Genomic DNA, 1,120,482 nt, shown 5'->3' on the forward strand with positions numbered 1-1,120,482 from the left:
AGGAAACCACAAATGTTAGCTGTAGCTAGAGCATCAGTGCAGGAACAGAGAGCCGTTTTCTGTGAGGTGCTCAAGCCATTAGGGATGAGAGATTTAGGATTTTGCAGGTGTCTAGGGTCAAAGAGAGAGAGAGGGAAGTCACAAAGCAAAAGCTGACATTGGAGATCGGTAAGTATGGGGACTTGTGGATAACTTTAGATGAAATAGATGAGCAACTAGAGAGTTTAGGTGAGAGATCCAAACTGTTAGCTGTATCAGCACAGTTGAGGTTTAGACGAGTGGTACTAGGGATGAAAAATGGGAATGGCATCTTCAATTTAAGTAAGGACAGGAAAGATTGCCTTTAGAGACTCACTAGTAATCTTAGGAGTGTACTGACTGGAAATTTCACAAATGCATATCACTGTAACTCGTACATGAACTAAACTGTTCTGAAGCGATTATCCTAGATATTCCTCCTCCTTGTATCTGTCTCTTCAGTCCTGCATTTGTCCTTCCTCAGCCACCATAACGTAGCGGTTAGGAGCAGCACTGCTTAACACCTGGAGACCCTGGACGATGTCCTGGGGCCGTCTAGTCTTCTGACGGGGAAGCGGGACCTGACAGGACGCTTTCTAATCCCCGTCAGTTAACTTGCACAGGACTCTGGACTGGAAGACAAGTTGGGAGTTACGCCTGTAGTTTATCAGCAAATGGGACTTGTTAAATGCAATGCTATATCATGCCATGCAACAGTACGAGATTATGTAACACTATGATAGGATGTGAAATCATGTATTACACATTGTAATGTAAAGATGCTGTATCCCAAAGGTTCCATGGACGTAACATTCTGCAGAAGATTGCAGCTGACACCTTTCCAAAATTTTGGGAGAAATGGATCCCACTGAAAGAGTCCCTAAAAATGATAATCTGCAAACTCAGAGCAAGAGCGATGGACTTTCTAGTTTTAATGGTTACAGCCGTGAGCCTAATGTAACTATGAAAAGATGTATGGAATTCCTACTATGATTGTCTGCAAAATATTATCTGCCTTTACATAAACCAACAGGTAGGACCAAGTAAAGTAGTAAGGTAAAATCACACAGCTGTTTCTGACAACCATACCAACTCAGTTCATGGTCATGTGTGGACAAGAAAGGTTTGGGAACGTTGTAACTGACACATAATCATTACTTCTAGTAAACTAGTTATATTAGCCAGTTGTTTGGAAACACATTTCAAGCTTATTTACATTTTGGGGGGCATATTTCGAATTTGCAGATGGTACTGTTTAACTCGTGATGCCAGCTAAGAAATCCTACTGCCAGTGACAACGTTGTTAGAATCAGCTTGTTTCAAAAGGGTTCTTTATTAATGAAATACAATGAGTAAATGTTTAAAAATATCACTAGAAGGAAAAAACTTGAGGGGACGTTTAAGTCATAATATAGGTTAGGACCATTTTTACACAGGATTGCTTTTTTTTTTTTTTTTTTGCAACTTTGACAATTATGTGAGGCTGCCACAGCCTATATCGCCATGCCTTTTTGCAGTAAGAGAAATGAGAAGAGAACCCTGTTTCATTCTACACTTCATTCTTAGTATTTTGGAGTGTAAACGAGCAGCAACAACTTTCAATCCTCATCAATAATAAGTATGCATACTTAATTAAAATATACAGAAATATCAGTTGTAAAATGTCAGTACACTCATGAAAATTATCTGAATGTTTGATATTAGTATAAACAATCGATTTGGAGGTGATATAGTAAAAATAATAATGGCCCAGCTGCAACCGACCTAAGCACCTCAGAATTTCCCCAGATATTGTAACCTCTATAATTTCAACAAATATTGTGTCATTCTCTGCAAACCTAAGCAATTGTCTGTGTAAACATACGTTCTGGGCCCAAAAATACCACCAGAGCCTCCCCCTCACCTTAGTTTGACATGAGTTTAAGAGCTGCGACTAACGACAAATCTAGCGACTTTCCACTATTTTGGGAATCTCCATTTCCGTTGTTGAGCAGCAGCAAAATAACCTTTTACCAATTTGAGGATGATGTCATGTTTGCCTTTCTTAGTGTTCAAGCTTTCCCAATGTGTATAGAAGCAGGTTATTTGATCTGTAATTGTACTAATTGCATGTACAGATTTACATTTAGCAGACGCTCTTATCCAGAGCAACTTACAGTAGGTACAGGGACATTCCCCCCGAGGCAAGTAGGGTGAAGTGCCTTGCCCAAGGACACAACGTCATTTTGAATGGCCGGGAATCGAACTAGCAACCTTCAGATTACTAGCCCGATTCCCTAACCGCTCAGCCACCTGACTCCCGGTCAGACAGATCTAAAGGTTGACTCAATATAAGACATTACATAATCTAGTGACATTTCAGAGAGCCAATAGCGACTTCTGGTGAAATGTATTTGGGAAACACTGCTAATGTTAATTAATATAAGTTTGATTCAGTAGAAGTTAGAATCTTTATTATTCGGTGTGACTTTGGCAAGGCACAACCTATATTCTATTATTTTTGCCCAACCTAACTCATCCCAAAATGTTTGCACTACACAGACAGTGTCGGTGTCAAAATGTTCTTCTTGATCCCGATTCCTTGCTTGTATTTCTGCTAAATCCGTTGCACGGTTTAGGCAGGATTAAAGTTCTTGACGCGAAAACTGCAGCATCATGTAGTTAATTAGCCAGCCAGTCAGAAATGTCATGACGTGTGCGTTTGTAACAAGGCCTGTACAATAAATACAAGGTGGTTTGTTCACTGCGTTCAGTAGAGACCTACTCAGTGAACAACATCTCAAGTAGTAATGTGTCGTTCGTGAACTCGGACTAAATACTAGTGATGAGCATTCCGGCTCTTTTTCGTGAGCCGAATCGTATGGCTCAGCTCACAAAAAAGAGCCGGCTCTTTTGGCTCCCGAACGGCTCTTTAAAAAATACATGTTTTAACTATGAATTTGACTATGATAGGTGTGAAAACAATTTGAATTAAATTATGAAATGAAATCATACTCCACCGTAACCACATATCTTTAAAAATGCATTGATTTGTCATGGCTCTCCTCCGAGTTTTGACTACTCTCTGACTGTGTGTGAGTTGGCACGGCCCTCCCTCATGCAGGATTGACAGGAAGAGAATGTGAGGATGATCGTGTGCGCCTTTAGAATCAGAATCAGAAAGGGATTTATTCGCCATGAAAGTTTGCACAGAAAAGGAATTTGCTTTGGCAGGAAGGTGCATACAATAAACATATACCTAAAATTTAAATATGTGGACTAACTATACTAAGGGTACATAAACTAGCAGTACTAAGTGGGATTAGAATAGAATTAAATATTGGGAGAAATGCCTTTAAGCCTACAAGTATTTTTTTGTTGGTCTTTGAATTAGTCAATTATTTTAAATACAATTAAAATTCATTATTTCATAATCATTTAGTTTTTATAGGCTGTATTAATCTATTAAAAATAGAGTCGGCTCTTCAGATATGCGAGCCAGCTCCCGACGTTCACCTTCAAGAGCCGGCTCTTAGAGCCAGATCGTTCGCGAACGACCCATCACTACTAAATACCCAACTAACGAGCAGACGAGACACACCTGGAGGGGGTGAGGCCAAACAAACAGTTGAACACACACAGGATGTGACAGATGGATGCCTTTGAGAGATTTGGAACCACCTTTAGTGCCATGTGTTCCTCGTCCAGCCGATCTTTTATACAGGCAGAGTGTGAGAAGGCAGGTCCCCCATGTTTACGTGGCCGGCGAGTAGTCCGACCAGGCCCCCGAGCGTGGTGCACTGTGGGAAGGCAAGCAAGTCGCTCGCTGTAGTGGACACGCACGTTAGGCAAACCGTTAACCCTGTAAGACCCCTTGTTGTAATATTACGTCACCTTTAGTTGTCAAAAAAACACATTTTCCCAAAACTATTTTTTTTGAAAGACCACATTTTCATAGCCATTGGGTCTTATTGTATTGCCTTGCAATGCCATTGGATACTGAATGTGTATATAGATCTGGCTATAAGGCCATGAACTCATTCCACCAGCCAATTTTCCTGGAAGCGAATCTCCTTGTTTCATTGGACTGGATATATCAACATTAAAGTAAGTAAATTCCATGAAATATTTTTTTGGGTGATTGTTAGAATATGTAGTTCATGTATATACTAAGTTATTGTGGAATTCATGCATCACATTTGATTTTCAGCTTGTATTGTCTTTGTTGTAATTTTACGTTGGTTCAAATGGTAGCTAAAATAGCAATTGCACCTTGCACTCTACATGGAGACATTACACTTCTTGAATGTTCAGATACAGGATAAATACTTACAGAAATATAATGTATTTGATGATTCACACTTTACAAATGGGTTATTTGTTATAATTTTCAGTTTAGACCAGATTTGAAGATTTCTAAATCAATGTTATTTCTATGTTAGAAGTGAAATATAGTCAACTGTTTTTTTTATCTGTACTTTGCTTGTTTGCCCAAATATCTGCTTGTTGCACAAGGCAGATACTGTTTGTGGAATGCTTTGGAGGATGGTTGTTCAGGTACAAGTGTAAATGTTTTGGAATATGGGGGTTGTATGTATGGTGCATTGTTCAGGGACAGGTGTGAATGTTCTGCAATATGGGGATGTAAGAGGTCTGGGGGGTTGTATCTTCCTTTTAGAATGTTAAGTAGAGAGCACATTAGGCTAGCCAGATAGTATTGTGTGCCTTCAGTGGAATGTATCGCATGAATAAGATTCATTTGCATTGGAATTAGGTATACTTGAACATACTCTAACTATTATTTCCATTTCAGAATGACGCCAGCAAGGTGAGTTTACTTCAGTATGCATGATGTCATTGATGCTATCCCAAAATGGCGAAAGTGATGTTGACATGGCATCCGACACCAGTGATTCGAGTGATGAGCAGATGGTTGAAAATGTTGAGGAAGTGGAAAAAGAGAATCAGAGACCCACTGATTGTCCAACTAATGATGATGATGGTAAGGACATCGAGCAAACCAACACAAGCCAACCAAACCACAACATATGCGCTCTCAAGTGATATGACAACAGGGCAGTCACACTTGTGTCATCCTTTGCTGGCATTGATCCTGTGCAAAAGGTTCAACGCTGGAGCAAAGCCACCAAATCTTACATTGAACTTGAGAGACCTCATATTGTGGGTGCATACAACAAATACATGGGCGGTGTGGATTTGCTACTCATTTGGAGCCAAATACAAGTTCCTCATGAAATTGCGCCGCTGATAGTTACATCTTCTGGCACACTATTATGATTGCTGTGATAAACGCCTGTCTCCTCTACAAACGGGACTGCAAGGCTCTCAATATTCCCAAGAAAAATATGTTGAACAGGAGACTTTTTCAGGCGCAACTAGCTTCCTCTCTCATCCTGACAAACACAGCTGCCAACACACCAAGGAGAGGGTGGCCATCTTCAGCCAGTGGGAGCCCTTTGACATCGATAACTGTGACACCTCAGCGACCTGTGACTGCTCAGAAGAGACCATCCTCAGGTAATGGGGGTCCACCAAATGGGGTCCCAGCCAAGAGGCCATGTGAACCACCAACGGATGTGCGCAGGGACATGGTCGCACATTTCCGGTGAAGACAACGAGAGGACGCTGCAGACACTGCATAAAAGGATATTCTAATGTGTCATCCTTTGCTGGCATTGATCCTGTGCAAAAGATTTAACGCTGGAGCAAAGCCACCAAATCTTACATTGAACTTGAGAGACCTCATATTGTGGGTGCATACAACAAATACATGGGCGGTGTGGATTTGCTAGACTCATTTGGAGCCAAATACAAGTTCCTCATGAAATTGCGCCGCTGATAGTTACATCTTCTGGCACACTATTATGATTGCTGTGATAAACGCCTGTCTCCTCTACAAACGGGACTGCAAGGCTCTCAATATTCCCAAGAAAAATATGTTGAACAGGAGACTTTTTCAGGCGCAACTAGCTTCCTCTCTCATCCTGACAAACACAGCTGTCAACACACCAAGGAGAGGGTGGCCATCTTCAGCCAGTGGGAGCCCTTTGACATCGATAACTGTGACAACTCAGCGACCTGTGACTGCTCAGAAGAGACCATCCTCAGGTAATGGGGGTCCACCAAATGGGGTCCCAGCCAAGAGGGCATGTGAACCACCAACGGATGTGCGCAGGGACATGGTCGCACATTTCCGGTGAAGACAACGAGAGGACGCTGCAGACACTGCATAAAAGGATATTCTAATACGCTCTGCAGAAAGTGCAATCTCCTTCTCTGCTTTTCAGAGGAAAGGAACTGCTTTTGGGACTACCATTGCACGTGAACAATGGACCCCGGAGTCTTTGAAGTTTTCATTCTGTTTTTATAATATTTATCCTTTTTTTTCTTAATAAATTCTGATTCATCAAAATATGACTGTTGGGGGATTATTATTAATGAAATGTACTGTTATAGTGCTATTTAAGCAATCCACACTCCAAATTAACCATTAGTTGTTTTGTGTATTTGTTTTGACAGTTTGAGAGCAAATGCTGAAATTGTGCTCCCAACTAGGCCCAACGTTGCATTATTACGTTTCCCTAAAAACGTACAAAAACATATTTTTTGAATTAATCCTTCTTTATCTTCATCAGAAGACTCTTACAACATCATCTGAAAAAAAAAAAAATCTAATTCTTTTTTTTAGACATTATTTCTACCTTTGGGTCTTACAGGGTTAAGCAAAAAAACTGATACACTGGCTAAATCAGTGGCTGTGTCTACTACCGCGCACCTGTGCACTTCGAGCACTGACTTTCGGTGCTTAGAGCGCTTACACTGACAGAACCAGCAGAATTCAGTGCACTGAAAGTACCCGGATGACGCACTGCAAACGGTCCAAAAATGCAGTGTACAACGATGGACACTACTTGCCCTAAACGGGTGCCATATTGGCTACGTAGCGGAAGAGGAGGAGCCCTTTCGGCAGCATTTCATTTCTAAAATAATGGCGGACGAAATGACTCGCGAGCAGATTCGCCTTAGATTCGCGGGTGTCACAATCAGATTTGCGTCCGTCACTTCCCGCCAAGTGGTTAATTAAGTGTTCCATTTGAGACAGCACTACTCAGCGACGGAGTGCACTACAGATGTAAGGAGGGTCATCCTTGTCGCGACACGTGGCAGTTTGGGATCACAGCAAGCCGAGCAAGTGACAGTGATGGAGAAGTTTTTGAGAAGAGAAAATGCAAATGCTGAACAGGGCCCTGGACAAAATTCGGACCCAGATGAAGGCCCTAGTATGAGTGGTCGACAAAAGAAAAAAGAAAAGACGGTGAGCTCGAGGCAATACAGCGAAAGCTAGCCAACAAAGCTATTTTGACATTGCTCCCGTTTTCAACCACATATCTGTGTGAGCTGAGCTTCTCAAGCTTGACTGCGATAAAAACAAAAAACAAAGAGAGACTGAGAGCTGTTGAGGAAGAGCTTCGTGTGTGTCTTTTTACCATTACTGCCAGGATGTCCATTTTGTGTTCATCGAAACAGACCCAGGTTTCCCACTAAGTATAAATACATTAAAAAACTATATTATTAACTATATGTATTATAATAAAGGTCATCTAATATGTACTGTGTTAGAGTGTCATTTTGGTTGGTGGTGTGCCCCAGGATTTTGTAAATGTAAAAAATGTGCCGTGGCTCAAAAAAGGTTGGGAAACACTTGGTTAGATGTAGCATGATGTTATCTACTGTACACACTAGTTCTGGCTTTTTTTGGGGCTGTATTTTAATCAGGGTGAAAGATTAAATGTTACAGTACGCAATCGGACGCGAACGCCAATAATAGTGTCCAACACAGTCTCACAATATTGATGAAGCAACCTTTACACAAATGATGCAAGAAATCCAATACGCTAGCTATATGTAGCATTATATTTTTGAGGTATTTTATTCAGGGTGAAAGATTAAATGTTACAGTATGCCACCGGGCACTCAGGGTAACCAGTCGTTTAGCCTATATACCACCGACGGGGCTAGCTAGCATAGTTACGTTTTGTTACGAGACAGAATTTAAAAGTACAATAAAAAAAACAGGAGCACCAACAACAACCCTCTGCCATGCCCAATTTTTTTTGTTAACATCTGTACGAATACAGAGACGTATCAAACAAGGCTGGGTATGCAGCCACACAGACGGTTTGTCCTCCATCTTGAAACTGAAAGCTAGAAACGTTTACCATGACCAACGGTTGCTATGTTACAAGAAACACAACAACAAGCCGATTGGCCATCGTTGGCGAAAATTGCACCTCATTTACATTAAGTTGAGAAAATCTCAACTCGAACCGCTTGGATCGCGTCGCTACCCACAAGGCGCCATGCAAGCGAATCGACTGGCTCCATTTAAAATGAATGGAAAGCATGTTGTTGCATTATTAGTTTCAATTCATTAAGTTAAAAGTCTTGATTCTAATAGATATATTACTTGTTTTCTTAAAAGGAGCAAGGGGAACAAAATATGTTCCTTTTTTGTCCATAATTTTTTTTTCAATTGAAGCGCCTTGCCACTCTTTTTATAACTATGCTCTTGAATGAGCTTAAACACAATTTTCAAAAGGTATACAGCTCCACTTTCACCACAACTCATCTGGAAACCGGGGTGCCTAGAGCTTCAGATCTCTGCATTACCAAAAAAACATGTCTTCCCTGGTAGACAAGGCAGTGTTGGCTTGATGAGATGCAAACCACAGAACTGCTCATTCACCGACAGTCTTGTTTTCTCTACCTCACTGCACTGATCAAAGTCATCAACTATGTCAGGCAGGATACTGTACTGAGCCAATATCTCATTGAACCTCTTCTCTGTGCTATCCCTGTCACTCATAAGGTTCCTAATTTTGGAGAAGCATCAAACGTGCATTGGGCAGAACCGGATGCCTGTTCTCTTACACCTAAATGCAGTCAAGTTATTGTGTCCAAACGGACTTCACGCATCTGTGAACAGTCAAGTTATTCTGTCAACAGTGTACTTGGGAGATGCTGTAATGACACCTGTCTTGCTTCCGACACCATATATTTGGAAAAAGACTGGTTAGGAAGCCTTCCTATCTTTGACTGGCCAAGTTTCTGCAACACAGCTTTAACAGCCTCAGAAGCTTTGGTTAAACTCACCCCCATGGTTGGGACTAAATCCATGTAAACCTTCCAAACAACATCTGAATACCTACCATGCTCAACAATGGGGAGCTGTCCATGTATGAGGGGGGGGCTGCCCTTGTCTGATTCCTCCAGGGCTGCTGCATGTTCACCCTTCCAAAACTGCACTTGCTGATTTAAATCCTGAACCTGCTATACTAAACTACACGCTCTAACACCTAAGTCTTTCTTTTTAAATAATTACAATGCAGGGTCTCCCTCCTTTTCTCTGTTTTCAGTTGGGTTAGTCCCTGACTCAGACAGCCTAACGTTTCTTCCAACTCTTCCATGGCAACTTCCAATACATTGTTCTGAAGCCTAAGGCTCTCAGACTCCATTTCTTTCATTGCTAGCCTATCTTCCCTCTTCAATTTCTTAGCCAGGGCTCTGGAGCTTTGGTTCTCAGAGAACTTCTGACTACATTTGTCTAGCCTACACTGCAAGCTTCTGATCTTTACCTCTGCCTTGTACAACTTCAAACCTCTCTCTTTCCTATCATTGTCTAATCTATCTTTCTCTTTACGCAGAACCTCACAGTCCTGCATTAACTGATCCCTTTACTTCAGTTCCCTTTGTAAATCCACAACAACCGTGTCTACATCCCTGACACGTTCCAGTTCAGCTACTAACTCCCAGCTCTTCTCCTGTGTGTACTGATCCAGACGAACTAATGTCTCTTCGAAAGCCTCCCTTTCTCTATGTTTAAATCTATGATTCTTTGACAAAGCTCTCTTGATGTATGTACTTACCCACCTCCCTAGGGCACCCTCCAACTCGTACCAGTCGGGCGTGGTTAGAGTTAGGCACCCTATGAAGACAGATGTTGCACAAGAGACCATACTGGCAGTAAGTGAGGTTCTGGGTCATCAGAATCGGCTTTATTCACCAACTTGCGTAGTTTGCACAAAATAAGGAATTTACTATGGCAGGAAGGAACATACAGTAAACATAAGAGTACATGGGTTTAGGATGGAAATCCATCCGGCACCTCTTGGTCTTGCCTTGGGACAGAGTGAAGGAGGAAGAAGAGGAGACATCCTCAAAGGACAGTGCCGTCAAAGACTCTTCCAACACTTGTCAACTCCTCTTGCTCTTTCAATTCAATATGCTTTATTGGCATGAATGTTCAGCAGTCCACAGTGAAGGTACTACATACAGTATGTAATTATAAACATATCATCAAACTTAATTAATATAATAAATCACAAACAAACAGTATACAATAATGCCAAGTTACATATGAAAAAATGTCAAGGGTATTTTTGTTTTTATGGGGGAGGGTTCATCTTTCTCCCCTCTGCTGCTCTCTGTGTCTCTTCTTCGTTCTTCTGTTCGTTTCCTTGCTTCGTTCTCCTCTTTTGGAATCAGCCATGGGTGGAGAAGAACTTCCTCCGGAGTAGGCCGGTCTTTGGGACACTTTGCTAAACTTCACATCAGCAGGTTCTCACATTGTGGAGAAAGAAAGAAAAAGAGAGATAACAGATGTGAAAGAAGTAGAGGAGATTGTGGTCAAGATACAGACAGAAAGCATGTGTGTGCCTCATTTGTGTGAGTGTGTTTGTTTTTCTCGTCTGCGTGTGGAGGTGTGTCTTATGGCTGGACCTCCCGTTCATGACAGGCTCACTACAAAGGAACTCATTGTAGGATCCTTCTTTTATAATGCTGCCACAGCCAAAGTCTATAACCCCAATGTGTGGAACAGCAGAACCTGTCTCAACCAGAAGGTTCTCTCATTTAATGTCTGAAGACACCCCAGGAGTGAAATTGTATCAAGGCTTCAACCAGCTGCCTCAGAATGATCTACAGAAAGAGACAGAGAAATATGAAGGAGAGTTGGGAGAGGGAGGGAAAATGGTGGTACATTTGAACTTTCATAAATAGCTCTCTAAATGTGGATGGTTGTGATGAACTAATCTGAACCTCTGGGACAGGGGTTTTCAACTGGTTTTGTCCCAGGGACCACCATTCTTACTAGAAAGTAATCCGCGGCCCACTGATGTTCCTGCGCGCTCCTACGTGTGTGAGTGTGCGTGCATGTAGAAGGAAGTTTTAACATTTGGTTTTCCATGTTGCTTTCATTTTAAAACCTCAAACAAATCTAGATATATCTACTTAAAAACCTCAAACAATATACATAAAATCTGACAAATTGAAATATGTTTATGTGAGATTCTGAACACTAATAAAATATGACAAATAAAACAAATCTACAAAAATCTGTGTAAAAAAACAACAAAAACGGTTGACTTTCAGTGCTTCAGAATTTAAAACTATTAAATTGCAGTTTGTAGTTGTACTGCATCTCAGAACCATATACCGTACATCAATATATAACGTTCATGACTTAAATGTACAGACATGTAGCTGACATGTTGAAAGAGCGTTAAAGTAACGGTGATCAATAACAATCAACATAAACTGGGGCTACAACTGAAGAGGGAAGATGACAAAGTAATGCAGAATATGTCACAAATGATGATCATACAATATCACACGAACAATTGAGGCCTACTCAAGTTTAACTTAATTATCACCAGCAGCAAATCCCACCTACTGCAAGTGTTGGGGGGGGAGGGTGGTGGGTGAGTAGTACTTCTACTTAACAGCAACATGTGCGTGTGTTTGTGGAGAGAGGGGAGACCTGTCAGTGTGATATCTAGGCATGGTGAAGTCCACACAGCATGTTTATTCGTGGCGAAATGGTAGACAGCGACAGTCGCATGTCATTCTCTGGTTCAAGCCTTGCCCTGTACTTATTCTTCAAGTATGCCAGTGTAGAAAAACAGCTCTCACACAGGTAGGTTGTTGGAAAGGGCAAAAGACACCTCATAACTTTTGCAGCAAGCTGTGAAAATTATCCAGAACTTAACAAGGGGCTGTGTGTCATATATATTCCTCCTGACAGAGTCTGTGGACATCTCAATCAGCTGATCCTCTTCCACAGCCGTCAGACTTGACCCTACTGCTGCATCGTCACTGAATGGGAGCAGGATCGACTTGTTGTCACAGCGCCACTCATCAGAATCAGTGAAGTACTTTTGGAATTGACGCTCAAGCTTCCTCAAATGCTCACATATAGTGTCGCTGATGTCAGTGCTGTCGGAGTATTCTTCAACTGAAGAAAACATAGCCAAGTTACCACTCTCCACTCGTTCTATCCACCTTGAATTTTTTTGGACGAATGTGTCGAGCTTTTCGTAGAGCTGCATGACGTTTGCATCTCTCCCTTGCTTTGAGCTGGTCAGCTTGTTAAGCTCTGCAAAAACATCTGTGAGGTACGCCAGCTTTGTTAACCAGTGGCTATCATTGAACTTAGAGACCAGATCAGTACAATTCTTCTCGCACAAGAAATCATAGATAGCTCCACGTAGTTCAAACACACGGGCGAGCACCGTGCCGCGAGACAGCCATCGCACCTCTGAGTGATAAAGGAGAGAGCTGTGTTCACTTCCCAAGTCTTGACATAGGGATGAAAACAGGTGTGTATTCAATGCATTTCGTTTAATGAAGTTAACAGTCTTGACCACGACACCAAACACATCACTGAGCTCAACATTGAGATCTTTGGAGGCCAGAGACTCGATGAATCAGGCAGTGTGTCCAAATTATCCCCGGAGCCACCCTCCTTACATGCGCAAACAGTCCAGTCTGGTTGCCACTCATGGCTCTGGCCCCATCGCTACATAATGCCACGCACTTCAGCCACGAGATATTGTTATCTTTGAAAAAACTGTCAAGTGCTTTAAAGATCTCTGCACCTGTAGTTCGCCCGGGCAGTGGTTTGCAAAAAAGAAATTCCTTGCACATAGTGCCACTGTCCTCGTAACGCACAAATGCTAACAGTTGCGCGTCATTCGTTACATTTGTTGTCTCGTCGATTTGAAGTGAAAATCCTTGGACTGTTTGAAGTTTAGCCATCAGCTGGTCTTTGACATCATTTGCCATTTATCCAATTCGTCTTCGCCTTGTGTTCCCTGTATCCTGTGAAGTTGAGGGTTGTTTGGAACCGCTAACACGGTTACGTTGCCCTTACGTTGCCGCAACGTCACTCGATGACCAAACATACGGGACCGTGCATCTGTGGGACGCCAGAACGTAACCGCAACGTAATCTTGTGACGTTGCCAGTCCGTAACCGCGACCTCCTAGCAACGTCATTTTCCGACGTTGCCAGTCCGTAACCGCGACCTCCTAGCAACGTCATTTTGTGACGTTGCCAGTCCGTAACTGCAACGTTAACTAAGTAACCTATATTTCTCAATTCTACTGCTTATATTGGGGCGGTTCATATGCAGACCTCATTTGCCCAAAATGCTACTTGTTCTTGTATAATAGGCTACATGGTAGCCAACTTTAGGAGGACTATGTTTGTGTGATGTGTAGCCTAACAGTGCGTGTCCACTGCAGCGACGCGATGCGAGCGACAACATGTTTTCCATTCATTTTCAATGGAGCAAGGCGAATCGCTTGCGTGGTGCATTGTGGGTAGCGACGCGATGCCACCGAGTTCAGATTTTCTCAACTTGATGCAAATGAGGAGCGATTTTCGCTAGCGATGGCCAATCGGAGTGTTTTCTTGTTTCTCGTAACGTAGCAACCATGGTGAACATTTCTAGCTTTCTAGGTTTCAAGGTGGAGGAGAAACTAATCGTTTGTGTGGCTGCTTACCCAGTCCTGTACGATACATAGCTGTATTCGTACAGAGATGTTAATAAAAAACGATGCATGGCGCAAGGTTGCCGAAGTTGTTGGTGCTTGTACTTTCAAATTCAGTCTAGTCACATTACGTAACTTCGTTCTGTGGTAACTACAGTAGCTAGCTAGCCCGGCTGGAACTCCCTATCGTATCGACAGATTAGCAGACTTTGAGTAATATAATAAAACATTTTTTACACATGTCAACGTTTGTCTATTAAACAGTTTTGTATTTTGTATACAAGTTGTATTTTGATCGATGTTGCGAGTACGTAAGTCTGCACACTTGGCCATGACAACTACAACAGTGACTTTAGAGAACTACATTCTACATTAATCTGTTTGAAACGCCCCCGAGCGTGGTGAACTGTGGGAAGGCGAGCGATGGCAAGCGATTCGCGTCGCTGCAGTGGACACGCACTGTAACTCCAGCTAATCATAAACAAGGCAGCATTTCCATGTAACATTGTCATTTTATTTCAAACTAAGTGCCATACAGTGAATTAAAATCTTCTGCCAGTCCCCGCTACAGGTCCTGTCTGTTGGCCCTGACAATGAAGCACAAAATAAGTTAGTGTTCTATCAACATAATTGCACGTATAAAAAGGCGCTATACAAGTAAAAAAATCACATCTAAAATAATATACATCATCAAAAAAATCTGTGATTCTAGATTTTAGTCACATAGCCATGTGAAAGGTTGGATATGGAAGCTGCAATCATGATTCATTCATCTGTCTTGTTTTGAATGGGCTGCTGGGGTGTGTTTGAGTGTCTCCTCTATGAGGAGCTCCACAGCTTTCTCTCCCAGTCCCGTCTTCCACTTCATCACAGCGTCTGGAATTAGAAGTCATGAACTTATTGTCAGCACCAATGTGAACGTAGAACGCTGCGTGTAAGCCATAGTTCATGGCATCTCCAAACACTTACCACTCTCTTTTGCAACTCCAGCACCTTAAGGCGCTCCTCAAGGTCTTGGAGTTCAGCCTGTGTTTGGGCCACCTGTAGGTCCATCACTGGCACCTCTTCAGTGTGTCTGCCCTGTAGTCGCCTGAATAGGAGAGCCCCTAGCTGGTTCTCCTCCAATGTCTCCCTCTTCCGGAGCATAACCTGTAATGTGTCTGTCATTAAAGACAAGTAAAACAAGTTTACAAGAGTTAGCATGATTGGCATACACTGCGGTTCTTGTAGATTAGCTGTAACATTGATGTAAATAACAAATTTTACCTTGAATGGTTGTATACAAAGCATATATTTTTTTGAGAGTCTTATATTTGCACTTGCCTGGCTGCCAGCTATTTTCCTGGGCCCCCAATTGGTTCACATACACCAGACCAGAGTTGACATCTAGGGGTATGGAATCTGGTGATGCAAAAGTTTTAAGTCATGCTTTTGCTTCATAACATAGCCTTTAGGTTGCCATGGCTCATACAATTATTGTCACTGTTTTAAACAGTCATTCATTACTTTACCATCATTTCCCAGGGACACAGTGCTAGGCCGTGTGACGGTGGTAGGATAATCTGTACAGAAATGAAAATGGAATGTAGTTTATGTACATAGTTATAGCATATTGATATTAAAGGAGTAGCATTGCACATATGTGATCGTTCGAAAGCAGGGCCCCACATCGTAGCGTCGCACATGTGTGATTCTGAACATTCCAACCGACTGTTTTCCGATAGACAAAAACTATAACTCTATAGTATGGCTTCAAAATTTACAATTAGTAGGCTAACAAGTAACACTAGCAGGTAGTAGCATTGCTACGAGTATTATGCTAGGTTGCTAGGTAACGGAAGCTAATTAAAGCTACCTAGCTGCCGTTTTGGAAAAATAACTGGTGGAAGCGTCGGAAATATTTAGAACTCACGCATCTAAAGGTTAAAACGAATAAACTTATCCAAAAACAGATGTCATGTACAAATTGAAAAGTTAGTGACATGATACTTTTATAGACGCCATTGCTGTGCATGCCATGACCGACTGTGATTAAAACGTGATCAGCCACGCTAGCTCCACACAGTCTTTGAAAATTCCGGCCTAAATAAACTATTTTGGGACAAGGTTTTTTAACAGTTCTGAACGTTTATTTTCACTGATTCTTTTGTGGTTGATTTGTGAGACGCTAAACTTTGATAACATGTAGGCCTATGCATTTTCAGTATTTCAACATAACTTTCTGGAGGGTTTAACCTCTACTGTACTGTAGCTAGCGAAATCCTCCTTAGCTGGCTCTCTCTGTCCCTCTGTCGTGGAAGTCTGTCCCTCTGTCACTTTCCTCACTACAAACCGATCAATTACTTTCCATTACAAAAGTACACGTATGTTATGCTTAATGACAGATGCTTGTCAACTTCGTTCTGAATAACATATGGTGTTCAGAATGCTGCTTCTAACAACGGCATCCAGATGTGCAGCCCGTTTTGCAGGCCACACAGAGGTCACACAATCGGGTATTCCCAGGGTTCCGTGGGGGCGCATGCACAGGGGAAAACTACTGGCAGTTTCTAGCCCCAAGCCGGTTTCATCACCTTTATATTATTTTAGACATATTTTTCTTATGAGATATTTTTCACGATATTAAAGAGTAATCTGGAAATGTGTTGAAATGTCAAAGCGAATTTATAAAATAAAAAAAATCAACGGTGGACTGATCAACATAGGCTTGTGTCGCGGACCCCCTGAAATGCCGCCGCAGACCACGAGGGGGACGCGGACCCCCGGTTGAAAACCCCTGCTTTGGGAGATATCCTCCTCTCTCCTGGATATAATCAAACAGGTCTACAGGGGGACCTCTCCATAACTATGATTAGCTCCTGGTCCAGCTCATACTAGTCCAGTAGCTCCACTGCTGCCTGACCGCTTCCTCCTCCAAACCTGGCCTCACTACCCTGACCTTCTCAGTTATGTCATCCCCACCCTGTCCTACAATCAGTAGAAACGTTATTTCTAGCAACACCACTGTGCCCCACCATATGCAGCTGGTGCCCTTTTTGTTTTTTCCTGCCCCTCCGATAGCCTGACTCAGCCACTGGTCATTTGGAAAGGTAGCCAGTCATCCGTTTACGCCTAATTCATGACATTACTGTTACAGTTTTTTACAGTCACTAGGACACATTTCTCAATACTTTTTCAAAACTCTTCACACAGTTCTCCTAACCAACTTTAAGCTCGGCACAACAGTTAATTTCACATTCAAAATGCACTAAAACTACCAAATCAATTTATACATCCAATCAACTCATTCTTCCATAACACTATCAAAGGTTGACAGCCAACAAACACACGTTGTCACCCACAAAATTACCTAAAAAGCACTAACAACAGGTAGTGTTGTGGAGACTATGTTCTCTGGTCAGTAATGCTTAGAAGCCACTGTGGTGCATCTGATTAAAATGCCGGAGATGATGTACTGTTCCAAATTTGTTTTTTAATTGTATAGTTGAGAGGAATGGTGTTGGTTAGATTTGCCTTTAAGGGTGTGTTTTGTGTGTGTGTCTGTGTGTGTGGTTCTGTAAAGAAACAGCATACAACGGATAATTAGCATAATACAATAATAGGCATCTCAACATATATTGCTAGTGAATACCTGACATCAATAATAGCCATATTATTATAACATTCTTGTAACAACGTTACTGCAGTGACACTACTGTCTATACTGTCTGTTGTTCCACGTAGACATACCAACCGCTAAAACAGCGCGAGTAAACATGTCGCTTGCTGGCTAACAACAATTACATAGCATTGCTACAGTAACCACCACTCCGGCATCAGAAAACACATTTAACTGCTACAATACCGTACCTAACAAACACAGACTCATAATGACATAACTAGACATAACAAGAAGCATCAGAAATACTTACATGTATATGAACGCACACAATACAACATTTTTTACTCTCCTCAATAAACTAATGTCCGCACCAGAAACAAGGCAGTCCACTACTCCGCTATTCCCGCCACTGGGTATCGTCAGCGCCAGCATCCCCAAAACACTCCGATTGGCTATACCAGTGGAGCCATAAGGGGTGCATGCACTAACGGCATGACCCAACAGCAGCGAAAGGGGCTGTTCACGTGCACAGCCTAAGGGGGCAAAACCATCAGTCCTTCGCAACAGGTAGCATTATACAATGTTTTCTTACGTAAAACAAAGACACCTCTACTGTTTAGAATTCACTGCAATATATGTTACTGGAATGAATCAGACATGATGTAGTATGCTTCAATATATGTATGTCTTCTTTTCTTTTCACTTTGTAATTACAGAATACGAGAATTTGTATACACACCATCCACTGATACATATACAATAGGAATGCTAATGTACTCTGTGTTCTGCATTTGGCCACAGGTTCTCATCCACATCACATCTTACAGTATGTCATCTAGGGCAATACACCTAGGAAAGAATCTTCTGGCATGCCTGATCTATCCATGGCAATCTTCTGCTGATATGTCCAGGCATCCAGCATTCATTGCGTCCAGGAGGGACATTTGATCATGTGGATGGTGGTCATAAACCTTCCACCTCCATGAGGAAAACAATTCCTCTATGGGGTTGAGGAATGGAGAGTAAAGTGGGAAGAAAAGTGACACCATTGTGGGATGGGCTGCAAACCCACCAGAGTGAGTTATTTTTCCAAAACGGAAGCTAGCTAGCTTTAGTTAGCTTCCGTCACCTAGCAACCTAGCATAATACTCGTAGCAATGCTACTACCTGCTAGTGTTACTTGTTAGCCTCCTAATTGTAAATATATGGCGTTTTTCATGTAGTTTTTGTCTATCGGAAAATAGTCAGTTGGAATGTTCAGAATCACACATGCGCGACTCTACGCTGTGGGGCCTGCTTTCGAACGATCACGCCAGGTTTATGCAAGGGAGCCAATGAAAGAAGAGCCTGAAGAACAACCTGCTTGACCCCAACCAATCGGGCTTCAAGACTGGCCACTCCACAGACTGCCCTCCTTTCAGTCACCACTGCCCTCCAGTCTGCCAGAGCGGCTTCCAGGTCATCCGTCATCATTCTGCTGGACCTTTCTGCAGCGTTTGATACGGTCAACCACCAGATCCTGCTCTCCAGACTTTCTGAGATGGGCATCACTGGCACTGCGCTCCAGTGGATCTCATCCTACCTGTCGGGAAGATCCTACCAGGTCTCCTGGGGAGGCAAACTGTCAGGCCCTCGCCAGCTCTCCACTGGTGTCCCACAGGGCTCCGTCCTTGGACCCCTCCTCTTCTCTCTGTACACCATCTCACTTGGACCAATCATCACCTCCCATGGCTTCTCCTACCACTGCTACGCTGACGACACGCAGCTGTACCTGTCGTTCCCCCCGACCGATCCGGGGATCTCAGCTTGGATTGAGGCCTGCCTCACAGACATCTCCGCCTGGATGACCGAGCACCACCTCCAGCTGAACCTCGCTAAAACAGAACTTCTCATCATCCCAGCTAAACCCTCCATCTCCCACAATCTCTCAATCACCCTGGGATCTGCGACGGTGACCCCTTCATCCTCTGCCAGGAACCTTGGGGTTACCATGGACGACGAGCTCTCCCTCACGGCCCACATTGCTGCAGTCTCCCGGTCGTGTAGATTCACCCTCTACAACATCCGGAAGATCAGGAGGTACCTGTCTGAGCACTCCACCCAGCTGCTAGTCCAAGCACTTGTCCCCCACTTGTCCAAGTTGGACTATTGCAACTCGCTGCTCTCCCAGCATGTGCAACCCGCCCTCTTCAGAGGATTCAGAACGCAGCGGCCCGCCTGGTCTACAATCTACCCAGACGCTCCCATGTTACCCCGCTCCTCATCTCTCTCCACTGGCTACCTATCATGGCCCGTATCAGATTCAAGACCCTGGTACTGACCTTCCGAGCGGTGAACGGGACTGCACCCGTCTACATCAAGTCTCTCCTGCAGCCTTACACCCCCACCCGTCACCTACGGTCTTCTTCAGACAACCGCCTGGTGGTCCCACCGCTCAAGACCGCCGGGTCCCACCGCTCAAGACCGCCCGGTCCCAACACAAGCTCTTCTCCTGTCTGGCCCCCCAGTGGTGGAATCAACTCCCCACCTACATCAGAGACACTGACTGTCTCTCCACCTTCAAGAAAAGGCTCAAGACGCACTTGTTCCGGGAGTACAACGGTACTTAGGAATGGTAATTGTAACTTGTTTAACTACATGCTCTTATGGTTCTTCCCTTTGGCACTTACTTTGGTTGTTCATAATGTGTGCTTCATGTTTTGGCTAATCGCAATGTTTTTGTGGCTATCTTGTTGTTATGATCAGTGTCCTATGCACTTTGTAAAGCTCTCTCTTGGAAGTCGCTTTGGATAAAAGCGTCTGCTAAATGAATAAATGTAAATGTAAGAGCCATGGGACATTTGCATGCCTTTGTTTTAACCAATAACTGTGAAGAGTGGTTTCTGTTTAAATAGCTAGCGGAAAAACTTTATAGCACAATGGCGTGTGATGTTTTTGTCTCCTTGTGGGCCGGCTGCAAGCAATAAAGCTTTCTTAAACTTGTTCACCGGCTGACTGTGCAATGCTTGATAGATTAATATTTCTGACACACACTGTTCCTTAAGGTCTCCGAATAGAAAATGTAACATTGGTTGGGCTGAAAATGGCCTGGTGTGCTGTTCTATGCCCCCTGATGCTTCCTGTGAAATTGTCCCAGAAAAACGCTAGGTTTTCTCCTTTTATGGTATGCTCATGAATATATAGATGAGCTGCACGCTGATTGGTTGGTTAACGAGTGAAGCTGCGGAGCAAAGACGCAACACGGCCACCTGTGTGTTCAGCTACAATGAGAATCAGCTGTGGTTGGTCCAATTGTTTTTATAGCATTTACAGTTTTTCACAATTGCTAAAACACTAAACGTCATTCTCTAAATCAAAAGTTCAGTGGAGTTGTAGTTCTCCAAGGTAAAATGTGCACATTTCCTCATGTGGTCAATCCTCAATATAAACCTGCACTGAAGCGCAGTGTAAAACAGTCCCGTAATGCTCATTCACTCGCGCTCACATGAGCGGAAAGTTGTGGGATATGTAGCTGTGGGTGTACCAGTAAAATGAGTACTGCACGTGAGGGTCACCCGGATAGTCGAGCGGAACAGTGGGTTGTGGGCTGTCTGTGCAACATGCGCTACTGGTTAGTGTGTATTCACAACTGCGAGTCTGGAGCGGGACTGTACCGACCGGCAGGACTCAAACGCGCACACAGAGGAATCCAGTCGGCAAGACGGGATCGACACTTGCCTTGGGTTGAACCAATACTTTATGAAATAAAAGTTTTTAATGCCAAATTGTTTAGTCTGTTCTCCTCTGGGTGATCGCGAAATCATCTGAGCTGATGACTCTGACGTGACATGATCAATACTAGTAAAAAAGTTCCTGTGGTACAAATGAAACGTGTATTTATTTATTTGAAAATGTTGTTGCAAATTTCGGATATATTGCTATTCCGATGTTCAAATATTCACCCATAAAGTGGTTTTAACGTGTGGTTATTATGTTTGTTTGTTGCATGAATGGGGATATACTGTAAGCTAATGGCTAATAGAGATCAGGTAGGCAGCCATGTTTTAGCGAGTGACAGGTGGGAGGGGTCAAATGTACAGTAGCATTTTTCCTGCCTATGCCCCTTTCAAAAAATGGGACACAAGCTTCCTCATTTGCATATCCAACCCTTTATTTGCCGTCAAATCTGTCATTGGAATTCATTCACCAACCATCATGAACAGAGAAGAGCCAGAACCAACGGTCTGGATTGTGGGGAGTTCACTTGTCTATTGGCTGCAGCGCCATCTGCACGCCACACGGCAACGGCGGTTTGAGAGCAACCTGGGATTGCAGTGCCGGGTTCTCTGGATGGGCCAGAGAGGGATGCGGTGGGAGCAGCTCGTGCCGCTGCTGTGCATAACGCCGGATCGAAACCCTGCAGTGATAGTGATTCATCTCGGTGGAAACGACCTTGGTGTTCTGTTGGGATGCTCACTTCTGGAGACGATGAGGCGGGATCTACACAGGATCCACCTGATTTTCCCCAGGACGACCATCGTATATTCCGACATCATCCAGCGTCGATAATACCGTAGTCGTGTCCCGGCAACCAATGCATACGGCATTGAAAGGGCGCGGCGTCTTGTGAACGCCGGCGTTGCGGGGTTTATGGGCAGGGTTGGCATGTAAAACGCTAACCTCAGGCATACTATGGACTGCTATCGTAGGGACGGAGTTCACCTCAATCACTTGGGGAACGTGCTGTTCCTAGAGAATGTTCTAGTCGGTCTGAGACGCGTTCATTAGTTAGGTCTCCAAGCAAAACAAAGGTTCTTTTCAGAGCCACCCAAATACCCATAAAATTTGCACATTTCCTAATGTAGTCAATCCCCAATATAAAACTGCACTGATGCGCAGAGTAAAACAGTCCCGTAATGCTCATTCACTCGCGCTTATTTGGTACCCATACACAGAATCAATGTTTGTATGTGACATTTTTTAACCTGTGTGTTATGTGTACGGAGCCCCTAAAGGGACATGGGGAAGAAAATACAATTCTGGTGAGCACGAGAAAGTTTCTAGTGAGCACGAGAACGTTTCTGGTGCGCACGAGAAAGTCAGACACTGTTACTTGTAGGCGAGGTGGAGGCTCAAAAACCACATTAGTTGTTGGCCGGTGGATCACCAATAAAAACTGCGAGTTGCAGCATATTGCTGCTGCAATTAACTGTGCCAGTGATACCCCGAGTTGAGATTCAATTTGAAAACAAAAGCGTTTTGTTATGAACAGTATTAAAGTTTGGACTGATAACGAGGACGTAGAGTGTAGCGATTGCACCGGAGCGTATAACTGTATTTCCAGTTTTTTACATATGATATATGCACATTATTAAAGAAATATATTTAGTTATACACTGTGTTCTGCAGTTATCTAAAGGTAGGATATAATGATGTTATCCTGTATTCCATGCAGTCAGGGCATCTCCTCCTCCTGCACCCATAGTGGACAATGTGATGTTGAGACAGCCACGTTTATAAATGAGACCCCTGGTAAAGACGGGTGTATCCCTTGCGCCAAAACAGACAACACAACTTCAAAATTCGTTTTTAATGTCTTTCTAGATAATATAGTGGTGACGACTCGGGGGGAATGTCCCTGTACTTACTGTAAGTCGCTCTGGATAAGAGCGTCTGCTAAATGACTAAATGTAAATGTAACGACTCGCAAGCAAACTTTTAATGTCCTTGTAAGTCATTTCCACGCATGAAAACAGACGATCTAATGCACGCTTCTGTGCATGCGGTATCCACCAGATACTTAAGGGTGGTAACGAGAAAGTTTCTCGTGCGCACCATAAAGGTTCTCGTGCGCACCATAAAGTATCTTGTCCGCACCATAAAGTATCTCGTACGCACCACAAACTTTCTCGTGTGCACCACAAACTTTCTCGTGCGCACCAGAAAGTATCTTGTGCGCACCAGATTTTTTTTTTCATGTCCCTTTGGGGGGCTCCGTATATGTGTGAATGTTTGTGCAAATTATATTCTATGATATGTAACGTGAGTGTCGTGATTGCCACCTTTCCTGGACATGTGCCTGATACAAGTAAAAGAATACTGTAGTAAAAATTAAGAAACGTGTTTGTGGAGTTTTCTATAGGTGTCAAGTGGGACATCATCAAAGTTCATCTTTGTTGCCGGAACAAAACACAAAACAAACAAATCAAAGATGGCTGCATGTAAACGAGACGAAAGACGACGATTGTTGGATGTTTTAGGTGCATATTTCAAATCAAAATGTATTTGTATAGCCCTTATTACACGCAAGCATGTCATAGATGGCTTCACATACGCCCATAGAACTGCCCCTCAACCAACCTAAACCCTCAAGGAAGACCGGGAAAAACTCCCAGAAAAACACTGCAGGAGAAAAAATGGAAGAAACCTTGGGAGGAGCAATTCAGTGAGGGATCCCCTTCTCCAGAGACGGTTGGTGAAAGAGAGGAGCAGAACACAGGCTTAACATAGTCATACAGCAGGGAATTGTCAATGGGTTTTGAAACATCAAAATCCATTGTTCAACTTGGTAGATGTACATTTGTGTAGATGTATATTTGTGAATGTTTATCTATTATTTCGATCTCTGGTTGGTTATACAATAGTAAAATGTGTTGAAAGTGATAGCCAAGTCAAGGAAAAAGGATAATATTATGGTTTACTAGGTGACGTGACTAAAGCGTGAGTTATTTTTGGTTGGCTGTTAGGTTACATTAGCTAACTAAATTGTCTGAACGTTTTCATATGGATAATAAAGGTATACTTTTGCAAAATATACAGTAAATTGAGACTTGTTTATAATATAGATGTAGGCTAATCCTGAACTCTTTATTGTTACGTAATATAGGCCGAAAGGTGAACCCTGTTATCGTTTCAACCTGCTCCACAGTCTGGCATCTACACAATCTTTAGCTCATAAAGAAGAACGAGTCCTGCTAAGCTACCAAAAAAAAGTTTGTCGCTGAAATTCCAGTCGATTGTCGATGCGTCTATGTTTTATGCAGAACTAGTTTTTTCAGAGCGTAATAGGATTTTGGTGGCACGGTTCGACACGTGATCCTTCTACACCAATAAGGTAGCTGCTTTTTGTCAACATGGATGGATATGGTTGTCAAATAGAGGATGGGACCTTGCACGTTAGTGTTTCCTATGTTTATTTTGCCGTGGCGGCCCGCCACGACTACATTTCTGCCTCCATGGTATCGGAAATAGGGCTGATAAAAATGTTAGTACGTCTATGTGATTGTTAGAGTGCATGTCGGAGAATAGCATGGATACGCGCTTCACACCGCAGTTGAGATTGTGCGTCTTTGAGAAGTCGTATAGCTAACTTGTCAGTTAATTTAAGCCTGTTATTGAATTAGTCTATATTCTTGCTAATTTAAATTAAGTTAACTGGTGATCTGTGTTATTCCCCTGCTAGCTAAATTGCACATGTCTGTTGATTCAATAGCGATTGCTGCCTTTGCTAACGTTTGTATTTTCGGTGCATTACTATGCAGAAGTAGTTTTAATTAATAAATAGTGGGTTTATTGTTATTATTTGCTACAGATTGCTTAGCCTATCAAGCTGAAATGAAGCAGACAGTGTACATGCTTTCGAGTACCTTAATTGATAGGCTACTGACCAACGTCAATTATTAATACGTCAATTAATAATTGGCAGCATTTATGCCATTTAGAACATACTTTATGAGTGGAAGGTCTCTAAGTAACCTAACCTTATTGCTTTAGGGGAAATAGTACTAAAATATGTGCAATATTACATTAGTTATTAAACTAGGCTATTACATTAACCTGGGGGGGGGGGGGGGACTTATGTCGTTGTTGTAACATTCATTCATTCATTCTTCCACAAATGAAAACACTGATCAACCATAAAAACAATCGTAATGAAAAATATGAAATATGATATATAAAACTGTACAAAACAGAATAAGGAATAACAGATTAAGGACACTTAGTCCTCACTGTCAGTGTCGGGACAGTTATCTCCCAGTTCCTCAGTTTCTTTTGTGTTGGCACAATTACAACAACGGCATAAGTCTGTGCAACACAGTCCTGCAGAAAAACATGAACATTAGTGATGGGTCGTTCGCGAACGATCCGGCTCTAAAAGCCGGCTCTTGAAGGTGAACGTCGGGAGCTGGCTCGCATATCTGAAGAGCCGACTCTATTTTTAATAGATTAATACAGCCTATAAAAACTAAATGATTTTGAAATAATGAATTTTAATTGTATTTTAAATAATTGACTAATTCAAAGAACAACAAAAAAATACTTGTAGGCTTAAAGGCGCACACGATCATCCTCACATTCTGTTCCTGTCAATCCTTCATGAGGGAGGGCCGATCCAACTCACACACAGTCAGAGAGTAGTCAAAACTCGGAGGAGAGCCATGACAAATCAATGCATTTTTAAAGATATGTGGTTACGGTTGAGTATGATTTCATTTCATAATTTAATTCAAATTGTTTTCACACCCATCATAGTCAAATTCATAGTTAAAACATGTATTTTTAAAAGAGCCGTTCGGGAGCCAAAAGAGCCGGCTCTTTTTGGTGAGCTGAGCCATACGATTCGGCTCACGAAAAAGAGCCGGAATGCCCATCACTAATGAACATCTGCCTGTCTCACACGCACTTTTGCAGCCGCAGTGTATCACATGCAAAACACTGTCAGGGGCCGAATTTCTGTTACGTGCAAGGTCCCATCCACTATTTGCCAAACATATCCATCCATGTTGTCAAAAAGCATCTACCTTATTGGTGTAGAACGATCACGTGTCGAACCGTGCCACCAAAATCCTATTACGCTCTGAAGAAACTAGTTCTGCATAAAACATAGACGCAACGATAATCGACTTAAATTTCAGCGACAAACTTTTTTTTGGTAGCTTAGCACGAATCGTTCTTTTTTATGAGCTAAAGATTGTGTAGATGCCAGACTGTGGAGCGGGAATCATTTTCTAAAAGACTTTTCGTGGTTCACCTTGCAGCCTAATAAGCTAAACTGGATGTTCTAAGGATGCATACGCTGTGGGGCCCAGCCAGCAGCCGTCCCACCGGTGTGACGCTATGCGTCAAAGGGTTAAAGGTGACTCACATCTGATATCTGTATTTAGCAGAGCGCAAGAGGACCCATTACCATCCAACTATCTCTTGACACTTGTCAGAAAAAAATAAGATTTTAGAGCGTGTTAAACCCATATATTTTATATAAAAGTAAGAGGCTGACATTTGTTATATATACAATATAATGTGCAGTCATATCGGTGAGTTACTTTCTTTGGTTACTGCAGCAAATCTTCTTTAACAAATTAACAGAAGAAACAGTCTTGGCTGAGAATGGGGTCTGGAAATCTTGAGAGGTTAATGAATTGTTGCAAAATGTCGCCAGAAGTCGCTGTTGGTTGTCTAAAGTCGCTAGATGACATGATTACTCTTTTGCAATAATGGACAAGTCGCATTGAAAGGGGAATATACGATCTGTGAGATTACATGGCAGACACAAATGCAAGTATCAGATTTCTATCCGATTTATTTCCACCAGTGATGTAACGCCTGGGACACACTGGCTGCGAAGCACCTGGACGCTCAGCATCACGATCGTCTACGACTCAGCAAAAGCTGTTCACACCAGACGCACATTTCTCCGTGCCGGTAACCAAGCCTTTCAGCTACTCTGAGCTTTCCTTTACGCTGACATGGTACATAAACATGGCATTGGCTATATCCCAGCATTGATACTTTGATCTACATTGTCCTTGTAAAATTGTTGCTGGGGGTCATACAACTCCCTGTGCTTTTAAACTTCGAGAATTCATTTGATTCCGATTTTAGAAATCGACCTGGGGGTTCTCTCTCGGTAGGCTATGTCTGCATGCGTGTGTGTTGTGTGCAACACGTGACAACTCGTTTCTCTCAAACAAACAAAACAACTACGGGAATGCTAGCTCAACAGATCAATCCGTTTATTTTCATTCATTTTCATCAGGGTAACCACATGTAAAGGCTGTTCGTTACCAACATTGTGTAATTATAAAGTCTACAACTTTACAAATGTTCACCGTAGTCTACAATTAATGGAGTACAATTTTAATATGTTTTTTAATTCAAATATATTAACTAAGATGGTGTATTTCATCATCCTGCAGCCGATTTCGCAAGCGTCTCGCGAAAAAATTCGACCAGCTGCCGAAACGATCGCTACAGATCGCAGGCAATCGCGGCGCTTCGCAGCCAGTGTAGTCGGTCCCATTTGATAACATGGGCGCCGAAAGAAAAAATGAAGCGGCAGTGTGTCCCAGGTGGCAGTGTGTCCCAGGTGGCAGTGTGTCCCAGGCGTAACGGTGTCCCAGGCGTAACGGTGTCCCAGGCGTAACGGTATTATCAATTTTGTGCTATCGCGATAGCAAAATGGTCTCAATATCATTGTGTTCACATGACTGTATGAAACGACGAGCCTCCCCTTTAAAACTTTTTTTTTAAATAGCCGAGTGGAGCTGAGCGGTAGTGATGGGATGTTCGGATCATCTTACGGATATTTTACGGTTCTTTGAATAGCGTTCATTAAAAGGAACAAATCTCTTTTCAAGTCATTCGTTCATTTCAACGGGGGGGGTGGGGGTTCAATACAAAGCATCAAGACACTTTGTATGATTTGAACTTAGTCATGATCACACTAGCATTTAAATATCACACCACACAATTACACTGTACTGAAAGTAAAGTTAAACAAAAGTAGCAAAAATTACCAATTTGCACATCAGGTACTATGACCTTTGAGAGCCCCCCCCCCTCTTCCTACCTGAATCCCGAACAAGTGCCTGCTGCTTCTCAGCAAGGCGTATAAATTCAGCCTTTGCCTCTGCAAAAACATGTGCTGATGCACACCCATACTGCCTATCCTCAGTGTCCTCCAACTCTAGAGGTGCCTGAACTACACTCCTAAGATTCCTAGTGAGAGTCTCTAAAGGCAGTCTTCTCCTGTCCTTACTTAGATTGAAGACACCATTCTCATTTTTCATCCCTAGTACCACCCGTCTAAACCTCAACTGTGCTGATACAGCTAACAGTTTGGATCTCTCACCTAAACTCTCTAGTTGCTCATCTATTTCATCTAAAGTTGTCCACAAGCCCCCATACTTACCGATCTCCAATGTCAGCTTTTGCTTTGTGGCAACATCCCTAACTTCCCTCTCTCTCTCTTTGACCCTTTGACCGATTCTGCTTGAAAAGCATCATGCCCTCTAGTGTGTTGACCTTTGCCCTAGCTTTCTCTCGAAGAAGCCTATCAAAAACCCCAAAGTCGCGCTCACAACTGACATTGGTTTTAGGTGCTGAGGCAAGTTGGTCAACCAATTCCTCAGACACATCTGCATAGCGTCCATGCACTAAGTGGTCCGCTAGCATGCTGCTACACACCTTAACCAGGCTGGCTAAAACTATCTCGACAGCCTGCACTGTCAAACCATCAAAATCTATGTCAGTCTTTCTAGTCAAACACTTTAAAACAGGACTATCATGGACAGCTATGTCCTCAAAGAGTCACTTCCCCTGTAAGAAGTGAAGCTCCATCCACCTGCCACTCTCAAAGCTTTCTGACAAGCTCCTGATACCTGCCATTCATTACCAGAACATTTTCCTTCCTAGAAAGTGCCTCCCACACAGGATCAACAACTAACTTCCATACAATCCCCAAGGCCCGAAAACCTGCAAGGAAATGAGGAACATTAAGATCCTCATACACAGCCTCTACTAACCTATTGTCACTTCTATTGGCACAAGAGAAATCCAAAATATCCCTACTCAAAAAATACAAACCTGCTGAGTTGTAAAAGGTGACATTTGCCCTGTTTCCCTTAAAAGGAGCAAGGGGAACGAAATCCATTCCGTTCCTGTCCATCAAAAATGTTCGAAATTGAACCGGCTTGCCACTCTTTTCACAGCCACGCTCTTGAATGAGCTTACACACTATTCTCAAAAGGTGTACAGCTCCGCTTTCACCACAACTCTTCTGGAAACCGGGCTGCCTAGAGCTTCCAATCTCTGTCTGCACTGCCAAAAACCATGTCTTCCCAGATAGACAAGGCAGTGTTTGCTTGATGGGCCAGACCATCAATGAGATGCAAACCACAGAACAGCTCATTCACCACACAGAGTCTTGCTTTCTCTACCTCACTGCACTGATCAAAGTCCTCAACTATGTCAGGCAGGATACTGGCTCTGTACAGAGCTAGTATTTCATTGAACCTCTTCTCTGTGCTAGCCCTGTCACTCATCAGGTTCTTAATTTTGGAGAAAATGTCTTTCTCACAAAAATCACTAACTTCTTCACCACCACTGCTAACAACATCATGAATCATCTCCCGCACAGTATCAAACGTGCACTGGGCAGAACCGGATAACTGTTCTCTCACACCTTAATGGAGTCTAGTACCATCCTTTAAAAAGATGCCTGCAGTGCCATATTTGTGTCCAAACTTACTTGTTGCATCTGTGCAAAGGGTCAAGTTATTCTCTGACAACAGAGTACTTTGCAGATGCTGTAACGACACCTGTCTTGCTTCCAACACCATATATTTACAAAAAGACTGGCTAGGAAGCCTTCCTATCTTGGACCTCCCAAGCTTCTGCAACACAACTTTCACAACTTCAGATGCTTTGGTGGAACTCACCCCCATAGTTGTGATAAAATACATGTACACCTCCCTAACAACATCTGAATACCTACCATGCTCAAAAGTGGGGACCTGCCCTTTTATAAACCTGTCTAGTTCCTCCTGTGCGGCAGCATGTTCCCCTTTCCAAAACTGCACTTGCTCATTTAAACTCTGAACCTGCTCTACTAAACTAGACGCTCTACCACTTACCTGATCGGTCTTTCTTTTTAAATAATTAGAACGCAGAGTCTCCCTCCTTTTCTCAATTTTCATTTGTGATAGTCCCCGACTCAGACCTACTAACCTTTCTTCTAACTCTTCCTTGGCCACTTCCAACACACTGTTCTGAAGCCTAAGGCTCTCAGCCTCCTGCTCTTTCAGTGCTAGCCTATCTTCCCTCCTCTTCAACTTCTTCTTAACCAGGGATCTGGAGCTATGGTTATCTGAGAACCTCTGACTACACTTGTCTAGCTTACACTGCAAGCTGCTGATCTTAACCTCAGCCTCATACAGCTTCAAACCTCTCTCTTTCCTATCATTGTCTATCCTATCTTTCTCTTTAAGCAGAACCTCAAAGTCCTGCACTAATTGATCCCTTTCCTTCAGTTCCCTTTCTAAATCCACAACAACCTTGTCTACGTCCCTGACACATTCCAGTTCGATACTAGCTACTAGCTCCTGGCTCTCAGCCTGTGTACATTGACCAAAATTAACTGATTTCTCTTCAAAAGCGACCCTTTCTCTATGTACAAATCTACGATTCCTTGACAACGCTCTCTTGATATATGTACTTACCCACCTCTCAAGGGCCCTGCGATCATCTACATTTAAAACAAAGTTGTAACACAAAATGTCAACTACACTTTGAATCACTGTACCTACATCCATCAAAGATACAAACCTGTGAATCTCAAACAAGACCCTATTGGTCAACAACTTGATATCGATCTTATCTTTCTCTCCTGATAAATGATGCAACTCTACGCCTAATCTCTCACATTCCCTGAACACCATACTACCTTCACTCTTTGTCTCTTTGCTGCAGCTCATGTTGTCTTGCTTGTCATCTGTCAGTAATGAATTATTAGATTTGAACTAGTAACTCCTCACTGACAGAGGGGGAGGGGTGGACAGTAACAATTGATTGGCTTAATCTTTGTATGAGTTACAATCAGGGTTCTAAATTAACTTTTTTGATCACCAGCCAATGTGGCTGGTACCTTTAGAAAGTTACCAGCCATTCAGAACAAACGTCTCAACCGTTTCTGCTGACATTCCATCACAACAATAATTTCTATGACGTGTCCTGTTTACCACTGATGATCCATGGAATCAATCTCCTGAAAGTGATCACTTTAATGTCATCATACAACATGCAGGATGCAACAATCCTGCATTTCCTGTGTGGATGGTTCAATGTTATTTTGAGCTTGTACTGAAATGGGTAAAGTCACTAGCAGGTAAAAACAAACAAACAAAAAGAAGGAAAAGCATCAAAAGTGTTATACAACAAAATATACACAGAAAGTGCAAACATTGGGGATCTATCATTTGAATCTTCAGAGCTCTTCTTCTTCAGAGGTGCTATCAGAACCTGAGCCACTCTCTGTTGCTTTTGTTTCATGTTTGCGCAGAAAGTCAGGCCTGCGTGAGCGCAAACTGTCAGCATGCCAGATGTCAATGGCTTTGATTGGATCAAAGTCTTTGATGTCAGGTGAGCACAACTGGGTTTTAAGGAGGTCAGAGAGGGTCTCACCTTTTAGGCGTGAGCGCCAGTCACTCTTTGTGGTGAGACAGACAATATGCATTATGCACTGGCAAACCATTATACATTTTCAAATGCGTCTTAAGTTATTAAAAGATGGCATCAAATTTGGATTGTTCCTTTAACAAATGACATTTACTCTGATTCTTGATAAACAAAATGCTGTTGATAAGCTATATCAGTATGAGAAGTACCTTGGCTGAATCCTGCTGTGTACAGTTCAGTCTTGAGAATTGTCCATTGATCAGGGATCAACTCCACATCCATCAAGCAGACAGTAAAATAGGTTGGAAGTGACTAATGAGTTTGTTTACCTCTTCATCACCAAATTCTGAAAACAAAAGGGAAAACAATAAAAGGTTAAGCAGTTGTCTTAAAACATAAAATGCGTAAAGATTTGTTCATTACGTTTAAATTGCCAACCTGAACTTGTGTCTGCCTCTGGCCAGCACTGGAAACTGGTCAGCCGCATAGCCGGCAGGACACCACTGTTCACATCACTAAATCTAGCAGTGATGCACCGGCACAAAGAATCGATTAGCTCATTCTTTGCCTTGTCATGTTGGTCGGCATCAGTAGGCTTCAGGAGGACTCCCTCATAGGTGTCTGTGTCCAGCACTGCTCTCAGCGTAGGCCCAGGTCTACAGTTGTGCAGAGATAGATGGATGGGCGTCTTTTTGTTTATACTGAGGTGAAAACACATCAACACAACCTAAAATCAAATCCTAAATTGTAGGACATATCATACATACCTTGACTTGTACTTTTCTATGACAGCCTGAGTGGAGGAAAGGCAGCTCTGAGCTTCAGCCAGGGTTGACACAGACCTCTTCAGTGACTTGGAGAGGCTGCTCAGTTGATAGATGGTGTCATGGAGAAGGCAGCAAAATCTGAGAACTCCACCATCCTTGCCTATTTTGAGGAACCCCTTGGCTTTTGCCCTCAGAACAGAATTGATGTTCGTGGCCTCCTGGGACTACAAACAAAACAACTGAATTATATCAGACAGCGTTTAAAACTGATGAAGAGAAAAAGAAAGCAAACATTAAATAATCCATCTACCCTGCTGGTTTTAGTAGGCTATAAATTAACATACCTTCTCCTCTAAGTGGTGTACAATGCCAGCATATCCCCTGAGAAAATTGACAAGTGCTTTGAAGAGATGTGGTAGCCACCGGGTTCCACCTACTCTGGTTGGCATTAAAGCCTTCATGTGGAGCTCACTGCAGTGTTGCTTTAGGCTGGCCCTGTTGACTCCACTCTTATGATATAAGGTGTAGAGTCCACTCAACAGGTCCTCAACTTTCCTGACCATCACATTTTTCCTTTTTCCGTCTGAAAAGGCAAGCTCTAGCTTGTGGGCCATGCAGTGGATCCCCAGCACATTTGGTCTGTCTGCACGCAGTTTTGTAACAACACCATTGTTTACTCCTGTCATTACAGATGCTCCATCTGTGGTGATCGCCACTAGCTTGTTCTTCCAATCAGTGCTGACTCCACTTTCCATTATACTGCATACTGCTTCAGCTATATTTGTAGCATCTGGCTTTGAGACAGCTTTTACCCCAACAAAATCAACTTTGACCTTCCCCTCACTGGCACTCCTGACGTAGACCATTTCTTCTTCCATCACTGCACTGTTCAGGGATCCATCTGACATGACCGAGATGAACTTGCCAGCTGATAGTCTTGCCCTCATCTTTCTTCTCTCATCCTCTGCTATGTAGTGTATGAACTCTTTTGCCTGGTAGTCATTTGTATATGTCTCTCCTATCTTCAAGCCTTTCTTCCTGTCCACTCTGAAATTAATTTTCGTGTAAATGCCACGCGCATACAACACAGTACATTTCAGTGAGATCTTTTTTTTTTTTTACCCCCAAACGTAAAGTTTCATCTGGGTCTATGGAAGCACTCTGAATCATATTAAATGCACTGTTTCTGAAACATGTAAATAGTAACGTTAATTCACTTACTCACACATCCATGCGAAGTCTGTGAAAGGCCTGCCCTTTTTTCCGATGGCGTGGGCATTTCGAAAAAGTAGCTGCATCTTCTCCAACTCAGAAGTCTTCAATAAAGCAAGGCTTTTCCCAGCAAGGCTCTCTTCAACACGACCTGTCTTGGCAGTTTTAATCCTTAGGCTCTCCTGATGACTTTGGGCACTCTCATGGTCCTTTACTGCCTCAACTTTAAAATTATTTGTTCCCACCACGAAATTGTTCGATTTGTTTTGTTCTTTAGCGTACATGCGGCAATCCTTACAAAACATGACAAAATGTTCATAGTCAAACACAAGCCATTCCCGACCCGTCAGCCATTTGGCATTAAATGTTCTTTTCTTCGTTTCTCTAGAGCTAGTGCTTTCAATATCCTCATCCCCTGCCTCTTTCCTCTTCTCGCCCCCAGAAGTTTGTTCTAACCACCGCCGCATTTAGTTAACTTATTGGGTGTGCTCAAGCCTTCGGCGAGAGCACACCCAGAGAACTTTGTTCTCTCACATATATATTTATTTATTTATTATTTATTTTCGCCCCCCTAAGGATCAGTCAATATTTGGACTACATACACAACGGCGGTGTCAAAAGGTTCGTCTTGGTAGCGATTGCGTTGGTTGTATTTTTATTTACGTTCCGTTGCATGGTTTAAGTAGAAATTGCGTTTTTGTGGTGAAAAGTGAAGCTAACGGTGGCTAATTTGCTAGCCACAGTCACTGACGTTACTAACGTCACTACGTCACGAAAACACGCGTGACTACCTGTAGCAGAACATTCGTTTCACATCTGTTAACTTGGGGGATAGCAAGGCTAACTATAGCTTTACTGCAAGGCAGCTGCAGGAACGCCACAAGCAAAGAGGCCAGGGTGATAACTATTTACTCATTTTACTTTGTGATGTGAAACACAATTATGAAATGTAATGTACAATATTAGCTGATATTATTAAGGAAGTAAGCCCACATCTACTTTCGGAAACGGTAGTCTACTATTTCACTGAAGCATTAGCATGACATTAGCCTCTGTTGCCCGGGCAACACATACCACAGTGGTCTATGATGCATCTGTTTTCAATCGTTAAAATAAACATTCCTCACAAATACATTTTCTTTGTAGGATTTACTATGACATTACATTACAAGTAAACGATTTGTTGGTGAAATTATCATTACCTGTGGTTTCAAACCAGTGTTGCTCATTGCAACGCTGTAGCCTACGCGAGACACACAACAAAAACATCTAACATACAGTACACAGCTGTTTAGGAAGTCAAACGGCGACAGAATATGTTCGGCACTCCCCTTACTTAAATCAAAGGTCTTTCAATAGGTGAAACTATCTGACTACTAACCTGAACTTCATTGCCACAGCCTAAACTTTGTCAATCTGTTCATGAAAATAATTAACTTCAGCCTAAACCGTACAACGGAACGTTTAATCGAATTCAACCAACGCAATCGCTACTGTACCAAGACGAACACAGCAGTAGTCTAGTACTGTACTGTAGTAGTAGAATTTACCAGGGCAGCGCAATCGCTACCAAGACGAACACAGCAGTAGTCTTGTAGTAGGGGCCTAGTACAATTTACCTGGGAAGCTTCTCCACACAGGGCTACGTCGCATTTTGCTTTGTTACTGACAATGGCCGGGTTTCCTAGATTCGTTAAGAAGCTCTTAACGCTAAGAGCTTCTTAGGAGCGTTCTAAGAGCGTTCTAGAGTGTTCTTAGAACGCTCTTAAGAAGCTCTTAGCGTTAAGAGCTTCTTAACGAATCTGGGAAACCCGGCCAATGATCGCTACCAATTAGCTTTTTATGAATGAGCGATTTCCCCCTAAATAAATGCTCAACACTTCAACGGGGGCTTATTACTTGAAAGATGAATTATTTACTGTGTCGTCTTAGTTACACTACCAGGGGTGGGAAATACTGTGATTTGCTAAAGTAGGCAAATGGCTAGTAGAACATAACATTTTATAATAATTTCAGTAAATCAAGCAGCGCTGCAAGACCCAGTGAAATGTATATCCTACAGCTAGCATTGGCTTACTCAACTTTGGTAGGCCATCCTCAGTATTTGCAAGCTAGCTAAACTTAGCCTATACTATATCTAACATAATTTTGTAGACATAACAATGGATTTCGTTACTAAATGTTGATGTTAACTTTTTATTTTTTCTAAAATGGTCCTAATCTCTATGACAAGTTTTTCCCTTCTCGTGATTGTAGTATGACCCTCTGGATGCCCCGTACCTGGGGCTGTATAAATGTAGGTTATCAGTGGGTTGTCATGGAAGCAGTTCAGTATATGCCAGCAGGCTAAAGACATGCCGTTGTCCGTATCCATTTGTAATGCAAATTACCAGTGATATCTTCAGGCATTTAGCCTACTCATTCATTCATTAATAAATAACCCCCTTTGAAGATTATTCTAACAACGACGTTACCGGCAGTAGCTATCTCAGATGGAATCGCGATTCAAACAGTAGCCTACCATCTGGTACTGTCACTGAAATATGCCCCCAATAACATAAATAAGCTTGACATTAAATTAGCTGCACGGTCTGTAGAGATCTTGGGAGGAAGCCGCTTTGTTGTGCCTAAAGTAGCCTAAATTTCTATTCTAGACTTGCCCTACCAAAAAAATCCACTCGTCTCGGACAAGCCTTAATGTCTTAAGAGCGTTCTAAGAACGCTCTTAGAACGCTCCTAAGAAGCTCATAGCGTTAAGAGCTTCTTAACGAATCTGGGAAACCCGGCCAACATCAGTGTAAGACAAACTTAATGGATGGATTTTTATTGACAATTGTCTGGGAAAAGTAGCTACACCATACCATTTAGTCAGTTTAAGACTTTATGTAAATAATGTCACATTAAAGAGTTTTCTTAATCCTATGTTTGTGTGGTTTGTCTATCCTACCTTCCTCTCATCCACAGGCCAACCTCTGACTCAACATTAACCCAATTGTTTCTCATTAAATACATAGTAGGCTACATGGATTAGCGAGGTGAATAGCGAATGGGATGTGAGCGGTTACGTGACACTGACACAGTAAATTCAGAAAAGTAACATTTTCCAAATATTGGTTAAAAGAAATATTGAAGTCACATTGTTGTAATTACATGTTAGCTTGTTAAAGTATTTCAACATTGTAGACGGAGGCTTTGACTGCGTCCATTTGGTTATGGTTATTTTTTTCACTTTGTACAGGCTCTATGTAGCCAGCGCAATAATTTAGAATGGTGAACAGACAGTTTTACTGGAACTAGTCGCTGTTATCACCTGATTACGGACAGCCCTGCAGCCAATAAGAATCGAGTATTCACCCTGACCATGCCTATATACTGAGGTATCACACGGAATCTGATCTCTTGGCTTTCGAGCTAGGCTACCTACATTGCAAACCTTGACTTGTCAATTGAGATTTCCCCAACGCTTTCATCTTCACGATCCTGATCTTCAGTGCCACTGATAGTGACATATTTTGCCAACTATTTGCTGTTCAATCGTCAATCACAGAGGTAAGACATTAAAATATATATATTCTAGCGTCAAAAAATAATCTGACAGGAAAATATAACTGGGTAACGCTAACTAGCATTTTTCGATTTTTCTAGTTAGAGCTAGAGCTAGCTCTAGCTACAGTAATTTGCCTCAGACAGTTTGCATTGTTCGCTTATATCTAGAGCCAGCAGTTAACCTGTAGCCACTCATATTGGCTAGTTGGGCTTTTTAATATTAAGCTAGCTAGTAAAGGAACAGTTAAAATGCAAGAACAATAGCTACATTAGTTTGGCTTGAAAAATTGTTAGGTAATCACTAGAAAGGCCGTTTTGAAATGTGCAATAAACTGCTAACGCTAACTGACTTTTCTCATACGTGTATTTTCAATGAAATAATGTATATAAATGACAAAGTGAAATCAAATATCACAGTGACCTATTCCGGCCATACATTCTAATATTGATTGCACAGAATTTATATTGTAAATATGTCGAGTGGTTGGACTACAGTAGGCCTATCATTGTGTATGTCAAAGAAACGTTGCTAGCGGTCTCAGTGCTTCTGGTAATTTGCTTACAAATACAAATGATTAGATTTAATTGGTTTATCAGTACAGGAGTTGAATAGAAAAACAAATATTAACTGAATTATATGTCAAGACTGTAATATTTAAGTTATCCAGTACTTGTGGCAATTCTAGCCAGTAGGCTACAGTAAGAATTCTGGGCATTGTCGTGTTGAGCGTGCTTTGCCATCTTAAATGTAAGCTTCTCATATTTTTTCAGTATACCTGGTCATAAAACGTTCTGATGACTTTCCATTGCATTTTTTGGTCTCTGCAAATTATGTCCTTATTTATTTCGAATAGTTCCTGATCTGTGTTCTGCATCTCCAGAAGGCCAGACTGAGCCCTGTTGCCCAGTGAAATTTGTGAAGGTAAATTAGTATAAATCCCATCGTACTACATCCAATCGTCCCACATACACGTGCGGTTTCCAATACACTAGACACCTGCATGGTCATGTTAGCAGATTGCTTTATATCGCAGACTACAGTTTTTTTATCTGACTTATTTTACACAATATTTACCCCAACTAATTTAGGAACACCAATTATTGTATGTGCCACTGTGTGTGTTGAATACCTGCTAAGGAGAGACTATTTTTTACCAGTAAGCACACAAGACGAAATGCTTCACCTTTCATGTCTGTACTGGGAATGAAGCGCCTGGCCAAAGTGAAGTTGTGTAACCAACACACAACTGCATCTGTTTTTAATGTTCTTACAATTCTGACTTAATAAACAAACTATAATTGTGTTCAAAATGTTAATTATTGTAGAATCACATAAGTATTAATAATTATATAAGCTTATATCTTGTTATATTAATTAACTTAAATAGTCCCATTAAATCGACCCTCATAAGACGCTGTATATTTACATGCCATATACTTCAAGGTATCACATAATCAGTCATACATTTCTTTCCAATAACACTTTTGTGTTTGAAATTGTGTTTTTATTTTGTAGTTGTTCCAGATCTGTGCCCACATCTCCAAGGTTCTTTTCTCTACAGTTTGGACTGCTTCTGGTTAAAGGTTGGTAATAACAAGTACAGGCTACAGTAGCCAGCATTTGAGGTATGTAAACTAGCTTATTTACTCTGTATAAAGATCTTCCGATTCTACTCCACTTTTTCATCCCAGACAAAGCTTACAGGTTTGTAATAACTATTACACATTAATCAGAATTTCAGCAGTGTCAATACAGTCATGCCACGTAAGGGAAAGAAATCTCAGTCTGCAAAGCTGCGCTGGTCTAAATTGGACCTTTCAGACCCACGCTTGCAGAGTGCAGAGCCACACAGAAGTGATGGTGAATGTGGACAAGTGTGTAGTCAACCTGTGGTGTCTTCCTCATGCACAGCTCAGTTTCCAGTTCAAGAGCCCAATGGAAGGGTGATTTCCACTTCTGAAAATTACAATATTCAAGAACAATGCATCCTACAAAGTCAGATATCAGTGCAGGCGTCAACTCATCAGGGTCGTATTGGCTATGTAAAGTCAAGGAACAAGCAGTGTACATGCATGGCTCTGACATTTTTGGCATATCACAATGAGGTTGATGACCTGAGGAAGGCTGATCTTGACAAGATACTGGACACGGGCAATAGATTGTATGACAAAACTATAAAACAGCTAAAGCGAGGAAAAACATATAAAAGCCAACACTTGACCATGGAGGAACTACCACACAGAATCAACACTGACCAACATGAGTACAATGTACTTAAATCTCCGGTGGAGATGGGATGCGTGAGAGCCAGGGGAGACGGTCACAACCAGGCTTGGTTTCTTGATCTCTCCACAAGACTTCAGTGTCTCTCTGCGGGCGTTACTCATGCCCTCCTTATCATATCACCATATTGCATTGCTGTGTTCAGAGACAAGTCTGGAAGATATGGACTGTTTGATTCTCATTGTCGAAATGCAGATGGACTACCTGACAGAAATGGAAACGCGGTTATGCTTACTTTCACACATTTGAATGAGATGGTTGCAAGGATTCATACTTTGTATGAATTGCTACTGACAGATTGCAGAGGCCCTATTGATGGACTACAGTATGACTTCATGCCAGTCGCATTTCAACATGCAAGACATCTTTCAACGTCCAAGACATCCGATGGTTCGCCATACCTATCAGTGCAATCTGAAAAGCCACAAAGTGAAAAGCATGTGGAGAAGGTGACACAGACCAAAGATGTAACACAAACTGGATTCCCACCCAACAAACATCTGCAGTCATTCAATGCACCATCCACACAAGGCATGTCAAAGGACAGTAATGCATTTCCCAAGTTAAATGTAGAACAGCGACAAAGAGAAAAGAGAAGACAAAGAACCCAAATAATGCATGGTGCACACAACACCAGCAGATACAGAACAGATGCAGATTTCAGAGAAAAGCAAAAAGAAACTTTGCGCCTAAAGTACCATAATGATCCTGTCTTCAAAAAACATCACTTAAATAAGCAAAAAGAAGATTTGCGCCACAAGTACCACAACAATCCTGCTTTCAGAAGAAAACAAAAAGAAGCTTTGCGCCACAAGTACCACGATGATCCTGCTTTCAGAAAACATCACTTAAATAAGCAAAAAGAAGCTGCGCCACAAGTACCACGATGATCCTGTTTTCAGAAAACATCACTTAAATAAGCAAAAAGAAGCTTTGCGCCACAAGTATCACAATGATCCTGCTTTCAGAAAACGTCATTTGCAACAATGCATCAGTTACATGAAAAGCAAGTGTCACAGTGAAGCATGTTTTAAGATGGCCCACAAGATGCGCTGTGCCTTGAAAGTAAGTAGGAAATACAGACAATGGACTCATTCTACACGTGAATACAATCAACCAGTGGACAACAGCCTAATGCAGACAGCTATATCCACTTTCAAGGAATGCATTAAAGCTGGACCAACTTTTGTGTGCACAATGTGCCATCGCACCCTTTTCCCCAACCAAGTAAAGTGTTGCAATCGCAGCAATTACAAGAAGAATCCACACGTTGTTGCTGTCTGTTTGACAGGGCAATATGTCCATCTGTGCGACGATCAATGTCAAGGTCCTGAACAATGCACTGTACCAGAAGAAAGGAAAAAAGAGTGGATTTGTCACAGCTGTCATTCCCATTTGAAGGCAGGAAACAAATCATCCATTGCTGTGGCTAACAACTTAGAGCTGGCGCCCATTCCCCCAGAGCTCTGTGATTTGAACGTGCTGGAAAGACAACTTTTGGCTAAAATACTGCCATTTGCCAAGATTGTCACACTTCCTAAAGGTCGACAAGCAGCTATACATGGCGCTGTGGTGTGTGTGCCATCCGAGGTGGAAACAACGGTAAATACTTTACCAAGACCATGCAGCTCATCCCAGTTATATAGAGTGAAGCTGAAAAGACGTCTGGTTTACAAAGGCCACCAGCTGTTTCACACTGTAAACATGAGAAATGTAGTAGCAGGACTATCAAAGCTCATTGACACACACCCTGACTACAGAAACGTTACAATCAGAGCTGATGAGAGAACGGATGATGATGATGAGATGGACCTTGATAGCGGTGATGAAACTGAAATGATGGAGGTGCTTAATCGCATAGAAAGTGCTGATCTATCAGAGGTAAAGTCTGCAGGTTTACAGCCTGCTTATGAGCAACAGGAAGGCCATGACCAACAACCTCCCAATGCAGAGACTGAGAAAGCTGCACTAAGACCTGGAGTTGGGTTGGACAGTTGTTTACAGCCACCTGACCTTGGAGAAGAAACACTGACCTACGGGGATGGGATTTTCAGCATCGCCCCAGCACAAGGAAACACGCCTGTTAGCTTTTCCCAAGTCCCAAGGCTTGAGGCAATGGCTTTCCCTGTTCAGTTCCCTACTGGAAGAAATACATTAGACGAGACAAGACAAGTCAAACTATCCCCGAGCATGTATTTCAATGCAAAGCTTTTCTGTGTTGACACTCGTTTTGCAAGAGACCAAAGCTACCTGTTTTTTGCGCAGTTTGTCACAGAGACTCACCTGGCAAAAAGCAGCATGTCAATTCAGTTAAGGAAAGGAAAATCCAAGACCAAGGACGGACGGAAAATATCCAACAAGTTGCTACAGGACAAACGTGAGGTTGAGAGGTTGGTGAGAAACAGAGATGCTACAAGATTCATGCAACCACTGAGAGGGACTCCAGCTTACTGGGATCGAAACTCTGAAGGATTTGCTAGCCATGGTCAGACAATTAGGAAAGCCAACTTTCTTTCTGACCTTCTCTGCTGCAGAATTCAGATGGCCAGAGGTAATCACAGCCATCAAAGCACAACAAGGTCAACGAGTGGATTTTTCTGAGCTAGACTGGGCTGAGAAATGTGACATTCTCAGAAGTAACCCTGTAACCACCATGCGCATGTTTGACAAGAGGGTTGATGCTCTGATGAGACAGTTGCTGTTGGGTCCTGCGCAGCCAATCGGTGAAGTTATCGATTACTTTTACCGGGTAGAATTTCAGGCGAGAGGAAGCCCCCATATACATTGTCTCTGTTGGGTAGCAGGAGCTCCTATCGTCGGAGAAGACCGGGATGACGAGGTATGTGACTTTGTGGATCGCTACATTTCATGCCAGCTGCCTGATGAAGACAAACAACCCTTACTTCACAGATATGTCACGGACGTTCAAATGCACAGCAGAAGTCATTCCAACTCATGCAGGAAAGGTAACAAAGTATGCAGATTTGGATTTCCAAAACCACCTATAAAAAAAACGCGCGTAACTTACCCTATGCCACAAGAAGAGGAAGGACCCCCCCAAGAACATGCAATGGCACCACAAGCAGCCAAGAACAAACTGAAACCGGTCTGGGACTTGCTAAACGACCCAAAAGCACAGGTTGAAGACATGTCACAGCTATTGGCGCAGTGTAATATGACATTTGATGAGTACGACACGTATGTTGAGTCGTTGACCTCCGCAAGCGTCATTTTAATGAAGCGTGATGTCAAGGACTGCTGGGTACATGCAGAACGGCCCTGTGGAAGATGCTTGGAACACCTTCGCCCCGGAAGCTGAGTTGGATAAGTTGGAATGTATAGAAGAACGAAAACAAGCAGAACCACTTCACGAGAATGAACAAGATGATGTTCCGGAGTTTACACGTGAGAAGCAAACTGGGGGGATTGCATTTACTGTAAAGGCCCCACAAATGTGCCCAGATTTTGTTCGAAAAATGTATCGAAACCTTAACCGGACACAAGCTGGCACATTCTACTTGGTTCATGATTGGTGCGTTAACCGTGTGCGTGGCCTAAATCCTGACCCTTTCTTTTACTTTGTCACTGGTGGCGCAGGCACAGGAAAATCTCACCTCATAAAGTGTGTTCATGCTGAGGCAACAAAAATACTCAGTAAACTGCCTAGACTATGCGAGGAAACCGACTTATCCATGCCAACCGTTTTACTGACTGCATTTACAGGAACCGCTGCTTTCAACATTTCAGGCAACACTTTGCATTATGTCCTAAAGTTGCCACGATGCTTAAAGCCACCGTACCAAGGACTTGGAAATCTCATAGATGAAGTGAGGGCCCAGCTGTCAAACGCCGAGATCATCATTATTGACGAGGTGTCAATGATTTCAAAGCCCTTGTTTGCCTACGTCAACTGGAGATTACAGCAAATCAAAGGCAGTAAGAAACCGTTTGGTGGCATGTCGGTTCTGGCAGTAGGAGACTTTTATCAGCTCCCCCCACTGGGAAGAAGTAAACCGCTCTGTGTGTTTGAAGAAGATACAGATGACTTCTGGAAAGACTACTTTCAAATTATCACACTCACAGACATTATGCGTCAGAGAGATGATGTTCCTTCCTCAGGGAGTCAGGTGGCTGAGCGGTGAGGGAAGCGGGCTAGTAATCCGAAGGTTGCCAGTTCGATTCCCGGTCATGCCAACTGACGTTGTGTCCTTGGGCAAGGCACTTCACCCTACTTGCCTCGGGGGAATGTCCCTGTACTTACTGTAAGTCGCTCTGGATAAGAGCGTCTGCTAAAATGACTAAATGTAAATGTAAATGTTGCATTCGCTGAGCTTTTGAATAGAATCAGAGTGAAGCAGAAGACGGACGCCTTGAGCAATGATGACAAAGCTCTGCTTCATCAGGCTGTGACTGACCCCACCCGCTGCCCTAATGACGTGCTACACATCTTTTCCACCAACAAAGAAGTTGATAGACATAATGCTGCAACCGTGTCTGTTCTCCATTCCAACGTCATCAACATAGATGCAGAGGACTATAGAAGAGACCCTAAAACTGGAGTGATGAAGAAGCAACACCATCCTTTTAAAGGACAAAAGGACAATCTGCTTGACATGCTACAAGCAGCTGAAGGTGCCCGAATCATGATCACCAGAAACATAGATGTGGAAGACGGGCTTGTTAACGGAACATTTGGAAAGATTGCGAGAATAGTCACCCACACAGAGAATGGTGCTACAGCTATTAACTCGCTGGGACTTGTGCTGGACAATCCAAATGCAGGACAAAGGTATCGGGACAATTCATCAGGTGAAGCTGGAAACTTGGTGTACATAGAGAGGGTAGAGGAAAACCTCAAACAAAAAGGAGTGGTTCGCAGGCAGTTTCCCGTCAGGTTGGCTTTTGCATGTACAATTCACAAAGTCCAAGGAATGACAACACAATCTGCAGTGGTTTCGTTAAAACATGTCTTCCAACCCGGAATGGCCTACGTGGCTCTGAGTAGAACAACTTCACTGCAAGGACTGAAAATGACGGACTTTGATGAGAAGAAGATATTTTGTGATCCTGCAATCACAGCATCACTGGACTCAATGACAAGAGCATCGTTGGACAGCACTATGCCACTTATCAAGTATCAACAGACCACAAACGAGGTGCAAACATTGACGATAATCCACCACAACACGGAAGGATTACAAGCTCACATTGAAGATATCAAGTCTCATCATCAGTTAACACTTGGAGATGTTTTATGTTTTACCGAAACTCATCTATCAGGATCTTTTGTTGCTGAAAGTCTACAGCTGGAGGGCTACACTATGTTCAAACGCAACAGACACCTCTCTTACACCAACCATCCTCACATTGCGAGTAAAAGGGGAGGTGGTGTCGCTATGTATGTCAGAAAACATTACCATGCCTATGAAAAGCAGTATCTTCAAAATGTGACCGACTTGGAGTTTTTGGTTGTCAAACTGGAGTCCCCTGTCAAAGCTTTGATTGCTGTTGTGTACAGACCACCGGATTACAATATTGGCCACTTCCTTTCAAACCTGCAAAGCCTCTTGGAATCTTTAGACGTTATGGATTGCCAGCCTATCGTACTTTGTGGAGATTTCAACGAAGATTTACTGTCCAGTGGAAAAAAGCCAATATCCAACCTTCTTCAGTCAAGAGGATATACACAACTGGTCAGAGAAGCCACCACTGAGAAGAACACACTGTTGGATCATGTTTACATCTCCAGAGCACAAGACTGTCTCCAATCAGGATTATTGCAAACTTACTACAGCTATCATGATCCTGTATATTGTATTCTAACATCTAACATCTAGACCAAAGAAAAAACATGACTCTCAAAACAGTCAGCGCCTCCGAAGTCTTCCAGCATTTGTCATCATATGGATAGTACGCCTCCAACCCTCCAATTCACGTTGTCTGATCAAGTGGGCCTGTGCGGCACTGACAGACCTAACTCTACGCCACAAGAACCCACCATCATCTCCAGCCTTCAAAACCAACGCAGAATCATGTCACGCCACAGCAACCTACCAGCCACTCAACAGCCTTCCAAATCAACGCAAGATCACAGCACAGCAGCAATTTGTCACGCCATGACAAAGGACCAACAAAGCGACTCACCACCACACGACAACCAACCAGCACTTGTCACCATAGGGATAGCACGCCTCCAACCCTCCAATTCACGTTGTCTGATCAAGTGGGCCTGTGCGGCACTGACAGACCTAACTCTGGTGTATCTTGTAATGAGATTTGGTGATAGACAGGGGGCCCTAATAGAGGGCTACTCCTTGTTAAGCCAAGGTGTCACGCCCCACAAAAACCCACCAGCATCTCCAGCCTTCAAAACAAACTGTTGTTCTACCCCCCCCCCCCCCCTCCCCAAAAAAACCACTTTGTTATAGTTCATGTTTTTACACCCCCCCTAAATAATGCATTGATGTTTGTGGGTTACAATCATGTTGTGTTACGTCTCATGTTTTAACGTCTGTTGTTTTGTCACCTATTCTATTCAGTAGGTGCGGTGGGCAGCTGTGGAGCAGTGATCAGGCACCACCTCCTGATTTATAGCATATGTTCATTTAGTTACAGTTTGTGTATATGTTAAAAATGTGTATATATTTTGTATCCATCTTGTACACAAGGAGAAGTGAGCAGCTGCAGAGCATTGACCGATGACCAACTCCAGATCCATTTCTGATTCCCACCACTGGTCATTCTGGAAAAGTGTGTACAAGTCTCAATTATCCAGGGGGGTATTCGTCGTAGCTCGCTAAGCGGTTTAGCGAGCTAATTTTCAGGCCAAGATAAAAAACGCCCCTCTTTTTGGTTCGTGGAAGCAACTTTCGATAAATCACCATAATAACATATCAATTAGCACTAACCTGCTCCAGAGCAGGCTAACGTAAGTGTAGCTGGATAAGCTTGCCACACCCCCGGAAAATAACATGGCAGCTCCCTTTTTGAGAGACCCAGTTGACCAAGGAGCTATATTTTAGTTTGATTAGCTTTCCATACCAATAGAGTTCTTCGCGATTGCCAAGATCCTTTATTTCACACGGATGAGTTCTTGTTTGAGCGATATCGATTCAGCCGACAAGGACTCATTTATTTGCAAGACCTTCTCGGGCCGTACATTGCAAATATCACACGCCACAGCAAGCTTTATGCTTTAATATGAGCTTATGCTGCTGTATGTGAATATGTAACGCTATGTTTTACGAAATGTCTTGTCTTATCTGTTGTGCCTGTGCTTTTTATATGTTTCACTGTGGGAGAGTGGGAAACGTCATATCGATTCCTTTTTATGTCTTGACGTGAAGAAGTTGACAATAAAGCTACTTGAAACTTTAACTGTTCTTCAGACTGCATAGCCTTGAGGTTTTTTGCGTCAGGTAGGCTATAGGCTACATTTTTATACAGTATAGGCAATGCAGAAAACATTGGCAAAGCCGCAGCATGCGTTGCTGTAAGAAAAGTGTACTTGGCCCTTAACCAGCTGATGAATCAATTCATCATATTCCCTGGCCATGTCCCAGTCAATTAAATCAAAGAGGGATTTACACATAGGCCTACATGCACATATATAGTAGGCCTACATGATATAAGCGGAGTATATCCTCATAATTGTCTATGAATTCGTATCAATTTCTTTGGCCTTGTCTTTATCTAGCCTACTTATTCTGAGAAGAGTTGAGATCATGATTTTCGCTAGCAAGATCTCATTCGATTATTAATTTCCATTAAACCTATACCAGCAGGCACATTTAAAGAAATGTGATCTGATTGATTGGGGTAATGAGGCACTTAAAATGAGCCTATACATTTCCCCAAAACTTTCGCATTTAGCTTATTGGCAATTTTTTGCCAAGCTGCTTGTCTTGCTCTGGCAGCGGTGGCGGTGTTTGACTTAGCCATGATAATATACGCTTATTGTCTTATAGAGACTCATTATAATAGTTTGCTCGGATGGCGAGAATAGCCTATCACCGCTCTCTCTTTCGTATTTTCCGCCGTCATACCGTTAGAAAATCACGGTTTTGGTGATCGACCTTTCCTGCCTTTTGAAGTAGGACGTGCACGTGCAATTTCCCTGATAAGTTTAGCCTGATTGAAATTAACCACATGATTTGGATGCGGATCAGCCGTTGACGAACCGATATTTGCTATTCTCACTCATCTCGCTAATGTTAACGGGCTAAAGGGACAATTGATTAACTTAGCTTCAACCCTTACGACGAACGGGGCCCAGATAAATTAAAGTGCACCAGTTCTCAATGTTCTTGTGATTCACATTGAATATGAGATACAGGTGCTACATGGGCATCAATAATAACCATTTACAACATTTAGGACAGTATTTATAATAAAATCATTTAAATGTACCTGTAGTTGTTACAAAATAAACCTGAACTTGTCCACAAGGGATTTCAAGTGTGCTTTTTTAAATACTTATTTGTTTGTGTAAATCTGATTTTGCCTTTTGCGGGAGACGTTTAACCCCAAATCTATATGATGCTTAAAATACTTTTGAAAATCAAATATCCATTTTAGATAGAGTTGTTGCTGGAAATCCTAACCTGGAATACTGGACATAAGTTTTGATGGAATTTTATTTCGAGAAATGTTATACAAATGTCATGTAATAAGGTAAAACATGTTATTTAAATAACATTACCATATCATATCACTTTGCTTAATCAAGGCTATCTTTCTGTTGCTTTGGATGAGTAATTTGTATATATGTTGCCTATCAACTGGAAGAAATGTTGGTTGTATGGTTTATTACAAGTTTACAAAATTACATGTCCACTAATGGTTGCTCTCAAGGAATTATAATCCTAGTAACCAGATAACCGGATGAGTTGACCAATAACCTACACACATTTTCTTTGCTGTCTAAAACCAATGTAAAAACACACTGAATCGTTGATAACAGTTAACACCAGGAGACTATGGGCAGCTGGGGCAGCCGCAAGCACACCCTCACAATTTCCCCAGAAATTGTATCCTCTCTAGTTTACTTTCCTCTACTACTCTAGTTAGCTCTTATTAACTCATATGTTTTCTGGTGGACGCTCCGTTCGTTTCCATGGTTTCTCGCGTTGGTTTCACTTCAAACTGCGCGCAGCCAATGGGCGTATAAAAGTTATCACGTAGCATTACGGCACAGTGTTCTTTGGAAACGTAGGAAGTACTGCCAGGGGATAAATGACCGAGACCATGTCGAGAACAGAGCCTTATGTATCATTCATGTAATGCCTCATCACCGGCCAAACTGGCTAGTGAGTTTTTATTAACACCCGCCAAAATGAATTTTAACCCGCATTTGGCGGGTGTTAATTTAGAACCCTGGTTACAATGTGTTGCTGGGGTGTTTGTGTGTGTTGCTGAGGGGGAGGGTGCTTAGCTGGATATAATTGGTTTGTTTACTCTGATTAATACCCAATAAGATCATATCCCCTGTTACTCACTTGTGCCCCTCCCCCCTGTCACTGTGGTAAATTGTAACATGTTCCCGCCCTTTTATGATAGACCAATAGTAAGCAGTTATTCGTCCCTTTAAAAAAAATAGAAGGGGGTTTAAATATAAGTGCATTTGTCTTTAGACTTTACTTACCAACAATTATGGAAAACAAACTCCAACTCCTTCGAAAGCCACGCGTGTGGATAATCGGCAGCTCGCTGATTTACTGGCTTGAACGCCACCTGACCGCCACTCGGGACACAGCCACCCTCGGCTTGATGTGCCAGATTGAGTGGATGGGGAAGAGGGGTATGAGATGGGAGCAGCTCCTGCCTCTTCTCCAGAGAACACCGGGTCCAGGTCCCGACGTAATGATCGTACATCTAGGCGGAAACAACCTGGCCTCTCAAACGTTGTGTTCTCTGATGATCCAAATGAGGAACGATCTTGGATGGTTACTGCAAAAGTACCCCAGTACCAAGATCATATTTTCTGATATCATCCAGCGACGGGTCTATCGGAACCATGTACCTGGTACCAGTGTGTATGGGATTGAACGGGCCCGAAGGCGTGTGAATGCCGGCATAGCCGCCTTTCTGGCTGATAGGGGCATGTCTGGCATCCGAAACAGCAACATCCATTATAAGGATGATTGTTATTTTAGGGACGGCGTTCACCTACATTTCAGGGGAAACAAAATGTTTCTGTTGAATGTCCACTCAGGTCTGAGCAAGATATTGTGAAGACTTCCACCTAAAAGCAACAAAGGCTCTTTTAAGAGCCACCTAAATAACCCCAAAATAAACTTTCACTAATGCACTCAGTGAAAGTCACATTGAGCTGATCACTGTCACTCATTCAAATACAAATGTCCTCCACCACCTTTCACACAATAGCCTACTTAAATTTGGGATTGGCAAAATTTGTTGTTTAATCTATGTGATATATAATTGTCTCATTGTGTGCTGGTGACTGAAGATAATGCAGATCCGTTCACAAAAAAAGTCACTAGATGGCGGAGTTGAGGGGAATATAAAAACGCGCCTTTTTCCGAGTATGAACATACTTTTTTTTTTTATAGCAAACCTTGCAAGATACAAGTATACTCAAAATACAAATGTTATATGAAGCCCAATGTACCAAAAACGTCAAAACGCAACCATGTCATGCCACTTAGGCACTGTAAAACTAAAACAAAGCCAGTATAACATCAGTCTGTCGTGGGCATTCCAAGCTCGGTAGCTAGCTACTGTCAGAATTCAGTAAATCACAGGCACTCCTCGGACTTAAACTCGATTATTAAAAAAAACCCCAGCTGGGAAAAGTTAGAAGTTTTCACAGTCCTGTAGAGGAGACCTTCATGAACAGAATGACATCAAATTGAGGCTGTGGCATTGAAGTTCAGGTTAGTAGCCAATGGCTCAAAGTACTCTCAGCCATTACAGACGTCTTAAAATGGGAAAACCTCTGTGCCACATACGGGATGGTATTCGCACAGGGATTGGCTCTAATTTGAATGACAGGTTGATTCACCAATTGAAAAACTCATCTGGGAATTTTGATTTTTGTAAGGGGAGGGCCGAGATTTTACTGTCGCCGTTTGGCTTAATAAATAATTTTAGCTAAATGGCTAAAACGTCCATTCGCGTCATGATGAGATTGACTCCTGCCCATGCATTTACAGTAACGTTTTGTCCTAAGCAGGCATTAATTAAACTGACCTAATATACTCTTTATTAAGAACAGTGTATTTACATTACACTAGACTGTGTCAGTAAGAAACATAATTTTTCTTATGCGTAGACAACATGCGGCAATCCTTACAAAACATGACAACATTTTCATTGTCAAACACAAGCCATCCCCGACCCGTCAGCCATTCGGCATTACATTTTCTTTTGTTCGTTTCTCTAGTGCTATCAATATCCTCATGCACTGCCTCGTTCTTCTTCTCGCCCCCAGAAGTTTGTCCTAACCACCGCTGCATTAAGTTAACTTTTTACTTTACTTTTCTACTATAGTTAGCTCTTATTACCTCCTATGATCCGCTATGCTTCGTTTGACTTCTTCCTTGTGTTTTCTGGTGGACGCTCAGTTCGTTTCCACGGATTCTCGCGCCGGTTTCACTTCAACTGCGCGCAGCCAATGGGCGTATAAAACGTTATCACGTAGCATTACGGCACAGTGTTCATGGGAAATTTAGGACGTACTGCCAGGGGGATAAATGACCGAGAACCATGCCGAGAACAGAGCCTTATGTATCTAATGCCTCATGTATCACCGGCCAAACTGGCTAGTGAGTTTTTATTAACACCCGCCAAAATGAATTTTAACCCGCATTTGGCGGGTGTTAATTTAGAACCCTGGATATGAGACCAAACAGACTAAATTGATTTGTTAAATGGAATTGTGTGCTTCAGAAGGTTTCAAATAAATGTCTTCTGTTTTTCTACATGGACGTCCATTCATTGTCATTTCCACAATACCCAGTAATTTCCACAACATCCAGTCATTTCCACCACCTCATACCTTTAAAAAAATATTTACAAAATTATAATCACTCATTATAAACCTCTGCATAGTTTATGGGATAATGTTCCACTTAATGTAATAACACAAGTAGTTATTTGCTGAAATGTATCTAATCAATCCAACATTATATTTCGGGTAGTGGTGGATGTACGCTTTGTGTTTGGTCCTCATGACAATTAATTTACTTAATCCACAAATGTATGGTAATTGCAATATAAGTATAAACTGGTAAAACTATGTGTGAAAGTGGTCTTACACTGTTAAGAAATTATGTATATCATACTATTTGCCCAAGGACAAAACGTAATTTTCACGGCCTGGAATCGAACCGGCAACCTTCAGATTACTATCCCAATTCCCTAAGGCATCTGACTCCTGGTCTATGATGCATCTGTTTTCAATCGTTAAAATAAACATTCCTCACAAATACATTTTCGTTGTAGGATTTATTATGACATTAGATTACAAGTAAACGATTTGTGGCTGAAATTATCATTACCTGTGGTTTCAAACCAGTGTAGCTCACTGCAACGCTGTAGCCTAGGCGAGACACTACAAAAACATCTACACAGCTGTTTAGGAGGAAGTCAAACGGCGACAGAACATGTTCGGCACTCCCCTTACTTAAATCAAAAGTCTATCTAACTACTAACCTGAACTTCATTGCCACAGCCTAAACTTTGTCAATCTGTTCATGAAAATAAATAATTTCAGCCTAAACCGTACAACGGAACGTTAAATCCAATTCAAACAACGCAATCGCTACCAAGACGAACACAGCAGTTGTCTAGTACTGTACTGTCAGTGCCGCTGCTAGCCATTTTGGTGCCCTAAGCATAATTCCTTTATGATGCCCCCCCCCCCCCCCCCCCCCCCCAAAAAAACGATTGCTTTTGCCAGTTTAACTTTTTATTACCAAACATATAACTCAATACCAATAGCCTAACACAACAGCAGCATCACAATGTAACACCTATTCAACCACCTGTCCCTAAACAGCTGGTTGAGGGTGGTTGATCAGGGCTTGGCAGGGACGGACTGGGAGTAAAAATAGGCCCTGGACTTTGATCCAGACCGGCCCACCAGAACCGGCACCCGTATACGCCACCACAGCTGCCCTGCCAATGCATCCACATTCTGTGTTTGATGTGATGCTAGTTACGGAGTTCCCAACTTAATGCGAGCGTGCAACACGCGCAAGCGAAACATTTTGGCCTTTATTTGAACGCAAAATATGTTTTTTAGCTTCATGTAAAATATACAGCCGTTTTTTTATTGGTAAAACATTGTCTAGTGAAGGTGATGTATTTTTGTCTCTTAATGCTTCAGCCCCACCCTTACGTTTCTTAGCCTGGTTTTCCGAATTATAAACATTTAAAACTGAAAGCATTTAGCCAAGGAGCTCTCCACCTTTATTACTCATTTTAAAACTTTGATAAATCCAATATAAAAGCATCATAGAATGTAAAGTAAAGTAACAGCTAGCTGGCGTCAGTTACTTGTAAAATGCATAGATAATGTTTAACAGTAAAATCTCAATTTAGCTTGCACCAAACATTTTTGAGTGTGCTAACATTAGCAATAACGGCAGCTAGTTCGAGGTGTATGCACAGGCTATTAACTATTAAATTAGCAGCACATTTCCCGTATTTAACAATGATTAAACATGGACTTACCTGAAAGTGATGCATTGGAATCGTAACTTTTTTGAGCAGTTAAATATATCTCTTGTTCTGGCTATTTTGTGATATACATGCCTAAGAGGTGCCTAATATTTATATACTGATATAATATCGGCATTATAATTATTAGTACTATGATGATTTTTGAGTTGGCAATTTTTTTGTGCCCCCTCAGGACTTGGTGCCCTACGCACAGCGCGTAGTGCGCGTTATGGGAGCGGCTATGGAACGCCAACTGTGCCAAAACGTCTGAATTCTCGTTCGTGTACAGACGTTACATTTTAACGTACACGTTTTGACGTCTGTACACGGCCGTTTGTGACGTCTGTACACGTTTGGACCATCTATGCTTCCATGCTATTGGTTGGGACCAACATAGCCACCCCCCATTTTGACCTAGTGTCTGCGCTAGGCTACTGTGATCATGTGGGCTCTTACGTAGCTATCATTTAGTATTTGGGACAGTCCATTTGTGTGGGGAAGAAAAATTGTGCGGTTTATCCTGTATCACACTTCAGTCCAGTAGGTGGCGATGATGCACCTAGACCTTGTTTGCTAACCGCCATTAAAAGAACCAAAGAAGAAGACGAACACGTTGTGTGTGATTTCGAATTCTGGTGGAGGCAAATAGCAGAAAATGAGACCACAAACTTTCGGAACTTTTGAAGCATGTACCCGACATTTGTCTTCAGATGACCAGGATTCTATACAGACTGTTCTAACCAGGTAAGCTATCAATTAGCAACGTTAAGCCAAGTTACTTGTTTTGTATAGTTGTTTGGCTAGTCCTGTCCTCCTGGGGCCCGTTCTCCGTACGTCTCTAACTCAGTTAGCTGGATTTGATTGTTGACGATTTGTCATTATCTTGGATTGTTCAGTTCTTCGAAGCTCATCCTGGACTTGCTGTCATAGCAACAGGTCCGTAAGATTAAACCTGCTCGGGAGCAGGTTTATTTTATGTAAACACGATTAGATTGAGGCTTAAAAACAGAGGTGATACAGGAAGTATGTCACAGACATGTCTTGTCCGTTTTTACTACAGGAACCTGTTGCAGAAGGTGCAAGAATAATTAGCAGAATTTAACATGAAACCGAATTAATTGCTCATTGCGTGATAGATAGGCTCCTTAAGCACAGCGCGATATTATGCTAGCCTATACTTTTTGAGAGGATAGCCTATCGTTTTTTTGTGAGGGTGTCATTTACATAATACATTTGTTGAAACCACATCATATGACATTAAAGATGATAAATGAAAATATGAAAGTATGAAAAAAAAAAAAAAACATAGCCTAGCTTACTGTAATAAGCGATAAAACGCGTCACTCATCTACATTTAATTTGGTCTGCTACTTTTTGCCAGCCCTCTTTCTTGGATTTTGCAGACTTTGAGGTGTTCCCTGGCGTTCTGATAAAATCTTCAAATTCGGAGTAACCTTCGAGCAAGCTGTTGCTCTGTTGGCTCTGTTGCGGAAAAAACAGGGCGCTCATTTTGGCCACGGTGAGCAGCCATAGACTTATGTGAGCAGCCAATAGCAGCGTTGCTGATCAAGGTTTCTACTATCGATACATACCCCCTTTTAGACCGACGTATAACTCAATCCAGCTATACTAATCATAAACAACAAGTGTGTTCGAAGAACCGAATTAGCCAGATCATGATAAGCAAGATGATGTCATCTTGGATGTATCATTTGATCTCGGATGTAATAAGCGACTTACGGAGAACGGGCCCCTGGGCTCCTGACTTCTCATCAACACACTTAGTGCTAACTAACTCTTAAATAACTAGAGAGGGTACAATTTCTGGGGAAATTGTAGGGTGTGCTTGCTTGCGTCAGTTGCACAGGGGTCCGTTTTTGAATGACATTTTTACAACTGATATTTCTGTATATTTTATATAAAAATGAATACTTATTATTTATAAAGATTACATAGATTTAAAAGCATTTTTTTTTGCTGCTCATTTACAACTGAAAATACGAGTGAAGAGTAGAATGAAATAGATGTCTTCTCATTTCCCCTGCAAGAGGCAGCCTCAACGTTGAATCAAAACGAATAAATTTGGCAGACCGGTGTAAAAATTGACCTAATCTCTATGACTTAAACGTCATCTTAAGTTTTTCCCTTCTCATGATATTTTCAGGCATTTAGCCTACTCATTGCATTCATTCATTAATAAAGAACCCCCTTTGGAGATTATTCTACGACGTTACCCGGCAGTAGAAGATGGAATCGCAATTCAAACAGTACCATCTGCTAACTGAAAATATGCCCCCCAAAACGTAAATAAGCTTGACATTTAGTGGAAAATCGCTCATTCATAAAAAGCTCACTGGTAGCGATCATTGTCAGTAACAACGCAAAATGCGATATAGCCCTGTGTGGAGAAGCTGCCCCGGTAAATTGTACTACTACGGTAAAGTACTAGACTACTGTTCGTCTTGGTAGCGATTGCGTTGGTTGAATTGGATTTAACGTTCCGTTGTACGGTTTAAGCTGAAATTAATTATTTTCATGAACAGATTGACAACGTTTAGGCTGTGGCAATGAAGTTCAGGTTAGTAGTTAGATAGACTTTTGATTTAAGTAAGGGGAGTGCCGAACATGTTCTGTCGCCGTTTGACTTCCTAAACAGCTGTGTAGTGTAGATGTTTTTGTAGTGTGTCTCGCGTAAGCTACAGCGTTGCAGTGAGCTACACTGGTTTGAAACCACAGGTAATGGTAATTTCACCAACAAATCGTTACTAATGTCAGAATAAATCCTACAACGAAAATGTATATGTGAGGAATGTTTATTTTAACGATTGAAAACAGATAACGCTACATCATAGACCACTGTAGTATGTGTTGCCCAGGCAACACAGGCTAATGTCATGATGCTAATACTTCAGTGAAATAGTAGACTACTGTTTCCAAAAGTAGATGTACTTCCTTAATAATATCAGCTTATACTGTACATTACACATCACAATTGTGTGTCATATCACAAAGTAAAATGAGTAAATTGTTATCACCCTGGCCTCTTTGCTTGTGGCGTTTCTGCAGCTGCCTTGCAGTAAAGCTATAGTTAGCCTAGCTATCCCCCAAGTTAACAGATGCGAAACGAATGTTCTGCCAAAGGTAGTCACGGGTGTTTTCGTGACGTTAGTGACGTAGTGACGTTAGTAACATCAGTGACTGTGGCTAGGAAATTAGCCACCGTTAGCTTCACTTTTCGCCAAAAAAACTTAACTTGAGCCTAAACCATGCAACGGAACGTAAATTCCAATAGAAGCAACTCAATCGCTACCAAGACAAAACTTTTGACACCTACCTTGTCTATGTAGGCCAAATATTGACTGAGTTTTAGGGGGGCAGAAAAAATAAATAAAAAAATAATAATATATATGTGAGAGAACAAAGGTTGTGCCCTTGCCGAAGGCAAAGCACACCCAATGAGCAACTTCAAATTTACTCCGCTAAACTAGACCTTATAAGACTTTGAATATTGTGTTACTGAATGTGGTTATGTTACTGAAGCCAGCAATCTTAAACAGTTGTTTAACAAGCTTTGTTGTAGTTAGCCTACCAACTCTTTAATAATGAGCAAGCTCAAATTAACGCCGTTAAACTAGACCTTATAAGGCTTTGAATATTGCGTTACTGAATGCAGTTATGTTACTGAACCCAGCATCTCAAAGAGTTGTTTAACAAGCTTTGTTGTAGTTAGCCTACCACTAATATATTTTGTCATGCTAACAGTTTGGAGATCATGGCGACGAGCGTTCGCTGGAGCAGAGGGCGACTGCTTCAATCTGAAGTGGTTGATGAAATGCTTTTGCTCAGCAAGTTAATTCGGGAAGCCAACGATCAGCAACAACAACGTGGTAATGTACTTGTCATATTTAAACATGATCTGAAGAAGCAAGATTCAAAACACGATGCCTCTAACATTTTTCTCTTGAACTGCAGTTGCTCCTGGTTTCACCGTACCTCGAATGGGAGGACAGACTGGAGGAAGGCCGGTTTACCATATCACCCAAGAGCAGTTGCAGATGTTGTTGTCCTAACTTCTCTGCTAAACGGATTGCGGAGATCTTGGGTGTCTCAAGAAGAACAGTGAACCGACGGTTAAGGTATGTGTCAATTGAAGGACTAGTTCAGGAGAGATCTAAATAATGTCACCCCTTTCTCACTGAGCCATACACAATTTTGTTTTTCTTTACAAAGCACATGAAACACTGCAGAATTACCCTTTCTATACATTTCATAAAGAAATTGATATACTGTGATAGCTAGAACTCTTTCATATCCCATATCTTTGGAGAAAAAAACTGTCATGCGCATGTACCATGGGAGTCAGGTGTCTGAGCGGTTAGGGAGTCGGGCTAGTAATCTGAAGGTTACCGGTTCGATTCCCGGCTCTGCAAAATGACGTTGTGTCCTTGGGCAAGGCACTTCACCCTACTTGCCTCGGGGGGAATGTCCCTGTACTTACTGTAAGTCGCTCTGGATAAGAGCGTCTGCTAAATGACTAAATGTAAAATGTAAATGTACCACATAGCTGCCTTGTCACTGTTCCTTAAACACATTGTTTTGTTCAGAGTTACTATTAGGGATGAATGTAAAAAATATATCTAAGTTCTAATATGTATACATTGTCTTCCATAGACAGTACATACAATTTCTCTTTTAGAGGTCGCTACACAGAACAGATGATGCACTTGATCTGAAGGTGCTGCTATTCGGAGTATGTCCCACAGGCTTCGGAGGAGAACACATCGAGTGGCAGGGTCAAATTTGATGTGGCATCTTGATGGCAACCACAAGCTCATTAAGTGAGTGGCTTGTTTTACTGTGATTCGTTAATTTGCCCTAACTGTGTCCCTAGCAAATGACAAGCTGATTTTATGAGTTTTGAATTTAAAATAAGATTTTCAGCTTCACATGAATGCAATAGAGGTTAGGACTTTTCTTTCTGTTAAACGCCCAACATGTTGCACAGAAATGTATACAAATCATTTTAGCTGCATTCAAGCCATTCATATTTTTTTTGTTATTTATAAAATAAGATGTGCAAGTGAAATCTTTTATTTTCCCTTCCTTCATCTCTTAGATGGAGTATTGTAATCCATGGAGGAATTGATGGGTTCAGCCGACTGGTGGTTTTCCTTAAGGCTTCTAACAACAACAGAAGTGACATTGTAATGGACCTGTTTTCGGAAGCAGTCGCCCAGTTTGGTGTCCCATCCAGAGTCAGATGTGACTATGGAGGGGGAAACAACGCCATTTGTCTCTTCATGGATGTCTTCCGAGGATCAACCCGAGGGAGCACTCATAATCAACGCATTGAAAGACTGTGGGGCGATGTCTGGAGAGGCGTGACAAAAAGAACGCGAGGTCCTACGTAGTGTGGTCAGGTCTGTTGAGTTTATCATCGACAGGAAGTTCCCAGCCTTACAGGACACCTACCACACACAATGCCTCAGAAAAGCTGGCAGGATTATAAAAGACTGCTACCACCCATCTTTCAGTCTCTACCCCGCTGCCTTCTGAACAACAGTTTCTATCCAAGGGCCAGCAGGCTTCTGAATGAACATTTACATGGACATTTCTCACTAGCCACCTTACATTGATGCATTTCTCACTAGTCACTTTACACACTGTCACTTTCAGCTACTGGTTGCACTATCAGCAATATTACACTAACTGTACCCCACTTGTCTTAGGTTAGTATAGGTCTAAGGTTAGTATAGGTCATTATCTGTATTAGAGGTCTAATATATTGTATACTATTTTGTATATTTAGGAGGTTTATAATTTATTATCATTTTTCTTTTAGCTTATCATAGATGTAATCTATTATGTTATGCCAGGTTGCTTTGCATTGTCTTGTCCCAAAAATGTCAGTGCCCAGTCTGATGTGTTCTGTGTACCTGACAATAAGACTTGAAATGGATGTCTACCACTCCTTGTTTACATATCTATATAGAAAATGAAGGAATCATTATTGCCAACAACGAAAGTCATCTTTGGGCTCTTCACTTCGTTTACCTGCCTCGTATAAAACGTGACCTGAGGACTGCCAGATACATGTCGCCATATCATTTTTGTGCAAGGCTGTCTGACATAACAGTTGCAACATCACACTGGTATCCAAGGTATATTTGGAGCAGCCAGTTCCAGGGGGTGGCTGACCGGGGGGCGGCTGCACTTGCCTTTGACTGGCTACAAAGAGTTGTGGTTCCCCTAAACCAATTTCAACCAAGTGACGAACAGTTGGAACACCTCAGGCAACACACAAATCCTTTGGGTGGAGATAGAGACAGTTTGGGAACTGATCAGGTCCTCAATGTCCTGTCTAAATACAGTGCACACACATAATTTAACTGTTGTAATCACATTGTCAATAGGCCTTGGAATGAGTAAGCAATCTCAATCACGTCAATGTGACTGTAGTGCAGGCCAAATACAATTTTGTGTGTTTGATGTTATTGCATTATGTAACTGAAAATAGGATACATGAAGGACGAACAATATTCAACCCTCCCAACGGATCTGCAGATCACATACATAACAAATTCTAAGATGAGTATCACACCTTTGAAATCCATACATTTAAACAGAACAAAACACGTGTTCATGTAAAATAAAATTAATTTATGACTACATTTAGCCCTCCCCAAACTGATCCGCAGAACCTATTCTAACCTATTTCAAGCTACACCTTTTAAAGTTGTCATAAGTTTGCCTTTGGGAACCTGGCCAGTCCATCTTCTGGGTAGAGAAAGGCGAGCTCTGGCTCTACCGGAAATATGTAATATATACATGTTATAATCATAATAATAATAATTAAGCCTCTATAGTGCGTCGGCTAATTAATTCCTAGTCAAGTCAATATATTTTACTGTAGCCTTGTTTTGTGGTGTGTTCGGCCTCCGACAGTAAAACAAAAAGCAGAGAACTGATGTTTAAATATACAGTGCATTATGTACACTGCATAATATACTAACCCCCTTGGGTTAGAATATTAAGGTAGGCCTACATAATCTAAATTGGCCAAATTTAGACATTTCATAAACAACGTGTTGAACTTTATGCATAAATATATGTTACTCTGTAGCCTACACATAAGCCTACAATTAGTTTTTCTAGTCAACAAGACAAGCATTTCATGGCAAACTATTCAGTGTCATTCATTTTACGAAAATGATGCACCTCGACTGGGGAACAGGGATGAATACAACCAGCCTGTAATGACTCCAAGCGCAGAGCATGCAAGGAGATGAGCCAAAGGTGCTGCTCAGGCAATGCAACATAGCGGCATGGAGATTAAATTTGATCACATTTGTTACATACTGTATTTGTTCTTACAGCCGATATGGCCCAGTTTCCCAGACATGGATTAAGCCTAGACATTTTTCTCTTACTTTTGGACTAGGACTACAGGTTTAATCCATGTCTGGGAAACTGGGCCATTAATAATGTGCGCTCCTTGCTCAGGTTTAATTAATGGCACTCTGTTCCTTGCTCCAATAATTTACAACTCCGTTCAAACATGCTCTGACTAATGCTGGGTACACACCACAAGATAATCGGGCTGATTTTGGGCCGATTTCCCCCTTCCGACAATCCTAGGTAATGTCCCGACAATCCTAGTTTATGTCCCGATTATCTACAGATTATTTTTATCAGATTTTCCCTTGATTTGAGGTGTGTTAAGAGTGGCCGAATTTGCTTGGAAGAACGTCGGAGCCGCTCCGAAATCATGATGTGTGAGGGGAACCCCGAGGACAAACACCACACACTATAGGATCAAAAAGGTTAAATTTAGGATTTTCTTGTCCTCATGTTTGTGGTCTCTCACATTTAAAAAATCTTAAAAGATAAAATAAAAAAATGTGTGTGTATCCAGCATAACACAGGTCTCTATCTTCTATAGACCTGTCCTGCATGTTTGAGATGTTTCCCTGATCCAACACACCTGATTCAAATGAATGGGTCGTTATCCATCTCTGCAGAAGCCTGCTTATAACCATTCATTTGAATCAGGTATGTTGGAGCAGGGAAACATCTCAAACATGCAGGACAGGGGTGCCCTGAGGACCAGGGTTGGGAACCACTACTACTGATAGGTTCCCATCCCTATCCTGGGGGAAAAAACCAGACCCTGTACATTTTCATTTACTCTCAATTACATTAAAAGTATTTTGTACATTCCCTGTGTTGGATATTACTTGTATATTGCCATGGGTATTACGTGTTTTATTTCTTGAATACGGCTACTCTGTGTACTGTCCAGCTGTCTTCAACCCTGTGTATTCCCAACCTGTTTTATTGTAATGTTATTTTGCTTGCTGTTGCGCCACAATTTATCCTTGGGTATACCCATCACATTGACCAGAGGCTCTGCCCTTACTATTTGTGCACTCACACTGCCCTCTAGTGGGCATTTTAACAAACTTAAATGAATACCTTTTTCGAAATGTGAATATGATATAGTATACAAAGGTAATTATTTTTTCAGTAGCTTACAAAATAGCCTACAGTTGTTGATAATGTCATTGCCAATTTATATTAGCCTATTTCTTAACCTTAATTCAATCAAGATTGGTTGAGTGTGGACAGGTTTTCTCTCTTGCAATGATCGTTATATGGTTTCCCCTCAGAAAGAAATTAAGACGTCTGTACACGTTAAAATGTAACGTCTGTACACGAACGAGAATTCAGACGTTTTGGCACAGTTGGCGTTCCATAGCGGCACTGCATGTAGCCTTGATTTAAATATTAAATAACGTAGGGCAGGGGTCACTAATTGGCGGACCGCGGTCCGGGTCCGGACCCAGGCGGTTCCCTATCCGGACCCGGACCTATAACCGATATATTATTATGGAATTAATTCATTTTGACAGAACGTTTCCATTTTAACCGGCACATCTTTTTGTTTCAACTAAATGTGGTTTCTATCTTACTTGTCCAATACAAAGGTCCAATCAGGAGCTTTAATAACTGTAATCACCATGACAACTCACTCACTGAAAGTTGGTTGCAACCTCTGTGGGTTGTGTGTGTCATTCGCAACAACGCAGGCTAATCGGTTTGCTAACAGTACCTGTTAGTGATGGGAAGTTCGGATCATTTTACTGATTCGGTTCTTTGAATCTCGTTCAGTAAAATGAACTAATCTTTTTTCGAGTCATTCGTTCATTTCAAGGGGGGGGGGGGGGATACTGCAAACACGTATCATATTCTCATGTAGGTTAGTGCATGACATATGCACCAGCAGATACTATTTTAAAAGAAATTCCTGCGTTAAAATAATGTTTCATGATAGTTTGTATGATTTGGTCATTTATTATCACACTAGCATTTAATTATCATGGCAAACAATTACACTGCACTAAACTGTAAGTGTACATGTAAAGTGAAAATAACAAAACCAGTCAGTATGATGACTTGAGCGAATATCATTCACGTCTTACTAAAACAGCGGCCACGTGAAAGGGAATGACGAAACTGTTTCCTCTACTAAAAAATACAATGCGGGTCAAGTGAAAAAAGGATCCAAAGACTCGTAAGGCTTATATATGCTTCTGCGTTTTTCGAAAAACGGACACATGGGAACGCCCTCTTCTCCGAGGAACGCCCTCTGCGAGCTCTCCGTCAACCCTCGGAGAGCCCCGGAGAGCTCGACGTGCACCTCCTGAATTTTCTAACTATCCGTCGTGAGCGACGGAGAGCTACGGAGACCCCCTTGGCTGTGATTGGTCAGTATTAAGAATCGCTTGCATCAGGGGCGGGGTTGGGGTTGCCGGGATAAACAGGACGAACAGAATCCTTTGACCACCATTGCTGTAAGTTTTCACAATTCATATTTCAGTTTAACAGTACATGTAAATCAGCATCTGAATTAAAATGTGACGATAAATGGGTATTGTAGTTGCTGAAAATGTGCGTATTTTATTGATGAAACGGCTAATTTGTAAATTTGCTCCGACTTCTCGATAACCTAGGTAAATAAACACTCCACGACGATTTACAAAAAACCGTTGCGCCACCTACTCTTCTGGCGGTGAATTGTTTTCAGCACCCACAGCCTACGGAGAACCATAAACGCAGTCTATCCGTCCGTATCCGTGCGTATCCGTGCGCCCGCCCATCCGTAAACGGAGACGCAGAAGCATATTGCGGCCTGTAGACAGACCGAGTCGGGAAATGAACGAATCGTTTGTTTCCTCCAGTACAGAGCCTATGCAGGTCACGTGAAAAATGATCCAAAGACTCGTAGAAAGACCGAGTCGGGAAATGAACGAATCGTTCGTTTCCTCTACCTACCAGTACAGAGCCTATGCAGGTCACGTGAAAAATGACCCAAAGACTCGTAGAAAGACCGAGTCGGGAAATGAACGAATCATTTCTGTTTACTTGGACGAGCCTATGCATACTATGCATAGGCCCAGTATGCAACAGTCCCGATGCGCGGCCACGAGAAAATGAATGAATCAATCTTTGAGAGGACTCGTTACTCCCGAGTCCTTGTAAGGATTCGTACAAAATGAACGAACACGACACATCACTAACACCTTAAAGGGCGATGACCTGCACTGCCTGTTAAAAAGGCTGCTCCTTTTCGCCTCAAATATACCTTTTTTGTCGCGTCCGAACAACTTTACCCTCTTCACTGCATATCCTTGGGTCTTGTGCGCCACACCTGCCAAATTTCAACTTAACACGGCCCAGTTTGCGAGATAATCGAGATAAACAGATTTCTGGCATTATAGTAAGATGATGGTGTATTGAGACATACAAAATATTTTTCTGGCACACAAAATATAGTAGTCTATGGGTGTTGGGATTCACCCCTACTTTGCCACACAAGACCAGCCTTTTGCCGATGTTTAGCAGCTAGCAAGCTACGTACTCACGTGTCTACGGAACGCCCCCGGCCACGGTACTACAGTTGCACACAGTGGCGCGGGTAAGGCTGACATTAGCCAAGCTAAACTAGCCATTGAAGCTAAAGTGGAGGCAGTTGGCTAAGGCCCTCCGAGGCAAAAGGGTTTCACTCGACAAGGCGTGTTTGTGCGAAGGACATAGCTCGCTAGATACGTATCTTGCTGTACAGTTCCGAAATGACATCGGGGGCCGAAAAGACCGATCTGGGAGACAGTGAACAAGATGAAGAAAACGTCTACGAAGTGGAGAGGATTATTGACGTGCGAACTGAGGAGGTAAAATGCTGACTTGATGTGTAGCTAGCGTACGTCGTTAGCCAGCTGCAGTGCCTGAAGAGTTTGTTCTGTTGTTAGCATAGCATGGACACATTCTATACTTTGCAAAATGCTATGGTCCTAGCTAGCCAGTAAGTCAACAACCCGCTCAGACTTATCAATGTGGCATACACGTATAGGCAGTTTAACACCTGCTATTATTGCATTGTCTGTATTTTATCGGTAAGGCTTGAAGGATGATGTTGACTGAGATAGAGCTATATGTAAAGCAACGATCAATGGCTGGCTGCACAACTTTGCCCAGCGTCCACAGCACAATGATGCACACACAGTCACGGTCATTGTCTAGTAGTATAACGTTAGTTAGCTAGCATAGACTAGTAAGCCAAACAGCACCTTTACTAGTTTACTAGTTTGTATGCTGAGATACTGCTGCTGTAACAGCTTGGCTAGACTCAGTTTCCGATTTTGCGGCAAAGCTTCTGGTTTTATGCTAGTCTAGCTTGCTAGCTTGGTTTCCTTCTACGTAGAACTAGAAGCCAGGAGGTAGCTTCAATATGTGTGCCTGCTGCTGTATTTACCATCAAGACAGTGCACGGTCATAATAACGTTCCACCAAACTCATTTGTAGTAAAAGCAAGTTATAATTTTCAGGGCTTAAATAGACCTATGTTGACAGCTAATGATATATGTTACCAGCTAGCCTACATTAAAAGGGGACGAACATGCTAACCAGCCTGTGTTCTAAGCTTTGCAAGTGTCTACTGCTAAACCCTTCAGTTGAATCCTTAAAACTTACTAGCAGGCATCCACTTAAGACTGCAGGTCGAATTTGATTGCAATTGCATTTGTTACAAGTACAGGTACATTGTATTTGGAACATTGGGTATTCATAAATATCAGACTTGTTGTTATGTTTGCCCATACCCAACTATAAAACAAATGTACATTTTCAGTGAGAAGAGTGAGTTAGGGTCTCATCTTGCCTTCAATTAGCCCCAGGAATCAGACAGATGGCTATCATATTACGTTCTCATACACAGGAGAGGAAAGCTGCAGCTGTGTAATGGTTACTAAAGCCTTACAGAGGTTCTAGAGTATTCTGGGAGAGGCGGAGTTATTCCGGTGAGGGGTGGTGACAAAGTGTCCTGCTTAAACACAAGGAAGCTTGTAAGGAACACCAGGCAGGGCTAACCATTGCCTTCTCAAGTTTGTTTACAATTTAGTCACAAGACAGTAGTTACACTCATGTGTTGGCTTTCATATACACATCCCTGGTGATCCAAAATGTTTAGGTGGTGAAAATACAAGCGCCACATACACTTATACTTGTGTCTGTGCTGTGTTTGTGTTGGGTTGGTCCTTTCAAATCCCCCTTGTGACTGCGGACTCTGTTGTGTGCCCCCGAGGGGTGGGGCTGTCGGGGGGACTGGCTGTGCTCCAGACAGACATAGACATTCTACTGAATGTGTGTGTGTGTTTCATAATTCTCCACGAGTGCACACCTGACACAAACAGTCCCTTAGTAAGTAGGGCAAATGCTGCCAGGTTAATAACACACAGCTCACATGCTTCAGTGTGTTGATGGAGTAATACACATACATGTCCTTGTTTTGATTGGTAAACCATAAATATAGCTGCTTCAAGCTTGTCATTTTAGAGAGGAGTCTGCTGTTGAGTCAGGACTACATTTGAACAAGCCCATAGCTCTAGGCACCTGAGAAACTACAAACGTAAAACAAAAAAACATATTAATTTTAAGTTTTACAATTTAAAAGCAACAGGTTTCACTGCATGGGAATATATCTACAGCAGGATATCAACTGTTAAATGAATTACGTGTATGCAGTCCTGCAAAATGTAATGGTTGTAACCAAAAAACATTCTTGTTGAGAGTTGTGCTAGAAAGGTGATGAGTTGGGTTGTCAGAACTATTGTCCCATTAATGCATGCAGAGTTGTGACTCAAATGGATGTCTGCTTTAGTTTAATCATCTGCCATCCTCTTCATCTCATTGTCACCCTTTTCTAGCATTTTCCGTTTATGTAGTTATTTGTTCAATTCATCAGTGGCTTATGAGGAGTTGAGGAAGTCCCTGAAGATGAGTGATTATTTGTTCAGAGGAACTTGGCTGCCTCTGACAATAACATTTAACAACACTGGTCCACCGATCCTCTTCTTCCACTACCTACATATTCTGACTGAGTGACCTTTGACCTCCTGTATCCGTAGGGGGAAGTCCTGTACCGCGTACGATGGAAGAACTACGCCTCGGACGATGACACCTGGGAGCCGGAGGCTCACCTGGACGACTGCAGAGAGGTGTTACTGGCGTATAAGCGCGCCCTGGCGGAGGCAGAGGCCAAGAAAGGCATTGTGAGTCCCATCCAGGTCCTAATCAGTTTGTGGTATAACCCAGCCATGCAAGGCAATAATGGGAAAGTAAAAGTTGTGGATGATTGACTTTTATCCATTGCACATCTTTTAGTAAACTAAGACGTCAGGTTGTGTCTGATTGCATTATAGTATAATATATAGGTGCTTAGACACTGGATTAGAACGGTCGTTCCTGTTGTTAACAATCTGAACATTCTTTGGCGTTCAGAAGCTGCCCATGAAGAGTGACGTGTTTGACGCAGACTCGAGTGAGAGCGACAAGGAGCGGCCAACAGAGACGCCCACGAAGAAGAAGAAGAAGAAGAAGAGGCCAGAGGACGAGGAGGTGGAGGAGGAGTCGGCTTCAAAGGAAAAGAGGAAGAAGAAGAAAGAAAAGAGAAAGGAGGATATCCGACCTCGACCGGCGCCCGAGTCAGACGAAGAGGACGAGCGAGCGCCCTCCCCTCCAGCGCCCTCGGCCCACAAGGACAAACCAACTGACGCCAAGAAGAGACTGGTGGACTCTGAGGACGAGGATGAGGTGCCCGTTCCCTCCAAGAAGCACCGGAAAAGCAAGACAAAAGAGGGAGGGAAGCACAGGAAGGAGAGATCAGAGGAGGGCAGGCAGAGAAAGGGAGGTAAGAAGGAGCGGAGGCATCAGGTGGAGACCTCGGAGGAAGAGGGCACTGCCCCCCTGGAGGAGGATCTGAGTGATGAGCCCTCCGAGTCCCAGACGGACGACCCCACGGGGAAGTCATCCGAGAGAGGGCGTGCGGACGACATGCCCAAGAAGAAGACGGGCAAGTCTGAGCTGAAGCTGCAGGGCATCAAGGACTTCCTCCACGACAAGAGGAGCAAGAAACCGGACACGCCCTCTCCCACACTCTCCCAGAGGGAGAACAAGCTCAAGATCCTTTCCTCCTCTAGGAGCAGGGATGAGGCTGTGCCTCTGTCGTCCGACTCCAGCGACAGCTCCTCGCGCCACAAGAAAGCCAAGAGCAAGGGCGCGGAGAGCGCCACTGTCCCACCCAAAGTCCCCTCCTCTGCCTCCTCCACCTCCTCCTCGTCCTCCATCGCAGCAGCCAGCACCAGCAAGGCCAGGGAGGAGGAGCCTCGAGAGGACGCCCCCAAGGAGAAAGAGCAGTCTGCCTCCACCAATCTGTTTGAGAAGTTCCTGCTGAATTGTGAGGCCAAAGACCGTGTTCCTCGCAGACAGGCGGTTCACCAGCCCTCCCCAGCTGAGGCAGGCAAAGCACCAAAGGTAGGCCAAGGAGCTGTGCCTGATGTGCGGAGAGGGATTATGTGGTTATCTTGTCACAATGGTGTTCTCTGTTCAGTGATCTTTTGTTGAAATATCTTTTATTCTATTTGTCTTTTGTGTTTTTGTTTATCTTCCGTTCAAATTTCAGCTGATTGGAAAGATTGAGAAGAGGGCCAAGTCAGCGAAGGAGTCTCCAGCCCGTAGATCAGAGGAGAAGACAGAGAAGCCCAGGCACACAGAGGGTGAGGGGCACAGGGAGGGTGAGGGGCACACAGAGGGTGAGGGGCACACGGAGGGTGACGGGGCACACGGAGGGTGAGGGGCACACTGAGGGTGAGGGGCACACTGAGGGTGAGGGGCACAGGGAGGGTGAGGGGCACAGGGAGGGTGACGGGGCACACGGAGGGTGAGGGGCACACGGAGGGTGACGGGGCACACGGAGGGTGAGGGGCACGGGGAGGGTGAGGGGCACAGGGAGGGTGAGGGGCACACGGAGGGTGAGGGGCACACGGAGGGTGAGGGGCACGGGGAGGGTGAGGGGCACGGGGAGGGTGAGGGGCACGGGGAGGGTGAGGGGCACACGGAGGGTGAGGGGCACACGGAGGGTGAGGGGCACACGGAGGGTGAGGGGCACAAGGAGGGTGACGGGGCACACGGAGGGTGACGGGGCACACGGAGGGTGAGGGGCACGGGGAGGGTGAGGGGCACACGGAGGGTGAGCACCAGCTGCTCCCTGTAACTCAGTCTGAAAGTCTGCATTGTCTTGACTAAAACTCTCTCTTTCTTTCTGTCTCCCCAGATGATAAAATGGAGGTCGAAGCAGATACTCTGGGAGACAGGCGAGGGGAGGTGCCTGCGCAGAGGTTAAAGGTCGGCGAGGATTCTCGCGAGCGGAGAGAGAGGCAGGAGGAAGGGCCGAGGGGAGGAGAGCGCTGGGAGAGGAGGAACCCTTCCTTCGAGGCAGCGGACAAGAGAAAGAAGAGGGAGGACAGCGAACCAAGGCTTTTTATCGCTTGTGATGACAATCAGGATCCTCAGGATTCCCTGGAGAGCGCAGAAAAATCTGGTAGGCTGCAGTTTGTTGCCGTCAGGATTCAGAAAGTGACAAAAGTGGCTCATATGAGCATTGACACGAGTCTGAATGCATTGACACAAACTAAATCTATTATCTGTGCCTTGTGTGATTCAGACAAGGCTCCAGCCACGCTAAGTCTGGGGATGGACCTTAATCTGGACTGGATGACGCTTGACGAATTTCAAAAACATTTGAACGGAGAAGATGAGATTCTCTCAGCCCCACCACTATCTCCTAGTCAGTATCTCTCTACCACACACTTGCACACACACTCAACATTGATTGTACAATTACAGTATTTCACTATCTGACCCCTCCTCCAGGTGAGCTGCGGGATGCTGTGAAAAGTGGAGATTACATGTCGGTCAAACTTGCACTGAATTCCAAGGAGGACTACAATTTGGACCAGGAGGTATGTAGTTAGTCTCAGAATATTCAGACACCGTCTCAAGGCTCCACTGTCTTTTAGGGTGCTGCTTTGGCAAAATATTTAGGTGTTCCATGAAGCTGTGAAAAAGTATTCTGTTAGACAAAAACTCTTAAAGCAAATCCGCAATTGACAAATAACTAGATCACGTCATGGGTAAGAAAGGTAACTTTGATGATTTGCACCTTGGCTGCCCCCAGGTGTGTGTGTGTGTGTGTGCACGGTGTATGTTGTGGATGTGATATTGTGTACATAACAGACATCCCAACCTGCAGACACTCATTTCCTGGAGGTAGCTCCCCAACCCCCCCCCCCCCCCCCCCCGCGCGCGCAATCCGGACGCATGATGTACCCCCTCAATCTGCACGTACCCCCCCACCCGACGCAATCAGGACGCGATATGCACCTATCTCTACCAGAAAACACCATTCTCCACCAGTCTCTCGCTCGCTCGAAATACAAAATCCCCTATTTCCGGGAGATTGTACAGCATTTGCGGGCGTCAGGGAGCCGCTATTGAAATGCGGGAGACTCCCGGACCTTCCGGGAGACTTGGGATGTCTGACATAAGGACTTATGTCAGCTCTTGCTTACACAACCTTCACGTTCACATGAACCTGTATTAGACCACATTGAACTGTTGTTGGTAGAATAGCTCAAGGCATCCTGCGTGAGGCCATAACATCTCTATCATCACTGTCCTAAAACTGTCCATGGAAATATTACACCTGGCACCCACTCTCCAAGAGATTTATATCTGCCTGTCGCTTCAAATCAGTCATGAAATTAGTCAACTAGTCAAGAAAGCATGATATACTCACAATCTGGGATCAAACGACATGCAGTATATCAAAGCCTTCCTCGGATGCAATGGAAGAAGCAAAGGTAAGAGAGCAATGCTCTTCACCTACTTTTAACTAAGTCAAAAGTTTAACTTTTTCTCTTTAGTGACTATTATTAATTCAAGTTTGTTATAAATACACATGGATTTAGAATTAAATTGAAACATTGTGACTTCATGATGTTTGTCTGAACATCACTATTGTACATCCTCATAAGGTATGTTTTCATTCAGGAATACGGGAAGCCAAAAGACGATGAATGAAGGAAATTGCTGGCGAGCTTCGTCCTTTGATGCAGGTACGTACAGCACGGCATTCACAAAGTGCCATGCTCAGATGACCGTTATTGCCACTAGAGACGGTATCGGTTGTAGTTCTTGCATGGCTTACTCATTCCCATCATCAGCTAGGCATTACAGAAAAACAGAAAAGATGGCTAAACTAAGACATTACCATCCTTTGTTTTTCTTAGGTCAAATTCAGAAAGGTTTTGGATCTATTATAACATTTTAATACAGAAATATCTTCTTTGCATTCTTAACCTATATTCATGCATATAAATGGCTCAATCAGAAGAACTAAAAGTAAATGTACTGAATGAAATTACAGTATGTGCTAATTTGTGGATATTGTTGTGGCTGGATTTAAAGCAAACCAGTTTGCAATGAGTGTTTTTATATATAAAGTCTGACGTTGGGCTTAATAGTAAGACAAACTTTCCTAACCAAAATCTAAAGGCATTATGTGACTGGCACTATTCCATTCACAATATCTGGTATTTTTCGGCAAAACTCCATAATTAGTTTGCTCATACTTTATGTTCCTAAAGGCACTGAGATGTGTTTCAGAGTTTAAAATGTGAAAACACAAAATGTGAAAACACAAAGTCCAGAATGGCATCTAATACGGAAGATTAACATAGACATCTTTGCATTTCTGTTGTCTTCATGCAGCATTTCATCCGACATTACATTAATTTTTCTCCAGACTCTATACAATGTCAAACCGTTGCAGCCGCTGCTTAATACAATAAAGCCATAAACTATTCCTTGAATGGGTCACGTGGTTTTTGTTATCAGAATGTTTCGTTTTTGCACACAAAAGTACGGAATATTAGTGTACATGGCAGTGTGTGGCCATTTCATTAACTTGTTTGACTGGGCATGGGGCCGTTGCCAAGGTGCTTTAGCGTTCTCAGATAGTGCCAGGTGTACAACGCATTCAAAAACAGCTGCTGCTTGATGTTGCAGTGCAGTTTTGCTATCACACACTAAACAGAACTAAATACAACTTTTGGCCAAAAATTTTGACAAAATTTAGACTAATGTGGTACTATGATGCTACTAAAATGTTGGTTTGAATTCATGATGACAGTTTTTGAACTGTATTTTAATTAAAAGACAATTATTCATCAGGTTTGAGGAGTAACCCTTACATATACTTATCTCTTACAGGCATGTACTGTTGAAAAGAAGAGTTTAATTGATGAAGAGAGGGATTTGATTGAGAAAGAAAAAAGTACAAAAGATACGAAGAATTCCACAGATCAAGAAAAGGACTTAAATGCTGGCGACAAGCACTCCAGCAAGGAAGTGGAAAAGAATTCCAGTGGCAGTTTGAGATCAAGAGAAGAAGTACAGAGCTCCAGTGACCAATTAAACAGTTCAAGTGATGAGGAAGTGAACTCTGGCGAAGAAGAGCAAGATTCCACTGGCAGGTTGAGTTCTAGCAGCATAGTGAGATCAGAAGGAAGAATAGACAATCCCAGTAAGAAATCCAAGTCAAGTGATAGAGTTAGGAACTCCAGTGTGGAGGAAAACAACTGCAATGAAGAAGACATCTGTTCCTCTGCAAGATTAAGATCCAGTGAGAGGTTGAGATCAAGACCGAAGAAGAATTGCTGTGAAAAATCAAATAGTTCAAGTGATGAGGAAGAGAACAGCTCAAGCAGTGATTCTGAATGGTTGGATTCTACAGTCGCAAGTGAATCGGATAATATCTCATCTGATGAAGGCCTTTCCTCCGATAACGGATTAAACAATACCACAAAAATATTGTCACTGTTGAGAAATGGGAAAAAACGCGAAGACTCGAAAACAGCAAGCTCTGAAGTGACTATCATACCATTGAGCAAGAAGGTTAATGGTAAACGGAAATGGGATAAAAAGCACTACTGTTTGTATTGCAAAGCACCTCACACTAAGATAGGTAGACACTTACAAACCAAACATGCAGGAGAAATGGCTGTTGCCCATGCTATACACTTCCCCAAAGGCTCATCAATCAGAAAAGATTTGTTTAGCCAACTTCGCAACACAGGGGACTATCATCACAATTACGAAGTCCTCCGATGTGGAAATGGGGAACTGGTAACAAAGAAAAGGACGAGCCGCCCAACGTCTGTGCGTGACTTTCTTCCTTGTCAATTCTGTTGCGCTTTTTTCCGCAAAAGTGAGTTGTGGCGACATGAGCGCGTATGTAAATTCAGAAAAGTCGATGCGGAGCCCAAGAGGAGAACAAAAACCCGTGTCCAGTCGATGTCGTCTCGACTTCTTCCATTAGCCTATGCCACAGGAGGCTGTGAAGAAATCATACATAAGATGAACCAGGATGAGATTGCAGTGCACATCAGAAACGATCCCTTGATTTGCAAATATGGCAACGCGTTATCGGCTCGACATGATCATGACAAATCACAGTATGCTTACATTGCACAGAAAATGAGGGAATTGGCCAGATTTATGCTGGCGGTAAATGAAGTTGACAACAGTGTTAAATATCTGCATGAAATCTGTCTGCCATCTAAATTTGAGTTGGCAGTTGAAGGTGCCAAGAAAGTTAGTGGTTTTGATGAAATGTCTAACAAGTTTAAGACTACAACTCTTGTTTCAAAAATTGGCTATTCTTTGAAAAGAGCTGCGGAAATAGCTTTTGGAGAGAGTCGCATGACTGAGGATAGTGAGACGGAATGTCAAGTCAGGGAGTTCATTAAACTTCTCGATATGGAGTGGAGTAATCTGTTTTCTCGTAGTGTCCTGAGCTCTCTTCGTCGGGCTGAACGGAAAGAACTTGATGCTTCGTCACTGACCACAGACTTGATTAAACTCCACAAATTTCTTAAAAATTCAGCTGATGAATCCAAAAAAGAGCTACTTGAAACCCCCAGCCCGTTGGCATGGAAGAAACTGTGTGAAACTCTTCTCACAGAAGTGTTCCTCTTTAACAAGAGCAGAGGCGGGGATGCAGGAAAGCTTCTTCTGGAGACATATGCAAGCAGGAAATGCAAAATAACTCCAGTTACTGCAGATGTATTAAACAGGCTGACGAAGATGGAGGTGTTCCTTGGTGACACTCTGACAAGGATGGAGTTGGAAGGAAATGGGGGTAGGAAAATGCCACTCCTACTCAGTGAAGAGATGGTTTTGTCTATTGATATCCTAACTGAGAATCGTGAGAAGGCTGGGGTGCCTGAAGACAACCCTTATGTCTTTGGACGAAGGGAAGCCTTGTCCAACACCCGTGGGCATGATTGTCTCAGAAGGGCTTTACAACAGTGTGACGTGACAAACGCAGATATTTTTTCTTCCGGCAAACTAAGGAAACTGATTGCATCCCATTGTCAGCTGCTGAATCTCAATGATCGTGAACTCGATCGAGTGTCACAGTTGTTTGGACGGGAACACCTAGACTGCTACAGGCTGGCAGAAAACCCCTCACTACTGGCGGAACTCAGCCAGCTCGCTGTCACTCTGGATCAGAACTCGGAACTGGATTCCAACAAAGACCACACCTGTGGTAAGTGTACGTTTCGGGGAAATACAGGCAACTATTGCTTTATAGTGTCAATGTGTAGCCTATGTGATGGTATTATAATGCTCTATTCTTCTTATATGATAAGAACCTACCTGAACATGGACCTTCTTACTTTTGTATGTGTTTTACCCAATGGTGTTTTTATGCTATGACTTCTATGATACTTCCATGCATCACTGCTCGCATTCACCCTCGTACATCTCTTCATTGTCATTTTTCAGTGGCGTTTCCTGTTTGTGCGCAAACTCACAAGAAGCGGACCTGGAGCGATGAAGAGCAGGCGGCTGTGAAGCGCCAGCTAGCGGCCTCCATTGCAGAGATGACCGTCCCGGGCAAACGGGAATGCGACGCCTGCATCGACGCAGAGCCTGTTCTCCAGAGCAGGACCTGGAAGGACATAAAGAACTATGTGCACAACACACTACAGACTATAAGGAAGAAGCACTTCCAGGTCAGCTCCGACATGGACATCGTCAACCCAGAACTACCCCGGAGTAGACAGAAAGCGGAGATCAGAAAGCGAAAGAGAGAGGAGGAAGGAGATGGTGACGTTCCTGATACAATGGTACACAGTAAAGTTCACACAGAGAAAATGAGGCCCGTTACAGCAGCGAAACCCAGGAAGAAGGGTTCGTGGAGTGACGAGGAACAGGCTGCGTTGAGGCGCCAGTTCAACGACTTTGTCTTCATGATCAAGGCCCCGGGGAAGAGTGAATGTGATGCGTGTATCGCCGCTGAGCCAGCTCTTAAAGACAGGGTGTGGAAGGAAATAAAGAACTATGTACACAACAGACTACAGACCAGGAAGAAACAAGGCTCCGTACGCAGTCCGATGGAGGATGTTGGAGGACCAGACCTGGCGAGGCAGACACCTGAAGAGGAGCTGGAGGCGCCCCCCACTGCTCCTGTCTACACGTTCTTGTAACTGGCTTCCTGGAACTATTCTGGAAACATTTGAGCGAAAGAGAGAAAACATTACAAGTACTGTGTGACTATCCTCACACGATTTTGAAATACACTTTTGAGGTTGTGGCTTTCACAACTCCATTAAACACTACTCTATAGCTGCATATATCCGGCATGAAACCTTAATTGTGAGATTTGAATGTGGATTATTCTAAATGTCATTGTGACCATGCATAAGTAAGTGATACTTACACCCTGAGTACCTCTGGAAGGGATACTTGTTTGTTTAGCCAAATTAGGATCATCTTCTCATTATATCAGACTGTATTATCCACATGAAGAAGAAAAAAGTTGGAAGCCAACCCAATAAGACACATTTTGAAAAATATTGATGTATGCATACAAGTTATATTTGTATATTTTCACCAAATGGGTAGACGATGCAGATGTGTAAAAAGTTTGTAATGTCATAGTAATGTCTGCACTGCTGTACCTGTAGCCCCTCATATTTACTTTGATTTAGTTGAATCAATGAGAAAATACTGACCAACAGGCCTGGGAATTCAGGTCATTTCATGAAGTCACTGTGTTAGTGGCTCCATATACAGTATTTTAGATGAGTTTTCAGGCTTCTATTAGTGTTAACAATTTTCACTAAGTTTGTTGTAGCTTATACCTGTGTTAAATAAACACAATTTCTAGTTAATGACAATAATACACATGTTACATCCCTCTGGATGGAGAACGGTATCAAGTTATCAAAAGTATGGATATAATGTGCATTTCAAATCTTCAGTTGCAACTTTGTATATTTTTATAGCAATTGTTTTAAATGATCTAAGCCAAGCATATAATGTTAAAGTCTTCACATGGAGGTTTTCCACTGATACTTTTAAAAGGATCACCATGGTTGAATGGTTTAGTGGAAAATGTGTGTGTTTATGGTAGAGGGTCCCTATAGTACCCACAGTTACGCATTTACAAGCACGTCTGTGCCAAATGGCAGGGAGAGGAGTCCCTACAATTAGAATCTAAACGGAGGACACACATCACATAGCTCATTCTTTTCCAATATCGATCCTTAAAAAAAAAAATCTTCTCTCATTTGCATATTATAACCTCTGTAGTAGAAGCAGGCACTGGCACTGACTGACTGACTGACTTATGGAACTGACTCCCTGTTACCTTTTTTACATCAGCTGTTTCATAGCAATTCTGTAACCTGTGTTAAAATACATATTTCCTCTTTTTACTCAGACATGTAAGCAACTATATCCGTTAGAAGTTTATGCTTCATAATCGCTGTCGTAATCGGTGTAGTTGGTTGTTGGCTGAAGAAATCCGTGAGCGGTTTAATCCACTTCTAGGTACTTGCGTAGACTTACTGCTAATTTCATGGTTCTTCAGTATATTGTGCTGCTCTCCAGACTGCTGTTACGTAGCTCCCTTACGCAGTGCTGCTGTTGTTAACTGTATGACTCCACATCTGATGGGAAATAAACTAAAACTTGGCCAAAATGGTAAAGGTTGTGGGACATCTGCCTCAGTAGGATTGTGAGGTTTATGCGCATGACGGTTTTTCTCACTGTGCTTAATTATAGTGTTTGTTTTGCATCACGACACGGCTGAGTTGCCATGCATTGCCACATGATTTTGATGTACTTGTCCATGTCTTTTTTAAATGAAATGGATACATGTGTGTGTTTGTGTGTGTGTGTGTGTGTGTGCCCCGTGCAGGATTCCAGCGGTATGTCCTTGTGCATGTTGGCAGCCGCGGGTGGCCAGGATGACATCCTCAGGCTCCTGATCAAGAAGGGAGTGAAGATGAATGGACGGCAGAAGAACGGCACAACAGCACTGATGCATGCTGCAGAGAAGGTAGTCTTCTCTCCACCTCCGCACCACTCCTCCACCTCCCCGCCACTCCACCTCCCCGCCACTCCTCCACCTCCCCACCATTCCTCCACCTCCTCACCACTCCTCCACCTCCTCACCACTCCTCCACCTCCCCACCACTCCTCCACCTCCCCACCATTCCTCCACCTCCTCGCCACTCCTCCACCTCTTCGCCACTCCTCCACCTCCCCGCCACTCCTCCACCTCCCCGCCACTCCTCCACCTCCTCACCACTCCTCCACCTCCTCGCCACTCCTCCGCCACTCCTCCACCTCCTCACCACTCCTCCACCTCCTCACCACCACCACTCCTCCACCTCCTCACCACTCCTCCACCTCCCCACCATTCCTCCTCCACCTCCCCGCCACTCCTCCACTTCCTCACCACTCCTCCACCACCCAACCACTCCTCCACCTCCCCACCACTCCTCCACCTCCCCACCACTCCTCCTCACCACCACTCCTCCTCCTCCACCACCCCACCACTCCTCCACTTCCCCGCTACTCCTCCACTTCCTCACCACTCCTCCACCACCCAACCACTCCTCCTCCACCTCCGACCACTCCCCCACCTCCCCGCCACTCCTCCACCTCCCCGCCACTCCTCCACCTCCCCGCCACTCCTCCACCTCCTCACCACTCCTCCTCCACCTCAACACTTCTCCTCTCCACCACCTCCCCATCCGTCCACCTCCTCCCCCCTCATCCAGACAGAAAAAGTCAAATAAAACAATCCAAACAGTCAGAGCCACCATCTGACCAACAAACAAATATACATTCTTCACAATGTGAATATTTTGTTTTTCAAAATCAGAAAAGGCTAAATGTCCAATAGTTAACTAAATTAAAGAATTTCCAAAGTTGGTCTTCGGTTGTGGAGAGACCTTTTTAAACTCTCCTTTGACTTTTTCTGTGTCTTCAAATCAAAACACTTAAAAGTGACCCCATGCTGGCTATTGAACCTGTTCTTTACTTGGCTAGCCTACTACATTGGCCTACATTGTTATACGTAGTCCCATTTACACTGGAAATCCGAATTTGGTCATCTTGAAAAGTTTGTATCTGGATCAGGGTGATCCAATCCAATGTTGCTTTGAAAAACCAGCACAAATGTAAGATGGATTACCTGATCCTGGATAGCAAAACATGGGATTTCAAAATCAAGATCATTCTGATCCAGATTAAACTTTTTGAACACCTGGCCCCTGATGCTTGGAAACTGAAAAGGCTACAATGTGTGACCTGACAATGCAGAACAGCATTCATGTTGTCTCACCAGCTCTTATTGTCATCTTGTTTCCAGAACTTCCTGACCACAGTCGCCATCTTGCTGGAAGCGGGATCCTTTGTGAACGCACAGACGCTGGGGGGTGAGACTGCCCTCATGAAGGTGAGGGGGAGGAGGCCTAACAGTCCTGGTAGCCCAGAAACAGTAAACACAGTAACAGTCGTGGTATCAAATTGTATTTGTATAACCCTTTTTCCAAGCAATGTCAAAGAGGGCTTCACACATACCCATAGAACTCAACCTAAAACCCGCAATTGAAGGGAAAACCCATGGTTTGTGGTTGCCCAGTAACAGTCCCTTCTGCTCCGCAGGCGTAAGAAGGGTAATAGTCATGGTAGACCAGTGACAGTGGTGCAGTAACAGTGCCTCATCCCTCCCAGGCTTGTAAGAGGGGTAATGCTGACGTGGTGCGCCTGCTGCTGGAGTACGGGGCAGACTGCAACATCACCTCCAAACACAAGAACACAGCCATGTACTTCGCCAAGGTCAGCAACAACATCATGGTTTTCGACCTCATCAAGGACCACATCCAGATGTGAGTGCTGCAGCCTTCTCTCACACACACAATCACACCCTGTAAACACAACACAAGCACAGTAGTACACACGCCCTGTAAACAAACCACCACACTAAAACACAAAAAGACTTGATTTCCTTTTCCTTGCCTCGATTTGTTGATGTAAGAAAGACTCATTTATATTTCTGTGTCACATTTATATTTCTGTGTCACAGGTTATCTAGTGTAGCAGAGGACACGATCCGTGCCTACTTTGAGTCCCGACTGGCCCTGCTGGAGCCTGTGTTTCCTCTAGCGTGTCACAGACTGTGTGAAGGACCAGACTTCTCTCTAGAATTCGGCTATAAGCCCCCTTCACACACACCTGCAGAGGGTAAGATGCACACAAAGACACAGACCCCAAACACAAACATTTAAGACTTGAGGGGGAGTACTTTGACACTGTGAAGCCCTTAGGACAACCTTTTTTTCTTCTCTCTTTCTCCCCACCCCTCTAGGCTCAGGCATTCTCCTCTTCATCTTCCACGCTAACTTCCTGTCTGAGATCTCTGCTCGGCTGTGCGGCCCCTGTAGCGTGCATGCTGTTGTGCTCAACGACAAGTTCCAGTTGCCCATCTTTCTGGTGAGATGCCATAATCGACCACAATACATTGTCTGAAACAACTACCACAGTAGAACTACTGCAATAACACATTATCACAGTATCAAGAAACCTGTTGAAAGATGACTCGCCCGTGCTAACTGTGTGTGTTGGGCCTAACTATTTGTTTCTCAGGATAGTCATTTCATCTACTCCTTCAGCCCTGTGCCGGGCATCAACAAGCTCTTTGTACGCCTGGCAGAGTCCCCAACGGCCAAGGTGAGGCAATGCTAAGACAGCAGTGAGGCTGGATGCCTTGCGGTCTCTCTCTCCCTCTCTCTTTCTCTCTCACACACATCACATCAATGCAGTCTCACAATACATTTTTCATTTATTGATATTAGTCCTAGATTTCAGTTTACAGTAACTATCACTCGCTTGTCTCTAATGGACACTGGAATGCTCTCGCTCCACAGGTCAAGCTCCTTATCTGTGCATACAGAGTCCAGCTGCAGTGATTTCCTCCTCTTGCCCTGGTCAAAGGTCACAAGAAGTCTTGACTGCTACCCACAGGAAATACTACACACACACATATTTATATTTACACACAGTCATTTCAAATGAACTCCCTTGCCACCCATGCCATCACATTTTTTTGCTGTAGCTTTCTCGGATGGTATTTGTGGGAATGTTGGAGACTGTAAGCCCTGCAGCACCATGATGTCTGCTAGGCGTTCAGGGAATACCACCCCCTGCAGGTCTTTGTGGAGCACTGCAGACAGTCATAAGCCTCTTCGATGAATGGGAAGGGTTTTCCTCGTGCATCACTGTGATTGGAGAAGACGTACAGTTCATATGGGTGTCAGTGTTGTGAAGAGTGGAGCAGAAGTCTGTGGTTCTTTTAAGAATACGAACACGGCTATTTATACAAAGCAATGTGTGGAAGGTCCCATTTGCTGATTGTAGAGACTGGAAGTCATTTTGTTTCAGTAACATTGTCCTAATCCCTTACCCAGTGTCTGCCTCCACCCATACACCTTGGGTTGTGCCTTTGTGTGTGTTTTCTTTGTGCTTTTCTTTAGCTTGTGTTTGATACTGAATGTGTGTATTTTGTGTGTTTACGTAAGCTCATCTGGTAAGTGGCTGGGGGGGTATAAAGGAAGAAGTGCATTATGGGTACATTTATAGTGCTGCATCTTGACTGGAAGACTTGTTAAAGCTTACCCAAAAGTTTTTTTACTTTTTGTTTTGTGTGACTTTATTTTAGACCAGAATTCACCAGAGTTTATGATTACGTCTTCTGTTCATACAGGTGTCAGTAGGTTGTGACAGCTGCTGTTGTTTTTGCATTAGGCACTTTTGCCACAATTGAAGTGGGTGGAGTTATATAGCGTGTACAGTGCAAAGCTGCCTCAGATGTTAATTAATTTTAAGGGCTAAAAGGTCTGTCCTTAGGAAGCAGCAGTACTGCTAGAATTTAGAATGAGCGTTTCAGAGTTATCAGCTGTCCTTAAGTGTTCATAAATGCGTGTATGAGTCCAGAGCAGCCATCAAGTCAATGTTACTTCATGATTGTGACCATGCTGAGGAACCCCCTTAGCAACGTGCCATTGTTAACCTGTTAGAGGGAAAGGAAGGTTGGCCAGACTACCGGTTACATGAAGGAAGTGTTGATTGCTGAGGGGTGTTTGAGGATGAAGCTGCTCCATCCTGCCTTGATAATCATCACTGTTGGACTGCATTCTTGTGTCCTTCCTCAACCTTATCAATATCAGTGCAGCGCTGGGAAATGAAACAGAAACATCCAAGGGCATAGGGTATCCAAGAGTCATGCTAAGATATTAAAATCTGTCTTTTTTTTTTTTACATCAGATAATACTTTTCCAGCCATGTTTCTTTTGTTAGATCAGCTGTTTGCCTTTTCTTTTTTTTATCTAACTGTATAATACAATCTCAAATGATAGTTTCCCATAATAAAGTAAAATCTGCACATTTCCTACAAGTCTCAATGTTGCACAACATGAGGGAGATGTTTTTTCTGTCTGTACTTGTGGTCCAACACATCATTTCTATAGGATGTGGCATTGAAGAGAGCCTGTAGGATTCCTGTAGGTTCAGATGTGCAGTGCAGTAATAAAATGTACATATGTTTCAACATAAAGGTATGGTCTTGACATACCAGCCCAACATGATATTTGTATTCATTGCTGAAGACAAATTGACTATTAAGAGCATATTTCAGTTATGGTTTGATATTAAGAAGGACACTGATTGTATGGTCTCAGGTTGTATGCAAATGGTTATTCTAGGCTCATTAGGGATTCTAACCATACCAGTAAGACATGAAAACAATTAAATGCCTGCACCTGTTGGACATTGTCTGGTGTTCCTTTTTTATTGCACTGTATTAAATCAACCAGATTTGATCTGATAATTCACCTTAAGTGATACAGCCCTGTGTATAGTATTGCAAACTGAACCTCATGAAGATTGTGATCAGCCATGCAGTGACATATGTGTACATATATATATGCCCTGCACGCATCCTCTACCAATTCCACAGTTATTTGTAATGTGTTATTTCACCGCTTGGCGGAGTCAAACTTCAGGCTGTGGATGGACATGCCTCGCAGTCTAGGGCCAGTTTAGCATTTAAGAGATTATTATAAAGGGGCAAAATTAGGTCAAAGCAGGCGGATTCGAATCAACACTCAAAACAGGGACAGACAGAGCTATGATTGATTTCGTCGTAGAATTCGTCAACTTCATTTGCAAGTAACACCCATATGCTTCGTCATAATTCGGTAAGTTTTCAAATGTAGACTGAACAGCAGCTGGTTGGTGTCTGATAAAACATAAAAGCCCATTGCTTCAGTCAAAATCACATGTATCTGATGATAGCGCACCTGATCCGCCATATTAAGCCGCCCTCTAGTTGAATGTGTATTTTACTTTTACTAGGCTACTGTCCGTTCTCTCGCTCTCTCAACATTATGTAGTTCCACCTTGCCTTGTCCTCTGAGAGTTGCTCAAACAGGTAAATATCTAAAAATAATAAACGTTGCCCACTGTGGTCGTACAATAACTGTTTAGAGCCTTGTGTTCGAGAATTTATATCGTTTCATAAATAAAACATAGGCTACAACATGGGATGCGCAAACGTTTATATAATGTATCATGACCATATTACGGATTAATGTGTTATCTTCACATGGAATACCGTTTTCTTCTTTCACTGAACAATGTTGTGGTCCAACCACCATAGATGTTTGTGTTGAAGCCTGAACGTAACCTAACCTCCTTCAACGTAGAAAAGCTGAATGCTGATTGGATCTCAACAATGTGGTTCATGCGACCACAAATTACGGTTCAACAAACAGCCGTAGCTGCCGAAGTAAAATGCCCAGTCATTGTGGATTTAGTTATTATAAATACTTAATGGTAACACGGGGGAAACAAATAAGTTATTGGTTACGGAGATAATATATTTGGGGTCAATTTAGTTGTTAACCGCACCGCTCTTGATTGAACAATGTGCGCTTGCGCGACGAAGGAAAACGAAAAGGATCCCGTTGGCAGTATCCTCCCACGCGCCGACAAGAACGTTGACGTTCAGGCGCATGCGTTCACCGGATTAGTGTGAAGGCAAGGCACAAAAGTGGCGCTATATCGTTTCAAGCCTTTACTCCGGTAAGAATTTCAGACACATTTTATTCCAATTTTTACGGTTTATTCTTCAAACTTTCAACAACTATCCAGGGATTCTGATTCCTGTCTAAGGACTACCTTGAGGCTTGTGGAACGTTTGAAAGTCTCATTTTGTAACGAATTAACAGTTAATTTGTACCCCTTCTGAGATTTTCTCCCCCTCTCCGCCGTGGCAGGGTAGTATTGCCACTGCTCCCACGTATTGTTTAGCTCGCTCTCTAATGGCGGACGTGAGGCAGTGCTTCTTTCTGACGTAAGGGGGGCAAATCGGAATCCGATTTGAAAATGTTATGGTAGCACCCCGGATGAGTTAACCATTCTACAGTGGGCTTTTGCTGATTTCAGAGGATGTTTACGATCAGTTTCCTCTCATAACAACACACAACCGGGGCAGTTGGTTTGATGTGTAACGTGTAGCGCCCCCTCGGGTTGCCACGTGCATTTTCTCTGATTGCCCAGGGTGGTCTCTCTGGGGTAACTTTCCAATTAAACGTTAACGTTACACAGGTATCACAACAATGATATATTTGTTCGGATTTTCAGGCTGTTTTGTATTTATTGGTTTGTGTAAACCTAATAACAGCCATTTCTCACAGGGTTGGGAGGAACTAGCCAACACACAACGCAGACTGTTTACAATTAAGCTAACAGTTAGCTAGCTACCTCATTTTATGACGTGACTATGGGTTTTATAATCGTCTTTTACAACGAATGTATACAAATAACTTTAGATCAATTTTCTGTATTAACAATGCAATGGCGCAGTCGCTGGCTCTCCTCTTGATTCGCCGCTAATCCACTGTCTGTGTGCGCGAGGAAGGCCAGGGGTGGGAACGGAACACTCTGAACTGCACATTTGTGTTTCTCAAGTTGGCTGTCTGACCCCCCATCTACCCCCTTCCTTCATTTGTAAGGGCTGACCAGGTAACCATAATTTGTCATTGGTCCTTATCAATTTAAAGTTTTGTCTTTGCGAGTTTAATTATGTTCGAGTTGTGTGAGTAAAAGTGCTTCGACAAGGGCGGGTGACAAACGAGGTTATCCGGTTGCCTTGACAGTGTGGAGCTTTGGTCCTCGTTGAAACGGAGGTCCTACCCGTGTGTGTAGTCAAGGGCACGGTCTGGGGATAGTTACCAGGGCCAAATGTGGTAGGCTTTTTCATGTTTCCACAGCCAGTTCTTATAATGCGGCGATCAGCTGTTGGATCGAATAAACTAGTCACAGGGCTTTAAATAGAGGAGGGTTTTTCAATTCGCAGTGTGGCGGCTATAATGAGCAATATTTTACATCAGCTGGTTGGTCAGAAGATGCTTCATTGCGCATAGTACAAACAGTTTCCTAAGCATTACATAACATTACCGGATGGCGATACGGTGGAGAATACCAGTCTACAGTTTTTAACGCTTTATCTACCGCGGGTAGGATGACATGCGCACGGGATATGTGGTCAGGTATGATGTAATTAAGACCGTCACTCCCTCCCCCCAAATGACCCAACATTATTGCGTGGTGGCTGTTGCCCATTTCGGCTACTTTCACCAATATATCAGAATTTGGACACCGTACAGACTCAGACGGCGGCGTGTGATGTTAAGAGTAGGCTGCATATTGGCGGTGTGGTCCAGCGGTGTTCAGATCGAATCTCTCATTGCGGGGCGTCACCTGTGATAGTACAGGCGGTGCTTGGAGGAAGGTTGCAACATCCAAGCCCTTTAGTTGGAGCCCCCATCCCTCGTCCACGTGAATGCAGTCTGCTTCATGGGGCTGCATTGCAGTCTGAAGGCTATTTTTTCCTTGGTGCATCAGTGAGTCTGCTTAGCCCAGTTTGAACTTGGACTTGGTTTATGGTGGCAATAATGTGTTATGGACCTGTATGATGTATTGTGTGGATAGGGATTCTGGTTGGGTTCCATTGCTAATCCTAACCAAAAACTATAGCCAGCCTTTAAAGGTACAGTAGGTAAGCGTTAAAAAAAGAAGTTTGTCCTCTATAAACGTGTAAGCTAAGCCCTCAGAGACTTGTCTAGCAATTCCGACTGCTCAGTGCCAGTGGAATGTCAATTTCAAAATTTTAAGCGGCCCTCTACTTTCCGACCAGTTATGTTCCAGCCAATCTGTTTCTGCTAGGCTTGCCTTCTGCCTTGGTACATTTTGTGAAACCGACTGTCAATCAAATTTGAGCTGGAGGAAACCATGGATTTCAGACAAGAATTGGGGACGCCGTTTCTCATAGAATGTATTTTATAATGTTACATATTGCAGCTTTAAACCACTACTGCCTTGCCTGTTGGCGGCCAATGCTAATGCAGTGCCCATTTATTTCTTGTGAGGTCCATGGCTCCATCACCTAGTGCAGCTCAACATGGTGGCAACCGTGTTAAGGCTTATTTATTTTTTGCGAATGTGAACTACTTCACACGCGACACTGCATGATATGCAACTTCATACAGTGCCCGGTACTCAAGATAATCGAACCGCAGACAGTTTCTTGCCTTTATTAAGCAATATGATGTTGACATTTTATAGATTTCCTAGGTTATGAAAAATTCTGCTTTTGCCATTGTGCAGACTTCAGCTGATCAACATGCCTGGTTGTAAGGAATCCATTAACTGCATGAGTAGCTGAACATAATTTAGTTGCCTAGGCCTATACAAAATCATGTGTTGCTTACAGGATGTTATTGGTTATGGTTTGTAAAATATACTGTGAACAGTAGCATACTCTACTGTTCCCCATAGGTTAATGAGACAATTTCGCATTTGTCATCTATGCTATGAGTGAATTAATCAATGTAGGGGTAAATTGAGTCACAGCAGTGGTAGTTCCCTGGTGTCCTCAGTTAGCTCTGGCACACTATTTGTACTGAGCCATGTCACCTGTCAAAGAATTGTGGAAAAAGGATGGGGCCTACTAGATAGCTCCAAAAATTCTAAGAGACTGTCCTGGTTTGAGTCAATAAGCTATGGACTGGTTTTAGCCAAGATGGCCCCCATGATGCTGAGAGCTACTGCTACTGGTTTGAGCCAAGATGGCTCCGATGATGCTGAGACACTGCTCCTGGTTTTAGCCAAGATGGCTCCCAGGGTTTAGAGATTTTTTTTGAGTTTCCTCTGAATGCGGACAACAGAGTTTCCATTCAGCTGTACTCCCATAGACGTGCTGTTACACACTTCAGTGACAGGCACAGAGACTTACTGTACATTGTGAATAACAGTATTTGTTGTTATCTTGAGAATAACAGTGCATGTTGCATCTAGGATATAAGTGTTAATGCTGAAGGTTTCTAGATGCGCTGCAGGTGTGTGTGTGTATAATAGGCTGAAGCTGTCTAGTATACATGCTGCAGGTGTATGTGGAATGTGTCTAGTATACATGCTGCAGGTGTCTGGTGTATGTGGAATGTGTCTAGTATACATGCTGCAGGTGTCTGGTGTATGTGGAATGTGTCTAGTATACATGCTGCAGGTGTCTGGTGTATGTGGAATGTGTCTAGTATACATGCTGCAGGTGTCTGGTGTATGTGGAATGTGTCTAGTATACATGCTGCAGGTGTCTGGTGTATGTGGAATGTGTCTAGTATACATGCTGCAGGTGTCTGGTGTATGTGGAATGTGTCTAGTATACATGCTGCAGGTGTCTGGTGTATGTGGAATGTGTCTAGTATACATGCTGCAGGTGTATGTGGAATGTGTCTAGTATGCTGCAGATGTCTGGTGTATGTGGAATGTGTCTAGTATACATGCTGCAGGTGTATGTGGAATGTGTCTAGTATACATGCTGCAGGTGTCTGGTGTATGACGGTGTATCTTCAGGAGGGACGCTGATCATCAGTGGGTGTTTTCCAGCTATAGCCGTTCTGACCATCCCAGAATTCATATCTGCTTACATTTGACATCATGTTCTCTGTCTTCGTGCTCTGGAGTCTGGACATCGCTTGATATCTGTCTACCCTCTGAGAACAAGTCCCCATGGTTGTGTGTGTGTGTGTGTGTGTGTGTGTGTGTGTGTGTGCGCTACATCGCTACGGCAACCACAGTAGCAGTGCTGCCAGGAGCAACTGAGCTGCTGTAGTTAATATAGGGGGAGGAGTGGGAGCGAGACAAAGACAGAGAAGAGGGGATAGGTGTGTAAGGAGAGGATATAGGTGTGGGGGTGAGAAGAAAGGATGGATGTGTGAGGAGGAAACAGGATAGTGTGTGAGGAGAAGAGAGAGAGAGAGAGAGAGAGGATAGGCGTGTGAGGAGAAGAGATAGGTAGGTGGTTGTGTGTGTGAAAAGAAAGGATTGTTTGTGCGGAAAAGCGAGGATGGATGTGTGAGGAGAAAAGATCATGTGTGGCAAGAAGAGAAAGATGGGGGTGTGTGTGTGTGTGAGAAGAGAGAATAGTGTGTGGGTGGAAGAGAGGATTGGTGTGAGGAGAAAAGGATAGGTGTGAGGGAAAGAGGATAGTTGTATGGGGAAAAGGGTTTAAGGTGCTGCATTGAGGAACAAAGGTAAATGAGAACATCCAGAGTAGGAAGTAGCAAAGAGAAGTGGGTTGGACACAGCACACCCACAGGTTAGTCAGTGGTACTGCAGACCTCTAGTATACCTATGCCTACGGTGCCTGGCTCTCTCCTATAGGCAGCGTGTGCTCATCAGGTGTGGCCTCTGAGCTGGTAAAAGCCATGTCTAGAGTGTCACCCGGAAACAAGGCAGCGTTTGAGAGGGCACTGGAAGAGTGAAGTCGAGGAGGAGAGTGGAGGCTGCTGTTGGCTGACAGCCAAACCTAGACCCTCCTCACCAACGTGTGTTTTGTGCGCAACAGGTGGTAGCGTAAGAGATGGATGGGGAGTCGGAGCCCAGGCCCTCTCTGGAGGAGGAGCCCATGGAAGCCACTCCCTCCTCAGAGCAGACCACACCCCTCGATGGAGCCCAGGAAACGGTTGCCACAGCAACAGGGGAAATCCCCCGGGCCGTGTCGGACAACGATGACGATGTTGTGCTGGTGGAGGAGGCCCCAGCCTCTCCCGTGGCCACACCCACTCCATCTGACGCCCCCGTCCTTGTAATCGCAGACTCCACTCAGCCCGCTTCCACGAGAACAGATGCCATGGAAACCGCGACAGCGGCTTCACCCAACCCCTCTAATGCAGCCCCCAAGGCCCCCACAGAGCCCATTGTCATTGATGACGAGGAGGACCCTGGGCACAGAGACTCGTCCGCCTCAGTAGAGCCCACCCCGGCAGGCCTGGCGGAGGGAGGTACTGCAGGCCTCCTCAGCAGCACAGAGCCAGACTCTGAGATCAAGATCGCCAGCGTCACCACGCTGGGGCCCACCCCCGCCGAGGGAAGCGTAACCACGGCGCCAGCCCCCGAGGCAGAGGGGGACATGAACTTGAGGATCACCAGCGTGACGTCGCTACAGGCCGGGGGAGAAGGGCTGGAGAACGGCCTGCAGATAAGCAGCACCTTCAGCCTGAGCACCGAGGGAGCCGGGGCACGCAGTCCTGCCTCCTTCAACCCCGGCCGCGCTGGCACTGCCAACCAGCCCGTACAGAACGGAGAGACTGGAACGCACCAGAGACCTGGTACTACACACACACACGAGGGCACGTCAGAGGCCTGGTGCTATACAGACACCCACAGGGTCACACCAGAGCCCTGGTAATACATTCACAGTGAGAGAGGCCTGGCACTATACACACTTGCCTATACATGCATTCACACACACTCCCTCCTTTACTCCCACACTTTCTATTTATGCTTGTCTATAGTGTCAGTAGCCTGACCTCCCTTGTGCTCGTTAGCCTAATCTTTCCTCTGCTAGTTAGCCTGATTTTCCTCTGTACTAGTTAGACTGACATCCCCAGTGCTATTTTGCGTGACCTCCCCTGTGCTAGGTGTCCTGATCTCCCCTGTGCTAGTTAGCCTGATCTCCCCTGTGCTAGTTAGCCTGACCTCTCCAGTGCTAGTTAGCCTGATCTCCACTGTGCTAGTTAGCCTGACCTCTCCAGTGCTAGTTAGCCTGACCTCTCCAGTGCTAGTTAGCCTGATCTCCACTGTGCTAGTTTGCCTGAATCCCGCCTGTGCTAGTTAGCCAAGCTAGCTACAAGCTAGTTACGGTATGCATGTTCTCCTCTCCACAGATTCCTGGATCTCCCAGTCCGCCACGTTTCCACGGAACCAGAAACAGACGGGTGTGGACTCCGCCTCCCCGGCCGCCTCGCTGCCCAAGCCTCCCGGCCCCGCCCCCTCGGGCTCACAGCCCCGCGTCGTCAAGGTAACCTGCGCCAACTGCAAGAAGCCTCTGAGGAAAGGCCAGACGGCCTACCAGCGCAAAGGCTCCACCCACCTGTTCTGCTCCACCACCTGCCTCTCCGCCTTCTCACACAAGCCCGCCCCCAAGAAGAGCTGCACCATGTGCAAGAAGTAAGATGGTGATGATGGATGTCTAAATGACCAATGGGATACAGATGTGGTACATACATTAAATATATATATTTTTTCTCCCATGTTTGTGTTCCAGAGACATCACCACTATGAAGGGCACCATCGTGGCCCAGGTGGACTCCAGTGAGTCCTTCCAGGAGTTCTGCAGTACCGGTTGCTTGGGGGCCTATGAGAACAAGCAGAACCCACCCAAGTCTGCCATCAAAACAAAGTGCACCGTCTGTGGCAAGCTTACTGAGGTCAGTCTGATACGCAGTATTTCTCTTTCTCTCTTCCTCTATCTCTCTGTCTCTTCGTCTTCTCCTCTCCTCTTTCCAGTATGGCTGCCCAAGGCCTGGTTTCTCATCCAAGCCTTCAGGCTGGTGTCCATGGTTACTGAATGGAGAACAGTTTGCACCAGACAGGGTTGTTTTTCTATCGCACAATGGATCATTTATAAGGATGCCAACTCAACACCAGCTACATCTCACCCAATATCTACATTTGTCTATGTTTCCTGCTTTCTATCCTGAGCATAATATATATGCTATAATATGACCCCCCCTCCTTACACACACCTGTGTTTGTCCTTCCAAACACAGATCCGTCATGAGGTGAGCTTCAAGAACGTCACGCACAAGATCTGCAGCGACTCCTGCTTCAACCGCTACCGCATGGCCAACGGGCTCATCATGAACTGCTGCGAGCAGTGTGGCGACTACCTGCCCAGCCGCGCTTCCGCAAACCACTTCCTGCTGGTCGACGGACAGAACAAGCGCTTCTGCTGCCAGAACTGTGTCAAGGACTTCAAGCAGGTAACCAGGGTCATGCCACAGTTCTAGTAGATGTACAGTGATACTCCAGAGCCAGGGATGGGCGTTAATTTCAATAACGTAAAATTATTGTAGATTACCCAAGTCTAACAATAACCCTCAAGCGAAAATGCAGGTAGGGTTTATATGGTTAGCCTACTTTTTTGCAAAGACTAAAGATTAGCCTACATAAAGAGGAAACATATCCACATTAAAATCATCATTTAGTAATTGAATTGGCTTCTCAAAAAAGCTGTGGCTGGGTAACATTTTCATCTGCAGCCACATTGGCCCGTATAGCAAACAGGTGGCATCACAACGGCGCCAACACTGCTAGCAAATAAGGTGACATGAGATTGGCTGTTATGGGTCCTTTGCTTTCTCCTTGTGCAAATGGTTAATCATCAGACTAGTTGTTCGATGATACAAAGCAACAAGAAAAAAAGAGAATGCCCATCGGTAACCAGAGCATCAGTGATGTAGACCAGACTAACTGCAGCTGTAGCAGAGCTACCTGGCCAGACACGGGCCTTTAAGATTTTTGGTTCTGTTGTGATGGTGACCAAAGAGACTAAGTGTTTTTCTACCACTGCACACTTTCCTCCATCTCAGTGCATGCCCCTGTGTGTGAGCAGGCTCACGGTAAGCTGGCCAGCTGTAGCAGCTGTAAGACCATAATCAAGACCGGGGAGGTGACCCAGGGGCTCGGCCCCAGTGGCTCCATGGAGACCTACTGCTCCTCTGCCTGCATGAACAAGTCCAAGGTGGCCCCCGTCACCACCATCCTCAGTGAGTCTGCGGCTGGGGTCCCACTCAGCACCCACCTCAGTGGAAATGGTATTTACTTTTGTGTGTACAACTCTGCATTGGGTACTGCTGTATGTGTGTGGGAGAGAGAGAGAAGTTAATGTTAGGCGTGTCTGTTTGGAGTGTTTTTAATGTTTGGAGCGTTTCTGATGCATGGTGTGTTTCTGACGTTGTGTCTGGGCCCCCACCATGTACAGACTCAGAGCCCACGTGTCACTTCTGTAAGAGGAGCTCGTTGCCCCAGTACCAGGCCACGCTGCCGGAGGGGAACGTCCTCAGCTTCTGCAGCTCTCAATGTGTCACCAAGTTCCAGGTACAGGCTCAAACCAGGACCTTGTAGAACCAAGACCATTCTAGAATCAGGGCCTAGAGATCAGAACTTGACTTTCTCCTGACCTCTCTTGCTACCTCTCTCTTTCTCTCTCTCGCTCTCTCTCAGAACGCAACCATTCAGACGGCCACTAACGGACAGGCCCCCCTCTCGACCACCAACAGCATCCAGCTCAAGTGTAACTACTGTCGTGGGTCCTTCAGCCTGAAGCCAGAGACCCTGGAGTGGGAGGTAAATCCACTGACAATTTTACCCTAAGCATAATGCGTAGTGCGTGCGCTGATGTAATGGCTGCGTGATGATGTGACGGGTGTGTTGCGGTGTGCAGGACAAGGTGTACCAGTTCTGCAGCAAGGTGTGCTGTGAGGACTACAAGAAGCTGCACTGCATTGTCACCTTCTGCCACCACTGCCAGGAGGAGAAGACCCTGCACGAAACGGTCCAGTTCTCCGGGGTCAAAAGACCCTTCTGCAGCGAGGGTGGGTGCGGGAGGGAGAGGGGGGTGAGGGAGCAGGGTGGGCGAGGGGGGTTGAAGGGGTGGGCTGGAGGGTGAGGGTGAGAAGGGTGGCGTGGGGGTGTGATTCTACCATCACCCCCAAATCTACATCACACACACAGATGGATTGGTCCACTTTCATTCGTGACATGTTCTTTGCTGCCACTAGATGGTGTACTTTCATCATCCTGGACATCAGTTCAGTTGCCCCTTTCTTTTAATTGCAGGCTGGTCAGTGCCACGTTGCTGAACCTTGTCGTGTTAGATTCCTAACGGTAGTGGTGTGTCCTCCTTCCCTACCCAGGCTGCAAGCTGCTGTTCAAGCAGGAGTTCACCAAGCGTCTGGGCCTGAAGTGTGTGTCCTGTAACCACTGCAGCCAGCTGTGTAAGAGGGGCATCACACGCCAGCTGGGGGGGGTCACCAGGGACTTCTGCAGTGAGGCGTGTGCCAAGAAGTTCCATGACTGGTACCACAAGGTCCGCTCCCGCTCCCTTCACACCTACATGCTGCTGCTGAAGGATTAGATCCTGACTCGACTCAACTTCTGATGTTGTTGAGACTATAAATTCATGATCAATTATCGGTTTATCTACACAAATTAGACCTGGAATTTCAATAGGCCTGCACAAATCAAAATGTTGACGAGAGCTGGCAAACTAGTCAGCCAGCTCGCTAAAGAAGTTAGCAGGTTCTGTTCGTCCAGCAGACAAGGTGCTGTGGTACAGGTGTGAGAGGCCGCGTTTCCCCGTGTGTCCACTAGGCGGCGCGCTGCGACTGCTGCAAGGTGCAGGGGAACCTGACGGAGGCAGTCCAGTGGCGGGCGGAGATGAAGCACTTCTGTGACCAGCACTGTCTCCTGAGGTTCTACTGCCAGCAGAACCAGCCCATCCTGGTAACCCAGAAGGGCCCGGAAAACACCAGCCTGGGTGTGTGTGTGTGTGTGTGTGTCAGAAGGTTATGGTCTATAGCCAATGAATAGTTCACTGATGGAATTTGATGTTTTCTTTTGACAGAGATCGGCATTCAAACACAAGGAACCAAACTGGCGGTGAGTTTTAAAACCTGATTTCATTTATTGCAGGATATTTTGTTCCATCACTTTTGACATGAATAAAAACGATGTTTCTTTCTATTCAGTATTTCCTTCTCTTTCAATACACATCTTACACGTTTTAAAACGGCTACATGACTTGCAGTACCGGACTTGGATTGGCACTTATTGGAACCCTGAAATCAGTACACCTGAGGTTGTCGAACCCAGGCCAGGACTCCTCCCTCTGACCTGTTCCCTATGTTGTGCTGCTAGATGCTGAACCAGGCTCCGGTGTCGTACGCGGCGGGCGGGGGCATGCTGAAGGACGTGAAGAACAAGGCTGTCCTCTGCAAGCCTCTAACCCTCACCAAGGCCACCTACTGCAAGCCTCACATGCAGAGTAAACACCTGCAGACAGGTAGGGGGGTTGGTGGGGGAACCAGTCACATCTGGTATTAGGACGGACCTAACAAAACAATGATGATGATCTCAAAGGCCTATGGTAAAGGCACACATTTATCATAGGCCTTTGAGACCATTTTAAAACCAATCTAAGTTATGTTAAACCGGAGAATCATTCCTCATGCTGTCTGTGCTGTACTCTGGTGTGTCTCTCCAGATGCAGACGATGGCGTTAAGAGGGAGTACATTCCGGTGCCCATCCCTGTGCCTGTCTTCATCCCCGTTCCCATGAACCTCTACGCCCAGCTCACCCCCACGCCTGTCACGCTCCCTGTTCCGGTATGCGGCGCCTTGCAACAGCCAACCTCTACGTTCTGGGGAGTCACTTAACGTCTGCCTTCTAGATCCAGTTTGCACCATGCCAGTCTCTCATGCCCTCTCCCTCCTCCTGAGCACTGTGCCAGTCTCTCATGCCCCCTCTCCCTCCTCCTGAGCACCATGCCAGTCTCTCATGCCCTCTCCCTCCTCCTGAGCACTGTGCCAGTCTCATGCCCTCTCTCCCTCCTGAGCACTGTGCCAGTCTCATGCCCTCTCTCCCTGCTGAGCACTGTGCCAGTCTCATGCCCTCTCCCTCCTCCTGAGCACTGTGCCAGTCTCTCATGCCCCCTCTCCCTCCTCCTGAGCACTGTGCCAGTCTCATGCCCTCTCCCTCCTCCTGAGCACTGTGCCAGTCTCTGATGCCCCCTCTCCCTCCTCCTGAGCACTGTGCCAGTCTCATGCCCTCCTCCTGAGCACCGTGCCAGTCTCTCATGCCCTCTCTCCCTCCTGAGCACCGTGCCAGTCCCTCATGCCCTCTCTCCCTCCTGAGCACCGTGCCAGTCTCTCATGCCCCCTCTCCCTCCTGAGCACCATGCCAGTCTCTCATGCCCCCTCTCCCTCCTGAGCACCGTGCCAGTCTCTCATGCCCTCTCTCCCTCCTGAGCACTGTGCCAGTCTCTCATGCCCTCTCTCCCTCCTGAGCACCGTGCCAGTCTCTCATGCCCTCTCTCCTTCCTGAGCACCGTGCCAGTCTCTCATGCCCTCTCTCCCTCCTCTGCCCAGGTGCCTGTGCCTATCTTCCTGCCCACCACGCTGGCTGGTGCGGAGCAGATTATCCAGACCATCTCAGAGCTGAAGGACGAGGTGCCCTCTGACCCCTGCGAGGCAGACCTCCTCGCCATGGCCCATGTGATAGCAGAAGACCAGAAGCCAGCTACAGGAAGTGGTTCTCCTCAGCTTCCCGTTGTCCCTCCATGCTCTCAAGGTGCTGCTGTAATTGTTTGTTACTGGATGACTATTTCAGACTGCTAACAGCGGTCTGTTACTGGGTGACTATTTCAGACTGTAATATCAGTCTGTTACTGGGTGTGTTGCAGATGTCAAGTGTGTGAAGGTGAAGAATGAGAAAGGAGGAGGAGAAGAAGTAAAGAAAGAAGGCTCCAACAGCAGCAGCTGTGAGCAGGAGGAGGAGGAGCAGGAGGGGGAGGAGCAGGAGGGGGAGGAGCAGGAGGGGGAGGAGCAGGAGGGGGAGGAGCAGGAGGAGGAGGAACAGCAGCAGCAGGAGGAGGAGAAGTATGAACCGGACCTGGACCTGGAGAAGGACTTCCCTCTAGGTGAGGACCCCTCTGGCTGCCTGGCCGACCCCCTCTAGACACAGCTGCTCCTGAAGCTGAACCCTGGTGTGGTATAGTGAAGAGGTTGGTCATCACCAGACCCAAACGTAATACGCAGATTTTTTTTCACATTTTCTGCGGTTATTCAGACTGAAAATCTGCGGAATTCTGGTAGCTTTCCTGTTCCTGTCGGAGCGACTGAAGATGTTCCACAACAGTTTGACGCCGAATATGGTCGATTGAATGTTGACAGACTTTGCAAAAAGTATTGATCCATCCTCATAAAGATGGCCTGGAAACTCCCTGCCCCTGTCTCTTGCTGTCATTTTGGTCGATAAGTGCTTTCTTTTCAATTCTTCGCATTTTTGGCTAACATTTTAATAATATAGACGTAATATGAGTTGAAAAGTTTATTTACATTTTGCCTCAGACCAATTCGTTCTACTTGAAAATTTGCGGGTTTTCGTCGGAATTCTGCGCCCGCGTATTACGTTTGGGCCTGGTCATCACCAGATGTCTGTAGAACAGTACAGTAGTACATAAGCGTTCCTGCTGGGTTATTTATGGCCTGCCTGCCAGCCCTGTCTGAAATGGAAGGGGAAGGGTATTCATACACACACTGCTGGTTCGGAATGTACCAGAAATGAAGCTTAAAACTAGACTTCAACTAGAGTAGTATCTACTTTGATCCACTAGGACCGACCATCCCTCACTCCACACAGCCTGGTCTAACCTGGCTCGGCTCTGGTAGGTTCTGTTCAGTCTGGTCTAAGCGTTCCTGTCTCTGTCCCCACAGCGTCGGGACAGCAGGCCGTGCAGGATGGCGTGAAGGAGGAGAAGGGTCCCAGTGTTCCAGCTGAAAAGGAGACCCCCGGACCCCGCCCTCGGACACGGGTGCGACACGCTGACTCCGGCCCAGACCCGGCTGTTCACATCCTGATACTCAGTCATAGTTTCCTAAATGTCCATATAATACGGAAAAACAATGTAAACTCCATCCAAACATCCCTCACGCCCAGTGGTCTGGCTAGGGTTCTCACTCGGGGCCGGAACTACATATTAAACTACTACAGATATTCAAATGTACCCAGAGCTATGACTTGCCTCTGTGGAGCTCACTAAAACGTTTGGGCCTGATCTCACTGTACATGGGTTTTGGTTTCAGGGACTGAAGAGGCGTGCGGTCGAGGCCGAGGCGTCGACGCGGTCCCCGCCCCCTCCAGGCGGCTCGCCGGCATCGTGCTGCTCGCTGCCCCTGAAGGCGCGCTACGGCCTCAATGCCTGGACGCGTTGGGCGCTGGCCTCCAAGGAACCATCTGCCAACGGCAACAGGAAGGACAACCCCAAACGTGAGTCTGCGTGGAGGAGGGGTATGACTGGGCTTCAGGGAGTTCATACCCTCCATGGGAATGTCAGGCTGCAGGTGTAATGGCCGCCTCTCCATGTCTGTTTACCTCTTCATTCCTCCACCTCCAGGAGCGCTGGCCCGGTCCAGTCTATTCTCCCTGAGCGTCCCGGAGCTCAACCAGGCCCTGGCCCGCTTCGTCAGCGAGGTGCGCCGCCCCAACGGAGAGCACTACGCCCCCGACAGCCTCCTCTACCTCTGCCTCGGTCTCCAGCAGGTCAGTCCTCACGTCATCTCATGACTCCTCTCCTCTCATATCTGCTATTTAGCCAGCCCTCCCACCCCCTTAAAAAAACTAGTTTGAGTCTGTACATTTTCAAAAAGGGCAAATTCCATGATCATGTGACTTCCGATGATTCAGTAAAGGTGAACGTTTTTTTTTGCTCTGTGCTTTAACGTGTCCAATGATTATACCTTATCGCTGTTCACATCCTGAAAAACAGTGTTGACTATTGAAGTATGAGGACACTTGGCCACACAGCTAATATCTTAGTAATATTATACATGTGAGATCTAAGCGGAGTTGTGTGTGTGTGTGAGAGCAGCACCTTCAGAACCGCGGGAGGAAGGATGACCTGTTCAGTGACCCCGGCTACCAGAGCTTTGGAGAGGAGCTCAACAAGGTCCTGAAGGCCTGGAAGCCCAGTATACTGCCTGATGGTAAATGCTTTAATCCCTATGAATTCACCAGACGTTTTAGAGGGACATCCGTCTCTATTACTCCCTCAGTCTGAACTTGTGAAACATCAAGCAGTTTTTATTTACATACTTGAGACTGTGTGACCTGCAAGTATTGCAGGTTCTCTGTCAATGTTACTGATTAGCTGCTGGTTATGTGTTTTACATTACATTTGACCTTTTCTTCATTCAGCAGATGCTTTTATCGAAAGCGACATACAAATTGTGTGAAAGTACAGATAAAAATCAAGGGTCAGAAGTGCATTATTGAGTCTAGCCACCAAAATAATGTTAATGATCAGTTTGTATGGTGCAGTACTAAATCTCAGCTACTAGGTGCAACAACAGAAATAGCTAAATGACAGTGCAACAATAACATCTCAATGAATAAAATTATTCGAATTGAACAGTTGTGGTACTGGGGGTTCTGATTTGGAGAATGGTCTACTTGTTGGACTCAAGCTTTGTGTGTGTGTTCAGGCTCCCACTGGAGCCGTGTGGAGGAGCAGAGCTTGTGGAGCTGCAAGGTGTTGGGGGAGCACAGCCCCCCAGCCCTGCTGCGCTCCCTGGTCTACCTCAACACCAAGTACCTGGGCCTGCACACCCCTGAGGAGCACCTGCGGCTGTCCTTCAGCAGCCTGTACGCCCCAGACCACACCGACCCCACCACACAGCAGACCTCGGTCTGCATCCGGACTCCCTCCAGAGCCCGGGAGAACAGCCGTGAGTTCACACACACACACACACACACACACACACACACACACACCTACCATACACGAGTGTGATAAGCCTCACACACACTCACCCCTGCAGTACCGGTCTCTCCCATAGGGGGTGCTCATGCTTTGATCTTCCTGTTTCCAGTACAAGCAGTGTCCAAGAAGAGGAAGAGAGGAGACGAGGGCGGAGCCCCAGAGAACGACCCGGACGACGCCTCGGGAAGCCCCGCCCACTGTCCCCTCAGGAAGGAAGAGTGTCAGCTATATGAGCTCTACCGCTCCAAGTGGTCAGTCATCCCTCCCTGGACACCACCGCACATATCTCTATCCCTCCCGCTATCTAGCCATCCTCTCTCTCCGTGTTCTCTTCTTCATCAATGTCCAATGATTATATCTCATTGCTGTTCACATCCTGAGATAAGCTGTTGACTGATGGACTATGAGGACACACATTGGCCAGGTTGCCGTTGCAAATGAGAATATGTTCTCAATTGGCTCACATGATTAAATAAAGGTTAAATAAGAAAATGGCTAGCTGGACACACTATTACCAAGTTAACATTTATTTGGTTAATGTGTTAACTTGCTGGGAAAATAGATATATTCCTATTGTTAATTACAAAAATGTATGTGATACATTTAGACAGGTGGATTTTCAAATAAATCAGCCAACTCTCTTCCCCCAGCCCGGAGTCTCTGAGGTCCAGTTCTGATTTGTTCTACGTTCTACCAGAGGAGCCCTTCAGCCCGGACCGCCCCCTCTGGTTCAGCTCCGCCCCGCTGGGACGCCGAGCCCTGGAGCTCCTACTCCCCCGTGTGCTCTTGGTGAAGGAGGTCAGCAGAGAGACACGCCCCCCGGAGGAGGAAAGAGGGGGGGAGGAGGAGTAAGCTGTGTTCTCCATCCCCGATTCCATCCTCCTCGTTTTGTCTCCCTCTCACCACCCAGTCTCCATTGCAACATCACCTCCCCGTCTCCATAGCGACATCCTTTCCCCCCCTCCCAACCAAACTGATCTCAGGCCAGCTGTGAAGCCCGCAGCACGTGGAGGCTGGAGGGGCGAGGGAGGACAGGAGCTCAGAAGGGACAAACGGAGCTCCTTAGAACTCAACGAGGATGAGCTGTTCTGAATTACAGGGATGACGAGGAAGCACCATGGGGGGGAAACGGACACTATCAACTGCTGCTTTTCAGCCCATAGGACAGACTGGTGTGAACGTTATGTAGCATTAATTGCAAGGCCCAGACCGGGCTTGTTTGAGGTGTACATAGTTATGGAAATATAGGACGTGAGGTGGAGCAGAGGTGACCTGTGGACCTCCGTGTCCACCTCAGTGTTGAGCCATGAAGCCTTTTAATAGATGATATTTATTTATTGCGGTTGATTGGTCTTGGTTCAAGTGTACCTTCTTTTGGGTTCTGGATTGTGTGTGTGTGTGCGCGCGTGCGTGTTGGAAATGTACCGTGTGTGCCATTTTTTCTTCCCTTCGTTCATAGCATTAAACCGCGCTGCAGCCCTGCTCCTGTCTCTTCTTACTGTGTGTGTGTGGGGGGGGGCGGGGCAGACAAGCACTAAAGGACTAAAGATGATTCAAGACCATTTTGTGTGCTTGTGACACTCATATTTTTTCTTTGTTACTGTACGTCCTATGTAAGCTATCCCATGTTAAGGATTTAGTAAACGTAGTCCTTTCTGCATTACTCTGTTAGCTGTCAGACCCGTCACAGCGAGACTCCTGTACCGTTCACTGCAGCGCTGTGGTCGTAAACACGCTCCACCCGAGGTTCCTTCCGCAGGCCGTTCCCCCTCGGACACCAGAGGCACCCTGGGACACCAGAGGCACCCTGGGATGTTATTTATGGCGTAAAAAAAGGGAGTGTTAGCCTTTTTTCCATTTTAAGTTTTGTGTTTTGTTTGTATTTTTTTCTTTTTCTAATAATAAATTGCAAGAGAATACCTCAGTTTTTCATGTTCAGTCTTGTGTAGGAAATGGTTTCGTTTGAATTGCCACCCTCCTGCGTTGCTATGTTTAAGTCCTGCTGTCTGTCTGTCAGCTGGGCAGCGAGGTGGGAGTAGGAGGAGAGGATGCTGGGTGCCGAGGCTGCCTCTGGTGCCCGTCATGAATGTGCCTATCTGTGTGTAATGGAAGTCTGTGTGTTTGTGTGGCCATGTGAATTGAGCCTGTTGCCGTGTGTGGGCTGACCTGCCAAATGATTAAATAAATAACTTCATTTTATCTTTATTTCTGAAAAGGAAAATCTTGTTTGTCTTTCGTCTAAATGTTCGGATGTTCCTTTCCTGTATTGGTGTGTACAGGACGGGTGGGAGATGAGTGTCACCTGTTACAGTGCCATCACGTCTGTAGCTCCGCCTCCCAGGAGGCATGACCAGGACAAAGCACCTCACTGGAGGGCTGGGTTTACATACAGGGCCCATCACTGGAGGGCTGGGTTTACATACAGGGCCCATCACTGGAGGGCTGGGTTTACATACAGGGCCCATCACTGGAGGGCTGGGTTTACATACAGGGCCCATCACTGGAGGGCTGGGTTTACATACAGGGCCCATCACTGGAGGGCTGGGTTTACATACAGGGCCTGTGACTTTTGTCTGTATGGTAACAAGGTGGTAGATGTGTCGCCCTGGCGACAGCCCTTATCTCTGAGGGAGAGTTGTCTCGTATTCCTCACCATGTCAGCAGCTGGGGGCAGTTTGGTGTCCAGGGAAAGAAAACAATGCTTCACCAGTCGGACTGATACAGTATACTAACACAGATTGGCATGTAGTTGATGTGCATATGAATTGTATAATAGTTTTAGAAGTATCATGAAAGCCATTACAAATATTGAATGTCAGTGACAATATTGAAATAATTTCAAAAACATAAAATAGCATATAAATGAATAAATTGAATAAATTCTTTCTACTTCAATAATGCTCAGATAAATGACGTTTTATGCCAGTAGACCACAGCCTGCCAAAACCAGTTACTGTACTCTAAAATGTTACTTTTAAACAATTATTCAAACGTAGTGATGTTGCAGCGTATTCACGATAGAGGGCGCTATATGCCAGGCTGTTCATGCCTTGTTGACCAGGGTAAGGTTAGAGAGGCAGAAGACCCGCTCCTTTATCCAGGAACATCCCAGCATAGTGTTCAGATATTACCCAGCATCCCCAGCTGCTGCTACGGCAGAGTCGTCTGAAAGTGTTCCTCTTTTGTGTGACTGACACAAAGCAGTCCCCATTAAACCCAGACCCCCCCCCCACACACACACGCAAACACAAACACACACCTACCCCCACCCAGTGGCCCAGCATGTGTACAGACTTCCCTCCCTGACACCTGTCTAAATCTTCAGAGGAAGGATATCACCTAAATCAACTAAACTTTCATGCAAAACGTTCAAAATAGTCTCAGATCAGGCCACTTCATGTGCATTTTTCACAAAGGTGTGACAACCCCATTTTTTGAAGAGGCAGCTTTTTTCTTTCTTTCCTATCTGTTAGAGTTGGCCAGACTCCAATAACTTGTCCCATTGATCTAAAGCTAAAACGCCCTGTGGGCACTCACAGACGGCTCTGCGAGAGAGCGAGGCAGGGAGAGAGAGAGGGAGAGAGAGAGAGAGAGCGGGCAGGCGGGTGTAAAAACATTTTTTCACCCTTGTGTTTTTTTTGTTTGGGCTCAATCCCCGGTTCTTTCAGGGGGCATAAAGGAAGTGCTGGGCTCAGCAGGGTCGTGTGGGACAGGACTGAGGCAGAGCCAGCGCCAGACTATAGGTGGTGATTAGGGCCTCTAATGTGCAATGAATCCTTTTCGAATCACATGATATGAACTAATGTCGCCATTTAATGATAAAACAACAGAGATGGGGAGGGGCTCGGGGTGCAGCTGCAAGGGTGGTGGGGAGGGGGAGGGGGGGAGGGGGGGTTACAGCTGTAGGGGGCTGGAATGGATGACGACTACATTTGTAACGTTGTGTCCCTCGACCTGTCTCAGACTAACCAGCCAGGGGAAAATGTGTGTTCAGAGTTCAATACGAGAGAAGTTCAGGACGCAATTTCTCAAATGCCATATCATGGCCATGCAGCCAATGTGTGTATTGTCTTGTAACAGGTGTTGTTTAAAGGTCACTGACCCTCCTCACAAGCTCTGAACTGGACCTCACTACAGGGTCTTCATCGGCCCACCAACATGAAAATACGTAGATCGTCTTTTGATCCCTGCTGTAACCTTGGAAGGCTGGTTTGAATGCTGCTCGTGTGCTAGGGGGGGATTAGGGTAAATTTAGGATGACATATCCCTAATTAGAATGGAAATAGAGGAGTTCTCCTCCTCTACATGTCCCCCAGCCAAAAGCTTGCCCATGTTGGATAGGGTTGCTTAAAGAATAAGGTATAAAATAAACTATCGTACTGTACACTATATTAAGTTCATTTATATAAAATGGACCAGCTTGCTGTGAACCATCCACAAGTGTTTACATTTTACTCAATTAGCAGATCCCTTTATCCTAAGGACGTACAAATAGTGCATATAGAAAATACAGCAGAAGATTAGAGATAAGAAGAGCATAGTTCTAACAGTATATTAGTGATCAGAGTCAAGGAACTTATATTGTAAAGTATGAATTAGAAAAATGTGCGAAAACTAAATGGACTCAGTACTGAATGTTATTCTGAGTGGACCACCAGCCCTGGGTGGTGCACATGTACTCGTCACAGCCTGCAGGTGTCGTTGTTGGGATAACCTGCCCTTCAGACAGACCTCCCCTTCAGACAGACCTAGCCTCCAGGTAGACCTGCCCTTCAGAAAAACCTGCCCTCCAGACAGACCTGCTCTCCAGACAGACCTGCCCTCCAGACAGACCTGCCTTCCAGTCAGACCTGCTCTCCAGACAGACCTGCCCTCCAGCACCTGGACTGCTGGTTTCCTCTCTTCACAAGCCCCACCCCCTTTGCCAATCACACCAGCTACACCAACTACACCAGTCACCCAGATGCATGCTGAGAATCACCAGACTAATATGTTTAACAATATTACTGTTCCAATGGACAATATGGCTATGATGACCTATTGTGGCTTATTACTGTCATGAACAATATGATCAAAAACAACAAACCGTACAGTGTCACTAGTTAAATCAGTCATTCAGACCCTACAGTTTGTCTTTGAGGTCTGAAGTGTGTAGTGGAAGCCATGGGCCGGACCAAGTGAACAAAGACTCCAGTCCTGAAATAACCAGTAGTGGAGTGAAGTATTCGCAGTGAGGCCAGAGTGGTGGCTGGGTGATTAAAATCTATAAATACCCCTGTCTTTTCTGGGCTGTTGTCTCAGTGGCCCTTGTGCCAGGCCCCCTGCCAGCGTTGCAGTCTCCCAACACTTCCTCACCCCATAGACCTCTCACCCCCTCAAGTCCTCACCCCCCCCCCAGACCTCACTCCCTAGACCTCATCCCCAGGACTACTTTTGTTGTTAGGAACACCAACCCGCAACAGCACCCCCCTGTTGATCCCCCTGGTAGAATTCATCTTCGTGTTTGAGGGGCCAAGTAGATTTTCTAGTGTTTTGGGGTCCTCCTGTGTGTGTGACTATCACAGCCGATCAGTGTAATAATGTGTGGATGTGTGTGTCCAGTTAGGGTCTGCATTCCCTCCCTGCCTCCCCCTAACTCACATCTCAATCACATTCTCACGTCTTCTCCTGGAATTCAGAATGAGGTAGGGACCCGCTGAAAGACTTCCAGGAGTTCCACTCCACTGAATGATCAGGACAACACCAGATATATGGTACAAAAAGTTTATTTAGTAGCAGTTTTGTAAACATTTGAGGTAAATGAACATTTACATCAACTTGTTCTTACAAAATGTCATACACAAGGCACTTCTGTTAAGACAGTATTTAAACAGGCTGGTGTTGTAGAGGGTTCCTTCCCTGACTGGCCAGAGAACTCAGGCTGAGCGTGAACCTCGTCAGGAACCTGGGATGAGGTACTCAGGACTGTGAGAGATGGAGGGAGGGAGGGAGGGAGGGAGGGAGGGAGGGAGGGGAGGGGAGGGGAGGGGAGGGGAGGGGAGGGGAGGGGAGGGGAGGGGAGGGGAGGGGAGGGGAGGGGAGGGGAGGGGATTGAAGGGAGGGGCAAGTGACATTAGTGGGATTGAATGTTGTCAATGTTGTTAATGTTGTCAAACTCGGGAAGCCAAAGAGCAGTTGTGTAAAGACTTAGTGAGCATGCACTGAATACTCACTGATAATACTCTTCCCAGTGTTGAAGATTCAAACTTTTTATTGTATTATAACAATTGATATTGTGTCCCTACTATATAATGGTTATAGCAATACTGCCTTTAATTTAAAGAGACACAAGGTTTTAATGTTAAGACTTTAAGGATTATAAACATTGTCATAGTGTGTCTTGTGTCTTTTTATCTGCTCATCTTTGTCAAACAAGTTGAGCCTAAATGTGCAAATCTTTTATCTATTTACTAAAATGTAAACTTTAGGAACCAAAACAACAAATGCCGAACAGATTCTTGTGAATTGGTACATTTAAATAGCTTAAATTAAATTAAAATATAACATTGGGAACAAACTTAACACTGGTTTCAGGAAAATAACAATGTCACAGGCAACGATCCAGTACTTTATTCCTGTGGTTGTTTTTAGTTTGCATTGTTGTAAGAGATCACACTTCCAGTCTCCTGTGTTCCCTCTATCTGAGACATGAATCCTGCTTTCTTACCCATCATACACTGATCCTCAGTGGATAGAATTCCTGCTATGAGTGTGTGCCCGGGTGTGTTCACCTTACACAGCATTCAAACTAAAGACACCTGGTTACCACAGCAGCTGTGGTCAGACCCACAGCATCAAGATTAACAGGACAATAACTGGGAGACAATCTACAGCCTGGATTACTAACACTTGCCATATCTTTTCCTTTGTACTTTTCATACCAGATATCTGTTTGCCAATCACAAACTAACAACAAACAGCAATTTATCATGATAGTTCAATTCTCATTTGAAAACAGCACTTTTCAGAATGAAAATAATGAAGTATCACATACATGTTTTTTTACATGTTTTTTTGATGGCAGAAATATTTAATTATTAAATTGTATTTTATTACTGAATGTGAGATAGCAATTAATGCCAGGTTCAAGAAGCATTCAGTAACATGGTATTTGTCCATATTTGTTTAGGAAGTAAAAGTATTTGGGTTTTAGAATTTTTTTGGTGCATATCACTATGCTTTTTTTTGTGGCCGCCATAGGTGTTAATTTACCAGGAGCTGGAACTATGAAGGCCACCATACAGCTGGCAGCATGGCAAAAGCTGGGCTCTGACAGAACATGCTCCTCATCTGGCCCCAGCTTCCCTCCGCAGCAATGTAATCTAGTATCATCAGCCATGCTGTCACTTTAGCCCCCCTCTTCCCCACCCATGTATCACTGCACATTTAATATTGGGTATTCAGGAAGTCCTGGTGGGCATATACGTATGCCAATTATCATGTAGACTTCACCACTGGTCTTGTCCCAGTATCCACAGTGTGTGACAGTACTGGAGCCTTGTCAGGATTCGCAGAAGGAATCAGGGACAACACCCTGCATACCTTGTCTCAGTAGACACCCAGTGAAACTGCTCTGATACAACAGTGTCTGCTGTATGTGGAGGATGAGGCGAACTGTGATCTACTGACTGTGTCTGAATCTGGAGGATGAGGGTGATATGTTGTCTACTGACTGTGTCTGAATCTGGAGGATGAGGGTGATATGTCGTCTACTGACTGTGTCTGAATCAGTGCGGCAATGCAGGTTCTTGGAGGAGGATGGTGATCTGCAATCTACTGACTGTGTCTGCATCAATGAGTTGTAGTACAGCTTCTACCTCTAATGTTCAACCTATACAAAAAGAAATGCCAAATATCTGATAGATGAGATATGACCTGGATGTAAAAAAGGAAAAGGCATGAGGATACCGAAATCAAGCATGCCTGGGTACCATGCAGGCGTCTGGGAAGGTTTCTCTCTAACACGACTACACAGCCAGGTCATTGGGCCTGGCCCTGATGCTGCTGCTCTTGCTGGCTCTGCTCAGCCTGCGAGGGTCTGCTGCCACGTAGACCGGGGGTTGGTGCATCTGAACGGTGGTGGTGAGGGGGCTGTCCTCCCGCTCGCTCTTTCCACCACTCAGGCTGCCAACGCTGGAGCCGGGGCAAGGTGTGGGGGTGGGGGAGGAGCTTGGGGCGGAGCTAGGGCAAGGGGTGGGGTTAGAGCTGGGGCAGGGGGTGGGGGCGGAGCTAGGGCAGGGGGTGGGGGCGGAGCTGGGGCAAGGGGTGGGGGCGGAGCTAGGACAGGTGGGGGCGGAGCTAGGAAAGGGGATGGGGGGGGCCCCGCCAGGAGGCGGCTCATTGCCACTGGAGGAGGAGGAGGAGGAGGAGGAGGAGGAAGAGGCGTTCATCTCCCGAGTCTGCTGCTCAGTGGCCATGTTGGCCCAGTTCTGCTGCGCGGCCAGCCTGTGGTTGTTGCTGCTGATGTAGAAGGCGGAGCCAGGCTCTGTCAGCTCGTCCTGCAGGGGGGCCACAGGTGCCAGGAACACCCCGCTCCCTGCCGGCACGCTGGCATAGTTGGGGGGGGGGCTGAGGGGGGCAGGGGCAGTTCTGGAGGCAGAGTCAGGGCACACAGGAGAGCGGTGCAGAGACTCCTGGTCGAGGGCACACTCACTTGCCATCCCCTGTTTAACCTTCTTCCATCCCAGGTGATAAATCTCTAACAAATTCAGCAAAAGAGACACGCAAGCCACCACAAGCATAAATATGATAAAAATGGTCTTTTCAGTGGGCCGAGATATAAAGCAGTCCACGGTGTTAGGGCAGGGCCACCGGGCACACTTGTATAGGGGCCTTAGCTGGAAGCCATAGAGCAAATACTGACCTAAAATGAACCCCACTTCAAACAGGGTTTTGAATATAATATTGAACACGTACGTGCGCAGCAATGCACCTCGGATGCGAATCTTGCCATGCTCATCCCTGATGGGCGGCTTCACCTTCTTACCTCCTTTGCCTTTCCCTCCGCCCCCTCCGCCCCCTGCGTCCCCACCCCCCCTTCCGTCCCCTCCCCCATCTCTGTATAGGAGTTCTTTCTCCTCCTGGAGCCTGTGGGCCTTGCGCAGCTCCTCCTCCTTCTCCCGGTGCTTCTCCTCCATACGGACGATGTGCAGGACGTGGCCCAGGTAGATGAGCGTGGGCGTGGACACGAAGATGATCTGCAACACCCAGAAGCGAATGTGGGAGATGGGGAACGCCTCGTCGTAGCAGACGTTCTCGCATCCGGGCTGCTGCGTGTTGCAGGTAAAGTCGGACTGCTCGTCGCCCCACACCTCCTCCGCTGCAGCCCCCAACACCAGGATACGGAAGATGAAGAGGACCGTCAACCACACCTTGCCGATAACTGTCGAATGCTCCTGGGCGTTCTCCAGCAGCCGTCCCAGGAAGCTCCAGTCACCCATGCTTCACAAGTCTAGCCTGGGGAGGAAGCACAGGTGAACAGAGGATGGAGAAGGAGGATGGAGAAGGTGGAGTTCATGTGAAGAAATAAGCTGAACATGTAGAGCCCTTTCTCTAAATCTCCTTCTCGACCTACGCCCCTCTCACCTAACCCTCCGACACCACTTTCCTACTACTCCACCCTCCACTCCGTCTATTTTACTACATTTCGCAGACCTGTGGATCTTATTCCTGAGATTAGAGGATTCTCTCACACACACATTTTCCCCTTCCCACATACAGCAAATGACTATAATATGCACATCAGCTGGTCTTTAGAAACATGTAAAAGATAAACAAGAGGAATAAATCATTAATTGAAATGAACAACAATGTCACCTATGAAATATTCTTCAAAGTAATAAAAACATTTGATGTCACAACATAGCTTAGACACTTGTGTCTGAACAAATGAGGACTTTCCTACTGTATGTCACTACACTTCTTGTGCTGTCCCATTCTCTCTTTCTCTCTCCCTCTCTTTCCCTCTTTCTCTCTCTCATTTCATCTCTCTCCCTCTCTCCCTCCCTCTCTCTCTTTTTCTCTCTCTCGCTCCACTGCCCAGCAGGCATGTGCTGAGATCAACATTATAAAGTTCAAAAACAGCAGAGAGCTGATATTGTAGGAGTGCTGTGTACCCTGCTTCACCACTCCCACTGTATATCAACTCCAGGCCATGGGGGTCACGTATAATCACTTCACATTTACACCACACATACATTAACACATACATACAAAATAATCCTCCGATTTTCCATGCAATTTTGTCATTGATAAACCAAGGAACAATTTACTAATCGAAATATTGATACTGTAGCAATATTTAAGACCTTTATGACAAGAACAAGAATGTAAAGCCAATACCTGCTAAACTAAATTAGTATTGATCTAAGCACTGCAGTTGGTTATTGTAAAGAGTTATTTACAATTAAATCGATGTAGAAGATAATAAGGGAAAAATATAAAACGAAGGCATCCCAAAACATCTGCCAACACCAGTCACATGAACGCCTTTGTTGCCCTTGTATCGTTTGTTTGGCGTTTTATGTCGGCCCAGCCAATTTGAACTTGCCAGAAAATGCCCTGTCTCCTACTAAAACTGAAACAATAAGACAAAGAAATGGAAAGTGAAATTAACTTACTAAAGTGTTCTTGTGTCAGGGGTGATAAATCCATCGACTAGGGCTCAGAATATGTGACACCTGAAACGAAAATAACATTTACTTATTTACAACTACATATTTTATTACAAAGAATATTTTCTTCTGTTACAGCCATCTTTTGTAAATATAATGTAGCTTACATTTATAGAAGTAATGTTGGAATTATTTTCAATAACTAGAAATCTGAACCATACAGTAGATTACTTCTGTTCTCTTCTGTTCTGGGTAATAATAGATTTCTCACGGAAAAACTAGCACGCTGGCTATAAATAATGTTCACCCCTTATTGGTACCCAAGTCATGATATAAATATAATATGCTCTAAAATAATATGGACGCCTTTATCAGTACATCATCATATGTTTGGCGAGACGTTTCTAGCTTTGGAGGCTTATTGGAGACAATTGATCTGATATAGGGTAAGACAGCTCCAGGTTGTAAAATTAATTGTTAAAAGTTTCATTAGTCAGGCTGTTCCTTTTTTTATTTATTTGTTATCGCCGAGGACAAACATGTATTTTCATATATTCCATTCATTACAATGAAATAAAGATAATAGCCAATGTGGTCATATGGCCAGAAATTGAACAAGATTAATGTAATAAAGATAGTTTCCCACCGCATACGAATACGTAGCCTACGCTACCTGCTGATTAAACAGGGACGTTAATGTAACTAGTTTGACGCGATGTTTTGGATGTTGAAACAACAGCGGTTTTCATTTTTTGTTAGTTTTGTTTTTCAGTTTTTATGCATGATGTTCTCCAGATAAAAGTACAGTCCATAATAAATGTAACTCGGGCCTTCTTTAAGGAAAAAAACGGAGTAATATGGTTGAATATCTCATAATTGCTGAAGTGAAATGTAGGCTAAGTAAAGTCAACTTGGTTGAGCATAGTTCAAATACAAAGGTATGCAGCCTGTCAACTTGACAATACGGAGAGTACCAGAGCGTCCATTGGCACCATTTAAACGTTCCAACCTTTGTAATTTGTATTGTTTCGCATGGTTAATTTAGGGTAACAATAGATGAGCCATAATATTAATTAAATTGAATAGTAAATTTGGGCTACATGCATCAGTCCACGAACTACATGGCAAATTGTCAAAAATAAATATCTACTCAGAATTTATCATACCTTAGACTGGAGATGCCCAACTTAAATATCGAAAGCAATATCCATCTGCCAGTGGAGCCATATTTTGAGTGCGTTGGATAGAATACAGGGCTCCCGACGTATAGCAGCAACCCTCCCCTCTCCCGTCCCCAAAACCTGGAGCCTCAGCCAGCTTACCAAACTCTTAAAAGCAGACAGCCAAGTTATTCATGCACAGACTTCTTCACTCGTGGACTGTCGTTCTAACTAGCGCAAGAAAAGCTAGTTTTTCTTGGAGTATTGAACTTGGGGTTCCGCGACTCGCAGCTGCCTCCCGTTCCCAGCCATCGCGTCTGCCACATTGTGTGACCATGCATGAGTGAAATCACTCATCACCCAGTACTCATACACGCCACGCCCCTGTCAACCTAAAAAATCATCACTCAAGCTTCGGTTGTGGGTTCTACTTTGGCAAACTGTTGTTGTGTCCTTGTTTTTTTCAGTTTGAAACCAGAAATAAGCGTCGTTAGTAGGCCTAATGGTGTTGACAGCTGACAATATGAACCCTTATGTGAACAACTCAAAGTGATTTATTAAACATTAACTGTTTTGTAGAGTTACATTAAGTTGTGAAACTAAATAAACCCCTACTAACCCCATAAAAGCCCCCAAATAACCCGCACCCCTCCCAATCAAATAATTAAAAACTGCTACCCTCCCTCGGTTATTTACAGAAACACATCTTCCATTTGGTGCCGAATTACAAAGTACACAGCTGAACAATAAATGCTGTACGTTTTAAAATTGCATTAAAATGTATCGAAAAGTCTTAACATATCATCGAAAAAATGGGGGTCAAAGTGCATTTTAAAAATAGGCTACAATAATCATCATCCCCTTGAAGCATGCAGTTAGAAACGAGATCCAGAACGTTAGTAGGCGTTATGACATGACAACATTAGATGTGATAACTGGGACCAGAGGTTTAAGGCTTTTAAACTCATTTTCTACACTTTCAAATTTGAACATTTTCATACATCTTTTGGTATCCACTTACAGCAATCACATTACATTAATATAAAACCAGAAATGAAATAATATCACAACCATCCACATCTACAAAAGGTTTTAAAAAGTAGCAAAGCCTTCTCGGAGTGCTTATTCACCACTGAGCCTGTGATCACATTTTCTCCCATCTACAGATAAAAGATTGTCTACAGTTCATTGCCTGTTTACAGTGGACATGGTCAACTTGATCTGGCCACAACAAATGCTTCCGCCATGGCTGCTCACATTGAAAGGGTGAAGAGTGATTACTTTAGTGGCTAAATTAAGGCACCATATGAAAGGTGACACCACCAGTTGTGATCGGTTCCTAAAGCTTCAGTTTCACCACTGGGGGGCGCCAACACCTGTCCCACTGACTACAGAAAGGAACAAGCAACCCAATAATACATTTCCAAACCAGGGCCTTGAAACACCAATGGATTTGACTGTGTCCAATGTCACAACATCTATGGGACTTGCACAGGTTGTTCTATGTTGTTGTAGTTGACGTTTGTAGTGGAGAGCTCCAGACTAAAATAGTTGTCAGTGGTATATGACATCTTTAATTTGCAACAAAGAAAATGACTTAAGGCACCACAGAGTATTGCTTTGGTACATGATGGCTGGCAGCACTTCACAGTTAACTGGATAGCTGGTGGATGGGGCTGCTAGCATCTCTACTGTACGAGCCTCCTGTCTTTGACATACTGGTGCTGCTGCACACGCTCTGCTGGAATAAAACACTCTCATAAACACATACAAGCCAAGCAATCTTGAGATGAAGACTGCTGCAAAACCACCACAAGAGGGCGCTACAGACATATGGTGCTCTTCAAGAGACCTGGGTCCTGTGTTTTTTCAGGTGCATCAGAAGGAGGGCTGACCCTGGATCAGTGGTGTGTGCTGACCCCAATAACAGCTCAGCAGAGCTGATCCTAGGTCAGTCCTGCTCTGAGACGCCTGGACACAGCACCAAAACGGACTAGTTCAAACACTTCACACTCTGATCAAACACTTCACACTCCGATCAAACACTTCACACTCCATATCCAACAGCCTAATGCCGGTATACATTCTAACACTACCATTCCCGGTGCCCTAAGTAACGCACTATGTTAGTTAGGGAACAGTTTGGAAAGTTGTGGAAGGTGCAGATACACTTCAACAGCAGGCAGAATCACAGGCTTCTGCTCTCTGAAATGCAAACATGGTGTCACAGTTAACAACACTGATAGGGTTCCGTCTGGTCCTCAGTCTCTACGGGGCGTTCACACTGTCTTGTTGCTTGAGGCGTCCGTGGAGGCCGACAGCAGCATTTCGTTCTTTTTGTTCTGCAGTAGGGCCTTGTCCGGGTTCACGGGGTCAGGGTGGTTGTAGGAGCGCCCTTTCTTGGACATCCTGTTGGAGCACCTCATCAGGGCCTTGCAGATGAGGTAGAACAGTTCCGCCACGTTCAGCACCATGCAGATGGCCGAGGACGACACCATGAAGATGGTGAAGACGGTCTTCTCCGTGGGCCGCGAGATGAAGCAGTCCACCTTGTTGGGGCACGGCCACTGCTCGCACTTGACCAGCCGGGGCATCTGGAAGCCGTCGTAGACGAAGTAGAGTGCGTACATGAAGCCACCCTCGAAGATGAGCCGGAAGAACAGGCTGCAGGTGTAGGTCCACCACAGCGGCCCGGTGATGGGGAGACGCCGCTTCTTCAGGTTCTCCAGGTCGTGCTCGCACATCTTGTCGTGCGTGGCCATGATGGTCCTCTTGTCGCCTCGCTTCCTGTAGGCCACGTGCATGGCGACCAGCAGGGCGGGTGTGGACACGAAGATGAGCTGCAGGCACCAGAGGCGGATGTGGGACACCGGGAAGAAGTGGTCGTAGCAGACATTCTTGCAGCCGGGCTGCTGGGTGTTGCAGGTGAAGTCAGACTGTTCGTCGCCCCAGACACTCTCAGCAGCCAAGACCAGGATGGTGATCCGGAAGATGAAGAGGACAGACAGCCAGATCTTCCCCAGGCTAGTGGAGTGCTTGTTGACTCCACCCAGCTGGGCATACAGGGCACCCCAACTCATCCTGACGTCTCCGGCTCAGACAAACTGGGGAACAACCTGAGGAACACAGGAGCGAACAGCAGGCTCAGGATCAAAATGTCCTCTCTTGCGGTTTTCAATCATGCACCTCATAAAGATATTATTAATAATAAGATGTATTAAGAGGAGTGAATAACACAGAAGTATTTGATAGTTTTCTAAAGCAGCTATTTAGTGTAAAGGGTGGTATTGAGAACATTGTGTCAAATAGTACAACCTTTTATAGTAAAATAATAAAGGTTGTAATAATTATTGTTAACTATAATAAATAAATTGAAAATTCAGCTCCGTATGTGCTTTTTAGATCCTTGAATCGTTCTGACAGGGAACTAGGACTGTCTGGTTCTATTGTTACACATGATGTAGGCCTATATAATCAAAAAGGCCTCTTTCAAAACCTTGTACCAAATGTAAATTTGCAGCCAATTACCAGCAAGATTCACATATACAAGTGAACTTGTAATTGATCCTTTTAATCAGTGTTATTTTTTGGGGGGGTGAACACTAAACCACAAAACGAGTAAGAGTATGGTTGGGTTTTTGTCCTGGTTTCCAATAGATTTGTCTGTCACTTAACGTTTTAATTTAACTTTAATTTTAAATAGGAACTTCCCTAAACACATACTTGTCAAAAAGTTTGGTTTCTATCATGTGTTATGATATGGCTATATCCCTTACTGCCAAGGGATATATCCATCTTAAGACATGATACAGGAGTACTAGGCTACTAGGTTGAGATGATGGAATGTCGTTATGACTGCAAAATATTAACTAACAAATTAGCAATATCGTTAAATAAGTTAAAACTCACCAAATCAAAAATCCTTATTAGATGGTTTCCATAAATGAGAAGCAAACTGTTCCTCTGGGTGTTTGTAGTAATTCCAAACCACGAAGAAACAGCGACAGTGAGATGCACCTGAGACTTAACTTCTCTTGAGGACAACCCTCTTTCGAGGGGCGGGGCAAATTACAGTATGTAAGTAATCTATTCTAGTCAAAAAATGTATTATGTGGCAAAAGGCTGTCAATTGAGAACGCAATTAAAAACGCTACTTCTAAAGTAGTCGATACAAATGAATAATAATAATTAAAAGTGTAGTAAAGAATGGGTCGTTTAAACAATTGTATCGAAGATAACATGCTATGTTGTGTAAAACACAGTTTCAAATTGTTATGATAATCAACTGTAAGAATCCTTTAGCCTGAGTAATTTTACGTTTAAGCGTGCAGTCATGAGATTTACGTAAGGTTCAGTGGTGTCTCTACAGCGAAAATAAGGCCATGAAGGCTTGTCATGGACACCAGCGACAGTAGGCCCTACGATTGTTGAATTGTAAAAAAAAAAAAAAAAAAGAATAGGTTTCAAGGCAGATTACTTCGCAATCTTTTATTATTCAACGATCTTCTTAATTCACAGTACAACAAACACTAGAAATGGCTTTGATCTTTGTTAATGATCAGTCAAAATTATAGCAAAACGATTCACATTATTAATTCATTAAACAGCCAAACTCAGCATCCAGCCTGATCATCATTGTGATTAGGCCTCATCTTGGCCTTGAGATCCTTTGAGGCGGCAGCTATCTTGTCCACCTTGCTCCACAGCTGAGACAGTTACAGCAGAGATCCGGAGGGGCCCAGCCTCAGCCCCAGCCTCCCCGCGAGCCTCGGCCCGTCACTTCTTCAGTGAGGCCAGGCCCATGAGTAGCTGGTCCCTCCTCTCCCTCCGGACAGACAGGTGCTCATGATCACTGGGGATCAGCTGACACATTTCCTGTTAACAAGGACAGATAAACAAGATGGTGAATCTTTTCTGCTAAAACCTTGAGAGTGTGTTGAACGAATTCTTCAGGCACACAGACCAGGGGTCAATATGTCAGGCTTCACGCCTGTGATGAGTATGTGGTCACATGATGAGCATCACTAGACTGTGGGAAACGTTCAAACAGCATGATAACGTGGCTCAGTAGCGCCTAATCAGTAGACAGCGTTATCGTGCTTCAAGGACAGATATCTACCCAGTGAGAAACCCTGACCATTCTGGACCCTTGTTGTCTTTTACATCCCACTTACGTGACCCAAAGCCACAGTTAGAACATAAACAACACACAAGCACATACTTTGTTGATTTGAGAGGCAGCCTCCCCGGAGAAGTCAGGGACGGGCCCGAAGGCCTCCAGCACCCTCCTCATGCCCTGCGAGTACCTCTGGAGGTAGTCCTGCAACCCTGCAGGGACACAAACACTTCGCTCAGGCACAAAGCCCTGTCTTCAAAATGGACGCTATGCACAGTACAGATAACCAGATGTATTGACTTGTATGTTACTGTCTTACCCATAGGGTTAAAACGGTATTAACGTGATTGTTAACTCTATCGATAACTTACCCAACCCCCCTCCATCTTGGTTCCAGGACTAGAGACTCAACATGACGTTGGATATATTCTGATGTTTCCTGTTGTACACTAACTTAGGCTTGACCCCACAAGACCTACTCTTATGCTACTTCAGGTTCCAACACAAAGGGAGTACTCTGCTAACAACGACTTCTGGAAGGATGGGTGGTTAGGTAGATTAGAGGGTTCTCTTTGATTGAGTCAACATGTGGCTGAAGCATTTACACCTGCAGTCCGCTCATGGGTGTCAAATGCTTTTGCAGATTGATATTCATGCACCCGAAGTTAACGTGAAATGTGAACATGGACCTTACAGGGACAGACTAAAGCTAACACTAGAGTGTGATAACTGCCAGCTCCGTCTAACCAAACACTTTCCCAGAGTTTGTGTTTGGGTGGGAGAGACCCGATGGGCCATTTTTAGCCATTGCTCCAAGATGGCTACCTCCAAGTGATTCGATACTTCATAGTGAGAACAAAACAAGTGATTTGGTTGGTTAAGTCTCATGTTTTGCTGCTAAAATGACTCAGTGTTTGTAGTGTAAGAGCTCTTCTGTGTCTTGTTCCGAAAGGCCAGCCGCTCAGCCAAGTGGACCTGAGGGTTTTTGTATCTGATTGGATGGTTAGAGGACCTACTGAAACAACCAGAACAGACCCAGGTGACCTCTGGAGGAGACAAACTCCTGACTCTGAGAAACTGTTGTTTCTCTTGAAAAACAAGAAAGAAAAAATAAAACAAACGGCCGAAGACAGAGTAATGTAAAGTGCGGGTACAGTACAGCACAGGTATTACTGAACTGAGGCCCCTGTGTTGAAGAGCTAGACCCCGGTGTTCAATTACTGGTGTGAGGGGGTTTATTCTCCTGCCTTCATCAAAAGACATCTTTGTTTCCAGGGAGCAGAGACTGCACTCAGAGCAGGGTTACTCTCTGGTTTTCACACTGGCCTTTGATATTCTCCATCTACATGACGGTTCACTCTCGCTTGCTCACACACGCACACACACTCCCCCTGAGTATACCCATGGTAAAGGCTGGCTTGTCACAGAGGGCTTCACATACGCCCATAGAACTGCCCCTCAACCAACCTAAACCCTCAAGGAAGACAAGGAAAAACTCCCAGAAAAACTCCCAACAGGAGAAAAAATGGAAGAAACCTTGGGAGGAGCAATTCAGAGAGGGATCCCCTCCTCCAGTAATCAGAAGTTGGTCCTGGTCTGAATTATCTCTCTGCTCTCCGGGGGTCTAAGTATGTGTGTGTCTGTGAGAGTGTGTGTGTGTCTGTGACACTCACCTTCAGGTGCATTCAGATGCATGGTTTCCATGGGACCAATAAAGGCGTAGCGCATTCCCAGACCCTCTGACATCACCAGGTCGATGTCCTTTACTGAGATAACACCGTCCTGGTGATACCAGGAAGAGACTAATTAGATTAGAGTACTGTCCCTCTAACAGCTAACCCACCCACCAGAACACTAGATAATCCTCCACCCCTCCACCCACCAGAAAACTGGCTCACCCACCACCCCCAGAACACAATCTAACCCCCCAGAACACTGTCTGACCCCCCAGAACACTGTCTGACCCCCCAGAACACTGGCTGACCCCCCAGAACACTGTCTGACCCCCCAGAACACTGGCTGACCCACCAGATCACTGGCTGACCCCCCAGATCACTGGCTGACCCACCAGATTACTGGCTGACCCACCAGAACACTGTCTGACCCCCCAGAACACTGGCTGACCCACCAGATCACTGGCTGACCCCCCAGATCACTGGCTGACCCACCAGATTACTGGCTGACCCACCAGAACACTGTCTGACCCACCAGATCACTGGCTGACCCACCATATTACTGGCTGACCCACCTGATCACTAGCTGACCCTCCAGATCACTGGCTGACACACCAGAACACTAGCTGACCCACCAGAACACTGGCTGACCCTCCAGAACACTGGCTGACCCCCCAGAACACTGGCTAACTCCCCACCCCTCCACCCATCAGAACACTGTCTCTCCCACCACCACCAGAACACCATCTAACCCCCCAGATCACTGGCTGACCCACCAGAACACTGGCTGACCCTCCAGAACACTGGCTGACCCACCATATTACTGGCTGACCCACCTGATCACTAGCTGACCCTCCAGATCACTGGCTGACCCACCAGAACACTGGCTAACTCCCCACCCCTCCACCCATCAGAACACTGTCTCACCCACCAAACCCCAGAACACCATCTAACCCCCCAGATCACTGGCTGACCCCCCAGATCACTGGCTGACCCCCCAGAACACTGGCTGACCCCCCCAGAACACTGGCTGACCCCCCCAGAACACTGGCTGACCCCCCAGATCACTGGCTGACCCACCAGATCACTGTCTGACCCACCAGATCACTGGCTGACCCACCATATCACTGGCTGACCCACCTGATCACTAGCTGACCCACCAGAACACTGGCTGACCCACCAGAACACTGGCTGACCCACCATATCACTGGCTGACCCACCTGATCACTAGCTGACCCACCAGAACACTGGCTGACCCACCAAAACACTGTCTGACCCCCCAGAACACTGGCTGACCCCCCCAGAACACTGGCTGACCCCCCCAGAACACTGGCTGACCCCCCAGATCACTTGCTGACCCCCCAGATCACTGTCTGACCCACCAGATCACTGTCTGACCCACCAGATCACTGGCTGACCCACCATATCACTGTCTGACCCACCATATCACTAGCTGACCCTCCAGATCACTGGCTGACCCACCAGAACACTGGCTGACCCACCAGAACATTGTCTGACCCACCAGATCACTGGCTGACCCACCATATTACTGGCTGACCCACCTGATCACTAGCTGACCCACCAGAACACTGGCTGACCCACCAGAACACTGGCTGACCCCCCAGAACACTGGCTGACCCACCACTCGTTCATTCGGCCAGGTACAGCAGTACAGTGACTCCCACCAGATTGTGTTTCCCTAATCGCCCAGTCCTCTTTCCTCTGGAGAATGGGAGGGCCCAAGGTGGGCAGTGCCAGGCTGGACCCTCTCTTCTCTCAGGTTACTGCAGCACACAGATACCTTCTGGGGAATCAAAGCTGGGACAGAGATACGGTGTGCAGGGAGGGGGGGGGGGCGAGGGGGAGGGAGGGACAGGGTCGTCTTTGTTTGTGTCCAGTGTTCAACAACGGATCAGTTATCTTGGTGAGGCAGCGCGGCGGCCAGCTCAGGGGAGTCGTGAAAAGAGGCTGTAATCACGGGAGGCAACCGGCTGCTTTCTCAGCCACTCCGCTTTCCAGCACTGGCCCAGACTCAAAGCCCAGCTTCTCTGTGTGTGTGTTTGTGTGTGCTGGGTGGGGGTAGGGGGTTACATGAGGGACACACTACACTACTTGAAACATTACAAACAAATGTCCCAAACCACTAATAAGTTTGTTGTGAGGACCAGCATGTTGATTGTGGGGGAGTGACGAGTACAGAAGGTTCAATTCCTTTCAAGATTTTGTTCTGTCAAAAGAAGGCCCAACCAGTCCTAAACCACATTCTTAACCATGCAACAGATCACAGCTAACAAAGTTCTTAACTGTCTAGTACTGGGTCAAAGTGTGAACTCCTAAATATCTCCCTCAGTCATTAGGTGAAGATAACTCGTCATATAGTACAGCAGTTGACAAAAATAAAAAGTTACAAAACGTAACGGTGACAACTACTGTGACATGTAGATGTAGTCCTATAGTAAGAGTGCCCTGTGAATAAAGAAGGCTCTGCCAGTCAACCTTTTCTCCTGCTTCAGCCCAGTCTCCCTCCCTCAGCCCTCCCTCAGCCCTGCCTCAGCCCTGCCTCAGCCTTGCCTCAGCCTTGCCTCAGCCCTGCCTCAGCCCTGCCTCAGCCCTGCCTCAGCCTTGCCTCAGCCCTGTCTCAGCCCTGCCTCAGCCCTGTCTCAGCCTTGCCTCAGCCCAGTCTCCCTGCCTCAGCCCTGCCTCAGCCCAGTCTCCCAGCCTCCGATTCTTCTAGGTTTGACTTTGGATGTATCTAGAGGAAGCACTCCCTAATAGAGAAATAATCCCACCTGATGGATAGTAACATACAGACAACACAGGGGAGATGGGGATGGTGGAGGGTGGCAGCAGCACAATAATACAACAACCAGGAGTGAGTGAAGGAGTCTCCGCGTGGCATTATAATGCCGCCTAATCGCCTCATTACGATGAATCTGGTTTCATGTACTCTGTGATTCTGATTCCCTGTGTACCAAATCAGGATGTTTCGGAGATGTCCAAGGTACAATTACTAGGACACTAAGATACCCACTACATTTAATCATTTAGCAGACGCTCTAATCCAGAGCGATTTACAGTAAGCACAGGGACATTCCCCCGAGGCAAGCAGGGTGATGTGCCTTGCCCAAGGAAACAACGTAATTTTGCACAGCCGGGAATTGAACTGGCAACCTTCTGATTACTAGCCCGATTCCCTAACCGCTCAGCCACCTGATTTCCCCTACAGTACACTACAGTACACTAAAGTAAATAAGCCATCCATCGCAACTTACCCCTCCATAGCCCCATACCAAATACAAATATTTTTTTTAATTGATTTTGTTTGTTAAAACGCAAACCAAATGACTCGGTACCAAACCTTTTGGAGTGGTTTGGGGCATGAGGTTCATAAGGGACATTGGTGTTGTCACTACCCAGGAGGAAAACATGACAAACATTTCTAATATTCAATAGGATGAGAAACTCCACACTTCCTCATATGACATCTGAACAATCACAGCCAAGTGGCATTTATGTAAGAGAGGGCCAACGGCTTCTAGTGCTCCAGACCCCCTCTAGTAGACCATATATAGTCTCCATGGTGATATGGAATGTGGTACAGACATGCGTCTATGTTTCCTCACGGTCGTGTCAGGAACCGAACCTCTGCTCACATGTGAGGCGACCAGGAGCAGGAGGAAGACCGTGGCGCCCTGAGCCAGGGACAACACAGACCTTCTGTGTATCAGGCCTCACACAGGTCACGACTCCACAGCCTTGTTCACTGGACTTTCCCTGTGAAGTAAATGGTGTATGTTGTCCGCTGCCTGGTAAAAACACAGGCTTTTGATTGTTTTTTTCCTTTCTGAGGCGTCCCCGCTGACTGAAAAACGTGTACCACATGGTCTAAGGCCTTACTGCAGCGGCCCGGGTTCGATTCCAGCCCGGGCCATTCATTGCATGTCATCCCCTTTCTAACCCTTCTCTCTCATACAGTTCCTCATAAACAAAAAAAGAAATGGCTCAAAAAAGAACTATGCACTTCTGATCCATAATTATCTGCTCTTACGTATACACTCTTTGTAGGTCGATTTGGAGAAATCTTTCCTCTAAATGAATAGAATAATTTGAGAAGAAATCCAATCTACCGTCAATCCAATACAAACTACCACCAACCCCTGAAGAACACTCCAGACAGTGACTGCCCTTCCCAGTTCTTCTGGGTTGTAAACACTTCAGGTTTGTGGAGCAGACACATACTGAACCATAGATGACAACACTTTGTATGACTGTTTCAGGCTACTATTCACTGACATGAGCAGACAATACAGATGAATTATTTACAATGCATTCAGGCCGCACCTTGCTTTAACTTGTATGACGGGACTGACATGGATTCCATCCTCATGTCTTTGAAAGAGCTCATTTGGTAAAGGCTTAAGAGCCTACAATCCTAAAACAGGAAACAATGTCTGCTACTCATGAATAGGGTTTTGTGCTCTCACCTCCTTAAATAATGCTGATGTAATTCGGCTACATTATTTCTGCAGGCATGAAAAAAGAGCTGGTCTGACTTCTTAGAAAAGGTACGAATTTTCATCAAACAAAGACACACTGCGTAACTAAAGAGCACTTGACTAAACTAGCTCTAAAGACCAACTCACCCGTGACAAGACTAACGTCATGACAAACCCAACCTCGATTGGACTCACTTATCAAGACCTACCCAAGGCAGTCCAGAAGCAGGTGTACCTGATGGGGCTACCAGGAGTTATAGTGAAGGCAGCGGGCAGGCAAGGCTGGGGAAATACAAACCTGCTGCTGGTGTGGACCCAGCATTGCCCCAGGTGTTCAAGCTGGTGGCCTGACAGCAATATCAGTAACAGAGTAGCTTTTGTGTGTCTGTTTTGTGTCTGTTTGGGCCTGCAAAATCTGCCTGGGCACCCTAACCTTGAGCAGGCAGTGACAGGAAGGGGTGGGGGTGAATGAGGGAGAGGATGGGCAATGCAGGGGGAGGGAGGGAGGAGGTGGGCGAGGGAAGGGGAGGGAGTGGGGTGAGAGTGGGGTTCTGGCTAGTCAGCAGCCATCTGATACACTAACTGAGGGTTCGTGTCACACAGGGACACAATGTCCTGGTTTACATGAATGAAGAGTCTTTATTAGCCATCTCACGTGCACAGAGAAACAGATTTAGTAACCGGGATGGACTGTAAAGGCAGCATTATAGCTGAGTCAGTCCCTTCCTCCTGTGTGAAGGAGAAAACAGAGATGACTGATTTCAGCCAATGATCGCTCCCATTACAGCTTTTACAGTCACCAGATGATTGATGGGATTTTTTTTTACCCATAATTCCCCCAACATTAGGCTGAGGACTGAGAAATAAAACACTGTCTCTTATCAATGCATCCTTTTCATTCCAGGCCCATTATGGCCGAGCCCTGTTCTGCAATTATGCACCTCGACCCTCAACAACAGGAACACCCCCCCCAATAAAAACCCATCAACATCTACTAAACTGGGGGGTGCTCCTCAACCGTGCCCACCTTGACCAGCCTCCAGGACTCTGCGATGATGGCGTACTGCACCCGGTTCAGGGCAAAGCCGTCAATCTCCTTCCGCAGACGGACCGGCGCCTGGCCCACCTCGCTCATTAGCGTGTAGGTGGCATCCATCACCGCTGGCAACGTCTCGGGGTGCGGCACCAGCTCGACCAGTTTCACGTAGTAGGGAGGGTTCACCTGGGGGCATATGAAGACGAGACATGAGCGGTCGACACTAGCTGGGTTCATGGTCTCTTCACGGTACACATGCTAGACCAATGTTATTGGGACCAGTTCCCTAGAAGAAGAATAACATTGCAGCTATCGATGACTCGAGCTTATCTCACCATCTCCTGGGAATGCCTCTTGGACAGGATTAAACATTCACCACATACACACACACACATAGTAAAACACACCCAATGGTGGAATTTTTGTAGGTTGTTAGGATACTTAAAAAAAAAAAATTGTCCAATAAAAGGCAGTGCAGCCTTGAGATTTGACCCTAAAGGGTGTTCAAACTGTTGGGCCAGGATAATCCTTCCTTTACACAGAGCGCAAATACCTATCATCAGACTGAGACAAACATAGGAGGTGCTAGAAAGGAGTTCGGTTCAGCCAAGGTACTGAAGGTCAGTCGAGGGTCAGGGTAGGTACTGGTCAGGAGATGTCAGTACTAAGAGGGTCTGGGTACAGTAGGTACTGACCTGGAGGTGTCAGTACTAAGAGGCTCTGGGTCTGGGTAAAGTAGGTACTGACCGGGTGAGATATGATGCATCGTTTCTGGTTCTGGACCTGAGAGAAGACGTTGCTAGGTAGCAGGCAGGAAGTGGAGCTACTGAGGACCACGCCCTCTCCAACATGGCTCTCCACAGCCCGGAACACTTCCTGCTTGGCCTCCAGCTGCTCAAACACACACTCCTGAACACACACACATACAAAAATGTTTGGGGGTAAAATGGCAGTATGTTACACACATTTAGGTAGGTGAGGATCAACTTTGCTAGAACATGTCGGTTCAGAGAAAGTCTAGTATGAAGACGGAGGCTGAACATTAAAACCAGACTAAGCACCACTATAACTAATTGCTGACTACAACATTCTTGTGCAGGCATGCTGTACAGCCATTTTAAAAGTTGTGCCATCTTTGCCACATTACTCAGCCACACAGCTGCAGCACAAAGACGTGGTTGTTTAGGATAGGTAAAATAAGTGACTCTACAGTACACCACTATCTTGAGACAGAGTAGACACGTAGGGTTACTGAAAATCATAAAATGTATTTCAATTTCCGTTTTGTCATTCATTGAGGAAGAGGAGAAACCTTGATGTTGCCAGGAGCATGTTCTGGTCTGAAGTGGGGTGGAACGCTGACGTGAGAAGTTCAATCACTTAAACTCTCTCGACACCGTAAACAAACATGGTATGGATCAACTGGAACACACTCTCTTAACGCGTATACCTCCAACTCATCATGACAGACGTCTACATGACAAGTACAAATTCACCAGAACAGTCAGCATACACCTTGATCTGAACAAACCTGTTTAAACTCTGCAGGCCTTCAGAAATTCCTTTCTAGCACTTTTCCCTAGAAATGTATCATTCTCAGAAAATGGCTGGGTGAGAATCATAGCTATCATATCACCATGATAAAAAAGAGACTAATTACAAATGACCTTCTGTAAACATTGTGCTGAAGACGATACAGTATCTCTGTTTGTTTAATAGGAGCAACCAAGAGTGTTCAGTTTTCAGACTTGCCAGAAGATCCGCCTGTTAGTAACTGGCCATAGAAGCGCACCTGGTGTGGATGAGTTAGGAGTGGGGCATGGGGTTGGGGGGAGGGGAGGGGAGGGGGGGGGGTGGAGTACAGTGGAGTACTGCTGAATATTGAAAGTATTTTGTTTTTCCCTGAGAAAAATGTCCCGCCCCTAAAACTGTTTAATGAATGTGATCCTGAATAGTCTTTTGTTTCCGTACAAACAACCTCTCTACATCTGTTTTTCACTCCATATTCATTCCGCATTTTCACACAGTTATGGCATTATTTTGTTTTTATGTGTTTTAAGTTATTCGATAGCTTTTGTTATTGTAGGACACTTATGGATATGAATCACATTCAGGCAAAACTCTGTGTATGTATTGATTGATGATAGTGTAAACTGGGATTTCCCTGACAAACAAATGTTTCATTGTGGAAAAGGTTATTTTTGCCCACCACTTCCTCATGTCTAACAAACCCTCTGTTGATATCAGTGTCAGTGTCCTCCGGGATGCTGGATAGATCTACAGTAATGATTAAGCCTGTGTGACACCTCATACCTGGCCATGCAAACCCAGGGACAGGAACAAACATGTCTGAACCTTGAGGAAAACCACTGCATTTCAGAGTCAGAATGCAACGTGACTCTTTTCTAAGTAGTGTGTCTCCTCAGCTTGTGTGTGTGTGTAGGGAGCATGAGTAAGACATGGCGAGTGATGACATGCTTAATGGATTTAATAATCATGTGACTTTTCCCCATGCATCATCTGTCTTGTAGCAGGACGCCCTTAGAGCTACACTGGTGGTATCTACTCTCTCCCTCCTCTCCTTCCACAGTCTCCCTCCCTCCTTCTCTTAGAACGTGTCCCTCCCCACCGCTCAAAAGTGCTGGGTGAAGCTTTGGATTTTAACCCTGACCTTACACATCCATGAAAGCGACAACCAGAAAGAGCAGTCAGACAGGGCCCAAGGCATTCTGTAGGCTACTTCAGTCCTCCTTCAGTACCTGAACGAAGAATGCTCCCTCTAAGGCCTGGGGGAGGTCATCATGACTACTCAGCAGGGCTAACTGCTGTGTGGCACTCAGGTCACCCCTCAGCATGCCAGCTTCCTGCAGCTCCTCCAACTGCTTCCTGTCCAACAGGAAACCAGGGGTCAACTTGCACAAGTGGATAAACATTTGTCAAATGCCACACAGATACATTCTGACAGTCCATCCGCACAGCACAACCATTAATGCTTTGACAAATAATAATTCAACACACACACATACACACACACCCTTAGGGCTTTCCAGACACTAAGTTGGCGACGAGTGAAATAAATGCAGAACCTGCTAACCCTGAGGTCTGTTATTATGTCAGGTGTCAGGGAACACTGTAACTATGGAAGTGGCTAGTCAACATCTCTGACTACATACTCTCTAAATGCTTAGTGAATTCCAGTCAACACCAGTTTCAGTCTATGCCGGTTCCAGCGTATATCCAGGTTCTGACCTAGACTGGTTATGCTACATTTCCTATGGTTACATATACATTTAATATACATAACTCAATGAACAATAATTGAGTTCAAGAATCGTCAGTGACGTTTTCAACAGCCAACCTAGGGAGGATGCTGAACATAAGCTCAGGAGTGCCCTCTACAGTTTATAATGGGTAACTTGATTCCTTGGTCAGTTTAGTGCTTTAAGTCAACTTAATTGTACAGTTCACTAGGGATACCTCATTGGCACTACTTAAAGGGCATGAGGGCCTCGTTAAACTCACTAATGTCTTAGGCTGCGTCCCAATACCCATCCCACAATACTGTTTAGTATGCTATAAAAACTAAGTGTAAGACAACAACACATAGCATGTCAATTGCTGTATGCCAAAAATACCAGGATGTCCCACTGCATCTGATTGTATTTTGCAGTATACAAGCCATCATGCTTTTCTGGCTATTCTGACCCACAATCGTCTGCACAGCGGACAATATGTCATATTGACTGAACTACATACAGTCCATTACAAAAGTAACAATAGCAAAGCTCTCCTGGTTTTCCTGCGATAGTATGCGTGTCTCTGGTCAGCTGCGTGGTTTTTGTATCTCCAAGGCAACAAAATATAGCACCAACCATTATCTCAACAATTCAGACATTTTGCACTATGCACTGTGACGGATGTATGAGCAAGAAGGTCAAAGTTCAAGGCACAATTTTTGAAGAAAGTAGTGTCCCAATTGTATGCATACTTACTGCATGCCAAATTGTATACTTTCTAAGAGAAGCTGCAGTACATACAATTTTTTTTTTTGTAAGTATGCGATTTGGGAATCAAAGTTAGTTTCAGGTACATAGAGGAGCACTCTTACTGAAGCAGAAAATCAGCATAGATCTATTGATTACCCAAAGCACTGGAAGACCTAAATACAAAGTGGTTTAGACTCAATAACCAGGAGCCCTGCTGGGAGAACCTTTCTCAGTATAGCAAGAGCAGTTTGTTTGTAGTCAAACATCTACCTCTGCTGGATGCTTGATACATAGAATGATCCATTTCCTTTTTCTGAAAAGCACTTAGGTAAGATTTTACACCACATCTTGAGCTTCGAATGATTACAATGTTATGTCATGCTAATACCTGTAGAAACTGCTATGTAACTATAATTCTGGTACCACAGGTATTACTATAATGTACATGGTGATTAATTACAAGTGTAAAATGCTACCCAGTTACCCATTGTTTAACAAACTAAAACCCAGGGGCGTACGACAGAGGTGCTGAGTCATCTTGTTGTTCAGTGTGTCCTGTCCTGTGGTTGCACAAGACAAAGGCAGTGAAGAAGATTTGTGTTCATCAAGTGTCTTTATGAACATCAGAGCACGGTGTACTTGTCCATGCAGCTCTGTGTGAGTGCAGTAGCGTATTTGGTTCACGTTTGGTTAATGTTTCTCCCAGGCTCTGCTGCACTGACCTGACATCCAGCAGTGCCCTGGCGGCCTGGCCCGCCTGGTTGTCGTAGATCTGCACCCTGTAGCCTCCACTCAGGAACACCATGGCCCAGGACCGGCCTATCAGCCCGCTGGAACACACCAAGCACCAACATCTTAGCTCGGTCAAACAGGCTCCTTTCTTGTTCCCTTTCCCTCTTTTCCCCTCTCCCTTCATTTTCCCTTCTTCCTGTTCCCTCCATCCTTCTGTCTCTCTCCCTCCCCCTTTCTCTGGCTCGGACCCTTCCTCCCCCTTGATCATTGAATATGGACATTTAAACATGATGGAATGTAGCCATGTCAGTTTGAAATCACACTACCTTCATATGATTGGCCTGCAGTCTCTGAGACTGTACCTGTAGCTCCTTGGCTACACTCACTATCCATGTTGTTTGTCAGAGCTCAGTGTGATGAATCAGTTCAAAACGTCTTTTAATGAGGAACTACATGGATGAGACATAAGGTTAAAGTCAAAGTAGAAAATAAGAAGGTCTTACAATTTAAGCTAAAATGTAGCCCAGTCTGACGTGTTCTCAATGAAGGTTTACGACCGAAAAACACATTCAGGAATTTAATCCCCTAAAAATGATGACTAGACAACAACTCATTGAACGGAAGGATGTCTAAAAAAGTGTTTTTGACTAAATATGACATCAGTAGGACTATATTGCTTTATTGTTGTACAAATCAGTGTTTGTACCAACACTGGGATGTTATTTAGATTTGTAAACACAATTTTACAAGTTGAGTTTGTTAATATATATAATCAAGTAACAGCCGGGTTTATAAAACACTGTCTCAGGTCATGCAAATGCAATACATATTAATCTGAATAAAAATATTATTTCTCAATCATAAGGCTGTGCCTTAAGATTACAGCTCGATTTTCAAGACCAAACTCTCGACCTAACTTGTGGTGGTGCATGACTGCAGAAGGCAGTTTACCACCAATGATCATTATGACCACAAAACAAATTCATTTCAAACGTTTATTCTCACCTGCCAACGACGGTAATGATTTTCCCTTTAGACGAACTCATTGCAATGTGGAAGCTGATAAAGTTCTTTCACTGTAAATAAAAGAGAATTGCATAAAAAATCTAGCTGGAACACCCCTTCCAGTCACGCTGAGCGTAGGGTCTAATTTGTATGGTGTCTCGAAAGGTTCAAAACAATGCTGTACAAAACCAAATAAAAATCCACAGCTGGTAAGTATATTTTGTTGAACATTTTATTGATTATTAGTAGTAGCTGTAGTACATTTCTACATTTTAATGAATTCAAAACAACCACAAGGACGCGGAAAAGTGTGCACTAAAACATTTCATACCGAGCGAGCTTAGATGTTTCTGGAGTAAGCCTTTAGCCGTATCGTATCCTAGCAACGACATTATAAATCGTATCCAATTGCATTACCTAAAATAAATGACAGACATGTGTTTAACCAACCGGGTCCTTGGAGAAATACTTTACCGCCCAGTTTGGTGACGATTCTCCAATGACAACAAACAATCCGGCACAGATAGCAAGCTAACTATCAAACTACAGTAGTCTAGCTAGCTAAAATCCGAGATAAAATAGGTCATCTTTTTTTATTTTTGCAGTTACCCAATAGCATCTGCAGGTGAATGTAGCTCACTGGCGTTTTATGTTGGTAACTAGCTACTAAAACAGTGGCTAGCTAACTAGCGCTAGCTAGCTAAACTTCTGTACAGTGAAACCTACAGTAGTCAACTAACTAGATAGCTAGTGCTACCAGCCAGATAACCAGATTAGCTAGCTAAACGAATGCCATCTTTGTAAAATTACCAATTCCATTATTTATTTTTACATATTTTCGAAGGTTTTGTAGGGTGTGATGGAGCATGTGCATCTTGCTGGAGAGGAGGAGGATGACCTGTACTCGGGCTACAATGACTACAACCCAACATTTGACTCGGAGGTAACGTCGTTTGCTAGCCAACCTGCAACCATAACTAAGTTCCATGTTTCATAGTGACTCTGATTTGTTAAAAGTCAAAGAACATCCTGGGTTTTGTTTATCCCAGGAGCTTGACAATGATGCAGGTTTCCAGCAGGCCGTCAGAACCAGTCATGGTAGAAGACCTCCAGTGAGTGACAGTAAATGTCTCTTGCTATACACACATGATGTATAACCTAATGCATGTGTTTGCCCAGCTACAGGTTGTGTGTTAATTGTGTTGAATGCATTATAATAAAGTGCTTGTTCATCTTCCAGATGACTGCTAAGTTCCCTGGCACTGCAATTGGAGGACGGCCTTTGGGGACAGCTTTTGGAGTGAGTTATGAATTAAATGAAATATGTGAACATCTAGATCAATATGGTCTGTATATCAGTTGAAGACAGTAATCCAGGTACGCTGTGCATCAGAGACCTCCATTACATTATAATTGTGTTGTCATATGTATCTGAGCAAGTGTGATATTTCAAAATGTCAGGTTGAGAGCAGATTTGGCAGGGAGAGCAGGCTTTTGAAGGTGAGATAAGACATAGAAACAGGACATGATACGCACATGGAAGAAAGGTTACATTCCAGATCAGCAGCTTTTACAGGATTCCTGACACACATCTCCACCTATGAAACTAGAATAATGGAAAAGGTATAGTTCAGACAAGGTATGTTGTCGTTTTAATTCATTTGACTGTGTTATGCGTTGCAGTCCAGGATTCCCTTGGCCTCTTCTATGGGTCGTCCCATGACAGGAGCTGTACAGGTGAGGAGGAACGCAGAGAGAACAGTCTGGTCTGCCTGTCCTAATGAATAGTCTTCAGATATTACTAATGTGTATATATATATAATATTAAGGGTAATATTAATATATAAATATATAATATTACCCTTACTCAGAGCTTGGTGATTAGTGATACTGTTTCCCTCTCATTGTGAATGAAGCCTGAGTCTTAGCTGTTTGTGTGTGTGTGTCAGGATGGAGCAGCCAGGCCTATGACTGCTGTTAGAGCTGCCGGCTACACATCAACAATGAGCAGAGGTGAGCTCACACTACCGAAAGACACAGATATGAGATAAGTGCTATAGGCACAGTCACGTCATCACAGTGAAAGTTGTACATGTGCAGGTCATGTCCTGATTGATATAAGTATGTGTTTCAGGTTCGACCTTTGACCCCCTGGGTCAGTCCAAGGGACCCGCCCCTCCTCTGGAGGCCAAAAATGAGGATACGTAGGTTTCCGTGTCTGTTCCTTTTCTTGAAGGTTGCGTGTGATGTCATAGGCCCATATCATGCTGCTCTGTTCATGATAGTAGATGTGATTGTCCTGTTACCCAGGCCTGAGGAGAAGAACAAGCTCCTGGAGAAGAACGTGAATGATCTGATCGAGGAAAGCTGCCTGGCTCACGGCCGAGGGGACCTGCAGCTGGTAAGCTCCCAGCGCTACGGACCCCGCTACTCACTGCAGAGGCCTGACCTTTAATCTGGTGTGTTTGTGTTCCAGTCTCTGGAGAAGGCCAAAGAAGCAGGTCGAAAGGAGAGAGCTCTTGCGAGACAGAGAGAGCAGTCAGGCAACGCTGACCACATCAACCTGGACCTCACCTACTCCGTTAGTGGCACGGCAGTGCTCGGCCCCCAACTGACACTAACACACTGCACGCACATTTCAAGATTCTATATTTGTATTATACGTTTACTGTATGCACCTGCCCACCAGAGTATATTACTTCTGATTCGAACTACACTCCCCGCCACTGTCACCTCACCTGCAGCTGGTCCTGGGGCTCATTCTAGATCTGGTGTCTTCCTTACTGAGATGTCTGTTTTTCCCCAGGTTCTGTTCAACTTGGCGACCCAGTATGGTAACAATGAGATGTACCCAGAAGCCCTGAACACGTACCAGGTCATCGTGAAGAACAAGATGTTCAGTAACGCAGGTCGATGCCACGGCAATGACTGATGACATAGCTCATTCTAGCCACCGTATCCCCAAAAAGTGTCAAATAATAACTGTGATAGACCAACCTTACACCCATATTTTTTATTGTTGCCATTTCAATATATAAGAAAGTCTGACAGATTACAGCTAAAGCTATTAGCATCTCACACACGTTCCATTGTAACCCTCCAGGAAGGCTAAAAGTCAACATGGCCAACATCTACTTCAAGCAGAAGAACTACCCCAAGGCTATCAAGTTCTACCGCATGGCCTTGGACCAGATCTCCAACGCCCACAAGGAGATGAGGATCAAGATCATGCAGAACATCGGCATCGGCTTCATCCGTATGGGCCAATACACGGATGCCATCACCTCCTTTGAACACATCATGAGCGAAAGCCCAAACATCAAGACGGGCTTCAACCTCATCCTGTGCTACTACGCCATTGGAGACAGGGAGAGGATGAAGAAGTCCTTCCAGAAGCTCATCTGCGTTCCTCTGGGCATCGATGAGGAAGACAAGTACATCCCCACCAACGTGAGCACTGCCTTATCCATGATCAGCCCAGTGACGATGTGGTGGAGCTCTGACCATGTCGAAGCAGTTCTTCCCAATGACAGTCTGTGTTCATGTTACCGGTCTGTGGTTAGGATTCATGTTCCTGGTTTGGGGTCAGGGTTCATGCATTGCCCTCCTAAAGAGTCGGAATCCTGAGGACTGTTGTAGTCATAGATGGTTGATCTATTCCCCTGTGTGGTTCTCAGGACGACACCAAAGCCAACCTGGTGATCGAAGCTATCAAGAACGACAAGCTGCACCAGATGGAAAGAGAGCGGTAACTGTCTTCTTTGTTTCCTTCTGCTCTGCTCTCTTCCTCCAAACAGCACCAGGTATCTGCCACCTTCATCTGACAGTTTCTCTCTGGCTGTTCTGTGTTTCCTCTCCTCCACAGGAAAGCCTTGGCTGAGAAGTTCATCATGACGTCTGCCAAGCTCATTGCTCCAGCCATCGAGACATCCTTTGCTGCTGGGTTTGACTGGTGCGTTGCAGCACACCTTAGCAGCAGACCAACTGGCTGCACAGCTGTCTGCTAGACTAATTGTCCTGGCCGAGCTAGCTAGCTAGCTGTCCTGGTCTATTGAGGAGGGTGATATAGGTTATGGTAGGTGATGTAGTTCCATGGTAATGGTCGGGAGTGTTTTCCTGCAGGTGTGTGGAGATGGTGAAGAGCTCCCAGTACGTGGAGTTGGCCAACGATCTGGAGATCAACAAAGCCATCACCTACCTCCGACAGAGGGACTTCAACCAAGTGAGTGTGCCGCCCTCTTCCTCCGTCACAGAGCCAGAGACGCCTCCGTTTCCTCCATCCCCTGTTCTCCATGCTGGTCTTGCTGGTCCAATTAAACGTCATGTTGCATGGCCTGTGGCCGGTTCAGACCGGTTTCCATACAGTTCGCTCTGTTCACTTCCACTGTTTTGTTTGTCCTGCTCTCCTTGTCTCCACCTGCATGGCCTCTGAGGTTGAGGTATGTGTGTCTTCTGTCTTCCGACCTCTGTTCAAGTCATTGGATTTGCTTTTGCTGATGTTACTAAATAAGTACCATCATCCTACACTGGATACTCTCATTAAATTAGCTTCATGCTACAGTAATGTAATTCGATGACCTACATCCTATAGTGTGGTGGTCATGCCAGCATGTGAGCAGGAGTTGTGTTGACCCCGGGTTGGGGTCTGGGGGTGTGCTTGTACAGGCTGTGGAAACCCTGAGGACCTTTGAGAAGAAAGACAGCAGAGTGAAGAGTGCTGCCGCCACCAACCTCTCCTTCCTGTTCTTCCTGGTAAGTCTTCAAGTCAACGACTTGGTGGCGACCCGACAGCGGCAGACTCGAGACACAGAGAGATCGTCTAAAGGGGTTGTCCGTCTGACCTTTGACCTCTGGCCCTCAGGAGAAGGACTACGACCAGGCGGATCGCTACGCTGACCTGGCCATGACGGCGGACCGCTACAACCCGGCCGCGTTGATCAACAAGGGCAACACAGTGTTTGTGAGGCATGACTACGCTAAGGCTGCTGAGTTCTACAAGGAGGCCCTCAGGAACGACTCCTCCTGCACCGAGGCCCTCTACAACCTGGGTAAGCTCACTGCTGATTGGTCCTCTACAACCCGAGTAAGCTCAGGAAAGACCTCATTGGCTGGTACTGTTGTCAGAGGTACTAGTCGAAGCAGAGATGAGGATGAGCTTCTCTGGACTGAAGGCCCTCCCCTCCTGCAGGTCTGACCTATAAGCGCCTGGTTCGTCTGGAGGAGTCCCTGGACTGCTTCCTCAAACTGCACGCCATCCTCAGGAACAGCGCTCAGGTTATGCACCAGCTGGCCAGCCTGTATCCTGACACACACCCCACCACCTGGGCTGGGCTCAGGCATTCTTGAAAATGGTTATGTTTGTGTGAGGTTGTGTGTGTGTGTGAGGTCATGCGTGTGGGGTGGTTATGGGTATATGCTTGTGTATGGTTACGTGCATGTGTTTAGGTGTGCATGGTTATCTGTGTGTGTTAAGGTATACGTGGAAGTGTGTGTGGGTTCTTATATGTGTGGTCATGTGCGTGTTTAGGTCAGTGTGTGCTTAGGTATATGTGCATGTGTGTTGGTTATGTGTATTTACATTTATTCATTAAGCAGACGCTTTTATCCAAAGCGACTTCTAAGAGAGAGCTTTACAAAAGCTGATCATAAACAACGGTATTAAGGTATACATACAAGTGTGTGTGTGTGTGTGGTTATGTGCATGTTTAGGTGAGTGTGTGCTAAGGTATATGTGCATGTGTGTGGGTTATGTGTTTGGTTATGTGTGTGTGTTTAGGTGTGTGCGTGTAATCCTTGACTCCCGCCCAGCTATGAGATGCTGGAGGACCCCCACCAGGCTATCGAGTGGCTGATGCAGTTGATCAGCGTGACGCCCACAGACCCCCACGTGCTGGCCAAGCTGGGGGAGCTATATGACAGCGAAGGAGATAAATCCCAGGCCTTCCAGTACTACTATGAGGTGCAGTACACCCTGCCATGCTGTAGGGGGAGCCTGCCTCTCTGACACCAATAGGGAACACACTGTATAGATTAGGGTGATGGCTGAGAGCAGTGGTTTGCTCACACAGACACATAACTAAAGAGGCTGCTCTCGCTGAAGCCTGTCTCCCTGACTGCTCTGTGGAACTTGTTTCTCTGCTCTCGAAAGCCTGTCTGTCTGCTGTCTCTAAAACCTGTCTCTGTCCTCGAAAGCTTGTTTCTTTGCTCTTAAACGCATATCTGTCTGCTCTCTCTAAAGCCTGTCTATCTGCTCTGTCTAAAGCCTGTATCTCTGCTCTTTCTAAAGCCTGTCTCTCTGCTCTCTCTAAAGCCTGTCTCTCTGCTCTTTCTAAAGCCTGTCTCTCTGCTCTCTCTAAAGCCTGTCTCTCTGCTCTTTCTAAAGCCTGTCTCTCTGCTCTCTCTAAAGCCTGTCTCTCTGCTCTTTCTAAAGCCTGTCTCTTTGCTCTCTCTAAAGCCTGTCTCTCTGCTCTCTCTAAAGCCTGTCTCTCTGCTCTCTCTAAAGCCTGTCTCTCTGCTCTCTCTAAAGCCTGTCTCTCTGCTCTCTCTCCTCCTGCGCAGTCGTTCCGATACTTCCCCTCCAACATCGAGGTGATAGAGTGGCTGGGAGCTTACTACATCGACACCCAGTTCTGTGAGAAGGCCATCCAGTACTTTGAGAGAGCCACACTCATCCAGTAAGTCAACAGGACTCATCACACTATTATCAGTTGGCTGTGTGCCTGAACATGGTGTGTGTGAACACGATGTGTATGTGTGTGTGTGTGTGCTTCCAGACCCACCCAGGTGAAGTGGCAGCTGATGGTGGCTAGCTGTTACAGGAGGAGTGGTGAGTCTCTTTGTTTCACCTCATTATAATATACATACTGTATACCACAACATTAGCTTCGCAGACCAGTGTTAAACAACGCCCCTCTGTCATTCCAGGAAACTATCAGAGAGCTCTGGAGACATACAAAGACATACATCGGAAGTTTCCAGACAATGTTGAATGTAAGCTCTCCGCCGTCCCTCTCTATCTCTGTAACGATGTTGGCTTCCAAATAGGAATTCAGTCATTGTGTAACTGCTGACGTGTGTGTGTGTGTGTTCGTGCAGGTCTTCGTTTCCTGGTGAGGCTGTGCACAGACATGGGGCTGAAGGAGGTTCAGGACTATGCCACCAAACTGAAGAAAGTGGAGAAGATGAAGGAAATCAGAGAGCAGGTACTTCTATCCTACTCCTTATCCCTCTATCCTCCTTCATTTTTGCTGTCAAAGCAGGTACTTCTACTGTCGTCGCCCCTCCTTCCTTCCACTCAGTCACACACACACACGCGCACACACGCGCACACACACCCAAACCCCTACAGACAGATCCTGAGATAATCTCTCTGAATTAGAACCAGCTGTTTGCTAAATCCACTTTGAGATGTTGTTGCACTAGGATGGGTCTGGAGGCCCCTGCCTGCTCTGCTCTCTGGCTCAGGCCAGCATGATGTCGTCAACTAACTCCACTATTTGGCTACAGCCTGCAGGTCTCTCTTGTACTGATTGCTGACCGTAGAGACCAACTATATATACCTCATCCTAGTATTTTGTAGAAACGTTGAAGGGGGGGGTGACCCTCGATGATGTATTATTATACTGTGGCGCAGCCCTAAAGCTCACCAAGATGTGTGTGTGTGTCTGTGTGTGATAGAGGGTGAAGTCCGCCAGGGAGGGCAGTGCCAGGGGCCGCAGAGAGAACAGTGCCAGTAGTGGTAAGTGAACAATCAGACCCTACACATCTTCACTCCTGACATCACATCCAATCCCCTGACATCACATCTTCCTGACAACAAATCCTCAGTTATACCCATACAGTACTAGTCACCTCCAGTACTGATGATATTCCATTTTCCCAACATTCTTTTCTTACCTGTTGGTTCTTGCATTTCCTGGACAGTGGGTACCCCTTTGGGTACCCCGAAGCCTGTCCAAACATCTCTCAAGAAGGCCATAGGTACAATCATGTCTCTGTGTTAGTAATGTCGGAGTAGTGTATCTGGGTGTAGCCAGAGTAGAATCTGTGTTTGTAGAGGCAGAGTAGATTATTTTTCTAGAGTCTCTGTGTGCTGAGAGCAAGCACACGTGGTTCCTCTGGCTCTGACAGTGGAAACCAGATTCACCATCAGCATTGTGTATTGGAGACAGGCTAAGTTGCAGCTTCGCTAACCAGGCCCAGATTTGTGTAGTGATGAGATTGCAGTCACCGGTGCAGCCAGACAGCTGTTGCCTAAAGCTACAACTCTACATTCTCCTGTTCTCTCTCCTCTCACACTGCTTCAGATGTGGATATCAAAGCAGGTGAGCAGACACACGCGCGCACACACACACGCGCGCACACAGACCATCACTTCTCTTAATCCATGTTCCTCCACCTGTCCTCTACTCTAGAGAGCTGTCTTCCTAACCTTACATTCTTAACCTGGTCTTGCATGCATCTGTCTCCTGTCTCTGTTCTTCCTGTTTCCTCTCTGGGTCTGCCTAGTGTCGGTCTCTGAGACTAAACACAGTCCAGTTCTGGAGCCAGGCAGAGGTATGTAGCACACAGGCTGGGCCTCTGCTGAGCTGATAGAATCTTGGACGGGGACTTATTTAAGACGTTAATGTGACAAGTAGGTACATTAAGTCCTCAGTAAAAACAGATACCCATTAAAATATCTGTCCACCTGGATTTCAAATAGCACGTTCTTCAGTTCACATCATCCCAGAAATCTCTCACAGGCTGCTGTCATCCTTGTTTGCCAAGAATGTCTCCCTCCCTCCCCTCCCCTCCCTCCCTCCTCTGAGTGTTTGCACTGAGCACTCTGCAAAGAGGTGCGAGAGCCACGACTGAAAAAGCTTTCAGGAACGCTTTCCGCAGGAATGGGCCCCCTTAGACTCAGTGGGCTGTAAACTCAGGACGCGTACGACTCCGGCTTCAACCTTTTGGACAGGCGACGACTGTGAAAAGCACGACTCTGCCGTGTAACTGCCGCGTCCTCAGAGTGGGCACACTCCACACTGTTGGGAGGGCGTTGTAATACTCCCACACAGTGTGCTCTCAGCTCAGTGTGTACAGCTGTGTGCGTTTCATCCGAGGGTGAACAGGGTCATAAACTACAGTGTTGTAGAGTTGTCCCTACCCATGGGGCAGGGCAGGCAGCTGGCCGTGGTGGGGGACGTGTTGAGCTGGTGGATGTGAAGGTAAAAGGGCCTCCAGGTTGGGGCTCATCTGCAGAGGGAGGACAGGGGAACGCTCGTGCTCCTTCCTGTTTTCCTAGTTTCCTGGACTTGTTTCCACGACTACATGGTGGCCAGATGTGGGGTGTGGGAGTCTGGCCTGTCCCCCATTTCTCTAAACTGCCACGTGGGCCTAGAGCTGACACACATGCATGCACACTCCCATACACAGCCAGCTAGCCAGAAACCTGATTACGTTTTAACCTTGTGTGTGTTTGTATATTCAGACAGCGTTAACCCTGTGTGTGTTTGTCCTCAGCGTTAATCTTGTGTGTGTTTGTGTATTCAGACAACATTGACCGTGTGTGTGTGTGTGTCCTCACTGTTAACACAGTGTATGTGTTTGTCTGTGTGTGTGTCCTCACTGTTTACTGTGTGTGTGTGTGTGGTTGCCTGCGTGCATCCTCGGTGTTAACACTGTGTTTGTCCTCAAGGCTGATTTGCCCTGTGTGTGTGTGTGTGTCCTCAGACAGCGGGCAGAGCAGCCATGGTGCCAGCGCCAAAGGAGAGCGTCTGAGCGCCAGGCTGAGGGCGCTGCCCGGCGCCAACGAGCCCTACGAGGCCAGCAGCCAGAGAGACATAGGTGAGCCGGCCAATCACGTCACCTCTGGTGACCTCTCACCTCGTCTGCCCCCGCAGGTGTATGTCGTAACCCATCACATTGAGCTGCTCTCTTCCTATGTCGTTACGTACTGCTACATACATATGTCAGCCTGTGTAATGAAGGGCCAGACTGCTAAACCATCACACCATGTCATATACACAGCAGTTACTTTACTACAGCAGAATGGTAGATTTAAAAGAAGGATTGGAATAAGGAAGGTTTTCTTTGTTTGTCAAAGCCAAAGTATTATTAAGAAAGAGTCACTACTGGTCACTACTACTACACCACTATTACCTCAATGGGTGACAGTTGAGGTGACAGTAGTGGTTGCCACAGTCTCGTTACTACAGATGTTACTATGTGGTAGCCAGTGTGCTGAATGTCAGCCGTGTTGTCTGTGTGCTAGATGCCTCCTACGTGGACCCTCTGGGGCCACAGATTGAGAGACCGAAGACTGCGGCCAAAAAGCGCATGGAAGACGATGAGTTTGCGGACGAGGAGCTGGGAGAGGACCTCCTACCAGAGTAGCCCTCCGCCTCCCCTCCCAGAGAGGAGCAGCTACAGCACTATGTCACACCTCCACAGCAGTTACACGGGCCAACTGAAACTATACGTTTTCCTTACGTGACTCTAAAGGCATTAATCAGCTGGAAGGAATCAATGGAAATTCCATCATCATATCTATGGAGCTCCATGTATCATAGAAGAGTCATTCATCATATTTCATGAAATGCTTGATACAATTTATATTAGTTGTAACAAATGGATTATTTATTGTGTGCGAGTATCTTTTGTGTAACTTTGAGTTAAGTTACAGCAACAGTTCTTGATTGTCATTGTTCTATTTTCTTAGGCAAGATAAACATTTATTTTTCAATCAGAAGTCAGTTCGTGTTTTCGACTTGATGTCTGGGAAATTTTACATAAAAGTTTCTAAATTGAATGCGGCACTTCTACACAAATGCAAACGGTATGTAGAATGACTTCAACTTTACATAACCTCCATCTCCATAACAGGCAGGTCAATTAAGAGCTCCTCTTTACAGTTATACTGCGGCTAAGTCTCTGGAATGGCTTCCCATAGCGCAGGTGAGAGAATCCTTTACGAAGAACTCTGACTGGTCCTATAACCCATCTGTTCTCAACTTGGAAAGTATGTGTCAGAAGAAGATCTGTGCGTATTATTCAGCAGAGACGACAAAAATCCCGCGCCAAGTGTCCTACCCCCTGCTCCTGATAGCACAACCTTCTCCGGCTTTGCAGAAACTCGTGAGAAACAGGACACTTAAAATGGACGGCTTCATCGTTTATCAGTATATTATTCATTCTACAGTGTACATTTATTAACTGTCACTTGGCGATCACACGCAGAGACCGCAAAAAGTTTTATACGCAAGTAGTATTTGGCATATTGTGAGAAAAGTCGGAATACTTGGTCAACCACATCAAATGTGACGTCACGTGTGAATAGTTTCTAAATTCTGCATCGTTTTCTACCCAAAGTTTTCGCTATACTATTTTAAGCCGTTTGCGGGTCGCAATCTAGTGCGCAAAAATGTTTGTTCGAGTTTTCCCTATGTTTTTGCATCTTGTCCTTTTGAGCGAGGGGGTTCTGTCAGCCAGGACATCCAGGAAAACTACCCGAAGTCGTCCGTGTCTCGATTTACCGGAGGAGATCCTGGAACAAATGTTCGGACGACTTTCGGTCGGTGTCCTTAGCGCATTCCACCATACTCTGCAGCTGGCGCCGCTGGAGAGACAGAATCTGACCTGCCCGTCCGCTGGCCGCCCGGTTCCCGATAGAAAGTCCCGGATCCCAGTGAACTTTCTCAGCCTCTCTCCATGGGCATACAGGTACGCAGGTTGCAAAAATAATGTAAGGCATGGATATGAAATGTATTTTACTTGATTCTAATGCTGAAACCCCCATAAATATTGAAACAACGTGGGAGTTAATATAGTGTTGCTCAATGTATATTGACAGGATTTCCCACGACCCAGCAAGGTACCCCCGCTTCATTCCAGAAGCTTACTGTTTATGTAAAGGTTGTCTGACGGGTCCCTTCGGACAGGAGAGTGACCAGTACCGTAGCACCCCGGTCTATATGCCGTCCGTCATCTTGCGACGCACTGGCTCCTGCGTGGGGGGTCGTCATTCCTACACCGAGAGCTACGTCTCCATCCCCGTGGGCTGCACGTGCGTCCCGCTGCTGGCCAAAGACAGGGACGTGCAGTCTAGCAACCAGAGTCTGGAACGAGCGCAGGCCAAACCGCTCATCAATGACAAGAATGTTTAATGAACAGTATAGGCCGTGTGCGTCAAGTGGAACCTTAAAAGAGGAATTGCGACTAAAGTTGTGTAATATATGCCTGCACGCATACTAATACTCTTCCCCCTTCTCCTTCCCACGGCAGACTTAGTAGCCAGCCATTCATCCCTTCAGAAGCCAAACTGCACTTATCTACATACACTGCCACCTGGAGTGGAACTAGACTTCCCATTTGGGCCCAAATTTTTCTAAATGGTTTCATAGTCGTGTTAAGTGTGCTATATGAACATGTTCTGCAAACATTTACCCCAGTTTTTTTCTTTCCTTTTTGAAAATAATATTTGAATGTACAGCAAATATAGTTGCCGGTGGGCAAATAAGCATACGTTGGATGCACCCCTTCAATGTCAAATTTGAATCGGAGAACATTTGGCATCTAACTCAAAATAATTGCTTCAGTAGACCCATCTTTATTCATAAACACATTTAGTATAAAAGTGTAAGAACATTGTCTGCAAACCCCAAAAAGCTGCCTCTAGCTTATAATCTTTTGAATATGAAAACTCAAACATTTCAAAATCTTGAAGACAAGGGGGATTTAAACAGTCAACAACAAACCCATTTGTCTTGAAGTGGTATAACATAGTACAGCACAAAATGCAGACATTAAGTGTGCCCCAACAGGCCACTGTGTATCAAAAAGTTAAATGAAAATAAATTGAAGAAAAAAATATTAAAATTTGGAATAGTAAGTTATGTCACGTGTCCTACCTGCTATACCTTTCCATCTCTGTTTCTCCCTCTGTTCCTCTCCCTCTGGGGTGGAGTTTTACTGTTTCAGATGAAAGACCTTGAAGCAATCAACATGCATTTCTCACATGCAAAGGGAGTTTGCCCATCACATTTTCACCAGTGGTTCAAATGGTCAAATCTGGCCGCCTCACATTGCAGAGCCCAACGCTGACCTTCTTCCATGCCCCTGTGGCTTCATCCCATGGTGCTGGAGGAGACTGTGGGCAACCAACCTTTGGAAGGAGAGGGAGATCTGTCTCCCTCTTCATATGACCTGTATGAATGGATATTTGGTGGGTTTTGAATGAATTAAATATTACAGGTTTTGTTTTTGTGTCATGCCACCAAAGATATAGACCCCATCCTTCCACCTACAGCCTCCACTCCCACTTCCCATTACACCCCCATGTACATGTAACACCAGGAGAGGATCATAGCACTGTTGAGTGCCCAGCTGTAGCATGGCCACCAATTATTTGATCGGATGCCAATCCGGCAACGGTTAACTCATCGGTTGTGCAGGTCAACACCTCCCATATGTGCATTGTAGCTCTTTATACATGCAGGCTGTTTCACTTGATCCATTGCATGTTTCTGTTTGTTCCATCATTGAGTGTCAACATCTGAGCACTCCTTCTCCATATTGGTCACAACATGTTGCAGTTTATACTACCGTTCAGAAGTTTGTCTGACTGTTGTAAATTACTATGAAAGCCAGATATATTTCATAGAATATTTAGAGTATCTACATAAGCGTACAGAGGTCCATGATCAGCATCCATCAGTCCTGTGTTATATACATATATAATATAATGCACTGTACTGTATTTCTGATCAATTTGATGTCATTTTAATAACCAAGAATTTTCTTTTCTTTAAAAAAAACAAGGACATTTGTAAGTGAACCCTAACTTTTGAGCAGTTGGTTATACCTTATGTGTAGTGTTAACTAGAAGTACCTGTGACAATGGGGACATTCTATTAAATGGCCAAAAAGCAAGGATGGGAAAGATGTCCCAAAATGTAACCTAATTTTCCACAACGTACATTGTTAAGTCTTTATTTACTGTGATATGAAATATTTACAAATTCAAACATGAATAGCTTCTTTTATCATGGCACTGCATAATGATGTTCTATATGAAATTATTTGTAAAAAGTCGTAAGTCTTTAAAAGTGGAACGCAGGCACCATGACAGTAAATCATTTAGGTCATCAACATGAGACCTGATTCCAGCCAGATGTGCTTCTAACGTCAGTGAAACAAAAATCACCAGTCACCGATCAGGGATGTACATGTCTGTTTGTCTGTCAGACATCCCCATTAGGAGAGCGTGTATCTCTGCTGAGGGGGCTAGATGTGTTCCCTCCAGGCCACTAGGGGGCGCTGTTACCCCCCCACAGATCGCTCCCTCAGGACAGGCGGGAGGGGTAGTTGACGTAGCAGCGGAACTCGTTGGCCAGGTTCTTGTTGTGTTTGGGGAGGAAGCTGCACATCTTCAGCCCCAGAAGCTGCTCCGCAGGCTCCTCCATGATGGCTCCTGGACACGTTAGGGACAAGGAGCACCGTCAGCAGCACAACAACTCTGTCCATGCTTCTCCTCAAGACTACCACTAAGACACTGGGTTTAAATGGTCCACAGTTGACTGGTCAGTAACGTATGACTGGAAGACACTGACCTGTGCAGAGCAGCACCTTGCCCTTGCTGAGGTACTGGATGGTCTCTGCCACCTTGCTGAGGCACTCCAGGGACAGGTAGGGGGGGTCCGCCAGGACAATGTCGAAGCTCTGCCGCGTCACTTCCTCCGGCAGGGAGAGAGGGTCGTTGTAGTCGTAGTAGATGAAGTCTTGTCCGTAGGCGGAGAAGCGCCGGTCGTACTCCATCACCACGGCCGTCACGTGGTCGGAGCCTGCCACCACACCTTGCTTGAGTTTCTGGTAAACACTCGGAGCACTCAGACAGGCTATCCTGGGGGGGGGGCACAGTCACCTTGTTAGAGATGGTACTGCATCAGGCAGAGATGGACATCAGATCTCCAGAGGTTGGAATGGAGTGATAGCATGGGTGTTGAGTACAGTGCATGCGCCAGTCATTCTGCTCACCTGCCGCCCTCTCCTGCCTCGTGAATGAGCTCCTCTGCCAGCCGTGTGGCCGTGTCATCACTGTACCAGAACTGGCTCATCCCCTACGGAGAGAAGAGTATTTAGCTACAAATAAGCTCATTACCAACATGTATTAACTGATACGACACTGCATTAATAACGTTCTACAGCCCTACCCAGTCCTCCTCCACAGCTCCAACTGAATACTTGTCCACCGGCACCGTGCTGTGGGCTAGACCGTTCTTTTCCTCGTCGTAGAACTCTTGCAAGGCAGCCAAAGCCGCCGCGGACAGTTGAGGGACATCATCGTCACTGTCACTCATCCTAGTGGTCGGTCCGAATTTCTAGGGTGGTGGCTAACTAGCAAGTTAGCCAAGACTAGGTTAGCTAGTTAGTCAAATAGAAACCTAGACTGGATACCTGATAGCTACATATTATGCTATGAAGTATCAAAGTCTCCCCAGCTGTCACAGCAACTTGCGACTCGATGCTAGCTTACTAGTTACAGCAGCACGAGACGGGATGGTTGGTACTATAGCTAGCTATAGTACATCTAGCTGAACAGTCTTTAAGTAATGTAAAGATAAGGCAGACTTACACTATACTACCTGGTATTTCGTATGATAAGGATTGGTTAGTATTGAGTTAGTTTATTACCTCGTTTGTTGCTGGTACTTCACAGCCTTCAGGGTCCATGTGCAGCAGGTATAGCCGGCCAAACTACGGTTCCCGAGAGGGGACAATCCGCCAAAGAGCACACTTGTTTGACGTTTTCTCGTACTAACAAGCTTTGACATCGCGTTTCACACAAGACATAGAATACAACATAGCCCACACATTTATGATTCAATAAATATCTAAATGATGCTAATGCTTAACAGTTTTATTTCCACCTTCTCCGTCGGATGGACACGAATCCACTTGAAACTAACAAAGACAGTTTTGACAGAAGGTAACGGAAAACGAAAAAATGAAATACATACGTCCGGACATTTTATATAATAAGTTTATGTACACTTTTACAATTCATTACAATTCATTCAGGCATTCCAAAACAACCAGGGTAGTGCTCTCAACAAGAAGATCTGAAGTTCCATCTTCAATGCCATAGTTAAAACAAGTGGCTCGTTCCTTTTTTTGGTTTGTTATTGCTTTCTTCGGTATTGTAGGGTCTTGTCTTGTCCATCCAGTGTGTTTTCGAAGTGTAGAAGAGTGGATGTGTCGTAGAAAAATAAAACTAGAGTTTATGCTTAAGTTGAGAGGCTGAGCGTTTCTAAGGCTTCCACCCTCCTGCTGCTTCGCTGGGGAAGAGAGCGGAGGCACAGGATAGAACTACCTCCAGTGAGGAGGAAGATTACAGCCCGAGTTCACAACTCACTCTTCCTCTTCCTCTGGTCAACCTCTTTCTTATCAATTATCTTATAAAAACTTTTCAGTCATAATTTTGAAACAAATTTTTTCTCCTTTTTTTGTTGAAAACATATATACACCCTTAATGAAACACAAAGTGATTTGGTTTGTCTGTCGGCGACCTTCCAAAACACCCGACCCTCCTAGACAGTCTGGAAAAAGCCAGTGAGGCCTCGTTGTCATGGCGATCTGTGATGCGTGCGTAGTTTGCAGTTTGAATGACAGGCACCATCGTCATGGGGAGACTTGTTCCAGCTCGCCACGGCGACAACGCAGGAGTCGACACACGACACAATCAAGAAAACAAAGGCACTCAGGGAGGGGGGCAGGGTCAGAGTGGCAAGGGAGAGGTGGGGGAGGAGGGGCGCGGTGTTCCTGGAACAGATTGGCCTCCTCCCTCCTGCCTTTATCCCAGCACCAATAAAGTAAACAATGATTGGAAAGGTAAGAGGCCTGACTACCAACCTACCCTGCCCCCTCCACCCCCAGTCCTACCCCCATCTCCACCCCCCCAGTCCTGGAGGCCACCACCCCACCTCTACCCCGTCAGTATGTGCCCTGGAGGATCCAGAGCTACAGGGTCCCTGTCTCCTTAGTGTTCAGGCCCAGTCCGCAGGGGCCTGGGGGGGGTGCAGAGGACCAGGCAGGCAGGCCAGAGGACCAGCAGGGGGTTGTCAGGTGGCAGGGGATAAGGGAGGGGATGTTGAGGAAACAGTGGTTATTTGACACAGAGCAGCCCCCCCACATTAGCCACAAACTCCTCCAGGCTCTTCAGGAAGGCCAACTTCTGCTTGCGGTCCATGCTGGGGGGCGTGCTGCTGGCAGTCAGCTTGTTGAAGGCGTCGGCCAGACGCTGGTAGATGACGGCGTCTCTCTGGGTGGAGAGCAGAGACTCCACCAGCTCAGAGTACTCCGTCTGACGGGGCACACAGTTACACATCTTCATATAACAGGTCTGAACATGGCGCACACATTTTCTTTTGCCACACTGTCTCGGCCAAATAAAGTAGCAGATATCAAATCAGCGTGTTGTGTAATGTAGGGGCAATCGATGTTATGATCCCATTCTACCAACGCGTGCCTTGCCCAAGGACATGAGGGCGGTGGTACTCACTTGGTGCAGGCAGACTAGAGTGTAAAGGGCCTCTCCTGCTGCCACGGTCATCTCTGTGTTGTGCTTCTGCAGAACCAGCATGTCAAACACCAACTAGAGAAGGAGCCGGGGGGGGGAGAGAAAGAGAAAGAAAGAGTTGAAGAAAAATGAGAGAGTGAGGTGGAGAGAAGGAGAATGTGTAAGGGGGGAGAGAATGTGAGTGTGTGCGAGGGGGTAAGAGAGTGTGAGGGGGGGGGAGTGTGCAGGAACAACAAGCGAGTGACGAGTCCTAGGGGCCGTGTCTGACCTTGAGGAAGTGGCGAGTGGCGATGAAGAGGGGCGTGTCCTTCTCCTGGGTCTTGGCACACTGCTCCGCCAATGGGGACAGAGCCTCCAGACACAACTGGCTGACCTCTGAACTCATCCTGCACACTCGGGGTCAAGGGCCAACACACACACTGGTCTACAGGCTGTATACAGGAGGGAAAGCTGGACTGCTTGGCTATAGTCATGCACTGTCTGACCAGAAGGAGACCAACAGAGGCACTACTTTACACACATGCACGGACGCACAACACACTCACCCCCCCCCCCCCCACCCCCCCCCCCCCCACCCCCCCCCCTCCCCTCCAAAAGGATACGCAGTCATTCCCAGCTCCAGGGAGAACATGAGGCTCTTGAAGAGCTCCTCGGGCAGCTGGGGGATCTTCTCTGGGAAGATCTCGCAGATGAAGGTGATGAGCTTGTAGTACTGGTTGCACAGGGACGGGAACTGGAGCATGGAAAGGAGATCAACACACAGGAGTGAAGACCAGGAAAAAACACCTTTGAAATCGATGGGAATGTAAAAGTGTCATTCTTTGGATTTGTATTTGGAGTTTGACCTGACCTTGAGCAGGTCCTGAGACATGAGGGGAAGCACGATGTTGACTCCAAAGAGAACCACGTCTGCAGCAGACACAGAGCGACCCGACGCTGCTGTACCCTGCTCCTGGCCCCGGAACACCTCATCTACACACACACAAAATATATATATTTGATATACATATATTATATCAATAAACACACACAGGAAGACTTCATTAGAACTGATAATGTTGGACTGTGACTAAATAAACAGCCCTCTACCCTGTAGAACATGGTGCACACCCCCTCCCCCTCCTTCACCTCTTTCCTTCCTCCTCTTTCCCCTCCCTCTTCCTCAACACCCCCCCCCCCCCTCCTCCTCCTCCTCCTCAACACACACACCTGACCCACCGGTGTCGCTGAAGTCGATGAACTCCTTGGAGAGCAGGTTGGTGAGAAGCTCCATGATGAGCAGCAGGTCCTGGTACTGGTCCTCCTCCGCAGCCACGTCCGACCGCTTGCGGCCCAGGTTGTTCTTGGAGTAGACCTGCAGCAGCGTCAGACACGCCTCGTACAGCTTCATAGACTTGGACTGGGGGGGGGGGGGGGGGGGGACAGACAGGACAGGGATGTCAATACTGTGAGAAGTACTGCAGACTACTGTCCCTGTGCCAGAGCAGTAGGAAGAGCATCCAGGGATAGATTAGATTGTACAAAGACAATGAAATGCAGTTAGAACGTAACCAGGAGTGCAAAAGAAATAGGATTAGGGTTAGGATGGGCCCTCACCTCCCCCAGGTAGCAGATCTGTTTGTGGGCCACCTCCACAAACACCTCGATGATGAGGTTGATGGTCTCCGGGGTGTTGCGGTACACCTCCATCAGGCCGATGCAGCTGGACAGGAAGTCCATGAGGAAGCTGAAGAGCGAGGCCACGTTGTCGATCTGCGTCGCCTCGGCGATGCCGCACAGGGCCTCCAGCGTGGCGACGATCTCCCGCTTTACTCCCTCCTCCTGGCTGATCTGGGCGAAGTTCTCCTGGTTGATCAGGCTGAGGAAACGCTGTTGGAGGGGGTGCAGCACCTGGGGGAGGATAGAGAGATGGAGAGAGACACAGAGAGAGAGAGAAACCAAGAGAGATGGAGAGAGAGAAACCAAGGGAGATACAGAGATGAAGAGACATTGAAACAGGTCTGAAATGATGTGCAGGGCTATCCTCCCCGGGTGTGTGTGTGTGTGTGTGTGTGTGTGTGTACCTCGGTCCAGTACTGCTGCTTGGTGTCCGAGTCCATGTGGGCGAAGCCCCCCAAGACCAGAGCCTTCATCAGGGTCCTCTGGACGGAGCTGGACAGCAGGTGCAGGGGGGGGCTGCGGCTGGCAAACTGCTTGGCCAGGTTCCACCAGTTCTCACACTGCACCACAATGTTGGCCCTGGAGGGGAGAGGGGTGGAGAGGGGGGGAGAGGGGGGGAGGGACAGAGAAGGTTAGATATGTGTCAGCACCAAGGACAAACAGATTTGACTGTAGTGAGACTAAAATCAGATTCCTGCGCAGCACGGCTTGTGTCTGGTAAAAGTATTTCTACATTTCTCCAAGTTTATTGAGACTGTCTATTCCATCCACCACCAGGGGGAGTCGTCCTCACCTCTCCCTCTTCTCCACCAGGGTCACCAGCAGCTCCACTGTGTCATTGGCCAGCTCTGGCTCCGAGCTCCACACCGATAGGTTGTTGATCACCTTCTCCAGCAGGTATCCCACAATCCACTTGGCCCCCTCAGTGTCTGCCCCGAAGGCCGTGCTGAGAGCCATGCTGATCTGGAGGGGAGAACGGAGAGATGAGAGGATGATGGAGGAGCGGACAGAGATGAGAGGATGATGGAGGTGCGGACAGAGATGAGAGGATGATGGAGGAGCGGACAGAGATGAGAGGATGATGGAGGAGCAGACAGAGATGAGAGGATGATGGAGGAGCAGACAGAGATGAGAGGATGATGGAGGAGCGGACAGAGATGAGAGGATGATGGAGGAGGACAGAGATGACAGAATGATGGAGGAGAGGACAGAGATGAGAGGATGATGGAGGAGCGGACAGAGATGAGAGGATGATGGAGGAGCGGACAGAGATGACAGAATGATGGAGGACAGAGATGAGAGGATGATGGAGGAGCGGACAGAGATGAGAGGATGATGGAGGAGCGGACAGAGATGAGAGGATGATGGAGGAGCAGACAGAGATGAGAGGATGATGGAGGAGCAGACAGAGATGAGAGGATGATGGAGGAGCGGACAGAGATGAGAGGATGATGGAAGAGGAGAGGACAGGGAGATGAGGATGATGGAGGGGAGAATGAAACATCAAGAGAATGATAGATGGGAATAAAGAAATGAGAGGATGATGGAGAAGATGGAGAGATGAGAGGATGATCGAGGACGTGGGTGTTAGGTCTGGAGCTGGGTTAGGATTAGATAAGGGGGCTGGGCTAGAGTCAGGTCTGGGGTTGGGCCAGGATTAGATATGGGGCTGGGCTAGAGTCAGGTCTGGGCTTGGGCAAGGAGTAGATATGGGGCTGGGCTAGGGGTTAGTGCTGAAGGCGGGCTTGGGCTTTGTGTCACACCTGTCCATACAGCTTCTCGTCCACCAGCAGGTAGGTTTTGGCCCAGCGGCGGAGGAACCAGACGATGTCCTTCCCCATCTGAGGGCTGAGCAGGCCGGTCAGGCTGGCTCTGGTGGCCCTGGACTCCACCTCAGACGTCCTCAGCACCGCAGACAGCAACCTGCCAATACCAGGAGAGGACGGGGAAGAGAGAGAGGGGGGAGGAAGGAGAGAGGGAAGGAGAAGGAGCAGATGGGAAGAGAGGGAAGGAGTGGAAGAGAAGGATAAGAGGGTAGAGGGGAAGAGAGGCAGAGAGGAAAGGGTGGAAGAGGAGGAGGGCGAAGAGAATGAGAGGCAGAGGGAATGAGAGAAATGGACGAGAGAAAGCCAAGGTCGGGATGAGCATGAGCCGGGGGGGGGGGGGGAAAGAATGGCAGAACAAAAGAGAGATGGGAGACAACAGCTGTTTGTTTCAGTTGCCCGGCGACATAACAAAAAGCTCAACACGCATACACACGCATTATTGTTTGCGCATGTTTTAAACATTATTACACACAGGCACACAGGATAGCGGGCTTAAATCAGCTTAGAACTCGGTGTCAGAGGCCCCTTAGCTGTCGGACAGTGCACTGTTTCACATTGTTTGCAGAAAACAAAACCCCACTGACATTTGACGGAGGCGGGTTCAAGTGCAGTTATTAGGAAACCTGATGCCTGTGTCCCTGTCCCTCCAATCCCCTGTCTCTGCTGTCAGCCACCTCCACATGCCCGGCTAGGAACAATCATCTTACACCGCCAACCACGTCAAAGGTCTCCATGTCCCGCTCACGGAACATCCTCCCCCTTCTTGTACCCTCTACCCTGCAATGCCACCCTACATAACCCTCTATCCTGCAATCCTACCCTATATAACCCTCTACCCTGCGATCTTACCCTACATAGCCCTCTACCCTGCAATCCTACCCTATATAACCTTCCACCCTGCGATCTTACCCTACATAACCCTCTACCCTGCAATCCTACCCTATATAACCTTCTACCCTGCGATCTTACCCTACATAACCCTCTACCCTACCAAACGGAACTCTCTACAATCTCCACCGTAACCCCTACCCTTCTCTACCCTAGCCTACAGAGCCCTCTACACCCTATCCTACAGAACCCTCTACCCTCTCCACCGTAGCCTACAGAACCCTCTACCCTCTCCACCGTAGCCTACAGAACCCTCTACCCTACCCTACAGAACACTCTACCCTCTCCACCGTAGCCTACAGAACACTCTACCCTCTCCACCCGAGCGTGGACCCTTCAGTCTTACCCTACCTTATTGAACCCTGCTCTACCAGCAGCTGACCCTATCCTTATATAGCATGTATGAAAGCTGCACTTAGCAGTACAATAGTTCTTGAAGTGCCTGCAAATGTGTCCTTTCTCTGTATGTTGACTTTAAGATCCTGATGTACCACTGTCTTGTAAGAATTGTTTTATGTTGCACTTATGATATGACGCCGTTTTTGTTACACCATAATATGTGGTTAAGATGTTATTTTGTACGATGCCTGGTAAATATAGACTGTTCCTAGACCATAACCACAAAAAGGTTTGTTAGAACTATGTACTTCTGATCCTTGATTTTCGGCTTAACTTTTTATAAGCAGTATTTGTATGTGGGTTTGGATAAAAGTGTCTTGAATTAAAAAAATGTAAACGTAGTGGCGCCAGGGTGGTCCAGGGGCTTGACTGACCAGCACCGCGGCTGCTCTAAGGCAGGACCTGTGTGTGGGGCATGGCTGGGCCTGTGTGGGGCATGGCTGGGCCTGTGTGTGGGGCATGGCTGGGCCTGTGTGGGGCATGGCTGGGCCTGTGTGGGGCATGGCTGGGCCTGTGTGGGGCATGGCTGGGCCTGTGTGTGGGGCATGGCTGGGCCTGTGTGTGGGGCATGGCTGGGCCTGTGTGTGGGGCATGGCTGGGCCTGTGTGTGGGGCATGGCTGGGCCTGTGTGTGGGGCATGGCTGGGCCTGTGTGTGGGGCATGGCTGGGTCTGTGTGTGGGGCATGGCTGGGCCTGTGTGTGGGGCATGGCTGGGCCTGTGTGTGGGGAATGGCTGGGTCTGGGCCAGGAAATTCCCTCTCTGGGGCCGTCACCCCCTACAGGGAAAGCAGAGCTCCGCGCCGTCCAGACGGGGGGAAGCGTGACTGAACAGCCCCGGCTGGGATCTAGAGGAGCCTTCCAATAATTCCTCCAGCCCACCCGCACCAACCCAACAGTGAGGGTCCAACCGATAGGCCGCAACATTCAACCAGCCCATGGACTGGGCTGGTCCTTACCTGATGACGGAGTCTGTCCTGTTGCATCCTGGGATGGAGGAGGCCTTCTCCCCGGGCGAGCCCAGGACCTGCAGGGTGCTGTTGATGTCCACCTCCGTGGCGTGGTTGATGGAGTACTCCATCACCTCCGGGGGGATCAGCGGTGTCTCGCCCTGGGCATCATCTGCCAGTAGGTACCCTGGAGAACACGGTATAGATCATCATCTAATGGGAGGTACGCTTGAGAACATGGTATAGAGCCTCATCTATCAGTAGGTACCCTGGAGAACATGATATAGAACATAATCTATCCTTGGTAACAAGGTTCTTTACTGGAGCGTTTACTTTCACCTCTACTTGAAGGGTTCTTGTTCTGAAACGCTACCATGGTGGAATGAGGCAGACTGACAGTGGAAAATCTCTACACAAAGAAACGTTTATTCCCAATAGATGGACAGAAATCCCCAGAACAAAAGCAGGGTCACGCAGCTGGTAGCTCTCCCTTCCTTACATCAGATTCCACTCACGCACGGACCCAGTCGGCCTTCATCCTCAGTCTAAACTTAGCTCTACCGCGCCGCTAGGCTGGGGGCTAGGCTGGGGGCCTGCCCCCTGGGCACACAGCAGCCTGTTCTAGGGGCTGACGGATTCCAACAGGACTGAATGCTAGAACTGTCAGGTAATGAACAGATTACCAAGTTGGCTCTGGTGAGAAGCTTGATATTATTCAGATATGCAGCAGCCTAGCGTAGCATGAGAGGTAGGGTCTCCTGCTAGCATGGGCCTGTCCAGGGGGGGGGTCCATTCAGTGTTTAACTGTCAGACCAGTACAGAGCTACTGACCTGTGACCAGTACAGAGCTACTGACCTGTGACCAGTACAGAGCTACTGACCTGTGACCAGTACAGAGCTACTGACCTGTGACCAGTACAGATCTACTGACCTGTGACTAGTACAGATCTACTGACCTGTGACCAGTACAGATCTACTGACCTGTGACCAGTACAGAACTACTGACCTGTGACCAGTACAGATCTACTGACCTGTGACCAGTACAGATCTACTGACCTGTGACCAGTACAGAGCTACTGACCTGTGACCAGTACAGATCTACTGACCTGTGACCAGTACAGAGCTACTGACCTGTGACAGTACAGATCTACTGACCTGTGACCAGTACAGATCTACTGACCTGTGACCAGTACAGATCTACTGACCTGTGACCAGTGCAGATCTACTGACCTGTGACAGTACAGATCTACTGACCTGTGACCAGTGCAGATCTACTGACCTGTGACCAGTGCAGATCTACTGACCTGTGACCAGTGCAGAGCTACTGACCTGTGACCAGTATGAGCCAGTGGATGTCTTCGTAGAGGTCATCCAGGACCTTGCGGTCCACAGAGCCAGCGTGGGGCGAGGCCAGCAGGTGCTGCTGGGTCCTCTGGAGCTGCCCGTGCAGACGAGTCACACGCTCCTCCAGCAGACTGGCCAATCACAGGCAAGGGTCAGAGGTCAAGGGATGTAATGGTCAGCAATAAATATGTGTATCGGGTCAGCAGAGTGATGCAGTGATGTAAATGAGTGAGTGTGTGTGTGTGTGTGTACCTGGTGAGAAGGGGGATGCAGTGATGTGTGTGTGTGTACCTGGTGAGAAGGGGGATGCAGTGATGTGTGTGTGTACCTGGTGAGAAGGGGGATGCAGTGATGTGTGTGTACCTGGTGAGAAGGGGGATGCAGTGATGTGTGTGTACCTGGTGAGAAGGGGGATGCAGTGATGTGTGTGTGTACCTGGTGAGAAGGGGAATGCAGTGATGTGTGTGTGTGTACCTGGTGAGAAGGGGGATGCAGTGATGTGTGTGTGTGTGTGTACCTGGTGAGAAGGGGGATGCAGTGATGTGTGTGTACCTGGTGAGAAGGGGGATGCAGTGATGTGTGTGTACCTGGTGAGAAGGGGGATGCAGTGATGTGTGTGTACCTGGTGAGAAGGGGGATGCAGTGATGTGTGTGTGTACCTGGTGAGAAGGGGGATGCAGTGGTGTGTGTGTGTGTACCTGGTGAGAAGGGGGATGCAGTGATGTGTGTGTGTGTACCTGGTGAGAAGGGGGATGCAGTGGTGTGTGTGTGTACCTGGTGAGAAGGGGGATGCAGTGGTGTGTGTGTGTGTACCTGGTGAGAAGGGGGATGCAGTGGTGTGTGTGTGTGTACCTGGTGAGAAGGGGGATGCAGTGATGTGTGTGTGTGTGTGTACCTGGTGAGAAGGGGGATGCAGTGGTGTGTGTGTGTGTACCTGGTGAGAAGGGAGATGCAGTGATGTGTGTGTGTGTGTGTACCTGGTGAGAAGGGGGATGCAGTGATGTGTGTGTACCTGGTGAGAAGGGGGATGCAGTGGTTGGCTGCGATGCGTCCCAGCATGCCTATGCTGGCCAGCTGGTCAGAAAACAGCTCCCTGTCATCCTCCTGCAGCTCACTGATCTCGTCCTCCTCGTGCGACGCCACGCCGTTCGCTGTCTGGAGGGAGAACAGAGAAGAGGAGGGAGGATGAATAGAGAGGGAGGAATGAGGACAGAGAGGTGTTACAAAACTTCAACGCAGTTACTGTACAGCAGAATAAACTAACTGTAGTTTTTTCTAAATATAAAGAGTATATTCAATAAACATCTTCAAAGAAACTGGAAAGGGAAAGAGAGAGAGGGAGGGAGGAGAGAGATGGAAAGAGATGGAGAGAGAGAGAGAGAGAGAGGGAGGGCGGGAGATGAAGGAGAGAGAGAGGGAGATGGAGAGAGAGGGAGTTGGAGAAGAGAGAAAGAGAAGAGAGAGAATAACCAGAGGAAGGAAGGGGTGAGGGTGGGGGGGGTAGTGACCGCTCACCAGGTTCCGCGTGCCATCGGGGGCCGCCAGGTGACACTGGATGTAGGAGTTGAAGACCTGCACGGCAGGCTGGACGAAGCAGCCACGAGGGAAGTGCTCGTCGTCCTGCACCAGCGTCAGCCACGACTCCAGCAGCCTATCATACGCCTCCATGTACACCATGTCATCCTTGTCCAGCTGGGGGAGGGGGGGGAGGGGGTGTAAAGACAGATAGAGTGGGAGAAGGAGAGAAGGAGAAAGGTAGTGAGTGAAAGAAAACTGTAAGTGAACAGACAGTGGAACAGTGGAATCCTTCCAGAGTGACGGCCGTGCATTTTATGAATAATGTGTTCACTCTAAAGGTGTGTTTGGCATGAGGCAAATGGAGTAAGCCATTTGACTTTTTAACATAATACTGTAGACGGTGTGGTACTCACCACTTCCTCTAGGGCGGCGCTGCGCCCGAAGGAGCAGGTGAGCAGAGTGAGGCAGTTGATGAAGGAGGTGAAGAGCTCGCTGGGCAGGGCCGTCAGGGTGCTTCTGGGAAACGTAGTGATGAGGTTGGAGATGATGTTGGAGATGCCCACAGCCTCAGAGTCCTCGATCTCTATTCTGTGAGGGAGAAGGAACCAGCACACAACCTCAGCACGACGGACGCCAGGGAACACAGACGGAACGCAGACGGAACGCACGACAGCTTCATCTGATCAGGAAGTCCAGGTGGGAGGAGAGGAAGTTGTGACCTTGGCCTGATCTGTCCTCGGTGTCAAACCAATCAATCAAATCATTAATGAGGGTGCTTGGCCTACAATGGTTGTTTGTTAATGTATCCATGTAGCCATTAACGATCAAATGTTTTGAATGTGAAAGAAGATGTGTTTCGGACGACTAAAAGTATGTTTAATATGTGACCAATTAATGGAAGTTGTGCTCATTAGAAAAGAGGATTCTCAAGCGTCCATCCTGGAATCCTTCTCCATCCTCTCCAGTGGTAGAAAAAACTCCCCTTTCAACAACGCACCTCTCAGTAACCCTGACCTATCGACCAGTTCTGAAGACAAGAGATTTTTAGTATTTAGAATTTGTATTTGTAACTTTTTGGGGAGTTCTCTTGAAAGAAAATTCAGAACGGTTTCAAAAACCATTTAAGTTTAATGTGGGAGTTGACGAAGTCAGGACAAGGAGGTCAACTCAAGCACAAGAAAATGAGGATCTGTGAAAAGAAAGATGAGTGCCGTTCATGTTCGAAGTTTTCCTGTTTTCACAATACGCATACTTTTATGAATTAATTTACACAGAGTTCTATACGTCAATCCCCAGGTCCTACTGATCACATCTCTAGTCTCTGTGGAGGCTGTGTTCCCAGAGCCCAGGTTAGAGGCCGGCCTCCCAGCAGCACCCTAACCTCTATCAGATGGGGCTAAATCACTAGCAGAGCTGCTCAATCACCGTGGACACCCCTCCTGTCCCGCATGGCTTTCACATGATGCAACTGGAAAAAAGCTCCAAGAATAGGTGATTACAGAGAAAGAGAGAGGCAGAGAGAGTGGGGAAAAGAGAGAGGGGTGAGGGACAGAGAGGCAGAGAGAGAGAGGGAAAAGAGAGGGGTGAGGGACAGAGAGGCAGAGAGAGAGGGAAAAGAGAGAGGGGTAAGGGACAGAGAGGGGCCAGAGAGAGGTGTGGAGAGAGAGAGACCCACTTGGCTTACTGACTCAGGCGTTCCAGGCTCCAGCATGTGTGCCTGTTATTTATAAATCAAAGGCCTCTGAATTTACTACTAAGGCCACAGACTATTAAACAACAAATCACATTAACACACACATTAGTCAAATCCCAAGTACTCACTTCTTAAACAAGTACCAGAAAACACACACGCATCCCGTTATAATTATTAAGGACATGGCGGTAGTTGTGCCTGTAGGAATGTATTGGCTGGCACTTCCTTTCAAATATGACCTCCCTATCACAACAGATACCAAAACCCTTTGGCACATCAACTCACACTGTAAATAACCCATCGCTGGTAAAACATTGTTCATTGTTTTAAAGGATCCTCCTCCTTCATAGACTTAAGGCCAGTTTAAACACTGTTCAATAACAGTCTGCAATTTAAACTGCAACACAAAAGATATTATGCAGATAGATTTGACACTCCTTGCCTTCCCCTTTGACAGTGGTGCTAGATGCTTAAAATCCCTGATTGTTTACATCCCAGGGTGAAACATGATTTCTGTAACCTGGTGAGTGTAAATACATAAACTTACTACTTTGATAGACCTCAGAGTTCACACTTTCAAGACCATTAAATTCACCCAACGAATCAGATGAAGCCCAAGGTGAACCAGCCCCAGGTTTGAGTGTCAAAGTGTGTGTGTGTGTCCGGGTGTGTGTGTGTGTCCAGGTGTGTCCGGGTGTGTGTGTGTCCAGGTAGCTCACCCGTTGATCATGCTGAGCAGCCCCTCCACCAGGTGGGCCAGGTAAGACACCTGGGCACTCTCGTCGGGGAAGATGGGTCCGTGCATGGAGGCCAGCTGGGCCAGGCACTGCAGCGAGTCCTGGGCCATGTCCGAGTCCTCCCGGATCTTCCTGTGCACCTGAGCAGAGACGCACCACAGACAGACACCATTATTACACATTACCTCGAGATCCGAGTCCGTCAGGGTTATTCGATTTATCGGCAAGTCAGCTGGAGCGAGTGTGACGGAGGTGAATCAAACTGGAACTGTTGTGGCGTGAGAGTGTCGCCTTGCCTCACTCCAACAACACTGAGAAACTCCAGTTGAGGCTTTAGCTCTGCAGGCAAACACAGCTGTATGACACACAGGTGGGCCAGGGTAAACACAGTGATCTATGGAATGGAATACGGAACATAGACTGCCAGGAAATAGTGCTCCAGTTGAATTAGACAGAACTCAGACACACCTCTCCTGGTGGTAGATTTACTAGCCATACTGAGCTGAAGACATCATAGTGGAAGATCGGTTTGTTGATAACTGGAAACAGTGGAAAACCTTGAAAGGCTGCAGTTGAATAAAAAAAACAATTGAGGCCAAGTCAGGCTTGCCAGTGCCTCAGATACCTCCCAGAAGGCAACCATCGTCTGCTCATACAACTCTTCTATCTAGGAACCTGGGATTTCATCGACAGCCTCTGGAGGTAAATGTCTTAACCCGCCAGGGAAACTTAAGGCCACGCCTGTGACTGAGAAGGGTGAAGTCATGGACACACATGATCTGAATGTGTGAGACTGCACTGATTACCTATTTGATCATTTTGATTGCCACGGTATAATTGTCTCCCTAGCCTATGGTCTGCACCACCATCCGTCGATGGAGAGGGGGGTCCCCTCACTGAATTGCCCGTCCGTAGCTCTGGGGAGTATTTACCCCTTGTCTTCTTTGAGGGGTTCAGGTTGGTTAACGGTGCTGATCTGTGGGCATCTGTGAAGCCCTCTGTGTGAAGACCTCTGCTTGTAAAAAGGGGCTATAACAAATCCCATTTGGCTTCACGACCCCACGACTCTACCTGGAAGCTGTGTTCCTGCTCCAGCAGAAGCCAGCATGACAACCAGGCTCTGTCTCCACTCAGCCCTGACTGTTGAGATCACTGCCGTGCTGCAGACCGCGATCACGACTGAGATTGCGAGTGAGCAGGCAAACAGGCTCGTTCCTACAGATCTCCCCTAGGGCATTCCGACAAACACAGGGAGACGGCAACCCTGATCTCAGATCGGTAAAAAAGATGAGAAGTTTGGACGCACTCACCGTCAGATGAAACAAGTCAAGCGTAAAGTCAACCGTCTACAAGTCTGGACCGAGAACCTTCAACCCGAGACGCCGCCGCCGCACTCCCGTCTCAATCGATCACTGAAGCGCCTGAATGTCTCCACAGACAGTCCCGGCGGAGCCCAGAGTGAGTGCTGAAGTCAGAGGGTCAGACGTGTTATTGTCTGTGAGGGTGAGGGCATGGTGGGGCTGGGTAAGCACGCCAGCACAGCCAGGCTCCAGCTCCTCTCTCCAACATGTGTTTCCACTGACAGCACAATGGTGAGGTCTGGACCCAAACACTCCCCTCTGCTCTGCTCACGCACTCTCTCCCCTCCCTCTCTCTCCCCTCCCTCTCTCTCTCTCTCTCTCTCTCTCCCCGCCCTCCCTCCCCCTCCCTACCTCCCTCCCTCCCGTCCCTCTTCTAATCTTACAGTCCCACAACAGAGCCAGCACAACTCCAGTTCTCTCTTCCGTCTGGTTTGAGTGAAAGACCTCCCTCACCCTGAGTCTTTGTCTCACTCCCTTTCCCTCCCTCGTTCCTTTCCTCCCCCTCGTTTGCAGCCGGAGTGGCAGGGTGTGAGCTGGCCCCGACGCTAACCTAGCAGAGCTGCAACGCTCCGAGCCGTCGGGTAGCGCTGGCCTCTTCCAGAGTGTGAAGTCATTCTTTGGAGGAGATGAGGGAAGGGGAGGGAAAGAGAGAGGGGCAGGGGAGGGAGAGAGGGGAAAAAGGAGGGAGAAAGGGGAAGGGGGGTGGGGGAGAGAGAGCGAGAGGAGACGAGGAGAGAGCGGAGAGAGAGCGAGAGAGCGCAAGGCCAAAGGATTGCTGCACGCGCTCTAAAAACAGCTGCACCAACTAACAATCCGTGCGACGCTAGCTATGCCTATCGCCTTGAATCGCCCTATAGTTAGAGACGGGCAGGGGGGCGGAGAGGGGTAAATCAAAACAAGACCGGGCACTCCTCCTCGCCCAGAGAGAATGAGACCGAGTATTTATAGAAGGAGACAAAGCCTAGTGTCTGCTTCCTATGGGGAATCAGAGGATCGCCTTTCAAGGTTTCTCTTTTTTCAAATCAACACCGTGCTTTTGACTGGTTGTCTCCTGCCTCTTTATCACTCTTTGGTTGGTTTGGATGTGGTTACTGGCACCCTGGGCATAGATAACCTCATCAGACCCAGCTCTCCCGAATCAACCAGATTGAGTTTACCTAGTCAACACAGATGTGGCTAGTGTGCGTGTGGAGTATATATATATATATATATATATATATTTGATTATTCACACTGACGCAAGTATGCCTGGGAAATCTAAGCACACGCACTAAATAACAGATCCAACTAACTGAAATGAAGTCATCCTTAAACCATGTCAAGCCACAAAACTGTTCAATCCAAATCACATATGTCTCTCAGTGTTTAAGGAACAAGGGGATTCACTGTCTCTCTCCTCTGCCAACACCTCTCGGCCCAGACTTGAAGACAGTTGACTTGAAGCTTGACTTGTTTCATCAGAGACAGTGAGTGCATCCAAACTTCCTAATGAGCTGCCTCTCTCAAAACCTCAATAGGCAGACAGTGTTCTGAGTGACGCGTCAATTGACAAACTTCTTCTCTCCCCTCGAAGACAACTTGGTTTGAGTGGAGCTGTTTAAGGGGAGATTGACACCCACTAGGGGTGTGTGGCGGGGGGGGGGGGGGGGGGGGGGGGGGGAGGAGGAGGAGGGGGGGGGGGCTGCTGTTAACGGGGGCCCCTAATCCCGGGGGTTAGGCCCTAATCCTGCCACCAGGACGCTCCACACTCTGACCCTGGCGGCGCGTGTCTGGACGCCGCTCACAGCTGAGGAGTGAGTGCTGGCAGCTGACACACACACTCAGACAGGCCCATAGACACACACAAACACACACAGACAGGCCCACAGATACACAGACAAAGAAGCACACGCAAAGACACACGCAGACAGGCCCTAAGACACACAAACACGCACACACATACACAAACACAGGCCCACAGACACACACACACACTCACAGAGACAGACAGCTGATAGCGACTCGACCAACTACAATAACAAACACCAAAGCCTCCACAAATACCAGGAGGTAAGACTACTCTGCTACTATGCAGCCATCAGCAGGTCGTCTTACAGCTGATAAGCTGCACTGGCCCTCTGGTAATGTACCTCGCTCTCATATAATTATACAGTTATTTCCTAGCGTGGCTCCATGGCATTAAAGATGTGATGTTGTGGCACTGTGAGGATGTTATTACTATGCACTATAAACAGTGGTTAATGGGCACGCACAATACAACATACCAAGCATCCCCTGGTCTACGGATTAAAAGTCTGTCTTGAAAAACCACATCAAAACCCAGTTGCCCGTGTGGAGAGCACACAGCTACTGTTCTGGACCCTCTGCACACCTCCAGATGATGTCCAGCACTGGACAGCTGACTACAGCTCAACATCCATCTCGGCACTCCATACTGCAAACACTACGATGATCAGCATTGGGGTCAGTTGTGTACCCTTGTTTTCAAATTCGACATTTCGGATGTACGCAATGAACATGTATTAGGCCCCTGGATGCCAACTGTTCTACAAAACAAAAAAACACAAAGGAGCAGTATGTGGCAGCAGACATGCTGGTGACATGGATGTCGGTGGCGCAGTATGTGGCGGCAGAGATGCTGATGTATCTGTAGAGAGATAATGAGGGGGACAATTGACTGGGTAGTTCCAGCCACCCCACCTAGGCTGGAGGTCTATAACCTACTCTCCAGACAGTCTGGAGGTCTATGACCTACTCTCCAGACAGTCTGGAGGTCTATGACCTACTCTCCAGACAGTCTGGAGGTCTATGACCTACTCTCCAGACAGTCTGGAGGTCTATGACCTACTCTCCAGACAGTCTGGAGGTCTATGACCTACTCTCCAGACAGTCTGGAGGTCTATGACCTACTCTCCAGACAGTCTGGAGGTCTATGACCTAGTCTCCAGACAGTCTGGAGGTCTATAACCTACTCTCCAGACAGTCTGGAGGTCTATAACCTACTCTCCAGACAGTCTGGAGGTCTATGACCTACTCTCCAGACAGTCTGGAGGTCTATGACCTGCTCTTCAGACAGTCTGGAGGTCTATAACCTACTCTCCAGACAGTCTGGAGGTCTATGACCTACTCTTCAGACAGCAAATACTTCAGTCAGCATCAGCATCTTTAACCAGCTCTACTCACAAAAGTGTTCACTAGAGCGTCTACAGTTAAGGCACCAGGTAAAATAAATGGCTTGAGCTCAATAAAACCAACAATCTAGCCATGTTGCCTCTTTTGGGTGGCCTGTGGGAGAAGGCGCTGAATGTGAAGAAGACCAGAGGTCCATGACCAGGAGATACTCACTGTGAAGAAGAGGTCCATGACCAGGAGATACTCACTGTGAAGAAGAGGTCCATGACGCGCGTGTCCAGCAGGGCCTCCCTCCACGTCTCTGTGGGCTTCAGCATCACATTCTGGGTGGACTCGAACATGGCGATGTAGTGGCGTCCCAGTGCACCGCAGGTCAAGGACAACAGCAGCATGAGGAACGCTCGCTCGCTCACGGGTCTGTCGACTGGCTGCTTCCCTCACAGGGTGTTTTCTCTCTCTCCGTCTCTCTCTCTCTCTCTCTCTCTGTCTCTCTCTCTCTCTCTCTGTAGTCTGGCTGCTCTGTGGTGGCAGTGGAAACTAGCTGTAACTCTCAGTAGCTCTGTCCCATCTGCTCTGCCTGCATCGCCACTGAGGTCCTGGTCTGTCTCTCACACTCCTCCTCCCTCCCTCCCTCTCCCTGTGCCCTCAGTGTCGCCTGTAGCCTCCCCCTCAGGTCTCGTGAGGCAGAGACAGAGTGAGGAACTTCCCACAGGAATGCAAGATGAAAGCCAGTCATCGGCTCAGGCCAAGCATTCCGCGAGGCCAAACCCAGTCACGCCCCTACACCCGCCACAGCACCCTACTCCCCGACACACACACAGCCCCACACCACACTTTACACACACTTACACTCACACAGACAACAAACACAGCTCATTGAGACAGGTGCCAGCTTTTTGGCTGCGTGTATGTGTGCGTGTGTGTACTCTGCTCACTGCTTCCAGCAGCCTTGTCTTTATGGCCTGGTTATAAATAGCCCTGGTCCAGCATCAGAACTCTGAGTGAACCTTCTTATGTATGTGAGAAAGAGAGAGAGAGGAGACACTGAGAAGAGAGGAGAGATTGAAAGGAAGAGAGAGAGGAGATTGAGAGGAGAGATTGAGAGGAGGAGAGAAAGAGACAGAGAGATAGAGAGAAAGGAGAGATTAAGAAAGAGAGAGAGGGAGGCCTTGATATGAAGTGTTGCACCCTGGAGTCCGACCCCACGTCGATGAATCCAATCCTGGTGTGTGTGCATGCCTACAAGTTGACTAATGAGTCCAGACCGACTAGTGACACATGGCTGTGGTCTTGTGCGACCTTTGTAGAGCTCACCTGCCACGATCTCTTCCGGAACCCTCCAAAATAACACCACACTGGCTCTGAATACTTTCCAGTGCCACATCTCCGGTGAAGGACCAATTTCGGTATCCTGTTTAATACATATAGCAGGCTACTCTGACTCATGGCCACTATTTAAACAACATAGTCAAACCAAACGCAGCCTGGTGGGAATAGACTCCTGTTCCATATACCCTGCTAACCAAGGTGTAGGTATGTGAGAGGTGACATGTCTATCAGTTATTCCCGTGTTCAGGTGAGCAGGAGGGAAGACCAGTGTGTCTGGCCTCCATAGCAGGCATAGTAATAGCCTGAGGCTGACCAGGCCTGTGCTGAGGCAGTGTTGGCCCACACTGAGCACAGGGAGCAGTGCTATGTTAAGGAGAGCGGAGGGTTTAAGTGATACATCCTCTCTAAGTCCTGCCTGCTGCCTTGCCATGTGGAAAAACAGTCCAGGAATGTCCCTTCAACATCCCTCCCCCCACCCCCCACCCCAACCCTGCCCCTACACATAATATAACACTCTGTCTGGCTTCAGTTTGGACAGTTGTCACCAAGGAATCCTGTCCTGCTTGTTCAAACAGTGGGCTGCCGCCCAGGCCCTGAGCCAGGCCAGGGCTTCTCTGGCCTCACACCGGAGGCCAGCCCTGGCCCATGGCGTCCCCGGCCCAGACCAGTGGACTGACCAAACCGCACCCCACCCCACCCGAACTCAGCCAAGCCAATAGGACCTTAAGGCTCTCATCTCCACAGCAGGGCTGGGCTTAGGCCTGTCTGTCATCTGCTTCAGCCATTCACAGCAGCTGCCCTCTGTGCTGGAGAGCCGGGGACTGGCCGTGACCCCGCCCCCCTCCGGGGTCAACGGCGGCGAGGAGAGACGCGCTGTCCAACAAACGCTCGGGGAGCGTGTCTCGGACAGATGACACGAGTGGCGGGGCCGCGGCGAGGACAGATGACTGGCATGCCGGGCGGTCGGGTTCTGAAGGATGGAGGACGTGTGGTGTTTTAAAAAGGCTCTTTGGGATGGTGGAGTATGTGTGCGTGTGTGTGCGTGTGTTGGGGGGGGAGACAACTGCGGCTGTCAGGCATTTAATTAGTAGCGGTCCCTGAGCTCGCTCACACACACACACACACCATGTTCTGACAATCTGACGACCACACTTCTCCTTCCCAGCGGCCTTCATAAATCTGTTCTCGGTTCCAGTCCCTTGAGCACACCCCCACTGCAATTACACACGCAAACACAGTCCCACAGACAGTCACAGACACACTCCATCAATCACAGACACATGCACACACGCAAACATACACAATCACAGACACGCATGCCAAATTGAGCATGCCAGCCATTCCTGACAGACACTCAGCAAGCTGTGGGGTTTAAGAGGGGCTTGCGACCCCTCCAGGAGGAGACCTGCTTATGGGGAGCTGGTCTGAGCTTGTGCAAGCACGCACCCTCAAGCAAACAGCCCAGTGATCCTTGACCCCCCCCACTTCTGATCCCAGTAAACCAGCTGTCAAACACGAAACCCCGTGCCCTAATCCCACTCACCTCCTTGACCCTGACCCCCCCCCCCCCCCCCCCCCCCCCCCCCCGAATTCACCTCTCTTACCGTAACACAACGACCAAGTCTGCCCCAGTCCGCTACTCACCTACTTAACCCTGACCCTCACCTCCCCCTTCCCAACCCTACCCTTCTATTACAACTAAACTGATATACAAATCACCTGTCATGTAGAATACAAACTTGCGCTGACCATATTAACAATAAGTTAATAATCCAATACAAATGTAATATCCCTAGCAACCTTATAAAGGCTATTCCACAGTGGCCCAAGGCCCACAGTGCCAGTCTTGCTGTCTGGGATGTGAGAAAGGATATGATTGGGCGGGAGGAAGTTCCAGCTGAGCACCTGATTGGCCAGGGCCAGGTAGCGCTGGAACACAGAGGACATTTGGGCGTTGAGGTTCTCCCTGCGGCTGAACTCCTGGAGAACGTCCATGGTCAACATGAAGATCTGCCGGAGGTCCTCCTCCTGTTACACACACAGTCATCAGTACACACTGTTACACACAGTCATCAGTACACACTAGGGGTGCCAAACCGAACCGCAAAAAAAACGAACCATTCAACACACAAACCATGGCGCTACTCCTTAATGGAAGGAAAAACAGAGATTTAAGATTTTTTATGTTTGCTTTAAATATAGAACTTCCCACAGCAATGCAAGAAATTATGAAATTATTAGAAATGATGTTACTTTCATATGTTATCAAATCTCTGGATGTAAGACAATGTTATTCATGCTGAGAAAATACTGAAATAGTCACGTTTTTTTCTTCCCCCTAATGTGCTAAACAAACCGAACCGAAACCGAGACCCATAAACCACAATACAAACCGTGGGATTGCTGAATTGTTGCACCCCTAGTACACACACACACACTCACACTCTCATCAGAATACACACTTTTACACACACACACATCAGAAAACACACTGTTACAAACAGTCATCAGTACACGCTTACGTTACACACACATCAGTACAAACACTTACGTTACACACACACTCATCAGTACACACACATCAGTACACACTCTGATGTTACACACACGCACTCGTAACAGCGCACACACTCATCAATAAACGCACTGACTTTTCACACACACTCGTTACTCATTACACAGAATTAGATTTTACGTACACACAGATCAGTAGGAAAGTTAGACACACAAACACACACACACACACACGAGAAGCAGACCTGGAAGATGCGTTTACAGCTGCCGTGGAACTCCATGCTGAGTCCGATGTTGCTGGTCTTGCTGGAGCTGGAGAACTCACTGAGCAGAGCCGTCAGGATGGAACAGGCCAGGGTCTGCTGCAGGGGGCACAGGGCAAACGTCACAGAAAGCACATAACTGGGCAGGAGGTTCTACCATCTGGAGGACACTGCCGCCTGGTGGACACCAGGCACACTCCTCTTACCAGACAAGTTCGATGTAGGCTGAAACTATCTTTATTGTCTTGGGTGGGAATCTCTATCTCTCTCATGAAATTCTTGGTGTAAGGACAGTGTGTGCTACATATACTGGCGAGTGTAGGGCTGGTCCCAGTGTGGACTAGGATCATCCCAGTGTACGATAAGATAGTACCAGTGTGGGGTAAGATTAGAGCTGGCCAATGTAACCAAATAATGTTTCAATTTAAAATGTTTCATTTAAGTCAATATATTTTTTTTGAATTAGCTTTAATTTAATTAGCTCCATTATTTAACCACCTTTCTTTAAATGTAACCACTTTACTTATCAAGGAACCTAGACAATAATTTTATCTTGAGATAAACGGCAGAAGTAGGTTGTGACTGACGACATGCTGCCTACTCCAAAGGGTGGAAGCAGCTGAGACGATAAGTTAAAAAGAAAATATGTTTGTTGTCTTCCAGCTCTTGGTCGGAACGGTATTCCTGCACATTTTACACACACCAGTGTTCTGGTATCGGTCAGACTAACTGACATTCCGGAGAGCTGTCCTGTCCTTTTTTATTGTCAAATTCCTCCATTTATGAGTCAGGAAGGGAGCACACTTGGGAATGTAGCTTATTTGTTATGTTCTTTCCTTGAGGTTTGAATTAAATGAATTGAAACTATCAAACATTCTACCGAATTAATTTTCTTATTGCTACTGATGAAGTGTCGACAGCGGTACGCATAGGGTTAGGGTTTCATCGCCCAGGCCCAGGTAGGATAGTACCTGCATGTTGAGGGTTAGGATAGTCCCAGTTTAGGGTTATTTTAGTCCCAGTCCTGACCCACACAGTACCAGTGTGGGTCAGGACAGTACCAGTGTGGGTTAGGACAGTACCAGTATGGGTCAGGACAGTACCAGTGTGGGTCAGGACAGTACCAGTATGGGTCAGGATAGTACCAGTATGGGTCAGGACAGTACCAGTGTGGGTCAGGACAGTACCAGTGTGGGTCAGGACAATACCAGTGTGGGTCAGGACAGTACCAGTGTGGGTCAGGACAGTACCAATATCGGACAGGATAGTACCAGTGTGGGTCAGGACAATACCAGTGTGGGTCAGGACAGTACCAGTGTGGGTCAGGACAGTACCTTAGAATAGTAGCAGTGTGTTTAGGGTCAGGTTAGTCCCAGTCTAGAGCTCTCTCACCACTGTGGGGTTGCCGCTGCTGATGAGCTGGCTGACCTCATGGAAGATGCCTTTACAGTTGATGGACTTGTCCAGGGAGCCGCGCTTCACAATGACGGCCACGGCCAGCAGCATCTGCTCGCGCACGTACTTCTGCAGGCTGAGGACGAGGAGAGGAGCAGGCAGAGAAACATTAGCAGGTATGGTCACAAGGATAAGCAGCATCATTAGCAGGTATGGTCGCGAGAATTCCCAGCAACATTAGCAGGCCTATCACAAGGATTCCCAGTATCATTAGCAGGCCCAATCACAAGGATTCAAAAGATTTGCAGGCCCAAACGCAAGGATTCAAAACAACATTAGCAGGCCCAATCGCAAGGATTCACAGCAACACAGGCAGGCCTGTTACAAAGGAGAGACAGCAGCATTTATGAACTGATTCCCAGCCTATTCTTAGAGGGTATGGGGTGTCCTCGCTTCCTACTGCCAACACAAACACACACACATACACGTTAACATACTTGGGTCTCTGTAGAACATAGGTGAGGAGGAATGTGCGCAGAGACTCGATGCTGGCCTTCTCCAGCAGGATCCACTCCCTCACCACGGCCTCCATGATGGCTGTGGCCGCCTGGAACAGCACATAGTCCACCTTACTGGTCTCTGTGGAGTAGAGGGGGAGCTGTGAGGGTTCTGGGGCAGCTCTCTGTGTAGTCTCTTAGTCTTCTGTTAGTAGTCTAGTATGAAGCTCTGATTCTTAACTTTATTCTGTACTTTCTTCATGCACTATTTGTATGGCTCTTTGGAAAAGGTGTATGCTAAATGAACAAAATGTAATGTCATCATCATTTGATAGGGTATTAGTAGTCTAATATATTTCTAGTATATATGAGTGTTCTATTACTACTGTATTTGAGTAGTATATTAGTAGTCTATATGGATAGTATTAATAGGGTATTATACTACTAATAGGGTATTAGTAGTTTGTTAGATGTCTGAACGGGCCGTATTCTATGAGTGTCCTCTGAGGGTCTGTCGCTAGGCTCTGTGACTAGTCTGTTGGTAAGGTACATGTGTGCAGTCTACGTGAGGGCTGTTTGTGCGTCTGAGACCAGCTCATCTCAGAAATGTTGTTTCATAATAAAGAATATTTTACTTTAGATTAAAATAATGATACAACACCTATGAAACTAAACAGACCAAAAAACGATAAAAAAAATTACTATACAACCCAATAGCTCAAATCAACAAGCTATAAGGAGCTAACATCTATATAAATCGATATTTACATTTACATTTAGTCATTTGGCAGACACTCATATCCAGAGCGACTTACAGTAAGTACAGGGACATTCTCCCCGAGGCAAGTAGGGTGAAGTGCCTTGCCCAAGGACACAACGTCAGTTAGCATGACCGGGAATCGAACTGGCAACCTTCGGATTACTAGCCCGCTTCCCTAACCGCTCAGCCACCTGACTCTAATATGTAAATCAACCTCTTACCAAGAATGTGCTTGCAGATAGCGAAGGGGGATTTAGACTTCCTGAACGAGAGGAATATGTGCTCTGCATGCTGCCTCTGCTCTGTGCTGACCATGGACGGCGGTGCCTGCAAGAAAACACACACACACACACTACAGTATAAATGTCACACCAACACAAAGACAGCATGTCCGTACACATAAAGCATGCGATTCAAAACATCTATGCTAATCACAAGATCCAGCACAAGACCGCAGCCCTTCATCACGGAGGAAGACTGCCCCTCTCATACACGGCTCAGCAGGGATATCGCATTCCATACCTAATTGCAATGAACGCAGCTCAGAGTCTGTGAGCACAGAGAGAAAGGCCCTTTCATCTGTCCCTGACCACAGGAACCAGGGGCGTTCACACACTAACACACTACAGCCCTGAACATCACTAACACACTACAGCCCTGAACATCACTAACACACTACAGTCCTGAACATCACTGACACACTACAGTCCTGAACATCACTGACACACTACAGCCTTGAACATCACTCACACACTACAGTCCTGAACATCACTAACACACTACAGTCCTGAACATCACTGACACACTACAGCCCTGAACATCACTAACACACTACAGCCCTGAACATCACTGACACACTACAGCCCTGAACATCACTAACACACTACAGCCCTGAACATCACTAACACACTACAGCCCTGAACATCACTGACACACTACAGCCTTGAACATCACTCACACACTACAGTCCTGAACATCACTGACACACTACAGTCCTGAACATCACTAACACACTACAGCCCTGAACATCACTAACACACTACAGCCCTGAACATCACTGACACACTACAGCCTTGAACATCACTGACACACTACAGTCCTGAACATCACTAACACACTACAGCCCTGAACATCACTAACACACTATGGCCCTGAACATCACTCACACACTCTCTGAACTTGATATAATTACTTTGCTCTGGAAGCAGCCTGGCAAATAGTATACAACAGACACCTATTACTACCCCTGTGGTCACATCATTCAATCCCAGCCTAGACTTAACCTTCCTTAGGTTTCACAATGCTAGCTCAGTACAGGCAGGTCTGGGCCTAACAGGATTAGGACAGCACTATTGACACTATGGACAGCAACTCATTAAAGTCAGCTGCACTGACATCTTCCTATGATTAACCTGTATTAATTTGTTACATTTTCAAATTGCTGACCCACCCTGCTTTAAAACAATACTGTTGATCTATAGATGATATGTAGGGCCCATTGGCTATTTATATATATTCTGAGAGAGACAGGCTACTGTTACAACTTGAATAGTTAGCAGATATGCTGTTATTGGACCGGCTATATCACATTTTAGGATAAACCATACTGTAACACACAAAATTGTAAAAAACAAAACAAAAAAAACATCTGGGATGATCAATCTGCCAAAAGTAATGGTCGGGGCCAGGGAGGAATACATTATTATTACTCGTTTTGGTGTTTCTCATAATGGATTTACTATAACCACTTCCAGATTTAAAATATTCTGCTCCAGTATATTCAGCACTAATCAAACATATCATAGTTCATAGGACTTGCAGCTTTATTTTAGCTAAGTATTGACATTATGTACATAAATATAACTGAAACATAAATGTACTGTAAATAGATTTAGCTATAGGTCTGACTAACAGACTAAGTATCTCCAACAACGCTAAAAGGTCGCCTCGACACAATGTTGATATTCTAGAATGGGAAGAGATTAGGGTAAATATTTATGAGTTCTTCCTATGCACTGTATCATAATCTGAATTTGCTGGACTGAATGGATTTATCTTTCCTAAACATAAAACAAGCTGATTCAAATGTGTTGTAAACAACAGACGACTGTATTTGGTAGCTAGCAACATTACTAGATATGTCAGGTCATCTAACACTGTTGTGGCTTGAGAATGGTTGTACACAATACAAGTTCGTTCAAATGGAAATAATGAACAAGTTGGCGACTGGGCCATTTCAGACGATCGCTGTTCAGCATTAACGTCAAGCATGGTGCGTGACTAACTTTTAGCAACCTAGCCAAGTGTTTCTGACATGTGCCGCATTGTGACTAGTTTCATCCGAATGAGTAATAGTTCGCTAATCCTTCATTATAAATTGGAAGCAAAGTCGATTTGGCACTTTTCTTGATAGTTACTCAACACAGGTGCTAAAATTACTCAGATATCAGACGAACATGGATGAATCAACAGCGTGTTTTATCAGCATCGACATGGGCAGCCATGGTGATGCTCAGTCTATACAGAATGTCTACTGAGGTATCTACTTGGTTTTATATCAAACTTGACAACTGTGTGTGTCTTTTAAAGCCTTTATGTTTTGTTACTGAAGTTTATATAACCAACGACACAACCGACCGTGTCACACATGGGGTCTTTCGGAGGTATGATGATGGCTATGCTGGATTTTTGCGGGATGGAGACAAGCACTGCGCCACGCATCGCTATCCCCTCATTTGATAAATAACTAAGCCGTTTCACACAAGTCGTCGTATTACAACTCTTTATAGAACCAAGTGTGAACACATACCCTCACACACAACAAAAACAACATTTTATTTCTCACCATTAAAACTTTGGCAGCGCTTTCCAGCTGTGAAATCACTTCTGGTGCACCGACCGCCGCCATCATCGTCTCCCTTCAATGACGCGCCATGCGCTGCATTATGGGTTAAGCGGCACTCCGGGCCAATGGGTTCATGAGACACTTTTGGCTGAGAGTTTCAGAACGGTGCGTGCCCCATGGAGGTTACGTAATCTAAAAGATATCCACAAAAGATTTTAAAGTGTGTGTCTTGACCTGACAAGGACGTCTGCAAATAAAATTTAAAATTGGATATGCTATATTATTGTTTATGTTTCATTGATACACAGAAAACAAGTGTCAGCAATGTCAGATAAGATGGATCAGGAATTGTGTCTAAATTATGACTGATTCTTTTCAATTGAATATCAAACATGATATGAATTCAAAAGTAATACTTGGCACACGGTTCCACCAATACTAGCATTGTCTTATTATCCAAGTAACCTATTACTATTGCCAAAAGGGGAGTGTAAAGTTTTGTGAAACAATTTTTAAGTGTTTGTCTTTACACACATCACACCTCATAGGAATTAAGTTAAAAATTGATTGAGTTACAAGGAGGTTCCTGACAGTAGTTACCAAAATACACGTATTTTCTCTGGTAGTAAAATACATACAATGTACAGTATAGGCCTATGCCCTGTGTGTATGGTGAGTTTAGGATGTTACAATGTGCTGTAGACACATTTGTAGAGAATCAAAATAAAAACACTAGTCAAAGTTTAATTTAATTTATACATATATTTTACATGTGAGGACAGTGAAGGAATCTTTACAAATTCTCAGTTCATACATAAAATGTAAAAAAGAGATATATGTTGTCAAATGATGCTGCCTATAATACTGAGTAGACACAGAGGTTTGAACATTAGGTCAAAGAAATGAAAAAGAATAAAGATACAAAAAATATGTATATCTGTATAAATATATATTCAAGAGTAACAGAATTGTATTATACATTAAGGAGAACCAAGGCCATGACAAACTCCCCACAGTAAAACTACAAAAAAGGTTCATAAGTAAGAAAGTCCCAACATGAATCAGATCTAAGGATATCAAGGCAGTCAAAGATTGTCAGTCATCACTCAAACAGGGAGCCCACCTAATCCTGAACAAACATCACACACATGCTCTCACACACTCTAAGACCTGACCCAGAGAGAAGTATTTTAATATAAAGCTATTGTTCACTGAGTAGACCACCCATGTGAATGTGAACAGGTGAGGTGATTTCCTGCTCTGAGGATGATCAAATTATTGGAAATAATTATTTTTTAAAGCAAATAAGTAACTTTGCAGCTCAGTCTGGGAGCGAGCTAAAACAATAGCATGTCTGAATAACACATTTGTAATTGCTTCAAATATTACTGCCAGCTTCAACTTTCACCTTTAGGATAAGGTGCTGGCAAACTGACATGGAACAACATCAAAAAACAGAATGGTGTTGAAGTTTGATATAAAAAGCGAAAAATGATGTTCAATGTGATATAAAGAACAACATTATTGATTGTCAATAAGCACAGAGATATTGGAGAAGACAATTTCCTGCTCTGAGGCCGGAACAAACATAGTTTCGCAACACAATAGTCTAATAAACTTGTGGATAAATTAAAATGTACCAAACTCTTTGTCACATGGTCTAGAAATACTGAGATAATAATTGATCTTCTCACATTTCAACCCTGCTTCTATTCTTCGTTCTTGCTGCCTCTCTAACTTATGTCCCTTCTTGGTTTCCTTGCTCACCGCCCCCCTTCCCCCTCACCCCTACCTGTGATCCCCCCACCTCCCCCTCACCCGACCTGTGATCCCCCCACCTCCCCCTCACCCCTCCCTGTGATCCCCCCCACCTCCCCCTCACCCCTACCTGTGATCCCCCCACCTCCCCCTCACCCCTCCCTGTGATCCCCCCCACCTCCCCCTCACCCCTACCTGTGATCCCCCCACCTCCCCCCCCCGACCTGTGATCCCCCCACCTCACCCCTACCTGTGATCCCCCCACTTCCCTGTGATCCCCCCACCTCCCACCGACCTGTGATCCCCCACCTCCCCCTCACCCCCTACCTGTGACCCCCCACCTCCCACCTTCCCCTCACCCCTACCTGTGACCCCCCACCTCCCACCTTCCCCTCACCCCTACCTGTGACCCCCCACATCCCACCTTCCCCTCACCCCTACCTGTGACCCCCCACCTCCCACCTTCCCCTCACCCCTACCTGTGACCCCCCACCTCCCACTAACCCTACCTGTGATTCCCCCCCTCCCCCTCCTTACATACAGGGCCAGCCTGGATGCAGAGAGAGAGAGAGGGGGGGGGGTAGCCATCACTACTGTCGGTACTCAGCCTCAACACTGAGTGCCATGAGGTGGACACGCACCAGAATTCTACTAGAAGGCACAAGTTCCTCACTTTCCAAACCACACACACAATCAAACCCATACTTGTTCTGCACACACCAAAAACACTTGTATAACTGAAATGATAATAATGTAAATAATAATATTAATCACAAAAATAAGCAGCATGGGGGTCATGTAACTACACAGATATAATATAAACCAATATATTTGTACATAGCGTATTTCAGTATTAAAAGTTCAAAAGGATATTAAGTGTTTAGAAAACTATATTGTGTTTTCTGTATTGCACATAGTAACACTATCACATGTTTTTAACTTTTAATTCAGTTATTCATTATTCAGGCGTCTGTCTCCAAACTAGAAAAACTCAGCGCTCAGATCACCATGGGCGGGACAGCAGTGCCAACTGCACGTCTGTAATACTGTAAGAATGTGTGCCTGTGTGTGTGCACGCATGTGTGTGTGTGCACGCGCATGTGTGTGGGTGGAGCTTTGAAATGTTAAGGTGGATAAAATGTGATTAGTGTAAGTATGAAGAAGGACAGTCAACAACCCAGGGCAAGAATGGCTGCTGCCCACAGAAAAAAAAACATTGCCAACACTTGCAGTCCCACATATCCTTGGAACTGAACACAATGAGCTGGAGAATAATTTGCATTGATTGACTCATCAAGCCAAACAGTCAAACTGATCAAAACTCCATACTTTACATATAGAGGTTGTGTCTTCAGCTAAATATTAACAGTCATTCTGAATCTCAATTTTCATTGGTAGTTTACAGCACAAGAGGTCACAGTGCTTGTGTTACCACTAGAGGGACTCGTGTTGACTGTGGGGCTGCAGATGTCTGATTTGACAACAACAATCTTTGGAAACACTGGAGCATTATTTCAAACACCTAATGCAACATTCACAGAGAGTCCTGTATAGACTGTTTTATGTGTGTGCGTGAGAATGTTTGGTAGCTTATTTTGGCTCTGCTGTGAGACATTTGTAATATTATAATAGTTCCCCAGTTTGCTGTACTACCAGTAAGTTCAGTCCATCTTTAACCCCAAAGGACAGACGCTGGTTCCGGATCACCAGTCACCAATGGTCTCAAGAGAGGGAGTGTTGAAACAGGAAGTAGGAAGTGTTTGCGTAAGCTTCCTGCCCACAGGCCAGTCTGGAGTTCCAGGGATCTCGATAAGACCTGCAGTGAAAGGAATGGGAATCACAGAGCACTAGGACCATGAAGACTACAATGGGTCATGGTCCCAGGTTCAAACTCTTAATCTTGATGTTCTGACCGTGAAACACCTTTGACCTTCTGTTCAGGTATCTGTCCTCTGGTCAAGGTAGTATGTCCCACACCTTGCTCAGTCATACACAGTATGGAGATTCTTGGTCCTGGTCAGGGGGTCCTGCTCCGCTCTGTCTACTAACGCTGGAGATTCCACATAGTAGTGGCTGAGTTGTTAAACAGTTGTCAGGTCATCCTGTTCTCAATTTCACTCTCAATCTCACAAAAATTCAAGCATGCATGTGCGCACACACACACACACACGCACGCTTCTGAGTAGAGGATTGACAAACGGCCAGTTGTGGGTTGTTGATCGGAGGAGAGGCCAACCAGTATGTCCTACACATACACAGGCTCGCAGCCCTCTGCCTGTTCTTCCTCCTCCTCGTCCTCCTCGTCCTCCTCCTCCTCGTCCTCATCCTCCTCCTCTTCCTCAGGGCCCAGGCTGCCTGCCCTGCTGCTGCTTGACGGGTCGTGGGTGTTCTCGGGGGGCTTAGGGTAGCGGAAAGGGCAACCATTGTCGTCAAAGAACCTCCGGAAGGTGAACTCGTAGAAGGCGTGTTCCGGGTGTTTCCCGTGAGGGGAGCACAACGTCTCCCAGGCACGTGCGCTGTCCCCGCTGTCACTCCACGCCCCGGGTCCCCCCTCCTCCTCCACAGGGTCGAAGTTTGACGTGTCCATGGGGTGGGCAATCTTGGGTCGGTAAGGGGCTGGCTGGGTGCGCGGGTTGCTGGAGAAGTCCATCTGGTGGAAGAAGGAGTGGGCCTTGATTTCTCCAGCGCCGTTCCTGCCCAGACGCTGGTCGGCAGAGCAGCAGAGACGGCCGATGATGTCCACGGCCTCCGGGCTGAGCTTCACCTGAGGGGGCACCTGCAGCGTGCTCTCCCAGTTGATCACCTGCACAGGGGAGGGGGGGGGAGGGGGAGGCAGGTAAGGATATTGTATCCTTCCCAACTTCACATTGTGAATGATCAGAAGGCAGGTAGGGAAAGAAGTTCGACCAACCTTGATCTGCGTCTCAGTGGGGGTGGGGGCCAGGAAGGGCGGCTGTCCCACAAGCATCTCAAACAGGATCACTCCCACACTCCACCAGTCACACAGCTGGGTGTAGCCTGCAGAGACCACAACGGTAGACAGCTTCACACACAGCTAGCATCACTAGCGTGTTCCTCGCTATGAGGGGTTCCTCGTAAATGGTGTGCATCAAGGCTGCCTATTGGTGCCCCTGGAGTTCCCTGGTGATGTTTTCCATCAAACCCAGAGAGAGACCACCGTCTCTCTCTGCGATCCCCCAGCCCGACTCTCTGACTCACCTTTGCGCAGCAGCACCTCCGGGGCGATGTAGTTGGGCGTTCCCACCAGTGAGTGTGCCAGGCAGCGCTGGTGCTGCCGGCTGGCACGCTGCTCCAGGGTCATCAGGCGGTCGCCACAGCGACAGTTGGACACATCGTCCCAGAAGTCACTGGGCTCCATGCTGTCCTGCCTGACGTGGCTCCCTGGAGACCGCACACACAGGCCATGAAACACTGCGGCCCACGGGGCACGTAACACACTTAAAAAGGGACTCAGTCACTCACCTTTCTGGTAGTACTTGGAGTTGTGTGTCCAGCGGAAGCCCGTGCAGAGTCCGAAGTCCGTCAGCTTGATGTGTCCGTCCAGGTCGATGAGGATGTTGTCGGGCTTGATGTCGCGGTGGATGAAGCCCATCTTGTGAACACTTTCGATGGCCAGCGTCAGCTCCGCCACGTAGAAGCGTGCCAGCGGCTCGGGGAACACCCCCATGCGGATGAGCAGGCTCATCATGTCTCCTCCGGGTATGTAGTCCATGACGAAGTATAGGCTGTCCCTGTCCTGGAACGAGTAGTAGAGACGCACCACCCACTCGTTATCGGCCTCCGCCAGGATGTCACGCTCAGCCTTGACGTGGGCCACCTGGTTGCGGTTGAGCACGTCCTTCTTGCGGAGCGTTTTCATGGCGTACAGGGCGCCCGTGTCCACCTTGCGCGTCAGGCACACCTCGCCGAAGGCGCCGATGCCCAGCGTCTTGATCTTGACGAACATGGACTTGTCCATCTTGGCACGCCGCAGGCGGTTGTAGTTTGACTCCTTCTGGTTGAGCATCTTCCTCATCTGCTCCTGCTCCGCCTCTGATAGGCCAGCCTTAGGGGGGGGGGGGGGGGGGGGGGTAATACAGGGAGGGGAAGACGGAGCAAAGGGATGAATACCAAAATAGATGCATGACTTAATAACAAAAAACTGGACGCAGCTGCTTTTTGTTGACTTTCTTGTTTGTCAAACAAGGTGTTCCAAGGTCAGAAGCTTAAGCAATGATTTTGGACATGCCCCAGCAAAAACAACCATGAACTCTGTGGCTTTGGGTTTTGTCTGAAAGATTTAGCCCCAGGGTGAATTCCTGATATATGACCTCCAGGACCTCAGGCCCAGATATGAGCGGAGCCCTGTGTCCTCCACTGTTGTCAACAACTATGGCTCAGGTCTAAACCACCGGGTGACATTCAACCGCACTTATAACAAACACCACAAGGCCAGTTTAAATACAACCAGTCCTATCAACTTACCAACTCCAGGAGGGAATAGGACAGGTTTGGTTTCTAAACTCACCTTGGACATCTCCTGCTCCAGCTGGAGCCTGCGGTTCAGTTTCTGCTGGTAGGTCTTCATCACGTTCTCAACGTGCTGCTCCATGTAGAACTTGAAGGCAAAGGGCGAGTAGCTCTTGATGCGCGACTCCCTCTTCTCCTCGTCACGCCCGTTCTTCCTCACCGGCACTGGCGATGTCTGGATCTGCTTCTTGTCCTTCACTGCCTTCTCTCCTTTCTTGGTCTTCTCCTTCACGTTGCCCTCCTCTCCCTTTCCGCTTCCTCCGCTGCCGTGCGCAGACCGGGCGGGGCCGCTGAGGTCAGGCACCCCGCCCATGGCTCCAGCCCCCTCCAGCGCCCCAGGCTCACCAGCAGCCCCAGGCAGCAGCAGGGTTTTGGGGTAGGGTGGCGGCGGGCAACGGGGCTCCTGGGCTGGCTCCAGGGTGTAGGTCTCCTCGGGCATGTAGGAGTGGGGATCAGCTGCTTCCTGGGCAGCCAGCCAGCCAGGATGACATGGCCCTACCGCTGTCTTGGGCTCAGGCCTCATTACCCGGATGCTCTTCACCGGCTGCTGGATGGGGGGTGACGTCACAGCAGTGATGGTGTTGGGAGGGCCAAGGGCGGAGTCCTGCTTGTTGGTTGCAGGTGTGGCCATGGTGGGCCGGACGTTGTTGGGGGTGGAGCGGTTGTTGAATGAGTTGGTCCTGCTGGGCACACGCACCTCCCCACGGAAGGGCCCTTGAGGTTGGGGCTGCCTGGATTGAGGGGCCCCGTCTGGACCCTGGGGCCCGACCCAGTGGTGCTCGTACAGGTCCAGGTTGAGGCTGGCCCTGGAGGGCGTCAACAGGCCCTGGGGGATGTCGGAGAAGTCAGGGCCCATGGCAGTGGCCCCCCCGGGGGAGCGAGACATCATGTGGACCTGGTGGGAGGTGGGGCTGGACTGGCGGGGGTGAGAGTGGGGCGGGAGGTACAGGTTAGGAGGGTAAACCCCACCGTTCTGCCCCAGGCCCCCTTTGCCTTGCATGCTGATGTAGTTGTCTGGTGCCATGGGGGCCATCTTGTTCTGAAAGGATGCACTCCTCTGGACCCCGTACCCTGAGGGCTCCATCATGTGCGGCCGGGCATGGCTGTAGTCGTAGTGAGGGCCGGGGCCCCCTGGTGGCTGGGGCTGGAGCTGCAGGGGCTGTCCAGGGACACTGTAGCTCAGCATGGCCCCGTGCTGCTCCATGCTGCCTGGGTAGGCCTTCTGCTGCGCCCCTGGGGTGTACATGGGGTTGCCGGGGCTGCTCTGGGCCGACATCGCAGGGGGGTACGGCCCCATACTGGGGGGCCGGCCTAGAGGGTTGCCCATGGCAGCACCCTGCGCTGCCCCTGTGGGGGGCATCATGTAGTTCATGACAGGCGGAGCGCCCATGTATGGTCGAGGCATCTCCCCCTCAGGTCCGTACTGGGAACCTTCGTACATTGGCGCCCCCATCTGGTGGTAGGCGGGCATGGCACCCTCGCTTGTCCCCTCCAACGAAGGCCGGTGGTCCATTGAGGAGTTTGGCCCCCCTTTTCCTGTGAACAAATGAACATAATTACAATTGAACTTCTATGAATAAATTCCATATCATTATGAGCACTTGTGTAATGGCATGCTGCGTGGTATAGTCACCTGGCGAGGTCTGTTTGATTACGCGGACGATGAGCTCGTTGCGGGGGTCCAGGTAGCCCATCTTGCTAATGTACTCCAGCGCTGCCTCGATGTTTCTACTTCCTGTCTGCTTCAGGGCTCGCACCGCCATCTCCTGAAACACACACCAATCAGGTGACTGTAAAAACACTGCCCAGCAAGGCGCTTGTGCACCTGCATCCTCTCCGTCTCGGGGTCATGTACCAGGCACTTCCTGTGCTGGTCACAACAACACGGAGCACAGAGGGGATTTTGGTAACAGACTTCTGCATTGACCCTGGTCTCATACTCAGGGTCTCCCCTCTCTGTCTGCTACGAACACAGATGTTAGCCTTCTCTCCGTTTCCTGTCGTTTTGCTCTAAAAGTGTTGTAGGGTAACAACACACAGAAATTATTATATTTGACCATTTATTTTATCCACAGTGACCTACAAATAGTAACTTGTCTGTTTTAGTCACTGTTAGACAGTCAGAGGCCTAGTTTCACTGACACTCCCAGTACCAATATGACCTGGCATGAGTCCTCCTGTATTTTACCAGTGAACTGGTCCCAACTCCAGACGTACTCCACTGTAAATAACATTATTATACATCCAGTCCTACCAGGCCCCACACCTATATGAGGAAATCCCCCTGAATGGCAGATGACCTCACCCTAAAGTCATGGAACCCAAACCTCAGCCACGCAGACAGGCATTCCTGCTCGCGCTGCCATCTCTGGTCAGAAGTGGAACAGCAACCACATTTTCACAACTTCAACAAACATCACTCTGTCATCGACAACAAATTGATTTATTTATGTAAAAATGTAATATATACACGCTACCTTACTATGAGCAGTTCACTAACATGCTCATGTGCAGTGTGACGGCTATGTCTCCCATTCTGCCTGCCAGACTATTTCTGGGAAGAATCCCAGTTGGACACCAGAGGGTTAAAGAACAGCGCTGCATAGCAACCGTGGGCACATTCAGCTCTAAGCCAGGAAACACCACAGCCACAGACATTCTACACATTCTGTGTGTGTGTGTGTTCGTACAACCAGACTGTAATATACTTTTGGAGTACACACATGCATTGTCCTGTTCCCTCTCACTCGCCCACTCATTATACACACCCATCAATAACACGCAGGCACAAAGACACACTTTGCCACACACACACACACACACACACGCATGTGCGCACACACAGGAAACGAAGTATAAACATCAGTGTGTGTTTATGGTCACTCTCGGTGAGGGGCCCGTCTTAACTAGAGAGGAGGCTGCTTGGCTGCCTCCTCCTCCTAGCCATGTTCCTGAATCACCTTCACGTAGACCCTCCCTTCCTCTCGACTATCATTCCCCTTCTTTCTTTCTCATTCACTGTGCGAGCGTCACCCCCTTGTCGTGATGGTTAAATCTCCAAGTCTGTTTGTCCCAAACACCACACACACTTCACCGACTAATGACAGTTCACACAGTCACAAAAAATATTGTGGCAGAAAGTGTCTCACACACCCCACACTGAAGGGAAACATTTACAAAACACATTCCCGGGGCGTAGTGACAGCACAGAGCCATCGTTGTTAGAGAGAGATGAACAAAGTTTTTTTTATATTACTTTTCACTTTGACCCAATTCCCTACCGCATTCCGCCACGGGACCCTGCAAATGAAAGCCATATGGAAAACCTGGAGAGAGACAGTTTAGATAGACCCAAGTGGGACACCAACAGGGCTGTTCAGTATCAACCTTTATCTTATCATCTTCAACTCCAGATGATGAACATGCATGCTCTACCCTGAGAAAGCACTTACGCAAACACACACAGTCATATGTATACGTGACTGTACGCCAACAACCCCCCCATACACACACACACACACACACACACACGTTCCATCAACCTCACGGTTACATAAACGGCCATGTTTGTTATTTCCTAGATCAGAGCGTCAATACGCTTAGTGTGCTCAGGAGGGCCTTCCGTCTCCTGCTGCCCACGCCGTACACTGCAGCGCCTGTCCTGATGCAGGGGGAGGAGACTCCTTCCTCCTCCCCTTCGTCTTTCCCCCTCCTCCACCTCCGCATCCTCGGAGCCCCCCCCCCAAAATAAATAACATATCCTCCTCTAAGATTATGTAAGGCTCACATCGCTCTGTAATTTGCGGCCAGGAGAGGAGGTAGATAAGAGTCAAGTCAAAGGGCGGGGGGGCGGAATCACACGGCAGCCAGTATTCTCTGGAATGTAATGTGGTGGGAGGGGGGGTAGGCCCCACAGTCATGGTCTGTCCAGTGCCCCCCTCCCTCCTCGCCCAGTCACAAGAAGACTAAAAATACCGACCCTGTCCCATCACACAACGTGCATAAAAGGTTTAGAAGGGGAGCTACAAGTGCTTGAATCGAGAGGGCAGAGTGACATGCTGAACTGCTGTGATAGGTTGTCTTTTACTGTGGGAACAGTCTCATACACTGGTCTGGGAAAGTTACAGGGTCACAGAGAGGAAGCTGGCCTTGTAAACGCACACACACCACTACTTTACAGATCTCATGTACCCTAATTTATCACTTCTAAGGGAGACGGCCGGACAGAAATGACTAGGAGGTTTCTGGTATTGGTTGAGTAGTAAAGAATGACTATCAATGAGGATTACTGTCAATTCTCAGGCACTTGTATCCTCAGCAAAGCAGTTCTAACAGTTCTGTATTGTTTTGAGAATAATTATATACAGCCTTTGGTAAGGTTCAATGCATTACCAAGAGCTTGATTAAAGTTGTGTAGTCTATATGTTGCTGAGAGAGCTTGGGGAAGGAAAGACAGGCAGGCAGGCCAGCAGATGCAGGGCCACATTATGGGTGGCGACACGATGGTAGCTGAAGGAACTGTTCCACCCAGCTGCCATTGAATGGCCACTTCCTGTTTGTATTGACAGGCCCCTCCCTCATCTGGCCCACACAGACAGACTGGAGGCCAAAACCACACTCCCGGTCCAACAGCATTATATTATTTCAATAAAAATACACTCTTGTACTAGGTAACTTAGTTTGTGGCTACATGGTGCAAAACTTGTCAAATTAGAGCACATCCACGATAATAGTAACTGTAATAATTCAGGATATTTTGTTTAGTTGTTTTAGTGGTAAGAGTGTCTTTAAATTATTTTCTTGAGGCCGTTTTCTCATTGCTCTGAACCACACAATAGAATCCGTAAGAGTCTTGATCTGATACAACCTTACTCCAAAAGAAACCAGGACAGCCACACCCCACTAGAAGTTCTACAATCCATACTGGAGAAGAAGCAGAACAGACGGGTCTGTTACAAATACCAGAAGAAGACCATAGGCCTCCACAGCAAGCACACAGCAGCCTTCTGATGGCCTAAATCTATTTGGCTCGCCTCGCGTCTCTCCATTTCGCCAGGGCACTTCATTCCTCTGTAGTGTGGATTTCTCTATAGTGTTGTGCATGGGCTTGAGGAAAGCATTCTTCACATGCCAGGCACCTTCACACGGCCTGTTCTCAGATCAGATCTACAAAGTAAGCCCTCACATCTGTGGAGATCCTAGCAGACAGCTCTGTGACGACCATCCTTCGGTATCGTGTTTGCTAGACCTCACAGATTTGACTAGCCGGTCTGGTTTTTAGTACGATTTTCCAGTCTTGCATAGCATTCTCACTCGTGTTCTCTGGGCCAAAGGTTCGAGTCCCTGTGGCTTCCTGCGGAAACTTTCCCGCTCCTCCTCGTCCCTCTGCGCGTTGATGTTCCACGGAGCTCTCTCACTCCCAGAGAGAAAAAAAAACGTCAAACTGATATTTCGACATCTCATGCGCTTGGCATTGTGTAACTCACTACTACAATGTACCCTTGGCACAGAAAGGATGCATTGTATTGCATTTTAAACTGCTCCCTTGTACTTTTATTAAAAGTCAGTTATGCTAGGCACTTTGTAGTTATGCTAAAGGACAAACTATTATTGTAAGTACACTCCTCACTCCACAAATACCGCGCACACACACTATGACCAAAACAACCCAGAGTGCAACACACAGCAGTGACAAAGACTGAGGTTCACACAGCACTGAGAGGTTGACACAGTCCAACCACCAGTCTGGCAGAAAAACAAGCATGTACACAGAACACACAAAATCACCTGGCAGTGAACACACTCCCCACACACACCAAACCTCACCTGGTCACAGCCGGCGTTGACCAGCTCCTGCAGCATCTGTCTGTTGACGTCGCCGGCTGGGTGGGCAGAGCCAGAGGACGGTCCCGACTCGTTGGCGAAGGGCATGAGGGACTTGCGGATTTCGCGCAGCGCGTTTTGGTAGTTGTTGAACTTCTGGGGGGGTCTGAGCTGCTGCTGGCGGCTGCCGGGGTCTTTGCCCTTGCTCTCGGCCCCTCGCCCACCTTCGCCGCGGGCGCTGCCCCCCAGCAGCGCCTGGCTCACCAGCTTGGCCGGCTGTTTCAGCCCCTCCTTGATCTCCTGGAGGCGCTGGCGTGTGTTGCCCACATATGGGGTGGCTGGGAACGTCTTGGGCCTCATGGCACTCCCCTGGTTAGGGTTCCTCTTGGTGGGTGCCCTCACACACACACCGCAAAAAAGAGCCCTCTTGAGCTCTCTGGCCTCTGCTCTCTAGTTGGCCAGATCTGATAGGTGATACTGACTTGTGGGGACAGGCGAGGGGACAGACAAAGATTCCTGTAGGGCTAAGGGCTGTGTGTTTCTGTAGGGCTGAGGGCTGTGTGTTTCTGTAGGGCTGAGAGCTGTGTGTTTCTGGAGGGCTGAGGGCTGTGTGTTTTGGTAGGCCTGAGAGCTGTGTGTTTCTGTAGAGCTTGGGCTCGGGGCTGGGGTGTGTTTCTGGGTCTCTGTCTCCTGGATAGAAACCTACTGGCATCCCATGCTGTGTGTCTAGGGGTCTAGGTCCCCCTCAGCACCACACATGTGAGGGTCCATCAGGGTGCCCTCGCCCCGAACCATGCTGATGCACATCTGCGCCTGCGGAGACACACACAAACCAAAAGTGTTAGGATGAGGCGCGGTCAGGTGGCTATGGTCTAGGAGTGGTCAGGCCACTGAGTGGACACTCAGTCACATCAGATTAGCCATATACTTAGCTACTCAGGGTGTGATCTCACTTTAACAATCTTATCTTGAGGAACACTGTCTGCATTCAAGCACAATGGAAAGAAGTATATGTCAGAGCCCATGTGGAAACAGTGACACAGCAACAGTCCTTTACTGGTGTATAATCCTGTGAAACAGCATTCTGCCTAAAACTCCATGAAAGCAATGTGTTTGTGCACACAACATGTGTGGTAAGCAGGCCACAGGCGTACATGATGGCCTATCTGGGACGAAATACTCCATGAGAGTTTATAAAGCATTCCTACAGCTTTAGAAACACTTTTCCCATGCTATTCCACGACAACAACCCTCAACACAAAGCTATAAATGTAACCATGATAACCTTGCTAAGCCTTTGCTAACAGCCTAAACAGGGCCTTGACACAACCACAGTGTCAATACATGTGGTGGTAACATTACAAGTTCAGTGATTAAGAGACTTGATTTTCACCCAAAACAACCAAGTGTTAGAAGAGGCCGTCCTTAGCAATTAGAGCACACATCCAAGTTCCTTATGGCCCTGGGAGACCAGGAGTTCTCTAGCTTTGGTCAAGACTATTGGTCTGTCTAAACCAGGACTCACCCTGGTATGTCTAAACCACCCAGGCACACCCCTGCTATGACCCATGGGGGTTCAGTCTATTGCTGGTTTTCTTGACAGGAACGCTCGCCGTTTGTAAAGGTTTTTGAGACAAACCCATTCTCAAGACGGCGATGCCAAACTCCACGCTACAGTTGCCCAATCTCCAGGATGTTCCTCAGCCGCCATTCTGGCGATGCTTGGAGCGCTGCGTCTCATCAGAGAGCATTCCATTCCGCAAGTAACAACAAGAAGACTCATTCCATCGCATGAGGCGGCACGGCAGACCAACATAAACGATCCGAAGGGTTAGTCTGACGATAGGCAGTGGGGGCATGGAGACCGAGTAGCAGTGTGATCAAGCTTAAATCACCACTGCTTGAACCAGGCATAGACCAGGCTGATGGTGTGTGCAACCTGCTTGTCTGACCTTTGACCCAGAGGTCCTTCGCTGCTTGTTGAAAACACTGGTGTTGCCACTACATTTACATTTAGTCTTATCCAGAGCGACTTACAGTAAGTACAGGGAAGCAAGTAGGGTGAAGTGCCTTGCCCAAGGACACGTCATTTGGCACGGCTGGGAATCGAACTGGCAACCTTCAGATTACTAGCCCGACTCCTTCACCGCTCAGCCATCTGTCTCACTACCTTTCGAGAACACTAAGGAGCCATGTGCAGGAAAATTAGGATAGTTTGGTTAAGATACCAGTTCAACAGAATAATTTCATGGGCCACAGTCATGTGTCAGGTGGTGTATAGACTGAAATGAATATGAATTCCAAGAGATTAATAATGCTAATACTTATCCATTAGACTCAACTAGGTTGTGATCTTAATGGTGCCTTATATCTTGGGTTTGATACACTGTGGCCTACGTGCCTTTGCCATGTGTATGTTATGGGGTTCTCAAATTTGTATTTAGAGAGATGACTAGTCTACCACCTGTCTGCATACCTGACTGACGCACAAATGGTTTGTTTCAGCATAACCAAACTTTGCTGGATATCAAACATTAACGAAGAGATTCAGATCTTTAAGCTGTACAGCTTTACAAACTGTCAACAACACATTTAGCTAAAGAAAAATGTCCCGTGAGATATACAACAAATCAATCAACGCGTTTTTATTGACACATAAATACAGTCACACAAGCCACAAAGTGTCCATTAAGGCTTTTATAATTAATAACCAAATAATTTGCTACTGTATTGGAATTGGAACTGACAGTTCAGACATCTAAACCCGACCATAAATTTGATAAGCATCGCATATTAGAGCAAGTCATAACCAAAATAACTCATAATAGTACAATGTTCGCTTACTATTTAGAAATATTTTATCGCCACCCCAAACACTACACCCCTTACACTGAACATGATATCCAACTAAAGATATGAACTAAGCATCTAATTAAGTAATCAAAAAAGCTGTATAGCGGTATTTTATTGACATGGTTAAATCGAGTCCTATCAGTCAAACGATAAAAGATTGTGGGGCCTTCTCAACTTTAAGCAGGGCTGAAGTTAAGCTAGCTGGGCCGACTGGAGTGAGAGGAACGCAATTCTGCTAGAGCAGCCCCGACATTCCAATGTAGGGAGAATGTAGCTAAGTCCCCGCAGTCTTCATGCGCCCTAAAGTTTGACGCGTTGGCTGAGAAAAGACTTTCGTTTGCTAGTATCTGACTATAGTATCCGAAAAAAAAACGTTTCATCCCAAATTAAACTTTGGGAAATCTCCAATTGTAAAGTTTTAAACTTACCATGTGATAGAAGTTTAAGGAAAAGCTCTCGATTCGAACATAAATCCAATCGATTGACCCTTTTCCAGACAATATCCAATCCCTTTATTGTAAACCACCTTTTAGAATGTATCAAGCTTTGTTTAACTTAAGGCCTGAGTAAATATCATGCGAAGAGACTCCATTTTCTCCTAACTCCAGGCAGAATTAGAATGCAGTACGAAGTTGGACACTTACTGCATTGTTAACATTCCTGGAGTCACGTGACGGACCAATGCACGTCAGCACCACACAGTCCAGGCGGAGCTTGCCATTTTGCAATTTCAACAATAAAACATGGGATTTTTCTCAGAATGCTCAGTACAGTGGCTGCATAACTCACCAACTCGCTATAAATGATCATTTGCCGTTATGGTTACAAATATCTACATCGGCGTTCATAAGAGGTCTTTCCTTAAGTTGCAATGCCAACCCTAAAACACCCGTTTTTCTTAACACACTAGCGTAGACAATTACGCCTATGAAAAATATCCAGTACCTGTCCCCTATTTAAACATCATGGGTATCAAACATAACATGACTGAATATGCATACGCTAAATAAATTATGTAAAAAGTCATGTTAGACATCAGACCAAGCTTTGAATGAAACATTTATTTGTGAACCACAAATTTGTTTGAGAATCATAGTCATGGTATATGTAGGCCCTACATACATTGGTGAACAATAACATACAACCAAAAGAAGGGTAGTGTGCAAAAGCTATGTTTTCATAAGACACAAATTAGTCCAACACCAGAGGGCATCCAGTTCCCAGCATCTCTAGAGTATAGAAGGCATAACAGTCAACTAAACCTGCCACCATTCAAATTATACAAAAGCAAATATTTGGTAGGAAATCACACATAGCATAAAGTAAATCTTACATAGCATTCAGTGACAGTATATTACACTTTTCAGTGCTTCTTTAGAGTTCTTGCATGTTTTTACTAACAAAGTAGAGTCAGGAAAGGATCTTGAGGCATTCTGTATAACGGAAAAAATACAAATTCAGGCTGTTTTTTTACAACAGTGCCAGCAATACACTCTAAGGCACTGTAACCTGAGGGCTGTGTGCATGTCCAGTTCAGCTGTAACTTCACGGAACGGTCATAGTTCAAAACGACTACTTCAAGTTATAAGTTAAAATATCGGCTTTCAGCAACACGGGATCCAGCAAGATGGGGTCCAGATTCTCCATATCCCAAGAACCCACATCAGCTGAAAAGGCTGATGAGCCCAACTCAACAAAGAAGAAACTGTCCTTGATACTTCGTCCACAATTACAAAAAAAAAATCTGGCATATACTGGTCCAAAATTAAAGCCAAAGCAATGCTCTGTTCTTCATTTCAATCATACCAATTAATCTAACCAGAAAACAGCTTCTTTTTCTCCAGAGAAGGAAACACTTGTTAGTGTATGAGACCATACACAGTGCAGGCTGCCCATAACCAGCAGCTCTAGTGAAAATCACTCCAGAGGAGCAGCAGAGATGCACAGGTTGTTTAAGGCACAGGCCACTTGCACAATCTTATCAAACGTGGTCAGGTTTGACGTGCGCTCAGCAGCCATGAAGCAGCTCTCCACAGGGCCCGCCAGCATGGCGTACCGCTGCTTCACCATGGCGATGACCCGCTCCACGTGTCTGCGCACGCTCTGCCTCTCCAAGGATGCCTCTTCCAGCGAGGAGTCCCCGTCGTACGCATCCACGTGGCCCCCCGTTACCTGCAACAGGGCACCGCAAGCTGCTACGGACTCTCCAATCTCCAGATCCCGCTCTGCCAAGACCACGTCCCCTGGTAGGAGCTTACACAGGAAGCCACACCCCTCCGCCATGCTCTTGTCACTGACATCCCCCGGGGACCCTCTGGAGATAAAGGTGACCACGCCCTGCGGGGCCACACCTATCAGGTACTTCAGCGTGTTGCGCCCTGCCCCTTGCGCAGACGGTGTCCCAGCAGCCTCTTGTTGGCTGGTCTGAGATGCGGGCTTCTCGAAGGTCACCGTGAAGCAGTCTATGATGACGGCGCAGTCTGGGTAGGAGGTGCGCAGCGCTGCAGGGAGGTTCTTGCGGAGCTCGGCTCTGGAGGGCCAGAAGACAGCGGTGGGCACCAGCGTGTTGGACATGATGTTGACCATCCTGTGCACAGTCCTCGTCACCGTGCCAACCTTCACGCCAAAGCGGTAGGCTAGGTCCTGGTTGCGAAGGTCCAGGCGGAGACGCATCAGGGTTAGCAGCAGCTGCTGGAACTTGGCTAGCTTCACGTTCTTGGCTCCGTCCATGTGCGGCGCCAGGAGCCACATGACCGTCTCAAACACAAAGTAGTTGGGCAGGCCGGTGTAAAACCTCACCTTCTCCGGGTCATTCCTGAGGGAGTTCTCAGTTAGAGACTGCTTTTCCACAGCCTCTCTGAGAGCCCGGTTCTCCTTCTTCAAGGCCAGGAGGGTGTCTTCGTACTTGGTGGGCGTGGCAGTCATTTTGGTGGGCTTCCCTCCCCTACTTTTGCTGTCACTCGAAAGGTCTGACTCCTCCCCTTCTTCGCTGCTGGAAGATGAGGTTGCGGTCTCAGCTGTTTCATGGTCCTCCTGGCTCTGGCCTAGTTCACACTTGACCCTGCCCTGACCCTGGAGGAAGAGCAAGGCGTTTGCCGCCTCCACTTGGGCTTCCTGCTTATCTAGAAGTTCAAAGGAACCAGTTTCTTTCATCTCTGGAGATGGAGGAGGGGCAGCAAACACGGTAGGAACATAATCTGGTGACCGGGGGTTCTTCACCTGTTTACCTGAAAACAAAAGGAGAGAAGTGAGAGAAACTTTGAGAGGGGCATAATGAAGATCTCAAGCATGTCATGTATTCTGTATAAGAAAAAGGTCTGTAAGATGAACTATTAGAAGTTAACACACTTTACACATAATAAAACTATGCAAGTAGCGTATCTTATATTTGCCACTAAGTGATTATGTTTAAAAAGGAAACTGTTAATTAAATGGAACCATAAAATACGGTCCTCCATACTCACTGACAGTTTTAACAAGTTAGACTGCATACCTGAGATGAAATGATTACTACACAGTCTACTCCCGTCATTTGGAACCCATCCCTCGCGGTTTACAGCTGCAATCCAACGTTGTTTTCTCTCGGGGTCGCGTGGGAAACGGTAAAAAGACAGTGAGGTGCCGAGCGTTCTTCTGTTACGACAGCCAGTCACGACACACGTGTGAACCATAGTAAGGCCACGAAACCCGTGGAGGTGTGTTAGCTTTTCACGAATATTTTGACTCCCAAAATGGTGGCTGACAAACAAGAAACGCTGGACTTTTGTGTCGTCACTTCAGTTTCCTCTGATGTACTCGCTTTCAATGATGAGATTGGCCACTGTATATATTGTATACGCCCACATACACGTCACTTACATGCGACTATTGCTTTACTTCTTTCGTTAGCATTAGCTCGCAAGCTGCATCACTCCTTTCAAAATATGGCTGTAGAATCAAGAGTCACACAAGAGGAAATTAAAAAGGAACCCGAAAAACCAGTGGACAGAGAGAAGGTAACTTGCTAACTGACCACAAACCGAGGTTAATTTTTATAACCCAGCTCTCGTGTCGCAGTGGTGCTTGGCGCCCTACGGTGTGCTATGATTGTAGCCTGGGAATAATGATCAATTTGGATTACCTTCTGTTACAGTATTCATTGCTGTCCACGTTTTAATAAAATTATTGTAAAACGGCCTTGTAGTTTTTGGTGCCTAAAGTAGAACGAACGCTATACAGTGCTAATAATCTCGTCTCTCCGTTTCAACAGACATGTCCGCTTCTTCTAAGGGTTTTCACCACAACTACGGGCAGGCATCACAGGATGGACGAGTTTAATAGGGGCAATGTCCCATCCAGCGAGCTCCAGATATACACCTGGTAAAGCTATATATGGAAATAATATTAGTGCTACACATGTTAAACGATTCAACGATAAGTAATCTCTCTTCTTAACTTGGTTTGTGCATGTGTTTTCATAGGATGGATGCTACTCTAAAAGAGCTTACCAGTCTCGTGAAGGAAGTGTACCCCGAGGCTAGGAAAAAAGGCACACATTTTGGCTTTGCCATCGTCTACCCGGACCCCCAGAGACCCGGCTATAGGTAGCCCAGCTCCATGTGTGCAGTTTCAATAAAGTACCACTCTACTCTGGTAAATGTAAACATAAATACCAACGTTAATAACGAGCGGCTCCACGACCGTATTTGTTTCAGAGTGAAGGATATTGGAACGACTGTGTCTGGCCGGAAGGGCACCGATGATGCCATGACCCTACAGTCCCAGCGATTTCAGATTGGAGACTACCTGGATATCGCCATCACCCCCCCAAACCGAGCCCCTCCTGTTCCTGGGCGCATGAGACCGTACTGACCCTGGTACTGTCAGAAAATTGACTTTTTTTTTTTTTTTTACCGTTTTTCATTTGTTATGAAAAATGAAAACAGTAGTGGTAACAGGAATTTAAACCAGGATAAAAATTATTTATTGCTGGAAAATACCATGATTTGTCTATTGCAACTACTGTGTCTTCGTAAATGGTGACTTTTGAACGTTTATAATAAACCTAAATCATAAAACATTTGACTTATTATTGCATTTATTGGTAGATGTCTATACACAGATTACTTAGACACACACACACACTAAAAAGGCTGGACAGATGTAAGTAGAAACAAGTGTATCAACATGGAGTAAGACATGTCATGCATCCTCCTGTGGAGAGGCTGGCTCGGCGGGTGGGCTCTTCTAGATGTGGACGTTTCAGATGTGTGTCAGGACTCTGTACGTAGCGGCGGTTCCCACATCCTGCACGTGCTCCAGCCTCTTCAGCTCCTTCAGACACAGGAAGTACAAGGGGGCCTTGTTGCCCGTGCCTGTGATGGACTTCAGCTCCTCCATCAGAAACACTGCAGCACCACCGCCTATAGAGGGCAGCATAGGACATTAGTCCACTAGGGATCAGCTGAGAGAAAGCAGCTTGAGATTTGTGTTGGTTTCATTGCTTTGAGACACTGACCACAGAGCTGCTTCTCTGCAGCACTGTTGATTTGATGGATGGTCTGGTTGAGGCTGGACAGAGATATCTGCCTCAGGTAGCTGGGCAGACTCAGGAACTCACGCTCTGACACCACAGACATACCCTGGCCTCTCCTACGGGGAGAGAGGGGGGACATAAAACACGCTGCCATGGGGAAGCAACTGTTTCAATGGGTTACAGGTCACTGATGTTACACACATCTGACTCAATACCCCTGGAGTGTTCCACTGGGTTGTCGGAACTACCTGTTCTCCTTTCCCGTGGGTCTGGTCTGTGACTGGATCCCTGCAGGGGGAGGTTTTTTCATCTGGGAAACCATCTACGAGACAAGGGACCACCAAAGGTTACCATTCACCCTGCAGATAGTCAACAACAGTCATATCTCGCTGGAGAGCTTGAATACTGATACATTTTGTTTGATTAGTAACGTCACTTAAATAAGCTCCCTCATTTTGTGGTGTCAATGCGTTTCAAGTAACTGTTCGTACTTTACAGATGTCTTGTGTGACCGAGCTGAAGTCAGGCATCTCAGGGGTTCTGGGCTCAGGGTATTCCCCTCGCACCCTGGGGCTGCACAGGTTGAACTCCTGGGTGGGACAGTCCCGCTCCAGACCGCAGGGTGTAGCGGGCCCTCCGGAACCCATCTCACCCACCGCTTCATTCCCTCCTACACCCCTCTGAAAGACACAGTCTTATAAATGAAATGCAGTAGTTCTCCTCGTTTCAATAATGCATGTACGCAGATTGACCTTCTTTCAGTCTGTTTCCTTGACACCAAAGATAAACATTGTATAGTATCATGAATAATGGATCCTGATACTGTAAGTCTCTTCTTACAACGGATAGAGAGCTGCCTATAAATGACTCCAGGCTTGGCGTCTCTGGTGTGTGTTTGTCTTCTGGACATCCGATGGTCATCTCCGGGACCTCATACTCCCAGGCCTTGTGATTGCCCCTGCTGGAGGCCGGATACCCCCTGTCATCCTGTAACAGTGAAGAACTATTACAAACAGTCTGTTACAAACAGTTTGCATAAGCCATCTCTCTGATACAGTCATCAGGAGAACTATTCATCTACCTTTCTAGTTTTGCAGAGGGTCTGGAATGCAGGGATCTCGGGACTGGGACACATGTCGCCCGTCGGTTCCGAGGGAGAAGGAGAGGAGCGTCCGTGCGACTTGTTGATCATAAAACCCGGAGTGCAAAACTCAGGTGGCTCTGGAGTCTTCATGCCCTCTGTCGAAAAGCAACCACATCAATAACCACTCCCGAAGTCTTACCGAACACCACTACGATACTGTTCATGTAAAAGTGTCCCAGTCTGGGAAAGTTACCGTCGGAGGCAAAGCTGTGCAGGTCAGGGTTCGGGGGTGTGCTTGAGAGGACCGGGCATGTTCTCGCTTTCAGACCAGAGGACGCCGACGAGCTGCGGAAGACAGAACGCAATCCGTTATGAAAGACGAAAGTGATGATTGTTGAGTGATTGGACACAGCATTCAACTAAACGTAGAGGACACACACACACACACCTCAGGGTCTTTGAAGAATGCTTGCGATGCAAGTCCATGGTAAAGTCGTTGTTGAGGCACATGGTGTGTTCAGAGATCCCCAAGTCCTCCATGCGGGGGGTCAGCAGGTCGTCCTCGTCCATGCGCAGGGTGCACTTGGGTGTTTTGGGCGTGGGAAGATGCACGGTCCTGGTCATGGAGGGGTATGGGAATGGCATCACAGGCATGGGGACGGTGTCACAAGAAAACCCTGAGACGCCCAGAACGTTCTTCAGGTGGATCTCCGACAGGCCGAAGTCAGAGAGCTGTGGTGTTCGCATGGGGTCACTGGTGGGAGGAGGGGGCACCTTCATGGGAGTCACTGGCGGTGTCTGCTGCTCCTCCTCCTCCTCTCCTACCTTCCCTTCCTCTTCATTCTCTTTGGAAGGATCTTCTGCATCTTGCCCTGTGTCCACTGTGGATGGAAGTTTACCACTGCATTGGTACTGAAGTGCAATAGCATGCTAGACATAGTTAGTTTGAAGGTGATATGAGAGTAATGGTTGTAGTAGGAAATACATACAAACTTATCTTCCCATAATAGTCAAGTACTTAGTGACAGTCACCCAATGATGAGTCCAAAGTATACATATGCAACCAGCTCGTTGATGTGGAGGAGGCATACCTGAACATTTGTGTACATTCTTGGGAGCTTGGTAGCCGTATTTTTCATAGTATCGTTGAAGTCTCTGGATGTCCTCGGTGCTCCTCTGCTTGAGCACCATGCACGCCTTTATAAAGTTCCTGGTTTCAGTCTCCTTTGCTTGCTGATGGGCAATTTGGTCGCCTACTTCCCTCTGGTGTAAGTGCATGCAGTCAAACGTATAGATAATGAGAGATGACTTAGAATCATCTGGTGGGGTGTATTTAATTAAGACATCCTCGGGGCTCGGGAGTCTCAACCTACCTTCATGTCCCGTACCTCGGAGTGCAGCTCGTGAAGAAGTCGCACAGCACACTCTGTGCTCCCTGAACACAAAGACGATGTTCAAGCTTCCTGACAGTTGTTGTGCAAAACTAAAAACCCCGCTAGCCATTATGCTATTGAAATAAACCCACTCAGTAGCTATATACCTGTAGCCCGCCCTGTTCGTACGTTACACTTATTCTTAGTTAGATAGGCTCCGGATGACCTGGCAGGCAAACTCAAGTTAGCCTAACTTGCTAACGTTGTTAGCTAGCTATATATTTTACATAGAATACATAACTACCGTACCCTCTTCGTCGAAGTTTTGATGTGCATGCTGAAGACTTGCAGTTTCTGTCTCCAATGACACCGCTAATGTTCGTAGCTTAGTGAAAAAACGCGCTGATAAGTCCATTTCTGCAGATGAGTTGGTGCTAAACGGCCGTGTTTACTTTCTGTCTGGCACGTACTGTGCCGATTCTTTCGAATTTGGCGCCAGTTCCGCTACTGTCCGGAAACTGTCCTTCACTCGTTTGGGTTCTGGTTGGCGGATCCAAGGACCAACACTGCATACATCGCCATCTATTGTCCGTGAGTGTAAGAGCAGTCACTCCCCACCTACAGTTCATTATATTCTCCTTCATAACTCAGTGCATCATAAGTTTTTTCATTAAATAATAATAAGCACAATAAGCATGTTGCATGAACTAATGAGGCCCTCTAAGAGTTGTTCAGCTAAACAGACAGTTCCGTGCATTGGGATGGAACGTCAATTTATTTCAGCCCCCTCCCCTTACAGCTGTCTTCCAACAGCTTTTGCCAGAGTCCTGTAACCGTCCCTGCCTCCACTGCCTTTCTCTCGATCATCCATCCTCTGCCCTTCTGTTCCTCTCTGCCCCTTTCGTAGCACTCTCTTGTTGTCACCAGGCACCACTGCAGGGTGCCCTGCTCCAGTCCCCCTAGGCTTAGCCCAACACGATCCAGAAACTGTTCTTCTTCTGTGTTTGCTTTCCGGCAGACGAGGCACAATTAGCCCATGCAGAGAGGCTGAAAAACAACCTTGTGATTCTACTCAACCAAGCTATAACTATACCCTTCCTGTGATACATGTAGGGGGAGGGGTGGACGTAATGGCTCCAGAGGACCCTCACACAGTAAAGTTCGTAGTGAAAAATTTGAGATGCTCAGCCATGCCTAAACTGGCCCCCTCTCTTGCTGCAAAGATTGTAGTATTACACTCACACAAACTGAGTAATCACAGTGAATCAAATTATGATAATGACAATAAGTTCTCCAGACCATGTCCATTCATCAAACAACACATGTTCATGGAGACAGAGCTTGTATGTGTCTACAACTGTGTTACGGTGGGAGAAACTGTGAAAAAGTATGATTAAATAATGGTAGCATTTATTGATGAATATGAGAAAAAGTGAAAACCCATCTATTCAAAACATTGTCATAGCTCAGCGGTGGATGTTTTCACTTAGTCAGCTGAAGCTGAAGCTGAAGACATTTCTTTCGAATTTCAAATGCCCTTTTCGCTTCCGTCAAGAGTCAGAATCATTCTCTTCAAGTCTCGTTTTTTTCTGGAATAAGATAAACAAAGGGCAAGTTCAAAGACAAAGAAATGCTGATTCTGATACATTACATTAATATTGCACGCAGTGTAACATGCCCTGTAAAGCTTCCTCTGTTTGAAATGTCCTTTGTAGCCTGTGGGACAATATGTGTTCAAAATGTTGCAAGAGCAAGCAACCCAAACCGGCTGTTAAGCCTCCCTTGACAATAAACGTACTCTCATACTGTATGTCAACATTATACTAACTTAGTGTCCTTTTCCTTATCCGGTGGTCCTCTTTGTCATCTGCAAAGCAACAAATCCATTATTCATGGTTTTCTCAATCTGTTGTGTTCTCTCGACGGTGTGCTTGATGAATTATCCACTTGCCTTTAGTCAGGCAGGAGACTGAGGCAGACAGGCTAGGCTGCTTTGTTACAGCTGTTTTTTCACTTGTGTTATGAAACGAATATTAAAAGTGAATTTCATCATCACACGTGTGTGTTTGTCATCCCATCAAATGTTTGATTTGTATTTTGAGCTCTATTTTAAACTTTAAATAGTAAGTAAGCACATTTTATTTATAAAGCACACTAACACAGCAAGGCTGACCGAGGTGCCGAACAAAAGCATAAAAAAAAGACACCATAAAATACATAGTAAAAACAAAATATTCAATAACAGTAAACTAAGTAAGATTACAACTCAAGAGGTAGTGGGAACGCTAGTACATATAAGTGTGTTTTAAAAACAGATAATGAAGGAGCCTGCTTGATAGAAAGGGGAAGTCGATTCCACAGCCTAGGACCGGCATCTGGAAAGGCTCCATCACCTGTACGTTTACAGTGTGACCGGGGAGTGTATAAAAGAAGTTTGTCCGCAGACCTCAGTGACATAATGGGTGCGTGTAGTTGCATGAGGTCCTGAGATATACAAAGGGGCCTTTAAGAGCTTTAAAAACAAACAATATTTTAAAATGTATTCTATACTGGACAGGAAGCCAGTGCAAAGAGGCCAAGACTGGGAAAATGTGATCAAACTTCCTAGTTGATGATACAATTCTGGCAGCAGCATTCTGCACCATCTGAAGACGGGAGAGTGACAACTGGGGGAGACCATCTGTAGCAACCCAGGGGACTTGAAAGCCAGATTCACAATGACAATAGAGAGAGAGACAGTTAGCTTGAACATAGTGTCCTTTAATAACTTATGCCAGGAAAAGGGTAGTGGGACAAACTAACTTCTTCCCGTCTGGGGTCTGTCAGCCTTCATGCGGTGTTGTCCTGTGGGGGGTTTAGAACAGAGCGAGAGGTCAGTCCTTTTTCCAGCCAATTTCCTTACCGAACAAAACTCCTGCAGTGTTGCCTCTCTGGTCCTTTGTTCCTTACTCTCCTTCCATGCAGCCTTGGGCTGGCTCCCTTAATCCTTCCCTAATCACCTGATGGGCTGCAGGTGTGACCAGTGCCATGTGCCAAGTGGCTGCAGCACTTGAACAGGCAGATAGACTCCCTCTATCACCTCCCCCAATCTGAGCCTATGGACCCGCCCCTTGTGCCGGATTGGCTGGTCTGTTTCCCCTGGTTTGCTACACATCATAAAGGGAATTGCAATAATCTAAACGTGAGGTGATAAAAGCATGAATACAATTTTCAAGGTCTTTAAAAGGTCCGAGTCTATGATGAAACCGAGATTCTTTACATGAGAACTGACATTAGGGAAAAAATTGCTAATCGTGTTAACAAGATTAAAAACCCGCAGAACCAAAAATAATCACTTCAGTCTTTTCATCGTTCAGTTGGAGAAAGTTACTCGAAAGACCCTTTTTTTATATCCACAATGCAGTCTAAGAGAGTTTGAACAGAATCATTAGGTTTCAAAGGCAGATAAAGTTGTGTGTCGTCAGCATAAAAATGAAACGAGACGCTGGGAGATGAGAGACTTCTGCGTGAAGGTCAGTGAAGGCCCCATACTGACCGAGGCCAACAGAATCACTATACATGTGGGAGGGTAACATTACATTTACATTTAGTCATTTAGCAGACGCTTGCCCAAGGACACAACGTCATTTTGCACAGCCGGGGAATCGAACTGGCAACCTTCAGATTACTAGCCCGCTTCCCTAACCGCTCAGCCACCTGACTCCCAACATATCAGTTTTAATCACTGTAACACGTTCATTAACAACTTCAACAATGACAGAAAATCATAAATAATAGGCCTATATTACCATACCGGGAAAGGTACTATTGTGTCACTTTAGATAAGAGTTTGCTAACATCTAATGACATTATAAATCACAAAAAAGTGATTTATGTATGGTGTAAAGTCGAAAGACCCTTTTTTATATCCACAATGCAGTCTAAGAGAGGTTGAACAGAATCATTAGGTTTCAAAGGCAGATAAAGTTGTGTGTCATCAGCATGAAAATGAAACGATATGTTTCCTAATGATATCTCCCAGAGGAAGCAGATAGAGATTAAAAATAGACCAAAAGTAGACCCAGTTCTACAAATATATGTCCTTTATATAAAACTTTAGGATTTGGACAAAAGGCTCCCACTAATGAGTTGAAATGGAAGATGGTTTTGAACCTCATGAGAATTGAATAAATGCCACTTTATTGTTTTCTCCCCACAACTGCACTCTGTCTGTTCCTCAACTTTTGCATAATTAAATCCTTGACCATTTTGTTGGGCTACATCTGAAGCTGAGTGTTATTTTGATTCTAGTTGCTTGACGGTATTCCAGCCATAGAATACAGCCTTTTTAAAGAAAAGTGACATAGAGAAATGTGTCATTCAAGGGGAAATCTTTATAAAAACAAGATCAGCAATTACTTAGGCTACTGGAAGAACCAAAGAACCGTTGATGATTTCGTTGATATACTTCATATGGTTCTCCTTTGGAAAGAAAAAAATACCTTGAAGATTAAAGAACCTTTATCAGATAACGGACTATTTTGAAGTGTATAAATACTGGGAAACCACTGAAGGTCACCACACACCTGTACACTGAAACAACCAGGTAAGTCACACAGACGATAACAGCGTTCCTATTTCTGTTCAACGTCAATGTTCAAGATTCAATGATTCAAACTAACAGTTTCTGCATACTTAAAATACATAACCAATGCATACATTCTTGAAAAATGTGCTTTATTTTCTTAAGCAGTGAGGTGCCATACCGAATTACAAATAGTCATGGCGATGTTCGGGAAGGTCTTAGAGCCAGTAGGCTACATGCAGACCATGCGGGTCCTCGTCGAAGGCGTCTGCTCCTACCTGGGTGGGTCCGCCACCTCTGAGGAGACCGACTTGACGAAGAAGAACCTGGACTACATCGACAAAGAGCTGGGCAGCGCCAGCCAGGGCCTTCTGAATGACCAGGAGGTGCACCGCCTGGAGGACGACCTGGCCGTGGTCTACTACCAGCTGGGCGCGGCGGTCCGGGCACAGCCAGAGTTCACCAAGCGGGAGACGGAGGTGTTCCTCCAGTATGTCCAGGAGCACCGCCTGGAGAGGCAGCTGACGGCCCTTCACAGCCGCCTCATGGGCGTCTCTGCCCTGACCGACCAGCCCACGCTGCTGGAGGAGCTGGTGGAGAGATGCAGGCCCAAACGCTGGGAGATGAGAGACTTCTGCGTGAAGGTCAGTGAAGGCCCCATACTGACCGAGGCCAACAGAATCACTATACATGTGAGAGGGTAACATATCAGTTTTAATCACTGTAACACGTTCATTAACAAGTTCAACTCTGACAGAAAATTATAAATAATAGGCCTCTATTACCATACCGGGAAAGGTACTATAGTGTCACTTAAGATAAGAGTTTAGTGATTTATGTATGGTGTAAAGTCTATGGTGCCTCAAGATTTGAGAAAAGATGATAATGTAGCAGCCAATAATAGTCTAGCACCTTTGGTTACACTGTGAAATGAGGACGGGAGAGAAATGTCAAGTCTATTTACATTTGTCTCTGAGCAAGTAGAGAGCGTGTGGAAATTGACCTTGGGGAAAGAAAACCACATAAGAGCCTGTGTTCACCTTGAAGGACTTATCATGTTCAAACATAGCACTATGATGTATGAGCCTGATAAAAAAAAAACTACATTTCAGGCACTCTATGAAATCTAATTTTCAGCCTATACCGTTACTGCACATTCAGTAATATTAACAGCCCATAATATGCTTCCCAATTATGATAAGCTTCCAAATGCTGATACCACAAAAATTGGACTCATATCAGCACTGGGCGCTGTTCCAATGCACGGCCACTCTTCACGTTAATCACCTCATTATGCCATGAGCTGTAGCCTATAACTGCGACATTAAACCTTTCCTCATCTCTCTCGGCTCCCACCAGGTGAACTTTGTCCTTGGCACCGGTCTGCTGTGTCTCTTCACCCAGGCCTCCCTGACTGGCCGCGACCAGGCTCTGCTCATGAGGACCTGGTCGGACCGCATGGGCGCCCTCTACAGGAAGATGAAGAGCACCGGGGGCCGCTGCTCAGGCTACTTCCTGGAGCAGGCCGAGGAGGACGTGCGCCAGCAGCTGCTGGAGGCCCAGAGGAACCGTGCCGCGCCCGAGGAGGCGGCCGCCAGCGTCCTCAAGACACTGGAGAAGAACTATGATTGGCTGCGCTGGGCGGTCATGCTCCACCCGACCGTGGGGCCCTGGGAGAACGGGAAGGATGCTGAGCTGGGCCAGGTGCCAGAGAACTTCCTGTCCGTGGCTTTTGAGGCGCCCTGCCCACACGTGGTGGCGTGCTTCCGGGACACGCCCAGCTCACTGGACAAGAACCGCATCCACCAGCTGATCGTGGACTTGGAGTGGAAGATCCCCAACCCCCCTCCCGAGGTGTACGCCACCATCGAAGAGGACCCTGAGAAGGCAAGGCGCTACCTGGCTGCACGCATGCTCACCAAGCTGAGAGAGGGGCTGGGCACAGGCGTGGCAGTGCACGTGGTGCCAGGCAGAATGGAGATGAAGTGTAACTTCCCCCCGGCTTCCTACTACCTGTACGAGTACAAGCACAGGCTGGCCTCAGGCACTGTGTGCGTGTTTGGATAAGAGGAAGCGAAGATAGAGCAGGGAGAGACCGCAAGGGAGAGGCTAGAGAGAGACAGATTGAGAGAGAGAGGAGGTAAGGGGGCAGGGAGTGAGAGCGAGAGAGAGAGAAAGAGAGAGAGGAGGTAAGGGGGCAGGGAGTGAGAGAGAGAGTGAGGTGCACAGACAGAGAGAGAGACAGAGAGAGAGAGAGAGAGAGAGAGAGAGAGAGAGAGAGAGAGAGAGAGAGAGAGAGAGAGAGAGAGAGAGAGAGAGAGAACGTCAGCCAGAGTTAAGCCTAAGCTGTTGCGGTTTTAACTTGGTTAGGTACACATGAATGCTCCACTTCAAACCCGCCGTGGGCAACTGAGGTCTCACATAAACCATGATTTTCTCTCACACACGAACAAGGATGGCATCTCTTTATTTCTACTGTACCACTGTGCTATTGACAACTGTAACTACTTCTTCAAAATAAACATTTTAGAAAAACTTTACATTCTGATTATTTACTTTTCTCACAAACACACTGAGATAATCTATGGTTTCATATGGCTTATAGTTGCACGAAGATATTGCTTAATGATACTGTAAAATTGAAAATGGCAAGTCTTGATATGTAATTATATAAATATTGCCAAAATAACCACTGGAATGAAGCATTTGAGTATATAAATACCTTTTAAATGTTGTACATATTCATTAGTGTTGTTTCTATGTGCGCTACTCTTCTATACAGTAATACATAGAGTTCAGTCTGTAGTTGCATCAAACAGACTCCTGCTGTTGCAGGGCAATCTTATTCAGTTCAGTCTTCACGTCAGGGAAGCCGTCCAGGGTGGAATGAAAACTGTCCACGTCAAGAGAGAAAGCCTGGCAGATGGTCAGAGCTTGCACTGTGGACACATGCTTCCCTTTGGTCAGCAGACATGTCTCTGTGGAAGCAGCACACAGAAAGTCAACATGGAACACATTGCAGTCTCATCTCATGTGATCACAGATGCTCAAAATGATGAAACAGTATGGTGGTGATGTGTCGGACGAACAGAGCATATGTATCAGCTCCGAACATGAACACCTGGCTGCATTAATGACAGGGATGTTCTCCAGCTGCTTAGCTCCAGCACCAGCGCGGTACTGGCTCAGTGAGCTTGAGGTCAAACAGGAGAATGCTTTAGTTTGGATTAGATCCTGGGCAGATGAACTCCATAACGCATCTAATAATACTGTTTACTTTGAGGACATGAACCCACCTCCAAAGTAGTCTCCATCACACAGTTCCCTCTGGGAGGACTCTGTTTCCTCCAGCACCTGGCCGTGCTCAATGAAGAACATGCGGTCACCAGGGGCGCTCTGCCGGATGATGAAATCCCCCTCCTGGAAGACCTCGTGCTGGAGCTTGACGAGGAGAGCGTTGATGAAGTTGACGTTGAAGCTCTGGAACATGGGTACCTTGTACACCAGCCGGGCACACATTATTGTCAGAATCTCCTGGAGAAAGACAAGAAAGAAAAGAAAGATACACAGCTGTTCAGCGCCAGAGGAAGAGGGGATCCTTCTCCGAATTGCTCCTCCCACGGTTAATTTTTTTATTTTTTCCTCAATGAGTTTTACTGGGAGTTTTTCCTTGTCTTCCTTGAGGGTTTAGGTTGGTTGAAGGGCAGGTCAATGGTTCAGTTCTATTTGAAGCTCTCTGTGACTTTGCTTGTAAAAATGGCTATGCAAATACAAATGTATTTGATTTGAGTGGCTTTCTGTGTGATCAACAATCACAAAGATGACCAAACAGTACCAAGATGCCAAAACAAAACAGGGGCAATGTTGGGCATGCTGTCAAACATTACATTCCTGTTTGTTCATATTGTGTGGCACTGAGTGGGTACCTCTTTCAAGGAGGAGGACACCAGGTTGAGAATGTCCCGCTCGTCAAACCACTTGCCCCCAAAGCGAGTCTGGTAGTACTTGTTGATGCGGAGTTGAAGGTCGGCTGGAAGTTTCATGAAGGTCATGTAGTGTTCCAGGTGACTGATCTGTGGATTATTCAAACCTTATTCTCTGAGGAAGGCCATTGTTCTGATAAAACTGTGTAAAACACAATTTGTTTTTCTGCTGAGAGTACCTTGCTCTTGTATGCTTGGGCTGTAGGGTCTCCTTCTGTTATGATGGCAGCCGTGTTGGCAACCAGGACCGTGTACATCAGCGCTCCTGACACCATGCTCACCATGACGATCCACATCTCTGTCTCATCTGGCCAGGTGACCACAATAACACTCATTTACTTTCATGGGTGGGAACACAACCAGTGTAACATATTCCTTATGTCTTGGCAAGGCTAGAAAACTTACTGGTCGGTGTTTCTGTGGACCCGTAGGATAACGCAATCATTTGTGACAGAGCGCGAAAAACGCCAAAGGAGTACTTCTCACCTACAGTGGCATTCTGGGACAAATAGATTCAGGGAGGCTGAAGTCAAGATTCATTCTATGACGCAAAACCATTAAGGCTATATAAATCCTTAGAATCGATGTTTCGTCAGATTAGGAGAAGTCTGACCTTGAATGTAAACAACCCTTTGAAATGGATCTGTAAACCGCGGTGGTATTCTGGGCTCACCATTAGGTTCTCTCTCCTGATCCAGCAGTCTGAGGGAAACTCCTCCAGCATGGGGATGAAGTACTGGATGCAACCGTTCCAGTGGCACAGCAGGAATATCATCATGAACAACGACAGTACCCTGAAAAATAGCCGAACTACATCCAGGTTTGCATTTGAAATCTGTGGGAGAAAAACATAAACAACAAATTGATCGTAACAATGTGATTTTGAAGGCCTCTGTGACATTGCTTGTAAAAAGGGCTATACAATTTTTTTACATTTGATTTGATATTAAATTACCCCACAATCCGAACTGTAAAAGGTACATTCATCCTTTTCTGCAGACCAGCTCACCCACACCAACAATTTTATTCTGCTACATTACATCCATTTTTAGGTTTTGGTTATTATTAGGCCGACCAGCAGAAACAATTGTGTGTGTAAATAATTTTATAGGTCTATCTTGAGTTGGAATTTGAATATAATCACACGTCTGGACTTACTTTTTCCACTTCATTGAAGAATCTAACGAGTCTGGACACTCGAAGGAGCCGGACCAGACTGAGGATTCTGACAAACATAAGGATCCGCATCATTCTGCTGGCTTTAGAAGAGTTTGGATCACTCTGAAACTGTAAGTCCTGTCATGAAAGAAAATGAAGACATGTTAAAGTATTGCATTTGATCTATCATGATCACAATGACAATACAGTGTCTCTTTGAGCTGTTCCCATAGTTCAGGTATAATTACAGCAATGAGCAGGATGTAGCCAATAGGGAATGCTGCGATCACATCGGGTATAAACCAGGTCCTGAGGTAACACAGTCGGATCTGTTTGAGATCCAGAATAGCGACCTGTGCAATTGGAATTGAACAGAGAGATTGTTAGGTTGATGGATGAAAATGCTTGGCAGCATATGTCTCAGCAATTTGAATAATTAAACACTTCAACTGAACAAAAATGTTTTGGGATTTTGCCCAAATTTAGATGCGACTGTTGCCATTTAGAGTCAGGATTCTATTCATAGACAAGAAAATTAATATTAACTTGACAGCATCATCAAATGGCCAAACTGTACATCAATATTTCAAAACAACTTTGCATGAATAAAACTGATAAAGAAGCTGACACGATGGTGCCCCAAAGCTGCTAGTTAAACAGCTAGATAAAACATTACATAACAGTGGTTATTCAGAGGTCAAAGCTTAAAAACAATCTCAAACTAAAAAACATACTTAGTGGAGATCCTTCATTAAAAGTAATAAGTATTCTGGGACTGGGTTTAATTGTGTCCTGATAAACCAGCCCATAGAGACACAACAAACCAACATCTCTTTTCCAAGCACAAGATTAAAGTCTCTGATTTGACAACAACAGAAGAAACAGAGAAAACAACACATTCATTCCACTGATGTACTGTGTCGCTCTGAAGTTTTCATTTGCACTTAATCCCTTCAAGCTATAACAGGTGCTAACCATGTCCATGTTCGTGCTTGAGAATTGTTAATCTACCCCTACATGTTTAGAGTAGATTACAAATGGGGCAGAAAGGGATATTGCATGCGCTGTGAAGGAGATTATAAACAATCCCGGACTGTTTGGAAGTGGAGTGCGGCTCCTCTCACCTCACTGTCCTCAGAAATGATGCCCATCCGAAAATTCAGGGCCACGTCAATCAGGAACAGTGTATCCGAAAAAACGTTAAAGCCTTCCCAGCCCACACCACTGCGACCATCCAGAAAAGCTATCTCCATCGGGATCCCAATAAGGTTGAGAAATGTGATGGCCATCATACACATAATGTAATAACTCCTGGGGGAATAAAAAATCAAGTTTTTACAAATTCCGCACAAACATAGCTAATTCCCATAAATGAATCAACATTGTATCAATTTCCTTTGCCAGACAATAATGCCACATTACCTTGGCATCACTATTCATGTGAAACCAAAAACAACAAAACAAACAAACCTGATCTGACTGAAGGGGTGGATGACCCACACGCCGCACTGTAGTTGTCGGATACATTCTTTCTCCACGGCCACCTCGCTGCCGTACACGTATAAAGACTGCCGGTTCTGCTGAGGGAGTAACAGAGCCTTCCATCCGCAGGTCGAGGCTACGGGAACCCCCACTGCAGGGCGTCTGGACCGGTTCATCCCAGCGCTGGCCCACTCGGATCAGCCGAATGCTCTGGCCATCTTTCCAGTGTAAGATTGTGGATCAGAGCTGGAACTTTGCTGTATGCTGCTGACCTCTCTCCTTAGTCACAGGGTAATTTTCCATCACAGCACCCTGTCCGGGGCTTACTTTGGAGGGAGGAAAATGAGAAGCAGACTTTCCGCTCTATCCCTCTTTCTATTTTGTCCCCTCCCTCCTCTCTCTCTCTCTCTCTCTCTATTTTTTTCTCTCTCCCCCGGCTCATCAACTATTCAGCATCTCGGTCTCATCCACACATGAATCAAGCCTAGTCAAAGGGGTATGGCTGTCTCACATTAATACTGAACACAATAGGAGGGTTTTGAGTATCACAATTACCGTAATTTGAACTACAGATCTGTCAGACAGATAGTTACTGTATACAGTATACAGTTAAAAGGTTCAATACAGGCCAGGTTATCTTGAGCAGTAGATAATAAAAAGTGTAATCTGATCATGGAAATAAAGAAGGAAAGGTATACAACGCCACAAACGTGTGCATGTATTACGTATTTACCAAGAGAAGCTGACATAAAAATATTTTCATTTCTAATTATTTTAAATACTTTATAAGAAGTCAGGTGTAAGTTTACATAATTTATATTTATGTAATTAAACAGATGTTATTTGCCATTTATTTAATTATGTAATCAAATCATTTATTACCAGGATGCAATCTTTTGGACTGCCTGGTTAATGTGTTACTTTATTATGCTAAGCTCAGAGTTAATGCTTAATGAGTATCAGGGCACATGCTTGTGTGTCAGAAATCAAGCTTGGTAATGACAGAAAGAGAAAAGCCCTTGAAAATCTTTTTCAAAAGGCCCACTGAGGATATAAAGCACCCACAGCAAACGACATTTATATCCGTCAGGTTGGAGAAGCTGCTTTGCTTGTTACAATGTTAGGTAACAAAGTAAGGTGACACACTGGGGAAATAGAAAATGCAAGCAATGCACATTGTATACAATTGTACATCCATTTTTTTTATTTACTGCTGAGAAATCTTAATCTGAAAGTGGGTTACTGTAAAACTAATGATTAATGGTTTGTCTCGTGCACAGCCTCATTCAGTCAGTTTTATGTTCTGCTGTATCCTTCGGTTTGGAGCCACTTTGTTGCATGCTGCACTCTGTAAACACGTTGTAGAAGTACAAACCTCACTTTTAAATGTCCAAGGCATGTGTAACACGTACACACAGCAGGGATAAAGGTGGTCCTAAGCGGAAGCTCCCAGAGGTTTTGTCAATCCTCATGTCCTGCTTGGCCAATCTCTCCAGATCTGCCCCTGGGAAAGCCTGCGGAACCTGCTCAGAGCTGTTTGTGGAGAACAGCTGTCAGAGTCAGAGCTTTCACGGTGATCACACGCTTGTTTCTGGTTGGGAGGCAGATCTCTGAGGAACAAAGACATAATTCTATTATTGCACCAATCCTGCTGTAACATTTTTTTTTACACAGCTAAATATGGCTCCCCTGCAAAGGTGTTATGATAAATTGGTTAGGTAAATAATCTGTCATAGTGCTTTGCTGATTCAGAGAATTACACTGTGGAAGCAAGGTGTGGTGGAAAATGCCTGCACACACACACCAGATATTTTCACAGCCCACCTCCAAAGTGGTCTCTGTCACACAACTCCTTCTGGAAGGACTTTGCCTCCATCAGCACCTGGCCTTGCTCAAAGAACATGTGGTCTCCAGGTGTGTGCTGGTGGACAATGTTATCACCTTCCTGGAAGACCTTCAACAGTAGCTTGAGAAGAATTGCGCTGATTAAATTGGTTCTGGAACATGGATTTGGCTATTTTGTAATTTTGAGCACATGGCAGTCAGTATTTCCTTAAGAACACAATATATCTAGGTTTTTAATCACAATGTGCCTCAAATACTTATTCATCTCTTTCAAGTACTTGGACACCAGGGTGTAAATCTCCTTCTCATCAAACCTCAAATACATCAAAGAGTGCTAAATTAATGTAAACATGAAATTGGTGGAATTTCAATCAATGTCTTTATTTCATTGCAAACCTTTTTCAGTCATACTTTCACTCAAAATATCCCAAACTTTCTGACCCAATTTTTTTCTGTTGTCAAATCTGGTTCAAAATGCTAGCTTTTTCCCGTAATTATTTTTTGCTGAATTTTGTTGAGTTTGAAACAGATCGTGAATGGGTAAATTAGCACCCCATTTTATTCTTACGTCACAGACAGCATTGGCCATTCAATAAAGCAGGAGCACAGCATCTTCTTTCATACAAAAAAGATTATTATTAATTAAAATTCAGATTTCACCAAAGGACTATGCTATAATTTTTTACAGTAGAAATATTTTGGAAAGATGTACATCATTTTTAAAAGATACAAAATGGGTGTTATATGGAATTATATAATAGAGATATTTTGTTATGTTTTCAGGATGATAACGTTACTGAAAGATGTATGACACCAGCCTACTTTATGTCAAATTAACCATGCAAGCCATGAAAATGTGTAGTATTTTGTATAATATTTCAATTTAGGAACCCTGGCAATGTACAGTCGTAATTTGATAGCATACAGTAAAGAAAGGAAGAAAAAAAAGAAGAGAAAAAAGAAAGGGTAGCACAGCGAGCTCTCCTGCGCAGAAAGAGTAGTTCAACATGGCGCTGACAATATCTTTGTTTGCGAGCTTCAATGTGCCACTGAGCTCTTGCCATAGTGACTTTCCTGGCAATCATCAGCTTTGATGTTTGGTCTACTTAATGGGTCCATGTTTTCCATGGTCTCTTAACATTGGGATATTCCCCTTCTGTCCGGTCCTAAACTAAACGTCTATATGGTTCTGTACCAGGCATTCCTCCTGGTTTAAAATAATTATATTCTAAATATGCAAGTTATGTAGGTTATTAAATTCCTCATCAGTAATATATTAGGCTACAATTAAAGTTAACAAATGTTCTCAGAACAAGAATGGCCCGATGCACGCACGCGCGAGAGGTTGTCATGTCAAAACTACATGTCCCAGAGCCACTTAGCCGCGGAAGCATTTTTTATAATCATGCATGGCTCTACCATGTTGTGTAAGGAAGGACACATGTGAGTCATCTTCCATACCAGAAGGCGAGCAAACAACTAGCTAGTAGTAAGTTGTACGAAGCTTATTTGAGTACAGTATGTGTGCAGATTAGTTTTCACTCGCTGGCTTACAATAATGAATGATCCATTACTGCATATTTTCCTGGCTCGTTTGTGACATTGAGGATGTTTAGCTTGTGAGCTAGCAAGCTAGAAACCTCATCAACCTCGATCTAGCTAGCAAACTGTAAATATCGGTGGCCAACTATGTTGTAGGATGAGCTCATGTTCATGTTTGTCATATCTACATATCTAAATTTAACCTGTTATAACATATTGACACATACCAAATACACATGGTGCAGTATACCAGCACATAGCCTACTCAAGGTGCACGATATTCGCAAGTGCAACATAGCAGGTGATGAGATGGGTAACATTAGCTAGCCAGTCGCATTACTTAGCTATGAGGTCGACTTTCCATTTCAGTGTGACCGTAATGAAAGTGAAGGACTACCACCATTTGTATATCGATATATTAACATACTTCTAAACATTGCGAGTGATCGTAAGTGTGAAATTACATATTCTCCAGTACCTCCCATCTGTTAAGAAAAATAATGTCTGTACCGACGTTTTCAGCCCGAAGATGTCATCCTTATCCGCTGCCAGTGTTGACCCTACTCCTGCAATTGAGGGTACGGAAGAGAAGAAACCACTGAAACCCTGTTGTGCGTGTCCCGAAACGAAGAAAGTCAGAGATGCTTGGTGAGTCGTTGACGTGTAGTTTCATTGCCGGCGAGTTGGATAATAATTTGCTACATGCAGTTTGTAGTGCAAGTTGTAACGTTTTTGTTCTTGATTTGCAGCATCATTGAAAAAGGAGAAGAGAATTGCACCGATCTGATTGAGGCTCATAAAGATTGTATGAGGGCGCTTGGATTTAAAATTTAATTGCCCCATTATAAGATTGCGTGTTGGTAAGTGCCTAACTAATTACAGCCTACTTTTAAACTTTCGCCTTGTTTTCCCGCTAGTGTTAACTGATCTTAAACGATATGTAGCCTACGTGGTGATGTGGTGGTCGAAAATACATACCGCATAAACTGTCATGGATTGTCACATATCACGAAATTATACATTCGCGAGAGGACTGTGTAGACGATGGGAGTGAACGGGTGGGGCTCAAGGTGACTTGCTCCCCTGAAGCCTGTTATTCAGGCTTTTTTTTGCTGGTATGCGGCAATGTTAGGCGGTATCATTTCGTGGTTGCCTTTTGCAAGATTGACATAGAAATTAATCTGATGCTATTTCTTATCTTCATTTAGAGATAAAAAATAAGATCAGTAGGTTAAGTAAACCATGTACTGGTCACCTGCTAGGCCTACTAATGTAATTACAGAAGATAAACCTGTCTTGATGCTCATTGAATTTCTTGATCCGTGTGCCATAGGAACTCATGCCCACTCTCTTCTCTGTTACAGTGTCATGGCTGACCAGTATTATGAAAGGGGACCTTCGATAATCTGCTTGTTTTTATTTATACCTCAAATGTGAAGGGAAGATTGGCATTGTGGTGAGAGATGTGTTGCTGGGATGTTAATGGCTGTGGTGTTCCTGAGTAAAATGTCTTATTATTTGTCTTTGAGAAATTGCGTGAATACATTGTTCAGCTGATTGCAATTAAATAAATCTCCTATGCAACACAACTTAAATGTATTTTATTTGGCAGAACGAGTTGGTTAAATAAAATGTTCTTTTTTGACAGTTTCCTCTGGCATAAGCTTCCTGGTTTAAAGGTCCTTTCGTATTCTGTTTCCTGTTAAAGACTGGCTTGTCACAGCTGCTCTTTCAAGTATGCACCCAAGCTTAAAATAACCCATACCCTTGCTCAGCCAGCACTTGGCATATCAACATTCCTCCCTTAACAATGTGCCACTGTTTTTTGAAGTAGCATGTGCCCTACCTTGCTATTTTATAAGCAATTGTTGGCAAAAAGTTGGCAAATCTTTTAGGCTAATGGCAGAAAGGTCTATAACTAAAGCAAATATGGGCAATGACCCAGTTGCTCGAAATGAACCTACATGGGTTCTGAGGTACTATATATATATTTTGAAGGGGAGCCATTGTAAGGTTCAATACAGATTTTACATACAGGATCATTTTAGTAATGAGTGTCGTGGAGAATGTTATTGTTATCATGTTGGGAGTGACGAGGGTGGGTAACTGGTCTCTGGCTCAGTGCCTTGTATGGTTGTGACGCCAATCCAGACTAAAGCGTAGTGACCTTTCCCTCCAGGAGGGATGTTTACAGGGCTGGCTGGTAAGAGTCCTGGCCGGCAAGTCTGATGCACGTAGCAACATTCTCATCAGCCTGTAGGGAGAATGTGTGTGTGAAACAGGACTGTTTGACTGGAGGTGGTAACATAGTGTCCATTTGCTGTAGACTTATGTCTTTCAAATGTCTTCAGAGATTGTTGAAGGGAGGTCATGTGTCATCAAGGCTGTGTTATCTGCGTAAACAGTGTCTTGATTCAACTGTCAACTACATTCATCTCTAATCACTCAAATGTGTTTCATCAATCCACCAGTTATATAAACAAAATGTCAATTGGTAGAAATACATTTTATGTCTCATAATTTGCTTGCACAGTACAGCTAACTTGATCAAAATTAGACCTACCAAATAATATTGTACATGCAAAAATAGAAAACATCAGCAAATAACTTTTTAATATCATGCATCAATCAGCTCAGAGCTTACCAGCTTTTGTATGAAGTTACCGACAGAGATAAGAACCTACAAATGAGCGTCCCTTAACAAAAACATGTGTAGAGTAGACTCACATTAATTCTTGCATGTGAGATTAGGGACACACGACATCTTGATGCCTGTGCCAGTGATACATGAACTAGCTCTCTATGGGTGCCAAGGTTGGTGGGGCATAGTATGTGAAATATGGGGGGTGGTAGTCCATCTCTGAAACCTGACCTGTGCAGTCATTCTGCCTATTTCAGTGTCTCTAAATATGCACAGGCAAAGCCCTTCTTCTGGCAGTAGACTGCATCAGTGAGAACTGAGGGACAATTATTTGTTGAAGAGGCAATTTGGTTCACTACTGGCAGAAGCAAGGATTCAAGAGTTCCTGGAGATTTAGCCAGGGCCGTTTATGTCACTTGCTATCACCCCCCCTCCCCCCCCCCCTTCTCCACCAGTGTTATGTTAAGTAGCTGGTCTGTTTTCTGTCTGTGACTCTCCTACTTGGGTTTCAATTCCAAACATGGTTATCCTTCTGGGGGTCAGTGGTCTCCCCCTCTCTCTTCCCACCTCTCTCTGTGCTGCCAACGGCCAGCTTTCCAGAGCAAGCGTATGGGTGAGGAGGACAGACAGAAAAGCAAGTGACAGACACCTCTAAACAGTGGGAAAGAAGAGGTGAGGGTGGAGGAGTGAGGGAGAGCCACACAATGTAAGAGGAAAGCCACTCCAGTCATGTTTATGGTGAAACAGCTGAAGCAAAAAATCTGTCCGTCGGGATTTTCAACTGCACTTACTGTAAGAGAACAACAGGGAACAACCTTTTAAATTCAACCATCGTATTTTTTTGATGCTTTTTCTTTGAACAATTAATCTCTTGAATGCTTGAGAATCGTTTGTAAGTTTGCGGACAATTCTTTGCTCCACCACCAGAATATTTTGCTTCTAGTAGCTTTATAGACTTCGGTCCACCTGTTTTGGCAGTCAGTGCAGTACTGTAGTGAGGGTAACCAACATGAGTGCAGACAACTCCACCATGCTGGATTCTGTGATCTACGGGCACCCCCTATGTGAGGGCTGGACCAACAACACCGAGGGTGCCTTCTACCACCTGGGCAACACCATCATGTTCCTTGGGTACATGGGGGGCAGTGGGGCATACGGGGCACTGTTCATATTCGGCTTCCTCGTGCCCTCCTACGTGTGTCTGAGCTTGTGGGGCTGGTTTAGCATGTGTGGCCTGGACGTGTTCATCTGGAACCTGCTGCTGCTGCTGGCTTGCCTTGCCCAGATATGCCACCTCATCTACCGGCTCCACCAGGAGGGCATCCCCGGCCCCGAGCTCTCCACCCTCTTCTCTGCCGTATACCTGCCCCTCGATGTGCCCGTGCAGGTGTTCAAGGACATCGCCAGTGCCTGTGAGAACAAAGTGCTAGCGCTGGATGTGGAAGAGACCTATGCGGTGGAGGGTAAAACCCCCATCGACCAGCTGTCCTTTCTGCTCTCGGGGAGGTGAGAAACGTTTTAATTATTCTTTATAAAGTGCTGTCAGCATCTCTATAACTTTGATGAGACAGAGGTAAAACCAGGTGAACCAGAGACAGGGGTCGAATAAAATATACCTGTTCGGGCTGAGACTAAGCTTTACTGTAATGAGCTGTCGGAAAGGCAGGCATATAGCCGTCTGACGCTCCTGCCTGCTCTTATGTCTCCGACATACTGTCCCTATGACTGGACTGGACTATGTCAAAGAACCCGGGGCACAGATACAACACAAGTAGCTTTACGGATGCTGTAATGAGTTGGGATCTTCAGGCCAGCGGAGGTTGTGGATTGGAGTTGTAGTTTAGAGTTGTTGGTTCTCCTTAGGTTGAGACCAGACGTGTTGGTTGTTAAACAGTGTTTGTGTCCCTGTGAAGCACTGTGGTCTAGTCTCTGTCATGGTTGTTAGCAGCAGTGTTGTGATATCTTCATATCACTGCTGTCTGGGGTTGTGTAATGACACAATAAACGGCTCCGCTGTCTTTCCTAAAATAAAATGTTGACAGCTTTCAGCTAGCCAAATATCTGACAGTAGGTAACCGTAGTAACTCCCCCACATAATGTTGATCTCCACAACTGTGATCCGTTGTTAGACTGTTTATGCCATTTTAAAAGTGTGAGTGCAGTGTGGTATCAATTACACAGTGATTTTTGAGTTTCTTGACCTTTTGGAAGGATGGTGTAAACAAATAGTTTTTAGATATTTTATTGATATTTACTGCTAGCTTGTTCTCATGTTTTGGTTTTGCCATGCTGTTTCCCTTGTCTTGATATCCTTAATGTCCTCCTCTTCCCTTAACCTTGTCCCTCCGTACCTCCAATCCCCCTTTGCTCCCTCTAGGATCCGTGTGTCTTTGGAGGGTCAGTTTCTCCACTACATTTTCCCTCACCAGTTCCTGGACTCTCCAGAGTGGGAGTCGCTCAGACCCAATGAGGAAGGGAACTTTCAGGTATTCTGGGCGCCTACTAAACAATAACTTTGTTTCCTTCTCTGTCCACCTGTCAGTGCATTCTTAGTCTGTGTGTGTAGAAGTAATTGTTCAGGACACATCTCAATACTCTAATCTGGCTCATTTCTCATTTGCTTTGGATCCGTATGGATCAGGACAGAAGGAAATTGTTGGAAACTGTTGTTTCCTATCAATTCAGCCAACTCAGGAAGCACTGATAGACTGATGAACCTTAAAGGTTTCAACTCTTTCTCTCAAAACCTTAACCTTTGACATTGCCCCCAGGTGACCTTGACGGCAGAGACGGAGTGTCGCTACATCTCGTGGCGGCGCCGTCGTCTCTACATGCTGCTGTCCAAGGAGCGCTACATCGCACGCATCTTTTCTGTCATGCTCGGCAGCGACATCGCTGACAAGCTCTACGCCCTCAACGACAAGCTGTTTGCCAAAAGTGGCGTGCGCCTGGACATCCGCCTGCCCAGCCTCTACCACGTCCTGGCCCCATCCCCCCCGGGCAGCGAGGGTGAAGGCAGGGCCCCAGGGCCCCCGGGGGAGCAGCTGAGGGTGGAGGAGGAAGACCCCGCCCCTGCCTACCAGCAGTCGGCCCCCCCTCAGCCCCAGGATGCCCAGGAAGGAGAGGACCAGACCCCCCCAGCCCAGCGCCAGGCCCCCCCGCGCCGCCAGCCCTGGACCTCAGACACAGAGCCGCCCTCTGGTGAGGACTCGACCAGCCTGGTCTTGGAGGACTTTGCTGATATGACGGGGTCCTTAATGGATTATGGGAGTGAGAGGGATTATTTAAGATAGGACGCTGGGTGCTGGAGCTAACACACTGGGCCGTTACTTAAGATTCATGTAAGTACACCGGCTTGTTTCAGAAAGGGCGGTGGGGGTGTGTATATGTCTGTTTGTTTGGTTTGCTGTGTCCACACTCTCACTCACTCACTAACATCGTTTTAAACTGGCTTGAAGGATGATGGTTATACAGGGGGGAGCAAGGTACCTACGGTGTTGATTTGGTGCAGATGCTATGCACTGGCCATTTTCCGTTATAATGTTTTCATGGCAAGTGATTCAGGGGCAAAGAAAATTCAATACAAATATTTTAATGATGAGCCCCAGGCTCTTAAGACAGTTCTCTTAACTGATGTACAAACTTCTTGTTTGATTTGTCCTTCCCCACTGAAATAATTTGCTTCCACAGACAGAGGATTGGCTTTGGACATAAATTTGCTGATTACAAAATAACCATGTTGTTTATTTTAGTTTGTAACAGATGGAGCCTTAATGAGGGCCTTGGTGAGGGATGGTAGAGAGCAGGGGCCTGAGGTTCCATAGCAGCTGTGTGTGTCTGTGTGTGTTTGTGTGTCAGGATTATAGCACAGTAACTTTGGGGATATCCAAATATCTCATGCCAGGCCATCCATCCACGTGCTCACCCTTTTCAAGCCCCTCCCATCTCCCCTACTGCAAAACATCCCTGAACCAATCAGGGAGGACAGATCATATTTCATATGACCTTCAGATAGCTGTGGCTCTCTCAGGAAGGAGAGAGCTGTGGAGATGTGGGTCACGTGACAGCTGAGCTGCTAGAAGCCAGTCAGGGCAGGACAGCGTTCCAGAGGGACAGATGGAGGTACAGATGTCAGAGTGCCTGTGGTCTGGACACACATGCGTTTAAAGATGTCGCTGTTGTTTCCTCAGGTGAAAGTGCTAAGAACCTTCCACCTCGATACCAGAGAGGCAGGGCTCCGCTCGCCCCAACCAACACCCCCAAGCTGTGAGAATGGTTCCTCCCGGAGTGCACATGGAAACACTGTCTTGGTTTCAGTTACATTCGGCCCACTCATTGACTGAACACACACACCTTACACCCCCACAACCACCCCCATCTTACTGATGTCATCCATGCGAGACACTGACCATGCGAGACACTGACCAGAGAAAGAGCGTTTTATTAGTCAGGTCACTTAAGTGTTGTTTTTACTTCACTCACACATGCATCTACAATTCATCTGGAACACCAGTTGTTCATTTAGTTTATTTTGAAATGAACAGTTGGTAAAGGGAACATGTATCTTATTGGTTTATGCAAAGTGCTGTAAAATCTGTGAATTATATTCGCTTGCGGACATACCTGGAAATATAATTCACACATTTGCAGCATTTGGTCCATGTGGAGTAGATATTTGTACCAGATAATGAGTTCACAGTAAACAGACAGTGGAACTGAATACTGTGAATCAACTGTGCTTTCGTTGTTTTGTTTTAAGGATGTCCAAAGACACATCATAGAAACATATTTTCATGGGGCCAATGCTTCTCGATTAAACTCTGGGTCAAAATGCTTTGAAATATCCCCCTGCTACTGTATGATGACTGTTGCCCCTCATTCTTTAGAGATGAATACATATGTTATAGGATTATTATAATTATAATTATTATACTTTCTGATTTGTATTGGAATTTAGCAATATGCAGATATGCAGTTCTTTTGCTGTGGGAAAATCTGCCATAAACACTAATGTCTAGAAAAATGAGAGGTCCATCTTTTATACTGTTTGGTTGTAAATAAAGAGCATGGTAAAGTAAGTGTGTAACTTGGATGTGTCTGTGCCATGCAGAAACCTACACCCAAACACATTTCTCTCGTCTGTTTAAGCTAGTGTCCCATGCATGAATGTGGATGAGACTTGAGGACGAGGAGGGGGATGAGTGGCAGGCTCAGTATCGACCCTCAGGTGCTCCCACACACCTGCACCAAGTCATGGGCCCACGGAACTACTCGTCGTACAGCAACGTTCTTCACACACACTGGCTCCTCCTTCCTGAAGCGGAAACACACCACACTACTTGTACAATAAACCATAAAATACACCATGTTGTTTCCATTTTGGCCTTATTAGATTGTACTAATGTGGCGCAGAGACGCCATGGACCGGACCTGAGGTAGGGAATTTCCGACAAGCACACCGACACAAAGTGGATATCTCCCTGTCTGTAGAACCGAGCACCCGTGTTCTTCAGCAGGATGGAGTTGATATCACACAAAGGCATGGGGTGGGCTACCACTCTCCTGTACACTGTACGGCCTGTCTCTCTGGAACACACACACAGGGAGCCTGTTACTAGTAGCTAACCTTAGCTAGCATCTAGCTGAGGTCGACAGAGTGAACGTGACAAAGCCTTGTATAACCAGGATTACGTTTGTACGTACAATCTGAGTCTCTGCTCTGTCAGAGGCAGACCCTGAGTGCCAAGAGCGACCTCCACCTCAGCACTCTTGTCCAGGGGAGACACCTCCAACTCCACCAGGATGTGGTGTGCTGGTGGGGGGTGGAGGAGCACAGCAAGGACACAACAGATGTTATGGTAATCAACATTATACATTTAAAATGACCTTGGCCTTGGAACACAGAGGTGCTGAGTCTGAATTAGAGAGAACTGGTAGGGACAACGGTAGGGTGTTGGGAACAGGCAAACAAATACAGACACCCCAAAACACAAACCTACAGACAAACCTACTGTTCAGTCCATGCTTGCTTACCACAGAAAGGGGGGACTGCCGTTGTGAGGAGGAAAAGTCTTTGTTCTCTGGGAGGAGGAGAGACTGTTATCCCACAGTTGTCTGATAACCCTGAAAACAAAGCAGAGTCCCACAGCGACGCCTCAGTCACACATGTTCTAACACAGCCCAGAGTGCATTAACTCTGCTACTGTATCAGTCAGGCTCTATCTACAGCTCCATGGAGATAGGGAGTCTCCAGGCCAGACGTGACCTGCTCTCCGCAAACTCTCCCCCTGATTGCATTCCAGCTGTGATGCTGCCGCTTGCAGAACCGAGCCTGAGCAGGTCACTATTCAGTACTGAACAGAAACAGCTTCAGCTAAGTCAAACGAAGTAGTCAATAATAAGATAGAATAATAATAATGTTTACGACAAAAGTAGAACTAGACATCCTGCATTACAGTTACTGGAAAATGTGAATTCATTAAAGCACACTAAAAGCAAAGGGGACATTGTTAAAGGGGGTTTTATGTTTGTGAATTAATCATTAAATGCTCGTACCTATTTGTGGACAGGTGCCATTAAGGACACCCTTGCAGTCCAAACATTTGCCTTCGAGGAAGTCTTCATAACTTGAGCAGGGAATGCCGATCAATGGGCACGAGCCATTAAGGGCACTTATGTAGACATGCAGCGCCCTCATGTGGTCACATATCACATAGCCATACACTGGAAAATACACAAGAACTGACAACAAACGAAAAATCTCAGGGAGACAGCAGCCAGCCAGACCTATTGCCTGCTAACTAAAAACTGGAAATAAACGCATTAATTTGGATGTTTGTTAGTATATATACATATATATACACACGTACTGTACCAACAAACATGAATACATGTTATTTATTATAAAAGGAGAGGTTTTCGGGACGGATGTGTAAGTGACTTACTTGAAGCAAACCTGGACCGAGCACACCCAGCTTGGTCCATCCCGCCGTTCAAGAAGAAGTCAACATGGCCAACTGGGATGGAGATACCAAAGTCTGAAGGATAACATGGAGAAACAGGAGTGACAACAAAATAAGTTAAAACATTGTTAATCATATCTGAAGGCAAGCCATCAGGCAAGAATGTAAAGCCACCTTGTACGTTTCAATGGCCTACAAGACTGTTTAATCTCTGTTTCACAGAGAACTGGTGTGACTGGACCTTGACATTTCACTTGAGCATTTTTTATATTGGAACCGTATTATGTTTTACCTTAACAAAAAATGTATGTTATTGAGATCAAGTGTATTCTCACAGTCAGAGTCTGTATGGATGGCGTCCACAAACAGTGCATCTGAGGGGTCAAGGCGGTCAAAGGTGTCTGCTCCCTTAAACATTGGGCCAGCTGGATCCAGACCTAGTAAAAATACAAAGCTTGATGTAGAGTCATAAAACACAAACCTTACCGAGACAAATGCACTCCAAAGGTATCAATGAGTCCCTTTTGAAAGGAATTAAAAAGAGAAATAATCTTTCATTAAAAAGGAGTGCAACCATTCAAGCTTTGTAGACTGGAATAAAGGCCTCTGCCCAGATAAAAAAACATCCGATATGAACAAGAACACTATTGTGATCATTTCGTGGCCTAGACTAGGGGCATCTCCCTTGTTCCCAATTTCAGAGTGCCTCTCAAAAGGGCTGTTGTCATTTTTTGGAGTGCTCTCTGTCTCTTTGAAAGCATCGTTCACACATACTTGCAGAAATGAGGACTGTTTCTCACCTTTGCCCCGGAGACAGCTCCTGTGCTACCTAATAGCCTATAAACCTTTTCATGCATACTTAATTGTGATTGGTAATTTAAACTACAAAGCCTTTCAGTCAAAAAACTTAAATACAGCTGTTCTCACCTGTAATTCTTCCCAGCTTCCCCTCAAACAAGGTTCCTACGAACCCTGCCACATGTGCTCCCAGACTAACACCAATAAAATGGAAGGACTCCAGTTTGCATCCATGATTCTGTCAAGTACACATCAGATCCTCAACAAGTGTGCTTAGTTTCCATGACATCTTCAAACTGAGGCGTAGTATTGGAGTGATGCAGTGCTTCTAGTGTTAGTTCCTCACCTGCAGCTGGTTGATGAGGACAGAGATCCGTACCGCCACCTCCTTGTAGTTTTCTACCACCAGGTTGTAGGCGAAGGAGGCTCCGTACACCCAGTCCACCACCACCACGTTCACATCCTGGACATCCAGCAGCGCTCGCGCCAGCACACTCACCCACGACGGCTTGGTTCCCAGAGCCCTGCCACAAATTCATTCATGAAAGAAAGAAAAAGATAGAAAGAAAATGAATTCAAAGGAAATTAAGAAATTGAAGCAAAACAATGGAAAAGAAAGGATGACATTTGTAACATTCCATACCAATAGAACAAAACTGTTACTTTTCCCCATGCTCCCCCTCACCTGTATCCATGGACAATGACTTTGGTTGGCAGAAAAGGGTTGAAGAGAGTGTGTGTGCTGTTGAGGGAGTCCTGGCTGAAGACGCTTGGGCAGTATGCATTTCTGCGTGTGAAAAGCAGGTAGTGCACCTGCAGCTTGGAGCCCTGCCTGTACTCCAGCCATGTGGTGTTGCTGAAGTCAGCACAGCCTGAGGGGCTGTTCTGGGATTCTCCTGCCAAAATACACACAGTTAGTGTCTGTTTTAACAACAGACCCAGGCAGCATAATCTGAATCAGAATACGTTTTAATCTTTAATAGGAATTTACTTTGGTGGGCAGGTGCATACAATAAACATATACAAATCTTAAAAAAAGTGTGTGCAGTACTAAAATATAAAAATACAAAACTGTACAATGTAAAATAAAATAAAATATCAATATAAAGTAAAAGAGTGCAGTGAGGCTGCGTGCAAGAGGAGTATTAATGTAACGCTCAGTATTTTATACGTAAGTTAGTGTCAATTGCGAGTCCTGGGCCTTGTTGATGAGGCCAGTTGCAGATGGCAAGAAACTGCTCTGGTAGCGTGAGGTTTTGGTCCTGATGGACCACAGCCTCCTGCTGAAGGGGAGTGGCTGGAACAGTGTGTGTCCAGGGAGGGAGGAGTCGGACACAATCTCGTTGCTCGCCTCAGGGTCCTAGAGGTGTACAGATCCTCGAGGCAGATTGCAGCCTATCACCTTCTCAGCTGCACGGATGATAAGCTGCAGTCTGCCCTTGTCCTTGGCAGTGACAGCAGAGTACCAGATGGTGATGGAGGAGGTGAGGATGGACTCGTTGATGGCATTGTAGAAGTGCACCATCATTCTCTTTGGCAGGTAGAACTTCTTCAGCTGCCGCAGGAAGTACATCCTCTGTTGTGCTTTCTTGGTGAGGGAGCTGATGTTCAGTTCCCACTTGAGGTCCTGGGAGAGGATAGTGCTCAGGAAGCAGAAGGACTCCACAGTGTTGACTGGGGAGTCGCACTGGGTGATGGGGGTGAGTGGGGCTGTGTTCTCCCTGAAGTCCACAACCATCTCCACTGTCTTAAGAGCATTGAGCTCAAAGTTGTTCTGGCTGCACCAGGTCACTAGGTTGTCAGCCTCCCACCTGCAGTTAGATCCATCCCCGCCAGAGATGAGCCCAATGAGAGTGTCCGCAAACTTCAAGAGTTTGACAGACTGATGACTGCAGCTGTTGGTGTACAGGGAGAAGAGCAGTGGGGAAAGGACGCAGCCCTGAGGAGATCCAGAGCTGATGAACCGGGAGTCGTAGACGTGTTTTCCTAGCTTCACGCACAAATACATAAATAATAATACATACAAGTATTTAATTACGTGGGTTTATGTGATGTACAAGAGTCTTGGGAGTCAGAAGTTTCTACAGAAAGCAGGCAGGTGAAAATGTAAAGGATAACTCTGGAAATAATTAATAGAGCTTCAGGTCCCAGACCGGTTTCAGCCACCACGGCTCCACTACAACTTGACTGTAAGACTCCTCTCAGAGATACTGAACCAGCGCCTAACATCTCAACAATTACATTTGCATGCAATTTTTAAAAATAAAAATAAGACATGTAACATCTAAAAGTGGGGAAATCTTCTAATGTATGCACCTTCCTGCCACAGTAAATTCTGTGTTTGTGTAAACTTACATGGCAATAAAAACAAATTCAGATTCAGATTCTAATAATGAAAAACAAACTACTGTAGCTACATTATATTGTATGACATACTGCCACATTCATATTGTTTAGGTAATGCTGAAGGAATCTACATCTCAAAACCTATTTCCCCTCAGAATGGATTACTTACCTAACACCACATTAGTAATGTAGAGTGCCGCAATGATGAGTAGTGTGACAGTTTTCATTTCCTAATCTCTTGGAAGAATCCAGTCATGAACAGTGAATGGGTGGTCCACAGAGTTTTTCTCTCACCAGCCCGTGCAGCCCTCTATCTCACTGTAGCTGTTGACAGTGAAACTCTTAGCTAGGAAAAAACTCAATCCCACCTACTGTGAGAAACAGTAGCCACAAGCTGGTTAGGAATTCACTTATAGGAGTTTAAAAGGTTTCACAATACCTGGCACTGAAAATGCCACAACAGCTGATTAACTGGGGGTTAGGGTCCTTTCCTGCCTTCTTGTAAATGAGACTTGTGAGTAACCGAGTCTTATTACAGCAGACCCACAGACGTCTCCTGCTCCGAGTCAGTGGGACAAACGATCCCACAACACTGCTACTGGTGCAATCATGACCTCATTGGTGGTCAATGGCTATTTGTTTGACGGCTGGACTCTGGCCTTGCTGTCTACTGAACTCAGCGTGTGGGAGTGAGGGCGCACTGCTAAAGCTCGGCGTGTGACGTCAGAGACTTGTCAGAAGCAATGATCTGCTCTGGATTCGGGATGGCCACAATTTGTTTTCCAGTATTCAAATTTCTTACCATATACATGTCAAGAGCACTAGCAGGGAATTATAATTCCTGACCACTTAATCAGTTCCAATGTGTAGCAGTGCGCTTTTGGTCTGCATTTCCATTCAAAATCTAATAATCGGATTAATCCTCCACCATTATCACAACTAACTGCAAGGCACACATCAATTGAGTTATTTAGCAGTCATTAAATCAGTTGTTTCCTATGCTAATCTTAGCTCGATGAAAGGGATTATACATGCAATTTTTTCCATTTCTAATATGCGCGTGATTGCTACATGCCTGTGTCGCACACCTAAGACCATTCAATACGACCATAGGCTATACCACGCTCGCTTCGTTTGTTCCCCTGCGTCAAAGCATTCCATTAAATTAAATGCAGCCAACTTGTTTTAGTCAACTAAAATACTCGTAACCATCCCTTCTCTTAGTGAATAATAGAGCATACACATAATATGCAACTGTCCTAGTTCTAGAATCGGCCTTTACTTTGGAGTTTTCCATGCGGGAGTTAGGCTATTAAAGTTATTAGAGACTACAGCTCATTGTGGGTTTGACTAGCCCCAGGAGCTTGCACAAAGGCAAAGATTAAGACCTTGATTGAACTAGATTAAATGCATTGTTATGTCTGTAACTAAGCCTAATAAGTAGGCTTATCTGGTTCAATATTACATTATATATTGTATTAATACAAATGAAGTTCACAGATTTGTTTCACACATCTTTAATGTACTGTTTCAGATCATTCATATGCAGTAGAGCTTATTTTATGGCATACACAATAATAAGGGTTATATTGTAATAAAATGAATGGTGATGGTGAAACAGTTGTACGAAAGCTATTTGCCCTTTATTCGAGCTCTCTCCTTGGGCAGCTGGGAAGCAAGCCAGTCGGTGGTGCGCCCTCGAGCCTCCTCCCAGCTGAACTTGGGGGTGTAGCCAAGGTCCCTCTGAGCCTTGCGATAGGAGAAGCTGAAGGCTGTGTTCAGCATGGTGAGCAGCTGGCGGTTCAGGGGCGGGACAAAACGTGTGAAGGGGTGGAGCAGCGCCTGCAGCGTCTCCAGTAGGAAGCAGATGAGGTAGAGGAGGGGCAGCGGCAGAATGTGCCGTTCCTGAATGCGGAACCCGAGTGATGACATCACGGTGTGGTTAAAGTCAGAATAGCTGACTGGAGGTGTGTCGTCTGCGATGTAGTAGATGTTACCTCCGACGGTGCCTCTTTTCTGGGGGTCCTTGAGGCTGCGGGCTGCCTGGAGGTGGCCGAGTGCCGCGTTTCCCACATACACAGGGTTGACGCGGGCCTCTGGAAGCGAGGTGCGATACAGCACGTCCCCGTTCTTAATCCCGTCAGCCATGTGGCCCAGCAGGAAGCGGCAGCCCTCGCCGTAGATGTACATGGGCCTGAGGGCGCAGGTGGCCAGCCGGCCCCCGTTCTGGAGCACTTCGTGCTGGGCTTGTAATGTGACACGCTCAGCCTCTTCCTTGGTTCTGCTGTAGGGAAACTTCAGGGAGGATGTGTAAGGGGTGTCCTCGTCACCGTTGATAATGGGATCGCCCCTGGGATTGGGCCCGGCCACCTCAATGCTGCTTGTGTAGATGAAGGAGGCCACGTTCTCCTGGACACACATCTCCAGGAGTAGCTGGGTCCCTGGGAAACATGCACTAAGTTCACATAAACTACTTTTTGGAAATGAAATACTTGATACTTTTTTGAGTGATGCATGAAAACAGCCAATCTTCTTAACAAACTAGCCTTAACTATCCACACAAGAAAGTAAATGTTCAGCTGTCACCAGCTGAAAGCTTTAGAGACCGCCATACCTTTGACGTTGACCCCATGGAGCTCACTGTACTCCACAGTCCCAATGACGTCGATAAGGGATGCAGTGTGGAATACCAGGGAAGCTCCCTGGCACGCTCTCCTCAGAAGATTACTGTCCCGAATGTCCCCTTCAAAAACACTCACCTTTGTCTCACCTCTGCAATCTGAACATACAAAATCGAATCATTCAGTCTTCCCCCTACAAATTGTATATTGTCTGTGACTCAGGATATTAGATATGATGGCTGGTTTGATGTCCACCAGCGAACCTAGCTTGCCTCAAATATATTCTCCAGCTATTTAGTAGTAGAACTATTTGAGTATACTATTATTATATATTATTATTTGAAGTATATTATATACACTTCAAATGAGTATTGTATCAACACAGAGACAACAGGCAATAATTCTATCAGTACTGACCTTCCAGAGCCTGTGTGAGCTGGGGTCTGAAGTGTTTGTCCAACAGTCGGATCTCTGCAAGTCTCTCTTCTTCCAGGAGTAGCCGGACTAACCTCTCCCCCAGGAATCCACCCGCCCCTGTCACCACACACACCTCGCCTCTCAGAGACATAGCGGCCCCTCTGAACCCTTGGAATCTCCCTGGCTCACCCTTGTGGAACGTGCTGGAAGAGGGAGGAAACACTGACACAGCTCTGTGGGACAGGAGGCATGCTGGGAGCAACAGCCCAAAGGAGCAGGCAGGTTTTATATCCCTGTGTCTGCCAAGGACAGCCCAAGGCCACCGACTCCAGACAAATTAAAACAGTGTAGGAGCAGTCAAGGTCACATCGCGTTTGTTTGTTCTTGCTCATCTCTCATTCCATTGGTCAGGGTTAAAGCAATATTAGATTTTTTTTGTCTTTGATTCCTCGTTATGATTCAAATGAATGGGTTATCAAGCTCTGTAGCCTGATAATGACTATTCACTTGAATCAGGTGTGCTGGAGCAAGGAAACATCTAAAACATTCACGACAGTGGCCCCTGAGGACCAGGGACCAGGAGACAGCCCTGCGTCAAGAATACTGTTCTGATGAATTCATTGTAGGCCATGGTGTTAGATTTAAAAGTCAACCTTTCTTAAAACTCCTCATATCTCAACATAATCAGAGTTTTCGGGGAAAAATACGGAGCACAAGCCATTATGCAAATAAATCACCACAAACTCCAATTAAGTTGACACCGGATCAACTAACGGACATTGTAATCAATGGCTGCATTACAGGGATCACGGAACAGGCACTGCACTAGTTTTTCTGAATGTGATTTTCATAGTTTTACTTGTACATGTTTAGTATTTTGTGCTTGGTTTTCCATATTTAGAATATACAGTTGTTTTCAGACTGAACTAGTATCTACCAGCTAGAAATACATTTTAAATTGTGAGAGAGGTAAAGATGTAACAAACTGACATTGTTTTGGTAGTGTTTGCCTGGGCCATCTCTTACCCTGAAGCTTCATCTATCTATGTCAAGAGACCTTGGCATGTCCGTCTGTCAGGGCTGTGTATGTGTGCTCTGTAAACTCTTGTTGTGGATTTTGTGTGGTCATTTTGAATTGAAAGATAAAATCGTACCTTAGTATTTTTATTATGACTTAAAAATTGTTTCATGAGTAAAGCCAAATGATCCTAAATCTATATGTCGAAATGAAAAAAAAAACATTATCAGTCATATTGCAAACTTGTTATTGATGCATCTGTACCAATTTACTGTATCGGGCTGTTAATGTGGGAGCTCATATATAGGGATCATAATCCAACAATGAAACATAAAAGCCAAAAGCCAAATGCCAAAACTTAATACTTCAGCAGTGCAGCATGAGCATTTAGAGAGTCAAGTGAGTCCTTGGAAGGATTCACTTTCATGTCTTGGCAGCAGCAGGCAGCAGACAGTCCTGTATCTGGGCATCGTCCACGGCTCCCTCAGGCAGATGCACGGTCAGGGTACAGGACCGGATGCCCCCCAGGGGCTCCAGGACGTTGAACACCCGGTCCCACTCGTCTGTCTGGGGGTCATAGCGCTGCACAATGTCCACCATGCAGCGGCTGTTCCATGAGTAGCCGCCCACCACATAGATCTGTTCCTGGAACACTGCCACGCCCACATCGCTCTGGCCGCGCGGCATGGCCGCCACCACCGTCCACTGGTCGGCGGCGGGGCTGTAGTACTCACAGCCCAGCACGTCGTCGTAGTCGCTGCTGCCCCGGAAGTGGTTGCCGCCCATGACGAAGAGGTGGTCGCCCACAGTGCACATGCAGTGCAGGCCGCGCAGCTCTGTCATGTCCGCCCGCCGGCTCCAGGAGTCCGTGTCGGGGTCGTAGCAATACAGCTCCTTCTGAAACGTGTCTCTGGTGATGCCACCTATGGGATTAGGAACATTTTGTGTTTTTTTATTTGTATGTACAGAGAGTACATGTACAGGTACACTTTTCATCAAGTAATATTTCAATGAAATGCATTTTCTAATAACAGTTTTTGTGCCAGTATTCAGTATCTGAGAAAGAATATTGTCTGTCAAAATGGATGACACACAGAAGGAAGTAAAGCATGTCTGAGCTGTTAGATAGTGGTCAGGTACCCTCTTTCTCTCTTCTCGTATTTGTTAGAACTGCACAGAGTAAAAAATTTCTGGTATGAACAGGAAGGATGTGGTGCTTTGAGATATGTCCATCGCAACAATGTCACCCCCACACACTGCGGAATTCACCTGTTCCTTTGCAACAGTGCATGTTTACTTGACCAAAGTAATTCTTGACATTTGAAATGCTCTCGATAGCTTTGGGTTAACCTCAGTGACAATGTGACCTCATTTAAACAAATGTGTTTGCTGGCACAGTCACATATTTGACAGTCACATATTTATTTAACATTTTATTAATTTAGCGGACGCTTTATAGTATACATGCATAGTTCTAAAGTATTTTTGTGGTCACTTTCTGCTCATGTGCAGTAACGGCAACATCTGTTTATGATTTTGGCCTAGAAACTAGTTTCTCTTCCACGGTTGCTATGGTAACATTACAGAACCCAACCAAGATGCATTTCGAATAAACCAGAAATGTTTTGCCAGTCTGTCAAAGCTGTAGAGCAGTAGATTGTAACTGCCTTTGCGCATCGTGAATTGTTTTGTTCAAAAACAGTCCAGATCTCCACGGTTACTGCCGTTTGAATCTGAATGGAAAATTTGAATGGAAGTCTCACCTGAGACGTACATCAGCTCCCCATGGACGGTCCCTGCGTGGCCGTAGTGGGGCTCAATCATATGCGACACAAACGTCCACTCATTCTTTCTAAGGTCGTAGCACTCCACTGAGTCTGTAAGGGATGAAAAAAAATATGAAAAACATGTAGATCAGAATGGAACTCACATCTTGAGGAGCCATAGTGACTTACCAATCTCTCCCGAGGCGTTCCTACCCCCCACAGCAAAGATCCTCCCCTTGAGCGCGCTCAAGTGGAAGAAGGTCCTCTTCTCGTTCAGCGACGCTACCTGCAGCCACCTGTTGAAGCGCGGGTCGTATCGGTACGCGCTGTCCACCGCCGTCTTGCCCTTGGTGTCATAGGTGCTCTGTCCCCCGACAATGTAGAGGAAGCCCCCTAGCAGCGCCACGCCGTGCTGATAGCGAGGCACCTCCATGGGCTGAAGCGCCCTCCAGTGGCCGCTCTCCTCATCGTAGAGCCGCAGCTCTCGGCTCACCACCAGCTGCTGCCGCATCACGCCACCCAGCGCCAGCAGGTGCCTGGCGTCCGACCGGATGCGCGTGCGCTCGGTCTGCAGTGCCGGCTGGAGGAAGGGCATCATCTGGTAGTTGCTGGCCTCCAGCAGGAGGTTGACGCAGGCGGTGTCGGAGCGCATCACGGTGTTCCCGTCGGTGCCCTCGTCCTCCTGGGAGATTTGCATGAGCTCCATGGGGCTCATGAGGGGGAAGCGGATGTGGCGCATCAGGGCGTAGACGGAGGAGCGGCGGGCGGGCGGGTCATGGTCCAGCCAGGCCCTGGCAATGCGGTATAGCTCCATCTCAGAGAAGCCCTTCAAGGAGTCGCTGGCTAGGGCATAGGCCAGGCTGGTCTGGGAGAGCTGCAGGTAGCGGCCGCTCTGCACCAGATCCGAGAGGTTCTGACACACAAACTCCCCGATGTTTACCTTCACGTCCTCCAGGAGCATGTCTGCGGCGATGCGCTCCACCTCTATGCAGTTATCGATGGTGATCTACAAGAAACACGAAAACAAGACAACATGGATCCATAAGTGTCCATTCAAACCCACTTCGGACATTCTATACCTCAGCCAGCTGTGGTCCTCTCACCTCGCTGCTCAGGAGCTCGTTGCAGAACCCCAGGACGGGCAGCACCTGCAGGAAGTTGGCCGCCTCCAGAGTGTCCTGCAGGTTGGCCAAGCAGAGGTTCACCCTGGAGGTGTAGATGAAGTCTATGATGTTCTTCAGGCCTGTTTTGCTCACGCCATGCAGCTTGATCTCCCTCATCTCCTGCTCTCTCATTCCGCCTGTCAAACAGACATGAAAAACATTCTCTTGGATATGAAAATGTGTTATGCACATTGGAATTGGTGTCCAATTTTGGCAATAGCCAATGATCTTAAAAGCTGTAGGTTTATGTCAGGCATATTGAATGAAAATAAGTTCTCATCTCTCTAATAATAACAGGAATATCTGTGTGTTTGTGTGTTTTCAGGTGTCCTTTTTATAATCCAACGGAGTGCAGTGTTCAGATCAGGATTGAGATTTTTGGCAGAAACAATCCCCATATATCATGGGAACTCCTCACAGCCCCTTCACTCTGATTGGTCCTCTGGTCATCCCTTTAACCATCACTGTGACACACTCCAGGACCTACACAGTTGACTGACCTGCACTAATGGCTTCTACAAGCCGAAAAGATGTTACATTTACATTTAGTCATTTAGCAGACGCCCTTATCCAGAGCGACTTACAGTAAGTACAGGGACATTCCCCGAGGTAAGTAGGGTGAAGTGCCTTGCCCAAGGACACAACTTCATCTTCATGGGCGGGAATCGAACTGGCAACCTTCTAATTACTAGCCCGATTCCCTAGCCGCTCAGCCACCTGACTCCCCATCCACAGATGTGGATATAACAAGCCAAAAACAGGCCTTATTTATGTCAGTGTGATTAAGAAAATCCAAGACTATTTTACTGATGAAATACTGATTAGCTAAGAAATAAATAAATAGAATATTTAAAGTAGATGGTAATAAAACGTACAGTCATTGCTTTCTACAAGATTCACACGACAAAAAATGGCTCCATTTAGCGAACACGCTAATAATAAAACACAACTCCATACTATCAAGTGTGCCTGATGTAGCCACGGCCATCAAATTATTTCTGACAATACCCGTGACTGTCGCAAGCGCTGAAAGGTCATTTTCCAAGCTGAAACTGATCAAAACATATCTCAGAAGCTCCATGTCACAAGAGAGGCTGCCAGGTCTGGCCATCCTTAGCATAGAAAATGAATGTGCGCGCAGTTTAGATGTAAAGAGTGTGATAAAAGACTTTGCACACAGATTTTCTAAAAGACACGCACATGTGTAGGCTATTCACTTGCAAACCGTTTGAGCGTTTTTTTCTTATTGAATAAATTTCCCTCACAAGACAAGCTTGAGTTTTTGATATCTTGCATTTATTACACGGCTCTTCAGAATGTTCCAAAAAATTCAGTTTATCGCGTCGGGGTCCTGGTTGGTTTGTTCACCATTTGCTAATGCTTTCTATAGCAGCTCATGTACCACTAACACCTTTTAAACTACTGGTTTCCAACTATATTAACAAGCTGTCTATAAAGTATGATAATGCAGTTATCAAACACCTTATGAATTGTATTATGAATAAAATCCATAATATTTAACAGTGTTTATTAATGATCAACATAGTGTTTAATAATAAGATTATTAACTATTTAATAATGTATTGTTAATGTTTCAAAATGTTTTATAAAGAATTAACTAACCACTTTAGCCTCCTTGGGTCGGTTTCTTAAGGCATGGATATAGGGACAGGAACAATGTTCGTATGAATTTAGTCTCCTCTGTCATTATTTATGAGAATACGATACATTTACATTTAGTCATTTAGCAGACGCTCTTATCCAGAGCGACTTACAGTAAGTACAGGGACATTCCTCCGAGGCATGTAGGGTGAAGTGCCTTGCCCAAGGACACAACGTCAGTTGGCATGACCAGGAATCGAACGGGCAACCTTCGGATTACTAGCCCGATTCCCTCACCGCTCAGCCACCTGACTCCACAGATACAGAAAATACAATACTGTTTTGAAGCATTGCAACCCCTTAGGCTACATAATCATTTGCATGAATGTACCAGAGCATTGGTAATTAGTTTAAAATAAGAAGAAATTGCTTTTATGATGTGCATAAGTGAATAGAATAGATGATGTGGAAGTACTTCAGAGATGACAGAATTTCAATTGTGATCTGAGAAGTAGACCTACCAAAGCCACTGAGAAGAACTTTAATCCCCAGCTGCATCATGGGCACTGCACTAGTTACTTACAGCAGGGTAGGTACATTTTGCACACCTAGCAATTTTAGATTGACTTTGAAAGGATTCAAACCAAAATATCCCACCCCTCCCTTCAAAGCCACTCTTTCAAAACACACTGCCTGACTACTGCCGGGAGGTGGGTAGATAAACAGACAAGTAGCCTGTCCAATCATTAGTGCCAGTCCGACCTTAATGATTGGTTGTGTTTATTACAGTTCTGCAATGCCCACAGATATCGTGTTGATTTAATTTTACTGTCAAACCTTTAGATTTATTGGTTGCTATCAGGATGTGAAGTTTATTTCAACAAATACGACAAAAGGTGCTTCTCAACAATATTACCTGCCCTGCCTTTACAGGGATGCTAAAATGAAAGAAAGTTTTTCCTGTTATCTGCGGTACTATTCATCTGTCTAGATTGTTTTGTTGAATGGCAGAGTTTTGGAGATGTCTGCCTTCTCTTAAATATAAAGGAACTAGAGGGCACTCGGCTTGTGGAACTCAAAGCGCCAAAAAATACAACAATAAACTCAACACCAATGTCTCTTTGCAGAAATCGAGACCCAATTACTCAAGACAATCCAAAGACCTTGTTGTGGGCAATTTTATGTAGGAACGATTTTCTTTTAACCAAACTGTACCCGCCAACGACATCAACATGCATCAAGGAAGTGTACATCTACTCATGGGTAAGAGCGGTGCACGGTGATATGGTTGCCGGGTGTAGTTTTTAAATTATTTCATTTTTTTTAAATTACAGCACTACAAGTAAGAGGGAAAAATATGTATTTACTGGGACTGTCACTTTAAGTGTTATTCAGTACAGGAAACACATGGACACATCTTTGTATGGTGCAAACAGCCCTGAGGTGACATCATCTTCTTCTGTACTTGCAAATGATTCAACCTCAAATATGTACAGGGGAAGGATTTACTCCTCCATACTCACCAGTGAACATGGCCTTGAAGTAGTCACTGGCGGACGCCATGATGACTCGGTGTACTGGAAATGTGTCACTGCTGTCCCCCGGCACCAGGGTGACGTCACACAGTGTCTTGTCTCCTCTGAACTGCTCAAGTCCCTTTGGAAAAAGTGAAGCATGTTGTAACTCACCCACAGAGGCTGGTGCATGGAGTATATGCATATCTCAAATCAAAAGGTGTACAACTTTGTCACCATAAGTCTATTGAAATTAATGTTCTTTGCGTTGTACCTGCAAGATGGCCGCCCCATGCTCTGTGCTGCTGAACACCCTATTCAGGGGCCGAGGGGGGAGTTTTGGCTTCTGCGTGACAGGGGGGAGTTTTGGGGGGGTCTCAACGGCTTTGGAGGCTAGTTCAGGTAGTGCTGGTCTGTCCTCCTGAGCAGAGGGTCTGTCTGGCTGGGCAGCCTGGGGTGGTTGGGCAGGTTGGGGGGGTTGGGGTGGTTGGGCAGGCTGGGGGGGCGGGGCTCTGTTATGGTTCCGGCTCCCCAGACGAGACAGCCGGCGGTGCAGTTTCCCTGGTCCACTGTCATCTCCGCTGCCATGGAAACAGAGGACAGGTTTGAGTGACATCACCATCCACAGCAGGACATCCTGTACAACATTCATCCTGATGGTGTTTGTTTGTTTACATGTGGTTCTCTGCCCAGATTCCTACATGGGATCTTTCCAGCTGCTCTTACATGTGTTGATGTCTACAGCAATGCACATGTCTTGTAACAAATGTAAAACATCTGTTAGCATAGCGACTGTTTACAGAGTCCCAGTCACTTACCCCATGTGCTCTGGTATTTGTTGACGTTGCTGCTGACGTCTCTGTGAAGAACTCCTTCAACAAAGACATAATGTGAGTTAAAGTTAGTCATAGTTTGAAAAAAGAGGAACCTGATCATTTGCTTCCTGCATCAAACTGCACTGACCTAGTTGTTTAAAGTAATACTGAAACTGCTGTTTTGGAACTGTGTAGTTTTAGACCCACAAATGTTTTTACAGTTTCTGTTATAACCATTTGTGGATGCATGGTATCACAGATTTTCTTTGGTTTTCTGATGTAACTAAATTTCATTACTTTTAGAATTTCTTAATTACTGCATATTTCAAACTTCTTGAGGTTTTGCCATTCAAAATCTCTCATGTCTCAGAAGTACAAATTCTGCATCACTTTCTGCTTGGGGTCTCTTCAGACAGCACAACATCTACCAACTTCACTTTGTAAAATAACTTACCTTGAAGTTATCCTCCTCAACAGACTCACTCTCTGGTCCCCCTCCAGCATGCACACCTAGAATAACCCAGTTTCTGAATGCTCAGTGCAGAAGCTGGATGCTCTCTCAACACTGGGGTGAGCAAACCAGACCTCAGGGACTTCCTGTGTTAGTTCTCTTTTTCTCTCTCTTTCCGTGTCTTGACTTTCCCCACCCTTCTGTTGACACACTTGCTATTGTCAAGACTCGTCTAGAGAACAGCTTTTGATCTATTGAAGATTAAAAGTTTACATTGAAGTTATATTATATATATTATTACAACTTATGTAGATCTTCTCTGAAGAAGTGTCTACAAACTACATTTAAACTTATCATAGTAATATAAATATTTTCTTATATTTTATACATTATTTTAACACAGACCATAAACCTAACCCCATGTCTCACCTAAAACACCATTAACTACAACGTTTAACATTGTTTAACACACACACTTAACAGAAAAGAGACAGAAAGCCAGTAACAAAGTTTTTAATCTCAAAGTCGTCAGATCTCAAGTCATCAAGCATCAAGCCTCTCTTGACTCTACAGTTGAGGCCATCACTGTTTCACTCTTTTTGGAGACATTACACTCTAGAATACAACATACTAGATCTACCATCTGACATGTTGCTAGGAGTGTAATGCTTTAGTGTTTTTTCCATTCATAGCGCTCTATCTTCATCTTACAACCATAACAATCATTACTATCAGATCTGAGGACGTGCAAACCCCACTGTTGCAGCATCCTCCCGTTCCTATTTCACTTACTCAAGCCACTCTGCCCACACCTACACTGTAGTCACCCAATCAGCCTGAGAGTCTGAAATAGTTTGCATCAGAGGCCATCTTGCTTTCCGATAGTGGCCAATTAGTGACCTCAAGGTACAGAAATGAACTATCAATCTATGATTACATTTTCCAGAAGCTTTTTTTCATATTGAAAAGTTATATTATAGCATGCACTGTAAGATCCATATGTGAATGAATAATGCTTTCAAATTCTCAATTCTTTAAGAGATATTTATGATCTGAAACTCAAAGCAGAAAGCCACAGTTTGACTAGTTATTATGTGGTCATAGTTGTCTTGCTTAAGCCCCTGCTGTCATCTCAAAGTTTGGCTAACTGAATCAGATTCTTGTTTATCTCAGCCACGTTCCTGCACCCTGAAATAGAAGACACCCCCCCAACATTTTTTATATTAAAATATGTTTTTAAAACTATTTTAACATAACGTCAGTCTTTGACAAACAGGGTCTATCGGTAAACTCACCAGATAAAGCCATGGACAGACGGAACTCATCATTTAAAATCTGCAGTACTTCCTTCACCCCATCTTCACCCTGCAGAACCAGATAGAATCATTCATAGGTGCTCCAACATATTTTACATGGAGGTGAGGTTCCGTTAAAAACAATGTAACCGATTGAAGATAAATGTTAATTCAAATTTAATAATTACAACTTAAATGGTTTGTATTTAGTAACTTAATATTTGGGGATTCAGTAGACATTTTTCATGATTCATTTCAATGTCCCTAAAACTCAGCCTGCCTGTTGCTGTTACCTTGTAGGCAAGGCCCCACACGGCTGGCCTGCCAATGAACACACACTTGGCTCCCAGGGCCACGGCCTTCAGCACGTCGCTGCCTGTGCGGATCCCTCCGTCCAGGTACACCTCGATCCTGCCCTGCACCGTGTCCACGATCTCAGACAGGACATCTATCTGTGGCGGGAGACAGCAGAAACACACTTTCATGGAGATATCACGTCAGTATTCAGTTCTCATGGTAGGTGACCTAAACTGGGAGATAATCTTCAGACCAGGATGACTGTCTGACTACAGTTACACAATCAAGTCATACAGTTACGTACAATTATGTCAGGTGTGGCAAATGTAACTACTGGGGTAGCTGCAGCAACTAACCATAACCAATTAAGGGTTTTCTAGTGTCGGTTATGGAAAGTGTGGTCGATGTTATACAGTAGATGGGTGTGGTAAAGTATATAGAAGGTGCAGTGGAGGCTATAGAAGGTGTCGCATCTTGGAGGTAGTTGTTCTCACCGTGGCCGGACCTCCATCCAGCTGCCGACCCCCGTGATTGGACACGATGATGCCCTGGACGCCGTGCTCCACGGCCAGCTCAGCGTCCTCCTTGGTCAGGATGCCCTTGATGATGATGGGCAGGCGGGTGAGGGACTGCAGCCAGTACACGTCCTTCCAGCTGATGGAGGGGTCCAGGGTGTTGGCTGGGACCCCGTACTCCTCTGGCCCTGCGGTCTCCTGCAAGGTCAGCCGTGACACCCAGACACCACACACACACACACACACACACAACCAGACACACGCACACAACCACCTAGTATCAGTGCCCGTTCCTCAAGTCATTGATTGAATGGTGTATTGTTATGTGTAGTGAATAAAAGGTGTTGCCATCTGCTACCACTCAGCTGTACATAGTCTATTGCATGCTATAAGATATGAAAGTTGTGGTTATTTACCGTTACCTGGAAGACCCCATCAAAGTTCTTCACCTTCAGATGTGGTGGCAGCTGGAACTGGTTGCGTATGTCGCTGCGGCGCTTACCGGTGTAGGGAACGTCAACAGTGAGAACAAGGGCCTTGTATCCCAGCGTCTCTACCCGGCTGACAAGCTGCTCGGACAGCTTGCGGTCCCGGTACACGTACAGCTGGAACCAGCGGTAGCCGGTAGGAGCTGCAGCCACAATTTCTTCTACCGAGCAGGTGGAGTAGGTGCTGGTGATGTAGCAGGTGTTCACAGACTCCGTAGCTGAGGTGCAGGAAGCCAGGTGAGAGACAGAGAGATGTTATCAGCCACATCACCACCAGCAGTGTTGGTGTATGAGCCACAGCTGCTATATGCTACACCACAGCAGTGTTGCATTGCCATCTAGTGGTTAAATGTGTCAATGCCTGGGAGTTGGACTGGTTAAAAACACAAGTCCAACTGTTGGTAGGGTTTCATCAATTTTCCCTTCTGAATGTCTTCTCTAGACATGCAAACATGGTTCCTCCATTAGGACTGCAACCTTATATCATAGGTGAGAGTGCTGCAGATGGCTGCAGGCTATCCTCACCCCTAGCAGTGGCCACTTCTCCCTCGTGCCAGGCCAGACAGTGGAAGGCTGTTGGTGCGATGCCCACTGGGAAGCTGATCTCCGTGCCTAGGACCGTGGTCCTGGTGTCGCTCACAGACACGTCACGCAGTACGCGCGGCCTCAGCCGGATCCTGAAGGGGGGGTGGGGGGGGGGGGGGGGGGGGGGTATTAGCTGGATCACGCTCCGGTCAGCCAGCCCTCTCTCTGACCGTACATCTGGCCTGTGTGTTAGGACGATGTAGGACAGAGGGAGCCGGAAAGGTCTGTGCATTTATAGGAGGGATGTGCAGGTCTATGGGTGAAGTATTCTTTGCACCTCTGTTAAGGTACGGGGATTGCAAGGAGGTACCGTTTGTAGGCCAGCAAATTGTCATCCCTGGTGCAGCATTCATCTGCTCCGGCCGCATAGTAGTCCCAGGTGGCCTTGGACAGGTGCTCCTTGGCATACTCCTCGAAGTCTGTGAGACACACCATAGCCATCTCGGCACAGCGCCCACCCTCTCTGTCACATCAGTGGGTGCATTGGTATGAAGAAGTGTACATATATTTTTGTTTATGTAAAAGAGTATTTTGAATTTATTAGTACCTGCTTCACCAAAGTTGTTTTTTATTTATTTATTTACAAATTATCTGTATATTGTTTAGAACACTCATTGGGCCACATTCACTCAAATGTGCATAGACATGTTCTTACTTTAGCGTGCACAATAAGTGTGGACGCAAACGTACCGTTGTTTTCGTGACACGTGCGCACCGGCCAATTTTGTTCTACAATTCTAACAGACAGGCACGTGCCCGCAATTTGCAATCAGTATACTGCTACGCCCCTATTTCTATATATCTTGTCAGTCGGAAACGGCTGACACGCTATTTGTCACTTACATGTCTGTCTCTGAAGACCAAGTGGCTGTCAATTAACACATGCGCTGTTTCGTGGCACTAGATAGTGTAGTAAATTTGCTAATTCAAATAACCAATAATTATTGGCCAGGTCAATAAAAACTATGAAAACCGAAACATTTCAAAATGGACATTGTAAAATAACGCACTGTACGCTATGACCGGGGTTTTTTGTTTTCATTGTAAAATATTTCATTATGACAATAATTGATGAGGATGAAAGGGCGTCAATGTTAAGGTTATGAACTTGGTCAATGTATTATAAAATGTACGGGTTTAATTATTAGTGCATATAAAATATTTTTTTAATGTTTTAACATGGCATGCTTTTAGTTAAAAGGTGTTTGTTTACATTTTCTAAAACAGCCGGGGCCGTCATAATTTCTCAGAGTACGAACAAATTCAGTTAAGGAAATATCGACGAATCCGGGATTTGTGCGAAAAACATTTGTAAACACTGTTTACGGACAGATTTCTGGTAACGCCCTGTTTGTGAATTAGACCCAAATACTGAAATGCCAAATCATAAGACTGAACGGCACAGAAATACGCCTAACATTCTATAACCCAACGATAGTAGACCTACTTTCGTTTTACAAAATACAGTAGTAGTCTAACAGTGGATAGCCTACAGGGACTTCAGCCGGTATAATACCTACTGTACCTATTAGATGTCATTCGGAGCGTCTGTTAGCTTGTGCAGATCAAGGTAGTCAACCAACCAACAAAGTTAGAGCAGGGTTGACGATTAGCACACCTCTGGTGAACTATACCAAGTAACAGAGGAAATCCAGGGGTGTACAACCAGTAGCCTACTGCATGCAGCAAAAGTAGAAGAATATATTGTATCTGCTTGTACCAGCAACAGTGGTTGTAGATAAGACTTGATAAAGGTAGGTAAGACTAAAGTAAAAGTGACCCCTTAAAAACGCAAACTTTCTAAAACAAGACCGACAGTAAATAGTTAAAGTTTACTCAGTTCTCTTGCACTATGGACTCCATTATAGAATAACCATGTTCTGACATAATTCCAGGATTCTTCAGTCATCAACTGACCAGACATTCTATTCTGTCCAACATCCCTAGGTAGAACCATGCAATCCTGCCTAGATGTTACGTATGCTTAACGTCATCAATTCTAATACCTATTAAACTGAGAGATCAGCTCTACCGGTGAGTGTGTGACCCCACGGTGACCCCTGGCCTCTTTGTATTTACAATGGCAGGAAATGTGCTGATGACCGTGAGACCCATAGTGAGCTGTTACCATGGTGACTGTTATACCACTCTACACACTACAGTATAGCCAGGTACATTACAGTTTTTCATGATTGCTAAAACACATTTCTTGAAACAGTCAACCATTTTGTCCAAACTGTAAACACAAAACCAAATATTCAAACTCAATTTCCAAAAACTCTGTCTCTTCCGGCAAAATCAAACACTCGCTCCTAAACCATGTAACCTGTGCTCAAAATCAAACTATGCTTTCAAATCATAAACACAACCAATCAATATATAAACACTATGGAGCAATCATTAGACACAATACAAAAAAATGGAGAACACAGCATCCAGGGCATGTAGTTACATGTAAAGAATAATTTGTTTATGTTTACACAGTAAATTCATTTACTGTAGCAATAAAGAAAATGGATTTTGGATTTCGAAACAGTGGATTTTGGTGTTTCAACACCCATTGACACTTTCCTGATGTATGACTATGTTTAGCCTGTGTTCTGCACCTCTCTTTCGCCAACCATCTCTGGAGGAGGGGATCCCTCACTGAATTTCTCATCCCAAGGTTTCTTAGTAAATTTTTTCTCCTCAAGTGAGTTTTTCTGGGAGTTTTTTCCTTGTCTTCCTTGAAGCTTGAGGTTGATGAGGGGCAGTTCTATGGGCGTATGTGAAGCCCTTTGTGACATTGCTTGTAAAAAGGGCTATACAAATACTGTACATTTGATTTGATTTTAAAATATTACAATTTTTCACAATTGTTAACACACGTTTCTCAAAACAATAACGGCTTTATCAAAACTGCTTACACAAAACTGAAAACCTCACACACAAAATGCTAAACCTGACACTACCTTTGCACGATGAATCTTTGCCATCAAATCTCTTACGTAAAGTAACCATCACAACTTACATAGTACTGTCAACAAAGAACAAAGAAAAGACCCTCTGGTGTGCTGGATCCAGCCTTGAAAACACTCCACACCTATGTTACAGTACCACAGGCCAATTCCATTGACTGTAGGAAATGTACCCGGGTATATGGGTTTCAGTCATAGACCTTTCACCGCCACACAGAGAAAAACTCTTCAATTGGGTTGAGAAAAGGGTTGTATGGTGGAAGGCAAACATTTACATAAAAAAATTCTGGTTGATGTTGAACTATTCTCGTATACGGACACCACGGTGAAAGCTGATTGTCCCAAACCAGCATTAGAAACAAGTGTGAAGAATTTTGAGTCATTGTGTTTTACAGATGACAACTGTGTTGTAGTTGTGTTTACTGTTTGCCGCCTGTGTTTACCATTTTGCAGCACAAGTGCATCACAGTGCAAAATGTGTTTAGTAAATGAGAATGTGTTTAGAGTTTTGCCAAAAGAGTATCTGATTTGACAAATTGGTTTAGTTCACTGAACATTTGATTCAGAGAATGGGGTTTAGTGTTTTAGCAATTGGGAAAAACTGTAAGCATTACACAGGGCCTGACGTACTGTACATTCAATAATGACTGGAGTTAGATGACTGACCAGGGTGCCCTCAACACAGAGGCCCGGTCAGCCAGCAGAGATGGGTTTGTGTTGGAGGTGTGGACATGTGTATCTCACCGGTAACAACCACAACTAGAGATGCTCATTCTGTCTGGATGGACTTGACAGCTCCTGAAATATACATAACCTGAGGAGGATATCACAGTAAACTATACATAACCTGAGGAGGATATCACAGTAAACTATACATAACCTGAGGAGGATATCACAGTAAACTATACATAACCTGAGGAGGATATCACAGTAAACTATACATAACCTGAGGAGGATATCACAGTAAACTATACATAACCTGAGGAGGATATCACAGTAAACTATACATAACCTGAGGAGGATATCACAGTAAACTGGACACGTGCTACACTGTTTGAAGCATACACCAAGTAAAAAGATTGTGGTCGGGAAAGGAAGATAAATATTAATCGGCAGAGCTGTATTTCATACCTGTATAAACACTAGAGCTTTGATTTATACTGTGTATGACTGAACACTGAGCTGTAAACACTTGAGGGCAGTGTAATACTGAATAAAAGACGTGCTTTATCTCCAACAGCAACCATGACAGTCCAGAGCTGGACACCAGTACAAACACCAACATGGCTTCAGTATCAACACAACAGCATACAGCTCACCAACAACTATTGGCAGTTTTGACAGGAACACATCACAGCTACTTCAACACACTAAGTGTTGTTTCTTTGCTCTTTAAATTACATTTATTTTTCTCTTGTAACATATCTTTGCTATTCTTAGTCAGTGTAAAAGGTTTTTACTTTTGAAGTCGGAACTAACAATCATTTGTCCATTAACTCCCAGTGGAGATTGAGAGCACTTTGTTGAAGTACATTTACAGAGGCCCAAAGGTGTGTGTGACTTATTCATGAATACACCATCTATGGATAATTTTGTTTCAGATAATCGTCAGGAGACTTGGATCATAATTACAATATTTATAATTTATAATAATAAAAGTTGCTATCATTTCAAATCTAATAACTAAGAATTAGAAGTGAACCCCCTCCTGAGAATGCCAAAGTGTTTCATTACATCATGTTAACTAACAAAGTCCTTTGAGTCCTGTGTTATGTGGAATGGACAGCAAGTCCTATCCAACAAGATGATGGTAGTTTCCTGCATCCATTTGAGATATTAGGAACGTAGATAGTATCTGGAAACACCCTGTTGCACATTAAACAGGAAGAGTAAATCCGAAATGTCTTACCTTAATCGTCCTGGTTTGGTGGCCTAGCCTGTTGCCTCTCATGTGACACACACTCCCCCCTCCCCCCCTCCCAGTTTCCCTCAGCCCCCCCCCACCCCCCTCAGCCTTTGCTCTGCCCACAGAGGCCAACCTCTCCTGTCAGCACTCTGTGGGCCCCGCTCCCTCTTTGTATGCATTCATATAAAAGGGGCAGAGCAGCACCTCGGGTCAACAGCGTGTTGAATGCCTGGTGTGTCAGAGTTCCTGCTCTGAGGGTGTGTGTGTGCTTTGACAGGACAGAGTGTGTGTGTGCTTTGACAGGACATGTCCTGATGCATGGGATAACCTCCCTGAATGGATTTCATTGATTAGACTGATTTTCAGTTCTTAAATCACCATTGTCTCCCTCAGACGAGTTCTTTCCACACCATATGGCACAGTTGTGAAGATCGCTCCTGTGAAAGTTGTTGTTTGTGTTTATCACAATGCAAGGAGCTCTAGCTGACACAGATCTTTAGTGTCATTGATGACTGGTGTCCATTACACAAAGGTCCTTGGCCATTCTTCTTAACCCTTGTGCTGCCTTCGGGTCACATGACCCAAAGGTTCATAACAAACCATCGTTGTGTTTACCCAATTTTACCTAATCCAAAAACAAAAAATAATAATTTTCTTTTAACCTTCGCAATGTGGGTGGTCTGAGACAGCCCAACGGTTCAAAGAAAATGATTCACTTTGTTTTTGTATGCAGTAAAGTTGTCGCAATACGACGGTGGGTCACAATGACTGATGGGTCAGAATGACCCGAAGATAACACAAGGGTTAAAATGCTGCCGTCTCATAAACTGTGGATGGAGGGATGAAAAGAAAGCGTGAGAGAGTATAAGCAAAAGCAAGAGTGAAAGAGCGTGAGAGAGCATGAGAGCAAATTCAGTGAATGTCACGGTGTCTCAACTCTCCACGAACGTAACAAAACGCCCAGAGAAGTTGTTCAAGCATTTTAAAACAGCAGTGGGTGCAGTGATGTTTAAATTAGATTCTGTCTCTCTATTTCATTACAGCTTTCAAATTCAATTTATCCATTGTACATTCAATCTCTGCGGTAACAGAGCCAGGCTTCTTGAAAACATCTCTCTCTGTGAGAGTAGTATGTGTTTGAAGTGCGTCGACTGTGAAGGTGAGTGCTGGGTCTGAGGTAGGGGCCAAGTCTCACACGTTGGCGCCCCCTGAGGGAGGGGTGGTGTTACCTGCTAGAAGTGAGGTGTAAATTGTGTTAATGCTCAGTTGGCTCTGATGCCTATCGTGGACCGTATCTTGCTGCTGCTCCTGAGACGTGTTTGGGGGGTGCGGGTGGAAAACCTCTTCCATATGCTGCGTCTGCCCCAGGCAACAGCCAGGCTGGCCCGGGACATGTGGGATGCATTGTCTAGGTGTTTTCCTTCGCCGCTCCTCTCTCTGCCCTGCCTCTCTACCCTGCCTTCCTTTGCCCTGTCTCTCTCTGCCCTGCCTCTCTACCCTGCCTTCCTCTGCCCTGTCTCTCGCTGCCCTGCATCTCTACCCTGCCTTCCTCTGCCCTGTCTCTCGCTGCCCTGCATCTCTACCCTGCCTCTCTCTGCCCTGCCTCTCTATCCTGCCTTCCTCTGCCCTGTCTCTCGCTGCCCTGCATCTCTATACCTTTCTTCTCTGTACCCCGTCTCTCTCTACCCTATCTCTCTCTACCCTGCCTGTCTCTACCATGACTCTCTACTCTGCCTCTTTCTACTTTTCCCTTCTCTATCCTGGCCCTCTCTCTACCCTGACTTTCTCTCTACCCTGACTTTGTCCTGCCTCTCTCTACTCTTCCTCTTTTTACTCTGCCTCTCTCTATCCTACCTTTTCTTACCCTGATTTTCTCTACACTGCCTCTCTATCCTACCTCTCTCTTCCTTGCCTCTCTCTGCCTCTTGCTACTCTGACTCTTGCTACCATGCCTCTCTCAACCCTGCTTCTCGGTCCTGCCTCTTTAAACCCTGCCTCTCGCTTCTCTCTGTACCCTACCTATCTTTGCCCTGCCTCTTTCTAGTCAGCCTCTCTCTATCCTGCCTTTTCTTGTCTTCGTATGAAACATTAAAAACACATTTTTATTTTAAATATATATAATACAATTTGAGCTTACTCTGGCTGTAACATAATGCTGTAAACCAATCATTCCTACAGACGTAGATCAGGCTTTTGACCTGAACGACTATGTGGTGACTTGGGGCTCTTCATGGTATTGGTGAGGTCTTAAAGTTTCAACTCACTGTGACGGCAGTTTAACCGGGCCTCAGGATCCAGCCCATTTACTTCACAAATCCTTTCAACAATGGGGGAGTTCAGACTTCTTTACTTTTTGTACATTTTCTTGTAAAATATTGTAAATGATTGCAAAAATGTCACCCAACAACTAACATGTACAGCAGAGAAAAGAACAGCTCTTTGGGTGGTTCTGGTGAGGGCCTGATGACTCTGGTAAGAACTGGACGTTTTCTAGTCACCCACAAGTGACATCAGGCTGATTACTTGGGCACTCTTACTCTGTGTGTGTGTGCTTGTGTGTGCATGTGTCTGCATAGTTCATGTGTGTTTGTTCGTGCTTGCTGAGTCTCTACCAAGCAGTCAGGCTCTCAGTTTCACTGGAGAGCCGGGGCGTCTGTGATGCACTGTCAGCATCCTCCTACTCAGCTACCAGCCTACATCTGCACTCGCTGCTTCTCCACTTTTTAAGAAAGACATGGAGGACTTTAATTTGGTATGAGAGTGAGTGATGAGAGTGACGAATGGCCTTCAGCTCTCTTGCCATTTGTCTTTTTTGTTTTAGAGGAACTTCTGTACCGTTCATGTGGTCGCTTTCGTTTGTGCACATGTGCTGCAAGCATTACTCAGTCTGATTGTGTCTGGATTACTGATGCAGTCTCAAGCCAAGGTCTTGAGGCTCACGACAAAGACAAGCCAAGGAGCCCGTGAACACATTTGAGAAGGTTGCTGTCTACTTCGGAAAGAGGCCGGTCATTTGGTTGTCAACAGCTTTACCTTGATTCTGTCTGTTTCTATGCTGTTCTGCTACTTCTGCAGAACTTAGAATCCCTGACTTTACATTCCAGTGTTTGTGCTTCTGGGGCTGTCTGTTTGTGGAGGTAGAGTACAGCATGACGGCATCCATCTCTCAGACACCCCGCGCTGGCGAGGGGATGTGGGGGACAGTAATTCATTGCAGGCTGGGAGAGTACACAATTTGTTACAGCTGCACATAAAGATGGAGGAACGCCATTTTGAGGGCCCAATAATTACAGTGTCTCCAGAAGTATATTTAGCTCAAAGAGAGGAGGGAAGTAAATATTTTTACTGCGTTTCTTCATTTAACGAGCTGCAGCAGATGTGTAGAGAGATGGAGGGAGAAGCTCGGTCCCTGTCACAGACCAGACAAGAACCGATAGGACAGAGACCTAGACTGAGTCATCAGAGATGCAACCTACAGTCGGCCATGTTGAGACTTTCATTTTTCTTTCATTTGTCATGGACTTGAATATCTAATTAGAAAATTAGCTTCGGGAGAGCGAAACTATTTGTCAGGTGTGCGACATCTTTCATTGTCTTGCTGAAATGTGATAATTTCTCAAGTTGACTTGAGTATTAAGACTGTACCATTTGTGCGTTTGTGTGTTTGACGGTATAGACGCAAACATCAAAATCAGACCCAAATCCCATCCTCCAGCAGCCGTCGAAGGCTGTCAATCACCCCCTGTGCTTTAATACTAAAAAGATGAGTGTTCTCATGCTACGGGCTCACACGCTACAGGCTCCACTCTGCCTCTGAAGCCTGCTGACCCCTCCCCTTCGGAAAGTACAACCGGGGTGACGGAGACAAAAGCATATTTCCCAAATAAAAGTGGCGCCGCATTAGTTTTACACAACTTTTTGTTTTATTCAACAAAGCATGAAATCCCTAAAATTCAGCAATATCAGATGGCAAATAGAAAGCATGAGCGCTGAGGAGTTCTGAGGGAAGGACCTGCAGAAGGGACAAAGATCTGTCTTGTGCTGCGCCGTGCACACTCAGCCCTGGGGTGTTTCATTTAAGCGCTGTGCAGACTTGGCTCCCAACACCAGCACTCAGCCATAAAACTAGCGGCCAGGACCCTTGCAGTCCAAAGCACTGGAACAGTGTGAGGGATTTAGAGCCTTGCCACGTCACTCTGAAGGGACTCTCGCCCTTCCAGACTGAGTTTCCTCTCAGTGTCCTACACTTGTCTAGAGATGACAATGACAGTCCTGTTGTACCGTATGTTAACTAACCCAGCCCACGGGTCGTTCCTGTCTCTGGTGATCTCCCCTCTCTGCTGCCCTCATCTCCCTGCACTTCTCTGCTCTTTCTTTACTGTCAGGCAGGTGAGGACATATGTAGCACCTGCAGATGCAGAGCTTGTGCATGTGGCATCTGGTTTAACGAGCTGACACTATGCCTTAGTAGTAGATGAAAAAAGGATGGTGTGTGTGTGTGCGTGTCGAAATGCACGTGTGTGTGCGTGTTTGCTGGCCCATTCTAGGACACTGCAGACCTGTTTCCAGTTTAAAGCAGAAGCCCCACAACAAAGGGATCGGCCGGGGGAGTCATAACGAGGAGAATATCATTTTTCTTGGCCCTTGTGATCTGCCAATCTAACGTTTCACTTTCAAAGCGCTGCTCGCTGGCAGAAGTCCTCAGCGTTGCATATCTGCTGGAAGAAGGGAACAACCCCTCCTGCTTGCCAAGCTCTCTAAAGAGAAAAGGAGGGAGGCCTGACAACAACAAAAAAATCAGTAATGTCCCTCTCCTGTCCTCTGTGGTGGATAAAGGAAGTGTGTCTTTTTGCTGGAGGATCCTGCAGTAATCCTCAAACAGGCTGTTTCGGGCCACAGGATCTCTGCTGAAGCTGTCAGAGAAGCCTTTGTCAGACCACACCGCCACGGTGATCAGACCCCCACCAGGAGCACAGGAAGTGAGGTCAGACTCCCCCCAGGAGCACAGGAAGTGAAGCATCCCAGCATCCGTCTGTCAGAGCCAACATCCAGGTTATGTCATTAGTGAGGAAATATATAACCACTGGGTATACAGGTCCTCTGCTCCTCTTCTATAGAAGGGTTGAATGTCTGAATGGATGAGTTTTCAGTTGTTTTTGAATGTCGGCCATTATGTCAAAAATACTTTTTAGTTCTTCACTTAATTTATTCCTCAGAAACACCTGCCACACAGGTAAGCTCCTACAATGTCACACCTAGAGGAATCCCAGTCATACAGGTAATGCCCTAGCTAACAACGACACTGACACCAACAAGAGAGTAGGAAGATCCGCCGTGAGTCAGATGTCTTCATGTATCAGAGACCTGGACTGTAGGGATGCTGGGTGCTCATGTGTTGACCAGATCTGTGGTTTTGACTCGGTGCCCGTCGTATGGATAGAAGAAGGGATATCATTCATTGACTTGGTATTTATGGGCGGAAGGAAAGCTGCTTTGATAGAGAGGCTCTTGAGTGCTTCTCTAGATCAGATGTACTCGTGTCCCGAACCTCTCCCCTCTTCCCCTCTCAATCTGTGGCCCCATTAAACATTAAAGGCATGGGGTCTTGCTTTGCTGCAGGACACACAGGGAAGTGACGAGAAGTGGACTCGAAGGAAAATAACTTAAAAGCAAAGTCAGAATACTTTGTGTTCAAAACGAATAAAGTGAAACTCCACATGGATGTCAATCTGTGAAGTCTCAGAATCTGTTTTAACAAGGTCCAAACCCGCCGACTAAGTCAACTTCTTTGATAAACATCATGGTGTGTTCCCACCATCTGTTGTTGTTGTGTTTCCAGCCACACAGACAATGAGACAGCCCCAGAGTGTCTCTGTTGTGGAGACAGATCTACGGGGATCCCCAAGAATGTGCCAAAAACCTCCAGGTGAAGTAGAGGCCTGCACTCTGTTCAAAGACTGACAGTTTAACTACCTCTCACACACTGGAAGGGATATAGACCCACTTAGACAGAGACAGATACAGAGCAAGGCAGGGAGACAGAAAAAGAGAGAGAGGGAGAGAGAGAGAGAGAGAGAGAGAGACAGAGAGACAGAGAGAGACAGAGACAGCGAGTCATTCATAATTATTGTTTTCTTTATACACATATATTTATTTTATTTCATGTTGTAATTAATTGTTTTTACTATTACTATTACTCTTTATTTTAACACATGTAAATGATACATTTGATGTGCTCAATCTTACATGGCTTTGGCAACAATGCTCACTCATTCATGCCAATAAAGCATTCCTGAATTGAATTGAGTAATACAGGGAATTTCATTCAGTAGATAGTTTATGAACTACTAAGGGACTTAGTGAATGATCTCCTCTCCTGTCCATCAGCTCATTATAGCTGAGTTTATCTGCCAAGCCGCGGACTCAGTGTATCCTCTCAGCTTGTTCCCTTGGGCAGTCCAGAACTCTCTACAGGCTTGTCAGCTCGTTCCCTTGGGCAGTCCAGGACTCTCTACAGACTTGTTAGATACTCCGGTGAAGATCAGCAGTGTCACATCTTGTATTGTTTTCTGGACGGTATTCTACTTTCAGATAAAAATATGAACACCTCTTCTGCTGCCCGGGGAACATCTGGGGAGCAGAGTATCGGGGCTCTCATCTGCGTGCGGAGCATTGACCCACATGCCTCAAGATCCTGCCAGGCATGTGTGTGTGAGTGTGTGAACTGCAAAGGGGTGTGTACAGCTTGTTTTGAGATCATAATTGCATATTCATGGTGCGGTTTGACAAATGTGCACCAGGGGGTGAATCGAATTTGAATATTGTAACCTGTAATAGTTTATCTTGTAATTCTAGATATATAATGTAATTCTATATTTTCATGGAGCCCTGTCCTGTGTTCAGCTGTGTGTGTATCACTCTTTCCTTGTCACTCGCAGGCTTCTACACTTCAGTAGTAGAATTCTAATTATGTCATCAACAGGTAACCGAAGCCAGGAGACCAAACCCACCTCATTTACCCTGGGAAAGATATATAGACCCGTGAGATCCTCACCACCCCCCCCTCCCTGCCCAGGGGCCACGGGGGGGGGGGGGGGGGGGGGGGGTGGCAGGTGGGGGTGACCAGTCATGAGGAGGAATCGGGGAGATTGGAGCTGGCACCTCACACTCGGAGGGAGCTCCAGGGGGAGGGGGCCCAGCCCCGGGCGGTCCATGCCCAGTCAGGGTGAGGGATCGTGGGGGAAAGGGGACCTGGCAGCTCCACTTCCTCCTGGCTCTGCGGCGCAGGCCTAATTAGCCAGTGAGCACCCCTCTCGGCTGTGGGGAGAAAAGCTCCAGAAATCAGGACCAGATGAGAACCTTGGAGCAGAAGGAGACAACAGACATCATCAGAGTTGATAATCAGTGTGTGTTTTATAAATAGACACTCCCTCATTATCCGGGTCTCTTCTGTCTGACTCCACATGATGTTCTGGTTAGATTTTAGACCCTTGTTTCATACTTGGCTTTGCAAAGGCTTTGCAGTTGGTTATACGAATAGTGTTGACGTGCCGATGGAGAGTGAGTAGGGCTGTGGACAGGTTCCACTGAGACAGTGCACTCCATATCTCATTACCCCCCCCCCCTTCTCAGCCTCTCTCTCTTTACCTGTCAGTCTCTCTCATTCTCACTCTCTTCCTTGCTCTTCCTCTCTCTCTCTCTCTCTCTCTCTCTCTCTCTCTCTCTCTCTCTCTCTCTCTCTCTCTCTCTCGTATACACACTCACATACTCTCTTTCTCACCCTCTCTCTTTCTCTTGCTCGTATACACACTCACATACTCTCTTTCTCTGGTGTTGTGGTGTTGATAGCAGCGGAAGCTCTTTTGGGGCGGGGGTGTCGATTTCTTGGTGCAATCTGCACCACTCTTTCTTATCTCTTATCTCTTGCCTCTAGTCTCTGCCTGTCATCTTGTGTGTGCGTGATAGCGGGCAGTTTGCCCCTCTCTTCTGATCCACTCACTGATTGGGCCATACTGGCATTGACACCCACCAAGGGATCAACGTTTGGGTTGATGGTCCCAGAGCTGAGCAGCTGCAGAGCTGGTCAGGGATCAGCCCGTACCCACCCTCTCAGATAGGATGTGATGTGCTGCAGCAGTAGTGTGCTGTGCTGGGTGAGGGGATCCATCCAGCAGCCCTCATCTACACTGTAACCAACTGACACCTGTGACATCACTGGTGAGGGATTGGTGGACTGCCACGCCAGGGGAGGGGGTCCTCCACTCTTTGGGCCCGATGTTGCTTTAATGCAGAAGCAATAAATACTATATCCCTGTAATAACACCCAGAACAGGAATCTAAAGGCCTTTGTTCCTGCATCAGAAGCAAGAGGAGACATATTTGTAGTCCTCTGGCAGTAACCAGATCCAGTCTCTGATCCCCCAAATTCATATGGTCCCCTGTAGCCATGACTGATTTCCCAACCGCTGAGCAGCAGTGTGGAGAGAGGCAGAGCAGTGAGGCAGTGCAGAGCACAGAGGCAGACTAGAGAGGCAGAGCAGTGAGGCAGTGCAGAGCACAGAGGCAGACTAGAGAGGCAGAGCAGTGAGGCAGTGCAGAGCACAGAGGCAGACTAGAGAGGCAGATCAGTGAGGCAGTGCAGAGCACAGAGGCAGACTAGAGAGGCAGAGCAGCAGAAGCCTTCCAGGAAGGAGGCTACCCAGCATGCCTTTGGACCAAATTCAAATGCAAAAACCATGTGGCGTGTAACAGTCGATAAAGATTCCTGGGGATTGTGAGGGACAGCTCTTATTTCTTTGGCCTACAGAGCCCACCTACAGCACCCCAGGGTAACCAACAGCCCACAGAGACCACCTACAGCACCCCAGGGTAACCAACAGCCCACAGAGCCCACATACAGCATCCCAGGGTAACCATCAGCCCACAGACCCCACCTACAGCACCCCAGGGTAACCATAAGCCCACAGGGCCCACCTACAGCACCCCAGGGTAACCAACAGCCCACAGGGCCCACCTATAGCACCCCAGGGTAACCAACAGCCCACAGAGCCCACCTACAGCACCCCAGGGTAACCATAAGCCCACAGGGCCCACCTACAGCACCCCAGGGTAACCAACAGCCCACAGAGCCCACCTACAGCACCCCAGGGTAACCAACAGCCCACAGGGCCCACCTATAGCAGGGCCCAGTAAGACATGGTATAACACTAGTCTGCCTCAGTGTTTGAATGGAGGGGAAGTAAGCAAGGTGGTTTGTTGTTTAAATGACAGAGAGACAAAGAGAGACCCAGTCGATCCAAAGCACACCTGCAGAGAGGAAGCACTGCCTCCTAAGTCATGCTGTGTATCCCGAAAATGAGGATGAACGCTGCGTGCACAGGGATCTAAATAACACAGTAAGTATTTTTTCTCTTATCCCCCCCCCCCATACAGTTCACATTCGATTTTTAAGGCCATGATAAATATGTTGGGCAGCTCCCTCTCTTTTGCTGAGCACATAGCTGAGCTTTCTCTCCCCGGTCTGGTTTCAATTTCTGGAAAATGAAGAGGTAGTAAGAAGGAAAAACTCTGGCCTTGTAAATCCATTATTGTTCAGGATACAGCAGAAATCCAGCTTTAATAGCTGTGTTTGTTTAGTATGTGCTCTCAGTCCTCCACTACATAATCCCATTCGCTGACCAAGGCTTAGCTGCGCAAATAAATACGGTAATGGATCTCTTCGCGTCGTGCGAGAAGGAGGCACCGTGGACGAGCTTTTCCAGATGGCACCAATAGATCACATTATTTACATGGATTGTATCCAGTTACCCTGGTAACGCAGCTCTATTACATGGCTCCCTGACCTGGGCCTGATGAGCAGGGGGGAGAAGGGAGGAGGGGTTGCTGATGCGCAGATGTAGTGTCACATCGATGCACCTTCTCCCCAGTGGAGCCCTTGTATGCATCCTCTCTGATATGTGATCCTGGGGAAGACAGGTCACCCTGCCCCCATTGGAGGAGCGGGCCTCTGCCCCTTCCACCCATAACTTGTGGTCCAGCACTCATTACTGAGTCCCTCTCTGGGGGCGTCACGGATGGTTAGCTCTGTTCATGACACTTAATTGTTTCTCTCTGTCTCTTCTTCTCAGAGAAGATCGTTGTGGATGGCTCCAGGTCTGATTGTGCTGTGGGCTCTGATGCTGTACTGACCATGTCCACTAGGCGGAGACCTTAACACAAGAACCTCAGGCTGATTATGCTACGCTCAGCAAGTTCTGAACTAACATGCAGCCTCTGCAGGTTGCTTGTTCGTGGTTTGTCGTTGATCATAATTCTATTTAGTGCAGTGCCCGCACATATTTTAGACTGTGACTGGTTGCTAGTTAATCTAGTTAGACAGAATGTGCTTTCTCTTGTACATTTCAAAATGTTTTAAATCAAATAACAATTAGCTGAATAACCTTGTGAGTCACTACTATAGATAGCTGGTTATACAACCTGCTGGTTATTGGTCGTAATCCTGGGGGGGTGATTGATTCTGTGTCAACGTAATTGGAGTTTGTGCACACAGATAAAACCTTTTCACTGTTCAATTTGAGATATTAATGCGCATCCACATGGATTATTGAAAGTAAATGAGTGAAAAATCAAAAAAGTAAAGGAACCACTCCATTTTGTCTTGCTGTTAGTTAACTAGCCAGCACGTCATCCATGAAGCAAACCCTTTGAAAGTTGATTCAAACAGCCAGCGTTGTCAGTCAGCACTGCTGCTCATCTGGCAGTGTATGTGCTGTAATAGCGATACGGAAATTTGCTTGTAAGTGACAGTATGCCCAAAAAACGTATTTGTGAAATGTCAACGGAAATGTTGCAAGGAAGTCGATTTTTGATGAAGTCGAGCAAATCAATGGAAATCAAATCCCTGTAGAATAGGGATGAACCGTAGGCTACTAAACAAATGGATGGAGTGTGGGATGTGTACCTCCCCCCTTCTAATACTGTAAAATGATTTGCTGAATTAAAAACTGATTGACAACAAGTTCAGCCGCTGAAAAGGGGGCCACATTTCAGAGTTTTTGCCCGTAACTTTTTAGGTGTATATATTTTACCCAAACGCAAACATCCAAGTGAGCTCATCCGAACAACATCACATGGGGCACTGCACATCCTTGAGTCCTGAGCATGACACTGGCCGATTTTCAACTTACATACAGTTGTCCAGTTCTTGAGATAATTGAGCCACAAAAACAGAAACACACACACAGAGAGAGATTCCTAGAATTACATAATATACTTATAAGTCTGTATTCTGTTAGTCTATATTTGTAAATAGGAAATAAATACCCGCAGACTGGAATGTTCTCCCTTGTGGTGTTACATGCCTTCTAAAACAAGGGGACGACATCTCACTGTGCTGGTACACCAGTCATGACCTCCGAACGCTGCCCATGACTTGAGCGTCAGACACACTACTGTATGATATACAGTAAAAATACGGTGAGCCGCAGTGAACCCTTTCAAATGGTAAAAGCAGGAAATGTAATCATTGTTAGCGTATTTGCTGCGGAGCTGAGGGAAGACTGACTACCATTAGTACCGGATGGTTGTGGGTGTGAATCTCTAGCGAGGCTGCAGGCTGAGGCTGAACCCAGCTGTACAAACGCAGTGAGGAATGTGTTAGATGTCTGAAATGGTCAGAGAACCAAGTCACTGGTTAGGGCAGAACCGGACTGCAGGATGTGGGAACCACAGGCCAACCTTAGGGACCAGCACATCTGAGGTGTTGGATCCACTGTCTGAACTCTGAGGTAAAAACTTGGTCTTGGCTCAAACTATGATCTGCTCAGCAAGGGGGAATATTAGGATGCCTCAATGTTGTGTTCCAGTAGTACTGCCTCTTACAGAGCACAAGTGGAGGGTTTATGAAAAATATTTTTACAAGAAAATATAGAAGTGTCTATAAAATGTTGTACATATAATATTACATGAAAGTAGTCAGGTTATCAAAAGTATTTTTCGTAAGTACACACAGTGTATTATTTGGTATAACTATATAATGTATAAATACATGCTATAATATAAAATGTAATATGTTTATATACACATAAATCTACATGTATAGATCTACTGTATACTGTACTATATATTTGTATATAATTTGTTTAACTGATTAACATTTATAAATATATAAATATATATTTAGATTTATATATAAATTATATAGACATATATTAAGTGATACATCGTAAATTTGGAAATTTATGACATTTTATTTCAGTTTCAACTACTTAGTTTAGGACTTACTTCTGCTGTGTTGAATGCACAATAAAAAACGGGCAGCATTTATGAAGATTACCTTTGTTATTTTGTTGGCCTCCATTTGCTGCTATTATTAAAAAAAAAAACTGTTTGTAAGACAACAAAACCAAGACAAACTTTGGACAACATTTTTACTGGAAGACCAAAAAAATCAAACTGTGAACTTCACATTTCCCGATAACATAAACAGTAGTGCTTGGTTAACAACATTCCTCCCTAACAACAGCAAAATGTTGGCTCTGTCATTCTCCTCTGCATCCACCACTAATGATCATGTAGTAATGCGTCAGCCATGTTTACGGCTGGCTTTGAGAACCTGTTGATCTGGAGGCTGCCATATTTAGGACATGAGGATAGGCTCCAGCTGTGTGGAGATGGCAGAGTCTCTCCACGCTTAATTATTCTGTAGAGAAGCGTAAAATAAGACGCTATAAAGTCAGCCAGTGGCTTGCCTGCATGTCCCACAGCAATCTATTGTTGCTTTAATTATCCTTCTCATTACATGCCAATGCTCACAGAAGCTTTTGTTTGTGGCAGGGTTTTCAGCCCCAGACCTTCTAATTTCCTGAGAGATGTTGTGGCAGTGATTGGGTATATTGGTACCTCAGGAGGAAGAGAGCCGGAGAGAGCCCAGTGAGGTAGCTGTAATTTAGCGGAGCACGGAGACTCCATACCAAGTCTTAACCATGTGTTGGGTTCTAATCAAGCCTGCCTGTCTCCATGTGCACAGCGGGCCATGAACTTCATATGGCTGTAAGCTCACACAGAGAGGTCTAGCTGTTTGCTCACATAGAGAGGTCTATCTGAATGCTCAGAACGGCAGGTCCAGCTGTATCTCAAACAGAGGGGTCTAGCTGTATAAGTGTAGCTAAGTCTAACATAAATTTGATCCTTACTGTGGCCCTTCATGCTACTCAGCGTATTTCTGGGTTGCAGTGAGAATTTACCTAACAACCATGTGGACCAGACGAGGCCTGCGCTGCAGCTGTGCCTGGTCAGGCACCCCCCACTTGCACACCAACAGCAGTGCTGTGTTTACTATGGATAATGTAAAGAGATTAGACTGAAATGAAATGCAAATTGAGATTCCAGGGTTTGGTGCAACGAGAGGGAGGAGGCTCCAGCCTGTGACTTCAGCGTAAAGCGATACTCTTCAGAGGAGATGTTTGCTGACAGCCATGGGGCCCTGATCAGAAATTGCACACACAGACACACAGGCACACAAGCACACTCATACACGTTTGTATATAGACATACACATTCTCTCCCTCTCACATACTCCTCCTTCCAGCACTGTAAAGTAAGCCTAACCAGAGAAAAACTGTAAAAGTCGTGTTAGTTAGCTCAAGTCAACCTACTTTAACTTTTTTACAATTTTTTACAAAGTTTGTCCTGATGCAGTTCGACATGGCTTGATTTTTGCAGCTGCAGTTTCTGAAATACATGTTTTTCAGCTAGAACGTGTCAAACATCTGTTAAGTGTTTTTTTTTTACCTCGCCTTAAATCTTTCCTGCTTTTAAACGAGAGAAAATTAGGTGTTATAATGTTGAGGGTGTTTTTATGGACGCTATGGGCACACACGCACGTACAAAAACACACTTACAAAACACATACATTGGATTATTGACACTTCAGTGAACAGTATTTGCAATGTTCCAATCAGTCATCAGGTGGAGGCCAGGCAGGCGATGCTGGCGTCACTGCTGCCCTGCTACATGTGCTAAAGCAGCGTAATGATAGCCTGAACCAATACATGAGTTAATCATCAAAGTCCTCAGGCCAGGCCAAAGTAAACCCATTCTCAAGGTCTTGCACCTTTGCTCCACAGAGGCTCCAAGTAACTGACTACAGTATGTGTGTGCACTCACTATGAGACCGGCACATTGAAAGAATTTATAAATAGTACAGTCCCCTAAGCTCAGTGTTTTCTCCCCCTCAGTTCCTGCAACCCAGAACTAATAGAAAATAAGGAGGAAGAAATGATGGGCCAGGAGAAAGATCAATCCTGAAAAAGGCTTCACATGGATGGAGCAAAAAAGATGTCACCCAAATTGAGCTTGGCTCCCTCCAGAGTTTTTGCGTGGACTGCGGAGCACACATAATATCCAAAGAGACAGTCATCATTTCAATGAATATCGTCAGTCAGGCTAATGGCTGGGTCTCCATTGTGGTCAAATCAGGAGAAGTCTGGATCCACTAGCATCAGTTGTTCTGTGATAAAGCAGAACACTGATTTATGTAGTCTGGTTCTGATTACACACCGAAGATGCATGGTTCTGTCTGGAAATGATGACCCCCCACCCCCAAGGCTTAATGGGGGTTGACACTTTCCCATCCATTTGGAAAAAAACGTGGAAAATAATGGAAGACCTTGCAGATTCTCTAAAGTGACTTCTGTAAAGTTGTTTCCTCTACTAATTAAGCATCGCAACAGTTTGGTCTACTGTGGTAGGTTCTATGCAATGCCTTGTAATTCCCAGCACTGACTGAGAATTTCCTCCAGTAGCATTTGATTAAAAAAACTAAACAAGAATAACAATGTAAAACAGGAGGATAGAGTTAAAGGTGATTTCATGAAAATTCCTCATTATGCTAAGGTCATCCTGCACATAAAATATTTTTTTTGCTTTCAGCGCAGTGTAGGACTGTTTCTACAACACTGTGATGTGCAATGTAGGGTTATATCTCTCCTACTGTGCAGTGCAGTGTAGGGTTATATCTATACTAGGGTTGAGATGTCAAATGATCAGAGGCTGTGGTCTCTAGCAGGGTTGAGGCCGGCAGTGAGTGAGGACAGGGCGGTCGAACGCCTGCCCCCCCTTACCTGACCCCTCCCCCTCCCCACTGCTCTGTCAGCACTATAACAAGGCAGCCAGACAAGGTGCTGAACCCCCCCCCTCCAGGGACACGCCCCCACAACCTGCTGCTACACCGTATAAACACACACACACACACATACACTACAGAAACAAGTGACTGAAAGGTTGGAATAATGATAAAAACACAAACCACTTGCTCCTAGCAGTTTAAGTACATGGATATGGTTTAAAGTGAGTTAAATCATTAAACCTTCTGTAATGAAGGGCCACTCTGTCACAGATGCCCTCCGGTGCTCCAGGTAGACCCTGGGGGGGGCAGAGGGGTGTCAGTCACACGGCTGGGACAGAGATAACTGACTTAGAGCTGGGGAGCTCTAACCAACACCCAGCAGCTGTCTCCATGCTGCCTGCAGGCTAGCACACAGACACACACTTTCTAATGAAAGCCAGATCCTCCTCAGGGAAGCAAACATTGCTTTACACAAAATACTTTGCGCAAAATGTTTATTATCCTTCCAGCGCTTTCACACTAAGAAAATAGTAGAAGAGTCTGAGGAATGTAGGCCTCTCCGACAGCACTGCTTCCACCAACTGAGTAACCAAGGGATTTTCATCTTTTCATATTTTCCCCTCGTTTCCCTGCCCGAATCCATCCATCTTTCCATCCATCCATCCACTTGTCTGTCCGTCTGTCCACTTGGGTGGCGGACGCCCCGTGGCCTGAGTGTCAGAGGGGAGCGCCTGTCTTTCAGCGTCAGGATGCAGCCGTGTCGGAGGTCCGTTGATCCACACTGAAGCCCAGCCACCCCCCCGGAGCCCCCAAGCCCTGCCTGCCGAACCTGTCCTGCCTGCCCAGCCAGCCAGCCCTGGACCCCTGCCTGGATGTGTTATCACAGGTGGGCCGTCGGTCACCGATATATCCAGCCTTGTCTCTCTCCATCTTTCCTCAGCTCAGGAGGGGCAGCCAAGAGGCCTTTCACTGCGATGTCCCTGTCCTGGTGCAGGGGACGGGGAGATCACTGTGAACTGCTGGGGTAATTCTGGAGCTCCGGGAAGAATGTGAAAAGGCGAGGAGAATCACTAATACACCCAGATGAAGCATTGATGAAAGCAGAGTAGTGGTGATCTAGGGAGCGTGGTGAAAGCATATTATTTTTCTTATAGGGAGTGTGGCGAAAGCAGAGTATTTGTGATCTAGGGAGCATGGTAAAAGGACCAAGCTTTCAATCATTTTTTCTGTTGCACTACCAGCACCCAACCGCATCTCTTTGTCACACCAGTTTACTGTGGCCTGTCCACTTTCACTGAAGAGTGTTATCGCTTTAGTCTTATTAATTTGCTTATATTAAAAGATTGCAAATACATCAATGTGAATCAATCAATTTGTATTGTATTTTTTTAATAATTATTATATTAATTAATCAACATATTTTGATACCAAACAACAATCCCTCAACTGTAGATTTTCTGAATGAAGGCTTTATGAAAAGGTTGCAAAAAGAGACATAAGTAGGACCAAAATAACAGTTTGGAAAAACTGTCTGCTCTCAGGTTTAGGAAGGAGGTGGAGGGAGAGAAGGGAGGGGGGCGAGGAGGAGGTGGAGGGGAGTAGATTGTGGAGCGGGGTGAGGAGGAGGATGTGGGGGGTGATGAGGAGGTGGGTGAAGTGGCGGGAGGGGATGGGAATGAGGAGGAGGGTGAGGAGGCAGAGGGAATAGGTTGGAGGAGAGAGGTGAAGAGCAACAGTCCAGGAGGCTCGGCATGACGTGGGTGGCCAAGAAACAGGCCCAAAGGCATGGAGAGCGAGGCCAGGGGGACCCTCACACTGACCCAACACCGACCCAACACGTGGGGCTGCTCCGCCAGCCTCGCAGCCAGACAGAGCTGGCAGAACACCCCACAGAAGGCCCATGGCCTCGGGGAATGATAATGAACATGGAATGAAGAAATGATATTTGCACAAATACAACCAGATGCAGAGGTGGGAGAAATCAGCAGCAGATGTCGGGTGAGGAGCAGAGCAAGGGGCCTGAACCGTGCGGCCTCAAAGGACAGCCATGCCCTGCGAGCATGTGTAACCCTAGCCTGCCCGCAGATCATCATGTATCTCACCTCCCCTAATGAGGCAGGCATGGAGGCTGCAGCAGCTAGCCATGCAGCTGCTGGAGATGGTTTAGGACTGTCCAGACACAACACCACCTAATTAGACATATGGTTCACACATAGAGGAAACCACATGTCTGAATCATCACTGTGCATATGGAAGGGTGTGGAGTAGCACTAAATAAAAACCTGCTCAACACATAATTCTACTTGATTTTGAAACACTGTCAGATTTAGAAGTAGTTGGACCGTTCAGGTCCAGTTGTCTGGAGTAGCTATGTATATGTTGTTAGGAAACATCTATCATTTATCGTATCTAATCACACCAATGCTATGCAAACAATCTATCTCTTGTTTTTGTGTGAATTTTTTGTAATGCAGACGCAGTCATATAGGATGAAATTGGACACAGATTTTATTATGAAAAGCCGAAGGGGGCCACACGTTTACTTTTTGAAGGCACTGTTTGGCCAGTGCGAGCCACTGTAGCTACAGTCACAGAAATCCAACATGGCGCTCCCCATGAGAAATAACGTGAAATTACTTCTACGATTCATTCAAAAACATCGTTCTCAAATTCGATTATTCAGCGCGGGAGAATGTGCAGATACAAAGGTAGTTACAAACGTAAAATGTTTGTCAAACGTATTCTTTTCCGGAACAAGTTGTGTTCTAAACACTAGTGGTCAATGGCATTTGACAGGACAGGTTTCTGCAAACCTTCTGCATATGTCTGGCTATGTTGGTTGTCCTTCAAACTAGTCTCATCTCACTGAATTACGTTAAGCATTATTGTGGCAGGACAATATATGGCATGGACGATATTAAATCATGACACGACAACTGAGTAAACGAATGTTGTCTAGTTTACTGCACAACCTATGATAGAGACCAAGCTGTAGCCTATCGCTAACGCTACGTGCAATAATTTCTCAGCTGAGAGCAATTGGTGTATTTAAAATAGGCTATATTCCATATTATAGTCTCTATTGGTTTGCTGCTGTGTTAATGTATAATTCCCTTGGCTTAGCTAGCATTGCCCTGAATCTAATTTTTATGATAAAAAATCTAGCAATTAATCTATCAATTACAGATGAGCTGTGATTGACAATCAGGATGAGGTCAGTAATAGGCTATTTCTTTAGACATCATGCAACTTGTGTTTCTTTTGGCATTTTTAAAAATCAGTCAACAAAGGTCCATTCAATCAGTAGGATAACATTCTCAATAAGTATGTTACATTCTATGCCATTAAAGTATGTGTGTGGTGTTGAAATAAAGTGCGGCTCAACCTTATGAAACACGAACCCCGTGACGGCTGGCTGTATGGTTGAATGAAGCATTAACCCCCTGGGCTCCAACCCCAGCGCCCTGTAGAAGCCAGCGGAGTGTTGAGGCAAGCAACTAGTCCCGTGACGCGAGTAAAAATGATTAGAAGCTTTCGGCACAACAGATATTCTAATTATTGAGCTATTCTCATCTAATGACGCACTTGAGCTCTCGCCATCCACCCAATGCGGCCGGATAATGTCTACTCTCGGTGATGTACGAGCTGCGCGGTGTAATGACTGCCTCGTGGAGCACTGCTGAGGAACGGAATGCACGCTCGCCACCACGTCTGTGTTTGGTTAACAGTTGTCTCGGGAGACGCTGGAGGTGTGCGCGCGGAGGCGGCAGGGAGATGGAAGTGAGGGACTCGGGAGCATCACAGCAGTGCTTCATTACCAGCAATAACATCAGAAATGAAGTGTTGGTTTTCACTTGTTTTAATTTTCTCCAAATGTGGACGGCTGTGCACAAACACCGACATGCGTACAATGCCCCGAGGTGTGATGTGCGTCAAGGCCTCCGGCTTTTTTTCTGCCATGGAAAATGTGTGTTAAAAGTCACTGAACCTAGTTAAACTTACGCGAGGAACGACGCTGTTCCCTAACCTTTATGTCAGATTGTTTCTATCAGCAAATAATTATGTCCCTCCATGGTCTAACTCTGAGAGGTTTGTGACTGAATTGTAACAGAAGCCCTAGGAGCTGATATGACTGCTATGCATGGCTGATCACCCTAGTGGTTGGCCATTTGGCCTGTTCAGTTATCTCCCCTGGGCTGCACTTGGGTTGAAATAGTTTCTGTTCCTGTGTTCCAGTTGTCAGTTTGACTTGGTGTGTCAGAACTAGTGCTGACATCTCATGATGTTTTACCTACCCGCCTATATTCAGTTGCAATGACATCAGCTCCCCATACACATCCTCTCTCTGCTCCCCATACACCCCCTCTCTCTGCTCCTCTCTCTGCTCCCCATACACCCACTCTCTCTGCTCCTCTCTCTGCTCCCCAGACACCTCCTCTCTCTGTTACCCATACACCTCCTCTCTCTTCTCCTCTCTCTGCTCCCCATACACCTCCTCTCTTCTCCTCTCTGTTACCCATACACCTCTCTCTTCTCCTCTCTCTGTGACCCATGCACCTCCCCTCTCTGTTACCCATACACCTCTCTCTTCTCCTCTCTCTGCTCCCCATACAGCTCCTCTCTCTTCTCCTCTCTCTGCTCCCCATACAGCTCCTCTCTCTGCTCCACTTTCAGCTTCAGCTCCCTGTGGTCCAAATGGCTGATATCAGTCATCTCAGCCCCAGGCTGCAGGAAACAGGAAGTGACTTCTAATTGGCCTCTCTGTTCTGTTTAGCTCCAAGTTCACTCACTCTGGTGTCAGTTAAAACCATTAGAGCTACTCCCACACCTCCAGGGAGCGTGGAGAGAGAGGAAACATAGACTCCATCGTGAGTAAATTCATTAATTGCCCTATTTATTTTCAACTGTCCAAAAAGCCCTGTAATTCTCACTAGTCTCTTCTATGTGCTCATGTCTGTTTCAGGCTGTGAGGCTCCTGAATGCTTTGTGCATTAGTTTGAACCTGTAGTCCAACCCATTTATCCAAACAACCCTGAATGTCAGCGGGTTTCTTTTTTTATACTGAGCTAAGTCATATTACAGAATACACCTCTGTAATGCGACCAGGTTGATACCCTGGGAGCTTAGTCCATGTAGGTCCAGGTTTGGACAGAAGGTTTGACGTTTTTAATTAAAAAGTACCAAGTATCTGGTAACACGATTTTGGGCCATGTTCAAGTCAACAGACGTGGCTGTGCAGAGGAAATGGTTGGCCCGCTTAGAGAGGTAGCCTGGCGCTTGCTCGGAGTGTTACCATAATTACAGATTGATAAATTTATGAAGTGTGTGCTGGTTATTTTTTGCTGTGTTGTGACTTTTATGTGTTTTTTGTATTATTAGTTCCCCCTCTGACCAATTTTCCTGTCGGTGGACTAAAATTAAACATTTCTATCCATTTCTTGTCAAGCGAGGACGTTTTTTAACGGAGCAGTTCAAAACCATTCATTTAAAAGACCTATTGCGAGTGCTGTTGGCAGAAATATGCTGGGCCTAATAGTCCTTGGATGCAGATTAGAGTAGCCTAGTCACTATTATATTTATTATTTAAAATACTGTCAATGATCCATTGTACTTTATCATGTGATGTGGAGCTGGTTTTACCCTGACTGTCAGGACAGAGCTGCCAGCTGGTGGAGGCTTCCCAGAGCTGTGGATGGTTGTTGTCCGTCAATGTGTGTTGTTTTTCATCCTGCTGGTGCTGATGTGTGAGTTGGGTGCTGGTTTTGGTTCTGAGCGCAGCAGCAGTGGGCCCAGACGGGGAAGCCTGCCGAGCCAGGCTGGTTATTTTTGGAGCGCTGTCGGGCAGTGTCTGCGGGGAGCGCTGTTTTTGAAGGGCCTCCAGTCCCATTAATCAGCGCGGGACCCCACGGTGAGAGCGGGCCCCAGCCATGGACGCCACACTGCCGTTCTGTTCCCCCCCCCCCCCTCCGCCCTTCCCCGCTCTTCGCACAGTGTGAAGCGCAGAGGAACCTCATCAATCTCACCTGTCCCACACGTCAACCGCAGATTTAATCAAACGCTCCGTTTGGCCCTCCCCGCCTTCCCTTCCCCCCCATCCCCCATCCAGACCGATACTTGCTTACAGGCTTTCAGTCGCTCCCGTTCTCTCTCCCTCGCTCTCTCTCTTTCTACCAATGTGGGGTTTTTCCTGCGGCTCTTCACACTTGGTTTCCAGCTGGGTGGTGTTCTGCTATTGGCGGAGCCCTGTCACACCGCTGTGCCGTGTGAAAGAGAGAGCCTGTACAGTAAAGCCTATTTCCTGCTCAATACTTCACAGAAGCGGAGCTCTGCCGGTCCCCTGCCTTAACAGGTCCCCGTGCGAGAGAGAGCAATAGAGGGATGAAGGGATGGAGGACGAAGGTGGGGGTGTTAGAGGGGGAGGCAGGGGGGGGAGCGAGGCCTGTTTCCAGCCCCGTTCGGCATGGTGTCGTGTTAATGGGCTGCCGTTGGGGGTGGGGGGGTGGGGGGGTGGGAAGGACGCTGTGGGAACACTGGGTCCTGTGTACCCCAACACTCAGCAGGAAGGAGACCATGAGGACCCCAAACACACCAACCAGCGAGAGGGGGTGACCACTACCCCTAATCATGCCCCACCTGGAGAGCTCCCTACCCTGGGCTCCACCTGGAGAGCTCCCTACCCTGGGCTCCACCTGGAGAGCTCCCTACCCTGGGCTCCACCTGGAGAGCTCCCTACCCTGGGCTCCACCTGGAGAGCTCCCTACCCTGGGCTCCACCTGGAGAGCTCCCTACCCTGGGCTCCACCTGGAGAGCTCCCTACCCTGGGCTCCACCTGGAGAGCTCCCTACCCTGGGCTCCACCTGGAGAGCTCCCTATCCTGGGCTCCACCTGGAGAGCTCCCTACCCTGGGCTCCACCTGGAGAGCTCCCTACCCTGGGCTCCACCTGGAGAGCTCCCTACCCTGGGCTCCACCTGGAGAGCTCCCTATCCTGGGCTCCACCTGGAGAGCTCCCTACCCTGGGCTCCACCTGGAGAGCTCCCTACCCTGGGTTCCACCTGGAGAGCTCCCTACCCTGGGTTCCACCTGGAGAGCTCCCTACCCTGGGCTCCACCTGGAGAGCTCCCTACCCTGGGCTCCACCTGGAGAGCTCCCTACCCTGGGTTCCACCTGGAGAGCTCCCTATCCTGGGCTCCACCTGGAGAGCTCCCTACCACTTCCAGGCCCACGGAGGAGCTGACGGCAGTGTGTGGCGGGTGGCGCCGCCCCCAGAGGTGGCTTGGAAGAAGTGTTGAAAGTGGCGCGGTGGATGGGCTGCTCGAGGCTTCATGGGCCCAGTGAGGGGGATGTCAGTGAGCATCCCCACCACTCCGCTGTGATGGACGAGGCTCAGAGGCCCCGAGAACGCCCTGCCTACCTGCGTCTGCTCACCCCGAGGGCTCCAGTGATGGATTGCGTTGGCTGTGAACCTGGGTTTACAGCAAGCTGAGTTTGGCAGTCAGTCTCCTGATCCATACCACTGCTCTCCACCCTGCATGCTGGGCTCTGGGAGCGTTTAAACGACTCTGAGAGTAGGGTTAAGTGGCAGGTTATCAATCCATGTTATTGGGCTTCTGGACAGGCAGCACATTGTTGTATTTAGCACAATACGTTGTATCCAGCCTCAATGTTGATTTGTCCTCAACCATCTGTGTTTCCTGGGTTGTTTGGTTGATTTGCATTTACCTGTGTCTATTGCCTATATCTTCTGTGCTGTGCCTCAAGTTGCCTTTCGGAGGACATTAATGTATTCTAAGTCTGAGTTGTAGGAGAGAAAGAAAGCAGGAAAACTCAACGTGACCTTTAGAAATAAGAAAACGCTGTCCCTAACTGAACTGAATGTGTTCTGCTTAGCAGGGTACCTGGTGCCGCTGTGGTGTACATCCTTGTTGTGAGGGAATCAGGTTCTATTTTTTAGAACGATGAGTCTTGAAGCTGTGAGACACACGTTACCACACACATTCAATCCCATTCACACAACCCCACACACCTCCCGATGTACGTGTAATGTCTCAACACACACACACATTCAGATAAATGAACACGTAGGCTATTCCCGGAAAGCGTCCCCCGAGAGGTGAAAACATGGCCTTAAAGTGTACGTAACCCTACTAGCTGTTGGCATTAATGTCACACTCGCAGTGTGTAACGTATTCACCATATGCTAGATGTGGATGAAGGCGGCTTTCGCCACCTTCGCTCTACTGTGGTAGAACGTCATGCCTGTCAGGAGAACAAATGAGGAGAGAACACCCAAGGCTACCGCTCGGCTACGTGTCATCAGCAGGCGCCGAGACGGGTGCAGGAGGCAGAGACGGGGAGACACAAACGCAGACAGCGAGAGAGACCTACAGAGTAGGAGAGAGAGAGACCTACAGAGACAGAGAGGTGTTGGTGGTGATGGGAGGGAGGCTAAAGATAGCAGGTTGAGGGTTCGGTGAAGGGCGACAGAAAGTTCTGCTTTGAAAAAGTGATATTGTGTTAATGCCTCTTCGTGCTCAGACCTTGTGGTGTATGGGAGCTGAAGCCTAGCTGACAAAACAGAGGATGCGGGAGACAGATGTGTCGAACACTGTTTGCAGATTAGCCAATTCAAATATGTTTCCATATCCAAACTTTCCTCTGACCAGTAGTAAGTCTCAGCCTTCAGGCCAGCAGCCTGATTGGCCGGTGGCTAGCTGGCATTGGCGTTGATGCCGTTAGCGGTGCCGTGTCAGGTGACACCATTAGCATGTCTGCATGGCTAATGGCCTCCCCAAGGACAGAGGAAAACATGGGTTTGGCGTGTCAACATGAGGTGAGAACACACATGATCCAGACTCGGCCATCTGCACCCAAATCACTCCTGACACCAACACTGGGGCCCTCAACATCAACTACACGCCACAGTAATCACCCCCCTGCTAATGACATAAGCACCCACTTCCTTCCTGCTCTGCAGCGCCTGCATAGTAACAACCTGGGATCTGCTCCCCAGGCTGGGTGGGAGACAAAGGGAGCAGGACTAGACTGGTCTAGGAACAGCTGGGATCTGCTCCCCAGGCTGGGTGGGAGACAGAGGGAGCAGGACTAGACTGGTCTAGGAACAGCTGGGATCTGCTCCCCAGGCTGGGTGGGAGACAGAGGGAGCAGGACTAGACTGGTCTAGGAACAGCTGTTATCTGCTCCCCAGGCTGGGTGGGAGACAGAGGGAGCAGGACTAAACTGGTCTAGGAACAGCTGTTATCCGCTCCACAATGCAACCAATGCATCTCTGTCTACAAAGCCCAGATATGTGTCTTTCTTTTCTTTCACCTTCTTTCACACTTTCAATTCTCCTATTAAGTACTTCTCTGTTTCTACCTTTTCTTTTCTCATAGTCGGGTATCTAAATTCCTTCATTATCGATCCCTCACATCCCGCTACTTAAACACATTCTCTCTACCGTCTCCTCTTCCTCCTACTCTCGTTCCTCACTCATCACCTTCTTTCTCCCCGCTCTCACCTCCAGCCGTGTACATGGGCCAGAGTGTTCTCGGGGATCCAGCCCACTGGGGTGCCCCACCTGGGGAACTTCCTGGGGGCCCTGCAGAGCTGGGTGTCCCTGCAGAGCCAGTACCCGTCCGTGCTGTACAGCATCGTGGACCTGCACTCCATCACCCAGCCCCAGGACCCCGCGCTGCTTCGGCTTCACATCCTGGACATGGCCGCCAGCCTGCTGGCCTGTGGCATCAACCCAGACACCTCTATCCTCTTCCAACAGTCCCAGGTCAGAGATCTACTGACACACACATATATACACACAAAGTTGTCAGTAATTTTTCGATATGCAGTTGGCCTAATGGTTGACCTTTTAAATAGTTTAAATGCTTTGTTTTTTTTCTTTGTGGTTGCAAACAAGTGGATAAGTGTACGTTTGTGACTGCGGTGATGTGTGTGTGAGACTGTGGTTATGTGTGTGTGTGTGTGTGTAACTGGTGGTATGTAAATGCCTGCCTCTGGTCTCTCTCTCAGCATGTCATCAAGAGTCAACTGTTGAGGCAGCCATCTTTGAATGTTTATTTGATCTCCGCAGGCTCTGAATGTTTACCTTATGCAGGCTGCTCTGAAACGCTTATTTTATTACTGCGATTCTTATCTCCTGTGTGTGCTCTGCAAATTCACAGGGATTATGAAAACACACACCAGCATAAACCACCATTTACTTCAGAGTAGCCCACATGAAGGAACTTTAGGGAATAATGATAGATTTACTGTATGCAGCACTTCAACAGATCACAGTTTCAGGGAAAAATCTCCTTTTGGGAGGGGGTTGGGGGAAAGAAAGTGTAATCAGAACGGACATTTGGTTTCCCTGGATACGATACCTAAAGTGTGTTTTCACTGGTCTCAGACCATCTGAGAGAGAGAGAGAGAGAGAGAGAGAGAGAGAGAGTGTGTATGAAGGGAGGAGGCCATGTGTGTTTAGATTGTCCAGTTCTGCTGTGTTTCCCTCCCTTACATGTGCGCACACACACACTTTCTCTCTCTCTTCTTCTTTTATTCCATCTCTCTCTTTTTCTGTATCTCTTGCTCATTTTCACACACAGCCCTATTTTTATTCCTGTTTAGCTTCATGGCACATATCTTGGCAGAGATGGGGACCTCCCATTCACTACCCCAGCCCCAGGCTGTTCCACATGTACAAATATGACTGCTGCCCAAAACAAACACTTGACTTCATTGAAAAAATGGTGACAAGCTAAAATCAATGGTGTCTAAAGTAAGGTGCATATATGTGTGTGTGTGTGTCGTAAAGTTACACCCTCTCACTGGAATAACACCCGTGAATCCACACGGCCGTGAGGGTTGCACTGTTTTGGTTTTCCCTCCCTTAGAAAAGAAGGGAGATGTTTATCTACCGTGTAGCATCAACTGTCATGGCCGTCTGTCAGTCCTGTATTCACGTGTCTTTTTTACAGGGAATATGGAGTTCTTGTTCTTTTAACCATCACTGGTTCTCTACCACAAGCCCTGGAACTGTCCTGTGTCACTATGCTGTCACTAACATCTGTCCCATCTCTCATCTAGCTGTTCTCAGTCCCATATCCCGTGTTAAGACCCCCTCCATGCCAGTGTAAAATCCCATTTTATGTCTGTAGAGTCTTGAGTTTACGTCAGGCTCCTCAGAATCTTATTTAAACAGCAAGAGATGGTGGTCCGATCGCCAGCAGACATAAACTTTAATTCCCTGAAGCTGAAGGATTTTGCGCTTTTTTTTCTGGCCCAGCAGATATTTGTTGGCGTGTTGAGGAGCAGGCGGTGTTGGACAGCCATGGAGATGGTTTGAGCGTGATGCAAACTGGGCTGTAAAACTGAGCAGTTATTTAATGGATCTAAAGCTTCATACTGGTGGACCAGGCCCCTTAGTCCATGCACTGACACCTGTTAGCCAGAACTGACACTGAGGGGGCTGGCTGCAGTACCCTTTTCTGCCACATGGAGGGGCTGGGGGGACACCCTTCACTCCATGGAGGATTGGAAAGATTCTTTCTTTTTTTCAAAGTGAAGGGTAATAGAGACCAAAGCCCATTAAATCAACCATGTTTTCTCTGTGCCACAATCTGACTCTTATACTCATGCACACACACTCGCACCATCTAAACAAACGTCCAGTTGAGGTGACCAGGTGTGTGTTTTCTCCTGTGCAGGTGTCTGAGCATGCAGAGCTCTCCTGGATCCTTGGCTGCCTCACCAGTATGCCTCGTCTGCGCCACCTGCCACAGTGGAAGGTAGGAACATCCAAACAACATCCTGAGCTCACCTAGAAGGAATATCACTGTAACATCTTACCTCTTACACCATCTTACACCTGCCACAGTGGAAGGTAGGAACATCCAAACAACATCCTGAGCTCACCTAGAAGGAATATCACTGTAACATCTTACCTCTTACACCATCTTACACCTGACACAGTGGACAGAACATCAAGTTAACAAACAAATCAAGAACAATTATTTAAACATTTTGGGCCATTGTCACTGTAGCATTTTCATCATATATGATATATCCATGTAATGGAGTCATCCCTCTGTCCTGGTGATTGGTGTTCTGGTGTCTGGTGACGTCCTGGTGTGTGTCTCTCTGTCTGAGGTGACTGGGGCTGGTTCTGGCGTCTAGATCAAAGCAGCCTGTCCACCTGCCAGAGTTTTTAATGTCTCATAAAGTCTGGTTTGAGCCCCTGTAGTGTTAATATGCTGGAGAGACTGCAGACCAAACACCTTCCATTTATACAACAGATGAGTTCACCTCAAACATGCCGCAAAATGCCCAGCGAGTTCAGCCATGCTGGGTTTGTCTGAGAGTTTCTCTTTTGGTAAAACTGAAAATGACTTCTTGTATTGACTCATGTATTTGTACTTCCTTTCGCGTACAAGCGATCTTCCTCTCTTCCCTCTCCCCCAGATGAAGAGCAAACAGAAGAACGAGGGCAGTGTGGGACTGTACACCTACCCTGTGCTGCAGGCTGCAGACATCCTCCTATACAAGTAAGACAAGCAATGTCAGTGCTGGAGTATCAGGGCGGAGGTGCCACTGCTGTATTATACTGACAGTACTATCTTGCTGGTTCAGAACTACAGTTGGGTCCATAAGTATTTGGACATTGACACAATTTTCATCATTTTGGCTCTGTATACCACCACAATGGATTTGAAATGAAACAATCAAGATGTGCTTTAAGTGCAGACTTTCAGCTTTAATTTCAGGGTATTTACATCCAAATCAGGTGAACGGTGTAGGAATTACAACACATTTTATATGTGGCCCCCCCCTTTTTAAGGGACCAAAATAATTGGACAAACTAACATAATCATAAATCTAATTGTCACTTTTAATACTTGGTTGCAAATCCTTTGCAGTCAATGACAGCCTGAATTCTGGAACCCATAGACATCACCAGACGCTGGGTTTCGTCCCTGGTGATGCTCTGCCAGGCCTCTACTGCAACTGTCTTCAGTTCCTGCTTGTTCTTGGGGCATTTTCCCTTCAGTTTTGTCTTTAGCAAGTGAAATGCATGCTCAATTGGATTTAGGTCAGGTGATTGACTTGGCCATTGCAGAACATTCCACTTCTTTGCCTTAAAAAACTCTTTGGTTGCTTTCGCAGTATGCTTCGGGTCATTGTCCATCTGCACTGTGAAGCGCCGTCCTATGAGTTCTGAAGCATTTGGCTGAATCTGAGCAGATAATATTGCCCGAAACACTTCAGAATTCATCCTACTGCTTTTGTCAGCAGTCACATCATCGATAAATACAAGGGAACCAGTTCCATTGGCAGCCATACATGCCCACGCCATAACACTACCTCCACCATGCTTCACTGATGAGGTGGTATGCTTTGGATCATGAGCAGTTCCTTCCCTTCTCCATACTCTTCTCTTCCCATCATTCTGGTACAAGTTGATCTTGGTCTCATCTGTCCATAGGATGTTGTTCCAGAACTGTACAGGCTCTTTTAGATGTTTTTTGGCAAACTCTAATCTGGTCTTCCTGTTTTTGAGACTCACCAATGGTTTACATCTTGTGGTGAACCCTCTGTATTTACTCTGGTGAAGTCTTCTCTTAATTGTTGACTTGACACAGATACGCCTACCTCCTGGAGAGTGTTCTTGATCTGGCCAACTGTTGTGAAGGGGTTTTTCTTCACCAGGGAAAGAATTCTTCTGTCATCCACCACAGTTGTTTTCTGTGGTCTTCCGGGTCTTTTGGTGTTGCTGAGCTCACCAGTGCATTCTTTCTTTTTAAGAATGTATCGAACAGTTGATTTGGCCATACCTAATGTTTTTGTTATCTCTCTGATAGGTTTGTTTTGATTTTTCAGCCTAACGATGGCTTGCTTCACTGATGGTGACAGCTTTTTGGACTTCATATTGAGAGTTGACAGCAACAGATTACAAACACAAATACCATACTTGAAATGAACTCTAGACCTTTTAACTGCTCCTTGTCAATGAAATAACGAACTCCCTTTATGAGGGAATAACATACACCTGGCCATGGAACAGCTGAGCAGCCAATTGTCCAATTACTTTTGGTCCCTTAAAAAGGGGGGGGGGCACATATAAAATGTATTGTAATTCCTACACCGTTCACCTGATTTGGATGTAAATACCCTGAAATTAAAGCTGAAAGTCTGCACTTAAAGCACATCTTGATTGTTTCATTTCAAATCCATTGTGGTGGTATACAGAGCCAAAATGATGAAAATTGTGTCAATGTCCAAATACTTATGGACCTAACTGTATATTGCTGGTTCAGCACTCTATTCCTGTGTGAGCACTGTATTAATGGTTCAGTAGTATGTTGCAGTGTGAGTACTGTACTGTTGTAGTACTGTACAGTGTTGTTAGTGCTGCAGTGTTGTGTTGCAGGTCCACTCTGGTGCCGGTGGGGGAGGACCAGGTGCAGCACCTGGAGCTGGCCCAGGACCTGGCACGCATCTTCAACCACCAGTACGGAGAACTGTTCCCCGAGCCTCGCGCTCTGCTCAGTATGTACACACAAGCACACACACTCGCTCTCACATACCCACAAGTAGGGTTGGGTATCGAAAAAACTGTACAATTTTAGAACTGGTTCCAAAGTTCGCGCATTTCAATTCCTAATTTTGGTTCCTAACTAAGGGTATTACGATCCCTTGGTGGTATTCTTCCATAGATAAAATTGCTAATTTTGAAAATATTTTCCTCTGCACTGTCGCTTGTACTCCTCCGGTTGAGCCTTTCACATGGCTACAGGCTGATTGGTTGACTTTACACCTGAAATATAAGGCCAAAAAGTTCCTAACCTAGGCTACTGCCTCTCCATTAAATGATCGCCCGACAAAATGAAACGAAAATGGCAGAGTGGGGCACAAAAAAGGCAAAATTGCTCAAGCTAATTTGTTGGAGAGCTCCAAGATATTTTGTGGTGAAATATAGCCGATAGAAATGAATGAATGGATGGATGTTGAGGACTAGAGCGTAGCTGTCGCCAGAGACGATCTTCTGGCGACCAGCTTTGACCTTCTAAGATGTCAGAAAACAATTGAGTCTTGATGAATGTAGGAGTTGGCTAGCTGTGTGTGTTCCAATAGTAGGTTATCTAGCTGCAGAGCTGTATCAGCAGTGTTCACGTCAATTTCGTAGTTGATAGCAGCACAGTCGGACACTACGCACAAATGGGGCGGCTCGCAAGTAAACGTAACAATTTTCCTAGAAATAGAAATTGTAGGTTACCCCTCCCTTGTATTTATTTCCATTTCATAATTTGACATCAACATTGGATGCTTTTTGTAGTCACATTGTGTAGGCTATAGGCGTAGTACAAGATTGGATAATAGGCCTACAAATGTTGTTGAATAAATACAGAAAGATATCAATGGATATTCTTCTGTGTATATTTGCACATCAGAATCATAAAAAAAAAAATCGGAACCAAGATTTGATTCGAGAACCGGAATCTGAATGATAAAATGTAAACGATACCCAACCCTACAAACAAGCACTCACACACTCCTACAAACGTCCACGCACACACACAAACAAACCTAAGTTTATTTAGTTGCTCCCCCATCTGCAGAGTAACACACATGGCTCGCATGTTTCACAGAAATCCTCAGTCTCACATGCCCCTTTTATTCTCCTTAATTATCACCATCATGAAAGCACAAGATGTAACCGGTCATGCATGCGATGGAGCTTTGATTAAAGGACTGTTCTCTCCCTCATATATCTGAAACAAAAAGTCATAATGGATTTGGGAGGATGTCCTCTAGAGGACTTGCGTGTGTGCGAAAGTTTGTGTGTGTGAGCGTGTGTATGAGAGCATGTGTGTCAGAGTGTTATGAAGGGTGAGGTAGCGGGGTTGTCTCATCCTGTTTTTCTGGTCCTCATATGCTGTACTTGGCTGCTTTCTACTGTACCGCTGAGAACTGCCAGTCATGGCTAACGTCAGGGAAACCCAATCAAAGATGTCCTCCAGTCACCCAGAACCACAGTGCTCATCGGGTCTGTCTCCACAGGCTCCACGCGGAAGGTCAAATCCCTCCGTGAGCCCTCTTCCAAGATGTCGAAGTCGGACCCCCAGAAAATGGCAACCGTCAGCCTCACTGACTCGCCAGACGACATTGCTCTGAAGATCCGGCGCGCTGTCACAGACTTCACTTCCGAGGTGACCTTTGACCCTGAGCGCCGTCCGGGCGTGTCAAACCTGGTGCTGTTGCACGCAGGCGTGGCGGGGTTGAGCGTGGAGGAGGTGGTGCTGCAGGCGCAGGGCATGGACACGGCCAGGTACAAGCAGCTGGTGGCTGAGGCTGTGATCCAGAGGCTGGGGCCCATCAGGGAGGAGATCCTCAGGCTGAGGGCCGAGCGGGGCCACCTGGAGCTGCTGTTGAGGCAGGGGGCGCGGAGGGCCCGTGAGCTGGCGGCCCCCACCCTCCAGGAGGTGCGGCAGCGCGTCGGCTTCTGCTGATGAGGGGACTTGGGGGAGGGTGGGACTGACTGAGGTAGGCTGAACAAGCTGTCTTTAAACAGGACAAAGGGGGCTGGAAAATTCTACTGGAGCTTTATAATGTGTGCTATTATTGTCGTCTCTACTTTTATATTGCTGACAATTTTTTTTATTTTAAAAAGTAAATAAATGTATTATTTATTACCTTTTCTGATTTACTTTATTTGTGAAGTCCTTGCAGTGCCAGAGGACTTTCACCACACAAACACACACAGATTCTGGTCTACAGAGAGAGAAGAACATGCGTAAATCCGTCTGTGTTGCTTGGACCAGTGTCCTTAGGCCCCAGACCAGGGTCCTCTCGTCCGCCCCCTGTCCCTGAGGAGCAGCAGCTGGACACACTCACAATTTTCAAAACCCACGCTAACCAGGGAGCTGCTTTTCTGATCTCTTCCAAGGATAGTTTCTTTACCTTGTGATACTTGGTAGCATGTGCAGTTGGCAGAAAGGAATTCAATAAATAAAAAACATATTTGCCAAATAATGTACTATTATAACATTGACAATGAAGACCTACGGTTTTAAGTCAAATATATTCAACTTTAATCCTTTTAACTTTGTGTTAAGTCTGTTGCTTCTCTTGTCAAGTAAAACAATGTGAAGCAGTAACAACAAATCTATTGTCTGGTTTTAATGAATTTGAACTTTTTACTAAAAGAATGGGACTTTGGAATACATTTAGCTGCATCTTACAATTGGAAAGGTATCCAATACTAAAAACGGTTTATTAAAACAAGCAAGTTGACTGCTGTGATATTACTGTAATATTTTATGGGATGTCTAAAGCTTTACAAGAAGAACAAAAAAACAAACTGTCTTTTAGTGGTGTTACTTCAGGTCTTTTGAATCTTCTTTTCTCAGAACCACCCGACACAGTGAGGTACTGCGGGCCCAGCCTTCGCCTGAGCTGTTGGTCGGAGGAGCCGAGTCTCTCGAGAGCTGTGTCTTAGTAGTCTTACTCCATTTCTGCGAGTCTGTCAATCCACCCGACTGAACTAGCCTCTTATTTACGCCACATGTGGCCAGACTTATTTTGTGCTCTGCACATTTTAATTTCATATAAATTATATATGATTTACTATAATACTCAACCATAGTTCATGGATAGGACGTAATAAACAATAGTTCATATACTACGACATCATTAACTGTAACCTAGTTCATCAACGACTCCTCACAAAATGTCATGCATGCGCCCCGATTAATTTATAGCCTACACTTCAAACGTCGATAAAATTACAAATTAATCTCAAACAGTTTTTGGTTATTGTAGACAACATATTCCTAAATGTCACTATTTTGCTTCGCATAGGCGGCCTACATGTTTCTGAACTGTGAGCAACAGAGAAGTGCCGTCTCCAATGTCTAGTCGATTGCAGATTCAATTCACATTCAGGCCCATGGGTTTAGCTCTGTATTGCGCGTCAGTAAGAAATGTAACAATTCAATGCAAAACCTTAGCCTGTGGTTACAAACGTGCAGGACAATGCTCGTAAATAATATTTGGCAGCGGTGGGCGCATTGCGTCATCTAATTGAATGTCTTCCTTTTTGTTAAGCTATAGCCTACTCTTTGTCGAATAGCCTCTGCAGTCCTGGAAAATTACCTGTTTTTTTCAGAATACAGATATCTGTAACTTTTAATTTGACTCAATATGTGACCTGAATGAAATAATTCAGATGAGCCTGCGTGTCCCAGGTTAATTCTGACAGTTAATCTAAAAATTATAAAACAACTAACTAATGCGCAGTCGTTTTGGATGGTTTACTGCGTGTCGTGCTGTTTCCTCTGCTACGTGGTTTATGTTGCGTGTGTCAGGGGTCAAACCACTTTTCTTGCGAACTGAATTATAACTGTGCGAGTTGAAGTTGTATTCCCTCACTTCCACAATTCACAATTGTACGCAAAAATAACCAGTTGAAAGCTTTGACTGTCTCCGTTTTGCAAAGCCTCATAGCTCGACTTCTTGTAAGATGTTTACATAGGCTACAGCTAAAATTAGGAGCGAATGGTCAGCCGCATTCGATAATAAACAACTGTCCTGGTTCTAAGGATTTGGAAACACTTTTTGCCCCTAGTATAACAAATGGAAATTGTTGGTGTGCGGACGAATCTTTAGTGCTATGGTTCTACTTATAGCCTAGATTATGCTGTAAACGTCACCAATGTCAGGCCCAACAAATGGTTATTTATAAACCTATTACCATATTTCCGTGAAATTAGGATATTTAGTTAAAAAAGAACAGTACAATTCTTCAAAACTCAAAAGTTTAATGTTTTTTTATGTAGGCCTAATTGTTTAATCATGATTGGGTTTTTTCGCTTGAGATTTACATGTAGCCTACCTTTCTACTACAGAATATACATTCGTAAATAACCTACGATTTTCGTTTATTTAAAACATTTAAATTAATCTTTAAATCTTGATAATTAATATTTTACCTGAGTAAAAACTTGTTTATTAAGGTGCGTCTATAGAAAAATATGTTATATTTCTTTTTCCATTTTTTTTTACAAAACGAATATGGTCATCCAAGTAGTTTGCTTTATTTGCTCTTCTGCGTTTATATTTTCTGAGAGCTTATTGATAGGCTATTATATCGCTTGACAAAAAAGTTAGAGATGCGCAAGCTATTTTATAGGCTAAATTACCGTCTGTGTTATGGAAATATACCATTCAAAAGTCATAATTTACATTCACACGTTTGAGTAGGTCTTCCATTCGTTAATAAATGACTGTATTTAGGCCACGTGTAAAATTGATTTAGACATCACCACCACCTTAAATTAGTTAACGCGAGATTAAATTAAAGTTTCGCAACACACGGAGAAAGTGGGTACAACATTTATATCGACCATCCAATCTGCGCCAATGTTAAAAGCATAAATAACCTAATTATATTAATGTTAGGCTATAAGACACCCTTTAATTCTCAATTACGCTAAATTCAATCTGTAATTATCCTTAGTTGTATAATGTATAGGCTACAGGCCTGCTGTTTACATGGGGGCTATAGTCTACTCAACACTGTTGACAATGATGACTTGTGTCAATCAAAATTTGCTCTATAAAAGTTGATATTCTTTAAAACTTCAAAACATTGTTTGGTTCTGTTTGTAGTGAGGCTTCTCGCTCAACACATGGTTTTACCTCGGTCTTTGGGCCACACTTGTGTATGAGCTGTTTCGGATTCTCAGGTGTTTGTCGGCGACGGCATAAAGCCATATGACATGTTAAAGCTAACATTCGTAGAATTTGAAATCTTGAAATTGAGTTGAAACTTTGTGATAATCTTGCATAAACTTGAACCATTAGGAAACAACCTAACGCTTTTAATTATTTTATTTGGAGCTCGGTGCTTTGAAAACACTCTCTTCAACTCGTCAGTCTCGTTGTATGGTGTGGGCGAAAGCATGGATAGGGCCCAGGTAGGCTATCAGTCTAATGTGTTTTGATTAGCCTACTAAACTTTGTTAAAGAGCATGACAAGTGTAGGCCTACTTTTTATCAGGTTAGTACTGTGCGTAGTTATAAATTTTTGATTATGTATCCTAAATATTCCATAAAGCCCTGTCTAGTTTAATGTTGTGCTGGATGGCCAGTTACGAGCTACATGGAAGGTCCCTCAGTTGTTTCTCTCATCTGCAATTGGATGACAAATTTTGGCTCGCTCTCTTTTCAGGCTTCTCATTGGACACGTAGGATTTGACAGTGAGCAAGAGGGTTGCCCTTAGCGCTTCGAAAAACCGTTCTCCAGAAGTGAGTATCAATCAGAGAGAAGGGAGGACAGACAGGAAAAGTGGAGCAGGCATAACGCGGAGACAAAAAGCGATAGATAGCATCAACATATCTGATCTCCGAGAAAACTAAAACACAGTAGAAATGGCATATTTTAAAAGTATAAGTTTGAAACCGCATTGTTGGTCATAGGTTTGGGATTACTTTTGACACTGGTGAGTTTTGTCCCGTTGTAAACATTGACGTGCGCATTTTTGTTGTGCTTGCTGCGTGGACGGAGTTGTAGTTCCCCGTCTGGAGGATCAGCCCTTAGAGACATGAGTGACAGGAGACGATCTGCCGCTGCTCTAAGCTCGAGAGCGCACGCTTTTTCGGTGGAAGCCCTAATCGGGTCAAACAAGAAAAGAAAACTCCGGGGCTGGGAGGAGAAGGAGCTTGAGCTGTCTATGGAAAGCCTCGCTACCAACGGACAATTAGGAGACGGAGAAGACCCGGCGCATTGTCTGGATATCGACCCTGGTCAGTGTGGAACCATAGCCTAGCCTACATCTCACAGGTTCAGGGTTCTTGAATCCCAACATTTTACGACACGCGGATGACGGAAAAATGCAAATAAAATATATTAACACTAGGCCTACATAAGCTATTTTGTAAGATATTGATCCTGTTTCCTTACCTGAGCATTGGGAAGTGAGTGGCTAAACATGCAGTTGTCATGACAATAAATTGGCCATAATACAAATAGGCCTATTGTGTAGCTATTTTCATCCGATTCCTTTAATTTAGGCTACTTATCTTCCTATCGGTTGGTCATCAACGCAAATGTTCCCGTAGGCAATTTAAATCGAAGAGGCCTTTAAATCGAGATGACATAATCCAGTAATAATTCAGAAGTTACATTTTTTATACGTTGCATGTGGACTAACAATTCACTTTATTAGTAGGCCTATAGCTGTATTTGAGAGTTTATAGGTCTAACAATAGCTGTTGTTTTAGGCTACTTATAACCTGTGTGTAACGTGCAGCTCAGCCTCTTGCAGGCCCTTGTAAGTCTGGCCTGCGTGAAGTTCACAGCGCTGACATATCTTTCACGCGTCTCAATATTCACAGGCCTACAACATAATTTGCCGTGACACTGATCTGGGAGTGAAGACACGACCAAATGTGCCTTCCCATTAATAACATAATTGAACAAATGTCCATATAAATTGTTTAGGAAATCTTATGACTAATTTGCACTGTTTTATTTCTTTAAAGAAGTAGCATATGGACTAGATGGACTCTTTGTCATAACATGCCGGAAAAGTTTAATATTAGGCCTACGATAAGGCTATTATTTGTTTATTATTTTATATTTAGGCCTAGTTCTGACAAATCCATTCGCATGAGTTTTCATTAGGCTAGTTGGTACGGCTTCTGGTGTTTGGCGAGTGGGCCGCTCATATAGCTACCTACATCTCAGTATAAAACCCTTTAGCACCTAATTTTCCCATGTAGAAAAGTTAAATTTACATTTACATTTAGTCATTTAGCAGACGCTCTTATCCAGAGCGACTTACAGTAAGTACAGGGACATTGCCCCAAGGCAAGTAGGGTGAAGTGCCTTGCCCAAGGACACAGCGTCAGTTGGCATGACCGGGAATCGGACTGGCAACCTTCGGATTACTAGCCCGATTCCATCACCGCTCAGCCACCTGACTAAATTTACTGTTATTGTTTTACATTTTACTTCACAGGAATTATACCATGTTGGCTACCGCATGTCAGACTCTAGCCACAACCGACACACATATTTGACGAGTTTGACAATCGGTTAATGTAGGCAGGCCGATTCTACTCAAAACTCAAAAACTGCGTTGAGTGTCTTCATTCAGCCAGCAAAAGTAACAAAAAGACAAAATCAAAATTCGAAAGTAGCCTAATTTAAAATGAGAGTAACCACCCTATGTGGGCCTAGGCTATACGATACCTATGCTAACAGGTAAAACATTTTTATATATAACCTAACAGGCTAAATATAAATTATAATTACACTTTTAATGGTTTAACTCATTGACATAGCATATTTCTTTCTAAGCGGATAAGGTGAAATATTATTTAGCGTAGGCCTACACGTAGGCTATTAGGCCTACAAATGTAGCCTGCTGGTGTTAGACCAAACCTAATAAATATGACATTAAACCAGGGAACTTTTTGTTACCGAGCCTCATTTATATTGGCCTATATATTATGCCTAACGCATATTGTCGTCTTGTAAATTGTCCCCATCAGATTAACGATTTGAACCTTAATACCTTCTAGTTAACTTGAAATCGGTAGATTGTAGGCCTATGCTATCAATTTACTAATTAAACTCAGTCAAAAAAAATGTCGCATGGAATGGCCTATATATGCATCGCTCAAGTTCATCCACCGTCTGCCATGACTTTTTGAAGTCAAGAGATTCGCTCTTTCAAAAGCAACTAATGACAATAGCAGACGTGAGCAACTCAGCCTTTAGTGTTTTCACTTTATTTATTAACCTATTGGCTACTATCTCAATGTAAAACGACCAAGAAAGTTAATATCTTTTGTAGGCTATAAAAAACTCCAGAATAGCCTATAGCCTATTTTATAGGTAGGCCTACACAGTTTTTTCACTTCACCAATGCAATCGTCCTCAGCGTTTAAATTAATAATTAAGACTTATAAATACATGTGGACGTCAAAATACTTTAGCATGATAAAGTACATTCGACGTGATACTGCAAAGCCAATTATAGCCTAACTTATGAAATGTGTAATTTACATCTGCTACGTTTAGCTTCACAACTTCGCTTAGAGAGCGTCTCACGCGGATTTGTGTCAGAGGGGCACCGACGATGACCTCACCCCCGCGGCAGGGCTGTTTTCTTAAACACTCCTGACGCGCGATTCGTAGAGCAAGTGCGCTGCTGTTGAGATGCCTCGCAAATGAGGTGAACAGAGCTACATAAGTTCACGGTTTAGAAGTGTTGTAGCAATGCAATCGGTACGGCGAGTCAAGGACAGGTTATAGCCTCCTCAGTTTCACAGGGGCCGATTCAAGGGATGCCGTTGATTGAAAAGCACAGTCTCCCTGGGCCGCTCACTAGGACAGAGTTTCCTGACAGCACTTAGTGCAGACCGGGCTCCAGCTGACCCGGAGACCAGCCGGCATTGCAAACAGCGTGTCTTTGTGGCCGTTTATATAGTTCTGGACATAAGCTAATACCTAATGCCTTCAACTGAATAGACTATTGAAACCAACATGGTCATATACTATATATATATTTATATATATATCATAAGAATATATTCTTATTGAAAAATCGTCTCAGGGATACCAAGGAAACCACCTTAAATTACACAAGAATCGACCCCCACAAAAAAATCTGAGCTGTTGAATGTATCTCCTACCTGACAGTGGTCTACCTGGACTTATGCACAATCAACAACGTGTGTGGAAGAAGGAAATAAACTGACAGTGCCAGTGAAAGATAGTGGAACAATATTTTATATTTAAAAAATGAAAATTGATTTTGCCAGTGGAAACTGTGGTTTCCACTGGCAAATGTTTTGTTTTTTGCTTTTGTATTCACATTCTATGAAATATTTCAGTTTCTTTAACACCCGCAAAGTCATGTAAATTAGACTAAAACATTTTGTTAAAAACGTTCTTATTACATTTCAATAATTCTTTGTGTTAATTAGCCTACTTTGTGGTTTCCTTATAATTTAATACGAAAACCGTTTTGTGTTTGATAGAAACAGCTGGTAGTTATAGAAGACATTGTGAACGATGAAGGACATCATGTTGAAGGCTTTTATTAAACTGTCTGTCTGCCATGACCTGTCTGTCTTCCATGGTCTGTATGTGGTTCAGCAGAAACAGGTGGCCCTATTTTTTGTGGCTTGGTTTACTCTGCAATTTCATGGTTGGTAGATTGCCACTTGCCCACGTAGAAATTCTAGTTAGATCGGCATTAAATGCATATCACATTCGTAATTCACATTAAATTGTGGGATTCACCTTGTAAACTGAAATTATTATAATGACTGGAGACTAATACAGGCAGGAATCTTATGAATTGCCCTTTTGTTTTGATTCAAAGTCCCAAGCATTTTGTTCAGTAATAACATGATACCAGGAACTGTGAGTCATGTCAGCAAAATGGTTTCCTTTCTCCTCCAAGGTTTATACACATACCATACTCCATGTCTGTGTGAGCAGCCTACAGGATAGTTAGACCATTGTAATTAGTAAAGAGGCATGTTATTTTGACTTCATTAGAAAGACAAATCCAATTAGAGGGACACAGTGGACTGAACCAACAGTCGTTTTGAATAACAGAGACTCTCCTGAACAGATTTATCTGTTGTTGTTGTTGTTGTTGTGCAGTCAGATGTGTGTGTTGATGTGTAGTCAGATGTTTGTGGTGTTGTGTAGCCAGAAGCATATGTTGTTGTTTAGCCAGAGGTTTATGTTATTGTGTCGTTAAATGTGTGTGTCGTTGCACTATAGTCAAACGTGTGTATTGTTGTGTAGTCAGATGTGAGTGTTGTTTAGTCAGATGTGTAAGTTTGTTGTTGCTTAGGTTACTGAGACGCAATGATGAGTCAGCATGAGTCATGCTTCTAAGTTTGTCACCATGCTTTTTCGGCAGAGTGATGCAGACACAGCAATTTTCTCTTCAAAGGTACTGCATCTCAATACATGTAATGTCTTTCAGCCATGACAGCATTTTTCTAAGCCTCACTGTGACAGGGGTGAGCTGGGCCAGGGGTGCTCTAGGGACAGCTATTCTGGTGACAGGCCTGAGGGCTCTAACATGCAGGCTGCCCCAAAGCCACTGGGCCCGCCATGTCTCTCATCTCTGGATGGCTAGGAACGAGGTTGGACGACCATCATGCTGAAAGGATCTCTCAAGAGGATGATGAAAATGTTCCCCCCTTCCCAGTCCTCCTCCCTCCTGCCACCTGTATGTCTGTGGGCTCATCCTGGAGCATTTGTCACATGGGGTATCGTGCTGGCTATATCGATCAGGCTGCTGGCTGTAAAGCTCTAGTGGTTCTGGTTCATTCAGGTCTATGAGTAGCTGAGTTGTAGTGGAGCTGGTTCTGGTTCGGTCTAGTCTATGTGTAGCTGGGCTGCAGGCCAGTCCCTCAGTGGTGCTGGATTTGCATAACCATATTTGTATGGAGTGTACTGCCAAGGCCTACTCCTGTCTCGATAAATACTGTATTATTACATTTTGGAGAATAGACAACCTATTTCATAAAAATATTATGTTGTAGAATTTGAAATATAGTAGTGTTCACAGCTGTTAAATTTATGTATTTTAATTTTAAATAATGAAAATACCTCTAGTCCGGTTGCTACAGTATGCCCGGAACCAATAATATCCAGGAATAATCGGTTGGTAGTTTTTAAAATATCCTGATGTTAACCTTCTATAATTTTCTGGGAAACAAGTAATAAAGTTGATTCATGTTGGCCTAAAGATGTTACTTTAGGACTTTAAATTCAACACATTACATAAATTATCCTAGGCCTATGTTCCGAAAGTTGCAACAGTTGTCTACTTGTACTTAAAATAGCAAGCTTAATTTTAAATGGAAATAATGGGTACTCTTTACACGTCTTTTACTCTAGCAATTTAATAACTGATATATCGTCCCAATGCAAGGAATTAAGGCAGCTGGCCATTGACTCCGCGCGACGGACTATGTTGTGTGAGGATCAATTCGATTTCGAACGTTTCGACATTTTAATTAAGCTTTTTCACAATCACATTTCTATATTTAGGCCTTTATCCAACAATGTTTGAATGGGTCACAGCCGGTTCTTGCTTCGGGTACCCTAATTTGGCATTAGATGACGAAAATAATGTGGCAAGTATGTTAATACTGAAATAAGATTTTCATAATTGTTTTCATCGCCACAGATTCAGAAGCGAGCCCAGGTTCTGACGGTGAAGGTCTGGCGGAGAGAACCTCTTGCTCTTTTGGCTCCCCCACGGACCTGGCCCCCGCTGCCTGCGACCCCACCTCAATGGAGGAGATTCAGGTGGAGCTGCAGTGCGCCGACCTTTGGAAGCGCTTCCATGAAATTGGCACGGAGATGATCATCACCAAGGCGGGAAGGTAATTCCATTGCTCAATGGAGACACCACAACTGCGCTTATTGACTTGTGAATGTCGGGTTAGAATTGTAAAACATTGTGTGCAACGTGTACATGCAGCAGGCCAATATGTTGTTCTGTTATCACACATATGTTTAAAAAAATCCTTCTCGGTTAAGCTATAATGGCAGTGTGTTTTCAAGTTATTAAAATAATGTTTCTTCTCAGCGTAGTGGCGTGCAATAGGAACGAGTTGTGCGCATAAACGGTGCTGTTTTTAGGAAGCACTGCACGCGCTGTGTTTGAGGGTGCTAATGTGCCACACATGGGGCCAGGTCTCCGGACACACCACTTTGGAAACAGGCGGAACGCATGGGGATATTCCATGGTGATGTCAGAGAATACAAAAAGGGAACTGCTTCTAATGAATATCCTATACTCGATCTGTTTTGGTTTTCTTTCTCTTTTGGGCTGCAATTGCACCCAAACCGAGCATATAACTGAGCTGTGTTCTCGCAAATAGCCTAACTCGAGCGCCGGCCATTTCCTATTGCCTGTAGGGTATTTCGGATTTTACGATCAAGCGATAGCCTATGATAATATGAACTATAGTGGACGTACACTAAGGGTAATAAATCAGTGGACTGGATATTACTTTTCTGTGTTATGGCTACCAAAGAAAAGGTAGCCTAATGCAAGTTATTTTGCATTAGACTTTCAATAATCCTTTAAGGTTTATATTATGCAAATCGGTTTATACATTATGGCAATGCATAAATATGGGATGATATGGGATGAAATGCAATATGGAAATAACCAATAAATTATAATCTGATCATGTAAATGATAATCTGAGCAAAGGATGACTGAAATCAACAATTACGACCTGAAACAATTATGTGAACAATGCCGATATTGAGTAGCCTAAGCAATAGGCCTAAATTAGTCGTTTCGTCTTGACGAGCACTGACGAGTGTTTGATCAACGTTAGGCATTGTCACTGATTATTCAGATTTTTTTATTTTGCCTAGGTCTGCAGTTAATACCACCTACGGCCTACCACCCGTATTTCTTTCGAACAGTTTTCGCAAGGCCAATATGGACTATAAGGACATAGGCCTATACATTATTTTCATAAATAGAATATTTATATAGTCCTACTGCAGGTTATTTATGATACGCCAGATACATAAATTCAGATTAGTGTAATAGTAGGCTACTTTCACATCCGATAAACTTGTCTTAATTATATTTTATTTACTTTGGTAATCGCCTCATAAATATAATTATTCTTCGTTTAAGCGTATAAGGCTTACACGAATAGCTGCGTGTATTGCATGCCCCTGCTAATAATAAGCCTATAAATTCAAAGGAGAAGGCAAGTAAATGAACAGCCCTCTTTTCTCATTAGAAAAGCCAAGATTTATGACGGTGAAATATAAAAAAAGAAAAGTCAGCTTTTGAAGTGTAAAACGGGTAATTAACTTAAAATGTTTCCATCTTCATATTATTATGGTTTCGTTTTAAACTTTTAAACTTATTTTCCCTATTTGCATTTTTTTCTCCCCCAAAAAGTTAAATCGTGTGCACATGTTAAGGGGAAGTATAGATAGCCAATCAAGCAAGCTCAATGTCTGTATCTCAATGAAACCCCATTCTCTCTTTAACATGAATACAATTTATTTGACATTTAACATTTTATGAAGATTTTTTTTGCAACATTTTTATTGAAAATCATAAAATGATGTGTGTAGGCACTGCTATTATGGGATTAAAAAAACAACTGGCGAGACTGGCATTGGTTAAACTTTTAACCATGGTGTTCTCCTGGGTCATGAAAGACTTATACTCATGGAATCATGCTGACATTACCCAATACCTTGCCTATTGTACACATCTGATTATGCTGCTGTTCTTCTCATCCCAGTATCCCTTGATCATCTTATCACCCTGCTTCTGCTCATCTCACCTCCTTCATCACGTCTTTCCCTGTCCTCCTGCCCCTAGGCGCATGTTTCCTGCAATGAGAGTGAAGATTGTCGGTCTGGACCCCCACCAGCAGTATTACATAGCCATGGACATTGTACCTGTAGACAACAAGAGATACAGGTCAGTGTACATACAAACAAACATAAACATACACACACAGCTGTTTTACACACAGGGGCAAGACACATCCTCGTAGCAGGTTGATGGTTGTATTCATGTCAGAATTCCGTATTCTAACCATCAAAACATTTTATTTCAGAGTTGGAAACTACTCTGAATTTGTTGGTCTTTTACTCTGTTTTGGTGGATAGCCCATGATGAAGATGTTACTGGCTCGAGTGTTAGTGTAAAGAATCTGATATTAAATCCTCTGAGAATGTGAAAAAATAGTCTCCACCAGACCAGGGTCCTGTATAGATGTGCTATGATAGATCTCCCCAGACCAGGGTCCTGTAAAGATGTGCTATGATAGATCTCCCAAGACCAGCATATGTGGCCTGGGGAGAGATGTTATGTGGAAGACTGTGAGATCCCCATAAAGTCAATTTAAAGACATATTTTTTTGGGGTGCATGTATGCCTTTATTATTTATTTCTGACAGAGATGGTGTGTTTGGAGAGGACAGGAAATGTGAAGAGAGAGAGAGAGAACGAGAGAGAGAGAAAGAGAGAGGGGATGACACGCAGTAAAAAGCCTGGGCCAGATTTGAGCCCAGGCCACTGCGGTGGGGCCTCAGCCTATGTGGTGCGCGTTAGTCTGGTGAACCACCAGAGCACCCCACCAGGAAGTCATTTTGTAGATACTGAATTCCCCCCAAAAATAAAGTGGGGAATCGATGATGTTAGTGACAGTGATTACAACTTGATGGTTAGTAGGCGTTTTATTTTAATACTGCCCCTGCATTTCCTTCATAAAGGCCAGATGTATTATAGTTGTATGTAAGTATTAAGTCTAAGAATTTACTGTTATCTTGCGTCTTTGACTCAATATTACAGCTGAAATACTTACTTTTATTATTTTTATTATCTCAACTTACTTAATTGTATTTTTAACAGAATCGAAAGCAAACATCACAGTAAATCACTAAAACATTGTTGCCAGGCAGCATTGTATCATCCATTACATTCATGTATCAAACATCATATTCAGATTTATGGATATTGGGCTTTTTACAGCACTTCATAATTTGTATTTAAGTTTCCATGTTTTGTAGAGTGTATAACGAAAGGAAAGAAAAAGAACATTTTGACAGTAAGGGAATGCAATACTTTTAAATATGATTTTAAATCTGATTCAGATGATCATAACTATTAAACTGAATGACACAACACCAATTTAGCATTTTTCTCAAATCAAGAATAGTCAATTGTCTTTTTCAGAAAGCTGAAGCTATATAAAAGTACTCAGTTTGATAGCTCGTGCTTTCCCCTATTGTGGTTGTTTATGTCAGAGTTAGACAGCAGCGCCATAGCTGTTTCTCTGGCTGCTGTCGCTCTCATAGAACTGACCAGAGAAAATATCATGGAGGATTGTAGAAGCCAAAAGATCTTGTAAAATTAAATAGGATTTCTTCCTGGCTAGGGAATTTACCACAGGGCTTTGCAAACTGAGCTCTGAGCTGTCACTGGAATGTCTCATAGTTCTCAAGAGTTGGGGTCTGGAAATATGGTCTTTATTGGAGTTTACTTGCTTTACTTAGGCATTCTGCCTCTCTTTAGGAGCGCCTCGTTAAATCTCCATATATTACTGCTCTTTTATGTGGACAGTTGGTTAGTTCTAAGTTTGAATCGCAGAAATGGGAAAGTGCAGACACCAATGCTTTCTAACTCATCAAAGGTACTTCATTCCTTACTGTAAATGGCAAAACGTATACACACACATATACATATCACGCTCAAAAACACATGTTCACGCATAAAGGTTTGCCTTAATGTAAACTCAGAACACACATGCAGGAGCCTTGGGTAAGGTAATGGTGATACTTACTCTGTCAGTAAGGTAACCCAATATACAGCCTGGGTTTGGAAAGGGTCAGCCTTTTATGTGTGTGGCTGTCTGTATTCCTGTGTGTCTGTGTATGTGTTAGATGACTGGTGTGTCCAGGGTGTGTACGTGTTAGATGTTGTGTTTGTGTGTGTCCATTGTGTGTGTGTGTATGTGTGGCTGTGTGTGTGTGGCTGTGTACATGTGTGCGTGTGAGTGGTGGTGTTGGATGAGGGGGTTAGGGGTTCCCTGTCAGTCTAAAGAGTGTCACATAAAGTCCGATCTTTATTGATAGTGCCGGAGCCAGATGGCAGATTTATCGAAGATGAAAGGAGACTAATCAAATTTCCAGTGGTGTTTGGGGCTCAGGTTCCCCTCTTCTTCAACACTTTCCCTGCTACACGGAGCGTAACCCTAAACAGAGCTCCAAACAGGAAATTACAGAAACGCCTGGCGTTCTGTGTTTGGGCCCAGGGTTGGATATATGTGTGAGTATGGGTGTTTATTAGTGTGTATATTTGTGTGTGTATGAATGTGCCTGTTTGTTGTGTGTCGTTTCTGTATGTGACAGAGAGAATGAAAAAGCTAGAGAGTGTGTGGGTGTGTGTTTGTGTGTGTATGACAAAGAGAGGGACAGAGAGGGCTGGTGCAGCACTTGAAGACCATAACAAAGGGACCAAATGAAAGTGTCCATGTTTTACAGCTGAGCGATGACTCTGGCGAAGGCGTAGCCGCTAAGCGCCTGTCCAGAACTAAAGACAACCAGCTGGGCCTCGGCCCGCTCTGCTAGCTGCTCTGCTAGCAGCTCTGCTAGCTGCTCTGCTAGCAGCTCTGCTAGCTGCTCTGCTAGCAGCTCTGCTAGCTGCTCTGCTAGCAGCTCTGCTAGCTGCTCTGCTAGCTGCTCTGTTAGCGGCTCTGCTAGCGGCTCTGTTAGCTGATCTGTTAGCGGCTCTGTTAGGAGCTCTGCTAGCTGCTCTGTTAGCGGCTCTGTTAGCTGATCTGTTAGCGGCTCTGTTAGGAGCTCTGCTAGCTGCTCTGTTAGCAGCTCTGCTAGCAGCTCTGCTAGCAGCTCTGCTAGCAGCTCTGCTCTACTAGCAGCTCTGCTAGCAGCTCTGCTAGCTTTAGTGCTCCCAAACACTCGCTCAACACACACTAACACCCAAACACACACATTTACATGTAGTCATTTAGCACTCACGCAAAAGCAAATATTATGACTGAGACTGGAAATATGTTATCATTATCTACCTGGAAAAGCTGGAATATGTGTGTGTGTGTGTGTGTGTGCCGGTCTGTCTGTCTGTGGCTCAATTATCTGGCGTACCGGACACTGTATGAAGTTAAAAGTGGCATGTGTATTTGGCAGGACCCAAGGACGTGTCGAGTGTGAAGTTCTCAATAAATAAATAAATAAATATATACTTGTTCAAATATAAATATAAACTGGCATTTTTATACTGCCTCACAAATACAAGAAAACATATAAGCTAATATTAATGTAAAAAAACGTAGGTGCCTAAGACTTCTGCACAGTACTGTATATATAAAAATATGTGTGAGTGTGTACACATGGAATATTTATATATAATATTTATTATCAGAATTTCATCAGAATTTTCAAATGAATCTATGACTGCAAATGTGCTTAGTTTGACGTTCTTTTTGCAAACAAGATTGCCAGTTATTTAAAGACCAGCAAGTTGTACATGATTCTCATGGCTTTGTCTGTTTGTCTGCCTTCCTGCCTGCCTGCCTGTCTGTCTGTCTGTCTGTCTGTCTGTCTGTCTGCCTTCCTGCCTGTCTGTCTGTCTGTCTGTCTGTCTGTCTGTCTGTCTGCCTGTCTGCTCTGCAGATATGTGTACCACAGCTCTAAGTGGATGGTGGCGGGAAACGCAGACTCCCCTGTGCCCCCACGGGCCTACATCCACCCGGACTCTCTGGCCTCTGGAGACACCTGGATGAGGCAGGTGGTCAGCTTTGACAAGCTTAAACTCACCAACAACGAGCTGGACGACCAGGGACACGTAAGTGAGACTGCGAGCCGGCTGGTAAAAATGTGGTATGTGGCTATTGTAAGGCAGGATAGTATAAATATAACTAAAAATATCAGATAATATTGTTGTTGCTAGCAACCCATACGATGGGCATGACATGGGGTCTGTGCTGTTAGAGACCATGCTGCTTTGATTACAGCCTGATGCTGTTTAAACAGGAACCAGTTTTAATCCTTTTCTGCACCAAGGTCTTGATTCAGGGTTGCCAGTATTGAAGATGGACTCATATTGCCCAACTGCAGAGAGGATATATATAATTTGATCATCTCAAAATGGCCGACCGTGGCTAGCTCTTGTGTGCTCAGCTGGGCTGGTATGCTTATACAGGCTGGCTTTCTGTATGAACACAAACGCTGTCAAGTTTACCTTTCAAAAATATTAATGTAATAGCACGTCATAGTTAGATACTGCATAGAAATTCAAGAACATGTAATTGTTATATAACATATAAATACATGTAATGTAATGCATGTAGTAGTTAGATAATAATATATACAAATGTACTATACAAAACAATAATCGCTACTTCTTTTAAATACACCTATAACTTCTTTGTTGGGGGACATGGAAAAAAGCTAATTGATTTAGTTACTTCCTGTATGACAAACCTCACCACAGATCGGGCTATCTCTATTGGCTGAAACTGTATACCAGTGCTACCAAACATTCCCCCTTGTAGAGAATTTCAGCATGACTCAAAGAAACAACAGCTTGGATTGATCAGATATCCAGTTAATTTGGTAAAGCCGGCAAAAGACTAGCTTAATTTATACAAAGACGTACTAAGACTAATGTTGTGCAGTTGTTGTCACCAGTGAAGTTGTTGAAGCAGCTATCCCTCTCTCTCTGTCATTCTACATCAGTGACCAACTGTTGCCCTCTCTCAGGGATTAATAAAGGGGTCATAAGTCTGTAATGAGATGAATTATAGTATTACCTTGTTCTGATTACAGTCAACAATCCAGTAGATCAGGTCTCATGTGTGTGTGTGTGTGTGTGTGTCCCTGTCCCGGGCCAGGTCAGAACTCTAACTGGACTCCCCAAGGTCCAGGCCAGGGACGAGGTGACTAGGGGTGAGGGAGGGATCCAATATTGAATTTACTGTCCCCCGTTATTTGGTAGTGTTTCCCCAACCTCAGTTTGAAATGACCCCCGTGGTTGAGGCGAGGCTCAGGGGAGGGTGTTTCAGTCTGAGTAATGAAGACCAGCTGGAGGCCCCGGGCCGTGCTGGCCCGACACAGTCTGACGCCTTTTCCACCCCCTCCCCCCTCCCCAGACCACTCCCCCCCACCAACCGCCCCCCCCCCCCCAACCCTCCACCCCCGCATCCTCACCACTCCTGTCCCCCACCAACACCCCCACCCCTGCCTCACCACCCTCACTACCACGACTCCCCCACACACACACCCCAGGCTCCATCACCCCCCCCCTCACAAACACACACACCCGTCATGTTTATGTTCTGCTTCATGATAAAAAGAGATTGTATGAAATCAGTCCACATACAGTATTTGACATCAGACTAGTCCATACACTCTTTACCCACATCCCTGAGGCGCGTGTGAGTGCAAAGACCATTCAAGACCAGATTTGAAACCATAATGATTCCCACATAAGCATTTCTCGCACACTTACACACACACACACACACATATAGCACACAGACATAATTTTTTTAACCATAATCGTCTGTTTCCCTTCCAGATCATCCTCCACTCGATGCATAAGTATCAGCCCCGGGTGCATGTGATCAGGAAGGACTGCAGTGGGGAGCTGTCCCCCACCAAGGCAGTCCCCGGCGGGGACGGGGTCAAGACCTTCAGCTTCCCGGAGACCGTATTCACCACCGTCACGGCCTACCAGAACCAGCAGGTCTGAGCCTCTCTGACTACTGCTGCAACCTAAATGGTTATGGGAAATCCAAAGTTAATCAATTGAGTTAATCAAAGTTAATTATGAATGAGTTATGGATGACATGGGATTCTTTTGTGTTTTCTTGGGATGTGTTTTGTATGAGTGCATTTAGATTTATGGACCACAAGTAAAAAACTAATGTTGATTGATGATTGAGTCAATTGATACCAACCGCTCATTGATTTATATATTCTGTCATTTCATTTTTTATTTTTTTTACCTAATATTTTCCTTTCTGAGTCCTCAAGAATTTAGATTGTTACGTTCTTGTCATTGGTAGATCACCAGACTAAAGATTGACCGCAACCCGTTCGCTAAAGGATTCAGAGACTCCGGCAGAAACAGGTACATTTGCCTCCAGTAACTGGAGCACCATGTAATACAAGCTGTCGTAGCGTTCGCTATGCTGTGCACTGCAAATCTATCCTTTCTCCAAAAGCGGCCTTTAATATGGAAATAATCCCCTTGAGATAGCATTTAATCCCATGTGCTGCTCCATATAAAATCAGTCACTCTCAGCACTGCCAAGATGAACCACTGTGGTGCAGACTGAGCTGCAAGTTTCAAGGAAGGAGATCTCCCTCTCTCTCTTTCTCTTTCCCTCTGTTTCTCTCCCTCCCTTGCTCCCTCTCTCTCTCGCTCTCTTTCTCTTTCTTTCTTTCTTTTTTCCATATCACTTTTCTTTTGCTTTCTCCTTACTTTTGTATTCTCTCTTCCTCTCCACTCTCCTCTCTCTTTCTCCTACCCTAGTCTCTGTTTCTGAATTATCAAACATAAGGGGGAACCCTGAACCAGACCCTCTACACATGAAAGCAGCCTCTCATCTGGACCACATTATCTGCACAGATATTTGAGACATCTTTTTTCATTTTTCAAACAATAGAGTGCCTGATTTATGAACTAGCATTAGAATTTCATTGCCGAAATCGACAGATGAAAAGATTATGCAGGAATTAGATATTTATAGAGAGAAAATGTATTTATCCTCACACACTCCTCTTCATTCAACTCAAACCCAGCCTATGATAGTCATTTACCTTAGCAGTGCTAAATGGCAGTGAGTAATTCCATATCGTCGACATAAAATCTATAAAAACGCCATCTTACCAAAGCTAATTTGTAATTTAACTACCGAGTTGTTTTCTTTCATGAATTTACATCTTAATATGGAACTCCCTCAAGCATTAAATTATGATCATGTCGTCTAGTTGGACTCTGTGGTGACGCTGTGTTATGGGGTAAAGGAGGACATAGCTCATTTGTTGGGTTTTGGTCCTGAGCGGTATGAATGAGTGCACTGATGGTAGGGGCCAGTGTGATTAGCGTAGCGCGCTAACGAGCTGGTATGGACAGGGAGTTACTGGCCCTAAAATAACATGAGCAGGACAGGCTCGTTTCCCTGGGATCGGCCCAGCGGTGAGCTGGGGAGTAAATCATGCAGGAAGGAGAACCGAGATTCAAGATGAAACATCACTCAGATTTATGTGCACAGTAAAAACCTGCTCCTTTTTAATGGCTCCAGTTTCCTCAGTCTGACTTCAGCTCTCCTACTCCATCCCCCTCATCTCTCTCCTCTGTTTCCACACATGCACATACACTCATAGAAATACACACACTCACACAAAAACACAAACGCACGCACACACTCACACAAACACTCACTAACACACGCACACATGCAAACACATACAGTACGATCACACATAAACTCACATGCTCACACACACACAGTACCATTTATTATTCCCTGACCTGACTGTCTCTTGCCACTCCCTCATTCTGTCTCTGACCTTCTTGTCTCTATCTCCTGTTTTATTGCACTGCCTCACTCCTTCGTCCTCTCTCTCCCCCACAGGACTGGTTTGGAGGCAATCATGGAGACATATGCCTTCTGGAGGCCTCCAGTGAGAACACTCACCTTTGAGGACTTCACTAACATGCAGAAGCAGCAAGGTGTGTGGAACTGTTTCAGAAAAGGCTGGGGACCCCCATTTTCAATCTAATTGGTCTCAAAATATAGTTCCTACTTTTCCAATAGCTCACTATCTAATAACTGGGTTTCGGGACTGAGTCTGACATCAAGGAACTCCCTTGGCGTATTTCCTTAAAAATTTGTATCTGTTGAACTTTTCACTCTCTGCAGACACCGCAGAAATAAAATCATTAAACGAACCCAATGGCTTTTGAGCGGCTTAGTGACAGAAGCGGCGTCTGTGAAGGGCTCTGTCCCCAGCGCCGGCTCTTGCTCATGGCTCACATCACAGGCTTGACTCTCAAACCAACTTGATGTCCTCACCCTGTCCTACCTCACGGTCACGCTGACGTGACGCTTGTATTTTGTCTGTGCCGACATCTGTTTGTTATCACAAGCTCCTCCGAAGCGATTAGACGTTAATTAAAGTCCTTGCGCCGCCGAGGTCCTTGCGGTGTTTCGTACAACAGAACCGGAGATTCACCCCCGTGGCTCCTACACCCCTCCAGCCCGGTAATCAACTGTTCCCCTCGACGACGTTGAGCCTGCTATAACCCCGGCCTGAGCTGAGAGGAAAATATGACATCACCGCGACCTCCCCTTCGACAGAACCCCGCGCAGAACCGAACAGAACAGAACGTAGCAGAACTCTGCAGCGTTATCGAAGGCATATGGTGCAAAATCAGAAGCCTAGCCAAGAGTCCTGAAATATTTAGTTATGCAGTTTTTTAGATTTTCCCTCTCCCAGTTACTCCAAGAGAATCTCTTTAACAACAAGATGAATGTGAGCCAAATTCTCATTAATAAGGAAACGTGATTGATATCCCACAGCTATAGCTCTGTCCCTAAAGTTTGACTTATTGGACGTAGATCCGTGCCAGGAGTGTTTCTATTGGACCTAGATCTGTGCCAAGCTCTGCTCAGTTCAATCCACACGACATGGGTCTCTGTTGAGAAAGAGGGCCTGCTCAAAGCTCTGTTTACCTGTTCCAAACTGAAGCCATATTCATCTCCACATAATTTTATTCAGTGAGTAGTTATTTATGACTTGAGGTATGCTTTTGTAAATAGCAGTATCTCAAAATAATGCAGATCAGCTATCCTTTCCTAAAGTCAGATGTTGTCAGATCAAAGTCCTTTACAATACATGTCTCTAATACTGGTTCACTACTACAGATTCTTTAATACAGGTCCTTTACACAGGGGTTCATGGATAATGATGAATTAGAACCAGTAAAATATGTCTGGAATGTACACCCTGATCAGCCATATACCTGTACATCACACAGACAGCCAGAGACCCAGTACCTGAATGAAAGATCTCTTATCAGATTATTTGTTGGCAAAGGCTGTGTTTGTTTCACTCCTTACCAATGGCAGCTGTCTTTCTGTCTCGCTGTGTGTGTGTGTGTGTGTTTGTATGTGTGTCTGCATGCGTGTGTGTATGGTGTGTGTTCCAGGGGGAAGCACTGGCACCTCTCCTACCACCTCCAGCACAGGAACCCCCTCCCCCTCCGGAGCTGCACACCTCCTGTCCCCCTCCTGCTCCCCCCCCACCTTCCACTTGGCCCCCAACACCTTCAATGTGGGCTGCAGGGAGAGCCAGCTGTGCAACCTGGGCCTGTCTGAGTACCCGGCCTGCGCCCGCAGCAACATGGCCGCCCTGCAGGGGTACGGTGGCCTTGCCGACAGCTCCTACGGACGCCTCCAGGCCGCAGGGGGCACCGTGACGTCGGGTCAGCCCTCCGAGTCCTTCCTGCCCCAGAGGACTTCCTCTCTCATAGCTGCGGGCATGCAGGGTGGTGCTCACTCCTCATTGGCTGGAGGCAGCGGTGGCGGTGGAGGGGGAAAAATGGATGCCTATGGCGGGCAGCTGACCTCCTTCCCGGCTTCCCAGCTACAGTATGTGATGCAGGCAGGGGCTAGCTCTGCCTCTGGCTCCTCCTCCACCTCCGGCTCCTCTCCCTCCTCCGCCCACATGTTCAGCGGCGGCCATCACCACGTGCAGCAGGGCTCCTACAACGCCTTCTCCCTGCACAACCCCTACAACCTGTACGGATACAACTTCCCCAGCTCCCCCCGCCTGGGGGCCAGCCCGGAGAAGCCCCAGGGCGGCCTGCTGTGCTCCTCCTCTCCTGCCGGGGCCTTCTCGGAGCGCCAGTACCTATCCAACGGAGGCATGGAGGGCATGCACATGATCGGCAACCCCAACCCGGGCCAACAGGGCGGTGCCTCCTGTGATGGCCGCCAGTATGGCTCCTCCTCTCAGATGTCCATGCATATGGTGTAAAACTGGGGCCCCTCCTCGGACACCTGTTCTGACACTGTCCCCACATTAAAACACCCTCCGTTCTGAAGTCTATCTGTAATCCCTGACAAGCTTAAATACATTGTTACCGTGTTACTGTGTATGTTTTTATGGAGTGTTGTTTGTGTTTCTGAGCTGCAGAGTGAACCTTTCAAAAAAGGACACTTTAATCTCATGATGTATTTGCTTAAAATTTCACTCCAAAGGCTTAAACAAAGTAGGGACGCTATTATTTAATTCTCCAACTGATGAATATGGTGTAAATAAAGTGAGTTGGGAGAAAGAATCCCCCCCCCCCCTTCCCCCCAGGGTAGCTCCGAGCCTGAGGGAGCCAGAACCACGTCTTCTGATTCTAGAGGGATTATCAGGAAGAAGTCTATCGATCTTATTATGGTGCAATAGTAACGACATTCTCCACTGCAGCTCTCCCTATCTCTGCCTTATCTCAGATCTACAGACCGGACCACGTGTTACTGACTCCTCCGAATCACAGGCACACCAATGCCATACGGCCAAATATGAAAACACGACGGAAGGCCATAGAGGATTTAGGGTGACAGCGCAGATATCACAGACGTTTTCTAATAAACTACAGAGGTTTAAGAAAGTCTGAGAAACTCTCAGGGCAGAGGGACTCTGGTAGAAGAAGGATACAGGAACGAGATGTATGTGATGGAGAGTGTAAGCAGAAAGTGGACCGATCACGTCAAAGACTCAGACTAGATGGAGAACTGCGAGGGAAGGATGGGCGGACTGCCTGCCCTCTGGACACACTGTATGAAAGGGACTATCCTGGAAATTACCACGCAAGCATATCTTATTGGTGCTTTCTTCATTGACAGGAATGGGTTCACCCCATTGGTGATTGGACTCTTTTTAAAGTATACACAGTATAAAATGACGAATGCAAGAAAAATCATAAGCTTTAAAGTTGTGTGAAAAGTTATAAGAAACAATAGGAAAACAGAGTAATTAACGTATGTTTTGGTGTGTTGTAGATATGTGTATTTAATTACCAAGTCATAATACCATTATATGGGCCAATCTGTTATGAAAACAAATGTGTGAAAAAGGGAAATAGCATAGTTATTCTTTTGGATGGCCTTTAATAAATAAATGTAAATAACAAGTGCCAAGCACAAAAAAGCTCAATAAACGTTTTAATTCATTTACATGGTTTTGAATTTTTTATGCAGCAATATTATGGCGAAACATACTCTAAATGTTGTCATACACTGGCCTGTGTGCCAATGAAAAATCATTCCTGTATCGTTCATGTATCATAGCAGTGTCCAGGAGTGGCGTCATAATTAATCATACAGAACTCTTACTCTATACTAAAAACACATCTGCTTTTGTCCACATCACAAGCATTGGTTTCAGAGCTATGACGCAACCCATCTATCACGGGGGAACAGAAACACAGTCAGTCCTGCTGGTTCTCTTTATCGCAGAGAGCCGAGCCCGCGTGCATCAGGGATGAGGCCCATAAATATGCCACCTGTTTGCAGAGAAAACTGGCCGTAATCATTTGAACATTTGAGAGGAATAAGTGTATTTATGATCATTGTATTCTTTCTCTGTGGTGCCCCCTCGCTATCCTACTTCAGACCTCTGTGGTTAAACCAATCAGCATCCATTACACAGGCGTCTCCTGAAGGACTGGCTCTCCCCCAGTCACGTCCTGTTATACACCCGGCTCCAGCCATGAAACATCATATCTGAGCCATCATCAGAAAATGAAGGGGTCTCGGACCGTAGAGACAGCTCTCGAGTATTGGAAACACCTGTTTTCCGAGAACGACTCCAATAATGAGTGGATGTACCAGAGAGGAGTGCATGATTTCATAATTTGGCACAGATCCATCTATCTGGACATTATTTCCTATAATTATTCACGTTATTTGTCTGATATCCCTCTACATGGTTCCAGCAGTTTTTAAAATCAGTGCAAATTTACCTCAGTTCCACAGACCGAGGGCACATACATGTGGAGACTCAGTAGAAGTTACTGCCTTGCTTGCCAGATCAGTCTTGAAGTGGAAAAGATCAGATGGAGTTACTCATACTCTTTCATTACCAGCAAAATATGCAAACAATCCAATTGATTGATTAATAGATGTACACAGCTGCTATACAGTAAAATATGAAACTGGAACAATTTAAGATTCCAAACAAAATTCAGACAAGTAGAATACTTTACGAGACACTTTGGACACATGCTGGTGCTGAGTAATGCTTTGACAGAGCTGAATGAGGGAGATGTGTGTTTGGCCTGACTGCTGGTTAGATGTATCACCATATAAGACAGTCTGATCAGATTTATGGTAAACTGTTGCCCTCTTGTGTTTCTTCTTAGATCTGAATTCCTCAGTTCAACCATAGTACTAACAGAACCCAACAGAACCCTAATCCATTCTGAGACTAACAGAACCCAACAGAACCCTAATCCATCCTGAGACTAACAGAACCCAACAGAACCCTAATCCATCCTGAGACCAACAGAACCCTACAAATCCCCCCAAAACACATGTATGTGAGTGTGCACACACACACACACACACACACATGAATACAACAAAGAAAAACACACAATCCCTCCATTTCAGTGAAAGGCCTCTTGTGGACTTAGAGGTCAACAGGAAACATTCAAAACTATTTTTTTCTTCTGGAGGTAAAAGAGATGTTTGAGATACCATCACCCCAGAGACAGGTGGTTCTGATAAAGCCCAGGCCCAGATGGAGCCGGCCAGGCCAGGCCTCTCCTGTGGTGTGCTGCCTGCTGAGTACAGAGACTCCCCAGCGGGGCGCCTCCACAGCTAAATGAGAGAGGTCCGGTCTGGAGCTGACTGGTGCACCCGGGTCCTGGGGATAGTGTGACTGACCGGACGGCTGACCCGGACGCTGCACCAGACCTGGGCCAGACGGAGCAGTGTGGGAATGGACTGGAGGTAATGGGGGTGGGGGGGGTCCGATAGCACTCAGCATTGAGGAAACTTGCACTTGAGAATCAAGGGGCCTGGTGATGGGGGTCAGGGGGTAGGGGTGGGGGTGTGCGAGGGCTGCAATAGCACACAGATGTAGGTTGTCAGGGTGGGGGTAGGGCATAGGGGCGGTGGGCATGGGGTAGGAGGAGGCAGATACAGCAAAACAGGTGCTCCAGGCGGGACCAGGAGAAATGAAAATTAGAGATGGCGACTCATTTTCTTCAGAGCCTGAGCAGCGTAGACAGGATTTGAATCTGATCATTTGAGGCAATACAACTCCAGAGGTCTGGCATTCCCAGCTCCTGGACCAGACCAGCAGGAGAGACCAGAAGGAGAGACCAGCAGGGCACAGCCATCAGTCGGGACACTATCTCTGATGTCACTCTAATGGCCCCTGTTTTCTCCCATCCCTAGACAATAAATCTGTTAGATTTGTTCTTACATGAACAGAGTGTGACTTTGTGCCAGAGACATGTAGGATCAAGGTTTCATCCTGAGAGACCCTAACCCTATGCCTAGTTTTTGATAATGATCATACTAATATCATACCAGTTTGCTCAGTGACGGTGCAGGACAAAAGCCCTGTGGATGTACAGGACAGGAAAAGATGAAGTCAGAACTCTTCCACAAATAAATGATCTCTAAAAACGACTCTGTTTTTCAGTGATTGTTTCCCTCAGGAACGACATGTCTGCTTGTCCTTGACGAGGCTTCTGAGCAGCATTCTGCGTTTCCATTCGTTATGCTCGTTATTTTCACAGGAAGTTTGTTTAACGGTCAATAGGCGGACGGCGCGAACACTCATTCAAGCCATTTCAAAATGCAGGGCTAATCCCCCCAACTAAATATTCTGGAAAATATTCTGCCAGCACACATGCATACTATAAATCACCTTTATAATGCTTGTCACATAAAATGTTACTACGACTGTGGGCTTAGGAGCGTGTCCGTAGTGTTAAGGCCAGCCTGGCGAGGTCTGGTTTTGAGACTGCAGTGGGGCGCTTGGTTACCCCACCATCAATCTATGTCTGGAAACCATGCGTGTCCTGTGTGCGTGTCTGAATGCAGGTTTGAGGCTGACAGCTGCATTCCTCCATAGCCCTCACCTGTACAACAGTGCTTGGCCAGTACACTGCCTGGACCTTTCTAACCCAGAGCAGTAAGCAGAGGCCTGACTGATTAGTTGGATAAAACAACATTCTATTCTGGACCCAATACCACCATTAAATAGCCCAGGTCTAATCCCTGATAACAGGCTTGCTGAAAGCCAGCCCCTTCCACTGCTCATCATGCCCGTCTGAGGGCTTGGCTGGGGTTGCATTGCGACGTGCGCAGGGTACGGAAAACAGGAAGCTGGGCTCTCTCCTTCCTGTTCTGGAATGTAGCATTGCAGCACACACTCAGTGAGAGCCTGAAACCGGCATGTTTCTGAGGGCTGACACCACGCTGACTGCCAAAGCCCCTTTTAAGTCCATGAAACGCAGACAGTTGGAAAACAAAGGTTACTTGTGCATGTGTGTGTGAGATAGTGTTTGGTTACACAGCCAGCCCCACCAGGCCAGTCATGAGAAAGGCTGTGGACATGGACCAGTGGCATGGCTGTAGACAGATGTCACTTAAACAACAGCAGTTTTTGTTTCATGACCAATGTGGTTCTAAAAAGAAACTATAAATGTTACTGGAGGCATCACTACCAACACTTGTTTAGGATCGAACACAGTGATGAGAGGAAGGTGTGCGGGGTGAGGGGTGGGGTCGGGGCTGCGTAACGGGTGGGGTCGGGGCAGGGGGTGGATTGGGATTGAGTTCTGGCACAACAACACAAACATGAATATGTATTTTGAGCAGAAGGAACAACCACATAGAAATCCACACATTGTAAATATGTGTCATGGGAAATATATGTTCAAGCAACATTTGCTTTCAGGTATCGGATGGAAAAACCTTTGGCACAAAGTTTGTGTCCATGTGTCCCACAACAACTGTACCATACACTCTTGTTTTTTCACATCCCTGCCAAAGACCTCTCCCCCTCGCCCTCCTCCCCCTCTCTCCTCAGGCTGAGGGTTAGCGGGGTAATCCCTAACACCTGCTTCACAAAGGAATGCCAAGTTAAATTTACTACAGCAAGGAGAAACCCACTGGAAGGAGCCATTTAATTGAAAGGGCTTCTCTTTCACCCTCTCAACTCAGTTTCACAATATTATAGGGAAGTCCTGGGAACAGGAACAGACCATCCAGCGTGAATCAGAAATAGACAGGTAATGGACATGTGGTGTCGTTATTATTCCCATGATTAAGGGCTATATCTACATGAAGTACATATCCCTACATGAAAACAAGGCTGTGTTGAAAAAGCCCATAGTATCAGTGGCTAATATTGGCTAATGAGCCTAACAGTGAGTAATGTGTCCACATGTTTGACTAAAAACTAACAAATGCATGGACTCAACCTTTCCCCACTTCCACCAGTCATCAGCTTCAATATTTGAATAAGATCAGGTAAATTACTTAAAAATAGCATTGTCTGTTGCTTTGTCTTTCTGCTTTGAGCTGAGGTTGCTTGTGACCCCACAACAACACCACTGAGAGAGTATTTCTCCAAGTTTCTCATTCAGCCACTGCACCTCTGACAGCGTGGTTCCCCAGGATCAGAGCTCGTACAGCCACAGCAGGCTGGGATTTGCTCTGTAGGCCAGCTCTGTCGTGCCTAGGGCCTAATCCACCTAAAACCAATTACAAGGCTATTACTGTGATCGCCCTCCCAAATATGACAATGAAGCCGGTTGGGGAGAATGAGAACAATCACAGCCATTCCCCTCCAGCTCTGTCTTCTCTCCCGCCGCTGGCAATCCCACTGGTATCTTGATCACTGGTGGCGACGACTGACACAATTAGTGTTTTGGCGAGAGGCAGAAGGTGTTGACTGACGGCTCCTGAGTCTGCAAACTGAGTCCCGAGCTTTAGAGAGGGTTTTGGGGGCCATTTTAAGGTCATGAGACTGGGGGCCAGACACTCCAGCCCTGACAATTTAATTAGTCTTTAACACAGATTAGAGAGTCTAGGGCCCATATTAACTCTTTATCATTAATAACCATAGAAAGAAGAAAGTCTTTCAGCTGCTCCCGGATCTTGTTGACTACTAAACCATGGGGTTTGACACATGTACTTGCCAAGTAGATTCCTGATAGATCATTTTGGGAACTGTGATTTCCATTTTTCTTCGAAAGAAAGTTTTTTTGTATTCAGAACTATTTTCTCCCCTATCATATAATATTATACCTTGTACATTTAAGGTGCGGGGTCAAGATAATGCATTAAACTGAACAGTGATCTAAGAGCTCCCCTCGCCTGCTGAGGATGTAAAATCATAATTCTCACAGTTTCATGTGACATCCTGTTGATTGTTTTCTGTGGTTAGAGATCCGCATTTCCTCGAGACTGCATCTCACGCAGTCACTCCCGAAGGTGGAAGCCTCCCTGTGATATTATTACAGGGAAGGTGGAAGGCTCCCTGTGGTATTATTACAGGGAAGGTGGAAGGCTCCCTGTTGAAAGTCACCCCACAGACAGATACAGTGTTCACTCAACCAGAAGAGCTCTGAAGAGTACTGTCTTGGTTTTTGTTTACTCATTTTATTTTAACAACATAGTGTTGAATTCTGCAGGTTGTGAATTGCACCTCAGTGCTGATGACAGTGGTATATGTTACTTTGGACTTAACACTGCTTTTACAAATCACATAAAAATGTATTTGTTAACATTATTTTAGTTACTCTATGCTATAAATATGAGAAGTCTGCATACAAATATCTCTGCATTTGGTTAGATGATGCACATTTCTTTCAAAAGTATGTTGACAGTCAAGAAGTTGAGAGACTTAGAAAATCGATTTGAAATAGATTGTGTCTCTCAAGGAGCACCTGAAATATTGTTCGGCCCACTTTAATCCCATTATATCACTGTGCTTTATAGCATGTCATGATTTATGTATTGTACTGGTCAATGTACGGTACATCGTATAATAACATGGACTGGTCGTCTTTAAATTCATGGAAGGAGATCCATTGCTGTATTCATAAGGACCTGAAGCCATCCACCATGCCTAACATCCCAACATTTAGGCTCCCAGCTCATAAAATCAGGACTCAAGACTGGTTAACCCCTCAACCCCCAAAGATTAATTCCAATACATTACTTAAATTTAAATTGAATTATTATGCACAGCTCCTGTGGAATAATATAGATAACTAATTTAAATGTTCCATTTTACTGCCATTGAGTACTTTTAAAAGGCGAGTAGGGTAGTTTTTGTTGAGTTATTTAGTTATTTGTAATTCATACATACCATATCACTATTTGATCTATTTTCTTCTTTTATATTGATCATGAATGATTAATCTTCGTTTTCATTAGGAATTTTTAAAATATAATTATTATTATTATTGTATTGTATTATTGCAACAATAAATAGATATATTAAACATGTTAATAACAACAATAATAATTAACAGCATTAATAATAACTAAAGATATATCATAACAATCCTACTATTTCTACTACTACCCCTAAATATAATAATAATAATAGTCATACGAATACCACTACTATTAACAACAATAGTAATAATAATAATACGAATAATAATAATAATAACTAGTTTGGTAAAGCTGCGTAGCTCCCCTACAAGCCAGTCCTAAACACAGATAGGCCTGGCTGGCTTCAGCAGGCTTTATTAAGAGATCAGGAAACTGTTTTATGTTCATTCATTCGAACACGTTCATGCGTGACTGTGTGGGTGTATATCATACATATGGTGCACACACAACCCAGGCAGTCACTGAATCACACACAGCATGTTTATTTAATTACACAGGAAGTAGCCCTGCAGTAATCTTCCTTTTATTTATGATGTGGCGGCCATTCCCCGGCTAAGGAGCCAAATGGGGGGGATGTTTTTATGGATTTTTGTATTTAAGTATTCACAACAATATTTTTATTTAGACATAAAAAGGCTATTTTAATACTTTTCTGTATGGTTATATTTTAGTCCAAACAAAAATAGCAATGCAATTAAAAAATGTGTGGACTAGGGACACACTGTGTAATTATTAACAGAAACTGCAGCAACTAAGTTAATATTGAGGGATTCAAATCAGTGACATGATTCAGTTTTAGTGTGAAATTACCAGATCTATGACAGTTTGTGAGTGTCAGAAGTGTAGCCTTATTAGAACTGAACCAGACCAGGCAAGGTCAGATGCTGACATATGATTGTGTATTTCACGATGATGTAGTTCTGATGGACGTGCTTGTATTGAAGGGTACACACCACATGCCTGGATGTACTTTGCTACAGTAGTAAATAGCTCTCAAAACTCAAAGTTGACAGTTTTGGAAACATTAACCAAGCTCCTTGGATGCTTTGACGTCCATGTGTAATTTTCAATTTATTTCGTGTTTTTCTCTTCAATAAATGTTTCTTGGGTAACATGAATTATATTGCAAACATAGTCATTCCAGTTACCACTGCCTGCATGTGTGTGAGATTGTGTGTGAGCATGTGTGAAATTGAGAGTGTGTGTATGAGTGTTAGATTATGTGTGTGCATGAGTGTGTGTGTGGGATGTTTTCTAGTGTTTGTGGGTGGGGATATTGGGGAGGGTGGTAGGAATAGAGGAGGGGGGGGAGGTGAGGGAGAAGAGAGTGGGGGGTAGTGAGACGGAGCGTTTGTTGAGTGGAAAATGGTCTCTAAAGCTCCTCGACTCACCTTTCGCAGTGGCAACATTTAGCACGCTCCGTCCCTCTCCACCCCCCACCCTCCCACTCACCACCCCTCTCCCCCTCCATCCTCGTCCCTCGCCAGTCCCTGCCCCTCTCCCCCTCCACCCATCCTTCTCCACTCACCACCCCTCTCCCCCTCCCCCTCCACCCCCAGATCCTTCTCCACCCCCCCCCCCCCCATTTCCATATTAAGTTTTCACAACCTGTTTTAGGAGTGATAGAAGCATAAAGTGATTTTACAGGAGTAATGCCCTTCGACAGATGGTGAGACATGACCGTGGTAGGGGGGTTTGGGGGGGGGGGTCAGGGTGGGGGGGCGGTGGGGGGGAGGGGGCTTCTGGGGAGGGGTGGGGGGGCTGAATGTGACAAAATGCAAAGTGGAATTCGCCAGCCCCTCCATTCCAGAATTGGCCCACAGAAAGAGCATGCGAGAGGCGCGATGGCATGTCCTTGGCGGTCCGGGCAAGCTTGGGTGACAGCTGCGATGTTTATAGGCCGGCTTCGATGACAGTCAGGAGGGGATAGCTCGGCTCTTTTCAGACAGGAATTAGGTATGTCATCAGATTCTAAAATCCATCTGATTTATGACATTTCCACTCCTGTTTTCCCCTCTACCCCCTTGACCCCCAGAAAACCCTCAATGGAGCCGATGACATTTAGGAGTGTTGTTTGTTAGTTAGTTTGTTTGTTTACTTCTTACTTCCACTAGAAAGACCTATTCTTTCCAGATGTGCTGGGATGTTTGCAGGTAGAGAGTGAAATTCGCTGCAACAGATGATGACATTGCATCTTGATAAAACCCGTTCCTTCTGTTTTTGTTCACATTTGCAGTCCCATATCCAGGGTTAAGAGCCAGCCTTCAAAGCAGAACTATTTATAGATTAACAGCTCTGATGGTTCCCCTCCCTGAACACCCAACAACACTCCTCCAAGGCCATGCTGTGATAAACTAAAAAGCTCTTAATTTTTTGCTTATTATTAAATTATTTCTATGATTTTGATCAACTCAAACTGAAAACACATACCCTGAGAGGTCAAATAAACGGAGGTCTCACAGATGAGACCGTTAGCATTTATAGTTTGATTTAAGGACGATTCATCACAATGTGTCACAGTCGTCAGGAAGTGGTCTAACTTCATATCTTGGACCTGGTGTGTTTCACTGAGCAGACTTGGTGTGTTTTACAGAGCAGAACTTGTGTGTGTGTGTTTCTCATTTCAGTCGGGGTAGGAGCTCCACCTCATGTCCTGTCTCCATTCAGGGCCAGAGGAACACAAATATTTGTCAGTAAAGGTCATTGAATTTTACGTTATGCTTGGTGTCAGAGTTTCCTTTTAAAGAGAGCATGACCTGCAGTGGTAGACATTTATGAGGCTGTGTTTTAAGACCTGCTGGCTGATGTCCAGACCACATCAGCTAACAAAGTCTCCTTCAAGACCCACTGCTTGTAGGGGGATCTCTGGGAAGTGAAGTCCTTTTCATTGGCCCCTGTTCTCTATGATTCCCCTCCAATCCATCCAATTAATGAAGAGATTATATGCTCTGACCAAAGCCTGACAACCAATTCATGAAGAAATTACATCTCAAGCATCTCGCTTGACAACCTATTAATGTAGAGATTAAATGTGAGGCATGACTTTAATAAGGGACTGTCAGTGAAGGCATTAAGTCAGATAGGCAGGCATACAGATAAGCAGCCAGGCATGCAGACAGGTAGACAAGTAGAACAACAGGCAAGCAGCCAGGCAGTTAGGCAGACAGACAGACAGACAGGCCAACAGGCTGGCAGCAAGGCAGCCAGTTTGGCAGTCGGCCAGACAGGTATGTAGGGAAGCAGGCAGTTAGGCAGGCTGGCAGCCAGGCAGGCATGAAGGCATGATGGCAGATGTGGATACAGACCGGCAGATAGGCACAAACTAGGCAGCCATGCAGTTAGGTAGTTAGGCTGTTAGGCAAGCAGGCAGGCAGACAGGTAGGAAGACAGGCAGGTCTACAGGCAAATAGGCAGACAGAGTACTACTTTGTCTATTTACAATAGTAACTGATCATTTGGTGAAAACCGTGAAGTAAATCTGTTGCATAGCGGAGTCATAGTCTTTTTTTGGGTTTAAAAGGAGGACAGATGGATACAGGTTCGTCTGGATCCATAAAAGTTTACACAGCATTGCAAACTTTACAGCATTTGTGGTATTGCTGTATTTCAAACAGAAATCAGGCCAGGCAGCATTTCCTCACATCTTAAAAAAATGACACAGAGTTACGTGACACTTCCCCTCTGCTTACCGGGGGATTTATATGCTCCGAGCCAGGTGCATCAGCCAGGCCTGACACACATACACACACACACACACACACTGTACACACCACACATATGTACCACAATCTACACACAGACACTACACACACTGCACTGTACACACGCAGTCTACACACAAGCACATACTATACACTCCACATGCACCCCACACACAACACATGTTCATAAACTCAGCTATTCCTCAGGGTAACACACAGCCCTGTGCTCCTGGACGACAGGTCATTGTGTTGAGTAGACCCCCATGCAGAGCTCTGCTTTCTACTACTAACTGAGAGTATTTCACAAGCTGTAAATTCAGAGCAGATATATAAATCACAGAGGGCACGGTGGCTTAGGGGGGGTAACAGGATCTGCTGACTTTCACCCCAGGGGTCACTGGTGCTATGCCAAACCTGGCCAGACTGTGTGTGTGTGTATGTGGGGGTGGGGGTGACACCTATAGCTGCTCTGACACAGGTTATGTGAGGGGTGCCTCGGGGGGTCTCTTTGGCTGGAGTGGTTGGGGGGGGGGGGGGTATGTATGGCTGGTGTGGTGCATAGGGGGATCTGTATGGTGGCTGGGGTGGTCTGTAGGGCTGGTGTCATCCCTGGGGGGGCCTGTATGACTGGAGACCCCCAGAACAGTGGTCTATATCTACATGGTGGAGAAATGCTTTCCCCCCCAAGAAACATATTTCTTTCTCCTCTCACACTGTTCTCTTCATCTCCTACACCCCTCCCTCCCTCCCACCCACCCAAACCCACCCACCCTCCCCTCCTGCACTAATCCATCATTGGATGACAGTCTGTGCGTTTAGCTCTGTGTCTGTAGCTCTCTGTCTGTAACTGAGTTTCAGCTCCACAAATAGTTCTTCCAGGCGGCCCGCTTCTATTCCGGACCCTGCAGGGCTGACTCTGTCCCATCAGCCTGTGGCCCCCAGCACTCCAAAGAGACCTGCACTCCAGACTTATTTTAGACCCTGCAACCCCCCCCCCCCTTCTCTCTCATCTCTCATCATCAATCACTGGCCAGTTGGAGGTGAAAAAAACAAACAATACCCCCTGAGGACATGAGGGCGATTTCCGAGTGGTGGCAACAACTTTGCAACTTTTCAAAAATATTCCGTCCACAGCAGGGGATCTGCCCTGAACTGCCCAGCTGATAGAAGTTAGCACTCAGCACAGCCTGTCAGTAACCCAGTCCAGCCCGCAGCAGAGACATTCACACCAACAATTAGTACTTAATAAATCAGGCTCTGGTTTTAACACCTTGATTCTCCACAGCGAGAGCTGTCTGATACCACGGAGATAGTCCGGATGTGCACCTTCCCCTCTGGTCAACACAAAAACGAATTAGTACTGTGTTGTTCTGGGGAGCGACAGTGCAAAGATATCAGCCTTTAATGAATTTGGATTCATTAATGGTGGTTAGGGTTAGAGTTAGTTAGGTTGAGGCAACAGGTTTGTTCTGGTTTTGGTCAAAAGCTTATATCCATACTCAAGCTGTATGACAATTACTACGGGTTAGGATTAGGTTTACTATTATTCTGTTACTATACGCAGTTTCTGTTAGAATAGATGATGGCAGTAAGAGCTGTAGTGTGCGTTCATGTGTGTGTTTGGGGGGGGGGGGGGCTACGTGTGGGGTGCTGGTTGACAGAGAGGGACACCTGCACTCTGTGTTGTCTGTCTGGGTCCAAACAAGGTGACTAGTCAGAGGATGAAGGTGATTTGATGGGTGTTTGTGTGCACTTGCATGTGTGCATGCTTGCATATCCACCTGTCTTTGTGTGTGTGTGTGTGTGTGTGTCACGTGTGTGTGTGTGTGTCACATGTGTGTGTGTGTGTGTGTGTGTGTGTCACATGTGTGTGTGTGTGTCAAATGTGTGTGTGTGTGTGTCACATGTGTGTGTGTGTGTGTCACACGTGTGTGTGTGTGTGTGTCACATGTGTGTGTGTCAAATGTGTGTGCATGCTCTTAAGAGTTTTGTTTAAGGCTACAGGTGCTGCAACTTCATCAATGTCACACTTCCTCAGTGTCACAGGGAATGAGATGTGCTGTGCAGTGTCCACACATTCTGTGTTGTTGGACTTACCTCAGACAGACTAGGTCCACAGTGTTCTACATTAGAAGCACCACTGAAACCTAAACAGCCTCTTGTGCTCTCTTAGATTGCTTTGCACGGTCAAGGGGAACGTTCCTCTGGACTCATGTCACCATGTTGGCTCAGAAACTCTGTCACCTACGCAAAGACTGAGTCGTAGATATAACCTTACCAGGACATAACTCAATGTTCTCTGCCTCCTGTCCACTAGTGGATCCAGCCTGGCTCCCTGCTCCAGCTCATTTAGGTAGGCTCCTAGTAACGTAATATTAATGTAATATTAGACCTGTAGATCACCCTCAGCCCCCCCCCCCCCCCCCCCCCCATGGGAGGCCACTCTGTTCTTATGTCAACAAGTTGTTACGTTGATTTCAGACGGCACCAATCTGATGACACCGAGTTTAATTAGCGCGTATCGGGCCTCCAGGTATCACGCTAAATCCATCAGCACCTGGTTTTGGAGGATGCGTTCACGATCATTAACATGACGTGCTACAGTGCTGTACATCTTTATTCACTAACGGGGCTGGATGAAAGTATCAGTATTTCAGTAAAATAGCTTCAGTAGTTAAATGAAATTAAATGAAAATTATGACTTTTTCTTTTTTTTTATATTGCAACCTAGCACTCCTTTGATGTTACACATTTTGAGCTATTGCTTAAAAAATTCAGTCTCTTGAGCACAGTGAGGGATAACATTCAGTTAGGAATATATATTCACATATCCCTATAAGGCATTAAACCATCTAAATAGAAAATCATTCTGACCAATGCACGACCTCTGTCATTAGAGCAAAACAGTTACTGTAGTAAGAACTAATGAAGAACATCAGTGTTTGATGCATGTGTTGACCTAAAGACCAGAGTAAAAGCACATGGTTCTTACAAACGTTCACTTCTGCCCAGTTTTAACAACTATCCTGGACTAACTGTAGCCAGACGCCTCCCCACCCACCATCACAACCTCTTTTGTCTTTGAATCTCCTCACATATTCAGCAGACCACAAATTACAGTGGTGGGGCTTTTCACATTAAAGGTTTGGATTAGTGGAAATCTAAAAGCAGAACTTGCATGCCTGGGCAGCACTGCCTCTGCAGGCTTGTGGGTGGGCACCCCTGCATGTTCAAGCTATCCCCCCATCACATGAAGATTCCACACCGCACACATCAATCTCTCAACAGGGTCATTTACCTCAACCCCTCCATGGGGGGCGGAGAAGGGGTGTGTGTGTTTGTGTATAGTGTGTGCGTGCGTGTGTGTGTGTGCATATGTGGGTCTTTGTGTGTGTCATGGAGGGCATATGTAATGTTTTTATGTGTGCGCTTTTTTATGTTCTGTATGTGTTTGTGTGTGTGTGTGTGTCCTGAAGGACATATGCATGTGTAGGTGAGAGAAATGCTATGTGTGCAGACAGTACAGTGTTTGTCGCTCTGGATAAGAGCGTCTGCTAAATGACTTAATGTAAATGTTTGTGTTTGGATAAGGTTGGGGTTTGTCTGAAACAGAGAGATGTGTGTGCTTAGAGGATTTCTACAGAGATGATGAGCTGGAGAAACAGTTTGTTTTTGTCAATTAAATCAGAGCCAAAGCCATCAGCGAATAATGTTGTGAGAATTTGATGGGGAACTGTGATAAAAAAAGACAAATTCTCAATAATCCTGCTGTTGTCTCTTCAGTCCAACTCTTCTGTTCCTTGAGACAAGTTGGCCATGGGAATGTGAAAATAAAATACTGTATGTGATGAGGACAGGGGTAGGAGAAGAGTGAAAATGGCACCAAAGTTCACCATATGTTAGCCAAAGTTACACTTTAAGATATGTTCTGACAGATATTACATATTCTAAAAGTAAATAAATGGAATTATGTGTTTTTCTTGGCAATCTACGCTGTTTATAGAAAGCAGAGAGAGCAGTCAGTTCACACTTTAGGTGATAACTACACTGGGCCTTTGTGAAGTCCGAGGGCTGGCCAAGGAAGGATAGTTTACTTTGGAGGCTAAAGTTGAGCTTGGCCTTGTGTGCAAAGTTGTCAGAATTTGAATGTTATTTACAGAGTGTAACCCATTTGTGAACTAGGCTGTGGGCCTGTTTGTGTATTTGTGTTCATTCTAGTGTACGGTCTGTTTGAAGAAACCATATTTTATCATTTAAAAAAACCCGCTATTCACATTTTGTCATAGCAGATGCTTTTTACAAAACAACATACAATAAGTATGCTTGTCCATTTAACCGACGATACTACACTATGTTGTATTGTATTTTGCAATTTGTATTTTGTGCTACAGGTTAAAAACAGGAAAGGGTGCAAATAAAACATGTAGAACAAGAAAAAGAAATAAGACGGATAAAAGAGGTTCAGAATCAGCCAAAGGCTATGTTAAAAAGGTGGGTTTTTAGGCCACGTTTAAAAGCATCCACAGTCTGTGGTGTCCTCAGGTGATCAGGGAGAGCATTCCACAGTCTGTGATGTCCTCAGGTGATCAGGGAGATCATTCCACAGTCTGTGGTGTCCTCAGATGATCAGGGAGACCATTCCACAGACCGGGAGCAGCTGAGCAGAAGGCCCAAACTCCCATAGTACGAAGCTTATAGTCATTTACATTTACATGTATTCATTTAGCAGACGCTTTTATCCAAAGCGACTTCCAAGAGAGAGCTTTACAAAAGTGCATAGGTTGCTGATCGGAGTCAAGTGGCTGACCGGTTAGGGAATCGGCCTAGTAATCTGAAGGTTGCCAGTTCGATTCCCGGCCGTGTCAAATGACGTTGTGTCCTTGGGCAAGGCACTTCACCCTACTTGCCTCGGGGGGAATGTCCCTGTACTTACTGTAAGTCGCTCTGGATAAGAGCGTCAGCTAAATGACTAAATGTAAATGTAAATGATCATAACAACGAGATAGCCCCAAACATTGCAGCCAAAACATGAAGCATACATTGTGAAAAATCAAATAAGTGCCAAAGGGAAGAACCATAAGAGCATCTAGTTAAACAAGTTACAATTAAACAACATGAACCTCAAAAAGTGCAAGAGTGTACCTGTAGAAAAGCAATCAACAGTAAAATATTTCAGGTACAATCATTTAAATCCGTTACAACTAACCAACAAGAGCAACAAGTCTCTCAATAAGAGTCATTGTGATCCTGGAGGAAACTAGCATCAGGTCCAGCAAATCATTCCTAAGTACCGTTGTACTCCCGGAACAAGTGCGTCTTGAGTCTTTTCTTGAAGGTGGGGAGACAGTCAGTGCCTCTGATGGAGGTGGGGAGTTGATTCCACCATTGGGGGGCCAGACAGGACAAGAGCTTGTGTTGTGACCGGGCGCTCTTGAGCGGTGGGACCACCAGATGGTTGTCAGGAGAAGACCGTAGGTGGCGGGGGGGGGTGTAAGGCTGGAGTAGAGACTTGATATAGTCGGGTGCAGTCCTGTTCACACCTCGGAAGGTCAGTACCAGGGTTTTGAATCTGATACGGGCCGTGATGGGTAGCCAGTGAAGGGAGATGAGGAGCGGGGTAACATGGGAGCGTCTGGGTAGGTTGAAGACCAGGCGGGCTGCTGAATCCTCTGGAGAGGGCGGGTTGCGCATGCTGGGAGACCGGCGAACAGCGAGTTGCAGTAGTCCAACTTTGAAAGTGCTTGGACTAGCAGCTGGGTGGAATGCTCAGACAGGTATCTCCTGATCTTCCGGATGTGGTACAGGGTGAATCTACACGACCGGGAGACTGCAGCAATGTGGGCTGTGAGGGAGAGCTCGTCATCCATGGTAACCTTGAGGTTCCTGGCAGAGGATGAAGGGGTCACCGTTGCAGATCCCAGGGTGATTGAGAGATTGTGAGATAGTCCAGTCATTTGATTAAAAAAGGTAGATTTTGTATCCTGAATATGTCCTGGTAAGGGAAAAAAAGCCCCAAAGAATCCCATTTGGGGAAAATTTATAAAAAGACCCAAATATAGCCTATTCATATGCCTATTCATTCTTTTTGTCATGTGAAGAGGCTAAAATTGTTAACCTTTAGATATCACCATGAAAATTACTGAGTTGATTACTTACATCAAGAGAAACAAAACATTTATTACAGGTTATTTTTATTGTTTGTTAACATGGGCAAACGGTGCATAATTTAATTAGGTATGTGCTAATTTGCATAATACCACAACAGATCTAAATGTTGGGTTTAGCCAGGTGAAAATGTCTTGTTGAATCTGACATATAACAGTAAAAGACAATGTTAAGGTCTGAATGGAACCTATTTAGGCTACCCATGAGCATTAATACATAGAGGCAGGAAGATGTACTTTAAACCTGCCTTTATGAATTATTATTGCAGAAATGGGGTTTGGGGCTGGGTCCGTGGGACTGTTTCTCGGGGATGAGTCTGAGGGAAGAACAGGAGACAAGGGTAAGGAGAATGCAGAAGACAAAAGTGACTGGATGAAACAATCACATTACGTACACAATGCACCACAAGAGAATCTCATCTTCATTCTCGTCACAGGCCATCTGCATTGAGTTTGTGCAGCACATTTGTTGATTTTGTTGAAAATTTAGTTGATCATGAGGTATGTTTTATTAATGTAGGTTGAATAATCCATGTAGGAGAAACAAAAGGAAATCTTTCTTACCTGAGTGAAAGCTTAGTGACAGTTGATTGACAGTTGAGTGGACCTTGAATGAATGACTCAATCTCTGCCCCTTATGGTGACATTTGTTTGCCTCTATAGTCTTATACTGTAAGATGTCAACAAGATTCTAAAAGACATTTTCACATGGCTATATCCAATGTTTAGATATGTTGTGGTATTTATGCAAATTGGGCACACATTATTATGCACCATTTGCTCATGTTACCAAAAACAAAAACAAACTTGTAAGACGTTTTTTGTTTGTCTTAATGTTAGTAATCAGCTCAGTAATTGTCCTGGTGATATCTAAAGGAAAAGGTTTTAGTCTTTTCTTATGAGAAAACGAATGAATAGGCGTATGAATAGGCTATATTTGGGTCTTTTTTTAAACTTTCCCCTAATGGGATTCTTTGTTTGTTTTTTTCCTTACTCAGGACATATTGAGGCGACTAAATCAGTTGAGTTTGCTTCTGTTGCAATTTTTCCTAGGTTGACCCCCATTTTGGCTCAAAATTACTGGGCTGTTAGTCCTTGGAGGTTTCAGGAGATATTTTGCAGCAGATCGGAGGGTCCGTGTGGAAGTTTGTGGGGTGAGAAGTTTTTTGAGGTGGGGGGGGGGGGGCATTACCATGGAGACACTGATGGGTGAAGAGGGAGACCTTGTACTTAATCCTGAATGAGACAGGAAGCCATTGGAGTGACCTTAGGATGGGGGTGATGCGGTCATGCTTGCGCACCCTCAACCTTCCTAGTAGCAGAACCCTGGAGCAGAACCCTGGAGCAGAACCCTGGAGCAGAACCTTGGAGCAGAATTTTGGAGCAGAACATTGGAGCAGAACCTTGGAGCAGACCTTGGAGCAGAACCTTGCATCAGAACCCTGAAGCAGGACCCTGGAGCAAAACCTTGGAGCAGAACCTTGCATCAGAACCCTGGAGCAGAACCTAGGAGCAGAACCTTAGAGCAGAACCTTGCACCAGAACCCCTCCCCTCCTCTGTGTACTCTTTCCACCCAGGACAGATAGGAAAGCCTGGAAATGCATTGGTCAGAGTTGATAGCTGGATTTTAGGGAAAGTCTTTGACAAGAACTGACAGGTCAATAAAAACAGAAATATTATCAGCTCCATCATTATGGACTGCCCCTGCAGCTGCCAACATATCCCACAGTGTGTTGGTTCCAGTCCAGGCATCATCATCTTTCCGGAAAGGTGCTAATTTTATGGCATTGGAAGACTTAAAGCCACAGATATGTTAAACGTTTTCTGCGCCAAATCTATTCCCTTTTAGTGCCGTATTGCTATGCTTTTTTTTACCCAATTTTCTGCCTGCTGTCTTCATGGAGACGAGAACCTAACCAGTCCAGCCTCCCACATATCACCCTTATGAATGACAGCTCCGTACGCAGACTACTTAAACACTGTGCATCTCTCAACACCTTAATACATTATACTAAGGTGTTTACGGACTGCCTTCACATGTGTATTATACTTGTGCAGGCAATCACAGCCACACATTCACAGCTTTTATTAGAAGCCGGTAGACCGGTTTCCATGTTCCATTAAATCAACTGTAATGAATTAATTTATCACCTTATAATTGCAAAACCTGTATGTGTCATAATCAGTACTGAGTCTATAACAGCCACATAACAATTATGTTTATTTAAAAGATTTATGGTGTTTGTGTTTCCAAGAGAGCAGTGATTGACCCTTTTTCTGTGTGTACGCTTGGCTGTCAAGCAAGCTCCAGGGGTGTTGTATATTCTGCCATGTTGGCCTGGAGCGAACAAGTGATTTGCGGTGGTAGATAAGCGTTTGATGTTCTATTTCAGCATAGACTGTCACATTAATCAGAGGTGCGACGAGTTCCATGCAACGTATTCCACCAATCCTAACGCCTCTGCCTCCGGCAGACGATTTATTGGGAAAAAAGGTGCTATATTTGTAGCGCAACCTTTCACTAGACCCCACCAGCTGACGTCAGTTAATTATTTGTCCCCTGAATCTAATACATTTCTCTGTGCCAAGTCATTTCAGTGGGCTCAGTGTAGCACTGAGAATGGAGACCTTACTGCCCCCACTGACGTTCATTGCGGAAAGTCAGATGCTCCGTCCATCTGTCCGTGTTATCCTAGCAACCAAAGTTTTGTTGCTATGGTGAAGGTCTCCCCACATGAACTTGTCTGTCAAACTGAACTGGCCAAACTTTTTTCACCTCATTAGATTTTTCTCCCCAGCATTGCAGAAATTATGCTGTGTCAAGTATTTCTGTGTTTACTACTGTTGCGTTCTAATTTTAGTCTAATGAATGAACGCTTGGTCCTGGCAGGTCAGAACCAGGTACTAGCTGGTCAATACCAGGTACCAAAAGTCAGTACCAGGTCCTTTCTAGGGCAGTATTCTGTACTTGCAGGTCAGTACGAGGTACTAAAAATCAGTACGAGAAATCAGGCAGGTCAGATGTTACCCGGCTTATGACCAGTCGCAGTAGGTCAGCTGCACATGTTGCGTGATATGCTGGGTAAACCACATCTGTTTGAGCCAATGTGTGATTTAGTGTCGTGGGTTTAGGGTGAAACACCAGGAAAACTCCATAAAGCACACAAAGCCACCGTAACCACAAAAAGCCTCAGGAACAGCACAAAGCCACCAGAACCCTGAGTAATGCCCAAATGAAGTGTGAGAAACTGGGAGAAAAGAATGACTTTGGATATCTTTAACGACACGGTTTACTCTAGGATCAGGGTCGTGTTTCATCGGAAATATTGCTGCTTATGAAATGCCTGCAGCATTTGTCACATTTTGCACGCTGACTTAGAAATTAGTAGTACATTGGAAATAGTTATGCTTGGATTTCAAGCTGTTGTAGAAATGTGATGACTTTGGTGTCTATCGCTTTTAAACAAATTGGACTTTTGGTACTATATGTATGTATAGAAAATGTAAAACTGTATTTCAACAAATAAGACACATAATTTATTTTCAGATAATAACAATAAAACAAACCACACGCTGCAACTTTGCAATTTTATAAAATGACACCAAATGCTATTTTCTGTTGTGTCGTGTTAGGTTCCCTGGCTGCCAGCCGTACAATAATAACAGGTGGTTAAATTAGGAGGAGGTTGAAGGCTTTGTGGAGAGGCTGTCGAGGCCAGTCACACTGCAGGAAGAACAGGTCCCTCCATTCACTCTGTGGGGAACTGCTGACCCATTATATCATGACCTTGCTACGGCATTATACAACTAGGCATGGAGGATGTCATGGAAAAATAGTCAGTTTTTCCTTGCTGCTATAGTCATGCCTGTATATGCCCCCTGCTCTGCCCGCAACCTCATCAGTCAGCGCAGATCAGATTCCAATCTTGGATCTTCAAGTGTTCTATAAAACTCATCATTAAAAGCGATGTGTAGCAGGTGGGTGCGTGCAACGTCAGGAATGCCCTCTGGGGCTTAGTGATGCCTTGCAGCCTGGAGCGGTACGGAAGGGCACCCCTTAACACTGCTCTGTTGGGAAAGAAGTTGCTTTAAGTCTCTACATGTGAACCTGTCACTCCAGCGATGTGGAGGGTGGGTGGGGGCGGGGGGATTTAGGCCATTAGTTCTGGGCTGCCCAGGCACACACTCACATGTGTGTGTAGAGTCACCGAGGTCTTTCTGCTAATTATAGGCTGAAATCTGACAGAGAAAAATTAGAGGGAAAAGGGACAGCTGCAAGGCCCTGGACCACGGGGGAAGAGCCAGGGATGGAAACGGGTTTGATTTCTCTCTAAATCCTCAAACCCCTCCTTCGACAGAAAAACAAAACTCAATCGTCTTGGTGTCCTTCTCGCTCTCTTATCCCTCTCAGTCCTCCCCCCCCACCCCCTCCATCAAAGGTCAGGGGTCAGGCCTAGAGAGGGGGGGGGTTTCCCTGAACTAATGCTCTTTCCTGGGTTGGCAGATGAGGGAGGGAGCTTAGTCAGGAGGAACACTGCGATCACAACTCTTAGAGTTCTGATGATTAGTGCTCACACACTGCAGTCCCATCGTCAGACAGAACATCAGTTGTTGAGAAAGGGGACTACCAGCCTTTTGGTATATTACTCTTTGAGTGTAGTAGGCAGGTGGACAAATATGACGATTGCTGTTAATTAGTGTTGAGACATCAAACTCAACGCTGACCTGAGGCAATGTGGCGTATCCCTGGTTGATGAGTTTTCCAGAGCAGCAACAAACAAGTCATCACCGAGGGCAGTAAGCAAGGACCCTGTCAGGTTCTCATATCTCCCTATCACACACATACACACACCCACACCCAGACATACAAATGTTGAGTTGTAATAGAAAATAGTTCCAACATTCCTAAATGTGTGGTAGACATGTGTATCATCACTCTTCATAATGTGCCAGTGTGCAAAATGTTTCTCAATGTTGGTGTAATATTGTAAGATCATTATCTTGTTACAGGGGCTCCGTGAGAATGTCATGACTTAGCCTTGCAGAGGCTTATCTGCCTTACAGGGAAGGCACAGTAGCCAGTAAGGAGAGTTCCTCTCTCGGCTTTGATTGACAGGTGTCTGGCTTTGCGCCGGAGATCCCACGAAGCCTGGAGGGGCCTGCCCAATCACAACTGACCTTGCCGATCTCATCAATAGCATGCGCTGCTCTCTGTTGGTGACAGGTGCACCGACCCCCAGTGTCTAAAGCCAGTCTTTTTTAATAGTCACTCTTGATCCACAGTTCCTCAAGGGTGGACATGGATGTGAAGCTTAACTCCTCCACTTCAGGCTAAATGCCTGCGACGACCAGTGTGCTGTAGGCGAGTTATCAGCAGAGCTGCAGATGATCCAGGTCCCACAGGACTGGTTCCTATTCTGGTTCTGCTGGGTTTGAAGCTCCTCACCGGTCACCAGTCAGAGCCTTTAATGGTTACAGACACATGCTGGCTGTGACAAGGCGAGAGACTCCCCCACAGCTAGCAGCGGTTTCACAGCTGCCCCCTAGTGCCTGGTTAAGGAACTGCAAACTGAAGTTCAGTACAGCATGACTGCATGCCCCTTTTCTACTTTCTTCGTTTGCAATGATATAAATTGCTACTTATTCCTCCAGTTGTATTGCATATGTTTTTGTTATACAATACAGTGAAATAATGTGCAATGTAAACTTGCCACACTCTTGGTCTACTTAGTTTTTCAAAGGGAAAACATATTACAGTAAAGGTGTTCAATTCTTTGAGTCGTTTTTCTCATTTTTGCTGAGGAAATGAATTTTCCCCTGAACTCAGATGACACACTCATACAGAGGACATCTGTGAAAAAAAAAAAAATTCTCATAGAAGAAAAGCTTTCCTAATAAATGTCTCGTTTGTGTGTTTGATATGACCCCAGGAAAAAACCTTTTTTTTTCTTTCCCCCAGCCTCACATCTGACCATCAAAATAAGACTCTCAAGTCACCCTGCCCTGTCTCCCAACAACAAGCTGCACATGCAATCTTTCTTTCCACCTCAGGACTGCCAGTCAGACCCGACAACCTTGTCAATGTCTTTCTACTCCCCAATACCCTCCATCTACCACCTGAAACCACATATCTACCCTGATACCCTCTATCTACTGCTGATACCCACATCTACCCCTGATACCCTTTGTTTACCCCTGATACCCTCTGTCTACCCCCCAAACCTTCTATCTATCCCCAGATGCCCTCTATCTATCTGATACTTTCTATCTACGCCCTTACATCCTCTATCTACCCCCTGACACCCTACATCGACCCCCTTACGTCCCTTATCTACCCCTCATAGCATATTTACCTCTGAGACCCTATACCCAGGCCCTCTGGGCAGGTGTAAGGGGGTTTAGGGGAGACTGTTTGGAGATAGGAGGGTGGATCACAGGGGACAGGTAGAAGGTAGAGGGGATGGTGGGGGAGAGGTGGGGGGTGCAGTGGGGAGGTTGGGAATGGCTCCTTTATGGTTCCGTGTCTGTGGAGACGCCTCAGTGTCCTCCAGCCATCGACCGCAGCCTCCAGCTCACATCTTTTCCAGGTCTCATCCTCCCAATTTCTCTCTCTCGGCCTCAACGCACATTCTGTGTTTCCACACCTCGTTACTGAGGACATGTTATTCAATTTAGCCTGGAAATGCTATTAGAACCCCCAACAGAAAGAGTCCAGGAGAACCCCCAACTGAGAGAAAGACAGTTGAGGAACTGGATACCTTTGCAGAAGTGTGTTCAACAGTGTGTGTGCTTGTGTTTGTGGTGTATATTTGTGAGGGAATGTGTGTGTTTGTGTATCTGTGTAGTGTCTGTGCACGTGCGAGTGTGTGCATGTGGGAGGATGTATGTATTTGTTACGTTGTTTTGTTTTGTGTGTGTGAAGTCTGTTGTGTGTAGTTGTGTGGGAACGGTTGTTAAGACAGTTATTCTTAACACAGCAAAAGGTGGAGCAGCCTGTTCTCAGCCCTCAGGCCTGGCTGAGATTCCCTAGCACAACCCTGGTCAAATGACTGCAGCGCTGACACAGCTACCCTGGTCACATGACCACAACACTAGGTGTGTTTGACTTCATGCTTCGCCTGACCAGCATCATGCTGTGTTAACGTTGTGGTCATGTGACCAGGGATGCTGTGTTAACGTTGTGGTCATGTGATCAGGGTCGCTGTGTTAATAGGTTTAATTCGACTTCATGCAGTGCCGGCGGCGCCGGCAGCCGGCTGTACCTGCTGGCGCCGCCGACGCTGCATGAAGTCGAATACACCTATTAACACAGCTCCCCTGATCACATGACCACAACGTTAACACAGCATCCCTGATCACATGACCACAGCATTAGCATAGCACTTGTGGGAGCCTGTTTAACAGCAGTACATGGGAGGGGCGCTAAGAAGGATAACTCGGTGCTGATCAGTGGCATTCCCTGTTTTACATGTGTGACATGTGAAGGAGCGGGGTGGTAGTTCTCTGAGGTGTTAACGAGAGCGCTCCCTTTGGAACGCCACAGTAGGCAGGGACTCAGATATGCAGCTCTCAGCAGAAATATGACAGACATTCCTTCAGAGCCCGCAGCATCAGCAGATGGAGGGTGAGGGTGAAGGTTCAGCACTTTGTTGGGTAATGTTCTACGTGACAACAGAAGCACCAGCTTCCACCACTCAGAGAAGGGGGTGACATCAACCTAGACATCAGAAGGCAGTGCAGCAATCTCTCAAAGCACAGCGTTTTTTGTTCAAGGTTATTGTGTCTTTGTTCAGCCGAAGACCCCAGTATGTTTCTTGGTGTGTGACTGTGGTGTGGTGAGGTGTGAGTCAGGCACACTGAGGCCTCTCCAGGTCATTAAACAGCGCTCTGCTGAGAAGGTAACGGCTAATGTATCCTCATTGCACTATATCGCCCGTGCTAAAGGCCTTCTTCCAAAAACCACTCGCTCTCACCCAAATCGTCCCAACCAGCATCTGGCTGGGTGTTGCACAGCCACGTGTGTGTGTGTGTGTGTGTGCAAGTGTTTGTGTGTGTGTGTGAAAGAGACAGATGACTGATTTGTATAGCAGTACAGTCCATTTCTGAACTCACCACCTAGTTGGAAGGAAAGTACACTGGATCTGTGTATGTGTGTGTCGCTGCAAAATACTCCAAATACTCAGTAGTTGTGAAATTTGAAATCTGTCTGTTTAGTCTACGGGTCTGATCCAAACTCCATCTGTACGTCTCTCCTCTGTATTTCCTGCTACGTCTCTCTATATCCACTTTTTACATTCTTCTGTATTTCTACATTTTCTCACTCTCTCTCTCTCTCTCTCTCTCACTCTCACTCTCTCTCTCTCTCTCTCTCTCTCTCTCTCTCTCTCTCTCTCTCTCTCTCTCTCTCTCTCTCTCTCTCTCTCTCTCTCCCTTATTTCTCCCTTGGGTGTTGAGCACTTAGATTTCAGTCAAATTCACGCTTTCCGTCTTGGCTGGCCAGGATTCAATCATTTGGGCTCCATTTGTGAGTTCTTGTCAAATAAGTAAGGAAAGAAGAGAGAGTGGGACAAGCAGGGAGTCTGAAAAAATTTTCAAGAACAAAACTTTAGGTTGTTGACTGTAACCCCAAACTTGATGGTGTTTCAAACCGCAACCTCCCATGTGGCACTGTGTTTCTAACCCTAAACCCCCATGCAGCACTCTGGCACACTGATGGTGTTTCTAACCCTAACTCTGTCACTGTGGCCTCCCCTCAATCTGACACGATGATGGTGTCTCCAACCGTCTGACTGGAGCTGCTGATAGAGATGCTGATTAGTCCTCATGCTGGGGAGCTCTGCAACACACGTTAACACACATATGCACACACACACACATGTGCACACATGCACACACACACACACACTCATAAACATATACACACAACCTGGAACGCACACACTCACAATAAAACACACGAACCTGAGAAGTTTGATAGCTGTCCAGCTTGTGTGCAGGCAAGGCCACATGAAGTCGGAGGGAGATTTGAGAAGGCTTATCTCAGGATAGATAGAGGAGCAGACTGCAGCTGTGCTGAAATGATTTATCTGGACAGAAACCCACACATGCTCTCTCACTCATGATTTCATGCATACACATTTACACACACATACATACCCAAACACACTCCCTAGTGAAACTTTGTGGTTTAAAACAACTGCATTTAAAGAAGCTTTACAGCTGTGTAGACAGAACCCATTAGGGGTTGTAGACTATAGCGACTCCAAGCGATGGTGGCGCTTCTAGCAGGCTATTATAAGAGATTAAATTCTCAAAAAGATGGACTGTTGAGAATGGGAGCACAGGTCTTTCATTTCACCTTTTATGTTCATTGTTTCTTTTCTTTCCAAATTCTAAATTAAGGACATTTGCTTAAGACTTTTTTGTAATGACAGATTGACAGGTCTGACTCAAATGTTCTTTCTTTATATATGTTCACAGAACTCAATTGAAACACACATGCTGAAAACATTTGTGTGTGTGTGTGTGTGTGAGTGTGCGTGCGTGCGTGCGTGTGTGCCTGTGTGTGACTGACAAGTGGATCGGGTAATCACTGCTGGTTTGTCACTGTGTAGTTATTTGGTTGTGGAGTTGTGGCTCCTGGCTGTGGGACTGTGGCTGGCGATGAGTCTGCAGAAATACTGTCAGCGCAAAATGCTCTGTCACTGTGGCCTCACTACACCTGCAGACCTCGCTCCGTCATTGCGGCCTCACTACACCTGCAGACCTCGCTCCGTCATTGCGGCCTCATTACACCTGCACACCTCGCTCCGTCATTGCGGCCTCACTACACCTGCAGACCTCGCTCCGTCATTGCGGCCTCACTACACCTGCACACCTCGCTCCGTCATTGCGGCCTCACTACACCTGCAGACCTCGCTCCGTCATTGCGGCCTCACTACACCTGCAGACCTCGCTCCGTCATTGCGGCCTCATTACACCTGCAGACCTCGCTCCGTCATTGCGGCCTCACTACACCTGCAGACCTCGCTCCGTCATTGCGGCCTCACTACACCTGCAGACCTCGCTCCGTCATTGCGGCCTCACTACACCTGCAGACCTCGCTCCGTCATTGCGGCCTCACTACACCTGCAGACCTCGCTCCGTCATTGCGGCCTCACTACACCTGCACACCTCGCTCCGTCATTGCGGCCTCACTACACCTGCACACCTCGCTCCGTCATTGCGGCCTCACTACACCTGCACACCTCGCTCCGTCATTGCGGCCTCACTACACCTGCACACCTCGTTCCGTCATTGCGGCCTCATTACACCTGCAGACCTCGCTCCGTCATTGCGGCCTCACTACACCTGCAGACCTTGCTCCGTCATTGCGGCCTCACTACATCTGCACACCTCGCTCCGTCATTGTGGCCTCACTACACCTGCAGACCTCGCTCCGTCATTGCGGCCTCACTACACCTGCAGACCTCGCTCCGTCATTGCGGCCTCACTACACCTGCACACCTCGCTCCGTCATTGCGGCCTCACTACACCTGCATACCTCGCTCCGTCATTGCGGCCTCATTACACCTGCAGACCTCGCTCCGTCATTGCGGCCTCACTACACCTGCAGACCTCGCTCCGTCATTGCGGCCTCACTACACCTGCAGACCTTGCTCCGTCATTGCGGCCTCACTACATCTGCACACCTCGCTCCGTCATTGCGGCCTCACTACACCTGCAGACCTCGCTCCGTCATTGCGGCCTCACTACACCTGCAGACCACAGCCAGGTTGTTGCTTCTGAGTGTCTCTGCAGCTCTGCACTCCACAGAAGCACCAGGCACCCCGCAACACCGTCATGTTGATTCACTGCAAGTTTATATAGTAATTTATATAGTTTATATCTGCTGATGTGTTTATACAGATTGAAGATCCGGATTTCCAGACTGTTTGGTGGACCGCGTGAGATGGATGTTTGTTGAATAGGAATACGAACGTCATAATGCCTTCGCGGTCGCATGCATGATTTGAGTCAGCTTCTCTCTATCTCTCCATCCCTCTTCTAAAGGTGAGTGTTAAAAATAGCCCAACACACACAGCCACAGATGGCAGGGTTAGGGTTACGGGGGCTCAAAGTGTAAGTTAATAGAAAGTGTTCCGTGGCACATGGACAGGCTGACGCTGGGCACTTTTCTATTTTCACTTCATCCTTTTTAGAGCGAAGGGTCTGGCCTGATGCAGTTAGCAGATGCAAGCGCGTTATTGCGGAGCAGGGATTTGGACATTCTCCATATACTACGCTATAAATATCCCTCTGACATTTATTATACTCACCAGGCTTCAGGTGCTAAAACACTTGGATTCTGCTCAAATTTGTACTTTTTTGTAGACGAATTCTTCATTTTTATTTCTATGAAGCAAATCGTTGAGATATTTGAGGTGATATGCATGGACAATGTGAAGTAACAGTCTATTCTGAAAGAGTTAGGGATAGCATACATCCTGGTAGGTGCTCCTATCCTCTGCTAGAAACAACATTTGGATGGAAACGAAAACAAAATGGTAGCTACTGCAAGGTACAGTATTTAAAGATATCTTTCATTCACATTTCAGCATAATATTAGGTTATTTCAGATGAAACAGGCAGTTTCTGAGAGTGGCAAATAATAGATAGAATCCCTGTGTAACCTTGGTCACCATGAACAACATAGAAAATGCTGCTGTTTCTTCTGACCTGAAATAAAAACCAAACAGCAGACAGTATTCTCTGTGGTTTCTAGCCCCTTCAGAGCCATCCCACATTCATCACCCCAGACTGTAAGTGTCTGGTCAGCAGCCCCTCCTCACAGGGACACAGAGGTGGTCATCACAACCAGGATGAGACTGTATATTTTGTTCTTTGCTAATTTACATTTACATTTAGTCATTTAGCAGACGCTCTTATCCAGAGCGACTTACAGTAAATACAGGGACATTCCCCCGAGGCAAGTAGGGTGAAGTGCCTTGCCCAAGGACACAACGTCATGTGGCATGGCCGGGAGTCGAACCAGCGACCTTCTGGTTACTAGCCCGATTCTCTAACCGTTCAGCCACCTGACTCTAATAATACAGGACGTCATTATGAGACAGACTCTGGTGACAGATACTACATCATACTGATGGATGAGGTGAAGAACGTATAGAGCGAAGAGCTGTTCTATCCAGTGTGACGTGACCAGCCAGCGGCCCATGCTGTGGGTTACATTTCGAGCTCAATAGTGGCATCCACACTCTGCTGGATGTGAGTGCGCCCAGCATGAGGCGAGCAGTGGAGCAACAGAGATGTGCCTCCTCTCAGATGCTCGCAGCCGTACAGGATACTGCTGAAGTCTGCGAGAGGCTGGCCCCAGGCTTCATGCTGTATCAGTGTGGAGTGTAAATATCTGAGTGTGAGTGTCCTGTCTGGGGCTGTCCACCGGCCCAGCCTGTTTTATAGGGCCTCTTCATCCCCAGCCTGACGCACATGGTCTGGATTACCTCACTGTGAGGTAAGGGTTCCCCTGGGGATCTGAGCAAGCACGGTTCCATGTGGTTCCGTGTGGTCCCTGCTTCTCCATCCCCTTCAGATGGCTCTACTGGTTTTATTTTGGTGCTTTAAAAAAAGTCGACAAGCCCAGCGGCCGGCCGTAATGGACATGTTTATAAAATTTGTCTTGACAGATGAGTGTTTTTGTGAGATGGGGAGGGGGATAGAAATACTGGAGGTAGACTTCCTGGTGGTAACTCCTACCCTATCCCCAGCTAAACGCCCAGAATGCCCCGATTTATAAAAGCCGTCCGATGACAGAGATGTCCTCCTTGTAACTCCATGCACGTGGGGACCACCTGCTTGGCCCACCTGAAACCACAGCCTCCCCTCAGGGCAGCACACCCACAATGCGGCCCTCTGTCTCCTGCTCTGCTCTGTCTAGCGGAGCTTCTCTGTCTCATGGAGCTGCTCTATCTACTGGAGCTCTGTCTACACAAAAGATCAAGAGGAAGGATAAGAACAGAAGCCTTGGCATCTCATCAGCGATTCTGCTTCAGGCCAGCTTCGGCAGGGCCTTAGCCTCACCACGTTCTGTGGAGGTTGAGATCTGAACCAGAGGGTCGGCTTTACCAGCCCCTCTGGCCCATGTCGGCTCCCCACCTCCCCCCCCCCACAAACCACCTTGGGGTCCCTGGAATCCTGTGAGTGAGACCTGCGGCCAGGTTTTACATGCCCCACAGGACCTTCCACACACAGCTGAACAGGGAGGTGGGGCTGGAATAGGGGCCAGGACATGGGGGCAGGACTGCAGTCGGCTACATTTATTATCAAACATCTCATCAAAGACGTAATGGCACATCTTCACTGCTGTCGTGTCATTGCAGTGTACCTGGCGTGAGCCACTCTGAGGATGATATGAAACAGACACACACACACACACACACACACGAGTCAAGAGTCACACCATTCAAAAAAGGACAGAATTAAAAATAGATCAGCTAAGTATAGATTACTATACTTTACGATATTTATTCACATGTTAACAGACACCGGGTCAAATACATATTCCTGTTTTAGGTGTTTGTGTGGAAAGACTACATGAAAAGTGAAGTGGGTGCATCGTAGTTTTATGTGTGTATTTCTTTCTTTCAATTTGTTTGATTGAGTAAATGTTTAAATGATTGTGTGTGTGCTTATTCTATTTATATTACTGTGTGATTGTGTATATGTCAAGGGTGTGTGTGTGTGTGTATCCATAGTTAATATAGGGGTCATTTGGGGGTTGTCTGGATGTCTTCCCTAAAATGTATCTGCATGTGAAACCTCAAGGTCGTAGCTAATGCTTTTCTCTCTGGCCGTGTCCCAGGGGTGGCAGGCAGATTAGCCTGTCGTATTTCATCTGTGGTACACCTAAAGGCCAGACAGGGCCATGCTGTGCTGCCGCTGCAGAGAGGGAGGCAGGGGCCACGGGACATCAAAAGGCCCAGAGCGTCAGACTGAATGTCATCGACTTTTGGTTCCGCCACCAATTTTAGCAGTACTTTTCAAGGAACGTGAAATTTTAGATGGTGACAGATCTGATGTCAGTGCCCTGCCTCTCCGCCTGTCTTTCTGCCTGTCGTCCTGCCTTCCTGCCCGCATGCCTGCCTGACTGTCTATGTTTGTTTGCCTGCCTGCCTGCCTGCCTGCCTGCCTGCCTGTCTGTCTGTCTGTCTGTCTGTCTGTCGTCCTGCCTCTCAAGGGCCTCATACAGAGCAGCCTGCTGGGTGTGGGCAGAGATCAGTTCATCCACATGAAGAGAGAGGAAGCGAGTGATGAAGTAGGAGGAGTGGGAGGAGTGGAGCGGGGGAGAGAGCGGAAACAACATTTAAAGGGGAAAAGGAACCAGGTAATAATTTTAGATGTCCACCTGGGGGATACAACGTAATGATTTCAACAGATACAACATTCCCAGCAGCTGAACCCCCGCACGCCCCCACTCCTAGTCCCTTCTCCACTCCCTCGGCGAGGCCTGATGATGTCAGACCCAGTATTTCACAGCCAGACGCGGGCGATGACACGGACAATTTGGCCTGTGAGTTCTCTCCAGCCTCGGACATGGTGTTACGATTACACGCTCCGGTGCAGCTCCTACATGCCAAGGACAGGGGGGAAAACCTTTTAAAATAACTTTTATAGAGTACAGCTCTATCCTTCTCTCTGCTCATAAAAACACTGATAGATTGTGAGAGGTAGGGTGGCCTTGCATTGATTTTTGCAAAGCCGACACAACCTCACAGACACAATGTTGCTGCTGTGTCCCCATCAGTCCCTGACATCCGTGGGTAACCCCATTGCTGATCACTGTCCGTCCATAATCACTAGAACACTACAGTACCAGGAATAGCCCTCAGTACAGACACTACAGTACCAGGAATAGCTCTCAGTACAGACACTACAGTACCAGGAATAGCCCTCAGTACAGACAGTACAGTACCAGGAATAGCCCTCAGTACAGACACTACAGTACCAGGAATAGCTCTCAGTACAGACAATACTGTACTGGGACAACAGACACTAAAGCTCCAGGAGTAGCCCTCAGTAGTACAGAGAGTCAGACTGAGTAAAATCTGAACGACAGTAGGTTTTTACTGCCAGTTTGAGTTTCATGGCCTCAGCAGGTGAAAACCTGAGGAGGATTATCATCAAATGAGGATAACAGTACTTGAGCCCTGTGCGCTACATGGTACAGTAGGAGAGATAAAGCCTGAGTGACCTTGAAAACAAAGTAAATGATAATAGGAAAAATCTCCCACTGTCACTAAAATAACATATCTGCCAAGCATACTGTATATTCAGAGATCTTGTTCACAATACTTTCACTGAACTTGCAGTGCTGGACACTGTCGTCATCCGTTCTCAGGTCCCCAGCGTTGTATCACACCTTAACAGGAGCTTTCCCCCTCTGCCTGACACAATGTCTCAGCTCTGTTGTGGAACCGACACGTCCACATCAAACCCGTCCAAGGTGAATGACTCAGTTCAAAGTTTGGGCGGCCATCCTTCATCCTGAGGAATTTTGCAACGACAGCCCTCTCCCCATGGAGCAATAAACATGGATACTCACTCAGCAAGAGTGTCCTCTCCCCTCCCAACCTCCAACCTCAAGCGACTGTTCCCTCACGTTGCTCAGCCCCTCTCCGGGCCCTGTGACCCGGTGGTGTTACTTCACAGCAGACAGATGAGACACGTCTTTGTTGACTGATTCTGTGGAACACCTGCACCCTAGAATCCTCAGCCATGCATCCTAGATCCCTCAGCCATGCACCCTAGAATTGGAGGACGAGGGCTCTTCTAGATAATTAGCTAGGTAGCTATGTGTGTGAATATTGCACATGGGTCCTTGATTAGCAAGCAAACCTACTATCAGATTTTCTAAAATATCTCAAGTATACATGCATCAATTTTTGGTCTTAAGACTACGCAGCTGCACTCTGCTGCTGATTCATCAGAGCATTTGAGAATGATTCCAGCACACTGCTTGTGGCTGCTAGCAGCTCTGCAACCCCACGAGTGTCACAACAGAACCCTGATTGCTTAGAATATAGTGTGAAATTGGGCAACATATTGTCCTTCTTACTACCCCTAACTTTGCAAACCAATCCAGCTTTAACCCTATGAACCCTAGTCTAACCCTACAAATGTTATACCTCCTAACGCTACTGGCTCTAGACCTTATTAACTCCAACCCAACAACCCTAGCCCTAACCATTGAAGTTGACTAATGATTTATCCTTTGATGGTGATATAAGGAGGGTGATAAAAAGAGGAGTTTTGTCGTGTTGTCATATTCTATCCTCTCTGTGTCCCAGTTCTCAAACTCCAACTCATCACGTTGGGATTGCAGATTAATTTGCTGATACACACTGACTCCCCAGCCAGATGGCCCCCTTCATCACCTCCTCTGCCTCCTCTCTCCCCCCTCTCGTCTTCCCCTCCAGCTTCACCGTGTTCAGTGGAGGACTGAAGGGGTATATCTCAGCACCAGGAACTGAAGACACAGAGAAAGAAGCAATCACCTTTTTTTGTCTGAAAAGTATGATAAAGGGAATTGTGTGTGTTTTTATAGGAGAATAAAGGTCTGTCAGCTCAATGGCCAAACCTATGTGGCTGTGTGTGTCCTCACAGCAGTTCCGAGAGAGAACTACGTGAGGCTCAGGCCAAAGTTGAGATACTTATCAGCACTTCATATAATTTGCTTCTTCTTCTCATGTCCTGTTGCATGTTGACACAGGTCAGAGAGGGCCAGTAACACTCCTTGTCCACTGTAACTGACTTGTGCTACCATGAATTAGTAGCGTTAGTTCTCGGCATGGCACTCGGGCAGCGCGTCACATCATCAGCTGATGTCACTCACGCAATCAACTGTAGTTGTGCTAATTGATGGTCTAGGTCTTCCCCATCAGAGGACTTGAATACTGCATGCATTCACAGACCCGGACACACATGCTCACACCATGCGTTGCTATGTACCTGCATATTGTGCAATTGCTGTCACCCTCCACCATCTCCAGGTCTTCCATATTGTCTTCTGTATTGTCACTACAATATGTAGTGGTTGCTCTGTAAAGCTTTTTGACTTCTTCTTCAATTTTGAAATTATTCCTGTCCACAGGGGGATCTTATATCCTATATGCTCCCTGCATTGTCTGTACTGTACTTGTGCTATACTAGCTATGCTCCACGGAGTATTGACAGAAGAATTGACCCAGTACCCAGTATTCAGACTCAGTACCCAGTACCCATCCTGACAGAGTAGCACATAGACAGAGCTGACAGAGCAGAACAGATAGAGCAGAACAGATTGAACAAATAGAGCAGAACACATAGAACAGTGTAGATAGAGCAATACAGATAGAACAGATAGAGCAGTGTAGATAAAGCAGTGTAAATAGTGCAGAACAGATAAAGCAGTGTAAATAGAGCAGAACATATAGAGCAGTATAGATAGAGCAGTGTAGACAGAGCAGTGTAGATAGAGCAGTGTAGATAGAGCAGAACAGATTAAGGAGTGTAGATAGAGCAGAAAAGATAGAGCAGTATAGATAGAGCAGAACAGATAAAGCAGTGTAGATAGAGCAGTATAGATATAGCAGTGTAGATAGAGCAGAACAGATAGAGCAGTATAGATATAGCAGTGTAGATAGAGCAGCACAGATAGAGCGGTGTAGATAGATTAGAACAGATTAAGGAGTGTAGATAGAGCAGAAAAGATAGAGCAGTATAAATAGAGCAGAACAGATAAAACAGTGTAGATAGAGAAGTATAGATATAGCAGTGTAGATAGAGCAGAACAGATAGAGCAGTATAGATATAGCAGTGTAGATAGAGCAACACAGATAGAGCAGTATAGATAGAGCAGTGTAAACAGAGCAGTGTAGATAGAGCAGAACAGATAGAGCAGTGTAAACAGAGCAGTGTACACAGAGCAGAACTGCAGTCTCCTGTGTTTGGGTATGTTGGCCAGAGCTCACCAGTGCATGGTACATATCCGTGACCTGTGTTGCTGTGAGTCCAGTGCTGATGTGATATATGAGCCAGCTTGTCCCTGTCCAACAGTAGCCCTATAGGAGGTGGTTTCATCTCCCTCTGCAGGGGAGCAAGGATTTATGGTTGTGGAACTGGACGCCTGTGTATGTGCTTTTCAGCTCTCTCTTTCAAGGGAGTTTGATATAAATGCGAGAGTTACAGTAATATTATCTTTGCTTATGGGCTAGGCTCAGTAAGTTTGCATAAACACATGCCATCATGCCAACCAGAGAGCACAGCGTTTACATTTACATTAAAATGGTTGAGTGGAAGACTAGATATTTAAAACATGCGTGATCCCCAAAAAACTTGAAATTAACAATGCTCCAACTGGGACAGTAGAGGAATTCATAGCTCGTTTGCAGACAGTAAGAAGTTAGCGCAGTAAAGAGATGAGCAAAGTGACCCCTTCCCCCTCCAGCCATCTCGTCTGTCCCCCACTCTCCCTCCTGTTGTTTGGTCATAAACTAATGTAATATGTTTAGCATGCCCAGGGGCCAGAGGCTGCCGTTCCTCAAGGCTGCTCGTTGTTAACGTATTAGCGCAGGGAGGCCATCACACACAGGATCTGTAAACACTGCCGGGGTCAGTGTGTGTCCATGGCGCAGCATACATACACAGGGCCGTTCGTCTGTTAAGACAAACTTCCTCACCAAAACTAACAGATTAAATTGGAGGAGTACATAACACTGGGGCACATGAGAGTAATCAAACTGTGTTTCCAACTAGGGAACCCCGTCTGGACCCTCTTTTACTGCACAATGCTCACTGCACTGCACAATACAATACCTCACACAAGACTCAAAGAGCTCAGAGGTCAGCCAGGTAAGGTTTGGATCAAGTTTCAAATGAACCATTGTGATAACCAGCTCAATCAGGTGTGTGTGTCTCTGCACACGTGTGTGCTTGGAAAACATTTTACCATCAGAACTTACCTACATTAAGCAAATGGCATTCAACAACGTTCCACACAGATGCTTTTGTTTTCCCTCTTTTTTCATTGTTTTGTGTTTAAAAACATCTATTATAGATTCAGTTAAGAGTGTTTGGGCAGTGAGGTGGAAGGGGGAGCTGACCTGTTATGGGTCAGCATCCTTCCTCCATCTATCACCCCCAGCTTCCTGAAGCTCCAGAGCTGCTGGGCCTGGGAGGGGAGAGATATACTGCACCCTGTATCCAGGCAGACAGCTTCCTCCTCTGACATATAGACCAGCCTGAGGGGTGCCTGGACCAGGCTGTTCCCCAGGGACACGAGTGGAGGACAAACCAGAACTTTATTGTAAAAGGAAGATTCCCAGACATGTCGGAAACAAAACAACATCTTGTGTTTCTGGTATTATGTGTTCACAAGGGTTTGTTAATTTTGATCAAATTTCCTTTGAAAGATAATATCATTTTGATTTGATAGGAGAGAAAAGAAATTAAGAAGTAAAAAACAAAACAATGAATGCGTACAAACGGTTAAGAAAAAGGAATAAAATAGAAAAAGACAACTTTGGTATTGTCTATATTATGTTCATAAAATAGTAATTGTGCTTTGTGAATTTACAGTTAAGGAATTAATGAATCTAATAATTTTCCAGTGTTGATATTATGGATTAAAGGAAGGAAACAAGAGTATTTGAATTGAAAAGATTTTATTTGCAGAAGCATTAAAGGAAGTTAAATAAATTACAAAGATAGTATTAGGTACACAGATTTCACTTTCAAAACATTGCAGATACTTTCACACTGACAGTGAGATCTGGATTTTTGAAAATATTTTTGTTACCATGAATCCACTAGTTTTTCTTCATGTAGTTGTAATAATGTTCTAAAGCTAACCCTATGATAATCTTGAAAATATGTTTTCTATAGCTTTTAGGACAACATAAACACCCCTCTTTCCTGCAAAACAACAAAAACATGGTGAGCCAGCTCATTTCTCCAGTTGAAATGAGCAGATGAATGTACTATTAGAAAGGGTGGTTTCCCAGGCTAGTATCCCACTTATGAAATAAACTTGACATTTAAGCTTTCAGCTTTTTAATGCTTCAGCCTCTTGTAGAAGACGGCTGCCACGATGAAAGCAATGAGACAGGCGAATGCCAGGATGCCCACCGCCACCCCGAGCCCCATGGAGGAGTTGGAGTTACTGCTGCTGGTCTGCACCTGCTCTTTGGATGTCAGGCTCTCGGCTTTGGTGACAATCTCAGGAGAGGTGAGAGTGTGATAGTCTGTGACTCCGTCTGTGGGAATGAGGGCCTCCGAGCTTCTCCTCTTCCTTGTGTTGCACTGCTTGAACTGGCTGCAACTGTTCTTGTCACAGAGCCGGGTGATGCAGTGGAGGAAGTAGGTGGACACTGTCTGGTTCTGCTGCTCGACGAAGCGGAAGGCCTGAAAGGAGAAGCGGGCCAGGTTGCTGTCGCCATTCTCGATCATAGTGGTCATCGGGTCTTTGGAGCACGGCACAAACAGGTTAAAGAAGGACGAGTTGGTGGGATAAGCAGATATGGAGGCATAGCATCTGTCCAGGAGCACAAGGTACTGGGCGGTCAGGTTGGTGGCGCGGACTTGAACGTAGACTTTGGTTCTCAGCTCGATTCCCAGGGCTGGTATGAGCATGGGCTTGGTGTAGTTGGCATCGCTGAAAAGCTCCATCTTCAGTGTGCTGATGAAGCTACCGTTGGTGTCCTTCACTGCGATGGAGGAGGCTGACACATCGATCTGGGTGTTGTTGATCAGGTACTCGAGGGGATAGGCACAGGAGTAGTAGTACTTGAGCTCAGCATTGTATGTGACTGTCCCAGTGGTAGGATCCATGGACCTGACGACACCACTGATGTTGACGGTCTGGATGTTGGAGAAGTCGGAGAAGATCCCCGTCCCTGGAGCGCTGGAGGTTCTGAAGATACTTCCGCAGGCATTGGTGGAGTTGAGAGGGAACCTGTACCTCACGACCGGTGGAGTCACATTTTCATCCAGGGTACCTTTGCAGCCCGGATCACTGAACATGTTGTTGAGGATGAGCAGGGACTCGTTGTAGCCGGTGTACATAGCAGGGCAGATGAGGATGGCCAGGCCGATGGAGGCAGTTCCGCACTCCACTGAGATGTCAGTGTACGCCGGGAGTCTGAAGTTTGACCCACATTGGTTCACCAGCAGCTGGCTGCTTCGAGCCACCATCAGGGCCATCACGAACAGGCTGAAAGGAAACATCTTTGAGTTGCTGTTTGCTGTGTGTTGATCGCTTGGCTGTACCAATGCTTGTACCCTTTGCTGGCTCGTCCATGGCTTTTATAGCCAAGCAGTTTCGTGATCCATCCTGGGAATTGTCAGAAACAAGGTCAATGCAACTTTGTAAGACATATACCTGTATTGTGTTATGGGTGCTTGGACCATAACCTCAGGCAACCCGTGAAACAGAACACATCTTCAGAAAGAAAGCAGTAACAACAGCCTGCTCCTTTGTGACCTTTAAAATATTGAGTTCCATGACCCTCTAATACAACACAATGACACTAAGATGAAAGAAAAATGTACTGACTACATTGAAGGTTTTGTACCTGGCTTGAGATCAGCAATATCTTGTTGACCTCAATCATAGCCTAGATGAAGTTAACTCTGTGTTCAGACCCGAAGTGGCAATTTATTGATGCTAATTAGAAGTAAAGAAAGATGTTCTAATTGTCTAGAAAACTAAAACACTTTCAGTTTTCAAAGAATTATGCCATACCTGTTTTATAAGAACAATTTATTTATACTTTCTGTCTCAAAATGTGTCTGTTGCCAGGCTAAGTTCAACAGTTAATGTTTATTTAGTTAACCATGCCCTGGAATAGGAGCCCCAGATCAGTAATATGGAGTCAGATGGCTGAGCGGTGAGGGAGTCGGGCTAGTAATCAGAAGGTTGCCAGTTCGATTCCCAGCTGTGCAAAATGATGTTGTGTCCTTGGGCAAGGCACTTCACCCTACTTGCCTCAGGGGAATGTCCCTGTACTTACTGTAAGTCGCTCTGGATACGAGCATCTGCTGAATGACTAAATGTAAAATGTAATAAAGCGTGAGAATTTAAATTGTTCTCACTAGTTAGCATTAGCTAGCCTGTGACTCACAGGTCAAGTGCGTGTACCACATCCGGCCCAGACCATTTCTTGAATATCCTCCCCTCTTTCTCTTTACCGTACATATTCTGACTTCACTGTCTATCCAGTCTGTCTGTCCACTGTCTATCCTGTCTATGAAGCAGATACGCCATAACCCCCACCCCAAATAAAAGCATAAACTAGCATAGATGATTTGAGATGTTTTATACAAAATTGATCATTTTGGTCCCATATTGGTGTTACAGCAGGGAGGTGGATCGGGGTATCATGTTTCATATATTATATGTTGGTCGGCCTTTGTTTATATTCAGATGTTTACAGTTACCAGGTTATGCTGATACTGCAATGCTGTACTGTACCTGAAACACAATCTTATTAATGACAGCTGAGCCTTTTTATAATTCAGGCATCCATGATCTAGAAATGCAGACTGACTCAAGAGTAACAGAAATGTACTGTTGATCATCTTTTTTTGCCAAAAACAAATAAAACACATTAGCTCCACAAAACATTTGCTTCAAAATCATATTTTAAAGTTCATATTATTTATTGTTATTGTTAACATTGTTATAAAGTTTAAGTAATTGCATGTTTTCTGACACAAACATACCCTCATTGTTCTATTTTGTTGAAGTATAGGGCACAAACTAAGAGATGAACCGAAACTTAAAGACAGGGAGTAGCAAAAGATATGACAAAAATTAGTGTTCTGTGTATCTCCGAGATTTCAGCAGGTCCAGCATTGGGGTGACAGTCTATCGTAATCCTTCAGGACCAGGGGTACAGAACCAGGGGTACAGGACCAGGGGTACAGAACCAGGGGTACAGGCCCTCTACTGGAGGACAGGGCCAGGGGTACAGAACCAGGGGTACAGGCCCTCTACTGGAGGACAGGGCCAGGGGGGTGCGGGGTCTCCTGGCTCCACCGTGTCTTTTGGCAGGCCTGGGGGAGATTTATGGAGGCTCAGGGGGCTAGTCTCTCCTGCTCCCTCACCTCCGCTCAGTGGCGTTAAACAGGCTTGTGTGATTAATAGACAGGCTCCCAGAACCGACCACAGAAGTGAGGTACTGCCGACGGGAAACGTGGAGGAGATGCTGTGAGAAAACGTGGTGAATGTTTTAAGATAGAGGTCATGACTTATACCTGACTGTGTTTTACCACCAGTACTTTGTTCAGGAGACATTTTAGCTGTAGGTCAGCATTCACCGTGTGTGTACAGAAGTACTGATGGTCCAATCTTAAGGTCGGTCTTCTGGAATACAATGCTGGGCAGTGGACACCAATGATTCACAATAGAGGCACAGAGACAGTGTGAATGTTTATAGTTAATTATTTAACAAAGGGAAGCAGGACAGCTCTAGAACAAATGTATGTGGAAGAATGACTCATACAGTCCCATGATTTTTTTGTACACAGATACTAATTAACAACTAACTTACACATACTTATTGATTTAGATTCACAGGGCTAGAATATATGTCAACCCAGCAGTGTTGCATGTGAAGCTGTGTTAATTGAATACTCATCTGTTCCGCTGTAATTATAACACCTGACCTGGTTCACACCAGATAATATATCACTGTGTAAAGCGACCCACTGGGGTGGCTGGGTGAGACTCAATTGTTATGTTTAGGAAATTAAATATCAAGTATGAAACGTGTTAATGTTCAAACCTAAAACATGAAACATTTTTTATAGTGGAATTCGATAAGAAAAAAGACAAGATTATATTTGACATGCTGTACCACCGAGAGGGTCAAAAACTCTTTAATAAGATGTGAGTGAAGCAGGAAAGGATACATGGAAGTATTTAATTTTCGCAGATATTACATCTGACTCCTACAATAGGCATTATTATACACTTCAAATCTAATCAAAAACTTTATTTGTATAGTCCTTTTTACAAGCAATGTCACAAAGGGCTTCACAGTTGCCCAGCCCAGGACACAGTAATGGATGTTGGATGACTCTGACCTAAATACACACACATACATACACACAAACACACACACACACACACATGAATAAGGCTACACATTCCCAGACAAAATCGTACACATACTGTACACACACACAGTGCACTGTTCTGTTAAAGCTATGTACTGTACCAGTGGACCGCTGATTTACGAGGCACTGAATACTTCTTAGTAATGCCTTTAGCTGACTTAACCGCTTTCATGTGTCAAGCACACACACACACACAAACATGCTCACACACTAACATGCTCACACATACACACACACACAAACATGCTCACACACACACTCACACACATAGACCTCTCGGCAATGTCCCTTTCATGAGAGGAGAGGGCAACTGTGGACCAGCTGTTTGGAACTGTAGCGGACATGCTATGTCCTTTCCATGTCCCCAAAGTACCAATGACTCACACACACATACTGTATACACACACACTCACTCACACATACTGTATACACACACACACACACTCACACACACATACACTCACACATACAGACATGCACACATACATCGTTGAAATGTACAAATGCACACACAAACACATATGCACACACTAAGGCTCATACACGCATGCAAGCACACATACACACACATTTATTCATACTGTTCTTGGCCCAGTTCAGTGTCATGTCCCCAAGAGAGGCCCAGGTTAGTAGAGCAGAGGATGTTATATCATTGTAATACAGCTTTGCCTAAATCACAGAGCCACTCTTCTCTACCTCATCTGTCTCTTCCCCCTTTCCCTGTCCTCCTACATACTATGGCGCTCCGCGTTGCTGTCTGTTGTGGAGTGTGCTGCCATCCCTGCTGACCCCCAAGCACCCCCGGTTTGAGTTACACCAGATGTGGCCCCTCACTGTTTGGAAGACTAATTGATTTTGGCCCACACCACAGTTGGGCTATTGTGCTGGATACTTCTGATTAATAAGAGTGTTGGATCTCACCTCCTCTCCACTCCTGTTCAATGCTCAAGAGATCTCGTGTTGCAGCAGCAGAAGTTATGGGGGGGGGGGGGGGGGGGGGGATAGTAGGGAGGGAGGGGGGGAGGGGGTGGGAGGGGGTGGGGTGGAGTGCATGGAGCATATTTTCCTTGCTGGTCTAAGTTGTCCACTAGCTGCTGGACAAAAAACGTGTTCCGAGTGGAGTTGGGCTATAACTATGATAGATTGCCCCCTTGTGTGTGTGTGTATGTGTGTGTGTGCGTCTGTGTTAACATGTATGCTAGAGAGAGAAGGAAAGTGTCTGGTCGACACCTCTGAACGTCCGTGTTTGTTGACTTCCTGAAGTCAGAAAACTCTTATGCTTGTGTCTGGACCCTTTTCTCTCCCTGCCTCTCTGCATAAGCACTTGCCTCAGACCCCAGTGTGTGTGTGTGTGTGTGTGTGTGTCTGATGTGTGTCTATACATACACATATGTGTGTGTGTGTCTGGGTTCAGACCCCAGGGTGTGTGTGTGTGTGTGTGTGTCTGGGTGCAGACCCCAATGTGTGTGTGTGAGTGGCGTTCTCTGTGGGCCAGGCCATAAGGGTGATGGATGGCCGTGTGTAGAAGCCGTTATTATTTGTTATGTGAGCGGGTGTGTGTGACAGGCCTAGTGGGGCATGCACCTGCTGAGAGCCCAGAGAGGCTGAGCTGGGAGAACAGCTGGACGCATTGATTTAGCAGCTCTACGGGCTGCAGGAACACATCAAGCAACAGCTAATAAAACCTGCCTTTATGATCTCGATTCCATTTGCCCCAAACAACTGGCTACATCATGTGTTTTTCTAACACCCAGCATTGCACCAAATTAAATCCTTGGCTAAGGTGTCGCTTCTAGACATTTTGACCGGTATAATGTCTGGCCTGAGAGCGGCAGTAATCAATGTTGCATGGTGTGTGTATGTGTGTGTGTGTGTGTGTTTGTCTCGATTATTGAAGTTTCATTGCAAGCTTGTTATACATCAATACTCCCCATGTTTCTGCTTGACCCAGCGTTGGTTTAGCTCTAATTGACCCAGCTGTGTGACGGTATGTGAGTTTGCTGTGAGGAATCTGAATGTGTGTTAGCATGAGATAACTGGGGCTGTGATGGTCTGAGTCCAGCTGTGCTCTGAGGGCTGAGCACTGGGAAACAACACTGCCACCACCGTTGGCATTCCTGGGAAGGTACGTAGAGATGACAGCATCCCAACCCGTTGAAAGCACACTGTGTTTTTTCATTTAGATTCATTTTCATTTTAGCAGACACTTTTGTGTACAGCGGGGGGATTTAAACCTGGGACCTCTTTATCTGCAGTGAAATTCTCAACCATTGCACCATTGCAACCATTGTATGGACATGGGCATGTGTAAAGGTCCCTATATGTTTCAGGTCCCTATATGTTTATTGTATGCACCTTCCTGCCAAAGCAAATTCCTTGTCTGTGCAAACTTTTATGCCGAATAAATCCCATTCTGATTCTGATTCTGATTCTAAAGGCCCATACACTAAACCATTAAAGGGATATACAGTTAATGTCTCAAGCTAACCTCCATCCCTCAGCCTTACTATGCAGTGTTCCTAGCCAGTCTGTTCTTACTATGTCCACAGGCTGGTGACAACTGGTGAATTCCGTGCGTGTGATGTTGTCATAGCTGCAGAATCAAGTCATGGACCCACACCATCTCAATGCACAGACTGCTATGTGGCCACAGGAGCTGCAATATTAAATACACAAGGTGTGATGCTGTCGCAGGGACTGCTATATTAAATAGGCAGGGTGTGATCCTGTCACACGCACTGTGACATTGTTAAATAGAGCAGGTGTTGCTGTGTGACACCTTTGGTGTGATGCTGTGAGGCTGATGACCAGAGATATCTTATTGTGTCAGCCTGTTGATAGGAGATTAGAGAGTTCCTGGTTCTACTGCATCAATAGTGTGACTGTTACTGTAGCTAACTAGCCAGTAAAGTACAGAAAGATTGAAGGGATTGCACGTTTGAATTATAAGTTTGGCATCCGTGAGTTTTAAAAGCGTTTAAATAACTGTCAAAGGAAATATTGACATTTACTGCATGTGTCAACATGTTATGCCCTTGCCAATAGTTTTAACAACTTGTTATTAAAGGTGACTCAAGAATTTAAGCAAAATAGAGAAGCTGAAACATTTAGTTTGACAGCACGGTCTCACTCGTTTTGGTTTCCAGTGATATCTATTTCAGGAATGATGCAGTAATGCCAAGACAGTAAAAAAAAACAAAGCCGGACACAAAATGTTAAAGCTATCAGCTGTATGTGTGTGTGTGTGTGCGTGTGTTTGTGTGTTTGTGTGCTATTGTCAAATGTCAGTACCACTGAAATCCTAAACTGGGACAGGATGAGCCCAAGCGGCAGTGAAAAGCCTCCACATTCCACCGTCAGATCGGCTAAGTGGAGAACGTTGTGGAGCTGCTGGGTAACGCAGCAGGAGCCGGGACTCACCACCGCCACAACCCCATCCCCTCCATCCTCTCCTTGTCCTCTCCTCGTCCTCCTCCGGGACCGGAGCTGGAACACAACGCTGCTGCCAACCAACCTGGAGCCGTCACGGCATTTCAATGGCCCCTTCCAATGCAGTCGCATGTTAAGGTACCGCACGTGTACACAGCGCTATGGACGCAATCCACGATGTGTCTGTCGGTTCAGTCGTTGACTTTGAGCAGTAATAGAACACTAGGAGTCAAACATCACCTGACATGTTATTTGAGATGATAAGCTATGTGCCTTCCATGTCCCCATGGTCAGCTCTACGCAGAAATACCAGACATCCTCATGGACAGGTGTTATTATTTAAAACAAGTGACCAAAGGCTTGAGGCAGACGTGGTATGTGTGATGTTAAGACTTTCACGTACATGGCCTTTCACCTTTGGGATCAGACCACCCAGGTCTAACGCCAGGTGAATATGAGGCATGGCATGTCATAACGTTTACACGCTGGAGAGTGTCTGAGAGGCACATTCAATGTTTTTAACTCTACTTTTCTGTAGAGCATTTACCAACCGGTCCGAGGGTGTTGAAACTATCTTAGACAAAATGACCTGTGAGAAAGAATACAAATTTAACTAGAGAGGGTACAATTTCTGGGGAAATTGTAGGGTGTGCTTGCTTGCGTCGGTTGCACAGGGGTCTGTATATTTTATATAAAAATGCATAGGGCCTACTTATTATTTATAAAGATCACATAGATTTAAAAGCATCCTTTTTTGCTACTCATTTATAACTCAAAATATGAGTGAAGTGTAGAATGAAATATGATGTCTTCTCATTTCCCCTGCAAGAGGCAGCCTCATCGTTGAATCAAAACGAATACATTTGGCAGACCGGTGTAAAAATTGACCTAATCTCTATGACTTAAACGTCCTTTTATGTTTTTCCTTTCTCGTGATATTTTCAGGCATTTAGCCTACTCATGGCATTCATTCATTAATAAAGAACCCCCTTTGAAGATTATTCTACGACGTTACCGGCAGTAGAAGATGGAATCGCGATTCAAACAGTACCATCTGCTAACTGAAAATATGGCCCCCAAAACGTAAATAAGCTTGACATTTATTTAGTGGAAAATCGCTCATTCATAAAAAGCTCACTGGTAGCGATCATTGTCAGTAACAACGCAAAATGCGATATAGCCCTGTGTAGAGAAGCCCCGGTAAATTGTACTACTACGGTACTGTACTAGACTACTGCTGTGTTCGTCTTGGTAGCGATTGCGTTGGTTGAATTTGAATTAACGTTCCGTTGTACGGTTTAGGCTGAAATTAATTATTTTCATGAACAGATTGACAAAGTTTAGGCTGTGGCAATGAAGTTCAGGTTAGTAGTTAGACTTTTGATTTAAGTAAGGGGAGTGCCGAACATGTTCTGTCGCCGTTTGACGTCCTAAACAGCTGTGTACATATGTTTTTATAGTGTCTCGCGTAGGCTACAACGTTGCAGTGAGCTACACTAGTTTGAAACCACAGGTAATGATAATTTCACCCACAAATCGTTTACTTGTAATCTAATGTCATAATAAATCCTACAACAAAAATGTATTTGTGAGGAATGTTTAATTTAACGATTGAAAACAGATGCATCATAGACCACTGTAGTATGTGTTGCCCGGGCAACAGAGGCTAATGTCGTGATGCTAATACTCCAGTGAAATAGTAGACTACTGTTTCCGAAAGTAGATGTACTTCCTTAATAATATCATCTTATATTGTACATTACACATCACAATTGTGTGTCATATCACAAAGTAAAATGAGTAAATAGTTATCACCCTGGCCTCTTTTCTTGTGGCGTTTCTGCAGCTGCCTTGCAGTAAAGCTATAGTTAGCCTAGCTATCCCCCAAGTTAACAGATGCGAAACGAATGTTCTGCCAAAGGTAGTCACGCGTGTTTTCGTGACGTTAGTGACGCAGTGACGTTAGTAACGTCAGTGACTGTGGCTAGCAAATTAGCCACCGTTAGCTTCACTTTTCGCCACAAAAACTTAACTTCAGCCTAAACCATGCAACGGAACGTAAATTCCAATAGAAGCAACTCAATCGCTACCAAGACGAAACGTTTGACACCTACGTTGTCTATGTAGGCCAAATATTGACTGAGTTTTAGGGGGGCAAAAAGAATAATAATAATAATAATACATTTAGTCATTTAGCAGACGCTCTTATCCAGAGCGTCTGCTCATAATATACCACATAATATATCACATAATATATCACATAATATATATGTGAGAGAACAAAGGTTGTGCCCTTGCCGAAGGCAAAGCACACCCAATTACAATGATATTTAGATTTGCCTAGTCTTTGCCAGGGATAATGTCATGGAATGGTCTAGAGTTCTGATGGAACAGGGTTGGAAGTTCTGGTGGTTCAGTGTTGGGATTTAACAAGGTTTCCATCTGAAAGGAATGGTTCTAGAGATGCTATTTACGCTCAGAGGGGTCTGTGGAGGTCCCCCATGTGTCCCCCTGAACCGCAGCTTGTGTGGGTGATTCATACACATGCCCACTGCTCCCAAGGAACAACCTCTAAATTATTCAAAAGGGAAAGGGCTGCCAGATTTAAAATTAAGGAGGAAAAAACGTTTCAATGTGAATTATTTGCTGGAAATGACTCCGGAGCTGGGACTCTCTTTACAGCCCAACTCCCAGAATGAGTTTCTGTGCCTTTTCCTCCAACATGGAGGAACTGTATCAAATGCTGCATCCGTACCACTGACCCCACAGTTTCATTATCACTCAGAGACGTCGACAAACTTCCACCATTTTTAGTCGCCTGATTTACTGCAGACTCTCATTGCGGTGTTTTGGAGCACTCACAGGCCGCGCTCACACAGGGTCTGGGGTTTCAAGAACTGCCGTTTGGGAAAGTCATCAGGGCCATTTTACGTGTGTGACCTTCACGTGTCTACATGCAGTAAATATACCCCCCGGCTTTAATGGACGGGTCATTGAGAGAAAGAGAGGGAGAGAGGGAGAGAGAGAGAGAGAGAGAGAGAAGGACAGAGAGAGAGAGCGAGAGAGAGAGAGAGAGAGAGACAGAGAGAGAGAGAGCGAGAGAGAGAGAGAGAGAGAGAGAGAGAGAGAGAGAGAGAGAGAGAGAGAGAGAGAGAGAGAAAGATAGAGGAGCGACAGAGAGGCGAAAAAAGAGAGAGAGAAACAAGTACTTTTGCTCCAAGCCACACCTCCTGCCAATCAACCAACCTTAATACTCTGCACGATAGTAGCGTACATAAGGAAATACCGGTGCAGTGAACCTTCAACTTAGAACATACAATTGTAGAACTTCTGTATGGACCATGTGGCATGTTTTTCATGGATAAACAACGTGCCCTTAAAAAAACTTGCATATCCTCCCAGGGATATCTATAATCACAGAATTGCAGTTGCAGCGTGACAATGTGACAGTGTCACAGTACTATAGTGTTACGGTGTTACAGAACTGCAGCATTATAGTGCTGTGGTGTTGAAGCGCTGTATGTTACAGTATTACAGTGCTACCATATTCCCGTATTACAGCATGACAGAGATGCAGTGTTACAATCCTGCTGTGTTACAGTGCTACAGTGCTACAGTGTTACAGTGCTACAGTGTAGCAGCTGCAGTGAGGTGGCAGCTACCTGCTCCAGGGGTCACTGGTCCACCTGTATTTGAGGGCACACTGCCATGTGCCATGATAGATCAGGCAGGCATCCTGCTGGGGAGAGGGGCCCGAGGCTCCCTTCTGTCACGCTCTACCTCAACGCCAGATCCTTTGGTTATTTGGAGAAGCTTTCTTTAGAACCAGAAAGTTGACCGTAGTGACGCAGCAGTTGGAATGGCAAACACTGGGTTGACCCCACTCACATACTTACACACACACACACACACACACACACACACACACTCACACAACTTTATACATACACACACTTATGTAGACGCACACACACACTCACTTTAATTTCTTTGCACACATGGGATCCAGTCAAGGTGCGGCACAGTATGAGTGTATTCTGTACATGCGTCCAGCATATGGTTGTGTGTGTGTTTCCTGCGCATGTCAGTGAGCCTGTCAGCCAGGTTCCTGTCAGGGTCTATATCAGACGAGAGCCACGCGTCGGCCCAGGGCGCCGGCCGTGAAGCCGTCCCTCAACAGCACATCTGGAACCCAGCAGGGCTGCGCCAGCGTCCAGACCTCTACACCACTCACACACACTACTCATACATTAGTTCCCGATCGTCAACAATGACTTCCCCACCATAAAGATTCTCCAAGATAAAAAAAATATATGAAAACGTGTGATGGTAGAGACATCTCACTTGAATGTTGCTTACATTTTTTTGTTAAAGGAGAGTGAGGATGGTAGTCTGTGTGTGTGGGCGGGGCTATAGGATGGGAGAGATATTGTTGAAGGGGGAGTTAAGGGAGGGGGGGATTGGAGGGATAAGGTTTCACAGAGAATTATTTACCAGGGCAGAGGGGAGGAGGTCTATAAATTGACTGGCAACGTTGACAGTCCTGCTCTTGAGTTTCTCTTTTTAAAGATGCTTCCCAGAGCAGAATCTCCACCTAACTCCCCTAATCTGTGATGGAAACACTCTCACCATCACACACTGTTAACATTCATCCAGCATTTCAGCCCCGCCACTAATAACAACTGTGTTTCATAGAACTGAAGGGGGAGAGAGAATAGATCTACGTCCGTGGGTCAGCCCCTTGTAGCGCCCTGGAGTCCTCTAATTTTAGATTGGGCATTCTGGATTCTACCCCTTATGCTCCCTGCTGACATTCTGATCTCATCCGTCTTTGTCAGAAAGGATGATCTGTCAGGCCCGCGAACATCTCTGGGTGTGACATGAACTTTCTGATAAGCTGTGAACAATGTTGTTACACGTTAATGATCCCCCCCACGAAAACATGATGTATGACCACCACCCCCCAACCCCCTGCCACCCCCCAAACCATCCCTGCCCCTCCCCAGTGAACAACCACATCTCATTGGCTGTTAACAGACCCCTCTCTGGCCTGTTCTCACTGTCTGGAGCTGTGGACTCTGTGTGGAATGTTGACACTCTGTGATGTGTGGTGTGTCTGACTAGCGCCAGTTCTGAGCTCTCAGGTCACCAAGCCGATGCGTTCCCTTCCACAGGACAAGTCGAAAACATGTATTATACTACGTGGTCAGTCCTCGACAGACTCTAACCATGATACACAAATTTCATGCATCGCGCCAGCCAAACACAACCGCCCACACATTCCCACGCATTCCCACACACTCCCGAACGCACACAGACACACGTGTCCAGTGGGCAGAGCTCGAGTTTCACAGCCTCTGCAGCGAGGGAGAGCAGGAGGGCGAGGGCCGTTAGTCAGATCCGCCAGTGTGAGGACAGGCTGGGATGGATGGGTAGGATCACACAAGGCTGTTATGGGTCTGAGGACTGCTGCTTTACACAGCTGCTTCACCCAGACAGATGCTCTGCTCGACACAGCCACTCCACCCAGACCGAGCTACTTCCAGGTCTGCTCTACACAGCCCCTCAAGCCAGGCGGTATTGGTAGTTTGGGTGGTGTAGTCTGGGTGGTGTAGCAGAGCTAAGTTAAGGGGTTGTTTTTCCAGCTGTGTGAAGGGAAAGCCTGCTCCCATGTGACCTGTGTTTCTCCAGCTGCTCCTGGATCAAGACCCCCCTCCAGGCTAGGAGGGCCCACCAGGCCTGTAGCACCCCCCATACCAGCACAGCCAAGGAGGAGCTGCCCAAAATGTCCTCACTATCTATCCATTCATCTATCTCTCTATCTATTTATCTTGAGAGCTCAGAGTGGAGGAGGTAATATCAACCTTCACATTGTGATGACCCTGACTCTCGTACACACTGTAGACATAATATCTCACACACAGACACAATCGACTCGGGCTATAGAGTTAGAAAGTGTTTTAAAGTTTTGATAGCTTGACCAGACAGTTAAATATTCAAATGTGTCCGAAAGCTCCTGTCAGCATGTCCAGTTAAAGTCTGAAGGTATGGCTGTGTGTTTTTTAGTATGTAGATGGATCTGTGTTTACCCTCTTTCAGAGCAGGGCCCCTGGTGGAACTCTGTAATAGTGTGGACAGTCCCAGCTGGTGCAACGTGTCTGTCAGCACAGCTATTACAATCCTCTCTGGGGGGGCATGGGCGTCTGTGACCTTGAAACCAGCACTGAACATTATATACAACCCTACCATTACCCCTTATACAACACACAGCACCTCCATTACACCCTACTCAAACTAAGATAGGTATTCGTAAAAAAATGATGTGATTCATGTCAAAATCCAAAATTGTGTCCCCTCCTAATGTTAGGGCACCATGAGCGGCTGGGGTTCTTTTAAGTTTGGGTTATGGTTAGGTTTAAGCTCAGGTTTAGGGTTAATAAATCATGCTAATGCAACAATAGGACTCCTAACGAGTGAGCCCTTGTGCTAATTTCTGTGTTTGACAAAAGGACTCTGATCCTCGGGTGTGTTAGCGCTTAGCGAGAGGCCTGAGCACAGCAGGTGTGCGCAGCACACTTCCTTCACGCTGAGATAGACAACATGCGGCTGTTCAAAGACAGCATGGGGGTTCAGGGAGGGAGGGGGGTTCGGGGAGTTGGTGTAGGATGGGGGGTTGGCAGGATGGTTCCTGGAGGGGCTGGGAGGGGAGGTCCAAGGGTGTGTGTGGGGGGGTCCAGGCATAGGGAAGAGGGGTCCGGGGCTTGGGGGGGGGGGGGGGGGGGGTCCATCCAGGGCTGAAGAGGGGAGCTATCCACTGTGGAGGAGCTCCCTGTGTTCCTGCTCCTGTCTCTCCAGGAGGAGCCTGATTATGACAGTCTTTCAAGATGTGAAGAAAAGGAGACAGAGTTGTGAACGAGGAGAGGGGACGGCAAGGAGAAGCTGAAGGGGAGGCTGACAGGAGATAGAGAAGTAGAAGAGGCAAGGTGAGTAGAGAGGAGAGGAGATAGAGGAGTAGAAGAGGCAAGGTGAGTAGAGAGGAGAGGAGCAGGCAGGCGGGAGATGTGCAGGAGCAGGGGAGCTGTGACAACTCTGACAGCCTCAGTTCTTCACACAGCTCCTGTCTCAGGGTTAAATTGAAAACTTGGGGATGGGCTCTGAAAGCCAAGTCTGGGAGCTGAGAGGGGTGGGAGAGAGTGATGAGACACAGCGCTACTGTCCATCACCATGGCACCCCCTCAACCCCGGCTTCCACACCCCTTCTTTCCCCCGACCTCAACACCCCCTCCATCCTGGCCTCCACCCCACGTTTTCCCCACACTCCACACCCTCTCTGCTGTCCCTTCTCAAGTAACACATGCATCAGTTGGTGTACACACAGCGAGGTGTCCGGCTGTCTCTCAGGGCTAGGTGGGTGGTGAGTGTTTGAGAGTGTTCCGCTTGCCTCCAGAACGGAGAGGCTTGTGACTATACTGTTTCTCCAATGTATTCTGAATTGAATATTTAACCATATGTTACTTGGCATCGCAAAAAAGCCTGGAGCCGATTTTGACCCCCACAACCCAGAAAAGGAGAGTCCCCCTGTGGACCAGCAAAACCTCTGGACTTTATCCCCCCTGCAGAGCAGTCTGGACAAGCAGGGTCTCTCGTCTCTAGGGGGGAACATTCTGCCTGGGTCAAGTTCTGCTTCTTCTTGTTTCTCAAATTAGAGCCTCCAGTTGGTTAGGAGGCTCCCGAAAATATCCCATGTGCTTTTTGTAAAGGGCAAGAACCATATGGCTGCAAGTCATTTATGAGGAAGCCACTGTCATCAGCAGCACCCAGTAGCCTGCTTTGATGAAGAGCGACATCACACTGTGATGTCATCATTCCTTGTCCAGATCCACAGCATGGAAATTTCACAGTGGGATCTTGTAGGTGAATCCTGTTGGCAGCCTGGCTCTGTAAGAGCCTGGGATTGGGCTACTGGGTTGTAACACTGGCTCAGTTGGGATTCAAAGTGTGACTGCTGGTCCAAGTGGCTTCTGGGTTGTAAAAATGGGCTCAGGAATGATCCAGTCCGTGACTTTCCACAGAGCCCTGCACTAGCATCCAGCGCTCTCCCCATTAGCCGGCCTCTGATCTTGGAACAGCCCTAAGCCCAGCGCTGACTACCACATCATTAACATGACAACTGTAGAACAGAAAACACAGGTGCTCACTTTGCCCTCCATTTTGTGTTCAGTGGATTCAAATGTTTTGCCTTTTGGGTAGAGCTATTCTCAGTCCTATCGGGGATCGGAAACCAATGGAGTAGCAAGCCACTTGGGCAACTAAATTGAGTTACATGTATCTCAAATGAATTGGCTCATTTTCACACTGCTATCGGATAGCAGAGTGTGATCTGTACCACGATATGGCTGCCGTGGACTGGAGATTAGGCTGCAGCTGTCCTCGAGGACCTTAGTGAGTTGATATTACTGTTTCTCAGACGACGGGTAACCTTTCTGTCCCTTGGGTGCAAGAGAGCGGCTGGGACCACCTGACACCTGATCATACCTCTGGAATGTAGGGGAAGGGGGTGTCCGTTTGCGTCCCTCCCCCCCCCCCCCCCCCCCCCCCCACGTGGGACTCGGCATCTCTGAATTGTGTTTATTTGTTGGCAACATGTCGTGAAAACCTTTCCATCAGCTGCGTATTAATCTTGTCAGCACATTTGCAAAAGCCTCTGTCTCCCACTCTACCCAAACTCCGACACAATTTCTTGATGAATTGATGTCCCTCTCCTCACTTCTCCGCTCCCCTCTTATTGTGTCCTACCTGCTCCTCTTCCTCCCTGTCCTCCGCAACTCACCCCCCCCCCATTGTACACAAATACACACACAAGCTAACACACAGTCATGCACGCTATACATACACACACATAAACACTTAGCCACGCTTCTTTGGTGACATGTCAGAGTGGCAGCGGAGGACACTAAAAACCTCCCAGTCCTGCTGAGAACCCATCTTCTGTTTCACACCAGGCAGAATTTATGAGCTCAGCACCAGGGGAATGGAGAGATGGAGAGATGGGGGAATGGAGAGATGGGGGAATGGAGAGATGGGGGAATGGAGAGATGGGGGAATGGAGAGATGGGGGAATGGAGAGATGGGGAAATGGAGAGATGGGGGAATGGAGAGATGGGGGAATGGAGAGATGGGGAGAAAGATGTGTAGAGAGAGAGAGAGAGAGAGAGAGAGAGAGAGAGAGAGAGAGAGATGGGGAGAAAGATGTGTAGAGAGAGAGAGAGAGAGAGAGAGAGAGAGAGAGAGAGAGAGAGAGAGAGAGAGAGAGAGATGGCAATCGAGAGTGATCCGTGACAGGAGGCCATTATCTTTGTGGCCCCCAATCTGCCTGCCAACTTATCATCAGTGGCAGACTCTTGTAAATTGTATATAAACAGCTTGAGGTTCTAGATGGCCATTCTTACAGTTTGGGCTTTCCCATGTCTTCCCCTTGTGTGATCAGCTGCTGTGTGTGTGTGTTTTGCAGGCTGTCATGGAGCTAGGGGTCTGGGAACAAGGCTGCTGTGTGAGGTATTAGCAGACCTCAGGGAGTCAACAGCAGCAGAACCCACCCCAGTACTGACACCAGCACTGACCCCAGCACTGACATCAGCAATGACACCAGCACTGACATCAGCAATGACACCAGCACTGACATCAGCACTGACATCAGCAATGACATCAGCAATGACCCCTGCACAGCCATCAGAAATAACATCAGCCATGAAATCGGCACTGACCCCAGCACTGACCCCAGCACTGAAGGCAGCACTGACACCAGCAAACACTCTTACAATAGGAGGCCACTGGTCACAAAGCCGGTCTTCTTTGAGGGTTGATATCAAAGATTTATGCAGAGATGGGTGTAACCTGTGTGGAGTTGTGTAGGAGAGATGGGTGGAAGCATAGAGTCTGTGGAACAGGAGAGATGGGTGGAAGTATAGAGTCTGTGTAACTGGAGAGATGGGTTGAAGTATAGAGTCTGTTGAACAGGAGAGATGGGAAGTGTTGGGAAGGAGATACGGAGAAGGCAGCAGGCCTGGTAATAAGGAGAGTTCAGAGGGCAGAAATAACAATGACAATGATCATGGTTATAAATTCAGCTGCAGACGCATCAAGCTGTCCACACGCTCCTTAGTTGGAGTGTCAGTTTTTCTACGTGAAAACATTAACCCCATCCTGGCTACAACACTCCACCCAGCTCTGACATGAGTTACGGCCTCTCATTAGGACTGGACATCCTGTCTTCTTCCGGCTCGCTCTCTCTCTCTCTTCATCTCTTCCCCTCTCTCTCTCTCCTTCTCTCACTCTCTCTTTCTCTCCTTCTCTTTCTCCCCCTTTCTCCCCTTCTCTCTTTCTTTCTCTGCTTCTCTCTCTTCGCCTCTATGTCTCCTCTCTCTCTTTCTCTCTCTCTCTCCTTCCATTGCGTCTAAGTCTCCGTCCCTGTAGCTTTTGGAATGTATCCATTGCTTGAGTCTCGAGGGGGTTGAAAAAGATACTCACACCCACCCTAAACAAATGTGCCACAGGTGTACAGTGAGTCCAAGCAGCTCTGGAGTCACACACACGTTATTTTTACAGTTTGGACACACGACGCCCTCATACGATATGGCCAGTTAATCGCCCTTGGTGTAATTTATATTCTATTCAGGCAGTTAGCGAGGTGGCTTTAGAATGAAGCCCCCCCCTATGGTTGGTGGGCCTCTACCCAGGAGTGAGAGATCTTTGCTGAAATTTGCACCATGTAGCAGTCCATAACCCTCCACACCAACAATCTCTCAGCAAAGTTTCATTTTATTTCCAACACTTGATTTATCTTTGCTAAACATCTCACTCAAAAAGATCGTAATGTGTTCGTGATTCCTCACTTCTGAGCTTGGATGAAATTAAATAGAGACCTTAAATCCACTGGGAATTTAACAGTAGTATGATGAATGAAGGATTTGAATAGCTTTCCAGATTCTTTTTTTTGTCAATTTTGGTATGAAATAAAATGTACAGCCAAAGCAGTGTAATTGCAGCATGGGACTCACTGAGCATCGGAAATGTATCACTTTGCGGTGTGAGCTGATAAAATGTTATTTGAGAGGACCTGAAAACCAAGAAATAGAAGATGAGGAGGAGAAAGAAAGAGTGAAAACAAGCTCTCGAAAATCCCTACAGCTCATATCTAACGATCTCACAGATGTTGCTTATCTTTCCGACAGCTGAATAGACCCCTCTTTTCCACTGCGGATAAAAACAACTCGCAGAGAGAGGAACTTCTAAGAGATTTCATCAGTGTTCCTTCCCTTCCGCACGTCCCACTGGGTCCACACCGGTGTGCCTCTGCGGAGGCCTATCTGTTCAGATGGAGCTGAGCTTGTCTGTCGTGTAGAAAGGTGCTAAGCAGAGATCTGTCAGTGTCAGCATCCCTGGGGGGAAGGGGGGGACAGGAGAGGGAGGGACGCTTAATGGTTTTATTGAATTAATCACATGAGTGAGAGATCAGTGGTGTCCAGGGGCAGAGCCTGGGGCCAGCAGTGCAGACGGAGCTGATCCCAGCCCATCGGAATGCCACATCAGAGCCATGAAAGAATACACGTCCCTAACCGGGTTATTGGTCTGGGGAGACCTACACACAGCGTTGAAGAGAGAAGAGGTCTTTTAACTTAATTAAACACTAATATAAAGCAGTCAGTGCCTCTCCCTTTGTTCTAGGGGACGGTGTGTGTGACTGTGTGTGTGTGACGGTGTGTGTAAGAGTGTTAACGTGTGTGACTGCGTGTGAGTTTGTTCACTTGTGTGCGTGTACGTGATTGTGAGTACGTGTTATAGTGCCCTGTACGGCCAGAGGTCTAGTCAGGTCTTGACAGAGGGATTATCCTGAGCTCCGGGTCCAGGTCTGTGTGCTGACAGATGACCAGGCCCAGGAGTCAACACACCCCTTGGGACACACTCTCTGACCTAAGAGTCTGGAGGAGGCGTGGTGGTGCTGAGCTGGGCATCAGGATAGAGGATGAAACCACCCAGCTTCAAGAAACATGGAATTAGTTCTGCTGTGAACAAGACTTCTCCCGTATATCTGCATTCATGTCAGCTGGTGTCATCATGTCAGCTGGTATCACTCCAACACCGAAGACCAGATGGATGAAAAAGTGTCGGATCTGTATGCCCTTGTAGTGTGGAACATTAAAGAGCACTCTTCAGATATGCTATCAATCAATACGTGTAGAAGTGCTCATTAGATGGAGAATTTGAAAACCAAAATGCAGGTCTAGTCCAAGGAATAACTAAATGTATTAAATTATACATCTGAAAATATTTTGGGAAAATATCTGTTAAACTAGATGACTGACAGACCATTCCACTCTTTGGGTGGTCTTGGGGGAAGAGGGGGGAGGGTGGAGGGGGGGATGAATGAGAGGGGGGAAAGAGGGAGGTGCTATGACAGACTACCCCTACGCCCAGCACAGACATTTTTTATTGTCCCCCCCTTTTTCCTCAAAACAAGCTTTAAAGGGAATTGCCATACACACGTCAGGCTTCAACTTCTCATCCCTGAAGGCAATCCTGACATGTTGTGGGGAAGTAGGGGGGAGAAGGGGAGGTGTGGAGGATATGGGGAGCAGAGGAGGGGTAGGTAGGGGGAGAAGGGGAGGTGTGGAGGGTAGGGGGAGCAGAGGAAGGGGAGGTAGGGGAGAAGGGGAGGTGTGGAGGGTAGGGGGAGCAGAGGAGGGGGAGGTAGGGGGAGAAGAGAGGATCACAGCCGTGAGACTTCACAGACATTCTTCAGGCAGCGTCTCTGATTCGTTGATTAACCTGTGTTTCCTCAACTCGGGGTACCTTGATCCAATGGCTGACACAACAGACAGCAGGGATGGACTCTAATACTGTCTCTCTCCCGACAGGGTTCTGGAGACAAACACACACAGTACCAACAGGGTTCTGCCTCCTGTGTCAGTACATTCATGGTCCAGTCAGGTGTTTCTAACTCAGGAAATTGAGCGTCTGTCTAAAGGACTGTGTATGTCATCACTTTCATAGTAATTTCATCACAGGACACAGTGCAGTATAACACTGTCCCCAAATGAAAATATCTCATGAATCTGTTTCATTGAAAAAAAATATTATTAGTGAGGAAATGATATATATTTTTTGCTGGTAAAGGTCAGACATTTCTTCCTCGCTTAGCACACCAATTAAAAAGGTACTGGCAATGAATGAATAATGAAAGAATATGTTTCACATTTCCTTACTGTTTACATAGTATTTATTTCTCATTCTCTCTGTTACTGAAGGCTGATTTTATACATTTGTGTAAGAATGTATTCTTGTCTATGAATGTTGTTCCATCAGTGCTGCTTGAAGGCACAACATAAATCCTACATCAGATTCTGGGAACAGGCTTTTAGAGGAGAGCAATACATAAACAGTCTAATACATTTGTATTTATTTTCAGTGTTTAATTGGACAAATGAGTAGCATTCCTGCAGGGGAGAATAGAGGCATTATTGTTTCCAAAGAGTAAACACAGAGAGGTCCTGCATGGATTATAAAACTCCAGAATAAACAGCTCTCTCAAAGGTTAGGATTGAATGTCTGTTTATGGGTAGTAACATGAAGTGCAGGGCTAATTACATCAGCTATGTGGACTTCTGGGGGTGAGCTCTTAAAAGGGGTAAGTAAGCAGCGTGTGTGTGCCGCTAAGTGTGTGTGTGTGTGTCATTATGTTCGTGTGTCGTTGGATCCAACGATAATTCATGTTTCATATTTTTACGAGCCTTGGTGGATCTGAATTGGACTTTCTCTGTATGCGCACTACTACGTGCGCAAGACTTTCCTTTTGTGTGTGTAGCTTAATAAGAGTCCAGGGGAAACTTGCTCCGCTCTTCCGCCCAGATGAGGGGAGGTGAGCTCAACCAGGCCAGGAGACACCTCACCTCCGGGTGCACACACAAGCAGGACTCCCTTTATGAAACAGCAGGAAACTCACCACAACTCTATAGTCATATGAGAAGATATTTCCATGTACTCTGCGCAGGTGAAAGTGGAGCTGGGTGTGGACAGCATAATGCTTAACACACACAACCATATCAGTGAACTGGTTGGATGCTGTGGCACTAAGAAAACAGGAAATATTCGGCCTTACATAAAACACCATGTAAACGAATCTTTAAAAAAATTAAATAAGTGTGGGTAACGTAAACAAACAAGTATAAAAGTTTCAAAGAAGGGAGAAAGAGTTTTTAGGTAGACAGTAGTCAAAGGAGTAAAAGGCAGACACAGAAAGAGAGCATTCATGGAGCCCAGCGGTTCCCTCAGAGAGGAGTGTTGGAGCTGGCCAGCTCTGTGTGTTCTCTCACCTCATCACTCAGCGCATGACTGGACGCACACCAAGACCCCTCACACCGCCATACCATTACCATAGCAACCAGCTTACATGGGTCTCATTGGACGGACCCACAGTAACTGACCCAGGTACAGGCGGAAGATGCAGTCATGACTGATTGACTGACTGAAAGGCTACTATAACGGGCTGCTTAGCTCACCCTGGCTGCCATTCCAATGATGATTCCACTGAGGTAACCTTTCAGGAATAAACCAAAAGTTTAACCCAACAAAACAATTGTCACAAAGTGTAGTCTCATTTTAGAATGTTTTATTCCACCATTACCCAATCCTCAAACAAATACACTCTGTAATACCTACGGTTGTTCAGCAGGTGTCATTAAATCACTAAAATCTAAGATTCAAATCAGTAAAATGCTAACTGGAATAAGGACAATGAACACGTTTCACGTATGTAGAGTCAGGGTGGGACCCAGCTACTGGGTCAGTTCAGACCTGGTCCGCTAACAGCTGCAGTCAGGTGCGGGGTCTGAGTTTGGATGACCCCCCTGAAGGAAAGGCAATGCTGCCCCCCAGTGGACATAGCATCATGATCCACATGCCATCGTCACGTTTTCAGTGTCTCGATCACATACGTTTTGAACCGAAAATGACAACGGTTGGGTTGAAAACATAACTTGCGAGTAAGTAACGTTGTAGCCCCACAGGGCTTTCATAACACCTCACCTGAAGAGGCCCAGGCGTAATGTGTACTTGGACAGGTTAAATGATTAAATGCTTTATGTTTGATCAGTCTTCATACTCATTAGTGTAACCACAACTCACCAATGTGATTAGTCCCTCAGGCCAGTACTCAGCAAAAATACAAAGGTTGTGTAAGTGTGTCTGTTTAGTTATTTTTCTTAAGAATTTTTAATTTTGGTAGGTGTGACATTTACGGCTTTAAAACCAAATCCAGCCTCATAAAGAGTTGCCAGCCCTTTTTATGGCCTCGTAAATAGTTAGGGGTAGATTAGTTCATTTTTGGGGGTCTTTTGTTATATTAAAAAGTGAACGGGGATAAGGCGTTTCAAGGTGTCCCAGTCAGGAAATAAACGCATGAGGAAAATTAAGTGTTTGATGTGGGTGTAAAACACATCTAACTGTTGAAGGATTACTGTTCTGTTTTACACAAGGTCAGCACTGACACAGGAAGTCAGTGTTGCGCCATGAAGTACACTTCCTCCAAACAAGGCCTTGGCATCGTAAATTCTGCCTGTACGGGGGGGCCCAACCAGCCCTCCTCTCCGGTCCCAGGCCTATGGTCCCAGCCCTGGCCTGGCTCCAGCCCTATATCACCCCCCAAGGCTGCAGTACAGCAGAACCCAGAGAAACAGACATAAATCATACCTGTCCTGCCTCTGTGTGTGGGACTCAAGGAGCAGGGAGGAAGTCAAACATGAAATGTATCTTTTAAGGACCCAGTTTAATATCTAAGTGTTTTATATGGGTCTGGGAGCTGCACTCCTCCAGACTGGCTGACTGGAACAGGGAGAGCAAGCTATAGGAGGCAGGGGCCTGGGCAGGGTTAAGCACGAGCAGGACTCAGTTTATTTGGTACGTGAAGATTTTCATTGAACACTGTTACATTCTATGCGAGTCTTTAGATACAAAAACATCTAATGATCTGTCATTCCTTCCTGTGAGCCCAGAATGTTGGTGGCGGGGAGGATTTATATAAAATCAGTTTTAATGAGACATGATTCAAGCAATGGCGAGGATGGCTCGTTCCCTCTTCTTCCTCTTCCTCTTCTTCTCCCCCAGGCGACCGGTGGCGTCTGCGAAGAACATCACATCCTCCTTGCTCTCAATCTCCCTCTGGAGGAACTGCAGACCCGCACTGTTGAAGCCCATAACATCCTGCACACAGACATTAAACATGATCATTCACCAGAAGGTAACAGTTTTGGGTATCAGGCTGGGGCAGGATGGAGGATGGGGTAGGATGAGGCTGGGGCAGGAGGATGTAGGGTTATGAGGCAGGGCTAGGATGAGGCTGAGGCAGGACAAGACTGGGGGAGGACACTGGGACTGGAGGAGGCTTGGGCAGGATGAGGATGAGGCTGGATGAGGGTGGGGAGAGGAGGAGGCTGGGGCAGGATGAGGCTGGGGAGAGGATGAGGCTGGGGAGAGGATGAGGCTGGGGAGAGGATGAGGCTGGGGAGAGGATGAGGCTGGGGAGAGGATGAGGCTGGGGCAGGATGAGGCTGGGGAGAGGATGAGGCTGGGGCAGGATGAGGCTGGGGCAGGATGAGGCTGGGGCAGGATGAGGCTGGGGAGAGGATGAGGCTGGGGAGAGGATGAGGCTGGGGCAGGATGAGGCTGGGGCAGGATGAGGCTGGGGCAGGATGAGGCTGGGGCAGGATGAGGCTGGGGCATAGCAGAAGGGACATGGGAGGCGTGACTCACCCGGATCTGGCGTACTCTGGATATGGTGTTGGTCCTCAGCCCGTCTATGGCTGTCAGCAGCATCTGGTTACTGGAGATCTGGCCAAAGTGGATCCTGGACACACATAAGGACAATACTGAAGGCACGGCAATACAAAACACACACAGCTGTAGTGTAAGGGCTTGCAGGTTGTCAGTGCTGTGTACCTAACCAAGAAGAGCAGGCAGCGGCAGACCAACTCCACCTCCAGCCCGTCCTGGATGTAGCTGTTGAACAGGGACAGCAGCTCTGGCACATAGGGGAACGGCAACACCAGCAGAGACTCCTCCAGTTCACTGAAGACAGCGGGGTAGGATGAGGGAGAGGGCAGGGGCGAGGTGACAGAAGGCAGGGGTGAGGTGAGAGCGTCCATTTGAAAGAGACAGAGCCCAGAGAGACAGAGAGAGGGCAGGGGTGAGATGAGAGAGAGAGAATAGAAGAGAGACAGTCTAGTGTGTATCCTTACCTGGACCGGACCTTCCTAATGACGTCCAGGACATAGCGGGATGGCTAGAGACAGACAGGACCACCGTTACTATGGTAATGTGTGTGTGTGGATCTGAGACAGGTACTATGGTCATTTGTGTGTGCGTTAGTTTGCAGGGCCTCTGTTTACTTACTGACACGTTTCCCAGCGCAACTAGTATAGGATTGGGTTTGGGTAGAGCCAACTGTAAAACACAGAACAGGCCATTAGCAAAAAAAACTGACTTGGAGTTTGAGTGAGTGAGTGTGTGTGTGTCTCACGTACCTGCTTGCCAGCTGACTCACAGGCATACTTGTGTTCCTCCATCTTCCTGTTCTCGTCCCTGTAGAGTTCCAGAGCCTCCATGATGCGCTCGGCCTGAACACAGCACATAGCGATAGACATATGCAGTGTTACACGCACACGGTTCGAAAACACAGTGCTCCACGGGCACAGAAATACACACATGACACAGACATACACAATCTGATAGAATATTGGAAAAATTATATATGGCTGGGCTGTCAAAGTTAATCAGATAAGAATTTAACACAAATGTGTTATTATAAAAATAATTACGCAAAAATGTTTACACAGGTACTGGTCGGATGGTGTGAAAGAGTTAAAGGGCCAAGAAAACAAGTGTCTCTGTATTTTCGGAATAAACTAAACTTCTACATGCCTGACCCTAACACTTCCCATAGGATGGCAAATAGCTAGCAACAGAAATGTGTTTTTTGAATAGCAAGTTCAGCTACAAAGCCCTGTTAGATGGGTCTTTCGACAAGACCAAAGTTATCTGCGGTTACCATCGATGTGAATTGAGTTGCCACCTAGTCCTACATCTAGTCTTAAATACCATTTGCTAGTCAAGTACACAGCTAATGCAGACATCCCTGTTAGCCCTGAAATATCTTTCTTGCAAAAAGAATTTGCGCTCGACAGCCCTAATTTTTATAATTTGATAACATGATGAAATGTTACTCACAGCTTTGACAGTCTCGATTGTCTTCTTCCCTGCTAGTGCTGCCTCTCCTTTGGTCTCTCCGGGAACCTGAGACACCAGGAGAGATCCAGTCAGGAGACTAACCCATTTAAAGCAGTGGAGAGACAAGTCAGACCAGGTTCAGGATTGTCAGATCCCACCAGCATCACTCACCACAGTTTCCTCGCCTTTGGCCACTTCCTGCTCAAACTCCGCCTCTCTCTCCTGGTGAAACAGGGGTTACAATCGACTTTTTGGTAACGGTTTGGAGCCTAGGTCCATCTCAGGGGTGTCTGCCCATAGTCCAGGCCCCTCTCTGAATCTCTACCTACCATCTCCCTCTCCTCGTCCAGAATGATGGGCTCCCTCGTCCTCTCCCAGAGGCGCAGGGACTTGTCGTGTGACGAGGACACCAGGTGGTCCCCATTGGGGCTGACGGCCAAACACCACACCTCGCGATGGTGACCCTGGAGACACAAACACCCTGGGGGTCAGAGGAGAGGCTGGAAGACAATCGGTTTCTACAAATACAGCTTTGTTTACATGGCAATGGCGCTCTATAGTCTTCATGTGTTCGAAATCTCGGGATAGGAGGATGGACCCTTGTACCCTACCCCTGGTACAGGAGAAAAGCTCTATGAAAGATGGATGTAAACTGGCACCCTAATCTTAACCCTGGTAGAGCTATATCCCAAGACTGGAGGTTAGTGGTAAAAGCAGTTGATTACAGATCCAGAGGTCGCAGGTTCAAATCACCCTTGTACTAGAAGTTGTTTTTGAGAAAAGCTTATGCAAAATGATTACACTATCATTCTACTGATTTTACTAGTCCTGTACTGAGCCCCTAATTCTAAAGGACACTCTTTCTGATTAACAACTACATCAACATTCTGGCAGATTAAACTGTGGAACCAAGGGAGGGTCAAAGGCCACCTCCAGGGTCTGGATGAGCTGAAACTTGTCTGCGTCCCACTGCTTGATCTTCTTATCCTTTCCTGCCGTGAAGAACAGGTGGGTTTTGGGGACAAACTGAAGGAACATGACACTGAAAGAGAAGAAAAGAACAGATTGGAAAAACCGGTTGCCTGATGCAGAATAGGATGTGATGTCGAAGTCCACATAAAGACAGTCAGCAAATCTGCAGATGAGGTAATAGATCTTGGGTATCTCAAATTCAGGAACTGAGACTGAACAACATTTGGTTGATTCAACAAGCACGTCCAGCTCACATGAGAGGGCTTGGGGTAACAGAACGCTCTGGAGTCACAAGCTCACCTGTCATCGTGAGCAAAAAGAGATCGATGACAGTCCCCAAAGTCCAGCCCCCAGATCTTCACGTTCTTGTCTGCAGAACCCGTGGCAATCAAGCTGCTATCCTACAGGGCAAGATAGAGACTCAACATACACACACAGCATTTCACACACGCAACAGAAGTGCACACATACACTAACACTACCATCTATACAAAGACCACTAGTGCAAACTCAAATATCACCACCCTACCTACACCAAACATCCATATGAATGTACACAAATTCCACAGGTGGTTAAGCATACATTTTCAAAGCCTTGTTGTTGTCATGCTGTATTGACAGGCTGAGTACTCACATGAGAGATGTCTAGACACAGCACAGGCAGCTTGTGTCCATACAGAGACAAGAAGAACTGTAGCAGATGGAAACAACATTCATTATAAGTACATAAATCAACTGTAATGTAGTGATCACACTTGGCCTGTGTGTGTGCATGTCTACCTTCAGGGTATCCGTGTAGAAGATCTTAACAGTGCAGTCGAGCAGGGAGACAGCCAGCAGCCTCTGGTTAGGAGAGTATTTCACACAGAGTACATCTTCTTCAAGCTGCAGAGTCCGTGTGTGATTTAGCGTCAGTCTTCTGCAACACGCGCACACACACACACACACACACACCCTGTTAGACCAACAACAATTTGTGTTCATTCCCATGTCAAAGCATTCTCGTGACCGGAGATGGGGCAGGGTCTTTTACAGCGTGAGAGAAAAAGAGATGTTGAAATGTTGTTCCAGAGAGGAAACTTGGGCTTACTTTTGTGCAGAACCTTCATCCTTAATCAACTCAAACTCCCAGAACTTCACAGTCTTGTCGGCTGCACCAGTCACAATCCCCCTCTAGACAACAAACACACAGCAAGGTGAGCGGTGCATCTCTCTCTCTGACAGAGGATAGGCCAGACTTGGTCAGAGGACAAACAAGCGACCAGAAGGTCAGAGGTCAGACAGAAGGACCAGAAGGTCAGGGGTCAGACCTGGTCAGGGGACAGACAGAGGGAATAGAGGGCGCCATTGTGGGCGGCGACCGTCTCCAGAAGGCTTCCTGTCGCCAGGTCAAAGATCTGAAGCCCTCCACTCTGAAAGGAGACATGAAACAGCAGCATGGGTCCAACTGGACTGAGGATACAAAATTACTTTTTTTAAACACAGTGTGTGTGTGCATAAACACCGTGTGTAAACACTGCATGCGTGCGTAAAACAAAAAGCGTGTGATACCTTGGTTCCAAGGATGATTTGTCTGTCCCCGGGCACAAAGAGGGAGCAGAGGGCATATTCACATTCCATGGTACGAATCACCTGCAACGTTGACCTGTGAAGAGACGGCTCTTCCTGTTAGAAAACCTTTAAAACTCCACGTGTGAAATAACCAAGTACCTCTGGACTAGTGGATCTGTCTATACTAGCAACGTGTCTGTACTGCTGTAGAGTGACTTGTCTAGTGAGAGTTTTGGGAGACATCAATCATTTCAGATTGTGCCTAATCACAATCAGTCGAGCAGCTATTGCTTTATTATTTGTTTAATTTACTGTTCTTTTGTCTTATTATTTGTTTATTTATGCGTTCCTGCTGTAACTTATAATGTGCACTGATTGAGTCCCTGAGTGTATGAAGACCATCTGTTGGCTGCATGTTACCTTGTTTTTTTCTCTATTCACTAACAGAGAAGACTTCATACCACTGTGTCTCTAAACTGGTCATTATTTGTATTGAAGTGTGTGTGTTAACACTCTCTCTCCAATCAACTGGTTGTCTAATACTAACAAACCCAGAACCTAAACTGAGTCACACCGTTCTAGGGGGAACGGGACAGTAATTTCCACAACAATGTATCTGTACTTCTATAGTGTCTGTACTTCTACAGAGCATGTGCTACTATAGAACTGGTCTCACAGTGTTTCCTCTATGTTGATTTTGCCGTGGCGGGCCACCACAGTATCAGAAATAGGGCTGTACAAAATTTTAGGCCGTCTATCAGCAGTGATTGTTAGAGTGCATGTCGGAGAATAGCACGGACACGCACTTCACACCGCAGTTGAGATTGCATGCGTGTGTCCTTGAGAACTGTAAGTCGTATAACTTATTGTGTCAGTTCATTTAAGCCTGTTATTGTATAAGTCTATAGTTCTTGCAAATGTAAATTAAGTTAACTGGTGATTTTCGTTGTTTGTATTCTTCCCCTGCTAGCTAAATTGCACGTCTGTTGATTCGATAGCGATTGCTGCCCTTGCTCATGTTTGTATTTTAGGTGCATTATTATGCTGAAGTAGTTTTAATAATAAATAGTGGGTTTATTGTTATTATTTGCTACAGAATGCTTAGCCTATCAAGATAAAATGAAGCAGACAGTGTACATGCTTCAGAGTGGCCTACCTTAATCGATAGGCTAGGCTAAAGACCACTTACAATAAGTTGTTAGGTCAATTATTCATTGGCAGCATTTATGCCATTTAGAACATACTTTCTTTACATTACATTTATATTTAGTCATTTAGCAGACGCTCTTATCCAGAGCGACTTACAGTAAGTACAGGGACATTCCCCCGAGGCAAGTAGGGTGAAGTGCCTTGCCCAAGGACACACCATCATTTCGCACGGCCGGGGAATCGAACCAGCAACCTTCTGATTACTATCCCGATTCCGTAACCGCTCCTTTATGAGTGTAACGTGTCTTTAAGTAGCCTAACTGTATTGATTTAGGGGAAATAGTACAAAAATATGTGCAATATTACATTAGCTATTGCTAACTATTACATTAACCTGCTCCGAAATATAGGGTTAGAACCTTGTCTCGGCGGGGGGGGGGGGGGTTCGGACAGACCTGCCCCCACTGCTAACAAAAGTCCTACAGGAAACACTGGGTCTCACCTGTTCCAGATCTTGACGGTATCCCCAGAGGCGGACAGCACGGCGATGTTGTCGGAGCTGAAGGCGAGCGTGCGAGCGTCGGTGCGGTGTCCCCCGAGGGTGAGGCGGGCGGTCTTGGCCGGGGTGGGAGTCTTGACCCCGGTCCGCAGATTGTACGCCTCCACGGTGTTGTTCTGGAGCAGCAGAACCAGCCTCAGCTCTCCTCCAGCACACAGGACACAGTCCATCCACCTGACGACACAACAGTCAGCCAACGGGTGTCTCTAAAGCACGGTGTGTGTGGTGTGGGGTGTGTGTTTGGCCTTAAACCAACCTGATTTTGGAGGAAGCTTTGATGGTGGTCAGTCTTAAGATCTCGTCTCCCAAGGTCTTCTCCACCACCACGTCTGGGACTTCCTTTTCCACACTGTCCTGAGCTCTATACCAGGAGTCCAATACCGTTACACTTCACATCTTCAGGAGCTGAAATGGTGCTGGTGATAACAGTGATGTGTTCAACTTACTGGGCCTTCTTCTTGGCTTTCTTCAGCTTCTTGGCCATCCTCCTCTGCACCTCATCTTCAGCGAGCACAGTGAAAACCTCCAGCACTGAGTCAGTACCCTGAGACACAAGCAGCCCAGACTCAAACACTATTCACTACCAGCCCAGACTCAAACACTGTCCACTACCAGCCCAGACTCAAACATCATAGTTGATCATAACCAGTGTGTTCCTGCTGGTCCAGACCACACTTACATGGCACGCTATAATCTTGGCCTTGGCATCTGTTGTCATGGAGACGACCCTGTCCCTGGCCTCTCTCAAGAGAGACCCAGCTTTCTGACAGCTCAGGATTCTCTGTGGGCAGAAAGAAGAAGAGAACGATTTTAAAAAGAGTGTGTGTGTGTGAAAGCTCTATAAAGAGAGAAAGAGCACAGAGAGAGTGAGAGACAAGTTGAGAAAGGAAAGAGCATTGAAGAGACTCATGGGAAATAAAGTAAAGTTGGTACCTCCTCCAGCTCCTCGTCTGGACCCTCCTCTTCATCACCATCATCGTTAAGGAGGCTTTTCCCCTTCTTCTCCTTGGGCTCGCCTGTCTCCTTTCCCTGAAAAGAGAACACAGTAGCAGAGGAGGATCAGTCTTTAATACTGGAACAGACAGCAGCATTAACTAACCCTAAACCCTTACCCAGAAGAATTAGGCAACAGTAACAGAAGATCAGTTTTTAAAGTCAGGTGGCTGAGCGGTTAGGGAAGCGGGCTAGTAATCAGAAGGTTGCCTGTTCGATTCCCGGCCGTGCAAAATGACGTTGTGTCCTTGGGCAAGGACCTTCACCCTACTTGCCTCGGGGGGAATGTCCCTGTACTTACTGTAAGTCGCTCTGGATAAGAGCGTCTGCTAAATGACTAAATGTAAATACTTCAGTCTCTCGGAGTTAGGACAGCATGTATTCCAGCAGCCCTACTCCACCAAGAACAGACAGATTCCAGCAGGATCAGAGCTCACCTTGTCCAGGTAGTTGATGTCCCAGGCACGCAGCTCACTGTCAGCAGAGCCCGTCAACAGCCTGCTCTGCTGATTCAGCAGCACCATGCCCCACACCTGACACACACACACACTTAACAGCCTATCTAGACAGCAGTGATCAACCGCCCTAGGGATCAACTAAAGATTCAGTAAGTGATGCATACTGTACTCATTGACACAGGGATTCATCAATGCTATCAGACCAAAAGATAATCAAATTACTTCTCAAACCAATAACGAATACAATTAATAAAATTCCAAGAGCAACAATGTTTTCCAGTAAGACAATGGATCGATTGATTGAATCACTCGTCTCAGCAAAGGGTCCTACAGTGTAAACACTATTACCAACACTCACCTCACTACGATGGCCCACCATGGTCTTGAAGCAGTGCTGAGTGTCTAAATCCCACCACTTCACAAAGCTGTCCTTAGAGCTGTGAACACAAGAGATACATTACCGAATTATAGATACAGGGTTCATCACGTACGGGGTGATAGGCCGTTGTCTGCAGTATGAATGTGTGTTACCTGGTAACCAGAAGGTTCCTGTCCTGGAGGAAGAGAGCCTGTGTGATGGCATCTTTGTGCCCTTTCAGCCTGTACAGACCGCACTCGTTGATTACGTCCCACACTATCACATCTGTATCCTAAACAATGGAGACGCAACAATCATATCACAAACACGTAATATCGTTAAACCCATAAGGCCTGAACAGATCATTCATTGGGGGACCTGGGGCCACTGTGGGATGGTAGCTCACCCTGGACCCGGTCACCAGTCTGGCTCCCAAGGAGTCGTAGTGTAGGACTGTGACGGCAGACTTGTGTCCGCTGAAGGAGACGTTGCTCTCGCCATCCATCAGGCTGAACACTCGCACCGCTCCGTCTTCGTAACCCACGGCGATGTGGACGCCATCAGGGGAGGCGCACAGGTGTGTCACTTCATGTTTATTTCCCTTGAGAATGAGAATCTGCAGTGGGGTGGGTAGGTGTGGAAAAGGGGGTCATGGAGGGATAGGTGTGGAGAAATGGGTGATGGAGGGCCCATTTACTATAACGAATGGACCTTCAGCCAGGTCAAGTCAGAGGTCTACTGCACATGTGATGTGGCGGCGTCAAAACGGTTATGGTGCAACTGCGGTCTACTATTGAGTTAACCTCCAATTCCAACTCACCTTCTCGCCTTTACGTATGTCCCATATGAAAACATGTTCGCAGGCTCCTACTGCAACGTAGCGTCCCTTCTCGCCGCCCCGCAACGTAACATAGGCAATGTTGGCCTTCTGACTGCCAATCACGCCGAAAACTGCGCTGGCGGCATAACGCAGATACTGCTTGGTTAATCCCATGGCCGCGAGCCTTGTGAGTTGCCTATTAATGATAATTGAGAACAAAGATATTTGAAGGTGACAGTTTATCATAACATGACTGGTGCCTGAGAGATCTCAATTAACAACGTGTATGATCCCACTATAAGACGTTTTCTCCCTGCGAGCCACTACGGCAAATAGCAAGCAGGCGAGCAGATGTTGAATGTGGACACTATTAGATCACATAATTCCCAAATAAACTGATGATCCTGGATCGGTAGTTACAGTAGCTAACAAAGTGCTACAGCAATGTTGACAGCATAACCCTTCAGTAGCTGCTACTACTAGCATACCCACGTGTTGTTTCATACAGCATGTCAACGAGATTGCAACAAAATGCAGGCTGTGTATATACTGCAGTCACTCATTGCAACATATATTGCTACACAAACAACTTAAAATGTAGTGTAACATGACTAAAATGTTAAGCTTACTTGGTAAAAACTGTAGAAAATAGGCGTCTGTCTAGATTGGTAGGTCCTTAGCATTCAGGTTGAAGAGTTTCGCTTGATTTCATAGTTAGTCCGTACTAATCAAACATAAATCAACATCGGATCAATTAGATATTTTAGATTTAGCTAGTCCCAGAGTTTCGTCCCAGTCTAAAATAGCATTTTGTCTTCACTTTTACATATTTGAAACTGCAGAGTACAACGCTGGTGTGTAAAAACGTTTTGGTTTTACACATTCGGTTATCCATTATTACAGCCTGTGAACGCAACTAGTATACTTTCTTAAGACGAAGAACAACTGGAAAAAATAGAAATAAGCCAAGACCATACAACCAAGGACCTTGAAAATACGGTATCAAGGGCCAGAGACATATAAGATAAGTAAGCAAAGTTTTTTCTGTTCTTTATAGTTTTAATATTTTCTGACAACAAGCTATGCTTTTACACTAAATATGTCATTTTATTGTATGTCCCTAACCAAAGCGGAAACAGCTATCAGGAGTCAGCTGACCAGGAAAGATCGGTTCACGCAGAATCACGCTCACAATAAACCTCCTAGTAAAAACATTTTGCAATATTTGTGGAGATGAGAGGGTCATGAGGACGCTCGATATTCGCCGCTTGGTGTAAACATTTTTGTCGCATTCTGTAGACTTTGTTTAAGTGGACTTTCGGTTGACCAGTGGTAAAAAGGGAAGGTGCGTGTATTCGGGCTTGGTACAATACTTAAATTGTGTTTTTCCAGCAATCTTAGCTAGCTCAATTACTGTATTTTGGATCGCTGACACAAGTTTCACTTCCGTCTACCTGGAGTTCTGTTGTAGACTTATACGTCAAATACGTGCAATAGTCCTTTAGCTAGGTTAAGAATGGCTGTCAAAATATGACAGCCTTGCTGTATTATGGATAAGCATTGGTATTGTTGTTTTCCATTTCTTCAGTATCTGGGTAATCAAATACCATCATTGGAGAAAGTCTGTTTTGGAATTACGTTGTTCAGCCGATCTGTATTCTGCTATCTAGTACATGACATCCATGGTTGCATGTGTGTGCGCGCATTTATTAAGGTGTGAGGCTGGAGGGGGCTCATGTTTCTGTGGCTGTGTATTCCTCCACCAGCGTGGTCAGTGTGGAGCTGTGAGGTCCAGCCAGGGCAGGATGGATCCGCTGGGAGCGCGCTCGCAGTTTGTGGACGTCCAGACGCTGTGTTCCTGGGACCAGCAGCAGGATCCAGAAGGAGGGGAGGCCCCAGTGGATCAGTGTGACAGTGTCATCAGCCAGCAGGCCTTCCCTTCCCCCTTCCCATTCAGAAAGGACATCAACCGCAAGATTGTACTCTTGTGAGTGTCTTGCTCTCCTGTCAGTCTGGCTCTACCAGTGTTGCGTGCAAACACCGCTTCCTCCTCGGCTTCTTCCTTCTATTGGCTCGTTCGTTCTGTGCTCTCACCTGGCCTCTAGTTTGCTCTCTGCATGTCTCATGGTGCCTTTCTCTCCTCTGCTGTCCCATTGTCATGTCTCCCCTCAGAATCAGAAGACTCAGAAAGGGTTTTAATCGCCATGAAAGTTTGCACAGACAAGGAATTTACTTTGGCAGGAAGGTGCATACATTCAACATATAGGAGTACATCTTAAATAATAGGAGTAAATCTTAAATACATCCTGATACACCCTCCCTAGTTCGCCGCAACCTTTTGACCTCTAAACCGCTGTAAGCAATAACACCTAAGGGGTGTTGAGGTCAGCCTTCAAAGTGCTCCTGTTCCTGCTGCGCTGCCACTGGGTTGACCCTCCCTTCAGCTCCTGTGGGAACAGCCCTTGATAAGTCCTCTTTGTTCAGGAGCACATGACAGCCCTGGGTCTCCGCTGGGCAGGAGGCTCTCAGTAAGGCCCTTGTACCCAGGCCTCCCACATTCCTGCTGCACATACCTCACGCTGCCACCGAAGCCCTCTGTAACCAGCTTTAGCAGCTGGAAAATACTATCATGATACCTATGAAGGGCTGTCTGGTTTGAAAGGATGCAGGTTAATTCCCTACCAAGCTGGGATCTTCAAGTACTCAGCTTTATTTAATATGAAATCAACTTTTTCCACTATCCTACCTGTTAAAGTGGTTTGTTCTATAAAGTGTCAGCACAGTTAGTGAAATACAACTGACACAAATGAGACTGTAAACTAGGCTTTAACTTGAACTGGAAATTACAACGATGCGTCTTTCATAAATGTTAAGACTTGGGCCTCAACTTGTGTAAACTTGAGTACTTCCTGATTTCGTGTTGTAACAAAGTCTGAGTGGTGAATCTCACATTGTGCAATTCTAACATTGATATTACCTTTGGAGACTCACTATGATTTATGTATCTCAAGGATCTAGATTTATATAAGTGGAAATTGTCCTGATTGCTTGAGAAAATACTTTAATATTTTTTTCCCACAACGTAAAAAGCCAAACCAAGCTCTATGAAGGTTATTACTGTAAGTGTAGCAATCAGGTTGTAACCTAACTCACTGAGGATCCTTTCTCACCTGTCAGCACGGGCAACGTGGCCTTGCTGAACTGCACAGCCATCGTCAACACCAGCAACGAGACCCTGACAGACAAGAACCCCGTCTCTGACATCATCCACCAGCACGCTGGACCTGAGCTTCGGGATGAGCTACTCAAGCTGAAAGGTAGGGGGCGCCACTCCCAGACACACCCAGGGTTTTCATACGTGCATCTTCTGCTTTTAGCATCTGGAACAGGAAGGATTGGGGTTAGGGCTGGGGGAGATCAAGTGTATCATCATGTTGGGTTGGGGGTTGAGTTAAAGTTTTTGCTGGGTGAGATGCAACCTATCAATATGCGTATCATCTGCCTTTAGGATGCCGGACAGGGGAGGCGAAGATGACTAAAGGTTTCAACCTGGCGGCTCGCTTCATCATCCACACGGTGGGCCCCAAGTACAAGGCCAGATACAGGACAGCCGCGGAGAGCTCTCTCCACAGCTGCTACAGAAACGTCATGCAGCTGGCCAAGTAAGACGCCCGCTGGCCTACTGCACTGAGGGCCATGTACAGGATGGTGCTGTAAGGGAGCTGCCTGTCTGTACTGAGGGTTCTGTAGCCACAAACATGGGTTTACTTTGGAATTCAATAGGGTTTTTCCTCCTTCATTGTTTACTAGATCTCTGCTTGGTCATGTCGAAAGTACTGCAGCGATACACCCATAGGTGCCGCAGTAATCAATTATTTAAGTTAGCCCTAGTGGCTAGACTGGTGTCTCCTCCGGTTGACTTAAAGGTCAACTCAAGGCATTTTCATACTTAAAATCTCATCAAAGTCCACTCAACTTGAAATATTGTTTTCTATAAATGTATTTAGTTTGCCCAGAGATGCGTTCCAAATCATTTCTCACAAAAAATACCGTATGGCTCTGTCTGAAGAAGATATACAGTATGGTTGCAGCTTAAGTTTCGGTAGTGTTTCAGTGTTCTCACTGAAACACCAGCTGAAAACTCTACTTTCAGGAGCTGATAGAAAGTAGGTGTCCTGAGAAGTTGTTTATCAACAAGTCTTGTTTAGGAATCTGTTTAATTCTCTCTGCTCAGGTAAACATATGTTGTGTGTGTGTGTGTGTTTGAGTCAGTACAGATGTGCAATGATGTTCTTCCTGTTCCTCCCACCAGAGAGCAGTCCATGACATCTGTTGGCTTCTGTGTGGTGACCACTGCCAAGAGAGGTTACCCACTGGAGGACGCAACGCACATAGCCTTCAGTGAGTTACACACACACAACCACGCAGCTACACACAGAAACATACACACATATCCAAACAGATACATACACACACATACCCACAGTTACACATTCATGCAATACACAATCATTTCTTTAGGCAAATAGCATATCCTTAGAAGAAGAAAAAAAATCCCTACATGTGTTGTTCATTAGGTCGAAGGACACTCATAGTCCTACTCCAGGTTTCTAACCGGAATTCACAATGAGTTCAGTAAATGGTTCGGTCAGTGGCTTGTCACACAAACTAACTCGATTCACTAACAAACTGTAGCTTTCATACTGCCACATAATGGCAAGCCTCACATGCCATCTTAATGACCATATACAAACAGCATAGTAGTCAACCAAACACACTGTGGCATTCATGGGTACTATACATACTATACTGGTATTAAACAAAGACAGATACCTCAAGTTAGCCAACTGCTCTTGGTACTGTGCGTGGGTCATGTTCATCGTCTTAAGTGCATGACATGACTGGATCTCAGACTTATAATGATGTGCTGATATGAAATTACTGGAAAGGTCTGAGGGCGTGGCTGTTGAAGTGTGTTACTTGGTGTGTAGAATGCTTGTTGTTGTGTGTTACTGTGTGTAGAATGCTTGTTGTTGTGTTTTACTGTGTGTAGCAGGCATGGTGAGGCGTGTTACTGTGTGTAGAATGCTTGTTGAAGTGTGTTACTGTGTGTGTTGCAGGAACAGTGCGTAGGTTCCTGGAGAACCATGGAGAATGCATTGAGACGGTGGTGTTTGCTGTGTCTGACGTGGAGGAGGTCAGTGGCTCTTCTCGTTTCTTACAGGAATATAATGTGACATTTTTTGTGTTTGAGGTCATTAATCATGCTTTAAAGGAAAAAACTACAAACTGAAGGAGAAAATAAGAAAAATACAGCATGTGTCTGTACATGTGTGTGTGTCGTGTATGTGGTTCACCTGATTGTGTGCATCCGTATAATCGCGTGTGTGTGTGTGGTGTGTGCGCTCCGTCCTCCAGCCTGTGTACAGGAAGCTGTTTCCTCTGTACTTCCCTCGGTCAGAGGAAGAGGAGCGGGCCTGTCTTCCCCTCATCCCTGCTGATATCGGCAACTCTGAAGGGGAGCCTGTGGTCCCAGAGAGACAGATACGCATCACAGAGAAGCCAGGCAGTCTGGAAGGTAACACAGGGCTGCTTCACAACATAACTGGCGCAATAGACAATAGCCAACACAGACACCGACTCTGGAAGCTTACATCGATTACTACTAGGCCTGTTTGATTCATTGTTTGGTTGACATTCTGGGGCTCTTCAATTGTTACCATAGCAACCCCTTCCTCTTGTGTGTGATGGCCTGTATTAGTGCTGGGCAATAATGGAATTACAGCTGCCATCACTTCATTCTCTCCTGCTAATCAGTCTGGTGTAAAAACACTGTAATCTCCATAGAAACCCAAGCTGTGGACATGGCTGAATGGACACATCACAGCTGCCAGTGGAACATTACACATACACACACACATTTGTTAGCATTAATCATACAAGGAGCTGTCTTCCTGAGGGAACAGCATGTTCAGCTAGCTACCAAGTTGTGTTCGGCTAGCCATCATAGACTATGAGTCCAATAGGAGTGTCTCTAACCAATAAACCAACACCAATAAATCAGGAAGTTCTGTTTCTTTGGTAATACAAGTACTAAAAGCGCTAACATGGTGTACATGTGAACCGTTGTGTAGATGAGTGTCAGGAAGAGCAAAGCCTGGATTCAGACCTGGGCCAGGTGGGAACACATGCCTTTGCCCGCATGGAGGGAGACGTGGACAAACAACGCAAACTCATCCTGCAGGGCCAGCGTTCTGAAGCCACCATGCAGAAGCAGCACCAGAGGAAGTGAGTCTCTGAACCACCAGCCGCATGTCCCTTTCACACATGCATGACCACATGTACCCTGCACCCTAAACACATGCACCCTATACCCTAACCACATGCACCCTATACCCTAACCACATGCACCCTATACCCTAACCCTTTTTGGTAATTCTGTACCCTGTCCTTTCTTGCAGTTATAACCGGTGGTTATGTCGTGCCAGAGCAGAAGACCTGTCTGACATAGCAGCACTCAAGGCTTTATATCAGACGGGTGAGAACTGTGCGTGTGTGAGAACCAGTCTTATATAGAGGCCAGTTACGTCTTGTTTCCACCTCGTTGAACACAGCAGCGGGCCGCAGCAGTAATCCCTTTTCAAATGTTTCGTTCTCGGGATTAAATGTAGCCAGTAATGAAAGGTTGTGTGGTCACTGGAGCAGAGCACGCCACTTCCCTCTGTCTCATGCAGCTGCATGTGTGTTCCCTCAGGTGTGGACATGTGTGGCAGGACTGTGATGGTGCTGGTAGGGAGGAACATTCCAGTCACCCTCATAGACATTGAGAAGGTAACAGACCGGCCTGTGAGGACTGCACCTTCAGTTCTTGAATGTAGTCATTTGTTTCACCTTTTGTGTGTGTCTGTGTGTCTGTGTGTCTGTGTGTGTCGTTGCAGGCCTTGCTATACTTTATCCACGTCATGGACCACATCACAGTGAAGGAGTACGTGATGGTGTACTTTCACACTCTGACAGGGGAACACAATCATCTAGACTCGGACTTCCTCAAGAAGCTATATGACATTGTAGATGCAAAGTAAGAACCCATACAAAGCTTGTATTTACTTTGCGGTTCCCAAACAGGGAAGTAGGTCATTATCGTGTGTGTGTGTGTGTACAAAGCTTCACATTGTGAAGGGCTGTGGTTCGCAAAGGATATTTGAAGTGCTGAAAGTGTAGAGAATAATAATAATAATGTATTCACTTACAGTAGCAAACACTTTCATCCAAAGCGACAAATTAGTGCAGGGGGATATGAAACCTCATCCTCTTGGACTGCAGTCTAATGCTCTAACCACTAAGCTACACCCAGAATCCATCCAGATGTGGTCATTTGGATGGTAGCATAAAATGAGACCACCATCAGTCCTCTCTCAAATCAGATGCATTTTGCTCTGTGAAAACAAACAGCAGTTGGCCAGCATTTTAGATATTCTTGGCCAGCTCTGGTCCCTGGATATGTTTAATCTCATCCAAACAAATGGTGCTGTATGGCCAGGGTCACATCACATCCCTTTCAGGCTAGTGAAATGATCTAGCTTTTGCTTTGGAAACCTGGATCTGACTTTTGGAACATGATCTAAACTTGGAGAGGGTTCTCAAGGGGAGGGTATTAGTGGTGACACATTGTTACACATGCTAATGTTTGGAACAATTGTGTTGTCCCAGGCAACTCTGGACAGTAAGAGTTCAGCGTGTTCTTGCTGTGTAGTTAAGCATATGTTTTCCATTAAATAATTTAACATAACATCGACTAAAGAAAAAATCTGCCTTTAATGTCTTTTGGTACTGAACCTTATAAAGTTTTTGCTAAAAAGTTACTGAAGTTCTAACATGAATATATAATAGACTGAAGTGTACATTTTGCGGTGCTAGCAGTTATATTACCCTCATCATGTCTTCTTATCTGTCTTATCTGCTCAAAGAGGATGAGGTCAACAAGCAGTCACTATTTTCACCGCTTTCTCACTGCTTTTTCACAGAACAACAAACTCAAAATGAAAACCAGTCATCTCTCCACTAGTCACTGGCCCATCCATAGACTACACTAGACAATGAGAACACATCCAGGTCACATCTGATATTGTCCATCTCTGACTGGAATGTTTGGACAAATCATGAGAAACAAGATTTCTTTGAATGTCAGTTTCTAGATCAGATAACCAGCTTTCCTGTTTCACTGGAAAACCCCATTGATGAAAGGCAACACCAACTTCGGTTTCTGTTTTTCAAGTATCAAATTAGAAATAGATTTGTTAATAACATTGAATGGCTATGTCACCTTTTCTGGAGAATGTCCTGGACTCGCTTTCTATTCCCAGGAAACCCAACCGTTTTAATGTTTATGGGAGCAGTTTTCTGGTTATGCTCTAGGGGCAGCATAGCCCAGACCTGCACCCATATGTTCAGCTCTGTCTAGTCCTCGCTATGTTGAGCTGTTGGCAACACAACTTACTCACAACGTGGGTGGCGTGTTCTTCTCTGATGAAGGGGTATTAGAGGATGCAAAATGCACTATGCATTAGGTGATTTGGAAAACATAAGGCTACAACCGTATGTGCAGTGAAATCCTATATTGGTGAACCGTGTGAAACATGGTGGAGGAGTGGTTGTCCAATATGTGTGTGTGTACCTGGTCTAACTAATGATAACTGATGATAATGATAACTCTTCTGCATCCAGACTCAACTAAGACGAAAAAGTGCTGGGATACAGATTGTTTACAATATTTACGTGTAATTCTAGCTGTTGGTGCCATCTTTGATGTTCCTTGTTTGTTTGACACACAGGTTCAAGAAGAACCTAAAGGCTTTCTACTTTGTGCACCCTACATTCCGCTCCAAGGTAACCTCTTAGCTCTAGACGTTTCACTAGTGTTTTACAACGTATGGAAATAGTTCAGCCCCAAGCGGTTCACCTCAGTCTGTAACTCTGAACCCTGACAAACCGTGACCATGTGTCTGTTTCAGGTGTCCACCTGGTTCTTCACCACATTCAGCGTGTCCGGGATGAAGGAGAAGGTGCATCACGTAGACACCCTGCAGCATCTGTTCACCTGCATCCTGCCCGAGCAGATCGACATCCCGCCCTTCGTACTGGAATACGACTCCAGGGTGAGAGCTGCAACAATAACTTAGGTTTACCTCAGACAAGTAGAAAGTCGAGCTGTTACCTTCGGCTGGCTGAGAGACAAAAGACCTGAGGTGAGAGGAAGGCAAGGGCACGCCTGTGTACTTTGCTGGAGTGTCAATCTCCAGGGTCTAGCTGCTGGCAGGAGTTTGTGTAAGTTGCTGTTTACTGGTCAGTTTTGACTGGTTTGGAGTGTGTTCAGGGCAAAGGTTTGTTTTTTCAGAACATGGTTGTCTACAGACCCCTGGCTATTAGCACAACAAGCAGAACGATGTCTAGTTTTAAACCTGCAACATAGGCAGGCCTGCAGCCAACTCCGGTAGTCTTTGTGCTATCAGTGATTCAGACCAGGGTAAAACGAGTTACAATGCAGAATCAATGAGAGCAAAACCACAATAGCCTGTTAATTAAATCTCTCACTTGCACTGAGAATTGACAGTCGAGGGGTAATGCCACAATCACTTCCCCACAACTTCAGATGACAGGTAGGTTTGTAGAGTTGGGCTAATACATCTGGATTCACTAGACTGATGAAGCTTATGCTGAGTAGCAGGTAAACCAGCCTAAAGATGGAGTGTCTGTTGGTCATAGGTCTGGGTGGGTTCAATGGGGCTCAAGCAGTATTGTGATGTACTGGAAGTTTGTGCTTGGTTAGGTGCTCATGTCAGGGCCGGGTTCTTGGTAGATGCATGTCCTCAACACCACATAATATAGACATAACCTATAAATCTGCAGACATTACCAATCAATCTGAATGCAAACATTACCTATCAATCTGAATGTACAGATGCTGCTGACCACATACCGCATGTGCCTCCTATTCAGATCCAGAGGCCTTCCCAGTCCTCACACTCCTCCACCCTGTAACCACCAACCATTCAGTGCTCTCGCAAAGGGGAAAGTTCAAGAACTGGCCTGCTGGGTTGGGCCTCGGGCCTGATGGAGCCAGGGTGTCTGGACACTGACGGACATGCAGGACACATGCACCCTGTGACAGTCAAGACTCATTCATCTACGATGTTCTCCTGTAAACCAGCGTGAACATAGTGAGATGACAGACGGCTCCTCCTTCAAATGGCAAACTGTATTTGTGTGTGTGGCATGTACAGGTGTAAATATTCAGTGTCAGACAACTAATGTCATGGTTTTACATGTTGAAACTTCACTACAACTTCAGTTGTGTTTCATTGTTTCACAAGCATTTGCAGTTATTGTTCATCTTGGAAACATTTCAAATGTGTTGAAGGATGTCTGAACTTCCTCATGATGTGAGTGTTAAACACACTGAAATATTAGAAGTGTCACAGTGGTTTGCACTATTGCAATGGAGGCATTTAGTAGAACTACATTCACAGTTTTATCTGAAAAGTATATAATATATTCTGAAGGTTTTTTTAGTTTTTACCTTTTTTTTTCAACATACTAATTACTTTACATCTGTTTAATCATTGTTGACAGTACTTAACAAAGAGTCAGTGTGCCCCACCTCACATTGAAAAGTTAATTTATGGTTTACCTGCATTGTACCCAATCTCACTTTGCTGAGATGCTTTTTTCTTTTCTTCAAGTAAGCCAAATTTCAATGTTCAGTGTGTATTTTCTGATTGACTTCAACTCAAATTAAATTTCTGCTTGTCTAATTAAACTGGGATGAGATTAGAGGTAGAGGAATTGAAGTTGAATTTAATGCTGTCATTTTAAAGTAATTTTCCTTCCTGTTAGTGTCTTATGACTGTACCATTTGAAATATATTTTCTTTGATTCTTCCTTTTTTCATATTGCCTTTTTTGAGACGCGTGTTGCCTAAGTAGCAGAAGTTTGGTCTCAATAATTTCAAGGCAGGTATTCCTGTAGTGAAAACCAAATTAACTGATGATTGTTAATATGGATGCAGACCACTTCTGTGATCCTTCTCTACTGTTTATTAACAGAACTGCAACGTTACATCTGGGACTCCTGTGTGAGCAGGACCATGGTAGTGAATGCAGTAAGGTTACAGCTGTTATTTAGCGGCATGTATCTCAGCTGGAGTTAGTCTGATTTACTTATTGCACCGAAATGCAGTTATCACATACACATTTCCACATCAAACATAATTTTAGGATGGATTTTACAACACTTGTACTAAATAAACTATTCTACCATTCTGAGCTGTGGTCTATGTTAGTGTGTTTGGTGCATTTGGTGCATGTGATTGCATTAACTTCTTATTTTATACACCTTCATCTGATATCCAGACAATTGTAACATTTCACCATTTACCCTTAACTTCTACGCTTTTTGTGTTATGAGTATAATGCAATCCCTGATACAAAGAAATTGAGTTTTTGAAATTGTAATTTGGGAACTGTGTTGTGTTTCCATGTGTACAAAACTGTTGTAATTGTTAACCTTTATGTCATTTGCTTACCTGTAATGGACCATCTTTCTCTAAAGTCAATGTGATGAATAATTGCCTAGTTGACAGAAGGTTTAATACACACTTCTGTCCTTTTTCCCAGAGCCAGTAAAAAAAAAACACAAAAACAGCAGGTGTTTCACACACAATAACTTTTTACCCCTCCCTCATGTCCCACAGAAAGGTTGTGAAACTGAAGATGTGAAGTTGTGTTGTTGATAAAACTCTCCTGCCCCCTCTCCTGTCACCTACAGCACTGTCCTACCCCCTTTCTTCCCACCTAGCCTCACCACCCTACGCACACAACTTTTTTTGACATTCATCAAAGAGGATCTTTATTTATGAAAGATAAAGTAATAGAGGTGGATGTCAGGATGTTCTCTGTGAGAGAGAAGGGCATAGGAGTAAATCTATCATTTACGGACTTCCCTCTGTGACGGCCAGGGGATTAGCTGGCCTGCTGTGGACACGCACCTGGCTCTCTGCTCTGCTGTGGTTGTTTTGATGGCTGGAGAAGAACACCTTGTCTACACAGGAGCCTGATGCAGGATACTCAAACTAAGCTCTATGATAATAAATCACTTTTACCGTTTGCTCTGCGTTAGTCACAGGGTGACTAAGAGAGCAGCTTGACGACCAGCTCTCCCAGGTAGACACTAGCAAACAGTTCAATGGCCTGGAGACTACCTGTCATGGAGGTAAGCCTTCCAGCATCTTAGTGTTGTTTTTACAGGTCATGGGGCAACGCTTTTACATTAACAAAGCAGCTCTACGGATCAACCCACATAGAACTACCAGCAATCATACCCCTGGTATCCCTGTAGCTTTGTCTCTGTCAACACAACAAGAAGTAAAATGACTACTAAATATTTGTCAGTCTACTCTCGTTCTCTCTGTAAAAGTCTGAGTAAATGAGCGAATAGGAAACCCCTTCGGAACATTAGGTTTCTATTAAATATGATGCAGCATGAAGAACTGACCTGAGTGCCAGGAGTCAGGTTTTAGTAGAATATGCTGTATAATAAATTGTTTCCTGTGACAGTCTGTGTTATCTCAAACCCAACACACCAGCTCTCTAATGTCACCGGAGCTCTGTGGTCTTGCGGTGATAGGAGAGAAACAATGTTATTCTGGGGCAGAGTGTAACACATTTCTTGTCTGACTGGAAAGGGATCAGATGTTTTATCAGAGTTGGGGGGGGGGGGGGGGGGACGACTCCTATATGGGCAGTGCTAATGTGCATTGCTAATAGGAACAGCATGTTACAGGAACAGCATGTGGTTGTGCTCACATGCTGGAGGAGGAGTATGAGACATGCATGTGCCACACACACACACTCCAAGACACACACACACACACACACAGTTGAAGACAGAAATATGCTGTCCTGTACAGTGTGTGTACGTGCATATTTGCAGCATTAGACATTCTGGCACATGACACACTTGTAACAGGTAGTGGCAGCTGGACACAACACAAGGACGGTCGTAGAGGCAGGACAGGGAGATGGTAGTAAGGTAAAAACACCAGGTGGGGCGGAGATAGCCACAATTCAGAGAAATGACGGTGTCAGGAGCCAGCCAATGGCACAAGTCTCTGTTTCTCTATCTCTGTTTCAGCCACACGACCATCTGGCTCGGAGGGAGGGGGGGTTAAGGGGTTAAGGATACCCTCCCCTCTACCCCACCCATCACCTGCTTCTATCTAAATGACACCTTCCTCCAAGCTTCCTAGAAGGGGATGTGGTTAGTGTTTGCGCAGGTTGAAGAAGGGACAGTTTGCTCAAGCTGCTTCAGTTCTCAAGCCTTGGACAGTAAAGCCAGTTCAATACATGCAGCTCAGCTCAGGAATGAAGAGCTGGGTGTTGGGTTCTGGGACTGAATGTTGGGTTCCATGACAGGGGCTGAGTGTTGGGTTCTATGTCTGGTCAGGGTCTGAGGAGTTTTTAACTTCATACAATGCCCGTTTCTTCAGATAATTCAGTCTCAGACACACACAGAATCCTTTTATAGTTTGACGTCACCTAAAAAAGTAAAAATGATCAGTCCACACAGCAGTCCTATGCCTGCTGTCCATATGTGCGCGCATGTGTTCATCTGATTTAATTAACCCCTAGAAAAGGAATTAACCATTTAAAAAGGAATGAGAAAGTTAATCCACGCTACAAAAACCATGAGGGCTGAGCAATCAGTTAACACAGTAGCATGAGTCACCTTTATTAATGGCAAACGGTGACTCAGGGTGGTGGATTCCCATCAGTGTGGAAACTGACATAGAGAATGACGTGTGAACAGCATTCGGTTAAAGACTGAAGACAAGAGGTTAGCAATTTCGTTTTAAGCATGAAAATATTTGATATATTTTGCTCCTTCTGCCAATCTGGTCAGTCAGGTCATTTTGTGGAGGGAATTAAACATTGCTGCACATTAGAGAACTGAAACAACTAAGGGTAATTTCTACTCAATAGGCTGGGGTAAATATGCCCATGGAACAGGGTCACCTCGACTAACAAGTGAACAGGAGCCAATACTGTAATCTGTTTGCTTGCTTGACAACTGGAAGAGATGGCAAAAGCAGGAAGCATAATGGGTAAAGTTCAGACTTGAGTATACCAAGCCACATGCATACAGATAAACCGATTCTGGAGGTGCATGTTGGGGTTTTAAGATCGAGAATGACGAGTCATAAAATACATAATGACATGTGTGAAGGTGTGCTAAGAGATTGTACAAATACAAAATGATCACTTAAACAAATGATGTGGGGTTCAATACTTTATTTATTTCCCCTCAAACATTTCTGATTTACAATCCCCTCCACAAGGAAAACTCAAGGTGAGGTAAGAGTGCTGAAAAATGAAATGTTACAACTGACGATCACCAGTCATTCATTTATATGCTGACATAGAAGCATCAGCTTCTCAAAAAAGTATATAGTGCGATATTCATTTCTCTTTTTGGGTTTTGAACTCACATTCACTGGTATCTTCACACACGCACACAAACAGGTCAACACTGTTGGCTGTAAACTCCACAACTCTTATGCAAAAAACAGTGATGCACAGCTTTGATGAGGCTACTTCCCCAAGAGCTAAAACACTTTACACAAGTATACCCCAACCGAAAACCATTCACTCTACTCCCTTGTAAGAGAAGACATCTACAGGTGCCATATACACTGCATTTATACACAGAGCACAACAATGAAAAATGAAGAGGGAGGGATTACAATGCCAGTAAATATCTCAAAGCAATGAGACCAACGAAAGAAAAAGATCTAAAGTATCCCCACAAACACCTCATGAGAGATACAGACCACCCACGAGGAAGTTACATCACAGCCAAGGGACCACACACACTCCTGACTAAATAGTCTTCACCATTCACTAGATACTGGTCTCCACCATTCATAAACGGCATGTATATTCTAACAGAGACCACACGGCTTTAAACACATTAAGGCATCACTGCAGCAGGTAACCATCAGGAGATGTGGCAGCTGTGCCCCAGAGAGTTTCTAATAAGTGCACATTAGACCTAGCTCATCGTCAGGAGAGCTGGGCGATCCCACCCTTCTGTTACAAATTAAAAATGGCGTCAATGGGGAGATGGACACCCTCTGCCAAAATACATCAAGCAGTACAAAATACCAAAAAGGCGAGTACAAAAGGGGTCACCAATTCATCCAAGCCCTACAAGTGTAGAAACAGCCCTTGAACACATCTCCCTGAGAACTTGCTCCCTCCACAGCTACTATACATTCTCAACCAACTGGATCTGGAGTAAGACAAGGCCTCTAAAGTGCTTCCATGAGTGTGTGTGTGGTGTGTGTGTGTGTGTGGGGGGGGGGGTAATGGCTTGTCAGTGCACTTGGGATGTTGCTTTGGTTTGGATAAGTTGGGAGGGAGGGATGAGAGGCAGAGTATTGACTGAATAACTAGAACAGTTTGTTTCAAGAATAGCATTGTTTGAGGCTGGGCTTAAGACACATGTTTTAAATAAACTTGAAATGATACAAAGAGTCTAGTTTCCCAATTCACAGTGTCTCAAGCAAATGCAATTTTCTACTTCAACCCAATGATGACATGCATATACCAGTATTGAAAGTGGAGAGCCAAGGAAAAATTAAATGGGAGGAAAAATGAAACCCTGACCTATGCCCACCCTGCAAAAAAATTAAAAAGCCCACCGTTCTAGCACTCCTTTGGTTACCCCCGCCCACCCTGCTGGCACCCCTTTCCTATGCACACCCTCAGAATGTAAATCACCCCAAAAGTGAAGGCATTTAAGCACTTTGTTGTTGATTCAAACTTGGTCCACAGTGAATGTGCCATCTACACCAGTTTGCAGTGTCCACGTCACGTCGTCGTCGTCGTCCCCCTTCCCCCTTCCCAGTATAGCAAGCCCTGACCGGGGACTTCTCTGCCACCCGGGAGGCCCACGCTGACCCTTCCTGCCCTGCACTGATAACTGGTCACACTGCTCTTATCTGGCTGCGCACACTTGCACAACCTGTGCCTGTTTCTGGAGAGGCAGGGGCCTTACAAAAATAGAGTGGAATCGAAAACCAGGGGAGCTCCAAGCAGAAGCCTTTGAAATCGTTAAAAAAAATAAACAGCCGAGGATTTGGCTGAGAACAATCCTGGTAGTTAAGAAAATGTATGGTTGGAATACCAAATATTAAAGGAGGGGAGTGGGGGTTCCAACACATAAATCAAAAGCAGTCCAAAATGGGAGAGGAATTCCAACCGGGAGACACTAATACATTTCTGTGAATGTGCCAGGCCTTGTCCTCCTGTGACCAGAGAGGACTCCCACCTGCCCCAGCTACCCAAGGCACAGTGAGTCAGCACATGTAAGGTAGCACATGTAAGGTAGCAGTCACACACTGTCAGCACTCACAACCACTCCCACCCCACAACCTCCCCTCGTGTAATTATAGACTGCTGGCGTAGCCATCTGTTGGTGCCAAGCCTGCGCTGGGCGGCCGTGGCCAGCCATGTGCAGCTCCTTCTAAGGGAAGGGACAGACCCAGCCAGCTGCGGCCCTCTCAATAGGCATGCAGTTTTCACCATGCTGAAGGATAAGGTGTGAGGTTTAAAAGGACAAAAGGTCTCCAGACACAGTAGCTCTACTAGCCCCCCACACTGTAAATGTATATTCTAATCCCATTTCAACTCATTTAAGGGAGGTCCTGGAGCTTAACATTCACAGTAGAAAATAAAATACAGTCTCCCAGTAGTCTCCACACCATAGGCACCACACGGGTAGATGGAGAACACTGAGAGGGTATATTTGTCCCAAAAGGATTTGTTTTACTCTCTTTACACTTTAAAACAAATGAGCAGCTCCTCTTCCTCCCTCACCTAGGAGGCTGCAACACACTAAACGGGCAATCTGTACCACTCCACGATTAACTGACCATCTTCATATTATTATTTTTTTTTTTTTTAAACACCTGTGCCATTTTTTTTCCAATTTATCTTATATACTTTTTACTTAATTTGTCTTTTATGCTTTTTTTTTTTTCTTAGCAATATTTTCTGATTTTCTTGTCCACATTTTTTCAAAACACAGGACCTTCAATGCAATGGTGACTTCGCCTTCTTTAGAGATGAACCATCTACTAAGTTGACAAACTGGGGGACACCTGGGGTTAAGGCACCAAGGACAACTCAGTCTTGATTTAGGACATTCATTAGGAACTGGGACATGGTCACATGGGGAAACAAAACTATACTATCCGGACAAGTCCAAAAACTATAAACCGTCCAAACACTTAAAAAATATCACTTTATATCTGATGTTTATGACATCTCTGCAGACAAGGAATGAGAAAGGAAAAGGGAGTCCAAAAAACAAAACATGTCCATTTAAATATATCCTTTATGCCTAGAGGGAAACATCAGCTATGGGCCAATTCTTTTTTTGGCATATTTTTCCTCACAAAGCAGTCCTCATCTCTGTGTCTCAGTTACATGGCAGCCATGTTGGAATGTTCTGGTTACACGAGGCCACGTAGTAGTTGCTAAAGTTGTGGTCTCGGACGTAGGGCGCTGGCTGGTAATAGCAGGTCACACTGGAGGCGTCCGGGATGGCGTTCTGCTCCGCCAACACCCGGAAAGCAGTCAGCGAGATTAGGTTGAGGGTCTGGCGTCTCTCGTGGCCCATGAGGCACACCGTGCTCTCGTTGACCACGCGGCGCAGGATCATGAGGTAGTCATACTTGCTCTTCTCCTCCCCGACAAAGTGGCTCTGCAGGTAGCCTTCCAGCTTGCGCTGCTGCTCGCCAATGTCGGGGAAATCGATGAAGAAGCGCGAGCACATGTAGCGCTCCAGGCCCTTGAACTCCTCCTCCGAGGTGGGCCTGAAGTCACGCACCAGCAGGTTGCAGTACTTCAGCAGCCCACCGCCACGGATCTCCTCTGGCCGCTTGGTGGCGATCAGCTTGTTCCTGAGGTGGTCCAGCGACATGCTGAAGTCCCCGTACATGCTCTCCCCCTTCACAGAGGGGTGGAAGTGCAGAGACATGGGGGTCTTGGACAAGTCGTAGAAGGAAAGCAGGGAGTCCAGCACGATCTGGAAGGAGTCCACGCTGAACTCAAACTGCCGGCGGATGGAGTCCACAAACTTCAGCTCCACATTGCGGCCGTTGTTGTTGGACAGCGAGATGAGACTCCAGCGGTCTTGCTCTGTGTAGACTTTAACCAGTTTCTGAACGTAAGCCTCTTTGAGGGTCATGGGGGTGATCTTCTCCTTGTTCACCCCGTCAGGGAGGAAGTCCAGGAGAGTTCCAAGCACCACATCTTTGATGAGCTGGAACTCTGCTTCCCGGGGCAGGTCCACTCTGAAGATGACATCCAGGTCCTTGTAGCTCCAGCCAATGTCCTGGACCAGCACGTGGCTGGCCGTGGATCCGTTTAGGCGGACATCTTTCACTTTAATCCCCCTCAGCTCCAGACGTGTGCGCACCATCTGCACAATGTCCTTCAGCCGCACCTCAAGAGTGGGGAAGTTCCCCCGACCGTGGACAGGCACCGCCTCCGTCAGGACCTCATTCAGGCGGCTCACCTGCTCCCAGCTCAGAACGCTTTCACTGCTGCTCACTGATTCCGCCTTGTTAGCCATCTTCAAAGTTGATTCAAATAAACTAGGAGACAAGAGTTTATGATTAGTATAATGTCTAGTGTTTAATATCAAGCATTTTCATACAATCAAATTACCAAAAAAAAAACTCTACATGGGCCATAAACTTTGGGTTAGAGTTAACCTTGGATTCTGTGGGTAAAAGTCAATTTGCCATGCTTTATATAACGTTTTAAGTATTTAATGCTGACCATTTGATGACAATTCAAAACAAGTCATTTTTGCAATGTCAACTAACTTCAAAACTGTTAGCCAAATTAATGACTATAGAACAAAAATGTTAACCATAGAATATAACCAATGTAATGAACAGAAACAAATGCAGCATGACCACAAAAGACAACTATTTCAACTCATTATCTGCGACAGCAAAAGAATGGGATGACTCCGCGAGCTTCTAGAACAGCCACGCTTTCATCGGAGAACTAAAGAGGTGCTCCAGAGCCATCAGCTGTATTGTACCTGGGGGTTAGCTATCCATCTGATGTTTCAAAACATGGCTACTAAAAAACGAAACACATTCAAGTGAACTAGGCAACATACCACGACTATACACGGATCAAAATGAACTTCGGAGACAACCGGTTGTTTAAGTATATTCGGTAGAAATCTACAGTTGGCTTCTAACCAGTAATACTATTTTTAAAAGCGTTAGGTAAATTTCCCAGCAAGTGCTCGTAATTTCATGTTTCCACAGCTACATTTACGTAACCTATCTTGCAATTCCTTCAAAAATGACCAACACATGCCAGTAGGTTAGACTATAGCTTGAACACACTGGCGCCTGGGGCAACTAAAACGAGCTGCTAACGTTAGCAAGCTGGCAGTTTTTGCAAACGTGGAAGCCATTTCTTGATATTTAAATGTTGGCACACAAGAACCAGGGAGAGCGTATAAATCGGATTCACAATTCAGATAATTCAGATACATTTTACTCACGAGCTAAACCTCAAAAACGAACATCAAATTTGTTAGGCTACAGTATCAGTTGTAGCGAAAGCCAATGTTAACACAAGTTGCAAAAAGTACTATACACCATCAGTAGACACAATCCAAATGTACATACGGTTTCTAGATATCCTCTGAAGACATTCAATTTCCAAAAGAAGACTTTAACTTGGCATTCGTGCAGACACTTGCGTACGTCGACTCCAGAGACCGAAATTCAGTGTTGTACACGCATCAAGTGAAGAAAAGCCTTCCTTATAAGCCGAATGGCAACTGACAGAAACACAGATGCGCAGCAAGAGCACTACACTCTCAGGCACAGTTTTCCATTTGTCTGTTAGCTGTATGACTCATAGGTCCACCAATAGAAAATAACATAACAAATATTTACCATCATCCAGCTTCCAACACAGAAAAATTTGTAGCGACTAGCGAGATAATTCCGAGTTTTTAAAACAACCATAGCGTTCCATTTGATGGTATTAATGCGCTGAGCAAAGCCATTGATTGGCCAATGAGGTTTTTGTGTTGCTAGGTAACCTGAAGCGTCCACAGTCTCAGAATGAAGTAGTCCCCTTATTACCCAGCGATGACGAACTTCAAAGACATGTCAATTCTGGTTATTTGCCCTCATAACTCATACTCAAATGGCGGACCATTGTATGTGTCTGGACCCAGCACAGGTCAATACGGACCCAAAAGCAAAATAATTTCTGTCTCAGAAAATGTAAAAACGAAAGACTGTGCAGCATCATGCTGTTTCCCAAGTGTAGAGGAGCCTCTCTCTTTTCAGTGGTGAAGAAACGCAAGCCAAGGACCGCATGCGTTTTCTGCAGTTGTGCAAATGTGTCTTGATCTAAATGTGATGCTGTTTTGAGGACCGCATGCGTTTTCTGAAGTTGTGCAAATGTGTCTTGATGTAAATTTGATGCTGTTTCCCAAGTGTAGCGGTGCCTCTCTCTTTTCAGTGGTGAAGAAACGCAAGCCAAGGACCGCATGCGTTTTCTGCAGTTGTGCAAATGTGTCTTGATGTAAATTTGTATAATCTTAAATTCAAATATTTTCCGAGAATGATGATGTTGTAACTGGTATCATGCACATTCTAGCGATACATTTGTAAAATGTGAGGATGGCAGTCCAAAGAAAACTTCGTAGCCTTTGTTCAGACAAGTGGACAAACAAGTTTGCATTCATTCACCCGGCAACAAGTTCAAAACCAATTAGGTCTAATTGTAGCCTATGTAATTACAGAAAACATTTCATATAGCTTTAAAACAATTTAATAACCTGAAAACATCGATATAAAAATATCCAAAATCATAATATGGACAATTATGCTATGGGCTGGTGGTTTCTTACAAGAACACCGATAAATGAACTTCATCAAATCACAATTTAGTGATTATTTAGTGAATAGTTCTCATGCGTTTTGAAAACTCTAAATGTGTTGCTTTAGTAATATATTTGTGTTATCGAATGGTAACTAATAATGCCAGCAAAGTAAAACATCTGCTACTGTACATAGGCAGGTTATAGCTACTAGGCATGAGACGTGTTGAAATGAACATGACCAACTACGGGGTACGGGTAAAAATAGGCTAATAGTGATCTAAACATTAAACATGGTAATTGATGTAACCCATTACAACTCCCAAATCCGTCATTAATAAAAGTTAGCTCGCTAACTTGTCCATTGCACAACACCTTCTTTGAGCATAGCGAAACAAACACAGAAAACCTTTTTTCTCTGAAGATATGACCCAAGCGCAAATCTCTAGAGATTATTCAGTAGTATCATCAAAAACCAAATACATCGATGCGAAAGTGTATGCTTTAGGGGCTACCCCATGAGTTAAAAAGTTGTGAATGGAGTTTTTCTCCTTGATGGGTAATCGCACATACTCTCAATACTCATATGTGACGTGAAACTGGGGGAATTTCCATCTGCAATTCTCTTTGATATATTCATTTAGAATACCCTTTAATCCAAATAAATGTTGGCAACAGCACAGGCAGGATTCAGACTTGAATCTGCAGTCAAATGCTTTAACCACTGAGCTAATATTCTGCCTCTTTCTCTGGGCTGCTAACCTTTACTGAGACGGCTCCAGGTTTATTACATTCAAAGGTCAGGCTTTAGCCTACACTGAACTTAAGAACAAAGATGGGCACAGAGAAACATGCCAAAAGCCTTCAGTAGAATCAATCAATCAACAAAGAGAACCTACTTCTGTTCACCAAGAGTGACACAAAGACTAGGTGATCACACCTAGTCAGTGATCCCACTGTGTCCTGGCCAGGTCTATGTCCAATTCAAGGTCCAAATTACTGTTTTGGGTTAACAGGAAGCAGTTATTGTAGGTCAAACCTACATAATGACCCTTTTGTCGATTCTCTTATTCTAATGTATTTGTTGTACTTCTTACAAGAGGGACAGTTGTAAGGACTGTGTGTTTATGTGAGCTGCTGAGACACATACACACCAGTGACTAGTCACTCAACTGAATGCAAAACGGCCTTTATGTCGACATTCTAGTCCACACTGGCAGTACCACAACAACACAAATACAACGTTTCAGTGTGAATAGAGGTGAGATGGACAAACAGTGCTCAATGTACATTCTACTTCATACTAGTTGAGATTGTGTATACAAAAAACCTCATACAAAAAATATTTTCTAACAGAGGCTGTAGTAGGTCTACTCCCCTTATTCCAAATAATAACCTTACGCAACTTTTTCTGTGGTTGTTGTTGTTTTGGCGTTGTGACTGGACCCGATATTTGATATTGTTTTTAGGTACGATGAGAATTATTGGGTGCGTGAATTGCAGTTGCTGTGAATAGTTGGATCCGTACGAGTGCCAGGTGTGTGTGTGTTCCTGGTAGGCTCTGTTTATCTGGCAGAGCTAGGGAAGGCAGTGCCACCTGCTGCTGTTGGGCACACAGCCAACTAGATATGACTCACAGTCCAGGGACCAGTGCCATTAACACATGGAACACTCCCCTACGTTTGTAGACATCCCTGCTAATCTCATATTGTTAATAATAATCCAGAATTTCCAGCATCATCAGCAACTTATTGTATGTTTCCATAAGGCTGTTGATAGGCAACAATCCCGCTCCTTAACCATTACCATAGTTAAGCAGGGCTAGAAGCCCTTGTCCTTAAAGCTACTGATCCTAAGGTGGCATGGTTGTGTCTCATCACAATGAGTGCATGAAAGGATATACATTCAAGTCAATTTAGTTCTAATCAAAACATGCTCTGCAGAGATTCTGTGTCTGACAGCTATATAATCCCTACCATATACAGTATAGTGCACTACATTTATTTCAGAATTCCACAAGTTGACTATATAGTGGACTTTATACCACTTTATTTTACTATAGTGGAACATCTCAAAGCAATGCAAAATGTAGTGACACATGTACACTGCCACAAAATGGAACTCTTGGGGTTATGTCCTGAAAGCGAGAATTGGGACTAATTTGCATGGCTGAAAGTCCTGTAAACAGGTGACATTCTATCTGCGATGACAGTCAGGTCACAGGTTAAAATGAACCGTCCTTCTACATTTACATTTAGTAATTTAGCAGACGCTCTTATCCAGAGCGACTTACAGTAAGTACAGGGACATTCCCCCGAGGCAAGTAGGGTGAAGTGCCTTTCCCAAGGACACAACGTCAGTTGGCATGACCGGGAATCGAACCGGCAACCTTCGGATTACTACCCCGATTCCCTCACCGCTCAGCCATCTGACTCCCTTCTAGGTCCATCTTTAGAAAAACCAGTCAATTGGAGACCATCCAGTCCCCAACAAGTGTGTTACTGTAAAAGGGCCTGTCATTATGCTGTGTTTATTGGGACTCGTCAGACTTGGAATTACACACATGCCAACGTGTTTGAAGAATTACCACCATCATCGTGATGCTCAACATAACTCTATAAAACTGAAAAGGAAGTAATTCTGAGTCATTATGTAGGCAGTATTGTACTGTTTGTGTGATGTTGTAGTTCCAGTACAGTTTAACTGTGGACAGTGAGACTCCCCCTGCTGTTGAAACAGCTGCACTGCCACTGTATCATGTTGTGCAATAATTGTTCAAATAAGGCAACACTGAGTGACAAAGGGACTCAAACAAAAAATAACAATACAATTAAAAAAAACACAACAAAATAAGTCAAAATTACTCCATGCCTCTTCCAAAGAGACATTTGAACAGTTCATGAAGAAATATGGAATTAATTAACATTAACATTGGCAATCAAGAATTAAACAGTCACATTTTTGTTATTATGTTCACTTTTCATAACATCTTTATTGAATTTGTATCTCGTTTTAAACATATTTACAGGGTTTTGTTTTTGTTCAGTAAAAATACAAATACGGAACACTTTGTTTTCAAAATCAACATTTGCCCGGCAACAAGTGGCGCCTGGGTTAGATTGGCCTTGACCCCATACAGGACTTTGTGATCTTAAGGGTGCATGGTGGGGGGCAGACTTCATACTGTACAACATCAGCAGGCTGCCACTACTAACAGCATTGAGCAGGGGTTAGAGAGGGGTCCAGAGGAGAGGGAGAGTCAAGAATGGGCAAGGCTAGATGGAGGTCTGGAGGGAGCATCCAGAGTCTAGATTGGTAGAACAGTAAACAAAAACGGGAAACAGAATAGAGAGTCATCTGGAGATAGCAGGCATTGTTTGCAGTCAGATAGTAATCATGTAAAAGTGGACTGTGAAAGAGACGTACTTGTCTGACCTCTCCAAACGAGGCTAGGCCACCTACATGGGCCATTAGACCAGCATTGTGAACATTGTGAATGTCGCTGTTACTCGGCCAGATATAAGTATAGAGACCTATGGCTTCAAGACTGAGGTGAGTGGCAACCTTTAGTCAAACACATGAACTTGACATTTTTCCTTTATGCTAAAATAACATCTAAACGTCTGGGTGATATTTCTCTTAGAAAATAAGCATGAGTCTGTTTAAATTAGAAAAGATGGAAAAAAGCACAGTATTGGCCAAAGGCGTCACATAGCAACAGTTGATAAGGCTTGAAATAAATCAATATGTGTTTGATAATAACAAAAAAACAAACAAGTTACAACCTTTCACCCACAAACTGATAATGCTTTAAGAACAACCTTTACTCTGAACATATCACCATCTCACGGAGTCCTCACATTGTACATGGTCTGTGTGCTCTAGAAACATTTCAGACTCCAGTAATATTTAGTGGACAAATAGGCCTAAGAACTCACAATGACAAGGGAACATGTCACACATCCCCCCCCCCACACACACACACACAATGCAAGTTATGGAGATCAAGTGCTTATTTGAAAGTGGTCATTGGAATGCAGGCTGCATATAAATAACATTAACCATGTCACGTCAACTTAGCTAGACCATAATATTCCTAGAAGGATGTAGACATAGAAGGAATATTGAGGTAACACCTAAACCATGCCATGTCAGTGAAGGTGAAAACCACTGACTGAGATTTTGGACACCGCTGGGACACCATATACAGAGTGACTACTAGGGAACAGATCCCTTCTACATGTTAGATGGTTCTGGAACCCACAGACACCCTTCAGAACAGGGACATATGGCAACCTCCAACACCATCAGGACCACCTGCAGTATCTGTCTGATAGATTTATATGAGGGTGATAATACCAAACTAAAGGAGAGCGTGATGGAGAGAAACAGGAAGAGAGGAGGAGGATGATGGAAGGGGTGGTGAAACAGAAGCAGCATGTGTTGAGGATCAGCTTAAGTGATGAGCGACTGAACCATAGATCAGAGGGAGGGGGGTCCCAGGGTGGTCCGCTATAGGCCGTCAGCTTTTACAAAGGCGGGGGGGGAGGGGGCGGGCATGAGGCTGGCGTTCCTCCTGCTGACAAAACCACACCGAAGCAGTTCCAGGTCAAAGTTCACGTGAAACGGTAAACAGTAAGTAGAGGACAGAGGAGTGGTGGTTCATCTGACACCGTCCCTGTCCTTGTGTTACCGTCCAGATGGCGGAAAACAAACCCTGTGAAGTCCTCCTTGTGTCTGTGATGCACCCTACCCTGTGCTGGGCTGTGTTTGTTTAGACACGCCACGCACTCCCCCGCATAACATGCGTCCATGTGAGAGATAGTTTGGTCAAGTTTTCAACAACAACAAAAAAGAAAGAAAAATGAAGGAAAATCAAGCCTCCTGATTGGAACTCAGTCCTTCGATAAACTAAGAAGTAGTCATATTCAGGGCTTCAAAATACCAGCCAATCACAGAACTGAGTACATATTCCGTCCCCCTGATATACGTAGAGAGATAGCTCTGAAGACAGAGTGGGAGAGAGGAAAACACAGAGAATGAAAGAAAGAATGAGAGTTGGAGATGGTGATAGAGGCTGTTCCAGGTGCAGCCCTCTTCACTCTGCAGTGTTACGGGGGCCTCCTCCCCCCCTCCATGTAGTACGGTCTGTAGCAGTCAGAAATGGAAGACCAGGGGACTGCCCCTGGAGGTGTGGATGCATCTCTACCGCTGTGCCTGACTGCCAGGGAGGGTGATGTTGGCCATGTGGAGGACGGGCAGTGGGTGGGCCTCTGTGTTGAACACCCAGCTCTCCAAGGGCATCAGCTCATCAGTGGAGAACAGCAGGTACAGGTACCTGGGGTTGGGAGGAGGGAGAGCCAAGTCAGTATTCATGATCTGATGATTCTCTATCAATGGCAGTTTTCAGCTTTGGCCACCAGGAGGCAGCAAAGTACACGGTTCACAAATCCAGCTCAAGAAATCACTTCTGTGCCATGAGATTGTCCAATACATAATATCCTAACATTGTTCCATATACGCCAAACTTCATATGAATGACAGGGATGCATCTGAAACTGTTAATACGTCTTAATCCCTAGGGTGGACCAGTTTGCCAGCAGACATGATCTTACTTGAGGGTCTCGGCCAGGAAGAAGCTCTGTTGGACGTCGTCGTAGGTGGGGTTGGAGGAGTAGACGTCCTTTACGCCGGAGAAACCTCCACTCACCCTGCAGTATTTATCTATGGCCTGGAGGGAGAGAGGAGGGAGAGAGGAAGGGAGGAGGGGGAAGGAGGAGCAGAAGGGATTGCAGAGAGGAAAGAGGAGGGAGAGAGGGAGGAGGGGGAAGGAGGAGGAGGGAGAAAGGGAGGGAAGAAAAAGAAGAAAATGGAGACGAGCGAGATTCGTATTCCGTGCAGAGACCCAAAATAATGCATTTCTCTCTCCCATAGGTCTCTATGTGTCTTAATCTCTTGATCTCTCTGGGTCTGTCCTAATCTCCTTCTATGGGTCCGTCCCGATCTCTCTCACTGGGAGTGTCCTAATCTCCTTCTTTAGGTCTGTCCCTGTCTCTGTCTCTCTCTGGGTCTGTCCTTGTCTCAAGCTCTCTCCTCGTCTCTCTCTCCTCTCTAACTGCGTTCGTCCTGGTCTCTCTCCCGAATAATGTTCCACTAGGACACAAATATCCTTCTATAGCAGGCTGGAAACCATTTACTCTACTTCATGCAATGCGTTTCATACCCACAGCAGTGTCATAACCCTAACCCGCCATCTGTAATCCTGACCACGAACACCCCAACCACAGCCATCCGGCGTAATGTATGTGTGTGCAATGTATATATAGAATAACACACACATAATGTATTTATTATGTGTGTGTTATTGTCCCCCCCCCCCCCCCCCCCCCTTCACCATCACCTTGGAGTGGTCCTCTTACCTGTGCTGCCTCCCAGCCCCACTGCCGGTACTTGGGGTCGTGGGTGAACCTCCACATGTACCAGTAGGTCTCGATGACCTCTGGACGCAGAATGTAGTACTTTTCATTCTGACGCACTGCCACCGCCTCCAGACCACTGTCAAACTTGAACGCCTCAGGGCCAAGCTTCAACACTGAGGGGGGAAGAGAGAAGGCAGAGTTAGGCCATGCTAAACGTAAACAGATGATAGGAGAGACGACTGGAATACACTGGTGATGGGAGACGCCATGGAACATTTCAATCTGTCGCATGTGAAAACCCACACTCTCCCTCTGATGGGGAACCCCCAACGTCTTATGTCCATATGTGTGTCAGCTAAATCGTCAGGGGGGTGTGTGAGTCAGTTGCGTTCATTTAACACCGTGTAACACGTGATTACGCTGCACACGAGCCCGTCTCTCACCAGTGCGGTCGTAGGATTCGTGGCAGGTGTGCGCGATTTCTGCACCCAGCTGGAGGTAGTGTCCCGCCTTGTCGTCTGGGGAGCCGTCGGCGCCCAGCGCAAACATGCCCCCGGCGAAGCAGGTGAGGTGGCCCATTTTCCTCTCCAGGTGCCCGTTCTTCCACTCCCCAATGAAGGTCAGGCCGCCATTGGACTTCCGGATCAGGTGGCGCTCAATGGCCTGGTGTGTGCGCGGGCAGGAGTTAGGGGAGGTGTGTGTGTGTATGAGGGCAGAGGATAGTTATGTGGGTTTCAGTGTAGGTGTGAAGGCAGTTTTTTGAGTGTGTGTATGTGGGCAGGGCAAGGCAGGTGATAAGTGTGTGTATATGAAAGGGAGTATGTGTGTGAGGGGGTGGAGTTGAGAGGGAACATAAAAGGAAGAGCAGTTTTCAGTCCTCAGTCTTGAGAACAGCATGACAGCTGGCTCTGTCTGCCTCCTGCCACCTATTTGGATGGACACACCGACACTAACATACAACCAAAAAACACATCTACATCTATATCATGGTTACCATGATATATATATATATATATATATATATATATATATATATATATATATATATATATATATATATATATATATATATATATATATATCTTGCCTGCTACAACACACCAAATTCCCCTTGATGATCAATTAAGTACCAACTACTATTACTACTACCGTATTTTACGGAAAATAAGCCTGGCTTGTACTCAGATTTTACAGTTTTCTTGTGCTTGTGCGGCTTATATTTCGAAGCGGCTTACTTTTCCGTAAAATACGGTACTACTAATAATAGTAATAATATCTGGTCAAAGAAGACCATCAGGTATTTATCTAAAAGCTGATTGCATTACTCATGCTGACGATTCTGTCTTCTCTATCCATCACAGCAGATGAGAACATTCCCTGCTCCTTAGACCCGATAACAAAGCACATTGAACAAATTCTTCACAGTGTCTACGTGAACCCGCCTCGCCACCAACATCTGCCCTGGAGATCCGGTCTCACGGCTCGAACTAATCATATCACCGTGGAGATGAGAAGGAGGAGGGTCCTACCTCGATGGCGTCATCGTAAGTCTTGCGAGCCTCTGTGTCGGTCTTGTCTGACATCAGCCAGGCTTTCAGCAGGTACTCATAGAAGCTGTCCCCTAGGCCCCCCACGGAGGTGTGGTCTGAGGAACGAAGAGAGAGAGGGAGGGAGGACAGATAGACGCAGGAGAAAAGACAGACGGAGGGAAGGGCAATGTCAGGGTTAAAAGCAGATGGACAAAGAGAGCGAACAAAGAGAATTATTCATTCTCCTCGGAACCGCAGTGCAAGCCAACAATCATCTTCAGAGGGTCAAGTTTCAAGAGGAGAAGGCTCTGGGTAGAAATATTTGGCAGTAAGATTCAGATTCAGTTTACTTTGTATTCGCACATCACAAATGTCTCGGTAGAAGTGTATCCATCCTTTATGACTGGCCTAATTACAATAACCTCTCCCCACAATGAGCAGTGGACTGTGTCTGTTCTGACTCGAGGCCAGGACACAGATGGGTACGCAGACACACACAAAGAAACAAACACAGAAATGGACAAACACCCCATAAACAAATGTAAACGCACTCGCTCATGCGCACACACACAGCCCAATCAAATTTGGTTTAGTTAAACCCTTTCACATTCATGTAGCCATGTCCCCAGATGGAACAATGCAGACAGTCAGTGAGTTTCATACAATCTCCAGTATCCACTGACGTGTAAGAGAGTTAGGTCTCTGCGGTTTCCGTATTAGTTAAGGCTCATACAACTACAGTACAAGACAACTCAGTTCAGATCCTGACCACAAGCCAACAGTTGACCGCAGAATCAGACAACCCTAAGGCTAACGTACTCCAACTAAGCTAATGACTCAGCAGAGTTCAACAAGACTGAAGCTAATGATGCTAACAGGCACACACAGTGTCATTGAGAACCGTGGTTCCTGTCATTAGCAGGCTCAGCTTGAGAGCTGTCGCGCTGCTAATGGTAGATGGTAATGGCTAGCCCAGATGGACGGAAGGCTAGCCTAGCCTAGCCTGGCAGCATGACCTGCATCGAAGGACAGAATGGGCTGTTGTATACACAATCGGTGGTTCTACACAGTCATGTTAGGCAAAGGCCTCAAACACAGACACTCTGAACACAAAGCAGCAATGTTGACGGGGGATGAGCTACAGAGACTCACATACACAAAGTAAAATGTTTTCTATACAAATATCTGTGTGGGATTGATGTGCCCCTGGTGAGAGAGAGACAGAGAGAATTGTGATGAGTTGTGTTGAATCGAGTTGTGATGAATTATTCAGAAAGAAACAACCTTGCAGGGAGAGACACTGCAGAGTGTAGTTCGGGAGTGAGCGTGAGTGTGGAGCATGGTTTTAAGATCTATTGATATTTGAAAAAGTATACCTGTCAGTGAAATGAGAGGTAGAGGTGTCTAGGAACTACACATATTCACTGTAAGAAATATGATGCGTGTGTGTTTGTGAAGGAAATATGGATTATTTCCAACCTTGTTTAAAATCCTTGAAGCAGAGTACACAGCATGTACCTCAGTGTGTGTTTGTGTGCGTTTGTGGTTGCATACATATGCAAGTGTGTGTTGGAGCAGATGTTGGCTGGCACAGGCTGTTGGAGAACAAACCAGGATGATTAAGTAAAATAATAATGACAATTCTGCCGCTCAGTGAGTCATAACATCCAGCCTCTAGGGGAAGGAGAGACTCAGAGAGAGAGAGACATTCAGAGAGAGAGAGACAGAGAAATTCAGAGAGAGAGAGAGAGACATAGAGATTCAGAGAGAGAGAGAGAGATTCAGAGACAGAGAGAGAGCACTGTTGTCTTGCTAGTGGAACAGCCTGTTACTCATTACCAGGGAAGAGCCTACGCGCTCGTGCACGAGCGCACCCACACACGCGCACCAGGTCTTGTTTATTGGTACTACAGAAATCAGTTGAAGCAGATGAGACTTTCTCGGTGTTAATGCTAATATGCAGATCACATCTAGATGTGTGTATGACTTGTGTGCGTTTGTGCGTGTCATGCTAAATGTATATATCATGCTAAATGTGAGTGTGTCATGCTAGATGTACATGCATGACAAAAGTGTGTGTGTGTGTGTGTGTGTGTGTGTGTGTGTGTGCCATGCTAGAGGTAAGTAACCACTGTCCCTCTTTCAGTGGGAAGATCAGGTTCAGCTCTAAGAAGGAGGCAGCAATTAAAACTGAGCATGCTCAGTAATTAACAAAGTTAGTTAAGACAGAGGAGTGGCTTGACAGACTAATTACTATCTTTATGAAACCCTCAAAAACAGACACACATACAATACACATATTTACATAGCACAGGGCAAGACACACACACACACACATAAGATCACTTATGACAGTGCATCTACTAATGGGTATACTTAAAATCCTGAACTACAAATGGTAAGGCTCGGGTTAGACTTTTGGTTCATAAAAGGCGCTTTTAGTGAATGTTTCCAAAAATCTAAGTTGAAATCTGTAAATATTTTGACCCTAGTTACTGCACACGTTATCCCCAGATACAACCTTCAAACAGGGAGGTGGCTGTACTCACGTTGTCCCCAGCGGCCTGTGCGAGGGTTCAGGTAGTTTGGGTACAGCCCGTTGGGACGGTCCATCTTAGCCAGCAGCTTGCGGATGTGCATCACCTGACACATGAGAGCATATGTCTCAAGGAAAAACACACACTGGAAACATGGCACACAGTGGCAGACAGTCTCACACAGGGTCGTCCATGTACAGCACGGATCAGGAGGTCTTTACCTTCTGGTAGTAGGCAGGGTTTCCAGTCAGGTAGGTCAGGTGGACAAACTCCATATGGAGGGTCCCAAATTCAGCCAGGATACTGCTGCCAGCAGACGCCCAGCCCCAGTTACGACCCACTCCACTGGGGGAGGATGGGGACAGAGATAAATCAATGTGAGAAGGACTAACAAAGCAATTTATTACAAGGCCTTTAAAAAAATTTTTTTTTACAAATAAATGGATGGAGGTCTAGTGGAGGAGAAGGCAGAGAAGAGGAGGTGGTGGAGGTCTAGAGGAGGAGGAGGTCTAGAGGAGGATGTAGTGGAGGTTTAGAGGAGGTGGTGGAGGTCTAGAGGAGGAGGAGGTCTAGAGGAGGAGGAGGCCGAGAGGAGGAGGTGGTGGAGGTCTAGAGGAGAAGGAGGTCTAGAGGAGGAGGTGGTGGAGGTCTAGAGGAGAAGGAGGTCTAGAGGAGGAGGTGGTGGAGGTTTAGAGGTGGTGGAGGTCTTGAGCAGCCATGGGTGACTCACCTCTTGAGGTTGACCATGGCCCAGGGGATCCCTGTGGGAGTGTTGAAGGCAGGGAGCAGCTTCTCAGCCAGCTGGACTGCCTTCAGCTTGAACACCTGGAGGAGGACCACAGAAAGAGACAGAAAGGTTAAGACAGGGAGGGAGAGAGGGAAAAAGAGGTAACACATGGGAGGAGAGGAAAGATGCAATGTAGGAGGAAGAGAGAAAGAGAGGAAGCATTTAACATGGAAGATAGGTAGAATGTGTGAGAGAGGAATGTAGAGGAGGGAGAAACTACATAGCCTTGTCTACAATATCTTGAGCTGTGCCATGGCCTAGTTAATAAACCAAGGTGTGTCTTCCCTGCTAGCTGTAGATGACCTGGAACCATGGCTTGCCTCAGCTCCTCTACAGCTAGGCATGTTTCTCTCTAGCAGACATGTAGCATGTACACCAGGCATGTCTCTCTACCAAGCTGAACACAGACAATGTAGACTAGGGCGTGTCTCTGTAGCATCTACATTTACATTTAGTCATTTAGCAGACGCTCTTATCCAGAGCGACTTACAGTAAGTACAGGGACATTCCCCCCGAGGCAAGTAGGGTGAAGTGCCTTGCCCAAGGACACAACGTCAGTTTGCATGACCGGGAATCGAACTGGCAACCTTCGGATTACTAGCCCGATTCCCTCCCTCCGCTCAGCCACCTGACTCCCGTACCAGCCAATGTAGACTAGGGCTTGTCTCTGTAGCATCTACCAGCCAATGTAGACTAGGCATGATTTGCTACCAAACTAAACAAGCTAAACACAGCCAATGTGGAGTTTCTTTCTAGGGGGATTGGTGTTGGGTGCAGGCCTGCAGCCAGGCAGAATGCCCGGTGTGCAGATTTGGACTGCAGGCCAGGCAGTACGGTTTCTAAACTCATCAGCTTATCTTGTTATTACACATACAACGCACACACACGTACACACAGGCAGATAAGCAGAAGTTAATGAGATAGAGCATATTTGTGGGTATATCTGCCTCTCCTCCTTTTCCTCTCGCTCTCTCCCTCGCCCAGTGGAGGAGAGCTTGCCACCATTAACATGTCGAGTATTGGAGCGCATAAAAAGGATTATATGGGTTCCTGTGAAATCTGGTGAATGAGTCTGCTTAGCAGCAGGCCCAGGGGCAAGGTAGAACAGGGATTAAAGTCAATGGCTGTCTATTTGAGGAGTTTCTCCTCTGGAGATATGGTCACGGTACTTATTAGGCACTTGGTTCATTCCTTTGTTTTGTGACAAAGCACAATGATGAAAGACAACACACACTACTATGTTTGCGTCACATGAGAATATCCGGTGACGATTCTTGTTATACTTGTACAAAGGCCATTTCAGCCCATCAGAGACGATTCTCAGCCACGGCTAAGTCAAACAGAGAGAATGCATGTTTCTCAGTAATGGAATGGAGAACATCAAAAATACCAGTCTGGTTTTTCAGTGTACCTTTACCTTTCCTTTTAAGAAGGAATATGGTTAGAGGCAAGAGAGAAAGAGAGACAGAGTAGGGGAGGAAGGGAGAGGTAGAGATAAAGTAAAGGAGCGGCAGAGAGAGGGAGAGAGGTGCAATGGTCGAGAACCACAGGAGGCAGAGTGAATAAGAGGGATGGGGGAGACAGGGTGTGTGGCACATAACAGGTTCAAATGCTGGATGTGTGCTTGTGCATGCATGAGGGGAGGGTGGGTCATTAACGTGGGCACCTGAAGGACAGGTTGATATCCCTGGAGTCAGCCCTGAGCCACGTCTCTTTGTGGCGTCCGGGGGATGAAAGATGGAGATGTGATCACTTTCTTCCCTGTCCGCTCCGATTTCCCTCTCTTTGCGTTCTTAATCTGACCCCATTTCTCATGTTCGCTCTCCCCTGCCTCCCTCACCTCTCCAGCGAAACCACCGGTGCTTCATCTTGTGCCCATCAAATGCATAAACATGAACCGAGTATCTGCTCGCACCACACACACACACACACACACACACACACACCCTAGGTGAGTACTTACCTCCTGTCCAGAAAGGTAATAGGCAGCCAGAAGTCCTCCAATGAAGCGGATGTTGACCTCGAACACGGACACCTCTGCATTCTGCAGACACACACAGAAGGACATGGATTTATCACATAGAGAGACAACACACAGAAGCAGTGTCCTTCAGAACGCTTCAAAGATACCTCATAATCGATGCACCCTTTAGCGTTATAGAACTTGAAATGTTGGCCAGAGAAAGGATGAGAGACCGGGATTGAATGAGAGACAGAGATAGGATAAGAGACCGAGATTGGATGAGAGACAAAGATAGAATAAGAGACCGAGATTGGATGAGAGACAAAAAAGGGATGAGAGACAACCAGAGATAGGATGAGGGACAGCCAGGAGCAAGCTGGCTCAGTCTGACAGTGGAAGAGACAGCGACTAAAAGAGTGCACAGTATACCGCTACTGCTCATTTGCACTGGTTTCAAGTCCATTATATTTTTTCTGTTTCTTTGCCTTCCCTTCTCCATTCCTGACCCCCCACCCTCCGCTTCCTGCCCACATGGTTTCCATGGTGCCAACTCCGGTTCCCTGGTTACTGCCGTATATGCGTCTATCTTTAAACCACAAGCAGAAAGCCCCCCAAAAAACATCTACAGCATAGCATGGGTTTAGTTCTGGTTCTGGGGTCTGGGTTTGGTTCTGGGCCTGGAACTGAACGTCAAGCACTCACCACACTGAAATCCAAGTTCTGCTCAATCCATTCCTGCCCGTCCTTAAACTCGTCATGCAGGCCCATCATGTAGAGGGTATCCAATGCATCCACAATAGTAGCCCCCATCTGCGAATTACCTGGTCATACAAAACAACAAGGAAAACAATATCAGCGTCTATTACGTATGTTATCATTAATAATATTGTCGTTTATATTCAGGTTTAGTTTATATACAGAGTTCTCACACGTTGGATGACTTGCATGTTCCCTTGACAGTGGGAGCATGCTATGCTGTATTATATTGTGTTATTGGGTATGCCTTATCATGTGTGTATCCTGTGCACGACAGTGTTTCACCTAGTGAGTGTAGCTGGCTTCCCCACCACCTGAATACAAGCATCTCAGCAGTAGCCTATTATATCTGACAACAGTTACAGGCTGCTCCGCTCGACAAAGTCCAATCTTGTTTACATTTGCAAGCAACCCTCGTTAGAGACAAGCATTCAGATGATAGCCACAGGTGAACATTCTGAAAACACCTACACAAAATGACATACAGGTCTGCATAAAATACAAATTGTGTGGTTTAATATGACTGCGGTGGCAGTTAAAATCTTAAATATCTGCCGGTTAGTTGATATAATATTCACAAGATGTGAAGGATTGCATGACAATTTTGCTGAAATTCTCCAGGATTTCTTTTTCCATCCATGGAAGAACTACACATGGTGTTACATCTTCATTTCAATCTCACCTGTCCTCTGTTCTTGAGTGTCTCGTGTATGTGTTTATAGTCGTTATAGTAGACCCCATCACATGCCAAACCTTTGTTAACCACCCTAGGTAAGGAAAGGGTGCCAACTCATGTGTTTAGTATAGGGACGCATTTTCAGTTAAAGATCCTGTAAAGTAAATTCCATGTTTTGCTTCTAAGTACATTATATAAGTGTGAAATTAGTTCCTGAAAGCATGTGCAAAGTGCTAAAACTTTGTCGCACTGAAATGTGGAGTTAGACCGAAGAACAGTTTCTCTTCCGTTTTCATATCAGGTTTTAATGGGCGGAGCCAAAAAATGCCCTATCTACGTAATTTCGACCTATCTACGTCAGATCACTGAATGGCTCCTTCTGCTGTACTGTTATTGTAGCTTACATCAGCTAGCTAGCTAGCTTCAGGATGTCTCTCACCACCCGCAATTGCATCTTCCCTGGATGCAAGAACTCCAGCTGCGCTGCAACGCCATTTAAGTTCCCTATTGATAATGAAAGGAAAAATAGGTGGATAGATTTTGTGAAGAGCCACGCTCATGGAAAGCTTCGGATAAACTCCAACAGCCGCCTCTGCACTGACCATTTCCCGGCAGACAGTTTTAACATGGACCAGAGACAGACGGAGTTCACCAACACACGGCTTCTCTTGCAGCGCGGAGCCGTACCGAGCATCACCCCCCCGGCCGTTCATTCTCCGATCGCACCTGGACCAGCCAACGCCGCCAGCAGTTCATCACTCAGTTCTGTGGGCTTGTTATAATTATACTAGATAACTTTTCCAGAGGTATCTCTGCTATGAGTTAGTGCAAACCGCTAACTTGATATTAGGCTACTCGGTGTAGAATGATGGTATTTTGGTGAAATGGTAGCTAATGTGCTAGAAGTAGTTGGAGAGCTCACTGTCTGCTGTCTCTGGTGTCAATTTCTACTCCTGTGTTACATCTCAGGGGAACATTTCATTTATATGCATCTGTATGTTTCACTCATTGAACAAATAAATTCAAATTATATACTGTTTTGTTCGGCTTGACGTAGCGTCCATTATCTGGGTCGTAGGTAGCTTACTTGAGAGGCGGCGCCTTCCAGCGAGGGGGCCGAGCTTCAGCTCTTTCAGGCGACACGCCCCCTCAGTCTTGAACAGAGAAGACTGCTGATTTTCTTACGATTTCAAAGCCTAATTTAACATACTTGTTGGTGTTTGTTTTTTTCATTCGAATTTGGATGGGTAGTTAATAACACATTATTCTGTGGTGTGGTGAACTTGAAACTCGTTTTTAATTCCACTTTACAGGATCTTTAAGTAGTTTTAACAGTAGTAAAATTTATTTTCTTTGGCACCGTTCGTTGTTCCATTGTTCTCCTGTGGCGATTGTTGTAAATAAATACCACAAATACCACTCATGTCACTTGTTTGCTAACTCCTAATTAGGCCTGTCCTCCCTAGACTTAGAAGGTCATAACACATGGTTATCTAATTCAAGAAAAGCTTTGTGGGCTGCAAGACTGAGACCCCCTATGGTTCCTGAACCCTAAGGGTGTCTCTGGGGTAACTGAGGATCTCTGGGGTAACTGAGGATCTCTGGGGTAACTGAGGATCTCTGGGGTAACTGAGGGTGTCTCTGGGGTAACTGAGGGTGTCTCTGGGGTAACTGAGGATCTCTGGGGTAACTGAGGATCTCTGGGGTAACTGAGGATCTCTGGGGTAACTGAGGGTGTCTCTGGGGTAACTGAGGATCTCTGGGGTAACTGAGGATCTCTGGGGTAACTGAGGATCTCTGGGGTAACTGAGGGTGTCTCTGGGGTAGGTGGCATCTCTGGGATTACAAAGGTTTCTGTCCTCTGCTATTCACCTTGGCTGGGAAGGAGACAACATTACTCAAGTGTGGATCTTAATTAACTGACCGACAGACAAACCACTCCCTCCTCTACTATCTATCCATCCTCACCTTCAATGTCACAAAAGAGGCAAGGAGAGGTAGAGTGCCGTGTGTGTATTTGGAGTCAGGTGGCTGAGCGGTTAGGGAATCGGGCTAGTAATCGAAAGATTGCCGGTTCGATTCCCCGCCAGGCCGATGACGTTGTGTCCTTGGGCAAGGCACTTCACCCTACTTGCCTCGGGGGAATGTCCCTGTACTTACTGTAAGTCGCTCTGGATAAGAGCGTCTGCTAAATGACTAAATGTAAATGTATTTGGATGTTTGTAAGATAGTTTTCTATCCATGTAAAGCATCAAGTCTGCTTGTTCTAGACAGCAGCATCAAATGCTCCACCACTACACCCTATCCTGGGGCTGCTCGATTACGGCAAAAAACATAATCACGATAATCTTGGTCAATTTCTAGATCTAGGTTATTAAATGCAATTACTCATTGACGTTGGAAGCATGCAATTACTGATATTAAAAATAACCCCCACAACAACAAGAAAAATTGCCATTCGTAGCAGAGTGCTAGCAAGGAAGTCACAACAGCCCATAGAAAGAGCTTGGGGTGTGCATGCACATAACGTACCACAGCCCAGCTGAGAGACAGTTTGGGAGAGGGGTGAAAGCATTCCGCCATAAAGGAAAGGGGTGCTCTGGATTTAAAACACAAGACAAAACGAGAGCATCCCTGTGAAACGGAATGTGGCACAATAATATCATTTTATCTCGATAGTCTTGTTTTCATAATCGTTACATTTACATTTAGCAGACGCTCTTATCCAGAGCGACTTACAGCAAGTACAGGGACATTCCCCCGAGGCAAGTAGGGTGAAGTGTCTTGCCCAAGGACACAACGTCAGTTGGCATGACCGGGAATCGAACTGGCAACCTTCGGATTACTAGCCCGATTCCCTCAACGCTCAGCCACCTGACTCCCTATCGTTGGAAGCCAAAATCATTACTGAAAATAAATTTTATTGAATCGCCCAGCCCTAACCTATCCTCCCCTTCAAATACACGGTATGTGTTCAGGTGTTTCCATCCTTCCAGCAGATCAGCGTTAATACTAGTGTGAGCTTGTAACCAATTAGTGGAAGGCAGTGCAGCCCTGCACTCTCTTCAAACTATTTACAGCCATGTAGTCTAACCAGTACAGCCCTGTGCTCTCTCTAACCAGTACAGCCCTATACTCCCTCTACTCTAACCAGTACAGCCCTGTGCTCTCTCTAACCAGTACAGCCCTATACTCCCTCTTCTCTAACCAGTACAGCCCTATACTCCCTCTACTCTAACCAGTACAGCCCTATACTCTCTGTACTCTAACCAGTACAGCCCTATACTCTCTGTACTCTAACCAGTATAGCCATATACTCTCTCTACTCTAACCAGTACAGCCCTGTGTTCTCCCTAACCAGTACAGCTCTATACTCTCCATACTCTAACCAGTACAGCCCTGTACTATCTCTACTCTAACCAGTACAGCCCTATACTCTCTACTCTAACCAGTACAGCCCTATACTCCCTCTAACCAGTACAGCCCTATACTCTCTCTACTCTAACCAGTACAGCCCTATACTCTCTGTACTCTAACCAGTACAGCCCTATACTCTGTCTACTCTAACCAGTACAGCTCTATACTCTCTCTACTCTAACCAGTACAGCCCTATACTCTGTCTACTCTAACCAGTACAGCCCTGTACTCTCTCTACTCTAACCAGTACAGCCCTATACTCTCTGTACTCTAACCAGTACAGCCCTATACTCTCTGTACTCTAACCAGTACAGCCCTGTACTCTGTCTACTCTAACCAGTACAGCCCTGTACTCTAACCAGTACAGCCCTGTACTCTAACCAGTACAGCCCTGTACTCTAACCAGTACAGCTCTATACTCTCTCTACTCTAACCAGTACAGCCCTATACTCTGTCTACTCTAACCAGTACAGCCCTGTACTCTCTCTACTCTAACCAGTACAGCCCTATACTCTCTGTACTCTAACCAGTACAGCCCTATACTCTCTGTACTCTAACCAGTACAGCCCTGTACTCTGTCTACTCTAACCAGTACAGCCCTGTACTCTAACCAGTACAGCCCTGTACTCTAACCAGTACAGCCCTGTACTCTCTCTACTCTAACCAGTACAGCCCTGTACTCTAACCAGTACAGCCCTGTACTCTCTCTACTCTAACCAGTACAGCCCTGTACTCTAACCAGTACAGCCCTGTACTCTAACCAGTACAGCCCTGTACTCTCTCTACTCTAACCAGTACAGCCCTGTACTCTCTAGTCTAACCAGTACAGCTCTATACTCTCTGTACTCTAACCAGTACAGCCCTGTACTCTCTCTACTCTAACCAGTACAGCCCTGTACTCTCTAGTCTAACCAGTACAGCTCTATACTCTCTGTACTCTAACCAGTACAGCTCTATACTCTCTGTACTCTAACCAGTACAGCCCTATACTCTCTACTCTAACCAGTACAGCCCTGTACTCTCTCTACTCTAACCAGTACAGCCCTGTACTCTCTCTAGTCTAACCAGTACAGCTCTATACTCTCTCTACTCTAACCAGTACAGCCCTGTACTCTAACCAGTACAGCCCTATACTCTAACCAGTACAGCTCTATACTCTAAAGCTCTCTCTCTCCTGTATGAAATATCTCTGTTCCCGAGTCCTATTTATCTTCCCATGTAACATTCCTGGGTACATTTCTCACTTCATCAGTCTGATCATCAACAACTCCTTTAAACCCATCCCTTTACTTGTCACACACTGCAACCTCTCAAATTGGGCAAATCAAATTAACGGGAGCAGGATTGGCATTTAAAGCAGATAACATTTAGATATGCCAGACACTGCTTATCTTAAACAAATTGACTGGGATGAGGTTTATTTAGAGACTAATCACAACCACACACACACACACAAGCCTCCCCTCACCGCCCCCACCCCCCACCCTCCCTAGCAGTTCCGCTAGGGCTCCATTATGAATCCAACATTATGATTTCATAATTCAGGCTACATTGTCTCTGTGTGTTGGGTCAGATAGAGAAGGGATGGAGGAATAGAGGCGAGCCAGAGGGCCTAAGCAGAGGGTTCAGGGTTAAGCCCTCTCTTCTTTCCTGCCATCTCTTTCTCTTCTTTGTCCCCACTGCAAGCACTCTCCTCCTCTTCCTACAGGAGACATTAGACATATCCACTTCTGGCTGCATCACCCCTCTCCCTCTTTCTTCCCCTCTTCCGGTTCTCTCTTTCCTCTCTGCTGGGACATCGTTTAACACTGGCTGAGCAACCAAAGCATACCGTGGCCACGTCAGAACGTGCTCCATCTCCATCCACAAGAGTACCCAAATTACTAAACTTATTTGGCAAAAGAGCAGAGCTTCTGCTGTGTGGGTGCTATAGCACCATGGCCCCGCCCACAGTGCTGTGATCTAGCCCCATGGCCCCGCCCACAGTGCTGTGATCTAGCCCCATGGCCCCGCCCACAGTGCTGTGATCTAGCCCCATGGCCCCTCCCACAGTGCTGTGATCTAGCCCCGTGGCCCCTCCCACAGTGTTGTGATCTAGCCCCGTGGCCCCGCCCACACGTCCTGTTTAAGCACCTAGCGACACATGACTGGCAGGTTCAGCTGCTCCCAAGGAAGTGTGTAAGCTACTGAAGTGGCGCTCCTTTCATAGTGCTATGGAAGTGTGATTATGCCAATGCTTCAGGTCAATAGAGTAGCAGAGGACCCTCTTGTTCTACAAAGAAGCACTGCATAAACAAAGTCGGGAGTGTACTCAGAGCAGTGAAGGAGTAGGAGGGTGGTTAATATGTTTGAGGAGGCCTGTGTAACCTGCTGTTAACAATAAGGTCCATTGTTCTATGGCAAAAATGGAGGGGATTCATACTGTACCTCCCAAAGGTTTCAAATGATTGGTCCAAGCACACCACAAAGAACTGTCTGGAAAAGTGGAGTTTCTGGCTTTCTTTCTGTGTTTTCTCTTAAGAGGAGAACCAAATAAGTCAAATTACCCATATGCAAGACTAAAGTACTAATCATGCAGGACTTTGAACTCCTAACTAGAAGGGGGGGGGGGATTGCCTTCTGGGTTCCTTTGTGCAGTAGAGCTCTCTTAAGAGGTCTTTGTAATGTCCAATTTGTGTTCCTCCAAGTGGCCTGGGGCCCTTCAAATTTCCATATCCTATGTCAAATCAGTCCACTTTAGTGGCAAAGTTCTGGAACTTGAGAAAAGGTATTTGGATGAATACACAAAGTTGGGACAAAATGCAAGGGTCTGCATTCCCTGCATGGACCTGCAGATAAATAAATACATAGCTTCAGGGGCTCATTGCGTACCACTAAGGCCGCAGAGGGGCCTGGATTCGATTCCTGCCCGGGACATTTCACAAGTCTTACTATCTCGCTCTCCCTGCTTTCCTGTCTTTCTCTCCAACTGTCTCTATAAATAAAGCCAACAAATTACTTTAAAAGTAATGTGGTTAAATAGATAATAATGTATAATCAGTGTCTGATTACATCTGTCCATTAGTGCTCAGATTGGACCACTCCCACAAAATAAAACTCCCTTGAATTAAGTTACGCATTTATGTCACAGAAATAAACAGCCAAACCCTTCACAATGCACGAGAATAGATTATTATTTCCTTTAATGTGTACAATGTGTAATGGAATTAATTTTTGTGGAGCGATTTCTGTTCTAACAACAAAGTCACCGGGTTAGCATCACTGTGTGAATATGTGTGTGGGAGGTGTAATGAACACTATTTTGTAGTTTGTGTAGTTTGCGAGTCAAGTATAACATTTACACAACCAACAGCCCACTCTATGACTAATCCAATCACAGCATCGCTAACGAACTCCACTCATCTGGTCCCTTAGCTAAACTGGTCATAACCAACAACTGTAAATAGTTATACATAGCTTGTAGTTGTCATTAAAGTGGATTGTTCTACGGAGTTAAACTGATTGTGGGCCTTAAAGACATTCCTCATGGACTTAACAGCAGGCAAATCTGACCCTTTCTGGCCACCATGCTTGCGTCACAGTGGCCGTGTTAAAAGTTTAGCCGGAGAGAAACGCTGGGCATAAGGGAGATCTGTAGTCCTGTCGGGAGCGCTTCCCCCACTGCTCTATACTGCTGCCAACACCAAACTACAGCAACAGAGAAAGAAAGCTACTTAAATCAGGGCACTATGCAGTTACTAGTCCCCACAGATTCATCCAGAGGGACCAGTACTATTTAGAACACAGCAATTACTCTGACAAGGACAAGACCCTGCAAGACAGACCCTCTGAAACTTCTGCAGCCTGGGAAACTATAGAGATCATAGATATACACCGACAGGTACTCTGCAACACAGTACTTAGTGAAAATGCTAAATTGTGCCTATAGCACTTCAACTGTAAATGCAAACATAATCAACATAAACCTGGTCAAACGTTTGAGTACATTCACCCAAATGAACACCTCTGGGGAGATTTAGCCATCAGTGCAGATTTCAAGTTGTGTGCTCTTTTCTGAGCACTGGATAGTACTGTCCTTCCACTTATCATGCAGATCTGGCCTTATGGTAGTCATCACATGAGCAGTCACACTGAGGCATTATCCACTACAGCAGTTAACCGCACTGCATGCCTCAGTAGACAGGACAAACCCATTGAGTAGCATCACTGTGTCCCCAAGAGAAGCCTGTGCCGTGACTACAGCACTTAGCGAGGGTATCATCGTGTTCATCGAGTGTATTAACCTCGGGGCAGAAGTTCACATTCAGTGGGGGGAAACATGGATGTGTACCGTTATATAGATGTATACATCAGTTGTCACGTTAGCAATCAAATACTATGCAAGCAAGCCCTACATGTCATGTTTAGCATGTCATTTAGGCACTTGAGAGTAACTGAAGTGGAATATGTTTGTGGTCGGTATGGACAGCGCATGTGCCCAATGATCTTGGCGTTTTCCACATAAACAAGTTCTGTTATGTTCCCTTGTGTCTGTCCATCTGTCGAACATCCAGTAACATCTACATTTCCAACTTCACACCTCCTTCATACCATTTCTCTCTTTGCTCATTTCACATCTATCCATTTTCTCCACTCCCCTCCCCCCACTCCTTCTGCCCCTTTCTATCCTTTATCGCCCCCTCACCCTCTCTCTTCTATCCTTCTAGACTGTATTTTCATGCTATATACTCCAATGTTAGGTAGTGTTTATCTTCTGAATGCGCTGATCAGGTTATCCAGTCAGTCTATAATCAGACTGCTTCTGCCTCTCCTCAACTGTATGAATCCGCCCACTCCCACAGGCAGGTTGCCATGGCGCCTGTTCATAACCCTTCCCAGGATGCACTTTGCTATTCCGCCCAGGGAACCAATGATATCAAGACATGACCTACATGTAGAAAAACAACATCGAGTGAGTTTCTGGAATGGGGAGCTGGCATCCAGAACTGGAGAAGCAGTGTGAGGAGTTACAGTCAGGATTCTGCAGGCACTGATCAGCCAGGATTCTAAAGGTACTGATCAGCCAGCATTCTAAAGGTACTCATCAGCCAGCATTCTAAAGGTACTGATCAGCTACGATTCTGTACTGATAAGCCAGAATTCTGTACTGATCAGCTAGGATTCTGAAGATACTGTTCATCCAGAATTCTGAAAGTACTGGTCAGCCAGGATTCTGAATGTACTGGTCAGCCAGGATTTTGCACTGCTGGATTTTTCCACTGCTGGAAGAGAATGTGACAGGAGAATGTTCTGATGTCTGGTCCAGGACTATAATTCAATGCTTGGACCTGGCAGGCCTATGAGTGTGGCAAATAGTTGTGATCTCACACTGTATAAGCCTACACAGCAGTCAATGGGAGTTACCCAATGAGAGGGCTTTATCTGACCCCCTCCCCTCCATCAACATGTAGGTGCTGTGAAAATGCTCGTCAAGGTAAGAGACGAGAGTGAGCTCAACCAAGGCAAATTCCACATATCTGCAAAGATACGTTTGAAAACTAAATTCTAAATGATCAAGGGAGAGCATTTAAAACTCTGTTTTGACCAGAAAACACAACATGCTACAAATGTTGGGAAACTTGAGCAGGGTGTTCACATGACAGGGAAGCATTGTGTCTCCCGTAGCCAGTGGAGTTGGTTACAGTCCGGATCAATTCAGGTTGACGCAGGTCCCCAGGGAGAGCTTTCCTCCAGACACTACAAAGAGATCTGAGCCCATGCTGTCCAACAGGATGCCTCCCATGGTGACGCTGTCACAACCCCACTACAGGTCACATTCTAAACAGTTGGGTCAATAAGGGTCAGGACAGACACTAACATGATCAAGTGAACTGACAGAAGGTGCAAACAAATATGGTAACAACATCCACTGCAAACAAAATGTATCCATTCAATTATATCCATAGCTAAACACCAGTGTTTAGCTACCTCCGGCTGAACTGTGCAATGTTTAGCAAGCTCTATGTGCTGGCTAAAACTGTTCTCTGTTAGACAAAGGCCTAAATCTCTACAGTAAACATCAGTTCCTGCTGCTCCCCTTCAACAAAGCACTCACGGTTACGTGAGACTAAAGTGCCCAGTCCTCTTGTTACCAAGGCTCTAGTCTGCTGTGTCAGAGTGAGGCTGGCAAAGTACACACAAAGCCTTCCTGTTTCAAGGCATCCAAAACATAACAAGCAAGAGGCGAAGGATGTTATTCGCAAACTGCATTTGCTGCAGTGACATGGTGCTTGTGCGTGTTAGTATAATATGTAAGAAGCCCCATGGGAAAGTAGGGAAGACACATTTAAAAAATCTCGCCAATTTCCTTCTTTCCCCCTCTCACTCACACACCCAGCAAGTTTCATGTCGAGACGATTTGCCCCAGACAGACAGTGAGGGGAACAAAAAGCGGGGTTAAAAGCAGAGAGAGCCCTGTCAACGAGAGCCTGAGGTGAACTAGCATGTGGGCGTAACCTGTTGCCTCGCCTCCAACTGCCTAACATGACACCACTGCCCAACAGGGACGTCCACATTACGGAGAACCACACAGCAGCTCAGAAACCAATTAAAAGCTGTTCATTAAATAACAAGGATATGCTCCATTTGGAAGTCTGAAAACAAATTTGACACGCACACAAAGTTCAACCGGCCTGTTTTTCAGCAGCTGCAGAGCAAAACAGCAAAAACAGAAAACCGGAGTGGGTGCTCACATTCTGGTGGAAAAGTATGTCTTTGCTAGAAAGTGTATCTGTCGTTGTGTTTTTCTGTGTGTGCAATTATTTGGTAATAATGTTTTTGCGAGAGTCACTTACCGAAGATATTAGTGGAATGTCCTTTCTTGGCGAGGGGCTTCAGCTCGTTATGGCCCCATCCGTACTGTCTGTAGCTATCCCAGGCGTGCTTCATCATCTACAACACAAACACAGCCTGGTCAGACACTAGAGAATATGCACACCTGTATGGAGGCTGTAGCCCAACACACATATCTGACTGAACATTTAAAAAAACGAAATGTCTCCATGCAAGACAGATGTATACCAAGCAGGGCTCTAGAGTGCAACCAATTCGTTTGATAACAAACGAAGCGTTTGTTATCCTAAGACGGAACTGACACTCATGGTTGGATCATATCGTGGTCTAAACCAATCAGAGACAGAGATGGGGCGGGTCTTTGCCTCTGATTGGCTGTGGTCCAGATATTCCTGTAGCTCCGTGCTGTGTGATTGAAATTACGACCTGAGCACCAGAGAGTCAGTTTAGCAGACCTGGGCATTGCATAACCAGCCACAGGCTGTCTCAATCCGGCCCACGTGAGGTAAATCAAAAATTAAAAATAAATAAATGTGTTGAGCGGTAGTAAATATGTAGTCCTGAAAGACTACAGTGATCAGGCGATTTACATATGTGCACTTGCGCAACCTCACCGACAGGAGAGTTAGCTGTTGGTTAGCCCTCGAAAATGAAAAGCTTTGCCACTGATTAACTTTTAACAAGACATGGACTTCTAAGTATCTGTTTACTGAGGTCAAAGTGAAAGCTGTGAAGAAAAAAAACTAACGCGGACATAATAAGAACTTGACTGATTCAGTGGGCGCGGGCTCATGGTTTGCTAGTTGAACTGCAGACCCTGATCATTACCTGTCAGCTGTCCTTCGCATATCCACCTCAGACATTCAGACAGATTTCGATGCACTTGTTCAAGCCCACTGGATTTCTCTCACAGAACAAAATGAACTGAAAAAACGTATTGCTTTTTGTATAAAGTTGATCAATTCCACATCTTTAACATACTGCAAAACAACTTTTCAGTGTTTGTGAAGATTAACTGGTTACAAATAATATGAAACACTGTTGTTGTTGTTTATACTGTTTATTACTTATATAATCTTTCCTATTTGACCTACACCAAAATCTAAAATATTTATATAAATATTTACAGAATATCCTTATTCTTCTGATAACCAGTAGCAGCTAATCAAAATATATACTTTACTGCTTTTTACAATGGGAGAAAATGAATAGTGAGCAAATTGATGAGGCCCTCCAACACATTTCAGGTTTCTCATGTGGCCCCTTGTAAAAATGAATTGCGGACCCCTGAGTTACGAAGCTGGGCCATGGAGCTAACCCATGGAGCTAGGATTTTGATTCTAGGGAGAGTGTGGCAAGATGATTTAGCCAAGGCCATAGGGCAAGAAGACCAAATTACAGGTGTTGGCCATCTGAAGGGCATGGGACAGCAAGGTGGGACCCGCTATAAGACTTTGAGCCATGAAATGTTAGGTCTCAGTTCAGGGAAGCACAAAAAATATATTTACCTTCTTGTTTAAGATCATTTACATAGTATATATGAATGTATATGGAGCGTGATAAAAAGGTGACCTTGAAATTGTGGCGACGCAATGAAAAATTTGGGTGCACCTAAATTTTGTGCTAGTGCACCTAAATAAAAAAAGTTAGGCGCACCAGTGCAACCAAGGCAACAAGTTAGTATGGAGCCCTGCCAAGGCTAACACGCATACTAAAGACCACCATTTTAGAAGACGTGGCTTGGCTGGAAAAAACAAACACTATTTTTCATCAGAGGTCAGGATTAAACAAGGGAAAAAAGATAAGCTTAAGTGGATCCTAGAACACATCTGTGCAGGCTAGGCAAGGATGGCACGAGTCACTGCCAGCACCTGTGATGGGAACAATGACACTACAGAGAGTGATGTCCCAGTTGTACCTACCCAAGGGAGGCCTGGTGTGATACCCTGTCACCCTGTTTCCAGGCCCACCCCCACACCCTTTACTCAGATCCCCCAGGGCCTGCCTGACCACAGAGCATCTCTCAGCCTGCCTGCGTTGTCTAGTCTGCTAAGCTGAAACGAAAGCTAGACTGTCCTCCTATCTTGACCTCAGGCTGTGTCTGAGAACCAGTAAGAGGTCAGTAAAAATGTGTTCCTTTGTATTCTGGGCTGCAGACACAGAGGATTACATCAAACCAACACATCAGGATATGTAGCCACAGGCTACTATTGTGTATTGGCAAGGCACTACAGTACAGGTCATTTGGCCATACAGACAAAATTAACTAAATCAGATTTCAACTCCACGATGGCACTCTGATCCAACTAGAAGGGCAATCAGAGGCAATAAACTAAAGACCAGGATTCCAACTCATTAACATTTTACAGATTCTAAAACATCCTATGTCAGAGGTCTTCCCCTGCAGAATGGGTTGAATGGTATCATCCAACATACATCACTCATAAATGACATATTTCAAGCATTAACTGAGTATCAGCTTTCCTTTCTAGACATGCATGTTAGCATGTTGCAGGGCTCTCGAACACCAGATATTTATAGCTGGGTTTGAAAAGTGAGCTTGTAATGCTTGGCTCTGGTTCTGTCTGGCTGAAACCTCAGAGATTCCCCAGAGGCAGCGCTGCACTGGCAGGAAGTCACACTACGCTGGAATAGGCACAATGAGAAACAAGGCACACAACATGCATTCGAGTGGGCAATCGTAGCGTGCAATGTTCATTAGCCGGAAGGGTTGGAAGATTGTGTTGACAATGTGGTGACTTGTTATGTGAGATCCATCCTTTAAGACACTCTTGAAATCACTTTCGCCCATGTTTCTCTGGCCAGTGTCTCCAACCTTAACTCTTACATCTCTAAAATACATGTTTATAGGTCTTGGTCTCTGTTGATGACATCTTATCTACCCATCTATCCCGTCTTACCACGTTTATTATCGTTTGAGAGCCTGTTGGAGGCTTTATCATCGTTGTCTGGCAGCCATCTTGAATGGCTACGTACAGCATGCTGTTATGAAGCACAGCAGCAACAGCTGGCTGAAGACAAGACATCTGCTCAATGAGGCTCATGCTCCGTGGTGGTAACATGAAAAGAAACAGCCTATTAGTTTCTCTTACATTCCAACTCAGTGGCAGGTGTGTGAGATGAAAAGAAAAAAGAAAAGAATTACATTCATACATTTATATTTTACACCCAAAGACGCCTGTTTTCACAACGGGAAATTGACCCATAATTGCAATTTATTGTATGGCTGTGAAATCCAATATAGATATCGAAGAAATGATAACAAGAGAATTAAACACCAATAATTGTTGATGGGGAAAGTAGGTGCAGCTTATAATTACATCTCTCTATTAATGTCAGGAATCTCTGTCTGTCTGGCTAAAGATGCACTTCTTCCGGGAGTACAACGGTACTTAAAGGTGACATGACATGCAGTTTTTGGATGCTTTTATATAGGCCTTAGTGGTCCCCTAATACTGTATCAGAAGTCTCTTTCCAGAAATTCAGCCTTGGTGCAGAATTACAGCCACTACTAGCAGTCCCACAAGGAGCTTTCCTCAAAACGCGCTGTTTTGGTGTCTGTAGCTTTAAATGCTAATGAGGAGCGGAGGGGCGGCACCATGCGCTAATGTTTACAATGGATGTATAGCAATGGCTGTAGCCCCGTTGCTGTAAGATGCCTCGAATTTGCCCATTCTCATCTGATAACCCTGGTTTGCAGAGGTACACACTCAGTCATTTCAATGAGGGGTAAGGCGGATATCGCGCGCGCCATAACACCAACAGCAGAACGGTTATCCAAATAACAAAGAAGTGTACAAAACTCACGTTACAGCATGTGTATTCACACACATAATTGATGCCATCTACCTTTCCATTAGTGACAGTAACTCAGATGTTAGCTGCAGAGCTAACGTTACAGACACATTCTAAGGGTAGCAAGCTAGGTAACCATATACAGTAAAGCTATAAAATGATATAGCGTTTGTTAACTTACTTGTCTGAGGTTAGTAGCTGGACGAAGGAGAGTTAGTACTGATCCAGAATAAATTTGATTAAAATGATTTTTGTTTTCCTTTGTACATCCAAACTGAGCAAATGTAATGCTTCATTCGTTTGCAAGCCATGATGTCTCTTGAGGATAAAAACACTTCCACGGTCGTAGCTCAGTTTCTTATGGGCGGGCCAGATTCTCTGGGCGGGCAAAGCAGAGAGAGGGAAGGTAACCTTCCTCCTTGTGACGTCACAAGGAGGAGATTTTCAAACAGAGCAATTGAGCCTTCATTTTCTCAAAGGCGGAGAAGAACACCCAGGGCTTGGTTTACACCTATCGAAAATTCTAGCCACTGCGGGACCAAAGGCAGGCTAGGGGAACTCATATTAATGTTAAATAACCTCCTAAAGTGAAATTTTCATGTCATGTCACCTTTAAGAAAGGTTTGTTGGATCCAATGTTAGTTTATTTCCTCCAGGAACACAATGACACTTATTGAGGGACTTGTTGCACTTGTTGGTTAGTTGTAACTTATTTAACTACTTGTACTCGCTGTAGATTATATTATATATTATATTATTGTTGCTTGCTTTCCTACAGGTACACTCTTGCACTTTTGACGGAACCTAAAACAGGCATAAGATATTAACAATATTAATTATGTCAGTGCGATACAGAAAGTCCAAGACTATTTTACAGATGAAATACTGGCTAACTAACTAACAAAGACTAGCTATATTTAAAGTGGATGGTTTATTTCAGTAAGTGTAGCTGGAAGGTCATTAGCTACAATTGTTGCTCATTTTCTATGGCTCTGGACTAAACAAAGCCACAACGGTTTAGCCTAGAAAGACAACAGGGTCTTGATTTTCATTGCTTTAGGAATCATCACTTGCTGGACCACCTTTCAACTGGCAATTCACAAATACGTTTTTCAAATACGTTTTTGCTATTGTTACATCCCCAGTCCTGTCATGTGTTGTGTGTGTTTGTTTTGCTCTGTCTCTTTTCTGTACAGGTGGCACCAATCACCCTCATTCCCGCTCATCAATGACTCCTCCCTCCCGTTAGCATGTCCAGCTGCTGGTTCCTGTTTTCCACCATCCAATCCCATCATCCCCTCAGCTGTATATCTGTTTGTTCGTTCAATGTCTTATTTTTGTCTTTTGGAGGTATCTTTCTGTCTCTCTCCTTGTGCGTTTGGTTTTGCGACGTTGTGGAAACCGGAGAGACCTGTTCACTGTTTTGTGTTGTACTGTTATTAACTTTTGTTTATTAATTTATTTTGTCTTCCCAGGGAGAAGGAGAAGCACCTTGTGTGTTAGGCAAGACGCCCTGGACTTACATCACCCGTAGGGTAACTTCCTTTTCTAAGCACATTAGGTTAGACCTGGGCAGACCACCCCCTGTATTTAGGTTAGGGCGTTCTGCTCGAGTGCCAGTTAACAGGTATTGTTTGTTAGGACAGGTAAAGGGGAGTGCTGTGTTTTGTGTTCTTTGGTCCCGTCCAGCCCCTTCTCCCTACTTTTACTGTGGCTAATAAATGCCCCTTTTGAAGCGGTAACTTTGTGTCTGCACCATTGTTTGCACCCACGACTCCATACCTATTTGTCTGACTGCTGGAGGGGGGGGGGGGGGGGGGGGGATTTCTGTTTCATGTAGAAACAGAAATGACACGCCGTCGTGTAAATAAGATAAATAACATAAGGCCATTTAGTTTGTTTTATAAAAGAGCAAGCTATAGACCTGTTTTATAGGAAAGGTAACCTTAAATGACTTATTTTGTGCGCTATATATTTTTTTTCATTATTAACTTGACATTCCAGCAGGGGCGGGGCGCCCCCCTGATATAATGGTAGGGGAAACACTGCCCTATACTGCCTACTGTTATTCAGAAGCAAATTCGCTTTTATAACCGATACGGCCAGGTTAGCAGTGGGTGCTGACTGATGAATCAGCTGTCTTTAAGGGTTTTAAGGATGAAATTACTGGATAGCTAACAGAAAGACAATATTAAGTGGACACTGTCAGTATAGATCAGTGAATTTTGTCACATAAATTAATGTGTGTGGGGGGGTCAGATGGCTGAGCGGTTAGGGAATCGGGCTATTATTCAGAATGTTGCAGGTTCGATTCCCGTGCCAAATGACGTTGTGTCTTTGGGCAAGGCTCTTCACCCTACTTGCCTCATTGGGAATGTCCCTCTACTTACAGTAAGTCGCTCTGGATAATAGCATCCGCTAAATGACTAAATGTAAATGTTTACTGATGTCAAAACTGCCTGCACATTGCAAATGTGTTACGACATTATAATCACCAGCTGCATCACTGACATGGGCACTATTCCTACCACTAGCCTCCTTGGTCGTTTTTTGAGGCATGGATATAGCAATCCACGGCATACGGCAGGAACAATGTTCGTACAAATTTAGTCTCCTAGGTCAGTTGTTGTGTCTTATTTATGTACATGCAAGTGCTGTGTGGTGAATTATTTGATCGACAAAACATAAGCAATTGATAACGTAGGAAACAGCAGACAAATGAAAGCTACATAATAATTTGCATAAATGTACAAGAGCATTGGCAATTTGTTTAAAATAATGAGAAATTGCTTTTATGATGTGCATAAGTGACCAGAATAGATATTGAGGTTGAACAAGTACTTTAGAGATGACAGAGAATTTAAATTGTGATCTGAGAAATATAGGTACCAAAGCCACTGAGAAGAATGGTTATCACCACCGGCATCACAGGCTTTGTGCCCTATTTATAGTTCAAGTAATCTGTATTTGTGTTCCACTGACGTCTTGATCACCGACTGCATCACGGGAACTGCACTAACTATCGCTAACTGTGCCCCATCTATAATTTCAGGAATCTGTGTGTGTTTGGGTCACCAATTTTATAATGGGAACAGTGCACTATAGTTCAAGTAATCTGTAATTTGTGTTTCACTGATGTCTTAAATCAATGACTGCATCACGGGCACTACTATATAACCGATTACAAATCAGCATCCTGGCCAGCCTTACCTTTTAACAGGATAGCAGCTAAAATACATAGATCAAAGAGAAACCTGTGATTTGGTAGTTAAACCTGTGTCCTCTCACCCTTTTATATCACAGCCAATAGAATACTGTCTCTTAATATTAAATTAGATGATATATGTTATGTTATACTGCCTCTTAATATGTTAAATGTTATAGGTAATGTTTTCATTTAGCAATTTTAATCCACTTTTATCCAAAGCGAGGTACAGTGGGATTGTGGACCTGGGACCTCTGGTTCTGCAGTCAACTACTCTATCACTGAGCTATACCCCGGACTATACTGGACCTGGGAGTTTATAGTACTTCTGCAGATGTTAGTTATGGGTTTTGGACCGGGGGTTTGCAGTTTACAGTGGCCTGGTATTTATATCATTTCATTTTGTGACGTTGCAGGAAATGTATTATGCCTCCAATTACATAACTATACCCAAACCATGTCCCCGTCATGATCTGATGACTAATATGATTTTTCTGTAAATATATTTTGAATTGTTTTCGATGGTTAAATGAGACGCCTGATGAGAGCTGAGCTCCTGGGTGACGTACATGAAAACATTATTTTCCTAGTTGATCTCTTTTCTACAGTACGCTTGCCAGATAAGCAAGAGGGTGACATCCTTTTAGAGTAAATCGTCTCTTCATTCATGGAGAACCATACTGAAGGAATGAGGACAAAAGACAAGAATACAGAGATAAATACATGCGAGAAATTACTGGTAGATCATTGAAGAAGATTTAACATCAATCTGTTAAAGTGGGGTGGACAGTGTAGGACGGGGTGGACAGTGTAGGACAGGGTGGACAGCCTATAAAGTGGGAAGTCTGCAGTGCGGCCAGGTCTGAAATCCTAGAGAAAGCAGCCTGCAAGGAGTGCTGACCTTCACAATGGCAGCCAAACTCTGGCCCTCCAGGTGCCAATGTCCTGAAGAGACACAACCTGCCCTCTGCAGCCCCCCTAAAGAGAGGGAAGCAGAGCCATTCTGTCCTCTGCTCTCCTGCCCTCACCAGCCCACCGTTAAGTCAGCCTGCTGTATAATATTCATTATTCCCTGGGAATCACACCCGCGGGGACCAAGATTGTTACCCTGCCGTACTGTCATAGTTGAAAAATCGGACTACCTTAAGCGAGGGGCCTTTCCAGACGCTTTAGAGATTTGGGAAGGTGTGGTTAGAGTTATGTTGCCCTTGGCAACCTCCGTAGTCAATTTGATTTATTCGAATTACCCCGTAAACCCTGTCCCCCTCATGGATGGATCACATGAGGACTAAAGTACAGCCCTTCAGAAGACGTACGAGAACAGTGAAAATGTGACACTAGATTTGCAACCCGCTGTAAATACATTCACAGGATACAGGCAGAGAGGGTGATAAATCCCCCCCAAAAGGAGTCCAGTATGACAGTGAAGGAATCCATAAACAACTTTTGGCATGCGGTCCAAACATATAGCAGCCAATGATACACCTTCTCCATAGTAACATATGGTCACTCCAGACACATATAGCTATTTAAATCCCCATGGTTTCTGAACACCTCCAAGTGCTATATATGCTTAGTCTTGACTATGCTGATATACTGGTCGCTTTGGTCACCGCCCCTCAACCATGCTGGCATTGCACACCCACTCCCGGCCTCTGCAGATCCCACAAGAGTGTGACCAATGCTATACACTCCACTGCTTACCAAGACCCAACATGCCCTAATGGAGGACACACACGCGCGCGCACACACACACACACACACACACACACACACACTCCTATAAGGGCTGCTTACGCCCCCTTTCATCAAAAGGGTTACTATATTCTTTAACAAAACTTGTGAAGTGGTTATTATTGAAATGGGGAAAAACCTTGAGTTAAAGGTGCTCTCTGCAATGCTTTCTGGTGCTAACCGTAACACACCACGTCTGTCTACAGCTTGCTGAGACCTTCACACCTCATAACCTACACATGCCTAGTGTATATTCACATTGAGCAATCCACAGTAGTGTGCAGCCTAATACAAAGACCACAGGCTAGTGATTGCAGCTTTCCTACTCAGATTTAGCAACAGTATTTAAATAGCACCATCTTCTACTAGCAACAGAAGCTATTTAAGGTAGAAATGGATCAATCGCTGGACTGGAGATTGTGGGCTGCACAATGAACAAAGTGCTATTCCATGTTGGAGGATGTATTACCCTTTACCAATAAAAGTGTGTAAACAGCATGAGAAAGCCTTGCTTCCATGGCAGCAGCCAACGTACCACGGGGGCTCCACACATGGACGTGTGCTCTGACACGGACCGCAACGTGTGTGGTGAAGCAGCATGCAAGCCCACCTGCTATGTTTGTATGCAAAGAAAAGGAGAGATGGAAAAGATGAAAAGGTGTTGGCCCTCTCCACCTATGATATCTTTCACATCTCTGTGGTGCCTCCATTGACATCCCTGTTAAAGACCTGCTTAAGCTATTGATTTAACCAAACTTTAAAGACACAGTGCCCTGCACACAACATATCGTTGCTAAGATCTACTTAATCTCATAGCAAATGCTAATGAATGCCGATGTTCTGTGTCCTGAGAACTAGGTAAAAGCTTATGGAGGAAGGTCAAACTGCCTGGTGACTGATGCCTGTTTCTAAGCACATCACAGAGCCCAGAATCCCCTAGCTATGACAGACTTCAGAATAAGACAAACAGCACCATGTTCTTGGTGGGTACATTTTTGGAGAAAAAGCAGATTTGCAGTGGGCTGGCCAAATGCACAAATAAGTGGTGCTCAAACAGAGAACAAGATCATTACAAAAGAATGAATGGGCAGGGTGTTGGGTTGGCGCTGTCTCCACTGTGAGCACCAGAAAACTCACTGTTGCTATCTAGCAACGGATGGGCACGAGTACTCTGAACATAAAAATGTTTAAACGCTGCCATTTAGCTGATTGGAAACTATGAAGCATCAATGTATAAATTGTCCATGGTAACACATGTCCCAGACTGTCTGCATAAGGGGTGGATTTTGAATGTTCAAAAAACAGATTTAGTACGCCCATCCCCATGTAGCATGGGTAATCGGGCTGCTCGGCAGTCCTCCCGATTCTTTCCATCACTGGTAATCAACCTCAGGATGACTCGCAAGCGCGACCATTTACCAGCTACACCAACAAAAAGCTATCTATTCGCTGGCGCACTGTATACATACTTGTATACAGTGAGCTTTAAAAATTTCACATCAACTACATCTACACAGAACTGTGCCATCCTACCTCTCGGATCTTGTCTCGTTTCTCCTTGACGTCGGGCTCCGCGGGGTCTCCGTCGTTGACCCCCACCACCTTCGGCATGGGCACGGGCGGCAGGGGTTTGGGCCCGTCCTTCTTCTTCAGGTCCTCCGCCACCTTGTTCTTCTCCGTCTGGATCTCCGCCTGCAGCTCCTCACGGGTCTTGCGCAGCTTCTCCTTGGCCTCCTGCAGGGCTCGCTCGTGGTCCGCCCGGATCTTGTCCCGCAGGCTCTCCTCTTCCTCCCTGCAGGGGGGCACAAGACAGGAAGTCAACACAGACGCAGCGACAAGGAAGTGAAGCAGCAGAAAGGAAAAGACACGTGAACAGGAAGGAAGTATTGCACAGAGCGCTGAAGGCTTCAGGTACAGCAATCGATAACAAGGTCTGGCAACACTTTACATTGGTTACATGGTAGTTCATGTAACCTCAATGTAAAACATTTTGCGTACATATAAATTGCAATTTAATTGAGCGTTATTAAGCGGTATTGTTTATTACAAAAATGTAAGAAGGCAGGGGGGGAGGTACAAGGGGTATGCGGATGTTCTAAAGTTGCAGTTGAAGGTCGTGTTACTAAAACTAAGCATCCACTTACCCCTAGTGCAGTTCTTATATAACTACAATGTTGTAACTGTAGGTATTGCTTAACACCTTTATGCAAAGGTAGCCAACACCACTGTCATCTCTTAGTCCCGACTTCTAATGCACCTTGTTAAGACCATTTCAATAATCAAATTCATTCCAAAAGTAACTTCTAGCTGGAGGGGGCCCAGATATCTACATTTAGTCATTTAGCAGAGATATCTAGACACTCTGAACTCTGAAGCATGAGATGGGGACATGGCTTGAGTCAGACTACATCAGACCAGCTGCTGCCTTGACTGACAAACAGTACAGTAAAACTTGAGCTGACTCTGCCATAGCGGTGGGAGGAGTGACAGGGGAGAAGAAGAGGGACAGAGCAAGTGAAATAAAATAGAGCAGGGAAAAAAAAGACTTCCAGAATTGACAAGTCTACTGAGGAAAGACAGCATAAATAATACATTGGGAAAGGGGGAGGGGGATGGAAATAAATAAAATAAGTTAATACATTTAAAAAACTTAAATGGGGTCATGTTGAATACTGAGTTACAGGAGACATGCAACATCACGACTTCCTGAGTTGACACAGAGGGAGCATGAACACACTGGTGGATGGATGTGTGCTGCATAACCACTTAGAAACACGACAGCCTAGTGTCTGCAAACATACATTGAAAGTAAATTCAAAAGTCTTTCTCTAGAATTAGTCGATACACTCTCCCAACCCACTGAAGGGCATGTTAGGCAAGTGCCCACACTAAACTTGCGGTGGAATGCTTCTGTGAAATGTGGATGGAGATGTTGGGTGACTAACAGCTTGATGTTTGAGGAGGCATGGCAGTGTGAAATGAGAGCTCAAAACATCAGCTCTAACAGCTGTGACCATAAACACCATAAACAAAATAAAACGACACCAACGCACTGGGTCTTATGTGGCCAAAAACACCTGAGTTAGCGGCTTTACAATCAGCCTTTGCATTCCCCTTCAGTCGCCTTGCTCCTTGCACACTGAACTCAACTGCAGCAATGATTTCATGCAAGACTTAAAATGTCAAACACGCAATTAAGAGCATGTCAACACCTGCCTTGCTCCATTATCCTGACAAAGATGAGACCAGGCCCAAGCAATCAAGCCTGCCATGTCGCTTAAGCAGACCAGACCAATCACCCCACAGCTCTGATTAGAGCTTCCAGTCGTGTATGGTAATCACTTCCTCCTCTTCTTATCCTCTCACTGGAATCTCTTCTCCAGAGGTCCCCTAAATTTTCTACACTGTGATTGTAGCAACAAAGCTCATTGTCAACAGTCAGTCATGGTAATAGCAAAGCTCCATGAAACTACGCAGATCCATGAAAATACAGACAATTACGGAGGTTAAATGTTGCCATGGTAACACATTTGTCACAGTTGGCACTTAATTCCTTAATTGACCAATCATGGTTTGGAGGGAAAACAGGCCTTCTGTGACTAAAACATTTGAGAAGCCAGGGAGAGAGGAGCACTGAGTCATTATTAAAGTAAGACCATGTTAAAATAATTACATTTAATATGAACTATTTTAGCCACTGTCCATTCTACTCTCCATTTGGATTTCCTCTCTCACACACACATACACCGTCTAACGCTCTGTCACACACACAAGCGTGTGCACGCACACGCAAAAAGAACAATCTAATCTGAATGTCGTAACCATAGTTGGCTTCTGTCTGAAATTCAGTGGCTGCGTAGCCTTTCAACCATCATATCTCCCTCTCTCTCTCTCTCTCCCTCTCTGAGGTCAGTGCTCTGAGTTAGGGCAGAAAGACTCACTGAAGAGAGAGCAGACAGCCTACTATTCAACATGGCCATTAGGCTTTGATCAGAGCTCATTCTCTCTGCTTGTGTGAGAATAAAGCCAGGGATTCTATCATGTCGAGGCCTGGGGTTTCTGGAGAGCTAAGTAGAGGAGCCGCTGGAGATGAGATAACATGGCTTCTTTCACCGGGAAGACAGTCTGTTACAGACTGCCTAGCTGTCTGCATGCAGCGCCATCTCCCATTTGCCGTTTCAGACAATGGCTTCCAAACTCCCAACAATAAGTGCTGTGGTGCCTTGTGCGGCGGAGCATGGCCGTATCCCGTATCATGTCCTCACTGCTCTAGGCGCTGGCTGCAGATACCTGACCACTTCAACATGAACCTTGTCTGAAGTCAAAGCATGGGAACCAAAGAAATTCTATCGGCACTGTTCATGTCTCCATCAGTAATCTGCTGGGGAAGTTAGGGCCACACATCACATACTTCTACAGTAGTAGTATATCCCTCTGAGGACAGTTTATGTATATTAAGCATCTACATACCGAAATTAGGTCTTTTGGATAAACAGGATCTACTTTTTACCACCATTAAAGGAGCTTTGATTAGAATGGGACCTGAAATGACCACATCATAAGTTTTTGATGTTTTTCAAGAGCTTCGGTTCCAATGTATTTGACATATGACTACAATACTAAGTAGAGAACTAAGATCTAACTAGTAAGTAATTTAAATAGGAAGGAAACCTCTGCACCATGTTCATTACACAACTGGAGGTTGACAGCCCAGATAGATGTGGTCTGTGAGGCCCTCAACGGCCTGGAGTTCTGTCTGGCTGGTGGTTCTCTGTCCCGTCATCAGTCTGAGTGAGAGGGCTCTCCGGAGACCAATCCACTCATGGTATTGAATGATGCACAGTCAGGTGCTAAAGGTATGGCTGCCAGCGGATACTTCTTTTGTCTTCCTCCTCTTTGTGTTTCTGGGAGCTATTGTGATCATAGACTTCCCCCCCTCCTTTCCTCATGACCCAGTTGGCGTCAAAGGAGTCGGGCAAGAACGGCGGTGAGGTGTGTAATGTCATCCTCTCTCCTGTAGCTGCGCAGATTTTGTTCACCTGAACTCATGGTGGCATGGCTTCACAAAGTCCTGTGACAGTATATCCTGTTACTGTCAGCCTTTACTACAATGGCTGAAAGCTGTAACATATATCCTGTGTGTCTGACACCCTTACAGCAGTTTGGCCATATTTAGATATCAGCAAACCAAATAACAAAACAGGTACAAGGGGTACAAAACAGATTGCATGGTGACACAGACACACAGATATCATGGTGTTATAGACACACAGGCATCATGGTGACACAGACACACAGATATCATGGTGTTATAGACACAGAGGCATCATGGTGACACAGGCACACAGATAGCATGGTGTTATAGACACACAGGCATCATGGTGACACAGACACACAGATAGCATGGTGTTATAGACACACAGGCATCATGTTGACACAGACACACAGATATCATGGTGTTATAGACACACAGGCATCATGTTGACACAGACACACAGATAGCATGGTGTTATAGACACACAGGCATCATGGTGACACAGACACACAGATAGCATGGTGTTATAGACACACAGGCATCATGGTGACACAGACACACAGATATCATGGTGTTATAGACACACAGGCATCATGGTGACACAGACACACAGATAGCATGGTGTTATAGACACACAGGCATCATGGTGACACAGACACACAGATATCATGGTGTTATAGACACACAGGCATCATGGTGACACAGACACACAGGTAACATGCTTTCATAGCTTCATCCACAGCAGATTCCACTATGGGAGGATCTATAGGCTGAATAACTAAAGATATCTCATTCCACAGGGTTTAACATTTAACCACAAACGTATTGTTAGACATTAATATATAATTTCAAGCTAGGTTTTGGTTGGTAAGTTATTTGTGGGCAACAGTGAAACCTTATGTGCCACTGCTTGTGCAAAGGGCTACAGAAATTATACTGGATTTTATTTTATATGATGACCACTGGTATGGCATATTTGCTGAAAGACATTATCTAGACCTGGTCTTCAGCATGAATGTACTGTATCTAATGTAATAGACCCTGGTGTGTGAGAGCATGCTGCTGGACTCATGGCCAGACACACAGAGCAGATAGACAGGAGGGGGAGTGGGAGCTGATCTGATGACAACAGCATGTTAATAAGGAGATGGTTATGAGAGGCTCCCTCGAGCTGTAGCAGCAATTACAGTTAGGTCCATAAGTATTTGGACATTGACACAATTTTCATCATTTTGGCTCTGTATACCACCACAATGGATTTGAAATGAAACAATGAAAATGTGCTTTAAGTGCAGACTTTAATTTCAGGGTATTTACATCCAAATCAGGTGAACGGTGTAGGAATTACAATAAATTTTATATGTGGCCCCACCCTTTTTAAGGGACCAAAAGTAATTGGACAATTGGCTGCTCAGCTGTTCCATGGCCAGGTGTATGTTGTTCCCTCATAAAGGGAGTTTGTTATTTCATTGACAAGGAGCAGATAAAAGGTCTAGAGTTCATTTCAAGTATGGTATTTGTGTTTGGAATCTGTTGCTGTCAACTCTCAATATGAAGTCCAAAGAGCTGTCACCATCAGTGAAGCAAGCCATCGTTAGGCTGAAAAATCAAAACAAACCTATCAGAGAGATAGCAAAAACATTAGGTGTGGCCAAATCAACTGTTTGGTACATTCTTAAAAAGAAAGAACGCACTGGTGAGCTCAGCAACACCAAAAGACCCGGAAGACCACGGAAAACAACTGTGGTGGATGACAGAAGAATTCTTACCCTGGTGAAGAAAAACCCCTTCACAACAGTTGGCCAGATCAAGAACACTCTCCAGGAGGTAGGCGTATCTGTGTCAAGTCAACAATTAAGAGAAGACTTCACCAGAGTAAATACAGAGGGTTCACCACAAGATGTAAACCATTGGTGAGTCTCAAAAACAGGAAGACCAGATTAGAGTTTGCCAAAAAACATCTAAAAGAGCCTGTACAGTTCTGGAACAACATCCTATGGACAGATGAGACCAAGATCAACTTGTACCAGAATGATGGGAAGAGAAGAGTATGGAGAAGGGAAGGAACTGTTCATGATCCAAAGCATACCACCTCATCAGTGAAGCATGGTGGAGGTAGTGTTATGGCGTGGGCATGTATGGCTGCCAATGGAACTGGTTCCCTTGTATTTATCGATGATGTGACTGCTGACAAAAGCAGTAGGATGAATTCTGAAGTGTTTCGGGCAATATTATCTGCTCAGATTCAGCCAAATGCTTCAGAACTCATAGGACGGCGCTTCACAGTGCAGATGGACAATGACCCGAAGCATACTGCGAAAGCAACCAAAGAGTTTTTTAAGGCAAAGAAGTGGAATGTTCTGCAATGGCCAAGTCAATCACCTGACCTCAATCCAATTGAGCATGCATTTCACTTGCTAAAGACAAAACTGAAGGGAAAATGCCCCAAGAACAAGCAGGAACTGAAGACAGTTGCAGTAGAGGCCTGGCAGAGCATCACCAGGGACGAAACCCAGCGTCTGGTGATTATGGGTTCCAGACTTCAGACTGTCATTGACTGCAAAGGATTTGCAACCAAGTATTAAAAGTGACAATTAGATTTATGATTGTTAGTTTGTCCAATTATTTTTGGTCCCTTAAAAAGGGGGGGGGCACATATCAAATGTGTTGTAATTCCTACACCGTTCACCTGATTTGGATGTAAATACCCTGAAATTAAAGCTGAAAGTCTGCACTTAAAGCACATCTTGATTGTTTCATTTCAAATCCATTGTGGTGGTATACAGAGCCAAAATGATGAAAATTGTGTCAATGTCCAAATACTTATCGACCTAACTGTATCTTGGTTAAAAGCACTATTTACATGTATGATGTTACATGCTTTGTAATGTCTGTATTACTGATTGTGTTAATGATTATTAGCCTGCACTTAGAAGAAACCTTAATAATCTCCAAATTAATCAGAAGGTTGCCGGTTCGATTCCTGGCCGTGCGAAATGACGTTGTGTCCTTGGGCAAGGCACTTCACCCTACTTGCCTCGGGGGGAATGTCCCTGTACTTACTGTAAGTCGCTCTGGATAAGAGTATCTGCTAAATTACTAAATGTAAATGTAATGTAATTGTGCAGGAAGCCAAATCCTAACTTAAAGCTCCCTGTGGCCGTGAGAATGTACTACACATTTATCACACTTATTACAGTGGCTTGTTGATTTGGTGTCATGGTGGCTGAGTGGTAAAGGGGTTGGGTGACCAGGTATTGTAGTCGGTGGATGGTAGGATGGGAAGCTGGCTGAGTCTAGGTAAGGGGGGATGGTAGGATGGGAAGCCGGGTGCTGTTTGAGTCTAGTTAAGGGTGGATGGTAGGATGGGAAGCTGGGTCCAGGTACAGAATGTGGATGGGTATATTCATAAGGAAGGATAAGGTCAGTAAAGGGAGCATATTACTTCGAACAGTACACTGTACTCATTTATTGGGTGTGCTCAAGACTTCGGCGAGAGCACAACCTTTGTTCTCTCACATTTATTTATTTATTATTTATTTTCGCCCCCCTAAGGATCAGTCAATATTTGGACTACATACACAACGGCTGTGTCAAAAGGTTCGTCTTGGTAGCGATTGCGTTGGTTGTATTTTTATTTACGTTCCGTTGCATGGTTTAAGTAGAAATTGCGTTTTTGTGGTGAAAAGTGAAGCTAACGGTGGCTAATTTGCTAGCCACAGTCACTGACGTTACTAACGTCACTAACGTCACGAAAACACGCGTGACTACCTGTAGCAGAACATTCGTTTCACATCTGTTAACTTGGGGGATAGCAAGGCTAACTATAGCTTTACTGCAAGGCAGCTGCAGGAACGCCACAAGCAAAGAGGCCAGGGTGATAACTATTTACTCATTTTACTTTGTGATATGACACACAATTGTGATGTGTAATGTACAATATAAGCTGATATTATTAAGGAAGTACATCTACTTTCGGAAACAGTAGTCTACTATTTCACTGAAGTATTAGCATCATGACATTAGCCTGTGTTGCCCGGGCAAGACATACTACAGTGGTCTATGATGTATCTGTTTTCAATCGTTAAAATAAACATTCCTCACATATACATTTTCGTTGTAGGATTTATTCTGACATTAGTAAACGATTTGTTGGTGAAATTACCATTACCTGTGGTTTCAAACCAGTGTAGTTCACTACAACGCTGTAGCTTACGCGAGACACACTACAAAAACATCTAGCTACAGTACACAGCTGTTTAGGAAGTCAAACGGCGACAGAACATGTTCGGCACTCCCCTTACTTAAATCAAAAGTCTATCTAACTACTAACCTGAACTTCATTGCCACAGCCTAAACGTTGTCAATCTGTTCATGAAAATAATTAATTTCAGCCTAAACCGTACAACGGAACGTTAAATCCAATTCAACCAACGCAATCGCTACCAAGACGAACACAGCAGTAGTCTAGTACTGTACCGTAGTAGTACAATTTACCGGAGCAGCTTCTCCACACAGGGCTATATCGCATTTTGCGTTGTTACTGACAATGATCGCTACCAGTGAGCTTTTTATGAATGAGCGATTTTCCACTAAATAAATGTCAAGCTTATTTACGTTTTGGGGGGCATATTTTCAGTTAGCAGATGGTACTGTTTGAATCGCGATTCTATCTTCTGCCGGTAACGTCGTAGAATAATCTTCAAAGGGGGTTCTTTATTAATGAATGAATGCAATATGAGTAGGCTAAATTCCTGAAAATATCACGAGAAGGGAAAACTTAAAAGGACGTTTAAGTCATAGAGATTAGGTCCATTTTTACACCGGTCTGCCAAATGTATTCGTTTTGATTCAGCCTGTCAGCTGCCTCTTGCAGGGGAAATGAGAAGACATCATATTTCATTCTACACTTCACTCGTATTTTGAGTTGTAAATGAGCAGCAAAAAAAAGATGCTTTTAAATCTATGTAATCTTTATAAATAATAAGTAGGCCCCATGCATTTTTATATAAAATATACAGACCCCTGTGCAACCGACGCAAGCAAGCACACCCTACAATTTCCCCAGAAATTGTATCCTCTCTAGTTCTTAATTGTTCTCTTTGTGAAGGGTTACCCCTCGTTGTATTGCTTTCTTGTTGCATGTGTGCAGGCTTCAGAGTATGCATGATAAGTGGGGATATTACTGTTAGGAATGGTTAAGTGCTCTGGCGCTGGTTCTATCTGCCTGACATGCATTGGCCTCACTAACTGTCACCACAGAAGAAACATCAGGGTCATGTTTAACTGTGCATCCACAGGCAGAACAATGCATTTAGATATATGGGAGGATGAGTGCTCTGATGTGCATTCCCACTAACAATAACTGTCAAGGAGAGAAGAGATGAGGTTACCTGCAGGTAATATGAAAATAAAAACAATTACGGGGGATCCAGACTGGGGGGTGTAATTACCTTGACCTGTGGCTGTACTCAACCAGTCTCAGAGTTAGGCTTCCTGTGGTAGCTTTGACGTAAGCCAACCACCATGTTAAAAGGGACTAACCCCGCAGTCAGAAGAGACACCTGGATACCATTTTTGGGTACATTTTATATTTAAAGTCTGCAGCCACTTTTAATACTCGTTTATGTTTATTGTATGCACCTGCCCACCAAAGCAAATTCCTTGTTTGTGTACACTTACTTGGCGAATAAACCTGATTCTGACACTGCTACACACCATACCACTTCATCAAAGGCTCCTTCAGGGGCAAGTTGCTGGATTTGTTATTTGCCACACCTGGGAAGAACGCTAATAATTATGATACTCGTTTGAGATGAGTCCAACATTTGGATCTGAATGTGTCATAAATGTGTGGATCTAACATATTGTAGTTGGCCAAAGCTAAGCTCTCACTCAACCGAGGCGCACTCAAGTCAAACAAGGATGCAGTGAAGCAGTTGAGAAAACAGCCTTATGTTGAGGCTAGCTCACAAAACCCAGAGCATGGAAAAGATTCACTTCTTACTCTGTGCTACACATCAACTCCCCCTCCAGCTCAGATGACTCGGTTAGACCAGATGTGCTAAGCTAAACAGCTAACCTGGCTTCTACAGACTTTCTATGGCATTTTGGCTCATCTCCCACCTGATACACAATATTAGGAATACATGGATTTATGGTCAATTTAAGTCTAAGATATTGTTTATTTTCCCCAGGGACTGTAATTTCAGCTGGAACAGGTCAAGGGCTGTTTAAACTTGGCCTGTCCTTTTCACACAATGTTTTACATTTACATTTAGTCTTTTTTTTTGTTCATTCATTTGTTTTACTCAACAAAACGCGTATAAATGTTAAGTTTGATATTTCCGATCTGTGACCAACACAACCACAGCTAATCCTGTTTACCCTAACATGGATTTTAAGTCTAATTTGAGGCAGCATGTAAAAATGCTGGCCTTGATCCAACTTAACTGAAGGGTTAGGGTAAGGCCTGCTCTCAAAGCCCATTCCACGAAGCGGGGGGCGTCCTATGGAGATGGCTGCCAGGCAGCCTTTTACCCACCTTAATGCAAAAAAACACTTTGACTCTAGGGGAAGTAAACAATGCAGAGTGTAAACAATGCAGAGTGTAAACAATGCAGTATCCCTTTCAGAGTGAGCACCACAAAGGAAAAGCTCCTCCAGTCCTCTCACTCTCACTCACCCATTAATCTGTGGCCTACCATCTCTCAACAAATACAATACTAATGTTTTTTAGGGATGTATGGTATCACAAAAGTACATCCGTGCCTCAAAATGTAGGATACCTTCCACAAATTATTAAAAAATACATTGAGTAGTTCAACTGTAACAGACAACTGAAAAAAACAAATGTTGCTTTCAATCTAAATATGCTAAAATGCACAAAAGGTTTGATCAGACATTGGCAGAACTCCTACATTGGTACCCTAAAATGATGTTGAGCATAGGGGCAAGCTGTGATAAGAGAAGCCTCGAACCCTAACCCACGAACAAGAGACAGCAACAGGTTAGCCATACATCGCAACAGCCAGAAACATCTAATGACCCATCACTGGTTCAAGAAATGTTCACACGAACAAGAGACAGCAACAGGTTGGCTACACATCGCAACAGCCAGAAACATCTACATTTTACATTTACATTTAGTCATTTAGCAGACGCTCTTATCCAGAGCGACTTACATTAAGTACAGGGACATTCTCCCCGAGGCAAGTAGGGTGAAGTGCCTTGCCCAAGGACACAACGTCATTTTGCACAGCCGGGGAATCGAATTGGCAACCTTCAGATTACTAGCCCGCTTCCCTAACCGCTCAGCCACCTGACTCCCATCTAATGACCCATCACTGGTTCAACAAATTTTCACACCTGTAATAGCCTACTAATATTCCCATTATTGTTTCTCAATCAGCCACCTAAACAGTATTCAGATCTGACGGTGCTAGAAGGTGCTCTTACTGCATTCTCACTTCAGAACTTCTCCAGTGTGAACTTCATCCAGCACCCCAACAGAAGAGTCTGGTATGTACCCCATCCATCACCCCAACAGAAAGGTAGAGTAGGAACTCCATTCAGAAACCCAACAGAACAGAGAATAACAGCCTCAGTGTTCTTTAGGACACATACAATGGACAGTGTGTGTTGTGAAAGGGAGAGCAATATGCTCTTGTCACAGGTGTCATTGCGTCACTCGCGAGCATTGCTCACTGTCTCACTTGACTTCTCTGACTCACGCAAACCACAACCACCTTTCATAAACACTGCTTTAGCTATCTACACGCCATCGAAAAGCTAGCAATTTGATGGTGTGGGTGGGCGGTATATATACTGAGAAGGGGGTTGTACCAATTCAAATGGATTACACTATTTGAATGGACATCAATTGATGTGAAATCAGGACAAGACCTTTTCTAGTATGCTTTTTCTATGCAACATGAATATAAAAGGCTAAAAGCACTAACCTAAAATGAACATGAAGACCCAATATTGTTTTTCATCAAACGCATACAAGCACAGCTCACGGTTAAGTCGTAAGTAGGTCTTTACCTGTGTCGGTGTTCATCATGTCCCCCTTGCCCATGTATGACTTGTCCTCCAGAGTGTTTTCCTGCCTTGGGAGCCTCAATGTGTGGGATCAGCACGTCCTCCAAGCCCAAGTCAAAGCGCTTGTGTTTTGAGTTGTCCGGCAGGAAGAAGAAAGCTCCAAAGCATAGGGTGATGAAGGCACTGAGGATGAGAAGCAAGATAAACTTCTCGGAGAGCCTCAATGTTGCCCTGTGGTGTGGAAAGGAGGAGGTGCCTGGCGAAAGGGTCGGTATCCGACGGCCTGACAGAGGCAAAAGAGCCGGCGTGGTCATGTTGAATTGTGGAAATGAACTCAGAGTTGACGAGTCACAATTTGTCTGGCATGTGCTGCTGGATTATCTCATCCCGACTGTTGTGTGTCCAGAAAGCATGGAGCCGGATCCCTCAAGGAAGGACGGAGTGGTCACCAGGCTTCTGGAGGAAAAAGGGATACATTAAATAAAGATATTGCATCGATCGTGGTATTTATTTATTACTGTGACTGTGTCATTACTGGTTTGGCGTTGCAACCTATATTATACAAATTACAGTTACACTAGTTTCTGTCTACGTGACAATATTGGTCACAGAAGCAGTCCACAATTTAAATTAAAAATTGCAAAAGGTGATACTAGTATGATCACGTCATTTAAAACACCTGCGCTAGCGCGTGATGCCAATGGCATCAAGCCTCCATACCATGGCACAACACCATCGCATCATCTCTTTCTCTGCTCCCATCATCACATATATCAGATACAGACGAATGGTTTTAAGAGTTAAAGTATGTCAGCGGCCAGTGAGTATCAGCTCAATCTCTGGAGACAAATAAACGTACCGTGCAAATCCTTTTGTCATTCTGAGTCATCTTTCCTGTTGAGATCTGAATGCATCGGGCTAAAACAAATAGTGACAAACACACACCGTCAATTCTCAGTAGCTACCGATAACAATTAAAATGTTTGTGTGACGGATCAGGATGTAAGCTATGCTAAATCATCTTCTTAAAACAGCAGAAAATATTTCCATAGAAGAGACTGTCTCACCATGAACGTTGCCTGCAGAGACTGTTCGCTAGCTAGACTGCTAGAGCTAAGCTAGTTAGCGGAAAATAGGTTATTAAATTCCCTCGTGACCACACATGGATAGCAAATTCAGGCAATTAATTTTGTATGCATACAATGCGTGGCAAATATGGAAATGTAGCATGTCATTTAAAAAAGTAATTAATGTATTGTAATCTATATATCTAGCTAACGTTAGCTAGCTAGATTCAGTTTCCCTCACCCGGCCTCAGTTTCCCTCACCCTGCGTGATGCGCGGCGCTTCTCCTCGCTCTCCGCACAGAATACAAATTCATCCGACGCTGTATTGACAGCCTGGTTTTCTTGGGTGTACCGTGCTAGGCAAGCACTAGCTAGCTATACGTTAGATAGACTTGAGGAATGGGTTCCTTTTTTCTTGGCCGCTGAAAAACATTAGCTATGTATCTTGCAATCGATAGCTAGCCATTTTCATTTGAAGCCCAAATGTTAAGCAAATCCTACTACGGACCGTAGTCCACCCTGTTTCGGGTTGGTTGGTAACATTACATCAGCTAGCTATAGCTACAGTATCATAGCTAGCCATACTAGTCTAAGCCAAGGCAATGAAGTCCGTTTGCAACTGTTAGTTTGTTAGCTCAGCTTCAGGTAGCTGGCTGCCAGCGACCTTATAAAGAGGGTTCAACGTTGCTGCCTAACCTATATTTTTGTGAATCGATGACCGAAAGAAATCCGTCCTCCGTTTTTTAAACAGCCGTCTTCAGTATTGCTCTCAGTCATGTCCTCTGGTAGCTAGCAACACATTTCAATGATTAGCTCGCTAGTGATAACTTGTTTGTCTAACTGTAACTCGGAAATACTGTAGTGCAAAATGTTATAGGTTTCTGAATTGTCCTTGTTCAACCTATTTCATGTCATCAATAATATCTTAAATATTTGAATCCGCCTATCGTACAGGATGTGTTCACTGTCTGTACTAGTGAAGCTAGACACGGCTAGTATAGTCACTGCCTCGAAAAAGACTGCCCCTCACCTTCGGCAGCGGTTCATCTGAATCAACTGTCGAGCTAACTGCTTAGCCTGGTAAATTAAGAAGCCTTGCAACACTTAAAGTCAAAATGAATTAATGTAAACCAGAAAAAAGCTATATGGCGCCTATTTATGCCCCTATTGCAAGTCCTACATTAGGTAATTAGAGCTAATGTAAATTGTAAAAAAGTTGACCCCTAATCCTGCTCTTCCACTCAACTCCAAATGACATGGCCATTGTTCTATTTGAATTAATGAATGTATGTGTGCTCATTTGATGTCCATCTATCTTGAAAGGAAGTTATGGTCCGCTGAGTCAGACAGGGCCATATCCCATCTGTCAGTGGGTCCTTCAGTTGCCATGTTGGACCCCACTGCACATGAGAGCCACCCAGCTGATTTATGTAACAACCCTTAGAAAGTGAATTAGTGGAAGTGCTGTGGTAATCGCTGGTCCTCTTCGGAGACACGAGTCACCCTCCCAGACTTGGAACGTGACAAGGCTCAGTAAAAAGACATAACAACCAAAAGCTTAGCTAAGACAAAGTCTGGGTGTTCTTCAGAGCTGAACCACATTGCCTCATTGGTCTACAGACTTTCTATCTTGAAACCAGAGACACATATAGGCAAAGAACACCACATTGGGAGTAAAAGGAAGCAACAAACCGAGAATGCCTCGAAGGAGTGGTGTAATGGACAAGGCTTTGACAGATGATGCCTTAACCCTTGTGTTATCTTTGGGTCATTCTGACCCATCAGTCATTGTGACCCACCGTCGTATTGCAACAACTTTACCGCATACAAAAACAAAGTGAAGCATTTTCTTTTAACCGTTGGGCTGTCTCAGACCCCCCACATTGCAAAGATTAAAAGAAACAACGATGGTTCGTTATGAACCTTTGGGTCATGTGCCCCGAAGGCTGCACAAGGGTTAAATAATAAAAAGCAATAAATTAATTGGTAAACTGGTTAACATAAGGAGGAGCTTCTGGAACGGAGGGGTGCTTGTCTGCAACATTGATAGGCCGTCCCTGCGCCATCCCATGGTGCAAAGCACAACAACCGCACATTAAAAAGGCTGTGGACAATGTGACATGACCATGCAGACCCAGATACAGGCATAGTGAGCAATAACAAATGAGCAATAACAAAGGAAACATTTACAAGACACAACTGAGTTTCAGAGCTATAACATTCAAAAGAAGTGCATTACTGTGTCCATTCTATCCTTATGACATCTTAAATACCTGCCTCAGGGCTTAAAATAATACTGGCACATATACAGTACAATGTTAATAAATGTGTTCTCTCTGCTGGTGACACTACTTCCACTGTCACACCTCATAAGGCCTATGTGTAGTCACAGGATGCTGCAACTCTGGTACACAGCTGCAGTAGTAGTCCATCCCAGTAGCGTTGCAGTCCTGTGGTCTCGACCACAATCCCTGGATCCAGTCTGTCTGGGCTCCCAACCCTGCCCGTGGAGCACTTCTCTTCCATGTAAGGCATGCAGTGTTCCCGAGTCATGTAACTGCATCACTGTGACAACTGACCTCTGTCTATAATCACGTTTCACTGTGTTCAGGTTGAGTCACTTGTAGTCAGTGTTTGTGTCTGTCCCACCAGAATGATTGTCAGTGGCACAGTGCAGAGGAGGCTGGCCCAGTGCCCAACTCTGTCATGATTTCCAACATGGACATTCAGTCGTGTTGCAGTCACTCAAAATTGCTGTGGAAATTTCAGCTATGCCAATGAATTAATAACATCAAACAGTAATTACACTGAATTATTTACCACGAGTCTCCAGGAGGCATTCTATTGCAGTGCGTCCTTAATGCATTACTTTTGTAGCAACCTCTGCTTGCCTCTCCAAGGATGATTGAACTGTGCCTCATCTCTTGGGTGTGATATAGTGCATCACACAGGGATGTCAGATATGGTCAAAATAGTGACGTCATGGCCAGGTGAGGTGCTGAGCATTTAGGACACATTCCCTGACACAGGAGGGATGAGAAACCAGGACCTGATAGTTAAAGCCCTGTCTACACCGAGGCATCAGTGATGGAGGATGGAAACTCAAGTAGATGACAACAATGAAATTACAAAAGACCATAGAAAGACTCCTTAAACGGTTGCCACGCTTTTAATTACCTTTTAAAATGCCTTGAAAAACGCAATCCTCTTTTATGGCCAAGAGTTTCAAATTCCAGAAATGATTGTTCAGTTTCTGGCTCATTGTCTATAAAGAATATGTTGATCCTCTCAAAGCTCTGGGTGCATGTTGGCTGTTGGCTTGTGCTCCAAGTGAGGTGTGGGCTTATTAGGTGAGAGAGGGGTTTAACTGTCCCCATGGTCATCATCCTCATCATTACTATCATATCATTGGAGTTGAACAACTATTCAATTCCAATCAAACCACCCTCTTAATCTGGCTTGAAGAAGTGTGTATGTTTTCAGTTTCAACCTTGATTGTCTCGTCACATTACCACAGCCACGGCTCTGTATCTGGTGACAGGAGATGGTATTATCACTAATTTCCTATTTGGCATAACTGAACACATTCACCACCAACACGTTATTAAATCTCTGTGGGGTTGTCTTGTAATATTATACAGGGATGCCAAAACAGATTGAACAGGCATGGTTGAGAAAAACATAGCTCACTACTGCCTCAAGGAGTTCTTTGATCAAAACTACAAGACAATGGGACTAAAAAACTATGGAAGCAAATCGTTACCAAAATTCAAATGCAAATGCATTTCCAGAAATGCATTTGCATTTTAAGAATGTGGCTGCATTATTTTACTCATAAATGAAATTAGTAATCAATCATCCTATTTGCATTTTAATTTTCTTCTTCAAGAGTGCTCAATATTTCACTTAATTAAAATGAAAAAGAAATAGACATTTGAGATTTAATTTTCAAAACATGCCCCAGCAAATAGATACCAAAATTCAATTTGAAATGTAAAATTTGAAAATTAAAATGCATTTCCAGAAATGCATTTTCATTTTAAGAACGTGGCTGTAAAATCGTGACCACAATTCAAATTCAAATGCATTTGCAGAAATGCTAAATGAACACATGCATTCTGAGCGGCGCAGCAGAGTTTAATTTTCAAATTTTACATTTCAAATTGAATTTTGGTATCTATTTGCTGGGGCATGTTTTGAAAATTTAATCTCAAATGTCTATTTCTTTTTCATTTTAATTAAGTGAAAGATTGAGCACTCTTGAAGAAGAAAATTTAAATGCAAATAGGATGATTGATTACTAATTTCATTTATGAGTAAAATAATGCAGCCACATTCTTAAAATGCAAATGCAAAAGGGAGTCAGGTGGCTGAGCGGTGAGGGAATCGGGCTAGTAATCCGAAGGTTGCCAGTTCGATTCCCGGTCAAGCCAACTGACGTTGTGTCCTTGGGCAAGGCACTTCACCCTACTTGCCTCGGGGGAATGTCCCTGTACTTACTGTAAGTCGCTCTGGATAAGAGCGTCTGCTAAATGACTAAATGTAATTTAAATGTAAATGCATTTCTGGAAATGCATTTGCATTTGAATTTTGGTAACGATTTGCTTCCATAAATAACAAGCCTAGTTTTGTCAATCATGTTGCTTGTTTTTTTTATTGTAGGATTGACCGCTAGGTAAGTGTCAAGAGGAACAGGACCAAATAATTCCAATGTACCTGTACATGTACTTAAACTTGAATTTATTTAGCCATTTAGTTTAGTAAGTCAAAATGGTGACAGTAGCATTAACAGTCAATTATGTGATGCATTAAAACTTGAATATGCATTCACAAGCAGTGATATTTCTGAGTGTCTAAAAGACGTGTAAATGGCAACATGTATAATAATATAAAACGGTGTCCCATTTTAAGGGACATTTGCATAGGTCCACTTTACCACATGTAACCTTACAGAACCTTCATAATCCATATGATTACTAGATGTACTTTTTACCAAATGTACCATTTACTAAAGTGTTCAAACATGGAAATCTAGATGCAAATGAGAGCAGCCAAATGGGTTAAAGTCATCCCAAGGTTAAAACTGGTGGGTTAACCAGTTCTTATACCGCAGACGGGCAATGCGGTATAAGAAGCTCCATTACCGCCATGCAACCTTAAAAAGGTTCTCACTAGAACCATTTAGTTGAAGATGGTTTTACGATGACAAGATGTCAAACACGGGAAAATGCTTGTGTAAGGGAAAATAGTCCTTGCCGACTGATCGTTTACCTGGTTGACCTCGATATTAGCGCCACCTGACCCCTGACCCAAAAACCTGTTGTTCCTGTCCCTCAGAGCTCCACAGTCCTCAAGTGGCTCCGAGGGGAAATAGCCGCTACCACACTGTGAGGCAGACACTCAGACGCTTCCACCACACTTCCACAGCATGACCAGTGGGGCTTCCCAGGGTGATCCTTATGACCATGACCACAGCCCTGGAACCCTCCTGTAGAATGCACACACACACACACACACAACATTATCAGCATATTTTCAGTGTTAAATAGTTATCCAAGCATGCCTAGGAAGGCGTAGAATAAGCACACATCCAGAGTCTATTACAACTACATTTCCTGTACCTCGAATATTAATTTCCAATTCATCCATACAGTTTGAAATTCATTCTTCTACCTGTTAGGTAGAGATGTTTTGTGACCACTAGCATACTAGCGCCCCTTCAGTGGGTCGTACCTGGCATCTTGCCTGCACAGCCACAGCGTGCCTCCTTGGAGCCCCGGCTGGAGCAGAAGGAGCAGCAGTGGAACGTTCCTCTGTGACGTCGGAACTTCCTTTTAACGTTCAGGACAAACGGTGAACCCTGCAGGAGGACACGGAGGAGGTGGTGTTGGGAGACTTTTATTAGTGACATCACAATATTATCCTCATAGCCCACAAATATGGTCATAATACCAAGATATCATCACAGTCCCATACCCCTCTGATAACCCCAAGTCTAACCCAGAGCCTGGTAAAATTGTTTTTATATGTACTTTCTATTTCTATAAAGTCACCAGGAAGTGATTTGTTCAAGATGAATCCCAGGCTGAAGCTGTACCTTGACGTGGTGGTCCTTGACACACACCCACACGGAGTAGACCCCCGGCTCTTTGGGTGTGTAGGAGATGTTGTAGGAACCATTGCCGTTGTCAAGGACAGTGCTCTCCACTCTGCTGAGGAATTAAACCACTGTGAGCATCAGTAGGTCATAACCCTGTAGTTCCATTCACTACTTGAGCAGAGTTGATGGTAAGGATAGGTGTGACAGACACTCACCAGTCCTTCTTCTCCTTATGGATGATGCTGACCAGGACAGGTTCACCTCCGTGGCCCATCTGCACCCCGGCAGAGTTTCTACACACAAGGGTGAACTCCCCACTCTGCCCCTCCCTGCCATGCTGCACGTCTGGAGACCAGGACACAGGCCACTTACATACAGACATGCAACTGTCTGTGCACACATATTATCCTGTCCATGCACATGTATGCAACTGTCCACACACACAAACAATTAAATACCTGTGGACAACGTGCGCATACACAATCATAGGAAACCCGTTATCATTCAATATCTTTCCAGTCCAGGATTAGATGATTTAGGCAACCTATCCTGTGGCGAGACAAACGCAAACAGGCCACATATCTGCAAATAGCTCAAGCCTTCCAACCATAATTATACTAAAGCTTTGCTCTGTTTTGAATGATTAAACCCAGGACCAGCCTACTTGTACTGCAGGAAAAGATCCAACAAACCCTGTAGTTACTGAAGCTTTCCATGTCCAAGTGAAGTCAGCATGTAAATACCTGGCAGAGCAGAAGGCTGTTTGAACCGGCCATGGGCATGTTACTACAGCTTTGTGTGTGTGGGTGGGTGTATTTCCTGCTTTTTCCATGTATACCTTTTATCTTACGGTGGTATTTCCTACCACTTGTTTCCACAGAGACAAACAATGTCACCACAGTTCATCCTTTTGCACTTTGAGTGTGTGCTTGTGTGTGCAGAGCATTAATCTAACCCTAACAGTACAGATTTAAGATCCAGGGCATTTTCAATTAAAATGTCAAACCCAAAGTTCCCACCACAAAAATATTTTTGAGCTGTATTCATTTCATGTGTAATCCTACTGGTGCACACAGAAATCTCACCTTCCCCTTCGATGGTGCACTTGCTTATCTCAATGGTCTTGGTGTGGATCACTCCCACCACCGGGTAGCCCTCCACCTCCCCTGCGCTCTCCTGGGGCATAAAGCAGATGCTGCTTCCATTGTCAGGAGTGATGGTGGCTGTCTGGGGATCGTAACCACTCTCTGCTAGGCAGGCCAGCCTCCTGATGGTCACCCCTTTGACACTGAGGATCTCAGCCTCGGAGCCGCATGTAAGCAGCCTCTCCGCAAACTCTACTCCCCCGCGGGCGTCAGCCAGGGCCTGTAGCAGCTGTGCCCTCTGCAGGTGGAGCTGGTTTCTGCGCTGGACACGGAGCTCCTCCAGCCGGCGCAGTAAAGACACACAGTGGGCCTCCACTGCACTAGCATAGCCCCGCGCAAATGCACGCACCTCCTCCGCCGCCGTCTCCACTCTCGCCTGCAAGGCCTCCTGGGAAAGCTCCACCCTCCTTAGCGACTCCTCCAGCCGCCCTAGACGAGGCCGCAGGCACCCGGTAACCAGCTTACGGATACGGTCGCCATGGTGGTCAATGACATCTCGTGTTGAGCTACAGCGATGGTCACGGTGGAAGGTGGCGGCACATTCCAGGCAGACAGGAAGGTCGCAAGGCTTACAAAAGAGCCTGAGTTCCTGGCCGGGGTGGAGGGAGCACAGGACAGGGCGGGAGATGAGACCCTGTGCCTTCAGATCCTGCAGACTCTGGACTGAATGAGAGGCTGTCCGCTTCTGGCGTCTGAGGAGGAACAAAGTCATACCTTGATAATGTTTCATTAATTGTGCATGCCACACCCTACACACATGGTGCAGTGTTTCCCCTAGGTTTACAGCTTTTGGGGGGGAGGGAGGGCGGCGGTGGCGGGCGACCATGTAGAGACAGAAATTACATGCCGTCGTGTAAATAAGATAAATAACATAAGTTTACTTCATTGATTTAATGAGACTCAGGTTCTGGAATTTTATTGTGCTGGATAAAGGCTGCCGTTTTCAAAAAGTGGGTGGGACATGATGAAATCTTCACCCCTGGTCTAACCAAGTGTAGGGGTAATTGTGTGCAAGACCTCGTTGTCATAAAGTACATCATCAAGAGGAGCTAAACGCATGAAAACTCAAAAGTTCTAATGCAATTTGGAGAATAACATTTGGTCTTGTCAGCATTTTACACCAGTTTTAATTCCATGTCAATCCTTCTGGAAATCAGTAAAAGCAAAATTACTGATAAAACAAACGCTACATCAACTGTTGATTGACAACATATAAAGCTTGTTTGTTGTGATTTGATTTGAAACCACATCATTCAGATTCCTGATTCGTTTATGCATACTGACCTGTGTGCTTGGCAGCAGAACTCACAAAGGTTGACACAGCACAGTTCACAGCGCTTCTCTGCTTCTCCGTCGGTGCACAGGTCGCACACTACACAATTGTTGCTGTTTAGAGTTTCCAGAAACACTTCGTCCAGGGCCAAATGGTCAGTGGTCAAACCGTCAACTCCCGAAAATGGAATGTCGACTTCACAGTCACATTGAGGGCAAAGTACGGTCACGGAGGGCTGTTCACGCGAGTGGGAATCGCTCACCACCGCTAATGATTTGCTGTTCACAGACGCAGTAAATGGTTCCAATTGACGAATGCAGTCTGCGCAAAAAGTGTGTAGACATGGTAGTATTTTTGGTTCCCGATATAATCGTTTGCACACACGGCATACCACCCTCGCATTACCCATTACCGCTTCGTTTTCTTCACTTGAACTCGAGTTTGTCGGGGTGGTCACTTGGTCTAGAAGGGCTTTCTCCGACGGCTTTTGGCTGGAATATGACATTTTATGCCTTGCTATGTCACATTAAGTGGGCAGCGGTGCTTTACTGCTAACAACTGTACATTTATATCAGCAATTCATCAAGAAAATGCGAAAGAATATCTCCAACCTGGCAAACTGCAACTTAAGCTCAAACCGATAACTACAGTATAAAACATATGTTCACTTAAAAAATCTAAAGCCTGCAAAACCTCCACGACTAAAAATGCATTTGACAAATATTTGAATGTTAAGAACAACCTAAAGACGCCCCACAACTTTTCCTCAGGAACACGACTGCCACAACAGCAAACTTGACACCTCAATTCCATTGGCATTCTGTAGACCAATAGAAACCCACGAAAGGCTTTACCAGGCGTGGTCTCCAGGATTATAGGGCATACGTAAGAAAGGGCCGCACACTCTTTGGGGAACCATCCTACCGTTATACAGTACTAGTGCACAGTGCCCGTGATGCAGTCGGTGATTAAGCTACACACAAATACAGATTACTTGAACGATAGATAGTGCATAGTGCCCGTGATACAATTTGTGGCACACACACAGATTCCTGAAATTATAGATAGGGCACAGTGCTTGCGATGTTATTGGTGACACACACAGATTTCTGGAATTATATAGGCTAGATAGTGCAGTGCCCATGATGCAGCTGATGATGACAGTTCTTCTCAGTGGTCTTGGTACCTATATTTCTCATATCACAAATTAAATTATCTGTCATCTCTTAAGCACTTGTTCAACCTCCACATCATCTATTCTAGTCAAAATGCCAATGCTGTGGTAGCCTAGCCTGGTCCTAACCAGACTCTCGTACATTGCATTTGTACAGAGAGTCTGGCCTTGCTCCATTGACAAGCGTTGACTTCCTTGTAGGCGGGTACTCTGTTGAAGTTTAAAACTATTGGATCTGCCCAGAGCCACTCTGATCTGTCATAACCAATCGGTAGCGTTCGCCTTAGCCAATTCCTTCACCGCTACTGTAACAGAGCTAGCTGCCGTAGATGGAAAATCAAACTGTTCCCGAACCGTGGGGAGGAGGGCCACAACATCATGGCCACCAACAAAACTCAGCAAAACTTGTTCTTGCTCCGGCTTTAGCTGTTGGATATTCGGCAGCGTTGCCACAACGGACCGAATGGCTTTGCTCGCATCTTTCTCCGCCGCCATTACGGAACTACAACACAAACTAGCGCGACATCAACGTCATCGTTCTCAGCCACTCCCTCTGTTCGCTGATTCGCCGGTAGAAAATCAACTTGAAAAATCTGACTTACGTACCTCATGGCCAGACCTATGTACAGAAGCAAAAATAAAATTGAGCGGAAGTACGTAGGAAGGCAGAGCCAGGCTAGTGGTAGCCTACATTCATGGAAATGATTATGTAGCCTTCATGTATCGTCTGTTTCTTATGTTATCGATTGCTTATGTTATGTTGATCAAAATGTATTATAGCCTATTGGTTCTCTGTTAAATTGTCTTACCACCACAAACATTTAGACATTTACAAGTCATTACATGCACAATGGTTTCATTACATGCACAATGGTTTTTATTGTCAGGTGCTCAGAACAACACAAGGTCAGAATCAGAATTCGGTTTATTCGCCATGTATGTTATACAAACACGGAATTTACTGTGGCAGGGAGGTGCAATTCTGGGCACTGAAAATCTTGGGACAAGACAACGCAAAGCAACCTGGCATAACATAACATATAAGCCAGCGCTTGCATGTAGTCTACAGTTCTGCTGACTAAGGACGCTAAAGTGGTAGGAATAGTTACCATATCAGTGATGCAGATGGTGATTATGTGTAGTTGATTTGGTGTTAAGAGTTTGTGCACATTTGAAATGTGCAGGCAGTTAAGACCATAATTTATGCAACAAAATTCAGTGATATATAGGCTTGCTTAAAGTAGGCTATATCCACTTTAGAGTAGGCCATAGTCTACATTAACACACATTCCCCCCCACCACAAACGGATGTTTGTGTTTTGAAGATGTATTAATCCTTTGCAGCGAGACCGCGATAAAAACACATTTCAGATCATGCATTTCAATTATTCAAAAGGACAAAAAGGGACTTTAAAATGGCATAGAAGAACTGTGCGACATGTTCCAAGTATGGGTAGCCAAGGCTTTACTGGCCTCCAGTGGAGTTTTCACAGAATGAACAAATTGTAATTGGTATGTGAATTGAATAAAGACAACACACATCCTAAATTAATATTACATGCAATATATTTCCCACGTCGTGACAGTCGATACTGTTGGCTTTGTTCAGGTTACGTTGAGACAACTGTACTTCCGCAGTTATTCCCGCCCCCCAAAAATTGTCTATTTTCTCAGACAACTTTCCGTCGCCATCTGTGGAACTTAGAATGTGTAGTGTGAGTAAATGTAAATTAACAGTCGATTGAAAATGTATATTGTTAACCAGATTAACTAATTAATTTAAAACTGCAAAAATACAAACGTTTGGCTAGCTCTTCAAGATTCTTAATCTTAACAGATAATTTAGCTCTAGGATTTGACATAGTACTGTATTAATCTAAGTAGCCTACACAAGTAGGTTGGCATCATTGTGACCCACCGTCGTATTGCGACAACTTTACCGCATACAAAAACAAAGTGAAGCATTTTCTTTTAACCTTTGGGCTGTCTCAGACCCCCCACATTGCGAAGGTTAAAATAAAATAATTTGTATTTGTTTTTGTATTGAGTAAAATTGGGTAAACACAACGATGATTCGTTGTGAACCTTTGGGTCATGTGACCCGAAGGCAGCACAAGGCTTAAGTGGTGTGGCTTCTGGAATTCATTCACATTCACCTGTCAGAGAGAGAAATGCCAAGAGAAAAGAATGCGACTCAAGAACAAAAAATAGAAAATACTTGGAAATGGTCTGCTTCTAAGTCTCTCTGAGACTCTTTTATTAAGAAATTCATGGCTAAGATATTCATGGCCAAGAATAATCAGCAAATGTTATCCAAGCCAAACTTTCAATCACATGCCAGACAGTTATTGTATCAGCCAGGCTCAACCTATGAGAAAGCCTCCAACCACGAGCCCCACACACCTCTAGCAATAAGGCGCCAGGCTCTGACCAGTTATTTAACCTTGAGGACATGATGACATGCCTTCCACACCTGTCCTTCTCTGATCACAGTGAATTAATACATGGACATACAGGACACAACACCAGGTACATTCAATAAATAATATGATATGGGTTCTAAAGTAGTTCCTCTGTCAAACGTCAAGTCCTTCAATTTCTTCTACAGTTCTGTGAAAGACCTTAGTGACATTACGAGCTAAAATAATTGGTTTACAAACAGAATTGGAGCCTACAATATATAGTCAGTCTAAAAAATATCTGAAGCATCTAAGCTGGTTTGGACACAATCTCATGATACATGAAGGCCTACAAAATCATCTGAATGTACAGTCACACTGGGAGGGTGTTCTCTCACTTAAACTGGTGTAGGCAAGGTTTGCGAAGCTAGCTATTTTAGCTTCTATTCCAAACGATTCAATCCATAATATCCCACCGCGTAAGTAGGTAGGTAGACGGACAGGTTAGTCTGTCCAATCATTACTCTCGGAACGGTCTTAATGATTTGTCGTGTTAATTACCATCCTGCGACGCCCACAGATGTCAGATTGGTTTCATATTACCATCAAACCTTTAGATGAATTGGTTGCTATCAAGATGTGAAGTTTATTTTGGCAAATATGACAAAAAGTATTTCTCCACAACATTGCCTACACCATCTTTAATTGGACTGTTCTCACCTTGAGAGAGGATGTGATGGGTGTAGCTACTTTGACTACTTAAACTACTTAAATTGCCTATGGGGGAAGGTAATATTGTTAGAATGTGAATGTTGTTGGTCTTGGAATCGACCACATCTTTACTCAGTCTGTAATAAAGAGGACTCAAGATTTTATTTCAAGACCTGCGGGAATCACTCATTTTTCTGTGCATTGTTTAATTAGTTAACATCATTACTGAGAATGGATGTAAAATGTACCGCTTCAAATGCAACCAATAGTCAAATTGACCCATTTCTAGAAACTTTTAGCGGGTGTCATTAATTGGCCTACTGTAATGGGTGTGCAGGGAGGACCCAGGTGCAAGAAGATGACGACCCTTACAAATAAGAAGTATACTTCAAGTTTAATTTGTAAGTATACTTAAGTATAAAAAGTATACTATTATCATGGTACCTAAAGTATACTAGCAGTGTACTTATTTAAATACTATTTTTGTACTAAGTAAACTGAATTGGCCCACTTTTTAATTCCCATCATGGGAATTGACCAGCCAATGAGCCACGCTATCTTCATTTTTTCAGTTGTTATTTCGTTCTTCAGTCAGTTTGACAGTATAACCTTCAAATGCATAATGCAACCCTTTTGTCTGCTTCTTTCTCAAGTCGTTTTTTCCATTAATACTCCATTTATACTCGTATAACAGTATAGGGCTTCAAAATGTTTTGGCCGTAATTAAGGTTACAGCTTCAGTAAAAAAAAAAGATTAAATGTGCAATGCATAATATATTTTCCGAGACATGAATAATTAGAATATACAAGATGGATCTAAAAAATGTAACTTGTAATGTACTTTAAAAGTATTTTGACTGTTTTTGCTGTATAATAAAAGAAAACGTAGCCTACATCCTACTCCAGAAGAAATGTATACCATTTTCTGTTTCTAAGTATACTTCTTATAAGTATATCAAAAGTGAACTATTTTCAAAGCATACTTAAAAGTATATCAAAAGTGAACAATTTTCTAAGTATACTTCTTAAAAGTATATCAAAAGTGAACTATTTTCTAAGCATACTTCTTAAAAGTATTTCAAAAGTGAACTAAAAGTGTACTATCTATTTTTTTGTACACTTATAGTAGGTATAAGTATATTAAAGTATAAGTCTATACTTCAATAGACTTTTTTTTTGTAAGGGTAGGATTCTCAAATAAAACGGCTTTTAATGAGGATCGTAGACACAGCCAGGACAGACAACAGGAAACACGCTACATTAAATCAACGACTGACCAAGACGGCAGGGACTTAATACACCGAACCAAACAAGACACAGGTGAAAGCAACAACACTAACGACACCACTGGGGTATATTCGTCGTAGCTCGCAAAGCGGTTTTGCGAGCTAATTTTCAGGCTAAAATAAAAAACGCCCCTCTTTTTGGTTTGTGGAAGCAATTTTCAATAAATCACCATAGTAACATCAATTAGCACTAACCTGCTCCAGCGCAGGCTAACGTAAGTGTAACTGGATAAGCTTGCCACACCCCGGAAACATGGCAGCTTCCTTTTTGAGAGACCCAGTTGACCAAAGAGCGATTCTAGTTCGATTTCGATCTTTCCATACCGATAGTTATTCGCGATCGCCAAGATCCTTTATGTCACACGGATGAGTTCTTGTTTGAGCGATATCGATTCAGCCGACAAGGACTCATTTATTTGCAAGACCTTCTCGGGCCGTACATTGCAAATCTCACGCTGCAGCAGAGCTTTAACTGTGCTTCAGACTCTCATTTTTATACAGTGTAGGCGATGCAGAAAACATTGGCAAAGCAGCATGCGTTGCTGTAAGAAAAGTGTACTTGGCGCTTAACCAGCTGATGAATCAATTCATCATATTCCCTGGCCATGTTCCAGTCAATGAAATTAAAGAGGGACTTTATGCAATTGCAGGTAATTCAGTAAATAAATATTGTAACAATTGCGCTAGAGGGCTATAATGGAGTGGATGCCGAGAAGAAGACCTTTTTATCCTGTGTCCCATATACACCGCTCGACTACAGGTTTTATTACTACACCCCCAATCGCATGTGAATGCCAACAACAAGTGATTAACTCACATACAATTCCCAGTTATGGCAACAACGACAACTTATAGTTACTAACATCGATACATCATCCACTGACAAACCTAATCGACAGAACAACAACACTCAACTCAAACATGCATGCAACATTAATTAAACATGAAACAAGTATGTGAATTGCGCCACCCACAATCCTTTGCGCCAACAGCGCGAGTTAACAGCGACCAATCCGTGGGTCGCTACAATATTTTACCATTTCATGAAAATGCATTCCTATCACTATTCATTGAGGAGCTTATCATTATGCAGTTTCCTAATGTCATTGGCGCAGTGGACTGCACCCATATCCGCCTGAAAAGGCCCTCCGGGCCAAACGAGGCCGATTTCGTGAATAGAAAGGGCTTTCTCAGCCTTAATGTGCAGGTACTTATGACAATTTTCCTCAAATTACATTGCTCTAAAAACAATCATTTGCCTTTGACAATAGACACGGACCTTGCAATTGCCTGCTGTAGGCTACCCATGTACTGTACAATACCCATGACTTGACTGCAATTCATCTTAGATGATCTGTGACTCCACCTGCCTGATAACAAATGTTGAGGTCAAGTGTCCGGGGTCTGTCCACGACTCCCGGATATTCCGAGACTCTACACTATGCACAGCTTCGAGCAAGGTAGAGCAAATCTCATGTCATTCAGAAATCGATTATTTTATGTAGATGTAGCCTGTGCACCAGGCTAGGACTGGGTTCCTTTAGTCTCTCTTTCTCTCTCTCCTCTGTGCGCTCTTTTCCAGTGCCAATGACGTCACTAATTGGGAGTGGAGTGGGCGTCTAGAGGGCCACTTAATTGCCGTAGAGGTAGGCGTATTTAAATAGACACCTGGGGTCCTTACACCGGTAGGGTGTCACTCTGCTGCTGGCACGGGTGTGATGTAAGCCATGATCTGGGTGCTGTCTTAAAATACGAAGGTATGTCGAACCGTTTTTGTCCTCGACTATGAGTTTACTGTGGGTGAGCGTACTAAAATGTTTGTTTCAATAGTGTGTGTGTGGAGGTGCAGACGCTGACCAAACCGTGGTGTACCAGTGGTTGCGTGGCTGTCCGTAGACAAGCACCCGCTGGGTATTGTGGCTGCCAAACGCTACCAGCGTAGCGCTCCTCGCAAATTGTGACGTAGGCGGCAGGTACGAGTTATGCTCTGCCCGCAGTCGTGTAGCTCATTTTCGCTTTGTTGCCCTGATGAATGTGCGTAGATATGGGCGCATTGGCGCTATGGCATATTTATTCTGTAATGGGTGCTGACTGAATCCAGATCACATTGTATTAACTATGAAATGTGACCTGTATTAAATGTGACTGACCCGTATTAATTGTCTGTTTGTTTTTAGACTTGTTCAACTGCAGCCGGCATTGTTGGTTGCTGTTCTCTACACGCATGATTGTGGTGTTGCTCATAGCCTAACTAGGGTATTGGTTTGCTTTGTTTTACCTGTTGATCAACCAAACCAACACCTCTATACTAATAAAGACTGTATTTTTATACTTTTCTAAGAACCTGTGTCTGTACAGATTATTAGTTCAGAGTTCCCCTTGCTCTGGCATTAGCACAGACAAGTTTAGCTCAAGGGGTGGCGTAGTCTGCTGTACACTAGGGGGCGCTACATAGAGGTGATCCAACATTGTTCATATCATATACTAGGTAACTATGATGGGCTCCTAATTGGAGACAGGGGTTACGCCTGCAGGCCATGGTTTATGACCCCCTATCCCGAGCCAGCCCCAGGCCCTGAAGTGCGGTTCAATGGTGCTCTCGCTAGAACGAGGGCACCGATAGAGATGACCTTTGGCCTACTAAAGGGCAGATTTAATTGTCTGCGGGGGCTGAGGGTGGAACCGGACAGGGCCTGTGCGATTACGGTGGCATGTGCCGTGCTTCACAATGTGGCCACACTGAGGAGGGAGAGGGTCCCAGTGATCGTGGCCCATCCTGAGGACGATGTGGAACCTATCCATCTAGATGAGCGGTCTGGACCGGCTGCAAGGGACATAATTGCCTAGCATCATTTGCCTAGCTGTCCAGATGACTTTGGGTAATGTTGGACTCATAGAGGAACATGCTGAAGAATAATGTAAGAGATCCATGTTGTACAATAAAGCCTTTATTTTTTTTCCCTTTATTGGTTATCCTGTAAATGAAGGTGCACAACAAATAAGATTTTCAGTTTAGTTACAATTCATGGCAAAGCTCACAAATACTTTAGCCAAAGCTTTGCTTTACAGAGTTAGACTTACATTCAGCTGCCGTTTAAGCAATTTAACCTCCAAATCAAGCTTCGTTGAGCTCAAGTGGAGGTTGTGGATTTTGGCACGCAAGTAGCGCTTATATAGCGTGCGCACATCTTCAGTCAGTCTGGAAAAAAGACAAACCATTCATAACTTTGTATGATTTCAGTGCGCTGCAAGTTCTACAGCAGATGTTTGCCAATATCGAGCAAAGTGAGTCTGAAGAGGAGGCAGAGGATGTGTCAGAATATGACGGCGAAGAGTGTGCAGAGAATGTGGCAGAAGAGGACGAGGAAGAAGAAGAAGACGGGCAAGAGTACGCGGAGCATGTGTCAGAAGAGGAAGACGAAGACGGGCAAGAGTACGATGCAGTCAACCACGACGACGACGCTGCCGCCGCCGCCGCCGACCAAGCCCCTCAAATCGACAGAGATACTTTCTTGTCGAAAAACGGCAAAATTGAATGGTGTTCGATTGCGTATCGGAGGAATCCGAGGCTGCTGTCGCAATGTGACAGTACGGAGAGGACCCCCAGAGGACCCACAGCTTACGCCGTTTCCCACGCTCACGACATCGTCTCCGCATTTTTACTCTTTGTCACGCCACAAACCGAAAGAGTAATCTTGGACGTCACAAATTGGGAAGGTTATCTGAAACGCGGAGAGGAGTGGAAAGCCATGGACGCCACTGACCTACGTGCCTACATAGGGCTGCTAATCCTGGCAGGGTTGTACAAGTCCCGAGGCGAAGCGGCCGCCAGTCTATGGGACACGCAAAGCGCCAGAGCGATTTTCCGCGCTACCATGCAGCTGAAACTCTTCTACACCTATTCGACGTCGATACGATTTGACGACCGTGGGACACGAGCGGCGAGACGCGCGACGGACAAGTTGGCGGCGATAAGAGAGGTCTGGGATATGTGGGTAGAGAGATTACCACGCCTCTACGACCCAGGGCCCGAAGTGACCGTGGATGAACAACTGCTCGCGTTCAGAGGACGGTGTCCTTTCAAGCAGTACATGCCAAGCAAACCGGCGAAATACGGCATCAAGTCGTGGGTCGCGTGCGATGCAAAATCAAGCTACGCTTGGAAGATGCAAGTATACACCGGGAAGCAGATGGACGGAGTCCCGGAGAGGAACCAGGGGATGCGCGTCGTGCTCGACGTGACAGAGGGCCTGAAGGATCGCAATGTCACGTGTGACAATTTCTTCACCTCTTACGAACTCGGACGAGAGCTCATGGCGACGAGAAACATGACCGTGGTTGGCACCGTGCGAAAGAACAGGGCCGAGCTCCCGTCCGAGCTGCTGATGACGAAGACGTGACGGGTGCTGTCGTCGCAGTTCGCCTTCACTCCAACCACCACTCTGGTTTCCTACCTCGCGAAGAAAAATAAGAATGTTTTACTCATGAGCACACGCCACACAGACGCTGAAATCAGTGACAGAAACGACGGCAAACCGACCATCGTCCTGGATTATAATTTGAACAAAGGAGGAGTCGACAATCTGGATAAGGTCATCACGGCCTACAGCTGTAAAAGGAAGACGGCCCGCTGGCCCCTCGTCATCTTCAGCAACATCGTTGACATCTCCTCCTACAACGCCTTTGTGATATGGAGAGAGGTCAACCCCAACTGGATGCCGCGTAAGCGCAACAAGAGGAGGTTTTTCCTCGAGCAGCTCGGAAGGGCCCTCGTGACTCCGCTGATCGAAAGAAGACGATGTCTGCCCCGCACGGGAGCTGCTGCCGCGGTTGTGAAAGATCTACGGATGGTCAGCTGTCGCGATCCGCCTCCTCAACGGCGACCCGGAGAGGATGGCGCAGTGGCAGCAGCAGCTGCCGCCGCCGCCTCTTCATCGGCAGGACCGACGTTGCCGGTCCCTGCCAGTAAGAGGAAGAGATGTCAAGTCTGCCCGGTGAAGAAGGACCGTAAAACGTTCACCGTTTGTCGCGGGTGTAAGAGGCCTGTCTGCAAATCCTGTTCTCATGTATACTGCCCCACATGCCCCACCGAGCTGGGCTTCGGCCAAGGAGAGGTTCCCGTTGACCCTGGACGACCTGCGGGAGTGTGTGCAGAAGACTGAACAACTCAGTCGAGTGCAGAAGAGGGCTTTGCTCAAGCCACAGTGCTGCTAACGCTACTACCAACACATGCACCACGATGTATATGTTGTGGTGAAGCAAACTGACGTTGTGACAACTTTTTCACAGTCTTGCCACTAGACCACCAGGGAGATACTTGTTTATTGCGCTGTCTCTGCCTTTTTGTTAGACACGGTAACGTCTGTGTTGTTTATTACGAGACCCCGCACTGTTTCCGGTTCCTTGTGACCCACAGCGGTCTTCTGACAACTTTTCATAATACAAAAATAAATAAAGTCAAACCTTTCATTCCCACGCTGTGGGTCACAACGACCCCTGAGACAGCGCGAAGGTGGCGTAATATACAACGCTGTGGGTCACAATGACCCGGAGACAGCGCGAAGGATAAGTTCAGGTTGCATAGACAATGAGGAGAGCGTAAGGGTTATTGCGCTGTCTCTGCCTTTTTGTTAGACACGGCAACGTCTGTGTTGTCTATTACGAGACCCCGCACTGTCTCCGGTTCCTTGTGACCCACAGCGGTCTTCTGAAAATTTTACATAATACAAAAATAAATAAAGTCAAACCTTTCATTCCCACGCTGTGGGTCACAACGACCCCCGAGACAGCGCGAAGGTGGCGTAATATACAACGTTGTGGGTCACAATGACCCGGAGACAGCGCGAAGGATAAGTTCAGGCTGCATAGACAATGAGGAGAGCGTGAGGGTTAAAGGAGGTTTAGATCAGGGGACTGAGATGACTATGTCAGAAGACTGTTTTTGTGTTCAGTTAACCATTTGCGTCTGTATTTCCACCTAAATAAATTTACTTCAATTGAAGGTTGAATTGTTCAAATTGTTTCCAATGTGACATTCAGTTGAATTACAAAAAGGTGAAAACACTTTTCACTCATCTTTGCCAAGGGGTGCCAGTAATGTTGGAACCCACTGTAGGTGTGACGGTCAGGTGTCCCAATACTTTCATCCATGTAGTGTAGAATGTGCACCTGTAGTGTAATAAATGCAGATCTAACCTGTCAGTTCTCCATCATTGTTTCAGCTGAAGAATATTTACAAAGAGAGAGTCCAGAGAAGAAGAGGAGTAGAGAGGAATCTGCCCGGTTACTTGGTGAGTATAAAACTACAATAATAGAAAAATGTATAAAAAGGATTTCAATTTCTATAGTGAAAATACATTATCAAGTATAGTTATGTTCTTAATACAGATTAATTTACATTTAAAGTTTAATTTGATCAAAACAGGCATTTTGTGAACTGTGTTTAATGTGTCAGGTAGTCAGACTTACAGAATTGCTGAATTTAAAATATCTACAAATTGATCAGCCTGCTAAGTCAGTGATGTATAGATCTACTGCTCTACTACTAAACTCTTCTCATCCTCTCTAGAGAATCAGATGTACAGTAAACTAGTAGACGAGAGAGACCAACTACTAAAAGACAAACAAAAGGAACTAGAGAGAGACATATCAAAGGAAGAAGTTAGAGAAACATCTGGATGAGAAGAGGGAGCTGGAAGAGAAACACAAGGAGACAGAGAAAAAGAAGAATGAACTTGAAGAAGAGTTACGAGCATCTAGAGTACAATTAAAAGAAAGAGATCGGACACTAGAGAGACTAGAGAGTGAAGGTAAAGAGAGAAAGAAGAGTCTCGAAGAGAAAGACAAACAGCTGAAGGAGAAAGATGATGAACTAAAGAGGAGGCAGGAGGAACTGGGAGAGAAAAACAAACAACTAGAAGAGAGAGAACATCGACTGGAGAGACTAGAGAGTGAAGGTAAAGAGTTAGAGAAGAGTCTGGAAGGGAAGGACAAACAACTAGGAGAGAGAGATGAACTTCTAGAGGACAGGAACCAGAAGCTGGAGGAAAAGGACCGACACCTGGAGGAGGTGAACAAGACACTGGGGGAGAGTGAAAAGAGGATAGAAGAGAAGGATTCACTCCTGGAGGAGAGGAATAAACAACTAGAGGACACAGAGAGCAGACTGGAGGAAACCACAACACAACTGAAGGAGAAGAACCAACACCTTTAGGAGAAAGAGACACAACTGGATGACATGACCCAGCAGGTGAGAGAGAAGGAGAGACAACAGGAGGAGCTTAGAAAAGACCTGCAGGACAAGAACAACCAAGTAGAGAAGCTCACAGTCCAACTGCAGGAGAAAGACTCTGAACTGGAGGAGAGGAACCAGAGACTGAGAGAGAAGGAGGGAGAATTAGAAGAGAGAGACCAACGACTGGAGAGACTAGAGAGTGAAGGTAAAGAGACACAGAAGAGACTGGAAGAGAAGGACATTCAACTGGCAGAGAGAGGTGAACTGCTGAAGGAGAGAGACAGACATGTTGAAGATGTCAAAAATGAAAACATTAAACTTGGTAAGATTTCATGGCGTAACTTGAATTTCATATCATTTCTGTGATACATTTGAAGTGTTTTGTGTTTGGAAATGGTATGGTTATGGTTTTTATTTTCTATTATTTCAGCACAGCAGATATGTGACCTAAACACTGAGGTAGAGAGACAGAGAAATGAGTTATCAGTTAAAACCACTGGTGAGTGTTATAATGTGAAGTTTTATCCCTGCGGAGGATGCCTTCTGTAAACGCGCTCGCAGAAACCACGACATCGGCGGCTCGTTTTCTAATTTAGCTGAATTAGCTGAGACCGGTGCCCGTAGACGTAGGGAGGAAATACAAATTAGGGAGGACCTGATGGCAATGGAAAAAACGTATTCAAAGGGAAAGGCACGAGACAGGTTTTTCGAGAGGGCGGGGATGGAAGGAGAGAACCAGGCGAGGGAGGGGGATGTGAGCACGAAACCGACTACTTACGGCGCTACAATGTCAGGTTCGATTACCTTGGCTGACCTAAAACCCATACCCGCCGAACACACCCCCGGCAACATGACGAGGCATACGAGATCGGGGGCACAATATACTGGGAGGCAATTTACCTTAATGGCAGCACCAGGTGGAGGCATGCGCTACAAACCATGGGCGTTTCAGGACACATCAAACATAGCTGAGGCAATGCCTCCAACAGAGGAAGGGGGGCGGAAGTGGATGCGCAAACTAGCCCAATTAACTCAGGGGATGACGCTCGCAGTGGGAGATTGGAGACAGCTCATGGGCAGACAGACTACGGGGTGGGATTTGGAACAGATTTAACGAGCCGCTGATATAACTAACACCGCAGACCAAACCCCATTCAATCAGGTGTCAACCTGTGTGGGAGATGCTATGGATCTCAAATGGCCCCAACCAGTCACCGCACTGCACACCATCTCATTCAAATTCGACCCAGATATCAGTCCGTTTAAATTCCCGTCCGAGTGCAAGGAAGAGTGGACCCAAGCCACTGGTGTACATCCAGATAGGGACCCCTCACACACACAGGTCTATCGAGCGGAGGTTTTGACAGGTTGCCCAGACAAGGTTAAAGCGCGTATGATTGAAAACCCGGATATGGCAGGAGCCCGCCCGGCCATATGGGAGAACCACCTGGTACATCACCTACAACAATCTAAAACGATAGCGGACAAAGACAAGGGAGCGGGTAAGGACATAGAGGTCAAGCTCCTCAAACTCCAACTAGAGGAGGCACGTAAAGCGGCGGACCAGGCGTCGAAAAACAAACGCTCAGATGGTAATCAGATGGTGCAGCAGCATCCCGCGGTAGTGACGGGTCCTCCCATGCTCCCGGCAGATAATTTATATCCTTTAGATCATACATACAGACATATTCAGCAGCGGTAGGTGCTATGTCTCAGCCCCACCAGAGTTACCAGCAGGGGCCCATGGGGCCCCCTGGTGGACAGTGGCAGGACTGGGGTCGGGGAAGAGCAAGGGGAAGGGGTGGACCGGGGAGATCCATGGGATGCTATATCTGCGGACAGATGGACCACTGGATGCTTGTGTGTCCAAACGGTGGTCAGGAACAGTCTCAAATGGGGGGTCAGGCTCCTCCCGGATATGGGCGAGGGCAGCAAGGTCTTCATCAAGCACCCTTTGCCGGAGCCGCTCCACAGGGAGGGTTCAGAGGCGGTAGAGGGGGTCCACCTCGGGGGCAGTACCCGGTCAGGTGTCCAGATGACCACTGGATCCCAGGTGAGGACTATCCTGATGCATGAGGGGGCCCGAAGAGCCCTAACGAGCAGGGGCTGGCAGACCCCCTGCTCTCCGTAACTGTGGGTGGAGACTCTGTCATTTCTAGTGGACACTGGTGCACAATACTCCACATTGTCCAAGCCAGTGCCCAGGAACTTGGTCTCAACCGCGACAGTGGAACTTATGGGTTTTTCTGGGACTCCTCAACGCCGATATTGGTATAGCTACAAAGGGCCTATAGAACAATGAAATTGCTTGCAGCCAACAGGAAGACAAATTAGGCAAAGAAAACTGGGGAGGCCCTCCTCCACAGGACTTTACTCCTGCTGAGGAGCTGGCCCTCTCCAGCTATCAGGGTCGCCCCATGATGGAGTGGAAGGGGGCATTTCTTCAGACCCTGGTGGCAGCAGCTCGGAAGCCCAAGCATATGTATGTTTCAAGTAATCTATGTGACCATGTTCATTCAACAATTATTTATGAATATTGTAGGAGTGAAATGTATTACTGTTCTCTGCAGTGACAGGTAATACAGTGGTGTTGCTTCCACCACCCACTGTCGTCCCACTGTGCCATACAGAGGTAACAGTGAAACTAATAGTCATACGCCAGTATGTATGCCATACGTGGTTGCTGAATATTGATCAAATATGCCATTTACTTTCTCAAGTGGAGGTCCTAGATGATCAGGAAACTGTGTCTGCCTGCTCAGAGAGCATTTTGGGGGTACACTTTTGAGTTTTCTTTACCACTTGCAACACAGATGGTGAGAGTGTGTGAACGTGTGGATGTGATTGAAGTGTTTGTAATGACTTGCTAATGGTGGTGGTCTGAACACGAGACAAGTCCTTAAAGTGCTCATTTCAAATATGACACAATTGATTACATTGCTATGGTGTTAAACTCAGCAGGAAGAGGAACGTCTTCCTCCCCCTGAGCCTAGGGCCTCCACTTCAAGGCCAAGACAAAGACACAAATTATAAGCAATGAACCTTGAAACACTGTAGTCAAATGGACACCTTCAACTTTTTCCAAATGTGCCTTGCAAAGGGACAATGTTCTTTATTTGTTTCAGGTTGAAGCAGACAATGTGAGGGCCCTGTATAAAAGAACCCTGGAAATCGATATAGAGTATAAGAGGCTTTTAATTAAAAAAAAACAAGTCTGGAGATAGAAAAACTGGAATATGAGAAGAGATGACTGAATGAATGACACTTAACTTAGTTACACTGACATTCTTTTTCTGTGTTCCTAGGAAAGGGAGAACACATGAGGATATATTTGTTAAACCCTTTTCTACGTTTTGGTCTTTTTATACCTTTTTGTGGGTTTTTTGTTGTGCCTTTTGAGTCTTTTGTGGGGGTTTTCACCATTTCTTTCTTTCAATGTCCTATTCTTTTTGAAAAATGCTATATAAGTGAATGAAGCATCCAAATTCAATGAAAGTAGTGAAATTATCATTTATTTAACTTGTGAAGAGCATTGTACGGTACCATACACATTGTTCTTTTTTGTTTGAAATGTTTTGGTTGAAGGAAACCCACATTTCTAATATGGAAATAATTTGAAAATGGGTCAAAGCAACCCAAGGCTAACAGAATGGGTCAAGGGGAGACACCCCAGTGAATAGGAATAACATATCAACATGACACTACATAAAAGTACCCGTAGCAAAATAACGCAACGCTATGCATACAGTCTGTGGGACTGTGAGCGCACGGCTTCGATGTGTTACATTGGCAACATACGGCTCAAAAAGCTGGCAAAGATACGTAATTCCCTCAGCTGACAATCTATATCTTTCATAAAGATACTCATCAGGGAATGCCAAAGGGATTTGTCGGTCTCTAAATGTTTCTCTAAATAGTTTTAATTCTAAGCATTGCAAGTCTATGTACCTTTAGTATAGTTAGATCTCATATTAAATGTTTCTAATTCTGATGTTCTGGCTCTTCTGAGCGCACCTCTCACTATCCGCGCACCAAGCTCCACAGGGTCTTCTATGAACGGTGACGTCATTATCCTCAACAATTAGTTTGTGGGCGGGGCTTTTATACCGGTTGATCTCTGATCTCCAACCTGCTCCCGACCAGGTTAGCCATTCAGGATGTGTTACCATGGCGATCTACCCCAGAAACAAGTGATCCTCCGTCGTAGTACAGAAAACCCTGGGTTGAACCTGAAGTTACCTCGCTAACGCCAAATCTTGATTCGTAGTACAGGCCCCTGGTATGATGAGTTTTCTGTCAGAAGAGAGGCCAAGGAAAACACCACAATGAAAAGAGTTGACTTTGGTTTATTAGACGAGCTGCTCGGATCACGTCACCACGGCAGGCAGAGTGGTTGGCATGAGTGAGACACATGTCTCTTAGATGGTCATTATATACATTAGCTGGACAGTACAGATATAGTAACCACCCAAACATGCCCAGGGGAAACAGCACCCAGGTGATGTGGTCATAACTGAGTTTGGAGACTATTAGCTGCTTCCTTGTTCTCCAGAAGCTACACAGAATGCATTCCCAGATCTATAAGTGTCCTTCTAGGGACACTTACAAAATCTGCCCATCAGACCCTATTTAGTTTATCACATTCAGTGTAACTGAGATCAAAGACAGGATTGTTGTCATTGTTTGTCAACAATCAAAACAAACATTCAACACACACCAATATTTACAAACACTCTGGGATATCAATTACAACTGTATACAGTTCCATCTTCAATAACATCTATGTGAGCACAGTATGTGAGAGTGTGTGTGGGCTATTCTACCTGACACAGGGACACTGAGGAATCATACCTAACCCTGAACCCAGGATAGAGGGGCTCAGTGAATGTGCTGTGAAATGTGTGCAGGTGGGTCAGTGTGTCAGAGGAGACTCTGTAGAAGGACAGAGTGCCGGCTGGCCAGTCCAGATACACTCCTGCTCTGTGGGAGCTGGAGGGGGGGACAGTTATGTCAGTGCTCTTATTATTGTGCCAGGCCGAGTACCTGTTAACACCACACTCCAGACTCCAGGACTTGCTATTGTATCCAAGCACACTGTCCTTACTCCCTCCTCTCCTGCTGATTCCTTTATATGTCACTGCTATACGAACCCATCCTTTTCCACTCCACTCTGCCTCCCAGTAACAGCGCCCAGACAGACCCTGTCTACACAGCACCTGTGACCGGACCTCAAATCTCTCTGGGTGATCAGGATACGGCTGCTGCTCTGTCCCCCTTGTCACCTTTCTGTTCTCCTCAGACAGAGAGAGGTCTCTGTGTACTGTGTTTGGGTCCAGTGTGAGCTCACAGGCATCTGATGGGGGAGACCAAGACACAATATATTACTGATCATCATCATTGGGTGTGCTTTGCCTTCGGCAAGGGCACAACCTTTGTTCTCTCACATATTTATTTATTTATTGGGTGTGCTCAAGCCTTCGGCGAGAGCACAACCTTTGTTCTCTCACATATATATTATTATTATTGGGTGTGCTCAAGCCTTCGGCGAGAGCACAACCTTTGTTCTCTCACATATATATTTGGGTGTGCTCAAGCCTTCGGCGAGAGCACAACCTTTGTTCTCTCACATATATATTATAATTTTTTTTATTTCTTTTTGCCCCCCTAAAACTCAGTCAATATTTGGCCTACATAGACAACGTAGGTGTCAAAAGTTTCGTCTTGGTAGCGATTGAGTTGCTTCTATTGGAATTTACGTTCCGTTGCATGGTTTAAGCGTAAGTTAAGTTTTTGTGGCGAAAAGTGAAGCTAACGGTGGCTAATTTGCTAGCCACAGTCACTGACGTTACTAACGTCACTGCGTCACTAACGTCACGAAAACACGCGTGACTACCTTTGCCAGAACATTCGTTTAGCATCTGTTAACTTGGGGGATAGCTAGGCTAACTATAGCTTTACTGCAAGGCAGCTGCAGAAACGCCACAAGAAAAGAGGCCAGGGTGATAACTATTTACTCATTTTACTTTGTGATATGACACACAATTGTGATGTGTAATGTACAATATAAGCTGATATTATTAAGGAAGTACATCTACTTTCGGAAACAGTAGTTTACTATTTCACTGAAGTATTAGCATCATGACATTAGCCTGTGTTGCCCGGGCAACACATACTACAGTGGTCTATGATGTAGCGTTATCTGTTTTCAATCGTTAAAATAAACATTCCTCACATATACATTTTCGTTGTAGGATTTATTATGACATTAGAAAACGATTTGTTGGTGAAATTACCATTACCTGTGGTTTCAAACCAGTGTAGCTCACTGCAACGCTGTAGCTTACGCGAGACACACTACAAAAACATCTAGCTACAGTACACAGCTGTTTAGGAAGTCAAACGGCGACAGAAAATGTTCGGCACTCCCCTTACTTAAATCAAAAGTCTATCTAACTACTAACCTGAACTTCATTGCCACAGCCTAAACGTTGTCAATCTGTTCATGAAAATAATTAATTTCAGCCTAAACCGTACAACGGAACGTTAAATCCAATTCAACCAACGCAATCGCTACCAAGACGAACACAGCAGTAGTCTAGTACTGTACCGTAGTAGTACAATTTACCGGGGAAGCTTCTCCACACAGGGCTATATCGCATTTTGCGTTGTTACTGACCATGATCGCTACCAGTGAGCTTTTTATGAATGAGCAATTTTCCACTAAATAAATGTCAAGCTTATTTACGTTTTGGGGGGCATATTTTCAGTTAGCAGATGGTACCGTTTGAATCGCGATTCCATCTTCTACTGCCGGGTAACGTCGTAGAATAATCTTCAAAGGGGTTGTTTATTCATGAATGAATGCAATATGAGTAGGCTAAATGCCTGAAAATATCATGAAAAGAGAAAAACTTAAAATGACGTTTAAATCATAGAGATTAGGTCAATTTTTACACCGGTCTGCAATAATGTCACGAAAACACGCGTGACTACCTTTGGCAGAACATTCGTTTCGCATCTGCTAACTTGGGGGATAGCTAGGCTAACTATAGCTTTACTGCAAGGCAGCTGCAGAAACGCCACAAGAAAAGAGGCCAGGGTGATAACTATTTACTCATTTTACTTTGTGATATGACACACAATTGTGATGTGTAATGTACAATATAAGCTGATATTATTAAGGAAGTACATCTACTTTCGGAAACGGTAGTCTACTATTTCACTGAAGTATTAGCATCATGACATTAGCCTGTGTTGCCCGGGCAACACATACTACAGTGGTCTATGATGTATCTGTTTTCAATCGTTAAAATAAACATTCCTCACATATACATTTTCGTTATATGATTTATTCTGACATTAGTAAACGATTTGTTGGTGAAATTACCATTACCTGTGGTTTCAAACCAGTGTAGCTCACTGCAACGCTGTAGCCTACCCGAGACACTAGTGTGAGTAGCTAACAAAAACTCCTCAGCTGTTCAAGTCAAACGGTGACAGAACATGTTCGGCACTCCCCTTACTCAAAAGTCTTTCAATAGTTGAAACAATCTGACTACTAACCTGAACTTCATTGCCACAGCCTAAACTTTGTCAATCTGTTCATGAAAATAATTAATTTCAGCCTAAACCGTACAACGGAACGTTAAATCTAATTCAACCAACGCAATCGCTACCAAGACGAACACAGCAGTAGTCTAGTACTGTACTGTAGTAGTACAATTTACCGGGGCAGCTTCTCCACACAGGGCTATATCGCATTTTGCGTTGTTACTGACAATGATCGCTACCAGTGAGCTTTTTATGAATGAGCGATTTTCCACTAAATAAATGTCAAGCTTATTTACGTTTTTGGGGGCATATTTTCAGTTAGCAGATGGTACTGTTTGAATCGCGATTCTATCTTCTGCCGGTAAAGTCGTAGAATAATCTTCAAAGGGGGTTCTTTATTAATGAATGAATGCAATATGAGTAGGCTAAATGCCTGAAAATATCACGAGAAGGGACAACTTAAAAGGACGTTTAAATCATAGAGATTAGGTCAATTTTTACACCGGTCTGCCAAATGTATTCGTTTTGATTCAGCCTGTCAGCTGCCTCTTGCAGGGGAAATGAGAAGACATCATATTTCATTCTACACTTCACTCGTATTTTGAGTTGTAAATGAGCAGCAAAAAAAAGATGCTTTTAAATCTATGTAATCTTTATAAATAATAAGTAGGCCCGATGCATTTTTATATAAAATATACAGACCCCTGTGCAACCGACGCAAGCAAGCACACCCTACAATTTCCCCAGAAATTGTATCTTCTCTAGTTCTTTCTTTCTTTCTTTATTTATTTTCGCCCCCCTAAGGATCAGTCAATATTTGGACTACATACACAACGGCGGTGTCAAAAGGTTCGTCTTGGTAGCGATTGCGTTGGTTGTATTTTTATTTACGTTCCGTTGCATGGTTTAAGTAGAAATTGCGTTTTTGTGGTGAAAAGTGAAGCTAACGGTGGCTAATTTGCTAGCCACAGTCACTGACGTTACTAACGTCACTAACGTCACGAAAACACGCGTGACTACCTGTAGCAGAACATTCGTTTCACATCTGTTAACTTGGGGGATAGCTAGGCTAACTATAGCTTTACTGCAAGGCAGCTGCAGGAACGCCACAAGCAAAGAGGCCAGGGTGATAACTATTTACTCATTTTACTTTGTGATGTGAAACACAATTATGAAATGTAATGTACAATATTAGCTGATATTATTAAGGAAGTAGGCCCACATCTACTTTTGGAAACGGTAGTCTACTATTTCACTGAAGCATTAGCATCATGACATTAGCCTCTGTTGCCCGGGCAACACATACCACAGTGGTCTATGATGCATCTGTTTTCAATCGTTAAAATAAACATTCCTCACAAATACATTTGTTTTCTTTGTAGGATTTACTATGACATTACATTACAAGTAAACGATTTGTTGGTGAAATTATCTTTACCTGTGGTTTCAAACCAGTGTTGCTCACTGCAACGCTGTAGTCTGTAGCCTACGCGAGACACACTACAAAAACATCTACACAGCTGTTTAGGAAGTCAAACGGCGACAGAACATGTTCGGCACTCCCCTTACTTAAATCAAAAGTCTTTCAATAGGTGAAACTGACTACTAACCTGAACTTCATTGCCACAGCCTAAACTTTGTCAATCTGTTCATGAAAATAATTAATTTCAGCCTAAACCGTACAACGGAACGTTAAATCGAATTCAACCAACGCAATCGCTACCAAGACCAACACAGCAGTAGTCTAGTACTGTACTGTAGTAGAATTTACCGGGGCAGCTTCTCCACACAGGGCTATATCGCATTTTGCGTTGTTACTGACAATGATCGCTACCAGTGAGCTTTTTATGAATGAGCGATTTTCCACTAAATACATGTCAAGCTTATTTACGTTTTTGGGGGCATTTTTCAGTTAGCAGATGGTAATGTTTGAATCGCGATTCCATCTTCTACTGCCGGTAACGTTGTAGAATAATCTTCAAAGGGGGTTCTTTATTCATGAATGAATGCAATATGAGTAGGCTAAATGCCTGAAAATATCACGAGAAGGGAAAACTTAAAAGGACGTTTAACTCATAGAGATTAGGTCAATTTTTACACCGGTCTGCCAAATGTATTCGTTGATTCAGCTATGAGGCTGCCTCTTGCAGGGGAAATGAAAAGACGTCATATTTCATTCTACACTTAACTCGTATTTTGAGTTGTAAATGAGCAGCAAAAAAAAGATGCTTTTAAATCTATGTAATCTTTATAAATAATAAGTAGGCCCTATGCATTTTTATATAAAATATACAGAAATATTAGTTGTAAAAATTTCATTAAAAAATGGACCCCTGTGCAACCGATGCAAGCAAGCACACCCTACAATTTCCCCAGAAATTGTACCCTCTCTAGTTCACATTGGAATCTCTCTCTCTCCCCCCCTCTCTCTCTCTCCACCCCCCCTCTGTATTTATGTATATTACTGATCCTCATCATAATTCACATTATAATGTCTCCCTCTTCCTGCCTCCCCCCCCTCTCTCTCTCTCATCTCCTCACCCCTGATATGCCCCCATCACTCCATCTTTCTATCCTCCTCATGTTCTCATGTTTTATTTCTTTCCCCCTTTTCTCTATCCCACCCCTCTCTACTCTTTACTTTTCTCTCCTCATCCTCCCTTCTCTCTCAACTATCCGTGTTCCTCTACAACCACTTTGTTCCCATGGTCTCTCTCTCTCTCTCTCTCTCTCTCTCTCTCTCTCTCTCTCTCTCTCTCTCTCTCTCTCTCTCTCTCTCTCTCTGGATCTCCATCCCATCATCTCAATGAATGGTAACTAAAGAGAGCAGAGAGCGGAGAGAAGAGGGAACACACACACCAGCTACTGGAGCTTAGACCAGACACTGGGTGAGGGAGTGGAGGGGCGGAGGACAGGAGAAGAGAGCGAGGGAGGGAGTGGAGGGGAGAATGGAGGAGTGGAGAGGGGAGAAGGGAGGGGTGGAGGAGGGAGGGCGGGGGGAGGACAGAGAAGGGGCGAAGGGAGGGGAAAGGAGAGAAGGGGAGGTGAGGTAAGGAAATGAGAAAGGAGAGGGGGAGAGAGGGAAGTAGGAGAAGAGAGCACTGTAGGAGATGAGGAGAGAGGGGACGGGAGGGCATCAGTCCCGATCCTTATACTCTCCCAAATGAATGAATTACTCATTAAAATGACTTATTTTAATGTGTTGATTCAGGATGCATTGGTATGACATCAGTATAATAGTAGTAAAGCACAAGTGATGTGTATGTGTATGAGCAAGTGTTTCAGTAGTTTGGCACTAGACGGCCTCTCATGGAAAGGAGAGGGAGGGATCTGCCCCCTTATCCCTCCATCTTTCTATCCTCCTCATGTTCCCTCCACATTCCATTTCATCCCCCTTTTTCTTTCTCTCTCTATCCCACCCTTCTCTCCTCTTTCCTCCACTCCTCCTCTCTTTCCCTTTCTCCCCTCATCCTTCTCTCTCTCTCTCAACTATCCATCCATCCAGAGGAGGGAAGAGAGGGATGGAGAGGAGAGGGGAGGAGGACAGCAGGGAGATGACATGGGAAGGGAAGAAGAGAGGGGTTGAGGACAGGAGAGGAGAAGGAGAGGAGGGGGGCAGGAGAAGAGGAGAAGAGAGGAGATGTGAGGGTAAGGGAGAGGGGAGGAGGATGGGAGAAGGGAGGGGTGGGAAGTGAGGAGAGGGGAGGAGAGGAGAGGAGAGGAGGAGAAGGGAGGACAGGAGGAGAGAAGAGGAGGGGAGGGAGAGGTGTAGGAGAGAGGGGAGGGGGACAGGGGAAGGGAGGGTGAAGAGAGGGGACATAGCACACACAGTATTGATGTGGATAATTGTGTTAAATTACTGCTTCTAAAAGTAGTGTTTACAGTGTGTGTGTCCATTTTTGACAGTGTCCAAGTCACTAATGGTATTGTCCCTTGTATGACCTTTTGTACTAGAACCAAGTAGAAGTCAATACTCACATCTCCTAAGGCCAGGTTTGATCCTACACTCTCCACCATGATCCACACTGTAGGGATAAGCAGAGGAATGATGTAAATACACTTCAACTGTTGATAAGTGACTTAGCAACTGACTTTCTAAGTAAACATGTTGTTTTTATCTCATCATCAGAGGTGTATTCCAGAAAACAGGTTTTACAAACTCTGAGCCAACCCTGAACTCTGACTTGATGAACCCTGAGATGGGAAGCTCCGAGTTATCGGTTCCAGAACAGCTGATCTGACTTAGTTCAATTCTAACTACACAGCTACACTGTTCTCTCCCCATGTACATTGTTTTGATATTCTTGTGTGGAATAATGAGTTTGACATGTACATTGAAGAGATGAGAAAAAACAATGAATGGTAAATCAACTGGCACATTCTTCTCCTTTTTAACAGAGCATGACTGGACATTACGAGAAGGAGGGTCCATCACCCTCCACAGCACAGACTAACAGTGAGATGTTCAGTGAATACCAGGTTAGCTCTGCATGGAAAACAGACCCCTGGACCCCGCGACCCGACCCCTGGACAAGCGGCAGATAACGACCGAACGAACAATCATAGTTGCACCATATTGTAGATTATATAGTAAACATGCAGATTTTAATTGTATCATTATGAAATGCAAGGCCTATTAACGTAATTAGATATATATTCAGTGTTGCAACATTACTTAAAGAGGTATATAAAAAACTAACATCTCCTTACTTGAGTTTCTCCAGTCTGCAGTGAGGATCCTCCAGTCCAGCAGAGAGCAGCTTCAATCCTTTTTCTCCTGGATGATTGTAGCTCAGGTCCAGTTCCCTCAGGTGGAAGGGGTTGGACCTCAGAGCTGAGGCCAGAGAAGCACAGCCTTCCTCTGTGACCAGACAGCCTGACAGCCTGTAGAAAGCCTCCAGAGTGAGTCAGCACAGAGGGGTTCATATTGCAGGTGCTGTCATAGCTGCACCTCCCCCTCATTAGACAGAGTGACCCTTTCCCCCAGTTCAGGAAGGTTTGTTTGTGTTCAGTTTGGTGGTAGTAGTTCTATGGAACCTCAGGACCAGAAGCCTGTTCCATAAAGACCACAAAAATGATTAAATGATTAAAGTCCCAAACCTGATTTGAATGAACCTAACAAATTTGTCATGGTTATAGCGGTTCCATAAAGGCCAATTCTAGATCACGAATTCAAGCCAGGTTCAAGTAGACAAGGTAATTGCAGGTGCACCCTATTCAGGGCTCGACATTAAGGCTTGTCCGCGACAAGTGGATTTTTTTGTAGGGCAAATGAAAGAGTTGACTTTCCCCACTGGACAAGTTAAAACTCAAACAAAATTACATGCCATGTTAGCTCACGTTATGTGCCACTCATCACATCTATTTTACCGCTTCCCATCCAATTGTGAGGCCAGTCACAATAACAGCAGCACACTGCTCTCTCTAGTGGCTAAAACGAACAATGACGGCTGTATAAACATCCGACAAAATAAACAAGTACTTTATTCATCCAGAGTCTGTAGAGTTCATCATCTTATAAACGTACACACTTATTAGAATTAGGACAAACTCACTTATCACCTATCTCATTATAGGAAATGTCAGGCACGTGCACAGACATTTTGGGGGGCAGGTGCTCAAACTACAAAAAAGAGCACCCATTGCCAAACATATGTATGAAAATAAAAATAATAATAATAATAAATTATGCCTGCCTGCCTGTATCTCTCTCCCTCTTCATTAAACATGACAAACGTCAGTAAACAGCTGGACAAGGCTTTAAAATCACGGATTTCGTGAGTTTTCTGTTTGTTTATATATTGCGATGTAATGTTTTCACCGGCGCTAATGTTGTGGTTAATTTACCACCAAACAACGTCGGGGGACAAACACCATCATGACCTGTGTGTCTGATGCTGCAGGGGGACAAACACCATCATGACCTGTGTGTCTGATGCTGCAGGTCAGAGAAGAAGTAGGCTGCAGCTGTTTGACCTGGCGCTCAGCACTGCATGAGCACTAAGTGGAGGAGGAGGGAGGAGCGCGGCGGGGGCTTGTGAACGCCGCAGAGCATGTTGGGGCGAAATTCTCACAAGAACTCAAATAAATGCCCCATCAGATATCAAAATGCATTTGGGGGGAATAGATGACAGAGAGAGTAATTTGTATTATGAAATATTGATAAATGAAGAACAAATGTGTCTCTAGCAGAAGGGGCACTTTTCTCATCCAGGGCAAAAGGGCAGGCAGGTGCTTGAGCACCACTAGGGTCTATCTGTGCACATGCCTGGGAAATGTGATCAGTATTCATTCTTACTTCAAGAATTTAAACATAACAAATGAATGAATCCAGACCTCAGTGTCTCCAGTTTGCAGATTGGATCCTCCAGTACAGCAGAGAGCAGCTTCATGCCTGAGTCCCTCAGGTCACTGCTGCTTAGATCCAGATCTCTCAGAAGGGAGGGGTTTGACTTCAGAGCTGAAGCCAGAGAAGCACAGCCTTCCTCTGTGATGTGACAGTCTCGCAACCTGTAGAAGTATCATTACAGGATTACAAACAGCACTAACCTGAAACAGGTCTTATGGTCACTATGGAACTTGAGCAATTTATAACAACTTTGGGCAATATCTTTAGAATTAGAAATATTAAGGCATGTTTATTACATTCAGCCTAGCTTTTTTTAAACTGTTGCCATTAGCTGAACATTGGAGATGTCTGAACATGAGCTTCCCATCCCATTGTGAGGCCAGTCACAATAACAGCAGCACACTGCTCCCTGGTGATGTTTATAATGATGGCTACAATGTTTCTGCTTTTAGATGACCATTGTTAAGTAATTTTTATTTGTTTTCTTTTTGTTGGACCCCAGGAAGATTAGCTCTTCCCACTTTGGTGACAGCTAATGGGGATCCTTTTAACAATACGTAAACAATTGTTTAACAATAAACAATGCTCCCTCTAGTGGCTAAAATGAACAATGACGGCTATATAAACAAGTACTTTATTCATCCAAAGAATCTGTAGAGTTCATCATCTTATAAACTTACACACTTATTAGAATTAAGAGGGAGCAAATCACCTAGTCTCACTATAGGAAATGTGATCTTTATTTATTCTTAATTCAAGAATTTTAACATAATAAATGAATCAATCCAGACCTCAGTGTCTCCAGTTTGCAGATTGGATCCTCCAGTACAGCAGAGAGCAGCTTCATGCCTGAGTCCCTCAGGTCACTGTTGCTCAGATCCAGATCTCTCAGAGGGGAGAGGTTTGATTTCAGAGCTGAAGCCAGAGAAGCCCAGCCTTCCTCTGTGAGATGACAGCCTGGCAACCTAGAAGGATCATTACAGGATTACAAACAGCAGCACTAACTTGAAACAGGTCTTATGGTCACTATGGAACTTGAGCAATTTATAACAACTTCGGGCAATATCTTTAGAATTCGAAATAATAAGTCATGTTGATTACATTCAGACTAACTTTGTTTAAACTGTTGCCATTAGCTGAACATTGGAGATGTCTGAACCTGAGTTTCCCATCCCATTGTGAGGCCAGTCACAATACCGTAATTTTCGGAAAATAAGCCACAGCTTGTACTCCGATTTTACAGTTTCCTTGTGCGGCTTATACTTCGAAGCGGTTATAGTCCGGTTATAGAACAAAGAAGTGGCTTTGTCTCAAGCCACTTTTGCTGCAATTAGCTGCAATTAGCTGCGTGCAGCTAATTTAATGTTCTAAAACTGATGGGTGGGCTGTACGTTTGAAGAGTGGTGGGAGACTGACAGAATAGAGGAGAGTTTAAAAAGACCTAGCAAGCAGAGAAGACAAGCTGAAATCGAGGCAAGGAATTAAGCCGGCACTATAAAGCAGACGATGTGGGTCCGCTGTTTTCAATCTGTGGCAACGATTTATGTAGGAACTATACTTTGTAGTGGCGGAAGAATGACGGTTTATTATTAAACTATTTTGTTTCTTAAATGTAATTGTCTTTATTTATGAAACCATATCAAATATTTGTAGTAACAGTTTTAGAAAAGCAATAAGCCCGCGAGTCCGTGTTTTGCGCTGATTTTAGAACAGGTAAGGGGAGTTGTTAGTCACACTTTGTTGTTCAGTGTGCTGGTCAGATGCCAACTAAACTCAGACCTCACAATGTGAGGGTATTTAATGAGAACTCACCTCCCCATCCTCAGTTCCCGAAGAGCGGGACCTGCAATCTGGCAGAAGGGTCCGACGGCGGTTTTGTCTGGTTCTCTGGTTGGTCCAAAAAAATAAAATAATAAAGTGGTGAGAGATCCGGCCGCGGTTTTCTCTGTTTCTCTGGTTGGACCCCAAAAAAATAAAAACAAAGTGGTGAGAGAGGTCCGGCCGCGGTTTCTCTGACGCCAGACGTCACGTGGCCCGTCTGCTTGCCGAGGCCGTCCGACCTGCAACTTGGCAGAAGGGTCCGACCGCGGTGTTCTCTGACGCAAGGACAATTCTACCGCCGAGAGGGATTGCCAATCATCGAATCGTAAAAGGCGGCGCGCGCGCGAGCGGTTGGACAAAAAATAAATACAAATAAATAGATAAATAAAAAATAATATAAAATAAAGTGGACGAGACGAGGTCGGAGAGAGGCGTCGATTTAATCTGTCTCCCTTCGTTCCGACCTTATCAATTTAATCTAGGTCAATGTGGCCAATTTGATTCCGAGGGCCGCAGCCGCACGGCCGCTTGGCAGACGGGTCCGATAGTGGTTTCTCTGACGCCAGACGTCACACTCATTCTACCGCCGAGAGGGGTCGCTGATTGTCGAATCGTAAAGGCGTCATTAGACTCAGGGGAGAGGTTGGAGGCGTGGATCAAACCCCGTCAAGTTGAGAGAGCACAATGACGCCTACCTAATTCGACCGCCGTAATTGACAACGCAGACACTGTGGTGGGTCACAACGACCCGTGGACAGCTCCACCTAGTGTTAACTAGTGATATAACCTGATATATAAACTTCTGGGGCAGGCGGCGGGTTCACAATTGACAACGCAGACACTGCGCTGGGTCACAATGACCCGGAGACAGCTTCACCTAGTGTTAACTAGTGATATAACGTGATATACACACTTTGACAACGCAGACACTGCGGTGGGTCACAATGACCTGAGGGCAGCGCGAGTGTTCCTCCTAGTTTTAACTGTTGATATTATGTGATATACCCCTCCCCTACGTATCTACGTTTTTGTATTAGGAAGAGTCGCACCGACACGGCGTGGCAGGATTAATACAAAAATAATTTTTATTTTTATTTTTATTAGGTAAAGGTATCGCTACACGACGGTGGGTCACAATGACCCGAAGGTAGCACAAGGGGTATGTATAGGTATCGCAAGACGACAGTGGGTCACAATGACCCGAAGGTAGCACAAGGGTTAAGGGACCCTACAACAAGTCATGATAAAACATACATTTTATTTTCCATAACTATAAAACATCTTTTTATTTTTGGGTATGAATGGTTTTAACTTTAACAACATTCATTTTGGTCAAGGCTTTCTATGGCAGGTTCAGCAACTGAGGGAGCTGACTTAAATGAGTAAGTAGCTGATGTGCCAAAACGCTGCAAAACATTATCAGGCATTTTGTGCTCATAGCAAGCCTCACCAGACAGCTTCAGAACATATCGGACATACAGGATGGAGTTAAGGGTCTGCAAAGACATCCGATTTCTAAGTTTGCTTTTTACCACACATCTGGCTAAATAATCTCTCAATTCCAGCATTTGAGTGCAAGGACAACAAAGACAGCAGCCATGGCAATTTCGGGTTGATATCAGCTGCATTCCTAAACTTCCAAACCTCACTCCAGAAACCCACTGTGTTTGTTGTTTCATTCCACTTACTGAGATGGATGGCACGCCATTGCTGGACAATCCTGTCTTTCTCTACGGGAGAGTAACCAAGGAGCGTGGCTATTTCTTCTATTTCGCCCTCTATTTTTCCCTCAAAAGCCATGATGGACAACTGTACCTCAACCAGCACTGACTTCAAAAAAGTCAGATACAAAATGTTCTGAGGATCACTGTACATGGACTACAAAACCTCAGCCATGTAGCAGTATTCACTGGACTTTGTGACTGCAAAATGCAGATTAAGCGCGTCCCACTGGTCTAAAATGTGTAAAACCGCAGGTTCAATGGACAGGCAATGTGTGGCACACACCTTTCTTATTTGCAAGGGTTTCTCACCACAGTTGATGGTCTCATATATGGCCTTGTAGGCCTCCCTGCGCTGTGGTGACACTGAAAATGACCCCTTACCAAGGCAATGTCTCCCTTACCAAGTACTCCACACTACATGGGATGGTGTCATTGGAAGCATGACTTACAGCAAGCTGCATAGAGTGACACACACAGCGAATAAGGACAAGATCTTTGAGGTTATACTCCTCCTTGAGCACTTTATGGACCCCATTGTCAGTCCCGATCCCCAGGAGTTTGTTTTTTTCAAGGCAACACTTCTCCAGGAAATCCAGGTTGTAACACATTTCAGAGACAGTTACAACATGCCAGAAATGATTTTTGATCATTTATTTATTTTAATAATTACAAATTGTGATCTGTCAAATCCTCAAAATATTTTTTGTATAATTTACATTATTGTGACTATAAACCTTTTTATTATATATATATATATATATATATATATATATATATATATATATATATATATATATATATACTGATTGGCCTACTTTTTACATCCTGCATGACAAAAAAAGATGGGAAGAGATCAAAATGATAATTTAAGAATTTGTTTATTAGGCAGAACAGATCCATAAACAAGTTTTAAAATAAAATAATGGGGGGGAAGGGGGGGGGGTGATTGATTTATTATTGAATATCATCACCAGTTATTCAGTGTCACAGTTGTGACAGGTGTAAAAGTGACTCCCGTCTGTGCAGTCCTTGTGGGCCCAGGCGTGACCAGCATTGGAGCCAGACTTCACTTGACTTGGAGTAGCTCTCCAGGCATACGATGCATAATTCCTCCTCATCAGATGAGTCCTGAGTTTTCTGCTTATTGCTGGGTTTGGAGTTTTTTTTAATTATTTTTTAATTTTATTTTTTACTTTAGATTTTCTCAGCCTTTCTCTTCTTTTCCTTCCCTTCCTGGACTCGAGTGAAAAGCAGACAGCAGCAGCAGAGGATGTCGGCTCAGGGACACATGGTGTGACAGGGGAGGATGCTGCAGGTGGAGTGGAGGATGCTGCAGGTGGAGGATGCCACGATTTCCACAGTGGGTGTTGGAGCACATGAGACTGTATTCACAGCAGCTGTAGCCATAGATGGAAACTCTGGGGTCAATGCTGGGCGGTCTGTAACCAGGGATGGTGCAAAATCGCTCTCACTGAAAATGTCCTTACTGAAAGGCCAAATTCAAGTGCAGGCAAATGTATATTAGATGCTGATGCAGCCAGGGGAAGGGCATTTTTGACAATGTGACTCCAGAATGAGCTTTCATCTAACTGTCCATTTGGTTGTAGAAATGCCTCTTTAATGCCTTCTAACAGCTGCAGCTTATGGGAGCAGTGTGGGGGGAATGAGAGCTCCTGCATAAATCAATCCCTTCCACAGACGGGTGGGAGGAATGGTTGTCTAAAACCAGCAGGACTTTAGATTGAAGTAAGCACTTTGTGTGTGCCTGGAACTGCTTGAGGAAGACCCAAAAGTCCTCCTCTTGCATCTACCCAGACCCATTTGCTGTCCCAATGCAGCCAGGAGGACCATTGTTAATAAAAAAGGGCTGAACCTTTTGCGTGGGAATATGAAAAACGGTGGGATGGAATTCCCCAGGACATTTACTGCACACGCAAGTGTGATTCAAGTACCCCGTTCGGCAGATGTCACTGCGCCTACTTGCTTTATTCCCTTTCTGGCAACAACCTTTTCTGGATTTTGGACAGCGGTTATTCCCGTCTCATCGATATTCCAGATATCGATGAGACGATATTCCAGTTTGGACAGGACAGAGGACAGGTTGTCAAAAGAATTGTTGACTTGTCGCGAGAGGCTGGTAGCCTGAGGGTTTGTTATTGAAAGGGTAGGGTGACTTTTAAAAAAAAACTTTTAAACCAGTAAGCCCCAGCCATCCATTACTCTCCCCAGGTTTCAGGGTAGTTGCATTTGTAGGTAGCCTGGGTGCCAGCCCAACTTAGCCCCGCCCGCAAAAAATGTTGGTCGGGAAGTTGGGTCTGGGGTCGCTCGGTTGGGGAAAAAATATGTCCGAACAAGAGCTGTTCGGACCAATCAAATTGTCAGGGCAGGCTTTATACGATAATGGACAGATGATCAACAGTAACTTAATCAACCACGTCACCAAAGAGCGCTTGGGTTGAATTTGTTTTCAACAAACATGACTGCCGCTGGAGAGCTGAGATGTGATGATTCTGCCATCGAGTCTGTTTTAGAAGACATTGACAGCGCATGAATTTTGAAAGAGAAACAGAGAAACGCAATCAAGGCCTTGGCGATGGAAAATATGTTTTTGCCGTCCTTCATAAGGGATTCGGTAAAAGTTAACATACTACGTTGCTCTGATTGGTTGTAGGTCTATCCAATTGAGCGAAGAGGCATTTTTTTAAGGGTTCGGTTGACACACGCCCCATACTCACAGCCCAACGGAACGGTATCAGACTCATATTCTGACTAGAATTATGAGTATGACAACGTCAGGCTACAAGCTACCCCCAGTGCCATGGCAACTGAACGTTATCGTATCTGAAAAGCTCCGTGGTGCAACGGGAGGTGCAAACACCAGACATATGTATGCGTTTCTAAATTTACTCGGTCTAGTGTGGATGGGGCCTAAAGGCTGTTTATCAATCCGAAGAACTAAGAACGCGGGGTTGAGATGCGTGTTTTCTTGGCTATTGCGCAATACCCTGGACTTGCAGCAGTATGACAACACTGGCACTGTCAGCGCAACATTTTATAAACTTTTGCTGTACAGTGTTTGTGTATTACATTTGTGTAAAATATAGGCTCAAAAGCTCATAATATTCGTATTTGTCATTTTACTCATTTGATAGGATTATGATAAAATGCAGCAACTAGTGTCTGCACTTCACTGCAATGTTAGCTAAGTTATCGAAAAGTCTGAGAAAATTTACAAATGAGCAGTTTCATAAATAAATTAAGCACATTTTCAGCAACTACACTGCCCACTTCTCGTTACATTTTAATTCAGATGCTGATTTACAAGTACCGTTTAGCTGAAATATTAATTGTAAAACCTTAGAGCAATGGCGGTCAAAGGATTCTGTTTGTCTTGTTGGTCACGGTAACCCTGCCCCAAGCGGTTCTTACTTGGTTCCCACACTGGCCCAGCTTCGAAGTGGTGCCCGTTGCGAACCACTTTTAGCTCCATTGGAGGCATTTCACAATCTGCCATAAGTTCGGCTATACATGCAGTGACATCAGGTCTAGTCCAACATGCTTGGGAATACATCCAATTCCCCGTCACACCTGACAGACCGTAAAGAGCGAAGCAGGCGTTTTGGGCGAAGTATGGGTTCCCTGGTGTCCTTGGTGCTATAGACTGCACCCACGTGCAGCTACGTTGTCCCATCAGAAAACGCACTGATATACATCAACCGCAAGGGAACCCATTCAATCAATGTACAAGTAATTTGCAATGATGAATGAAAATCACCCATGTGTTTGCAAATTACCCTGGCTCAAGCCACGACTCAATTATACTGGCAAAACCTGCCATTCCTGCCATCTTCGAGGGGAATCCCCCATTGGATGGGTGGCTGTTAGGGGACAACAGCTATCCGTTAAAGACATGGCTGATGACACCATTTATGATGCAAGCAACAGTGCATGAAATGCTGTTTAATAGAAAACACACACAAACACGCAGTGTAATCGAACAAACATTCGGCATACTGAAAATGCGCTTCTGGTGTTTGTGTCACGGCCACAGCCGTGCCCCCCTGGTTTCAGTTTTTGTCCTGCCCTAGTGTTTCCCTGTCTCATTGTCTTCACCTGTGTCTCGTTCAGTTCTTGTTAGTTTAACTGTGTCCACCTGTGTCTTGTTTGTTTCTGTGTATTTAGGTTCCTGTTTTGTGTCCAGTCTTGGTCTTGGCATTACCCTTTGTCCCTGCGTGTACTCTGTCTGTTTCCCGGTTTTTGAGTATTAAACCCTTTTGTTCCACAACGCATGCCGACTCTCTTGCACTTGGGTCCTACGCCACCTCACGTCGTGACAGTTTGGACAGGTCAGGAGGCACTTTACAGTACAGTCCTCAAAAAGTTGCAGCATTCTTTGTGGCTTGTGTTTTACACAACATTTCCATGAATCATGGATGTGTTGATGGTTTAAATGAGGAAATATTACAGGACTTAACCCTTGTGCTGCTGTCACATGACCCAAAGGTTCATAACGAACCATCATTGTGTTTACCCAATACAAAAACAAATTAAAATGATTTTCTTTTAACCTTCGCAATATGGGGGGTCTGAGCCAGCCCAACGGTTAAAAGAAAATGCTTCACTTTGTTTTTGTATGCGGTAAAGTTGTCGCAATACGACGGTGGGTCACAATGACTGATGGGTCAGAATGACCCGAAGATAACACAACTGCATGTGCCAATGCCACTTAACCCAAATGCCCCAGCAGCAGCACGGGAGAGGAGAGATCATTTGATAAAGCTGCATTGTCTATATTGAGGGTAAGCAAAGTAATCTTGGTCTAATGTTAGACTACATTGCAAAAATATCACCATGCATTCATAACTTCGTGATTCAGTGACAGTGAGGCCAAAACATCGGAAAGTATGTCTTGTGATATTTCTTTATTCACATTTTGTCAAAAAGAAAAGTCAATAGCAAACTGTAACTGAACAAAAAAAATACAAACGGGAAATGAAAAGTTCAAAAGATTTAAACAAAACTAATTCTTCCGTCCTCTGACAGGCATGCGACGCGCGAGGCGGGATCTGACACCCAGTAAAGACGGGCATTCATACTTTGCCACATCTCGGACAGCTCCCGCTCCAGCATGTCAAACCCGGTTTGCTGGAGCTGCAGGAACGGGTGGTCCTCCGGTCTGACCATGCTGCCACGGCGTGTAGTGGGTCTGGATTCTCTGCACCTTGGTGGGTGCGCTGCTCCCTCCCCAGCTGGCCCGTGCACACTGCTGCCGAGGCCAGGGTCTTCTTCCTGCAAAGCTGCATTACTTTGTTTTGATTTATTGTATGGCTGTGTTCCCAATTTTTTTTTTTCAATGATTAAAAAGATTTTCATGAGACATATCTATGTATGTGAACTTGATTTGTAAGTGTAGGCTACTTTGGGGTTGGGTGCCGTTTTCAAAGCTTTCAGCGGTGAGGGTGGACCCAGCGATGTCCTCTGCTGGCGTCAGGTCCTGAGTAGAGGCAGATCCACATCCAGTCATACGGTGTGTCCTATTGTTGCCAGCAAGCTTGGACTTCCCCCGTCTTCTGACATTGTTGTAGCGCTTGCGGCACTGGTGCGATGTCCTGGGAATGCCAGCCGTGTAAACAATTGTTGCGATTTCCTCCCACGTCTGTTTAACAGATGCTAATTTGGGTATCTGTATCTTTTACGGCCCTGACGAGAAAGTCGGTCTCCTCAGCTGTGAAGCGCTCCTGGCGTGCGCCTGGCAAATCCGCCATCATAATATCAAACTGCCATGGAACAAGAGTGCCTGCTCGTAAAGGGAACGTGAGATAACTCTGGTTTATTGCACGTTACGCCCAAACCACACCCATTAGTAATGTAGCTACTTCAGGCCAACCCATTTTTGATTTGCGCCAGGCGCAAAGTCATTTATCCCACCGGTATAATAGCAACAGCGCCGGAGTCCCGCCCACAACGTTACTTGATACTTGCGTTTCAGATCGTTAAAATAGGGCCCTTGATCTCTTTCTTCTCCAGGTGTTACCAAAACGGCCTCTTCCATACTACAAAAAAGTATGAAAACAGTATTACAAATAATATCTTGACCCCATATCATCTTGACAGTTTTTCTTATGGATTATTGGACTATAAAAACCTTTTATAGATGAGTTGTCTAATTTTTTTCTTTGCTTTCTGTCATGCTGGTTTTCTGACAAAGACTGACCATTGATTTTAAAATGCTGTTGACTTTGGATGAGTATTTATTTAATTCATGTTTGAGCACCTGTTCTACTTATGTAAAAGATAAACCCCCCACAGAAAGAAAGTGGTGAGTGAAAAAAAGACCCCTCTGTATGACTCACTGATATCTTTAGTATGGAAACCACCTCACCGCAAATGCCCAACAGATTAACATCTTTCATAAACATCAGTATGACACAGTTAATGGCAATGATGGTGATAGGAAGGAACCATTTTTGCCTGTTCTCTCTTTTAGACACAAATTTGAGTTCTTAATTTACAGTAAATGAATAGGAAATCCTCATTTTCCTTTTGAGCTTTTCCAGGCTTTTTACACAGGACGCACAGACCTAGTTGGCTTTAGAGGGCTGTCAACGGGGCATGGAAGCTCCTATTGGGTCAAACAAGGTGTCAATCAAAAGGGGAGGGTTCAACGGACATTTTGATGCCTTCATATTGTAAATACTCCGTTGCTAACCGGAGAAAAGAACACTTTTTGTGAACAAGTTGTTTCTTCTGTCGGCTAACTTGCATAATGAAACAAAGGAAAATGGCTATTCATGAAGTAAAACATTGTATTTGGACGAATTACTTTACATGGTTAGATACTTTGAACCCTTGGGACTGTAAGCAGATCAAGTTTTGATGGCATGATTTGCACACCTGGACCTATTTGAACCACTTAGGGTGAGTAAAACTTTTTTCTTTGGCATTGTTGAAGGAATGTTCACCGGAAAAAGACGTTGACTTTGCTTGCTATTGCGACTTGATCTTGAATTGGTTTATTTCAATGGAAGCACAAGAATCGTAGCTTTCCAATGATGTATAACATGTGTAGCGTCTAAAAAATATATTTGTTAGAATTTAGTGCGTCGTAACTGAGGAAGGGGGGGGGGCAGCATTTTTGTAACGCGGGCGAAACAGTAGCGTAAGATTATTTTTTGTTTTCTTTAACATATACATTTTTCAACAGTTTTCTCTCCAGTGAAGCCATAGATCAGGCAGACCGAGCTAGTAGCAACCGTTGGTCCTACAGGGTCAGCCCTATGTTCCCACAGACCTATGTTCCCAGATTTATTTAGGGTTAGGGTCAAGAGAGTTTGGAATCTAGCTAGCTCCTTCAAATCGCCAGCTACGGAATGGTGAACCCTTAATTTTGAAAAAGCTCTTAGAAATGTGGGAACATAGGCACGCTCCCAATGTGGCAAGGATCCTTCAGAGGATTAAAGGGTGACTACTATAAAATTTTGTTCATAAATGGTTACAATACATACAAGTATTTATTCATTTTGTGTATGTTTTCAGATGGACCCAATGGCCTATGACGTAGTTATAGGACCAGTTTGTCACAGAAATCACTGGACTGTGGTGAGAATGTACATGCATTATAAAATGACTATTTCAATGTGATATTCCATCCTCTTTACATGATCTTGCATGTATTGTGAAGGTCATTTAACAAAAGGAGAAGCGGGCGCTTTACATTGACCCCCTCGGTGAAACCCCTGACCAAATGAAAAAAATGCAAGGATATCACAAGGCAAGTTATGTCAGTGATAATGTCATGATGTTCTTCATTCCAAATAACTATATTTTGCTCATCTACAGGTCTTTCAAATCAAATCTAATTTATTTGTATAGCCCTTTTTACACGCAAGCATGTCACAGAGGGCTTCACATACGCCCATAGAACTGCCCCTCAACCAACCTAAACCCTCAAGGAAGACAAGGAAAAACTCCCAAAAAGCTCTCAACAGGAGAAAAAAATGGAAGAAACCTTGGGAGGAGCAATTCAGAGAGGGATCCCCTCCTCCAGAGACGGTTGGTGAGAGAGAGGAGCAGAACACAGGCTAAACATAGTCATACAGTGTCGATGGGTTTTGAAACACCAAAATCCATTGTTCAACTTCATAGATGTAGGACAGGACCGGGAGACTCGCGACCAGGTCCAGCGTTGGCTGACCGACGACCAGGCAGGTGCTGACAACTCAAACCCCCCACACCACAAGGGTTGTGTGTGGGGGGGGGGGGACAGAGAGAGGAGAGCAGGGATTAGAGAATGCCAGGAGCAGCTAACAGTTACAGTCATAATAGAATGAGATCCCCACCGGTCAAGTGTGGACTGGTGCAGCAATTTAACAGAGCAAAAAAGGGGAATTTGATGCAACCCCACACACCAAGACAGCGACAGCCCCCCTCGTTTGGAACATGAAATCTCTTCCAGGGGAAGAGAACTCTAAAATAAGTTATACTTATAGAATAAGGATGGAAACAACCCGTCCCCCGTTGCCTCCAACTAGTAACATACTTACCTTTAACAGTCGTAGAATTGACTAAACAATAACGTTTTTAACCTAATGTCGAAACAGTATCAGACTCCTTAATTGAGACGGGTAATTTGTTCCAGAGAAGAGGTGCTCTATATGAGAACGCTCTACCTCCAGCTGTTTTTTTCTTAATTTTGGGAACCACCAGATAGCCGGCATCTTGAGATCTAATTGTCCTTGCGGGGCAATAGGGTGCAAGGAGACCGGAGAGGTACAGTGGTGCCAATCCATGCAGAGATTTGTAGGTTAGTAATAGAACTTTGAAGTCAGCTCTGGCTTGGATAGGGAGCCAGTGTAGAGAGACAAGAGTAGATGTTATGTGATCAAACTTTCTTGTTCTGGTCAATAGTCTAGCAGCAGCATTTTGCACCCGCTGTAAATTTTTTAGGTGGGTAATTGGGAGGCCAGAGAACAACACATTGCAATAGTCCAATCGGGACGTAACAAATGCATGTATTAGTTTTTCGGCATCATCCTTTGAGAGAAATCTTCGTATTTTGGCAATATTACGTAGATGGAAAAATGCAGTTCTGGTAATTTGCTTAATATGGTACTCAAACGAAAGGTCTGGGTCCATTGTGACTCCAAATTTTTTTACTAGCTGGCTTTGAGAGACTTTGACGCCGTCTAGGTCTAAGGTCAGATTGGAAAAATTATTTCTTAATTATGTAGTTGCTAAGACAACCTGGATCCAGGTTTGTTTTTTTAAGAAGGGGCTTAATAATAGCTTGTTTGAAATCGTTGGGGACTTGGCCAATTACAATAGATTCATTAATAATACTAAGCATGGGTGGTCCAATAATAGGGAGTTCCCTACAGAGTTTGGCAGGGAGGGGATCGAGAAGGCAGCTAGTGGGTTTCAAGGAGTCTATCAGCTCGATGAACGCTTCCATAGAAATAGGGTTAAAGTGAGTGAGAGCCTCAACATGCAGCATGCTTGGTATAGGGGAAGGTTCACTGTTGATGGCCACTCCTCCAGGACTAGTCTGTAGTTTGTCCCTTATTGCATAGATTTTTTGGTCAAAGAAATCTAAGAAATCATTGGGAGAGAAATCTGAACTAACACAGAGTGTACTTTTCTTAGTGAGAATTGCAACAGTATCAAATAGGAACTTAGTGTTGTGTTTGTTCTTACTAATAAACCTAGAGAAATATTCTGATCTGGACCTGATGAGGACTTGCTTGTACTCCATTAGGCTGTCCTTCCAGGCCAGGCGGAAAACCTCCAATTTAGTGGTACGCCACTTATGTTCTAGTTTTCTAGTGGACCTCTTAAGAGTGCGGGTTTCCTCTGAATACCATGGAGCCAGTTTCTTGTCCTTTCTTTTCCTTGGTTTGAGAGGGGCAACAGAGTCTAGGGATAGCTGAAGAACCAAATTCAGATCCCTCGTTTTAGTATTTAATGATTTATTTGGGACGTCAAGAACTTCTAGTGCAGCGGGTAGAATATTAGCCAGTTCCAGAGCTGTGTTTGGGGTTATGCAGCGGCTAGTAGAAATATTCTTAGTGCCTCCAAGGCTCTGGCAGAGGTCCATTTTGAAGGTGACCAGGCAATGGTCTGATAATATAGGATTGTGGGGGTGGACAATGACGTCACTAATCTTGATTCCCTGCGTGAGAACTAAATCCAATGTATGTGAGTGAAGATGGGTAGGTTTGGAAACCACCTGAGTGAGACCTGTGGAATACATTAGAGCAGTAAAGGCCTTACTTAAAGGATCTTTTGGGTCATCCACATGAATGTTAAAATCACCCATAATCAAGACGTTATCAGTATATGTCACAAGATCAGCACTAACATCTGCAAATTCCTCCAGGAAAAGGGAATACGGGCCGGGGGGCCGGTATAGAGTAACTATACAAAATGAGGGAGGGGGGCCAGGAGTAGTAGCATTATTCCTTTTTAAAATAGTTGGTGGTTTCATGCAAATTATTTCAAATGATTTAAAGGTATTTACAGATTTTAGGCTGAGGTTGAAGCTATCTTTATATATCATAGCAACACCACCACCTTTCTTTGATACACGAGGGATGTGTGAGTACGCAAAATCCGGAGGCGATGCTTCATTCAGGGGGGAATATTCATCAGGTTTTAACCAGGTTTCGGTGAGTCCAATCAAGTCCAGGCTGCATTCAGACATTAGATAATTAATCAAAACGGCCTTTGTGGATAGAGATCTGATGTTTAGGAGCCCAACATTCCAGTATGGGTTTTTGGCAGATTTAGACGTAGATAATTCTTCTGAGAAGGTGGCACTGTCATCAGAAAACTTAGTAGGAAGAGCAACAGGGGAGCAAGGCTGAATACATATTAAATTGGTATAATTCCTAATACTTGAAGGCCGAAATTTAGAGAAAAGGCGGGGGACCGACACCGTCTCAATGGGAAAAACGACATCAGCAACCTCACTGACTACACTACCAGCTAGGCTATCAGGCCCCCAACAGCTCACAACATACTTATCAACAAACCTATCACACTCTCTAAGAGACTGTGGCCCGGCTTGTTCTAGTGAGTGTCAGGCCTGCTCTAAAATAGCTTCAATATTCCTAGACAATAGAAAAGCACCTCTCCAGCTCGGATGGAGCCTGTCACTTTTCAACAAGCTAGGTTTGGCCCAGAAACAAGACCAATTATCTACAAATCCTAAACCCTGTTCTGAACAGAAGCGAGCCGACCAGCGGTTAAGAGAGACAAGTCTGCTGTAGATCTCGTCAGTCCCCCTAACAGGTAGTGGACCAGAGACTATTACTTGATGCCGACACATATTTGGGCAAGGTCACATGCCCGAGCTATATTAACCTTTGTGACCTCTGACTGCCTTAGCCTAACATCATTGGTGCCGACATGAATGACAATATTCTCATATCCATCATCAGTGCGTGATGAAATCTGTAAGTTTCCATGATGGTATCAATTCGAATCTAGCTTTATTCGGACTAGCTTTATTCGGTACAGTTGGAGGGACTGGTGTAGGCAGACCGGCGATTGCAGAGAGGGAGGGCACAGGTCTGGTGGAGGTAGAGGTGGCCGCAAGGGAGGGCACTGATCGTGATCAGGTGTCGCTGCTGAGGCGGCCGCGAGGGAGGGCACGGGTCGGGTGATGGTGCAGGTGGCAGGGGCTAGGGTTTTTTTCACAGGTGGTGGCAGTGGTGGTTGAGACCAGGAGAGTGGCGCAATTATGTCACTCCTTCCCTTAAGGGCCTTCGTCCCTGCCGTGCTAGGTTTAGACACGTACTCCATCAAGGGGTAGTCTGGTGGAGGGAGGACCGCTGGCTGGTGTGGTGCTGGAGGCAGGTCTGCTGCTGAGATGGACGTGGTTTTGGTGATGGTGCACGGCTGTTTGGCGGCATGCAGGTTCAGAAGGCGCTCTTGCCGATGGATAAAGTTCCGGATGGTTTTAACGTTAATCTTTGGCAGAGGGATGCCTGCAGGATGGGATCATCCACCAAAACCCTGTGCTGGATCCGCTCATAGGCCTTCAAGATGGTGGTCTTCTCAGGACTACTGCGAGACCCTGGAGGTGAGCGCAACCAAAGTAATTTCACCAGGGTGTACATCAGCCTGTTGTGCAGAGCGCTGATGTCCTGCTGTGCTGGTGCGTACCGCTTCGCCATCTTCAGCTTCTGTATCACAGCAGCATGCACCAGGTCATCCCTCTTCGTGCGACAGTAGAGGGTGTTGCCCCAGTGTGTCCGATATAGCTGGGTGAACTGCTGTGGCCGTTTGTCATGCTCCTCCACTGTGTTCCATCGTTGAAGGAGCTCGTTTCTCTGCTCTGTGGTCAGTGACAGCTTGGTCTTTATAAGGCCAATCTCCACCAGAGCAGAACAGAACGCTTCCAACTTCTGGAAACCAGGAAGAGGGTTTTGACTGCAGGCATCCTCCTGTAAAAAAACAAAACAACAAATTGCATGAGAATTGTCTTTTATTTCAATAACCAGTGCTTTGTATTTAATTCTACCAGACAACACAGCTACTCACAAAGGCCGGATATGGGGCAGAGTGGCATCCAGCACATCATCGTAATGGGCCTCCTCTTCGCTCTGGTAAGCCTCGTCTACTTCATCCGGATCGGGCTGTCCAGGCTGAACCACTTCCTCATCCGGACCGGGCCCATCGTTGACCAGATCTTGAAGAGAGAGGAGGTGCCCCGTTTCACCCGTGCTCTGGCTGAAGATGTACTCCAGCCCGAGCAGCTTGTGGGAGTTGACATTAGCAGGGGCCTGGAAATTCTCCTCCACAGCCTCTCCGAACAGCTGCCGACAGCGGGTGTTGAGGCGGCTGATCAGCGGCGCAGAGTAGGTCCTGTGGTGCCTCCCTTTTCCTCCAAACACAGCAGCCGCGCTCCTGTCAGAGTTCCACCGTGCGATGCCACTGATCAGGTACACCTGATAAGGCCGTGCTGCACAGTGGGGACCTGAAAGTCACCATAAAAAGGTATTAGAATAACGACAGGGTCACATGTTTGATTTGTAATAGAGTATACAGACAGCAGTTGCGTACCTAAAATCATGTGGGGGAGGGCTTTGTGGAAACCTTCCAGGCTGTTGCTCCCTCTCACGCCCTTGTAGTAGGGCAAGTCCACGTTGTTGGTGGTTGTGATACGTTCCACCCTGTACATATCCATACCTGGAGGATCCTGGATGCACTCCAGGTGTTGCTGCTGGGCTGCCCACAACTCATCAATGGCGTCTATAAATACACAATCACACACCGTGTGTTACGTTTATTTTGTATGCTACACCATCACCCTATCGCCATGATGTATCAATTGTGTGGATGTCGTGTTTTTTGGGTAATTTGCTTCTTTTTTTTTGTACCAGGTGTTTTGAAGAGGCTCACTCCACTCTCGTCCAGCCCAGCGGGACCCTTCAGCTCCTCGATGGTCTGGTGGACGAGCCGGAAGGTTTCCTGAGCTCCGAGAGTGACTCTCCTCACGTGGTGTTGGAGCTGGTCCCTTGAGAGGTGCTGTTGGACAATATCCTCATCGGATAAGGCGCCCAGCAACACGTTCTGGTTCCTTACAGCCCCTATGAGCAGCTCCAGATCAGCCCTGTTGTAGGCCATGACCGCTCCAGCTATGGCAGACTTGAAGGCAGCGTATTTGGAGTGAGACTGTGCGGATAGCTGCATCAAATCTGTGGCTCCAATGGAAGATGTCCAGGCGCACGACCATCCCATCGTCCACCCAGGGCTGAAACATGGTCTCCAACACCGTTGGGCCCTGTGCACGGCAACAACCACGGTCAACGTACATGATTTTGGGGGCAGGTTGGTTGGCCAGCTGGAACCTCTCCATGACTCCACGGCACATTGGTGTCAGCTTGTCTGTGGACTCCTCGCACGTCAGCACAAAGGTCACAATTTGGGAGTGCTCGTTGCCGATGCTGGTGAACCACTCGGCTGAGCCTTTGCCCTCCCCAGACAGCTTCTTCACCACCTAAAAAATATGTAAGTTTGCATGTGATATGATAACCTCCATTAGATTCTATAGGTATGTGGTTTTTGTAGTAGTAGTTTTTTTAGAAACATTTTGCATCATAGGGTTCTTCATAAAAGCAAAAACAATACTGAAATTTGCTTTGCATCATAGTGTCACATTATGTTTTGATCAGCCTACTTTCTTGGTGGAATCCATTTTCAGTACAGTGCCAAAAGTGGAGAGGATCTGGCTCCTGTAGTCCTCCACATTGCTTGCCTCCGCCAGCAGGAAGGCGTGACGCAGGAGCCGTGCAGAGGGAAGCACTCTGAGGCGGTGGAGCCTGAAACGTGTGCCCCAATGCAGCGACTATCCCTCCGGGTTCAGCCAAGGTCATGAGGAGTGTGGTGTACAGGTCCTTGCGATGAAGGTACTCCTCGACGTGACTCTCCTGTACCTGCCTCCACACCTTGACCATGGTGTTCCCTTCGGTCCGGTCCCTCAAGAGCCGCACAACATTTCTATCCACGCCACGTCTGTAAGTAGAGTCACAATCATTTGAGATTGCTTTGTGTGACCACTGCTAAGTTTGTTCAATGCAGACATTAGGTTTGGTATACTTACTTGCTGGTAAGGATGGCAGGGAACATGGCTTGGTGAGCCTCGCTAAGTTGCGTTACAATAGCAGAGTCCCACGCAAGCCACCGTCCCACTGTGCCACCTTCTCCACTCCTGGCTGCCTTTGTGCAGGGTCCACAGCACAGGACCTCGGTCAGCAAGGAGTACCAGTCGGATACATCACAGATGTGACGCACCTAAAGTAAACATGGGGGAAACAAATCAAGTCAAGTAAAGACTGATATGACTTTCTGTGCTGTGTGTTTGCCGCATGGTAATACATATTGTCAACTGTCATGTAATAACTCGTCAGACGGGTGAAGTTAGTTATACCCGGGTGTGGTAGCCTGACTTGTACAGGTGCACATTTCGTCCGGCCCCCACGCAACCATCCCCTCGAGGACACTTCAGGGAGTACCTCCACACTCCGACAGGGCGCCAAAGGAAGACACGGCTCCTAAAAAAGAGCTGTGGACTTGGCACACCACCGCTGACAAAGCCGGGAGGTTCAGGTGGGTAAAACCACATCCTGTCGGATTTCAACACCCGCCGCTTTTTCAGGAGACCGGTGATGTCCTTGAAGGTCTGAACAGGGGTGAACAGCCCTCTCTCGGCATCCTCCTTCACCCAGGAGATGTCGGCAGATGGGATGCCATTGGGGTCTTCCCAGAGACGCACCCAACCCTCCAGCTCTGCCTGCAACGCGTACAAAACATCCGGTTGTTATTGTGTACAAAGCAAAGTTTACATATTTAAAAAAACATTTAAAAAACAAATCATTTACAATTCTTTGCACATAATGTCAATATCACTTACAGGGGAGTCATTCACAGGTGTTGTGTGACCCTGGGACACGGTGGCTGGCTGCTCGGACCGGACAGCGGTGGCTGTCTGCTGAGACTGGACAGCGGTGGCTGGCTGCTCGGACCGGACAGCGGTGGCTGGCTGCTCGGACCGGACAGCGGTGGCTGGCTGCTGAGACCGGACAGCGGTGGCTGGCTGCTGAGACCGGACAGCGGTGGCTGGCTGCTGAGACCGGACAGCGGTGGCTGGCTTCTTGGGTCGGACAGCGGGTTCACCCGGGAATTGGGATCGCAGAGGCTGACTAAATAAGCCCTTGAAGTCTTGCGACTTGTCCGACTCTAAAAATGAACAGAATAAAGTAGTCGTTTTGTAATATGAATTATAAAAAAAGATATACAGTTTAGTGTGCATTTACTCTGTATCTCACTTACCTTCCACAGACTGGCTTGCAGCCACAAGTTCCACCTCATTGCCTGGCCATTCAGGAGCATCACATTTGGAAGTGGTGGCCTGCAGTTGCTGGACAACAAATCTATTGTTACTCTCTAGATTGTATGATATCCTTTTTTTAATGACCAAAAACAAACATATTAGTATGCTACTCTGCTCTTCCTGTTTCATAACACTTACTTGCTTGTCTCTGTCATTAATGTATTTCCTAAACCGCTTCATCTGGATGCTGGTTATGTGGGTCACTGGTGTGTGCAACCACCTCCTCACAGAACCATAAGCATCAATAATGCCCTTCCTCTGCTCAGTTGTGAACTGTTCTGGCCTGTCCTTCTGAGCCTGGTACTGCCTATAGAGTTCCCACATCTCTTGGAAGGTGTGTGACTCAAACCCTCTCTGACCGTAAATACAGCTGTCAGTGTTGGCCTCAAGAAGATTCGATATTTGTGGGAAGCTCTCTGCATACTCTGCCAGGTACTCCTTTATCCACAGGTTCCCTATCTCTCCCTTACGGTGAGGGTTGGTCACCTCTGACCTGTGCTTGTCAAGAACGCTGGAATAATAGACATCAACTTAGCATCGTGATCATTAATATCACTGAGTATGAGGAGGAGTAAAGAAACGTTGCAAAGATGAATTATAAACCCTGATGGTAGCCATAGTTTTGTGTTGAAAATAAATGCAATTTGATATGCAAAGCCCACAACAGTTTTACTTACTACTTCATGTAGCCCACATCATTTTCCACAATCCAGTGGAGTGGTGCGTTCATATACTGCCCAAACGGCACCACCAGCTTTCCAAGGCACATCTGGCGTGATGGCGCAGGGATGCCCTCTGCTCGAAGGAGCGTCTGTGCATGGGCCAGGGCAGTGGCCTGGTTCAGCAGCTCCTGTGGAGGATTGGGGAAGAAGAGCTTTTTTTCCCGATAGGTACGGGACTCCTTGGTTGCCACCAACACAGCCTGTTGACGACTTGCTGGGGCCTCAGGGTTGATCAGTCGAATGACGGGGGTTGCCATCTTCAGTGGTAGAAATACAGCTCTACAGACGCTTCTGAAATACACCAAGGTACAGTAACGAAACAACAACATTATTATTTACATTTACACCAATTTGCCAAATAATTTCAACCTGAAAGAATTCATGTCATTTAAAATACACAAACTGAGAAGGTGTATGCTTTTGTGTTGCAGATCAGTGTTAGTGTGCCTACAATGATTCTGTAATGGTGCAATGGAATGGCTGAATCCAAGCGCAGAGGTATTAATTGAAAATCAAATCAGGTACAGGTCCAGATGCAAAAGAATAGGACAGAGGTGTTTCCAAATAAGACAATACTTGCAGACCGCTTCGTAGATTTGGTATGGTGGCAAACAGCAAACAGTACTTCAAAAAGGACAGGGTGTCAATGAACAGTTTAAGTAGTGGCAGTAAGTGGCAGAGGGAGAAAAAGTGAGTGGTATCAGTAATCAGTACTCTGGGGATGCAAGGGAGGTCTACCAGTTTAACAACTTTCAGCCTTGAATATAGCAATTCAAACATAATTGTATATTTAGACACCGCCACATTTGTTTGTTCAGGGAAATCAGACGTTTTGTGTAGATGGCATAACAAATACGATCTCAAATAAATATGTAAAAACTACCAAATCTGTGTTAGAATGGAGTGAGGGGATTTAACGGAGAGATGCGCTACTGTACTTTACTGTACTTTAGAGTAGCTAGCTCTAGTGTACCTGTCTACAGAAATCTAGCTAGATAAATTTAGTTTCAGCAAATCGAAAAATCTAGCTAATACATACTTAGCTCTACTGTACCTGTCTACAGAAATCTAGCTAGATAAATTTAGTTTAAGCAAATCGAAAAATCTAGCTAATACATACTTAGCTCTACTGTACCTGTCTACAGAAATCTAGCTAGATAAATTTAGTTTTCGAAATCATCCACCACTGAATGTATACTATTTACAATGTTTTGAAACGTTGTATAAACATGACTTAAGACTTACCAGAAATACCGTAGTAGTGTCAATATGGCTCGGCGCTGTCACTTGGTAAATACGATCTTAAATATGTAATACGATCTCTGTGTTAGAATGGAGTGAGTGAGGGGATTTAACGGAGAGATGCGCTACTGTACTTTACTGTACTTTAGAGTAGCTAGCTCTACTGTACCTGTATACAGAAATCTAGCTAGATAAATTTAGTTTTCGAAATCATCCACCACTGAATGTAAACTATTTACAATGTTTTGAAACTTTGTGTAAACATGAATGACTTAAGACTTAGATCTACCAAAAATACCGTAAGGTCAATACAGATCCAGTGACAGCTCAGCACTGTCACTTGGTAGATTTGAATATCAGCGTTGTGATTGGATGTCTACGGTCGAATTCGGCTATCCCATTGGGAGTCTACAGTCAGTTCTGACCAACCAGAAGGCGTAACTGTCTACAGTCAACGTAGACTTTGCACGACTGTAGAAACTTCCCCTGCGAATTCCCCAAATGCGGGAATCTCGACTGCATAATTTCTGGTAGTGGGGGACTGCGTACGCGCTCTCCCCCGAACATGTTTGTGAAAAATAATCTGGGAATCCTGAGACAGGTCAAGCCAAGCGGTTGAGGAGCTGTGTGACACGAGGTGGGGAAACAGTACCCCCTGCTGGTGAGAGAAGAGGAAAAAAAGCTTACAGCACCTGGTATTCCCAGGCGGTCTCCCATCCAAGTACTAACCAGGCCCGACCCTGCTTAGCTTCCGAGATCGGGCGTGTTCAGGGTGGTATGGCCGTAAGCGAAGGAAGCTGTGGGTCATAGGCTACTTATAGATGACACCGCTCTGCCCAGTAGCTCAGCTTGATTTGCGATTCCTCCTTAGTTTTTTGTGGTCAGTTTCAGTTTATTGTTACTGTAGGTATTGTCTCTCTCTCTCTCTCTTTCTCTGTGTCTCTCTCTCTTCAAGGGGCAGGGCAAGGGAGGGGTGGGGGGATGGGTGAGTGGGAGGTGGGGATGGTTCCCTTCCGCCCGCCCCTTCCATTGGCTGTTTCTTTCTGCATGGGTGAGTGGGAGGTGGGGCTTGCTCCCTTCAGCCCGCCCCTTCCATTGGCTGTTTTTTTCTGCCTGTCTGCTCACCGCGGGTGACTGCGGCAGCCCTGGCACCTGGGTGAGGGCACCCGTTTCCCTTCCAACTCATACTTACCTGGCAGGGGAGACACCTTGATCACGAAGGAGGTTCACCCAGGGCGGGAGGGTGTTTCCCCCGGACAGGGTGACGAGCAAAACCATCGAGCGCCTGATGTTCACCTTTGTCTGGGGGAGCACCATGGAGCGCTTGAAGAGGACCATCATGTTCAGCGCAGAGGAGAAGGGGGGGAAGGGGGTCCCAGACATCCTCAACATCATTAGGGCACAGGGCCTCTCACGACTGGTCACAAATATCCATAAACCGGACAGGAAGGCAGGAACCTTTGAGAGGTACTTCGCCACACCCATACTCAGAGCACTCCGTATCACCAACACCACCATCAACCACACTGTGCCCTACTGCTGGGACCCCCCAAAAGTATACAGGGAGTGGAAGAACTTTGCCTTCAGGACGGGTCTGCCTGCAGCCGGCCTGGCCTCCTGGAAATACAAGGACATCATGGCACACATCAGAGGGAAGGACATCACCACACCACCCAAGGCCAGGCCGGCCCTGGACATCCAACAGGTATGGAAAAACATTAACCATAAATGCATCAACAATAAACAAAAGGATTTGAATTGGTCAACTGCTCACGGCTGTCTCCCCACCAGAGAATTCATGCATAGACGGCGCATGGCCCGTACCGAGCTCTGCCCCCACGGTTGCACTGACACTGAAAACATTTACCACCTGTTTGTCAAGTGCACCGTGGCCAGGCGGGTCTGGGCCCTGTTTGTTCCCTCTGTCTCCCTCTACAGGAACAACACCTTGCCTCGCTTGACGGCGGACGACATCCTGTTCGGTCCTCCGGGGGGCTGTACGACCCCCCGCCTACAACATCAGTGGAGGATCGTCAGCGCCGTCAAGCAGGTGATATGGGAGACAAGGAACAGCAGGGTCTATCATCAACAGGACCACCCTTTCATTGTCCAGAGGAGGAGAATCACTCTCCTCCTCAGGGACTACGCCATCCTGGACTTTAAAAATAACCCGGACACCGCCAGAGACACATGGGGGGTGGAGAGGTGGAAGGACGTGTCCATCTAACTCAGCCCCCCATGCCACCACACCATCTCTGCACTACATGCTCCGTCCCCGAAGGCCGGCGGCGTTCCCCGTCCAACACCCTCATCGCCCCCAACACCATCACCACCGCCCTGGCAGCCACCACTCCACTCACCCCACCGCTTCACCCGTTCCGGCACCAAGCCCGAAGACCCAGGGACACCAACACCTGTCCCCAGTACGAGGGTCCGGAGAGGAGAAACCCACCAGGCCACAAGGGAAGTACAACAGCACATTACACCTGCACCCCACTACCCTTGCTCACCCCCTCCTTTCCTCCCCTCTCCACTCTCTCCCCCTATCACCTCACAGGGTTCCAGTTTGCCAACACCATCCCAGCAGCAGCACCCTCTACCCCCCCCCCCCCCCCCCCCCCCCCCCAAGGACCGGTCATCGCCCCTCCCCGGCACACCAGCTGCAGCACCTGGAACCCCTCTCCCTGGGCCCCCGAAAAGGACACTACACCCCCCACCCCCCGCCACAAGAAACCCCCCCCCCATCCCACTCATCAAGAAGTCTGGCCCCTCCAACCCCGCCACCCACACACCCCACCCCACTTACCGGAACGTTACAGAAACTCTCACCTCAGACACACATCATTTGCACTGCACTTGGACTCGGCCCGACCTGCAGCACCCCCAACCATCCCTGGAGGAGGGGATACCCCCTCGAATGGCTCCTCCCGAGGTTTCTTCTTAATTTTCTCAAAGAGTTTTTGTGAGGAGTTTTTCCTCGCTTTCCTGGAGGGTTTAGGTTGGCGCAGGGAGGGCCCACACTGGTGAATTTGTGTTTTTTCGTTTTGAGGTAAAGGGTGATTGTGATTGACGTATCGACACTGGGTGAAATGTGGTGGAAGTTTTTACCAATGCTGTAAATAACTGTTTTTAATTTTGGTAAAACCAATAAAAGCTTAAAAGGTTCACCCAGGGCGAGGCTCGGCCATTGCACTTCGGCTGTGCTGACCTTTGCGAATTCCCCAAATGCGGGAATCTCGACTGCATAATTTCTGGTAGTGGGGGACTGCGTACGCGCTCTCCCCCGAACATGTTTGTGAAAAATAATCTGGGAATCCTGAGACAGGTCAAGCCAAGCGGTTGAGGAGCTGTGTGACACGAGGTGGGGAAACAGTACCCCCTGCTGGTGAGAGAAGAGGAAAAAAAAGCTTACAGCACCTGGTATTCCCAGGCGGTCTCCCATCCAAGTACTAACCAGGCCCGACCCTGCTTAGCTTCCGAGATCGGACGAGATCGGGCGTGTTCAGGGTGGTATGGCCGTAAGCGAAGGAAGCTGTGGGTCATAGGCTACTTATAGATGACACCGCTCTGCCCAGTAGCTCAGCTTGATTTGCGATTCCTCCTTAGTTTTTTGTGGTCAGTTTCAGTTTATTGTTACTGTAGGTATTGTCTCTCTCTCTCTCTCTCTCTCTTTCTCTGTGTCTCTCTCTCTTCAAGGGGCAGGGCAAGGGAGGGGTGGGGGGATGGGTGAGTGGGAGGTGGGGATGGTTCCCTTCCGCCCGCCCCTTCCATTGGCTGTTTCTTTCTGCATGGGTGAGTGGGAGGTGGGGCTTGCTCCCTTCAGCCCGCCCCTTCCATTGGCTGTTTTTTTCTGCCTGTCTGCTCACCGCGGGTGACTGCGGCAGCCCTGGCACCTGGGTGAGGGCACCCGTTTCCCTTCCAACTCATACTTACCTGGCAGGGGAGACACCTTGATCACGAAGGAGGTTCACCCAGGGCGAGGCTCGGCCATTGCACTTCGGCTGTGCTGACCTTTGCGAATTCCCCAAATGCGGGAATCTCGACTGCATAATTTCTGGTAGTGGGGGACTGCGTACGCGCTCTCCCCCGAACATGTTTGTGAAAAATAATCTGGGAATCCTGAGACAGGTCAAGCCAAGCGGTTGAGGAGCTGTGTGACACGAGGTGGGGAAACAGTACCCCCTGCTGGTGAGAGAAGAGGAAAAAAAAGCTTACAGCACCTGGTATTCCCAGGCGGTCTCCCATCCAAGTACTAACCAGGCCCGACCCTGCTTAGCTCCCGAGATCGGACGAGATCGGGCGTGTTCAGGGTGGTATGGCCGTAAGCGAAGGAAGCTGTGGGTCATAGGCTACTTATAGATGACACCGCTCTGCCCAGTAGCTCAGCTTGATTTGCGATTCCTCCTTAGTTTTTTGTGGTCAGTTTCAGTTTATTGTTACTGTAGGTATTGTCTCTCTCTCTCTCTCTTTCTCTGTGTCTCTCTCTCTTCAAGGGGCAGGGCAAGGGAGGGGTGGGGGGATGGGTGAGTGGGAGGTGGGGATGGTTCCCTTCCGCCCGCCCCTTCCATTGGCTGTTTCTTTCTGCATGGGTGAGTGGGAGGTGGGGCTTGCTCCCTTCAGCCCGCCCCTTCCATTGGCTGTTTTTTTCTGCCTGTCTGCTCACCGCGGGTGACTGCGGCAGCCCTGGCACCTGGGTGAGGGCACCCGTTTCCCTTCCAACTCATACTTACCTGGCAGGGGAGACACCTTGATCACGAAGGAGGTTCACCCAGGGCGGGGGTGGTTGGGCTGAAGATTTTGGCAGAACCGCGGTCAGGCCACGTATTCTGCCTCTGTCTCCAGCCAAGTGGTGAAAAAGGGGGGAAAGTAATGAAGAGAGAAAGGGGGATCGAAAACCTGGCTTCCACCGCAGAGCCAACAAAGGAATCGCAAGCCGTGTCGCATACACCGCAAGACCCCGGACTTTCGATTTCTTTCCTGACCACCACGGCTAAACGGGAACCAGAGTGCCGATTTGATACTTCCTGATCAAGGTGTCTCCCCAACCACCCAGCTGCGGAACACCCCGAACAGGCCCGGAACCCTCCGGTGCCACAGGGCCCGGTGAGGGGCAGGAGGCAGGGGAGCAGGAGGAGGGTGCTAGGTCGTGGTAGACCAGCCCTGACCCCTCCGGCTTTCCCAGTACTCCGCCGACTCCCAGACCCGCCCAGCTGCGGAACACCCAGGATAGGACCGGAATCCTCCGGTGCCCGCTGGCCCCGGTGAGAGGCAGGAGGCAGAGGAACAGAAGGAGGGGCTAGGTCGGTGCAGACCGGCCCCACCCTCGACTCCCAGTACCCCGCATCTCCCGGATCCCCATACCCCCCCCCCCCTTTGCGGCTGGCCAGACCGCTCGAAAAGTCGGGATAAGGACTTTTTCCGCCAGACCAGACCCGGAGGAAGGAGGGACAGACGGGAGAGAGCCCCACCACCTACGCCGAGAGCAAGCAGGCCACAGGAGAGTGGCACGCCAAGGGCCAAGCACTCTGGTGGCTCTGCCTTGCTCTCAGGTCTTCCTCTGTCCTCCATAGGAAGACTGTCCATCTCAGACCAGACGGGAGGAGGGCCAGGAGCCCCAACACCACCTCTAGGAGCAGGCGGGCCACAGGAGAGTACCGTCCCTTGGGGACGGGCTACCGAGTGGCCTCAGCCGGCTCTGAGTCTTCTTCCCCCCCCCACCCTTGCAGGTTCGGGGAACACGCACCATCACCATGGCTGCCAGGATGAACCCTGGGGCGATGAGACGGGTGAACGCCGTCAGAGTGACGGTGAAATCCGATGAGGCTGCCGGGGACGGAGTCACCAAAGGATCCACAACCACCGCAACGACGACAGGACAGAGAGACACCACAACCGGAATGACCCGCCTGGAATTCAGCAGAGCCGTACTCCAACGAGGTATGGGCTTTGCGCCGCTCGATCTCAACTGCCTGGTGAAACCGCCCTCAACCCCCAACACCTTTGAGGTCAGTTTCAAAACACCACAACTGTTAGAGCAATTTTGGACCATGTACCGCCAGAACAAAAATAACCCGCCTTTCAGCCATCTCCACACAGAACCACTTTCAGACAGGGAAAACAAAGTAGTCACCATTCAATTCCACAACGAAGCTGTGCAGGAGTACGACGTGGAGGTTTGGCTGCGCCGCTATGCCCGCGTCAACTCTGGAGCGAGGAGGGTCCTGGACGAGGATGGAGTGTGGACCGGGGCACGGAAATGGCTGGTCCAGCTCACACCGGATCCTTCAGCGGTGGGCGGTGTCCAACACATCCCCAGTACCATCAACCTGGGGAACCACAGGGGCACCGTCCACTACTACGGTATGCCCAAATTGTGCAGGACCTGCGGCCACCTTGGACATCTGGCCGCGGCCTGCACAAAGACCATCTGCCGCATCTGCCGAGGGGAACACCCCACGGCGGAATGCACTAACACACGCCCCTGCAACCTGTGTGGGCTTCAGGGACACCTCTACAGAGACTGCCCCCACTCCTACGCCAACAAGACAAGGAGGCCGGCCAATACCCCCCCTACGGCACCGCCCGGAGCTCAACCTCAGAAGGAGCAGGCCGACCCCCCTCCACCAACCTCCCCCCCCCTCCCCCCTCCCCCCTTCCCCCTCCCCCTCCCCCTCCCCCTCCTCAGACTCCTCCACACCCCCCCTATTCATAATTACTGACCCCGACCCGGTATCGGAACCCGACTCGGTACCGGCCCCCTTCACCGACCTCCCCCCTGACTCCCCGACCGACATCCACCCCCTCTCCCCACTCCCGGGGGCAGTCTCATCCCCGACGACACAACCAGACCTACCGGACTCCCAGACAGACCTGCCGACCCCCACCACGGCAAATCCACCGGGGACGACACGACCGGACTCTGACTCCACCGACATGACCTCCCCGGTGTATCTCCCAATACGTACATCCACCCCTGCCAAGCCGGTGAATGTGAGGGAACCGGCTCTGGTAGGGATCATTCCCTCCCACGACTTACCCCCACACTCCCAGTCACTCTACAACGAGGACTCACCACTCACTGACTGGAACATGGTCGTTCTGAAGAGGAAGCGCAAACCCACCACTGCCACCTCCGAAGACGACTCCACCTCGACTTCTGACTCTCCATCCCCCCCAAAACCACCACCAAAGCCTCCAGGTCCCCCCCCCCCTCCCCCTCCCCCCCTTCCCCCACGACCTCACCCTGGTCCCAAGTCCAGACGCCAACCCTCCACAGCAGTCTCTGAGCCCACACAGGATCAGACCAGCCAGCCCCGGCCCACCCAAGGACCCTCCGTGCCAGCCGAATCTCCACCACCAGGCAGACGGTGGGGGGACGACGAAGCCGTGAGCAATCAGGGGGAGGTGCCCGACCCGGAATATGGACAGGAGGCCATCAGGAACCTCCAAATCATCGCCACAGGAATCAGCGGACCCGTCAAATCATCACAATCACCATGACTATCACAATAACATCACTCAACACCCGCAGCATGTTACGACTGGAGAAGAGGGCAACCGTTTTCAGACACCTCTCAACACAACCGGCCGACATCTACCTCCTCCAGGAGTGTGCCATCCCCTACATGGAGATGGATGCACTTCTGGAGGGGGAGTGGACTCGGGGAGACTCTCTCTGGTCAGGTTCCAACACCAATAAATCGGATGGGGTCGGGATGTTGGTGGCCAATCCATTCCTCCGACAAACCAGCCACCGAGTCGTCGAGAGCGGGCGGATCCTGGCCGTCGACCTGGAGGTCCGGGGTTCCCCGCTCAGGGTCATCAACGTCTACGGCCCCTCCAACGCCACAGAGAGAGTCTCCCTCTACGCGAAGCTTCGACCTCTTCTGATGACCCCCATGCCAGTATTGGTAGGGGGTGATTTCAACTGCGCCCTGAGGGATGAGGATCGGAGCAAACCCTGGAAGGACAGATCCACCAAAGCACTACAGGACATCATCAATGACTTCTCCCTGATGGATGTCGGCGGCACCTCCCCCCCAACACACACGTGGGTGAGATCCTCGGGCTCTGCCTCTTCAAGGATCGACATGTTCTTGCTCTCGCCAGGTCTGGGAGTGTGCTCCTTCAAGACCCAGGCGACGCACTTCTCAGACCACAGGATGCTGACCGTGACCCTGCGATGGGAGGGACCAGCCAGACCAACGAGGGGGCCCTGGAGGATGAACACATCTGTACTCCAGGACCCCTCCATCAGCCACTCCTTCTCCAGGCGCTACCTGGAGTGGAGGACCCTGAAAGAACTATTTACATCCCCGATAGAGTGGTGGGAAATGGTCAAGTCCCGGGTCAAGGGGTTCTTCGGAGGGGTGGGAAGGAGGAAGGCTCGGGAACAGAGGGCCCGTTTCTACCACCACAACGGGGCCCTGCAACGCCTGAGCCTCCTCCAACTCAGAGGATTCGACGTGACCCGGGAGCTGTCAGAGACCAAGGAGCACCTGGCCACACTCTATCGGGAAGAACAGGAGAGGAAGACTTTCAGGGATAAACTCAAGGGCCTGGAGGAGGAGGAGAAATGCACCAAATACTTCTTCCGCAGGGCACGGTCTAAACAACAAGGCATCCTGTCCCTCTATAACACCAGCGGCCAGACCGTCACAGACAGCGACGACATCAGGAGGGTGACCGAGGAGTTCTACGGCCGGCTGTTCGACACCAAGCCGGCGGACGGGACTCTGGCGGAAACCTTCCTCGACGGTCTGGACCAAATCAAAGAGGGGGGCGAGGGCGAGGAACCAGAGCTGAGTCTGGAGGAGCTCACCCGGGCCGTGCACGCCATGAACACCCAGAAGGCCCCGGGACCGGACGGGATCCCGGCGGAATTCTATCAGGCCTTCTGGGAACTCATCAAGGGCGATCTGGCCCAGGTCCTCCGAGCGGTCTACAGGGAAAGGAGGCTAGGAGAATCGATGAGACAGAGTACAGTAACACTAATACCCAAGAAGGGGGACCTCAAGGACCTCCGGAATTGGCGCCCCATCAACCTCCTCTGTTCCGACTACAAAATCCTCACGAAGGCCCTCATGTGGCGCTTCCAAACACACCTCCCCGCAATCATCAACCCGGACCAGACCTGCGGCGTCCCCGGAAGGTCCATAAACGACAACCTGCTCCTGGTGAGAGACCTCATCTTCCACTCCCAGGAGCGGAGGTCCCCCTTCGCGCTCCTCTGCCTCGACCAAGAGAAGGCCTTCGACCGGGTAAGCCATGGCTTCCTGCAGGAGGTGCTAGGGAGGATGAACTTCCCACAACACCTCATCCACTGGACCAGGCTCTGCTACAACAACATCACAAGCAGAGTCCTGGTCAACAGACAGCTAACAGACCCCTTTCCCATCCGGTCTGGGGTCAGACAAGGATGCCCCCTAGCACCCCTGCTGTACGTCATCTACCTGGAGCCTTTCCTCCGTAAAATCAGAGCTACACAGAACATCCAGGGTTATCACCTCCCGGGGGCCCAGGGAGAGAGGCTCCGGGTGGTGGCGTACATGGACGACATCACCATCGTCGGCACAGATAGTCGGTCCATCGCCGCGGCAACGAAGGTGGTGGACGACTACTGTGCAGCCACTGGCGCCCTGGTCAATCGAGGTAAGAGCGAACTGTACCTGTCGCAACACTGGAAAGAAGACATCACCACCTCTTTCCCTGTAAAGACAGACAACATCAAGCTGCTCGGAGTCATCTACCAGAACAACGGGAAAGGGACCCTGACCTGGGCCAACACCATCAGCCATGCCAAGCAAAAGATCGCCCAATGGAGTGCACGGTCCCTCACAATAACGGGCAAGATCTTGATCCTGAAGGCAATTATCCTCCCCATTCTCCTCTACGTCGGGAGGGTGTTTCCCCCGGACAGGGTGACGAGCAAAACCATCGAGCGCCTGATGTTCACCTTTGTCTGGGGGAGCACCATGGAGCGCTTGAAGAGGACCATCATGTTCAGCGCAGAGGAGAAGGGGGGGAAGGGGGTCCCAGACATCCTCAACATCATTAGGGCACAGGGCCTCTCACGACTGGTCACAAATATCCATAAACCGGACAGGAAGGCAGGAACCTTTGAGAGGTACTTCGCCACACCCATACTCAGAGCACTCCGTATCACCAACACCACCATCAACCACACTGTGCCCTACTGCTGGGACCCCCCAAAAGTATACAGGGAGTGGAAGAACTTTGCCTTCAGGACGGGTCTGCCTGCAGCCGGCCTGGCCTCCTGGAAATACAAGGACATCATGGCACACATCAGAGGGAAGGACATCACCACACCACCCAAGGCCAGGCCGGCCCTGGACATCCAACAGGTATGGGAAAACATTAACCATAAATGCATCAACAATAAACAAAAGGATTTGAATTGGTCAACTGCTCACGGCTGTCTCCCCACCAGAGAATTCATGCATAGACGGCGCATGGCCCGTACCGAGCTCTGCCCCCACGGTTGCACTGACACTGAAAACATTTACCACCTGTTTGTCAAGTGCACCGTGGCCAGGCGGGTCTGGGCCCTGTTTGTTCCCTCTGTCTCCCTCTACAGGAACAACACCTTGCCTCGCTTGACGGCGGACGACATCCTGTTCGGTCCTCCGGGGGGCTGTACGACCCCCCGCCTACAACATCAGTGGAGGATCGTCAGCGCCGTCAAGCAGGTGATATGGGAGACAAGGAACAGCAGGGTCTATCATCAACAGGACCACCCTTTCATTGTCCAGAGGAGGAGAATCACTCTCCTCCTCAGGGACTACGCCATCCTGGACTTTAAAAATAACCCGGACACCGCCAGAGACACATGGGGGGTGGAGAGGTGGAAGGACGTGTCCATCTAACTCAGCCCCCCATGCCACCACACCATCTCTGCACTACATGCTCCGTCCCCGAAGGCCGGCGGCGTTCCCCGTCCAACACCCTCATCGCCCCCAACACCATCACCACCGCCCTGGCAGCCACCACTCCACTCACCCCACCGCTTCACCCGTTCCGGCACCAAGCCCGAAGACCCAGGGACACCAACACCTGTCCCCAGTACGAGGGTCCGGAGAGGAGAAACCCACCAGGCCACAAGGGAAGTACAACAGCACATTACACCTGCACCCCACTACCCTTGCTCACCCCCTCCTTTCCTCCCCTCTCCACTCTCTCCCCCTATCACCTCACAGGGTTCCAGTTTGCCAACACCATCCCAGCAGCAGCACCCTCTACCCCCCCCCCCCCCCCCCCCCCAAGGACCGGTCATCGCCCCTCCCCGGCACACCAGCTGCAGCACCTGGAACCCCTCTCCCTGGGCCCCCGAAAAGGACACTACACCCCCCACCCCCCGCCACAAGAAACCCCCCCCCCATCCCACTCATCAAGAAGTCTGGCCCCTCCAACCCCGCCACCCACACACCCCACCCCACTTACCGGAACGTTACAGAAACTCTCACCTCAGACACACATCATTTGCACTGCACTTGGACTCGGCCCGACCTGCAGCACCCCCAACCATCCCTGGAGGAGGGGATACCCCCTCGAATGGCTCCTCCCGAGGTTTCTTCTTAATTTTCTCAAAGAGTTTTTGTGAGGAGTTTTTCCTCGCTTTCCTGGAGGGTTTAGGTTGGCGCAGGGAGGGCCCACACTGGTGAATTTGTGTTTTTCGTTTTGAGGTAAAGGGTGATTGTGATTGACGTATCGACACTGGGTGAAATGTGGTGGAAGTTTTTACCAATGCTGTAAATAACTGTTTTTAATTTTGGTAAAACCAATAAAAGCTTAAAAGGTTCACCCAGGGCGAGGCTCGGCCATTGCACTTCGGCTGTGCTGACCTTTGCGAATTCCCCAAATGCGGGAATCTCGACTGCATAATTTCTGGTAGTGGGGGACTGCGTACGCGCTCTCCCCCGAACATGTTTGTGAAAAATAATCTGGGAATCCTGAGACAGGTCAAGCCAAGCGGTTGAGGAGCTGTGTGACACGAGGTGGGGAAACAGTACCCCCTGCTGGTGAGAGAAGAGGAAAAAAAAGCTTACAGCACCTGGTATTCCCAGGCGGTCTCCCATCCAAGTATTAACCAGGCCCGACCCTGCTTAGCTTCCGAGATCGGACGAGATCGGGCGTGTTCAGGGTGGTATGGCCGTAAGCGAAGGAAGCTGTGGGTCATAGGCTACTTATAGATGACACCGCTCTGCCCAGTAGCTCAGCTTGATTTGCGATTCCTCCTTAGTTTTTTGTGGTCAGTTTCAGTTTATTGTTACTGTAGGTATTGTCTCTCTCTCTCTCTCTCTCTCTTTCTCTGTGTCTCTCTCTCTTCAAGGGGCAGGGCAAGGGAGGGGTGGGGGGATGGGTGAGTGGGAGGTGGGGATGGTTCCCTTCCGCCCGCCCCTTCCATTGGCTGTTTCTTTCTGCATGGGTGAGTGGGAGGTGGGGCTTGCTCCCTTCAGCCCGCCCCTTCCATTGGCTGTTTTTTTCTGCCTGTCTGCTCACCGCGGGTGACTGCGGCAGCCCTGGCACCTGGGTGAGGGCACCCGTTTCCCTTCCAACTCATACTTACCTGGCAGGGGAGACACCTTGATCACGAAGGAGGTTCACCCAGGGCGAGGCTCGGCCATTGCACTTCGGCTGTGCTGACCTTTGCGAATTCCCCAAATGCGGGAATCTCGACTGCATAATTTCTGGTAGTGGGGGACTGCGTACGCGCTCTCCCCCGAACATGTTTGTGAAAAATAATCTGGGAATCCTGAGACAGGTCAAGCCAAGCGGTTGAGGAGCTGTGTGACACGAGGTGGGGAAACAGTACCCCCTGCTGGTGAGAGAAGAGGAAAAAAAAGCTTACAGCACCTGGTATTCCCAGGCGGTCTCCCATCCAAGTACTAACCAGGCCCGACCCTGCTTAGCTTCCGAGATCGGACGAGATCGGGCGTGTTCAGGGTGGTATGGCCGTAAGCGAAGGAAGCTGTGGGTCATAGGCTACTTATAGATGACACCGCTCTGCCCAGTTGCTCAGCTTGATTTGCGATTCCTCCTTAGTTTTTTGTGGTCAGTTTCAGTTTATTGTTACTGTAGGTATTGTCTCTCTCTCTCTTTCTCTGTGTCTCTCTCTCTTCAAGGGGCAGGGCAAGGGAGGGGTGGGGGGATGGGTGAGTGGGAGGTGGGGATGGTTCCCTTCCGCCCGCCCCTTCCATTGGCTGTTTCTTTCTGCATGGGTGAGTGGGAGGTGGGGCTTGCTCCCTTCAGCCCGCCCCTTCCATTGGCTGTTTTTTTCTGCCTGTCTGCTCACCGCGGGTGACTGCGGCAGCCCTGGCAACTGGGTGAGGGCACCCGTTTCCCTTCCAACTCATACTTACCTGGCAGGGGAGACACCTTGATCACGAAGGAGGTTCACCCAGGGCGAGGCTCGGCCATTGCACTTCGGCTGTGCTGACCTTTGCGAATTCCCCAAATGCGGGAATCTCGACTGCATAATTTCTGGTAGTGGGGGACTGCGTACGCGCTCTCCCCCGAACATGTTTGTGAAAAATAATCTGGGAATCCTGAGACAGGTCAAGCCAAGCGGTTGAGGAGCTGTGTGACACGAGGTGGGGAAACAGTACCCCCTGCTGGTGAGAGAAGAGGAAAAAAAAGCTTACAGCACCTGGTATTCCCAGGCGGTCTCCCATCCAAGTATTAACCAGGCCCGACCCTGCTTAGCTTCCGAGATCGGACGAGATCGGGCGTGTTCAGGGTGGTATGGCCGTAAGCGAAGGAAGCTGTGGGTCATAGGCTACTTATAGATGACACCGCTCTGCCCAGTAGCTCAGCTTGATTTGCGATTCCTCCTTAGTTTTTTGTGGTCAGTTTCAGTTTATTGTTACTGTAGGTATTGTCTCTCTCTCTCTCTCTCTCTCTTTCTCTGTGTCTCTCTCTCTTCAAGGGGCAGGGCAAGGGAGGGGTGGGGGGATGGGTGAGTGGGAGGTGGGGATGGTTCCCTTCCGCCCGCCCCTTCCATTGGCTGTTTCTTTCTGCATGGGTGAGTGGGAGGTGGGGCTTGCTCCCTTCAGCCCGCCCCTTCCATTGGCTGTTTTTTTCTGCCTGTCTGCTCACCGCGGGTGACTGCGGCAGCCCTGGCACCTGGGTGAGGGCACCCGTTTCCCTTCCAACTCATACTTACCTGGCAGGGGAGACACCTTGATCACGAAGGAGGTTCACCCAGGGCGAGGCTCGGCCATTGCACTTCGGCTGTGCTGACCTTTGCGAATTCCCCAAATGCGGGAATCTCGACTGCATAATTTCTGGTAGTGGGGGACTGCGTACGCGCTCTCCCCCGAACATGTTTGTGAAAAATAATCTGGGAATCCTGAGACAGGTCAAGCCAAGCGGTTGAGGAGCTGTGTGACACGAGGTGGGGAAACAGTACCCCCTGCTGGTGAGAGAAGAGGAAAAAAAAGCTTACAGCACCTGGTATTCCCAGGCGGTCTCCCATCCAAGTACTAACCAGGCCCGACCCTGTTTAGCTTCCGAGATCGGACGAGATCGGGCGTGTTCAGGGTGGTATGGCCGTAAGCGAAGGAAGCTGTGGGTCATAGGCTACTTATAGATGACACCGCTCTGCCCAGTTGCTCAGCTTGATTTGCGATTCCTCCTTAGTTTTTTGTGGTCAGTTTCAGTTTATTGTTACTGTAGGTATTGTCTCTCTCTCTCTCTCTCTTTCTCTGTGTCTCTCTCTCTTCAAGGGGCAGGGCAAGGGAGGGGTGGGGGGATGGGTGAGTGGGAGGTGGGGATGGTTCCCTTCCGCCCGCCCCTTCCATTGGCTGTTTCTTTCTGCATGGGTGAGTGGGAGGTGGGGCTTGCTCCCTTCAGCCCGCCCCTTCCATTGGCTGTTTTTTTCTGCCTGTCTGCTCACCGCGGGTGACTGCGGCAGCCCTGGCAACTGGGTGAGGGCACCCGTTTCCCTTCCAACTCATACTTACCTGGCAGGGGAGACACCTTGATCACGAAGGAGGTTCACCCAGGGCGAGGCTCGGCCATTGCACTTCGGCTGTGCTGACCTTTGCGAATTCCCCAAATGCGGGAATCTCGACTGCATAATTTCTGGTAGTGGGGGACTGCGTACGCGCTCTCCCCCGAACATGTTTGTGAAAAATAATCTGGGAATCCTGAGACAGGTCAAGCCAAGCGGTTGAGGAGCTGTGTGACACGAGGTGGGGAAACAGTACCCCCTGCTGGTGAGAGAAGAGGAAAAAAAAGCTTACAGCACCTGGTATTCCCAGGCGGTCTCCCATCCAAGTACTAACCAGGCCCGACCCTGCTTAGCTTCCGAGATCGGACGAGATCGGGCGTGTTCAGGGTGGTATGGCCGTAAGCGAAGGAAGCTGTGGGTCATAGGCTACTTATAGATGACACCGCTCTGCCCAGTAGCTCAGCTTGATTTGCGATTCCTCCTTAGTTTTTTGTGGTCAGTTTCAGTTTATTGTTACTGTAGGTATTGTCTCTCTCTCTCTCTCTCTCTCTTTCTCTGTGTCTCTCTCTCTTCAAGGGGCAGGGCAAGGGAGGGGTGGGGGGATGGGTGAGTGGGAGGTGGGGATGGTTCCCTTCCGCCCGCCCCTTCCATTGGCTGTTTCTTTCTGCATGGGTGAGTGGGAGGTGGGGCTTGCTCCCTTCAGCCCGCCCCTTCCATTGGCTGTTTTTTTCTGCCTGTCTGCTTACCGCGGGTGACTGCGGCAGCCCTGGCACCTGGGTGAGGGCACCCGTTTCCCTTCCAACTCATACTTACCTGGCAGGGGAGACACCTCGATCACGAAGGAGGTTCACCCAGGGCGAGGCTCGGCCATTGCACTTCGGCTGTGCTGACCTTTGCGAATTCCCCAAATGCGGGAATCTCGACTGCATAATTTCTGGTAGTGGGGGACTGCGTACGCGCTCTCCCCCGAACATGTTTGTGAAAAATAATCTGGGAATCCTGAGACAGGTCAAGCCAAGCGGTTGAGGAGCTGTGTGACACGAGGTGGGGAAACAGTACCCCCTGCTGGTGAGAGAAGAGGAAAAAAAAGCTTACAGCACCTGGTATTCCCAGGCGGTCTCCCATCCAAGTACTAACCAGGCCCGACCCTGCTTAGCTTCCGAGATCGGACGAGATCGGGCGTGTTCAGGGTGGTATGGCCGTAAGCGAAGGAAGCTGTGGGTCATAGGCTACTTATAGATGACACCGCTCTGCCCAGTTGCTCAGCTTGATTTGCGATTCCTCCTTAGTTTTTTGTGGTCAGTTTCAGTTTATTGTTACTGTAGGTATTGTCTCTCTCTCTCTTTCTCTGTGTCTCTCTCTCTTCAAGGGGCAGGGCAAGGGAGGGGTGGGGGGATGGGTGAGTGGGAGGTGGGGATGGTTCCCTTCCGCCCGCCCCTTCCATTGGCTGTTTCTTTCTGCATGGGTGAGTGGGAGGTGGGGCTTGCTCCCTTCAGCCCGCCCCTTCCATTGGCTGTTTTTTTCTGCCTGTCTGCTCACCGCGGGTGACTGCGGCAGCCCTGGCAAATGGGTGAGGGCACCCGTTTCCCTTCCAACTCATACTTACCTGGCAGGGGAGACACCTTGATCACGAAGGAGGTTCACCCAGGGCGAGGCTCGGCCATTGCACTTCGGCTGTGCTGACCTTTGCGAATTCCCCAAATGCGGGAATCTCGACTGCATAATTTCTGGTAGTGGGGGACTGCGTACGCGCTCTCCCCCGAACATGTTTGTGAAAAATAATCTGGGAATCCTGAGACAGGTCAAGCCAAGCGGTTGAGGAGCTGTGTGACACGAGGTGGGGAAACAGTACCCCCTGCTGGTGAGAGAAGAGGAAAAAAAAGCTTACAGCACCTGGTATTCCCAGGCGGTCTCCCATCCAAGTACTAACCAGGCCCGACCCTGCTTAGCTTCCGAGATCGGACGAGATCGGGCGTGTTCAGGGTGGTATGGCCGTAAGCGAAGGAAGCTGTGGGTCATAGGCTACTTATAGATGACACCGCTCTGCCCAGTAGCTCAGCTTGATTTGCGATTCCTCCTTAGTTTTTTGTGGTCAGTTTCAGTTTATTGTTACTGTAGGTATTGTCTCTCTCTCTCTCTCTCTCTCTTTCTCTGTGTCTCTCTCTCTTCAAGGGGCAGGGCAAGGGAGGGGTGGGGGGATGGGTGAGTGGGAGGTGGGGATGGTTCCCTTCCGCCCGCCCCTTCCATTGGCTGTTTCTTTCTGCATGGGTGAGTGGGAGGTGGGGCTTGCTCCCTTCAGCCCGCCCCTTCCATTGGCTGTTTTTTTCTGCCTGTCTGCTTACCGCGGGTGACTGCGGCAGCCCTGGCACCTGGGTGAGGGCACCCGTTTCCCTTCCAACTCATACTTACCTGGCAGGGGAGACACCTTGATCACGAAGGAGGTTCACCCAGGGCGAGGCTCGGCCATTGCACTTCGGCTGTGCTGACCTTTGCGAATTCCCCAAATGCGGGAATCTCGACTGCATAATTTCTGGTAGTGGGGGACTGCGTACGCGCTCTCCCCCGAACATGTTTGTGAAAAATAATCTGGGAATCCTGAGACAGGTCAAGCCAAGCGGTTGAGGAGCTGTGTGACACGAGGTGGGGAAACAGTACCCCCTGCTGGTGAGAGAAGAGGAAAAAAAAGCTTACAGCACCTGGTATTCCCAGGCGGTCTCCCATCCAAGTACTAACCAGGCCCGACCCTGCTTAGCTTCCGAGATCGGACGAGATCGGGCGTGTTCAGGGTGGTATGGCCGTAAGCGAAGGAAGCTGTGGGTCATAGGCTACTTATAGATGACACCGCTCTGCCCAGTAGCTCAGCTTGATTTGCGATTCCTCCTTAGTTTTTTGTGGTCAGTTTCAGTTTATTGTTACTGTAGGTATTGTCTCTCTCTCTCTCTCTCTCTCTTTCTCTGTGTCTCTCTCTCTTCAAGGGGCAGGGCAAGGGAGGGGTGGGGGGATGGGTGAGTGGGAGGTGGGGATGGTTCCCTTCCGCCCGCCCCTTCCATTGGCTGTTTCTTTCTGCATGGGTGAGTGGGAGGTGGGGCTTGCTCCCTTCAGCCCGCCCCTTCCATTGGCTGTTTTTTTCTGCCTGTCTGCTCACCGCGGGTGACTGCGGCAGCCCTGGCACCTGGGTGAGGGCACCCGTTTCCCTTCCAACTCATACTTACCTGGCAGGGGAGACACCTTGATCACGAAGGAGGTTCACCCAGGGCGAGGCTCGGCCATTGCACTTCGGCTGTGCTGACCTTTGCGAATTCCCCAAATGCGGGAATCTCGACTGCATAATTTCTGGTAGTGGGGGACTGCGTACGCGCTCTCCCCCGAACATGTTTGTGAAAAATAATCTGGGAATCCTGAGACAGGTCAAGCCAAGCGGTTGAGGAGCTGTGTGACACGAGGTGGGGAAACAGTACCCCCTGCTGGTGAGAGAAGAGGAAAAAAAAGCTTACAGCACCTGGTATTCCCAGGCGGTCTCCCATCCAAGTACTAACCAGGCCCGACCCTGCTTAGCTTCCGAGATCGGACGAGATCGGGCGTGTTCAGGGTGGTATGGCCGTAAGCGAAGGAAGCTGTGGGTCATAGGCTACTTATAGATGACACCGCTCTGCCCAGTAGCTCAGCTTGATTTGCGATTCCTCCTTAGTTTTTTGTGGTCAGTTTCAGTTTATTGTTACTGTAGGTATTGTCTCTCTCTCTCTCTCTCTCTCTTTCTCTGTGTCTCTCTCTCTTCAAGGGGCAGGGCAAGGGAGGGGTGGGGGGATGGGTGAGTGGGAGGTGGGGATGGTTCCCTTCCGCCCGCCCCTTCCATTGGCTGTTTCTTTCTGCATGGGTGAGTGGGAGGTGGGGCTTGCTCCCTTCAGCCCGCCCCTTCCATTGGCTGTTTTTTTCTGCCTGTCTGCTCACCGCGGGTGACTGCGGCAGCCCTGGCACCTGGGTGAGGGCACCCGTTTCCCTTCCAACTCATACTTACCTGGCAGGGGAGACACCTTGATCACGAAGGAGGTTCACCCAGGGCGAGGCTCGGCCATTGCACTTCGGCTGTGCTGACCTTTGCGAATTCCCCAAATGCGGGAATCTCGACTGCATAATTTCTGGTAGTGGGGGACTGCGTACGCGCTCTCCCCCGAACATGTTTGTGAAAAATAATCTGGGAATCCTGAGACAGGTCAAGCCAAGCGGTTGAGGAGCTGTGTGACACGAGGTGGGGAAACAGTACCCCCTGCTGGTGAGAGAAGAGGAAAAAAAAGCTTACAGCACCTGGTATTCCCAGGCGGTCTCCCATCCAAGTACTAACCAGGCCCGACCCTGCTTAGCTTCCGAGATCGGACGAGATCGGGCGTGTTCAGGGTGGTATGGCCGTAAGCGAAGGAAGCTGTGGGTCATAGGCTACTTATAGATGACACCGCTCTGCCCAGTAGCTCAGCTTGATTTGCGATTCCTCCTTAGTTTTTTGTGGTCAGTTTCAGTTTATTGTTACTGTAGGTATTGTCTCTCTCTCTCTCTCTCTCTCTTTCTCTGTGTCTCTCTCTCTTCAAGGGGCAGGGCAAGGGAGGGGTGGGGGGATGGGTGAGTGGGAGGTGGGGATGGTTCCCTTCCGCCCGCCCCTTCCATTGGCTGTTTCTTTCTGCATGGGTGAGTGGGAGGTGGGGCTTGCTCCCTTCAGCCCGCCCCTTCCATTGGCTGTTTTTTTCTGCCTGTCTGCTTACCGCGGGTGACTGCGGCAGCCCTGGCACCTGGGTGAGGGCACCCGTTTCCCTTCCAACTCATACTTACCTGGCAGGGGAGACACCTCGATCACGAAGGAGGTTCACCCAGGGCGAGGCTCGGCCATTGCACTTCGGCTGTGCTGACCTTTGCGAATTCCCCAAATGCGGGAATCTCGACTGCATAATTTCTGGTAGTGGGGGACTGCGTACGCGCTCTCCCCCGAACATGTTTGTGAAAAATAATCTGGGAATCCTGAGACAGGTCAAGCCAAGCGGTTGAGGAGCTGTGTGACACGAGGTGGGGAAACAGTACCCCCTGCTGGTGAGAGAAGAGGAAAAAAAAGCTTACAGCACCTGGTATTCCCAGGCGGTCTCCCATCCAAGTACTAACCAGGCCCGACCCTGCTTAGCTTCCGAGATCGGACGAGATCGGGCGTGTTCAGGGTGGTATGGCCGTAAGCGAAGGAAGCTGTGGGTCATAGGCTACTTATAGATGACACCGCTCTGCCCAGTTGCTCAGCTTGATTTGCGATTCCTCCTTAGTTTTTTGTGGTCAGTTTCAGTTTATTGTTACTGTAGGTATTGTCTCTCTCTCTCTTTCTCTGTGTCTCTCTCTCTTCAAGGGGCAGGGCAAGGGAGGGGTGGGGGGATGGGTGAGTGGGAGGTGGGGATGGTTCCCTTCCGCCCGCCCCTTCCATTGGCTGTTTCTTTCTGCATGGGTGAGTGGGAGGTGGGGCTTGCTCCCTTCAGCCCGCCCCTTCCATTGGCTGTTTTTTTCTGCCTGTCTGCTCACCGCGGGTGACTGCGGCAGCCCTGGCAAATGGGTGAGGGCACCCGTTTCCCTTCCAACTCATACTTACCTGGCAGGGGAGACACCTTGATCACGAAGGAGGTTCACCCAGGGCGAGGCTCGGCCATTGCACTTCGGCTGTGCTGACCTTTGCGAATTCCCCAAATGCGGGAATCTCGACTGCATAATTTCTGGTAGTGGGGGACTGCGTACGCGCTCTCCCCCGAACATGTTTGTGAAAAATAATCTGGGAATCCTGAGACAGGTCAAGCCAAGCGGTTGAGGAGCTGTGTGACACGAGGTGGGGAAACAGTACCCCCTGCTGGTGAGAGAAGAGGAAAAAAAAGCTTACAGCACCTGGTATTCCCAGGCGGTCTCCCATCCAAGTACTAACCAGGCCCGACCCTGCTTAGCTTCCGAGATCGGACGAGATCGGGCGTGTTCAGGGTGGTATGGCCGTAAGCGAAGGAAGCTGTGGGTCATAGGCTACTTATAGATGACACCGCTCTGCCCAGTAGCTCAGCTTGATTTGCGATTCCTCCTTAGTTTTTTGTGGTCAGTTTCAGTTTATTGTTACTGTAGGTATTGTCTCTCTCTCTCTCTCTCTCTCTTTCTCTGTGTCTCTCTCTCTTCAAGGGGCAGGGCAAGGGAGGGGTGGGGGGATGGGTGAGTGGGAGGTGGGGATGGTTCCCTTCCGCCCGCCCCTTCCATTGGCTGTTTCTTTCTGCATGGGTGAGTGGGAGGTGGGGCTTGCTCCCTTCAGCCCGCCCCTTCCATTGGCTGTTTTTTTCTGCCTGTCTGCTTACCGCGGGTGACTGCGGCAGCCCTGGCACCTGGGTGAGGGCACCCGTTTCCCTTCCAACTCATACTTACCTGGCAGGGGAGACACCTTGATCACGAAGGAGGTTCACCCAGGGCGAGGCTCGGCCATTGCACTTCGGCTGTGCTGACCTTTGCGAATTCCCCAAATGCGGGAATCTCGACTGCATAATTTCTGGTAGTGGGGGACTGCGTACGCGCTCTCCCCCGAACATGTTTGTGAAAAATAATCTGGGAATCCTGAGACAGGTCAAGCCAAGCGGTTGAGGAGCTGTGTGACACGAGGTGGGGAAACAGTACCCCCTGCTGGTGAGAGAAGAGGAAAAAAAAGCTTACAGCACCTGGTATTCCCAGGCGGTCTCCCATCCAAGTACTAACCAGGCCCGACCCTGCTTAGCTTCCGAGATCGGACGAGATCGGGCGTGTTCAGGGTGGTATGGCCGTAAGCGAAGGAAGCTGTGGGTCATAGGCTACTTATAGATGACACCGCTCTGCCCAGTAGCTCAGCTTGATTTGCGATTCCTCCTTAGTTTTTTGTGGTCAGTTTCAGTTTATTGTTACTGTAGGTATTGTCTCTCTCTCTCTCTCTCTCTCTTTCTCTGTGTCTCTCTCTCTTCAAGGGGCAGGGCAAGGGAGGGGTGGGGGGATGGGTGAGTGGGAGGTGGGGATGGTTCCCTTCCGCCCGCCCCTTCCATTGGCTGTTTCTTTCTGCATGGGTGAGTGGGAGGTGGGGCTTGCTCCCTTCAGCCCGCCCCTTCCATTGGCTGTTTTTTTCTGCCTGTCTGCTCACCGCGGGTGACTGCGGCAGCCCTGGCACCTGGGTGAGGGCACCCGTTTCCCTTCCAACTCATACTTACCTGGCAGGGGAGACACCTTGATCACGAAGGAGGTTCACCCAGGGCGAGGCTCGGCCATTGCACTTCGGCTGTGCTGACCTTTGCGAATTCCCCAAATGCGGGAATCTCGACTGCATAATTTCTGGTAGTGGGGGACTGCGTACGCGCTCTCCCCCGAACATGTTTGTGAAAAATAATCTGGGAATCCTGAGACAGGTCAAGCCAAGCGGTTGAGGAGCTGTGTGACACGAGGTGGGGAAACAGTACCCCCTGCTGGTGAGAGAAGAGGAAAAAAAAGCTTACAGCACCTGGTATTCCCAGGCGGTCTCCCATCCAAGTACTAACCAGGCCCGACCCTGCTTAGCTTCCGAGATCGGACGAGATCGGGCGTGTTCAGGGTGGTATGGCCGTAAGCGAAGGAAGCTGTGGGTCATAGGCTACTTATAGATGACACCGCTCTGCCCAGTAGCTCAGCTTGATTTGCGATTCCTCCTTAGTTTTTTGTGGTCAGTTTCAGTTTATTGTTACTGTAGGTATTGTCTCTCTCTCTCTCTCTCTCTCTTTCTCTGTGTCTCTCTCTCTTCAAGGGGCAGGGCAAGGGAGGGGTGGGGGGATGGGTGAGTGGGAGGTGGGGATGGTTCCCTTCCGCCCGCCCCTTCCATTGGCTGTTTCTTTCTGCATGGGTGAGTGGGAGGTGGGGCTTGCTCCCTTCAGCCCGCCCCTTCCATTGGCTGTTTTTTTCTGCCTGTCTGCTCACCGCGGGTGACTGCGGCAGCCCTGGCACCTGGGTGAGGGCACCCGTTTCCCTTCCAACTCATACTTACCTGGCAGGGGAGACACCTTGATCACGAAGGAGGTTCACCCAGGGCGAGGCTCGGCCATTGCACTTCGGCTGTGCTGACCTTTGCGAATTCCCCAAATGCGGGAATCTCGACTGCATAATTTCTGGTAGTGGGGGACTGCGTACGCGCTCTCCCCCGAACATGTTTGTGAAAAATAATCTGGGAATCCTGAGACAGGTCAAGCCAAGCGGTTGAGGAGCTGTGTGACACGAGGTGGGGAAACAGTACCCCCTGCTGGTGAGAGAAGAGGAAAAAAAAGCTTACAGCACCTGGTATTCCCAGGCGGTCTCCCATCCAAGTACTAACCAGGCCCGACCCTGCTTAGCTTCCGAGATCGGACGAGATCGGGCGTGTTCAGGGTGGTATGGCCGTAAGCGAAGGAAGCTGTGGGTCATAGGCTACTTATAGATGACACCGCTCTGCCCAGTAGCTCAGCTTGATTTGCGATTCCTCCTTAGTTTTTTGTGGTCAGTTTCAGTTTATTGTTACTGTAGGTATTGTCTCTCTCTCTCTCTCTCTCTCTTTCTCTGTGTCTCTCTCTCTTCAAGGGGCAGGGCAAGGGAGGGGTGGGGGGATGGGTGAGTGGGAGGTGGGGATGGTTCCCTTCCGCCCGCCCCTTCCATTGGCTGTTTCTTTCTGCATGGGTGAGTGGGAGGTGGGGCTTGCTCCCTTCAGCCCGCCCCTTCCATTGGCTGTTTTTTTCTGCCTGTCTGCTCACCGCGGGTGACTGCGGCAGCCCTGGCACCTGGGTGAGGGCACCCGTTTCCCTTCCAACTCATACTTACCTGGCAGGGGAGACACCTTGATCACGAAGGAGGTTCACCCAGGGCGAGGCTCGGCCATTGCACTTCGGCTGTGCTGACCTTTGCGAATTCCCCAAATGCGGGAATCTCGACTGCATAATTTCTGGTAGTGGGGGACTGCGTACGCGCTCTCCCCCGAACATGTTTGTGAAAAATAATCTGGGAATCCTGAGACAGGTCAAGCCAAGCGGTTGAGGAGCTGTGTGACACGAGGTGGGGAAACAGTACCCCCTGCTGGTGAGAGAAGAGGAAAAAAAAGCTTACAGCACCTGGTATTCCCAGGCGGTCTCCCATCCAAGTACTAACCAGGCCCGACCCTGCTTAGCTTCCGAGATCGGACGAGATCGGGCGTGTTCAGGGTGGTATGGCCGTAAGCGAAGGAAGCTGTGGGTCATAGGCTACTTATAGATGACACCGCTCTGCCCAGTAGCTCAGCTTGATTTGCGATTCCTCCTTAGTTTTTTGTGGTCAGTTTCAGTTTATTGTTACTGTAGGTATTGTCTCTCTCTCTCTCTCTCTCTCTTTCTCTGTGTCTCTCTCTCTTCAAGGGGCAGGGCAAGGGAGGGGTGGGGGGATGGGTGAGTGGGAGGTGGGGATGGTTCCCTTCCGCCCGCCCCTTCCATTGGCTGTTTCTTTCTGCATGGGTGAGTGGGAGGTGGGGCTTGCTCCCTTCAGCCCGCCCCTTCCATTGGCTGTTTTTTTCTGCCTGTCTGCTCACCGCGGGTGACTGCGGCAGCCCTGGCACCTGGGTGAGGGCACCCGTTTCCCTTCCAACTCATACTTACCTGGCAGGGGAGACACCTTGATCACGAAGGAGGTTCACCCAGGGCGAGGCTCGGCCATTGCACTTCGGCTGTGCTGACCTTTGCGAATTCCCCAAATGCGGGAATCTCGACTGCATAATTTCTGGTAGTGGGGGACTGCGTACGCGCTCTCCCCCGAACATGTTTGTGAAAAATAATCTGGGAATCCTGAGACAGGTCAAGCCAAGCGGTTGAGGAGCTGTGTGACACGAGGTGGGGAAACAGTACCCCCTGCTGGTGAGAGAAGAGGAAGAAAAAGCTTACAGCACCTGGTATTCCCAGGCGGTCTCCCATCCAAGTACTAACCAGGCCCGACCCTGCTTAGCTTCCGAGATCGGACGAGATCGGGCGTGTTCAGGGTGGTATGGCCGTAAGCGAAGGAAGCTGTGGGTCATAGGCTACTTATAGATGACACCGCTCTGCCCAGTAGCTCAGCTTGATTTGCGATTCCTCCTTAGTTTTTTGTGGTCAGTTTCAGTTTATTGTTACTGTAGGTATTGTCTCTCTCTCTCTCTCTCTTTCTCTGTGTCTCTCTCTCTTCAAGGGGCAGGGCAAGGGAGGGGTGGGGGGATGGGTGAGTGGGAGGTGGGGATGGTTCCCTTCCGCCCGCCCCTTCCATTGGCTGTTTCTTTCTGCATGGGTGAGTGGGAGGTGGGGCTTGCTCCCTTCAGCCCGCCCCTTCCATTGGCTGTTTTTTTCTGCCTGTCTGCTCACCGCGGGTGACTGCGGCAGCCCTGGCACCTGGGTGAGGGCACCCGTTTCCCTTCCAACTCATACTTACCTGGCAGGGGAGACACCTTGATCACGAAGGAGGTTCACCCAGGGCGAGGCTCGGCCATTGCACTTCGGCTGTGCTGACCTTTGCGAATTCCCCAAATGCGGGAATCTCGACTGCATAATTTCTGGTAGTGGGGGACTGCGTACGCGCTCTCCCCCGAACATGTTTGTGAAAAATAATCTGGGAATCCTGAGACAGGTCAAGCCAAGCGGTTGAGGAGCTGTGTGACACGAGGTGGGGAAACAGTACCCCCTGCTGGTGAGAGAAGAGGAAAAAAAAGCTTACAGCACCTGGTATTCCCAGGCGGTCTCCCATCCAAGTACTAACCAGGCCCGACCCTGCTTAGCTTCCGAGATCGGACGAGATCGGGCGTGTTCAGGGTGGTATGGCCGTAAGCGAAGGAAGCTGTGGGTCATAGGCTACTTATAGATGACACCGCTCTGCCCAGTAGCTCAGCTTGATTTGCGATTCCTCCTTAGTTTTTTGTGGTCAGTTTCAGTTTATTGTTACTGTAGGTATTGTCTCTCTCTCTCTCTCTCTCTCTTTCTCTGTGTCTCTCTCTCTTCAAGGGGCAGGGCAAGGGAGGGGTGGGGGGATGGGTGAGTGGGAGGTGGGGATGGTTCCCTTCCGCCCGCCCCTTCCATTGGCTGTTTCTTTCTGCATGGGTGAGTGGGAGGTGGGGCTTGCTCCCTTCAGCCCGCCCCTTCCATTGGCTGTTTTTTTCTGCCTGTCTGCTTACCGCGGGTGACTGCGGCAGCCCTGGCACCTGGGTGAGGGCACCCGTTTCCCTTCCAACTCATACTTACCTGGCAGGGGAGACACCTTGATCACGAAGGAGGTTCACCCAGGGCGAGGCTCGGCCATTGCACTTCGGCTGTGCTGACCTTTGCGAATTCCCCAAATGCGGGAATCTCGACTGCATAATTTCTGGTAGTGGGGGACTGCGTACGCGCTCTCCCCCGAACATGTTTGTGAAAAATAATCTGGGAATCCTGAGACAGGTCAAGCCAAGCGGTTGAGGAGCTGTGTGACACGAGGTGGGGAAACAGTACCCCCTGCTGGTGAGAGAAGAGGAAAAAAAAGCTTACAGCACCTGGTATTCCCAGGCGGTCTCCCATCCAAGTACTAACCAGGCCCGACCCTGCTTAGCTTCCGAGATCGGACGAGATCGGGCGTGTTCAGGGTGGTATGGCCGTAAGCGAAGGAAGCTGTGGGTCATAGGCTACTTATAGATGACACCGCTCTGCCCAGTAGCTCAGCTTGATTTGCGATTCCTCCTTAGTTTTTTGTGGTCAGTTTCAGTTTATTGTTACTGTAGGTATTGTCTCTCTCTCTCTCTCTCTCTCTTTCTCTGTGTCTCTCTCTCTTCAAGGGGCAGGGCAAGGGAGGGGTGGGGGGATGGGTGAGTGGGAGGTGGGGATGGTTCCCTTCCGCCCGCCCCTTCCATTGGCTGTTTCTTTCTGCATGGGTGAGTGGGAGGTGGGGCTTGCTCCCTTCAGCCCGCCCCTTCCATTGGCTGTTTTTTTCTGCCTGTCTGCTTACCGCGGGTGACTGCGGCAGCCCTGGCACCTGGGTGAGGGCACCCGTTTCCCTTCCAACTCATACTTACCTGGCAGGGGAGACACCTCGATCACGAAGGAGGTTCACCCAGGGCGAGGCTCGGCCATTGCACTTCGGCTGTGCTGACCTTTGCGAATTCCCCAAATGCGGGAATCTCGACTGCATAATTTCTGGTAGTGGGGGACTGCGTACGCGCTCTCCCCCGAACATGTTTGTGAAAAATAATCTGGGAATCCTGAGACAGGTCAAGCCAAGCGGTTGAGGAGCTGTGTGACACGAGGTGGGGAAACAGTACCCCCTGCTGGTGAGAGAAGAGGAAAAAAAAGCTTACAGCACCTGGTATTCCCAGGCGGTCTCCCATCCAAGTACTAACCAGGCCCGACCCTGCTTAGCTTCCGAGATCGGACGAGATCGGGCGTGTTCAGGGTGGTATGGCCGTAAGCGAAGGAAGCTGTGGGTCATAGGCTACTTATAGATGACACCGCTCTGCCCAGTTGCTCAGCTTGATTTGCGATTCCTCCTTAGTTTTTTGTGGTCAGTTTCAGTTTATTGTTACTGTAGGTATTGTCTCTCTCTCTCTTTCTCTGTGTCTCTCTCTCTTCAAGGGGCAGGGCAAGGGAGGGGTGGGGGGATGGGTGAGTGGGAGGTGGGGATGGTTCCCTTCCGCCCGCCCCTTCCATTGGCTGTTTCTTTCTGCATGGGTGAGTGGGAGGTGGGGCTTGCTCCCTTCAGCCCGCCCCTTCCATTGGCTGTTTTTTTCTGCCTGTCTGCTCACCGCGGGTGACTGCGGCAGCCCTGGCAAATGGGTGAGGGCACCCGTTTCCCTTCCAACTCATACTTACCTGGCAGGGGAGACACCTTGATCACGAAGGAGGTTCACCCAGGGCGAGGCTCGGCCATTGCACTTCGGCTGTGCTGACCTTTGCGAATTCCCCAAATGCGGGAATCTCGACTGCATAATTTCTGGTAGTGGGGGACTGCGTACGCGCTCTCCCCCGAACATGTTTGTGAAAAATAATCTGGGAATCCTGAGACAGGTCAAGCCAAGCGGTTGAGGAGCTGTGTGACACGAGGTGGGGAAACAGTACCCCCTGCTGGTGAGAGAAGAGGAAAAAAAAGCTTACAGCACCTGGTATTCCCAGGCGGTCTCCCATCCAAGTACTAACCAGGCCCGACCCTGCTTAGCTTCCGAGATCGGACGAGATCGGGCGTGTTCAGGGTGGTATGGCCGTAAGCGAAGGAAGCTGTGGGTCATAGGCTACTTATAGATGACACCGCTCTGCCCAGTAGCTCAGCTTGATTTGCGATTCCTCCTTAGTTTTTTGTGGTCAGTTTCAGTTTATTGTTACTGTAGGTATTGTCTCTCTCTCTCTCTCTCTCTCTTTCTCTGTGTCTCTCTCTCTTCAAGGGGCAGGGCAAGGGAGGGGTGGGGGGATGGGTGAGTGGGAGGTGGGGATGGTTCCCTTCCGCCCGCCCCTTCCATTGGCTGTTTCTTTCTGCATGGGTGAGTGGGAGGTGGGGCTTGCTCCCTTCAGCCCGCCCCTTCCATTGGCTGTTTTTTTCTGCCTGTCTGCTTACCGCGGGTGACTGCGGCAGCCCTGGCACCTGGGTGAGGGCACCCGTTTCCCTTCCAACTCATACTTACCTGGCAGGGGAGACACCTTGATCACGAAGGAGGTTCACCCAGGGCGAGGCTCGGCCATTGCACTTCGGCTGTGCTGACCTTTGCGAATTCCCCAAATGCGGGAATCTCGACTGCATAATTTCTGGTAGTGGGGGACTGCGTACGCGCTCTCCCCCGAACATGTTTGTGAAAAATAATCTGGGAATCCTGAGACAGGTCAAGCCAAGCGGTTGAGGAGCTGTGTGACACGAGGTGGGGAAACAGTACCCCCTGCTGGTGAGAGAAGAGGAAAAAAAAGCTTACAGCACCTGGTATTCCCAGGCGGTCTCCCATCCAAGTACTAACCAGGCCCGACCCTGCTTAGCTTCCGAGATCGGACGAGATCGGGCGTGTTCAGGGTGGTATGGCCGTAAGCGAAGGAAGCTGTGGGTCATAGGCTACTTATAGATGACACCGCTCTGCCCAGTTGCTCAGCTTGATTTGCGATTCCTCCTTAGTTTTTTGTGGTCAGTTTCAGTTTATTGTTACTGTAGGTATTGTCTCTCTCTCTCTTTCTCTGTGTCTCTCTCTCTTCAAGGGGCAGGGCAAGGGAGGGGTGGGGGGATGGGTGAGTGGGAGGTGGGGATGGTTCCCTTCCGCCCGCCCCTTCCATTGGCTGTTTCTTTCTGCATGGGTGAGTGGGAGGTGGGGCTTGCTCCCTTCAGCCCGCCCCTTCCATTGGCTGTTTTTTTCTGCCTGTCTGCTCACCGCGGGTGACTGCGGCAGCCCTGGCAAATGGGTGAGGGCACCCGTTTCCCTTCCAACTCATACTTACCTGGCAGGGGAGACACCTTGATCACGAAGGAGGTTCACCCAGGGCGAGGCTCGGCCATTGCACTTCGGCTGTGCTGACCTTTGCGAATTCCCCAAATGCGGGAATCTCGACTGCATAATTTCTGGTAGTGGGGGACTGCGTACGCGCTCTCCCCCGAACATGTTTGTGAAAAATAATCTGGGAATCCTGAGACAGGTCAAGCCAAGCGGTTGAGGAGCTGTGTGACACGAGGTGGGGAAACAGTACCCCCTGCTGGTGAGAGAAGAGGAAAAAAAAGCTTACAGCACCTGGTATTCCCAGGCGGTCTCCCATCCAAGTACTAACCAGGCCCGACCCTGCTTAGCTTCCGAGATCGGACGAGATCGGGCGTGTTCAGGGTGGTATGGCCGTAAGCGAAGGAAGCTGTGGGTCATAGGCTACTTATAGATGACACCGCTCTGCCCAGTAGCTCAGCTTGATTTGCGATTCCTCCTTAGTTTTTTGTGGTCAGTTTCAGTTTATTGTTACTGTAGGTATTGTCTCTCTCTCTCTCTCTCTCTCTTTCTCTGTGTCTCTCTCTCTTCAAGGGGCAGGGCAAGGGAGGGGTGGGGGGATGGGTGAGTGGGAGGTGGGGATGGTTCCCTTCCGCCCGCCCCTTCCATTGGCTGTTTCTTTCTGCATGGGTGAGTGGGAGGTGGGGCTTGCTCCCTTCAGCCCGCCCCTTCCATTGGCTGTTTTTTTCTGCCTGTCTGCTTACCGCGGGTGACTGCGGCAGCCCTGGCACCTGGGTGAGGGCACCCGTTTCCCTTCCAACTCATACTTACCTGGCAGGGGAGACACCTTGATCACGAAGGAGGTTCACCCAGGGCGAGGCTCGGCCATTGCACTTCGGCTGTGCTGACCTTTGCGAATTCCCCAAATGCGGGAATCTCGACTGCATAATTTCTGGTAGTGGGGGACTGCGTACGCGCTCTCCCCCGAACATGTTTGTGAAAAATAATCTGGGAATCCTGAGACAGGTCAAGCCAAGCGGTTGAGGAGCTGTGTGACACGAGGTGGGGAAACAGTACCCCCTGCTGGTGAGAGAAGAGGAAAAAAAAGCTTACAGCACCTGGTATTCCCAGGCGGTCTCCCATCCAAGTACTAACCAGGCCCGACCCTGCTTAGCTTCCGAGATCGGACGAGATCGGGCGTGTTCAGGGTGGTATGGCCGTAAGCGAAGGAAGCTGTGGGTCATAGGCTACTTATAGATGACACCGCTCTGCCCAGTAGCTCAGCTTGATTTGCGATTCCTCCTTAGTTTTTTGTGGTCAGTTTCAGTTTATTGTTACTGTAGGTATTGTCTCTCTCTCTCTCTCTCTCTCTCTCTCTCTCTCTTTCTCTGTGTCTCTCTCTCTTCAAGGGGCAGGGCAAGGGAGGGGTGGGGGGATGGGTGAGTGGGAGGTGGGGATGGTTCCCTTCCGCCCGCCCCTTCCATTGGCTGTTTCTTTCTGCATGGGTGAGTGGGAGGTGGGGCTTGCTCCCTTCAGCCCGCCCCTTCCATTGGCTGTTTTTTTCTGCCTGTCTGCTCACCGCGGGTGACTGCGGCAGCCCTGGCACCTGGGTGAGGGCACCCGTTTCCCTTCCAACTCATACTTACCTGGCAGGGGAGACACCTTGATCACGAAGGAGGTTCACCCAGGGCGAGGCTCGGCCATTGCACTTCGGCTGTGCTGACCTTTGCGAATTCCCCAAATGCGGGAATCTCGACTGCATAATTTCTGGTAGTGGGGGACTGCGTACGCGCTCTCCCCCGAACATGTTTGTGAAAAATAATCTGGGAATCCTGAGACAGGTCAAGCCAAGCGGTTGAGGAGCTGTGTGACACGAGGTGGGGAAACAGTACCCCCTGCTGGTGAGAGAAGAGGAAAAAAAAGCTTACAGCACCTGGTATTCCCAGGCGGTCTCCCATCCAAGTACTAACCAGGCCCGACCCTGCTTAGCTTCCGAGATCGGACGAGATCGGGCGTGTTCAGGGTGGTATGGCCGTAAGCGAAGGAAGCTGTGGGTCATAGGCTACTTATAGATGACACCGCTCTGCCCAGTAGCTCAGCTTGATTTGCGATTCCTCCTTAGTTTTTTGTGGTCAGTTTCAGTTTATTGTTACTGTAGGTATTGTCTCTCTCTCTCTCTCTCTCTCTTTCTCTGTGTCTCTCTCTCTTCAAGGGGCAGGGCAAGGGAGGGGTGGGGGGATGGGTGAGTGGGAGGTGGGGATGGTTCCCTTCCGCCCGCCCCTTCCATTGGCTGTTTCTTTCTGCATGGGTGAGTGGGAGGTGGGGCTTGCTCCCTTCAGCCCGCCCCTTCCATTGGCTGTTTTTTTCTGCCTGTCTGCTCACCGCGGGTGACTGCGGCAGCCCTGGCACCTGGGTGAGGGCACCCGTTTCCCTTCCAACTCATACTTACCTGGCAGGGGAGACACCTTGATCAGGAAGTATCAAATCGGCACTCTGGTTCCCGTTTAGCCGTGGTGGTCAGGAAAGAAATCGAAAGTCCGGGGTCTTGCGGTGTATGCGACACGGCTTGCGATTCCTTTGTTGGCTCTGCGGTGGAAGCCAGGTTTTCGATCCCCCTTTCTCTCTTCATTACTTTCCCCCCTTTTTCACCACTTGGCTGGAGACAGAGGCAGAATACGTGGCCTGACCGCGGTTCTGCCAAAATCTTCAGCCCAACCACCCAGCTGCGGAACACCCCGAACAGGCCCGGAACCCTCCGGTGCCACAGGGCCCGGTGAGGGGCAGGAGGCAGGGGAGCAGGAGGAGGGTGCTAGGTCGTGGTAGACCAGCCCTGACCCCTCCGGCTTTCCCAGTACTCCGCCGACTCCCAGACCCGCCCAGCTGCGGAACACCCAGGATAGGACCGGAATCCTCCGGTGCCCGCTGGCCCCGGTGAGAGGCAGGAGGCAGAGGAACAGAAGGAGGGGCTAGGTCGGTGCAGACCGGCCCCACCCTCGACTCCCAGTACCCCGCATCTCCCGGATCCCCATACCCCCCCCCCCTTTGCGGCTGGCCAGACCGCTCGAAAAGTCGGGATAAGGACCTTTTCCGCCAGACCAGACCCGGAGGAAGGAGGGACAGACGGGAGAGAGCCCCACCACCTACGCCGAGAGCAAGCAGGCCACAGGAGAGTGGCACGCCAAGGGCCAAGCACTCTGGTGGCTCTGCCTTGCTCTCAGGTCTTCCTCTGTCCTCCATAGGAAGACTGTCCATCTCAGACCAGACGGGAGGAGGGCCAGGAGCCCCAACACCACCTCTAGGAGCAGGCGGGCCACAGGAGAGTACCGTCCCTTGGGGACGGGCTACCGAGTGGCCTCAGCCGGCTCTGAGTCTTCTTCCCCCCCCCACCCTTGCAGGTTCGGGGAACACGCACCATCACCATGGCTGCCAGGATGAACCCTGGGGCGATGAGACGGGTGAACGCCGTCAGAGTGACGGTGAAATCCGATGAGGCTGCCGGGGACGGAGTCACCAAAGGATCCACAACCACCGCAACGACGACAGGACAGAGAGACACCACAACCGGAATGACCCGCCTGGAATTCAGCAGAGCCGTACTCCAACGAGGTATGGGCTTTGCGCCGCTCGATCTCAACTGCCTGGTGAAACCGCCCTCAACCCCCAACACCTTTGAGGTCAGTTTCAAAACACCACAACTGTTAGAGCAATTTTGGACCAGGTACCGCCAGAACAAAAATAACCCGCCTTTCAGCCATCTCCACACAGAACCACTTTCAGACAGGGAAAACAAAGTAGTCACCATTCAATTCCACAACGAAGCTGTGCAGGAGTACGACGTGGAGGTTTGGCTGCGCCGCTATGCCCGCGTCAACTCTGGAGCGAGGAGGGTCCTGGACGAGGATGGAGTGTGGACCGGGGCACGGAAATGGCTGGTCCAGCTCACACCGGATCCTTCAGCGGTGGGCGGTGTCCAACACATCCCCAGTACCATCAACCTGGGGAACCACAGGGGCACCGTCCACTACTACGGTATGCCCAAATTGTGCAGGACCTGCGGCCACCTTGGACATCTGGCCGCGGCCTGCACAAAGACCATCTGCCGCATCTGCCGAGGGGAACACCCCACGGCGGAATGCACTAACACACGCCCCTGCAACCTGTGTGGGCTTCAGGGACACCTCTACAGAGACTGCCCCCACTCCTACGCCAACAAGACAAGGAGGCCGGCCAATACCCCCCCTACGGCACCGCCCGGAGCTCAACCTCAGAAGGAGCAGGCCGACCCCCCTCCACCAACCTCCCCCCCCCTCCCCCCTTCCCCCTCCCCCTCCCCCTCCTCAGACTCCTCCACACCCCCCCTATTCATAATTACTGACCCCGACCCGGTATCGGAACCCGACTCGGTACCGGCCCCCTTCACCGACCTCCCCCCTGACTCCCCGACCGACATCCACCCCCTCTCCCCACTCCCGGGGGCAGTCTCATCCCCGACGACACAACCAGACCTACCGGACTCCCAGACAGACCTGCCGACCCCCACCACGGCAAATCCACCGGGGACGACACGACCGGACTCTGACTCCACCGACATGACCTCCCCGGTGTATCTCCCAATACGTACATCCACCCCTGCCAAGCCGGTGAATGTGAGGGAACCGGCTCTGGTAGGGATCATTCCCTCCCACGACTTACCCCCACACTCCCAGTCACTCTACAACGAGGACTCACCACTCACTGACTGGAACATGGTCGTTCTGAAGAGGAAGCGCAAACCCACCACTGCCACCTCCGAAGACGACTCCACCCCGACTTCTGACTCTCCATCCCCCCCGAAACCACCACCAAAGCCTCCAGGTCCCCCCCCCCCTCCCCCTCCCCCCCTTCCCCCACGACCTCACCCTGGTCCCAAGTCCAGACGCCAACCCTCCACAGCAGTCTCTGAGCCCACACAGGATCAGACCAGCCAGCCCCGGCCCACCCAAGGACCCTCCGTGCCAGCCGAATCTCCACCACCAGGCAGACGGTGGGGGGACGACGAAGCCGTGAGCAATCAGGGGGAGGTGCCCGACCCGGAATATGGACAGGAGGCCATCAGGAACCTCCAAATCATCGCCACAGGAATCAGCGGACCCGTCAAATCATCACAATCACTATGACTATCACAATAACATCACTCAACACCCGCAGTATGTTACGACTGGAGAAGAGGGCAACCGTTTTCAGACACCTCTCAACACAACCGGCCGACATCTACCTCCTCCAGGAGTGTGCCATCCCCTACATGGAGATGGATGCACTTCTGGAGGGGGAGTGGACTCGGGGAGACTCTCTCTGGTCAGGTTCCAACACCAATAAATCGGATGGGGTCGGGATGTTGGTGGCCAATCCATTCCTCCGACAAACCAGCCACCGAGTCGTCGAGAGCGGGCGGATCCTGGCCGTCGACCTGGAGGTCCGGGGTTCCCCGCTCAGGGTCATCAACGTCTACGGCCCCTCCAACGCCACAGAGAGAGTCTCCCTCTACGCGAAGCTTCGACCTCTTCTGATGACCCCCATGCCAGTATTGGTAGGGGGTGATTTCAACTGCGCCCTGAGGGATGAGGATCGGAGCAAACCCTGGAAGGACAGATCCACCAAAGCACTACAGGACATCATCAATGACTTCTCCCTGATGGATGTCGGCGGCACCTCCCCCCCAACACACACGTGGGTGAGATCCTCGGGCTCTGCCTCTTCAAGGATCGACATGTTCTTGCTCTCGCCAGGTCTGGGAGTGTGCTCCTTCAAGACCCAGGCGACGCACTTCTCAGACCACAGGATGCTGACCGTGACCCTGCGATGGGAGGGACCAGCCAGACCAACGAGGGGGCCCTGGAGGATGAACACATCTGTACTCCAGGACCCCTCCATCAGCCACTCCTTCTCCAGGCGCTACCTGGAGTGGAGGACCCTGAAAGAACTATTTACATCCCCGATAGAGTGGTGGGAAATGGTCAAGTCCCGGGTCAAGGGGTTCTTCGGAGGGGTGGGAAGGAGGAAGGCTCGGGAACAGAGGGCCCGTTTCTACCACCACAACGGGGCCCTGCAACGCCTGAGCCTCCTCCAACTCAGAGGATTCGACGTGACCCGGGAGCTGTCAGAGACCAAGGAGCACCTGGCCACACTCTATCGGGAAGAACAGGAGAGGAAGACTTTCAGGGATAAACTCAAGGGCCTGGAGGAGGAGGAGAAATGCACCAAATACTTCTTCCGCAGGGCACGGTCTAAACAACAAGGCATCCTGTCCCTCTATAACACCAGCGGCCAGACCGTCACAGACAGCGACGACATCAGGAGGGTGACCGAGGAGTTCTACGGCCGGCTGTTCGACACCAAGCCGGCGGACGGGACTCTGGCGGAAACCTTCCTCGACGGTCTGGACCAAATCAAAGAGGGGGGCGAGGGCGAGGAACCAGAGCTGAGTCTGGAGGAGCTCACCCGGGCCGTGCACGCCATGAACACCCAGAAGGCCCCCGGACCGGACGGGATCCCGGCGGAATTCTATCAGGCCTTCTGGGAACTCATCAAGGGCGATCTGGCCCAGGTCCTCCGAGCGGTCTACAGGGAAAGGAGGCTAGGAGAATCGATGAGACAGAGTACAGTAACACTAATACCCAAGAAGGGGGACCTCAAGGACCTCCGGAATTGGCGCCCCATCAACCTCCTCTGTTCCGACTACAAAATCCTCACGAAGGCCCTCATGTGGCGCTTCCAAACACACCTCCCCGCAATCATCAACCCGGACCAGACCTGCGGCGTCCCCGGAAGGTCCATAAACGACAACCTGCTCCTGGTGAGAGACCTCATCTTCCACTCCCAGGAGCGGAGGTCCCCCTTCGCGCTCCTCTGCCTCGACCAAGAGAAGGCCTTCGACCGGGTAAGCCATGGCTTCCTGCAGGAGGTGCTAGGGAGGATGAACTTCCCACAACACCTCATCCACTGGACCAGGCTCTGCTACAACAACATCACAAGCAGAGTCCTGGTCAACAGACAGCTAACAGACCCCTTTCCCATCCGGTCTGGGGTCAGACAAGGATGCCCCCTAGCACCCCTGCTGTACGTCATCTACCTGGAGCCTTTCCTCCGTAAAATCAGAGCTACACAGAACATCCAGGGTTATCACCTCCCGGGGGCCCAGGGAGAGAGGCTCCGGGTGGTGGCGTACATGGACGACATCACCATCGTCGGCACAGATAGTCGGTCCATCGCCGCGGCAACGAAGGTGGTGGACGACTACTGTGCAGCCACTGGCGCCCTGGTCAATCGAGGTAAGAGCGAACTGTACCTGTCGCAACACTGGAAAGAAGACATCACCACCTCTTTCCCTGTAAAGACAGACAACATCAAGCTGCTCGGAGTCATCTACCAGAACAACGGGAAAGGGACCCTGACCTGGGCCAACACCATCAGCCATGCCAAGCAAAAGATCGCCCAATGGAGTGCACGGTCCCTCACAATAACGGGCAAGATCTTGATCCTGAAGGCAATTATCCTCCCCATTCTCCTCTACGTCGGGAGGGTGTTTCCCCCGGACAGGGCGACGAGCAAAACCATCGAGCGCCTGATGTTCGCCTTTGTCTGGGGGAGCACCATGGAGCGCTTGAAGAGGACCATCATGTTCAGCGCAGAGGAGAAGGGGGGGAAGGGGGTCCCAGACATCCTCAACATCATTAGGGCACAGGGCCTCTCACGACTGGTCACAAATATCCATAAACCGGACAGGAAGGCAGGAACCTTTGAGAGGTACTTCGCCACACCCATACTCAGAGCACTCCGTATCACCAACACCACCATCAACCACACTGTGCCCTACTGCTGGGACCCCCCAAAAGTATACAGGGAGTGGAAGAACTTTGCCTTCAGGACGGGTCTGCCTGCAGCCGGCCTGGCCTCCTGGAAATACAAGGACATCATGGCACACATCAGAGGGAAGGACATCACCACACCACCCAAGGCCAGGCCGGCCCTGGACATCCAACAGGTATGGAAAAACATTAACCATAAATGCATCAACAATAAACAAAAGGATTTGAATTGGTCAACTGCTCACGGCTGTCTCCCCACCAGAGAATTCATGCATAGACGGCGCATGGCCCGTACCGAGCTCTGCCCCCACGGTTGCACTGACACTGAAAACATTTACCACCTGTTTGTCAAGTGCACCGTGGCCAGGCGGGTCTGGGCCCTGTTTGTTCCCTCTGTCTCCCTCTACAGGAACAACACCTTGCCTCGCTTGACGGCGGACGACATCCTGTTCGGTCCTCCGGGGGGCTGTACGACCCCCCGCCTACAACATCAGTGGAGGATCGTCAGCGCCGTCAAGCAGGTGATATGGGAGACAAGGAACAGCAGGGTCTATCATCAACAGGACCACCCTTTCATTGTCCAGAGGAGGAGAATCACTCTCCTCCTCAGGGACTACGCCATCCTGGACTTTAAAAATAACCCGGACACCGCCAGAGACACATGGGGGGTGGAGAGGTGGAAGGACGTGTCCATCTAACTCAGCCCCCCATGCCACCACACCATCTCTGCACTACATGCTCCGTCCCCGAAGGCCGGCGGCATTCCCCGTCCAACACCCTCATCGCCCCCAACACCATCACCACCGCCCTGGCAGCCACCACTCCACTCACCCCACCGCTTCACCCGTTCCGGCACCAAGCCCGAAGACCCAGGGACACCAACACCTGTCCCCAGTACGAGGGTCCGGAGAGGAGAAACCCACCAGGCCACAAGGGAAGTACAACAGCACATTACACCTGCACCCCACTACCCTTGCTCACCCCCTCCTTTCCTCCCCTCTCCACTCTCTCCCCCTATCACCTCACAGGGTTCCAGTTTGCCAACACCATCCCAGCAGCAGCACCCTCTACCCCCCCCCCCCCCCCCCCCCCCCCAAGGACCGGTCATCACCCCTCCCCGGCACACCAGCTGCAGCACCTGGAACCCCTCTCCCTGGGCCCCCGAAAAGGACACTACACCCCCCACCCCCCGCCACAAGAAACCCCCCCCCCCATCCCACTCATCAAGAAGTCTGGCCCCTCCAACCCCGCCACCCACACACCCCACCCCACTTACCGGAACGTTACAGAAACTCTCACCTCAGACACACATCATTTGCACTGCACTTGGACTCGGCCCGACCTGCAGCACCCCCAACCATCCCTGGAGGAGGGGATACCCCCTCGAATGGCTCCTCCCGAGGTTTCTTCTTAATTTTCTCAAAGAGTTTTTGTGAGGAGTTTTTCCTCGCTTTCCTGGAGGGTTTAGGTTGGCGCAGGGAGGGCCCACACTGGTGAATTTGTGTTTTTCGTTTTGAGGTAAAGGGTGATTGTGATTGACGTATCGACACTGGGTGAAATGTGGTGGAAGTTTTTACCAATGCTGTAAATAACTGTTTTTAATTTTGGTAAAACCAATAAAAGCTTAAAAGGTTCACCCAGGGCGAGGCTCGGCCATTGCACTTCGGCTGTGCTGACCTTTGCGAATTCCCCAAATGCGGGAATCTCGACTGCATAATTTCTGGTAGTGGGGGACTGCGTACGCGCTCTCCCCCGAACATGTTTGTGAAAAATAATCTGGGAATCCTGAGACAGGTCAAGCCAAGCGGTTGAGGAGCTGTGTGACACGAGGTGGGGAAACAGTACCCCCTGCTGGTGAGAGAAGAGGAAAAAAAAGCTTACAGCACCTGGTATTCCCAGGCGGTCTCCCATCCAAGTACTAACCAGGCCCGACCCTGCTTAGCTTCCGAGATCGGACGAGATCGGGCGTGTTCAGGGTGGTATGGCCGTAAGCGAAGGAAGCTGTGGGTCATAGGCTACTTATAGATGACACCGCTCTGCCCAGTAGCTCAGCTTGATTTGCGATTCCTCCTTAGTTTTTTGTGGTCAGTTTCAGTTTATTGTTACTGTAGGTATTGTCTCTCTCTCTCTCTCTCTTTCTCTGTGTCTCTCTCTCTTCAAGGGGCAGGGCAAGGGAGGGGTGGGGGGATGGGTGAGTGGGAGGTGGGGATGGTTCCCTTCCGCCCGCCCCTTCCATTGGCTGTTTCTTTCTGCATGGGTGAGTGGGAGGTGGGGCTTGCTCCCTTCAGCCCGCCCCTTCCATTGGCTGTTTTTTTCTGCCTGTCTGCTCACCGCGGGTGACTGCGGCAGCCCTGGCACCTGGGTGAGGGCACCCGTTTCCCTTCCAACTCATACTTACCTGGCAGGGGAGACACCTTGATCACGAAGGAGGTTCACCCAGGGCGAGGCTCGGCCATTGCACTTCGGCTGTGCTGACCTTTGCGAATTCCCCAAATGCGGGAATCTCGACTGCATAATTTCTGGTAGTGGGGGACTGCGTACGCGCTCTCCCCCGAACATGTTTGTGAAAAATAATCTGGGAATCCTGAGACAGGTCAAGCCAAGCGGTTGAGGAGCTGTGTGACACGAGGTGGGGAAACAGTACCCCCTGCTGGTGAGAGAAGAGGAAAAAAAAGCTTACAGCACCTGGTATTCCCAGGCGGTCTCCCATCCAAGTACTAACCAGGCCCGACCCTGCTTAGCTTCCGAGATCGGACGAGATCGGGCGTGTTCAGGGTGGTATGGCCGTAAGCGAAGGAAGCTGTGGGTCATAGGCTACTTATAGATGACACCGCTCTGCCCAGTAGCTCAGCTTGATTTGCGATTCCTCCTTAGTTTTTTGTGGTCAGTTTCAGTTTATTGTTACTGTAGGTATTGTCTCTCTCTCTCTCTCTCTCTCTCTCTCTCTCTCTTTCTCTGTGTCTCTCTCTCTTCAAGGGGCAGGGCAAGGGAGGGGTGGGGGGATGGGTGAGTGGGAGGTGGGGATGGTTCCCTTCCGCCCGCCCCTTCCATTGGCTGTTTCTTTCTGCATGGGTGAGTGGGAGGTGGGGCTTGCTCCCTTCAGCCCGCCCCTTCCATTGGCTGTTTTTTTCTGCCTGTCTGCTTACCGCGGGTGACTGCGGCAGCCCTGGCACCTGGGTGAGGGCACCCGTTTCCCTTCCAACTCATACTTACCTGGCAGGGGAGACACCTTGATCACGAAGGAGGTTCACCCAGGGCGAGGCTCGGCCATTGCACTTCGGCTGTGCTGACCTTTGCGAATTCCCCAAATGCGGGAATCTCGACTGCATAATTTCTGGTAGTGGGGGACTGCGTACGCGCTCTCCCCCGAACATGTTTGTGAAAAATAATCTGGGAATCCTGAGACAGGTCAAGCCAAGCGGTTGAGGAGCTGTGTGACACGAGGTGGGGAAACAGTACCCCCTGCTGGTGAGAGAAGAGGAAAAAAAAGCTTACAGCACCTGGTATTCCCAGGCGGTCTCCCATCCAAGTACTAACCAGGCCCGACCCTGCTTAGCTTCCGAGATCGGACGAGATCGGGCGTGTTCAGGGTGGTATGGCCGTAAGCGAAGGAAGCTGTGGGTCATAGGCTACTTATAGATGACACCGCTCTGCCCAGTAGCTCAGCTTGATTTGCGATTCCTCCTTAGTTTTTTGTGGTCAGTTTCAGTTTATTGTTACTGTAGGTATTGTCTCTCTCTCTCTCTCTCTCTCTTTCTCTGTGTCTCTCTCTCTTCAAGGGGCAGGGCAAGGGAGGGGTGGGGGGATGGGTGAGTGGGAGGTGGGGATGGTTCCCTTCCGCCCGCCCCTTCCATTGGCTGTTTCTTTCTGCATGGGTGAGTGGGAGGTGGGGCTTGCTCCCTTCAGCCCGCCCCTTCCATTGGCTGTTTTTTTCTGCCTGTCTGCTCACCGCGGGTGACTGCGGCAGCCCTGGCACCTGGGTGAGGGCACCCGTTTCCCTTCCAACTCATACTTACCTGGCAGGGGAGACACCTTGATCAGGAAGTATCAAATCGGCACTCTGGTTCCCGTTTAGCCGTGGTGGTCAGGAAAGAAATCGAAAGTCCGGGGTCTTGCGGTGTATGCGACACGGCTTGCGATTCCTTTGTTGGCTCTGCGGTGGAAGCCAGGTTTTCGATCCCCCTTTCTCTCTTCATTACTTTCCCCCCTTTTTCACCACTTGGCTGGAGACAGAGGCAGAATACGTGGCCTGACCGCGGTTCTGCCAAAATCTTCAGCCCAACCACCCAGCTGCGGAACACCCCGAACAGGCCCGGAACCCTCCGGTGCCACAGGGCCCGGTGAGGGGCAGGAGGCAGGGGAGCAGGAGGAGGGTGCTAGGTCGTGGTAGACCAGCCCTGACCCCTCCGGCTTTCCCAGTACTCCGCCGACTCCCAGACCCGCCCAGCTGCGGAACACCCAGGATAGGACCGGAATCCTCCGGTGCCCGCTGGCCCCGGTGAGAGGCAGGAGGCAGAGGAACAGAAGGAGGGGCTAGGTCGGTGCAGACCGGCCCCACCCTCGACTCCCAGTACCCCGCATCTCCCGGATCCCCATACCCCCCCCCCCCTTTGCGGCTGGCCAGACCGCTCGAAAAGTCGGGATAAGGACCTTTTCCGCCAGACCAGACCCGGAGGAAGGAGGGACAGACGGGAGAGAGCCCCACCACCTACGCCGAGAGCAAGCAGGCCACAGGAGAGTGGCACGCCAAGGGCCAAGCACTCTGGTGGCTCTGCCTTGCTCTCAGGTCTTCCTCTGTCCTCCATAGGAAGACTGTCCATCTCAGACCAGACGGGAGGAGGGCCAGGAGCCCCAACACCACCTCTAGGAGCAGGCGGGCCACAGGAGAGTACCGTCCCTTGGGGACGGGCTACCGAGTGGCCTCAGCCGGCTCTGAGTCTTCTTCCCCCCCCCACCCTTGCAGGTTCGGGGAACACGCACCATCACCATGGCTGCCAGGATGAACCCTGGGGCGATGAGACGGGTGAACGCCGTCAGAGTGACGGTGAAATCCGATGAGGCTGCCGGGGACGGAGTCACCAAAGGATCCACAACCACCGCAACGACGACAGGACAGAGAGACACCACAACCGGAATGACCCGCCTGGAATTCAGCAGAGCCGTACTCCAACGAGGTATGGGCTTTGCGCCGCTCGATCTCAACTGCCTGGTGAAACCGCCCTCAACCCCCAACACCTTTGAGGTCAGTTTCAAAACACCACAACTGTTAGAGCAATTTTGGACCAGGTACCGCCAGAACAAAAATAACCCGCCTTTCAGCCATCTCCACACAGAACCACTTTCAGACAGGGAAAACAAAGTAGTCACCATTCAATTCCACAACGAAGCTGTGCAGGAGTACGACGTGGAGGTTTGGCTGCGCCGCTATGCCCGCGTCAACTCTGGAGCGAGGAGGGTCCTGGACGAGGATGGAGTGTGGACCGGGGCACGGAAATGGCTGGTCCAGCTCACACCGGATCCTTCAGCGGTGGGCGGTGTCCAACACATCCCCAGTACCATCAACCTGGGGAACCACAGGGGCACCGTCCACTACTACGGTATGCCCAAATTGTGCAGGACCTGCGGCCACCTTGGACATCTGGCCGCGGCCTGCACAAAGACCATCTGCCGCATCTGCCGAGGGGAACACCCCACGGCGGAATGCACTAACACACGCCCCTGCAACCTGTGTGGGCTTCAGGGACACCTCTACAGAGACTGCCCCCACTCCTACGCCAACAAGACAAGGAGGCCGGCCAATACCCCCCCTACGGCACCGCCCGGAGCTCAACCTCAGAAGGAGCAGGCCGACCCCCCTCCACCAACCTCCCCCCCCCTCCCCCCTTCCCCCTCCCCCTCCCCCTCCTCAGACTCCTCCACACCCCCCCTATTCATAATTACTGACCCCGACCCGGTATCGGAACCCGACTCGGTACCGGCCCCCTTCACCGACCTCCCCCCTGACTCCCCGACCGACATCCACCCCCTCTCCCCACTCCCGGGGGCAGTCTCATCCCCGACGACACAACCAGACCTACCGGACTCCCAGACAGACCTGCCGACCCCCACCACGGCAAATCCACCGGGGACGACACGACCGGACTCTGACTCCACCGACATGACCTCCCCGGTGTATCTCCCAATACGTACATCCACCCCTGCCAAGCCGGTGAATGTGAGGGAACCGGCTCTGGTAGGGATCATTCCCTCCCACGACTTACCCCCACACTCCCAGTCACTCTACAACGAGGACTCACCACTCACTGACTGGAACATGGTCGTTCTGAAGAGGAAGCGCAAACCCACCACTGCCACCTCCGAAGACGACTCCACCCCGACTTCTGACTCTCCATCCCCCCCGAAACCACCACCAAAGCCTCCAGGTCCCCCCCCCCCTCCCCCTCCCCCCCTTCCCCCACGACCTCACCCTGGTCCCAAGTCCAGACGCCAACCCTCCACAGCAGTCTCTGAGCCCACACAGGATCAGACCAGCCAGCCCCGGCCCACCCAAGGACCCTCCGTGCCAGCCGAATCTCCACCACCAGGCAGACGGTGGGGGGACGACGAAGCCGTGAGCAATCAGGGGGAGGTGCCCGACCCGGAATATGGACAGGAGGCCATCAGGAACCTCCAAATCATCGCCACAGGAATCAGCGGACCCGTCAAATCATCACAATCACTATGACTATCACAATAACATCACTCAACACCCGCAGTATGTTACGACTGGAGAAGAGGGCAACCGTTTTCAGACACCTCTCAACACAACCGGCCGACATCTACCTCCTCCAGGAGTGTGCCATCCCCTACATGGAGATGGATGCACTTCTGGAGGGGGAGTGGACTCGGGGAGACTCTCTCTGGTCAGGTTCCAACACCAATAAATCGGATGGGGTCGGGATGTTGGTGGCCAATCCATTCCTCCGACAAACCAGCCACCGAGTCGTCGAGAGCGGGCGGATCCTGGCCGTCGACCTGGAGGTCCGGGGTTCCCCGCTCAGGGTCATCAACGTCTACGGCCCCTCCAACGCCACAGAGAGAGTCTCCCTCTACGCGAAGCTTCGACCTCTTCTGATGACCCCCATGCCAGTATTGGTAGGGGGTGATTTCAACTGCGCCCTGAGGGATGAGGATCGGAGCAAACCCTGGAAGGACAGATCCACCAAAGCACTACAGGACATCATCAATGACTTCTCCCTGATGGATGTCGGCGGCACCTCCCCCCCAACACACACGTGGGTGAGATCCTCGGGCTCTGCCTCTTCAAGGATCGACATGTTCTTGCTCTCGCCAGGTCTGGGAGTGTGCTCCTTCAAGACCCAGGCGACGCACTTCTCAGACCACAGGATGCTGACCGTGACCCTGCGATGGGAGGGACCAGCCAGACCAACGAGGGGGCCCTGGAGGATGAACACATCTGTACTCCAGGACCCCTCCATCAGCCACTCCTTCTCCAGGCGCTACCTGGAGTGGAGGACCCTGAAAGAACTATTTACATCCCCGATAGAGTGGTGGGAAATGGTCAAGTCCCGGGTCAAGGGGTTCTTCGGAGGGGTGGGAAGGAGGAAGGCTCGGGAACAGAGGGCCCGTTTCTACCACCACAACGGGGCCCTGCAACGCCTGAGCCTCCTCCAACTCAGAGGATTCGACGTGACCCGGGAGCTGTCAGAGACCAAGGAGCACCTGGCCACACTCTATCGGGAAGAACAGGAGAGGAAGACTTTCAGGGATAAACTCAAGGGCCTGGAGGAGGAGGAGAAATGCACCAAATACTTCTTCCGCAGGGCACGGTCTAAACAACAAGGCATCCTGTCCCTCTATAACACCAGCGGCCAGACCGTCACAGACAGCGACGACATCAGGAGGGTGACCGAGGAGTTCTACGGCCGGCTGTTCGACACCAAGCCGGCGGACGGGACTCTGGCGGAAACCTTCCTCGACGGTCTGGACCAAATCAAAGAGGGGGGCGAGGGCGAGGAACCAGAGCTGAGTCTGGAGGAGCTCACCCGGGCCGTGCACGCCATGAACACCCAGAAGGCCCCCGGACCGGACGGGATCCCGGCGGAATTCTATCAGGCCTTCTGGGAACTCATCAAGGGCGATCTGGCCCAGGTCCTCCGAGCGGTCTACAGGGAAAGGAGGCTAGGAGAATCGATGAGACAGAGTACAGTAACACTAATACCCAAGAAGGGGGACCTCAAGGACCTCCGGAATTGGCGCCCCATCAACCTCCTCTGTTCCGACTACAAAATCCTCACGAAGGCCCTCATGTGGCGCTTCCAAACACACCTCCCCGCAATCATCAACCCGGACCAGACCTGCGGCGTCCCCGGAAGGTCCATAAACGACAACCTGCTCCTGGTGAGAGACCTCATCTTCCACTCCCAGGAGCGGAGGTCCCCCTTCGCGCTCCTCTGCCTCGACCAAGAGAAGGCCTTCGACCGGGTAAGCCATGGCTTCCTGCAGGAGGTGCTAGGGAGGATGAACTTCCCACAACACCTCATCCACTGGACCAGGCTCTGCTACAACAACATCACAAGCAGAGTCCTGGTCAACAGACAGCTAACAGACCCCTTTCCCATCCGGTCTGGGGTCAGACAAGGATGCCCCCTAGCACCCCTGCTGTACGTCATCTACCTGGAGCCTTTCCTCCGTAAAATCAGAGCTACACAGAACATCCAGGGTTATCACCTCCCGGGGGCCCAGGGAGAGAGGCTCCGGGTGGTGGCGTACATGGACGACATCACCATCGTCGGCACAGATAGTCGGTCCATCGCCGCGGCAACGAAGGTGGTGGACGACTACTGTGCAGCCACTGGCGCCCTGGTCAATCGAGGTAAGAGCGAACTGTACCTGTCGCAACACTGGAAAGAAGACATCACCACCTCTTTCCCTGTAAAGACAGACAACATCAAGCTGCTCGGAGTCATCTACCAGAACAACGGGAAAGGGACCCTGACCTGGGCCAACACCATCAGCCATGCCAAGCAAAAGATCGCCCAATGGAGTGCACGGTCCCTCACAATAACGGGCAAGATCTTGATCCTGAAGGCAATTATCCTCCCCATTCTCCTCTACGTCGGGAGGGTGTTTCCCCCGGACAGGGCGACGAGCAAAACCATCGAGCGCCTGATGTTCGCCTTTGTCTGGGGGAGCACCATGGAGCGCTTGAAGAGGACCATCATGTTCAGCGCAGAGGAGAAGGGGGGGAAGGGGGTCCCAGACATCCTCAACATCATTAGGGCACAGGGCCTCTCACGACTGGTCACAAATATCCATAAACCGGACAGGAAGGCAGGAACCTTTGAGAGGTACTTCGCCACACCCATACTCAGAGCACTCCGTATCACCAACACCACCATCAACCACACTGTGCCCTACTGCTGGGACCCCCCAAAAGTATACAGGGAGTGGAAGAACTTTGCCTTCAGGACGGGTCTGCCTGCAGCCGGCCTGGCCTCCTGGAAATACAAGGACATCATGGCACACATCAGAGGGAAGGACATCACCACACCACCCAAGGCCAGGCCGGCCCTGGACATCCAACAGGTATGGAAAAACATTAACCATAAATGCATCAACAATAAACAAAAGGATTTGAATTGGTCAACTGCTCACGGCTGTCTCCCCACCAGAGAATTCATGCATAGACGGCGCATGGCCCGTACCGAGCTCTGCCCCCACGGTTGCACTGACACTGAAAACATTTACCACCTGTTTGTCAAGTGCACCGTGGCCAGGCGGGTCTGGGCCCTGTTTGTTCCCTCTGTCTCCCTCTACAGGAACAACACCTTGCCTCGCTTGACGGCGGACGACATCCTGTTCGGTCCTCCGGGGGGCTGTACGACCCCCCGCCTACAACATCAGTGGAGGATCGTCAGCGCCGTCAAGCAGGTGATATGGGAGACAAGGAACAGCAGGGTCTATCATCAACAGGACCACCCTTTCATTGTCCAGAGGAGGAGAATCACTCTCCTCCTCAGGGACTACGCCATCCTGGACTTTAAAAATAACCCGGACACCGCCAGAGACACATGGGGGGTGGAGAGGTGGAAGGACGTGTCCATCTAACTCAGCCCCCCATGCCACCACACCATCTCTGCACTACATGCTCCGTCCCCGAAGGCCGGCGGCATTCCCCGTCCAACACCCTCATCGCCCCCAACACCATCACCACCGCCCTGGCAGCCACCACTCCACTCACCCCACCGCTTCACCCGTTCCGGCACCAAGCCCGAAGACCCAGGGACACCAACACCTGTCCCCAGTACGAGGGTCCGGAGAGGAGAAACCCACCAGGCCACAAGGGAAGTACAACAGCACATTACACCTGCACCCCACTACCCTTGCTCACCCCCTCCTTTCCTCCCCTCTCCACTCTCTCCCCCTATCACCTCACAGGGTTCCAGTTTGCCAACACCATCCCAGCAGCAGCACCCTCTACCCCCCCCCCCCCCCCCCCCCCCCCCAAGGACCGGTCATCACCCCTCCCCGGCACACCAGCTGCAGCACCTGGAACCCCTCTCCCTGGGCCCCCGAAAAGGACACTACACCCCCCACCCCCCGCCACAAGAAACCCCCCCCCCCATCCCACTCATCAAGAAGTCTGGCCCCTCCAACCCCGCCACCCACACACCCCACCCCACTTACCGGAACGTTACAGAAACTCTCACCTCAGACACACATCATTTGCACTGCACTTGGACTCGGCCCGACCTGCAGCACCCCCAACCATCCCTGGAGGAGGGGATACCCCCTCGAATGGCTCCTCCCGAGGTTTCTTCTTAATTTTCTCAAAGAGTTTTTGTGAGGAGTTTTTCCTCGCTTTCCTGGAGGGTTTAGGTTGGCGCAGGGAGGGCCCACACTGGTGAATTTGTGTTTTTCGTTTTGAGGTAAAGGGTGATTGTGATTGACGTATCGACACTGGGTGAAATGTGGTGGAAGTTTTTACCAATGCTGTAAATAACTGTTTTTAATTTTGGTAAAACCAATAAAAGCTTAAAAGGTTCACCCAGGGCGAGGCTCGGCCATTGCACTTCGGCTGTGCTGACCTTTGCGAATTCCCCAAATGCGGGAATCTCGACTGCATAATTTCTGGTAGTGGGGGACTGCGTACGCGCTCTCCCCCGAACATGTTTGTGAAAAATAATCTGGGAATCCTGAGACAGGTCAAGCCAAGCGGTTGAGGAGCTGTGTGACACGAGGTGGGGAAACAGTACCCCCTGCTGGTGAGAGAAGAGGAAAAAAAAGCTTACAGCACCTGGTATTCCCAGGCGGTCTCCCATCCAAGTACTAACCAGGCCCGACCCTGCTTATCTTCCGAGATCGGACGAGATCGGGCGTGTTCAGGGTGGTATGGCCGTAAGCGAAGGAAGCTGTGGGTCATAGGCTACTTATAGATGACACCGCTCTGCCCAGTAGCTCAGCTTGATTTGCGATTCCTCCTTAGTTTTTTGTGGTCAGTTTCAGTTTATTGTTACTGTAGGTATTGTCTCTCTCTCTCTCTCTCTTTCTCTGTGTCTCTCTCTCTTCAAGGGGCAGGGCAAGGGAGGGGTGGGGGGATGGGTGAGTGGGAGGTGGGGATGGTTCCCTTCCGCCCGCCCCTTCCATTGGCTGTTTCTTTCTGCATGGGTGAGTGGGAGGTGGGGCTTGCTCCCTTCAGCCCGCCCCTTCCATTGGCTGTTTTTTTCTGCCTGTCTGCTCACCGCGGGTGACTGCGGCAGCCCTGGCACCTGGGTGAGGGCACCCGTTTCCCTTCCAACTCATACTTACCTGGCAGGGGAGACACCTTGATCACGAAGGAGGTTCACCCAGGGCGAGGCTCGGCCATTGCACTTCGGCTGTGCTGACCTTTGCGAATTCCCCAAATGCGGGAATCTCGACTGCATAATTTCTGGTAGTGGGGGACTGCGTACGCGCTCTCCCCCGAACATGTTTGTGAAAAATAATCTGGGAATCCTGAGACAGGTCAAGCCAAGCGGTTGAGGAGCTGTGTGACACGAGGTGGGGAAACAGTACCCCCTGCTGGTGAGAGAAGAGGAAAAAAAAGCTTACAGCACCTGGTATTCCCAGGCGGTCTCCCATCCAAGTACTAACCAGGCCCGACCCTGCTTAGCTTCCGAGATCGGACGAGATCGGGCGTGTTCAGGGTGGTATGGCCGTAAGCGAAGGAAGCTGTGGGTCATAGGCTACTTATAGATGACACCGCTCTGCCCAGTAGCTCAGCTTGATTTGCGATTCCTCCTTAGTTTTTTGTGGTCAGTTTCAGTTTATTGTTACTGTAGGTATTGTCTCTCTCTCTCTCTCTCTCTCTTTCTCTGTGTCTCTCTCTCTTCAAGGGGCAGGGCAAGGGAGGGGTGGGGGGATGGGTGAGTGGGAGGTGGGGATGGTTCCCTTCCGCCCGCCCCTTCCATTGGCTGTTTCTTTCTGCATGGGTGAGTGGGAGGTGGGGCTTGCTCCCTTCAGCCCGCCCCTTCCATTGGCTGTTTTTTTCTGCCTGTCTGCTCACCGCGGGTGACTGCGGCAGCCCTGGCACCTGGGTGAGGGCACCCGTTTCCCTTCCAACTCATACTTACCTGGCAGGGGAGACACCTTGATCACGAAGGAGGTTCACCCAGGGCGAGGCTCGGCCATTGCACTTCGGCTGTGCTGACCTTTGCGAATTCCCCAAATGCGGGAATCTCGACTGCATAATTTCTGGTAGTGGGGGACTGCGTACGCGCTCTCCCCCGAACATGTTTGTGAAAAATAATCTGGGAATCCTGAGACAGGTCAAGCCAAGCGGTTGAGGAGCTGTGTGACATGAGGTGGGGAAACAGTACCCCCTGCTGGTGAGAGAAGAGGAAAAAAAAGCTTACAGCACCTGGTATTCCCAGGCGGTCTCCCATCCAAGTACTAACCAGGCCCGACCCTGCTTAGCTTCCGAGATCGGACGAGATCGGGCGTGTTCAGGGTGGTATGGCCGTAAGCGAAGGAAGCTGTGGGTCATAGGCTACTTATAGATGACACCGCTCTGCCCAGTAGCTCAGCTTGATTTGCGATTCCTCCTTAGTTTTTTGTGGTCAGTTTCAGTTTATTGTTACTGTAGGTATTGTCTCTCTCTCTCTCTCTCTCTCTCTCTCTCTCTCTTTCTCTGTGTCTCTCTCTCTTCAAGGGGCAGGGCAAGGGAGGGGTGGGGGGATGGGTGAGTGGGAGGTGGGGATGGTTCCCTTCCGCCCGCCCCTTCCATTGGCTGTTTCTTTCTGCATGGGTGAGTGGGAGGTGGGGCTTGCTCCCTTCAGCCCGCCCCTTCCATTGGCTGTTTTTTTCTGCCTGTCTGCTCACCGCGGGTGACTGCGGCAGCCCTGGCACCTGGGTGAGGGCACCCGTTTCCCTTCCAACTCATACTTACCTGGCAGGGGAGACACCTTGATCACGAAGGAGGTTCACCCAGGGCGAGGCTCGGCCATTGCACTTCGGCTGTGCTGACCTTTGCGAATTCCCCAAATGCGGGAATCTCGACTGCATAATTTCTGGTAGTGGGGGACTGCGTACGCGCTCTCCCCCGAACATGTTTGTGAAAAATAATCTGGGAATCCTGAGACAGGTCAAGCCAAGCGGTTGAGGAGCTGTGTGACACGAGGTGGGGAAACAGTACCCCCTGCTGGTGAGAGAAGAGGAAAAAAAAGCTTACAGCACCTGGTATTCCCAGGCGGTCTCCCATCCAAGTACTAACCAGGCCCGACCCTGCTTAGCTTCCGAGATCGGACGAGATCGGGCGTGTTCAGGGTGGTATGGCCGTAAGCGAAGGAAGCTGTGGGTCATAGGCTACTTATAGATGACACCGCTCTGCCCAGTAGCTCAGCTTGATTTGCGATTCCTCCTTAGTTTTTTGTGGTCAGTTTCAGTTTATTGTTACTGTAGGTATTGTCTCTCTCTCTCTCTCTCTTTCTCTGTGTCTCTCTCTCTTCAAGGGGCAGGGCAAGGGAGGGGTGGGGGGATGGGTGAGTGGGAGGTGGGGATGGTTCCCTTCCGCCCGCCCCTTCCATTGGCTGTTTCTTTCTGCATGGGTGAGTGGGAGGTGGGGCTTGCTCCCTTCAGCCCGCCCCTTCCATTGGCTGTTTTTTTCTGCCTGTCTGCTCACCGCGGGTGACTGCGGCAGCCCTGGCACCTGGGTGAGGGCACCCGTTTCCCTTCCAACTCATACTTACCTGGCAGGGGAGACACCTTGATCAGGAAGTATCAAATCGGCACTCTGGTTCCCGTTTAGCCGTGGTGGTCAGGAAAGAAATCGAAAGTCCGGGGTCTTGCGGTGTATGCGACACGGCTTGCGATTCCTTTGTTGGCTCTGCGGTGGAAGCCAGGTTTTCGATCCCCCTTTCTCTCTTCATTACTTTCCCCCCTTTTTCACCACTTGGCTGGAGACAGAGGCAGAATACGTGGCCTGACCGCGGTTCTGCCAAAATCTTCAGCCCAACCACCCAGCTGCGGAACACCCCGAACAGGCCCGGAACCCTCCGGTGCCACAGGGCCCGGTGAGGGGCAGGAGGCAGGGGAGCAGGAGGAGGGTGCTAGGTCGTGGTAGACCAGCCCTGACCCCTCCGGCTTTCCCAGTACTCCGCCGACTCCCAGACCCGCCCAGCTGCGGAACACCCAGGATAGGACCGGAATCCTCCGGTGCCCGCTGGCCCCGGTGAGAGGCAGGAGGCAGAGGAACAGAAGGAGGGGCTAGGTCGGTGCAGACCGGCCCCACCCTCGACTCCCAGTACCCCGCATCTCCCGGATCCCCATACCCCCCCCCCCTTTGCGGCTGGCCAGACCGCTCGAAAAGTCGGGATAAGGACCTTTTCCGCCAGACCAGACCCGGAGGAAGGAGGGACAGACGGGAGAGAGCCCCACCACCTACGCCGAGAGCAAGCAGGCCACAGGAGAGTGGCACGCCAAGGGCCAAGCACTCTGGTGGCTCTGCCTTGCTCTCAGGTCTTCCTCTGTCCTCCATAGGAAGACTGTCCATCTCAGACCAGACGGGAGGAGGGCCAGGAGCCCCAACACCACCTCTAGGAGCAGGCGGGCCACAGGAGAGTACCGTCCCTTGGGGACGGGCTACCGAGTGGCCTCAGCCGGCTCTGAGTCTTCTTCCCCCCCCCACCCTTGCAGGTTCGGGGAACACGCACCATCACCATGGCTGCCAGGATGAACCCTGGGGCGATGAGACGGGTGAACGCCGTCAGAGTGACGGTGAAATCCGATGAGGCTGCCGGGGACGGAGTCACCAAAGGATCCACAACCACCGCAACGACGACAGGACAGAGAGACACCACAACCGGAATGACCCGCCTGGAATTCAGCAGAGCCGTACTCCAACGAGGTATGGGCTTTGCGCCGCTCGATCTCAACTGCCTGGTGAAACCGCCCTCAACCCCCAACACCTTTGAGGTCAGTTTCAAAACACCACAACTGTTAGAGCAATTTTGGACCAGGTACCGCCAGAACAAAAATAACCCGCCTTTCAGCCATCTCCACACAGAACCACTTTCAGACAGGGAAAACAAAGTAGTCACCATTCAATTCCACAACGAAGCTGTGCAGGAGTACGACGTGGAGGTTTGGCTGCGCCGCTATGCCCGCGTCAACTCTGGAGCGAGGAGGGTCCTGGACGAGGATGGAGTGTGGACCGGGGCACGGAAATGGCTGGTCCAGCTCACACCGGATCCTTCAGCGGTGGGCGGTGTCCAACACATCCCCAGTACCATCAACCTGGGGAACCACAGGGGCACCGTCCACTACTACGGTATGCCCAAATTGTGCAGGACCTGCGGCCACCTTGGACATCTGGCCGCGGCCTGCACAAAGACCATCTGCCGCATCTGCCGAGGGGAACACCCCACGGCGGAATGCACTAACACACGCCCCTGCAACCTGTGTGGGCTTCAGGGACACCTCTACAGAGACTGCCCCCACTCCTACGCCAACAAGACAAGGAGGCCGGCCAATACCCCCCCTACGGCACCGCCCGGAGCTCAACCTCAGAAGGAGCAGGCCGACCCCCCTCCACCAACCTCCCCCCCCCTCCCCCCTTCCCCCTCCCCCTCCCCCTCCTCAGACTCCTCCACACCCCCCCTATTCATAATTACTGACCCCGACCCGGTATCGGAACCCGACTCGGTACCGGCCCCCTTCACCGACCTCCCCCCTGACTCCCCGACCGACATCCACCCCCTCTCCCCACTCCCGGGGGCAGTCTCATCCCCGACGACACAACCAGACCTACCGGACTCCCAGACAGACCTGCCGACCCCCACCACGGCAAATCCACCGGGGACGACACGACCGGACTCTGACTCCACCGACATGACCTCCCCGGTGTATCTCCCAATACGTACATCCACCCCTGCCAAGCCGGTGAATGTGAGGGAACCGGCTCTGGTAGGGATCATCACAATCACCATGACTATCACAATAACATCACTCAACACCCGCAGCATGTTACGACTGGAGAAGAGGGCAACCGTTTTCAGACACCTCTCAACACAACCGGCCGACATCTACCTCCTCCAGGAGTGTGCCATCCCCTACATGGAGATGGATGCACTTCTGGAGGGGGAGTGGACTCGGGGAGACTCTCTCTGGTCAGGTTCCAACACCAATAAATCGGATGGGGTCGGGATGTTGGTGGCCAATCCATTCCTCCGACAAACCAGCCACCGAGTCGTCGAGAGCCGGCGGATCCTGGCCGTCGACCTGGAGGTCCGGGGTTCCCCGCTCAGGGTCATCAACGTCTACGGCCCCTCCAACGCCACAGAGAGAGTCTCCCTCTACGCGAAGCTTCGACCTCTTCTGATGACCCCCATGCCAGTATTGGTAGGGGGTGATTTCAACTGCGCCCTGAGGGATGAGGATCGGAGCAAACCCTGGAAGGACAGATCCACCAAAGCACTACAGGACATCATCAATGACTTCTCCCTGATGGATGTCGGCGGCACCTCCCCCCCAACACACACGTGGGTGAGATCCTCGGGCTCTGCCTCTTCAAGGATCGACATGTTCTTGCTCTCGCCAGGTCTGGGAGTGTGCTCCTTCAAGACCCAGGCGACGCACTTCTCAGACCACAGGATGCTGACCGTGACCCTGCGATGGGAGGGACCAGCCAGACCAACGAGGGGGCCCTGGAGGATGAACACATCTGTACTCCAGGACCCCTCCATCAGCCACTCCTTCTCCAGGCGCTACCTGGAGTGGAGGACCCTGAAAGAACTATTTACATCCCCGATAGAGTGGTGGGAAATGGTCAAGTCCCGGGTCAAGGGGTTCTTCGGAGGGGTGGGAAGGAGGAAGGCTCGGGAACAGAGGGCCCGTTTCTACCACCACAACGGGGCCCTGCAACGCCTGAGCCTCCTCCAACTCAGAGGATTCGACGTGACCCGGGAGCTGTCAGAGACCAAGGAGCACCTGGCCACACTCTATCGGGAAGAACAGGAGAGGAAGACTTTCAGGGATAAACTCAAGGGCCTGGAGGAGGAGGAGAAATGCACCAAATACTTCTTCCGCAGGGCACGGTCTAAACAACAAGGCATCCTGTCCCTCTATAACACCAGCGGCCAGACCGTCACAGACAGCGACGACATCAGGAGGGTGACCGAGGAGTTCTACGGCCGGCTGTTCGACACCAAGCCGGCGGACGGGACTCTGGCGGAAACCTTCCTCGACGGTCTGGACCAAATCAAAGAGGGGGGCGAGGGCGAGGAACCAGAGCTGAGTCTGGAGGAGCTCACCCGGGCCGTGCACGCCATGAACACCCAGAAGGCCCCGGGACCGGACGGGATCCCGGCGGAATTCTATCAGGCCTTCTGGGAACTCATCAAGGGCGATCTGGCCCAGGTCCTCCGAGCGGTCTACAGGGAAAGGAGGCTAGGAGAATCGATGAGACAGAGTACAGTAACACTAATACCCAAGAAGGGGGACCTCAAGGACCTCCGGAATTGGCGCCCCATCAACCTCCTCTGTTCCGACTACAAAATCCTCACGAAGGCCCTCATGTGGCGCTTCCAAACACACCTCCCCGCAATCATCAACCCGGACCAGACCTGCGGCGTCCCCGGAAGGTCCATAAACGACAACCTGCTCCTGGTGAGAGACCTCATCTTCCACTCCCAGGAGCGGAGGTCCCCCTTCGCGCTCCTCTGCCTCGACCAAGAGAAGGCCTTCGACCGGGTAAGCCATGGCTTCCTGCAGGAGGTGCTAGGGAGGATGAACTTCCCACAACACCTCATCCACTGGACCAGGCTCTGCTACAACAACATCACAAGCAGAGTCCTGGTCAACAGACAGCTAACAGACCCCTTTCCCATCCGGTCTGGGGTCAGACAAGGATGCCCCCTAGCACCCCTGCTGTACGTCATCTACCTGGAGCCTTTCCTCCGTAAAATCAGAGCTACACAGAACATCCAGGGTTATCACCTCCCGGGGGCCCAGGGAGAGAGGCTCCGGGTGGTGGCGTACATGGACGACATCACCATCGTCGGCACAGATAGTCGGTCCATCGCCGCGGCAACGAAGGTGGTGGACGACTACTGTGCAGCCACTGGCGCCCTGGTCAATCGAGGTAAGAGCGAACTGTACCTGTCGCAACACTGGAAAGAAGACATCACCACCTCTTTCCCTGTAAAGACAGACAACATCAAGCTGCTCGGAGTCATCTACCAGAACAACGGGAAAGGGACCCTGACCTGGGCCAACACCATCAGCCATGCCAAGCAAAAGATCGCCCAATGGAGTGCACGGTCCCTCACAATAACGGGCAAGATCTTGATCCTGAAGGCAATTATCCTCCCCATTCTCCTCTACGTCGGGAGGGTGTTTCCCCCGGACAGGGTGACGAGCAAAACCATCGAGCGCCTGATGTTCACCTTTGTCTGGGGGAGCACCATGGAGCGCTTGAAGAGGACCATCATGTTCAGCGCAGAGGAGAAGGGGGGGAAGGGGGTCCCAGACATCCTCAACATCATTAGGGCACAGGGCCTCTCACGACTGGTCACAAATATCCATAAACCGGACAGGAAGGCAGGAACCTTTGAGAGGTACTTCGCCACACCCATACTCAGAGCACTCCGTATCACCAACACCACCATCAACCACACTGTGCCCTACTGCTGGGACCCCCCAAAAGTATACAGGGAGTGGAAGAACTTTGCCTTCAGGACGGGTCTGCCTGCAGCCGGCCTGGCCTCCTGGAAATACAAGGACATCATGGCACACATCAGAGGGAAGGACATCACCACACCACCCAAGGCCAGGCCGGCCCTGGACATCCAACAGGTATGGAAAAACATTAACCATAAATGCATCAACAATAAACAAAAGGATTTGAATTGGTCAACTGCTCACGGCTGTCTCCCCACCAGAGAATTCATGCATAGACGGCGCATGGCCCGTACCGAGCTCTGCCCCCACGGTTGCACTGACACTGAAAACATTTACCACCTGTTTGTCAAGTGCACCGTGGCCAGGCGGGTCTGGGCCCTGTTTGTTCCCTCTGTCTCCCTCTACAGGAACAACACCTTGCCTCGCTTGACGGCGGACGACATCCTGTTCGGTCCTCCGGGGGGCTGTACGACCCCCCGCCTACAACATCAGTGGAGGATCGTCAGCGCCGTCAAGCAGGTGATATGGGAGACAAGGAACAGCAGGGTCTATCATCAACAGGACCACCCTTTCATTGTCCAGAGGAGGAGAATCACTCTCCTCCTCAGGGACTACGCCATCCTGGACTTTAAAAATAACCCGGACACCGCCAGAGACACATGGGGGGTGGAGAGGTGGAAGGACGTGTCCATCTAACTCAGCCCCCCATGCCACCACACCATCTCTGCACTACATGCTCCGTCCCCGAAGGCCGGCGGCGTTCCCCGTCCAACACCCTCATCGCCCCCAACACCATCACCACCGCCCTGGCAGCCACCACTCCACTCACCCCACCGCTTCACCCGTTCCGGCACCAAGCCCGAAGACCCAGGGACACCAACACCTGTCCCCAGTACGAGGGTCCGGAGAGGAGAAACCCACCAGGCCACAAGGGAAGTACAACAGCACATTACACCTGCACCCCACTACCCTTGCTCACCCCCTCCTTTCCTCCCCTCTCCACTCTCTCCCCCTATCACCTCACAGGGTTCCAGTTTGCCAACACCATCCCAGCAGCAGCACCCTCTACCCCCCCCCCCCCCCCCCCCCCCCCCCCCAAGGACCGGTCATCGCCCCTCCCCGGCACACCAGCTGCAGCACCTGGAACCCCTCTCCCTGGGCCCCCGAAAAGGACACTACACCCCCCACCCCCCGCCACAAGAAACCCCCCCCCCATCCCACTCATCAAGAAGTCTGGCCCCTCCAACCCCGCCACCCACACACCCCACCCCACTTACCGGAACGTTACAGAAACTCTCACCTCAGACACACATCATTTGCACTGCACTTGGACTCGGCCCGACCTGCAGCACCCCCAACCATCCCTGGAGGAGGGGATACCCCCTCGAATGGCTCCTCCCGAGGTTTCTTCTTAATTTTCTCAAAGAGTTTTTGTGAGGAGTTTTTCCTCGCTTTCCTGGAGGGTTTAGGTTGGCGCAGGGAGGGCCCACACTGGTGAATTTGTGTTTTTCGTTTTGAGGTAAAGGGTGATTGTGATTGACGTATCGACACTGGGTGAAATGTGGTGGAAGTTTTTACCAATGCTGTAAATAACTGTTTTTAATTTTGGTAAAACCAATAAAAGCTTAAAAGGTTCACCCAGGGCGAGGCTCGGCCATTGCACTTCGGCTGTGCTGACCTTTGCGAATTCCCCAAATGCGGGAATCTCGACTGCATAATTTCTGGTAGTGGGGGACTGCGTACGCGCTCTCCCCCGAACATGTTTGTGAAAAATAATCTGGGAATCCTGAGACAGGTCAAGCCAAGCGGTTGAGGAGCTGTGTGACACGAGGTGGGGAAACAGTACCGCCTGCTGGTGAGAGAAGAGGAAGAAAAAGCTTACAGCACCTGGTATTCCCAGGCGGTCTCCCATCCAAGTACTAACCAGGCCCGACCCTGCTTAGCTTCCGAGATCGGACGAGATCGGGCGTGTTCAGGGTGGTATGGCCGTAAGCGAAGGAAGCTGTGGGTCATAGGCTACTTATAGATGACACCGCTCTGCCCAGTAGCTCAGCTTGATTTGCGATTCCTCCTTAGTTTTTTGTGGTCAGTTTCAGTTTATTGTTACTGTAGGTATTGTCTCTCTCTCTCTCTCTCTTTCTCTGTGTCTCTCTCTCTTCAAGGGGCAGGGCAAGGGAGGGGTGGGGGGATGGGTGAGTGGGAGGTGGGGATGGTTCCCTTCCGCCCGCCCCTTCCATTGGCTGTTTCTTTCTGCATGGGTGAGTGGGAGGTGGGGCTTGCTCCCTTCAGCCCGCCCCTTCCATTGGCTGTTTTTTTCTGCCTGTCTGCTCACCGCGGGTGACTGCGGCAGCCCTGGCACCTGGGTGAGGGCACCCGTTTCCCTTCCAACTCATACTTACCTGGCAGGGGAGACACCTTGATCAGGAAGTATCAAATCGGCACTCTGGTTCCCGTTTAGCCGTGGTGGTCAGGAAAGAAATCGAAAGTCCGGGGTCTTGCGGTGTATGCGACACGGCTTGCGATTCCTTTGTTGGCTCTGCGGTGGAAGCCAGGTTTTCGATCCCCCTTTCTCTCTTCATTACTTTCCCCCCTTTTTCACCACTTGGCTGGAGACAGAGGCAGAATACGTGGCCTGACCGCGGTTCTGCCAAAATCTTCAGCCCAACCACCCAGCTGCGGAACACCCCGAACAGGCCCGGAACCCTCCGGTGCCACAGGGCCCGGTGAGGGGCAGGAGGCAGGGGAGCAGGAGGAGGGTGCTAGGTCGTGGTAGACCAGCCCTGACCCCTCCGGCTTTCCCAGTACTCCGCCGACTCCCAGACCCGCCCAGCTGCGGAACACCCAGGATAGGACCGGAATCCTCCGGTGCCCGCTGGCCCCGGTGAGAGGCAGGAGGCAGAGGAACAGAAGGAGGGGCTAGGTCGGTGCAGACCGGCCCCACCCTCGACTCCCAGTACCCCGCATCTCCCGGATCCCCATACCCCCCCCCCCTTTGCGGCTGGCCAGACCGCTCGAAAAGTCGGGATAAGGACCTTTTCCGCCAGACCAGACCCGGAGGAAGGAGGGACAGACGGGAGAGAGCCCCACCACCTACGCCGAGAGCAAGCAGGCCACAGGAGAGTGGCACGCCAAGGGCCAAGCACTCTGGTGGCTCTGCCTTGCTCTCAGGTCTTCCTCTGTCCTCCATAGGAAGACTGTCCATCTCAGACCAGACGGGAGGAGGGCCAGGAGCCCCAACACCACCTCTAGGAGCAGGCGGGCCACAGGAGAGTACCGTCCCTTGGGGACGGGCTACCGAGTGGCCTCAGCCGGCTCTGAGTCTTCTTCCCCCCCCCACCCTTGCAGGTTCGGGGAACACGCACCATCACCATGGCTGCCAGGATGAACCCTGGGGCGATGAGACGGGTGAACGCCGTCAGAGTGACGGTGAAATCCGATGAGGCTGCCGGGGACGGAGTCACCAAAGGATCCACAACCACCGCAACGACGACAGGACAGAGAGACACCACAACCGGAATGACCCGCCTGGAATTCAGCAGAGCCGTACTCCAACGAGGTATGGGCTTTGCGCCGCTCGATCTCAACTGCCTGGTGAAACCGCCCTCAACCCCCAACACCTTTGAGGTCAGTTTCAAAACACCACAACTGTTAGAGCAATTTTGGACCAGGTACCGCCAGAACAAAAATAACCCGCCTTTCAGCCATCTCCACACAGAACCACTTTCAGACAGGGAAAACAAAGTAGTCACCATTCAATTCCACAACGAAGCTGTGCAGGAGTACGACGTGGAGGTTTGGCTGCGCCGCTATGCCCGCGTCAACTCTGGAGCGAGGAGGGTCCTGGACGAGGATGGAGTGTGGACCGGGGCACGGAAATGGCTGGTCCAGCTCACACCGGATCCTTCAGCGGTGGGCGGTGTCCAACACATCCCCAGTACCATCAACCTGGGGAACCACAGGGGCACCGTCCACTACTACGGTATGCCCAAATTGTGCAGGACCTGCGGCCACCTTGGACATCTGGCCGCGGCCTGCACAAAGACCATCTGCCGCATCTGCCGAGGGGAACACCCCACGGCGGAATGCACTAACACACGCCCCTGCAACCTGTGTGGGCTTCAGGGACACCTCTACAGAGACTGCCCCCACTCCTACGCCAACAAGACAAGGAGGCCGGCCAATACCCCCCCTACGGCACCGCCCGGAGCTCAACCTCAGAAGGAGCAGGCCGACCCCCCTCCACCAACCTCCCCCCCCCTCCCCCCTTCCCCCTCCCCCTCCCCCTCCTCAGACTCCTCCACACCCCCCCTATTCATAATTACTGACCCCGACCCGGTATCGGAACCCGACTCGGTACCGGCCCCCTTCACCGACCTCCCCCCTGACTCCCCGACCGACATCCACCCCCTCTCCCCACTCCCGGGGGCAGTCTCATCCCCGACGACACAACCAGACCTACCGGACTCCCAGACAGACCTGCCGACCCCCACCACGGCAAATCCACCGGGGACGACACGACCGGACTCTGACTCCACCGACATGACCTCCCCGGTGTATCTCCCAATACGTACATCCACCCCTGCCAAGCCGGTGAATGTGAGGGAACCGGCTCTGGTAGGGATCATCACAATCACCATGACTATCACAATAACATCACTCAACACCCGCAGCATGTTACGACTGGAGAAGAGGGCAACCGTTTTCAGACACCTCTCAACACAACCGGCCGACATCTACCTCCTCCAGGAGTGTGCCATCCCCTACATGGAGATGGATGCACTTCTGGAGGGGGAGTGGACTCGGGGAGACTCTCTCTGGTCAGGTTCCAACACCAATAAATCGGATGGGGTCGGGATGTTGGTGGCCAATCCATTCCTCCGACAAACCAGCCACCGAGTCGTCGAGAGCCGGCGGATCCTGGCCGTCGACCTGGAGGTCCGGGGTTCCCCGCTCAGGGTCATCAACGTCTACGGCCCCTCCAACGCCACAGAGAGAGTCTCCCTCTACGCGAAGCTTCGACCTCTTCTGATGACCCCCATGCCAGTATTGGTAGGGGGTGATTTCAACTGCGCCCTGAGGGATGAGGATCGGAGCAAACCCTGGAAGGACAGATCCACCAAAGCACTACAGGACATCATCAATGACTTCTCCCTGATGGATGTCGGCGGCACCTCCCCCCCAACACACACGTGGGTGAGATCCTCGGGCTCTGCCTCTTCAAGGATCGACATGTTCTTGCTCTCGCCAGGTCTGGGAGTGTGCTCCTTCAAGACCCAGGCGACGCACTTCTCAGACCACAGGATGCTGACCGTGACCCTGCGATGGGAGGGACCAGCCAGACCAACGAGGGGGCCCTGGAGGATGAACACATCTGTACTCCAGGACCCCTCCATCAGCCACTCCTTCTCCAGGCGCTACCTGGAGTGGAGGACCCTGAAAGAACTATTTACATCCCCGATAGAGTGGTGGGAAATGGTCAAGTCCCGGGTCAAGGGGTTCTTCGGAGGGGTGGGAAGGAGGAAGGCTCGGGAACAGAGGGCCCGTTTCTACCACCACAACGGGGCCCTGCAACGCCTGAGCCTCCTCCAACTCAGAGGATTCGACGTGACCCGGGAGCTGTCAGAGACCAAGGAGCACCTGGCCACACTCTATCGGGAAGAACAGGAGAGGAAGACTTTCAGGGATAAACTCAAGGGCCTGGAGGAGGAGGAGAAATGCACCAAATACTTCTTCCGCAGGGCACGGTCTAAACAACAAGGCATCCTGTCCCTCTATAACACCAGCGGCCAGACCGTCACAGACAGCGACGACATCAGGAGGGTGACCGAGGAGTTCTACGGCCGGCTGTTCGACACCAAGCCGGCGGACGGGACTCTGGCGGAAACCTTCCTCGACGGTCTGGACCAAATCAAAGAGGGGGGCGAGGGCGAGGAACCAGAGCTGAGTCTGGAGGAGCTCACCCGGGCCGTGCACGCCATGAACACCCAGAAGGCCCCGGGACCGGACGGGATCCCGGCGGAATTCTATCAGGCCTTCTGGGAACTCATCAAGGGCGATCTGGCCCAGGTCCTCCGAGCGGTCTACAGGGAAAGGAGGCTAGGAGAATCGATGAGACAGAGTACAGTAACACTAATACCCAAGAAGGGGGACCTCAAGGACCTCCGGAATTGGCGCCCCATCAACCTCCTCTGTTCCGACTACAAAATCCTCACGAAGGCCCTCATGTGGCGCTTCCAAACACACCTCCCCGCAATCATCAACCCGGACCAGACCTGCGGCGTCCCCGGAAGGTCCATAAACGACAACCTGCTCCTGGTGAGAGACCTCATCTTCCACTCCCAGGAGCGGAGGTCCCCCTTCGCGCTCCTCTGCCTCGACCAAGAGAAGGCCTTCGACCGGGTAAGCCATGGCTTCCTGCAGGAGGTGCTAGGGAGGATGAACTTCCCACAACACCTCATCCACTGGACCAGGCTCTGCTACAACAACATCACAAGCAGAGTCCTGGTCAACAGACAGCTAACAGACCCCTTTCCCATCCGGTCTGGGGTCAGACAAGGATGCCCCCTAGCACCCCTGCTGTACGTCATCTACCTGGAGCCTTTCCTCCGTAAAATCAGAGCTACACAGAACATCCAGGGTTATCACCTCCCGGGGGCCCAGGGAGAGAGGCTCCGGGTGGTGGCGTACATGGACGACATCACCATCGTCGGCACAGATAGTCGGTCCATCGCCGCGGCAACGAAGGTGGTGGACGACTACTGTGCAGCCACTGGCGCCCTGGTCAATCGAGGTAAGAGCGAACTGTACCTGTCGCAACACTGGAAAGAAGACATCACCACCTCTTTCCCTGTAAAGACAGACAACATCAAGCTGCTCGGAGTCATCTACCAGAACAACGGGAAAGGGACCCTGACCTGGGCCAACACCATCAGCCATGCCAAGCAAAAGATCGCCCAATGGAGTGCACGGTCCCTCACAATAACGGGCAAGATCTTGATCCTGAAGGCAATTATCCTCCCCATTCTCCTCTACGTCGGGAGGGTGTTTCCCCCGGACAGGGTGACGAGCAAAACCATCGAGCGCCTGATGTTCACCTTTGTCTGGGGGAGCACCATGGAGCGCTTGAAGAGGACCATCATGTTCAGCGCAGAGGAGAAGGGGGGGAAGGGGGTCCCAGACATCCTCAACATCATTAGGGCACAGGGCCTCTCACGACTGGTCACAAATATCCATAAACCGGACAGGAAGGCAGGAACCTTTGAGAGGTACTTCGCCACACCCATACTCAGAGCACTCCGTATCACCAACACCACCATCAACCACACTGTGCCCTACTGCTGGGACCCCCCAAAAGTATACAGGGAGTGGAAGAACTTTGCCTTCAGGACGGGTCTGCCTGCAGCCGGCCTGGCCTCCTGGAAATACAAGGACATCATGGCACACATCAGAGGGAAGGACATCACCACACCACCCAAGGCCAGGCCGGCCCTGGACATCCAACAGGTATGGAAAAACATTAACCATAAATGCATCAACAATAAACAAAAGGATTTGAATTGGTCAACTGCTCACGGCTGTCTCCCCACCAGAGAATTCATGCATAGACGGCGCATGGCCCGTACCGAGCTCTGCCCCCACGGTTGCACTGACACTGAAAACATTTACCACCTGTTTGTCAAGTGCACCGTGGCCAGGCGGGTCTGGGCCCTGTTTGTTCCCTCTGTCTCCCTCTACAGGAACAACACCTTGCCTCGCTTGACGGCGGACGACATCCTGTTCGGTCCTCCGGGGGGCTGTACGACCCCCCGCCTACAACATCAGTGGAGGATCGTCAGCGCCGTCAAGCAGGTGATATGGGAGACAAGGAACAGCAGGGTCTATCATCAACAGGACCACCCTTTCATTGTCCAGAGGAGGAGAATCACTCTCCTCCTCAGGGACTACGCCATCCTGGACTTTAAAAATAACCCGGACACCGCCAGAGACACATGGGGGGTGGAGAGGTGGAAGGACGTGTCCATCTAACTCAGCCCCCCATGCCACCACACCATCTCTGCACTACATGCTCCGTCCCCGAAGGCCGGCGGCGTTCCCCGTCCAACACCCTCATCGCCCCCAACACCATCACCACCGCCCTGGCAGCCACCACTCCACTCACCCCACCGCTTCACCCGTTCCGGCACCAAGCCCGAAGACCCAGGGACACCAACACCTGTCCCCAGTACGAGGGTCCGGAGAGGAGAAACCCACCAGGCCACAAGGGAAGTACAACAGCACATTACACCTGCACCCCACTACCCTTGCTCACCCCCTCCTTTCCTCCCCTCTCCACTCTCTCCCCCTATCACCTCACAGGGTTCCAGTTTGCCAACACCATCCCAGCAGCAGCACCCTCTACCCCCCCCCCCCCCCCCCCCCCCCCCCCAAGGACCGGTCATCGCCCCTCCCCGGCACACCAGCTGCAGCACCTGGAACCCCTCTCCCTGGGCCCCCGAAAAGGACACTACACCCCCCACCCCCCGCCACAAGAAACCCCCCCCCCATCCCACTCATCAAGAAGTCTGGCCCCTCCAACCCCGCCACCCACACACCCCACCCCACTTACCGGAACGTTACAGAAACTCTCACCTCAGACACACATCATTTGCACTGCACTTGGACTCGGCCCGACCTGCAGCACCCCCAACCATCCCTGGAGGAGGGGATACCCCCTCGAATGGCTCCTCCCGAGGTTTCTTCTTAATTTTCTCAAAGAGTTTTTGTGAGGAGTTTTTCCTCGCTTTCCTGGAGGGTTTAGGTTGGCGCAGGGAGGGCCCACACTGGTGAATTTGTGTTTTTCGTTTTGAGGTAAAGGGTGATTGTGATTGACGTATCGACACTGGGTGAAATGTGGTGGAAGTTTTTACCAATGCTGTAAATAACTGTTTTTAATTTTGGTAAAACCAATAAAAGCTTAAAAGGTTCACCCAGGGCGAGGCTCGGCCATTGCACTTCGGCTGTGCTGACCTTTGCGAATTCCCCAAATGCGGGAATCTCGACTGCATAATTTCTGGTAGTGGGGGACTGCGTACGCGCTCTCCCCCGAACATGTTTGTGAAAAATAATCTGGGAATCCTGAGACAGGTCAAGCCAAGCGGTTGAGGAGCTGTGTGACACGAGGTGGGGAAACAGTACCGCCTGCTGGTGAGAGAAGAGGAAGAAAAAGCTTACAGCACCTGGTATTCCCAGGCGGTCTCCCATCCAAGTACTAACCAGGCCCGACCCTGCTTAGCTTCCGAGATCGGACGAGATCGGGCGTGTTCAGGGTGGTATGGCCGTAAGCGAAGGAAGCTGTGGGTCATAGGCTACTTATAGATGACACCGCTCTGCCCAGTAGCTCAGCTTGATTTGCGATTCCTCCTTAGTTTTTTGTGGTCAGTTTCAGTTTATTGTTACTGTAGGTATTGTCTCTCTCTCTCTCTCTCTCTCTCTTTCTCTGTGTCTCTCTCTCTTCAAGGGGCAGGGCAAGGGAGGGGTGGGGGGATGGGTGAGTGGGAGGTGGGGATGGTTCCCTTCCGCCCGCCCCTTCCATTGGCTGTTTCTTTCTGCATGGGTGAGTGGGAGGTGGGGCTTGCTCCCTTCAGCCCGCCCCTTCCATTGGCTGTTTTTTTCTGCCTGTCTGCTTACCGCGGGTGACTGCGGCAGCCCTGGCACCTGGGTGAGGGCACCCGTTTCCCTTCCAACTCATACTTACCTGGCAGGGGAGACACCTTGATCACGAAGGAGGTTCACCCAGGGCGAGGCTCGGCCATTGCACTTCGGCTGTGCTGACCTTTGCGAATTCCCCAAATGCGGGAATCTCGACTGCATAATTTCTGGTAGTGGGGGACTGCGTACGCGCTCTCCCCCGAACATGTTTGTGAAAAATAATCTGGGAATCCTGAGACAGGTCAAGCCAAGCGGTTGAGGAGCTGTGTGACACGAGGTGGGGAAACAGTACCCCCTGCTGGTGAGAGAAGAGGAAAAAAAAGCTTACAGCACCTGGTATTCCCAGGCGGTCTCCCATCCAAGTACTAACCAGGCCCGACCCTGCTTAGCTTCCGAGATCGGACGAGATCGGGCGTGTTCAGGGTGGTATGGCCGTAAGCGAAGGAAGCTGTGGGTCATAGGCTACTTATAGATGACACCGCTCTGCCCAGTAGCTCAGCTTGATTTGCGATTCCTCCTTAGTTTTTTGTGGTCAGTTTCAGTTTATTGTTACTGTAGGTATTGTCTCTCTCTCTCTCTCTCTCTCTTTCTCTGTGTCTCTCTCTCTTCAAGGGGCAGGGCAAGGGAGGGGTGGGGGGATGGGTGAGTGGGAGGTGGGGATGGTTCCCTTCCGCCCGCCCCTTCCATTGGCTGTTTCTTTCTGCATGGGTGAGTGGGAGGTGGGGCTTGCTCCCTTCAGCCCGCCCCTTCCATTGGCTGTTTTTTTCTGCCTGTCTGCTCACCGCGGGTGACTGCGGCAGCCCTGGCACCTGGGTGAGGGCACCCGTTTCCCTTCCAACTCATACTTACCTGGCAGGGGAGACACCTCGATCACGAAGGAGGTTCACCCAGGGCGAGGCTCGGCCATTGCACTTCGGCTGTGCTGACCTTTGCGAATTCCCCAAATGCGGGAATCTCGACTGCATAATTTCTGGTAGTGGGGGACTGCGTACGCGCTCTCCCCCGAACATGTTTGTGAAAAATAATCTGGGAATCCTGAGACAGGTCAAGCCAAGCGGTTGAGGAGCTGTGTGACACGAGGTGGGGAAACAGTACCCCCTGCTGGTGAGAGAAGAGGAAAAAAAAGCTTACAGCACCTGGTATTCCCAGGCGGTCTCCCATCCAAGTACTAACCAGGCCCGACCCTGCTTAGCTTCCGAGATCGGACGAGATCGGGCGTGTTCAGGGTGGTATGGCCGTAAGCGAAGGAAGCTGTGGGTCATAGGCTACTTATAGATGACACCGCTCTGCCCAGTAGCTCAGCTTGATTTGCGATTCCTCCTTAGTTTTTTGTGGTCAGTTTCAGTTTATTGTTACTGTAGGTATTGTCTCTCTCTCTCTCTCTCTTTCTCTGTGTCTCTCTCTCTTCAAGGGGCAGGGCAAGGGAGGGGTGGGGGGATGGGTGAGTGGGAGGTGGGGATGGTTCCCTTCCGCCCGCCCCTTCCATTGGCTGTTTCTTTCTGCATGGGTGAGTGGGAGGTGGGGCTTGCTCCCTTCAGCCCGCCCCTTCCATTGGCTGTTTTTTTCTGCCTGTCTGCTCACCGCGGGTGACTGCGGCAGCCCTGGCACCTGGGTGAGGGCACCCGTTTCCCTTCCAACTCATACTTACCTGGCAGGGGAGACACCTTGATCACGAAGGAGGTTCACCCAGGGCGAGGCTCGGCCATTGCACTTCGGCTGTGCTGACCTTTGCGAATGGCGGTGGACTGAACAGTAGTGCAAATCTCTAGCGAAAAGTCTACGTCCCACTGACACTTTTCCCACTTCACTTGTTTTTTTAGGTGTCATCCTCCAGAGGCGCTGTCGCGTTGTCTACACTTTTCAACAGCCGTCATACTGTGAGTGAATTAACCAATATCTGTTCTTTAAATAAATAGTATACATATTTATTATAAATAGTATACATATTTATTATAAAAAGCATACATATTTATTATATATAGTATATATATTTATTATAATAGTATACATATTTGTTGCACAGTTGTTATAATTGACACACCCTTTCTTATGATGTATACTAGTTGGTTTTGCATGAAATATGTGCATTGTATATTACCCATCAATCATTTTTACGTTGTCTGTATTGTTTGAGTTACCAACAACTGGATCTAAATGTGTGTTTTACATACTTGGCCAATAAACCAGATTTCTTATCACCCCTGTTGTTGCATTCATTCATTGATAGTCCACAACTGTGTTACTGTAGCACTGATCACTTTATTGTGCAGCACTAGTGTAAAAAAAAACAAAACAGTATCAGGCTATTATTTACAAGATTGAGAATGAAGTCATGAAAACCAAGATGTGCAATTATTTCAAGATCAGATATGTACAGTGAAATCAAATATTTACAGACAAATTAGATATTTACAGACAAATCACTCTCCTCCAGCACTACAGATTAGACAATTTCAAATTGAACATGTTTAAGACAAACACTAATGAACAAAATGTACAATATATACACACACAATTAAATGCATTTACAGCCGGGTCATTACCCCAACAGGTCAGCAACTGACTTAAAGTGTTCGTAACTCTCAAATACAAAGCCCTCCAGGCCTTTAGACGGGGACATCTTTTTGACCGGGCAGAAGCTCTTTTTTTTGTATTTGTTGTGTCCCTGGGTTGGTTGGCCACAGAGTGCACAGACAGGGAGATTTTTCACCCGTGAGACTTTTACTCCCACCTCTGTGGGTACATCCTTCAACTTCCTCTTGTAGTGCGTTGACTTTGCCCACAATGTAGTAGTAGCGGGCACAGTTGGAGGGACTGATGTAGGCAGACCGGCGATTGCAGAGGGGGAGGGCACAGGTCTGGTGGAGGTAGAGGTAGAGGCGGCCGCAAGGGAGGGCACAGATCGTGTAGAGGTAGAGGCGGCCACGAGGGAGGGCACAGAGCGTGTAGAGGTAGAGGCGGCCACGAGGGAAGGCACAGAGCGTGTAGAGGTAGAGGCGGCCGTGAGGGAGGGCACGGGTCGGGTGATGGTGCAGGTGGCAGGGGCTAGGTTTTTTTTCACAGGCGGTGGCAGTGGTGGTTGAGACCAGGAGAGTGGCGCAATTATGTCAGTCCTTCCCTTAAGGGCCTTCGTCCCTGCCGTGCTAGGTTTAGACACATACTCCATCAAGGGGTAGTCTGGTGGAGGGAGGACCGCTGGCTGGTGTGGTGCTGGAGGCAGGTCTGCTGCCGAGATGGACGTGGTTTTTGAGATGGTGCACGGCTGTTTGGTGGCATGCAGGTTGAGAAGGCGCTCTTGCCGATGAATGAAATTCCGGACGGTCTTGGTGTTGATCTTTGGCAGAGGGATGCCTGCTTTGGACAGGATGGGATCATCCACCAAAACCCTGTGCTGGATCCGCTCGTAGGCCTTCAAGATGGTGGTCTTCTCAGGACTACTGCGAGACCCTGGAGGTGAGCGCAACCAAAGTAATTTCACCAGGGTGTACATCAGCCTGTTGTGCAGAGCGCTGATGTCCTGTTGTGCTGGTGCATACCGCTTCGCCATCTTCAGCTTCTGTATCACAGCAGCATCCACCAGGTCATCCCTCTTTGTGCGGCAGTAGAGGGTGTTGCCCCAGTGTGTCCGATACAGCTGGGTGAACTGCTGTGGCCGTTTGTCATGCTCCTCCACTGTGTTCCATAGTTGGAGGAGCTCGTTTCTCTGCTCTGTGGTCAGTGACAGCTTGGTCTCTATAAGGCCAATCTCCACCAGAGCAGAACAGAACGCTTCCAACTTCTGGAAACCAGGAAGAGGGTTTTGACTGCAGGCATCCTCCTGTAAAAAAAACAAAACAACAAATTGCATGAGAATTGTCTTTTATTTCAATAACCAGTGCTTTGCATTTAATTCTACCAGACAACACAGCTACTCACAAAGGCCGGAGGGTGAACGGTGGCAGTTTTGTCACTGGTGAGAGTGATATGGGGCAGAGTGGCATCCAGCACATCATTGTAATGGGCCTCCTCTTCGCTCTGGTAAGCCTCGTCTGCGTCATCCGGATCTGGCTGTCCAGGCTGAACCACTTCCTCATCTGGACCGGGCCCATCGTTGACCAGATCTTGAAGAGAGAGGAGGTGCCCCGTTTCGCCCGTGCTCTGGCTGAAGAGGTACTCCAGCCCGAGCAGCTCGTGGGAGTTGACATTAGCAGGGGCCTGGAAATTCTCCTCCAGAGCCTCTCCGAACAGCTGCCGACAGCGGGTGTTGAGGCGGCTGATCAGCGGCGCAGAGTAGGTCCTGTGGTGCCTCCCTTTTCCTCCAAACACAGCAGCCGCGCTCCTGTCAGAGTTCCACCGTGCGATGCCACTGATCAGGTACACCTGATAAGGCCGTGCTGCACAGTGGGGACCTGAAAGTCACCATAAAAAGGTATTAAAATAACGACAGGGTCACATGTTTGATTTGTAACAGAGTATACAGACAGCAGTTGCGTACCTGGAATCATGTGGGGGAGGGCTTTGTGGAAACCTTCCAGGCTGTTGCTCCCTCTCACGCCCTTGTAGTAGGGCAAGTCCACGTTGTTGGTGGTTGTGATACGTGCCACCCTGTACATATCCATACCTGGAGGATCCTGGATGCACTCCAGGTGTCGCTGCTGGGCTGCCCACAACTCATCAATGGCGTCTATAAATACACAATCACACACCGTGTGTTATGTTTATTTTGTATGCTACACCATCACCCTATAGCCATGATGTTGTATCAATTGTGTGGATGTCGTGTTTTTTGGGTAATTTGCTTCTTTTTTTTTGTACCAGGTGTTTTGAAGAGGCTCACTCCACTCTCGTCCAGCCCAGCGGGACCCTTCAGCTCCTCGATGGTCTGGTGGACGAGCCGGAAGGTTTCCTGAGCTCCGAGAGTGACTCTCCTCACGTGGTGTTGGAGCTGGTCCCTTGAGAGGTGCTGTTGAACAATATCCTCATCGGATAAGGCGCCCAGCAACACGTTCTGGTTCCTTACGGCCCCTATGAGCAGCTCCAGATCAGCCCTGTTGTAGGCCATGACCGCTCCAGCTATGGCAGACTTGAAGGCAGCGTATTTGGAGTGAGACTCTGTGCGGATAGCTGCATCAAATCTGTGGATCCAATGGAAGATGTCCAGGCGCACGACCATCCCATCGTCCACCCAGGGCTGAAACATGGTCTCCAACGCCGTTGGGCCCTGTGCACGGCAACAACCACGGTCAACGTACATGATTTTGGGGGCAGGTTGGTTGGCCAGCTGGAACCTCTCCATGACTCCACGGCACATTGGTGTCAGCTTGTCTGTGGACTCCTCGCACGTCAGCACAAAGGTCACAATTTGGGAGTGCTCGTTGCCGATGCTGGTGAACCACTCGGCTGAGCCTTTGCCCTCCCCAGACAGCTTCTTCACCACCTAAAAAATATGTAAAGTTTGCATGTGATATGATAACCTCCATTAGATTCTATTGGTATGTGGTTTTTGTTGTATTTTTTTTTTTTACATTTTGCATCATAGGGTTCTTCATAAAAGCAAAAACAATACTGAAATTTGCTTTGTATCATACAGTGTCGCATTATGTTTTGATCAGCCTACTTTCTTGGTGGAATCCATTTTCAGCACAGTGCCAAAAGTGGAGAGGATCTGGCTCCTGTAGTCCTCCACATTGCTTGCCTCCGCCAGCAGGAAGGCGTGACGCAGGAGCCGTGCGGAGGGAAGCTCTCTCTGAGGCGGTGGAGCCTGAAACGTGTGCCCCAATGCAGCGACTATCCCTCCGGGTTCAGCCAAGGTCATGAGGAGTGTGGTGTACAGGTCCTTGCGATGAAGGTACTCCTCGACGTGACTCTCCTGTACCTGCCTCCACACCTTGACCATGGTGTTCCCTTCGGTCCGGTCCCTCAAGAGCCGCACAACATTTCGATCCACACCTCGTCTGTAAGTAGAGTCACAATCATTTGAGATTGATTTGTGTGACCACTGCTAAGTTTGTTCAATGCAGACATTAGGTTTGGTATACTTACTTGCTGGTAAGGATGGCAGGGAACATGGCTTGGTGAGCCTCGCTAAGTTGCGTTACAATAGCAGAGTCCCACGCAAGCCACCGTCCCACTGTGCCACCTTCTCCACTCCTGGCTGCCTTTGTGCAGGGTCCGCAGCACAGGACCTCGGTCAGCAAGGAGTACCAGTCGGATACATCACAGATGTGACGCACCTAAAGTAAACATGGGGGAAACAAATCAAGTCAAGTAAAGACTGATATGACTTTCTGTGCTGTGTGTTTGCCGCATGGTAATACATATTGTCAACTGTCATGTAATAACTCGTCAGACGGGTGAAGTTAGTTATACCCCGGTGTGGTAGCCTGACTTGTACAGGTGCACATTTCGTCCGGCCCCCACGCAACCATCCCCTCGAGGACACTTCAGGGAGTACCTCCACACTCCGACAGGGCGCCAAAGGAAGACACGGCTCCTAAAAAAGAGCTGTGGACTTGGCACACCACCGCTGACAAAGCCGGGAGGTTCAGGTGGGTAAAACCACATCCTGTCGGATTTCAACACCCGCCGCTTTTTCAGGAGACCGGTGATGTCCTTGAAGGTCTGAACAGGGGTGAACAGCCCTCTCTCGGCATCCTCCTTCACCCAGGAGATGTCGGCAGATGGGATGCCATTGGGGTCTTCCCAGAGACGCACCCAACCCTCCAGCTCTGCCTGCAACGTGTACAAAACATCCGGTTGTTATTGTGTACATATTTTAAAAAACATTTAAAAAACAAATAATTTACAATTCTTTGCACATAATGTCAATATCACTTACAGGGGAGTCATTCACAGGTGTTGTGTGACCCTGGGACACGGTGGCTGGCTGCTCGGACCGGACAGCGGTGGCTGGCTGCTGAGAATGGACAGAGGTGGCAGGCTGCTGAGAATGGACAGAGGTGGCAGGCTGCTGAGACCGGACAGCGGTGGCTGGCTGCTGAGAACGGACAGAGGTGGCTGGCTGCTGAGAACGGACAGAGGTGGCTGGCTGCTGAGAATGGACAGAGGTGGCAGGCTGCTGAGAACGGACAGAGGTGGCTGGCTGCTGAGAACGGACAGAGGTGGCAGGCTGCTGAGACCGGACAGCGGTGGCTGGCTTCTTGGGTCAGACAGCGGGTTCACCCGGGAATTGGGATCGCAGAGGCTGACTAAATAAGCCCTTGAAGTCTTGCGACTTGTCCGACTCTAAAAATGAACAGAATGAAGTAGTCGTTTTGTAATATGAATTATAAAAAAAGATATACAGTTTAGTGTGCATTTACTCTGTATCTCACTTACCTTCCACAGACTGGCTTGCAGCCACAAGTTCCACCTCATTGCCTGGCCATTCAGGAGCATCACATTTGGAAGTGGTGGCCTGCAGTTGCTGGACAACAAATCTATTGTTACTCTCTAGATTGTATGATATCCTTTTTTTAATGACCAAAAACAAACATATTAGTATGCTACTCTGCTCTTCCTGTTTCATAACACTTACTTGCTTGTCTCTGTCATTAATGTATTTCCTAAACCGCTTCATCTGGATGCTGGTTATGTGGGTCACTGGTGTGTGCAACCACCTCCTCACAGAACCATAAGCATCAATAATGCCCTTCCTCTGCTCAGTTGTGAACTGTTCTGGCCTGTCCTTCTGAGCCTGGTACTGCCTATAGAGTTCCCACATCTCTTGGAAGGTGTGTGACTCAAACCCTCTCTGACCGTAAATACAGCTGTCAGTGTTGGCCTCAAGAAGATTCAATATTTGTGGGAAGCTCTCTGCATACTCTGCCAGGTACTCCTTTATCCACAGGTTCCCTATCTCTCCCTTACGGTGAGGGTTGGTCACCTCTGACCTGTGCTTGTCAAGGACGCTGGAATAATAGACATCAACTTAGCATCGTGATCATTAATATCACTGAGTATGAGGAGGAGTAAAGAAACGTTGCAAAGATGAATTATAAACCCTGATGGTAGCCATAGTTTTGTGTTGAAAATAAATGCAATTTGATATGCAAAGCCCACAACAGTTTTACTTACTACTTCATGTAGCCCACATCATTTTCCACAATCCAGTGGAGTGGTGCGTTCATATACTGCCCAAACGGCACCACCAGCTTTCCTAGGCACATCTGGCGTGATGGCGCAGGGATGCCCTCTGCTCGAAGGAGCGTCTGTGCATGGGCCAGGGCAGTGGCCTGGTTCAGCAGCTCCTGTGGAGGATTGGGGAAGAAAATCTTTTTTTCCCGATAGGTACAGGACTCCTTGGTTGCCACCAACACAGCCTGTTGACGACTTGCTGGGGCCTCAGGGTTGATCACTCGAATGACGGGGGTTGCCATCTTCAGTGGTAGAAATACAGCTCTACAGACTCTTCTGAAATACACCAAGGTACAGTAACGAAACAACAACATTATTATTTACATTTACACCAATTTGCCAAATAATTTCAACCTGAAAGAATTCATGTCATTTAAAATACACAAACTGAGAAGGTGTATGCTTTTGTGTTGCAGATCAGTGTTAGTGTGCCTACAATGATTCTGTAATGGTGCAATGGAATGGCTGAATCCAAGCGCAGAGGTATTAATTGAAAATCAAATCAGGTACAGGTCCAGATGCAAAAGAATAGGACAGAAGTGTTTCCAAATAAGACAATACTTGCAGACCGCTTCGTAGATTTGGTATGGTGGCAAACAGCAAACAGTACTTCAAAAAGGACAGGGTGTCAATGAACAGTTTAAGTAGTGGCAGTAAGTGGCAGAGGGAGAACAAGTGAGTGGTATCAGTAATCAGTACTCTGGGGATGCAAGGGAGGTCTACCAGTTTAACAACTTTCAGCCTTGAATATAGCAATTCAAACACAATTGTATATTTAGACACCGCCACATTTGTTTGTTCAGGGAAATCAGACGTTTTGTGTAGATGGCATAACAAATACGATCTCAAATAAATATGTAAAAACTACCAAATCTGTGTTAGAATGGAGTGAGGGGATTTAACGGAGAGATGCGCTACTGTACTTTACTGTACTTTAGAGTAGCTAGCTCTAGTGTACCTGTCTACAGAAATCTAGCTAGATAAATTTAGTTTAAGCAAATCGAAAAATCTAGCTAATTCATACTTAGCTCTACTGTACCTGTCTACAGAAATCTAGCTAGATAAATTTAGATTAAGCAAATCGAAAAATCTAGCTAATACATACTTAGCTCTACTGTACCTGTCTACAGAAATCTAGCTAGATAAATTTAGTTTAAGCAAATCGAAAAATCTAGCTAATACATACTTAGCTCTACTGTACCTGTCTACAGAAATCTAGCTAGATAAATTTAGTTTTCGAAATCATCCACCACTGAATGTATACTATTTACAATGTTTTGAAACGTTGTATAAACATGACTTAAGACTTACCAGAAATACCGTAGTAGTGTCAATATGGCTCGGCGCTGTCACTTGGTAAATACGATCTTAAATATGTAATACGATCTCTGTGTTAGAATGGAGTGAGTGAGGGGATTTAACGGAGAGATGCGCTACTGTACTTTACTGTACTTTAGAGTAGCTAGCTCTACTGTACCTGTATACAGAAATCTAGCTAGATAAATTTAGTTTTCGAAATCATCCACCACTGAATGTATACTATTTACAATGTTTTGAAACTTTGTGTAAACATGAATGACTTAAGACTTAGATCTACCAAAAATACCGTAAGGTCAATACAGATCCAGTGACAGCTCAGCACTGTCACTTGGTAGATTTGAATATCAGCGTTGTGATTGGATGTCTACGGTCGAATTCGGCTATCCCATTGGGAGTCTACAGTCAGTTCTGACCAACCAGAAGGCGTAACTGTCTACAGTCAACGTAGACTTTGCACGACTGTAGAAACTTCCCCTGCGAATTCCCCAAATGCGGGAATCTCGACTGCATAATTTCTGGTAGTGGGGGACTGCGTACGCGCTCTCCCCCGAACATGTTTGTGAAAAATAATCTGGGAATCCTGAGACAGGTCAAGCCAAGCGGTTGAGGAGCTGTGTGACACGAGGTGGGGAAACAGTACCCCCTGCTGGTGAGAGAAGAGGAAAAAAAAGCTTACAGCACCTGGTATTCCCAGGCGGTCTCCCATCCAAGTACTAACCAGGCCCGACCCTGCTTATCTTCCGAGATCGGACGAGATCGGGCGTGTTCAGGGTGGTATGGCCGTAAGCGAAGGAAGCTGTGGGTCATAGGCTACTTATAGATGACACCGCTCTGCCCAGTAGCTCAGCTTGATTTGCGATTCCTCCTTAGTTTTTTGTGGTCAGTTTCAGTTTATTGTTACTGTAGGTATTGTCTCTCTCTCTCTCTCTCTCTCTTTCTCTGTGTCTCTCTCTCTTCAAGGGGCAGGGCAAGGGAGGGGTGGGGGGATGGGTGAGTGGGAGGTGGGGATGGTTCCCTTCCGCCCGCCCCTTCCATTGGCTGTTTCTTTCTGCATGGGTGAGTGGGAGGTGGGGCTTGCTCCCTTCAGCCCGCCCCTTCCATTGGCTGTTTTTTTCTGCCTGTCTGCTCACCGCGGGTGACTGCGGCAGCCCTGGCACCTGGGTGAGGGCACCCGTTTCCCTTCCAACTCATACTTACCTGGCAGGGGAGACACCTTGATCACGAAGGAGGTTCACCCAGGGCGAGGCTCGGCCATTGCACTTCGGCTGTGCTGACCTTTGCGAATTCCCCAAATGCGGGAATCTCGACTGCATAATTTCTGGTAGTGGGGGACTGCGTACGCGCTCTCCCCCGAACATGTTTGTGAAAAATAATCTGGGAATCCTGAGACAGGTCAAGCCAAGCGGTTGAGGAGCTGTGTGACACGAGGTGGGGAAACAGTACCCCCTGCTGGTGAGAGAAGAGGAAAAAAAAGCTTACAGCACCTGGTATTCCCAGGCGGTCTCCCATCCAAGTACTAACCAGGCCCGACCCTGCTTAGCTTCCGAGATCGGACGAGATCGGGCGTGTTCAGGGTGGTATGGCCGTAAGCGAAGGAAGCTGTGGGTCATAGGCTACTTATAGATGACACCGCTCTGCCCAGTAGCTCAGCTTGATTTGCGATTCCTCCTTAGTTTTTTGTGGTCAGTTTCAGTTTATTGTTACTGTAGGTATTGTCTCTCTCTCTCTCTCTCTCTCTCTCTCTCTCTCTCTCTCTCTTTCTCTGTGTCTCTCTCTCTTCAAGGGGCAGGGCAAGGGAGGGGTGGGGGGATGGGTGAGTGGGAGGTGGGGATGGTTCCCTTCCGCCCGCCCCTTCCATTGGCTGTTTCTTTCTGCATGGGTGAGTGGGAGGTGGGGCTTGCTCCCTTCAGCCCGCCCCTTCCATTGGCTGTTTTTTTCTGCCTGTCTGCTCACCGCGGGTGACTGCGGCAGCCCTGGCACCTGGGTGAGGGCACCCGTTTCCCTTCCAACTCATACTTACCTGGCAGGGGAGACACCTTGATCACGAAGGAGGTTCACCCAGGGCGAGGCTCGGCCATTGCACTTCGGCTGTGCTGACCTTTGCGAATTCCCCAAATGCGGGAATCTCGACTGCATAATTTCTGGTAGTGGGGGACTGCGTACGCGCTCTCCCCCGAACATGTTTGTGAAAAATAATCTGGGAATCCTGAGACAGGTCAAGCCAAGCGGTTGAGGAGCTGTGTGACACGAGGTGGGGAAACAGTACCCCCTGCTGGTGAGAGAAGAGGAAAAAAAAGCTTACAGCACCTGGTATTCCCAGGCGGTCTCCCATCCAAGTACTAACCAGGCCCGACCCTGCTTAGCTTCCGAGATCGGACGAGATCGGGCGTGTTCAGGGTGGTATGGCCGTAAGCGAAGGAAGCTGTGGGTCATAGGCTACTTATAGATGACACCGCTCTGCCCAGTAGCTCAGCTTGATTTGCGATTCCTCCTTAGTTTTTTGTGGTCAGTTTCAGTTTATTGTTACTGTAGGTATTGTCTCTCTCTCTCTCTCTCTCTCTCTCTCTCTCTCTCTCTCTCTTTCTCTGTGTCTCTCTCTCTTCAAGGGGCAGGGCAAGGGAGGGGTGGGGGGATGGGTGAGTGGGAGGTGGGGATGGTTCCCTTCCGCCCGCCCCTTCCATTGGCTGTTTCTTTCTGCATGGGTGAGTGGGAGGTGGGGCTTGCTCCCTTCAGCCCGCCCCTTCCATTGGCTGTTTTTTTCTGCCTGTCTGCTCACCGCGGGTGACTGCGGCAGCCCTGGCACCTGGGTGAGGGCACCCGTTTCCCTTCCAACTCATACTTACCTGGCAGGGGAGACACCTTGATCACGAAGGAGGTTCACCCAGGGCGAGGCTCGGCCATTGCACTTCGGCTGTGCTGACCTTTGCGAATTCCCCAAATGCGGGAATCTCGACTGCATAATTTCTGGTAGTGGGGGACTGCGTACGCGCTCTCCCCCGAACATGTTTGTGAAAAATAATCTGGGAATCCTGAGACAGGTCAAGCCAAGCGGTTGAGGAGCTGTGTGACACGAGGTGGGGAAACAGTACCCCCTGCTGGTGAGAGAAGAGGAAAAAAAAGCTTACAGCACCTGGTATTCCCAGGCGGTCTCCCATCCAAGTACTAACCAGGCCCGACCCTGCTTAGCTTCCGAGATCGGACGAGATCGGGCGTGTTCAGGGTGGTATGGCCGTAAGCGAAGGAAGCTGTGGGTCATAGGCTACTTATAGATGACACCGCTCTGCCCAGTAGCTCAGCTTGATTTGCGATTCCTCCTTAGTTTTTTGTGGTCAGTTTCAGTTTATTGTTACTGTAGGTATTGTCTCTCTCTCTCTCTCTCTCTTTCTCTGTGTCTCTCTCTCTTCAAGGGGCAGGGCAAGGGAGGGGTGGGGGGATGGGTGAGTGGGAGGTGGGGATGGTTCCCTTCCGCCCGCCCCTTCCATTGGCTGTTTCTTTCTGCATGGGTGAGTGGGAGGTGGGGCTTGCTCCCTTCAGCCCGCCCCTTCCATTGGCTGTTTTTTTCTGCCTGTCTGCTCACCGCGGGTGACTGCTGCAGCCCTGGCACCTGGGTGAGGGCACCCGTTTCCCTTCCAACTCATACTTACCTGGCAGGGGAGACACCTTGATCACGAAGGAGGTTCACCCAGGGCGAGGCTCGGCCATTGCACTTCGGCTGTGCTGACCTTTGCGAATTCCCCAAATGCGGGAATCTCGACTGCATAATTTCTGGTAGTGGGGGACTGCGTACGCGCTCTCCCCCGAACATGTTTGTGAAAAATAATCTGGGAATCCTGAGACAGGTCAAGCCAAGCGGTTGAGGAGCTGTGTGACACGAGGTGGGGAAACAGTACCCCCTGCTGGTGAGAGAAGAGGAAAAAAAAGCTTACAGCACCTGGTATTCCCAGGCGGTCTCCCATCCAAGTACTAACCAGGCCCGACCCTGCTTAGCTTCCGAGATCGGACGAGATCGGGCGTGTTCAGGGTGGTATGGCCGTAAGCGAAGGAAGCTGTGGGTCATAGGCTACTTATAGATGACACCGCTCTGCCCAGTAGCTCAGCTTGATTTGCGATTCCTCCTTAGTTTTTTGTGGTCAGTTTCAGTTTATTGTTACTGTAGGTATTGTCTCTCTCTCTCTCTCTCTCTCTTTCTCTGTGTCTCTCTCTCTTCAAGGGGCAGGGCAAGGGAGGGGTGGGGGGATGGGTGAGTGGGAGGTGGGGATGGTTCCCTTCCGCCCGCCCCTTCCATTGGCTGTTTCTTTCTGCATGGGTGAGTGGGAGGTGGGGCTTGCTCCCTTCAGCCCGCCCCTTCCATTGGCTGTTTTTTTCTGCCTGTCTGCTCACCGCGGGTGACTGCGGCAGCCCTGGCACCTGGGTGAGGGCACCCGTTTCCCTTCCAACTCATACTTACCTGGCAGGGGAGACACCTTGATCACGAAGGAGGTTCACCCAGGGCGAGGCTCGGCCATTGCACTTCGGCTGTGCTGACCTTTGCGAATTCCCCAAATGCGGGAATCTCGACTGCATAATTTCTGGTAGTGGGGGACTGCGTACGCGCTCTCCCCCGAACATGTTTGTGAAAAATAATCTGGGAATCCTGAGACAGGTCAAGCCAAGCGGTTGAGGAGCTGTGTGACACGAGGTGGGGAAACAGTACCCCCTGCTGGTGAGAGAAGAGGAAAAAAAAGCTTACAGCACCTGGTATTCCCAGGCGGTCTCCCATCCAAGTACTAACCAGGCCCGACCCTGCTTAGCTTCCGAGATCGGACGAGATCGGGCGTGTTCAGGGTGGTATGGCCGTAAGCGAAGGAAGCTGTGGGTCATAGGCTACTTATAGATGACACCGCTCTGCCCAGTAGCTCAGCTTGATTTGCGATTCCTCCTTAGTTTTTTGTGGTCAGTTTCAGTTTATTGTTACTGTAGGTATTGTCTCTCTCTCTCTCTCTCTCTCTCTCTCTCTCTCTCTCTCTCTTTCTCTGTGTCTCTCTCTCTTCAAGGGGCAGGGCAAGGGAGGGGTGGGGGGATGGGTGAGTGGGAGGTGGGGATGGTTCCCTTCCGCCCGCCCCTTCCATTGGCTGTTTCTTTCTGCATGGGTGAGTGGGAGGTGGGGCTTGCTCCCTTCAGCCCGCCCCTTCCATTGGCTGTTTTTTTCTGCCTGTCTGCTCACCGCGGGTGACTGCGGCAGCCCTGGCACCTGGGTGAGGGCACCCGTTTCCCTTCCAACTCATACTTACCTGGCAGGGGAGACACCTTGATCACGAAGGAGGTTCACCCAGGGCGAGGCTCGGCCATTGCACTTCGGCTGTGCTGACCTTTGCGAATTCCCCAAATGCGGGAATCTCGACTGCATAATTTCTGGTAGTGGGGGACTGCGTACGCGCTCTCCCCCGAACATGTTTGTGAAAAATAATCTGGGAATCCTGAGACAGGTCAAGCCAAGCGGTTGAGGAGCTGTGTGACACGAGGTGGGGAAACAGTACCCCCTGCTGGTGAGAGAAGAGGAAAAAAAAGCTTACAGCACCTGGTATTCCCAGGCGGTCTCCCATCCAAGTACTAACCAGGCCCGACCCTGCTTAGCTTCCGAGATCGGACGAGATCGGGCGTGTTCAGGGTGGTATGGCCGTAAGCGAAGGAAGCTGTGGGTCATAGGCTACTTATAGATGACACCGCTCTGCCCAGTAGCTCAGCTTGATTTGCGATTCCTCCTTAGTTTTTTGTGGTCAGTTTCAGTTTATTGTTACTGTAGGTATTGTCTCTCTCTCTCTCTCTCTCTTTCTCTGTGTCTCTCTCTCTTCAAGGGGCAGGGCAAGGGAGGGGTGGGGGGATGGGTGAGTGGGAGGTGGGGATGGTTCCCTTCCGCCCGCCCCTTCCATTGGCTGTTTCTTTCTGCATGGGTGAGTGGGAGGTGGGGCTTGCTCCCTTCAGCCCGCCCCTTCCATTGGCTGTTTTTTTCTGCCTGTCTGCTCACCGCGGGTGACTGCTGCAGCCCTGGCACCTGGGTGAGGGCACCCGTTTCCCTTCCAACTCATACTTACCTGGCAGGGGAGACACCTTGATCACGAAGGAGGTTCACCCAGGGCGAGGCTCGGCCATTGCACTTCGGCTGTGCTGACCTTTGCGAATTCCCCAAATGCGGGAATCTCGACTGCATAATTTCTGGTAGTGGGGGACTGCGTACGCGCTCTCCCCCGAACATGTTTGTGAAAAATAATCTGGGAATCCTGAGACAGGTCAAGCCAAGCGGTTGAGGAGCTGTGTGACACGAGGTGGGGAAACAGTACCCCCTGCTGGTGAGAGAAGAGGAAAAAAAAGCTTACAGCACCTGGTATTCCCAGGCGGTCTCCCATCCAAGTACTAACCAGGCCCGACCCTGCTTAGCTTCCGAGATCGGACGAGATCGGGCGTGTTCAGGGTGGTATGGCCGTAAGCGAAGGAAGCTGTGGGTCATAGGCTACTTATAGATGACACCGCTCTGCCCAGTAGCTCAGCTTGATTTGCGATTCCTCCTTAGTTTTTTGTGGTCAGTTTCAGTTTATTGTTACTGTAGGTATTGTCTCTCTCTCTCTCTCTCTCTCTTTCTCTGTGTCTCTCTCTCTTCAAGGGGCAGGGCAAGGGAGGGGTGGGGGGATGGGTGAGTGGGAGGTGGGGATGGTTCCCTTCCGCCCGCCCCTTCCATTGGCTGTTTCTTTCTGCATGGGTGAGTGGGAGGTGGGGCTTGCTCCCTTCAGCCCGCCCCTTCCATTGGCTGTTTTTTTCTGCCTGTCTGCTCACCGCGGGTGACTGCGGCAGCCCTGGCACCTGGGTGAGGGCACCCGTTTCCCTTCCAACTCATACTTACCTGGCAGGGGAGACACCTTGATCACGAAGGAGGTTCACCCAGGGCGAGGCTCGGCCATTGCACTTCGGCTGTGCTGACCTTTGCGAATTCCCCAAATGCGGGAATCTCGACTGCATAATTTCTGGTAGTGGGGGACTGCGTACGCGCTCTCCCCCGAACATGTTTGTGAAAAATAATCTGGGAATCCTGAGACAGGTCAAGCCAAGCGGTTGAGGAGCTGTGTGACACGAGGTGGGGAAACAGTACCCCCTGCTGGTGAGAGAAGAGGAAAAAAAAGCTTACAGCACCTGGTATTCCCAGGCGGTCTCCCATCCAAGTACTAACCAGGCCCGACCCTGCTTAGCTTCCGAGATCGGACGAGATCGGGCGTGTTCAGGGTGGTATGGCCGTAAGCGAAGGAAGCTGTGGGTCATAGGCTACTTATAGATGACACCGCTCTGCCCAGTAGCTCAGCTTGATTTGCGATTCCTCCTTAGTTTTTTGTGGTCAGTTTCAGTTTATTGTTACTGTAGGTATTGTCTCTCTCTCTCTCTCTCTCTCTCTCTCTCTCTTTCTCTGTGTCTCTCTCTCTTCAAGGGGCAGGGCAAGGGAGGGGTGGGGGGATGGGTGAGTGGGAGGTGGGGATGGTTCCCTTCCGCCCGCCCCTTCCATTGGCTGTTTCTTTCTGCATGGGTGAGTGGGAGGTGGGGCTTGCTCCCTTCAGCCCGCCCCTTCCATTGGCTGTTTTTTTCTGCCTGTCTGCTCACCGCGGGTGACTGCGGCAGCCCTGGCACCTGGGTGAGGGCACCCGTTTCCCTTCCAACTCATACTTACCTGGCAGGGGAGACACCTTGATCACGAAGGAGGTTCACCCAGGGCGAGGCTCGGCCATTGCACTTCGGCTGTGCTGACCTTTGCGAATTCCCCAAATGCGGGAATCTCGACTGCATAATTTCTGGTAGTGGGGGACTGCGTACGCGCTCTCCCCCGAACATGTTTGTGAAAAATAATCTGGGAATCCTGAGACAGGTCAAGCCAAGCGGTTGAGGAGCTGTGTGACACGAGGTGGGGAAACAGTACCCCCTGCTGGTGAGAGAAGAGGAAAAAAAAGCTTACAGCACCTGGTATTCCCAGGCGGTCTCCCATCCAAGTACTAACCAGGCCCGACCCTGCTTAGCTTCCGAGATCGGACGAGATCGGGCGTGTTCAGGGTGGTATGGCCGTAAGCGAAGGAAGCTGTGGGTCATAGGCTACTTATAGATGACACCGCTCTGCCCAGTAGCTCAGCTTGATTTGCGATTCCTCCTTAGTTTTTTGTGGTCAGTTTCAGTTTATTGTTACTGTAGGTATTGTCTCTCTCTCTCTCTCTCTCTCTCTCTCTCTCTCTCTTTCTCTGTGTCTCTCTCTCTTCAAGGGGCAGGGCAAGGGAGGGGTGGGGGGATGGGTGAGTGGGAGGTGGGGATGGTTCCCTTCCGCCCGCCCCTTCCATTGGCTGTTTCTTTCTGCATGGGTGAGTGGGAGGTGGGGCTTGCTCCCTTCAGCCCGCCCCTTCCATTGGCTGTTTTTTTCTGCCTGTCTGCTCACCGCGGGTGACTGCGGCAGCCCTGGCACCTGGGTGAGGGCACCCGTTTCCCTTCCAACTCATACTTACCTGGCAGGGGAGACACCTTGATCAGGAAGTATCAAATCGGCACTCTGGTTCCCGTTTAGCCGTGGTGGTCAGGAAAGGAATCGAAAGTCCGGGGTCTTGCGGTGTATGCGACACGGCTTGCGATTCCTTTGTTGGCTCTGCGGTGGAAGCCAGGTTTTCGATCCCCTTTTCTCTCTTCATTACTTTCCCCCCTTTTTTTCACCACTTGGCTGGAGACAGAGGCAGAATACGTGGCCTGACCGCGGTTCTGCCAAAATCTTCAGCCCAACCACCCAGCTGCGGAACACCCCGAACAGGCCCGGAACCCTCCGGTGCCACAGGGCCCGGTGAGGGGCAGGAGGCAGGGGAGCAGGAGGAGGGTGCTAGGTCGTGGTAGACCAGCCCTGACCCCTCCGGCTTTCCTAGTACTCCGCCGACTCCCAGACCCGCCCAGCTGCGGAACACCCAGGACAGGACCGGAATCCTCCGGTGCCCGCTGGCCCCGGTGAGAGGCAGGAGGCAGAGGAACAGAAGGAGGGGCTAGGTCGGTGCAGACCGGCCCCACCCTCGACTCCCAGTACCCCGCATCTCCCGGATCCCCATACCCCCCCCCCCCCTTTGCGGCTGGCCAGACCGCTCGAAAAGTCGGGATAAGGACCTTTTCCGCCAGACCAGACCCGGAGGAAGGAGGGACAGACGGGAGAGAGCCCCACCACCTACGCCGAGAGCAAGCAGGCCACAGGAGAGTGGCACGCCAAGGGCCAAGCACTCTGGTGGCTCTGCCTTGCTCTCAGGTCTTCCTCTGTCCTCCATAGGAAGACTGTCCATCTCAGACCAGACGGGAGGAGGGCCAGGAGCCCCAACACCACCTCTAGGAGCAGGCGGGCCACAGGAGAGTACCGTCCCTTGGGGACGGGCTACCGAGTGGCCTCAGCCGGCTCTGAGTCTTCTTCCCCCCCCCACCCTTGCAGGTTCGGGGAACACGCACCATCACCATGGCTGCCAGGATGAACCCTGGGGCGATGAGACGGGTGAACGCCGTCAGAGTGACGGTGAAATCCGATGAGGCTGCCGGGGACGGAGTCACCAAAGGATCCACAACCACCGCAACGACGACAGGACAGAGAGACACCACAACCGGAATGACCCGCCTGGAATTCAGCAGAGCCGTACTCCAACGAGGTATGGGCTTTGCGCCGCTCGATCTCAACTGCCTGGTGAAACCGCCCTCAACCCCCAACACCTTTGAGGTCAGTTTCAAAACACCACAACTGTTAGAGCAATTTTGGACCATGTACCGCCAGAACAAAAATAACCCGCCTTTCAGCCATCTCCACACAGAACCACTTTCAGACAGGGAAAACAAAGTAGTCACCATTCAATTCCACAACGAAGCTGTGCAGGAGTACGACGTGGAGGTTTGGCTGCGCCGCTATGCCCGCGTCAACTCTGGAGCGAGGAGGGTCCTGGACGAGGATGGAGTGTGGACCGGGGCACGGAAATGGCTGGTCCAGCTCACACCGGATCCTTCAGCGGTGGGCGGTGTCCAACACATCCCCAGTACCATCAACCTGGGGAACCACAGGGGCACCGTCCACTACTACGGTATGCCCAAATTGTGCAGGACCTGCGGCCACCTTGGACATCTGGCCGCGGCCTGCACAAAGACCATCTGCCGCATCTGCCGAGGGGAACACCCCACGGCGGAATGCACTAACACACGCCCCTGCAACCTGTGTGGGCTTCAGGGACACCTCTACAGAGACTGCCCCCACTCCTACGCCAACAAGACAAGGAGGCCGGCCAATACCCCCCCTACGGCACCGCCCGGAGCTCAACCTCAGAAGGAGCAGGCCGACCCCCCTCCACCAACCTCCCCCCCCCTCCCCCCTTCCCCCTCCCCCTCCCCCTCCTCAGACTCCTCCACACCCCCCCTATTCATAATTACTGACCCCGACCCGGTATCGGAACCCGACTCGGTACCGGCCCCCTTCACCGACCTCCCCCCTGACTCCCCGACCGACATCCACCCCCTCTCCCCACTCCCGGGGGCAGTCTCATCCCCGACGACACAACCAGACCTACCGGACTCCCAGACAGACCTGCCGACCCCCACCACGGCAAATCCACCGGGGACGACACGACCGGACTCTGACTCCACCGACATGACCTCCCCGGTGTATCTCCCAATACGTACATCCACCCCTGCCAAGCCGGTGAATGTGAGGGAACCGGCTCTGGTAGGGATCATTCCCTCCCACGACTTACCCCCACACTCCCAGTCACTCTACAACGAGGACTCACCACTCACTGACTGGAACATGGTCGTTCTGAAGAGGAAGCGCAAACCCACCACTGCCACCTCCGAAGACGACTCCACCCCGACTTCTGACTCTCCATCCCCCCCGAAACCACCACCAAAGCCTCCAGGTCCCCCCCCCCCTCCCCCTCCCCCCCTTCCCCCACGACCTCACCCTGGTCCCAAGTCCAGACGCCAACCCTCCACAGCAGTCTCTGAGCCCACACAGGATCAGACCAGCCAGCCCCGGCCCACCCAAGGACCCTCCGTGCCAGCCGAATCTCCACCACCAGGCAGACGGTGGGGGGACGACGAAGCCGTGAGCAATCAGGGGGAGGTGCCCGACCCGGAATATGGACAGGAGGCCATCAGGAACCTCCAAATCATCGCCACAGGAATCAGCGGACCCGTCAAATCATCACAATCACCATGACTATCACAATAACATCACTCAACACCCGCAGCATGTTACGACTGGAGAAGAGGGCAACCGTTTTCAGACACCTCTCAACACAACCGGCCGACATCTACCTCCTCCAGGAGTGTGCCATCCCCTACATGGAGATGGATGCACTTCTGGAGGGGGAGTGGACTCGGGGAGACTCTCTCTGGTCAGGTTCCAACACCAATAAATCGGATGGGGTCGGGATGTTGGTGGCCAATCCATTCCTCCGACAAACCAGCCACCGAGTCGTCGAGAGCGGGCGGATCCTGGCCGTCGACCTGGAGGTCCGGGGTTCCCCGCTCAGGGTCATCAACGTCTACGGCCCCTCCAACGCCACAGAGAGAGTCTCCCTCTACGCGAAGCTTCGACCTCTTCTGATGACCCCCATGCCAGTATTGGTAGGGGGTGATTTCAACTGCGCCCTGAGGGATGAGGATCGGAGCAAACCCTGGAAGGACAGATCCACCAAAGCACTACAGGACATCATCAATGACTTCTCCCTGATGGATGTCGGCGGCACCTCCCCCCCAACACACACGTGGGTGAGATCCTCGGGCTCTGCCTCTTCAAGGATCGACATGTTCTTGCTCTCGCCAGGTCTGGGAGTGTGCTCCTTCAAGACCCAGGCGACGCACTTCTCAGACCACAGGATGCTGACCGTGACCCTGCGATGGGAGGGACCAGCCAGACCAACGAGGGGGCCCTGGAGGATGAACACATCTGTACTCCAGGACCCCTCCATCAGCCACTCCTTCTCCAGGCGCTACCTGGAGTGGAGGACCCTGAAAGAACTATTTACATCCCCGATAGAGTGGTGGGAAATGGTCAAGTCCCGGGTCAAGGGGTTCTTCGGAGGGGTGGGAAGGAGGAAGGCTCGGGAACAGAGGGCCCGTTTCTACCACCACAACGGGGCCCTGCAACGCCTGAGCCTCCTCCAACTCAGAGGATTCGACGTGACCCGGGAGCTGTCAGAGACCAAGGAGCACCTGGCCACACTCTATCGGGAAGAACAGGAGAGGAAGACTTTCAGGGATAAACTCAAGGGCCTGGAGGAGGAGGAGAAATGCACCAAATACTTCTTCCGCAGGGCACGGTCTAAACAACAAGGCATCCTGTCCCTCTATAACACCAGCGGCCAGACCGTCACAGACAGCGACGACATCAGGAGGGTGACCGAGGAGTTCTACGGCCGGCTGTTCGACACCAAGCCGGCGGACGGGACTCTGGCGGAAACCTTCCTCGACGGTCTGGACCAAATCAAAGAGGGGGGCGAGGGCGAGGAACCAGAGCTGAGTCTGGAGGAGCTCACCCGGGCCGTGCACGCCATGAACACCCAGAAGGCCCCGGGACCGGACGGGATCCCGGCGGAATTCTATCAGGCCTTCTGGGAACTCATCAAGGGCGATCTGGCCCAGGTCCTCCGAGCGGTCTACAGGGAAAGGAGGCTAGGAGAATCGATGAGACAGAGTACAGTAACACTAATACCCAAGAAGGGGGACCTCAAGGACCTCCGGAATTGGCGCCCCATCAACCTCCTCTGTTCCGACTACAAAATCCTCACGAAGGCCCTCATGTGGCGCTTCCAAACACACCTCCCCGCAATCATCAACCCGGACCAGACCTGCGGCGTCCCCGGAAGGTCCATAAACGACAACCTGCTCCTGGTGAGAGACCTCATCTTCCACTCCCAGGAGCGGAGGTCCCCCTTCGCGCTCCTCTGCCTCGACCAAGAGAAGGCCTTCGACCGGGTAAGCCATGGCTTCCTGCAGGAGGTGCTAGGGAGGATGAACTTCCCACAACACCTCATCCACTGGACCAGGCTCTGCTACAACAACATCACAAGCAGAGTCCTGGTCAACAGACAGCTAACAGACCCCTTTCCCATCCGGTCTGGGGTCAGACAAGGATGCCCCCTAGCACCCCTGCTGTACGTCATCTACCTGGAGCCTTTCCTCCGTAAAATCAGAGCTACACAGAACATCCAGGGTTATCACCTCCCGGGGGCCCAGGGAGAGAGGCTCCGGGTGGTGGCGTACATGGACGACATCACCATCGTCGGCACAGATAGTCGGTCCATCGCCGCGGCAACGAAGGTGGTGGACGACTACTGTGCAGCCACTGGCGCCCTGGTCAATCGAGGTAAGAGCGAACTGTACCTGTCGCAACACTGGAAAGAAGACATCACCACCTCTTTCCCTGTAAAGACAGACAACATCAAGCTGCTCGGAGTCATCTACCAGAACAACGGGAAAGGGACCCTGACCTGGGCCAACACCATCAGCCATGCCAAGCAAAAGATCGCCCAATGGAGTGCACGGTCCCTCACAATAACGGGCAAGATCTTGATCCTGAAGGCAATTATCCTCCCCATTCTCCTCTACGTCGGGAGGGTGTTTCCCCCGGACAGGGTGACGAGCAAAACCATCGAGCGCCTGATGTTCACCTTTGTCTGGGGGAGCACCATGGAGCGCTTGAAGAGGACCATCATGTTCAGCGCAGAGGAGAAGGGGGGGAAGGGGGTCCCAGACATCCTCAACATCATTAGGGCACAGGGCCTCTCACGACTGGTCACAAATATCCATAAACCGGACAGGAAGGCAGGAACCTTTGAGAGGTACTTCGCCACACCCATACTCAGAGCACTCCGTATCACCAACACCACCATCAACCACACTGTGCCCTACTGCTGGGACCCCCCAAAAGTATACAGGGAGTGGAAGAACTTTGCCTTCAGGACGGGTCTGCCTGCAGCCGGCCTGGCCTCCTGGAAATACAAGGACATCATGGCACACATCAGAGGGAAGGACATCACCACACCACCCAAGGCCAGGCCGGCCCTGGACATCCAACAGGTATGGAAAAACATTAACCATAAATGCATCAACAATAAACAAAAGGATTTGAATTGGTCAACTGCTCACGGCTGTCTCCCCACCAGAGAATTCATGCATAGACGGCGCATGGCCCGTACCGAGCTCTGCCCCCACGGTTGCACTGACACTGAAAACATTTACCACCTGTTTGTCAAGTGCACCGTGGCCAGGCGGGTCTGGGCCCTGTTTGTTCCCTCTGTCTCCCTCTACAGGAACAACACCTTGCCTCGCTTGACGGCGGACGACATCCTGTTCGGTCCTCCGGGGGGCTGTACGACCCCCCGCCTACAACATCAGTGGAGGATCGTCAGCGCCGTCAAGCAGGTGATATGGGAGACAAGGAACAGCAGGGTCTATCATCAACAGGACCACCCTTTCATTGTCCAGAGGAGGAGAATCACTCTCCTCCTCAGGGACTACGCCATCCTGGACTTTAAAAATAACCCGGACACCGCCAGAGACACATGGGGGGTGGAGAGGTGGAAGGACGTGTCCATCTAACTCAGCCCCCCATGCCACCACACCATCTCTGCACTACATGCTCCGTCCCCGAAGGCCGGCGGCGTTCCCCGTCCAACACCCTCATCGCCCCCAACACCATCACCACCGCCCTGGCAGCCACCACTCCACTCACCCCACCGCTTCACCCGTTCCGGCACCAAGCCCGAAGACCCAGGGACACCAACACCTGTCCCCAGTACGAGGGTCCGGAGAGGAGAAACCCACCAGGCCACAAGGGAAGTACAACAGCACATTACACCTGCACCCCACTACCCTTGCTCACCCCCTCCTTTCCTCCCCTCTCCACTCTCTCCCCCTATCACCTCACAGGGTTCCAGTTTGCCAACACCATCCCAGCAGCAGCACCCTCTACCCCCCCCCCCCCCCCCCCCCCCCCCCCCAAGGACCGGTCATCGCCCCTCCCCGGCACACCAGCTGCAGCACCTGGAACCCCTCTCCCTGGGCCCCCGAAAAGGACACTACACCCCCCACCCCCCGCCACAAGAAACCCCCCCCCCATCCCACTCATCAAGAAGTCTGGCCCCTCCAACCCCGCCACCCACACACCCCACCCCACTTACCGGAACGTTACAGAAACTCTCACCTCAGACACACATCATTTGCACTGCACTTGGACTCGGCCCGACCTGCAGCACCCCCAACCATCCCTGGAGGAGGGGATACCCCCTCGAATGGCTCCTCCCGAGGTTTCTTCTTAATTTTCTCAAAGAGTTTTTGTGAGGAGTTTTTCCTCGCTTTCCTGGAGGGTTTAGGTTGGCGCAGGGAGGGCCCACACTGGTGAATTTGTGTTTTTCGTTTTGAGGTAAAGGGTGATTGTGATTGACGTATCGACACTGGGTGAAATGTGGTGGAAGTTTTTACCAATGCTGTAAATAACTGTTTTTAATTTTGGTAAAACCAATAAAAGCTTAAAAGGTTCACCCAGGGCGAGGCTCGGCCATTGCACTTCGGCTGTGCTGACCTTTGCGAATTCCCCAAATGCGGGAATCTCGACTGCATAATTTCTGGTAGTGGGGGACTGCGTACGCGCTCTCCCCCGAACATGTTTGTGAAAAATAATCTGGGAATCCTGAGACAGGTCAAGCCAAGCGGTTGAGGAGCTGTGTGACACGAGGTGGGGAAACAGTACCCCCTGCTGGTGAGAGAAGAGGAAAAAAAAGCTTACAGCACCTGGTATTCCCAGGCGGTCTCCCATCCAAGTACTAACCAGGCCCGACCCTGCTTAGCTTCCGAGATCGGACGAGATCGGGCGTGTTCAGGGTGGTATGGCCGTAAGCGAAGGAAGCTGTGGGTCATAGGCTACTTATAGATGACACCGCTCTGCCCAGTAGCTCAGCTTGATTTGCGATTCCTCCTTAGTTTTTTGTGGTCAGTTTCAGTTTATTGTTACTGTAGGTATTGTCTCTCTCTCTCTCTCTCTTTCTCTGTGTCTCTCTCTCTTCAAGGGGCAGGGCAAGGGAGGGGTGGGGGGATGGGTGAGTGGGAGGTGGGGATGGTTCCCTTCCGCCCGCCCCTTCCATTGGCTGTTTCTTTCTGCATGGGTGAGTGGGAGGTGGGGCTTGCTCCCTTCAGCCCGCCCCTTCCATTGGCTGTTTTTTTCTGCCTGTCTGCTCACCGCGGGTGACTGCGGCAGCCCTGGCACCTGGGTGAGGGCACCCGTTTCCCTTCCAACTCATACTTACCTGGCAGGGGAGACACCTTGATCACGAAGGAGGTTCACCCAGGGCGAGGCTCGGCCATTGCACTTCGGCTGTGCTGACCTTTGCGAATTCCCCAAATGCGGGAATCTCGACTGCATAATTTCTGGTAGTGGGGGACTGCGTACGCGCTCTCCCCCGAACATGTTTGTGAAAAATAATCTGGGAATCCTGAGACAGGTCAAGCCAAGCGGTTGAGGAGCTGTGTGACACGAGGTGGGGAAACAGTACCCCCTGCTGGTGAGAGAAGAGGAAAAAAAAGCTTACAGCACCTGGTATTCCCAGGCGGTCTCCCATCCAAGTACTAACCAGGCCCGACCCTGCTTAGCTTCCGAGATCGGACGAGATCGGGCGTGTTCAGGGTGGTATGGCCGTAAGCGAAGGAAGCTGTGGGTCATAGGCTACTTATAGATGACACCGCTCTGCCCAGTAGCTCAGCTTGATTTGCGATTCCTCCTTAGTTTTTTGTGGTCAGTTTCAGTTTATTGTTACTGTAGGTATTGTCTCTCTCTCTCTCTCTCTCTCTCTCTCTCTCTTTCTCTGTGTCTCTCTCTCTTCAAGGGGCAGGGCAAGGGAGGGGTGGGGGGATGGGTGAGTGGGAGGTGGGGATGGTTCCCTTCCGCCCGCCCCTTCCATTGGCTGTTTCTTTCTGCATGGGTGAGTGGGAGGTGGGGCTTGCTCCCTTCAGCCCGCCCCTTCCATTGGCTGTTTTTTTCTGCCTGTCTGCTCACCGCGGGTGACTGCGGCAGCCCTGGCACCTGGGTGAGGGCACCCGTTTCCCTTCCAACTCATACTTACCTGGCAGGGGAGACACCTTGATCAGGAAGTATCAAATCGGCACTCTGGTTCCCGTTTAGCCGTGGTGGTCAGGAAAGGAATCGAAAGTCCGGGGTCTTGCGGTGTATGCGACACGGCTTGCGATTCCTTTGTTGGCTCTGCGGTGGAAGCCAGGTTTTCGATCCCCTTTTCTCTCTTCATTACTTTCCCCCCTTTTTTTCACCACTTGGCTGGAGACAGAGGCAGAATACGTGGCCTGACCGCGGTTCTGCCAAAATCTTCAGCCCAACCACCCAGCTGCGGAACACCCCGAACAGGCCCGGAACCCTCCGGTGCCACAGGGCCCGGTGAGGGGCAGGAGGCAGGGGAGCAGGAGGAGGGTGCTAGGTCGTGGTAGACCAGCCCTGACCCCTCCGGCTTTCCTAGTACTCCGCCGACTCCCAGACCCGCCCAGCTGCGGAACACCCAGGACAGGACCGGAATCCTCCGGTGCCCGCTGGCCCCGGTGAGAGGCAGGAGGCAGAGGAACAGAAGGAGGGGCTAGGTCGGTGCAGACCGGCCCCACCCTCGACTCCCAGTACCCCGCATCTCCCGGATCCCCATACCCCCCCCCCCCCTTTGCGGCTGGCCAGACCGCTCGAAAAGTCGGGATAAGGACCTTTTCCGCCAGACCAGACCCGGAGGAAGGAGGGACAGACGGGAGAGAGCCCCACCACCTACGCCGAGAGCAAGCAGGCCACAGGAGAGTGGCACGCCAAGGGCCAAGCACTCTGGTGGCTCTGCCTTGCTCTCAGGTCTTCCTCTGTCCTCCATAGGAAGACTGTCCATCTCAGACCAGACGGGAGGAGGGCCAGGAGCCCCAACACCACCTCTAGGAGCAGGCGGGCCACAGGAGAGTACCGTCCCTTGGGGACGGGCTACCGAGTGGCCTCAGCCGGCTCTGAGTCTTCTTCCCCCCCCCACCCTTGCAGGTTCGGGGAACACGCACCATCACCATGGCTGCCAGGATGAACCCTGGGGCGATGAGACGGGTGAACGCCGTCAGAGTGACGGTGAAATCCGATGAGGCTGCCGGGGACGGAGTCACCAAAGGATCCACAACCACCGCAACGACGACAGGACAGAGAGACACCACAACCGGAATGACCCGCCTGGAATTCAGCAGAGCCGTACTCCAACGAGGTATGGGCTTTGCGCCGCTCGATCTCAACTGCCTGGTGAAACCGCCCTCAACCCCCAACACCTTTGAGGTCAGTTTCAAAACACCACAACTGTTAGAGCAATTTTGGACCATGTACCGCCAGAACAAAAATAACCCGCCTTTCAGCCATCTCCACACAGAACCACTTTCAGACAGGGAAAACAAAGTAGTCACCATTCAATTCCACAACGAAGCTGTGCAGGAGTACGACGTGGAGGTTTGGCTGCGCCGCTATGCCCGCGTCAACTCTGGAGCGAGGAGGGTCCTGGACGAGGATGGAGTGTGGACCGGGGCACGGAAATGGCTGGTCCAGCTCACACCGGATCCTTCAGCGGTGGGCGGTGTCCAACACATCCCCAGTACCATCAACCTGGGGAACCACAGGGGCACCGTCCACTACTACGGTATGCCCAAATTGTGCAGGACCTGCGGCCACCTTGGACATCTGGCCGCGGCCTGCACAAAGACCATCTGCCGCATCTGCCGAGGGGAACACCCCACGGCGGAATGCACTAACACACGCCCCTGCAACCTGTGTGGGCTTCAGGGACACCTCTACAGAGACTGCCCCCACTCCTACGCCAACAAGACAAGGAGGCCGGCCAATACCCCCCCTACGGCACCGCCCGGAGCTCAACCTCAGAAGGAGCAGGCCGACCCCCCTCCACCAACCTCCCCCCCCCTCCCCCCTTCCCCCTCCCCCTCCCCCTCCTCAGACTCCTCCACACCCCCCCTATTCATAATTACTGACCCCGACCCGGTATCGGAACCCGACTCGGTACCGGCCCCCTTCACCGACCTCCCCCCTGACTCCCCGACCGACATCCACCCCCTCTCCCCACTCCCGGGGGCAGTCTCATCCCCGACGACACAACCAGACCTACCGGACTCCCAGACAGACCTGCCGACCCCCACCACGGCAAATCCACCGGGGACGACACGACCGGACTCTGACTCCACCGACATGACCTCCCCGGTGTATCTCCCAATACGTACATCCACCCCTGCCAAGCCGGTGAATGTGAGGGAACCGGCTCTGGTAGGGATCATTCCCTCCCACGACTTACCCCCACACTCCCAGTCACTCTACAACGAGGACTCACCACTCACTGACTGGAACATGGTCGTTCTGAAGAGGAAGCGCAAACCCACCACTGCCACCTCCGAAGACGACTCCACCCCGACTTCTGACTCTCCATCCCCCCCCGAAACCACCACCAAAGCCTCCAGGTCCCCCCCCCCCTCCCCCTCCCCCCCTTCCCCCACGACCTCACCCTGGTCCCAAGTCCAGACGCCAACCCTCCACAGCAGTCTCTGAGCCCACACAGGATCAGACCAGCCAGCCCCGGCCCACCCAAGGACCCTCCGTGCCAGCCGAATCTCCACCACCAGGCAGACGGTGGGGGGACGACGAAGCCGTGAGCAATCAGGGGGAGGTGCCCGACCCGGAATATGGACAGGAGGCCATCAGGAACCTCCAAATCATCGCCACAGGAATCAGCGGACCCGTCAAATCATCACAATCACCATGACTATCACAATAACATCACTCAACACCCGCAGTATGTTACGACTGGAGAAGAGGGCAACCGTTTTCAGACACCTCTCAACACAACCGGCCGACATCTACCTCCTCCAGGAGTGTGCCATCCCCTACATGGAGATGGATGCACTTCTGGAGGGGGAGTGGACTCGGGGAGACTCTCTCTGGTCAGGTTCCAACACCAATAAATCGGATGGGGTCGGGATGTTGGTGGCCAATCCATTCCTCCGACAAACCAGCCACCGAGTCGTCGAGAGCGGGCGGATCCTGGCCGTCGACCTGGAGGTCCGGGGTTCCCCGCTCAGGGTCATCAACGTCTACGGCCCCTCCAACGCCACAGAGAGAGTCTCCCTCTACGCGAAGCTTCGACCTCTTCTGATGACCCCCATGCCAGTATTGGTAGGGGGTGATTTCAACTGCGCCCTGAGGGATGAGGATCGGAGCAAACCCTGGAAGGACAGATCCACCAAAGCACTACAGGACATCATCAATGACTTCTCCCTGATGGATGTCGGCGGCACCTCCCCCCCAACACACACGTGGGTGAGATCCTCGGGCTCTGCCTCTTCAAGGATCGACATGTTCTTGCTCTCGCCAGGTCTGGGAGTGTGCTCCTTCAAGACCCAGGCGACGCACTTCTCAGACCACAGGATGCTGACCGTGACCCTGCGATGGGAGGGACCAGCCAGACCAACGAGGGGGCCCTGGAGGATGAACACATCTGTACTCCAGGACCCCTCCATCAGCCACTCCTTCTCCAGGCGCTACCTGGAGTGGAGGACCCTGAAAGAACTATTTACATCCCCGATAGAGTGGTGGGAAATGGTCAAGTCCCGGGTCAAGGGGTTTCTTCGGAGGGGTGGGAAGGAGGAAGGCTCGGGAACAGAGGGCCCGTTTCTACCACCACAACGGGGCCCTGCAACGCCTGAGCCTCCTCCAACTCAGAGGATTCGACGTGACCCGGGAGCTGTCAGAGACCAAGGAGCACCTGGCCACACTCTATCGGGAAGAACAGGAGAGGAAGACTTTCAGGGATAAACTCAAGGGCCTGGAGGAGGAGGAGAAATGCACCAAATACTTCTTCCGCAGGGCACGGTCTAAACAACAAGGCATCCTGTCCCTCTATAACACCAGCGGCCAGACCGTCACAGACAGCGACGACATCAGGAGGGTGACCGAGGAGTTCTACGGCCGGCTGTTCGACACCAAGCCGGCGGACGGGACTCTGGCGGAAACCTTCCTCGACGGTCTGGACCAAATCAAAGAGGGGGGCGAGGGCGAGGAACCAGAGCTGAGTCTGGAGGAGCTCACCCGGGCCGTGCACGCCATGAACACCCAGAAGGCCCCGGGACCGGACGGGATCCCGGCGGAATTCTATCAGGCCTTCTGGGAACTCATCAAGGGCGATCTGGCCCAGGTCCTCCGAGCGGTCTACAGGGAAAGGAGGCTAGGAGAATCGATGAGACAGAGTACAGTAACACTAATACCCAAGAAGGGGGACCTCAAGGAGCTCCGGAATTGGCGCCCCATCAACCTCCTCTGTTCCGACTACAAAATCCTCACGAAGGCCCTCATGTGGCGCTTCCAAACACACCTCCCCGCAATCATCAACCCGGACCAGACCTGCGGCGTCCCCGGAAGGTCCATAAACGACAACCTGCTCCTGGTGAGAGACCTCATCTTCCACTCCCAGGAGCGGAGGTCCCCCTTCGCGCTCCTCTGCCTCGACCAAGAGAAGGCCTTCGACCGGGTAAGCCATGGCTTCCTGCAGGAGGTGCTAGGGAGGATGAACTTCCCACAACACCTCATCCACTGGACCAGGCTCTGCTACAACAACATCACAAGCAGAGTCCTGGTCAACAGACAGCTAACAGACCCCTTTCCCATCCGGTCTGGGGTCAGACAAGGATGCCCCCTAGCACCCCTGCTGTACGTCATCTACCTGGAGCCTTTCCTCCGTAAAATCAGAGCTACACAGAACATCCAGGGTTATCACCTCCCGGGGGCCCAGGGAGAGAGGCTCCGGGTGGTGGCGTACATGGACGACATCACCATCGTCGGCACAGATAGTCGGTCCATCGCCGCGGCAACGAAGGTGGTGGACGACTACTGTGCAGCCACTGGCGCCCTGGTCAATCGAGGTAAGAGCGAACTGTACCTGTCGCAACACTGGAAAGAAGACATCACCACCTCTTTCCCTGTAAAGACAGACAACATCAAGCTGCTCGGAGTCATCTACCAGAACAACGGGAAAGGGACCCTGACCTGGGCCAACACCATCAGCCATGCCAAGCAAAAGATCGCCCAATGGAGTGCACGGTCCCTCACAATAACGGGCAAGATCTTGATCCTGAAGGCAATTATCCTCCCCATTCTCCTCTACGTCGGGAGGGTGTTTCCCCCGGACAGGGTGACGAGCAAAACCATCGAGCGCCTGATGTTCACCTTTGTCTGGGGGAGCACCATGGAGCGCTTGAAGAGGGACCATCATGTTCAGCGCAGAGGAGAAGGGGGGGAAGGGGGTCCCAGACATCCTCAACATCATTAGGGCACAGGGCCTCTCACGACTGGTCACAAATATCCATAAACCGGACAGGAAGGCAGGAACCTTTGAGAGGTACTTCGCCACACCCATACTCAGAGCACTCCGTATCACCAACACCACCATCAACCACACTGTGCCCTACTGCTGGGACCCCCCAAAAGTATACAGGGAGTGGAAGAACTTTGCCTTCAGGACGGGTCTGCCTGCAGCCGGCCTGGCCTCCTGGAAATACAAGGACATCATGGCACACATCAGAGGGAAGGACATCACCACACCACCCAAGGCCAGGCCGGCCCTGGACATCCAACAGGTATGGAAAAACATTAACCATAAATGCATCAACAATAAACAAAAGGATTTGAATGGTCAACTGCTCACGGCTGTCTCCCCACCAGAGAATTCATGCATAGACGGCGCATGGCCCGTACCGAGCTCTGCCCCCACGGTTGCACTGACACTGAAAACATTTACCACCTGTTTGTCAAGTGCATGCACGTGGCCAGGCGGGTCTGGGCCCTGTTTGTTCCCTCTGTCTCCCTCTACAGGAACAACACCTTGCCTCGCTTGACGGCGACGACATCCTGTTCGGTCCTCCGGGGGGCTGTACGACCCCCCGCCTACAACATCAGTGGAGGATCGTCAGCGCCGTCAAGCAGGTGATATGGGAGACAAGGAACAGCAGGGTCTATCATCAACAGGACCACCCTTTCATTGTCCAGAGGAGGAGAATCACTCTCCTCCTCAGGGACTACGCCATCCTGGACTTTAAAAATAACCCGGACACCGCCAGAGACACATGGGGGGTGGAGAGGTGGAAGGAACGTGTCCATCTAACTCAGCCCCCCATGCCACCACACCATCTCTGCACTACATGCTCCGTCCCCGAGGGCCGGCGGCATTCCCGTCCAACACCCTCATCGCCCCCAACACCATCACCACCGCCCTGGCAGCCACCACTCCACTCACCCCACCGCTTCACCCGTTCCGGCACCAAGCCCGAAGACCCAGGACACCAACACCTGTCCCCAGTACGAGGGTCCGAGAGGAGAAACCCACCAGGCCACAAGGGAAGTACAACAGCACATTACACTGCACCCCACTACCCTTGCTCACACCCCTCCTTTCCTCCCCTCTCCACTCTCTCCCCCTATCACCTCACAGGGTTCCAGTTTGCCAACACCATCCCAGCAGCAGCACCCTCTACCCCCCCCCCCCCCCCCCCCCCCCCCCAAGGACCGGTCATCACCCCTCCCCGGCACACCAGCTGCAGCACCTGGAACCCCTCTCCCTGGGCCCCCGAAAAGGACACTACACCCCCCACCCCCCGCCACAAGAAACCCCCCCCCCCATCCCACTCATCAAGAAGTCTGGCCCCTCCAACCCCGCCACCCACACACCCACCCCACTTACCGGAACGTTACAGAAACTCTCACCTCAGACACACATCATTTGCACTGCACTTGGACTCGGCCCGACCTGCAGCACCCCCAACCATCCCTGGAGGAGGGGATACCCCCTCGAATGGCTCCTCCCGAGGTTTCTTCTTAATTTTCTCAAAGAGTTTTTGTGAGGAGTTTTTCCTCGCTTTCCTGGAGGGTTTAGGTTGGCGCAGGGAGGGCCCACACTGGTGAATTTGTGTTTTTCGTTTGAGGTAAAGGGTGATTGTGATTGACGTATCGACACTGGGTGAAATGTGGTGGAAGTTTTTACCAATGCTGTAAATAACTGTTTTTAATTTTGGTAAAACCAATAAAAGCTTAAAAGGTTCACCCAGGGCGAGGCTCGGCCATTGCACTTCGGCTGTGCTGACCTTTGCGAATTCCCCAAATGCGGAATCTCGACTGCATAATTTCTGGTAGTGGGGGACTGCGTACGCGCTCTCCCCCGAACATGTTTGTGAAAAATAATCTGGGAATCCTGAGACAGGTCAAGCCAAGCGGTTGAGGAGCTGTGTGACACGAGGTGGGGAAACAGTACCCCCTGCTGGTGAGAGAAGAGAAAAAAAAGCTTACAGCACCTGGTATTCCCAGGCGGTCTCCCATCCAAGTACTAACCAGGCCCGACCCTGCTTAGCTTCCGAGATCGGACGAGATCGGGCGTGTTCAGGGTGGTATGGCCGTAAGCGAAGGAAGCTGTGGGTCATAGGCTACTTATAGATGACACCGCTCTGCCCAGTAGCTCAGCTTGATTTGCGATTCCTCCTTAGTTTTTTTGTGGTCAGTTTCAGTTTATTGTTACTGTAGGTATTGTCTCTCTCTCTCTCTCTCTCTCTCTCTCTCTCTCTCTTTCTCTGTGTCTCTCTCTCTTCTAAGGGGCAGGGCAAGGGAGGGGTGGGGGGATGGGTGAGTGGGAGGTGGGGATGGTTCCCTTCCGCCCGCCCCTTCCATTGGCTGTTTCTTTCTGCATGGGTGAGTGGGAGGTGGGGCTTGCTCCCTTCAGCCCGCCCCTTCCATTGGCTGTTTTTTTCTGCCTGTCTGCTCACCGCGGGTGACTGCGGCAGCCCTGGCACCTGGGTGAGGGCACCCGTTTCCCTTCCAACTCATACTTACCTGGCAGGGGAGACACCTTGATCACGAAGGAGGTTCACCAGGGCGAGGCTCGGCCATTGCACTTCGGCTGTGCTGACCTTTGCGAATTCCCCAAATGCGGGAATCTCGACTGCATAATTCTGGTAGTGGGGGACTGCGTACGCGCTCTCCCCGAACATGTTTGTGAAAAATAATCTGGGAATCCTGAGACAGGTCAAGCCAAGCGGTTGAGGAGCTGTGTGACACGAGGTGGGGAAACAGTACCCCCTGCTGGTGAGAGAAGAGGAAAAAAAAGCTTACAGCACCTGGTATTCCCAGGCGGTCTCCCATCCAAGTACTAACCAGGCCCGACCCTGCTTAGCTTCCGAGATCGGACGAGATCGGGCGTGTTCAGGGTGGTATGGCCGTAAGCGAAGGAAGCTGTGGGTCATAGGCTACTTATAGATGACACCGCTCTGCCCAGTAGCTCAGCTTGATTTGCGATTCCTCCTTAGTTTTTTGTGGTCTTTATTGTTACTGTAGGTATTGTCTCTCTCTCTCTCTCTCTCTCTTTCTCTGTGTCTCTCTCTCTTCAAGGGGCAGGGCAAGGGAGGGGTGGGGGGATGGGTGAGTGGGAGGTGGGGATGGTTCCCTTCCGCCCGCCCCTTCCATTGGCTGTTTCTTTCTGCATGGGTGAGTGGGAGGTGGGGCTTGCTCCCTTCAGCCCGCCCCTTCCATTGGCTGTTTTTTTCTGCCTGTCTGCTCACCGCGGGTGACTGCGGCAGCCCTGGCACCTGGGTGAGGGCACCCGTTTCCCTTCCAACTCATACTTACCTGGCAGGGGAGACACCTTGATCACGAAGGAGGTTCACCCAGGGCGAGGCTCGGCCATTGCACTTCGGCTGTGCTGACCTTTGCGAATTCCCCAAATGCGGGAATCTCGACTGCATAATTTCTGGTAGTGGGGGACTGCGTACGCGCTCTCCCCCGAACATGTTTGTGAAAAATAATCTGGGAATCCTGAGACAGGTCAAGCCAAGCGGTTGAGGAGCTGTGTGACACGAGGTGGGGAAACAGTACCCCCTGCTGGTGAGAGAAGAGGAAAAAAAAGCTTACAGCACCTGGTATTCCCAGGCGGTCTCCCATCCAAGTACTAACCAGGCCCGACCCTGCTTAGCTTCCGAGATCGGACGAGATCGGGCGTGTTCAGGGTGGTATGGCCGTAAGCGAAGGAAGCTGTGGGTCATAGGCTACTTATAGATGACACCGCTCTGCCCAGTAGCTCAGCTTGATTTGCGATTCCTCCTTAGTTTTTTGTGGTCAGTTTCAGTTTATTGTTACTGTAGGTATTGTCTCTCTCTCTCTCTCTCTCTCTCTCTCTCTCTCTCTTTCTCTGTGTCTCTCTCTCTTCAAGGGGCAGGGCAAGGGAGGGGTGGGGGGATGGGTGAGTGGGAGGTGGGGATGGTTCCCTTCCGCCCGCCCCTTCCATTGGCTGTTTCTTTCTGCATGGGTGAGTGGGAGGTGGGGCTTGCTCCCTTCAGCCCGCCCCTTCCATTGGCTGTTTTTTTCTGCCTGTCTGCTCACCGCGGGTGACTGCGGCAGCCCTGGCACCTGGGTGAGGGCACCCGTTTCCCTTCCAACTCATACTTACCTGGCAGGGGAGACACCTTGATCACGAAGGAGGTTCACCCAGGGCGAGGCTCGGCCATTGCACTTCGGCTGTGCTGACCTTTGCGAATTCCCCAAATGCGGGAATCTCGACTGCATAATTTCTGGTAGTGGGGGACTGCGTACGCGCTCTCCCCCGAACATGTTTGTGAAAAATAATCTGGGAATCCTGAGACAGGTCAAGCCAAGCGGTTGAGGAGCTGTGTGACACGAGGTGGGGAAACAGTACCCCCTGCTGGTGAGAGAAGAGGAAAAAAAAGCTTACAGCACCTGGTATTCCCAGGCGGTCTCCCATCCAAGTACTAACCAGGCCCGACCCTGCTTAGCTTCCGAGATCGGACGAGATCGGGCGTGTTCAGGGTGGTATGGCCGTAAGCGAAGGAAGCTGTGGGTCATAGGCTACTTATAGATGACACCGCTCTGCCCAGTAGCTCAGCTTGATTTGCGATTCCTCCTTAGTTTTTTGTGGTCAGTTTCAGTTTATTGTTACTGTAGGTATTGTCTCTCTCTCTCTCTCTCTCTCTTTCTCTGTGTCTCTCTCTCTTCAAGGGGCAGGGCAAGGGAGGGGTGGGGGGATGGGTGAGTGGGAGGTGGGGATGGTTCCCTTCCGCCCGCCCCTTCCATTGGCTGTTTCTTTCTGCATGGGTGAGTGGGAGGTGGGGCTTGCTCCCTTCAGCCCGCCCCTTCCATTGGCTGTTTTTTTCTGCCTGTCTGCTCACCGCGGGTGACTGCGGCAGCCCTGGCACCTGGGTGAGGGCACCCGTTTCCCTTCCAACTCATACTTACCTGGCAGGGGAGACACCTTGATCACGAAGGAGGTTCACCCAGGGCGAGGCTCGGCCATTGCACTTCGGCTGTGCTGACCTTTGCGAATTCCCCAAATGCGGGAATCTCGACTGCATAATTTCTGGTAGTGGGGGACTGCGTACGCGCTCTCCCCCGAACATGTTTGTGAAAAATAATCTGGGAATCCTGAGACAGGTCAAGCCAAGCGGTTGAGGAGCTGTGTGACACGAGGTGGGGAAACAGTACCCCCTGCTGGTGAGAGAAGAGGAAAAAAAAGCTTACAGCACCTGGTATTCCCAGGCGGTCTCCCATCCAAGTACTAACCAGGCCCGACCCTGCTTAGCTTCCGAGATCGGACGAGATCGGGCGTGTTCAGGGTGGTATGGCCGTAAGCGAAGGAAGCTGTGGGTCATAGGCTACTTATAGATGACACCGCTCTGCCCAGTAGCTCAGCTTGATTTGCGATTCCTCCTTAGTTTTTTGTGGTCAGTTTCAGTTTATTGTTACTGTAGGTATTGTCTCTCTCTCTCTCTCTCTCTCTCTCTCTCTCTCTCTCTCTTTCTCTGTGTCTCTCTCTCTTCAAGGGGCAGGGCAAGGGAGGGGTGGGGGGATGGGTGAGTGGGAGGTGGGGATGGTTCCCTTCCGCCCGCCCCTTCCATTGGCTGTTTCTTTCTGCATGGGTGAGTGGGAGGTGGGGCTTGCTCCCTTCAGCCCGCCCCTTCCATTGGCTGTTTTTTTCTGCCTGTCTGCTCACCGCGGGTGACTGCGGCAGCCCTGGCACCTGGGTGAGGGCACCCGTTTCCCTTCCAACTCATACTTACCTGGCAGGGGAGACACCTTGATCACGAAGGAGGTTCACCCAGGGCGAGGCTCGGCCATTGCACTTCGGCTGTGCTGACCTTTGCGAATTCCCCAAATGCGGGAATCTCGACTGCATAATTTCTGGTAGTGGGGGACTGCGTACGCGCTCTCCCCCGAACATGTTTGTGAAAAATAATCTGGGAATCCTGAGACAGGTCAAGCCAAGCGGTTGAGGAGCTGTGTGACACGAGGTGGGGAAACAGTACCCCCTGCTGGTGAGAGAAGAGGAAAAAAAAGCTTACAGCACCTGGTATTCCCAGGCGGTCTCCCATCCAAGTACTAACCAGGCCCGACCCTGCTTAGCTTCCGAGATCGGACGAGATCGGGCGTGTTCAGGGTGGTATGGCCGTAAGCGAAGGAAGCTGTGGGTCATAGGCTACTTATAGATGACACCGCTCTGCCCAGTAGCTCAGCTTGATTTGCGATTCCTCCTTAGTTTTTTGTGGTCAGTTTCAGTTTATTGTTACTGTAGGTATTGTCTCTCTCTCTCTCTCTCTCTCTCTCTCTCTCTCTCTTTCTCTGTGTCTCTCTCTCTTCAAGGGGCAGGGCAAGGGAGGGGTGGGGGGATGGGTGAGTGGGAGGTGGGGATGGTTCCCTTCCGCCCGCCCCTTCCATTGGCTGTTTCTTTCTGCATGGGTGAGTGGGAGGTGGGGCTTGCTCCCTTCAGCCCGCCCCTTCCATTGGCTGTTTTTTTCTGCCTGTCTGCTCACCGCGGGTGACTGCGGCAGCCCTGGCACCTGGGTGAGGGCACCCGTTTCCCTTCCAACTCATACTTACCTGGCAGGGGAGACACCTTGATCACGAAGGAGGTTCACCCAGGGCGAGGCTCGGCCATTGCACTTCGGCTGTGCTGACCTTTGCGAATTCCCCAAATGCGGGAATCTCGACTGCATAATTTCTGGTAGTGGGGGACTGCGTACGCGCTCTCCCCCGAACATGTTTGTGAAAAATAATCTGGGAATCCTGAGACAGGTCAAGCCAAGCGGTTGAGGAGCTGTGTGACACGAGGTGGGGAAACAGTACCCCCTGCTGGTGAGAGAAGAGGAAAAAAAAGCTTACAGCACCTGGTATTCCCAGGCGGTCTCCCATCCAAGTACTAACCAGGCCCGACCCTGCTTAGCTTCCGAGATCGGACGAGATCGGGCGTGTTCAGGGTGGTATGGCCGTAAGCGAAGGAAGCTGTGGGTCATAGGCTACTTATAGATGACACCGCTCTGCCCAGTAGCTCAGCTTGATTTGCGATTCCTCCTTAGTTTTTTGTGGTCAGTTTCAGTTTATTGTTACTGTAGGTATTGTCTCTCTCTCTCTCTCTCTCTCTTTCTCTGTGTCTCTCTCTCTTCAAGGGGCAGGGCAAGGGAGGGGTGGGGGGATGGGTGAGTGGGAGGTGGGGATGGTTCCCTTCCGCCCGCCCCTTCCATTGGCTGTTTCTTTCTGCATGGGTGAGTGGGAGGTGGGGCTTGCTCCCTTCAGCCCGCCCCTTCCATTGGCTGTTTTTTTCTGCCTGTCTGCTCACCGCGGGTGACTGCGGCAGCCCTGGCACCTGGGTGAGGGCACCCGTTTCCCTTCCAACTCATACTTACCTGGCAGGGGAGACACCTTGATCAGGAAGTATCAAATCGGCACTCTGGTTCCCGTTTAGCCGTGGTGGTCAGGAAAGAAATCGAAAGTCCGGGGTCTTGCGGTGTATGCGACACGGCTTGCGATTCCTTTGTTGGCTCTGCGGTGGAAGCCAGGTTTTCGATCCCCCTTTCTCTCTTCATTACTTTCCCCCCTTTTTTCACCACTTGGCTGGAGACAGAGGCAGAATACGTGGCCTGACCGCGGTTCTGCCAAAATCTTCAGCCCAACCACCCAGCTGCGGAACACCCCGAACAGGCCCGGAACCCTCCGGTGCCACAGGGCCCGGTGAGGGGCAGGAGGCAGGGGAGCAGGAGGAGGGTGCTAGGTCGTGGTAGACCAGCCCTGACCCCTCCGGCTTTCCCAGTACTCCGCCGACTCCCAGACCCGCCCAGCTGCGGAACACCCAGGATAGGACCGGAATCCTCCGGTGCCCGCTGGCCCCGGTGAGAGGCAGGAGGCAGAGGAACAGAAGGAGGGGCTAGGTCGGTGCAGACCGGCCCCACCCTCGACTCCCAGTACCCCGCATCTCCCGGATCCCCATACCCCCCCCCCCCCTTTGCGGCTGGCCAGACCGCTCGAAAAGTCGGGATAAGGACCTTTTCCGCCAGACCAGACCCGGAGGAAGGAGGGACAGACGGGAGAGAGCCCCACCACCTACGCCGAGAGCAAGCAGGCCACAGGAGAGTGGCACGCCAAGGGCCAAGCACTCTGGTGGATCTGCCTTGCTCTCAGGTCTTCCTCTGTCCTCCATAGGAAGACTGTCCATCTCAGACCAGACGGGAGGAGGGCCAGGAGCCCCAACACCACCTCTAGGAGCAGGCGGGCCACAGGAGAGTACCGTCCCTTGGGGACGGGCTACCGAGTGGCCTCAGCCGGCTCTGAGTCTTCTTCCCCCCCCACCCTTGCAGGTTCGGGGAACACGCACCATCACCATGGCTGCCAGGATGAACCCTGGGGCGATGAGACGGGTGAACGCCGTCAGAGTGACGGTGAAATCCGATGAGGCTGCCGGGGACGGAGTCACCAAAGGATCCACAACCACCGCAACGACGACAGGACAGAGAGACACCACAACCGGAATGACCCGCCTGGAATTCAGCAGAGCCGTACTCCAACGAGGTATGGGCTTTGCGCCGCTCGATCTCAACTGCCTGGTGAAACCGCCCTCAACCCCCAACACCTTTGAGGTCAGTTTCAAAACACCACAACTGTTAGAGCAATTTTGGACCATGTACCGCCAGAACAAAAATAACCCGCCTTTCAGCCATCTCCACACAGAACCACTTTCAGACAGGGAAAACAAAGTAGTCACCATTCAATTCCACAACGAAGCTGTGCAGGAGTACGACGTGGAGGTTTGGCTGCGCCGCTATGCCCGCGTCAACTCTGGAGCGAGGAGGGTCCTGGACGAGGATGGAGTGTGGACCGGGGCACGGAAATGGCTGGTCCAGCTCACACCGGATCCTTCAGCGGTGGGCGGTGTCCAACACATCCCCAGTACCATCAACCTGGGGAACCACAGGGGCACCGTCCACTACTACGGTATGCCCAAATTGTGCAGGACCTGCGGCCACCTTGGACATCTGGCCGCGGCCTGCACAAAGACCATCTGCCGCATCTGCCGAGGGGAACACCCCACGGCGGAATGCACTAACACACGCCCCTGCAACCTGTGTGGGCTTCAGGGACACCTCTACAGAGACTGCCCCCACTCCTACGCCAACAAGACAAGGAGGCCGGCCAATACCCCCCCTACGGCACCGCCCGGAGCCCAACCTCAGAAGGAGCAGGCCGACCCCCCTCCACCAACCTCCCCCCCCCTCCCCCCTTCCCCCTCCCCCTCCCCCTCCTCAGACTCCTCCACACCCCCCCTATTCATAATTACTGACCCCGACCCGGTATCGGAACCCGACTCGGTACCGGCCCCCTTCACCGACCTCCCCCCTGACTCCCCGACCGACATCCACCCCCTCTCCCCACTCCCGGGGGCAGTCTCATCCCCGACGACACAACCAGACCTACCGGACTCCCAGACAGACCTGCCGACCCCCACCACGGCAAATCCACCGGGGACGACACGACCGGACTCTGACTCCACCGACATGACCTCCCCGGTGTATCTCCCAATACGTACATCCACCCCTGCCAAGCCGGTGAATGTGAGGGAACCGGCTCTGGTAGGGATCATTCCCTCCCACGACTTACCCCCACACTCCCAGTCACTCTACAACGAGGACTCACCACTCACTGACTGGAACATGGTCGTTCTGAAGAGGAAGCGCAAACCCACCACTGCCACCTCCGAAGACGACTCCACCCCGACTTCTGACTCTCCATCCCCCCCGAAACCACCACCAAAGCCTCCAGGTCCCCCCCCCCCTCCCCCTCCCCCCCTTCCCCCACGACCTCACCCTGGTCCCAAGTCCAGACGCCAACCCTCCACAGCAGTCTCTGAGCCCACACAGGATCAGACCAGCCAGCCCCGGCCCACCCAAGGACCCTCCGTGCCAGCCGAATCTCCACCACCAGGCAGACGGTGGGGGGACGACGAAGCCGTGAGCAATCAGGGGGAGGTGCCCGACCCGGAATATGGACAGGAGGCCATCAGGAACCTCCAAATCATCGCCACAGGAATCAGCGGACCCGTCAAATCATCACAATCACCATGACTATCACAATAACATCACTCAACACCCGCAGCATGTTACGACTGGAGAAGAGGGCAACCGTTTTCAGACACCTCTCAACACAACCGGCCGACATCTACCTCCTCCAGGAGTGTGCCATCCCCTACATGGAGATGGATGCACTTCTGGAGGGGGAGTGGACTCGGGGAGACTCTCTCTGGTCAGGTTCCAACACCAATAAATCGGATGGGGTCGGGATGTTGGTGGCCAATCCATTCCTCCGACAAACCAGCCACCGAGTCGTCGAGAGCGGGCGGATCCTGGCCGTCGACCTGGAGGTCCGGGGTTCCCCGCTCAGGGTCATCAACGTCTACGGCCCCTCCAACGCCACAGAGAGAGTCTCCCTCTACGCGAAGCTTCGACCTCTTCTGATGACCCCCATGCCAGTATTGGTAGGGGGTGATTTCAACTGCGCCCTGAGGGATGAGGATCGGAGCAAACCCTGGAAGGACAGATCCACCAAAGCACTACAGGACATCATCAATGACTTCTCCCTGATGGATGTCGGCGGCACCTCCCCCCCAACACACACGTGGGTGAGATCCTCGGGCTCTGCCTCTTCAAGGATCGACATGTTCTTGCTCTCGCCAGGTCTGGGAGTGTGCTCCTTCAAGACCCAGGCGACGCACTTCTCAGACCACAGGATGCTGACCGTGACCCTGCGATGGGAGGGACCAGCCAGACCAACGAGGGGGCCCTGGAGGATGAACACATCTGTACTCCAGGACCCCTCCATCAGCCACTCCTTCTCCAGGCGCTACCTGGAGTGGAGGACCCTGAAAGAACTATTTACATCCCCGATAGAGTGGTGGGAAATGGTCAAGTCCCGGGTCAAGGGGTTCTTCGGAGGGGTGGGAAGGAGGAAGGCTCGGGAACAGAGGGCCCGTTTCTACCACCACAACGGGGCCCTGCAACGCCTGAGCCTCCTCCAACTCAGAGGATTCGACGTGACCCGGGAGCTGTCAGAGACCAAGGAGCACCTGGCCACACTCTATCGGGAAGAACAGGAGAGGAAGACTTTCAGGGATAAACTCAAGGGCCTGGAGGAGGAGGAGAAATGCACCAAATACTTCTTCCGCAGGGCACGGTCTAAACAACAAGGCATCCTGTCCCTCTATAACACCAGCGGCCAGACCGTCACAGACAGCGACGACATCAGGAGGGTGACCGAGGAGTTCTACGGCCGGCTGTTCGACACCAAGCCGGCGGACGGGACTCTGGCGGAAACCTTCCTCGACGGTCTGGACCAAATCAAAGAGGGGGGCGAGGGCGAGGAACCAGAGCTGAGTCTGGAGGAGCTCACCCGGGCCGAGCACGCCATGAACACCCAGAAGGCCCCGGGACCGGACGGGATCCCGGCGGAATTCTATCAGGCCTTCTGGGAACTCATCAAGGGCGATCTGGCCCAGGTCCTCCGAGCGGTCTACAGGGAAAGGAGGCTAGGAGAATCGATGAGACAGAGTACAGTAACACTAATACCCAAGAAGGGGGACCTCAAGGACCTCCGGAATTGGCGCCCCATCAACCTCCTCTGTTCCGACTACAAAATCCTCACGAAGGCCCTCATGTGGCGCTTCCAAACACACCTCCCCGCAATCATCAACCCGGACCAGACCTGCGGCGTCCCCGGAAGGTCCATAAACGACAACCTGCTCCTGGTGAGAGACCTCATCTTCCACTCCCAGGAGCGGAGGTCCCCCTTCGCGCTCCTCTGCCTCGACCAAGAGAAGGCCTTCGACCGGGTAAGCCATGGCTTCCTGCAGGAGGTGCTAGGGAGGATGAACTTCCCACAACACCTCATCCACTGGACCAGGCTCTGCTACAACAACATCACAAGCAGAGTCCTGGTCAACAGACAGCTAACAGACCCCTTTCCCATCCGGTCTGGGGTCAGACAAGGATGCCCCCTAGCACCCCTGCTGTACGTCATCTACCTGGAGCCTTTCCTCCGTAAAATCAGAGCTACACAGAACATCCAGGGTTATCACCTCCCGGGGGCCCAGGGAGAGAGGCTCCGGGTGGTGGCGTACATGGACGACATCACCATCGTCGGCACAGATAGTCGGTCCATCGCCGCGGCAACGAAGGTGGTGGACGACTACTGTGCAGCCACTGGCGCCCTGGTCAATCGAGGTAAGAGCGAACTGTACCTGTCGCAACACTGGAAAGAAGACATCACCACCTCTTTCCCTGTAAAGACAGACAACATCAAGCTGCTCGGAGTCATCTACCAGAACAACGGGAAAGGGACCCTGACCTGGGCCAACACCATCAGCCATGCCAAGCAAAAGATCGCCCAATGGAGTGCACGGTCCCTCACAATAACGGGCAAGATCTTGATCCTGAAGGCAATTATCCTCCCCATTCTCCTCTACGTCGGGAGGGTGTTTCCCCCGGACAGGGTGACGAGCAAAACCATCGAGCGCCTGATGTTCACCTTTGTCTGGGGGAGCACCATGGAGCGCTTGAAGAGGACCATCATGTTCAGCGCAGAGGAGAAGGGGGGGAAGGGGGTCCCAGACATCCTCAACATCATTAGGGCACAGGGCCTCTCACGACTGGTCACAAATATCCATAAACCGGACAGGAAGGCAGGAACCTTTGAGAGGTACTTCGCCACACCCATACTCAGAGCACTCCGTATCACCAACACCACCATCAACCACACTGTGCCCTACTGCTGGGACCCCCCAAAAGTATACAGGGAGTGGAAGAACTTTGCCTTCAGGACGGGTCTGCCTGCAGCCGGCCTGGCCTCCTGGAAATACAAGGACATCATGGCACACATCAGAGGGAAGGACATCACCACACCACCCAAGGCCAGGCCGGCCCTGGACATCCAACAGGTATGGAAAAACATTAACCATAAATGCATCAACAATAAACAAAAGGATTTGAATTGGTCAACTGCTCACGGCTGTCTCCCCACCAGAGAATTCATGCATAGACGGCGCATGGCCCGTACCGAGCTCTGCCCCCACGGTTGCACTGACACTGAAAACATTTACCACCTGTTTGTCAAGTGCACCGTGGCCAGGCGGGTCTGGGCCCTGTTTGTTCCCTCTGTCTCCCTCTACAGGAACAACACCTTGCCTCGCTTGACGGCGGACGACATCCTGTTCGGTCCTCCGGGGGGCTGTACGACCCCCCGCCTACAACATCAGTGGAGGATCGTCAGCGCCGTCAAGCAGGTGATATGGGAGACAAGGAACAGCAGGGTCTATCATCAACAGGACCACCCTTTCATTGTCCAGAGGAGGAGAATCACTCTCCTCCTCAGGGACTACGCCATCCTGGACTTTAAAAATAACCCGGACACCGCCAGAGACACATGGGGGGTGGAGAGGTGGAAGGACGTGTCCATCTAACTCAGCCCCCCATGCCACCACACCATCTCTGCACTACATGCTCCGTCCCCGAAGGCCGGCGGCGTTCCCCGTCCAACACCCTCATCGCCCCCAACACCATCACCACCGCCCTGGCAGCCACCACTCCACTCACCCCACCGCTTCACCCGTTCCGGCACCAAGCCCGAAGACCCAGGGACACCAACACCTGTCCCCAGTACGAGGGTCCGGAGAGGAGAAACCCACCAGGCCACAAGGGAAGTACAACAGCACATTACACCTGCACCCCACTACCCTTGCTCACCCCCTCCTTTCCTCCCCTCTCCACTCTCTCCCCCTATCACCTCACAGGGTTCCAGTTTGCCAACACCATCCCAGCAGCAGCACCCTCTACCCCCCCCCCCCCCCCCCCCCCCCCCCCCCCAAGGACCGGTCATCGCCCCTCCCCGGCACACCAGCTGCAGCACCTGGAACCCCTCTCCCTGGGCCCCCGAAAAGGACACTACACCCCCCACCCCCCGCCACAAGAAACCCCCCCCCCATCCCACTCATCAAGAAGTCTGGCCCCTCCAACCCCGCCACCCACACACCCCACCCCACTTACCGGAACGTTACAGAAACTCTCACCTCAGACACACATCATTTGCACTGCACTTGGACTCGGCCCGACCTGCAGCACCCCCAACCATCCCTGGAGGAGGGGATACCCCCTCGAATGGCTCCTCCCGAGGTTTCTTCTTAATTTTCTCAAAGAGTTTTTGTGAGGAGTTTTTCCTCGCTTTCCTGGAGGGTTTAGGTTGGCGCAGGGAGGGCCCACACTGGTGAATTTGTGTTTTTCGTTTTGAGGTAAAGGGTGATTGTGATTGACGTATCGACACTGGGTGAAATGTGGTGGAAGTTTTTACCAATGCTGTAAATAACTGTTTTTAATTTTGGTAAAACCAATAAAAGCTTAAAAGGTTCACCCAGGGCGAGGCTCGGCCATTGCACTTCGGCTGTGCTGACCTTTGCGAATTCCCCAAATGCGGGAATCTCGACTGCATAATTTCTGGTAGTGGGGGACTGCGTACGCGCTCTCCCCCGAACATGTTTGTGAAAAATAATCTGGGAATCCTGAGACAGGTCAAGCCAAGCGGTTGAGGAGCTGTGTGACACGAGGTGGGGAAACAGTACCCCCTGCTGGTGAGAGAAGAGGAAAAAAAAGCTTACAGCACCTGGTATTCCCAGGCGGTCTCCCATCCAAGTACTAACCAGGCCCGACCCTGCTTAGCTTCCGAGATCGGACGAGATCGGGCGTGTTCAGGGTGGTATGGCCGTAAGCGAAGGAAGCTGTGGGTCATAGGCTACTTATAGATGACACCGCTCTGCCCAGTAGCTCAGCTTGATTTGCGATTCCTCCTTAGTTTTTTGTGGTCAGTTTCAGTTTATTGTTACTGTAGGTATTGTCTCTCTCTCTCTCTCTCTCTCTCTCTCTCTCTTTCTCTGTGTCTCTCTCTCTTCAAGGGGCAGGGCAAGGGAGGGGTGGGGGGATGGGTGAGTGGGAGGTGGGGATGGTTCCCTTCCGCCCGCCCCTTCCATTGGCTGTTTCTTTCTGCATGGGTGAGTGGGAGGTGGGGCTTGCTCCCTTCAGCCCGCCCCTTCCATTGGCTGTTTTTTTCTGCCTGTCTGCTCACCGCGGGTGACTGCGGCAGCCCTGGCACCTGGGTGAGGGCACCCGTTTCCCTTCCAACTCATACTTACCTGGCAGGGGAGACACCTTGATCACGAAGGAGGTTCACCCAGGGCGAGGCTCGGCCATTGCACTTCGGCTGTGCTGACCTTTGCGAATTCCCCAAATGCGGGAATCTCGACTGCATAATTTCTGGTAGTGGGGGACTGCGTACGCGCTCTCCCCCGAACATGTTTGTGAAAAATAATCTGGGAATCCTGAGACAGGTCAAGCCAAGCGGTTGAGGAGCTGTGTGACACGAGGTGGGGAAACAGTACCCCCTGCTGGTGAGAGAAGAGGAAAAAAAAGCTTACAGCACCTGGTATTCCCAGGCGGTCTCCCATCCAAGTACTAACCAGGCCCGACCCTGCTTAGCTTCCGAGATCGGACGAGATCGGGCGTGTTCAGGGTGGTATGGCCGTAAGCGAAGGAAGCTGTGGGTCATAGGCTACTTATAGATGACACCGCTCTGCCCAGTAGCTCAGCTTGATTTGCGATTCCTCCTTAGTTTTTTGTGGTCAGTTTCAGTTTATTGTTACTGTAGGTATTGTCTCTCTCTCTCTCTCTCTCTCTCTCTTTCTCTGTGTCTCTCTCTCTTCAAGGGGCAGGGCAAGGGAGGGGTGGGGGGATGGGTGAGTGGGAGGTGGGGATGGTTCCCTTCCGCCCGCCCCTTCCATTGGCTGTTTCTTTCTGCATGGGTGAGTGGGAGGTGGGGCTTGCTCCCTTCAGCCCGCCCCTTCCATTGGCTGTTTTTTTCTGCCTGTCTGCTCACCGCGGGTGACTGCGGCAGCCCTGGCACCTGGGTGAGGGCACCCGTTTCCCTTCCAACTCATACTTACCTGGCAGGGGAGACACCTTGATCACGAAGGAGGTTCACCCAGGGCGAGGCTCGGCCATTGCACTTCGGCTGTGCTGACCTTTGCGAATTCCCCAAATGCGGGAATCTCGACTGCATAATTTCTGGTAGTGGGGGACTGCGTACGCGCTCTCCCCCGAACATGTTTGTGAAAAATAATCTGGGAATCCTGAGACAGGTCAAGCCAAGCGGTTGAGGAGCTGTGTGACACGAGGTGGGGAAACAGTACCCCCTGCTGGTGAGAGAAGAGGAAAAAAAAGCTTACAGCACCTGGTATTCCCAGGCGGTCTCCCATCCAAGTACTAACCAGGCCCGACCCTGCTTAGCTTCCGAGATCGGACGAGATCGGGCGTGTTCAGGGTGGTATGGCCGTAAGCGAAGGAAGCTGTGGGTCATAGGCTACTTATAGATGACACCGCTCTGCCCAGTAGCTCAGCTTGATTTGCGATTCCTCCTTAGTTTTTTGTGGTCAGTTTCAGTTTATTGTTACTGTAGGTATTGTCTCTCTCTCTCTCTCTCTCTCTTTCTCTGTGTCTCTCTCTCTTCAAGGGGCAGGGCAAGGGAGGGGTGGGGGGATGGGTGAGTGGGAGGTGGGGATGGTTCCCTTCCGCCCGCCCCTTCCATTGGCTGTTTCTTTCTGCATGGGTGAGTGGGAGGTGGGGCTTGCTCCCTTCAGCCCGCCCCTTCCATTGGCTGTTTTTTTCTGCCTGTCTGCTCACCGCGGGTGACTGCGGCAGCCCTGGCACCTGGGTGAGGGCACCCGTTTCCCTTCCAACTCATACTTACCTGGCAGGGGAGACACCTTGATCACGAAGGAGGTTCACCCAGGGCGAGGCTCGGCCATTGCACTTCGGCTGTGCTGACCTTTGCGAATTCCCCAAATGCGGGAATCTCGACTGCATAATTTCTGGTAGTGGGGGACTGCGTACGCGCTCTCCCCCGAACATGTTTGTGAAAAATAATCTGGGAATCCTGAGACAGGTCAAGCCAAGCGGTTGAGGAGCTGTGTGACACGAGGTGGGGAAACAGTACCCCCTGCTGGTGAGAGAAGAGGAAAAAAAAGCTTACAGCACCTGGTATTCCCAGGCGGTCTCCCATCCAAGTACTAACCAGGCCCGACCCTGCTTAGCTTCCGAGATCGGACGAGATCGGGCGCGTTCAGGGTGGTATGGCCGTAAGCGAAGGAAGCTGTGGGTCATAGGCTACTTATAGATGACACCGCTCTGCCCAGTAGCTCAGCTTGATTTGCGATTCCTCCTTAGTTTTTTGTGGTCAGTTTCAGTTTATTGTTACTGTAGGTATTGTCTCTCTCTCTCTCTCTCTCTCTTTCTCTGTGTCTCTCTCTCTTCAAGGGGCAGGGCAAGGGAGGGGTGGGGGGATGGGTGAGTGGGAGGTGGGGATGGTTCCCTTCCGCCCGCCCCTTCCATTGGCTGTTTCTTTCTGCATGGGTGAGTGGGAGGTGGGGCTTGCTCCCTTCAGCCCGCCCCTTCCATTGGCTGTTTTTTTCTGCCTGTCTGCTCACCGCGGGTGACTGCGGCAGCCCTGGCACCTGGGTGAGGGCACCCGTTTCCCTTCCAACTCATACTTACCTGGCAGGGGAGACACCTTGATCACGAAGGAGGTTCACCCAGGGCGAGGCTCGGCCATTGCACTTCGGCTGTGCTGACCTTTGCGAATTCCCCAAATGCGGGAATCTCGACTGCATAATTTCTGGTAGTGGGGGACTGCGTACGCGCTCTCCCCCGAACATGTTTGTGAAAAATAATCTGGGAATCCTGAGACAGGTCAAGCCAAGCGGTTGAGGAGCTGTGTGACACGAGGTGGGGAAACAGTACCCCCTGCTGGTGAGAGAAGAGGAAAAAAAAGCTTACAGCACCTGGTATTCCCAGGCGGTCTCCCATCCAAGTACTAACCAGGCCCGACCCTGCTTAGCTTCCGAGATCGGACGAGATCGGGCGTGTTCAGGGTGGTATGGCCGTAAGCGAAGGAAGCTGTGGGTCATAGGCTACTTATAGATGACACCGCTCTGCCCAGTAGCTCAGCTTGATTTGCGATTCCTCCTTAGTTTTTTGTGGTCAGTTTCAGTTTATTGTTACTGTAGGTATTGTCTCTCTCTCTCTCTCTCTCTCTTTCTCTGTGTCTCTCTCTCTTCAAGGGGCAGGGCAAGGGAGGGGTGGGGGGATGGGTGAGTGGGAGGTGGGGATGGTTCCCTTCCGCCCGCCCCTTCCATTGGCTGTTTCTTTCTGCATGGGTGAGTGGGAGGTGGGGCTTGCTCCCTTCAGCCCGCCCCTTCCATTGGCTGTTTTTTTCTGCCTGTCTGCTCACCGCGGGTGACTGCGGCAGCCCTGGCACCTGGGTGAGGGCACCCGTTTCCCTTCCAACTCATACTTACCTGGCAGGGGAGACACCTTGATCACGAAGGAGGTTCACCCAGGGCGGGGTGGTTGGGCTGAAGATTTTGGCAGAACCGCGGTCAGGCCACGTATTCTGCCTCTGTCTCCAGCCAAGTGGTGAAAAAGGGGGGAAAGTAATGAAGAGAGAAAGGGGGATCGAAAACCTGGCTTCCACCGCAGAGCCAACAAAGGAATCGCAAGCCGTGTCGCATACACCGCAAGACCCCGGACTTTCGATTTCTTTCCTGACCACCACGGCTAAACGGGAACCAGAGTGCCGATTTGATACTTCCTGATCAAGGTGTCTCCCCTGCCAGGCAACCAACCACCCAGCTGCGGAACACCCCGAACAGGCCCGGAACCCTCCGGTGCCACAGGGCCCGGTGAGGGGCAGGAGGCAGGGGAGCAGGAGGAGGGTGCTAGGTCGTGGTAGACCAGCCCTGACCCCTCCGGCTTTCCCAGTACTCCGCCGACTCCCAGACCCGCCCAGCTGCGGAACACCCAGGATAGGACCGGAATCCTCCGGTGCCCGCTGGCCCCGGTGAGAGGCAGGAGGCAGAGGAACAGAAGGAGGGGCTAGGTCGGTGCAGACCGGCCCCACCCTCGACTCCCAGTACCCCGCATCTCCCGGATCCCCATACCCCCCCCCCCCCTTTGCGGCTGGCCAGACCGCTCGAAAAGTCGGGATAAGGACCTTTTCCGCCAGACCAGACCCGGAGGAAGGAGGGACAGACGGGAGAGAGCCCCACCACCTACGCCGAGAGCAAGCAGGCCACAGGAGAGTGGCACGCCAAGGGCCAAGCACTCTGGTGGCTCTGCCTTGCTCTCAGGTCTTCCTCTGTCCTCCATAGGAAGACTGTCCATCTCAGACCAGACGGGAGGAGGGCCAGGAGCCCCAACACCACCTCTAGGAGCAGGCGGGCCACAGGAGAGTACCGTCCCTTGGGGACGGGCTACCGAGTGGCCTCAGCCGGCTCTGAGTCTTCTTCCCCCCCCCACCCTTGCAGGTTCGGGGAACACGCACCATCACCATGGCTGCCAGGATGAACCCTGGGGCGATGAGACGGGTGAACGCCGTCAGAGTGACGGTGAAATCCGATGAGGCTGCCGGGGACGGAGTCACCAAAGGATCCACAACCACCGCAACGACGACAGGACAGAGAGACACCACAACCGGAATGACCCGCCTGGAATTCAGCAGAGCCGTACTCCAACGAGGTATGGGCTTTGCGCCGCTCGATCTCAACTGCCTGGTGAAACCGCCCTCAACCCCCAACACCTTTGAGGTCAGTTTCAAAACACCACAACTGTTAGAGCAATTTTGGACCAGGTACCGCCAGAACAAAAATAACCCGCCTTTCAGCCATCTCCACACAGAACCACTTTCAGACAGGGAAAACAAAGTAGTCACCATTCAATTCCACAACGAAGCTGTGCAGGAGTACGACGTGGAGGTTTGGCTGCGCCGCTATGCCCGCGTCAACTCTGGAGCGAGGAGGGTCCTGGACGAGGATGGAGTGTGGACCGGGGCACGGAAATGGCTGGTCCAGCTCACACCGGATCCTTCAGCGGTGGGCGGTGTCCAACACATCCCCAGTACCATCAACCTGGGGAACCACAGGGGCACCGTCCACTACTACGGTATGCCCAAATTGTGCAGGACCTGCGGCCACCTTGGACATCTGGCCGCGGCCTGCACAAAGACCATCTGCCGCATCTGCCGAGGGGAACACCCCACGGCGGAATGCACTAACACACGCCCCTGCAACCTGTGTGGGCTTCAGGGACACCTCTACAGAGACTGCCCCCACTCCTACGCCAACAAGACAAGGAGGCCGGCCAATACCCCCCCTACGGCACCGCCCGGAGCTCAACCTCAGAAGGAGCAGGCCGACCCCCCTCCACCAACCTCCCCCCCCCTCCCCCCTTCCCCCTCCCCCTCCCCCTCCTCAGACTCCTCCACACCCCCCCTATTCATAATTACTGACCCCGACCCGGTATCGGAACCCGACTCGGTACCGGCCCCCTTCACCGACCTCCCCCCTGACTCCCCGACCGACATCCACCCCCTCTCCCCACTCCCGGGGGCAGTCTCATCCCCGACGACACAACCAGACCTACCGGACTCCCAGACAGACCTGCCGACCCCCACCACGGCAAATCCACCGGGGACGACACGACCGGACTCTGACTCCACCGACATGACCTCCCCGGTGTATCTCCCAATACGTACATCCACCCCTGCCAAGCCGGTGAATGTGAGGGAACCGGCTCTGGTAGGGATCATTCCCTCCCACGACTTACCCCCACACTCCCAGTCACTCTACAACGAGGACTCACCACTCACTGACTGGAACATGGTCGTTCTGAAGAGGAAGCGCAAACCCACCACTGCCACCTCCGAAGACGACTCCACCCCGACTTCTGACTCTCCATCCCCCCCGAAACCACCACCAAAGCCTCCAGGTCCCCCCCCCCCTCCCCCTCCCCCCCTTCCCCCACGACCTCACCCTGGTCCCAAGTCCAGACGCCAACCCTCCACAGCAGTCTCTGAGCCCACACAGGATCAGACCAGCCAGCCCCGGCCCACCCAAGGACCCTCCGTGCCAGCCGAATCTCCACCACCAGGCAGACGGTGGGGGGACGACGAAGCCGTGAGCAATCAGGGGGAGGTGCCCGACCCGGAATATGGACAGGAGGCCATCAGGAACCTCCAAATCATCGCCACAGGAATCAGCGGACCCGTCAAATCATCACAATCACCATGACTATCACAATAACATCACTCAACACCCGCAGCATGTTACGACTGGAGAAGAGGGCAACCGTTTTCAGACACCTCTCAACACAACCGGCCGACATCTACCTCCTCCAGGAGTGTGCCATCCCCTACATGGAGATGGATGCACTTCTGGAGGGGGAGTGGACTCGGGGAGACTCTCTCTGGTCAGGTTCCAACACCAATAAATCGGATGGGGTCGGGATGTTGGTGGCCAATCCATTCCTCCGACAAACCAGCCACCGAGTCGTCGAGAGCGGGCGGATCCTGGCCGTCGACCTGGAGGTCCGGGGTTCCCCGCTCAGGGTCATCAACGTCTACGGCCCCTCCAACGCCACAGAGAGAGTCTCCCTCTACGCGAAGCTTCGACCTCTTCTGATGACCCCCATGCCAGTATTGGTAGGGGGTGATTTCAACTGCGCCCTGAGGGATGAGGATCGGAGCAAACCCTGGAAGGACAGATCCACCAAAGCACTACAGGACATCATCAATGACTTCTCCCTGATGGATGTCGGCGGCACCTCCCCCCCAACACACACGTGGGTGAGATCCTCGGGCTCTGCCTCTTCAAGGATCGACATGTTCTTGCTCTCGCCAGGTCTGGGAGTGTGCTCCTTCAAGACCCAGGCGACGCACTTCTCAGACCACAGGATGCTGACCGTGACCCTGCGATGGGAGGGACCAGCCAGACCAACGAGGGGGCCCTGGAGGATGAACACATCTGTACTCCAGGACCCCTCCATCAGCCACTCCTTCTCCAGGCGCTACCTGGAGTGGAGGACCCTGAAAGAACTATTTACATCCCCGATAGAGTGGTGGGAAATGGTCAAGTCCCGGGTCAAGGGGTTCTTCGGAGGGGTGGGAAGGAGGAAGGCTCGGGAACAGAGGGCCCGTTTCTACCACCACAACGGGGCCCTGCAACGCCTGAGCCTCCTCCAACTCAGAGGATTCGACGTGACCCGGGAGCTGTCAGAGACCAAGGAGCACCTGGCCACACTCTATCGGGAAGAACAGGAGAGGAAGACTTTCAGGGATAAACTCAAGGGCCTGGAGGAGGAGGAGAAATGCACCAAATACTTCTTCCGCAGGGCACGGTCTAAACAACAAGGCATCCTGTCCCTCTATAACACCAGCGGCCAGACCGTCACAGACAGCGACGACATCAGGAGGGTGACCGAGGAGTTCTACGGCCGGCTGTTCGACACCAAGCCGGCGGACGGGACTCTGGCGGAAACCTTCCTCGACGGTCTGGACCAAATCAAAGAGGGGGGCGAGGGCGAGGAACCAGAGCTGAGTCTGGAGGAGCTCACCCGGGCCGTGCACGCCATGAACACCCAGAAGGCCCCGGGACCGGACGGGATCCCGGCGGAATTCTATCAGGCCTTCTGGGAACTCATCAAGGGCGATCTGGCCCAGGTCCTCCGAGCGGTCTACAGGGAAAGGAGGCTAGGAGAATCGATGAGACAGAGTACAGTAACACTAATACCCAAGAAGGGGGACCTCAAGGACCTCCGGAATTGGCGCCCCATCAACCTCCTCTGTTCCGACTACAAAATCCTCACGAAGGCCCTCATGTGGCGCTTCCAAACACACCTCCCCGCAATCATCAACCCGGACCAGACCTGCGGCGTCCCCGGAAGGTCCATAAACGACAACCTGCTCCTGGTGAGAGACCTCATCTTCCACTCCCAGGAGCGGAGGTCCCCCTTCGCGCTCCTCTGCCTCGACCAAGAGAAGGCCTTCGACCGGGTAAGCCATGGCTTCCTGCAGGAGGTGCTAGGGAGGATGAACTTCCCACAACACCTCATCCACTGGACCAGGCTCTGCTACAACAACATCACAAGCAGAGTCCTGGTCAACAGACAGCTAACAGACCCCTTTCCCATCCGGTCTGGGGTCAGACAAGGATGCCCCCTAGCACCCCTGCTGTACGTCATCTACCTGGAGCCTTTCCTCCGTAAAATCAGAGCTACACAGAACATCCAGGGTTATCACCTCCCGGGGGCCCAGGGAGAGAGGCTCCGGGTGGTGGCGTACATGGACGACATCACCATCGTCGGCACAGATAGTCGGTCCATCGCCGCGGCAACGAAGGTGGTGGACGACTACTGTGCAGCCACTGGCGCCCTGGTCAATCGAGGTAAGAGCGAACTGTACCTGTCGCAACACTGGAAAGAAGACATCACCACCTCTTTCCCTGTAAAGACAGACAACATCAAGCTGCTCGGAGTCATCTACCAGAACAACGGGAAAGGGACCCTGACCTGGGCCAACACCATCAGCCATGCCAAGCAAAAGATCGCCCAATGGAGTGCACGGTCCCTCACAATAACGGGCAAGATCTTGATCCTGAAGGCAATTATCCTCCCCATTCTCCTCTACGTCGGGAGGGTGTTTCCCCCGGACAGGGTGACGAGCAAAACCATCGAGCGCCTGATGTTCACCTTTGTCTGGGGGAGCACCATGGAGCGCTTGAAGAGGACCATCATGTTCAGCGCAGAGGAGAAGGGGGGGAAGGGGGTCCCAGACATCCTCAACATCATTAGGGCACAGGGCCTCTCACGACTGGTCACAAATATCCATAAACCGGACAGGAAGGCAGGAACCTTTGAGAGGTACTTCGCCACACCCATACTCAGAGCACTCCGTATCACTAACACCACCATCAACCACACTGTGCCCTACTGCTGGGACCCCCCAAAAGTATACAGGGAGTGGAAGAACTTTGCCTTCAGGACGGGTCTGCCTGCAGCCGGCCTGGCCTCCTGGAAATACAAGGACATCATGGCACACATCAGAGGGAAGGACATCACCACACCACCCAAGGCCAGGCCGGCCCTGGACATCCAACAGGTATGGAAAAACATTAACCATAAATGCATCAACAATAAACAAAAGGATTTGAATTGGTCAACTGCTCACGGCTGTCTCCCCACCAGAGAATTCATGCATAGACGGCGCATGGCCCGTACCGAGCTCTGCCCCCACGGTTGCACTGACACTGAAAACATTTACCACCTGTTTGTCAAGTGCACCGTGGCCAGGCGGGTCTGGGCCCTGTTTGTTCCCTCTGTCTCCCTCGGACAGAGGTGGCTGGCTGCTGAGAACGGACAGAGGTGGCAGGCTGCTGAGACCGGACAGCGGTGGCTGGCTTCTTGGGTCAGACAGCGGGTTCACCCGGGAATTGGGATCGCAGAGGCTGACTAAATAAGCCCTTGAAGTCTTGCGACTTGTCCGACTCTAAAAATGAACAGAATGAAGTAGTCGTTTTGTAATATGAATTATAAAAAAAGATATACAGTTTAGTGTGCATTTACTCTGTATCTCACTTACCTTCCACAGACTGGCTTGCAGCCACAAGTTCCACCTCATTGCCTGGCCATTCAGGAGCATCACATTTGGAAGTGGTGGCCTGCAGTTGCTGGACAACAAATCTATTGTTACTCTCTAGATTGTATGATATCCTTTTTTTAATGACCAAAAACAAACATATTAGTATGCTACTCTGCTCTTCCTGTTTCATAACACTTACTTGCTTGTCTCTGTCATTAATGTATTTCCTAAACCGCTTCATCTGGATGCTGGTTATGTGGGTCACTGGTGTGTGCAACCACCTCCTCACAGAACCATAAGCATCAATAATGCCCTTCCTCTGCTCAGTTGTGAACTGTTCTGGCCTGTCCTTCTGAGCCTGGTACTGCCTATAGAGTTCCCACATCTCTTGGAAGGTGTGTGACTCAAACCCTCTCTGACCGTAAATACAGCTGTCAGTGTTGGCCTCAAGAAGATTCAATATTTGTGGGAAGCTCTCTGCATACTCTGCCAGGTACTCCTTTATCCACAGGTTCCCTATCTCTCCCTTACGGTGAGGGTTGGTCACCTCTGACCTGTGCTTGTCAAGGACGCTGGAATAATAGACATCAACTTAGCATCGTGATCATTAATATCACTGAGTATGAGGAGGAGTAAAGAAACGTTGCAAAGATGAATTATAAACCCTGATGGTAGCCATAGTTTTGTGTTGAAAATAAATGCAATTTGATATGCAAAGCCCACAACAGTTTTACTTACTACTTCATGTAGCCCACATCATTTTCCACAATCCAGTGGAGTGGTGCGTTCATATACTGCCCAAACGGCACCACCAGCTTTCCTAGGCACATCTGGCGTGATGGCGCAGGGATGCCCTCTGCTCGAAGGAGCGTCTGTGCATGGGCCAGGGCAGTGGCCTGGTTCAGCAGCTCCTGTGGAGGATTGGGGAAGAAAATCTTTTTTTCCCGATAGGTACAGGACTCCTTGGTTGCCACCAACACAGCCTGTTGACGACTTGCTGGGGCCTCAGGGTTGATCACTCGAATGACGGGGGTTGCCATCTTCAGTGGTAGAAATACAGCTCTACAGACTCTTCTGAAATACACCAAGGTACAGTAACGAAACAACAACATTATTATTTACATTTACACCAATTTGCCAAATAATTTCAACCTGAAAGAATTCATGTCATTTAAAATACACAAACTGAGAAGGTGTATGCTTTTGTGTTGCAGATCAGTGTTAGTGTGCCTACAATGATTCTGTAATGGTGCAATGGAATGGCTGAATCCAAGCGCAGAGGTATTAATTGAAAATCAAATCAGGTACAGGTCCAGATGCAAAAGAATAGGACAGAAGTGTTTCCAAATAAGACAATACTTGCAGACCGCTTCGTAGATTTGGTATGGTGGCAAACAGCAAACAGTACTTCAAAAAGGACAGGGTGTCAATGAACAGTTTAAGTAGTGGCAGTAAGTGGCAGAGGGAGAACAAGTGAGTGGTATCAGTAATCAGTACTCTGGGGATGCAAGGGAGGTCTACCAGTTTAACAACTTTCAGCCTTGAATATAGCAATTCAAACACAATTGTATATTTAGACACCGCCACATTTGTTTGTTCAGGGAAATCAGACGTTTTGTGTAGATGGCATAACAAATACGATCTCAAATAAATATGTAAAAACTACCAAATCTGTGTTAGAATGGAGTGAGGGGATTTAACGGAGAGATGCGCTACTGTACTTTACTGTACTTTAGAGTAGCTAGCTCTAGTGTACCTGTCTACAGAAATCTAGCTAGATAAATTTAGTTTAAGCAAATCGAAAAATCTAGCTAATTCATACTTAGCTCTACTGTACCTGTCTACAGAAATCTAGCTAGATAAATTTAGATTAAGCAAATCGAAAAATCTAGCTAATACATACTTAGCTCTACTGTACCTGTCTACAGAAATCTAGCTAGATAAATTTAGTTTAAGCAAATCGAAAAATCTAGCTAATACATACTTAGCTCTACTGTACCTGTCTACAGAAATCTAGCTAGATAAATTTAGTTTTCGAAATCATCCACCACTGAATGTATACTATTTACAATGTTTTGAAACGTTGTATAAACATGACTTAAGACTTACCAGAAATACCGTAGTAGTGTCAATATGGCTCGGCGCTGTCACTTGGTAAATACGATCTTAAATATGTAATACGATCTCTGTGTTAGAATGGAGTGAGTGAGGGGATTTAACGGAGAGATGCGCTACTGTACTTTACTGTACTTTAGAGTAGCTAGCTCTACTGTACCTGTATACAGAAATCTAGCTAGATAAATTTAGTTTTCGAAATCATCCACCACTGAATGTATACTATTTACAATGTTTTGAAACTTTGTGTAAACATGAATGACTTAAGACTTAGATCTACCAAAAATACCGTAAGGTCAATACAGATCCAGTGACAGCTCAGCACTGTCACTTGGTAGATTTGAATATCAGCGTTGTGATTGGATGTCTACGGTCGAATTCGGCTATCCCATTGGGAGTCTACAGTCAGTTCTGACCAACCAGAAGGCGTAACTGTCTACAGTCAACGTAGACTTTGCACGACTGTAGAAACTTCCCCTGCGAATTCCCCAAATGCGGGAATCTCGACTGCATAATTTCTGGTAGTGGGGGACTGCGTACGCGCTCTCCCCCGAACATGTTTGTGAAAAATAATCTGGGAATCCTGAGACAGGTCAAGCCAAGCGGTTGAGGAGCTGTGTGACACGAGGTGGGGAAACAGTACCCCCTGCTGGTGAGAGAAGAGGAAGAAAAAGCTTACAGCACCTGGTATTCCCAGGCGGTCTCCCATCCAAGTACTAACCAGGCCCGACCCTGCTTAGCTTCCGAGATCGGACGAGATCGGGCGTGTTCAGGGTGGTATGGCCGTAAGCGAAGGAAGCTGTGGGTCATAGGCTACTTATAGATGACACCGCTCTGCCCAGTAGCTCAGCTTGATTTGCGATTCCTCCTTAGTTTTTTGTGGTCAGTTTCAGTTTATTGTTACTGTAGGTATTGTCTCTCTCTCTCTCTCTCTTTCTCTGTGTCTCTCTCTCTTCAAGGGGCAGGGCAAGGGAGGGGTGGGGGGATGGGTGAGTGGGAGGTGGGGATGGTTCCCTTCCGCCCGCCCCTTCCATTGGCTGTTTCTTTCTGCATGGGTGAGTGGGAGGTGGGGCTTGCTCCCTTCAGCCCGCCCCTTCCATTGGCTGTTTTTTTCTGCCTGTCTGCTCACCGCGGGTGACTGCGGCAGCCCTGGCACCTGGGTGAGGGCACCCGTTTCCCTTCCAACTCATACTTACCTGGCAGGGGAGACACCTTGATCAGGAAGTATCAAATCGGCACTCTGGTTCCCGTTTAGCCGTGGTGGTCAGGAAAGAAATCGAAAGTCCGGGGTCTTGCGGTGTATGCGACACGGCTTGCGATTCCTTTGTTGGCTCTGCGGTGGAAGCCAGGTTTTCGATCCCCCTTTCTCTCTTCATTACTTTCCCCCCTTTTTCACCACTTGGCTGGAGACAGAGGCAGGATACGTGGCCTGACCGCGGTTCTGCCAAAATCTCCAGCCCAACCACCCAGCTGCGGAACACCCCGAACAGGCCCGGAACCCTCCGGTGCCACAGGGCCCGGTGAGGGGCAGGAGGCAGGGGAGCAGGAGGAGGGTGCTAGGTCGTGGTAGACCAGCCCTGACCCCTCCGGCTTTCCCAGTACTCCGCCGACTCCCAGACCCGCCCAGCTGCGGAACACCCAGGACAGGACCGGAATCCTCCGGTGCCCGCTGGCCCCGGTGAGAGGCAGGAGGCAGAGGAACAGAAGGAGGGGCTAGGTCGGTGCAGACCGGCCCCACCCTCGACTCCCAGTACCCCGCATCTCCCGGATCCCCATACCCCCCCCCCCCCTTTGCGGCTGGCCAGACCGCTCGAAAAGTCGGGATAAGGACCTTTTCCGCCAGACCAGACCCGGAGGAAGGAGGGACAGACGGGAGAGAGCCCCACCACCTACGCCGAGAGCAAGCAGGCCACAGGAGAGTGGCACGCCAAGGGCCAAGCACTCTGGTGGCTCTGCCTTGCTCTCAGGTCTTCCTCTGTCCTCCATAGGAAGACTGTCCATCTCAGACCAGACGGGAGGAGGGCCAGGAGCCCCAACACCACCTCTAGGAGCAGGCGGGCCACAGGAGAGTACCGTCCCTTGGGGACGGGCTACCGAGTGGCCTCAGCCGGCTCTGAGTCTTCTTCCCCCCCCACCCTTGCAGGTTCGGGGAACACGCACCATCACCATGGCTGCCAGGATGAACCCTGGGGCGATGAGACGGGTGAACGCCGTCAGAGTGACGGTGAAATCCGATGAGGCTGCCGGGGACGGAGTCACCAAAGGATCCACAACCACCGCAACGACGACAGGACAGAGAGACACCACAACCGGAATGACCCGCCTGGAATTCAGCAGAGCCGTACTCCAACGAGGTATGGGCTTTGCGCCGCTCGATCTCAACTGCCTGGTGAAACCGCCCTCAACCCCCAACACCTTTGAGGTCAGTTTCAAAACACCACAACTGTTAGAGCAATTTTGGACCATGTACCGCCAGAACAAAAATAACCCGCCTTTCAGCCATCTCCACACAGAACCACTTTCAGACAGGGAAAACAAAGTAGTCACCATTCAATTCCACAACGAAGCTGTGCAGGAGTACGACGTGGAGGTTTGGCTGCGCCGCTATGCCCGCGTCAACTCTGGAGCGAGGAGGGTCCTGGACGAGGATGGAGTGTGGACCGGGGCACGGAAATGGCTGGTCCAGCTCACACCGGATCCTTCAGCGGTGGGCGGTGTCCAACACATCCCCAGTACCATCAACCTGGGGAACCACAGGGGCACCGTCCACTACTACGGTATGCCCAAGTTGTGCAGGACCTGCGGCCACCTTGGACATCTGGCCGCGGCCTGCACAAAGACCATCTGCCGCATCTGCCGAGGGGAACACCCCACGGCGGAATGCACTAACACACGCCCCTGCAACCTGTGTGGGCTTCAGGGACACCTCTACAGAGACTGCCCCCACTCCTACGCCAACAAGACAAGGAGGCCGGCCAATACCCCCCCTACGGCACTGCCCGGAGCTCAACCTCAGAAGGAGCAGGCCGACCCCCCTCCACCAACCTCCCCCCCCCTCCCCCCTTCCCCCTCCCCCTCCCCCTCCTCAGACTCCTCCACACCCCCCCTATTCATAATTACTGACCCCGACCCGGTATCGGAACCCGACTCGGTACCGGCCCCCTTCACCGACCTCCCCCCTGACTCCCCGACCGACATCCACCCCCTCTCCCCACTCCCGGGGGCAGTCTCATCCCCGACGACACAACCAGACCTACCGGACTCCCAGACAGACCTGCCGACCCCCACCACGGCAAATCCACCGGGGACGACACGACCGGACTCTGACTCCACCGACATGACCTCCCCGGTGTATCTCCCAATACGTACATCCACCCCTGCCAAGCCGGTGAATGTGAGGGAACCGGCTCTGGTAGGGATCATTCCCTCCCACGACTTACCCCCACACTCCCAGTCACTCTACAACGAGGACTCACCACTCACTGACTGGAACATGGTCGTTCTGAAGAGGAAGCGCAAACCCACCACTGCCACCTCCGAAGACGACTCCACCCCGACTTCTGACTCTCCATCCCCCCCGAAACCACCACCAAAGCCTCCAGGTCCCCCCCCCCCTCCCCCTCCCCCCCTTCCCCCACGACCTCACCCTGGTCCCAAGTCCAGACGCCAACCCTCCACAGCAGTCTCTGAGCCCACACAGGATCAGACCAGCCAGCCCCGGCCCACCCAAGGACCCTCCGTGCCAGCCGAATCTCCACCACCAGGCAGACGGTGGGGGGACGACGAAGCCGTGAGCAATCAGGGGGAGGTGCCCGACCCGGAATATGGACAGGAGGCCATCAGGAACCTCCAAATCATCGCCACAGGAATCAGCGGACCCGTCAAATCATCACAATCACCATGAGTATCACAATAACATCACTCAACACCCGCAGCATGTTACGACTGGAGAAGAGGGCAACCGTTTTCAGACACCTCTCAACACAACCGGCCGACATCTACCTCCTCCAGGAGTGTGCCATCCCCTACATGGAGATGGATGCACTTCTGGAGGGGGAGTGGACTCGGGGAGACTCTCTCTGGTCAGGTTCCAACACCAATAAATCGGATGGGGTCGGGATGTTGGTGGCCAATCCATTCCTCCGACAAACCAGCCACCGAGTCGTCGAGAGCGGGCGGATCCTGGCCGTCGACCTGGAGGTCCGGGGTTCCCCGCTCAGGGTCATCAACGTCTACGGCCCCTCCAACGCCACAGAGAGAGTCTCCCTCTACGCGAAGCTTCGACCTCTTCTGATGACCCCCATGCCAGTATTGGTAGGGGGGGATTTCAACTGCGCCCTGAGGGATGAGGATCGGAGCAAACCCTGGAAGGACAGATCCACCAAAGCACTACAGGACATCATCAATGACTTCTCCCTGATGGATGTCGGCGGCACCTCCCCCCCAACACACACGTGGGTGAGATCCTCGGGCTCTGCCTCTTCAAGGATCGACATGTTCTTGCTCTCGCCAGGTCTGGGAGTGTGCTCCTTCAAGACCCAGGCGACGCACTTCTCAGACCACAGGATGCTGACCGTGACCCTGCGATGGGAGGGACCAGCCAGACCAACGAGGGGGCCCTGGAGGATGAACACATCTGTACTCCAGGACCCCTCCATCAGCCACTCCTTCTCCAGGCGCTACCTGGAGTGGAGGACCCTGAAAGAACTATTTACATCCCCGATAGAGTGGTGGGAAATGGTCAAGTCCCGGGTCAAGGGGTTCTTCGGAGGGGTGGGAAGGAGGAAGGCTCGGGAACAGAGGGCCCGTTTCTACCACCACAACGGGGCCCTGCAACGCCTGAGCCTCCTCCAACTCAGAGGATTCGACGTGACCCGGGAGCTGTCAGAGACCAAGGAGCACCTGGCCACACTCTATCGGGAAGAACAGGAGAGGAAGACTTTCAGGGATAAACTCAAGGGCCTGGAGGAGGAGGAGAAATGCACCAAATACTTCTTCCGCAGGGCACGGTCTAAACAACAAGGCATCCTGTCCCTCTATAACACCAGCGGCCAGACCGTCACAGACAGCGACGACATCAGGAGGGTGACCGAGGAGTTCTACGGCCGGCTGTTCGACACCAAGCCGGCGGACGGGACTCTGGCGGAAACCTTCCTCGACGGTCTGGACCAAATCAAAGAGGGGGGCGAGGGCGAGGAACCAGAGCTGAGTCTGGAGGAGCTCACCCGGGCCGTGCACGCCATGAACACCCAGAAGGCCCCGGGACCGGACGGGATCCCGGCGGAATTCTATCAGGCCTTCTGGGAACTCATCAAGGGCGATCTGGCCCAGGTCCTCCGAGCGGTCTACAGGGAAAGGAGGCTAGGAGAATCGATGAGACAGAGTACAGTAACACTAATACCCAAGAAGGGGGACCTCAAGGACCTCCGGAATTGGCGCCCCATCAACCTCCTCTGTTCCGACTACAAAATCCTCACGAAGGCCCTCATGTGGCGCTTCCAAACACACCTCCCCGCAATCATCAACCCGGACCAGACCTGCGGCGTCCCCGGAAGGTCCATAAACGACAACCTGCTCCTGGTGAGAGACCTCATCTTCCACTCCCAGGAGCGGAGGTCCCCCTTCGCGCTCCTCTGCCTCGACCAAGAGAAGGCCTTCGACCGGGTAAGCCATGGCTTCCTGCAGGAGGTGCTAGGGAGGATGAACTTCCCACAACACCTCATCCACTGGACCAGGCTCTGCTACAACAACATCACAAGCAGAGTCCTGGTCAACAGACAGCTAACAGACCCCTTTCCCATCCGGTCTGGGGTCAGACAAGGATGCCCCCTAGCACCCCTGCTGTACGTCATCTACCTGGAGCCTTTCCTCCGTAAAATCAGAGCTACACAGAACATCCAGGGTTATCACCTCCCGGGGGCCCAGGGAGAGAGGCTCCGGGTGGTGGCGTACATGGACGACATCACCATCGTCGGCACAGATAGTCGGTCCATCGCCGCGGCAACGAAGGTGGTGGACGACTACTGTGCAGCCACTGGCGCCCTGGTCAATCGAGGTAAGAGCGAACTGTACCTGTCGCAACACTGGAAAGAAGACATCACCACCTCTTTCCCTGTAAAGACAGACAACATCAAGCTGCTCGGAGTCATCTACCAGAACAACGGGAAAGGGACCCTGACCTGGGCCAACACCATCAGCCATGCCAAGCAAAAGATCGCCCAATGGAGTGCACGGTCCCTCACAATAACGGGCAAGATCTTGATCCTGAAGGCAATTATCCTCCCCATTCTCCTCTACGTCGGGAGGGTGTTTCCCCCGGACAGGGTGACGAGCAAAACCATCGAGCGCCTGATGTTCACCTTTGTCTGGGGGAGCACCATGGAGCGCTTGAAGAGGACCATCATGTTCAGCGCAGAGGAGAAGGGGGGGAAGGGGGTCCCAGACATCCTCAACATCATTAGGGCACAGGGCCTCTCACGACTGGTCACAAATATCCATAAACCGGACAGGAAGGCAGGAACCTTTGAGAGGTACTTCGCCACACCCATACTCAGAGCACTCCGTATCACCAACACCACCATCAACCACACTGTGCCCTACTGCTGGGACCCCCCAAAAGTATACAGGGAGTGGAAGAACTTTGCCTTCAGGACGGGTCTGCCTGCAGCCGGCCTGGCCTCCTGGAAATACAAGGACATCATGGCACACATCAGAGGGAAGGACATCACCACACCACCCAAGGCCAGGCCGGCCCTGGACATCCAACAGGTATGGAAAAACATTAACCATAAATGCATCAACAATAAACAAAAGGATTTGAATTGGTCAACTGCTCACGGCTGTCTCCCCACCAGAGAATTCATGCATAGACGGCGCATGGCCCGTACCGAGCTCTGCCCCCACGGTTGCACTGACACTGAAAACATTTACCACCTGTTTGTCAAGTGCACCGTGGCCAGGCGGGTCTGGGCCCTGTTTGTTCCCTCTGTCTCCCTCTACAGGAACAACACCTTGCCTCGCTTGACGGCGGACGACATCCTGTTCGGTCCTCCGGGGGGCTGTACGACCCCCCGCCTACAACATCAGTGGAGGATCGTCAGCGCCGTCAAGCAGGTGATATGGGAGACAAGGAACAGCAGGGTCTATCATCAACAGGACCACCCTTTCATTGTCCAGAGGAGGAGAATCACTCTCCTCCTCAGGGACTACGCCATCCTGGACTTTAAAAATAACCCGGACACCGCCAGAGACACATGGGGGGTGGAGAGGTGGAAGGACGTGTCCATCTAACTCAGCCCCCCATGCCACCACACCATCTCTGCACTACATGCTCCGTCCCCGAAGGCCGGCGGCATTCCCCGTCCAACACCCTCATCGCCCCCAACACCATCACCACCGCCCTGGCAGCCACCACTCCACTCACCCCACCGCTTCACCCGTTCCGGTACCAAGCCCGAAGACCCAGGGACACCAACACCTGTCCCCAGTACGAGGGTCCGGAGAGGAGAAACCCACCAGGCCACAAGGGAAGTACAACAGCACATTACACCTGCACCCCACTACCCTTGCTCACCCCCTCCTTTCCTCCCCTCTCCACTCTCTCCCCCTATCACCTCACAGGGTTCCAGTTTGCCAACACCATCCCAGCAGCAGCACCCTCTACCCCCCCCCCCCCCCCCCCCCCCCCCCCCCAAGGACCGGTCATCACCCCTCCCCGGCACACCAGCTGCAGCACCTGGAACCCCTCTCCCTGGGCCCCCGAAAAGGACACTACACCCCCCACCCCCCGCCACAAGAAACCCCCCCCCCCATCCCACTCATCAAGAAGTCTGGCCCCTCCAACCCCGCCACCCACACACCCCACCCCACTTACCGGAACGTTACAGAAACTCTCACCTCAGACACACATCATTTGCACTGCACTTGGACTCGGCCCGACCTGCAGCACCCCCAACCATCCCTGGAGGAGGGGATACCCCCTCGAATGGCTCCTCCCGAGGTTTCTTCTTAATTTTCTCAAAGAGTTTTTGTGAGGAGTTTTTCCTCGCTTTCCTGGAGGGTTTAGGTTGGCGCAGGGAGGGCCCACACTGGTGAATTTGTGTTTTTCGTTTTGAGGTAAAGGGTGATTGTGATTGACGTATCGACACTGGGTGAAATGTGGTGGAAGTTTTTACCAATGCTGTAAATAACTGTTTTTAATTTTGGTAAAACCAATAAAAGCTTAAAAGGTTCACCCAGGGCGAGGCTCGGCCATTGCACTTCGGCTGTGCTGACCTTTGCGAATTCCCCAAATGCGGGAATCTCGACTGCATAATTTCTGGTAGTGGGGGACTGCGTACGCGCTCTCCCCCGAACATGTTTGTGAAAAATAATCTGGGAATCCTGAGACAGGTCAAGCCAAGCGGTTGAGGAGCTGTGTGACACGAGGTGGGGAAACAGTACCCCCTGCTGGTGAGAGAAGAGGAAAAAAAAGCTTACAGCACCTGGTATTCCCAGGCGGTCTCCCATCCAAGTACTAACCAGGCCCGACCCTGCTTAGCTTCCGAGATCGGACGAGATCGGGCGTGTTCAGGGTGGTATGGCCGTAAGCGAAGGAAGCTGTGGGTCATAGGCTACTTATAGATGACACCGCTCTGCCCAGTAGCTCAGCTTGATTTGCGATTCCTCCTTAGTTTTTTGTGGTCAGTTTCAGTTTATTGTTACTGTAGGTATTGTCTCTCTCTCTCTCTCTCTCTCTCTCTCTCTCTCTCTTTCTCTGTGTCTCTCTCTCTTCAAGGGGCAGGGCAAGGGAGGGGTGGGGGGATGGGTGAGTGGGAGGTGGGGATGGTTCCCTTCCGCCCGCCCCTTCCATTGGCTGTTTCTTTCTGCATGGGTGAGTGGGAGGTGGGGCTTGCTCCCTTCAGCCCGCCCCTTCCATTGGCTGTTTTTTTCTGCCTGTCTGCTCACCGCGGGTGACTGCGGCAGCCCTGGCACCTGGGTGAGGGCACCCGTTTCCCTTCCAACTCATACTTACCTGGCAGGGGAGACACCTTGATCACGAAGGAGGTTCACCCAGGGCGAGGCTCGGCCATTGCACTTCGGCTGTGCTGACCTTTGCGAATTCCCCAAATGCGGGAATCTCGACTGCATAATTTCTGGTAGTGGGGGACTGCGTACGCGCTCTCCCCCGAACATGTTTGTGAAAAATAATCTGGGAATCCTGAGACAGGTCAAGCCAAGCGGTTGAGGAGCTGTGTGACACGAGGTGGGGAAACAGTACCCCCTGCTGGTGAGAGAAGAGGAAAAAAAAGCTTACAGCACCTGGTATTCCCAGGCGGTCTCCCATCCAAGTACTAACCAGGCCCGACCCTGCTTAGCTTCCGAGATCGGACGAGATCGGGCGTGTTCAGGGTGGTATGGCCGTAAGCGAAGGAAGCTGTGGGTCATAGGCTACTTATAGATGACACCGCTCTGCCCAGTAGCTCAGCTTGATTTGCGATTCCTCCTTAGTTTTTTGTGGTCAGTTTCAGTTTATTGTTACTGTAGGTATTGTCTCTCTCTCTCTCTCTCTCTCTCTCTCTCTCTCTCTTTCTCTGTGTCTCTCTCTCTTCAAGGGGCAGGGCAAGGGAGGGGTGGGGGGATGGGTGAGTGGGAGGTGGGGATGGTTCCCTTCCGCCCGCCCCTTCCATTGGCTGTTTCTTTCTGCATGGGTGAGTGGGAGGTGGGGCTTGCTCCCTTCAGCCCGCCCCTTCCATTGGCTGTTTTTTTCTGCCTGTCTGCTCACCGCGGGTGACTGCGGCAGCCCTGGCACCTGGGTGAGGGCACCCGTTTCCCTTCCAACTCATACTTACCTGGCAGGGGAGACACCTTGATCACCAAGGAGGTTCACCCAGGGCGAGGCTCGGCCATTGCACTTCGGCTGTGCTGACCTTTGCGAATTCCCCAAATGCGGGAATCTCGACTGCATAATTTCTGGTAGTGGGGGACTGCGTACGCGCTCTCCCCCGAACATGTTTGTGAAAAATAATCTGGGAATCCTGAGACAGGTCAAGCCAAGCGGTTGAGGAGCTGTGTGACACGAGGTGGGGAAACAGTACCCCCTGCTGGTGAGAGAAGAGGAAAAAAAAGCTTACAGCACCTGGTATTCCCAGGCGGTCTCCCATCCAAGTACTAACCAGGCCCGACCCTGCTTAGCTTCCGAGATCGGACGAGATCGGGCGTGTTCAGGGTGGTATGGCCGTAAGCGAAGGAAGCTGTGGGTCATAGGCTACTTATAGATGACACCGCTCTGCCCAGTAGCTCAGCTTGATTTGCGATTCCTCCTTAGTTTTTTGTGGTCAGTTTCAGTTTATTGTTACTGTAGGTATTGTCTCTCTCTCTCTCTCTCTTTCTCTGTGTCTCTCTCTCTTCAAGGGGCAGGGCAAGGGAGGGGTGGGGGGATGGGTGAGTGGGAGGTGGGGATGGTTCCCTTCCGCCCGCCCCTTCCATTGGCTGTTTCTTTCTGCATGGGTGAGTGGGAGGTGGGGCTTGCTCCCTTCAGCCCGCCCCTTCCATTGGCTGTTTTTTTCTGCCTGTCTGCTCACCGCGGGTGACTGCGGCAGCCCTGGCACCTGGGTGAGGGCACCCGTTTCCCTTCCAACTCATACTTACCTGGCAGGGGAGACACCTTGATCACGAAGGAGGTTCACCCAGGGCGAGGCTCGGCCATTGCACTTCGGCTGTGCTGACCTTTGCGAATTCCCCAAATGCGGGAATCTCGACTGCATAATTTCTGGTAGTGGGGGACTGCGTACGCGCTCTCCCCCGAACATGTTTGTGAAAAATAATCTGGGAATCCTGAGACAGGTCAAGCCAAGCGGTTGAGGAGCTGTGTGACACGAGGTGGGGAAACAGTACCCCCTGCTGGTGAGAGAAGAGGAAAAAAAAGCTTACAGCACCTGGTATTCCCAGGCGGTCTCCCATCCAAGTACTAACCAGGCCCGACCCTGCTTAGCTTCCGAGATCGGACGAGATCGGGCGTGTTCAGGGTGGTATGGCCGTAAGCGAAGGAAGCTGTGGGTCATAGGCTACTTATAGATGACACCGCTCTGCCCAGTAGCTCAGCTTGATTTGCGATTCCTCCTTAGTTTTTTGTGGTCAGTTTCAGTTTATTGTTACTGTAGGTATTGTCTCTCTCTCTCTCTCTCTCTCTTTCTCTGTGTCTCTCTCTCTTCAAGGGGCAGGGCAAGGGAGGGGTGGGGGGATGGGTGAGTGGGAGGTGGGGATGGTTCCCTTCCGCCCGCCCCTTCCATTGGCTGTTTCTTTCTGCATGGGTGAGTGGGAGGTGGGGCTTGCTCCCTTCAGCCCGCCCCTTCCATTGGCTGTTTTTTTCTGCCTGTCTGCTCACCGCGGGTGACTGCGGCAGCCCTGGCACCTGGGTGAGGGCACCCGTTTCCCTTCCAACTCATACTTACCTGGCAGGGGAGACACCTTGATCACCAAGGAGGTTCACCCAGGGCGAGGCTCGGCCATTGCACTTCGGCTGTGCTGACCTTTGCGAATTCCCCAAATGCGGGAATCTCGACTGCATAATTTCTGGTAGTGGGGGACTGCGTACGCGCTCTCCCCCGAACATGTTTGTGAAAAATAATCTGGGAATCCTGAGACAGGTCAAGCCAAGCGGTTGAGGAGCTGTGTGACACGAGGTGGGGAAACAGTACCCCCTGCTGGTGAGAGAAGAGGAAAAAAAAGCTTACAGCACCTGGTATTCCCAGGCGGTCTCCCATCCAAGTACTAACCAGGCCCGACCCTGCTTAGCTTCCGAGATCGGACGAGATCGGGCGTGTTCAGGGTGGTATGGCCGTAAGCGAAGGAAGCTGTGGGTCATAGGCTACTTATAGATGACACCGCTCTGCCCAGTAGCTCAGCTTGATTTGCGATTCCTCCTTAGTTTTTTGTGGTCAGTTTCAGTTTATTGTTACTGTAGGTATTGTCTCTCTCTCTCTCTCTCTCTCTCTCTCTCTCTCTCTTTCTCTGTGTCTCTCTCTCTTCAAGGGGCAGGGCAAGGGAGGGGTGGGGGGATGGGTGAGTGGGAGGTGGGGATGGTTCCCTTCCGCCCGCCCCTTCCATTGGCTGTTTCTTTCTGCATGGGTGAGTGGGAGGTGGGGCTTGCTCCCTTCAGCCCGCCCCTTCCATTGGCTGTTTTTTTCTGCCTGTCTGCTCACCGCGGGTGACTGCGGCAGCCCTGGCACCTGGGTGAGGGCACCCGTTTCCCTTCCAACTCATACTTACCTGGCAGGGGAGACACCTTGATCACCAAGGAGGTTCACCCAGGGCGAGGCTCGGCCATTGCACTTCGGCTGTGCTGACCTTTGCGAATTCCCCAAATGCGGGAATCTCGACTGCATAATTTCTGGTAGTGGGGGACTGCGTACGCGCTCTCCCCCGAACATGTTTGTGAAAAATAATCTGGGAATCCTGAGACAGGTCAAGCCAAGCGGTTGAGGAGCTGTGTGACACGAGGTGGGGAAACAGTACCCCCTGCTGGTGAGAGAAGAGGAAAAAAAAGCTTACAGCACCTGGTATTCCCAGGCGGTCTCCCATCCAAGTACTAACCAGGCCCGACCCTGCTTAGCTTCCGAGATCGGACGAGATCGGGCGTGTTCAGGGTGGTATGGCCGTAAGCGAAGGAAGCTGTGGGTCATAGGCTACTTATAGATGACACCGCTCTGCCCAGTAGCTCAGCTTGATTTGCGATTCCTCCTTAGTTTTTTGTGGTCAGTTTCAGTTTATTGTTACTGTAGGTATTGTCTCTCTCTCTCTCTCTCTCTCTTTCTCTGTGTCTCTCTCTCTTCAAGGGGCAGGGCAAGGGAGGGGTGGGGGGATGGGTGAGTGGGAGGTGGGGATGGTTCCCTTCCGCCCGCCCCTTCCATTGGCTGTTTCTTTCTGCATGGGTGAGTGGGAGGTGGGGCTTGCTCCCTTCAGCCCGCCCCTTCCATTGGCTGTTTTTTTCTGCCTGTCTGCTCACCGCGGGTGACTGCGGCAGCCCTGGCACCTGGGTGAGGGCACCCGTTTCCCTTCCAACTCATACTTACCTGGCAGGGGAGACACCTTGATCACGAAGGAGGTTCACCCAGGGCGAGGCTCGGCCATTGCACTTCGGCTGTGCTGACCTTTGCGAATTCCCCAAATGCGGGAATCTCGACTGCATAATTTCTGGTAGTGGGGGACTGCGTACGCGCTCTCCCCCGAACATGTTTGTGAAAAATAATCTGGGAATCCTGAGACAGGTCAAGCCAAGCGGTTGAGGAGCTGTGTGACACGAGGTGGGGAAACAGTACCCCCTGCTGGTGAGAGAAGAGGAAAAAAAAGCTTACAGCACCTGGTATTCCCAGGCGGTCTCCCATCCAAGTACTAACCAGGCCCGACCCTGCTTAGCTTCCGAGATCGGACGAGATCGGGCGTGTTCAGGGTGGTATGGCCGTAAGCGAAGGAAGCTGTGGGTCATAGGCTACTTATAGATGACACCGCTCTGCCCAGTAGCTCAGCTTGATTTGCGATTCCTCCTTAGTTTTTTGTGGTCAGTTTCAGTTTATTGTTACTGTAGGTATTGTCTCTCTCTCTCTCTCTCTCTCTTTCTCTGTGTCTCTCTCTCTTCAAGGGGCAGGGCAAGGGAGGGGTGGGGGGATGGGTGAGTGGGAGGTGGGGATGGTTCCCTTCCGCCCGCCCCTTCCATTGGCTGTTTCTTTCTGCATGGGTGAGTGGGAGGTGGGGCTTGCTCCCTTCAGCCCGCCCCTTCCATTGGCTGTTTTTTTCTGCCTGTCTGCTCACCGCGGGTGACTGCGGCAGCCCTGGCACCTGGGTGAGGGCACCCGTTTCCCTTCCAACTCATACTTACCTGGCAGGGGAGACACCTTGATCACGAAGGAGGTTCACCCAGGGCGAGGCTCGGCCATTGCACTTCGGCTGTGCTGACCTTTGCGAATTCCCCAAATGCGGGAATCTCGACTGCATAATTTCTGGTAGTGGGGGACTGCGTACGCGCTCTCCCCCGAACATGTTTGTGAAAAATAATCTGGGAATCCTGAGACAGGTCAAGCCAAGCGGTTGAGGAGCTGTGTGACACGAGGTGGGGAAACAGTACCCCCTGCTGGTGAGAGAAGAGGAAAAAAAAGCTTACAGCACCTGGTATTCCCAGGCGGTCTCCCATCCAAGTACTAACCAGGCCCGACCCTGCTTAGCTTCCGAGATCGGACGAGATCGGGCGTGTTCAGGGTGGTATGGCCGTAAGCGAAGGAAGCTGTGGGTCATAGGCTACTTATAGATGACACCGCTCTGCCCAGTAGCTCAGCTTGATTTGCGATTCCTCCTTAGTTTTTTGTGGTCAGTTTCAGTTTATTGTTACTGTAGGTATTGTCTCTCTCTCTCTCTCTCTCTCTTTCTCTGTGTCTCTCTCTCTTCAAGGGGCAGGGCAAGGGAGGGGTGGGGGGATGGGTGAGTGGGAGGTGGGGATGGTTCCCTTCCGCCCGCCCCTTCCATTGGCTGTTTCTTTCTGCATGGGTGAGTGGGAGGTGGGGCTTGCTCCCTTCAGCCCGCCCCTTCCATTGGCTGTTTTTTTCTGCCTGTCTGCTCACCGCGGGTGACTGCGGCAGCCCTGGCACCTGGGTGAGGGCACCCGTTTCCCTTCCAACTCATACTTACCTGGCAGGGGAGACACCTTGATCACGAAGGAGGTTCACCCAGGGCGAGGCTCGGCCATTGCACTTCGGCTGTGCTGACCTTTGCGAATTCCCCAAATGCGGGAATCTCGACTGCATAATTTCTGGTAGTGGGGGACTGCGTACGCGCTCTCCCCCGAACATGTTTGTGAAAAATAATCTGGGAATCCTGAGACAGGTCAAGCCAAGCGGTTGAGGAGCTGTGTGACACGAGGTGGGGAAACAGTACCCCCTGCTGGTGAGAGAAGAGGAAAAAAAAGCTTACAGCACCTGGTATTCCCAGGCGGTCTCCCATCCAAGTACTAACCAGGCCCGACCCTGCTTAGCTTCCGAGATCGGACGAGATCGGGCGTGTTCAGGGTGGTATGGCCGTAAGCGAAGGAAGCTGTGGGTCATAGGCTACTTATAGATGACACCGCTCTGCCCAGTAGCTCAGCTTGATTTGCGATTCCTCCTTAGTTTTTTGTGGTCAGTTTCAGTTTATTGTTACTGTAGGTATTGTCTCTCTCTCTCTCTCTCTCTCTTTCTCTGTGTCTCTCTCTCTTCAAGGGGCAGGGCAAGGGAGGGGTGGGGGGATGGGTGAGTGGGAGGTGGGGATGGTTCCCTTCCGCCCGCCCCTTCCATTGGCTGTTTCTTTCTGCATGGGTGAGTGGGAGGTGGGGCTTGCTCCCTTCAGCCCGCCCCTTCCATTGGCTGTTTTTTTCTGCCTGTCTGCTCACCGCGGGTGACTGCGGCAGCCCTGGCACCTGGGTGAGGGCACCCGTTTCCCTTCCAACTCATACTTACCTGGCAGGGGAGACACCTTGATCACGAAGGAGGTTCACCCAGGGCGAGGCTCGGCCATTGCACTTCGGCTGTGCTGACCTTTGCGAATTCCCCAAATGCGGGAATCTCGACTGCATAATTTCTGGTAGTGGGGGACTGCGTACGCGCTCTCCCCCGAACATGTTTGTGAAAAATAATCTGGGAATCCTGAGACAGGTCAAGCCAAGCGGTTGAGGAGCTGTGTGACACGAGGTGGGGAAACAGTACCCCCTGCTGGTGAGAGAAGAGGAAAAAAAAGCTTACAGCACCTGGTATTCCCAGGCGGTCTCCCATCCAAGTACTAACCAGGCCCGACCCTGCTTAGCTTCCGAGATCGGACGAGATCGGGCGTGTTCAGGGTGGTATGGCCGTAAGCGAAGGAAGCTGTGGGTCATAGGCTACTTATAGATGACACCGCTCTGCCCAGTAGCTCAGCTTGATTTGCGATTCCTCCTTAGTTTTTTGTGGTCAGTTTCAGTTTATTGTTACTGTAGGTATTGTCTCTCTCTCTCTCTCTCTCTCTTTCTCTGTGTCTCTCTCTCTTCAAGGGGCAGGGCAAGGGAGGGGTGGGGGGATGGGTGAGTGGGAGGTGGGGATGGTTCCCTTCCGCCCGCCCCTTCCATTGGCTGTTTCTTTCTGCATGGGTGAGTGGGAGGTGGGGCTTGCTCCCTTCAGCCCGCCCCTTCCATTGGCTGTTTTTTTCTGCCTGTCTGCTCACCGCGGGTGACTGCGGCAGCCCTGGCACCTGGGTGAGGGCACCCGTTTCCCTTCCAACTCATACTTACCTGGCAGGGGAGACACCTTGATCACGAAGGAGGTTCACCCAGGGCGAGGCTCGGCCATTGCACTTCGGCTGTGCTGACCTTTGCGAATTCCCCAAATGCGGGAATCTCGACTGCATAATTTCTGGTAGTGGGGGACTGCGTACGCGCTCTCCCCCGAACATGTTTGTGAAAAATAATCTGGGAATCCTGAGACAGGTCAAGCCAAGCGGTTGAGGAGCTGTGTGACACGAGGTGGGGAAACAGTACCCCCTGCTGGTGAGAGAAGAGGAAAAAAAAGCTTACAGCACCTGGTATTCCCAGGCGGTCTCCCATCCAAGTACTAACCAGGCCCGACCCTGCTTAGCTTCCGAGATCGGACGAGATCGGGCGTGTTCAGGGTGGTATGGCCGTAAGCGAAGGAAGCTGTGGGTCATAGGCTACTTATAGATGACACCGCTCTGCCCAGTAGCTCAGCTTGATTTGCGATTCCTCCTTAGTTTTTTGTGGTCAGTTTCAGTTTATTGTTACTGTAGGTATTGTCTCTCTCTCTCTCTCTCTCTCTTTCTCTGTGTCTCTCTCTCTTCAAGGGGCAGGGCAAGGGAGGGGTGGGGGGATGGGTGAGTGGGAGGTGGGGATGGTTCCCTTCCGCCCGCCCCTTCCATTGGCTGTTTCTTTCTGCATGGGTGAGTGGGAGGTGGGGCTTGCTCCCTTCAGCCCGCCCCTTCCATTGGCTGTTTTTTTCTGCCTGTCTGCTCACCGCGGGTGACTGCGGCAGCCCTGGCACCTGGGTGAGGGCACCCGTTTCCCTTCCAACTCATACTTACCTGGCAGGGGAGACACCTTGATCACGAAGGAGGTTCACCCAGGGCGAGGCTCGGCCATTGCACTTCGGCTGTGCTGACCTTTGCGAATTCCCCAAATGCGGGAATCTCGACTGCATAATTTCTGGTAGTGGGGGACTGCGTACGCGCTCTCCCCCGAACATGTTTGTGAAAAATAATCTGGGAATCCTGAGACAGGTCAAGCCAAGCGGTTGAGGAGCTGTGTGACACGAGGTGGGGAAACAGTACCCCCTGCTGGTGAGAGAAGAGGAAAAAAAAGCTTACAGCACCTGGTATTCCCAGGCGGTCTCCCATCCAAGTACTAACCAGGCCCGACCCTGCTTAGCTTCCGAGATCGGACGAGATCGGGCGTGTTCAGGGTGGTATGGCCGTAAGCGAAGGAAGCTGTGGGTCATAGGCTACTTATAGATGACACCGCTCTGCCCAGTAGCTCAGCTTGATTTGCGATTCCTCCTTAGTTTTTTGTGGTCAGTTTCAGTTTATTGTTACTGTAGGTATTGTCTCTCTCTCTCTCTCTCTCTCTTTCTCTGTGTCTCTCTCTCTTCAAGGGGCAGGGCAAGGGAGGGGTGGGGGGATGGGTGAGTGGGAGGTGGGGATGGTTCCCTTCCGCCCGCCCCTTCCATTGGCTGTTTCTTTCTGCATGGGTGAGTGGGAGGTGGGGCTTGCTCCCTTCAGCCCGCCCCTTCCATTGGCTGTTTTTTTCTGCCTGTCTGCTCACCGCGGGTGACTGCGGCAGCCCTGGCACCTGGGTGAGGGCACCCGTTTCCCTTCCAACTCATACTTACCTGGCAGGGGAGACACCTTGATCACGAAGGAGGTTCACCCAGGGCGGGGTGGTTGGGCTGAAGATTTTGGCAGAACCGCGGTCAGGCCACGTATTCTGCCTCTGTCTCCAGCCAAGTGGTGAAAAAGGGGGGAAAGTAATGAAGAGAGAAAGGGGGATCGAAAACCTGGCTTCCACCGCAGAGCCAACAAAGGAATCGCAAGCCGTGTCGCATACACCGCAAGACCCCGGACTTTCGATTTCTTTCCTGACCACCACGGCTAAACGGGAACCAGAGTGCCGATTTGATACTTCCTGATCAAGGTGTCTCCCCTGCCAGGCAACCAACCACCCAGCTGCGGAACACCCCGAACAGGCCCGGAACCCTCCGGTGCCACAGGGCCCGGTGAGGGGCAGGAGGCAGGGGAGCAGGAGGAGGGTGCTAGGTCGTGGTAGACCAGCCCTGACCCCTCCGGCTTTCCCAGTACTCCGCCGACTCCCAGACCCGCCCAGCTGCGGAACACCCAGGATAGGACCGGAATCCTCCGGTGCCCGCTGGCCCCGGTGAGAGGCAGGAGGCAGAGGAACAGAAGGAGGGGCTAGGTCGGTGCAGACCGGCCCCACCCTCGACTCCCAGTACCCCGCATCTCCCGGATCCCCATACCCCCCCCCCCCTTTGCGGCTGGCCAGACCGCTCGAAAAGTCGGGATAAGGACCTTTTCCGCCAGACCAGACCCGGAGGAAGGAGGGACAGACGGGAGAGAGCCCCACCACCTACGCCGAGAGCAAGCAGGCCACAGGAGAGTGGCACGCCAAGGGCCAAGCACTCTGGTGGCTCTGCCTTGCTCTCAGGTCTTCCTCTGTCCTCCATAGGAAGACTGTCCATCTCAGACCAGACGGGAGGAGGGCCAGGAGCCCCAACACCACCTCTAGGAGCAGGCGGGCCACAGGAGAGTACCGTCCCTTGGGGACGGGCTACCGAGTGGCCTCAGCCGGCTCTGAGTCTTCTTCCCCCCCCCACCCTTGCAGGTTCGGGGAACACGCACCATCACCATGGCTGCCAGGATGAACCCTGGGGCGATGAGACGGGTGAACGCCGTCAGAGTGACGGTGAAATCCGATGAGGCTGCCGGGGACGGAGTCACCAAAGGATCCACAACCACCGCAACGACGACAGGACAGAGAGACACCACAACCGGAATGACCCGCCTGGAATTCAGCAGAGCCGTACTCCAACGAGGTATGGGCTTTGCGCCGCTCGATCTCAACTGCCTGGTGAAACCGCCCTCAACCCCCAACACCTTTGAGGTCAGTTTCAAAACACCACAACTGTTAGAGCAATTTTGGACCAGGTACCGCCAGAACAAAAATAACCCGCCTTTCAGCCATCTCCACACAGAACCACTTTCAGACAGGGAAAACAAAGTAGTCACCATTCAATTCCACAACGAAGCTGTGCAGGAGTACGACGTGGAGGTTTGGCTGCGCCGCTATGCCCGCGTCAACTCTGGAGCGAGGAGGGTCCTGGACGAGGATGGAGTGTGGACCGGGGCACGGAAATGGCTGGTCCAGCTCACACCGGATCCTTCAGCGGTGGGCGGTGTCCAACACATCCCCAGTACCATCAACCTGGGGAACCACAGGGGCACCGTCCACTACTACGGTATGCCCAAATTGTGCAGGACCTGCGGCCACCTTGGACATCTGGCCGCGGCCTGCACAAAGACCATCTGCCGCATCTGCCGAGGGGAACACCCCACGGCGGAATGCACTAACACACGCCCCTGCAACCTGTGTGGGCTTCAGGGACACCTCTACAGAGACTGCCCCCACTCCTACGCCAACAAGACAAGGAGGCCGGCCAATACCCCCCCTACGGCACCGCCCGGAGCTCAACCTCAGAAGGAGCAGGCCGACCCCCCTCCACCAACCTCCCCCCCCCTCCCCCCTTCCCCCTCCCCCTCCCCCTCCTCAGACTCCTCCACACCCCCCCTATTCATAATTACTGACCCCGACCCGGTATCGGAACCCGACTCGGTACCGGCCCCCTTCACCGACCTCCCCCCTGACTCCCCGACCGACATCCACCCCCTCTCCCCACTCCCGGGGGCAGTCTCATCCCCGACGACACAACCAGACCTACCGGACTCCCAGACAGACCTGCCGACCCCCACCACGGCAAATCCACCGGGGACGACACGACCGGACTCTGACTCCACCGACATGACCTCCCCGGTGTATCTCCCAATACGTACATCCACCCCTGCCAAGCCGGTGAATGTGAGGGAACCGGCTCTGGTAGGGATCATTCCCTCCCACGACTTACCCCCACACTCCCAGTCACTCTACAACGAGGACTCACCACTCACTGACTGGAACATGGTCGTTCTGAAGAGGAAGCGCAAACCCACCACTGCCACCTCCGAAGACGACTCCACCCCGACTTCTGACTCTCCATCCCCCCCGAAACCACCACCAAAGCCTCCAGGTCCCCCCCCCCCTCCCCCTCCCCCCCTTCCCCCACGACCTCACCCTGGTCCCAAGTCCAGACGCCAACCCTCCACAGCAGTCTCTGAGCCCACACAGGATCAGACCAGCCAGCCCCGGCCCACCCAAGGACCCTCCGTGCCAGCCGAATCTCCACCACCAGGCAGACGGTGGGGGGACGACGAAGCCGTGAGCAATCAGGGGGAGGTGCCCGACCCGGAATATGGACAGGAGGCCATCAGGAACCTCCAAATCATCGCCACAGGAATCAGCGGACCCGTCAAATCATCACAATCACCATGACTATCACAATAACATCACTCAACACCCGCAGCATGTTACGACTGGAGAAGAGGGCAACCGTTTTCAGACACCTCTCAACACAACCGGCCGACATCTACCTCCTCCAGGAGTGTGCCATCCCCTACATGGAGATGGATGCACTTCTGGAGGGGGAGTGGACTCGGGGAGACTCTCTCTGGTCAGGTTCCAACACCAATAAATCGGATGGGGTCGGGATGTTGGTGGCCAATCCATTCCTCCGACAAACCAGCCACCGAGTCGTCGAGAGCGGGCGGATCCTGGCCGTCGACCTGGAGGTCCGGGGTTCCCCGCTCAGGGTCATCAACGTCTACGGCCCCTCCAACGCCACAGAGAGAGTCTCCCTCTACGCGAAGCTTCGACCTCTTCTGATGACCCCCATGCCAGTATTGGTAGGGGGTGATTTCAACTGCGCCCTGAGGGATGAGGATCGGAGCAAACCCTGGAAGGACAGATCCACCAAAGCACTACAGGACATCATCAATGACTTCTCCCTGATGGATGTCGGCGGCACCTCCCCCCCAACACACACGTGGGTGAGATCCTCGGGCTCTGCCTCTTCAAGGATCGACATGTTCTTGCTCTCGCCAGGTCTGGGAGTGTGCTCCTTCAAGACCCAGGCGACGCACTTCTCAGACCACAGGATGCTGACCGTGACCCTGCGATGGGAGGGACCAGCCAGACCAACGAGGGGGCCCTGGAGGATGAACACATCTGTACTCCAGGACCCCTCCATCAGCCACTCCTTCTCCAGGCGCTACCTGGAGTGGAGGACCCTGAAAGAACTATTTACATCCCCGATAGAGTGGTGGGAAATGGTCAAGTCCCGGGTCAAGGGGTTCTTCGGAGGGGTGGGAAGGAGGAAGGCTCGGGAACAGAGGGCCCGTTTCTACCACCACAACGGGGCCCTGCAACGCCTGAGCCTCCTCCAACTCAGAGGATTCGACGTGACCCGGGAGCTGTCAGAGACCAAGGAGCACCTGGCCACACTCTATCGGGAAGAACAGGAGAGGAAGACTTTCAGGGATAAACTCAAGGGCCTGGAGGAGGAGGAGAAATGCACCAAATACTTCTTCCGCAGGGCACGGTCTAAACAACAAGGCATCCTGTCCCTCTATAACACCAGCGGCCAGACCGTCACAGACAGCGACGACATCAGGAGGGTGACCGAGGAGTTCTACGGCCGGCTGTTCGACACCAAGCCGGCGGACGGGACTCTGGCGGAAACCTTCCTCGACGGTCTGGACCAAATCAAAGAGGGGGGCGAGGGCGAGGAACCAGAGCTGAGTCTGGAGGAGCTCACCCGGGCCGTGCACGCCATGAACACCCAGAAGGCCCCGGGACCGGACGGGATCCCGGCGGAATTCTATCAGGCCTTCTGGGAACTCATCAAGGGCGATCTGGCCCAGGTCCTCCGAGCGGTCTACAGGGAAAGGAGGCTAGGAGAATCGATGAGACAGAGTACAGTAACACTAATACCCAAGAAGGGGGACCTCAAGGACCTCCGGAATTGGCGCCCCATCAACCTCCTCTGTTCCGACTACAAAATCCTCACGAAGGCCCTCATGTGGCGCTTCCAAACACACCTCCCCGCAATCATCAACCCGGACCAGACCTGCGGCGTCCCCGGAAGGTCCATAAACGACAACCTGCTCCTGGTGAGAGACCTCATCTTCCACTCCCAGGAGCGGAGGTCCCCCTTCGCGCTCCTCTGCCTCGACCAAGAGAAGGCCTTCGACCGGGTAAGCCATGGCTTCCTGCAGGAGGTGCTAGGGAGGATGAACTTCCCACAACACCTCATCCACTGGACCAGGCTCTGCTACAACAACATCACAAGCAGAGTCCTGGTCAACAGACAGCTAACAGACCCCTTTCCCATCCGGTCTGGGGTCAGACAAGGATGCCCCCTAGCACCCCTGCTGTACGTCATCTACCTGGAGCCTTTCCTCCGTAAAATCAGAGCTACACAGAACATCCAGGGTTATCACCTCCCGGGGGCCCAGGGAGAGAGGCTCCGGGTGGTGGCGTACATGGACGACATCACCATCGTCGGCACAGATAGTCGGTCCATCGCCGCGGCAACGAAGGTGGTGGACGACTACTGTGCAGCCACTGGCGCCCTGGTCAATCGAGGTAAGAGCGAACTGTACCTGTCGCAACACTGGAAAGAAGACATCACCACCTCTTTCCCTGTAAAGACAGACAACATCAAGCTGCTCGGAGTCATCTACCAGAACAACGGGAAAGGGACCCTGACCTGGGCCAACACCATCAGCCATGCCAAGCAAAAGATCGCCCAATGGAGTGCACGGTCCCTCACAATAACGGGCAAGATCTTGATCCTGAAGGCAATTATCCTCCCCATTCTCCTCTACGTCGGGAGGGTGTTTCCCCCGGACAGGGTGACGAGCAAAACCATCGAGCGCCTGATGTTCACCTTTGTCTGGGGGAGCACCATGGAGCGCTTGAAGAGGACCATCATGTTCAGCGCAGAGGAGAAGGGGGGGAAGGGGGTCCCAGACATCCTCAACATCATTAGGGCACAGGGCCTCTCACGACTGGTCACAAATATCCATAAACCGGACAGGAAGGCAGGAACCTTTGAGAGGTACTTCGCCACACCCATACTCAGAGCACTCCGTATCACTAACACCACCATCAACCACACTGTGCCCTACTGCTGGGACCCCCCAAAAGTATACAGGGAGTGGAAGAACTTTGCCTTCAGGACGGGTCTGCCTGCAGCCGGCCTGGCCTCCTGGAAATACAAGGACATCATGGCACACATCAGAGGGAAGGACATCACCACACCACCCAAGGCCAGGCCGGCCCTGGACATCCAACAGGTATGGAAAAACATTAACCATAAATGCATCAACAATAAACAAAAGGATTTGAATTGGTCAACTGCTCACGGCTGTCTCCCCACCAGAGAATTCATGCATAGACGGCGCATGGCCCGTACCGAGCTCTGCCCCCACGGTTGCACTGACACTGAAAACATTTACCACCTGTTTGTCAAGTGCACCGTGGCCAGGCGGGTCTGGGCCCTGTTTGTTCCCTCTGTCTCCCTCGGACAGAGGTGGCTGGCTGCTGAGAACGGACAGAGGTGGCAGGCTGCTGAGACCGGACAGCGGTGGCTGGCTTCTTGGGTCAGACAGCGGGTTCACCCGGGAATTGGGATCGCAGAGGCTGACTAAATAAGCCCTTGAAGTCTTGCGACTTGTCCGACTCTAAAAATGAACAGAATGAAGTAGTCGTTTTGTAATATGAATTATAAAAAAAGATATACAGTTTAGTGTGCATTTACTCTGTATCTCACTTACCTTCCACAGACTGGCTTGCAGCCACAAGTTCCACCTCATTGCCTGGCCATTCAGGAGCATCACATTTGGAAGTGGTGGCCTGCAGTTGCTGGACAACAAATCTATTGTTACTCTCTAGATTGTATGATATCCTTTTTTTAATGACCAAAAACAAACATATTAGTATGCTACTCTGCTCTTCCTGTTTCATAACACTTACTTGCTTGTCTCTGTCATTAATGTATTTCCTAAACCGCTTCATCTGGATGCTGGTTATGTGGGTCACTGGTGTGTGCAACCACCTCCTCACAGAACCATAAGCATCAATAATGCCCTTCCTCTGCTCAGTTGTGAACTGTTCTGGCCTGTCCTTCTGAGCCTGGTACTGCCTATAGAGTTCCCACATCTCTTGGAAGGTGTGTGACTCAAACCCTCTCTGACCGTAAATACAGCTGTCAGTGTTGGCCTCAAGAAGATTCAATATTTGTGGGAAGCTCTCTGCATACTCTGCCAGGTACTCCTTTATCCACAGGTTCCCTATCTCTCCCTTACGGTGAGGGTTGGTCACCTCTGACCTGTGCTTGTCAAGGACGCTGGAATAATAGACATCAACTTAGCATCGTGATCATTAATATCACTGAGTATGAGGAGGAGTAAAGAAACGTTGCAAAGATGAATTATAAACCCTGATGGTAGCCATAGTTTTGTGTTGAAAATAAATGCAATTTGATATGCAAAGCCCACAACAGTTTTACTTACTACTTCATGTAGCCCACATCATTTTCCACAATCCAGTGGAGTGGTGCGTTCATATACTGCCCAAACGGCACCACCAGCTTTCCTAGGCACATCTGGCGTGATGGCGCAGGGATGCCCTCTGCTCGAAGGAGCGTCTGTGCATGGGCCAGGGCAGTGGCCTGGTTCAGCAGCTCCTGTGGAGGATTGGGGAAGAAAATCTTTTTTTCCCGATAGGTACAGGACTCCTTGGTTGCCACCAACACAGCCTGTTGACGACTTGCTGGGGCCTCAGGGTTGATCACTCGAATGACGGGGGTTGCCATCTTCAGTGGTAGAAATACAGCTCTACAGACTCTTCTGAAATACACCAAGGTACAGTAACGAAACAACAACATTATTATTTACATTTACACCAATTTGCCAAATAATTTCAACCTGAAAGAATTCATGTCATTTAAAATACACAAACTGAGAAGGTGTATGCTTTTGTGTTGCAGATCAGTGTTAGTGTGCCTACAATGATTCTGTAATGGTGCAATGGAATGGCTGAATCCAAGCGCAGAGGTATTAATTGAAAATCAAATCAGGTACAGGTCCAGATGCAAAAGAATAGGACAGAAGTGTTTCCAAATAAGACAATACTTGCAGACCGCTTCGTAGATTTGGTATGGTGGCAAACAGCAAACAGTACTTCAAAAAGGACAGGGTGTCAATGAACAGTTTAAGTAGTGGCAGTAAGTGGCAGAGGGAGAACAAGTGAGTGGTATCAGTAATCAGTACTCTGGGGATGCAAGGGAGGTCTACCAGTTTAACAACTTTCAGCCTTGAATATAGCAATTCAAACACAATTGTATATTTAGACACCGCCACATTTGTTTGTTCAGGGAAATCAGACGTTTTGTGTAGATGGCATAACAAATACGATCTCAAATAAATATGTAAAAACTACCAAATCTGTGTTAGAATGGAGTGAGGGGATTTAACGGAGAGATGCGCTACTGTACTTTACTGTACTTTAGAGTAGCTAGCTCTAGTGTACCTGTCTACAGAAATCTAGCTAGATAAATTTAGTTTAAGCAAATCGAAAAATCTAGCTAATTCATACTTAGCTCTACTGTACCTGTCTACAGAAATCTAGCTAGATAAATTTAGATTAAGCAAATCGAAAAATCTAGCTAATACATACTTAGCTCTACTGTACCTGTCTACAGAAATCTAGCTAGATAAATTTAGTTTAAGCAAATCGAAAAATCTAGCTAATACATACTTAGCTCTACTGTACCTGTCTACAGAAATCTAGCTAGATAAATTTAGTTTTCGAAATCATCCACCACTGAATGTATACTATTTACAATGTTTTGAAACGTTGTATAAACATGACTTAAGACTTACCAGAAATACCGTAGTAGTGTCAATATGGCTCGGCGCTGTCACTTGGTAAATACGATCTTAAATATGTAATACGATCTCTGTGTTAGAATGGAGTGAGTGAGGGGATTTAACGGAGAGATGCGCTACTGTACTTTACTGTACTTTAGAGTAGCTAGCTCTACTGTACCTGTATACAGAAATCTAGCTAGATAAATTTAGTTTTCGAAATCATCCACCACTGAATGTATACTATTTACAATGTTTTGAAACTTTGTGTAAACATGAATGACTTAAGACTTAGATCTACCAAAAATACCGTAAGGTCAATACAGATCCAGTGACAGCTCAGCACTGTCACTTGGTAGATTTGAATATCAGCGTTGTGATTGGATGTCTACGGTCGAATTCGGCTATCCCATTGGGAGTCTACAGTCAGTTCTGACCAACCAGAAGGCGTAACTGTCTACAGTCAACGTAGACTTTGCACGACTGTAGAAACTTCCCCTGCGAATTCCCCAAATGCGGGAATCTCGACTGCATAATTTCTGGTAGTGGGGGACTGCGTACGCGCTCTCCCCCGAACATGTTTGTGAAAAATAATCTGGGAATCCTGAGACAGGTCAAGCCAAGCGGTTGAGGAGCTGTGTGACACGAGGTGGGGAAACAGTACCCCCTGCTGGTGAGAGAAGAGGAAGAAAAAGCTTACAGCACCTGGTATTCCCAGGCGGTCTCCCATCCAAGTACTAACCAGGCCCGACCCTGCTTAGCTTCCGAGATCGGACGAGATCGGGCGTGTTCAGGGTGGTATGGCCGTAAGCGAAGGAAGCTGTGGGTCATAGGCTACTTATAGATGACACCGCTCTGCCCAGTAGCTCAGCTTGATTTGCGATTCCTCCTTAGTTTTTTGTGGTCAGTTTCAGTTTATTGTTACTGTAGGTATTGTCTCTCTCTCTCTCTCTCTTTCTCTGTGTCTCTCTCTCTTCAAGGGGCAGGGCAAGGGAGGGGTGGGGGGATGGGTGAGTGGGAGGTGGGGATGGTTCCCTTCCGCCCGCCCCTTCCATTGGCTGTTTCTTTCTGCATGGGTGAGTGGGAGGTGGGGCTTGCTCCCTTCAGCCCGCCCCTTCCATTGGCTGTTTTTTTCTGCCTGTCTGCTCACCGCGGGTGACTGCGGCAGCCCTGGCACCTGGGTGAGGGCACCCGTTTCCCTTCCAACTCATACTTACCTGGCAGGGGAGACACCTTGATCACGAAGGAGGTTCACCCAGGGCGAGGCTCGGCCATTGCACTTCGGCTGTGCTGACCTTTGCGAATTCCCCAAATGCGGGAATCTCGACTGCATAATTTCTGGTAGTGGGGGACTGCGTACGCGCTCTCCCCCGAACATGTTTGTGAAAAATAATCTGGGAATCCTGAGACAGGTCAAGCCAAGCGGTTGAGGAGCTGTGTGACACGAGGTGGGGAAACAGTACCCCCTGCTGGTGAGAGAAGAGGAAAAAAAAGCTTACAGCACCTGGTATTCCCAGGCGGTCTCCCATCCAAGTACTAACCAGGCCCGACCCTGCTTAGCTTCCGAGATCGGACGAGATCGGGCGTGTTCAGGGTGGTATGGCCGTAAGCGAAGGAAGCTGTGGGTCATAGGCTACTTATAGATGACACCGCTCTGCCCAGTAGCTCAGCTTGATTTGCGATTCCTCCTTAGTTTTTTGTGGTCAGTTTCAGTTTATTGTTACTGTAGGTATTGTCTCTCTCTCTCTCTCTCTTTCTCTGTGTCTCTCTCTCTTCAAGGGGCAGGGCAAGGGAGGGGTGGGGGGATGGGTGAGTGGGAGGTGGGGATGGTTCCCTTCCGCCCGCCCCTTCCATTGGCTGTTTCTTTCTGCATGGGTGAGTGGGAGGTGGGGCTTGCTCCCTTCAGCCCGCCCCTTCCATTGGCTGTTTTTTTCTGCCTGTCTGCTCACCGCGGGTGACTGCGGCAGCCCTGGCACCTGGGTGAGGGCACCCGTTTCCCTTCCAACTCATACTTACCTGGCAGGGGAGACACCTTGATCACGAAGGAGGTTCACCCAGGGCGAGGCTCGGCCATTGCACTTCGGCTGTGCTGACCTTTGCGAATTCCCCAAATGCGGGAATCTCGACTGCATAATTTCTGGTAGTGGGGGACTGCGTACGCGCTCTCCCCCGAACATGTTTGTGAAAAATAATCTGGGAATCCTGAGACAGGTCAAGCCAAGCGGTTGAGGAGCTGTGTGACACGAGGTGGGGAAACAGTACCCCCTGCTGGTGAGAGAAGAGGAAAAAAAAGCTTACAGCACCTGGTATTCCCAGGCGGTCTCCCATCCAAGTACTAACCAGGCCCGACCCTGCTTAGCTTCCGAGATCGGACGAGATCGGGCGTGTTCAGGGTGGTATGGCCGTAAGCGAAGGAAGCTGTGGGTCATAGGCTACTTATAGATGACACCGCTCTGCCCAGTAGCTCAGCTTGATTTGCGATTCCTCCTTAGTTTTTTGTGGTCAGTTTCAGTTTATTGTTACTGTAGGTATTGTCTCTCTCTCTCTCTCTCTTTCTCTGTGTCTCTCTCTCTTCAAGGGGCAGGGCAAGGGAGGGGTGGGGGGATGGGTGAGTGGGAGGTGGGGATGGTTCCCTTCCGCCCGCCCCTTCCATTGGCTGTTTCTTTCTGCATGGGTGAGTGGGAGGTGGGGCTTGCTCCCTTCAGCCCGCCCCTTCCATTGGCTGTTTTTTTCTGCCTGTCTGCTCACCGCGGGTGACTGCGGCAGCCCTGGCACCTGGGTGAGGGCACCCGTTTCCCTTCCAACTCATACTTACCTGGCAGGGGAGACACCTTGATCACGAAGGAGGTTCACCCAGGGCGAGGCTCGGCCATTGCACTTCGGCTGTGCTGACCTTTGCGAATTCCCCAAATGCGGGAATCTCGACTGCATAATTTCTGGTAGTGGGGGACTGCGTACGCGCTCTCCCCCGAACATGTTTGTGAAAAATAATCTGGGAATCCTGAGACAGGTCAAGCCAAGCGGTTGAGGAGCTGTGTGACACGAGGTGGGGAAACAGTACCCCCTGCTGGTGAGAGAAGAGGAAAAAAAAGCTTACAGCACCTGGTATTCCCAGGCGGTCTCCCATCCAAGTACTAACCAGGCCCGACCCTGCTTAGCTTCCGAGATCGGACGAGATCGGGCGTGTTCAGGGTGGTATGGCCGTAAGCGAAGGAAGCTGTGGGTCATAGGCTACTTATAGATGACACCGCTCTGCCCAGTAGCTCAGCTTGATTTGCGATTCCTCCTTAGTTTTTTGTGGTCAGTTTCAGTTTATTGTTACTGTAGGTATTGTCTCTCTCTCTCTCTCTCTTTCTCTGTGTCTCTCTCTCTTCAAGGGGCAGGGCAAGGGAGGGGTGGGGGGATGGGTGAGTGGGAGGTGGGGATGGTTCCCTTCCGCCCGCCCCTTCCATTGGCTGTTTCTTTCTGCATGGGTGAGTGGGAGGTGGGGCTTGCTCCCTTCAGCCCGCCCCTTCCATTGGCTGTTTTTTTCTGCCTGTCTGCTCACCGCGGGTGACTGCGGCAGCCCTGGCACCTGGGTGAGGGCACCCGTTTCCCTTCCAACTCATACTTACCTGGCAGGGGAGACACCTTGATCACGAAGGAGGTTCACCCAGGGCGAGGCTCGGCCATTGCACTTCGGCTGTGCTGACCTTTGCGAATTCCCCAAATGCGGGAATCTCGACTGCATAATTTCTGGTAGTGGGGGACTGCGTACGCGCTCTCCCCCGAACATGTTTGTGAAAAATAATCTGGGAATCCTGAGACAGGTCAAGCCAAGCGGTTGAGGAGCTGTGTGACACGAGGTGGGGAAACAGTACCCCCTGCTGGTGAGAGAAGAGGAAAAAAAAGCTTACAGCACCTGGTATTCCCAGGCGGTCTCCCATCCAAGTACTAACCAGGCCCGACCCTGCTTAGCTTCCGAGATCGGACGAGATCGGGCGTGTTCAGGGTGGTATGGCCGTAAGCGAAGGAAGCTGTGGGTCATAGGCTACTTATAGATGACACCGCTCTGCCCAGTAGCTCAGCTTGATTTGCGATTCCTCCTTAGTTTTTTGTGGTCAGTTTCAGTTTATTGTTACTGTAGGTATTGTCTCTCTCTCTCTCTCTCTTTCTCTGTGTCTCTCTCTCTTCAAGGGGCAGGGCAAGGGAGGGGTGGGGGGATGGGTGAGTGGGAGGTGGGGATGGTTCCCTTCCGCCCGCCCCTTCCATTGGCTGTTTCTTTCTGCATGGGTGAGTGGGAGGTGGGGCTTGCTCCCTTCAGCCCGCCCCTTCCATTGGCTGTTTTTTTCTGCCTGTCTGCTCACCGCGGGTGACTGCGGCAGCCCTGGCACCTGGGTGAGGGCACCCGTTTCCCTTCCAACTCATACTTACCTGGCAGGGGAGACACCTTGATCACGAAGGAGGTTCACCCAGGGCGAGGCTCGGCCATTGCACTTCGGCTGTGCTGACCTTTGCGAATTCCCCAAATGCGGGAATCTCGACTGCATAATTTCTGGTAGTGGGGGACTGCGTACGCGCTCTCCCCCGAACATGTTTGTGAAAAATAATCTGGGAATCCTGAGACAGGTCAAGCCAAGCGGTTGAGGAGCTGTGTGACACGAGGTGGGGAAACAGTACCCCCTGCTGGTGAGAGAAGAGGAAAAAAAAGCTTACAGCACCTGGTATTCCCAGGCGGTCTCCCATCCAAGTACTAACCAGGCCCGACCCTGCTTAGCTTCCGAGATCGGACGAGATCGGGCGTGTTCAGGGTGGTATGGCCGTAAGCGAAGGAAGCTGTGGGTCATAGGCTACTTATAGATGACACCGCTCTGCCCAGTAGCTCAGCTTGATTTGCGATTCCTCCTTAGTTTTTTGTGGTCAGTTTCAGTTTATTGTTACTGTAGGTATTGTCTCTCTCTCTCTCTCTCTCTCTTTCTCTGTGTCTCTCTCTCTTCAAGGGGCAGGGCAAGGGAGGGGTGGGGGGATGGGTGAGTGGGAGGTGGGGATGGTTCCCTTCCGCCCGCCCCTTCCATTGGCTGTTTCTTTCTGCATGGGTGAGTGGGAGGTGGGGCTTGCTCCCTTCAGCCCGCCCCTTCCATTGGCTGTTTTTTTCTGCCTGTCTGCTCACCGCGGGTGACTGCGGCAGCCCTGGCACCTGGGTGAGGGCACCCGTTTCCCTTCCAACTCATACTTACCTGGCAGGGGAGACACCTTGATCACGAAGGAGGTTCACCCAGGGCGGGGTGGTTGGGCTGAAGATTTTGGCAGAACCGCGGTCAGGCCACGTATTCTGCCTCTGTCTCCAGCCAAGTGGTGAAAAAGGGGGGAAAGTAATGAAGAGAGAAAGGGGGATCGAAAACCTGGCTTCCACCGCAGAGCCAACAAAGGAATCGCAAGCCGTGTCGCATACACCGCAAGACCCCGGACTTTCGATTTCTTTCCTGACCACCACGGCTAAACGGGAACCAGAGTGCCGATTTGATACTTCCTGATCAAGGTGTCTCCCCTGCCAGGCAACCAACCACCCAGCTGCGGAACACCCCGAACAGGCCCGGAACCCTCCGGTGCCACAGGGCCCGGTGAGGGGCAGGAGGCAGGGGAGCAGGAGGAGGGTGCTAGGTCGTGGTAGACCAGCCCTGACCCCTCCGGCTTTCCCAGTACTCCGCCGACTCCCAGACCCGCCCAGCTGCGGAACACCCAGGATAGGACCGGAATCCTCCGGTGCCCGCTGGCCCCGGTGAGAGGCAGGAGGCAGAGGAACAGAAGGAGGGGCTAGGTCGGTGCAGACCGGCCCCACCCTCGACTCCCAGTACCCCGCATCTCCCGGATCCCCATACCCCCCCCCCCCTTTGCGGCTGGCCAGACCGCTCGAAAAGTCGGGATAAGGACCTTTTCCGCCAGACCAGACCCGGAGGAAGGAGGGACAGACGGGAGAGAGCCCCACCACCTACGCCGAGAGCAAGCAGGCCACAGGAGAGTGGCACGCCAAGGGCCAAGCACTCTGGTGGCTCTGCCTTGCTCTCAGGTCTTCCTCTGTCCTCCATAGGAAGACTGTCCATCTCAGACCAGACGGGAGGAGGGCCAGGAGCCCCAACACCACCTCTAGGAGCAGGCGGGCCACAGGAGAGTACCGTCCCTTGGGGACGGGCTACCGAGTGGCCTCAGCCGGCTCTGAGTCTTCTTCCCCCCCCCACCCTTGCAGGTTCGGGGAACACGCACCATCACCATGGCTGCCAGGATGAACCCTGGGGCGATGAGACGGGTGAACGCCGTCAGAGTGACGGTGAAATCCGATGAGGCTGCCGGGGACGGAGTCACCAAAGGATCCACAACCACCGCAACGACGACAGGACAGAGAGACACCACAACCGGAATGACCCGCCTGGAATTCAGCAGAGCCGTACTCCAACGAGGTATGGGCTTTGCGCCGCTCGATCTCAACTGCCTGGTGAAACCGCCCTCAACCCCCAACACCTTTGAGGTCAGTTTCAAAACACCACAACTGTTAGAGCAATTTTGGACCAGGTACCGCCAGAACAAAAATAACCCGCCTTTCAGCCATCTCCACACAGAACCACTTTCAGACAGGGAAAACAAAGTAGTCACCATTCAATTCCACAACGAAGCTGTGCAGGAGTACGACGTGGAGGTTTGGCTGCGCCGCTATGCCCGCGTCAACTCTGGAGCGAGGAGGGTCCTGGACGAGGATGGAGTGTGGACCGGGGCACGGAAATGGCTGGTCCAGCTCACACCGGATCCTTCAGCGGTGGGCGGTGTCCAACACATCCCCAGTACCATCAACCTGGGGAACCACAGGGGCACCGTCCACTACTACGGTATGCCCAAATTGTGCAGGACCTGCGGCCACCTTGGACATCTGGCCGCGGCCTGCACAAAGACCATCTGCCGCATCTGCCGAGGGGAACACCCCACGGCGGAATGCACTAACACACGCCCCTGCAACCTGTGTGGGCTTCAGGGACACCTCTACAGAGACTGCCCCCACTCCTACGCCAACAAGACAAGGAGGCCGGCCAATACCCCCCCTACGGCACCGCCCGGAGCTCAACCTCAGAAGGAGCAGGCCGACCCCCCTCCACCAACCTCCCCCCCCCTCCCCCCTTCCCCCTCCCCCTCCCCCTCCTCAGACTCCTCCACACCCCCCCTATTCATAATTACTGACCCCGACCCGGTATCGGAACCCGACTCGGTACCGGCCCCCTTCACCGACCTCCCCCCTGACTCCCCGACCGACATCCACCCCCTCTCCCCACTCCCGGGGGCAGTCTCATCCCCGACGACACAACCAGACCTACCGGACTCCCAGACAGACCTGCCGACCCCCACCACGGCAAATCCACCGGGGACGACACGACCGGACTCTGACTCCACCGACATGACCTCCCCGGTGTATCTCCCAATACGTACATCCACCCCTGCCAAGCCGGTGAATGTGAGGGAACCGGCTCTGGTAGGGATCATTCCCTCCCACGACTTACCCCCACACTCCCAGTCACTCTACAACGAGGACTCACCACTCACTGACTGGAACATGGTCGTTCTGAAGAGGAAGCGCAAACCCACCACTGCCACCTCCGAAGACGACTCCACCCCGACTTCTGACTCTCCATCCCCCCCGAAACCACCACCAAAGCCTCCAGGTCCCCCCCCCCCTCCCCCTCCCCCCCTTCCCCCACGACCTCACCCTGGTCCCAAGTCCAGACGCCAACCCTCCACAGCAGTCTCTGAGCCCACACAGGATCAGACCAGCCAGCCCCGGCCCACCCAAGGACCCTCCGTGCCAGCCGAATCTCCACCACCAGGCAGACGGTGGGGGGACGACGAAGCCGTGAGCAATCAGGGGGAGGTGCCCGACCCGGAATATGGACAGGAGGCCATCAGGAACCTCCAAATCATCGCCACAGGAATCAGCGGACCCGTCAAATCATCACAATCACCATGACTATCACAATAACATCACTCAACACCCGCAGCATGTTACGACTGGAGAAGAGGGCAACCGTTTTCAGACACCTCTCAACACAACCGGCCGACATCTACCTCCTCCAGGAGTGTGCCATCCCCTACATGGAGATGGATGCACTTCTGGAGGGGGAGTGGACTCGGGGAGACTCTCTCTGGTCAGGTTCCAACACCAATAAATCGGATGGGGTCGGGATGTTGGTGGCCAATCCATTCCTCCGACAAACCAGCCACCGAGTCGTCGAGAGCGGGCGGATCCTGGCCGTCGACCTGGAGGTCCGGGGTTCCCCGCTCAGGGTCATCAACGTCTACGGCCCCTCCAACGCCACAGAGAGAGTCTCCCTCTACGCGAAGCTTCGACCTCTTCTGATGACCCCCATGCCAGTATTGGTAGGGGGTGATTTCAACTGCGCCCTGAGGGATGAGGATCGGAGCAAACCCTGGAAGGACAGATCCACCAAAGCACTACAGGACATCATCAATGACTTCTCCCTGATGGATGTCGGCGGCACCTCCCCCCCAACACACACGTGGGTGAGATCCTCGGGCTCTGCCTCTTCAAGGATCGACATGTTCTTGCTCTCGCCAGGTCTGGGAGTGTGCTCCTTCAAGACCCAGGCGACGCACTTCTCAGACCACAGGATGCTGACCGTGACCCTGCGATGGGAGGGACCAGCCAGACCAACGAGGGGGCCCTGGAGGATGAACACATCTGTACTCCAGGACCCCTCCATCAGCCACTCCTTCTCCAGGCGCTACCTGGAGTGGAGGACCCTGAAAGAACTATTTACATCCCCGATAGAGTGGTGGGAAATGGTCAAGTCCCGGGTCAAGGGGTTCTTCGGAGGGGTGGGAAGGAGGAAGGCTCGGGAACAGAGGGCCCGTTTCTACCACCACAACGGGGCCCTGCAACGCCTGAGCCTCCTCCAACTCAGAGGATTCGACGTGACCCGGGAGCTGTCAGAGACCAAGGAGCACCTGGCCACACTCTATCGGGAAGAACAGGAGAGGAAGACTTTCAGGGATAAACTCAAGGGCCTGGAGGAGGAGGAGAAATGCACCAAATACTTCTTCCGCAGGGCACGGTCTAAACAACAAGGCATCCTGTCCCTCTATAACACCAGCGGCCAGACCGTCACAGACAGCGACGACATCAGGAGGGTGACCGAGGAGTTCTACGGCCGGCTGTTCGACACCAAGCCGGCGGACGGGACTCTGGCGGAAACCTTCCTCGACGGTCTGGACCAAATCAAAGAGGGGGGCGAGGGCGAGGAACCAGAGCTGAGTCTGGAGGAGCTCACCCGGGCCGTGCACGCCATGAACACCCAGAAGGCCCCGGGACCGGACGGGATCCCGGCGGAATTCTATCAGGCCTTCTGGGAACTCATCAAGGGCGATCTGGCCCAGGTCCTCCGAGCGGTCTACAGGGAAAGGAGGCTAGGAGAATCGATGAGACAGAGTACAGTAACACTAATACCCAAGAAGGGGGACCTCAAGGACCTCCGGAATTGGCGCCCCATCAACCTCCTCTGTTCCGACTACAAAATCCTCACGAAGGCCCTCATGTGGCGCTTCCAAACACACCTCCCCGCAATCATCAACCCGGACCAGACCTGCGGCGTCCCCGGAAGGTCCATAAACGACAACCTGCTCCTGGTGAGAGACCTCATCTTCCACTCCCAGGAGCGGAGGTCCCCCTTCGCGCTCCTCTGCCTCGACCAAGAGAAGGCCTTCGACCGGGTAAGCCATGGCTTCCTGCAGGAGGTGCTAGGGAGGATGAACTTCCCACAACACCTCATCCACTGGACCAGGCTCTGCTACAACAACATCACAAGCAGAGTCCTGGTCAACAGACAGCTAACAGACCCCTTTCCCATCCGGTCTGGGGTCAGACAAGGATGCCCCCTAGCACCCCTGCTGTACGTCATCTACCTGGAGCCTTTCCTCCGTAAAATCAGAGCTACACAGAACATCCAGGGTTATCACCTCCCGGGGGCCCAGGGAGAGAGGCTCCGGGTGGTGGCGTACATGGACGACATCACCATCGTCGGCACAGATAGTCGGTCCATCGCCGCGGCAACGAAGGTGGTGGACGACTACTGTGCAGCCACTGGCGCCCTGGTCAATCGAGGTAAGAGCGAACTGTACCTGTCGCAACACTGGAAAGAAGACATCACCACCTCTTTCCCTGTAAAGACAGACAACATCAAGCTGCTCGGAGTCATCTACCAGAACAACGGGAAAGGGACCCTGACCTGGGCCAACACCATCAGCCATGCCAAGCAAAAGATCGCCCAATGGAGTGCACGGTCCCTCACAATAACGGGCAAGATCTTGATCCTGAAGGCAATTATCCTCCCCATTCTCCTCTACGTCGGGAGGGTGTTTCCCCCGGACAGGGTGACGAGCAAAACCATCGAGCGCCTGATGTTCACCTTTGTCTGGGGGAGCACCATGGAGCGCTTGAAGAGGACCATCATGTTCAGCGCAGAGGAGAAGGGGGGGAAGGGGGTCCCAGACATCCTCAACATCATTAGGGCACAGGGCCTCTCACGACTGGTCACAAATATCCATAAACCGGACAGGAAGGCAGGAACCTTTGAGAGGTACTTCGCCACACCCATACTCAGAGCACTCCGTATCACTAACACCACCATCAACCACACTGTGCCCTACTGCTGGGACCCCCCAAAAGTATACAGGGAGTGGAAGAACTTTGCCTTCAGGACGGGTCTGCCTGCAGCCGGCCTGGCCTCCTGGAAATACAAGGACATCATGGCACACATCAGAGGGAAGGACATCACCACACCACCCAAGGCCAGGCCGGCCCTGGACATCCAACAGGTATGGAAAAACATTAACCATAAATGCATCAACAATAAACAAAAGGATTTGAATTGGTCAACTGCTCACGGCTGTCTCCCCACCAGAGAATTCATGCATAGACGGCGCATGGCCCGTACCGAGCTCTGCCCCCACGGTTGCACTGACACTGAAAACATTTACCACCTGTTTGTCAAGTGCACCGTGGCCAGGCGGGTCTGGGCCCTGTTTGTTCCCTCTGTCTCCCTCGGACAGAGGTGGCTGGCTGCTGAGAACGGACAGAGGTGGCAGGCTGCTGAGACCGGACAGCGGTGGCTGGCTTCTTGGGTCAGACAGCGGGTTCACCCGGGAATTGGGATCGCAGAGGCTGACTAAATAAGCCCTTGAAGTCTTGCGACTTGTCCGACTCTAAAAATGAACAGAATGAAGTAGTCGTTTTGTAATATGAATTATAAAAAAAGATATACAGTTTAGTGTGCATTTACTCTGTATCTCACTTACCTTCCACAGACTGGCTTGCAGCCACAAGTTCCACCTCATTGCCTGGCCATTCAGGAGCATCACATTTGGAAGTGGTGGCCTGCAGTTGCTGGACAACAAATCTATTGTTACTCTCTAGATTGTATGATATCCTTTTTTTAATGACCAAAAACAAACATATTAGTATGCTACTCTGCTCTTCCTGTTTCATAACACTTACTTGCTTGTCTCTGTCATTAATGTATTTCCTAAACCGCTTCATCTGGATGCTGGTTATGTGGGTCACTGGTGTGTGCAACCACCTCCTCACAGAACCATAAGCATCAATAATGCCCTTCCTCTGCTCAGTTGTGAACTGTTCTGGCCTGTCCTTCTGAGCCTGGTACTGCCTATAGAGTTCCCACATCTCTTGGAAGGTGTGTGACTCAAACCCTCTCTGACCGTAAATACAGCTGTCAGTGTTGGCCTCAAGAAGATTCAATATTTGTGGGAAGCTCTCTGCATACTCTGCCAGGTACTCCTTTATCCACAGGTTCCCTATCTCTCCCTTACGGTGAGGGTTGGTCACCTCTGACCTGTGCTTGTCAAGGACGCTGGAATAATAGACATCAACTTAGCATCGTGATCATTAATATCACTGAGTATGAGGAGGAGTAAAGAAACGTTGCAAAGATGAATTATAAACCCTGATGGTAGCCATAGTTTTGTGTTGAAAATAAATGCAATTTGATATGCAAAGCCCACAACAGTTTTACTTACTACTTCATGTAGCCCACATCATTTTCCACAATCCAGTGGAGTGGTGCGTTCATATACTGCCCAAACGGCACCACCAGCTTTCCTAGGCACATCTGGCGTGATGGCGCAGGGATGCCCTCTGCTCGAAGGAGCGTCTGTGCATGGGCCAGGGCAGTGGCCTGGTTCAGCAGCTCCTGTGGAGGATTGGGGAAGAAAATCTTTTTTTCCCGATAGGTACAGGACTCCTTGGTTGCCACCAACACAGCCTGTTGACGACTTGCTGGGGCCTCAGGGTTGATCACTCGAATGACGGGGGTTGCCATCTTCAGTGGTAGAAATACAGCTCTACAGACTCTTCTGAAATACACCAAGGTACAGTAACGAAACAACAACATTATTATTTACATTTACACCAATTTGCCAAATAATTTCAACCTGAAAGAATTCATGTCATTTAAAATACACAAACTGAGAAGGTGTATGCTTTTGTGTTGCAGATCAGTGTTAGTGTGCCTACAATGATTCTGTAATGGTGCAATGGAATGGCTGAATCCAAGCGCAGAGGTATTAATTGAAAATCAAATCAGGTACAGGTCCAGATGCAAAAGAATAGGACAGAAGTGTTTCCAAATAAGACAATACTTGCAGACCGCTTCGTAGATTTGGTATGGTGGCAAACAGCAAACAGTACTTCAAAAAGGACAGGGTGTCAATGAACAGTTTAAGTAGTGGCAGTAAGTGGCAGAGGGAGAACAAGTGAGTGGTATCAGTAATCAGTACTCTGGGGATGCAAGGGAGGTCTACCAGTTTAACAACTTTCAGCCTTGAATATAGCAATTCAAACACAATTGTATATTTAGACACCGCCACATTTGTTTGTTCAGGGAAATCAGACGTTTTGTGTAGATGGCATAACAAATACGATCTCAAATAAATATGTAAAAACTACCAAATCTGTGTTAGAATGGAGTGAGGGGATTTAACGGAGAGATGCGCTACTGTACTTTACTGTACTTTAGAGTAGCTAGCTCTAGTGTACCTGTCTACAGAAATCTAGCTAGATAAATTTAGTTTAAGCAAATCGAAAAATCTAGCTAATTCATACTTAGCTCTACTGTACCTGTCTACAGAAATCTAGCTAGATAAATTTAGATTAAGCAAATCGAAAAATCTAGCTAATACATACTTAGCTCTACTGTACCTGTCTACAGAAATCTAGCTAGATAAATTTAGTTTAAGCAAATCGAAAAATCTAGCTAATACATACTTAGCTCTACTGTACCTGTCTACAGAAATCTAGCTAGATAAATTTAGTTTTCGAAATCATCCACCACTGAATGTATACTATTTACAATGTTTTGAAACGTTGTATAAACATGACTTAAGACTTACCAGAAATACCGTAGTAGTGTCAATATGGCTCGGCGCTGTCACTTGGTAAATACGATCTTAAATATGTAATACGATCTCTGTGTTAGAATGGAGTGAGTGAGGGGATTTAACGGAGAGATGCGCTACTGTACTTTACTGTACTTTAGAGTAGCTAGCTCTACTGTACCTGTATACAGAAATCTAGCTAGATAAATTTAGTTTTCGAAATCATCCACCACTGAATGTATACTATTTACAATGTTTTGAAACTTTGTGTAAACATGAATGACTTAAGACTTAGATCTACCAAAAATACCGTAAGGTCAATACAGATCCAGTGACAGCTCAGCACTGTCACTTGGTAGATTTGAATATCAGCGTTGTGATTGGATGTCTACGGTCGAATTCGGCTATCCCATTGGGAGTCTACAGTCAGTTCTGACCAACCAGAAGGCGTAACTGTCTACAGTCAACGTAGACTTTGCACGACTGTAGAAACTTCCCCTGCGAATTCCCCAAATGCGGGAATCTCGACTGCATAATTTCTGGTAGTGGGGGACTGCGTACGCGCTCTCCCCCGAACATGTTTGTGAAAAATAATCTGGGAATCCTGAGACAGGTCAAGCCAAGCGGTTGAGGAGCTGTGTGACACGAGGTGGGGAAACAGTACCCCCTGCTGGTGAGAGAAGAGGAAGAAAAAGCTTACAGCACCTGGTATTCCCAGGCGGTCTCCCATCCAAGTACTAACCAGGCCCGACCCTGCTTAGCTTCCGAGATCGGACGAGATCGGGCGTGTTCAGGGTGGTATGGCCGTAAGCGAAGGAAGCTGTGGGTCATAGGCTACTTATAGATGACACCGCTCTGCCCAGTAGCTCAGCTTGATTTGCGATTCCTCCTTAGTTTTTTGTGGTCAGTTTCAGTTTATTGTTACTGTAGGTATTGTCTCTCTCTCTCTCTCTCTCTCTTTCTCTGTGTCTCTCTCTCTTCAAGGGGCAGGGCAAGGGAGGGGTGGGGGGATGGGTGAGTGGGAGGTGGGGATGGTTCCCTTCCGCCCGCCCCTTCCATTGGCTGTTTCTTTCTGCATGGGTGAGTGGGAGGTGGGGCTTGCTCCCTTCAGCCCGCCCCTTCCATTGGCTGTTTTTTTCTGCCTGTCTGCTCACCGCGGGTGACTGCGGCAGCCCTGGCACCTGGGTGAGGGCACCCGTTTCCCTTCCAACTCATACTTACCTGGCAGGGGAGACACCTTGATCACGAAGGAGGTTCACCCAGGGCGAGGCTCGGCCATTGCACTTCGGCTGTGCTGACCTTTGCGAATTCCCCAAATGCGGGAATCTCGACTGCATAATTTCTGGTAGTGGGGGACTGCGTACGCGCTCTCCCCCGAACATGTTTGTGAAAAATAATCTGGGAATCCTGAGACAGGTCAAGCCAAGCGGTTGAGGAGCTGTGTGACACGAGGTGGGGAAACAGTACCCCCTGCTGGTGAGAGAAGAGGAAAAAAAAGCTTACAGCACCTGGTATTCCCAGGCGGTCTCCCATCCAAGTACTAACCAGGCCCGACCCTGCTTAGCTTCCGAGATCGGACGAGATCGGGCGTGTTCAGGGTGGTATGGCCGTAAGCGAAGGAAGCTGTGGGTCATAGGCTACTTATAGATGACACCGCTCTGCCCAGTAGCTCAGCTTGATTTGCGATTCCTCCTTAGTTTTTTGTGGTCAGTTTCAGTTTATTGTTACTGTAGGTATTGTCTCTCTCTCTCTCTCTCTCTCTTTCTCTGTGTCTCTCTCTCTTCAAGGGGCAGGGCAAGGGAGGGGTGGGGGGATGGGTGAGTGGGAGGTGGGGATGGTTCCCTTCCGCCCGCCCCTTCCATTGGCTGTTTCTTTCTGCATGGGTGAGTGGGAGGTGGGGCTTGCTCCCTTCAGCCCGCCCCTTCCATTGGCTGTTTTTTTCTGCCTGTCTGCTCACCGCGGGTGACTGCGGCAGCCCTGGCACCTGGGTGAGGGCACCCGTTTCCCTTCCAACTCATACTTACCTGGCAGGGGAGACACCTTGATCACGAAGGAGGTTCACCCAGGGCGAGGCTCGGCCATTGCACTTCGGCTGTGCTGACCTTTGCGAATTCCCCAAATGCGGGAATCTCGACTGCATAATTTCTGGTAGTGGGGGACTGCGTACGCGCTCTCCCCCGAACATGTTTGTGAAAAATAATCTGGGAATCCTGAGACAGGTCAAGCCAAGCGGTTGAGGAGCTGTGTGACACGAGGTGGGGAAACAGTACCCCCTGCTGGTGAGAGAAGAGGAAAAAAATGCTTACAGCACCTGGTATTCCCAGGCGGTCTCCCATCCAAGTACTAACCAGGCCCGACCCTGCTTAGCTTCCGAGATCGGACGAGATCGGGCGTGTTCAGGGTGGTATGGCCGTAAGCGAAGGAAGCTGTGGGTCATAGGCTACTTATAGATGACACCGCTCTGCCCAGTAGCTCAGCTTGATTTGCGATTCCTCCTTAGTTTTTTGTGGTCAGTTTCAGTTTATTGTTACTGTAGGTATTGTCTCTCTCTCTCTCTCTCTCTCTCTCTTTCTCTGTGTCTCTCTCTCTTCAAGGGGCAGGGCAAGGGAGGGGTGGGGGGATGGGTGAGTGGGAGGTGGGGATGGTTCCCTTCCGCCCGCCCCTTCCATTGGCTGTTTCTTTCTGCATGGGTGAGTGGGAGGTGGGGCTTGCTCCCTTCAGCCCGCCCCTTCCATTGGCTGTTTTTTTCTGCCTGTCTGCTCACCGCGGGTGACTGCGGCAGCCCTGGCACCTGGGTGAGGGCACCCGTTTCCCTTCCAACTCATACTTACCTGGCAGGGGAGACACCTTGATCACGAAGGAGGTTCACCCAGGGCGAGGCTCGGCCATTGCACTTCGGCTGTGCTGACCTTTGCGAATTCCCCAAATGCGGGAATCTCGACTGCATAATTTCTGGTAGTGGGGGACTGCGTACGCGCTCTCCCCCGAACATGTTTGTGAAAAATAATCTGGGAATCCTGAGACAGGTCAAGCCAAGCGGTTGAGGAGCTGTGTGACACGAGGTGGGGAAACAGTACCCCCTGCTGGTGAGAGAAGAGGAAAAAAAAGCTTACAGCACCTGGTATTCCCAGGCGGTCTCCCATCCAAGTACTAACCAGGCCCGACCCTGCTTAGCTTCCGAGATCGGACGAGATCGGGCGTGTTCAGGGTGGTATGGCCGTAAGCGAAGGAAGCTGTGGGTCATAGGCTACTTATAGATGACACCGCTCTGCCCAGTAGCTCAGCTTGATTTGCGATTCCTCCTTAGTTTTTTGTGGTCAGTTTCAGTTTATTGTTACTGTAGGTATTGTCTCTCTCTCTCTCTCTCTTTCTCTGTGTCTCTCTCTCTTCAAGGGGCAGGGCAAGGGAGGGGTGGGGGGATGGGTGAGTGGGAGGTGGGGATGGTTCCCTTCCGCCCGCCCCTTCCATTGGCTGTTTCTTTCTGCATGGGTGAGTGGGAGGTGGGGCTTGCTCCCTTCAGCCCGCCCCTTCCATTGGCTGTTTTTTTCTGCCTGTCTGCTCACCGCGGGTGACTGCGGCAGCCCTGGCACCTGGGTGAGGGCACCCGTTTCCCTTCCAACTCATACTTACCTGGCAGGGGAGACACCTTGATCACGAAGGAGGTTCACCCAGGGCGAGGCTCGGCCATTGCACTTCGGCTGTGCTGACCTTTGCGAATTCCCCAAATGCGGGAATCTCGACTGCATAATTTCTGGTAGTGGGGGACTGCGTACGCGCTCTCCCCCGAACATGTTTGTGAAAAATAATCTGGGAATCCTGAGACAGGTCAAGCCAAGCGGTTGAGGAGCTGTGTGACACGAGGTGGGGAAACAGTACCCCCTGCTGGTGAGAGAAGAGGAAAAAAAAGCTTACAGCACCTGGTATTCCCAGGCGGTCTCCCATCCAAGTACTAACCAGGCCCGACCCTGCTTAGCTTCCGAGATCGGACGAGATCGGGCGTGTTCAGGGTGGTATGGCCGTAAGCGAAGGAAGCTGTGGGTCATAGGCTACTTATAGATGACACCGCTCTGCCCAGTAGCTCAGCTTGATTTGCGATTCCTCCTTAGTTTTTTGTGGTCAGTTTCAGTTTATTGTTACTGTAGGTATTGTCTCTCTCTCTCTCTCTCTCTCTCTCTCTCTCTCTCTTTCTCTGTGTCTCTCTCTCTTCAAGGGGCAGGGCAAGGGAGGGGTGGGGGGATGGGTGAGTGGGAGGTGGGGATGGTTCCCTTCCGCCCGCCCCTTCCATTGGCTGTTTCTTTCTGCATGGGTGAGTGGGAGGTGGGGCTTGCTCCCTTCAGCCCGCCCCTTCCATTGGCTGTTTTTTTCTGCCTGTCTGCTCACCGCGGGTGACTGCGGCAGCCCTGGCACCTGGGTGAGGGCACCCGTTTCCCTTCCAACTCATACTTACCTGGCAGGGGAGACACCTTGATCACGAAGGAGGTTCACCCAGGGCGAGGCTCGGCCATTGCACTTCGGCTGTGCTGACCTTTGCGAATTCCCCAAATGCGGGAATCTCGACTGCATAATTTCTGGTAGTGGGGGACTGCGTACGCGCTCTCCCCCGAACATGTTTGTGAAAAATAATCTGGGAATCCTGAGACAGGTCAAGCCAAGCGGTTGAGGAGCTGTGTGACACGAGGTGGGGAAACAGTACCCCCTGCTGGTGAGAGAAGAGGAAAAAAAAGCTTACAGCACCTGGTATTCCCAGGCGGTCTCCCATCCAAGTACTAACCAGGCCCGACCCTGCTTAGCTTCCGAGATCGGACGAGATCGGGCGTGTTCAGGGTGGTATGGCCGTAAGCGAAGGAAGCTGTGGGTCATAGGCTACTTATAGATGACACCGCTCTGCCCAGTAGCTCAGCTTGATTTGCGATTCCTCCTTAGTTTTTTGTGGTCAGTTTCAGTTTATTGTTACTGTAGGTATTGTCTCTCTCTCTCTCTCTCTCTCTCTCTCTCTCTCTCTTTCTCTGTGTCTCTCTCTCTTCAAGGGGCAGGGCAAGGGAGGGGTGGGGGGATGGGTGAGTGGGAGGTGGGGATGGTTCCCTTCCGCCCGCCCCTTCCATTGGCTGTTTCTTTCTGCATGGGTGAGTGGGAGGTGGGGCTTGCTCCCTTCAGCCCGCCCCTTCCATTGGCTGTTTTTTTCTGCCTGTCTGCTCACCGCGGGTGACTGCGGCAGCCCTGGCACCTGGGTGAGGGCACCCGTTTCCCTTCCAACTCATACTTACCTGGCAGGGGAGACACCTTGATCACGAAGGAGGTTCACCCAGGGCGAGGCTCGGCCATTGCACTTCGGCTGTGCTGACCTTTGCGAATTCCCCAAATGCGGGAATCTCGACTGCATAATTTCTGGTAGTGGGGGACTGCGTACGCGCTCTCCCCCGAACATGTTTGTGAAAAATAATCTGGGAATCCTGAGACAGGTCAAGCCAAGCGGTTGAGGAGCTGTGTGACACGAGGTGGGGAAACAGTACCCCCTGCTGGTGAGAGAAGAGGAAAAAAAAGCTTACAGCACCTGGTATTCCCAGGCGGTCTCCCATCCAAGTACTAACCAGGCCCGACCCTGCTTAGCTTCCGAGATCGGACGAGATCGGGCGTGTTCAGGGTGGTATGGCCGTAAGCGAAGGAAGCTGTGGGTCATAGGCTACTTATAGATGACACCGCTCTGCCCAGTAGCTCAGCTTGATTTGCGATTCCTCCTTAGTTTTTTGTGGTCAGTTTCAGTTTATTGTTACTGTAGGTATTGTCTCTCTCTCTCTCTCTCTCTCTTTCTCTGTGTCTCTCTCTCTTCAAGGGGCAGGGCAAGGGAGGGGTGGGGGGATGGGTGAGTGGGAGGTGGGGATGGTTCCCTTCCGCCCGCCCCTTCCATTGGCTGTTTCTTTCTGCATGGGTGAGTGGGAGGTGGGGCTTGCTCCCTTCAGCCCGCCCCTTCCATTGGCTGTTTTTTTCTGCCTGTCTGCTCACCGCGGGTGACTGCGGCAGCCCTGGCACCTGGGTGAGGGCACCCGTTTCCCTTCCAACTCATACTTACCTGGCAGGGGAGACACCTTGATCACGAAGGAGGTTCACCCAGGGCGAGGCTCGGCCATTGCACTTCGGCTGTGCTGACCTTTGCGAATTCCCCAAATGCGGGAATCTCGACTGCATAATTTCTGGTAGTGGGGGACTGCGTACGCGCTCTCCCCCGAACATGTTTGTGAAAAATAATCTGGGAATCCTGAGACAGGTCAAGCCAAGCGGTTGAGGAGCTGTGTGACACGAGGTGGGGAAACAGTACCCCCTGCTGGTGAGAGAAGAGGAAAAAAAAGCTTACAGCACCTGGTATTCCCAGGCGGTCTCCCATCCAAGTACTAACCAGGCCCGACCCTGCTTAGCTTCCGAGATCGGACGAGATCGGGCGTGTTCAGGGTGGTATGGCCGTAAGCGAAGGAAGCTGTGGGTCATAGGCTACTTATAGATGACACCGCTCTGCCCAGTAGCTCAGCTTGATTTGCGATTCCTCCTTAGTTTTTTGTGGTCAGTTTCAGTTTATTGTTACTGTAGGTATTGTCTCTCTCTCTCTCTCTCTCTCTTTCTCTGTGTCTCTCTCTCTTCAAGGGGCAGGGCAAGGGAGGGGTGGGGGGATGGGTGAGTGGGAGGTGGGGATGGTTCACTCACCTTGATCACAAAGGAGGTCCACCCAGGGCGAGGCTCGGCCATTGCACTTCGGCTGTGCTGACTTTTGCGAATTCCCCCGAACATGTTCGTGAAAAATAATCTGGGAATCCTGAGACAGGTCCAGCCAAGCGGTTGAGGAGCTGTGTGACACGACGTGGGGAAGACAGTCACTTGTGTCACAGGTTATTTACAGATAACACCACTCTGCCCAGCCAATCCAACATAGCAGCTCCGCGAGTTTGAGCGGGCTTCATATCTGATACCTGTTCATATTTTTTACATATTTCCCAGACATGGATTAATCGTAGTCATTTATAAACAGACACAAGGTGAAGAATAATTTAGGTTGTATTTTATTGCACATTTAATTGTGAAATTAAGATTCATCACTCCTTATGATCAACCAAAACATTTAGTCATTTTAGCAGACGCTCTTATCCAGAGCGACTGTGACCATGAATTTCCAGTTCAACACAATGGGATTTCACGTCACCATTTTTTAATCCATGCTAGCACACCGGATAAAAATCACAATACAGATAAAGCCAGTTTAATTTAAGATACTTATTTTATATCCATCTTAATATGTACACACATTTCACCTCACTTACAACAGTTTCATATTGCAAAACAAACTACACACAAGTTATGTCGGTCAGGGCATCACAATAATAATTTGATTCAACCAAAAGTTGGAACCACCAGAGAAAGTAAGGAAATTACGACCACTAAGGAAGGGACACCCTAAATGGATACATGTGAAAAGTGAGGTTGAAAGCTTCACAGTATCAATTTACAGTTGAACTGTCAAAGTTGAACTGTTATCGTTAGTACAGCTAACCGATACATGAAGATCAGCAGGCTACTTCAGCAGGCTATTTCTACAACTCTTAACTACAGGTCAAATTTTATTGGTGAATGTATGTGATAGATTATGTTTTAGTGGCCAAAAATAGCCATTACTTAACACTTTGATAAGACATTCACAACAAGCCAATATCTATTGTCTTTAGGCCCCAATGTAGATCTGAATGGACGTAAAATCCCATTTGGTACAATGTAGAATAGACCAATCAGTATTAGTGAAACCACAACATCAGGCAGGTCCCACAATATTTAAGTTTTCTAATAAAATCTTGACAGATGTATATGGAGACCAGGGGTTGGTTTGGTATTGGCCCAAGATACAGTATATCTTCACACAAATGTAGTTTTCAGACAAACAAAAAATGAACACACTGACTAAAAGACTACACATGGGAGAGTTTGGGAATGTAAACGAAAGGGTGGATCTCAGTCCATCCGGATCTTCTGATTGGTCATCCTGTAGATGATGCTGTCATAGCCGGGGTCCATGTTCCAGAGGTTGTAGGCGATGGCAATGACGGCAAGAGCCAGGATGATCATCAGCCACAGAATTATGTTAAAGATGACTGCATACTGAAAATTATACTTGTAAGCCAAATTATAGGGGCTGCCTGGATTGCTCTGCAGGGGCCACAGATAGGAGAAAGAAAACCAAAAATTAATACATGGAGACATGAATATATATTGTAAAAGCAAGAGCAGCAAAGTGTATGGTCCTGTCCGTTTCATAAAATGAGACTCACGATTTGTTTGGACTCAAGGATAGAACGTGACTTTCTGGTCAATGGTGCCTCAAAGTTCTTCACTGTGACTACCTGCACCACAGCATTGTTGCCATAGAGACCATACAGGTCCTCACCAAACTACAAAAGTAAAGAGTCAGAGAGAAATGTCAGAGACAACCAAATAAATAAGTACAACGAAATCACTTCTCTGTAGGAAACGGTGCCATTTTCATAATATTATGACAAGGAAGAGACAGAACGGAGATGGAACAGTAGAGAACGAAGTATGCCCCTTTTCAGATAAACATGCTCCAGCCATCATACCTTCTGCAGGACAGCAGTGAGGATGGCCGTGGCGTCCCGGTATTGGGTGGAGTCCTGTCCGTAGCGGCGTCCCAGCTCCTCCAGGCCAGACAGCTCCAGGGAGTAAAGGTCAGGGGAGTGATCTTTGGCCAGGTGGCGGTGCCTCTGAAGCTAGGGAACAGAACAGAGGGGACCAGGGGACTACATTTCTGAACACAGCCAGCAAGTGTGAAACCTTGGTGAATTCCCAAAAACTTGCCTCACAGCATCGCTTGAGACCACACACCATTTGAACACAAAATAATGACAAAGTAACTATGCAAGATCATCTTCCCAAGTAATGATTGTTGTAATCACTTATATTCAATCTTGAATCAAATCCAGCTCTAAATCAACCTTCTAATTCAGATGGAGAAAAATCCAGTCTCATTGCTTGTACAGTGTTTCCTCTATGTTGATTTTGGTGTGGCGGCCCGCCATGGCAACATTAAGTCATTTAGCAGACGCTCATCCAGAGCAACATTTCAGCTGCTACGATATCAGAAATAGGGCTGTTCAAAAGGCTGTCTATCAGCAGTGTTTGTTAGAGTGCATGTCGGAGAATAGCACGGACACACGCTTCACACCACGAGCGGGCACGTGCGCCACTGTGCATCTTTGAGAACTGTAAGTCGTATAACTTATATTGTTAGTTCATTTAAGCCTGTTATTGTATTAGTCTATAGTTCTTGCAAATTTAAATTAAGTTAACCGTTGATTTTCGTTGTTTGTATTCTTCACCTGCTAGCTAAATTGCACGTGGCTGTTGATTCGGTAGCGATTGCTGAATGCCCTTGCCCTTGTTAGGTGCATTATTATGCTGAAGTAGTTACACTGCATTAAAATAATGTAATTAATAGTGGGTTTATTATTATTATTTGGTACAGAATGCTTAGCCTATATGTCAAGATCAAATTAAGCAGACAGTGTACACGTTCTTTAGAGTGGCCTACCTTAATCGATAGGCTAGGCTACAGACAATTTACAATAAGTTGTTAAGTCAATTATTAATTGGCAGCATTTATGCCATTTAGAACATACTTTATGAGTGGAAGGTGTCTTTAAGTAGCCTAACCTTATTGCTTTATGGGAAACAGGACAAAAATATGTGCAATATATGTGGGGTTGTTGTTCAGACAGACCTGTCCCCACTGCTAAAAACAAAATCCTAAAATCCTAAATGAAACTGCAAATGTTTACCCTTCGACAGGTCTGCAAACGCCTTTGTAAGCAGATATTTGTTAAAACGTTTGTTAACCGAGACCGTAGGTCGAGGCGACAAAGCGTTTGCTGACCTGTCAAAGATTTAACATTTGGTTTCTTATATACTACAACAATACGGGGTAGATCCCAAATCAAACATGGTGAATCTGGAGCAGACGCCATGTTGTCAGAGCAATCAGCTGCACTTGCACTGGTGACGTCACTACATCGCCAAGGCAACATGTCAAACAACTCTGTGGAGTTTCAAAAAACGTTTGTTTACCTCTGCCAACTTTCAGGAGGTATACAAACTGCAAATGTTTACTCCTCGACAGGTCTGCAAACGCCTTTGTAAACCGAGATTTGTTAAAACGTTTGTTAACCGAGACCGTAGGTCGAGGTTTACAAACAAATCGTTTTAACAAATCGAGGCGACAAAGCGTTTGCTGACCTGTCGAGGAGTAAACATTTGGTTTCTTATATACTACAACAATACGTTGGAAGATCACAAATCAAACAGGTTGAATCTGGAGCAGATGCCATGTTGTCAGAGCAATCAGCTGCACTTGCACTGGTGACGTCACTACATCTCCAAGGCAACATATCAACAACATCAATTCATATTCTGTCTGCTTCAGATACTTCTTTAAAACGGGAAGCGATTGCGGGGCGTTTGCGGATCTGTACAAAAACCATATTTGGTTGTTTTAGTTTTTTTTTTTTGGCAATTTAGGCTACTTTGTTGCCGAACAGATGCCACGTTGTTAAGGTCAGTGGCTACATCTCCAAGGCAACCGCTTGTTGCTAGGTCCGTAAAAACTTTTATTTACCTCTGCGAACTTTCAGGAGGTATATAAACGGATTTATTAACTTTTGAGAACGTCTTCTGGACCAATAGGAACAGCGTATTGGTCCAATTGTTACACTAGTATATAAGAAACAGATTTGTTAACTTTTGAGAACGTCTCTGGACCAATAAGAACAGTGTATTGGTCTAATTATCATACTAGTATATAAGAAACACTGTTGTAACATTCCAGGTTGTTATAAAAATTGGAACTTATAGGCTGGCCAATTAACTTTTGCACACAATGTTTTTATCTATTGGTGTGGTTAAATTGCATGCACCTTTCTCAAAAAACTTTCAATATACATTTAACACATAATAGAAAGAGGACACTTGTGAGATAGTTGTGAGAATAAGCCGTTGTAAGGTCCTATTTCGGAGACAGATTGAGGGAGGAGACAGTCTTACCAGAGCTGTGATGTCATGCAGCACCTGGACCTCCGACAAGAAGAGAAGATCAGCCTGAGAGGGAAAGAGAGCCAAGGGTTCAGACAAGCTCAGGTGAAGTAATTTCATGATAATACTCCTCCCTGACAGTGGTGTGTGTTGACCTCTGCATTGCGGCTGAGTGAGTTGAGGGGCAGGGAGGTAACTACAGAGCCGTCCTGAGATAGACGTGCTCTCATCTGCTGGAGGGTGACAGGAAGGTCCTCAAACACGGCATTGGCCTTGCCCAGCATGTACAACCTCTGCAGGGTAGGAGAAAAACACACCTGCTTGGTACTGTACAAGGCAGTTGTGGGCCTTAACATGCAAGAAATTCACATCCACATTCAATAAAGGAGATCCAACTCGATTCTCTACATAGAACTTATTCCAGGAATACAGTACCTCATCGCTGGGGGCCAGCTGAAGTACAACAGGAGTGTCCTCAGAAAACAGAGAGTGGACCGTCTCAGCCACACTGTCTAGCGTAAAGGGTACAGGCTGGATGAAGATATTGGAAACAAAACATAGAAGTTTATACAGTGACAAGTCTGAGTCATTACTGGCATGCCTGCAGTCCAGAGTTTTTGACTCTCCAGAGTCAGTGATATCATAGAGTCAAAGACAATAAAACGGAACATTGAAATAATATGGCTAAATGAGTAGCATGGCAGTTACAGTTTGAACATGGCTCAGCTGCCGATGTCAGCCATAGGAGATTCACATACATTGATAACAAACACCCCACTAGCAGGGTGTTTCAGAGCTTAACATTTGAGTTTAGCATTTGAACACGTTCTCAATTAAATTAGTTTGAAAGATTCTAGAAAGCTCAAAAAAAAAAAAAAAAATCCCTGGACTTTACTGTCCAAGGCCTGCCATGCCATATTACTTCGAGAGGCCGTGCAGACATACATTCTCCAAGGGGTAAGAGGCCACACTCTGGGGCAGGTTTAGGCTGTCAACTCCACGCACAACCACCAGCATGTTAGCCCTGGGACGTTGGAACAATGGACCAGCCCGCAGACCTGGCCAGGAAAGATCCTACACACACATAAATGATAACTTTAGATGATGGGGCATTTGAGGGGCAGGGGCAGTGTAGATTAAACAAATTTCCACCAATTTAATTTCTATTCTCCAAACCTCCTGAATGGAAAAGCCCATGGTGAGAGCCACCAGGTCTGGGATCTTCTCTCCTGAGATCAACCAATCTCCCTTTTGAAAAGACACATACTCTGGTGCCTGCAGCACGGTCAGTCTGTCTCCACTGACTCCTATGTAAAAAAAACAACATAAAACATCTGTAGGTCAATTCCTTATGGGAAGTTAAAGACACCAATGAGGAACAGTATCTATGTATAATCCAAGATGCCTGAGGTTTCCATTTAGTTGGTTAGGCCTTACTCACCGTCACACCGTTTCTGACAAAGCTTATGCTTTGTTGGTTTGGAAAGACTGGGCTGACTATGAGACCAGGACAGATGGCATACTGTAACTGCTTAGTGTGACTAGGTAGTTAAATTGACGAGGTATTGGCCTAGTAAATTGAACTCTTTATTAAAAATGTAAAATAAACTGAGAACTCTATTATAATGAACGGATCCCGTGCCTCTCGAAGAGGAACTGAGGTGAGGAAGTAACGTTGTCACATGATGAGCCACTCTCTGGAATGCAAGCTAGGCCACTACATTTTACAATCAGCAAGAAAGGCCTGGCGTTCTTATTAATGACATAAAAGTTAATCTAGTTATGGAAGCCAATCAATAATGTGTGAAAACGCTGCAATTCATTACGTCTTGTCCTCCTTTCCTCGTTTAGCTGGCTACTGTAGTTACAGTAGCTAGCAACGACAAACTCTTCATGAAAAATATAGGCAAAATACACAAATAAATTGCTTGCCTCTTAGTGCAACTGATTATTGACTGATGATAATAAATATCATGTTTTTCAAATGTCGAATCGCATTATATTTTGCTCGTTGGTGGCAAGCTGGCCTATTCCATGGCTACTGTTAAGTATGGTGCATTCATTTGGCGAGTGGAGACTAGCTTGTATACCAGACAAATTATGACTACTACTAGCGAAAATCTCTAACACACAAAAGTATATCTTGTCTTACCTGACGTTACGGCTGAGAAGATCACAAACACTAGGACAAAAAGGGAGTCCATCCTTCGGTGATTTTCCAGCGACATCTTTCTCCTTGCTAGAGAGCTTATGAGTGATCAGCTGACTCGGTGGATGTCATGGGGGCATTACGGCAATGCATTGTGGGTCAAGAAAAGTGGTAAATAAAATGTTGTACAAAAAAACACATTGTGATTGACTACACTGAATTAAGATAAATACAAATTATAGAAAGTAAAAAAGACAAATTAAGAACGTTATTTTAAGAAATGTGGCCTTAAATGTGGCCTGCTGTACCCTACACATCCATAAGAGGACGATATATGACCATAAAAGGACCATCAAGAAGCTCCATCGTGGCAATACTGTATACAGGGATAATGTGGTTTTCAAATACATCTCCAAAAGTAGAAAAGTAAGCATGTTGCATGTAAGGTCAGGTGGGGAGCCATCGTTAACAGGCAAACCTGCATCAAGCCCAACTGCCACTGACCTTTGTCATCAGGTTCACTAGTAGTTCTTAGTTCAAATGGGAAAAATGCTGAAGAGACCAAAACAAACCTTGGTAGCAGGGGCATGCTGGTTTGATGCTGGTCTGATGCCTCAGATCCTTAATGACTTGGTAGTTTCAGCCAACTATCCTTGTGTAATTAGACTGTCCACAACTAAATTATAACAGGTACACAATGAAACAAAATGTTAAGAAACATTTTCTGACAGCTAATAATACCAAATACCAGAAGCTGAGAAAATGGTGATTGCTCACAGACTTCAATCATTGCATGTTAAAGATACGCAATCATTTATGTGCTATGATTTTGTGCCCAACTGTCCAGGGTCACATAAAATGGACATGGGTGCAGTATGTAGGGAATGTGCTGGTTTTATATTTAAGGTTTCCATAATATGTATGGAAAAACAACTCGGATTAAAGCCAACAGCACTTAAACCCCTTGACGGGATACAATGAAATTACAGTACAGAACAAAAGTAATACAAAAACAATATATGTAACCTCACTGCCACGGGAGCGTTTTCAGAGTACACAGACAACAGTATTAATTCAGCAGTTTTTATTTATTTATTTAAAAGCAACTTTTGTAAAATATAAATACAAATGAAGAGATATTTCATTACAAAGGGAGAACAAAAAAGACAGCCCAAAATGTATTTCACTGTCACCCTGTTATGTACAAGCAGTATGCAAGTTGTTTTTCATTCATATTGTAATATTAAACAATCATTTCTTTATTAAATTAGAGGCTAAATTAAAAGCTGCATTTGAACACAGGTACAAAATAGCACCTGAGGGTCAAATCGAGCACAAAGTTTAGGTCAAAAAAACAACAAAAAATTTGCATGCGTCACAAACACACGTGTGTGTGTGTGTGTGGTACACACACAATTGTGAGCAAAGAGATAATTCAAAAGAGAATGTTTCTTGTTAGATCTCTATATTTATACTATACTTATATTAATACACATTTATAAAAAAATAAGACCATCTTTAAGTTACAAGACATTTCTCAAAGAACCCATTCTCTTCTCCAGCCAGCCAGCCAGCAAAGATGACCGGTCCAACTTGGGGCAGGGCTATGTAACCAGTCAACCACAGTTCAGAGTTGAGTTTTAGGTACTTGGGGATCATCATGGCTTCAGTTCATTAATCAGCCTATCATGTGCTATGCATGTCAAGATAAAGGGTCACGATCCCTGCTTAGCCTTAGCATTAGCATCAGCCTTAGCCATTACATTAGCCATAGCCTTAGCCTTAGCCTTAGCATCAGCATTAGCCATGGCCCTGGCCATGGCCTTTGCATTTGCCTTAGGGTCCATCTTAGCCATAGCATTATTCTTAGCCATAGCCTTCATATTGGCATTGACATTAGCCTTAGCCATAACCATTGCCTTAGCGTTAGAAATTGCCTTAGAGTTGCATACTGCTTTAGAGTTAACCACAGTATTAGTCTTCTTGTTAGCCTCCTTAGGCTCATCCCAATGGTCATCCAGACACTCCAGGCTGGAGCCCAGCATGGTAGCCAGCTCAGGGCTCCCCTCCACAAGGTCCAGCAGCTCCTTGCTGTCTGGTTGGAAGGCGTCCAGCTCGTCAGGGCAGGAGAAGAGCTGAGACAAGGAGGCCTGGCGGTAGAACTCTGCCTCGGCCACAGTCACCACCTCCAGGTGGGGGAAGGTGGAACGGAAAGACCGAGCAGATATTCTCAACCTCTGCAGCACATCTGAGAGAAGAAGCCAGTTTCTGGGTCTGAGCGGGAAGAGAAGGAGTTAGATAGTGTTTGTGTGTGTGTGGTTCTTGTGTGTTTGCAAGGCATGGTTACTTACCCCTGGGAGAGTGAAACCTGGATGTTGTAGCAGGGAAGGAGAGGGCGGTCGGAGAACTCAAATTCAAACACCTCCCTCGGGTCTTCCTTCTCTGGTCCCGGGGGCTCTGCTAGGATGTCAAACACATACCCCTCATCGGCAGACTCTGAAATGTACACACACACACACACACACACAAATGACACAATAAAGACAAAATGTTGCTTGATTACATGGAATACAAAAGACACAAAACACATCGGGAACCTCAAACATTGCTAAATTTAACTCACCACACACTGCACTGCCGTAGAATTCCCAGAAGACCCCCGGGTCATCATCTGTACGACCCTGCAGGTCAGCAAAGTACTCTACCGAGGGAGACCACAGAGAAAAGACACAGAAATGAGGCATAGTGTCAACAGAAAAGAGAGACCAAATGTGGGAGGGAAAGAGAGGAGGGAAAGAGAGATAAAGGTTTAGCTGCTACATCACGGGGGTGGCACACACAGAGCCGGGCTGACTGCCAGTGAAGAGGCGTGGGGCGACTGGCGTGTGTTCGGAGGGATTAACAACCTCAAGATGACTGGGACCAGGTGGGGGGGAGGAGTCGATACTCCATTGTGTTGGAAGTTTCATGTTGGTCGGTCTCGCTCACCATTTCACTCATTGAATCTCTCTCCCCTCTGCACCCCTTTTCTTGACATTGCTGCTCCATGCTCAACATTACACCCTATTGACCTGTCCATCCAGCCCTCCTTTCTCAACTCTGTCTAGCACAACATCTTTTTACCCTCTTCAAAATCACTGTCCACCTAATTATTTATTGGCTCTAGTTTCTGCCTTCTTATCCCCCTTTCTTTCCTCCCCCCTCATCCCCCTCTTCACCAGTGGGCCTGCTGTGCTGACTGTCCTGGACATAATTGGCTTTTACTTGTTAGGCCCTAATAGATGCTACTGGCTAATGTTTGTATGTGTGTGTGTCTCGTCTCTGTGTAAACAAGACGAATCATTTTTGTGAGCGTTCATAGAAACACCTACTGTAGCACAATACAAATACATGCACTGCAGCATACACCAGACAGACGCTCTAAAACACAGACAAGCACACAAACACCCACTCTCGTACACACATACTGGTCAGTCCTCTCATTATCCCACATACACTAAGCAAACACATTTTCTGTTGCTAGGAAACTTGATAGATCAGTGTAGCATCTGTGTGTGTGTGTGTGTGTGTCTGCAAAAGTGTCTATGAATGTGTATATGGGTGTGGGTGGGTGAACTATGTGGCATTTTGTATCCAGATTACTCCAGTTTAGACAAGGTTACATTAAGGTATAGCAGTAAGATGAAGGTACATTAGGGTATAACGGAAAGATTATTAAGGTATAGTAGGAAAAAGTCTATTTGGAGGTAGCTACCGGTGAGGAAGCGCTCCATGCTGTGACTGTGGGTCATCTTCAGCAGGCCGCGGCCAGAGTAGGTGGCCAGGGTTGGATCAGCGCCATAGGACAGCAGCACACGCACCACATCCAAGTGGTTGTTCTCTACCGCATCATGAAGGGGCCTGGGGGAAATCACACATGGAGGGGTGAGAGTATGTGTGTGGGAAAGAGAAATTATAAATGTGTGCCCGTGTGAGTATTTAAAAAGTGTGTGTGTGTGTACCTGGTGCCATCCTGCGCGCTGCAGTTGATGTCGGCACCATGCTCCAGCAGGTGTGTGACTATGTTGATCCAGCCACGTGCACAGGCCTCGTGGAGAGCGCAGTAGCCAGCGTAGTCACGGTGGTTCACCTCACACACACGGTTCTCCAGGCAGTACAACACCACTTCCTGGGGGTGAGAGAGCTGGGGGGTAAGTGTGTACAAAAGCAAGGCACAACAACCACACATACACACACACACGAGCTAACACTTCCCATTCACAGACACCAACACATCCCGTTCTCTAGACACAGTAACCCACAAACACACCTCCAGAAACAGTAACAATACCATAGACACACACACACACACAATTCCTGCCTAACGCAGTACCCTGTAGAAGAGTGAGGGAGGACTGGAGAAGACTGTGTGTGTGTGTTCTCTTTAACATCTGTGTTTACACAACTAGTGTGACTCACACACCCACACACTTCAGCCTCTGCCCCTTACACAGCGTAATCTGGACTATTCCAGGTCAGCACCAGAGGACAGAGCCTCTGGTTTCTGTAGCAGGAAGAGACCTGCCATCCAGAAGCAGTACCATGGACAACAACCCTGGTACAAGCCACCCAGGGCAATTACCAATTAGCTGCCAACAAACTCAACAGCTATACGACTACTTGGTGATCAGGTAAGCAAGTCAATGGTAGGCCAGTAAGAAGCACCTAACAAGTCTGCCGTCTCTACCCACCAGACAACACTGCCACCAGCACCAATGCCAATGACTCTTGGTTGATCCCTTCCCCTTGAGGTCCCGACAGCCTTGGTCCAGGGAGAGCCAACCTTAACTCTCCGCACACGTCCTCTATCCCTTTGCGCAAACCTTAAATAAATGCCCCTCAGGGTTTACTAGAGTGTTCACCCACCATAGCACACACACAACTCATTAGCATCAAGCAATTGGCATCCGACCTCCACCTCTATACAAAAGCTGCAATGCCATCAACTCTGTGTTTAATCCATTTGAACTTGTATTAGGAAAAAAAATATGTTGCCTTGTTTCTGACCATCTTATTTTTCCTGTTGCTAGTTAGCCAGCTCAATAAGTTAGCCAAGTGATTAAACGGATTTGTTGCAAGGTCAGTGTGCATTTGACTGCTGTTTCCAGCAAGCAGACAATACTCACCATGTAATGATGAATAAAGGCTACATATTGAAGATCTACATTTCTTAAAAAATGGCAAACAAATATGTCAGTAATCATGTCTGCACATTGGATTTGTTTATATATGGTTGCATGGTTCCTACATGCACATTGCTTTAGTTGTGTTGCTTTAAATAAGCACATAGCCTAACCTTAACATGGTGTCTACTTGAGGTTGTGTTCATTTTAACCTGCACTAGGGAAACTTTAACCTCCCATGGTGCCAGCTTTAATGTTAATCTTCCAATTCCAATGTTTATGCACACAAAAAGTAGCCTGGTCCTAACCAGACCTTTGTACATTTCATTTGTACAGAGGGTCTGGGATCGCTCCATTGACAAGCGTTAACTTCCTTGAAGGCGGGTACTCTGTTGAAGTTTAAAACTATTGGATCTGCCCAGAGCCACTCTGATCTGCCATAACCAATCGCTAGCGTTCGCCTTAGCCAACTCCTTCACCACGGAGCTAGCTGCCGTAGCTGGAAAATCAAACTTTTCCCGAACCCCGTGGGGAGGAGGGCCACAACATCATGACCACCAACAAAACTCAGCAAGGATTGTTTTTGCTCCAGGCTTTAATTTATGGATATTCGGTAGCATTGCCACAACCGCAGAATAGCTTCGCTCGCATCTTTCTCCGCGGCCATTACTGAACTACAACTCAAACTAGTGCACGACATCAACGTCATCGTTCTCAGCCACGCCCCCTGTTCGCTGATTGGACCTACAAAAAAATTGTTTCTGAAAACCGACTGATTCACTGAAATCCCAGACCTAGTACAGAAGCAAAATGCAAATTGAGCGGAAGTACGTAGGAGGGCAGAGCCAGGCTACTCAAAAAGTGCATAGTGCTACAAATCTTATGTTTGTTTTCAATGTAAAACCTGTGTGTATCAGTACTTTTAGAAAATTTCCAGCAGTACCACAATAATACTGATTACCGTGATCATTATGGTCACTATAATCATAATATGAAATTCACATACCGTTTCATCCCTATGATTTGTCATATACATTTCTCAGTGGGAAGAGATGAGGCAGGTTAGAGGAGAAAACTAGTGTGAATTCTCTGCCAGCGCTTTGCCTCCCTATTAGAGAGGAATTCAAGAGCTCCCTGATGAAGCTCCCCTCGGGGACTGCTCTCACTGCGTGCGAGTGTGTCTGACTGCGTGTCTGTGCGTGCGTGTGGCTGTAGGAGGTGCAACGTTAAACCTCTGGAGCCGTGTTTAATTTCACTGGGAGAGCGAGGAGCTTAGCACGAGAGCACCAGCTTCAAGCCAGACACACACACACACACTCCGCAGTAAAATAAGATGCTTGCTTGCTCTCTCGCTCCTCTAATTTCCCTCACTAGAATGCTTCCGTGCAGTCGGCTGCAATCAATGCTTAACCCAAGACATTTAACCCCTGCTGCAGGTGTATTTGGGTCTGCCATGTCTGCATGTGTGACAGTTCAACAAGGCACGGAATAGAACAAGAAAACTAAACTGTAATTAGAGTGTTGGCTTATACAAAAGTGTGGGTATGGGTGTTTGTGTCTGGGGTGCCAAACATGCTCATTTGACAGTGATCATGCAGACAACTTCCGGACTATGTCATAATAATATCAAATAGTCGTAATTATACAATTATCTCCCTGACACATTATATATACAATTATACAAGTTATTACATGAACAATGATAACCGTCACATTATTAACTTTTACATGGTATTGGTAGTTACTACAGTATTAGTTTGAGCTGTTACAGAGTGAGAATAGTGATCTAAGACAATGACGTAATCAGAAGCACATCTCCATATACAGCTATGTGTGTGTTTATGTATGTGTGTGTGTGTGTGTGCATTCATTGACTAAAAGCATGTGTGAGTATGTCTGCACACATGCAAGGAGAGAAAAGGGAGACAAAATGGAGTGACGTCAGCAATGTGTCAAGAAGGGAGCGTGCAGATGTTTGTGTGCACAGTTACTTGTGTGTTACAATGTGTGTATGTTTTAGTAAGTAAACTGTGCATGAAAGTTGTGTGGGTGCGCGTGTGAGAGTTGTGTGTGTGTGTGTGTGCATGTGTCCCTGTGTGTTTATGTCTCGAGCTCTCTTATCTTCCTTCGTGTGTGAGATAAGCCCGGAGCTGGTGGCAGACAAGCTGTGTGAGACTGAGTGACTTTGTGCGTGCCTGTCAATGTGTAGGCTAGGTTTGGTTTGTGTGTCAGTGCATGTCTGCACATCTGTTTGCTTGCCCGTGTGAGTATGGGTATGTCTGAGTGTGTGTGTGTGTGTGTGTGTGCATGTGCAATTCTTCTTGCGCAAAACCCCCAAGGGTCTGCCCCAGGCTTATCGCACACAGGCAGTGAGAGACGCGTTTCCTGCAACAGGCAGCAAAAAACAGAGAGAGAGAGAGATGAGAGCAAGATAGAGAGTAATAGATACAGAAATAGAGTCAGAGAAAGAGGAGGGAGGAGACAACCCGAGACAACACAAACAAGGCACTGACCACTATGCAAACATCTCAACCCCTCTTTTCTCTGGTTCAAAGAAGGGAGGAAGGGGGGGAAGCAGGGGGAAAAAGGGTGGAGAAGAACAAATTATGGTGTGACAGACGCATAAATCAGGACACAAGCACGGCTGACTGAACTCTGCTGCCGCGCTGCCCCTGTGTGTATGTGGTAGTGTGTGTGCATGTGTGCGTGTGGGCCGGAGAGAAAAACAGCCACCGCAACCCACTAACCACAGTCACCACGACACATTAGAGGCCCATTAAAACACGATTATACTCCCAGCGCTTACCTCTCAGTCGCAAAAACAAACATGCACGTACGTGCCCTACGCACGTTTGCAAACGTGCTCTTTGATACATAGTGCTGCTGTGACACATGCACGCGCGCACGCACACAGATACACACAGCCCCTGCACCAACATCTCATAATTAAAGACACTCCAGATTCAACGCACATTGCAAGTCAACAGAAAGACACCTATCAATCAACCCAATCGAGACACCTCCAGAGAGATCTATTATACCCCAAATACAGCACAAAGATTGAAACACACACACGCACACACCTGTCTAGTGAACAAAGCACCTTTTAAAAAAAACAGCAAGGGCAGATACTTAATGAAAGAGAGGGACAGAATATCAAAACACACACATAGTTGAGGGACAAAGACAGCAGCATATTGTAGTTAAATCATTTGGACCTCCCTAAATGAAGAGGGGGGGGAGAAGTCTTGGATTTATTCCTGCCTGGCTGACAAGTGTGTGTGTACATGGGCGAGCTTGTGTGTGGTTGCGAGAAATAAGGGGGCTAAGTAGGCCTCTTGGGAAAAATCAAAGAGAAAGGGTAGACATGGAAGAGAGAGAGGGAGGGGAAAAAGAGAGAATGAGAGAGAGGAGAGAGAGAAAGCAAAGGAGAGAAAGAAAGGCTGACCCTAGAGGGAGAGCAAGCACCAAAGACATGGTAAAAGTGACAAGGGAAGTACAGGAGGAGGGGTGAGTGGGATCGAATCGACAAGAGACACAGACAGGAACCCACACATGCGCAAGATACAAACTCAACAAGCTGTCAAAAACACACAGACACAGGACAAAAACACTACCGCAACCTTCAACTATTTTAAAGGGGAAGCTGTACAATAAAAAAGATATTCAGTTCAGTAACTGAGGTGGAAAAAACACGCCTATATTTTAGGGATGCACAATATATCGGCGGCCATATCGGCATCGGCCGATAAATGTTTATTTTTAGTATTACTGGTCTGATAAGAACATTTGGTTACTTAATTAAAGCCTGATAAATTATGGATTATTTCCACCCGTTGAACCAATTTTTTCTGTCAGGCAATATATTTTATGTATTTATTTAAGTTGGCCTTTGGGATTTATAATTAATTGGTATTTTGGTAAAAGACATCTAGATGTTTTTTAGGTTTCTAGGTTTTAATAAAACAAAATGCATCCCTACAATATTATATAGAGGGAGAAGCAGTACGCTCAACCAGTGCCTTAAGGGTGTGTGTGCGTGTGTTCATGTAACAAGTCCCAAGCATGGGAAATTAACGAGATGTGAGGTGGCTGTGAGTGATACTGAAGGGGGGAGGCATAGTGGATTGTGTGTTTCTGGGTGTGAGTTTCTGTGGTGGGTTAATGGTAAACTGAGTCACCAAGAGTGGAGGAGATGATATTACGAGGCTAAGGTGAGATGCAAAAGATAAAGGGGGAATCTCTGTTGACAGTTAGTGAGAAGCGGAAAGAGAGGAGAGAGAGTCACATGTGTGATCGTTTTCAGTACCTCATAGCCTAGCCGTGCAGCTCTCTGTAGCAGTGTTTCTCCAGCATTCTTGTTCACTATAAGTCTCCGGGCCTCTGGCGGAATGGGTCGGACGACTGGGGACTCTGCAGGGGTCACAAGGGGCAATTCCCCTGGTCCCTCTGCAGGAACAGGCCCAGACCTGGAGGGGTGCATCTGGGGGAGTGGTGGAGAGCACGTGTAGTCAGCCGGATAAGAGGGGGTCTTTCTCTGAAGGTGGTGGTCAACACGCTGCTCACTGACCTGGGGGTAGGGGAGAAGGGGTAGGGGAGAAGGGGTGGGGGAGAAAGGGTAGGGGAGAAGGGGTGGGGGAGAAGGAGTAGGGGGGTTAGAGACCCAAATGTATCAATGGCGAGACAAACACATACTTTCAACAATGCACACAAGGCACAGATCTGGGTACTGTATACACCATTTGACCAAAAGTATGTGGACACCTGACTATCACACCTACCTACACGAGTTTGTCGGAAAAAATGTAAATTAAACATCGATCATCAAGGGTGTGTGTGTGGCGTGTGCTCTTTCAGTGGAATTATGTGTCAGAGCAGCTGTCAGGCTACAGGGAGAGAGAAGGGAATCGTGCAAGTGTAAAACAACTAGCCGTTTTGTGCTCATCTGCCCCCTCCACTTTCACCAATCCACCCTCCTCCAGCTCCTTTCCCCCCATGCCACCCCATTCTTTTTGAACTATGAAGCTGCAGACACACAACCTTGTCTGCCACATTCCTCTGAGTGTGTTTGTTTGTTTGTGCGTGTGTGTAATTGAGCGCTCACTGCCGAGTCTCCTGCTCAAAATCTCCAGGGTTTTCTTGTTACGTAAAGAGCACACATACACTCATGTTGCACTGACCTAGTCAAAATACACACTCTGTGCCTGGACACCCACACATACCCTCTCAGACATATACACATGGGCACACACACACACAGAGCCACAAGTAAACAGACACACACACAGTGCGTGTATGTGTGAATGAGATACAGGAAGACAGAGAGGGCAGGAGGTCAGAGCTACTGCAGCTCACTCAACATGACTCTCTCCTCATTTCCCTCTTCTCTTTTTTGTCACACGCATCTTTCTCTGACTTTCCCCATCGTCCACTCGTTTTTCTCTTTACCCTTTTATTTCCATCTTTCATTCTTTGTCATGCCAATAAAACAAATTGAAATATAAAAGAAACCCAGACATCTCAGCCCGCCGCTCACCTTGTCTTCAGGGACTGGTTTTGTATCCGCTAGGCTGCGGTGGTGGTTGGTGCTTTTCACGCATGCCTCTCTCCTCCGGTCACCCTCTTTCTCCACTCTCGGGCCGGTATGCTTGGTTTTGCATGGCCGCTTGCCCTTCGGTTTGTCCCCTTCGCTGTGACGACGGGATTTGAGGGGAGGTGTGTCCGTGGCAGGAGGCTGGAGGGCCACTGGAGAAGGGGGGCACAGGGGCACTCCTGGTCCCCCAGACGGCCCCCTCCTGAGCTCCCCCCTGGGGCCTCGGTCCCTGTCCACAGAAATGGGTCCCTGCGTGGGTGGTCTTTCCCTTGGATGCCGAAGATTCGGAGTGGCTGCTGCAAGCAGTGGGGATGTCATTAAAGAATTAAATTCAATAAAAAAAATGTCCATCCCATAGGGGTAGAAAATTGTCTTAAGACAGAGGCTCAAACATTCAATACAACAAAGATAAACAAAAATAATATACGTAATAAAATAGGAGACCTATTAAATGACATTTATCTTAATGTAGAACAAATTGTGGGGGAACGTGTACAAACACAAACACACAGATGACAGGATTTAGGACTCTAGGACAGTTACAGTGAGGATGTGATGTGAGAGGGGAGGAGGAAACCCCCGCCTGTCAATTTAATTGATTATCTTCAAAATGTAGAACCCAAGAACATTCCTTCATCACTCTTCCTCCACCATAATTACCTATCTGTCTATACATCTCACTAACCCTCTTTAACCCTAGTTATATTTCCCTCTGTTCTTTCTCAAACTATCTATTCATTTCTCTCCCTCTGTCTCCATTCACTCATTGACTCAATCGCAGAGTGAACACACATGAGTAAGGGAAAGCCCAGGTCTAACAAGCTCTATCGCCCTCTCACTCTTGCTCTGACTAGCCTTGAGGGGAAGTAGTCATTGATCACACATTAGTCACAACGTCTGCTCCTTCACTCCAAGGGGCTTGCTTTGCACATGCTGTCTCGCGCAAATGTTCACAAAAACCCATGTTCACACACATTCTCGTTCCCCTAAGGTGTACGTTTCTTTCTTTGTCTCTTCTCTCACTTTCTTGTTATCCACAACCCCCCCCCCCCAACAAAACCACATACCCTTGCCTCTGCACTGCCACAGAAAGAACTTCTCTCCTACCTCCCTTCCCCTCCCACTTGTAAGCCCCTGCTCAAAAATGTAGCCAAGCTCCTCTGAGGAAAGGATTTAACATAACACCAGAGGAGATGAGTCTGGTTGGGGCAATAATGAGCACAGAACACTATCAAATGATACAAGTATGATTAAGTTCAATGCCTTTAATGGTTGAACACTTCATGTACATTTTTGCTGGTTATCTAGCTACCAGGAAGTCAACCCTACCTTGTTTATTTTCTGTGTTTGTTATCCTTGCATTAGCCCAGCTTCGATTGATCTCTGCCGTCTGAGTCACTGCTTTCACATCCGGTTCACTGGGCCTTAGTTGATGAGGCCACGCCCTGTCCTCTTTGACCTCTGGTCTGTCCGGAGAGGTGGAGCTGGGCTTGCTGAGGCGAAGTCCCTTCAGTTCAATACAAACCTTCAGCTTCTGCACCTCTTCATCGTCCTCTTCGCCAGGCACAGACAGTTTACCGGCATTGACGGTGAGGTCGTCATCTGAGGAGAAGAGTAGTGCTCAGAGGACATGGCCGGCTCTAACACACACACTAGTGTTCTAAAGACACTGTAGAATCACGTGTTGATTATATGAAAAGCCTTGTGTTAGCCTCCCTTACACATGCACAGTGAGAAAGTGAGAGAGGGGGGGGGGGGCACTAGTGAAATAATTAAGATACAATCACCAGAAATGGCTATTACTCTCCTTTACCAACTAAGTAACAGAGACAGGGAAGAAGGAGGAGAGGGAGAGACTCCACCGTTCACCTTCAATTTTTGGGGGGGAAAGAAACCCAAACAGACGAGAAGAAAAAAATTTAAAGAGATGAAAGTGGAAGAAAAGAGCAACTTTGAAGAGGGTCAGTAAGCGCAGTGGCGAAAAAGCAGCACAAAAAGATGAGAGTAGTCCCTTGCTTTTCTCCCTCTCAGATTAAACACTATCTCTCTCACTCTTTCTTTTCATGCAAAGCTGGCAAATGGATGGGACAGACAAAAAGATGGAGAGAGACAGTAACTAGGATGATGGGGAAATAGAAGAATGAGAGGGAGTTTACAGATGATGGTAAAGAATGAGAACGAGAGGAGGGTGGGTGCAGAAGGGATGAAAGAAAGGAAAGGAGGGAGAGGTGGAAAGGACTTCATTCTCACCACTGCTGGCTTTCAAGTTCGTCTCTGGATGGCTCCCTCTCTCTCTCTTCTCCTCTTCTTCTCCTTCTCTCTGAGAGCTGTGTGCACGTTTCCTGGAGGGCAATAACTCCAGGCCAGGGTTCTCCTCAACCCGACACTCCACTGGTAGTCCACTTTCCCCCTCCCGCATTGCCTTCCGGGATCTGTCCCGTGCCCCACTCTGGCAGCCAGCCTGCGCCCAGTCTGGGGCTCCCTGCCCAGGGAACAGGTTCTGGTGAGCCTTGCTCTGAGCTCCACACCTCTGGAGCACTGGTACTCTGTTACTGCCATAGGCTGTCGAGCCACCTGGAGCAAGTCGAAGGAGGAGATGAGACAGACAAGATGAGGAAAAAGGGGGAGCAGGGGGTAAAGAAAAAGGGAAAGAAAAAGAAAGAAAGAGAAGCAAAAGCAAGAGAAAAGGGAAGGCCTATTAAACACAGGCCCATTTTTATTCTCCTTTTAAAAGACAGGCAGTAAAAAGTTGATGGGGTAAAGAGTTTTTAATCAGGGCAAAGCCGAGCCAACAGTACGACAGCATAAGTGGATGCTCGGTCTCTCAGCATAGAGCGTTGGAGAGAGGGACACAGCGAGAGAGACAGGAGTAAAAAACCCAGTTAGATGAAAACACGCCTCCTCCCTCTCTTCGCCCCCGTCCCCCTCCAGCATGACCCGGCCACACCCTTCCCACACATAGCATGACCCCCCCCCCCCACCCCCCTCCCTCCACTGTCCCTCTTCCTCCCCGTGCCATAATTGGACTCACACGTCAGTTCAGTTCCAACACTGCTGGGCTCACAGCCAACATAAGTACCCCCCCTCCCACGCTACCCCTCTGTTTCCGTTGCACTCCCTCCTTTACTCGCCAGCCCTCATCCGCTTTCACCTAGCAACTCCCCTTCTTCAGCTTTCCGTCTAAGATCATGCTCACCCAACTCATCCCCCCCCTCTCATTTCCCTTGCTCCTCAATCTCTTTCCCTCCTTCCTCCTCTTCCACTCCCTCTTTATCGTCTCTCCGTGCAGATAAGCACCGAGGCTTCTTCAAAATTACACTCACTCTTGCTCTCGAGTTCTTGCGCTGCTGTGTGTGTGTGTGTGTGTGTGTGTGTGATGTGTGTGTGTGTGTTCTTGTATGCTAAACGACTCAGGCCTGCCTCAGCATTCACAACAGTCTGTGCATCATTGCAGTGTGTGTTTCTGTTTGTGTGTGCATGCAGTGTGCGTGTCTTTGTAAGAAGTGTGTGTGGCTTGTGTGTAAGTGCTGGGTTACTCACCCTCCCTCCCTGTATGCCTGGCGGTGTGTTGGCAGATTTCCAGCTCTCTGTCTCTGCGCTGGCTGTCAGCCAAGTCCCGTCCTGCTGCCGATGCAGACACACACTCCCCGCCGCCCTCCTTCTCCTTCAGCTCCAGCTCCGAGAACCGCATCATTGCCCGCTACGCGTGCACACCCATGCAAACACACACACAAACACACACACACACAAACAGGGAGAAAACAACCATGAAACCCACTCCCGGTCTGCCCTCACCACAAACACAAACACACCTCTCTAAGCCTCAATCTGATCTGAGTAGCTAATACAGAAAGTAAAAAAAATACAAATAAATAAAAAGTACAACGTATCAGAAATCACTTTGTAAATGCAGACATATTATAAAATAATAGAAAATATCAAAGCAAAGACAGACAGAGTAGTTAAATCCACAAGCATCCAGACAGGAGTTAGACTGCTGCAGCAGTGGTGAGGCCATGCGCTCTGGGGCCCTAGACCTGCCCTAGATCTCCCCTTCCTGAAACATGAGCTAGGAAAACACATATAGCTAGCCCTGAGACACAGCAACAGACAGAAGGGGGGGGGGGGGGGGGGGTCGAGAGAATAGAGAAAAAAAGTTGGAAATGATGGAGATACAGAGTGCAGTCAGGACATTTTTCAAAAAACTGTTGGGAGGGATATAGCGGGATAATTCGGGCCTCTTTACACTTGTGGACAACGGACCCTGGTGAACGGTATCTCATGTGAGCCTTTTAACAAACGTTTAAAAAAATGACTTGCACGTAAAAACTATTCACACAATTTTTTTTGCCTAAGTTATGATAGGGAAAAAAAAGCGTCAAAGCTGCTAAAGACGAAGAACACCAGTCTAGCCAACGGACTAAAATTAAATCAATTTACTGCAAGTTGGATGAGAAGAAGAGCTTCTTGTAATGAAGAACACACGTTGTAATGAATGGAAAAGTGTGTGCAATCCAATGCCTATATGGAATATGAATAGGAAATAGATACAATCATGTAAGGAGGCCCAGGAAGAAATAAATAGTACTGCAGTGTGATGGAGAAGGGAAAGAAGAGGGAAGAAAGAAGGCAAAGGAAGCCGGTCTGAGAGGTAGATGTGATAAGAAATGTAAAGAAACTGACCTCCCAGATAGCTGCAGGTTGGGTTATATTACTCGCCTCTCGTGATATGACTTCCATCTAAGCAATTAGAATGGGGGGGGGGGGGGGGGGGGCTCAATATATCTCTCCATCATATCATGTACTATTCATGTATGTACGTTTCACTGTCTTTTTTACATTCTAAATCAGCTGGCCACAATCCCACTAAGCAAAACACACATGGTCAACATAAAAACAGAGGAACAGGTTAAATTAAGACAACAAAGTTACCAAACTCTGTAGTTCTGAATTTGAGTCTTTTCTGTTAATTGTGTCATGTCAATTGTGTTGACAAAAGTGAATTGGCTAATCATTGAACTTTAGCCATTAATTGAAAACTTGGGACTCAAAGGCTCAAATTCAACTTTATGCAGAAACAGAGCACTTGATAGCTTTGTGTCCCAGCTCCGTACAGGAGCATGCCAGGCATGACAAACACACACCAATTTTTCAGGGTAGCTTTTAAAACATATCAGAAGACATATATGCAACCTGTTAACACACTTGAGTCTCATTCCCAAACATGCACATTTGACCAATGCTGACTATTTAGCAGCTGAGATAGTGACCTGAAATAAATATCCGATATGGCTAAGAGGAAGTGTGTTTGTGAGTGTGTATGTGTGTGTGGATGCATGTGTGTAGAAGTGGACTAAGCCTATCAGTGTACAGCACTGTTTGGAATTGTGTTCAGTATTTAGGCATGTGCACAGCCAGGCACTGTAAGGGACAGGGGGGGAGTTGTGACTGTGGAGGGCACCAGTGTCAGGCCAGCATGTGCTTAGGAGGGTAGGGGACTGAGGGAGTTGGAGCAGGGGTGGGGGCTGGTTTAGAACCATGCTGTTGAGCATAGCCTGGGGCAGGGTGTACCGCGAAGCTACAAGCTTAGTCGTGCTCTCTGTGTTTTAGTGGATGTGGCCCCCCCCCCCACACACACACACACACACGCACACGGTTTAGCCCTAGCTACTCACACGCACGCACGGAAACAACCTTTAAACTGCAGCCTAATCACAACTGAGACTGAGACGGTAGGCTGGGTTAACCTTTGAACTAACCCTCTAACCAAACAGTTTCAGTTGCCATTTAACAAGCCCTCAGATGCTACAGTGAGCCCATATGCATGAGTCTTGGCCTTTGAAATACAGCTAGTGTGTGTGTATGGTTGAGGCCATCGAAGAAAAGTATCTGAAGAGTTAAACAACTGTTAAGTTCTCCATTATTTGGAGTTAGAAAACATTTTCGGACCATTTCCTGAATAAATAACAGCACTGGGTTGCTTTCAACACAAACTCTCAGATAAATTGTTTCACAGTTGTCATCCCATCTCCCCCTTCTATACCACAGGCCTAGTTTTGTTATCTCACCTGTAGGGCACGCTGTTCACGGCTCAACTTGCTGGAGTCAGCGTACAGCTCGGTGGTCACACATTTGATGCGGTCGCCAACGTAGCCCGAAGAATTAGCAATCCGTTTGGCCAGGCTGGACCTCCGCGAAGTTTTACACGATTCGTGACCGCCCTCCTCCTCATCCCCCTCTCCATGGGACTCTTCCAGGTCAGCCATGCTGTCTTCTCGCTCACTCTCTCTCTCACTCTCTCGGTCCCTCTCCACATGAACCTCCCTTCCCAGGTCTGGGTTGCGCAGACTGGCATGGGGTGGCTCTCGTCTGTCCCTCTCCTCCCTCTCCTCTCTGGAAGTCCTCTCTCCAGAGGTCCTGGCACAGCGCAGGGTGCTCTGGTCCTGCTCCACCGTGTCTGCAGGGTCTGGGCTTGGGCCACGGTCCTCAGGGTTCTCTCCTGGCCTGCTCATCCTAACAGGGCTGCCTTTAGGTGGGGTAGAGGCCATGCCAGGGCAGCCTGTGTCCTGAGGTGCCCTGGGTCTCCCACATGAGGTGGTCTCTTGATGCCTGTCTGGGGGGTTGGGTTTTTGGCTGATGCTGAGATGGCGATTATCATGCTGATGACGCTGGTGTTTTGATTCACGATCTGCCTCCCTCCCGTTTTGGTTATCGTGACAACATTCCTTTTTGCTGCCCCTGCTGTGTTGGATGGGTGGTGGCAGAGGTGGTGTGTGTTTGTTGGAGGACGGGTAACATTCTCCATCTGTGTCAGAGTGAACCAGGTCAATACACACTATTCTTTCCGTGTAGGAGGGTTGCTTGGTCTGATTTCCACCCTGCTCGCTTGCCTCCCTCTCAGGCTTGGACAGGCTCCCATCTCCTGTCCGTTCTTGGGGATTGCTGTTCGGGAGAGGGTGCATCAGAGGGTGGACCATTTCCTGGGAGTTGTAGGTGAGGTACTCCCCAGCTGCATGGCTAGCTGCCGGTGGTAGACTGTGATGGTAAGGTAGGGAATGTTTGGGGGCTGCTAGGTGGGCAGGATACAGGCTGTTGCCCCCCAGCAGTACAGGGTGGGGGTAAACTGGGCCCTTACCCGGCATTGTATGGGGTAGGGGGTGAAGGGACATGCCGTCTGGGACGGGGTAGGGCAGGTACCTGTTGGCGTATGCTAGGCTGGGGGGCAGATAGGCCTCACCCTGTGGCAAGTACAGGTGGCTAGGGGTGTGTCCATTCTCCATACATTGGCGTTTAAAGGACGATACGTCTTGAGTCGGCGGCTCGGGTCTCTTTGCTGCTTTCGAAATCTTCTCCTGGATCTCTCTGTGATTGGTGAACACCGAAGAGCTCTCTGATTGGCCTGGGCTATGTTTCAGCCAATCACCATTAGGCTTGGGGGACAAGGGGATAGAGGTTGCCAGAGAGGGGTTGATGGACTCTCCTAACCTGGAATTAGGAGAACATTGAGGCTGGGGCAGGACTTTCTCCAGGGCCTTATGTTTGATAACAGAGGAGGATGAGGAGGTCTGGGGTAGGGGCTGCGTCTGGTCTGGGCTCGGTCTGGGGGACTGGGGCAAAGCTAGGTGGTGTGCGTGGGTGGAGCTGGGGGTTGGGGTGGGCACCACCCATGAGGAGTGTAAAGTGCTGATCATCTCTGGTCTCTCAGAGGCCTTGGAGGAAGTGCTGCTGACAGTGGGGTTGAAGTGGGTTTCCTTTTGATGCTCCCGGCTGGGAGGCAGGCTGTATCGCCCCCCTGTCCCCCCCCTAGCCATGGCTAGAGCATCGAGCTTTGCAGGGTAGCCATTGGGGGTCAGGCCATACTCCAACATTCTGCCAGACAAGTCCAGAGGCTTCTCGGGGGGGTCTTTGGTAGACGGAGTTGGATGGACCGGCCACTCTGTGGAGGGTTTGGAGGGGGAATGACTAGGTCTCTTCTCACAGACCCCAACCCGGAGCTCCAGGCCCCCATCTCTCGGCCTTGGTTTGTGGGAACTGGGGCGGGCAGGAGAGGGGTTCTCTGGAGCCACACTGCTCATGTAGAAGGCATGAGGCATGGACTTTGTGGTGGACGAGGAAGAGGTTAGTTGCCCTGTTCTGGGACCCAGCCTTTGTAAGTCTGAGGTGTCAATTAGAGGGGGAGGAGGCTGGGGGAGGCGTGAGGAGGCCCGGGGGGAGGAGTCTATGGGGAGACCACTGATACTACTGCTATTACAGCCGCTGGTGGTTGGGGGGGGTTTACTGGAGGGAGGTCTGCAGGGTTTACCACTCCTACTGGTGGGTCTCTCCCTCTCCCTCTCTCTGTCCCTCTCCATCTCTATGTCCCTATCTTTCTCTCGGTCCCTCTCCCTGTCTGTGGGAGTCTGGTGGTGTTTGGGGGGAGGAGGAACTTGAAGGAGCTGCTGACCATACGGTGAGCTCTCGTGGTGGATGCGAGGTCCCACACCGAGCCCTTTTTCCTGGCAATGCACCAAAGAGCTGGGGGCCACAGACACAGCGGGGATCCTCACGGGAGGAGCCACTAGCGAGGAAGAGAGGGGTGACGGGGGGTACGGGGGCATGAAGTACAGTCTCTCGGCAGCGGAGGTGGCTACGTTGGGGTTGATGTTGCCTCCTTGGGCCGCACATAGGGACTGGTAGGCCAGGTGCTGGGGAAAGTAAGAGCTTGGCTGGGATAGCAGGGAGGCCTTGTACATATTGAGGGCAGCGTACTTGGAGGAGTCCATGTAGGGATACATCCCTGCCTCTGGGTAGGGGCTGAGCCAGGGCAGATGGATGAAGCTAGCCCCAGTGGCAGCACCCCCCAGCCCCAGCTCTGTCGACTTCTCACCCCCCACTCTCCGGTCCAACCCCAGGCCCTCAGACCCAGGCAGCAGGAGGGGCTTGTGGAGGCCTGGAGGAGGGCTCTTATACAGGCCCAGATACCCATTGGAAGCCTTGCGGTTGTCAAGGCCGAGGTCGGGCTTGTAGAGATCCGTGAAGCCGTCACGCCCGTAGCCTAACGGGAGGACAGCGGGGTTGTCGCGGCTTTTCTCTGCCGACACAGCCCGGATCCCTGGGTACACCACGCCGCCGTGGAGGCGGAGCCCATCACGCATAAGAGCACTGCGGTCCAGCCCCATGGCGGCCAGGGGCGTCAGTCTGGCGTCCACCTACAGAGCGGATGAATAAAGACTTAGTCTTTTCTATAGTCATAGAAGCCTCATTGCAAATGTCATCAACCATGAATACCTGCAGACAGGAGGACAAAACTAACATGTACACAGGGCTGCAAGCGGAGAAAACCCTTTAACAATGGCTGCATATAGGTTTAATCTGCCATTTATTATCAAATGGCTTTCTCTTGCCACCTGACTTCAGCCACCTCTCTAGTGCTGGTTCATAGACCTGAAGCTCTGGGCCTTCTGTTGAAATAAGGATCAGGTCTGAAAGGCGCGAGGATGTGAGACTGCTGCGGACATCTGATTTTATTCTCTTACGGGCACGGAAGACACTTTCGAAGTTGGCAGAGATGATTAATAGAACAAAACGAAGGAACAGGACTCAAACAATTATCAAACGTTTTCTGCTCAGACTGGAATTGACTGCTTTTTGACAGTGCATCATTGAATTAAACTTATTCTTTGCCTCTAACTCAATGACGGGCAAGTGAAATTAGACAATTTACTATCCTTTGGCTAACTGTGGAGTCAGTTGGCTGAGCGGTGAGGGAATCGGGCTAGTAATCCGAAGGTTGCCAGTTCGATTCCCGGTCATGCCAACTGACGTTGTGTCCTTGGGCAAGGCACTTCACCCTACTTGCCTCGGGGGAATGTCCCTGTACTTACTGTAAGTCGCTCTGGATAAGAGCGTCTGCTAAATGACTAAATGTAACTAAAGAGAAATTGTCGCCTTTGGTTGCATATACGAGTGATTTATTCTCATTAGTGCAACTTCATTATCCCCACTCTTACCCGTCATCCTCCTCCTCACAAAAACATCTTCACACGACACCTTCTATTAATGTATTCTCAGTTTGAGATTCCTTCAATCTCCCAATTAGAAAGACAAGTATGATTATAAACACTCTTGAACTCCTGAATCATCACATGCTAAATACCATCATGAAAAAAACACTTGAACACCATTATACCAGAAGAATAATATCTGAACAGCCCGTAATAAACCTTCAATGCATCAACTGACAACCATTTTGTATGAAGGATTATCAGCATCACTCCCATTGTGAATCCCTCCAAGAATACAGACCACCTGCACTACATGCCACTGCTGACTTATAATCAATTAACAGACCAGAGACATTTTCAGAGAGCAGACCCTGGGAGAAGGAGGACGTACCATGCTCTGAGTGATGTCGTTCCTCTCAAATACAGGTTCCTCTCAGTCTCGGCATCAACATCACGAACAGGTACCCTGAGGAGAAATATTTCATTTTGAGGGGGAAAAACGTGTAAAACTGATCTTTAAAAATAAAATAAAAAATTCTGAAGTTACAACCACTGTTTGAATAGTGTATGAGGACTTGGGAGATCCCCAGGGTGGATGGTTGTTGAGGTGGTGGGTAACACTAAACCTCTAAGACACCTGATAAGTTTTTTTTCCTTTCTTCAAGCTCCGTAAAAGCAAATTTAAATCAATCCCATCTCATTTAATATCCTTTCAAATACATCCCTATTTAGCATTTCATGACCCAGAAGCAACTCAGGGTTTACGAGTGATTCATCTGTGCAATACTCACACGCCTATACAGACCCATACACAAAATCAGAAATAGCATAATGGGGTGTTAGCTTGATGCTAGTTGTGTTCCATACTTGGGTTAATGAGAGCCTTAGAGGAGTGGGACTTTAAAAACACCAGCAGGCCTTCATCTGCACACGACACAGCCTCCACCGCTCTTCAGCCTGGGGAGAATGAAGAGAGCAAAAATAAGACAAATGAAAAGAGGGAGAGCACCACAGCAAGGCACACAGTACAGAGAGAGAGAGAGAGAGAGAGAGAGGGAGAGAGAAAGAGAGAGACAGGAAAGGAGGCAACTACTCTGCCAGACATTTATTATTGCCCTCCTTCCACACTCATCCTCACAAAAACAGCTGGTCCATCTCAAATACTCAGTAAGTCATGGGTGAGCCATTGGCCACTGACCGGGTAAGCAATGTAGGTTGAGGAGTGGGTGGAACCCTGACTAACACAGCTTTCAAACTCAAACCGGGAATATTCACAGGTCTCAATTGGCCACTGCATGAAGCAAGTGAAAATGAACAACAGTGTATCACAGAATAGCTTCCTTAATTTCATATTGTTTCACACCTTAATTCTATCATTTAGTTACATCCAAGCAGCCCTAAACTTTGTGCTAAAACTACAACGTGGTAGGCCTACATAGGCCCCCCTCTCAGGCTCTCCCCCTTCCCCGGGTCCCACTCCCACCCACCCACACGGGAGGGGAGACGCTGCAGTCATATTCTCCTACACTTCTCCATCCTCTTGACACCCATACTTAACCCGTGTAGAAACGCTAACGCGGACATTCACACTGGGGAAGGAGATTGGTGGAGGGCATTGGGGAGTAGAGGTGGTAAATTCGGATATTAGTGAGTCAGTCAAGGCTTTGCAAAGGGGGATATATTACATCACTTTGTTAAGTCAGACGGCCTCACGCTGCAGCCACTGGCATGTCACTTTTATTAGCGCAACCTCAAGCCTATTAATCACTCTCACGCAGACTCCCTAGTTCCCAGGGGCTTGGCCTGCCTGAACATCATACGTATGCAATAGAACTGAACACCGTGTCTGTAAGTGCTTCTTTTTGGAACATTTTAACGTTGTGTAAAAGCCTGAAAATGTCGACATGGCGCACAATCCAAGGCCACACTCAATAAAAACAAAAGGCGCCAGTGTGTGTGTGTGGGAGGGGGGTTAGTATGCTAGCGCAACGGGAGGAAAAGGCAGAGCATGTTGACGCCCATCTCCGCTGCTAAGAATAGTTTGTGCAACAAACAACTCCTGACGGCCATCCAATCCATCACACAGGCCACGCAGGCGGGCGGGGTGTCCAGAGAAGTAGCCAGTCAGGTTTTTTAAAACAGTGCACTGAAGCAGAGCCCGCTTCGCACCATAAAACTCAAAACCACCGGATGTTTTTAGGAAGCCTCGTAACCTGAAGTCCAGTAATTGAGTGAGAGTGAGAGTGAGAGTGAGAGTGAGAGTGAGAGTGAGAGTGAGAGTGAGAGTGAGAGTGAGAGTGAGAGTGAGAGTGAGAGTGAGAGTGAGAGTGAGAGTGAGAGTGAGAGTGAGAGTGAGAGAGAGAGAGAGAGAGAGAGAGAGAGAGAGAGAGAGAGAGAGAGAGAGAGAGAGAGAGAGAGAATTCAAAAAGAAGGAGACGAAAACGCGTCCCCTCCCAGATGGACTCTGCTTCCTTCCTAACCTACTATCACAATTTGAACTCCTGACCCGTCAGATCCAAGGGAACAAACAGCGGCCTCTGATCATAACCTCCATAGCCCATTTCAGATTTTTGCTCCGTTCCATCTGGAATGCTGTTTGTGTGTGTATGTGTGTGAGAGAGTGTGTCTGTGTAAGTTAGAGAAAGTGTGTGACAAGGGATGAAAAGCACGAGATCTAGTGAAAGTGAGAGAAGGATATGACTGGTCATGGTAAAATAATATGTAGCCTATAGTCTAGGTTACAACACTAAACAGAACAAAAATATTAACTACTCTCACTGCAGTTCCACCTTGTGCATACCAGTAAGAGAAGACGGTGATAACCAGGCTCAGGGTTCCACAAGCTAGAGCCGGACGCCCTTTGTCTGGCCCTCTGCCAGCTCACTCTGGAGCGCAGAAATTCGAGCCGCGGCAACAACAAAAAAGCTGTGTGACGCAGGATAATCTCTGCAGCGATGGGGGTGGGGATGTACAAGGATTAATGCACACACTACGCAACAATGTGTTTGTACATATACCTAAACCTCGTCTGACTGAAGTCTGCAAATCTGGCCTTGAAACAGGTATGGACTACAACTGTGACATCTTCCTTTCTTTAGACTACCAAACTGAGTAGATGTGATAGACATGCCTCCAGGGCATAAAATGGGTGATTGCTCTGGTGAACTGTAGCAATTTGCTTTGCTCCAGTGGCACCTTAAATGCTGCGATCCACTGACACAGTGAAGCCCCATGCGTGGATCACCTAGCGGCCAATTCCGCCTCATACTTTCTAGTATGATGGTTAAGCTCAAGTCAACTTTATGCAAATGAGCATGGCGTGAAGCCACGCGTAACACACATGCAAGACAAGATCTGGTCCAATCAGCACACTGGTGGGTGTAACTTGGGAGAGCTATGGGCGTGGCCTTGCTTTAAAATCTTTTTGACCCAAATCTAACAATGAGGCCAAAAGTGTGATCTCTAGAATTGAAAGGCACACGCATGCAGATCTATTCTGTGCTTTTCAAATTTGGGTTTCGAAGATACAAATCTTTATTTCTCGCTTAGATACAGTTTTGCACTTGCAAATCTTTTCAAACCTAATCTACTTTGATACAGAAAGACAAACGTGCTGTATGTTTAATAATTGGAACCAGGAATGTGATGCTTCAATTATACAAACGAGGCAGTAGTTATCCAACTATAGATAGCTATGTAGCTTTGATATTTAGGAACATTTGACAAAATAAAGGAATTAAATTGAATGCCGTCAGTAGATCGACCCGTTAAGCAATGGCGCCATGGTTCTCAGGAGCCGCTAAAGGGCACTGCTACCTTAGCATTGGCTGCCAAATGGTGCCATCAACAGGCACTACACTACTTTTGCTAATTTGTAAAAATGTAAATGCAGGTTTCCTTAGTGATAACAACACTATTAATACATTTTATAAAAAAGATTACACTTTTCCTGCAATATTCAACTCGAGAGCCTAACTGACATTTTATGAATGTAAAAACACCTCTTAAACTGCGATCATTGTAGAAAACAAGGGTCTCAAACTGACGGCCCATGGGCCATTTCCAGGCCCCTTTCCCTCCCACCGTCCAACATATGATATATACAATATAAAAGTTTTATAATCCATCCGCAACTCTAAATATGTTTTCTAGTTTCAAACCAAATCAAACTAGCCCTTTATACACAATTGAAATAAAAAGTAAATTCTTAAAATAAATACAAAACACATTCCCGGACGTTCCTCTCTGCTAAGAAAGTTAAATTCTAGCTAGGTACCTAGCCATGAATGAACTTGTATTACATGCTGGACAACATTTCAATTGGCAATTCAACAAAACAAATTTCCAGCAAACCGGTTATGCTAGCCAGATAAAAAATATATAAAAAAGCTTATTTACCATGCTTAAAGCCTCTTGTGACTTTCATATCGCAATCCCAGCCCAGACACTGCCACTGTCCAGTGTTGAGTGACTGCACTGGCACAGTATACCAACTGTTGTTTGAATCAGTTTGTTTCAAAGGGTTTTCTTTGTGGAGGAAATGCAGGCTAGCTAACTAGCAGCACAACAACATGAAGTGGAGACATTATTTTCAGTTGGGAATTTGATCTACATTCCACTTCTACGATCTATGTTAATGTTTTTATTACGTATAATCAATGTGGATGTGCAGTAATATCTCTAATCAAACTGTGAAAAGGTTTTACCCTGGATATGAGTATATCATGGTTGTCAACCAATCACATGCGCATGCCAAAAGTATAAAGCCGATATTAGAACTTTGTTGTAGCATATTGAAGTGGCCCTCCTATGAGATGACAATACCAGCAATAGCAGCAAGTCAATTTGAGTTTGAGACTCATGGTATAAAGCCACTTCAATTGAATGAGTATCTAGACAGTCATTTGGCAATATTAAACTGAACTTCCCTATTAAAAGTGATGAGCTGAAACTGTGACTAACGTGTAGGCCTAGGCTAAATGTCTACATTGTGGACACTGTATCCATTGTCAGAAGGAGAAAGCCCCAGTGGAGAAGGGGTGGCTGTTGGTGGAGAAAGCCATGACCTGACGACGAGAAAAAGTAACGAATGGACAGTGGTTTGCAGCTGTCACATTATTTGCAATCAGTGAAACAGGGCCTTGCGCCTTGCCTGCCCACCACACAGCCGTATGCAAGTCTGTGTATGTGAAACAATCCCACAGACAGCAGGAGGCCAACAACAGCGATGTTATGTGGTCTGTGCTGTCTCTAGAGCCTGGCGACGGCTGCTGAACTGGGCCTGTTCATCGCGTGCCAAAGCAGGACTAAATGGCCCTTTATGTACCATTAGCTGGTTGTAGAGATTGAGATGTGTGTAAGAGTCCCCCATGCAACAAACATCAAATACCATTTCAAATAGGCCATATCAACTCCATGACAGAATATAGACTGGTGGCAGGGTATTTGACTCTGCCTTGGTAAATAGAGGGCAGCGTTTCCCCTACCATTGTATTGGAGGGGTGGCCCGCCCCCCCAAAACGACCTCCTGCCCCCCCTAAAAGACGAGATAAAGCTTTTTTCACACACACAGGAAATGTGTTTATTGCTCGTTGCCTCAAAAGTTCAGTTAATTTGCGACTAATGTTCGCGCAAGGTTGTCCTTGGTATTTACACCTGATTGCCTGTCAATGACTGCACTATATCCATTGGCAGTGACTAAATGTGCGTGAATTCACCAATTCGGTCCTCGTGAGGAGCTCTGTGTGGTGCTGGGAATAACATTTACTTCTTTGAATAAACTGTGCAAGCTGCGTAACGCTAACTAGTTTAGTTTTGACTGGCAACATACTGACGTTGCTCATCACAAATGCATGGAATAAGGTTTGCTTCTCTTGCTAGGCTACCTGTTGCTGCCAGGTCTCTATAACTGCCTTGCGGGGCCAGTCACATGACTTTCATTGAAAATAAACGGTTTGAATATAGGTCTACCACCCCCCCTGAAAAAAAGCATAGGAGCAATACTGCAGGGTATTGCATTGGCACTGGATGGTTCATATTATAACCCTGGTAACTAACGCATCGTCTTGGGCCTCTCAAATTTCAAAGAACCCACTCGTGTCCAGCGCTGAGTGACAGGTTGAAGGAGCATACGACTGTCTAACATTCCATTCTTTGTATCATCTTAATTGTTTTGAGGGAATATATCTGGACTTGTCTGATACAGGAGACCGCACCCCACCCCTCCGCTACAACCACAAACCGCTCAGGTGATGTGCGAAGCAGTGTCAGTAAGATTTTGTCAGCTGCCTAGGGCGGTAGACCAGTAAAACAAATGGGGCTGCTTGATCAAGACTGGGCCTGCAAAGACAAGAGAGAACGAGGTGGCGATGTCATTCTCACTCTGATCAAATTATAATCTGAAGTAACATGATTGACATACATGGGCCTGTATGCTACTGTGATTCCTGGCTGAAAATAGCCCCTCTCCCATCAGTCTGAAGCACCATGCGCAATCTTATTTGCAAGACTAAATAAAATGAACCAACTTTATTCAATAATGGATACAGCTCTTGTGAACTGAGAACAGTCGAAGAGTCTCAGTGGTTTCCTCTCTGTGCGAGACTCATCTGCTGGCGGGGGGCCATGACACGTCTCTCTGCAAGGAAGTGATCCGTGTGCTCCAACCTCAGCGGAACAAAAAGCTTTGTGAGGCGGAGAGGGAAAAAAAGGCTCTCCCGTTTCAGCGTAAGGTCTCGGGAGACCTGGACGCAGCGCAGCTTCAATCAAGCTGTGACGTCTCCTCCGGGAGCTGTGCAGCACGTCGAAACCCAATCTCTCCAGGCTCTGTAGGGCGCTCGCTTTTGTTCACACACGCACCTCGCATGGGCAGCCAAGAACTCCACAGTGTTGAGATTGTGGTTTTACTCACCCGACGACAACAGAGAAACGCCGCCACCACCACTAAGGAATTGTTTCCTAAACCCAATGGGAGCAATTAGCAAATGACCAAAAGGCTACTGCAATTGTCGTTACTGTAGTTATGCAGATCACGCCTAATTAAAGCAGTATTTTCCTTGTATCCATTTGTAGTATACCTTGTTTCAAACACGTCAGAGGATCTCAAAACGTGGTTACATTTATGCTTGGTCAAAGCAGATTATGACAACATCTTTGGGTATAGGCCCGGATTCCCCAAACAAATCCCATTGATCTCAGAAGATTACAACGCAACCAAACTCTGGTTAATGGGTTGAAAATGGAGGTGGTGGAATTGCCCCTTCAGCGCAGCAGATCATCATGTCTCAATCGCCCCGCAGAGAGCCACACAGAGTTTGTCACACTGGCAAGACCCATTAAAGACAGAATAAAACCCAAGGCTGCAGACTGACATTGTCATGGACTTCAAGGAGGGTTTTTCTCCCCCACTGCTCAAGTTTTTTTATGTGACAGATCCAGAATCAGCAGCCGTATATTTATTTTTTACAAAAATCTACTTTAAACCAAGAAACGTGTCAACACTGGTGCACTTTCTTGCCTTTTAATAAATATGCTAAATCGAGACCAGAATCTAATGCATCCGTTTATGACTTAAGTATATTGTATGGCAAAGTGTAGTCATGAACTCATGTAGTAATGCATAGCCTAATTAACAAGGTAATGTGTACATATATCCAGTTAATGGCATGCATGTGGCTTGTGGCTGTGGCTATAGGTTTTCCCCAATATAGCCTACAGTTACAGATTTATCGATCAGAACTGGCCGTTAAATATTTGCCTTTACAGCCTGTTGGTAAGTTCTTATCTTACATGGCAAATATTTGGCTTTAAATAGTTATGCTTGGACCAAATTGCCGATGAGATAAAGATCGATCCCGCGCGTTTCCCAATTAGCGCTTTATCAGTCCCTCGCAGATTCTCTAACCTTTATTTAACCAGGATACAGCACTGGTCAAGAAAAGGAAGCTTGTTCTGTATCTGCATACCGTGGGCAATTTCAACATAGGACACACACCCTCCAAAAATTGGAAATATGACGGGAGTATCTATAGCCAACCAGGATACACATTAATTATACAGTCCGTGAAATGTAGGATATCCTATGCTAGATTTTATCAGACAAAACCCGGACTGAAAGACATGGTGAAGGATGAAACTGTTTTAGTGCGTCGTCTGTACGGGCAGTGATGCGGCATTCAGATTAGACCTACTCAAATCTCACATTTGGGCCCTCAGAGACAGATCCACCTCCCACAGACGCTCTTCAGACATGAGGTAAACAAATCAGCCAACGCATGCGGGGCGCACATAAACCCTACACGCACAAAAACGCGCGCGCGCGCACACACGCACACACAAAAACAAACAAACGGGGGCGCGGGGGTTCCTCGAACTGTGTTGAGCCGTGTGCGAACAGAATCAGTTCAGGGCGAGGCTGGTTCCGTAACCTTGTTTAGCGCAGACACGAGACGCGCACGCCTACAAGATGTTAATGTTAACCATATTGCCCATCTCCGTAAAACAAACATGACCGCATATCCCAAGAATATTGTAGAGAAATTAGGACTTAAACCATAACTAATTTGATCGCTTTTCATCCATTTACTGACCAGGTGGCATGTCGTCACTTCTAACTCGTCCACTTGACAGGGCGGCCTTGGTCACCAAGCTCAGAGCCGAATAATTAAAGCCATGTTATTTATCAACCGCATGCCACTGCCCCGCCGAAACACACAAAGACCACCCTATGAGCTATTCTGGACCCTGCCCGATTCTTTTCGCTTGTCTTGCACACTTTAAGCGGACTCCACCAAACGCGTGGTGGAATTTGAAATGACTATTTCCACGATCGGAATGGAAACTATTTCGTTTAGAAGAAAAGTCAATAGGTTGCAGTTGTGATACCAACAATAGGCATTATGTTCTCTTAACTGATGGGACTGGGCTACGGGGTGAGCCATAACTTATGATAGTATAACACAACTAAAGGAAAACTGTTTTATGCACCTATTTGTCTTACCTGGATATTTGAGTCTATTTCCAACCGTCGGCTGAAAGCTGTTCACGCCTGGTTCCTGTTTTTCCAAGTTCTTAACTGTTCCAAGCAACAATCCGTGTTTAGGCTACGCGATATCCGTAGGCAGTGAGCTACGGACTTCTCCTTAAATAACAAACATTCCAAATAAAATGAGTCTCTTTCCCGGTTTAATGACTTGCCATGACACATCAGATATCTTCAGTTATTATTCCTTCAATCTCCCTTGACGGTGCTGTTTCAAATGAGCACAAATGTCACCAGGTCGGCATGGCAAAAGAAAATCCCTTTAGATACAAACCTTTATTGGGTAGAACTGTCAAATGAACCATAATAACTACAATTCCCATGGGTTGGTATCTTCGTTGTCAGATTGAGCTCAAAGATACAGGTGGTGAGGTCCGCGTATACTCAAAAAAAATATTCAGCTCTCCCGTACTTCGCAGCAGCGCCATGTTGGGTTTCATCGGAGCACGCCGTTACAAAAGGCTTTATCTAGGCTAGTCTTTCCATGTCCATTTTCTCGAGACAATTCTTGTGTTCAGAGAATGTCCAGTAATGTTTCGTTTTCCGTGTTATATCCGCCGAAAACTAGACAGCTCTGTTTTGAGACGAGGACGCCGGGAGCTTGAGGGAGTGCGAAACGGGATGATGAGTGTGAAAGCTTGCCGTGAACCGATCGACTGTCTACTCCAACTCGCGCAGTCTCTACCCAGAAGGCCAGTCGGGGAACCGCAATTACCGTCACACGCGCGCGCGAACGTAGTCCACACACAGACACATGGGCTGCTGCTGCACGCACACACACACACACACGAACACACACACACACTCAGCGGGAATAAAAATATATTTCGATCTGAACATTGTAAGGTACGTCGGAGTTTGATGACAAAAGAGTGAATATGGTGCTGAATGGTTGTGCTAAAAAATCATAAGGCTCAAGTCGTCAATTCAGAACTGACCGGTATTCATTTGCTCAGATTATTCAATTTGTGTTGATATAGCTTAGCCTACATGGAAAGTAATAATGACATTACTTTTAATTCATCAGAGGTTGTACCAAGCTACGAATTCTTGTTATTATTATTATTTTTACAGTCACGCCATCCCAGCTTGAACAGAAGCTGAGAGAGAGAGAGAGAGAGAGAGAGAGAGAGAGAGAGAGAGAGAGAGAGAGAGAGAGAGAGAGAGAGAGAGAGAGACAGGGACAGAGACAGAGAGAGACAGAGAGAGAGAGAGAGACTGGTGGGCTGGGGATTCCATTGGTTGCTGAAGTCTGGGATACATCTACTAGACTGCCATGTCAATTCTAGAAGAAGGAGGCGAGGGACATCCACAGGTGTGTGTGTGTGTGAGGGTGGGAGTGAGAGAGTGGGGAACAGTAAATGAAAGGAAGTAGCTGGCAAAGGAAGGTCTGCCGTACTATGTGCAGCTGTTGGGAGTACGAGTTAAAGAGGCTGCGCCAGACGCGCATTGCACATCCTCCTCCTCGGAGATCACACCGTCATTCACACGCCAGCACATGCACACTACATACAATATTCAAAGGAAAACTGTTTATTTGGGTTGAGTGTGACTGCCCTCAACTTAGGTGCAAGGTTTTAAACAGTTCATATAAAGACACGTGCGAGGACGGCTAAAAAGAAAAAGCGAAAGGGGAGGGAGTGTCCAGATGAGGATTCTGAAAGAAAATGATTTTAGTGGTTTACCAAATGAGTCAGAGTTCATACTGCCATGGAGACTTGTGCAAGGTCAGCTAGAACAAAACAAGAGAAGTCTATAATTTGATAGCTCTGCCCTTTATTGTTTCTGTAGTCCCTGCAAGTGTAATTTTTGCAGTGTAATTGTATTCTGCTGTGTCTACCTGTAATGTCTGTTTAAATAGTGTGTGTGTATGTTCTAGTGTCTACAGTATGTAGTGTCTATGGGCCTAAAGCTGTAGTGTAATTATTTAAGTCAGTAGTCTGAACCTGCTTGAAGAGGAGCTGATAGTGACATCATTGTGGTTGGGTCTCAAGGTTAAAGGTCACATACATGAATACTTCCCCAGATGGAGATACAAGAGGCCCTTTAAGACAATCCCCATGGATTTTCTCTCTGTCTTTCTCTCTTTTCCTGTCTTTCTCTCTGTCCATCTTTTTGTCTCTTTCACTCCGTTTCTCTTTGGCCACCACCAGGTCAGTGGCCTATGCTGACTAACCGACATAGACAAGAGTCTGAGTTGGAAACAAAGTTGCACCCAACAGTTTACTGTCATGGACTGAACAGAGGTGGCATCTGGTTTACAAACATGTAAGCACACACAAATATGCATACACACATATTTGTGCTTTTGTGTTAACTGTGACATATAACACAGTCTGTCTTTGAGAAGGCTTACGGTAAATGTGATCAAACTGTGTGTAACAGCAAAGTATGAGTGTGGTGTTGATGAAAGTGAAGGTTTTCCTTGTCTATTTGCTTAAATGTTATTATTATTGTGGTTCTTAGTGTGTGATGCACGTGTGAGAGTATACGTGTGTTCGTGCCCAAGAGTTTGTTTGCGTGTGTGTGAAAACCAAAACAGCCGGAACACACACATACACCGGAGTAGGAACAGCACTCTGGGAGGTCACAGTTATCCAGCCATCTGCTCTAGCAATCAGACACTGTAACGAGGACTGATACGCACACACATACATGCAAACACACACTATTGGAACACACTCAGACAATAACAATACACACTAAGCAAACAATCCCCCCCAACACACACTTTTCTCGCAATAATTCATTGCCAATAAACAAACAAGCAATGTCCCACACATACCCACACTGTCTCATTCTCACACACACGTAGGCTACACACACACACACACACACACACACACACACACACACACACACACTCTTCAGACTCGGGTTGCAGGAAGCTCTTTGCACGCAGCTCAGTCTGCAGCAGCCGGTACTAATCAGCGCAATCCACCTGCAGATCGTTATGAATCGCTTACCGTCACACGCAGACAAACCCGCACACACGCACGCACACATACGACATTGATCATATAACACGGGGTAAGAACCATTTTTCTTCAGGGTGTAAAACTACACATCGTCAGAAATCCAGCAAATCTAGAAGATGCGCATAGACCTACAACAAAAGCACAACAGTCCACGAACACGCATGTTTCACCCCACCACCACCCCTTTGAGGGCTAAGCGGTTCCCCACGGCGCGCCACGCAGCGCTAGCTCGGCCTCAACGGGGATAATTACAGACCAGCGCGGCAGGGCGGGCCTGGCTTGGTGCCAAGACTGCTCAGTGATACAGGAGAGTGGGAAGAGAAAGCGAGGGTCGGACGGTATAGAATAAAACGATATCCTAAATTCTGTCAGATTATTACCAATAATTCCTCTATTCACTACTACATGTTATCAGACCAATTGGCACCTGCACCAGAGTACCACGCAAACAGAATCTCGGGGAATCAAAAAAAGGGATAAAAAAAATCTTAAAATAAACCTATAAAACCACAGAAGCCTGTGTACCGGCGAAAGCAGTCTGTCTGTAATCCTCATTCTCTTCCCCTCCTCTCTCTCTCTCCTCTTCCCCTCCCTCTTGGAACTGTCGAGTTCCGCTCGTAAGCTCGCCACCCACCCACACACCCTCCCTCCCACTTCCCCTCCCCTTCCCCCACTGGCGTAGCTCTTGAGCTCCGTAGGGCTGACAGCAGACACACACACACGGGTTTACGCACACACATAGATCATAAACACATCGGCGTACTGAATGACCGTCGGTGTTCCACGTCTGCTCCTCGCATGCCACTGCGATTTGCCGCGGCAGGCTGGATATTGAAAAAAGATATAAAGAGCAAGAGAGATGAGAGCGTTAGGGTGGTGAAAGCACACACACACAACTAGCAAGCCTATAAACTTGTCCCATAGACAGCCACTGATAAACATTAGGTAGGCCTACACCACACATACCTGTCACCTGACTGCATGGTCTCATTCAACTATTTATCCACACTTATTTGGGCCGGAGACGTGAAATTAGTGAACAATCCACCCGTTGTCAATTTTTCAGATTGACTAGTTTTCATGCAGTCACTCGGATTTCAGGGTTTAAAATTGTAAAGAGGCGGAAGGAACTTTGCGTTGTGAGGGACTAAACCTAAAAACCAGTATGATGTGACCTGCCTGTGTCGCACCCGATAGTAGCCTACACAAACGGCCGTGGGACACTATTGAGACCTATAAGGCGGAAAGGGAGTGGGACAGTCTAGCAGTGGCATAGGCCTACTTCTTCAAAATACTAAATATCCTAAGCCTACCATATAGGTTTAACTGCATGAGACATGCTTATGCTTCAAATCTGAACAACTGGAAACTAATAAATGTTGTTATCTATGGTAAATTTGGAACAATTTATAAATTGATGAATTGGGCTATTTTGCCACTTTTTTGTAGCGTAGATCTAGTAGGCATGAGGCTACTCACACTTTTAAGCAACTGTCAAAACTACCATAAAGTTGAGGCAGAGGGGCAGATTTTATCAAACATGGGCTGCCTTGTGATGTTGGTTTCTTTCTAGGCTACTTCAGTCATATGTTTTTCTGTCGCCCTACCCCCTCTCTATTTCTCTCTCTCTCTCGTTGAGTCTTTGTGCGTCACCGCTAGGTCATGGCCGAAGTCCAACATCGGCTCCGGTTTCTCCCCGAATCCCTGTGTAGCCAAACGACGCCTATGCGCTCTCTCTCCCTATAGCCTACTTTCTCAATTTTTTCTCTCTCCGCTCTTCCGCTGACACGTTCTCTATTCCACCCCCTTGTTCTCCCTCATGAGATCTGCAAAATTATTTGTTGGTGGAGCAAGCCGGGCTAATAGTGGGCAGTGCGCGTGTCGACATACCAGTGGCTGCAAGTGTAAATTGTATCCAATCACAGCGGAAGATAGGGAAGGTAGGGAAATCCATTCTCACGGTACGAAATGCGTAACGCTTTACCATTTGAAATGAATCATGGGCAGAGCTGCGTGGGGGGCGTTTCCGTGGTAGGGGTAGATTTCTGAAGCATGCGGGTAGCGTTTAAAAAATCTATCACCACACCAAAATGCCAGAAGTGTGAGTGTGTGTCTGTGGCTCGATTATCTTGTGAACCGGGCACTGTATGAAGTTAAGATATGGTAGGTATATGGCTCAGGACCAAGTGCGATGAAGTGCGTGAAGTTAATTGGACATGACAACTAAAAGTCTATTTGAGGCAATAGAAAGGGCAGCTTTTGAAAATACAAGGTCGGCCGCTACCCATTAGGGGGGGGTCCCCAAGGTCTGACAAACTGCCTTTAAAAAATGTGCCACATTTGACAAACTTGCATTATTTCCGTTACATTCTCAAAATTGAAAGTCTATAATGCCAGGAATCTGTGTGTGTATATGTGGCTCGATTATCTCAAGAACCAGGCACTGTATAAAGTTAAAATATGGTAAAAGTATATCTCAGGACCCAAGGACGTGCAGTGAAGTCTTTTGCAGCCATTATAAATTATTAATTAGTTTTTTTTATTGTTATACCTTTTGAACACTGGATGGTGTATGGGTATAGGAGAGCTTCATAGGTGACTTCACCTGGGAATAGTGCAGGTGATTGGGGACCGGGAGGAGCACACAGTTTTTTGTATTTTGTTATTAGTAGAATGAACCACCACAAAGTAAATTTGAGGTGATATAAAAGGCATAGCTTTTGAAAGGGCAAGGCAGGCCACTGTCTATTCTGTTCCGTTTAAACATTACAAGTTTGACAAACTTTCCATTCAAAATTCAAGAATGTGAATTTGAATTGAAAGTCAATGAAGAGGATTTTATAAGATTATAATCGTTGTTAACCACTTTGCCATAGTCAGCGAGGGGTAAACTTGTTTTGAGAAAAACAAAATGGTAGGGGTGTCGATGGGATCAGACGGAGGCCTATAGAGCCTCCAGACCGATGAACAGTTATTGCCTTGGCGTTGATGCTTTCTGAGGGGGTTTTCACCTGTACGTGACAGCCAGGAAGCATTTAACCAACGAGTGGCTGAACAGATAAGCAAACCCTTAATGAGAAGCCGAGACCCATCCCACGCACAGAGAGAAAACCATAGATGGCATTGCACGTTGTCCCGGGACACAAACAGCTCCACCACTCCCAGGTCCAAATGTAAGCGTGGTGCAAGTTTTAAGTAACCAAACAAAAATCCATCCTTGATTGGTAGTCTCCTAGCCAGCGTTGAAATTCTGTCAAAGATCTTGGAGGCAGGAAACACCAATGGCACAGGACTCCAAAGGTTCTCTTCTGTCCAACTCTTATAAAGAAGTGTATTCAAACAACACCTTAAAAAGTGGTTTACAATGTGAGTTTGTGGGGCTGTATTTGACAAGAACTTGGTTTCAAGAGAGTGAGTGCATTGGTCAGAAACTATGTACAGTATTATTTCAAAAGGGGCTGATTGGTTTGTGTAATGTCTTCCTTTTGCAGGTACTTTAATCCAAAGTGTTAATACAATATGTATGTGTGTTCCAAACAGCAGGAACTACACCCATAGGGTCCTAAAAATTATCATTCCAGTCACAAAGTCAGCATACAAAATAAATATAGGATATACACACAAATATATATACAATATTCATGTCATAAATAGTCAAACAAACAAACACAATTCTGTGAAATGGAAGCAATACGTGTATAAAAAATGGTATGAAAATAAGACACTTGTAGAAAGTTGTAGCAAAAACAGTTATACTTTATAACGGGACAACAGTCCAGACTTCAAAGAGCCAAAGCAATCCTGGAACTTTCTCACTAATAGCTCTCTTCGTCTTCTGGTTTCCTCTATCTTCCTACTCTAATTTCCATTCTTTAACCCCCTCACCCACTACTGGCTACACCTCTGCTCAGATACCTGATTTGCCTTTCGACACAGACACGTCTGAAGTTGCCTTGTCACCTCCACTCCTCCTCTCTTCCCCCTCCTCCACTTTTTCTCCTCAGCTCAAAGGGGTCGGTGTAAACGGTCTCCCCTTGCTCTCCTTGCTCAGCACACATGCTGTGTACAGAACATCAGTTCAGGATGTCTCTCTTCTAGGCAGTGATGCTTCACACTCATTTACTGGGCTACATTTTCAGAGCTACAGTTCAGTTAACCCCCATTTTACATCCCAAAGTTTTTTTAGTACAGAATGCAGCGGGGAAGGGAAGGAAGGGGGAAAAGGAGAGAGCTGGCTTCTTGAGAGTTTTGAGATACAGCCAGTATATGTGGGAAGCTTTTGAATTATCTTTACATTATCAACCGCTGCTTTCTTGACCTTCCTCTTTAACACTGAAAGATAGACTGCCAAGCAGGGAAGCAGTATTTCAGGTAGCTGCAGTTTTGGGGGGAGAGTGGGGTGTAGGAGCGTGCCTATGTGTAGCTTTACAATATCAGATAGATAAAACCATAATAAAAGCTGGCAGCTCATGTCCCGCTTGTCTTGGCCAGAAACCCATGCTTCTGTTTAACACACTCCCTGGATCTCTATTTCTTACACTTTGTCTGCTCCCCCACACCCCTCTCTCTCTCTCTTGACCCTATTTTCTCTCTTTCCTCCCCTCCCTCGGTGCTCAGGGTCCTCTGTCTTTTAGAGTCATATCCGGAGAAAAGAAGAGCACATTGGCGTCTTCATCATCGCCGTCTTCGCTGAAGTCTTCCAGCTCTGTCTGGGTGTACCGGACCAGCCCCGGGTGGTACTCCCTAATATTCGTCCTGTCACACAGACGAGACTGGAGCGCCAGCTGTAAACACACACACACACACGCATAGTAACTCAAGGAGGTACAACCAAAATAATACCATGAAGCTCGAAGATTCAGAAGTGTAAACAAACAAACACAGAAAGCATAGCTAAACTGCACACTGACTGCAGTACCACAGGGCCAAAAATGCTGATCAATATCAGAGAGAGATAGAGGGCATCAATAACAATGCATGAGTGAAGGACAGAGTTCAAATGAAAGTAGGCGTACACATAAGATCTCCCATTATGCCGGCTTAGTTTGTTTACACTGAACCTAAAGAAGGCGGAATGATGCCTCCCCGTGTGTGATTTTAGATAGCATGCTGGCGTTTAGGAATCAGAAGCGTGACGTCCGCATCGCAGTCTAATAAGTGTAGTCCCACCATGCCGGCTGTCCCTTTTAAACAGACGTCAATTTGGCTCTGTGACTACCTCCGCTGCCAGCTTAATGCCGGTACAACAACGACCCCCCCCATTCCGTGTTCATACCTTTTATACAGAACTGCGAGGCGGCATAAAGGGACACAGTGCTGCCGTGAACAGGTCATAAAAGACAGATAGAGGCTACAGACAGGAATAGACAAAGATAGGAGCAGATAAAAAGAACAGAGTTAGGTACACAAGGGAGGAGAGAAAGAAAGAGAGAAGAGAACTAAAAGAATTGCAAAGAATGTGCCAGGTATTAATGATAAAGAAGAACAGACAGAGAATGAGGTAGACAGCAAAGGAGGCAAGGCACCTCTTAGAGAAGACCGAGAGAATAACAGAAGGAAAAAGCCCGGAAAAGGAAAAGAGCGCTGTGAAAGCCAGAGAGCGGAGATTTCATAACAGAGGGGGAGGGAATAAAACAGAGAGAGAGAGAGAGAGGAGTGTGAAAATACAGATTCACTGCGGAGAGGGGAGAATGTTTTGACGCCATTACCCCCACCCCCGCTCTTGTCTCCCCCTGCCAATCTCGCACCTGATGTGTGTGGGCTGCTGGGATTCGCATGCCATGATGAATAACAACCGCCTGTTAGTCATGATAGAACACGCACGCTTGCCTACAAGCACGCACACACATACACACACACACCACTAACTCCCTCTCAGACAGTCACATCAATATATTTTGATATCTCCCTCTCACTAAAATATGTGCACAAACAGAAAGTGTGGTCAGGTGTATGTGTTTAAATTTTCCTTTCCTTTTTGGTGTGTACAAGAGAAAGTGGAGAAGTGTGTATAGGAGAGTAGGGTACGGGGAGATGAGTAGAGGAGAGAATGGAAGGGAGAGGTGTGTCGAGGAACGAAAGAAGAGTGGTGTCTTACATTTACATAAATGCATTTAACAGACGCTTTTATCCAAAGCGACTTCAAAGAGAGAGCTTTACAAAAGTGCATAGGTCATTGATCATAACAACGAGATAGCCCCAAACATTGCGGGTAGCCAAAACATGAAGCATACATTGTGAAAACCAAATAAGTCCAAAAGGGAAGAACCATAAGAGCATGTAGTTAAACAAAAGCTGGGTCTGCTCGGCGGCAAGTACCCAGAAACTCAATCGCTAGCTAGTTACCATAGACCAATCTAGCTGCTATACCCTGAAGCTCTGCCCCTGAGACAAAGTTTAGCTAACACAATAAATGAATCAAAGTCTGAAATACTCACAAGAAGATGACAGTCAGGATGTATACTCAGGTAGACACAAATGCACTCTGTCTTTACCTGTATTCCTGTGGGGCTGAGCAGGCTCCAGGTGTCTCTGTCCAGACCGAAGACAAAGGCATTGGCCAGGCCGTGGAGGGGGGCAAAGAGTACGTGAAGCAGAGTCAGAGGGAACAGCGGCTCCTGGGGATACACCGCATTGTGGAGCCTGAAGAGGGAGGCAGTGAGAGGTGAGATGTAAGAGAGCGGGAGGAGATGATGGGGGTGACACAGGGACAAAAATAGATACATTTTCACATTGAGAGTGTGGGGGATGAAACAAACAGAAACAAAAATAAGAACACAAACATGTGCAAACATTACGTTATACAAAACAGGACTGGGCGGTATGGCCTTAAACGTATATCACGGTAGAATTCGAAGGAATCTTAACATTTCCATTCCATTTGTTTCTATAGAATGCAATGCGCACCGGCGCGGAGTTGAATTTTTCCAACTTTTGCAGAATTGCCTTTGAAAAAGAGCTAAGACCAACCGATTTTTATATGTTTACTGTATAGGTTAGGGTTAGATGGGTCAGTTACAACGTCACATTCTCTCTGTAGAGCGAACACCATAGGAAACCTACTCAAACTTGACTTTTGTGGTCATTGTGTGATGGCAAACTCTGTATCACTGCTCTTTGTAGCATTGGTTGTGCTTAAGTCACTAGGGCGGGCTGAATTTGGTTGTTCCACAGCATCCGCAGCCTCTCGGAGGACCAGCGATACAGATTGTGATTGCAGGCCTTTGCGGACTCAGTCTGTAAACGTTTGAAGTAGTGTCATATAAAACCAAACGATAAATCCTGAAAACAAGGCTTTCCTCCATCTGTGCAATATTGGTTATGGGGATGCGGGAGATTGCTTGCAATGTTTGAGTTAAAGTTCTGTACGGTAATTTTATGCCGTAATTATATCCATACCGTAGGGAAAATCATGTCATTTAAGTTTGTGTAAAGTTCCTTACAGTGGGTTTGAATTGGGCGGGGTTATGCTAGGGTATGTATGACAAAATAAATTCTGCAAGCCAATAATGAAAAAAATCCAGGCAGTTGTCCCACCCCCAACAGGCGCAACTTCAAGAAAACCTCAACTCAAAGATAACTAGAGAGGGTACAATTTCTGGGGAAATTGTAGGGTGTGCTTGCTTGCGTCGGTTGCACAGGGGTCCGTTTTTGAATGACATTTTTACAACTGATATTTCTGTATATTTTATCTAAAAATGCATACTTATTATTTATAAAGATGACATAGATTTAAAAGCATTTTTTTTTGCTGCTCATTTACAACTGAAAATACGAGTGAAGTGTAGAATGAAATAGATGTCTTCTCATTTCCCCTGCAAGAGGCAGCCTCATCGTTGAAACAAAACGAATAAATTGGGCAGACCGGTGTACAAATTGACCTAATCTCTATGACTTAAACGTCATTTTAAGTTTTTCCCTTCTCATGATATTTTCAGGCATTTAGCCTACTCATTGCATTCATTCATTAATAAAGAACCCCCTTTGAAGATTATTCTACGACGTTACCCGGCAGTAGAAGATGGAATCGCGATTCAAACAATACCATCTGCTAACTGAAAATATGCCCCCCAAAACGTAAATAAGCTTGACATTTATTTAGTGGAAAATCGCTCATTCATAAAAAGCTCACTGGTAGCGATCATTGCCAGTAACAACGCAAAATGCGATATAGCCCTGTGTGGAGAAGCTGCCCCGGTAAATTGTACTACTACGGTACAGTACTAGTAGACTACTGCTGTGTTCGTCTTGGTAGCGATAGCGTTGGTTGAATTGGATTTAACGTTCCGTTGTACGGTTTAGGCTGAAATTAATTATTTTCATGAACAGATTGGCAACGTTTAGGCTGTGGCAATGAAGTTCAGGTTAGTAGTTAGATAGACTTTTGATTAAGTAAGGGGAGTGCCGAACATGTTCTGTCGCCGTTTGACTTCCTACAGCTGTGTAGATGTTTTTGTAGTGTCTCGCGTAGGCTACAGCATTGCAGTGAGCAACACTGGTTTGAAACCACAGGTAATGATAATTTCACCCACAAATCGTTTACTTGTAATGTAATGTCATAATAAATCCTACAACGAAAATGTATTTGTGAGGAATGTTTATTTTAAAGATTGAAAACAGATGCATCATAGACCACTATAGTATGTGTTGCCCGGGCAACAGAGGCTAATGTCATGATGCTAATGCTTCAGTGAAATAGTAGACTACCGTTTCCAAAAGTAGATGTGGGCCTACTTCCTTAATAATATCAGCTAATATTGTACATTACATTTCATAATTGTGTTTCACATAACAAAGTAAAATGAGTAAATAGTTATCACCATGGCCTCTTTGCTTGTGGCGTTCCTGCAGCTGCCTTGCAGTAAAGCTATAGTTAGCCTAGCTATCCCCCAAGTTAACAGATGTGAAACGAATGTTCTGCTACAGGTAGTCACGCGTGTTTTCGTGACGTTAGTGACGTAGTGACGTTAGTAACGTCAGTGACTGTGGCTAGCAAATTAGCCACCGTTAGCTTCACTTTTCACCACAAAAACGCAATTTCTACTTAAACCATGCAACGGAACGTAAATAAAAATACAACCAACGCAATCGCTACCAAGACGAACCTTTTGACACCGCCGTTGTGTATGTAGTCCAAATATTGACTGATCCTTAGGGGGGCGAAAATAAATAATAAATAAATAAATAAATATATATGTGAGAGAACAAAGGTTGTGCTCTCGCCGAAGGCTTGAGCACACCCAATTATAAATCAGGGCTCGCATTTCAACATGTTCACAGGCGACACCTTGTATTCCTCACACTGAGAAGGGATAACTTGTCCGGCTAGATACAATTAATGGACGAGGCGCAGATATACAGAGGGAAGTTTTCTGCCAAGTTGATATCGGTCTTGAGTTATACAGACTCGAGTCAGCTCAAGACCCCCCCCCCCCTCCACCCAGACAGTAAATTATTTTGAAGCTCACCATTCAGTGACAATTTTTATTGAATTGTTTTCACATGCTAGATGGCTCAAACATAATATTGTAGGGCTGAACTAAGCAGATTTCTTTTGCGCCATTGCTGTGCATGACTGTTGCTATGAGAGATGTCGAGATGTCAATCAAAACGTTATCAGCCACGCCTACACAGTCACCATTCACTATTTTAAACCAAGTTTCTTGGGGCTTTAAAAGGTTACGTGAAAGGTAGGTTGATACATTTCTGGCTGCCATGCCAACAGCACTTCACAAGGACAAGAGGAAGAGAGAGCTCGACTCCCTCTTCTCCTCACACTTTCCAACCGTCGCTTAGCTGTCAGATTTGTGGCCTTTCTGTCTGTACTTCCTTCGCAATTTCTCTTACGTTTTCACTGCATCTCTCTCACACTTTCTCTGCATCCCCTCTTTATATTTCTCTAACATATAGCAGAAATCTAAGGACGTTTTACTCAAACTACGGGGCCAGGGTATCAAAGTCTAAAACTAGAAGTTTGTATTGGATATTTGGCTTGCTTTAGGCATAAATAAATCACATTTGTGGTGCACTTCACGTGTGGGGGTGAAACCTTTTTGATGTAATTGATGGAGATGTATAGCTCAGTGGATCAACAAGTTGAGCCACTGGGGCGCTAACCTGACTTGCCAGATGGTTTGTTACATATAACCAACTGGGAAATTGTCCTTGGAAACAGTTTGGAAAGGGCACTTTCAAAAATATTTGTCAGGTGATTGGATAACCCCACTATCACTGTCTATCACTGTCTAACTTGAACCACGTTTGTAGCTACCAGTAATTCCTCTTAGGATGCTGATTGGTCCGGTCTGGCCATGAGCCATGAGAGTTTCACAGTTTTTCAAACACCATAAATAAAGTCAGAATTCAATGCACAATAAACCAGGGGCCTCATTTATAAAACTGTGCGGAGGATTCATAAAAAATTGGCATGTGAACAAAATACAGAAAGTGCTTACGCATGGTGCTACAGACACAAGTTGTCGTTGTTTCCAGGAGAAAGATTCCTTCCTTTATTAGCTATAGTGTTTGTAGAGAGTGTTCATAGATTTGTTTACGTGACTTCTGCCATTGTTAATGTTGTGCTTGGTTCAGGGAAAAATTAGATGTACATTGTGACGTATGACCTGGCTCCTTGCTGGCTTTCTAGCCCGAGGAAAATCTAACCGTTTCTTAGAAGGCTCGGCAGTTGAGCCAACTCCGAACAGGCACTAGCACCAGGTCTGAACTAGCACCCGGTTCACGCTGGTGGAAAACAGGTACAGGGGGAAAACCAGCAGCTGTATATATTAATTTCACTTCCCATTGAAGGTGAAATAAATCAGAAGTCCCCCCCCGCAACACACACACACACAAAGCCTGCCTGATCTGCAGAGCTTTTTTACACACATGCAGTTTGGCGAGTCCCTTGACACACACGTATGCACAAAAGCATCTCTACACCCATACACACCACACTCATGAATACCTAACATACAATGACAAATTCACACTGTCAACAGCTTTGCCCAAGGCATTCAGAGACATAGGCACAGCAAGGAAAAAAAGAAACCAAGAGAAGAATGTGTGTGTGCCTGTGTGGGGTCATCAATAAGTCAGGAAATGTGGCGTTGGTGATGAGGAGGGTGCAAGAGGTGGTAAATGTTGTAAAGAACTGGTCACTGACATGGGGATTTCGAATGTCAAGGTCAAGACATGTTTCATGGTAATTACAAGGAGGAATCTGTAGGGGGTACAGCTAAAGAGGTATGTGCAGGAGATAGGGATGTTGTATGAGTTTAGGTACTTGGGGCTATAGATGGATGCCATGCTTACATGGAGGAAGCATATAGAGTGGCTGGAGGTTAACTGCTCCACTGGTGTTGAACCTCATTCAAGCAGTGGTGGGATGTGATCGGGAAGCAGAATACACATGACCCATTAGGTCAGCAATCGACTATGGATGCTTTGTGTATGGGTCGGCAGCTAAGATGGTGCTGCAGCGACTGGATAGAATACTGGCGAGAGTACTTAGGCTGTGTGCTGGACTACACAGTTGAAACATTGCCAGAGGGTGCATTGGAGATACTGCTGGACCCAAGGAGGAAGCAGACGGTGCTGGTCTAATGGGCCAGCCTGAAGGAGAGTGTGGGGGGGGGGGGGGGGGACCTTGCAGTGATATTGAGGATTGTTTGGGTTTGAGGAGAGAAACAGAGGTGGGGTGAGGGATTTTGGATGGGTGATTGGGGAGGTGGTGGAGTTTGGGATGGAGAATAGGTTGGTAGGGCCGGTGGCTACACGGCAGTCTCCTCTGCTGATGGTGGATTTAGGATGATTGACAGGAGGAGGGAGTGGCAAGGAGAGGAAGATGTAAGGCGAGGTGTTGATGAGGTCGATGGTTTTATTGGGTGAGCAGGTGTGTTAAGGGTACGTTGAGTGTAATAGGGTGCATGTGAGAAGAGGTGGTGTGGAATAGGCTGAGGTTAAGGTACACAGGGTTGAATGCAAAGCTGAAGGTCATAGGGAGGCATTATACTGGGTTTTTTGCGGAGGAGACAGAAGAGCATGCATTGTTGCATTGTGAATTGTTTGATGTAGACCAGGGGTGTCAAACCCTGGTCCTCGAGGGCCGCTGTCCTGCATGTTTTAGATGTTTCCGTGCTCCAACACACCGATCAGGGAAACATCTAAAACATGCAGGACAGCGGGCCTCGAGACCCAGGGTTTGACACCCCTGATGTAGACAGAGTAGTTATTTGAGGTAGACACCTCTCAGACAGGTGGCTGAGAGGGTTAGGGAGGCTGGACAGGGTTGGGGTATGTTTGGGGTGGTTAGGTCAGTGGGTACATTTCTTAAGAGCACAAGGTTGTGGAGTACTGTAGGCTGTAATGTAGGTAGGCTGTGACGGGCCACACGCATGCACAAACGAAGATAACTCAGGAAATAAATGTCTCATTGGTTTGACTGGATGCAGAGATGTGTGTGTATGTGTCCGTGGTGAGTGTACCGTTAGGGCCATGTATATTTGGACACTGACACACTTATTTTGGCTGTTTACCAAAACATATTCAAGTTACAGTTAAATAATAGGCTTAAAGTGCAGTCCTTCAGCTTCAATTTAAGGGTACTGACATCCAAATTGGAGGGAAGGTTTAGAAATTACAACTCTTTAATACTATGCAACCCCTTTTTTTAAAGGGGTCATTGACTGCAAAACCGAATATACCTTGTCATAGTTGAATAACGACGGTGGGTAAAATGGACATACAGTGAACCTCAAAGTCCATTGACACCTCTTTCCTATGCAAATCTCACAATTTGAAACTGCCGCTGTAAAACAGTCGGTTTCCAAAAAGCCACATTGTGACGTCATAAATGTGGCTACACTTTTTTTGGCTCTGGTCTGTACCTTTGTCATGCCCCAAAAATTAGTTTAGCTAAGACACTAGTTTAGCTGCGCGCTGCTCTGTGTACTTCCACGGGAATTACAAAGAAGAAAGTTGGGGAAGTTTTTCAAGGATATTGAAAATGGACCACGGTCGTAAATGCAGTGTTCCAGGCTGTATAGGGAATGCTGACACTTTTCATAGTCTTCCCAAGGAACCAAACACTCGACGGGCATGGCTGATGTTTGTCTATGAGAAGATCCCTGTGAAGTTCGACATTCAATTATTCATTTGCTCGAACCATTTCACCAGACAGTTTTGAAAACCTTGGACAATTTAAAGCAGGATTTGCTAAGCCGTTGTTGCTGAAGAGGTGCTGTTCCGATCGTATGCTCATCACAACCGCAAGCTGTAAGTATCATTTTTTCACTAACAGCTATTAGCAATGCTAATGTATCCTGGATCTAGCATAGGTAGAATGTGTGATGATTTAGTTTATTGGCATGGGGCTAACGGTGTTTCATTCGAATAAATAACCTGTGTTGTCATGCAAGTCTACAATTCACAATGCATGTTTGGCAATGTTGCGTCTTTGCTGCGCAGCTTCAGGGTTTCCCGCAGCACTTTGCTGTTGAGGCGGCCGCCTTAGCAACACACGCCTGCCGCCTTAACTACGTAAAAAAATTATTATAAAAAAAAGAAATTCTCCCTTTCATTCCAACGGCAGTCTCCCTTCTCTAGAGAACTTCATTTTTGGAGGACAACTAACCACAACCTATGGCAGAAAGACCAAAAAACTACTTAAGACAGCTGCCGTAAAGGCCTGGCAAAGCATCACAAAGGAGGAAACCCAATGTTTGGTGATGTCCATGTGTTCCAGACTTCAAGATGTCATTGCTTGCAAAGTATTACAACTTAAAATTGTATTTATTATTATGTAAATGTATACAATTACATTTAAGGACCTGAAATAAGGGGACTGTGAATAAAAATGGTTGCAATTCCAAAATGTTTCATACATTTGTGTTCAACCCCTTAAATTTAAGCTTAATATCTGCATTTCAATTGCATCTCGGTTGTTTCATTTCAAATCCAGTGTGGTAGCTAGCGTACAGAGACGAAATTATAAAAATGGTTTCACGGTCCAAATATTTCCAGACTGCATAACTGTATATGATTGAGAGACTTGTTGCTCTTGTTAGTTAGTTGTAACGGTTTCAAATTCTTGTACTCGCTGTGAAATATATTACTGTTAATTGTTTTTTCTACAGGTACACTCTTGCATTTTTGTGGGGAGTTTCATGTTGTTCAATTGTAACTTGTTTAACTGCATGCTCTTATGGTTCTTCCCTTTGGCACTTATTTGGTTTTCCACAAAGTATGCTTCATGTTTTGGCTGCTCGCAATGTTTGGGGCTACATTGTTGTTATGATCAGTGACCTATGCTCTTTTGTAAAGCTCTCTCTTGGAAGTCGCTTTGGATAAAAGCGTCTGCTAAATGCATAAATGTAAATGTAATATGCTATTGAGTGAGTGACTGAACGAGTGAGTGTTTGTGGTGGGGGCTATTTCTGGTTACTTCTTTTTTTCTTGCCACCGCCAAAACACAATCGGCATCCAGGAAATGAGAGCTGGCAGCCAGCAATCAACTACTTGCCACTCACTCACACACACACACGCCGCACCTCTTACTGCCAAGCAACACGCACCATGGCAACGGAACAGCTGCAATTAGAGGCAAAAAGCTTTTCCCCTCACCTGGGGGAGAGAAATGAAAAGGAGGATATATAAAAAAATTATACAGAGAGAATGGTATAAGAGAGCAGAGTGTGGTGGCATAGAGAAAGATAAAGGTGTGTATAATGAAGGAAAAGGGATAGCAAGACAGGGAAGTGGATAGAAAAATCAATTTGTGTCAAAGAGGTAGAGAAAAAAAAGAGCAAGCCTGGAAAATAAAAAAGGAAAACATTATAAAGACATGAAACTGCGTTAGAGAGAAGCTACTGGTGGAGAGACCGAAGTGTCAGCCAGGGAGAAAAAGTGAGAGAGAGCAGGAGAAAGAATGAATGAGAGATAGAGGGAAATGGTTTGAATAACAGTGACAAAGCAGAGGAAAGCAAATCGGAAGAAGCCGAGGGAAGCAGAGTTCAAATGACAGACACAGAGAGGTCTCAGGACTGAGAGAAAGAAAACCGCATCACAGAAATTAAAGAGACAGATAGGGAAATGTATAAAAGACAAGGATGAACGATAAAATAAGAAAATGTTATGAAACCTTTTTCACACCTAGTATTACTCTCTGTTCATACCATAAGGCTGTTTAGCACACGAGTAAGGCTGGTTTTGTTTTGACATCCCTAAAAGCACGAATGTCCTGTTCATTTCCCGTTTTGTTTGAGTTTTTCTTGCAGAACACCTCTGTGATAAGGTTTATAACAGTCTACCAAAAAAGGATGTTTCGGAATCTGTGGGGAAAAAATGGGCGTTTACCTGCTAATGCGAGCATAGTTTTTGAGGCATTCTCTCCCCCTCTGTGACTTATGTGGTTTAGGGATACAAGCGAAACAGTTCAACCTGACTGTTCACCTGTGCTGTTTGGTCTGTGTGTATATGCGAGTACTGTATGAGAGGGAGAAAGCGATAGAGATAGAAGGTAGAGAAAGAAAGTGGAGGACGTGTGTGTGTGTGTGTGTGCAGTGTTCTGATACATTAGTGTGGCTAATGAAAGATGAATGAGATGAGAGAGCGTAGCTGCAGGCAGCGCCTGGTTGGTGTGTGTGTGTGTGTAGGCAGTGGAGCACAGCGACACATTACCAAACACATACCCACACATGCATGCACACACACAAGCACACAGTAGCAAAGGTATGCTCCCCAGAAACGTTTGAGAGCCAGTCTTGCACACAGGCCACCTTATACATCACTCTCTCATTCACCTGAATGACACCATCATTTCTCACTATCCACTCCCCAACCGTTCTCCTTCCACCCCCCACCCCCTCTCCCTTTTGATCCCTCCCTTTTTCGTTGTCTCGCGGGTGCAGTCTTTTGCCAGACACTTGAACAACAGGATCTCCGATACACAGAAGGCGCAAATGTGCAGTTATCACTAGAAGTAATGAACTGCTGAGTTCTGCTTTTGGTGCCTTTAGGTCAAGAAAAAGAGATGTTGGTCAAGGTGAAGCTTGAAGAGGAGCGTCTTGGGACCCCGGCTGAAGGACTGTGGGGATGGAGAGGTGCATGGTTGAACAGGGAGGTCAGTTCATCACTGTGCAGCATGGAAGGAGAAAAAGCAGTGCGAGTGCGAGGTCCCTTCTTTCGCTGCCCAGGAATTGCGAGATGACCCGATGTTGCAGCGCAAAGCGCCCGAGTGGGTACATCCAACTGGATAATGTGCTTGAGGTATGTGGGGCATGTCCTGTTGGCCGCGGCATAAGCAAGTGTCAGGGATTTGTGCCTGATCCCTGTAGCGATCAGCAGCCAGTGGAGCGATCTCAGCATGGGAGCTGTGTGTGAGCACTTGGCTAGCTTAAAGATTAGGCGGGCGACAGCTTTCTGGATGATCCGCAGAGCGCGTATGGCACACGCCGGTAGGCCAGCGAGAAGGGAGTAACTAAGACGGAAGAGTACTGTGGCCTGGTAGAAGAGCTGTATGGAGTATTCTGAAACAGACGGATCCTCTTTCTGTGGCGTGGAGACTACCGGTAGGTCTGCATCATGCGAGCCATGTGTTTCTTGAAATCCAGTCTGACATCGAGGATGATGCCTAGGTTTCTTGCCAAGCAAGAGACTTCCACAGAGATGCCGTCGATAGTGATGGAGGGCTCTTGTGCCAGACAGAATCTGCCAGGGATTCAGTTCCAGCTGATGGCAGGACATCCAATAGGGGATATCAGCCATACAAGCCGAAATTGTTTTGTTGACTCGGGGAGGGTGGAAAGGAGCGTCGTCAGTGTAGAAGTGGTAAGAGAAGTCATGTGATCCAACGACCAAGCCGAGAATTTCGGTGTAGATTGACATGAGTTCCAGCACAGATCCCTGTGGGCCCAACCCATAGCAAGGTTCCTTTCAGATAGAAAGGACCTGAACCAGGAAAGTCATTCCAGCGATGCCCATTTCACCCAGCGTGGAGATGAGAAGCTGGTGCCTGACCACGTCAACCACAAAACAGGCTGCAGACCGTTCGATGAGGACCAGCACAGATGAGAGGTCTGAGGCTCTAGCTGTGTTGAGAGCCTCCGACACCACCTCTAAAGGAATTTCTGTCGATTGTCTGGTTTTGAAAACCGACTGGTGAGAATCTAGCTGGTTGTTCCTGGTTAGGAGGGGTAGCTGGTATACTTCCGCTGGATCATATCGTTCACACTCTTCTCCCTGCAAACTCACAGTCTCTCTCTCTCTCTAACCCTAACATACTTACAGAGAAGCACAGCTCACTCACAAACACGCACACACACACACACACAGTTGTACACACAGGGGATTATTAACAGCTAAAATTACCAGTGGAATATAACCCAAACAAAGACACATCCTGTTTCCTGGAACACAACACCACTCAACCCTCTGAGCCAGAACAGCGCATACACACACACACAGGCTACTCACACACACACACACACACACACACACAGGCTACACACAAACAAAATGTGAGCGTGTGGAGGTAATCTCTTATTGATTGACTGCACGGGACCTCCTTCGCATGTTGGGTGTGTGTATGCATGTGTCCTTGCATGTGTGAGCTTCATTATGCCGTCGTAAGGCTGCTTGTGCATGTGTGTCCATGTGCTTTACTGTGAGTGATTGTGTCCGTGCGTGCATGTGTGTGCGTGAGCAGATGATAGAGGAGTCTTGAGTGGTTCCCTGGAGTGTGAGGCAGCATTTACGGCACTCTTAGCGCAGCCAGAGTGGTGAATATTTAAAGATGTGCCGGGGAGAGCTGTAAGAGACGTGTGTATGCGTGTCAGGTCTGTGTGTGTATTTTGCCTTTTGTACGTGTGAAACACGTCACGCAGCCTATGTGGCAGTGTGTTTCTACACCGTGTGTGTGTGTCCGGCTGCTGTGTGTTTTTACGTGTGTCGTGCATCCAGTCTCTGTGTTCGTGTGTTTAGCCTCTACGTGTGTGTGTGTGTGTGTGTGTGTGTGTACTTTATATGGGCCAGGCTTGTAAATGAGGATGAATAGCAGAGAGCAGTCGTGCTCAGTGACGGATGGTGGCTGAAGGCCTCTCCATTTCTAGTTACAAAGACAACACTGTCCCCAGCAACAATCAGTAGCACTCACATGCAGACACAAACAAGAACTGCACACAGATAGGACAACTCGTACAGGCACATACACATTAATAGCTTTGTGTGCGTGTCCTACACAGAATCTAGTGTGCACGCATTGTGCACACGTGCACGCATTTACTGTCTGAATGATGCACTTGTTAGAAACAGCAAGGTAAATCATTGTGCTAAAGTAAACTCCAAATTATATTTAACAAGACACACACACATTTGCAAATACTTTGCAGGAGACTGGATAACTGCAGGGGGGGGGGGAAGAGAGAAAAAACAGCTGCCAATGTGAAAAAGAGAGGGAAAGTAAGAGAGAGGATAGAAAGAGAGGAAAGAGAGATTGTGTGAGAGGTGGGGTGCGGATGTGGAGAGAGAAGGAAAGAAAGAGGGATATAGAATGCAGAGCACGAGACGGAAGAGTTAATGTATCCCCCCTCCCGCATGCCGTCGCTCGTCCTCCCTCCCCCCTCCTACTCCGTTTTCTTTGAGGGATGAATAATAACTGCAGCTCAGAGATTTCCTCCCTCGTTTTTCCGAGTGAAGAAAGGAGATGGGGAAGGTCTGCGTGCCCAAGGCACACTTGCCCACACACACACACCTGTGCACACAGCCACATTTATATGCGTATGCAGACACACACACTGTAGGCTAGCCTGAAGCAGGAAATTTAGACCTACCTGGAAAACGGTGTGTTGGGGTAAATCACATGATAAATCAAAGACTAGGCAAAGACAAAGCTTACTGATATGAGACACACGTTGACAAAACTGACTGCAAAATACACAATGACGGCCCACAATATAAAACACAAATGACATGGAAAAATGTTTGGTATCGCTAAAATATATTTGGACAAGCACATGTATATAACATAGGAAATGGGAGGGGGAGACAGGGTTGGATGGAAAGAGGGGAGACGTATTACAGATTAGTAGAGGGGTGAAAGATTACAAGGGAGGGGGGGATAAACTACAAGGATAGGATAAAAAACAGAGAGAGAGAGAGAGAGAGAGAGAGAGATAGGGAGGGAGAGGGAGGGTGATGTTGTATGTTGTATAATAGCTTAATAGCTGTGTGAAAGCCAGAAAAGGGAAAGAAGAAGAGATGGGGAAAGGCGGAGCAAGGGAGAGAAAGAGGTGAAAACACCATCATAACTACAGGGGCTGCGCCAACTCCATTTGCCACAGCTGGCAAACAATTAAAACATTTACCAGTGGCTGTTAAAAATGTATGCGGGTGTGTTGCACGCCTGCATGTGTGTGCATGTTAAGGTTGAAGGAAATAGGAGAAAGCAAAAGTATGTTGAGTGTGAGAGTCTAGAGATGGGCAGAGGGGAACAAGAAACAAGGGTTAGGGAGACAGACAGACAGACAGACAGACAGAGAGGCTTTAGCCGCTGCCCCGGGCCGTCTCTCTAAACCCTGTTTAGGAGGCTTTGGAGCTCAGAGAAAAATAATCTCCCACTCAGACACACACACACACTCACGCAAACACTCCATAGACACACACAGCCTAGACGCACACATGCAAACACATATCTGTGCGCACACACAGCCATGACTTATACAAACCCCACACTACCTTGACACCCACAGGCATAGCCTAGTAGGCATACAAACACACCAGATCAGCGGAGCTCCGGTATGGTAGTATACAGCTGCATCGCAATTACACACTCCGGCACTCAGGGGAGGGAGCGAGGGAGGATAGGAGGAGAGAGGGGGGGGGGGGGCGGGAGCTTTCCCCTCCTCTCCTAAGTGGAGCAGAAATAGAGGTACGGAGCCAACACATTAATAGCTGGGGAAATACATACAGCCAGCTCAGTGAATGAGGGAGAAGGAGGAGAATCAGTAGGAGGAGTAGGACGATTCCAGTTTTTTTTTCCTTTCTGAAGGAAGATCCGAGGGTGTGTAACAGTGTGAGAGAAAGAGAGAGAGAGAGCATGCGAGTGAGAGCCTTTATACGCAGAAGAAGTGGAGGGAGAGGAAAATTTGACAGAAAGGCAAGGGAATGGAGGACAAGAGAAAGGACAGCAAAGACAAAGACACACAGGAGCAAGAGAGAGGGGGAGAGAAAAAGAGATCAGAAGGAAGAAAGAAGGGAGGGGTGCAGTGCAGGATGCATTTTGTCATCTTCATCGGCTGACAGCAGGAGAGCAGGGGGAGGGAGGGAGGCAGAGAGAAGGGCAGGAAGGGGGGATGGGCGGTGTTCAGCCAAGCCTTTGAGAGACGGTGACCCTGTAATTGACCCGCGTCTCCACGTACATCTCCGTGGCGACAAGCAGAGCCGCCGCAGCTAATCACTTAGTAACCCTGACCTGTCAATCATAGTCTCCAGGGAGTGTTTGGGGGGAGGGGGGGGGGGGGTGTATAGAGAAAGCAATAGAAGGAGGGACAGTATGGGAGGAAAGGAGAGAGGGGGGGAAATAGGGAGGGATAGTAAAAATGTTCAGGTGTTATCATTTAGCTGCCGACATGCCCCCTTTCCTTCCCTACCCAGACTGGTTTTAAAGACCTAGTAAACCATTCACACAAAGGCACAACAAACACACACACAAACTGTACAAACACACAGAGAGACACTAAGATGCAAACAGAAAAGGAGTGTTACCTGTTGATGAGGGGGAACAGAGATACCAGAAGATACACGGAAGGGTACCACTTCAAATGCTTTGTCTCCTTAGCCAAGGACACCTGAATGGAGAGAGGCGGGAATAATCACTTACTAATAATGCGAGTTAAGGCCGATTTATACTTCTCCGTTTTTACGGATACGGACACAGGGAACGCCCTCTCCGACGTGGAATTCCCTCTCCGTGCCCCTCGGAGAGCTCTACGTGCACCTCCTGATTTTCCTGACTATCCGTCCGTCATTTTACGCCTTGGCTGTGATTGGTCCGTATTAAGAACCGCTTGCGTCAGGGGTGGGGGAGGGGTTGCCGTGATAAACAGGACGCACAGAATCCTTTGACCGCCATTGCTGAAAGTTTTTAGAATTCATATTTCAGCTAAACAGTACATGTAAATCAGCATCTGAATTAAAATGTGACGAGAAATGGGCAGTGTAGTTGCTGAAAATGTGCGTATTTTATTGATGAAACGGCTAATTTGTACATTTGCTCCGACTTCTCGATAACCTAGGTAAATAAACACTCGATGACGACTTACAAAAAACCGTTGTGCCACCTACTCTTCTGGCGGTGAATTGTTTTCAGCACCCACAGCCTTCGGAGTACTTTAAATTCAATCAATCCGGCCGACTCCGTCCGTCCGTCTGTCCGTAACGGAGTCGGAGAAGTATAATTCGGCCTTTAGTGCGCACGCACGCAAGCAAGCACACACGCAGGCAGGCACACGTAGTGTTGTCGCACATTGGAGAGGGCTTTTAATGGACCGTTATCAATTTCCCGCAAGTGGAATAGACAGAGCGCGGGCCCAGAATTGATTTCCTCTCTGTTCAAGTGTTTTTTCCCCTCCTTTCCCTGAAAAGGGTTGCGGAGCCAGCGCCTGTTATTGTACAGCGTGGAAACGCATACCCACACGCTCTAAAAACCTTAACCACGAATCCCTCCCCCCCAGCCACAATATGGAAATTAATTAGTCACAAGGAAAGCATGGCGGTTGCTCGCCACGGCACCGGGGTTTAAACAATTCAAATGAAAACCACGTGAGTGAGTCCCACGGTCGTGTTTTATCTTGGTGCACGTGTAGTTTTGTGCTGTGGATAACCTAGTTTACATAATCTTGTTTTTTTGGTTGCAAAAAAACAATTAATTGTGCAATTATGAAGATCCTTTTTTCTTTTTTGTATTCTTTTTTTTTTACATAGGCTGATTGTTCAAACCTGTCTGAAGAATGAGTTTGACCGCTGCTTCTCTAGTCGTTGGGAAAATCCAGTGGAGAGGGGGATGCGAAAGTGGGGAGAATAGAGATGAAAAGGGGAGGGTTGAAGAAATGAGGCTCAAGGTTTTAATCACAGTCCTCTCGTGTCAGAGGCCTCGTGCTCCTTGGCAGCGGGGGGTAATGAAAAGGCAATTATGCACGGCGGGTTCTGCGGCCTTTCGTTAATGAAGCACATTAGCAACGGTAATCAGCGTTACCGCTTTCTATCCGAGAGCCCGGTTTGTGAGCAACTCATCGGGGCTTGGATGCACACAGAATAACACAGTGTGTTGAATGGTATGTGGTCATGATACTTGTCGGTCGATGCGTTCCAGACACAGACTAAAATAACATCTGTCTGTTCAAGATAACATAATTAATGAATAAGCATAGCCTACATGCACACCCACACACACCTACACGCACACAGCAAAGCTTCTGCTGAAAAGCTAACTAACATGCATGTGAACATTCAGAACAAGCCCCATACTGTTTACTGATGTCAGACAGCAGTCTAACCAACAAAGACAATGCAAGAGTTTGTGTGTGTTCGGCCTTCCACCCTCACTTTCAAGAACCCTGTGCCTGACCTGTGCATGGGGTTAGTTTGATGAAGATTGTGTGCCAAACATGTGCGTGTTTCTATGTGTGTGTGACAAAAAAAAAAAGTGTGTGTGTGTTTCTGCGTGCCCCCTAGTCACACAGTGTGTCACAGCAGGGTAACCGATAACTTCCATGACAGTCAGTGAACACTGGCAGTATACGTACGTATGGTGTGTGTGCGTGAGTCCAACAATGGAACAGAAACCACACCGAGAACGTGAGTGTGTGAGAGGGAGACAACGTTGAACAACGTACATGAGGGGTGAGGGCGGCTGTGGTGAGGTGAGTGAAATCGCCAACGGGAACAGTGGTCACACAAACAGGCGACAATAGTATTTGCCTGGTTTGCAAATGCTGGTGCACACACACACACACACGTACAAACACACACAGTGCATAGAAAGCATCAACGGGCAGGAAAGGAGGGGGAATGTTGTTTTAAAGCATCCCGGCGCGTGCATAAACACTCATAAATATTCATGTCCATGAACCCAGCTTGCTGCTTTATTCATACTGTGTGTTTGTGTTTTTTGTTTTTTATCTGTGCGTTTGGGCCTGTGTGGGTGGCTGGGTGTGTGGAAGTGGTAGAGAGACAGACAAAACGTGAGGGGGCTTGGGTGAGAGAGGGGAGATGGAGAAATGGTAAATGAGGTTTGCTGATTTATTCACACAAAGGGTTACACAGAGCAATTAGCACACGAGCAGGAGGGGAGTGCTGCCACACACACACACACACACACACACACACACACACACACACACACACACACACACACACACACACACACACACACACACACACACACACACACACACACACACACACACACACAGTGGAGGATGGGTTACCTCAGATCAACCTGCAGTTAATACAACTGCCACAAGAAGGCAGCATCTACCTTGCCCTCCCTTTGTATTCCCTCAGGCCCAACCATGACCCACCACCCCCACACACAACTGTCACATTAAAACATCAACCACGACAAAATCAAGCCAGGGCCATCATGTTTCTTAACCCCCCCCCCCCCTTGTCTTTTTCTCCCTCCTCCTCACCCCCATCTTTCTCTCTTCTCTCTTTCTAAAAAGAAGGAGTGAGGAGAGGAAGAAGGGATGGAAACTGGCAACACAAACACAGATCCCTGACTGAGGTGGGGTATTGTGGGGTCAAATTGCTCCCTACTGGGAGATAGAACTGCCCAGCATGGCCCCAGCAGCTAATCCTACACATGCTCTAATCTACGGGTCGGAATACGTGTGTCAGAGTGCGTGCTTGTGTTCGAGTGTGTGCGTGTATTTGTGTAGATATAACTACATTCTGATAACAATGGACATGGACATGGATTGCGGTTTAGGGTTTGGATATTTAAACAACTTACCTTTCTCCTTTCCCTTTCTGGGTTGAATGTTCCAAACCAGGACTGCATCTATGAAGACACACACAGACTTAGGTTAGACTCTGGTCACTCACAAATGTTGACACAAACAGGAAAAGGGTATTCGTTCAACAATTTCTCGACTAGGCGTTGCCGTGGTTCCTTTTGTGTCTGTGAGCATGTGTGTGTGCGTTTGTGTTACTACCAAGTCAAGTCTTCTAAATACTATTAAAAATACAGCTTTAATTGAAAGATTGATCCACAAGACTTTAAATGAATAGTAATAAATGAGCCTCATGAGCTGCACTGTTTTCTGCATCCCCTCTGAAGCCAATATTTCTCACCCCCAGTTTGACTCCCTGCCCTCCCCCGCACCCCAGCCTCTTGGCTCGGCCCCCCACCCTACCCCCTTTCTCCTACCCATCACCAGCTCTCCTCTCAAAGATTTTTTGAAACGTCTTTCAAGGGAGACAGTCTGCAGCTGTGAGGAGATAAGACTTGGGCTCTTCATAAATATGATAGAGGGAGAGGGGGGGCAGAGAGAGGGGAGAGAAAGGAAGGAAAGCTAAAGAGCGACAGTGGGAGAGAAAGAGACCAGTGAGCAGGATAAGTTATGCAGGTTTGCCAAGCGACCATATTCATGTATTCTCTTTATCATACATATGATGAAAGGGAAGTGAGTTTTTTCCCCCTCTATATCCGTCTTCCTCTCTCTGTCCATTTTCTTTATGAGTCTGTGTCTCTGTGAGCCTTTCAAATGAAGGTCCAACTTTTATGTAAAGGCCTCACACACCCACCCACACCCCCCCACCCCCATCCTTCCAGTGACTGGGGTGGTAGTCAATGTGTTTGCCAGTGTTCTTGAAGCCGGAAGTATGACAAATATGTGAACTCTCTGGAATGTATCTCTTGGCTCTGGGTGATAACACACACCTTCTGGAATGTTGCCTGTGGCAACACACACCTACACGCCCAGAGAGAGAGGAGGAGAATGAGAACAGGAGGAGACAGAGTGTATGAGAAAGAAAGGAAGAAAGAAAGAGAGAAAGAAAGAGAGGCAGAGAGGCAGAGAGAGAGAAAAGAGGGGGGGGGGGGCAAGAGAATTTATGACTTGAACTAAATAGTTTCATTCTGTGGGTTATTTATATCCTCTTCCAGCTAATTCCAGTTCGAAGTAACCTGATTGGTAAATAAAAGTTTCTCAACTTCCTGTCTGTTGTCAAACAGAGAACAAGTCTACCCGTTATCACCGTGGTTACGCCCTGGTCCTCTGTCAAGCCAGGCAGGTTCTAGAAGATTTTATATTAACAGGTCATTCAGTTCAGGATCAGGCAGTACTGATTCCATTAGCAATGACTCAGGACTCCAATCAACTTTCTAACGGATCTATTGTAATAATAAGCATGTTAGGGTGAAGTGTAATGCTTGAAGCCTAGGAAATTGCTTGGCAACACCTTGTTCTACTACCACTTCTGTGTGTTCTCTGGGATTCGGACAGAGGGTAAACTCTGATGTTGATTGATTGTCAGTGAGAGGGAAAGGCTGAGCTCACCCTCTCATTGGCCACGTAGATGATCCTGGTGTAGCAGCAGATCATGAGGAGGATGAGGGTGAAGAGTGGCACGTACCATCTGTATGGAAGACAGGGAGCAAAAAAGGGGGAGAGAAGGAGAAGGAGGGATGGAGAGAGGGGGAAAGTAAAGCAGTGTTTAACATTTCAGTAATAATCCTCAGCGCAACTGGTCGTTTTACAAAAGTCCTAAAACACGTTGCAAGTTGCTGAGTTTTACAAATATCGTCTGTAGAAATGTCTGCCTTCTCTTGAATATAACGGAACTAAATTGGGTTAGACTTGTGGCTCTGTTGTCCATGATAACAAGCACACTTGAGGCTCGGGGTCTGTGCAAGTGATACGGTGTAGCGATACGGTGTACTAAAATAGAAAGAAAATAGTTCCTATGTGATACTGCTCACAACAAGGTGTGGAATACCTTGAGTAACAAGGTAATGATTTATGGAAAGAGACATTTCTGTTGAGCTTTTCCAAATGTATTTGATTGGAGCTTTGAGCACCACAAGACCCATCTAGTTCCATTATATTTGAGAAATATACATTTAATTATACTTGAGAAAAAAGGCAGACATCTATGATCAAAACAATCTAGATGGATAAACAGCACTAAGGTAAGACGAAAAATATTTATTTTAGATTATGGGGTGAACTTTCCCTTTAAAGATTGAGAGAAAGGGAGACAAAGAGGGAGGAGAAATGAATGAAAAGATCTTCAAAACCATCCTATTCAACACACTGAAAGTGAGTCAACAAAAATATATAATGGGAAAAGAAGCGTCCAAGAGACTAACACGTCAATGCATCCCTGCCTGACTTAACTCACTAGAGCCCTGTGAGGGGGTTCTCACCCGCTGGATATCTGACCATTACTGTCCACTCCCGCAATGTGCGTGTGGACTCCTGCAATGTGCGTGTGGACTCCCGCAATGTGCGTGTCCACTCCCAGAATGTGCGTGTCCACTCCCGCAATGTGCGTGTGGACTCCCGCAATGTGCGTTTGGACTCCCGCAATGTGCGTGTGGACTCCCGCAATGTGCGTGTGGACTCCCGCAATGTGCGTTTGGACTCCCGCAATGTGCGTGTGGACTCCCGCAATGTGCGTGTGGACTCCCGCAATGTGCGTGTGGACTCCCGCAATGTGCGTGTGGACTCCCGCAATGTGCGTGTGGACTCCCGCAATGTGCGTGTCCACTCCCGCAATGTGCGTGTCCACTCCCGCAATGTGCGTGTGGACTCCCGCAATGTGCGTGTGGACTCCCGCAATGTGCGTGTGGACTCCCGCAATGTGCGTGTGGACTCCCGCAATGTGCGTGTCCACTCCCGCAATGTGCGTGTGGACTCCCGCAATGTGCGTGTGGACTCCCGCAATGTGCATAATTACATTATCCCCAACTGCATTACTTGACTCCATCCTTCTGGTTAGCTTGGGACCCCCTTTTTTTGACCACTCGCTGCAAAGTTAAAACTGGCTGCTCCCACGACATTTGCGTTGGGTCCCGTGGGACCCCAATCCCAACACAGTTCTCAAGTACTCACCCTGTGTGATAACCACATGCTGATCAGAATAGAGGGCTTCCAGTTACATCCCCACGACTCCCCAAAATGATGGGAGGAGGAGGGAGAGGGATGGAAGGACGGAGGAGAATGAGGGAGAGTTGTGAGGAAGAAGAAGGATGACTGGGAGGAGGAAGGAGTGAGACAAATGAGTAGAGGGAGAAAAAGGAGGATGGGGAAGTGGAAGGCACTAGGAGTAGAAGGTGCACAAGGGGTAGAGGGAAAGAAGAGGCAGGAGGGAGAAACAGAGACGTGGGGGGGTGGGGGCAGAGGGATACCAGGCGGCAGCTACAAAGTGATATAATTAGCATGATAATGATCAGCCATTAAAGTCTGCTCTGCTCTAAAACGGAGCACTGAGAGAGACCGAGAGAGAGCGAGAGAGAGGGAGAAAAGGTGGAGGGATGAAAGGAGGAATAGGGAAGAGAAAGAAGGAGGAAAGAAAGACGTGGAGACGGAGGAGCAGGAGACGGTGTGATAAAAAGGGGTGAGAAGATATAGACTGATGACAGGAGATACGAGAAAGGGATTCATAGTGAAAAACAGACATGCTATGTTGATGAGCAAAAGAAACACAAAAAGAGAAAAGGAGTGAGGGAGTGAGACTGACACAAAGAGGAATGCTGACACACACACACCCTTCTGGTGCTGCCCTGTATGAAAAGCAACAAAGATGAAAGCCGCATTAACGTTCTGAGTGGAAGGGAGAAATGAGTGAGCGATGGAAACAGAGAAAAGAGAAAAAGAGTGCAAGAGGAGTGGCTGATGGCTAATTCATCCCCATAGAGACTCCATCCCGCTCTCGTATCGTCTGAACCCTCCTTATCTACTGTTGGTGGGACAGGACAGAGATTATGACCAACCTGTTCAACCACTCTAGCCGGGCCACACATAAATAGAAAATGAAACAGTGGGAGGGAAGGAGAGGGCGGAGAAAGAGTCAAAGAGCAGGGCAGCGAGGGTGTCTTGGACACACGTATTTTGAACACGTTTGACAAGCGCACACATCCTGTTCCTCTCAGTGCAGACAAACAGGTTTGGACTCACACAGTATAGAAAAGTAAGTAAAAAAATTAGGTGATGAGTCATTTCTTTCCTTTATTCCTTCCCTCCTTGCTGATCTTGCTCCTTACCGCTCTCTTTTGCTCTTTCTCATCATTCTTCTTGCTCTCCTTTGTCCTTTCCCTTCTGAAATGACAATCCCTCTCTCCCCTAGCTTCTTTTCATTCTTCCTCCGCTCCCTTGTCCCCTTCTCCCTCATATTTTCTCTCGCTCTCTTTCTCTTTCCCTATTTCCGCCTCTGCGCTTGGCGGAGCGCTGATAAAGACAGACAAACTGAGTCTGGGAACAGAAGAGGAAACGGCATCTAATCGCTCGTGCACTCCCCCTCTTATCTTTCATACGATATGCAACTATAGCCCCCCCGAGACCGTCCCTCCCCAACATAGAATGATTGAGCCCCGATTAATACATTCACAGGGTTTTTAAGCAGCCTGATCGCTCTGCTACATACAGAGAGGTGTGTGGGTGTGAGAGAGAGAGAGAGAGAGAGAGAGAGAGAAGTGCCTGCATTTGCTTGTTTAGCTATACTGATAGATTGGAGGTGCTGCAAGCACTGATCGCCCTTCCTCCGTCCCCACACTCCTCTCTCTCATCCTTCAATCCGTTCTGTGAGGTTGCACTCACATTCCAAATCTCCATGCGACGTGACTGTCTGTGATCCAGCTGGAGGGAGACAGAGGAGAGAGTTCAGAAGGCAGACAGAAATCAAACCCAGCTAACTGAGAAACAAACATTTGGGGGAAGGGGGGTCCTGAGATCAAGTCTCTGTTTCATTTCTGATATACAACACAACTACCTTTCCTTTAATCCTCTCCTTTCCTCAACTAATTTAAAACAAGGGATGGACAAATGAGACGGGTTCTTCACCCAAAACTGGATATTACGGATCAGGGCTGACCATTTGAATAAAACGAAAGGTTGAAATATATATTTAGAATTCTATCAAGACTATATAAAAACAATAAACTCACAAATTCTGATCCATCTTTCTCTCACATTGGACGAGCCAGCATCTCAAAACACACTGTTGCTATAAAATGACAGTTGCTCAGTGATCCTGGCAATATTTGGTTGACACTGACCAAGGTGATTGGCTACTTACCACCAGGCTCCAGCAGGTCCATAGTACCCCCTGAGGAGGGGCAGGGTGGCCATGACCAGTGGCACCCCCCATGCCATCGCGTGGTACAGTCTGGAAAAGGGGGGACAGGGAGAGAGATGGTTAGGCTAGGCGCAATGGAGGGAGAGAGAGATGGATAGGAGAGGCGAAATGGAGAGAGAGACAGAGAGAGAGCACACAGACAGCCTCTGCTCAAGTGAGGGGCTGATGGTCAATACTTTATGGACCACGCGATTTCACAGTCGATACACTCTAAGACCTACAGTCACCTGACCTAAGTGCGGTCAATAGACACGGACTCCCTGCCAATACATGATCTAACACCTGAGGCAAACACATTGACATTCACAAGCATACACGAGCCCTCATTTATGAAACGACAGAAAACAGGACGTTAGGTCATTTCCACACAAAGCTGGGCGTTTATCAATCTGGGCGTGAGTGGAGCCTACGCTCAAATGTCACGTCAAGCCTCAACTTGTGTACGCAATTTCTTGAGTGAGCTCTGCAAGTCAGCGTGGACTTGCAGAGCAGCACAGTAAATCTGGCTGAGTGGGAGAATTGTTATTTGACCAAATATTCTGACTAGCATCTAAGCTTATGAAGCCATAACTTACTTACTGTACTTACTTAGCTTATAGCAAAATAATAAACAAATAAACAATGAATGGGGTCAAGAGTACCTAGCCTAAGAAACTAGGTTCTCTCTTAATGAGTAATTAATCTTACACAAATAATCGGGATTAATATGAATTTCTATTTCATTTTGAGGTAGCCTACTTTGTTAGGCAGGGATCTTTTATGGGGGGTGACTGATTCAATGGACTTGTTTTCCATTTTGAGGTCTAATTCTGCATCTCCATGTCGTCAACTCTACAGATGAGGCCTCTAAACCGAGAAAAGTGGCATGATATTTAAATTACAGTAATTTTCATTTACAGTAATTTTCATTTACATTTAGCAGACGCTCTTATCCAGAGCAACTTACAGTAAGTACAGGGACATTCCCCCGAGGCAAGTAGGGTGAAGTGCCTTGCCCAAGGACACAACGTCATTTGCACGGCCCGGGAATCAAACCAGCAACCTTCTGATTACTAGCCTGATTCTCTAACCGCTCAGCCACCTGACTCCCAGGTTTTCAGCCACCTATCAATCAATGCCTACAGAAGATACTTACATTGTTAATTGACGATTTCTGCACATCGATCTGCGCTCGTTTCTGAGTTAGATTCATGAACAAGCGTCACTCTCGGTTGCATCACTACAGTTTTGGTGGATATCTATCTCATCTGTCTTTCTGTGCCACTCTAGTTGGAGAGTAGGCTAGAGTAGTTAAGTGTTTACTGAATGGAAGTGTGTTTTCTCTGGGTTTGGTTTGTAGGGCTTCGGGTTGAGGACACTTTCCTTTAGTTCAACCTGGGTCCCACAGTTTTTCAGAATAAAATGACATACTTTACATTTCTTAAATATATGTTCTTCTCAATAAGGAGCGTCAACATGCATACATGTATGTATAATGTATATATGTCTGTCTTTCTCTAACACTATCCTCACCTCTCTGTTTCTCCTCTATTACTGTCTCTTTCCTCTGTCTCTCTCTCAGCGCACTTCCTGTTCTTCTGTGATGAACAGTAGAAGAGTGAAGGAAGGGAGAGCGAGACGGCGCATACAATAGAGTGAGCGAGAGGGAGAGAGAGAGATGGGCAGGGAGAGAGTGATTGTCTGTTAGGGGGTGTCTAAACAGAGATAGATAGCTAGGTGGTCACTGAGCTGTGAACAGCGAGTAAGCGAGAGATTGAGAAGCCCAAAAAGAGAAGAGGGAGGGAATAAGGGGAGGAGAGAGATACAGATCTAGAGGGGAGGAGAAAGGGGAAGATGACACAAACAGGGAAATCAACACCGCCACTCCACGCAGCATGTGGACGGTGTGGTGGTGGTGGTGGTGGTGGGGGGGGGTTGGAGCTTGTCAGGAAATCGATGCATCACACACGTCGCACGCAGCGCTCGGCGAGGGCGATGACGTGGTCTGCAGCACAATATGGACTTAATGAGGCACAGCAGGCCTGATACGCTCTAGCGCACACACACACACAATTCTTCATTCCTGCTCTTTTATCATTATTTGCCCAGGCCCCATCGTTCTATCACTTTCCCTCATCCTCTACCACCCCTCTGCTTCACCTTTCCAGAATCATATTTCCAAAAGCCTATTTCAATTTATCCCTCCTTCATTCCTGCCTGCATGCCTTTTTTATTATTCTCTGACCTCAATGTCTGTCTTCCATTTCCTGTTCTATTCAAACCTTGCTTTTCATCCAGAGTGGTAGAGAATTAGTCAAACGATGTAGAGATGTATTTGTGTGTCTACACACACACATACACACACACACACAAATATGCACAGCAACAGCAAGTGAAAAATGAGTTCTAGTGTGACCCCCATGCCCCCCTCCTTTTTTCATCCTCTGCTTCCTTCTCCTTCCAAGCTAGTTGGCACCAATTAGAGGTGGTTCAGATTTGAAGCAATGGGGAAGAAAGGGAGGAGTGAAAAGAAAAGGGAGAGAGCGGAGGGACAAAGTGAGGTCAGAGAAAAGAAGGAAGAAGAGAGAAAAGGGAGAGAGACAGACAGAATGGAGAAAGAGAAGGAAGAGAGGGAAGGAGAGAAAAAAAGATATGGAGGGAGATTGGGAGAAAAGTGATATGGGGAGGGAGGGATGGAGGCACAGGGGGGGACATGATTCTAAGCCGGGCTTCAAATAAAACTGTCCTCTCAGAGTTATACAGTTAGTATGGCTCAGGTTATTGCTAATCAATAAAGGAAACACCCGCAGGACACCCCATTGGCACTTCACCACAGCTACCTAGACACACTGACACTCACACAGACAGGCACAGTATGTAGATGGATCTACTATATAGTCATGAATAATGAGTGGAAGAAAAAAGAATACAAGAACACAGACAGACACTTACAAACACACAACCATTCTACCTTCTCAATTACAGTGTTGGGTGACCTGAGACAACACACGACGGACACACCCGGATAATAGAATTTCCAAAGCCCTGAGAGTCTAAATGACCCGACCTTTAACGTGGTTACAGATTAATTGAATAATATAACTGATGGTGGCCAGAGGTCAGCGTTGGACTCACATCTCAAATCTGTTGGTGCTCATCTCCCTGACCAGGTTGAGGTAGAGGTTGAAGGTGATGAGGCAGACCCAGGCCAAGGCACTCCAGTCTAAGGAGAAAGGAGATGGGGGGGATGGAGGGACAGAGCGGGAGGAGAGGAGGGTTACAAGGAAATGAGAACGAAGGAGGAATGAAGAGAGGGGAGGCATGGATGGAGAGACCAACAAGAGAAAAGGAGGGAGAGCGAAGGGATGTAGGAAGGCAGAGACAAGAACGGAGGGAGGAGGGATATCAAGGTTGGCTTACACATCTCTGGTTACATTTGTGTATAGTTAACGTGTGTGTGTGTAACCTCTGATAAATGAGGCCCCATTCAGCAGTAATATGAAGGAAACCTACGGCTGATGGTGATGAATGAGAGGTGGAGCAGAGAGAGAGATAATGATGAACTTTGGGGAAACAGGGGAGAGGGTGCAAGGAGAGATCAAAGATGACAATGGAGAAACACAAACAAAGGAAAAGAAGACAACAAGAGGAGAATGAGAGAGATGGAGAGAAAGAGAGTGAAGTAGAGAGAGAGTAAGACACAACAATGTACAATAGAATTCCCATGGGTAGTGCCACACTCTAAAGCGTCTTATGTCCCGGTGGTTGTGTGTGTGTGTGTGTTACTATATGTGACAGGGCAGGCAGTGCTAACTGTCAGAGTGATGGATTCCCCGAGCTACACACAGTGAACCCATCCTGTCTCTAAGGAGATGGACACACTGACACACACACACACAATTCAACACACCCAGCGAAGCAATAACACTCCTTTTGTCTGTCTGTGTACTGAGCAGTGGCAGAAACTGAAGTTATCTTCCGCCGCGCCTCCCGATGACAGCTGGTGTGATAACAGAAAAACCTTACATAATCCTCCTGCCTCGAACTTGGGTTTATCATCCTGGAGCCATCAGCACAAACCGACACACACTCTGTTTTATGGCTCTTCTCAGCGTGGCACAAATACACCCCTGCTCCATGTTCATCTGATATTCCCCCCATAGACTCCCTCCCTCTCTCATCCAGCATCTCCTTTTCTCTCCTTTTGTCATACACAAACAGAACTGGATTGCAGGCCCCGTAAGAACAGTTCTGAAAGTGTATTTGGGGGTCACTGCCCTGCTGGAAGACATATGACCTTTGGCTGAGACCTGGCTTTCCAGCATCGGGTCCAACATCACTCTTCTCTTCTTGCACACAATAAAGGCTCCCAGTGCCAGAGGCAGACAAGAAAGCTCCTGCAGTTTTGACTGTGGGGAACGTGTTATTTTCATGAAAGGTGTCATTTTGTTTACATTTACATTTAGTCATTGACCAGACGCTCTTATCCAGAGCGACTTACAGTAAGTACAGGGACATTCCCCCCGAGGCAAGTAGGGTGAAGTGCCTTGCCCAAGGACACAACGTCATTTTGCACAGCCGGGAATCGAACCGGAAACCTTCAGATTACTAGCCCGACTCCCTAACCGCTCAGCCACCTGACTCCCCCTGTTTCCTGTAATAAAAGTCCTCGAATATGGTGTGTAAGACAGATGATGTTTGTATATCTTATTTGCAGTTCAACTGTTCTCATTCTGTCCTCTCAGAGGTTTTTGGGTTTGAGTGTGTGTGTGTGATAATTGATGTTACAGGAGTCTTACCAAAGTAAGTGAGCCACCAAGCCTGGAAGTTGCATAAACTGCCTTCAGGGTGGGACTCACTCTGGGGAAGGAAGAAGAGGGAACACATAATGCATGCTTGTGTGTGTGTGTGTGTGTGTGTGTGTGTGTGTGTGTGTGTGTGTGTGTGTGTGTGTGTGTGTGTGTGTAGGTGTGTAGGTGTGTAGGTGTGTGCGTGTGCGTGTGTTGAAAATAAATTACTCACCATGACATATGCTATGCTGTCAAAGAAGGCCGCTATTGTCAGACTGAGAATCATTTTCTGCAGAGATAGGTTGAAGAGACAGAATAGAGATATAAAAAGAGAAAGAGAGCAGAGAGTACAAAGTCTCATATACCCACACATGACCTTATACCAGCATGTGTCAGCAGAGAAACAGTGTCTCAAGGAGTATGACAAAACATGAAGAACAGTGAGGTAACTATAGTATCCATGTTTGTTATTTGTTCTTTTACATATTTGGTTGACATTTAGAGTTGTGCTTCCTGTGATTTTGTCATAATTGCATGTCCCTTCACTGTGGACTGCCATTGGCAAAATTGTTTCATGTAAACAAATACAGTATATTAATCTGAAATTATATGAATTAAAACAGAGAAGAGTAGAGGAAAAGAGACAGGAACGTAGAGACACTTGCAACATGTCATGATCTGGTCTAAACTGGTCCAGAGATAACAGGATCCAGGCAGGGTTTCACTGTAATCCATCATCTACTTTAGATTAGATGACAGCCGGCACTTAGACCTGACTGGCTGGCAGGACAGGTATTTCTCTTTCTGTTTCACACACACATGCTTGAAAAACAAGTGCACAGGCACACACACACACACACAGAAACAGATACAAGCACGTAGCCTACACACCCGCAACTGCACTGAAGCATGTACACATTCATGTAGGCTAAGCTTACACAACACACTTCATTTGAAGCATTCAATTGCATGATTGAGTGCAGACAGAGACTGAGTAACAGGAACCAGTTCACTATAATAACACAAAACCAGCCATAAGTCAATAGCAACCATAATTGATTTCATTTGAACACCTTAATTAAGTTTCAATTATTGCCAGATGTGTTCTGCTCAATTTAACTTCCTTTAGTCACAAAGGTAAATGTTCCAATACACAAACATAAACAGATTCAAAAACATGATAGTTACCTGGGCCAAAGAGTTATAACGCCGTAGCAGCCAGATGACAAATAACATGAAGAAGCTGAAAGAGAGAGAGAGAGAAATGAACGGAGAGAAAGTTAGTGGGACAGAAATTTATTTATGCCCTCTTAGCTAATAAAATGTGTCACATTTGCTGAGGCTCACCATCCTATCAGAGAGAACGTGCCCGTAGCTCGTTTTACTGCAAGGATCACCACCTGAGGAGACAAATCCCTCACAGGGCATCAGTCCATTTACTAACCACTCATGATGAAGATGTCGCTCTATACAGGGCTTGAAATTACGACCGTTTTGGTTGCACAAGCTTCCGAAATTGTGTCTGTGCGACCTCAAAATATATTTGGGAGCATTTGCGCAAGTGCAAATAATCTTTATGGTGCAACCGGTTTTAATTTATTTACAGAACTCAAAGCTCACTAATTAGCCTACTACTTCGTATGTGCCTGCTGTGAGCTGATACAGTGAGTCAGAGTGACCCGTCCACCGTTCTATCCAACATTACATAACCAACTACAGAGGGTACAATTTCTGGGGAAATTGTGGGGTGTGCTTGCGTTGCAAATCATTGCATTCTGTTTATATTTACATTTTACACAGCGTCCCAACCTTTTGGGAATTGGGGTTGTAAATCTACACCATTTAGTCCACACCCTCACCTACTCTGGCCCGACACACAAGTCTCAGAGGCTTCATAGGACACAGGACCGTGTCCTCCAAGAGTATACAAATTATACAAATACAAACACTTTTACCAAAGCCTCACTGTAGTGTAGCTGTGTGCAGTGTGGAGCTTTACTGATCGCGAGGAGAACACTGCCCTTTTTTCAGCCACATCAAGAGGAAAATGTACAAATGGCAAAGAAGGGCCCAACCCTACATTGGAAATGATCAGACAAACCAAACTGTTTGACAGATTCAGCCTTTTCTGTAAATGGATGAATCTTGATCTAGGTTGACTGTTCAGGCTTACAAGTAGGGTTAGGTGGGTGGCTGGTAATTGGGTGTGCTCAAGTTCTAGTTTAGCAGCTCGTTAACTTCTGGGAGATAGCTAAGCTAACTGCTTTACTGCAAGGCAGCTGCAGAAACGCCACAAGCAAAGAGACCAGGGTGATAACTATTTACTAATTTTACTTTGTGATATGACACACAATTGTGATGTGTAATGTACAATATAAGCTGATTTTATTAAGGAAGTACATCTACTTTCGGAAACAGTAATCTACTATTTCACTGAAGTATTAGCATCATGACATTAGCCTCTGTTGCCCGGGCAACACATACTACAGTGGTCTATGATGCATCTGTTTTCAATCATTAAAATAAACATTCCTCACAAATACATTTTCGTTGTAGGATTTATTATGACATTACATTACAAGTAAACGATTTGTGGGTGAAATTATCATTACCTGTGGTTTCAAACCAGTGGTGCTCACTGAAACGCTGTAGCCTACGCGAGACACAGCTGTTTAGGAAGTCAAACGGCGACAGAACATGTTCGGCACTCTCCTTACTTAAATCAAAAATCTATCTAACTACTAACCTTAACTTCATTGCCACAGCCTAAACTTTGTCAATCTGTTCATGAAAATAATTAATTTCAGCCTAAACCGTACAACGGAACGTTAAATCGAATTCAACCAACGCAATCGCTACCAAGACGAACACAGCAGTAGTCTAGTACTGTACCGTAGTAGTACAATTTACCAGGGCAGCTTCTCCACACAGGGCTATATCGCATTTTGCGTTGTTACTGACTGATCGCTACCAGTGAGCTTTTTATGAATGAGCGATTTTCCACTAAATAAATGTCACGCTTATTTACGTTTTTGGGGGCATATTTTCAGTTAGCAGATGGTACTGTTTGAATCGTGATTCCATCTTCTACTGCCGGTAACGTCGTAGAATAATCTTCAAATGGGGTTCTTTATTAATGAATGAATGCAATATGAGTAGGCTAAATGCCTGAAAATATCACGAGAAGGGAAAACTTAAAAGGACGTTTAAGTCATAGAGATTAGGTCCATTTTTACACCGGTCTGCCAAATGTATTCGTTTTGATTCAGCTATGAGGCTGCCTCTTGCAGGGGAAATGAGAAGACATCATATTTAATTCTACACTTCACTCGTATTTTCAGTTGTAAACGAGCAGCACAAAAAAATGCTTTTAAATCTATGTAATCTTTATAAATAATAAGTATGCATTTTTATATAAAATATACAGAAATATCAGTTGTAAAAATGTCATTCAAAAACGGACCCCTGTGCAACCGACGCAAGCAAGCACACCCTACAATTTCCCCAGAAATTTATTTACATTTACATTTAGTCATTTAGCAGATGCTCTTATCCAGAGCGACTTACAGTAAGTACAGGGACATTCTCCCAAGGCAAGTAGGGTGAAGGGCCTTGCCCAAGGACACAACGTCAGTGGGCTTGACCGGGAATCGAACTGGCAACCTTCGGATTACTAGCCCGATTCCCTCACCGCTCAGCCACCTGACTCCCTATAAACAACCCTAGGTATAGTGATACAAGCTTCTCACAGCTTCTCGGACACACAGTAGTTTGTGGGCCATGGGCTGTACAGCATTGCTGCAGCATTCCTGGATAAACTAGGCCATTGCTGTAAGCTAACAACAACTTGGACCCACCCAAAAACTAAAACCTCACTTTGGGACTCACTGACAAACATTGTGGCTTCCAATTTACTGTATCCTTATAACTGGTCATATTTAATATTTCAGCTATAATTAATTCAGCTTTACTCATACGGTCATAGTTGTGTGTGTGTTTTTGTGTTCATCAGTGCTCCCGGGATGAAGGAAGACACAGAAAAACACAATCATGGTTAGCTCTATGCCTGGATGATAAAGGCGTGTCATTGTATCCTGCAGCTTACACGATCCCACGCTGGAATCAACCACTGAACTACGACTCCAAGTTAGGATGTTTCTACTTATGTTGATGAACTAGGCTCTATTAACCGTAAACAAAGGGTTGTTAAATACTGAGTACCTTGCTAAGCAATGGCAACAGATGGCCATGGCGAACAGCTAGGCATTTTAGAGCAACAACAACGCTAAACGGCTGTTTTTTAAGAAAATCCAGCTAGTTAGATACAATGGTTCGGATTACTAGAAGACAACGTTTTCCGATAGATGTACGATATTTAAAGGCCTAGCTATATCTTAACAGTAAATTATATCAATATCTGAGTAAGTGGTAACACACGTTACTTGCATGCTGGCTGAGTGTTATCGTGGACTGTTGATAAACAGAAAGCTAGTACTAGTTAGAAACGGTACTGTCTGTAGCAATGACGGCAAACCAGCTACTACAAGGCTAACACCAGCTTTAAAAGCCCGATAGAAATAGCAACTAGTGTAGTATAGCTACAAAGCTACTTACACATCGATAGTCTTCAGAGTCTGTATTGAAGAATACACAAGGTGTAAAGTTACTGCTGTTTGTTAATGGTACGTCTTTACTGCCCATTTCTGTTATGCTAGCTAGCTAGCAAGCTAATTGGCCATCAATGTTTGGCGTCTAGTCCAGAAGCGCACGTGAGCTGACATCAATATTCTACAGTGCGCATCGAGGGGCAATATTAGCCCACATTCTATGCGATTCCTGAAAACACGAACATGTAATTTCAAAGTTTTGAAATTGTCATTTTATCATTGTTATATATGTTGTCCCTTCAAAAAGGGGAGCTTCCGTAGCTTATAGTTATCGCTTATAGTAGTGGAACGGCATTTTCATAAACTTGTTTTTTTGAATGAGGTGAATGGTTATTTTGCGGCATAGCATAGGCCTACGATTTTTTAGGCCTAGACAGTTTAAAATGTTTGCTATAGGATATTCTGTCTCTCTTTACAATTTAATTAAACGTAAACATGTTTTTTCTCTGAACATGGAGAGAAAAAAACAATCTCCGATTTTCAACTCATGAAGCCTAGACATACATTTCGAAAATGTAGCCTATACGGGTTGGTTAAGTTAGGACATTTCTTTACATTCGTCCTAGTAACGTGTTCATAATTAGCCTGTCGCAGTATTTGGCATGTTTTGTTTTTGTTTTGTTTTTTACAGTAGGCTAGTAGCTAAAGGTTATCCAACACTGCAAGAAAACGCGCACAGACATCGTCACACTAATAGCCTAAACGTGTGAACAATATCATGGTATCATTAAATTTCGTCTCAAATTTCCTTGTAGGCTAGAGTAGACTATAGCCAAATGACTGAGAAACGTGAGAATGCATTAGATACCCTACAGCTTAGGTTAGGTTATAAAATACTTCTGATTAACATTTTAGCACTTGTGTTGAATACAAATGGAAGAAGTTACTCACTTAAATGTGTTTCTGAGTAAAAGTGCTGACAAATTAGGTTCTATTTATAAATAAAGTTTATTTACATGTCATAAATACAAAAGAGGGCAGTAAATGAAAAATAAATCTTAGGCAGATATGAACATCTGCATTAATACCATGGTAATGAAACAACAACATTAACAGCTACAACAGAACATGACCTCTTGGAAACACTTCATTTCTCTATAACAGTGTATCAGTTGTTTCCATGTCATTGAGCATGTGGAGCATGTGGGATCATAGGCTTGGTGGCGTATACCAAGCCTCCTTCAATTCATGCACAAAAAGACACATTCATTGTCACATACAATAGGAAGCAGTAGGCTATGCTGGCCATACATATTAGGCTACATTGGACACAATGGCATCATTAGCCAGGCTAAGTCCCCTGCCATGTTGTCAGTCGCTGAGTGGACTGTCCCAATGCAAGTATGTAGGCTTTAGCATGAAGGCTTGAAATTTCGAATTAAATAAACAGTTCTCTCGAATATTTAACTCGAGATTAAATGTAATACATCATTAAATAAACATATTGAGATGAACGTATGGTGCACCGCTGGACACGGGCCATCAAAAATCATAGAGTGCAAAACGACTGAGGAAATGGAACCCGAATATAGGCCTACCACAATACAGGTCATCCAGATATTGGAGTTAACACACCAATAGGCCTATACCATATACAACAAAGTAGACCAATACATTGATTGAGAAAGACAGCTTTCTGTGCCCTCTTAATTTTTAAAATGCCTCCATCAAACGAATTTCATCAGTGGCATATCATTTTGTTCAGGTCCAATCATTCCCATTTATCGAGTGGAAGCAACACACCACCAGAAATTAAGACTAAATAGGCTACAGTTCAAATAAAGTTATTGACCCCAGCCTCAAATACCGATCTCCTGCTTGTAGCGTTTGGTGAGGGTGTCAGCCTGTCGTGTCAACTTGGAGAGGACGCCCTGGAGCCCTGTCAAATGGAACTGAAACTGCTTCTCCAGGTCTGCCTCCTCCTCCTCTACCTCTTCTCCCTCGGAGTCCATTCGTGAGAGTTCCTGCTTGCGCCTCTCCCCAGCGCACCGGACCCCCCATTCCATGTCGCGGCGGATAGACTTGAGGAGCTGGTAGTAGCTGTACATGTCTGCGTCGTCCAGGTCGTTGTTGGTCTGAGATTTTAGAGCTGCCATCTCCCTCTCCTCGTCCAGCGGAACGTCCCGGAGTAGGCTGGGTACCATGACCGTCTGGTCCATGTTGTTGACGGCGCCGAGGAAGCGGTTCATGGCGTTGAACAGGGAGTTCTTCGGGTTGAGGGCTTCTGAAATCTGCATCATCTTGTCGAGTTTGTTCTGCTCCTCTTTTTTGTAGTAAATATATAGACAAATATGTCTCTCAAAGGCGGCCGCAGCGTGCTCTGAATAGCTTGCTGCCCTCCTCGGACTGTTTTAAATCCTGCTTAATCGGCTTTGAGATCAACCGACTTTTCACGTTCAGTGCTGGAGCAGAGATTGGTCGCTGGATAAATCGTGTCAGAGTTTACTTGGTTCCAGACTAATTAAGAGACTTAAATTCAGTTGTCTCTGTGTCTCTTGTCTTCTGTCTTCTTTCGTTTATTTCTGCCAAGTCGAGGTTCTGAGCCGGTTCTTATAGCAAAGTGGGTTTCGTGTTCAAGGGCGTTCCCTAAACCTGTTTGTCAAGGTAATCGTCTGTGTGTAACCCGAAACCCGGTAACCTTAAATAGTACCCAGCCTCAAATGCTTCTTTTTTTATGAGTTATTCTTGCATGTAAAACAAGTGCAATAGACTATGAGATGCATATTGATTAGCCTACAGATTAACATGGAACGGTAAATAAACACAGACAATTAAATAATTTAATGTTTAGAAAATAGCTTCTGAGTCTACACAGTAAGTCGTAGCCTATGTTGAGCTATCATTCACAAAAATGAGTAAATTTACATAGCAACCAAACGGTCTGGCATTTGTTGTTAAAAAGTCACTTTAGTATCACTATAACATACACATTTTACATTAAGCAGGAACTTTTGCACAGAGAGAAATCTGACAAAACCGAATTTAGGATTATTCATGAGGAAGCAAATCAGCCCATTGAACCCTGCCTTCACATCAAGCCAATCAAATGCTACCTTAAAAAGGGCTTGTCAGACACAATGTTTTTACAGGTGAATGAATATCTCTATTGTAGCCCTGATGTGGCTTTGACCTAATAGGAATGTAAGAGGTGATTGCAGTTGTAAAAAAAACTATTGCACTACCTGTTATTCATTTAAAAAGGTGAGAGAGGTCAGCAGCCGAACCTCAGTTAATGCTGTATGCAAGATCCCAGATTTGCCTGTAAACACACACATCTAGAGAGACAGATGGAAGAAACCCAAGAATTGGCAAACTCTGATGATAAAGGTGAGAATGAACGGATAGAGAACTGTCCAGGGCGGCGGTTGCTTTTGTGTGATACTGACCCACACCTGGTTGCAACCAACACTGATGCTATGTAAAGACTGTATGTATATACACACACACACACATAGACAATCTCTCTTCCTTTAATTCTTGTTAATTAATTAATGTATATGTATATTTAGGCCAAAACAAATACAAATCAGATTTGTAGGGAGTCAGGTGGCTGAGCGGTGAGGGAATCGGGATAGTAATCCGAAGGTTGCCAGTTCGATTCCCGGTCATGCCAACTTACGTTGTGTTCTTGGGCAAGGCACTTCACCCCGCTTGCCTCGGGGGAATGTCCCTGTATTCACTGTAAGTCGCTCTGTATAAGAGCGTCTACTAAATGTAAATGTAAATTTTCCATGGGTGCTAAAGAGAGTAGATACTGGCACAGAGTGTTCTGGAATGCACCAATGATTCAGAGCCCTGGACTGGAGAACTGACTGCAGCATAAATGAGGAATGTAAACATGAATGACAGAACTTGCTTGGTCGGTCACTCCTCTTTCTTTTATCTCTCTCCCCATCAGCCTCTTTGCTGCCCCACCTTCTTTCAGAGTATTAAAAAAATGTTGGTTCTCTTACCTGAAAATTCCTGCAACGCCCCCCTGCCGCCCCCCCCCCCCTTTCGATCTGTGATACCTCACATTTCTCTCATGTCAGTTTCTCTCTCTCTTTCCTTAGCCTTCCTGAATAGCTTTCACTCCATTGTATTCTGTCTCTCTCTGTCTCTCTCACACACACACACTCTACTTCTGTTTGCCTCTCTTTAGGCCTCTCCCTCATAACCCTCTGTGTCAAGCTCCCAGGCTCCCACAACTCCCCCAGTGTACAAATGCTCAAACCAGTCAAACTGAACCAGGATCAGATTCGACAAGATGTAGGTCAGCAGTTTTCACAACATCACAGGCCTGGACTGATCCCACATCTGATTGAAAGCGAAGCTTAATGTGTTTGGCCAACATATGTCAAGCATTTAAATGTAAGCAATATCTAGAGTCACGTCCTTTTGGCCTGTAGCTTTGAATAGAACAAACCCCTCTGGACATATTAAAGCTGACTGGAGTAAAAACACAATTAAAAAAACTTACACGAACACACCCACACAAACATATAAATACCCAGAGAAGCATATCATTGTTCTACACTATCCACAAGGATATGTATTCTTACATAATAGCCTACATGAGTAGGCTATACATTCATTAGATGTAGGCCTGTGTGTTTGTAGGCTATGGGCATTTGACATATATAACAACAACAAATATTAAATTGAGCTTTCCTTGGTCACTATAGTTACACTGGTTTCATCAGGGAAAGACAGACGAAATAGATAAAGGGAGGGGGGGGGGGTGTCTCTCAGTATGACTAGCCTATCTTATGAGATCTATAGGCTTATAATAAGGAAGTCAGAGGGTTTCCCGTTTAAAGGGAAGGTGACATAAAGGAAAACTTTCATAGTAGGCTATCCCTTACTTTACAAATTGGTTAGCCTTAAATAGGTTAGGTTGTTAATAAAATCAGTTTGCGCACATATTATGGTTGTATTCGGCTCAGGGGCTGACGGCATGCACTGTCCATTAGTAGAAGCGCTGCCGTGCAGATCTGCTGGTAATTTCAGTAACAAGATGAGAGCGGACGGTCTCCCCGGGTAACGGCCCAGCTTCCGGAGCGCTGCGCTTACATGCGGAGCAGAGCAATTTCCTACTTGTTCGTTTTTCATCAATACTAAGTCGCCATCGTGTGGTGAAGACCTGACCTTAACACTTTATGCTGAACAGTTGATTTTCGAACATCTTCCAAAGCGTAGTTTTGGTGTCCGTGTTTTGCAGGAAGGTTTAGCCTTGCTCACAAAACGGAACAAGCCACCTCAAGTAATAGGTTTATAATTTGTTAAAATGGGTCCAAATTAACTTATATATTGTAGGCCTATAGCCCATATTATGATGAGTGAGTGTACGTGAAATGACATGTCATGCAGCCTGCAGTTACTTACGGCCTCTCTGGAGAGTAATGACATTTACATTTAGTCATTTTAGCAGACGCTCTTATCCAGAGCGACTTACAGTAAGTACAGAGACATTCCCCCGAGGCAAGTAGGGTGAAGTGCCTTGCCCAAGGACACAACGTCAGTTGGCATGACCGGGAATCTAACTGGCAACCTTCGGATTACTAGCCCGATTCACTCACCGCTCAGCCACCTGACTCCCAATGACAAAAATGTTCTGTTCTGATTTCCTCTTACCTGCTGAGCCTGAAAGGGTAACACACAATCACACACTTTTGTGATACAAACACACAAATACAGCCCACCAGTAAGACCGCTTTCTTTCGTTCTCTCTCTCTCTCTCTCTCTCTCTCTCTCTCTCTCTCTCTCTCTCTCTCTCTCTCTCTCTCTCTCTCTCTCTCTCTCTCTCTCTCTCTCTCTCTCTCACTCTCACTCTCACACTCACACACACATACATACACTCTGTTATAATACGTACATTTAATTAAAACAAAATTTAACAAATGAGACAAATCATGTTCAATTATCATTATTATTTATTAATACAGAGATCACTGATGGTTACAATATCTACAACATACTGTATTGGCATGCTTTCGCTGGTGCTGGATATTGTGTAAAAAGGTTGGCTCTGTGGAATGCAACTTTGGTGCCCTGCAGTGTAAGCTGCACGCCACTGCAACTTCATAATATCACCATTACCGTGATTAGTTCAAATTTAACAGGAAACACATTGTTTAATGCGTCAGAGGTTCAGTAACTTGGATTTTCATTGCGTTTAACAGTTTTAAAACAGAACCTATTGTGGGCAATTCAGCACACACAGCTGTTGTCTAACACAGCACTAAGATAATGTGGGTAATCAGGTCTTCCTGTATAAAAGCTCTGAGCCTTTCCATCTAAAAGCAAGGGTTAAATAAATCATAGCTTTCAATATCATTTGTTTGAGAGGTTCACCCAATCAGAAACCAATCCCAGGCACACATCCCACCCCCTTTCCCCTGTTGTAAGCCAAGCATCTCTCTAATAATGCCAGGAATCTGTGTGTGTACAAGTTATAATGGGTTTATTTTCCCACGATCAGCTCAAGAACCGGGCACTCTGCAAAGTTCATATTCTGCAGGTGTCCTTTTTATACTCCAACGGAGTGCAGTACCGCAATTGAACTATTGCAATTAACAAAGCGTAGTAAGGAAAATAGAGAAATTCTGGTTTGTTATTTAGAAGTGAATTCACTTTTACAACCGACAATAGTTGCTTTCAAAGGGTCTGGCTTGCTAACAGAATGACAATATAGTGGATATATTTTTAGTATAGATCAGTGAATTTTGTTACATAAATTAATGTGTTTACTGATGTCAAAACTGACTGCAGCTGTATGGTGAATTAGGCCTACAACTATGAAAACCTGGCTCAACCATTGCGCATGTAATAATGACTTCTGTTATGAACTAAATGTTTAGATGTTTGTGGTGGTAAGACAATCTAACAGAGAACCAATATAGTACATTTTGATCAACATTGCATAGGCAATTTTTAGCCTTAGGAAACAGCAGACAAATGAAGGCTACATAATAATTTGCATTAATGTAGGCTACCACAGGATTGGCAATTTCACTAGAAAGGATGTGGGGGTTGAACAAGTACTTCAGAGATGACAGAGAATTTCAATTGTGATCTGAGAAATATAGGTACCAAACCACTGAGAACTGTCATCACCAGCTGCATCACAGCCACTGCAATATCAATGTATAATTCCAGAAATCTGCGTGTGTCACTAACATCACTACTGGCACTGTATTCGAACTATAATTCCAGGAATCTGTATTTGTGTGTTTCACTGACATTTTAATCACTGACTGCATCACGGGCACTATGCACAAGTGAAGTATAGCATGAGCGTGACAAATAGGCCTACTGTAGCTAGGGTTAGTTATCGAAACCCGGTGCTAATATGGCACCGGTACCTATATGACCGCTATGTACTGGACCCAATCAGAACACAGATTTCGATGCCTCATTTAGGTGCCACTTAAATGCCTGAGCTGTCGATTTAAATATTTGCCCGAAACGTACATAAGAAGCATCATCACCATGCATGATCGTTAGTTAAATTATAGCCTACTGCATTCATGTGGTGTCAGAATAATTCGAAAAATAATTTCCAGACTGAGAAAATTCATGTCAATGCAAGTCGTGAAGAACATGGCAGACAACAGGGATTTTTTTTTTTCAATAAAAAAGCTGTTCTTTAATGTCCATCCACCGTCGTGTTGTGGCTCTTTTTTTTAGGTATCAGTTCAGGCACCGTTTAGGCACCGGAACCATTTTAAAAGTATCAATTTGGCACCGGCATTGTAAAGATTCAAACGATACCCAACCCTAACTGTAGCAGACTCGTGGGAGGTTCCTGTAAGCGTTTCTTGCAAACCCAGTCCTCACATATCTACACATTTCTTTTTCTCTGGGCTTTTGGGTGTGCTATTGGAATCAGCCAACGACCACACAGAGATATATAATCAAACTGAGGTTCACATTTGCACAGACATTTCTTTCTCCATCTGTGACAGAGCCCTGTCAAAAGAGACCCATACTGTCAAGCGAACACAGACAGGCACACACACACACACTTGTATTGATATTGTTGTGGGTACTCACAATTCAGTCCCATTCAAAATATTTTTTCTCAAATTCTAACCTTAAACCTTAACTTTAACCCAAAAGCCTAACCTGAATCCTACACCAAAACCTAACCCTCGCCTCAACCCCTATCCCTAAAACGATCCCTAACCCAGGCTAGAAAAAGCACTTAAACTTGAGAGGTCCTGAAGCCTATACTACAAAGCAAATTCAACATACCCAGAATATATTTTTGTTAACTGTTTTAACAAAGCCTAACATTTGTAATCCCTGCATAAACTGTGTCAACGGTGGTTATCAAATCAAAGCCTAATTTGACCGTCACGTTGCAGAGACATGACGTGACGTGATGCGTGATTTGTTTTTTCTACTTATTTTTTTGAATATTAATTTAGATGACCAAAATGGGGTGGGAGCAGTGACCCAAATTGCAATCTCTTCATGGGGCCCAACACTTTTAGCGGCGTCCCTGTATGTGTCTATAGTAACAGCTACACTGGTTCTTTAGGTGCGCTGTTTTGAATGACAGTTTTGAGCAATATTAGTGCCAGCTCAAATAAAATCTGAATGTAGGCAATTCATTTTCAATGTTAATTTTAAACAGCATTGTATGCAAAATTTGAAATGATTTTACAGATTGAAATAGAATATAATGGTTTGAAATAGAATGCGAAACCAGCCAGTCTGATGTCACAAATCACTTGGTGGCTAACCACACTCCTATATTCCAGAGCGCTCTGTCTAAACATAGATGGGCTATTCTTCAATGTAGTCTAACACACGTTTTTCACAACCATACTATCGCTAGCTAGCAAAAGATTGTATTGGTAATTGGCTTTGACAGATGGTCAATTTATATTTTTCCCAGAAATAAGAATTAGAATTTTTTTTGTTATTATCTAGCTTCATTAAGTATAATTTTGCCCAGCAACAGTTGTCTACCCCTTTCTACAGAGGTTTTATGTTGAACACTGGTATAAAAACATAGGATACAGATACAAGTTTCCAATACTACAACCACAAATAAAGTTTGTATTGATTAAATTCAGGTATAAATAATGAATAATACATATTTATTATTTTAATGTTAATACAAGAAATAATATTTTCCAGTGGAAACACATTTACGTATAACTTAGTTGTAGTGAAACATCAAATACTTTATAATTCTATTTGTATTTCTTACCATAAGTGAACATTTGAAAAGTACAATGTCCACAAGTAATGTGCATTGTGTTGTGTTATTGACTACCACCCTCACCCAGAGAATTATAACATACACACAACAGCTCAAATCTAATTTGATGAACGTATTCCATAACAACAAATTATCTGAATGTTCTAGACATTGTAATAATATAATATTTAATATTATAATATTGTAATACATAATATATGTAGCCTTTTTTCTTCTTTTTTTAAGCTTGAAGGAAAGTTTGCAGGTTCTGTGAGTTCATGGCCAGATGGCCAGAATCATAAACATATTTATCATTTAAAAACATTACGAGGATACAGAATCCATTGACGATCCTATGTGAATGCGGTCTTAAAAAAAACATTTACAGATTTTTTGAGATTGCTATGTTATTGTTTTAATTTAGCAACTATGGGATTACAGGGTTAACATTTGCAATTGCATGCACGTTTTAACACGAACATGGCATGGAGAAAGATGGAGTAACATTTGGAAAGAATGAGTGATATGGAAGGAGTGAGGGATGTATTTTTTTTAAATACATTTTCAAATAAACATTATTCGGATTCATGACCGACACACTTGATGATAAGCAGTTAATACATGATAAGATATTGATAAGCAATGTCATCGTTGTTTGCTCTCCTCTCTTGTTTTAACCAATGTCCTCTTTATTTCTCTTTAATCAAAGATTTACGTTATTTTACTACTCCACACTCCAACATAATTTAGTAATATAAATTTAATTCCACTGTCCTTTTTTCAATTAAATGTTAAATTATCATGAAGAGCCTGAAATAAAGCAAACTAACAGATTCAATCTTCCAATCTTTTGGTATGAAGTTATGCAAAAAGGTGAAACATTGTTTTGACACTGAAAACCCAGGGTTAAACCTTAAGTTACCTTGCTAACCCCTAAAACCTTGCTATGTAGTATAAATTCCAGAATGTCCCCACATTTCACAGTATTTCTTATTTTCCTTTTCCTCCCCACAAGAATAGCAAAACAAGTCCACAAACAAACACATACATGCACACACACTCACACACAGATAGACACGCTGACACACTCACATCCTCACACACACAAACACACACTTACACATTATCACATGACCCACACACTCAAACACAATGCACGCACACACTCATACACAGAATTGCGCTGACAAACACAGAAAAAAAATTATAAATACAAAAAAAAAAATAAACACAACATTGAGTATCATGTTCATATAACATCTCAATATTTGACACCATTTCAACTCAAATAAAAGTAAAGTAACTATGTTTCACATTCAGACAAAATGAATGTAAAATTTATATTTTAAACATACTGTATGGAGTGAGACACATAAGTACATCTAGACTTCATCAGTTTAATTGAACTTTAAGCATCCTTCTGAAATGACAAGTGAAAACGGTAAGGTAAATATTTTTTAATATTTTGTCTAGTTTTTTTCTACCTGTTTCTGTACAAATGTATTTTTCAGTGATAAGAGGCATGGAAGGAGCTGCATGCCTGATTGAGAGGTGCTATGTGCAGAAGCAAATCTATGGACAAGTATGAAGTTAATTAGGAGCTTTAACACTGACCTACTATCAATGTTCATATGTTACCTCTAATAGTTCAGGTTAGGATTTACAGAGAACAAACAGGTCCACACCAGAACAAAGGCAACTTCAATGCCAGACAGCGGGGGGCAGAGGGATGGAGATAGAAAGCTTTTCATGGCACAGCAGTGAATTAAGGAATGGCTTTTTTACAATTAGTTACATTATTAAAATGGGAGATAGCAAGTCTGGACAGGGAGATGGAGACAGAGAGAGCTCAGTGTGAGAAAAGATGCAATGTGCTGTACTGGGGAAATGGGTGTCCGTCCTCATTCCCCAGGCTTCAAAGGTGTCACCCTGTCATCCTCTCCTCTTCATCTCCCTGAAATAATAAATGATCCATGCTCATTTACAGTGTTTCTGTTTGTGTGTGTATTTGTGAGTAAAATGTGTCTTGTTTAACTTAACTTGTGAGGACATTTTCTTGGGACCACAACGTTGAGTGCTATTTCTAAGGGTTTTTAGGGTTTTTAGGTTTAGGGTTGGAATTACACGAAGAGTTAAGTTCAGGGATAACACAATTTTGAATAGGAGTTAATTGTCCGTCCTCACTAGGATAGTAAAACAAATCTGTTTGTGTGACAGAGAAAAGGAGTGTGTGTGTGTGTGTGTGCATAGAAGAATGTGTGTGAGTGAGTGAGTGTATGTGCGTCCACTCAACTGCTCCATCACTGTTACACCATCTCGTATTGATTAGCCGTGATGATCCTCGAAAGACAGCATGCCAGTAACATGCCAATCAACTGAGTTGGAGGGAGGGACAGACAGTAAAAAGGGAAGAGAAGACACAAAGGCCAATTGAGTCAGGCTTATGAAGATAGTGGAGAAATGAACAATCCAAATGAATCATGTACTGAACTCTTTGTAAAAAATGTAGGCCTTGTGGTCCTTTCTGACCTGTGAGAAGGCGATGCCAAACGTCACTCCTGCGATGATGGCCATGTTGGTTTCTAAGAAGGAGGTGACTAGCTCGTAGCAGCCCTGAATACAGAAAACCTCAGATGTGTGGTGGACAAACAGGCTGGGACATTAAAGGGTGAAAGCTTTGGGACATATCATGCTGTAACATGGGATCTAAGATGTGTACTGACCTTCTGGTAGACCTTAGTGGGGGCCACAGTGGCATTGCGGCGGTCCTGGGGGCTGCAGTCGGAGGCATTGGAGCAACAGCTGGATGGGAGGCCATTGGAAGGGTAGTACACACTGGCCAGCCAGCTGGTGTAGTTATACACCCCACAGCATTGCAGCTATAGGGGGACGCAGGGGGAGAGGGAAGTGGGGCAGAGGGTGGGGCATTTTTACTTTTCCAAAGCAAGACAGTAAGTTTGAAGGATTTTGAATATACAATCTCTCATGGATGTAACATTCTATAGTCTGGTCAGTTTGCTGATTTGGGGTATTCTAGGCATAGACCATCTAGAGAACCAGTTTCTTGTTAAAGATAATTTCGGACATTCTGGAAAATTGTCAATGGAGGCGCTTGTGCGTACAGATGGCCTTTGTCGTAGGTAGGGTCTGGACTAACTTTTCTGCTGTTGTTCTGTTGACTTACATTGTGCTGCATCATGTCCACGGCCAGACTGGTCTCATCCTGAGCGTTGTAGTTCAACACGGCATCCGTGTACGTCCTCAAGAATGTACCCTTTATCTACACATGCACACACACATGCATACATATTCACTGATAAAACAGAAACTCTCCAACATGGAATAAAAGGTTGAGTATGGTGTTGTGTCAGTGGGCTTGGAGAGACTGACCTCATGGCGAAAAACAAAACCGGAGATCCCAGCCACTAACTCAGCCAAGAAGACCAGGGACAGGAACATTGCATACTGCAGACAGACAGAAGGGGTGGAAAGGAAACAAGAGAGAGAGAAAATTAGTCAGAGAAAGAAAACAGATGGAGAGTAATGTGACCTAAGATTAGGCAAAGCAAATTCTCCCTCCCTCCCTCCCTCCCTCCCTCCCTCCCTCCCTCCCTCCCTCCCTCCCTCCCTCCCTCCCTCCCTCCCTCCCTCCCTCCCTCCCTCCCTCCCTCCCTCCCTCCCTCCCTCCCTCCCTCCCTCCCTCCCTCCCTCCCTCCTCTCCTCTCCTTTCAGTTTAAATTATCCACCTCTCCCCTACTCTCACCAGCTTCAGCATCCATGGGCTTCCCCTACAGGTGGCAAAGCAGCCAAAAAGTCCGAAAACGATGATGACGGTGCCGGTGCTAATGAGCACAAAAGGTGCGTTGGTGGAATTGTCCGCAATCACAGAGATGTACGGACCCAGCATCAGCTTCCCCCATACTCCCACTGCCAGCAGGATCGCCCCTGTGATCTGGATAAAAGAATGAGAGAAGAAAGGAGAGGGGGGCGGGGAGATTGGTATATTGAAACAGGCTATTTCTAAACTTTATACATATAAAAGAAATACAAAGAACAGAGGGGAAAAGAGAATATAGAGAAAAAGAGAAAACACGTTGTAGGGGGATGATTACAGAATAAAAAAGAGAGCAGTGGGGAGGTAGAAAACAGGAGCAGGAATAGTGAGTGGAATAAGGCGGGGGGGGGGGGGGGGCATTCAACCATTGTTCAATTGCTAAGCTTCACAAAGCAGTGAGGCCTCTTTCAGCTGCAGTGTCGGTCTTCCACTGTATGCTGTGAGTTGGCCTGAAAGGAGAAAGCGCCACCCTGTGGCTCCATCTGATATAAGATATAGCCACATAGAGAACAAAACAAAAACATTTACATTTAGTCATTTAGCAGATGCTCTTATCCAGAGCGACTTACAGTAAGTACAGGGACATTCCCCCCGAGGCAAGTAGGGTGAAGTGCCTTGCTCAAGGACACAACGTCAAAAACAAAATCAACAAACAAATCGGTCCCAACACAAGCTCTTCTCCTGTCTGGCCCCCCAGTGGTGGAATCAACTCCCCACCTCCATCAGAGACTGTCTCTCCACCTTCAAGAAAAGGCTCAAGCCGCACTTGTTCCGGGAATACAACGGTACTTAGGAATGGTTCGCTTGACCTGATGTTAGTTTCCTCAAGGATCACAATGACTCTTGCTTAGAGACTTGTTGCTCTTGTGGTTAGTGGTAACTGATTTAAAATGTTTGTACTCGCTGTGATATATTGTTTTTATTATTGTTGCTTGTTTTTTCCACAGGTACACTTGCACTTATAGCGGTTCATGTTGTTTAATTGTAACTTGTTTAACTACATGCTCTTATGGTTCTTCCCTTTGGCACTTACTTTGGTTGTTCATAATGTGTGCTTCATGTTTTGGCTACTCGCAATGTTTTTGTGGCTATCTTGTTGTTATGATCAGTGACCTATGCACTTTGTAAAGCTCTCTCTTGGAAGTCGCTTTGGATAAAAGCGTCTGCTAAATGAATAAATGTAATGTAATGTAAATGTAAATCTAATTCATCAACATTTAGATACAAAAGGCAACATCATAAGGGGTGGTGTCAGAAAGACAACATGGAGCATTCAACTGGTTTTGTTCATTGTTCTATATCCCCTGTGTGCAAAAGTTGGAGAGGTATTTTGATAACTACAAGTGAGAAAGCAAGATCACCTTTCAGCTTGTCCTTGACTCTGGCCTGGGGGAGGGGGCACAGCAGGTGCTTTAAGATACACACAAGCTGTAGAGCAGTAGAGAGAGGGCTGGAAGGACAAAACAGGGGAGGAAGGGGAGTGGGGGACACTGGAGATGGAGTGAGAGAGTCTGAGGGTGACAACAGGGTGTGATGTTTTGGTTTACCGATATCTATCGCCCCCATTGCACACAGACATATTGACGCTCACACACACACCAAGCAAGAGAGTGCAAATCAAAAGAGCTCTTTGATGCTCAGCGAGGCACATACTCCGGTTGCTCTCCTCTTAGCATTTCAAATGAACACAGCCCATGAAGACACGTGTTGTGAGAGGAACCGCCTGTGTCTCTGCCGGGGTGCGGCTTTCTGGGACAGAGCAGAAGGAAGAAGGGGCTCAGATTAGTTTAACACCCCCCTCCAGCGAAGCCTGATGCCAAGTCATTCCCACCTTTCTCCAAAATGGCTGCTCTATGTCTCACTGCAAGCCAGGCAGATTATGCTGTAGGGTAGAACTGCAGATAGAAAATGTGCATCTGTGTTTGCATGTTAGTTTGCAATCACACGCATTCTCTAAACACCCTGCAGCTCTCCGGTCACCTCACCCTGAGCCTTTACTAAATTGCCTCAACTCACCATTTTATAAAATCACCTAGTCCTGATGGACCAGATCAATCAGGAGACGAGACAGAAAAAACAAACACCCAAACAGCCCAGTGACAAACGTTCCTTCCGTTGGTTCCACATGATTCTACATGGTTCCACATGGTTCCACATCGTTGAATCCGTTTAGTCTCTGTCTGATTCTACTTAGTTCTTAACCATACATGAGATGAAGCCAATGAGAATTTGGTCTTCAGAGTATCTACAACAACATGAGTCAGCTGATATTTCTCTTTACTCTATATTGTAGTTAGTCGGCAGAAAACACACACCCGCACACCCTATTAGCATCAGCCCACACACACACACTATTAACACAAATACACAAAATGTTTAACACAAACACACAATAACCTTCCTACCTTCCTTCACTGCTAGTTCTGTGCTGAGTATAGAGAGCTCAGGAGACAACAGAAAATCAATGAGGTTCAGTGAGTTTCATTGAGCAGACTGGAATCCCCAACTACCTTACAGCCAACCTCCAGACCAATCTCATACCCTCCCCAGCCATAGCCAAGGCAGGAGGGAAATAACAATGTCCTATGGGTCCTAGGGGAACTAGCTTCCACATATTTTTTACATATATTATTTGGAGGCATTTCAGCCTTTTATTATTTATTTCTGATAGAGATAGTGTGTTTGGAGAGGACAGGAAATGTGGGGGGAGAGAGAGAGATGGGATGATATGCAGTAAAGACCCCAGGCCAGCCTTCATGGTGCGAGCATTAGTCCGGTGAGCCACTGGGGTGCCGCCACTACCAGCATTTGAGTGAACAGATATGACAACTTCTGGATGTACATTTTATCTAGATAAACAAGTCTACTGCAAAATTCAGGACATAACTGATATTCTGGGGGAAAACACTAAACAAAACCATGACAGCCAATGACATAATGTTGAAAAAAAAAAAATACAGTAAGCTTACAGTAGCAGGCTATGAGTGTAGTAAGCAATGCCATCTCTGTGGCGACTCGACGGTTCGGACACCTCCTGTTGTATTCCTGGCCCTTACAACCTCCCCTCCCCCTGGGTTTGGAACAGGTCTTTGCTTCTCTCCCCTGGCCCCAAAACAGGTGGCAGATCATTTTAATATAGCATGGTAAACATACCCCGAGTCTGCTGGTGGTGCTACTTTTAACCTGGCAGTGGTGTGTGTGAGACGTATGGAGACGGACCATTCTGACCGGAAGACATTATCTGCCCTGACAAGCTGACGACAGCAAAACACAGGCATGAACTATGTCTGGGGAATCCTGCCTAGAGCCGAAGGACAGACTCAACTAACTTCTAAGTACGCCCACCCCTCTTACATCCTCTCTGGGGTGACACTTAATAATCATAGCTTGGGTCCCAGGCCAGGGCTGTGAGAGTGCCATGGCTGCCATGTCCGGTCTAATTATAAACATTCGTATTGATGATACCCACACATGCTGGCTTTGAAGGACGGCTATGGCTTGTGATTAGGACATGCTAGTTAATAACCCAGGTATGGTAGCCAACGTCTGTGTGTAGTCCCAAATGCTATGCCTTTAGTCTTTCACCAATATCCATATTGGTTTTGCAAATACAGTAAAATAATTTAAAAGGCTAACTAAGAAGAAGCTGCTGGTGATGGTCCCATGCTTCCTTGGGCTTGAAGACGGGAGTTTAAATGAACAAGGAGACCAGTGTCAAACCATACGTTAAGATGCTTATTTTACCATTATTTCACAAACTGTACCCCCATATTCATAACTCATTTTCTGGTGTTTACTAGTTCACTGCAATAAAACACGGTGCTGAAGGTCTGGCCCAACAATGACAAGGAATCTTCCTCGCTCTGGAGACTACCGACATTCACTGTTCATATGCGTCAGCAGCCATAAGACATGCATTATCTGTGTCATAAAAGGATGCTACTCCCAATCAGAGTAAAAAAATATTATTTCAAAGCCTTGTCGGGGTCAATGTTAATACAGTCTACGTTAAGGTACAGCGCAGTAATATAGGTATGTACCACGATAAAAGGCAAATAAAATGAATTTAGGCAACGATGCAAAAGCCTGCGCAGTCGAATTTATCAGGGGAAAATAACGGAATCGCCGTTATAAAGGGTAGGCTATGTTGACGTACAACGTAGTCCCAACATCTGATAAACAAGAGCCGACATAACGCTTTCACATTTAACACAAGGTCGGGTCACATCCTTAAAATATATCTTACCCAGAACACGAAGGAATAGACGATTAGGAGGGTCTTGAGGCAGGTTATCACAGGTTTGGTCTCCATTATGCCAAGCGGAATAGTCGGCTAAAACGTCCCTCTCTCTGTTCATAAACCGTTGCTTTTTTACCTTTCTCCGCTACGAGGCACTAGTGAAGAGGATTGTTGTGCACTTGCTCAAGCAAGGAGATGCGTAGGTTACGCTAGTGTCCGTCATATTATATTGCAATTAAAAGCATAGATCAGGCTTCAATCTTTATTTCCAAACATTTCAATTCAATTCAATCTTTATTTCCAAACATTTCAATATTTATATTGCAATATTTCGTTGAAGCTTTTTAGCATATCATAGGCTTCATGTAACGCCTAACCCAAACATGCTCATTCAAATGATTGCTTTCTAACGTGACCGATATGACTCATGATGAGCCAAATACATTTCCCTTGTTAATAACTTTGTTAAACTTTCATTTATATTTAGCCAACTGCATTTACAATGACTGTAAATATCTGGTCAGTAAAACAAGTTAGCATGCTTGTAAACAAAATACATAGGCCTATGTGGAAAGAAAGTTCACGCAACATTATAGAGTGCAAAAATTCAGTTGTAGCTGTTGTCACTCATGCATCGTTGGTCTGCTGTCTCTATTATACAGTTGTCAGATCCACTGAGATGCAGTAGCCTACTGCGATTAAAATCAACGCTACAGTTTATGTGCATCCACACTTCCATAATAATTTGACACAGTCATGTGAGTGCTGTGACATGGGCCTGTACAGTACATATGTGATCCTTTCATATGAGTTTAATGTTACCATGCATTCTGTTTGAAGTAGCATCCTGTCATATGGTCTTTTCCTTCATGGTTGATGGTTAGAACATAGTTTAAACAAGAGAAAGTAAACCTTATGGGCACAGTCTAAAAATTGTTTAGACAAGCTTTAGATTACTTCTTCCTTCTTAGATTTCTGTTCTTACATAATTGCATTTGGAAAAAGCTCAAGGTAGGAAGGAAAGAATGAACTAGTAATTAATTGACCAGTATGACAGTGTCACTACACCAGAAAACATAGATACACATATTTGTCTATGACTAAATTCTAAGTATTTACTGTATCGTTTTGGTGCTCAGTTCACACAATGCCCTGATAAACTGTAGCCATAACTTCGAACAAAGCCCCTCAAAGGCTCCAGTGAGTCAGCATAAACACATGGTCGCCCCCTGGTCCTTCTGTTCACCCAGTTGTCTCAGACTGCTCATACTGGGTTGCTTCAGCCTTAGCGGCTTGTGGCTCTTCAGTCTGTAAGCCAGTGTCAAAAAGATGGCATCCACATGCTCCTTCTCCCCAGGGTCCTTAGCAGAGGTTTCAAACAGGGGTAAGTTGTAGCTGTCAGCCAAACGCTGCGCCAGGGCTGTGGGCACCTCCAGGTGACTCCGCAGGTCACACTTGTTTCCTACCAGGATGCGGGGCACCATGGGGCAGACAGAGTGGCGGCTGCACTCCTCAATCCAGTCTGGCAGGCTATGGAAGGAGGCCATGCTGGTGACATCATAGACAAAAATGACAGCGTGGACGCTGCGGTAGTAGTGCTCCACCATGCTCTTCCTGAAGCGCTCCTGGCCCGCTGTGTCCCAGATCTGCAACTGAGGTAATAAAGCAATGGAGTTGGAACAGGTGGGATTGAAACTGACAACTTTTTGCATGGAAGCCTAAACAACTACTGGCCTACTATGTGAAGAAAGAGAAATATGAGTGGAAAGTCCTCTAGGGGCTTTTCAAATATAGTACTTCTCTGACATGAAGGTAATTATGTTTAGTACCAAGGGAATACTTTTAGTAAAGTAGGCACAGGTTACAATTTTTATTTTTATATAATAGAAAATATATAAATATAAAGGTTGTTTCACTTCGAAAAATCCACTATAATAGACGAAACTAAAAAATTTGTATTGTCCCCTCACATTGTATCTGTTTAGTAAACGGTAAACATGTTTTCCATTAACAGTAAAGACGGACATTTGTTATTTGTTGTTGCAAACGCAATATTATAGAAGTAACCTAATTCTCTTCAAAACTTCGATAGATGACAGGGTAGAGGCTGCATCAGCAGGCTAGGTAATGAGTATCCGTTGTTCCCGTGGCCACCGTATGAACCGCTTTAGGTAGTGAAACGTTACCCGGACGGATCATTACGATGATATAGGTTTACTGATTCATGGAGCATAAAACCATTACATTCTTACCTTGATACACTCTCCATCGAGTTCCAATGATCTCTCCCTGAAATCAACACCGATTGTTGATTCGGGGTTTTCAAGAAACCTACCCCCACAAAACATGTAGGTTAGACATGTTTTACCCACATTAGAGTCTCCGATGACAATTATTTTAAAAATTCTGGTTTGCGACGTCTCGTGTTCATGATTGCATGACGATTCAAATGAACTATCTCTGTTGAAAACAGTATCAAAGCCATTTTCAGTGATGAATTCATTTGCCATCGCTCATTTTCATGAGCTCGTCAGAATTGTCGCGAGAACATCTTTTAACACTGTACAATCGAGAACAGGCTCAGCCAACCACCATTGAGCACTTCTGCTGGCCATTAGATGTCGTTATGCCCATAGACATATATACATGTCTATGGTTATGCCTCAATAAAAAACAACTACTAATGCTTAAAGGATCAACAGTTTATTTATCCAGATAGAGTTGTATGTGAACGTACGTATCATCCACAGTATTGTATCATATGACACAAACCCGTCTGTGCAGCTGGCTGATCAATGTCAAAACATCCCAACACGTTTAAGGTCCTGAATATAAATTAAAGATGTTGAATAATTAACTCTTAAATAAATGTGGAATAAATAGGCTAACTACTAAATAAATACTGGTGAGGAAAGGAGAATCTATTATTTGTTATTCCCAGCATGGCTAGATCTAGAATATCAGCCAAATAAAATACTGTGGGGTCATGTGTGAATGTTATAAGTGCAAATGGTTTCATAGTAGGCCTACTTCAACAACCACAACTCTTCCTGACAATAGCTAACTCTCAAACGACAGTGAACTACATTGAATATGCTTACTGCACAAGACAAGGTCTTCCTTTTCAGTAATTATTTTCAAATACACTCCAATATTTAACTTAAAATACAAACAATAAAATGTTAATCAAATCAATGTTACTAGAATGATATTCACAATGTACAAAATATTCAAATATGTCCTTTAAACTTTATTTGTTGTCATGGCTATTACTTAAGCTGAGGCAGTTTAGTGCACGGTTTTATTGCGTTGACGCTGTCAGTGTCACCTCTGCAACTGTAGACCACAAGCAAAAATACTTATAGTGGCTAGCACAGAATACATTTGGGATTTTTTTTATTACAAGTTGAATAACTTAACAAACAAATAGAGTGGCAGCAACAAAAAATGCATCTGTAAATTGGAAAAGTTTCAATGTGAAATCAGTGTGGTTTCTGGGGTCTGCTGTCGCAAGAATTTTTATGTCATGACAGTTGATCCTGGCCTGTTTGGTTTCCAACTGAGCACCGCTCTCTGGTTTGTCTTAGTAAAACAGAATGTGAGCTCACAACATCAAGCTAGTCTTCCTGGCTTCCTAAGTATTTTACAATTGAAAATACCCACTGGTATGATTGTTAGTCTTGAACCAGGGTGTGTATGAAAAATGGCCTTCAAAAGGGACTTCTGGTCAATTCTTCTTCATTAATACCCCCTGATATATGTGTATACACATACATAAGATCATACCAGTTTCCTCACATCTCCACTGAGTAATATGACTGTTAGATGTGTCTCCATTTGTATATAAATCCAGAATTTAGGTAAGGTTAAATGTTGAAAGGTTTCCCTTTCATGCAATGGCATCTCCCAGGCCACAGAGACTACCAGTTCTCGTCAGAAAAGGAACTTGAGCTGCCGGAGTCTGAGTCTGCATCCGTCAGCCCGTCAAAGTCCCAGTCAGCACTAGAACCGCTGTCGTCATCCTCCTCTGTGGCAAAGCTCTGGGCTGAACCCAAACACACAGAGTACACGCGTGTCGAAACGCACACGGGACCCAGCGAGGAGACGTACACGGCCATGACGTTCTTCCAGCTCTCCTTAGCAGAATCATACTCGTGTATGAGGACCCTGTTTTTGTTGTGCTGCAGTAGTGTCTGAGTTAGAAGCAGAAGTTTTCCATTGTGCTGGATCACCTGGTAATTCAGGGCCCGGCTGTCAATAGGGATATCCCCCAGCCTCTTCCACTCTCCTCGGGCAGGGCTATAGGTCTTTACCACTGGGATGTCACACACACAGACTATCTGGTCTTCAAACACACAGGCCTTGTGCAACTTGTCTCTGCGAAGGGGGCCACAGTGTCGCCAGCGGTTTTTCTTGGGGTCGTAACAGAGCATCCTCCGTTTGTTGACCACGTACAGGTGGTCGTTTACCGCAACGACCTGCATCTTGCCCAGGGAGTGGGGCAAGGGGGCCACCAGGGTCCACTGGTTTCTCTGGATACTGTAACACTCCACTTCCTTCAGTCTGGTATCCGTGGCAGAGTTCCTGCCCCCCAGGATGTAGATGTGGCCGCTGAGGTAGCCCATCCCTGAATGTACCCTCCCCACGAGCCTCTCGGCAAGGCCCTGCCAGCTGTTCTGGAGAGGGTTGTAGACCCAGAAGTGTTTGGAAAGGTGAGAGGCCAGGTAGAGTGTATTGTCAGGCGTGGCGCAGACCATCAGGGACTCCATGGTGAAGCGTTTGTAGTCCTGGCTGCTCAGATTCACCAGAGGGGGAGCCATGAAGTAGAGCTCCTCTGAGAAAGGGTCGCAGCACATTATGTTTTCATTCGGCAAACCAAAGAAGAGAATCATCTCTTTAGCACTCGCGCCTATCCTGGGTTTGAGGTCGTCAACGCCGGCTTTCATGGGGACTCCATCCTCTTCTGCGGCCCCACCCATTAAGTGCCCAATGTATTTCTCCAGGCTGGGGGGTACCTTGAGGCTGTCTAAGAAAGCTTGATCCTTTTCTGTGAACAAGCTCCAGCGCACACACATGAGCATCTGCAAGGCATCCTCTGTCTCTTGTGGTGCATTTGCATCAATCCACTGTAGGGCAGCTGAGCACACCTTCCTTTCACAGTCCACATCAAGTGTGTCTAATGACAACATTTCCTTCATCTGTCTCAGGTCCAGCTCACACAATTCCTTACCACTAGTGCTGAGCTGGAAAAAGTTTCTAGCTATGAAAGCCTGTGATTTAACCTTTAAATCTGGATTGTCATAAGTGTCAGCAAATTTTAAGATCCCCACGCAGTTCGAAAGGTCTAATCTTCGGGTCATGAAACTAGTGCATGCCTGCCTGATGTAGTCAAGCTGAAGCATATTGGCGGCAGCGTAGAGCTTCTGAACATTACCCTCATAGATGGTCACTTTGCCTGTGTAGCAGTAATCTATTATCAGTGACATCGACTCAGCATCCACGCCACGAATCAACACTTTATCCTGCATACTCTCATTGAGCCCGCCGGTAAACATGCTTTTGAAGTACGGGCTGGCAGCAGCAAGGATATTACGGTTGCAAAAAAAAACTTTTCTGTTGTCACTTTTGCCTCGAACCTCTAGCGTCGTGTAGTCGCATTCCACTTCGATTGCAATGTCCGCGAGGAGCTGAGAATCGTAGAACAGTTTCAGCTCTTTAATCAAGCCCCTAGCGTGATTTACATCTTCCAGTTCCTCTGGACCACTGAAAAAGCCGAGCATTGAAGCCATTTAAGCAGTGTGGCTTGAGGACTATGTTCAATGTCAATATTTGTCCTGCTCGTCGAAATATTGTAGTCATACGGTTGACGACGCTGAACCAGCGCGAAGCCTAGTTAATAGCTGTCAATCGGATGTAAATGTGTCCATGAATGAAACAATATTACAATAGCTTCGAATGGTAAACAAATACCCTGCATTTATCCTCAGTGCAAATACCCTACTTGCAATGCAGCGTTTCTTCGATGCCGACTGACAACTCAATATCATGAATGAAAATATTTGACTATTGTCTTTTAAGTCCGATATAAGCATAATACAAGCAGACTGAAAATAACATACACTTTCAGTAGTCAAATCTATTCGCTTTTAGGGTTATCTTTCAGCCATTGATAATTCCATCTTGTTCTCAAGACATAGCAGCCACTGTATAGCTTTGCGTGGTCACACAATCTTGCTACCAATGGATTGGTCGCATATGGCCTCGATAGGTTGTGTGTAACGGGGACTGAATTACGTTTGGTTGACCAATTTCAGATCCTCAGAACGACGATCTCACACAAGCGACGGCTGTGCACGTTTACATTTTAATACACTTAACAATTAGGCTATACGTTACATTAGTGTAATTTAATTTTAATTATTTTAATTCTTCCAGTCGGACAAAACATATGATTATTTCAGCCAGTCAAGAGGGTAGACTACAATTGCTGTGTGAGATTTAACAGATTTTGTAGGATTAAGGTCAAAATGAAAGCAGCCAGGAACTCTTTTTGTTGACCCCGATAGTCTGATAGGCTACATCTAGACGGTGCTGCACTCCAATTTAACCTCCAGCTCTAGTCAATTCCCTTTTTGTTATTTTAAATGTATAAGCTTCACTTCTGTGACAGTAAATGAAAATCAAATTGGCATATTACAATAGCGGATTAAATTTGATGCCATGAAATACCATCAACAAGGAGATAATGTATACTATTCCTCAAATATTAATCGAATAATTTAACCAGAGAAAAGTGTGTGAGACACAAATGTCCAAAGCCAGTTAATGAACTGGCGTGAAGAAGCATAATTGCATAACTGCACCATGATAGATTTAAAGGGAGGACTATATTCTGGCCCCAAAGTTATTAAAAATGCATTTGAAAGTGCACCGTCCACAGCAGTTTGTTATTTTAAGAACTCCTTTTGAGACAAATTAAAAAGACAAGCCAGGACGAGTTTGAAAAATAGTTTATTTAACTTTATTTTTAAAATGCTTCATGGACACCAACAAACTTTGGGACAGTAGCAAATGGTACCCCCCTCCACCCATCTCTCAAGTGTGCCTGTGGTTCAGCTCATTGAGACGGCACAGGCGGTTCTGGTAGCATAGGGTCTTGTGGACGGTGATGAGGAAAGGGAAGGCTGAGGGGAGCTCCACCCTGCGGCTGAGTTTCTGGTGCCCCCAGTGGAGGCACCTCAGCCTCTCTGCCAGGTCCCTCCTGCCGGCACGCTCCAGCCCATCCTGCAGCAACCTGGTCTTATTGGCCATGTCCCAGGACTTCTCATACCTAGAGACATGAAAGAGGGATGAAAGAGAAATGAGTGCGAAATGAGTGCGAGGGATGGGAGAAAGGAAGAAGAGAGTGAGGAGGAAGGGGCAGGGGGGGGGGTCTTCAACGAGAGTTGTTACTTTTCCAAAGACAATCCTTATTCTAATTCATTGTCTACATCTAGAGCTGTGCCTGTGATATACTGCCTGTGTAGCCTATACTGTGTGATGCATGCACATCTGGTTTATAGACAAAATCCAATTAAGTTGCATAACGACACAGAAATAATTTGATAATCCTCTTAGTCCCTCACCTTGAGCCACACAAATACACACATTCACAAAAAGTAGCTAAAATTGGGTGAAACTGGTTGAAATGACTGGCCAATTAGGCATGATGTATTTTTAGAATAATATCACGTTGGTTCGATTTCACTCTATAATCTTAGTCATTTTGCCTCGAATGACATCGACATGTCTAATTTGTTATTGCTTTCTTGTTCTTTCCCTCTGCCCTCCTAGTTTTTTTTCCTGCCCTGCCCTCCCACCTCTTTCTGTCTCTCCCAGCCCTCCTACCTCTCTCTCTCTCTCTCTCTCTCTCTTTCTCTCTCTCTCTCTCTCTCTCTCTCTCTCTCTCTCTCTCTCTCTCTCTCTCTCTTTCTCTTTCTCTTTCTCTCTCTCTCTTTCAAACACAGACATTTATTTATATTTATACTGTATATGTACAGTACTCACCAGCACTCCAGCATGCTCCTGGCCTGAACTTTCTTCTCCGTGGAGGTGGTGTGAAACTTGCGTACTTCTGCCCTACTGAAGCCAAGCTCGTAGGCTAGAACCGGCCATTCAAACCCCAGCTGACGGGAAAGGTCTTGGACCGACTTCAGATTGATCACGGCATCCTGAAAGAATACCCCATTTGTGCAATTACTGACTTTCTCTCTGCACCTAAAAAGCAAAGGCTAGTGACAAAGTCCATAGTTGTGAAAAATGCCTGAAGATACTCTCTATTTAGAGTTTTGTTTCCTATAACCCACCACATATCATTCCTACAGACATTGGGACACATCACAGTTACTGTGATAGCAGCTACCTAAGAACATCTAGCACTACATTTTGACATACCTCTTGTGCTTTACTGGGCATTTTTTTCGGCTCCACACAGTGACTGTTCAGGAGTTGTCTGTAGAAAGTATGTAAATACTGTTCAAGTCAACAATCAACACATACAGTCATAACCCTATAGTCAATCTATGGGCTACACTATTTCTGTGACTGTTTCTCTATGCTGTGAGATATTCAACTCAATAAAAAAGTAAATGTCGGTTAGAACACACCGAGGAGATGACAGATAATGAGAAATTCACCGTACTCTGACACTGCAACTCACCTTATTTTGAGACTATGCTAGTTGCTCTTTTCTGTTTTAAACTGTGTTACCTTAGAAACCAAATGCTAGCCTGTTAAATATTAAGCCCTCAGTACTGCTTTAATTATTCCAAAATATCGCGCCCCCCCCCCCCCCCACCAAGGACCACATGGTTTACCAGTTAAACATTCTGGTAGAACTACTCAACATGAAACATGTACGCTCAGATTCAGTCCCTCCTTCTTTCTTTATGTTGCAACAGTGCTCCCTGCTGTTTATTGTGAGTCAACAAATTATTTTAGAGATGGCACCAAATATCTTTATTAGTGCAGTGACTTTGCCTCTGATGCAGCCGATGATTAAGATGGTGGTTACTGTAGATGATTTGATGTTACTTTAATTGGAGTTTGTACGTACACAGGTAAACCCATTTCACAGTTTTATCACAGATATCATTGTGCATCCACATGGATTATCAGTAAACACATTAATTCACAAACAAAACAAAATTCTCAATTTTCTACAGAAAATAAAGTGTCCTCTTTTTTTGTCTTTCTGTTAGTTAGAAAGACAGCATTTCATCCATGAGATGTGCAGTGCTGACTAACAACGCTGGCACAATACAGTTTACATTTAGTCATTTAGCAGACGCTCTTATCCAGAGCGAGTTTAAAAGCTTCTTTCAAAGGTTTTTCTTTATGGATGACATCAGGTGAACGGGAAGGAGAGACTGGATGCCCAATGAGACAGTAATATCTACTGTGATGAATACTATAATAAAATGTAAAAAAAATCTAGATTTTGTGTTCTTCTTTTACATTTTCCGCTTAAGACACGCAGCTGTAGTTCCCCCCGACTGATCCGGGGATCTCAGCCAGAATCGAGGCCTGCCTCCCAGACAAGTCCACCTGGATGACCAAGCACCACCTCCAGCTGAACCTCGCCAAAGCAGAACTTCTCATCATCCCAGCTAAACCCTCCATCTCCCACGATCTCTCAATCACCCTGGGATCTGCGACGGTGACCCCTTCATCCTCTGCCAGGAACCTCAGGGTACCCTGGATGACAAGTTCTCCCTCACGGCCCACATTGCTGCAGTCTCCCGGTCGTGTAGATTCACCCTCTACAACATCCGGAAGATCAGGAGATACCTGTCTGAGCATTCCACCCAGCTGCTAGTCCAAGCACTTTTCTTCTCCAAGTTGGACTACTGCAACTCGCTTCTCGCCGGTCTCCCAACATGCGCAACCCGCCCTCTCCAGGGGATTCAGAACGCAGCAGCCCGCTTGGTCTTCAACCTACCCAGTCGCTCCCATGTTACTCCGCTCCTCATCTCCCATCACTGGCTACCCATCACGGCCCGTATCCGATTCAAGACCCTGGTACTGACCTTCCGAGTGGTGAACGGGACTGCACCTGCCTACATCCAGTCTCTCCTCCAGCCTTACACCCCCACCCACCACCTACAGTCTTCTACTAAACACCGTCTGGTGGTCCCACCTCTCAAGAGCGCCCACTCCCAACCCAAGCTCTTCTCCTGTCTGGCCCCCCAATGGTGGAATCACCTCCCCACCTCCATCAGAGACACTGACTGTCTCCCCACCTTCAAGAAAAGGCTAAAGACGCACTTGTTCCGGGAGTACAACGGTACTTAAGAAAGATTTGTTGGATCCGATGCTTATCACAATGTATGCTCATGTTTTGGCTACCCACAATGTTTTTGGAGCTATCTCGTTGTTTAAGATCATTGACCTATGCACTTTTTGTAAAGCTCTCCCTTGGAAGTCGCTTTGGATAAAAGCGTCTGCTAAATGTACAAATGTAAATGTAGTGGAGTATAATGTTCACAAAAACACCAGTTTATAAACTCTCAACATGGTCCTTACGAGCATTGCATTATTTTGTATAGTTTGTTGCCTAAATATCATTGACAACATAGTGTTCATACTGAATTAGTTTTTCTCACAGAATTAGACGCAATTACAAAATATGTAACCTTCATTGACTTCTAACTGCGGGACTGTTATGGATATCATGCAAGTTATTCCAAATGTAGCAAATATGGCAATTTGTCAGTCCGTTGGGGGCCCCTTAACTGACAGTAGCCTGCCTTGTCAAAAAAGATGCGTCCTTAGGTCCTGCAATACACCTGCCAAATTTCAACTTCATACAGTATCCGGTTCGCAAAATAATCGAGCCACAGACAGACACACACACACTAGCATTATAGTAAGATGATGATAGTCAGGATGGGATCACAGAACTGCTCAATTTGTTTCACTAGACAAATACGGTGAAACAATAAATGCTAAAAGAATGTTTAGAAATTTCGATTTGCACTGAAAATGTACCATCCCTTTATTATCTTATATCTTATGTGTGCAATATTGATATGAATGTACTTTAATATGAACACTTAAAATTTTAACAAGAATCCTAAGAAAGAAACAGAAGGTGCAGATTTCCTTTTGAGAATTTACAAAAGAAGCTTTTGAAATATTTGATTAAACTTGTTAACAACAGTATTGTTAAAGGTGCCTTAAGTTCCGAAATAATAAATATAGTTTAACACAACACTTCTACAGCCATATAATATCACAAAACGTTTTCTTCATTCTCAACTTTGATTAGACAGTTTCACAGTTTTAAATGTTAAACAGAAACGAATGATGGTAAACCAGTTTAATACAAAAACATTAGAAGCATTATTATAATAGAAAATCTTAATAAGCTTGGATCTCTTGATGTTCATCTCTCAGCTGGGAGTGAAATCCATTCCATGTAGATGAAAGCGCTGCAGAGCCTACAATCCACACTGCAAATACTAGACCAATCAATATCATGAATCATTCGCACGGTGTTGCGTTCATTCTTCTCCATTTAAAGAACAGTCTGTGCTTGGGGAGGAACAACAACAGAGGGTCCAGCCCGCTGGACCCAGGGTTATGTGTTTATTGGGTCGGTCAAACGCATGGCTTCCTGTCAGTCATGTAAGGGTGTAGTCAATTAATGGACCTGAAACACTGTCTTTAGGTGGGTTTCACTTTGCAAACCCACTACCCTGGACAGATTCACATTAGAGCTGGTTCTAGCCTGGTGCTGGCCTGATCCTAACCCTAGTCCAAGTGGTCAGTAACACCCATCCTTCCAGCTTCCGTCCCTCAGAGCACTTAGGGCAGCCAGGCTCTTAGGAGGGGTGAGTAAACTATGGGAGAAGGATAGAGAGGATGAGAAACAGACAGAGAAAGAGACAAAGACAGAGAGAAACCAAGAGAGATAAATAACTTAAGTGTAGAAGTGTAAGACTCTAAAATAAAAAAAAACATGATTTACCAAACTATTGCAAAACAATTGACACATTAACGGCTGTTTTTATCGTATACAATTCAATAACTTCTGCCAGGTACAGATGCCAGCAGCCACACAACAATATGGTGAATCTTGAATACAACTTTCAAAGAGACACTTATCAACCACCAAAAAGACTTTATAATGTATTGTCTTAACAGACAATTTATATAATGTATCTGGCCCTGATTATTATAGTATATTTATGGAAATGTTCCCTCCAGCCAGCCTGATCGGATGTTCTGTCGATTTTATTAATATCTTAAGGTCTTTACTGATGGCTCCAATGACTCCCTATCTGGTAAAATAGGAGCTCAGATTTAAATACCAGAATTGTATATATAGAGTCTGAGATGGTCATCTACTTTGTCTGTGTGATCCACTGAAATATGTGGATTGGTGGCAGGGTTACAGTGGGTAGACCCCTCCGAATGATGTTTTGCATGGATTCTTCATCAGTGGTGTGCAGTCTACTATCAGGCAGTGCTTGCAGAGGTGATTTGTTATTAAAAATGATGACATTATTGTTGCAAGTACAAAGGTTAGTGAAGAGATCTGATAATTAACAATAATTAAAGATTACAACTAATGATTACTTTATTACTTCTATACTGTTTTGAATGTTCTGAATATAATAAACAATGTTTGACCTATACCCTGCTATATTAGCTCATGACATCATGACCCGTGGTCATGTCCAGGAGAGAAATATGCTTACCCCTATCCCTATAGCCCTATCTAGTACCATGAATGCAGCGTCTTCTTTCTGTGCTTGCAAAGCTATGTTGATTGTCACCCCCCTCCCATATTGTGATACTAAATTATTTAATAGCTCTTCATTCCTGCATGGTGATAGTTTGGACAGTGATTTGTGTGGACTGTTAGAAACGGTGAGCCATGTCTTGATTGATTGTGAGTTTTACTCTGTTTAACTGTGCTTAGGAATAAGACTGAGACATCAGGGAGAATCTGGTTGGTTTTCTGACTTTTGGGGTGAAGGGACTTAGCCTATCTGGGGGATAGGGATCTCTGATCCTTCCTTCGGGAGACTGGAGTGGGGGTGAGCATTTAGGTGTTATCTTATTAATTGTTTTAATGGTTTTCTTTGTTTTCTTTGAGATAGTGTAGGCCGCCGGCCTCACACTCCCAAACCGTAGGTGGCGGTGATGCACCTCTTAATTGTTGGTTGCAATTTACCATAACATCAACAAAGAAGAAGAAGCCAGCCTGATGACTGTGTTTACCTGCGTGTGGGCTGCGCAATCTTGCTGGGCCTGGGGGTCCCATTGGTTCCTATAAAAGAGGTGGGACGAGGTAGGCCACTGCGGGAAGCAACAGTCTGGGGGGCGCTGGCCTTCAGAGCCTGGGGGATCGAGGGACTGCTTTTCAGGGGCTGGGGTAGGGCAACAGAGCTGGGAAAGGAATGGAGGCTGGTGGAGGAAGAGAGGGTGGAGGGGTGGTGGGCGGGCGGCCCCTGCTGAACGGTGGGGCTGACATAGGCAGTGGCTTTAAGGGGGTGGCGGGGGGTGGAAGAGGGAAAGCTGCCCACGCTCTGGACACGTTGGCTGAGCTGGCCCGGGGAAGGAACTGGGGAGAGGGAGAGAGGGAGAGGGAGAGATGGATGAGAGAGGAAGTCAGTGAAAGCGAGAGAGAGGAAAAAAGAGAAAGGAAGCAAAAAGGAATGAATGGATGAGTGAACAAAGGAGATTGAGAAAGAAAAAGAGACAGCAAAGAGAATGACAACAACAAGCATTAGTGAAACTGTGAAGCATGGCCTTTCCAAAGAGGCTGAAGGTCAATCCCACAATTCTCTCTGGTCTTCCCAGAGTTTCTGCATGCATAGAGTGAAGGAGGCAGGTCTTACTGGAGGACTGGAGTCGTGCAAGCCCATTGGAGGAGTCAAAACTCTGGCTGTTCCGCAAAGAGTTCATTGGCAGGGAGGTGGGGCCTTGATAGTTATTGACAGGGGAGGCCAAGGTTGGAACACTGGGGACGCAAGGCATGCTGGGAGCTCGGATCAGGTTGGGCATGCTTCTCCGCAGTTTATCTACATAACCATAGTAATAGAACACATTACTTAAACCATCAGATTGATATACCACAGAAAATCATGCTACATTAAATTATGATTTTAGAAAGGGCAGGCTAGGCTGGAAAAAGGCAAATCCTGCCTAATTCTGAGATGTGCTCACCAGAAGTGTGTCGGTAACCCATGTGTGTGTCTGTGGTGAGGCTGGAGGGACCAGAGGACAGGTGGTGCTGGGACAGCCCAGAGAGGGAGTACTGGTGGGTGGACGGGCTCCGTCGGACAGACTCTCTGATGCTTGAGAAGGTGTGAGAGTGGGGCAAGCTGCCCCTCTGCATGGACCCGCTCCGAAACAATTGAGGCTGAGGAGGGGGGAGCTGGTCGTAGCCTTCCTCCTCATCCTCCTCTTCCTCTTCCAGGTCCATCTCGCTGCGTCGGAGGGAGTGGAGGGAGAAGCTGGAGCTGCGGCGGCTGATGGTGGCTGAGGTAGAGGCATATTCCTGACGTAGACCTACACACACACGAACGCATACGCATGTAGATGTATGTAGATACACTGTCGGATTTTATGCTTTACAAGGCTTACCAATCGACAAACAATGATCAAACATTCTTAAGGTGGCGCCCCAGTAGCTTTTCCCAAAACAACACATTGTAGGTTGGTCTTTTAATAGCATTCATGGTATTCTGGCTAAAAGGATCAAAGTCAAAGTGGTTTATTTGTCACATGCACATGACAAGCAGATAATTCTGAACAAGGACATTCTTATGACAAGCGAACAGCTATGTAGAGGCATAAACAAAACAAATGAAAAAGAGAGGAAATATTCTTTTAAAACACCAACAGCAAAAATAAAAAATACAACAATTCATACAAATGATCAATTATTTGAAATAATCTGTTGTTTTACGTATGTCATGTTGGCCACCACCTTATGAATGTTCATAGTTTGTCCATAGGACTTCTTGTGGACTGACCCTGGCATGGTATATGTCTGAAAATAGTTGAAAGCATTTGTATAAACCAGGAACTCTCATCTTGGCATATGTCGACGATTGCTATTGTAGAAGAATTAATTTCGCCACAACACTATTTATAACATATTTTCTGCATAAAAGTACAGTTCAGTTAAATCCAGGTCAGTCATTTCAGTTCAATTCATTTCATTTAAGTGAATCTCAACTCATTCATTAAGTTAAATTTAATTAATTTCAAATGGATTTAAATAATAGTCGGAAAGACTCACTCTCCTCCTGCAAGCGAGCCATGACTTGGACATCTGTCATGTCTTGGAGTTTATAGCCCATAGAGATAGAGTCATCCTCTAGGTCTGGTACTCCCAACTCACTGTCGATGGAAGACTGGGGGCTTACTGCAGCATGCCTGCGATTTCCAAACGCCTTACCTACACACACACAGACACACACGGGTGAGACAGTCACACCGAGTGACGGACGGACGGACAGACAGACAGATAGGAGAGTTTGATAAGTCTTACTCTGGTGGGAGGAGTGAGAGAGGAAGGTGGGGGTTCTGTCTGCTTGGCTGCAGTTGCCAATCCCTGGAAGAGTCTGCTGGAGAAAAGTATGGCTGGATGGAGAAAATGAAGCTGGGGAAAAGGGGGGGAGGGGGGGGAGATTGAGTGTGGCAGGCTAGAAATCTAGTCACAATGACACACACCACCACCAAGCAAGATAATAAACCACTAATGAAGCTTCCATCTTGGATGTTTATGTGGATGTGGATCAGAGGAACCGACCTGTTCTGGCCCAGGGGAAGAGCTCACCCATCTTTGTGGCGCTAGCAGCATGATAACCCTGTTCTACCATACATCTTTTAGACAGGAAGTTATGCTAATTTATCTGAAGATTTAAACTCTTTAGCTTGTAAGTTGTACACAAGGAACATGTTCGAGACAAATGAGTAGATGTGTCTACAGTACATGTCAGATTTAGGCTTAGGATATACACATGCAGTAACATGCTGTAAGTACCTTACAGGCCGTTACAGTACAAGCTGTTGTGATTGGATAGTAACAGAAGCTATGGGGCCTTCCTTTCGTCCCTGCTATGTGATGCATCATCCAGACAGAGATGCAAGCGGAGCACTTTTCTGCTTAGAGCATAATAATGCATGATAAGCAGTATTCTCTGTTGACTAATGACCTCATCGAGGCATTAGGAGTCTCAAATTACTGTAGCGGCTGAAAATAAGAAAGAAAACATCACCCTAAGAAATCTGAGACGGACACTGGCCCCAAGGTCATCTACACACCAGAGTGTGGGACGTGAGTGAGTGAGAGCGAAGGGAGGGAGCTGGGCATGATGGTGTGTAAGGAAGGATATATGAGTTTGTGAGCTATGTCAGTGTAGTGTGCATAGCAGGTTGATGTACAATATGTGTGCGTGTGTGACCTGTGGGCTAGGCCAGTGCAGCAAGTTTCAGGTCGCTAGGATAGTGTAAGTGTGTGTTTGTGTGTGTTAGCTTTAGTGTAGGGTGAGATAGCATGTGTGTGTTAGACTGTGTGTGTTACCTGTAGGGGGGGTTAGTGCAGGAGGTTTAGTGTAAGGCAGGATAGGACAAGAGCTGGGCCCGCTGACAAAGTTGAGCCCCTCTATACAACTGTAGGGGCGCACCGAAGCAGAGGACACGCCCCGCCACCGCTTGACTGGGTAGAGCACAGTAGGGGGGTCAGGATGAACATAATGTTAGACAAGAAGATGACTCAGCACAGCCATTCACCACAGATATGTATTAACAGCTACTGGATGTATATACAGTATGTGTCCTGTCTGTCAATCTCAATGTGTTTCTCTCTGTACCACTCTCTGACACACAAGCACACACACATACACACACACACACACACACACAGACAGACACACGCACAACTTCTCTCTGTAAATCTCTGTACATATCTTATACTTCTGTGTAATGTCAGTGTTGTTCTCTCTCTCTCTCTCTTCGTCTGATACACACGAGCACACACAGCCATATACACACGCACACAGAGATCGTTCTTTCAGCATTCCAGCCAACTGCCAAAACACCAAGGCACACCCATACGGCAGATCAATATGAATATTGCAGATTAAGAGAAACGCTTGGCATGGTTTTGCAGCTTGTACAGATTTTTGGAGTGGTGTTTGGGGGGGGGAGGGTATGGTATTGGGGATAAGCAGGGATTTGCCATGTAGTGACAGTGTACAAGCCCTCCTACCAAATTTTGAATCTCATCCCTACAGTGCCGTAGTGAGACATGAAGCAGATACAGATGCATTCAGATAACATGCAATGACACAGAGAACTGTGAAATGTAGCTATAGCATAGTGATTAGTAGGCAGCAAGACACACAAGCAGCGATGAGTGCATTTGGCATTCCTGACACAATTAGTCGTACCACAGTTGGATAAAGCAAAACTTTCACAGCTGCGACACAAACACCCATTGACTGAGGCTGGGGAACAAGGCTGGATTCATGACCCAGGGGAGGACAGCCAACCTTTTACTGAATACAGCCTTTGAAAGTAGAGAGCGGACCTTGTACATTCACGTACACACTGGCACACATATATAGTACACCAAGATGCACAAACACATACACACACACAACATCGATTGGAGACATTTCATTTATTATTCAGCACTCATACTGAAATCATTGATCTTGTAAAATCCCCTCAAATAACAATACTGGTCTCTGACAACACTCAATGTGCACACACACACTCAGTTGAAGCAGCACTCGGTTTTAGAGACCCTTTAATGTAAGCATGGTTTCTATGGTTACCATCTTCACTACCATGGTTCCCGTACTCAAGTGGAAGGTCTGAAACTGAGCCCTGAGTGAAAGATCAGAATAACACTATTTCAGACTTCACTCCTGAAGAACAATTAATCTGGTTGCTATCTTTTGGATTGATGCTAGCCTTCAGATTAAACTAGGTGCAGATGGAGAGTGAGTGGGTTTTAAACCACCGTGGATAGCCCGTTTTGATCCTTGACCAAGTTTCAGCCATGATAAAAAAGAGGACATAATTCTCGAAGAGAAGTGTAGGATGAGACTCTTTGTCATCCTCTCTACCCTGATCCTCTGCCAGTGCCATCTTAGTCACAGCCTAGCACGGTGTCCTCGCTGGGGGTAATTACTCTGCCTTCTCTCCAGAAAGGAACACACTCTGTAATTGTTCCTAATGGCAACTTTGTAAAGGCTTTGTAAAAACTTTAAATAACAGTGCATCGTGTTGCGGAAAGGCATACTTCTCCGGAGTTTGCCTTAAAGGTAAGAGTCTAACTGTGAATAATGAATGACTCTTTGAAGACATGGTTAATGGCAGACTAATGGAAGATAATCTAGACTCTGTACCTGATAGTAGAGAAGATGAGATGTCTAATTCTCAGATTGTCTCAGGTCTCTCACTGGAAATGTTACCTTTTTCAATAGACATCCAGCTGACACAGTGGTGCAGTCTAGTAGACAGCAGTGAGCTTACTTTTTGTTTACTAAGCCTCCCTCCCTCTCCAACTGCCCCCCCTCTGCCCATACCACATATCAAAGCTGATTCTACAATGGGTCTACATCCTTGTAGGCATGTGATGTATGCCTGCATATCACGTAAACTACACCCCTGATCTGTTATCCTTAGTGCTCCTTAAAAATAAAGTGCCTCTGTCTGGTCCAGTTCACCAGACACAGTGCAACAACAACACCCCAAATACAAAATACACAAAAAGATTTGTTATGCAGAACCACAAGAAAAACTGTACAGATGAGTGCTGCATAAGATGCCCTTAGGGCCCCTTGAGATGCAAGCATAGTAAGTGTTTGGATTGCAGAGGACAGTACCTTGGTCCAATCTGTTGAAAAGGTTCTTTTTGGCCTGCTCCACCTCAGGTCCGGGGTGATCAAGTACCAGCCGGCACCACTGGAGAGGACTGAGGACAGTCTGTCCCAACAACCGGGCCTTGGGTGACACATGCAGCCTGGGACACAGTACAGCACACATTTCAAACATGGATAACTTTGCAATTGGGGTTAGAGCTTTTCAGTGTATCTTTTCATAGTAACAAACATACGTTTGTGTGTGTTCAGTGTCAGGTGGTGCAAAGACAGACAACTAATTAACACCTTAATCACTCTGTGTAAAGCTGGACACAGACACATCACATGATGCCTTCAGTCTAGGTTCAAGCATTAGAATGCTCACTGTTTAGTAAAGGGGTAAGTAGTGTTCTAAAGCACCACTGTGTTGAACCAAAGATAAAGCTGAACATACTTTACAGGCTAAAATAAATTAGCCTACTTCATCTCTAATTCAATGTGGTGAAGTATTTTCTCTGTGTTTTTCATTTAAGTGGTTGTCTATGAGCTTAAGATAGTATAGCATTGTCTCCTTTTAACCTTTCGATGTGTGAGCTGTGAGTAAAGTCCAGACCGGTCTAACCTAAATCCGTGTGCCATCAGCTGACATGCACCACAGCGCTGTGTGCAGTGTTGAGTAAAGGCTAGGGGAACACCTCCACTTAAGGTTATAGCCCTACATTACAGGCTGCATTAGCAACGCTTGTTAACAGTCACACACTGCTCCACAGAATGGTCAAGAAGAGATTGTCCTAGGAGACCCTGGATAGCTTGACTGTTAAACATGTAGGATCATCTGCCGTTGAAACGACAAAATAGGCTATAACTGTCATATCCTTTAACCTCCAATTCTCAAAGGAAGGTTTATAAAAGCAGTACAGCTGTGAAGTGTATCTAAAGGATTTGAGTAGTTTTGTGACAATTTACTATCGGTCGCAACTGTTCCAAACTGGGACAGCAAGGAGGGTAGCTGACCAGAATAAGAGTATCATAGCCTGACAGTACACAACTAGGTCACAGAGAATGACTCGGATGGTTAGACTTGCTATATGTGGGTGAAGGAGCATCATTGCAGCAGAGGCAAATGTTGAATTTGATTAATGCTGCGTTGAGCTGCATGAAAGTGTGCTTTATTTTCCACATCAGAGTATGGAGCTAAAAATGGGCTACACACTAACAGTGTGATGTGGAGCTACTCCAGGCTACTGCCTGGTGCCATAAGCATACAACCCTGGATATCACTCCAGTAGTGTTAGGCAAGTCATCGTTTCACATCCATCACTATGCTCTGTCAAACTAAAGCTATCATACATGTTCATGTGTCTGTATAGTCTGATATATTGTGTAGGCAACTAGGCTATTGTGTTTTTAAGCTCTGTAGGCTTCCTTCTATGGATGATAATGATTTTGTAGTTGTTACCACAGTTAAAACATTGTCGAACATAGAATCACGCTCTTGATAAACAGGTGATGAGTAGGCTACATGGGTTACATTTCGACACTGTACAATTACATTATAGTTAAATATTTGCACACATTTTTTGGGCTATGTTTTACAATCTATGCCTGCAGGCTATCATTGACACTGACAAAGAACTGCCACCATTTTTTTACGTAGAATATCCTTAACACAATATGCAAAATACATGACGGGAACTGGGTCAATATAACGGAACAGCAGCAGTACCAGCTTTCAGACTCCAAGATAGGGAGGACTGTATTGAGGTCTAGCACATCCACCTCATCCAGAACGGTGGGTCCAGCCGGGCAGTCGTCGATGTCAACGTCAGCAGAATCGGATGTTGAGCTCGGATGAAAATACTCGAACGGCTCCTCTGTCGCTTTGTGCGGTTCAAAGGCAGACGAATACGATGGTGTTGTTGGACTTGAACATCCGTAATTCTCAAGAAAATGTGTACTAGACCCAAAACAGACTGTATTTCCCCCATGCAGACATGGTGGCAGCGAGTTCTGGTGATGCGCGTCGTTAGTGCAATTGTTTACGTTTGCTCTTGTCCGCAACTGTTCGTTCTGCCTTTCCAATTTTCGGACTAGTTCCTGAAGCTTTTTTACCTCGAGCTCCGCGTCTGCAATCTTATTGTTGCCATTGACGTCTGCCATCATTTGGGGGTTCAATACCTCTGCTTCCATTGGTCATAATTATCCTTTAGATGTGCAAATAAAACGTCTAGATAGGTTTCTGTATGAAAGGGCACCCTTTAATTTCCTCTGCCGTTTTCTAGGCAACTGATACTCACTCACTGATTACAGCAATAGCCTCGGCTACGGGGTCCAAAGCGCTGCACCGTAGCCAACCAAAGATGCTCTGCCTCTGCGCAGACACACAAGGGATGACAAGGCAAACCAGCAGACAGCGACCCCCCCAGTCTAATTCTCCTCCGCGGTCTGTAGTTTACAGCGGCCCACTCATGTTATCTATGCAGCTGTGCACAATAGGCACATAAATAGGAGAGCGAAGGTAAAAAAAACAACAACTCAGTTTTGACCAGATCGTTATTGTGGAAAATATAAGGTATTGAATGATCAACGTTTATTGCACACACTCAAAGCCTCCGGCCCCTATGTTTTGTACACTGAATTTCACAAACAATACAGACTTGTAACAAGAGGAAGTAGGTGCTGAGAAAAAAAAATCACACACAAAAATACACAAGTACGGAAGCCCTGAGATGCTATTCATTCAAAACACTTTATTTAGGCTACTCCGTTTTCTCGTGATTTTCACTGTACCCAAACACACTAACGTAACCGTCTTGCTACACTCGAGACAATGATCCCGTAATGCCGGGGAAAAAACATTGGTTCATTCAAGATAAATACATAAATAACTCAAGAGCTCGCGAAAACAAGTGAAATTAACTTGTTATCACGGGAAAACGGAGTCAATAAAATACAGCAATATATGGCCGCTTATGGCTTCTGTAGGAAATGGCCTGTATAAGAAAAACGTATTTTCCAGAAGAATAATTTGACAGTTGTTACTTAAAAGGAGCTCCCCCTGCCATAAGTATTAGGCTACCTCAGACCATGTACATTTGTCAGCTTTCATATACTCAATCATCAACTAAACAAAAACAATGTCCCTGCCATAATATGCATTAGCCTAGCTTGATTCATATTTTCTTTTCTTTTTCTTTTCTTTTTCTTCCATCCAACTGAGTAGTGTAAATTTGGATCAACGACACCATTTCTCTGTAGAGATAAGACATATTAGGTCTACAGCTGGAACATCACTAGTTCACACTATTAATGTTTGAATATAGTATAACATAGTTTAATATAGTATAGGACAGTAGTGTTTACCTCTGGTGACGCCAAAACACTTCTCACAGTGGACCGTGCGTCGATAGATCCACATGCTGTCCCCTGCCTTCAGATGACCCAGGGTGCTGCTACACACCTCACACTGAAAGACACAAACACACATGCCAATATTACACATAGAAGGAAGGAGCAGGCTTTCTAACTGTTTTAGATGGTCAATATGGTACATTTGTAATGTACCTTGAAGCAGGTGGCATGGCAGTTGATGTTCATGTCCTCCAGGACCATCTTGGGGTCAGAACTCATACCCTTCCGGCAGTAGGAGCACAGGTCTTTCTCCAGCACAGCCCTGGACAGGAAGAGCAGGACATTTACATGTGGGAGATCATTAATGTATTGATTATAAAGATATTTCAGGCATATATTGGTATATATGCAGGGTACAAGTGAAATTCATTGGTATTAATATACACTGTAAAAACCCGAACACGCCGTGTTGGTCTTGTGACATGAAACTAAACTTAAATATAATAGAAAATTACATAGAAAAGTCATATTTCTCTCATGTGAAATCCACAGAAATTGCCCAATGACGTTATCTAAGATGACTGCTATCCTTATATGAACTGTAACTCATAAAATCATAATTTTGTTTAGTCTATATTGGTATTCAGTCGGCCTACATAAAAGGTACTGAACGTTTTGTGGTAAGAGTTGTACCTCTCGGGAGTTGAGTAGACAGACTTGATAGACTTGGAGGTGAAGGAATCAGACGTTAGATTGTCGAGCCTGCTACTGTTGTCCTTGTAGGATGTTGTGGTGTAGGCAGAGGGGCTGGTTACACTGGTGTACTCATAACTAGACAAAGTTGGTGACAAGGGTCATAAATTTATTATTTCAGTGCAACTCTTACTTTGACCCATGGCCTTTGCTGACTGGAAGTGACGCGTCTCTATGCCTACTTCTTATGAGCAAAGATTGGAATCCTGTAACTAGTTTTAGATCAATTCAAACACAATGAGATATCTAGTTGTAGTCCTACCTCCTGTCTGGTTGGCTAGAGTAGCTTTTTATGGAGCTGGTTTTGGTGTATTCCTCTCTGTATGTCGCGGGAAGCATGCAATATGAATGTTATAGGTTATCAGACGTGGTTTACATCTCACACTTTGACCCAGACTTAACCAGATTTATTACCAGGACCATGACAATGTACTGGAAATGTGTGATTCATTCATCTAGAGTTATCATTTAGGATACAAACGCCTGATAAATGGCATATTACAGACTAGATTGTGTATGGGAGATTACCTGGGCTTGGAGCTGATAGTGTAGGAGGTGGTTTGGCTGGAAGGGAGATCATCCATACTGCTATATGAGCTGTAGCTGTGAGGAAGGCAGAGATAGAGTCAATGATGGTGTGTAAAACATTGTTTACATGTGGGAAAAGACTGATGGAATAAAATAGCAGTGCAAATGACTATATGCTCCTACAAAATTCACTATACAGAGTAGTTAGTATTTTTTTTACCTGGATTTAGTGATGGTGGAAGATGTTGGTGAAGTCACAGTTTTGCTTTCAACACTGTGTGCAGAAAGATTCTGGTCAATATGATGTTGTTACCTCTTTTTTGTGTTTTTGTTGCATGTTGTTCATGTGAGCGTGCAAACTTACCCTTTGGTGCTGTCCACAACAACAATGTCCTTCTTGATGACGGTTGTGGTGGTGTTGGTGCTGGGAGAGTGGACAAACAGACTGATTTAACCTTTTTTGTAAATATTCTTGAATTAAGATACTGAGGAATAGGTTACATATAACGTTTTGGGTTTATTAATCAATAACACACAGCAGGCGGTTTGTAATGGCTTTTAAAAGCCATCGTTTAATCCATCACAATAGTTTACATTGCTAGGCACCTTGGCATACTCATGCAGTTGGATGAATCACCTGGATAGCACACAACCCTACCTGTCAGGAGAATTGTAGCCAGACTGGAAGGATGTGGGCAGGAGGGTGTCAAACAGCTTATCTTCAGTGCTTTAGAAAAGACAGGAGCAAAAACACAAGTCATAAACAATAGTCAGTATTAGTTATATGTCAGACCTATCTTATAATGGTCATCATAAGCAAGTACAATACAATATATGATGGGTTTACATAGCATTCTTACGTGGCGGATGTCTTTGTGGTTGTGGTCGTCTTGGTGCTCTCTCTGGAATGAGAGCTTCTCAGATCAGTTTGGTTCCATGACTAAGATCACTGCCCTTGTTTATGTGTGGTGTATGGTCACTCACCCATCAGAGCAGTCTTTACTGGATTTGACTGTCACAGTCTCAGTTTTGGACACAGTTGTTGCTCTACAATTGAAAACAACAAATAAGTGTTGGTACTAATTAGGGTTGATTTGCATTTGAAGGGTGTGGACAGTAGCATGGTCTCACAACTTACAGTACATGCCAATATAAACATGAATATCTCATTATGCAACTGATAATTTATAAGCACATTACCCGTCCGGGGTTAGCTTTGTTTTAATGGATGTGGGGATGAGAGTATCATACAGCTGATCGTCCGCCCTGCCAAGAACATAGAAGAGACACATTTACACATTAGAATGTGTTAATTGATACAATTTATATTAGAACAATTCAAAATTAGTTTATAATTATGCAATCACTATGTAGATTTCGCCTTGTCTAGCTTCTTCTTACGTCTTGAAGGTGTTTTCTGTTGTTTCGCTCTCTTTCGGTTTGGCTGGTGCAGGTGGTCTGTAGGCAATGCTGTAGTGGAAAAATTGTCAGCCCTATTACTAAAGTGTAGATGTAACTACATTTACATTTAGTCATTTAGCAGACGCTCTTATTCAGAGCGACTTACAGTAAGTACAGGGGCATTCCCCCGAGGCAAGTAGGGTGAAGTGCCTTACACAACATCATTTGGCACGAACCAGCAACCTTCTGATTACTAAACCATGAATATGCTTTGGCCAAAGAATTTGGGTTCAGACTGGATAGCATTACCTTTTGCTTGGGCTCTTGATGTCAGAGAAGACCTTTTCAGTGAAGGTTTCAGTCTTGGTGGGGGTCTTTACCACATTTTGGGTGGTGGTAGTGTTTTTTTCAGTGGTTTTGCCATTCTTGGTAATGGTTGTCATTGTGGTGCTGAAGAAACAATGGTATGTGAATTATAGTTAGGAGTGCATGCTTTGAATAGCATTAATATTTCAAAAGAGGTACGTCACTCTTGTGTGGTTGTAATGTTCATCCTCTACCTTGTTTTCGGCTCCTCTTTGACTATAGTTTTGGTGACAGTGGTTCTGTAGTGACACAAATGGATGCATATTAGAACACTGTCCCCAATTGTCCTCCATAGCCGTTAAATATCAGTGAAATTTGATTTGTCTAGTTTTTGAACTGAAACATGTTCACATACGTCCTTGGCTCCTCTGTGGACTTCAGGGAAGATATGCTACAACATAAGAAGACTGTGTTTAGAAACGGACTACAAGAAAATCTCACTTTACTGTAATATCTATGAATGTGTATCTTTCTGAATAAGACGTGGTCCATCCATAGCTTGGGGGGAGGGGGGGGGGGTGCTAGAGATATCAACAGGGAATTTTACATCATAGCCTTACACCACATAACCAGTGTCGCCACAGTTACTTTAAAAAGTAATCTGATTACTGATTACTCCTTTAAAAAGTAACTTAGTTACTTTACAGATGACTTGATTTTAAAAGTAACTAAGTTAGATTACAAGTTACTTTATTATTTACATTCAGCAGCTGCCGCCTCAACATAAAAATAACTAGAGTGACCAACACTGCACTTTATTAGAAGTGCATTTTTGAACAGTAATGTAGGCTACACAAAAACAATGTACAATGTATCTCCTGACATTTTGTTTATGTTTGTTGATGTTCATGTTGATTCATAGACAAGAGTTTCTTTTGAAATGTTGACCTAAGAACGCACTTGGAAAAACGACTCAAGTCGTAGGCCTACTTGGAGAAAAAAACCTAACCATAAAAAACGCCCCGAGTACAGTAAATCTGAGATCATTTGCAAACCATTACTTTTAGAAAAAACATGTATTTATTTGCGGTTTGTTGCATTTGTTTATTAATCTTATTTGTCTTTCTTATTTGTCACATATAATCAAATCGAGATAGCACCGGAGCAAAGGGGCTTGAGGAAAGTGGCGACTGAGAGTCACTGGGAGGGAGTGGTAGGTCTATGTATATAGCTACACGTGACATGACCCTCATGCTGAAAACGTGACTTAATTGTCGCAGAGGCTACATGACTTCACTCCCAGAGACGTAAGAAGAAAAATCAAATATATATTTGACTATTAATGACAAAATAGTAACGCACAGTCAGTTGGACAAGTAACTTTAATCTGATTACTGGTTTGGAAATAGTAACACGTTAGATTACTCGTTACTGAAAAAAGTGGTCAGATTAGAGTAACGCGTTATCGGCATTACTGCACATAACTCTCACCCAACTATATACTAATTGGATGTTGAAATGCTGTTATTATTGTATAGGTAAATATGGAAGTAAGGAGCGAAGCCAACTGACCTGTCTTTATTCAGTTCATCCTGGCTGGCACTGAACCTGCAATAAGAAGGACCAGGTTTCAGAAGGAAGAGAGTCAGAGTCAGTCTGCTGTATAAATTAGGAGTGACTGAACATGTTCATTTTGTCCACTCCTGGTGGCAAGATGTAAACGCACAGCCTGAAGGTTGTGTTAAAAGTAGGGTACCTCTTAGTGAGAGACTGAACGTAGGAAGTGGAACCTGACGTGGTTTGAGGGGTCTTGGTATCCACTGACTTGGAACTATAGATAAGAAAGCACATTAAAGGACGATTTAAAACGATTTGCTATGACATTGAGAGAAGGTCACGTTAATTATTACGGTCTGTGGTTGAATGTATGACTGTCTACTCTCAGTTATGTGAAAAGTAGTCACCAGTAAAAGGCAGAATATGTATTCAATATAACATGAATCAAAAACAAATGAACAATTTGTCAGTCAGTATCCCAGGAGTCTCTCTACCTGTCCAGTGTCTCATTCGGCTTGTAGCGGCTCAGAACAGCCCTACCAAAATTGGGATCCCGCCTGGAGGGGTGAGGACACATGGAGGTTAGGGTTAGGAGATACCTAAACGAACAAGTCTCACTATTTGCATGGCTGGTATGGGAAAAATGTTTATCTGACAAGAAAATGCCACACCTAAGACTTCTGACACACCCTGTGTGTGTTTGAGTTTGATTGGGCGTTTGTGTGTGTGTTTGGGTGTGTATGGATGGCCCAGTGACTTACTCGACTGGTTCATCCTCCTCAGCATCTTTCCTGATCCAGCTGTTGTCCTTCAGCAGGGAGGTCTTCTTCTTGGCGTCCTCGATGGCCTGGCTGGGACTGGAGGTCTTGGCTGAAACACACACATCACAAATAACACCACACATTCGTTACGTATGTGGTTAAGACCAGGGTAAAAGAGCAAGTAACTCAAGGTTAATGTTAGAGGTATTATAGACAGGCCATTCAAATGACCCAATAATATAATATGTACGTTTATGACTGAATACAATGTCACTGCCATGACACTAACAATCATCAAATATTTTTGGCTCTAAATGGATCAATTTATTACAATTGCTCCATACTAGGACTGGTTGGTATGGAGAATTTTGTTAGTCAAAGACACTGACAAATCGTTCATTTTCTGTATTCTCACTATATTGATACTTACTAGATTGGGTGGAATATGTCTTTTTGGTGAAAGAATACGACATCTTCTCTTTGAATTAATAGCTGGAAAAGATAAGGATGACAAAAAGAAATTCTCATTAACATGCACTTTTTCTTTCCTCCATCGGAGGAAGCAGTTGAACTAACTGACGCTGAGTATGTGTAGGGTCAAAAAGAAGGTAAAGAAACGTATTGGACACAGTTCATGTATATCCCATTTCATGAAGTGTATTGTATTTAATTTAGTGTATAGTGAGAGTTATTGTTTCATTATGGACAATGCACAAATAGACATATTTACATGCCTGTAGAGTAGTGCATTTCTTGCATAGACTCGACATAGTGGGCCTGTTTGGCTACTAAGCCCTCCATTATGCTACAGTGCCAGGCTTAACCCCTGACTCATCCTTTAAGAATTAAAACCAGTCTGGTTGGATCCTTCTCCACATGGAGGCACACCCTGCCCCCCTCTCACCCAGACACACCTTGCTTAAACACACCTTCAGCATTAGAACACAGATAAACGGCAGATCAGCCACATTCCACAGTCCACTCATGATAAAGCTTAGAAATTGCTTATGCACCAAAACCCCCACCCTCCCCCCAAACTGACTACTACCACCCCTACCGATGTCACATATATCCTTTCAATACAAGCACTGTGTCTACAAAACATTAGAATGGCATATTCACACACATACGTATATATATATTTATTTGTTTTTATTGAGACTCTAAACTAGTTGCCACTAATAGGGCTAATTGTCCACTCAAATATCAAATCAAATGTTTAGGCTGAAATTGTGTCACTGACTTGAGTTGACAGCCTGGTATGTATTTCACGCAATTTGGCTTGTAGGATGATGGAGGACAGAACGTTTGCTCTTAGACACCAAATTAATGTGAGGAAACAACAGTTGGCTGTGTTATATTTGAAAGGTCTCAATCTCCAATAGCATACATAACAATAAATTAAATCCGACATTCAATTGCTTAATGTCAAACAAGCTAAAGAAGCTTGTTCTCACTACATATCCAGAATATACACATTCAACATCAACACATAGGTTAAACATGAATACAAATGCAAAAAAGGATAGATCAGAATGACATTGATATAATGTTTTAAAAGAGAGAGTTACAGGCTACATACCTTAGCTGACGACACAGACTACTCCAATCAAGCGACCAGTGGTTCTCACACGTCTATACCTCCCTTTTTGACCTAAAGGGAGGGAACCCCAAGGCCACCTGAGGGTGTGGTCTCGTACCTTTCTCTCCACCTCTCTCTGTTTTCCTCTCCCCCTCCTTTCTCCTTCACACACCACCTCTCCTGCTCTCTTTACCTCACTACTATGGTCTTACACTCAATACTATATATTATTATTCCTTTGTAAATAAACCTTTTATATATATATACATACATACAATTTTTGTATGAGCACAGAAGCAGGTGGATTGCATTAGGCAGGACGGAGACAGCACGAGACTCGGCCTTCAACAGAAGTGACAGAGAAAAACATTAGAACACACCCAGGCTTAAGGTGTGGATCCTGAGACGTACTTTAACCATAATCATGGCAAGACAGGTATTTGAACTATGGTAGTGATCTTAATCACCAGTCAGTAACAGCGTCTGATCTCCAGTTGTCACTCACTGTAGTAGTAGATTACTGAAGGGTTTAGTTGAGAGATGAGTAAAGGAAAGCAGAAGTCTGGAATAAACACAGGGAAATAAGTAGAACATATAACAATTTTAGGACATGGTGTTGATATCTCACTGAAACTACCTTTGACCGGCCCTGAACCAGTTCTGTGAAAGCTTTGAAATACTGTAAAAATAAATACAAAAATACATATATAGGTATGTTATACCCCCCTGACAGTATAGTTTGTGTAGCAGGTATATAGATTAATAGATATATAGATTGTAAGTTATTTTGTTCAATCTGAGTTGGCACTGACGTCAAATTCTTCTTTCACCTTATCTTGAACATTCTTGGTAAACTCTCCAGCAGCCTTTGCACTTAAGCAATAGAGTATTAGTTGGATGCACTTTACAACTCTATTAGTGTCTAAAAATCTAACACAATTTGAAGGTAAAGTTTAAAAATACATTTGAAGTAATTAACTACAACTTGAATGCTCATAGAAAGTTTTGTTCCATGTGATGAAAACACATTTTTGTGTCATGATGATGTTCAATGTAGTTTGATGTTGAATCTGCTAAAGTGGTTGCGGCCAGTACAAGGAAGGGTTGGGTGCAGAGCTGTCAATTGTCACAAGCCTAGTTTCTAGGAGTGTCCTCTCTAACAGACAGAAGGTATGAAAGTGCATAGCACAGGAAGGTGTGACAGGTGAAAGGACCTGATTTATGATGATGACCCCTCCTTTGTGGAGTCAGGGAGGCTGCCAAGGAAATATTCTCCTTACCAACAAATGCTAACTGTCCACAGATTGTCCATGTTGTTGCGATTATACTGTTTACATAATGCAGTATGTATATAATTTGTCAACCTTTTCTAAGATCAATGTCATAAATGAGAGAAGTTGCAATTGTTATGTTTACATTATCTAATTTAGTCTCCCGAATACTAATACGATTATTTTTATGTCTCAGCTTAAAACTAAGTACAAGTCTCATTGGGTTGTTCTTGGGGGAGTAAGACTTTCGGGGTTTTAAAGGGGTCATTGACTGTTTTTTGGGGGTATTTCACACTGTTCCTTAAGGTCTCTGAATAAGGTATGTAACATTGGTTGGGCTGAAAATGGCCCGGGTGCTGTTCTATGCCCCGATGCATCCTGTGAAATAGCACTAGAATGAAACGCTAGGTTTTCACCTTTTATGGTATGCTCATGAATATATAGATGAGATGCGCGCTGATTGGTTAGTTTACAACGAGTGAAGCTGAGGAGCAAAGAAGCAACACGATTCAACTCAGCTTCAGTTAGCTCCAGCTATCTTGCTGAAAAATAGATCTGGACAAACATGCATCTTAAATTGTAGATTTACATGACAACACAGGTTATTTATTTGAATGAAACACAGTCAGGAACATGAAATAACGTTAGCCCCATTGCCAATAAACTAAATCATCACACATTCTACCGATGCTAGATAGAGGCAGGATACGTTAGCATTGCTATCAACTGTTAGCGACAACATCATAGTACAGCTTGCGGTTGTGATGAACATAAGGTCGGAACAGCACCTTTTTTCAGCAACAACTTCATAGCAAATCCTGCTTTACATTGTCCCAGGTTTTCAAAACTGTCTTCTGTGAAATGGTTCGAGCAAATGTGTAATTGAGCATTGAACTGCACAGGGATCTTCTCATAGACGAAAATCACAGCCCGTCGAGTGTTAGGTTCCTTAGGAAGACTCTGAAAAGTGTCAGCATTCCCTGTACAGCCTGGAACACTGCATTTACGATGGTCCATTTTCAATATAATTAAAAAACTTCCAAACTTTCTCCTCCGTAATTCCCATGAAAGTTCACAGAGCATCGAGCAGCTAAACTAATGGCTGAGATCCTGGGCCAGAACACCAGAGGGCTGGTTTGTATGTAAATGTTGGGGCGTGACAAAGGGGATGCTACATTTGTGACGTCACTAATTCAGCTTTTTCGAAATCGATCGTTTTACAGCTGCAGTTTCAAGTTATGAGATTTAGATAGAAAAGAGGTGTCAATGGACTTTGAGGTTCACTGTATGTCCATTTTACCCACCGAACTGTCGTTATTCAACGATGACAAGTTAAAATCAGGTTTGCAATCAATGACTCCTTTAAGGAAGACTATTCCAGAGAATGTTTAATAGGGGAGAACTGCCACTCTGGAAACTTCTGGGTTCTGAACTGGTTGCAGTTCCACTCTAGTTCCATATGAGGGCGCTAACGGGCCAGTGCAGAATGAATGGAGGTCTATGGAGCTATACCCCTCAAAATCCACTTTTCTCAGGATATCATTTAGTAATTAGAATGTTGAATTCGAAAGGGGAGGCAAAAAAAATACACACTGCTAGGTGTTAGATTTTTTTTAAGTTGCTTTTTTGTCTTAAAAAGCCTTTTAAAATGTCAATGACGTCATACACATCGTACGACCAGCGATACTGCTTTACGGCAAGCTCTGGTCACTTCCTTTTTTGTCTTGAGGCATTGACAACACAGCTGACAAGTTAGGCTCTCCCTGTCAATATACATGCTAGAAAGAGTTTCTAATGTGGTTGCTATGTTGCTAATGCTCTGACATTCTGGTTCCGCTTCAGATGGCATCAAGCGGGATCTCTGGTCGTAGTCAGAGCCATTGAAAAAGAGAGTTGCGACACGTTTTGATCTTGCCGACACGTGATCACGTGGTTCAAGTAACTCGCTGTAGTTCCAAAAAAAACCACTGCTCTCAACCTGTTTGAATGGTTTTCAATGAAGCTGGCCAACGGAAGTCGCTTTCTCAGGCAAGTGACGAATGAAAGAAACCCGATATTCTGGCTATCTTCAGCAGACTCGTATCTACAAAAGGCAGTCCTCCCTGAGACGTTTTTGGTGTAGAATGCAGTGAAATACAACATTGTGAACACTCACTGCCAGTGACACAAAACAAAAAAAGCTAGAGATTTTTTGTCACGTGGTTCCGGTAGCTCGCTGTAGTAAAAAAAACCCCACTGCTGTCAACTAGTGATGGGCATTCTGGCTCTTTTTCGTGAGCCGGCTCGTATGGCTCAGCTCACCAAAAAGAGCCGGCTCTTTTGGCTCCCGAACGGCTCTTTAAAAAATACATGTTTTAACTATGAATTTGACTATGATGGGTGTGAAAACAATTTGAATTAAATTATGAAATGAAATCATACTCGACCGTAACCACATATCTTTAAAAATGCATTGATTTGTCATGGCTCTCCTCCGAGTTTTGACTACTCTATGACTGTGTGTGAGTTGGCTCGGCCCTCCCTCATGCAGGATTGACAGAAACAGAATGTGAGGATGATCGTGTGCGCCTTTAAGCCTTCAAGTATTTTTTTGTTGTTCTTTGAATTAGTCAATTATTTTTAATACAAAAAAAAAATTCATTCTTTCATAATCATTTAGTTTTTATAGGCTGTATTAATCTACAAAAAATAGAGTCGGCTCTTCAGATATGCGAGCCAGCTCCCGACGTTCACCTTCAAGAGCCGGCTCTTAGAGCCGGATCGTTCGCGAACAACCCATCACTACTGTCAACCTGTTTGAATGGTTTTCGGCGGGACAGACAGCAGCACCATCTCAATTCACGGACATTTTCGGTATATTAACACATAATGTCAATTGGTTACTGGTTCTTTTTCTATGGCTCTGGTCGTAGTCAGTCCTTCACTAACCAATCACCATTCATTATCAGAATGCTAGCGTGTTATGGGCAACGACTCACTCTGTAAGAAATCAAAAGGACATAAATACTCGTTCATTCAACTTTCGACGTATAATCCTTGTTACCCATGCACAAACTACAATCAAATTCGAGATTTCTCAACGACTATCAGGCAAAAGAGACAAATTTAGCCATTTAGCTCAATAGACTCACATTCATTTTGCACTCGACTGCGATCTCCCCCAGTGGAACTCTGGTGTAACTGCAACAAAATTCGGTACAATGGGGCTTAATAGGGAGTGGACAGGCTCTCCGTAGACGGGCTCCGACTATTCCTACTTATAGCATGCAGCTAACGAGGTGTTTTGTTTGTCTGTGTTTAACATAAAATGTAATTCCACATGCTGTGCATGCCATTGTTTAATGTTAAGCTAACATGGTCTCAATTTTCTCACGTGTTTAGTGTCTGTTTAGTTTTCACGGTGGATTTGAAAGGTGGGTTAGGAGAGAAGCCTTCAGATAAACCAGTAGCAAGAAATCCATTTGTGTCTGCCTGTGCTTCCATGGATTTATAGTAAAACTTAAACAACCATAAACTGTTGGTCCAGAACTGGAAAAGCATATTAAATGGCCGCTAGAGGGAGCCAATAGTCCTAAAAGAAACACCATCACTTCACGTCTGTCTTCAGCTGTCACCCATATCTCCTTTGCCTTCTGAGATGTGAGGCAAAGAAGATTCAAGAGAACTTTACATACTGTAGCTAAACCTTGTCTAGTCACTCACACAATATGAATAGGCAACGCAAATGCATATTAGAACCTCTCAATAAATTCCCGATATCAGTCAAAACAGTAAAGCTTAGCATATATATAAAGGTCTATGCCACCTTTGACATGAGCAAAAGAAATGGGGTGCTAGTTTCCCCTTTTCTGATTCATTTCAGAACTGAAAAAAAAAAAAAAACTTCAGCAAGATAGTTTGGGATATTTTGACTTGGAATCCGTGTGTGTGTGCAGTGACGCCTTAATGCACGGGCTTACCTGGGCTTAAGCCCGGGGCCTCGACCAATCAGGGGCCTCTTAATAATAATACAAAATAATAATGATGATAAACGTCCGTATTCGCGGTGTCATCCCCCTTATCTAAACAAAATGTAACAAAATGTAACAAAAACTAAAGAGGGTACAATTTGTAGGGTGTGCTTGCTTGCGTCGGTTGCAGATGGGTCCATTTAATATGAAACAAGCTGAACCCCCTTTGAGACAAGCTATTCTAACAAGTGTTTTTCAGATGGAATCGCGATTCAAACGGTACAGTACGATCTGCTAACTGAAAATATGCCCTCAAACGCGACTTTTTGGTCTCAGTCTAGAGCCCTGCGTGGAGAAGTTGAATTGTGCTACGAGCAAGCTAGCCTAGCTGCTGTTGGTAGCCAAACTTCACTGAGGGGATTGTTTGAATGCGCCAGATATTAAAAACGTTTCTTTTGACATAAAGTTTTGGCTGTGGCATTGAATACAGCGACGCACAACACAAGCGTGAGTTTAAATACATAATTTATTGTGACATTACTTACTGTACATGCAAGTCTTGAATTGCTTAAATGTATAATGCTGCTAGTACACCACGGCACGATACGATACTTGCTGTGCAACAGCAATGCACGTTGTATCCATGCGTCGTTGCTAACGTGTGCTGACGTTGTGACGTAGGCTAGCACTGAGTTCCCTTCGTTGACACAAGGAACTTTTTGCCACAAAAACTGAATATCAGCCTAAACCGTGCAACGGAATGTAAATAACAATACAAGCAACTCGTGCGATTGTGCGATTAGCGTGTGGGGGGCCTCAAAAAATGAACAAAAAAGTCCATAGCCCAGGGGCCTCAAGTGCTATTAAGACGCCCCTGTGTGTGTGTACAAATTAGAAATGGTTTAGTTTCCCACTATCAACTCAAGAACCGGGCACTCTGCAAAGTTCATATTTTGCATGTGTCCTCTTTATAATACATGTCGGAGTGCAGTGCCGCGATCGGCGTTGTTTTGATAAGCACTTCGACATCAAATTTAAATAAAAAAATATCTGCCAGTTTGGCTTTATCATGTCCCAGCCCACTCTGATTGGTGCTCTGGTCTGCAGGGTTTCCAAAAAGGGTGGGCGAAAATATTAGTAGCTAAATATGGCCGATACCAATACTGATACTTTTTACTTTTAAAGATCCAAAGTGGAATTGAAAACGAGTTTCAAGTTCACCACACCACAGAAGAATGTGTTATTATCTACCCATCCAATTTAGGCTTTGAAATTTGGCTTTGAAATCCTGACAAAATCAGCACTCTTCTGTGCTTGAGACTGAAGGGGCGTGTCGCCTGAAGGAGCTGAAGCTCCGCCTACCTCCGACCCAGGTAATGGACGCTACGTCAAGCCGAACAAAACAGTATATAATTAGAATGTATTTGTTCAATGAGTGAAACATACAGATGCATATAAATGAAATGTTACCCTGAGCTGTAACACAGGAGTAAAAAATGGACACCAGAGACAGCAGACAGTGAGCTCTCCAACTACTTCTAGCACATTAGCTACCATTTCACCAAAATACCTCATTCTACGAGTAGCCTAATATCAAGTTAGCGGTTTGCACTAACTCATAGCAGAGATACCTATGGATAAGTGATCTAGTATAATTATAATAAGCACACAGAACTGAGTGATGAACTGTTGGCGTCGGTGGATGATCCAGGTGCGACCGGAGGAGGAACGGCCGGGAGGGCGATGCTCGGTACGGCTCCGCGCTGCAAGAGAAGTGTGTCCCTGAACCCCGTCTGTCTCTGGTCTATGTTAAAACTATCTGCCGTGAAATGGCCACTGCAGAGGCGCCTGTTGGAGTTTATCTGAAGCTTTCCATCAGCATGGCTCTTCACAAAATCAAGCCACCTATTTTTCCTTTCATCATCAATAGGGAAATTAAATCGCGTTGCAGCGCAGCTGAATTCTTGCATCCAGGAAAGATGCGGTTGCGGGTGGAGGGAAACATCCTGAAGCTAGGTAGCTAGCTGATGTAGGCTACAATAACAGTACAGCAGGAGGAGCCATTCAGTGATATGACGTAGATGGGTCAAAATGACGTAGAAAGGTATTATTTTGGCTCCGCCCATTAAAACCTGATCTGAAAACGGAAGAGAAACTGTTCTACGGTCTAACTCCACATTTCAGTGCGACAAAGTTTTCGCGCTTTGCTTTCAGGAACTCATTTCACACTATATAATGTACTGAGAAGCAAATCATGGAATTTGTTTTGCAGGATCTTTAAAGCTATAGACACAGAAATGGCACGTCCTAAGTCAGGCTCATTGTGGGACGGCTCATAGTAGCTGTAATTCTGCATCAAGGCTGAATTTCGGGAAAGAGACTTCAGATACAGTAGCCTACATGGGGACCACTGAGGGCTATAGCATCCAAAAATAGCATGCCATGGGATCTTTAATGTAAATGTCCATCATTTAGTTTAATTGTGTAATTTCAAAAGTACTTGTGGTGGTTACACTAGAGTCAGACGTTTTTATTGGATGCTTCCTAGGTTGCTACAATATATAATATGTTCATTCTAAGGTTGCGAGGCCTGAACAAATGCATCACAACCAATAAATCATCACCACAAGATTGACAGCATATTTTTATTTCCTTTCAGGACACAGCATGCACACCCACACTTGTGAAAACAATATGCACAGAAACAGTAGCCTACTACAAATAAATTCAGGTAACAATGTCACTTGGACATTGCTAAAGACACTGTGGTACTGTTGTTCCTGTGTGTGAGAGACGGTCCGTGTTGTTCAGTATATTAACCTGTTCTTGCATCTCTGGCTTGTTTCCTTGGTATCCGATGAGCATCCTGCTCCCCTCCCCAATCCTGCTACGTAGCGCACCCATTTTACCGCCTGACATCACCCCTACGCCCATCAGTTTGGGTTTTAAGCTTCCTGACTGGATTGATGGACACGGAAGGCTCAATGTATAGATGGATGCGCCATATGACTGAATGATTTAGGTTTGTTTATGTGTTCCCATGGGATCCATCTTGTATTCCTAAATAAAACATTACAAAAAAAGCATTTTTTGTCCTCCCATAGATATTGAATTATTATTGTTTTCAGGCCTGTTGACACAAACCAATACTTTTTAAATTTAAATTAAGTAGACATCAACCGCGGGTGTGATAAATAGCTGTTAGGTCTTTCCACTGGTGTTCGGTTGTCTTGGGATATAACCCAAAGCATGTTCTATCGTAGGCCTGCTCGAAACAACGGTAAATGCTAAGGCTACTTAATTATTTGCTACGGGAAGTGTAGTATCTTGTCCTTGAGTGTGAATAATAATGGAATTGTCCCCCTGATATTTATTTATTGTGCAACTCAAGTTACGGCAATTTTTAATGGTAAAATTCACTCAAGAAATTCACTATTAAAACACGAAATGAAAAATATGTAAATGAACATTTGATTTTCAGTGGCTGGTACAGCGCCGTGATTCCAAGTAATACCACTACTACGTTACTATGTCCATGGTATGGAAATATCCCAGCATGCTAAACAGTAAACGCGCAGGGAGGGATGATGAAGCTAAGATGGCAGCACAACTGACGCTGCGGCTACCTATCCGGGGTCAAGAAACATTGAAACAACAGACAAATACAAAGCCCTTTAAAACACATTTTTGAACGCGATTCTTTAGTTGTATCTGAAGTGGAAACTAAGTATGGCTTGATATTCAAAATTCTCGGGATCTAAAGGACTGTTTTCACATTCGAGGATCGGAAGCCTAGCTGTCTTCGCGCAGTTGCACCACATCGGCTTTTATGTCGTTTTAAATTTGAGAGAAGACTGGACACAATCTTCTTTGCTGTCTTTAATTCTTATCGAGATGACCAAATAAAATGATATTTAGGATTTTTTCCACTGACAGTTATCTAGTTAGTTTGCTAGCTATTGTATTTTTGATGTATATGCATTGTTCTCCAAAACGATGATGTGTGCTGCTGCGGCAGCGGCAGCCGGTGGAGGGATTCTGCCCTCCTCATCATCGCCGTCGATGGGGCTGGGTGTCAGGGTGATTTCTGGAGCCGATTTCTCCACTATTGGTTCGGGTATGGGGTCGTGTCCAATCCCCGGGGCTCAGTCGGATTGCCGGAGTCGGTACCAGCTTCTACTCTCAGGACGAGCTTTGGCGGAAAGATATAGGAGGATTTACACCACAGCTATCAATGACAAAGAGCAAGGAATAAACCAAGGAAGGTAGGTTTGGTATTGTAGTCAGACGGGGAATTTGTTGAGGGTTATGCTCACCTGACACTTAGCTTGCTGCTTGCTAGCATTGTTATAGATGTTAGCTAGAAAGATACGGAGCTAGCTAGCTAACGTTAGCTCTCTGTCAAACCAACAAGCAAGCCAGCTAATCTGTTTGGTTTCCACATACTGTTCTTTCACTCACATTGCTATATGCAATTGTTTGTGGCATTGTAAAGTTAGCATCTTTTAGCTTCCCAACTAGGCTATGTTGTTAGCTTTTTAACTTCCTTAGCATATTTTTTTGCTTGCTTGGTGGTAATAGTTTCCTTTTTTATTCAGTGTGCTACCCCGCGGTGCACAGTTAGAAAGAAGGCGGGTTGCATTGCGTTTCAAAGAAGTGACTGACACTTCTCCGAAATTGTGTCATTTATTCTTGTACAGTACTCATTGATAATATAAAGTCAATGGTCGTAAAACATTTGTATTTTCTATGGTAAAAAGGCAAGGTCAATAACAGCGTTAGGTCTCAGTCTATAACTGTTATTCACCATCCTTGGGCAAACCATTAGTGTAGTCAGTTTTATGGAATAAGTTCTATTCAAGGGAACAGTTAAATGGCTACGGTGTAACACCTCAATTAGTCAACATTTTAGAGATATACAATGTGTTGCGTGTAAAATATGCATCACAGTGCAACCTGCCCCGCCCCTACTGTCCCACATGACGTGCCTTCATTATTGTGTACCAAAACGAGGAGTCCTTATGACGGAGTAGAGACAAATTTATTTTGCACCTCCCTAGCTGGCTATCTAGGTATCACCTATCTGCCGAATGTTACAATAACAATGTAATTAATAAATCCTTTTAGTACTACATAAAAATGCAATATAATTAGCAATATAAGTGTATAAGATATTCATTTTCAAAGGCGGGCAAGCTATGTGTTGCTATGTGGTTTGAGCAGAACGAGGGCCCAGTGCAGCGTCACTACACTGTGAGGTTAGCCATCAGCCCTTCCCTGTCAAACGAAACGTTGCAACTTAAAAATGGTGGCTGTAATACCACGGAATTTTTACTGAATGGACATTTATCCATGTCTTAAATATATTTTGCTTAGTGCATGTTCTGGGTAGACAGAGTTAGAGATTTAGCTAGCTTGTTTATACCTAGCTCTAGTTGGCTAGCAATCCCTGGCTCTGTCCTGCTCCCTGGCGCAACCTCTGGGTTACACTTACGTCATCTCGATAATGACTGGATAAAATATCCCTTTTCCACCAAATTAGCTCAGGTTCTTGCACCAGTTCTGTTCAGTATTCTTGCAACCATAGTGCTATTTAGCAAACTATTCCGCGTTTTCACCACTTTTGAGCGTAACCATTAGGATGCGTCATCAACAGTGGGCGTTTTTTTGTTTGTTAATTATTTGTTGTTGCTTTCGAGTGAACCCAGCCCTGGCCAACTCTTCGACTAGCTCTGTATAGAGCTTACTTTCTTTCGTGCTACTTTCTTGTTTTTCCTGAAACTCAGAGATGACCGAATTGTCACCAAGCATTGGTTGATTTGACTGAAGTATTTATTTTTGACAGCTTTGGGTCTAACATAATTTTCATAATATGTTCTTTGTATGTCACATACACTAATTTTCCTTTCACCTATGAACTAGGATACACGGTCTGAACATTCCTATCTGGGCACTGTGTTGACAAAGCACAGAGCTGCTTTATGGATGTAACCTGGGCAGGTCAGGCGTAATGGTGTCTCTCACTTGTCAAAACCAGCATTCAGCCTCTCATCAAGATGCTGTTTTGAGGCGTTTGTTTACGTTAAGCATAGGAGTCAATGGTGCAGCCATTCCTGTTGCTGTGACTTTGCACATCAATTAGGAGATTGATTTTGGCTTGGATGTTAGTGGGGACTATGCACACACTCCCTTTGAGGATGTCAGAAGTTGGCTCAGTAGATCTGAGGGAGAAACCCAAGACAGTGTGTTGGCTGATAAACTCTTGTAGGAATTAAAAAAGAGAGGTCTATAAGCAGTTTAAATCTGGGGAAACGACCTTCCTAGGTTTACATTCAGGATGTATACTTTTGTTCTGTATTCTCACCATCAACCTATGTCTATTTAGCATAATTGAGTCTGGTATTAAGGCTGTAGTTATGTGTGCCTTGTTGTATCACAATTAATCTCTGAGTCGCAGGTTCTGCCAGTCTTGTAAGACATCTTGCAGCAAGGGTTTGTTTTTAGACACTTTTGGAATACTGAAATATGTTTAGATAGAGGCAGCATAGAATCTAAATGTGTTCATGTATGCAATACTAAGAACTTGGCGTTGGGATGTTGTGCTCAAAGTTCAGTCAGAGCTTATGTAAACTGTTGACATCATTCGCCCTACCAACTCCAAAATGTCCTGACATAGGACTTGACCTTTTTCTATAAGATGTTACCAATTATTCATCATTTTGTTATCTTGTGTGTGGCTTATAGCGTATATCTAATACAAAAAATGCTGACCAATGTGTTTTTTTCAGGGGTAAGAAAGTTTTGAGTAAGAAGAAACTAAAGAGGCGACAAAAAGTGAAATCAAAAGTCAAGTCAAGAACAAAGGTAAGGAAGGACATTTTATTTTCCATTTCTGCATACATGCTTTCATCTTTACCAATGCAGTCAGGATATTAAAATTAAAATGTTCATGGCATTAACATAACTATACAGCCTTGGCTCTAGGCATGCACAAGCAGGCTCAATGCTTGTTTCCCCTCTATATTAAGTAATCTCCACAGATTGATGATAACGATAACAGTTTTTAATGGATTAGATTCCACGGCACCATCTTTAAAGAGTATGCCAGGAACATGGTTTTAATTAGCCACGATTTGATCAGGAGCCAGCAGCTCTCACACAAGGTGATGGGGGGGGGGGGGGGGGGGGGGGGGGGGGGGGGAGAGGCAGTTTTGGGAGTGGCGCCTTCTTGAGCTCCGTGCACTTCTGTTGCTGAGCGACCTGTGTTCCATGTTTGAACAACAACAGTCACCCTGCCTCCAGCTCTGCTTGTGTCAGACAACATCTCTGCGTGTCCTTGTATCAAGGCTAATCTGCAACTGTTGAGAGAATGTACAGCTAACAAGATAGGCCCAAAACAAAGCACTTCCTCCCCAGTCAAACTGTCTGCATATCCCCCATCTGATGGTGTCTGTTCTATGGTGGTCTGTGAATCTTTTGACTTTCTTGAGAATTTTTTCCCTTGAGCATTGTGAGAGACAAGTTCACAGGAAGACGGCTGGAGAGATTAATGTTTGAGAGTAGGGCAAACATAGCTAATCCTCCACTCGTTTATCCTCATCCTCCACCCCAATACCTTACCAGACTTCCAGGGAGACAAACACTGTCAGACAGGCAGACTGAGGGACAGACGAGCAGGGAAAGGCAGGATGGGAAGAGTGTGACAAAGAGACTGGAGGGTAGGAAGACAAACAAACAAACAAACAAATATAAGGGGGAGTGGGGGACTGGGAGGCGGAGAAACAGACAGGCAGACAGAGAGGTAGATAAACTGTCAGTTGTTTTGTGAATCATTCATACGTTGGGATGCATGGAAATGTAGTTTATTGGGATTGAAATGGGCAAATGTTCTCATCAGAGTGCTGCGAAGCCTATAGTATGTGTATGAATTTTTATTTGGCACTCTGCTGTGTAGCACAGGGTTGGGCTCTGGTATTTAAAATATGTTCTGATACACTCACTGTCAATAAAGAAAGGCAGGCTTCCTTCTCAATCTCAAATGTTTCCTTTAAGGAGAGGCTTGCTGGTTCTGCAGACAGGCAAGGTACCAAGTGAGAAAGCAGGAGAGCATGTGGCCAATCAGACAGGCAAGTGAGCAAGCGGGGATACCAGTCAGACGCTCTTACATATCTTTCTGACTCGATCGCAGTCTGCTAATACTGTCATCCCATTCTAATGGAGAGTGGAGGTTCCATCTTTATGAGGCTATTCTTTTGTCCCCTGTTGTATGATTCATAAACTGAAAGAAGAACATTTAATTAGGCCCCACAGTAAGCAGCTGCCACTTCTCCCCACATTGACTGGAACGAATGGAGGTTTTGCATATTAGGTCACAAGAGAGAGAGGGGGGGGGGGGGGGGGGGGGGAACCACACTACACAGGTTTAACTGCCAGTTTTGCCTTATATAGAAATGCCTTCACATGCTTGGTTTTGGTATGACTAAGACAATGAAATTATTAATGAGCTCTTTCTCACTACAGTAAGGCAGTCGCTCTACACGACATCATCTTGCTTAAGGCCCAATAGAAGAGTAGGGTCAGCGTTACTATGGTGATGTTGTACAACCTCACGCTTAAACTGACTGGTACCACATTGAATGCTTTCAGCTCAGATCAAATATTACATCCACATTAAATGACTGGGTGGACCAGAACGCTCCATTTCCTCCCCATTCCATTCTGTTTCTCGTTGGCCATGCTTTTGGGGTTCATTCGTTGTACACCAGTCTCCCTCACTCAGTCTACACCCCACGGTTCCTTCTGTGGCTAGCGTTGTCCTCTCTGACAAGGAGGTTTCAAAGATCACAGACTAATAAAAGGACCTGTTTCCAGTTTGACTGCTATTATTTTTGCTGTTTTTTGAAAAATTTCTAAAGATTTTTGAAACTATTTTGAAATAATTTTTGGTAAGTTTTTGTTAACAGTTAAACATCCCAAAATAACTTTTGGTAAAAAATATAATACATATATTTCAGGCCCCATTTAAATGAGATCCAGCCTTCTTCCCCAGGAACCGTTCTGTATGATAAATGATAAATGCTTTTTTTGCAGGCATACTGTATCCCTATACAGACTGCTGTAGTGGCATTAGGAGAGATGGGGCAGGGGGGCCGGAAGAGAGTGGAATGAATGAACAGGAGGGAAGGATGGAAAGGGGTGGGGAAAGAATGAATGAGCTTTCGTCCTAAATGGACGACCTGTCGTCCTAAAAGAATGACATCACCCTCTGTCATTTCTTTGCCAAAAATGCAATTCTGCGGGTGGGGCAAAGCAAGCAGTCAATCAATACCCATGTCTCCTGAGGTAGCCTGAGGACTGTGAGTTAGTCTGCGAGCGCTGTTTGCTCAGAGAAAGCAGATCCTGCCAAAGCTAAACTGCATATTCCCTTAAATTGCATGATTGGCTCCACTTATGACATCAGAGCTGTTTCTGGTCATCAACTCGCCATCCTGCACAGACTTATTGACAAGATCCGTGTTTTAAAAACCCGGGCGTCTGAAAGACAGAAAGAAAGGGAGAAAGGCTGAAAGAACGCATGTTTTCACGATAATACGACAGGATCTGTCTCCTACAGTGCTTGGAAGGCCTGTAGGTAGATTGGTTTGCGTAGGGAGCCAATGATGTGTGTCCTCACACACGTGTCCTTGTCTGTATATGAGCGCCCTGCATATTGACCTACACTTGACGTTGTCCATCCTGCCTCCATTATGAAATCCTTCAAATGTCCCTCACTCCTGTAAATGGGTATTGGATTGGCGCCTGCTTTCAGATCACTCTGAACCTTTTTTTGTCCCATCCCGTGTTCATGTACTTGAACTTCATCTACTAGCTTTCTACTTTCATAGTTAAGATTCTTATATGTTTATCGTTTGCACCTTCATGCCACAGTAAATTCCTTGTATGTGTAAACTCACTTGGCGAATTAATCTAATTCTGATCCCTCTTTCCTTCCGTATCTATTTCTTTCTTTCTGCCCATGTTCTTGTTTCCCGTCCACCCATTTGCATTCTTCTTTTTCTCTTCTTTCTTTGACTTTTGAGCTATGTTCACCTCATGTGGCCTCAACCTACTAGCACACGACTTCAGTTCCAAATATTTCTTTAGGTCTACAGGTTTCTGACACTGTTTCCCCCCCACACTCCTTGTCCCCAGACCGAGAGTCTCGATGGGGCCTTCTGTGTGCCGGACATCAAGTTGCACAGCAACCCATCAGCATTCAATGTGTACTGCAATGTGCGCCACTGTGTGCTGGACTGGCAGCAGCGGGAGGCGTCTCTGGCCCTGGCGTCCCGGAGCTCCGTCCAGAGCGGAGATTCGGACAGCGAAGAAGAGGAGGAGTACCGCGAGGCCACCGTCAAGCTGCCTAAGGTAGGCTGTGTGCGTCTGGATGCCTGGATGACGGATGTTTCTGGGTCTGCCTGTCTTCATCGCTGGTGTTGTTTGACTAGTAGTAATGATGATAATAAATTTGATTTGTAATGTGCTTGGGTGAAATTGGGTGCAAGCATTTGGGTGTGCTTGCCTTTGACAAGGCCCAACCTATATTCTCTCTCATATATATTGTTATTTTCTCCACCCTGTAACAAATGTAAATATTTGCAGTACATAGACAATGTCAGTGTCAAAATGTTCGTCTTGGTCCCGATTGCATTGCTTTTATCTCCGCGAACGTTCCATTTGACGGTTTAGGTATAATTTTATGTTTTTTACCCCGTTCTTCAGACAGGGACGTTGTTACTGACAAATGATCACTTCTAGTAAACTTGTTTAACAATTTTCCTGTAGGATTTATTTTGGCAGTGGGGGCACAAATATAGCCTAATGCTATATTTCAGAGCAGGTTAATGTAATAGTCTAATAGATAATGTCATATTGCACATATTTTCGTCCTATTTCCCCAAATGCAATAAGGTTAGGCTACTTAAAGACACCCCTTCCACTCATAAAGTATGTTCTCAATGGCATAAATGCTGCCAATTAATAATTGACGTAAAACATATTGTAAATGGTCAGTAGACTAGCCTATCGATTAAGGTAGGCCACTCGAAAGCATGTACACTGTCTGCTTCATTTGATCTTGATAGGCTAAGCATTCTGTAGCAAATAATAACAATAAACCCTCTATTTATTAATTAAAACTACTTCATAATAATAATGCACCTACAATACAAACGTGAGCAAGGGCAGCAATCGCTATCGAATCAACAAACGTGAAATTTAGCTAGCAGGTGAAGAATACAAACAAAGAAAATCAAAGAAAATTTGCAGGAACTATAGATTAATACAATAACACGCTTAAATGAACTGACAACATAAGCTATACAATTTACAGTTCTCAAGGACGCACACATGCAATCTCAACTGCGGTGTGAAGCGCGTGTCCGTGCTATTCTCCGACATGCACTCTAACAATCACTGCTGATAGACAGCCTTTTGTACAGCCCTATTTCTGATACCGTGGCGGCAGAAATTTCTAAATCAACATAGAGGAAACACTGTTTATGTTAGCCAGTTTTCCAGAAATACATTTCCATCTTATTTACGTTTTTGGGGGCATATTTTCAGTTTGCAGATGGTACTGTTTAAATCGTGATTCTAGCTAAGATACTGTCAGTGACAACGTTGTTAGAATTTATTAATGAAATGCAATATGAGTAAATGTTTAACAATATCATTAGATGGGAAAAACTTGAGGGGAATTCAAAGTGATGATATAGGTTAGGGCAATTTATTACTCAATATTCAAGATTCCCCAATTTCTTCGTTTTGAGGCAACTGTTTCAACTATGTGAGGCCGCTACATAGCCTATCACCATTCCCTCTTGCACTAAGGGAAATAAGAGAACCCTGTTTCATTCTACACTTCATTTAGTATTTTGGTAAATGAGCAGCAACAAATGTATGCTTTTCAATCTATGCAATCTTCATAAATAATAAGTATGACTACTTAAAATGTACAGAAATATCAGTTGTAAGATTTTTATAACGAAATTGACCCATCTGCAACCGACACAAGCACACCTCAGTATTTCCCCAGAAATTGTCCCCTCTCTAGTATAATATACAATAACATCAGACACAATCACCTTATACTGCTAGTTTTTTTCCACCATTCCCATCCTGAATCTGTGGTTTACGGTTGGTTGGCTAATGGTGCAACTTAGCTGTTTGTTTTTTTCCTATATGTGTTTTTTTTGTGTGTGTCTGAACGGTGGCATGTGTGTCTGTCTGTCTATCGTCTTGTCTAGGTAGTGTTAGTTGTTGTAACCTGTTACCTGATAGTAGTGTAGAAGTCTTTCTTTTCCACCCACTGTCCCCAGACTGTATCTGTGGGTGGGTATTCACAGAGCTGATATGATAATGAGAGCCAGGCTATCAGAGGCTTTAACCTCTGCCTAGGAGGATTTCTGACCTTTCTCTGCTGTTCTCTCTCTATGTAACTCTTTCTCTGCTGTTCTATCTCTGTGACCATGTCTGTCTGTCTTCACTCTGCTGCTTACCGTATTTAAACCAGAAATAAAACCGCGGTTTATAACCCGATTAAAAAATGTTCTTGTGGGGGTGCGGTTTATATTTTGAAGCGGCTTATAGAATGTTTTTATAACAAAATAACAGTAGAAACACTTTTTTCGTAAATGCTGTTTAACCCGTTAAGGAGTAGCATTGCACAAATGTGATCGTTCGAATGCGGGTCTCACAGCGTAACGTCGCATATGTGTAGCCGGTGAAGCCACCTCCCTGAATTTAGTTTTTGCAGGTTGGGATGTCTGCTAGCATGGTAGTAGCATTGCTACGAGTATTATGCTAGCTAACTTAGCCGGAAGCTAACTAAAGCTAGCTTGCTACCGTTCCGGAAAAATAACTTACGCTTTGGGGACCATCGGAAATATTTATTTAGAACTCACGCGTCTAAAGGTAAATATTAGTTAATTCCCGGGCAATAGAAAACATACATTACGCACTTAACGCTACTTACTTTCTTTCTTTTTTTTTATTTTAATTTTAATTTTAACCAAGTGTGTTACACAACGGCATGCTGTCCTGCCTATACTCCTGCATTGCTTGGTATCATTGTCCCGTATCAAGTGCGGCATATATTCCAGTGCGGTTTATACTCAGATTTACGAACACAAAGCTCCCATTCTGGTGGGGTGCGGTTTATAGAAAATGCGGCTTATTTTCCGAAAAATACGGTACTCTGTTTGTAATTTGCTGGCTGCTACTTTATCTCTATAACTTTTTCTTCTGTTGCTCCTACACTTATTCTCTCTCTCTCTCTCTCTCTCTCGCCCTCTCTCTCTCGCCCTCTCTCTCTCGCCCTCTCTCTCTCACTATCTCTTTCTCTCTCTTTCTCTCTCTCTCACTCCTGCTCTCTCTCTCTCTCTCTCCCTCCCCCCCCCCTTTTTATTGTCACTACACACAGGGAATATGTGTGGGTGTACAGTACACACTACTCAAACCAAAAGTTCTGATTAACATGCCACCTTGTTGTCCCAAGTCTATATTCTGGAACATTCCCAGAGCACAGATGAGAGCTAGTACAGCTAGATACTAACCCCAGCTCACAAACCAAAACAGTGTACTGGAAAACAGCCAATAAGCAGGGATAAAACCATGTTCCTGACTCTAATGGGGGAAGACAGAAAGACCTTTAATTTTTTAACAGGCAATACAGAGAGGCGGCCCTTAGTTTTTTTAGGCCAGACTCTTCTGTAATCTATGATCTCACCAAGCAGATATAGAGGAAGGCTATTGTTAAAGAACAACCACGATGATAGTGGCTACTCTGTTAAACAGGTATCCAATGACAAAGTAGCTCTACTCTGAAGTGGAGGGTTGTGTTTAGGATATTGTAGGGTCTTACAAAGCAGTGATTACACACAGTAGGAAACCAACAAGAAGTTCTTCTTAACCTCCATTTAAACTTTATTTTGTATAGACTTTTTTTAAAGGTAACGTCACAAAGGGCTTCACAAATGGCCGAAAGCCCAGTAACCTGAAGCCTCAGAGAGAACAAAGAAAAACCTTCAATTTTATTTTTTTTATCTTTGAGAGGAGCAATTCAGTGATCGATCCCCTCCTCCAGAGTCAAGGGGTATAGAGGTGTAGACTGGGAACCATTCTTGTGTGCTGTGCAATGTGTGTGTGTCTCTCTCTCTGTGGATTATTTATATTCAACAGTAACTGTATCATAACCCCCCAGATCATCGGCATCGGGCTGTGTGGCGTCTTCGAGCTGATCAAGGAGACTCGTTTCTCCCACCCCTCGCTGTGCCTGCGCAGCTTGCAGGCCCTGCTGGACATGCTGCAGGGCCAACAGCCTGAGGGCTTCCAGACAGAGCCCCCCGACGTACTGGGTGAGGGTTGCTTCCACCTTACACACACACACACACTCACACTGGGGCTGCAACAAACGATTAATCGACTAACGATTGCAGGGTTTCCACAGAAAATTAGTTTGTTAAGGTGGTAGAGTGGGGTTTGCCATCAGACCGGGGGGCGGGCTAGTTTGTGCGATAGACTAATGCGTTCTGCAGAGAAGGGAGACTGGCGTTGGTCACAGTTTGGAATGGAAGGGAGAAAACAGGACAACGGCGGATATCGCGATAAAAACAAAACAAAAAAACAACGTTGTTAAGGCGGCAGGCGTGTGTTGCTTAGGCGGCCGCCTTAACTGAAAAGTGCTGCGGGAAACCCTGGATTAATTGACCAATCTTTGAGAGACATTCACCCTCGTCATTCACCATTTAACTAACTGTATTAAGAAGTAACTGACTGACTGATGCAGCATTCTGCTTAAAGGGGTCATTGATTGCAGACCCGAATGTACCTTGTTACAGTTGAATAATGACAGTTCAGTGGGTAAAATGGACATACAGTGAACCTCAAAGTCCATTGACACCTCTTTCCTATGCAAATCTCACAATAAAAAAATATAGCTTTAAAACGGTAGGTTTTGAAAAAGCCACCAAACTGACGTCAGTTCGGTTGCTCCACCATTTTTGGCTCTGGTCTGTACCTTGGTCACGCCCCAAAATTTGCTGCACGCTGCTCTGTGTACTTCCACAGAATTACAAAGAAGAACGTTTTTCTAGCATATTGAAAATGGACTACGATGGTAAATGCAGTGTTCCAGGCTGTACAGGGAATGCTGACACATTTCAGAGTCTTCCTAAGGAACCAAACATTTGACGGGCTGTGATGTTTGTCTATGAGAAAATCCCTGTGCAGTTCGACCCTCAATTACACATTTGCTCGAACCATTTCACGGAGGACAGTTTTGAAAACCTGGGACAATTTAAAGCAGGATTTGCTATGAAGCTGTTGCTGAAAAGAGGTGCTGTTCCAACCTTATGTTTATCACAACTGCAAGCTGTAGTATGATGTTGTCGCTAACATTTATTAGCAATGCTAACGTATCCTGCCTGTATCTAGCATCGGTAGATGATTCAGTTTATTGGCAATGGGGCTAACCTTATTTCATGTTCCTGACTGTGTTTCATTCAAATAAATAACCTGTGTTGTCATGTAAATCTACAATTCAAGATGCATGTTTGTCCAGATCAATTTCAAATTTTCAGCAAGATAGCTAGAGCTAACTGAAGCTGAGTTGAATCACGATAGTTTGTTTGCTAAGCTGTAGTGCTAACGTTACCCACCTAAGCCGATCCTGTTTGCTTCAACAACAGAAGTGGAAGCAATTAACGTAATAATTGGGTGTGCTCAAGCCTTCGGCGAGAGCACAACCTTTGTTCTCTCACATATATATTATTATTTTTTTTATTTCTTTTTGCCCCCCTAAAACTCAGTCAATATTTGGCCTACATAGACAACGTAGGTGTCAAAAGTTTCGTCTTGGTAGCGATTGAGTTGCTTCTATTGGAATTTACGTTCCGTTGCATGGTTTAAGCGTAAGTTAAGTTTTTGTGGCGAAAAGTGAAGCTAACGGTGGCTAATTTGCTAGCCACAGTCACTGACGTTACTAACGTCACTGCGTCACTAACGTCACGAAAACACGCGTGACTACCTTTGGCAGAACATTCGTTTTGCATCTGTTAACTTGGGGGATAGCTAGGCTAACTATAGCTTTACTGCAAGGCAGCTGCAGAAACGCCACAAGAAAAGAGGCCAGGGTGATAACTATTTACTCATTTTACTTTGTGATATGACACACAATTGTGATGTGTAATGTACAATATAAGCTGATATTATTAAGGAAGTACATCTACTTTTGGAAACGGTAGTCTACTATTTCACTGAAGTATTAGCATCATGACATTAGCCTGTGTTGCCCGGGCAACACATACTACAGTGGTCTATGATGTATCTGTTTTCAATCGTTAAAATAAACATTCCTCACATATACATTTTCGTTATATGATTTATTCTGACATTAGTAAACGATTTGTAGGTGAAATTACCATTACCTGTGGTTTCAAACCAGTGTAGCTCACTGCAACGCTGTAGCCTACCCGAGACACTAGTGTGAGTAGCTAACAAAAACTCCTCAGCTGTTCAAGTCAAACGGTGACAGAACATGTTCGGCACTCCCCTTACTCAAAAGTCTTTCAATAGTTGAAACAATCTGACTACTAACCTGAACTTCATTGCCACAGCCTAAACTTTGTCAATCTGTTCATGAAAATAATTAATTTCAGCCTAAACCGTACAACGGAACGTTAAATCGAATTCAACCAACGCAATCGCTACCAAGACGAACACAGCAGTAGTCTAGTACTGTACTGTAGTAGTACAATTTACCGGGGCAGCTTCTCCACACAGGGCTATATCGCATTTTGCGTTGTTACTGACAATGATCGCTACCAGTGAGCTTTTTATGAATGAGCGATTTTCCACTAAATAAATGTCAAGCTTATTTACGTTTTTGGGGGCATATTTTCAGTTAGCAGATGGTACTGTTTGAATCGCGATTCTATCTTCTGCCGGTAAAGTCGTAGAATAATCTTCAAAGGGGGTTCTTTATTAATGAATGAATGCAATATGAGTAGGCTAAATGCCTGAAAATATCACGAGAAGGGACTACTTAAAAGGACGTTTAAGTCATAGAGATTAGGTCAATTTTTACACCGGTCTGCCAAATGTATTCGTTTTGATTCAGCCTGTCAGCTGCCTCTTGCAGGGGAAATGAGAAGACATCATATTTCATTCTACACTTCACTCGTATTTTGAGTTGTAAATGAGCAGCAAAAAAAGGATGCTTTTAAATCTATGTAATCTTTATAAATAATAAGTAGGCCCGATGCATTTTTATATAAAATATACAGACCCCTGTGCAACCGACGCAAGCAAGCACACCCTACAATTTCCCCAGAAATTGTATCCTCTCTAGTTTCAAATGTTATCTAGTCAATCTGTTGAAAACAGTGTTGTGTAGACACAATAGATTTATTTGTACATTTTTATTTCAAGTCTCCACCTACTTGTTTCAGTGAGTGCTGTTGGCGGTGTTGCGTCTTTGCTCCGCAGCTTCACTCATTGTAAACCATTCAATCAGCGCGCAGCTCATCTATATATTCATGAGCATACCATAAAAGGAGAAAACCTAGCGTTTTTTCCTGGGACAAATTCACAGGAAGCATCAGCGGGCATAGAACAGCATCCGGGCCATTTTCAGCCCAACCAATGTTACATACCCTATTCGGAGACCTTAAGGAACAGTGTGAAATACCCCCAAAACCCAGTCTATCACCCCTTTAATATCTAATTTTGTATTTCATATGACTATGAAACAAAACAAGGGTGAGTGATAAGACATTTTCTTTTTGGATAAACTATTAAAAAAAATCAGTCACAATATTTCTCTCATACCTTAGGCTAGTTCACACTGCAGCTGAAAGTGGCCCAAATACGATTTTTCCCTCATGTGACACAGGTCTGTTACTTGGATGATAGTGTGAACAGCCCAAAGCTCATTCAATCTGACATTTTCAAATCAGATTTGGGCAACTTTCATATGTGGTTTTAAATCAGATACAAGTCTGATATTTGGCAATGCGACCTCAGTCTGAACAGTCAAATCGGAATTTGTGTCCCCCTTGATCGACATTCGTCATAATTCTGTGCTGGCGGGAGTCAGAGTCAAGCAGCCACTGCTGCGCAAAAAGACGTTATTAAAAATGTGGTTCTTCTCCGCGTCCTCCGTATTACCTGCTCACACATTCGCTAGCTTCCACAGAACATGACTTGAGGGAAAAAATGCTTGAAAACTTACTTCACTGACCTCCATGTTGTTACAGGTGTGAGAGCATCACACTGTGACACAAGAAATGTCTGAAAAAAAATAGAACGAAATACTTGTCGATCATTTTTTGTTGTCGATAATGTAGACCAATTGTTCCAGCCCTAACTCTCACTCACACACAAACACGGTCCAACACATGCATACATACCTACCATTCTAGTCCTACACAAGCAAACACCGCAACATCTTTTCCTACAACTCTATCCGTTACACCTACCTTATCTCTAACCAATCCCCCCTCACCCTCTCACTCTCCTCCAGAGTCTCTGTTCCAGTTGCTGCTGGAGAGCACAGTGCGCAGCACGGGCCCCAACGACCCCACGGGACAGACCCTGACTGCCCTGGCCTGCGCCTGCCTCTTCAGCCTGGTGGTGTCCTGGGGAGACACAGGCAAAACGCTGCAGGCTGTCTCGGCCATCCTCACCAACAACGGCAGCCACGCCTGCCAGACCATCCAGGTAGGAGACAAGACATTACTAGTTAAACCCAGCATTGTGTTCAGGTAGGGGACCAGACATTACCAGCTAAACCCAGCATCATGTCCAGGGGTAGGGGATCAGACATTACTAGTTAAACCTAGCATCGTGTTCAGGTAGGAGACAAGACATTACTAGTTAAACCTAGCATCATGTCCAGGTAGTAGACAAGACATTACCAGTTAAACCCAGCATCGTGTTCAGGTAGGGGACCAGACATTACTAGCTAAACCCAGCATCATGTCCAGGGGTAGGGGACCAGACATTACTAGTTAAACCCAGCATGGTGTTCAGGTAGGAGAAAATACATTACTAGTTAAACCCAGCATCATGTCCAGGTAGGGGACCAGACATTACTAGTTAAACCCAGCATGGTGTTCAGGTAGGAGAAAATACATTACTAGTTAAACCCAGCATCATGTCCAGGTAGGGGACCAGACATTACTAGTTAAACCCAGCATGGTGTTCAGGTAGGAGAAAATACATTACTAGTTAAACCCAGCATCATGTCCAGGTAGGGGACCAGACATTACTAGTTAAACCCAGCATGGTGTTCAGGTAGGAGAAAAGACATTACTAGTTAAACCCAGCATCATGTCCAGGTAGGAGACAAGATATTACTAGTTAGATCCCCACACATGATGCTTTATTGGGTTTATCACTTTGGTCTAATACAGGCCCTGCCTAAAATAGGCCACCATACAGGACAAGACATGAGCTCGTGGATCATGACTTTACGAGGAGTCAGATGGCTGAGTGGTTAGGGACTTTGGCTATTTATCAGAAGGTTGCCGGTTTGATTCCAGGCCGTTCAGAAGTACATTGTGTCCTTGGGCAAGGCTCTTCACCGTACTTGCCTCGGGGGAATGTCCCTGTAATTACTGTAAGTCGCTCTGGTTAAGAGCGTCTGCTAAATGACTAAAATGTAAATGTAACCATACAGCCTCATACCAAATATTGGCCATATGTCACACAGGACACAGTATGTAACCTCCAGCCGTTTCAGAATGGATGGAGGTTTTAGGGAAGTATAGGAGACTCCTGCACTCTTCGGCTAAGGTTGATGCTAATGCAGGCTAACTGTGCTCTTCCATCCCTGCATCTATTCCTGCTCTCGTTGTCTTTTGCTCTGGCTCTCTTCTCTCTCTCTCTCTCTCTCTCTCTCTCTCTCTCTCTCTCTCTCTCTCTCTCTCTCTCTCTCTCTCTCTCTCTCTCTCTCTCTCTCTCTGTATATCCCCCTCTCTCTCTCTCTCTCGCTCTCTCTCTCGCTCTCTCTCTGTATATCCCTCTCTCTCTCTCTCTCTCTCTCTCTCTCTCTCTCTCTCTCTCTGTCTCACGGCAGATTCAGGGTAATGTCTGGGTAGTACAAAATGTAGTTGGGGAAATGCCAAGCCTCTGTGATTCTCCTGACTGATTGTATTACCCTGTCTGCATTATTCCGGCAATTAACCCGACCTTCTGTCTGTTGTGTTTTGAGTCAACTAGACATTTGAGAGTGTATTCCGTATTGCATATGCAGCATATGGATAAATGTGTGTAGGAGTGTGTATTATTTTTTGTTTTACATGCAGTGTATGTATTGTGTATGTAGAACATGTATGCATGTATTCACATGTATTATTTTAAATAAGTGTATTTAAAATATGTAGGGATGAGTATGTATTGTATGTGTCTTTTTGGATGCAGTGAACACTATTGTTATTCATCTGTGTTGTTAGGCCATATTGTCTGCATAAAACGGATATTCTCCTTTTAGTATTTAAAACAAATGTTCCCCAAGCGCAGTGACCCTAGCTGACAGTAACATCAGTGAGATACAGCTGTCAGACTGTACTGACCATGAATACACACACATGGATATGCACGTACATGTACATACACACCACTTAGGATAATTGTGTTCAGCCTGTAGCCCTGATGACTTGTTAATCCTGTACAGATTCACAGTCACACACACACACACACACACACACACACACATACACACACACACCCTGGTTGATCCCAGAGAAGGGTATCTACAGGGGAATTAATGAGGCGGTAAGGAATAGAGATACATGCCAGTAGTCTCTCCTTTGTATATGAGAAATGAGAGCCCTATCTGTATCGTAAATATCCCAGTTTAGTTACATGGTCTGGCTGTGAAGGGTCTGGGCTTGGACCCAGCCTTCAGTATGTATGTACGTACGTGTGTTTGTCGTCAGTGGAGGGTCTATGTGGTCCTTGAGCTTGTGTTCATATCTGTGTGTGTGTTTTTTGTGCTGTGGATGAGACTGTGCCAAGCTAGTTGATTAGAGGGGCCAAGGAAGGCGAGCCTCTGTGTTGTTTTAGATCTTCAGCACTAAGACACTGAAGGGTGAGTTGTCATTCTGGCCGTTTGGTAGGCAGTCAGGCTGATGAAAAGTGTGTGTCGATGTGTGAGGGAGAGAGGCAGAGGCAGAGCAGGAGAGGGATAAAGATAAAGAATTGGAGAGAGAGAGAGAGAGAGAGAGAGTGAGTAGGGGAAATAAGGAGTCTGTGTTGTGAGATCAGCAGTGTGTGTAATAGCCCCTGCCAGTGAGTGATGGATTGTTTGAGAAATACTGTTATAAGGACTGGGTCTACCCGGTACCCAGCCGAGTAGGATGCTGACAAGCACAATGTTGCCAAAAAATCACACCAGAAGTCACTAGTGGCTCTCTGAAAAGTCGCTAAAAGTGACTAGATTTGTCACTAGATTCGATTTCTGGTCACTAGGGAAGGTCGAAAAGTCACTAAATCTAGCGACACTGAATTGGCAACACGGGACAAGCAGCTAGTGCTGCAGGGGCTCCACTATAAGTTGTCGACAAGAAAAGTGGAAGAACCACAAATGGAAATACTTTGGGTGTGAGGCAGATGACAATGAGAACATCAATCACCAGAAACAATTTGTAAGCCTCGCCATTCATGTCCTTTATGGTTTGCAGCATACTGCAAACGCAATACCTAACACGGGGGCATACGAAAGGAGAGAGCACAACAGGATATAAAAAAATTACAGAGGCTTTTAGATGACATAGTTTGCCGAAGTTTGTGTTTTGGAGTTTGGGATGTATATTTACGTTTTGTGCTTATAGCACGACAAAAAATGTAAGAGCCCCTTGAAGCGTGTTGAATCCACTCTTTCTACTTCTTATAAATTATGTTCAAGTCAAGATATATATTTTGGAGCTCTACAAATGATCTCTAAGTCATCTGCTGAGTTTGCTTAATGTCTACACTCAGTTCACACAAATGCTTTGCCTTTTGGCCTACATGCATTGTGATTGTATGTTCTGTTGTAGGTGTAGTAGGTTACAGCTTTAGATATTGTAGGTTACTGTCAACAAATGAGAGTTGTTCAGTAACCAATTTTTGTTTTTGTTTTGGTATCGAAAATGGTATTGAGTACCGTGAAATTTCACTGGTATTGGTACCGACTGCTGAAATGTTGTTACCGTGACAACACTAGTGAGAATGTAGTCAAGAAGAGGCCAGCGGTTTAACCAACCCCGTCTCTCCTCACTCAACTCTTACCTGACACTAAAGGGTGTGCGTGTGGCGTGTGGGCTTGCGCCTTCATTGACGGTTCCAATTTGGTCCTCGATATCCACCCTAACGAGAGACATCCCCCCTCCTCCCACCCCCAGGTGCCCACCATCCTCAACGCCCTCCAGAGAAGTGTGCAGGCAGTGCTGGTGGGGAAGGTCCAGATCCAGGACTGGTTCGGGAACGGCATCAAGCGGGCGGCGCTGATGAACAAGTGGGTCTTGAAGGAGGTGTCCATGGAGGAGGACGAGCGCTGCCTGCTGCAGACGGACGGCTCTTTCCTCTACGTGCTCTGCAAGGACGGCCTCTACAAAGTGGGGTCCGGATACAGCGGCACCGTTAGGGTACGGGGGGCGTGGGGCGGAGAGGGTGGTGTGTGTGTGTGTTACGGGAGAGTGTGGTGTGTGTGTGTTTGAGAGAAAGAGGTGTGTGTGTGTGTGTTTGAGAGAGCGCTGTGTGTTTGTGTGTGTGTGCATGCTTGTTTGTGAAAATATCACATGGTAGAGAATGCGTATGTGAGGTACCAACTTGTGCATCTGAGAGGTATGCGTTATTTTTACATGTGTTCTAATATTGTACCCACTCCATACAGGGCCATGTGTATAATTCCACGTCGCGCATCAGAAATCGGAAGGAGAAGAGATCCTGGTTGGGCTTCGCTCAGGTAAACGGATTATAATCTATATAATCTGGATAATTTAATATGATTTCATGTGTGGCTATGCTGAAGGCTGATATGTATACAGTAGATGGTTTTGTTGGTCAGTGTGATGCTGGGCTAAAACCCTTTACAGTATAGGATTTAAAATCTAGTTTATTTACAAGAACAATCATTTATTTCTGGTACAGTACTTTATTTTGTGCAGCCATGTGCCTGTATGTGATCAATTCATCTGTTGTTAATATAATGTATTAATGACATGATCAAAAGCGTCATGACCTGAATTAAATGGGTTTTCTAGGAAATGTATATTCAAATAATTAATGGACTAACACTGTGTGTATGTTTTTGTGTGTGCAGGGCTTCCTATTGTACAGAGACATGAGCAACCACAGTACGACAGCCCTCAAGATCAACCCAGAAACCCTGGAACACGAGGGGACCATTACAATGCCAGGTAAATGTGTGTGTGTGTGTGTAAATGTGGGCATGGTTGTCTATGTTAGTGTCTTGAGACTCCAAACCAATAAAGATGTCACTACACAGGGTCAGACAGTCACAAGATAGCGCTCTCTTCAGTACACTTCAGAAACAAGCGGCTCCCAGACACAAACAAAATACAAACAGTATTAGTAGAAACACCAGCTCTGAGCTGTTCAGCACCAGAGCGGTGTGTTAAACTCATGTTGCTTTTTCCTCGTCTTCCACAGGTCAGCAGGCTGACGGTCAGAACATCGTCTTCACCGACGGAGAGTACATCAACCAGATCGCTGCCTGCAAAGATGTAAGCTGCCTCTTCATCACTGTTGTCGTCATCTTCGGAATCATCCCCACTATCGTCCTCTTCATCGTAGTCAAGAGTTCTCATCGTTATTGCGTGTTTTATTATCGCAATAGTTCTCTTTTCCTGTTTATTGTCCAAAATGGCTCAGTTTTAAAGCCTGATACAAACACCTGAGTTTTCTATTTTGTTGTTGAACGACTTCAATGTGGCTAAATCTAGAAAGTTGTCACATCTGTTAAGTCTCATTGTGAGCAAGCAAGTTTTATATTTATATAAGGATATGGCACAATTCATACATATAATCAATTAAATGTGCCTTACATAGATGAGAGCAAATTAAAGTACATAAAATTAAATATATAAAAAGAAACTGACTTAAAAGAAAGGAATGTGGACTATGAGCTACTCTTATCTAAACAGAACAGCCCTGTGAGGAATCACTCCTCTTTGTAAGGCTGCAGGCCAACGCCTAAAGCTCTCACCCAGTCGTGTGTGTGTGAGAGAGTGAGTGTGTGTGTTTGGGGGTGGGTCATTTTGCCAGGCCATGTGCTTGGTTATCTGGCTAATCTGATCAGCTCGAGAGACACTCCCTCAGCCACAAGCTCTCTTTCACTTTTTCAGAACACGCTTTCCCTCTATTTCTGTCTCTCTCTCTTTTTATTTTTTTGCTGCTATATTACTATTATAATTATTGTCATTGGTTTCAATCCCTGAAGGACCTCTCGGAAACACTAAGTTAGGAGAAGTCTGTGTTTTGCTGAGCTTTTGATGTCTTGTTGATGAGAGAGGGAGAGTCAGAAGGTGCTGTTACACAGGGTTTAGGCTGTGAGGATTCACTTTGAGCCACTCACAAGCCCCATAAATCATACGTACACAAACACGCACACCGGCTCTGGATCATCAACCGACCAATGAATTACAAATCCTTTGTTTAAGGAAATGTAATGAGTGGTTCCCCTCCGGTTGTCTGCTGATGAATGTGTCTGTCTCAGTCTCCCGCTCTCTCCAGCACTATTTCGACTGAGCCCTGCACAGGAGGGGGGCCTGCTATGCCATGCGCTTGGTTGTCTGGGAGTGGGTTAGTAAAAACAAAAAACAAAGGCAAGTGCCCATTCTCTGGTGGGTTCCTCTCCCACGTAGTGGGTGTGCTAGGCTGAGGGAAGAGAGCCTCTAAAAGAGCCTCTACTGCTGTCCACATGGGCACCAGTCCCTGGGTAGGGGGTGGGTTGAAGGGAAATGATTGAGGGAGAAGAAAAAGGGATGGAGGAGAAGGGAGTGTCCTCACTACCACTGCTGACAAGCATTTGCTGACCTCTCACCACAGACCCCCTGCTGCGGATGGGGGGGAGGTGTGGTGGGTTGGAGAGACAATTGAGAGACGGGGGAGGATGGAGAGGTGGAGTGAGGAGGTAAGAGTAGAGGAGCGTGTGCTCAGCGGGATTCAGAGAGAAGCCATCATCGCACAGCAGCTGCAACCTCCCTCCCTTTCTGTCTTTCCCCAATCTCCTCCCATCTTGTATTCTCTCTGTCGTCTTCACTACATTATTCCTTATTACTAGGGGTGTAACGAAACACTCAGCTCACGATTCGATACGTATCACAATACTGGGTGTACAATACAATACATATCACAATATTTTGAACAACATTTTGAATTAAACTGAAATTCATAGGGGTTTGGTACCCCTCGATTCGATTCTTGGGGCACAAATAGATTTTTTATTTTTTGCGATTTTTAATCAAAATAATTGTTTTAATAAAAAATAATTGATTTTTTTGAATGTGTTTTCCCCCCCACCCCTAGAAATTTAATTAACAGATGTATTTCCAAAACATTAAACATTTTCAATATTTTTTATTTATTTTTTTCAACAATTTATTAAACTCAGTTCAAGCGATTTCTGTGAATGCAGTGAATGTGTACGCATGACGCAGGCACCTGCGTCATGCGTACAGAGTAGGTTGCGTGCTGGTAGCTCAACCAATAGGATCAAACAGATGTCATATTGTAAAAATATTGCCATAACTCTACGATACATATTGTAAACATTGTGTATTGCGATATATTGTTCTACGATATAGTGTTACATTCTTTGTGTCTGGAATGATATATTGTTACCATCTACTTATTACTATTGTTTGATACTCACTACTGAGTCAAGTAATGACACACTTTCACACTCTGAGTCCCAGACCCATTACCAGGTAAAACACCAGACCAGTCCCACTACCAGGTATAACACCAGACCAGACCCAGTATGAGCCGGTCTTGTGCTCTGTTACACCTCCAGAACCAGACCCAGTACCAGCCAGACTCTCTCCCCCGCCTCCTCCTACCCGTACCATGCCTTTAATCATTCAAGTACTGCCTAGGCCTGGCTCGTGTGGGTCTGTGCATGTGCGTGCAAGGGAAAGAACGGACTGGGGGAGAGAAAAAGAGAGTCAGTTTGGTATGTTCTGGCTCGTTGCCACAGCTAGGGGTGTGCCCCCAGCTACACACACACAACCAGTTCAGCATGGGGCTGCCTGTTCAAATGCTACAGTCTAGTCTAGACTCTGCTGTAGGGTGGTAGTGTGATCTTTAGTCAGATGTCTAAGACTCCACACTGTTGGCCTGGCTCCTTCTGAGCCTGGGCCATGACAACCTAAGCACTGCTGTAAACAAAACAGGATGTTTGTCGACGCCCCCAGCCCAGTTAGAACTGCCATTCCGCAATATCCTTCAAGCATCTGTCAACAAAAAAACACACCTGCAGACACGAGCATTTCATAAAAAGGTGAAATATTCATTTCAAAGACATGCGTTCCCATGCGTCCGGCAGGATGGCTTTGTCGTGCGCATCTATGCTACCAGCAGTGACCCGGCGCTGCAGCAGGAACTGCAGCTCAAGCTGGCCAGGAAGTGTCTACACGCCTGCGGCATCTCACTCTTCGACCTGGAGAAGGACCTGCACATCATCAGTGAGTCACTACGCAGGGCCAGCAGGGGACGTGGATGTGTGGGGATATAGGTGTGTGTGGGAGGGGGATTATTGGTACACACTTGTACCAAACGTGTAATAACTGTGTCTGTGTGTGTGGTCCTCAGGCACAGGGTTTGATGAGGAGGCTGCGTTACTGGGAGCAGGCAGGGAGTTTGCTCTGATGAAGACGGCCTCAGGAAAGGTAAGGGTTTGCACATTTGGAAACTTTGCCCACCCACTCCACTGTCCTTTAATTCTCTCATCCCTCCTTTTTCGGAGTGTGTCCTACAGCTGAACTTCCCTTTAACAATGTGGAAACAGCTTTCACCAAACGTTTCTTCATTCCTGTCTGGAGTCCATTAAAGCTCCAACAGTTGGCGCGCAGTTACAACACAACACTACCTGCCCTAACTGTAGTCTTAGCTCCAGCTCTGCACTGGCACTGACCAGGCTAGGCTAGGCAAGGCTAGGCAAGGCTGCTAATCCACCGTCTCTGTCACTCGTGATAGTGGTCAGGTTTGATTGATGTTGTGTAATTTTTGTAAGATGATTTTGTGTCACACATGAAACATTTTATTTATTTTTTACTTTGGCTGAGAACAAGGAACCACAAAAGGGGCTACCGTAGAAGGTTGCATAATACCAGCTAACGCAAAATAAAAATAATTTGTTATTAAGTGACACCGGCTCCTCCATGATGGTGTAAGAAGTGCATAAGAGTAATCTGGCTGGTCCCTATAACGATGGTACAAAAGTGGGTTGTGTGAAAATAAATGAGTAAATATGTGGAGATTGAGATGGACTAAATTCACGAGGCTCATATGGATATTCACTGACGAGTAGCGTCTGGTCACTTAAAAAATTGGGGCCAGGGGACAAACCAATGTAAGAGTGTGTGTGTACTGTTGTATCTATACTGTGCAGTGGTATGGAGTACCTCTGTGGGTGGAGTAGGTCTGATAGTGTAAACAGTGTGTGTGAGAGTGAGAATCCTTGAAGATCATTGATAGTGAACAGGCCTGTACTTTGGTGTGGTTTCAGGGAGTGCAGCTTAATCTGAGCACAAATCTTACATCCAGATTAGCCCCACCTCCCGCTGTCTCCGTCCCGGGGGGCATAAATAGGGTCACATGACCCGTGACTCGGGACAGTTCACCACCAACCACCTGCGAGTCGAAGCCCTGTCCAGCACCTGTGTCATGTGACCATCCTTGTGACATCCAGCACTGTTGTCTTACAGTGCTGTCAGTACAGCCCCGTAACACTCATCCCATGGGTTATGTCACTATAGCGTAAAAAAAATAAAAAAGGAATTATCTATTGTTGCTAGGCTACTGTTCCCTTAACACACAGAATCATTGTTGTGTAGTAACTATTTTGAACAGATAGTTCAGGCCTGGCCTGAGTTTCTGTAACCTGGCCTGTAGCTGTGTTCCAGTCAAACAGAGGTCTAGTAGATGTGGTTAGGGTTAGTAATTGGGATTCATGGCTCAATCGCAGAACGTTATCCTCCCAGTGAAGCTGTCCGTCTGTTCTTAGGCTCGTTCCAGCATGATGGCAAAGGTCACCTGTGTTGCAGTTGGACAGCTAGGATATACAGCGTTTACGCAAGCTCTGATGCCATTGTGAATGTTCATAATAGTACTTTAGTTTTTCAATGAGCAATGGCCTCTTTGGTGTTTTGGGTTTTCTGTTTGTCGAACACACCAAACATTTCTAACCAACACAGTTCAGTGCTCCTCTTCCGTTTATTGGCCTTTTAGGCCCTGCTAACAGTACGCCAGCACCTGACTTGTGCGTGTAAACAGCCGTCCAAGTTTCTGACCTGGTTGGCACAACTTAAATAAGTTACCACAGCAAACGCAGACATCAGAAATGATCTCTTAAATCGTATTCTCTTTCTCTCTCTCTCTTATTGTCACCTCCCCAGATCTACTACACAGGGAAGTACCAAAGTCTTGGAATCAAGCAGGGCGGACCTTCGGCAGGAAAGTGGGTAGAGCTGCCGGTCACCAAGTCCCCCAAGATGGTCCAGTTCTCCGTGGGCCATGACGGCTCGCACGCTCTCCTGGTGGCCGAAGATGGCAGCGTGTTTTTCACGGGCTCTGCCAGCAAGGGCGAGGATGGCGAGTCCAGTAAGAGAGGCGTCATGCTCACATAACCAAACATGCAGGCATGAACACACACACACTACAAAGACAGGCACACACATTCCCAATCTTCGGAGAGGCAGGGGGTGGCAATTTATTTTCACATGGGCTCCACCAGCAAAGAGGAAGGGCCGATAATAATTTGAGGGAGACCTACATAGACATGGGAAAGCACACACAGTAGTCACCTCTCCACTTGCCCAAGCAGATGGACAGACACACGTCATTTACACACACAGCTGTGTGAGACACAGAGGCACACAAACGGGTGGAAATAAACTCCTCCATCCAAATGCGTAGCCTTTGCAACAAAGCAGAGAATGACGTCCTACACTGTTTCCAATCGCGTCATCCACGTATCGTCCCTGCCATCATCTCACCCCCCCCCCGCTGTGTAACCCTGACCCTCACCCCCTCCTCTGCAGCCAAAAGTCGCAGACAGCCAAAGCCGTACAAGCCGAAGAAGATGCTGAAGCTGGAGAGCAAGACTGCCGTCCACACCGCCTGCAACAACGGCAGCAGCAGCATCGTCACCAAGGACGGCGAGCTGTACATGTTCGGCAAAGACGCTATTTACAGCGACAGCACCTGTGAGTGAGGGAGGGAGGCCACACACACACACACACACACACAGACCCCCTTGACTGTCTCATATTATCCAGCTCTTCTATGTATTGTAGGAGTTAACCACCCACCATAGAATGCTAGAAATGCAAAGCACCAGTCATTTGACTGCAGTAAATTGCAAAATCACACAGAGACAAGATGGTTTAAAACCATTTTGCTCCTTTTTCTGTGAAACTGTTTCCAGCCTTGCGTGGGTCATGTTGTTTTCTATCTGGGTTTTCATTTTTATCAGCAGATTATGGATCTCCTTTGTAAAAGTTTTCTCAGTCAGATGATTTCTTGTATAAAATATATAGTTTTAATAAGAAACTCATTAAAGACAAAAAACTGTGGTCTGGGTTTTTATTAATCCCAGTTGGAAACATGTTTGCCACAAAAAAATATAATCAAAACTTTTTGCTGAAGGATTGAAGGGGTAGACGTCAAATGTAATTAAATATTCACCTACTATCAACACGCAAATTAATGACGAATAAGCCTTGCACAAATTATTTTATGATCAAACCATTGGCTCCTTATAAGAAGCGCAATCTAGCGATCATTAAACAGCATCCCTGTCTGATGACCCACTAGCCTTGCTATATGTATATAACAGCAGCACAGCACTTCCAGTGTTATGATTGGATTATATTCATTATAATGGATTGGATCCATTATAAAAAGTCCTTAAATATATTAAAGTCCTTATATACTGTCCTTAAAGGCATGACTTTTTTTTCCACATTTATTACGCAGGTTCAAAAGCAGTTTGCTAAAGCTTACACATCTCTCCTCTGGTTCCTGTAGGTCAGGTGACCGACTTAAAGGGTCACTTTGTGACCCAAGTTGCCATGGGGAAGGCCCACACTTGTGTGCTGACCAAAACCGGTGAGGTGTGGACATTTGGGGTCAACAACAAGGGCCAGTGCGGCCGAGACACTGGGGCCATGAGCCAGGCGGGGAAAGGTGAGGATATGCAGAAACACGCACCAACCAGTGCAGCCTGGGCCCCCACTTCTGCACACAACAAGACATGCTGGCATTCACACACAAACACCCCCCTAAAAAAACCCTCATACATTCTGCTATCCCATCCTCACCCCGTGCACCCACACACTACCGAACGATGACACGCGTGCAAACACACACTCTGGCATCCTGCACACTCAGCCCCTGGCTCGTCCCCTCCTGTAGCGTTTGGTGTGGAGAGCATGGCAACGGCCATGGACGAGGACCTGGAGGACGACCTGGAGGAGAAGGAGGAGAAGAGCATGATGTGCCAGCCCGGCATGCACAAGTGGAAGCTGGACCAGTGCATGGTGTGCACCGTGTGTGGGGACTGTACCGGCTACGGAGCCAGCTGTGTGAGCAGCGGACGGCCCGACAGGGTGCCGGGAGGGTAAGGGCGCACGCACGCATGCAAACACACACATATACACAGGGGTAGGTTTGACACACACTCCCCGAACAACACCCAACACACACTGAACTAGGGTTAGGTTGCTCCATTGGTATGTTTTGAGTGGTTGAAGCTCTCTATTCATTCCCGGGAATCTGTGTGTGTGTGTGTGTCTGCGTTTAGTTTCCAACGATTATCTGGAGAACTGGGCATTCTGCAAAGTTTGAACATTGCAAATGTACAAGCAAGCGCCAAATTAGGCCTACAAATATGTGCATGTGAATTCTTCTGTTATGAACTAAATGTCTAGATGTTTGTGGTGGTAAAACAATTTAACCGAGAACCAATATAATACATTTTGACAAACATAAGAAAGGTTTTATGTAGGAAACAGCAGACAAATAACGGCTACATAATCATTTGCATGAATGTAGGCTACCGCATGATTGGCAATTTGACTAGAATAGATGTAGAGGTTGAACAAACTCTTGTACTTCAGAGATGACAGAGAATTTCAACTGTGATCTGAGAAATATGGGTACTTAAACCACTACTGTCATCACCAGCTGCATCAACTATAATTCTTGAAATCTGTGTGTGCGCACCAATTTTCTACTATATACACCATCTATAGATCAAGTAATCTGTATTTGTGTGTTTCACTGACTGCATCATGGGGACTGTGCACTCGTTTTTCTAAAATCAAACACTCATATTGTATCTGCCTGTGTGGTGTGTGCTTGTTTGCGTGCACTTGTTTGCGTGCGCACGTGCCCGTGTCCTAGGATCTGTGGCTGTGGCTCTGGTGAGTCAGGCTGCTCTGCGTGCGGCTGCTGCAAGGCATGCGCCCGGGAGCTGGATGGCCAGGAGGCCCGTCAGAGAGGCATCTTTGACGCCGTCAAGGAGATGATCCCGCTGGATCTGCTGTTAGGTAAACACACACCCCTCCTCAGTCGCTCGCTCCTTCACACACTCCCTCCCTCACACGCACACGCACACACACACCGTTTCAGTGTTGCTCTGCCGTTTTAAACCGTCGCGCCGTTCGTCATTCACACATTTTCCGACGCCGATTAACGCCTGGTCCAACCGTGCCAAACTCTCCCGGTGTGACATCCTTTAAACAAGGCTTGGTCTCTGGCGAGGAATCGGGAGTGGATCAGGCTATATGTTCGTCTGGCTTTTGGCGCTGTTGTGACCCGTCGGCCCGCTGTCTAACCGAGCTGCTGGCTGCCTGTGTGTTGTTCTAGTCGCAGCATGTCTGTTCATCATCAATGTCCAAAAACAGACACAGCATCGCTTCTCCATCATCCGCCCCACCCCCAATCATTCATGCTTGTCTGTCCTTGTTGTGTCTCTCTTCCTTCTCCTGCTCCTTCTTTTCCTCCCTCCTCTTCCGCCACCCGTCTGGGCTGCGTTCTCCTGCGGTTGGGGGGCCGTGTGTGTGTGTTTCAGCTGTGCCTGTCCCTCCCCCCCCAGGAGTGAACATCGAGGAGCACATCCAGATCCGCCAGGAGGAGAAACGACAGAGGATCAACCGCCGCCACCGGCTGGAGGAGGGACGAGGTAGGGACCAGGAGAGAGAGTGAGAGGGAGAGAGAGGGGGGGGGGAGAGAGAGAGGGGGGGAGGGAGGAAGAGAGAGAGGGGGGGGGGGGGGGATAGTGAAAGCGGGGGGGAGAGACAGCATGGGAGACGATGGGAGAGCTATACATTTCAGAGCAGTGAGACACAGGAAAGAGAGGGTGGTGGTCGGGGAGAGCAGGACAGGAGAGAGACAGGAGTGGCACGGGGAAGACATGGTGTAGTCTAAAGGAATGACATGAAAGGAATATCTGTTACTCCCATCCCTAGGTGCCTAGCCTGCACTGTCTGCCTCCGGTCCTTACTGTAGAGAATGTATACCCCGATCTAAGTGTAGCGCTGTGGAGACCACAAATCTCACACATCCAGACTGTTCTCCTTATACTAGGGGGTTTTCCACTCATAATCATAATGTTAGATCTCTGTCACAGTTAGGAGCGTGGGTGTAATGCCTTGATGCCTTCCTCCTCCCACCCTTTATCATTTTGCAGTGTGGTGTGTATATTTTTATACCTGTATATGTGTGTGACTTGTTGTTGTTTTAGTGTTTTTTACCATGTGTTTTCTCCCACGTGTGCGCCTGTGTCCATGCATGGTAAAGTTTCTTTCTCCCCCCCCAGGCCCCCTTGTTTTTCCCGGTCCCATATTTATGAACCAGAGAGAGCAGGCCCTAGCCAGAGTAAGACCCCTTCAGGCCCTCAGACATAAACGGGACAAGCACAAAGGTACTACGGTCTTACCTACCTTACCTCCACGGGTGTGGAGACACCCCCATACCCCCCAATCTCCTTGACACCCCCTACCCCTCCAAACCAAACGGTTCGCCCTTTTCTCACACTATCTGAACTCCAGGCTCCCCCATGTCTCACCCAGGGAGGGGGGTGACATGATCCGTGTCCCATACAGGATGTGCGACTGTCGATGTCATGTTTTAGTGAGTTTTTGCCGGGTTATAGTGATTGATGCTCCCTTCCTTAAAATATCTCGTTTGGGTTTCGTTGCTGAGAGAAAAAGAAGACCGTGTTTTACACAGTCACAGAGAAAGAGATTCACAGCTCCCCGCCCATGACAACTCAGGGCAGAAGGAGATCATAGGTAGAGCGCTCCCCATCATCATCACATGGGACGTTCACACATCTATTCAACCTGACAAATAGACACAATCTACTCTTATCAATAGCAAACTCAAATGAGTACCTACTAACTAGATGCTTTTTTTTTTTATAGTCATAATGAGGACTAAATTTAAGCAAAGAAAAATGTATCATTCATACAGCTCTGGAATTTTTTTTTTACCACTGCACCTGCAATTGTCCTTATCAACTTTTTTCACAAAGGAAATAAAAAGGTGCAGTGGTCTCTTATTTTTTTCCAGAACTGTATGAGGATTCTATTGATACATCGAATATAGGTATACATGCTTAACAATCCAACAAATTATAAACCAACTTGTTCAACATGAACAGTATCCTAGTCCTCAGCTGTGGCTCCGGGGGTAGAGAGGGTCGTCCATTAATCGCATGGTTGGTGGTTCGATCCCCGACTCCTCCAGGCCATGAGTGTCCTTGAGCAAGACTCTGACCCCTTGCATGGCAGCTCTGCTGCTGTCGGTGTTTGAGTGTGAGTGGGTGAATGAGAGGCAAAAAAAGTAAAGCGTATTAAGTGCCGCCAAGGTAGAAAAGCGCTATATAAATGCAGTCCATTTACCATAACTAGTATCCAATGACGAGTTCTGTTGATTAGTGAATAAAACAGTGAATCCCATTTTCATCTACACAATGCTTAGGAAAGCAACCCCTACTGACCAATCCATTCTCTTGGAAAATGGCATCATCGTTTCTAGAAGATTCTGTAAACCGCAAATAGTGAGAGGGTCTCATAGGAGGGCAAAACCTTTTAGAGACCGCCAAAACCCTTTGGCTGTCCCTGACGAATCTGTGTATACCATCCTCATACTATATCATCCTAAAACAGAGACTGATTAAAGCACTAAAGCCATGTACCTGTTGACCTGACAACTTACTGGTTAGAATCTTGTTTTTAATATTTGTTCTTTATTTGCTCCCAATACTGTTTAACACTGATGGGGTTGCTGCTAAAAGAATAAAGCAATAATGTTCTTACACGCCATAACAATACATCTAAGCAACACAGTAATTTAGTTGAATACACTATTGTAGTCAGATCCAGTCGTTCCTTAATGATGATGCAGTGATATTGATAAACCTATTAACTTCTGCATTCACACAGTCTGCAGTTTTTGGCCAGCTTTCCTTTTTGCCCTTGGCAGCAGCAACTGTTGCTTTTGGCCTATATTATATTTGTTATTCTTCATATTTGTTTAGTGCTATAGTTTGCTCATCTAGTGTAAAATATGTGGCTCTGGTAGACTTATCCATGTTGGTAATTGTTATATGATGCAAACGTTGCCCCATTGACATGAACCCACTCATAGCTAGATTGGTTAAACCTGGGTTGACACAACGAGTTGTGACATCGCTAATGCGTGATTACAGTTGTTTGGCTTAGTGAAGCTGGCTAACAAAATGATGTCCTGGGTATGGAACTTGCTTCATAATATTAGGCCTCTGTTTCCGTTCCGTTCTCTAATCACAATTATCCCGTTTTGTCCACAGTGCTTTGGCTTCGCAGAAATCTTTTAGCTAAGTCGAACTGGATAGAGCAGCACTCAGTAAACACCCTGCTTTGCACAGCAGAATTAGAAACAGATCAAACCACAGGCAGGCGCTGGGATGAGGTTGGGGGGGTGACAGGCGGAGTCTATTATTGGACTGATCAGTGAGTAGAGAACCGGAGACGCATCTTAAGGGCCTAATATTTTTAGAAATGTATTGATGTATTATATTTTACCAGAGCGGGGCTCCTTTTGAACAGCCCACTGTGTATAATTGTCAGAAATGGGATGTATAAATAGTGTTCATTTGTGGCCTATGGTTATATTAGGACATCAGGGGAAGGATGTTTTGAGACCTGGTAGACTCTGTTCGCCGCCATCGCTAGGCTATTCTTCAACTTGGGCTTTACAGAAAATGGAGAGGGAGAGCTGAGGACAGGCAAGAGGGAAGGGTCTGACCCAGGTTCTAAACCTCAACCTTTATCGGTTGATGGGCTCTTTCACAGGCTGAGCTACAGTCTCACACTTCTCTTAGGAGTGATGCTAAGCTTGCTTCTCCAAATCTACAGGAGGCTACAGATCTTGGGCGCATGAGAAACCAACACCCTGTAGACTCGGAGGGGGGGTTGAGGTCATTGAGGGTCCTATTGAGTTTTAGCAAGCTGTTTTATGTAGTTATTTTCCCCTTGTCGAAGAGAGTTTCATTCACAACTTGTGTACAGCCATGACTGAACCGACTGTTGGATCACGGACTGGCATCTATGGGCAACATCTATCTTTATTTATGTGGGTTAATCTTATTGAGATAACTATATTTTCCTCCTAACCAGACAGAGAGTGATCGTGTTGGCTTGCAGCCACCAGTCTTTCCTTAAGGGGAACAGAAACATAGGTCTGCCCATCCCTGGTCCATGGGGCCTCTAGAGGCACTGGTCTGTCATTGTGTTCACTGTTCTGCATGGGCCATCTTTTACCCAGCCACCCTCCCACCCCCACCCCCACCTCCCCACTATGACCTCTGAAACAAGGCACTTGGGCAATTTACATTCCATTTGAATCCCCTGACAGCACACAGATATTTCGGTTTACTGAAGAATTGAATCCTGCTACTTGGACTCTAAGACACTTGAGTGGGTTAAAATCTTGAAATTGAAAGTCACAAAGTGACAGAAGTCCCATAAACGTATCAAAGTAAACTAACCCTGTTTCAGATGTTGCAATACCGTACATAGGTGTGTATGTATGCATATGTGGTTGAGCCATTCTGCCTCCATTTATTTCTCTTCTTATCCTGGTGTTCTCTGGCTCCTCTTTTTCTAGGATTGTCCCGACTTGACTCAAAGCTCTAAAGCTGCCGCTAACCTTTTTACCTCCTCCCACCCTCTTTTTATCCTGTCTCTGTCTCTCTCTGTCTCTCTCTGTCTCTCTCTGTCTCTCTCTGTCTGTCTGTCTGTCTGTCTGTCTGTCTCTCTGTCTCCTTGTCTGTCTCTCTGTCTCCTTGTCTGTCTCTCTGTCTCCTTGTCTCTCTGTCTCTTTATCTCCTGTCTAATGTTCCCTGTGCCTTGCAGACGGCAGTAGTGAGCGAGGGGAAAAGGATGCCAGTAAGATCACCACCTACCCTCCAGGGGCGGTGCGCTTCGACTGCGAGATGCGAGCCGCGCAGGTCAGCTGCGGCTTCCATCACTCCGGTATGTCTGCCCACCCCCATGCTCCCCCCGCGGACACTTCCTGTCACTCACCACCTGCTTCCTTTCAATTGCTTCTTCTGTGGTGTTTGATCTCCGGAAAGGCTTTATTTGCCGATGAACCGCCTCTTGTCTTCTACTTGTCAAACGAGGAGTGTGTGATGTGTGAACCGTACTGCTGCCACATTTGCAGTTCCACCTAGGTGCCTACATTTACATGATTGCTTTTGGCCTTGAACATTACTTGAGGTTTTTTCATGTTTACTGTAGAGAGACAGAAGGAAAAACCATATACAGGGTTTTAATAAAATCCAGTCTGTAGATGGATACTGTATCTGGAGAGGTTACAGATCTGAGGACCATGCCTTGACTGAATGAAGATGAATTATACATGACCCTTCCATATGGTGGTACACCATCTTTGCTAAAGCGACATTGATGCAATCTAAAGAGTGGTCCTTTCTGCTCCCACAGTGGTTCTCATGGAGAACGGCGATGTTTACACTTTTGGCTATGGCCAGCATGGCCAACTTGGGCATGGAGACGTTAACTCAAGGTAGCTAAATATTTATGTATATTATTCATGTTAATCAATGGTGCCAGTCACACCCCTACTGTAGCAAATGCCTCCCTCTTCTGTCTCTAGGGGCTCCCCCACCCTTGTGCAGGCTCTGCCATGTCCCAGTGTCCAGGTGACAGCAGGCAGCAACCACACGGCCGTGCTGCTTGTGGACGGACAGGTCTTCACCTTCGGAAGCTTCTCGGTATGAAATGGAACGTTTGTCTAGGAACTAGCGGTGTACTTTCCGAACCTTGAATTGTGTAATGGTAGCCTGATTAGAGAGCTGCTCTCTTCTCCAATATTACGCACGCAATATTCAGTTTTCCCTCCGATGGTTTCCCCTTTTAGAATTTCTGTCAGTTTCATATAAGACACTGGGTCTACAACCAAATGAGCTGGAAAGAACAGTGGATATTTTTGATTCCTTCCTCCTTTATAGAAAGGGCAGCTGGGTCGACCCATCCTTGACATGCCCTACTGGAATGCAAAGCCGTCCCCCATGCCCAACATCGGCGCCAAATACGGACGCAAGGCCACCTGGATTGGCGCCAGTGGCGACCAGACCTTCCTGCGCATCGACGAGGCGCTCATCAACTCCCACGTCCTCGCCACCTCCGAGATCTTCGCCAGCAAGCACATCATCGGTGCGTAAAGATGGCTTGCTTCACGGAACAACGTAGAGGATGTTACGGTAGCTCCGAGAGATGACGTTGGAAGAAGGGTTGTCGTCACGGAGACCCGTTCCTTTTTTGAATTTTCCCTGAGAGTTTTTCATTGTCTTCCTTGAGGGTTTAGGTGCAGTTCTGTGGGTGTATGTGAAGCCCTCTGACGTTGCTGGTAAAAAGGTCTGTACAAATGCGTTGAATTGATTTAGTCAAGCCTGTTCCTGTGTGCTCTTCCAGGCCTGGTCCCCAGCTCTGTGTCGGAGCCCCCTCCCTTCAAATGTCTGCTCATCAACAAGTTGGACGGCAGCTGCCGCACCTTCAACGACTCTGAACAGGAAGACCTGCAGGGCTTCGGCCTCTGCCTGGACCCTGTCTACGACGTCATCTGGAGGTCCGTACACAGACCACCCTAGGGGAGGGGCAGAATGGGGGGGGGACGTGGAGGGAGAGAGAGACAGCTGACCTGATCTTCTCAGAACATCTGAACTTTCTGACTTAATGTTTATTGTAGTTTATGAGCATCTAAGGGAAGTTTTCAGATGACTGTTCACAAGTATGTTGGTGCTGTGACAAAACCACAGCTAAATTTGGTTTAGAGGAACTTGACCAAAAGAGACCAAAAATTATGTTCAATCTGACACCAATACAGAAGGGGACCTCATACCTATGACCCCTCAATATAACTCTTCCCCCACCCCACAGGTTCCTGCCAGCCTCCAGGGAGATGTGGTGCTACAATGCCGTGGTAGCGGACGCCCGCGTGCCCTCGGCCTCTGACCTCCAGGCCCGCTGCTCCATCCTGAGCCCAGAGCTGGCGCTGCCCTCGGGCTCCCATGCCAACACCACACGCTCCCACGGGGCGCTACACATCCTGGGTAACCATGGCAACCATCTCCTTAGCAGGCTTGTTAACATTCTGTAGGCTCCTTCAGTTATGGGTGTGCGTACGGTGGATTTTTCACAGCGCGTCGGATCTGTGTGTGTGTAGTGACACCTTTGCCGTTGGTCTAGTGGAGTTGACTTACTTGGTCTGACAGAAATGCAGGGTTTTCCTCTGTTGTCTTAACCACTGTCCCTAGAACTGGGAATCAGTGGTCCCTGACTTGTCACTTGTCACTCTCAGCTTGTCCCTCGGTTTCCCTCACTGACCCTGAAACGCTGTCCTATCAAAGCCTCAGAGAGATTTCAGGAGTGGTGATTTTCTGTGCAAAGCTACTCGTTAATTTGGACCACACGGCACATGATAAACTGGAAGTTTCTCATTGTATGCAGTATGGCACATTTTCACAGAGTACTACTGCTAAATGTCACAGTCGTTCCATCACAAGAACGTGAATAACCGTACTGTGCGTCTGTGTTCCTGATAAGGTTGCCTGGACACGCTGGCGGCTATGCAGGAGCTGAAGATGGGTGTGGCCAGTACGGAGGAGGAGACGCAAGCCGTGATGAAGGTCTACTCTAAAGAGGACTACAGCGTTGTCAACCGCTTTGAGAGTGAGTGATTACCTAGTGTACACTATCGTACTCACATACTATAGATGAAGTAAACAATTGATACAGGTTTAGTACTGACCTGTATGAAGACTGCAGGCTTAGTACACACTCTCACATGAAAATGAAGTAGGTTGATGCCTCGTGTATCCAACTGTAGTGACGAAAGCACTTATAATTAGTGTCAGAACTGTTTATCAGGGCCAGACTCTAAGCTCCTGTAAGATACTAATCATCTGCATGGTCATTGAATTGAAATACTTGTATAGCTCTGCATTCAACGAAATTACGAGCGTTATTAGAGTTGGTGCATTATGCAAAGAAATGGCTTAAAACTAAAACCAAGGTCCTACTTAATAATAAATAATGTTAAACACACAAGATGGTGTTAATACACACAGATAAATAGCAGTCTAAAAGTAAGTAATCACACACAGTGAGCCACATGTAAGAAATCAGACAAAGTGGGAAAAAAAACACAGAAACTGAACTCCTCCCTTGTGATGTCACAGGTCACGGTGGCGGCTGGGGTTACTCCGCCCACTCTGTGGAGGCCATCCGGTTCTGTGCCGACGCTGACATCCTCCTAGGGGGGCTGGGCCTGTTTGGGGGGCGCGGGGAGTACACCGCCAAGATCAAGGTGGGTGTGGGAAACCGGGCGGGGCTTGAGGAGACTAATAAATGTTATGTTGTTGCTTTATTGCTAATCACAAAGCATGTGTATTTATATATCGGTTGGTTTAACAACTTTCTGACTTGTGTGTTGGCACGCAAGCTGTTTGAGCTAGGTCCTGATGGGGGCGACCATGAGACAGATGGAGACCTGCTGGCTGAGACTGATGTGTTGGCCTACGACTGTGCTGCCAGGTAGGGCTTTTTACTAAATCACCCTGCATACCGCGGTGTGTGGCAGAACAAAAGGCTTTGTAGGATCGAGAGCAGGAATTAAAGTACCACATAGAACCTTCTGTCTCCCCTCGGTTTAACGGCTAATTTTACCGTGTGGCCTCTCACAAGGAGGTTGATATGGTCTGGTCTCTCCCAAGTGGAAAGATTGACCTTCAGACCGTAACTAGCATCATGCCATTGACCATCATACAGTAACTAGCATCATTGAAATCAAACAGGGTTTACAGTACTTAATTATGTCTCCTGTGCTTCCCTTCTTCGCAGGGAGAAGTATGCCATGATGTTTGACGAGCCGGTGCTGCTGCAGCTGGGCTGGTGGTACGTGGCCTGGGCCAGGGTGTCGGGCCCCAGCTCTGACTGTGGCTCCCACGGCCAGGCCACCATCACCACCGACGACAGGTAACCCTGGAGCTTGCGTACAAGCTGTGACTGGACCTAGCTAGACCTTAGTGGAACAAGCTCGAAGAGAGAGCTAAATTTCCCCTTTGGGATCATTAAAGTAACTACTACTACCTAACACCTTAAGCAGCACTGACGCGGGCGCTGTTATGTGACTGCGGTCTTGTGTTTCCAGTGTGGTGTTTCAGTTCAAGAGCTCCAAGAAGTCCAACAACGGCACCGATGTCAACGCTGGTCAGATCCCCCAGCTCTTATACAGGCAAGTGTCACAGCCTGTCACACCAAACAACCCTCAAAGACACTGCTCTACTCGCCCCATAAGGTCCGCCACCACATGCCTTCTCAAAAGAAAACCCCAAAACGTCCTCCTTCTGCTCGACAGGCTTCCGTCTAACGACGGCAATGCGGCCAAGGGCAAGCAGCAGACCAGCGAGCCGGTCCACATCCTCAAACGCTCCTTCGCTCGCACCGTCTCCGTGGTGAGTACAGGAAGCGGGGCGGCGCTGTTACCGTTCACGGCGACTGTCTCTCAGTCTGGGAGATCGCTTGCGGTCTGGAGGGTCAAGGTTGTATGGAAATGGGTCCTTTTTCCCCCCTGTTGAAGAAGGGATGACTGCTGGGAATATTGTTCATCACCTATGGCTGTTTTCATCTTGAGATTGTCTTCTCGCTCGGCTAAAACAGACAACTCTTTCTTCCCCCTCCCCTCCTCCTGCAGGAGTGTTTTGAGTCTCTGCTGAGTATCCTGCACTGGAGCTGGACCACGCTGGTTCTGGGGGTGGAGGAGCTGAGGGGCCTGAAGGGGTTCCAGTTCACCGCCACCCTGCTGGACCTGGAGAGGCTGCGCTTCGTAGGGACCTGCTGTCTGAGGCTGCTGCGGGTCTACATCTGTGAAATCTTCCCCATCTCCGGTAGGATTCACGCACGCAACACCTGCGTTTATTACCGTTCGCAAACAGCGTAGGGCTGGGCGATATAAAAAAATCTTTATTATATCTCGATATTGTACAAAAATAAATACGATATTCTATATACATCTTGATATGTTTGCATTTGCATTCAAGTAATAAAAAAACATGATTTTGTTTTGCCCCCATAAGAAAACAACAAAAACTATTTAGATAGAACAGCTATTGTTACAAAGTACAAAATGCCGTCCATCCATCATCTTCCGCTTTTCCGGGGGTCGGGTCGCGGGGGCAGCAACCTAAGCAGGGAGGCCCAGACTTCCCTCTCCCTGGCCACTTCCACCAGCTCTTCCTGGGGGACCCCGAGGCGTTCCCAGGCCAGCCGAGAGACATAGTCCCTCCAGCGTGTCCTGGGTCTTCCCCGGGGCCTCTTCCCAGTGGGAAGTACAAATGTGTAGTGCAAATTTAAACAGTTGCCGTAACATGGTACTTGCAACTTGACAAAAGTGACATAACATGGAACCATTCATGCAGAGGTCCTTATGTGACAGGACAAAAAGAGAGCAAAAGAGAGTGCCTGTGCGAGTGCAATTTTCAGTTTGTGCGATATTTTCAAATTTGACATTGTCTTCAAAATTATTGCAATATTATCGCTAATATTCGATATATTGCCGAGCCCTACTTCGGGTGCACAAATTTTACCCTGCAGCAAGGCTTTACCCTGGTGCGATAAATCAAATGGACCCAGTCACAACCACTTGAACACGCTTGAGTTTGTTTCAGGTAAATTCTAACCCTTCCCCCATCTGACGTGTGTGTGTGTGTGTCGCCGGCATCTAGCCAGCACCAAGGCGGTGGTGGAGGAGTCCAGCAAGCTGGCGGAGTGTGTGGGCAAGACCCGCAGCCTGCTGAAGAAGGTCCTGTCGGAGGGCATGGACAACTGCGCCACTCGGCTGGACAACGACCCCCAGGGCTACCTGTCCCAGCCCCTCACCCTGCTGGAGGCTGTGCTGCAGGAGTGCCACAACACCTTCACCGCCTGCTTCCACTCTTTCTACCCCACACCGGCCCTGCAGTGGGCCTGCCTCTGCGACCTGCTCAACTGCCTGGACCAGGTGAGGGGGAATGGGAGGAAAGAGAGGGAGGTACAATTGGTGTTTGTTCCTTTCTCCCCTGATTCTGCCTGAACTGGATGGAAGAGGGGAAGTGAGGGAGGGGGAAGGGGGTAGAGGGACATGGAGGGAAGGAGGGAGGGAGAGAGTGTTATTATTCCGCACCTTGAACTTTACCCTTGCCTCAGAACCTGCTCAGCTCTCTGGATGAGATCAGGGAGAGACAGGGACAGGTTGGGGAGGAGAGGGGAATAGAGAGAGAGGGAGGTCGGGAAGAAAGGAGGGAGGGGACATTATGTATGCATCATAAAACATCCTCATTGTGCTCTAGCGACATCTCTTCTCTCTCTCCTTCTCTCCTCCCCGAAGGACATAGCGGAGGCCAACTTCCGCACGTCCAGCAGCCGCCTGCTGGCGGCCGTCATGTCGGCGCTGTGCAACACCTCGGTCAAGCTCACCTCCATCCTGCCCATCGCCTACGACGGCGAGGTGTTGCTGCGCTCGCTGGTCAAACAGGTCAGCACCGAGAACGACTCTGCCCTCGCGCACCGCTTCCCCCTGCTGGTGGCTCACATGGAGAAGCTCAGCCATGTGAGTAAAGAAAACGCCAGCATCATCACACAGCTGTAGATACACACACACACACACACACACATGCAGATATATACACATGTATGTAAATGCATACAGTACTGTGCAAAAGTCTTAGGCACGAATACAAAATTCTAAAAGTTAAGCAGAAATGCATTAAGAATTTAAGAAATAAGAGGACTTAACAAATTTGTTCTCAACATTGCACTTCCTTTAATAAGAACAAATCAACTGCTTGGATTTGATCAAATTCAGGCTTGTCAGTTATGTTTAAGCTCAAGTTAGTTTAATGTCAAAGTAACTGGAATAAATATATACACAGAACAATTCAATTCTTCAAACCTTTACTGACCAAGTGAGTAAAATGCTGTATAAACAAACAAACAACAACAACAAAATAGTTATGGTACTAACATGACTGTCGTGAATGTCCTGCTCCAGACTGAGGAGAACCTTATGGGGATGACCAGTTTCCGGGAGGTCCTGGAGAAGATGTTGGTGATCGTGGTTCTGCCGGTGAGGAAGAGTCTGAGGAAGGAGGTGGAGCTCTTCTCTCCCCACCTGGTGTCCAACACCTGCGGCCTGCTGGCCTCCATCGTGTCCGAGCTCACGGCCTCCGCACTGGGCTCTGAGGTATGGGACACACACACACACACAGCATGTGTTACAACTCTCTCTCTTTCTCTTTGTATCACTAACTCTTTCTCTCCCTATGTCTTCTCTTTGCTCTTCCTCTCACATGTCTGCCAAAGTCGTTCCAAGATCAAGAATACTTTGGCCCGTCCAGTGTGTTCCCAGTTTACATTTACATTTATTCATTTAGCAGACACTTTTATCCAAAGTGACTTCCAAGAGAGAGCTTTACAAAGTGCATAGGTCATAGTTACTCTATGTGATGTGGACTTTCTTCAAAGTGGTCTTTATTGATCCTTGTAAATGTTTATTTTAGCCCGCCAGTGGCTCGATGACCTTCCTTCAGCTGGGAGTATAGGATCTGTTTGGGGAGACGTGTTGGATATGCGACAGTGGCCTATCCATCGGCTGCATTATTGTGGTGGTGATGCTGGTCATGTGACCACAGCCCTGTAGACCAGGGGCTTCAGTCATAAACGTTGCGCACGGCACAAAAGAAGGCGTACGCCACTTTCTAAGCATACTTGACGCAAGGATGTGCGGTCGTCCACGGACAGTCAGACCCATGCGTACGCACATAAACTGGAGAAATGAGAAACTGCAGAAGGATGAAACTAGAGACTCTTTTTGAAATTGATAGCCTAGGCCTACCGATGTGTAAAATTAATTGAAATATTAGGGTTCCCTGAGTGCACACACACACACAAAAAACATTAAGGATAGTAAATACAAATGGAGATATTTGTTTTTGCAAAGGAACCCCTCAAATATGTCTTGGGAATCATATTTAGTGACATTTATGATTATTAAACAAAAGGCCTACTTGCACATTCTGAAATGTATTCCATTAATAATAAGATGAACAGCACGACAAACTAAGTTGAAGTTGATGCCGTTTTCGATGCTTCGGTCGGCACAGTTTCTTATGTTCGTGGCGCCGCACTGCTTGCACAACTGGCATTGAGTTACAATCTGGGTAATTACCCTACCTGAAGATTTCTGTTTGGCTTTGATGAATATTAATTTGGGATGTTTCACTGACTATTTATGCACCATGTATGTGTTAAAGGGGTGGGACAAGACACTGTCTCGTGTGCCAAAGTTTGAGCATGCTCACTGTGTTATAAATCAGAATGTTTTTGTGTGTGATTAATGTGTTTCACCCGTATGCTATTTTTGGACTTAAATTTGCACATTTTTATAAATGAGGCCTCAGGAGTTTTGATTGAACCTTTCGATCTTGGTCTTTAAAGACTGTGGAGTCTGGCATTGGCTCCACTGGCACAAGTCAGGCGAGGGTTGACTTCAGAGTCAATGTCAGCTTTTGAAGAAAGATGGCTGCTTGGGCATGGGAAGCAGTCAATGTTCTCCAGAGTGGTGTCGTCCACTTTGATGGTGGACTGGGTAGATGGCTGGTTGGATGAAGGGTGATGTAGAACCTGGGTCCTCTTGATGTTAAGGTTGAAGAGGCTAGCGTCAGCTCTGGAGGATAGGGATGTTGAGGTGGGGTGTGGCAGCAATGAAGATGGCAAATAGGGGGGGTGCGATGATAGATGTTTGAACTCTGTTTCCACAATACAGGTGAAGCAGAGCTCCTGTATCCCATCCACGCCCTACTCCTCAAGGTCTGGGAACAATACGAACCTCTCTCTGAGCCTAGCGATGCTCTAATAGTGACCGTATTCATAAAGGGGGACAACTTGGTCTCTTCTCTCGCTTCTCTTTGTTCTCTCTCTCTCTCTCTCTTTCTCTGTCTTACTCTTTCACACATGTACACACACATTACCCACAGACGTTTACACTGTAAGCAAATCCTCAATCAAATCTGGTTCTATTCCTGGAATAATGGAAGTTAAAATTGAATCAACCCCCCCAATCATATGGGAATGCAGTCAGGTATAATCCAGATCTATGCTGAGGGCTGTGTGGCGGTGACATTACATAATAGGGGATACATCTCAGTCTAAAGTAATCTTTTTACAAAAGTCAGATTTGACATCTACCTTCTTTCCCCAAGTTCACGCACTGAATTTGTATTTTTCACGTTATTTTTTTGTCTTTTGCCTTGACATCTGCCAACAGATCATCATGGCAACGGGCCCAAGCCCTCCACACTTTTTTTTGTCCCCCATTTTACTTGTCACCCACATCGTCAAGGAAGCGTTCGTTCCTTTCTGAAGGATCTGGATATCCTGCCCGTAGCGGTCGCTTGGCTCTCTCTGCTGGCTGGCTCTGCAGATGTGCTTCACACATCCTGGTGAAACACACACACACACGTGCACACACACACCTACTGAGCAACGCCCTCCCTGTGCTGTTCTTGTCTTGATGTGGTGAGTAAGGTGCATGATGGATGCTCTCATCCGTTGTCTGGATATAATGATGATAGAAGACCGGCCAGCTGATGTTGATCATTATGTTCAACTTGTGGCGGTTGTTGGTGTTATCTAACTATGAAGGGAGGGATATGCGTGGGTCTGTAGCTCCCCAAAAAAACTCAAGACGCAAGGATGTGCAGTTTCACTTGATGTTGTTTTGATGAGAGGTTTGAGACAGATAAATATACAAATGTGTTTATACCTTGTTGAGCTACACTAAGCGATGGAGCTTTGGTTCTCATGAGAACTGAATATATACGTGTTTGCCGCAAATGAGCCCTGAGCTAGTCTCTTTAGTTCCAAGATGTCCACTGCGGTCACACATCCATCCAGTTTTTCCTAACAAGCTTTTGGCCTGGATCATATTTCTCATGTATCACCTCTTCTACTATTCAAAATCCCTCAGCTAGGAGCACGACGTTAGCTGATTCAAGCTACTTTGTAGTGTATGTCCCCCCCTCCCTCAGGTAGATGGAATGACCTCGCTCTTCACGGTCGAGGGAAGAAAAAAAAACGAATGTCCACATACAAGACTGAATCTAAGCTCACCTATTCACAAATCTTTATTTGTACACTGCTCCCCCCTCATGACATCATCTCTCCATTACCTCCCCAGGTGGATGGACTGAACTCACTCCACTCGGTCAAGTCCACCCCTAACCGCTTCACCAAAACAAGCCAGGGGCGGAGCTGGAACACGGGCAACGGCTCGCCGGACGCCATCTGCATGACGGTGGACAAGCCCGGCGTGGTGCTGGTGGGCTTCTGCGTCTACGGGGGCGGGGGCATCCACGAGTACGAGCTGGAGGTGCTCGCCGATGACGTAAGGGCGATCAGAGTTGGGCTGGTTTTGTGGTGGGGTTGTTGCTCCGAGTATCTCGTGGAATTGTTTTTATGGTTAAATTGGCATCGCCGAGTTCGGTTTTTCCCATCTTAACCCTCCACATACCTGTGCCTGCTCCCCAGGCGCAGACGGAGCACCCAGGGGACTCGACCCACTCCCACAGGTGGACCTCTCTGGAGCTGGTGAAGGGAACCTACAGCACAGACGATTCCCCCAGCGACATCGCCGAGATCCGCCTGGACAAGGCTGTGCCTCTCAAGGTGCCCTCCTCGACCACACCCGTGTCGTTTTGTCACCTTACTCTCTCATCTTACATCTCCATGCAATTCGGACCGGTTTTGTGGTGTCTGAACGTTGTGTTCACGCCTTGCAGGAGGGCGTAAAGTATGCCGTCCGTCTGCGTAACTACGGCAGCCGCACGGCCAATGGGGATGGAGGGATTAGCACGGTGCTGTGTTCCGACGGGGTGTCCATCACCTTCAGCACCTGCAGCCTGAGCAGCAACGGAACCAACCAGACCAGGGGACAGATACCACAGATACTCTACTATAGGTACACACACACACACACACACACCCAAACACAGTAACACACACATAAAAGTCGTCTAAAGCCAGTTGGCACACACTCCCTCTTCAACACACAAATGCAAAAAGGTGGAGGCAGTTTGTATCTCTGTCCGTCCATCTTACTGGCTGACTGTGTGTGTGTGTGTAGGAGTGAGTACGATGGGGATCTCCAGTCACAACTGCTCAGCAAGGCTAACGAGGAAGACAAAAACTGCAGCCGCTCCTTGTCTGTGGTCAGCGCAGTCGTCAGGGCAGCCAAGGACCTCCTGCACCGGGCCTTCGCTGTGGACGGTAACCACCACAACACAGACACAACACAGTGTGTTTGTGTGCGTGTGTGTGGATTTGTTTTGCTGTTGTTGTGGGGGCCAGAAGTCAACTCAAGAAAAGGGGGAATAAAAAAGAAAAGTATTTCCAACTAGTATTTTCTTGGTCTTTAGAAGTTATAATTTCAAGAATTAGAATTAAATTAAGTTTTGGGGTAAGGAGTTAAGGATAGCTTTAGTATTTGGAGCGGTTTTAGGGTTGTTAGGTAAACAGTCCCCACAAGAATAGCAATTCAAACTAGTGCAGGGGCCTCCAACCCTGTTCCTGGAGAGCTACCTTCTTGTAGGCTTTTGCTCCAACACTAAACTAGCACAGCTACTTTGAATAATCAGCTGGTTGATCGGGTAACTAGTAGCTCTCCAAAGACAGGTTTGGAGACCCTAATGTGTGCGTGAGAGAGAGAGAGAGAGATGGGAACGCTGTGAGAGGATCCATATTCGATCCATATTCGATATATGTGTTTCCAGTCGAGGACATCCCAGAGTTGCTTAGCTCCTCCAGCCTGTTCTCCATGCTGCTGCCCCTGATCCTGGCCTACATCGGCCCCGTGGCTGCCTCCGTCCCCAAGGTGAGAGACCCCTGTGTCACCTCAGACTAGCTCAGCCTGCATGGCCTCTGCACTGTAACAGGGTGTTAGTCTAACAGACTAAGCCCTTCACCTGAGTGATGTACTTTTTAGGTTTACCTTTCTAAGATTTGGGTTTCGTAAAAGCAGCCTTTAGGCTCATGTGGCCTTGATTTGTATACTGTAGGACTGTAAATAACATTTAGTTGCTTATAATTAAGTAGGACTTTCAACCGTAATATGAAACATTCTCAATTTTCCGTCCTCATAAGGCTGCGGTGGAAGTGTTTGGTCTGGTCCAGGAGTTGCTTCCTGCTGTCTCCGCCCTCAACCAGAAATATGCCCCGCCCGCTTTCAACCCCAACCAATCTACGGACAGCACCACCGGCAACCAGCCAGAGCAGGGCCTATCCGCTTGCACTACCTCCAGCCACTATTCCTTGATAGAGAGCGACCACCCATACAAGCAGGCTGGAGTCACTCAGTACAGGGTATGGCATCCACACACTGTCTGGTGCACCTTGTATGTCTGTGGGTAGGTCTGTTCAGGCAGGCTGGTACCATTTCTGGTTTTAATGGTCTTTCCCCATCCCTCTTCCTCTCACTTCCCTCCCTCCTTTTCCCCCACATATCCTCCTTTCCTCCCCCTCCCAGGTGTGCTTCCCAGACTGTGTGCGCTGGACCACCATAGAGTTCGACGCCCAGTGCGGCACCGCCCAGCCCGAGGACGTCCTCCGCCTCCTCATCCCCAGTCGCTCGCTGCAACTGTCCAGCCTGAGTTCCAAGCCCCTGGTCCACGACACCATCAACACCTGGACCGAGCTCAAGAAGTTCTCTGGGGTGACTGGCTGGCCCACCAGCGTCCTGGTACTGCCTGGTGAGTATTATTTTATATATTTTTTGGTCTGTTGATGCCTTTACTGGTGCAGTGCCCGTTTGAATGAAATACTTTTGTGATCTGGCAAACTGAGTGAGTCTGACAGAGTATCCTACCTGGCAGAAAGAGGCAATTTTGGAGTGAATGATTGCTCCATTGCTTAGTGCAGCTCAACATGGTGTCACACGCGTTCTTATTTATTTCTCAAGAACATTTTCTCCAAACAACTTCACTTCCTTTGGTCCTGAGCAATACACCTGCCAAGCTTCATACAATGCTCTGTGACGACCACAGTTGTGGAAGAAATTCCTGTTTGTCAACTAGAACGGTGTGACAGTCAGTTTTGTTTCTGGGTTCATAAGTATTACAACCAGCTGATTGGAGAGAGAGTTTTAACAAACACCTAAACATAAAAAATGTTTACAGTTCAGGCACAGCGGTACGAGCAAAGACTCTCTGAGGCATGAAAGTCAGACAATTGTTTGTAGAAAGGAAAAACAAAGAAAACATGCAGTCAACAGGTGTCTGTTATTCTATCAGGCGGATTCTACATCATAGACCCCTGACTGTCATCAGAACACAATAGGTTACAGTAAAAACACATACGAATGAATAATAAGACATTAATCTACTGAAGTTTGTTACACTCAATACCCTTGAAGAATGATATTTTAAACCCCAGACACCTTTATCATTCATAGAAAAAGCCAGACTGGGGTCTCCCATAATGACTGGCTGTTTCTCTGTCGATCCTTTCTCCTGTTAATATCACTGGCTCCCATGTTTCCTCTTTCTGTCTCTAGGCAACGAGGCTCTGTTCTCCTTGGAAACCGCCTCTGATTACGTGAAAGACGAAAAAGCCTGTTTCTACGGCTTTAAGTGTGTCGCCGTGGGATACGAGTTCAATCCAGGACAAGATGAGGTAAAGGAACAATGGGCTTAAAGTGTAACCTTGTGAGAATTTTGAATTTGATATCAATATAGCGTTATTCAATATTCATGGTGTGTTTCATGGGGAGTCAGGTGACTGAGCGGTGAGGGAATCGGGCTAGTAATCCAAAGGTTGCCAGTTCGATTCAGCGGTCATGCCAACTGACGTTGTGTCCTTGGGCAAGGCACTTCACCCTGCTTGCCTCGGGGGAATGTCCCTGTATTCACTGTAAGTCGCTCTGGATAAGAGCGGCTGCTAAATGATTAAAATGTAAATGTTTCAGGGTATAATTCAGCTGGAGAAGGAGCTGGCCTACCTGGGCAGTGTGTGTGCTGCTGCTCTAATGAAGAAAGACCTGGCTCTGCCCATAGGTAAGAAGGATCTCCGGAGAAGAACCTAGATCTTCCACCGAAACAACATTCCTTCACGTTAATGCATCTGAATTGCGTGTTTTCAACAGGAAATGAGCTGGAGGAGGACCTTGAGATCCTGGAGGAGGCTTCCCTGCAAGTGGTCAAGTCCCACTCAGGGATTCTTGGGAAGGGTCTGGCCCTGTCCCATTCCCCCACCATCCTAGAGGCCCTGGAGGGGAACCTGCCCCTGCACCTGCAGACTAACGAGCACTCCTTCCTAGAGGACTTCATCACCTGTGTTCAGAACTCCAGCGGGGGGCGCCTCGCCAGGTAGGGGGACACACAAACACACACTCACAAACAACTGCTTGGGTATGTTGGGACCCATACAGGTATCCACCACAGACAATACAGCTTGGCTCTTCTCCCATCAGGTGGCTCCAGCCAGACTCGTACGCCGACCCCCAGAAAACGTCATTGATACTGAACAAGGATGACATCCGCTGTGGCTGGCCCGCCACTGTGGTTGTACAGACCAAGGACCAGTACGGAGATGTGGTCCACGTACCCAACATGAAGGTCAGTCAGAGGTCACACATCTCTGCCAGCTTGCGATCTTTCATCATGACTGGATTGATAAGCATGAGGTCCACCATAGCCAATCCACTATCATCTTATGGATGGATATCTCATTAGCCTTATAGTATGTCTTGAGACATACAGTACTGTGCAAACGTCTTAGGCGCAATAAAGCATTCCAGAAAACGTGATTTAAAAAAACGTACAAAAAAATAATAATTTTAATTCAATATTTTACTTTTAAAATGCTGCACAAATACAGAAGACAAAAAGAATTATATCTATATAAGACTATTCATGGAAAAAATTGTGAGTGCCTAAGACTTCTGCACAGTACTGTAGTTGTATGTTTCAGGGCCAATGTCACAAACCTATGGATAGGACTTTGTTTCAAACCTCGGGTTAAGACCATGCTTTCAACAATGTTGTATCCAATCCAAGGTGGAGGTGAAGGCGGTGCCAGTGTCCCAGAAGAAGTCCCTGCAGCAGGACAACATGAGGAAGCTGCAGCGGTTCCCAGGAGGCGCCTCCTCTTCCTCCGCCTCCTCTTCCTCAGGAACGGACTTGACGTTCGGTGGCCTGCCCATGCCCAAGCTAGAGGCCACCTATGAGCCCATGATCGTCAAGGAGGCCCGCTACATTGCCATTACCATGATGAAGGTCAGTGGCACACTTTATGTATATATAATTAGGGGTGTAACAGGACATGTATTTGAGGTGCATGCAGCCAGACAAAAAATACAACTTCAGTCAGTCAAGGGATTATGAGGTATATCGGATGAAATGAGCAAAAACGCACAATTTCCCCTCATTTCTCCGTATTTTAGTTCTCCTCGGCAAGCTAGATAGATTGAACAAAACCATATATTCCCCCTTAAAATATTCTAAGCTTGTTAGCTATCTGATTCAGTCTCTTTTCCCACCGCACAAACAGCATTTAAACAGCCTAGTTCTGAAAGCATTGTTGTATCGGACCACCAGGACAGCGGAATTTGTTGTGCATTGTCAAGAGATTGAATGTAAGCATGTTAATTCATTAACATGTCGATCAAATTCACTGCATCTTTGCTGAAGTACCCACTTTATATTGTCTTGCTGCTAGTTAGCTAGCCAGCATTTTATCCATAAGTAAACCCTTTGAAACAAACAGATTCAGCGTTATCACTCTACATTGCTCAATTTGGCCGTATCAGGGTTGGAGTAGTTATTGTAATAATGTAAATGAGCTGAAGTGAAACTATTTAAAACCAAATGTGTCATGTAGACTTTCATGAACAGATTGACAGTTTAGACTGTCACATTGAAGTATTATGAGAGGAAACTTGGCATTTTGGATTTGTTGCTTATTCCTGTACCAAACTTGTATCAAATTATATATATGGAAGTGGTTTATCAAATGTCAAATTTGTTGTTGAAGATGAAACGAGAGCATAACGTCTTTTAAATTTGAATAAATTAGGAATTGGGAAAGGATTAAGGTCCGGAAAGGTTCTTTAGTCAAATGGAGGTGTGCATTTGCAGTGGTTGCGTTATGATTGCCTAACAGTTATTGACTATTTGCCATATGCAATATGTCACCATATCGTAATCAAGAGTTATCTGTTCCTGTCTGAAGGATGTTTTTAACTATGTGCTTCCTCACTCATTAGGCCTATGAGAACTACTCTTTTGAGGAGCTCCGCTTTGCTTCTCCCACACCAAAGAGGTACAAAGACGTGTTTCACACCCCTTGAAACAGTTTAGCAAAGAAATAAACAAAGGATAGATAGCAGAGCAGTGATATAGTCATAATTGCTGGTTACCCCTGCCTCCTCCCCAGGCCCAGTGAGAACATGCTGATCCGGGCTAACACAGATGGGACCTACAGTGCCAACTGGACCCCTGGGGCCGTGGGCCTCTACACTATCCACGTCACCATAGACGGCATTGAGATAGGTAACTAATCATAAGGAACGGGGTAATGAAACATGAGCAACACCCATAACGAACCAATAGGACACTGTGAATGTTACTTCTCTCTCTGAACAGACTGGTTGTAGGTTCAACTGAGAATATATAAGGCAGTTCCCTAGGATCCAATGCTAATTTACACCACTCGTTGACCACGTTTGGAAATATGCAGATCTGTTTGCTTTATTTGCTAATCTTTTGTGTTAACTCCTAGATGCTGGTCTGGAAGTTGAGGTGAAGGACCCTCCCAAAGGCATGATACCCCCTGGGACTCAGATGGTCAAACCTAAGGCAGAACCCCAACCAAACAAGGTGTCTTTGTTCATCCTCTCTCTCTCTCTCCCTCTCTCACCACACACACACACACACAAACACAACATGGGAAAATTATCTGAGCTACAGTTGTACTAACCCAACACACGCTGTTAAAAACACACACACAAAATATTGTGCTAACTAAGTGATTTACAAGGTTATTTTCTTAGAAACAGTCTCAGGAATGTCCGAGACACTGTACACATTCTCATGCTAACCCTTCATGCTTTGCGAAAACTGAATATAGATAGAGTGCCAGAAGTCCTTGGACAGTAATACCATAGTACTCTAATCAACACCGCCTATCGTCTCCTTCCTGGTGTGTGTGAATATTGTAACTGTTGGTACTGTACCTTGTCTTCTGTCATGAATGTCCACCACATACCCCGAGCCGGTCTTGAGTAGTTGACGTGTAATCTCCAAGCATTTTATTTTCTGAGATTACATTTTCAGGAGGAACAGAGTTAGCATAAGGAGCGTTGTGTATTTAATGCAGCCAATGCTTCACGCTGACATTAAATATCTTCTGCAGTGTAGCCGTTGTGTTTTGGTGATTTCTCTGTTTTTATGTTTTTGAGTGACTGAAACTGACCGTGGGGAAACAAGCAACAAAGTGCGCTCATGGAATCAGCAAGCTTGTGTGTCTTCTTTTTGAGTGTGTGTCTCTGTATATCCATCCTCATTACAGTCTTGCATGGGAGAGACAAGAGTGGGAGACTGGATATGCACCTGTTCAGACACTGCTCCAAATGAAGCACCACTGCACTTTCTTTGAATTATTTGCTGTATGTGTACGTTTGCTTGTGAGTCCCTTGTGTGAGTGGGTAGGTGAGTGAGTTTTTGTCCACGTGTCATGGTGTGGTGTGTGTGTTGCGCATTGCCACAAGGAGTATGTATACAAATTAACGTGTGAATGCGCGTGTGTGTGTGTCCTGCTACTCCCTCATTGCTTGTCTTTCTCTTTTTTCATTTCTCCCTTCCTCCCGGCTCCTGCGGCTCACTGTCTCCCTGTCTCCCTCTGCTTCTCGTAGGTCCGCAAATTTGTGTCCAAGGACAGCGCAGGTCTGCGAGTGCGTACGCACCCCTCCCTGCAGAGCGAACAGATAGGCATAGTGCAAGTCAATGGCACCATCATTTTCATTGATGAGGTAAACTATCACCGTAGAATAGCCCGTGTAAAACAAATTTTCGTTGTTGTTTTGGTACTTTAGTAAAAACCCCACTCTGTCTTCTTTTTCCTCATTTTCTTTTTCATTCGCGATCACATACAACTGAGACCCGTCTAACTTTAAATCCGTGCATGTGCAACTCTTATTATGTACAACTTGTTAGTTGCCATTGGCGAGATCAGGGCAGTTACACAGCTTCTTACAGTACATCCACGGATCTAAAGCTGATCTAGAATTGATATCAATCTACACAGCACGTCTGTATAATTCTCTGGATACCTACCCTGTTACCTATCTAGACTCTTTCTGGAGTGATTTTGCTGCTTCTACTTCTTAACCCTCTTGTAGTTTTCTTTGCCTGTCGTCATTTGCAAGACACTCCGAGGCTGCAGAGAGCACGTGCTTGAAAATACGCGGCTGCTTGTGGGAGATTGTCTACCACTTTTGATCCTGTTACGAGTCTAATCCATTTATAATGGCAACATGCCACTGTGCTCCTATTAGCCCCCCTCTCTTATGTCAGCCCAATTTTCTCCTAACTGGCACAAGTCACATGTCCTCTCTCCCAGATGTGTAACATCGGCCACACACACACACACACTAGATTCCCTCCCTGCAGCCTCGAGACGTGCTCTCATGCCAGGTTTTTTTTACCCTCCCCGTTGCCTTGGTTTCCATAGTGATGGGAGGGCGTGGCTGTGCTCTCGCCCTGTTGCTTGTTTTCCCATAGATCCACAATGATGATGGTGTGTGGCTCAGGCTGAATGATGAGACTGTTAAGAAGTACGTGCCCAGCATGAACGGGTACACTGAAGCCTGGTGCCTGTCTTTTAACCAGCACCTGGGCCGGAGCCTGCTTGTCCCAGCCGACGTAAGTAGCACCAGGTCCCGACCCTGGTCTGGGAAGGTTATTATGGGCTGTCTGGAAAGAGGAGCAAGTGGCTCCTCTGCTGCTCGTGTGGGGAAATGGGACTGAACGGAACACCAGACCTGGGTCAAATATGATTTGCTTCACAGCTCTGCTGACAGAAGCCTCATGTTTTTGCTGCGTTTGATTTGCGTTACCCAGTACAATGTGTTTGACTCTGGTCAGGCAGGACACCACATCGTTTCATTCCCAGTGAGATGCGTTTTCAGGAACAAGGCGTATTTCACTGCATGAAGTGTGTACAAGTCCAGCACGGCTACATTGGAAGCCTTCGCTAACAGATTGTTCCACTAGCAGCAGCAGAACACTTATTCACGGCATGCCACCATGTCTGAGAGGGGAGGAAAAACCATTACAGAACAACACCATCACATGAGCCTCGGAACCCCACCCTGACTAGTAATTACACGTTGAAACTCGTTGAAGTCAACAACCACAAATGCAAGAGATTGACTTACAGCGGTTGACTGTTTTGGGTCTGGGTCAGTGGAGGCCGTTGTTGTACGTCTCCCCTCATTGCTGGTCATGGCTTCTCACTCATGGCTACACTAACACACAGACACTTACAGCAAGACACAGACCAAGGTTTCTTTCCACTCTATTCACATTTGCTCCATGGCATTTAAACCTCTGTTCAGTCATCTGGTACAGCAGACTGACAAACATAAAGCTAGTGCAGACTTTGGAGATGTGAACGTTAATCTCAAAGTGGAGTGAAAAAAAAAACAATTGAGCGAACAGTCAGCATATGGACGGTGAGTCAGTCTACAGTCACTAAAGGGTGGATGTTTTTCTGTCATGAAGCAACAGTTGGTCCTTCTGACACCTTCATCTGGACATTGTGCTTGTGACGCTTCACGATTCCTGTGCATGGAGATGCTCTCAGGTTCTCAGAGGCTTCTGTGTGTGACGGTCCTGGTCAGAACAGCATGACACACCACATCCCTCGAGGGAATTTTTTTTGGAAGGTTGTTCCCCCCTTTAAGGTTCTCCCCCCTCCCCCACCCCCATGGTAAAAATAGCTCATTGTTGTTTATTTTTTGTCCAAACGTCTTCCTTTATATATGGTTTAAGTTTTCCGTTTACAGCTACTTCAGAGTAATTTAAATAATATTCTACAAGATTTGCTAGCTTTGTTCAATTCTCTAAAATCAAACGCAATTTTCAAATGCCCTCACTGCAACTCGACACAACCTGTCTGACAGCCGGCAAATTCCCTCACCTCGGTCTCTGCTCAGCAAGTAATATATTATTTTAAGATAAACGAAGACACAAAGCGAACCAGGAAAATAAAACCTTCTTCCAAAAAAATCCATCAACGCTTCCTCCCCCCTCCCGGTTTTTCTCTTTTCAAATGAACACTGGCTTTCTTGACTTGTCTTCCGATTCTGTCGTTCAGAGTGTCTTTAACGCTAGCCAAGGAGTCAGGGACATGGGCTTTTTATCGTGGACCCCCTTATCTATATTCCCAACACAGGTGAGTGTGTCTGCTGCAGAGCTGTGTACCACTTGGCTGCTCCATCCGTCTGTACTTCCCAGTTCTTGTATGAAAGTCTGAGATCTTGATATGTACTAGTCAGAGGCCAGGGAGTTCACTTGAAACCACTGCTGCATGATTGTTTGTGTTTTTGTTTGTCTATGAACTTTGGACAGAGTTGAGAAGTAACCAACTACCATGTATTTTAGCTTAACTAGATGTCTAGATTATCCCAGATGGCCGCCTCTGTTGCCGCCAGTCTGTCTTCTAACAATATTGCTTGCCTGAGAATCCACGTGCCAAGAAGTTTATGTGTTGCATGGGGTTTATATGTTGAAGCAGTCAGTTGCTTGAGGTATTGTATGATAAGGTAGACGTGGCCCTCATGTGTCATACTGTAGTAACAGCATGCCTCCCTGTAGACCCGCTAGCCGTCCCACTTGCTCCTCTGCATCAATGTCACTTCCCTTGATAGGATTCCATTCTGTACTGGGTACTCACCGGTCAAGATGTGTTGTAGCATGATGTATGGGAAACCATAGACCCTCAGGATCGTTTCCCAGATACAGATAAAGCATTCTAGTCTAGAAACAGTGTGCAGCTAATATGGAATGTAGTCTAGGACTAAGCTTCATCTGTGTCTAGGAAACAAGGTAAAACGTGTGTGTTTCAGTGTGCGTTTCATAGAGAGAATAATTATTTTGCTGTGCTACTGCACTTGCATCACTTCGTGTAAAACATATGCAATAAAGGTTACAGTGCACCATTAACAAATGGGAGTGGTGTCTGTAGTCTAAATATATTAGGATATTTGTAAAAGGGCAATTCGCAGCACTAAAGATGTGCTTCCAACCCATCTGTCCTTTCATCATTTTCGATCACCAACACACAATCCCTACTGGCACAGAATGACCATTCATGGCTGACCCAAAACACAAGATCTGCCTTTAACTCAGTGCTGCCTGATTTAGTTGAAGCGTATCCTTACCTGCTCTCTCCACCTAACCTGATGTGATTTCCTGTTGCAGGAGGCCAGGGGCCAATCGGAAGTGAGCGCTAAGGAGGTGAGCAGCGGCCTCTCCCACGAGTCTCCTGTGCGGGAGCAGAGCAGGGCGAGGCAGGGTGGGGGCCCTGGCCTTTATAAGGTAGTGAAGACCGGCCCGTCAGGCCACAACATCAGAAGCTGCCCAAACCTTAGGGGTATCCCCATTGGAATGTTAGTACTTGGCAACAAGGTCAAGGCCATAGGCGAGGTACGCACTTCACCCCAAAACTGCCTGACAATACTGTTCGTTCTATCTATGTGGCTGTTGCAAACTTCTTGAATAAACCTAAGCTTTTCTAGATCACTTTTAACAGTGCTGTAGTTCTTGTTTGGCAGATTTTCCCGCCTTTTTTGTCTTGGGGAACAGATTTAGGCAAAATGATGTTTCCCTGACCTATCTTGCTGTTTAAAGTGATTGAGTTGTGTTTGATGATTTAACTTCCCTTGGAGGGGGGGAGGGGATTTTGGTTGTGGTTGTGTGTCCTCTACCTTTGCCTGCTGACAATCTCTTTTTAACAAACTCCAATGGCTACAGCATTTGCTGTCTTGAGGTATATCACGTAAATTTTAGCTTCCATCTGTTTTTATCGATTATTCGTTTGTTGCAAGGAAATAAATACTGACGTTTGGATTGATGAAGTGCTGAAGCCATGATACTGTCTTAACACAATCTTTCCACCTTTATTTCTGGGATCTGCCTTCTCTCTGAGCATATTTTCAATCCTCTAAACTCTCAAATCTCTGATTGGTGCCGCCTCCTCTGGACCTGGCCTTCTATTGGGTGATGTGGTGTGTCATGCTATTCTAGAACCTTCTCTGAACCTTATCTGAAATGCCCTGTCTGACTCTGAGCTGTCCAACCCCCCTTATCCACTAACACACTTCCTCCTATGTCTGCCCTTCCTCTCCAAAATCATAACTTGACAAAGCTCGAGAAAAATATATATATATATATATATATATATATATATATATATATATATATATATATATATATATATATATATATATATATATATATATATATATATATATATATAATGAAATAAGGTCCATTTGAGATTTTCTTTTCCTTTCCAATGAGCGTGACAGGATGTTTGCGTATGCGTGGATTTGTGTCGGACTGCTTGAGAAGATAAATGTTGTCTACTTTGTCGTGTGTCGTCGTTTACTCCAGGTGGTGAATTCTGAGGGCACCTGGGTCCAGCTGGACAAGAACAGTGTAGTTGAGTTCTGTGAGAGTGATGAGGGGGAGGCCTGGTCTCTGGCCCGAGACCGAGGAGGGAATCAGTACCTACGCCATGACGAGGGTAAAACCAAGCACACACAATTTCAAAATTCTAAACGTCAAAATACTAAAGTTTTTATTTTATTTGTACAGAATCCACTAACATGATCTGTCTCCTTCCAGAACAAGCCCTGCTGGATCCAGGGTCTCAGACCCCCCCTCCCAGCCCCTTCTCTGTGCAGGCCTTTAACAGGGCCACGGGGGCCAATGGGGCCCAGGGCTTTGACTATGGCCTCTCTAACAACAAAGGTAACGCCAACAAGGAAATGGACATGGGCTGGTGTAGCCTGATGTTCCTAAACTTGAGGGAGGAACATGCAGTATGTATGAGGATAGAGTGGAGTATTGAGAGAATCCAAGGTTTTAGCCATTTTGTTTTCACTTGTTCATCAGTTTCAGGAGACCGTAATGGGTTGGAACTGGTCTCTTTCTTTTTCCATCTTCTAACAATGAGAGGCCGAGTCAAGTAGTGGTTGTTAATTCATCCATAACTAGTTGCATGACCAGTTGTCCTATGACTGATTTTATTCAAATATTAATGATGGAAGCACCCTGAATCCTGATTAAATCATCATCAGCGCTTTATTTAGTACACACGTTTGTAATTTGCTTTGTCAGAATGATTTGAACGGGACATCATCTGGACACGACTGTCTTTAGATGGAACCTCCTTGTTTTGTGCTCCTGTTTCTCCCTCCCTCTGCATCCACCACTTTTGTGTTTCTGACTTACCTGACTGCGTAATGTGGTTTGGTCGGACACACTCCTTCTTGTGTGCACTGTCTGTCCAGTGGGAATGCCTGCCTAAAATATTTTAGTCTGTATACTTACAAAACAAAACGTTTGCACTGTATTGTGGATGGTACTGTTAAGGTAGAGGTCCATTCACATAATATCTGGATCTTCAGTTATCTTAAACATGGTAAAAGACTTCTCCTCCAATGATTCTAGAAGACAATGGCGTCCTCTTCCACTGACAGCGGTTGCTTAAGTTGAACATATTTTCTGCATGAGCTATGTAGCTGCATGTCTGAAGGCCATGATCCACTGGCACAAAATCTTTCCCATAGTGAGTGTGGAGGTAGACGCAGCACATTTGTCCTTGTTATGCTAGCAGTGTTATGCTAGCAGTGTTATGCTAGCAGTTTTATGCTAGCAGTGTTATGCTAGCTGTGTTATGCTAGCTAGTTTAGTTTGACCAGCCCATACTGATGTTGCTTATCCACTGATGCAACGGAGTAAACGGAGTGACAAATTTGTGCTTTGTGGGTGAATTGTTTTAGTTTTGGAACCGGCAATGTGATGCTGTCATTATACAAACATAGCAATAGTTATCTAACTAGCTAGCTATGCAGCTTTGATAGCTAGGAGGGGTGGTGACACATGAATATAGATGCCAGTTGGTTGTCGCTCAATGACACAGTGGCGAAACTCAATATTTGCATAGAATTGGATTAGCTTCCAGCTATTTCATAATAATCATTCGTGATTCCCATTGAAAATGAGTGATGGTAAAATTTCACCAGGCGAATTTTGCCTCTGAACGCTGCCAGTGGATCATGCCATTTATCACCTTGGAGTGGACTGCCACACCAACAAGGTTGCAGCGTGAGGGGACTAGCCTAACCCTTCAGAAGCCTCAGGCAGGGTCAGGTGGTCAGTCACTAACTTCTCCTCTGTTTCAAGTTCTGCATGCGTCTTCTCGTCACTGTCATTTACCGCTCCATGCCTTCAAATCACTGCTGTTTGTGTGCATGGGGCCAGCCATTGATGCGTCTGCCAGGCTACATCTGGACTGGGAGAGGGAGGGAGGGGGGGATCTGCACCTTGTCCATGTGACACAACTTGGCCAGCCAATCACGGACAACCCCCACCCACCCTGTGACATCACCCATAACCCCATGTCTCTATAGTTTGCCCCCTTTCTCCCCACCAATCCCTTCCTAACCCTTCCACACCTCTCAACCCCCTCCCTCCCTCTCGGACATTGCCTGTGTGGGAGATGATTGATTGATTGACTGATTGATCAATAGACGGTCTTAATGGTTAATGCTTACTGTTCTGTTCTCCCCGCCCTCAGACCATAGTTTAAGCTCGAGCCTCTCCCTTGTCTTCCGTATTCGCAGGTGACCGGTTGAGCGCCATACTGAATACCATTCAGCCCGGGCCCTTCCTCCCAGCTGTTCCCTCCTCCTCCTCCTCCTCCTCCTCCTCCTCTTCCTCCTCCTCCTCCGTACATGAGCAAGCCACCCAACCTCCCTCCTCCTCCTCCTCCTCCTCCCTTGTCCACAGCCCATTTGTGTTTGGGCAGTCCCCCTCCCAACTGTGTCAGCCGCAACCACAGCTTCCGAGTAAGTCTGTCCGTCGGTCTGACAGTGTCGGCACAAGCTTGCACACTTACTTGGTGCTGGTCCTCTGCCTCCCCACAGCTTATCTAACCTCCTTGTCATTTGGTTTGCCTTTGCTCTCGACCAGTTTTCTTTCTTTTGGGGGCAGGGGGCTGATGATGACGCATAACATTGCTGTTATGTTTGGTTTACGTTTGTCTCTGGTTTATTTTCGTCTTCATCCCTTACCTTTTCCTGCTTTTGTGCCTTGCTACCGCTGCTTTACATCACTGTATCTCACTCTCTCACTCAGTCACTCTCTCTCTCACTCTATCTCTCACACTCTCTCTCTCACTCTTTCTCTCACACAATATCTCACTCGCTCACTCTTTCTCTTTCACACACTCACACTCTCTCTCTCTCTCTCTCTCTCTCTCTCTCTCTCTCTCTCTCTCTCTCTCTCTCTCTCTCTCTCTCTCTCTCTCTCTCTCTCTCTCTCTCTCCTTTTCCCCCCTCTGCTCTCTGTTGATGTCCCAATTCTTCTCCACAGCACATACTGCTTACTTAAAATACATACTGCCTACTCCATGCTGTTTGGCATGTGCTATTTAGTAGGTGTGGATGGTTTTTAAGAATTCATACTACCGTTTGATCTTTCCTCTTAATTTCTTTAGATTGGCTATTTAAAACGGTGCCTCGCAGTTCTGTTTTCTCCAATCCATGTTTCTCAGTGGTCAAAACACAATATCATGTGGGAATGAAGCCGCCTTATCGTTAACAAGCCAACAAGAATCTTAAGCATATTGTGTGTACATGCTATAAAATATTCCAAATGTAAGTGCCAGCTACTTGGGTTCTGATAAAAAGGGCCTTGACACCACCAGAGAAAATGCTTTCTGTCTATCTCAACTAACCCTCCTCTTAAAATATAGATAGTTTGAGAGATAAGGAGTAAACTTTAAACCATGATTTCATTTCAAAAGGGAATTGGTATCAAATATAAATATGGAGTTTTAGTGTATTCTACCAGACAGCTAGCTCTAGAACACCAGACCCTCTAGGTATGTCTCCCTCTCCAGTTCATGCATCAGCTTATCAACTGCCTTCTTTCTCTGTTCCTCTACAGTTGTCACCTCTCTGTCTCTATGTTCCTCTCTCTCCGCTCTCTTTCCTGGACCTCTCAACCTTTCTGACCATCTGACTCGGTCTTCGGTCGGTCTCCTTTCCTTTCTGCTTCCTCTGTCTTTCTGTTGCTTGTGTATTCTTTCCCTGCTGTTTTTACCCACTCCATTTCATCCTCCTCTACTCCCCTCATCCTCATCTATCTCGTCCTTTTTTCATAATCTTCCTCCCTCTCTTCTTTCGTCTCTCCTCTCCCACCTCGCTCCCCTCCTCCGTCATCCCACTCTCCCCCCCACCCCCCGTGTGATGGCGTGCCTGTCTGCTCACCCTACCACTGTTTTCCGCTGTAGATGCTTCATCACGCAGCCTCGCTTCTCGTGAGCGCGTGCACAAAAGCGGTGCGCCCGCCACGGCCGGTCACAGCTTGGCTCTCTCGTCTCTGGCCCACAGGCACAAGGGTGGGTAAATGCTCCACGTCCTCCTTCAGACTCAACACGGCCTGGCTTTGGAACAGCTCTCTTGAGCAGATCCAGAAAAACAAAAAACAAAAAAACAACCAAGTTAGTTTCATTCTCGTGTCTGACAGCGCATTTGTTATATAATGGCAATATAATGAATAGGATGTAGAGTTAAATAAACCGTATTAAAAACGAAAGGAAATGCTTATACCTAAATAAGGTTAAGAGTTGGGTTAGGCCTGGCTTATCCATGATGGTTCATGTCAGCAGGATGGCTGCCATGACACAGGAGTTAAGGAGCATCTGTCTATAATCATAAACTACTAAATGACTAACTAATCAGCTAACGTTGAAACGGGCAATGTTTTTGTGACTATAATTTTTTTTTTTCATTCAAAACACATTTTCTATTGTTTTTCATGTTTTAACATCGGTTTCTGTGGTGTTTGAATTTTTTTATGATTTAATTTATTATTATTTTCTCCATTAAACCCTTTCTTTTCTCCCTCAGAAATTGTGTTGTGACTAAGCTGACTGACTAGGCTGTCTGGGCTACTGCTGTCCGTTGCCCCTCGGTGGTAGGGACTAACTGTCTAACTATGTCAACCCCCTAGGCGACAGAGGGAACCTGGTGTCAGGGACGTACCCCATGTCCCCTGGCTCCAAACACCGCCAGGAGAGCCGCTCCCCGAAGCAGGATGGCCGTGGCGGGCGCTCCTCGGACCAGACCCGGAGCAAGACCAGCGACGGGGGCCGCTCGGCCAGCGAAGCGCTGATCCTGAGGTCCGACACGGCCAAGCTGAGGTCGGACTCACACAGCCGCTCCCACTCCCCCAACCACAACACCCTTCAGGCCCTGAAAGCCGACAGCCAAGGACGGACTTCCGGCCTCCGTGCCGAATCCCCCAACCCTGGCTCCCGCTCCACGTCCCCAAAACAGAAGGGTCTGTCCTCCTCCCCAGGAAGATCCAGCCCCTCCAGTACCTCCACCACCTCCCAGAATTCCTCCTCAGCGCACCCAGACAAGAACCTCCCCCCTAAGGTCAGCCCGTCTTCCAAGGCCCGGCTGGACCCGCCCAGGGAGAGGTCCAAGTCGGATTCGTACACCCTGGATCCAGACACCTTGAGGAAGAAGAAGGTTCCCCTCACGGAGCCCCTTAGGGGCAGGTCCACGTCCCCCAAGCCCAAGCTTTCCCCTAAAGACGTCTCCCCTAGAGGGGAGAGCAGCAACACGGAGAGCAGCAACACGGAGAGCAGCAACACGGAGAGCAGCAACACGGAGAACCGTGCCCCGTCTCCCCACGTGACCCAGGAGGATCTCCATAGTGAGGTGGTGGAGGTGTGCTCCTCCTCCGCGCTCCTCTCCAACGACGAGAGCAACGAGGAGAACCTGGAGGGGCGCAGCGCCGACGAGGGCTCCTCGAAGGTCCACTTCAGCATCGGCAAGGCTCCCGTCAAGGAGGAGCAGGAGAGTCGCTCCTCCCCTAAGGTCAGCCGCAAGACCTCTAGCCGCCATGTCCGACCCAAGAAGGACAAGTCGGGTCCCCTGTTCAAAGGAGAGAGCTCTACACGCCTGGTGGAGCCGGCCAAGCAGGCCATGTCGCCCTCAGTGGCGGAGTGCGCCCGAGCCGTTTTCGCCGCTTTCCTGTGGCACGAGGGCATCGTGCACGACGCCATGGCCTGCTCCTCCTTCCTGAAGTTCAACCCAGAGCTGACCAAGGAGCACGCGCCCATCCGGAGCTCGCTAGGGGGGCAGGGCGCAGAGGAGAAGGAGAACAAGCTGAAGAACAGGCACTCCCTGGAGATATCCTCCGCCCTCAACATGTTCAACATCGCCCCCCACGGGCCTGACATCTCCAAGATGGGCAGCATCAACAAGAACAAGGTCCTCTCCATGCTGAAGGAGCCGCCGTTGCCCGAGAAGTGCGAGGACGGCAAAGGCGATGCCGCATCCTACGAGATGACCTCCCACCCCACCATGAGGGCCAAGTCCATCCTCCCTCTCACCCTCCAGCACCTGGTGGCGTTCTGGGAAGACATCTCCATGGCCACCATCAAAGCCGCTACCCAGAACATGATCTTCCCCAGCCCGGGCTCCAGCGCCATCTTGAAAAAGAAGGAGCACGAAAAGGACGGCAAGAAGTCAAAGAAGGAGAAGAAGAAACGGGAGAAGGCGGAGGTGCGTCCCCGTGGGAACCTGTTTGGGGAGATGGCTCAGCTGGCTATGGGCGGGCCTGAGAAGGACACCATATGTGAGCTTTGTGGGGAGTCTCACCCGTACCCCGTCACCTACCACATGAGACAAGCTCACCCAGGTAAGACCTTGCTCATACATGTTGCGGTTCCGGGGGGAGGTTCATATTAAAATTGGTCGTTTGAGAGTGTAGTCTACCTGGTCTTAACCTCTTCCCTCCTTTGTACGTTTGTGCGTGTGTGCATCAGGATGTGGGCGCTATGCCGGGGGTCAGGGTTACAACAGTATCGGCCACTTCTGCGGAGGTTGGGCAGGAAACTGTGGAGATGGGGGCATTGGAGGCAGCACCTGGTACCTGGTGTGTGACCGCTGCAGGGAGAAGTACCTGAGGGAGAAGCAGACAGCTGCCAGAGAGAAGGTCAGACTGCAGTCTCTGCACCTGTTATGCAACTATTGGTTTTATGCAACTAACCCTAACCCTCTTTCTCTCTCTCTTTCTTTGTTTCTTTCTATGCATGTCTCCTTGTCTTCTTGTATGCTAAGTATTGGTGCTTTCTGCTCACCCCCTTACCACAACCTGTTCTTGCCGCCTCTTCTTTCCCTCCAGGTGAAGCAGTCAAGGAGGAAGCCCTTGCAGGTGAAGACCCCGCGGGCTCTTCCCACCATGGAGGCCCACCAGGTAATCCGTGCCAACGCCCTGTTCCTGCTGTCCCTGAGCAGCGCGGCCCAGCCCAGCCTGCTGTGCCACCACCCGAGCAGGCCCCTGCACTCTCAGCTGCCCTGCCTCAAGGAGGGCGTCTCCGACGAGCTGCCCAACAAGATAGGCTGCCTCTACCTCCAGACGCTGGCCAGGTAACAGAGATTAAGTTTCATACAGCATTAGTTTACAGAAAAACAAAGAGAAGGCTGAGTTTTAGCGATAGAGGTTAACTACCATGAATAGTTGAGGATTATAATTAAAAAGGTATAATTTAATAGGTATCATAATACATTTGATTGAATTTAAGAAACAGTTGAATGTTCGTTCCTCCGAGTCACCGTCCTCCCCGTGGTTTTCCCAGGCAACACACGGAGAACTTCGGGAGCTACCAGGACGATAATCTGTTCCAGGACGAGATGAGGTACCTGCGCTCCACCTCCGTCCCCGCGCCCTACATCTCCGTCACGCCAGACGCCTGCCCCAACGTGTTTGAGGAGCCAGAGAGCAACATGAAATCCATGCCCCCCAGGTGCTTTCTGGTTATTTGCTAATGTCTTCCAAATGTCAGCCCATATTGACAAGCCAAACAGCAACAAATGTGCTGGTTTACAATGCCATACCTGACTCGTAAAATGTATTCAAAATCGAGTCCTTTTCTACAATCTGTGTCACAAAAGGCCACATAATCAATCTAAATCTCAGAGAAAACAATAACAATGTGTAATTTTTTTTTAATTTCTGTACTAACTTATAATTTTGGGATGTGTATCTCCTCAGTCTGGAGACCAGTCCCATCACAGACAGCGACACGGCCAAGCGTACCGTGTTCCAGAGGTCATACTCTGTGGTGGCCTCAGAGTACGACAAGCAGCACTCGGCCTCCCCGGCCAGGGTGAAAGCCGTGCCCAGGCGCAGGGTCCACAGCGGGGATGCAGGTAGGATTATGGTTATTCTCTTGCACAGTAGATCTTACAACCTATTGTAATGGCGTTTGTTGTCTGAATTTCCACCTCATTTAACGCCACTGATGCAGCATAAATGACTGGCTGTACACAGGCAAATGAAAGTTCATATTTCGAACAGAGTCAGTTTTTTGGGGGAGGTTGAATCCATTGATACAACAAAGAATATAGTTAGTCTGTGTGTGACTCTGTACCCCCTCTGAAAAATATTTCTGTACTGTATATCTCCTAGTCAGCTTTCCCTTACCACAATTACCTGCCTCAAATATACTGCCTGAGTGAGGTGGGCCCCTTGTGCCCAAAAACCATATAACAAAACCCCAAAACAACTGATAATAATAATCAAATTGTAAAATGCCTACCCATAGCACCCGGGTGTCAGACTGATTTAACAGGTAACATTGTAAGCTGCAGTACGTAATGTTGTCCCCCCCTTCGTCCGTTACTCCCCCCCCCTCCAGAAGTGGGCTCCTCTCTGCTGCGTCACCCGTCCCCGGAGCTGTCCCGTCTCATCTCGGCCCACGGCTCGCTCAGCAAGGGGGAGAGGAACTTCCAGTGGCCCGTCCTCGCCTTCGTCATCCAGCACCACGACCTGGAGGGCCTGGAGGTGGCAATGAGGCACGCCCTCAGGAAATCCGCTTGCCGGGTATTTGCCATGGAGGTGAGTCCCTGTAGCCTCTCTCTGACTTCCCCTGGTCTACAGTTATAGACAGTCCACTTTCCTTTCAGTGTCTCCTGGTTTACTCATCTTAGGTTTTATGTCCCGGTCAACCATGCGACTATAATGTCAAGTTGTAGAACCAAGAAATTGTGGTTGTCTTCTGTTTAAATGGGAACTTTTGTCTCCCATTCAGGCGTTCAACTGGCTTCTGTGCAATGTGATCCAGACAACCTCCCTACACGACATCTTGTGGCACTTTGTGGCCTCGCTCACACCCTCGCCCTTTGAGCCGGAGGAGGAGGAGGAGGAGGAGAACAAAGGAAACAAGGAGAATGTGGAACAGGTGAGGAACAAGTTCACTTGGTTTGACAGTCAAGACACCTGAAGTCTTTCTTAGTTGGTGCACAGGGCCCGATTAAGGCTTTAGTTTTTTATACACTCTGTCATTGACGATTAACTCTTTGAATCCACATAGCTTGACATTTTTTGTATGTAACACTCCCTCTTCCCCCCCCCAGGAGAGGGACCTGGGTGTGTGTGAGCACCCTTTGTCAGATATCGTGATCGCTGGGGAGGCCGCCCACCCCCTCCCCCACACCTTCCACCGCCTCCTCCAGACCATCTCAGACCTCATGATGTCACTTCCTAGCGGCAGCTCCCTGCAGCAGATGGCCCTCAGGTACGGTCTTCCTGTCTCCTAAACTGTTTCCAGATCCCGTTCTTTTGAAAACAGACTCCAGAAACCGAGCGTATGTGTTTAACACTCGGGCCATTTTGTGTTTTCAAAAGCAAATAACTCATCGGCCCAGAGATTTCCTTAATGTGTCATAATTTTCCTGAGGTCTAGAAGGTACTAAAACAAGTTTTGCGAGCCATTATACCTTCCATCTCCACCACTACATTTTATAATTGTAAAGCGTTGCATGGTGGATATTATCTGTTAGTGGTTAGTCTCATCTGCCTCTGGCTGCCCCACCTGTGACTTTTATATTTGAGGTATTTTGGTTATTTTTAATGCCAACAGTGCAGTTATATTCAGAAGTCTGGCAGACCACTGTTGCACTTGAAGACGGGTACTCGATTCCTGCCGGTCTCTGTGTGAAGTATTGTTTGAACGTGATACAGTAGTATTATCGTTTGCTTATTGTACTGGGATTTCACCATGTTGAGTATTTTAGGCATGTCAGGAATAAATGTGTTAATATTAGAGGAAAAAGTGCTGGCCCAACTCCTGATACAGTTTTGCCTCTGGTTCCTCCTTTGGGAGATTGATTAACCCCTCATTACCCCCCTCCACACTCTACCAGGTGCTGGAGTCTGAAATTCAAGCAGTCAGACCACCAGTTCCTGCACCAGAGCAACGTGTTCCACCACATCAACAACATCCTGTCCAAATCGGACGACGGAGACAGTGAGGAGAGCTTCAACATCAGCGTGCAGTCAGGATACGAGGCCATGAGTCAGGTGGGGACCTGAAGGGAAACACTGGGTTTCACTAGACTTTAAAAAGAGGATTTATCAGAATAACTAACATCCAATTACATAAACATAGCGTAGGCTTGCTACTTATTTTGTGGAAGCATGATGTCATAACTTATTATAGTTTGATGTTGTTGTTGACATACCTGTTCTTTGTATTTAGTATTCTGTGGTTTCATCCTTACTTTAAAGTGTATTTTCTGTCCGGTGTGTGTGTGTGAACAGGAGCTGTGCCTGGTAACCTGTCTGAAGGACCTGACCAGCGTGGCGGACATCAAGACGTCTAGCCGTCCAGCCATGATCGGAAGCCTGACAGACGGCTCCACCGAGACCTTCTGGGAGTCTGGAGACGAGGACAAGAACAAGACCAAGAGCATCACCATCAGCTGCGTGAAAGGCATCAATGCGTCCTACGTGTCTGTCCACGTGGACAACTCCAGAGACATCGGGGTGAGGGGTTCATTCGTAATACCGACTCCCTAAAACCACGTTTGAACACCTTCTTGACTTCCTTCGGTTATTTTATTAGTGTGCAGGAAGGTTTTCTCACTTTCTGTTTCTCATATGCCGCTCTCACGTTTAACCCACAGAACAAAGTGACGTCCATGACGTTCCTTTGTGGCAAAGCCTTGGAGGACCTCTGCAGAATCAAACAGGTTTGGCACCTCACTTTCTCGCGATCTCACTGAATATCTCTCTCTGTTCTACTAACACTCCAAGAGATCAGAGCCCGTCTGGAGCCAGTCAGAAGAGAACCCAGCTGTTGAGGTTGAGCCAAAGCCAGTTGATCCTAGCTCATTTATTTATAAAAATTGTTTTGCATCACAATTTTTGGTGCCTTTTTAAACTTTTTTTATGGAGACAGAGAGACAGGAAAAGTAGGGACAGAGAGCGAGGGGAAGCAAATGCAGCAAATGACCCCTGGCTGGAATCAAACCCCGGGCTTCTGCTTTAAGGCCTTGGCGCGGTACACACTCTTGCCTGGTGAGCCGCCTGGGCACCCTGATCCAAGCTGTTTTCTGAACAGGAAAATGTCCCATCTCTATATCTGTCACTTTCGTTCTTTTTTGGTTTGGTCAACTTTTTGTTGGAATGACTTGATCTCCCCCCCTCTCTCTCTTTCTCTCTCGCGCAGGTGGACCTTGACTCGCGTCACATGGGCTGGGTGACCAGCGAGCTTCCGGGCGGGGACCACCATGTGATCAAGGTGGAGCTGAAGGGCCCAGAGAACACCCTGCGTGTGCGCCAGGTGAAGCTCCTGGGCTGGAAGGAGGGGGAGAGCATCAAGATCGCCGGCCAGATCTCCGCCAGCGTGGCCCAGCAGAAGAACTGCGAGGCCGAGACGCTCAGAGTGTTCCGCCTCATCACCTCACAGGTCAGTTTGCCTGTCAATCACGCCAGCTGTTAGCTCAATAGCGACGACGACAGCTTTATCGATTTCAGACTTGACTGAAACTTCCACTCGACAGCAATAACAACAGCAGCAATTTTGACTTACTTAGACTAAAACTCAGTTTCAGATGTGCAGAGTAACATGGCACCTAAAACCAACAACTGAAGTGATTTGACAGAGACCTCCTGTAAAGGCTGTGTTGTATCTGAAATTGTACAGTGTAACCTATTGATTGGAAAAATATATATACAATATTGGCATGTGACAGTTGGTGGCCATTTTGTTTTTATACCTGAACTTTTGTGTGTGTGTGCAGGTGTTTGGGAAGCTGATCTGTGGAGACGCTGAGCCCACACCAGAACAGGAGGAGAAGAACCTGCTCTCATCCCCAGAGGGAGAGGACAAGGTCAGCTCTCATCTTTATTAACTTCCACCTTGACTTGAACTAGAAAATTTACCTTTACTGCTCCCTGTCAGTGACCGGACTATATACGGCACTTAGCCCTGCACCTCATGGTTTAACCCCAGGAATCTAGGAGTTGTTTCGTAGTGATGTTGCCGTTTTTCTGCCGTTTACACATTTATTTGTCCTCAGGCGCCGTCGGACGCAGACTTGAAGGAACACATGGTGGGCATAATCTTCAGCCGGAGCAAGCTCACCAACCTGCAGAAACAGGTGAGGGTTCACCCTGAGCCGTGGTTTTCAGCTCCGATGTGATGGGTCAGTGCCGGAGCAGGTGTATGTAATTAAATGTTTGTGTGTCTGTATATACCAGACATTGTGTATAATATAGAATATTAGTTATTTATAAATATTATTTAATATATTAAATGTACATGTGTATACAATTGAACAACTAAAGCAAAGATGATTAATGGTTTGTTAAAAGCCTCAAAAGAAGTCCACCCTACCCTAATTCAACTGATGCACAGGTTTATGCTCCAGGTGTTCTGTAATGTACGCTGTTTGAAGCACTACAATAGACCATCATAGTTACAGTGCTGTAACAGGTTAATAGTGCTTTTTTCCTTTAATATCTTCCAAAAAACAGACAAACCTCAATAGCCAAATCTTGTGATGTGATATTGTTAAATTCAGTGAATGACTAGACTCCCACTGTTGCATATGTTTGCTGATGGTTCATTTCATTGTAATTCGTAAGCTCGAGTGCATTTCAAGTCAGTCGTTGTGTTCAAGATGGTTACCCCTAAATTGTTTCGTCAGTAATACGAGTGTAACAATGCGTAAGAACAATCATCTTTAACTTCTCATGGACTGTAGCCTATAGTTCTGTTCTGAGCCAGATGTTGTAAACATTAGGGGCTTAGCCCAAACCTACCTCCTAATATCTGTTTGATCTGAGTGTAGATAGGGACTTTATGTAATATAAACATTATGTTGAATTTGTCGAATGTAATTAACTATGAATATTATTATATTTAACTTGAATGTATCCGTTTTTTACATTTGTATGATGATGCTGAGGCTCAGTCCCAATGTCCCCCCTAAACCCGAAGCCCTGAACCCTCACAGACTTACTTGAAGTCACCTAGCAAGTTATTGAGTGCAAGAGGCTGGAAGGTCTCAAATGCTTGTGCATATATTTATATGCTATAAATTGGAATGGAAAAGCAAGCGTCTTGTAGTGAGAGATAACATGAGCAGGGCTGAGCGAATCAATGCACTGCGCAGCTCTACAATGAAATATTATTTTTGCCATATTAAACAGTAAAAAAGAAAAACATTCAAATAAATTTGTGGCGGTCAATTTTTTATTTTGGCGGGCCGCCACAAATAAATCAATGTATGGGAAACACTGGTCTTACATCATTACACGCATTAATGTTAAGTATTATGTGATTTATTCATATACACAGTGAACATACATTTTAGTAACTGTACTCACTGTCATCTTTGTACATTGTTGAACTGACTGTGTCAGGTACAAAACCCCACACCATTGTGACATATTCCACCTCCTTCCCAAGGTGTGTGCACACATCGTCCAGGCCATCCGTATGGAGGCCACGCGTGTCCGGGAGGAGTGGGAGCATGCCATCTCCAGCAAGGAGAACGCCAACTCCCAGCCCAGCGACGACGACGCCTCCTCGGACGCCTACTGCTTCGAGCTGCTGTCCATGGTCCTGGCGCTGAGCGGCTCCAACGTGGGCCGCCAGTACCTGGCCCAACAGCTCACCCTGATGCAGGATCTGTTCTCCTTGCTGCACACGGCCTCGCCACGTGTGCAGAGACAGGTGGGGTGAAAAGGAGTCTCTACCACCGTCGTTTTGCAGTTTACTCACTCTAACTTCTTAACCTTCCAAACTGACCTTTGACCCTTTATCTCCACCCCCTAGGTGACCTCTCTCCTCAGGCGCGTCCTCCCGGAGGTCACCCCTGTGCGCTTGGCCAGCATCATCGGCGTGAAGGCCCTGCCGCCGGCCGACATCAGCGACATCATCCACTCCACGGAGAAGGGAGACTGGAACAAGCTGTGCATCCTGGACATGTTCCTGGGCTGCATCGCCAAGTCGCTCACCGTGCAGCTGAAGGCCAAGGGCACCACCATCGCAGGCACGGCAGGCATGGCAGCAGGCAAGGGGGTCACCACCGTCACCCTGCCCATGATCTTTAACTCCAGGTGGGTTTAAAGAAGGATTCCCTTGACTTCAGCCACACTGGACTGACTTATAAGGGAAACTGCGCTTACTGAAATATGCCTCTTCATCAGTGATTGTAATTTATTTCCCAAATCACAAGGCCATCCATCATTCATGGGGCAATATGCCATGTAAACCGTAAGGTTGTGTAAACGTTTAGGTTGTTCGTGAGAGATTGAGTCTTGGCACAGCACAGGATTCTTTAACAGTATGAAATTCGTAGCTAACCAAGTCAGTGTCCAAGAAAGAATGTTTTGCTATATGAAAATGCGATCTGCGATCTCAATGTTGGCAAACTTCCATCTCAACCTCATAAATTTAGGTCGTTATAAATCTCTGAATAGTTAGCCTGCTTAAATCTTTTCAGGCAACCCCACATTTTGTAACAGATTGGTTATAGGCACTAGCCACTTTCTCTATTATGCTATTATTCCACCCACCTGATGGAGCCGGACTCACTGATTTCCAGATTAATGGCGTGAGCAAGAAACCAAATTATTGTAATTTTGAGAGCGTTACACCAGTGCCTTAGCTGGTACCCCAGTGACTTTGTGGTTCCTTGTTCACACCCTCAAAGTTTGTGCAAGTGTCTCACCAAATGGGTGGAGGGTTATCCATACTTAATAAAGAGCAACGTCGGTCAAAGTCATGCTTTTTGTCAAATAACCCATATCACTTAAGGGACGTTATCCAGCATGAATCTGTCATTCATACCCGTGCCCAGGAGGCACAGAAACATGCCTTGCCAATGGCTGTGGATGCAAGAGACCCTCACAACGAATAAAACTGTATCCCCTATCTAATACGGCTAGACACAGTGTTCTCCATAGGACAGAACCCTAAAGCAAGCAGAAGTTGAATTTGTGTGCCTGCTACCAGCAAGGTAGCAGGCACACTGACAACACTGTTGTCTCAAATATAGCCAGTGCTTCTCAAAACGTGTGTCCTCCCGGGAAATCTTTAGAGCTGTCACCTCTGTTGTGAGTCAACAGTGCTGTATTGAGGGGTAAGAACCTCTGAATGGATATGTAATAAGCCCATTCCTGTCCACTCACGTGCAGCTACATCCGGAGAGGGGAGAGCCATTGGTGGATGAAAGGCTCCACCCCTCCTCAGATCGCTGAGATCATCATCAAGCTGGTCAAGGACATGGCTGCTGTGAGTACTCTGGGGGGGATATGATCTTTTGAGGAAAAGAAGAAGAAAGAAAAAAAACTTTGCTCACCTACGTACGTGTGTGTGTGGTGCTTTTCCAGGGCCATCTGTCTGACGCATGGTCGAGAGTGACGAAGAACGCCATCGCAGAGACCATCATTGCCCTGACCAAGATGGAGGAGGAGCATCGTTCCCCCGTTCGCTGCATCGCCACCACAAGGGTACGCCGTGCTTCCTTTGTCAGTGTCGTGTGTGTGTCAGTTCCAACTGTGCACACGGTGTGTGTACACGATGATGTCGCTAAGCCATCATTAGCAGTTGCTCTTTATCAAGGGGACGAGAACTCCCCAGTCTCTGATCTCTACCTCTCTCTCTTCCTTCCTCCATCCCTCAGCTGTGGCTTGCCCTGGCCTCCCTGTGTGTACTGGACCAGGACCACGTAGACAGGCTGTCCTCTGGACGCTGGATGGGCAAAGACGGACAACAGAAACAGATGGTGAGGCCCTCCTCTATCAAGTAAAGGTGGTACATTCCCTACAGATTACATGCAGGTCAACTCAAGGGGGCCGACCTTGTAAGCCAAAATCTGCGGTCTCGCTCGTTCTCTTCCCCGTAGCCCATGTGCGATAACCACGACGACGGCGAGACGGCCGCCATCATCCTGTGTAACATGTGCGGGAACCTGTGCACCGACTGCGACCGTTTCCTCCATCTGCACCGACGCACACGTTCCCACCAAAGACAGGTGAGATATTAGCACGGGGGTGGTCTGAATTTCCTATGAACCGAGTCTCACTGTGTGTTCCCTGCCCTGTCCCAGGTCTTCAAAGAGGAAGAGGAGGCCATCAAGGTTGACCTCCACGAGGGTTGCGGCAGGACCAAGCTGTTCTGGCTCATGGCTCTGGCTGACTCAAAGACCATGAAGGCCATGGTGGAGTTCAGAGAGCACACAGGTATAAACACCTGTGACACTGTAACACCATCACCGCACATGGAATGGCACTAGATTAACCTTTTGCGTAGATTAAACAACATAAAACCTGTGACGCAACAGCATTTATAGAAACGAAACATTTAAGAATTATTGCATTACTAAAAAGATGTATTACATGTACAACACGGCAACATTAGGTGACAACACAAAAGCATCTATCCAAACCACAACAATAACCCACCGTGCAACAGGATTAACAGAAACACACCGAAGAAAGATATTTGCCAAAACGCACTAGAAGTTATTCCCAATGCTCACAACCGCTAAGCAAATCTGTGTGAAATCTTTGAATTTTGTTGTAAACAATGTCACGAGTGGACAATGAGCACAAATCGTAAGAAATGTCACCGTTCAGGTCTCAAAAGCAGCGTTCACGTTGAATTCTACCTTCCGAAACATTTGTAGCTACGCCCGTCACGCATCACATTGCATCATCTCTCTCGAGTGAGGGCCTCCAAATTAAGTAGCTCACATCTGTAGGGAAATGTTCATTATCATTGGCAAACTGATTCTAACACCTGTAATATTGTGGTTAAGTTGGAAAAATATAAACTGTTACCCAACTAACCCATTGAACCCTCATAGTCTAGTAGTGTAGAGTTTCTGGCCTTCAGGTAGACGCCCCTACCTTTGGGTCGTAGCTTTCACCTGCTCTGTACACCTTTTGTCTCTGCTGTAGGTAAACCAGCCTCCAGTAGCTCTGATGCCTGCAGGTTCTGCGGCACCAGGAACGGAACCGAGCTATCTGCTGTGGGCAGTGTCTGCTCAGACCCAGATTGCCAGGTACAGAACCACTTCTGTTCCTTTTCAATCACACTTCCTCAGCTGTTCCCGATCTGGTTCAACCACTCCACTCCCTGTTATATACCTTCAACCAAGTCAGTGTATGATCGATGTCCAAGAAGGATCTAAGCTTGCCAAGTATATACAGATGTATACAACTGGCCTGTACACAATCCGCTTTAAAAGTCAGACTTAACGTTTTGCTTAATCTGCGGCACCTACAGGAGTATTCCAAGATGGCATGCTGCAAGACGCACCCGTGTGGCCACCCCTGTGGCGGGGTGAAGAACGAGGAGTCGTGTCTCCCGTGTCTACACGGATGTGACAAGAGCATGGGCTGTCTCAAGCAGGACGCGGATGACATGTGTATGATCTGCTTCACTGAGGCGGTCTCTGCTGCTCCCGCTGTCCAGGTAGGAGCGCTTACTTTGGCTGGAAGGATGGTCGTTTGGTTGGTTGGTTGCATAACTGAGAACAGTTGTATTCATTTCTTGACTGTAGTGACAGATGGTTGATTATACGCAAAGAGACTAAACGAGAAATTCTAAACGTGCGAATGGAACTCCAGTCTGTGGGGGTTTACATATTGCATACACCCATACCAGCTGCCCTTTGGAGCTGCAGCTATGTTTTTTGTTTTCAGTGTGGAGCTACTGATGTCTAAAGAAAGGTTCTTCTTGCTTTGGTTTGTTTCCAGCTGGACTGCGGCCATGTGTTCCACCTTCAGTGTACCCGCCGGGTTCTGGAGAGCCGCTGGCTCGGGCCCAGGATCACATTTGGCTTCATGTCCTGTCCCATCTGCAAGGTAGATGTGTAACCTGACACATAAAGGATTAGGATATTGACTACAGAACAAGGGCATGAAAATGATCCGATCCCTGCTTTCAAACCTTTTTCATGACAGTGTGACTTTTCAGATTGTTGACTGTTCAGATTTGAATGGCCTCTCGCTACTTACTTTTTTAAAGTTGAATTTGAATAAACAACTGTTCTAAAAGAAACTCAGACTTTCTCCCTTATCCATGCTGTGCCGAAGCCCCCTTACATTTGGGACTAGGTCCCTACTTGGCATGCCAGTTCCTCTTGCCTTTTATCGATGACCTAGCACTAGGCTAACAAGGTTCCACACATCTTGTGTGTTGCGTTCTCCCTCCTTGTCGCACAGAACAAGATCAACCATGCTGTGATCAAAGACCTGCTAGACCCCATCAAGGAGCTTTTTGAGGACGTGAGGAGGAAGGCCCTGATGAGGCTGGAGTACGAGGGGCTCCACAAGAGCGAGGCCATCACCACTCCTGGAGCGCGCTTCCACAACGACCCTGCAGGCTTCGCCATAAACAGATATGCCTACTACGTCTGCTTCAAGTGCAAGAAGGTAGGCAGAAATACAATGGAGATTATTTACCCTGAGGGTAGACATAGGCTCATCTAATGGTCTAAAGTGATTGGACTGGACATAATGCCTCACGTTGACACTTGTTGTCAGGCTTATTTCGGTGGCGAGGCCCGCTGTGATGCAGAAGCAGGGCAAGGAGATGACTACGACCCCAGCGAGCTCATTTGTGGCGCATGCTCGGATGTGTCCAGGGCTCAGGTGGGTGGAAGAGGCACAGCCTCAGGGAGAGCTGTTGAACACACTAAAATATCCACACCTGTGTACCACAAATACACAAAAATTTATTTTTACATGATCTGCCTAATGTGTTTTATAATAGTACAGTAATGTTCAGACTTCCTGTCTTTATTGCTACTTCGCATTGTTAAAGGATCATACCCAATCATATTATACACATGTTACACACCACTGGTATGGTTTTAGTCATGCTGCCAATACAGGAAAACAACTAAATGTTCACATCCTTGTGTGTGTGTGTGTGCCCGCGTGTCCCAGATGTGCTCCAAGCACGGGACAGACTTTCTGGAATACAAGTGTCGCTACTGCTGCTCAGTGGCTGTCTTCTTCTGCTTCGGCACCACCCACTTCTGTAACGCCTGTCACGATGACTTCCAGAGGATGACCAGTGTGCCCAAGGAGGAGCTGCCTCACTGTCCTGCAGGTACACAGTCATCCCAGCAACCACTTCACCTCACCCGGACAGTCAGCCCATGGTGTAGTCTACACACATGCACGTACATGCGCTACACATACGATATGCCCACCATATGCCACACAGGTATACTGAAAGCCCAGAAGATTTTCCTCAAAGCTCACTTTGAAATATGCAGTGATACATGAGTAGGGTACAGCACAGGGAGGAGCGGAGCTTTGTATGTTGACTGTATATCCACGACTTCGTACTAGACTACACCACTGGGGTTAGCTGACTGTCTGGGCCGGTAGAAAATACCCTCTGATGTTTTTCACCACAGCACACACTCACTTTCTTGCAGACACACATACACAACACACACACAGCACTTGGTTTCCATCATGTAAATAAATGGCCTTTGGTCGTCTTAAGGAGGACCAATGGAAAACCCAAGCTTTTGTACTGACAATGTGGGAGGCAGATAATGTCAAGCCAGAGTCCTCATTTCTCTCCCTTCCTCAGGTCCCAAAGGCAAGCAGTTGGAGGGCACAGAGTGTCCCTTGCACGTGGTGCATCCACCCACCGGTGAGGAGTTTGCCTTGGGCTGTGGCGTGTGCCGGAATGCCCATACCTTCTAAACTACCAGGGACCGGGACCGGTACCAGAACACCAGTCTACTGTGACCGCAGGCTGATTGCTGACCGTTGAAAGCTTAGTCTTCAGCCTTCTCGGTTCTCGTTGTGTTGTCGGATTGCCCTTGGACCAGGCTTCATAGCAAAGTACCCCTGCTCTGCTATACCGAGGATGCCCTGTCTGCCACAGATATACTAAAGAGCCTAAGGCTTTAGTGGACTCAAAAGCAAAGTCCTCCTCAACGAAAAAAGAAAACGATTTAAAAAGAATTTTAACTTGTGACGTGTTTGCATGCGGCCGTTGTATCTTCTCGGCTTCCATAGACACACCTGATCACTGAAGTGTAACAATGTATTGAAGATTAAAAAAATATATTGAATATGAAATGAATTTGCTTAAAGGCAACTGTGGATGACCTTGGATATAATAGAATTATAACTATCTATGAATTCAAAACTAACTATGAATTCAAAAATATTGTTGTACGTAAAATGACTTTTTTTCGTAATCCTGTACAGTATTCTCAACTGTCAAGTGCATCATGGGTTGACGGACAAAAATAGAGAGAAGAATGTCATGTTGGGAGGAAAATAGTGTACGATTTATCTAATCTTGTATATAATGATAGTATCCAAAATAGCTGTATTCCGAAGTTGCTACTCAACACTTCAGTCTCGTTTGATATTCTGGGTTATGTTTTGAGCCAGAACTTTTAATGAAGTGCAATACTGGGTGTGCCTCCTATCTTGCAGCTGTTTAACCTATGGAATGTATGTCAATAAAAGCCACTGTACATTTTTATACAGTAATAGACAGTCACCCCCCCCCCCCCATCTGAAAACTAAGGGTAGCGTTGGCTATGTATGAAGGTCGATGTGAACCCCACTTTTTCCAATTCGTCAATCAGAAGTAAATGTCAAACATACAATACCCTTTTCTGTCATTTATAAAAACAACTTGATGGCTGAATAGGTACAGAGGCAAGCATTGAATGGAGTGATAACTGAACGTTTTAGAAGGGCCAGCCTTCACACCAAATATTAAAAGAATTGAGAATCTGTAAGGCTATTCCATGTGTAGGAGGCAAACGGGTGGGTGGGGTTTGAGAATGGGAGTGTGATATAAAAAAAAACAGCTGCTGTTATAAAAAGCTTAATACTTGTGAATCTGCTGTGTAATATCTGTGGTGGATGGAGTTGAATGGTAATAAACCAGGTTCTCTGTTTCGCAAGGTACATACGTCTTGTTTTTATTTCATGTGCCATTTGTTCATTATAATACACGTTTTTACAATTATTGATTATTGAGGGACTATTCATATGATAATGTTGCCATGGGTTATGTTTTTATTATTTCCAAGGAACACCGACATTGTTGGCACTTTTCTATTTAAAATATATTCACGTAATTCCATGCGTTTGAGAATGCGTTTGGATAACGTTTTTGGAGTTGTGACAGCCCATAGTCACTGTAGCCCAAAATATTCTCACCAGAAGTTGATATCAGGTTTATTCGACTTTGTCAGCCGGGCTGCAGGCGACGCCGGCGCTGCATGAAGTCGAACACACCTACTGACTCTGAACAGTGAAGGGGGGGCCAGACTTTCAATGACAACATGAAAGTACAAATACATGTTTGCCCTTGCTCAACACCAAAAACGGATATTTCCAAATTTGCAAAAAGTCCGAAGATGTGTTGCTAGTTGCTAGATTATATATTTGTTGTCGCTAAAAATGGTCAAGAGTCGCTAAATTCGCTAACACTGCCCATAGTTGGGCACAGCCATTTCACTCAGGATATTACCCACAGTGCACCGAGTCTGTTACAACATCAACAATACGCCATTTCAGGAACCAAAGGCGCAGAGATTTTGTTGTTGGAATTAGGTCAATTTAGAAACGGTGATAGAAGACTTGACATTTCTTCTTTTAAAACTGTATTTTTGTGTCAGCAATCATATTTTCACTGGGAAAAGCGAGCTTTTTAGCCCTACTGTAGCAGTTCTAGCAGTGTAAAAGGTAGGAGGGATGGGTCTGGTACTACTGTACAGAACCTAGCAAACTGCTAATCTGGTTAGGTGTTATGTTTATTTTGTGTAGCGGAATAGCGGGTAAACCTACTAGTATAATTTTTCTGCAGTTAAATGAACATAGCTCTACTTAATTCCTTGTTTGATATGTTAAAATATGTTGTTGCAAAACATCAAATGTAGATTTTGGTTGAACGTCCTGAAGCTCTCCAAGACGCTAGTATCTTAATGCTTTCAACGAATTAGAAAGTTTGTATAGTCTGTAAATTAGCTTGCTATTTTAGCGGCTATGTTTACGTATTTGGATAGACTGACCCTACTGTGTTTTGTAGTCTTAAGGTCTCATTAGTTAGTAAAACAAATAAAAATAATAAAAAACATAAATGCAACTGTCTGAGATTTACACCTTTAAAAATTACAGACAGGCTACAAATTACTGTAGTGATGGTGACAGCCACAGGACACATTTCAAAGGTGCAAAGATGGTACTTCTTATCAGACACAAGACAGGTGTCAACATCTGCAACATAAAGTGCTGGAAGCTTTTGGTTACTGTACTAATAGGCTGTGTAAAAGAGATTGCTTAAAGAAAAAATATTACTTGAATCATTTCTTTAATCAAAGTGATGCGTGACTGGGAAACAGGTTGATTTAATTTTGTCTCAGTACATAGACATTATTCTGCCAGACATGAGAATAGCCGAGTTGATAACTTGGAATAGTGCAGTAAGACAAATGTAATTGTTTTATTGTCAGTGTGGGAAATCAGTGCTGTTTACATACAGGGACACCACCATTTCATGGTTAGGTGAGCAGTTGACAGTTCATGTATTTGAACAGTTTGCCTCAGCAAGATGAATGTCAACAGTGCATGCGACTTTTATCAGGCAGTCAGCAGACTGGAGGGTTTGATTCTTCATAAGTAGGACCAGTCATGTTTATGGCCATCAAAACTAGATACGCATTGGAAAGCTTAGGTAGGCTTCTAGCCATAGCTAGAGCACATTTGTGGCAGAGACATTTATCATTGCCTCCTATTAAACTCAACCTAATTAATTAACGTAGTCATCAAGTTTTTATCTGGGAATCCAGCTTCCACTAACCTTTGCAATGAGTCTGGATCTCTAGTATTCATACTTATGATAATGGAAGTGTAGACATTTTCCCATGGAGAGGGAGCATTAACTTTTTGAAGAATTTCACGTTTAATAACCTCGCACATCAAACAAATGAAATAAGCATTCCACTTTGTCAGCTTCTCTTAGACTTAGCCTAAAAAATATCTGGCAAAATTAAATGAGATGTGATGCAAGGAAGAAAATATATTTTTCCTCTGAAATAATAGAGGACACAAGTGACACAAAAACAAATTAGCAAGCTGGTCACCTGAACTTTAATATAGGTCCTATTATTAATTAAAAAAAATGCTTGATTAAACTTCAATTCGCCTTGAAAAATCCAAATAAATTCTAGTGTTCACCTCCTTGTGCACAGTTACACAATATGTAGAAGTAAAAAAAGAAATACTAAAAGAAAGTAGCCTAATAATGGAATGGAATTGAATAATGGGAGTCAGGTGGCTGAGCGGTTAGAGAATCGAGCTGGTAATCAGAAGGTCGCTGGTTCGATTCCGGCCATGTCAAATGACGTTGTGTCCTTGGGCAAGGCACTTCACCCTACTTGCCTCGGGGGAATGTCCCTGTATTTACTGTAAGTCGCTCTGGATAAGATTGTCTGCTAAATGACTAAATGTAAATGTAATTGAAAAGCTTTGGCAGCAGCCAGTTTGCTTGCTATCACAGGCTTCCAGATATTGCCTGGTAAGCCACCTTAGTTGTCACGCTTGCTGTTCCAGCTTGACAAGGAATAACGTTATTCATTTTAAGTTTACACAATTTTTTGTGTTGTTTCCTTGATAGAATGAAGAGGGTGAAGGTCGAAGAGAATGACAGTGGTGGCCTTTCCAGCAATGGCCCAGCGAAGACACGCAAGAAGGCATGGCAGCAGCCAAGAGAGGAAAAGGAGGTCTTCATCTGTGACTGGACACGTCTTCCTCAGGAAATCTTACTCCACATCTTTCAGTATCTGCCCCTCCTTGACCGGGCGTTCGCCTCGCAGGTGTGCCGTGACTGGAACCATGCATTTCACATGCCAGAACTGTGGAGGTGCTTCGAGTTTGAGCTCAACCAGCCGGCCAGCTCATACCTGAAGGCCACGCATCCAGATCTCATCAAACAGATCATTAAGAGGCACTCTAACCATCTTCAGTATGTCAGCTTCAAGGTAAGAGAAATGGGGAATTACACACACACACACGTACGGAGGATTAAAGATTTAAATAGAATTAAAGCGTTATGGAACCATTGAGGGAAATGTATTAAAACCATTGATCATCTCAATTGTTGTCCATTATGTGTCTGGTTTCAGGTGGACAGCAGTACAGAGTCAGCAGAGGCAGCCTGTGACATCCTGTCCCAGCTTGTGAACTGTTCTTTGAAGACTCTGGGTCTCATCTCCACAGCCAGACCTAGCTTCATGGAACTGCCTAAGGTACACTCCATTATCTGTTACACAACATTTCTGTGACCGCCTGGCCAATAGTGGTGTTGGAAAAACAAAAACATCTTCGACCAATGACAAATCTTATTCTGGTAACAAGAACTAGCCAAGTGGCGGTGTCGGGGCACTGGTTTCCCAATTGATTTCAGAAATTGATATTTATTTAATTTCTACGGTCTTGCACTGGCATGTGTTGATTATGTCTCTCAGTGCCACTTATCTACCCAGTGTAATTTTAAGGTATAATACATTTTTGCACAAATTAAATGAGGATTTTGTCATATATGAATACTGTTTAAGTACTAGTCATCTCCCCCAAAATAATATTTTTATGAGGTGCTCCCACATATAACAAAGCATTTATATGCAAGTGTTTAATGTTTAACTCTAAATATTAACCTGTTTCTTTCCCTTCCCCAGTCTCATTTCATCTCAGCTCTGACTGTGGTGTTTGTCAACTCCAAGTCCCTGTCCTCTCTGAAGATTGATGACACGCCAGTGGATGACCCGTCTCTGAAGGTGCTGGTGGCCAATAACAGTGACACTCTGAAGCTGCTGAAGATGAGCAGCTGTCCCCATGTCTCACCTGCAGGTACGGCTTTTCAAAAAACATTTAAGATTGATGGCTGGGTAACTTGGCCTCTTGCAATTGAGGTGGCTGCTGCAAAATAGGTTTTCTGAATGTTCAATTCGAGACATTTGCCATTACCTCATGCTGGCATTCAACAAATTCAAGAGTTATTTGGAAGTTGGTTGGTCTTGACTAAAACTGATGCGTAGTAATAAACAGGATTATAACTTTTAATGATTATTGATGACAGATTTGATTCATCAATATCCTTCAAATTGTAATGTATTTTTTGCCTGAAACCGAGTGAAGAGTGAAAATGTGTTAGCTAGAAAGCTAAATGTCTTAGATTTAGGGAACCAAACTGATTCCTACCTCTGTAAAACATTCCATGTCTTCGCTTTGAAAAAAACTACCGCCTTTGCGGCTGAGAAAAACATGTGGTGTGACTCCGTCTTACACTACTTAAAACTATGTTGTGTTTCAAGTCTAATAAAGAACCTGAGATCCAGTCCCATATTGATTGTGTGTGTTTTCCAGGGATCCTGTGTGTGGCCGACCAGTGCCACGGCCTGAGAGAGCTTGCGCTCAACTACCACCTGCTGAGCGACGAGCTCCTACTGGCCCTGTCTTCAGAGAAACACGTGCACCTGGAGCACCTGCGCATCGACGTGGTGAGTGAGAACCCGGGACAGCAATTCCACACCATCAAGAAGAGCAGCTGGGACGCCCTGGTGCGCCACTCGCCCAAGGTCAACCTGGTCATGTACTTCTTCCTCTACGAAGATGAGTTCGGACCCTTCTTCTGCAACGAGACCCCCGTAACCCACCTCTACTTCGGCCGCTCCGTCAGCAAGGATGTCCTTGGCCGGGTGGGGCTGCACTGCCCCCGCCTGGTGGAGCTGGTGGTGTGCGCCAACGGGCTGCGGCCCCTGGACGAGGAGTTGATCCGCATCGCCAAGCGCTGCACCCAGCTATCAGCCATCGGGCTTGGCGAATGCGAGGTAACCTGCAGTGCCTTTGTGGAGTTTGTAAAGATGTGTGGCCGGAGGCTGTTGCAGTTGTCCATCATGGAGGAGGTCCTTATACCGGATCATAAGTACAACCTGGACGATATCCACTGGGAGGTTTCCAAGCACCTGGGACGCGTCTGGTTCCCTGACATGATGCCCACCTGGTAGAGACCTGGCAGCCATTGAACACACAATTGAGGCCACAGCCATCATGTTGGTACCAGACATTAGAAGGGCTGTCACTCTCTACTGAGGCTTTTTCCTAGTTGTGACATTTCAGGAATGTTAACCCTTGTGCTGCCTTCGGGTCACATGACCCAAAGGTTCATAACGAACCATTGTTGTGTTTACCCAATTTTACCCAATACAAAAACAAATACAATTTATTTTCTTTTAACCTTTGCAATGTGGGGGTCTGAGACAGCCCAACGGTTAAAAGAAAATGCTTCACTTTGTTTTTGTATGCAGTAAAGTTGTCGCAATACGACGGTGGGTCACAATGACTGATGGGTCAGAATGACCCGAAGATAACACAAGGGTTAAAAAGTATGGAAAGTGCCAACACGGAAAGCATTTTGCTCATTTCCTGAACTCTGCGTATGTTAGAGCTAAAGCTTCCTCCTTCGAAGATGAACTGGGCAAATAACCTAGGTAATGCAGGTCGTCAAATTGTACAGACAAATACTAGATGGTAAAACATTTTAAAACGGCATCCAGCAACCCTGCCTTGGAGGGCAACATATCTACAAGTACAACATCAACTTGGCCAGGCATTGCACTTTTCTGAGAAAATCACCAGCTGGCTCCATCCACAATCAGTCACTATTTCAGGCAGCAACTGGGGCCTTCAGCAGTGTGTTTTTTTTATTACTGTGTTGAATATTTACGGTTGTTAATGTTAATTCTTGAGGTTTGTTTTTTGGTTCTTTAAAAAAACTATGGGTAGGGTTATGTACCAAAACCCGGTGCTAATATGACACCGGTACCTATATGACCGGTACTGGACCGAATCAGAACCCTGATTTCAGTGCCTCATTTTGGTGCCACTTAGGCTGTATACCTGAGCTGTCAATTGAAATATTTGACCTCTGGTGCTCCAAAACGGACGTAAGAAGCATCATCACAGCTCATGATCACTGGTTGAATTATACTGCATTCATGTGGTGTCAGAAAAACTATTTCTGGGCTGAGAAAATTCACGTGAATGCAAGTCGTAACATGGAAAGTCAAAGAACATGGCAGTGATTAAAAAAAAATTAATAAAAAAGACGTTCTCTAATGTAATTTACGTTGTTTTGTGGCTTTTTAAAGTATTGGTTCAGGCACCGTTTAGGCAACGGAACCGGTTAAAAGTATCGATTTGGCACCTGCATTGTAAAAACCCAAACAATACCCAACCCTAACGGACACTGCCGCATAGTCCAGGACAATGGACAACCTGAGATTTGAACAGGAACTCTGCACTTTTTTTATAACAAATGTTAGTGTTTGAGGAATGTAATGTGTATAGCTTCTGTAAAGGACATTTAACAATTATGTACACTTAAACAAAAGTTTCATTAAGTTGGGTTATTCTATCAATCAGGCTAAACTTGCCGAACAATGGTTTTATATACACACATGCACACATGGTACAATGCAGTACAAAGTCTTTAGCACAAAAAATATATATAATACAAATTACAAAGAAATTATTAAATGAAGAGGGTAAACAAATATTTTTTCAACATTGCACTTTTATAATGCAGCACAAAAACTAAAGTCAAGAAAATACATATTTAAGACAATATTCATGTAAACCAGGACTTTTGCACAATACTGTTTATTACTTTTTTTACTACATTTAAACTATATACAATACAGTATTGTCCATAAATGAGACCACTAAGATACTTCTATTTTGCATTTATTTTGTTTCAAATGTAATACTAATATTTTCATTACAAATTATATTTGCTTAATAATTTGAGTAAAAAGTTGAGTCATTGAAAAATGTTATTTATTTGGTATGTCCCCCTTTTTTGCTTTAATGATACTGTACATGGACTCCAAGTTTATGCCAAAAACTGATGACCAATGTTATCCTAGCATGATTCTCATGATTCTCATGTCATGTTGGCTCTCGCAGTCTTCAATTCTCCCATGAAATGTTCTGTCATCTCAGACTTGTACATAAAGTACTACTTCTGTATATATTGATAAATAAAATGTTGGTGAAACTGGTAGATTATTATGGTGTTTTATCTTAAACTATGGTTAATCAGTAGCCAGTGTTCTGAAGGTTAGTACAGGTGTCTCTCTCTGATTGCTTTGATAGCTTTTGTTTAGCTTGTTTGGTCCCCGACCTTGGTTCTACCCCTCAGACTCCAGTGCAATAGTAATTTGATAAAATACCATTACACAATGAAAAATATATGTACATATGAAACTTGTATGAATAAACATGCCTTGTTAGACGTCTTGAGTGATGCAATTTTAGATTGACCTTCCTTTGTTTCCTTGACACTAGGAATTAATTGATCATGTAATCCATGATAACTTGCGATGAGATCTGCTTGTATAAATATCTTACCAATGGTATTATGTCTACTGTTAGCATAGGTCTAGTGTAATGTTAATGTTGTTGCCTTTAAGTCAACGGGCTGTGATAACACAAGATATTTCATATTCCCTTATTTTTTAAGGACCAGAAGCCCTTTGTAAGATTTCTGTTTGTGTTCCAGATGCATTTCAAGTCTGTGTAGATTTCTCCTTCTAATCTGTCCGTTGTCTGCATTGGTATGAATAGTCTGTAACACATAATATCCAAGAACAGGTATTATTTATTGGGTGTGCTCAAGCCTTCGGCGAGAGCACAACCTTTGTTCTCTCACATATATATTATTATTATTATTATTATTTTTATTTCTTTTTGCCCCCCTAAAACTCAGTAAATACTTGGCCTACATAGACAACGTAGGTGTCAAAAGTTTCGTCTTGGTAGCGATTGAGTTGCTTCTATTGGAATTTACGTTCCGTTGCATGGTTTAAGCTTAAATTAAGTTTTTGTGGCGAAAAGTGAAGCTAACGGTGGCTAATTTGCTAGCCACAGTCACTGACGTTACTAACGTCACTGCGTCACTAACGTCACGAAAACACGCGTGACTACCTTTGCCAGAACATTCGTTTAGCATCTGTTAACTTGGGGGATAGCTAGGTTAACTATAACTTTACTGCAAGGCAGCTGCAGAAACGCCACAAGAAAAGAGGCCAGGGTGATAACTATTTACTCATTTTACTTTGTGATATGACACACAATTGTGATGTGTAATGTACAATATAAGCTGATATTATTAAGGAAGTACATCTACTTTCGGAAACAGTAGTCTACTATTTCACTGAAGTATTAGCATCATGACATTAGCCTGTGTTTCCCGGGCAACACATACTACAGTGGTCTATGATGTAGCGTTATCTGTTTTCAATCGTTAAAATAAACATTCCTCACATATACATTTTCGTTGTAGGATTTATTCTGACATTAGAAAACGATTTGTTGGTGAAATTACCATTACCTGTGGTTTCAAACCAGTGTAGCTCACTGCAACGCTGTAGCTTACGCGAGACACACTACAAAAACATCTAGCTACAGTACACAGCTGTTTAGGAAGTCAAACGGCGATGGAAAATGTTCGGCACTCCCCTTACTTAAATCAAAAGTCTATCTAACTACTAACCTGAACTTCATTGCCACAGCCTAAACGTTGTCAATCTGTTCATGAAAATAATTAATTTCAGCCTAAACCGTACAACGGAACGTTAAATCCAATTCAACCAACGCAATCGCTACCAAGACGAACACAGCAGTAGCCTAGTACTGTACCGTAGTAGTACAATTTACCGGGGCAGCTTCTCAACACAGGGCTATATCGCATTTTGCGTTGTTACTGACAATGATCGCTACCAGTGAGCTTTTTATGAATGAGCAATTTTCCACTAAATAAATGTCAAGCTTATTTACGTTTTGGGGGGCATATTTTCAGTTAGCAGATGGTACCGTTTGAATTGCGATTCCATCTTCTACTGCCGGGTAACGTCGTAGAATAATCTTCAAAGGGGTTGTTTATTCATGAATGAATGCAATATGAGTAGGCTAAATGCCTGAAAATATCATGAGAAGAGAAAAACTTAAAATTACGTTTAAATCATAGAGATTAGGTAAATTTTTACACCGGTCTGCAATAATGTCACGAAAACACGCGTGACTACCTTTGGCAGAACATTCGTTTCGCATCTGTTAACTTGGGGGATAGCTAGGCTAACTATAGCTTTACTGCAAGGCAGCTGCAGAAACGCCACAAACAAAGAGGCCAGGGTGATACATATTTACTCATTTTACTTTGTGATATGACACACAATTGTGATGTGTAATGTACAATATAAGCTGATATTATTAAGGAAGTACATCTACTTTCGGAAACAGTAGTCTACTATTTCACTGACATATTAGCATCATGACATTAGCCTGCGTTGCCCGGGCAACACATACTACAGTGGTCTATGATGTATCTGTTTTCAATCGTTAAAATAAACATTCCTCACATATACATTTTCGTTGTAGGATTTATTCTGACATTAGTAAACGATTTGTTGGTGAAATTACCATTACCTGTGGTTTCAAACCAGTGTAGCTCACTGCAACGCTGTAGCCTACTGTACCCGAGAAACTAGTGTGAGTAGCTAACAACAACTCCTCAGCTGTTTAAGTCAAACGGCAACAGAACATGTTCGGCACTCCCCTTACTCAAAAGTCTTTCAGTAGGGAAACTATCTGACTACTAACCTGAACTTCATTGCCACAGCCTAAACTTTGTCAATCTGTTCATGAAAATAATTAATTTCAGCCTAAACCGTACAACGGAACGTTTAATCGAATTCAACCAACGCAATCGCTATCAAGACGAACACAGCAGTAGTCTAGTACAGTACTGTACTGTAGTAGTAGAATTTACCGGGGCAGCTTCTCCACACAGGGCTATATCGCATTTTGAGTTGTTACTGACAATGATCGCTACCAGTGAGCTTTTTATGAATGAGCTATTTTCCACTAAATAAATGTCAAGCTTATTTACGTTTTTGGGGGCATATTTTCAGTTAGCAGATGGTACTGTTTGAATCGCGATTCTATCTTCTGCCGGTAAAGTCGTAGAATAATCTTCAAAGGGGGTTCTTTATTAATGAATGAATGCAATATGAGTAGGCTAAATGCCTGAAAATATCACGAGAAGGAACAACTTAAAAGGACGTTTAAGTCATAGAGATTAGGTCCATTTGTACACCGGTCTGCCAAATGTATTCGTTTTGATTCAGCCTGTCAGCTGCCTCTTGCAGGGGAAATGAGAAGACATCATATTTCATTCTACACTTCACTCGTATTTTGAGTTGTAAATGAGCAGCAAAAAAAAGATGCTTTTAAATCTATGTAATCTTTATAAATAATAAGTAGGCCCGATGCATTTTTATATAAAATATACAGACCCCTGTGCAACCGACGCAAGCAAGCACACCCTACAATTTCCCCAGAAATTGTATCCTCTCTAGTTTTAAGTGTACTTACAAAATTGAGAATCAGAATAAGCCAACTGAACCTTCTACATGCTTTGGACATTTGATCTTGTAATAAATATGGATGGATGTACCAGGATTCATCTTGGATATAGTTTATTGATTGTTATTTATAATTCTCATTTTCTTTTGCATAAGATTTATTCCCATTAAATTAATTACTAGTCATTTTAAAAGGTATGTTGGTTAAATGTTGGTTAAAAAGTAATGTAGAGATAAAAGATACCTGCAAAAGGATGTTGTGTATATTTTTAAACACTTTCAATTGTACAAAAACAGTCATGTGAGTAGATCACAGAGGAAATGATACTGTGGGCACATCAGTTTAGGCAGAACTGGTATTTCAGTGCAGTTTTAAGCTCCACATTACAACATGGCTTAGCCATATTTCCTTCATGAACAAAACAATGGAGCTCATGAAACACTGCTTCAACCCTAGTCATGCATGTCCTATACCCTAGTGACATACCCCAATGACATCAGCTAGGGTAAAGGCACTTCTTCATAACTTACTTGAATATAAGGATATTTCATGGGTAAGTGCCAGTACTCAAAGTTATAGTAAAGATAGAAACTCTTGTCAATCACAACTTTCTTATAGGCCTCCATGAGACTAAGGGTTAAGTCCACATAGGACTGATGCGGCCTGAACGGGTGGTAGAACTGTTGGATATCAGCTGCAAGTTTCTTCATAGAGGCCTGTCCAAAGATGGTGCTGTCATTCCCCAGGTAGGTGGGCTCTCCACTGTAAAGGTAGATCTTGGTGTAATTGGTTTGAGTCCGGCTGGACAGCTTGGCCCCCAGCTCCTTTAATTTCCGGTAGGTGCGGTGGACAAACTGGGAGCAGTCATAGGACTCGAACCACACTGTGGCGTTGGAGTCAGGACTGGAACGCACCGTCCATGTCTCGTAGTAAATCCCTGTCTGGTTGTCATCTTGGACCCACTGGGCCATTTCATTGAACTGTCTGCCTGTGGGAGAATCCCAAAGATACACAGTAACACCCTTCTATTACACATCCATGGGGAGAAATGGGCAATAAATCCAAGTCAAACAAATAGTCTGTTGAAACCACATAAATTGAATGATAGAATAGCTTTTTTTGTTCAATCTGTCTATATCACAGTGTGAGAATGTGAGTATCAACATGCCGTTCAGCCCATAAAGTGTAGCTGAACTTTACCTTTTATCTCCCCTACTTTCTCCAAGGTGCCATTCTGTGACCAGTGGATGTCGTCCATTCCCTCAAAGAAGCATGCCGCCCCTTGGTTACACCAAAATGGAGCGGCTACATCAGGCAAAAGGTGAGGGAAGGTACAGTTGCCCAACTGGAAGAGCTCATACCACTCCATGGTGTAGTTCCTCTCAGTCTCTGCACTGCTGAAGCCAATGGCATCATGCATGATGTGCTGGGAATTTGAGAGATGAAAAAACAGAACTGTGTTTTTGAGATTGTGTTTAAAAATGTGTTTGACAGAGACAGAGATGCAGACAGAGTGAGAGAATGTGTCTCTAAAAAATACAAACCATTTTCCCCAACACGTCTCCATATTTGAACTCCCACACTGGGGCTTGAAGTCTAAACACAGAGATCACATCCGAGTCCCTGAAGTAAGCTATGCGTCCATCCCTATCGCCAGTGGGACAGAAGGGGTACAGGGCCTCACAATAGGAATCTGCTTCGGGGCGTCGATCGACCCGCCTGCCGAATCAAAAGACAAGCTGAACACTTAAAAACCAGTATGCGGCAATACCTCGAAAAGATATGTAATTTTGTTTTCTTAGCAAGCTGTTAGCGGTAGTAGTCTTGCGGTCACATTATTTTCTGAACTTGGCTAAACAGAGTTACATATATTGCACCAATACCTGTACGGAACCGGCCATTCTTGCTTTCTGTAAATATTCAGGGAATGTACGATGTCCTGGAAACATACAATAAGAATTGAGCACAAAATATTCACCGCGAGGCTCATATCGGGAAACTTCTAGAACGCATTTGTACCGAACTGTCAAGCAACAGAACACTTCCTTGTTAAAGGCAGTGACGTACCTCACGTGGTTTTGTTGTTAAATTTAATCATCGGCTGTTACAGTCTTACCTAATCATAGACGGGTCGGGTATGTAAGTACATCCAGCTTGGCAGAAGGCGCCCTTAGTGTTTTTTATAGCGTTCAGAAGACATCCGATTTGGTGGAACCAGACCCCCACCCATAGACTTAGACTTGGACCCTTCTCCCTTATCTGGCCTCAAACCGAGGTGCAAGGGGTGGGTGAATCATAGACATATATATGTATATGGGGTGAATCGTGGGAGCTTACGTGTAGGCCACCAGTCTCACACTCCCGAACAGTAGGTGGCGGTGATACATCATCATACACATCGGTGCAATGCCATAACCTCAACAGAAAGAAGAAGAACACCACACCAGACAAGACGACACGAGAATAGTCATTTGCATGGCTACGCCAGTTTTTATCTCACCAACTAACCCTCATTGACACGTCTAAAATGTCTTCTAAATGTCAATCAGAGTCAGAAAACGTTTTTGCTGGACGGGAGTCCATGGTAAAAGAAGAACTAAACAAAAAGGTAAAACCGCGTGGCTGTCAAGAGTTACTATAGAATCAAACTAGCTTGCATATGCTATTATTTCGCATCTAGTTCTATTATGATAGGCCTACAGCCTACTTGAAACAAGTATTTGAAGAGTCAAGACCATTGGATGGCGTGTTAAAATTAGACTTTAATAATAATTTTATAACATATTATTTATAAGCCCCCCTGCTTGTAAACTACACTTTTGTAAAGGGGGCAATTATGGATTGATGGATGAATGGTTGGTATCATGATTGGTCTTGTAACTACTGTTGGTCTTGAAATACTCCATACGTGACTGAATAATGCTTTGTATATTTCTAGATTAACGAACAGAAAATTGTTGTTGATGAGCTGTACAATCTAAAGAAAAACAGGGTAAATCCTATTTAATACTTGATATACTTGAGAGTAAACTAATGTATTTTAATATATAATAAATATCTGTCAACGTGTTTCTTATAGAAGGTATACAGTCAACAGCCTAATAGCAACATATTCTTCTTGGCAGACAGACGACAATGTCTTTGTTCATGCAAACGTAAGTATTGAATGTTACTCTTGGTCCATATGTACTTTCAAGGTTTCCCAACCATTATGAAAATCTTGCTCTCATCGAAAATTCTCCTCCCTCAGATGAACTGGACAACATGAAGAAGGAACTATTGGATATATAGTCAACATACTCTAGAAAGGAATTTCAAAGGACATCATGTGTGGAATTTGTTGTGTGGTTAGCTTGTCCCCTACCCAAATTTTTGTTGAGAAGGATATTGATGAAAAATTAAGGAGACGAGGCCCAAACTCAAATTGTGATGTTACTAAAACCTCAACAAATCCGAACTTTAATTGTTTGTTCTCTGCTCATGTACTTCACATGAGGGGTAGACTCACACCTCAGCCTGCACAAGACGGTAAAGGGAATATTCTACTATGGAATGGGGAAGTTTTTGGAGGACTTCCAGTGAAACCACAAGAAAATGATACCGACGTTTTATGTCATCATCTTTCAACTTGCAACAGTGCCAATGAAATTCTGTCTGTCCTATGCAATGTTCAAGGACCATGGGCTTTTGTATATTACCAACAAGCTGGAGACTATCTTTGGTTTGGGAGAGACTTCTTTGGCAGACGAAGCTTGCTTTGGCAATTTGATGCAGACAAAAGCCACTTTACCTTAACATCTGTGGGATCGTATCCTACTAATTTTGATAAACCACAATGGCAGGAAGTTCCAGCTGCTGGTTTGTATAGGATTGATGTGAAGGCATTTGCTGAGTCTGGCTCATTGATTTTTGAGGTTTATCCATGGGTTCCCCAAGGAATGCATCTATTGTCTGCTAGTCAGGAACTTAAGGAGGGGTTTCCTAGCCATACTGCTGTAGTGATAAGCCAATCAGGTCACATGCTTAAATCACCAGTAGTCCCACTTAATGTGTCAATACCTCAGTGCTCGGATGTAGTAGAATCTAGTTCCTTTTCCCAGGCATCTGTTAAGGATTTGGAAGTGATGTTAACCTGTGAAGGGAAGAGGTTGCATGTGAACAGTCTTATTGATGTGCTAAGTGAAGCAGTCCGAAAAAGGGTGCAGTGTCTGCCCTCTGAACTTCAAGTGAGTGCATCACCCGATAGTGACCAAGCAGCAGTTGCTGTCCTTTTTTCTGGGGGGATTGATTCAATGATTCTGGCAACCCTGGCTCACCGCCATATTCCAGCTCAACAACCAATTGATCTCCTTAATGTAGCATTCAAAATGCAGAAGCCAAAAATGCTGGAATATACAAAGAAAACCAATACACATAATTTGAAGCCTAGGGATGGAACTGCTTCCTGTACCCAAAATGAATTTGATGTCCCAGACAGGATCACTGGAAGATTAGGCCTAAAAGAGCTTCAGGAACTTGCTCCAGATAGAAAATGGAATTTTGTTGAAATCAACGTAACTCAAGAGGAGCTGAAAAAAATCCGTCAGGAGCGCATTTGTCATTTGGTGCACCCACTTGATACAGTCCTTGATGACAGTATTGGATGTGCAGTGTGGTTTGCAGCCAGAGGAACAGGCTTGATAGCCGAAGGCATCGATGAGAGGTGTTTTACGTCATCTGCAAAGGTTAACTAGAATCTTGTATACATGAATAACACCCCAAACTTTTTCCAACCATAACTATATATCTCCGATAGTAAAAAAAAATTGATGACCCAACTCTGAGGGTGAACTGACAAAAGGAATGTACAGACACCGTCCATAACTACTGATGTTCTTTTCCACTGCGTCGTGACTGTAGGTTGTTTTGACGGGTATAGGAGCAGATGAGCAGCTGGCAGGTTACTCCAGACACAGAGTGTGTTTTAAGAATAATGGACATGCAGGTCTGATTCAGGAGCTTGCTATGGACCTGGCCAGAATTTCGTCGAGGAATCTGGGACGTGATGACAGAATCATAAGTGACCATGGAAAAGAGGCTAGGTGAGTGCAGGGAATTTAATCTATTTACACATTGGTTAATTATTGTGAACTATCTTATTTCCCTGCCTGTTGCTTGCTGTTTTGAGCCTATTCTGTCTTGTAAATGTATTACTTATATCCCAGGTTTCCCTACTTGGATGAGGATGTGGTGAGTTACTTGAATGCCTTGCCTGTATGGGAGAAGGCTGATTTGTCCATGCCTCGCGGTGTAGGAGAAAAATTGCTACTGAGATTGACTGCCAAAGTGCTGGGCCTTGGGGACTCTGCAGTACTGCCAAAGAGAGCCATGCAGTTTGGGTCCCGCATTGCAAAGATGGAGAACAAGCATGAGAAAGCTTCAGATAAGTGCAAGAGACTCCAGACATCATAACTCTGGAATTTGGAAATCTCATCCCAATTATGGACCAGGTTTACATAAACTGGCCAAATCCAGATGCCCACATATATTGTCCCAATACCTGCATTACAAATACTCTAGTAATCTGATCATTAGAATACTCCTTATCAGTTCACAAATGTTTGTTGTATTAGGCTAATACCCTTACATTGTTTTTTAAAGCAATAAATGCTATGTTTGCATCCTATTTCTTGGATATTTATAACTGTCAAACAAAATGCATAACTTCATAAGTCTCCTCTTAAATGAAGATGACCGGATAACTGATTGGCATACACAGCCAGTGCAACCAATAAGACCACAATCACACTAAGTAATAGTTTTGCATAAGCATCTATTAATTATAATTAATCAAACTTTTATCTCTAGAATGTGCAAAGTTTTCAAAGGTAATGCACAAAGACCGATAGCTGGAATATAGGCAGGAAGTTTTATCAATGTTTTGGGAAATGTTGGTTATAAAGTTACAGAAAAAAAGTTATGTAGGGCTACTGACCCACTCACAAGGTATTTTGCAGTTTACTATATCATGTCTGACTTGACATTGTGAAGTTCTCTAAAATACAGATCACATTCAATATAGGATTGCAGGTTTCTAACATCAAAACGGCCATAGATCTCATAAATGTACACAGGTTTTCTGAAACAAAGGGACATTTAGTTTATTGGATCATGCATTGCAATAAGTTAAACATTTTAGCCATCATTAGATATTCAAAAGTTACTTTGGAATGAGCCAAGACAAGACATTTCCAGGTGCGTCCTTCTCTGCAATGACAGATTCCTGTACAGCTAGTTGCACGAGTCTCGGAGCTAGGAGCAATTCGAGCCACTGTTCTGCGCAAGACTGGACGAGCCGGAACTGGAAAGATGGCGCGGTCTGTTTCGCTCTCTCGCTTGCCTCACTGCGCCACTCGAGCGCTGATCAGCACTTTCCATAGAAATGAATGGGGACGCCATCTTTACAGAGAGCAGGCTTGCTGTGTCTACTGTACATACGTCTTAGGGTGGAACAGTGAAACTGGAATCGATAGCATCAATAGCATTTCCGGCTTTGCCAATTCCTCTTCAGAACAAGAGCATGGCATGAGACGTGCTAAAACATATTAATAAAGTTAATTTACGAGGCAATTAGTGATGGGCGTTTTTATTCCTTTCAGAGACTTGAATCTTTTGAAACCGTTCATCAAGATAGTTCACTGATTGGTTCGCGAACGAGATCCGCGATCAATCACAAGAGAATGTCAGACATCCCAACCTGCAAAAAACAAATTTCAATGAGGTTACTGCGCAGCGCAGCTTTTTAATTCATCTAAATGTGGATTGCACTCTCATTCGTTTTTTTGAATGAAATAATAATGCATTTCATTTAATACAATTTAATATTTAGTATAATTAATGTGTCCCATTACATTGGGGGTGAAATGGATTCAGGAAGGTGAGAGCTATCAGAATATGTACTAATATACCTGGGTATTTACATTTAAATGTATTCATTTAGCAGATGCTTTTTCAAAAGTGCATAGGTCACTGATAATAACAACAAGATAGCCCCAAAAACATTGCGGGTAGCCAAAACATGAAGCACATATTGTGAACAACCAAAATAAATGCCAAAGGGAAGAACCACAAGAGCATGTAAACAAGTGTATGTGTTGCACACTTGAATAAATAGCCTACTCAGTCTGCAAAAGCATCGACATTGCACATGCACATTATCCACGTCTCTGTTGGACTTATCCGTTGCACTACAGTTACTGTTTTATATTGTGCAATATATATTAAATATTTCAAAAATACAGTTCGTGTCTTGACTTTTATTTTGAATTTACCCCCCCCCCCCCCCCCCCCCCACACACACACACAAAGTCATCCGGAAATCACATTCTTATTGCGGCGAACTTCACGTTGCATTGCCCCTCACCTCTGCAACGATATAAAAAGTATTTCAGGAAGGTTCTTTCAGGAATCGTGGTAAAGTTACCAGAAAAAATGGGGAAACGCGTTGCTGTAGTGCTGGCCGGCTGCGGAGTTTATGACGGCACTGAAATACACGAAGCGTCCGCTGTTTTGGTCCACCTCAGTAGATTTGGTGCAAGTGTAAGTTCTACTTTCGCTTAAGCACCATATATTATCCCCTATTATACGTTCTTGGTTGAAACAAAAATGGTTTGATTTAATGTGAAATTATTTGGTAATTTATTTTAAGAAAGCAGATTTGTTTTTAAATGTTATTATTTGGACAATTATTATAGGCTACCTATGTAGGACACAGAATGACAATGGGTAAGGACGTTGCTGTACCATTATTTTCTTTTGGCACTTATGTCTCTGTGACTTCAGGTAAAGATGTTCGCTCCAAATGTGGATCAGATGCACGTTGTGGACCACCTGAAGGGTGCGCCCACTGAGGAGAAACGAAATGTGTTAGTAGAGAGCGCGAGGCTGGCACGCGGAGAGATAAAAGACCTTTCGGAACTCAGTGTGAAGGAGCACGATGCCATCATATTCCCAGGTTCGTTCTTACACATAACTCAGAGAGTAGTCTTTCGCAGATCAGGCTTGTGAAATGTGTCAGTATTGACTAATTTGTGTCCACAGCATTCACGCCAGGGCCGTAGACAGACATTGTTAACATTCGGGGCTTAGCCCCAACTTCACATAAGGCGGCCAACTTTTCCCAAAACCTTGGAGTGAGATTTGGTGGGGCCTACCAATTTTCTTTGGTAGATCTCACACTTTTCAGCGTGAGAAATGCAAGATGTGGCGTGAGAGCGTGTGAACTGGTTGAAATGCGTGAGAGTTGACAGCCCTGTTAACATTGGACCTTGCGTAGGCGCAATTTGACCTCAGCTAGGGACATAAATGCGGGCAAAGCATAGGCCTATTGCATTAATTTGAGCGCAAAATAGGCCCACTGTTTTTTGAGCTTGAGGCTAATATAAACATTACATTAGACTTATCATCACTGTAGGTTCCACATCCGATTATATCGTAAATCAACTGGCAATTTAAAAAGTTTCTTTATAAGATAGATTCTTATCTTTACTCCTGTTTTGGAAAAGTCCAAAAATACCAAATTGTTTTTGCCTACGTTCTGCCATTTCTCCTCTAGTCTCTTCCCGCTGACTCTCCTCCTGCTGTCACTGACTGTCCGCCCAAACTGTCAGACCCACACCCCCTCAGAGTTAGTTTTTAGAGACGTTCACTGACATGCTAGAGACACTACATTTATTTTGACAGACTGTTATTGCATTTTAGGAAAACTCAAACATCACACTTTCTTGTTTCTCGTTTTTTCTTGTTGAGATATTAAAATGACATTTGGGCTACACTCAAAAGGGACGGGGTTGCAGCCCTGGAAAAGATGGCTGATGACGTCCCTGATTCATGCCACTGAAATACCCAACCCAGGCTTAAATGTCTAAATGGGTTCGGCCTGCACTTCTCACCCTACTCATCATGCAAACGTTGTTTTAAAGAACCTCTGCAACACAGAGGTTCATTCTATAAACAATTGTGACAAGTCGGTTTTTGTTGGACTGAAAACGGGTAGAGGTTGGGTTCCCATGCTGAAGGGCAGTAGACCAATGTCTACAACCCACCAACTGTTTGCTTTCACCCACCAACTGTTTGCTTTCCTACTTTTTTTGGGGTCTCCCCTGCACATCATTTATAACATGATGCCTTAATCATAATGATGTGCCCTCGTGTGCAGGTGGCTTTGGAGCAGCTAAGAACCTGTGCAGCTGGGCCGTGCAGGGGAAGGACTGCACTGTGAACGACCAGGTGAAGGCCACCATGCAGGAGTTCCATGCTGAGGGAAAACCCATCGGCCTGTGCTGTATCTCACCAGTGCTGGCCGCCAAGGTCTTCCCAGGCTGTGAGGTCACTGTCGGCCATGAGAAGGACGAGAGGTGTGTTATCACTACATAAACCAAGGATCGCTGTCCATCATTAGTTGATGGCAAGGATGCAAGGATATATATGCCGCGGTGTAGTATTAAGTAGTGGACGTCCAATTTATCAAATCAAACTTTATTTCTATAGTGTATTTCATACCAGGAGGCAACACAATGTGCTTCACAGTGTAGGAAAAGGGGTCGGGGGATACAAACACTTATGTTTGACACTAATACCAAGCTCCCTCTCCCCCTGTGCTCATGTTACTGTGGGCGGGAAGTTGGGCGGGAAGTCCTTGTGGGCATCCAGCGTGTGGCTGTGTCTCACACAGACTGAACACTTGCATAGAGTCTCTTGATTAGAATGTTCATAAGAACAATCTTGCTTATGCCTGGATTAAACAAATCTTGGAAATTGGCTGTACAGAGCAATACAGGCACATTTTATATATATATTTAGATATACTGTAGATCCACACCCTGTTTATCAAAGCACTACGTGCATTGTACAATCATTATCAAGTTCATTCAACTCAAGAGTTTTAAATCCACTCCCTCCTCTGTCACTTCAGGTGTGCCCCAGGGCTCTGTCCTCGGGCCCCTACTCTTCATAATTTACCTCCTTCCCCTTGGCAATATCTTTTGCAAATTCAACATTCACTTTCACTGTTATGCTGATGACACCCAGCTCTACCTTTCTACTACCTTTCTACCCTCGTCCACTCTCCCGCCCACTTACGTTACTGATTGCATCACTGAAATAAGAATCTGGTTCACCCAAAATCATAAAATAATGACCGCTGCAGACCAGTTATTAGTCCATCCTAACATGCTCGTTGCTGATTTTGCATTCTACCGCCCAAGCAGGTGAAAAATAATGCAAACTTTACAGTTTTTCTCAATTGCTTTGGTTCATTTCTTAAAACAATGATAACATTCTCAAAGCTCTAGATGCATTTGTCAGAATGGCTGATATGGTACTGCTCAACACCATGGCTTACCTGCAAAAGGTCATAACTCACCCAAAACATTTTACTCATGCTTCAAAAGAAAGTTATTGTCTAATGTGAATTCCCTCAAAATGAACATGTGAACAATGGTGGTCCACATGTTTAGATGTTTTATCAGTATGATATTCGACCATGGAAAGGTTTCTTATATCCACATTTTAGTCTTATACCATTTTTTATTGACATGTTTACCTTAATAGAATGTTCTATTTGTCTAGCTAACTGAATGCTATTGTGAATCAAACTATTCCGATTTCAACAGTACAAGATTGTATATTACACATTACACTCACATTTCCTTGGAAATTATTGCGGTATTTTTACTTATGTAAAGTAACTCTTACGCCACAGTAAAAAGAAAAATGACAGCGCAATGTAATACAAAAATGCATCAATTAACAGAAAAAGAAAATACTGAAATTATATTCATGGTGTATTCTGGACAGATTTTGTCAGTATGGCCTATTGTGCATGTGATGACTTGCACAATGAAACAATTCATACATGTTTTGGAGAGTATGACTATTAAACTAAGAAATATAAGTCAGCTTTAATCAGCAAGATATATTCAATTGGTAATTGCGCAAATTGTAGACTATTGTACCTTGTCAGACAGGACTTTTTCTGTGGTTGTCAACAATGATGTCTCTTCACCTGCTCTGTTGACTTGTGTTGTTCCTCAGGTTTCAGTCCTCTGTCCTATTGTTTTCATGCTTCTGCTTGGTATGTTAATCAGTTGTTTCAAGTGTATTTCTTATCATTGTTATGCTGACGACACACAACTGTACTTTAAACCGAATGACCCTACTAAGCTCTCCACCTTGCAAGACTGCTTAACAGCTATCAAGGACTGGATGTCAAACAACTTCCTTCAGCCTAACCCTGACAAAACAGAAGTCCTTATTAAAGGCAATGAGAGCTTCTCTGACATAACTCTGCAGTGTATTGGTCCTTTAGCGGTAATGTCAAGAGAATCTCAAAAAACCTGAGAGTACTCTTCGACCAACATGAATTTTGGACCATTTGCTTTACATGTGACTCAATCGGGTTTCTTTCAATTCAGAAAATCTAATCGATTTTATCCTTTCAAAACTTGGAAATAATCATCGTGCCTTTTTTCTCCTCCCATGTTGATTACTGAAACTCACTGTTCACCACACCGTGTTGCTCTTCTGTGTCTCGGCTTCAGATGGTCCAAAATCCCACCTTGGAACCGTCTTACCTTAGACATCAAGAACTCACAGTCTGTGGATATAGTTTTAAGAAATGATGGAAAACCCACTTGTTGCGTAATCACTTTGTTTTGTAACAAATCTGTTGTGAATATTTTCCCAGTGGTTTGGAGGTTTGCACGTTGTTTTGAAAATACTCATTATTTGAGAATTGTACCAAAGCATTTGAGAGAAACTGTAAATCAATGCACTTCAGCCCAATTTCATGTTTTTTTTTCTTTCAAATGAATCCTCAAGCAATTGTAAACAATGTTTTCATATTAATTTGCGAGATTAAGGATTTCTCCCAGTTGATATCATATTAGCAAGCTTACTCTGATGGACAAACCTTCAGCTATGTATTACATATGCAAATACGGTACTATGGATGGTGGAATAATATTCCACCATCTTTGGACAGCACCTCTAACAATGGACTTATGATGCACTTTCTAGCAATGGCAGTATGCTCTGGTTTGGAAGACAGACTTACCTCCAACGTGAAAAATAAATGTTGTGTGTGCATGCAGCCTTGCGTGCATTGTATGACCATCGTTATTGGGGAACCAGGCCCCTAAACGCATCGTTCCTCCTGTCTTTAATTATGTCCTAAGTGTTATTCACAATGTTGCATTTGCACTTCGCAGGTCCCCAGATGTCCCAGGCACTGCAGAGGCGATCACTCAGCTGGGCTGTAAGCACGTGAGTAAGAGTGTCAGTGAGACCCACGTGGATGAGAAAAACAAGCTGGTCACCACCTGTGCCTTCATGTGCAAGGCCCCCCTCCATGAGATCTTTGATGGTATTGGAGCTATGGTGCAGGATGTGCTGAAGCTTGCCTGAGAGCCCTGACAGATGTCAGTATGATCTGATCATGAGTCTCCAAGCCTATAGAAGATGTAGCTTCTCCTGTATGTGTGCCTATAACAATAAATGCTTTCTGTTTGTGGATGGTGTCTTTGCTTCGTACCAAAGAATTGGAAAACCCCTGATAACTTTGTCATGAATCAAATCCTCGTACACAGAAGTTTGAGGAGAAGTACTCTCTACAACCACAAAACTTGGGTCTTCTACCTTTCACATTGTTTTACTGCACTGAGGACATTAAATCAAAGTGATTTTATTTTCATTTTTATTGTATTGTGTGTATTTAGTGTATTGTCATATTTTCGATGATTTTAAAATGACTACGTTTAAATTGCCTGGAGGGGCGGTTTCCTTTCTGGATTATCCCTTTTTTGTTATTGGTATGAAGCACGTAAAATAAAATAAAAAATAATTGTGTTTGTGGTGAAGAGTTTATCACAAACACAATCTTAAGAAAAACAATCAAGTAGAATGACAATACATCTTTTGCTGTATAATAGCATGTGCATAGTTTGTAAACTGAAAGAAACCATACATTTGTAGAATAAAAGTCAAACTTGGTTCCCTAATTTCTATGTGTGGCATATAAACATTGTTTGCTGAGAAGACTGGATTTTTTTTTGTACATTACACTATGTTTACATTATCCGTTTGCCCCACCCTTAAAACCTTTGAGTTTTTAAGGTGGTGAACCCTTACAGGATAGCGAGACCGGCAGGATCTGGGTTCAAGTATGGTGTAGAATGAGAAGTCACAGTCAAACAGATGTCTTCAAAGCTCTTCCTCTTTAATCACGCACAATCACCATCTCACAAACAAGGTTCCAACCACCAAACATATAGAAGGCTGGCAGATAAGGCAATCTTGCAGGTACAGCCAATCCCAACAGCAGGGGTTGCAACCAACCTGACCCATTCTCCCAACCCCCCACAATTCTGTCGAATGCTCCTAAAGGAGCCTTCGTTTGATGTTCACATGTGCACCTCTGTGACAACGCCCCCAGGAAGCAGATCTCAAAGAGAGATTAGTATGGTACTTAAAAATAAAAGCCTACACAGTCAATATTAATGTCTGTGTCTGTTCACCTTAGTGACGGGATGCTCTGCAGCTCCCTCACAATACTCCTGCTGCTTACCTGCAGGTAGGACCCCAGCACCGAGCAGTCAGGCTGGCTCTCTATATTCCCTATCAGATCCAGCAGCCCCTCTACTCCTTCCTGAGGCAGCACAGATGAGGCATTGGCTCTGAATTTACTCTCCAAGTCCTTCTGATTGAGCGGCTTTCTCCAGTGGCCGTAAAAGGTATTGCACCTGGCGCCATAACTCTCCCCCTGCTCCGTCTCTATAACAACCTCACAGTACATCCTGTCAAAGCTGGGGTGGTTGTCCTGGGGGTTCTCTACCCTGACCCTGGCCAACAGCTCCTTGAGGAGGGGCCTCTCTATCTGGGCCGTGCTGAAAGAGTCCACCGTCACCTGATTGTCTAGCAGGGCTGAGCAAGCGTTGAACTGGAAGGAGTGCCTGGCCTGGTGCTCCGTGGCTGGGAAGGCCCGGTCCACGTACCTTGAGGGAGGCACTCTTAGAGTCACCCTCCTGATCTTGCTGGGCTCCAGTCCTTCTCCTCGTCCGCTTTGCCCACCAGCAGCGTTCAGCTTAGCCAGGGCAGCCAGCGCGGCATCTACCACCCAGTGCATCCCCAGGTGAGCTGGGAATCGCTTGATGGCCACGTCCTGGTCCTCTAGAAGCCATCTGAATCCACCTATGGTAGCCCCGACAAGCTCTTTGGGGCTGTAGTCTGTATAGAATACACCAAAACCGGACTCCAGGTCCAGGATGGCTGGGTTTCCCTCCAGCCCCAGCCGGGCCATCTGGGCAGCCTCCAGGCCTCTCCGGGCAGTGTTGCCGATGTGGAGGGGTTTGGTCTGTGTGGCTGCGTTGGCCATGGGGGCCCCAGCATAAGAGGCAGCTATAGCCAGGGCGTGAACACACTGGGCTGGGGACAGGCTCAGGAGCTTGGCAGCAGCTGCAGCACTGCCCAGTACACCCACCACAGCTGGAGGGTGGAACCTGTGTTGGGGGGGGATAGGGGCTCTTAAGTTACAAGTTCCAGTTTAGGTTTTATCTGTGTCCAATACAATAAAAAGAGTGAAATCTGATTAATTAGAGAAAGGTTGATCTGAGATCAAATATCAAAGATGTTTCCATTGCAAACACGTCCAAAATGAACCCTTCACCTGCTGGGGATGTCACTAGCTTCCCTGGAGAACCTCATCAAACGTCCCTGCACCTCAATGCCCACATTGAAGGCCAGGAGAAGGTCCAGGCCGGAGGGTGGGGTGGGCATGGTCTCCGCCAGGGCCAGGATGGCAGGGAGCACGGCCCCTGAGGGGTGGGTGGCAGGGTGCCATGTGTCATCAAAGTCCATAGAGTGCACCTGGGGGTAGAGAGAATTTTGAGGTCCAACCACAGTTGTGTTTGTTGGAAACCTAAGCCCACTTTTGCTAGCACTATTTACATTTACATTTAGTCATTTAGCAGACGCTCTTATCCAGAGCGACTTACAGTAAGTACAGGGACATTCCCCCGAGGCAAGTAGGGTGAAGTGCCTTTCCCAAGGACACAACGTCAGTTGGCATGACCGGGAATCGAACTGACAACCTTCGGATTACTAGCCCGATTCCCTCACCGCTCAGCCACCTGACTCCCATATTTGAGTCCCCCAACTAATTATCAGCAAGCAAACAATCCATAGTATACAATTTATACAATTATCTGAACCTACCGCTATACCGTTGACAAAGGCAGCATACTGTGATGGGAGAGCCAAGCCTGATCTTCCCCAGACACTGCTTCTCTCCGTTGACTTGTACCACTACAAACAGATACCACAAAGAGCATTGAACAACAAACAAACAATGTATGAGTAATTTGAGTGTGTATACAGTTACATAACAAACCTTATTTGTAAAATTATTTTGAATACGATAGGAACACATCACATAAACAATTTTAAAATGCCTGACACGCTAAATGTTGTCTATTGTCGAGCGTCCCTGAAGCTCAGATTCCGAGTCAGAGATCCATGAAGTTAATTCATTGCAGCAGATGGGTGCGGGCACTCACACAGACAGCTACAAAACTCTTGCCCTAAATTTCTTCTAAAACTCAACATTGATAAACTTTTGCGACACAGCGTCACACACATTTTTCGCTTTAAGTTGAAAACTGTCATAAGAACACGTGTTCATGGTGTGAGTGCTTATACCACACAGCTGCTTAATGCATTAAGAACCTAACTTACCTGGCTGAACTGGAGAGCCTTGTTGAAGACATCTGTTCTTGTTCCCAGCAGTCCTACCCCAAGAGTGTCCAGCATCATCCTCTTACTCCTCCTAACCACCCTGTCAGTCAGATGGGCCGGGCTCAGGCCAAAGATAGCCGCTCCAAAACTCTCTGTCACTTTCTAGAAGGGCAAGATAACATTCCTTTATTTCCATTCAGATTTGCATTTTTTCATCTCCAAGACTATTTTATCCAAAGTAATGAACAATATGTAATTCATTTGTCTTAGGTTAGTATAGGTTTATAAGGTTGGTATAGATATTATGTGTATTATGTGTATTTAGAGGTTTAGTATACTGTATTGAATATTGTATATTATTTGTATATTAGGAGGTTTGCTATATTTTAGCTTATCATAGATATAATCTATGTTCTGTGTACTTATATGTTATATTATACCAGGTTGCTTTGCATTGTCTTGTCCTAATAATTTCAGTGCCCAGTCTGACCCTGTGTTGTTCTGTGCATCTGACAATAAAATACTTGAACTTAATTTAAGTAGATTTAAATAACCAAGTAGGACTAGAATTGCAGTTCTAGCAGTATTACAGTGGTTGATCCCAAGGGCAACAATAGCATCCTGTCTCATACAGCATCACAAAAAGGTACATTTTAACCCTTGTGTTATCTTCGGGTCATTGTGACCCACCGTCGTATTGCGACAACTATACCGCATACAAAAACAAAGTGAAGCAGTTTCTTTTAACCGTTGGGCTCTCTCAGACCCCCCACATTGCAAAGGTTAAAAGAAAATTATTTTTATTTGTTTTTGTATTGGGTAAAATTGGGTAAACACAACGATGGTTCGTTATAAACCTTTGGGTCATGTGACCCGAAGGCAGCACAAGGGTTAAAGATACCACAAGAATTAATTTACTTAAACAGTTCAGGCTTTCTTTTCAATTCATGCAGATCTAAAACATAAGATTTTTTTCAGGATACTTCTAAAAAAAACCTACCTTACAGAGCATGGTGCTGTAGCTGGTGCTGTTGTTTGCAGTTCATTTAAGACTGATATTTCCATCCCATTTATACCAGCAATAAGCCGGTTGGGGTGGTTTAACAACAAACCAGAATGATGAAACCAGGGCAAGATCGCTTTGGCAACTGGTGAATCTCACTTCCCAAATCAGGTAATTGTAAGGTTTCATTTTCCAGAAGTCAGATGGCTGAGTGGTTAGGGAATCAGACTATTAATCAGAATGTTGCCGGTTCGTGCCAAAAGACGTTGTGTCCTTGGGCAAGGCACTCCCCCCTACTTGCCTCGGGGGAATGTCCCTGTACTTACTGTAAGTCGCTTTGGATAAGAGCCTCTGCTAAATGACTAAATGTAATGTAATGTTTCCCATGATGAGTTGGAATGGCTTTGCAATAATAATCATTTGAATTATGAAATCCTTGAAGTTTGTGTACTGATTGTAACCTAAATAACCCATAGGTGTAATATTGTGGTAGGTGACACCCAATAAATTAAACTGTTTTTTAGTTTAATTATGGATATTTTGGGAAGCTGTATATTATTGGGGCCCTTTTGTGCTTTATGTATTGATAAGACATTTGGGCGTTCTCATATAGAGCACCTCTTCTCTGGAACAAATTACCCGTCTCAATTAAGGAGTCTGATACTGTTTCGACATTTAAAATTAGGTTAAAAACGTTATTGTTTAGTCAATTCTACGACTGTTAAAGGTAAGTATGTTACTAGTTGGAGGCAACGGGGGACGGGTTGCTTCCATCCTTATTCTATAAGTATAACTTATTTTAGAGTTCTCTTCCCCTGGAACAGATTTCATGTTCCAAATGGGGGGGGCTGTCTTGGTGTGTGGGGTTGCATCAAATTCCCCTTTTTTGCTCTGTTAAATTGCTGCACCAGTCCACACTTGACCGGTGGGGATCTCATTCTATTATGACTGTAACTGTTAGCTGCTCCTGGCATTCTCTAATCCCTGCTCTCCTCTCTCTGCCCCCCCCCCACACACATCCCTTGTGGTGGGGTTTGAGTTGTCAGCACCTGCCTGGTCGTCGGTCAGCCGACGCTGGACCTGGTCGCGAGTCTCCCGGATCTATAAAGTTGAACAATGGATTTTGGTGTTTTAAAAACCCACCGACACTGTATGACTATGTTTAGGCTGTGTTCTGCTCCCCTCTCTCACCAACCATCTCTGGAGGAGGGGATCCCTCTCTGAATTTCTCCTCCCAAGGTTTCTTCCATTTTTTTCTCCTGTTGAGAGTTTTTTGGGAGTTTTTCCTTGTCTTCCTTGAGTGTTTAGGTTGGTTGAGGGGCAGTTCTATGGGCATATGTGAAGCCCTTTGTGACATGCTTGCGTGTAAAAAGGGCTATACAAATACATTTGATTTGCTTTGGAGAGAGACATGAAAGCAAGGACAGAGGTGCAGGAAATGGCCATATTTGATCCCAATGTGTCAGCCTGCTCAGTATGTGCTCTTACCCAGTGAGCCACTGGGACACTGAGAAGATAGCCTTTAAAAAAATATTGACTCAGCCATTTTCATTTAAGATGTCCCGTTATGTGTATATGTTATGGATATACACATATGAAAGGACTGCCAAAATGTCCATCTTGGCAGGCAAATTTAATGTCTTCTGTTCTTATGAACTCTACAATTTGAATGAGGTCATGTCAAGTTTTCAGCCTTAGGGAAGCAGTGCATCTACTACACTGTAGAATACAGACTTCTCTTTGCTGTAAAACTTTAACACTTCCAAGGCTATGACATTTACATCTTACATTTATGCATTTAGCAGAAGCTTTTATCCAAAGCGACTTCCAAGAGAGAGCTTTACAAAAGTGCATAGGTCACTGATCATAACAAGGAGATGCCCCAAACATTGCGGGTAGCCCAAAACATGAAGCATACATTGTGAAAACTAAATAAGTCCCAAAGGACAGAACCACAAGAGCATGTAGTTGAACAAGTTACAGTTAAACAATTAAACAACATGAACCTCAACAAGTGCAAGGGTGTACCTGTGGAAAAAAGCAAGCAACAAAAATACATTATACTATGAGACACCAGAATCAGCTGTGTGTCTGATGAACAGTCATGGGGATAGTCCAACACATCAGTGTCTGACTTGCACAACCTTGCTCAAGAGACATCACACACCATGGAGCTTATGGCTTCTGAATAGGGAAACAAAACTAATGTCACAATTCTGGATTTCCCGGGCCCATCCGTGTGAAATAAAGGATCTTGGCAATCGCTAAGAACTCTATTGGTATGGAAAGCTAATCGAACTAAAATATAGCTCCTTGGTCAACTGGGTCTCTCAAAAAGGGAGCTGCCATGTTATTTTCCGGGGGTGTGGCAAGCTTATCCAGCTACACTTACGTTAGCCTGCTCTGGAGCAGGTTAGTGCTAATTGATGTTACTATGGTGATTTATCGAAAGTTGCTTCCACGAACCAAAAAGAGGGACGTTTTTTTTAATCTTAGCCTGAAAATTAGCTCGCTAAACCGCTTAGCGAGCTACGACGAATACCCCCCTGCTTTAAATTGGTTAGCCATACATAACGTATGTCATTCTGAACGTATTTATTGGTCATTCTAAACATGTTGACACGAGAACAAAGTGTGTACTCAGGACCAGCAACATACTACAGAGAAATCAAATATAGAGAAAATAAATACACAAACATACAATACATTTACAGGAAAATAACCTAAAACCACTTCATAAATAAACAAAAAAATAAATAAAACAAAAACAGGATATTAAACTTAAACAAAAAGCAGGATGAAAGGAACACAGGACTTTACTTTAGACGAAACAAGAACACAGCAGAGTTACTGACATAGGCCTACAGCAAGACCTAGAAACAGAAACGACGACTGAGCGGACACAAAACAGGGACTTGAATACAGAACCAAACTAGACACAGGTGACAACCAATAACACTAATGAGAACTGAAGCCACTCAACAAGACACAGGTGAAGACAATTGACAGAACAGGGGTGCACTGAACATACTGGTTTGTTGTTAACATGAGCATATTAAAGATCCTGTAAAGTGGACCTGGAAACGAGTTTTAAGTTTGCCACACCACAGAATAATGTGTTATTAACTACCCATCCAAATTCGAATGAAAAAATAACACCTACAGGTATGTTAAATTAGTCTTTGAAATCGTGAAAAAATCAGCAGTCTTCTCTGCTTGAGACTGGGGGGGCGTGTCGCCTGAAGGAGCTGAAGCTCCGCCCCTCGCTGCCTAGTGCCTACCTCCGACCCAGATAATGGACGCTATGTCAAGCCGAACAAAACCGTATAGAATTAGAATTTATTTGTTCAATGAGTGAAACCTACAGATGCACTTAAATGAAATGTTCCCCTGAGCTGTAACAGTAAAAATGGACACCAGACACAGCAGACAGTGAGCTCTCCAACCAGGCTACTTCTAACACATAGCTACCATTTCACCAAAATACCATCATTCTACACCGAGTAGCCTAATATCAATTTAGCGGTTTGCACTAACTCATAGCAGAGATACCTCTGGAAAAGTTATCTAGTATAATTATAACAAGCACACAGAACTGAGTGATGAACTGCTGGCGGCGGTGGATGGTCCAGGTGCGACCGGAGGATGAACGGCCGGAGGGGCGATGCTCAGTACGGCTCCGCGCTGCAAGAGAAGCCGTGTGTTGGTGAACCCCGTCTGTCTCTGGTCCATGTTAAAACTGTCCGCCGTGAAATGGTCTGTGCAGAGGCGGCTGTTGGAGTTTATCCGAAGCTTTCCATGAGCGTGGCTCTTCAAAAAAATCTATCCACCTATTTTTCCTTTCATTATCAATAGGGAACTTAAATGGCGTTGCAGCGCAGCTGCAGTTCTTGCATCCATGGAAGATGCAGTTGCGGGTGGTGGGAGACATCCTGAAGCTAGCTAGCTAGCTGATGTAGGCTACAATAACAGTACAGCAGGAGGAGCCATTGAGTGATCTGACGTAGATAGGGCGAAATGACGTAGATAGGGCATTTTTTGGCTCCGCGCATTAAAACCTGATCTGAAAATGGAAGAGAAACTGTTCTTCGGTTTAACTCCACATTTCAGTGTGACAAAGTTTTAGCGCTTTGCACATGCTTTCAGGAACTCATTTCACACGTATATAATGTAGGCTAGTACTTAGAAGCAAAACATGGAATTTACTTTACAGGATCTTTAAACCAGCAGAATAGGCCTATAGGAGAGATCAGTCAATAAGCCATGGAATTCATTATTCTTACAGTCTCTTTAAGATGTATGTAGCATCAGCCTAATTACTTTGATATCACAAACTACCATATAGCCATACATTTAAAGTAGGCTATGTAGGTTTGTATCTTTCTGAAATCATTGTTCATCATTGTGTAATGTTTATTTATTTTTTTAAGTTGATTTTCTATAAATGTGGAAAAGCTGTTCAAGCTCTACTGGGTGTGCAACGTGGCTTATCCACCACAGCTCAGCAGTGTGTTCACCTTCTTTGAGTACATCTATTATGTGACCAACCTAACCAAGGGGGGGGACGGGGGACGGGGGACGGGACTCCTTCCATGAGTCCGTCACTGGGTCTATGTCTGATACAGAGGGTTTGTATGTCTACAGTGGTTGTATTTCCATCATAATTCCATTAGATGTCAGTGTTGGCCTGCTTTCTGCCTTGGGACGGTCAATTGAAATTGATTAAGAGCAAGCAGTGCGCCTTATTTTTCCCTGGCAGCGCACCTCAGCATGACGGTATGTATGGGTGAACAGTGTGATGGAGGGGACCCCTCACTGAATATCTCCTCCCAAGGTTTCTTCCATTTTGTCTCCTCTTGTGAGTTTTTCTGGGAGTTCTTCCTTGTCTTCCTTGAGGGTTTAGGTTGGTTGAGAGGCAATTATATGGACGTATGTGAAGCCGTCTGTGACATTGCTTGTAAGAAGGGCTATACAAAAAAAAATCATTTGATTTGTGATGATTCTCTCCTCGTTACAGAAGCCAGTGGCAGACTAAGGCTATCTGAGAAGCAGGGGCAAAACATTTTTAAAGGACACCATCTACATATGGTGGGGACAGTGGTGTTGCTAGATATAAAGCTCTACTGGGGCACAGGCCCCTCGTTAGAGTTACTCATCACTTTTTTTTGTGTTTTTCAAGTATTGTATTGTATTGCACACAAGAAGTGTGGAATACAATACACTATACTAACCCTTGTATATAGTGTATACTCTTAACTCATATGAACAGTTCAGTGACATAAGTTTGATATCATCTTGGTAAATACGAGCGTGCACAAGCCAGTTTTTTCCGCAAGAATTTGTGCCCCCAAAAAAGCTTTATGGTATTGAATACGTTGGACTCATTATGTTTGGGTCCAAATAAAATGCATGTTTTCTCCACTGGTAGGTCACCCAGAGGGCACTGCATCAAGTTTTCTCCACTGGTAGGTCACCCAGAGAGCACTGCATCACGTTTCTTCCACAGGTAGGGCACCCTAGAAGATCTTTATCATGTTTTCTTGCACAGTGGGTCACTGTACAGGGCCGTTTATCATGTTTAATCTACCATAGGGCCATACAAGACGGCACTTGGGGGGCGAAAAAACAACAAAAAGAACATGCAGGCTTACAAAAGATTTTGCCTATATTTGTCTAAATACGGTATGCTACTACCTATACAGATTTAAATGAACAGCAAGCATGATAGCCATTAGGTCTACTTTATTTAATAGCCTACTTTTTGTTTTGTCGGTAAAGAGTTAACCACGACCTCTGGATCAGCTGTCGAGTCGACCCCTCCTACCAGCGCAGGAGATAAATAAACAAACCGCCACGTTTACCCCCTCATCGTTCTAGTTTCACCTCAGTCATCCTCTGCTGCTCAAAAATGGCACTAGTGGACACGGAGCAGGGAATATCAAACGGCGCCGAGAGTGGGTCCCCATTTTCTGAGATTATTGAGCTCAATGTTGGCGGACAGGTGTATGTCACAAGGCACTCAACTTTAGTCGCCGTCCCAGACTCTCTTCTCTGGACAATGTTCAGCAAAAAGACTCCTAAAGAGCTCGCCAGGGACAGCAAAGGGCGCTATTTTTTGGACAGGGATGGGTTCTTGTTCCGTTACATTCTAGATTACCTACGGGATCTCAATCTGGTTTTGCCAGATTATTTCCCCGAGAAAAGCCGACTTCAAAGAGAAGCTGAGTTTTTCCAGTTGAAGGATCTTTCTAAACGCTTAAGCCCCAAAATGAGTAAGGAGGACTCCCTCAGCGAGGAGATTTGTCAAAGTGACACGGAGGAGGGAACTCTTCAGTGCAGCGTTGGCTCATCCAGTGTTGGCATGGAGACTTTGAGGATGATGTCCGCAGTGAGTAGCAGTGCCCGCTCTCCATCTCTGGAGTCCCGAAAGTCTGGCTACATCACTATTGGATACCGAGGGTCGTACACTATCGGGAGAGATATCCAAACCGACGCCAAATTTAGGAGAGTTGCGCGCATCACCGTGTGTGGAAAGACATCCTTAGCCAAAGAAGTGTTCGGTGACACACTCAATGAGAGCAGGGACCCAGACCGACCACCAGAGAGATACACCTCACGGTACTATCTGAAGTTTAATTTTCTTGAGCAAGCTTTCGACAGGCTGACCGAGGTAGGCTTCCACATGGTGGCTTGTAGCTCCACCGGCACCTGTGCCTACACCAGCAATGACCCAAATGAGGATAAAATCTGGACCAGTTACACTGAATACGTGTTCTGTCGGGACTGACTGTGCAATCTGCGCTCAGCAACATACGAGGAAAACGGGAAACCGATGTTTACCATTGTCCTTGTACCTGAGTCGATATAACTAACCTAAACATTTTGGCCTTCTGCACATAGAGAGGAGAGTTTGTCTTTATTGACTCCCTTTGCATTCTGGTTTGTCTATATTGAAAATAAACATTTGTACATGAAATTACCACAAATATTGTAGTTCTTAGAGGCCTAATAGCCTACTAAGATGATGCAGTGTTACAGCCGACAACAAATATCCCTGGGCAATAGGCTATTATTGCTCCTATTATAGTATTTGATCGATCCTGGTAACGCAATACTAAACTATGTGCGTCACTATGAATAGTTTTGGGTGTCCAGAATGCCACTTGCATAGTTCTCTAAATACATCCCCCCCTTATGTTGATTATGCAACAGATCATCATGAATGTTGAAGAAGAAAATTACAGGTAAATGTGTATCTTTACTTACGAATTTAAACATCTGTATTTGAAATGATATAAATATATTCAAAAAATGAATTTAGACCTATAACTTTCTCTGGAGGACTGACATAGTAACAGTTTGTGTTGAAAATGATTTGCATGGGTGAGAATACATTGAGTGAGAAAAAAAGCAATTTTAGTATTTCTCTCATCACTGCCTTTACTTGCATGACAATGTTGCAGCCATACTCCTTTGTGCAATGTGAAGTAAATACTAAGACAGCAGTTTTTCAATATCATGCCATGTGTTTAAAGAATATTGCTTGATTTATTTGAAAAGTATTAACATTCTTTGTCTAGAATGTCTTTTACAGTATTTGAAATTAGTCTGGTTGTAAGACTTTGCATTTGATTGGTTATGTTGTCTTTTTAAGCAGGTATTTAAAATAAAGTCTTCTATCTTCCAAAAAATAGTTTACAGACCAATTAAAAACTCCAATGTCTAGTTGTTTGCTCCATTTAACTATAATTCTGAACTATAAAGTTTCATTTCTGCTCTGTGAGATGAGCTGACCCACATGTGTTTTGTCTGTGGAGGTCTGGAATCTTCCAGTCTCCCATGACCTTACCAAGCCTAGGAATTTCCAACCCGGTCCTCATTATTAGCCGTGACTTTCCATTTCCTTGGAAGAAAAATATATACTTTCAGATGTGAACGTCACATCTGAAATTCAAGGAAATGCATACTTGTTTTTACTCAAATATGGTTGGTCATTTATTTGACTTTAAACACATCCTGATGGTCTTTAGCTCATGTTTACTAAAACATGACATGTACAATTTAAGTGAATTAGTTAGTCAAAAGGTTACAGATTGAAATTGGCTGGCTTTGTGTTTCAGGATTACTATGAAAAAGACATGTTCTTTTCATTTGGTGAATTTGCAAAAACAACCATTCTCAGAAATGTTGCCGGCCTCATTTAAAAAACCAAAGTAGGGCAAAATGTACATCCTCTCTCTGATGTGTAGTAATGGAGGCTAAAATTCTCCTCTCACTGCCCATGACTCATTAACCAGTCTGTTATTAGTTTGATAAACCACAAATTCAGCCTGCTGTGCCATACATCCCATCTGAATCCTGTTAAGGTGTTAATTTCACAACACTATCAGGTTCTTCCCTCTCTCTTTGTCACACAAATTTGGTCTGTGTGATGTCTAGATGTAAATAGCGCAGCTGTGCTCAGATTATGATGTAATTATCATTTCAAGTGTAAATAATCAAAGGGATCAGCAGCTGCAAAGAATTGAGAGGGGAGGAAAGGAGGGGAGAGGAGAAAAGGGGAAGTAGAGGAGGGGAGAGGCATGCGGGGGGGGATGAGAAAATAGGAGACAAGAGGAGAGGAGATGGCAGCAGATGAGGAAAATCGTTTTTTACTCTCCTTGGCCTGAGAAGATGGAGTGAATAGAGAGAGAACCAAAAAGAGTACCAAACTAAAAAGAGGAGACATCAATTGATCCCTCATGTTGTTATCAATAATTCAGGGAAAAGTTGTGCTTCGTTCAACCAGTTAACTCATTCAATACTAGCTCCAGGTGCTTTAATTTTCCATTGGTTCACACTGTCACTTGAGAGATTATATTATTACAAGTTATCAATAACTTTGAATATAGTGGGTTGATCTATGGGTATCAAAAGCTTCTATTAAGGGTTTAGACTAGAGGGTTATGAAAAGCAACAAAGATGGAAGAGAATTCTGCCAGTCAATAAATCCTGGAGCCCTTCAACTCTTACAGTAATAACCTTCAGTCTCTCTTTCTCTCCACCTATGGTCCCCTTTCAACATATTCAGTTAAGCTTCCTGTCATGACTCTGCTTACCAGCTACAAAGGGAGACTGTTTTGCCCCTATCCAACATTATTTGCAGTTTCCTGACTCTTTCTACATCAAAGTATTACAATGGCTTGTTTTCATTAGCACATCAGAACAATGACTTCAAGATAAAAAGCCTTAATAAAAAATAAAAAAAATCAATTCAGATTCAAAAATATCTTTTTTATGTGACTTTCAATTTTCTTGGAAGAAAAATGTGCTATGATGTGAATGTCACTTCTGAAATTCCTCCGGGAAACTGAATGCATACTATATCCAACTCTATACTGTTCAAATAACGAAATTCACTAATATAATGCAGTCCTATATATTGTAAACAGATATTATTTCCAAATCTCTTCACAACTGTGGACCAAATCTAATATGACATGAGAAGAAAATTCCCTTTTCTCTACTTCAGATACAAAGGATAGAAAGAGAAAAGAGAAAACGACCAAGAGTGACAGAGTAACAGATGTAGAGAGATAAATAAGGAAATTGACCAATTTTGAAATAAGACAAAGAGATTGACCAACATACACAGTACACTTTATTCACAAAGCTTTACAGTATGTCGCCTGTACTGTGTTCTGTTCTTTTCGAATACTTATTCTTATTTTCTGATCATTCCATTCGCAGGGGATGATCTAATTCTGTGAGGCATCCCCATCAGTAGCAATCAAGCAGCCAGCAGAGGTTTAGGCCTTGGAGCAGCTGAGATGTTGCTGTCACTCTCCGCTCACCCCTATTGCATTCCTGCTGACTTTCTAATGAAGCAGGGACCAGAGAGCGCTTCAGAAAATTACAGGAGGTGTGTGTGTGTGTGGGTTTGCATGTACGTTTGGTGGGTGAACTGTACAGTGACTGTTTATTGCTGTCCCTAGGAAGGCCTTTCATTTGAGCATGCTCTCTACATTCCCAGGGTCACTGCGATGTGACCAGACTTTTCAGCGAGGCCACCTCTGCCTTAAGCCATCCACCACCTGTAATTCTCATGGAGCTGTTTCTGGAGAGAGGACAACAGGCCTCTCTAAGAAATGGAACCACAACACAGCACAAGAAAAACAGCAACCATGGTGTCGTTTTCAGGTCCTTCGATTCCCGCAGTTGCCTCCAGCGTGGAAAAGCAACGCCTGTTGATTCTGTTTTTAGACCGCTGTTGATCCAGACGTTTTTTTATTTGTTGATGTTTCTAATACAGTTTTTCTTTTTGTCTTTTACATTTAAGCCTGACTTGCACAGAGTAAAGGTTCTTCTGTGGGCGGTTTTGGTTCAGAGAATGCTACATTAGTCCTCTTGCATTGTTATAATTTCATAATTTCATCACCCATCATAAACAGCTGTTTCCTTATTTTAGGGTCTCGCTGGTTTATCACAAGGTCCACAATGTTCCAAATTGCACAGCAAAAATTGCTTTACTTTATGTCTTTGTACATGTCCATAGGCAGTGGAGAAATAGGTGGTGGAGTAATGGATGAGTAGTTGTCTTTCATATTCTGTACTCTAGACCTGCACCCCTTTTCAGTGTCACAGGCAAAGAAGTAGCACAGCATTATCTGTTGCAAAGGTGACAGGAGAGCAATGGATTCATACTACTTTCAGACTACTGACTATCTCAAATCCATAGAATAAATGAAGGTGGACAAAAAAGACTGAGTATGTCTGAAAACATAAGAACATAGCACACAATACCTTGCCTCTGCTCTAAGAAAACCCTCCATCTAGACCTCATCTCACCTCTTGCCTCTGCCTGGTGTGGGACAAATGTGCAAAGTCAATGTGCAACATTTGATAACAAAAATAGCTACTTTAAATTCTTAGTGGAACCAGGAATCAAATCACAACCTTTCAGTTTATTTGACCATTTTCCTTCCTGTTGAGCTATTGCCACACTTGTGTCTGTGGAAGTTATGTTTCTGGTCCCAATTTATTTTCAAACTGTTTTAATATTGTTCACACAGCTCTAAATCTGTCTTCTTTTTTACATATCAAGGTGAAACTTTCCTAATTGGTACAGAGTCATGTCATCTTCAAGCCCGGTAATGTTTTAAAACCAATTGGCCAAAATTGAATTTCATTTATGAAGATCATGAGGAAATTTACATAAATGCATACCATTCAGCCATTTTGTATTTCATTCCTTACTTCTGAACATCTTAAGGTAAAGACATGTATCCTACACATGTTGGACCATGATTGATTCCAGTCAATTGCATCTATGATCAATGAGGAGAAGATTTTTGTAGGGTTTCCCAAACATCAGTAATTTCATTGTACAGGAAAATGCATGAGACTGATGTTATGTGTCCAATAGTTTTTTTTGTTCACCATCAGAAATGAGGCATGTATGTTCAGGCATTTTGGAATTATGGAGCAAGGAGGAAATCATGTAGATCTGGGCAGGGCCTGTAGCGCCACCAAGGGGCTAAATTGGCCTAAGGGCTCTGGAAGTTTATAAATGGTCTCTAGTTTCAGCATGCCAAATTTGCAAAAAAGTTACGCATGGGCAAAGAAGTTAAGGTTTTGGGAAGAACATAATAATAAGAAAGCCAACAAAAACAATAGGCTTCTTCCTACCTGAGGAATCCTAAAAATAGTAAACAACCAATTCATAAAAGAATGAAAGAAATCAATACTTAACATACCTTCAATGTAATAGCCAATTAGGAAGGCAGTAGTGCGCATGCAACATTGTCATGAAATCTCTGAATGAATATGTCGAGCGGACAGGATTGAATTCTCAAAGAATTTACAGTTGCCCATTTCAAAATACAGATCTGATCAAGCTGGGGGATTCTTTACTAGAAATATCCACAACAAAGAGGAAGTCTGAAAAAAGTATAATACAAATGGGTTCATCACCTTTTTACAGATAGCTGCGATGGTAAACAAAATGTGATGCCTTTGGAGGACAAAGGAACATGCATTCACATTTCGTCTGTTACATCAGTAAAACCTGTAACTGTAGATTAAACAATACAGAAAATATTCTCAAAACGAGACTAATAAAATAAGAAACTTAAAATGAAACCAAACATGTTGGTTGGATAGAACTGACAGAAGACAGTCACTGTCGTGAGAGCTCCATGAGATATCACAGAGGACGGCTGTCTGCAACATCACAGGGAGCCAGAGAATAAACACTTTGGAACCTTCAATCCCACACACAGACATTTTATCAAGCGCTACACACATTCTACTGTCATGTAAATGTACATGACATTAGCTTCAAAACAGCTCCCAAGTGACTTCTTGGTAACATTTTGAGCCTGAGGTAATATCTGTTCCACATCTGTCTGGCTATTTCCTCCCTGATGGACGCTCATCTCTGGGCCTTGTTTACAGGTTAGAGCTTGACTAGATAACTAGGACAAAGACGCACATGCTTGGCCACACACAGCTGTCAGGGCCAATGAGATGTTAACATGTAGGCAGCATAGTGTATTTTAATACAGGGAGGTTTTGAGGGAGGTTTAGGGTTGGTCAGTTCATGAAGGTTAGAAGAGAATTTCTCACTTTAAAAAGGGGTTGATAGTAAATCACAAGAAGAGAGAGAGCAGGGTATGCAATAAATATACTTACTCTGCACTTTGTTAAACTGTTTTTGATTGACAACTAATCATATCCAGTCAGGTTTTTGGAAATAACAAAATGTTGCTTTTTTGTTGGAGTGTTGTTGGCTTTGGTCAATGCAGAAGCAAGACACCACAGTCTAACAGAATTGCATTTCAAAAATAGAAATGCAATTCTGTTAAACTGTGGTGTCTACCTTCAGCTTGGATTGCATATTTTGGACAAACAACAGAAGAATCATCATATTGATGTGAGGTTAAACAAGAAAGAGAAATTGCATATGTTGTTGGATATCTGGCCTTGAAGTGGCCCCATTTGCTTCACAAAGCCTGCCTGTCTACTAATGACATCCCTCCACATCCCTCTCCCACACTTGGCTGCAGGCTGAGAAATATTGGCATGCCTGAAATTGTTGTGTCAAAAGCAACATAGAAAACGTTTTTAGTTGAACGCCATTGTAAAAAAGGGCAGTCCAAAGGCTACTTCAAGGACAATTGGTTTTGCTGTTCCATGAGCAGAGGATTGTTTAAAAGCAGGTCTGTGAAAGATTTGTACAAGGAGAACCAGTAACGTTAAATACAAGATGAGAAATGTATTATCTAAATAGTAAAATAAACAATTCTTAATAAGCATTAAGCATAAAATTCAATTAAAAAAACATACCTTCAATGCAATGACATGAGTGCACATGACTCTGAAGTGAACAGAGTCTGCTAAATAAATAGGCTTAGCACATGGTAAAATCTCTTAAGTCTACTTGCATAGGGCATGAGTAAAGTCTTAACAAAGTTACAGTAGCCCTGTCTTAAATACATATCTTACCAAATTGAGGAACACTGAGATAAATACCCACAACTAAGAGGCAATCAGAAGAAAAATATAATTCAAATCTGTTCATTTTCTAACAAGTGATAAAAGACTTAATGTGACACCTTTAGAGGAAATATTAAAAAAGAAGGAATAATATTCATATGCTTTCAGATGGTCTGCTACAAGCCAATCTCTGAAAAACCTGTAATACCTAGATCAAACAATGTGTGACAAATAAAACTAGAGAGGGTACAATTTCTGGGTAAATTGTGCTTGCGTCGGTTGCACAGGGGGGGGGGGGGGGGGTCCGTTCTTTTATGAAATGTTTACAACTGATATTTCTGTATATTTTATATAAAAATGCATACTTATTATTTATAAAGATTACATAGATTTAAAAGCATATTTTTTTTGCTGCTCATTTACAACTCAAAAGTGAAGTGTAGAATGAAATAGATGTCTTCTCATTTCCCCTGCAAGAGGCAGCCTCATAGCTGAATCAAATGAATAAATTTTGCAGACCGGTGTAAAAATTGACCTAATCTCTATGACTTAAACGTCCTTTTAAGTTTTCCATTCTCGTGATATTTTCAGGCATTTAGCCTACTCATATTGCATTCATTCATTAATAAAGAACCCCCTTTGAAGATTATTCTACGACGTTACCGGCAGTAGAAGATGGAATCGCGATTCAAACAGTACCATCTGCTCAGGGGCGTCTTAATAGCATTTGAGGCCCCTGGGCTATGGACTTTTATTTTTATTTTTTGAGGCCCCCCACACGCTAATCGCACAATCGCACGAGTTGCTTGTATTGTTATTTACATTCCGTTGCACGGTTTAGGCTGAAATTCAGTTTTTGTGGTAAAAAGTGCCTTGTGTCAACGAAGGGAACTCAGTGCTAGCCTACGTCACAACGTCAGCACACGTTAGCAACAACGCATGGATACAACGTGCATTGCTGTTGCACAGCAAGTATCGTATCGTGCCGTGGTGTACTAGCAGCATTATACATTTAAGCAATTCAAGACTTGCATGTACAGTAAGTAATGTCACAATAAATTATGTATTTAAACTCAAGCTTGTGTGGTGCGTCGCTGTATTCAATGCCACAGCCTAAACTTTGTCAAAAGAAACGTTAATTTCTGGCGCATTCAAACAATCCCCTCAGTGAAGTTTGGCTAGCAACAGCAGCTACTGTAGGCTAGCTTGCTCGTAGCACAATTCAGCTTCTCCACGCAGGGCTCTAGACTGAGACCAAAAAGTCGCGTTTGAGGGCATATTTTCAGTTAACAGATGGTACCGTTTGAATCGCGATTCCATCTGAAAAATACTGCCGGTGACAACGTTGTTAGAATAGCTTGTCTCAAAGGGGGTTCAGCTTGTTTCATATTAAATGGACCCATCTGCAACCGACGCAAGCAAGCACACCCTACAAATTGTACCCTCTTCAGTTTTTGTTACATTTTGTTACATTTTGTTTAGATAAGGGGGAGGGGGGGCTCCCCTGCCTCCACATACAACACCAGATGCCACTGTAGAGCAGAGTAATGACGTGCGTTGGTTGAATTGGATTTAACGTTCCGTTGTACGGTTTAGGCTGAAATTAATTATTTTCATGAACAGATTGACAAAGTTTAGGCTGTGGCAATGAAGTTAAGGTTAGTAGTTAGATAGACTTTTGATTTATGTAAGGGGAGTGCCGAACATGTTCTGTCGCCGTTTGACTTCCTATAGCTGTGTACTGTAGATGTTTTTGTAGTGTCTCGCGTAGGCTACAGCGTTGCAGTGAGCAACACTGGTTTGAAACTGGTTTGTGAAGGGATGCTTAGGGTGTTCCAGGACATCATCTTGTAAATAACGGAGCCTCACAGGTGGACAGCACTTTAGAAACCCATAATTGACAGGCTAGAGTAACAGGTGGTCTGAACGACTACCTCCATGAACGCATCCCTTCCAGAAACAGGGATACCAGGAACGAACGAGGACAGAGGATAATAAAATAACAGCAACAATTTTCTGCAAAGGAGAGTAATTTAGTTTGGTTCAGAAAGCTGATGATTTAATTGAGAAGAACAATTTTACATTAAAGTGTGTAGAATTGTATTTTATTATACATTTAATTTTTATTTTACCAGGCATATTAGTTCAGAATGTATATTTAGTTATAGTAAAAGCCTAGCAATAGGCCTCCTTGTTTGGACAGGGATTGGAATTACACACAACATCATGAACACAACAGCCATAAAACATGGCACTGACACAAATGTACATTTTACATTTAGTCATTTAGCAGACGCTCTTATCCAGAGCGACTTACAGTAAGTACAGGGACATTCCCCCCGAGGCAAGTAGGGTGAAGTGCCTTGCCCAAGGACACAACATCATTTGACACGGCCAGGAATCAAACTGGCAACCTTCTGATTACTAGCCCGATTCCTTAACCACTCAGCCACCTGACTCCCTAAATGTACACATAAAGACATCAGCACAGACAAAAAAAGGATGGAGACAAGCATGCCAAGTGGACTAGAAGTGTCAGTCAGAGTGACGATGATTGAGTTCTTGAAACAGAGGACAGAGATAAAACTCCCTTTTGGTGCAGTCAGAGGCATGACCCAGGAATTGGAGGTTTTACTGTGGACGATTTAGCAAACTGTGCCTGGCAGAAAAGGTTTATTAAGATATGTGCAGGTTGAGCCCTTATGTGCCTAAAGTCAACCATTGTTATCTAGTCTAACTATAAATATAGGCATCTCTCTCTGTGTGTGTGTTTATGGCTTATGGCAAACTGTTTTAACATTTAATAGACAGGCCTGACCAATAGTAAATTATTTTTCACTCATGGAAATGTTTTAACAAGTAAAAATTTTAATTTAAGTTATCTATGAGACAATTTTGACAAATACAAATACATTTTCACGTCGAATTTAAATTTTTACGAGTCAAAACTGATATACAGATATCCTTAATTGAATTATAGATAACATTGTAGAAATATTTGAACTAGAGAGAAATGAATTGTAGATGTCTTTGATTCGAATTTCTACTTGTCAAAACAACATTATATATATCTTGGATTGAAATTAAGAATCAAAAAGCAATATCTTGTAGCCTACCGCTACTGATTACATGTTAAAACAGTTGAGCTGCAGTAGGACATGGACTCATGGGTCTTGGGAGAAAGGGCATTTACTTTTGATCTTACCGTTGTGTTGGAGTTCTTAAGTGATGTTCCTTAGTCAATTGTGCCTTTCAGCATCTGTTCTTTTCTAGCCTGTTCGGTCAATAGCACACATAGGCCTACTTTTCCATCTGTTCCATTTCAACACCATAATCAATGATCACGTGAATGCAACTCCCTCATCATTTCCTGTAGAGTCCATCAATCAGCCAGCCAGGCAGGCAGGCAGGGAAGGCAGTGTGACTCCAGTCCCATATTCTTTGCCGCAATCAAGTAATCTGTCTTCTTTCTCTCTCTCTCTCCATCCCTTTCGATCAGGGCATTTCTGAATGGATTCATACAGCCGTCAGGTCTCAAACATTGGATCACAAACATCCAACAAACGTGGCGAATGGAGACATTGTTTGACCCTTCGTCCTGGAGACCCATTTGAACTGACCCTGGAGGGGTAGAGCGCACCTCCACGCAGTAGATATAAGAGAAGGGACAACTTGGAATTCAAGTTCTCTGCATCGGAAAGTGTTTTTGGGCATTTGTTAGCATAGTTTGATGTTGGCAAAATAAAAAGCCAGGAACTGTGTGTTATTTGTGTGTGTATATATCTACAGCATGCATGTGAGTCTAAATAATGTGTGTGTTTCTGTTGTATATGTGAGCTGTTTTATTTTTATTACAAAGCAAGTAAGACTTCCTTTCTATTCAATCATCACATGATTCTTCTAAGGTGTGATGTGACTGTGTACTGTATGTTCACATCCAGCCTACAACTGTGTGTTTCCACAGATAAGATTATCAAAGATGTGGTAGATCATTTTGCTTTGATGTATGCTCCTTCTCTTCATGTTCCTTGTCAGTGTATCACTGTCGTTGTTTGGTTGCAGAGTTAAAGGCCCCAGTCAGGAAGGAATACCTTTCCTCCCTGACTAGCTGAGGACAGCTGTGCGGAGCGTGACCAAAGCCTGCATCTCCTCTCAGATTGTTTACCCTGGGTGAAAAGTGACAGTGCTAGCTGGGTAAACATTGACAACAATTTAAAGTTTCACAGTCGGTGCTGGGGGATGCAGTTTGAAAATCAAACTGAAAATAACATCCGCATTAAATGATCTGATTTCTACACAGTGATGTGCCACTTGTGCCAAACAAACAAATGTTTATTTGTCTCCACAAGGCACAAGTCAATTCAATTATTCAATTAGCGGAGACCCAATTACCGGTCTCTGCTTCCTCAAACGTCACACACAGCTCACTGTTCTGGATTTGATGGACCACATGCTGTTTACTGTTGTCAGATTACAATATTCGGGATTTCTGACTTAATACGATATTGTAATCATAGCGCATTTGCTGAATAGACTCAGTTGAAGCAAAATGCTTGCTGTAATTAAGTGATCTGATTCTGCTTACAGAAGTCCCTGGCAGAAGAAAGCAACCTAATTTGTATGTTGTCGTTTTCACATCCAGTGCTCTCGTGAAAACTTTGATTCAAACCTGTCTTTGATAGAGGACAGACGGGTGACATAGAAAAACTTAAAAACACAATTTTTAGATAGATTAACAAAATGTAAAATTATAGCTTCAATTATGCGTATACATAGACACAAACAAGGACCATATAATCCCCATTTAATAAAAGTCCCCCTCCCACTGCTCTAATACTGCCAAACTGCAATAATATAACAGTATCTCTTCACAGTAGACTATAGCAAAACATGTAGCAAATGTGGCAAAACAATCATTCATATAGCCTCCTTAAAGTGCTAAACCTACAGTTTAGTCAAGATACTCCCTTATAGTTTTAACCATCTATTGCAAAGGAAATGGTACCACTCCACCAAAGACAAATGTCTTTTGGAGGGGAAAACTTCCTGTCTTGGAGGAATCCCACACTGGACATGAAATCCAATCAAAATAAATGCGTAGCCTTTTCACAAGCAAAGTCACCGAGACCCGCGGATCAGCATGGATAACCAGTCGAAAACCCTCAGAGAAGACAAGGAATGTAGAACTATGCAGGCTATAGCTGGAGACTGTTTCAGATAGATGAAAATGCTTTTCACATAGAAATAGCCAGTGAAGTCACAAACAGTTTGCATTGCAGAGCATTACAACATTTTGTAATAATGACAAAGACAGACAATATGGAGGTCTGGGGATGGGGGTGGGTGGCAGGAATTCCACAAAATATACTGTAGGTACATAACTGTTATAGCCACATTTGCAATATACAGTTAGGTCCATAAGTATTTTCCTATAAATCATTTTGGCTCTGTATACCACCACAATGGATTTGAAATGAAACAATCAAGATGTGCTTTAAGTGCAGACTTTCAGCTTTAATTTCAGGGTATTTACATCCAAATCAGGTGAACGGTGTAGGAATTACAACACATTTTATATGTGCCCCCCCCCCTTTTTAAGGGACCAAAAATAATTGGACAAACTAACATAATCGTAAATCTAATTGTCACTTTTAATACTTGGTTGCAAATCCTTTGCAGTCAATGACAGCCTGAACCCATAGACATCACCAGACGCTGGGTTTCGTCCCTTGTGATGCTCTGCCAGGCCTCTACTGCAACTGTCTTCAGTTCCTGCTTGTTCTTGGGGCATTTTCCCTTCAGTTTTGTCTTTAGCAAGTGAAATGCATGCTCAATTGGATTTAGGTCAGGTGATTGACTTGGCCATTGCAGAACATTCCACTTCTTTGCCTTAAAAAACTCTGGTTGCTTTCGCAGTATGCTTCGGGTCATTGTCCATCTGCACTGTGAAGCGCCGTCCTATGAGTTCTGAAGCATTTGGCTGAATCTGAGCAGATAATATTGCCCGAAACACTTCAGAATTCATCCTACTGCTTTTGTCAGCAGTCACATCATCGATAAATACAAGGGAACCCGTTCCTTTGGCAGCCATACATGCCCACGCCATAACACTACCTCCACCATGCTTCACTGATGAGGTGGTATGCTTTGGATCATGAGCAGTTCCTTCCCTTCTCCATACTCTTCTCTTCCCATCATTCTGGTACAACTTGATCTTGGTCTCATCTGTCCATAGGATGTTGTTCCAGAACTGTAAAGGCTCTTTTAGATGTTTTTTGGCAAACTGTAATCTGGTCTTCCTGTTTTTGAGACTCACCAATGGTTTACATCTTGTGGTGAACCCTCTGTATTTACTCTGGTGAAGTCTTCTCTTAATTGTTGACTTGACACAGATACGCCTACCTCCTGGAGAGTGTTCTTGATCTGGCCAACTGTTGTGAAGGGGTTTTTCTTCACCAGGGAAAGAATTCTTCTGTCATCCACCACAGTTGTTTTCCGTGGTCTTCCGAGTCTTTTGGTGTTGCTGAGCTCACCAGTGCGTACTTTCTTTTTAAGAATGTACCAAACAGTTGATTTGGCCACACCTAATGTTTTTGCCATCTCTCTCTCTTGGACTTCATATTGAGAGTTGACAGCAACAGATTCCAAACACAAATACCATACTTGAAATGAACTCTAGACCTTTTATCTGCTCCTTGTCAATGAAATAACAAACTCCCTTTATGAGGGAATAACATACACCTGGCCATGGAACAGCTGAGCAGCCAATTGTCCAATTACTTTTGGTCCCTTAAAAAGGGGGGGGCCACATATAAAATGTATTGTAATTCCTACACCGTTCACCTGATTTGGATGTAAATACCCTGAAATTAAAGCTGAAAGTCTGCACTTAAAGCACATCTTGATTGTTTCATTTCAAATCCATTGTGGTGGTATACAGAGCCAAAATGATGAAAATTGTGTCAATGTCCAAATACTTATGGACCTAACTGTATATACAGGTCTTTTTCTTTCCAGAGGAAAGTTTTGAGTGAGGAACAGAAGGGTTCAACTTGCAGTGGCCTTTTAAATTGAACACTTCTGTTCCTCACTCAAAACTTTCCTTCTCAACTGTTTTGGAAAGGAAAGAAAAAGATAAAGTGGTCTCTTCATTTTTTCCATAGCTGTATATAAAACAACAATGCATGATGTGTACGCATGTGTGTCTGGGTCTGTGAATACATGCAGTATGGATGTGCAGTTATTGCGTGGGTGATGTCAGCTGATGACATGACATGCAGCCTGAGTGCCATGCCTGAACTAACTTTGCCCATTCAAACAAACGGATAGACAAGCACATTTTGTCTCAAAGAGAGAGAGAAAGAATAGAAAGACATGGGAGAAAAAAACTGTAATCCCTGAATGGCTCTTCTAGTGGCCTTAAATATAATCTTATAAAATGGCCCCAATACGTACATGTCCTCTGTCTCTCTGGGCCACTATGGAGGGTATTGACACAAAGGCCAATGTCCAAAGTTTGACTTGACAGAAATTAGGTCCATTGATTTGTTGTCTTTATTCAAAAGTAAATTGCTAGTAAATACCAAGGATCTGCGCTCAAATTGTACACTAAAGGCTTTCAATTGAACATAACAAACATGTCATGCCACAGTCAAAAGACGGTTTGCCACCATTCCAGCCACTCTCCCTAGTCTTTGGAGCCTGTGGAGCCTACCTCTATATTGCTCCTTCATCTCTACTGTTCATGAATAATTATTAGAAAAAAATTCATTTTTTATTTAATAAAAGGGTTTGATCATTCTTGAGCAATGAAATATTAAAAGTGGGAGGCAGGGTAAGACAAGTGGCCAATAGCACTTTGAAATGCAGAGGTGCACTCATTAAAATGATTCATCTGAAATAATTAAACTTCTGCTATGATCACAACTCTGCTACCATTCCATGCTATTTGATGTCGGCTTCCAACTCTGGGGCGTGATAGCATATCCATGCTAATGTCAATTACAGTTTTAATTGGACACGTCTTGTAGTAGGCTTTTTGACTACCTTTCAACAGTAAGTCATTAGAAGGACAGAGATTTTTTTTGAAGAAGAAGTTAGGTGGTGGTCCACTGGTAGAACTCAAAATTAGGTAGTTAGTTGATTAGGTCTCATATCATCAGCTGATCCATACAGTGATTGTTCTAGGTCCTACAGAAAAAAAGCTTCTTCTTTCAGCATAAACACTTTTGACTGGTACTGTACATCTCTAAGCAGAATTCATGTTTCAACCCTGGAATCACCCAGACCAGAGGTGTCAAACTCTATTTCACAATATATAGTTATTAGTTATATATAGAAATATATAGTTTATTGAGATTATTTTATTTATTAAAATATGTATATGATTACATTGTGACATGTCCCAAATAGCCTTCTCACATACAATTTGGTACACATCATTCCGTAAAAAACTGGCCATGGTATTTTAGCAAGACTGACATTTGCAAATGCTTGCCATTTGTCGGTGCATACAATATTGCAAACTATTAGCATACAGTTTTTCTCTCCCTGTAAATGACCTCCGAGATTGTTTTACCTCTGCTCTGATGAAACTTGACTTTACAGCTCCATGACTTTGAAATTTGGCTTGAATAAACATATTTTACTGTATATATGTACATATATTGAATGCCTCTCTCCAGTTCGGCGACTTCCTGAAGCCTCTGTATTTCCTTTCCATGTCTCCATATCTCTGCTGGTTTGTGGTTTCAAATTGACGATGCAAATTTGAGCCTATTCTTTGAAAATGGAAATGGTCTGATGGCCCATAAGACTCCGGGCCTTCTCTTTACACTCGGTAAAGAAGTACTCGGTCTCCCGCCTCTCTTTAAGTTGTCTGCCTTCAAAGTCAACTTTCCTTTTTGGGCCATTCTGTTAGCTAGCTTGCAGGTGCACTGAAAGTGTGCCCATCTGTTTGGTTTGGTGTCACTGTGCAGACCACAGCTAAGATAGCTACAACTCGGCGGGCGAACATGGATTAAGAACCTAAATTGATATGCGTCCCGGATAAAATTGTGCAAGGAGCCGTTATTGGCCCACGGGCTTTGAGTTTGACACGTGATCTAGACACTTAGTCATCCCTGAAATAGAATATCAGACAAAAGATCATTCTCTCTGTTGTGAATGAAGATCTGAGTGTCGAGTCTGCACACAGGTAAGCAGCACCAGCAGTGTTCCATTGGTAATCATGTATAGGCTCTACTGGCCCTCAATCAGGGTGTGTGTTTGGGACACCTGTGCTGTGGGCATTTGCCATCCAACTGAACACCTTTGTGACTTATATTCAGTGCATTACAGATTCAATGATGTTGTGTACGTGCCAGGAAGCAGGTGTGCTGCTGCCCCCCCCCCCCCCCCCCCCACCAAGTGTCTTTAGAGCTCCAGAGGGGAGAGAGGAGGGGACTCTTTAATAAAGCCTCACCCCTGAAGGGAGCCAGGAAGTCAGTCTCTCCCCTCCAAAAAAGCCAGCTCCTTCTCCCCAGGTGGTCATCCACATCCTCCACTCAGATAATCCCCCCCTCCTCTCTCTCCCATGGCTGAGCTTGCGGTGGGGGAATCGGGACCCTAGCTGGTTGAACCTATGGGGTATCGATCAGGTGTTGATTAGGAAGAAGCTGCTCACAAGGGGATCAGAAGAGCTAAGAGGTCATGCTGCACCTGCTGAAGTTCCCAGGACGATAAGGCTTCCATTGATTCTCCATCAAAATCAGTTCCTTGCTTGACGTCCCCAAATGCCAGTCACAGATATCCTACTGTAAGCTGGTAGAGATTCTGTTTAACAACACAGGAAGCATACAAGGCCAAAGGAAATTGAATTCCCATAAACCTGAGGAAAATAAGATATGATTCAAATACAACACCTGCTGTTTCACTGGTATCCAGGTGAAGACATCCACAACAAACAAATAATAAAATAAAATACAAAGGGAATCATTACCACTACTTCTAATTTACATATAGATTATCCAGAGTTTCAATAATTAGTCTGTTTTACTACCTCAGCCTTTCTACTGTAACTCATTACTATCTGCTGAGCTTCCAGTGCACCCTCTCTCAACAATCTGCTAACCTCATCTGGAGGATCCATCTGATCCAACTGTATCTGAAACACCATTAAAGTTTTACTGGCTCAACCTCAGAGACCCATCAAGCTGGCTGCTTCAGATAATCACTATGAATCAAGCTGCAGATGTATAAAGGCCTAAGCCCTTAGAAATCAATCAGTGGCTTAAAAGAAACAAATTAGTTCGGACCAAAATGCAGGCGAGAGGGTTGGTGCGGCCACAGCCCTGTGGTGGGAACGCTTTGAGACAGTTCATTCATCAGTCTCTCAGAGAGCAAAGCACAGCTGGCTATCCAGGATAAAGTCGTTCAGGAAATTAATTTGTGGGGAGTTGCAGAAATGTTCTGACATTTTGATAGGAAGCCTGTGCAGGAAGGTGATCATTTGTCTAGTGGTTGCCTGAGTGATAGGAGGATCCATGGAGCTGCATGGAAACACATACTGTTATCTGTCAGAGGAAGCTTTTGGTTTCAGAGAAACCTTTTTAATAGAGACTTTGAGAGACTGACTCTCCGTGAATCCCATCGGTGAAATCCAATACTTTTGTGGTAGCCATGGCAACAGTAAGCAGCAGACTACAGTTTTCATCAATATGTAACAAGACAGGTACTACCGGAATGTAGGAGGTAGGTGTATTGGTCAAGACATCAATATTTGAGTGGAATCTGGATTCGTTATTGTCATCATTTAGAGGGTACAATTAAGGATGCAGACGTGCTAATGGAGACGTAAGGGAGAATTACATCTTTCAAGTGGCACTTTCAATTTCTCAACACACCATGCCTCTGTAATTATCATGCCCACGGTGTCAGGTAGAGCACAATGGCATGGAATGACATGCAGGACAAAATGGCCTTGATCAAGAGGTAGTAGGTAGCTACAGTACTTACTTATGTGCATTAGTCTGACAATGTTAGCCCCTTTATGCCACACACAAGTTCTCTCCCCTTCAGCAAACACTGGAACTCTATTTCTAGTTGGAAGAAAAAAAAGAGACAGATACTCTTGGAAATACAAATTTGGGTGATGGAACATGGAAACTGCACACAACTTTATTGCCTGAGATTACTGTATATGCCAACTGCTAAACTGATCCACTTTTGTAGATCACTAACAATGGGAAGAAACCACACATACCAATTTTTCTGTCCCTTCTCTTTTTCATTATATTCTTTCCTGTCCATCTATTGCTCTCACTCAGTGGTGTGCTCTATGTGTGTCCTTCTCTCCTGCCAGAGAGCATGAAATCAAACTTGGAGAGAAGAGGAAGTCTCCAATGGCTCTACAACCACCCACAGGAGACACCCATGTCATTAGAAACGTAACAAGCCAAACATTTCAACAAGCTATCTGTTACCTTGGGTAAGAGACTCACTCCTACTGTACACTCTCCGGCAGGTGGGAGGATTTAATGTCTAGATCAGAAACAGACCGTAATAATCAGTCAGGCTGTAGGTGGTAATCATTTGTAGGACATCTAAAGGTCTGGCCTGCTGTTTCATCAGAGTAAACCACAGATACAGGACACACACAACACACAGAGGACACAGATGCAGGGAAGAATAAACTATGTTTAGAATTTTTCACATTGCATCTGCTCAGAAAAATACACGGTATTATGCAAAACTGCTCAGTTTGAGCCCTCTCAGTAAAGCAGTGTGTGTCAGCTATAGTTTGGACCTGGTCCTCAAGATGCAAGTCTAGCCTGGTCCTAGCCTGTTACTCTTCAATGGGCAATCATGGGTAGTCTGTGAATTGGAATATGCACACTGTATGCTCATCTGGGAGGAACAGTAAGCTAAACCATCAAGGGGAAAAGGGAGCAGGGGGAAAGGGAACTCCCCCAGGGAGGTCTGTTTCAAAGTGAGCTCCACTCGCTCTCCCCCCCCCGGCCCTCCAGTCATGTATGAATAGAGTAGCAGCTGGCACAGCAGACACACATACGCCTGGCACTGAGGGGGCAAAGACCTCGAAAAGTTGAGGGAGCTCAACTCATTTGTAACCTCAACCATCCACCGTGCTTCAGTGGAAGCTAACCATGAGCAGAGTTTGAGTTTGTTCCATAAGCCACAAACTGTTGAAGCAATTGTTTTCCTTTCCTGGGGTTAAAGAGACGAGTTCCTTCCTTATGAACACTGTTTTCATAGTCAAAGTGGAAGAGGCTAGTAGTTTGTCTCCAGAATAATCCATTGTATTGATTAAGCACTTTGGGTCTTTGAGAGAGAACTACCCTCAACCTAATGCAGCCAGGTGTGAATACAGAATGTCTGTGCTGATGTATTGACAATCCGCTCAGACAAGACAGGGTGCATACATTACTGGAGAAAGAGCCAGGGTCATCTTGCTCTGTTGCAGAGAAAATGACTGTAAATCGTCGCAAACAAAAGAGTGAACTCGCTTTGCCTCTCTAATGGTACAAATCAAAGAGAATAGCTGACACAGTTTCCAAAGGAAATAAGAGGCTCCATCAATACTGGTGTCCTCTTTACCTGTATACAGCCTGTCTAAGGGCCAGTCCATTTCTCTCTTCTAGATTTCTTTGCCTCAGCACTGAGACATTTAGCATGCTGTACATGGTTTATACCATATTTGTGTTATGGAGACAGGCTTTTGGAAGGATGTGGTCACATCTCTGTCAAGGTGATGCAACTCAAGCTCAGAATGCAAGTTAGTACATTTCCATCTCATGAAACGCTCTGGTTCCATGCTAACTGACTGCTCTGCATTCAACCCTTTTCACATCAAATGCTTTATTCAGTGTATGTCCTGAATTTGTGTTTGACGTGTGATACATTGGCTTCCATCTCATTCAGCCAGTCCACAGCTCGATCCAAAGCTCTTGGAAGGAGAGGAAAACCCACACCAAATGAACCTTCACCACCATCCTATTGGGTTATGTTGTCCATGTACAATCTATTAGCATTTAATGAGTCTCTCCATAAAACAACACTACTCATTGTACTGTATAGGTACTAGGTAACATTCAATTTGACTTACCTTGGCCTTCAATCCAAAGAAATTCTACACAATGATCACCGACATTATGGATATATTGGACACAATACAAAGTATGTAGACACTATCATTATAATAATTATAGCTATTGTTAAACTAGCATTGCTGTCCACCATAATTCAGTTCTTCTGAGCACACCATGCTTGTTCATGGATAATTTGCTCCCCTAAAGAATGCAGCATCATGGCTGAGTCAAAATAATGATCAAAACGTGGAATACTTCAGTCCTGAAATAACCCACATCCTGCCAAAATACAGATCAATAGATAGGCACATTTACCACAGTTCCTCATTGTCAGATGACTGATTGACATGGCCTTTAAAGGCCTCCAAGGAGTGGTGCATGCCAAACTGCAGAAAAAGATGAGATTAGATTTTGGAAATGTGTGTGGGTGTAGGTACAGGAGATACGATCTGATTGGTTCTCCTGTCTGATGACAAGGTCATGCTGTTATCACCTTACCCTCCGCTGCAAGCCCTGTCTGTTAACATTTGTTTCCATGACAACAGGGGAGTTGACCAAAAAGTTAAAAAGCAGTTTACGTTATTGTCAGGTCTACATTATCTGCATACAGACTAGCTAACACAAAGGCCTTTACACACAGACAGGGAGAGTCACACTCTAAGCATGTCTGAGTCTGTTTGAGATCTGATAAACCATATTTGTGTCAGATATATTTCTGATTTATATACATTAATTGTATTTTATTATTACAAAGGGCTACCTATAAAACTCTATGTATATGTTTCTTTTTTGTCTGGAAAATTACATAAAATAAACAACATAATTTCAGTGTTCAAACTTGTAACCTTTCAAAACTTTTTTATTAGTATCTTGGAACATTATGTAAGCATTACGGAGACATAATGAAAGAGACTAACTAAACGGCCATGCTTGTGTTCAGTGATTGGACCAGACACGTCAGACTACCGGTACAGTTGTTTCAGTTTGAGGTTTGTGTTGATATCTAGAGGATTAGCGGCCCATATGGCTCTCCATTAGAGCAGATAACCTGGCCACAGGGACACCCACCAGTGAGCAACCTGCACTCACTCACACAGTCGCCAACGTACTGCACTTCTGCGTAGATCCCTGGAGAACCCAGGGAGACTAACACTAATGTGGTAGATCCATGTGGCCTCCTCTCACTGCTATGCCTTTGTGTCAACTCTTATTTAGGCACACACATGCACACGTCAACCTCCAGACATACACATTCTCACACCTTCCCACCTGCTCTATCTGGAAATTCTAATAGCTTTACTGCCATGAAATGTTTTTTATTGTCAAATATTATATTATATGTCTCTCCCTCTTGCTGTCACATGCACACACGCATGCACACAGCTGCTGTTTTATCCTTCATTCCACCTCCTTGTCTGTCCCTGCAATGGTGATATGACCTATGCTTGCAGCCAGTAATGTTTTGGACGGGGACCAGAGCAGAGGATTTACATTGTATTTGTGCATCTGAATCTCTTACAAGGATGATGGCAGCATTCCCCTGACCTTAATGAGAGGAACGCCATGGAAAAAATCACAAAAATCATGAACAAATGTTTTCCTAATCAAGTCGTTTTTAATTAAGTAATCTTCAGCATTTCTCTTAAATGTACATCTGTGTCCAATGTATTAATAGCTCTAGTAAAATGTATTCAGATGCATCTCAATACATTGACAAAAGTGCTTTTCCGAGTATATACCTTTCTGCAGTTTATTCTACTTTAAATCAGATTTCTCAAATACAGCTTGCTTGTTCCAAGAAAACCTTTATCGCTTTCTTTGCTTCAATGTGGCAAAATTAGAAACTTCAAATTAGGTTTTTAGCAGCTGTCTGTATGTTGTTGTGATATGTCTACAGATATTAGCCTTTTTTGGCATGTGTGTGTGTGTACACAGAGAGAATGTGTGTGTGTGTGTACACAGAGAGAATGTGTGTGTAAAGCCAGTGAGTCATGTTCTTGATGCTTGGTGCCATTCCCCCGCATGCGTTCCGAGTACCCAGTGTGAACATTGGAAACGTTAAAATGATAGAATCCTAGACATGAAACGAAAGACAGATTAAGACATGTCATCCTCCCTTTCAAGTCCTGCTATGATACAATTCTAATTAGCAAGAGCAAACTTAGCTGCGGAGGGAGATGATCAAGCTAGCAGTCAACGCGTCACACTTTCAGCAATGTGTTAACAAAGACACTTGGTCTATTTATTCAGACACGTAGCTAGTAGTGTTAGGTTGCTAAGCTTCAACAAACTCACTAAGGTAACTGACAGCAATGCAGGGTACAATGCAAAGAAGCACTGTAACTTGAACATGAACTACAATGTAAGTAACACAGTGTAACCATGTGAGTTACTGTAGCTAGGGTAACTAAACTGCCACTGACATGTCCCTGTGAGCAGTGAGCTGTCTGTCTGGTGAAAGTGAGTATGTATAATCATCTGCATATCCTCTCCCAATCTCTGCGGTGAGCAGTTCTGCTCTGCTGAGGGACGGTTGTGTAGCGGACAACAGGAATTTAAACAACAGGGATTTTAACTTCCAGATTGGCTCTAGTCGGAAAGAACGGAATGACAGGCGTGTTTTCCACTGGTACATGACCAGCAATGACAAGAGCTATTTGGGGGTCAGATGGCTGAGCGGTTAGGGAGTCAGGCTATTAATCAGAAGGTTGTTGGTTCGATTCCCGGCCGTGCAAAATGACATTGTGTCCTTGGGCAAGGCACTTCACCCTACTTGTCTCGGGGAGAATGTCCTTGTACTTACTGTAAATCGCTCTGGATAAGAGCGTCTGCTAAATGACTAAATGTAAATGTATTTCTAGGTGGTGTATCATTTAACAGCTGTTCATCCTCTCCTGAAAACACCTTCACATGAAAGAGAGATTGGGAGAATTAACTCAGAATCAGTATTCCAGTTCAGGCTCTGCCACCAGGGTGAGGGTAAGAATTAATGTAGAGCCTGAGAACTCGGTCCCCTGTCACCCCCGAGCGTGATAACCTACTTAAGTGTATCAGGGAGCTCCAGCTGCCTACAGAGCAATGTTATCATTCCTCAGCCATTCTCAGGTTCCAGCCCTTCCCTCCTTTATTGTTACCCCCTCCCACACATACTGTACAAACACAAATGCATTGAAATGCTCAAAATATTGTTCCCGCCTGATATCGGTGAACGGACAAACAAAAACTGATTGGAATGCTAGCAAGCCGCGAGCAGGAAATGACATGTTGGTTTGTTTTGATTCCACTGTTCTGATTCCATCCCAGTCGTCTGAGTGAGGCTTCTTCTCCTCTCCGTTCCTTTATGATTGTCTCCTCACTTTTACACATCTTTCCTTTCTTCCTTTGCCCTGTCTGGGTCCCTCTTCTATTCTCCTCTCCAATCCTTTTGATTCATAAACCTGGATGAATAATTCTCTAGATTTGTTATGTTTTTTTTGTTTTTTTTTTACCAGACCAGACAGTCCCCTCCAGCTCTGCTGGGGCTGAACAAAGACTTCCTTAATCTGAGAGAGCCCAGCATGAGCTGCCTCCTCCAACAAAAATGAGAGATGTGAAGGTGAGACCTGAAATGAGAAGGATGACCAGCGGAGTAGATAAGTGAATCCATAATGAGCAGAAAAGTGGTCACAAAAAAGGCTCTTCACATCGCTCCTCACAGTGGAAGTATGACCACACTGTAGTTATGACCAAAAGAAAACTTAGAACCTCAATATTGTTTTGTTTGCACGATGCTTGTGCAGCTGTTGACAAGCAGATACAGAAATGTGTAGCTGAGGCTTTCAGAGAAAGATGATCAGTGTCTGTCATGTTCTGCTGTCTTATCTCCTCTGAACGGGTTTCAGCCTATTGTGTGCCTCGATGGGATTACCAGTTGGCCATCATAATGGGGTAGAATTAGAATCCAGACAAATTCTTGATTAGTTTCACAAAAGGTCACAATATATCTTCCTCTCTGAGAGGTTTGTGAGTTCTATTTGTCATTGTGGGATGCGAGAATGTAGCCTGGCTCTGCCCTCCTACGTACTTCCGCTCAATTTTGATTTTGCTTCTGTACTAGGTCTGGCCATGAGGTACGTAAGTCAGATGTCTCTGGTAGATTTTCTACCGGCGAATCACCGAACAGAGGGAGTGGCTGAGAACGATGACGTTGATGTTGTGCGCTAGTTTATGTTGCAGTTCCGTAATAGCGGCGGAGAAAGATGCGAGCGAAGCCATTCGGTCCGTTGTGGCAACGCTGCCGAATATCGAACAGCTAAAGCAAGTTTTGTTGGTGGCCATGATGTTGTGGCCCTCCTCCCCACGGGGTTCGGGAACAGTTTGATTTTCCAGCTACGGCAGCTAGCTCTGTTACAGTAGTGGTGAAGGAATTGGCTAAGGCGAACGCTAGCGATTGGTTATGGCAGATCAGAGTGGCTCTGGGCAGATCCAATAGTTTTAAACTTCAACAGAGTACCCGCCTACAAGGAAGTCAACGCTTGTTAATGGAGCGAGGCCAGACTCTCTGTACAAATGCAATGTACGAGAGTCTGGTTAGGACCAGGCTAGGGTTATAGCATCCTGCAGTACAAAAGTTTTTCTTCACTTCTTTGGCAGCATAAAACAGTCCTTGGTAGTTTTGCTCTGAAATTAACTTTCAATACAACAATTCAATTACAGTCCAAAATACAATCGTAATGTACATGCTGTTTAAATGGAAGGCAACATGCACAATTTAAAACCCATTTAGCAGTTTTATCCTGATACTTAAAGTACTTGCAATAATGCTCTCCACCCACATAGCTCCTTAATCCAGCTGCTATACTCATATTGAAGAGCCAGTTGAAGACAGACACGCTTGCTAACCATGGCAACAGGTCTGGGGAGGCTTCGTCTGCGACGACGGGGACTAAATATAGAATCAATTCAGATTGAAGGTGAATTAGCTAGCTGGCATCCAAACGTCTCTGAACAGGGGAAATGTGTTAAGTTTTTTTAAAGCTACAGTAGGTCTTTTGACCAGGGGCCAGAAGGAATATCTTCCAGCAGTAGTCAGGCAGCACGTTCATGTGTTTTGGGGGAGTGGCTTTGAAGGGTGGCAGGGATATTTGAGTTAGAATCCTTTCGAACTCAAGACAAAATTGCTAGGTTCTCAAAACTTTTGAATCCTACCTTTAACTATGCATTTATGATGGTCTATTCATGTTCGCTTGCTTGTATGTATGGGACCTTGGTACTTCACAATCAAAAGTGTGTCATCTGACTGAAAGAGCTTGATAACAGATGAAGAAGAAATAAACAACCTCATTAAAATCCATTCCAAGAGCAATTGACTGTCCATTCAAGCCATGCTAATTGTACACCGTACACCAAACCACTGTACACCAAACCAGATGGAAGTCCTCTCAAAGCTTGTTGGAATGCTTTCCTCATTACCACAGTGCCCTCTACCTGTCCCCCTGAAATACTGTCGGTACAGGCTGAGGAAGACTAAAGGACCCTGGAACACAAGTGCATGTGTCTCACATTTACGTTCGCAGGTAAGTCAGGACATTAAATTACGATGCAAAACAACCATACATCCTGCTTCATTTGTCATTTCCTTCATTGGGAGCAAGTACAACTTGTTACAGACTATAAGAATATTCCAAAAGCGTCAAGATATACTGCTATGGGTATTCATCTCTGCAAGTCCAACTGTGTGCAATCTCTCACAAGCCCACCAACAAGCCAGACTGCCTCTATTAAAGCTCTATTCCAACGTGACATGTGAGGCACTGAACAATTCCCTCAAAACATCCCATCAGTACTGGTAATGGCCACAATATTTTGAGCTTGGAAACCCAAATGGTTTTGAAGGTTATACATTTCACATTGATGCAGGGCTCTCAAGTTTTGAAGACAGGCAAGAGTGACATTCTACACCCCCCCCCCCCCCCCCCCCGTCAGTGGGTCAAAATTAATGTATTAAGTAATTGCTTTTTACCTGACATCTTTGAAAGGCAGCAATGATTAATGCATTCATGGCCAGAATATAATTATAAAATTGACATTATTTTAAAAGTGACCTATAACATCGACTATGCAAAACACTTAAATGTATTTACTGCTAATAAAATTATTACGCCTATTTGGAAAGAGATGTTTATAACGTGACCATATGTCAGTCATTGTGTGATAACGAAAATAAGACTAGGCCAATTATATATAACAGACTAAGTATTGCAAGCTCCGTCAGAGGTATCGGGCCCATGTTCGTCCCGCACTGGGATCGAACCTGCCACCTCTGACATCCCAAGCGCCACCACTACCAACTACGCCAACGAAAAGCTAGCAATCCATTGATGCGGGTGGCCTGTTACATACCTGAGGAGTGAGTTTCACCAGAACACACTGGCTATGAACAACTTGTTCTGAGCAGGTGTTGTCAGTGAACAGGCTGTAAAACTGTTGGTTAAGACACTCATGAAAAACTGATGCTAATTATCTGGTAAACATTTTCTAACAGCAGTCAAGTTGTCATTGTTTGTGTCAAACAAGTTGTGAATATGTTGTAACAGTAAAACAGGAGATCATGACAGTCAGGGGCTGTTTTAGGCACGGGCGGTCCGGGCAGCTGCCCGGGGCGCCATTTTTTCATGTCACGTGGGTGGCGCACGAGCATAAAATAAATTAATAAAAATCTCTGCGCCGCGAAGCGGTTTTCTCTTTTCTATCATTTCACTGTGTGGGGAATTAGCAAATTAGCGCCCCCTTCAGGGGCGAGTCTCGCCCTGGGTGTAATTCAATGTAGAACCGCCACTGATGACTGTGCTCAAAGTAATGCTAGAGGTCCAGTGGTTTGCTTTGTAGGTGAACACAATTTTCAGAAGACGTTGTAGCAGAATCACGAAAAATTACAGGATATCCTTTTTTTCCATTGGTTGTTGCATTAAATCTTACCCAGATACAATGGTGCTATTTTCCGATTGGCTATTGTATAGACCCTTCCTTTTTATTGATTGGCTGATAAGTGGCAGGCTCGACTAAGAACTCCAGGGGAGACGCGCTTGATTCCTGCCGGTTCCATAGTGAGAGTGGCGCGGCCAGAGGAATTTTGGTTGGGTGCTGCGGCATATTAAATATATTATAAATATTTTTTTTCTGCGTGAGAAATACAATGTGTGGTGGGAGGGCGTGACAAAAGTCCGTAATGAGTGACTGTCACGCTCAATGCGTGACACTTGAGAGCCCTGTTGACGGTTGCGCTATGCTAAACAAAGTGCAACTCAGGCAGACCTAAGTGCATAGGACTAAAAAACCTCACCACCCTCTGTAACAGCCAAGACACATTTTTTAGGTTATGTCTCTCAGAAATCAGGGTCTGTTTTGTGTGGGTTTTTCATGTTTGTCCGCTGTTATGATCCTCTAGTTGGCTCATGTTTATGTAGGGAGGGACAGGAGGGCATTGCAAAGGCTGACCACACAGGGTTTGTCCCAGGTAAGTTTCCATTCTGTAATGTGTGTCTGCTCCTCAATTATCTATCAACCCGGTATGGGGACAGAGCAGCCATCTTGTCCATGCTTAAAAAGTATTTGATCAAACAGAGTGGCCCTTTATTTTTGAATCACTTCAAAGACTTGGGTTTGGGGATTCCCTTATGTGTCAAAATGTTGTATATCTTCCCTACATCCTGTATCCTGACTTATAATGATAAATCTGGACTTTGTGGTTTGCAGCCTTGGGTCAGATAGGGGGACACTGTCTCCTTACTCTTTAATGTCACCCTAGAGCAGGGGTGTTGTCAGACATGATGCTCTACTGGGGCACATCAGGCCTACTCGTATCCCCTTTTTTTCTTCCAAGCTTGCTGCGCACAAGAAGTGTGCAACATTATGCACTATAGCAGTGGTTCTCAACCTTGGTCCTCAGGTACCCCATGTCCTGAATGTTTTAGATGTTTCCCTGTTCCAACGCACCTGATTCAAATGAATGGTTCGTCATCTAGTGATGCGGCCTGTTAACGACCATTCATTTGAATCAGGTGTGTTACACCATCTTGGAACGGGCAACCGCTCCTCTCAGTGTAATCGGTTTGGCTGGTGCAGCGCATATCAATCATACCGAACTGAATACCGAACTGATTCTCACGCGGTTTGCTTTGCGGCAAAGGTCATACATCTAGCTATGATACAGGACATGGTTATTCTTTTCACAAAATACAACCAATAGTATGGTAATGTTAAATCTTACTTGTGAAAAGTAATCCCCCGAGCACTGTTTGCGATTGTCCGCCGATTTGAGCTGGAATATGCTGCACAGTGCTGGCTCTTGTTTATTCTGATGCTACGCAAGTAGGAATTTGTCCTGTCCAATATGGATATGGCGGCCGCATTTCTGGCAACCAGCAGCCAATGCGGCGTCTACTCTTTATTAGAGTACACTTCGAGCACTTACTTTCAGTGCTTAGGGCGTTTACACTGACAGAACCAGCAGAATTCAGTGCACTGAAAGTACCCAGATGACGCACTGCAAACGGTCAAAAAATGCAGTGTACAACGATGGACACTACTCGCCCTAAACGGGCGCCATATTGGCTACGTAGTAGTGATGTGTCGTTCGTGAACAATTCATTCATTTTGAACGAATCCTTACAAGGACTCGGGAGTAACGAGTCCTCTCAAAGAGTGATTCGTTCATTTTCTCGTGGCCGCGCATCGGGACTGTTGCATAGGCTCGTCCAAGTAAACATAAATGATTCGTTCATTTCCCGACTCGGTCTTCGGGTACGAGTATTTGGATTATTTTTTCACGTGACCTGCATAGGCTCTGTAGTGGTAGCTAGAGGAAACGCTAGAGGGAACGATTCGGTCATTTCCCGACTCGGTCTTTCTACGAGTCTTGGGATCATTTTTCACGTGACCTGCATAGGCTCTGTACTGGAGGAAACGAACAATTCGTTAATTTCCCGACTTGGTCTTTCTACGAGTCTTGGGATAATTTTTCACGTGACCTGCATAGGCTCTGTAGTGGTAGCAAGAGGAAACGAACGATTCGTTCATTTCCCGACTCGGTCTTTCTACGAGTCTTTGGATCATTGTTCACGTGACCTGCATAGGCTCTGTAGTGGTAGAAAGAGGAAACGAACGATTCGTTCATTTCCCGACTCGGTCTTTCTATGAGTCTTTGGATCATTTTTCACGTGACCTGCATAGGCTCTGTAGTGGTAGCTAGAGGAAACGAACGATTCGTTCATTTCCCGACTCTGTCTTTCTACGGGTCTTTGGATCCTTTTTTCACGTGACCCGCATTGTATTTTTTAGTAGAGGAAACAGTTTCCTCATTCCCTTTCGCGTGGCTGCTGTTTTAGTAAGACGTGAACGATATTCGCTCCAGTCATCATACTGACTGGTTTTGTTATTTTCACTTTACATTTACACTTACAGTTTAGTGCAGTGTAATTGTTTGCCGTGATAATTGGGAATCAGGTGGCTGAGTGGTTAGGGAATCGGGCTTGTAATCTGAAGGTTGCCAGTTCGATTCCCGGCCGTGCAAAATTACATTGTGTCCTTGGGCAAGGCACTTCACCCTACTTGCCTCGGGGGAATGTCTCTGTACTTACTGTAAGTCGCTTTGGATAAGAGCGTCTGCTAAATGACTAAATGCATAAATGCAAATGCATAATTAAATGCTAGTGTGATAATAAATGAACAAGTCATACAAACTGTCATGATACATTATTTTAATGCAGGAATTTATTTTTAAATAGTATCTGCTGGTGCACATGTCATGCACTAACCTACATGAGAATATGATACGTGTTTGCAGTGGACGGATAGCCCCCCCCCCCCCCCCCCCCCCCCCCCCGTTGAAATGAACAAATGACTCGAAAAAAGATTCGTTCATTTTACTGAACGAGATTCAAAGAACCGAATCAGTAAAATGATCCGAACTTCCCATCACTACTACGTAGCGGAAGAGGAGGAGCCCTTTAGGCAGCTTTTCATTTCATTTGTAAAATAATGGCGGACGAAATGACTCGCGAGCAGATTCGCCTTAGATTCGCGGGTGTCACAATCAGATTTGCGTCCGTCACTTCCCGCCAAGTGGTTAACTTAAGTGTTCCATTTGAGACAGCACTACTCAGCGACGGAGTGCACTACAGATGTAAGTGCACTGTATTGCAGTGCACTGTATTGCAGTGTACTTAGTAAAGTGCACGGTAGTAGACACAGCCCAAGATAATGACAAATCGTCAACAATCAAATCCAGCTAACTGAGTTAGCGACGTAGCCTACGGAGAACGGGCCCCAGGTGAACAGTGCAGACTGCGCATTGAATCAGCTTCTTTCAAAGGGTTTTCTTTATAGGGGAAATCCTGGATAGGCTACCTATCAGAAATATAGCCTAACATAAAGTGGATACTAGATCAGTCAATTGTTACATAAATGAATGTGTTTACTGATGCAAAAGCTCTGCCTGGACATTGCAAATGTGCACAAACTCCAATAAAACCACATCAACTAACCGACATTATCACCAGCTGCATCACGGGCATGGGTAGCTACTGCACTATCTATAATTCCAGTTATCTTACCATAAAATTGCCTTTGAGTCAATTGTCCAATCACCTTTGGTCCCTTACAAGAGGTTACATGTTAAAGAGTAACTCCATAACCCTGCCTTCAATTTGGATGTGAATACCCTGTGAATTGAATCTGAGAGACTCCACTTTAAGCTTATATTCATTATGTAACTGGGACATGAATATGTTTTGGTAAACAGCCAAAATAACAAAACAGTGTTATTTTGGCTGTTTACCAAAACATATTCAAGTCCCAGTTACATAATAGATATATTGATATGCTATGCACCTTACTGTAGGTAAGAAGCCACTGAAAAAAACTGTAATCACCAGCTGCATCACGGGCACTGCACTATCTATATAGTTCCAAGAATCTGTATGTCTCACCAACATCCTAATCATTGACTGCAGTAGTTATGTCAAAGGCAACTGTTGAAACCATGCCAGTTACTACTAGCTCTTTGAGCTTCTTCCATACACACCATATCTTGCTTTGTATGTCTGTTTACTACTGTAACTCTGTATCCACTAACCACCTGAAAGAAGCTTGATCCACTAAGCTGAATTTTGAGGTGTCTGACGACATTTGAAATGAAGGTTTGTCTAGAATCTTGCTTGACTACTGGCAAACTGATTCAATTCAAAGTCATCCATGGACTATGAACAATGAACAATTGGAATTGATGCTGTGTATGGTAGCTGCCAAGAAAATTATTCCAACAGATCAAGAAATCACCTACACCTCTCTGCTTTCAGAAACGGCTCAATGAAATGATCATAGTCATACAAATGGAGAGAATAAACTCACTCAAATATAAAGCAACCAATATAATTTGGACCATATGGGATCCTTTCATTGACTATCTCAAAGATAATTGTTAATTATATTCTGTAGTGATGGAACCCTGTATTCTTGAGATGCTTGACTATGTAACTTATTAAATTGCCTGGAACTAAGTCATACCATAGATATGTCTAGCAGCTTATCTTTCTCTTTTGTGTGTTTTTATTCGTATATTGTACATGTGTACTGAATATAAATATGAAAAAATAAAAGTAAATTAATAAAACAACTTCTGAACATCAGTTTCTATTTACCTCCGACTTCTTTGGGACAGCCCATCACATGGTAAGTGTTGGTTAGATAAATAACTAACATTACCCACATAGATATTGATCAACAGCTCCCAAGCCATAACAGCAGCTAGGAACCATGAACGGTGCCAAAGAAATTGAAGCAGAAAAAGTCTTAAGTAACTAAACTTGCCAAACCAAATAATATCTCACATTGTGTGGTACCCGTTCCATACTTAGTGTTCTTAACAAAATAATGCTTCATGATGGGGATGTATGCCCATGGCTAGGGGCTTGTTCCTTAAATAACTTACTTCTGCTAATAATACTACAGATGAAAACACATCATTAGTCAACTTGAACAAACAGTACAAAGAATCAATCGTCTGACAAACAGAAGATGGGAATGGATTAAAATGAGACAGACATGGAGACGATTGGTCGGAAGACGTCACGGTAATGATGATTGATGATGCTGATGAGCCAATCACACACGGACGACGGGAATCAAATGAGAGTGATGGGAGAAACACACAACTATGAACACAGACAGAAATATATTGACACATAAACGTGGCCAAAACACTAGCTCTCTTCCAACTCATCATCCTTCTCAACACGAGAGAGAGGCAGGGAAAGAGCAGAACAGCCTCCATCATGCTCTTGTGAATATCTGATATTTATGTCGATATTTCTTTAGACAACTGGAATGAGAGCCCATCGTGGAATAATCAAGTATAATGCATGCGTTGGATTTGAAATATGCATGACAAATTGGCTTCGGAGAATGTGGAGCAAGCAGGGTGTCTGAGACCCATTGAAATTCCACTTATCAGAACAGAGAGATCGAGACAAAGAGAGAATCACACAAACACTGAGAGACAGTGACAGACAGAAAGTTGGAGAGAGAGCGACACTGCCAACAAAATATTATGATTTGTATCATACTCATACATCATAAGTTAAATGAAATGTCTGCCATTAACAAAAACTCAGACAGATGGGGGTCACAATTTGGTTGTTTTATTTACAAATGTTATTCAACAAAATTTACCTCAATGCCATATGGTAAATATATGATAAATTTCCTCTCTGGCAAAACAACAACAACACCAACTGCTGCTCAAACGTGAAGGCATCATTCTATTAATGAGAAAAACCAAATCCCACAATAAGCGCTCTTCAACCAACCACAAGTATTTAAATATCCTTAAATTCATTTGATCTACAATCTTTTCCCCAGTCACAAACGAGAAGGCACATTCATAAAAATTACGAGATAATCTTATAGTTTAACATAGGCGACCTGACTAGAGTGTGGAACTGGACAGCAGAAAGGAAGCTAGTGACAGATGAGTGAGAAGAAGCAGGACTGTCCAGCCATTCTTGCGATCCTACATGATAAGTGATCTCTCTGGGAGATTACAATGAATCATCTTATTGATGGGATCCGTATGTGTGTACAGCTCCATCCTAAAACGTTGACTAAAACTCGCCGGTGCATGCACGTCCCTTATACTTTATACGAGTAGATTTGTAATACTTTGATATTATAGACAAGTTAACTTGGATAACTTTGATATCAATCTCACCCTGTCACACACAATGTAAAAACAAGGAATACGTTTCATTAAAGAAATTAGGGCCATTGTTATTGTCAACGCAGGTATACCGCTGAACTCGTTTCCTAGAGGTGGCCGGGCTTGTTGCCATGGCAGCAGTGACTATGGGTTGTCAGGACAGGTCTCTTCCTGGATGAGCTGGAGCCCAGGGAGGTCACATGGAGGTGGGCTGTCCAGCTGCATGGCCAGGACAAACCAGGGTGTCAGCACGGTTACTATCAACACCACCTCACACACACAGCCAAGACAGTCCATGTATATACAGTATATGTAGTCCAAAATGGACATGAATGCATACTCACTTTTGAAGCGCACATAGCAGGAGTTACAGTAGAGTTGTTTGTTGCGTATTCTGACCTCTGCCCCTGCTTCTGATCCTCCCAGGTCGCACAGACAGTCAATACACTAAAGTGGACAGGTGGGACAGAAGGGAAGGGGGGGGGGGGGTACAGGAAAGTATTGTCGGAGTAGGGGGAGAGGGGAAAAGAAGGCTCTGTTAGATCCTGGTACTACTATCCAGCCCCTCTCCCCTGGGACAGACCTGAGCAGCAGTTGTGAGGGCAGGCAGGGGGGTACGAGGTATACACATGGGAGGAGCCAATGGGTAAACATCAGCTGCTGATTGACAGGCAGGGGGACCAATCGAATGAGAAACATTGACAGCTCAAGCCTTGACAGGCAGGAAGCACGAAGAGAAAGTTCCAACCCCAAGATGGAAGAGCCAATCCAATTCAAGCATACACCACAGAAAGCAACAAGGTATTAGACTATATTGATTAGATAGACTACATTGATCAGTTTGAATGTTTTGGCACAAATGTACAAATGTTAGTTTCAAGAACAATCGGAAAAGCGTTGTTAGACATTAGCAGAGTTATTCTGAATCAGATTTGACAGAGAACCACTCTCAGGTTAGTACAGTGATTGAGTACTATGTTAGCATTGTGGCAGTCAGCCACGATTAGTTTGGAAGGGACAGGCCACGAAGGATGCCAAGTCTCCAATCAATGACAGGACGGTCTGGTATGACCCATGACCTCTCACCTTAAAGCAGCCCAAATGATAACAGAGCCCCAGGGACTCGATGATCATGGCTGCTCCCTTGCCCAGCGGCGAGTCACACAACGTACAGATTTTCTTGCCACTCACTGACCTGGGTTACAGAATGTAGACTTGGTGACTAGACAGCCTCACACACAACTGCTGTACGCATGCACACACGCGCTACATGTACACACACACACACCCTCCACGCACACACACATACACAATACACACAAACACACCACTATTGGTAATAAGGCATTGCCTGGAGGATAACCTCTTTCATTGGTTAAATGCATGAAGTTTTAAATGTAACAGCACTAGTCGAAGCGGCAGCAGCACAGCTGGATGGTTTGGAGTCTTTTTCCCCCAAACCTCATAAGTTCCCATTGGCACTTATTTGCGTTTCACAATGTATGCCTCATGTTTTGGCTACCCACAATGTTTTTGGGGCTATCTCGTTGTTTATGATCATTGACCTATGCGCTTTTTGTAAAGCTCTCTCTTGGGAGTCGCTTTGGATAAAAGCGTCTGCTAAATGAATAAATGTAAATGTAAACCTAACCCTAACTCTACCCATTAGACCCACAGAACACGATCAGGGGCCAACTTGTCACAACTCCATTTTGATGTCTTTATGTGTTGGCAGAAGCATCCCTGTCCTGTGATTGGACGTTACCTGCTGCGTTGCTGCTGGGAGGGCAGGTGATGCTCAGCCGGGGGCTCGGGAGACGTGGTGGGGGAGGGGGAGGTGGGGGAGGAGGAGGGCTGGGACCAGGAGGACGAGGGGTTCCCTCCGCCCGCTCGCAGGGAGCTCATGGAGTAGGAAGAGGGCAAGGTGGCTGACCCGGGGCGAGCCCAGCCCCCAGCCCCCGCTCCTCCGCCGCTGGCAGACATGGCGGAGTGGGGCCGGCTGTAGTTGGGGATGGAGGAGGTGCTTCCTGGGGTCCATGAGGAGCGCCAGGAGGAGCGGGGCGCGTCCAGGTTGTCCAGGGAATCGCCTCTGAGGAGTCAAAACAGCATAGATATGAATGCTAGGTGGATTGGAAAATGGGAACTGAAACTAGATTCTCATTTGAACTCAACTTCTCATCTTCTCATCTGAAGTCAACATTCACAAACCAGGATATCTGAGGATATCTGAGCTCCAAACTTGAGGTATTTCTGCTATCCAAGCATCTTAGAGCAATTTATCTCTGTAACATACAGTTGCCCTGATCCCACCCAGACCTCACAGGCCAGCAGTGGTTTGGCTGTACCCCAGGAAGTGTACCTGCGGATGGGGCCAGCCAGGTCAATAGGCTCCTTGCTGGTGGTGGTGCTGGTGGATCTCTGGCGGATCCAGCTGTTGTCAGTCAGGAGCTGGGTCTTCTTTTTCATCTCCCGCAGGATCTGCTGTCGCTCGGCCTCCGACTGAGACAGGCTGTCCCCTTTCTTCCCCCATGAGGCCTCAGCCAGCCCACTGCTGGTCACTGCAGCCAATGAGAGAAGAGGAAAATGCCAATGAAACGGATGTGACAGTTGCTGTGGCCAATGAGAAGAGAGGACGTTAAATTGTTTCCTGTGTTGGAGCCTCTGGATGCAGAGATGAGAAATTAGATTTGGAGTGAAGAAGAGTAGGGGGACTTTGTTGGTCACTTTCAATTTAGAAATACATCATTCGGAACACGTCAATTGACAAATGGATTAGGCGACTGATTAGAAAGCAAGCCATTTCACTGAAAGGGAGAGTGACCGCTTGGATCGAACCACTGATCCATCCAGGTTCAATCACGACACGCCCACAGGTCAATTTGACAAACGGCATAGCGGGCTGACTGATTGATTGGTTGATGGGTCTTGTATTAACCAAGAATGGAAGGAGTGGGGGGGGGGGTTGCGGGGGGTCTCGGGAGCCCCAGGGGGGCCGGAGCCAACCTCTCTCTGGCTCCCTGTATCTCATGGCGTTGAGGATGTCCCTCCTCTCCAGCTCGAGCTGGGACGCGGCCCTCTGGCCCTGGGCCCTCCTGTCCTGCTGGCGTCTCAGCTCCTCCTCCAGCAGCCTCTGGGCCATGCCCCCCGGACGGCCGGAGCGGCCTGGGACAGCCCCGACACCAACACACTCTTCAACACTGAGCTACGTTACCGGTATACACACACACTCGTACGGTACCACAGCCAACACGGGCCTCTCTTGTTCACACTCATGCCTTTTATTTCTTTCTCTCTCTTTACAATTGATCACAGCAGAGGAAAGGGTAGTAATTGATGTTGTTATAGAAACAGGCTGACCTCTGGAATCGGCATGGTCCACATCGTCCAGTTGGGGTGTAGATTTGGACTTCACCCTGTCAACAACACAAACACTGTCTCCTTTAATAATGTATTATCACAATTAATGTATGCAAATTAAATGTAATACCCATACACATATTACATTTTCTGTATATAAAAATATACACAGTACAATTTTCATCAAAAATGATAGACTGTATGAAAGAGCATTAATAAGCATGTTGGGGTTATTGTAACTTAATTCGAGTGGTTTAGACTGGCATGGTTTAGAACAAACAGCGGCAGAATGAATCGAAACACACACACACACACTGACCTGTCAGTCATGGACAGCTCAGGCTGGACCTGGGCATAGCCATAGGAGTCACCTCCCCTGTGATGCAGCCAGAGCAGGATGCAGACAAGCACATGATGCAGACAAAACAGGCACACAGACAGTATTAGACATTAGTGAAGGCAAGCAGGTAAGACACACAGGCAATCCATGCAGGCAGACAGACCGATTGTGAGTGTTACATACTGCGACGCAGACAACTGGGCATGTTTCAGTTAAGAGATGAAAGACTACTATGAGTAGATAGGTTAGAAGTGTCGACAGTGATTGACAGGGTGAGTCTCTGCTGAAACTAATGGTGTCACGCTGACCTCTGGTTCTCCTGGTCCCTCTCCCTGTCTTTACGCTGCTGTTCCTCCTGACGCCTCCTCTCCTCCTCCCTCTCCTCCTGTCTCTTCCTCTGCCACCTCAGCTCCTCCTCCTCCCTCCTCCTCCTCTCCTTCTCCTCCTCCTGTTCTAGTCTCTTCCTTTCCTCCTGCAGGCGCTCCAGGTCTCTCTCCTCCTCCTCCCTCTTCCTCCTCTCCTCCTCCTGCCTCCTCCGCTCCTGCTCCTCCAGCCGGCTCCTCTCCTCCTCCAGAGCCTGAGCCTGTGACTCCTCCTGCTCCTGCCAGGGGGGAGTCGGCTGGCTGAGGGGGGAGAGGGGAGAGTGAGGGCTGATGCTCCTGTTGTTCTCCACCTCCAGACTCATCTGTGCATACAGGGGAGGAAGGAGAGAAGTAGAGGTAGAGAGACCAGGGGGTGGGAGCGAGATGGGAGAACAAGGGAGAAGGGGGGCACCATGAGAGGGGAAGACCAGGGGGGAGGAGAGAGGATAAGACCAGCCGAGATGAGAGTGAGGGAAAGAGGGAGATGGAGGGGGAGAGAGAGAGAGAGGGGAAAGACAGACAGAAAAAGGTGGATTGGAAGTGTGAAACACATCTTGACAGTCTTGTCAATGTGATTTCATGGTGTGATATCCAGCTCTCTCTCGCTGGAGGTTGAAAAGTGTAAATATCCTTGACACATCTCAAGTAAATTCAAACCTAGCACAGATGGGGACAGATGACATTATACAATGATATTGTGGCCCCTTTAACAATCACTTCCAATGAGTGCCTTGGGGGCGGACCTCCAGGTTTAATGTACAGTAGGTCAATCATCCTTTCAATTCAGCATCACTGTACTAATATAAGACAATTCTCAATTCTGCTGTCATCTGCCCTAGAAATGTAAATATGGGTGTGTGTGCCAAGTGTTGGTATGGTGTCTAGTGGAAGTGTGTGTGGGTGCTGTGTGCTGTGTGTGTTGTTGCTGTGTGCTGTGTGTGGGGGTGCTCTGTGCTGTGTGTGGGGGTGCTGTGTGCTGTTTGTGGGGGTGCTGTGTGTGGGGGTGCTGTGTGCTGTGTGTGGGGGTGCTTCTCACCTCCTGCTGGTGTGTGCTGCCCTGATTCACAGCATCTTGCTGGGCCCTACGCCATTCCTCTTCCAGCTTCTCCTGGTCTCGCTTATACTTCTCCTGCACACACACAGGCACACACACACGCACACAGGCACACACACACACAGCCACACACAATTAGAGGTGACAGACTATTCTGTAGCTTATGCTAGAATCCTGCCATGCAGCAGTGTAAAGATGTTCAGACAGCAGCAGTAGTGGGGTTGGTAATGTGACTCTCTGACGCATGAAACATAGACAGCTCCAGGCAGGGCCCATCTGCTAGAGTTAAAACAACTAGACACACTTCAAGGAGTGTGTGTGTGTGTGCCTTGTTAAGACATTAGACCTTTTAGGTCTATCACACAGGAAATAGAGAAAAAGTAGCTTGACATTTTCTTTTCTTTGCTTTTTGTATTATTTTGGCATTAACATTAGATGTCATTCATCGGAGGCCTTCATCTAGCGTGCCTCAATATAAAAACAACAGCCACTTTAAAATAGCCAGTGGTCCCTCTTGAATGGTTTGAGCTGTGGTTTTACGAGTGTGTGACCCCAGGTCTGTTGGCAGCGGTACCTGCAGGAGGACCTCCTGTTCCCTCTGCCACTTCTCCTGCCTCCTGCGCTCCTCCTCTGGGTCCCAGGACCAGCGGCTGGAGGACGGGGCGATGGAGGGAACAGCCAGCTGGATGGAGGAGGGGAGAAAAACCAAGGACATGCAATCACAGAAGGGTACATCCACACCCGATTACATACACAACCGGGACCGCCTTCGACGGGATGAGACGTTTTTCCGTCAAACGAGATCCCACGCATCGTTGTTAAAGAGAGCAGACTAGGCTTCACTGGAGGCAACCTCAGTTGTTTACCTTGATGTGATACTGAACGACTCTGGGTTTGAGGAATGTCTCTTCCCTGTACTTGAGGGTGATTGGTCAGTCGGGAGCTAATAGCGCTGGTCGGCAGCAGCGGTGAACATGATAAACATGTCACTCTCAGTGGGGGGCTCTGTATGGCCCGGGGGATCCTCTTCCAAGCTAACTTTACAACTCTCCTCTTTAAGCTAGGTTTGACCTTTGTCAGGAAATATCAACAAACCGTTCGAGGAATAACTCGAGCAGGAGTTGGATACTTACATCGGATATTGCAGACTCGGATCCTCCTTTGAACAGAAAACAGAAGGATGTCAACAAAACCAGCGCCAGCATGTACCTTCATCTCCGGGACAGATCAGTGACTGACAGGTTTAAACACAGATGTCATTCACACACACACACACATGCACACACTGACATGACAAAATAATTCAATAGGCAACACAGACGTATGCACAACATGCAAACATACAAGTAAAATAGATGCGTTCACAAGAGCACACACGGGCAGAACAGCAGGCAGGCAGTCAGACAAACACAACACCAGAGCGGAATTTGAGGGCGCAGCATGCGTAGGAAGATCGTGAGGGCCAGTGTGTGAACCCTGGACACCGTACCTACACACGTCACACATCTCACTCAACACAACAACCACCTCAGACAGAATCAGGGATTTGGGGTTCAGCTGGCATGGTCCTTGACATGCTGGCAGGCCTCTGAATGATGGGGCCTCTACATTAGGCGTCATAGCTATAGAGACTGTGTTTGACACTATACAGAATTGACACAGACTTAATAGTAAATAATCAATAATGTTATTCAGAATTGTTTTGTACTTATTTACATTGTTGAAAAAGACTGGGATGTATTGGAGTCAGGTGGCTGAGCGGTGAGGGAATCGGGCTAGTAATCCGAAGGTTGCCAGTTCGATTCCCGGTCTTGCAAACTGACGTTGTGTCCTTGGGCAAGGCACTTCACCCTACTTGCCTCGGGGAGAATGTCCCTGTACTTACTGTAAGTCGCTCTGGATAAGAGCGTCTGCTAAATGACTAACTAACTGAACTGAAATGTATTGACCTTAACATTGTTTTTCAGCTAAATGGCTGCCTAGCAACGGGGATGACAGTATTCTCAGCTGCTGTCTAATGCATCTGAGAGGGGACTATGTGCTTCAGGGGGCTACATGTCAGAGAGCCAGGGCCCAGCCGCCGAAGAGAGGTGTCACAGATCACAGCACAAGTTCAGCCACAGTTTACCACAGAGATAGACCAGAGCACTGACGCTTGGAGCTACGCAGCCTGGGGGGGAGGGGGGGGGGGGAGGAGGTGGCAGAGGCGAGGAGGAGGAGAAGAAGGAAGAGAGCATACAGGGGTTACTCCAACACCGGTACAGTACATGGAACCTGACAGACAGAGGTAGCCCGGGGCCAGCAGCCTCTGTAAGCCGTGTGCATACAGGTTCTCATCTCAACCCTTCCTCGTGTGTCACGGCTCGTTGATCTGCTCTACCTCACCGTGGGGGGGGTTGACCCCCACACATCAACGAACCGTTATAGTGAGCCGAGGTTGGGATGAAAACTTGTATACACGACAATCTTTTGAATACAGCAACAGGAAAGGCTGGAAAAGAGTGATGATGGAAGCACAGACAGATTAGGCCAATAACATCCCTCCACCAATAACCCGGACATGGTTGAGGTTCTTTTTTTGTTTTACCTTGTTCAAAAAACTCTGATCTCCGTTTTAAGTTTTTCAAAGAAATGGGTTCTGACTCTACGTGTGAGACGGTGAAGAGAAGAGGATGGGAGAAGGAAAGGTTAACACAGGGAGAGAACACTTCTCACAGAGCTTACAACTTCAAATACCCCAGAAGTGGAAACATGTTCCATCAGGATCATTTCACACAATTCTTTGAAATAAGACTTAAGGTTTCACTTATTATTTCAAAATATTACATTCCACACTACCATCAAAACGCCAACCCTCAATAACCCAAACCCTGTTTTTAATGCTCCCTGACAGTTAACAGGGTATTTGACAGCATATGATGATGGTTGAGGTTTTTGATTTTGCTATGCTCTTTACCTTTGTTCCTCAGGGTCACTGGTTTGTCACGGAAATCGCCATTAACTCCGTTGGAGGCCATGTCCTGATAGGGCAGAGCATGTAAAGTTCACTGAAGATGAACAGTGCATTCAAATGAACCAGTGAGAGAGCGTGTTGGATATACATTTGCTCTACAAACGGCTACCACACACTAGAACCAAGGCCTCCTTGACCACTTTGAATCTGTAGATAACCGAGTGTGGCTCACAATGATTGGGTGGCTGGGGACCTCCATGGTGTTCCGGGTGGATGTGGAGGAGGTGAAGTCCAGACTGGTGGTGTTGACGGTGGGTTTGTCGGGGCCACCTACAAGTGTTGGATGATCCATACTGGTCAGATTGATGATCTTATGGCTTTTAAACGGCAGGGAAGGATGGTCTCTGTCCCAGTCTGCATGTCCCGGACGTACGGCAAAAGAGTGGTGTGTATGTGTGTGTGTGTGACAGAGAGAGAGAGAGAGAGAGAGCAGATAGAGAGAGAGAGCAGAGAGAATTTGAGACCGAAAGAGAACAGAGAGAGGCGGAGAGCGAGAGAGACGGCATGTTTCGTATGTGTGTGGTTTGAGTGCGTGCGAGAGAGCACAGTATTAGGCAGAGCACACGTCTCCTGTACAACCGCAGTGCATAGTTGTAGAGTGGTTAAGCCGGAAGATGAGGAGGGGTTATGGTTATGTTGGTTACTCTAGAGGACAGAGAAGGACAGAGGAACCACCTTCCACAGCCATGCAAGACTAAACACTTTTGCTGAAACACATGCCACAGCTTCACCCTCTAGTCCACAAGGTTGCTGGGTACTTCTATTTTTGGTCAATTTATTCAAAACTTGAAAAAGTACAGACAAGTTTACTGCTGAGTAAATAGGGATGAATGCATTAAGTTGTGTTTAGGTGAAGTAGCATTGATACAACATTGGGTAATGCTGGTGAGCTGAAGGACTATATGACCCTGGGTTAGTTCTCCACGTGGTAAACTCCCCATAAAGACACACAGAGGAACAGACACACAGAGGAACACACACACAGAGGAATAGGCACACACAGAGAAGAACAGACACACACACACACACAACTGAACAGACACACAGAGGAACAGACAAAAACACACACCGAGGAACTGACAAACACAGAGGAACAGACACACAGATCAACAGTACATGTACAGACAAACAGAGGCATGAATTAAGAGAATATAGAAAAGAGATGGGAAGAGAAAGAAAGAGAGGCATCACAGAGACACAGACTAGATACTGGACTCCCATGTCATCCCAGGAGAGAGAAAACAACTTGGGAGAGATTTTCAGTTGGTCATTAAACTGTCTTGGGGACATTTAGGTAACAATTCCACAACAGTTTACCGACCAATCCAAAGGTGTCACAACATCTTAACAAGCTGGCAACGATAAACAAAACTGGCACTCTTGAAAAACAACATTTAAGTGACTCTCAATCTTAAATTTCTCCCTCCCTGTCTCTCCCCCCCCCACACACACACACCCTAAAAGGGGTAGGGTGTGTGTGTCTCTCTCTCTCTCTCTCTCTCTCTCTCTCTCTCTCTCTCTCTCTCTCTCTGTCTCTCTCTCTGTCTCTCTCCGTCTCTCTCTCACACACACACACACACACATGCCCCCCCTACTCACGGTTCTTGCCGTGGCGTCGTATGTCCAACACCAGGCTGCCCTGCTGCAGGGCGTCCTCCAGGCTGCCCTTCCACTCAGAGTAGCTCATGTCTGACACCTTGTGGCCGCTCACCGCCAGCACCTCATCGCCCAACTGCAGCTGGCACTGCTCCGCTGGGCTGCCTGGGGAGCACAGAGGGCAAACCGAGGCAGGGTGTCAGAGGTCAGGGGTCAAGGTAGGCGGAGAGTTGGAGCAAATAGGTGCAGTGCGGGGAGATGGTCAACCAGGCGGACAAAGTTGACTGGCCGACAGAACGTGTCGGTGACTTCTACCCCAGGAAATACTCCGCAAGTGGATACATTGGACGAGTGTACATCTGGTGTCCAGTGTAGATACACACAGTAAGATAGAGACAAAGAAATAAAGATGGAGACAGCGAGAGAGACAGAGCTGGAGAGGGAGAAAGAGAGAGTGACATAGATAGAAAGAGAGAAAGGCTAAGGCCCAGCAGATGTGACCCAGATAAAAGCTGTCCTACATTGGGCGAACATATTCTACACTGCTGCTGGCTCTTTTGGAGAGAGATATGAGGGCTGCCATACCGAGCACTCTGATAATCCTGCAAGATGGACCCAGGGCCTCTGTTATAGCTTGGTGTGGATGAGGAGTTCCAAATGAGACTGAATGGAATGATGTGGGATGACTGGATGAGGATTATCGGAGGATGGATTGAGGCTGTTACCTGTCTGCATGGATGTGATGTGGGCTCCAGTGGAGTCCCAGTCGGCATGGAAACCAAAGTCTGTGCTGCTGTTGGGCTTCTGGTTCAGACTGATGCGCATGTCGCAGAAACTCTCCTATGAACACACACAGACGCACACGTTTAGATTTCTATCATGGTTCATCCCACTCTAGTGACATTCCTCCACTATGTAGCGGTGTGTGTAATCCTAGCTCTAGTGTTTTCCATGGACAGGCTGGGTGGACGGTGTGTGTGTGTGTGAGCGGGTCTGGTTGGTCCCGCTCCAGAGCTAAGGAATGGAGAAGCTTTGTTCTGTTGTATTAATCATTCATGGCTGTCAGACAAAGGGCCCGGTGTGGATCCTCCAGGCGGGGTAGGGCTGGACTGTAAACACCATGGGAAAGCTACAAGAGGTTACTACTACTGCTACGACAAGTAGGTAGGTTCTACTGTGTCGTGGACAAACCATTCACACAATGTTTCGGTCAATGGCGGCTTTTAATGCCAAAGCTTCATAAATAACGATCCCATTCTGGCCGCGTGCCCCATCTTGATTCCAGGTTCTGTATGACTGAATTACAACAACGACACAGTACCTGGTTGGTGTCCTTTGGGGGTGTGGGGCTGACTGGGACTGGAGTGGGAGACACAGCCTTGGTCTGGGGGCCGGAGGGGTCATCCTTGATCTGGGGAACCACAGGGGAAACACTCGGTGTGGGGGTCCCACTCCTCTCCTCCTCCTCCTCCTCCTCTTCCTCCTCCTCCTCGTTGCTGCTCTGGGCTGAGCTGGAGCGGGCCTCGTCCTCAAAGGTCATGGCTTGGCCGTAGCGGCCGAGGACAGGGATGGAGGGCGGAGGCTTGCTGGCGGTCTCCGGCTCGCCGTTCACGCGCCTCAGAGACTCGTCCATCTAGGGGAGGGAGAGGCGGAATGGGACGAGGCATGCTGGATGACAGACAGACTCGCGGGAAACGTCCACATCGCTTTTTTATTCGTTTCAACTCTATCTCGTTTTCATTTAGCGCTCTATAAAATGGAATTAGTTCCTCTATATTCAAAGTCAGAGAGAGTTTCAGAGTTAAAAAGCATTCCTGGGGAAAAGTCTTGAGTAGCTGCAACTGTCTGGCTGCAGTATAAAATAGATGATGTAACCTCGCAGTGTCTAGACTTCACCCACTTCACACTCTGACCATGGAACACACACTTAGCCATGAACCAGCGCCTCGATAATAAGCTTCAATTTGACCTCCATCACACTCCAGGCAACAGACAGTAAGTGAAGGCCGGGAGCAGCAGATTTCTGTTGTGAATAGCAAGTAGTATAAAAACACGTTGGATTCATTCATTATTCACTCGGGATGAGCCTGTGAGGTGTCTACGCTTAACTCCAGAAACTGAACAGTACTCTGCTGTCCAGAGGAGCATAGTCACAGCAGGCTAGCTTCCTCTCCTGGCCTCTAGAAAACCTCCAGCTACCTAGCTCTCTCAGAGACATGCACTGCATGCGGGAGAGTCGCGAGAGCAGTGGTTCCTTACAAAAGCCCAGATAAGCTCAATGTGGTAATAGACACCATCTTAACTAATGAGCAGACAGGAGACAGATAGACAGATTGCCTGCCTGATTGTCCAACAGATACGCAGAAAGACAGAGGCAGACAGGCAGACCCGGCAGTGGGACCTGGTACTCACGGTGAAGGCTCGGGGCAGGGAAGTGATCCGGGTGGACTGTGTCCCGAAGGGCCGCGCCGTGACGACTGAGGTGAGGCGGGCGCTATCCGATCTCTGGTAACTCCTGGGGAGAGAGGCGGAAACCCGAGACACCCCGGGAGGCAGGCTGTAGCCAGGCTGGGGCTGCTCATCCAGAGGGCCAAAAGAGGGGGTCTCCTTGGCCTGCCTGCTCGCCCAGGGGAGCCTGGACTCGGGTGCTTTGATCAGAAGGCTGGGGACTGGGGCAGAGGTGTCCTCCGCTGTGTTGACTGGGCTGCTGCTAATCTCCATAGTGGCTGGGGGGTTGGAAGGTTTAAAGATGGAGCTACGGCTGCTGGTGGTAGGAAGGTCCCCCGTAACCCCCTTGTGCACAGCGGGGGGCAAGATGGCCCTGTTGGGCTCCAGCCTGGCGGAAGGGGGGTCCTCCCTCAGGGGGGGCACGGAGCGAGCAGTGGGGCGGTCCTCGGCTGCGTACGGGGTGTCGACGGTGTAGCTCCTGGTGGGGAGGGTACGGGTCCGAGGAACAGGGGCCGGCTCCTCAAACACGTCCTGGTCCAGAGAGGTCAGGGAGCTGAGACGATTGCTGAGAGAACTCTTGGTGTCCCGGTTCTGTCTGGGAGGTGGAGGGCGGGGGTTGAAAGGAAGGGTGAGGAAGAGAGAGAGATAGGGGGGTGGGGGGGTGGGAGAAGAGTGAGGGATAGTACAGAGGGAGGAGTAGGGATAAAAAAAAGGAGGGCGGAAGAGAGAGGAATCAAAGCAAGATAAAGGAGGCGAGAGGGGGAGAGGTTCAAAAGCAGTGACAGGAGCGTGGGGGGGGGGGGGGGTTGAAGGCAGAGTGGAGAGAAACAGAAAGAAAGGAGAGAGGGGAGCGGGGACCGCACGTTGAAAGGGGTAGGAGGAAAGAGGTAAGGCACAGAAAATGAAAGAAAAGCAAAAGAAAAAGAGGGGGGGAGGGGAGGCAGGATACAAGCCACTATTACATTACATTTTCACACTGACAAAAGAGACAATTAGAGAGACTTGGAGATCATTCCCAGGCAGGTCACCAGTAATCTGGCCTCACTCGTCTGACTCTCACCAGGCTGCTGTACAAAGCCACATCCTCATTGACAGGTACTTACTGGAGCGGCTAAGTTGTGCTCTCCAAGCAAGGAATTTGGCATTAAGGATAAAAACGTTGTCGGTGTCATTCAAACACCACGTAAATAAAAGGAAGTGAATATCTGTGTGCGTGTGTGTGTCCTCACCTACAGATGTAGCAAATAGGCTAGACAGATGACTGTACCTTTTGCTAGAAGCAGACCAGGTGCCTCCTGACTAACACTTCATGTGTGTGTGTGTGTGTCCTCCTCACCTCTCCTCCTGCATCTCTCTGAAGGTCTTGGACCTCCTGCTACTGCTTCCAGTCAGGGTGAACTGCTCGACCTCCTCTCTCTCCTCCTTCTTCTTCACAATGTCAGAGTTCACGCTACGCCGGCGGTTCTTCCATTTGGTGAGGTCCTGCGGAGAAACCAGCCAAGGTCAACCAGAGAGGCAGCCATCTTAAAAACTCCTCTCAACTCTGTCCATCTCTAACATGGAGGAAAGGGGGGATTCTGGAACACCGGATGGTCAATTGCAGAATGAAGTAGATGGAGTAGAAGAGAGAGAAAGAGAGAGAGAGAGAGAGAGAGAGAGAGAGAGAGAGAGAGAGAGAGAGAGAGAGAGAGAGAGAGAGAGAGAGAGCAATACATTTGAAGGTGTCCTATTTGTGTGTGTTTGGCTCCTCCCAGCTCAGGTCTCTTGTGCATTGGGGTCCATGTGTGACCTAAATGCTGCTTTAAGAATCCGTCACTTTGCACTGCAAACAGTGCAATACCACTAGCTAACACACACACACAGGTATTCAACTACCAACAGGTGGATATTAACTCACATGTTTGCAAAAATGAAAACAAATTTACCTGGGAATGTGAGTTCAGCAGGGTTCGTCAATGCGATCACATCTCTGAGTCGTCATTACAACTCACTGAGTCGTGGTGATTGGTGTCACCATTCAGTTATTACATAATGTTTATTGATCGTACTGCACATTTTATCCAGCCCATCCCCTAGCTAGAGTCCTGTGTAGGTCTGACACCAGTATTTGTCCTCTCCGGTCCTTTCTTTTCACTAGTAGAACCAGCTCTCCTTTTTCAAGTGGCCACAGGCACAGAACGAACTAGAAAAACAGCTCTCTCAACATCATCCATGAACTCCATAATATGGAGTTATAGTTCCTTGATACATGGATGTCTAATCTCTAGCATGTGCATTCCTGAGCGTGTTTACATGGGGATGTCCCAGGTTTTCTTTCGTTATCTCTCGTAGTTACTACAACTCCTGCACCCCAAGGACAGCAGCAGTACTTGAGTGTGCGTTTGTGTGGCTGTGCATGCAATACTCACATCCTGCCACTGGTCTTCACTCTCCTTCACCTGCTCACGAATTTTCTGCAGCTCCTCGTAGCGCACTTGTCTTAGACTGGCTGGGTCCACTGATATGTCACTCATAGATTTACTCCTGAAGACGGGTGGACACACAGAGGAGGAGTTAGGAAGCAGACCGGGGTCAATCCCGTTCCAATAATATAACTTAGCTACCTTAAATGAACATGAAACAGCTCCAGACTTCCTACTGTGGTACTGGCCAGTTGGCCAGTTGATACAGCGTGAATTACAATTACAGCACTAACAATTACAATGCTTTGTGCACACGAGGCAAAGGACACTGGAGTAACAACAAAAGTCGGATTAGTAAAACAGTTTAGTAACTAGTTAGCTCACCAGGTGTTAGTAAACCAGGATGAAACACGTACCCAAGTTAACCACACGTCTAATGTCCACACAAGTTCATTCAAGCAGGCAATGTAAAGCAGTTTATTCACCGGTTAGGGACAGCGTGCTTTGATATGGTACACTCTCCTGCCGTTCCATCCAGCACATGCACACAGTGAAGCCACTCAAAAGCATTTGGGCGTGGCCTTGTATTCATCCGAGTTTACTCACCTGCTTCAGAGGCTATCTCTACTGCACTACTGGGTCATTTGCTTCCTGAGTCAGGCTATGCTGTGGCTACAGTACAGCTACATCGTAATACAAGCCAGTGGGCCATACAGTATGTTTGGGAAGGATGACCAAGCGTTATTGTTATTGTGTGCGCTGCAGCAACACTTTGTTGCTCTGTCAATAGTCCTTTGTGGAGAGCTGTCCCACCCCCCTATTTTGCCTGGCTCCGTGCCATACAATTCACAGCTATGCTCGGTGTCAGCGTTTAACAGCCAGCCACAGAGAGAGAGAGAGAGAGAGAGAGAGAGAGAGAGAGAGAGAGAGAGAGAGAGAGAGAGAGAGAGAGAGAGAGAGAGAGAGGGATATGGTGAGACAGAGAGAGGGGCAGGAATACAAAAGCAGTGGGGTGCAGCCGCAGCCGGGTGGAGCAAATGGGAACATGAAACATTCCTTGGACTGCACGTCAACTCACCCGTCACTAGCATCGGGCTTACGGAGAGCTCTAGGGAACCAGAGAGAACCATAGACAGGGCAGACCTCAGTCAATAGAGATACTGCTAAACACTACACAAATTCTTGATGATTACTCTGAGGTTGCACTTTCGGTACTGTTCGGCTGGCTTTAATTGTGGTCGCAAACTAAATGAAGCACAACCCAAAGTATGCCAGTATAATATATAAGTATAGGGAAAACTGTGTTTGAAGAAGGTATGTGGTGGGGTGTTATACAGTATTAAACAGTAGGGCCACATAGTAACAGCCTATTCAAAGGTTCATTGAAATTAGTAGGTCACAGTTGAGCACAAGCTCTATTGCTGATAGACCCAGACAGTAAAAGCCCACCAGCAAGTCAGATGGTTTTTGCCCTTTTATTTGAAGACGGAGTTGGAAAAGCTCATTCTGTAAAGCCTCTGTATCAACTTTCCGTGACGGCTGGAGATGTGTGTGTAAGTGAGAGTGTGAGACGAGACAGAGAGAGAGGGAGGGAGAGGGAGGGAGGGAGAGGGAGGGAATCACTTTAACAACAGTCCCTTTTCTAGAGTCAATGGGATGATGTCACTGGAAACTTCATCCCTCCACGTGTGAAGGATATAAACCCACATTTAAATGGACCCTGTGTGTGTGTGTGTGTGTGTGTGTGTGTGTGTACACAGAAAAGGAAAGTGTTTCACGATTCCCCAGATTAGCAGGCAACAATTTATCATCCAATCCTCACTGTGCTGTGAAATATGTAAAACACACAAACACTCGGTCTGCCAGCGATCTGTTCAAGCTGGACTCTCGAAAGGTGAGCCCTGGGTTGTGTACCGAGTGGCTGACAGACCTAAACCTTCCTGCACCAGCGTGCTCACAGCCCTGAGGATCCCATGTAAGTATGAGAGTCCCTAAAGTGAGTAGTATTACCACGTAGCTCAACCTCTTATGTAGGTGGCCACAGTAATTACAGGCCAGCTGTAGGCTGTAGTTGCTACAGTGCAGGTGCTTAATGTAGGTGGCTCCTGCAATGTTTAAATTAAGTCATGTCTATTACACTCCATCACAACCACAATCAGTCTGGGGAAGTCTTTATTAATGCGACGGATGTTGTACAAGCAGAAAACTTTTAAAAATAAAACAAAAAACTAAACAAATGCAGATGAATCCTATATTGAAATACCTGGTTATTAATGCGAAAGGCATTTTGGTAATTGCTATCAACAACAGTGTTCATGCAGTTTATTAATAAATAACACTTCAATAGAAATAGTAGCAGGAAGACAACAATATGACCACCAAGCAGAATTGTTTCTATCTGGGGTCTTGTATAGTTTAGGTTTTCAGAGTAATGCTACCAAAATGTTGGCGGTTGGTTAATACTGTGTGAAGGCAAAATGTTCCCACTTTACCTAATTTGCAAACAATCTGCCTCAAATGGCCCAAATCTGAGGTAACAATAGATATTTCAAACAAGCAGCAATTCCGATAAACCCATAACAACGTCTGGTGACAGCTACATGTCCTCAACTGGGATGTAGGGTCGACTTGTCCAGTTAGGAAGAAAGGCACCTGGTTTGTTCTGAGGAGAGAGTGCTTCGTTGTAAAGCGAGACTCCCTCGAGTGAGACTATAGATAGCATCTTCCCGTGGCACATCAACATGCAGCATACAGGTAGGTCACTTCAACACTCTTCTGACGCTTTGGCTCTGCGAACCGAAAGACACTGGTGTGCTTTCAGGCTAAAAAGAAGGCAGTCAGAACGGAGAGGGAAAAGAAAAACAACACAACTAACACAAGGTAGAGTTTAGATGATAAGATAGCTAGCAAGCCAGGCTGCCAGTTGTACCCTGGTCTCTAGGAGTTAAGGAAGGCTAACCTCTCCACAAGTAGCCTCTTCCTAAACCTCAGCCTGCTCGCCTCTCGGATTTCTTGCATCTTTTGCAGGTCCCCCTCGCTACAGGAAGTGGGCACTGACGGAGTCATCTGATTGGCTGATTTGGCTAGAGGTGACCCCTGACCCTGGGCCCTAACGCCAAACTTCCTGAGCAACATGTCGTCTGTTTTCGGTCTCTCCTTCCTCTCGTTTTGATCTTCTGACGGTACTTCCTGGTTCAAAGGGCAAGGGGGGCACATCAGTCGAGCCTGCAAGGAGGGGGGCAGGGCCCAGGGCTCTGGGATGTGGAGAGGCGTGTAGCGCTCAGGGTCTCCAGATAGGGGGCGCTGTGCCTGCTGGGGGTTTACCTTGCGGTACAAAACATCATCTCTCTGGATGTCAGGCAAACGGGGTCTCCTGCTGTCGCCAGGGCGAGAAGGCTGGGTAACGATGTTGACCTCCGGCTCGGGGGAACAGGATTGGCTCTTACACCCACTCGTTTTCATCAGAGCGAGATCGGAGTTGGAGTGGAAGGCCTGGGTCCTCCTGGCAAACATGTCGTCGTTCTCCAGGTCGGGGAGGATGGCGTCTCCCACCTCCCAGGGCTCGGGGGCCTCCAGGGGGTCATGGCGTCCCAGCAGAGCCCTCCGCTCTCCTCTGACCAGCCTGGGGCCCGAGGACGGGTCCACTCTGGAGAACACCAGAGGGGGGCGCTCTAGCAGCGGAGTGGGTGGTTTAGGAGTCTGCTGGGGGGCAGTGTGTGGATGGGTGTGAGGGCTGCAGGTTTGGGCGGCAGGAAAGAGGAGGAGGAAAGAGAGGAAGGAAGGTGGAGATGAGTGCATGCAAGTGAACCGGAGAAGTATAGAGAACTAGAAAAGTAGGAAAAGTTTTTTTAAAAGGATAGCAAAATAGAGTTTTGATGCTGTCTTGTTTGAAAAATGCATCAAATGGGAGGGGGGGGGGCCCACTCAAACAGGAATTTTCAGCATATCTGTATCTTAAATAAATATAGTCCAGTGCTCAACTACATTATGTACTAAATATGACTAGGCTACAAAAAAGCCAAGTAAAGACACATAATACTTAAGCAACAAGCAGCTTTTTTGATGCATGTTAAGGCGGTGTTAATAGCATGGTCACGTGACGTCACCATTAGTATGTCAGGGAGTGGCTGATTGGAGCATCCCTCCTATGACGTCAGGAGGTTCTAGAACGCTCCTGCCACGTCAGTCGAGCGGCTGTATCGACCTTTGACCTGCCGGATGGGCAGAGCCTTGCGGTGCGTGGGGGTGAGGGAGGGAGGGGCCAGCGGCGGGGGGAGGAGGAGCAGAGGACAGCCAGGGACTGACGTCGCACTCAGAGTCGTCTGAGGAGGAGCCTGACTTCTTTGTACTGCGGCCGTGGAGGAGGAGAGGAAGGGAGGAAGGAGGGAGGAATTGAGGCCGGAGGAAGAGATGGAGGGAAACACCAGAGAGAGAGACAGAGAGAGAGAGAGAGCAATGAAGAAAGATAAATAGGGACAAAGAGGAAGAATGGGAGAGAAAATTAGGGAAAGACAGAGGGTTGGAGGAGAGGGAAACAGAGAGTGTGAGAGAAAAAGAGAGAGGAGGAGAGAGAATCAGTGGTCAGACAGGTAGAAACACCTCAGAGAAAAGCAGTTCCCAGAAGAACAGACCCAACTGACCCACTACAGATTTAGAAATGACAACAGAATAACATGCATTGACCCAGAACCAGAAGCAACCACTAAAGAGAATAGGTTAGTATAGTGGTAGGCAGAATTATACTAAGTGTAATAGAATGAAATGGCTAACCAGTTACAGAGGGGACCTAAGTTAGTTAGAAGTGTGTGACTGTCCGCTCCAGTGTTAGAAGGAGCGAATGCGTGAGTGTTGTCTGTGTGTGTGTGTGTGTGTGTGTGTGTGCAGTTCAGTCCTCAGCCAGGGTGCCGGTCCACACACCTGAAGCCCTGCATCTTCCTGTACCAGGGCCGCCTCTGGGAGCCCAGTTTGATCTTCTGGATGTGCATGTCCTCCTCGGGGGTCCAGAACTTGGGCAAGAACTTATTGTAGGGCGCGCTGGCGACGGGCTGGGGCGACAGGCCCACCTTGCGGGCGTACAGGTCGTCCTGGACGGGGTCGGCGTAGCCGTCTTCGTCCTCGTCCTCGGAATCGTCCCACAGCTGTCGGAGGAGGCTGTCCGCCGACGCGGGGCGCAGCCCGTGGTCCAGCCGTACCGAGGCGTGCCGGGGCGCGCACAGCGCCGAGCTGCTGCTGCTGCTCGTGAGAGACAGCCAATCAAATCATTCGAGAGAACAGGAACAGGAAGCGTGCACAACCAATCGCAAGCCGGGGAGCATCTCGCGATTGTTCTTTGAGCGCAGGCAGTCTCCAGGGAGAGCAGAGCGACACATTTGGACACACTGTCGAATCAAATCGAATCAAATCGGAAAGAAGCAAACAGCTCGGGCGTTAAAAAAAGGACACTGCAGACCAAACCAAACAGAAGTGAGCAAACAAAAACAAGCAAGGTAGCCCAAAGAAGACCAACCCAAGAGACCAGAGAGGAGTCCAGGTTTGTTAGAAGCATCACGCTGGTGAAGGCCCGAGGGCCTTGCACGTCATTGGTTACGCTAAACGCCACACCAAGCAACAGAGGGAGGACAGAAGCACACTTGTCCATCACGCCTTCCTCTGTTGCTGTGTCTCTGTCATTCTCTCGCCAGGCAGCAGGCTCGTCACAAAGCTCTCTCCCTAACCCGCTCCGCAGGCCTGACCTGAGGAAGGTTGATGTCTGACGAGGGGGGGTGCCGGAGCTCGCGGACACCCTGGGCCAAGTGCCCCCCCCTCCTCCTCCTCCTCCGACCCTCCCGCCCGAGACCCCCACTCCCCCCTCCGGGAGGCCGATGGGCACCGCGAAATTTGTGGGCGGGGCGGGGGAGGGGCTGTGGAAACGGCGGCTGGCGAGGTCGTCCAGCACCAGGTCTGGGTCGGGCCGCTCGGCGTCCGAGTCGCTGCCGCTCTCGTACTCGTACGCCCGCTGGGGGTGGGCCGCAGGGGGGGCGCCCGGGGGCAGCCCGTTGCCCTGGGGGTCGGAGCCGGGCCTGGTCTCACTGACAGCGGTGGAAAACCATGGGTTCGCGGTCACAGATGAACGCAATCGCAAACGTCACAAACACACACACACGATGGGAAAAACAACCGGAGTGTACGTACCCCAACCACACATGGCCGACAGACAGTGGGAGGAAGAGAGACAGTGTGTGAGGAGAAAACTGGGTAGGAGTTAGGCATACAGTATTATCATGACTCTGATAAGTCTCTTTCCATGAGGAAGACAATGCTTCTACTGACGGAAGTCCATGCAGGTAGACAAGAATAGAACATGTTGGAATCACCATTGTTTGGATCCAACCATCCTGGACAGCGGGAACTTTCCTTTCTCTTGTAGAGTCTTAACTGACATAAGCTGACCTCTACACTTTTGAATACGCCGCTAAGAATGTCCACGGGATTTTGACACTACTACTGCAAAGACAGATGTGTGGTTCTGGAGGTGTGTTTGTGTGTGTTGTATACAGGTGTGTGTGTGAACAGGTGTGTGTGTGTGTTGTATACAGGCGTGTGTGTGTCTGAAAAGGTGTGCGTGTGTGTTGTATACAGGCGTGTGTGTGCGTGAACAGGTGTGGGTGTGTGTTGTATACAGGCGTGTGTGTGTGAACAAGTGGGTGTGTGTGTGTGTGTACAGGTGGGGGTGTGTTGCATACAGGCGTGCGTGTGTGTACAGGTGGGGGTGTGTGTACAGGTGGGGGTGTGTTGCATACAGGCGTGTGTGTGTGTACCTGGTGAAGGTGCCGTCCTCCTCTGTAAACTGGGGGCCCACCCAGCTCCTGCGGTTGTCTTCCTGGCGCTCGGCCCGTTTCTTACGCAGCGGGGCGGGGACGTAGCCCGAGGACTTGTCCTTGGTAGGCAGGAACTGGTTGAACTGGGTGGCTGTCTTGGGCGTGACCACCAGCGAGCGGCGGTAATGGAGGGGGTCCTTGCTGTCGGCCATCTTGAAGAGGGAATCTACTTCGGCGTCACTGCAACAACCTGGAGAGGAGGAGGAGAAGCCCTCTGTGACACTGTTTGTACATAGGACTATACAAACAAACTATTATTGGAGAGGAAAGGAGGGGAGAGGTAAGGTTGAAGAGCATGTGAGAAAAAAGGAGGTGGAGGGAAAAGTAGAGAGAGAAGGGGATGGGAGAGCATGTGAGGAGTAACAGGACAGGAGGGGAGAGGGAGATGCAAACACAGACGGGAGAGCATCAGTCGAGTAAAAGGAGACGGGGGAACGAGAGCGGAGAGGGGCAGATATGGAGGGACAGAGAGAGGGAGATGTGAGGCGAGGTGAGAGCAGGGTGGGGCAGTAGCAGAGAGGCGTGGGACTGGAGGCCTCAACATGACAGCGCTGTGTGGAAGCTCCTGGAATGTCTCCCTCGAGGGGTACAGCCTCTCACTAATTACACTGACCCGTTCTGCCCCACAAAAAAAAAAAAAACAAGCAACAAAACAACATTCTCCAGCTCTGGTTGATAGACAACTATGAAGCATGTTTTGTTCACACGTTTATGAAGATGAAGTTAATATAAAGTTACAACAACAGGCCACTAGATGGAGATAGGCATGAGTACACAAACTGATGCAGAATTCCATTCGTATTCACAAAACGTATAGTCACACACACACACACACACTCACACACACACAAGAGTGGGCCTCGTGTAGAGGCACAAGTGTGCAGAGCACAAAGTTAAATAATTTATGGCACAATGTTGCCATGTTGTTGTTTACGTCAATCCGTCATATTCAGAAAGCTATGAATTCAACATCAAACACAACTATCCCTGTCCCTTTTATACAATCAATTTCCAAGATCTCCAATAGTTAGGATTCCAGTGCGGGTAGAAGCCACCGATGAAACATGAAACACGCGCTCGCGCACACTCAGACCAAACACACCAGAACCAAACAGAAACACAAAGTAATCCATTGACAGTAGTGCATGTTTGAGCGCTATTGTCTGTGTGCGTGTTCACCAGAGTGCGCCGATGCGTGCGGAACTTGTGCGTAAGGGTGTGTGTGTGTTCCGCCCCTACCCTCGCTGCCGCCTTTCAGAGTGGTGTCAGATGAGATGCTGGGGGGTCGCGAGCCCTCAGAGTCGAGACTGTCCAGGGAGTTCTCCCTCCTGTGTTGCCGTCCTCCTCCTCTCAGGTAGAACAGGTCCTCTCTCTCGCAGTACCAGCCGTCTCCGAAACCACTGTCTCTCACGCTGCTGCTGCCACCGCTCTGGCCCACAGAGTCCTCGAGTGCCTGTGACACACACACACAAACACACACTGGTGAGGTTAATCAATAGGCATACAGTCATTCAGCTCCTAGGGACTGTAACGCGCACACACGCGTGGGCCCATGTACGTGTAACAGGTTGCGTTGCCCATCAGTGTCGCTTCCTCCCCGTCTTTCCCCGTGCCAGTACTCGAACTCGGGTCCTCTGACTCGCAAAGGTGACCACCACCTTTACAAAAACCGCTCGAACCAGCTACGCCACGGAAAAGCCAGCTCTTCAATGTCGCGGTTGGGTGGAATTTATACTGAGGATTGAGTTAGACCAATTCAACTGGGTTGCATAGGCGCGCACACACACAGAAAGTAATGAGGTGTGTGTGTGTGTGTTTTGTGTGAGTGAGAGAGAATCTGATAAATTGACTCTCAACATGAGTCTGTTCGTGTGAATTCTAGTATTGTCATGTCATGCATTCCTTCAGCTACTGTACACAAACAAACAGACACCTGCTGCCTATAGCCGGAAAACAATGTGTGCAAGTATCTGTGAAACATGCAGATCCCACAGCTCTCCTGTCCAACCACAGAAACCCATCAGCCAGCTCTAAGACATACCCTGTCAGATGTACCGTAAGAGCCAATGGGATGCAGGGTGAACAACAGTGCTCTTCTTGAACCCGGGCCTGTCTTTGGCTCAAACATGGGGCCGGTGCACACATGAACCTGGGACGTGTTGCAACTTAACTCGTCTTTGTCCTAAATCCTCTCACCTGACTGTAAACAAACTGTAAATGAAGCTGCCAATTCAGCAGTGGCACGATGGGGAGGTTGGGATGGGAGTGGTGTTTGTGTAACACCACCCCCCACCCCCCACCCCCCACCCCCCACCCCCACCCCTCACGAGATTAAAATAGCCAAGTCAGACAATCCGATCATGACTTAATGTGTATACTATAGCTGCGGCCTAACTGGTGAGTATCTCAGGGGCCTCTTGGCCAATCCGGTTACATCGTTTACATACCAGGAAGGATAGAGAAATGTAATGGCTGGGGGTTGTTAAAGGGTTTCATTTATACCCGTTTACACAGATTACAATAAACATGTTCACAGTTAGCTACAATTAGGTCAAATAACAAGGTGAGGGTGCACCCGTGTGCGTGTGTGAGTCAGTGTGTATGCACAGTAGTATGTATGTATTTTTGTACATGTGTGTGTCAGTGTGAGTGTGCCTACCTTTGAAAGTGCTATGCCAAGTAATCCCTCAAAAGCCTTGAGGTTTAGGTAAGGTCCATGATAGAAAGGGTCGTTTTGTGCTGTCCTGCCAAGCCAGTACAGGGTGATCAACACCTGAGAGGAACCAGGCAAAGCAACACATCAGACCCCCTTCAACAACACAGCTCCTTAACACAGCTGAAAGGTAGCATGTTAATTCCAAATAAAAGTACTTAAAAATGTTAACAAGCCTTTAAAACTCCATTTAAGTTGACTGGTTAGTACGGGTTTGTGGGCTTGGATGCTGTTGACCGGTGTGTTTGTGTGTGTTGGTCTTTGTTCCCAGTCTCCATCCAGAACATTCTACTCTACTGCTACTGTGTTCACTGCTACATATTAATATAACACACAGGGCAAATACAAACACTACAAACATCTGGTACAAAACCACCACTTAATGTAAACAGCTTTATCTATGTAAATAATGTTCAAATTATAATGATGTGGACACACACACAGACTGTGAAGTAGTATTAAGAACTGTGTCCACAGAAAACCATTTGTTTTCACACGGATCCTTCAGACTTGAGCGAACACAATGAAGGGTAATGGGCTATGGCGCCCGATGCACCTTTCCAAATAAAAGCGTAACTTTTCCACTCACATTTTTCAGTCTCCTGCTGGTCTCTTGACGTCTGTGAGGGAAAAGAGAACAGAGGGGTGAGGTGTGTGTGTGGTTTATCCCTCACAGCCTGGGAAAATGACAATAAAAGAATAGAGGGCATGTTAAGGTCTGTGAAAGAGCTGGAAACTGACAGCACAATCCAGGCTACTGCCAGGATACCCCAGAATCCTCTCTCACACAGAGCACCACAAAGGCTGAGGTCACACACGCAACCACACACACAAACGCACTAGGTCATTGGCTCTATCGATTATTTAGCAAGATGGCTGACTTTGAGCATCTCATAGTTCTCAGACAGACCTAGCAGGTTCACCTGGAGAACATTCCTGTGCTGCCAGCGTGTCTCTCTCCATGAGAGGAGAGCCTGTTATATTTATGATGGTTTACAACTAAAAACAGCCATAAAATGACTTGGTGTCTGAAGGTTAAAGATCCCAGTTTAAAAAAGACTTCCTTTAGACTCCCAAATCATTTATAACCAGTACAGTAGGAATCTAAAACAGATTGGAAGCAGGTTGCTGTTTCGAATGTTTAAACCATCCCAGAGGTTCTGGTAGAAAAGAATGGACCTCCACTCATTCTGTCAGGTCTCTCTGCTGTGTGAATCTAGACCACACACACACACAAACACACACACACACCCACCCTTCGTATGTCACCTAGGCAAAGGGCAGTGTACCTGCGTGTTTGAACAGGACTCTAAAGCACTGATAAAGGCAACATGTTAGCGTGATAAGTACAGTGAAAAGAGAGATATACAGCCTTGTTCTTCAACCCTGCCTGTCCTGTCCGTGCTACACATTCCACTCCTCATGCTGTAACACAATCGCCACATATACACACACCTCTGTCCATAAGCCTTTGCTCTGGTGTCCTATAGCCCTTCCCCAGCATGCAATGCGTCTGGTGCAGCTGGTAGCACCTGCTGAAATTCTTGCGAACATTCCATCCTGACACCGAATCGCCACGCCAACCTCCCTCCTGCCAATTGATCCGGGGCCTGTTCCATAAAAGCCGCTCAAAAAAGCTGGGATTAGTCCCAAACCTGACTTGAATTAACCTAACAAGTCAGTCGGGGCTAAAGTGGTTCCAAAAAGGCCTATTCTAGTTCACGCAATACGACTAATTCAAGTCAGATTCAAGAAGTCAAGATAATTGCAGTTGCACCCTATTCTTAAGCAACCTGGATCATGGATCATATCGATCCATCACGGCAAAACGCAATGCTCACAACCACGTGACTTCTTCCCGAAAGAACGTTTTAAGCCGCATGCTATGACAGCTTATCCACCACTTTATAAAAATAAAATGACACGCCATGATTGACATGAACGACAGGCTACATTGGTCGACGTCTTTTTTTATTGACCTTTACTTCATTGATTTAAAAAACACACACCCTCTAAACAAATCTAAATTTACTTTCTTGACATTGTTTTAAATAAATACTATTAACCAATACATTATCCAGTAGCCTAACTTTTTAACATGTTTTTTTAGTCACGAAAATGGAGGACATATGTATGGATTTGGGTTTGTTTTGTAATGGTAGGCTACTTGACTATTATTTAGCTATGATAATTATACTGGAATAATCTAGATTGACATATATGTAGCATCAGCCTAAACATTTGATATCACAAAATACCATATAGCCATAAGTTAAAAGTAGGCTGTGTATGTTTGTATCAGGTTTGTTCTTTTATTTAAGTAGATGTTCTATAAATATACATATTGCACTGATAGTGGTAACAAAATAAAAGGCATCATGCCAGAAACTCTGTGGTGAATCATCGTTTTCCCGTTGAGTCAGTGTTACAAGAGGGTCTGGTGAAGCGACAACACGTGCTAAGCCTGACAGTGAACCTGCCCCGGACCAGGCTAGTTTCGCAGCATAAGTTGCCATAGTAACTGAGTTTGAGCTACGTTGAGCTGGCTATATGGAACCGAATAAACTGGAAATGGGTCTGACTAACTGAAATAAGCCTGGCTTATTCGGTAAACTCGCTTTATGGAACAGGGCCCAGGACCTGATTATAGACTTCTTGGGCATTGAAGAGGTCTGTCCTTAACCACTGATCAGTTAACAATAATTACAGCTAATGATTACTTTATTACTTTTATACTGTTTGGAGTGCTTTGAATATAATAAACAATGTTTGAACTATATTAACTCATGAGAACATGGAACGTCAGGGCCATTTCTAGGAGCCCTATCTAAAGCCTAAACAAAAGCTATCTAACATGCAGCGTCATCTTTCTGTGCTTGCAAAGGCTATGTTGATTATCACCCCCCTGACGTTTCTTGTGAGAGTAAAAAACCCATATTGTGATACTATTTAAGTGCCCATCATTCCTGTATTCATTGTCAAGTCCTCCGAGATGCTCAACTTGAGTATATCAAACACCTGCACCTCATAGATCTATAATAAATAAGTTGATTTTGTCTTGAACTTGTGCTTGGTGATTCACTTCATTGACTTGGTACTTTGACAGCAATTGGGTGCTATCTAATACATCTTCAGCATTTATAATAGAGATATAAATAAACCTTTAATCGTGATGTTTGAGTCTGAACTGTGCCTGTAAGAAATAGATTCAAATATTCCTCCAGATGCTATGAGTCATGTTCTCAAGGCTGTTTGATCTAAACATCTGAAGTCTGAATCTGCAGACTGAAGTTGTATGTTCGCACAGCGCTCATTTGTGTGACGTCACCACGGCAAGAGCTCTCACCGACATGCGTCATTTCACACCAGGCCGACTGAGTACGCTGGCGAACACGAGGTGAAAAGGGCGTCCACCCGTTTGGCGTCTCTTCCGATTTATTAGTCTCATAAAAAAGGTGGTGGAAGGATAGATGGATGGTGGGAGGGGTCAGGACATTCTCTTTCCTCTCCCTCTCTCTTTTTAGTGCGGCCTGGAACAAAATAAGTCACAAAGTCTACATTTATAGAGGGGCTGCTGTATAGCGAGCGAGTGAACAAAAAAGGAGAGAGACAGACTATTTCTGTCCTAACTACCACAGGCCTTATGGTTGGGTAACGCTCACTTCTGAGTGACTGGTAGTGCTGCTGGCGAGCAGGGGCATACAGAGGGTCTATTCTCTTGGCCTCAGAGCGCCCTGTGCTGCGCTGCAGCCTGCATCAGCTGAGCCCTCATTTGAAGCCAGGCAATCAGACACATCTCTGGGAGCATTACCGTGTGGACGTGTGGCGTAGGACCAAAGGTTGTTCTCAGTCTGGTTTCGATACTCGCTGATCTGTTCCGACCAGACCAGGAGGCTAGCCTATGGGTGGTAAATGCTGATGGTTCTCACACAGAGACACTGGCATGAGGAGACATGTGGGGCGTTCAGAGAGTTCACACTATCATCTCACACACGATGGGGGAAAGAGGTGCTGCAGTCAGCATATGAAGACTTGGGGACACGGCACAGTCTACTGGGATTCTTTATTTAGCGTTTCATTACGCGTTAGCATTAGCATACTGAGGGCGTTTTTAGGGTTAAAAAAGCCCAGAGGGATAAAGCTGCTGATGTGTGAATACAGTTTAGTAAATATATAGCTGTCAGTATTTATGAGGGTTATCTACTCTGCAAAAACTCTAGACTACGGTGGTCATTACAGTAGCTTAGTTGTGTCTCTGTCTGCACTACAATTATGTGGCCAAATAGCAGTTAGATGACTTAACTCACCTATCTTGCACAATAATCCTCAAACAGTCCCTCTGCAAACAGTCAAGAAAATCATCAATCTCAACCAAGTACAAAGGTTCCAGAAATAATCTTCCCAAATCCCCGTGGAGCACCTGGCCTGTACCATAGTAAACTGACTGCACCTGTGCACACTGGTATTTAGTAGGCCTTGGATGGTGCCCAGTCAGACACAGCATATAGAACTATAGAGCTAGAACTAGCCTATAACTAGAACTGAAGAAGTCTACAGAAATGTGGCAATTGAAAAATTAAAACTAGGATGGGGACAGGAGAGCTAACAGTAGAACATACTCAATTAGAACAGAGTTAGAACTATACAACTATTAGGGGTGGGGGAAAAAATCGATTCGCATTTGAGTCGAGATTCAGTCTGCTAGCGATTCAGATCGATTCACAAATTTATGTGAATCGTTTGATTTTTTCTTCCGGAAAATCGTGAATCGACTTTTTATCGAATCGTGACCCCAAGAATCGATTCAAATTTAATCATGAGTTACCAATAGATTTCCACAGAACAATTATAGTCATCCAACATTACTACTTACATCACACTTACTCTATGTATGAAGCCACTTCCCTCATTTGAGCCATTAGTCCTTACTAATGGCAAATGAGCCCACCCCAGCCAGTCCTGCATAGCCTACCTGATCAGACACCAGAAGCGTTGGCACAAGGAGCAGGGTGGACCGGGTAGGTCAGGTCCTGGGACTGTCCCAGCAGCACTACACAGCCCACAGACAGAAACAAGATCCTGGCCAACAAGCTGCCAAAGCCTGTAATGGGTTTGCAAGCATACCTGAGCAATGCAAATGCCGCATGGAATGTCCATCGTCAACGTTCCTCCCAACTGCATGTCACACTTCTCCAGGCCCCGTCACACAGCATCAGTCAACCATTATGAGGAAGAGGAGAAGATATCCATCCACACGACATGTCGTTGTCGCACAAACGCAAGAAAACTAATGTGCGAACGTGCACTTGCGCGTGCAAGTGCACGTTCTAGAGACTGATCAGCTGTGTGTGAGAAGGTTGGAACCACTGAGATAAGATTGTGTACTTGTACTTATCAGAGACACCACAATACAGCTACTGTGAGGGGGACAGACTGGCAACTGTCTCTCCCTTTTGTCAGCAGGTCAGCCAGCAAAACAGCCAGAAAACCAACCACAAAGGCTAGCATTTCTTTCTGTAGCCTAAGCATGATGCCGGGTTGAGCTGAAAAAACTGTCAGCAGTGACAGGCTGCAGGACAACTGACAGTCAGCCTTCAATATCAGTCAGACAGAAAAAAAACAGTCTCCCATAGCAGTCAGCCAGCAGGTCTGCCAAATGGAGAGCAAGCAGCGCAAATGCCTTGTGTTCCCTGTGTACAGCCTGGGCTGTAACCATGGAGGGAGCGTTGGAGACTTTATTGACCAGTCACCATCATCGCTCATTTGGTTTCACAATCTCCTCACAGTTCACACACCGGTGCACAAGCAGCCACACTGGTGAGGAAAAAGTGTGGAGTCTGTGTGTGTGTGATTCGGACCGTCAACTTGAAAAGATTGGCTGTGTTTCTCCCGGAGTTGTTCTAATGTGGTTTAATTTGTGGGTCAGAGGTCCATTTCTGACAATACCCCACCACCTTGCACAAACTCAACTCCAAATAACAATAGAGGAGCCCTAAATATCCCCTCGACCTGCTAACAAGCATTTCGAGAACAAAGACATGCGGCGTCATGCAGACACTCACATGGGCAATGACTGGTTGTCAGAATGAAGGTGCAGAGACAGAGCCCAGAGGAGACATCACTCGTCTGACACACTTTCTCTCCCTCTTCTGTCACCACAGACAATTATGCAGCTCTGCATTATTTTAGGATGGAGATAAGAGTGTTTGTTTAAGAGTGTGAGAGTTCTGAGTCTGATAGACGTGTGTATTTGTGAGGCACAGCACTGTACAGTCGTTGACAATGTTCATCTGGAGCAAACCTTTAGTTATTTGAGAATGTGTTGTCTAGGTTTTTTTTAAGACACTCCCTTAGATCACCATTTCCATTTGCATGCGTGTGACGGGTGGTGTTACCTAGTCAGAATGTTGAAAGCTCTCGTTTCACAGGACCGCTCCTAGTGCCATTGTTACGGTTGAGTTGCTAGAATTCCTCGAGGGCCAAGGGGTTTGCTCTACCCCCTGCTGTTCCGTTTTTGATTAAAGAGTGCCAGCCGCGTCAATAATTTGCTCTGCAAAAATGTGTCTGGAAATGAGACTTTGGAGCTTTGGCCTATGTCCCAGAGGCTGCTCACCTGCGACATGCCGGGCATAACACAGTTATGGATGCACTTTCAATTATATCTGTCTTATCTGTTATATTTTGAGGCTAATGAACCCTTTTTAAGATATATATTTTTTGAAATTAATACACAAAAGGGTGGTATCAGTTCTGAATAGGCATAATGTTTTCCTTCGCCCAAGATTGTTTTGTGGATGATGAGTAAAGGTTATGAACGATGCTAAGGGTTACAATATCAACCTTCGATCAATATCAACTCTTGACTCCATACTTTTATGTGATTCAGAACTTTTGCATTGGTGGTGTTCACCGCCAAAAGCTAGAAATCCATCCCAAGTGAAGCCCCGTTGACCAGAAATACAGCCTGGATCCTAAACAGTTAGTCTTTTTACCAACACTTTACTTTCAAGTTAAATTAACTGCCGGAGCAATACCCACAGTAAAAAATTGTACGTACATAGAAATGTAATTAAATGGTAATAAGTGTTAGTGGTGTACTAAAGAGTAAAAAGGCACAGTATGTTGTAAAGGGGCAGATGATGGTTGTGTTACTAAACCAAGATTAATGTCAACTTCTATGGAGGCTTAACCTCCCCCATACCAAGTCATTTAGGATGTGAAATAAGTGTGACTACATCATATATTAGTAGTTACACTCATATAGTATATAATAGTATAACAGTAGCTTCCACATCACTACAATGTTGTTTCTATAGCCATTGTTATGTAGTTACATGGTTGTAGTGGCTGTCTAAAAACTTTTAGGTGCGTAAGTGTTTGTGCAAGTGAATGTATATTTGCGTGGTTGAAAAACGATATCGCTCTGCTGGCTCTCTATCAACAACTCAAAACCAACTAATTGTTCCCACAAACAAAATCCTCACACATGGCTCTATAAGCCCCCTGCCCCCTGGGCGGAGCTACAGATACCTATTAATCAATTAATTAATCATACCAAATAAGGTGATTTCCCCAAGGTCTGGGTCAGGACCAAAGGGAGAAAGGAAAAAAGGGGGTTTGGCTCCAACATTCCAGCCCCTGATTGTCAAACAATCACCTAAATAATGAGGAATCAAAGTGAAATGGAGCCTACTTCAGAACAGACTAACCCAAAACTAGAGCCGCAGAAGAACAAAAACCAAAACAAACAAAAAAATACAGAAATAATCCTGTTTGTTAGCTTGCTGCCTCCATCAGAAGGCAAAGTTTGCTAACAGGTCTCGGAAGGATGCTCGTCTTTGTTTTGACAAGGACACTTCGCACACAACCTCTGGAATCTGGCTGTGTCATCCACTATGACCACAAGATCGCCTATTGAGAGGTTTCCCTTCGGGTGGTGCCATTTGCTTCTCTCCTGCATGAGAAGCAGATACTGTCTTATCCATCTTTTCCAGAGGAGATCCGTTAGTCAATGTAACATAATGTGTTGCAGTATATTTACCACAGCCAAATACACTGGGAGAGGTGTGGGCTGATGATTCAGTATGAATTCTAGAATGTTCTAATAAAGCCCTTTATCTTGAAGAGTAGTAAACTGGCAGGGTTGTAAAGGGTGATTCAAAAGCTGTAAGACTTGAATATATTCCTTGTCAGCTGTGAGTGGACTGATGAATAAAGAGTAACCAGTGAATCACTGTTCATTTATGGAATTTGATTTATTATGGTTCCTGTGACGCCCAAGAGAATATTTAACCTATTGTGTTCATTGTTTCAGCATTGTACAATGAAGCTAGTTACACCGACTAGGGCGGTGGAGGTGAAAGGAACCTTCCAGAAGTTTCTAACAATCCTATGGGCACAGTCATCTTCACTCTGCAACCTTATGACTCCCTTTCATTCTTTCTATTTCCGTCTTTTCCTGTCAATCTCTATATATCTGTTCATCTTTTCGATTCTTGGTCTCTCCCCTCCTCCTGTCTATTTCTCTCTGTCATTATCGCCCTGGGGCGTTTGTGAGGCTTAGCAGTGATCAACAGACACTTGTTGATCCTCAGTTCTGAGGAATTAGGGCGAAACACATCCTCTCTTTAGGTATCATCTCAAACTCAACCTCTCCCTCCTGACACTTCATGACAATTTTGATGTAGAGAGAATGTTGAGGGAGACTGACAAGTAAAATAGCGATGAACACCAGATTGGGGGCGGGGGTTACCACCAATACTCTATCAACGCCCAGAGCTCAAAGGTCAAACTGAACTCCATATACCTTATATGGTTGTTGAGAAAACGTGAACTACTGCCTGTGAATCAAACTTCTGATTCAGGCCATACACTTCCAGAAAAGGTTGCAACAGTGTGATCATTGTAAAAACGCTTTTAAACCAAGGTGGCTTAGCTACAATATACTGCTCAGTACTTAACCAGAGTCTGTGATGTGGCCAATATCGAACCAGCTGTGAGTTAGCGGCAGGGCAAATCAAATCAACCGTAATTCCAGAGGCCTGCTCTACCTCAAACCAGCTCCCCACCTAACCTTGAGGCTGTTTTCCAACATCACAAATAGGCGTTATATTATTAACCACAATGTCATTAAGCGTGCCTTGACGACTCTGCCCAGTATCGAGGACGGGTTAAACTAGACGATCCAGCTCCCCTGCCTAATGCAGCATACCGAGCACATGAGAAGAGGTCTGTAATGACGGTACATCTGCTGGGAGCGGACAGGCAGGGCACAGCACCTGTCAGACTGGCTTTGGAGGGGGGTGGGGAGGTCGGACACACACCAGAAACACAGGCAGATGAGTCCTGGACAGGAAAATCCACCCCCCCCCCCCCCTCTCTCTATCTTCTCAAATCAAATCAAATCAAAATGTATTTGTATAGCCCTTTTTTACAAGCAATGTCACAGAGAATCTTCTTTACTGGGCCATTTGCTGTTAGGCGGAGCAGTGGTGACCAGACACAAAGCTGATCCTCAGCCCTGAGGAACCGGGGCACAGCACAGCATGATGCTGCGTCTCTTCAGGTCACTCCCTGTACATGCTGTTCAAAGCCTGTCCAACCCACCTCAACTCTCTCTTTATCACACAAACACACAAGTGTGACCTGGCCTGTCCTAGGAGGCAGAGAGAGAGGAGGGGGTTGACACATTCTAAAAAAAGCCTCACTCCCATGAGTGCTGTCACCATGCCAGTCAATCCAATGTCAAAGAGTGGCCCCCAACCCCCAACCCTCCCAGGTCCTAATTATAGGCCACCCAAGCCACCCTGGAGAGAGTCTGGGGGCAGGGTGCACAAGTGGAACACAACCACTGAGACCATAGCAGTCATGGAGATAACCATTTGTTTACAGGTCCCTGCTATGGAACAGTATGTCAGGCGTGAAGATAAGTGTGGGGGGGGGGGGGGGGTCTCTGGGTTTCTTATTGTTTCTTTCCCTTTTAGCCAGAGTGCCTACCAGTCTGATACACAGAACGAACACCTTAAATCCCCTAATTGCTCCAGATTTCCCTACACTCTCTCACTTCGTCTTGTTGCTATGGTGGTTAAGAGGGTGTGCCATGGTAACAGACAGCCAGAGCTTGCTTCATTGTTGTGTGTAAACTTTTAAGTGTGTACGCGTACCTGTATGTGTACGCATGTGTGTGTGTTTGTATTAGAGAAATTGACAGAGCTGTCCTTTCCTTTAAAGGGTACAAGAACACAGCCTGGGTGGATTCAGCTGTAAAAATGGAGGTTGCAACACTTGGAGGTTGCAACACCTTATCATAAGGAGTGGTGGATATATCACATACGTGGCTCCTTAGACCATGCTAAATGACACATTTCTATGACAGACAAAGAGAGAGGAAGAGAGACAGAGAGAGAGAGACAGACAGAGAGAGAGAGACAGAGACAGAGACAGAGACAGAGAGAGAGAGAGAGAGAGAGAGAGAGAGAGAGAGAGAGAGAGAGAGAGAGAGAGAGAGAGAGAGAGAGAGAGAGAGAGAGAGAGAGAGAGAGAGAGAGAGAGAGAGAGAGAGAGAGAGAGAGAAAGGTTTGTGCTCCAGCAGCTCACTCTTGTTCAGTCTTGCGGCAACACTGAACGCACCTCCCTGGAGAGAGCTCCACTGTGTACTGCTCCTGAACCGTGAGGGGCAGGCCTGCCCAGTATTGTATCCCCGTATTGTATGTGTTTACTGCCGGTGCGCTCTGAGAGCTGAGGCCTCTGTGCAGAGCTGCCATGTTGAACATGTCAGTGCCATGGGGTGTGTTCACAGAGAAGGGTAAGGGTAAGGGCAGGACTGTGAACGTCCTGCCCTTACCTGGCTGTCTCCCAAAGACACACCTGTGTGAAAACTGAACAGGTTATTCCACATACCGTGTGCACCCCAGTCCACCACACACAGCTGACGGGGACGCGACGAAAAACACAGGAACTATAAACGCAGCCGTGTCGTGGCAAGCTATCTCACATCTGACACACGGTCACACATACACACTGCACTCTCCCACAAGCACACCCTCATCCACACCAGAAATGTCACACCCTGTAGCACAAAACCCTCACCCAGTCTGCCCATCGCTGCCAGGGAACAGGCCTTCTCTCCTCCACAGCAATCGGATAGGTTGCGATTTGGTTATCAAAACCAGAAGCCAGGGAGGTGAAGCCTGTTCCATGTTCTAGGCTGAGGCCGGGGGTATAAAGACTGTCCACCGCTAGAGCACCACCAGGTCACAGTGGCCTTGCTCTTCCTCTTTTTCCATCTTTTGAAAGCTTCCACCGAGTGACTATAAAGCAGTGTGAAGCGTCCCTGTACACCCATCCCTGTGATCATCCACGACAGGTGCACGAGTTGTGACTCCCCAGGAGTCAAGACCCCCAATGCAAATACTTCTCTGCAATAGCAGCAGAACATGTCTAAATGCTGACCTCCGCTCCTCAACCTCTACCAAGCAGGCAGTACAGTATGGGAAGCCACGTGCTTGGGGAAAATAGTAAAAGTTAAATTTAAACCTGGGGGCGTCGGAAGGACAATGTTGTCTTTGTACTGGACTACACAGACATGGAATGGGGCTTCAGAGTCAATATGAGGTGCTGGCGGAGTTGCTATAGAGACAGTTAAGTTAGTTTCCCACATCACTCCTTTACATCGGTTCCTGTTCCACCTGATGCCATTCAGATGTAACTGTCATTTGGATCTAGTTTTTTGGGGGTACCGAGGACTTACTTGATAGTGACTCTGCTGGACAGGTCTTGGAGGTCTCCGGGGTGAAAAAGTTGCGCTTCCTTTAGTCCCAGCTTCCCGCAAGCCCTCAGGAAGACATTCAGGTTGTCCTATCACAGGAGAACAAATGAACAGTTCAGAGAGAGAGAGAGTGAAGGGGTTGTCCACCTTCAGTCAAAGTATAGTCACTCTCAACTCCTCTGGCAGAGTCACAGTCCACAACTCACTGCATCCAAAGTTCACAGCGCTGGGAAACTGAGAAGGGGCGGGAGGAGCGTGTGCGTGTGTGTGTGGCTAATAAAAAGGGACACAACCCTCACACACACTCATATGGGTAGGGCTGCGTGACAGAGGGGACTGAAAGCTCTAAAACGACCTGAGGGAGTGTGTGGGGGGGCGGGGACAGAACCCAAATGAGGTAGAATGACATCAGTGCTAACCACAGGCCTGCCTCTCAAACCAAACATGGCATGGGTGGGCTGGACCAAACAGGGAGGAAGTACACTGCCTGCCTTGCACACTCTCACTCCCCCGCACACCCAAAAACTGTCCTTAACCGTCTGTCACCCTTCCTTTCTCTCTCTTTCCCTGGCCCCCGCCCCCCCTTCCCCCGACATACACACACACGCACACACACACAAACACACCACTCCCTGCCTAGCCCAGTATTGGAGAACACCTGTGGAATTTGCAGGGCGGTTTATTTTGGAAACCGTGGTTGCCACGAAACAAGAGGCTGGTATGACAGAAACCTACAACTATTTCCCTCCAGCAAGTGAGTTGGACGCATGAAAAGAATGAATATTGCGTCGTCAAGGATCATATATTCCCTGCTTGGCATAGTTGCACTGATCTTCCCAGAATTCACTGTCACTCCCACGCTTTTACAGTTGGGGCCAAAAGTATTGGCAGTAATAAAGTTTGTGGTTTGCAAAGTTTACTGGTTCAGGTTTTTTACATGTTTCAATGGAATACTGGAAAACAATAATTCCAAATTCCATTGGTTTTAAAAGATTTGCTTTTAAAGATCTGCTCTTAAAATCCAATCAGAATGATAGAGTGATTTCACCTGACTAGAACTAGTTGACACTTTCCCATGTGCTGATGATTTTATTTGATTATCATCAAATGAAATTATCATTGTACGTCATTTTATGCCATGGCCCAAAAACTGTGAAATTGTTTTTTTTTGTGATACATTTCATTTTGGGGGGGGCCAATTAAGCTTTTATTTAAAATCCATCTGATCACTCTGCACAATAATTGAGTAACAATATGAATCAGCACCACAACAACTGAAGCAGCAAACTTGTAAACACAAAATATATGTCAGTGCAAATACTGAGGGCCGCAACTGTACATGCATGAGTACGCCCACAGATGTGTGTCAGTTGTAAAATAATTTAATCCAAAATTACACTTTACATTTCCATCTTGTATGACACAACAAAACATGCTGCCTGTACTAGAAGAACTACAGAATGATGTATCATGCTTACTCTCTGGAGGCTAGTTTGTCCATCTGCATGACACATTGGGACCGTGCACACACCAACACATCTCTATGTAATGACACATGGGTTTCAACATGGCTGAGATAATTAGAGGGTAGCTGTGTCTATATTTAAACAGCTAACATGGCCATTAACAGATGGCAGGATAGAGCTGACCTCTCTTATCCTGACAGTTTCTCAGGCCGACAGCCTTGCTTGTGTCTGGGGCAGTTTAGTGACACCCCCTCCCAACCCACTGTCTTCCTGTGTGTGTGTGTGTGTGTGTGTGTGTGTGTGTGTGTGTGTGTGTGAGGGGGGGTGGGGTGGAGGGGGGTTGGTGCAACGGGTACAATGTTAATCTACTATGGTAGTCAGGGTTATTGTGCTTTATCTGGTTTCATCAACTTTTTTTATATGAGTGGGTCAGATGGCTGAGCGGTTAGGGAATCGGGCTATTAATCAGAAGGTTTCCGGTTCGATTCCCAGCCGTGCAAATGACGTTGTGTCCTTGGGCAAGACACTTCACCCTACTTGCATCAGGGGTATGTCCCTGTACTTACTGTAAGTCGCTCTGGATAACAGTGTCTGCTAAATGACTAAATATAATATATGATGGGAATTTGTATTGTACCTAAACGTTATAACATCACATTTATATGGCCCAAGATGATGTTGACATCATCGGCCCACAAATATATTTGTTCCAACCCAGGTCAGATCTTCAGTAATATAAGAATGAGTTGGAGTAAATGTGTGTTCGGACCCTACGTTTGTTTAACAGTGAACCTCTAACAGGTGAAAGTACCTGTATAAACATAATACACAAAGTAGGTTGATCAAATGAGTTGATCAACTGTGATAAGCTACTCCTGAGCTGACCCCTTACTCTTTTAAATACTTATATTATATACTTATGACATAATTCATGGATGTAAATTCCTAAGTGTCACCTACCTTTACAGTGCCCAGTCAATAACAACTGCCATAAAGGTATGTGGAGTTAGTTGCTGTATCGCATTTGATAGGTGTGCAAACAACATGTACGCAAATCCACCTCTGTACCTTTCTAACAGGTATGTGCCCAGAGATTTAGTGTACATCTTTATTGCACTCGCTCGCAATAACTCTTGTGAGCCTATGTCATGTGAACCGTCTTGTCGTATAACACATCAATCAGTTTGGCTATGAAAATGAAAATAACACAGTCGTGACCATGTGTAATTTTTTCCGTAAACCTAATAACATAAGTCATCGGGGTCACGCCTATTCTATTCATAATAACAGTCAGTCAGAGGCGCAGTCAGTGTGTGAGCATGCTGTAGATAATGGTACAGATGGAATGTCCAGTTAGCTTTGTAGGGGCTGCTTTTAATCCTGGTAAAAAATGCTCAACCTGCCCTGATGTTAATCCTCCTGACACGACCATCAGGATCAGGCTAAGAAAGTTCTCACACATACACATGGGATGGGAAGGCTCTGTTCGTCACACATCAGGAGGAGACTGGATGGTTGATGCCTCAGTGAGGCTGTGTTTGACTTGGCTCCACCCTTACTTGTCCAGGAGAGGACGTCTGGTGAGAACGAGCTAGCAAAGCTACAGTGTCAGGATGAAGAGAATACCACAAGAAAATAAATATATAAATGTCCGCTCAAATTAAGTTTACATTATTAGGATATCCATTTCAAATCTTCTGTCAGGGTAAACTTTGGAGGCAGTCTGCGACATTGTGAGATGTTTAGTTCTCTATGGGTCACGGAAATCTCTGGTTTGGTCTCTGGCGTCTGTAACAAACACTGTAACAAGCTATGTTCAGGCAGCTTTTGTAACCCACGAAGGCTCCACGTACGTCAAAATAAACGCAGAGGCCTTCAGTGTTTATCTATTTCCACCTTGTGTTTCATACAGATTGTGTTACGCTCACAGAAGGGTATTATGCAGCAGGAACATCCAGCACTCATGTCAATTACAGAGTATTTACAGTTGGAGCTGAGGCCTATGGAGTCATCTCTAACTGCAGCCCCTCCAGCCCTCAACCCAAAGGGCCCTGCTCTCATGTGGTTGGGGCCCCCTGCCACAAAGCCACAGGCCCTCATTTCCAAACTGGTAGAAACGGAGCTGGAGCGATCTTGGGATCCAAACCCACAACCCTGGTGAGCCATGACAGAGATGGAACTGGGAGGGATAAGTTGACATGGGAAATATTCCAATGTATACGTCTGAAACCCAAAAACGGATACCCAGGAATCTAGAGTCTATGTGGATAAATATGAACATAGATTTCATTTTTCATTTTTGTTTTCTATTTCTCCCTCCATTTAACATCCTTTGGTTTGGCCATAGTCTGAACCTGGCATAAATTTACAGTGGCAAAATTATTTGGAAAATCGAAGCCGATAGGACAGACATGACTGTAAGGGCAATGCGTTTGTCATTCTTGAGCTTTAACAAGGTGTGATTGTGTAGAGGTTTTTGTTCAGACAAGACTAAATTACTTCCAAAGTCATAAACAAGAGAGCTACTGTACCATTCCTCGTGTTCTCTGTGCTATGCTGCAATCACACTAGAAGTTCACCACGCCAGAACAAAAAACTATTTTCCCACCTCATTCTTCTCTGGGAACATTTAGAGAATTGCTCTACAGTACATGCCTCAAGTCAAACACAGAGGGAGGAGGGAGACAGGGAGAGGGGGGAGAGAGCTAAAAGAAAAAATATGAGGAAGAGAAAAAGGGACAGAGATTCTATATTTGTAGACAAAGGAACAAGACACAGAACACTAACTATTTGTAGAAAACAGGCCACAACAGACCATAAGTTTCATATTATTTGTCTAGAGCTCTTCTTCTCTGGCCTACAGCTCTGGGGCCACAACATATTGTCAAGCACACATACAAACACACACACAAACACACTTTCTCACACAAAGACCAGTTTACGATCAGGTGGTTTCAGGTTTGAGGTCCAAATCTCTCGGAAATGCCACAGCCTGACTGCTACTGATCAAGAAGATACTTATCCCCATTACCTCAGCAGGTGATCATTTACCCAAATGGGGTAATGAGCCCCAAAACAAGAAAGCTGGCTGGGGTCCATGTTCTGACACAGCTTACCAGGGGGGGGCCTGCTCTGAAACTAACTCAAGTGTTTGCGGGGGGGGGGGGGGGGGGGGGGGGGGGGGGGGGGGGGGGGTTGCAAGGGACTAAAGGGCCTGGCTGTAACATAAGGAACGAGTGCATCCCACGTATTTAACTAAAGCTTAAGAAAGAAAAAAAACACTACTTGTGACAAAGCTGAATACATCTCTGTCATCAGCAAAATATTGTTCTAAGCTGATGCCATTAACGGCTTTGGTCAACAAATACCAAATGATGACGGGAAATGCTTCTCTCACTCAACTTCTTCTTAAAAGACACAAAACTAATCACAAGTATTTACTCAAAGCTCATCTCGCTACCGGCTGTACCTATTCAGTAAAGAAAATCCCATTGCACATTACAGAGATGAGCTTTGTTGAGAAGCCAATTTCTATTGAACGACGGCTTGAGCGTGGCGGGCAGACGTCCCATTTGCTGAGCGTTTCGATGTGCCTGCTGGCCTTTCCAGAAGCTCTGCGGTCAAGCTGCTTATTAATGAAGATGGATATGCAGAGAGACAAGCCACTGAGGCAGACACCTTGCAACGCCCCCCCCCCCCCCCCCCCACACACACACACACTCACCTCCCCACTTGGAATGAGGTTAGAAAAACACAAAGACAGCTGGGATAGTTTCGGTGTACTGCCAGTGGGAAAGGATATTAGCGCATGTCCTTTTGTCAATAAATAACGACAAGGAAATCCAAGGTAAACAATCAGAGTCAAGTTATGAGAAAAACCTAATGTACTAGACAGAAGAAATGGAAGGACAGAGGACTCACCAGTCCAGCAATGGGGTGTGGAGAGCCTGTTCACCCTCTTGATGATACTTGGCTTGATCCTGTTGACGAGACTGAAGAAAGAGCAAGAGAGAAAGAGAGAGCAAGAGAGAAAGTGTGTGTGAGAGAGAGAGAGAGAGAGAGAGAGAGAGAGAGAGAGAGAGAGAGAGAGAGAGAGAGAGAGAGAGAGAGAGAGAGAGAGAGAGAGAGAGAGAAGGGTGAGAGTCAGCTGCTAGGCTTGTGGGTCTGGAAAGCAGGGAGAGAAGGAACACAAACGGTTGCATAGGTCTCTCCTGTGTTTATGACTTCCTCTGATGGTGGCCACCTGGCTCCGGTTTACTAAATGGCCACGGAGCTGAGAGGTAAAAACATGCTGGTCCCTCTCTGCTGCTGAGGAAACACGCACTCTGATATGCTCTACACACTCATTCTCCCTCAAGTGTGCACATGTCCACTGTTTATATATCCATTTCTCTGACACAATATGATGTTTGTAGGGACACACATACTGTATATGACACACGCTCCACCCTACGAGCCATGCCCAGTCTGACCCACTCTCTATGTCTGAATGTTCCAGAACATTCTCCTGTTAGGGAATACAAATATAATCTGATGCACTTTTTTTTTTATACATCTTGGTCCCTTTTCTTAAAAGGAATGGACATAGATATGCAGACAGAAAAAGTGGGTATTTTTTATCTAGCATAGAGAAGAGAACGAACCCTTAAAAAGAAAAAAGAAGAAGACAGTGGCGTGTGGGTGTATGTCTGGAAACATTTTCCTTCTACTATGATACTAGTGTTAACTGGTCAAATGCTGGAAGCAAAATGTCAAATTTAGTATCTTCCTCATTATTTTTTTTCTGGAAGCCATGTGGGTGTAATAATTGAGTAATTTGACTGGCCCCTATAAGCCATCAGGTATCTGATGGTCACAAACGGGGATTGTGTGAAAAGAACCATGGAGAGAGTAAGAACATGAATTCACAGAGGCTGAAATGGTAGTACACGACATACAAATAAAAGACATCAAGGCGGCCCTCCTCCACATTTAGCCGGCTGGGTTCCACATGGCAATGCTATATTAATAAATGTTTTGATGTAACTTGCCTGAGGGCTTTCGTGGTAATTACTTTTGTGGGCATTCACCTATCAAGTAGGAAGCAGCATTATGGCTAAATGGTCCCTATTTTACCGTGCTGTGGGTTCCATTGCCCTGGTCGTTTGACACCGCTAATCTAGCTCTTCATCATGTTGCCATCCGATATCTTCAAACATCGTAAATACATTTTTATGCACCTGACATTATTTTTGTAACAAGTAAACAACTCAAGAAGTTCATAGCATTGACTGCCTGTGTATTGTCTCCGAGACATAAGGGGGGGGGGGGGTCCTACCAACACACCCATTATCTAGTTGTTATGCAAAAGTTGCTGCGCTCTGTTTATCTGACAGGCGGCTTTCTGAGGACAAACACTGACAGATAGAACGTCTGTCCTCCCAGGGGAGATGAAGAGAGAAGTCAGGACTGGAGCGTTTGAGGGGATTCTGCATGGGTCTGTCTTAATTACGACACCCTGCTGAGTCATTGAAAGGACCACTCCAATTCAAGAGTGCTGTCCATGCATTCATGTATACACACACACACACACACAAACCAAAAGTCCTCCATAATTTGTATCCTTAACCACTCATTTGACCTTTTTTACCCTTTCTTATCTGTGTTTATACCTGCTCTGTCTTTATGGTATCCATTGTGTTTTAACAGTGATTACAGTTACAACACAACTTAACAATAAATTTAATGAAAAGTCAAGATGGTCCACTACCCTCTCCCCCATCACATCTGTCGAACAGACAAGCCCTTTGGAAACAGATCAGAGCATTCATCAAAAAACATAACAGAGATAGCAGAGCTCAGAATGTTCAGTTTGCTCAAAAGCTTACCGTGGTTACGAACAAACAAGCGACATGGGGTCCAGAGATTCAGCCCTGGGAGATATCAGTAACACTTACAGAACAGCGGAGGTCTGGAGAGCAGGGCAGGACTCCCGATGAATGAGAGGGCTGAACAGAGAGGTGCCCGGGAAAGAGCAGACTACTTACTCACACAACAGCACTCCATTCTCCAGCGCAGATCGGAAGTTGTTGCTCCCGAATGTTTTCTTGGTTACTGCCTGTAAACGGGGGAGGACAAAAAAAACTGATTCAGAAGCAGAGAGAGAGAAAGGGAGGGGGGGTGTAGCAACAAAGTGAGGTAACGGGGGTGGTGGTGGAGGTGGGGGAGGCTGAAGAAGAAAGGTAGGATGTTAAGAACAGTAGAGGAGGAAGTGGGTGTTTTTTCCTCCAGTGTCTCCACACCGCTTCACGGGAATGAGGCAAAGTTCCTCAGACTGGAGCTGGGAGAGGTCTGTGAGCAAGTACTGAGGCTGGGCTTGCATCTCCTGGAGCACAGAGTAAACAAGAGGGCGGGGGGGGGGGGGGGGGGGTTGCTAGAAAGAGGCTGGAGCCAGGGCACAGCAACCAGGGACAGGCATGGGGTTAGGAGAGCATCTGGGAGGGGAGGAAAGAGGAGGGCACAGCTTCATGGTCACCAACCATGGTAATCATAGAAAGACGAGACATTATTATGGTGAAAACATTCCTGTACCAACGGGTGAGCTTGCAAAACAAAGCAAAAACACCCAGACAACACTTCCATTTGTGCCGTGTTTACATCCTTGACTAACCCACAACAATAGTAATTGTGATTGAAACAGCAACAACGCAGACAACAATGCAATAACACAGAGAGAGGACGGACTGGGACTTTACGAGTTGTTATTTCCGTCTTTATTTCACAACAAGATCAACGCTTCTGGACCTCTTAATCCAACTGTCATTTGACGTGGTGCCCATTTGAACATACTCAAACATCCTGTTGGCACATTGCCCTCTTTACTGAGAGACACACGAGCGCAGGTGCGCACACGTGCACACACACACCACACAGGCTGAAAGGCCAAACCCAGATCTGCCATGGAGGCCGGACCAGTAGGAGGGTTCCAGACATTACTGTCCCCTTTTCCGTAAAGTGAAACTTCAAAGGCCCATCAGTGAAATACCAACACGGTTGGAACGTGATTGACAGGTGGACATACTCTGTTATTTTCTACCTGGGTCCTGTTACACACAAATCACACACTTGAAACTCGCTATTTAAACATTTTAATATTTAATTATGTGATTTCATAGGTATCAGTGAATGACTGTTAAGACATAACAATAACTCAATCTACATGAATCGTATAATATTATTCATTGCACATTTGATATATTAAGCTGTGTATAGAATGGATGAATCTTGCATGTCAACTAATAATGAAATTGGATTCTAGTGGAATTCATTTTGGACAGCCTAAGTTGTGATACTGGCAGCTGTTAACAGTACACAGTAAGCAAATCCAACCGCTGTTATGGGAAAGTTAACTTCAATGATACACTGAACACACACATATCTCTCTTTCTCTTATTGGTGTTGACATATGAAATCCTGACCCCTGCTGTTGTATGAGAGAACACCTTATGTAATCGTTTTTTATTTATTTGTCCACTCCCAAATCCATTCCTTCATTCATAATTACACTGTCTAACCCACCTTTCTAATTCTCTCCTTTCCTCACTCTTTCTCCCCATCTCCTTCACTTTAATGCACACACTGATGTGAATTAAATGTTTTGTGTCAATATTCTTTCATCCAAGGTACTGGCAACAATAGTTCATGAAAGACTTGGCATCACAGCCTTAGCCTCCAGCTTACTGTGCAACATAAGTGGGCTAATTAATGCTCAGTACCCACCCTGGCACTATATGTCCTGGAATACACCTGGGCCTGCCCGGTTACAAGATAATTTCCTCTTTAGTGCTTTAACTCTGATTCTTAAAGTCATGTACTTTAGCAAGGACCAGGCCCAGGCCCAAGTTTGGTGAGAGTTGAGGTATGCTGTAGGGGATTAGAGCTGGTCTGACACAGCAGGTTCAACAGAGGGCAGGCCAGGCTGGAGACAAATAGAAGAACTGGCTTCAGACTCTCAGTCCCTCCTTCTGTTCAACGCTTCTGAGAAACACTGCTCATTTGAAGTGCTGAGGCTACACATACAATAACAAGGCTGCGACTGTAATAATGGTTTCCCCCTGACGTATGCTGGGTAAATCACAGAAATCAACATCCTTAGGAATACATGTCTGGAACAGGGTCTGAATCTTCAAAGTCAAGGAAACTAAAGGGGGTGGGGGGGTTGAGAGAGAAGCGCAAGAGAGAAAGAAAAGAGCAAGAGAGGGAGAGATAGAGTGGAGCAAAAAAGAGAGAGAGAGAGAGAGAGAGAGAAAGAGAGAGAGAGAGAGAGAGAGAGAGAGAGAGAGAGAGAGAGAGAGAGAGAGAGAGAGAGAGAGAGAGAGAGAGAGAGAGAGGAGCGAGAGAGAGGACTACAAACCGTTGTTCATTCATACAGAGCTCTGAGGCATCTCAGCATTGGAGGTTTGTTTGGACACGGAATAGCAGCCCACCGTTAATTGTTCTGAAAAGCTTCCCTCCCTCTGCAGAGGAAACGCAGGAGGCTAATGGGGTCAGACAGCCTAGCACTGATCCTAATAAGAGAGATATGCTCACAACGTTCATCGACGTACTCTTTCCAGGTATTACTCCCATCCACATCATGACGTCGGTGAACTCAAGTTTGGCAGTTCTGCCAAACAGAAGCTCGTACAGGGCTCATAGCGTGGGCAGAGGGCAGCGCCGGCCTGCCCTAATGTGGGTGACGGGGTCACACCACGGGCATCCGCAGCATGTCTGACGGCTGCGCTCCACATGATTACGTCTGAAAGCGTGCGCCCCGGTTCGCTGCCCACTGGCCCGTCCTGACAGTCAACACACACAACGTCAGGGTAATGACATCGGGAAGTGGTCAGACCTGACACACTTGCTGTGTGAAAAAGGATGGCAGCAGGAACAATGGCGGCAGCAGCCGAAGCTAATGACCATTAGTGAGGACACTGATTACTGGTTATTCTGATAACAGCCTGGTCAATGTGGGAATGGAGAAAGTGAGAAAAAAAATAGGATTGATACATCCTTAAGTATTGGAGATGATTCAGTACCAGGAGGCATTGAAATAATAGATTAACTCATCAAAAACCCACGGTAACACAATGCTATTCATGACAGCTACAATCTTCCAAACAAGCTTCTGCTTGCTTACAAAAGGTTACAGACTTGTCTCGCATTAGGTTACTTACAGGTAACCGAAGCCAGACAACCTTAAAGCTACTTACAAGAAAGATAATTAAATCAATATAGGCTCTTATGTGTCACCCTGTGTCATTTAAACAGGTAACCTCAGCTTTAAGGGTGTCTTATGAACACCATCTTACCTCAATATCTGGTTCAGGACTCTTCAATGTTTTATTAAAGATTTCAATGAAGGTTTAAACCATATCCATCTCTTTCTCGGATGCTAAACAAGGTTAATAAAATCAGATAAAAACATTTTGATTATGGAAAACACGACGGGAGCAGCAGCAACGCTGTAAGACAGGATTGACCTTTGACCGGATCATTAGCTAGCGTGCAGAGCAGCCTAACACCAAAAGAATGGGAACAATTGTTCTCTGAGGTATTCTAAATATCCTGGCAAAGACCTCTCAAAACACTCATACTACGAAGAGGCAGGTCACCCAAATGCACCCGTCAATCAAGTCTTAGCAGTTACAATGTAGAACACCGATGCCATTAACGACCATTTCGTTTCACTATACAATGGTCAGGAAATTGCTCATGAGTAGCTAAGCAGTAGCCTTACAAAGAAATGCTGCCATTATAGCCTACTGTTATGTCAATTTTACAACACTGAATAACTATTGAAGTTCTACATATGCTGCCTGTTTGTTTAAAATAACACTGAGTGGGTGCACAGGCACACAAACACACACAGGCCCTTGTTTCTATTGATAATGGTGAACTGTGTGTGTATGTGTTTGAGAAAGAGTTATCCAACTTTCAATTCAGAGGCTCATTAACAAGGCACCTCCAGTATTGGGGATGGGACCAGGGCCAGAGTTTAAAGAGCTGTCAACCAGCCAGCACTGAGGGGGGCACCTAGGGCTACTCTCACAGCCATGGAACCCAATCCAGGAATGTGTCCATGTGACAAACTCCAGACCATTTAGTCTACTTTTAACACCCTTATCACACACAAACACACACACACACACACCTCTGTTAAAGGCCCTGGAACCCAGAAACCTGTTAATCATTCTGTAGCAGACCCCATGGCGACACAAGTTCCCTTTGTAGGGCAATATTTAGCAGCGTCTATGCCCCTACCACTTGCCTTGGCCCCTCTGCTTCTAGTCTTGCCTCAGCCACAAATGGTATAGCTCTGGTCCATAATCTGGCCTGTGCTTACCAGTGTGGGGTTCAGTTCTGAACTGAACCCAGCTCTTGGTCCCACTACTGCCCCCTGCATTTAATACCAACCAACACTGACTACCCAGCCTCCCCCCTAGCAAAGTCCACAAGCCCAGCCAACCGACCACAATGGCTCAGTGTGCGTGTGTGAGAGACGCTGATGTCACATTGCAAGCATTCAGATTCACCCCTCATGAAATAAGAACAATATTTGTTTAGTTACAGCCCATGCACCAGCTCTGTAGCGTCCCGCTGGGAAGGGAATTCAACAGGGCAAGGAATCTACACGCAACTCCACTCTCCTTTAAAAAAAAGTTTTGATGGAAAGTTTGACCTTTTGCGGAAGGAAAGCTGTTTTGAAATTACAGTGTGGTAGGCTACTAGAAACTCAGTAGTTCCTTTGGACTGCTAAATGTTAATGACAGAGCATCTTTTTCTTTAAAAATATCTATATTGCAGATCTAAGCAATTTATGATGTTGCCTCGGGGTCTGTCATAAAAGTTAAGTTAATTTAAGAATATTACGTTATGCAAAGCATCAGTTGTTAATTTTAGGACAAATCTTTAATCTCCTACTTTGAACCACCAAGCTGTTAAACATCCCTCGAAATATTTACAAAGGTAGTGAACAGGTCTAGACAAGATTTGGAGAATGGAGCGTACATTGAGAGGTGGAAGGGATACATAGTTTATTATAATACATATAATGTATTGTAGCTGGCATAGCATTGGATATCAAACATTATGTAAGGACACAGTTGATTACATTAACGCGTTAGAACACTGATATATGAACATGCAACAGCTAACTTGTTTTCAGCTTGTTCTACTACAGAACATAGACAAATATCTAGGCAACAATTGGTGGAACAAGAACCAGCGAGTCAGTTTTAGACCTCGAGGCTCCCTTGGATGCATTTTACAGATCAATATTTAAGCAGTAGACCTAGGCTTTGTTGCTACAACTGATTGTTCAAGTAACACAATTTTCACAAGGTCCGAATACTAATTCAGTAATATTTACAAAAGTTGGCAAACATAAAGTCGTCGTTTATTACCTCAATCCATCTCTGCGCTTCAGAGAAAGCATCTTCACAGTTGACAGCAGATTGCTCGCGCCACTCCATCATCAGCAAACTTAATCCAAGCGCGCGCGACTCTTACGTCAATAAAATTAACTTGTTACTTTTGTCAGTGAAAGTGTCAAATACTTTTCCTCCAATTAAAACAAATACATCAACTACAATACATCAACTCGACTTTCATCAGGACTAAAAAGATTTGCGTTATGCGTGTAACCTCCAAATCAGCCTAAATAAACAATTACACCATTATATATTTGAATTATTCAGCAATTAGCCAACTCCCTTTGGGTGTATGAATGAAATGAGTAACAAACTCGAGTTCGTTTGTTGCCAAATTTACCTGTTGTTCCAACTCGTGTCCCGAGCCACACACCTTGTCCAAACCACGATGCTATATCGTTTACAAAATGGTTAAACGATCAAACACATTATCTGGATTCTCTACGAGTGAAAAACTAGGTTACCAGACGGAGAGAGCATTTACAATCCGTAGCTTCAGTTAGTGAAGTATAAATACAACTTTCTCTTTCCCCCTTCTTACAATGGAATCGATCGCCCAGATTACGCTTTAGTTTCTTTGCGCTCTGACGCCACTCAGTGGCGAATCTGGCATGAACTGGATGGCATGTCCAGTTCATCGTGGTGGGGGCAATTTAACACAACCATCATGTGACTCAAAGCGCACTGAGAGAAGGGCTACGCTAATCAGACAACAAATGTGCCAACTAAATCACGATTTGGGCACTAAATGTCCTATCACTGACCCTAAAATCAAAATAAGAAAAAACACAAATGTAACCCCCAAAAAAACCTTCTGCTTAACTGTTTGAAATGTTGAACATTTTGGTATACAGCACTTTATTAAAGTATACTAACTGGCCAAACCTATTTTTGTAACTTTTTATTTTTGACATGGATGTCTAATTGTTTTTTACAAAAGGTAGGCACAATGTCAGTTTATGGTGGTCTTACAAGCTTTTATGTTTACCTTTATCTTACAACATTCCTAAATAATTCAATAGTAGTTATCTATTCATAGTCATGGTACAGTAACCGCAGACTACTTTGGGCATAATGCTATGACAAACACACAGATTTACTTGTCATCTTGAAAAAGTCTATAAAAATATTTGCAATTAGAGTGCCTACAAACTATGCAGGGCCGTAATTTTCCAATTTAAAGATGGATTACAACAATACTGTGAGATTGTAATTAAACACTACCAAAGGAAACCATAACTTTTTAGTTTGATGCTTTCAAACACACTCCCAAAATGTTTTAGTTGCATTACAACATTATTTTAATCTGACAATATATACAGGAATTAGCCTACAAATCCAGCCAATTTTAGTAAGAAAAGGTAAACTTGATATTCTTTTCTTTTTAACCATTTATCTCCATTCCACAGGCTAACCTACCCAATACAAATGCTATAGTGTATAACAAATTCAGCACTTCAGAATGATTGGCAGTTGTTGTATCTTTGCATCCATTACAGGGCTGGTCAGTAGAGTGTCATTAGTGTGGGTGGCAGCTTCATGCTCTTGAAAGGGCCACAACAGTGAAGCGCAGCTCTTCAGGGTCTCTGGCCATGAACACCTTGCACACCTCAGTGGCATCCTACAGGAAAGGGGAAAACAAAGACATCCTTAAATCTAGAATAGAGAATTGACACAACAGGGGTTACTATCAGCATGGCAGAAATGAGGTTGCTGTGAAAATTTGTCTTGGACACTTATGAACATATGAAACAGTTGTCATGGACTACGTTTACATGGCCAAATATTCTGTTTTTTGCCATTATTCTGAAAAAGGCAATATTCCTACTTGTCTGTTTCCATGCCGAATGAAAATAAATATTCTACTAATATTCCAGTTTACATGCAGCCAAGCATACTCCGATTAACTAGTCGGTTTGTGTACAACAAACAGAGCTGACCGCAGGGCAGTTATCGCAAACTGCAGTAAAATCCCCAATTGAGATGCATATGTCTAAAGAAGGCTTCTAGAACCTGATTAATATTGAGGTATCCCATGGCAGTACTGAATTCGGAAATATTGTCATATTCTGAATAATAGTGGAATATTAGTCTAGATGTAAACATATTCAACGTCTCCATATAACTGCACATAACTGTCAAGTACAAAAGGACAGTTATGTTTAATAAGAACAGGGGGGAAGGGTACATTCCACTAAGGAACATGGGAAATTAAGAAGGAGGTATTTTACCTTTAGGAAGGTATCTTCTGAGGTGTTGCTATGAGCAATAGGAAAGGGCTTGCGACCATCTACAGAGAAAAGGAGATAAGAAGATAATCTGAACTTCAAAGTCCTGAAAAAAAAAAAATCTTGATGCTGTGAGCAATTACTTCAACCACTCTTTACATAAGGCTGACTGAATTTTATATCTTACATATTGTTTAGCTTTTATGTATTATACTTTTTTATTTTATCTATACATTCTACTTTTTTTAAATTCAGATCCATATATGTTTATTGTATGAACCTTCCTGCCACAGTAAATTCTGTGTTTGTGTAAACTTATGTGGCAATAAAAACACATTCTGATTCTGAATGCTTGAATAGATTGTATGGTAGAGGTAAGAGATGTTGCACTATTCACTTACCAAGCTCATATAAATGTCCTCCAACATTCACAAAAGCGATGAAGTGCAGATCAACTTTTTCATCTATGCTTGGAGCCTGAAAAAAACACAACACAAATAAGAGTGGCATCTTATTGTGTGTTGATCTTACTGTATGTGCAAATGACCTTCCAGCACCTTCCATCTCTCATTAGATTTGATTAGATGAAAGTCTCCCACAGGATATTCAGGTATCACAAGAGCCCCAGTCAAATGTACATCAAAAAGGGTCAATGCGGAAGAAAACATAATAATGTTTGATTTTATTTATTTTTTCTCTAGTTTACCTCCGTCTGTCCTTCCTGTGCACTGGATTCGTGAGTGACTCGGATACTCTGTAAAAACACATGGCTAGAGAATGAGTAATAAATAAATAATTAGCAGACTTCTTTCCTCTGGATGTGACATTTTTGAAACCCATTCACAATCCTTCTTTCCATCTCTTAGCATTATAATGTCTGTACTGAGAATCCACAACACGACAGAGATAAGAAGAACAACAATTCTCTTCTCTTCTTCTGAGAAGAGCTAAACAACAACTTTACATGACAGCACTCCTGACCAGTGTACATTGTAGTATACCTCATCTTTCTCCAGAAAGATAGCTTTGTCCTCTGGGCTCAACTTGGAAGACTGCTCCAGGAACTTCTTCAGTGGGCTGTCAGGCTCTGAGGAAAGAGGATACAAAGATGTTTTCTTGTGTACGTTAGAGATACATATGGATTATTATAATAGTAAATATATTGTACAAATTCTACGATATTAACTTCAGTGCTACTCTACTAATTATTCTATAGCCACTTGGATACATAATGCACTGACAGAGGGAAGAGGAAACAGAAAGAAAGAAAGAAAGAAAGAAAGAGAGAGACGTTACCACCAACTAGTCAAAAGTTTAATTCTTTTCCCCATTCACTTGACGTTGCAGTAATTTTGTCTGAGCTTTATTGAGATACCAAGAAGCTATTTGCAATTTAACGTACCATCCTACAAAGAAAGACTCTATTGCCAAGCACTCACCAAATTCCAGGCATGACTGGTTGTTGGCCACAGCATGAATTAACCCTATTGTTCCACAAGCATTGCCGATGGTCTGCTTCATGAAGTACACATTTGTGGAGACCTCCTGGCCCTGGGCTTTAATCCTGGCCTCCTCCTCCAACCTGAACGACTCATACTAAGAACATTTAAGATAGATGTACTGTCAACACCCTGGGGTTGTGTGTGTCGTCTTTCAGACTTTGTTTCCAACATGGTGGAAATCACTCAAGCAAGTCATGCTTCAGACATTATCCCACAAAAATGAGTCAGTTTACCTTCTCTGTCACAGGAAAGAGGAGGAGAACTGCACAGACAGGTTGAGGAACCATGCTCAGCAGCTCTGGGTCCATCCCATACACATCTCCAAACTGCCAGCTTGGGACCAAACCCAACTGTCCCAAAAACTGTAACGTGAAAGATTTGAAAGAGTCAAATTACTCTTCTGTTTCAAAATAGTCTTTACTTGTAGACATACGGCCACTATTTGAGAATCCCCAATCCTGCTTTTTATCCACCTAGCACCCAACCTTATTCACTGTTTAGAGTTCATGATACCTGTTACATAGATAGCCTTTTTTTTATAGAGTATCTAACCAGTTACTTAATACCACCAACTGCTACCGTATCTATGAGGAATTCCATATGGTTATGTCCAAACACTGCTTTAGCCAACAACTTGCTACAGAGAGTGCTAACTGTACTGTAGTAGGTGTTCCAATTGTAATACTCTCCCGGACGTTCTCCATGTTGAACAATTGATTTAAGAAGGTTTTTCGATATCAGGACTCACTTGATTCATCACCTGAAAAGAAAACAAGTACATTGTTACCCCGTTTCGTTGGCTTTTGGTCTTTTAGCTTGTAAACGTTAAAGTAGATAGCCTAACTAGATAGCATACACACAATAGTGAGTCAGAGCTTTCTAGCATGTAGCTAGCTAGCATCTTGCTAACTAGGCTATCCATTTGCGAATGAATGAATTGCGTTAAGCCGTTATCTATCTAACGTAATAGTTGCTACTTAAACCAAACACTTTGCATGTGTAAACAATACATACATCTGGGTTTGCCTCGAGTGGCAACCAGCGTTGACCGTCCATTTTGGCAATATTGTAGCAATCTTAGCAGACCCTTCAACTTATTCCAACCACTCGCCTCCAGTTTGACAGCTGTTTAGGTTTCGCTTCCGGGATTCGTCTAACGAATAAACTACGTAGCCTACATTAGAAGTAAAGTTGTTCCGTAACTTCGTACGTTACGTACGTTTCAAATCCAGTTTTGACAATTCCATGAAAATCATACTTCAAACAAAAACACCTAGAATATATATAGCTTGGCTTGTTTAATTTCCCTGAAGGTACAGAACCGACATCCCCATGCTCTACCACTGAGCTATACCCATCCACATGGTCTACCACTGAGCTACATCCATCCCCTCTCCTAAACCATAACTGCTCCTTCTGTCCTTCAGGATATCGAAGATATACCATGAATGTGGTGAAGCGTCTGTTTAAGATCCAGAACGTCAACGCCAGCACCATCAGAACCGTCATGGGGGCACACTGCCGTCCCCACGATACCCCAGACTTCCTCCTGGACTACGAGGCCCAGTCCCAGTCCCAGGCCCGCTCCGCCCCCCTGCTGTTTGACCTGGGCACCCCACAACAGCGAGGAGGAGGGGCGTCCCAGGGAGGTGAGGAGGCGTCTGGCGCAGCCCTCCGCCCCAGGAATGGGGCATGTCATCCAGGTAGGAGTGTAGCTGGTGTGTATCGGTGAAACTCACTCCTCAGGTATGTAACAGGCCACCCGCGTCAACGAATTGCTAACTTTTCGTTGGCGTAGTTGGTAGTGGTGGCGCTTGGGAAGTCAGAGGTGGTAAATTCGAACCCAGTGCGGGACGAACATGTGCCCGATACCTCTGACGGAGCTTGTGTAACGGGTGTGAACCTGTGAAACTCACTCCTCAGGTATGTAACAGGCAAACCGGAATCAACGAAATAGATAGCTTTTCTTTGGCGTAGTTGGTAGTGGTCGCGCTTGGCAAGTCAGAGGTTGTGCGTTCGAGCCCAGCGAGTGGCGAACGACACTTTGTTGTGACGGAGCGTGGCTACGTCTGTTACATACCGTCACACTGGCAAGACCACGTCTGTTACACTGGTGCCGTGACCCGGATCATTAGGTTAGCTACAGCTGACCTGCAGAGTGAGTTTGAGGGGTGAATGTAGCCTGTGTGTATTGGTGAAACTCACTCCTCAGGTATGTAACAGGCCACCCGCGTCAACGAATTGCTAGCTTTTCGTTGGCGTAGTTGGTAGTGGTGGCGCTTGGGATGTCAGAGGTGGTAAGTTCGAACCCAGTGCGGGACGAACATGTGCCCGATAGCTGTGACAGAGCTTGCAAGACCACGTCTGTTACAGGAGGGTGAGAGAGGAGAGGGGGGGACCATGGATGGTTAGGGAGACAAACTGCTTGTTTACATTGCTAGCTAGAACTTCGATTGTTACGTCATGTTTACATCTTGTGTTCTCTGGTTCTACAGTCTGCATGTTGGGGAAGCTTGAAAACTGAATTAATTGTCATATATGAGAGACAGGTCCTGGGGCTTGGTGCAGGCCCGACCCATCAGCCGGGCCACCTTGGCCTCCTGCTCCAACTCATAGCTGCCAATAGACCCGTCTTTCATCACTCCCTCCGCCCCTGAGGAGGGGGAGGACAAGATCTACAACCAGCAGCCTCGCAGCCTCACCTACTCGCCCCACCAGATAGGATGTGGCAATTTGAAAATGTTATTATTTCTAAAGACATTTTTTCTTTACTTGTAACTTTTATTTACTTGTGCTTTACTTTGGCACAGTACTGTACATACTGTATATGTACATAAAATGTAGTTTTGTAATGTAAATATTGCATTTTAAATAGTTAAATACCCTTTGACACTTTCGGAAACTGTATAAATATACCCTAGAACATATAGTGCATATAGTAAAAAAGTGTATTGTGTGTGTACCCTAAATCCCCCAAACCATTCCATTGACTTCTCCTTCGCCCCCCCAGTGGCGCGGAGGACACGACACGGCTACATCTGAGACCGCCACTACAACATCTGCCTGGCGCAGCTGCAGCACGACGACATGGTGAACTCCGTGGCCATCAGCCCGGCCGACCAGGAGCTGCTGCTGTCCGCCAGCGCTTGCATCGCACGGGACAGAGAGGAAGAAGAAAGAGAGAGGGACGATAGAGAGAGGAGGGAGAGCAAGAGGAAGAGGGAGGAGAGAGAGCAAAGAGAGAGAAGGAGGGAGGTAGGAGGGATAGGGGTAGAGAAAGGTCCTCATGTTATTCGATCAATGGGAAAACCTGGACCAAGTTAAACGGCACAGGTCGGAGAGGGGGCATGAGAGGGAGAGAGAGACAGAGGGAGACAGGGACAGGTGCTTTTCTCCCGTGGGTGACACACTCCAGGAGTGTTGGTGTTGTGGTCAACAAGTGCCCAGTTTAAACTACAAGTCTTAATCGTTACTCTTACCCTACTGGCTGAAGAGGGCCTAGTTCTGTCTCAGTCTGACACAAGTTCATACACAGTATGTACAATTTATTTGACTCTGATTCCCTAGACATAAGGAAAACTATGATAAACTATGATACATAATTTGTTCCTTTCAAGGAAAATTAAGGCCACGAGGAGAGCCATGTACAGTAACATCTATCACCTTATTTCTTGTGTGTCTTTGTTTTAAGGCTTTCAAACCATGCGTGCACGTAAGCACCAGTGTTTATAGTGTATCTTATTTCACGTCGTTTTTATATGTTAGAATGTGTTTGCGGGTCAGTGAGGCATGATGGGAGAGCTTTGGAGAGGTCAGAGTTCAGACTGGTCTCACAGAGAATATCGATCCTTTTCACTTTGTTTCAAATCACAGCATTCTGTCTGAGACAGCTTAAACTGCCGTGTTTGTCTGATTAATATTAAACTAAAATACCCAGAACTATGGGTGGTTTTAAGTGGTTTCATAGCCCTTCGCCTGAACATTCCTTAAGTGAAACCAATACATGTATGAACTGTGCTGTAGTTTCCCCTTTATTTTGTTGTCAAAGTCAGATGAACATAAGGTAAGAGTGTGACTCAAACAAGCAAGTTCACAAACAAGTTGATTGTCTTGTGGAGACAACATAACCCCCTGGAGTTATTGCTGTGGTCTGTATACAGAACCCAATATGCCTAGAAAATGACCTATGACCTCAAGGGATATCCATCAATCCTCTACAGTACACAAACAAACATACACACTTGTTACACACACATTTAATAGTAGTGGTGCTCAAATAGATATATTTGACATAACAGTTTTATTCATGTTTGGGCAAAATAACTTGTTGCTTATCAGTGTGGTTGAAGATGTTCCACATTGGGGTCTGAAGCTCCAGAATCCACTGAACACAACTGTAACTTACTCCATCGGAGAGAGATGTCTTTTGACACAGCAAAGGCCTCTTTTTTTTGTGTTCATGTCTGTCCTGTGTTCACTTATTTTGTAATATTGGGTTTGCCTGCTGCTACCTGATGAAACAAAACTGTTTAAAAACGAAAGACAGGAAATGTTATATTTGTATTATTGTATTGTGTATATATATAGACAGTACAACACAAGATCAAGGATCAGAAGTGCACAGTTCTAACATTATTTAGGTGGTCAGAGTCAAAGAAGTGTCTGTATTCACCAGGCACAGCGCAAAGTAACCACATCTTGGCTACCAGGCACAGTGCAACAATATTCATATCTCAATTACCATACAACAATAACATATCAACAATAATGTTACCCTAGGCTGCCTAGAGTCGTAATATTCCCTTATATGTCACATTAAAGACAACGTTAACCATGAATAGCTATCTTGTGCTAGTCATTTATTCAACAACCAAGATGTCCAGACATTTATTCCTGACCACTAGTGGTTAAAAGTAATCTCACAATTTGAACTGAATATCGTTACAACAATGTCCTTCTTACTGACCCATTTCATGCCGCAAACTGTGATATGAAAAGTATTTTTTGGTTGACAGCCACAAATACTATCCCTTCATGGCCTTCTATGCACATATTGATATTCATGACACAAAGTGATTGACTAAGTATTTATAATAGCTGTATGTATTTCATGGTCATGGTTTTTCCTTTTATATTTGCTGGGACTGTTACTTGAGTTCTTTCAGTGCTGATTCTGGTGTAATCTGTCTCCAGCTCTGAGGGATTTCACCTAAACCAGCAAATTTTAATCTGTTCTTATTCTCCCATTGAGACTGAAATGCACAAAGGAACCATTTCCAGTAACACTGATTGCTACCATCTGCAGTGATGCTCCATTGACTATATGGTTCACCAGCATCTCTGTATGTCTTGTAGGGCATATAACCACCATGATAGCTGAACTTATCATCACTGCTTACAGATGTGCTGCAGAAGTCAATAGAAAAATTATCTGTGTCTTTCCAATGCCTGCCAGCTATAGCTTTAGAACGATGAAACATAACACTGTGATCGCCATCATGGCCAGGGATGGTGTTTGTGCAGATGGCTTTGCAGAATGGGCACTGGGCCCAACATCCTTGGTGATGATCAAACAGGTGCTTGCTGGCTTGGTTTTTCAAAGTTGCAAAATACTCTTTTCCTGAATTTTGCTTTTCTTGTTTTACCATCTTCATCACCATCTCATTAATACATTTTGCCATCATCTCTTTGAGTTCTGTCAGGCCCCGGATACGTTCATTTTCAATGCTCGTCAAGTCCTCTCTTTTTATTACCATGTGCGTTCCAAGTTTCTTACAGAAAATGTCAAGCCATGTTTTAGCATTGCCACGTTGTGAAACCACTTGTGCTGTTACATCTGTATTCACTTTTAACATCACACTTTCCAGGGAATGTAGGTTTTCAATATGCATGTCTGTCATGTTGTCATTTGAACAAGATGTTTCCACCTCTCCTTGGATGAATCTTTCAAAATAGGTCTTTGCTTTGTTAATGTAGTCCTCATAGTCGTCAAAGCTTCGCTTTTTGGCCAGATGCACCAGTATGTGATTTTCAAGATTGGATCGGTTTCCATTAAAGGCTGGGTTGTTACACATTAATGAATCACAAATTTGAAGACTGGTTTTCAGATTTATTTGCTGTTTGATTGCTGGTTCCAGCTGTTTACAGAGAAAATCTGCAAAAATTGTGATTGAGTTTGCTCCTTTGCAAAAGTTCGTACACATCTGAAGGTACTGTTCTCGTTTGCTTTTCAAATATGTTATAGGATCTACTGTTTTCCTGAAAGATGAATGCATCCTCTCAAATGTTGGAATTGCTTTGATGCACAGATGAACAGACAGGTCAGTTTGGTATTCTTTTGTGAATTCAACCTTATTTGACTTTTCATAATCGTTAATCTCGCTTTTTATGTTGCTTAATATTTCATGAATAAAGCTATCATTGAAATCGTTACCAACAGCTTCTTTCCCAGTAATATATCTTTTGACACGGTTTGTCACTTGGTGTGTACACTGATTCATACAGTCCTCTGGATTTCCGTGGAATAAATTAAATCTATCCAATGAATTCCACCACGATTTGTTTACGTGTTTTTTAACATCCAAATTGAACTGGGCCTTTTTGTTTCTAATCTTGCCAGTGATGTCATTCTGATTTTGAAACTGAACATGTAATATTCCTTCCACTACAGCTCTGACATTAACACATTTCTCTGGAGGTTTTTCATTTGCCACTTTGGTGTTCCAGTCCGTCCAAATAGAGTTAAACTGCCTCTCCACATCCTGGTCGGTAAGCCTCTGGTCTTTTAGTTTGAATGCCAGGTTTTTGCTCATTTTGAGCAATTCTTCCTCATAGTCAGAATTTCTTTGGTCAAGTTCTGATTTGTTTTTCTTGATTGTGATGACATCTTTGCATTTCTTTAGGATGTTTTGAATGAGCTCCCGGTTGAGATTTTCCAACCGCTTGTCAATGGTTACTTTCCATTGTATAAGGATTTCTGGGTGTTTGTTTCCCTTGAAGTATGTGTCTATTTCCCCTGTCAAGGGATCGTACACTTGACCAAAATCAACAATCAGATCTTTCTGACTCACATCCTCGATGATATTGCTGAGAAGCTGGTTGTACAACTCGTTCTCTTTATCCAGGGCATGTTTTCTCAGCTTCCAGGACCATTCGGAAAACATATTTTCCAAATCACTGTACACCATAATTTCGAGTGTATTTCTGAAGCTGAACACAAAGTTTTCCTTCAAAAGACCATTCCATAGGTCCCTGATCCGAACTTTTACTTCAGATAATGTGGAAAATCTACAGCCTGACTTCCACTGTGCGGTGGAGAGCACCTTGTTCTTCAGCTCCTGAACGTTCCGGCTGTAGGAGGGGTTTGGAGGTGCCATTGGGGGGTCTCCCTCTAGAAGGCCCTTGAAGTAGAATACTTGAGTTTTTACATCAAACTGTATTATATCACTAAAGCCAGTGACATTATCAATTTGCTCCTCTTTTGCTGCAGTTACAGCCATAGCATCTAATTTCCCCATGAGATTTATTCTTCCCTCCATGTTTTTCTCGCCGGCTGAGGCCTCTGCAACATTCTGGTGCACAAAGATGCAGCTTGGTGTAATTTTAACTTGTTTCATCCTCAAGAATGCCTGGACGCAAATCTGAAGGATGTCATGCATTTCAGATGGGTTTTCCCCCATGATGTTGATGATGGTGATGTCCCCTATTCCAATAATAAAAGTTGCCAGTTCATTGTCATGACTGAGGGACATATTAGTGCTGAGCTCAGGTGATCTAAGGCCCTCTGTGTCCACCACCAGAACATACTCATATTTCTGTTGGGCCACTATGGCTGGGTCCACCTTGATTAGCTGCATGAAGGCTCCTCTTGTGCATCTGCCTGCGCTCACGGTAAACTGAAGACCAAACATGGCATTCAGTAATGTGGACTTCCCAGAGCTCTGCAGTCCTATAACTGACAGCACAAATACCTTCTTGTCACCAAGTGTTTTATTAAGACGGTCAAAGACAGCCTGAATCCACAACAGAGGCACGTGGGCCGCATCCCCATCCATCAGCTCTAGTGGCAACCCAGACATCAGCATCTCAGCTCCTATTGCAGGAAGAGCCTCTATAAATTCATATGTCTCCTTCTGATGTTTTGTTGTAGGCTTGAAAACTTCATAAATCTGGCTTGTTTCTCTCATGATATGCTGAAGTCCAATTGTGGTAGCGGTCATTTTGTCAGATATTGTGTTAAGTTTTGTTAGCAGTGGATCTGTGTTGGTTGATCCTCCTTCAACCTTGGGGCCACATTTAAATGTTGCCCATGTTGAGAGGTACTCTTCCTCATATCCTGCAAGTGCACCCAAGTTGAATTCATCCAGGAAAATTCTCAGCCACTGCAGCATGTATGATTTTGTCTCTTGTGAATGAGCTGGGGATGTTAAACAGGTAATAAAAGACCTCATGAATTCATTGGGTGGTGAAGCTGCCTCAAGCTGTGCCTTTCGAATAGAGGCTTTCTCATTCTTGATTGCGTCCAATTGACATTCCAAACTTTCTTTTCCTTTGCATTTCAGACGATACTGATCCTTATCTTTCCGGCACCAATCATGCCACAGCTTTCCTTGTAGAGGTAAAAGTTTCTCCTTGAAATTCAATGATCTTTCCTCCCTCAACAGGCACATCAAAACATTGGCTTGTTCATGACCATCTCTGCAGGATTTCTTGTCTTCATCCACTTTAAACTGATGTTTTCTTGCTTCATCACAAAATATTTTGATGCTTGTGTTCTTCTTGTATGTGTTGACACAGTGTTGGATGTGTGATATTATTTCTTCGTTCAGCTCAGCCTCGTTCCTGTTTTTGGCACCTAATTTCACTTTTGTTGGATTTTTAAAAGTCAGACTTTTTTCCTGTCCGGCGAAAAGGACAATCAGAGGGACAGTAGATGTATAAAGGTTCTTGAAAATCTTTTTGTTTTTTTCATCTAAGGGGCATTCTGAAAGTAGAACGACATTCACAGTGCTCACGGACTGCATGAATTCAAGTTGCTGTGGATGGTCTCTGGCATCACCATGAAGGTTCAGGAAAGCCACACAATCGTCAAAAATGTCATCTTCCTTCCCCGCTGGACAGTACCAGGTGATCTCCACAACTCCGTCCATGAGGAGACAGTCTCGAGTGCTGCCTTTGCAATTACGATGGAAAAACACCTTGTGCTTTTGTTTGCTAATGACATTGTTCAAGATCTCGGACTTGGAAATGGACGACTCTCCCAATCTGATGAAGGACGCAACTGGCACTGGTGTATTAAACATGTGTCTGCTCTTGTATTTGCTGTGGCTGTCCATTTTAGATTGTGCTTTACTTTGCCATGACTTCTTGATGTTCCGAAGGGCCCAGAGAGGGAATTCTATTTCGCGTGTAAAGGGGTTAGATACCAGCAGGGGCAGGGCAAACTGGCAACTGGAGAGTTTTGAAAATATGTACTGCCTCAAAAAATCATCAGCACAGTGGAAAACAGCCATGTGAATATCCATCGGGTGAATGTGTTGCTCTTCAATGTGTACTTTTTGGACGGTTTCCTCAGAAAAGTTTAAAAAATCATCATCGTCATCCTCAGTACCAACAACATGGCTCTCTGGAGCTGTGGTAGTCGGTTCAGGTTTGCAGGACAGAAATCTAGCCCTGTAATCCAACATCATCAGTTTGTACAGATACTGAGAGCTTAGCTCCGTTTCTGTTTTAGGTGGTTTAACATCCTGAGATAAAGCATCTATCACTTGAACATCCCTTTGTTGCATGCGTTTGGGGAGCATGTTGCTTAGACCCAGTTTATGGAGTAAATTCATACATCTGGTTGTTTTCTCATCCTCAACGGCACATCTTGGTTCCATCTTCTCATCTTCATGAACTTCACAGGAAGATCCATCTGGTTTTGGGACTAAATCTTTTATAACTTCCTCTGGCTTGACACCTCTGTCAATGAGTTTTGATTCATCTATAATGGAATTCAGTCTTTCCTCAAGCCTTTTCCAGTCGTGGTTTGTGCCTTCAATTGCTGACTTAATAGAGGTTGAAATTCTATCTTTCATCTGTGACTTAATAATCTGTAGTTTTTTTCTTTTGTCCGTAACATTCAGGTCTTCATCACTAGATGCAGTTAAAGCCGTAACAAACAGGAAGGCCTGGGCCTTTTCCAAACTCAATTCTTTGAGAGATGAGTATCGGTGGTATGCTTTTTGAAGCTTATCTTGCAAGAAGATGACTTCATCCAAACTCAGAAGATGATTGAATATCTTACTATCCTTGCAATATCCCAATGGCATGATTATGGTAAGTATCAATAGTTCCGCTTCTTCCTGACCACTCTCCCTAAATGTCTTAAACAACGCATTCAAGGACAGGGTGATAGTTCTAGTGGCTTCCACCATGGCATTGCGATCTTCAAGGGCATCAAGCGCACCTGTAGCATCTTCCAGTTTCTTCCTGGCTAGCTGCAGGTTTGTGGCAAGTTCAGGAAATCCAGAAACAGAAACTACTTCATACCTATCTACTTCAGTTGCATAAGCCCAGTTAATGATGTCTGTTCGATCAGGGAACTTATTCACACTGTGTAGACCAGGCTCCATCAGGGAGCGTGTCAGAATTCTCAGGTTTACTGCTCCAGGATCACTGTTTATTTTAGCCACATTCAACAGATAATCTTGGAGTGCCTGACTTGAAAGACACACCTGAATCCATATGCGATGAGATCCAGTTTTTTCTCTCAAACTTGTTTTGAACTGCAATAATTCTGATAAGTGTTTTTCACCATCGGCAACACTCCAGTCCTCTACTGATTGAATCATGTTCCTTGCACTTTGCTCTGCTGAAAGCACCTCTTCTCCCCAGAATGGCATCACCTTTTGCTTTGTGTTTTCTGCATATGCTTCCATCAATGTGGTGCTTAACTTGAGAGCATCTTTGAAATCATGTTTGTGAGCAGACATAATGATGTCCCATACTGCCATTAAGTTTGTTCCTCTGTCAATCACCCTCCAGGTTTTGTTATTATTGACCAGATGAGTCTTCCACAGCAGGTGGTCATCAATCTCAGCCGGACCCCCAGATTTGCCGACTGACAGCTGCACCAGGCTCATGAGAGCTTCATTGTGTTTTCCAGTAAAAGATCCTTTCAGTTGCGAGGATGATGTTTTTACTCCAGCGGAGACATTGAAAAGTCCACTGTACCCAGCACCAACGTAAATATCCAGGGCTTCTGACATCAAACTCTTCATCTCTGATTGTTGACTGTCTTGAAAGCCTTCTGCAGATGCTGTCCACCAGTAAACTCCTCCAAAGTGAATTGGACCCTGGTTCACATGAGACCCATATCTCTCAAAAAAAGCGGGTATTCTGTTTTTTACAGGATTTTGATTTTTGGAATATAAAATGAGCTTTTCTATTTCTTCAAGTTCAGCAAGGGCTGCGTGTGACAGCTTCAGTTGATCCTTCTCAAAAAAGCAAGATGCCAGTGGGACATAGTTGTACTTTGCATTGTAAATATAACTTTGTTCTGATGAATGCTTGTTGATTTTCTCTGTTTCTTTGGATGTTTCCCTCTCAACTAAGGTCTCTAGGCTGAATCCCGCGAATCCAACTGATAAGTTAACACCAAAACTAAAACCAACTTTCTCAATGACCTTCTGAAAAGTGTTCTGTGTTCTACGGGATGAGAAATCTTTCTGCTCATACATGACAGGCTGTTTAGAACCAAAGAGTGAGAATGACTCAGGAGGCTCAATGAGTTGCTGTCTGGTCTTCAGCAGGCTCTCCAACTCTCCTGTGTCATAAACGCCTTCTAGAGCAAGACCTCCAGATGAACTCTTCAAAACATCAACATTTGAAATAGCTTCAGTTGAGGGTAGGGTGTTCTGTAAGACTGTTACCTGCCTGTCGATGTTCTCCATTACATCCTTCAGAGTTTGTGTAGCGGGCATCCAGCTTTCCTTCGGGACATCAAGGGCTACACGGACCTTCTCCTCCAAGCCTCTAACCCTTTCATCACTTCGATTTCTGCCCTCGATGGACAACTTTTGAAGATCTGTTAAAGCTTTTCTCACTTCCTCTCTTCTCTGTTTAGAAGATTCCATTGTCTCATTGTCAGCTTTCATCGTCTGACTGGTAATCATCTCATCAAGGGCTTTTTTTCCCCATGGGTAGCGAACATGTCTTCCTATCTTTCTTTGCTCTGTATTATTTAAATATTGTAACGGTGTCAAATTAACAACATTTAATTCATCTTTAAACACCTTCAACCAGTAAGGTTCATCCAGTCCAAGGTTCCGTAGCTTAACTGCAATATCTGTAGGTTCTGGATCTGGAGATTTTGGATCTGACACGTTGCCTTTTCTTGTCTTCAGCTTCTTGCCTAAGGAAATAATAAATACAGGATTACTGATTTAACTTCTTGCCTAAATGACATATTAGGTATGGAAAACGGTCTTCCTGACTTCAGGGATTTCGACTTTATATTAATAGTGTCGGGAATTTTTCAACCGCCAATAAAATGTAAGATTGTAAATTCAAGAAAATATCCACTGGGCAAGCTGCTTTTAAACCTAAATCAGTATTCAGACTTACTGTATATCCCTTAACACTGTATATCAATTGACACTTTTATACAAGCGCTGTTTCAGTACTGTGATAAGGTCAGAAGGCCTGATAAAAAATGAATCAAAAAGATTGCTGATTTGATGAAAACAATCTTCTCAATCTTCTTGTTTATAGAGGACATGGTGGGTTTGAAGTTCAGTTTGTCTTGCATTCTCTTTTCAGGGTTGTTACCATTAGGGTGCTTTCTATTTCGTCAGTGTTGAGCCATAACGTTTGAAATGTAAAATTGTTGGCGACATTGCTTGGTGTCACTCAACTTGAAGCATGTTGAACGCACATACACACAGCTATGTCAGAACGCTGCCACAGTATTGTGAGGTTGGGGTGTGTTATAATAAATTATATATATATATGCACACTAGTGCTGTCAAACGATTAAAATATTTTACATTTAGTCATTTTACATTTAGTCATTTTACCGCGATTAATCGCATTAATGTCATAGTTAACTCGCGATTAATCGCACATCTCTTCAACATGGAAAAGTGGATCGGATTGCTCAGTGCAAATATAATTTTTTTTAAATTGAAAACAACATTGCAATCGCCTGGCTTTGACGAGGGGGCGGAGAATTCGCATCAGCTGTGTGCTGGACGTGCTGCGATGATAGCTCAGTTCACAATGACAAAACACACAGATCACTTTGGTCTTGTCAATGGAACCATTTGGCAACTTTTTAAAAGTAAACTTTCCATTCAGAATCTTATTGGCATCCATTTCGGCGTCTCGCGCTCACCATCCACTCAAAACGTAACGTTAGCCTACTACTCTTTAGCCGGCTCGCAAACCCAAACAAGTGTGTGCGGCGTGCCTGTTGTTTTGTTTCCGGTCTAGCTAGATCCGGTGTGTTGTTGTAATTTTCAGTGGTTGTTGCAACAGCATGTGAAAAAAACGACAAAGTTTTCTAGGCCAAAAATAACGTTAATCTTGCGATAAGAAAATTGACGCCGTTAACGCCAGCGGCGTTGTTACACATAAAACTCTACTGAGGCACAGGCCCCTATTCATATCCCTTTTTTTTCTTTCAAGCTTGCTATAGTAAAGGCCCTTGCACACTGAGTGCAAAATTTTCGTATCTGTTTTTTCGCAATCATCAGCCTCAACATTCGGTGGCTCTGAATTGCCAAAAACCTATCAAAATGCTGGCTATGGATGCGAATACGCAGAAAATCGAACCCGATCCGAACTTTTTTTTGACAGACGAAAGTTTCAGAGGCAGTGTGTAAGCGTGATTGACATAACGTGAGGTTGTATTTATTTTTTAACATGCGAACATTTCGGATACGAATTTCGGACTCAGTGTGCAATGGCCTTTAATGCGAGCCTGCAATTTTTTGGGGCATTCATTTAATCGCATATAGTGTTTTTTTGAGCTTCATGTAATAATGTTTTTATGTTTTAGTCAAAATATCTATTTAGAAACTTTCTTTAGTTTTGTAATGTTTTCTTGGCCTATCTCAATTCTTACGTGTGTGCCGAGTCTGACACCTGGACTTCTGTGTGCATGCTGCAGTGGCTATTTGGCAAGCTCAGAGCGCGCTGATATGGAATTCTGCGTGCATCGGTTTGTGTTTTCGGTTTAACACTTTTACTAGCGTTGATTGGGATACTGCGTTTATTTTTTTCCGGGATTATCAATCATGCACTGACTAATAAAGCAAAACTTTAGATTTTACTCTATTATACTCCTTTGAGAGAACTGCAAAAGTAGTTTAGTCAGAAGACTTTATGATTGATGAAGCACATATAAAATGTATAAAAACAATGCAGAGTTTCCCACAGAAAATGTGTTAGTTAAGGTGGTAGGCTGGTTTGTGGGGCTAGTTTGTGCGATAGACTAATGCGATAAACTAATGCGTTCTGCAGAAAAGGTTTGGAATGAAAGGGAGAAAACAGGACAGAGTAACACGGCGGATATTATAATTTATTTTTTTACGACGTAGTTAAGACGGCAGGCATGTGTTGCTTAGGCGGCCGCCTTAGCTGCAAAGTGCTGCGGGAAACCCTGCAATGTCCAAATAAACTAAGCTTAAACATTCATATGATATTTACAATGTCTTTTATCTGAAAATATATCTTGGTTTTGTTCCTTGTTCTGAAAAAACTATACAGACTAGATTATCTACGTAACTGGTGTTATTTTAAAATGTGATACGCAAGTCAATTTAGTAATTGTTTTGTATTACTAACAATTACATAAAGATTTAATTAATTAAAATGTAATTTGCAAAACCTCTGCCTGAAAGCCAACCTGCTCGCATATTCATTATGGCCCCGAAGGATATAAACAAATTCAGATACTATTCTCAACTGTCATAACATATTCAATGAAGGCAGACAGTGATCAGTAAAATTTGAGATTGATTGATCATGTCTTGTTGCAAAACTACTTGGCAAATACACAGAGAGAAAGCAATGCTCAAATCAGACATTGACTAAGTTTGTCCACAACAGAATAATTAATTACATGGAATGGGTCTTGTATCTGGACAGGATCCTCTTCCTAGCCTCTCAGCTTCCGTTGAAATACATTTGACAGTTCGTCTGAAATGGCACAATACAAGAAACACAGGCTTATAAACAGCAGTCATTGCTAAACGTTGACATTTCGAACTTTATTGAATGCAACATTGTGATACCTTGTGAAGCTGAGCAGGAAGGGACGAAGCAGGAATCCACCACCAGGGGCGGAATCCTCGCTGTTATCAGGGTCTGCTGTATTTCCTGTTTGAAAAAGTTTAATCACTGGGAGTATTTAAACAAACAAAAAAGTGTATCAAGTTCCAAAACTTTTACAAATAAGTGGATGAAGAAAATGATTGCAGTTTACAAAAATGTACACCTGGGGTGTTTATCAACACTTGTATGCTTTTCTTTTAAAATTATAAGTTAAAATGTATTGCATCACCGAGTAAAATGTCCGATTCCAAGACGAGACCTTCAAAAAGAGTAAAATCCAAGACCGGTCTCGAGAATTATAACAGTAATATTTGACTTGCCTATCTGATGGTTGGATAAGGCCAAAACACTGGGGACTCCGGTCAGAACTCCGTGATAGAATCCAGTTCCAGTAATCAGACCGTTGTATCCCCAAAAAAAAATTATTATGAAAATACAAGATTGGAGCTGGGGTTGAGGTTCTCTCTCATGTGATTATTAGGTGGGTGTGGTTCTGTAAATACAAACATACTGTAGATAAGAAATACAGAATAGAAAATAAACACGTTGTTTTCGTCAAACCGAAACTAAACAGCGCTAGTCTCGGTTTTTTTTTACTGTAAACCATACATTAACACTTTCACTTAGGCTACATAATACATTTCGATAAACAGATAATACACGAGGCAACTTACATTTCGTTGGACGCACACAATTCTACTTCTCTCAACTAACTTCAATTTAGCAACTCTACAATCTTGCCGAACTTGTGCCTGCCTGGTTTATTGCGGGTTCTAATAAAAATAACAGTCACTGGTGCTAAATAGACACTCCCGCGGTCCTTCTTCTTAAAGGGGCAGGCCCCCTTTTCAACAGGTTGCATTTAAAGGCGCGTTCGTATGGCAGGCCTAGTGGGCAAGTACTAAGACGGCCCTGTGTGTCAACCACGCGTAATTAACGCCGACTTTGCATGCAAAGACGGCGTTCTTTTTCGCCTCAAATTGAACCATGTCATGTGACAAGTTCAAAGCACGCGTTTATTTAGACGTGTGCTTTTAACGTGTCACGAAGCACGCGTCTAAACGTTACTAATGTAACGTTTACAAAGATAACGTCGCCATATACGTTGCCGCTATCAAAGTTCCCTCACGTACTACGTCGCCGCCATCACCCCCATTGAGAACCAATAAAAAAAAGGCTGAGACGACACGCACATTGTGGGCAAAGCTAGTACGCAGTGTATGTTGTCCGAGTGTGTGAGGGCACTAATCACCCCCCATAAATACTTGCCCACTAGGCCTTCCATATGTTCGACATGGACTGCGGCTGCATGAAACGACCGGCGAGAGTAGCCGCTTGCAGTCGGGGAGGAGTTGAAAACGGCTCTGTGAAGTCGGACATTCCAGCTTCTAGTGGTTTGCTGCGTTGATGTCAGTCATGGCCGATCAAGCGCTGTTTGCTTACTTTACTTTATTTATAATTAAACTTAGTCTTTCCGTTAGTGAAGAGGCGGACTAAAACAATTTCTTCGACACATTTTCTATTCAATTAAACAGTTTGGTCCGGATTTGAGCATTGTTGGCGAAACTGAAGGTGTCAGAATAATTACAAAACACGCGTCAAAGTTGTTGTGTGTGAGTCTGGCCAATCATTAAATACTTCACCAACTTCACATAGCTGTTTTTAACTCCTCCCCGACTGCAAGCGGCTACTCTCGTCGGTCGTTTCATCACGAACGTTTTGTATTCACGGTTACTTGAGCTCTAAATCAATATAGTTTGTCATACGTAAAGTGAAGTTTTGAGACCTAATGTATTTAAGATCAAAGCTATGTTGCAGTCCTACTTATGAAGCTAAGTGCTAGCTTTTGACGTTGTATCCACGATTTGCGACTTTGTGCTTGGGTTTAAACTAATTTCGGTACTAGCTAGCTCGATTGTGTTGTTAGCTAGATTCAGTGTTTGTCTTTATTAATGGGGATATTTTAGTACGTTGTGGAAAGCGTATGTAATATGATTTAATGTTGTGTAGATGCACAGTCTTGTGAGTCTCAAGCTACTTACTCCAGTTTTGTGAACTTTAATATGACCGCCCTCGTGGGCAGCATAAAGATAGCTGTGTTCTGTATTGCTGCAGTGGAGCCAATAGAAATTGAGCGCTCATAAATATTCCGTATTTTGAAGAAAACCAAATTACTATGAGGAGTTGTATGCCAGAGATTACGTATTTATCACAGTGTTGTGTTTCTCCAGTAAAATAGAAATCATAAAAACATACACCTCCCACCAAATGATCAACATTACATATGCAAAGTGGACAATATGACAGACAAAAGAGTTCCTTCATGTGAAAGCTGAGTTCTCATTGGAACTGTTTCTTCCAGAACCCCTACTGGCCAATCATACTTGATCATGGGCGGAGACTAGACAGAGAAGACACCTTAAGGCTCCAGAGAGACTACAGAGACTCAACCAGAGAGACTACAGAAACTTGAGCAGAGATACCACAGAGAGACTCAACCAGAGGGAAACTCAACCAGAAACAGCAGTAACCAGACAGAGGATCAACTAGAGAGAAAAAATCTTCCAGAAACTAGATACAGGATCCAGAGAGAGCTGAATTATGAAGACACCTCACTGTGATATATGTGGGAAGAGCTTTTCCATATCCAATAACCTTAAAAAGCACATGAAGATCCACGCTGGAGAGAAGCCCTACAGCTGTGACCTTTGTGATAAAACCTTTAGCCAAGCTGCAAATGCCAAAGTTCACCGTAGGATCCACACTGGAGAGAGGCCCTACAGCTGTGACCTCTGTGGTAAAACCTTTAGCCACTCTGGCAATTTCAAAGTTCACTGCAAGATCCACACTGAAGAGAATCCCTACAGCTGTGACCTCTGTCATAAAACCTTAAGCAGTGGTAACAGTTTAAAAGTTCACCGCAGAATCCACACTGGCGAGAAGCCCTACAGCTGTGACCTCTGTGATAAAACCTTTAGCCATGCTAACAGTTTCACAATTCACCGCAGAATCCACACTGGAGAGAGGCGCTACAGCTGTGACCTCTGTGGTAAAACCTTTAGCCAGGCTAACGATTTCACAATTCACCACAGAATCCACACTGGAGAGAAGCCCTACAGCTGTGACTTCTGTCATAAAACCTTTAGCAGTGGTAACAGTTTAACAGTTCACCGCAGAGTCCACACTGGAGAGAAGCCCTACAGCTGTGACCTCTGTGATAAAACCTTTAGCCATGCCAACAGTTTCACAATACACCGCAGAACCCACACTGGAGAGAAGCCCTACAGCTGTGACCTCTGTGATAAAGCCTTTAGCAGTAGTAACGGTTTAACAGTTCACCGCAGAATCCACACTGGAGAGAAGCGCTACTGTGCCCTCTCTGGTAAAACCTTTAGCAGTTGTAGCGGTTTCACAATTCACAGCAGGATCCACACTGGAGAGAAGCCCTACAGCTGTGACCTCTGTGACTATTCATGTAAAACAAGTGGCCATCTGAAGAGTCATCTGCGTGTCCACAATAGAAAAACCCCAAAGCAGTGATGTCTAGGGCCAAACTGTCCCAGTAGTAGTACTGTAGAGCTCCTTTTTTGCATATTTCTGTGAAACTTGTTAAATAAACATTAGCTAGCTACACTATGTACCCTCTAAGCTAAATATCTATTACTTGTTTGGACAATTTGATGGTGGAAAAAAGTAAAACCCTTTTAGTTATGGAGAGGAATATAGCTAGATAGCGCTAGTTCTTTGGGGTGGGGGGGGATTCCGGTTTTTCCACTTATCACCAGAATGGTCATAACTTTTAAACAAAATAATGTTTTTTTATTGCCCACATAATTATGTATATTTCATATGCTCTAAGTGTTCCTTTATCTTGTAATAAAAGTGGTTGAAAAAGTACGAACGGAGAAGATTATTGTAAAAGGATGATTTTCCTTAAATAATCACGCATACATTTATGTAATTAGAAAGCCCTTCTCTTCAATATTGTAGGGCTGTTTTGGCAGCCCCTTTGTCACTGGTCACCCAGACACTCGTCTGGGACAGTCGTTGATTTGCATGAATGCTAAAATGACAATCACACCTTAATGACACACCTCTGGAAAGGTGGTCTCAACAGTTGAAGAGGAAGGTGGACCGAGGAAGACTGAAATTATCATTAAAAGTTGTGTTCTTGTAAATATTGTTCTTAACAGCTTTTAATGTCATGTTTGATATGATTTTGTTTCTTATTTTATGTATTACATTCTAGAAATAATTGTATTGCTATAACATGTACATTTACAGGGTTTACAGAGTTTGTGCTTGCAGCAGACCAACATGTGTTTACACATATTCCCTTGTCTTGCAAGGGCACCACTTGGTCTACTGCAGCCTTGATTAATGATCCAATTTGAATTTGTATGCGTTAGACTTTTCAGTCATATGACCGGTGTCCCCATTTTAGTCAGGTTTGGGTGTATATAGGAAGAAGTTTTTACCACTAACTTTGAGTTCTGTTTACGATACAGCTCCGGTGCGTTAGGCGCCTAGTCTTCATTGTGAATACCTTTGTTAACCATTTATTGTGCATTTTAAGTTACTTGTTCTCCTTGAAACGTATCTATCACGCTACGGCGGTGAAAACGTTGATCTAGTCTGGTTGATGCGGATAATACTGATTACAAACATAGACTTTTGAAGTAGGTTTAAACTTAAGGCCTCTGAGTCACTTACGGTGGATCTCCACGCTCCGAAGGAATTTACCGGAGCCTCAGTGATTGGTTTACATACTAGGTCTACTATGGTTAAATCCATATTATAGTAATGATAAACGACTGATTAGTGAACACGCATACTTTAGGGTCGATGCTCTGATCAAGCAGACGATTTTTACCTACGCCAGAGTTTCATGTCATTAACTGTTTAGCGCTCAAGGTTACAGGTAACGCACTTGTGCATATTTCTAAAATTGGAGTCAGATATTAACGAGTCAATTATCTCCCTGAACATCTAACCAGAATTAAATTGGGTTTCCCAAGCCGGGGACAAACACCAAGCGTCTCCAGCCTTACGAGATCTTCCCCAACCTACAATATGATATAAACAGGGCAAGTGTATGATTCAATACGAAAATGAATGAAAATAGGAATGCATGCCTATCATTAGGGTTTGGTACCGAAACCCAGTTCCACTATGGAACCGGTTCCTACGCAACCGGTAGGAATCGGACCGGATTAGAATGCAAATTTTGGTTCCATTTAATGTGTTGACAATTTTTTTTTTCCTCTGTCGCTCCAAAACTGACATAAAAATATCACACTTTCTCTGTAGTCTACCATTAGATAGCTACCGTAAATGTAGGCTACTTTCAAAATGCCATATTTTCCCTCTGGACCTCAGTCGTTCCAGGTCTTTTCTGTGTGGAGTTTAATTTTCCCCACGCCTGCGTGGCTTTCCTCCGGGTACTCCGGTTTCTCCCACCATCATAAAGACATTGCATCGTATGAATGTTGGTGAATGAATGCTGGTTGTGGTCGGAGGGCGCTGATTGGTAGCCACGCTTCTGTCAGTCTGTCCCGGGGCAGCTGTGGCTACAGTTGCAGCTTACCACCACAGATATGACTGTGTCTGAATGAATACTGGACTCTGTAAAGTAACTTTGAGTACTTAGAGAAAGCGCTATATAAGATATATCAAGAAAAAATATATATTATAATAATCAAAAAGAGTATTGGGACACCACTTACTCTCACGGGAACGTGCAAAACTAAGGGCTAGGGGTAAGGGCTAGGGGTAAGTATTGGAGTAGGAGTATTGGGATTCTGCCTAAATCTTGTCAGTATGTGGATAGGATGAAGTACAGTTTATTAGAGTCAGTGTGACCTGTGGACAGTGCTTGGATGAAATCCAAGCACTGTCATGTAATGTGAACTATTACTATGCATTCGATATTACTGACTAGTAAGACAATTTCTATACCAAAACCCGTTCCCATGCTTCGTTGACCTCAACAACACCGTGGGTGTACAGAGGACAATCGTGGTTTGCTGAAGTCAGACAGTGCCACCTGGATGATATGCTGCCTATACAGACAACGAGGAGGAGGGTTAACAGGCCTAAAAGCGGCATGTGTAACAGCATCCTCAACCGTGACGAGGATGTCAAAACGAACTCTCCCTCGGCAACTGCGCTTAGAAATACAGTACCAACCGATGGAGCAGTTAGCGCTCGTCGCCAGTCTTTCAGGGGAATGCATGAACAGTTAACATGTCCGATCTGAGAGTCCAACATGTGTGAAGCTGCGGCAAAACAAAAGACAAGCAGGCGGGTCGTCCTACAAGCACAGCGATTGGCAAAGTGCTGATCCGATGATCCAAAAAAGGTCACGGCGCCAAGTGTAACCGGTGTAGTCTGCGTTGATTTATGGTGTGTGAGAACCACTATTTGATAATACCCCCCTCCAACAATCCCCCATTTCTCCCCTCCTCTCTCCTTCTTCCACTCTCTCTGCCCTCACCTCATCCCTCATTCTGCCCTTTCTCCCCTGCACTCTTCTGCTTCTCCCTCCCTCCTGCTCTCCTCTTCCTCGTCTTCCTCTTTGATAAAAGAATAAGACAAACACCCCCCTTGCATACAAACACACCTGTGTGTGGGCAAAGATGTGTGAGCAGATGAGACCACTTGGGATCAATAAGAATGGTGCACAATGTTAATTGCGAAACACTCATTGGGAAATTGGGAAACAGTCAACATGCTCAACACAAACTTGACCAAACTATATGTATTGTGACGCCACGAGAGGCTACACAGCCCTCAGCGGGACAGCTCAAAGTAGTGCGAGGACACCGGGGTCGAACAAAACAAGGAGTTTATTAAAGATCTTCAGAATTAACAAAAAAAAACTTCCAAACGCACATAGGATTTCAAAAAACGTACACGGCGCCTCTTCTTGGCGCAGGAATCCTCCTCCTCTCCAAACCCCACACACCACCTAACTGTGGCTCTCCCTCTTAAACAAAACCCCTCTGGTCATCAGGGTCTGATCAGTCCCAGGTGCGCGGGAACGCCCCGCTTTGAGGGAGGGATGGAGCTCCCGACTCCCCCAGCAGAGGGAGCCACAGCTGCTCAGGGCTGCATCCACCTCCGGGGAATGTAGCACCCCTCCAGGACCCAGCGTCTCGTGACCTCACAGTATCTAAAAACTTTAGAAAAGCTAGTGTTTTATCTCATTTTTATACTGAAGTACTGAAGTAAAGTGCCTGTGTACTATTAATGTGACACACAATAATTGGCCTTTGTGTGGCTGCAGTCATGATATGGAGAGAAACACAAACAGCTTAGAAATTACAAGGGAGGTATAAACTAAATGCCAATGTTTTTATTTGTATGTATTAATACAAAAAGTATTAATAACTCCGTTATGCATTTCAGAGTGTGAAATGGCTACGGTGGTTGTTGAAGGGACAGGTCCTCTCTGTCTCCGAAGTCAGGTCAGTAAGCAGGCGGCTGCCTTTAATGGTGAGTCTCGCAGCTACAACAGAACGCCTTGGAGAGAGCTGCAGAGATCCTGTGGAAGAATCCTTTAATGGACTTCTTCTTCTTCTGTTTCTCTACGCTGGAGGACTCCGGAGGATCTGGGCCTGGACAGGGAACACCATCACACAACAGGAGATGATGTCACACATAACAAGCACTGTCCATTTAGTTGAAAAGAGTGTGTGTGTGTGTGTGTGTGTGTGTGTGTGTGTGTGTGTGTGTGTGTGTGTGTGTGTGTGTGTGTGTGTGTGTGTGTGTGTGTGTGTGTGTGTGTGTGTGTGTGTGAAATGGTGGGAGAGCCAACTAAAGTGGGAAAGCCTAAATGAACAAATATGATCTGACAATATATCATGACAATATATCATGATCTCACTTCCACAGTTGAGGGGAGTAACTGAGTTAGACTTCTTCTGTCCTTTGGCAGCAGTACTCTGTGTACCCTTGGTGACAGCATTGGTCTTCTTTCTCATCTGGGATGGAAGTGAGACCAAAGACAAACATAATTCATAAAAATTATTAAGTGTTTTACATTATGTTGACAGGAAATAAATGAGCAAAGTCTAGTTCAGGCATGGCACTCTGGCAGCGCGCGTCATACGCTCATTAACTACACCTGTGTTAGCCTGCTCAAGCCCATTGAGCTACGTCCGATTGAGCGGCATTCAAAGGCTGCGCAGATACACACACACACCCCCGGTTGCTGTATGATCTGTGCTGCTGCCAACCTCCACCCTCCCCTTCTCCCCCTTGTTGTCTGTATGTTCTATCCATCAGGGGGATTATATCTCTATTTGCTCCCTGCCTCATATTCTATGTATGTATGTTGCTCGCTAATGGACTGGGTCTCCTAGATACATACACTGCCAAAATCAAATCTATTTCCATGTCTATGGTTATCAATAAATGCTCAAATCTAAAACGTGAGTGGCTTGACTGAACTACATTAACTGTAACTATCTATCTAATGTGGTGGGATGGGTGTAGCTATGTGGTAGAGCATTTGGCTGTGGATCAAGATGTCAGAGGTTCAAATCATCCGTGTGTGTGTGGCTTTGAATAAAGAAATCTGCTAAATAACGACATCTACTGTTTACTACTCATACATAATGTATTCTAAACATGCATACTTTGAACCCTTTCTTGTCCTAGACTCAGTTCAGATCAGGTCTACCCAGTGTGTGTGGAGTTGTTTTCAGCTTACCAAGGTGAACCATCTCTGGAGGCTGGAGGGTTTGGTTTTTCCAAGATGGCCCAGATTGTCTCCATCTGGGCAGGGGTCCAGAGCCATGGAGCTCCTGGAGATGGAGGAGCTGTTGGAGGTTTGGTAGGGCCAAGAGGAAGATACATCAGATGTGGAGGAAGAGGAGGAGTGACAGAACTGGGAGGTGGAGGAGGCTAAATCAGAGGTGGAGGAAGAGGAGGAGTGGCAGAACCGGGAGGTGGAGGCGGATGAGGAGCTATCGTCAGATAGCTCAGATCCATCATCTATCCTCACATTTCTTCTGAAGCTGGAGCTTCCATTGACCTTTTCCAAGCCAGCAGAGTCCTGAGCATTCTCCTTCTCCTCACAACCTGTTTCAAAATGAACGGTAACATCCGACACAGCAGGAGCGCGCCAGTCCTCGGCGTGGCGGCAGATCACCGTGGCGATGGTCTCGGCCAGGCAGCAAATGGCTCCCGCTTCTCCGTGGCGAGCAGAGCGGAGCTGGGCCCTGCTACTTTTAGAGCTGAGTGACAGCTTAGCGTAGGCCGCCTCCAACATGGCCTCAAGGGCGTCTGTGCCACTGAAGAACGGGCTCTGGGGCTGGTGATCCAGGATGAGGCTGATCCCGTCTTGGGACCAAAGAATCCATCCCACTTCCTGAAGGAGAGTAGCCTCTAGCTTCGAGGGGGTGGGGGCGCTGGAGGTCGAGGGGGACTCCTGGAGGGCTAAGCGTACCATCAGCCCGTGCAGGAGGTCCCGCAGGGTCTGGTGGTGCAGGGCACTGGGCCCGGAGGGTGTCCAAACCTTCTCCTGGATCAGAACCTCCCCGGGCTGGAGGGAGGGGGTCTCAGAGGGCCTTGGGGGCAACCAGGAAAGCACCTGGACCTGCTTAGGGAAACCTGAAGCTCCATCATCCTTCCCATCTTCCTCGATATTCATTTCCGTGGCAACATTGATGGCTTTGGTCAGGCAATCTGACATTTCTTCCTCTTTGTGGAAATCAGAAACGTAACCAACCGTATCGTAGTTGGGGACAATGATATCAGCCTTCTCCGACTGGCAAACTTCCTGGTTGATGAAACCTAAACTCAACTCTGGCTTGGGACTTCCTGTTGTCCCTTCCTGGTCAGTGGCTTCAGAAGAGGAGCTGCTAAGGAGATCCGCCAGCCTGGCCATGGCCTCAGCATCAAGGCCTAGCACAACAAAACACACTCACACTTTTAAGTATCCTATTATTATTATTATTATTATTATAGCTATTACCTATACTTTTCTTTAAACAGTGATTGACTTTGATCGCTAACATTAATATTATAGTTATTAACTATACCTACACTGTCATTCAGCAGTACTGTAACACTTACAACTGTAGTTACACAGTGTTACTAGTTGCCTGAACACCTGAATTCCCTTCGGGGTCAATATAGTGATTGAGTAAAAAAATGTCTCTACCTTTGTTGACCATGGCCATGGCTTTTTCTGGGTCATTGCAGGTACAGTGAAGGACACCTCCCACCTTCATGGTTAACACCTCAGATATGGCCTCTAGTGCCCCCCTCTGGTCCTGGCTGGCAGAGGAAGATGGCCGCAGCCTGCTCTGTGAGCTGTTTCTACCAACAATCCCTTGGCTGGGGCCCGGCGGAAACTTGAAGGACCAGTCCAGAGACGAGTCGCTGCTGTCGCTGTCGTCTAAGGATGCATTGCTGTCGGAGTCGGCCCTGTCCTCCTTCCACATCCATTTGAGGTGATCGTTCATCGGGACACGTTCATCCGGAAGAAAGATGACCAGGCCAAGGAAGTTCTCCATCAGTTGTTTGAATGCCAAGTGGAGGAAGTTGTACATCAAAGGACTGAAGAGCTCCCAGTCCAGGCACTGCTTGGCCTCCAGGTTCTGGACGTTGGGCTGGGAGTGGCAGCGGCTTGCCGAGGGGAATCGTCCCATCTGTGTCTCCAGGAGCAGATGATATATTTGAATAATCAGCTCCTCGGAGAAGCAGTCGATCCTCGCCTGCAACACCCTCGTACCAGTGCTTTGGGACACCAGCAGGCGGTCCAGGTCGTACTCGGCCTGGTCGAAGGATGAGACAGAGGAGCCTTCGTCACTTTCGCAGTCTTCGTCATCAGAGACGGATCTGGAAGCTGAGTGTGCCATCTGCACAACGGTGTCCAGCATTTTTTGAGCAGTGAGGTTGAGGTTGTGGCAACTGGCAACACTGTTGGCCTCACTCCTGGGACTAGGGCTCCTGGTGGCTGACTTGGAGAAGAGAGGAGTGGTCTCCTCCTTCTGCAGGTTCTCTTCCTCCTGCTCCTCCTTGCTGGCAGAGCTGCACTCCTCCTGCTGGGTGTAGAGAGGGAGGCTTTCCTGACACGAGGGTGTGCAAGCCTCCTTCTCCTCCCTTCCCTGGACCATGTTTCCCAGCAGCTCTCCCTGGCTGCTGCTGCTGCTCCTCCTGCTTCTTAGAACACCCTCAGGTTGGTCTGAGCCCTGAGAACAGGCCCGGACCTGGGACTGACGAGAGCATGAACTCTCCCTCCTGAGGTCTGGAGAAGCCACAGGGCTGAAACATATCTTCTCACTCAACACCCCAGACCGGACTGGAGACAGCAGACCTGAAGATCTGCTGCTCATGGAGACACAGTTGCTGTGGGAGGAAGCGGCAGACAGCGGGTCTTGGCTGAGGTGATGGACCTGGTAAAGGGCCATAGCGGGCAGCACCCCCTCATCGACCACATGGAGAACCCACTCCATCATCTCCTCTGAATGCTTCTCCAGCTCAGCTATGTTCTTGTTCTGAGAGAGAGAGAGAGAGAGAGAGAGAGAGAGAGAGAGAGAGAGAGAGAGAGAGAGAGAGAGAGAGAGAGAGAGAGAGAGAGAGAAAAGGGGGAGAGGAAAAGAGACAGAGAAAAGGACGTGGAGAGAGAGGAGAGAAAGGCAGAGTAAAAAAGGGGGAGAAAATTCAATCGCATTACAGATACACATAGTTATTGTCAAGCTGAGTAAAAAAATATTGTGAGTTATAAAATAAAGAGTTTATCTACCTTTCTCAACAGGACCTTTTTGATGAGTCTCCACTGACTGTAACAAGAACAAGAACGGATGTGTTACATTCTACAGTACAATGACAACTAATGAGACATCGTAACATTGTGTTCATCAGGGCAGTAGCCTAAAGAGGACGTTAACAGGGACACTTACGAATGGGACGTCATAGCTTCTAACAGAGGCTGGGGCGTGGTCTCCCGGGTGACTGGGTCATCCAGGGTGGGAGGTGAAGACGGTGGAGACTGAGCCTGAGGTCGGCGTTGAGTTACAGGTGGAGACGGAGGTGATGTGGTTGGAGATGAAGGTGGAGGTAGAGAAGAGTTTGTTCTCTCCCCATCATCTGGTGTGGACCTGCAGCTTAGGGTCTTAGGTTCCTCTGGGCTGAATGGCTCAGAGGCTGATGGTCTTATTGGTGGAAGAACACCTACATGTAGAGGAAAGTCATAGTGTGATTGGTGGATCCCTCTCTTGATAGAAAGTGATCATTCAATCATGAATGTTGTACTTTTGATACATTAATAAATCGATACTCACAGTAGCTGGTCTGGGACATGAGAGGCATCTTCACACATGCACCACCAATCACCTGCAGGCAAGACAAAAACGCTTAGCAAGGCATAGTAACATCAAAGTTATCAGAGTTGTTGGAGACGTGGAGGTAGATTAAGTTGAGGGGAGTAGGTGGTGTCTGTAGTACTCAGTGAGGGGATGAGGGCCGTTTACTCACCATCCTGCCTGGTCCTGACAGTTTCTGGGCCAGGTGTGAACCTTGTTCAGCAGCTGGCGTACGGCCTCCAGTACCCACATCAACCCTCCAGGACTCTGCCTGGGGTCCCTTGTTAGCCCCTCCAGCTTTGTCCGATCCTGCAGCCTTCCTGCCAGCCTTGGTGTTGCGGCCGGCCTTAATGCATTGAGGAGGCTTTGGCACCAGGTCCTGATACAACAAAAACAATATTAATGGCAAAGGCGGATGTGTTACATCATCATAACGACATACTTATATTGTATGCTTCAACTTCCTCTCTCAACCTACAGGTCCATAGAGTGAAACTGCTTACAATTTAAAACTTCTTAGATTAAAAAACTCTTAAATTGGTTCTGCTGTGCCACATGTGAGACATGTGTTTCCAAAGCACTAACACTATTATCAGAATTATATAATATTGTATTTGAGATTATGTTAATGTTACGCTATTTGGTGAAATACAGATGCCATTCCCTGGCTGTAACCACTGAAATACTGTTCAACTACACTACACTTCTGATTCTTGCATATCTGATGCACTTACTTTATGCAAATACTATTTGCATGTCGTTTTGGATCTGCTAAAGGAATATAATATCAAATGTGTTGAGGCGGATGTTACATCACCATAACAACATACTTATATTGTATGCTTTAACTTCCTCTCCCAACCTACAGGTCCATAGAGTGAAACTGCTTACAATCACAAAATGCTCTGATAAGTCCTCAGGCATAGTTTAAAACTCTTAAATTGGTTCTTCTGTGCCACATGGGTGAGGCATGTGTTTCCAAAGCACTAACACTATTATCAGAATTATATAATATTGTATTTGAGATGATGTTAGTGTTACACTATCTGGTTTAATACAGATGCCATTCTCTGGCTGTAACCACCGGAATACTTTTCAACTACACTACATTTCTGATTCTACTATTTGCATGTCGTTTTGGATCAAATGAGTCTGCTAAATGAATATAATATCAAATGTGTTGAGTTTCTCCAGGCAGCTGTTCTTACCTGGAGGAGGTTCTGCTGTTCTGGGGACTTCCTGTCAGATGGCTGCAGGGTAGGAAACTTTAGTCCAGGCCTACAGGGTGGCAGGGGCAACTGGGATACAGTTGTGTCACAGAGACACGCAGGCTGGACACACACACACACACCATGTAAACAGACACACACAAAAACAAGGTGGAGTAGGTGGGATTGAGGTTACAATTAGCAGTGAAACACGACAAGAGAGAGAGAGGTGCCTTGAACAGAATAGTTTTTATCTTTTGATTAAGAAATATAACTTGGAAATATGAATTATGACTAGATCTACGGTACTTATCAAGTTAGGTCAGTGTTAAACACAACTGTTAAACTCACAATAAAGAAAGAAAGAATTCTCAATAATCTAAAGAACCCAATATTTTTGTGTTTTAATCGTTTTAGCTAGGCCTACTTAAAGATAACTAGACCTACCTTCTGTTTAGGCCTCCATACTCGTAGTCTTTTATGTTTTGAGATGTCATCCATGTTTTTACACTCAGTAAGGATGACAAAAAAAGAAATCACTTCAACAAAATGAAAAGTTTTTCGACTCCTTGCCTAATGAACATTTCCTTCATTACTACTGACAGACGTGTGATTTTTTTGGATTAGTTATTATCATTTGGTAAAGTGCGTCACAATCCTTGTATTACGTCATAATTTGACTTGACCATGCGGCGTCTCTCCAAAACAATGCGTTGTTGACAGAAAAGTGCAATTCCAATGTTTTTAAAGTTTTTAAACTAAATAGGTAGGAAAATCGTTGACAGTGTGAATTGTACAGCGTTACTACGTCCTGTACCCAGTGCTATCCAAATACTACTTTCACGTAAAAAAAACACACGGTGAGGAATCAACTTTGCTGTTAAAATATAAAGACTGGCTTTAATTGACACACGCACGCTTACATTCATTGGTTGCATGTCAATCTCATTAACGCATCTCATTGGTTATCACATTATAATTGCGAGGACATCAGGACATGGCAGCCGCCCCAGTATAAATCTGCTGTGCCCCAGCAAATTCTCAAGTTTGAGTTTTAACAATTTACTTTGTCAGTGCATTCATTTAGATTGATAATCAAAAGAAACAGTATCCAAATCAACGCTTGTGAAATCAACGCAGCTTAACTGAAATTCTGCCCGCACATTTCCATGTCCGCGCGCTCTTCTGGCTTGCTATAATATCTGCAGCATGCACATAGAAGTTGAGGGGTCGGCAAACATGTAAGAATTGAGGTAAGCAAAGATAACATAATGAAACTAAAGAAAGTTTATAAGTAATATGCCTACCAATCATCTTATCTAGACTTCAGCATAATAACAACATGAGTCCAAAATGTGATATTACATGAAGCTCAAAAAACAGTAGCATTTAAATTATTGCGAAAAAAATGGTCTCGTCTGGTCTATTACGCTCGGACTAACTATTGAGGATATGCCTAAACTGATATCAAACGTACATCCCCGAACTGTAATTATAGTGGGTTAAGCAAGGGAAGGTTTTTTCATTTTTCACACTTCATGTAGGCCTACGCAGCCATCTTGAAATATATATATATATATTTTTAATATGAGCAATGAGGGGCCTGTGCCCCAGTAGACAAGTAACAACACCCCTGTTACATTGCATGAATATCCATAATTACGCACAACATACAATAAACACAGTAGAAAAATAGGTATCTTTATGATTATTTTATGCATCCACCATTGTGTCTGACGATAACATTTGGCAATACTACTTTTACAGTGGTGATGGCACCACTTTATCAGGATATCTCAACAGAAATGATTTTTATAACAGAATACCTGGCTGAGACGATGCATCTATCTATTAGCATGAAATAGGTTACCTGTTTCAATATGAATACTGGCTGCATACACATTGACATACTGAGGTAAGTAAGCACAGAACAAATGTAGCTTTTAACCACACATCAACCTTCTTAATCCTTAATATGATCAATATAAGATATATAGCTGGCGAGTCCCTGCTGAGGTGGATCACCTGTGGAGTCAGACCTGAGAGGTAGAACACACCTGCTCAATCTCAGAACACAGAATCTCAAAACACCTAATCGAGATGATGTCCATAATCTACTAGGCTACTAGTCTACTGTAGGCTACACTATTATAATATATAGGCAAGCCTACGCAACAAACACAAAAATGCAAACCCTGTATCAAAATATTCTTCTTTGTTGAAACGGACCACTACAAAAAAGGCAGCAACAATGTTTTTTAGTGAAGGGAATGGCAGTCCAATCAGAAGTATTACAGGGCAGGGTTGGACGTCTGAACCTTCCTATATATCTGACCCCGCCCCATTCCGTGGTCCACGGCAAGGACCCTCTCAACTGGGTTGGTAGGCCTACAATATAACGTTCTTCAGTAGGGGGCTCTAGCCGTGCAGGAAGTCCACAGACGGAGCCAGGGTACCCTCTCAACATGTTTTACATGTAAAATAGTAGGCCTACACGTTCTCTTGTACAAAGTAGTTATAGTGTTCACATTTCCTTTTTACTGATGTTCCATACCTGTCCTTTACATAGTCTGATAAAAGTCAAACAACAGTTTGTTTTCAATTAAGCTATTACTTGACGATATAAAAAGGGGGTGAGACGTTATGATTGACAGCTATGATTGACAGCTGCTCTGAGTGAAGTAGTCGCGGAGGTAGGGCCTACCTGCAGACTGTGTGTAACATTGCTAACTTTATTATGTCTATGTTGCTAATCTCCAGTTGATAACATATTGAATGCATGTGCTAACCATATACTGTGGCGGTAACCTAGGAAGGGGGTCGAGGAGGCAGCTGATGTGTTTGGATGATTCTATTAGCTTGAGGAATGCTTCCATAGAGATAGGGTTGAGGTGAGGGAAAGCCTCAGCATGCAGCATGGTTGGTATGGAGGATGATTCGGTGTTCATATGCATTTGTCTAGGACTAGTCTGTAGTTTTACCCTGATTGCACAGATTTTGTGATCAAATAATTCCAGAAAGTCTTCGGGTGAGAGATCTGTACTGACACCATGTGTTGTAATTGAGGTTATGCAACGGCTAGTAGTAGTTTCATGAAAATCGCTAAGGCTCTGGCATAGTTCCATTTTGAAGGTAAACAGACAGTGGTCTGATGAGTGTAGGATTGTGGGGGGAAACTATATGGTCAGTCCGGTCATCGCAATTCCCTGTGTCACATCAGTTCACAAATTTAAAAAATCATTTTTATTTTTATCTATTTTTATGTAATAAAAATTGCAAAAAAAATGTGAATCGATTTTTAATCGAATCGTGACCCCTAGCATCAATTCGAATCGAGAGGTACCAAAAGATTCCTACCCCTATAAAATACACATTTTCTTTGGTAGCATTACAAAGTAAAAGTAAAACACATAAAACAATGAGGAAAAAAACCTAACTTATATCAGTATTCGGGTTCAGACATCTCCCTCGGCAACTGTGTGAGCAGATGAGACAACTTGGGATCAATAAGAATGGTGCACAATGTTAATGGGGAAACAGTCAGTTATCCTGAAATACATTTACATTTAGTCATTTAGCAGACACTCTTATCCAGAGCGTACAGGGACATTCCCCCGAGGCAAGCATGGTGAAGTGCCTTGCCCAAAGACACAACGTCATTTTTCACGGCCCGGAATCAAACTGGCAACCTTGTGATTACAAGCCCGATTCCCTAACCGCTCAGCCACCTGACTCAAATTCCTAACATTCTCAACACAAACTTGACCAAACTATATGTATCTAAAAACTTTAGAAAAGCTAGTGTTTTATCTCATTGTTATACTGAAGTACTGAAGTAAAGTGGCTGTGTACTATTAATGTGACACACAATAATTGGCCTTTGTGTGGCTGCAGTCCTGATATGGAGATGTCCCAACCCTAAACACAAACAGCTTAGCAATTACAAGAGAGGTATGACATAATTGACAATGTTTTTAATTGTATTTATTAATACAAAAATTATGAATAGCTTTGTTATGCATTTCAGAGGCATGGCTACGGTGGTTGTTGAAGGGACAGGTCCTCTCTGTCACGGAAGTCAGGTCAGGAAGCAGGCGGCTGCCTCTACTGGTGAGTCATGCAGCTACAACAGAACGCCTTGGAGAGAGCTGCAGATATCCTGCGGAAGAAGCCTTTAACGGACTTCTTCTTCTGTTTCTCTTTTCCTAGGACACTGGAGGACTCAGCAGGATCTGGGCCTGGACAGGAAACACCATCACACAACAGAAGATGACATCACACACAACCAACACTGTCCATTTACTTGAAAATAGTATGTGTGTGTGTGTGTGTGTGTGTGTGTGTGCGTGTGAAATGGTGGGAGAGCCAATTTAAGTGGGAAAGCCTAAATGAACAAATATGATCTGACAATATATCATGATCTCACTTCCACAGTTGAGGGGAGTAACTGAGTTGGTCTTCTTCTGTCCTTTGGCAGCAGTACTCTGTGTACCCTTGGTGACAGCATTGGTCTTCTTTCTCATCTGGGATGGAAGTGAGAGCAAAGACAAACATAACTCCTTTAAATTATAAAAAAAATTATGTTCTATTCATCAGGGGGATTATATCTCTATTTGCTCCCTGCCTCATATTCTATGTATGTATGTTGCTCGCTAATGCTAGAGGCAGGGACTGGGTCCCCTAGACACATACACTGCCGAAGTCAAATCTATTTCCATGTCTGTAGTTATCAATAAATGCTCAAATATAATACGTGAGTGTCTTGACTGAAAAACGTTAACTGTAACTATCTATCTAATGTGGGTGGGATGGGTGTAGCTATGTGGTAGAGCATTTGGCTGTGGATCAAGATGTCAGATGTTCAAATTCTCTGTGTGTGTGGCTTTGAATAAATACAATAAGTCTGCTAATCATTTCTACTGTTTACTACTAATACATAATGTATTCTACACATGCATACCTTTAACCCTTTCTTGTCCTAGACTCAGTTCAGATCAGGTCTACCCAGTGCCAGTGTGTGTGGAGTTGTTTTCAGCTTACCAATGTGAACCATCTTTGGAGGCTGGAGGGTTTGGTCTTTCCAAGATGGCACAGATTGTCCCCATCTGGGCAGGGGTCCAGAGCCATGGAGCTCCTGGAGATGGAGGAGCTGTTGGAGGTTTGGGAGGGCCAAGAGGAAGATACATCAGAGGTGGAGGAAGAGGAGGAGTGACAGAACTGGGAGGTGGAGGAGGATACATCAGAGGTGGAGGATGAGGAGGAGTGGCAGAACTGGGAGGTGGAGGAGGATAAATCAGAGGTGGAGGAAGAGGAGAAGTGGCAGAACCGGGAGGTGGAGGCGGATGAGGAGCTATCGTCAGATAGCTCAGATCCATCATCTATCCTCACATTTCTTCTGAAGCTGGAGCTTCCATTGACCTTTTCCAAGCCAGCAGAGTCCTGAGCATTCTCCTTCTCCTCACAACCTGTTTCAAAATGAACGGTAACATCCGACACAGCAGGAGCGCGCCAGTCCTCGGCGTGGCGGCAGATCACCGTGGCGATGGTCTCGGCCAGGCAGCAAATGGCTCCCACTTCTCCGTGGCGAGCAGAGCGGAGCTGGGCCCTGCTACTTTTACAGCTGAGTGACAGCTTAGCGTAGGCCGCCTCCAACATGGCCTCAAGGGCGTCTGTGCCACTGAAGAACGGGCTCTGGGGCTGGTGATCCAGGATGAGGCTGATCCCGTCTTGGGTCCAAAGAATCCATCCCACTTCCTGAAGGAGAGTAGCCTCTAGCTTCGAGGGGGTGGGGGCGCTGGAAGTCGAGGGGGACTCCTGGAGGGCTAAGCGTACCATCAGCCCGTGCAGGAGGTCCCGCAGGGTCTGGTGGTGCAGGGCACTGGGCCCGGAGGGTGTCCAAACCTTCTCCTGGATCAGAACCTCCCCGGGATGGAGGGAGGGGGTCTCAGAGGGCCTTGGGGGCAACCAGGAAAGCACCTGGACCTGCTTAGGGAAACCTGAAGCTCCATCATCCTTCCCATCTTCCTCGATATTCATTTCCGTGGCAACGTTGATGGCTTTGGTCAGGCAATCTGACATTTCTTCCTCTTTGTGGAAATCATAAACGTAACCAACCGTATCGTTGTTGGGGACAATGATATCAGCCTTCTCCGACTGGCAAACTTCCTGGTTGGTGAAACCTAAACTCAACTCTGGGTTGGGACTTCCTGTTGTCCCTTCCTGGTCAGTGGCTTCAGAAGAGGAGCTGCTAAGGAGATCCGCCAGCCTGGCCATGGCCTCAGCATCATGGCCTAGCACAACAAAACACACTCACACTTTTAAGTATCCTATTATTATTATTATTATAGCTATTACCTATACTTTTCTTTAAACAGTGATTGACTTTGATCGCTAACATTAATATTATAGTTATTAACTATACCTACACTGTCATTCAGCAGTACTGTAACACTTACAACTGTAGTTAGACAGTGTTAATAGTCGCCTGAACACCTGAATTCCCTTCGGGGTCAATATAGTGATTGATTAAAAAAATGTCTCTACCTTTGTTGACCATGGCCATGGCTTTTTCTGGGTCATTGCAGGTACAGTGAAGGACACCTCCCACCTTCATGGTTAACACCTCAGATATGGCCTCTAGTGCCCCCCTCTGGTCCTGGCTGGCAGAGGAAGATGGCCGCAGCCTGCTCTGTGAGCTGTTTCTACCAACAATCCCTTGGCTGGGGCCCGGCGGAAACTTGAAGGACCAGTCCAGAGACGAGTCGCTGCTGTCGCTGTCGTCTAAGGATGCATTGCTGTCGGAGTCGGCCCTGTCCTCCTTCCACATCCATTTGAGGTGATCGTTCATCGGGACACGTTCATCCGGAAGAAAGATGACCAGGCCAAGGAAGTTTTCCATCAGTTGTTTGAATGCCAAGTGGAGGAAGTTGTACATCAAAGGACTGAAGAGCTCCCAGTCCAGGCACTGCTTGGCCTCCAGGTTCTGGACGTTGGGCTGGGAGTGGCAGCGGCTTGCCGAGGGGAATCGTCCCATCTGTGTCTCCAGGAGCAGATGATATATTTGAATAATCAGCTCCTCGGAGAAGCAGTCGATCCTCGCCTGCAACACCCTCGTACCAGTGCTTTGGGACACCAGCAGGCGGTCCAGGTCGTACTCGGCCTGGTCGAAGGATGAGACAGAGGAGCCTTCGTCACTTTCGCAGTTTTCGTCATCAGAGACGGATCTGGAAGCTGAGTGTGCCATCTGCACAACGGTGTCCAGCATTTTTTGAGCAGTGAGGTTGAGGTTGTGGCAACTGGCAACACTGTTGGCCTCACTCCTGGGACTAGGGCTCCTGGTGGCTGACTTGGAGAAGAGAGGAGTGGTCTCCTCCTTCTGCAGGTTCTCTTCCTCCTGCTCCTCCTTGCTGGCAGAGCTGCACTCCTCCTGCTGGGTGTAGAGAGGGAGGCTTTCCTGACACGAGGGTGTGCAAGCCTCCTTCTCCTCCCTTCCCTGGACCATGTTTCCCAGCAGCTCTCCCTGGCTGCTGCTGCTGCTCCTCCTGCTTCTTAGAACACCCTCAGGTTGGTCTGAGCCCTGAGAAGAGGCCCGGACCTGGGAATGACGAGAGCATGAACTCTCCCTCCTGAGGTCTGGAGAAGCCACAGGGCTGAAACATATCTTCTCACTCAACACCCCAGACCGGACTGGAGACAGCAGACCTGAAGATCTGCTGCTCATGGAGACACAGTTGCTGCGGGAGGAAGCGGCAGACAGCGGGTCTTGGCTGAGGTGATGGACCTGGTAAAGGGCCATAGCGGGCAGCACCCCCTCATCGACCACATGGAGAACCCACTCCATCATCTCCTCTGAATGCTTCTCCAGCTCAGCTATGTTCTTGTTCTGAGAGAGAGAGAGAGAGAGAGAGAGAGAGAGAGAGAGAGAGACAGAGAGACAGAGAGAGAGAGAAAAGTGTGAGGGGAAAAGAGACAGAGAAAAGGACGTGGAGAGAGAGGAGAGAAAGGCAGAGTAAAAAAAGGGGGAGAAAATTAAATCGCATACAGATACACAGTTATTGTCAAGCTGAGTAAAAAAATATTGTGAGTTATGAAATAAGCAGTTTATCTACCTTTCTCAACAGGACCTTTTTGATGAGTCTCCACTCACTGTAACAAGAACAAGAACGGATGTGTTCCTTTCTACAGTACAATGACAACTAACGAGACATCGTAACATTGTGTTCATCAGGGCAGTAGCCTAAAGAGGACGTTAACAGGGACACTTACGAATGGGACGTCATAGCTTCTAACAGAGGCTGGGGCATGGTCTCCCGGGTCACTGGGTCATCCAGGGTGGGAGGTGAAGACGGTGGAGACTGAGCCTGAGGTCGGCGTGGAGTTAGAGGTGGAGACGGAGGTGATGTGGTTGGAGATGAAGGTGGAGGTAGAGAAGAGTTTGTTCTCTCCCCATCATCATCATATAAAGACTGAAGCTTTATTGACACACGCACGCTTACATGCACGGGTCGCGTGTCAATATCATCAGCGCATTTCATTGGTTATCACATTATAATTGAGAGCGCATATCAGGACATCCTTCCCATCTTCCTCGATATTCATTTCCGTGGCAACGTTGATGGCTTTGGTCAGGCAATCTGACATTTCTTCCTCTTTGTGGAAATCATAAACGTAACCAACCATATTGTTGTTGGGGACAATGATATCAGCCTTCTCCGACTGGCAAACTTCCTGGTTGATGAAACCTAAACTCAACTCTGGCTTGGGACTTCCTGTTGTCCCTTCCTGGTCAGTGGCTTCAGAAGAGGAGCTGCTAAGGAGATCCGCCAGCCTGGCCATGGCCTCAGCATCATGGCCTAGCACAACAAAACACACTCACACTTTTAAGTATCCTATTATTATTATTATTATTATAGCTATTACCTATACTTTTCTTTAAACAGTGATTGACTTTGATCGCTAACATTAATATTATAGTTATTAACTATACCTACACTGTCATTCAGCAGTACTGTAACACTTACAACTGTAGTTAGACAGTGTTAATAGTCGCCTGAACACCTGAATTCCCTTCGGGGTCAATATAGTGATTGATTAAAAAAATGTCTCTACCTTTGTTGACCATGGCCATGGCTTTTTCTGGGTCATTGCAGGTACAGTGAAGGACACCTCCCACCTTCATGGTTAACACCTCAGATATGGCCTCTAGTGCCCCCCTCTGGTCCTGGCTGGCAGAGGAAGATGGCCGCAGCCTGCTCTGTGAGCTGTTTCTACCAACAATCCCTTGGCTGGGGCCCGGCGGAAACTTGAAGGACCAGTCCAGAGACGAGTCGCTGCTGTCGCTGTCGTCTAAGGATGCATTGCTGTCGGAGTCGGCCCTGTCCTCCTTCCACATCCATTTGAGGTGATCGTTCATCGGGACACGTTCATCCGGAAGAAAGATGACCAGGCCAAGGAAGTTTTCCATCAGTTGTTTGAATGCCAAGTGGAGGAAGTTGTACATCAAAGGACTGAAGAGCTCCCAGTCCAGGCACTGCTTGGCCTCCAGGTTCTGGACGTTGGGCTGGGAGTGGCAGCGGCTTGCCGAGGGGAATCGTCCCATCTGTGTCTCCAGGAGCAGATGATATATTTGAATAATCAGCTCCTCGGAGAAGCAGTCGATCCTCGCCTGCAACACCCTCGTACCAGTGCTTTGGGACACCAGCAGGCGGTCCAGGTCGTACTCGGCCTGGTCGAAGGATGAGACAGAGGAGCCTTCGTCACTTTCGCAGTTTTCGTCATCAGAGACGGATCTGGAAGCTGAGTGTGCCATCTGCACAACGGTGTCCAGCATTTTTTGAGCAGTGAGGTTGAGGTTGTGGCAACTGGCAACACTGTTGGCCTCACTCCTGGGACTAGGGCTCCTGGTGGCTGACTTGGAGAAGAGAGGAGTGGTCTCCTCCTTCTGCAGGTTCTCTTCCTCCTGCTCCTCCTTGCTGGCAGAGCTGCACTCCTCCTGCTGGGTGTAGAGAGGGAGGCTTTCCTGACACGAGGGTGTGCAAGCCTCCTTCTCCTCCCTTCCCTGGACCATGTTTCCCAGCAGCTCTCCCTGGCTGCTGCTGCTGCTCCTCCTGCTTCTTAGAACACCCTCAGGTTGGTCTGAGCCCTGAGAAGAGGCCCGGACCTGGGAATGACGAGAGCATGAACTCTCCCTCCTGAGGTCTGGAGAAGCCACAGGGCTGAAACATATCTTCTCACTCAACACCCCAGACCGGACTGGAGACAGCAGACCTGAAGATCTGCTGCTCATGGAGACACAGTTGCTGCGGGAGGAAGCGGCAGACAGCGGGTCTTGGCTGAGGTGATGGACCTGGTAAAGGGCCATAGCGGGCAGCACCCCCTCATCGACCACATGGAGAACCCACTCCATCATCTCCTCTGAATGCTTCTCCAGCTCAGCTATGTTCTTGTTCTGAGAGAGAGAGAGAGAGAGAGAGAGAGAGAGAGAGAGAGAGAGAGAGAGAGACAGAGACAGAGACAGAGAGAGAGAGAAAAGTGTGAGGGGAAAAGAGACAGAGAAAAGGACGTGGAGAGAGAGGAGAGAAAGGCAGAGTAAAAAAAGGGGGAGAAAATTAAATCGCATACAGATACACAGTTATTGTCAAGCTGAGTAAAAAAATATTGTGAGTTATGAAATAAGCAGTTTATCTACCTTTCTCAACAGGACCTTTTTGATGAGTCTCCACTCACTGTAACAAGAACAAGAACGGATGTGTTCCTTTCTACAGTACAATGACAACTAACGAGACATCGTAACATTGTGTTCATCAGGGCAGTAGCCTAAAGAGGACGTTAACAGGGACACTTACGAATGGGACATCATAGCTTCTAACAGAGGCTGGGGCATGGTCTCCCGGGTCACTGGGTCATCCAGGGTGGGAGGTGAAGACGGTGGAGACTGAGCCTGAGGTCGGCGTGGAGTTAGAGGTGGAGACGGAGGTGATGTGGTTGGAGATGAAGGTGGAGGTAGAGAAGAGTTTGTTCTCTCCCCATCATCTGGTGTGGACCTGCAGCTTAGGGTCTTAGGTTCCTCTGGGCTGAATGGCACAGAGGCTGATGGTCTTATTGGTGGAAGAACACCTACATGTAGAGGAAAGTCATAGTGTGATTGGTGGATCCCTCTCTTGATAGAAAGTGATCATTCAATCATGAATGTTGTACTTTTGATACATTAATAAATCGATACTCACAGTAGCTGGTCTTGGACATGAGAGGCATCTTCACACATGCACCACCAATCACCTGCAGGCAAGACAAAAACGCTTAGCAAGGCATAGTAACATCAAAGTTAGAGTTGTTGGAGACGTGGAGGTAGATTAAGTTGAGGGGAAGTAGGTGGTGTCTGTAGTACTCAGTGAGGGGATGAGGGCCGTTTACTCACCATCCTGCCTGGTCTTGACAGTTTCTGGGCCAGGTGTGAACCTTGGTCAGCAGCTGGCGTACGGCCTCCAGTGCCCACATCAACCCTCCAGGACTCTGCCTGGGGTCCCTTGTTAGCCCCTCCAGCTTTGTCCGATCCTGCAGCCTTCCTGCCAGCCTTGGTGTTGCGGCCGGCCTTAGTGCATTGATGAGGCAACAACATTATTAATGGCAAAGGCGGATGTTACATCACCATAACAACATACTTATATTGTATGCTTTAACTTCCTCTCCCAACCTACAGGTCCATAGAGTGAAACTGCTTACAATCACAAAATGCTCTGATAAGTCCTCAGGCATAGTTTAAAACTCTTAAATTGGTTCTTCTGTGCCACATGGGTGAGGCATGTGTTTCCAAAGCACTAACACTATTATCAGAATTATATAATATTGTATTTGAGATGATGTTAGTGTTACACTATCTGGTTTAATACAGATGCCATTCTCTGGCTGTAACCACCGGAATACTTTTCAACTACACTACATTTCTGATTCTACTATTTGCATGTCGTTTTGGATCAAATGAGTCTGCTAAATGAATATAATATCAAATGTGTTGAGTTTCTCCAGGCAGCTGTTCTTACCTGGAGGAGGTTCTGCTGTTCTGACGACCTCCTGTCATGGGGCTGCAGGGTAGGAAACTTCAGTCCAGGCTCTGGCCTACAGGGTGGCAGGGGCAACTGGGATACAGTTGTGTCACAGAGACGCGCAGGCTGGACACACACACACACACCATGTAAACACACACACACACACAAACAAGGTGGGGTAAGTGGAATTGAGGTTACAATTAGCAGTGAAACATGACATGAGAGAGGTGCCTTGAAAATAACTTATTTTATCTTTTGATGAAGAAATATAACTTGAAATATGACTAGGTTAGTTCAGTGTTAAACACAACTTTTAAACTCACAATAAAGAAAGAAATGATTCTCAATAATCTAATCCATTTTCGTGTTTTAATCGTTGTACCTACTTCAAGACAACCAGCCTTACCTTCTGTTTAGGCCTCCATTCTAGTCTTTTATGTTTTGAGATGTCATCCATCTTTTTACACTCGGTAAGGATGACAAATTAAGAAATCACTTCAACAAAACGAAAAGTTTATTGACTCCTTGCCTACGGAGCATTTCTTTCATCACTGACATATTTTACTTTTTTGGATGAGTTATTATCATTTGGTAAAGTGCGTCACAATCCCTGTATGCCTATGACGTCATAATGTCTAGACTGTGCGGTGTCTCTCCCAAAGCAATGCGTTTAAGACAGAAAAGTGCGATTGCAAGTTTAAATAAAGTAACGTTTTTCAAATAATTTGGTAGGGAAATTGTTAACAGTGTGAATTGTACAGCAATTATACGTCCTGTACCCAGTGCTATCCCAATACTATACTGTAAGTCGCTATGGATAAGAGCGTCTGCTAAATACTAAATGACTAAATGTAAATACTACTTTCACGTAGACCACACAGTGAGGAATCAGCTTTGCTGTTAAAATATAAAGACTGAAGCTTTATTGACACACGCACGCTTACATGCACGGGTCGCGTGTCAATATCATCAGCGCATTTCATTGGTTATCACATTATAATTGAGAGCGCATATCAGGACAGGGGACCGCCGCCCGGGTATAAATCTGCTGTGCCCCAGTAAATTCTCAAGTTTGAGTTTTAACAATTTACTTTGTCAGTGCATTCATTTAGATTAATAATCAAAAGAAACACTGCGAATGACCTTGCAAGCATTTTCTAGTTTTGCAAATAATCAGTTTTATTTGATTTGTTTCCTGCTTTACCCAGTAATATGTTATTTGCCTTTATTTTGAAATGACTTTGTACAACACGCTGCCACTAGATGTCGTACGACGGAAGTAACAGCTGAAAAGCAAAATAGAGAAACGGCGCGCACTCCTCACGTGCAGTAACCTGGTTCTAATATAACCAGACCCTCGTACATTTCATTTGTACAGAGAGTCTGGGATCGCTCCATTGACAAGCGTTAACTTCCTTGAAGGCGGGTACTCTGTCGAAGTTTAAAACCTGAAATCTTAAACCTTAAAATCTGCCCAGAGCCTCTCTGGATCTGCCATTACCAATCGCTAGCGTTCGCCTTAGCCAGCTTGCAGGACCTGCCAAAGCTCAGGGCAGACCAGAGGGAGGCTTGCAGGACCTGCCAAAGCTCAGGGCAGACCAGAGGGAGGCTTGCAGGACCTGCCAAAGCTCAGGGCAGACCAGAGGGAGGCTTGCAGGACCTGCCAAAGCTCAGGGCAGACCAGAGGGAGGCTTTGGAGGTGGGACTCACTCTCCAAGAACTCACTGCTGCAGTCCAGCAGATGTCGGTGGGGAAGTCACCAGGGCTGGATGGCCTACCAGCCGAGTTCTACAGACACTTTTGGGGCGTTTTGGGTCCTGACCCACTGGAGGTTTACCTGGAGGCTTTTGGGGTACACATGCTACCAAGCAGCTGTAGGCGGGCAGTATTGTCGCTGGTGCCTAAAAAGGGGGATCTAGGGCTGCTCAAGAACTGGAGACCTGTGTCTCTTCTATGTTTGGACTACAAAATCTTATCCAGATGCTTGGCCAACAGGCTGAAGTTGGTGCTAGACAGCATAGTGCAGAGAGACCAGTCCTACTGTGTTCCAGGAAGGACAATAATGGACAAACATTTTCTGATGCGGGATTGATTGGGCAAAGCTTGGGGGGTATGATTTGGGAATTCTGTCAATTGATCAGGAAAAAGAATTTGACCATGTTTGTCATTCGTATCTCTATGAAGTGATGGAGTCTTTTGGGTTTGGGAATATGTTCATGTCATCGGTGCGTTTGTTGTATTGTGATGTCTTTGTGATGGTAAAGGTGTGTGTGGGGGGGAGGGATTAGGCAGGGTGTGGCCTACCCAGGAGTAGGAGAAGGGGGAGTGATATCACTGTCTGCATATGCTGATGATGTGTGTGTGCTCCTTAGGATCCAGGGGGATGCTGACATTGTGAAGAAGGAGTTAGGGTGGCTGAGCGGTGAGGGAATCGGGCTAGTAATCCGAAGGTTGCCAGTTCGATTCCCGGTCATGCCGACTGATGTTGTGTCCTTGGGCAAGGCACTTCACCCTACTTGCCTCGGGGGAATGTCCCTGTACTTACTGTAAGTCACTCTGGATAAGAGCGTCTGCTAAATGACTAAATGTAACTGCAAATGTAGAGCAGTATGAGAGGGCCTCCTCAGAAAAGGTCAACTGGGGGAAGAGCGAGGCTTATTTCATGGGGAGATGGGGGGCATCAGAGAAGCCCAGGCTGCCGCGGGGGCTGCAGTGGGGCAGAGCAGGCTTGAAGATTTTAGGGGTGTGCTTTGGGTCCAATGCTTATCAGGGGTTGAATTGGGAAGGGGTGGTGGACAAGGTGGTTGCCAAGTTGTCTAGCTGGAGATGGTTGTTGCCACTAATGTCCTTCAGGGGGAGAGTGTTGGTTGGGAACAATCTGGCCGCCTCCACCCTCTGGCATCGTTTGAGTGCACTGGAACCTCCGGACGGCTTGCTTCAGGAGCTGCAGAAGACTTTGGTGGGGGGTTTTTCGGGTCAGCATTGGATCCGGGCCCCAGTGCTCTACCTGCCAGTGCAGGAGGGGGGTCAGGGCTTGGTGGATTTGAGAAGTCGAGTCGACGCTTTCCGGTTACAAGCTGCACAGAGGTTACTGACGCATCCAGAAGTGAGGTGGAGGGGTGTTGCGTGGACCCTTTTAAGGAGGGCGGGGGGGGCTCAACTATGAGAGACAGTTCCTCACCCACCCTGGGAAGGTGGACTTGGTGGAGCTAACTCCTTTTTACCGGTCTATGATGCTGGCGTGGCAAAAGATTGACAATAACAAGGGACCTGTCCTCACCAGGGGCGTGGGTGTGGCAGGAGCCACTTTTTCCACAACTTGCTCTTGAAGATAGGGCTGTTTCAGTCCCTGAGACATGCGCAGTACAATGGTGTTCCTGTTTGGGGCTTTTAGACTTTAGTTGTGGGAAGAGGGAGGGATTTCCTGGTTCTGTCAGGGGGTGGAGTTTCGGGTGGTGGAGAGAAGGGAGAAAGGGAGAGAAGGGAGAGAGAGAGTGAGTATGTGAGAGAGAGTGGAGAAAGAGAAAAACTACTTGTGTGAGACAGAGACTAAGGGAGAGAGAGAGAGATAGCAGAGAAAAAGAGACATTTATTCTCCTCAGACAGAGAGGACTGAGTGTGTTTGGGTTCATTGTGAGCTGACTGGGAGCAGAGGAGACAGGCTGGTTGGAAACAGGAAGTGTCTTACTCTCTCTCTCTGTTTGTCTCCTATGTCTCTCCACCCACAGCTCCACCCCCCTCTCACACAGACACACTGTTTATCCATCTCTCACTCTCTCTCTCTGCTTATCTCTCTCTTCCCTCCACCACCAGCTAAACTCCACCCTCTGACAAAACCAGGAAATCAATCCTCCCACAACAGTTGTTATTCTGAAGAAACGAAACGTATCACTCTTTCTCTCGCTCTCTCTCCCTCTCTCCACTTGTGTTTGTGTGTGAGAGAGAGTGACCGTCACTACCACTCCAGCATGGCCCAGCAGCGAATTGTGCTGGACAAGGACCAGTTCTCCTGTTCCATCTGTCTGGACCTCTTAAAGGATCCTGTCACCCTTGCCTGTGGTCACAGCTACTGTAGCAGCTGTGTCTTTGTTTTAAGGCTTTCAAACCATGCGTGCACGTAAGCACCAGTGTTTATAGTGTATCTTATTTCACATCGTTTTTATATGTTAGAATGTGTTTGCGGGTCAGTGAGGCATGATGGGAGAGCTTTGGAGAGGTCAGAGTTCAGACTGGTCTCACAGAGAATATCGATCCTTTTCACTTTGTTTCAAATCACAGCATTCTGTCTGAGACAGCTTAAACTGCCGTGTTTGTCTGATTAATATTAAACTAAAATACCCAGAACTATGGGTGGTTTTAAGTGGTTTCATAGCCCTTCGCCTGAACATTCCTTAAGTGAAACCAATACATGTATGAACTGTGCTGTAGTTTCCCCTTCATTTTGTTGTCAAAGTCAGATGAACATAAGGTAAGAGTGTGACTCAAACAAGCAAGTTCACAAACAAGTTGATTGTCTTGTGGAGACAACATAACCCCCTGGAGTTATTGCTGTGGTCTGTATACAGAACCCAATATGCCTAGAAAATGACCTATGACCTCAAGGGATGTCCATCAATCCTCTACAGTACACAAACAAACATACACACACATTTAATAGTAGTGGTGCTCAAATAGATATATTTGACATAACAGTTTTATTCATGTTTGGGCAAAATAACTTGTTGCTTATGAGTGTGGTTGAAGATGTTCCACATTGGGGTCTGTAAGCTCCAGAATCCACTGAACACAATTGTAACTTACTCCATCGGAGAGAGATGTCTTTTGACACAGCAAAGGCCTCTTTTTTGTGTGTTCATGTCTGTCCTGTATTCACTTATTTTGTAATATTGGGTTTGCCTGCTGCTACCTGATGAAACAAAACTGTTTAAAAACGAAAGACAGGAAATGTTATATTTGTATTATTGTATTGTGTGTATATATATAGACAGTACAACACAAGATCAAGGATCAGAAGTGCACAGTTCTAACATTATTTAGGTGGTCAGAGTCAAAGAAGTGTCTGTATTCACCAGGCACAGCGCAAAGTAACCACATCTTGGCTACCAGGCACAGTGCAACAATATTCATATCTCAATTACCATACAACAATAACTATCAACTATAATGTTACCCTAGGCTGCCTAAAGTCGTAATATTCCCTTATATGTCACATTAAAGACAACGTTAACCATGAATAGCTATCTTGTGCTAGTCATTTATTCAACAACCAAGATGTCCAGACATTTATTCCTGACCACTAGTGGTTAAAAGTAATCTCACAATTTGAACTGAATATCGTTACAACAATGTCCTTCTTACTGACCCATTTCATGCCGCAAACTGTGATATGAAAAGTATTTTTTGGTTGACAGCCACAAATACTATCCCTTCATGGCCTTCTATGCACATATTGATATTCATGACACAAAGTGATTGACTAAGTATTTATAATAGCTGTATGTATTTCATGGTCATGGTTTTTCCTTTTATATTTGCTGGGACTGTTACTTGAGTTCTTTCAGTGCTGATTCTGGTGTAATCTGTCTCCAGCTCTGAGGGATTTCACCTAAACCAGCAAATTTTAATCTGTTCTTATTCTCCCATTGAGACTGAAATGCACAAAGGAACCATTTCCAGTAACACTGATTGCTACCATCTGCAGTGATGCTCCATTGACTATATGGTTCACCAGCATCTCTGTATGTCTTGTAGGGCATATAACCACCATGATAGCTGAACTTATCATCACTGCTTACAGATGTGCTGCAGAAGTCAATAGAAAAATTATCTGTGTCTTTCCAATGCCTGCCAGCTATAGCTTTAGAACGATGAAACATAACACTGTGATCGCCATCATGGCCAGGGATGGTGTTTGTGCAGATGGCTTTGCAGAATGGGCACTGGGCCCAACATCCTTGGTGATGATCAAACAGGTGCTTGCTGGCTTGGTTTTTCAAAGTTGCAAAATACTCTTTTCCTGAATTTTGCTTTTCTTGTTTTACCATCTTCATCACCATCTCATTAATACATTTTGCCATCATCTCTTTGAGTTCTGTCAGGCCCCGGATACGTTCATTTTCAATGCTCGTCAAGTCCTCTCTTTTTATTACCATGTGCGTTCCAAGTTTCTTACAGAAAATGTCAAGCCATGTTTTAGCATTGCCACGTTGTGAAACCACTTGTGCTGTTACATCTGTATTCACTTTTAACATCACACTTTCCAGGGAATGTAGGTTTTCAATATGCATGTCTGTCATGTTGTCATTTGAACAAGATGTTTCCACCTCTCCTTGGATGAATCTTTCAAAATAGGTCTTTGCTTTGTTAATGTAGTCCTCATAGTCGTCAAAGCTTCGCTTTTTGGCCAGATGCACCAGTATGTGATTTTCAAGATTGGATCGGTTTCCATTAAAGGCTGGGTTGTTACACATTAATGAATCACAAATTTGAAGACTGGTTTTCAGATTTATTTGCTGTTTGATTGCTGGTTCCAGCTGTTTACAGAGAAAATCTGCAAAAATTGTGATTGAGTTTGCTCCTTTGCAAAAGTTCGTACACATCTGAAGGTACTATTCTCGTTTGCTTTTCAAATATGTTATAGGATCTACTGTTTTCCTGAAAGATGAATGCATCCTCTCAAATGTTGGAATTGCTTTGATGCACAGATGAACAGACAGGTCAGTTTGGTATTCTTTTGTGAATTCAACCTTATTTGACTTTTCATAATCGTTAATCTCGCTTTTTATGTTGCTTAATATTTCATGAATAAAGCTATCATTGAAATCGTTACCAACAGCTTCTTTCCCAGTAATATATCTTTTGACACGGTTTGTCACTTGGTGTGTACACTGATTCATACAGTCCTCTGGATTTCCGTGGAATAAATTAAATCTATCCAATGAATTCCACCACGATTTGTTTACGTGTTTTTTAACATCCAAATTGAACTGGGCCTTTTTGTTTCTAATCTTGCCAGTGATGTCATTCTGATTTTGAAACTGAACATGTAATATTCCTTCCACTACAGCTCTGACATTAACACATTTCTCTGGAGGTTTTTCATTTGCCACTTTGGTGTTCCAGTCCGTCCAAATAGAGTTAAACTGCCTCTCCACATCCTGGTCGGTAAGCCTCTGGTCTTTTAGTTTGAATGCCAGATTTTTGCTCATTTTGAGCAATTCTTCCTCATAGTCAGAATTTCTTTGGTCAAGTTCTGATTTGTTTTTCTTGATTGTGATGACATCTTTGCATTTCTTTAGGATGTTTTGAATGAGCTCCCGGTTGAGATTTTCCAACCGCTTGTCAATGGTTACTTTCCATTGTATAAGTATTTCTGGGTGTTTGTTTCCCTTGAAGTATGTGTCTATTTCCCCTGTCAAGGGATCGTACACTTGACCAAAATCAACAATCAGATCTTTCTGACTCACATCCTCGATGATATTGCTGAGAAGCTGGTTGTACAACTCGTTCTCTTTATCCAGGGCATGTTTTCTCAGCTTCCAGGACCATTCGGAAAACATATTTTCCAAATCACTGTACACCATAATTTCGAGTGTATTTCTGAAGCTGAACACAAAGTTTTCCTTCAAAAGACCATTCCATAGGTCCCTGATCCGAACTTTTACTTCAGATAATGTGGAAAATCTACAGCCTGACTTCCACTGTGCGGTGGAGAGCACCTTGTTCTTCAGCTCCTGAACGTTCCGGCTGTAGGAGGGGTTTGGAGGTGCCATTGGGGGGTCTCCCTCTAGAAGGCCCTTGAAGTAGAATACTTGAGTTTTTACATCAAACTGTATTATATCACTAAAGCCAGTGACATTATCAATTTGCTCCTCTTTTGCTGCAGTTACAGCCATAGCATCTAATTTCCCCATGAGATTTATTCTTCCCTCCATGTTTTTCTCGCCGGCTGAGGCCTCTGCAACATTCTGGTGCACAAAGATGCAGCTTGGTGTAATTTTAACTTGTTTCATCCTCAAGAATGCCTGGACGCAAATCTGAAGGATGTCATGCATTTCAGATGGGTTTTCCCCCATGATGTTGATGATGGTGATGTCCCCTATTCCAATAATAAAAGTTGCCAGTTCATTGTCATGACTGAGGGACATATTAGTGCTGAGCTCAGGTGATCTAAGGCCCTCTGTGTCCACCACCAGAACATACTCATATTTCTGTTGGGCCACTATGGCTGGGTCCACCTTGATTAGCTGCATGAAGGCTCCTCTTGTGCATCTGCCTGCGCTCACGGTAAACTGAAGACCAAACATGGCATTCAGTAATGTGGACTTCCCAGAGCTCTGCAGTCCTATAACTGACAGCACAAATACCTTCTTGTCACCAAGTGTTTTATTAAGACGGTCAAAGACAGCCTGAATCCACAACAGAGGCACGTGGGCCGCATCCCCATCCATCAGCTCTAGTGGCAACCCAGACATCAGCATCTCAGCTCCTATTGCAGGAAGAGCCTCTATAAATTCATATGTCTCCTTCTGATGTTTTGTTGTAGGCTTGAAAACTTCATAAATCTGGCTTGTTTCTCTCATGATATGCTGAAGTCCAATTGTGGTAGCGGTCATTTTGTCAGATATTGTGTTAAGTTTTGTTAGCAGTGGATCTGTGTTGGTTGATCCTCCTTCAACCTTGGGGCCACATTTAAATGTTGCCCATGTTGAGAGGTACTCTTCCTCATATCCTGCAAGTGCACCCAAGTTGAATTCATCCAGGAAAATTCTCAGCCACTGCAGCATGTATGATTTTGTCTCTTGTGAATGAGCTGGGGATGTTAAACAGGTAATAAAAGACCTCATGAATTCATTGGGTGGTGAAGCTGCCTCAAGCTGTGCCTTTCGAATAGAGGCTTTCTCATTCTTGATTGCGTCCAATTGACATTCCAAACTTTCTTTTCCTTTGCATTTCAGACGATACTGATCCTTATCTTTCCGGCACCAATCATGCCACAGCTTTCCTTGTAGAGGTAAAAGTTTCTCCTTGAAATTCAATGATCTTTCCTCCCTCAACAGGCACATCAAAACATTGGCTTGTTCATGACCATCTCTGCAGGATTTCTTGTCTTCATCCACTTTAAACTGATGTTTTCTTGCTTCATCACAAAATATTTTGATGCTTGTGTTCTTCTTGTATGTGTTGACACAGTGTTGGATGTGTGATATTATTTCTTCGTTCAGCTCAGCCTCGTTCCTGTTTTTGGCACCTAATTTCACTTTTGTTGGATTTTTAAAAGTCAGACTTTTTTCCTGTCCGGCGAAAAGGACAATCAGAGGGACAGTAGATGTATAAAGGTTCTTGAAAATCTTTTTGTTTTTTTCATCTAAGGGGCATTCTGAAAGTAGAACGACATTCACAGTGCTCACGGACTGCATGAATTCAAGTTGCTGTGGATGGTCTCTGGCATCACCATGAAGGTTCAGGAAAGCCACACAATCGTCAAAAATGTCATCTTCCTTCCCCGCTGGACAGTACCAGGTGATCTCCACAACTCCGTCCATGAGGAGACAGTCTCGAGTGCTGCCTTTGCAATTACGATGGAAAAACACCTTGTGCTTTTGTTTGCTAATGACATTGTTCAAGATCTCGGACTTGGAAATGGACGACTCTCCCAATCTGATGAAGGACGCAACTGGCACTGGTGTATTAAACATGTGTCTGCTCTTGTATTTGCTGTGGCTGTCCATTTTAGATTGTGCTTTACTTTGCCATGACTTCTTGATGTTCCGAAGGGCCCAGAGAGGGAATTCTATTTCGCGTGTAAAGGGGTTAGATACCAGCAGGGGCAGGGCAAACTGGCAACTGGAGAGTTTTGAAAATATGTACTGCCTCAAAAAATCATCAGCACAGTGGAAAACAGCCATGTGAATATCCATCGGGTGAATGTGTTGCTCTTCAATGTGTACTTTTTGGACGGTTTCCTCAGAAAAGTTTAAAAAATCATCATCGTCATCCTCAGTACCAACAACATGGCTCTCTGGAGCTGTGGTAGTCGGTTCAGGTTTGCAGGACAGAAATCTAGCCCTGTAATCCAACATCATCAGTTTGTACAGATACTGAGAGCTTAGCTCCGTTTCTGTTTTAGGTGGTTTAACATCCTGAGATAAAGCATCTATCACTTGAACATCCCTTTGTTGCATGCGTTTGGGGAGCATGTTGCTTAGACCCAGTTTATGGAGTAAATTCATACATCTGGTTGTTTTCTCATCCTCAACGGCACATCTTGGTTCCATCTTCTCATGAACTTCACAGGAAGATCCATCTGGTTTTGGGACTAAATCTTTTATAACTTCCTCTGGCTTGACACCTCTGTCAATGAGTTTTGATTCATCTATAATGGAATTCAGTCTTTCCTCAAGCCTTTTCCAGTCGTGGTTTGTGCCTTCAATTGCTGACTTAATAGAGGTTGAAATTCTATCTTTCATCTGTGACTTAATAATCTGTAGTTTTTTTCTTTTGTCCGTAACATTCAGGTCTTCATCACTAGATGCAGTTAAAGCCGTAACAAACAGGAAGGCCTGGGCCTTTTCCAAACTCAATTCTTTGAGAGATGAGTATCGGTGGTATGCTTTTTGAAGCTTATCTTGCAAGAAGATGACTTCATCCAAACTCAGAAGATGATTGAATATCTTACTATCCTTGCAATATCCCAATGGCATGATTATGGTAAGTATCAATAGTTCCGCTTCTTCCTGACCACTCTCCCTAAATGTCTTAAACAACGCATTCAAGGACAGGGTGATAGTTCTAGTGGCTTCCACCATGGCATTGCGATCTTCAAGGGCATCAAGCGCACCTGTAGCATCTTCCAGTTTCTTCCTGGCTAGCTGCAGGTTTGTGGCAAGTTCAGGAAATCCAGAAACAGAAACTACTTCATACCTATCTACTTCAGTTGCATAAGCCCAGTTAATGATGTCTGTTCGATCAGGGAACTTATTCACACTGTGTAGACCAGGCTCCATCAGGGAGCGTGTCAGAATTCTCAGGTTTACTGCTCCAGGATCACTGTTTATTTTAGCCACATTCAACAGATAATCTTGGAGTGCCTGACTTGAAAGACACACCTGAATCCATATGCGATGAGATCCAGTTTTTTCTCTCAAACTTGTTTTGAACTGCAATAATTCTGATAAGTGTTTTTCACCATCGGCAACACTCCAGTCCTCTACTGATTGAATCATGTTCCTTGCACTTTGCTCTGCTGAAAGCACCTCTTCTCCCCAGAATGGCATCACCTTTTGCTTTGTGTTTTCTGCATATGCTTCCATCAATGTGGTGCTTAACTTGAGAGCATCTTTGAAATCATGTTTGTGAGCAGACATAATGATGTCCCATACTGCCATTAAGTTTGTTCCTCTGTCAATCACCCTCCAGGTTTTGTTATTATTGACCAGATGAGTCTTCCACAGCAGGTGGTCATCAATCTCAGCCGGACCCCCAGATTTGCCGACTGACAGCTGCACCAGGCTCATGAGAGCTTCATTGTGTTTTCCAGTAAAAGATCCTTTCAGTTGCGAGGATGATGTTTTTACTCCAGCGGAGACATTGAAAAGTCCACTGTACCCAGCACCAACGTAAATATCCAGGGCTTCTGACATCAAACTCTTCATCTCTGATTGTTGACTGTCTTGAAAGCCTTCTGCAGATGCTGTCCACCAGTAAACTCCTCCAAAGTGAATTGGACCCTGGTTCACATGAGACCCATATCTCTCAAAAAAAGCGGGTATTCTGTTTTTTACAGGATTTTGATTTTTGGAATATAAAATGAGCTTTTCTATTTCTTCAAGTTCAGCAAGGGCTGCGTGTGACAGCTTCAGTTGATCCTTCTCAAAAAAGCAAGATGCCAGTGGGACATAGTTGTACTTTGCATTGTAAATATAACTTTGTTCTGATGAATGCTTGTTGATTTTCTCTGTTTCTTTGGATGTTTCCCTCTCAACTAAGGTCTCTAGGCTGAATCCCGCGAATCCAACTGATAAGTTAACACCAAAACTAAAACCAACTTTCTCAATGACCTTCTGAAAAGTGTTCTGTGTTCTACGGGATGAGAAATCTTTCTGCTCATACATGACAGGCTGTTTAGAACCAAAGAGTGAGAATGACTCAGGAGGCTCAATGAGTTGCTGTCTGGTCTTCAGCAGGCTCTCCAACTCTCCTGTGTCATAAACGCCTTCTAGAGCAAGACCTCCAGATGAACTCTTCAAAACATCAACATTTGAAATAGCTTCAGTTGAGGGTAGGGTGTTCTGTAAGACTGTTACCTGCCTGTCGATGTTCTCCATTACATCCTTCAGAGTTTGTGTAGCGGGCATCCAGCTTTCCTTCGGGACATCAAGGGCTACACGGACCTTCTCCTCCAAGCCTCTAACCCTTTCATCACTTCGATTTCTGCCCTCGATGGACAACTTTTGAAGATCTGTTAAAGCTTTTCTCACTTCCTCTCTTCTCTGTTTAGAAGATTCCATTGTCTCATTGTCAGCTTTCATCGTCTGACTGGTAATCATCTCATCAAGGGCTTTTTTTCCCCATGGGTAGCGAACATGTCTTCCTATCTTTCTTTGCTCTGTATTATTTAAATATTGTAACGGTGTCAAATTAACAACATTTAATTCATCTTTAAACACCTTCAACCAGTAAGGTTCATCCAGTCCAAGGTTCCGTAGCTTAACTGCAATATCTGTAGGTTCTGGATCTGGAGATTTTGGATCTGACACGTTGCCTTTTCTTGTCTTCAGCTTCTTGCCTAAGGAAATAATAAATACAGGATTACTGATTTAACTTCTTGCCTAAATGACATATTAGGTATGGAAAACGGTCTTCCTGACTTCAGGGATTTCGACTTTATATTAATAGTGTCGGGAATTTTTCAACCGCCAATAAAATGTAAGATTGTAAATTCAAGAAAATATCCACTGGGCAAGCTGCTTTTAAACCTAAATCAGTATTCAGACTTACTGTATATCCCTTAACACTGTATATCAATTGACACTTTTATACAAGCGCTGTTTCAGTACTGTGATAAGGTCAGAAGGCCTGATAAAAAATGAATCAAAAAGATTGCTGATTTGATGAAAACAATCTTCTCAATCTTCTTGTTTATAGAGGACATGGTGGGTTTGAAGTTCAGTTTGTCTTGCATTCTCTTTTCAGGGTTGTTACCATTAGGGTGCTTTCTATTTCGTCAGTGTTGAGCCATAACGTTTGAAATGTAAAATTGTTGGCGACATTGCTTGGTGTCACTCAACTTGAAGCATGTTGAACGCACATACACACAGCTATGTCAGAACGCTGCCACAGTATTGTGAGGTTGGGGTGTGTTATTATAAATTCTATATATATATATATATGCACACTAGTGCTGTCAAACGATTAAAATATTTTACATTTAGTCATTTTACATGTAGTCATTTTACCGCGATTAATCGCATTAATGTCATAGTTAACTCGCGATTAATCGCACATTTTTATCTATTATAAATGTCCCTTGATTTCTTTTTGTCCCATAATTCTTTCTCATTTTAATGCTCTTCAACATGGAAAAGTGGATCGGATTGCTCAGTGCAAATATAATTTTTTTTAAATTGAAAACAACATTGCAATCGCCTGGCTTTGACGAGGGGGCGGAGAATTCGCATCAGCTGTGTGCTGGACGTGCTGCGATGATAGCTCAGTTCACAATGACAAAACACACAGATCACTTTGGTCTTGTCAATGGAACCATTTGGCAACTTTTTAAAAGTAAACTTTCCATTCAGAATCTTATTGGCATCCATTTCGGCGTCTCGCGCTCACCATCCACTCAAAACGTAACGTTAGCCTACTACTCTTTAGCCGGCTCGCAAACCCAAACAAGTGTGTGCGGCGTGCCTGTTGTTTTGTTTCCGGTCTAGCTAGATCCGGTGTGTTGTTGTAATTTTCAGTGGTTGTTGCAACAGCATGTGAAAAAAACGACAAAGTTTTCTAGGCCAAAAATAACGTTAATCTTGCGATAAGAAAATTGACGCCGTTAACGCCAGCGGCGTTGTTACACATAAAACTCTACTGAGGCACAGGCCCCTATTCATATCCCTTTTTTTTCTTTCAAGCTTGCTATAGTAAAGGCCCTTGCACACTGAGTGCAAAATTTTCGTATCTGTTTTTTCGCAATCATCAGCCTCAACATTCGGTGGCTCTGAATTGCCAAAAACCTATCAAAATGCTGGCTATGGATGCGAATACGCAGAAAATCGAACCCGATCCGAACTTTTTTTTGACAGACGAAAGTTTCAGAGGCAGTGTGTAAGCGTGATTGACATAACGTGAGGTTGTATTTTTTAACATGCGAACATTTCGGATACGAATTTCGGACTCAGTGTGCAATGGCCTTTAATGCGAGCCTGCAATTATTTGGGGCATTCATTTAATCGCATATAGTGTTTTTTTGAGCTTCATGTAATAATGTTTTTATGTTTTAGTCAAAATATCTATTTAGAAACTATCTTTAGTTTTGTAATGTTTTCTTGGCCTATCTCAATTCTGACGTGTGTGCCGAGTCTGACACCTGGACTTCTGTGTGCATGCTGCAGTGGCTATTTGGCAAGCTCAGAGCGCGCTGATATGGAATTCTGCGTGCATCGGTTTGTGTTTTCGGTTTAACACTTTTACTAGCGTTGATTGGGATACTGCGTTTATTTTTTTCCGGGATTATCAATCATGCACTGACTAATAAAGCAAAACTTTAGATTTTACTCTATTATACTCCTTTGAGAGAACTGCAAAAGTAGTTTAGTCAGAAGACTTTATGATTGATGAAGCACATATAAAATGTATAAAAACAATGCAGAGTTTCCCACAGAAAATGTGTTAGTTAAGGTGGTAGGCTGGTTTGTGGGGCTAGTTTGTGCGATAGACTAATGCGATAAACTAATGCGTTCTGCAGAAAAGGTTTGGAATGAAAGGGAGAAAACAGGACAGAGTAACACGGCGGATATTATAATTTATTTTTTTACGACGTAGTTAAGACGGCAGGCATGTGTTGCTTAGGCGGCCGCCTTAGCTGCAAAGTGCTGCGGGAAACCCTGCAATGCCCAAATAAACTAAGCTTAAACATTCATATGATATTTACAATGTCTTTTATCTGAAAATATATCTTGGTTTTGTTCCTTGTTCTGAAAAAACTATACAGACTAGATTATCTACGTAACTGGTGTTATTTTAAAATGTGATACGCAAGTCAATTTAGTAATTGTTTTGTATTACTAACAATTACATAAAGATTTAATTAATTAAAATGTAATTTGCAAAACCTCTGCCTGAAAGCCAACCTGCTCGCATATTCATTATGGCCCCGAAGGATATAAACAAATTCAGATACTATTCTCAACTGTCATAACATATTCAATGAAGGCAGACAGTGATCAGTAAAATTTGAGATTGATTGATCATGTCTTGTTGCAAAACTACTTGGCAAATACACAGAGAGAAAGCAATGCTCAAATCAGACATTGACTAAGTTTGTCCACAACAGAATAATTAATTACATGGAATGGGTCTTGTATCTGGACAGGATCCTCTTCCTAGCCTCTCAGCTTCCGTTGAAATACATTTGACAGTTCGTCTGAAATGGCACAATACAAGAAACACAGGCTTATAAACAGCAGTCATTGCTAAACGTTGACATTTCGAACTTTATTGAATGCAACATTGTGATACCTTGTGAAGCTGAGCAGGAAGGGACGAAGCAGGAATCCACCACCAGGGGCGGAATCCTCGCTGTTATCAGGGTCTGCTGTATTTCCTGTTTGAAAAAGTTTAATCACTGGGAGTATTTAAACAAACAAAAAAGTGTATCAAGTTCCAAAACTTTTACAAATAAGTGGATGAAGAAAATGATTGCAGTTTACAAAAATGTACACCTGGGGTGTTTATCAACACTTGTATGCTTTTCTTTTAAAATTATAAGTTAAAATGTATTGCATCACCGAGTAAAATGTCCGATTCCAAGACGAGACCTTCAAAAAGAGTAAAATCCAAGACCGGTCTCGAGAATTATAACAGTAATATTTGACTTGCCTATCTGATGGTTGGATAAGGCCAAAACACTGGGGACTCCGGTCAGAACTCCGTGATAGAATCCAGTTCCAGTAATCAGACCGTTGTATCCCCAAAAAAAAATTATTATGAAAATACAAGATTGGAGCTGGGGTTGAGGTTCTCTCTCATGTGATTATTAGGTGGGTGTGGTTCTGTAAATACAAACATACTGTAGATAAGAAATACAGAATAGAAAATAAACACGTTGTTTTCGTCAAACCGAAACTAAACAGCGCTAGTCTCGGTTTTTTTTTACTGTAAACCATACATTAACACTTTCACTTAGGCTACATAATACATTTCGATAAACAGATAATACACGAGGCAACTTACATTTCGTTGGACGCACACAATTCTACTTCTCTCAACTAACTTCAATTTAGCAACTCTACAATCTTGCCGAACTTGTGCCTGCCTGGTTTATTGCGGGTTCTAATAAAAATAACAGTCACTGGTGCTAAATAGACACTCCCGCGGTCCTTCTTCTTAAAGGGGCAGGCCCCCTTTTCAACAGGTTGCATTTAAAGGCGCGTTCGTATGGCAGGCCTAGTGGGCAAGTACTAAGACGGCCCTGTGTGTCAACCACGCGTAATTAACGCCGACTTTGCATGCAAAGACGGCGTTCTTTTTCGCCTCAAATTGAACCATGTCATGTGACAAGTTCAAAGCACGCGTTTATTTAGACGTGTGCTTTTAACGTGTCACGAAGCACGCGTCTAAACGTTACTAATGTAACGTTTACAAAGATAACGTCGCCATATACGTTGCCGCTATCAAAGTTCCCTCACGTACTACGTCGCCGCCATCACCCCCATTGAGAACCAATAAAAAAAAGGCTGAGACGACACGCACATTGTGGGCAAAGCTAGTACGCAGTGTATGTTGTCCGAGTGTGTGAGGGCACTAATCACCCCCCATAAATACTTGCCCACTAGGCCTTCCATATGTTCGACATGGACTGCGGCTGCATGAAACGACCGGCGAGAGTAGCCGCTTGCAGTCGGGGAGGAGTTGAAAACGGCTCTGTGAAGTCGGACATTCCAGCTTCTAGTGGTTTGCTGCGTTGATGTCAGTCATGGCCGATCAAGCGCTGTTTGCTTACTTTACTTTATTTATAATTAAACTTAGTCTTTCCGTTAGTGAAGAGGCGGACTAAAACAATTTCTTCGACACATTTTCTATTCAATTAAACAGTTTGGTCCGGATTTGAGCATTGTTGGCGAAACTGAAGGTGTCAGAATAATTACAAAACACGCGTCAAAGTTGTTGTGTGTGAGTCTGGCCAATCATTAAATACTTCACCAACTTCACATAGCTGTTTTTAACTCCTCCCCGACTGCAAGCGGCTACTCTCGTCGGTCGTTTCATCACGAACGTTTTGTATTCACGGTTACTTGAGCTCTAAATCAATATAGTTTGTCATACGTAAAGTGAAGTTTTGAGACCTAATGTATTTAAGATCAAAGCTATGTTGCAGTCCTACTTATGAAGCTAAGTGCTAGCTTTTGACGTTGTATCCACGATTTGCGACTTTGTGCTTGGGTTTAAACTAATTTCGGTACTAGCTAGCTCGATTGTGTTGTTAGCTAGATTCAGTGTTTGTCTTTATTAATGGGGATATTTTAGTACGTTGTGGAAAGCGTATGTAATATGATTTAATGTTGTGTAGATGCACAGTCTTGTGAGTCTCAAGCTACTTACTCCAGTTTTGTGAACTTTAATATGACCGCCCTCGTGGGCAGCATAAAGATAGCTGTGTTCTGTATTGCTGCAGTGGAGCCAATAGAAATTGAGCGCTCATAAATATTCCGTATTTTGAAGAAAACCAAATTACTATGAGGAGTTGTATGCCAGAGATTACGTATTTATCACAGTGTTGTGTTTCTCCAGTAAAATAGAAATCATAAAAACATACACCTCCCACCAAATGATCAACATTACATATGCAAAGTGGACAATATGACAGACAAAAGAGTTCCTTCATGTGAAAGCTGAGTTCTCATTGGAACTGTTTCTTCCAGAACCCCTACTGGCCAATCATACTTGATCATGGGCGGAGACTAGACAGAGAAGACACCTTAAGGCTCCAGAGAGACTACAGAGACTCAACCAGAGAGACTACAGAAACTTGAGCAGAGATACCACAGAGAGACTCAACCAGAGGGAAACTCAACCAGAAACAGCAGTAACCAGACAGAGGATCAACTAGAGAGAAAAAATCTTCCAGAAACTAGATACAGGATCCAGAGAGAGCTGAATTATGAAGACACCTCACTGTGATATATGTGGGAAGAGCTTTTCCATATCCAATAACCTTAAAAAGCACATGAAGATCCACGCTGGAGAGAAGCCCTACAGCTGTGACCTTTGTGATAAAACCTTTAGCCAAGCTGCAAATGCCAAAGTTCACCGTAGGATCCACACTGGAGAGAGGCCCTACAGCTGTGACCTCTGTGGTAAAACCTTTAGCCACTCTGGCAATTTCAAAGTTCACTGCAAGATCCACACTGAAGAGAATCCCTACAGCTGTGACCTCTGTCATAAAACCTTAAGCAGTGGTAACAGTTTAAAAGTTCACCGCAGAATCCACACTGGCGAGAAGCCCTACAGCTGTGACCTCTGTGATAAAACCTTTAGCCATGCTAACAGTTTCACAATTCACCGCAGAATCCACACTGGAGAGAGGCGCTACAGCTGTGACCTCTGTGGTAAAACCTTTAGCCAGGCTAACGATTTCACAATTCACCACAGAATCCACACTGGAGAGAAGCCCTACAGCTGTGACTTCTGTCATAAAACCTTTAGCAGTGGTAACAGTTTAACAGTTCACCGCAGAGTCCACACTGGAGAGAAGCCCTACAGCTGTGACCTCTGTGATAAAACCTTTAGCCATGCCAACAGTTTCACAATACACCGCAGAACCCACACTGGAGAGAAGCCCTACAGCTGTGACCTCTGTGATAAAGCCTTTAGCAGTAGTAACGGTTTAACAGTTCACCGCAGAATCCACACTGGAGAGAAGCGCTACTGTGCCCTCTGTGGTAAAACCTTTAGCAGTTGTAGCGGTTTCACAATTCACAGCAGGATCCACACTGGAGAGAAGCCCTACAGCTGTGACCTCTGTGACTATTCATGTAAAACAAGTGGCCATCTGAAGAGTCATCTGCGTGTCCACAATAGAAAAACCCCAAAGCAGTGATGTCTAGGGCCAAACTGTCCCAGTAGTAGTACTGTAGAGCTCCTTTTTTGCATATTTCTGTGAAACTTGTTAAATAAACATTAGCTAGCTACACTATGTACCCTCTAAGCTAAATATCTATTACTTGTTTGGACAATTTGATGGTGGAAAAAAGTAAAACCCTTTTAGTTATGGAGAGGAATATAGCTAGATAGCGCTAGTTCTTTGGGGTGGGGGGGGATTCCGGTTTTTCCACTTATCACCAGAATGGTCATAACTTTTAAACAAAATAATGTTTTTTTATTGCCCACATAATTATGTATATTTCATATGCTCTAAGTGTTCCTTTATCTTGTAATAAAAGTGGTTGAAAAAGTACGAACGGAGAAGATTATTGTAAAAGGATGATTTTCCTTAAATAATCACGCATACATTTATGTAATTAGAAAGCCCTTCTCTTCAATATTGTAGGGCTGTTTTGGCAGCCCCTTTGTCACTGGTCACCCAGACACTCGTCTGGGACAGTCGTTGATTTGCATGAATGCTAAAATGACAATCACACCTTAATGACACACCTCTGGAAAGGTGGTCTCAACAGTTGAAGAGGAAGGTGGACCGAGGAAGACTGAAATTATCATTAAAAGTTGTGTTCTTGTAAATATTGTTCTTAACAGCTTTTAATGTCATGTTTGATATGATTTTGTTTCTTATTTTATGTATTACATTCTAGAAATAATTGTATTGCTATAACATGTACATTTACAGGGTTTACAGAGTTTGTGCTTGCAGCAGACCAACATGTGTTTACACATATTCCCTTGTCTTGCAAGGGCACCACTTGGTCTACTGCAGCCTTGATTAATGATCCAATTTGAATTTGTATGCGTTAGACTTTTCAGTCATATGACCGGTGTCCCCATTTTAGTCAGGTTTGGGTGTATATAGGAAGAAGTTTTTACCACTAACTTTGAGTTCTGTTTACGATACAGCTCCGGTGCGTTAGGCGCCTAGTCTTCATTGTGAATACCTTTGTTAACCATTTATTGTGCATTTTAAGTTACTTGTTCTCCTTGAAACGTATCTATCACGCTACGGCGGTGAAAACGTTGATCTAGTCTGGTTGATGCGGATAATACTGATTACAAACATAGACTTTTGAAGTAGGTTTAAACTTAAGGCCTCTGAGTCACTTACGGTGGATCTCCACGCTCCGAAGGAATTTACCGGAGCCTCAGTGATTGGTTTACATACTAGGTCTACTATGGTTAAATCCATATTATAGTAATGATAAACGACTGATTAGTGAACACGCATACTTTAGGGTCGATGCTCTGATCAAGCAGACGATTTTTACCTACGCCAGAGTTTCATGTCATTAACTGTTTAGCGCTCAAGGTTACAGGTAACGCACTTGTGCATATTTCTAAAATTGGAGTCAGATATTAACGAGTCAATTATCTCCCTGAACATCTAACCAGAATTAAATTGGGTTTCCCAAGCCGGGGACAAACACCAAGCGTCTCCAGCCTTACGAGATCTTCCCCAACCTACAATATGATATAAACAGGGCAAGTGTATGATTCAATACGAAAATGAATGAAAATAGGAATGCATGCCTATCATTAGGGTTTGGTACCGAAACCCAGTTCCACTATGGAACCGGTTCCTACGCAACCGGTAGGAATCGGACCGGATTAGAATGCAAATTTTGGTTCCATTTAATGTGTTGACAATTTTTTTTTTCCTCTGTCGCTCCAAAACTGACATAAAAATATCACACTTTCTCTGTAGTCTACCATTAGATAGCTACCGTAAATGTAGGCTACTTTCAAAATGCCATATTTTCCCTCTGGACCTCAGTCGTTCCAGGTCTTTTCTGTGTGGAGTTTAATTTTCCCCACGCCTGCGTGGCTTTCCTCCGGGTACTCCGGTTTCTCCCACCATCATAAAGACATTGCATCGTATGAATGTTGGTGAATGAATGCTGGTTGTGGTCGGAGGGCGCTGATTGGTAGCCACGCTTCTGTCAGTCTGTCCCGGGGCAGCTGTGGCTACAGTTGCAGCTTACCACCACAGATATGACTGTGTCTGAATGAATACTGGACTCTGTAAAGTAACTTTGAGTACTTAGAGAAAGCGCTATATAAGATATATCAAGAAAAAATATATATTATAATAATCAAAAAGAGTATTGGGACACCACTTACTCTCACGGGAACGTGCAAAACTAAGGGCTAGGGGTAAGGGCTAGGGGTAAGTATTGGAGTAGGAGTATTGGGATTCTGCCTAAATCTTGTCAGTATGTGGATAGGATGAAGTACAGTTTATTAGAGTCAGTGTGACCTGTGGACAGTGCTTGGATGAAATCCAAGCACTGTCATGTAATGTGAACTATTACTATGCATTCGATATTACTGACTAGTAAGACAATTTCTATACCAAAACCCGTTCCCATGCTTCGTTGACCTCAACAACACCGTGGGTGTACAGAGGACAATCGTGGTTTGCTGAAGTCAGACAGTGCCACCTGGATGATATGCTGCCTATACAGACAACGAGGAGGAGGGTTAACAGGCCTAAAAGCGGCATGTGTAACAGCATCCTCAACCGTGACGAGGATGTCAAAACGAACTCTCCCTCGGCAACTGCGCTTAGAAATACAGTACCAACCGATGGAGCAGTTAGCGCTCGTCGCCAGTCTTTCAGGGGAATGCATGAACAGTTAACATGTCCGATCTGAGAGTCCAACATGTGTGAAGCTGCGGCAAAACAAAAGACAAGCAGGCGGGTCGTCCTACAAGCACAGCGATTGGCAAAGTGCTGATCCGATGATCCAAAAAAGGTCACGGCGCCAAGTGTAACCGGTGTAGTCTGCGTTGATTTATGGTGTGTGAGAACCACTATTTGATAATACCCCCCTCCAACAATCCCCCATTTCTCCCCTCCTCTCTCCTTCTTCCACTCTCTCTGCCCTCACCTCATCCCTCATTCTGCCCTTTCTCCCCTGCACTCTTCTGCTTCTCCCTCCCTCCTGCTCTCCTCTTCCTCGTCTTCCTCTTTGATAAAAAAATAAGACAAACACCCCCCTTGCATACAAACACACCTGTGTGTGGGCAAAGATGTGTGAGCAGATGAGACCACTTGGGATCAATAAGAATGGTGCACAATGTTAATTGCGAAACACTCATTGGGAAATTGGGAAACAGTCAACATGCTCAACACAAACTTGACCAAACTATATGTATTGTGACGCCACGAGAGGCTACACAGCCCTCAGCGGGACAGCTCAAAGTAGTGCGAGGACACCGGGGTCGAACAAAACAAGGAGTTTATTAAAGATCTTCAGAATTAACAAAAAAAAAACTTCCAAACGCACATAGGATTTCAAAAAACGTACACGGCGCCTCTTCTTGGCGCAGGAATCCTCCTCCTCTCCAAACCCCACACACCACCTAACTGTGGCTCTCCCTCTTAAACAAAACCCCTCTGGTCATCAGGGTCTGATCAGTCCCAGGTGCGCGGGAACGCCCCGCTTTGAGGGAGGGATGGAGCTCCCGACTCCCCCAGCAGAGGGAGCCACAGCTGCTCAGGGCTGCATCCACCTCCGGGGAATGTAGCACCCCTCCAGGACCCAGCGTCTCGTGACCTCACAGTATCTAAAAACTTTAGAAAAGCTAGTGTTTTATCTCATTTTTATACTGAAGTACTGAAGTAAAGTGCCTGTGTACTATTAATGTGACACACAATAATTGGCCTTTGTGTGGCTGCAGTCATGATATGGAGAGAAACACAAACAGCTTAGAAATTACAAGGGAGGTATAAACTAAATGCCAATGTTTTTATTTGTATGTATTAATACAAAAAGTATTAATAACTCCGTTATGCATTTCAGAGTGTGAAATGGCTACGGTGGTTGTTGAAGGGACAGGTCCTCTCTGTCTCCGAAGTCAGGTCAGTAAGCAGGCGGCTGCCTTTAATGGTGAGTCTCGCAGCTACAACAGAACGCCTTGGAGAGAGCTGCAGAGATCCTGTGGAAGAATCCTTTAATGGACTTCTTCTTCTTCTGTTTCTCTACGCTGGAGGACTCCGGAGGATCTGGGCCTGGACAGGGAACACCATCACACAACAGGAGATGATGTCACACATAACAAGCACTGTCCATTTAGTTGAAAAGAGTGTGTGTGTGTGTGTGTGTGTGTGTGTGTGTGTGTGTGTGTGTGTGTGTGTGTGTGTGTGTGTGTGTGTGTGTGTGTGTGTGTGTGTGTGAAATGGTGGGAGAGCCAACTAAAGTGGGAAAGCCTAAATGAACAAATATGATCTGACAATATATCATGACAATATATCATGATCTCACTTCCACAGTTGAGGGGAGTAACTGAGTTAGACTTCTTCTGTCCTTTGGCAGCAGTACTCTGTGTACCCTTGGTGACAGCATTGGTCTTCTTTCTCATCTGGGATGGAAGTGAGACCAAAGACAAACATAATTCATAAAAATTATTAAGTGTTTTACATTATGTTGACAGGAAATAAATGAGCAAAGTCTAGTTCAGGCATGGCACTCTGGCAGCGCGCGTCATACGCTCATTAACTACACCTGTGTTAGCCTGCTCAAGCCCATTGAGCTACGTCCGATTAAGCGGCATTCAAAGGCTGCGCAGATACACACACACACCCCCGGTTGCTGTATGATCTGTGCTGCTGCCAACCTCCACCCTCCCCTTCTCCCCCTTGTTGTCTGTATGTTCTATCCATCAGGGGGATTATATCTCTATTTGCTCCCTGCCTCATATTCTATGTATGTATGTTGCTCGCTAATGGACTGGGTCTCCTAGATACATACACTGCCAAAATCAAATCTATTTCCATGTCTATGGTTATCAATAAATGCTCAAATCTAAAACGTGAGTGGCTTGACTGAACTACATTAACTGTAACTATCTATCTAATGTGGTGGGATGGGTGTAGCTATGTGGTAGAGCATTTGGCTGTGGATCAAGATGTCAGAGGTTCAAATCATCCGTGTGTGTGTGGCTTTGAATAAAGAAATCTGCTAAATAACGACATCTACTGTTTACTACTCATACATAATGTATTCTAAACATGCATACTTTGAACCCTTTCTTGTCCTAGACTCAGTTCAGATCAGGTCTACCCAGTGTGTGTGGAGTTGTTTTCAGCTTACCAAGGTGAACCATCTCTGGAGGCTGGAGGGTTTGGTTTTTCCAAGATGGCCCAGATTGTCTCCATCTGGGCAGGGGTCCAGAGCCATGGAGCTCCTGGAGATGGAGGAGCTGTTGGAGGTTTGGTAGGGCCAAGAGGAAGATACATCAGATGTGGAGGAAGAGGAGGAGTGACAGAACTGGGAGGTGGAAGAGGCTAAATCAGAGGTGGAGGAAGAGGAGGAGTGGCAGAACCGGGAGGTGGAGGCGGATGAGGAGCTATCGTCAGATAGCTCAGATCCATCATCTATCCTCACATTTCTTCTGAAGCTGGAGCTTCCATTGACCTTTTCCAAGCCAGCAGAGTCCTGAGCATTCTCCTTCTCCTCACAACCTGTTTCAAAATGAACGGTAACATCCGACACAGCAGGAGCGCGCCAGTCCTCGGCGTGGCGGCAGATCACCGTGGCGATGGTCTCGGCCAGGCAGCAAATGGCTCCCGCTTCTCCGTGGCGAGCAGAGCGGAGCTGGGCCCTGCTACTTTTAGAGCTGAGTGACAGCTTAGCGTAGGCCGCCTCCAACATGGCCTCAAGGGCGTCTGTGCCACTGAAGAACGGGCTCTGGGGCTGGTGATCCAGGATGAGGCTGATCCCGTCTTGGGACCAAAGAATCCATCCCACTTCCTGAAGGAGAGTAGCCTCTAGCTTCGAGGGGGTGGGGGCGCTGGAGGTCGAGGGGGACTCCTGGAGGGCTAAGCGTACCATCAGCCCGTGCAGGAGGTCCCGCAGGGTCTGGTGGTGCAGGGCACTGGGCCCGGAGGGTGTCCAAACCTTCTCCTGGATCAGAACCTCCCCGGGCTGGAGGGAGGGGGTCTCAGAGGGCCTTGGGGGCAACCAGGAAAGCACCTGGACCTGCTTAGGGAAACCTGAAGCTCCATCATCCTTCCCATCTTCCTCGATATTCATTTCCGTGGCAACATTGATGGCTTTGGTCAGGCAATCTGACATTTCTTCCTCTTTGTGGAAATCAGAAACGTAACCAACCGTATCGTAGTTGGGGACAATGATATCAGCCTTCTCCGACTGGCAAACTTCCTGGTTGATGAAACCTAAACTCAACTCTGGCTTGGGACTTCCTGTTGTCCCTTCCTGGTCAGTGGCTTCAGAAGAGGAGCTGCTAAGGAGATCCGCCAGCCTGGCCATGGCCTCAGCATCAAGGCCTAGCACAACAAAACACACTCACACTTTTAAGTATCCTATTATTATTATTATTATTATTATAGCTATTACCTATACTTTTCTTTAAACAGTGATTGACTTTGATCGCTAACATTAATATTATAGTTATTAACTATACCTACACTGTCATTCAGCAGTACTGTAACACTTACAACTGTAGTTACACAGTGTTACTAGTTGCCTGAACACCTGAATTCCCTTCGGGGTCAATATAGTGATTGAGTAAAAAAATGTCTCTACCTTTGTTGACCATGGCCATGGCTTTTTCTGGGTCATTGCAGGTACAGTGAAGGACACCTCCCACCTTCATGGTTAACACCTCAGATATGGCCTCTAGTGCCCCCCTCTGGTCCTGGCTGGCAGAGGAAGATGGCCGCAGCCTGCTCTGTGAGCTGTTTCTACCAACAATCCCTTGGCTGGGGCCCGGCGGAAACTTGAAGGACCAGTCCAGAGACGAGTCGCTGCTGTCGCTGTCGTCTAAGGATGCATTGCTGTCGGAGTCGGCCCTGTCCTCCTTCCACATCCATTTGAGGTGATCGTTCATCGGGACACGTTCATCCGGAAGAAAGATGACCAGGCCAAGGAAGTTCTCCATCAGTTGTTTGAATGCCAAGTGGAGGAAGTTGTACATCAAAGGACTGAAGAGCTCCCAGTCCAGGCACTGCTTGGCCTCCAGGTTCTGGACGTTGGGCTGGGAGTGGCAGCGGCTTGCCGAGGGGAATCGTCCCATCTGTGTCTCCAGGAGCAGATGATATATTTGAATAATCAGCTCCTCGGAGAAGCAGTCGATCCTCGCCTGCAACACCCTCGTACCAGTGCTTTGGGACACCAGCAGGCGGTCCAGGTCGTACTCGGCCTGGTCGAAGGATGAGACAGAGGAGCCTTCGTCACTTTCGCAGTTTTCGTCATCAGAGACGGATCTGGAAGCTGAGTGTGCCATCTGCACAACGGTGTCCAGCATTTTTTGAGCAGTGAGGTTGAGGTTGTGGCAACTGGCAACACTGTTGGCCTCACTCCTGGGACTAGGGCTCCTGGTGGCTGACTTGGAGAAGAGAGGAGTGGTCTCCTCCTTCTGCAGGTTCTCTTCCTCCTGCTCCTCCTTGCTGGCAGAGCTGCACTCCTCCTGCTGGGTGTAGAGAGGGAGGCTTTCCTGACACGAGGGTGTGCAAGCCTCCTTCTCCTCCCTTCCCTGGACCATGTTTCCCAGCAGCTCTCCCTGGCTGCTGCTGCTGCTCCTCCTGCTTCTTAGAACACCCTCAGGTTGGTCTGAGCCCTGAGAAGAGGCCCGGACCTGGGAATGACGAGAGCATGAACTCTCCCTCCTGAGGTCTGGAGAAGCCACAGGGCTGAAACATATCTTCTCACTCAACACCCCAGACCGGACTGGAGACAGCAGACCTGAAGATCTGCTGCTCATGGAGACACAGTTGCTGCGGGAGGAAGCGGCAGACAGCGGGTCTTGGCTGAGGTGATGGACCTGGTAAAGGGCCATAGCGGGCAGCACCCCCTCATCGACCACATGGAGAACCCACTCCATCATCTCCTCTGAATGCTTCTCCAGCTCAGCTATGTTCTTGTTCTGAGAGAGAGAGAGAGAGAGAGAGAGAGAGAGAGAGAGAGAGAGAGAGACAGAGACAGAGAGAGAGAGAAAAGTGTGAGGGGAAAAGAGACAGAGAAAAGGACGTGGAGAGAGAGGAGAGAAAGGCAGAGTAAAAAAAGGGGGAGAAAATTAAATCGCATACAGATACACAGTTATTGTCAAGCTGAGTAAAAAAATATTGTGAGTTATGAAATAAGCAGTTTATCTACCTTTCTCAACAGGACCTTTTTGATGAGTCTCCACTCACTGTAACAAGAACAAGAACGGATGTGTTCCTTTCTACAGTACAATGACAACTAACGAGACATCGTAACATTGTGTTCATCAGGGCAGTAGCCTAAAGAGGACGTTAACAGGGACACTTACGAATGGGACATCATAGCTTCTAACAGAGGCTGGGGCATGGTCTCCCGGGTCACTGGGTCATCCAGGGTGGGAGGTGAAGACGGTGGAGACTGAGCCTGAGGTCGGCGTGGAGTTAGAGGTGGAGACGGAGGTGATGTGGTTGGAGATGAAGGTGGAGGTAGAGAAGAGTTTGTTCTCTCCCCATCATCTGGTGTGGACCTGCAGCTTAGGGTCTTAGGTTCCTCTGGGCTGAATGGCACAGAGGCTGATGGTCTTATTGGTGGAAGAACACCTACATGTAGAGGAAAGTCATAGTGTGATTGGTGGATCCCTCTCTTGATAGAAAGTGATCATTCAATCATGAATGTTGTACTTTTGATACATTAATAAATCGATACTCACAGTAGCTGGTCTTGGACATGAGAGGCATCTTCACACATGCACCACCAATCACCTGCAGGCAAGACAAAAACGCTTAGCAAGGCATAGTAACATCAAAGTTAGAGTTGTTGGAGACGTGGAGGTAGATTAAGTTGAGGGGAAGTAGGTGGTGTCTGTAGTACTCAGTGAGGGGATGAGGGCCGTTTACTCACCATCCTGCCTGGTCTTGACAGTTTCTGGGCCAGGTGTGAACCTTGGTCAGCAGCTGGCGTACGGCCTCCAGTGCCCACATCAACCCTCCAGGACTCTGCCTGGGGTCCCTTGTTAGCCCCTCCAGCTTTGTCCGATCCTGCAGCCTTCCTGCCAGCCTTGGTGTTGCGGCCGGCCTTAGTGCATTGATGAGGCAACAACATTATTAATGGCAAAGGCGGATGTTACATCACCATAACAACATACTTATATTGTATGCTTTAACTTCCTCTCCCAACCTACAGGTCCATAGAGTGAAACTGCTTACAATCACAAAATGCTCTGATAAGTCCTCAGGCATAGTTTAAAACTCTTAAATTGGTTCTTCTGTGCCACATGGGTGAGGCATGTGTTTCCAAAGCACTAACACTATTATCAGAATTATATAATATTGTATTTGAGATGATGTTAGTGTTACACTATCTGGTTTAATACAGATGCCATTCTCTGGCTGTAACCACCGGAATACTTTTCAACTACACTACATTTCTGATTCTACTATTTGCATGTCGTTTTGGATCAAATGAGTCTGCTAAATGAATATAATATCAAATGTGTTGAGTTTCTCCAGGCAGCTGTTCTTACCTGGAGGAGGTTCTGCTGTTCTGACGACCTCCTGTCATGGGGCTGCAGGGTAGGAAACTTCAGTCCAGGCTCTGGCCTACAGGGTGGCAGGGGCAACTGGGATACAGTTGTGTCACAGAGACGCGCAGGCTGGACACACACACACACACCATGTAAACACACACACACACACAAACAAGGTGGGGTAAGTGGAATTGAGGTTACAATTAGCAGTGAAACATGACATGAGAGAGGTGCCTTGAAAATAACTTATTTTATCTTTTGATGAAGAAATATAACTTGAAATATGACTAGGTTAGTTCAGTGTTAAACACAACTTTTAAACTCACAATAAAGAAAGAAATGATTCTCAATAATCTAATCCATTTTCGTGTTTTAATCGTTGTACCTACTTCAAGACAACCAGCCTTACCTTCTGTTTAGGCCTCCATTCTAGTCTTTTATGTTTTGAGATGTCATCCATCTTTTTACACTCGGTAAGGATGACAAATTAAGAAATCACTTCAATAAAACGAAAAGTTTATTGACTCCTTGCCTACGGAGCATTTCTTTCATCACTGACATATTTTACTTTTTTGGATGAGTTATTATCATTTGGTAAAGTGCGTCACAATGCCTGTATGCCTATGACGTCATAATGTCTAGACTGTGCGGTGTCTCTCCCAAAGCAATGCGTTTAAGACAGAAAAGTGCGATTGCAAGTTTAAATAAAGTAACGTTTTTCAAATAATTTGGTAGGGAAATTGTTAACAGTGTGAATTGTACAGCAATTATACGTCCTGTACCCAGTGCTATCCCAATACTATACTGTAAGTCGCTATGGATAAGAGCGTCTGCTAAATACTAAATGACTAAATGTAAATACTACTTTCACGTAGACCACACAGTGAGGAATCAGCTTTGCTGTTAAAATATAAAGACTGAAGCTTTATTGACACACGCACGCTTACATGCATGGGTCGCTTGTCAATATCATCAGCGCATTTCATTGGTTATCACATTATAATTGAGAGCGCATATCAGGACAGGGGACCGCCGCCCGGGTATAAATCTGCTGTGCCCCAGTAAATTCTCAAGTTTGAGTTTTAACAATTTACTTTGTCAGTGCATTCATTTAGATTAATAATCAAAAGAAACACTGCGAATGACCTTGCAAGCATTTTCTAGTTTAGCAAATAATCAGTTTTATTTTATTTGTTTCCTGTTTTACCCAGTAATATGTTATTTGCCTTTATTTTGAAATGACTTTGTACAACACGCTGCCACTAGATGTCGTAAGACGGAAGTAACAGCTGAAAAGCAAAATAGAGAAACGGCGCGCACTCCTCACGTGCAGTAGCCTGGTCCTAATATAACCAGACCCTCGTACATTTCATTTGTACAGAGAGTCTGGGATCGCTCCATTGACAAGCGTTAACTTCCTTGAAGGCGGGTACTCTGTCGAAGTTTAAAACCTGAAATCTTAAACCTTAAAATCTGCCCAGAGCCACTCTGGATCTGCCATTACCAATCGCTAGCGTTCGCCTTAGCCAGCTTGCAGGACCTGCCAAAGCTCAGGGCAGACCAGAGGGAGGCTTGCAGGACCTGCCAAAGCTCAGGGCAGACCAGAGGGAGGCTTGCAGGACCTGCCAAAGCTCAGGGCAGACCAGAGGGAGGCTTGCAGGACCTGCCAAAGCTCAGGGCAGACCAGAGGGAGGCTTGCAGGACCTGCCAAAGCTCAGGGCAGACCAGAGGGAGGCTTGCAGGACCTGCCAAAGCTCAGGGCAGACCAGAGGGAGGCTTGCAGGACCTGCCAAAGCTCAGGGCAGACCAGAGGGAGGCTTTGGAGGTGGGACTCACTCTCCAAGAACTCACTGCTGCAGTCCAGCAGATGTCGGTGGGGAAGTCACCAGGGCTGGATGGCCTACCAGCCGAGTTCTACAGACACTTTTGGGGCGTTTTGGGTCCTGACCCACTGGAGGTTTACCTGGAGGCTTTTGGGGTACACATGCTACCAAGCAGCTGTAGGCGGGCAGTATTGTCGCTGGTGCCTAAAAAGGGGGATCTAGGGCTGCTCAAGAACTGGAGACCTGTGTCTCTTCTATGTTTGGACTACAAAATCTTATCCAGATGCTTGGCCAACAGGCTGAAGTTGGTGCTAGACAGCATAGTGCAGAGAGACCAGTCCTACTGTGTTCCAGGAAGGACAATAATGGACAAACATTTTCCGATGCGGGATGTCATTGATTGGGTATGATTTGGGAATTCTGTCAATTGATCAGGAAAAAGCATTTGACCATGTTTGTCATTCGTATCTCTTTGAAGTGATGGAGTCTTTTGGGTTTGGGAATATGTTCATGTCATCGGTGTGTTTGTTATATTGTGATGTCTTTGTGATGGTAAAGCTGTGTGTGGGGGGGAGGGATTAGGCAGGGTGTGGCCTACCCAGGAGTAGGAGAAGGGGGAGTGATATCACTGTCTGCATATGCTGAACCTCCGGACGGCTTGCTTCAGGAGCTGCAGAAGACTTTGGTGGGGGTTTTTCGGGTCAGCATTGGATCCGGGCCCCAGTGCTCTACCTGCACGTGCAGGAGGGGGGTCAGGGCTTGGTGGATTTGAGAAGTCGAGTCGACGCTTTCCGGTTACAAGCTGCACAGAGGTTACTGACGCATCCAGAAGTGAGGTGGAGGGGTGTTGCGTGGACCCTTTTAAGGAGGGCGGGGGGGGCTCAACTATGAGAGACAGTTCCTCACCCACCCTGGGAAGGTGGACTTGGTGGAGCTAACTCCTTTTTACCGGTCTATGATGCTGGCATGGCAAAAGATTGACAATAACAAGGGACCTGTCCTCACCAGGGGCGTGGGTGTGGCAGGAGCCACTTTTTCCACAACTTGCTCTTGAAGATAGGGCTGTTTCAGTCCCTGAGACATGCGCAGTACAATGGTGTTCCTGTTTGGGGATTTTAGACTTTAGTTGTGGGAAGAGGGAGGGATTTCCTGGTTCGGTCAGGGGGTGGAGTTTCGGGTGGTGGAGAGAAGGGAGAAAGGGAGATAAGGGAGAGAGAGAGTGAGTATGTGAGAGAGAGTGGAGAAAGAGAAAAACTACTTGTGTGAGACAGAGACTAAGGGCGAGAGAGAGAGATAGCAGAGAACATTTATTCTCCTCAGACAGAGAGGACTGAGTGTGTTTGGGTTCATTGTGAGCTGACTGGGAGCAGAAGAGACAGGCTGGTTGGAAACAGGAAGTGTCTTACTCTCTCTCTGTTTGTCTCTATGTCTCTCCACCCACAGCTCCACCCCCCTCTCACACAGACACACTGGTTATCTATCTCTCACTCTCTCTTCTCCACCACCAGCTAAACTCCACCCTCTGACAGAACCAGGAAATCAATCCTTCTCCCACAACAGTTGTTATTCTGAAGAAACGAAACTTATCACTCTTTCTCTCACTCCCTCTCCCTCTCTCCACTTGTGTTTGTGTGTGAGAGAGAGCGACTGTCACTACCACCCCAGCATGGCCCAGCAGGGAATTGTGCTGGACCAGGACCAGTTCTCCTGTTCCATCTGTCTGGACCTCTTAAAGGATCCTGTCACCCTCGCCTGTGGTCACAGCTACTGTAGCAGCTGTACCGAGGGCTACTGGGACCAGGTTGAGCAGAAGGGAATCTACAGCTGCCCCCAGTGCAGACAGAGCTTCACTCTGAGGCCTGCTCTGAAAAGGAACAACATGCTGGCTGAGGTGGTAGAGAAGCTGAAGGAGACAGGAGGAGCCCAGGCCGCCCCCTCTGAGCTGACCAGTCCAGCTGGGCCAGGAGAGGTGACCTGTGACCTCTGCACTGGGCTAGGGAATGAGAGAGCCCTCAAGTCCTGTCTGGTGTGTTTGTTGTCCTACTGCCAGACTCACCTCCAGCCCCACTACCAGGTTCCTAAGATGAAGAATCACAAGCTGGTGGAAGCCACGTCTGGACTGCAGGAGATGATCTGCTCCAGTCATGACAAGCTGCTGGAGATCTTCTGTCGGACAGACCAGCAGTGTATCTGCATACTGTGTACAATGGATGAACATAAAGGCCATGACACGGTGTCAGCCAAAGCTGAGAGGAAGGAGAAACAGGTAAGACCAGAACTGTTGTAGTAATCTCAGTCTCATCTCAGAATTGACCACATATTTAGTCGGCCTTTGATCAGTCTCGGTCTTAGAACTCGGAAACTTCGGGTCGCTACCATATTATAAGATTGGTCAAGCCCACAACTGTGGAAATATCACTGAATTACATGTGAGTGGGAAAGTGGAGACGGGTGAAGCTGTCTGACTGACTGGGCGATGTCAGCCAAACCGTCTGTAATTAGATTTCGTTACCCAAACCACAAAGAGTTTATCAGCTGAACAGTGTCCGGTAAACAACACACCACAGTGTGTACATTCTACAACACAATATCCAATATGATTATTGATTTTAGAACTTCTACTGCAGATCACATTACCACAACTATTAAAGGACAGGTTGTGGATCGTGTGGAGAGTTACAAATACCTAGGTATAGTCATTGATTCCAAACTGACATTTGATTTGAATTGTGAAATGGTCTGTAAGAAAGGTCATCAGCGTCTGAGTTGCCTTAGGAAGTAGTGATGGGCATTCCGGCTCTTTTTCGTGAGCCGGCTCGTATGGCTCAGCTCACCAAAAAGAGCCGGCTCTTTTGGCTCCCGAACGGCTCTTTAAAAAATACATGTTTTAACTATGAATTTGACTATGATGGGTGTGAAAACAATTTGAATTAAATTATGAAATGAAATCATACTCGACCGTAACCACATATCTTTAAAAATGAATTGATTTGTCATGGCTCTCCTCCGAGTTTTGACTACTCTCTGACTGTGTGTGAGTTGGCTCGGCCCTCCCTCATGCAGGATTGACAGGAACAGAATGTGAGGATGATCGTGTGCGCCTTTAAGCCTACAAGTATTTTTTTGTTGTTCTTTGAATTAGTCAATTATTTTAAATACAATTAAAATTCATTATTTCATAATCATTTCGTTTTTATAGGCTGTATTAATCTATAAAAAATAGAGTTGGCTCTTCAGATATGCGAGCCAGCTCCCGACGTTCACCTTCAAGAGCCGGCTCTTAGAGCCGGATCGTTCGCGAACAACCCATCACTATTAGGAAGCTTGCCAAATTTCACATTGACAGACACATTCTTTCATTGTTTTATTTTGCTTTTATTTAATCTATTATGTGATTTTCCATTGTGGTGTGGTATGGTAGTCTGTCAGTGAAGAACAAGAACTCCTTAAACTAAATTGTCAAGTGGTCGAGTAAGATAATAGGAGTAAATTAACGGACTCTAGAATACATTTATACAACTCAGTTGTACAGGAAGGCAAGTACTATTTTAAGTGATGAGCTGCATCCTTTAAGCAATGGGTTTCAGTTACTTCCCTCGGGTTGCCGGTTTTGGCCCTGAGATGGAAAACGAGACGCTACAGGAATACTTTTGTTCCTGCGGCAATTGAGGTTTTAAATAATAATAAGAGGAGAGATGTTTTAGTATGCAATAGTTACTTAAATACAAGAAGGGATATGCATGTGTTTGGTGCAGCCTGTCATGATGTTATTAACCGGTATATTTGTTGTGAATTGTTGTGTCTTGTATGTGTTTTTTCTGGACAACGAAATTCTATTCATCTGCAAAACAATTTTACCTGCGGGTACAAAATAAAGATACCTTGACCTTGACTTACTGAGGCGACTGGAGCCAGTAAAACGTTTATCATGATTAGAAAGGAAGTATATAAAGGTAAGCTAGCTCCAAGTGTGAAGTTAGCCAAGCTAGCAAGCCAATGTTAGCATTCTGACTCTGTACCAAAACTGCTAAGAAATCTCTTCACCCCTCACACAAAGCTACATTCTCTTGTGATAAACAAAAACGAGACAGACCACATTAAGCTATGTAGCTAATGGCTGTACTGGACATGTTTAGCAGCTGTGTTCAGTATTGGTGTTCAGTGTGTTCTGACAGAGGTCCACTCCACCAGAGTCCTGTACTGTAACTCCTACTGTGTTGTTGTCATGTATGTTGTTCTCCAGGACAAGCTGGTCCTGAGTCAGAAGGAAGTCCAGCAGAGAGTCCAGCAGAGAGAGAAGGAGCTGAAGGAGCTTCAACAGGCTGTGGAGTCTTTCAAGGTCAGCATCAGGATCTCCACTACTGTAGCTGTGCTACTGGGAGATACCTGGATAGGACAGGTGGACCCTTAGGCAGACTGGTGTCACTGGAGGGTCATCTTGATTGATTTCTCTCTTTCTTTTTTTCTGTCTTTCCCTCTCTCTTTCTCTCTCCCCTCTCTCCTTCTCCTTCCCCTCTCTCCCTCTCTTCTCCCCCCACCTCTCCTTTCCCCTCCCCTTTCACCTTCTCTCTCCCCTTTCTTCTTCTCTTCTTCCCCCTCTCTCTCCAGCGCTCTGGCCAGGCAGCAGTGGAGGACAGTGAGAGGATCTTCACTGAGCTGATCCTCTCCATTGTGAGAAGGCGCTCTGAGGTGAAGGATCTGATCAGAGCCCAACAGGGGGCAGCAGTGAGTCAGGCTGAAGTACTGCTGGAGAGACTGGAGCAGGAGATAGCTGAGCTGAGGAGGAGAGACGCTGAGCTGGAGAAGCTCTCACACACAAAGGACAACATCCACTTCCTCCGGGTAACTAGACTACCCTGGCAGCTCAGATGTGTAGCTACTCTCACTGTCTGGTCATCTATGTAGGATCTCTGCTCAGCCTGTGAATAGTGTGTGTGTTACTTTATGTCATTTTGTGCATGGTCGTGTTTGTCTATGTTTGTGTGTAATTTCCTGTCTGTCTCAACATATGTATCTTTTCCCCTCCCTTTTCTATTTCTCCTCTTTCTTTATCTCATGGACAAACATAATGTGATAGGACAGACACCTGTCATATAAGCACATGCTTGTATCAACTTGATAAGGTAGTGTATGTGTGTGTTTGTGTGTGTCTGTATATCTGTGTGTGTGTGTCTCCAGTCTCCACAGTGGATGTGTTCCTGCCTCCAGAGCCCAAGACCAGAGCAGACCTGTTACGATGTGAGTCTCTGAAGTGTCCAGGGGTCTCATTTATAAAACTGTGCGTAGGATTCTTACTAAAAGTGTACGTACGCCCAAAAGCCTAAAATGGCGTACGATCACAAAAATTCAGATTTATAAAACCGTGCGTACGCACACCTGTACGCAATGTTCCCTTTATAAATCACAGATTACCCACAAGTGTGCGTACGTGAATCAGCATTGTCCCCCGCCCTGAACACGCCCATTTTTAACCATAAATAGTCAATGCAAAGCACCTCATGAATGCTAATCTAGTATCTCATCATGACCCTGGCATGCGGTTGTTCTTTACGGTGAATCATAGCGCATGACAACTTCTCAGACACTGTTAGCCTATTGGTGGAGCCCGAAAACTCCGAAAATGTGGTGGCCGGTAGATCACCAATTACAAAAACTGTGCGAGTGGCGTCAACTGTGCCAGTGATACCGCGAGTCGAGATACAATTTCAAAACAAAAGCGTTTTGTTATGAACAGTAATCTATTAAAGTCTGGACTGATGACGTGGAGTGTAGCGATTGCACGGGAGCTTAACGACTGTATTTCCAGTTTTTGACATGATTATATATGCACAGTATTAAATAAATATATTTAGTTATACACTGTATTCTGCAGTTATTTAAAGGTAGGATATGTGATGTTATCTGCATTCCATTTACTTTCTGCAGTCTGACTACAGTACGGTCATCTGCGTCGCCAATTCCAACTGTTTCCAAAATGTGCATAGGCCTACGGGAGGGTCAGAGTTTGCGTGGAGGACCGCACATTCTCCCGTCAAGTTTGTTTTTTATAAATCACAACCTTTGCGTGGAAAGTGGCGTACGCACATTTTCAGCCCCGTTTTGTGCGTACGCAAGCTTTATAAATGAGACCCCAGGTCTCTCTCCACTGACACGTTTTGAATGATGAATCTGATCCAGAACAACAGCAGCTTTAACATGGGGACACATGAATGGACGTGTTATTAACTCTGATCTGGTCTCTGCTCTGCTCCCAGATTCCTGTAAGCTCACACTGGACCCAAACACAGCATATGCACTCCTCTCTCTGTCTAAGGGGAACAGGAAGGTGACACGTCTAATGCAGCAGCAGCCATATCCTGACCATCCAGAGAGGTTCACCATGTACTATCAGGTGCTGTGTAGAGAGGCTCTGTCTGGACGCTGTTACTGGGAAGTGGAGTGGAGAGGCGGCCGTGTTGCCATAGCAATCTCACATAAAGACATCAGCAGAACATACCTTAACTATGGCTTTGGTCACAATAACAAGTCCTGGAGGTTACTGTGCTCTAGTGATGGTTACACGCTCAGACATAACATAGTTGTTACTGCAGTATCAGGCCCTCAGTCCTCCAGAGTAGGAGTGTACCTGGATCACAAGGCAGGTACTCTGTCCTTCTACAGTGTCGTCTCTGACACAGTTACCCTCCTCCACAGAGTCCAGTTCACCTTCACCCAAACACTCTACCCTGGGTTTAGGCTGGGTAACGATGGTAACAGTGCAGAGATTATGAAGCTGTGGTAGAGGGTCTTATAGAGGAGTGATACCTTCATACAATCATACAGAACCCTGTCATTGTTTTAGTTGGTTTATAATCATTGTTTTTTTGTTGTATAATTTCTGCTATTTCACCTTGATGATTGTATATGATCATTTAGTCTTGGCTCTACTGGACAATATAAATCACTGTCTACTTCCTGTCCTGCTACTCGGTAAATAGAGTTTTAACTAACGATGTGTTGTAATGTTTGGGTACATGTGCTACTCACTATTGAGATGGAAGTGTTTATACCTGCTGTTGTTTAAGTGATCAGTTCATAGTTGTCTCTCTGCTACTTTGAACTCCTGCTGGTGGTTATAATGACCTGAACAGCTGAATAAAGACATGTGAAGCTGAAAGACATCTCTCATTATTTAGACTGTAGAAGAAGGATGTGTGCTTCTAACACATCTATAGTCTTTAGTCTATCTCTCTGTATCCATCTCTTTCTCTCCATCTCTCTTCCTCTTTATCCCTCTATCTCTTCATCTCTCTATTTCCATCTCATCCATCATCTCTCAATGCAATGTTGCACTTTCCCCACTAAATGGCAGTGCAATCACAGGTTAACTCGACTGGATTGATTTCTCTCTGGAAACCCCATTTCTGAAAATTGAATTGAATGAAAATATGCATGCATGCCTTTCATTGTAGCCATTTTGCCGTTCTGGTGCCACCTGGTGTTTCAAATGTGAAACTGCATCTCGAGTGTTTGTATCATTAGGTAAGTTCGACATGGACTGCGGCTGCATGAAACGACCGGCGAGAGTAGCCGCTTGCAGTCGGGGAGGAGTTAAAAACAGCTCTGTGAAGTCGGACATTCCAGCTTCTCGTGGTTTGCTGCGTTGATGTCAGTCATGGCCGATCAAGCGCTGTTTGCTTACTTTACTTTATTTATAATTAAACTTAGTCTTTCCGTTAGTGAAGAGGCGGACCAAAACCCTTTCTTCGACACATTTTCTATTCATTTAACCCTAGTGTTATCTTCGGGTCATTCTGACCCATCAGTCATTGTGACCCACCGTCGTATTGCGACAGATTTCCCACATACAAAGACAAAGTGAAGCATTTTCTTTTAACAGCTAGGCTGTCTCAGATCCCCCACATTGCAAAGGTTAAAGGAAAATTATTTTAATTTGTTTTTGTATTGGGTAAAATTGGGTAAACACAACGATGGTTCGTTATGAACCTTTGGGTCATGTGACCCGAAGGCAGCACGAGGGTTAAACTGTTTGGTCCGGATTTGAGCATTGGCGAAACTGAAGGTGTCAGAATAATTACAAAACACTAAGTTGTCGTGTGTGAGTCTGGCCAATCATTAAATACTTCAACTTCAGAGCTGTTTTTAACTCCTCCCCGACTGCAAGCGGCTACTCTCACCGGTCGTTTCATCACCTATTGACTTTAAACGTTTTTTATTCACGGTTACTTGAGCTCTAAATCAATGTAGTTTGTCATACGTAAAGTGAAGGTTCCCTACGTTTTAACATTTGAGACCTAATGTGTTTAAAGATCAAAGCTATGTTGCAGTCCTAACACTTATGAAGGTAAGTGCTAGCTTTTGACGTTGTATCCACGATTTGCGACTTTGTGCTTGGGTTTAAACTAATTTTGGTACTAGCTAGCTCGATTGTGTTGTTAGCTAGATTCAGTGTTTGTCTTTATTAATGGGGATATTTTAGTACGTTGTAGAAAGCGTATGTAAACAGGAAATGTTTACTCCTCCACAGGTCTGCAAACGCCTTTGTAAACCGAGATTTGTTAAAACGTTTGTTAACCGAGACCGTAGGTCGTTATAACAAATCGAGGCGACAAAGCGTTTGCTGACTTGTCGAGGAGTAAACATTTGGTTTCTTATATACTACAACAATACGTGGGAAGATCACAAATCAAATGGGTCGAATCTGGAGCAGACGCCATGTTGTCAGAGCCATAGATGTATATATGTCTATGGTCAGAGCTATCAGCTGCCCTTGCACTGGTGACATCACTACATCTCCAAGGCAACATATCAACAATATCAATTCGTCTTCTGTCGGCTTCAGATACTTCTTTAAAACGGGAAGCGATTGCGGGGCGTTTGTGGACCTGTGCAAAAAACATATTTGGTTGTTTTAGTTTTTTGGGGGGCAATTTAGGCTACTTTGTTGCCGTCAGATGCCACGTTGTTAAGGTCAATGGCTACATCTCCAAGGCAACCGCTTGTTGCTAGGTCCGTAAAAACGTTTATTTACCTCTGCGAACTTTCAGGAGGTATATAAACGGATTTATTAACTATTGAGAACGTCTTCTGGACCAATAGGAACAGCGTATTGGTCCAATTATTACAATAGTATATAAGAATATGATTTACTGTTATGTAGATGCACAGTCTTGTGAGTCTCAAGCTACTTACTCCAGTTTTGTGAACTTTAATATGACCGCCCTCGTGGGCAGCATAAAGATAGCTGTGTTCTGTATTGCTGCAATGGAGCCAATAGAAATTGAGCGCTCATAAGCATTCCGTCATTTCTTTTCTATGTTGTAACTATCTGTTTTTAAATTGAAAATGAGACACATGCAATATAGTGTATTAATATTATTGGATTTAAAACGTAATTCCAATCCAGTCATTTTATTGGTAATTTACATGTAATGCTTATTATAGGCTATTATTACTTTGAAGAAAACTAAATTACTATGAGGAGTTGTATGCCAGATATTACGTATTTATCACAGTGTTGTGTTTCTCCAGTAAAAGAGAAATCATAGAAACATACACCTCTCACCAAATGATCAACATTATATATGCAAAGTGGACAATATGACAGACAAAAGAGTTCCTTCATGTGAAAGCTGAGTTCTCATTGGAACTGTTTCTTCCAGATCCCCTACTGGCCAATCATACTTGATCATGGGCGGAGCTTAGACAGAAGACACCTTAAGGCTCCAGAGAGACTACAGAGACTCAACCAGAGAGACTACAGAAACTTGAGCAGAGATACCACAGAGAGACTCAACCAGAGGGAAACTCAGCAGTAACCAGACAGAGGATCAACTAGAGAGAAACAATCTTCCAGAGACTAGATACAGGATCCAGAGAGAGCTGAATTATGAAGACACCTCACTGTGATATATGTGGGAAGAGCTTTTCCATATCCAATAACCTTAAAAGGCACATGAAGATCCACGCTGGAGAGAAGCCCTACAGCTGTGACCTTTGTGATAAAACCTTTAGCCAAGCTGCAAATGCCAAAGTTCACCGTAGGATCCACACTAGAGAGAGGCCCTACAGCTGTGACCTCTGTGGTAAAACCTTTAGCCACTCTGGCAATTTCAAAGTTCACTGCAAGATCCACACTGAAGAGAATCCCTACAGCTGTGACATCTGTCATAAAACCTTAAGCAGTGGTAACAGTTTAAAAGTTCACCGCAGAATCCACACTGGAGAGAAGCCCTACAGCTGTGACCTCTGTGATAAAACCTTTAGCCATGCTAACAGTTTCACAATTCACCGCAGAATCCACACTGGAGAGAGGCGCTACAGCTGTGACCTCTGTGGTAAAACCTTTAGCCATGCTAACTATTTCACAATTCACCACAGAATCCACACTGGAGAGAAGCCCTTCAGCTGTGACCTCTGTGATCAAACCTTTAGCAGTGTTAGCAATTTCAACGTTCACCGCAGAATCCACACTGGAGAGAAGCCCTACAGCTGTGACCTCTGTGATAAAACCTTTAGCCATGCTAACAGTTTCACAATTCACCGCAGAACCCACACGGGAGAGAAGCCCTACAGCTGTGACCTCTGTGATAAAACCTTTAGCAGTGGTAACAGTTTAACAGTTCACCGCAGAATCCACACTGGAGAGAGGCGCTACAGCTGTGACCTCTGTGGTAAAACCTTTAGCAGGTATAGCAGTTTCACAGTTCACAGCAGGATCCACACTGGAGAGAAGCCCTACAGCTGTGACCTCTGTCATAAAACCTTTAGCAGTGGTAACAGTTTAACAGTTCACCGCAGAGTCCACACTGGAGAGAAGCCCTACAGCTGTGACCTCTGTGATAAAACCTTTAGCCATGCCATCAGTTTCACAATACACCGCAGAACCCACACCGGAGAGAAGCCCTACAGCTGTGACCTCTGTGATAAAGCCTTTAGCAGTGGTAACAGTTTAACAGTTCACCGCAGAATCCACACTGGAGAGAAGCGCTACTGTACCCTCTGTGGTAAAACCTTTAGCAGTGGTAGAGGTTTCACAGTTCACAGCAGGATCCACACTGGAGAGAAGCCCTACAGCTGTGACCTCTGTGACTATTCATGTAAAACAAGTGGCCATCTGAAGAGTCACCTGCGTGTCCACAATAGAAAAACCCCAAAGCAGTGATGTCTAGGGCCAAACTGTCCCAGTAGTAGTATTGTATAGCCTCGTTTTTTGCATATTTCTGTGAAACTTGCTAAATAAACATTAGCTAGCTACACTATGTACCCTCTAAGCTAAATATCTATTACTTGTTTGGCCAATTTGATGGTTGGGGGGGGGGGGGGGGGGGGGATTCCGGTTTTTTCACTTATCACCAGAATGGTCATAACTTTTTAACAAAATAATGCCCACATAATTATGTATATTTCATACGCTAAGTGTTCCTTTATCTTGTAATAAAAGTGGTTGAAAAAGAAGTACGAACGGAGAAGATTATTTTAAAAGGATGATTTTCCTTAAATAATCACACATTTATGTAATTAGAAAGCCCCTTCTCTTCAATATGATATAAAAAGGGCAAGTGTATGATTTAATACGAAAATGAATTAAAATAGGAATGCATGCCTATCATTAGGGTTTGGTACCGAAACCCAGTTCCACTATGGAACCGGTAACTACGCAACCGGTAGGAATCGTACCGGATTAGAATGCAAATTTCGGTTCCATTTAATGTGTCGACTAAAATATTTTCCCTCTGTCGCTCCAAAACTGACATAAAAATATCTGACTTTCTCTGTAGTCTACCATTAGATAGCTACCGTAAATGTAGGCTACTTTCAAAATGCCATATTTTCCCTCTGGACCTCAGTCGTTCCAGGTCTTTTCTGTGTGGGTGACCGTGCCACCTGTATGATATGGGCTGCCTATACAGACAACGAGGAGGAGGGTTAACAGGCCTAAAAGCGGCATGTGTAACAGCATCCTCAAACATGACGAGGATGTCAAAACGAACTCTCCCTCGGCAACTGCGCTTAGAAATACAGTACCAACCGATGGAGCAGTTAGCGCTCGTCGCCAGTCTTTCAGGGGAATGCATGAACAGTTAACATGTCCGATCTGAGAGTCCAACATGTGTGAAGCTGCGGCAAAAGACAAGCAGGCGGGTCGTCCTACAAGCACAGCGATTGGCAAAGTGCTGATCCGATGATCCAAAAAAGGTCACGGTGCCAAGTGTAACCGGTGTAGTCTGCGTTGATTTATGGTGTGTGAGAAACACTATTTGATAACACCCCCCTCCAACAATCCCCCATTTCTCCCCTCTCTCCTTCTTCCACTCTCTCTGCCCTCACCTCATCCCTCATTCTGCCCTTTCTCCCCTGCACTCTTCTGCTTCTCCCTCCCTCCTGCTCTCCTCTTCCTCTTTGATAAAAGAATAAGACAAACACCCCTCTTGCATACAAACACACCTGTGTGTGGGCAAAGATGTGTGAGCAGATGAGACCACTTGGGATCAATAAGAATGGTGCACAATGTTAATTGCGAAACACTCATTGGGAAATTGGGAAACAGTCAACATGCTCAACACAAACTATATGTATTGTGACGCCACGAGAGGCTACACAGCCCTCAGCGGGACAGCTCAAAGTAGTGCGAGGACACCGGGGTCGAACAAAACAAGGAGTTTATTAAAGATCTTCAGAATTAACAAAAAAAAACTTCCACACTCACATAGGATTTCAAAAAACGTACACGGCGCCTCTTCTTGGTGCAGGAATCCTCCTCCTCTCCAAACCCCACACACCACCTAACTGTGGCTCTCCCTCTTAAACAAAACCCCTCTGGTCATCAGGGTCTGATCAGTCCCAGGTGCGCGGGAAAGCCCCGCTTTGAGGGAGGGATGGAGCTCCCGACTCCCCCAGCAGAGGGAGCCACAGCTGCTCAGGGCTGCATCCACCTCCGGGGAATGTAGCACCCCTCCAGGACCCAGCCTCTTGTGACCTCACAGTATCTAAAAACTTTAGAAAACCTAGTGTTTTATCTCATTTTTATACTGAAGTACTGAAGTAAAGTGGTACTATTAATGTGACACACAATAATTGGCCTTTGTGTGGCTGCAGTCATGATATGGAGATGTCACAACCCTAAACACAAACAGCTTAGAAATTACAAGGGAGGTATAAACTAAATGCCAATGTTTTTAATTGTATGTATTAATACAAAAAGTATTAATAACTCAGTTATGCATTTCAGAGTGTGAAATGGCTACGGTGGTTGTTGAAGGGACAGGTCCTCTCTGTCTCCGAAGTCAGGTCAGTAAGCAGGCGGCTGCCTTTAATGGTGAGTCTCGCAGCTACAACAGAACGCCTTGGAGAGAGCTGCAGAGATCCTGTGGAAGAATCCTTTAATGGACTTCTTCTTCTTCTGTTTCTCTACGCTGGAGGACTCCGCAGAATCTGGGCCTGGACAGGGAACACCATCACACAACAGGAGATGATGTCACACATAACAAGCACTGTCCATTCAGTTGAAAAGAGTGTGTGTGTGTGTGTGTGTGTGTGTGTGTGTGTGTGTGTGTGTGTGTGTGTGTGTGTGTGTGTGTGTGTGTGTGTGTGTGTGTGTGTGTGTGTGTGTGTGTGTGTGTGTGTGTGTGTGTGTGTGTGTGTGTGTGTGTGTGTGTGTGTGTGTGTGTGTGTGTGTGTGTGTGTGTGTGTGTGTGTGTGTGTGTGTGTGTGTGTGTGTGTGTGTGTGTGTGTGTGTGTGTGTGTGTGTGTGTGTGTGTGTGTGTGTGTGTGTGTGTGTGTGTGTGTGTGTGTGTGTGTGTGTGTGTGTGTGTGTGTGTGTGTGTGTGTGTGTGTGTGTGTGTGTGTGTGTGTGTGTGTGTGTGTGTGTGTGTGTGTGTGTGTGTGTGTGTGTGTGTGTGTGTGTGTGTGTGTGTGTGTGTGTGTGTGTGTGTGTGTGTGTGTGTGTGTGTGTGTGTGTGTGTGTGTGTGTGTGTGTGTGTGTGTGTGTGTGTGTGTGTGTGTGTGTGTGTGTGTGTGTGTGTGTGTGTGTGTGAAATGGTGGGAGAGCCAACTAAAGTGGGAAAGCCTAAATGAACAAATATGATCTGACAATATATCATGACAATATATCATGATCTCACTTCCACAGTTGAGGGGAGTAACTGAGTTAGACTTCTTCTGTCCTTTGGCAGCAGTACTCTGTGTACCCTTGGTGACAGCATTGGTCTTCTTTCTCATCTGGGATGGAAGTGAGACCAAAGACAAACATAATTCATTAAAATTATTAAGTGTTTTACATTATGTTGACAGGAAATAAATGAGTAAAGTCTAGTTCAGGCATGGCACTCTGGCAGCGCGCGTCATACGCTCATTAACTACACCTGTGTTAGCCTGCTCAAGCCCATTGAGCTACGTCCGATTAAGCGGCATTCAAAGGCTGCGCAGATACACACACACACTCACCCCCGGTTGCTGTATGATCTGTGCTGCTGCCAACCTCCACCCTCCCCTTCTCCCCCTTGTTGTCTGTATGTTCTATCCATCAGGGGGATTATATCTCTATTTGCTCCCTGCCTCATATTCTATGTATGTATGTTGCTCGCTAATGGACTGGGTCTCCTAGATACATACACTGCCAAAATCAAATCTATTTCCATGTCTATGGTTATCAATAAATGCTCAAATCTAATACGTGAGTGGCATGAATGAACTACATTAACTGTAACTATCTATCTAATGTGGTGGGATGGGTGTAGCTATGTGGTAGAGCATTTGGCTGTGGATCAAGATGTCAGAGGTTCAAATCATCCGTGTGTGTGTGGCTTTGAATAAAGAAATCTGCTAAATAACGACATCTACTGTTTACTACTCATACATAATGTAATCTACACATGCATACTTTGAACCCTTTCTTGTCCTAGACTCAGTTCATATCAGGTCTATCCAGTGCCAGTGTGTGTGGAGTTGTTTTCAGCTTACCAAGGTGAACCATCTTTGGAGGCTGGAGGGTTTGGTTTTTCCAAGATGGCCCAGATTGTCTCCATCTGGGCAGGGGTCCAGAGCCATGGAGCTCCTGGAGATGGAGGAGCTGTTGGAGGTTTGGTAGGGCCAAGAGGAAGATACATCAGATGTGGAGGAAGAGGAGGAGTGACAGAACTGGGAGGTGGAGGAGGCTAAATCAGAGGTGGAGGAAGAGGAGGAGTGGCAGAACCGGGAGGTGGAGGCGGATGAGGAGCTATCGTCAGATAGCTCAGATCCATCATCTATCCTCACATTTCTTCTGAAGCTGGAGCTTCCATTGACCTTTTCCAAGCCAGCAGAGTCCTGAGCATTCTCCTTCTCCTCACAACCTGTTTCAAAATGAACGGTAACATCCGACACAGCAGGAGCGCGCCAGTCCTCGGCGTGGCGGCAGATCACCGTGGCGATGGTCTCGGCCAGGCAGCAAATGGCTCCCGCTTCTCCGTGGCGAGCAGAGCGGAGCTGGGCCCTGCTACTTTTACAGCTGAGTGACAGCTTAGCGTAGGCCGCCTCCAACATGGCCTCAAGGGCGTCTGTGCCACTGAAGAACGGGCTCTGGGGCTGGTGATCCAGGATGAGGCTGATCCCGTCTTGGGTCCAAAGAATCCATCCCACTTCCTGAAGGAGAGTAGCCTCTAGCTTCGAGGGGGTGGGGGCGCTGGAGGTCGAGGGGGACTCCTGGAGGGCTAAGCGTACCATCAGCCCGTGCAGGAGGTCCCGCAGGGTCTGATGGTGCAGGGCACTGGGCCCGGAGGGTGTCCAAACCTTCTCCTGGATCAGAACCTCCCCGGGCTGGAGGGAGGGGGTCTCAGAGGGCCTTGGGGGCAACCAGGAAAGCACCTGGACCTGCTTAGGGAAACCTGAAGCTCCATCATCCTTCCCATCTTCCTCGATATTCATTTCCGTGGCAACGTTGATGGCTTTGGTCAGGCAATCTGACATTTCTTCCTCTTTGTGGAAATCAGAAACGTAACCAACCGTATCGTTGTTGGGGACAATGATATCAGCCTTCTCCGACTGGCAAACTTCCTGGTTGATGAAACCTAAACTCAACTCTGGCTTGGGACTTCCTGTTGTCCCTTCCTGGTCAGTGGCTTCAGAAGAGGAGCTGCTAAGGAGATCCGCCAGCCTGGCCATGGCCTCAGCATCATGGCCTAGCACAACAAAACACACTCACACTTTTAAGTATCCTATTATTATTATTATTATAGCTATTACCTATACTTTTCTTTAAACAGTGATTGACTTTGATCGCTAACATTAATATTATAGTTATTAACTATACCTACACTGTCATTCAGCAGTACTGTAACACTTACAACTCTAGTTACACAGTGTTACTAGTTGCCTGAACACCTGAATTCCCTTCGGGGTCAATATAGTGATTGAGTAAAAAATGTCTCTACCTTTGTTGACCATGGCCATGGCTTTTTCTGGGTCATTGCAGGTACAGTGAAGGACACCTCCCACCTTCATGGTTAACACCTCAGATATGGCCTCTAGTGCCCCCCTCTGGTCCTGGCTGGCAGAGGAAGATGGCCGCAGCCTGCTCTGTGAGCTGTTTCTACCAACAATCCCTTGTCTGGGGCCCGGCGGAAACTTGAAGGACCAGTCCAGAGACGAGTCGCTGCTGTCACTGTCGTCTAAGGATGCATTGCTGTCGGAGTCGGCCCTGTCCTCCTTCCACATCCATTTGAGGTGATTGTTCATCGGGACACGTTCATCCGGAAGAAAGATGACCAGGCCAAGGAAGTTCTCCATCAGTTGTTTGAATGCCAAGTGGAGGAACTTATAAATCAAAGGACTGAAGAGCTCCCAGTCCAGGCACTGCTTGGCCTCCAGGTTCTGAACGTTGGGCTGGGAGTGGCAGCGGCTTGCCGAGGGGAATCGTCCCATCTGTGTCTCCAGGAGCAGATGATATATTTGAATAATCAGCTCCTCGGAGAAGCAGTCGATCCTCGCCTGCAACACCCTCGTACCAGTGCTTTGGGACACCAGCAGGCGGTCCAGGTCGTACTCGGCCTGGTCGAAGGATGAGACAGAGGAGCCTTCGTCACTTTCGCAGTCTTCGTCATCAGAGACGGATCTGGAAGCTGAGTGTGCCATCTGCACAACGGTGTCCAGCATTTTTTGAGCAGTGAGGTTGAGGTTGTGGCAACTGGCAACACTGTTGGCCTCACTCCTGGGACTAGGGCTCCTGGTGGCTGACTTGGAGAAGAGAGGAGTGGTCTCCTCCTTCTGCAGGTTCTCTTCCTCCTGCTCCTCCTTGCTGGCAGAGCTGCACTCCTCCTGCTGGGTGTAGAGAGGGAGGCTTTCCTGACACGAGGGTGTGCAAGCCTCCTTCTCCTCCCTTCCCTGGACCATGTTTCCCAGCAGCTCTCCCTGGCTGCTGCTGCTGCTCCTCCTGCTTCTTAGAACACCCTCAGGTTGGTCTGAGCCCTGAGAACAGGCCCGGACCTGGGACTGACGAGAGCATGAACTCTCCCTCCTGAGGTCTGGAGAAGCCACAGGGCTGAAACATATCTTCTCACTCAACACCCCAGACCGGACTGGAGACAGCAGACCTGAAGATCTGCTGCTCATGGAGACACAGTTGCTGTGGGAGGAAGCGGCAGACAGCGGGTCTTGGCTGAGGTGATGGACCTGGTAAAGGGCCATAGCGGGCAGCACCCCCTCATCGACCACATGGAGAACCCACTCCATCATCTCCTCTGAATGCTTCTCCAGCTCAGCTATGTTCTTGTTCTGAGAGAGAGAGAGAGAGAGAGAGAGAGACAGAGAGAGACAGAGAGAGACAGAGAGAGACAGAGAGAGAGAGAAAAGGGTGAGAGGAAAAGAGACAGAGAAAAGGACGTGGAGAGAGAGGAGAGAAAGGCAGCGTAAAGAAGGGGGAGAAAATTCAATCGCAGTACAGATACACATATTTATTGTCAAGCTGAGTAAAAAAATATTCTGAGATATAAAATAAAGAGTTTATCTACCTTTCTCAACAGGACCTTTTTGATGAGTCTCCACTGACTGTAACAAGAACAAGAACGGATGTGTTACATTCTACAGTACAATGACAACTAATGAGACATCGTAACCTTGTGTTCATCAGGGCAGTAGCCTAAAGAGGACGTTAACAGGGACACTTACGAATGGGACGTCATAGCTTCTAACAGAGGCTGGGGCGTGGTCTCCCGGGTGACTGGGTCATCCAGGGTGGGGGGTGAAGACGGTGGAGACTGAGCCTGAGGTCGGCGTTGAGTTACAGGTGGAGACGGAGGTGATGTGGTTGGAGATGAAGGTGGAGGTAGAGAAGAGTTTGTTCTCTCCCCATCATCTGGTGTGGACCTGCAGCTTAGGGTCTTAGGTTCCTCTGGGCTGAATGGCTCAGAGGCTGATGGTCTTATTGGTGGAAGAACACCTACATGTAGAGGAAAGTCATAGTGTGATTGGTGGATCCCTCTCTTGATAGAAAGTGATCATTCAATCATGAATGTTGTACTTTTGATACATTAATAAATCGATACTCACAGTAGCTGGTCTTGGACATGGGAGGCATCTTCACACATGCACCACCAATCACCTGCAGGCAAGACAAAAACGCTTAGCAAGGCATAGTAACAGAGAAATTATCAGAGTTGTTGGAGACGTGGAGGTAGATTAAGTTGAGGGGAGTACGTGGTGTCTGTAGTACTCAGTGAGGGGATGAGGGCCGTTTACTCACCATCCTGCCTGGTCTTAACAGTTTCTGGGCCAGGTGTGAACCTTTTTCAGCAGCTGGCTTACGGCCTCCAGTGCCCACATCAACCCTCCAGGACTCTGCCTGGGGCCCCTTGTTAGCCCCTCCAGCTTTGTCAGATCCTGCAGCCTTCCTGCCAGCCTTGGTGTTGCGGCCGGCCTTAGTGCATTGATGAGGCAACAACATTATTAATGGCAAAGGCGGATGTTACATCACCATAACAACATACTTATATTGTATGCTTCAACTTCCTCCACCAACCTACAGGTCCATAGAGTGAAACTGCTTACAATCACAAAATGCTCTGATAAGTCCTCATGCATAGTTCAAAACTCTTAAATTGGTTCTTCTGTGCCACATGGGTGAGGCATGTGTTTCCAAAGCACTAACACTATTATCAGAATTATATGATATTGTATTTGAGATGATGTTAGTGTTACACTATCTGGTCAAATACAGATGCCATTCCCTGGATGTAACCACCGGAATACTGTTCAACTACACTACACTTCTGATTCTACTATTTGCATGTCGTTTTGGATCAAATGAGTCTGCTAAATGAATATAATATCAAATGTGTTGAGTTTCTCCAGGCAGCTGTTCTTACCTGGAGGAGGTTCTGCTGTTCTGGGGACCTCCTGTCATGGGGTTGCAGGGTAGGAAACTTCAGTCCAGGCTCTGGCCTACAGGGTGGCAGGGGCAACTGGGATACAGTTGTGTCACAGAGACGCGAAGGCTGGACACACACACACACACCATGTAAACACACACACACACACACACAAAAAAAAGGTGGAGTAGGTGGGATTGAGGTTACAATTAGCAGTGAAACACGACAAGAGAGAGAGAGGTGCCTTGAACAGAATTGTTTTTATCTTTTGATTAAGAAATATAACTTGGAAATATGAATTATGACTAGGTCTACGGTACTTATCAAGTTAGGTCAGTGTTAAACACAACTGTTAAACTCACAATAAAGAAAGAAAGAAATAATTCTCAATAATCTAAAGAACCCAATATTTTTGTGTTTTAATCGTTTTAGCTAGGCCTACTTAAAGATAACTAGACTTACCTTCTGTTTAGGCCTCCATACTCGTAGTCTTTTATGTTTTGAGATGTCATCCATGTTTTTACACTCAGTAAGGATGACAAAAAAGGAAATCACTTCAACAAAATGAAAAGTTTTTCGACTCCTTGCCTAATGAACATTTCCTTCATTACTACTGACAGACGTGTGATTTTTTTGGATTAGTTATTATCATTTGATAAAGTGCGTCACAATCCTTGTATTACGTCATAATTTGACTTGACCATGCGGCGTCTCTCCCAAAACAATGCGTTGTTGACAGAAAAGTGCAATTCCAATGTTTTTAAAGTTTTTAAACTAAATAGGTAGGAAAATCGTTGACAGTGTGAATTGTACAGCGTTACTACGTCCTGTACTCAGTGCTATCCAAATACTACTTTCACGTAAAAAAAAACACACGGTGAGGAATCAACTTTGCAGTTAAAATATAAAGACTGGCTTTATTGACACACGCACGCTTACATTCATGGTTGCATGTCAATCTCATCATCGCATCTCATTGGTTATCGCATTATAATTGCGAGGACATCAGGACATGGCAGCCGCCCCAGTATAAATCTGCTGTGCCCCAGCAAGTTCTCAAGTTTGAGTTTTAACAATTTACTTTGTCAGTGCATTCATTTAGATTGATAATCAAAAGAAACAGTATCCAAATCAACGCTTGTGAAATCAACGCAGCTTAACTGAAATTCTGCCCGCACATTTCCATGTCCGCGCGCTCTTCTGGCTTGCTATAATATCTGCAGCATGCACATAGAAGTTAAGAAGAAAATAAGAATTGAGGTAGGCAAAGATAACATAATGAAACTAAAGAAAGTTTATAAGTAATAGGCCTACCAATCATCTTATCTAGACTTCAGCATAATAACAACATGAGTCCAAAATGTGATATTACATGAAGCTCAAAAAACAGTAGCATTTAAATTATTGCGAAAAAAATGGTCTCGTCTGGTCTATTACGCTCGGACTAACTATTGAGGATATGCCTAAACTGATATCAAACGTACATCCCCGAACTGTAATTATAGTGGGTTAAGCAAGGGAAAGTTTTTTCATTTTTCACACTTCATGTAGGCCTACGCAGCCATCTTGAAATATATATATATATTTTTTTAATATGAGCAATGAGGGGCCTGTGCCCCAGTAGACAAGTAACAACACCCCTGTTACATTGCATGAATATCCATAATTACGCACAACATACAATAAACACAATAGAAAAATAGGTATCTTTATGATTATTTTATGCATCCACCATTGTGTCTGACGATAACATTTGGCAATACTACTTTTACAGTGGTGATGGCACCACTTTATCAGGATATCTCAACAGAAATGATTTTTATAACAGAATGCCTGGCTGAGACGATGCATCTATCTATTAGCATGAAATAGGTTACCTGTTTCAATATGAATACTGGCTGCATACACATTGACATACTGAGGTAAGTAAGCACAGAACAAATGTAACTTTTAACCACACATCAACCTTCTTAATCCTTAATATGATCAATATAAGATATATAGCTGGCAAGTCCCTGCTGAGGTGGATCACCTGTGGAGTCAGACCTGAGAGGTAGAACACACCTGCTCAATCTCAGAACACAGAATCTCAAAACACCTAATCGAGATGATGTCCATAATCTACTAGGCTACTAGTCTACTGTAGGCTACACTATTATAATATATAGGCAAGCCTACGCAACAAACACAAAAATGCAAACCCTGTATCAAAATATTCTTCTTTGTTGAAACGGACCACTACAAAAAAGGCAGCAACAATGTTTTTTAGTGAAGGGAATGGCAGTCCAATCAGAAGTATTACAGGGCAGGGTTGGACGTCTGAACCTTCCTATATATCTGACCCCGCCCCATTCCGTGGTCCACGGCAAGGACCCTCTCAACTGGGTTGGTAGGCCTACAATATAACGTTCTTCAGTAGGGGGCTCTAGCCGTGCAGGAAGTCCACAGACGGAGCCAGGGTACCCTCTCAACATGTTTTACATGTAAAATAGTAGGCCTACACGTTCTCCTGTATGAAGTAGTTATAGTGTTCACATTTCCTTTTTACTGATGTTCCATACCTGTCCTTTACATAGTCTGATAAAAGTCAAACAACAGTTTGTTTTCAATTAAGCTATTACTTGACGATATAAAAAGGGGGTGAGATGTTATTATTGACAGCTATGATTGACAGCTGCTCTGAGTGAAGTAGTCGCGGAGGTAGGGCCTACCTGCAGACTGTATGTAACATTGCTAACTTTATTATGTCTATGTTGCTAACCACCAGTTGATAACATATTGAATGCATGTGCTAACCATATACTGTGGCGTTAACCTAGGAAGGGGGTCGAGGAGGCAGCTGATGTGTTTGGATGATTCTATTAGCTTGAGGAATGCTTCCATAGAGATAGGGTTGAGGTGAGTGAAAGCCTCAGCATGCAGCATGGTTGGTATGGAGGATGATTCGGTGTTCATATGCATTTGTCTAGGACTAGTCTGTAGTTTTACCCAGATTGCACAGATTTTGTGATCAAATAATTCCAGAAAGTCTTCGGGTGAGAGATCTGTACTGACACCATGTGTTGTAATTGAGGTTATGCACCGGCTAGTAGTAGTTTCATGTCATTTAGCAGACACTCTTATCCAGATTGTACAGGGACATTCCCCCGAGGCAAGCATGGTGAAGTGCCTTGCCCAAAGACACAACGTAATTTTTCACGGCCCGGAATCAAACCGGCAACCTTGTGATTACAAGCCCAATTCCCTAACCGCTCAGCCACCTGACTCAAATTCCTAACATTCTCAACACAAACTTGACCAAACTATATGTATCTAAAAACTTTAGAAAAGCTAGTGTTTTATCTCATTGTTATACTGAAGTACTGAAGTAAAGTGGCTGTGTACTACATTTACATTTACATTTAGTCATTTAGCAGACGCTCTTATCCAGAGCGACTTACAGTAAGTACAGGGACATTCCCCCGAGGCAAGTAGGGTGAAGTGCCTTGCCCAAGGACACAACGTCAGTTGGCTTGACCGGGAATCAAACTGGCAACCTTCGGATTACTAGCCCGATTCCCTCACCGCTCAGCCACCTGACTCCCTACTATTGTACTATTAATGTGACACACAATAATTGGCCTTTGTGTGGCTGCAGTCCTGATATGGAGATGTCACAACCCTAAACACAAACAGCTTAGCAATTACAAGAGAGGTATGACATAATGGACAATGTTTTTAATTGTATTTATTAATACAAAAATTATGAATAGCTTTGTTATGCATTTCAGAGGCATGGCTACGGTGGTTGATGAAGGGACAGGTCCTCTCTGTCACGGAAGTCAGGTCAGGAAGCAGGCGGCTGCCTCTACTGGTGAGTCATGCAGCTACAACAGAACGCCTTGGAGAGAGCTGCAGATATCCTGCGGAAGAAGCCTTTAACGGACTTCTTCTTCTGTTTCTCTTTTCCTAGGACACTGGAGGACTCAGCAGGATCTGGGCCTGGACAGGAAACACCATCACACAACAGAAGATGACATCACACACAACCAACACTGTCCATTTACTTGAAAATAGTATGTGTGTGTGTGTGTGTGTGTGTGTGTGTGTGTGTGTGTGTGTGTGTGTGTGTGTGTGTGTGTGTGTGTGTGTGTGTGTGTGTGTGTGTGTGTGAAATGGTGGGAGAGCCAATTAAAGTGGGAAAGCCTAAATGAACAAATATAATCTGACAATATATCATGATCTCACTTCCACAGTTGAGGGGAGTAACTGAGTTGGTCTTCTTCTGTCCTTTGGCAGCAGTACTCTGTGTACCCTTGGTGACAGCATTGGTCTTCTTTCTCATCTGGGATGGAAGTGAGAGCAAAGACAAACATAATTCCTTTAAATTATAAAAAAAATTATGTTCTATTCATCAGGGGGATTATATATCTATTTGCTCCCTGCCTCATATTCTATGTATGTATGTTGCTCGCTAATGCTAGAGGCAGGGACTGGGTCCCCTAGACACATACACTGCCGAAGTCAAATCTATTTCCATGTCTGTAGTTATCAATAAATGCTCAAATATAATACGTGAGTGTCTTGACTGAAAAACATTAACTGTAACTATCTATCTAATGTGGGTGGGATGGGTGTAGCTATGTGGTACAGCATTTGGCTGTGGATCAAGATGTCAGATGTTCAAATTCTCTGTGTGTGTGGCTTTGAATAAATACAGTAAGTCTGCTAATCATTTCTACTGTTTACAACTAATACATAATGTATTCTACACATGCATACCTTTAAACCTTTCTTGTCCTAGACTCAGTTCAGATCAGGTCTACCCAGTGCCAGTGTGTGTGGAGTTGTTTTCAGCTTACCAATGTGAACCATCTTTGGAGGCTGGAGGGTTTGGTCTTTCCAAGATGGCCCAGATTGTCCCCATCTGGGCAGGGGTCCAGAGCCATGGAGCTCCTGGAGATGGAGGAGCTGTTGGAGGTTTGGGAGGGCCAAGAGGAAGATACATGAGAGGTGGAGGAAAACGAGGAGTGACAGAACTGGGAGGTGGAGGAGAATACATCAGAGGTGGAGGAAGAGGAGGAGTGGCAGAACTGGGAGGTGGAGGAGGATAAATCAGAGGTGGAGGAAGAGGAGGAGTGGCAGAACCGGGAGGTGGAGGCGGATGAGGAGCTATCGTCAGATAGCTCAGATCCATCATCGATCCTCACATTTCTTCTGAAGCTGGAGCTTCCATTGACCTTTTCCAAGCCAGCAGAGTCCTGAGCATTCTCCTTCTCCTCACAACCTGTTTCAAAATGGACGGTAACATCCAACACAGCAGGAGCGCGCCAGTCCTCGGCGTGGCGGCAGATCACCGTGGCGATGGTCTCGGCCAGGGAGCAAATGGCTCCCGCTTCTCCGTGGCGAGCAGAGCGGAGCTGGGCCCTGCTACTTTTATAGCTGAGTGACAGCTTAGCGTAGGCCGCCTCCAACATGGCCTCAAGGGCGTCTGTGCCACTGAAGAACGGGCTCTGGGGCTGGTGATCCAGGATGAGGCTGATCCCGTCTTGGGTCCAAAGAATCCATCCCACTTCCTGAAGGAGAGTAGCCTCTAGCTTCGAGGGGGTGGGGGCGCTGGAGGTCGAGGGGGACTCCTGGAGGGCTAAGCGTACCATCAGCCCGTGCAGGAGGTCCCGCAGGGTCTGGTGGTGCAGGGCACTGGGCCCGGAGGGTGTCCAAACCTTCTCCTGGATCAGAACCTCCCCGGGCTGGAGGGAGGGGGTCTCAGAGGGCCTTGGGGGCAACCAGGAAAGCACCTGGACCTGCTTAGGGAAACCTGAAGCTCCATCATCCTTCCCATCTTCCTCGATATTCATTTCCGTGGCAACGTTGATGGCTTTGGTCAGGCAATCTGACATTTCTTCCTCTTTGTGGAAATCAGAAACGTAACCAACCGTATCGTTGTTGGGGACAATGATATCAGCCTTCTCCGACTGGCAAACTTCCTGGTTGATGAAACCTAAACTCAACTCTGGCTTGGGACTTCCTGTTGTCCCTTCCTGGTCAGTGGCTTCAGAAGAGGAGCTGCTAAGGAGATCCGCCAGCCTGGCCATGGCCTCAGCATCATGGCCTAGCACAACAAAACACACTCACACTTTTAAGTATCCTATTATTATTATTATTATAGCTATTACCTATACTTTTCTTTAAACAGTGATTGACTTTGATCGCTAACATTAATATTATAGTTATTAACTAGAGAGGATTCAATTTCTGGGGAAATTGTAGGGTGTGCTTGCTTGCGTCGGTTGCACAGGGGTCTGTATATTTTATATAAAAATGCATCAGGCCTACTTATTATTTATAAATATTACATAGATTTAAAAGCATCTTTTTTTTGCTGCTCATTTACAACTCAAAATACGAGTGAAGTGTAGAATGAAATATGATGTCTTCTCATTTCCCCTGCAAGAGGCAGCTGACAGGCTGAATCAAAACGAATACATTTGGCAGACCGGTGTAAAAATTGACCTAATCTCTATGACTTAAACGTCCTTTTAAGTTGTACCTTCTCGTGATATTTTCAGGCATTTAGCCTACTCATATTGCATTCATTCATTAATAAAGAACCCCCTTTGAAGATTATTCTACGACTTTACCGGCAGAAGATAGAATCGCGATTCAAACAGTACCATCTGCTAACTGAAAATATGCCCCCAAAAACGTAAATAAGCTTGACATTTATTCAGTGGAAAATCGCTCATTCATAAAAAGCTCACTGGTAGCGATCATTGTCAGTAACAACGCAAAATGCAATATAGCCCTGTGTGGAGAAGCTGCCCCGGTAAATTGTACTACTACGGTACAGTACTAGTAGACTACTGCTGTGTTCGTCTTGGTAGCGATTGCGTTGGTTGAATTGGATTTAACGTTCCGTTGTACGGTTCAGGCTGAAATTAATTATTTTCATGAACAGATTGACAACGTTTAGGCTGTGGCAATGAAGTTCAGGTTAGTAGTTAGATAGACTTTTGATTTAAGTAAGGGGAGTTCCTAAACAGCTGTGTACTGTAGATGTTTTTGTAGTGTGTCTCGCGTAAGCTACAGCGTTGCAGTGAGCTACACTGGTTTGAAACCACAGGTAATGGTAATTTCACCAACAAATCGTTTACTAATGTCAGAATAAATCCTACAACAAAAATGTATATGTGAGGAATGTTTATTTTAACGATTGAAAACAGATACATCATAGACCACTGTAGTATGTGTTGCCCGGGCAACACAGGCTAATGTCATGATGCTAATACTTCAGTGAAATAGTAGACTACTGTTTCCGAATTGTGTGTCATATCACAAAGTAAAATTAGTAAATAGTTATCACCCTGGCCTCTTTGCTTGTGGCGTTCCTGCAGCTGCCTTGCAGTAAAGCTATAGTTAGCCTAGCTATCCCCCAAGTTAACAGATGCGAAACGAATGTTCTGCCAAAGGTAGTCACGCGTGTTTTCGTGACGTTAGTGACGTTAGTAACGTCAGTGACTGTGGCTAGCAAATTAGCCACCGTTAGCTTCACTTTTCGCCACAAAAACTTAACTTCAGCCTAAACCATGCAACGGAACGTAAATTCCAATAGAAGCAACTCAATCGCTACGAAGACGAAACTTTTGACACCTACTTTGTCTATGTAGGCCAAATATTGACTGAGTTTTAGGGGGGCAAAAAGAATAATAATAATAATATATATGTGAGAGAACAAAGGTTGTGCTCTCGCCGAAGGCTTGAGCACACCCAATAATATATATGTGAGAGAACTAAGGTTGTGCTCTCGCCGAAGGCTTGAGCACACCCAACTATACCTACACTGTCATTCAGCAGTACTGTAACACTTACAACTCTAGTTACACAGTGTTACTAGTTGCCTGAACACCTGAATTCCCTTCGGGGTCAATATAGTGATTGAGTAAAAAAATGTCTCTACCTTTGTTGACCATGGCCATGGCTTTTTCTGGGTCATTGCAGGTACAGTGAAGGACACCTCCCACCTTCATGGTTAACACCTCAGATATGGCCTCTAGTGCCCCCCTCTGGTCCTGGCTGGCAGAGGAAGATGGCCGCAGCCTGCTCTGTGAGCTGTTTCTACCAACAATCCCTTGGCTGGGGCCCGGCGGAAACTTGAAGGACCAATCCAGAGACGAGTCGCTGCTGTCACTGTCATCTAAGGATGCATTGCTGTCGGAGTCGGCCCTGTCCTCCTTCCACATCCATTTGAGGTGATCGTTCATCGGGACACGTTCATCCGGAAGAAAGATGACCAGGCCAAGGAAGTTCTCCATCAGTTGTTTGAATGCCAAGTGGAGGAACTTATAAATCAAAGGACTGAAGAGCTCCCAGTCCAGGCACTGCTTGGCCTCCAGGTTCTGGACGTTGGGCTGGGAGTGGCAGCGGCTTGCCGAGGGGAATCGTCCCATCTGTGTCTCCAGGAGCAGATGATATATTTGAATAATCAGCTCCTCGGAGAAGCAGTCGATCCTCGCCTGCAACACCCTCGTACCAGTGCTTTGGGACACCAGCAGGCGGTCCAGGTCGTACTCGGCCTGGTCGAAGGATGAGACAGAGGAGCCTTCGTCACTTTCGCAGTCTTCGTCATCAGAGACGGATCTGGAAGCTGAGTGTGCCATCTGCACAACGGTGTCCAGCATTTTTTGAGCAGTGAGGTTGAGGTTGTGGCAACTGGCAACACTGTTGGCCTCACTCCTGGGACTAGGGCTCCTGGTGGCTGACTTGGAGAAGAGAGGAGTGGTCTCCTCCTTCTGCAGGTTCTCTTCCTCCTGCTCCTCCTTGCTGGCAGAGCTGCACTCCTCCTGCTGGGTGTAGAGAGGGAGGCTTTCCTGACACGAGGGTGTGCAAGCCTCCTTCTCCTCCCTTCCCTGGACCATGTTTCCCAGCAGCTCTCCCTGGCTGCTGCTGCTGCTCCTCCTGCTTCTTAGAACACCCTCAGGTTGGTCTGAGCCCTGAGAACAGGCCCGGACCTGGGACTGACGAGAGCATGAACTCTCCCTCCTGAGGTCTGGAGAAGCCACAGGGCTGAAACATATCTTCTCACTCAACACCCCAGACCGGACTGGAGACAGCAGACCTGAAGATCTGCTGCTCATGGAGACACAGTTGCTGTGGGAGGAAGCGGCAGACAGCGGGTCTTGGCTGAGGTGATGGACCTGGTAAAGGGCCATAGCGGGCAGCACCCCCTCATCGACCACATGGAGAACCCACTCCATCATCTCCTCTGAATGCCTCTCCAGCTCAGCTATGTTCTTGTTCTGAGAGAGAGAGAGAGAGAGAGAGAGAGAGAGAGAGAGAGAGAGAGAGAGAGAGAGAGAGAGAGAAAAGGGGGAGAGGAAAAGAGACAGAGAAAAGGACGTGGAGAGAGAGGAGAGAAAGGCAGAGTAAAAAAGGGGGAGAAAATTCAATCGCAGTACAGATACACATAGTTATTGTCAAGCTGAGTAAAAAAATATTGTGAGTTATAAAATAAAGAGTTTATCTACCTTTCTCAACAGGACCTTTTTGATGAGTCTCCACTGACTGTAACAAGAACAAGAACGGATGTGTTACATTCTACAGTACAATGACAACTAATGAGACATCGTAACCTTGTGTTCATCAGGGCAGTAGCCTAAAGAGGACGTTAACAGGGACACTTACGAATGGGACGTCATAGCTTCTAACAGAGGCTGGGGCGTGGTCTCCCGGGTGACTGGGTCATCCAGGGTGGGGGGTGAAGACGGTGGAGACTGAGCCTGAGGTCGGCGTTGAGTTACAGGTGGAGACGGAGGTGATGTGGTTGGAGATGAAGGTGGAGGTAGAGAAGAGTTTGTTCTCTCCCCATCATCTGGTGTGGACCTGCAGCTTAGGGCCTTAGGTTCCTCTGGGCTGAATGGCTCAGAGGCTGATGGTCTTATTGGTGGAAGAACACCTACATGTAGAGGAAAGTCATAGTGTGATTGGTGGATCCCTCTCTTGATAGAAAGTGATCATTCAATCATGAATGTTGTACTTTTGATACATTAATAAATCGATACTCACAGTAGCTGGTCTTGGACATGGGAGGCATCTTCACACATGCACCACCAATCACCTGCAGGCAAGACAAAAACGCTTAGCAAGGCATAGTAACAGAGAAGTTATCAGAGTTGTTGGAGACGTGGAGGTAGATTAAGTTGAGGGGAGTACGTGGTGTCTGTAGTACTCAGTGAGGGGATGAGGGCCGTTTACTCACCATCCTGCCTGGTCTTAACAGTTTCTGGGCCAGGTGTGAACCTTTTTCAGCAGCTGGCTTACGGCCTCCAGTGCCCACATCAACCCTCCAGGACTCTGCCTGGGGCCCCTTGTTAGCCCCTCCAGCTTTATCAGATCCTGCAGCCTTCCTGCCAGCCTTGGTGTTGCGGCCGGCCTTAGTGCATTGATGAGGCAACAACATTATTAATGGCAAAGGCGGATGTTACATCACCATAACAACATACTTATATTGTATGCTTCAACTTCCTCCACCAACCTACAGGTCCATAGAGTGAAACTGCTTACAATCACAAAATGCTCTGATAAGTCCTCAGGCATAGTTCAAAACTCTTAAATTGGTTCTTCTGTGCCACATGGGTGAGGCATGTGTTTCCAAAGCACTAACACTATTATCAGAATTATATGATATTGTATTTGAGATGATGTTAGTGTTACACTATCTGGTCAAATACAGATGCCATTCCCTGGATGTAACCACCGGAATACTGTTCAACTACACTACACTTCTGATTCTACTATTTGCATGTCGTTTTGGATCAAATGAGTCTGCTAAATGAATATAATATCAAATGTGTTGAGTTTCTCCAGGCAGCTGTTCTTACCTGGAGGAGGTTCTGCTGTTCTGGGGACCTCCTGTCATGGGGCTGCAGGGTAGGAAACTTCAGTCCAGGCTCTGGCCTACAGGGTGGCAGGGGCAACTGGGATACAGTTGTGTCACAGAGACGCGAAGGCTGGACACACACACACACACCATGTAAACACACACACACACAAAAAAAAGGTGGAGTAGGTGGGATTGAGGTTACAATTAGCAGTGAAACACGACAAGAGAGAGAGAGGTGCCTTGAACAGAATTGTTTTTATCTTTTGATTAAGAAATATAACTTGGAAATATGAATTATGACTAGGTCTACGGTACTTATCAAGTTAGGTCAGTGTTAAACACAACTGTTAAACTCACAATAAAGAAAGAAATAAATAATTCTCAATAATCTAAAGAACCCAATATTTTTGTGTTTTAATCGTTTTAGCTAGGCCTACTTAAAGATAACTAGACTTACCTTCTGTTTAGGCCTCCATACTCGTAGTCTTTTATGTTTTGAGATGTCATCCATGTTTTTACACTCAGTAAGGATGACAAAAAAGGAAATCACTTCAACAAAATGAAAAGTTTTTCGACTCCTTGCCTAATGAACATTTCCTTCATTACTACTGACAGACGTGTGATTTTTTTGGATTAGTTATTATCATTTGGTAAAGTGCGTCACAATCCTTGTATTACGTCATAATTTGACTTGACCATGCGGCGTCTCTCCCAAAACAATGCGTTGTTGACAGAAAAGTGCAATTCCAATGTTTTTAAAGTTTTTAAACTAAATAGGTAGGAAAATCGTTGACAGTGTGAATTGTACAGCGTTACTACGTCCTGTACCCAGTGCTATCCAAATACTACTTTCACGTAAAAAAAAACACACGGTGAGGAATCAACTTTGCAGTTAAAATATAAAGACTGGCTTTATTGACACACGCACGCTTACATTCATGGGTTGCATGTCAATCTCATCATCGCATCTCATTGGTTATCGCATTATAATTGCGAGGACATCAGGACATGGCAGCCGCCCCAGTATAAATCTGCTGTGCCCCAGCAAGTTCTCAAGTTTGAGTTTTAACAATTTACTTTGTCAGTGCATTCATTTAGATTGATAATCAAAAGAAACAGTATCCAAATCAACGCTTGTGAAATCAACGCAGCTTAACTGAAATTCTGCCCGCACATTTCCATGTCCGCGCGCTCTTCTGGCTTGCTATAATATCTGCAGCATGCACATAGAAGTTAAGAAGAAAATAAGAATTGAGGTAGGCAAAGATAACATAATGAAACTAAAGAAAGTTTATAAGTAATAGGCCTACCAATCATCTTATCTAGACTTCAGCATAATAACAACATGAGTCCAAAATGTGATATTACATGAAGCTCAAAAAACAGTAGCATTTAAATTATTGCGAAAAAAATGGTCTCGTCTGGTCTATTACGCTCGGACTAACTATTGAGGATATGCCCAAACTGATATCAAACGTACATCCCCGAACTGTAATTATAGTGGGTTAAGCAAGGGAAAGTTTTTTCATTTTTCACACTTCATGTAGGCCTACGCAGCCATCTTGAAATATATATATATATATTTTTAATATGAGCAATGAGGGGCCTGTGCCCCAGTAGACAAGTAACAACACCCCTGTTACATTGCATGAATATCCATAATTACGCACAACATACAATAAACACAGTAGAAAAATAGGTATCTTTATGATTATTTTATGCATCCACCATTGTGTCTGACGATAACATTTGGCAATACTACTTTTACAGTGGTGATGGCACCACTTTATCAGGATATCTCAACAGAAATGATTTTTATAACAGAATGCCTGGCTGAGACGATGCATCTATCTATTAGCATGAAATAGGTTACCTGTTTCAATATGAATACTGGCTGCATACACATTGACATACTGAGGTAAGTAAGCACAGAACAAATGTAACTTTTAACCACACATCAACCTTCTTAATCCTTAATATGATCAATATAAGATATATAGCTGGCAAGTCCCTGCTGAGGTGGATCACCTGTGGAGTCAGACCTGAGAGGTAGAACACACCTGCTCAATCTCAGAACACAGAATCTCAAAACACCTAATCGAGATGATGTCCATAATCTACTAGGCTACTAGTCTACTGTAGGCTACACTATTATAATATATAGGCAAGCCTACGCAACAAACACAAAAATGCAAACCCTGTATCAAAATATTCTTCTTTGTTGAAACGGACCACTACAAAAAAGGCAGCAACAATGTTTTTTAGTGAAGGGAATGGCAGTCCAATCAGAAGTATTACAGGGCAGGGTTGGACGTCTGAACCTTCCTATATATCTGACCCCGCCCCATTCCGTGGTCCACGGCAAGGACCCTCTCAACTGGGTTGGTAGGCCTACAATATAACGTTCTTCAGTAGGGGGCTCTAGCCGTGCAGGAAGTCCACAGACGGAGCCAGGGTACCCTCTCAACATGTTTTACATGTAAAATAGTAGGCCTACACGTTCTCCTGTATGAAGTAGTTATAGTGTTCACATTTCCTTTTTACTGATGTTCCATACCTGTCCTTTACATAGTCTGATAAAAGTCAAACAACAGTTTGTTTTCAATTAAGCTATTACTTGACGATATAAAAAGGGGGTGAGATGTTATTATTGACAGCTATGATTGACAGCTGCTCTGAGTGAAGTAGTCGCGGAGGTAGGGCCTACCTGCAGACTGTATGTAACATTGCTAACTTTATTATGTCTATGTTGCTAACCACCAGTTGATAACATATTGAATGCATGTGCTAACCATATACTGTGGCGTTAACCTAGGAAGGGGGTCGAGGAGGCAGCTGATGTGTTTGGATGATTCTATTAGCTTGAGGAATGCTTCCATAGAGATAGGGTTGAGGTGAGTGAAAGCCTCAGCATGCAGCATGGTTGGTATGGAGGATGATTCGGTGTTCATATGCATTTGTCTAGGACTAGTCTGTAGTTTTACCCAGATTGCACAGATTTTGTGATCAAATAATTCCAGAAAGTCTTCGGGTGAGAGATCTGTACTGACACCATGTGTTGTAATTGAGGTTATGCACCGGCTAGTAGTAGTTTCATGTCATTTAGCAGACACTCTTATCCAGATTGTACAGGGACATTCCCCCGAGGCAAGCATGGTGAAGTGCCTTGCCCAAAGACACAACGTAATTTTTCACGGCCCGGAATCAAACCGGCAACCTTGTGATTACAAGCCCAATTCCCTAACCGCTCAGCCACCTGACTCAAATTCCTAACATTCTCAACACAAACTTGACCAAACTATATGTATCTAAAAACTTTAGAAAAGCTAGTGTTTTATCTCATTGTTATACTGAAGTACTGAAGTAAAGTGGCTGTGTACTATTAATGTGACACACAATAATTGGCCTTTGTGTGGCTGCAGTCCTGATATGGAGATGTCACAACCCTAAACACAAACAGCTTAGCAATTACAAGAGAGGTATGACATAATGGACAATGTTTTTAATTGTATTTATTAATACAAAAATTATGAATAGCTTTGTTATGCATTTCAGAGGCATGGCTACGGTGGTTGATGAAGGGACAGGTCCTCTCTGTCACGGAAGTCAGGTCAGGAAGCAGGCGGCTGCCTCTACTGGTGAGTCATGCAGCTACAACAGAACGCCTTGGAGAGAGCTGCAGATATCCTGCGGAAGAAGCCTTTAACGGACTTCTTCTTCTGTTTCTCTTTTCCTAGGACACTGGAGGACTCAGCAGGATCTGGGCCTGGACAGGAAACACCATCACACAACAGAAGATGACATCACACACAACCAACACTGTCCATTTACTTGAAAATAGTATGTGTGTGTGTGTGTGTGTGTGTGTGTGTGTGTGTGTGTGTGTGTGTGTGTGTGTGTGTGTGTGTGTGTGTGTGTGTGTGTGTGTGAAATGGTGGGAGAGCCAATTAAAGTGGGAAAGCCTAAATGAACAAATATAATCTGACAATATATCATGATCTCACTTCCACAGTTGAGGGGAGTAACTGAGTTGGTCTTCTTCTGTCCTTTGGCAGCAGTACTCTGTGTACCCTTGGTGACAGCATTGGTCTTCTTTCTCATCTGGGATGGAAGTGAGAGCAAAGACAAACATAATTCCTTTAAATTATAAAAAAAATTATGTTCTATTCATCAGGGGGATTATATATCTATTTGCTCCCTGCCTCATATTCTATGTATGTATGTTGCTCGCTAATGCTAGAGGCAGGGACTGGGTCCCCTAGACACATACACTGCCGAAGTCAAATCTATTTCCATGTCTGTAGTTATCAATAAATGCTCAAATATAATACGTGAGTGTCTTGACTGAAAAACATTAACTGTAACTATCTATCTAATGTGGGTGGGATGGGTGTAGCTATGTGGTACAGCATTTGGCTGTGGATCAAGATGTCAGATGTTCAAATTCTCTGTGTGTGTGGCTTTGAATAAATACAGTAAGTCTGCTAATCATTTCTACTGTTTACAACTAATACATAATGTATTCTACACATGCATACCTTTAAACCTTTCTTGTCCTAGACTCAGTTCAGATCAGGTCTACCCAGTGCCAGTGTGTGTGGAGTTGTTTTCAGCTTACCAATGTGAACCATCTTTGGAGGCTGGAGGGTTTGGTCTTTCCAAGATGGCCCAGATTGTCCCCATCTGGGCAGGGGTCCAGAGCCATGGAGCTCCTGGAGATGGAGGAGCTGTTGGAGGTTTGGGAGGGCCAAGAGGAAGATACATGAGAGGTGGAGGAAAACGAGGAGTGACAGAACTGGGAGGTGGAGGAGAATACATCAGAGGTGGAGGAAGAGGAGGAGTGGCAGAACTGGGAGGTGGAGGAGGATAAATCAGAGGTGGAGGAAGAGGAGGAGTGGCAGAACCGGGAGGTGGAGGCGGATGAGGAGCTATCGTCAGATAGCTCAGATCCATCATCGATCCTCACATTTCTTCTGAAGCTGGAGCTTCCATTGACCTTTTCCAAGCCAGCAGAGTCCTGAGCATTCTCCTTCTCCTCACAACCTGTTTCAAAATGGACGGTAACATCCAACACAGCAGGAGCGCGCCAGTCCTCGGCGTGGCGGCAGATCACCGTGGCGATGGTCTCGGCCAGGCAGCAAATGGCTTCCGCTTCTCCGTGGCGAGCAGAGCGGAGCTGGGCCCTGCTACTTTTATAGCTGAGTGACAGCTTAGCGTAGGCCGCCTCCAACATGGCCTCAAGGGCGTCTGTGCCACTGAAGAACGGGCTCTGGGGCTGGTGATCCAGGATGAGGCTGATCCCGTCTTGGGTCCAAAGAATCCATCCCACTTCCTGAAGGAGAGTAGCCTCTAGCTTCGAGGGGGTGGGGGCGCTGGAGGTCGAGGGGGACTCCTGGAGGGCTAAGCGTACCATCAGCCCGTGCAGGAGGTCCCGCAGGGTCTGGTGGTGCAGGGCACTGGGCCCGGAGGGTGTCCAAACCTTCTCCTGGATCAGAACCTCCCCGGGCTGGAGGGAGGGGGTCTCAGAGGGCCTTGGGGGCAACCAGGAAAGCACCTGGACCTGCTTAGGGAAACCTGAAGCTCCATCATCCTTCCCATCTTCCTCGATATTCATTTCCGTGGCAACGTTGATGGCTTTGGTCAGGCAATCTGACATTTCTTCCTCTTTGTGGAAATCAGAAACGTAACCAACCGTATCGTTGTTGGGGACAATGATATCAGCCTTCTCCGACTGGCAAACTTCCTGGTTGATGAAACCTAAACTCAACTCTGGCTTGGGACTTCCTGTTGTCCCTTCCTGGTCAGTGGCTTCAGAAGAGGAGCTGCTAAGGAGATCCGCCAGCCTGGCCATGGCCTCAGCATCATGGCCTAGCACAACAAAACACACTCACACTTTTAAGTATCCTATTATTATTATTATTATTATTATAGCTATTACCTATACTTTTCTTTAAACAGTGATTGACTTTGATCGCTAACATTAATATTATAGTTATTAACTAGAGAGGATTCAATTTCTGGGGAAATTGTAGGGTGTGCTTGCTTGCGTCGGTTGCACAGGGGTCTGTATATTTTATATAAAAATGCATCGGGCATACTTATTATTTATAAAGATTACATAGATTTAAAAGTTTTTTTTTGCTGCTCATTTACAACTGAAAATACCAGTGAAGTGTAGAATGAAATAGATGTCTTCTCATTTCCCCTGCAAGAGGCAGCCTCATCGTTGAATCAAAACGAATACATTTGGCAGACCGGTGTAAAAATTGACATAATCTCTATGACTTAAACATCCTTTTAAGTTTTTCCCTTCTCGTGATATTTTAAGGCATTTAGCCTACTCATATTGCATCCATTCATTAATAAAGAACCCCCTTTGAAGATTATTCTATGACGTTACCGGCAGTAGAAGATGGAATCGCGATTCAAACAGTACCATCTGCTAACTGAAAATATGCCCCCAAAAACGTAAATAAGCTTGACATTTATTCAGTGGAAAATCGCTCATTCATAAAAAGCTCACTGGTAGCGATCATTGTCAGTAACAACGCAAAATGCAATATAGCCCTGTGTGGAGAAGCTGCCCCGGTAAATTGTACTACTACGGTACAGTACTAGTAGACTACTGCTGTGTTCGTCTTGGTAGCGATTGCGTTGGTTGAATTGGATTTAACGTTCCGTTGTACGGTTCAGGCTGAAATTAATTATTTTCATGAACAGATTGACAACGTTTAGGCTGTGGCAATGAAGTTCAGGTTAGTAGTTAGATAGACTTTTGATTTAAGTAAGGGGAGTTCCTAAACAGCTGTGTACTGTAGATGTTTTTGTAGTGTGTCTCGCGTAAGCTACAGCGTTGCAGTGAGCTACACTGGTTTGAAACCACAGGTAATGGTAATTTCACCAACAAATCGTTTACTAATGTCAGAATAAATCCTACAACAAAAATGTATATGTGAGGAATGTTTATTTTAACGATTGAAAACAGATACATCATAGACCACTGTAGTATGTGTTGCCCGGGCAACACAGGCTAATGTCATGATGCTAATACTTCAGTGAAATAGTAGACTACTGTTTCCGAATTGTGTGTCATATCACAAAGTAAAATTAGTAAATAGTTATCACCCTGGCCTCTTTGCTTGTGGCGTTCCTGCAGCTGCCTTGCAGTAAAGCTATAGTTAGCCTAGCTATCCCCCAAGTTAACAGATGCGAAACGAATGTTCTGCCAAAGGTAGTCACGCGTGTTTTCGTGACGTTAGTGACGTTAGTAACGTCAGTGACTGTGGCTAGCAAATTAGCCACCGTTAGCTTCACTTTTCGCCACAAAAACTTAACTTCAGCCTAAACCATGCAACGGAACGTAAATTCCAATAGAAGCAACTCAATCGCTACGAAGACGAAACTTTTGACACCTACTTTGTCTATGTAGGCCAAATATTGACTGAGTTTTAGGGGGGCAAAAAGAATAATAATAATAATATATATGTGAGAGAACAAAGGTTGTGCTCTCGCCGAAGGCTTGAGCACACCCAATAATATATATGTGAGAGAACTAAGGTTGTGCTCTCGCCGAAGGCTTGAGCACACCCAACTATACCTACACTGTCATTCAGCAGTACTGTAACACTTACAACTCTAGTTACACAGTGTTACTAGTTGCCTGAACACCTGAATTCCCTTCGGGGTCAATATAGTGATTGAGTAAAAAAATGTCTCTACCTTTGTTGACCATGGCCATGGCTTTTTCTGGGTCATTGCAGGTACAGTGAAGGACACCTCCCACCTTCATGGTTAACACCTCAGATATGGCCTCTAGTGCCCCCCTCTGGTCCTGGCTGGCAGAGGAAGATGGCCGCAGCCTGCTCTGTGAGCTGTTTCTACCAACAATCCCTTGGCTGGGGCCCGGCGGAAACTTGAAGGACCAGTCCAGAGACGAGTCGCTGCTGTCACTGTCATCTAAGGATGCATTGCTGTCGGAGTCGGCCCTGTCCTCCTTCCACATCCATTTGAGGTGATCGTTCATCGGGACACGTTCATCCGGAAGAAAGATGACCAGGCCAAGGAAGTTCTCCATCAGTTGTTTGAATGCCAAGTGGAGGAACTTATAAATCAAAGGACTGAAGAGCTCCCAGTCCAGGCACTGCTTGGCCTCCAGGTTCTGGACGTTGGGCTGGGAGTGGCAGCGGCTTGCCGAGGGGAATCGTCCCATCTGTGTCTCCAGGAGCAGATGATATATTTGAATAATCAGCTCCTCGGAGAAGCAGTCGATCCTCGCCTGCAACACCCTCGTACCAGTGCTTTGGGACACCAGCAGGCGGTCCAGGTCGTACTCGGCCTGGTCGAAGGATGAGACAGAGGAGCCTTCGTCACTTTCGCAGTCTTCGTCATCAGAGACGGATCTGGAAGCTGAGTGTGCCATCTGCACAACGGTGTCCAGCATTTTTTGAGCAGTGAGGTTGAGGTTGTGGCAACTGGCAACACTGTTGGCCTCACTCCTGGGACTAGGGCTCCTGGTGGCTGACTTGGAGAAGAGAGGAGTGGTCTCCTCCTTCTGCAGGTTCTCTTCCTCCTGCTCCTCCTTGCTGGCAGAGCTGCACTCCTCCTGCTGGGTGTAGAGAGGGAGGCTTTCCTGACACGAGGGTGTGCAAGCCTCCTTCTCCTCCCTTCCCTGGACCATGTTTCCCAGCAGCTCTCCCTGGCTGCTGCTGCTGCTCCTCCTGCTTCTTAGAACACCCTCAGGTTGGTCTGAGCCCTGAGAACAGGCCCGGACCTGGGACTGACGAGAGCATGAACTCTCCCTCCTGAGGTCTGGAGAAGCCACAGGGCTGAAACATATCTTCTCACTCAACACCCCAGACCGGACTGGAGACAGCAGACCTGAAGATCTGCTGCTCATGGAGACACAGTTGCTGTGGGAGGAAGCGGCAGACAGCGGGTCTTGGCTGAGGTGATGGACCTGGTAAAGGGCCATAGCGGGCAGCACCCCCTCATCGACCACATGGAGAACCCACTCCATCATCTCCTCTGAATGCCTCTCCAGCTCAGCTATGTTCTTGTTCTGAGAGAGAGAGAGAGAGAGAGAGAGAGAGAGAGAGAGAGAGAGAGAGAGAGAGAGAGAGAGAGAGAGAAAAGGGGGAGAGGAAAAGAGACAGAGAAAAGGACGTGGAGAGAGAGGAGAGAAAGGCAGAGTAAAAAAGGGGGAGAAAATTCAATCGCAGTACAGATACACATAGTTATTGTCAAGCTGAGTAAAAAAATATTGTGAGTTATAAAATAAAGAGTTTATCTACCTTTCTCAACAGGACCTTTTTGATGAGTCTCCACTGACTGTAACAAGAACAAGAACGGATGTGTTACATTCTACAGTACAATGACAACTAATGAGACATCGTAACCTTGTGTTCATCAGGGCAGTAGCCTAAAGAGGACGTTAACAGGGACACTTACGAATGGGACGTCATAGCTTCTAACAGAGGCTGGGGCGTGGTCTCCCGGGTGACTGGGTCATCCAGGGTGGGGGGTGAAGACGGTGGAGACTGAGCCTGAGGTCGGCGTTGAGTTACAGGTGGAGACGGAGGTGATGTGGTTGGAGATGAAGGTGGAGGTAGAGAAGAGTTTGTTCTCTCCCCATCATCTGGTGTGGACCTGCAGCTTAGGGCCTTAGGTTCCTCTGGGCTGAATGGCTCAGAGGCTGATGGTCTTATTGGTGGAAGAACACCTACATGTAGAGGAAAGTCATAGTGTGATTGGTGGATCCCTCTCTTGATAGAAAGTGATCATTCAATCATGAATGTTGTACTTTTGATACATTAATAAATCGATACTCACAGTAGCTGGTCTTGGACATGGGAGGCATCTTCACACATGCACCACCAATCACCTGCAGGCAAGACAAAAACGCTTAGCAAGGCATAGTAACAGAGAAGTTATCAGAGTTGTTGGAGACGTGGAGGTAGATTAAGTTGAGGGGAGTACGTGGTGTCTGTAGTACTCAGTGAGGGGATGAGGGCCGTTTACTCACCATCCTGCCTGGTCTTAACAGTTTCTGGGCCAGGTGTGAACCTTTTTCAGCAGCTGGCTTACGGCCTCCAGTGCCCACATCAACCCTCCAGGACTCTGCCTGGGGCCCCTTGTTAGCCCCTCCAGCTTTATCAGATCCTGCAGCCTTCCTGCCAGCCTTGGTGTTGCGGCCGGCCTTAGTGCATTGATGAGGCAACAACATTATTAATGGCAAAGGCGGATGTTACATCACCATAACAACATACTTATATTGTATGCTTCAACTTCCTCCACCAACCTACAGGTCCATAGAGTGAAACTGCTTACAATCACAAAATGCTCTGATAAGTCCTCAGGCATAGTTCAAAACTCTTAAATTGGTTCTTCTGTGCCACATGGGTGAGGCATGTGTTTCCAAAGCACTAACACTATTATCAGAATTATATGATATTGTATTTGAGATGATGTTAGTGTTACACTATCTGGTCAAATACAGATGCCATTCCCTGGATGTAACCACCGGAATACTGTTCAACTACACTACACTTCTGATTCTACTATTTGCATGTCGTTTTGGATCAAATGAGTCTGCTAAATGAATATAATATCAAATGTGTTGAGTTTCTCCAGGCAGCTGTTCTTACCTGGAGGAGGTTCTGCTGTTCTGGGGACCTCCTGTCATGGGGCTGCAGGGTAGGAAACTTCAGTCCAGGCTCTGGCCTACAGGGTGGCAGGGGCAACTGGGATACAGTTGTGTCACAGAGACGCGAAGGCTGGACACACACACACACACCATGTAAACACACACACACACACACAAAAAAAAGGTGGAGTAGGTGGGATTGAGGTTACAATTAGCAGTGAAACATGACAAGAGAGAGAGAGGTGCCTTGAACAGAATTGTTTTTATCTTTTGATTAAGAAATATAACTTGGAAATATGAATTATGACTAGGTCTACGGTACTTATCAAGTTAGGTCAGTGTTAAACACAACTGTTAAACTCACAATAAAGAAATAAATAAATAATTCTCAATAATCTAAAGAACCCAATATTTTTGTGTTTTAATCGTTTTAGCTAGGCCTACTTAAAGATAACTAGACTTACCTTCTGTTTAGGCCTCCATACTCGTAGTCTTTTATGTTTTGAGATGTCATCCATGTTTTTACACTCAGTAAGGATGACAAAAAAGGAAATCACTTCAACAAAATGAAAAGTTTTTCGACTCCTTGCCTAATGAACATTTCCTTCATTACTACTGACAGACGTGTGATTTTTTTGGATTAGTTATTATCATTTGGTAAAGTGCGTCACAATCCTTGTATTACGTCATAATTTGACTTGACCATGCGGCGTCTCTCCCAAAACAATGCGTTGTTGACAGAAAAGTGCAATTCCAATGTTTTTAAAGTTTTTAAACTAAATAGGTAGGAAAATCGTTGACAGTGTGAATTGTACAGCGTTACTACGTCCTGTACCCAGTGCTATCCAAATACTACTTTCACGTAAAAAAAAACACACGGTGAGGAATCAACTTTGCAGTTAAAATATAAAGACTGGCTTTATTGACACACGCACGCTTACATTCATGGGTTGCATGTCAATCTCATCATCGCATCTCATTGGTTATCGCATTATAATTGCGAGGACATCAGGACATGGCAGCCGCCCCAGTATAAATCTGCTGTGCCCCAGCAAGTTCTCAAGTTTGAGTTTTAACAATTTACTTTGTCAGTGCATTCATTTAGATTGATAATCAAAAGAAACAGTATCCAAATCAACGCTTGTGAAATCAACGCAGCTTAACTGAAATTCTGCCCGCACATTTCCATGTCCGCGCGCTCTTCTGGCTTGCTATAATATCTGCAGCATGCACATAGAAGTTAAGAAGAAAATAAGAATTGAGGTAGGCAAAGATAACATAATGAAACTAAAGAAAGTTTATAAGTAATAGGCCTACCAATCATCTTATCTAGACTTCAGCATAATAACAACATGAGTCCAAAATGTGATATTACATGAAGCTCAAAAAACAGTAGCATTTAAATTATTGCGAAAAAAATGGTCTCGTCTGGTCTATTACGCTCGGACTAACTATTGAGGATATGCCCAAACTGATATCAAACGTACATCCCCGAACTGTAATTATAGTGGGTTAAGCAAGGGAAAGTTTTTTCATTTTTCACACTTCATGTAGGCCTACGCAGCCATCTTGAAATATATATATATATATTTTTAATATGAGCAATGAGGGGCCTGTGCCCCAGTAGACAAGTAACAACACCCCTGTTACATTGCATGAATATCCATAATTACGCACAACATACAATAAACACAGTAGAAAAATAGGTATCTTTATGATTATTTTATGCATCCACCATTGTGTCTGACGATAACATTTGGCAATACTACTTTTACAGTGGTGATGGCACCACTTTATCAGGATATCTCAACAGAAATGATTTTTATAACAGAATGCCTGGCTGAGACGATGCATCTATCTATTAGCATGAAATAGGTTACCTGTTTCAATATGAATACTGGCTGCATACACATTGACATACTGAGGTAAGTAAGCACAGAACAAATGTAACTTTTAACCACACATCAACCTTCTTAATCCTTAATATGATCAATATAAGATATATAGCTGGCAAGTCCCTGCTGAGGTGGATCACCTGTGGAGTCAGACCTGAGAGGTAGAACACACCTGCTCAATCTCAGAACACAGAATCTCAAAACACCTAATCGAGATGATGTCCATAATCTACTAGGCTACTAGTCTACTGTAGGCTACACTATTATAATATATAGGCAAGCCTACGCAACAAACACAAAAATGCAAACCCTGTATCAAAATATTCTTCTTTGTTGAAACGGACCACTACAAAAAAGGCAGCAACAATGTTTTTTAGTGAAGGGAATGGCAGTCCAATCAGAAGTATTACAGGGCAGGGTTGGACGTCTGAACCTTCCTATATATCTGACCCCGCCCCATTCCGTGGTCCACGGCAAGGACCCTCTCAACTGGGTTGGTAGGCCTACAATATAACGTTCTTCAGTAGGGGGCTCTAGCCGTGCAGGAAGTCCACAGACGGAGCCAGGGTACCCTCTCAACATGTTTTACATGTAAAATAGTAGGCCTACACGTTCTCCTGTATGAAGTAGTTATAGTGTTCACATTTCCTTTTTACTGATGTTCCATACCTGTCCTTTACATAGTCTGATAAAAGTCAAACAACAGTTTGTTTTCAATTAAGCTATTACTTGACGATATAAAAAGGGGGTGAGATGTTATTATTGACAGCTATGATTGACAGCTGCTCTGAGTGAAGTAGTCGCGGAGGTAGGGCCTACCTGCAGACTGTATGTAACATTGCTAACTTTATTATGTCTATGTTGCTAACCACCAGTTGATAACATATTGAATGCATGTGCTAACCATATACTGTGGCGTTAACCTAGGAAGGGGGTCGAGGAGGCAGCTGATGTGTTTGGATGATTCTATTAGCTTGAGGAATGCTTCCATAGAGATAGGGTTGAGGTGAGGGAAAGCCTCAGCATGCAGCATGGTTGGTATGGAGGATGATTCGGTGTTCATATGCATTTGTCTAGGACTAGTCTGTAGTTTTACCCAGATTGCACAGATTTTGTGATCAAATAATTCCAGAAAGTCTTCGGGTGAGAGATCTGTACTGACACCATGTGTTGTAATTGAGGTTATGCACCGGCTAGTAGTAGTTTCATGTCATTTAGCAGACACTCTTATCCAGATTGTACAGGGACATTCCCCCGAGGCAAGCATGGTGAAGTGCCTTGCCCAAAGACACAACGTAATTTTTCACGGCCCGGAATCAAACCGGCAACCTTGTGATTACAAGCCCAATTCCCTAACCGCTCAGCCACCTGACTCAAATTCCTAACATTCTCAACACAAACTTGACCAAACTATATGTATCTAAAAACTTTAGAAAAGCTAGTGTTTTATCTCATTGTTATACTGAAGTACTGAAGTAAAGTGGCTGTGTCCTATTAATGTGACACACAATAATTGGCCTTTGTGTGGCTGCAGTCCTGATATGGAGATGTCACAACCCTAAACACAAACAGCTTAGCAATTACAAGAGAGGTATGACATAATGGACAATGTTTTTAATTGTATTTATTAATACAAAAATTATGAATAGCTTTGTTATGCATTTCAGAGGCATGGCTACGGTGGTTGATGAAGGGACAGGTCCTCTCTGTCACGGAAGTCAGGTCAGGAAGCAGGCGGCTGCCTCTACTGGTGAGTCATGCAGCTACAACAGAACGCCTTGGAGAGAGCTGCAGATATCCTGCGGAAGAAGCCTTTAACGGACTTCTTCTTCTGTTTCTCTTTTCCTAGGACACTGGAGGACTCAACAGGATCTGGGCCTGGACAGGAAACACCATCACACAACAGAAGATGACATCACACACAACCAACACTGTCCATTTACTTGAAAATAGTATGTGTGTGTGTGTGTGTGTGTGTGTGTGTGTGTGTGTGTGTGTGTGTGTGTGTGTGTGTGTGTGTGTGTGTGAAATGGTGGGAGAGCCAATTAAAGTGGGAAAGCCTAAATGAACAAATATAATCTGACAATATATCATGATCTCACTTCCACAGTTGAGGGGAGTAACTGAGTTGGTCTTCTTCTGTCCTTTGGCAGCAGTACTCTGTGTACCCTTGGTGACAGCATTGGTCTTCTTTCTCATCTGGGATGGAAGTGAGAGCAAAGACAAACATAATTCCTTTAAATTATAAAAAAAATTATGTTCTATTCATCAGGGGGATTATATATCTATTTGCTCCCTGCCTCATATTCTATGTATGTATGTTGCTCGCTAATGCTAGAGGCAGGGACTGGGTCCCCTAGACACATACACTGCCGAAGTCAAATCTATTTCCATGTCTGTAGTTATCAATAAATGCTCAAATATAATACGTGAGTGTCTTGACTGAAAAACATTAACTGTAACTATCTATCTAATGTGGGTGGGATGGGTGTAGCTATGTGGTACAGCATTTGGCTGTGGATCAAGATGTCAGATGTTCAAATTCTCTGTGTGTGTGGCTTTGAATAAATACAGTAAGTCTGCTAATCATTTCTACTGTTTACAACTAATACATAATGTATTCTACACATGCATACCTTTAAACCTTTCTTGTCCTAGACTCAGTTCAGATCAGGTCTACCCAGTGCCAGTGTGTGTGGAGTTGTTTTCAGCTTACCAATGTGAACCATCTTTGGAGGCTGGAGGGTTTGGTCTTTCCAAGATGGCCCAGATTGTCCCCATCTGGGCAGGGGACCAGAGCCATGGAGCTCCTGGAGATGGAGGAGCTGTTGGAGGTTTGGGAGGGCCAAGAGGAAGATACATCAGAGGTGGAGGAAAAGGAGGAGTGACAGAACTGGGAGGTGGAGGAGAATACATCAGAGGTGGAGGAAGAGGAGGAGTGGCAGAACTGGGAGGTGGAGGAGGATAAATCAGAGGTGGAGGAAGAGGAGGAGTGGCAGAACCGGGAGGTGGAGGCGGATGAGGAGCTATCGTCAGATAGCTCAGATCCATCATCGATCCTCACATTTCTTCTGAAGCTGGAGCTTCCATTGACCTTTTCCAAGCCAGCAGAGTCCTGAGCATTCTCCTTCTCCTCACAACCTGTTTCAAAATGGACGGTAACATCCAACACAGCAGGAGCGCGCCAGTCCTCGGCGTGGCGGCAGATCACCGTGGCGATGGTCTCGGCCAGGCAGCAAATGGCTCCCGCTTCTCCGTGGCGAGCAGAGCGGAGCTGGGCCCTGCTACTTTTATAGCTGAGTGACAGCTTAGCGTAGGCCGCCTCCAACATGGCCTCAAGGGCGTCTGTGCCACTGAAGAACGGGCTCTGGGGCTGGTGATCCAGGATGAGGCTGATCCCGTCTTGGGTCCAAAGAATCCATCCCACTTCCTGAAGGAGAGTAGCCTCTAGCTTCGAGGGGGTGGGGGCGCTGGAGGTCGAGGGGGACTCCTGGAGGGCTAAGCGTACCATCAGCCCGTGCAGGAGGTCCCGCAGGGTCTGGTGGTGCAGGGCACTGGGCCCGGAGGGTGTCCAAACCTTCTCCTGGATCAGAACCTCCCCGGGCTGGAGGGAGGGGGTCTCAGAGGGCCTTGGGGGCAACCAGGAAAGCACCTGGACCTGCTTAGGGAAACCTGAAGCTCCATCATCCTTCCCATCTTCCTCGATATTCATTTCCGTGGCAACGTTGATGGCTTTGGTCAGGCAATCTGACATTTCTTCCTCTTTGTGGAAATCAGAAACGTAACCAACCGTATCGTTGTTGGGGACAATGATATCAGCCTTCTCCGACTGGCAAACTTCCTGGTTGATGAAACCTAAACTCAACTCTGGCTTGGGACTTCCTGTTGTCCCTTCCTGGTCAGTGGCTTCAGAAGAGGAGCTGCTAAGGAGATCCGCCAGCCTGGCCATGGCCTCAGCATCATGGCCTAGCACAACAAAACACACTCACACTTTTAAGTATCCTATTATTATTATTATTATTATTATAGCTATTACCTATACTTTTCTTTAAACAGTGATTGACTTTGATCGCTAACATTAATATTATAGTTATTAACTAGAGAGGATTCAATTTCTGGGGAAATTGTAGGGTGTGCTTGCTTGCGTCGGTTGCACAGGGGTCTGTATATTTTATATAAAAATGCATCGGGCCTACTTATTATTTATAAATATTACATAGATTTAAAAGCATCTTTTTTTTGCTGCTCATTTACAACTCAAAATACGAGTGAAGTGTAGAATGAAATATGATGTCTTCTCATTTCCCCTGCAAGAGGCAGCTGACAGGCTGAATCAAAACGAATACATTTGGCAGACCGGTGTAAAAATTGACCTAATCTCTATGATTTAAACGTCCTTTTAAGTTGTACCTTCTCGTGATATTTTCAGGCATTTAGCCTACTCATATTGCATTCATTCATTAATAAAGAACCCCCTTTGAAGATTATTCTACGACTTTACCGGCAGAAGATAGAATCGCGATTCAAACAGTACCATCTGCTAACTGAAAATATGCCCCCAAAAACGTAAATAAGCTTGACATTTATTCAGTGGAAAATCGCTCATTCATAAAAAGCTCACTGGTAGCGATCATTGTCAGTAACAACGCAAAATGCAATATAGCCCTGTGTGGAGAAGCTGCCCCGGTAAATTCTACTACTACAGTACAGTACTAGACTACTGCTGTGTTCGTCTTAGTAGCGATTGCGTTGGTTGAATTCGATTTAACGTTCCGTTGTACGGTTTAGGCTGAAATTAATTATTTTCATGAACAGATTGACAACGTTTAGGCTGTGGCAATGAAGTTCAGGTTAGTAGTCAGATTGTTTCAACTATTGAAAGACTTTTGAGTAAGGGGAGTGCCGAACATGTTCTGTCGCCGTTTGACTTGAACAGCTGAGGAGTTTTTGTTAGCTACTCACACTAGTGTCTAGGGTAGGCTACAGCGTTGCAGTGAGCTACACTGGTTTGAAACCACAGGTAATGGTAATTTAACCAACAAATCGTTTACTAATGTCAGAATAAATCCTACAACGAAAATGTATATGTGAGGAATGTTTATTTTAATGATTGAAAACAGACCACTGTAGTATGTGTTGCCTGGGCAACACAGGCTAATGTCATGATGCTAATACTTCAGTGAAATAGTAGACTACTGTTTCCGAAAGTAGATGTACTTCCTTAATAATATCAGCTTATACTGTACATTACACATCACAATTGTGTGTCATATCACAAAGTAAAATGAGTAAATAGTTATCACCCTAGCCTCTTTGCTTGTGGCGTTTCTGCAGCTGCCTTGCAGTAAAGCTATAGTTAGCCTAGCTATCCCCCAAGTTAACAATGCGAAACGAATGTTCTGCCAAAGGTAGTCACGCGTGTTTTCGTGACGTTAGTGACGTAGTGACGTTAGTAACGTCAGTGACTGTGGCTAGCAAATTAGCCACCGTTAGCTTCACTTTTCGCCACAAAAACTTAACTTCAGCCTAAACCATGCAACGGAACGTAAATTCCAATAGAAGCAACTCAATCGCTACCAAGACGAACATTTTGACACCTACTTTGTCTATGTAGGCCAAATATTGACTGAGTTTTAGGGGGGCAAAAAGAATAATAATAACTAGAGAGGGTACAATTTCTGGGGAAATTGTAGGGTGTGCTTGCTTGCTTCGGTTGCACAGGGGTCCGTTTTTGGATGACATTTTTACAACTGATATTTCTGTATATTTTATATAAAAATGCATACTTATTATTTATAAAGATTACATAGATTTAAAAGGTTTTTTTTGCTGCTCATTTACAACTGAAAATACCAGTGAAGTGTAGAATGAAATAGATGTCTTCTCATTTCCCCTGCAAGAGGCAGCCTCATCGTTGAATCAAAACGAATACATTTGGCAGACCGGTGTAAAAATTGACATAATCTCTATGACTTAAACATCCTTTTAAGTTTTTCCCTTCTCGTGATATTTTAAGGCATTTAGCCTACTCATATTGCATCCATTCATTAATAAAGAACCCCCTTTGAAGATTATTCTATGACGTTACCGGCAGTAGAAGATGGAATCGCGATTCAAACAGTACCATCTGCTAACTGAAAATATGCCCCCAAAAACGTAAATAAGCTTGACATTTATTTAGTGGAAAATCGCTTTCATAAAAAGCTCACTGGTAGCGATCATTGTCAGTAACAACGCAAAATGCAATATAGCCCTGTGTGGAGAAGCTGCCCCGGTAAATTGTACTACTACGGTACAGTACTAGTAGACTACTGCTGTGTTCGTCTTGGTAGCGATTGCGTTGGTTGAATTGGATTTAACGTTCCGTTGTACGGTTCAGGCTGAAATTAATTATTTTCATGAACAGATTGACAACGTTTAGGCTGTGGCAATGAAGTTCAGGTTAGTAGTTAGATAGACTTTTGATTTAAGTAAGGGGAGTTCCTAAACAGCTGTGTACTGTAGATGTTTTTGTAGTGTGTCTCGCGTAAGCTACAGCGTTGCAGTGAGCTACACTGGTTTGAAACCACAGGTAATGGTAATTTCACCAACAAATCGTTTACTAATGTCAGAATAAATCCTACAACAAAAATGTATATGTGAGGAATGTTTATTTTAACGATTGAAAACAGATACATCATAGACCACTGTAGTATGTGTTGCCCGGGCAACACAGGCTAATGTCATGATGCTAATACTTCAGTGAAATAGTAGACTACTGTTTCCGAATTGTGTGTCATATCACAAAGTAAAATTAGTAAATAGTTATCACCCTGGCCTCTTTGCTTGTGGCGTTCCTGCAGCTGCCTTGCAGTAAAGCTATAGTTAGCCTAGCTATCCCCCAAGTTAACAGATGCGAAACGAATGTTCTGCCAAAGGTAGTCACGCGTGTTTTCGTGACGTTAGTGACGTTAGTAACGTCAGTGACTGTGGCTAGCAAATTAGCCACCGTTAGCTTCACTTTTCGCCACAAAAACTTAACTTCAGCCTAAACCATGCAACGGAACGTAAATTCCAATAGAAGCAACTCAATCGCTACGAAGACGAAACTTTTGACACCTACTTTGTCTATGTAGGCCAAATATTGACTGAGTTTTAGGGGGGCAAAAAGAATAATAATAATAATATATATGTGAGAGAACAAAGGTTGTGCTCTCGCCGAAGGCTTGAGCACACCCAATAATATATATGTGAGAGAACTAAGGTTGTGCTCTCGCCGAAGGCTTGAGCACACCCAACTATACCTACACTGTCATTCAGCAGTACTGTAACACTTACAACTCTAGTTACACAGTGTTACTAGTTGCCTGAACACCTGAATTCCCTTCGGGGTCAATATAGTGATTGAGTAAAAAAATGTCTCTACCTTTGTTGACCATGGCCATGGCTTTTTCTGGGTCATTGCAGGTACAGTGAAGGACACCTCCCACCTTCATGGTTAACACCTCAGATATGGCCTCTAGTGCCCCCCTCTGGTCCTGGCTGGCAGAGGAAGATGGCCGCAGCCTGCTCTGTGAGCTGTTTCTACCAACAATCCCTTGGCTGGGGCCCGGCGGAAACTTGAAGGACCAGTCCAGAGACGAGTCGCTGCTGTCACTGTCATCTAAGGATGCATTGCTGTCGGAGTCGGCCCTGTCCTCCTTCCACATCCATTTGAGGTGATCGTTCATCGGGACACGTTCATCCGGAAGAAAGATGACCAGGCCAAGGAAGTTCTCCATCAGTTGTTTGAATGCCAAGTGGAGGAACTTATAAATCAAAGGACTGAAGAGCTCCCAGTCCAGGCACTGCTTGGCCTCCAGGTTCTGGACGTTGGGCTGGGAGTGGCAGCGGCTTGCCGAGGGGAATCGTCCCATCTGTGTCTCCAGGAGCAGATGATATATTTGAATAATCAGCTCCTCGGAGAAGCAGTCGATCCTCGCCTGCAACACCCTCGTACCAGTGCTTTGGGACACCAGCAGGCGGTCCAGGTCGTACTCGGCCTGGTCGAAGGATGAGACAGAGGAGCCTTCGTCACTTTCGCAGTCTTCGTCATCAGAGACGGATCTGGAAGCTGAGTGTGCCATCTGCACAACGGTGTCCAGCATTTTTTGAGCAGTGAGGTTGAGGTTGTGGCAACTGGCAACACTGTTGGCCTCACTCCTGGGACTAGGGCTCCTGGTGGCTGACTTGGAGAAGAGAGGAGTGGTCTCCTCCTTCTGCAGGTTCTCTTCCTCCTGCTCCTCCTTGCTGGCAGAGCTGCACTCCTCCTGCTGGGTGTAGAGAGGGAGGCTTTCCTGACACGAGGGTGTGCAAGCCTCCTTCTCCTCCCTTCCCTGGACCATGTTTCCCAGCAGCTCTCCCTGGCTGCTGCTGCTGCTCCTCCTGCTTCTTAGAACACCCTCAGGTTGGTCTGAGCCCTGAGAACAGGCCCGGACCTGGGACTGACGAGAGCATGAACTCTCCCTCCTGAGGTCTGGAGAAGCCACAGGGCTGAAACATATCTTCTCACTCAACACCCCAGACCGGACTGGAGACAGCAGACCTGAAGATCTGCTGCTCATGGAGACACAGTTGCTGTGGGAGGAAGCGGCAGACAGCGGGTCTTGGCTGAGGTGATGGACCTGGTAAAGGGCCATAGCGGGCAGCACCCCCTCATCGACCACATGGAGAACCCACTCCATCATCTCCTCTGAATGCCTCTCCAGCTCAGCTATGTTCTTGTTCTGAGAGAGAGAGAGAGAGAGAGAGAGAGAGAGAGAGAGAGAGAGAGAGAGAGAGAGAGAGAAAAGGGGGAGAGGAAAAGAGACAGAGAAAAGGACGTGGAGAGAGAGGAGAGAAAGGCAGAGTAAAAAAGGGGGAGAAAATTCAATCGCAGTACAGATACACATAGTTATTGTCAAGCTGAGTAAAAAAATATTGTGAGTTATAAAATAAAGAGTTTATCTACCTTTCTCAACAGGACCTTTTTGATGAGTCTCCACTGACTGTAACAAGAACAAGAACGGATGTGTTACATTCTACAGTACAATGACAACTAATGAGACATCGTAACCTTGTGTTCATCAGGGCAGTAGCCTAAAGAGGACGTTAACAGGGACACTTACGAATGGGACGTCATAGCTTCTAACAGAGGCTGGGGCGTGGTCTCCCGGGTGACTGGGTCATCCAGGGTGGGGGGTGAAGACGGTGGAGACTGAGCCTGAGGTCGGCGTTGAGTTACAGGTGGAGACGGAGGTGATGTGGTTGGAGATGAAGGTGGAGGTAGAGAAGAGTTTGTTCTCTCCCCATCATCTGGTGTGGACCTGCAGCTTAGGGCCTTAGGTTCCTCTGGGCTGAATGGCTCAGAGGCTGATGGTCTTATTGGTGGAAGAACACCTACATGTAGAGGAAAGTCATAGTGTGATTGGTGGATCCCTCTCTTGATAGAAAGTGATCATTCAATCATGAATGTTGTACTTTTGATACATTAATAAATCGATACTCACAGTAGCTGGTCTTGGACATGGGAGGCATCTTCACACATGCACCACCAATCACCTGCAGGCAAGACAAAAACGCTTAGCAAGGCATAGTAACAGAGAAGTTATCAGAGTTGTTGGAGACGTGGAGGTAGATTAAGTTGAGGGGAGTACGTGGTGTCTGTAGTACTCAGTGAGGGGATGAGGGCCGTTTACTCACCATCCTGCCTGGTCTTAACAGTTTCTGGGCCAGGTGTGAACCTTTTTCAGCAGCTGGCTTACGGCCTCCAGTGCCCACATCAACCCTCCAGGACTCTGCCTGGGGCCCCTTGTTAGCCCCTCCAGCTTTGTCAGATCCTGCAGCCTTCCTGCCAGCCTTGGTGTTGCGGCCGGCCTTAGTGCATTGATGAGGCAACAACATTATTAATGGCAAAGGCGGATGTTACATCACCATAACAACATACTTATATTGTATGCTTCAACTTCCTCCACCAACCTACAGGTCCATAGAGTGAAACTGCTTACAATCACAAAATGCTCTGATAAGTCCTCAGGCATAGTTCAAAACTCTTAAATTGGTTCTTCTGTGCCACATGGGTGAGGCATGTGTTTCCAAAGCACTAACACTATTATCAGAATTATATGATATTGTATTTGAGATGATGTTAGTGTTACACTATCTGGTCAAATACAGATGCCATTCCCTGGATGTAACCACCGGAATACTGTTCAACTACACTACACTTCTGATTCTACTATTTGCATGTCGTTTTGGATCAAATGAGTCTGCTAAATGAATATAATATCAAATGTGTTGAGTTTCTCCAGGCAGCTGTTCTTACCTGGAGGAGGTTCTGCTGTTCTGGGGACCTCCTGTCATGGGGCTGCAGGGTAGGAAACTTCAGTCCAGGCTCTGGCCTACAGGGTGGCAGGGGCAACTGGGATACAGTTGTGTCACAGAGACGCGAAGGCTGGACACACACACACACACCATGTAAACACACACACACACACACAAAAAAAAGGTGGAGTAGGTGGGATTGAGGTTACAATTAGCAGTGAAACATGACAAGAGAGAGAGAGGTGCCTTGAACAGAATTGTTTTTATCTTTTGATTAAGAAATATAACTTGGAAATATGAATTATGACTAGGTCTACGGTACTTATCAAGTTAGGTCAGTGTTAAACACAACTGTTAAACTCACAATAAAGAAAGAAAGAAATAATTCTCAATAATCTAAAGAACCCAATATTTTTGTGTTTTAATCGTTTTAGCTAGGCCTACTTAAAGATAACTAGACTTACCTTCTGTTTAGGCCTCCATACTCGTAGTCTTTTATGTTTTGAGATGTCATCCATGTTTTTACACTCAGTAAGGATGACAAAAAAGGAAATCACTTCAACAAAATGAAAAGTTTTTCGACTCCTTGCCTAATGAACATTTCCTTCATTACTACTGACAGACGTGTGATTTTTTTGGATTAGTTATTATCATTTGGTAAAGTGCGTCACAATCCTTGTATTACGTCATAATTTGACTTGACCATGCGGCGTCTCTCCCAAAACAATGCGTTGTTGACAGAAAAGTGCAATTCCAATGTTTTTAAAGTTTTTAAACTAAATAGGTAGGAAAATCGTTGACAGTGTGAATTGTACAGCGTTACTACGTCCTGTACCCAGTGCTATCCAAATACTACTTTCACGTAAAAAAAACACACGGTGAGGAATCAACTTTGCAGTTAAAATATAAAGACTGGCTTTATTGACACACGCACGCTTACATTCATGGGTTGCATGTCAATCTCATCATCGCATCTCATTGGTTATCGCATTATAATTGCGAGGACATCAGGACATGGCAGCCGCCCCAGTATAAATCTGCTGTGCCCCAGCAAGTTCTCAAGTTTGAGTTTTAACAATTTACTTTGTCAGTGCATTCATTTAGATTGATAATCAAAAGAAACAGTATCCAAATCAACGCTTGTGAAATCAACGCAGCTTAACTGAAATTCTGCCCGCACATTTCCATGTCCGCGCGCTCTTCTGGCTTGCTATAATATCTGCAGCATGCACATAGAAGTTAAGAAGAAAATAAGAATTGAGGTAGGCAAAGATAACATAATGAAACTAAAGAAAGTTTATAAGTAATAGGCCTACCAATCATCTTATCTAGACTTCAGCATAATAACAACATGAGTCCAAAATGTGATATTACATGAAGCTCAAAAAACAGTAGCATTTAAATTATTGCGAAAAAAATGGTCTCGTCTGGTCTATTACGCTCGGACTAACTATTGAGGATATGCCCAAACTGATATCAAACGTACATCCCCGAACTGTAATTATAGTGGGTTAAGCAAGGGAAAGTTTTTTCATTTTTCACACTTCATGTAGGCCTACGCAGCCATCTTGAAATATATATATATATTTTTTAATATGAGCAATGAGGGGCCTGTGCCCCAGTAGACAAGTAACAACACCCCTGTTACATTGCATGAATATCCATAATTACGCACAACATACAATAAACACAGTAGAAAAATAGGTATCTTTATGATTATTTTATGCATCCACCATTGTGTCTGACGATAACATTTGGCAATACTACTTTTACAGTGGTGATGGCACCACTTTATCAGGATATCTCAACAGAAATGATTTTTATAACAGAATGCCTGGCTGAGACGATGCATCTATCTATTAGCATGAAATAGGTTACCTGTTTCAATATGAATACTGGCTGCATACACATTGACATACTGAGGTAAGTAAGCACAGAACAAATGTAACTTTTAACCACACATCAACCTTCTTAATCCTTAATATGATCAATATAAGATATATAGCTGGCAAGTCCCTGCTGAGGTGGATCACCTGTGGAGTCAGACCTGAGAGGTAGAACACACCTGCTCAATCTCAGAACACAGAATCTCAAAACACCTAATCGAGATGATGTCCATAATCTACTAGGCTACTAGTCTACTGTAGGCTACACTATTATAATATATAGGCAAGCCTACGCAACAAACACAAAAATGCAAACCCTGTATCAAAATATTCTTCTTTGTTGAAACGGACCACTACAAAAAAGGCAGCAACAATGTTTTTTAGTGAAGGGAATGGCAGTCCAATCAGAAGTATTACAGGGCAGGGTTGGACGTCTGAACCTTCCTATATATCTGACCCCGCCCCATTCCGTGGTCCACGGCAAGGACCCTCTCAACTGGGTTGGTAGGCCTACAATATAACGTTCTTCAGTAGGGGGCTCTAGCCGTGCAGGAAGTCCACAGACGGAGCCAGGGTACCCTCTCAACATGTTTTACATGTAAAATAGTAGGCCTACACGTTCTCCTGTATGAAGTAGTTATAGTGTTCACATTTCCTTTTTACTGATGTTCCATACCTGTCCTTTACATAGTCTGATAAAAGTCAAACAACAGTTTGTTTTCAATTAAGCTATTACTTGACGATATAAAAAGGGGGTGAGATGTTATTATTGACAGCTATGATTGACAGCTGCTCTGAGTGAAGTAGTCGCGGAGGTAGGGCCTACCTGCAGACTGTATGTAACATTGCTAACTTTATTATGTCTATGTTGCTAACCACCAGTTGATAACATATTGAATGCATGTGCTAACCATATACTGTGGCGTTAACCTAGGAAGGGGGTCGAGGAGGCAGCTGATGTGTTTGGATGATTCTATTAGCTTGAGGAATGCTTCCATAGAGATAGGGTTGAGGTGAGGGAAAGCCTCAGCATGCAGCATGGTTGGTATGGAGGATGATTCGGTGTTCATATGCATTTGTCTAGGACTAGTCTGTAGTTTTACCCAGATTGCACAGATTTTGTGATCAAATAATTCCAGAAAGTCTTCGGGTGAGAGATCTGTACTGACACCATGTGTTGTAATTGAGGTTATGCACCGGCTAGTAGTAGTTTCATGTCATTTAGCAGACACTCTTATCCAGATTGTACAGGGACATTCCCCCGAGGCAAGCATGGTGAAGTGCCTTGCCCAAAGACACAACGTAATTTTTCACGGCCCGGAATCAAACCGGCAACCTTGTGATTACAAGCCCAATTCCCTAACCGCTCAGCCACCTGACTCAAATTCCTAACATTCTCAACACAAACTTGACCAAACTATATGTATCTAAAAACTTTAGAAAAGCTAGTGTTTTATCTCATTGTTATACTGAAGTACTGAAGTAAAGTGGCTGTGTCCTATTAATGTGACACACAATAATTGGCCTTTGTGTGGCTGCAGTCCTGATATGGAGATGTCACAACCCTAAACACAAACAGCTTAGCAATTACAAGAGAGGTATGACATAATGGACAATGTTTTTAATTGTATTTATTAATACAAAAATTATGAATAGCTTTGTTATGCATTTCAGAGGCATGGCTACGGTGGTTGATGAAGGGACAGGTCCTCTCTGTCACGGAAGTCAGGTCAGGAAGCAGGCGGCTGCCTCTACTGGTGAGTCATGCAGCTACAACAGAACGCCTTGGAGAGAGCTGCAGATATCCTGCGGAAGAAGCCTTTAACGGACTTCTTCTTCTGTTTCTCTTTTCCTAGGACACTGGAGGACTCAACAGGATCTGGGCCTGGACAGGAAACACCATCACACAACAGAAGATGACATCACACACAACCAACACTGTCCATTTACTTGAAAATAGTATGTGTGTGTGTGTGTGTGTGTGTGTGTGTGTGTGTGTGTGTGTGTGTGTGTGTGTGTGTGTGTGTGTGTGTGTGTGTGTGTGTGTGTGAAATGGTGGGAGAGCCAATTAAAGTGGGAAAGCCTAAATGAACAAATATAATCTGACAATATATCATGATCTCACTTCCACAGTTGAGGGGAGTAACTGAGTTGGTCTTCTTCTGTCCTTTGGCAGCAGTACTCTGTGTACCCTTGGTGACAGCATTGGTCTTCTTTCTCATCTGGGATGGAAGTGAGAGCAAAGACAAACATAATTCCTTTAAATTATAAAAAAAATTATGTTCTATTCATCAGGGGGATTATATATCTATTTGCTCCCTGCCTCATATTCTATGTATGTATGTTGCTCGCTAATGCTAGAGGCAGGGACTGGGTCCCCTAGACACATACACTGCCGAAGTCAAATCTATTTCCATGTCTGTAGTTATCAATAAATGCTCAAATATAATACGTGAGTGTCTTGACTGAAAAACATTAACTGTAACTATCTATCTAATGTGGGTGGGATGGGTGTAGCTATGTGGTACAGCATTTGGCTGTGGATCAAGATGTCAGATGTTCAAATTCTCTGTGTGTGTGGCTTTGAATAAATACAGTAAGTCTGCTAATCATTTCTACTGTTTACAACTAATACATAATGTATTCTACACATGCATACCTTTAAACCTTTCTTGTCCTAGACTCAGTTCAGATCAGGTCTACCCAGTGCCAGTGTGTGTGGAGTTGTTTTCAGCTTACCAATGTGAACCATCTTTGGAGGCTGGAGGGTTTGGTCTTTCCAAGATGGCCCAGATTGTCCCCATCTGGGCAGGGGACCAGAGCCATGGAGCTCCTGGAGATGGAGGAGCTGTTGGAGGTTTGGGAGGGCCAAGAGGAAGATACATCAGAGGTGGAGGAAAAGGAGGAGTGACAGAACTGGGAGGTGGAGGAGAATACATCAGAGGTGGAGGAAGAGGAGGAGTGGCAGAACTGGGAGGTGGAGGAGGATAAATCAGAGGTGGAGGAAGAGGAGGAGTGGCAGAACCGGGAGGTGGAGGCGGATGAGGAGCTATCGTCAGATAGCTCAGATCCATCATCGATCCTCACATTTCTTCTGAAGCTGGAGCTTCCATTGACCTTTTCCAAGCCAGCAGAGTCCTGAGCATTCTCCTTCTCCTCACAACCTGTTTCAAAATGGACGGTAACATCCAACACAGCAGGAGCGCGCCAGTCCTCGGCGTGGCGGCAGATCACCGTGGCGATGGTCTCGGCCAGGCAGCAAATGGCTCCCGCTTCTCCGTGGCGAGCAGAGCGGAGCTGGGCCCTGCTACTTTTATAGCTGAGTGACAGCTTAGCGTAGGCCGCCTCCAACATGGCCTCAAGGGCGTCTGTGCCACTGAAGAACGGGCTCTGGGGCTGGTGATCCAGGATGAGGCTGATCCCGTCTTGGGTCCAAAGAATCCATCCCACTTCCTGAAGGAGAGTAGCCTCTAGCTTCGAGGGGGTGGGGGCGCTGGAGGTCGAGGGGGACTCCTGGAGGGCTAAGCGTACCATCAGCCCGTGCAGGAGGTCCCGCAGGGTCTGGTGGTGCAGGGCACTGGGCCCGGAGGGTGTCCAAACCTTCTCCTGGATCAGAACCTCCCCGGGCTGGAGGGAGGGGGTCTCAGAGGGCCTTGGGGGCAACCAGGAAAGCACCTGGACCTGCTTAGGGAAACCTGAAGCTCCATCATCCTTCCCATCTTCCTCGATATTCATTTCCGTGGCAACGTTGATGGCTTTGGTCAGGCAATCTGACATTTCTTCCTCTTTGTGGAAATCAGAAACGTAACCAACCGTATCGTTGTTGGGGACAATGATATCAGCCTTCTCCGACTGGCAAACTTCCTGGTTGATGAAACCTAAACTCAACTCTGGCTTGGGACTTCCTGTTGTCCCTTCCTGGTCAGTGGCTTCAGAAGAGGAGCTGCTAAGGAGATCCGCCAGCCTGGCCATGGCCTCAGCATCATGGCCTAGCACAACAAAACACACTCACACTTTTAAGTATCCTATTATTGGGTGTGCTCAAGCCTTCGGCGAGAGCACAACCTTTGTTCTCTCACATATATA

The 1,120,482-nt window shown here is 46.6% G+C and overlaps 56 protein-coding genes, 2 long non-coding RNA genes, 174 other non-coding genes and 5 pseudogenes across 264 annotated transcripts; 110 read left to right on the forward strand and 127 right to left on the reverse strand.

The window, feature by feature from the left end:
* The first annotated feature begins 64,398 nt into the window (after nt 1-64,398).
* On the forward strand, nt 64,399-81,964 carry mphosph8 (M-phase phosphoprotein 8). 2 transcript variants are annotated; one of them, XM_067228113.1, is made up of 14 exons: nt 64,399-64,610; nt 66,843-66,986; nt 67,216-68,247; nt 68,396-68,489; nt 69,047-69,313; nt 69,437-69,559; nt 69,646-69,734; nt 77,048-77,188; nt 78,509-78,595; nt 78,874-79,028; nt 79,226-79,383; nt 79,508-79,632; nt 79,786-79,869; nt 80,067-81,964. In XM_067228113.1, the coding sequence occupies exons 1-14, from the start codon at nt 64,512-64,514 to the stop codon at nt 80,106-80,108; spliced, it is 2,640 nt and encodes an 879-aa protein (XP_067084214.1). In that variant the 5' UTR covers nt 64,399-64,511; the 3' UTR covers nt 80,109-81,964. The 2 variants fall into 2 exon arrangements, with proteins under 2 accessions (XP_067084214.1, XP_067084222.1); XM_067228121.1 differs by having other exon boundaries at nt 67,219-68,247.
* LOC136963363 (uncharacterized) lies at nt 70,517-76,831 on the forward strand. The gene is made up of 4 exons (XM_067257474.1): nt 70,517-70,634; nt 70,825-70,889; nt 72,046-74,386; nt 74,626-76,831. Exons 2-4 carry the CDS (start codon nt 70,851-70,853, stop codon nt 75,327-75,329), a joined length of 3,084 nt encoding a protein of 1,027 aa, XP_067113575.1. The 5' UTR covers nt 70,517-70,634; nt 70,825-70,850; the 3' UTR covers nt 75,330-76,831.
* A 1,273-nt stretch (nt 81,965-83,237) lies between the features above and the next one.
* zmym2 (zinc finger, MYM-type 2) lies at nt 83,238-99,566 on the forward strand. Of its 2 annotated transcripts, none has more exons than XM_067250729.1 (23): nt 83,238-83,280; nt 88,106-88,868; nt 89,427-89,709; nt 89,807-89,969; nt 90,312-90,524; nt 91,157-91,358; nt 91,526-91,641; nt 91,768-91,890; nt 91,988-92,138; nt 92,460-92,632; nt 92,917-93,082; nt 93,170-93,204; nt 93,463-93,607; nt 93,809-93,930; nt 94,693-94,894; nt 95,007-95,243; nt 96,040-96,137; nt 96,409-96,592; nt 96,720-96,865; nt 97,194-97,308; nt 97,807-98,049; nt 98,194-98,335; nt 98,735-99,566. In XM_067250729.1, exons 2-23 carry the CDS (start codon nt 88,121-88,123, stop codon nt 98,934-98,936), a joined length of 4,209 nt encoding a protein of 1,402 aa, XP_067106830.1. In that variant the 5' UTR covers nt 83,238-83,280; nt 88,106-88,120; the 3' UTR covers nt 98,937-99,566. The 2 variants fall into 2 exon arrangements, with proteins under 2 accessions (XP_067106830.1, XP_067106839.1); XM_067250738.1 differs by having other exon boundaries at nt 91,157-91,310.
* Nucleotides 99,567-106,090: 6,524 nt separating this feature from the next.
* Nucleotides 106,091-107,563, reverse strand: gja3 (gap junction protein, alpha 3). The gene has a single exon (XM_067250751.1). The coding sequence runs from the start codon at nt 107,561-107,563 to the stop codon at nt 106,091-106,093; it is 1,473 nt and encodes a 490-aa protein (XP_067106852.1).
* Nucleotides 107,564-112,053: 4,490 nt separating this feature from the next.
* gjb8 (gap junction protein beta 8) lies at nt 112,054-113,881 on the reverse strand. The gene is made up of 2 exons (XM_067255969.1): nt 113,806-113,881; nt 112,054-113,012 (listed from the first exon to the last, which is right to left on the reverse strand). Exon 2 carries the CDS (start codon nt 112,974-112,976, stop codon nt 112,176-112,178), a length of 801 nt encoding a protein of 266 aa, XP_067112070.1. The 5' UTR covers nt 112,977-113,012; nt 113,806-113,881; the 3' UTR covers nt 112,054-112,175.
* Nucleotides 113,882-114,369: 488 nt separating this feature from the next.
* cryl1 (crystallin, lambda 1) lies at nt 114,370-128,063 on the reverse strand. Its single transcript, XM_067255957.1, has 8 exons — nt 127,941-128,063; nt 126,926-127,033; nt 124,977-125,103; nt 122,965-123,126; nt 122,209-122,403; nt 116,686-116,794; nt 115,118-115,224; nt 114,370-114,771 (listed from the first exon to the last, which is right to left on the reverse strand). Exons 1-8 carry the CDS (start codon nt 127,979-127,981, stop codon nt 114,673-114,675), a joined length of 948 nt encoding a protein of 315 aa, XP_067112058.1. The 5' UTR covers nt 127,982-128,063; the 3' UTR covers nt 114,370-114,672.
* A 454-nt stretch (nt 128,064-128,517) lies between these two features.
* ift88 (intraflagellar transport 88 homolog) lies at nt 128,518-138,630 on the forward strand. 5 transcript variants are annotated; one of them, XM_067252911.1, is made up of 26 exons: nt 128,518-128,565; nt 128,785-128,883; nt 128,990-129,052; nt 129,181-129,240; nt 129,624-129,677; nt 129,890-129,953; nt 130,075-130,144; nt 130,251-130,341; nt 130,417-130,521; nt 130,747-130,849; nt 131,044-131,390; nt 131,618-131,688; nt 131,806-131,892; nt 132,063-132,168; nt 132,606-132,692; nt 132,802-132,988; nt 133,129-133,237; nt 133,749-133,899; nt 134,499-134,614; nt 134,714-134,766; nt 134,865-134,930; nt 135,036-135,142; nt 135,618-135,678; nt 136,247-136,264; nt 137,652-137,765; nt 138,193-138,630. In XM_067252911.1, exons 2-26 carry the CDS (start codon nt 128,800-128,802, stop codon nt 138,312-138,314), a joined length of 2,496 nt encoding a protein of 831 aa, XP_067109012.1. In that variant the 5' UTR covers nt 128,518-128,565; nt 128,785-128,799; the 3' UTR covers nt 138,315-138,630. The 5 variants fall into 5 exon arrangements, 4 of the variants coding, with proteins under 4 accessions (XP_067109012.1, XP_067109021.1, XP_067109029.1 ...); XM_067252920.1 differs by having other exon boundaries at nt 132,063-132,162; XR_010878707.1 differs by lacking the exon at nt 136,247-136,264 and having other exon boundaries at nt 137,656-137,765; nt 138,193-138,328.
* Nucleotides 138,631-139,069: 439 nt separating this feature from the next.
* On the forward strand, nt 139,070-140,808 carry il17d (interleukin 17d). The gene is made up of 2 exons (XM_067252998.1): nt 139,070-139,640; nt 139,771-140,808. Exons 1-2 carry the CDS (start codon nt 139,342-139,344, stop codon nt 140,081-140,083), a joined length of 612 nt encoding a protein of 203 aa, XP_067109099.1. The 5' UTR covers nt 139,070-139,341; the 3' UTR covers nt 140,084-140,808.
* A 935-nt stretch (nt 140,809-141,743) lies between these two features.
* eef1akmt1 (EEF1A lysine methyltransferase 1) lies at nt 141,744-143,672 on the reverse strand. Its single transcript, XM_067252986.1, has 5 exons — nt 143,610-143,672; nt 143,129-143,312; nt 142,953-143,035; nt 142,529-142,818; nt 141,744-142,389 (listed from the first exon to the last, which is right to left on the reverse strand). The coding sequence occupies exons 2-5, from the start codon at nt 143,273-143,275 to the stop codon at nt 142,262-142,264; spliced, it is 648 nt and encodes a 215-aa protein (XP_067109087.1). The 5' UTR covers nt 143,276-143,312; nt 143,610-143,672; the 3' UTR covers nt 141,744-142,261.
* Nucleotides 143,673-144,887: 1,215 nt separating this feature from the next.
* Nucleotides 144,888-170,667, reverse strand: xpo4 (exportin 4). Its single transcript, XM_067252889.1, has 23 exons — nt 170,602-170,667; nt 167,978-168,083; nt 166,997-167,138; nt 166,497-166,635; nt 165,087-165,203; nt 164,202-164,355; nt 161,247-161,359; nt 156,488-156,645; nt 154,489-154,663; nt 154,073-154,249; nt 153,570-153,712; nt 152,543-152,688; nt 151,223-151,400; nt 148,917-149,076; nt 147,947-148,116; nt 147,558-147,732; nt 147,091-147,384; nt 146,704-146,893; nt 146,345-146,466; nt 146,097-146,227; nt 145,763-145,880; nt 145,477-145,569; nt 144,888-145,278 (listed from the first exon to the last, which is right to left on the reverse strand). The coding sequence occupies exons 1-23, from the start codon at nt 170,665-170,667 to the stop codon at nt 145,081-145,083; spliced, it is 3,465 nt and encodes a 1,154-aa protein (XP_067108990.1). The 3' UTR covers nt 144,888-145,080.
* A 2,192-nt stretch (nt 170,668-172,859) lies between these two features.
* lats2 (large tumor suppressor kinase 2) lies at nt 172,860-186,362 on the reverse strand. The gene is made up of 8 exons (XM_067256533.1): nt 185,994-186,362; nt 182,716-183,525; nt 178,523-178,655; nt 176,888-178,425; nt 175,843-176,425; nt 175,579-175,761; nt 175,271-175,377; nt 172,860-175,162 (listed from the first exon to the last, which is right to left on the reverse strand). Exons 2-8 carry the CDS (start codon nt 183,070-183,072, stop codon nt 174,605-174,607), a joined length of 3,459 nt encoding a protein of 1,152 aa, XP_067112634.1. The 5' UTR covers nt 183,073-183,525; nt 185,994-186,362; the 3' UTR covers nt 172,860-174,604.
* Nucleotides 186,363-186,607: 245 nt separating this feature from the next.
* Nucleotides 186,608-189,267, reverse strand: LOC136965711 (uncharacterized). Of its 2 annotated transcripts, none has more exons than XM_067259909.1 (2): nt 189,059-189,267; nt 186,608-188,792 (listed from the first exon to the last, which is right to left on the reverse strand). In XM_067259909.1, exons 1-2 carry the CDS (start codon nt 189,234-189,236, stop codon nt 187,483-187,485), a joined length of 1,488 nt encoding a protein of 495 aa, XP_067116010.1. In that variant the 5' UTR covers nt 189,237-189,267; the 3' UTR covers nt 186,608-187,482. The 2 variants fall into 2 exon arrangements, with proteins under 2 accessions (XP_067116010.1, XP_067116017.1); XM_067259916.1 differs by having other exon boundaries at nt 189,034-189,141.
* A 157-nt stretch (nt 189,268-189,424) lies between these two features.
* sap18 (Sin3A-associated protein) lies at nt 189,425-190,622 on the forward strand. The gene is made up of 4 exons (XM_067259917.1): nt 189,425-189,560; nt 189,815-189,924; nt 190,026-190,148; nt 190,260-190,622. The coding sequence occupies exons 1-4, from the start codon at nt 189,489-189,491 to the stop codon at nt 190,414-190,416; spliced, it is 462 nt and encodes a 153-aa protein (XP_067116018.1). The 5' UTR covers nt 189,425-189,488; the 3' UTR covers nt 190,417-190,622.
* Nucleotides 190,623-190,634: 12 nt separating this feature from the next.
* On the reverse strand, nt 190,635-193,952 carry ska3 (spindle and kinetochore associated complex subunit 3). The gene is made up of 11 exons (XM_067259900.1): nt 193,847-193,952; nt 193,538-193,599; nt 193,256-193,427; nt 192,613-193,045; nt 192,418-192,509; nt 192,162-192,319; nt 191,921-192,067; nt 191,572-191,760; nt 191,329-191,402; nt 191,063-191,196; nt 190,635-190,967 (listed from the first exon to the last, which is right to left on the reverse strand). The coding sequence occupies exons 1-11, from the start codon at nt 193,950-193,952 to the stop codon at nt 190,807-190,809; spliced, it is 1,728 nt and encodes a 575-aa protein (XP_067116001.1). The 3' UTR covers nt 190,635-190,806.
* Nucleotides 193,953-200,564: 6,612 nt separating this feature from the next.
* hcn5 (hyperpolarization activated cyclic nucleotide-gated potassium channel 5) lies at nt 200,565-209,147 on the reverse strand. The gene is made up of 13 exons (XM_067252963.1): nt 209,090-209,147; nt 206,549-206,690; nt 206,100-206,334; nt 204,713-204,942; nt 204,367-204,553; nt 203,491-203,595; nt 203,243-203,380; nt 202,758-202,919; nt 202,490-202,583; nt 202,264-202,391; nt 202,028-202,174; nt 201,398-201,635; nt 200,565-201,079 (listed from the first exon to the last, which is right to left on the reverse strand). Exons 4-13 carry the CDS (start codon nt 204,898-204,900, stop codon nt 200,913-200,915), a joined length of 1,554 nt encoding a protein of 517 aa, XP_067109064.1. The 5' UTR covers nt 204,901-204,942; nt 206,100-206,334; nt 206,549-206,690; nt 209,090-209,147; the 3' UTR covers nt 200,565-200,912.
* On the forward strand, nt 207,940-209,761 carry cox17 (cytochrome c oxidase copper chaperone COX17). Its single transcript, XM_067253009.1, has 4 exons — nt 207,940-208,058; nt 208,634-208,759; nt 208,861-208,971; nt 209,476-209,761. The coding sequence occupies exons 2-3, from the start codon at nt 208,641-208,643 to the stop codon at nt 208,943-208,945; spliced, it is 204 nt and encodes a 67-aa protein (XP_067109110.1). The 5' UTR covers nt 207,940-208,058; nt 208,634-208,640; the 3' UTR covers nt 208,946-208,971; nt 209,476-209,761.
* Nucleotides 209,762-211,377: 1,616 nt separating this feature from the next.
* On the forward strand, nt 211,378-215,181 carry popdc2 (popeye domain containing 2). The gene is made up of 4 exons (XM_067227560.1): nt 211,378-212,258; nt 213,130-213,238; nt 213,524-214,093; nt 214,943-215,181. Exons 1-3 carry the CDS (start codon nt 211,762-211,764, stop codon nt 214,043-214,045), a joined length of 1,128 nt encoding a protein of 375 aa, XP_067083661.1. The 5' UTR covers nt 211,378-211,761; the 3' UTR covers nt 214,046-214,093; nt 214,943-215,181.
* Nucleotides 215,182-215,945: 764 nt separating this feature from the next.
* On the reverse strand, nt 215,946-220,085 carry pla1a (phospholipase A1 member A). The gene is made up of 12 exons (XM_067254624.1): nt 219,915-220,085; nt 219,749-219,872; nt 219,198-219,408; nt 218,859-219,036; nt 218,642-218,750; nt 218,050-218,151; nt 217,697-217,789; nt 217,308-217,475; nt 216,786-216,875; nt 216,456-216,564; nt 216,183-216,338; nt 215,946-216,066 (listed from the first exon to the last, which is right to left on the reverse strand). The coding sequence occupies exons 1-12, from the start codon at nt 220,083-220,085 to the stop codon at nt 215,976-215,978; spliced, it is 1,602 nt and encodes a 533-aa protein (XP_067110725.1). The 3' UTR covers nt 215,946-215,975.
* A 2,332-nt stretch (nt 220,086-222,417) lies between these two features.
* hsd3b1 (hydroxy-delta-5-steroid dehydrogenase, 3 beta- and steroid delta-isomerase 1) lies at nt 222,418-224,097 on the reverse strand. Its single transcript, XM_067257822.1, has 3 exons — nt 223,897-224,097; nt 223,473-223,637; nt 222,418-223,299 (listed from the first exon to the last, which is right to left on the reverse strand). The coding sequence occupies exons 1-3, from the start codon at nt 224,045-224,047 to the stop codon at nt 222,491-222,493; spliced, it is 1,125 nt and encodes a 374-aa protein (XP_067113923.1). The 5' UTR covers nt 224,048-224,097; the 3' UTR covers nt 222,418-222,490.
* Nucleotides 224,098-225,044: 947 nt separating this feature from the next.
* Nucleotides 225,045-232,365, reverse strand: si:rp71-68n21.9 (kelch-like protein 9). The gene is made up of 8 exons (XM_067259020.1): nt 232,229-232,365; nt 231,778-231,831; nt 231,234-231,540; nt 230,969-231,101; nt 227,784-227,980; nt 226,870-227,686; nt 226,678-226,791; nt 225,045-225,837 (listed from the first exon to the last, which is right to left on the reverse strand). The coding sequence occupies exons 1-8, from the start codon at nt 232,276-232,278 to the stop codon at nt 225,338-225,340; spliced, it is 2,172 nt and encodes a 723-aa protein (XP_067115121.1). The 5' UTR covers nt 232,279-232,365; the 3' UTR covers nt 225,045-225,337.
* A 357-nt stretch (nt 232,366-232,722) lies between these two features.
* On the reverse strand, nt 232,723-235,861 carry hao2 (hydroxyacid oxidase 2 (long chain)). The gene is made up of 7 exons (XM_067259031.1): nt 235,716-235,861; nt 235,346-235,497; nt 234,755-235,038; nt 234,312-234,530; nt 233,814-233,972; nt 233,521-233,590; nt 232,723-233,413 (listed from the first exon to the last, which is right to left on the reverse strand). Exons 1-7 carry the CDS (start codon nt 235,844-235,846, stop codon nt 233,358-233,360), a joined length of 1,071 nt encoding a protein of 356 aa, XP_067115132.1. The 5' UTR covers nt 235,847-235,861; the 3' UTR covers nt 232,723-233,357.
* Nucleotides 235,862-257,998: 22,137 nt separating this feature from the next.
* On the forward strand, nt 257,999-272,032 carry wars2 (tryptophanyl tRNA synthetase 2, mitochondrial). The gene is made up of 6 exons (XM_067260338.1): nt 257,999-258,103; nt 264,920-265,177; nt 267,099-267,179; nt 267,853-267,935; nt 269,819-269,937; nt 271,450-272,032. Exons 1-6 carry the CDS (start codon nt 257,999-258,001, stop codon nt 271,896-271,898), a joined length of 1,095 nt encoding a protein of 364 aa, XP_067116439.1. The 3' UTR covers nt 271,899-272,032.
* A 3,708-nt stretch (nt 272,033-275,740) lies between these two features.
* tbx15 (T-box transcription factor 15) lies at nt 275,741-295,170 on the forward strand. Its single transcript, XM_067255517.1, has 8 exons — nt 275,741-276,195; nt 281,622-281,820; nt 283,806-283,907; nt 287,623-287,794; nt 289,529-289,696; nt 290,019-290,083; nt 291,594-291,691; nt 293,171-295,170. Exons 1-8 carry the CDS (start codon nt 275,994-275,996, stop codon nt 293,998-294,000), a joined length of 1,836 nt encoding a protein of 611 aa, XP_067111618.1. The 5' UTR covers nt 275,741-275,993; the 3' UTR covers nt 294,001-295,170.
* A 35,790-nt stretch (nt 295,171-330,960) lies between these two features.
* On the reverse strand, nt 330,961-332,509 carry LOC136966836 (zona pellucida-like domain-containing protein 1). The gene has a single exon (XM_067261082.1). It carries the CDS (start codon nt 332,507-332,509, stop codon nt 331,337-331,339), a length of 1,173 nt encoding a protein of 390 aa, XP_067117183.1. The 3' UTR covers nt 330,961-331,336.
* A 22,241-nt stretch (nt 332,510-354,750) lies between these two features.
* wdr3 (WD repeat domain 3) lies at nt 354,751-364,699 on the reverse strand. Its single transcript, XM_067252899.1, has 27 exons — nt 364,599-364,699; nt 363,970-364,165; nt 363,556-363,765; nt 363,323-363,441; nt 363,150-363,228; nt 362,771-362,866; nt 362,274-362,369; nt 362,020-362,121; nt 361,787-361,884; nt 361,597-361,701; nt 361,284-361,514; nt 359,633-359,726; nt 359,392-359,493; nt 359,172-359,254; nt 358,862-359,000; nt 358,716-358,772; nt 358,382-358,482; nt 358,040-358,151; nt 357,439-357,573; nt 357,281-357,331; nt 357,110-357,175; nt 356,407-356,499; nt 356,276-356,326; nt 356,122-356,165; nt 355,823-355,951; nt 355,637-355,730; nt 354,751-355,087 (listed from the first exon to the last, which is right to left on the reverse strand). The coding sequence occupies exons 2-27, from the start codon at nt 364,141-364,143 to the stop codon at nt 354,932-354,934; spliced, it is 2,817 nt and encodes a 938-aa protein (XP_067109000.1). The 5' UTR covers nt 364,144-364,165; nt 364,599-364,699; the 3' UTR covers nt 354,751-354,931.
* A 436-nt stretch (nt 364,700-365,135) lies between these two features.
* On the forward strand, nt 365,136-374,906 carry gdap2 (ganglioside induced differentiation associated protein 2). Of its 2 annotated transcripts, none has more exons than XM_067256951.1 (14): nt 365,136-365,314; nt 365,736-365,956; nt 367,147-367,286; nt 367,478-367,631; nt 368,282-368,370; nt 369,090-369,166; nt 369,388-369,547; nt 370,104-370,257; nt 370,431-370,507; nt 370,724-370,800; nt 370,908-371,047; nt 372,801-372,855; nt 372,981-373,124; nt 373,966-374,906. In XM_067256951.1, the coding sequence occupies exons 2-14, from the start codon at nt 365,775-365,777 to the stop codon at nt 374,005-374,007; spliced, it is 1,491 nt and encodes a 496-aa protein (XP_067113052.1). In that variant the 5' UTR covers nt 365,136-365,314; nt 365,736-365,774; the 3' UTR covers nt 374,008-374,906. The 2 variants fall into 2 exon arrangements, with proteins under 2 accessions (XP_067113052.1, XP_067113061.1); XM_067256960.1 differs by having other exon boundaries at nt 365,207-365,333.
* A 3,428-nt stretch (nt 374,907-378,334) lies between these two features.
* tent5c (terminal nucleotidyltransferase 5C) lies at nt 378,335-383,842 on the reverse strand. 2 transcript variants are annotated; one of them, XR_010879319.1, is made up of 3 exons: nt 383,750-383,842; nt 379,831-382,687; nt 378,335-379,333 (listed from the first exon to the last, which is right to left on the reverse strand). XR_010879319.1 is itself a non-coding variant. In XM_067259780.1 (2 exons), the coding sequence occupies exon 2, from the start codon at nt 382,663-382,665 to the stop codon at nt 381,508-381,510; it is 1,158 nt and encodes a 385-aa protein (XP_067115881.1). In that variant the 5' UTR covers nt 382,666-382,687; nt 383,750-383,842; the 3' UTR covers nt 378,335-381,507. The 2 variants fall into 2 exon arrangements, 1 of the variants encoding a protein (XP_067115881.1); XM_067259780.1 differs by having other exon boundaries at nt 378,335-382,687.
* Nucleotides 383,843-387,937: 4,095 nt separating this feature from the next.
* man1a2 (mannosidase, alpha, class 1A, member 2) lies at nt 387,938-433,660 on the reverse strand. The gene is made up of 15 exons (XM_067252952.1): nt 433,037-433,660; nt 432,568-432,626; nt 431,712-432,164; nt 420,164-420,422; nt 409,878-409,974; nt 398,898-399,016; nt 398,196-398,276; nt 396,176-396,270; nt 395,667-395,790; nt 395,458-395,551; nt 392,909-393,024; nt 391,823-392,042; nt 391,380-391,552; nt 390,576-390,691; nt 387,938-390,298 (listed from the first exon to the last, which is right to left on the reverse strand). The coding sequence occupies exons 3-15, from the start codon at nt 432,020-432,022 to the stop codon at nt 390,166-390,168; spliced, it is 1,938 nt and encodes a 645-aa protein (XP_067109053.1). The 5' UTR covers nt 432,023-432,164; nt 432,568-432,626; nt 433,037-433,660; the 3' UTR covers nt 387,938-390,165.
* A 3,862-nt stretch (nt 433,661-437,522) lies between these two features.
* On the reverse strand, nt 437,523-442,030 carry trim45 (tripartite motif containing 45). Its single transcript, XM_067258093.1, has 6 exons — nt 441,305-442,030; nt 439,961-440,712; nt 439,091-439,220; nt 438,873-438,987; nt 438,509-438,635; nt 437,523-438,263 (listed from the first exon to the last, which is right to left on the reverse strand). Exons 1-6 carry the CDS (start codon nt 441,796-441,798, stop codon nt 438,109-438,111), a joined length of 1,773 nt encoding a protein of 590 aa, XP_067114194.1. The 5' UTR covers nt 441,799-442,030; the 3' UTR covers nt 437,523-438,108.
* An 8,096-nt stretch (nt 442,031-450,126) lies between these two features.
* Nucleotides 450,127-452,025, forward strand: LOC136960232 (piggyBac transposable element-derived protein 4-like; annotated as a pseudogene).
* A 7,037-nt stretch (nt 452,026-459,062) lies between these two features.
* Nucleotides 459,063-466,529, reverse strand: LOC136932408 (uncharacterized). Its single transcript, XR_010874704.1, has 3 exons — nt 466,359-466,529; nt 465,627-465,673; nt 459,063-459,450 (listed from the first exon to the last, which is right to left on the reverse strand). It is a non-coding gene; the product is annotated as an uncharacterized lncRNA (long non-coding RNA).
* Nucleotides 466,530-490,081: 23,552 nt separating this feature from the next.
* Nucleotides 490,082-490,190, reverse strand: LOC136934721 (5S ribosomal RNA; annotated as a pseudogene).
* Nucleotides 490,191-492,530: 2,340 nt separating this feature from the next.
* Nucleotides 492,531-492,687, forward strand: LOC136935661 (U1 spliceosomal RNA). The gene has a single exon (XR_010874978.1). It is a non-coding gene; the product is annotated as a U1 spliceosomal RNA (small nuclear RNA).
* A 119-nt stretch (nt 492,688-492,806) lies between these two features.
* Nucleotides 492,807-492,925, reverse strand: LOC136935462 (5S ribosomal RNA). The gene has a single exon (XR_010874960.1). It is a non-coding gene; the product is annotated as a 5S ribosomal RNA (ribosomal RNA).
* Nucleotides 492,926-493,326: 401 nt separating this feature from the next.
* LOC136934776 (U1 spliceosomal RNA) lies at nt 493,327-493,490 on the forward strand. The gene has a single exon (XR_010874898.1). It is a non-coding gene; the product is annotated as a U1 spliceosomal RNA (small nuclear RNA).
* Nucleotides 493,491-493,609: 119 nt separating this feature from the next.
* LOC136934688 (5S ribosomal RNA) lies at nt 493,610-493,728 on the reverse strand. The gene has a single exon (XR_010874891.1). It is a non-coding gene; the product is annotated as a 5S ribosomal RNA (ribosomal RNA).
* Nucleotides 493,729-501,183: 7,455 nt separating this feature from the next.
* On the forward strand, nt 501,184-501,340 carry LOC136935672 (U1 spliceosomal RNA). The gene has a single exon (XR_010874979.1). It is a non-coding gene; the product is annotated as a U1 spliceosomal RNA (small nuclear RNA).
* A 119-nt stretch (nt 501,341-501,459) lies between these two features.
* LOC136934699 (5S ribosomal RNA) lies at nt 501,460-501,578 on the reverse strand. Its single transcript, XR_010874892.1, has one exon. It is a non-coding gene; the product is annotated as a 5S ribosomal RNA (ribosomal RNA).
* Nucleotides 501,579-501,979: 401 nt separating this feature from the next.
* LOC136934798 (U1 spliceosomal RNA) lies at nt 501,980-502,143 on the forward strand. Its single transcript, XR_010874900.1, has one exon. It is a non-coding gene; the product is annotated as a U1 spliceosomal RNA (small nuclear RNA).
* Nucleotides 502,144-502,262: 119 nt separating this feature from the next.
* LOC136935862 (5S ribosomal RNA) lies at nt 502,263-502,381 on the reverse strand. Its single transcript, XR_010875006.1, has one exon. It is a non-coding gene; the product is annotated as a 5S ribosomal RNA (ribosomal RNA).
* Nucleotides 502,382-502,772: 391 nt separating this feature from the next.
* Nucleotides 502,773-502,936, forward strand: LOC136934809 (U1 spliceosomal RNA). The gene has a single exon (XR_010874901.1). It is a non-coding gene; the product is annotated as a U1 spliceosomal RNA (small nuclear RNA).
* Nucleotides 502,937-503,055: 119 nt separating this feature from the next.
* LOC136934710 (5S ribosomal RNA) lies at nt 503,056-503,174 on the reverse strand. Its single transcript, XR_010874893.1, has one exon. It is a non-coding gene; the product is annotated as a 5S ribosomal RNA (ribosomal RNA).
* Nucleotides 503,175-503,575: 401 nt separating this feature from the next.
* LOC136934820 (U1 spliceosomal RNA) lies at nt 503,576-503,739 on the forward strand. The gene has a single exon (XR_010874902.1). It is a non-coding gene; the product is annotated as a U1 spliceosomal RNA (small nuclear RNA).
* A 119-nt stretch (nt 503,740-503,858) lies between these two features.
* LOC136934677 (5S ribosomal RNA) lies at nt 503,859-503,977 on the reverse strand. The gene has a single exon (XR_010874890.1). It is a non-coding gene; the product is annotated as a 5S ribosomal RNA (ribosomal RNA).
* Nucleotides 503,978-504,374: 397 nt separating this feature from the next.
* LOC136934831 (U1 spliceosomal RNA) lies at nt 504,375-504,538 on the forward strand. The gene has a single exon (XR_010874903.1). It is a non-coding gene; the product is annotated as a U1 spliceosomal RNA (small nuclear RNA).
* A 119-nt stretch (nt 504,539-504,657) lies between these two features.
* Nucleotides 504,658-504,776, reverse strand: LOC136935919 (5S ribosomal RNA). Its single transcript, XR_010875017.1, has one exon. It is a non-coding gene; the product is annotated as a 5S ribosomal RNA (ribosomal RNA).
* A 401-nt stretch (nt 504,777-505,177) lies between these two features.
* LOC136934732 (U1 spliceosomal RNA) lies at nt 505,178-505,341 on the forward strand. The gene has a single exon (XR_010874894.1). It is a non-coding gene; the product is annotated as a U1 spliceosomal RNA (small nuclear RNA).
* A 119-nt stretch (nt 505,342-505,460) lies between these two features.
* LOC136935986 (5S ribosomal RNA) lies at nt 505,461-505,579 on the reverse strand. Its single transcript, XR_010875030.1, has one exon. It is a non-coding gene; the product is annotated as a 5S ribosomal RNA (ribosomal RNA).
* Nucleotides 505,580-505,970: 391 nt separating this feature from the next.
* LOC136934842 (U1 spliceosomal RNA) lies at nt 505,971-506,134 on the forward strand. The gene has a single exon (XR_010874904.1). It is a non-coding gene; the product is annotated as a U1 spliceosomal RNA (small nuclear RNA).
* A 119-nt stretch (nt 506,135-506,253) lies between these two features.
* Nucleotides 506,254-506,372, reverse strand: LOC136934301 (5S ribosomal RNA). The gene has a single exon (XR_010874856.1). It is a non-coding gene; the product is annotated as a 5S ribosomal RNA (ribosomal RNA).
* A 401-nt stretch (nt 506,373-506,773) lies between these two features.
* On the forward strand, nt 506,774-506,937 carry LOC136934853 (U1 spliceosomal RNA). The gene has a single exon (XR_010874905.1). It is a non-coding gene; the product is annotated as a U1 spliceosomal RNA (small nuclear RNA).
* A 119-nt stretch (nt 506,938-507,056) lies between these two features.
* On the reverse strand, nt 507,057-507,175 carry LOC136934422 (5S ribosomal RNA). Its single transcript, XR_010874867.1, has one exon. It is a non-coding gene; the product is annotated as a 5S ribosomal RNA (ribosomal RNA).
* Nucleotides 507,176-507,576: 401 nt separating this feature from the next.
* On the forward strand, nt 507,577-507,740 carry LOC136934864 (U1 spliceosomal RNA). The gene has a single exon (XR_010874906.1). It is a non-coding gene; the product is annotated as a U1 spliceosomal RNA (small nuclear RNA).
* Nucleotides 507,741-507,859: 119 nt separating this feature from the next.
* On the reverse strand, nt 507,860-507,978 carry LOC136934544 (5S ribosomal RNA). The gene has a single exon (XR_010874878.1). It is a non-coding gene; the product is annotated as a 5S ribosomal RNA (ribosomal RNA).
* A 401-nt stretch (nt 507,979-508,379) lies between these two features.
* LOC136934876 (U1 spliceosomal RNA) lies at nt 508,380-508,543 on the forward strand. Its single transcript, XR_010874907.1, has one exon. It is a non-coding gene; the product is annotated as a U1 spliceosomal RNA (small nuclear RNA).
* A 119-nt stretch (nt 508,544-508,662) lies between these two features.
* LOC136934666 (5S ribosomal RNA) lies at nt 508,663-508,781 on the reverse strand. The gene has a single exon (XR_010874889.1). It is a non-coding gene; the product is annotated as a 5S ribosomal RNA (ribosomal RNA).
* A 401-nt stretch (nt 508,782-509,182) lies between these two features.
* On the forward strand, nt 509,183-509,346 carry LOC136934743 (U1 spliceosomal RNA). The gene has a single exon (XR_010874895.1). It is a non-coding gene; the product is annotated as a U1 spliceosomal RNA (small nuclear RNA).
* A 119-nt stretch (nt 509,347-509,465) lies between these two features.
* Nucleotides 509,466-509,584, reverse strand: LOC136934787 (5S ribosomal RNA). The gene has a single exon (XR_010874899.1). It is a non-coding gene; the product is annotated as a 5S ribosomal RNA (ribosomal RNA).
* A 391-nt stretch (nt 509,585-509,975) lies between these two features.
* Nucleotides 509,976-510,139, forward strand: LOC136934887 (U1 spliceosomal RNA). Its single transcript, XR_010874908.1, has one exon. It is a non-coding gene; the product is annotated as a U1 spliceosomal RNA (small nuclear RNA).
* A 119-nt stretch (nt 510,140-510,258) lies between these two features.
* Nucleotides 510,259-510,377, reverse strand: LOC136934909 (5S ribosomal RNA). Its single transcript, XR_010874910.1, has one exon. It is a non-coding gene; the product is annotated as a 5S ribosomal RNA (ribosomal RNA).
* A 401-nt stretch (nt 510,378-510,778) lies between these two features.
* Nucleotides 510,779-510,942, forward strand: LOC136934898 (U1 spliceosomal RNA). The gene has a single exon (XR_010874909.1). It is a non-coding gene; the product is annotated as a U1 spliceosomal RNA (small nuclear RNA).
* Nucleotides 510,943-511,061: 119 nt separating this feature from the next.
* On the reverse strand, nt 511,062-511,180 carry LOC136935030 (5S ribosomal RNA). Its single transcript, XR_010874921.1, has one exon. It is a non-coding gene; the product is annotated as a 5S ribosomal RNA (ribosomal RNA).
* Nucleotides 511,181-511,581: 401 nt separating this feature from the next.
* LOC136934920 (U1 spliceosomal RNA) lies at nt 511,582-511,745 on the forward strand. The gene has a single exon (XR_010874911.1). It is a non-coding gene; the product is annotated as a U1 spliceosomal RNA (small nuclear RNA).
* Nucleotides 511,746-511,864: 119 nt separating this feature from the next.
* LOC136935152 (5S ribosomal RNA) lies at nt 511,865-511,983 on the reverse strand. The gene has a single exon (XR_010874932.1). It is a non-coding gene; the product is annotated as a 5S ribosomal RNA (ribosomal RNA).
* A 401-nt stretch (nt 511,984-512,384) lies between these two features.
* On the forward strand, nt 512,385-512,548 carry LOC136934931 (U1 spliceosomal RNA). The gene has a single exon (XR_010874912.1). It is a non-coding gene; the product is annotated as a U1 spliceosomal RNA (small nuclear RNA).
* Nucleotides 512,549-512,667: 119 nt separating this feature from the next.
* On the reverse strand, nt 512,668-512,786 carry LOC136935274 (5S ribosomal RNA). The gene has a single exon (XR_010874943.1). It is a non-coding gene; the product is annotated as a 5S ribosomal RNA (ribosomal RNA).
* A 401-nt stretch (nt 512,787-513,187) lies between these two features.
* On the forward strand, nt 513,188-513,351 carry LOC136934942 (U1 spliceosomal RNA). Its single transcript, XR_010874913.1, has one exon. It is a non-coding gene; the product is annotated as a U1 spliceosomal RNA (small nuclear RNA).
* Nucleotides 513,352-513,470: 119 nt separating this feature from the next.
* Nucleotides 513,471-513,589, reverse strand: LOC136935396 (5S ribosomal RNA). The gene has a single exon (XR_010874954.1). It is a non-coding gene; the product is annotated as a 5S ribosomal RNA (ribosomal RNA).
* A 401-nt stretch (nt 513,590-513,990) lies between these two features.
* LOC136934953 (U1 spliceosomal RNA) lies at nt 513,991-514,154 on the forward strand. The gene has a single exon (XR_010874914.1). It is a non-coding gene; the product is annotated as a U1 spliceosomal RNA (small nuclear RNA).
* Nucleotides 514,155-514,273: 119 nt separating this feature from the next.
* Nucleotides 514,274-514,392, reverse strand: LOC136935528 (5S ribosomal RNA). Its single transcript, XR_010874966.1, has one exon. It is a non-coding gene; the product is annotated as a 5S ribosomal RNA (ribosomal RNA).
* Nucleotides 514,393-514,789: 397 nt separating this feature from the next.
* Nucleotides 514,790-514,953, forward strand: LOC136934964 (U1 spliceosomal RNA). Its single transcript, XR_010874915.1, has one exon. It is a non-coding gene; the product is annotated as a U1 spliceosomal RNA (small nuclear RNA).
* A 119-nt stretch (nt 514,954-515,072) lies between these two features.
* On the reverse strand, nt 515,073-515,191 carry LOC136935650 (5S ribosomal RNA). The gene has a single exon (XR_010874977.1). It is a non-coding gene; the product is annotated as a 5S ribosomal RNA (ribosomal RNA).
* Nucleotides 515,192-515,592: 401 nt separating this feature from the next.
* On the forward strand, nt 515,593-515,756 carry LOC136934975 (U1 spliceosomal RNA). Its single transcript, XR_010874916.1, has one exon. It is a non-coding gene; the product is annotated as a U1 spliceosomal RNA (small nuclear RNA).
* A 119-nt stretch (nt 515,757-515,875) lies between these two features.
* Nucleotides 515,876-515,994, reverse strand: LOC136935763 (5S ribosomal RNA). Its single transcript, XR_010874988.1, has one exon. It is a non-coding gene; the product is annotated as a 5S ribosomal RNA (ribosomal RNA).
* Nucleotides 515,995-516,395: 401 nt separating this feature from the next.
* LOC136934754 (U1 spliceosomal RNA) lies at nt 516,396-516,559 on the forward strand. The gene has a single exon (XR_010874896.1). It is a non-coding gene; the product is annotated as a U1 spliceosomal RNA (small nuclear RNA).
* Nucleotides 516,560-516,678: 119 nt separating this feature from the next.
* Nucleotides 516,679-516,797, reverse strand: LOC136935822 (5S ribosomal RNA). The gene has a single exon (XR_010874996.1). It is a non-coding gene; the product is annotated as a 5S ribosomal RNA (ribosomal RNA).
* Nucleotides 516,798-517,188: 391 nt separating this feature from the next.
* Nucleotides 517,189-517,352, forward strand: LOC136934986 (U1 spliceosomal RNA). The gene has a single exon (XR_010874917.1). It is a non-coding gene; the product is annotated as a U1 spliceosomal RNA (small nuclear RNA).
* Nucleotides 517,353-517,471: 119 nt separating this feature from the next.
* On the reverse strand, nt 517,472-517,590 carry LOC136935829 (5S ribosomal RNA). Its single transcript, XR_010874997.1, has one exon. It is a non-coding gene; the product is annotated as a 5S ribosomal RNA (ribosomal RNA).
* A 401-nt stretch (nt 517,591-517,991) lies between these two features.
* LOC136934997 (U1 spliceosomal RNA) lies at nt 517,992-518,155 on the forward strand. The gene has a single exon (XR_010874918.1). It is a non-coding gene; the product is annotated as a U1 spliceosomal RNA (small nuclear RNA).
* A 119-nt stretch (nt 518,156-518,274) lies between these two features.
* LOC136935835 (5S ribosomal RNA) lies at nt 518,275-518,393 on the reverse strand. Its single transcript, XR_010874998.1, has one exon. It is a non-coding gene; the product is annotated as a 5S ribosomal RNA (ribosomal RNA).
* A 391-nt stretch (nt 518,394-518,784) lies between these two features.
* Nucleotides 518,785-518,948, forward strand: LOC136935008 (U1 spliceosomal RNA). Its single transcript, XR_010874919.1, has one exon. It is a non-coding gene; the product is annotated as a U1 spliceosomal RNA (small nuclear RNA).
* A 119-nt stretch (nt 518,949-519,067) lies between these two features.
* Nucleotides 519,068-519,186, reverse strand: LOC136935839 (5S ribosomal RNA). The gene has a single exon (XR_010874999.1). It is a non-coding gene; the product is annotated as a 5S ribosomal RNA (ribosomal RNA).
* A 401-nt stretch (nt 519,187-519,587) lies between these two features.
* Nucleotides 519,588-519,751, forward strand: LOC136935019 (U1 spliceosomal RNA). The gene has a single exon (XR_010874920.1). It is a non-coding gene; the product is annotated as a U1 spliceosomal RNA (small nuclear RNA).
* Nucleotides 519,752-519,870: 119 nt separating this feature from the next.
* LOC136935845 (5S ribosomal RNA) lies at nt 519,871-519,989 on the reverse strand. The gene has a single exon (XR_010875003.1). It is a non-coding gene; the product is annotated as a 5S ribosomal RNA (ribosomal RNA).
* Nucleotides 519,990-520,402: 413 nt separating this feature from the next.
* Nucleotides 520,403-520,566, forward strand: LOC136935042 (U1 spliceosomal RNA). The gene has a single exon (XR_010874922.1). It is a non-coding gene; the product is annotated as a U1 spliceosomal RNA (small nuclear RNA).
* Nucleotides 520,567-520,685: 119 nt separating this feature from the next.
* LOC136935851 (5S ribosomal RNA) lies at nt 520,686-520,804 on the reverse strand. Its single transcript, XR_010875004.1, has one exon. It is a non-coding gene; the product is annotated as a 5S ribosomal RNA (ribosomal RNA).
* A 7,402-nt stretch (nt 520,805-528,206) lies between these two features.
* On the forward strand, nt 528,207-528,363 carry LOC136935683 (U1 spliceosomal RNA). The gene has a single exon (XR_010874980.1). It is a non-coding gene; the product is annotated as a U1 spliceosomal RNA (small nuclear RNA).
* A 119-nt stretch (nt 528,364-528,482) lies between these two features.
* On the reverse strand, nt 528,483-528,601 carry LOC136935857 (5S ribosomal RNA). The gene has a single exon (XR_010875005.1). It is a non-coding gene; the product is annotated as a 5S ribosomal RNA (ribosomal RNA).
* Nucleotides 528,602-528,998: 397 nt separating this feature from the next.
* On the forward strand, nt 528,999-529,162 carry LOC136935053 (U1 spliceosomal RNA). The gene has a single exon (XR_010874923.1). It is a non-coding gene; the product is annotated as a U1 spliceosomal RNA (small nuclear RNA).
* Nucleotides 529,163-529,281: 119 nt separating this feature from the next.
* On the reverse strand, nt 529,282-529,400 carry LOC136935867 (5S ribosomal RNA). Its single transcript, XR_010875007.1, has one exon. It is a non-coding gene; the product is annotated as a 5S ribosomal RNA (ribosomal RNA).
* A 413-nt stretch (nt 529,401-529,813) lies between these two features.
* On the forward strand, nt 529,814-529,977 carry LOC136935064 (U1 spliceosomal RNA). Its single transcript, XR_010874924.1, has one exon. It is a non-coding gene; the product is annotated as a U1 spliceosomal RNA (small nuclear RNA).
* A 119-nt stretch (nt 529,978-530,096) lies between these two features.
* LOC136935872 (5S ribosomal RNA) lies at nt 530,097-530,215 on the reverse strand. Its single transcript, XR_010875008.1, has one exon. It is a non-coding gene; the product is annotated as a 5S ribosomal RNA (ribosomal RNA).
* A 7,404-nt stretch (nt 530,216-537,619) lies between these two features.
* On the forward strand, nt 537,620-537,776 carry LOC136935694 (U1 spliceosomal RNA). The gene has a single exon (XR_010874981.1). It is a non-coding gene; the product is annotated as a U1 spliceosomal RNA (small nuclear RNA).
* A 119-nt stretch (nt 537,777-537,895) lies between these two features.
* Nucleotides 537,896-538,014, reverse strand: LOC136934644 (5S ribosomal RNA). Its single transcript, XR_010874887.1, has one exon. It is a non-coding gene; the product is annotated as a 5S ribosomal RNA (ribosomal RNA).
* Nucleotides 538,015-538,411: 397 nt separating this feature from the next.
* Nucleotides 538,412-538,575, forward strand: LOC136935075 (U1 spliceosomal RNA). The gene has a single exon (XR_010874925.1). It is a non-coding gene; the product is annotated as a U1 spliceosomal RNA (small nuclear RNA).
* A 119-nt stretch (nt 538,576-538,694) lies between these two features.
* LOC136935878 (5S ribosomal RNA) lies at nt 538,695-538,813 on the reverse strand. The gene has a single exon (XR_010875009.1). It is a non-coding gene; the product is annotated as a 5S ribosomal RNA (ribosomal RNA).
* A 401-nt stretch (nt 538,814-539,214) lies between these two features.
* LOC136935086 (U1 spliceosomal RNA) lies at nt 539,215-539,378 on the forward strand. Its single transcript, XR_010874926.1, has one exon. It is a non-coding gene; the product is annotated as a U1 spliceosomal RNA (small nuclear RNA).
* A 119-nt stretch (nt 539,379-539,497) lies between these two features.
* On the reverse strand, nt 539,498-539,616 carry LOC136935884 (5S ribosomal RNA). Its single transcript, XR_010875010.1, has one exon. It is a non-coding gene; the product is annotated as a 5S ribosomal RNA (ribosomal RNA).
* Nucleotides 539,617-540,029: 413 nt separating this feature from the next.
* LOC136935097 (U1 spliceosomal RNA) lies at nt 540,030-540,193 on the forward strand. The gene has a single exon (XR_010874927.1). It is a non-coding gene; the product is annotated as a U1 spliceosomal RNA (small nuclear RNA).
* Nucleotides 540,194-540,312: 119 nt separating this feature from the next.
* LOC136935889 (5S ribosomal RNA) lies at nt 540,313-540,431 on the reverse strand. The gene has a single exon (XR_010875011.1). It is a non-coding gene; the product is annotated as a 5S ribosomal RNA (ribosomal RNA).
* A 6,934-nt stretch (nt 540,432-547,365) lies between these two features.
* On the forward strand, nt 547,366-547,522 carry LOC136935706 (U1 spliceosomal RNA). The gene has a single exon (XR_010874982.1). It is a non-coding gene; the product is annotated as a U1 spliceosomal RNA (small nuclear RNA).
* Nucleotides 547,523-547,641: 119 nt separating this feature from the next.
* On the reverse strand, nt 547,642-547,760 carry LOC136935895 (5S ribosomal RNA). Its single transcript, XR_010875012.1, has one exon. It is a non-coding gene; the product is annotated as a 5S ribosomal RNA (ribosomal RNA).
* Nucleotides 547,761-554,693: 6,933 nt separating this feature from the next.
* On the forward strand, nt 554,694-554,850 carry LOC136935717 (U1 spliceosomal RNA). The gene has a single exon (XR_010874983.1). It is a non-coding gene; the product is annotated as a U1 spliceosomal RNA (small nuclear RNA).
* Nucleotides 554,851-554,969: 119 nt separating this feature from the next.
* LOC136935900 (5S ribosomal RNA) lies at nt 554,970-555,088 on the reverse strand. Its single transcript, XR_010875013.1, has one exon. It is a non-coding gene; the product is annotated as a 5S ribosomal RNA (ribosomal RNA).
* Nucleotides 555,089-555,491: 403 nt separating this feature from the next.
* LOC136935108 (U1 spliceosomal RNA) lies at nt 555,492-555,655 on the forward strand. Its single transcript, XR_010874928.1, has one exon. It is a non-coding gene; the product is annotated as a U1 spliceosomal RNA (small nuclear RNA).
* Nucleotides 555,656-555,774: 119 nt separating this feature from the next.
* LOC136935906 (5S ribosomal RNA) lies at nt 555,775-555,893 on the reverse strand. The gene has a single exon (XR_010875014.1). It is a non-coding gene; the product is annotated as a 5S ribosomal RNA (ribosomal RNA).
* A 401-nt stretch (nt 555,894-556,294) lies between these two features.
* On the forward strand, nt 556,295-556,458 carry LOC136934765 (U1 spliceosomal RNA). Its single transcript, XR_010874897.1, has one exon. It is a non-coding gene; the product is annotated as a U1 spliceosomal RNA (small nuclear RNA).
* A 119-nt stretch (nt 556,459-556,577) lies between these two features.
* Nucleotides 556,578-556,696, reverse strand: LOC136935909 (5S ribosomal RNA). Its single transcript, XR_010875015.1, has one exon. It is a non-coding gene; the product is annotated as a 5S ribosomal RNA (ribosomal RNA).
* Nucleotides 556,697-557,093: 397 nt separating this feature from the next.
* LOC136935771 (U1 spliceosomal RNA) lies at nt 557,094-557,212 on the forward strand (annotated as a pseudogene).
* An 8,345-nt stretch (nt 557,213-565,557) lies between these two features.
* On the reverse strand, nt 565,558-565,676 carry LOC136934655 (5S ribosomal RNA). Its single transcript, XR_010874888.1, has one exon. It is a non-coding gene; the product is annotated as a 5S ribosomal RNA (ribosomal RNA).
* A 401-nt stretch (nt 565,677-566,077) lies between these two features.
* Nucleotides 566,078-566,241, forward strand: LOC136935119 (U1 spliceosomal RNA). The gene has a single exon (XR_010874929.1). It is a non-coding gene; the product is annotated as a U1 spliceosomal RNA (small nuclear RNA).
* Nucleotides 566,242-566,360: 119 nt separating this feature from the next.
* On the reverse strand, nt 566,361-566,479 carry LOC136935914 (5S ribosomal RNA). Its single transcript, XR_010875016.1, has one exon. It is a non-coding gene; the product is annotated as a 5S ribosomal RNA (ribosomal RNA).
* A 421-nt stretch (nt 566,480-566,900) lies between these two features.
* LOC136935130 (U1 spliceosomal RNA) lies at nt 566,901-567,064 on the forward strand. The gene has a single exon (XR_010874930.1). It is a non-coding gene; the product is annotated as a U1 spliceosomal RNA (small nuclear RNA).
* A 119-nt stretch (nt 567,065-567,183) lies between these two features.
* On the reverse strand, nt 567,184-567,302 carry LOC136935922 (5S ribosomal RNA). Its single transcript, XR_010875018.1, has one exon. It is a non-coding gene; the product is annotated as a 5S ribosomal RNA (ribosomal RNA).
* Nucleotides 567,303-567,723: 421 nt separating this feature from the next.
* LOC136935141 (U1 spliceosomal RNA) lies at nt 567,724-567,887 on the forward strand. The gene has a single exon (XR_010874931.1). It is a non-coding gene; the product is annotated as a U1 spliceosomal RNA (small nuclear RNA).
* Nucleotides 567,888-568,006: 119 nt separating this feature from the next.
* Nucleotides 568,007-568,125, reverse strand: LOC136935927 (5S ribosomal RNA). Its single transcript, XR_010875020.1, has one exon. It is a non-coding gene; the product is annotated as a 5S ribosomal RNA (ribosomal RNA).
* A 399-nt stretch (nt 568,126-568,524) lies between these two features.
* LOC136935163 (U1 spliceosomal RNA) lies at nt 568,525-568,688 on the forward strand. Its single transcript, XR_010874933.1, has one exon. It is a non-coding gene; the product is annotated as a U1 spliceosomal RNA (small nuclear RNA).
* Nucleotides 568,689-568,807: 119 nt separating this feature from the next.
* Nucleotides 568,808-568,926, reverse strand: LOC136935935 (5S ribosomal RNA). Its single transcript, XR_010875021.1, has one exon. It is a non-coding gene; the product is annotated as a 5S ribosomal RNA (ribosomal RNA).
* Nucleotides 568,927-569,327: 401 nt separating this feature from the next.
* LOC136935174 (U1 spliceosomal RNA) lies at nt 569,328-569,491 on the forward strand. Its single transcript, XR_010874934.1, has one exon. It is a non-coding gene; the product is annotated as a U1 spliceosomal RNA (small nuclear RNA).
* A 119-nt stretch (nt 569,492-569,610) lies between these two features.
* On the reverse strand, nt 569,611-569,729 carry LOC136935940 (5S ribosomal RNA). Its single transcript, XR_010875022.1, has one exon. It is a non-coding gene; the product is annotated as a 5S ribosomal RNA (ribosomal RNA).
* Nucleotides 569,730-570,150: 421 nt separating this feature from the next.
* LOC136935185 (U1 spliceosomal RNA) lies at nt 570,151-570,314 on the forward strand. The gene has a single exon (XR_010874935.1). It is a non-coding gene; the product is annotated as a U1 spliceosomal RNA (small nuclear RNA).
* A 119-nt stretch (nt 570,315-570,433) lies between these two features.
* On the reverse strand, nt 570,434-570,552 carry LOC136935947 (5S ribosomal RNA). Its single transcript, XR_010875023.1, has one exon. It is a non-coding gene; the product is annotated as a 5S ribosomal RNA (ribosomal RNA).
* Nucleotides 570,553-570,951: 399 nt separating this feature from the next.
* Nucleotides 570,952-571,115, forward strand: LOC136935196 (U1 spliceosomal RNA). Its single transcript, XR_010874936.1, has one exon. It is a non-coding gene; the product is annotated as a U1 spliceosomal RNA (small nuclear RNA).
* Nucleotides 571,116-571,234: 119 nt separating this feature from the next.
* On the reverse strand, nt 571,235-571,353 carry LOC136935954 (5S ribosomal RNA). Its single transcript, XR_010875024.1, has one exon. It is a non-coding gene; the product is annotated as a 5S ribosomal RNA (ribosomal RNA).
* Nucleotides 571,354-571,754: 401 nt separating this feature from the next.
* Nucleotides 571,755-571,918, forward strand: LOC136935208 (U1 spliceosomal RNA). Its single transcript, XR_010874937.1, has one exon. It is a non-coding gene; the product is annotated as a U1 spliceosomal RNA (small nuclear RNA).
* Nucleotides 571,919-572,037: 119 nt separating this feature from the next.
* LOC136935960 (5S ribosomal RNA) lies at nt 572,038-572,156 on the reverse strand. The gene has a single exon (XR_010875025.1). It is a non-coding gene; the product is annotated as a 5S ribosomal RNA (ribosomal RNA).
* A 411-nt stretch (nt 572,157-572,567) lies between these two features.
* On the forward strand, nt 572,568-572,731 carry LOC136935219 (U1 spliceosomal RNA). Its single transcript, XR_010874938.1, has one exon. It is a non-coding gene; the product is annotated as a U1 spliceosomal RNA (small nuclear RNA).
* A 119-nt stretch (nt 572,732-572,850) lies between these two features.
* Nucleotides 572,851-572,969, reverse strand: LOC136935965 (5S ribosomal RNA). Its single transcript, XR_010875027.1, has one exon. It is a non-coding gene; the product is annotated as a 5S ribosomal RNA (ribosomal RNA).
* A 6,531-nt stretch (nt 572,970-579,500) lies between these two features.
* LOC136960291 (uncharacterized) lies at nt 579,501-584,730 on the forward strand (annotated as a pseudogene).
* On the forward strand, nt 580,393-580,549 carry LOC136935728 (U1 spliceosomal RNA). Its single transcript, XR_010874984.1, has one exon. It is a non-coding gene; the product is annotated as a U1 spliceosomal RNA (small nuclear RNA).
* On the reverse strand, nt 580,669-580,787 carry LOC136935972 (5S ribosomal RNA). The gene has a single exon (XR_010875028.1). It is a non-coding gene; the product is annotated as a 5S ribosomal RNA (ribosomal RNA).
* Nucleotides 581,185-581,348, forward strand: LOC136935230 (U1 spliceosomal RNA). The gene has a single exon (XR_010874939.1). It is a non-coding gene; the product is annotated as a U1 spliceosomal RNA (small nuclear RNA).
* Nucleotides 581,468-581,586, reverse strand: LOC136935979 (5S ribosomal RNA). The gene has a single exon (XR_010875029.1). It is a non-coding gene; the product is annotated as a 5S ribosomal RNA (ribosomal RNA).
* Nucleotides 584,731-589,004: 4,274 nt separating the features above from the next.
* LOC136935756 (U1 spliceosomal RNA) lies at nt 589,005-589,160 on the forward strand. The gene has a single exon (XR_010874987.1). It is a non-coding gene; the product is annotated as a U1 spliceosomal RNA (small nuclear RNA).
* A 118-nt stretch (nt 589,161-589,278) lies between these two features.
* On the reverse strand, nt 589,279-589,397 carry LOC136935992 (5S ribosomal RNA). Its single transcript, XR_010875031.1, has one exon. It is a non-coding gene; the product is annotated as a 5S ribosomal RNA (ribosomal RNA).
* Nucleotides 589,398-589,814: 417 nt separating this feature from the next.
* Nucleotides 589,815-589,976, forward strand: LOC136935639 (U1 spliceosomal RNA). The gene has a single exon (XR_010874976.1). It is a non-coding gene; the product is annotated as a U1 spliceosomal RNA (small nuclear RNA).
* Nucleotides 589,977-590,094: 118 nt separating this feature from the next.
* On the reverse strand, nt 590,095-590,213 carry LOC136935996 (5S ribosomal RNA). The gene has a single exon (XR_010875032.1). It is a non-coding gene; the product is annotated as a 5S ribosomal RNA (ribosomal RNA).
* A 393-nt stretch (nt 590,214-590,606) lies between these two features.
* Nucleotides 590,607-590,770, forward strand: LOC136935241 (U1 spliceosomal RNA). Its single transcript, XR_010874940.1, has one exon. It is a non-coding gene; the product is annotated as a U1 spliceosomal RNA (small nuclear RNA).
* Nucleotides 590,771-590,889: 119 nt separating this feature from the next.
* Nucleotides 590,890-591,008, reverse strand: LOC136936001 (5S ribosomal RNA). The gene has a single exon (XR_010875033.1). It is a non-coding gene; the product is annotated as a 5S ribosomal RNA (ribosomal RNA).
* A 415-nt stretch (nt 591,009-591,423) lies between these two features.
* Nucleotides 591,424-591,587, forward strand: LOC136935252 (U1 spliceosomal RNA). The gene has a single exon (XR_010874941.1). It is a non-coding gene; the product is annotated as a U1 spliceosomal RNA (small nuclear RNA).
* A 119-nt stretch (nt 591,588-591,706) lies between these two features.
* LOC136936007 (5S ribosomal RNA) lies at nt 591,707-591,825 on the reverse strand. The gene has a single exon (XR_010875035.1). It is a non-coding gene; the product is annotated as a 5S ribosomal RNA (ribosomal RNA).
* Nucleotides 591,826-592,226: 401 nt separating this feature from the next.
* LOC136935263 (U1 spliceosomal RNA) lies at nt 592,227-592,390 on the forward strand. The gene has a single exon (XR_010874942.1). It is a non-coding gene; the product is annotated as a U1 spliceosomal RNA (small nuclear RNA).
* Nucleotides 592,391-592,509: 119 nt separating this feature from the next.
* On the reverse strand, nt 592,510-592,628 carry LOC136936013 (5S ribosomal RNA). Its single transcript, XR_010875036.1, has one exon. It is a non-coding gene; the product is annotated as a 5S ribosomal RNA (ribosomal RNA).
* Nucleotides 592,629-593,047: 419 nt separating this feature from the next.
* LOC136935285 (U1 spliceosomal RNA) lies at nt 593,048-593,211 on the forward strand. The gene has a single exon (XR_010874944.1). It is a non-coding gene; the product is annotated as a U1 spliceosomal RNA (small nuclear RNA).
* Nucleotides 593,212-593,330: 119 nt separating this feature from the next.
* Nucleotides 593,331-593,449, reverse strand: LOC136934246 (5S ribosomal RNA). Its single transcript, XR_010874851.1, has one exon. It is a non-coding gene; the product is annotated as a 5S ribosomal RNA (ribosomal RNA).
* Nucleotides 593,450-593,864: 415 nt separating this feature from the next.
* Nucleotides 593,865-594,028, forward strand: LOC136935296 (U1 spliceosomal RNA). The gene has a single exon (XR_010874945.1). It is a non-coding gene; the product is annotated as a U1 spliceosomal RNA (small nuclear RNA).
* A 119-nt stretch (nt 594,029-594,147) lies between these two features.
* Nucleotides 594,148-594,266, reverse strand: LOC136934257 (5S ribosomal RNA). The gene has a single exon (XR_010874852.1). It is a non-coding gene; the product is annotated as a 5S ribosomal RNA (ribosomal RNA).
* A 7,409-nt stretch (nt 594,267-601,675) lies between these two features.
* LOC136935739 (U1 spliceosomal RNA) lies at nt 601,676-601,832 on the forward strand. The gene has a single exon (XR_010874985.1). It is a non-coding gene; the product is annotated as a U1 spliceosomal RNA (small nuclear RNA).
* Nucleotides 601,833-601,951: 119 nt separating this feature from the next.
* On the reverse strand, nt 601,952-602,070 carry LOC136934268 (5S ribosomal RNA). Its single transcript, XR_010874853.1, has one exon. It is a non-coding gene; the product is annotated as a 5S ribosomal RNA (ribosomal RNA).
* A 411-nt stretch (nt 602,071-602,481) lies between these two features.
* Nucleotides 602,482-602,645, forward strand: LOC136935307 (U1 spliceosomal RNA). Its single transcript, XR_010874946.1, has one exon. It is a non-coding gene; the product is annotated as a U1 spliceosomal RNA (small nuclear RNA).
* Nucleotides 602,646-602,764: 119 nt separating this feature from the next.
* Nucleotides 602,765-602,883, reverse strand: LOC136934279 (5S ribosomal RNA). The gene has a single exon (XR_010874854.1). It is a non-coding gene; the product is annotated as a 5S ribosomal RNA (ribosomal RNA).
* A 405-nt stretch (nt 602,884-603,288) lies between these two features.
* LOC136935318 (U1 spliceosomal RNA) lies at nt 603,289-603,452 on the forward strand. The gene has a single exon (XR_010874947.1). It is a non-coding gene; the product is annotated as a U1 spliceosomal RNA (small nuclear RNA).
* Nucleotides 603,453-603,571: 119 nt separating this feature from the next.
* LOC136934290 (5S ribosomal RNA) lies at nt 603,572-603,690 on the reverse strand. The gene has a single exon (XR_010874855.1). It is a non-coding gene; the product is annotated as a 5S ribosomal RNA (ribosomal RNA).
* A 401-nt stretch (nt 603,691-604,091) lies between these two features.
* LOC136935329 (U1 spliceosomal RNA) lies at nt 604,092-604,255 on the forward strand. The gene has a single exon (XR_010874948.1). It is a non-coding gene; the product is annotated as a U1 spliceosomal RNA (small nuclear RNA).
* A 119-nt stretch (nt 604,256-604,374) lies between these two features.
* Nucleotides 604,375-604,493, reverse strand: LOC136934235 (5S ribosomal RNA). The gene has a single exon (XR_010874850.1). It is a non-coding gene; the product is annotated as a 5S ribosomal RNA (ribosomal RNA).
* Nucleotides 604,494-604,894: 401 nt separating this feature from the next.
* LOC136935340 (U1 spliceosomal RNA) lies at nt 604,895-605,058 on the forward strand. The gene has a single exon (XR_010874949.1). It is a non-coding gene; the product is annotated as a U1 spliceosomal RNA (small nuclear RNA).
* A 119-nt stretch (nt 605,059-605,177) lies between these two features.
* Nucleotides 605,178-605,296, reverse strand: LOC136934312 (5S ribosomal RNA). Its single transcript, XR_010874857.1, has one exon. It is a non-coding gene; the product is annotated as a 5S ribosomal RNA (ribosomal RNA).
* A 9,309-nt stretch (nt 605,297-614,605) lies between these two features.
* LOC136934323 (5S ribosomal RNA) lies at nt 614,606-614,724 on the reverse strand. Its single transcript, XR_010874858.1, has one exon. It is a non-coding gene; the product is annotated as a 5S ribosomal RNA (ribosomal RNA).
* A 7,404-nt stretch (nt 614,725-622,128) lies between these two features.
* Nucleotides 622,129-622,285, forward strand: LOC136935749 (U1 spliceosomal RNA). Its single transcript, XR_010874986.1, has one exon. It is a non-coding gene; the product is annotated as a U1 spliceosomal RNA (small nuclear RNA).
* A 119-nt stretch (nt 622,286-622,404) lies between these two features.
* LOC136934334 (5S ribosomal RNA) lies at nt 622,405-622,523 on the reverse strand. Its single transcript, XR_010874859.1, has one exon. It is a non-coding gene; the product is annotated as a 5S ribosomal RNA (ribosomal RNA).
* Nucleotides 622,524-622,938: 415 nt separating this feature from the next.
* On the forward strand, nt 622,939-623,102 carry LOC136935351 (U1 spliceosomal RNA). The gene has a single exon (XR_010874950.1). It is a non-coding gene; the product is annotated as a U1 spliceosomal RNA (small nuclear RNA).
* Nucleotides 623,103-623,221: 119 nt separating this feature from the next.
* On the reverse strand, nt 623,222-623,340 carry LOC136934345 (5S ribosomal RNA). The gene has a single exon (XR_010874860.1). It is a non-coding gene; the product is annotated as a 5S ribosomal RNA (ribosomal RNA).
* Nucleotides 623,341-623,755: 415 nt separating this feature from the next.
* LOC136935606 (U1 spliceosomal RNA) lies at nt 623,756-623,919 on the forward strand. Its single transcript, XR_010874973.1, has one exon. It is a non-coding gene; the product is annotated as a U1 spliceosomal RNA (small nuclear RNA).
* A 119-nt stretch (nt 623,920-624,038) lies between these two features.
* LOC136934356 (5S ribosomal RNA) lies at nt 624,039-624,157 on the reverse strand. Its single transcript, XR_010874861.1, has one exon. It is a non-coding gene; the product is annotated as a 5S ribosomal RNA (ribosomal RNA).
* A 397-nt stretch (nt 624,158-624,554) lies between these two features.
* On the forward strand, nt 624,555-624,718 carry LOC136935362 (U1 spliceosomal RNA). Its single transcript, XR_010874951.1, has one exon. It is a non-coding gene; the product is annotated as a U1 spliceosomal RNA (small nuclear RNA).
* A 119-nt stretch (nt 624,719-624,837) lies between these two features.
* On the reverse strand, nt 624,838-624,956 carry LOC136934367 (5S ribosomal RNA). The gene has a single exon (XR_010874862.1). It is a non-coding gene; the product is annotated as a 5S ribosomal RNA (ribosomal RNA).
* Nucleotides 624,957-625,357: 401 nt separating this feature from the next.
* LOC136935617 (U1 spliceosomal RNA) lies at nt 625,358-625,521 on the forward strand. The gene has a single exon (XR_010874974.1). It is a non-coding gene; the product is annotated as a U1 spliceosomal RNA (small nuclear RNA).
* Nucleotides 625,522-625,640: 119 nt separating this feature from the next.
* On the reverse strand, nt 625,641-625,759 carry LOC136934378 (5S ribosomal RNA). Its single transcript, XR_010874863.1, has one exon. It is a non-coding gene; the product is annotated as a 5S ribosomal RNA (ribosomal RNA).
* Nucleotides 625,760-626,174: 415 nt separating this feature from the next.
* On the forward strand, nt 626,175-626,338 carry LOC136935628 (U1 spliceosomal RNA). The gene has a single exon (XR_010874975.1). It is a non-coding gene; the product is annotated as a U1 spliceosomal RNA (small nuclear RNA).
* Nucleotides 626,339-626,457: 119 nt separating this feature from the next.
* On the reverse strand, nt 626,458-626,576 carry LOC136934389 (5S ribosomal RNA). The gene has a single exon (XR_010874864.1). It is a non-coding gene; the product is annotated as a 5S ribosomal RNA (ribosomal RNA).
* Nucleotides 626,577-626,977: 401 nt separating this feature from the next.
* On the forward strand, nt 626,978-627,141 carry LOC136935374 (U1 spliceosomal RNA). Its single transcript, XR_010874952.1, has one exon. It is a non-coding gene; the product is annotated as a U1 spliceosomal RNA (small nuclear RNA).
* A 119-nt stretch (nt 627,142-627,260) lies between these two features.
* On the reverse strand, nt 627,261-627,379 carry LOC136934400 (5S ribosomal RNA). Its single transcript, XR_010874865.1, has one exon. It is a non-coding gene; the product is annotated as a 5S ribosomal RNA (ribosomal RNA).
* Nucleotides 627,380-627,780: 401 nt separating this feature from the next.
* On the forward strand, nt 627,781-627,944 carry LOC136935385 (U1 spliceosomal RNA). The gene has a single exon (XR_010874953.1). It is a non-coding gene; the product is annotated as a U1 spliceosomal RNA (small nuclear RNA).
* Nucleotides 627,945-628,063: 119 nt separating this feature from the next.
* On the reverse strand, nt 628,064-628,182 carry LOC136934411 (5S ribosomal RNA). Its single transcript, XR_010874866.1, has one exon. It is a non-coding gene; the product is annotated as a 5S ribosomal RNA (ribosomal RNA).
* Nucleotides 628,183-628,583: 401 nt separating this feature from the next.
* Nucleotides 628,584-628,747, forward strand: LOC136935407 (U1 spliceosomal RNA). The gene has a single exon (XR_010874955.1). It is a non-coding gene; the product is annotated as a U1 spliceosomal RNA (small nuclear RNA).
* Nucleotides 628,748-628,866: 119 nt separating this feature from the next.
* Nucleotides 628,867-628,985, reverse strand: LOC136934434 (5S ribosomal RNA). The gene has a single exon (XR_010874868.1). It is a non-coding gene; the product is annotated as a 5S ribosomal RNA (ribosomal RNA).
* A 401-nt stretch (nt 628,986-629,386) lies between these two features.
* Nucleotides 629,387-629,550, forward strand: LOC136935418 (U1 spliceosomal RNA). The gene has a single exon (XR_010874956.1). It is a non-coding gene; the product is annotated as a U1 spliceosomal RNA (small nuclear RNA).
* A 119-nt stretch (nt 629,551-629,669) lies between these two features.
* LOC136934445 (5S ribosomal RNA) lies at nt 629,670-629,788 on the reverse strand. The gene has a single exon (XR_010874869.1). It is a non-coding gene; the product is annotated as a 5S ribosomal RNA (ribosomal RNA).
* A 401-nt stretch (nt 629,789-630,189) lies between these two features.
* Nucleotides 630,190-630,353, forward strand: LOC136935429 (U1 spliceosomal RNA). The gene has a single exon (XR_010874957.1). It is a non-coding gene; the product is annotated as a U1 spliceosomal RNA (small nuclear RNA).
* Nucleotides 630,354-630,472: 119 nt separating this feature from the next.
* LOC136934456 (5S ribosomal RNA) lies at nt 630,473-630,591 on the reverse strand. The gene has a single exon (XR_010874870.1). It is a non-coding gene; the product is annotated as a 5S ribosomal RNA (ribosomal RNA).
* A 401-nt stretch (nt 630,592-630,992) lies between these two features.
* Nucleotides 630,993-631,156, forward strand: LOC136935440 (U1 spliceosomal RNA). Its single transcript, XR_010874958.1, has one exon. It is a non-coding gene; the product is annotated as a U1 spliceosomal RNA (small nuclear RNA).
* A 119-nt stretch (nt 631,157-631,275) lies between these two features.
* LOC136934467 (5S ribosomal RNA) lies at nt 631,276-631,394 on the reverse strand. Its single transcript, XR_010874871.1, has one exon. It is a non-coding gene; the product is annotated as a 5S ribosomal RNA (ribosomal RNA).
* Nucleotides 631,395-640,702: 9,308 nt separating this feature from the next.
* On the reverse strand, nt 640,703-640,821 carry LOC136934478 (5S ribosomal RNA). The gene has a single exon (XR_010874872.1). It is a non-coding gene; the product is annotated as a 5S ribosomal RNA (ribosomal RNA).
* Nucleotides 640,822-641,218: 397 nt separating this feature from the next.
* LOC136935451 (U1 spliceosomal RNA) lies at nt 641,219-641,382 on the forward strand. The gene has a single exon (XR_010874959.1). It is a non-coding gene; the product is annotated as a U1 spliceosomal RNA (small nuclear RNA).
* Nucleotides 641,383-641,501: 119 nt separating this feature from the next.
* LOC136934489 (5S ribosomal RNA) lies at nt 641,502-641,620 on the reverse strand. Its single transcript, XR_010874873.1, has one exon. It is a non-coding gene; the product is annotated as a 5S ribosomal RNA (ribosomal RNA).
* Nucleotides 641,621-642,017: 397 nt separating this feature from the next.
* On the forward strand, nt 642,018-642,181 carry LOC136935473 (U1 spliceosomal RNA). Its single transcript, XR_010874961.1, has one exon. It is a non-coding gene; the product is annotated as a U1 spliceosomal RNA (small nuclear RNA).
* Nucleotides 642,182-642,300: 119 nt separating this feature from the next.
* LOC136934500 (5S ribosomal RNA) lies at nt 642,301-642,419 on the reverse strand. The gene has a single exon (XR_010874874.1). It is a non-coding gene; the product is annotated as a 5S ribosomal RNA (ribosomal RNA).
* A 397-nt stretch (nt 642,420-642,816) lies between these two features.
* LOC136935484 (U1 spliceosomal RNA) lies at nt 642,817-642,980 on the forward strand. The gene has a single exon (XR_010874962.1). It is a non-coding gene; the product is annotated as a U1 spliceosomal RNA (small nuclear RNA).
* A 119-nt stretch (nt 642,981-643,099) lies between these two features.
* On the reverse strand, nt 643,100-643,218 carry LOC136934511 (5S ribosomal RNA). Its single transcript, XR_010874875.1, has one exon. It is a non-coding gene; the product is annotated as a 5S ribosomal RNA (ribosomal RNA).
* Nucleotides 643,219-643,615: 397 nt separating this feature from the next.
* LOC136935495 (U1 spliceosomal RNA) lies at nt 643,616-643,779 on the forward strand. The gene has a single exon (XR_010874963.1). It is a non-coding gene; the product is annotated as a U1 spliceosomal RNA (small nuclear RNA).
* Nucleotides 643,780-643,898: 119 nt separating this feature from the next.
* Nucleotides 643,899-644,017, reverse strand: LOC136934522 (5S ribosomal RNA). The gene has a single exon (XR_010874876.1). It is a non-coding gene; the product is annotated as a 5S ribosomal RNA (ribosomal RNA).
* A 397-nt stretch (nt 644,018-644,414) lies between these two features.
* LOC136935506 (U1 spliceosomal RNA) lies at nt 644,415-644,578 on the forward strand. The gene has a single exon (XR_010874964.1). It is a non-coding gene; the product is annotated as a U1 spliceosomal RNA (small nuclear RNA).
* A 119-nt stretch (nt 644,579-644,697) lies between these two features.
* On the reverse strand, nt 644,698-644,816 carry LOC136934533 (5S ribosomal RNA). The gene has a single exon (XR_010874877.1). It is a non-coding gene; the product is annotated as a 5S ribosomal RNA (ribosomal RNA).
* Nucleotides 644,817-654,124: 9,308 nt separating this feature from the next.
* On the reverse strand, nt 654,125-654,243 carry LOC136934555 (5S ribosomal RNA). The gene has a single exon (XR_010874879.1). It is a non-coding gene; the product is annotated as a 5S ribosomal RNA (ribosomal RNA).
* Nucleotides 654,244-654,644: 401 nt separating this feature from the next.
* LOC136935517 (U1 spliceosomal RNA) lies at nt 654,645-654,808 on the forward strand. The gene has a single exon (XR_010874965.1). It is a non-coding gene; the product is annotated as a U1 spliceosomal RNA (small nuclear RNA).
* A 119-nt stretch (nt 654,809-654,927) lies between these two features.
* On the reverse strand, nt 654,928-655,046 carry LOC136934566 (5S ribosomal RNA). The gene has a single exon (XR_010874880.1). It is a non-coding gene; the product is annotated as a 5S ribosomal RNA (ribosomal RNA).
* Nucleotides 655,047-655,447: 401 nt separating this feature from the next.
* LOC136935540 (U1 spliceosomal RNA) lies at nt 655,448-655,611 on the forward strand. The gene has a single exon (XR_010874967.1). It is a non-coding gene; the product is annotated as a U1 spliceosomal RNA (small nuclear RNA).
* Nucleotides 655,612-655,730: 119 nt separating this feature from the next.
* Nucleotides 655,731-655,849, reverse strand: LOC136934633 (5S ribosomal RNA). The gene has a single exon (XR_010874886.1). It is a non-coding gene; the product is annotated as a 5S ribosomal RNA (ribosomal RNA).
* Nucleotides 655,850-656,254: 405 nt separating this feature from the next.
* Nucleotides 656,255-656,418, forward strand: LOC136935551 (U1 spliceosomal RNA). The gene has a single exon (XR_010874968.1). It is a non-coding gene; the product is annotated as a U1 spliceosomal RNA (small nuclear RNA).
* Nucleotides 656,419-656,537: 119 nt separating this feature from the next.
* Nucleotides 656,538-656,656, reverse strand: LOC136934577 (5S ribosomal RNA). Its single transcript, XR_010874881.1, has one exon. It is a non-coding gene; the product is annotated as a 5S ribosomal RNA (ribosomal RNA).
* Nucleotides 656,657-657,053: 397 nt separating this feature from the next.
* LOC136935562 (U1 spliceosomal RNA) lies at nt 657,054-657,217 on the forward strand. The gene has a single exon (XR_010874969.1). It is a non-coding gene; the product is annotated as a U1 spliceosomal RNA (small nuclear RNA).
* Nucleotides 657,218-657,336: 119 nt separating this feature from the next.
* LOC136934588 (5S ribosomal RNA) lies at nt 657,337-657,455 on the reverse strand. The gene has a single exon (XR_010874882.1). It is a non-coding gene; the product is annotated as a 5S ribosomal RNA (ribosomal RNA).
* Nucleotides 657,456-657,870: 415 nt separating this feature from the next.
* On the forward strand, nt 657,871-658,034 carry LOC136935573 (U1 spliceosomal RNA). The gene has a single exon (XR_010874970.1). It is a non-coding gene; the product is annotated as a U1 spliceosomal RNA (small nuclear RNA).
* Nucleotides 658,035-658,153: 119 nt separating this feature from the next.
* On the reverse strand, nt 658,154-658,272 carry LOC136934600 (5S ribosomal RNA). Its single transcript, XR_010874883.1, has one exon. It is a non-coding gene; the product is annotated as a 5S ribosomal RNA (ribosomal RNA).
* Nucleotides 658,273-658,687: 415 nt separating this feature from the next.
* LOC136935584 (U1 spliceosomal RNA) lies at nt 658,688-658,851 on the forward strand. The gene has a single exon (XR_010874971.1). It is a non-coding gene; the product is annotated as a U1 spliceosomal RNA (small nuclear RNA).
* A 119-nt stretch (nt 658,852-658,970) lies between these two features.
* Nucleotides 658,971-659,089, reverse strand: LOC136934611 (5S ribosomal RNA). The gene has a single exon (XR_010874884.1). It is a non-coding gene; the product is annotated as a 5S ribosomal RNA (ribosomal RNA).
* Nucleotides 659,090-659,490: 401 nt separating this feature from the next.
* LOC136935595 (U1 spliceosomal RNA) lies at nt 659,491-659,654 on the forward strand. Its single transcript, XR_010874972.1, has one exon. It is a non-coding gene; the product is annotated as a U1 spliceosomal RNA (small nuclear RNA).
* Nucleotides 659,655-659,773: 119 nt separating this feature from the next.
* On the reverse strand, nt 659,774-659,892 carry LOC136934622 (5S ribosomal RNA). Its single transcript, XR_010874885.1, has one exon. It is a non-coding gene; the product is annotated as a 5S ribosomal RNA (ribosomal RNA).
* Nucleotides 659,893-660,606: 714 nt separating this feature from the next.
* On the reverse strand, nt 660,607-666,762 carry atp6ap2 (ATPase H+ transporting accessory protein 2). Its single transcript, XM_067252975.1, has 9 exons — nt 666,657-666,762; nt 665,681-665,811; nt 665,450-665,578; nt 664,940-665,035; nt 664,660-664,797; nt 664,517-664,570; nt 662,041-662,190; nt 661,735-661,854; nt 660,607-661,612 (listed from the first exon to the last, which is right to left on the reverse strand). Exons 1-9 carry the CDS (start codon nt 666,730-666,732, stop codon nt 661,418-661,420), a joined length of 1,089 nt encoding a protein of 362 aa, XP_067109076.1. The 5' UTR covers nt 666,733-666,762; the 3' UTR covers nt 660,607-661,417.
* A 967-nt stretch (nt 666,763-667,729) lies between these two features.
* bcor (BCL6 corepressor) lies at nt 667,730-697,062 on the reverse strand. Of its 5 annotated transcripts, none has more exons than XM_067257950.1 (15): nt 696,390-697,062; nt 688,259-688,348; nt 687,783-687,857; nt 683,477-686,596; nt 682,092-682,148; nt 680,949-681,108; nt 679,659-679,982; nt 678,738-679,010; nt 677,352-677,701; nt 676,125-676,385; nt 670,655-670,821; nt 670,408-670,553; nt 669,277-669,354; nt 669,005-669,149; nt 667,730-668,927 (listed from the first exon to the last, which is right to left on the reverse strand). In XM_067257950.1, the coding sequence occupies exons 3-15, from the start codon at nt 687,783-687,785 to the stop codon at nt 668,369-668,371; spliced, it is 5,643 nt and encodes a 1,880-aa protein (XP_067114051.1). In that variant the 5' UTR covers nt 687,786-687,857; nt 688,259-688,348; nt 696,390-697,062; the 3' UTR covers nt 667,730-668,368. The 5 variants fall into 5 exon arrangements, with proteins under 5 accessions (XP_067114051.1, XP_067114069.1, XP_067114033.1 ...); XM_067257968.1 differs by having other exon boundaries at nt 676,125-676,298; nt 677,352-677,704; XM_067257932.1 differs by having other exon boundaries at nt 677,352-677,704.
* A 4,897-nt stretch (nt 697,063-701,959) lies between these two features.
* Nucleotides 701,960-738,274, reverse strand: si:dkey-100n23.5. Its single transcript, XM_067229389.1, has 13 exons — nt 738,148-738,274; nt 734,881-734,933; nt 734,722-734,776; nt 733,766-733,822; nt 733,543-733,603; nt 731,879-731,966; nt 728,705-728,794; nt 728,227-728,265; nt 724,966-725,044; nt 723,417-723,464; nt 720,167-720,249; nt 705,904-706,051; nt 701,960-704,193 (listed from the first exon to the last, which is right to left on the reverse strand). The coding sequence occupies exons 1-13, from the start codon at nt 738,232-738,234 to the stop codon at nt 704,023-704,025; spliced, it is 1,059 nt and encodes a 352-aa protein (XP_067085490.1). The 5' UTR covers nt 738,235-738,274; the 3' UTR covers nt 701,960-704,022.
* Nucleotides 738,275-739,129: 855 nt separating this feature from the next.
* LOC136961942 (mid1-interacting protein 1-B-like) lies at nt 739,130-740,742 on the reverse strand. The gene has a single exon (XM_067255460.1). It carries the CDS (start codon nt 740,438-740,440, stop codon nt 740,000-740,002), a length of 441 nt encoding a protein of 146 aa, XP_067111561.1. The 5' UTR covers nt 740,441-740,742; the 3' UTR covers nt 739,130-739,999.
* Nucleotides 740,743-748,697: 7,955 nt separating this feature from the next.
* On the reverse strand, nt 748,698-755,615 carry LOC136961791 (tetraspanin-7-like). Of its 2 annotated transcripts, XR_010878868.1 has the most exons (9): nt 755,475-755,615; nt 751,157-751,345; nt 750,784-750,858; nt 750,578-750,673; nt 750,117-750,272; nt 749,923-750,006; nt 749,687-749,768; nt 749,433-749,476; nt 748,698-749,347 (listed from the first exon to the last, which is right to left on the reverse strand). XR_010878868.1 is itself a non-coding variant. In XM_067255228.1 (8 exons), the coding sequence occupies exons 1-7, from the start codon at nt 755,538-755,540 to the stop codon at nt 749,700-749,702; spliced, it is 735 nt and encodes a 244-aa protein (XP_067111329.1). In that variant the 5' UTR covers nt 755,541-755,615; the 3' UTR covers nt 748,698-749,347; nt 749,687-749,699. The 2 variants fall into 2 exon arrangements, 1 of the variants encoding a protein (XP_067111329.1); XM_067255228.1 differs by lacking the exon at nt 749,433-749,476.
* Nucleotides 755,616-755,773: 158 nt separating this feature from the next.
* zgc:101559 (Ras-related protein Rab-33B-like) lies at nt 755,774-757,978 on the reverse strand. Its single transcript, XM_067257394.1, has 2 exons — nt 757,721-757,978; nt 755,774-757,120 (listed from the first exon to the last, which is right to left on the reverse strand). Exons 1-2 carry the CDS (start codon nt 757,976-757,978, stop codon nt 756,674-756,676), a joined length of 705 nt encoding a protein of 234 aa, XP_067113495.1. The 3' UTR covers nt 755,774-756,673.
* Nucleotides 757,979-759,388: 1,410 nt separating this feature from the next.
* On the reverse strand, nt 759,389-761,257 carry kbtbd7 (kelch repeat and BTB (POZ) domain containing 7). Its single transcript, XM_067227665.1, has one exon. It carries the CDS (start codon nt 761,255-761,257, stop codon nt 759,389-759,391), a length of 1,869 nt encoding a protein of 622 aa, XP_067083766.1.
* A 1,306-nt stretch (nt 761,258-762,563) lies between these two features.
* Nucleotides 762,564-763,922, reverse strand: wu:fc50b12 (uncharacterized protein LOC103911624 homolog). Its single transcript, XM_067254773.1, has 3 exons — nt 763,902-763,922; nt 763,515-763,678; nt 762,564-762,798 (listed from the first exon to the last, which is right to left on the reverse strand). The coding sequence occupies exons 1-3, from the start codon at nt 763,920-763,922 to the stop codon at nt 762,564-762,566; spliced, it is 420 nt and encodes a 139-aa protein (XP_067110874.1).
* Nucleotides 763,923-764,843: 921 nt separating this feature from the next.
* LOC136960331 (uncharacterized) lies at nt 764,844-765,788 on the forward strand (annotated as a pseudogene).
* Nucleotides 765,789-766,507: 719 nt separating this feature from the next.
* On the reverse strand, nt 766,508-776,808 carry slain1a (SLAIN motif family, member 1a). The gene is made up of 9 exons (XM_067257903.1): nt 776,070-776,808; nt 774,368-774,504; nt 772,054-772,188; nt 771,019-771,129; nt 770,767-770,925; nt 769,686-770,030; nt 769,358-769,540; nt 768,738-769,080; nt 766,508-767,350 (listed from the first exon to the last, which is right to left on the reverse strand). Exons 1-9 carry the CDS (start codon nt 776,531-776,533, stop codon nt 767,275-767,277), a joined length of 1,953 nt encoding a protein of 650 aa, XP_067114004.1. The 5' UTR covers nt 776,534-776,808; the 3' UTR covers nt 766,508-767,274.
* A 114-nt stretch (nt 776,809-776,922) lies between these two features.
* Nucleotides 776,923-784,752, reverse strand: scel (sciellin). 2 transcript variants are annotated; one of them, XM_067257915.1, is made up of 22 exons: nt 784,583-784,750; nt 783,431-783,492; nt 783,001-783,109; nt 782,734-782,796; nt 782,439-782,513; nt 782,255-782,290; nt 781,098-781,133; nt 780,937-780,981; nt 780,686-780,826; nt 780,377-780,445; nt 780,176-780,241; nt 779,960-780,022; nt 779,836-779,877; nt 779,634-779,702; nt 779,340-779,399; nt 779,196-779,249; nt 778,976-779,050; nt 778,710-778,766; nt 778,388-778,525; nt 777,908-778,016; nt 777,707-777,809; nt 776,923-777,595 (listed from the first exon to the last, which is right to left on the reverse strand). In XM_067257915.1, exons 2-22 carry the CDS (start codon nt 783,471-783,473, stop codon nt 777,579-777,581), a joined length of 1,470 nt encoding a protein of 489 aa, XP_067114016.1. In that variant the 5' UTR covers nt 783,474-783,492; nt 784,583-784,750; the 3' UTR covers nt 776,923-777,578. The 2 variants fall into 2 exon arrangements, with proteins under 2 accessions (XP_067114016.1, XP_067114023.1); XM_067257922.1 differs by lacking the exon at nt 779,196-779,249 and having other exon boundaries at nt 784,583-784,752.
* Nucleotides 784,753-793,397: 8,645 nt separating this feature from the next.
* On the forward strand, nt 793,398-869,443 carry mycbp2 (MYC binding protein 2). 12 transcript variants are annotated; one of them, XM_067229007.1, is made up of 83 exons: nt 793,398-794,068; nt 796,592-796,667; nt 799,995-800,210; nt 804,046-804,199; nt 808,366-808,562; nt 812,231-812,473; nt 812,722-812,793; nt 813,151-813,247; nt 813,501-813,574; nt 816,397-816,535; nt 816,663-816,739; nt 818,468-818,672; nt 819,113-819,277; nt 820,101-820,259; nt 820,488-820,692; nt 821,478-821,623; nt 822,148-822,258; nt 822,895-822,999; nt 826,478-826,597; nt 827,069-827,150; nt 827,241-827,358; nt 827,596-827,800; nt 828,059-828,212; nt 828,524-828,696; nt 829,190-829,315; nt 829,825-829,952; nt 830,088-830,179; nt 830,486-830,620; nt 830,796-830,879; nt 831,003-831,099; nt 831,339-831,531; nt 832,369-832,643; nt 833,010-833,231; nt 833,673-833,864; nt 836,859-837,065; nt 837,209-837,346; nt 837,460-837,638; nt 837,804-837,946; nt 838,450-838,550; nt 838,820-839,038; nt 839,202-839,424; nt 840,228-840,346; nt 840,639-840,726; nt 840,816-841,038; nt 841,143-841,287; nt 841,729-841,947; nt 842,937-842,992; nt 843,107-843,222; nt 843,452-843,549; nt 844,584-844,700; nt 845,452-845,592; nt 848,155-848,379; nt 849,349-849,481; nt 849,583-849,708; nt 851,586-851,810; nt 853,981-855,681; nt 855,809-855,978; nt 856,168-856,412; nt 856,622-856,789; nt 857,038-857,195; nt 857,684-857,883; nt 858,077-858,226; nt 858,402-858,562; nt 859,191-859,347; nt 859,588-859,812; nt 859,953-860,018; nt 860,498-860,737; nt 861,072-861,161; nt 861,351-861,431; nt 862,745-863,011; nt 863,114-863,397; nt 864,478-864,574; nt 864,673-864,792; nt 864,966-865,067; nt 865,188-865,316; nt 865,392-865,524; nt 866,245-866,348; nt 866,573-866,761; nt 867,046-867,153; nt 867,514-867,723; nt 867,835-867,942; nt 868,240-868,405; nt 868,901-869,443. In XM_067229007.1, the coding sequence occupies exons 1-83, from the start codon at nt 793,800-793,802 to the stop codon at nt 869,014-869,016; spliced, it is 14,292 nt and encodes a 4,763-aa protein (XP_067085108.1). In that variant the 5' UTR covers nt 793,398-793,799; the 3' UTR covers nt 869,017-869,443. The 12 variants fall into 12 exon arrangements, with proteins under 12 accessions (XP_067085108.1, XP_067085116.1, XP_067085142.1 ...); XM_067229015.1 differs by having other exon boundaries at nt 857,687-857,883; XM_067229041.1 differs by having other exon boundaries at nt 848,155-848,271.
* A 1,430-nt stretch (nt 869,444-870,873) lies between these two features.
* On the forward strand, nt 870,874-876,464 carry fbxl3a (F-box and leucine-rich repeat protein 3a). 2 transcript variants are annotated; one of them, XM_067253979.1, is made up of 5 exons: nt 870,874-871,029; nt 872,960-873,323; nt 873,468-873,590; nt 874,020-874,191; nt 874,708-876,464. In XM_067253979.1, exons 2-5 carry the CDS (start codon nt 872,961-872,963, stop codon nt 875,346-875,348), a joined length of 1,299 nt encoding a protein of 432 aa, XP_067110080.1. In that variant the 5' UTR covers nt 870,874-871,029; nt 872,960; the 3' UTR covers nt 875,349-876,464. The 2 variants fall into 2 exon arrangements, with proteins under 2 accessions (XP_067110080.1, XP_067110090.1); XM_067253989.1 differs by lacking the exon at nt 870,874-871,029 and adding an exon at nt 871,078-871,121.
* Nucleotides 876,465-880,766: 4,302 nt separating this feature from the next.
* Nucleotides 880,767-882,798, reverse strand: cln5 (CLN5 intracellular trafficking protein). Its single transcript, XM_067254000.1, has 4 exons — nt 882,651-882,798; nt 882,312-882,486; nt 881,968-882,193; nt 880,767-881,755 (listed from the first exon to the last, which is right to left on the reverse strand). Exons 1-4 carry the CDS (start codon nt 882,755-882,757, stop codon nt 881,268-881,270), a joined length of 996 nt encoding a protein of 331 aa, XP_067110101.1. The 5' UTR covers nt 882,758-882,798; the 3' UTR covers nt 880,767-881,267.
* A 448-nt stretch (nt 882,799-883,246) lies between these two features.
* On the forward strand, nt 883,247-884,151 carry LOC136959611 (ASNSD1 upstream open reading frame protein-like). The gene is made up of 4 exons (XM_067254008.1): nt 883,247-883,375; nt 883,706-883,759; nt 883,847-883,922; nt 884,018-884,151. The coding sequence occupies exons 1-4, from the start codon at nt 883,295-883,297 to the stop codon at nt 884,056-884,058; spliced, it is 252 nt and encodes an 83-aa protein (XP_067110109.1). The 5' UTR covers nt 883,247-883,294; the 3' UTR covers nt 884,059-884,151.
* Nucleotides 884,094-886,422, forward strand: asnsd1 (asparagine synthetase domain containing 1). The gene is made up of 3 exons (XM_067253967.1): nt 884,094-885,491; nt 885,667-885,848; nt 885,972-886,422. The coding sequence occupies exons 1-3, from the start codon at nt 884,094-884,096 to the stop codon at nt 886,216-886,218; spliced, it is 1,827 nt and encodes a 608-aa protein (XP_067110068.1). The 3' UTR covers nt 886,219-886,422.
* Nucleotides 886,423-888,135: 1,713 nt separating this feature from the next.
* Nucleotides 888,136-893,317, forward strand: zgc:162944 (uncharacterized protein LOC569993 homolog). The gene is made up of 4 exons (XM_067255991.1): nt 888,136-888,345; nt 888,589-888,760; nt 889,964-890,162; nt 893,016-893,317. The coding sequence occupies exons 1-4, from the start codon at nt 888,238-888,240 to the stop codon at nt 893,209-893,211; spliced, it is 675 nt and encodes a 224-aa protein (XP_067112092.1). The 5' UTR covers nt 888,136-888,237; the 3' UTR covers nt 893,212-893,317.
* A 762-nt stretch (nt 893,318-894,079) lies between these two features.
* On the reverse strand, nt 894,080-897,547 carry acod1 (aconitate decarboxylase 1). The gene is made up of 5 exons (XM_067227554.1): nt 897,536-897,547; nt 896,536-896,697; nt 896,017-896,106; nt 895,469-895,668; nt 894,080-895,301 (listed from the first exon to the last, which is right to left on the reverse strand). The coding sequence occupies exons 1-5, from the start codon at nt 897,545-897,547 to the stop codon at nt 894,317-894,319; spliced, it is 1,449 nt and encodes a 482-aa protein (XP_067083655.1). The 3' UTR covers nt 894,080-894,316.
* A 5,899-nt stretch (nt 897,548-903,446) lies between these two features.
* Nucleotides 903,447-904,325, forward strand: kctd12.1 (potassium channel tetramerisation domain containing 12.1). The gene has a single exon (XM_067260711.1). The coding sequence runs from the start codon at nt 903,447-903,449 to the stop codon at nt 904,323-904,325; it is 879 nt and encodes a 292-aa protein (XP_067116812.1).
* Nucleotides 904,326-936,760: 32,435 nt separating this feature from the next.
* Nucleotides 936,761-973,453, reverse strand: lmo7a (LIM domain 7a). Of its 5 annotated transcripts, none has more exons than XM_067251027.1 (26): nt 973,225-973,331; nt 962,065-962,095; nt 961,422-961,535; nt 960,002-960,215; nt 958,703-958,952; nt 952,984-953,013; nt 951,912-952,026; nt 950,840-950,985; nt 949,468-950,098; nt 948,377-948,688; nt 947,781-947,895; nt 947,059-947,220; nt 945,632-945,729; nt 945,403-945,466; nt 945,034-945,090; nt 943,580-943,605; nt 943,021-943,128; nt 942,429-942,521; nt 941,339-941,715; nt 941,010-941,066; nt 940,691-940,746; nt 939,693-939,891; nt 939,099-939,422; nt 938,420-938,528; nt 937,678-937,780; nt 936,761-937,552 (listed from the first exon to the last, which is right to left on the reverse strand). In XM_067251027.1, exons 5-26 carry the CDS (start codon nt 958,912-958,914, stop codon nt 937,530-937,532), a joined length of 3,417 nt encoding a protein of 1,138 aa, XP_067107128.1. In that variant the 5' UTR covers nt 958,915-958,952; nt 960,002-960,215; nt 961,422-961,535; nt 962,065-962,095; nt 973,225-973,331; the 3' UTR covers nt 936,761-937,529. The 5 variants fall into 5 exon arrangements, with proteins under 5 accessions (XP_067107128.1, XP_067107101.1, XP_067107110.1 ...); XM_067251000.1 differs by having other exon boundaries at nt 945,632-945,813; XM_067251009.1 differs by lacking the exon at nt 952,984-953,013 and having other exon boundaries at nt 945,632-945,813.
* LOC136959271 (LIM domain only protein 7-like) lies at nt 954,060-958,278 on the reverse strand. The gene is made up of 5 exons (XM_067253560.1): nt 958,259-958,278; nt 957,638-957,973; nt 956,823-957,137; nt 956,110-956,328; nt 954,060-955,638 (listed from the first exon to the last, which is right to left on the reverse strand). The coding sequence occupies exons 1-5, from the start codon at nt 958,276-958,278 to the stop codon at nt 954,843-954,845; spliced, it is 1,686 nt and encodes a 561-aa protein (XP_067109661.1). The 3' UTR covers nt 954,060-954,842.
* Nucleotides 973,454-987,044: 13,591 nt separating the features above from the next.
* Nucleotides 987,045-990,989, reverse strand: uchl3 (ubiquitin carboxyl-terminal esterase L3 (ubiquitin thiolesterase)). Of its 2 annotated transcripts, XM_067256871.1 has the most exons (9): nt 990,903-990,989; nt 990,637-990,648; nt 990,122-990,250; nt 989,826-989,982; nt 989,388-989,473; nt 989,093-989,140; nt 988,788-988,863; nt 988,390-988,448; nt 987,045-987,779 (listed from the first exon to the last, which is right to left on the reverse strand). In XM_067256871.1, the coding sequence occupies exons 1-9, from the start codon at nt 990,942-990,944 to the stop codon at nt 987,696-987,698; spliced, it is 693 nt and encodes a 230-aa protein (XP_067112972.1). In that variant the 5' UTR covers nt 990,945-990,989; the 3' UTR covers nt 987,045-987,695. The 2 variants fall into 2 exon arrangements, with proteins under 2 accessions (XP_067112972.1, XP_067112981.1); XM_067256880.1 differs by lacking the exons at nt 990,637-990,648; nt 990,903-990,989 and adding an exon at nt 990,548-990,561.
* Nucleotides 990,990-994,436: 3,447 nt separating this feature from the next.
* On the reverse strand, nt 994,437-1,005,983 carry LOC136961756 (interferon-induced very large GTPase 1-like). Its single transcript, XM_067255174.1, has 5 exons — nt 1,005,884-1,005,983; nt 1,005,530-1,005,702; nt 1,005,170-1,005,254; nt 1,004,998-1,005,074; nt 994,437-1,002,285 (listed from the first exon to the last, which is right to left on the reverse strand). Exon 5 carries the CDS (start codon nt 1,002,044-1,002,046, stop codon nt 995,036-995,038), a length of 7,011 nt encoding a protein of 2,336 aa, XP_067111275.1. The 5' UTR covers nt 1,002,047-1,002,285; nt 1,004,998-1,005,074; nt 1,005,170-1,005,254; nt 1,005,530-1,005,702; nt 1,005,884-1,005,983; the 3' UTR covers nt 994,437-995,035.
* Nucleotides 1,005,984-1,007,810: 1,827 nt separating this feature from the next.
* On the forward strand, nt 1,007,811-1,012,265 carry LOC136960337 (zinc finger protein 271-like). The gene is made up of 2 exons (XM_067254799.1): nt 1,007,811-1,008,591; nt 1,012,225-1,012,265. Exons 1-2 carry the CDS (start codon nt 1,007,811-1,007,813, stop codon nt 1,012,263-1,012,265), a joined length of 822 nt encoding a protein of 273 aa, XP_067110900.1.
* A 23,258-nt stretch (nt 1,012,266-1,035,523) lies between these two features.
* LOC136964341 (interferon-induced very large GTPase 1-like) lies at nt 1,035,524-1,041,058 on the reverse strand. Its single transcript, XM_067258437.1, has one exon. It carries the CDS (start codon nt 1,041,053-1,041,055, stop codon nt 1,037,387-1,037,389), a length of 3,669 nt encoding a protein of 1,222 aa, XP_067114538.1. The 5' UTR covers nt 1,041,056-1,041,058; the 3' UTR covers nt 1,035,524-1,037,386.
* A 36-nt stretch (nt 1,041,059-1,041,094) lies between these two features.
* On the reverse strand, nt 1,041,095-1,047,327 carry LOC136964473 (uncharacterized). Its single transcript, XR_010879075.1, has 5 exons — nt 1,047,228-1,047,327; nt 1,046,874-1,047,046; nt 1,046,514-1,046,598; nt 1,046,342-1,046,418; nt 1,041,095-1,043,565 (listed from the first exon to the last, which is right to left on the reverse strand). It is a non-coding gene; the product is annotated as an uncharacterized lncRNA (long non-coding RNA).
* A 1,827-nt stretch (nt 1,047,328-1,049,154) lies between these two features.
* On the forward strand, nt 1,049,155-1,050,093 carry LOC136960360 (zinc finger protein 271-like). The gene has a single exon (XM_067254833.1). The coding sequence runs from the start codon at nt 1,049,155-1,049,157 to the stop codon at nt 1,050,091-1,050,093; it is 939 nt and encodes a 312-aa protein (XP_067110934.1).
* A 12,842-nt stretch (nt 1,050,094-1,062,935) lies between these two features.
* LOC136964464 (tripartite motif-containing protein 16-like) lies at nt 1,062,936-1,068,604 on the forward strand. Its single transcript, XM_067258596.1, is given in 5 exon segments — nt 1,062,936-1,063,721; nt 1,065,699-1,065,794; nt 1,066,064-1,066,385; nt 1,066,538-1,066,693; nt 1,067,710-1,068,604. Coding segments are annotated over 5 exon segments (1,701 nt in total). The 5' UTR covers nt 1,062,936-1,063,121; the 3' UTR covers nt 1,068,237-1,068,604.
* A 1,074-nt stretch (nt 1,068,605-1,069,678) lies between these two features.
* LOC136964395 (zinc finger protein 271-like) lies at nt 1,069,679-1,072,871 on the forward strand. Its single transcript, XM_067258507.1, has 2 exons — nt 1,069,679-1,069,799; nt 1,071,118-1,072,871. The coding sequence occupies exon 2, from the start codon at nt 1,071,345-1,071,347 to the stop codon at nt 1,072,617-1,072,619; it is 1,275 nt and encodes a 424-aa protein (XP_067114608.1). The 5' UTR covers nt 1,069,679-1,069,799; nt 1,071,118-1,071,344; the 3' UTR covers nt 1,072,620-1,072,871.
* Nucleotides 1,072,872-1,120,482: the final 47,611 nt, after the last annotated feature.

This window comes from Osmerus mordax, chromosome 2 (assembly GCF_038355195.1).
Source record: "Osmerus mordax isolate fOsmMor3 chromosome 2, fOsmMor3.pri, whole genome shotgun sequence".
Classification (NCBI taxonomy): Eukaryota; Metazoa; Chordata; class Actinopteri; order Osmeriformes; family Osmeridae; genus Osmerus; species Osmerus mordax.

What these genes read in the sequence shown, in the direction of transcription:
- LOC136960360 (XM_067254833.1), top strand. Translation starts at nt 1,049,155, where the DNA reads ATGAAGACACCTCACTGTGATATATGTGGGAAGAGCTTTTCCATATCC.
- lats2 (XM_067256533.1), bottom strand. Translation starts at nt 183,072, where the DNA reads ATGAGGCCCAAGACGTTCCCAGCCACCCCATATGTGGGCAACACACGC. An exon ending in TCAACGCCGGCTGTGACCAG is followed by an intron (nt 178,656 to 182,715) that starts GTGAGGTTTGGT and finishes TGTGTGTTTCAG; the next exon opens with GAGATGGCGGTGCGAGCCCT. An exon ending in CTCCAAGTACTACCAGAAAG is followed by an intron (nt 175,762 to 175,842) that starts GTGAGTGACTGA and finishes TGCGGTCTCCAG; the next exon opens with GGAGCCACGTCAGGCAGGAC.
- si:rp71-68n21.9 (XM_067259020.1), bottom strand. Translation starts at nt 232,278, where the DNA reads ATGCTGGAGGGGGACCAGAGAGTGAGTCTGTTGAGGAGGATAACTTCA. An exon ending in CAAATACCAGAGCACATGGG is followed by an intron (nt 231,541 to 231,777) that starts GTAAGTGACTGG and finishes TTTCCATGGCAG; the next exon opens with CGGAGATGACAGTGGACCAG. An exon ending in ATGGGGCGGCCATCTTGCAG is followed by an intron (nt 231,102 to 231,233) that starts GTACAACGCAAA and finishes CTTTTTCCAAAG; the next exon opens with GGACTTGAGCAGTTCAGAGG.
- bcor (XM_067257932.1), bottom strand. An exon ending in GTGAACAGCGTGCCCTACAG is followed by an intron (nt 682,149 to 683,476) that starts GTGAGATAACAA and finishes CTAATTGCTTAG; the next exon opens with ATGGAAGTCATATCACGAGA. An exon ending in CTGCACGGCTAGGCTATGAG is followed by an intron (nt 670,822 to 676,124) that starts GTACTGAAAACG and finishes TCTCACCCCCAG; the next exon opens with GAAGTGGTGTTGTACTGCCT.
- mycbp2 (XM_067229007.1), top strand. Translation starts at nt 793,800, where the DNA reads ATGATGTGTGCTGCTGCGGCAGCGGCAGCCGGTGGAGGGATTCTGCCC. An exon ending in CCCCAGAGGGAGAGGACAAG is followed by an intron (nt 861,162 to 861,350) that starts GTCAGCTCTCAT and finishes ATTTGTCCTCAG; the next exon opens with GCGCCGTCGGACGCAGACTT. An exon ending in TGTCCTGTCCCATCTGCAAG is followed by an intron (nt 867,154 to 867,513) that starts GTAGATGTGTAA and finishes CTTGTCGCACAG; the next exon opens with AACAAGATCAACCATGCTGT.
- LOC136964395 (XM_067258507.1), top strand. Translation starts at nt 1,071,345, where the DNA reads ATGAAGACACCTCACTGTGATATATGTGGGAAGAGCTTTTCCATATCC.
- kctd12.1 (XM_067260711.1), top strand. Translation starts at nt 903,447, where the DNA reads ATGGCACTAGTGGACACGGAGCAGGGAATATCAAACGGCGCCGAGAGT.
- cox17 (XM_067253009.1), top strand. Translation starts at nt 208,641, where the DNA reads ATGTCATCCTTATCCGCTGCCAGTGTTGACCCTACTCCTGCAATTGAG. An exon ending in AAGAAAGTCAGAGATGCTTG is followed by an intron (nt 208,760 to 208,860) that starts GTGAGTCGTTGA and finishes CTTGATTTGCAG; the next exon opens with CATCATTGAAAAAGGAGAAG.
- mphosph8 (XM_067228113.1), top strand. Translation starts at nt 64,512, where the DNA reads ATGACATCGGGGGCCGAAAAGACCGATCTGGGAGACAGTGAACAAGAT. An exon ending in AGGCAGGCAAAGCACCAAAG is followed by an intron (nt 68,248 to 68,395) that starts GTAGGCCAAGGA and finishes TTCAAATTTCAG; the next exon opens with CTGATTGGAAAGATTGAGAA. An exon ending in TTCACACACACCTGCAGAGG is followed by an intron (nt 79,384 to 79,507) that starts GTAAGATGCACA and finishes CCACCCCTCTAG; the next exon opens with GCTCAGGCATTCTCCTCTTC.
- lmo7a (XM_067251036.1), bottom strand. Translation starts at nt 958,914, where the DNA reads ATGGCCGACAGCAAGGACCCCCTCCATTACCGCCGCTCGCTGGTGGTC. An exon ending in AAGCCCGATGCTAGTGACGG is followed by an intron (nt 952,027 to 952,983) that starts GTGAGTTGACGT and finishes ACCCGTCTTCAG; the next exon opens with GAGTAAATCTATGAGTGACA. An exon ending in TCCCCAGCCACCCAATCATT is followed by an intron (nt 945,467 to 945,631) that starts GTGAGCCACACT and finishes CTGCCCTATCAG; the next exon opens with GACATGGCCTCCAACGGAGT.
- popdc2 (XM_067227560.1), top strand. Translation starts at nt 211,762, where the DNA reads ATGAGTGCAGACAACTCCACCATGCTGGATTCTGTGATCTACGGGCAC. An exon ending in TCCTTTCTGCTCTCGGGGAG is followed by an intron (nt 212,259 to 213,129) that starts GTGAGAAACGTT and finishes TGCTCCCTCTAG; the next exon opens with GATCCGTGTGTCTTTGGAGG. An exon ending in ATGAGGAAGGGAACTTTCAG is followed by an intron (nt 213,239 to 213,523) that starts GTATTCTGGGCG and finishes CATTGCCCCCAG; the next exon opens with GTGACCTTGACGGCAGAGAC.
- wu:fc50b12 (XM_067254773.1), bottom strand. Translation starts at nt 763,922, where the DNA reads ATGCCCAGTAAAGCACAAGAG. An exon ending in TGCCCAGTAAAGCACAAGAG is followed by an intron (nt 763,679 to 763,901) that starts GTATGTCAAAAT and finishes GTATTCTTTCAG; the next exon opens with GATGCCGTGATCAATCTGAA. An exon ending in AGGAGCATGCTGGAGTGCTG is followed by an intron (nt 762,799 to 763,514) that starts GTGAGTACTGTA and finishes TCATGTCTCTAG; the next exon opens with GTATGAGAAGTCCTGGGACA.
- LOC136965711 (XM_067259909.1), bottom strand. Translation starts at nt 189,236, where the DNA reads ATGGTTCACACGTGTGTCGTGACTGGCTGTCGTAACAGAAGAACGCTC. An exon ending in TAGTAATCATTTCATCTCAG is followed by an intron (nt 188,793 to 189,058) that starts GTATGCAGTCTA and finishes TTTTGTTTTCAG; the next exon opens with GTAAACAGGTGAAGAACCCC.
- gja3 (XM_067250751.1), bottom strand. Translation starts at nt 107,563, where the DNA reads ATGGGTGACTGGAGCTTCCTGGGACGGCTGCTGGAGAACGCCCAGGAG.
- eef1akmt1 (XM_067252986.1), bottom strand. Translation starts at nt 143,275, where the DNA reads ATGAGTGACAGTGACGATGATGTCCCTCAACTGTCCGCGGCGGCTTTG. An exon ending in GAGCTGTGGAGGAGGACTGG is followed by an intron (nt 143,036 to 143,128) that starts GTAGGGCTGTAG and finishes TTCTCTCCGTAG; the next exon opens with GGGATGAGCCAGTTCTGGTA. An exon ending in GAGGCAGGAGAGGGCGGCAG is followed by an intron (nt 142,819 to 142,952) that starts GTGAGCAGAATG and finishes CCCCCCCCCCAG; the next exon opens with GATAGCCTGTCTGAGTGCTC.
- atp6ap2 (XM_067252975.1), bottom strand. Translation starts at nt 666,732, where the DNA reads ATGTCGCTGGAAAATCACCGAAGGATGGACTCCCTTTTTGTCCTAGTG. An exon ending in CTTCTCAGCCGTAACGTCAG is followed by an intron (nt 665,812 to 666,656) that starts GTAAGACAAGAT and finishes TTTTTTACATAG; the next exon opens with GAGTCAGTGGAGACAGACTG. An exon ending in TGGGCTTTTCCATTCAGGAG is followed by an intron (nt 665,579 to 665,680) that starts GTTTGGAGAATA and finishes ATGTGTGTGTAG; the next exon opens with GATCTTTCCTGGCCAGGTCT.
- LOC136959271 (XM_067253560.1), bottom strand. Translation starts at nt 958,278, where the DNA reads ATGGTTGGATCCAAACAATG. An exon ending in ATGGTTGGATCCAAACAATG is followed by an intron (nt 957,974 to 958,258) that starts GTGATTCCAACA and finishes CACCGCTGTCAG; the next exon opens with TGAGACCAGGCCCGGCTCCG. An exon ending in CAGACATCAACCTTCCTCAG is followed by an intron (nt 957,138 to 957,637) that starts GTCAGGCCTGCG and finishes TCTCACGAGCAG; the next exon opens with CAGCAGCAGCTCGGCGCTGT.
- uchl3 (XM_067256871.1), bottom strand. Translation starts at nt 990,944, where the DNA reads ATGGACGGTCAACGCTGGTTGCCACTCGAGGCAAACCCAGAT. An exon ending in TCTTTCCTGTGACAGAGAAG is followed by an intron (nt 989,983 to 990,121) that starts GTAAACTGACTC and finishes AAATGTTCTTAG; the next exon opens with TATGAGTCGTTCAGGTTGGA. An exon ending in CCAGTCATGCCTGGAATTTG is followed by an intron (nt 989,474 to 989,825) that starts GTGAGTGCTTGG and finishes CTCTTTCCTCAG; the next exon opens with AGCCTGACAGCCCACTGAAG.
- hcn5 (XM_067252963.1), bottom strand. Translation starts at nt 204,900, where the DNA reads ATGAACCGGTCCAGACGCCCTGCAGTGGGGGTTCCCGTAGCCTCGACC. An exon ending in CACCCCTTCAGTCAGATCAG is followed by an intron (nt 204,554 to 204,712) that starts GTTTGTTTGTTT and finishes TTATTCCCCCAG; the next exon opens with GAGTTATTACATTATGTGTA. An exon ending in TGTCCTCCTCCTTGAAAGAG is followed by an intron (nt 201,636 to 202,027) that starts GTACCCACTCAG and finishes GTCTTTCTCCAG; the next exon opens with GAGATTCTGACAATAATGTG.
- tent5c (XM_067259780.1), bottom strand. Translation starts at nt 382,665, where the DNA reads ATGGCTAACAAGGCGGAATCAGTGAGCAGCAGTGAAAGCGTTCTGAGC.
- LOC136961942 (XM_067255460.1), bottom strand. Translation starts at nt 740,440, where the DNA reads ATGATGCAGATTTCAGAAGCCCTCAACCCGAAGAACTCCCTGTTCAAC.
- scel (XM_067257915.1), bottom strand. Translation starts at nt 783,473, where the DNA reads ATGTCGTATTCTTTCACCAAAAAGACATATTCCACCCAATCTA. An exon ending in GACATATTCCACCCAATCTA is followed by an intron (nt 783,110 to 783,430) that starts GTAAGTATCAAT and finishes TGTGTGTTTCAG; the next exon opens with CCAAGACCTCCAGTCCCAGC. An exon ending in AGTAAAGACTGCTCTGATGG is followed by an intron (nt 779,878 to 779,959) that starts GTGAGTGACCAT and finishes CTCTCATTCCAG; the next exon opens with AGAGAGCACCAAGACGACCA.
- trim45 (XM_067258093.1), bottom strand. Translation starts at nt 441,798, where the DNA reads ATGTCATATTCCAGCCAAAAGCCGTCGGAGAAAGCCCTTCTAGACCAA. An exon ending in TCAAGGACCACCACGTCAAG is followed by an intron (nt 438,636 to 438,872) that starts GTACAGCTTCAG and finishes GTCCTCCTGCAG; the next exon opens with GGTTCACCGTTTGTCCTGAA. An exon ending in CTGTGCAGGCAAGATGCCAG is followed by an intron (nt 438,264 to 438,508) that starts GTACGACCCACT and finishes TGCATTCTACAG; the next exon opens with GAGGGTTCCAGGGCTGTGGT.
- kbtbd7 (XM_067227665.1), bottom strand. Translation starts at nt 761,257, where the DNA reads ATGGCTTCAATGCTCGGCTTTTTCAGTGGTCCAGAGGAACTGGAAGAT.
- cryl1 (XM_067255957.1), bottom strand. Translation starts at nt 127,981, where the DNA reads ATGAGTTCGTCTAAAGGGAAAATCATTACCGTCGTTGGCAG. An exon ending in ATCATTACCGTCGTTGGCAG is followed by an intron (nt 127,034 to 127,940) that starts GTGAGAATAAAC and finishes GGTGTGTTCCAG; the next exon opens with CGGGCTGATAGGCCGGTCCT. An exon ending in GATGCATCATATCTCACCCG is followed by an intron (nt 122,404 to 122,964) that starts GTCAGTACCTAC and finishes ATATGCCCCCAG; the next exon opens with GTGAACCCTCCCTACTACGT.
- asnsd1 (XM_067253967.1), top strand. Translation starts at nt 884,094, where the DNA reads ATGTGTGGAATTTGTTGTGTGGTTAGCTTGTCCCCTACCCAAATTTTT. An exon ending in GTTTTACGTCATCTGCAAAG is followed by an intron (nt 885,492 to 885,666) that starts GTTAACTAGAAT and finishes TCGTGACTGTAG; the next exon opens with GTTGTTTTGACGGGTATAGG. An exon ending in GACCATGGAAAAGAGGCTAG is followed by an intron (nt 885,849 to 885,971) that starts GTGAGTGCAGGG and finishes CTTATATCCCAG; the next exon opens with GTTTCCCTACTTGGATGAGG.
- sap18 (XM_067259917.1), top strand. Translation starts at nt 189,489, where the DNA reads ATGGCTGTAGAATCAAGAGTCACACAAGAGGAAATTAAAAAGGAACCC. An exon ending in AACCAGTGGACAGAGAGAAG is followed by an intron (nt 189,561 to 189,814) that starts GTAACTTGCTAA and finishes CCGTTTCAACAG; the next exon opens with ACATGTCCGCTTCTTCTAAG. An exon ending in CCCCAGAGACCCGGCTATAG is followed by an intron (nt 190,149 to 190,259) that starts GTAGCCCAGCTC and finishes TATTTGTTTCAG; the next exon opens with AGTGAAGGATATTGGAACGA.
- zgc:101559 (XM_067257394.1), bottom strand. Translation starts at nt 757,978, where the DNA reads ATGGCAAATGAATTCATCACTGAAAATGGCTTTGATACTGTTTTCAAC. An exon ending in TCGATGGAGAGTGTATCAAG is followed by an intron (nt 757,121 to 757,720) that starts GTAAGAATGTAA and finishes TTATTACCTCAG; the next exon opens with TTGCAGATCTGGGACACAGC.
- il17d (XM_067252998.1), top strand. Translation starts at nt 139,342, where the DNA reads ATGTTTGTTCGAGTTTTCCCTATGTTTTTGCATCTTGTCCTTTTGAGC. An exon ending in CTCTCTCCATGGGCATACAG is followed by an intron (nt 139,641 to 139,770) that starts GTACGCAGGTTG and finishes GTATATTGACAG; the next exon opens with GATTTCCCACGACCCAGCAA.
- LOC136960337 (XM_067254799.1), top strand. Translation starts at nt 1,007,811, where the DNA reads ATGAAGACACCTCACTGTGATATATGTGGGAAGAGCTTTTCCATATCC. An exon ending in GCGCTACTGTGCCCTCTCTG is followed by an intron (nt 1,008,592 to 1,012,224) that starts GTAAAACCTTTA and finishes TCTGGTCATCAG; the next exon opens with GGTCTGATCAGTCCCAGGTG.
- hao2 (XM_067259031.1), bottom strand. Translation starts at nt 235,846, where the DNA reads ATGGCTATGGTGTGTCTCACAGACTTCGAGGAGTATGCCAAGGAGCAC. An exon ending in ACTTTGATGGGGTCTTCCAG is followed by an intron (nt 234,531 to 234,754) that starts GTAACGGTAAAT and finishes CTGACCTTGCAG; the next exon opens with GAGACCGCAGGGCCAGAGGA. An exon ending in TCTGTCCATGGCTTTATCTG is followed by an intron (nt 233,414 to 233,520) that starts GTGAGTTTACCG and finishes CTTCTATTTCAG; the next exon opens with GGTGCAGGAACGTGGCTGAG.
- gjb8 (XM_067255969.1), bottom strand. Translation starts at nt 112,976, where the DNA reads ATGAGTTGGGGTGCCCTGTATGCCCAGCTGGGTGGAGTCAACAAGCAC.
- xpo4 (XM_067252889.1), bottom strand. Translation starts at nt 170,667, where the DNA reads ATGATGGCGGCGGTCGGTGCACCAGAAGTGATTTCACAGCTGGAAAGC. An exon ending in ACGAGAAGCTGTATGGACAG is followed by an intron (nt 148,117 to 148,916) that starts GTGTGACACAAA and finishes TCTCCCCTCCAG; the next exon opens with ATCAGCATGGCTCTCAGCAC. An exon ending in CCACTCGCCACTTCCTCAAG is followed by an intron (nt 145,570 to 145,762) that starts GTCAGACACGGC and finishes CTCCTTCTCTAG; the next exon opens with TTGGTGTTTGACATGCTGGT.
- LOC136959611 (XM_067254008.1), top strand. Translation starts at nt 883,295, where the DNA reads ATGTCTTCTAAATGTCAATCAGAGTCAGAAAACGTTTTTGCTGGACGG. An exon ending in AAGAAGAACTAAACAAAAAG is followed by an intron (nt 883,376 to 883,705) that starts GTAAAACCGCGT and finishes GTATATTTCTAG; the next exon opens with ATTAACGAACAGAAAATTGT. An exon ending in ACAATCTAAAGAAAAACAGG is followed by an intron (nt 883,760 to 883,846) that starts GTAAATCCTATT and finishes TGTTTCTTATAG; the next exon opens with AAGGTATACAGTCAACAGCC.
- pla1a (XM_067254624.1), bottom strand. Translation starts at nt 220,085, where the DNA reads ATGTACTTCCTGCGGCAGCTGAAGAAGTTCTACCTGCCAAAGAGAATG. An exon ending in TCCTCATCAACCAGCTGCAG is followed by an intron (nt 218,751 to 218,858) that starts GTGAGGAACTAA and finishes TGTACTTGACAG; the next exon opens with AATCATGGATGCAAACTGGA. An exon ending in ACAGAGCAGAGACTCAGATT is followed by an intron (nt 216,339 to 216,455) that starts GTACGTACAAAC and finishes TGTGTGTTCCAG; the next exon opens with AGAGACAGGCCGTACAGTGT.
- si:dkey-100n23.5 (XM_067229389.1), bottom strand. Translation starts at nt 738,234, where the DNA reads ATGGGCAGTAAAGACGTACCATTAACAAACAGCAGTAACTTTACACCT. An exon ending in ACGTTCTCTCTGATAGGATG is followed by an intron (nt 734,777 to 734,880) that starts GTGAGCCTCAGC and finishes TCTCTCTTTCAG; the next exon opens with CTTCTTCATGTTATTTGTCA. An exon ending in ACAGCATAGCATATGTCATG is followed by an intron (nt 733,604 to 733,765) that starts GTGAGTAATTTA and finishes TTCCTTCCCCAG; the next exon opens with AGTGAGTCCCACCCTGAAGG.
- fbxl3a (XM_067253979.1), top strand. Translation starts at nt 872,961, where the DNA reads ATGAAGAGGGTGAAGGTCGAAGAGAATGACAGTGGTGGCCTTTCCAGC. An exon ending in GCTTCATGGAACTGCCTAAG is followed by an intron (nt 873,591 to 874,019) that starts GTACACTCCATT and finishes TCCCTTCCCCAG; the next exon opens with TCTCATTTCATCTCAGCTCT. An exon ending in TCCCCATGTCTCACCTGCAG is followed by an intron (nt 874,192 to 874,707) that starts GTACGGCTTTTC and finishes TGTGTTTTCCAG; the next exon opens with GGATCCTGTGTGTGGCCGAC.
- slain1a (XM_067257903.1), bottom strand. Translation starts at nt 776,533, where the DNA reads ATGGAAGCAGAGGTATTGAACCCCCAAATGATGGCAGACGTCAATGGC. An exon ending in ATCTTGGAGTCTGAAAGCTG is followed by an intron (nt 774,505 to 776,069) that starts GTACTGCTGCTG and finishes ACTGTGTCCCAG; the next exon opens with GCTGCATGTGTCACCCAAGG. An exon ending in TGCACGACTCCAGTCCTCCA is followed by an intron (nt 769,081 to 769,357) that starts GTAAGACCTGCC and finishes CCCTCTCCCCAG; the next exon opens with TTCCTTCCCCGGGCCAGCTC.
- ska3 (XM_067259900.1), bottom strand. Translation starts at nt 193,952, where the DNA reads ATGGACTTATCAGCGCGTTTTTTCACTAAGCTACGAACATTAGCGGTG. An exon ending in TCACACAAGACATCTGTAAA is followed by an intron (nt 191,403 to 191,571) that starts GTACGAACAGTT and finishes CTTGTCTCGTAG; the next exon opens with ATGGTTTCCCAGATGAAAAA. An exon ending in TGCAGAGAAGCAGCTCTGTG is followed by an intron (nt 190,968 to 191,062) that starts GTCAGTGTCTCA and finishes TGCCCTCTATAG; the next exon opens with GCGGTGGTGCTGCAGTGTTT.
- wdr3 (XM_067252899.1), bottom strand. Translation starts at nt 364,143, where the DNA reads ATGGGATTAACCAAGCAGTATCTGCGTTATGCCGCCAGCGCAGTTTTC. An exon ending in GACTGGTGACCGGGTCCAGG is followed by an intron (nt 363,442 to 363,555) that starts GTGAGCTACCAT and finishes TCCATTGTTTAG; the next exon opens with GATACAGATGTGATAGTGTG. An exon ending in TCTACACGGATACCCTGAAG is followed by an intron (nt 358,773 to 358,861) that starts GTAGACATGCAC and finishes CATCTGCTACAG; the next exon opens with TTCTTCTTGTCTCTGTATGG.
- LOC136964341 (XM_067258437.1), bottom strand. Translation starts at nt 1,041,055, where the DNA reads ATGGAACCAAGATGTGCCGTTGAGGATGAGAAAACAACCAGATGTATG.
- LOC136961756 (XM_067255174.1), bottom strand. Translation starts at nt 1,002,046, where the DNA reads ATGATTACCAGTCAGACGATGAAAGCTGACAATGAGACAATGGAATCT.
- ift88 (XM_067252911.1), top strand. Translation starts at nt 128,800, where the DNA reads ATGGAGCATGTGCATCTTGCTGGAGAGGAGGAGGATGACCTGTACTCG. An exon ending in CGAGGCCCTCTACAACCTGG is followed by an intron (nt 132,989 to 133,128) that starts GTAAGCTCACTG and finishes CCCCTCCTGCAG; the next exon opens with GTCTGACCTATAAGCGCCTG. An exon ending in CCTTCCAGTACTACTATGAG is followed by an intron (nt 133,900 to 134,498) that starts GTGCAGTACACC and finishes CCTCCTGCGCAG; the next exon opens with TCGTTCCGATACTTCCCCTC.
- cln5 (XM_067254000.1), bottom strand. Translation starts at nt 882,757, where the DNA reads ATGAGCCTCGCGGTGAATATTTTGTGCTCAATTCTTATTGTATGTTTC. An exon ending in GAATGGCCGGTTCCGTACAG is followed by an intron (nt 882,487 to 882,650) that starts GTATTGGTGCAA and finishes TTGATTCGGCAG; the next exon opens with GCGGGTCGATCGACGCCCCG. An exon ending in GAGACGTGTTGGGGAAAATG is followed by an intron (nt 882,194 to 882,311) that starts GTTTGTATTTTT and finishes TCAAATTCCCAG; the next exon opens with CACATCATGCATGATGCCAT.
- gdap2 (XM_067256951.1), top strand. Translation starts at nt 365,775, where the DNA reads ATGGATCCGCTGGGAGCGCGCTCGCAGTTTGTGGACGTCCAGACGCTG. An exon ending in AACGTCATGCAGCTGGCCAA is followed by an intron (nt 367,632 to 368,281) that starts GTAAGACGCCCG and finishes TCCTCCCACCAG; the next exon opens with AGAGCAGTCCATGACATCTG. An exon ending in CAAGGCTTTATATCAGACGG is followed by an intron (nt 370,508 to 370,723) that starts GTGAGAACTGTG and finishes GTGTTCCCTCAG; the next exon opens with GTGTGGACATGTGTGGCAGG.
- wars2 (XM_067260338.1), top strand. Translation starts at nt 257,999, where the DNA reads ATGGCGCTCCCCATGAGAAATAACGTGAAATTACTTCTACGATTCATT. An exon ending in GAGAATGTGCAGATACAAAG is followed by an intron (nt 258,104 to 264,919) that starts GTAGTTACAAAC and finishes TCTCACCTCCAG; the next exon opens with CCGTGTACATGGGCCAGAGT. An exon ending in GCAGACATCCTCCTATACAA is followed by an intron (nt 267,936 to 269,818) that starts GTAAGACAAGCA and finishes GTTGTGTTGCAG; the next exon opens with GTCCACTCTGGTGCCGGTGG.
- man1a2 (XM_067252952.1), bottom strand. Translation starts at nt 432,022, where the DNA reads ATGACCACGCCGGCTCTTTTGCCTCTGTCAGGCCGTCGGATACCGACC. An exon ending in AGAACTTGGATTTCAGTGTG is followed by an intron (nt 398,277 to 398,897) that starts GTGAGTGCTTGA and finishes GTGTGTCTGCAG; the next exon opens with AATGCAGAGGTGTCCGTGTT. An exon ending in GCCATGGTCAACCTCAAGAG is followed by an intron (nt 395,791 to 396,175) that starts GTGAGTCACCCA and finishes ATCCTCCCCCAG; the next exon opens with TGGAGTGGGTCGTAACTGGG.
- LOC136963363 (XM_067257474.1), top strand. Translation starts at nt 70,851, where the DNA reads ATGAAGGAAATTGCTGGCGAGCTTCGTCCTTTGATGCAG. An exon ending in AGCTTCGTCCTTTGATGCAG is followed by an intron (nt 70,890 to 72,045) that starts GTACGTACAGCA and finishes TATCTCTTACAG; the next exon opens with GCATGTACTGTTGAAAAGAA. An exon ending in CAACAAAGACCACACCTGTG is followed by an intron (nt 74,387 to 74,625) that starts GTAAGTGTACGT and finishes GTCATTTTTCAG; the next exon opens with TGGCGTTTCCTGTTTGTGCG.
- LOC136961791 (XM_067255228.1), bottom strand. Translation starts at nt 755,540, where the DNA reads ATGGAGACCAAACCTGTGATAACCTGCCTCAAGACCCTCCTAATCGTC. An exon ending in TCTATTCCTTCGTGTTCTGG is followed by an intron (nt 751,346 to 755,474) that starts GTAAGATATATT and finishes TCTTTTATCCAG; the next exon opens with ATCACAGGGGCGATCCTGCT. An exon ending in CCACTAAGGTCTACCAGAAG is followed by an intron (nt 750,007 to 750,116) that starts GTCAGTACACAT and finishes TTCTGTATTCAG; the next exon opens with GGCTGCTACGAGCTAGTCAC.
- hsd3b1 (XM_067257822.1), bottom strand. Translation starts at nt 224,047, where the DNA reads ATGTCTCTGAGAGGCGAGGTGTGTGTGGTGACAGGGGCGGGTGGATTC. An exon ending in GCTCACACAGGCTCTGGAAG is followed by an intron (nt 223,638 to 223,896) that starts GTCAGTACTGAT and finishes TTGTATGTTCAG; the next exon opens with ATTGCAGAGGTGAGACAAAG. An exon ending in CCATGGGGTCAACGTCAAAG is followed by an intron (nt 223,300 to 223,472) that starts GTATGGCGGTCT and finishes CATGTTTCCCAG; the next exon opens with GGACCCAGCTACTCCTGGAG.
- zgc:162944 (XM_067255991.1), top strand. Translation starts at nt 888,238, where the DNA reads ATGGGGAAACGCGTTGCTGTAGTGCTGGCCGGCTGCGGAGTTTATGAC. An exon ending in TCAGTAGATTTGGTGCAAGT is followed by an intron (nt 888,346 to 888,588) that starts GTAAGTTCTACT and finishes CTGTGACTTCAG; the next exon opens with GTAAAGATGTTCGCTCCAAA. An exon ending in CGATGCCATCATATTCCCAG is followed by an intron (nt 888,761 to 889,963) that starts GTTCGTTCTTAC and finishes CCTCGTGTGCAG; the next exon opens with GTGGCTTTGGAGCAGCTAAG.
- acod1 (XM_067227554.1), bottom strand. An exon ending in AGGCTCTCCAGTTCAGCCAG is followed by an intron (nt 896,107 to 896,535) that starts GTAAGTTAGGTT and finishes ATCTGTTTGTAG; the next exon opens with TGGTACAAGTCAACGGAGAG. An exon ending in CCTTTGTCAACGGTATAGCG is followed by an intron (nt 895,669 to 896,016) that starts GTAGGTTCAGAT and finishes CTCTACCCCCAG; the next exon opens with GTGCACTCTATGGACTTTGA.
- zmym2 (XM_067250729.1), top strand. Translation starts at nt 88,121, where the DNA reads ATGGATGGGGAGTCGGAGCCCAGGCCCTCTCTGGAGGAGGAGCCCATG. An exon ending in TGTCCCTCCATGCTCTCAAG is followed by an intron (nt 94,895 to 95,006) that starts GTGCTGCTGTAA and finishes GGTGTGTTGCAG; the next exon opens with ATGTCAAGTGTGTGAAGGTG. An exon ending in CAGAGCCCGGGAGAACAGCC is followed by an intron (nt 98,050 to 98,193) that starts GTGAGTTCACAC and finishes TCCTGTTTCCAG; the next exon opens with TACAAGCAGTGTCCAAGAAG.
- tbx15 (XM_067255517.1), top strand. Translation starts at nt 275,994, where the DNA reads ATGAGTGACAGGAGACGATCTGCCGCTGCTCTAAGCTCGAGAGCGCAC. An exon ending in ATCATCACCAAGGCGGGAAG is followed by an intron (nt 281,821 to 283,805) that starts GTAATTCCATTG and finishes TCCTGCCCCTAG; the next exon opens with GCGCATGTTTCCTGCAATGA. An exon ending in GTAGACAACAAGAGATACAG is followed by an intron (nt 283,908 to 287,622) that starts GTCAGTGTACAT and finishes TCTGCTCTGCAG; the next exon opens with ATATGTGTACCACAGCTCTA.
- LOC136966836 (XM_067261082.1), bottom strand. Translation starts at nt 332,509, where the DNA reads ATGTTTCCTTTCAGCCTGTTCGTGATGGCCCTGATGGTGGCTCGAAGC.